Source organism: Grampus griseus (assembly GCF_964374135.1).
Source record: "Grampus griseus genome assembly, chromosome: 4".
Taxonomy (NCBI): domain Eukaryota; kingdom Metazoa; phylum Chordata; class Mammalia; order Artiodactyla; family Delphinidae; genus Grampus; species Grampus griseus.
In genome coordinates this window covers 20,170,819-21,275,552 of record NC_138997.1, presented here as the reverse complement: position 1 = coordinate 21,275,552, position 1,104,734 = coordinate 20,170,819, and the positions used below count along the sequence as shown (strand labels likewise).

Sequence of the window (1,104,734 nt, the reverse complement as noted above, 5' to 3'; positions counted from 1 at the left end):
TGAGAGTCCCCCCTAGGAATTGCTACGTCCTATGTGGCCAGTCCCTTTGGGAAGAACTGAGCCCTGATCACGAATAGAGCATAGGAATATTGATTTCATCTCTAGGGTTTGGTCACTACTAAAATGTCAACTCCATCATCTAGGCAGGGAGTGGTGGAGAGTTTGGAGAAGGTAGAAAGTTAGAAGTAGCAAAGGCACCTACCTTTTCTGACATCACTTAGTAATGATCACGACCATGGTGTCAAACCTTCATCCAAAGAGGTTTTTGTTTGTTTTGTTTTGTTTCGAGCATTTTCCTCATTCCGATGGAAACATCCTGGATGTTCCTGGGTCTGGATTTGGTCATATCAAACCATGGTACCCAGTGGCTAGTAGAGTTAGTGCGCTGACATCCCTGAAGCTGCCATCCTTTCAGAACCAAAAATGATGACAGATAGCCTATCTTGGGACTCTCTTATTCGCATCATGTTCATCACGTTTAGATGAAAATTCTTGCAGAGCATAAAAAATAAATGGCATTTAATTGTCCACTGAATGCATCACCTTGACCAAAAACAAAGAAACCTCATTAAATCAAAACCCTTTCAGAAAACCTGAGATAGAGTCACAGCCTCTGAGGGGGGGAGGACCCAGCCCCCACCCCGTGATACTAGATAGAGCCCCTGAGTCCACTTCTGGTAGCGTTTTTTTAATAGACTCCCACTTAGATTTCTTGCCCTTTTTTGTCTGGGTGTGTCTCTCTCTATCTCTGGATCTCTCTGCCTGTCTCTTTCTTTGTGCACACACCCACACACACATCCTTTTCCCATCTTTCAGGACAAAAAAAAACACCTTAGCAGCTCTGGATCTATAGGGTTGTCACTATTTTGATTATCATTGTTCCTGTTGGCGACTTTTAATGTGTGGCAGTATCTATCTTTTCACTTCTGATGAGGAAGATCAGTTGACTACAAAGCCAAATTAACTTCCTCTGTAATGGGGTTTGCCTCATTTTCACTTCTCATATCACTAATTTTATCACAAATCTAGCTACTGCCTTTTTTTTTTTTTTTAAAGGGTTCCTTGCCAGAAAAGTCTCTGAGGTAAATAATGGCAAGGTAACAATTCCAGAATGCTGTCTAATCTCTTATCTTCCACCTCTAGCATTTGTGACCTTCTGAGTTCACCACAGGCCCTCCCACCACAGGGTTAGGATTTCTTGGAAAAACATGTGGGCTGTACCGTATCCGATGTCCACTCCTGCTTCTTAGCGTCTTGGCACGAGAGTTTGCTCTTTGTAAGTGATCTGAGAGGCCACTTCTTCCTTAAGACTGAAAAAGAGGCCAAAAAAAAAAAAAAAAACCCATTCCCCTAAAGTGACAGACACACAGATTCTTGTGCAGTGAGTGCCCCGCAGTCACAGAAGTCCCTCCTCTGTGCTATTTGCATGGCCGGGACTGAAAAGTACATTTGATGATGGCAATTAAAAGGTGGTGGGAATACTTACCCGCAGGTAGTCAGAAAAGAGGATGGAAGGGTATGAACGTGGATGCTCTTCCCGAATCCACGAGCATCCCCTAGCTTTAGAGATGACCTGTTTGGGGGAATGTGTACATCTTAAGGAGTTTAACGCTCTCCTGATTGCAAACAAGGTTGGGATTACCTGAAAAATAAATTAATTCTGAGAAGCAGGTGTGAGTTTCTCATCACTTACCTCTTCCCTTTCCCTGATCCCCTCCCCATCTGACAACCCAGGACCTTTGTAATAGGAACGATAATTTATAAAGACCCATAGGTCAATAGATCAGTAGCCGTGCTCTCCCCTTTGAGCCTTTCGATGGCACTAAATTAACCATCCCAAAACTCAAGCAGTGATTCCAGATCCTGGACGTAGACCCTTAATTATCAAGCCCTGTAATTGCAAAACCTGCTCATTCTACAGAGAAGCTGCTGAGGTCATTTACATCTCTCTTTACATACTCTGAATGTTGCCTGCCTTGCATGCTTCATGATCAAGTGGCTTCTTCAGGAACCTCCATGATCAAAGACCTCCTCATCCTTGTGCTACTGCTAACATTTGTACTTACTACCGAGCTATTCTCTCTCTGGCCACCTGATAAATATTTGTTAAGGATAATGATAAGGCAGGAATATACATCTCTTCAGAGGTTCTGCCGGTCTGAACAGAGTGAGGGAGAAAAATCTGTGGGGATGGTAGCTCAACCTGAGTTACCTAAAGTCATTGCTTGACAGAATGTCTGTGGTCTTGTCATCCTTACTGAAGTGAAGGGCTTGGAGAAGCAGGAAAAACGTGGGGACCATGTGTACTCTATAAACCAAAGACCAGTCACCATCCAAATGGACACATGTTTCTTCCAGTGACGAGTTTAATTTTCTCACAATGTGCTCATAAATAAAAGTGAAGGTGGTTTGCTTGGTCGAATGAAACTGTGAGACGGGGTTTTCTCTTGCGGGCTTGTGATTGACCTTACTAAATCCAGAAATATAAAAAAATGTATCATGGCCTTAGTACCGCACCATCTTGAAAGTCTAATGCTTAGTCCCCTTTTCCCTCAAAAGTTTCAGACAAGTCGAGCGCTTTATTGAACTCAGAATATTGTTCTCTTTGAGAATGTGAAGATTTTAAATAGCCAAAGAATTTTCATGTATAAGAGCTCATTAATTACAGCATATCCTGCTCTTTTGAAGAAAATACCAAACTGTTGCCTGTAGTAATAGATAGTGGAGCAATGGAAGAAGGACTTAACAAAAGGACTTTTCAGCCTGTGTTTGTGTTGGCGTCTATGGTACTTAGTGTTAAGTGGGATGTTATTGCAAAGGGGCAGGGTGCCCTCTGCTGGAATTCTCGCCATTATTCTTTCAGCCAGCTAATTTGACTAGGGTCACCATTTCCTCAACAACTAGTAGTGATTTGCCTTTCATCGTACAGTTTCCTCAGTAGTTGAGAATTTGGTCCACATTTGTCAAAAGAGGAAGGAATGTCACAAACTCTGAAAAGTTGGAGGAGGATCCCATGGAAAATCTGTCAGCAGCCCCTTCCTTCTGCAGAATGTTGAAAGAGTATTGTTTGCTCTGTTTGCAAAGAAGATGCCTCTGGCTGGAATGTTTGTGCAGAGTTATAAGGCAAGGGCCTAACTGTTTTGTAACGTTATCTCAACTTTTTTCTTGTCAGATTGCAAAGGAAGATCAATAAACAGACTTCTTTCATATGAATGTAAATGGTGTGAAATACTCACGTGTTTTGTACATGTACATAATAATATATTTACTTCCTGCTTTCACATTAGTAATCTGAAATGGTTGTACCATTTTATAATTAGAAAGCGATGTAGGGTTGGGGGAGGGAAGAGAGGGTTGTTATTTTTATAGTGGGATGTCCCTTATCTTTAGAAAATGAAGTAATTTTGTACTTGTGAAAAGTTACATTCCATTCATTTCCTGAAAAACTAATGGGTGTTGTTCTTTCAAATGTTCATGAGCTGGGAGTAGGATTATTCTAGTTTCCAGGGGAGCCTCCCAAGCAGTATATATGTGACACTGACTTTGTGGACTGCAGATCATGACCAGCAATAGCCAGCTCACTAATGTGAAAAAAAAAAAACAAAAAAAACAACTTATTTAAACCTCTTTGTATAGAGCATATTATTATTTCCACTGGGGGGGGAAAAATGTCTCCTACAAAGAATGAATCTTCCATTCAGAAATAGTCCAGACATGGCATCATCAATCAATCTCTAGTCCCTCCCTACTAGCAACAAAAAAAAATCCAGTGGATTTCTTTTTCCACTCCTGAAAACAAATTATGTGCTTTCGTTGTAAAACGAATGATGTCACCGGTAGAATTTTACTTAGCATCCCCTCGAGGTCTTTCTGGCCAGTCTGCAACTCCCACACATAATGATCCCTGACCCATCCTCTCCACATTCAGATGAGACTGAGCTTCCTTGATTTTTTTGCCACATGACTCAAAATCACCAAAGTTATTCCTCATGGCATTTGCATGAGTAACTTTTTATTTGGACTTTGGTTAGCTCTTAATTGCTAAAAAAATTTAGTAGTGAATTATGTAGCTGTTTTACCCAAACATCATCTTCTATACAAAGTCACAGGCGTATTTAAATGATTAGTTAAGGCAGTGTAGTTATTAGTTTTTGTTTTGTTTTCTGTATAAATCTCTTTCTCTTTCCCTCTTCCCCACCTCAGGCACCTACCTTACTCCTTCTAAAGCACTTTATATATCTCTTGAAATACACGGAAGTTTTAAAAAACTGTCTTTAAAGGGATTTGTCTTCTATTAGGAGACATGACTTTTATCTTGCTTTATTGTATTCTCTTTGTGCTTGGAAAGCATAAGCTGTTTGTCTCATGTGGGCTAGTGATGAAATATTAAGGATAATAATTGGAAACATTCAATCATACAACATGGCTATTTTTGTTATATAGAAGACTATCGTGTAAATAAGTGCAATCGTGTTCTTATGTACTGGTTCAAAAAAAAATGCAACTATGAAGATTTGAAAAGGATTGTGAATTCCAGGAAATTTCATTGCAGAATTTCGTTTGGTTTTGTTTTTTAATAAATTGGAACCAGATGTATGTGTTTGTGTCATCCATATTTCCTAACTGTGTTGCCTCATCTGGAGTTCTAGAGATGGCACTGTGGATTATAAAACGTTTATATTTAGGGACTTACCTGGTGGTCCAGGGGTTAAGACTCTGCGCTTCCACTGCAGGGGGCACAGGTTCGATCCCTGGCCAGGGAACTAAGATCCTGCATGCTGCATGGTACAGCCAAAAAAAAAAAAAAAAATCGGTATTTATCGTCAAATCATGATTATGTTAAAAGAGCAAGAGATTTTTAATAACTTCTTTATTTCTCTGAGGAAGTCAAATAACAGGTACCAAGACCTCTGCTTAGGTCTGTCCCCCTAAGTGAAGTAATTAAAAGATTTTGAGCAACTCAGCAGAAGAATGGCTGCTGAATTCACTTGAAGTGCTCTTGGGTAGGAACTGAGCCCTTGATCTGAGCCATCGTGGGCAGGTCACCCTAAGGAGGGTTACACCGTGGAGCCCACCAGATGGGCTGGGGCAGCCAGGTCCTTCTTTATATTTACATGTCCACCTCTGAAGGATTTTAAATAGCAATTCCTTCACATTAGCAAGAAAATGCTACAAAAATTAAAAAGATGGGAAATGCCAACCTGGGAAGGTAGGAAAGGAAGATGAAAAAGAGGAGAGGTGCCCCTATTCATTATTATTACCCACTTCAAACTGGCAGGTCCTGGTGCGGCTTAGAGCCTCTGGGTCTCGCCCATCCATGGTGCTAGCACATCCCCTGGAGGAGCAGGCAGGATGGGGCATGCCAAGTGCACTTTGGCCTATGAACGAAGCCTCCCCCCTGGCCGGGCACACCTCCAGGGGCTGTGGATGGTACACTATGTGCTGGCAAAAGCCAAGCCATGTTGAGTGCCCTGGCCTCCCAGAGCTTCTTCCTGCCCAGGTGAGGAATGTGGATGGCTGCAAAGCGTCACATGGGCTTGGCCCCCAGGCCAGTCCATGCTTAATTCCTAGGTCAGGAGATATTCTAAGGGGATCATTGCTAACGATAATGATTGTGCCACATTACGAGGCCTTTAAATTTTGTTTATGCTTCCATGGTCTCAACTTTTATCTGCCCAGACAACTGTTGTCACCAGTGATGCTGCCATCTGGGGTAGGAAGCTATTACCAGGATCTAGAAACCATCCCTCTTGACTCCTTCCTCCAGACCAGGGACTCCCAAACTGGGAAATGTGTTCAGTGGGACACATTCCAGGATATGTTAGAAACTTCAGCTGCAGAGTCCCAAGGTCAACTCAGCTAGACTAAGGCTTTGTACAATACATACCAGCTATTAAGAAACTTCCAAGCAGGTCCACTAAGTCACCACTTTTCCTGAAGCTGAGTGATGACAGAATCCTCCCTCTTTCATATTTTTCAACACTACACTGGACGAGACCGCTTGCATGGAACATGGAAGTTTTCAAGCTAGAATAAAGCTGCTGGACCTTGTTTCCCACTTCAGACCATTGTCCCTGCTCCAACTTTTACAGGAAAAAGTCTGCGTGCACACCCTACACCGCCAGCCTGGTGCCTGCTTCCCCTGGAGCAGAGATGGCCCAGGAGACAGGTCACCAGGGGCCCTCAGAGTCACATGTGCAGCAGGGAACAGGCGGACCGCATTGCTTCTTTACCATTCATTCAGGAGTGGAGGCCCTGCCCTCCTAGACACTCCACTTCCTGGGCTTTTGAGAAGCCATGCAGCATACCCGTCCTTTTGAGAATGGAAAATGTAAAACTGCCCAGCACTTTGTATGTAATAAGACAGCTGGGCCAGCTTGTTTGGGGTCATAGGAGCTAAACCACTATTCAAAGAGAACAAAAATGTTCTTTTGTAAATCTCACAATCCCTTCTAAACCAATGTCAGTACCCCACTCATCTCCTTGCCTTGGTTGAATGATACATTGTACCAGATTGGGGAAAAGGGGCTGATGGGGGAGGAGGTGGGTTATTCCTGCTCTGTGATAATTATTATACACAGAAGAGTGAGGGTACCAACTGATGAGAAATTCAGTGACTGAGAGAGGTTTCATTATTTCTGAGATGTTTTAGAACAATGACTCCATCATCCTCTGTGATCCAACAACAGAAATTAGTTTGCACGTTATTTCATCCCACTCATTGGTAGGGTCTCCCTCAGATCTCACGGTGACTCTGTTCTTGGCTGTAAGAACAAGGGACAGTGAGCTTTTGGCCGCTCCATCTAAGACCAAGGGAGCCCTCTGCTTCCCGTGCTTAGCTCTCCCTTCATCGAGGCACGGCACAGGTAGGATGCCACCAAAGTCTCCAACTGGGGGGAACCTGTATGTGCTGGCACCCTAGAAGGTAACAATCAAACTCCCCAAAGCCCTCAGACCTTTCTGTTGTGGAAGACTCTCCTGCCCCATGGGACCATCCAGAGGTCTGATCATAGTCATGACGCGTCTCCCCCAGAGCTAGGCTCCCTCTCTGTGCCTCCTTCTAAAGTTCCTGCCTCCTTTGTTCTTAAGGATCATTTACTAAATAGTCAGGGGAGAAACCAGAGCCAGTTTTCATTGGCGGGCATAGTCCTTGGTTGCTATGAGACCTGTATACACAACACAGCTGTCGTTGGTATTGTAGAGCTAATGGGAGCCAAGGGTCTCAAATCTCGAAGAAAAATAATAATAATTCAGAGCTTTGGAATAACTTCAATATCTATAAATAAATATGAGTGCAGGGAAGTTCATTACAGAATGTAAGAATGCAGTAGAGTTAGACCTGGGAATAAGATTGGGTCCAGACCTGATGTTGAACCAGCAAAACCCCTGTCCATCTAATAACACATAGTGCCTCCCAAAAGATAAAGTTAGAAGTGGTCCATTTGCCTCGTATCACTTTCTTTTTCCTCTCTCTTTTATTCTCTGTATTTTAAACGAGGAGGAGGAGAAAAGGGAGGACATTATTCAGGGCCAGAGTTAGGGCTGGAACTTGGGTTTCCCGACCCCCTTGCCAGAGATCCTGGGGCTGCACTGCACTGCCTCCATAAATGGAACCATCTCCAGACAGCTCAAAACTCTCCGGAACGGAAACCTAGAAAAGCTGAAAGCTGTATTTTATTAGATTGACAGGAAGATTGTTGTATAGTCAGGAAACACTCCCTGAACAGGAACAATTCTAATCTGGAAACAGAAATAGGATGGATGCGACCACGGTCTCCAAGCAGGGACACGCGTGAACACATACACACCATCCACAAGGTGGGTCCCAGTACACACTGTCTAATTTTGGCCGTGCGAGAAAGCTCCTTGCCTTAAGATCCCAATGTGAGTTATTCGTCTCTGTGCTCACTCCTTCAAAATAAAATTAGTTATGATGTTGTGCTTTCCAAAGCTGGCTCACTGTCAACAGCCTGCCCTTCTTCTAGCGCCTGCTATGACACTGAGACTTACTTGACGGAAGGTATAGGGGTGGAATTCTTTTTCATATATTATGGGGAACCAGATGTCCAGAGAAAACCCCCAAACTGTAGAACATTTAAAAACATTCGACAAAATATTTTAAAATCTTCTTTAAGATGAGTAGCTAAATTGGTGGGAAAGTAAGAAAATTTCTTGGAAGCCAGAAGCAATAAGAAAGTACTACCTATCCAGAGGGGAAAATGAACACCATTCGTGGAGTTTCCCCTGGGTGTATACGCCGATCGCTGAAGGTCTAGGGATCCACAAATTTTTTCTGTAAAGGGCCAGGTTAATATTTTACACTTTGTGAGCCATATATGATTTCTGTCACTTTCTTTCATTGTTGTCATTGTTTTTAACAACGCTTTGAAAATGTAAAAACTGTCCTTAGCTCAAGGGCTACACAAAATTAGGCCACAGGAAGGGTTTGTGCTTCTGCAGGGGACAGGGACAAAGTCCAGGGTCAGAATCAGAGACCCTAGCCCCAAAGCAGCACCCACAGTTGCGAATAAACTAGGAAAACCTCAGTAGATAAACTAGAAAACACATGTCTGCTGGAAGGAGTAGGGACAGATGTTTATCAGTGGTGGCCTTGGTTCTAGATAAAGAGGGAAACGCTAAAGTACCCTTCCCCCCACCCCACTTCTCATCCCAGATGCCCTAACCACGGACAGCCCTTCCCATGCACTCTGGACCAGAATCCAGCCACCCGTGTGATCTGAATACCTAAGGCACAGATTTACAGTGGGCCCAGACTGTTTCTGTTTTGTATATAATTCATTTATATTATTTTTTAGATTACAAATATAAGTGATATTTGTCTTCTGTCTGACTTCTTTCACTAAGCATAATATTCTCTAGGTCTGTCCACATTGCTGCAAATGGCAATATTTCATTCTTTTTTATGGCTGAGTAATATTCCATTGTGTGTGTGTGTGTGTGTGTGTGTGTGTATATATATATATATATATATATATCACATTTTCTTTATCCATTTATCTATTGATAGACACTTGGGTTGTTTCCATGTCTTGGCTATTGTAAATAGTGCTGCTATGAACATTGCAATACATGGATCTTTTCAAATTAGTGTTTTCATTTTTTCTGGATATATATATAAATAAATGTATATACCAAACAAAAACAGACTCACAAATGTAGAAAACAAACTCTTGGTTACCAAAGCAAGGAGGGAAGGCAAGGAGGGACAAATTAGGAGTATGGGATTAACAAGCAAACTACTACTATAAACTGTTATACATAAAATAGATACTAGATACAAACTACTATATGTAAAATAGATAAGCAACAAGGGTGTATTGTATAGCACAGGGAATTATACGCATTATCTTGTAATAACCCATAGTGGAATATAATCTGCAAAAATACGGAATCACTATGTGTACACCTGAAACTAACACAATATTGTAAATCAACTATACTTCAATTTTAAAATAATAATGAAAATAAAATTAAAATAAAATAAATTGGGCCCAGACTGATAGTTGCCCTAAATGTTTGGTAGAATCAAACTCATATCCTCCCTGGAGGAATACTCTTAAACCCAGGCTGCAAATAAATCCTTACAAACCAAGTTCCAAAGGAATATGAACTCATAATCAAAAATCTCAAAACCCATGAGGACTCAAGCCACAGTGAGGCAGAGTCCAAAGTCAGACTCAGAAAGATTGACAGGATAGGAAGTATCAGGAAAAGCATACCAAATGTGTGTGTAAAGGGCCCTCTGGGTGATTCTAATGGGCCCTAAAGTTTGAAAACCACCATCCTAGTTGTTTCAGGGCCCAACAGCAGAGCCTCCAAAAATAAAGTGGGAAGAGGAGGACAGGTGAAATCATTACTCACTTGGGCTGCTTTGATCTTAGGATGATGGATTTGGAGGAGACTGAATTTCATCCAGAAAATGTTTTATCACTTGGGACTACGTGACTTGCAGAGGGGAGGAGTAATCAAGGCTATCCACATACTTTACCCGCAGGGCCCAGTATGGTCTAACCCTGCCTGCATCTCCTCTTTCTCTGTATCAGAACAATCTTCACCTGACTAGCAAGGCCACAGCCACTCTGTATCTGTTGTTGGCTGAGTAATGTATCCTCAGGGTCCAGGGAGCGCTCAGGGAACAGTCAGCTCGCGACTGGTCTGTAAGGGCGTCACCACAGGGAAAGGCCCAAAGGAGGAGTACCACGCGGCTCACCACCAGGGGTCGCTGTTCCCACAGAGCAAGCCTATGTGACCAAAGGCCCCAAGTCCAGGCCGGCATTGCTAATGCAAAGCATTGCATGCTGAGAAATTGCTGCTACTGACAATGAAAAACAAACTCCACAGTGACTTTAAACAAATACATAATGTTAATATGATCGCTGCTATCATGTTAACATCAGTAATCACGGCGAGGACTTGAGTTTCAGAGTGAGTTGCATGTTTGTGCGCCAGGTCTTCAGTGAGTGACTTTATTGCATCGTGTCATTTGGCCCTCACCATCACCCAGCAAGTGAGGAAAGTGCTGTCATTATGCCCATTTTACAAATTCTAATAGCGAAGCTTAGGAAGTAACGTGTCCAAGATCACACGGGTAGTAAGTGGCAGACTGCTCATATATCCAAGTCTTTCTGGCTCCTAAAAGCTGTTCTCTTCTGAAGGGAAAGCTGACAAGTTTCTCTAGCTCTGTAAAATAAGAGGAGTTTTAAATTTAAAACGACAACAGCAAAGTGTCTTTGTTTTTCAGTGGAGAAATCTGACACTACCTCAGCCAGGAGATCAAAACTACCCTCAACAGTGATGTCATGTTGCTAGTGAGTCCCTGTGTATGACGTAATAAAAGTGTTACTTTACCATTGTGATCTCCCTCCCAAAACCTTTCTTCCGAATCAATGACCGATACTATCAAAACTGTCAAGATCATCAAAAAGTAAATCACAAAAACTCTCAGAGATCAGAGACACCTAAGAAGACAAGACAATGAAATGTAATGTAGTATCCGGGATGGGATCCTGGGACAAAAAAGGGCATTAGGGAAAAACTAGTGAAATCCGAAAACAGGATGGGGTTTAGTCCATAGTAATATACTGGTGTTGACTCTTAATTGTGACAAATGTACCAGGGTGATGTCAGATCTTAACAGGGAAAACTAGGTGAGGGAAAACAGGAACTATCTGTATAACTTTTCTGTAAGTCTAAAACTATTCTAAAATAAGTTTATTTTAAAAGAGATATTTTTATCAAATATATGAACCCAGTGGATTGCTAGAAACACAGAAATTGGTTTTTGATGCTATTGTGGTGTGTCCTTCTCCAGAAATTTTTGGAATAGAAGAGAGAACTCAGTATCCTGAAGAGGTTAGATGTTCTTGAAGCAGGAGACTGGACCAAATTATTTCTCAACATCAATTCCAGATTTTTCCAGACTATAAATCTGTGATTTGTATTAACTGTTACAATGACTCTTCAATCCAGAGTCATTGGAAAATGCACGGAATGAGAAGCTAATCATTCGTAATTATATTTTAGAGTGATTAAAAGTGTAATGAGTAGTTTTCTTAGCTGGTCACAGTAATTACATTTAACACGGAATAATAAACCACACACACAAATGCAACAAACGTTAGAGACACTTGCCCTTTGTGTTGGCATTTATGTCGTTGAGCTGTTTCTCCCAGTAGGGGGCTCTGTTGACCATCTAATGGAAAAGGAGACCTGGGGATGGAGAATAGCGGTGTGTGGATTCTGCTTGTAACAGAGTTTGCAGGGTAACTTTGAGAAAGAATAACTATTCAGAAATCTTCTCCAGTAACACTTGTACAGTCGGAATGGGGAACTAAATACCACCAACCAACATGGTCGAGGTAGTGAGTGTTTCAGAGAAGGAAGAAAGTGTATTGGACTAAACTAGAAAACAGAACGCTTAGGCCTATGTATTACTGAAACCATATATCCGCCGTTGAAAAGCAGGTTAGAAATGACAAAACTAGAAATGTCTTGGACTTCCCTGGTGGCACAGTGGTTAAGAATCCTCCTGCCAATGCAGGAGACACGGGCTTGAGCCCTGGTCTAGGAATATCCCACATGCCATGGAGCAACAAAGCCCGTGCGCCACAACTACTGAGCCTGTGCTCTAGAGCCCGTGAGCCACAACTACTGAAGCCAGCGTGCCTAGAGCCCGTGCTCTGCAACAAGAGAAGCCACCGCAATGAGAAGCCCGTGCACCGCAACGAAGAGTAGCCCCTGCTTGCCACAACTAGAGAAAGCCCGCACGCGGCAATGAAGACCCAATGCAGCCAAAATTTAATTAATTAATTAATTTTTAAAAGTAAATAAAAGTATACCCTTAAAAAAAAAACAAACAGAAATGCCTTCTCCCCAGCCAGACCTGTGTTCCTGAAAAGTCATGTGGAAGGAATGTTCTTAGAGTAGCATCTTTTCAGTGATCGGCCACAAATCATCTTATTCCATATCGCATTTCACAAGATAGCTCATGCATTTAATTCTTTACCTTAAACATAGTTGCAAGAGCAGCCCCTACACACACACACACACACACACACACACACACACACACACACACACACTTAAAATCCTTTAATGCCCTCCCATTTCTATTAAGTCCAAGTACAGTACATAATCCTTAGCATGACCTCCTAAATCCTGCATGATCTGGCCCTGACACCTCCAGAATTATCTCATACCTCTCTCCACTCACGCCAGGGGCTCCAGCCCGACCCACCCCCCTTCTTCTAGTTCACGTCCATTCATCCTTTGGATCTCAGCTCAGCCATTTTCCCTTGGAGGAAGCTTCTCTCACTCCTAGGTCAGGTAGCCCTGTTAAATGCTTACATCGCACCTTGTACTTTGCCTTCATAGCTCTAATGACAGGTCAACCGAGTGTGCTAAACATAGCACTGAACAGTGTTCAGCATTAATAATTCACTTATGTGATTGTTAGATTGGTATTGATTTTCCTCTCTAGATTGCACTTTCCTTAAGATTAAGGTTCATGTTTTTATTCTCCGTGTATCTCAGTGCCCAGCACAGGACCTGGCTCAGAACAGGTCTTCTATATGTATTTGTGCAATAAATGTCTGAAGGATCGACAAGGTACCTGCCAGCTGTCCAGCTCCCAACTACCTGTTTTACTCTTTTCATCCAAAAAGAAAAAAATTTTACCCAGGAATTAGAATTAGTAATATTTGAGTATTATATATCAGGCTATTTGGGAGATAGGGGGAATGTAATGTAAGCAAAGCACTTCAATGTTAGCTGCAAAATATGGGAGAAAATAATAGAAAAGAATAAGAGATTAGACGACATAAAGCAAAAATTTTGTCATATTTGAGACAGGTCATCAGAGGGGCATATTTTCTAGAGAAATATCTCCCAGGATGCCAGTGTTGATGAAGAGGACATGAAGTATTAATTCAGGTGAGGCAGGGTATTATTATTAAACCAGGGACTTGGAAAACTCAGCTCCAGACTCAACTCAGCGTCCCCCTAGCAAAGCAAGGTCCCAAAGAGAGAGAAATCTATTGTATAAGGGATGCCAGGGAAAGCCATGCCCTATGTAGGACTCTGCTAAGCTGCAAAGTATTCTCTACACCAATGAGGATACTCCTTTAGCTGTGAGAAGCTCAAGTTTTCCTATCTTTGGCCACTGGGAGTCTCTTTGAGTTGACTCCTAAGTCCTTCTTCGATGATATCACTAGTCTTCGAGAGCTTTCCCACTCTCTGGTATAACGAAATGTTCCAGAATCATCTTGCACATTTCCTGCCCCAAAGATGGAATTTGTCACAGCTCTAAGAAATAATATGTCATTGGACACTAATAATCCTCATTGCTACTGGCTTGGTTATTGTTCCTATGCCTCTTCAGAGTTATACACAATTTTTAAAAGAAAAAGAAAAAAAATACCTCCTGAGTTTATATCGACACTTCCATTCCAAGTTTTGTACTACAAAGCTTTTAACGACTTCTCTATTACATCTGTATGCATATTTTTTATTCTATAGTGAGAGTTCTGAATCTCAAGGACACAAGTAATGATAGAATGACAATATCTATTAATTATTCATTTATCCTATACCACACACACAGTCTCAGAAAAACAGCACTTGGATTTCAGAATTTACTACTTCTGATGAGATAAAAACCCATTCCTGCTGGCCTCAGAGGAAGTGAACCAGAGAGACAAATAATAAAAGAGAGTATCTTTGCCCACAATGTGTAGGTTCTATGACATATACACTCTTAATAAAACCCATCCCATTTTCTGAAATGCTGAGTTAAGTTATTCAGACCAATGCTCCTGGTAAAAACTTATTTTTAAAATGGGATAAAGTAGGGAATTTGCTGGTGGTCCAGTGTTTAGGACTCCGTGCTTTCACTGCTGAGGGCCCAGGTTCAATCCCTGGTCGGGGAACTAAGATCCCGAGAGCAGTGCAGCACAGCCATATAAATAAATAAATAAAACGGGATAAAATATAAATAAATATAGATTATATGTATATCATACATCTTAAAAGAATCAAAGGACTGACAAGATAGTAAGGAATTACCAGGCCTGCAATGAAGGGAAATCAGGATCCCAGAGGTACAAATAAAGACAGAAGCTTCTTTTGATCTGGGAGTACTTATTCACCATAAAAGTATTGGATTTTCATTTTCGTGACCTTCTAGAGAGTGGAAGAGAGAAGTCAAAGCCCCCCCAAAGACCACATAAAATAGGAAGTCTAATAGGAGATTCACCCTGTAATCATCTAGGCTGCAAAGGGCTATACCCCACATAGACCAGTCCTGGCACAGAGTTGCCTGCCTCCTGGTTAAACTCTGCTGTGTCTGCTTTATCTTCCCGTAAATTTCAAGTCTTGAATTTGGTCTGGAGTTGTCTTAAACTGGTAGTACCTTCAAGTGTCTGGCAGAATCAAATGTAAATCCTTTCTGAGAAAAGCCAATTTCCTGTTAGGCCTCTGATAATTTATCCAATAAATTTTTCAAATCCAAGATTAAGTCAAAGATAACCAGATGGGGCTTCCCTGGTGGTGCAGTGGTTGAGAGTCTGCCTGCTAGTGCAGGGGACACGAGTTCGAGCCCTGGTCTGGGAGGATCCCACATACCGCGGAGCAACTGGGCCCGTGAGCCACAATTACTGAGCCTGCGCGTCTGGAGCCTGTGCTCCACAACAAGAGAGGCCGCAATAGTGAGAGGCCCTGTGCACCGCGATGAAGAGTGGCCCCCGCTCGCCACAACTAGAGAAAGCCCTCGCACAGAAACAAAGATCCAACACTGCAAAAATAAATAAATTAATTAATAAACTCCTACCCCCAATATCTAAAAAAAAAAAAAAAAATTTATGAAAAAAAAAAGATAACCAGATGCATAATAAAAATAAATGCCATAAGTGATATCCAGTGGAAACTATAGACTACAGGAACAGAATTGCAAAGGCTTCAAATCTTGGAATTATATAATCTAGTATATAATGTAATTATATATTAAGTAACTATGTTTAAATTTTTGTTTAAAAATTAGTCTCTGAAGAGAAAGAGAAACTGTAAACAGATTTATGGTTTTATAGTTAAAGTATAAGACAGATTTTCAAAAGAATCAAATGTAACTTTTAGAAATAAATAAAATAACCAAAATTAGGGTTTCCCTGGTGGTCCAGTGGTTAAGAATCTGCCATCCAATGCAGGGTTCGATCCCTGGTTGGGGAACTGAGATCCCACATGCCACAGGGCAACTAAGCCCACACACCGCAACTAAGGAGCCCATGCTCTTGAGCCCACGTGCCACAACTAGAGAGTCCGTGTGCCTCAACTAAGACCCAACACGGCCAAATTAACTAATTTATTTATTTATTTAAAAACAAAAGAAATAGGGCTTCCCTGGTGGCGCAGTGGTTGAGAGTCCACCTGCCGATGCAGGGGCCACGGGTTCGTACCCTGGTCCGGGAGGATCCCACGTGCCGCGGAGTGGCTGGGCCCATGAGGCATGGCCGCTGAGCCTGCGCGTCCAGAGCCTGTGCTCTGCAACGGAAGACGCCACAACAGTGAGATGCCCATGTACCGCAAAAAAAAAAAAAAGAAAAGAAAAGAAATAACACAACTAAAATTTGAAATTCAACAAATACTTTTAACACCAGGTTAGACAGATACATAAACTGGAAAAATTTAAATAACTATCCACAACAAAGGATGGTGTGACAAAAAGATTGCTGATAAAGAAGTAAAGTAAGAGACATAAAGAATGTTGCATGTGTTTAATCAGAGTCTAAAGGGTAACAAGGGAAAGAATTATAGACTTTATACTAAAATCATGATCCATAAGAGAAAAAAATTGATAAATTGGACTTCATCAAAATTAAAAACTTTTGTTTTATAGAAGACCCTATAAAAGGATTAAAAGACAAACTGCAGAGTGGGAGAAAATACTTGCAAACCATGTATCCAACAAAGGATTAGTATAGATCAACAACTCTCAAAACTCAACAATAAAGAAACAAACATTCCGATTAAACATGGGCAAAAGGCATGAAGAGACATTTTGCTGAAGAAAGTACATAGATGGCAAATAAGCACATGAAAAGATGTTCAACATTATTAATCATTAAGGAAACACAAATTAAAATCAAAACAGGATACTCTTTTTTTTTTCTTTTTCAAAGAACCCTTTGAGAGAGGGTTCTTATTGTTTAAATGTAGAATTATTAGGGGAAAAGAAAGTTGATATATGCATTAATAATTCAAGGATAACGCCTAGAAGAATAGAATGAAAATTGCATGACTTTAACACTGATACAGAAAAAACAATTCAACAAGAAAACTTGGCTCAATGGAAGGCAGAAAACAGAAAAATTAGAAACAAAGAGAACATGGTAAATAGGATAGCAAAAATAAATCCATATATCAATAGTCACAATAAACACAAATAAAAGGCGAAGATCCTCAAATCCAGTGCTATGCTATTTACAAGAGATATACAAATTTAATACAGAAAGGTTGATAACCAAGAGAAGCAAAAGATTTATCAGGCAACGATTACTGAAAGAAAATGATATACTGACTAATACCATAAAAGACAGAAATTTGTATGAAGACTATTAAAAAAAAGTGGAACATTTCATATGAGAAAGAAGCAACAGAAATTACAAGATATGAACTTGTATACCCTCATTTCAGTCAGGATAGACTAGTATACGTTGACAAACAACACTAAAATTTCAATGGCTCAACACAACAGAAGTTTACCTCTCATTCATATTACATGTCCAATGTGAGTTTGTGAGGACCTCTGCTCCATCAATCACTCCAGCTGATGGAGGCTCTTTGTAATTCCTCTTTCTATAACACACCTTCAATCTCCAGCAAAGAATTGCTGGTAGGGAGGGGTCACGTACCAACTCGGAAAATGCTTCATCCCAGAAGTGACACACATCACCTGACTCATAGCCCATTGGTTAGAACTTGTAACAAGAACTTACCGAATTGCAAGGGGGCCAGGAAAATGTGGACAAAAGAATATTTGGTTAGTGAAAATGGCTGTGCCACAACTCCTAACGACAGGTCTACAAGAAAAAAAAATTGAAAAGGATTACAAAGAAAAAAATGAAACTCCACTAACAGTGAAGATTTCAGCACACTTTTCTCAGTGACCAAGCTAAAAACAATGTTGTGTCTGAAGTTCCTTCACTAGAGATTAGCTCTTTGAGTCTTGAAACCCTAGATTTCCAGTAGTTTCCTATTAAAATCCATTTGGATCACCTAGGGTGGGAGGAGGGAAGGGGGAGACGTGGTTATCAGATCCCTACCTTCTGAAAGTTAAGACCCAGTGGGACTAGGTCATAGGATGGAGAGGTGTAGGTGGCAGAGAGGGGACTGGGGGCGGGGGGAGGATTGTGCAACAGACAGGGCAGGGCAAAGAAAGAGGGAAGAGCACATTTTGTACTTTTTGCCAAAGTCACCCAGCAGGAGATGGAGGGAACACAAAAAAGCAAGAGGAGGGGATTGGCGCAGAAGCATCAAGCAGCAGGATCAAGATGTAGGTTTACTTAACTGTTATAAGCAGTTGTAACCTTGGCAACCACGGTCAATAAGAATCATTACCCTATGACCATCTTAATTTAGGTGGATGGCTGTGAAGGAATGAATCGCCAGTGAAGGGGCGGTTTCCCAAAATGTTTACTTTTTGCTGGAATGGGAGCAGAAAGCTCGCATATAATTAAAACCACTAATATTTTTAATTATAAAGAATACATAATTTTACCAAATACTGCAGCAAGCTGATACCAGAATAGATTATCTCTTATGAGGGCCCTGCCCCCCAGCTTACATAAAACTTCTGTTTTCATTATCTCACCTGATCCTCATAACAGGCTGGAGAGTCATGGTTGTTAGTTTGTTCATTTACTTCTGTATATAGTATGTGTTGTTTCAGAAAGGACTTAAGAGCACTTAAAGAGATTCATAAACTACAGCAAGATATCAGAAAATAAGTGGAAAAGAGATGGGATGTTGCTAAATAAGAGGCACAAATTATAAAACACCGTGACACAGTTTATACCGGCACATCCAAATCTTAATGTTATGATTAGTGAAATTATGGGTGGTTTTCATTTTTTCTTTATGCCTTTTCATTTCTCAATTTTCAATAAGTAAATGACTTATTTTATAATGAAAGAAAAAGTTATATTTCATGAAATGACGATATAAATGAAAAAGAAGAAAAATAGGGATGGAGAAAAAAATACTCCTTCATAGTTTTTCCAAGGATTAAAAAAAATGGAGTTAGGGATGAAACAAATTTAACGTATACTGAACACTGTGGGAGGAGGGCATAAATTAGGAATTTGGGATTAACAGATACACACTACTATATAAAAATAGATAAACAACAAGGACCTACTGTAAAGCACAGGGAATTATATTCAATATCTTGTAATAACCTATAATAGAAAAGAATCCTGAGAAGAATGTATATATATATATATATATATATGCGTATATATGTATATAACTGAATGAAGAAAAAAATATATATATAACTGAATCATTTTGCTGTATACCTGAAATATTATAAATCAACTATACTCCAATTTTTTTAAAAAAGTGTTCAGAACACATGCATATACGGGCTAGCGGAGATCACAAAGGAAGTTTTAACCTATAAAGAAAGGGAAACCCGGTCAGTTATGCAATTCACATTGTCCATACATAAATCCTAATCAATTGCTCAGAAGTACAACTGTTTTCAATGTTAAGGATGGTCAGAAACAGCTCTCAAGAGGGGCAAGATAGGGATAGGGAATTAAGAGATACAAACTATTATGTATAAGATAAATAAGCTACAAGGATATATTGCACAACAAAGGGAATATAGCCAGTATTTTTTAGTAACTATAAATGGAATATAACTTTTAAAAGTTGTGAATCACTATGTTGTACACCTGTAACTTATGTAATATTGTACATCAATTGAAATATTTCAATTTTTAAAAATGAAAAAAAAGAAATATTATAAACAGTATTCTCGCAAAGGAAAGACTCAGATGAAGTAACATCCCAGGTGAAGCAGTCTCCACACGTAGCAGTGTCCTTTCTTTGCCCTTGAAGTCCAGGAACGAGTGGCTTCCTAGCTTCCTCTGCTTTCAAATGATAGTGTTGACCACCCAGACGAGTGGAAAAGGAAGAGAAGGAGGGAGAAATTACCTGGGGTCTCACAAACTGATTACGAGCCCCCAACTAGCTGATTTGATGGTATGTAATGCGCAGCAATGCCTTTCTTGAACATTCAGGGCTGAGGAAACAAGCCTCCACAATGCTGCATCTGAGCCCTCCATTTAAAACCTCCTTTAATGACTGACTACCCTGTCCATCTGCTCTCCGGTGGCAAGTTATGAAAGCTACATTTCAAAATTTAGTAGTAGAAGTACTACTGCATGTTTTTTTAGTAGAAGTAACTGCTTCTAACCTGTTCCACTCTTTGGTATACATACGGATCCTTTTGTGTTTGTTTGTTTCCCAGGCCACACGGCTTGCGGGATCTTAGTTCCCCGACCAGGGATTGAACCCGGGCCTTCAGGAGTGAAAGCACAGAGTCCTAACCACTGGACCACCAGGGAATTCACAGGGATGCGTTAAAATTTAAAGAAAGAAAAATTAAAATGCTGGCCGTTCCATGAACCTATCTTGATTTTTATAGCAGAGTGTATTTTCCAAAGACGGCCACAACAATGTATATCCAATCCCATAGTTCTACTTACAATGTGACCTTCGACACTTTGGGACCTCTGGAATTGCTTCAACCGGTGGGATGCCTAAGAAGGGATGTTACGTGACTTCCAAGATTAAGTCGTAAAAGGCAATACAGCCTCTGCTGGGATTTCCCTTTGGGAACATGCAACTTGGAAGCCTTGAGCTGATATGTATGAAGGTGGGCTATCTTGAAGCCATCGTGTAGAAAGACTGAATAGAGATAGAGAGGGCGATGCCTGGGGAGCCCCAGATGACCTAGCCCCAGCTGTTCTTATCTTCCCAGCCCAGGCACCAGACATCTGTGAGCAAAGATTTCAGACAAATCCAGCTCACGGTCTTCAAGCTGCCTAGCAAAGATGACTTGTTCTTGCCAAACCTTGCGAGATCACAGATTTGTGAGCAAAACAATGTTATTCATTTAAGCCACTATGTTTGGGGATGATTTGTTATGCCGGAGTTGATAACTAATACAACCTTGTACTTACTTAAAGGAATACCTTTGGGAAGCAGAGTAGGTGGAGAACAGGAGTATGGGGTGGAATCCAGAGCAGGTGTTTGGGGTGGGAATAAATTAATTATGACAGGTTAAAAACTGACAGATATGATAGGTGACTTAAGCTTGGTAAACCTCAGTGCAGACCCTGCTGGAGCTCCCATGGCAAGAGAGCAGAGGACAACGTCTGCAGGCTGGGATTGCTCATTGGCCAGAAAGTTTGGGCAGGACACCAGATCTAGGGCTGGAGACAGGCAGGCAAACCTGTCAATGTCTCTGCTGGGGAGCCAAGCTCCTCTCATAGTCACTGTCACAACAGGGACTCATCCTCTGCAGTCCACGAACTTGGATTCAAGTCCTACCATACTTATCACTGCCTCCTGCTTCGAGTAGATGGAAGTTCCCGCCTCTCTTGGATTTTTCTGCCTCTTGACCTCTTGCCTGGATTCTACTACTCACTCCATTCTCCACCTGATTTTATTCTGAATTATGTTCATACTCTTCTTGTCTGTCTAGGCTATTCATATTGATAAGAATCGGCTATTCTAGGCAATTCTTACTGAGAGTTAACATCTATGATTGGACTCTATATACCTCTTAACCTGCGCCAGGTCTCAGGTCTTAGGTCAGGATAAATGTACTTTTAGAGACTGTGACAGTTTTCTAAGCTGAGGTAGAGATGCTTAGAGGCAGACGTGATGACTTTCACCAAAGTGGAAAGCAACCTCTTCTTCCTAGATTTGTTATTTTCTGAACACAGGTCAATGTCAAGCTTTTCAAGCTCTTGTCCTTCCCACAAACTCTGTTCAACTGACACAGGGATTGTCTCATATACACATCAAAGCACAGATAGTAAACTGTTTACTGGAATAAGGAAATTGAAGTTTTCCAGAACTTGCTTGCAGAGAATCTTCAGTAGGATGGAACCAGACCAAGATTGGCCATATTCCCAAGACATCAGGGAATGCCAGCTACCCCAAATGGTGAAATGGGAGAAGTCAACTGGATTAGGAGAGGGCAGCTACTGCTCAACCAGGCCAGGTTTCAAGATTTCAAAAGGCACAAGCTCTTCTTTTAATGCAGATGACCTCTTTTGGTCAGCTTCTCATTCATTACATGCTGATGTCTTTTCTGTGATTTTCCCCAATTTTAGAAGGCAGTGCTACACACAGAGAGAACTCTGTATCGACTCCACATTTTTCTGGCAGGAGGAGGACCTAAGTTCTTCTTGAAACTAAATTGTTGCCATACTGCTAATTTATTTCTTACCCCCAGCCAGCTTTGCAGGGTGCAAAAAACGTGCTGCAGCAACCTAAATATACATGGACAGAGGAATGGATAAAGAAGATGTGATACACACACACACACATATACACACACTGGAGTATTACTCAGCCATGAAAAAGAATGAAATAATGCCATGTGCAGCAACATGGATAAACCTACAGACTATCATACTAAGTGAAATAAGTCGGACAGAGAAAGACAAATATCATATGATATCACTTGTATGTGGAATCTTAAAAAATGATAAAAACGAACTTATTTACAAAACAGAAATAGACTCACAGACTTAGAAAACAAACTTATGGTTACCAAAGGGGATATCAGGAGGGGGTGGGGAGATAAATTAGGAGTTTGGGGTTAACATCTACACACTATTATATATAAAATAGATAAACAACAGGACCTACTGTTTAGCACTGGGAACTATACTCAATATCTTGTAATAACCTATAATGGAAAAGAATCTGAAAAAGAATATATTTATGTGCGTGTGTTTAACTGAATCACTTGGCTGTACACTTGAAACTAACACAACATTGTAAATTAACTATACTACAATTAAAGAAAAAGCAAAAAACCTGCTTTAGCCATTAAAATGAAAAAAATGTGCTGCTTCTTGCAGATTCTCTCAGAGCAGGGAAAATAAGAAACAGAGGAACTTCCCTGCTGGTGCAGTGGTTAAAAATCCGCCTGCCAATGCAGGGGACACGGGTTCGAGCCCTGGCCCGGGAGGATCCCATATGCTGTGGAGCAACTAAGCCCATGCGCCACAACTACTGAACCTGTGCCCTAGAGCCCACGAGCCACAACTACTGAGCCCGTGTGCCACAACTACTGAAACCCACGCACCTAGAGCCCGTGCTCCACAAAGAGAAGCCACCACAATGAGAAGCCCGCGCACCGCAACAAAGAGTAGCCCCCGCTCGCCGCAACTAGAGAAGCCCGTGCGCAGCAACGAAGACCCAACACAGCCAAAAATAAATATAAATTAAAAATAAATTAAAAAAAAAAAGAAACAAAGTTTTTCTGTGGCAGAGGGAGATTTGACACACACAAAAGAGGAGGTAATACAAAGATAGAGCAGAGAGAGATTCGAAGATGCTGCCCTTGAAGAACAGAGTGATGTGGCCATAAGCTAAGGAAGGCCGATAGCCACCAGAAACTGGAAGAGGCTCTCTTAAAGCTTCTGGAGAGAATGTGGCTCTGATGATGCCTTAATTTCAACCTAATGATAGTGATTTTGGACTTCTGGCCTCCAGAACTGTGAGAGAATAAATCTCTACTGTTTTAGGCCATTAAGTTTGTGCTAATTTGTTATAGTAGCCACAGGAAACTAATACAGAGATGAAGGGGGAAATAATAAGATTAAATAAAATAAAGAAAATGCCTTACATGGACGAATGAGTATAGATTGCTGTTAACTGAGGCAGATAGACCTCTAACTTCTGTACACCTACAGTCCTAAAAGGACAACAAAACAAACAAAAAATCAGTAATGGCCACATAAAATGCAATTGTTAATTATATACTAAGATTTATTGAAACATTCCTCTTAAGATGTCCTTAGGTGGTTTCAAATGCCTCCTTTAAAACTTATCAGACATGCCACAAGAGAAGAAATGCAACAGATTAGCAAACGTGGAAAACTGCTCAGCCTCCAAGAAATGCGGTTTAAAACAATAATAAAATTTCACTTTTTTGCCCATCAGAATGACAAAGATTTTTTCTATTCATGATCAATTTTTAATTTTTGTCATCACATGTTATTTTTAGCCTGTTTTTTTTCCCCCACTTGGCAATTTATCTTCCAAAACATGACTTTGTCTTTTCCAAGCACTTCTAGCTACCTAAAGAAAGCTCTTACCCACTAGAATTAAAGAATTAATTTAATTCAGATTTATATGGCAGGAGGGATTTTCTCCCCTTTCACCCTCTTCTTGTGAGAGGATATATGTCTGCCTCATTTCTGGGTCCTGCCTCATTCTAAAATATATATATACATACATATATATAAAAGAAGGGAATTCTTGATAAGGCAAAGAAAATAGATACACATAGTGTTCTGCTACCATGTGGTGAGTCTTACCAGGAGCAAATCTGGACCTCAAAGATCCTTTCTCTTCATTCCTTTATTATCTGCTTGTGACTTTGAAACCATGCCCCATAGGGTGAACAGAAACTCATTACTAACACAAATTCTTGAGCTTGTCTTACAGCTTGTTAAAAACCCCTCTGCGGGCTTCCCTGGTGGTGCAGTGGTTAAGAATCTGCCTGCCAATGCAGGGGACACGGGTTCGAGCCCTGGTCCGGGAAGATCTCACATGCCAAGGAGCACCTAAGCCCGAGTGCCACAACTACTGAGCCTGCGCTCTGGAGCCTATGAGCCACAGCTACTGAAGCTCGCGTGCCTAGAGCCCATGCTCCACAACAAGAGAAGCCAACCCAATGAGAAGCCCACGCACAGCAACAAGGACCCAACTCAGCCAAAAATAAATAAATAAATAAATTTATATTAAAAAAAAAAACCCTCTGCTTGTAGTCTGCCTTCACTGACCAAGCTCACTTTCATTATTTTGTTGCAAATTGCATACCCTCCAAGCTTCTCATAGCCTAAACAATAAGATGTTTGCCCAGGTTGTTTTCCAGGATCTTGGAGTCAGCTGTATCTAGTGAGCTGGAGTTGGTTAACACTGGTTGGGACCACTGACCATAAAACTGGACCTGCTCAGGTGTCCAACGAATGACCTTTTAATGTCGGAGGTTCAAAAACTCCACCCTCAGATCATGCTAAGCACCCCCATTTATGAACATCCATCCCACAAAGAAGCACATAATTCAGATACACCTGCATAGCACACCAATTGTGTCAATTTCCCCCTACGTTTCCCCATGCTTAAGACCACCCTGCTTCTTTATTCCATAAATATCTCAAGCCCCTCGCCTTCGAGGAGGTGGATCTGAGATTTGTTCCACCATCTCCTCTCTTGGCAGCCTTGTGAATAAACCCTTTCTCTGCTGCAAATCTCAGCGTCTCAGCATTTTGGTTTGTTGCACGTTGGGCAAACCAATTTGGTTTGATAACAACCGGACACTACTTCCAAGCGAAAACCAGATGAATTCAAAAAAAAAAAATAAATAAATGGCCACCCAGGCCAGAGAGGAAGAAGCAGAAGTGAGACTTTGAGGGTAGACGGAGAGGAGATAGGGAAACAAAAGTGAATGATTCTTTACTTCCTTCTGAAGTGGACTCTGTGTAGACTAAAGTTGCCACAGGAGAGAAGCAGAGATCTGCTTTTTGGTTTGTTTTCTGTTTTTCCATCAGCCTCTGGATGTGTTCATGTGTGAACTTAGTTCAATCATGAAGTAAAGCTTTTGTAACAGGCTCCCCACCCATTAAGGGCTTAGCTAAAGAATTATGCTTAATTCAAAGCCATTGAGCATGAAGTGAATAAGACAAGTGAGAACCAATTTAAACCGAAAAGGTGAGGTCAGCCAGAGTAACTTCACTTCCCGTAACCACTTCCTATTATCTGCAAGGCCTGGAAAGAAATAGCAGCCTTAAACTTTCTGAACTGCTTGGGGAATGCAATTGTTGCTTCCCAGCATCTCCTCATTCTTTGGGGGATAAAGGGTAAGGGCTGCTGATTCTGTTCTAATTAGACACAACTCAATCCAAATCACCAGGCAACCCCAGGCTCTCATTACCCGGACTGCTCAGCCTGCAAAGACTCGAGAAGACAGAGTGAAAACCAGGCAGCTGTGGGACTGACTACATGGAAGAAAGAATGACGAGGAGAAAATGATGGCCACACGTCCATCACTGACCAATTTTCCATTTACTAATCACATCTAATTTCTTAGCCCTAGGAACAAATTAAACCTAATTCCCTTTGGGAGAACCAATAGTCACAGCTAAGAGCATCACTGCTTTTCTCTGCATCTCTGTTCCTTCATGAAAATTTTCCCAAACTACAAAGTGGAGCCTAAAAAGGAAGCCTGGAACTGAAGGGGCTCAGTTCATTCATTCAACAAATATTTATTGAGCGCCAACTCTGTGCCAGGCATTAGTCTAGGCTTTGGGGACACAGCAGAGAAGAAAATGAAGATCCCCACCCTGTGGAATTTAGATTTAAGCAAAGGGAAGATAAACAGTGAAGAGTGAAGAGAATAAGTAAATTATAAGTACAGTCTGCCCTCTGTGTCTGCTGCTTCCACATCTGCAGATTCAGCCAACCATGTTTCTCCATTTGTGGACTCTGGAAATAATAATCCTTGCTGTTAACATGATTCTTATGGAGATCAAACAGGTTTCACAACTCAAAAGTGCTTTTTAACATATATTTCAGATACAAATGTAAAGACATTATTAATATAAGGCAAGTGTTAAAAGGGTCCTGGGACCCCTGCTTCCTACATCTAAATGTGGCTCTCCATAGCACTAGCTTCCTGTGAGGGGACCGTGCCTTTTAACAAGTGGATGGCAGCTTCGGGGTGAAGACGAGGCCAGGTCCCGCCATGGAGCCAGAGCCATGTGGGGGGCCCTGCAAGGTCAGGGCCCCCTGCTCACTGTGAAGCATGGTCTGCACAAACGGAATCAAATTAGGGGAACTGAGCCAACCACGGTCAGAAAAACAAAAAGTGCTCTAACTGGCAAACAAGTGTGCTCTTTCCATACACTGCCCCTGCTTTTGTGTGTTAGAAACTGAAACAGCTGATACTGAAATGAAATGTGTAGGAAGATGACGCCTGGCCTTGCTTAGCAAGTGTCCTGAATTATTCTTGGTAACCACCCAACTGGTAGGAAATTCTGCTCTGCCCTGTGCCTGTGGTTGGCCCTTAAGCAGTTCTCCTGTGTTACTGAACTGACAGTGAGTCTTTGCTCCAAAAATAGCAAAGGGAGGAGTTAGCTTGCCGATGTCCACAGATCATCGGTAACCAGGCGCCATGGTTTCAAGACCTTTTACCCACGCCAATCCTATGAGCTTTTCACCTTAAGATGACATGGAAGTCAAGTGGGTTTTTTTAAGACAATAGATTCCTGGCGGAATATGCAAAATCTGTCATCCAACAAGAGAAAAGGTAGTTGTTAAGTGTCTGAATGGGGCACATGAAATCATGGGGCTGCCTCTAGTATTTTCAAAGGAGGACCATCAAGTTCAAGTGAACACCAAAATGGTGTTGAAGGGGAAGAGAAATCAGAAAAGGCAGACTTTTCGGGGTGACCTAAGGGGAGGGTTGGGCCATGCCCACTCTGCCTTGTGGTGTTTTAAGAGTGAAGGCTGGTAGGTTTCACAGCTTCAGAGTGCTGTTGTTTTAGCTGTTGTTTTGGATAACGAATCTCCTCAGTGGTAGGGACAAGGGTCTTATCCGATTTTGGGCTCTGTTGTTTTCCATTTAGCATCAGCCTTCAGAGAGCCTAACACAGTATCTATCCTAGAGGGGTATTATTATTCTTAGCTGAAATGGTGCTCTCTGTTCCCCCGTTTTAGTAGGTGAAACTGAGGTTCTGTGAGCTAAAGGAGTTGGCCCAAAGTTAAAAGATCCAAAATAGAATGGTAAAGAAGAGATTTTCAAACTCCCCCTGATATGTAGTATCTTCTGTATCTCTCCCCACCATGAACATCCAACATTAAATGCCACATTATCCCCCAGTGCAGATCCATCTCTTCAAGGAAATGTTCTGCTGATGATACCAGACAATGGCGATCACTCCTGTTTCCTTATTCCTTACGGCGCTTACAGGTTTTCTGTATATTATAGGTAGAGGGAGCAGCATGAACAAAGACATAGAGATAAGACTATATAAAGAACTTTGGGAAAATGCCAAATAGGCAAACGGTCAGACTGTGGGTTGCATAATAGGTAACATAGGAGATAAACTGCAAAGGACTAGCCAGAGTGCAATGACTATGGAATCTCTTGCCAATCTACACAGTCCCCTCATGGCCATGGAAAGCCATTAAAAAAAAAAAAAACGTTAAAGGAAGTAGCAAGTTCAGCTGTGTATTTTAGAAAGCAGTTGGTTTGGACTTCCTAGGTGGTGCAGTGGTTAAGAATTCGCCTGCCAATGCAGGGGACACGGGTTCGAGCCCTGGTCCGGGAAGATCCCACATGCCGCAGAGGAACTAAGCCCTCGCGCCACAACTACTGAGCCCACGTGCCACAACTACTGAAGCCCGCGTGCCTAGAGCTCATGCTCCACAACAAGAGAAGCCACCGCAGTGAGAAGCCTGTGCACCGCAATGAAGAGTAGCCCCCACTCGCCGCAACTAGAGAAAGCCCGTGCAGCAATGAAAAAAAAAAAGAAAGCAGTTGGTTAAAGACTAGAACTAATAACATGATACTGTCTGAGATGATTTTTTTAAATAGGGGAAAAGTGATAGAAAAGACAGAAAAGGAATAAAAGAAAACAAAAAGGAAGGAATTCAAAAGACATTGCAAAGTTAGAAATGGTAGACTTTCGTAACAGACTCTAGGGAGGGGGTTAGGAAGAGAGCAAAGGGTAGGGATGAGTAAACATAAGTCCAGACTTTCCAGCTTGAAGTCTAGCATGGATGGGAATATTCTTTTTTTTTTTTTTTTTTAAGAAGATGTTGGGGGTAGGAGTTTATTTATTTATTTATGGCTGTGTTGGGTCTTCGTTTCTGTGCGAGGCTTTCTCTAGTTGTGATGAGCGGGGGCCACTCTTCATCACGGTGCACAGGCCTCTCACTATCGCGGCCTCTCCCGTTGCGGAGCACAGGCTCCAGACGTGCAGGCTCAGTAGTTGTGGCTCACGGGCCCAGCCGCTCCGCGGCATGTGGGATCCTCCCAGACCAGGGCTCGAACCCATGTCCCCTGCATTAGCAGGCAGATTCTCAACCACTGGGCCACCAGGGAAGCCCCCGGATGGTAATATTCTTAACTGAATTCAATAATACAGTAGAAGGAGCAGATTGACAGGTCAGATAACAAGCTCAAGTTTAGGCATGTTGTGTTAGGGCCAGCTGTGGGACGTTCAGATGCAGATGTCTGACAGGCACTTGGAAATTTTAAGCTGGAATTCAATTCAAAACGTGAGTCTGGGTGCAGAAAATATATGAGAATGAATAAGGTCGCCTGAAAAGAGTAGAGTAAGAAAAGGAAAGAATGAATGGTAAAATTGGGGGGACTACGGAAAAATTTTGGTGGAAGAATATAGAAAAATAAGAGTTAAAGGAATTGTGGAAATTCCCTGGCTGTCCAGTGGTTAGGCCTCTGCACTTCCACTGCAGGGACACAGGTTTGATCCCTGGTCTGGGAACTAAGAACCCTCAAGTGGTGCAATCCCCCTCCAAAAACATAAATAAAATCATTGATGGTTATATGGGGAAAAAAAAAAGAGTTAAAGGAACTGACAAATTGCAGTCAGAGACACAGATGGACACAAGAGGCTCATAAACCAAAGGAAAATACCAGCACTGTGAAAGGAGCAGAGGGGAATGCTTGTTAAATTTTATTGTTGGGGCTTTTCTGGTGGCGGAGTGGTTGAGAGTCCGCCTGCCGATGCAGGGGACATGGGTTCGTGTCCCGGTCCGGGAAGATCCCACATGCCGCGGAGCACCTAGGCCCGTGAGCCATGTCCGCTGAGCCTGCGCGTCCGGAGCCTGTGCTCCGCAATGGGAGAGGCCACGACAGTGAGAGGCCCGCGTACCGCACAAAAAATATATATATATATAGTTGAACTATTTTTACATAGTTTTATATAAAATATGTTTTTAAATTCTTACCTGTTCTCAACCAAGGAATTTATAGTTGTCACATTGCATTCCTTTCCAAAGAATTTCACAGGCTTTAGTTTTTCTTTACTAATCAGATTGGATTATTCTCTCAGGAACACCTCTAAGTGTTTGTGATGGAAGTAAACCAGAAAAAAATGTTATTTACTTTATAGACAGCATAGTTAGAAGATTTTTTTTTGAATTTTATTTTTTTATTTTTTAGGCAGCAGGTTCTTATTGGTTATCTATTTTATACATATTAGTGTATACATGTCAATCCCACTCTCCCAATTCATCCTACCCCACCCCACCTCCCCACCGCTTTCCCCCCAGGAGACATCATTTTCAACAATTAAGGGATACCTGATTTTGAACTACAGCTATGTTAGAGCTATACTGTTTGATGCACACAAGCAAGTCCAAGTATTTATTAAAACCACTAGCAGCGATGCGTCAGAAGAGGATCTGCTTGGGCGGAGGAGGGGAAACCAGGACTGCCTCTCAGTGGCAGGGGTGAGACAGCTGGGGCTCTGCAGGGCGCGAGGCACTCTCGGCCCAAAGCCTGCTTCTCTAAGGGGACTGCTAGGGGGCAGATGCAGGCTGCAGAAGAGGCCACTAGCTGGGTCTGGGGTCACTGGTGTCTGGAAAGAGCCTCGAGTCAGGCTGAGGCTCTAAGGCTCCTCCAAAAGCTGTCTCCAGCTCCCCAAAGAGAGGTGCCTTATGTTCTCACCAGGAAGTCTTCCCATCTGTTCATCTCCCTGTAAAAATCAGCAGCCTGGATCTGAACGGCATCTCTTCCTTTTGACCTTCTCCCATTTAGAGAGCTCAGTTTATTTGTTTTCTAGTCTCATAAGAAAATATTTCTAAGAAGCCTGTTCACTAAAGCTTCTATTTGTTACTCAATCCAGCAGGGGGTGGGTGAGGCTCCCTGTTTGAAAGGAAACGTCATACCTCTCCTCTCTTTCTCCCATTGTGACGGTTCATTTTAGGTGTCCGTTTGGTTGGGCCGTGGTGCCCAGATATTTGGTCAAACGTTATTTGGATATTCCTGTGAGGCTGTTTTTTTGTTTGTTTGGTGAGATTAACATTTAAATCCATGGAGTCTGAACAAAGCAGATTATCTGTGTCAGTGGGCCTCATCCAATCCTTTGAAGGCCTTAATAGAACAAAGACTGATCTCCCCAGAGCAAGAAGGAATTCTGCTAGCAGACTGCCTTTGAACTTGGACTGCAACTCTTCCCTGAGATTCCAACCCGCCAGCCTCCTCTGCAGATTTTGGTCTTTCCAAGCCTGCAGAACTGTGGGAGCCAATTCCTCAAAATCAATCTCTCTCTCTCTCCCTCTCTCATATATAGATATAGATATATAAAAACATATCCTGTTAGTTCTGTTTCTCTGTAAAACGCTGACTAATCAATCACCCATCTTGCCCTGTTCCAAACGTTCCCCTTCTAGTTATGAGGTTTAGAAAAACATCATTCATGTTCAGTTTAGGGCAAAAAAACCCCATTAAAATAGGAAAAAAAAAATGTAGGATGCTTTGTAAGATAAAGGTGAAATTCTTAACAAAATCCAACAATTATGATAATCTATGTTTTTTAATTTAACATAGCATTAAATCTCATAAGAAAAATAGAAGAAAAAATAAAGAAAAAATTTAAAAAGAAACAGAGGGTAAAATGAGAAAAAGAAAACAAACCAAAAACACCACCAAAAAAACAAAACAAAAGGAAATCGCCATGGAGGGACCTAATTGAAAGCTTACACAAGGTCTGCTGAGCTAGCCTGGTGTCCTACCTCCGAATGGCTCCTCATAACCGAGGCACGGAGGTGTGACGGGAGAGGAAAGGCATCCTCCTAAGTCAACAAGTCATTTCCAAGAACCAGTTTTGGGCCCAGCACTGGCCTGGACCTGCCCATGGAGAACACAGTGCAAGGAACCTGTTCACTCAAGTCTTCTCAAGGACGAGGCTCACCACCTGAAGCGATGGGTCTAAGACAAGTTACGAGGGTGTGTGATGTGGGAGAGACGCCAAGTCCCACAGGAGTGTAGAGAAAGGAGGGGAGAAGCCCCTGGACCGGGGCCGCAGAGGCCGCTTTCTTAGAAGAGTCGGCACCGAGCTGTGCCTTGAACAATGGGTTGGGTTCGAATGTGAGGAGAAGAGCCACTTTCCTGTGCAGCAGAAATTCACACAACATTGTAAATCAACTCTACTCTACTTCAACAAATTAAAAAAATAATAATACTAGCCACCTCACAATGTTATTGTTAAGGGTACATAGCACAATGTATATAAAACACCAAGCCCGGCACTCGGCATAGGGAACTGATCAACAAGTGTTGATTGTTATTAGCTGTTATCTGCAGAGGAAAAGAACTGAAACTTCTAAGAGGAACTGAACAGAACCCGTGGCAATGCTCTTCTGATGAATTGTTTATGACCCTGTGACTAAGTAGAGGAGTTTGAGAAATAACCTCCTCAGTTATGCAAATGTTCCTTCACAAACATCCGAGTTATTCCAGGAAGCAGGGGGAAACAACTCCCAATCAGCAAGGACTAGACACCTGAGCAGGAAACTAAACAAAGGGAAAAAGCAAATATATCTTAAAATGCCAATAAACAGTATCTGCAATAATGCAAAATGAATTTATGAGCATCTCCATGAAGTGGGGGAGAAATCCTTAAAAATGTCTAGCAAGCAGGAGGTTCTACAGGCAATTAATTGTCCTGTGCCCTTTAATTTAGGCCACGTTTAATGTCAGCAGTGGACTGTTTAGTAAGTGTGCCCTCCATTGTTTGAGTTTAGAAAACGTGACATTTGTAAGTTCCTACAAGGTCAGTTCCTCTGTCCTATTTTTCCCCTAAGGCCTTTAAGTTACCCAACCATAGAATTTCTTTCTATATCATTTTTAGGCTAAGTTTCAGGAAATTAACTTTTAAGTTTGGGGGAGGAAATTCTGTTCTATTATTGGTTACTACCCAAGTGACTGTTTATTCCCAGTGCATTTAGCTGCCACCAGTTACACTTAAGTAATAGGGAACCCTGTTTCTATCTACAATCTTCCCTTTGCCAATATCTGTAAGGCCAACTGGCCCGAGGCAGGGGAACACAATCAGATTCACAGGTTGCATCAGACCGAAATTCTCCAGACCACCCAGTTCCAGAAACTGCCCTGGAGACATTCCAGACCACCCAGTTCCAGAAACTGCCCTGGAGACATTCCGGACCACCCAGTTCCAGGAACTGACCTGGGGACTTTGAACCCAGCCCAGCCTTCCCGCCTTTCCAGGGGCGGGACCAACGGTCCCCCAGGATACCCGAGAAGACCACCAAATAAGGAATACCCTGCGCCCTCCCAGATTCACCACACCCCTTTCCCTTCTTCCCCTATAAAATCTTGCCCAGCCCTCGCCGGGGTGCGACTTCTCTGGCCCCTTTCTCTCGGACCAGTGAACCTCGCCTGGGAGTGCTCCCTAATAAAGCTCACTTGAAGCTTTCCTCTGTTTCGCGGTGCCGTTTGTTAAGATCCGACCTTACAATATCAATGTCTGGCCTTTGGCCTTTGCACTATGCAGATAGCTCTCAGCATCATCTTTGGTCTTAAATAGGCAGTAGCCCCCATCTTCACTTCCCAGCTATACCTGCAGGTAGGTGGATATTCTACTGCCACTCAGGCACACCATGACCCAGACTGAACCTCCCAGCCTCTTTGCTCACCAGCCCGCCTCCTATGCCACCAAGGTCTCCAGTCTCCAGGTGGGAAATCAGGACTGCCACATACGACTGTTGACTGGACAGGAGAACCTGCCCTATGGGGGCTGCAAGCCAGCCTGGTGCCCAGAGGGGTGGCTTTATCCAGCCCTCATAAAAGCACTGCCCAGGTTGCAGTGGGCCTGCAGGGCGATTGCAAGTATCTTTATCGATGGAGCCCCCCTTTTTTGTGTGTCGCATGCAATTGGCTGCCGAGTCCTGGAAATTATACTTTCTTGTTAATTCCCACATCAGTACTCTCTGAAAAGCCCTGTTCAGACCCTCAGTACTTCCCACCCTAGACACAAAATTCTTAATCAAAGGGTATCTAAAGCACCTCTGAAACGAATATAATATTGTGAGTCAACTATACTTCATTAAAAAAAAAAAAAAAACCTAGAGAGTGTGAGTCAGTAGACCTGGGATGGGACCCTGGGCTCTACAGGTGATTTGGATGCACGGCTCTGGTTGAAAACTACCATGTTCAGCCCTCAGTCACCCCCCAACCCACAGCTGACAGTTCATCTTCACTGTGGAGATGAAGCTGCTCCCTTGACCTTAAGGATGACGTTTAGAATCCGAAGAATACTAAGCCAATACTCTTTTCTCTCAAAGATCACAGAAAGTAAGAATAATGAGGCAGTTGGAGAAAGTCTTGCTCTAATACTTTAATTAGGAGCTTGGTTGACCTTCTCGGTTGCCTAGGCATTTGCTTCTGAAGCTCCTCTCCATCCTTGCCATCACCAAGCTCCATCACCTGGACCTCTGCGATAACTTCTAACTGGTCTCCCTGCCTTCCATTTTGCTTCTACAAGCCATTCTCTGCACGGCAGCAAGTGAAATCATTTTGGATGTAAATCCTATCAAGACGCTAACCTTGTTTAATACCCCCCAGTGCTTTCCTAGTGCCTTGGGACAAAGTCCTACTCTTAACACATGTCCCTCTCAAAGCTGGCCCTTCCCTAATCCCCCAGCCTCTCCGTGGTCTTTCTCCCTCTTGTGCTGAAGCTGAAGAACTTGATGAAGTTGTATTAGTTTTGTGCTTCTTATGTGTGCACCTCCAACACACTGTCTCCCACCTAGGACACTCTCTCTAACCTCTCCACCACTCCATCCCTCTTCCATCTGACTTCACCACCACTCAGCTTTCAGCGTTCAACCATAAACACTTCCCCACAAGTCTCTCTTGACCTTTCTTTAGAATCCGCCCCTTTACTGTACGCTTAGATGGCATTCCTACTTTTCTTATCACTGTATCATATTAATGGCTCCTTCAGCGTCTGTCTCCCCCACTAGATGCAAACTTGTTGAGGGCAGGCATCGTGTGTAAGTTTACCAGCACTCTATCACCATGCCTGAGGGTGACACGTGGCTAGAGGGTTGAATACATATTTACTAAAATAAAATGTTGTGATCAGCAGAGAAGTAAAACATAGTGGTCAGCTCTACTATGTGAAACAATTAAAGGAAGAGTGTGACATGTATTGAGCCATTCCTCGGTGCGAGACCTTTTGCAAGGGCCTTAGAAAACAAAAAGAACAAGATAAGATGAGTTCTCTGATCTCCAGGAGCTGACAATTTAATGGAGGAAATCTATGAGTAAATGAGTAATTATAATCCAATTCTAAAGTCGCTTGAGTAGAGGTCAGAAAAAGTACTTATGGTTTTAATATCAACTCTGGAAGAAGCAGTGGTCTAAATGTCCAAAACAACGATTCTCGAAGATTGTTCCAAATTGTTGCATAGCCTTTCATTTTTATCCATAAGGGCTGCCTGCGTTCCTTTACCAAGTTCCACTATTTTTCAGCTGTGTAACTTGAAGTAAGTTACTTAACTTCGCTGTGCTTCAGATTCATAATTCCTACTAATGCACTGTGGTATTTAGCACAGTGCTTGCCACATAGGAAGGGCTCAAAAATGTGTTTTCATCATTATTATTATCAAGACTTCCTAGTTACAGTAAGCCTCCAAGTATTCATAAAATCAGTGTTCGTAGTGAAAATTAGCATAGTCTACAGTGTACTAAGGACTGTAATTCAGTAGACTGCTTGCTACATAATACTTGTTAACGTATCAAATTTCCTCTTGCTCATGCACCCCCATGAGTGTGGGTTGGAATTCCTGATGCTTTCAGGAAGCACGTCTTATCATCAGTGTTATTCTGAGATGGCTGTATTTTCTATTATGACACTTTTTCGTTCATGTAGCTACCAAGTCCCATTAGTTTAGCTTCATTGCTATCCACATAGTTTATTGTTGGTTATCTAATTAACTGAGGTTTGTTAAACAGTTGCATCAACTTTTTTTTTGGCTTATAACTTCCCTGTAAATATACTTTAAGGTAGGTAGACAGGGCGTTTCAAAGTTAAATGATTCTACTTCTATTGTAAACACAAATGGACAGACAATCCTTCCACCTCTCCTTTGCCTCTCAGTTGCTCTAATAATATTTCACTGCTATTACCGGAATAACTAAATTCTTTTACTAGGAGAAAATTAAGTGGATGACGTAGGTGGGCCAAAGGGTCTCTTGCACTGCGACGAGCTGGGGCTACTCTGTTGCAGTGCGTGGGCTTCTCATTGCCGTGGCTTCTATTGTTGCAGAGCGTGGGTCTAGGTACGCAGGCTTCAGTAGTTGTGGCTCTTGGGCTCTAGAGCACAGGCTCAGTAGTTGTAGCACATGGGCTTTGTTAGTAACCCCCGATTGCTGCAACTAGAGAAAAGCCTGCATGCAGCAACAAAGACCCAACGCAGCCAAAAAAAAAAGAACTGAGTCAAAAATCTTTAAGGTGAGAAAAAAATGGTTACACACACACACACACACACACACACACACACTTAAAACATGTCCAGCACATAGAATGCACTATATAAGTATTACTATTACTATTATTATTTAGCACAAAATTTTTTGAACTTCTTAAAAAAAATTGAAGTATAGTTGATTTACAAAAGTTTTCTAGTTGATTTAAAAGTTCTGGACTTAAAAAAAAAAAAGCATCCTTTCTGTGGCAGGCTGAATAATGACCCCAAAGATAATCCAGGTCATAATCCCTGTATTCTGTGAATATTATCTTATAGAGGAAGGGGGTTTTGTAGATGTGATTAAATTTAATATCTTGTGATGGAGAGATTATCCTGGAACATTCAGGTGGGCTGTAAATGCAATCACAAGTATCGTTCTGAGAGGGAGGCAGAGGAAGATTTGACAGAGAAGAGAAACTAGGAGATGTGATGATGACAAAAGCAAGATTTGAAGATGTTAAATTGCTGGCTTTGAAGAACAAGGAAGAGGCCATGGACCACGAAATGCCAGCAGCCACCAAAAACTGCAAAAGGCAAGGAAACATTCTCTCCCCCAGAGACTCCAGAGGGAGCACAGCCCTGGGGTACCTTCACTTTAGCCCAGAGAAACTGATACTGAACTTCTGGCCTCCAGAACTATGAGAACAACCACACTAAACGTCTGACATGTTCAGGCACCAAGTTCGTGATGATTTGTTACAGCAGCCATAGGAAACTAATGCATGGTGTGTTTTTTCTTTAAATTAAATCTTTTAAAAATATTTTATTATGTCTTACTGGTAATAACCACAAAACTTTTAAAAATTAATGGAAGCAAGATTGAGCTGTGAGAAGAAAATTCAGAACAGGCCTCAAATTGGAAAAAATTCTACTCTTTCCTCTTTCTCTATAAAGGTCCTAGAAATACTGGGGGGAAAAGTCTCGAATTACAGTAAATGCTCTTTGGAGGGCTCACGGTGGAGGAAGCAATGCAACTTTTTACTCCAAGAGGCATATACTTGTGTTTCTTTTTTTTACTCTCATAGTTTCTTTCTTTCTTTTTTAAAAAATTTTATTTATTTATTTTTGGCTGCATTGTGTCTTTGTTGCACGTGGGCTTTCTCTAGTTGCAGCGAGCGGGGGCTACTCTTCATTGTGGTGCAGGGGCTTCTCATTGCGGTGGCTTCTCTTTCTTGCAGAGCACGGGCTCTAGGCATGCAGGCTTCAGTAGTTGTGGCACGGGGGCTCAGTAGTTGTGGCTCACTGGTTTAGTTGCTCTGCAGCATGTGGGATCTTCCCGGACCAGGATTCGAACCTGTGTCCCCTGCATTGGCAGGCCGATTCTTAACAACTGTGCCCTGTACTTGTGTTTCTGAGGTAAGACTAGTTTACACACTATAGAAGAATTTCATAGACTATAAGGGCTACACTTTCTTATTTTATTACGTTTTAAATTTCAGCTTTATTGAGGTATAACTGACATATAAAATTGTTAGTCCAAGTGTACATTGTGGTGATTTGAGATATATATATATATTTTTATATATATATATATATACATATATGTTATGAAAGAATACCTCCATCTAGTTAACTAACATATCCATCACCTCACATATTTGTCTTTTTTCTTTTCTTTTCTTTTTCCCCTTTGGTGAGAGCATTTAAGTTCTGCCTCCTTAGCAAATTTCAATTATACAATACAGTTTTATCAACTATAGTCACCATGCTTTATATGACAGTCTGAGACCTTATTCACCTGATAGCTGAAGGTTTGTACCCTTTTACCAACTTCTCCCTATTTCCCCCCCTCCCAACCCCTGGCAACCACTTTTCTGTTTTCTCATAGAATACTTTTATTTCAATATAAATAAAAAGTGTATATGCCTAATATCTTTAAAGTACTACTGCATCTTATTATATAATTTGAACCTCACAACATAGAGTGAATAGTGTACCCATTCTACAGATGAGGAACTGATTTTTACCAAAAGGAAAAAAGTGATGTGACTTGCATCACGGAGCTAACGGGAGGTGGCTGGAAGTCTGCTTCTGCTGAAACATTCAAGAACATGCCCAAAAGACGTGTGTGTGCCTCCTGTCCAGGGAGGAAGAGCACCTAATCTTACAGCAAAGAGGAAGGAAGTAGGAGTGCCTAAGCGGGGGCAGGGTGGCCAGAGACAGATTTTTCACTTCCACATTCTGCAGGTTGATGCAAGTGAGGCGAAGCCTACAGGGCAGGCATAAAATAAAATGGAGATGTTCTGCTGGCCGAAGAGCCACCCCACTCCTGGTCCCCCGCTTCCCGCATCTGCACCCCAGCGTAAAGTGGAACCAATGTGCACCTTTTCTGTGTCCTAAGAAAGGAACGGGAACTAACCTTGATTGGGTGCACACTGTGTGCTGGAACATGGCAAGAGTTTTTTTACTTTGTGCTCAAGGACCAGGTTTCATCACAGCAGCTGTTTGAAAATTCAGGTCTGGAACCTGAAATTCTGAGTTTGGTAACCATTAGCATAGAAGGAAAACTTAACACCGTGAAATCTCTTTTAAGAGAGGAAAGCAGGGTAATATAGTGTCAAATGGCTGGGGAGAAGTGAAAAATGATGATGCGGGGAAGGTTCGGAGTGTATCATAAAACCAGAGAGCCCTGAAGTCCAGCTGTTCTACGATGTGGTGTACAGTGGGGTAAGCGGATGTCTTCATAATCAGATAGTCTGAGTTCAGATAGTCAGATGTTCATTCATCTTATCAATATTTATTGGGTACCTACTACGTGCAAGTCTCTACATTCATGGTGTTTACATTCAGGTGGAGAAAGACAGATAACAAACAGATGAATGAGCAGATCTTGCTGTGAATTCATTCATTCTTCCAACAGATATTGCAGTTATTTATTCCAGTTATCTAGGAGGTCAGAAAGGTAAGGAAGCACAGACAGTGCAGAGATACTGGCCCACTGGGAGGGCTCTGGCTCTTACGAAGTGAGATAGAAGCCTATTGGTGGGTTTTGAGCAGACGAGTGATGTGATCTGACTAATATTTTAAGAGGATCACTTTGGCTGCTCTGTGGGGGAACAAAGAGACTTGGGCCAGAAGCAGGGAGATCAGTTAGGAGATTCTTGCAATAATCCAGGTGAGAAGCAAAGGTGAGTAGGACAGGAGGCAGGGGTAGAGGCTGTGAGAAGTGGTTGAAGCCAGGATATCTGCTGCAGGTAGAGAGTATGATTTGCTGACAGTTTGGGTAGGAAGTGTGAGAAAAGGAAAGACGTGAAAAGTGGCTCTAAGGTTTTTCTTCAAGGGATCAGAAGAATAGGGTTGCCATTAACTGAAATGAGGAAGACTGCAGGAACAGCACATTGGGGTAAGGCAGGATCTGAGGGATCTGAGCTCCCTTTGGGGTAGAACCTCAGGGAGTTTGAGGAAGCTGACTGACAGCCAAGTGGAGATATTAAGTTGCCAGTCACAGGGTGGAGTTGGGGGCAGAAGTCCTGGCTGAAAAAATTATCTCTAAGGGCTTCCCTGGTGGCGCAGTGGTTGAGAGTCCGCCTGCCGATGCAGGGGACGTGGGTTCGTGCCCCGGTCCGGGAAGATCCCACATGCCGTGGAGCGGCTGGGCCCGTGAGCCATGGCCGCTGAGCCTGCACGTCCGGAGCCTGTGCTCCGCAACGGGAGAGGCCACAACAGTGAGAGGACTGCGTACTGCAAAAAAAAAAAAGAAAATTGGCAAGTGTTGGGGATGCCATTATAGATAGGAGAATTAAAGAAGACCTTATCGAAAAGCTGATATTTGAACTGAGACCTGGGTGAAGGGAGGGAGAAATCCACGTGTTATCTGAGGGAAGATGAGTCTAGGCCGAGGGACCAGCATGTGCTCAGGTCTTAGAAGAGAGTGTACTTGGCTTTAGGAGCAAGAGCCAGAAGTTCAGTGCGGTGACCAAGAGACCACCTGGGCTCTGAAAAAGAGAGCGAGAGAGGGCCCACCTGGTAAGGGTATAAAATCAGAGAGGTGGGAAGGGATCACACCATGAGTTCAAGTCCTTGCTCTGTCACTTGGGTAAATTACTTACCTTCTCCCAGGTCCGTCTTCTTTATAAATAACGGTAGTAACAGAACCTACCCACACAGGATCTTGAGAGGATTAAATGAGATAATGTTTATAAAGTGTTTAACACAGTGCCTGTAACACAGTTAACACTTACCAAGTGTTTACTATACACTTCTTTAAATGTCCTACAATATTTCCTGGAGGTACTTAGGGTTTGTGGTTGAAGAATGTTGTCCCACATGGAAGTTTGGATTTTGTCATTGGTGTTACACTCCGCAGTCTCTGTTTTGCTGGTCTGGTTGGTAGAGATGCCCATCTTGTAGCTTATCCCTTTTTTTTTTTAGAGTCACTTTTTTAAAAAAATTTATTTATTTGTTTTGGGGCTGCGTTGGGTCTTCACTGATGCGCGTGGGCTTTCTCTAGTTGCGGCTAGCAGGGACTACTCTTCCTTGCAGTGCACGGGCTTCTCATTGCAATGGCTTCTCTTGTTGTGGAGCACAGGCTCTAGGCGCACGGGCTTCAGTAGTTGTGGCGTGCGGGCTCAGTAGTTGTGGCGTGCGGGCTCAGTAGTTGTGGCTCACGGGCTTAGTTGCTCTGCGGCATGTGGGATCTTCGTGGACCAGGGCTCGAACCCGTGTCCCCTGCATTGGCAGGCGAATTCTTAACCACTGCACCACCAGGGAAGTCCCTGGTAGCTTATCCTTGACAACCACAGCAGTGAATGGGCATGTTGGTATAGACAGGGAAATCTGGGAGATCCACAATCACTAAATTGAATTGCAGATGGGTGACAGGATACTCACCCAACCCCTCCAGCTTCTCAATGATAACTCTGGGCTTTCCCTTCTGCAAGGGGCCACACTAGGGCAGGCAAGACGTCCAGTCAAGTCATCCCACCCACATTCTGGTTCTCACTAAGTCACTTCTGGCCTCAACTGACAATATCAGCTGTCACACTGACACTCGAGTGGGGCAGTGACCTTGGAATATCCTACCCTGGGCCTTCCTTCAATTCTCCTGAACTGGCATGGAAAGGGGATGGTTAGAGCTCAGAAGGTTTACTCTAGCTAAGTAGAGATGTAAGCAGATAGGGTAGGGGGTCCCTGGAGAAAGAGAACCAGGCATGACTTTCTTGACAGAAGAGAAGGCATTTTTGGCCTAAGCCATTTTGTGATCTCGGCCTGGGCGCAAGGCTTGCCCTTGAAAAGGTCTCAGTTATTAACGATCTTAAGGGAACAAAAGAATGCAGAAACAAAGGACTGTTATCAGGCAAGACAAGTAACAACAGTAAAGATAATATATCAGTTGTAAAGACTCCCAGTTCTGTTGCAATGGTAAAGATTAGCCTGAAGCGCTCAACCACCAGGACAGCTGGAACCTAAGGGATGATGACATTGGCATTTCCTTTTTTTTTAAATTTATTTTAATTTATTATTTTTGGCTGTTTTGCGTCTTCCTTGCTGTGCGCGGGCTTTCTCTAGTTGTGGTGCGCAGGCTTCTCATTGCGGTGGCTTCTCTTGTTGCCGAGCACAGGCTCTAGAGCACGTAGGCTTCAGTAGATGTAGCACGTGGGCTCAGTAGTTGTGGCTCGTGGGCTCTAGAGCGCAGGCTCAGTAGTTGTGGTGCAGGGGCTTAGTTGCTCCACGGCACGTAGGATCTTCCCAGAGCAGGGCTCGAATCCTCGTCCCCTGCATTAGCAGTCAGATTCTTAACCACTGCACCACCAGGGAAGCCCGACATTGACCTTTTCTGACCCTCATAACTTCAGTCAACGAATGCCTGGACTCTGTCAACTGACAAGCCCTTTCATTAAGATGCATGTACCCCCTTAGCTTAAAACTTCCCGAATTTTGCTATTCGGAGAGACACTGATTTGGAAAATATCCCCGGGGTTCTTCTTACCTGCTGCAATTAGTAAAGCCTACCTTCTCCTGATCTTTGGCTTGGTTGTGTCACCAAAACATAAATGCAGTTTTTTAGATAACAGAGCTATGTCGGGAAAATGCATTTCATGTCATACATCAAATATAATTTAAGACCTCCAGTGTAATATTTTGGTTACACCCTGTTACAAAAAGGATAAGCAGGAAGGACAGAAAAGGTTGAGGAAAGGAGAAAAGAAACAGCAAAGAGAAAATGAATTTTTATTGTCCTACCCAACATTTGAGTCAATCATTCAGAAAGAAATCAGATAATATGCTAATGATTATAATCTAGCCAAGGTCTATCACACACCCTCTATTATGCTTCAGATTCATCCTCTTAACCAGATTTATCCTCTGCCAGGAGAATCTGACCATTGCTCTTCCAATATTCAGTGAAAAAGAAAGATGAAAACCTGGGAGGAATGATAACAAGTCAAGGGCACATGGAGGTCAGGAGAAGCTGAATGCCAACAACACCCTGACCGGCAAGGATAAACAAAGCTGGAATCTAGTTAGAGCAGTAAGGGTAGATTTTATTCAATAGTAACTATTGCAATAGGGAAAAGAGTCCAGTGTGAACTGACTTCAACTTGGCGGCAACAAAAGGCTGGAGACCTTTCCAGACTGACGTGTGCTCAGGAAATGCACTGGGGGCTGGGAAGGGGGTTGGTCCACATGACTAGGCCATCTGGGGCTGTCTATTGGTGCTTACACAGAGGAGGAACAAACTTCTCCAGGAGGCCGTGATATCAGTTAGGAAAGATAGCCAGGAGCCCAGGAGCAGACTGTGACCTTATCTCCTTGAATGTTTGCATCTCAAAGAGACAGCCCTCAGGTCCTTGAAAAGTCATTTCTGGGTGGTAGGAGATTCGTGTCTCAAAGGGGCAGAGAAAGCATTTATAATTGCAAGCTTTCTAAAGTAACTGCTCAGTGGGAGGGCTCAGCAGCCTACCGCCCTATTCCCACTTTGGGCTGGAACAGACAGTAAATTCTCCTGGCAACACTGAGCTTTTTCAAGCAGCAATTTTAAGGGGGAGCTGGAGTTACCCTCGGGATGTGGTCTTGAGCTGCTGGAAACTAAGCCAGTGTCTGTTCAAGTCTCATAGTGGGTGTGGGCCAGGGGGCAGGGTGGGGTGTGGGTTGGGGGGGCAGTCTGCAGTTTTATAGACCAAGTTTGGGGTTTAGTCAAGAAACTGTCTCAGAGGAGACTGACTAGAGTTTGATCAAGGAGAGTCTTTGTTGCGACCCAGCCACAGAGTTTCCAAAGCTTTGATTTCCTCTCTTTAAGCCTATGATTTTATTCAGTGGTCTTGTGAGGAAAACATAAATAGATATTAAGCGGAAGGAAGGGATTAATTTTTTTAAAAAAAGAGAGAATAAGAGGAACTGGGAAAAACACCTCTGAATACATGTCTTGCCCTGTGGTGAATGTGAATTGGGTTCTAAGTCAGGAATCTGACTGCTCCCTGCAGCCCTTCCAGCTCTGAGACTCCCTGGCAGCTTTCAGTCTTTCAGAGTGTATTTCAGAAGATAGGGTGGCTCCAGTGCCCTCAAGTTGACCCAAACTGTGATCCACAGACCCAGTGGACATATCTGGATGTTCAGCAGTGTTTCTCCGAGATAGCTTTAGTTCCTTCTGTTACCGCTTCCTTCATTCCACAGCTCAGAGACCTCAGTGAATTTCAAATTCCCTCCATAAACTTAAAGAAGACGGTGGCACTGCCCAAGCTGGGCACCAGAAGCCAGAGCATAGTGCCACAGTGGATTGGAATTGGCCTGAGGCCGAGATAATGAAACAGGAGGGAAGGGGGCAGGGCACAACCTTTAAAAGACATAGCCTAGGGGCTTCCCTGATGGCGCAGTGGTTAAGAATCCGCCTGCCAATGCAGGAGACACGGGTTCGAGCCCTGGTCTGGGAAGATCCCACATGCCGCGGAGCAACGAAGCCCATGTGCCACAACTACTGAGCCTGTGCTTTAGAGCCCATGAGCCACAACTACTGAGCCCACATGCCACAACTACTGAAGCCTGCGCGCCTAGAGCGCGTGCTCCGCAACAAAAAAAGAAGAAGCCACTGCAATGAGAAGCCTGCGCACCACACGAAGAGTAGCCCCAGTAGCCCCTGCTCGCCGCAACTAGAGAAAGCCAGCGCGCAGCAAGGAAGACCCGACGCAGCCAATACATACATATGTACATAAATAAAAAATACAATTTATTTAAAAAAAAAAAAAGACATAGCCTATGACAAAAATTGGTTGGAACCAACTAGGTCCAAGATGACGGAAGATTCGACTTCCAGTAGACCTTGAGCCTCATTATACACTCATTGTAATACATTAGCATATGTGAAACGACACACCTACCAGTGCCATGACAGTTTTGAGGCTGACCATAAAAGGCCAAAAAAAAGTGGGCAGTGGCCCAATTCCTGGAAATCCCCACGCCTTCCCCAATAGAGTTGGAATAATCTTCCCACTCGTTAGCTTATGGAATTACCCCGCCTGTAAAAACTAACCACCCTATGTTTCGGGGCCTCTCACCTTCTGAGATGGCCCACACTCTGTCTATGGAGTGTATTTCTCTCTAAATAAATCCACTTCTTACTTTGTCTCTCACTGAATTCTTTCTGCGACAAGACATAAAGAACCTGAGGTTCATTAAGTCCTGAGACCAGGTGTGTGATCACAATTAAAAGACAGTGGGTTCAATAGAGACACAAATGTAGAGAACAAACTTATGGACACCAAGGGGGGAAAGCGGCAGGGGTGGGGGTGGGGGTGGGATGAATTGGGAGATTGGGATTGACATGTATACACTAATATGTGTAAAATGGATAACTAATAAGAACTTGCTGTATAAAAAAAATAAAATAAAATTCAAAAATTCAACAACAGGGCTTCCCTGGTGGCGCAGTGGTTAAGAATCTGCCTGCCAATGCAGGGGACACGGGTTCGAGCCCTGGTCTGGGAAGATCCCACATGCCGTGGAGCAACTGGGCCCGTGAGCCACAACTACTGAGCCTGCGCGTCTGGAGCCTGTGCTCCGCAACAAGAGAGGCCGCGACAGTGAGAGGCCCGCGCCCCGCGATGAAGAGTGGCCCCCACTTGCTGCAACTAGAGAAAGCCCTCGCACAGAAACGAAGACCCAACACAGCCCAAAATAAATAAATAAATAAATAAATAATTTTTTTAAAAAAAAGTCCTAAAATATAAAGTTTAAAAAACAAAATTCAACAACAACAAAAAATACAGTGAGTTCTAGTCCCAATCTGGGTTGCATGGTTTCAGTAACACGTAAGAAAGAAGGAGCGAGAACCCGTTCCAAACAAACTCTGGGTAAAGAAAGCAAGAAAGAAGGAACAGGCATCTTGAAAAATGGGAAAATCCCCCTGGGACTGTTGAGTTAGAGGAAGAGGCATCTAACCAGCAGGAGAGCACAGAGGCTGGGAAAAGAGCCTTTCAAGGTACCTAGCACGCTCTTAAAGTAATCACAATAAAACTCAGATAAAAACTCCAAGAGCTATTAGAAGGAAAAGCGGAGTATCATCCAGCAAATCTTCTAAGTAACGCAATTTAGGTTTTTTTTAGAGATTTTTTTTTTTTTTTTCTGACTCTGGTTACAGATTCTGGTTTTCAATTCACTCAAATATATTCAATGTCAACACAAACCAGTCTAGTCCCTCCTGGATCAGACCGTTTCCCAAAGTGAGTTCAATGGGATTTCTAGTTGAGTTGAATACCTGTGGTTACTGCAGAATTATAAAAGGTTTGTGTGTGGGACTTCCCTCGTGGTCCAGTGGGTAAGACTCTGTGCTCCCAATGCAGGGGGCCCGGGTTCGATCCCTGGTCAGGGAACTAGATCCCGCATGCATGCCGCAACTAAGTGTCCAAAGGCCGCAACTAAGAGCCAGCGTGCCCCAACTAAAGATCCCGCATGCCACAACAAAGATCCAACGTGCCGCAACTAAGACCCTTCACAGCCAAAATAAATAAATATTAAAAAAAGAGAAAAAAGTTCATGTGTGTTGCAAATCTCTGGATAGAAGATGGGCATTGTCTTTTCCAAACTCCATCTGAAGTATACTAAGAACTAAGTGCTAAGTGCATAGAATTACTATTCCAAGCATCACAGCTGAAGAAAGCTGTCATCCATATGCGCCCATGATCCCATGTACTCATCCTGTAATTTATTTCCTCCTTTCATTTAAGGCAATGTCCTAATTCACTGCAGTGTGGAGAAATAGCCTCCTTAGAGAAAGATTGTAAAACATATGTGGAATCCAAAAAAATACAAACAAATGTATATGCAGAACAGAAATAGAATCACAGATATAGAAAATAAATAGTGGTTAGCAGTAAGGAGAGGGAAGAGGGGAGGGACAACATAGGAACATGGGATTAAGAGATACAAACTACTATATATAAAATAGGTAAGCAACAAGGATACATTGCACAGCACAGGGAAATATAGCCATTATTTTGCAATAACTTTTAATGGAATATAATCTGTAAATCAGACAGAGAAAGACAAATATCCTCTCATGTTTGACTTGTTTATTTCCTCCCACCCCCCCTCCTCCTTCCTAAATTTTCCTTCTTGTGCTCTCTCCTAGGGAGAGGGCTCTATCCTCTACCTTGGTTCCTTCAGTGTGGCACCTCCACTCAGTATTCCCAAAGCCTGGTAGCCAAGGAACAAGCAAAGAATCTTCAGGAGGATAGAAGGGAGGTGAGAGGAATGTTGTAAATGCGCTTAGATTTCTTTTTGCACTTTGACACACATAATCTCATTGTCTTTTCTGAGAGTGGATGGCCGAAGGTACCAGAGCTATTAATGGAGCTTCTGCGAATGCCTGAGGCAGCAACAGAGGTAAGCTTTTTCCAGGTCCTACCAACCTGCCGGTTGAGGCCCCTGCAGTGCACAGACAAGGGTGGGGAAGGGACCGCGGTCCCCCTCCCCGTTCTCCCTACTACCTCATCCCCAGCTGCACACAGATCACAGCCTCATCCCAGGGAGGGAAAGGCCACTCCCCACCTATCATCTCTCTTGAGTCTCCAACCAGCCTGGTGGGAGGAGAAGGGGCAGCAGGGATGTCTCCTCTGCAGCTGCTGTTCACACAGAACAGGAGGGTCCCTCTCCCGTCTCACCCTGGGTCTCCAGCTAAGGTGATGCTCCGCAAACCCAGGATATCCTGTCTGTTGCAGGAGGAGTAGGGGAGACAGGGTGGGAAGCAGGAGGACTGAGATGAGATGGGGAAGAGCCAGTTCTAGACCCTCCTTTATGCTCCATCCCTTCCAGAGCACCCATATACTAGAAACGAACTAGTCATTGCCAACAGTGTCCAGAAGCCATTTAGTTTAATCCTTTATTTATATGTTTTCTGACCTTTAGGGAATAATCTCACCCTATTTTAAATAATTTTATTTTACTATTTTGATATTTATAGGATCCTTTTAAGTAATCTTGAACATTAGAAAATACAGTGAAGGTAAACTTAAGTATTATAATTTAACTCCCTGGGGAATAGTCATTCTTTAACTTCTCAATACACTATTTGATTATCCTTATCAGGTCATTTAAAATTTGTTCTGCCGCTAGAGACGTTGCAGATGTGGCTGCCGTGTCACATTTGTGTCATTAGGTGGCAGAGAGAAGAGAGATTTGTCTACGCTCGGCGTTCTGGCCTGTGGACGTCTGGATGATTGATAGTCCGACACTTGACAGAAAAGGACTTCCCTGGTGGTGCAGTGGTTAAGAATTCGCCTGCCAATACAGGAGATACGGGTTCGAGCCCGTATCTAGCCCGTATCTTCCCGTCCGGGAAGATGCCATATGCCACAGAGCAACTAAGCCCGTGCGCCACAACTACTGAAGCCTGCGCGCCCTAGATCCCGTGCTCCACAACAAGAGAAGCCACCACATTGAAAAGGCTGCACCACAACGAAGAGTAACCCCTGCTCGCCACAACTTGAGAAAGCCCGTGCGCAGCAACAAAGACCCAATGCAGCCAAAAATAAAATAAATAAATAAATTTATAAAATAAATAAATAAATAAAATTTGTTTATCTATTTTCACTTTGGAAACAGAAAGTGCTGTCTTTAGAAAGGAGCAGATACCGGTCTATGTGCCAAACCTGGGTACGTGCCTTCTCTTTAATAGCTGGCCTTACACAGGCCCTTTTCATACTTCAGACCAGATTGCCATGGTGATCTCGATAAAGACCTAACCCTAGTCAGATAGGAAATACTGAACTCTGCATTTTGAACCATTCAGGTGGCTTAGGAGATGCTCAATCAACTATCTCCAAAAAAATCCATGGAAACCACTCAAATGATGTTGCCATTTTGTTTCCAGGATTATTGTCTCCATCTGAAGATTCTTCTATGTTCTTGGGCCAAACCTAAGTCATAACAGGCTGAGGGCCAGACCCAGAGAAGAGGTGGGCTGAGGAAAAGAAAAAAGTAGCAACGTCAAACAGAAATGGGGAAGTGCATTCCTGATCGTGGGTCTCTAGCGGCTCACTGGCTTTAGGGGTTGCCAAGCCAGGGACCTCACTCTTCAGATCTGTCAAAGTGGCAGGGGACCTGGGCTGGTCCTGGAAGAAGTCTCTTCATCCACAGCCATCATAGCTGACAGCTCCTTCAAAATTAAAGAGTCTTAGGAAGAGTAGCAATTCATAAGGAGAAGCATGAATGAATTTCTTTATGTTCTACCAAAAAAAAAAAAAAAAAAAGAAAGACAACTGCCCTTATATTAACTGTCTTTTCTTATGAGTCTTCATTAGTTTGATAATTAAAGGTAACTTTTTAAAATTTAAGAACTAGTATTGAAAATGAGCTTAAACACAAACCCTATTCATCACTTTATTGTGATCAATAAGTACTTCATGAATTTGTCATTACAAGAGTGAGAGTTTCCATCTTTTTAAACTAATCTTTTTGCCATGTTCACAAATCTTGAGTTAAAGGATCCTCTAAGTATTATAAGATAGAGATGTCTTCATTTATTTTATGGTCCCTACCATTGGGCTTCAGAGTTTTGATCATAAATAAAGAGTACCCTAAACAAAATTCTGAGTTAATGAGGTTTCTTTCCACTGGGTGTGTTACACGTTGCAGACACTCCTGTTGTCACGATGCTGGTGGCCTTGGACTTGGGGACGACCAACCACACACTCAATGACACTCCTTACTGCAGCCCTGGTTTGCTCTTCAGAGACATCACAAAGGCATGGTACCCTCCCCTTCGCACTCATCCCCACGCCAACCCAAAAGAGGAACCAAAAGAGTTCTTGGTAGAAAAGAGACAGACCAGAGAGAGGATGCACAGTCCTGAATACCCTCATACACATACCTGTGTGTGCTGTACAGTGACTGGCCTCAAATCACAGTCCTAAAGACAAGATGTCTGTTCCATCTCTTGGATACTCAAAACCGAGCAGTAAATATATTTTGCAAACAGGGATACCTGCCATTTCACCAAACTACAATAATAGCTGACATTCACTAAGCTTTTCCTGTGTGCCCAGCACTGCTCAAAGTATGCTCTATGTGTCTCCAGAGAGGTTAAATAATTTGCCTAAACTGACACAACTAATAAGTGGTCTAGCTGTGATGTGAACATGAGCAGTGTTGCTCTAGAACCAGATGATTTTAATCTTTACACCAGTCTCCCTCCCTTAACTTCTCTTTACCTTGAATGTCTTCAAAATAACGACAGTACAACCTTATGATAAGGATGTTGTGAGGATCCAAATAAATAAATAAGAAAAACACTTGATACAGTGTCTAGTACAGGGGAAAAGCTCAATGAGTGTGAGTTGGTAGGAATAGTGGATAACTTGCCCAAAGTCACAGGAGTGAATGGCTGAACTAGGACTCCAATCAGGGACCCTGCTCCCAGGGTCCACCCTTAACACTACTGGTCGTGCCACTCTGAGTCAGTGATGTCATAGGTAAAGTGCCCAGAACCAGGGCTGGCACAGAAAAAACACTCAGGAAATGCGAGTCACACTCCTGTCTCACGTCTCCCTCCTTCTTGCTGAGGGGTGAACCAAGGCACAGAAACACTCTTGTTTAAGGTAATGACCAACGTTGAAAAGAGAAGCTGATTCAAATTCCACCTCATACTTCCTTTCTCACGCTTACAAACGAGACCAAAAGTACAGTCTGTAAAACAGAAGGCACAATTTTTAAAAAAACATATTGTGTATTTGGCTTCCTCTTTTACTTCCCTATTATCATCTTGCCCCATTGCATTAAAACTACCAGAAGGAACGGATCCCTCGTCAGTCATGATGTATCATCTGCCTCGTGTCAAAGAGGATGCTGAGATTAATCACATGCTCACAGTCCGCTTATGTGAGGCACACGGCACATTTCATTGTGCAATGAACAACAGTCATTCATGCTGTAAGCATGAACATTCAAGTTTCGGTTTTGAAGGAAGTTAGCAACCACCCAATATGTCTTTAGCAATATAATAGCGCACTTCTAGATTTTTCTCCTTAAGAAATCTTGTACTCTAGATATTATAGAAGACAATCTTCCAACTTTGTCCTCTAGATTTTTTCCCTGGGATGGAGTCACCTTTAAAATAACGAGGTGATCACTCTGGGCTTCTTGGCTTATCTAGACTGCAAATCAAACCTTAAATATAGTAGTTGTGACTACTAAATAGCAAAAGAAGTCAGTCTGGCTAAATGCTTTAAGCAATAAGTCAACTCGATCAAAAACATCAATTAAGCCAGATATTTATTTGAATCTATTTGTTGTTAGATTAACAAGAATGAGTTTATCAGGCTTCCCTGGTGGTGCAGTGGTTAAGAATCTGCCTGCCGGGCTTCCCTGGTGGCGCAGTGGTTGAGAGTCCGCCTGCCGATGCAGGGGACATGGGTTCATGCCCCGGTCCGGGAAGATCCCACATGCCACGGAGCGGCTGGGCCCGTGAGCCATGGCCGCTGAGACTGCGCGTCCGGAGCCTGTGCTCCACAACGGGAGAAGCCACAACAGTGAGAGAGGCCTGCTTACCGCAAAAAAAAAAAAAAAAAAAAAAAGAATCTTTCTGCCAATGCAGGGGACATGGGTTCGAGCCCTGGTCCAGGAAGATCCCACATGCCGCGGAGCAACTAAGCCCATGCGCCACAACTACTGAGCCTGCGCTCTAGGGCCCGCAAGCCACAACTACTGAGCCCACGTGCCACAGTTACTGAAGCCCAGGGACCTAGAGCCCGTTCTCTGCAACAAGAGAAGCCACCGCAATGAGAAGCCTGCGCACCGCAACAAAGAGTAGTCCCCGCTCACCGCAACTAGAGAAAAGCCCGCATGTAGCAACAAAGACCCAACACAGCCAAAAATTAAAAAAAATAAAATAAATGAAAAAAAAGAATGAGTTTATCAGTCAAAATAGCTGATCCACATGTAAACTCAAAAATTGTTTGAAAAAGATAATTTCATTCACTGCAAATATCCCTTCATAAGTTGTTGACATATTTTCAGGATAAATATGGGTTTTGCTACAATGTACATTTTAAGCATCATTAAAAGGCATGAAGTTGACTCTGCTCAGTTTTAGGAATAAAATTTTATTTTATAAAGTATTAATTTTCGAAAGAAAACCAGATTTACCTTTTGAGTTATTCATGGAACCTGATTATCCAGACTACATTTCATTTGATCAGTCTAACCTTTAGATTCTGTTGAAAGCAATGATAATTGACAGATAATTTTTTAGCCAGGAGACCATATTAGACTGAACTCAGTACTGTTCAAAGTCACAGGATGTTCTAAAGGGAAAATAGCAATGACTGATTTAATTATTAAGAGTAGAATTAAAATAAGTCAGAGAAAGACAAATACTGTGTGATATCACTTATATATGGAATCTAAAAATATACAACAAACTAGTGAATAAAACAAAAAAGAAGCAGAAAAAAAAAATAGAACTAACCAAAGTTGGTACTTCCTCTTCTTACTCTTTAACAAAGTATACAGGTATGTCAGTTCTTAAACACTAAAAATGTTACACATACGGTCATACACAAAATTACATTTGTCAAGAGAAAGAAATCTAACTTCCACAAACTTACAAAAGATTTTCCAAATTTGCACAACTCAAGTTCAACATCAACTTGCTATGCACTCACAGATTGCCTAGCTGAAACCATTCAAAACAAAGTATTTTCATTATGCTCCTGTGGTATGGTAGGTCAGGCGGCATTTTTTGTAGGGTGCAGAGCAATGCTCTTCTTATCTGTGCTTTATTTAAATATAATATTCTCATAGATGCTTTGATTAAAGTATGGCATGCCACTGAAGACCACTGGTCAGCCCTTGGCATGAAGAACCATTTAGAGACTTGGTCCAGGTTCCTTTCCCCTCATCTCACCAACCTTAGTCCTGGCTGCCAACTGGCCTATTTTTTTTTTTTTTCTCCAGCTGCACCATGGAGCTTTTCCAGGGTCCAGAGCCTGCTAGAAAAGTCGGGTTCGGTTACATTTTTAACTCTCTGCAGTCAAGAACGTGTCCCTTGAAAGAAGGTGTGCCCTAGATTATAGAGCTAACCCTAAATCACACTCTGGGGGAAAATTCTCCTCTTTAGGAGCCAATCTTTGCATTACTAAGTCTTGTAAGGAGTCTGATCTTTTTGGATAGAACAGAGGAAATGCTTTTCGTGCTGAAAATGGGATCTTTGCTTTATTTGTTATTTTCCTTACAAAACCTTTGTTACCTGTCTCCCCCTTCCCTAGGAATAGCCTAAGATATTAAATATGTACTTGTCACAGTGCACAGTAATTACAGAAAGATGTTCCAAATCTCCTTTGCAAATGTCTAAATTCTCAAAAATTTTGACAGAACATATTTCCCTTACAATATGCAGTATAGTGAAAATTGTAATTTACTAACCTCAGGGACATATTAAGAGCTATTGCAACCAACAAAGACTTACTGTATAGCACAGGGAACTATACTCAATATCTTGTAATAACCTATAATGGAAAAGAATCTGAAAAGGAATATATATATACATCTGAATCACTTTGCTGTACCCCTGAAACTAACACAACATTGTAAACCAACTATACTTCAATAGAAATTTAAATTAAAAAAAAATAAATAAAATTAAGACAACATAAAAAAAGAGCTATTGCAATCTCAATTTTGAGAAAAGAATAATAAAGAAGATTAAAGCCAATATAGGCTGAGATGTTGGGTTGTTGGTTATTCACTAGCTAAGAGTTAATTTTCTCTGATACTTGGGCATGGGCAGAAAGATGAATCACTGCTTTTCACGTGCTTTCCGTCAAAACAGTAAACTTTATTTTTTTTTAAAGTTTTTTAAATTATTTATTTATTTATTTTTGGCTGTGCTGGGTCTTCGTTGCTGTGCATGGGCTTTCTCTAGTTGCGGCGAGCGGGGGCTACTCTTCGTTGCAGTGAACGGGTTTCTCATGACGGTGGCTTATCTTGTTGCAGAGCGCAGGCTCTAGGCACATGGGCTCAGTAGTTGTGGCTTGCAGGCTCTAGAGCGCAGGCTCAGTAGTTGTGGCACGAGGGCTTAGTTGCTCCGTGGCATGTGAGATCTTCCTGGATCAGGGCTCAAACCCGTGTCCCCTGCATTGGCAGGCAGATTCTTAATCACTGCGCTGCCAGGGAAGTCCCCACATATACTGTTCTGAATCTTGCTTTTTTTTTTTTACTTATTAACTTAAAACTCATTTCACAGTAGATGTGTATGTAGAGGGACCTCATATTTTTAAAACTTTGATTTCCATGATTTATAAGGATATAGTACAAATTATATAAACTGTCTTCCCGCTGAAAGGTCATTTAGGTTTTTTCAGTCTTTGTGCGTCAATAGAAACGATACCACAATAAAATGTACATTCATCTTTGTCACATATACAAGTATATGTGTGAGGTAAATTCTTGTAAATAAGATTCTGATTCAAAAGACATTTGCAATTTTAGATACTTTATTTTTATTTTATAAATATAGTAGCAAAAGGATTCAAGTGGGAGTTTATCCCAGAAAATCTTTTGCAGTTAGTGAAATTAGGGTAAAACTAAGAACATTCAGAATACAACACACACAGTTGAGGTGATCTTGGTAGAGTGGTGGGACAGCAGTGATTGGAAAATGAAAGTAATTAACATGCACATGCTCTGTTGAGGGAGACTGAGGGGAAGCCTAGAAAAACATTTCTCAGTGGACTTCCTATGAAGTCAATGTGTCTTGGGTTTAACTTTGAAACAAATTTTAAAAGTTAAAAATTGAAAATAAAAAGAAATTGCCAAGTGTAGCCATTCTTCCAACTTTTAGAGGGAGCAGGGGGCATTTAGTTGGCTACATCTCACCATTATGTCATTATCAAAGGTCCTTCCTAAACAACCTCCATGTGTCTAGATGCCATATGACTAACCGATTCCGGAACTTGAGATAGCGAATAATCCTAGAAGGCTGGGTCACCAGAAATCAACTGATCTGCTGAGCAAGTTGGTCTTCTCTCTGTTATTACACATGGCCGTGGGACTCTTTTCCTCTTCCACCTTGCCTCTGGGGAAATTGTGTTGACTCAACTTTTCAGATTCTCCTTAGTTTCCACCTAGTAATAGAAGAGAAAGAGAATCAAAATAGTTGTATCTAAGACAGACCTCCAACTTTAATATCACAGAGCCCATGGCCTTTTCCTTCTTAGCACTTATACGGTTGAATTTCATGTTTATCTTTTGAATAGTATTTGATTCCTACCTGTTGTAAGCTTCTTGTGGTACCAGCGGTGTTTGGTTTTCTTCAATATGCAATTCCAGCATCTTCCACAGCACCAGGCATCTAATAAGTGTTCACCAACAATTAGCGGATTAACGTGTAGGTTATAAGTAGAGTCTAACACACGAATACAGGATCGCAGAGGTAATTTGGGGCCCAGTGTACAACTGAGAGATGAGTTTAGATCATTTCATAAATCAGAGTCTGATAAAAAGGGATAAATTAATCCAGGGCTGAAGGCACGATACCTAGATCCCGCAGGTACCTTTAAATAAATCCATAAGAGAGAGAGCCTCCAGCTGCAGTGCCTTCTTAGATCTATACCAGTGGTTCCTGGAAGTGTGGTCCCTAGAGCAACAGCATCAATGTCACCTGGGGACTGGTTGGAAATGCAAATTCTCAGGCCTCAATCAGAAATTCTGGGACCAGTGTCTTTTAACAAGCCCTCCAGGTGGTTTGGACACACTAAAATTTGAGAACCACTGAGATACACAAATTTTATCACTTTAAAATGATAGAGGGAAAAAGACCAGTAAAAAGTCTCAGTTTCTTGATGGAAATATGAATGAAAAATGAAGGGAAGAACTGGAGACCAGAGCCTGCACAAGGTTTTTAGCTATTCAACAGTTCCCTGCTGGCATCTGAAGACTCGATTTTTTAAACTGTTAACCTGTTGCTGACATGACTGTGTTAATTCCCATTTCAACAGCTGTTTCCCTTAATTCAGAATACAACTCCTTGTATATGACAGTTTTCCTTCACACACCATTTTTTGGGGTATGTATATACCTGACTTGGGGAAAATTGTGGGAAAAAAAACACAGCTTTTTAATTTGTTTAAAAGAGACTTTCTGCCTGTTGCGTTTTGTGCTTTTTTTTTTTTTTTTTTTTGCGGTACGCGGGCCTCTCACCGCTGCAGCCTCTCCCGCTGCGGAGCACAGGTTCCGGACGTGCAGGCTCAGCGGCCACGGCTCCCGGGCCCAGCCACTCCGCGGCATGTGGGATCCTCCCAGACCGGGGCACGAGCCCGCGTCCCCTGCATCAGCAGGCGGACTCTCAACCACTGCCCCGCCACCAGGGAAGCCCGCGTTTTGTGCTTTTAACCAATTTAAGAAGCCAAAAGCATTTTTAGATTTCTCTTGTCTGTGTTTTCCACTGTTGATTTGTTTGTGCCCAATATTAACTGCCATTTTCTAAAATTTTTTTCAATAAAAGGTAAGAAGATGTGAAAAAAAAAATTTTTTTCCCTGCCGAAAACGCCTTGGAGAGGGTAGCCCCACCATATTTCCGTCTCCACCGTCATGTCATTTTTTTTTGTACAATCTCATTCGGAGCCTTGCGCATCTGCATGCAAAGCACTTATAAGTCCCTCATACACCAAGATGATCTGAGAATAATTCCATCACTTAAAAAAATTTATTTAGATAGTATTGAGACAACTATAATATAGAATAGTGGTGATAATAGACAATATTTATAGGAAAAAAGTACGTTATAATGAAGAGTGCAGGCTAGATTTAGGCTGCCTGGTTTTGAATTCTGACTCTACCACTTCCCAGCTGTGGGACTCCAGTCAAGTTACTTTACGTTTTTGTGACTTGGTTTCCTCATCCATAACACAGAGTTCATTAATAGTACATTATGTTCCTACCTCACGGGATCACTGTGAGGATTCAGTGAACTAAAATGTATGGCCTTGGCACACAGTTCAATAAATATTGGAGCATATTGGCACATGCTCAATAAATATGAACCACATAACATGCAGAACGTCTTGCATATATACCTACACACACACACACACACACACACACACACGCACACACAAACCCAAAAGTTTTGTCCCCAGAGCCTCCTTGGGCTGAATCCCAGGTGGTGTTGTGACAGCAGATATAACAGAAGGAGAACATGGGCCTCTCATGCAAGTGAACCCATGTGCCTCAGTGAGAAGACGTCCCTATCCTGCTTTCCCCCAATTCCCTCATCAACACACACCCCCATCATGTTGAGCCAGCTGTAACTGGAAGTGGAGTTGTGCTATGTCGGTGTGGACAGGCTAACCTGAGGAGGGACAGAGAAGGATCCCCAAATGTCTGTCTTCCCTGTGTCTACTCCACCCCAAAACCAGGAAGGAAAAAAAGTTGCCGGCAGGCCTGGAAGGGTTGTTGTGACTGGGAGAAGGGGAAGTGGCATCAGAAGGATGTGGTGTGGCCAACTCCAGGGCTGGGTGTGGATCCAGCTACACAGCTCAGTGATACACCAGTGCCAAGGAGGCAGGTGGGAGCTAAGCCAGTCCTGGCTGAGAGTGTCTGATTGCCATTGAAGGGGCTTCCCTGACAAGAGGAAGAGTGTTCGGATGACGAGCAGTCAAAGAGACAAATGTTCACCCTGAGTATCAGCCATAGGAACCCTCGTCATGGAGGGAGATGAATTCCTTTGAAAGTACCACGTTGACAAAGCCACACTTGCCAAGAAAAATCTATCATAACAAATAGATTAGGGAAGAAACATTTAAAATCAAATGGCATTAAATGTTTATATTTTTAACTGTAAAAGGAAGTTCTAGAAGGCTTCAGTTTTCAAAACATGTTAGATTCATCAAAACACTGTGCGGCAGCTGGGCTAATAGATGGTCCTCCTGCTGCCTGAACTTGGGCCTCCACTGTTTAGGAAACACTGTGTCTGCATTGGCAGCTGCAGAGGGTAGATTACCACAAGTTTTACATAGGAGCCCTGCATCTCTTTTAAAGGGGGGAATTCAGAGTCATTTGCATTGTCCCGTTTCCCTTTCAAGTCTGAGCAAGTGCTAGGGTAACCACTGACCCTTTCATACATTCTCACAATTCTTTTCAGGGTCAATTCTACACATAGATAAGAACGTGGAACATAAACAGATCTTCCTCCACCCAGACTCGTCCTTGCACACTTGGAGAGAAAGAGCCCTTAACTGCGGTCCTGACCTTCAGTTAATTCTGCACACTAAAGAAGCATCAAAGAAATCTTTGGAGTACAGATGCAAAGCCACGTTACCTCAAAATAACACTTAGCCATGGGAATAAAGGATGTCTCTCTGTCCATATATATTAATAGGCAGAGATTAATATTTGGAAAGATGTTTACCAAAAGACCAATTGTTATCTCTAAGTGGTGATATTTTGGAAACTTTCTTTCTCACTTATACTTTTCTATCATGTTCATTTTTTATGATAAACATTTGTTATTTTAATAATCTGAAAAATTAAACTATTTTATTCTTGGGGAAAAAGAAGTACTATTGTGTCTGTTGAAATCCCTAAAATGTAATAAAAATGCAAAGTCACATTACTATTCCACCCAAAATAACAGTGAGAGATACTTTCATACAAAATATTAGATAATGTTGTGGAGAAATGGATGCTGTCCCATGCTGCTGGGGAAAGGATTAGATACAATCTTTCTGGAGAGTAATTTGCCAATGTGTGTTAAGAACACTAAAAAGGTACATTCCCAATGCTCATAACAGCACTACTTACAATAGCCAATACCTGAAAACAACCTAAGTGTCCATCAACAGATGAATGGATAAAGGAGATGTAGTATATATATAAAATGGAATATTACTCAGCCATAAAAAAGAATGAAATATTGTCTTTGGCAGCAACCTGGGTGGACTTAGAGAATATCGTACTAAGTGAAATAAGTCAAACAAAGAAAGAGAAATATTATATATCATTTATATGTAGAATCTAACAAATAATACAAATGAATCTCTTTACAAAACAGAAACAGACTCACAGACATAGAAAACAAACTTATGGTTACCAAAGGGAAAAAGGGAGGGGGAGAGAGATAAATTAGGAGTACTGTATGGGATTAACAGATACACACTACTATGTATAAAATAGATAAGCAACAAGGATTTACTGTTTAACACAGGCAACAATATTCAATATCTTGTAATAAACTATAATGGAAAATAATGTGAAAAATATATATATGTAACTGAATCATTTTGCTGTATACTTGAAACGAACGCAATATTGTAAATAAACTATACTTCAATAAAAAACAAAATATAATTTTCCATCTAAAAAATGATGCATCCTAGGGGGAGGAGCTTCAAGATGGCGGAAGCGTAAGACGCGGAGATCACCTTCCTCTCCACAAATACATCAGAAATACATCTACATGAGGAACAACTCCTACAGAACACCTACTGAACGCTGGCAGAAGACCTCAGACCTCCCAAAAGGCAAGAAACTCCCCACGTACGTGGGTAGGGCAAAAGAAAAAAGAAAAAGCAGAGACAAAAGAACAGGGACGGGACCTGGACCAGTGGGAGGGAACTGTGAAGGAGGAAAGGTCTCCACACACTAGGAAGCCCCTTCGCGGGCGGAGGCTGCGGGTGGCGGAGGGGGAAAGCTTCGGCGCCGCGGAGGAGAGCACAGCAACAGGGGTGCGGAGGGCAAAGCGGGGAGATTCCCCGCACGGAGAGTCGGTGCCGACCAGTACTCACCAGGCCGAGAGGCTTGTCTGCTCACCCGCCGGGGCGGGCGGGGCTGGGAGCTGAGGCTCGGGCTTCGGTCGGAGCGCCGGGAGAGGACTGGGGTTGGCGGCGTGAACACAGCCTGCAGGGGGTTAGTGCGCCACGGCTAGCCGGGAGGGAGTCCGGGGAAAAGTCTGGAACTGCCGAAGAGGCAGGAGACTTTTTCTTCCCTCTTTGTTTCCTGGTGCGCGAGGAGAGGGGATTAAGAGCGCTGCTTAAAGGAGCTCCAGAGACGGGCGCGAGCCGCGGCTAAAAGCGCGGACCCCAGAGATGGGCGGGAGACGCTAAGGCTGCTGCTGCCGCCACCAAGAAGCCTGTGTGCGAGCACAGGTCACTATCCACACCCCCCTTCCGGGGAGCCTGTGCAGCCCGCCACTGCCAGGGTCCCGGGATCCAGGGACAACTCCTCCGGGAGAACGCACGGCGCGCCTCAGGCCGGTGCAACGTCATGCAGGCCTCGGCCGCAGCAGGCCCGCCCCGCACTCCGTGCCCCTTCCTCCCCCCCGGCCTGAGTGAGCCAGAGCCGCTAACTCAGCGGCTCCTTTAACCCCGTCCTGTCTGACCGAAGAACAGACGCCCTCGCGCGACTTACACGCAGAGGCGGGGCCAAATCCAAAGCTGAACCCTGAGGGCTGTGAGAACAAAGAAGAGAAAGGGAAATCTCTCCCAGAAGCCTCAGGAGCAGCGGATTAAATACCCACAATCATCTTCATGTACACTGCATCTGTGGAATACCTGAATAGACAACGAATCATCCCAAATTGAGGAGGTGGACTTTGGGAGCAATGATATATATATATTTTAAACTTTTTCTCTTTTTGTGAGTGTGTATGCTTCTCTGTGTGATTTTGTCTGTATAGCTTCGCTTTTACCATTTGACCTAGGGTTCTGTCTGTCCGTTTTGGTTTTTTTCTTTTACTTTTAAAAAATTTTTTCTTAATAATTATGTTTTATTTTAATAACTATATTTTATTTTACTTTATTTTATTTTATCTTTCTTTCTTTCCTTCCTTCCTTCCTCCCTTCCTTCCTTCCTTCCTTCCTTCCTTCCTTCCTTCCTTCTTTCTTTCTTTCTTTCATTTTTTCTCCCTTTTATTCTGAGCCGTGTGGAGGACAGGCTCTTGGTGCTCCAGCCAGGCATCAGGGCTGTGCCTCTGAGGTGGGAGAGCAAAGTTCAGGACACTAGTCCACAAGAGACCTCCCAGCTCCATGTAATAACAAACAGCAAAAATCTCCCAGAGACCTCCATCTCAACACCAGCAGCCAGCTTCACTCAACGACCAGCAAGCTACAGTGCAGGACACCCTATGCCAAACAACTAGCAAGACAGGAATACAGCCCCACCCATTAGCAGAGAGGCTGCCTAAAATCATAATAAGGCCACAGACACCCCAAAACACACCACCAGATGTGGACCTGCCCACCAGAAAGACAAGATCCAGCCTCATCCACCAGAACACAGGCACTAGTCCCCTGCACCAGGAAACCTACACAACCCACTGAACCAACCTTAGCCACTGGGGACAGACACCAAAAACAACAGGAACTATGAACCTGCAGCCTGTGAAAAGGAGACCCCAAACACAGTAACTTAAGCAAATCAGAAGACAGGGAAACACACAACAGATGAAGGAGCAAGGAAAAAACCCACAAGACCTAACAAATGAAGAGGAAATAGGCAGTCTACCTGACAAAAAATTCAGAATAATGATAGTAAAGATGATCCAAAATCTTGGAAATAGAATGGAGAAAATACAAGAAAGGTTTAACAAGGACCTAGAAGTACTAAAGAGCAAACAAACAGTGATGAACAACACAATAAATGAAATTAAAAATTCTCTAGAAGGGATCAATAGAAGAATAACTGAGGCAGAAGAACAGATAAGTGACCTGGAAGATAAAATAGTGGAAATAACTACTGCAGAACAGAATAAAGAAAAAAGAATGAAGAGAATTGAGGACAGTCTCAGGCACCAACATTCGAATTATAGGGGTCCTAGAAGAAGGAGAGAAAAAGAAAGGGACTGAGAAAATATTTGAAGAGATTATAGTTGACAACTTCCCTAATATGGGAAAGGAAATAGTTAATCAAGTCCAGGAAGCACAGAGAGTCCCATACAGGATAAATCCAAGGAGAAACACTCCAAGACACATATTAATCAAACCATCAAAAATTAAGTACAAAGAAAAAATATTAAAAGCAGCAAGGGAAAAACAACAAATAACACACAAGGGAATCCCCATAAGGTTAACAGCTGATCTTTCAGCAGAAACTCTGCAAGCCAGAAGGGAGTGGCAGGACATATTTAAAGTGATGAAGGAGAAAAACCTACAGCTTCGGGGGGTCCCAATGTAGCCGTAAATATAGTCACATAGAGATGATTTGATCAGATCTAATCTCTAATGCAGCACTGTTTCATCTAACCACCAACCAGCTAACTTTATTTAGAATTCTGTGATTTTCTATTGGCACATCTGAGATAGATTTTAAATTTAGATTTTGTGCCAAAACCCAAGGCCACAGTTTGTAGAGAAAGATGCATTTGTTAGGTATTCTTTTTTTTTTTCAGTATGTGCCTTCCACCTCAGTGTTCTTTAGGTGAGTGAGGGGTGGCTCTGTGTAAGGGAAGAAAGCAGAAATTATGTTTTTAAAACTTCCGTTCAGGGACAGAATGTCTCAGCTTTCAATTTGATTGACTGAGTCATTCCCATTAAAAGCAAAGTGTAATTTTCATTGGAATAGAAATCAGTGTGATTTAACACATTTCTTTTTATGGAAGATTGCATTTCACAACCTATAAGAGGATTGCAAGTGACAAAAAAAAAAAAAAAAAAGCAAAATCTCACCAGTACAGTTTTATGATGAAAATGCCTATTTAGGTCTGTATTTTACAGAAGAAATAAAAGACATCATAGAAGGGCAGTACATCCTGTAAAAGAAACCTCAGTGATAAATGCTTAAGGAGAGTGCTGAGAACCTTGGGACAAATAAATAGCGAGTTACTTTTCGCCTTTTCCTCAATTCTGATAAAGGTAGCTCGACAGCCAATTCTCATGCTTATCCTTTGGGAATTAAGTGATCGGTACTCTGTTATTTCTCCTTTAGTGCAGTGAATAAGTTCATTTTCTCATTTCATGTTTTATACCTAAAGTTTTTCAAAGACTTTTGACTATTCAGATCATATAAATTTTATGATCCGTAATCTTGTTTGAAAGCTCTGAGAGGCTGGAAATTAAAATATAATTGATCAGTTAGAGGGCTTTGGTAGTAAGTTGTTCTTTTGTGTTAGTACTGGTGCCTAGATATTCTTTCTTATAAATCATTTAGTCATACACATATAAAAATGTTTGAAGATTTGAGATTCAAGATAGACTATAGTATTTCTCCAATGAGAATGTTGTCAGTATAATAGAAAGAGAGCTGAGTTGTATTATTCTGAAAAGGAAACTGCAATTTTCCCCTGAGGTTTTTTAAATTTTTAAAATTTAATTGATTTAAACTGAAAAAAAACCCTCACAGTTCACCCATTTCTCCCACCTGGTAACCCTCACCTCTTGCTGCCACCAGTCTGTTCTCTGTATCTATGAGCTTGGGTTTTGTTTGTTTGTTTTCTTAATTCCACATATAAGAGAGATCATATGGTATTTCTCTGTCTCACTTATTTGACTTAGCCTAATACCCTTGAGATGTAAAATTAGGTTGTTTATTTGAGACTTTTCTTATTTCTTGAGGTGGGCATTTATTACCATTAACTTCCCTCTTGGGACTGCTTTTGCTGTATCCCATACATTTTGATATGTTACATTACCATTTTCTTTTGTCTTAAGGTATTTTTTTTTTTTTTTTTTTTGGTACGCGGGCATCTCACCGCTGTGGCCTCTCCCATGGCGGAGCACAGGCTCCAGACGCGCCGGCCCAGCGGCCATGACTCACGGGCCCAGACGCTGCACGGCATGTGGGATCCTCCCAGACCGGGGCACGAACCCGTGTCCCCTGCATCAGCAGGCTGACTCTCAACCACTGCGCCACTAGGGAAGCCCTGTCTTAAGGTATTTTAAAAATTTCTCTCTTTGATTTCTTCTTTGACCCATTGGTTGCTCAGTAGCATATTATTTAATCTCCACATATTTGCAAATTTTCCAGTTTTCTAGTTTCATACCACTGCGGTTGGAAAAGATGCTTGATATGATCAATCTCCATAAATTTAAGTAAGACTTGTTTTGTAGCCGAATATATAATCTATCCTGGAGAATGTTCCTTGTACACTTGAAAAGGATGTATATTCTGCTGCCGTGAGATAGAATGTTCCATAAATATGGTATAACATGTAGTTTGTATCCAAATTTTCCTTATTGATTTTCTGTCTGGATGATCTATCCATTGATGGAAGTGGGGTATTAAGAGTCCTGAACTATTATTGTATTGCTATGTATTTCTTCTTTTAGGTCTGTAAATATTTGCTGTATATATTTTGTTTTGTTTTTCTTTTTCTTTTTTAATTTATTTATTTTCCTTGCACTGGTCTTAGTTGCAGCATGCAGGATCTCCATTGCAGCAGGCAGGATCTTTAGTTGCAGCATGTGGACTCAGTTGCAGCATGCAGGTGTCTTAGTTGTGGCATGCAAACTCTTAGTTGCAGCATGCACGTGGAATCTAGTTCCCTGACCAGGGATCCAATGCGGGCCCCCTGCATTGGGAGCTTGGAATCTTACCCACTGGCCCACCGGGGAAGTCTCTGCTCCATATATTTTGGTACCCCTAAATTTAGTGCCTAACTAATTACAAATGTTATATCTTCTTGTTGGATTGACCCCTTTATCAATATGTAGCACATTTCTTTTTCTCTTATTATAGTCTTTGTTTTAAAGTCTATTTTGTCTGGTATTAGTATAGCTACTCCAGCTTTCTTTTGATTTCCATTTAAATGGAATATCTTTTTCCATACCTTCTCTTTCAATCTTTTATCTAAAGTGTGTCTCTTTTAGGCAGCATCTATGTGGGTTTTGGTTTTTTTGAGTTTTTTTAATCCATTCAGCCACTCCATGTCTTACATTAGAGCATTTAGTCCATTTACATTTAAAGTAATTATTGATAGGTCATGTGCTTATTGCTATTTTGGGAATTGCTTTCTAGCTGCTTTTGTTTCGTTCCTCACTGTTCCTTTCTTCTCTTTCTCTCTTCCTTTGTAATTTGATGACTTTCTTTAGTGGTACGCTTACATTCCTTTCTCTTTATCTTTTGTGTATTTACTACAGGTTTTGCTTTGTGGTTACCATGAGGCTTACATATAACAACTTATATCTATAAAAGTCTATTTTAAGTTGATAACAACTTAATTTTGATCCCATTCTAAAGCTCAACATTTTTACTCCCCGACATTTTAGGAAGTCTTGAAATAGAAAATCTGAATAAAATTTTCTTTCATAAAAACAAATGGATGCAAATAAAATTTTATTTCAAAAAGGTCAATAAAAATATTAATTCTTACCCTAGAAGGAAAAAAGTTTGTATTCTTCTATTTTAAAAATAGAAAAAACCTATTTATTAGGTTTATAGACATGTGTGCAGTTAAAAAAACAAAACAAAACACTACTGTTACCTTGATATCAATGTCCCAAACTCCTTTTTACCTATATTTACATGTTTGGTACTAGTACCTGTGGTGATTTAAGAAATACTATTCATAGTGGGTTTTGTGTGTGTGTGTATGTGTGTTTCATGAGAGATAAAATGGACAAACGAGTCACTGGCAAAAGAACAGCATGACTGTGTGGGGGAAAAAAGAACTTCATCCCTAAAAGGAATGAGGAGGCCACTTGAGGCTACTTTACAATCATCAGGGTCCACAACTATGTACCACATGAAAGAGTGTTTGCCTTCATTGATATGGCTGCTTGGCTTAGGTAAAAGAGGGGAGACGTCAGACATTTCCCAGCTAGTAGAGTATTTGAAGGCCAAGTCCACTCTCAGACTGACTCATTTTATAATACAAATGATCTTTAAGTGAGAATTTTTGAAGTATCAGTTGCACAAAATATGCGTACATACATAGCTGCCATGTTTTGGTCATCTGACCAAATGGCAGCGGTCATAAGCTGGGCAACAACCTGGTCATTGGATGAAAAGGTACAGTGAGCCCATCAGTTTCTCTCTCATGAGTTTTGGCTATGAAATACCTAGATAAACTGTTTAGTTAATGGTGGGAGCTATAGCTTGAAAGCAATAACAGAAAGATAAATCCAGAGAGGATCTCATGAGTTATGAGGGAACAGAAACTATGGGTAAGGAGAAGAGGTTGGTTGGTGGAGAAAAGATGCTAGAACAAATATAGAGAGAGAAGCAGAGATTCAGAGAGAGTGAGAGAGACAGAGGCAGAGACACAAACTGGTCCCAGAACTTCCTGAAGGGCTCTGGTCCTAATTTAGTCTATTTAAGCCTTACAATAACCTCTCTCTTTTTTTTTTTTTAAGGTAAATTAAATGACCTCTGACCTTAATTATCAAAAGCGTCAAACCACTAGATTTCTTAGCATTAAACAAAACAAAATATGTTATATCTATGTAATATAAAATTACAAGCAAGAAGATATAGTCATTAAAAAACAAATTGTAAAAAAAAAAGAAAAGAAAGAGATTGTCAAAAGTAGGTTTTCCATTAGATCTCTTGTGCAGGCTTGCCTACAGCCCAGTCACCTTATTCTGGTAACAGTTCTCTGATATTCTTTTAGGGACTATTCCACATCTTCTTACCCCTCCCCTCTGTCACCACCTTCCCAGGGTAAGCATGTGACTCAGTTCTAGCCAATCAGTGGATCCCAACACCCAGACCACAGTGATAGATAATGGCCATGAAAACATTATATAAATAGAAATTATTTTAATTCTTGAGAAAAAATGTGACAAATAATGTGTGCAGAAAGAAGGAGAACTTGCAGTTAAGTTTGGGGTCATAATAGTTTCCTAAACAATAAGACCAACTTCCAAGTCAAGTCCCTTCCCTTTTCTGAGCTTCAGTTTCCTTGTATACAAAATGAGGAGCTCAGCATAACTGTACTCAGCGTCTCTTAAAAGTCCTTTCCTTTCTAAATCTCTAAACTTTTATGAAGTTTAGAAACTCAGGAGTCTTGTAAGTGTTTCCTTTTTGGGCATTTACAGAGGCCCCAGTGCTAGGCCTGGGGATATAAGAATGATCTCACAGTCTTGGCCTCAGGGAACTTGCAGTGGATGAGCGTGAAGTAGGCAAAGTGTCTACTCACCCTTCCATGTGGTCTAAGTTCTTTACCTGTCACTCTTTCCCAGTCATTACAAGGTGCCATTTTCAATGACAGTTACTCAGAAAACAAACCTCTGCTAATACTTTGCTTCATTTTTCTCCCCCGGAGAAGTTGTTATCTTCGTTTCTTCTTTGATTCCAGGAACAGAGATGCATTTGACAGAGGTCATCTGGCCACAGTTTCTCTAACATGAAGAGAAATAACGTTTTACTCAGTTTTGATTTCCGGGGCATCTCAGAATTGAAAGGTGGAGTGATCCACTGAATGGAGGCAAGGTAGAACTATTACATATCAAAGCTAGTCTGCAGAATCTTTTCCCTCAAATCCCGCTCTAGTTAAGGATGGTCCTGGCTGCAGATCTGTTCAGCCACTTACAGCTGATAGAACAAGACTGTGGCTTCTGTACCATCAATTAACTCCATTACTTGCAGACTAGATGGTTGTGGTGACTGGTTGATCTAGTTTTTCCAGTTGGAGTCGCAACTCAGATCCATTGTGAGGGTCTCTATATCAGATATCAGAGCTACTGCAAAGGCTTGCATCTTTGAAACAATGTTAATGTTAATCTTCCCTGTCTCAACTGGTTACCCTTCTCCTTCTACCTCACTGGATACTAGAAATCCCAAACACCCTCCTAGAAATATTGCCCTTCCAGGTTGGACAGGGAAGTTCTGGGCATTGAAGAAAAAAAAAAAATAGTCCTCATTGACATGTTACCTTCAGCATCTAGAAGGCAAGGGAAGGAGTTGGCTTCTTCAGCATTTTATTAATCTGCTGGGTGAATTCTCTCTGCTGAAACGAGAACTGAATTTTCTACTGGCCTGACCACTCCTGATGCTGCTGGGCAAGGGGAGGGTTAGTAGGACTAGTGTGCTGCAGCCTTCACGCCCTTACTTCTGGGAGAACTGGGCCATGATGCTGTAGGCACTGCAGTTGGGAGGTGGGTGCGGGCAGAAATAAAATCCCTAAGACTCCATGGTGTTTCCAAGGGTAGGCAAGTCCCTAGAAGACAAAGTAGAGGACTTACTGGGAAAGGGGTGAGGATACGGAGGAAAATACACCACTGTGAAGGTGATAGAGCAGGAAAGATGGAAACATGTAGGAATGGGGATGAGAGTTGCCAAAGACAAATTTACTACCCTCGCAATTTTGCTTCAATCACATCTGCCCACTAAGTAGTAAACCCACTGATTGCTCCAAAGTGGTCCATCAGAACCCTATTGGAGTAGAATTTTTCCATGGGGGTGGGGGGCAGTAGGAGATCTCAACTGACATAAAGACTGTGAAGTCACTTACTGCTATCTTATCTAGGCATCTGTCGAATGCCTCTTTAAGTGGTTTGAGACAATCCTTGGGCTTAAAACCAATGGGAATGAATTGAAAGCTAAAAACACCTATTTTACTGAGGAACTGGTTGGATTAATTAGGTTCTTTATCTGTTATTTCTAGTTCGGGCATATTTGATTGTCTTTTTTTTTTTTAAACAAAGCCACATTTTAATAAGTGAGCTGTTAACAGTATGGGACCGGCAAACTGCCGTAAACTGCTTGTAATTTCTTTGGTTCTTTGCAGTGTTCTTTTACCATAGGTTATCACAATTCATGATCATAACGGAACCCCTGATTTCCTGGACAGAATGTGCTCTAAATCATCCAAAAAACCCCAAACACCCCCCCCCCCCCGAAAATAGCTAAGGACTTAAATTGTTTTCTTCTTTCCTCTTGGTGTCCAATCTTGTTCTCAAAGCAAATTTTTGTAAGTTTTTTTTTATTATCAATTTTACATTTTAATCTTCATGAAGGCAGAGATTTTGGTATGTTATGTTCACTTGTTATGCTCAGGGCCTAGAGTTGAGTAGACATTCAATAATTACACTTTGAATGAATGAGTGAATGAACGCATGAATTATATAAGTAAGTACCATTTTAGCACCAACAGATAAAAAGTGCTAAGTTAAGATCACACTTTAGGGCTAAGGTAGAGATGTCTAGCCACAGCTTCGAGCAGTATGATAAGGACACTCCAAAAGACAGTATGAAGGTACTTAGTGGAGTTTTAAAAAATGCTAATCATATAAAATAAAAGGATGTCTATGGAAGCACTTCAAAATATTAATATTATATAAATATAAAATTAATAATTTTACATATGTATGATTTGCAATCTTATTGTTTATTTTTTGAAATTTGCAGTAGATTTTCATGACTGAAGGCACTGTACCTTGACCAAAGGTGCCAAATGACACTTTTGAGTCTGTGTTAAAAATATGACGTCTCCACAAATGCCTAGAGATGTAAAATGTTTCCTAAAGAGGCAGAAGATCAGTCAGTGTGATAATGTGAAGGGAGACTTCCATTTCTCCAGAGCCCACCGGGTAGGACACCAACAGGTACAGAGGCAGCCTCTTTAAAATGGCTGGGATGCGCTCCCTCGCCCATTTGAAGGAATTCAGCAATCCAAGTGCGAGACACATAAGTAAAAAATTTGAAGTTCCCACAAGAAAGTCTCATTTGAATGCTTTGCTCATTGGGAAAGGGAGAAGTCCCTAGGATTGTAGAGCTTCCGCGGCAAAGCAGAGCTTAGTAAATTCCCATCATCTGGGAAGAGGAGACTCTTTTTGCTCAGCTATATGAAGATCTCCTGGGTGTAAAAAAGAAGTGAGGAAAAGGTCATCAGATACTTAGGTGGATGGGCTGTGATCACCACAAAGAGACTCGAAATACCGGGGGAAAGCAAAACTGTCTAGGGATAAGGATGGCCTGGGTTGTGTGTCTCTAATTTCAATAATTCTTAAAACAAATTTAAATCCATCTATTAAGTGTGGATAAATCCTTGAATTCTGCCATGTCCTGTCCTCGAAGAGCCAGACGCCTCATATAGGGACAGCTGTGGTATGAATTAGTTGCTCTAAGCTTCTGGGCTGCTTCCAACTTCGCTATTGCTCATGCCCTACAGGTCAAGGAAAGAAGTGATGTAATGCACTTAGCTGGGCCATTTTAATTACCATGGAATGCAGAGGGGGCGGGGTTACAGGCGATGACACGTTTGACGCATGACTTGCCCTAGGGATGCAGGAAACAAAAACATCGACAACCATTGGCTGCGTCCACTTCCGACCCGGGTCTCCAGCTCCAAGTCTGGAACCTTGAAACACATTTCTTGGGAACAGGGGTGGCGCTAGCCTACCGAGCGTCAACCATAAACACACATAGCGCGCGCGCGCGCGCGCGCCCGCACACACACACACACACACACACACACACCCACCCACCGAGGTCCTCCCTGCTGGGATGGGCGTGGGGCCGAGTGCTCGCCACCCGGTCCCCAGAAGGTTCCCCCAAAGCCAGCCGCTGCGGCAGGGCGCGGGGAGGATTCGCGTCCGCGGAAGCTGGTGTCACTCGGGCTAGCTCCTAGCGAGCCGCGCTGTCGTCATTCATTCGCAGTGTCCGGATCGTCCTTCCAGCTGGGAGCTGGGCTTCACCGAGGGTGCGAGCGGCCCCAACGCGAAGTGTTAACGCGCGAGGGCTCTGAGCTGCTAGAGACGGAGGCGGCCCGGACCCTGGGTGGGCGCTGAGGGAGCAGCCGCGTCCCAGCCCAGCTCTGCCCGACCCGCGGGGTCGAATCAGCTGGCGGCGCCCGCAGCCCTGCTCGGGGCCGAGCCGGATCCCGGGACTGAGCCACACCACTTCCTCCTTCTCCCGCTCCCCTTCCTTCTCCTCCTCCCGCCGCCGTGGGCCCCGGCCGGGCTGCGGAGCGAAGAGCCTGGGCGTCTGCGGCCGCGGGCTCGCGGAAGGCGGCGGCGCCGGGGAGAGGATGCTGCTCGCGGTGCCCGCGTCCTCGCCATCCTCCCCGGCCGCCCGCGGGGGCTTTGTTGTGACCCGGGCGCCGCGGGCCGCCCCGTGGTGAAGTCGCTCTCCGCCGCCGCACCTAGCTGGCGGGCTGGCGAGCGGACGGGCGGGCGCGCGTGTGCCCGGGAGTGCGCGCCGGTGCACGCGGGACCCGACCTGCCGCCCCATTGTGCGTGCGCCCTCGGCGCCCAGGAACATGTGGGTGAACCCCGAAGAGGTGCTGCTGGCCAACGCGCTGTGGATCACGGAGAGGGCCAACCCCTACTTCATCCTGCAGCGGAGGAAGGGGCATGCGGGCGATGGAGGCGGCGGCGGCGGACTGGCGGGTAAGGATCCGCGGCCGGTCTCTGCGGGAGGGGGGCCGGGAGCTGCGGCGCCGCCCGCCGCCCTGGGCTGCGGGCACCCGAGAGACGCCGCCCTGTCCCTTGGGGCTAGGCGACCCGCCCGCTTTGCTGCGTGGAAAGCATCAGGAGTCGTAATTTTCAGACTGAAAGAGATGCTTCTTTTCTCACCCTGTCAGGCGATGGGGCCCTTCATGTACCGGGCGCCCCATAAGTGGGTGATGTTTATGATAATGGAGATGAGTGAGTCTGGGGAGGGGGGAGCATCAGTCCTTAGGAATTGAATGCGGTACTTCCCCTCTCCCGCTTTTAAAATATACTGCTTTCTGTATGGACAAGAGAGGGGAAGGGCGGTTAATTTTTACTTGATTCTCTTTTGGTAATGGCAGGATCAGGTATAAAATGCTCTTTTGTTTCCAGGGAAGCAATCAGTAAGGAGCTGGTGTGGTCATTTCCTATGTTAGTTACGCCTGAAGAGAAAAGGAAAAAGGAAGGAAAAGGAATTTTGTTGTTGTTGTTGCATCTAATTAGGCATAACAAAGCAAGTTGTCTGGTTATAAAAAGAATCAGAAGTATAACTGCATTTTAATCATTTTTAACTCAGTCTCTTCCCCAAACCCCCTCACAAGGTATTGTTAATATTGTAACTATTACTAAAACCATGCCATATCATTCCACATGGTAAAATCAGATGTCTATCCCAAGTAGTGCCATATTAGAAAGGTCTTCTTTTATTAAGTAACTAGTTTGCATGGTGGGAGATGACAGATAATCTTGAACTCATACCATACTAGAGAAATTGGACCTTCCCCTCTCCCTCGTGGTTAGAATGAACAGAACTGGGATGCTTTTTAGAACGAAAAAGTTAGCAGAAGGAACAGGAGAGGTTTAACCAGGAAAGATATTGTAGAAAAGAGATGAACCTTGACCTCTGCAGAGTTCAGAATATATCCCTCACCAGGAGCTTGCATGCTAGGTAAATTGGTGCTTTCAAAATGCCCTGCTATGAACTCAAAATTCTTGATATAGTGTGTATGTAGTTGTGATTCTAATTTATGAACTAGTTTTCTCGAGTAAAATTCAAGTGTCACACTGTACAGCACCTACTAGTTTGCTTGCACATCAGGGCACCTCTAGATAATTTGATTTTTCTGCACTTTTTCTACCATAAAAGAAGGGAATCTGCAGAGCTCCAGACTGTGTTCCAGAAGTTCTGATTAGTGGCCTAGAATCAGTATTTTCCAGTTCATTTTGTAGAAGTTGTCTAACTATGTACATTAATATGAAACTTGCATATCTAATATTGGTATCAGCCCAGATTGTCCTTTAAGTCTAAAGCAACAATGTAGAGTAGATAGTTTCTTGTATTAACAAAGAACATTTCCTGCCTGGAGATAACCCTTCCCACACCGTCAACTACTAAGTATTTGTTTTCTAGAGTCATTTGCAATAGGTTATAAAAAATAAGAGATGCAGAGCCTTCTTTTTCTAGTTAACTTTTTTATTGCATTCCTACTGACTCTTAGAGCTGTAATTAACTGCAGTCCATTTGGAATCTCATCATCGATGACTTATTTCAGATAAACTTAGCTTCTGAATTGAGAAATCATAGCTATTGCACTTATCGCTAGAATAATTGAAATCATTGAAATGAGTAAAAATATTCCTGCCAACAAAGGCTATTTTCAACCAACGTAGGAAAAATGTTTGCTCAGATTGGTTGGTGCCACATCAAATGTATGAGGGGCATTTTAGAAATCCTTGTACAATGTACAGTATATTCTAATTCTAATGTGGGCTCATTCATGCATTCATTAACTCACTATATAATTTAAAATATTGGTTGGTAACTTCTAAAGTGCCCGTGTCATGAAGCTCACAGCCTAGCAGGAGAAGACACATGCGGATAAAATTATCCTATAAATTAATATAAAATCTCCATTCCGCAGGGTCCCAGCAGAAAACAGAATCCAACCTAGTTCAAGTGAAGAGAATTTAGTGAAAAGACAACCCAGATGAAGGCAGGGTTCCCAGGACCAGTGAAAGGCACAGCAGTGGAGAGCTGTTATAGGTGGCAGGAATGATGCTGCTGGAAGGGTTTGGGCCTCCAGAGAAGCAGCCACCCCTAGGAACACAGACCACAGCAAAAGAGGGTGGGGAGGACATGTCCGACTTCTCTCTTCTCCTCACCTCCCAGCTTCTGCCGTTGCCTCTCCTCTGTGGAACCCAGTAGAAGCTGGCTGGATGGACTGTCCTGGTGATCTAGTGCCTAGGGATCAGCCTCCCAGGGGTGGAACTGGGAGGTGGGGACAAACTGAGAATGACCAGCACTAATGTCAAAAGGAGACGTTACCCCATTCCGGGTAGGGGTAGGTGCAAGGAAGGATTCCCTGTAGAAGAGACCTGGAGCTGAGAACTGAAGAAAGAAAAACATTGGCCTGTGAGGAGAGGAGGGAAGAGCAGGTGTTGGGTATCCTTTATTGGAGATCTTCTGGAAGATCTCAGGACCTTTATATAGTGTGCATTATCTGGACCAGTGCACCATCATCCACTCATCGAATGGATTACGGATGAGTGGGAAACCCACTCATTGTGAACTGGTCAGGAGTGCTCAATGGTTCACAGTGCTTGTGAACCCTTATAGATTATTACAGCATATTGAGTATAGTTCCCTGTACTATACAGTAGGTCCTTGTTAGTTATCTATTTTATATTTAGTAGTGTTTATATGTTAATTCCAAACTCCTAAGTTATCCCTGCCCTCCTTTCCCCTTTGGTAGCCATAAGTTTGTTTTCTATTGTGAGTCTTTCTGTGAGTCTATTTCAGTTTTGTAAACAAGTTTTGTAAATAAGGTGTTAGCACAAAAGCTGTAAAAAGATAATGGGCCTCAATGAGGATACTTGCCCCCCCGCCGCTTTTCAAGCTATTCTCTTTTTGATTGCAGGCAATATACATGGGTATTGACACAATGAAGTTTTTTTGTTTAATTGTAGATGCATTTGATTTATTTATTAACCCCCTTTAACTGAGATTTCGTACACATACAAAAAAGTGCGCAAAATAGAGATGCAGAGTGCAGTGACTTATCACACGTAACACCTTGCAACCCACACCTTGTAACCAACACGAGGATAAAAATTGGAACACTGCCAGTACCCTAGAATCCTCTCTTGTGACCCTCTCCCAATCACTACTCACCCCTGCCCAAAGGTAAAAAACAGAAAACCTGTCCTGATGTTTTTTGGTAAACATTTCCTCACTTTTCTTTACAGTTTTTCCGACAAAGCGCCTATCTCTAAACACAGTATTTTGGTTTCGCCTGTCTTTTTGAGCAAGGAATGAATGGAGTAATGGAGTATGTATTCACATGTGTCTGGATTCTTTGCTTTGTGATATTTATGAATGTTGTTGCTTGTGGCTGTAGTTTTTTCCTTTCCCTATGCTGTGCGGAAAACTATTATATGAGTATAGCACAATCATTTATCCGCATTTATCCACTGTTTTGTTGGAGGACCTTGGATGGTCCATTTGGGGTCTGTGGATAAGGTGGCTGTCATCACTCTTGTTTGTGTTTCTTGGTGCCTGTGGACATGCATTTCTGTTTGGTCTGTACCCAGGAGAGGAATTGCTAGCTCATAGGTTATGTGTATCATCAACTTTAGTAGATAATACCAAACTGGTTTCCAAAGTAGTTGTACCAACATACTCCCACCCACAACATATGGGAATTTCCCTTGCTCCTTATCCTTGCCAACATTGTCAGTCTTTGTAATTTTAGCCTTTCTGGTGGTTTTGCAGCAATATCACATTGTGGAGTTAATTTGCTTTTTCCTTATTGATGAGGTTGAGCACTTTTTCATGTTTATTGGCCATTTGCAATATTTTGTGACATGGTTGTTCAAGTCTCTTGTCCCCTTTGTCATTGGGTTGTTTGTCTTTTTCTTACTGATTTGTAGGTATTTTAAAATATATTCTGGATGTGAGCTCACTGTTGGTCGTACGTGTGGCACAATCTTCATTCTGTTGCTTGCCTATTCACTGTCTTAAGGATGAAAAGAGGTTCTTAATTTTAATAACCAAGTCCTTTACAGATTCCGTTTTCCTTTATGGTTAGTGTTTCATTGTGTTCTGTTCAATAAGTCTTTTCCTACTCTGAGGTTATAAACATAGTCTTCTATATTTTTTTCTAGAAACTTCTCAGTTTTAACCCCCAAATTTATATTTACAATTCACTGGGAATTAATTTTTGCATATTGTGTGAGATGGGGTTAAAGTTTTAAATTAAAATAATTTATGGACCTCCAGTTATCCCAGCATAATTTACTGGTAAGTCCATTCTGTTCCCACTGCCCTGTGGGGCTACCTTGTTCATAATTCAAGTGTCCCAATGTGTGTTTGGGCTCTCTAGTCTATTCCTTTTGTCTATGAGAATATTTTTGCACCAATACCACACTGTAGTTTTATAATAGGAGTTTATATTCATTAGATCAAGTCCTCTTATTTTGTTCTTTAAGAGTTTCTTGTCTAGTCTCTGTCTTTTACATTTATGCAACATTTTAGAATCAGCTTATTAAGTTCCACCAAAACAAAACAACAGCAACAACAAAGACTTAAACTGTTGGGATTTTGATTGAGATCACATTGCGTTTATTAATAAATTTGGGCAAAATTAATATCTTTATAATATTGAATCTTCTGGTCCATGAACATGGTATATGCCTCTATTTATTTAGAGCTTTCAAAATTTCTTTCAGTGATGTTCCATAGTTTTGTCTGTAAACGTCTTTCACACCTTGTATTGGATTTATTCCTAGGTATTTTTTTTACTCTGCTGTATATTGTTTCCGTTCTTAAATTTTATTTTCGAATTCTTTTTTTGCTAACCTATAGAAATATAACTTTAAAAATTGACTTTGTGTCCAGAGCCTAGCTAACTTATGAAATGAATTCTAGTAATTTATCTGTAGATTCTTATGTATTTTTTATATACACAATCGTATCATCTGAGAAATTTGTTTTTTTTCTAATCTTTATGCTTAAAAATTTTTTCTTTGTCATTTTGCACAGGCAGATTGTACAGTGTTGAATAGAAGTGCTGATAGTACATATCCTTTTCCCTTTTGAGGTCTCGAAAGACTTTCAACATTTATCATTTGTTCATCAACTATGGTGATTTTTGTAGATTTTTTTTTTTAATTGAAGTATAGTTGGTTTACAATGTTGTGTTAGTTTCAGGTGTACAGCAAAGTGATTCAGTTATATATATATATATATATGTATATATATTCTTTTTCAGATTCTTTTCCCTTATAGATTATTACAGGATATTGAGTATAGTTCCCTGTACTATACAGTAGGTCCTTGTTAGTTATCTATTTTATATTTAGTAGTGTTTATATGTTAATTCCAAACTCTTAAGTTATCCCTGCCCTCCTTTCCCCTTTGGTAGCCATAAGTTTGTTTTCTATTGTGAGTCTATTTCTGTGAGTCTATTTCAGTTTTGTAAATAAGTTCATTTGTGTCATTTTTTGGATTCCACATGTAAGTGATATCATATGATATTTGTCTTTCTCTGTCTGACTTATTTAACTTGCTATGATAATCTCTAGGTCCATCCATGTTGCTGCGAATGGTATTATTTCATTCTTTTTGTAGCTGAGTAATACTCCATTGTATACATGTACCACATCTTCTTCATCCATTCGTCTGTTGATGGACATTTAGGTTGCTCCCATGTCTTGGCTATTGTAAATAGTGCTGCAATGAACATTGAGGTGCATGTATCTTTTCAAATTATAGTTTTCTCCAGATATATGCCCAGGAGTGGACCATATGGTCTACTGGATCATATGGTAACTCTATTTTTAGTTTTTTAAGGAATCTCCATACTATTCTCCACAATGGCTGCACCATGTAGATAATTTTTTTTTCATTTAAAGGGAATTCTTATCCCTAGTTTGCTAAAAGTTTTTAATTATATATGGCTCCTGAATTGTTTCACATGCTTTTCTATATCTATTAAAGTAATCGTCTGATTTGTTCTCTTTTATTCTGTTAGTGTGGTGACATATTAACTGATTTTCAGGTGTTAAATCAAACTTGTATACATAAAATAATCCAACTTGGCTGTGACATGTTATTGGGTTTTTTTATGTGTTTATTTAATATCACTTGCTAATCTTTTATGTAGGATTTTTGCACCCTGATAAATTAGTAGAATTTTCCTATAATTTTTGTTTTTCACAATATCCTTGTCAAATTTTGGTATCAAGATTATACTGGCCTTAAAAATAAGTTGTGGAGTGCTCACTCTTTGTTCTGTTTTCTGGAAGACTTTGTGTGATAGCAGTATTGTTTCACCTTGACACATTGGCAAAACTCACAGGTGAAGTTATCTGGCCTTGAAGTGTTCTTTGTGGGTTTGTTGAATGGTAGGACAGCTATTCAAATGTTTAAATTTTTTCTTTTACTGTCAGTTTTATAAGTTGCTTATTTCTAGGATTTATCTTTTTCATCCTAGATCTTCAAATATATTGGCATAAATTTGTTAATGACATTCTCATATTTTTAATGTCTGTAGGATGTACAGTGATAGTCCCCTTTTTTATTCCTGACATTGGTTATTTGTGCCTTCTCTTTCTTAATCGGTCTTTCTAGGAATTTATGAGTTTTGTAAAGAATCAGCTTCTAGACCTGTTGACCTTTTCTGTTTACATTTATTTTCTACTTCATTAATATCTACCATTTATTATTTCCTTCCTTCTGTTTTCTTTGAGTATACACTTATTTTTCTAGCTTTTGAAAATGATATTAGTTCATTGATATTCAGCCTTATTTTCTAGTATATTTATTCTAGATAATTTTTCCCTCTAAGCATGGCTTTACCTGCACTTCACAGCTAAGTTTTGATATATAGTGTTTTGGTGGTTATTTCACTCAAAATAGTTTTTTTTCCATTCTGATCTTTTTTTGCATGTTATCTTGAGTTATTTAGATATATAGTTCTTAAGTTTCAAACATTTTGTATTTATTTTACTGCAGTTAGAAACCATAACCATATTTATATGATTTCAGTGCTTTGAAATTTAGTAAGATTTGTTTTATTCCCAGTTGATGGTCAATTTTTGTAAATGTTACACGTTGTGCTTGAGAAGAATAATGTGCCTTGCAGTTGCTGGATAAATGCTTTATTTATGTTCAGTGGTTAACTCTGCTGCTTGTGTTCAATTCTTCCACCATAATTGTGGTTTTGACTATTTGTCCTTGTAGTACTTCCAATTTTTGTTTTATATGTTTTAAGGCTGTATCATTAGGAATATATACACTTGTAATTGTAATATATTTCTGGTGAATTGAACATTTTATCATGAAATGTTTGTATCTCCAGAATTGCTCTTTGCTTCATCATTATAGTTGTAGCAGATTTATTTGGCTAATGTTTGTATGGTTATCTTTTTCATACTTTTACTCTCAACCTTTCTGTATCCATCTATCTATCTATCTATCTATATGTGTGTGTGTGTGTGTGTGTGTGTGTGTGTGTGTGTGTGTATACATATATATTTTTAAAATTCATTTTTGGCTGTGCCGCAGGGCATGTGGGATCTTAGTTCCCCGACCAGGGATTGAACCCAGGCCCCCTGCATCGGAAGCACGGAGTATTAACCACTGGACCACCAGGGAAGTCCCTGTATCCTTATATTAGATGTCTTTTATAAGTAGTAGATGGTTGATTTTTTTTTCTTAATCCAGTTTGAAAATCTTCACCTTCTAATTGGATTATTTAGTCAATGTACACGTGACTTGGGTTTAAATTGACTATCTTATTAAGTGCTTTCTATTTTTTTCTATTGGCTCTATGTTCTTTTTATTTGCCTTCCTTCCTTGCCTTTTGGTAGCATATGGGTTTTGGGGGTTTTGTTTTATTTTAATGCTTACATTTTTAAGCCTCCATTAGCTAGAAGTTTTTTGTTAATTAATTAATTTATTTTTGGCTGCGTTGGGTCTTTGTTGCTGAGCACGAGCTTTGTCTGGTTGTGGCGAGTGGGGGCCACTGTTCATTGCGGTGCGCGGGCTTCTCATTGCGGTGGCTTCTCTTATTGCAGAGCATGGACTCTAGGCGCGCAGGCTTCAGTAGTTGTGGCACACGGGCTCAGTAGTTGTGGCTTGTGGACTCTAGAGCGCAGGCTCAGTAATTGTGGCACACGGGCTTAGTTGCTCCGTGGCATGTGGGATCTTCCCGGACCAGGGCTCGAACCCGTGTCCCCTGCATTGGCAGGTGGATTCTTAACCACTGCGCCACCAGGGAAGTCCAGCTAGAAGTTTTATATTCATTTCTCTGTTCTTTTAGTGGTTACTATGGAGATCATAATGCTTTCTTGACTTAAAATATATTGTTAATTGGTATTTTCATTTTATTAAACATTTTTTTAATTGATACTTTTAATCTCTTCCCAGATAATGCAAGGACCTTGGCTACTTTAACTCCATTTACCCCTCACCCCCACCCCACGCCCTCAATTCATATGCCATTGCTGTAATGTATTTTAATATTTTATATATTTTCCACACAAGAGCATATATATAATTACTACTATTTTTTAAAGTCTGTATTCAGTTAGACTTCCACATATGTTTACCATTTTTATTGTTCTTTCCTCTTCTCTGCTCTTTTTTCTAGAATCATTTTTCTACTGCCTGTAAAACATCCTTTACTCTTTCCCTCAGTGAGAGCCTACTGGTGACAGATTTTCTCAGCTTTTTTATGTCTGAAAATGTCTTCATTATGCTTTCATTCTTGAAGTACATTTTTGTTTTGAATGGTTGGCAGTTAATTTTTTAAAGCATGGTTAAGATATTGTTCCATTGTCTTCTGATTTGCATTCTCTCTCTCTCTCTCTCTCTCTCTCTCTCTCTTCTGGAGCAGTAAACTGTCACTCTGGATTATTGCTTCTGTGTAATAATATGTCTTTTTCTCCAGCTGCTTTTAAGGTTTTCTCTTTGACCTTGGTTTCCTGCGGTTTTACTATGATCCAGCTATTTGTGGATTTTAAAAAACCCTGCATGGGGTGGTAGGACTTTTTTGATCTATTGTTCATTGGCTTTGTAAACTTCATCCAATGGCTCTTCAAATATTGCTCTTACCCCATTCTCTTAGTCTTCTTTCTGGAACTCCAATTACATGTATGTTAGACATCATTGTATCTTCTATGTCTGTTACCTTCTGATTTTTACTTGCTTCATTTTGGTTATTTTCTTCTGATCTGTGTTCCAATTCACTATCTATTTAACTGTATTTAGTCTGTATAAGCCTACCCATTCTTAATTACTTTTCAAGTCTAAGATTTCCATTTGGTTCATTTTTATAATTTCCAGTTATCTGTCAGAACTCTCCATTTTTAAAATCATTCTTGAGCATGGCAAGCATAGTTATTTTAAAGTCCCTTTGAACTGCAATATCTTCAGCCCATGTGGGTCTATTCTATTGTCTGTCATTTCTCCTAGTTTTCATTAATGCTATTATATCATCCTGTATGCCTGGTTACTTTTCATTACGTAGGGACATTGTACTTCTACTTTGCAAAAGTAATCTGAAATAGAAGACAGTGTAGCAGAGAATTTTTTTCTGCCAGTTGCAAACCAAAATCACTTTATTTTTAGGTATTGATATATTTCAAAACTGAGCTCTAACCTGGGTGGTTTTGCCTACTTAAGATTCACACTTATGATTAGGTTGTAGATCTCTAAGGTCTCAACCCAAAGAGAGAGGAGCATCATTACTTTCCTGCCTCTTTGCCGACACTGATTGCTACCCTTGTCTTTCCAGTTTCTGATTCTGTTAAAAGCACATCCAGACTCTCAGCCACTCAGCGGCCCCTTTGGGAAGAAGCAAATGCCTCCCCAAATAATAGTTTCCTCCCAAGTAGGGCTCTTGTCTCTGAGCCACTTTCCCAGGTGAAGTAATTTATCTCTTTTTAATTCTTTGATAATTTAAAGTACATTCTTGTCCCATTTGTATAGTTGTCCTCAGTAGCAGATAGTCATGCAAATTACCTTGTATGCCATTAAAAGTGGTGCTACTATTATCTCCATTTCATAGGAAAGGAAAGTAAGGCATTAAAGAGATGGAGTGATTTGCCACAGATCACACAGCTAATAAGTGGGGGCCTATTTGACTTTGTATTTATTTTTCTTTACAAGACTAATTATAGTGACATAGGTTAACTTCATTTTCCTCACTATCCCTCTTGAGAATCTAATAAAAGCAGTCGACTCTACCTCCCTAAGAATGAAAACACTGAAAAATTTTACATGCAACTTTAGGAGCTTCATGGATCCTGGCGAATTAGAATATGGGTGCTTTAAGTTAGAGGACATCACCAAGAGATTGAGACAATTTCTCATTACCCAAAGTCAAAAGCTGTTCTGTTAGAAATGTTTGAGTACCAACTGTGTTTGGAAGGCTGCACTTTATAAAGATATAAAAGAAAGAAAAGGCAAGTTTCTCTTGCTGAGCTATTACTAACCAACGATCAAACCTGGATGAATAGGGACTTCCCTGGTGGTCCAGTGGTTAAGATTCCATACTCCCAATGCAGGGGGCCTGAGTTCAATCCCTGGTCAGGGAACTAGATCCCGCATGCTGCAGCTGAGACCCAGAGCAGCCAAATAAATAAATTAAATAAATATTTTAAAAAAAACCTGGATGAATAAATTTGGGAGAGCTAAAAACATAGGCATGGGGATGATACAAGTACAGACTAAGACTGTATCAGAATATTTTGATCTGAGATTTAGCAGTGGACTGTCCAGGAAATGGACTTTTTGCACCTCATGGAGACCATCACAACTAGGGAAACATGACATTTGATAAAGGAAGGCAGTTAAGAAGCAGTAAACATAGGGAAAGCTTCCCCTTTCCTGCCTAAAGGCAGGAAATAAATTCTCCTTTTGCTAGAGACAGACTCTTATCAGCCCAGAGGCAGCACCAGAGGACTCTGCAAACAAACCTTGTTAAACTATCCCTTATCTTCCTAGTTAAGTAAGATGAGGACTACCTAACCCTAGTTGGATTATACCCCTAGCCCAAACCCCTTTGTTTTGACAATTCTTCACAAATATAATTGTTTCTTTGTCTAAAAGGTCTAAGAGTTTCCTCCTTTGGCCACTTCTTTGGGTCTTCATCCTCTTGTGAAGACTCCTGCGTGCATGTACAGATTCACTACGATTTGTATGCTTTTCTCCTGTTAGTCTGTCTTTGTCAGTTTAATTTTCAAACCCAGCCAGGGAGTCAAAGAGGGTGGACGAAAACTTCCTCCCTACACCAAAGAACTCCCAGGAGTGAGAGAGACAACAAAGCGATGTTCTAGAAGGCCTCCTGTTTTTAGGGTAAATGCATTCATCTTGCCAATTTGCAAGTTTTTCTTTTAAATTTATTTTATTTATTTTTATTTTTGGCTGTGTTGTGTCTTCATTGCTGTGTGCGGGCTTTCTCTAGTTGCGGCGAGTGGGGTCTACTCATTGTGGTGCGCGGGCTTCTCATTGCGGTGGTTTCTTGTTGCGGAGCACAGGCTCTGGGTGCGTAGGCTTCGGCAGTTGTGGCTCATGGGCTCCAGTAGTTGTGGCTCGTGGGCTCTAGAGCTCAGGCTCAGTAGTTGTGGTGCATGGGCTTAGTTGCTCCGCGGTATGTGGGATCTTCCCAGACCAGGGCTCGAACCCGTGTTCCCTGCATTGGCAGGCGGATTCTCAACCACTGCACCATCAGGGAAGCCCCCAATTTCCAAGTATTAATGAAATTGCTCTTAGTTGCACTTAGCAGTTAACATTTTTCTTTGTAGATTAATTATGTATAAAAGCCAGTACAGTGTGTGTTAGTTCCTAGTGGAACCTAATGTTATAACTGTGTGTTGTCGTGAGCAGTGATCTATAGTTCTGTATGGGGTTGGCTCATATACTTACTTAATAAGCAGGTGCTGCTGGCAAGAAGCATGGTTAGACAAAAGCAGATGTTGCTTGCTTGTTCCATGAATTCCTCCCCCTCTGCTTGTTATTATCACCCTCAAGAGGATTTTGTCCACAGAATGATTTAGTCACCCATTCCAATTTGTCTTGAGACTTTACATTATTCTACACAAAAAGCTGTAAGAATGAATACATGTAATTTGTGTAGGATTTGAGATGGCTTTTGACATCTTCCGGGTGTTTGTAAACTGATCTCCAAAAGTAGGAAAGAGAAAATTTACTCCAAGCCTCCTTTTCAGAAAGTTGAGGAGTTGAGGCTGACTTCCTGTTCTAGGGACACGGCGTATGTTTTCAGCCTTACCATCATCACACGCAGAGGGGACACACTTTATTATTTATTTATTGGAGTATAGTTGATTTACAATGTTGTATTACTTTCTGCTATACAGCACAGTGAATCAGTTATACGTATACATATTTCCACTCTTTTTTAGATTCTTTTCCCATATAGGCCATTACAGAATATTGAGGTAGAGTCCCCTGTGCTATACAGTAGGTCCTTATTAGTTATCTATTTTATATATAGTAGTGCGTATATGTCAATCCCAATCTCCCAATTTATCCCTCCTTCCCTTTCTACTCTGGTAACCGTAAGATTGTTTTCTACATCTGTAAGTCTATTTCTGTTTTGTAAATAAGGTCACTTGTAACATTTTTTTAAGATTTCACATGTAAGTGATATCATATATTTGTCCTTCCCTGTCTGACTTGCTTCACTCAGTATGACGATCTCTAGGTGAGGGGAACCACTTTACGAAGAGATCGGGTTTTAAATTGTGGGATGGTTCCCAGGCCTGCACACAAAAACCTGTTTTGTAGTTGTGTCCAAATCAGGAATTTGTCGCTTGGAACTGAGCAGATTGTAATGCTGACGGCTGTGGTGGGTACCACCTCCGGGCTGGGCCTGGGTCTCAGGCTAAGCCCAGGCATGCTTCCTGGCACCCTGAGTGCACCAAATGCTACAGGCAAATTGGGAAGCCACCAGGGTTGCTCTTCTCACTACTTCTTTGGTGTTCTCTACCCCCCTCACAGGGCTCTAGTCTTTTTCAGCCCTTCCCTTCGTAAACATACAACTGGAGTCAGAACCTGATTCAAATCCCAGCCCCATCTGTTACCAAGAGATGTGATTTAGGAAGTGTCTCTTCCTTTTCTGAGCTTGATTTCTTTATATAATATGGCTTAATCACCTTTCAGCACCAGGAGTGAGGATTCTGTGAGATGAGTGATGTAAAATACAGGAAACACAAGGAGCCCTTCATAGATGATGGCCCATCATTGTTCTCCAAACGCTGATGATCTCTATTAGGTGTAAGGAGGCCATTGGCTCTGAGTAATAAACACCGGTGTGTGAGCAACTCAAGTCTTACGGAGACATTGCATTTTTAAAAGGTGCTGATATAGCAAATGGTTATCTGTCTGAGGTTTAGGCGGCTTAAAAAAAGTTAAGTGAATACTCAGGCTTTTTGGTGAAGGGAATTTTTGATAAGCAACTTTATTATTTATTTATTTATTTTAAAACATCTTTATTGGAGTATAATTGCTGTACAATGGTGTGTTAGTTCCTGCATTATAACAAAGTGAATCAGCCATACATATACATATATCCCCATAAGCCCTCCCTCTTGTGTCTCCCTCCCACCCTCCCTATCCCACCCCTCTAGGTGGTCACAAAGCACTGAGCTGATCTCCCTGTGCTATGCGGCTGCTTCTCACTAGCTATCTATTTTACATTTGGTAGTGTATGTATGTCAATGCTACTCTCTCACTGCGTCCCAGCTTACCCTTCTCCTCCTGTGTCCTCAGGTCCATTCTCTACATCTGCGTCTTTATTCTTATCCTGCCCCTAGGTTCTTCAGAACCATTTTTTTTTTTTTTAGATTCCATATATATGTGTTAGCGTACGGTATTTGTTTTTCTCTTTCTGACTTACTTCACTCTGTATGACAGACTGTAGGTCCATCCACCTCACTACAAATAACTCAATTTCGTTTCTTTTTATGGCTGAGTAATATTCCATTGTATATATTACCCCATCTTCTTTTTCCATTCATCAGTCACTGGACACTTAGGTTGCTTCCATGTCCTGGCTATTGTAAATAGTGCTGCAATGAACATAGTGGTACATGACTCTTTTTGAGTTATGGTTTTCTCAGGATATATGCCCAGTAGTGGGATTGCTGGGTCGTATAGTAGTTCTATTTTTAGTTTTTTAAGGAACCTCCCTACGGTTCTCCATAGTGGCTATATCAATTTACATTCCTACGAACAGTGCCAGAGGGTTCCCCTTTCTCCACACCCTCTCCAGCATGTATTGTTTGTAGATTTTTTGACGATGACCTTTCTGATGGGTGTGAGGTGATTCCTCATTGTGGTTATGATTTGCATTTCTCTAATGATTAGTGATGTTGAGCATCCTTTCATGTGTTTGTTGGCAATCTGTATATCTTCTTTGGAGAAATGTCTGTTTAGGTCTTCTGCCTACTTTTGGATTGGGTTGTTTGTGTTTTTGATATTGAGCTGTGTGAGCTGCTTGTATATTTTGGAGACTGAGCAGCAACTTTAAATCATTCCACCTGCACACCTTCCTCCCTCCTTCCCTTCCTTCCTGGGGATGCACATTTTGAAAGCTCTGCCAGGAAACACAGACCTCCCTCTCCCCCTCTCTCCTCCCTTCCTCTCTCCTGGCCTCAGTGACTCTGTGGCAAACTGGGGCCACCAGGGAGAGGACCGGGGTGGGAGGAAGGGGAGGGGCCACCTTTTCCTTATATTTCTGTATATTTTTGTATGTAAAGATGCATGGTTAGTCATTCAGAAATTTGTAATTTAGAAATGTCGTCACCTAATAGTTAGGTAAACCAGAGAACTTATAAAGAAATCATTGACCCACTCTCCCCTTTGCTTTGTTTCCCTTTCCTGTCAGGGGATGTGTTCAGAGGACAGCCAGTCGTTTTTCAAGTCATTCTGCAATTGCCTCTGGCTTCTGGTTTGCTCCAAATGGCATTTCACAGGGTGCTGTTGGTTATTTACACTTGCTTTCAGGGAGCCAGGGTTCCTTGGCTGTGGGATCCAATCAAGAGCTCCATTAAGGTCCTCCTAACTCTCCAGGGGAGATCTGGATTGGAAACTTTCATTGGGATGAATCAAGTCTTCTACTTTCTGTTTGAGCCCAAGGAGCACAAGGCGAGGTGAATAACTATCCAGCCCCTGAGGTGAGGTCTGTGAAATGCATGCCCACCTTCCAGCTCCATTATTCTAGGCTTGCTGGGCAAGTATTTGCTAGAGGGAAGGTCAAGTAGAACATTAAGGATTTGATCTGTGTTTACCCTCTAAACAGAAAAGGTGAACTCTTGTTTTTCTCATTTCTTTTTTTCTAGATTCCTTGCCTTTAATTCTTACTAAGGAAACTCTTTACATTTCAGTAGTACAAATGAATTTTTTAAATCTTTGTGTTAACCTAGGAACCAAAGCAGTCTCTAATAAAAGTAAGCAGGCCTTAACAGATTTACATTTGGACTTTTTAATTAAAGCTTTTAAAGAAGTCATTAATCTTTTGTTTACTCCATTGGCATTTTATAATATTTGCATATCTATTACTATAATGAATAATGTAAAGTACATTATTTCTAAAAGCATCTTTGTAATAATTTTCAAATCTGTGTGGTCTAAAGGCTAATTTTCAAAGTCGTTGTTGTGGTCATATTATTTTATTAATGCTTGATTGTATATATTTTCTATTATTTTTACAATTAATATAGAGTATAAAGGCAGAGGAGCTAACATTTGCTGAAATTCTTCTGTGGTTCAGGCATTCTGCTGAGAACTTTTCACACATCACTAATTTGATTTTCATAACAACCCTGTAGGTTAGTTATTCTTTCCTCTGTTATAGATGAGGAAACTGCCTGCTGGAAAAGTTTAGTTTCTTACTTGAGGAGACCCTGCTAGTAACAGACAGAGCTTGGATTTATACTTAGGTTTGCCTGCATTTGGAAAGAAAAAAGGATAAAAAGGGAGATAAAGAAAAAGGAGAGGGCTTCCCTGGTGGCGCAGTGGTTGAGAGTCCGCCTGCCGATGCAGGGGACACGGGTTCGTGCCCTGGTCCGGGAAGATCCCACATGCCGCGGAGCGGCTGGGTCCGTGAGCCATGGCCGCTGAGCCTGCGCGTCTGGAGCCTGTGCTCCGCAACGGGAGAGGCCACAACAGTGAGAGGCCCGCGTACCGCAAAAAAAAAAAAAAAGAAAAAGGAGAGAGGAAGATGAAATTGGAATGCACCCTTTGGAAAGCCAAAGGGATCTGAGGCAAGGTCAGTCCCAGTCTTAGAAATGCAACCTTGAGCGTGGAAGTGAAGGGGAGAGGCAGAGCCAGGTGTGGTATCACTGGCTGGTGGCTGTCATGGTTACAGCTAGCTGACTGTATGCCAGGGAGGAAGCCTGAAAACTCTCTCTGGATTTTCCTAAAAAAGGTCTTCAAACTTTCCCCATATCCAGCCTTCTAGTTAAGCTGTCTTTGGGACCATGATATAGAGCCATTCCAAGGTATACAACTGAGAGAGCATTGAACCTCCGGATGGAGGACCAGGGAAGGAAAAGGCCTGTTTGTGTGGATATTGCACAAAGAAAACCAATATCCATGTTTACTGTGTGGGAGGTCAATCTCAAAAAGATTACGGCTACCAAAGGAGGAAAAATGTATATTTGACATACACTATTGATTTTTATTAACGTAATCTGTGTCAAATGTCATAAGATTTTTTTGAATTTAGTGTCTTCTTCTTTTTTCTTTGTGGATATAAAAATATTGAGTTTTTTATAGGATTGTTGTAATAGTTTGGCTCCCCAAACTATTTTTTTTCTTTTAAAGATACGGTAGAAGAAAGGGGGATTTCAGGTCTTTGAACGACCTGAAATTATATACAAGATTTATGGGAATTCATTAGGAAGGTGTATTTTTCTGGAGCTGAGGCTCCACCACTTTCATTGGCTCCTTAAAGTGGATTATGAATCAAAGAAATGAAGAGCCAGTACTCTAAGGTCTTACCTTTCTCAACTCTGAATTTTCTACCAAAGTGATTTTTCAGGAATTCATTGCTATTCCTTGCAGCAGGATTATTATAACTTGTAAAAGTCAGGTAATTTTGTTAGCCTTCTAACCAGTTAAAGATGTTCAGTTTGCTATATAGTGTTTAAGCAATAGAAATGTATCACTGCCTGAATACAATGATAAAAATGTTAGTGCTTCTTTCTTTCTTTCTTTTTTTAAATTTTTATTGGAGTATAGTTGATTTACAATGTTGTGTTAGTGGTTCTTTCTTACTCTTATCCTGATACCCATGTATGTGGCCCTTCAACTATACTTCTCAGTTTCTCGTTGTGGGGAAGACCCTAGAAGTGTGTGTGTGTGTGTGTGTGTGTGTGTGTGTGTGTGTGTAGAGGGGGGAAGAAGAGAAGGAACAGGGTCTAGATAAGCCAGGGGAGGGTCTTGCCTTAGTCTAAGGACTGATGTTGCCCCAGCTGCTCCCTTCCTTACAAATGATTCCATCAGGGAGCCCTCCCTGGGATGCTCTGTAATGTAGAGCATACAACTCTGACAACTAAATCCCCTGGTTCTTCCTTGTTAATTCTCCTTCCCTACAGGAGAATGGAGAGAATAATTGGGTCCAAATACAGAACAGTGAGTAGGCATTTCCCTTTTGCACTATAAAATTCAGCTATCATATAATTTACAAGATGTGGACACAACCTAAGTGTTTGCAAACTGATGAATGGATAAAGAAGATGTGATTTATATATACAATGGAATACTACTCAGCCGTAAAAAAGAATGAAAGTTTGCCACTTGTAACAACATGGATAGATTTGGAAGGTATTATGCTAAGTGCAATAAGTCAGACAGAGAAAGACAAACACTGTATGATATCACTTAAATGTAGAATCTAAAAAAATAAAACAAACTAGTGAATATAGCAAAAAAGAAACATACAGATAAAGAGAACAACCTAGCGGTTAGCAGTGGGGAGAGGGAAGGACGAGATAGGGGTAGGGGATTAAGAGGTACAAACGACTATGTATAAAGTAAATAAGATACAAGGATATATTGTACAACACAGGGAATATAGCCAACATTTTATAATAACTATACATGGAGTATAACCTTTAAAATTCGTGAATCATTATGTTGTACACCTAAAACTTATATAATACTGTACATCAGCTACACCTCAATAAAAATAAATAAATCAAATCAATTTCAGCAGTTCTGATAGGATGCTATGGCTAACCATTACAGATCGTGCACTCCACTCCACTTATTAAACGATCGTCAGGGTATTGACCCTCAGGCTAGGAACTGCAAACTCCTCTTCCTTCCTATTCTCTATTTTGCAAAAGAACCATCTCTGGTCTCTCAAATAGGGCCCTGCTTGGGTGTAACCTGTGAGCTTTAGGAAGAGGGTGCCATATGCCCTCTGACTTTCACCCATTAATCTGCTCTCACCTGTTTATGCGCCCACTGTCCCCTCCCCCGTCATTGTTTCCTTGATAAAAGTCAGTGTTCCTCTCTTCTGACAACTCCCATCCTCATGGCAGATTCCGTGGAGTCGTCATAAAGGCACCACGTGCTTTTGCTTTTGAAAAGAGTCATACATTTATGGGCTGTTCTTCTCAGAGCCCTGCTGTTCTTGTGCCTATGATTCCAGTTTCAGGGAGTACCCCATGACTTTTCATAACTTCAGTAGCTTGTGTTGTACCCTTGATAGAAATATCTGTGATGAATTATGATCTGTCTCTCCTTTCTTAGTGCCAATAAAAACTTTGGCTAGCAGAGGACACCTCTTTTATATTTTTTGTGGACGTTTCAGTTTGTCACACGGACTGAATGCAACTGGATGTTACCGCTGTACTTAACTTTAGCATGTGTGCTTTTAACGGCCGCTTGCAGATTTCTATTTCTGTGTGCTTGTAACCCATGTTTTTTTAAAGTTTAGATGAACACAGGGATTTTATAAAGTCCTGAAATGAATTCATTTTTGCCTTGCGCTTACTCTCCAACTAGATCTTTGTCTTACAGGATCCATAATTCCTGCACAGAACGGGAGAGAGTATTTTCAAAAAGCTTTGTAAATGGGAACAATCATCTGTGAAAGGGCCTTGGAAATGTCCTTCAAATAGAACGTTAATGCCAAAGAGGGTATCTGTTCCTTTTGAAGATCACGTATGGCAGATAGAGTTTGATAAAAAGAAATTCTATATTGTCTTTTATTATAAATTATATTTGGGGTGAAGGAGTTTAAACATTTCTGGTGGTTGTTATCTTAAAGGACTTTCTGGAATGGAAGGAGACCCAGCAATGCCATGGTTTTTAACTTCTTTGAGACTGGTTTTCAACTGAAAATGGACATGGTTCCTCCTACCCGTAAGGGCCAAATGAGATGCTGAAAGTCCTTTGAAAGCCAGAAGTGTCAGGTTTAATATGGTATTAGGATTCCGTGTTTCCAAATGAAGTCCTCTCTTGTCAGAGTATCATCCATCTACCCAGCAAAACCGGGAACAACCCAATGACAGTATCAGAAGTCTACTGGGCAGCTATCGGCTTAGTGGTAGCACGTACCAAGCAAAAATGGTGTGTAAATAAAACGACCTCGCCCACAAGGAGCAGGTGTTCACTGAAAGAAGGAAGGAAAGAATGAGAAGAAGAAAAGGAAGGAGAGAGGGAGGGAGAGATGGAGGAAGAAAGAGAAAAGGAAAAAGAAGAGAAGAGAAAGGAAAAGAAAAATGTTTTGTTACAGTAACTGTCTGGGATGGTAAATTGTCAGGTCCTTAGTTTTTTAAATCTAGGTGAAACTGACTATTTCTTTGGAAGTAGTTTAATACCTTATTTTACATCAATCACAGAGTTAAACATAAGCGTAGGTAGTTCCAAGTACTTTGAGATTTCATGTACCTTTGGATTCCATGTACCTTGTTACGATTTCATTACAGGATAATCCAAGTAGGAAACAGAGAAAGCCTGCCTAACTGTTTTTGGGGGGGCCTTTTGCCCAGGTACAGTCAGAGGAATCTGGTTTTATGGAAATGAGTGCAAATTGAGGTAAAAAGAATTTGATGTTGCTTAGTTTAAGGTAGTAGGGTTTTGTGCTGAAATTAAGAGGGAAAACAAAGATCCAGGCGTTAAGAAGTATCAGATCTACAATCCCTAACAACCCCTGAAGGATCTAGAAAACCTCTCTCTGAAAGACATTTCTTTGGAAATTTTTTCTTATTTCCCCGGGCAAGTCTGGTCCTGACACCAGCTAAATAAAGGAGGGATTAGTACCTGGATATTTAATAACTCCTGGCATTTAAAACTCAAATAATTATTTTTGAAGGGATTGAGGAAGGAGGGAAGAGGGCTACTGTCTATATTGTAAAGGGCAATTTTTTAAAACATTAAACATTTAGGAATATTCTTCATTGCACAAAGAACTATCTTTTCCCAAATATTATGAACTCCTAGCCCTTTCAGTCTATCTTTTTTTCTTTCCAGCTTTGATGCAGATGTAGTTTATGTTTATAGAGATACATTTCATTCCTATGAACAATGATTGTAGTTTTTTTAAAGTACCATGTGATAAATGGAAACTGGCACTTGGCCCCAATCAGGGGGACAATAGGGAGTGGTGAGGACCAGGGCAAATTGGGGAGTCCATGCCCTATCGAAATACCTAGTCACAGGCCAATATTTACATTGCAATTGTATTGTATGGTGTCACCCTGATGCATATTGTTATAATTTATAAATATATACTGTCAGTTGAATTGTATCAGTAGGGATGTTCATTCCCTGATATTCGTTCAGCATGTTTGAAATTAGCTCCAAAGGGCTACGGATTTTAGTAATCACACTTTCCACAGAGAAGTGGTTTTCTGGTAACAGGAATGGGATTCTGGGGCTTGGTGGAGTGTTGTGTCCTGTGTCCTGTGGTATAAACAATTCTGGAAAGACTTGAGTTCTGTGTCGAAACCAGTTTTAACTGGTAATGGTGTGTGTGGCTGATTTTACATGACCAAGACCAGATTCCATTTCAGCTAATTAAATAAGCACTCAGTGAGATGAGAAATGAGCAGTGTTTGTTTTGGACTAGGAGAACATGGGTGAATAAATGATAACAATGTCCTAATTGGGAAAGGTGTTCTGGTTTCCTCAAAGTCTTCTTGTGTTTGAGACTATCTTACATTAATGTCTAGCTATTAAGGCAGAATGTGGTTGCACATTTCAACATATTTGCAGCTGAACAAAGGTACTGTTAATGTTTGATTTTCTTTACAAACAAGACCTATGACAGGTGTGTGACAGGGAAGTCAGCCAGAGAAGATTAAGGTATAATTTACCCCATCCCTCTAAATCCCATTCCCCTTTAACCCATTACGTATTATATATTATTCATACATTTATCAATACTCTTGAGTTTATATTTTCAGCTGGTACTACCTCTCGGGACAGCAGTCAAGTGTTTAAGAATGTAGACTTGTGGTTAAGAGCGTGGCTTTGGAGCCACTACCTGAGCAGGTCCTACACAGGGCACTGTGCACTTAGAAAAATGCATCCCTTCTGAGCTGTGCCACTGCGAAGACAGCCCCCAGGGCAGAGCTGGGGCTACATTTCAGCCCCACCCATCTCTCTTATCCAGGTACTTTTATGCAAAGCACGAACAGCTCAGAGATCTAGACGTATTTGAGTTTGAAACCCGCATGTCACTTCGAAGCTGGTGTGGTTTGGGGCAAATGGTGTTTCCCTACCTCACACTTCTCATCTGTAAGGTGAGGATGAAAGTAGTGCCTATATGTTGGAGTTGTCTATATTTATAGATGGAAAGTGTTGAGAACAGCCATCGGAACCTAGTAAGAGCTCAGTGTGTCATGGTGCTCGATATAAGGAGTGAGAGTGGGGAGGTTCAACCTATGGCATTTGGCTCCATTCGTATTGGGTGATGGTTTCTATTAGCTGGAAGAGGTGGAAACTCAAAGTACTCTTGCTTCTTACTGGATTCAGCCTTGAGGTCCAATGCACCAGTTAAGGAACAGTTTCACTTCACAGTGTAGTGGGAAGAGAAGAGGATTTGGGATAAGTTGGCCTGGCTTCGAGTCCCAACTCTACTAACTTCATGTTTACATGTAGGTATAAGGTGAGAAAAATAACACCTACCTTGGATTTTCGCCAAGATCAGCGAGTAATCTTGAGAGCACTGAAGCGCTCTACAGATGTTTAGTTTAGTTTTACTACGGAATCGCATAGGGTTTTAGACCAAGTGTTCCTTCCGCAAGACAGGCACCAGCTTGCAAACCATTTACTCTTTTGTGAATCAGTCGTTTCAGTGGTTTCAAAGAAGAAAATTTCTGGATTTTGGCAGTGAGATTCCTCATAATAGTGACCTTCCTTAATAATAACAATACGTGACACCAGTTGAGCGCTTACTGAGAGTCTGGCACTCTCATTTGACCATCACAGTGACCCCAATAAGTAGCACTTAACATTATCTTCATTTTGCGGAGGAGGGTTCTGAGCCTAAGGTCACACACGCAGCCAGTAAGTGCTTTGAGCTGGTGGTGTGTGAGCCCAGGGTAGCCTGCCTTGAGTCCACCTGCTTCAGCACTCTGCAGCCAACTTCCCTTTCCCCCTTGCATTTCCCCCTCAAAAGCTTGTTTAAGTGGCCCCACGGTCTGCATAAGAATGTGGCTGACCCTCTTTGGATAAAGGGCAGGTGTTGGTATCATTTAACTTGAGTTCATTGAGGATAGACAAGTAATGCCTGACTGATTGCATGGAATAGCAGCTCAGAACATATGCAGGGTGGACAGTGGTTGTTCCAGCAGTAGGAAGGGCTGTCTGCAGTGTTCTCCATGTTGGGGTGGGGAGCACCGACCGTTCACATGCACCCCTTGTGGCGCTCAGCTGCTTAGCGTTGTTTCGGTGGCCTTGGGGTGTGAGCAGATGCGTGTCCTGTTTCTTGTTGCTATCTCAGTGCCATCAGATCCATTCTTTGTCAGGGTATCTGACATCTGATTTCCTCTGGTTCCAGCAGTTAGAGGGAAGGGCTTTTTCCTGACTAGGTGATCTTGGTCTCAGAGTGGCCAGCTTGCACACACCAGACTGTAGTTGAGACGTTAATCACTGGAGTGGTCTGATGATGACCCTTGCAGGCTTACTAGTCACATCCTGGACTGAAGGTGAACCTCAAGCGTAAAGCTCTGTGAAGTTATGGGAAGAGACCAAGTGGGTGGAGGTTTTTGCTACCTACCTAGGAGTCCATGTGGGGGAAGACATGATCCCTGCCACTCACTATTACCCAAATTTTTAGCCCCAGAGAGGCCACGACAAAATGTCTGGATGAGTCGGTCTTGATATCCCTCCAAAACAGAGTGCCTGCTCAGATCCAAATGAAATAATTGCTCAAAGGGGATTTTCACCAAGGAGCGTAGCAAGGGAGAAAACCCTGTTGCATCATTATTTCTATTTTGAAAACCAAGAGGAAAGAGAGAACAGCCTGTTAAATGGAACTGAAATTATCATCTCCCTGGTGTCATATTGGGCTCTTGGCTGTCGTGATGGACAAACTGAACTTTGGGGGTGAATCTGAATGCAATCTTACCTTCACACCGTCAGAATCCTCTCATTAAAACTGTAGGGATTTGTTCAGACCATGCATATTTCTAACATATTAGGAAAAACACATGAGTTAATATCCATCGTTACCATCCTTACTCTTATGAGAGCTTCACATTCTGAAGTCCAGTGAGGTGGTGTTGCCGTGTAGTCACGTGAAAACTGAAATTTCAACTGAGAGAGAGGGTAACCAGTTAATGGCAATTCCATAGCTGGGGTGAATAAGGACTGTGTGACATAGGGACCACCCAAAGAGGAGGAAGAGTAAGAATTAAGGATACTTCCCTGGTGGTCCAGTGGTTAAGACTCCGAGTGCTTCCGCTGCAGGGGGCACGGGTTCGATTCCCTGGTCGTGGTCGGGGAACAAAGATCCCACATGCCATGTGGTGCAGCCAAAAAAAAAAAAAAGAAAGAAAGAAAGAATTAAGGATACAGAAGGGAACAGAGCAGTGATGCCAGGACCCCAGAATGGCACTAAATGCTGCTGTTTATCTGCCTTACATATGCCTACATTCTCATCAAAGGAGGTCGATTTCCATCTTTTCTACCACAGCTGACTTAAATTAATTGAAAGCTTTAGGAGCATTGTTAATTCTTACCATTTAAAGTAAAAACAAATAAATAAATTCTTCACGTAACTCAGAAACTGCTTGAACTTGAGCGAATTGTTTCCTTTCCCCCTTATACTGGGTTGTAGCCAACGTTCCTGGCTGACTTTGAACGTGGTATCGAAAGAATGTGCCTGAGGTATGTAGCCAGTGACCTTTATAATCACTGTGCACATTGAGTGGAAAGTGTTTACCATATTACAGTCTATATTAACTTCAGTCATATAGAGTCTACTTGTTTTAGCTTTAGCCTTGGCGACAGGCCAACTGTGAGAATGACTTTCTACGCTGAACTTGCAAATGCTTTAAAAATAAATGGTCGAGACAACTCTACTACATTTTTCCGGTAGACTCTGGTTTTTAAAGAACATCATATATGGAGAAAGATTTTAGTTAGAAAAGGGTACCACTGCTTCTGTGTAATCAAAGAAGGGCGTCAGAGATGTAAAAAAGAGGCCAGCTGATGCTTCAGGAGCACGCAGCAGTTGGACGAGCTTTTTTCCTTTTCCCTATTTTTACTTTCTGGCTAATTCATCACTCACTTTATTCATTTATCCATCCATTCACTCCCTCCTTCATTTATCTGTTGAACAGGTATTAGGCACTTACCATGAGTTAGGCACTGAAGATGCAGAAATGTGTGACATCATCCCTTTGCCTGGGAAACTGGATTCAGCAAGAATCTGCACAGATGTTTAATACTGGAATTAGTTTCTTGGGTTTTGTTAAGACCTAATGAGAGGAGCTTTGAAATGCAGATTGATATGTGTGTGCCCTCCATGGGGAATTGTTATTTGTGCTAAACGGAGACTATACCATCATGGATGGTCTACGCTCTCATCCCAGTATATGGGTGGTTTGAGACTGCCCCAGGCTCAGGTTTGAGAGTCTGCAAGTGGGCACAGGAATGGGGCCGGACTGCTTCACAGCTGTGGGCAGCAACACAAAGAAGGGATCGTTGGTGAAGGCAGACTCAGGGGCCAAAGAAGCTGACTCGTCAGAGGCTTGAACAGCAAGTCCAAGGCAAAGAGTCTTCAGCTGGGGCCGAGACTAGAGGCACTGCCCCTCAAATGTATTAACTAATTACAGCGGTGTTTTGCAGCTAGTTGTTTTTTTTTTTTTATTTTTTTTGGCGGTACGCAGGCCTCTCACTGTTGTGGCCTCTCCCATTGCGGAGCACAGGCTTCCGGACGCGCAGGCCCAGCGGCCATGGCTCACGGGCGCAGCCGCTCCGCGGCATGTGGCATCCTCCCGGACCGGGGCAAGAACCCGCGTCCGCTGCATCGGCAGGCGGACTCTCAACCACTTCGCCACCAGGGAAGCCCCCTGCAGCTAGTTTTGTAGCTAATTTTGCAGCTGTGAACTGCTGGAGGTCTGTGAACACTCTCAGTCTGAGTTCTCTCCAGAATTTTAAAATTTGATGTTTTCATTTTTATTATGTTAATAATTAATGGTGTGAATAAAAGTCAATACAAGTTATTCTGGGTTATCAGAAGGACCACCTTTTGACTGACACGTGTTAGTGATCAAGTTAGCACTTGGATTTACGACTGTGATGACTCCATATCGGTTGTTTTTAAGCCATTGAGAAAGTGGCCGAGGCAGCTTGAACAGCACAAGATGCATTGGGCCAAAATAAGGTCAGAAGATTTCACAGCACTCTACACAAAGGTGTCCTGAACCTGAATAGAGGAAAATGGCTTTAGAGTCACTGCATTGCATAACAAAAGGTAACTAAGTATGCTAACTTCCACTCAGCCTGTGCAATATTCCTGCTCCAAGCCACAAGTTAGTGTCAACAGAGCAACCCAGTCTTTCACAATAAGTTAATGTGGTTATTGCATACTTCTATTGGTTTCATAATTTTGCTGTATTTGATTTGTAAACATATTTTGGTTTTATAATTGTGAATGAGTTTCGAGCATGAGAAGTTTATGCTTGGTTTTATGTGTGTCGGTGTTTTAAGTCACACCATTTTAAGGAAGGGTAGTACTGAGGGGTTTGTGAGAATGTTTCTACCTTTAAGGTCCATAATTAACATTTGGGAAACTTTTGAGAAGAGGCTATAATTGCTGACCCTTACCAGCTCTCCCTCATGCCTCCCCTAATTCTTGAGGTTATCGATTTATCAATGTGCTGTGCAAAAACTGCCTTTGACACAGTCACAAAGACACTCTCTAAAATTTAAATAAATTTTGAGCAATAATATATTCATATGGTTCAAAACTCCAGAGATTTTTAAAAAAATATTTATTTATTTAGCTGTGCCGGCTCTTAGTTGCGGCACACAAGATCTTTGTTGCGGCATACGAGATCTTTAGTTGCGGCATGCAGGACCTTTTAGTTGTGGCATGCGGGAACTTTTTTTAATAGCAACTCTCAGTTGCGGCATGTGGGATCTAGTTCCCTGACCAGGGATCGAACCTGGGCCCCCTGCATTGAGAGCACGGAGCCTTAGCCACTAGACCACCAGGGAACTCCCGGAAGATATTATTATAAATCTACTATACTTCAATTTTTAGAAGATGAAAAAATAATTATTGAAAAATCCAAAGATATTAAAAGGTCTGCAGTGGAAAATGTCTCGGTCCCATTACTCTTGGTAACCACTGTATTCATTTTTTGTGTATCTTCCCCAGATCCTTTTTGCACATTCAAGCAAATACCAACTCTAGCTTTATCCCACCCTTCCCCCAACCCTTTGTACAGAAAGGTTTCCTGCACCACCGAACATGTATCTTCGTGTAGCAGGACAGAGAATGTCACCATTCTTTTTTTTTCTTTTGTACGGCTGCCTATTTTTCCATCAATGTCATCATTTATTTAACCGCTTCCCTATTAATATACATTTATACTGTTTTCAAACATTTACTATAAAACTAATGCTGCAATAAATAATCTTGTCCATGTCATTTAGCCAAGTGAAACATCTGTAGGACAAGCACCAAAAATTGAAATTACAGGGCCATTGGGTCCATGCATTTGGCATTTTGATAAATCTCGCCAAATCACCCTCCCTTGAGGTTTTACCAAGTTTTACTCTCCCAAGTAATGTGTGAGGAATGCCTGTTTTCCCCGTCTTGTTCAAGAGAATGTGTTATCAAACTTTGGATTCTTGCCATTCTGATAAGTGAAAATGGTGTCTCAGTGTATTTTTAATTTGCATGTCTCTTGTAAGTGATGTTGAACAGTTTTTCATCTATTTACAAGCTATTTCTATTTTCTCTTCTGTAAACTGTCTTTTATTGTTCTTTGCCCATTTTTCATTGAGTGGCTGCTCTTTTTCTTACCAACATTTAGGAACTACTTTTAGGGACGTGAGCCCTTTGTCCGTGACCTGAGTTGCATCTTTTATTCCCCCTAGTTTGTCTTTTGACCTAACGTATAGGGCTTTTGCCATGTAGAGGTTTGGGGGTTTTATGTGGTTTCTGAATTGTGAGGCATAGTTAGAAAGGCTTCCCACTCCCTGATTCAAAGGGAATTTTGTTTTGTTTTGTTTTGTTTTGTTTTGCGGTACTCGGGCCTCTCACTGTTGTGGCCTCTCCCGTCGCGGAGCACAGGCTCCGGACGCGCAGGCTCAGCGGCCATGGCTCACGGGCCCAGCCGCTCCGCGGCATGTGGGATCTTCCCGGACCGGGGCACGAACCCGTGTCCCCTGCATCGGCAGGCGGACTCTCAACCACTGTGCCACCAGGGAAGCCCCTCAAAGGGAATTTTGAAAGAACCTTTCAAAGATGTTGACTCACTGGTGCTGATTAGGTTGCTGCCCTGGGCTACATCATAGCCCCTTGACCTCACGCTCACTATGGCTCATCCTGTCATCCTTGTCTGTGGCATAGTTTTGGGGGACCTAAAGCTGGACAAGGGTATTTTCAGTTGCCTATCGAACTAGTAGCAGACCAACTCTGTCAGCTTATATCCTGTTTCTTTTTCTTGGGCATTTTTTGAGAGGGTAGTAAGAGGGAAAGATAGAGCAGAAATGGCCAGCTGACCCTGGAAACTGTGCAATGACCTTAGTCATGCCTGTTTGCGTCAATCAGGCCATTTCACAAATATTCCATCACTTGTTACTTTTGTGATTTTTTTTTTAATTAACTTTTTTTTCCAGAAAGTAATGCTACTTGTATAGTTAAAAAAGTAGCACTTTGATGATTAAACTTGACATTTTTATGGAGCCCATAGATTAATATTTTCTGATTTCAGTCATTCTAAGAGCCTGTCTAGATTGGAAGGAAGCTGTCAGAGACTGGGAAGTAACGATGTGAATCAGTTAGTTTGAGCCTGGCTCTGTTGGTGATGCCTTCTTATAGTAAGCCCTTTAAAGACGGTTGTAATGATCAAGTTGTAGTATATGGACATCTTTTTCTTTATGCCAGCCACCCAGGGTCTCGAGAAGGGAAGCTGCGAGTGCATGGCATAGAAGGGGTAATTACTAGGAGTTCTTAGAGTTTGTAATTCAGGACGCCATAACCACTGAGACACAGTAAGGCCTTTGTCATCTGAAGGAACTCTAATGCGTAGGTACCATGATTTCCATCATACAATGTAATTTGATAGTCTAAGAAAAATAAAAAGCTCACCGCCCTCCCAGAGGAGGTCGAAAGAAATAAAGAAGAGGGAGGCAAGGTGGGGGATCGAAGGGGAAAGAGGGGGAATGAGAGATGATGAGAGAGAACCCCAAAGAGTCATTAGCCATAATTCAGTGACCAGGAGCCTTTTCAAAGTAAAATGAAAACAAACAAACAATTCCAGCATTTAGCAGAAAATAAGGGTTTAATTGTTTTAATAACAGTCAAAAAGTGAAAAGAAAGTATAGAATGGTACCACTCTAAAGAATTATAATTAGGCCAGAATCATAGCGTTATCTATCATATATTAGTTGCCAGACTGGTTATTCTCCACTAAACCAAAGGTTTATTAAGATCAACATAGCATTGCCATGACCCAGCCCAATACCAGTCATGTGTTAAGTCACTATGTAAATGTTTCTGGATGAATGAGTGATTGAGTGGTAAATGAATCGTCTGTTTGGGACATATTTAGGTCTCTGACCTCAGTTCAGACTGAATAAAGATATTTATGGTCTTGGCTTTATTGTGACCGTGATTTACCTGTTTGTAGAACCAGATGGAAAGGTTAATGGAAAGGATTTCAAGGACCGCACTTGGGTGCCGTTTACATTGTCCCCACTCCTTCTCTGTCTCTGAGGTTTGGGGGCGGGGAGTTGTTTTCTTTTTCCATTTATGGGAAATGAATGAGTGGAGTTGTAAAATGATCAGTGATCAATGGAATGATCAAATATCTTTTTTAGTCCTGGCATCTGTGGTGGTCGCTTTGACAAACAATAATTGATTCATACACCCATGTGATATTATGTTCTCGTCCTTGATTTTTATGTCATTGGGAGTCATTCTTTTTTTTCTTTTTTTAAATAAATTTATTTATTTATTTTTGGCTGCATTGTGTCTTCTTTGCTGCGTGAGGGCTTTCTCTAGTTGCAGTGAGTGGGAGCTATTCCTTGTTACGGTGCGTGGGCTTCTCATTAAGGTGGCTTCTCTCATTGAAGTGGTTTCTCTTGTTGTGGAGCACGTGCTCAAGGTGCACGGGCTTCAGTAGTTGTGGTGCACGGGCTTAGTTGCTCCGCGGCACGTGGGATCTTCCCGGACCAGGGCTCAAACCCATCTCCCGTGCATTGGCAGGCGGATTCTTAACCACTGCGCCACCAGGGAATGTCCCTGGGAGCTATTCTGATTGTTGAAGGTTGGCCTGAGTAAATCTTTTCTCATCCCCCAAAGGTCCCCTGCTTCTATGAATTGGGCATCAGTTATTACTTCCATTGTTTGAAAAAATAGGCTGTAGGTCTCGTGGGGATCCAGGACAGGGGAGGAATAAATCCTGGGTTGGAGATGGGACAGTCCAGCCCTGGGAGACTGGAGTAGGAATTTAGACCCACTGAGGCTAGGTACGTTGTCTGAGAAAGTCTCAGTAAAAGGCAGCCGGCTAAGATCAGGGCAGAGATGAGCAGATGTTAGCAAGTAGGGAGACTGTGTGCTCAGGGAATTGGAATGTTGGCGGCAGGATACCAAGACTGGGATTCAGCCACAGGGGAATAATTCTAGACACTGGGTCAGAATGATCTTGTTATTAATAGGACCAGCAGGTTCCTCAAATACTCTTTGCCCCAAAACAGAGCCTATTAGCCAAGTGCCAGGGTTTTATGTTCCTCCACTCTGGGCTTTAGGTAGCTGGAGAAAGAGAGGAGATGAAGGAGTTCATTTGGACCACTGTAGGCTCACAGGCTTGGGGGCCAAGTCAGGGTCAAAACCAGGCTAATCAGCACCCCAGCTGTCTCACAGTTTCCAAGGTGATGCCTGTTGTCAGTGTTTCATCCTAACTGTGAAACATCTTTATTTATGAAAATTGCTAACAACTACACACGTGGGGGTTAAGGAGAATACTGTAATATATATAGATTGTCAGTTAAAAAAAACAGAAAGGATGCTGTGGGATCTAAAGTACATAAGGACATTGAAATAAAGTTGAAGTTTCTGGAAGCTGGAAGTCCTTATTATTACTCTTTTTATTTTATTCTAGAAGCTGATGCAGTAGAATGAGCACAGGCTTTGGAGTCCTACCGCCCTAGACCCACTGACTGGGGCTGCCACCCAAGTGGCGGTGTGCCCGTGTTCTCATCCATCAAATAGGGATAAGAGTTGCATAAATGTCATAGGATGTTGTGAGGATTAATTAGAAGGTGCTCTATGTAAAGTGATTAGGATAGCAGCTGACATATGGTCAACACCATTATTGGTTTTGTTTGGTGGTTGTTCTAAAGTCAATTGGAAAAATACACATATGCTTGGCATATATAGTACATTTCATTCCATTTCTTCAACCAGAGTGTAAACAAGGCTTCTAGTGGAAACATAAATTCTGTTCCCCAGACCCTTAGGAGGGGCCAGGGTAATTCTGGAAACTTCCTTCGAAGGCTGGCTGAGTCCTAGCGAGGGCATTTATCTCAGAGAGAAATCACCTTCTAGGAACTAGGAAGGGAGCTGTGTGTGTTGTCTGGGCCACAGTGGCTCTCCTCTGGGTGTCCACACAGGAGCTGGTCTCTGGTCTCAGTCACAAGGGTCCATCATTCCATTCTGGGGAATAAACAGAAAATACCAAACTCTGAGGCCTGAACTTGCCAGTATTGGTAGAAGCTTGGGGACCACCTTGGAAACCAGTTCTTCAAAGATTAGTCCCCTCCAGGAGAAGGTGGATGAAGAAGGCTTCTCCCTAATAGAAATAAAAACAGCAGAGATTTTGCCACCTTCCCTGGGGTGGACAGTGTTACCACCCAAGGAGCACAGTGGTCCTTGGTTTCCCTTGCTGCACCTGCCAGTCCAAGGCCCTTGTCACCCTGTGTGTGGGAAGCAGCTTAGTGGACTCTCTCGGCCAGTTGAACGGATCCTGACTTCACTCACTTAATGTCTCTGGGCCTCCATTTCCTCATCTGTGAAATGGGGATTTCATCTGGGTTTTTTGCAAGGATTAAAGAGGTGATTCTGTGTAAGGACAGTTCCTAGTATAAAAGAAGGGGCTCAATTAATCTCCTCCTCCTCATAAAGTTTCCTAACTGGTTTTCCTGCTTCTGTTCCCCCTTCCCTAACGACTGCATGCTGCCATCAGAGGGATTTCTACGCAACACGTGTGACTCCCCAGCCCCAAAACCTTCACCGGTAGGATAAAGTCCAAACAGTGCAGCATGGGGCTGCCCAACTACAATCTGATCTCTATTCCAAACCCTCAGTCATGCCCCAAACATGCCATGTGCCTTCCCACTGTGCTGGGTCACCTTGCCACACTTGGGCAGCTGCAGTCAGGCACTGCAAATGTTCCACACGCCTTATCTGCTTGAATCCCCACCACAGCCCTGTCAGGAAGATGCTATCATCTTCATTGCATGGGTGAAGAAATTATGATTTTCTTTTTTCAAATTATACACCTTGCTGCAAGGTCATGACCCTAGGATGCAGTCAACCTGGGATTCCATCCAAGTTCTTGGTGCTTTTAAGTGCTATCTTCTACCAAGCCCAACACCAGGACACTGTTCGAAACACTCTCTTGCATGAGCATCCCAGCCCTGGTTAATCGCCCTGGAGCATCTATTCTACATACCCTTGAACTAACCAAGCAAATGAGCATTTTATTTCTGTGAGTTTTTTTAAAAATAAATTTATTTATTTATCTTTTTGTGGCTGCGTTGGGTCTTCGTTGCTGCGCGCGGGCTTTCTCTAGTTGCAGCGAAAGGGGGCTACTGTTTCGTTGCAGTGCACAGGCTTTTCATTGTGGTGGCTTCTCTTGTGGCTTTAGGCACGTGGGCTTCAGCAGTTGTGGCTCGCAGGCTCAGTAGTTGCGGTGCACAGGCTTAGTTGCTCCATGGCATGTGGGATCTTCCCGGACCAGGGCTCGAACCTGTGTCCCCTGCATTGGCAGGTGGATTCTTAACCACTGCGCCACCAGGGAAGTCCCAAATGAGCATTTTAATGGTTGCTGTTTGTATGTGCTGCTTCCATCTTCCCAATTGGATCCTTGTCTCCCCAAAGGTAGCAGAGATAGATTGTGTTTCCAGTGCCCAGCAAAGAGAGCCACGGGAGCTCAGTGTACATTTCGTAATGACAAAGATGAAAACTTGGCCTCCAGGAATGAGACCGTATTGATTCCTTCACCTCTTCTAGAGACTAATAACCATGGTGACCACTTAACTAAGATTCAAAACGTAACCATGACAAGCACTTTTTCACCTACCACTCAGTTGCCTTCGTAATGCAAGATGGAAGTGTTATGACCTAAAGCTCTTTTCATGCTGTCAAATTAAGCATTATTTTAAAAAATCCTGCATACATTACATGGACAAGATACTCCACGGTTTATGTAGCACTTCCTTGAACAGTATGTCATCTGATCTACCCAACAACCCTGGGACATGGGCAGAGAAGATAAATGATTCTTGACTTAGTGGCAGGAAACTGTGGCTCAGAGAGGCCAAGTGACCTGTCTGAAGTCACACAGTTCGTGAGTTAGGGAAGCCAGAACTTGAATTCGCCACCTCTGGTTACTTTACACAACCCTGGGTGGGCCCTGCCATGTTAGAAACGTGCCCATTCTCATCAAGGAGATAGACCACTGCTATCTAAATGTTTCCCTTGTATTGCTGGCGCTGTCCCAAATTTAAACGAACTTAGTTTTTCTAGGGGTTTCCCTGATGATCTTTTTGGAAATTATTTGAAATAGGCATGTTGGTAATTTCCTAATCATTTGTCTTGCTAATTGTTAAGGTGTCCAGTCATTGTGGTGGTTTATTCGTTGGGCCTTCTCTGGAGGGCCAGGAGGCCTGAGAGCCTGGGCATCGGTTACGTGGGGGCCCTGACTCGCTTTTCCTCGGAGTCCATTCAGAGGAGTGAGGGCTAAGGATCAGAGATCCTACAACTTTTACAAGGAGGGGATTTTTCTGTCCTAATTAAAATTTTCCAAGAATGAACCCAAAGAGAATCAAAGAGCAGGCAAAATGTCACGAGTCACCTCCCGATGTACATGGCTAGATGTATTCTTTGCCTATTAAAAAAAAAGAAAAATATGTACATTGCACTTAAATAAAGTAAAGCATGTTTAGCATAACTTTATAGACAAACTCTTGGAAAGCTACATATTATCAACTTGAATGCTGTCAGTATGTAACAAAATTAAACATACGGAAATTTTGTAATGTGCTGAAAGGTTTTTGTGCTTTGTTTAGTCTATCCAGAGCTTTCCACCTATTTTCACATCATGACACACTTAGGAATTGGTAGTGTTTACAGGGCGCATGGGGTAAGTGCCCACCCAGCTGCCCTAAAGGGCTGAGGAGTCTGTGTGCTGCCCCATGTGTGTCACCATCTCCTGGGGCACCACTGGGAAGCCCTGTCCTGATAGAGAATTAAGGGCTGGGCACTGGGGGACCCAGAGCCCTGCTTTGCTGTCTCTGTCTCAGAGAATGCGCTAGTTGCACTGGTGGAAACCCTGAGTGCATGAAGTACACGCCTCTCCCAATCTTATAATCTTCACGCTTTGACAGAGCCATGGAAGGAATCTGTTTTCCTGATCTGTGTTCTAGATTTCAGAGGCCCTGGCCCTCAGCCAGCAAAGAAGTTCTGAAGCTGGAAGTGCTGTGCTGGGATGCCTAACACTGCCCAGTTCTCAGCTGGGCCTTTGCCTCACTCAGCACCTTGTCTCCAGTATCTTCCTTGACGTCCCTGAGTCCCTGGTTGGTAGCTGACATGCTGCTGGGAAATTAGTTTGAGAGCCGTAAATGAGATGTTGTCACAACAGGAAAAGGGGAGTCATGTCTAAAAGGATAAGGGCTGGTGAATTAGCCATCAAGGAAGAATCACTGACATTCTAGAATCATCCATGTAATAGCTGTCGAACAGGAAGCCTGTGCATTTTGAAGAAGCATCTTAAATATCGTTCATTTACAACTGGAAAATATTTAAAACTTAGGCTTTTTCTCCCTCTATTTCTCCCTCTTCCCTCTCCCCCCCCACCCCCCGCCCCAACCAATACAGGTGACAGGAAGAAAAGTTGGGGCAAAAATCTTCTGTCTGGATCTTCTGGATTCAGGGAACATATGGTGACTCTACAGAGTCAGGATGTTTAGGGTCTGATAAAAGAATCTGAGGGAGATAGTGTGGAACTGTTATATGTTTTCAAAAACTGTATTGGTTGAGAAACATTGGCGTAAAAGGAGTTCTTGCCCGTGATTATCTTTTTAAAAAGTTTTAAAATACTGATTTTGTTGTAATCCTATTCTTTTATTGCATATTGTGTTCATTAAATCCGAAGATAGAAATCAAAATTTGAGGGTTTTTTTTAAAGAGCCTTCCCTACTCTAATCTCATTTTAAATGAGCATGCTTTAAATGAGCATAGTATAATATGTGTGTATGCATATATATATATGTGCATACTATGTATGTATGCATGTACATTTATGTGTGCATGTGTCAGTTTTGCTTAGAGATTAAGAAGCTAGGTATAGAAGATGTAATTCAGGGTGAAAGAAACAAAGCATGACCTTCACTACTTTCAGTTTCCCCATTCATTGATAAAACAATAATATAAAAGATAATTCCCGGGCTTCCCTGGTGGCGCAGTGGTTGGGAGTGCGCCTGCCGATGCGGGGGGCGCGGGTTCGTGCCCCGGTCCGGGAAGGTCCCACATGCAGCGGAGCGGCTGGGCCCGTGAGCCATGGCCGCTGAGCCTGCGCGTCTGGAGCCTGTGCTCCGCAACGGGAGAGGCCACAGCAGTGAGAGGCCCGCGTACCGCAAAAAAAAAAAAAAAGATAATTCCCCCTACCTTTCATCTTTCTTCATCAGTCTCTGCTTGAAGATATATGAGTCAGTGACATTGCTGGTGTTGTATAGTTGGTTGTCATACTGCTCTCTATGTCTATTGTGTCTGGTTTATAGCATGAAAAAAGAACAATTTCTAGGTAATGACTTAGAAGTCACTTTGCAAAAAAATGCCCCACCCCCAGTATACTGCTTTTATTATCGCCAGTGATCCTTTTTTTTTCCTGCCATCCACTATTGATATTTTTCAGAGTAGTTTACAAGGATTTTCCAGGCCATCCCTGAACTATTTCTTAAGAAATCTTAATTGGGTTTAATATATTCCATAAGGGACTCACCTACATTTGCAGGTCATTAACGTATATTGAAAAACGCGTCAGGTCATAATACACAACTTGACGAAATAAGGGCATTACTTGCTACCGCACACCTGGCTTTCCAAAGTCAAACCATCTTTGGCAGATTTCCTGGTTTGGTTCCTCCCACTTGTTGGTGCCATGGTGTTCTTTTTATTTTCAGATCCTCCCAACTTAGTTTTCTCTTTAAAGCTTTATCTGGACCTTAGGTGAAGACTGCTTTCACTTGATTCATCACAAACTGAAATGTCTCTGTGAAACAGCCCTTAGTCTTGTCCAGGTGACTTGAGGCTAAGCTAGAACCAGGATTCTTCTGCAGAGTGCATGCCAGTGGAGTTGGATGCCCTCAAAGTGGTAAAGTCAAGACAAAACACCCAGTGATCAAGCCAGGCTGCTACTGTACCTCTCCCCTGTAAATAGCCCGATTGTTTTCATTACAGTTCTGTAGCCGCTATTTTTATCTGTTCTGGAATATTTGGGTGCAAGTCTGGAAAGCGTATTATTAAATTGCTGTTAATGCCTTGGCACTTTGTTATGTAACACTTGCCTTGCCATCGTACAGAAGAGAACATTTATTCAGAGTCCATCTTAGATGGAGCCAGGGGGGTAGTTAGGGTTTTAGTTGGACACTTAGGGTTACAAGGACCAGAGACTCAAGTTACCTCTGGTACCTAGGTTTCCTTGCCAGGATACATGCCACCTGGAACCGGGCCTGGAGAGCTGACAGAGAGCCTGTGACAGCTGTAAGAAGTGGCTCCCCGCCTTTCCCTTGGCACCCTATCACGGCCCGCTGCTTTGCGTTCTGCGTTTCTGCTCTCTTCTCCTGAAGACGCCAGGCTTCCTCAGCCTCTGCTGTGTATCTGTTCTTTAGCTCAGTGTTTCTGCCTCTGTGTCATCTGGCTTGTTTGCTGCGTTCGCTTCTCATGGAATCCTTTCAGCTTCCGCTTCTGTAGCTACTTGGCTTTCCTCTTCCTCTGTCTCAGCTCAGATTCCCTTGGGAGGGTGTGATGGGCCAGCCTCATCTTCCACTTAGGCCCCTGTGTATCATAGTCCCGGGTGAAAGGCAGCCTCATTTTATACAGTGTGACCCCACGCGTGCATGCTAAGGGTGACCAGTTCTTAGGGTGGCTGGTGCCCATGACAGAAAATAGCAGGAGCTGACTGGTTACAGAGCCTCATCTTTTATGAAATCTTACTGGCAGGATCTTCATTATGATATTTTGTATTCCTTTAGTAGTTCTTTTGTTATTGCTCTATTATAATATATGCATCTTGTAAATAATTATGAATACAAAGTTTTATATAGTTCTAACAGCATAACAATTACTTTTGAAAATATAGTTCTAACAGTTAAAAGAGTTCCTAATTTCTTCCCTATGGGGCATCTCCCCATACGGATGTCATTCTCCAAAGGGAACCATTATTAACAGTTTGATGTACATCCTTCCAGACATTTCCAATGTAGGTATAAACACATATTGCCTCTTTATTTGCCTTACTTATGTGTAGCCAAAGGCAACACTGTGGGTACTTAAAATATAATGAATATGCAGTTTTAAAATATGATGAATACTCAGTGATGAAAGTTGAGAAACTAATTTCATTCATTTAACTTTTATGGTTTTTATTTTGGGACTGTAAACTTCCTGACTTAAAGATAAGCTAGTTATTAAAAACACCCAATCACTACAACTGAGTTAAGCCCTGTGTGTATTAATATGTATCAATTTGTTGTGTCGCTGTGCTTTATATACTAAAGGGAAAAAAAATGAACTTAAAAAAAAATTTCTGAAAGGCAAAGGCCAGACTCCTCTCCATCGGAGAGTGTTTTAAGGATGCCATTCATTTAAATATTGACCCCTAACTGGCATGTTGCATCCTAGCAACAAGATTACTAACCTGTGGTTGGGAAGAGCAGCTTTAATGTAAACACAGTAACCATCTATTTACTTGATGGCTTACTTGATCTCTCTTTGAGTAAAGAAAGCCCAAAGTAGAAGGTTGGAAGTAATTGAGAAAACAACAAAAATTTTTTTTACATCATAAAAGTATTGAATGTACGTTCGAGAAACTTTTGGAAACAGAACAACACAAAAGAAAGTAAAATTGTTTTATCCACCAAATATGTTCATGTTTGTAATCTTTAATAATAATGTTATAATGCATAGCATAGACAATATTATACTTGTAATTTGACAGAGTGGGATCATATAGAACAAAAATTAGAGTTTTGTGGGGTTTCTTCCACATAACATACTAGATATGTTTTGCCATCTCATTAAATAATTATTCGAGGACATGAGTTTAAATGTCTAAATATCATTGATAGATGTACTATAATATATATAGACATTCTAGGTCATTTCCTAGATGTAATTTTATTTTTTTTAATTTTTAAAAAAATTTTATTTATTTTTGGCTGTGTTGGGTCTTCGTTGCTGCGCACGGGCTTTCTCTAGTTGTGGCGAAGGGGGGCTACTCTTTGTTTGATTGCCGGGCTTCTCGTTGCGGTGGCTTCTCTTGTTGCGAAGCACGGGCTCTAGGCGCGCGGGCTTCCGTAGTTGCGGCACACAGCCTCAGTAGTTGTGTGCACGGCTTAGTTGCTCCTCGGCATATGGGATCTTCCCAGACCAGGGATGGAACCTGTGTCCCCTGCATTGGCAGGCAGATTCTCAACCACTGAGCCACCAGGGAGGTTCTACCTAGATGTAATTTTAAATTCATAACTGTTTCTATTTCGTGATATTATTTCACTGTGGAGAAGGGGTTAGGTGAATTAGGAGGAGGGTGGGCAGTCGTCTTGGGACAGTCAGTGGCTCCTGCAAATTCGGCCCACCTGACAAAAGGAGTCGAGGAACATCTCGCTCAGGTTTCCTTGAGGTGGTGGGTGTCGCTTATCTGTTAGAAATAGTGGGCTTCTCACCAATGAATTGCTCCCACCAGCACCAAAAGAACTCCTGCGTCCTCGTCCTCGCTGTCATGGCTGACCTTGGCCGGCCTTGAGCCATCAGTTTCAGGTGTTCAGACTTGCCTCCACAGACAAGATGAGAATCTATTTCCCATCGTATACATGGAAGCAGCTGTAAATATAATGAATATGCATCTACCTTCCTCTTCCTGGGTTGAGGGCTTACTTGAGGACTTGGATCACAGAGGTGCCTGGAGTGCTTTTGAATAAATTCAGTCCATTGTCCTCATTGGTCTGTATCAGAGCAGACTTGAATCCCTGAAAAAAGTCTGAGAACAACAGCTTGCCTGTGGAGATGAAATCACCGGGGCACTGCTGGGGTCAGGGCTGGCCCCTGGGTATGTGGTCCATGCTGGTGCACAGGGACCTGCATTTAGAAGGGCCCCAGGCTTGGGTTAATGTTCTGCTGTGGCTGCCTAGGAATTTCTAAGAATTTTTAAGCAAGGGAACATGCATTTTCATTTTGCACAGGGCCCAAAAAATTATGTAGCCGGTCTTAACTGGGGTGTAAAGTAAGGTATTAAAGAGATATATATATATATATATATATTTATTTATTTATTTTGGCGATACGGGGGCCTCTCACTGTTGTGGCCTCTCCCGTTGCGGGGCACAGGCTCTGGATGCGCAGGCTCAGCGGCCATGGCTCACGGGCCCAGCCGCTCCACGGCATGTGGGATCTTCCCGCACCGGGGCACGAACCCTTGTCCCCTGCATTGGCAGGCGGACTCTTAACCACTGCGCCACCAGGGAAGCCCTAAAGAGATATTTTAATGGTTCCTTCTCAGACACAGAAGAGAAGGAAAAATCAATTCCACCTGCCCTCCCTTTCTGCAGGAGAAGAAGGTGCATGTGACTTTAAGAGGCTGGCCTGCAGGGTGAAATGGAGCAGCTCCTGGAAGACTTGGCCTTCAAGGGTGCTTGGAAGATTTGAGCAGCACAGAACTAATTGGCTGCTTGACAAAGGCTCTGCAGGAGAAATGCTCTTCCGATTTCAGTTTTCTGCCCAGTCTGTTTAGTTATAAACCAGCCTGTGCTTTATCTTTGGTGATGGAAAATATGAACGTATATTTTGAGCCCTAACTTTCTGGGTACTTGTATAAGCATGAAATTCAAAGACCCTGTGATCCAGAATTAGTTTGAAATACTACAGAGGGGGGGTGCCCCACCACTCGGACCTTGTCATTCTACCCCCTCGAGCCTGCTCCCCTATCGGTAAGAAATGAGTCAAGGGTCTCTTCAGGGATCACCTAATAGGCTAGTTCAGATTCTCCACACTTTTATTTATTTTTATTATTTTTTAAAATTGAAATATAACTGATGTACAATATCATATTAGTTTCAGGCTGATTCATCACCACACTTTTAAACCTAGGCCCCTCGAAATAAATATACAGCGAAAACCTCATGCCTTTCCCTATTCATGTATTCTTGCTTTCAACTGAGAAATGACTTTGTGGGATTTTATTTTAGTTTGCAGTGGCAGAGCAATAATTTTTTTCATTTCCCAAATAAAAAGTTATAGAATTGAACGTACTCTTTAAAACTATAGGTGATTCTAGTAAACAGAGTCCCATGAATATTGCTGCCCTCCAGCCACCCCTTCCCTAATTAGGTGCTATTTAAAGTGCTGGTTTGCAACCTGTTTGTTTCAACTGCCTGGAGCTAAAGAATAGAAATTGAGATTAAGCATTTAGAAAGCTAGAGCCATTTGTCTGTTGAATTAAATGGTGAAAAATTGGAGGCTTGTATTTTCTTTGTCTCTTTTCCTATTCTGTAGCTCTATTTTAGTATTTCCTAGGCACTATATTTTACAGACGTCTCAGTGAGCAACACACTGGAAACTAAAAACAAACTGATTCTTAACCACAGATAGTTTAAGAACTATCCTAATTGACAGAATCAGCAATGTATTTCCTACACTAGCAGAATTCTCATTAATCCATCTTTCCACAAACAGAAACAAGTTGTGTGTGTGTGTGTGTGTGTGTGTGTGTGTGTGTGTGTGTGGATGCGCCCCCTGCCCTCTAGTAACCTGTCCTATTTCACGGCAACGGTGATGTGAGATACATCTGGCTGGACTAGGGTCCTGAGAGGCAGCTGTGAAGGTGAGAGGGAAGAGTTGTGTGTGGCCTTTTTCAACCAATAATCATGGTTTGAACTGTGTTGAGAAACCATTTTTACCTAAATATGGGAGAGGGGTTGGAAAAGAAGCAATACTTATGAAAACAAAAACACTCGCAGACTGTTCTAAGCTGAAAGTAGAATTCCAGTGTTGGGATTGGTCTCTCCCTTTTAGCCAGTAATACCCATGCTTGAGAAAGGCTGTTAGACTCTTTGAGGTTATGACACTGAGAAAACACATTGCTCCCATCTTGAGCTGCAGCTACCTCGCCCCTCAAACCTCCTCTGTCCCTTACCTCTTTAGGCGGCGACCAGCCATCGCCCGGATTTCTCTGCACACAACTGTGACTGGCCTGCAATAGCCCAGGTGGGCCTTCACATTGGTGACATTACAAGCTCAGGTGCAGGTTTAGGTAGGGAGCTGACCCTCACCCGGCAATGCCAGCCTTCCCCTTCACAGCTGTGCGCACATGCAGTTCCCTGATCTTTCCCCAGGTCCCCTGGCCAGTATGATGTGCAAACAGTGTTTACTGATCTGTGGGGGCAGGATGCGAGAGTTTAAATTGATTACATCTTTGTGTTTTTTTGTGTTTTTTTGGCAACAACTGCTCATCTCTGGACTAGTTTCCAAAAGTAGGAGAATAGAAGGACTTACCCTTCCCCTAAATGGCTCTAGTTTTGGATCCAATTTCATTCCATATCAATCTCAATATTCATTAAAAAGAAATTAGAGAAGTTAATTTCCCATGGTAAATTTCAGTTTCAGATATGAGTTTGATCTGCATTACCTCCCACTCTCTGAGATGGGATTTTCTAGCCTTTTTCTCAAATCTTGGTCTCCTTTCGTTGTCCGATTCTTAGGCCAGTTTAATTATTTATGGACAGTTTGCTAGAACTTGTTATATTGGGTTCTGTGGGGCAGAGATGAATAAGCTCTGAAAATAATTCTTGGTTTCTCCCAATGTCCATCAGGTTGGAAACTTTGGGGCCCATTTTATAAATATTCAGCATGATGTGCGGGACATTATTCCAGGCTTTGGGAATTCCAAGGTCGATAAGGCTGTGCGTGCCTCACGGAGCTCACAGCCTGGTGGGAAGAAACTAGTTTTTTTTCCATTAGGAAACAATGTGATAATCGCCTTAGTAATATGAAGTGCAAGATGGTTGGCAGATCACAGACAAGGAGACAGTTAATTGCCAGGAGATTTGGGGGTGGGGGGGTTGAGAGGATGGGGAGAGTGTGGGAAGAAAGCAAAACAAATGCCTGCGGCTTCCCTGGTGGCACAGTGGTTAAGAATCCGCCTGCCAATGCAGGGGACACAGGTTCGAGCCCTGGTCCGGGAAGAGCCCACATGCCACGGAGCAGCTAGAGCCCATGCGCCACAACTACTGAGCCTGTGCTCTAGAGACCGCGAGCCACAACTACTGAGCCCACGTGCCACAACTACTGAAACCCGTGCGCCTAGAGCCCATGCTCTGCAACAAGAGAAGCCACCGCAATGAGAAGCCCGCGCACTGCCAGGAAGAGTAGCCCCCGCTCGCCTCAACTAGAGAAAGCCCTCGCCCAGCAACAAAGACCCAACGCAGCCAAAAATAATAAATTAATTAATAAATAAAATACATTTTTAAAAAAGCACAGACTTTTTAAAAAAACAAACAAAAAAAAATGCCTTGTGACCCTTGACCTGGATATTGAGGGAAATGGGTGTTTTCCAGAAAGAAAAAGAAAGAGGACATTCCAGATCAAGTAAAATAACTTGGGTGAAGGCTTGAAGGCTTTAAAAACAGACAAGCAAACAAGAAAGATTTATTCAGAGAAGTGTAAAAATTACGATGTGGATGGATTTTGTATATATACCCATTAGCAACTGCTTCTGGATGTTATTGTTTAAGTGCTTTCTGCCTATTACCATGTAGCTCACATAAGTCCTAAGACATACAGGCAGGGTACCAATGACAAAGAGGCAGCAGCAGGTAGAAGGACAAGGTGGGAGCCTGTGACCTACAGAAACCTTACATGGGAGAGAGGCAGAGGGGCTTGCAAATGCTGATCCCAAGGTCTTGCCTTTATATAGAACATATATAAAGAAGTAAATCCAAGTGTACTGCCCCTCTGGCTTTAGAAATATCAGTGTGTATTTGCTGAAGTGAATCGAAATCCGGTGTATATCTGAGTGAAAGCCTCTAAATAGTAAACTGAATTTCTGATCTGGAAGTTTCAGCAAATGTCAGCATAGTAGGAAAGGCAAATAACTCAGAATACGGAACTGGAATGGCCAATAAACAGGAAGAGATACCCAAACTCATTAATCGTCAGAAAAATGCAAATTTCAACAACAAGTAGATATTGCTTCTCATCCTTGAGATTGGTGAGAAAAAAAAAAACAACTGATAATACTAAGTGTTGGGAATATTATGGAGAAACAGATATTCTCTCACTTTCCTGGTACGGGTGTAAATTGGCACAATCACTTTGGAAAGCAGTTTTGTAATGACTAATAAAGTCTCAACACACACCCTATGACCCAACAATTCCATTCTAAAGAAAGTGCTCACATGCTTAAGGATCATGTACAGAGAATGATTGCAGTGCCTATTATAGCAAAAAAAAAAAAAGAAGAAGATAGACCCAAGCACCCTTCCTTAGGAAAATGGATAAGTTACAGTATATTTAAACAGCGGACTATTACACAATATTTAAAATGAATGAATCAGATTTGCAAGTATAACCTGGGCAAATTTTCCAAACATTGGGTAAAAAAGATTGCAAAACAATATCTACTCTTTATCATTAATGTAAATTTTAAAATATACATCAGTGTTAAATCTATATTCATGTTCATACATAGGGGGGTCAAAGTATAAGGACTTGGATGGGAAGAATAAAAAACTGGAGGGTGGTGAATGGAGAGGGAAATAGAATTGAGGGGAGCACAGGGGGGACCTTTACCGTGTATGTTATATTTTCTTCTAAAAAAACAAAACAGATCTGAAGCAGATAAGGCCAAGTGTTAAAGTCAGAGTGGTGGGATATGTGTTTTGTAATTTTCAATACTTTTCTGTGGTTTTGAGATATTTCATTAAACAGTGGTACTCAGTACACATTAGCTGTGCCACGTGGCTTGTGGGATCTTGGTTCCCCGACCAGGCATTGAACCCAGGCCACCACAGTGAAAGCACCAAGTCCTAACCACTGGACCGCCAGGGAATTCCCTAGTGGGCACTGCTGTAGCTTCCATGTCAGGAGACAGCCCACTCCCCAGACCACTCCAGCATGGTCTCTGTAGGGCTCTATCTCTGACTGGCTACAAAGCTGAGGGAGACCAAGTAAGCTTTAGGATCTTGTCCACTTTAACATTAGATTATCCCAAGATCATCAGTAGATGGATTGATCATTGCCATGGGCACATCCCTATGTGTCCCACACTCTTCTGATACATCCCTGCCCCCAGAGGGGTGAGGGTCCGCCCGGGAGTGGAAATGACTCTGTCTGCATCACATACCCTTTAGCGCCCACAGCTGGTGGGAGGCCTAAATGTACCAATTCTGCAGAGTGTTTTCTGAATCTCCTTGAAAACAGCAGTTTAATGTTACAAGATGCCCCTGAGCTAATGTAATAGGTAGGTGCAGAGCAGAGTTATTTTGAGGGCCATAATTTGACTTAGTTATCTCAGGCTATCAAAGATTGTTTAACACCAGAAATAGCTGACTAGAACAGCTGCTAAAACAGTGCTTTGTGTGGGAAATGATGAAAAGTTCAGTATTTTGACAGCCACTTCAGAGGGATGAGTAAGTAATAAGACTTCTAAGAAAATCCTGATTGCTACTGTTTTTGGGGGTAGTGGTGGCGGGGATTCTCTAGGCTAGACTTCAGATTTCCCATCTTCTAGTATTCAGTGTAGACAGAGGGTATAGGAGGAGTATTTTCTCTTTTCCAGAGTCTCGACTCCTTGTCTCAATAGAGATTAGACAGCAGCCCAGTAATAACTTACTATTTAGGTTTTCTAAACATACCTAACTTGTCCTTTCATCAGACGTGTGTTCAGGGCTCACTGTCCTCCAAGCAAAGTGCGGGGTCTAGGGGTCCAAAGCAAACAGTCAGACCTTGCCATCATGGAGCTTCCAGTCTGGAAAGAGGAGAAGAAACAGAACAAGGCAAAATGTACATGTAATTTTAAATAAATGCGGTGGTTATTACAGAAGCAGAACTCAGAGGGAGATCAGGGTTAGAAAGAGGTGGTGTAAGGTAATTAGGAGTTTGTCGTTTGAGCTGGTGGGAAGTGGTCATTGACGGGCAAGCACAACATTCCAGGTGGAGGGAAAATCCTGGTCAGTGCTACAAAGTGAATGGAAGAATGTATTTATTGATTTGACCAAGTATGAGTCTCAATTCACGACATTACTTTCTGTTGGGATATCCAGGGCCTTAAGTTTTCAGAGGACTTTTACAAAATGTTTTTAATTGTACACGCACCTAATGTGAGCATCCCAGTATTATACTGTCTATAATTTACTTTCAAATATTTCAGCATGGAGCCTGTGGTAAATATGGGGGAGCCTGTTAGTGTTCATCTAAATCTTCGTGGATGCGTGCTCAGCGTTGCTGAGCTAGCATGTAATCAGAAGCCCTCACTCCAGGGGACTCTCCTCGAAGCCACTCAGTTTTCTTTACCTCTGAGTAAAGAAGGTACTTCTTTACCGGAGGTTTTGTTAATTAGGATAATGGATGGTGGAGATGGATTACAGTGGGGGCCATTTGTGGTGGTCAAGATGTGCAGATAGGGTCGGACCGTTTCAGAGGTCTTTGCTCCTTGGTGTTACAGAGTACAGAAGTCTAGTGAGACATGAAAGATTGGGAAACTGAGGCTCGGAGAGGTTGGGTCTGGGAGTTGGCAGAGCCAGGACTAAAGAACTCCAGAACCCGGACTGCCTCTTGTCGGTTGCCCTGCCCAGTGAGCTGCGCTTGCCCTTGGAAGAATCTATATCTACCCTGACACTCCTTTAGAGGCTCATGAAACCACAGAGGCTAATCCTTGACTGTGACTCCTTAATCCCGGGATGAAGTCTGTATGCCCTAGAAACAGCGTATGTGATACTTCCAGTATTTTGATTCAAGAAGAGGGAAGTATTACCAACATTCGGTTGTTATGAGGGATGAATCTGTATTTCACATGTCTTTGTATTTCTAGTTAACACAGAGGGCAGTCCAGTTTAGCTAGCACTCTTCTGCTTTCCCTATTAATACACTCTACCATCTTCAGATAATTGAAGAGTCATTAGAGGTCTTTGCGGTAAATCCAAGTCACCGTAGAGAAAACAAAAATGCACACGTGTGTGGTAGTATATGGAAGACGACTCCTTGGAAAACTCTGTAGACTCTAAATGTTTGATTTTTGATGTATTTCATACAGGCCAGAGCAAACAAATGAATTCATTTACCCTTTAGCGAAAGTTTGTTTTTCCTGGAGTATGCAGGTCAGCTAATGGTCGCTGTGGTCTGCCGTGAACCCAAGTGGATTCCTGGCCTTAGACAAAGACCAAAAGGACAACTGTAGGGCTGCCCCATGTTAACCTGCCCTAGGCTTCTTGCTTGACCCCAGGTTTGGGAAGGCAAGTGCTATTACAACCACTTTACAAATGAGGAAATGAAAGCCACGAGAAGTTAAATGGCCTGTCCATGTGCCCCAGACCTGGTCATAACAGAGTCAGAGCCAGGACGGAGCTGTGGCAGAGCAAGGGAGGCTGGCGGCCTTTACCTCCCCCCCTCCCGGCCTCAGCTACCATCAGTTCCATACCAAAGCCATCCTTAATAACCATGCAATCTAAGTAAAAGTAAAATTAAAGAAAGGAAGATCTTGGCATGTTCTAGAGAGGTTGCCTAGCCCCTCCTTCCAACCAGCCTCTTGCCCCCAAACCGTATTGTATTCAGTCTTTAAGAACAATCTTGTGGGACTTCCCTAGTGGTCGGTCCAGTAGTTGCCTCCGTGCTTCCACTTCAGGGGCGGGCATGGGTTGGATCCCTGGTCAGGGAACTAAGATCCCACATGGCGCACGGCATGGCCAAAACAAAACAAAACAGCAACAACAAAAAATCTTGTAATCATCATATCATTTCTATTTTACATCATATGATTTTCCATTTTGTGAACACCAAGACATTGGAAAAAAATGTCCTAAGATTATTCAACTAGCCACAGTTCCTAACTGGTCCTTCTGAGTCCAAACCCTGCTCTATGCTGGGTTGCATCTGACTTTAGAGTAATTACGGGCATTTACTTTATGGAAATCTTTTAGATTCATCCTGCCAAGCAAGGAATCCTGTTTATTTGACTTTGTAGAATGTGTGTATGTGTGTGTGTATCCGTGTAATTTTAGAATAGTATAGAAAATGTTTGGTGTCTAATCCCAGCTTGGTGCAGATAAAGGAGGCACACCTTCCTGGAGGGGGGATGTTGGCTGAAAGGTGGTTATAAGAGAATTTGCACTCCTGGCAAGAGAAGGCACTGCCTCTTCTTAAGTGAGCGTCAGTACACTGGACGTTTGTGTTTCTCACACATAAATTGCTAAGTTCGTTTGTTGAATGTTCCAGCTTGCCTCGACTTGGATGATGTGAGTAAGTTTCCCCCAGGACCTGGCAAGATCACTGAGGTTGTCAATTGGAAGAACTCAACTTTGTGCCACCACAGTACCTTTCCTGACCCTCAGCCTAATTACTACATCTTTGCAGAGCTGAGTGTAGACCAGGCTTCAAGCATCTCTGCTTATAACAATTGATGTGACCAATGGCAAAGGACTGTGCCGTTGAGATGGAGAAATGCTTGTTTCACAGCCCTGTTCACTTCTAAATGCAGCCCTAAAACACTGCTTGGCCCTCGCCCCTACTGGATTATAAATGCCATAGGGACTCTGTCTTATTCAACTTCGTGCCCACAGGGTTTGCCTTGAACATAGTAGGCACTTATTGTTTGCTGAGCTGAGCTGTACCTTCTCAATACAAAAGAAAAATGAGGTGCATGAAAATAGTACATGGGGCAGCCTGGTACACAGACTCAGGTGTACGTCACTGGTACCTGTGGCTTTGTCAAGTTACTCAAATTAAGGATTTGTTTCTAGGATGCTAGAGGGGAGAAAATAATACACATTGGGTGTAATGTAGGTAAAGCAGAGACCCCAGGATATCAGTGCTTAATACCTTATTTCTTTTGTTTGAAACAGGCATTTATTAATACTACCGTGTGCCAGGGACTGAGCTAGGAGCTTTGCTGGTTTTGTTTCTGAAACCAGTGCTCTTTTAGCTTGTGCAGTGTCTCTTGGAGGTGGGTGGAACACCTCTTGGAGGTGGGTGATGGGAACACCTCTTGGAGGTGGGTGATGGTAACGTCGAGTCACCATCATCACGTCTGAGAGGAAAGTTTTGTCCAGGTGGGATGTGGTGGGAGAGGGCTTGTTGGCAGGTCCCCCGGAAGGGGAGTGTCCACACTGCTGCCTCTGGGGATTTAGAGGAAACCCTTACTCATTTCTCCCCCTTTTCTACCCTCAGGCCTCCTGGTGGGCACCCTTGATGTTGTGTTGGACTCCAGTGCCCGGGTTTCTCCTTACCGCATCCTGTACCAGACTCCAGATTCTTTGGTCTATTGGACCATCGCCTGTGGTAAGTTCAGTGTTTGGAAATATGGAAAAAAGTTATGATTAACAACTTTCTGTCAGAAGGGAAGGAACATTTAATTGTGAGATGCAATCACTTCGTATTTTAGGGTAAGTGACCCTAGCCATTTCGACAGATGAACCCTAAACCTCAGTGCTTAACACATTTTGACAGATGAACCCTAAACCTCAGTGCTTAACACAATAAAGGTTTCTTTCTAACTCTGGTGAAGTCTTGTTTGGATCCTGTGGCCATCTCCACCTGCAGTAACACCCTCTAGAACACAAAGGCTCCAGGGTCAACTTACAAGGAAAGTGCGGGAGGTGGAGGCACACCTGTGTTTCACTTGCTTGACCCAGAAGTGCCACCACTTCCACTCACACCCCATTGGCTAGAACTAGTCACATGGCCCCAGCCTGTCTTCAGGGAAGCTGGGAAATGATGGAGTCCTGGGTGGACTAAGTAATACTTACTTATCCCAGTGCAGTCCTTCCTACTGAGTAGGGATTGTTTATTTCTCCTGATGATAACCTGTAATAATGTGCTGGGATGGTGGTAAACAGTCATGCTGTTATCGGATCTCTCACAAGAACCACCAGTCCAAAGTGGCTAAGCTTTTTTTTAGTTATTTGTTTGCATGTGGCTTTTCAAATAACCATAGGAAGAGCAAGGGCACTGAACACTTACCTTTTTTCTTTTCATTTTTTCGCCTCCACTTGATTTTTTTTTAATTAATAGATTTTATTCTTTAGAACAGTTTTCGATTTACAGGAAAGTTGAACAGAGAGTTTGGAAAGCAGCCAAATACCCCCCACATGCATAGTTTCCCCTATGATGAACACCTTAGGACAGAACATTTGTTCCAGTGGATGAACCGATATGAATACATGGTTACTGGAGTCCTTCATTTATTTAGATTTCCTTAGTTTTTACCTGATGTCCTTTTTCTGTTCCAGGATCCCAGTCAGTGTACCATTTTATATTTAGTTGATGTATCTATTTAATCTCCTCTTGGCTGTAGGAGTTACTCAGACTTTCCTTGTTTTCGATGACTCTGCGACTTCTGAAGGATCATGGTCAGGTATATTGTAGAATGTCCCTCTGTTGGAATTTGTCTGATGTTTTTCTCATGATTAGGCTGTGATGGTGTATTTTTATGAGGAGGACGATCGCAGAGATAAAGTGCTGTTTTCATCAGGTTATGTCAAGCAAGGGCACCTACTGTCCAGATGATTGACGACTGATGATGTTTTTGATCACCTGGCTGGAGCAGTGTTTTTCATGTTTCTCCACTGTCAAGTTACTCTTTCTTTCCCCTTCCCATAGTGTCCTCCTTGGAAGGAAGTCACCGTGCACAGCCCACATTTACAGAGTGGGGAGTTTTATTCAATTATTTTTATCACTGAGGACTCATGAGTATTTACTTTGTACTTTGGGCTACAATCCAATACAACTTTATTTTATTGCTCAAATTATTCCAGCTTTGGCCATTGGGGGCTCTTTCAGTTGACTTTATTCAGTTTTTAAATTGATCTCTGCTTGGTAAGAAGTGTCATGCTGGGATCTAAAGATCTAAAGATAATTAGATCCGGCCCCTGCTTTTGAGAATACAAGGAAATACTCAGTTCTAGCCCAGTGTGAACAAGTACCATACAGTGCCATTGCATGGTGGGGCTTCCAACGAAAGACAGGAATCTTGGCCGGCCTTCTACAAGGGTAGGGGGAGTTATGTGGGTGTGATTTTAGGCTGCTGGAAGGCTCTGGTGCCCTAGCAATGCACCCTCAAGGATTTAGTAACACCGAAATTCTAATATTGTAGTTGTATCCCTTTAAAGTTATTCTGGTTCAGATGCAAATAGCTCCATGAGAAACAATGAAATGAATCAGCATTTATGCATTCCACTGAATGAAGGAATGGCATCTGGAGTGGGCAGGGAGAAAACCACCCAGGAGCGAAGGGGATAAAGGATAAAGGAAGAGAGAGGCTGGGACCCTGAGGAAGACAGACTTATCAGTGTAACCCAATGTAAGATAGAGTTCCAGCCTTCTGTGCGGTTCATTCAGCACAAAGGGAAACACCCAATGGCTACTGTAGAAGGGGAGGTGCCCTGTGGAAGTTGGTTGGGAAAATGTCACCTTTAGTTGGCAAACAATGTAGAATGGTGTTAAAATAGACAGGGGAGCCAGCAAGTGAAGAAAGAGAAAGGAGATTAGAAATCAGGCAGAACGCCAACGCCCCTGGACTTAATGAGGATTTGACACTCTCACTCAGCTTCCAGCACTTTCATCACTTTTGCCTGGAGGCTTTTGAGAACCTGTGCAGCCTGGAGGTCCTCAGAGCCCTTGGGTCTCCTGGGCCTTCCCAGATCAATGCACATGTATGGGGCTATGACAAGCTGGTTTCTATCTGTGACTCTTTTTTTCCCACCCCCTCAGCCCATCCTTTTTTTCTCCCCTGTTACCTGACATCACTACTCCTCACTTTGTTTCCGGGGCTTTGCCAATTCTACTGTCGACTTTAAAAAAGTACGCAACATGAGTGTTGCGAGTTAAGTTTTATTGGGGGCAAAATGAGGACTATAGCCCGGGAGACAGCATTTCAGGTAGGTCTGAGAAACTGCTCCAAAGAGGCAGGGGGGAAGGTCAGTAAAGATGGTGATTTTTGTGAAGGGGGAGTACATGCAATCAACACGTATTTTTTTGCAGAAGGTTTCTGCCAGTCTTGTGAAGGTTATTGCTAGTCACAAGGAGCAGACATCACCATGAAGGATTTTAGTGCTTTTCTAGATATGAAGAGATGCAAGAATTGGGCTCATAAAATCGGCTCCTGAAAATACCTATCTGAAGACCTGTTCCACCAGTTTTTCCCAGAGCACAGAGTGCCTACTTCCTGATCTCCACCCTGAACTCCTTTCAGGGGGTGTTGAAAGTCAGCAGCTGCAGTAGCACAGGATTTAATACTCGTAGAGGTAGATGGCGAGTGCCAGTGGCGAGTGCCAATCTGTAGTTGGCAGAGGCTCTACAAGAGCCAAGCAGAGGCTCCTATGAAAGCTCCTGTGGGGAAGAGCCCAGAGTTACAAAGCCGAGTTATTCCTGAGTTATTTGCCAAGCCAAGGCTAAGGAACACTGGGTAGTAATTGCTGATGTCATAATTTATACCTCAAAGAGATGTACTTTTGTTTTCCCATCACAAGTGTATGATCTCATTATAATAAACCCAGAGTGCTTTTAGCTTTTGTATATATATTGATTACACGTAGAGACAGCTCCAGACTTTCCTTGTAGAAGACACCACGGAAGTGACAACCATTGTGAAAGTCCCATTCACCCACTAATTGTTCCTTCTTATCAATTTCTCTCTGAAACCCAAGTGCCTGGCTCCCTTTCATGAGAAGATTTTAAGAGCGGAAGCTGCTACCTTAAAAAGGATTCTTTGATAGGCTGACCTTTCGGTTTGTAATTTTAAATGTTGTTTTTTTTTTTGTAAACTACAAAGTTGGTATTTGCTGGGACAGTATGGCAAGGGCTTTGTAATTTGCTCTAGTTTCATGAATCGTTGCTGTAAGAGAAGCTTCAGCAGAAAATTGGATGTCCAACTCACTGCCCTGTAGAATCCATAGCTTTGCAAAACCTTTGTTTTATGCCATGGGCCTTGTGAGTCTTTGCTTTTTGTAAATTGAACTAAGGGCACATCTACCATCAGTGTCTTCACCTAGGCCACTTTCTGTACGAGAACAGTAGACTTCGTGGTAAATCCTAGTCGTATGATTGCCTTAGACTTGAGCCACACGAAGCCAGGCAGGACCTAGTTTTGGACCTAGTCTCACTTACCCCCAATATAGTAATCACCCAGCCCTTAACAGTATGAACCATACAGAAAGAAGAGGGGAACAAAAACCAAGAGTTCTTTGGTGAAACATTATTTTCAGACGCTTCTTTTTATTATCTTCTATCATCTGTGAAGAAATTGATTTTTCTGTTTCTTTGGCACTGAGACCTTTAATTGGGAAGGGAAGCCAAATCCCTGCCTAAGTAACGACTCTTCCTTTGCACTGCTACCCAAAATGAAGCCATCGGTCTCTTTGGTGGATAGTCCACTGTGCCATCGATTCCAGCCTACGGACTTGCGTTTTCTTCACTGGTTTGTGCGGTAAAGTATCAGTTTTGCCATTTCCTTCTTTTATTTTTTTTTTAATTTTTAATTTAATTTAATTTATTTATTTTTTGGCCACGCCACACAGCCTGCGGGATCTTAGTTCCCCGACCAGGGATCGAACCCACGGCAATGAAAGCACTGAGTCCTAACCACTGGACTGCCAGGGAATTCCCTGCCATTTCTAAGAACATAAAGGAAGTAGTACCATAGAAATTGGTCCAATCTGCTTTGTTGAGCTGCTTATACTCTGACAATTCTGCCTCTCTCCCACCAGTAATTGAGTATTTCACAGCTGTGCTCTCACGAGGGCACTAGACAGCTGCAGGCGTTCCCCCAACAGCTGGTGTTTTGGCATTGGTACCCCAGAGGCAGGAGAGAGCCCAGTCCTTTGCACCCCTCGAGCTTCAAGGTACTTAAGTAGACAGCAACCCATTTGGCTCTCCCCGCTAGAAGAACTGGAAGGTTCAAACGATAAGAAGGGTTATACAGCCTCATGAGAATATGGGCACATAGAAATGCAGGTAGTTCCAAGGATATTACTTAAAGGGCTCTGGGACAAAAGCGTTACGGTTGGAAAGATAGAAGGAAATGTTGACAGTTCCCTCTGGATACATCTGACCTTCCAACAGGACCGATAAAGGAAACGGGGTGGAGGGTGTGTGCTTGATGGACACCTCACTGATAACACAGCCCTGAATGGTACCTCGATTCCCCTGCCCATTGATTAATTTCCCTTTTCTTCACCATCTTAGAATCTCATCTGGGCCTGGATAGGCATTCATTTTCAGAACTGAAAGATAGATTAGCCACCGCCTTGTCTAACACTCAGACTGTGACAGGGTACAGGGGCAAAGTGAAGTGCCCAAGTTCCCATTACTAGTTATAGCCAGTCAGTGCAGGGCTGAGATCAAGTTCTCAGGCCTCCCCACTCCCAGCCCCGTCCTTTTTAAGCGGCACCATGCTGGCTTTTATGATTAAACATTCTTTTAGTTGGCAGCTGGTAAGACCATGAGTTTAATGAAAGGTTGCTAGTTGGTTCTGCTTCTGCTCTTTCTCTACACTGGATAGCGAAATGGTGGGTGATTTAGTTGCCTTCCACATGAGATATACCTAATGTAGAGGTTGGTCAGTGTTTTTTCATCCTTTCTTGGTCTGTGTACCTTAAGAACTATTCTTGTATCCTTGGGAACACAGCAGCATAAAAAAAAAAGAACGTGCTTTTTTTCTTTAAGCAATCATGTTTATTGCAGGAAATTAGAAAATGTAGGTAAGCAAAGAAAATATTAAAATATTTTTATTTAATATTTAATATTAATTAATTTATTAAATTTAATACTTTTTTATTAAATAAATAATTTTATTTAAATAAATAAGTTTTATTTAAATAAATAAATATTTATTTAATAATAAATTTTATTAAAATAAATTTTATTTATAAAATTTATAAATTCTGTTATTTATAAAATTTATAAATTTTATATAAATGTCTTCTGCGTCACAAAATTTATAAATTCTGTTATTTATAAAATTTATAAATTTATAAATTTATTTATAAAAATAAATTTTATTAAATAAAATTTATTAAAATAAATAAATATTTATTTAAATAAATATTTTATTAAATAAATTTAAATAATTTAATAAATTAATTTATTAAATTTAATAATTAATTTAATATTTAATATTAAAAAACAATAATACCACATTATAAATCTTCACCTTCCAGACTTTATATATATGTGTGTGTGTGTCTATACAGATATATGCCTATACACATATATATATGTGTCTGTATATACACATATATGTATAGATTTTCTATGTCAAGAAATACATGTCTATAATGTCAATTTTAATAGGTAGATAATATTTTACTGTGTTTATAATGTAATTTATCTAACTTATGTGCTATTTTTTGGAAATCTAAGGTTTTTTTCCCTTAATGTTAACTGCATTTTGAAAAACCTTAGTGAATATCCTATGAACAAAATATTTCCCCATTACTTTAGTTATCACCTTAGGATAAATTTATAGAAGTAGATACGCTGAGTCAAAGAATATGCATGTGTGTGAGCCTTTTAGCGTCATTAGCCTGACTGCCCTCCAGAAAGATAGCCATTTGCATTCTATCCATCAGGGTAGGAGAGGACCTTGGCATTTAAGTAAAGTATACAAAATAACGACATCAACCACTAATTCTTACTGCCAAGCTTGGATGAGTTACCTGGGCCTCTCTTTTCTCAAAGTGATTATAAAGCTATGAGCATACTGTTATGACCTGTAAGAGATTATAAGCAGAGTTATGTAAGAAGCTTATAATAGTTACACAAAGATTGTTCAAGTAAAGGCCTGCTTCACTTCAATCATACATTCGCTTTTCAATCAAAACATAATAGTGTCAGGGCCAGAGAGATTTGTGCTGAACATATGGTCTGGCAACAGTTCAGCAACTGGTTTCTTAGTGCTCTGACCTCAGAAGTTAGAAATGTCTTCTGCGTCACATTTCAAGAGGAGATCTTTGTGTCCTGTTGCTTATGATGATAATAGCAAAGTAACTGTTTATTTAGTGCTTTGTATGTTCCAGACCTGTGCTAAGGACTTTACGTGTATTATCTTCCTTAATCTCTAGCACAAGCTGCTGTGGTAAGTGTTGTTACCTACGTGTTACAGATGAGGAATCTGGAGCGCAGAGAGGTTAAGTAACTTCTCTGTGCTCACAAAGATAGTATGTGGCACGGTAGGATTTGAACCCAGGTGTACTTTTTTGACATCAAAGTCTGTGGTCTGAGCCATTAGGTAATATTGTCTCCCTGATAATCAGGCCCCTTATTACTGCAGAGGATCTAACCTCTATGCATACTTACCACACGTCTAAAATATGTCAGGAGGGCCTACTGTGCAGCAATTAAGAGTGTAGGTTACGGAGGCAGAAAACTCTGCATTTGATTTCATAGAAACATGGAAACCTCAGTTTCCTCACCTATAAAAGGAGTGTAATTGGACCTCCTTGTAGGATTGCTGTGAGCTTGCGTGTCTATAGTGAAAGCATGGCGCTGGGCCTTGGTTAAACCAGCACGAATAAGTAATAGAAAACACTTCATTATCACTATTTAACCTGTTTAAAATTTTAGCTTCAGTTGGATGTGGAGTTTTAAAACACGAATCTCCCTTTTGTTTCTAAAACTGTTCAAATCACCACATTTGGGGGCGTTGTATCTCTTGCCCTCTCCAAATACAAGTTTGTCCTTTTTCTGGGTGTAGAGAGTACTTTGTAAATCCTACAGGGACAGCAGGTGTCACTCCAGTGTATTGGGTACTGCCCTTGACTTTATTTAGTATTTAAATTTCAAAATTATCATCTTTGGGGCTAAGGTTGTGTGTGGCTAAGGCCATAAAATAGATGGTTCCCTTTATTTAAGTAGCTTCAAGTGCTATTCATTTGAGGACTGGATAGCTCTGGGATCCAAGCAGCCTATTCCAGTATCTGAAAATACTGGATTGGTTGCATTTTAATCTCTGGGAGGTTTAGTGGGTTTGTTTTGCTTTGTTTTGTTTTCTGCTGTGTCACAAGAGGTTATTATTTTTGCTTGTATACACAAATATATACCTACCTGTGTGCATACACACACTCTTGATCGGTAGGAATTTACCATCTTAGATATTCTGGAATTCAGGTTTTTAAGTCAGTGCTGCAGTCCCAGGGCCAAATTGTATTATTATTAATCATGCCTCACACAAAAAAAATCCACTGAATAGCTATCGGTGGGTCTGTAAGCCTTTGTTCTTAATCCTCGGAGGCCAGATACAGTAGAATCAATTTTGTGGGTCTGCTTTTAATGCTTCTTTGTGGACTTCCTGCACTTTAAGGTACATCGCAACCCAGATGAGAAATTAGACTAGGCTGACTTAGTATTTTCCATCATCTTAGATAGTCTTTAAGTTTTGCCCAGGTATACACACAGGGCCTGTGGCTGGTATTCTGAAAACAAAACAAAACGCAACACTGCAAATGATAAAGATTCTCATTTTTCCAAAATTACTTTCTAAATACCCTTAAGCCCCTCAAGTGTTGATCTGGTTTTTCCCACAGCAGAAAGCTTTACCTTGGATTTCCTGAAGGCTTCTCATACCCAACACAGCTTTCTTTGTTGTTTCAGCTGATTGCACAGTCGGGTCGGCTTGTTTTTCCTGCTGTATCTCTGTAAGTGCAGCCTTTCCAGAAAGTTGACTGCCAAGTCCTTCCTTTCTCTTCTGAGGCCTACCACATTTTGCTCAAACTGTTGGGTAAATAGACCAGCCCCCTTTTCAGAGTCGTGGCAAAAGAGCTTTGTGTTATCTCACTTTACACAGTAACAAAAGGAAAATTCCAGGTGCTTAAATATGGCAGCACTTGTACTTATTTTCTTGAGAAATGAAAGAGCCATTTATAAGGAACATGGAGGATCCCAACATGTTTCTTTTGGAGTTTTGCTGGTTCCTAAAGGGTGGTCCGGCCAAAGTGTCAGTTGCTCTTGAACTGTTAGCAGGATGTTTGCTCTGTGATCTCTGAGAGGTACCGTGGACTTTCTGTTTGTTCTGGGATGAGAAGTGGACACCTGCTTCCAGAGATAATTTTTACTAGATTGGCATCTTCAGAATGTGTCCTGTCTGCTGGAGGAGGGAATCCAGCCCTGCCTTTTAGGTATCCTCATGCTTCCCGTCTCCAGAGTCTGCAGCTTCGAACACCTGTCCTCATTTTTTGTGCATCTAGGAAAGTGTTCAGAGAATATGGTACATTTGCACAGTAAATATAAATGGAAAACGTACATTTACATTTCTCTCCCTGGAAAGTATCTGTTGGGTATAGATCGGAATCCATAAGTAATTCTTGAAACTACCATTGGCTGATGGCATTTGTGTCTTTTTCTTTCCTCAGTTATGGTGCTAATGGTTTCTTATAATGGTATGCAAAGTTCTTCCTTATCTACACCCCAGTCTTCTGTAACTTTGGAATCTTAGATCTGGATATAACCAGAAGAAACCTCTGAAACCTCTTTGGTAGCATAGGAGTGGTCCCAAAGCACCCAGCAATCTGAAACAGTTGAAAACCTAAAGATACTGAGCTTTGACATCCCAGCGCCTCTCCTATACATGGGAGCTGTGAGCGGCTGGCGATGACTCCAAAAGGCCAGCCTTTTCATGTGACAGTGACAAGTGTGGGAGAAGCAACAGGAGATGGAGGATAGCGGAGAAGCAACACAACAGCAGCAGTGGGGGGAGGGGATTTACAGACAGAAATGTGGGGATCTACGTCCCAGGCAATGAGAAGTAGAGAAAAGAGCTGGTAGTTGTGTTAGGTGGTGGCAGGTGGAGATTGTGGAAATGACGGACAGTGGGGCAGGTGAAGAGGACGAGGTCTTGGGGCAACAGAGAAGGCAGTTGGGGAGGGGGGGGACAATGTGAGTAGTAAACCTGAACTTCGATATAAGTGTGCTGAGATGGCTACTTGAAGACGGGGATCAGCCCTATAGACCTTCATGTAATAACCATGAAAATCGGAGGTATGAGTGAATGTTTGTTGAATGAGTGCATGTACGCATACACCATCTCCACCATGGCTCTGTGTGTGTGTGTGTGTGTGTGTGTGTGTAGGGTGGTGATGAGGGGGGTGGACCTGTATGAATAAACACAAAAAAAACCGAAGGCAGTGTGTGCAAAGGTGAGGGCACACCTGGTCTGCCCTGGGTCTTGTAGCCGATGGACTTTTCTGTCCAGGATAACCAAGGAACAGTGAGGTTGACTTGTGGTTAGATTCCACCACCAGTATAACAGGAACTCCAAGGTCAAGTACCTGGTGTGATCACCTGGTAAAGGGCAGCACATGGTGGGATACCAGTCAACAGCCAGACTGCCCCGGCAGAGCCAAGGGATGTGTGCAAACCGGCCTCTGGAAGGCACATCTGCGATCAACATAGGCAGGGGCGGAGGAGAAGCAAAATCAGACGCTGGGAATTGTGCTCAGTGGGTCTGCAGAAATCCTGCGGTCCCTTGGGTGGCCGGAAGTGCCTCTGTCCTGAGGTGTGAACATCTGACTGTTGCCAGTAAGTACAGATGGGACAGCGGTTGGAGGGCACGTGGCTGGCATTCACTCTGGACTGGGCTCTGTATCACAGCCAGTCACAGCTGGTGATGGGAGTGACCTGTTTACAGACAAGGAAGGGTGCGATACGCTTTAGAACATTTTCCAATCCCTATTTAAAATTTTAAAGTCTAAAATGTTTAAAGCTCTCTGGCTGACTCATTCCCTAAATATTCCAAATGGGCATTGTACTTTGCATCTGAACAGTGTTTTCTACTTGCCAAAGTGTATCTATAGACATGATTCCGTGTGATTCTTTTTACAACATTGCTCTGATATGAGTAAGGGGTTGGGTATTTTTATCTGTCTCCATGCTACACGTAAAGAGTTTGAGACAGAGAGAGATGAAGCAAACTGTCTAAAGGCACCCAACTGGCTGGTGGCAGAGAGGGAGGGGAACCCAGGTATCCTGAGTTCTACCTCTTGCCATGACAACGTAGTACTGAGTCATTGATTGCTTTTCCAAGTGGTTGACTATGGCCCCGAAAGAGTGAGCCATGGAAAGTGCCTGCGAAGAGCTCCAGACAATCTCTTCTTTCGTGTTCCGTAGGGCTGCCTCTCCCCTCGGAAATTTGCTCTTCATCCTCTGCAGAAGCATTCCATGTAGGCAATTTTTGGTGCTGAGGCTTAAAGTAAAAGAAAATGAACGTGGGTTTGGTTTGGTTTGGTTTGGTTTTGCCTTTCCTCGATCAGCGGATCTGAAACCCCTCAAACCTGCCTCTTATTCTCCAAGAGATTTTAGTTCTGTTCCTCACAGGTTTGAGTATCATTGTGGACACATTTGTATCTTTGACCTTTCCCAGTCAGGAACGAGAGTGAGATTCTGAGATATTTTGAATTGCTGGTGACGAAGAACAGAGAGAAGCCATTTTTAAGAAATCAATTAAAAGATAAGTTGAAAATCTAAGGAGACATCTGAAGGGGTGAATCATTCTTTAATTCTGAATTTATGTATATGATATGGATGATTTCTAACACACTGTTCTTCTGCAGGATCATTAATGATCCCAGAGCAAGAAAAAAAATTTTAAAAAGGAAGGCAATTTATTACAGTCTTGACAAACACGTCATGTTGGCATCCCTGTTATGCCCTGCATTTGTGAGTAGAGAGCAGGGTGCCAGGTTATCTATGCTACGAGGCTGAGGTTGTTTCAGTTTGGAAGCTGCCAGGCGAGGTGACTTGTGCTTCTGCTTTCTGATTTGGATGGAGGCTATGAGGATGACCTCATCCCATTACAATTCAGGGCAACTGTGCTGGTGAGAGCCGGGCTGCTATTCCCTAGCGATAGTCCATTTTCACATCTCATTCATAATTGAAAGGAGTGAGGATCATTTTTTGCCCATTATAGGAGGTGGTTACATCAGCTCTCCAGTGACATACCAGAGCCCTCATATTGTTGCAACTTAACAGCTGTAACCTAGTATCCTACAAGATCTGCGTTACCCTGGAAAGTGCAGGTCCTTGGGGGAGAAAAGGGGATAGGGCTAAATCCAGAAAGTGAACCGGAGAAACGTTGCTGCCTTCTACTCTGAAAGACTGTCCAAAAAGTTTCTGGACTCACCTGATCAGACGTGACCATAACACAGTACTTACTCTTTGGGTTTCTACATCCTTCAGCATCTTCTGTCCCTTCTGAAGGAGAGGAAGCGGTTGGGGGCAGAGCTGGTGGGAACAGTATTCTCCTTTCGTGGCACTGCACATGGATGAAGTGAGCCTGGTTTTTAAAGTATCTTCTACTTGCTGACATTTATTATTATCATTTCACATTCGTACAGGTGGTTCCAGAAAAGAAATCACCGAACACTGGGAATGGCTTGAGCAGAATCTGCTGCAGACACTTTCCATCTTTGAAAATGAGAACGATATCACCACATTTGTGAGAGGAAAAATACAGGTAGTGGTTTATTAACATGGAATCTTTTTTTAAAAAAAAAAAAAAACCTTTTCACTGGAAAGAATTTCAAACACAGAAAAGTTGCAAAAATAAAAATTGTATAAAACACACCTGTAGACCCTTTACCCATATTCCCCTGTTGTTAACAATTTATCCCGTTTACTTTATTATTTGTAGGCTCCATTACTCTATTTTAGAGGAATTTCCTCCAGATGCTTCAGTGTATATTTCTAAGAACAGAGCTCTTCTATTAAATAACAACACAGTGTTAACAACAGTTATCGCCTGCAGTAAATTTAATATGAATACTATAATAGTTGGCACATATTCCAATTTTGTTAAATGACCCAATAATGTCACGTATAACATTTTTTTCCATTCCAGTGCAAGATCCAGTCTAGCAAGCTACTGGATTAGTTTTTTGTCTCCTTCAGTCTGGATCATTCAATGGCCTTTCTTTGTCTTTTATGACATTACTGTTTCTAGGTGTATGGTGGTTTTTTTCATAGGACATTTTTCATTTGGGGTTTTGTCAGATGTCCCTGCATGATTTGCTTCAGATTATGCATTTCTGGATGGGACACTTCGTAAGTGATCCTGTGTCCTTTCCAGAGTGTCTTTTCTGGAGGCACGTGACACCCGTCCACCACCCATTGGTGATATAAACCCAGCAAAGTGCTAGCCAATTTCTCCCCTGGAGAGTTACTAATTTTACCCTTGCAATTTTCTGTAGGAAGACACTTTAAGGTTCCAGAAATATCCTGCTCTTTATCAACATTTCTCCCTTGCTTTAGCATCCATCAGTGATTTTTTTTGTTGAACCAATCTTTGTTGTGATGATTTACAAAATGACGATTTTCCAACTCCAGTGTTCCCTCACATTTAGTAGTTGGCACTTCCACTCTAAGCAAGAGCCCTCCCTCTATTTACCTTTTTATCTGTTTATTATTGATATGGACCTGTGGCTTCCTGTGTTTTTCATTAGCTTCTGTTTCATTGCTGGGCTTATTTTGGTACTCACCCTCTTCCACATTTGGCTAGAGCCCCTATCAATTGCCTCCTTTTCTAATTAAGATAAAATGTTGAAACATTCATTATATATTTTTAATTAATTAATTTTTTATTTATTTATTATTTTTGGCTGCATTGGGTCTTTGTTGCTGTGCGCAGGCTTTCTCTAGTTGCGGCGAGGAGGGGCTACTCTTTCTTGCGGTGCATGGGCTTCTCATTGCGGTGGCATCTCTTGTTGCGGAGCATGGGCTCTAGGTGTGCGGGCTTCAGTAGTTGTGGCTCGTGGGCTCAGTAGTTGTGGCTCGCAGGCTCCAGAGCACAGGCTCAGTAGTTGTGGCTCTCGGGCTTAGTTGCTTGGTGGCATGTGGGATCTTCCCAGACCAGGACTCGAACCCGTGTCCCCTGCATTGGCAGGCGGATTCTTAACCGCTGTGCCACCAGGGAAGCCCTGAAACATTCGTTATTAAGCATAAGTTTAAGTTTATGTACTTTTGGCTTCTTAATTTTATATGGTACAGAAAGGCTAAAGATATCTGGATCTTTTTTTACCACACTAAAAAAGAAAAAAAAAAAATTGCCTCCTTTGTCCTTATGACTTGCTCCCACTACGCTTTTGAGCGCTTCCTACCCTGGTCTAACAGGGTGTTCCAGACTCATCTGGTACCTTCCCTGACCCAGGCCTGGAATCGGCCATTTGTTTCAGTTTGCTTTCCATTTTAGGCTCTTTCTTCTTCCTGACATTGAGAGTTTAATTTTATTTTTTTTTTGAATACAGAAGATATTAACATGCTTCCAAAAGTCAAAATTCCTCAAAAAGTGTTACCTCCTCCTGCATCCTTGCTACCCTTCTCTCCGCAACCCCTCGTAGTTAACCAGTCTCATTGCTATTCTGGCTTATCTTTCCTGTGTTTCTTTTTGTAAAAATAGGCGAAATATATGTATTTTTCTTATTTCTCTTTAATTCTTATACATAAGGCTCCCTGTATATATGCTCCTCTGCATTTCCCTTTTTTTTTTTTTAAATTAATTAATTTATTTATTTTCGACTGTGTTGGGCCTTCGTTGCTGCGCGTGGGCTTTCTCTAGTTGTGGCGAGCAGGGGCTACTGTTCATTGTGGTGCATGGGCTTCTCATTGTGGTGGCTTCTCTCGTTGGGGAGCACGGGCTCTAGGTGCTCGGACTTCAGTAGTTGTGGCATGTGGGCTCAGTAGTTGCGGCTCGCGGGCTGTAGAGCGCAGGCTCAGTAGTTGTGGTGCATGGGCTCTAGCTGCTCCGTGGCACGCTTGTTTTAGTATTGTTTTAATTTGTATTTATCTCATTTATGAGTGAAGTTAAACATCTTTTCTTATGTTTAAGGGCTGTTTTTATAACCCTGTTTGTAGACTGTTCATGTCTTTTACCTATTTTTCTCTGAGACTTTGGTCTTATTTTTCTTTAATTTTTAAAAGCTCTTGGGACTTCCCTGGTGGTCCAGTGGCTAAGACTCTGCGCTCCCAGTGCAGGGGGCCCAGGTTTGATCCCAGGTCGGGGAACTGGATCCCGCATACCACAACTAGGAACCCGCATGCCGCAGCTGAAGATCCCGCACTCAGCAATGAGGATCCCACGTGCCGCAGCTAAGACCCAGTGCGGCCAAATAAATAAATACATATTTTTTAAAGTTCTTTTTTTTTTTTTTTTTTGCGGTACGCAGGCCTCTCACTGTTGTGCCCTCTCCCGTTGCGGAGCACAGGCTCTGGACGCGCAGGCTCAGCGGCCATGGCTCACGGGCCCAGCCGCCCCGCGGCATGTGGGATCTTCCCGGACCGGGGCATGAACCCGTGTCCCCTGCATCGGCAGGCGGACTCTCAACCACTGCGCCACCAGGGAAGCCCATAAAAGTTCTTTTTATACAAAGCCTGTTAGCCCTGTATCAATGATGTATGTTTGTCATTTGACTTGGCTCATGATAATTTTCGCCAGGCAAAGTTTACATTTTTATTTGGTCAAAATCATCAATTTTTTCTATTATAGCATCTGGATGTTCAGTCATAGAAGCCTTTCTTTAAATCTAGGTTAAGGAGGAATTCTAGGAAGTGATCCAACAGTGTTTCTCATTAAAATTCTACAGACTGATCAATTTTTATTTTATTTCTTCTACTGTACTAAATTTTTTTTTTCTTTTTTTTTTTGCGGTACGCGGGCCTCTCACTGTTGTGGCCTCTTCCGTTGCGGAGCGCAGGCTCCGGACCCACAGGCTCAGCGGACATGGCCCACGGGCCCAGCCGCTCCGCGGCACGCGGGATCCTCCCGAACCGGGGCACGAACCCGCGTCCCCTGCATCGGCAGGCAGACTCTTGACCACTGCGCCACCAGGGAAGCCCCCCAACTGCTACTTCTTATTAGTGGTTCTCATTCAGTCCCTTTCATCTATTCATTTATTTATTTCTTCTTTTCATTCTTACATATTTTTGGCTCCCCGTCTGAAGGCACTGATAACTTTGAAATGTCACATAGGCTGTAGATGTGTGTGCCAACTGGCAAAGGTGTTTCCATCCCTCTTCTCTCTGAAGTGGCTTCTTCTCCTCCCCACCCAGAGGTCCAGTGCCCTCATGCTGCCTCCTGGCTGTCTACAGTTCCGGAGGATAGCACGCTACCAAAGCCTGCTCACCCTCAAAGCAGCCAAGGTCCAAAATGGGTCTCCCCTGGCCTCCATCAAAGCCAACATCTCTATTCTCTCAGTGGAGTAGCACCAAAAGTAATTAGAGGAAACAACCTTACCTTAGATACTCTCAGGGAAGTACATTGCTACTACCGATGCCAGCCATTCAATCCTCCCATATGACAAAAGAACAGGAGTCAGCAACTTGGTACTTAGCTTTCCAAGTTAATTTTGCTAACTCAAACAATTTTAGACTTAGAAATCTGTGACTCTGCAGGACACAATAAAGACTAAGATATGGCCCCTTAAGATACATGCTAATTTGGAAAAACAACATATACCCTTTTAAACTTTTTTTAAATTTTTATTTATTTTATTTATTCTTGGCTGCATTGGCTCTTCGTTGCCGCGTGCGGGCCTTCTACTTGCAATGAGCGGGGGCTACTCTTTGTTGCGGTGCACGGGCTTCTCATTGCAGTGGCTTCTCTTGTTGTGGAGCACAGGCTCTAGGTGAGCGGGCTTCAGCAGTTGTGGCTCTCAGGCTCTAGAGCACAGGCTCAGTAGTTGTAGCACACAGGCTTAGTTGCTCCGCGACATGTGGGATCTTCCCAGACCGGAGCTCAAACCCATGTCCCCTGCATTGGCAGGAGGAATCTTAACCACTGTGCCAGCAGGGAAGCCCTGGAAGGCGGATTCTTAACCCCTGGACCACCGGGGAAGCCCCTCATTGAGTTTTTGAGAAAGGCAGATGTTGGTTGACCTTTGGGATAAGTCTATCATGATAAGCTAGGAAAAGTAGTAGAACTAGCAAAATCTTTTCATCTCCTCATGTGTAAAAGAAAACTATGGGCTTCATTCTAAGTGAACTTAAAAAAATGATTAGTACCAATAAACAGATATGAAAATCTATATTGCTCTTTGGAAATCTTTTAGTACATAAATGCTGCTTGTTAATTGGCTTAGAATTGGGGAATTGGCTTTGAAAATAATTCAATTTTTTTGAACTCTAGCCTTAGAAATTTTTTGTTCCTTTCCAGTTATGTACAAGATACGGGAAAAAGCAGCTCTAGTCATGGTGATACCAGTTGTGTGTTTTGTGCTTTATCGCTTCTTAGGGCATCATTGCAGAGTATAACAAAATCAATGATGTGAAGGAAGATGATGACACAGAGAAGTTCAAGGAAGCCATTGTGAAGTTCCATCGGCTGTTTGGAATGCCTGAGGAAGAGAAACTCGTCAACTATTACTCTTGCAGCTACTGGAAGGGGAAGGTTCCCCGACAGGGTTGGATGTACCTCAGTATTAACCACCTTTGCTTTTATTCTTTTCTGATGGGAAGGGAAGGTGAGTTCTCTAGAATTTCAGAGGGAAGCTTTTGAAAGTCTCCTGAGGTTTGCCTGCCCTGAACGCATAAACCACATCCAGACATCAACAATAATAAACCTGTAGTTGTAACTGGGCCAGCGCTCTTTTGTGATGACCTAACAATTGAATCCAATCATTTTTGGCTCAGCGGTTGTAGCGAAATTAGTTATGAAGTAGTAGAGATTCACCAAAGGTATAATTCATTTAGTAGACATGGACTTAAATCCGTAATAATTGTAACTCAGAATTTTTGTGGTCCAGGTTTGTCTGTTAAAACTAACAAACAGAACAATGATAAACTCAAAGGAGGTCAGTGAAATTGGGGGGCAGGGTTGTTAGTTTCCAGTATCTCGAAAGGATTTTGAGCAGCTGTGTGTTGACCCAACCTTGTTCCCTGTGCTAGCCAAGCTGGTTATCCGGTGGGTGGACATCACTCAGCTCGAGAAGAACGCCACGCTGCTTCTGCCTGACGTGATTAAAGTGAGCACAAGGTCCAGCGAACATTTCTTCTCCGTATTCCTCAACATCAATGAGACCTTCAAGTTAATGGAGCAGCTCGCCAACATCGCCATGAGGCAACTCTTAGACAATGAGGGGTTTGAACAAGATCGATCCCTGCCTAAACTGAAAAAGAAATCTCCTAAAAAAGTGTCTGCTCTAAAACGGTAGGTGTCAGAGACTTAGCGTCTTTTAGAGACTTTAGAAACAAGAAACACATCTGTTCCTTTATGAAAGTTAACCTTTTCTGAACAACTTCAAGGGTTCAGAACAGTTTTCCAGGTATAGATACAAAACTGAAAAAGACTACGTAAGGCACTCCCAGTTCATTAAGCGAGGCAGACACGACCAGCTCCAGTACAATGGGATGGGACCTCTTCTGTTCCTGTGAGCAGAGCGCCGTGAGCACACACATGGGGAGATGGGCAGAGTGTGTAGGAAAGACCTCTCAGCAGAGCTGCTTGGAGCTGGGCTCTCAAGACATAGTAGACATTACTCATTCAGAGTCAGTAGGATGGATATTTCAGGCAGAGGGAATAACATGATGGGAGAAGCAAAAGGGAAAAGCACAGAGGGAAGTTAGTCCATCGCACGGGTGAAAGGTGGCTGGGCATTTGATGAAGCGAGGCTGCAGAGAGGCCTGGAAGTCTGGATCTGGGCTAGAGAGAAGGTGAGGGAAAAGCTGATGCTCTAAAGTATGATGGTATGCATGGAATTACCCCTAACTGAGGTGGGGATGAGGGAAGGAAGAGCTTGTCCAAGGGATATGAGGGCTCAGTTTTGATCGTGTTGAGTTAAGTTGCCTGTAGGACATCAAACTGGAATTGGCAATCATTGCCATCCAGCTGGTACCTGACAAGAAGTCACTGCAATTAAAACGCTTTTGGTGATTTGAGACATGTTTTGATAGAGTAAGAAGAAGATGGGTTACTACAGTGGGTTGAATAGCACGTGAAAGGCAAGACAAGGGCATTAGGACAGTACGGACTGCTTTTTCAAGAAATTCAATGGTAAAGGAGGGGGCTTGCTCATTTTAGAATGAAAAAGATTTGACCAGAGGATGGTATGAAGTAGGCAGATAGGAAGAGTTTGTTGGTGAGGGGTAAGTGCAGGGACAGAAGGGAGCATGGAGATAAAGCTAGAAGAAAATGAATAGTTTAAAAAGTGACATCTCATAGGACATGGAAAAGGATGCTTATGTGTGCTGATACATCCCCCTTTGAAACAGGGAAAGGAAGTAGGATGAGATGAGGATGGAGTTGGTTTTGGAGACAGGAGGGAGGGAATTGGAGGACCTGTCTTTGCCCTGTGAAGCCAGAAACTGGATCGTCAGGGGGCTGAAGTGGCATAAAAGCTTGAGCAAAGAGGTTTAAACGGCTGCCATGATGAACAGGATAAAGGAACTCATTAGGGAAAAGATCATAGTTACCTGAGGACCCAGACGAGGTTAGATACTCTGGTTGTCCTGGAGGTGGGTCGTTCCTGTGGTTTGGGCAGTCTTATTGTCTGCTCAATGTGGACAGTGTCAGTCAGCAGATTCGTGTGGCTTGCGTGTATTTGCATTAGGTCGTTCTTAAAAGATAAGGCCCCAAGAGTGGCTGTGGATGAGTCATGGATAAATGTAGTCATCTCTTAAGAAATTACTGTATTCTTTTAGAAAGAGAATTATTTCCTGGCCAGGCCTTGTTTTCCTAAGATCCTTTGACATTCAGAGATACTGATTGCAAAATGGCTGCACAAGGGACCTAAATACATTAAAATAATTTCATTATACTTTTGGGTCATAGTTTGGAGTTAACGCCAGTAGGAAGCCAAGAAGGTAGGAATAAGTCTCACTAGATGGAGGAGGGGAAAGATGGGCTGGGGAACCTCCATTGCCGCATCATTTAGAGGTACTGAAATTTTATTTTGTGGGGGGTGTTATTTTTGTTGCTTTCCAGCGATCTGGATGCCAGGGCAAAGAGTGAGAGATACCGTGCACTTTTCCGGCTGCCCAAAGATGAAAAATTAGATGGCCACACAGACTGCACCCTCTGGACTCCATTCAACAAAATGCACATTTTGGGGCAGATGTTTGTGTCCACAAACTACATCTGCTTTACCAGCAAGGAGGAAAACCTGTGCAGCCTCATTATCCCACTCCGAGAGGTAAGTGGCAGGTGAAAATGGAACTTTTAGGGTATTTTAAGAGTTTTACTGGTAATACTTTTCTGTGTATCTTTTACCAGCCGTGAGTTGGCTTTTAACCATAGGTGAGTGTTCATAATTCTTTGGTGGAATCTGCCACTCTTTTTTTTTTTTGTGGTACGCTGGCCTCTCACTGTTGTGGCCTCTCCCGTTGCGGAGCACAGGCTCCGGATGCGCAGGCTCAGCGACCATGGCTCACGGGCCCAGCTGCTCCGCAGCATGTGAGATCTTCCCGCACCGGGGCACGAACCCGTGTCCCCTGCATCGGCAGGCGGACTCTCAACCACTGCGCCACCAGGGAAGCCATGCCACTCTTTTTTCTTTTTTCATGTATTTTAAAATTTTATTTATTTTTGGCTGCGTTGGGTCTTCGTTGCGGTGCGCGGGCTTCTCATCGCAGTGGCTTCTCTTGTTGCAGAGCCTGGGCTCTAGGCACACGGGCTTCAGTAGTTGCGACTCGTGGGCTCTTGAGCACAGGCTCAGTAGTTGTGGCGCACGGGCGGCATGTGGGACCTTCCCAGACCAGAGATTGAACCCGTGTCCCCTGCATTGGCAGGCGGATTCTTAATCACTGCACCACCAGGGAAGTCCCATGCCACTCTTTTATTTGTTGTCATTGCTCTAAGTGACCATGGGACCTGCGAGATATTTTCTTCCAGAGACAGCCTGGTATTTTAAAATGTAGATTTCATTCTTGTTCAGGTAAGGTGAGGCCAACAGAGCAGGAGATGACTGTCATTGAAAAGATTGCTTGCTATACTCACAGATTCCACTAGGGGGAGCACGCCATGCCGTGGGGACCACGCAGGGAAGCACCAGGGTGAGTCAGCAGGCAAAGAAGCTGGGGAAAACATGGGCAAGAGCCTTTATTGTGGTTTCCATGGGAAGAAACAGGCGAGGCAGGGTAAGCAGGCTTAGGATTGGTGAGCTGAATAATTTTGGCAGGCTCCAGGGCAGAGGGCCTACCCCTAGTTGTCTGGTACCTGGCCCTGGGGTGATGAGGGCAGGTGAATGTGGCCCTGAGTGTGAGAGCAGATATAGGAGGTCAGTGGGGTATGGGCTTGGATTGGTTGGTTTGCCTATAAAAGGCCTGCTCACAGGTGAGACCTTTACTATCTCCAGGAGTTGGCTAACTCTGGGTCAAAAAGGCCCCAAGATGTGAAAACATCAAATACAGAAGCTAGAAAATGTAGTTACTACACCTGACTCACAGCCTGAGCAGCTTGGTCTTCAGAGGAGACAGTCTAGGTTGTGAATCAGAAAGCCAAGTGTTCAGATCTGTCCGGTTTGTCGATTCCTTGCATTAGAACCACTGGGACCGCCGGCCACAGTGGCAGATTCCTGAGCCCACCCCAGATCTTCTGGATCGCTGCAAGTTTGGGAGTCTGTATTTTAATAGAGTGCCAGGCTGATGCCCATAGACAGTGAAGACTAAGAAACATTCTTATTGTATCTGGGGTGGAGGTGTGTTCTGTCGTGTCCTCACAGTGATAGATTACTCTGGTACTTGTATGGAAGCCTTGCTGTTTGGGGTTGAGAAGCAACTCAAAGTTAGGATGTCAAGGGCTGGCAGACCCACAGTTTCTGACCTGGTAACTTTCAACTTACTCTGGTCCTTTTCTAGAAATTAAGACGGTTAGAAGCTTTGCTATTTAATCAAGATTGACCCTTTATTAAGATTCTCTATAGTAAAGGATTCAAGCTTCCTTCTGCCTTCTTTTCTTTTTTTTTTAACAAAATCATTTATGTAAGCAAATTTTGTTTGTTTTTTCTTGTTTCAAAAATATTGTATCATTATCACAGAAAATTAGTAAAACTACAAATAAAAAGAAAACAAAATTCAGTCCTAATCCCACCCTTCGAAGACGACGATGTTGACATTCCGCTGTACAGCTTTTCAGGCTTTCTGTACATTGCTGTGTATATGTCATTTATATTATTTAGATATAAAACATAAAGAATTTTTATTTTTTTCTTAATTCCCTTAACAGTGGGTGTACACTAAACTTTTCCCCGTATCATAAAATTTTCTTTTACCATGTAACTTCTAGCGACTGCATATTATTCCATTAATGGATATGTATAATTTATTGCTTCTTTTTAGGTTACCTGTGCTTGGACCTTTGCATTGTTTTTAGTTTTCTCCCAATCATATGTATAATTTTCCTTAAGTGATAAGTTCCTAGAAGTTTAATTGGTGGATCAAAAAGAATGCAAAATGTTAAGCAATTGAAAAATCTAGTTCTCCTTCTTATAGGGTGAACTAAGTGGTATTATAACACATTTGGAGGCCAGGAATTGTTGGGAGTGAATTCTGAGATGGATAAATTCATCAGGACTTACAATTGGCTCTGAAAGGCATTTCATGACTTTTTCCAGCAAACTTTGTCTTAGGGAGTTACTAAACTCTGTGTGTGTGTGTGTGTGTGTGTGTGTGTGTGTGTGTGTATGTGTAGTGTAATTGACATATTAGTTTCAGGTGAACAAAGTAGTGATTTGATATTTGTATATATTATAGAATGATCACCACGATAAGTCCAGTTAACACCTATCACCAAGGCTGCTCTACTAAAAATTTTCTTCATCAAGTACTACCTGAACATAGTAAAGCAGAGTGACCTGGACTGGCTAGGGAAACCCATCCTGGGATTAAGAATGTACCGTGAATGTGTCATTTATGAATCTGAGTGAATCATCACTTTGTTTATCCAGAGAGAACTCAGGAGCAGAGAGGGGCTGGGAGCTGCTGTCCAGACGTCTTCTCTCCTGTTCCCCACCTCCCGGTTTGGTCCAGGTGCTCTGTGTACATTTTAGTGTGATTTATAATAGGATGGTGAGAGTTCGGGGGAATTGAGAGAATAGTGGTTCATGTCCTCAGCCCACCTTCTGCTTGCTAGTTTTCCTCAGCAGGCGGTAGCGCAAAGATCATTCAGTCATATTTCAGGGTAAGTCAGAAGAGGGACAATGGTAGAGGTAGCATTTAAAAATAAAGTGTGTTGGGCTTCCCTGGTGGCGCAGTGGTTGAGAGTCCGCCTGCCGATGCAGGGGACACGGGTTCGTGCCCCGGTCCGGGAAGATCCCACATGCCGCGGAGCGGCTGGGCCCGTGAGCCACGGCCGCTGAGCCTGCACGTCCGGAACCTGTGCTCCGCAACGGGAGAGGCCACAACAGTGAGAGGCCCGCGTACTGCAAAAAAAAAAAAATAATAAAGAGTGTTGTGGTTGGAGGATGCAGCTTTAAAGAAATGCTCAATGAGACAGCAGTGCCCTGTCCTTTAACCTGATGAATCGCTGAGATATATTCATGGTAAATCCCGAACCTCGACTAATGGAAGAAGCAAAGGACTTAATGTAATTTTTATTACCTCTAGGTATGATAATGACAGAAAAACACTAGGACGAGGCTCCCACCCTCCATCCAGGTCTGTTTGAGGTGGTGTGTCTGTGAACTGAGTTAAGCTGATTGATGAGCAGGACCCTCCGTGGGAACACTGCATCCTCCTTGGAACGGCTACTTTTAGGATTGTGTAGACTAGGAATTGTTGTTTTATTTAACTTTTTATAAATAAGTAGAAATATTGACTGGAGATTGTTAATATATATTCTACATACAGACTTAAGGTAGACCAAATCGATACGTGTTAAATGTTTACACAGAATCATATTGCTGTAGATTTTATAGAAATTACTGAGGCAGCAAAGCAGGAGGATAAAGTGAAGTCATCAGGGTCCTCATTAGAGATTCCAGATAAAGTCTCTCTTTTCTTTCAATTATAAATTACCTTGTAAGTGTTCCGTATGACACACCAAGATTTGATTAAATTTGATCTATTTTATAACCCAAGTTGGTAACGAAAATGTGTCTCATTATTCTGTAGAATATTCAGATATAGCTGTTGCCCGTTCCTGGTGGCACAAAGCTTATGGGGTAGAATTCTACTAGAACTCGTTTGCCAGTGAAAAATAGGTTGTAACCCGTGGGAACCTCCCTAGGTTTTCTGAGAGAGCTTTCTTGCTGTCTCTGTATTCGTGATCCTGCTAGATACAGGACTTTCCACTTTGACTCCATCACGATGCACATGATGTCTGTGTTTTAGGCAGAGAACTTGAACCATTAATTCCCTTGACATCTGTCATTTAATCTCAGATGCCTGGTGACTAAAAGAATCAAAAAATCTACTGAGAGAAAAGGAAGTTTTTATCAGTCTTTTAAAATAAGCGTGTTTAACACATGTCTGAAGTGTTATGGGAAAATCCTTTTCATGATAAAGAAGTTGGGTTTCTTTCCCCCAGTTTCTCTAGCTTCTTTTGCATTGAGGGAAAAAAAACACTTTTATGTGCAACTCCAGGTATCTCGGAGATTCCTTTAAAAAAGTGTAAGTATATATCTAACTTGTACATATTTATGAAGTCTGAGAACAGAAGACAGGTCCTGCAATTTTTTCCCTTTTTGGACCCCAGTAATATCTGTTTGCACTTGGGACCATGCAACTTTTTAGACAATTCCAAGAAGTTCCTTAGCCTTGAAGGGGAGAAAAGTTTTTAAAGTTCTGCTTGGGAGGAAATGTATTTCACATGAAAATGCTGATGAAGAGGTTGAAGTTGAACCTGTCTAGACTGCTTACATGTGGAAATGAAGAAGGGAAAGAAACTTAACTCTACAGAGTCAGAGCTGCTGCAAATAAACCATTTATCTAGGGCTGACCTTGAGATCTTCTTCCTAATGTGCTAAGAAAAAAGTTGGAATGTATTTATCCTAGTTTCCAGTTGATGAAAATCGTATTATAAGCCACCAAATATATGTCGTCATTTCAAAGCTAAAACACATGCCCCTCTTTCCTACTTTTCTCCTGACATGGTAGACTTACTTCACCACACATGCTATGCGTGCGCGCGCGCGCGCACACACACACACACACACACACACACACACACACACACACACACACAGTCAGCCAATGCAGATGGGGTTGCAGTTAAGCTGTTTATGTCATGTCTGTTCAGAATTGAGCCTTTAAAACTTTGAAGTGGCAAGAGGTGAGGGGTGCAAAGCCCTGGAGTCTAAATGAGATGTTTGAAGGATTGGTGGTGTTTTGAAAGCCATCCCCACGTTAAGCTGGTAAAAGGGCCCAGTGTCATCGGTTGTTTCTGTCTCTTACAGATGAAGCAACAGCTAGGAATCCTTCCTCTTATGGTTCCATTAAATTTTAATGAAAATCAAAGAATTCCTTTACAACAAGGTTTCTCAACCTTGGCACTATTGGCATCTTGGGCCGGACTTTGATGGGGGTGGGCTGTCCTGGGTCCTGTGCACTGCAGGATGTTTTAGCAGCATCCCTTCCTCTACCTATGAGATGCCAGTGGTACCCTCCACTCGTGACTACTAGAAGTGCCTCTAGATGTTGCCAAATGTCTCCTGGGGGGGCAAAAAACTTGCCTCAATAAAATAGAGGAGGTTTCTACAGAGATTTAAGAGTGTTGTGTTCTTTTCAGTGCTACTCAGAGGTTGCTGTCGGATAATCCCTGGAAAATAATACTCTTGGTGTCCTGTTTCTTTTCAGGTGACGATTGTAGAAAAGGCAGACAGCTCCAGCGTGCTCCCCAGTCCTTTATCCATCAGCACCAAGAACAGGATGACCTTCCTGTTTGCCAATTTGAGAGACAGAGACTTTCTAGTGCAGAGGATCTCTGATTTCCTGCAACAGACGACCTCCAAAATATACTCGGACAAAGAGTTTGCAGGAAGCTACAACAGTTCAGATGATGAGGTCTGTGGAAGGCACCTGCAGGTGTTTTGGTTCATCTTCTTACTCTTCCCTGGGGTGCACCTCCCTGTCTGTTAGTCTGATCTTGAAGCTTTGCAGCTGTGCTAAGATGGACCACCTACTCTGATGTCTAGAGCAGTATCTCATTTAAATCTCATGGAGTTTATGTTTGGGATCATAGGGCCGGACAGAATCTTAGAGATCATCTGGTCTATCCCTCTTCTTTCACTGTTGAAAGCATTATTAAGTAATTTGTCCTGGTTACATAGCAAGTGACTCTGGTCTATATACAAGTGACCTTGTTGGGAATGGTACAGAGGTCACTCAGAACTGAAATACAACATCATTATGATGATTTGATGATGATAAAATACGAATTGTATCCCTATTGAATTAAGCCCTAGACATCCAAAGAACTGGAGCCCTGACAGATATGTAATTAGCTCAAGTGAGAGAGCAACTTACTAGCAGCGAAAATACATGGCAAAAATGGTGAGCTCATGAGTAACATGCCTGCCCCCGTCTTCCTGCTCCAAGCTTCTGTAGGCATTTCTGAGGCACCAGAAGCTAGAGAGGAGGTGAGGGAGGTGATCCCATTAGCAGTTGATTCAACCACATCATGCTTTGCATGCATACTAATCAGAGAGACATGTGGCCAACCAGTTTGTTGTAAAAATGCATCTAAAATACAGAGGAAACCTATTTTGGGCATTGAAGCTCTGTGGCCCATGACCCCATCTAATCCCCATCAAAGTGCTGGTTTGCTGCCTTTCTCCTATTTTGTCACATCACAAGAAACCTCTTAGGAACCATGACATAACTATCGATGTCTGTCCAGAGGACGCTGAAGAAGTAGATTCTGTAGCCAAAATGGTTCCAGCATCTTGTTGCTCTCTGCATCGGCAGGTGTATTCTCGGCCCAGCAGCCTCGTTTCCTCCAGTCCCCAGAGAAGCACGAGCTCCGATGCTGACGGCGAGCGCCAGTTTAACCTCAATGGCAACAGCGTCCCCACGGCCACACAGACCCTGATGACCATGTATCGGCGGCGGTCTCCCGAGGAGTTCAACCCGAAATTGGTGGGTGCCGCCTCCTCTTGCCCGGAACTTTCTATATTAGAACAATAACGTTGAAAAAATCTTTTTAAGTAAAAGTAAACTCATCAACATGTCAATAGATATTTTCCTACAAGTAAAGGATATTTTGTTGAAGAAACACAAATGACATATAAATATAACATATAATGACATGGTTATATGTCATTGGGTTTCAGAGTGGCTTCATCATGGAAGGAGATGTTCTAGAGGGTACAGCTGACCTTTTTTGGTCTTGTTTTTAACTATTGTATAAGTCAGCCAACAAATAGGTACGCCATGTCTCAGACCACGTTTAAAAGACATCCACTGTTTCACTTGGAGGTATAGACATAAAGCCATACATATCATTTGCATTCTGCTGACTCAGGTAAGTACAATTCTGACTCTAGGACAGAAAATTTCATGGCAGATCCACGGGCATACATGTGTCATATCCGGCAAGGACTCGAGAAAATCTGAGTTCTTTGTTCTCATGAATTCTGTCCGGAACTTAACTGCTCCGTTCACCAGGGAAAGTTCTGACCTTCCATCGAACTTGTCCTAACCATTGTCGAAGTACGTTGGGATGTAGTGCTGCTTCATTATCCCTTTCAGGCCAAAGAGTTTTTGAAGGAGCAAGCCTGGAAGATTCACTTTGCTGAGTACGGGCAAGGGATTTGCATGTACCGCACGGAAAAGACACGGGACCTGGTGCTGAAGGGCGTACCCGAGAGCATGCGCGGGGAGCTCTGGCTGCTGCTCTCAGGTATGGCTGGGCTCGGGGTGGGAGCTGGGGACCCCGGGGCTGCCCTTCCGCCTTCCATCGTGCATCAGGGCTCTTTCAAATATGTCACCCCCTGATTCAGTGCTAGATCACAGTTCCTTGCCAGAGTGTTGAATTCCCTCAGTAAAAATACAGGACACGTATTCAACAGACCAGATGTTGAAGATACCATCCCTCGAGTCCTCATAACCTCTTCTATTCCTTCACTAACTCTATTTAGGATAAAACGGAGACTGAAGAAAAAGAGTGTAATTCTTTGTGATTCTTGGAGTCCTTTCTGTCCTTTCCCAGCTGTGTCAGCTTCATTGAGGATGTTTAAGTGTGGCACTCCGTCAAAGTCTTCGTTGGGATGGGGGAGAGGGTAGAAATGAAGGAATAGAAGAAGCTTCTCCTTGATTTTTGCCACCTCTTGAATTTGCTGGTTATCACTGGAGACCAGGAAGAGACGCCAGAATCAGCCCTGGGAACGAAAGCCTTCCTGGATCATACACTCCAAGCTGGAGATGCCGGGAAGGACAGAGGGGGACGCGTCCTGGACCCATGGGAAAGCTGTGTCCATCCTCGCTGGCCCACTGCCAGGCTCATGCCCAAATACAACACTGTCAGGTTAAACCTTTCAGCCCTGCTACAGAAGCCAGAGGTCCTTCGGGCTAAGCCCATCCTTCCTCCCAGACTAAGCATCCGGTGTATGCCAGGGATCTATTCTGTCACAAACATCAGAGCATTCCTTTGGGTGTCACCAGTCTTTAATATATAAATCAGTTACTTTATCTGGTTAGAAGCTTGAAATGTAATCGTCTTAAATAGGCCCATGTGAAAAGTTTTATTTGAATGTGAGGTGATCTGACACAAGCACTATTATCAAAACCTTTTATTTTAAAAATGACATTAAAATTAAAAGCATAGTTACCAGACTTATAAGAAAACCTTTGAAAAAAATAACACCTGTAGCTCTTTCTAAAAGTGGATATAAATGGCAATAGCCTATAATGAGATATATTATATCTCAGAAGTAGGGGGGATAGAATCCTGAAAAATAATTGGCTTTATCTGTTTCATGTAAAACTAGTTTGTTCTATCCTCATTTACACGTCTTGTTTTTCATTTGCTTTACATAGAGCAGCCGTAGCTCCTCATTTAGAAACGCAAATTTGAGTCAAATCATTTCTAGTTACCAGTCCAGCCCAAGAAGATCCTTACCATCCAGTCTGCTGTCTTTCTTGTGTGTGGCGAACAGGTCACCTTGACAACCTGATTCAGATCGCTGACAGAGTAAACAAAAAATTCCATTTTCATTTTATTCCAATTGGAAGTTATTTACAGCCACATTTTAGATGAAAATGAAACACGTTAGCCGCCGGGGAAACAGCATACGACAGTCCACAGCCTTGTTATAAAGACACATTCAGTGTTAGACCCAGCGTTTTCTTTAACTGTGATGGGCTATGTGAGGCCAAAGGGTGATGTGGTCTACACACCATCTCTGTTGGGTAGAGAACTGAGCCCATATTTCCACCCAGTGCACAGGGCGTGGGGTTCATACGGAGGCCAGCCCACCCACGGGGAGAGCCCAGCCCCCAGCAGGGGAGCCCCGCCTGAGTCCTGCCCTGCTTCCCATAACTCTTAGGACCACTGTACCAGGGCCTGGCTCTCTGTACCCACTGAAGTGAGGTGCAGGCCAGATGGCAAGAAATCCTTGCAAATCTCCCTTGAGAAGAGAGCCAAAGCCAATGTTAAGTTGCCGTCAACCAGACTGCCTTTCCAGGGCAAGTGTGAGTGATGAGGCTGGCTCTCCGGGTGACCCCCTGTGGCAAGGACTGGGTCAGCCCAGGGTTCTAATTTCTAATCAGTGAAACACAAATCAGTTTACCCTGTCATTAAATACGTGTGTATAGTGTATATATATATATTTAACATATATATGTCTATTCATTATATAATATGTACATATAGGTATGTGTATTTTTATCTGTATATATTTATGTATGTGTGTGTATGTATATATAATTTATACTTAGGTAAATTATATTTAACTAGATTTAGATTCAAATGTTTGCATCCAGAGTTTTTCTGCCTTTAAGAATCATAAAATGTAAATATCTCAAAGCAGTGATTCTCACCCACCTCTCCATCGTCATCCCCAGCACTGAGGAACTCCCCTCCGTAGCAGTGGCTCATCACTGCCGGGAATACCCTCCCCGCCCCCTGCAATTCTAAAAATCCTCCACGTGTCCTAATACTTCCTCCAACCGCTCAGTATGGCTGTTTGTGAGCCCTTCAAAGCTTATGCGTTAGCAAACAGTTTTCAAACTTATTTTGAGAAGCAGACCCTCCTTTTTCAAGTGAAATCCTAAGGAAAACCCCAATAAAATACAAGCAAAACTGCTTGGTTGAGGGAGGGCAGAGGCCGGGGAGGCCTCAGTTCGGCTTTCTCTGCCCACTTCCCTTTTTTTCTCTGAGAAGCCCCTCAGGATTGTCTGTGGAAGTTCCTTGGAACACAGTTTTTAGGTTGGAAACCTCTATCTTAGGGAGGTTTTTTTTGGTTAATTCATCATTATTACTTTTTTTATTGAAGTAGAGTTGATTGTGTTAGTTTCAGGTATACAGCATAGAGATTCAGTTATCTTTTTTCTGATTTTTTTTCATTAAGATTATTACAAGGTATTGAATATAGTTCCCTGTACTATACAGTAAATCCTTGTTGCTTATTTATTTTATGTATAGTAGTTTGTATCTGTTAATCCCATCCTCTTAATTTGTCCCTCCCCCATTCCCTCTCCCCTTTGGTAACCATAAGTTTGTTTTCTGTGTCTGTGACTCTGTTTCTGTATTGCATATACATTCATTTGTATTATTTTTTAGATTCCACATATAAGTGATATCATATAGTATAGGGAGGTGTTTTGTTTTGTTTTTTTAAATTTATTTTTGACTGTGTTGGGTCTTCGTTGCTGCATGCGGGCTTTTCCCTAGTTGCAGTGAGTGGGGGCTACTTTATGTTGCAGTGCGTGGGCTTCTTATCGTGGTGGCTTCTCTTGTTGTGGAGCATGGGCTCTAGGCAGGCAGACTTCAGTAGTTGTGGCTCATGGGCTCAGTAGTTGTGGCGCACGGGCTTAGTTGCTCCGCAGCATGTGGGATCTTCCTGGACCAGGGCTCAAACCCATGTTCCCTGCATTGGCAGGCGGATTCTCAACCACTGCGCCACCAGGGAAGCCCCTGTAGGGAGGTTTTTAAACAGCCGCTTACTATGGAGTGAGAAGAGGGAAGGAGGACAGAAGTGAACTTACAATCTGGCCGTGATTGCAGCAGACACGTCATCATGGGATTTCATAATTATCTCGCAAGTGTCCTTTGAGGGGAAGGAAGGTGAAGAGTCTGGGTCAGTCAGCTGTGGTTACAGACCAAGGGCGGGGCTTCCGCTTTCTGATGTTGTGTCTGTTGGGTATTTCCCAGGTGCTATCAACGAGAAGGCCACGCATCCCGGGTACTATGAAGACCTCGTGGAGAAGTCCATGGGGAAGTACAACCTTGCCACGGAGGAGATTGAGAGGGACCTGCACCGCTCCCTCCCAGAGCACCCAGCTTTCCAGAACGAAATGGGCATCGCTGCTCTGAGGAGAGTCTTAACGGCTTATGCTTTTCGAAATCCTAACATAGGGTATTGCCAGGTGAATGTCACAGAGGGGTGAGACTTTAAAAAAATGTTTTATTAGCCAGTAAGTAATGAGAAAGGCGTTATGGTTAAGAGAACTATTACTGCACCAGGGTCTCTCGACCTTGGTACTGTTGACATTGTGGACTGAATAATTTTTTGTGTGGGACGGTCCTGTGCTTTGTAGGATGTTTAATAACAGTCCTGTTGAATAACACGTTTAATAGCATCTACCCACTAAACGCCAGTAGAGCTCCCCAACTGTGGCAACTAAAATGTCTGTAGACGTTGATAAATGTCTCTCAGAGAGCGAAATCTCCCTGAGCTGAGAACCACTGCACTGAGGTTCTCAGCCAGGGGACAAGAGTGCCCTTTCTGGATCCACCACCATCTGATGACCTAGCTGGTCACTAGCTGTTCCTGAGCAGGCCTGGACACCAGGCCTGGACTCTAGGTTCCACAGGACTCTTGCTCTGCATCTCCTAAGCAACTAACGTCCTTGAGAATGTAACGTTTACATGCTATGGTTATATTTTAAGGCACTTTAAAATAAATGCTTAATTCAGTATAAAAAAATGTTGCCCATATACCCACTACAATTATCTCTTATACTAGGTACAGATACCACAATTTGGGAAGCTCCTAGATAACGTCCTTAGATGTAAAGGCCACATACATACTCAGAGAGACCTTCCGTGACCATCTAGCTAAAAGATAAAGCAGGCTTAATTCCCTTACACCTCGACACAAACATACACACACACACAGAGCACAGGTCTCCCTGTACCACATGTTATCTTTTTGATAGCACTTAATTTAAATATACATCCAAATTGATTAATCAACCTTTACGTCTTTATTCTATCTCTCTGACCCCAGCATTTGTGCCCTGTGAGACTTGTCACCACTGTGTCCCCCCTTCCCCAATATTTAGTCCAGAGCCTGTTACCAAGTAGACCTTCGAAAGAACTTACCTTGACTGAATGACTAAGGCACTAACCATGACCATGATCGTGGGCTAGGCAGGTGAATTCTCAAGTAGAATTTTACTAATTTCACTTGGGAAGCTATTGAGTAAGGCTTACAAGAAAGAGCCTATTAGACCAAAATTCCTTTTTTTTAAAAAATTAATTAATTAATTTTGGGCTGAGTTGGGTCTTCATTGCTGTGCACGGGCTCAGTAGTTGTGGTGCACAGGCTTAGTTGCCCCACGGCATGTGGGATCTTCCCGGACCAGGGCTCAAACCTGTGTCCCCAGCATTGGCAGGTGGATTCTTAACCACTGCGCCACCAGGGAAGTCCCCAAAATTCCTCTTTTGACATTTATATTGTTGAAGCCTAATGAACACTTACTGGTTTCTAGAAGATCAAAAGAAGTACAGAAGTGAGTTCCCTTCTAATATAATAGAGTTCATATTTATCTTTTGATCTTCCTCTTTTTAATTAAGAGGACATTAAATTAGTTGAGCCTTGAGTGGTTGTGAGCTATCTGATCATATCTTTTAATAAAGTAGGTTACTTTAGAATAAAATCCCTGTTACTTATCACTACCATCCTTATCCAGATGGAAATAATGGGCGAGGACTCCAACTTTGAAAGGTTTCATTGTTCCCCGAGGAGAGCCTCAAGCCATGTTTACTTGGTTTAGACACAATTATGGAAGAATTAAAAAGGAAATAGTTACCTCTCTGAATTAAGGATTAAAAACACCAAGATTTTTTAACAGGTTAAAAGCTTTGTCAAATAGCCTTTGGACAAAGTTTTTTTGAATGAGGGTTTGCGTGCATGGGGGGTGAATATTGGTGTTCATGGAGGCTGTTAACAGTTAACAGGCTCAAGGACTAAGGGCTTTTACATTTTTAAAGAGTTGGAAAGAAGACAAAACTTGGAAGAATATGTGTGTGTACTTGCAAAGCCTTTAAAAATTTATTATCTGTTTTTTTAAGGAAAAAGTATGCTGGCCCCTGTGGGACTAACTCAGTCATTTTTCAGGTTAACAAAATTGCTTGTATGTTAAAATGTAAAATGTGTTTGATGACATCTTCTTTCATCCCTTTAGGCCATGAACATTGTCACATCAGTGCTGCTGCTTTATGCCAAAGAGGAGGAAGCTTTCTGGCTGCTGGTGGCTTTGTGTGAACGCATGCTTCCTGATTACTACAACACCAGGGTGGTTGGTATGTGAGGATGCAGTTAACATTTTAACCCTTATCTCATCAGGAAAATGTTTCTAGAACCGGGATACCAGCTGGAACCCCATTTCCAGTCACCATTGGTCAAAAGAGTTTCAGACTACTGCAGCTTTCTAAGATGCGAATGAGAGGGCTTGAATCAATATAGATTATACACAAAGGAGCCCCATGGAGCTTCTCCCCATGGAGAGAATACACGTGTCTCACTGTTTTAGAAAACACTCAATGTGGGTGTCAGTCTGTGCCATGTGAGAGCTACACCAAGCACACAGATCATCAACCCAAAAAGGTTTAACAGTTCTTTCATGAAGAGCATGGAATCTATGGAAAGCAGAAGTATTCAAAAACGGAGTGGGCAGAATAGCATATAAAAATGTATCCAGAGCTCAGTTTCTAAGGTATTTTTCACAACCGGTTTCATTGGAGAGCAAACAACGGTGGTGAGCATTTAAACAAATTATTGGTGTTTCTCCTTATAATCCCCTCCAGTGTTAGACATTCATTTTAGCAGGATAAGCTTTTCATTGCTAGTGTAGCAAAAGGTATGCGTTATGCTCCCCTCTTGTGTTCTGTTTTCATTTCTAAACTTTTGCACACTAATCTGACTCACTGGAAATACTCTCCAGAAATGTCCACAGCTGGAACGCTTTTAAATTGAAGAAGCAATTGTTTAGAGAAATGATTCCTATGTGGGGACCATGCATCCAGACGAGCGATTTTTTTTTATTTTTTAAAGCGTTTGCCAAGAAGTGAGGCTACTTAGATATACATTTCATGCCCAACCAAACGTCATGTTGCCAACAAAAAAAGTAATTGTGTGCCAGGAGAATTTTGTAAATTGACCTTTTCAACAGGCTTCAGAGTTCCCATGTTACTGCTCTTTTGTGGTAAAGAATCAGGAGAGGAAGACCCCAGAAAGAGACGATGTAGCCAGAACTCATCTGGTGACTTGGCTGTGCTGACACCTTGGTCTAGTAACATAGTAATTAGAGTTCTGTCTCAGCAGCAGTTGCGAACTGGACTATTTTCGTCAAGCCATTGGGTTGGGTTCATTAGTGAGAAGGTGCAGTTGGTTGACCCATGGCCTTTTGCGTCCACCTCCACTGCAGGTGCCCTGGTGGACCAGGGTGTCTTCGAGGAACTTGCCCGGGACTATGTCCCACAGCTGTATGACTGCATGCAGGACCTGGGTGTGATTTCTACCATCTCCCTGTCCTGGTTCCTCACACTGTTTCTCAGCGTGATGCCCTTTGAGAGTGCAGTTGTGGTTGTCGACTGTTTCTTCTATGAAGGAATCAAAGTGATATTCCAGTTGGCCCTGGCTGTGCTGGACGCAAATGTGGACAAACTTTTGAACTGCAAGGACGATGGGGAGGCCATGACCGTTTTGGGAAGGTATTTCTCACTTTGAAAACTACCTTGGGGTTTTCTTCCCTATACATTTTTTTTTTTTTGCCGCGCCACGCAGCATGCGGGATCTTAGTTCCCCCACCAGGGATCGAACCCAGGCCTCCTGCATTGGAAGCACGGAGCCTTAACCACTGGACCGCCAGGGAAGTCCTCTTCCCTGTACTTACCGTGTATCTTTTTCCTTGGTTTCACGAGTCTTAATTGGCCTGATGGTAATCATAATGCCCACTTTTCTCTGTGGCTGAGCATTTCTTTTCATATGCTTTGTCTTTAGAAGTGAAGGCAATCAACTCTACTTCAATTAAAAAAATAATACAATTTAAAAAAAAAGAAGTGAAGGAAATTTTATTCTGCTCTTAAGGAAATTTTAGTCTTTTGTTTTGATATGCAGAGTTTGCAGATAATGGGTGGACAGGTGTAAAGGGATTCCAGATTCATTGACTCTGGACCTCCCAGTGACTCCAGATTCATTTCTTCTTCCAGGTATTTGGACAGTGTGACCAATAAGGACAGCACGCTGCCCCCCATCCCTCATCTCCACTCCCTGCTCAGTGATGACGTGGAGCCCTATCCTGAGGTCGACATCTTCAGACTCATCAGAACTTCCTATGAGGTAGGTCACGTTCCCTGCCCGAGCATCACAGCACTCTTGAGTGCTCCGAGGGGCTCAGCTGGACGTGTGCCGCAGCTTCCGTTGCTAACCCAGGGGCGTCCTTGCTTCCCTCCGCCTTCTGAGGACTAGTTGCCAAAGCGAGCAGCTCCCTGCCAGCTGACGGCTTCGAGCTCCAGAGATGGACACTGAATGGATCTTATACCACAGAGCAATTGGCATGACCAGCTCAGGCCCTCCGGTTCTTGGCTTTGCCCACCCTGAAGCCTGATCAAGGAGCAGCTCCTATTCAACTCTGGGTGGGTTGAGGACGGACTGTTGAAAGCAAGCGTGGGGAGGTTGACCTGCACAAATCAGCTCACTTCCCATGCTCATGCCAAGTCCTTAGGTCTTCTGGGAAGTACACAAGCCAATCCTCTTACATCCAAGACACACAGAATACTCTATACCATCCTAGAGAAGAACCAGAGTCCTAGGATTCCTCTAAAATTGCTTGGCCTGGGCGTGGGAGGGTGCCTCCTGGTCCATGATGACCCCAGATGTGGTCCTGAATCCCATAAAAGAACTAACGAGCGTCTAGAGGTGAAGGAACCACGGTCCTGTGTACCCCATAGCACTTGGGGTTTGTGGCGTCCCCCAGGACTCAGTGCCCATAACATCTCATGGTTTGTTCATCTCCTGATCATTAAGAAAGAGCATGAATGTTCCGCTCAGCACACTAGACCCTCTCCTGATGTTTTGGGATCGTATGACTGGCGACTGTCAGCACTTCAATTAGCAACAGCCTGGATATGGGAGAAATGGTGAGGAAAATCTCTCCTAAAGAGAACCAAAAATTTGGTGCTTTAAAAAAATCGGCATGGATCCAGACATCTTTTCAGAAATGTGTGTCCTTAACTCAGAATGGGAGAAAGACTAGTAATTTAGTATTTCAGAAAATTTTCATTGACACTGCATATATATTGAAAACAAAACATTTTTGGTATGTTTTAGAATCATAAAAGTAATGCAGGTTTATTGTAAAAAAATGTAGAAACTGTAGAAAAATATGAAAGAAAAAACCATATCCTGTGAGCATATTTCCCTCAAGTATGGGGTTTTTTTTTCGGTTTTTAAAAAAATTTATTTTAATTAATTATTTATTTTTGGCTGTGTTGGGTCTTCGTTGCTGCACGCAGCCTTTCTCTAGTTGTGGCGAGTGGGGGCTACTCTTCATTGCGGTGCGCAGGCTTCTCATTGTGGTGTCTTCTCTTGTTGCGGAGCATGGGTTCTAGGCGTGCGGGCTTCAGTAGTTGCGGCACACAGCCTCAGTAGTTGTGGTGCATGGGCTTAGTTGCTCCGTGGCATGTGGGATCTTCCCGGACCAGGGCTCGAACCCATGTCCTCTGCATTGGCAGGTGGATTCTTAACCACTGCGGCACCAGGGAAGTCTTCAAATATGTTTTTATTTTTTGCAACTTACACTTAAAAAATAAGTTTATACCAAAAAGTGTTTTGTACCATTCCATTTTTTACTTAAAATAGATCACGAGCATTCTCTGATATTTAATATATTGTTTGCAGGTTTTCGCAGATTCTTTTTAGCAGTACGCGGGCCTCTCACCGCCGTGGCCTCTCCCGTTGCGGAGCACAGGCTCCGGACGCGCAGGCTCAGCGGCCCAGGCTCACGGGCCCAGCCACTCCGCGGCATGTGGGATCTTCCCAGACCGGGACACGAACCCGCGTCCCCTGCATCGGCAGGCGGACTCCCAACCACTGCGCCACCAGGGAAGCCCCATAATGCATTTTTTAAAAAATCATTGCCCCAGGACTTTTGGGTAGTCCTCCGTCAGAAATTTTGGATGATTATTTTTCCAGAAAAAGAGCCCATGTGACTGAACGCAATAGTTATTATCATAGCTGTGGGTTGTTTTCCTAAAGGCATCCCCTGAAACCTTTATTTTAAAGAGAATTCTAGACCAAAGTAATAAAGCTTGGTATGTGGAAACTCAGCTTTGTTCTTGACAGCAGATAAGCTAAGGTCTTGTTGAAGTCAGCACTTGGCCCATTTTTAATGGGAAAGAGAGGAGAATGGAGACAAGACCAGGGCTGGTCTCCATTTCCATCCTGTCTGCCTGGTCCCTAATGGTGACTCTTAGGCTGCCAAATATCCTATCACAGGACACAGCAGCAGTTTCCTTCCTCTGCCTGGGAAGACAACCCCGTTTATTTATAGCAATGCCTACATTACCTGGCCTTTCAATACATGATGATTGGTTTTTTGTTTTCTCCTCTCTGCTTGGTGTCACTGCCCTGCTCATAAGTTTCCTTTGCCTTCCCAATGCCTTCTAGGCCATCCTAAAGAAAACACCACAAACACTTGCCTTTTTTTTTTTTTCCACCTATTAGATTGATGGTCCTCAATTCTGCCTGTGCATTAAAACGACTTAAAACAATTTTTAAGCCAAGCTTTTAAAAATATACATTCCTAGGCTCCATTCTAGACTTTGTATCTCTGGTAGGAGGCCTAAGAATAAATATTTTTTAAAGTTCCCAGGTGATTCAAGAGCCCGGCGAGGGTTGAGAATCACTGCCCTAGATGCAGAATGGGGCCACTAGACACAGAGGCCCATTATAACCTGGTTATACGGCACAACACTGGTGTTCTGAAGCAGGCGACTCGTTGCTTTCTGTGCTTCAGGATAATTAGTCAGGAAAATAGAAAAGTAGGGAAAATACCGAAAGCACAGTCAGCCTTGAGATCCCTAGGTTGATGCCAGTTGGTCAGCTTTCTCCTGTCGAGTAGAGATGGTAACTTGATTCATAAATGCCGTGCTCATTGTGAAGTCCTACCGAGCCCCTCCTGGAAGGAATGGTATGGACAGTCTGAGAGACGGTTTTCTTCTGTGTGCGCCCCGAGTGCAGTTTTGTTAGATACACCGACGTAGAAGACAAAGTCCCGGCCTTCAGGTTCACCCATAGACTGAGATGAGCTTTCTGGAAGGCACAGGGCACTTTAATAAAAGACCTTTCAGCGGGCTTCCCTGGTGGCACAGTGGTTGAGAGTCCGCCTGCCGATGCAGGGGACGCGGGTTCGTGCCCCGGTACGGGAGGATCCCACATGCCGCGGAGCGGCTGGGCCCATGAGCCATGGCCGCTGAGCCTGCGCGTCCGGAGCCTGTGCTCCGCAGTGGGAGAGGCCACAACAGTGAGAGGCCCGCGTACCGGAAAAAAAAAAAAAAGGTTGCTAGCCCTCAGTGTCTGCCAGTGAGAGACAAATGCTATTGAGCTAGAGATCAGGACAGGAAGCCTCACTCCAACATTTCCTACAACCTCCCAGTTTAATAGTTAGCCTTATACACTTCCTTTCTTCCTGCCAAGAAAGTTCTTCGTTTAAAGCATTGTTTCATCCACAAAGGGCCCTTGTAGCCTTATTTAACCCTCTCCTTCCCCCATGAACTGTTGATTTGAGGAAGCCTCATGTGGCTTTGAAATTTGGTTCAACGGTGAAGAAGCATGAGCATTTTTTGTTGTTTATTTATGGTTGTTTAATGGCCTCCAAATAAACAAAGGCCATATAGTAAATAAAGGTATCGTCTAGGAGGCCTGTCATTTGGCAGGAAGTTTCCCACTGGTATCAGGATTTATCTCCGTCAGTCCTGCAGACATGATATCGGGTGCTTTAGCAGGTTTCTCGAAATACCAGCGTTGTTGTTTTCCAGAAATTTGGAACTATCCGGGCGGACTTGATTGAGCAGATGAGATTCAAACAGAGACTGAAGGTGATCCAGACACTGGAGGATACTACAAAACGGAACGTGGTGAGTCTTTTGAGAAATGGCATGTGACCTTCTTTCTCCATCCTTCCTCACACTCCTACCAACTCAAATTCCTGCTTGACAGACTGAAGATGATTTAAAACAAGAAAATCAGGAAGTTTCCCATTATGACATTTTTGAGTTCGTGAAATTCATTGTGTTTATTCTTCTTTTAGGTACGAACCATTGTGACAGAAACTTCCTTTACCATTGATGAGCTAGAAGAACTTTATGCTCTTTTCAAGGTGAGTTTCAAAGAAAATTCATGTACGTTCAGGGGAAAAAGGAGTTCACTTTAATAATTCAGTTCTAGATTTTTCTGTTAAATTATGAAGGGACAGCATGAGTGTCAACATGCATAAATAGGAAGATAGAGCTGAGAGTGTAAAAATAGAGTACTTAATATAAAAAATAAAGATATAACTCATTTAAATTGATGTTTTAGCTTTCTTCCACTTCATATAATATTTTAGCTGTTTCCTTGGTCTTAAGAAAATAGGGCGTTACTTTATAATTCTCACTGGAACGATGGCAATCAAGTTTAAATTCTTCCTGAGACTCTTGTAAATTGCAATTTCCTATATTAATCTATATTAAAGCACTCTTAAAAAGAGATATGTAGCTAGAATAAGAATAAAGCTGCTCAAGGGCTTCGCTCGTGGCGCAGTGGTTGCGAGTCCGCCTGCCGATGCAGGGGACACGGGTTCGTGCCCCGGTCCGGGAAGATCCCACATGCTGCGGAGCGGCTGGGCCCGTGAGCCATGGCCGCTGAGCCTGTGCGTCCGGAGCCTGTGCTCCTCAACGGGAGAGGCCACAGCAGTGAGAGGCCGCGTACCACAAAAAAAACCCCAAAAAAACCCAAGAATAAAGCTGCTCAAATGTCTAAGGAAAAGCTTAGTTGTTAAATTTCTGCAATTTTCCTTTCTAAGTCAGCCCATACCAATCTTGATCCTCAATAAGAAAATATTATGTCAGTAAATAAAGCAGTATAGAATGGTTTTTCTTCCAGAAAAAATACTTCTTTCATAACTGTCATTACCAACATTGTAAAAATGTAGCAATTGCCGAGAAAAAAGTTTTAAAAGATGCCTTTTATGTGGGTACTGATTTTATCACAATCTTTAATTGGCTAGCTTCTTGTGTACAGAGCCTTTTACTCCCAGAACTAAGGAAGACGGTTGAGGACTGCAAAGATATTACAGGAACGAACATAAAGGGACAAACATAAAGATCTGAGTTGGACACTAATAGATCTTAGGATCAGACAAAGTGAGAGCTGGGAATATTTTTGCAAATGTTCCCGCTTTGCCTGTTAGCTACTGGAGGCACCACCGTTTTATTTCCTTTTGTCTCACTGGTGCCTAGTTTAGTGTCTCTCCCCACTAGGTGTTCCAAACATGTGTGTTGAATACATAGGTGAATTAGTGATCAGTTTTCCATCTAGTATAATCTCTGCGTGCTTCTGGGGCCGGCAGAGAGAGGTTGATGGCTTTGTGCAGCCCAGCAGCATGACCAACAGAGTGGACAACTGCGTCCCCACCAGGCTGCCTTCAGCACTTGACGGCGAAGTGTCTAGCCTGTGCCATCTCGTTCGTGTTTTATTCAGACACGTAAAGCGCGGTAGCTAATTGCTCCGCGTACGTTGGTTTTCCGTAAGGAGGGAGTCCCTCTTCGTTCGTTAAGCAAAAACTACAGTGATCCAACTTGGATCAAAACAAGAAGATACAATGATCCAGTTGAGATCAGACTTTCAAAGGATACTGAGGACTGGAAGAAATCTGCTTCACAGGGTGGTGCTGGTAGGACCAGGATTTGGGGTAACTAAACGGAAGCGGGAGTAGCAGCTGGAGGCGGCAAGACCGTGCACAGATAATGGGAAGCGCTATAACATTAGAAAGAGGAGCTGACTATGGGGCACACCGGGAAAACGAAGACCAGGGCTGGTTGTGCAGAAGTCCAAGATCCAGAGATCACTGAAGACACAGAGACAGGGGTGCCCTTGTCTTCTTACCCGGGCACCCCTGCACTCTCTGGTCTGTGCACCTCCAGGTACCAGGTGTGTCGTTTGTACACCGAGGATATCGCCTGAAGAAAGCTTTCTTTACACTCCAAAACCCTGCCCTAAGTGTGTGTTGACAAACACGAGTTCCCCAAGTCTGCCGAGCGCCCCAAGAGAGAACCCGAGACCCTTGGCTGGTGTCAGGAATGGGAAGGACTCTCGGGTACTGTGGAACCCAAGACAAAGACTTCAGTTACCGACTCTTTCTTGAGTCTTTTGAAGACTTTCATTGGCTTTAATTCATCTGAACGAACGTTTATTGAGGCATGACTGTGTCAGACACGCTGCCAGACTCTTAGTCCTTTAAAAAGCCAATTTCTGGGGGGTTTCCTTCGGATACAAAGGAAAGAGACATTTGTCTCCCACGGAGCATTCTGCCTTGGGCTTTGGGCTAAAACTTGGTAGAAAAAGGTGAAAGGCCGCCACCCTGAGGCAGATTTGATGGAAAATGTGGTTCAGGGCCCCTATGCCTTAGTTTCTCTTGAACTCTTTCTAAATTAGTCCTTTTTCAATCTCGGGTCCCTAGTGCCCAAATGATGGAGTAGGGGGTCTCATCAAAGAAGAGCGTCATGGTCTGCATGGCTTGTCGTTTCCTGAAGGTTGTGAGCACGGTGAAAGTGTCTGCACCACATTCAGGCCTGCTTCCAGAGGAACGTGAGCGCTTTAGTTAGGAGGAAGTGCTTTGGGTAACCTTCATCCACTGACGAAGTTCCGGTAAAGAGGACCCTTCCTGGGGATGTATCACCAACACAGTCCCACCCAGAGGGCTGCTGGGCATCACTTCAGTGCAGTCCCTCGGACCCTCCTCTCCCTGACGTCACCACCATCACCACTCCTCCCAAGCCCCGCCCCCATCTCCACCCACAGCGCCAGTGCAGCCCCGAAGCCTGGTGGACCTGACACACTTCCTTTATTCTCCCGAGGCTGCCCTGCAGAAACCTCTCCTTCCTCCTCTCTTGCCTACTCTCACTCCGCTCTTTTTGGGTTTATTAGCTACAATTCCCAGCAAACAGTGAGGACAAAGACATTGGTCCTCTTTGCTCCGTTCTAAGTGAGAACAACACTGAAGTACTACGCACTCACCACTGACTCTCCCTTCTCAGAACCCCTAGGCAGGGGGAGGGGGAGATCTGTTTTGTCAGTGCCTTTTGCTATTGCAATATTTATATATGCTTATAATGAAATACTCAGTACAACAGAGAATAAAGTAAAAAATAAAGTCTCCCTCTGGATGCCCCTCTCATCTCCCCAGGCTACCATTCAGCGCTAACTGTAAATGTCTACATACAGGAGAGCTGGGGTGTTCCGTACTGGCCTTTCTATTAGATGTTTTTTCTTTGCGGTCTTCCTAGAATGGGCGTATATTTCTACCAGAATCAATATGACCTCCTGAATAAAGAGGCAGCCTTCTTTCCAAGGACAGAAACAAGAAGCCTTTTGTTGGGTCTCTGTTCTCCTCACCCTAGTGGTTCCTACTCATAATTTCCCTGGAGCTATTTTCAGATGTGTGAAACAGGAGGACCGCACACTTGTAGCCTGCCTACTGGATGACTAGGATAATATTAATGGGATTTTGATGACCAGGAAGCAGGGGGTTTACAGGACACTAAACTAGGAGTTTGGAGACTCAAAATCGCATGACGATTCTGCTTTGACTAACTGGTTAGATGACCCTGTGGAAGCTACTTACCCTCTGGGCTGTACCATCCTCGCTGAGGACACAAGGTGATCAGATTGCCTGAATTACAGATCCTTTTTTCAGGTTAACATTCTATGTATTTCTTTTAAGTTAAAAAAAGAAAGAGTTGGGACTTCCCTGGTGGTGCAGTGGTTGAGAATCTGCCTTCCAGTGCGGGGGACATGGGTTTGATCCCTGGTCAGGGAACTAGATCCCACATGCATGCCACAACTAAGGAGCCCAACTGCCGCAACTAAGACCCGGCGCAACCAAAATAAATAAATAAAATTAAAAAAAAAAAAAGAAAAGAAAGAGTTTGTCTTTATGGGAGTTACTTCTTAAAATGCTTTTGAGTGTGGGGATGGGCAGGGGGAGAAGAAAATGGGGAGGGGGGAGGGTTTTCTTTCTTTTTTCACCTACACCAGTAATTGAGCTGGGTTTTTCATGCCAGATGTAAACACAGAGATGGTTGCCATGGAGTTTGGGGGGAGCAGGGTCAAGTGGAGATATATGTAGAAGAGAAGCTGAGGGGCCCTGCGACCAGACCACTGCCCCCACCCCCAGGAGATGCACACGGGTGACCTAAAGCCTTTTTCCAGATTTGAGGGAGGGCCTTTCTTCTTGGTATTTGCTGTGAGATGCAGTCCCCAGTAGTCCTCCTGTTCTTTGATTTTTCAGGCGGAACACCTAACCAGCTGCTACTGGGGTGGGAGCAGCAATGCGCTGGACCGGCACGACCCCAGCCTGCCATATCTCGAGCAGTACCGCATCGACTTTGAGCTGTTCAAGGGCATGTTTGCTCTGCTCTTTCCCTGGGCCTGTGGAACTCACTCTGACGTGCTTGCCTCGCGCTTATTCCAGTTATTAGATGAAAATGGAGATTCTCTGATCAACTTCCGAGAGTTTGTCTCTGGACTGAGTAAGGATGTGATGTTATTGCATGAGTTGGGGCAGGGGGAGGGGGGAATAGGTCAGTAAGCACCGTGGTCCTCGTGGTTCTCTGTGCCGCCCTCAGGACCACAGCCCTGCTCGCTTCAGGAGACAAGGTTTACAGGACAGAGAAGCACATTTTAAGGTTTGCAAGCTGACTGTAAAATTCGTTTTTAGTTAATGGATATATGATTAAATCGTTAATCATATATCGTTAATCACTTCTACATTCGATAGTCCTCAGCACTAGTTAAAATACATTATCAGAGAGTTTGCAAGAATGCCAACTTAAACACTGAAACCACGAATCACGATAACTTTACAAGGGAAGAAATGTTTGGATGGATTGCTTTTCTTTGTCAAAAAATATATTTACGGTACATATGTTTCATAAAATTTTATAGAACATTTCATAATGTTTTTAATAAAGAGCTGAAAAAAAAATGCAACAGCCCTGCAGTCTAAATGGAAGTCTTTTCTCTCCATTTTACGGGGAGGAAGCGTGTCCATCCTGAGAATGCACACCCTCACCTCCCAAGCAGCACGAGTTTCTGCCTGTCAGCCTCACTGTCTGACCTGTTTCCTGTCCTATAGTCCACTGGACTCTTGTCCCATTAATACTTGAGCAGAAAAGCTACGTGGTGGTCAAGCTTGGCCCGCCCATTACGAGGTTGTGGATATAGCAGGCATTATGTCAGGCTGTCTGAATGAGATAAGAAGGAAGACTTTTTAAAATTCTAGTTGTGCCACTCTGTGACCTTGGTCCATGCACTTGAAAATGACCTGTGCCCACGAAAGATGAAGGCGTCAGACATAGAGCCAACGATGATTCCAAAAAGTACCCTAAATCATTAAGAATAATGACTGGAAGGCTTAAAGGCCAGAGAAAGCTGATGGTTGTTAAAAAAGCAAAGGGGTGTAGATAAGGTCCTCTTAGATAAGTAAAAACTATTTGTATAAAGCGCTCAGATATATCATTCAAAGGGGGTACATGGAGGAAACTAGCCTTTTTTAAGTGCGGGCTCTGTTGTGATGCTTTAGAACTTGTACTTTATCACTTAATCCAGACAACAGACCTTTGAGGGTAATAACAGTATTGATAACTAACATTTATATAGCATTTGCTCAGCCAGGCACTGCCCTCATGCTTTATGTGCATTTAATTTACCTAAAGCACACAACTACAAAGCTGGAGTTTGAACTCAGGCACCCTGGAAGCAGCGTTTGTGCAGTTACTATCAATATTATGTTTTATGACCTGTCTGCTTACTATTAATACCCCCATTGTCAGTTAAAGAGATGGAGGCTTAGAGAAGTTAAGCAACTTGCTGGAACGTTCATTTTTAGCAAGTCAGTGTATGTCTGTTATTGAACTGAAAAGCACAGTTAGTACGTACTGGGTCCAGGATTCAGATGAGGGCTGTTCTCATTACTCTGTGCTAAGGACAGCAAATAGGATTTTTTCTTTTTAGGGAAGAAGGAGGCATTAATTTTTAATTACAAAAGTAACATAAATACATTCTGCTTTTCAAAAAAGTGAACAAAATAAAGTAAATAAAGTAAAACAATCCGGACAAGGCTAAGGACCCTTTTGACCCTCTCCTAATCTTTTCTGCCCCAGAGTAACTATTATTATCACCTTGGTGTCTATCAAAAGGGAGATTTTTTAAAATTACCTTTGGACAAAAATAAGGAGGAGAAAAAAGAGACAGGTTCTGCACGTAGAGAGGGTTCTAGGAATTTTTGCCGTAAACATCTTTGCTGCAGCCAGTTTTGCTGCAAAGCTCATTGGCCATAAGGCCATTTTGCCATAAGAGATCAAAATAATTGGTTGACAGTTACGATACTAGAAAAAGATAACAAATCAGTTTTTATAAATCCTTCGGCGAGCACAGTCATGCCTCCCACTCGTCAAAACCAAAAGTTCACCAAGCTATGGCAAATATAAAAGAAGCAGCTACTAATTCACAGCAGCCTTGGAGAACATTAGTGATTGATTCTTTAGCTAATTTGGATACAACAGATTGTCCTCTCAGGCCGTCTTTACCAAATTTATCACGCAGTATTAGACGTTGGAGGCAAACGAAGAATCAAGCTCCTCCTATCCCCCCAAAAGGAAATAGTAATGTGATTCCTGATGGGCGTAAGTTTCTTGAAAATGGTGCAAATTTTAACACAGTCTGGCTTAGATTAGCTCACTGAAGGATTTGCAAAAATTGACATCTTATTTTCTAATGTAATGTAACCATCAACCAGTTATTTTTATCTTTTATGGCAAAATGGCCTTATGGCCAATTAGTTGTAATGCGAATCTGCTTCTAGCAAAGATGTTCACAACCAAAATACCAGACACGTGTAGAAAGTGATAGGAATAAATATAAATATTTAATTTACTTAAGCCTAGTCAAACCCCAACAAGGTAAATACTCTTCAAAATCTTCCGAAAAGGAAAGCGAGGTTTGCAGTCCAAGATAGTGGAAACATTGGAGAAGAGTACTTGGGCTTCTTAAAAATGCAGTTGAGTTCTCTGAGCAAAGTCAACTCCACCCCGTTTGCCGGGCGGAGTCTCAAGAGCTGTAGTCAGTCATGCGGGTTGATTACAGCTATGGAGACAGACAAGTAGACTAGAAAAGAGAACTTCTGTTCAAGTCTTAAGAAACTAAAGAATGAATTCTGGAAGAGATGGATCAATAATTTCAATGTTCATCTCCAGAAAGATCCCTCTAGAAATTAGTGAACAGAACATCTCTATGGAATTAGAGATGAGCGATTACAATCGCAAGCCACTAATTAGCTGGACCTCCTTTTCCAGTGGTATTGCTGGAAGGCAGCATTTCTAAACATGCCATAGATGTCATGAGGCAGCTGGTCACTGGACAGATAACTCATGATAAGTGGAAAGTTGGAGGGATATGGATGTTGGTGATTCAATGACTGTCTGAACCCTGCACCCAAAGCATGACGGTCAATGGAGAGTTCTCTAGTATGCTGGGCTTGGTATTTAACCTCTGTGATTGTTCCCTCATTTGCAAAATAGTTATTGTCAGGACTAAAAGAAATAATTCAAGTAAAGTTCCCACAACAGTGCCTGGCTCAAAAAGTGTTAGTTATTGTCACTACAATTACTGCTTATCCCCCCCTACCTGACTTAGTCAGGGATTTAAACTATAAAGGTAGAGAAGCTACCACTACAAAAGTGAAGAGAGACAGCCATTGTGTTGGAGGACAAAAACAAGATTTAAAGAAATCAGAGGAGGAAATGATTGGCAAAAACAAACTGATAGAGGTAAATCAGAAATCTTAAATTTTAAGAAATGATTGTAAAAGAACTGTATGTCTGCATACATAGTATAGTGGTTTCAACCATGCGATCTAGGGTCAGACAAATCTGAGTTCAAATCCTGGGCCTGCCACTTGCTAGCTTATGACCTTGAACATTACTTAATATCAATAAGCCCGACTTCTCACCTGTAAAGTTGGGATAATAATTGTGACCATCTCGTAGAATTATTGTGAGAAGTGAAATGCATATGGAAAGTAGTTAACATAGGATTTAACACAAAGTGAATGGTTCAAAAATGTCTGTCATTATTTTCATGGTTAGTATTAGTCAGTGTGTAAGCATTTGGGGGTTTAGTTAACTATGTGGTCAATAAGAAACTCCAGAGTGAAGAGTATAAAGAGTTGAATGCAGACTTAGGCTAAGAGTCAAGAACAGTTCCACTATTCTCCGCAGTGGACTAGAAGCTTCTGGAACTCTCTGTCCAGAGGGTTATTGATGGACACACATTAACACATAAGGTGGATGTGGGTAAGAATAGGGAAGAGTGTACAAACGATGTCCTATAAGAAAGTTGAAAAAATGTAGAGAGGGTATAGCCTGGGGGACATAAATTTGCCTTGAAAAGATAAGCTGGAGAGGAACAGGACAGCTGTCCTTAAAATCTGAAGGATCGTTGTAATGAAGACGTAATAGACCTATTTTTTTTTTTTTTTACTCTAAAGAGGAAGGAAAAGGAATAGTTCTAAACCTTTTTTTGAGTTGTGATCTCTTTGAGATCTGATAAGGACTGTGGAAATCTTCCCAAAAAGTGACATCGGCACGTGGCCACATTTTACATTGTTTGTGGTTCATGGAATTTTTGCACTTGAACCTGCAGGTTAAGGGTCCTGACTAAAGTTAAAATGACAGGAGCCCTTTCAGTGTTTCTAGAACTCCCCAGTGAGATGAGATGCCTCTGGTTGTGATGAGCTTCCCATCCCTGAGGATGTTCAGACGTCTCTCTTACATGGATGTGGGTGTGGGAGGAGGCCCCTGCATTAAGTGGGAGGTGGGACGAGATAACCCCTGGTGCCCCTGCCAACCAATCCAGATCCCGTGATTCCCCTTTTCCCAAATCTGATGAACCTTCAACTAGGCGCTCTGGAACACGCGTTTACAAAGGATTTTCTGATTCCTGAAATACGTATGGACTGTAAGGGAAAAAGTAACAGGATTCTTTGGGTTGAAGCAATGGTGATATAATGGCGGCTAGGTTAGGCTAAATTGAATTGAAGAAATATTTAAGAGACCCCAAAAGCAACTAAAAAAGATTTCTAAAATGAGTAATTTGAAGCACTCTTAAACGTGTATTGAGATTATTTCTGAACTCTAGCAAGTGTTTAGGGTGTTGAGGCCCAGTCACCTGACTTTTCTTATCAATAACACTAGTTAAATTTGTGCCAGCCACTATTCTAAGTGTTAACACCTTTAGTTCTCACATTTCATGGGCCCTGATATCAAGACCACTGGTAGTATCTTCTAATTTGTCATCCTGCCTCATAGAGGGGAAACTGAGGTACAGAGAGGTTCCCTCTCCCAAGGGCACGTAGTAAGTACAAAGCATTTGAAACCAGGTATCCTGACTCCAGAGCTCTCAACCCAAATACATCCTGGCCAAACCTTCTGCCACACGATACCTGGGTTTCAATTTGTAAAAGTAGGTGCTTCGGGGGATGCTGAGCCTTGGGGGGGGGGGATTGTAGCACACATGGTGCATTTCACATTTTTACTTATGTGACTTTTAGGTGCCGCGTGCCATGGGGACCTCACAGAGAAGCTCAAACTGCTGTACAAAATGCACGTCTTGCCTGGTAAGCGAGACGCACAGAGTAGCACATGTACCTGTGACTCTGGCCTGGCTTGAAGTCTTTTTTGGCGAGACCTGTTTGCCTTTTTTTTTTGATGTACAAAATCACTCATTGGTCACTGAGAACAAACTGAACGATACTTTTTACATGAGTTCCTGAATCAGCAGGTGCTTATTTCAATGATCACTCACCTGTGTGAAGTGTGAGTTGCAGTAATAGAAAAGAGCAGGCTTCTGCAAGAGAACGAATAACACTTGGTAACTCGTGGGATTCTGAGTCGAGGGGGAGCAGTGTTATTACCACCGACAGAAACAGTGGGAAAGATGGTGAAGTTGTGAGTTCAGTTTTAAACAAGGGTGGCCTCCAGCTGGAAATATCTAGCAAATACTAAAAAAGCAATGGAGGGAGAGGTGGAGGGAGAGAGAAAGAGAGGGAGAAGGAGAGAGAAACGAAGGAAGGAAGGGAGGAAGGAAGGGAGGGAGGGAGGGAGGGGAAAAGGGAAGAAGGAAAAAGGGAGGGAGGAAGGGGGATTAGCTCCAAGGATAGAGATAGGGTAAAACTACAGATTTGGGAATTATCATTATAGTTACAATTTCCCAAAGTTTGGTTCCTTAAACCCTCATTCCACAGGATTTAGGAAAAGTCTCCAAAAAAGGCAAATGTGAAGGGACACTTCAGTGTGGGGTTGTTATAAAGGAAGGTGGAGTTAGAACTGGAGGGAGCCCCTCCCCCATAAGGGTTTTGAGGAGGTGGGCATTCAAGGCCTGCACCAGTGATGGGACCCCCCAGCCCACCTTCGTAACTTCAGCTTCTCATGAGCCCCGTGTCATTTCTTCAGCAATTAAAGCACACTTTCATTGAATCCTGGCCCTGCCAATATGAGAATCATCTCTCCTCCCTCTCCAGAGCCATCCTCTGATCAAGACGAGCCAGATTCTGCTTTTGAAGCAACTCAATACTTCTTTGAAGATATCACCCCAGAATGCACACATGGTAAGTGACTTTCCTCGTCAGGGCCTCTCTGTTTCTTTTTCTACAGAGCCCTCTGTTATTGGGAAAAGTTGCCTCCAAAGCTAGGCAATCAAAGAAGTATAATGAATACAAGTGCCTGATATGCTACTTTCTTTTTAAATTTTTGAACTTGACTAACTACTGGGGAGTGGGAACTTCAGCCCACCGAAAGGACCATGTACATGTACATTGTGTCCTGCTGGCTTAGAAAAAGCGTTAACTGGAGAGCATATACTTTGTTCCTGTCTCCTTGATAGGGAGAAGCGCTCATTAAGAGCGTCATTCTGTTGTTATGCTGCTGTCCAGAATCTGGACTAGCATTGACATCAGATACGCTGCTCTGTAACAGACATCAGCAAACTTTGGACCAAATCCAGCCCACCACTTATTTGTACAGCCTGTGATAATATAAAATTTATTTATTTATTATTTATTTATATATATTTTTTGGCGGTAGGCGGGCCTCTCACTGTTGCGGCCTCTCCCGTTGTGGAGCACAGGCTCCGGACGCGCAGGCTCAGCGGCCATGGCTCACGGGCCCAGCCGCTCTGCGGCATGTGGGATCTTCCCGGACCGGGGCACAAACCCGTGTCCCCTGCATCGGCAGGCGTACCCCCAGCCACTGCGCCACCAGGGAAGCCCGATAATATAAAATTTATATCAAAGAATTAATATAAAATTTAAACATTACTGCCTATAAATAAAGTTTTATTGGAACACAACCAGGAACACAGCTAAGCTCATTCAGTTATATATTGCCTATGGCTGCTCTCACACTACAGTGGTAGAATTGCCTCAGATATTTGCCATCTGGCCCTTTACGGAGAAAGTTTGCTGACCCCTGCTCTGTGCAGTTGTTAGATCTACACAGACATGATCCGGCTCATTGGAAATATCTCCAGATTTACATATGAACCTGTTCTGTTGTGCCATGTGTGGATCGAAGCAGCGACTGGGCTTGCTGCTGCTGTGCATTATCTCCATCCTATTGATACTTCATCCGTAGGGCAGGCGGCCTCCTGACTTCACCCAAGGTTGAAAGTCAGCATGGGTTGCTCCTGGGTCCTTTTGCCTCTTAAATCTTACGGTCCCCAAATAAGCACAGCTTAGACCTGCTTTTAAACTGTGAGCCCCTAAGTGATTGAGTGGAGAGGAGCAAGGGCCAGACAGTATTCTTATTGGTGATAGGTGTTAAGGGCAGGAGTTTTGGACAGGATGCTAGCTCTGTTTGTCTAGATGACCTCAGGCAGCTTCGGGCATCTGGGAGCACCAGGGTCCTTGTGTGGAAAGTGGAGATGAGAGCTGTCACATTGGGTATAGTAAGGACTTAGTGAGATAATGTAGTGAGCCTCTTAGCATAGTGCCTTGGCACATCTGACAACATTCTTCAAATCCTTAGCAATCATATTTTGGCTGCAAAATGTTAGCCGCATCTTTCTTAGTGGGAACTCATCTCAGAAAAGGAGTTACTTGTTTCAGAAATGCTTCAGGAATGGTTACATGCCAGTAGCATTTAATAGCCTCAAAAGATGCTTTTTAAAAAATGTTTTTTCTGGGCTTCCCTGGTGGCGCAGTGGTTGAGAGTCCACCTGCCGATGCAGGGGACACTGGTTCGTGCCCCGGTCCGGGAAGATCCCATGTGCCGCGGAATGGCTGGGCCCGTGAGCCATGGCCGCTGAGCCTGCGTGTCCGGAGCCTGTGCTCCGCAACGGGAGAGGCCACAGCAGTGAGAGGCCCGCGTACCGCAAAAAAAAAAAAAAAAAAAATGTTTTTTCTAACTCCATAAGTACTATTGCTTTGTATCAAAAATTTTTAAATATGGGTCAAAATATATAAAATAAGCTAATGATATCTTAAAACTGCATGATATAAAGATAACTATCAATAATAATTAATACCTTGAAGTATTCCTTTTTTATCCATATAATTATAATAATATCCATAATGTATATATAAAACTGGGATCAAACTGCCGATACAGTTTTGTTCGTTTGTTTGTTTTGGCTGAAGGATTGTTTTATGAACAATTTAAACATAGAACAAGCGTGTTCTGGCACATGCCATGTCCACCTCTTCTGCCTGTACAGTTTTGTATCCTTTTTTCACTTAAAATCCAGTGAGCCTATTGCGATGTCATTTACACTCTCTGAAAGCATGGTTTTTAATTGGCTGTATAATATCCATTGCATGGGGCTTACCATAACATTTTGGACTATCTACTTGTTCCCTAAAGCTAGTTCAACATTAAGAGGAGAGGACTTTCTCCACGGCATATATAGTTCATTGTCCTCAGTCTGTCTTAAAAGCTGCTGAGGTTTTAATTTGGCACTAAATATGTAAAGGTTACGTATGCGGCAAACCAGCCTCCTTTTGTATGGCTGAGGAAGTGCTTGGGATGCATTCTTACAGCTGACAAACTGAATGGGAAACTGGGGGGATAGTACACCTCTCCCTTTTGAAGCCCTGGGATGTCCTGTTTTAAGAAGAAAGAAGAAAACAATTATAAGTTGTTTTCTTGAAAGTCAAAAAATGCCAGATTATGAATCTGAAGGAATTTAGTAGCACATGACATTTGTTTTCTTTTATCAACATAGACGTCAGTTTCTTTTTAAAAAGTGAGTTCTTGATCTTTTGCAGAGCCTGACAGGTCAATCTCATGTATACAAAGTTAAGATGATAATGTAACAGAGGAGGGAAATCAGCATTCACTGGGGCCGGCACCACCATTTTTTAAGTACTGAACACCACATGACATCATTCCTTTAATTCCTATTTATACACCGAGCCCTGCTTGTGAAAAAGGATTCTTGGGGAACCTTTCACCTAGAGATAGAGTTTTTCGATTGTAAAAAAAAAAAAAAAAAAAAAAAGCACTACCTAAAAGTTGAGAATTACGTTTTATTCGGCAGACATACCGAGGACTTAAGCCCAGGAGGCAGCCTCACGCATAGCTCAGAGGAACTGCTCTGAAGAAATAAGGGAGGAGAGCCAGGATATATAAGATTTTTTTCGCAAAAAAAAAAAACAGGTAGTGGGAATATCAAAAGATTAGTGTTAATTAAAGAAACCAGATATCTCAAGTTAATGAATTTAGTGCTTTTCTGTGTATGGGAAGATGCAAGAGTCTGGGCTTACTGAAATCATTCCTTTGATATGCACCTTAGCTATCTAGGGCCAGTATCCTATTTTTCTCCATCCTGAATCCCCGCAGGGTGGAGATGGCACAGTTGGGGGCAGCTGCAGTGCTGCTGGCTTGATGGCTGCAACATCCTTTGTTTACTGACCTGGCAGGCAACACTCAGTTGTCAGATCAAATATGAGACACCCAGTAAAATCTGAATTTGAGGTGGACAAAAAATAATTTGCTTAGCGTGAGTATGTCCCATGTGATATGTGGGAACTCACACTTTAAAAAACTACTTGTTGTTTACCTAATTATTTATGTGCTGGGGTTTTGTTTTGTTTTGCTGTGTTAGGCAACTCTACCTAGAGGTTTTTCTGTTTTCTACTACACCTGCTCAACCTATGGGTTTATCATGTAACATTCTCCTTTTTTTCTTCTGAATCTTTCCTGGTAGTGGTTGGATTGGACAGCAGGAGCAAACACAGTGCAGACGATGGCTTTGTTACAGTGAGTCTAAAGCCCGACAGAGGTACAGACTTTCTCTTCTCTGTGTTTCCCTTACTGCTGGTTCAACAGTTGCTTCTTGACCTTTGAACACTTATTTCTCGGCATTTGGGTTTTAGGGAAGAGGGCAAATTCTCAAGAAAATCGTAATTATCTGAGACTCTGGACTCCAGAAAATAAATCCAGATCAAAGAATGCAAAGGATTTACCCAAATTGAATCAGGTGAGTACCGAACAGTGTAGTTCATGCATTTCAAACCTTGACGCTCTGTTTTCTAGTCATAGATAAACGTAGAATAAGTACTCCTCAAGGCGCTTAAGTAGTACCTGTTTGGATCTATTTTGTGCATTAAAAGTATGCTCTGTTGTGAGAAAATGACCTCCTCAGAGAATATGTGAACCATGAAATATTCAAATTTGAGAATACATGCATTCTCATCCCAATCTTTAAAAATACCCTCGGATACTCGGAAGACAAGCTCATGCTGTTTTCAAACCACTGTGCTCAGCTATAAAGGTGTCTGACATATTTTTTTCCTAAACAGCTGAAATGTAATGAGGGCGATAAAACAATATAAATAACTAAAATACAGGATGCAAATGCTGTTTTCTAACAGAAGAACAGATAAATCATCCTGGTGGGGGTGGGAGGCATGACTTCCGTCCGTGGACACCAGCAGATGTGTCATGGGAGAGGGGATTGGAGCTGACCTGACCTTGGAAACATTGGGCTGCCTGCTGTAGTGTGTAGATATGAGATGAGGTGAGATCTGCGATTTACTTAAGATACTGCAAGAAAGGATAAAACAGTTAGTGAAACATTTGTATAACATGGTCCTTCTTCTTTTTTTTTTTTTAATATTTACTTATTTATTTTGGCTGCGCCGGGTCTTAGTTGCGACACGTGGGATCTTCATTGCGGCACGCAGGCTCTTAGTTGCCATGCATATGGGATCTACTTCCCCGACCAGGGATGGAACCCAGGCCCCCTGCATTGGGAGCGCAGAGTCTTACTCACTGGACCACCAGGGAGGTCCCCGTGGTCCTTCTTGACTCTAGAATGATAGGTACTATTATAAAGGCGTATTATTTCATTCTTTCTGCTTTCATGGATGTTAGAAGTTTTCCCAGTTTAAAAAAAGGAAGCATTGAAAGAGACTTTAAACTACACATCCATCCACCCTACGGTAGGACTCTTCCGGGATCTTGTAGGAGTCCTGATATTAAATGGCTTTGCAGTCCACTTGGGTCCTGCCTCCGTGCTCCTCATGAGGTGGCCACATGCTTGTGTTTTCCCTCCATCACTTTGCAGGAGCAGTTTATCGAGCTGTGTAAGACGATGTATAACATGTTCAGCGAGGACCCCAACGAGCAGGAGCTGTACCACGCCACGGCGGCGGTGACCAGCCTCCTGCTGGAGATCGGGGAAGTGGGCAAGCTCTTCACTACCCAGCCCACCAAGGAGGGCGGGAGCGGAGGTGGCGGGCCACCCGGCAACCAGGGCCTCCCCGGCGGCATGCTCTTCCCCAACAAAGGGCCGGGCCAGCCTTACGCGCCGGACCCCGTGGAGCCCCTCCCGGCCAGCTTGGCGGGGGACGGCGAGGAACACTCCCTGGGGGGACAGATGGAGGACATCAAGCTAGAGGACTCCTCGCCCCGGGACCACGGGGCCTGCTCCTCCATGCTCATCTCCGACGACGACACCAAGGACGACAGCTCCATGTCCTCGTACTCGGTGCTGAGTGCCGGCTCCCACGAGGAGGACAAGCTGCACTGCGAGGACATCGGTGAGGACACGGTGCTGGTGCGCAGCGGCCAGGGCACAGCGGCGCTGCCCCGGAGCACCAGCCTGGACCGGGACTGGGCCATCACCTTCGAGCAGTTCCTGGCCTCCCTCCTGACAGAACCTGCCCTAGTGAAGTACTTTGACAAGCCCGTTTGCATGATGGCCCGAATCACCAGTGCAAAAAACATCCGGATGATGGGCAAGCCCCTCACCTCGGCCAGTGACTACGAGATCTCGGCCATGTCCGGGTGAATCCCGCGCCTTCTGTAGGGACACGCAGGCCGGGGGCGGGGGGAGGGTCTTTTTTATGTTCTGTGTTGGGGTTTCTTTCTTCCTTTTAAATTAAATATTTATTAGTACCCGGCTTAAAGCCTAGTGTTTTCATAATATAATACAATGAAAGCTGTTGGAGGAGTACTTAAACACCTCGATGTAGGCACAGTTCACTCTCTTGTCGGGGGAGGGGGATTTACCAGAATACGGTTTTATTCAATGAATTCCGAAAGAAAGATGACTCTGTCCGTGATATGTGTGTATTTATAACTTCTTAATCTTGCTGTTGAGCTGTATACATAGTGCTGTTTAACACTAAATAAGGCGGCAGACGTGTATTGGGGCTTTTTAAATAAAATTAGAGCTGTTAAGGAAAGTAGAATGCCACAAACACAGAATGTTCTTAAATGGAATAGGCACTGTCAGCTGGGGTAAATCCTATACCACTTTTAGGGAGCATTAAAACTATTTTTTAAGATTTGAAATATATTTCATAAAAGTCCTCTATTCAAAAATCATGTTTCACAGATGTTCCCTTTTGAGGTTCTAAGCAATTATGAAAGTGTGAGTGATTTTTATGTGATGCCGGAATAACACCTCTATCTGATCAATTTGGACAAATACCAGGCCAATTTTGCATTTACAGAACTGATGATTTAAGTCAGCTGGCCAGAATTCAGGGGAAATGAACAGTCTTTTGTTACAGAGAATCTGAAAGTGGCAACAGAAATGATTTGAGGGCTCAGGATTTTTTTGGGGGGGGAGTAAAAATACTGATGCTTCTCATACTAGATTTTCAGCTTCTTGTTACTCATTGCAAATGAAGCAAAAAGTAAAACAATGAACTTTACCATTTCTGTACTCTTCGTAGGTTCAAGAAATTATACCATGTATCACATATGACCATCTTTCCAGTTAAATCCATGTAAAGTAGAGATAATGTAAATTGAAAAAACAACCTGCAAGATAACGTAACTGAATGTTTAAAGCGGAACTTGTCACTTTATATAAAAGAATAGTATGCTCTATTTCCTGAATGGACTTGGAAATGAAAACTATCGCACCTGCACTTTGTATTGTTGCTTCTTTTTTATTCCTATTATAGTTTTGTCGTTTACAGATGTTGGAGTTTTTTTTCTCTTATTGTTGAATTCATAATCATGGTCACGTTTTCTTTGCTTATGCAGAATACTCCTTCCAATGCATTCCTTTATTTTAGTAGCCATTGGTCTTTATTTTAGCTGTTGCTGCTGTTTTTTATTTTGTTTACAGAATGATTTTTTAAACTGTCCAATGAAGTAGTGTTAACCTCAAGTAGGATAAATGTGAACAAATAAAATACATCCGATACTCAGATGTGGCTTTTATCTCAGTGCTTGAGTTCCTGTCTAAGGTGATAACATTATTCTTTTGACAACGTAGCAGGGGAAATTATGTTAGGCAACCATTTTGACTTAGGTAACAAATTTTTGTAGGCAAATATTTTGAGGTAAGAAATACAGTATGGGGAATTCCCCGGGCGGTCCAGTGGTCAGGATTCGGCGCTCTCACTGCTGGGGGCCCAGGTTCAATCCCTGGTCAGGGAACTAAGATCCCGAAAGCCTGCAGCATAGCCAAAAAAAAAAAGAAAAGAAAAGAAATACAGAAATACACTACATAGTGATGTGCATATGAATGTAAAATAAGGAAGAGAATCATTGTCAGTCATCTAATCATTTAACTTATCCTACATAAGTGATAAAAGGGTGAAAATACCTCTGTTTAACCCTGATTAGTACACGGTAACACCATTTGGTATGTATTTGAGTAGTCATTCATTTGATTCGACTCTTAGATGGTTATACATTATTCCATTATTCTATCACTTAAAGATGCCTCAAGAAATAACTCTGTAGAGTCTGATACTCTCTCTCACCTCCAGAATTAAAGATGGGTTTGCGAGGGGAATGAACATGTATTTAAATGTGTAGCCCTAGATAAATGAGAGGAGCCAGAATTTTCCATTAGCACTGAGAACGGGATTATAACTGAACAGCGCATCACCCTGAGAGTATATGTTCCTGTTGACACTCTGTCATAATACTGTCCTTATTTGTTCCAGCACCTCATAGTGTTTCTGTCACAGTGTCAATATACTATATAACAGCAGGTTCTAGTCCGTTTGCTTCGAAAGGCTACCTATGGAGGAGCCCTGAGCCTTTGAGTTGATTCTTTCCAGCTCAGTCTCTGAGACCGTCTTGTCAGTGCCTTCTGCTGTCAGGCATCATAATCAGCTCCACATTACATTTACTGCTGTGTTTCTCCCCCGTTGACTTCTGAGGTTTCCCTCCTGCTTATTTCCCCCCAGTTGTTAACTGTAAAGTGTCTTGTAGCAGATGTCCTAATATCCAGCCCGGCTCACTCGGCTCTGACCACTTTAGTGATGCTGGCCTGACTTCCTATTGTCCTGTCAGCACCTGTACGTTTTAGGGTCTTCTTCTGGCCACCAGAGACATATCTGCCCACCTGTGCATGGCACACTAGAAGAACAGGGAAAATAACACCTCCCCCCCCCCCCCCCGAGAGCAGCCCTGGACCAATAATTGATGGGAGTTGGCGGTGAATATCTCAGGCCCCTCAACGTCAGGTGGAATACCTCTGAGCGATCAAAATCCAGTTACAGAGCTATTTTGCTTACCTCTAAAACCATTTATGGGATGACTTCAAGTCCCTCTCTCTGTTCCCCACTCTCTTACCCCCGTATTTCCTGGGATCACTTCCTGAATGAATTACAAATCTTTGTCTCAAGGCCTGACTCTGGGAGAACCCAAACTAAGACAAAGCACGAACTTAGAGTAGCATGTTTTTTTCAAGAAGGTAGAAAACATAGAACTTCACTTGCTGGGATCCTGGTCAGCCAATGGGCAGTAGTGACAAGTCGCTACCAAACTTTAGTCGGGCTCCTCTGAGTTTTCTCTACTAGGTCCTGTCCTTGGGCATGTCCTCAAGAGCCCAGTTTTAGCCAGAATCCTGCTAAATTGGTTTAGCCAGAATCCCTCACCCTCAACATGTGATCACTATTGACAACAAATTCCTCATCCCTGCCCTGAATACCCAACCACCAATTCTTTTAGATGTTCTATGTACACATTCATATCATTTATAAGCAATAACTTTTCTTTCCATCCACTTGTTTTCCTGCAGTAGGTGGGACCTCTAGCAGTTTTGAATTTATTTGCTGTAACAACTTGAATGATTTGCTCCTTATCCCTTCTTAATAGAGTACATTTCCCCGCTCTATTGATGTTGGACTTGACCATGTGACCTGCCACAACTAAGGGAATGCTAGTATACATGATGTGAGCAAAGGCTTGAATGTGTTTGAGCAATTGGGTTTATTCTTGTGCTTCTGCCACACCATGAAAAGAGCATGCCTCAGGTAGCCCACTGACCTCAGATGAATTAGTCACATGGAGCTGACCGGAACTGAAACCATGGCCCCAATTTAAGGCCAGCTGAATCCAGCTGAGATTAGCAAAACTGCCTGGCTAGCCTACCCCTGTGTGAGGAGGAAATTGTTTTTGTATGCCACTGAGATTTTTTTTGTGGTTGGTTGTTGTACATTGTTATTGTGGCAATAAAATGACAGATACAAGTGGTGACAGAGGACATCCCTTCTTAATTCTGATCCCAATGTTTTACAATTAAGTATATTTGCTATAGTTTATTTGATAAAGATGCATTTTACAAAATTAAGGTAAACCCTTTCTATTTCTCATTTGGTAAAAGTTTTTAACATGAATGGATGTTGAATTTTTATCAAATGCTTTTTCTACATCTATTAAGATCTTCACATGATAGTCTGATGAATTGCAGAGTGTACACTCTAAATTATCTGGATGAGTTTGTGAAAACTAACATTATTTTATTTTTAAATGTGTTAACTCACTGGTGAGAGCCATATAAAACTGCAGGTTTTTTAGTGGAAAGGTTTTTAGCTGCCGAACCCATTTTATAGCTCTAGGACTTTTTGCTTCCCTATTTGTTCTTGGATAGTTTTGTTTTGGTAAGTTGTATTTTTCTAGAAATAGTTATATTTCATCTAATTTTCATAATTTTGACAAGGTTACTCAATATATTTTCTTTTCAATATCTGTAGGATCTGTAGTGATGTTTCATATCTTGACAGTATTTATTATTTGCTTTCTTTTTTATTGTTTATTTGCGTCACCAAGATTTATCAATATTGTTCTTTTCAAACATTTTATTTTTGTTGATCCTATTGTATGCATGATTTCTTTTCTATGCATCTAAGCTCTTGTCTTTAATATTTCCTTCTCTATTTTCTTTACGTTTGTTTCGTACTTCTTCATCAAACTCCTTGAGATGATTGTTTTGTCTTTAATTTTTAAGCACTTCTTTTCTAATATATACATTTAAAGCTATAATTACTAACTTTAATGAGCATGCACACACACACACAGAGGAATGATTTGCAGCTGTAAAAAAATATGGAAGCTATGTATTAATATAAAAATAGATCTATGATACACTGTGAAGCTAAGAAAAACATATTGCAGCAAAGTATGAATTATTCCTATCCTTTCTAAGAACGGGGGTGAGGTGGGGATGGTAGCTTCTTTTCTGGTCTCATAATCAATTGTTCTTATCCAATAACATCTTAAATAGGTAATTAGTGGATGAGTTAAAGTCACAAAAATAAAAAAAAATTTCTGTATATTCTGATTTACTCTATAGGAACATGATTAAAGGATTAAATAAGAAAAGTATTATTTCATGAACATAAATGACTTAAATAAGGGATGAGGAAGATGGGAAGCGAGAAGTATTAACAGAAAGGCTTATAACAATTTCAACATGTTTTTATTTGCTCACAACATTCCAAACAAAATGACATCGCATTTCAACTATTGCTTTCACATAAGAAGTTAATTGCTTTATCCAAAGTAGACAAAAATCTATTTCTTTAAGTTGCCAACCAGCACTCTTTCCCCCAGGGAAAGCTACTGCTTAAATATTTTTTGAATACTTTGTTTAACAAAAACATAGACTCGCCCTATAACAGTAATGCAGTAGTTGGGTCTTACCTGCACTACATTTAACATTTTTCTTATCGAAAGGTGAAGCCAGGAAAAAAAAAAAAAAAACAACTCACTCACGATTTTTCTCAGATTTTTACCAATTCCCTTAATCTTCATTAAAAAAAAATTACTCTGTGGAGAGGTTCATAAATATGAAATGGAAACTAAGCCTCCCCAGAAGTTGGGTGGACCATTTATCCTGAGAAAAGAGCTGCTGGTCCCCAATCATTAATTCAAGAAGGATAATAAACATTATTGCCCTCCAATTTCTTCTCTTCTGTGCCAAGATAACATGTAATCTCTTGCTCTGGCAATGAGCACTCCACTTTCACACTCATGTAATGCTTCTCTCCTTAGGGCAAATCTTTGACCAAGTTCTATTTCACTGAATGCAAAGGGGAGAAACAGCACATAAACAATTACGAACACTGGAATAAAAATGAAGAGTACATGTATTTCGCATAGAAAAATACATACAAATCCAAGTTGCTCTTAAAATAGAAAAAAATCAGGACGGGCATTTTTAAGAAAAAGATTCTGTTTTCTAAATTGCAAATGGTGCCAGTAAGACACTGATTTTTATATCTAACTATATCACCATATTTATATATAGAAAGGGGTGGTCTAGGTTCGCTGATATCCCCTGATTTCTCTCAATTCTTTAGAGATTGTCTTTCAGAACATATTTAAACTGCAATCATTTTAATTATATTTTTAGACTATTCTTATCACTGGTTCACTCTTCAATCTGGCACATACAAAAATTCATTTCAGCACTGATTCACTTTTTTGATGCTAAAACAAACAATTTTCCTGCTACTTCAATTCTATCACTACTTTGGTATTTTATTATTATAGAAACAGGTAAGATTCTAAATACGGATTTTCAGACTACCTAAAATTCTAACATACATATGTTGAAAGCAAGGAAAAGTAGGAAGGCAGACACAATTATCATATTTTTCTTTTCATGTATGTCATTATCACATGAAAGTCAGAAGGCTCATGTTACATTCTAATTTACAACTGATGACACTTAGCTTGGCTTTCAAACTAGCAAACCTCAGAATCTGTTGGTGGCTTTTAGACCAATTTGCTACAGAATTATCTGAAATGGTTACAGATTATTTTAAGCAAAAACAGAACAATGCATTATACAAACAGAGGTGGACTTAAATAATATATTATTGAACAAAGTTTCTAATAACATTTTAAAAACATTATTAAAAAGTTTGTTTTACTCCCTAGAAGGGGAAAAACTTAATTACTTGAAAAGTTTCCTCTTCCATACTTGAATCATTCTTTTATTAAGCATACAGACAAAGGTTTAAATCAGTTCAAGACCTCATCTGTTAAAAGATGAAACTATAAAGGTAAACATTTTCTAAAACTAAAAGACTAACAATTGCTTTCCATGTAATGGTAAACACCTTGATAAAATGAACTTTAATGGTTAATACCTGATCCTTATCTCACAGAGCTCTGGCTGGATGATAAAGCATAGAAAACATTTAAAGAAGTTAAGATACTCCCAAGGTTGAGAAGTCTCCTATAAGAAACCAGTTTTAAAATTCCTATAATACTGAAAAGCGTTTTGCCACTATTATAATAAAATGAGCCCAATTTTTAAGTTTTATCTTGTTGAGAAAAGAATTTTAATGCATGCACTTTTAATGTATGTGCTAGACAACACTGCATCTGTTATTTTCCAATTGTTTATTTTTTTTAACCACTCTTCTCTTTGGCAAGTTTAAAGAGAGAGGTTTGTCAATAGGCATAAACAAATACTTGAAAGTTTCCGGTCTTGCTGTATCACATAAAAGCCAGTCCTTAAACACTTGATATATACCATTTTAAAGCTGTGCTAACTATCCTCATGTTTTAGATTAAATTATGTGTTTAATAGGCTGCTTTCTGTAGGATTTAGGGAGAATCTGGTAATCAGATGAACCTATCTTTAAACTTTTAGTTTTGCTATGAGTACAAATGTCTATAACACACAGAGAAGAAATCGTTCCTGTTAGAATCTCATCACTATATAATCCTTGACAGCACTTGCTGCTCTCCTGAGATTTTCGGAGAATAAAGCTATACAAAAAGCACAGTCATCATCCTTAGGCTACTTTAGAATCCCACAGACTGTTAACTCAATGAATACCCACGAAGTCCATACATCGTTATCTAGAAACACTGTGGAGTCAAAGCAAAGAGAAGCAAGACTTAACAGTAAGTAAAATAAACCAACGATGTTTAACTGAGATGTTTAAAAGCTTTGTTCTTCTCTTGTTAAAACTCAAAGACAGCTTTATTGAAATAGCACCTGTTCTTTGAGTATAATCAAGATTTTCTTAGCAAATGCATCTCTTTTCATAAACATACATAAACATACATAGAGAAGCTTCATGAAAGGCCCTCATACCAAGCACTAACTACAAGTTCTTCTCTCTAACTGATAAAAAGCAAATACTGAAGATGAGAAAATGTCTTTAAGCTTTAAAATTCCACTGTGATATTTCAGTGTGGTATTTAAAAACAAAAAAGCTAATCACTAATACTGTCATTCCCTCATTACCTATTACATGACATAATCAGAGAAACCGAAAAGGCCATAATTCTTCGTTGTCTCTGACTTATCTATATGCTCCTTTTGCTCCTATGAGGCAACGGTATGACGTGTGATTGAAATGCAAACAAAGAAAACCATGAAGAACGAATCTCTCTGTTAATTAACCTACAAATAAAATAAGGCAAAGAAAATTAAAAAACAATCATTTCCAGACTAAAAAACAAAAAATCTGTTTTTTGTTTAGGAGCTCTGAAAAGATACCAGCTTGATAGCTACAATACATAAACATGAAAACTGGTTTTTACACATTTTAATCAATCAAGTTAATAAAAATACCTGATTTGTAGTTTTACACTAAATGGGTTAAGTCCCAAGTTCCAAACTGTAGCTCACATGACTCTACAGAGGGGATCTTTGGAAGGATAAGGTACCTTTGGAGGACAGTGTATAAACAAGTGTAAACATACACTGATTGTCTACTAGCTTTCTTAAATAGAATTTCTGAAACATTTTTGTAGGAAATTATATATAAGGAGTGTAAATGATCAGATAATTTCTATTACAACATATAAATTCTGTTGTGTGTGCAAAATGTGGTAGAAATAGAAGATACTACGGATGATTCATATTTTTAAAGTAAGTGATACATTACAATCCAGTAAGAGTCCTTTAATCTTTTCATGAAACTTCTCTCTGTACACGTTGAAATACATAATACTTTCTGGCTTTTCTTCAAACCAAAACTTGTCAAATTCATACACAAGATAACCTGCAGTTAAAAAGAAACCATAAGTACAGTGCTCAACAGTGAAATCACATCCAACCATCTCATTTTAAAAGTATATCCTAATCCATATTAGGATTCAATGATCAGAAACCATCTTAAACTACTAGAAACCTGAGGAACTTTATAAGAAATATTTTTGTATGTTCAAAATAAATATCACTTTCAATAAGATACTTAGAGTACATATACTCTTTGTCGCAAAAAAAATCAACAAAATGCCTCAAATTTAAGAGAGACTGTCAAAAGATACCTTGAGAATAGGAAAAAAAGGTTATCCCCAGAGACCCCTGAAACAGGAAAATGAAAGTACAAGAAAATGGATAAAGTATAGAAAAGCTGTTTTCTACTTGATTTATAAATCTAAGTTATTTCTGCTTTTTTCAATGAACTATCATATCAGCACCTTCCCTTTTAGAAAAGAATACATGAACTCGAAATAGGCTTAATATTTTTGTTTTTCAATATCCTTATTACAGTAGCCAAATTCACACTCAAAATGTTAAAAATATTTCAGATAGGGCTTCCCTGGTGGTGCAGTGGTTGGAAGTCCGCCTGCCGATGCAGGGGACACAGGTTCATGTCCCGGTCAGGGAGGATCCCACGTGCCGCGGAGCGGCAGGGCCCGTGAGCCATGGCCGCTGAGCCTGTGCGTCCAGAGCCTGTGCTCCGCAACGGGAGAGGCCGCGGCAGTGAGAGACCCGCGTACCGCAAAAAAAAATTCAGATAAATGTGTAAACAGACATATTTACAACAACAAAAAAATGCGAATTTAAAACCGCTCCTAAACCCTATTTGGATTCAACCAAATGTATCTATTTAATTATTTAACAGATGCTTCTATAGTCCTCGCCATGTGCTCATTCACTCTCATAGCAATCCTATGATGCAGTACTGTTATTCCCATTTTTCTGTAGAGGAAACAGAAGTGCAGAGAAGTTAAATGACTTGCCCAAATCACATAGTTTGCAGGCGGTCTCTATTATGTTGTAAATTAGACTTTGTTTCCACCAGAATCTCATTTCCCCTTCTTAAAAGCTATTCAAGAAGGGATAGAAGTGACTTATTTCAGATAAATGGAGGGGGATAAAGCCAGTGACTTTACATAAAAGGGTGGCTAGGCTATCATAATTGCCTAGTATGAAATAAACGTAAATTCAATTTTAAAACATTAGTCATAAAGCAAACATTAACAGGTAAGAACCATGACACTTCAACACTGAAACAGCACTTCATAAGAAGGTCCACTGAAGAAAGATTTCAGATTAATCCCTTCATATATGATAAAACAGATTTTTGTCAACCGGGATATGGGACAAATCAAAGAATAAGGCCTCTTTGAGCAGACGGACACCATCTGCTTCCTGTTCCCAAAAGACAAGCTGAGAATGGTAATCTTATAACTATTTTTAACTAATATTTTAAGTCTTTCTTTCATTCAAAATTTATTTTGTGTATACATTAGCACAAAAGTACATCTACAGAAATTACTCATCCATATATAAACTGAGTCTGTGTTCTCCAGCACCCTACCCCCAGTATCCTGATAGGGGTGTGCAATCAAAAACGTTGGAGATTAATGTTCTAGGTAGTATGAAAAGTCAGACATCCATCTAAATTTTATAGAATACAACTTGTTTTCGTATTTCTGGCTATCAGGTTTTAGCTGTTTACCATTCCTTTAAATTGCTTTCATTACCTATTCAAATGACTGTATAGTCTAGAACAAACTGCTCAAGAGTAAAATACTAGAAATTTCTTGCTTCAGAGTGAGGTCGTTATAGTGTAAACTGGTGTCAGAAAAAGACTGACTCAAAAAACTGAGACTGTAATGGCTAAGTTGATTTAATGAGACATGAGGAAACTGCAAGATACCGAAATTCTAGGATGCTGGCAGGGCCGTACATGGCATAAGACTCCTAAAGCTTGCCATGAGGTGATGGAAAAGAGTTGTTTCCATAAAGCACCCCTACTGCCCTTTTGACTCTAGGAGTTTAGAACACCAGACTCAAGAGAAACACCATAAACAATTTCTAAACTTACAATTCCCTGTATGCTTCTACTGCCCCTAACCAAAGCTGCAGGGACGCTTGAGGTTTTCCCATAGGGATTAAAAACAGGAGAACCACAGGAACGGGGATTAACTGTAAACTGGTATGAGGGATCTTACTGGGGTGACAAAAATGTTCTACAACTGGATTATGGTGATGCTTGTACAACTCAGTAAATGTACTAAAACTCATTGCATTGTACACTTAAAATAGGTAAATTTTATGGTATATAAATTATACCTCAATGAAGCTGTTACTAGTCATAACTTTTTGGTTGTAAATTTGAGGAGTTATTTTTTTGAAACCACCAAACCAAAGGTCAGTGATTTCCCAGGATGACAGTGACTGTGTGCTTACACGTTAGATGTACAAAAGGTGACAGCAGAGCTAAGGAGCTAAATTACCACTCACTGCTTCCGCCTTGCCCATGGAGAACCACAACAGCAAAATAGCAGGAGAGAAAAGGGGGAAAGGGGAGATGGACACAGATCGCGGGGAAAGAAAAAATGTGAAACCTAGTCTCTTTATATAGTTCTTTCTTTTAGATAGAAACTACTATCTTGGAACTGATTCGTACGAATGAATTGGGCTCAGTCCCCCAACCAAAAAAGGTAGGTATGTTTAAAAAATAAGGTTTCACATTATTTTCTAGTCAGAAAACGCCCCTTCCTAGAAAAGCAGAGCCTTAATTAAGACATGAAACTTTATTGGTAAAGGGTATGAAAATCAATTTTGAGGGGGAAACTTCTGCGTAAAAGGTGGATGTACGTACGTGTGTGTGTGTTTGCTTTAAATGTTTCAAGAAATTTGAAAAACATAAGCTTCATTGTTTTCCTGATGATCCACAGCTCCATGGATAGGACTGATAGAAACAAGGCAACTAAGAAGGTCCTGTAACGACTTTTCCACCTCACATATTACTTTGATGCTCTTCCTGGTCAGGAGCCAAATGAGATGCTGGTGTTGAGGGCACTGGAAGCAACAGTATCCAAAGATGCTCCAGCTACCCCTCTGCAGGGGAAAACAATACTGCACAGAGGTCATTTTGTACTGCTTTCCTACCTGTCACTCTCCTGTATTTATTTAAATATGGTAAAATGCTTGATTGGGGGGAGGGAGTTTTTTGGTTGTATCTTTTTATATTTGTTTTATGTTCAACAGGCACCACTACACAAGCATCTATTTCATACAGAAAACAAATATCTGGAGGCAGTCAGCAAAGTCCCAGGAGTTTAGGCACTATGCTCAAAGTCAATGAGAGATGTAGGAGAGGAAATCAAATCAGACTGGTGGGGGGAAAAAACAGTTCCTCAGCAACAAGATGAAAGAAAATGACTAGATTTTCATTTTAAATAACTATACCTTCAATGTGGAGATTTGGAAGAGGGTCATCACTGAAAAACTAGGGAAAAGGCTATTACAGTAACGTAGTAACAAAGGACTGATGTCGTGCAGTTACAATGGGATAGGAAAAAGTAGACAAGTGCAAGAGAAATTTAAGAAGTAGACAAACCTGGAATTAGGGAGTAAGTAAACACGGGAGGTTGTGGGAAAGAGAGACCTGGATGACTCCTTCAAGAATGGAGTTGAAGACGTTATGATTTGGACACTTATTATCTAAGTAGTTTCCTATGTGCTAGTTTCCTATGTCCTATCTAAAGACACAAAAAGATCAAGAAAAAATAGAGTATGAAGCCAAGCTAGAGTTGAATTCTTTGCTTCTGAGCAATAGCTTCAGAAGATGGGTTCATTCAATTAAACCTTCAGCATTCAACTATCACAATAAAAGTTAATGGAATAGCAGTGATATGACTGCTTTAGGAACAGTTATTTAATACCCCGACCTAACACAAGAAAACCTGGCCTTGAAATAAAAGGTGTGTGTGTGTCTGTGTGTGTGTGTGTGTGTGTGTGTGTGTGAAAGGTTCCTTTAAATTTCCTTACAAGAGCAACCAAATGATCTGTCCTTGACTCAACAGCATTCACTAACCAGTATCCAAGAAGAAAAATTCACTTTATAGTTGACTGGAAAACAAATGTCAACAGAAAAACTGTGTAAATCCTACATTTGCATGCATGTCAAAAATTGCCTCACTGAATTTTTTAAATCAGCAAATATATAAACTGAAGCACAAGATACTCTTGGATACCCATCTTCCATTATCTTCCTGTTTTTGAAAGATTCTAAATAGTAAAATGACAAGTTACATATTTGATAAAGGTATTATATATAATACTTTCCTAAGGATTAAAAAATTCTCTTAGAAATTTCTACTTTTAACTCATTTCAATACTCACAATAAAACTGGTGAAAGTGTTCCATTGTTGGTATACCAGGAACAAAGTTGTAGAGGTGAAACTTCAAAGCTTCACTCTTCAGCAAGCTATAAGCCATCTCTGTAAGATTGATTCCAACTATTGCATAAGAATACCTATGTCAGAAACATTACCAGTTATCCCAGCTAGCCAAAATAGCTCATAAAGTAAATTTTAAATTATGCAAGGAATTAGGAAAAAGTAACTTTGATCCATTTCTAACACTGTATTGATTTTACAAAAATTTCTACATATTAATTTTTGTTCTTTAGAGGCTGTTGATTTTCTGGATATTATCTAAGATATGAAAACAAAGCTCTGGCCACGTGAATATCTAAAACCAAAATCATTTAAAAAAAAATTAAAAAGAGTACTACATACACCCTCATTGATTTCTAAAATATACTGAGTAATCTGATATTTTCTCCTCCATTATCAGGGTATTTATTTTTATGATATAATAGTGTTATAATGCTTTTTCAAAGATAGGTATCATTATAAGAATAATGATAAAGCTAATAATATGTCAACTTGCATTTCACTTCACAAGTTTCAAAGCTATTTTTCACTTTCTTATTCCCATTTCAAAGCCATTTCCTATATTCTTATTTTCAAATCTATCTCTCAGAAAATTTTTATAAGGTCCTTATCTCCATTTTATAGATAAACTATACCTTGTGATAAAAATATATTGAATTACATACAAAATTGGTTTATGATCTCATTTAGCCATAAAATAATATATCATGCAATATTCTTTATGAAGTTCTTATTAACTAGAATAATCTAATTTTTAAAAATACCCGGAAATACTTTCAATTCAAGAGTTTATGGTTTCTTTAACACATCCAGCTTACCCTAACTTTGGATGATTTGAACGCGAAAGAATCTGATGAGCTTCACTGGTATAATTTTCACTGAAATACCTGAAAAAGTTTAAGAAAAATAATGAAATTAACATGTCATTCAAATTGAAGATATCCAGAAGCAATTTTAAAAGCTACTGTCAAAGTGACAGTCTTACTGCCAAAAGCATCCCAATCTCCATCTCAAGTCACTGCAGTGACTCCGAGATGCTTCCGAATCAAAACTTAATTCTGAGCTATCAGGCCTATCTAGTACAGGACATGAGCCCTTCGCTAGACTTTGAAGTACTTTGACAAATAAATGATCTAGCAAGAGAATTTTATCTATTTTAAAAGAAAATCTAGAGTTCTGATTATTTGTTTGTTCTAAATTTTCTATAAAGTAGTCATTGTGTACCTGTTAGGACACTTCCTTTCACCTGAGCTCATTCCTTCTGTTGCAACTTGAGTCTATATTGCTTAACGCCACTGTCAATGCAATCAGAAGAAAGTCAATAGCCTTCCTTTTGCACTAAAAAAAACCGCTCCTTGATTAGTGGTGTAACTAAAATACTGGCCACAAAACAGAAGTATTAGCAGGTACAACAGAGAAATATATAAAGGTTCATAAATACTGTTGGCTTGTACTAATGCAACCTCTTCAAGTTCTTAAAGATAGGGACCAAATCTATTCAAACTTTGGATCACCCCATAATGCACTGATACTCATACACATATGATGACTGGCTGGATGTTTATGTAAGGATAAGAAGTAGAAGAAAAAATGGATTTCCATGGTTTATTTAAATTTTAGAAGGCACGGTCATTGACATTTTCATAAAGCATAGAAATTTCTAACCAAATGTCCCTCTGTTTTTCCTTCTGTAAGTTAATACTACAGACTTCCATTTTTCTTCATTGGCTCTAATTTTCAACCCATTTAAACAGGGATTGTTAACTTAGAAGTTCGTGAATGAATGATCATTCATGAACGAAGGGGGATCCATGAATCACTTTAAATTATTCATACATTTTCTGTGTGTACATTTTCTGGGGAGAGAATATACAAAACTTTCATTTGATTCTCAAAGGGATCTGTAAATCCCCAAACAGAAAAAAGTCCTGTTTTAGTGCAATGCTTTCTTTACATGTTCTAATTTTCTACTTTATCTGGAGGCAGGCTCTAAAATGCCCTTAGTAGACTATTTATATTTCTTTTTTTTTGCATGATACTTAATACAATTCAGTATTATATTAGTATTTCAATAATCAAGCTACTTTTAAAATATTCAATCTATAACACAGAGAAACTTTTAATTTCCTTCCTGAACTTACCTAGGAAACTCCTATGTAAACAGTATCTAAGGAAAATAAGCACCTATGAAATAAGGAGACCTATTCCTTACAATAATCTGCACTGACTTACTTCCCTTCTTTCCTTCCTTCCTTCTCCTTTCTTCCTTCCTGCCTTCTCTCCCTTCCTACATATATTTTTGGCCTTAGCTTGTATATTTTACCTTTCTGCTTCTCTTTCCTCATTTATTCAGATTTTTCCAGTCTCTCTTCAATTCATGTTCTGTAAAATATCCTTTTTATTTTATGCCTGCCTGAGCATTCATTTACCTAAAACATTGTTATCTATCAAACTACCAGCTGTCCTTCAAAGCAACAAAATATTTCAAGAGATTTGATGACAAAGGCCAAGAAATTTTTAAAATTCATTACATAAAGGTATTCGAACAGCTTGCCTGCTTACTGACTGTATCTTTATTTTGATCCTGAAGAGTTATAGCTCCATACACAGGACAACAAACATAATTAGAGAGAAATTAGAGCTAATTTTATGTTTTCAAGCATCTCTAGTACATCAATGGCAATCAAATAATATATCTGAATCTTGGTCATTTTTCAAATTAGTACATACTAGCTCTAAATAGAGTAAAAATATCTGCAAATCATTTAAAGGTCTATCAGAACTCCTTACCACAGTCTTGAATCAAATTCTATTAAATTATTTAAATTTTAAGCTAAATTAAATTATCTTCTGGCAAATGCTGAAAAATCTTGATTTCTGAGGAAATGAACCAAAAGAAAGCTTACTCAGCAAAAGTTAAGAAAGGAAGCATCAGAAGAATGTGTGTGTCTAATTAAGTTTCAATTATCTGTGTAGTTTACAAGTACCAAGAAAAAAGATGGTCTTTAAATGCTAAAAACAAAACATCCATGTGTTCTGAACAATAATGAATTTTAAAATATTTCATAATTTTTCCAAGTGAAAACAAACTGCATTTATTCTAATTAAATTCCCCAAATGGAAGTTTCTGTTTATCAAAGTGGAAAATTGGCAATCTCATTTTCTGTAATTATTATTATTATTCAGACAACGGTGTTTTATCTTTGAAAAGTAGCTGCATGGAAAACTTTCATGCTCATACAATTTAGGTACTACAGAAAATGAAATACTTTTGTAACTGGAAAAAATTGTAGATATTGAAGCCCTACTGTTATCTTCTATTTTCCCCCCAAATGGCCTTATCCATATTGACCTAGATATCTTTTCTGAATATTAACATAAATTAGCTCAGTTTCAGGACTAATTTTTCATAGTAACAATTATCCAAACTTTCTTAATGGTTAGCGTTCCCATTCTAGGCATTTTACAGTCTATAAATCACAATTCAAGGACAGACCCAAACACTAGACTATCTTCATTTGCATATTCATATTCATATTAATCTTCCAGTTTACTTTCTAAAATAGTTTTGGCTATCAATTCTGATTTTAGTTACATATTTTGAGATTTCATACATGTGCCCAAGCATAAATATTAAAGAAGAAAAACAAGAGACAGTTCATATAGGCTCTGAAAAGTCAGGGATTTTAAATTACTTGTCACAGATGGCAAAGAAGTGTTTAGAGGCTTTATCATTATCTTATCTGGTTAAACCTCCTAAAATGAAGTCAGAGAGCCAAGAGAGAACAGGCAAGAGGATAAAGAGAGTAAGAAGAGAGTACACACAGTTCCTTAAAAGGTATCAGAAAGGCGGTCAGGAAGAGAAAGAAAGAGGCAAGTATTGGGAAGTAAAGAAATCACACACATGCACGCGTGTGCACGCGCGCGCGCACACACACACACACACACGGTATATGGCTTATGTATTCATATTGTTGCCAGCGCATTAGTAAATACCTTTAGCATAGCAGTTATTAAAATTCAGAGATAGTATAAAACTAGATGGATTCTCACTAAAATTTAACAAGATTAGAGATTACATGTAATTTCATTTAGAGAATTAAAGAGAGTTTATTTTCACTTACACAAGATTGATTAATCCAAGTATTCCCATGCCTCTGAAGTCTGTTTTGGGATCATCACCCTGGAAACCAATGTCAGCCCACTGCTTGGAGATTCTAGCCTTCAATTTTTTCGTGGGCATTAGAAGATTCCAAAGCTGTACAAACATGCTTCCATATTACAAATAATAGTGATGCTCGTAATTTACCAAGACATTTTTCTTCTCATAGCTGATATACTGGTAAGTCGAATGCTTTTAATTAAACAACTTTTGTAGACAAATCATAGGCTCAACAAAGACTATATTTAGAGAACTTTTCAATTAGCCTAAAAAATGTAGCATACTTATTCCAATTTAAAAGACATACAAAGAACAGTAGACTTTGAAAAGGTAACAAATACACAGAAATCGAAAACAATGAGATGTCTTTACTTACTAAGTAATACATATATACCAGAATTAGTAAACTGCTTCCTTGAGAAGAACACAGTGCCAGGCACTTGGCCCTTGCCTCAAACACTATATACTTAAGTAGGCTCTATTCTAATGGCGGGTGATTATCCTTAATCAGAAGGAAAATAAGTCTGAGATAGGGAGGGAATCATGGAGAAATAACACGGATAGTATTAAAACCTATATGATCATTATTTTACAAATTTTCATAGTTTTAAAAGAAAAAGAATATGACTTGGTTGTAAGTAAATATATTCCTTAAGATTGAGGATTTAAGAACAACTATCACATATTGGATAGCAACAAACCAATTAGTGCAAAATAAAGTTTAAAAAATGTAATCAGTCATTTTCTAAATTCAACACCACAAGTCATCAGACAAAAGAGACTTAACAAAGGTTGATAAGAAAGTTTGTGAAAATTTGCAAAACAGTAATACTTGCTTTTTTTTTTTTCCCCCACTTCACTACCATTTCAGGCACTGCTGAGTAAAGGACTCCTAATGAAAGGAGTATCCTGTTACCTAGAATGAAACGTGAAGACTTTGTGACCTTACTGTAAGACAGGGTCAGCACTCTGGCCCTGAAGCGAATCCCATCATTAGACTGGGTTTTATCTGGTCGCTTCTCTCATTTACTCACACATGCACCTGCTCACCTTAGCCTCTCTCCATGAGCTCAGCAAGGGTTTGATTATGCCAAGGATGAGGCCTCAGTGATGTGGTGAGAGACAAGGTAAGACCACTAAAACTTAAAATTCAGCATGCATAAATATCATCAAATTTCGGGGTTCCACCCCTGAAGATTCTGATTTCGTAGGCAAAGGTGGAACCTTGGATTCTCAATATTAAACACTGGTTAACTTTAGTGAAGGTGGCTCTTGGACTGTACTTAAAGAAACACAGATCTCCTGAGCCCCTTACCCTGCTGAGCATGTGTGAGGCTGGGTGATTCACTGCCAGCAACTGGCTCTTCACCTCTGAATGAGTTTCATGATGAATCACCAAGTTGAAAATTCCCTTGACTCAAATGCTAGGACTTGGGTCTTACCCCTTCTCTAAAGGGAAGGTATTGTGTAGAGAGGGTCTGAAGTTAAGGGAATAATGATGACGAGGAAGCTATAAAGAGGTCAACCCTTAGTGAGTGCCAGGCACTGTGCTAACACTTGAAACATAAAAATTCAACCCGCAGCAACAGTCCTTTGAGTGGTTTTATTATCCTCACTGACAAAATCAGGTTTTATTTTTAAAATTAGGTGAAGTGTATATTTATCTCCTCCTGAAAACAAGTTTTGTTGTTTTTAAACTTGTCTCTTACTGTTACTTGAATACTCTCAATGTCTGTTTCTTTCCACTGCACTTTTAGTTTATAACAGACTCCTAACACCAGGTGCCATGTGCTATTTTCCCTAACTATAACCATTTAAAAATATAATTAGAATAGGTGAAGTGGATGGGCAGCTGATTCAGCTCTATTTCAGAATTGATCTTTCTAAAGCAAATGACTTCATCTCCTCTAGGCCTTAGAACTAACCTCATCCCTACAATAAAGGTACTAGATCGGATGATCTGGAAAGCTTACTCCAGGCCTGATATTCTGGAATTTCAGCATCTCACTGGCCTCATGCATTTTTACTTCAGAAATAAGAAATAGGAAGGTCCTAAGTAAATTTCTTTACTCTCCTAATTTTTAAATCTATTGTGGCAATATTTGGCACATTTCATAAATCCCAAAAGATCTGACATAATAATCTGAAAAGGGACATCTATGTTCATAATTCAAGAGTAAGTTGAAAAAATGCCTAATTTATGTGAGGATTTATATAAAAAGTAGGGGGAAAAATGTGAAGCTTGTGGACTCATACTTCTCAGTTGAAAAGATCTCCCTTTATAAGTTTATAATTTATTTCAGAATTAAAAGCATTAAAATAAAATTTGAATCTATTTCATTGATGCCTATCAGGAAATTATAAAAATAGTTAACTAAAAATCTTTCACCAATATAATAAAATTCTCTGAGAGGCAAAGAAATCAGATGGCTGTGTAAGCCTCCAGATTCTCCACACAGGCCTTACTGGCTCAAGCCTGATTTATTTTCCAGTGTAACTCCAAATACAGAACACCAAAACTTACCTTGAGAAGCAGCTTTTCATGTTGCAGGTTATCAGAATCATATGGTTTTTTTCTCACACTTTCTACATCCAAATAGAGCTGTTTATAACCAGATATCTGTAGTAAGCATGCCTTCATACAGATTTTAAAACTGAAAATGATAAAAGTTATTATTTTAAAAAAAAACTTTTTATTTTGAAAAGTTATTATTATAAAAAAAATTTTTTATCACAATAAAGTAATGCCTTCCATAGCTTGTGGTTCATATGTCTATTTAGAAAGCATTCCCTAGCTTTTGGTTTAATACAAGAAGCATCGAGAGCCTCTGTAAACACAAAACATTGTACAAAGTATCATGCAAGATGTGACAGAACAGGGCCTACAAAGAGGGCAAGACAGGTAGGAAAGGCAAACTTCCAAAACTGCAAACTTTGTAAATCCTTGATTCGTTCACTTCTTTCCATGTTTTCTCTGGGCAATCTCATGTGTTCCCCAATCTTCATTGTGAGACACTACCAGCAGACCTAATTTTCCAAGGATACAGCAACACACAATGCCGTGACAGGTTCTCCCCGTGCTTCCAAACACAACAGCTCATCCTCCCTGAAGAAGCATGCTCTTTCTCAACTCTAAATCCATTAGTGGAATCACTAAGCACTAGTTCCCCAAGCTAGAACGCTCCAAGTTCTGACCTTCCTCTCCATCAACAATACATCAAAAGGTCCCTGAGCCCTTATCCTTTCTACCTCTGAAATGTCCCTCAAAGCCCTCATCATATATATCCATTTACCCTGGTGTATTTATGGCTTCATCATCTCTTGCCTGAATGACTCAGTTTTCTGACTGTTCTGTCTTTATTCCTTCTACCAGCCTCCCACTTCTTCAAGTTTACCCTTCATCTTCCTAAAATACATATCTGATAATGTAGCTTGTTTGCTTAAAAAAAAAAAAATCAGAGGACAATATCTAAATCTCTCGGTGTGGCATGTGAGCCTCCTTGCAATATATCTCTGATCTTACACTCCACTCACTTCTCCAACCTCTGCTCTGCGCCTCAACGCTCCGGCTATAGAGGACTCCCTGTCATTCCCAGATACTCAAGGACTCTGTGTCTTGTTGGCACCTTCCTCTGCACGGAATGTCCTCCCCTACCCATTCAACAAGGTCCAGCTCAAACGTTACCTCTTCTGTGGACTTATCGTCACAGTTCTCTCCTGTACCCTCCCCTGCTTCAGCCCAAATAAATTACTCCTTCCTCAATATTTACAAAGAAAATATCAAATGAAGAAAAGCTTGCTAAATATTTACTATCTCAATATACTTGTGCTGGGAACACAGAAATGTAATAAGTCAAGTCCTCTTATGGAACTCAGAATTTATTTGGGGAAGAACAAGAGCAAATCAATGACTACAGTACAATGGGTTAAATGTATGATAGAGGACCTTCCTGGAGGAGGACAGAAGAACTGAATTTTGAAGGACAAGAAGGACACAGGAGTCATTATTTAAATTTGGGAAAGTAATGGTAAGTTACCTTAGAGAAGGCAGATGATAAACTGGCAATAGTACTGGACTGGGAACCCAGAGATATAGGTTTTAGTCCTGCTTCCATCACTCACCTCTCTGGACCTCACTTCCTCATCTAGTGAAGTGAAAGGGTTGAATTAGATGATCTCCACAAACCCTTCAGCTCTAACGTTTCACAACTGTGTGAGATCTGCAGCCTCACAGGATGTAAGCATACGATAAATGAGAACACCGTAAAAACACATACCTGGCATCCTTCTCGGGGTTAATATTCTTTTCCTTCATTATGTCTACTACACATCTGTCCACTTCACTCTGAACAACAAGTGTCGCTTTCTGTAAGACCTATTTGTGTGAAACAAAGCTGAATGAGAAAAATCCCCTATTGCTGAAAAAGAACAGTATGTTTTGAGGTATTTAGTCAGCTTCATAATGCGTGTATTAAGATGCAAAACCAAATGAAACCGAATTTGTTTCAAATTTTCAGTAGGACTAAAATCATACATACATAAAATAGAAGAAAAGCAGCATGATGTATTAGATGACGTCTTCCTTAACTGAGAATCAAGAGGTTCTAAGCCAATGAGTTCTTAGCAAATAAGCTCCCACCATAGTATGCTTATGAAGCAAATACTTTTTATAAAATTCTAAAATTACATAATAAAAATATATGTACAAAATTTTAATGCAGAAGGAAAAAAGTTTAAATTTTAAATGCAGAAGAGCAAAAAGAAGAAAAGTCAAATAATCTTGTCAATCCTACCACCAGAGATAGCCACTGGTAACAGATTAGCAGATATCCTTCCAGTCTTTTTTCTACGCATATAAAACAGATTTCTTAAATAATATGTCTTATAAATGTCCACTGGATCCTTCCTCTCAAGAAATAAGCAAGTTCAGGCCTTCTTTACCCTTAGAAGGTTACTTTAACTCTTATCCCTCTTTAAGCTACTATCAAAATTCCATCTGATATTCCTTATACTCCAGACAAAATAATCTAATCATACTTGGAGTTATGCTTCTGCATATCCTGGGCCTTTCTTCTGGAATGATCCTTTTTCCCAGTCTCTAGACATATCAATTCTTCCCATTGCTAAGCTAGCTCACATACCAGATCCAGGAAGCCTTCCCTGATTCTATTCAAGCGGAAGTAACCTCTCCTCTCTTGGAATCCGCATAATAATGTACCTGTAACCTTTCTAAGACTCTTATCACTTTCTATAGTATAGTTATTTTTATATATTAAGTGGAAAATTCTCTGAGGACAGAGACTGTATCTAACTCATTTTTTCATATCCTGTATAGAAGAGATAACAGACATATAATTATCGAACGGAGATATTTGACAGATGAAAACCTTAAGAAAGGCAACTGTTTCAGTAAAAGTCATGTACAGCTATTCCATTACTTTTCTTTAAATTGAGGTTAATTTAAATACAATGAAAGGAGTGGATGTTACATATTCAGTTTGACCAGTTTTGACAAATGCATATACCCAAATAATCCACATCCCTATCAAAATATAGAACATTTCCATCACTGCAGAAAGTTCCCTCATGCCCCTTCCCAATCAATCCCTCCCCCAACAAGCACCCACTGTTCTGCTTTCTATCACCATAACTTTGTGGTGTGCATATAAATGGAATCATAAAGTATGTACTCTTCTGTCTGCCTTCTTTTGCTCAGTAACGTTTCTAGAATTCATCCACATTCTTGCTTTCGTCAGTAATTTGTTCCTTCCAATTGTTGAGTAGTATTCCATTGTATGAATACACCTCAATTTGCTTACTTATTCTCCCGGTGATGGGTATTTCCATTGCTTCCAATTTTAGACTACTATGAATAATATTTTTTATCTTTGTGAAGTGACTATTCGAGGCTCTTGTCCTTTAAAAATTGTGTTGTCTTTTTATTACTGAGTTCTAAAAGTTCTTTACGAGATATAAGTCCCTAATCAGATATATGTGCTGCAAATATTCTGTCTTGCCAATTCATTTCTTAAAGGTGTCTCTGATAAGTAGTTTTTATTTTGATGCAGTCTAATTTTTCTATTTTTTATTTAAATGGTAACGCTGTGTCCTCTCTAAAAGACATTTTTGCTTAACCCATGGTAGAAGATGTATATTCTCCTATGCTTTCTTTTTTTTTTTTTTTTTCCGGTACGCGGGCCTCTCACTGTTGTGGCCTCTCCCGGTGCGGAGCACAGGCTCCGGAAGCGCAGGCTCAGCGGCCATGGCTCACGGGCCCAGCCGCTCCGCGGCATGTGGGATCTTCCCAGACCGGAGCACGAATCCGTGTCCCCTGCATCGGCAGGCGGACTCTCAACCACTGCGCCACCAGGGAAGCCCTCTCCTATGCTTTCTTTGAGAAGCCTTAACGTTTTGGTTTAAACATAGCTCTAAAGTCCATATCAAATTAATTTTCACATGTAGAGGGAGATAGGAGCCTCCCCTCCCCCAATTTGGATATCCAGTTGTTCCAGCACTATTTATTGGTTTTCCAATACTTTCCTGTCCTCATTGAATTGCTTTAGCATCCTTGTTAAAAAATTATGTATGGTCTATTTCTGTTCTCTCATCTGTTATATTTATCTATTTGCCTAGAAAGTCTTTAAGTCAGTATAAATCTTCTAACTTGGTTCTTTTAGAAGATTATCTGGGCTATACTAGTTTCCTTAAAATTCTGTATAAACTTTAAATGAACTTGCCACTCCCTTCACAAATAGCTTGCTGAGGGCTTCCCTGGTGGCGCTGTGGTTGCGAGTCCGCCTGCCGATGCAGGGGACGTGGGTTCGTGCCCCGGTCCGGGAGGATCCCACATGCCGCGGAGCTGCTGGGCCCGTGAGCCACGGCCGCTGAGCCTGCACGTCCGGAACCTGTGCTCCGCAACGGAAGAGGCCACAACAGTGAGAGGCCCACATACCGCAAAAAAAAAAAAAAAAAAAAAATGCTTGCTGGGATTCTGATTGGAATTGCATTGAATCCATAGGTCGGTTTGGGGATCAGCATCTTAAGAATACTGACTCTTCCAATTGATGAACACAGTATATCTTTCCATTTTAAGTTTTCTCAGGAAAAGGAGTCGTAATGCGGACGTGTTGCATAGCTTTCGTTATATTTATCCCCTGAGTATTTTACGTTTCTGGATGCTACTGTAAGTGGAACTGTTCTTTTTTTGTTTTCCAAAAGTTTGCTCTTAACATACGGGGACATACTGTGTCCTACGACATTGCTAAATTCATTTATCAATAATGCTGGTTAATTTTATAGATTTCTTAGGATTTTCTATACTCACAAACTATGTCATCTGTTAATAAAGACAGTTTCTTTTCAATCATTATGTCTTAGATTTCTTTTCCTTCCCTTACTACACTGCCTAGGACCTTCAGCACAATGCCGAACAAAAGGAGAGTAAACATCCTTGCCTTGTTCCCAACTGAGTGTGGAGAGCATTCAATAATTCAGTGTTGTATACCTATCATGCTAGCTGCAGGGTTTTCATAGATGGCCTTTAATAGGAGGAGGAAGTTCCTTTTACTCCTAGTTAGTTGAGTGTTTCTGACCATGAATGGGTATTGAGCTCTGCCAAAACAGTTTTACAGTATCTACTCAAATGATCTTCTTTTTCTAATTTACTTTGTTAATGTGGTAAGTTACATTCATTGATTTTGAAAATGTAGTCATGACATATTCTTTTTATATATTACTGGGATCAATTTGCTAATGAAGAATTTTTGTATCTATATTCAGGAAGGATATTGGTTTGTAATTTTCATTTATACAGTGTCCTTGTCTGGTTTTAATATCAGGATTATACTGGCCTCATAAAATGTGTTTCTTTCTACTTGACTTTCTAGGAGCTTATGTAATAGCAGTATTATTTTTTCTTCTTAAACGTTTGGTAAGAGTTCACTAGTGAAGCTAATACTGGAAGATTTTTTTGTGCAAAATGTTTAAATTACAGATTCCATTTATTAGGTATATGGCTATTTCAATTGTTTTATTTCTTTGTGTTAGTTTTGCTAAACTGTGTTTTTCAAGCACTTTGTCTCTTTCATCTAAGCTATAGACTTCACTGGCATCAAGTTGTCCATAGCATCTCCTTATACTTTAGTGACTACGGGCTGTGGTGATGCCCCCTCTACCATTCCTGATATGGGCAATTTGGGCTTTCTCTCTTTCTTGATCAGTGTTCCTAGAGGGCTATTAATATGACTAATTTTTTCAAAGAATCAACTTTTGAGCTTGGTGGTATTTCCTATTTTTATCTGTTTACTATTTTGTTAATTGTTTCTTATTTTCATTATATCCTTTCTTTTATTTATTTTGGGTTTAATTTTTTCTCTTCTAGTTTCTTAAGGTGTAAGCATAGCTCACTGATTTCAGGCCTTTAAAAACTGCTTTGGGTGTACTCCACAAATTCTGATATGTTGTGTTTTCATTACCATTCACTTCAATTCTCTTTCTAAATTTCCCTTGTGAGTACTTCTGTGATCCATGGGTTACTCAGATTCTTAATTTCCAGATATTTGGGAATTTTCTAGATGTTATACTTATTTCTTTTTTTTTAAAATTAATTTATTTTATTAATTTATTTTTTTGGCTGCTTTGGGTCTTCGTTGCTGCGCGCGGGCTTTCTCTAGTTGTGGCAAGTGGGGGCTACTCTTCGTTGTGGTGCATGGGCTTCTCATTGCAGTGGCTTCTCTTGTTGTAGAGCACAGACTCTAGGCACGTGGGCTCCAGTAGTTGTGGCACGTGGGCTCCAGTAGTTGTGGCAAGTGGGCTCAGTAGTTGTGGCTTGCGGGCTCTAGAGCACAGGCTCAGTAATTGTGGCACATGGGCTTAGCTGCTCTGTGGCATGTGAGATCTTCCCAGACCAGAGACCGAACCTGTGTCCCCTGCATTGGCAGTTGGATTCTTAACCACTGCACCACCAGGGAAGTCCTCTTATTTCTAACTTAATGCTGTTGGAGACAGAAAACATACTCTGTATGCATTCAGCCCTCTGAAACTTACTGAGACCTAAAAGACCCAGTATATGATATATCTATATGACTGTTCCATGTGTACTTGGGAATATGTATTTTGCATTTGTTGAGTGTAGCACTCTATAAATGTCAATTAGGTCAAGATGGTTAATCGTATTGTTCAAATTGTATAGAGCCTTCCAATTTTTTTTTCTTGTTGTACTATCATTTATTGAGAGAATGCAGTAAAGTTTCCAGCTACAATTGTGGGTTCATACATTTCTCCGTCTAGCTGTGTCTATTTTGGCTTCAAGTATTTGGCAGCTTTGTTAATAAGTGTATACACATTTAATACTGTTATGTTTTCTTGATAAATTAGCCGTTTTATCATTACCAAAAAAAAAAAGATTTAGTCTCCAGTAACACTCCAGGTTTATATTTTCTAAAAGAAAGCTACAAAAGCTTTTTTATGCTTATTGTTTGCACGGTATACGCTTTTACTTTCTATTTGTTTGTGACTTTATGTTTCGAGTATGCTTCTTGAAATAACATTCAGTTAGTTGGGTCTTGCTTTTTTATCCATCTGTCAATCTCTGTCTTATTCTCTAAACTTTTGGTAGATCTTTGGTTCCTAATCAAAAACAAAATAACAGCTGGATGGAGGAGAAATATAACCCATTACATTTTCTAAGTTCTCATGTATCACAACATTGTCTAAGTTCTCATGGAGCTCATGAAGGTATATTCAATACTGGAATATACAGGACTTAAAGAATTTCTTAGGTCAGCAATTCTAAAACTTTCTCTTTTAACCTAAAACTACGTAAGTATACAAAGACCCTTTTCCCAATGATGTTTACTTTAGAGCTAAAGAAAAAGTAGGTGATAATAAACAAGAAAGCAACATATACAAATCACTTATCATACATTTTGTAAGAAAATAATATATGCTTATGCATATGATTTTATTACAAAATAACATTCAATAAACATAAAAGTAATCTAGTCTTTTTTTATTACACCTACCTTGATGGTAAGTTATAAATTATATGACTAGCCAAATTATATTTATAGCCAACAAACATCAACAGTGAGTTTCACCATGCAAGCAAATCTGGGGAAATTATATATACATTTGTGTTAGTGTAACCACAGAGTGTGAATGTTTCATTTTTGAACCACAATGCTTATGTGGTTATATACTTAAAGTCTAATTTTGGGAAATTAGAGACCAAAAAATATGCAAATGTGCATTACTATACCATCAATGCACAGACAAGTAAACTGATGCTATAAAACTAATTTATCATTCAATAGCTAGAATGTTATCACTACTATTTAAGAGCTAAGACAGCAGCTCTAACCAAACAACAGCCAATCAAAAACATGACTAGACTGACAAAGTGTTCTTTCCCTAAATTTCAAATTTTTCAAATACCCATATATGCATAAGTACAGTGGAGCTCTGCAACATTACCTTACATTGAATAGCAGCCAGACCTCTTAGCAGAATACTGAAATAGACTCCTCAAGTTCTAAAAAGGTTTTCATTTTCATTTATAAATCCCAAAGTTTTAGTAATCCTTAATATATAATTGATAAGTGGTTGGTCCTAATGTAAAATACAAGCAAATGAGACTCAATTTTTAACAATCAAGGAAAGAATTTCCACTACAGAACAATTCACAACCCAATAGGACCACACTATCACTGCTTTAGGGAACTGGCCTTAATAGATTAAAATCACTTTTATTCACAGCAATCATTGGTAATGTTAAGTATTTAAATAACTAAGAGGTTTTCATGCATATCTTAAACTTCTAAAAATTTGTAGTGTATGTTGGTTTAATCCCATCATCACTAAAATAATATTAGTGATACCTATCAGGTACTGGGTATTCTCTTAGGCTGCTTTCATTATAATATTTCTAATCCTGAAACAACCATGTAGATATTAATACCTCCTTTGACAATGAGAAAATGAGTAACTTGCACAAACAACTAGAAAGTGATACAATCAGAATCTGAACTCAGATTTTTTTCATAGGAATATAAAAGTAGAGCGGGTTAATAGAAATATCACAAAATCAGAATTCAATTTTACTCTACAAAGTAAATGAAATATACAAATGAGACACAATACACACCATAAATTGTATATTTAAACTGATGAGACTTCCTCCATTAGCTTATTGACAAGTTTACCTTAGATTTAAAACCGCAAGAAAGCAAAGCTCCTGTGATTTAATTCCGTAAGTATTTAACTACCCATTTGTTGACTATTCCTTTTTAGTATGCCCTCCAAAACACAATTAGCAATTTATATTTTTAGATAATAAATTCATAAGAATACAATTTTTTTTTTTTTTTTCTTTTTGCGGTACGCGGGCCTCTCACTGCCGCGGCCTCTCCCGCTGCGAAGCACAGGCTCCGGACGCACAGGCCCAGCGGCCATGGCTCACGGGCCCAGCAGCTCCACGGCATGTGGGATCCTCCCAGCCAGGGGCATGAACCCGCGTCCCCTGCATCGGCAGGCGGACTCTCAACCACTGCGCCACCAGGGAAGCCCAAGAATACAATTTTAATGTTTACTTTTCAAGTGAACTTTAATTGCCAGTAAATGAGATAAAAGATAATGAACATTTTATTTTCTTTAACTTGTAACCACTACCTTAAAGCCTCCAAACACTTCAGCCCACATTTACCTCTTCCGTCTCTAAATGCCTGATTTTAATTACATTAGATTTCAGTCTTTTTTTTTTTTTTATATATACCAAAGACCCTGGTGGAATATTGAACATACGGCAATCATTCAAATCTTCGCTCAAGGATTTGACCAAGGCACTAGAGTTCTTAAAAAGTATCATCTTGTGTGCAGTCCTACTTAAGTTTGGGGTAATTTTACCACATATAAAATCCCATAAGTAAATTTTACGACCAAAAATGTCATTACAATCAATTTTGGTAATGATGGTTACACAGACAGATGTGAAAGTGAGTTCCCAGTTCCAGAAACCCTCCAGAGTTTCATCTACAATTTATGATATTGTTACTTTGTGAAATTGCATCCGAAGTTTCAATTAATGGAACTATACGGGTGGATAGGTATAAACAAATTTTTAGAATGAGCAACTTGTTAACTTTCTAGATCCCTACAGTCTCATTTTAAAAAAAAGAATATTAATCACTTTATAGGATTCTAAACAAAGGGGTAGGACTCTAGACTCTTCTCCCCTCCCCGGTATTCATTCACATATATGAGTTATTCCCAAATTGACCACTCATAAATAAAAGACTAACTAAATCAGTAAAGCACCTATTTTATAGGTCACTCTCCAAAACTTAACAGATATGCTTGTAATATTCAGCAGTGTCCATTTTCTTTCCAGCATGAATCAGTAACTCATATTAATATCACTAGACAGTAGCAAATCAACAATTTTTGACCCTATATTCTCGATCCACATTGTACATCATGACCAAATACAAACATATATACGGATATCTAAAACAGAGATAGATGCACACACAGATAACTAAAATTAAATTTTCATGAAACCATATTTAACCTTACTACGACCGCCGTTTTCTAATTATTTTCTATTCCATTCCTTTTGTTGTTGTTGTTTAATGCTGGCTGTGATCTACCATGGGATTTCAAACAATGGTCTACATGTTCCATACTCTAACTTTGCCACACCAAATAATCTATATATAGAGAAAAAATATTGCGAAACACTATAGGGAAGCATGTGGTGGACTGAATTATTGGTCCCTGTTTTTCACTCCTGTGTAATTGAATTATATACCCACATGCTTAACATGGCCTCATGGTGGGCATAATGTATTTTTCCACCCCTTGACTTGGGCTTGGCCATGTAACTTACTTTAGGGATATTAATGGACATGACAAAAGAAAACTTAAAATATGCCTCTGTGGCTGGACGTTCAACGATCAACTGTGAGAAGAATATTTCCCAGGTACCTTTTCAACCTAGGTCCCACAATGAGACAACTGCAACAGACCTGAACTTGGCACCAGCTTGAAGAAGAGCTTCCCCAGTTGGCCCACAGACACATGAGCAAGAAATAAATAATGCATTTATTTATAATGCATTTATATAATAAACCTATGCCCTGAGATTTTATAAGTTTGTTACACAGCAGCAACTGACTAATAAACATTATGAGGTATGACTTATTTTGGATCAAAAGGTACATGACCCAGGATTTTCTATAACTATCCAAACCTATCTTAAGGACACAGTCTATTAGAAAGTTTTCCCCCTAAGACCCTGCTTTCCCAAAAGCTAAGAAGTTTTGAGGTAAAATAAAGCAAAACCTCAGAACAGAAAAAATTATTCAAATACCTTCTTTGTGCATGAGTAGTGCACACAAACACATACACACACAGAAAAAAAAGGTTTTAAAAAATAGAATATTTCTTCTAAGATGGGAAAATTTCACTCAATACTCTTTACAGCAAAGACTCTTCTAGTAGGACATTAAAAATAATTCACTCTAAAATTGAGACATTCTTTTAAAGAAAAAGTATCTCCAAGTTAAGTTGTCTAGAATAATCACCTTGATATGATCCTACCTTATTCTTGGAGTATGTCAAGGAATTTTCTGAAATGAAAAAAAAAAAAAAGAATATTATTACTTAAATGCTGTTTGTGAATTACTCCACAAACAAATAGTATAAATATCAAGCCAGTAATAAATTACTTTAATAGTTCCAGAAGATATAATTTCTACATGAATAACATAGCAAACATTAAAAAATTTTATCCTTACAGTATGATTCCAAAATTCTCAACCCAACACACATACCAGAGCCAAAGAGGTAAGACCAACCTAATTTCCCCAGAATCATCTGTTTCTGTGCGGGCCCGCAAGTGTCTACTAACTGCTGCAAATTCATCCACGGCTACCTCAGAATAGCCTGGGTTCCAGAAACTCATCTTAAGAATACAGTGAGAGTGCTCTATCCTACCTTTTCATGTGTTAGCCTTATGAAGTAAGCGTTTATATTTGAAGAGCTAGCAAACAAAACATACAACAAAGGGGCAAAAAGGAAGACTTTAGATTATCTGGACAACCATTCTCTAACCAGACAAAAAGCAAAACAGCTTTTTCGTTCTTGCCTTCTGCTTCAAGAATCACAAGAACATTTTTTACTGGTCTGTTTACAAATTTTTCTGGCAAATAGTAAACAGTCTCCTTTTCTCAGCAATTTGAAAAATTCAAGAAAAATGTTCTTGCTGCAAAATAAAGTCTTAAAGTGTTCTTCCGCCATAATATAAAAAACCAATCAATACTACTAAGAGTTCTTATCAAGAGGTACTTTGCTCTTCTCAGAGCAGTCAAAAGGGCAAATCAAAAGAGCAGGCAATAATTTAAGTCAGCTACAAAGTTGTGAAAAATCTAGGGAGGTAATTAAACTTCAATCATCTAGCAGCCCTGAGGCTCACTCTCTCCTTACTCTGCCATTCTTCCCCTGTTATCTTGGCTACCAACACGCACTCCTCAAATCTTACAGGGGTGGATTTCTTAGTTGAAGCACACTTGTTCAACACAAAAGAGGCTTAAGTCACGATTTTCCATCTGACACAGTGAACATGAACGGCAGCCCATCCCTGGTCTGCCTCACTCTGGCCAAAGAGAAATGACCTCGATGATATTTCTCACTCATCTGTGTTCTAATTTAAAGCCATATTTTCAAGTAAGTATTGAAAGCTGATCAATTTTAGAAGGTACTAGAGCAGCACTGTTCAACAGAAATATAATGCAAGCCCAAATGTGAACCACATATGTACCTTAACGTTTTCTAGTAGCCATATTAGAGTAAAAGAAACAGATAAAAGTAATGTTAATATATTTTAACCCAATAGATCCAAAATATTATCATTTCAACATACAATGAATATAAACAATTATTAATGAGATACCTTTACATTCATATAAAGCCTTTGAAATCCAGAGTATATTTTCTAGTTCTGCACATTTAATTCAGACTAATCATATTTCAAGTGTCCAATAGCCACATGTGGCTACTGGCTACAGTATGGAACAGTGCAGATTTTTAGTCTACTAATCTTTCCTAGGGATCACCAGATACCTGTTATTATTCTTTCATGAACTGCATAAGAGATTAAAAGATTGAAGGATGCTGAATATAAAAATGGATCTCCTTCACTGAAGTGAAAATTTCAAAGGGCTTATAGAAGTATAGAGATTTTTCTCTAGAAAGTAGGCTGCAACCATAATCTAAGGTAAAACTGATGAATTTCAGGAACCAGAGAAGGTAATTCTTTGCACAGATGCAGAACTAAATAATAGTTTCTTTTTCTATAGAATCAGTTTTAGCGCTGGAAGGATTCAAAGTGAGATTTCAAAGATCATGAAACTGAGATTAAGTGACTTGATCGTGATACACAAGCGCTATTGTCACTATCAGTACTGAGAAAAATATTCATTCAGAGTTAAATTTTTATTCGTTTTTAATTATCCTTTTTCGAAAAACATTACCTATCCTGTGTGTCCTTTGTGCACCTACATAGGTATCAAAAATTCGCTGCAATTCACATTTTCCAGTCATCTGTCGTAAGAGCCATTTCATCCAAAATCGAAAGAAGTGCCCATAGAAGAACTCCCACAAAGAAATAAACATTTTTTCCTGGAGAAGGAAATATATGACAGGTTTAACGACCTTAAATTGGATTTAGAAAAAGAGAAAAAATTAGTGTATTCAACTCATCAAATCCCAAATTATATTAATAGATATAATGTTGTTCCATTGTGTCTATTTTGTAGTAGTGTTTGGGCATCTAAGAAAACAATGCCAGGTGTAATATATACCATTTAGATTAATTAAATGATGCTGGCCAAATGGTTAATTTATCATTTTAAACAATTAACTGTAAAAATCAAACTACTTACTTAGATTCAAGCTCTCAGTTCACTATTTAATTTCTTATTCTTTGAGAACAGGGCTCAACAGTTCAACAACAAAAGGACCCCACCTAAAGCAACAATTAAATCAAATATACCATATATCAGAATTGTTTGTATAAAGAATAAGTCTTCTTAACCCCTGTGGATAATCCCAGTTACAGCTGTCCCACAGTCAGGTGATGGCAGCAAATAAAAACACTACATACGGCTTACAAATGAAGTACACAAACTGAACACGGAATAGATCACACCCTGGCTAATTGTTGATTTTCCATTCAACAGGTGAACGGCAGAAATACTAAGAAGGGTAATAGACTACACCCTCGATAAAACTGAATCTTTATGCCGTAAGAAAAATCTTCGGCTCCTAAATGAAGCGGGGTCGGGGAAATGAAAGTCAGGAGGAGTTACTTAAAAACAAAAATGCTCATCTCTTTCCTGCCTTAAACATTCCCACAGATAGATCATCTCCCGAGGGACTGTCAAATTCGAGATCCCCGCAGATTAGTGCAGAATCAGTGCACAGAGACTGGCTCAACTGTGATTTTAAAATGAATCCATCTGGTCCGCGCTCATCAGGACAAAAGAAGCCTAACTGCAAAGCAGAGGGAACGCCTGCCTCACGGCGCCTGAGCTCCCCAGCCCTCTGGGAGCCGCTGCGCCGCCGAGCCCCCCTCCCGGAGCCTGGCCGAGCCCAGCTCGCGCCCTGCCCGCGAGTGGGAGGGAACCGCTCGCACAAAGCCCCGCCGGCCCGGTAGCCCCGCGGGACTTTCCGTAGGACACCGCGGGGCTCGCGCGCCTTCAGCGCAGCCGCACCCAAGCTGCACCGGGCGAGAGGAAAAGAAACAGCAGCCACCTCACGGGAACAGGAAGAACTAGGAGGAGCTGGAGCTGCCTCGGTTTCCCCGACTGCAAACTGCCGGCAACGGAAACGACGCTACTCGCGGTACGCTCCCTGCAAGCACCGCGACCCGGAAGTCGGGGAGCGAAGCGGCGGGAACGCCTTCCCCGGCACACTGCCCGGCCCCGCCCCGCCGCCCTCGCCGATTGGCCCGAGCTCCACCAATCGCTATCTCTGAAAGGATGTCGAGCTGGGCTGCCCCGCCGCGCGTGCTCGGATTCTAGGGACGCCCGACGGTTTCCCTGGCAACCACTACCTTGAGGCACGGCCCGCGCCAAAGATCGGTCTTCGGCAGAGCGGCTCCGTAGATTTTTCTCGCCTTAAATTTCAGGTCTTTTGCGCAAGCTGAAACGGTGTACTACTCCTAGATTCCAAGCACGGGAGAAGCGATGTGCTTTACGTAGCTTTCATACCGCCAAGGTAACAAAAGTGCTTTCACCTGCATTTAATCTTAATTCTGTGAAGTAGTTAGTAACAGTCCCACTTTATGGATGAGGAAACAGAATTTACGTTGAATGACTTGCCCATGGCTACTACGTGGCAGATACGGAGAGCCCTGTACGTTGCGTAAAGAAGTTTAGATATTGTCCTGTAATGATAAACATCTAATAGTACATGGAACATTTATTCCTTAGCTGGTTTTTTCTTGAAAAAGTAACTTATGCACATGACTTTTTAAAAAAATCCAACCTCAAACAGTACATTCATTAATCCAAGTATCTGTTAATTGGCCGTTGATGCACCAGGCAGTGTTCTAAGAGGGAGTCATACATTAAATAAATGCAAATATTTAGTATGTCAAGTGGTACTAAAGGGGTATTAGGGAAGGGAGGGAGAGTTTCTACATACAGTGTAGACAGGGGAGTCTCCGTGTTAAGGTGACATTTGACCAGTGTTCAGAATGAAGTAAGGGAGTGAGAGTATCTGGAGGAAGAGTATTCCAGACACTAGAAAGGCAAGTGCAAAGACATACTTCATAAGGTGGAGGAATAGCAAGAAGGGCAGTATGCCTGGAGGAGAAAGAACAAGGGGAGAGTAAAATACAAGTACAAAGGACAATTTACACTGAAAAATAACTTCCACCCACCCATGCACAACTCCTGGTCCCTCAGCCTCCTTTCTCGAAAGCAACCAGTATTAGCTGCTTGTTTGTACCTTCAGGGACATTCTATGCGAATATATATATATATATATATATATATATATACCCCCTCCATCCCCTTGTTAGCACAAACTGAAGCAGCAGTGCACACTTTTCCACACCTCAACCAACATTTTTTTAAAAGGTGCTAATTGTAAAACGCTAGACATGTGAAGGGTGCATAAGCCATCATCCCTGCCCCATAGAAGCAACTAACTTGGTAATGAAATCTGGACATATACTAATAATAAAACAGACTCAGATCTTGAAAGGAACTTAAAGATCATCTCAATGAATATTTTTTATTGTACATAAAAAGATTCAAAAAGGCAAAGTACACAGCCAAATTGGCAAATTAAGAACTAGAAACAAACCTATATTTCAGGTGTCTCTCTATTATTACACAAAACCTTCATAGAATAGAAAGTGAGATAATTCTGTAGTACAATTATAAAATCCTTTTACCTTTTCAATGTGCTACACTGAGAGTTGGGGGTGGTGGTGCAGAGAGGGACCCTTCTGCTGGTCTCCATGCTACCTGTTGGCCCACTTCTATCCATGTTTTTCTCCAAGAGAGGAGAATGCTCACCTGTTCGGTCAGAACCTGAGAAGTTGGTTGAACTGCATTTATTGGAAGCAGGATCACTGTCTATTAAAATGCCATGTGCATATGGATTTCCTCTTCTGTCTTCCACGAATTCATTTGCATATAACTAGCAGATACAATAAACCAGTCCTGTGCCTCAGGGAAGATTGGCCTTCTATCTTTCTCATTTTATTGTCTTTCTTCTTTGTGGCTGGCTAAATGGTGGTTAGATCCTAAGATTAGAATTCTGGCTTCAAGGAGAAAGTGGGACCTACTTAGGTCTCTGAACTATATTGTGTGCTTCTACCAGGCCTCATCAGATACACCTACATGGAAGAAAGAGGCTATGGTGTAATGGAGTTTGGTTATATTTTTGTGTAGTACTGAGGAATCTCTGCTTTTCTTGGATTCTCAGACTAAACAACAAAGGCACTGTTGATTTTAGAAACTGCTTAATGGAAAGAGTTGTTTGTATGACTGTTAATCAACAATTTGTTACAGTGTTTGGGGTTTGATCCATGGAGGACCCAAATAAAACATCAAGCCCTCTTGTGGAGTGTGTGAAGTCTGGAACGCAGCGAGTTTATACTGAGCAGGAAAACTGTATACTCCTTTCACTAACAGTGAAATGGATTACTTCTGCAGAAGCATTAAAAATGTTATGGACAGTGGCAGCCCTGACTGGTTTTATGATGATTTGTGTTGCACTTTCCTGAAACTAAGTTAGACACTGTGCTTAGGGGGAACCCCTCGTGTATGGATTCCCCATATAATTTTTTTTAATGGAAGGACAAGGAAATACACAGAATGCCAAGGCAAATCTGTTCTCACAGCTACTAGTAACGGGGTTTACCAATGAAAATTTAAGCTATGCAAAATTAAGCTAATGGGCTGGGGTGAAGATATTAACCAGAACAAAGGAAATAACCATTGAATCAGGTAGAACTATTTATATGATTGGTTTTTTTTTTTAAAGAAAAAGGGTGAGGGGGAGTAAAGAAGCAAGAATTTTGACAGATTCCCTACAGAGGGTTTGGTGGCACATTAACAATAGTTGGGAGCAGGGAAAACTATTCAGGCTCCTGTGTCGGCCTCACCTAAGTTAATCTATCAGATCTGTTCCAATTATCGCAGCCTGGATGAGTTTAGGGCTAAGGATGCTGAAATAGGGAAATAAGGTGGATTTAGCACAGGGAAGTTATTTTAATTCATCATTAGGGCTGTGGTAGAAAAGGACGACTAACTTGAGGGTCAGGAAATCATCAATTGACCCCAGTTAGGAGGTCCAAGATTGTATGATATAGTTTATGTTGAGCGGCAGAGGACAGTGGAAAACCTCTGGGGGATTATCTAACGATGATGCAAAATGTACCAGAATATCATCAGGGGAATGGAAGGGCAATATTAAGGTATGCAAATTGAAGTTTGGAGCAAATGAAAATGTTATGGTAGGCAGCACCAGAATCATGATGAAGCTGAAGCTGGAGAAATAAGAAAGTAGGAACTACCCAGTGCCTCCTTTTATCTGAATCTGTAATTACAGTGGATGTGATGAAGTTCCTTGTCACTACCAGCTTAAAGCCAAATGTCTTTTAAGAGACAGAGAAGTCTGCCCTTTATGGATTTTTAATTAGACACCCAAAATGGGAGCCCTGAAAATTGCTCAGACCTTCCTTTGGAGTAAATATCAGGCAGTGTCAGATTGGGGAAGGACACAGTAAATCTCATCTCTCATTAGGAAACAATGGGAGCAGAATCTCCACTAATGCTTTCTATTAATCCTCTGTGGCCCAGGAGAAAAGACCCATGGGAATAACTGTTAGCCATCATGATTTGAACAAGGTAGTTACCATGACTTAAATTAGTGTCTGTTCTGCCAAGCACTGTAGAAACTGCCTAAGACGTTGAACAAGCTAACGTTCAACAAGCTAAACAAGCTGCTTTTGTGATAGATTCACCTATGCTACCTTCTTTATTTTAAATTTACTTAACTATAGTTGATTTACAATATGGTGTTAGTTTCAGGTGTACAGCTTCAGAGTCGTTTCCATTATAGGTTATTGTTCAATATGGTTCCATGGGCTATACAGTAAATCCTTGTTGTTTATCTATTTTATATATAGTGGTATGTATCTATTAATCCCAGACTCCTAATTTATTCCCCCTCCCCTTTCTTCTTTGGTAAACATAAATTTGTCTTCTATGTCTGTGAGTCTGTTTCTGTTTTGCAACTAAGTTGATTTGTTTTTCTTTTTTTAGATTCCACATATAAGTGATATCATATGATATTTGTCTTTCTCTGTCTGATTTACTTCACTTAGTGTGATCATCTCTAGGTCCATCCATGTTGCTGCAGATGGCATTAGTTCATTCTTTTTTATGGCTGAGTCATATTCCATTGTCTATATGTGCCACATCTTCTTTATTCATTCATCTGTCGTTGGACCTTAGGTTACTTCCATGTCTTGGCTATTGTAAGTAGTGCTGCTATGAACATTGGGGTGCATGTAACTTTTTTTTTCTGACTTTTCTGGACATATGCCCAGGAGTAGAATTGCTGGATCATATGGTAGTTCTATTTTTAGTTTTTTAAGGAACCTCCAGACTGTTTTGCATAGTGGCTGCACCAATTAACATTTCCACCAACAGTGTGGGAGGGTTCCCTTTTCAGCTATGCTATCTTCTTGATCTCACTCTCAGAATGAGATCGGTTTGCTTGTGCATGAGAAGGAATGTGTAATATATTTATGGTCCTTCTTCAAGGACATCTGACCTCTCCAGCTCACTGCTACAATTTGGTGAGAGTGGACTTAGATATGATCACCATCAAAATTAATTCATTATACTGATTACATCATGATCATTCCCCACCTTGGAAGGAGAAACTCAGGAGATTTGAGAGCTGTCATGGCATGTATGACTAGCTGAATCAATCTAGTTAAGATTTAAAGCTTATTTTTCAGATTTCCTTCCCATTTAGGTCACCACAGAGCATTGAGTAGAGTTCCCTGTGCTATACAGTAGGTTCTCATTAGTTACCTATTTTATACATAGAAGTGTATATATGAAGGGATATCTGTATACGTATAACTGATTCACTTTGCTGTACAGCACAAACTAACACAACATTGTAAAGCAATTATACTCCAAAAAAAATTAATAAAAAAATAGGACACATACACATTGGTAAGCAAAACAATGCTTGGAAAATAAAGATGGTAGATTAAATTAAAAAGATTTAGAGCTTAGTGAAATCAGTGAAATTTCTAAAAATAACTTTGGGCCACCAGAGGTATTTTATAAATGGTAAACAATAAGTTACTGCCCCTCCAGGACTCTGTCAATAAAAAGGAGACACAACACCTTACAGGAATATTTGGCAAGCTATGAAAAATATTTAATGGGTAGTGGCCCAAGGATTCTGCTGAGACCCTACGATTCTCACACATTCATACATAATTTTAAATGTTTCTGACACCACAATACGTGCAAATTGGAGGCTTTGAATGAAATATAATACTGCCACCTCGTGGCGACCACTGGGATTTTGGGACTCAAAAAGTTCCTGATGAGAGGCGGAGTCAAGATGGCTGTGTGGAAAGACACGGAGTTAGCATCTCCCCACAACTAGGGCGCCTGATGGCCGCTGGTGGGAGACTCTGAAGCCCAAGAAGAGGGGAGGAACCCCAAAGTGAACTGGCGGCTTGCGGGACCTTGGTTCGTGAGCCCAGGGTCAGGCCGAAGCTCCTGCAGTGCGAGCTCTGAGTCCAAACCACTGGATTAACAGAGAACCTCAGACCCCAGGGAATATTCATCAGAGTGAGGTCTCACGGAGTTCCTCATCTCAGCACCAAAACCCAGCTCTACCCAATAGCCTACAAACCCCAGTGTTGGAAGCCTCAAGCCAAACAACTGGTAAGACAGGAACACAATCCCACTCATTAAAAAAAAAAAAATGAGACGGCAAAAAATATGTCACAGGTGAAGGAGCAAGGTTAAAACCTATAAGACCAAATAAATGAAGAGGAAATAGGCAATCTACCTGAAAAAGAATTCAGAGTAACGATAGTAAAGATGATCTAGAATCTCGGAAATAAAGTGGAGGCATGGATTGAGAAAATACAAGAAATGTTTAACAAAGATCTAGAAGAACAAAAGAATAAACAGATGAACAACACAATAATGAAATAAAAAGTACACTAGAAGGAATCAATAGCAGAATAACTGAGGCAGAAGAACAAATAAGTGAACTGGAAGACAAAATGGTGGAAATAACTACAGAGGAGCAGAATAAAATGAAAAGAATTGAAGACAATCTCAGAGACCACTGGGACAACACTAAACGCACCAACATTCGAATTATAGGGGTCCCAGAAGAAGAAGAGAAAAAGAAAGGGTCTGAGAAAATATTTGAAGAGATTATAGTTGAAAACTTGCCTAAAATGGGAAAGGAAATAGTCACCCAAGTCCAGGAAGCACAGAGTCCCATACAGGATAAACCCTAGGAAAAACACACCAAGACACATATTAATCAAACTAACAAAATTAAATTTAAAGAAAAAATATTAAAATCAGGAAGGGAAAAACAAAAAATAACATACAAAGGAATACGCATAAGGTTATCGGCTGATTTTGCAGTGGAAACTCTGCAGGCCAGAAGGGAGTGGCAGGATATACTTACTTAAAGTGATGAAACAGATAAACCTACAACCAAGATTACTCTTCCCAGCAAGGATCTCATTCGATGGAGAAGTCAAAAGCTTTTCAGACAAGCGAAAGCTAAGGGAATTCAGCACCACCAAACCAGCTTTACAACAAATGCTAAAGAAACTTCTCTAAGTGGGAAACAGAAGAGAAGAAAAAGACCCACAAAACAAACCCAAAACAATTAAGAAAATGGTAATAGGAACATACGTATCAATAATAACCTTGAATGTAAATGGATTAAATGCCCCAACCAAAAGACACAGACTGGCTGAATAGACAAAGAAACAAGACCCATATATATGCTGTCTACAATGTAGAGACCCACTTCAGGCCTAGGGACACATACAGACTGAAAGTGAGGGGATGGAAAAAGATATTCCGGGCAAATGGAAATCAAAAGAAAGCTGGAGTAGCAATGCTCATATCAGATAAAATGGACTTTAAAATAAAGAATGCTGCAAGAGACAAGGAAGGACACTACATAATGATCAAGAGATCAATCCAAGAAGATATAACAATTATAAACATATGCATCCAACATAGGAGCACCTCAACACATAAGGCAACTGCTAACAGCTGTAAAAGAGGAAATCGACAGTAACACAATAATAGTGGGGGACTTTAACACCTCACTTACACCAATGGACAGATGATCCAAACAGAAAATTAATAAGGAAACACAAACTTTATTATTATTATTTTGCAGTACATGGGCCTCTCACTGTTGTGGTCTCTCCCGTTGCGGAGCACAGGCTGCGGACGCGCAGGCTCAGCTACCATGGCTCACGGGCGTGCCACTCCGCGGCATGTGGGATCCTCCCGAACCGCGGCACGAAACCATGTCCCCTGCATCGGCAGGCGGACTCTCAACCACTGTGTCACCAGGGAAGGCCCATTTTTTTTAAGTATAAAATGAAGATAATCATAGCATATTAAGTAGATGTTATTGGTATCTTCATCTCACACCTTTAAAAAAAGACTGAGATGTTGTGAGGACTTAACGAGATCGTATATGCAAACTGTTTAGCCCAGAGTCTGGCACAAATGTCACTTCCTACTACAGGACAATAAAGTTATTGAGCACTCACCTCGAGCCTGGCAGTGGGGAGCTTTCCTATAGTTTCTCTCTTTTAATAACCAGCAGCCCTGGCAAGCGGTTCAGGACTCGGAAGTGCCGAGAGCCGTAGGGTAGGAGGTAAAGGGTGCAGTTCGGTGAAGCGAGCTCCCAGAGGGCTGGTGTGCAGGGTTGCCAGAGGGAAAGGGCAGGGAGGGGGGAGGGAGGGGGTCCGCCACCCCGCGACGCCGGGGAGCGGGGCGCAGGCGCTGTGCGTGTCCATCCTCGGCAGGCAGCGTGAGCGCTGCCGCTCTGCTCTTCGCGTCGCGCTGTCGGTTGCAGCCCGTCGAGTCAGCTCCATGAGGACCAGGCATGTGAACTTGCTGACCGCGCTCGTCGCCGTCTTGCTCTTCAGTTTCTCCTGCTTCTGCATCTCCAGCATGACTCACAAGAGTAAGCGGCGGCTGGCTTCTCTCGCTTCCTTCTCGCCTCCCGGGCTTCGGGGCTCCGGGATGACTGGGGAGGCCGGGTCGGAGAGAAGGGGAGAGACGTACTAGGAGCTTTCAGATGTAGGGCACCCTCCCCCCCCACACACACACCACGCCCTTGTCCGCCGGCGGTTAAACTGTAACGGGCGTCCCTGGTCCACCGGGTGGCCGTGACCCTTGCCGGGCGCGCGCGCCAACCAACGGTTGGTGTGCGCGGCTGCCCGGTCCTCTCTTGCGTCTGCGGGCTCCTTTTCTCTCAGAGGTTCAGGGGCCCCTTCTGTGCCCACCTTTCCCCACACTTCGTCGTTTTCTTCCCCAGCGTTTTCAGGGAAATGTGAAGGTCTGACTTAAGGAACTCCTCTTACACAGCCAGCAAATCTCTCCTCTTTCGTGTCCTACGTTATAGTTTTGAGCCACACTGGAAGGCTCCCTAAAGTATTTGTTTTGCGAAGCTGAAAAGGGATGAGATGACGGAGACGTGATCAACAATTTAGAGCGCTGGTTTAGCACCTGAACTTTCTCAAATGGACCGTGTGCGTTACCACTTTGAAACGCACCAAGGTTTTTAGTTTATTGCTGTCTGTAGGGTTGCCAATTTAGCAAATAAAAATAGAGGTTGAGGGTTTCCCTGGTGGCGCAGTGGTTGAGAGTCCGCCTGCCGATGCAGGGGACACGGGTTCGTGCCCCGGTCCGGGAAGATCCTACATGCCGCGGAGCGGCTGGGCCCGTGAGCCACGGCCGCTGAGCCTGCGCATCCGGAGCCTGTGCTCCGCAACGGGAGAGGCCACAACAGTGAGAGGCCCGCGTACCGCAAAAAAAAAAAAAAAAAATAGAGGTTGACCAGTTAAATTTGAATTTCAGATGAACAGTGCATAAGTTTGAAGTATAAAAACCGCATGGGATATATTTATACTTAAAACATTATTGTTTATCTGAAATCCAAAGTTAACTAGGTTTCCTGTATTTTCTCTTTCAACTCTAGTCCGTAGTGAACATTTTAGCGTTCATATGGTTGAATTTTGAATTTAAGACGTAGGAGCCCTGCAAATATATTAACTCAGCCTTCCAAGATTATTCTTAGGTTGCTTTCGGTTAAATTTTCATTCTTCTTATTAAACATATTTATGTATGACTCAGGGTGCACAGAGTAATCTTGGTAGTACAATGGACTGTCAAGTTTAGAAGTGGCTTTAATCCTCTAATGTTTATGTCATCCCTCTCATTAATGTTAAAATTGTTTTAGTCCCTTACTAGTAAATTTTGTCATGTACACACAATATCAACATTTTACCCCATTTGTTTGAAAGATCAGAAATGTATATTAATTTATCTGATTTATACGACTAATCTTCAATCATTTATACACTTTTATTCGTCATTTTCTATAAAGAATATTATCCAAATGTGTTTTTATTTATTTTAGAACAATTAACAACGTGCACTCTTATAACAAAAAATAAACCGTTACTCGTAATTAGAAAGCAAAACGGTAACTTCTTCTTACAGTAATTTTGGAAGGCAATTTAGATTGGTAACCTCAGAAGGCATTTTAATAGTTTGTATTCTTATAATGAAACGGTAGACTTTGCGATACATACAGTCATTTTGATGTGTTTTTCAGTTATGACCAGGATAAAGAAGTTTGGTTCTTCCCAGTGTTTATATTCCCATCATTTGTATGTTCAAGTTCAGAAAATGAGATATTGTTCCTTAGAATACACTACTCTTAAAAGAGCAGATAAAACAGGTTTTTCATTTTCTATGTATGTGTTTCTATGGAAACTAGTTCTAAAATAATTAGGAAATCAAGTCTAGTACTGTAATGAGATGTTCTTACATCAACAAAACACAAATTTCATTTAGTTTCTAAAGTAGTGATTTTTTAACATCTTTATTGGAGTATAATTGCTTTACAATGGTGTGTTAGTTTCTGCTGTATAACAAAGTGAATCAGCTATACATATACATATATCCCCATATCTCTTCCCTCTTGCGTCTCCCTCCCTCCCACCCGCCCTATCGCACCCCTCTAGGTGGTCACAAAGCACCGAGCTGATCTCCCTGTGCTATGCGGCTGCTTCCCACTAGCTATCTATTTTTCATTTGGTAGTGTATATATGTCCATGCCACTTTCACTTCATCCCAGCTTACCCTTCCCCCTTCCCGTGTCCTCAAGTCCATTCTCTACGTCTGCGTCTTTATTCCCGTCCTGCCCCTACGTTCTTCAGAACCATTTTTCTTTTTAGATTCCATATACATGTATTAGCCTATGATATTTGTTTTTCTCTTTCTGACTTATGAAGTAGTGATTTTTATAAAACACCAAAATAATCCCAATGTTTAAAAAATTTGATCTTTAGTTATAATTCTTATCAATGAAAATTTGGGAATGTTTATTAGAAAGATAGCCACCACCTAGTGCTTTATTCTTTCCCTACTTTAAAATTAATTTTTATGTGTAGATAAATAATTTTTAATCTTTTAATTTCTTTTTGTAAGCTCAGTAGTGTTAATAATTTGTTCAACAAATATGTAAGCTTCATGAGGTGAGGAATTTTTTTCCTGTTTTTGCCTGTTTGATTCACTACTGTGTCCTCAGAATCTTGAAAAATGTCTGACATATAATACGTATGCTAAATATTTGTTGAGTGAATGAATTTAAAAATTACCTATTCATGTTGTAGGAACTACACAAATAAATTTTTTTTAAACCCTTGCTTTCATGGGGCTTACATTCTGGTTAGGGGAAATGAACAACCACCATGAGTGATGTAATTGCTGTATGATGTCAGGTGTTGGCAGGGGCAGGAGAGAGAAAGTGTTATTTTAGATAGGGTTGTGAGAGAAGGATTCTCTGAGAAAGGCATATTCGAGTAGATTCCTGAATGAAGTGAGGAAGCATTCTATATGGATAGCTGCAGGAAGAGTTTTCCAGGCAACAAGAAAAGCAAGTGCAAAGGCCCTGTGGTGGGATCATCTTGATATGTTTGAGAAAAAGCCAGGAGGACAACACGAACAGGAAGGGAGTTGTAGGAGGATGAGATCATGGAGACCATAGTAAGTGTTATGACTTTCATTCTGAGTAAGATAGGAAGCCATCTAAACAAGTGTTGGTGAGGGTGTGGAGAAAAGGCAACTCTTGTGCACTATTGGTGGGAATGTAAGTTGGTGCAGCCACTATGGAAAACGGTATGGAGGGTCTTCAAAATATTGAGAACAGAACTACCATGTGACGCAGTAATTCCACTTCTGAGTACTTATCTGAAGGAAAGAAAAACGAGAACGTTACTCAATGCCTTTGCATAAATTGATAAAAACATCAATTCCTGAATTATGTGCTTATTAGAATACAGTTTTTATCTATTTATATATGTCCCTTATAATACGCTGCTTAGTTTGCCTTGTTCCTGGACTTTCCAAAATGCTGCTGACAGTCTTTATATGCCCTTCTAAATTCTCTTTGTCACGATCAAAACCAGAAATCTGTTACTTGTCCCAGATGCCCTGGCCGGCTGTGCTCTCATTACGTTTTGCCAGTGGGAGGCAATTGTGCCAGATTAGAGGGTGCAAAAAGGTAGTGTTATGCTGCTTTCGGTGGTTCTTCCACCAAACTACTAGCCCTCACCGGAGTGTCAGGTGTTCAGGCAGCAGCAGCAGGTCCGGTATTGTCAGTGGTGGCAGGTGTGGGAGGTAGCTAGCAGATGGCTAGGAGCCCCTGGGGTGGCTGCATCACCCAGGAAACATTCTTGGGGAAGAGAATCTGGAATTGCTTATTTGCCCTACTTGGGGTTAAACACAGTGATAACCTACCACACTGCCAGTGGGATACCTTCTGCGGGGGCAGGGGGGGGGAAATAGTGGAAGTCTCCAGCTGATAGGCATTGGCAGAAGTTCTCTCAGTTATCACCTGTTGTTGACTGGGATGAAGTACCTTCTGGAATCAAGGCTCTGGAGATCAAGTGGCTGCTGCTTTCACCAATAATGTGTGAATGATGACTTTAAGGATTATGGGTGCGATGGGTTTTATTACTATGCTGAAGAGCTTTATCTATCTGCCTTTTTTTGTCACTGTTACACTCTCCTTCTTGAAACATGTTCTTAGCTTAGCTCTCTTGGTTTCCTAGTTTTTTCTTTTTTTTTTTTTTTTGCGGTACGCGGGCCTCTCACTGCCGTGACCTCTCCCGTTGCAGAGCACAGGCTCCGGACGCGCAGGCTCAGCGGCCATGGCTCACGGGCCCAGCCGCTCTGCGGCATGTGGGATCTTCCCGGACTGGGGCGCGAACCCGTGTCCCCTGCATCGGCAGGCGGACTCTCAACCACTGCGCCACCAGGGAAGCCCTCCTAGTTTTTTCTTGAGTTTGAAATATTGGAATTCCCCAGGGCTCACTCCTTGGAACTTTTCACTGTCTACACCCACTCCCAACGTGATCCCATCCAATCACATGGCTTTAAATACTAAATTCTGACCCCTCTCAAATTTATCTCTCTAGTTCTGACCCAGAGTGATATATTCAACCGCCTATTCAACTCTTTCACTGGGATGTCAATATTACTCTTAACAGAAATATTGATTCCTCACCCCCTAACCTGCCCCTCTCCTCTTCACCATTCCAGTACGTGGCAACTCCATTTCTCCATTGTATGCATTTCACATTATGCTGCAGAGCTTGCCTACGTACTACATGTTTTTCTTTTGTATGTATAACATTTTTAAAAATTGAATTTGTACAGTGGGAATACAAAAGTAAGAAAACTGAAATGGTAGGAAGCATACAGTACTCAATTCAGTTGAGAATATAGAAACGATCAATTCCTTTTTCAAAAAAGTTTTAAAGACGAATACCTTTTTATACATATGTGTAACTGATTTATTGAAGCAGTTCAACTTGCTGGGCTGTAAATATGAACAACTTTTTATTTTTCCAATTATTGCCCATACGTGTCCTATCGGAACCCTTTTCTGATAACTGTAGACGTTCATAGAAATATTGAAGACTTACTCTAAGTAAGTATCTTTTGGTCACTTTTGGTTATTCACCAAGTCTTATTCCAGTTTTTAAATACCTATTCTGTTCTTCTAAAAAAATTTAATCTCATAGTTAATTAAAAGCTTTCTCGTCATTTCCCTACTGGACAGGGACAGACTAGACTTGTGGTTCTAGGAATGCAAAGGCAGGAGAAGAAAATGGTCTGTTTTCAGACATTTTTCCCCTTGTTTGGTGTAAAACTTCCTCAACCTTAGTGGCTTAAAAAATCACTTTGTTTAACTCTCACGTTAGTAATCAAATTCAGAAAGGGCTCTGCTGGGCAGTTTGTGATCTGCGTGGTGTCAGCTGGGGTCCTCGGGGCTGGAGGAGCTCCCAAGAGGTCCCCCTTACCCGGGCATCTCTCTTATCTCCCACGCGGCGGCTCATCCTCTGAGGCCTCTCCAGGTGGTTTGGGCTTCTCACAGCATGGTCATCTTAGCAAAGGTGTGCTTTTTTTACAAGGCAACTACCTTTCGAAAGGCAGAAAGTGGAAGCTGCCAGGCCACTTAAGACTCCAGCCCAAACTGCTACTGCATTACTTCTGCTGTAGCCTACTGGTCACAGCAGTCACAGGGCTCACCCAGACACCGGGGAGTGGAGAAATTGACTTTCCCTCCAGACGAGGGACTAGCAGGGTCGTGTTGTAGAAGAGCATTTGCTATGGGAGATGCTGTTAAAGTCATCTTTGGAAAATCTGCTGCACCCCTCCTTGGTCCTTGGTCTATACCCCTATGGTACTGGGATGAGAAGGAGTTGGAGAGGCAGAGGTTTCCTTGTGTGATGGCAGCATGATGGTTTCAGTTTCTCTGGAAGATGCTTCTGTGTGGCAGACATCCAAGGCTGGGTCTTTCATGGCTGCTTCTGAGGGTCTATTGGGATCTCCCTACTTCCCATTCCCTGCTACCTGAGCCTCTCTCCCACCCCGCCTCTGCCCTCAACACAGCCTCTTGTCGCTAGGATTCTCTTGCCTTGCAGGTGACCCTCTTCAGGTGACCTTCAGTGTTCACTCTAGCCACAGCAGACTCAGGTACCTTTGCCACTTCTAGCTGTGTGCCTTCGGGCTACTTCACAGATGTTCCCTCTTTGCTTAGCGATTTCCCTCCCTCTCTCCTGCCCCTTTTCATCTGCCATGATATATTTTTTTTAGCTGCATAAGTTATTTTAATTGTAAGTTCATAAAAGTCTACATTAAATGCATCATCTTACAAAATAATAACCTATGAGAGTATATAAAAAATGACTGAGCCAACATTATTTGGTACTTTTGATACTTCCATTAACTTCAACTTAACTATTCCCTTTCCAAATATGAAATTTAAAATCGTCAAGCTATTTACAAAAAGATGTGTAATTTATTTCCAAAAAAAGATGTGTAATCTTTTACAGACATTTTGTTGGTCCAGCACTTCAGCAATTTTCAGGTAGAGATGCTCCCCAGCCGTTGACGTAGCAGAGAGAGGGATCATTGTGGAGCACCCAGATTTTATGAGTGAATTTCTTGGGGTCTCTCTTTCTAATCTTGTTGGAAGGAAGGCACCCTTATCCCCAACCGAGTGAGAGAGTATATGTGTGCATATATTCATAGAAAGCCTTGTGGGAGTATGCCTGCAAAAGAGCGTGGAGCCTCTAAGTCAGCAGTGTCCAGGATCCAAGTGTGGGCTGTTCAAGACAATAATTGAAATGTCTTGTGGAATTTAAAATATGTAGAACAGGGGGCTTCCCTGGTGGCGCAGTGGTTGAGAATCTGCCTGCCAATGCAGGGCACACGGGTTCGAGCCCTGGTCTGGGAGGATCCCACATGCCGCAGAGGAACTAGACCCGTGAGCCACAATTACTGAGCCTGCGCATCTGGAGCCTGTGCTCCGCAACAAGAGAGGCCACGATAGTGAGAGGCCCTGTGCACCGCGATGAAGAGTGGCTCCCGCTCGCCGCAGCTAGAGAAAGCCCTCGCACAGAAACGAAGACCCAACACAGCCAAAAATAAATAAACAAATGAATAAATTTATAAAAAATAAAATATGTAGAACAAAATGCATGACAACAATTACAAGATAAGGTAGGAGAGGGGATAAATGGAGTTAAGTGTACTCAACTTGTAGCACCATTGAGAAGTGAGGTTGTAAGAATTTGTATTAAGCTGTAATAAGTCAAGGATTCATGTTGAAATCTCTAGTCTAACTACTAAAATAATAGTCAAATAATGCATAATGATATCACTAATTATAGTAAATGCTCCAAAAAAGAAATTAAATTATTTCCTGACTGGATATAAAAACAAAACCCTGTTTGATGATGTTTACAAGAGACACACTTAAAATTTTTTAAAGACATAGAAATGTTGGAAGGAAAAGGATGGAAAAATATACCAGCAACCCAAACCAAAAGAAAGTTGGTATAGCTATATAAATATCAGCCAAGTAGACTCTAAGGCCAAGCACAGCATGTGTTGAACAAGCGTAGAAACACTTCATGAGCAATCAAGGAAATACAAGTTAAAAACACAAGATACCATTTCATACCATTCAGATATTTTAACTTATGAAGTCAGACATTTGGTGAGGATGTGGAGCTGTAGGAATGAACACACACTTCCCTTTGGGGGGATGTGAAGTATACATTCAATCACTTTCATGATGAAACCTATGCCTTTCCTATGTCCTAGCAACTTTCCTACTAGTCAGGGCTGAAATTGGTGTGCAGCCTTATCAATGGCTTATGGCCAGCTTCTCTTCTCACTGACGAATACCCATGCCTTATAGCTTGTTAAATATTTAAAATAACATCCCTACCACCATCTATATCCTAGGGAAACTTTTGAACATGTTTACTAGGGAACATGTACCAGAATATATTCTTGATAGCATTTAAAAACAATTTTTCAACAGTAGAAGAGTTAAAAATGTTGTTGTATATTCAGAAGAGTGGGACATTTTACAGTAATAATAATGAATGAACTAGAGCTTGACTTACTGATATGGATGAATTTCAAAACATAAATTGAGCAAAAGAAGCAAGTACAGGAAAATACATATATTATTTGTTAATGTCTAAACACCAAATGTGCATCAGCTTGCAAAAGTGGTAAAACCTTAAAGAAACGCAACAATTAATACAAAACTCAAAACGGGAGGAAGGGGAATTTGATCTTGGAAGGAAACAGCATATCTAAGGCTAAGGTAGTAGTGGGTTCATGGATGTTCGATTTATTATTGTTTTTCAAACTTTTACATACTTAAAAAAAATTAATAAACAGAAACCTCAATCAAACAGAAGTGACCAGAAGGGGGAGCTCTCATGCCCTGAGATGCTGGCAGAGCCCAACAGGAAAAAGAAAGACTCCTCTTCTTTAATGTCAAGGACTCAGCCAATGAAAAGTCATGGACTCTTTGTTTAGCCCTCCCAACTTCCTTTTCCCCTCTGTAAAAGAGAGCTCCTTCCTTTGCTGTGTAGTGACTTGCAGTCACTTGCCATGGTTATGGGCTCCGAATTACAGTTCTCTGCTGATACCAAATAAACTCATTTTTTTTTTTTTTTGTGGAGAAATAACTGACAGTCTATTTGTTTTAGGTCATCAATAGTCTTTGTAATGTTGAAATATTTCACCATAAAACTAAGGAGTAGAGGAACCACTCATAGGGAATTTAAAGGGCATGGTACATAGTGTAATTTGATTATTGCAAAGCATACGTGGAGGGGTATAATCTGAAATGTACTTACCTTTTTAGCTTCATCTCCTACCAACTGCTTCAAATATTCTTTCTTTGGAACCACACTGGGTATAAAAATAAGTGAATAATAAGTTTAAAGTGGGCCAGTACTTAAACGCAATGCTTTTTCCCCTTCTTTCTACCCCTGAGTGAATCACTTGCTTTCCCCTCACTACGCCATACTAGTTTATACTTATGGATTTATGTTGTAGTTTTCTTAGTCAGGAATACCCTTCCCTGCCCTCTGCTGTATGCAAAATTCTATACCTTCTTCAAGTTTTCAAATATTCCCTCTTCTCTGAAACCTTTCCCACTTCCCTCCCCGACACTTCAATCTTCCTTAAGAATTAATCATTCAAAAAAAAAATCATTCCTGCCTCCCTTTGCCTGTGGCACTTAACGATAATTCCATTTTAACAATTATTTTATAATTAGTTGTTTTTTTAACTGATTTTTAAACATAAATTTATTTATTTATTTTTGGCAGCGTTGGGCCTTCGTTGCTGTACACGGGCTTTCTCTAGATGTGGCGAGTGGGGGCTGCTCTTCGTTGGGGTGCACAGTCTTCTCATTGCGGTGGCTTCTCCTGTTGTGGAGCATGGGCTCTGGGCGTGTGGGCTCAGTAGTTGTGGCACGCGGGCTCTAGAGCACAGGCTCAATAGCTGTGGCGCATGGGCTTAGTTGCTCGGCAGCATGTGGGATCTTCCCAGACCAGGGCTGGAACCCATGTCCCCTGCAAGGGCAGGCAGATTCTTAACCACTGCGCCACCAGGGAAACCCCTAGTTGTTTAAATATATGCTCCTTTCCCTTATACCTTGCATCCTGATTGTCAGTTATTTAGAGCAGGAATCTGGCTTTATCTGTGTTTGTTTACCTATCACACAGCACAGTGAGTGACACATGGTAAGTATTAAATGTAAGAAAGTATGACTATCTCAGCTTGCTTATCATTACCAGAGGTGTTTAGTGAATGAAATAAGGTGGAAAAGTCAGGTCGTGGCCATATTGTATCGGATCTCCTATATTAAGGCAAGCGTTTAGACTTTATTCGCTGAGCATCCCGGGAATCATTTAAAGTCTTTGAGCAGTGTTTCCAGAAGATTAAACATAGATTGGAGGTGAGGGACTATTTAAGAGACAATTATAACAGTGCATCTAGAGGCAATAAAGACTTGAACTATAGTAAAGTCAATGCTGAGAAAGATAAAACAATTAAAAGGGTCTATGATGGTGCTTCTCAAATTTTAACATGCACACCAATCACCTGTGAATCTTATTAAAGTACAGATTCTGACTCAGTAGGTCTGGGGTGAGTCCTGGGACCCTGCGTTTCTAATAAGATCATAGGTGGTGCTGTAGACCCATGCTGTCCAATATGGTAGCCTTTAGCCAGGTGGCTGTCAAGCACTTGAAATGTAGTTAGCGCAACTGAGGAACTGAATATTTTAAGTAATTTAAATTTAAATTTAAAAACGGAAACAGTGCAAAATATTTCTCCATTAAGCAAAATTTTGTTGTTTTGGTGAGACTGCATTTAAAAGAAACCATATAGTACATTTATTACGTTAACATTTAACATATCTATATCATACACTGTCACGAAATAGTAAGCCTCCCTGCCCACCACAATGACGTCTCATCAGAACATCTACAACTCTATGAAAGGCCTGGGGTACTAACTGGACGCTGCTCAAATGTGATTTAGTCAAAATTCAGGACCTAATTATGTGCATTAGAAAGCAGAACCTCACAGTTTGCAGAGGGCAGGCGCTCTGCGGGAGGGAAAAGTCTTCGGACGGATAACGATAAGGATAAGGTGGAATTCCAGGCCAGCTCCGGAGTCGGATCCACGGAACGATTGTCCGGCTGCGGCGGCGCGGCGAGTGGTCGGGAGGGTGCGCCCGACTGCGCCTGCCTCGCCCAGCGGCGCCGCTCTGCGGCCGTTGAGCCCCTCGGTGCAGGTGCGCGCGGCACTCGCCTCGGGCCGCCGGCTTTTCCCCGCCCACGGCCGCACGCGCATGCGCAGTTACCAGTCGCTGCTGGGCGGCCGCCGGCGGGATTGCTCTAGGGAGGCGCGGGGACCAAGTGGCAGCGACTCGGACATCTGAGCTGCCACTGCCGAAAACGGGCCCGCAAGGCAGGTGCGTGGGCAGTAAGCCACTTTCCCGCGTCCCTTTGCCAACGGGCTGGGGTGAGGAGTCCGAGTCCTGGCTTCTTCCCTCAGAGCGGGGGTTCCTGGGCCGCACCCCTTTCTTTGGCGAGCCGCCAGAAGGAACCGGTAGGGGCCAGTGAGGGGGTGGGTGTTGAGTTCGGGGATGGGGATGCAGCCAGCGAGGTTTTTGGGCGGGCTCTCCTGGCCTCGGGAGTGGGAAGGCCGGCCCGGTCGGCGGGCGTTGAGGCCACCTCCGCGTCCGTTGGGTCCTCCGGAACTGCTGTGTCCGGAGGGGGGTGCTGGCGCGGGGAAGGCCAGGTGTCCCCCTCAGCCTGGCCTGTCCTCGTCGGTTAAGGGGCCCCAGGGAGCCGAGTCCGTTATTCCAGCGGTTGCCATTTCAGCCCCGTTCCACGCTCGATCCCCGCTGCGCGCTCCCGAGGGATGGAGAAGGGGCCCGGTAGCCTCTCGGCGCCGCTCACTCCTCCGGCTACTTCTCACAAAAACGCGAACCAAACCAAAATAGGCTCAGCTTACGCCCTCCGCGCCTCTGTAAAGGCGAAGGGACCTAACCCTCACAGAGGTGTGTCCTGTGACTCGCGGCCGCTCCCTTGGGGCGATGCCTGGAGCCCGGTGCGCGCGGATAGGGAGGGCCCTAGAGGGTTGTGTTGAATCCCACGAAGCCCTGAGGACTCGAGACTCATTATCGCCGAAAGCCTGTTTACGATATCAGATACTTGAGCTGATTTTATTTATAGCATCTGCCTGAGAGACAAAGAGAATGGAATCTAAAAAAAAAAAAAAAAAAAAGGTCATGAAGAACCTAGGGGCAAGATGGGAGTAAAGATGCAGACCTACTAGAGAATGGACCTGAGGACACAGGGAGGGGGAAGGATAAGCTGGGACGAAGTGGCATGGACATATATACACTACCAAATGGAAAACAGATAGCTCGTGGGAAGCAGCCGCATAGCACAGGGAGATCAGCTCGGTGCTTTGTGACCGCCTGGAGGGGTGGGATAGGGAGGGTGGGAGGGAGGGAGACGCAAGAGGGAAGAGATATGAGGATATATGTATATGTATAACTGATTCACTTTGTTATAAAGCAGAAACTAACACCATTGTAAAGCAATTATACTCCAATAAAAATGTTTTAAAAAATCACTGTAGAATTAAAAAAAAAAAGCAAATGGCAACAAAGCTCAGAAGGGAGAAAGTAAATCGAATGACCATGGGAAGACCTCTCTAATTAGAAGAGTTATTTTATACTGAAGCTTTTTGATGCATAAAAGCCATCAAAACCCTGATCTAGCCTTCTGAATTTGCTGGCTTTAAAATTTTTACGTCACTCTAGGTCTTTTAATCACTCTTGGTAGCCCTCCTTTTGGTAGTTGTTTGACTTCTTTTCAGTTTTGTCTTTATATCTAATTGGTTTGATCTTCCAGTCACGTTTAGACCTTATCTCTAAATCCTTCTGAAGATAGCCTTTATCTAGTTAATAAAGTTAATTATTGTGTGTGAATGATGCATGTTAATGGATCCGTAGAAGCTGAACAGTGCTATAAATTGACCTTATTGCTTGTTTTCAGTACCTAATAAGTTTTAGTGCTCTTAACTACAAAGCTACAATGGAACTTTAGATCATCCAGGTTAACCCTTAAACTTGACAAATGAAAAAAAAGGTTTAGAACAGTTTGAAGCCCTTCCCTTTTTAATAACAGAACAGTACACTTGGTGCCATGGTGCCAAGCTCAGTGTACTTTCTATTATATTATTTTGTAGTTGAGCTCCTGAAGCTGCATGACAACTAAAACTTTAAATAGTGATTTTTCAAACACTACTTTTGAGCCATAGTGGTGTTGGTGAGTCCTCAGTCAGCCATTAAAACCGAATAGCAGAAAGGCATTTCAGTTATAAGAAATAGTATATAGAAAGCATGAATGTGTTAATAGGTGAGTGTTAAGAGTAAGAAATGAGTCTTAAAAGGGCAGAATTTATACTGAGAACTACAGACAACTATTGAACATTTTTATAAATAGGTAATAAATTAAGACTTGTTCTTTTTTAGAAAGTTCATGCTGGAGAGAAGGTGGCAGATAGATTGATTGATTGGGAAGGCTGGAAGTGAAGAAGCAAAGTCAAAGTTTACTGATCCTTTTTAGAAACCATGGATTCCCAAATTAAGGCTGTGGCATGGATGTAGAAAGATACATTCAAGAAATATCCAAATGCACTTAGTTACCAATGATACAGGATATCAATGAGAAAGAATAGTCTTAAGATAGTGGCAAAGCAACTTGGCTAATTTGGTTGACTGGAGGTGAAGTTAATGGGAGAAGGGAATTGAGGAGATAGAGAACAGGTTTGGGAGGAAAGACCAGCCTCAAATTAATGGAGGCTTTGGTACATCCTTGAAGATGGATAGTGATTTGAAACTAAAGAGTGGCCTCTGTGCTGTGGAGATAACATTTGGGAGTTTTTAGCTAGCTTTTATAGGTAGAAGTCAAGAGTATATGAAATGTAAGGAGAAAATCTGGGGACAGAACCCTAACGAACAGCAACATTTACAGGAGATTAGAGAAAGAGCCCGTGAAGGTGGCAGAGCAAATGAAGAGATCGTCAAGAATCAGGAATAGTATCATAGAAGCCACGGGAGGAGAGGGCTTCAAGGAGGCAGTAGCAAGGTCAAGAGAGAGCAGTAGGCAATAGGACTGAAAAATGCTATTGCATTTACCAGCTGTTTCAAAGAAGCTAGAATCAAGTACAAGAATGATAAAAGTATTAGTTTTTCATTGTTGCCATACCAAACTTAGCAGCTAAATGCAGCACAAATTTATTTTCTCACAGTTCTATAGGTCAGAAGTTTAATTCCCCCATATTAAATTAGAACATAAAACTGCAAACTTTCTAGATTATTATCTCCTTATCTATAGGAAAGCTTTAACTATATTAAGTTTTAACAATGTTCTAAAAAACTTTAGAGGGCCATTGTTGGAAGCATTGACATACCCATTTCTCTGTCATAAAACCATAGTTAAAGACACCTATTATATAAGGATTCAGTCCATAAATTTTTCTAGGAGTTAAACAATAGTCTAGTTCTAGTTTGTTGCTTAGTAACATCTATTTCTCTCCAGCCATAACCTTTTTTTCTTGTCATTTATGCATTCATTCATTCTGTGAATATATATCTTTCTCTGTTTATCATGTATGAGCACTCTTTGGCTAGCACTGTGAATACAGAAGTAAGAATTCTGGCTCGCGGTGGGCTTATATTTTTGTCTGTTTTCTGCTGCAAGTTTCCTCAAGCAGTTCTTTTGGAACTATGTAGAAGTAGTGTAAATCCTAAATAAATAAATGTATCATTATAATGTTTATATAACCATTATTTTGAAAATGATGCTATTTAGTCCATTTTAACTTTAGTGTGTAGCTATGTTTTTAAAACCCAGTGCAGAGTTAGTTCATTCTTTCTATAATTACTATGACCAAATACTATCCCCATATCCTGGATTTCAGCTCCGATCACTTCACTAATCTCAGCCCTTCAGTAGTTTCTGAATTTTATAAGATCAGATCCAGAATCTTTGCAACATTTTGTAGGTCTTTGCCTAAATCACCAGAAAGTTGTATTTTCAACTATTATTTCTGCTGTTATGGTTCTTTCCCCACTTTTTACTGTATTTCTTGAGATATTTTCATTGTTTCTAAGTCCTTCTGATTTAGAAAAAAAATACTCAGTTTTAGTTAACAGTATATATTAGATAAGATAATGCTCATATAGAAAATTTTAAAATCCCAGATGCCTAACATAGGTTCTGGTTGCTGGTGTCCTGAGGAGTAGATGACTGTGATGGTTAATTGTATCTATCTACCTGTTGGAACCACAGGGTGCCCAGATATTTGGTCAAACATTATCTTGGGTGTGTCTGTGAGGGTGTTTTTGGATGAGATTAACATTTGAATGGTAGGCTGAGTAAAGCAGATTGCCCTCCCCTAGGTGGGTGTCCTTCATCCAAACAGTTGGAGGCCTGAATAGAACAATAAAGCTGATACTCCAGTGAGGAAGAGGGAACTCTTCCTGCCTGACTGGCTGAGCTGGGACTTCAGTTTTTTTCCTGCCCTTGGATTCGAACTGAAACGTTGGCTCTTCTTGGGTCTTGAGCCTGCTGGCTTTCAGACTAGAGCTTATAGCATTGGCTCTCCTGGCTTCCAGGCCTTTAAACTCAGACTAGCACTACATCATTGGCTTTCCTGGGTCTCATTTAACTCCATTCACCTGAGTCATGCTTAACTCCAAGAAAAATATAGTATAGTCATGTCTCCTGAAAAAAGAGAAGATAGCTTGGTGATCAGCCAGCAATCTCTCGCAAGTATCTCATACTTGGCCAAAGTTACTTATATTTCAATTTGTTATTGAACCAGCCCAGAGGCAGTGCAGAGAACATACAGGAGATCAAAGATATATGCAAATAGATGTGCTTCTCGAGTGCCTCCTTTCTTCTTCATGAAGGCACAGATATTTTGTGATTTCAGCAACCTGTATGGAGTGAGGAATACACAGGACGCTTAGAACCATGGGCTTGCTATCTTTTATACATTTGTAAGGTGGCAAGGAGGTGGTGTCAGCACTAAAAGTTCTGTATTATACCATATAAACAAATTCTTGCTGCACTAAAACTGTATAACTTAGGACAACCATATAGCTCAATAAGGAATTAGAAGACTTGAACAACACTATAAAGCAATTGGACTTAATACACATACACAGAACACTTCACCTAACAATAGTGGAAAGAAAAATTAATGCCAGTCTTCCTCAAACTCTTCCAACAAGTTGAAGAGGAGGGAATACTTACACACTCAGTCTATGAGGGCAGCATTACCCTGATACCAAAGCCAGACAAAGACACTGTAAGAAAACTACAGACCAATGTCCCTGATGAATATTGATGAAAATACATATTTTTCTTAAGTGCACATGGAATATTCTGTAGGATAGACCATATGTTAGGCCACAAAACAAGTCTTAACAAATTTTTAAAAGTTGAAATCATTCTAAGTATCTTTTCCAGTTACAGTGTAATGAAACTAGAAATCAGTAGCAGAAGGAAAGCAGGAAAATCCACAAATACGTGGAAATTAAAAAACACACTTTTAAACAACCAAATGGGTCAAAAAAGAAATCACAAGGAAATTAGAAAATATCTTGAGATAAATGAAAAAAAGAATCCCACAAGAGACCAAAACTTATGGTATAGACTGAAAGCAGTGCTAAGAGGGAAATTTATGGCTGTAAACATTTACAGTAAAAAAGAAAGATCTTAAATTAACAACCTAACTTTACAACTTAAGGAACTAGAAAAACCCAAAGCTAGAAGAAGGAAGGAAATAATAAAGATTAGATAAGAGATAAATGAAATAGAGAATAGATGAACAACAGAAAATGTCAGTGAAACCAAGAGTTGGTTCTTTGAAAAGATCAAAAGAACAAAATTGATAAACCTTTAACTAGATCGAATTAAAAAAAAGACGACTCAAATAATTAAAATCAGAAACGAATGAGGGGACATTACAACTGATCCTATAGATATAAAAATATTATAAGGGAATGCTATAAACAATCATATGCCAACAAAATGGATAACCTAGGTGAAATGGACAAATTCCTAGAAACATACAACCTATTCAGACTAAATCATGATGTTGTAGGAAATCTGAACAGACCTCTAACTAGTAAGGGAATTGAATCAGTAATCAAAAACCTCTCAACAAATAAAAGCCCAGGAGTAGATGGCTTAACTGGTGAGTTCTACCAAACACTGAAAGAAAAATACCAACTTTCCTCAAGCTCATCCAAAGCACTGAAGAGAAGGGAACCCTTCCAGACTCATTCTATGAGGGCAGTATTACCCTGATACCAAAACCAGACAAAGAAACAAGAAAACTGCAAACCAATATCCCTGATGAATAATGTTGCAAAAATCCTTACCAAAATATTAGCAAACAAAAATCAAAAGCACATTCAAAGATTGGGACTTCCCTGATAGTCCAGTTGTTAAGACTCTGCGCTCCTACTGCAGGAGGTGTGAGTTTGATCCCTGGTCAGGGAAGTAAGATCCTACATGCCATGTGGTGTGGCCAAAAAATAAAAAAAAATAAGAAAAAAAGATTTATACACCATGACCAAGTGAGATTTATTCCTGGAATGCAAAGATGGTTCAACGTATGAAAACCAATTGGTGTAATGCATCACATTGTCAACGGAGGGGAAAGAAACCATATGATCATCTCAACTGATGCATAAACAGCATCCGACGAGTTCCAACACCCTTTTATGATAAACACTCAATAAAATATGAATAGAAAGAAACTTCCTCAATGTAATAAAGGCCATATTTGAAAAATCAACAGCTAACACCATACTCAATGGGGAAAGACTGAAAGCTTTTTCTCTAAGATCTGGAACAAGACAAGGATGCCTGCTTTTGTCACTTCTATTCAACATAGTACTGGAAGCCTTAGGCAGAGCAGTTAGGCAAGAAGAAGACATCCAAAATGAAAAGGAAGAAGTAAAATTATCTCTGTTCACAGACAACATTATCTTATATGTAGAAAACCTAAAACTTCCACCAAAAAAATTGTTAGAACTAACAAAAGAATGGTGGTTGCCTGGGGCTTGGGAGAAGAGGATACGGAGGAGTTGTTGTTTAAGGGGTATAGGATTCTAGTGTTGTAAGATGGAAAAAGAGGTGTGGAGATAAGATGTACAGCAGTGTGAATGTTCTTAACACTACTGAACTGAACAGTTAAAATTGGTTTAAATGATAACTTTTATGTGCATTCTACCACAATTAAAAAATTTTAAACTGCACAAGTTAGTTACTTCAGTGTTTTGTAAATTACCCCATTGTCAGGCCTCTCAAAGCTCCAGTGCAGGCCTAGCAGTATCTTACCTCTCTTCTTAAGAAATGATGTGTGACAAACCTCACAGTTTTGTTTGGAGCTTGATGACATGTTGGCACCATAGCATGGTAGACGTCCAAGTAATACTGCAAACTTCATGATAAAATTCTCAATTGTCAGTTGGTGCTATCACTGAATAATGATAGAATACTGCAGAATTAAGCAGAAACTGTTAGGTCTGTATTTCTGATTTTTTAAGAAAGGAATAAATAGCAAAAACAACCTTGGACTATATCATTTTCTTAATGGAGACTATTCTGTAGAACTGCATTGTCTGCAGAATGGTTAATGACCACTTACAGTTTATTTTTAAATATTCCACTTGTATAGTAAGGTTGATATGACCATTTCTGGGTGAATATCTTCATAGCTTAATACTAATAATCATCTAAATTTTGGAAATTTCCAGGAGGTTTGAAATGTGTTATGTTACGATTTTTGCAATTTCTTTCCATTGCTTTATCAGTAAACATATAATCAGTGGGGTAATATTAAAATAAGAAGTTGAATGGTATATTGATGTAAAGTTTTGGATTCTCATCTTGTCTCACATTTCCAGTCATGAGAATTTGATCAGGTTTTTGAATCCTTCTGCTTTCAGTTTGTAGATTGGGAGTAATGATGGCTATCCTCGTGATGTCCTAGGTTGCAAAGATTAAAGTAGCTAGTTCCTTTATGCAAATGAATGATTATAGTCATAGAACTTTAGAGAAGAAACAAACTTTCCAGATAAAGGGTTTTCTAAGCTTTTTTCTGAAGCTTTGGCAACTGTTTCTGAAAGAAAGTTAGGAAGAACCTAATGTAGAAAACAAATAATATACACTGCTGTATTTGAAATAGGTAACCAACAAGAACCTACTGTATAACACAGGAAACTCTGCTCAATACTCTGTAATAACCTAAATGGGACAAGAATTTTAAAAAGAATAGATACATATATATGTATAACTGAATAACTTTGCTGTACACCTGAAACTAATACAACATTGTTAATAAACCGTACTCCAATATAAAATAAAAATTTTTTAAATAAAAAATTATATAAAGCAAAAGAAAGAAAGAAAGAAAGAAAGAAAGAAAACAAATAAAATTGGCTGAAGTAAGAGTAGGGTTCCAGAGAGGACAATGCCTGCTTGGTTTCCCCTTAATTCTTCTCTGGCAGCCCAATCCACCAGAGCTCAAACAAAGCACTTAGAACATGTTTTTTCAACAAATTTAATTATTAAGAAACTAAACTGTGCATTCATTTTGAAGGAGAAGATATGGGGCTAAAGTGATATTAATGTTCATTATTGCTGCTATTATTTTATGCATTTCTGTTTTACTGAAATGTTATTGATAGCAAGTCAAGAAAAACACCTTTTGCTTTGTTATATAAGTCATGGAAGGCTCTTAAACTTTCAGAACAATGAAGCTTTTAGGGTCGTTAACAGTTAATAAGCAATGTGTAAATATACTCATATCTGTGCCAATAAGTGAAAATTTAAAAAACCCCTACCTTACTGTTATTAAGTCAAAGTGATCCCTTTATATTTACTTTCTATCCCAGTTAACCTCTTTTTTATGACTCAAGAGAGATTAAACTCTTCTAATTATGATTAGTATGCATCATTTTTTGTGTTGTCTTTGTCTGTAAAAATGGTAGTATTAACACACCTTTTAATATAGAACGTTCATATTATGGTAGAATGGTGTTGATTTTTTTAAACCTGCATTTTCAAAGTAAACTTTAAAGTTGTACCCAGTGGCCTTTAGAAGAAATTAAAGCTAACTGGCCCATATATTCATGTAGAGTTTTGATCTCATTTAAAAGGGTTAGTTGAGCTAACCAAATGGAAAAATGCTTTTTATAGTCTGATGCTTCTTTTTTGAAAAACAGCTTAATTGATATATTATTTGCATGCCTACAAGTTGACCTGTTTAATGAGGGTAGTTCAGTGGGTTTTAACATATTTACAGAGTTATGCAACCATTACCATATTCCCATTTTAGAATATTTTCATTACCCTCAAAAGAAACCCTGTGCACATTAACCCTTTCTTCCCATTTCTTTCCTTTCCTTAGGCAATCACTTCTCTATTTTCCGATTCTATGGATTTGCCTATTTAAATGGGGTCATACAATATGTGGTCTTTTTAGGACTGACTTCTTTCACTCAGCAAAATGTTTTTGGGATTCATCTGTCTTGTAACACATTAGTACTCCATTCTATTTTATTGCTAAATAATATTCCAGTGTATGAATATTCCACATTTTGTTTATCCATTCATCAGTTGATGAACATTTGGGTTGTTCACACTTTTTTGGCTATTATTAACAATTTTTTTTAAACATTTACATTCCAAGTTTTTGTTTGGACATCTGTTTTCATTTCTCTTGGGTAGATACTTAGGAGTGGAATTGCTGAATCATAAGGTAATTCTATTTTTAACGTTTTGAAAAACTGCCACAGTTTTCCAAAGCTCATTTTGTATTCCTGCCAGCAATGTATGAGGATTCCAGTTTCTCCACAGCCTCCCAAAACTTGTTATTATTATCTCTCTTTGATTATAGCCATTCTGGTGGGTGTAGAGTGCTATCTCATAAATTCAGTGTTTCTTAGGCAGACCCATATAGGTCTGTAGATATGTTCTGCAGAATCTAAGAGTTCTAAGAATATACTTTTTTAAAAAAATTTTTCATGTTGATGGTAATATAACTATACTCTGGAGCATCTGAATGACTGACCACCTAATAACCAAGACTGCCACACTATTTCAGTATTCATATTTACTTGTTTAAAAGTCCACTGGCACCAAGAAATAAAACTTTCATTTTTAACATGCTAATGGGAATAGAGGGGGCTGTAATTATATAAATTATGTATTTCTGCCAAGAGGAAGCCAAATAATATTTGGCTTCTACTCATCTCAATTAATGCTATAAGGAACAGAGGTTTTGCAGTATTTGAATAGAGAAATGGTTATACAGTTGACTCATCACAGTATTATGGGGATGATAAATGCAAAAGAACTTTATGCATAGCGCTCAACCTGGTTGCAATAAATCCTATATTTGTTTGAATTTCCAGCTGTGATTTGATTTCAGTAAAATACTATCACATTCAATTGTGATAAAATTATTTTTCTTTTTTTGGTGTTTACATATAAATTTATTTTGTTTTATGATTGTAAAATTTCCAATTTTATGGTTATATACACTTAAACAACATTATGATAAAAAAGTAACTCGAGCGAACATTTAGGAATCACGATCCTTTTTTCTTCTTTTTAGAGGAGTCCACATATTATGAGTTCATTGGTCACTGTTATCTGTATCTTTAGGTTTGTGCCTTTGGCTCTTTGCTTTTAGAGGCAGGCCTTTAGCTGTAGACTCCTGTGAGATTTTGAAGTTTGTGTTATCACTTGTTCAAAGCATAATTTAAGTAAGTTTGGTTACGATTTGTTTTAAAAGCCATCCGAGAAAAAAAGAGGTATTAAGGAGAAATTATTTCTTTGTAAATATACTTACACATATTTTTCACAACTTTGTTTTGTTTTTACTGATTACTGTCAATTTCACAGATAATCAATATGCGTTTCCAAGGCTTTCGGCTATGTTTGGGTCTTCTTTTCATCTCAATTAATGCAGAATTTATGGATGATAATGTTGAGATGGAAGACTTTGATGAAAATTCAGAAGAGATTGATGCTAATGAAAATGAATTCTCCTCAGAGGTAAGGTTATTGAGAAACAAGCTATAATTTATTCTTTTAGGGTTCCCTGGCGGTCCAGTGGTTAAGACTTCGCCTTCCAATGCAGGGGGTGCGGGTTCCATCCCTGGTTGGCGGGGAGCTGCTAAGATCCCACATGCCTCGCAGCCAAAAAACCAAAACATAAAACAGCAGCAATATTGTAACAAATTCAATAAAGACTTAAAAATTAGGTCCACATCAAAAAAATCTTTAAAAAAAGTAATAAAATATTCTTTTACATGAATATAGGGGTGACTAATTTCTTGAGATTCACTTCTATTCAAATAGTCTTTAGTTTCAATATAAATAGGAAAAACATTGCCTGTTTCCAACTATTTGTTGCTGTGTTTTTAATTTGTGCATGGCACCTAGCAGTTTTATTACCAAATAAATATGGGGAAGGTCTTTACTATCAAACTAGGAGTTCATCACTGGCTAAAGAGGACTAAATACTTTAGCTAAGGGAAAGGTTTTTAGTCTTATTTTTGACACTGCAAGCCCTTTTCAGATAAAAGAAAAGGTAGTATAATTTTTTCCTAGAAGTAAAGAAAGTAGTGTTTCTTTATTTCTCTGAGGGAAGAAAATGCTAAATAGGATGAATTAGAAAGGGGAGTGATGATGAGGTAGGCATTTAGTAAGGCTCACAGTGTTTCTGTCTCAGCATTAAGATGTGTGTCTTGAGGTGGTGACTGATAGGAGTCTGGAAAACAGGAGTCTGGAGGTTTTTGTACACTTTGACAATCCATAAGAGCTTTCACATTGAGAATATTCATATCTAATATTGAGACAATCAGAAAATTTTTTCAGAAATATTTTTGGTGAGGAAATATCAATTATATTGTGCTAGCCGCTGTTAAAGGGCCAAGGAGAATAATATATAGTTGTTACAGACTTCCTTTTAGAGTTTTTAATTTGCAAATGCAAGTGTTGTTTAGCTGCTTAAGGTGAATATTCTTTCTTCTGTTAAGTTTTAAGCTCCACAAGGACATTTCTTTTAAAACCTGGTTCTGTGATCCACAGAAACTAAGTAGTAATCAAAGTGCTTATGGCTGACTTAGATACAGCTACTGCGAGGGTTTTGGAGGTTAATACTTCAAAGAAATTTCAGATACCTACGACTCTTAACTATATTTGATGATAATTTGAGAAGATGATAAGAAATGGGAGGAACAATTTTTGATGCTTCTAATTTTATAGCATGAGCAATCTAGATATGGTAAAGTACAAGTGAAGTATAAATAAAGCGCAAAATAAATTGCTGGTGATTTAAAGGGTCGTCTAACAGAAGGAAGCCTCTTGTAACACCATTGCCCATTTTTGCCAATCCATAAAAATATAGAGAACAGTAAAGTTGTAAGTTCTAATTCAGAAAACTTCATGGGAGATTGGCAATTTGGGTAGCAGAATATTGACCTGTTAGTAAGTGTGTAGGATTTTGTTTAATTACTGATTTTCCTCCCTTAGACAGGAAATGTACTATTAGGGAAGGGTAGGGACAGTGAAAATAGTAGAAGTACTTCTGTATCCTTTTCTCTTAAGGCTGAGAGAAGAAATTTCATAATTAATCATATAGGTAAAATCATAAAGGCTGATTAAGAAAGGACCAAGATTTATGTATTACTGTAAGCAAAATTTTATTTATTCATCATCAGTTCAAATTATCTTTTGAGGGCTTCCCTGGTGGCGCAGTGGTTGAGAGTCCACCTGCCGATGCAGGGGACACGGGTTCGTGCCCCGGTCCGGGAAGATCCCACATGCTGCAGAGCGGCTGGGCCTGTGAGCCACGGCCACTGAGCCTGCGCGTCTGGAGCCTGTGCTCCGCAACGGGAGATGCCACAACAGTGAGAGGCCCGCGTACCGCAAAAAAAAAAAAAAAAATCTTTTGACAATTTGTCAATAAATTTAAATTATTTTATTGGTGCATTCGGTATAGTGTAGTGGTTAAGTGTATAACCTTTAGAACCTAGGCTCATATCTTTTAAGTCCTGCAAGTGTCTAACTGTATGACAGTGGGCAAATTATTTTGCCTGTCTCCCACAGTTTCATCATACGTAAAATGGGAACAATAAAGTACTTCCCGCATAAAAATATTATGAGGATTAAAAGAGCCATCAAATCACGCCCCCCATCATCATTATCATCATAGCAGCTAACACTTACATGGCACTTGAAACAATGCTTTGAGATAATTGCTTTGCAGTCCTTTCTCTTTTGAATCTTATTTTTCCTCTGGGTTTCTAATTTCTCAGAATGTTGTCATCATCCTCTAGTTACATAACAGTGAAATTTAAGAGTTAATTTTAAACTAACCTATGTGCTTACTGAGTTTTTCATCTTATATGTTTTTCATCTTACATCTTTTGCTTCTAATGACTTTTTATCCTCAAATATTGTCACCTGTTAGAATCCTTTCAAAGCCACATCCACTGCATCATGAGGCCTTGGCTAATTACTGCCTCCCATCCCTCCTGTGTTAGGAGTCAGTGTATTCTGTTTGCACATAGAGTTTTTTTCCACCGTGTATCTCTTGTATTCTTCTGTATTTTCTTACCAGTAGAATACAAAGTTTTGAGGCCAGAGACCATGTCACCTACCATCTGTCTATATTACCTATATGTGAATTCCATACTAGGTTCTTAATTAGTGAGATTATTTAATTAAAATATTTGTGAAGGTGAATAACTTTAGATTTTTAAAATCTATTTTCTAGATTAAATATAAGACACCTCAACCTATAGGAGAAGTATATTTTACGGAAACTTTTGATAGTGGAAGGTTGGCTGGGTGAGTATTCATTCAGGAGAATTTTTTCCTTGACTTGATTAGCTTTTTTGAAGTTATTGGTTGTTAGCCTATGAAAATTGCCTCTACCACAGTACCTTAAAAAAGGGTTAACATACTTTATTTCACGGTGTAAACCAATACCTTAACACATTTTTATTATTGATAGAAGTGTTTAATTTGAATTGTTATCATTTATACAAAGAAAATATACAAATGACTCATGAATGTAAAGTGAAAACTTACATTTCTTCTTTCCTTAGGACAGATATTAATAACATAATTTCAGATGACAAATTCAAGTTAATGTTTTATCCTAAAAAATGGTAAAAAAAACAATAAAAGTTATTATTTATTGATCATTATATGCCAAACACTGTCCTAAGTAGGTGGGTAAGAACTATCTTTATCTGCCTTTTACCAGTGAGGAAACTGAGGCTTAGTGTACCTTAGCTATGATCACACAGCTAGTAAATTACAGATTCTAAATTTAATTTAACTCTAGCTTTACAGGATTATGTGTAGACATCCTTATTTAACCTCTAAGTATTCATTTATCTTAGAAGGAAAAGCGACTATTGGGTAATCTTCTGTTGTATTTCTGATATGCATTGTATCTATAAATTGTTAGTTTTATTTTTAATGATATACATTTCTTTCAACTTTATTTATAGGTGGGTCTTATCAAAAGCAAAAAAAGATGATACAGATGCGGAGATTTCTATATATGATGGTAAAATATTTATTTAAATATTCAACATAAGCAGTATGACCCAGAGTTCACTAGCTTTTGAGATTATATATTTATTAAATATACCTGAGGCCCCATCCTGCTTCACAACAGAATCTTGTCAAAAGACAAATAGAGTCTTTTGTCTCCTTTCCAATATTTCTGGAAGTCCAGGTAATCCATACTTAAGCCACCATCCAGTTTTCTAACTCTGAACAGTTAAATATTCACTCCACTGCAGTTAGTCTCTTGCAGGATTTCCCAGGCTACTGCTGTTCTCTACTGTTTTCTCTCAAGCATGGGCCGCCTAGATCAAGTTATAACTTTCGGCAGGGTCCTCCTAGAGGACATTTATGAGAGCTGTGGGACATGTGGCTCCTAGCCCACAGCCATTATCACTGCGTCTCTGATAGGTTATCTTCACGCTTCACTGTGAAGGAAAAGTCCTATATGCAAGGGTCAACTTTTCTTCCCCAACAGGACTCTCCTGGAGTGTGACGGAAGAATTTCTTCCTCCTCTTAGTCTAAAACCAGCCTCCTTAGTTGTTACATCCTAAAGCAGGATCAGCCTCTGTCGAGGTGACAGATAGTGGGAATTTCCTCTCTCTCAGAGGACCTCAGACCCATAAGGATGTGACCTCACACTGAGACTCCAACAGGCATTACATGAGAATAACAACAGAACAACTAACAGCATGTATAGGATGGCAGCTGTCTACTTCCGTTTCATAGTGTCTGTTTTAGTGTGAGATAAAGATCATGCCTACATGTCTTCCTTTGTAGTGTTCTCGATCCCAGTGTGTATGCTTATGTACTCCAAAAAGAACTCTACCATATGCCCAGAGCAAGCAATACTGCATTCAGTCTAAATCCATTTAGAGAAAAGAATAATTTCCCTCAAAGAAGCAGCAAGTCTGCAGAGATAGAACACTACCTAAAATAATACCCACAGAAATACCTGCCATCGAACAGAATGCTTGACTTAAAACATCTATGTTTAGCTTACTTTACAGTTTTTTTAGAACAGCATTGGGTAGATATTTGCTTTATGTTTGTGTTTTAGAAGTATCTTTTGATGGAGTTTTCCTAAAATTAGGATATGGTCTATTTTAGGAGTAAGTTTGTCTCTATTTCTTGCTGGACAAAAATGACTTAGTGTTTAAATGAGTTTTTCCCCCCCAGCTTAAAATTAGAACTCAAGCAAGCAGAAAACAAGCTTCTTAACACCTAAGTTTGGTCTGTAGTCTTATTAAACAAAATTATCCACGAAAATAATTTTTTACCATATTAGATTTGGTATGTTTGGTTGACTTTTTTCAATTTCTTGAAAGCAACTTTGAAAAATACAGAATCCCTTAAAGTTCCAGGTCCTGAAAATGGCATTTTTTATATTAATATTAGCAATGTTGTTTATATAGTGGTTAGTTGAGACCAATATCAGTTTCTTTGCAGGAATATTTAGTATTTCTAGTCGTTAATCACAGCTTCTGTCAAGTGCCACTTGAGTAAAACTAATTCCTGTATTTTCAGGAGTAAGCAAATCTGTGTGAAACATTATGTGCTGGGTAACAAGGTTTGCATTTGGAGGAGACTTATTTAAATTTTTCAGATTAAGTTATTAATAAAAGTATAGCTGTTTAAAAAATCACCAATTCTTTAAGTGACCAACTTACAGGATATCTTATAAAATTTTGTGAATTCTTTTTGAAATTATAGTTACATCAGAGTTCATATTACCTGGCACTGTATAGAATTTGAGTAAATGATTGGTTAATGAAAAGTTATTGTTGATTTGAAGTTGGGAAAAACCTCTTGTCCTTGAAGAATATCACCTTGTCACAGGCTTTCTAAAATTAAAGTAGTACTTTTAGATAGTACCTTTTCATAGCGGATAAATGTATGCATGTAATTACAAAAGAAGGCAACATAGTTTAAAAAGGCCCTTACTATCAGTATCCTAAAACCCCTAAAGATAAAGTTGTTACTTCTTAAAAGAAGACCTTTGTGATTTGGTCAAGCCACAGGTTGGCAGTGATAATACAGTTGCTCATCAGTGTGAGAGAAGAAAAACCAAAAGAATTCACTTTTTTTAGAAAAGTACACTATAGCCAAATTAGGGGACAAAAAGGAAAAGAAACTTGAAAACTTTAAAAAATGAATTCTTAAAAACCCAATACTGTGTGCACAATGATAGACCAAAATATACCCTTCTCTGGTTCATGAGACTGTCAGGTTCTTGCACTGTTGTTTTTTTAGAAAGAAAAAAACGTGTATAAAGTACATTAGTAATTCAAAAGTGCTCATTAATATTTCAAGTTGGCACAATACCGGAAAATAGCCAGTTTTCGCTAAATTGAGTTTTCTTGGAATAGGCGATACCTCTAATTTTCAAAGCTAGAACATTTTATACAAATTAATATAAATTAGTTATTTTCTGTTTTAAAAAGAGTAAAGGAGGAAAGTCCAATCCACAACTTTGGGGCTGCAGCTAACCCGTCTAGCTTTGCATTATATGCTGCCTGTGATCTAATTGCAGGAGCTTCCTGATCTTAAACATGGGAAATTCCAGCCCAGAGAGGACCTAACTCAGCTTTGCTGTGCTACAGCCTAGTGCTTATCTAGTATGTATGACTTCCTTGGCCAAAAGTTCTGAGAACTGATTGGCTTAGCTTAGGAAGTGTTAACTTTAGTTTGTGTTCTTTGGGCATAACAATTTTCAAATTAAAATTTAAATCTCTACAATAACTTCTGCAAAGTAAGAAAAGTAGCTGATGATACCATAAATTTCAAAAAAATTGACTGAGGCAAACTCATTTTCTGTTAAGGATGTACTTTGTCTCCTGTGTAATTTAAAAATACCTCATTTTAAAAATACAAGTTGATAGACCGTATGAGACAAACCACATTTTGTGATTTCATTGATTACAGTCTTTCAGAGAAATCCAAACTAAGCCAGCTTTAGAGGTGCTTTAATTAAATACTGTAGGGTCTGTTATTTATTAGTTTCCACAGCTTTAAGAGAAAAAGAAAACATACATACATTCAGGTGCAGATATTATTTTCTGATTTAAAATGTGATTTTATTTTTTCCAAAGTAGGCTTCATGGAAGAATCTTATTGGTCACCACTTCTGATAAATAATTCTTAAGTCAGTGTTTTTGGTTTTAGTTTAACTTGCTTTGTTTTGTATTTTAGGAAGATGGGAAATAGAAGAATTGAAAGAATATCGAGTACCTGGTGACCGAGGACTGGTGTTGAAATCTAGAGCAAAGCATCATGCAATATCTGCTGTATTAGCAAAACCTTTCATCTTTGCTGATAAACCTCTGATAGTACAGTAAGTTTTATTATGTTTTTAATACTTTTTCTGACATTTATATTAGTTTTATATAATTTGGCTTCTGAATATAGGTATAATGGGTATAAAATGGGCATAAAAAACCAGATTTTCCTTTTCCATTTCATTTGCTTAAATACACAATGCATGTATACACACAGACACCCTGAGGTTTCAAGAGAAAAGCAGGTTAGTTGAAAAATTATATAATATATGCTGTAATATGCAACATTCCACCACCATAAACTATATAGTGCATACTAAAATCACCATTTTTATTTTAACTTTTTACTTAAAATGACTTGCTATTAAGATATATTAACCTCAGTATATTCAGAATGGAACCATAAATATTGCTGGTAAACCAGTGATAAGATCCAAAGGCAGCAAATTCCTTTTAAAGAGGAAGTGCCCTTTTAAAGGGCACATGATGTCACAGACAGTCACCCCTTCCCTCCCCTGCAATATGACATAAACTAGTTTTATTGTCATGTTGTTTGCATGTGTAACTGTCGTAAAATCCAGTGTAAATTCCTCAAGCTGTTTCACCTACACTGGTGTAAAACCAAAATAGGTGTGTACAAATACAATTACAAAACCAATGAAAGTCATATTAAAAACAAAGAAAAGGAAATGTAGAAATGTTACTTTCTACCTTAGAAGATTGGGCTGTCCGAAGTTAATTACAGTGTAAGGAAATACCATTAACTGTAAACTTAACACTCCAGAACCACTTCAGTTTTTTGTTAACGTGTTAAATATATTCCTATGTGGTGTAACTAAAATGCCATTTTGTATTTTAGAAATTTAAAACAATATGGCATTTGGTATAATTGGGCTAATTTTTCAGCTGTGATGCTTTGGCTTAGTTGCACTGTTATTTCAATAAATTTAAAATATCAAATAATGTCAAAGAGTATACAACCATTTAAACAAATGAAAAATATTGTTATAAGTACTTATTGGGATTAATATTTGAGCTTGATATATGTCATTATTCAGAGTTTGGAGTTTCTTTTTTCTTGAAAATTTGAAAGTAATCTTCTTATTCTGTTGAAGTTAGGTGAATATAATATCATTCTCTATTTTAATCCTTTGTGGCTTAACTGAAAGGGTCACGGAAAATAATATAAAGTTTAACTTCTCCAGAGTAAAATGAATCAAATTGGGTATTTTCAGGAAGTATAAATCACTGCTAGGCAAGCAAGTGAAAGATAGCTTGCAAGATTAGAAGCAAAGATAGTAAGTCTAAAAAAAGTATTAAAGCAGTTGTGAAATTATTATTCTGAAAAAAGAAAAGGAGAATCAAGAAGAATGGAATAGCAGTGTTTGATATGCTTGAAAACAGTTCAAAGAAGGATAGTGAATATTTGTTATTCTTAATTTTGATGAAATGAGATAAATAAAAAATTTTATATTAACTACTATAAATACTATAGATTTATGACATAACTTTACTCTAAAGCTGCTTTTTCCAAATTGTGTACATATTAATATGCATTATGTGGTCATATAAGTTTCAGAAACTAAGAATATCTGAACCTTAAAGATAAGGAAGCGTATTTGCCCATTAAAGACTTTGAGAAGTTCTCTGTATGAAAACCTGTTTTTAACTTGAATATTGTTTTTCGCAAACATAATTGACCACAGAAGTTTTTTACCCCCTTAGCAATAATTACTATTTCATGGGACAGTTTAGAAAATGCTACTCTAAAGAAAATAGGGTTAACATATATTCTGCATTTGTCCTCATTTTTCCTATGATCTAAGATTAGCAGCAGTGAAGCTCTATGACATACATTTCACTGATCCTCAAATCCATTGTGAACTATTTATACTAGGCACAAGTTAATGATTTGAAAAATCTGGGAGTTTGCAGCGTATGAAATAGACATAGTGATCGAGTCTAGGCATACGAAGACAGCAGAGCTGTCTTAACATTTATAGAGACAATTTACACAATTGTTCTCTCTAGTTCTTTTCACAGAACCCTTTTTCCTTGGATCACCTATGCTAAAACTATATCTCTTTTTATTTTATTTTACTTAGAGTAGCAAATATTTACCTTTAGTTCACATTATGCACCATTTCTTTTACTTTGTACTCTTCAAAGACATGTTTCATGAAAAAATGGTTTGTCAGCTACTGCTTAAAAGTATTGATAAGGCTTTGAGGAAACAAACTATTTAAAAAATGAAAAAGAACAAAACAAAACTTTTCTTCTGATCATAACAGAAGCTAACATTTTTGAGCATTTATTGGCCCATTACTGTGCATGACAACTTCTAATCATCATAGTAGTCCTTTGAGGTGTAGGTATGGGCAATATTCCCACGTTACAGATGAGCAAATAGAGACTAGAGCTTCAGTAACATGCCTTTAGCCAAGGTCTCAGGTCTTCCTGACTCAGAAGTACTTGCTTGTAACCACTGTTGCAGATATCTTGAGAAATAAAGCAGAGTAGAAAGTAGGGAGGGGAAATCACCATAATCTCCAGCAACTCAGAGATGATCACTTAAAAGTTTACTGTATTTTCTATGCAAAATACATATACTAATTGGGTTCAAACTGTCAAAGTTTTGAATGCTTTTTTTTTTTTTTTACTTTGTCTCTAAACTTTCTTCAGAAACATTTTACACTATAGTCCTTCATTAAAATTATCACTGTGTCCTGTTGCTCCTCTAGTTTTCATCTCTTTTTGCTTTAATTCATTAAACCAAATCATAACTTTTGGTTTTCACTGTTTTTCAGTTTGATAACCAGTTTGTTACATGTAATTCATCAATTTACTAAAAATCTCTTCTAAATAGTGTTCAGTAAGACTGTCATTGCCTAAATAAGACAAAACAGCAACAGAACTTTTGCTGAGAATTAGAGTGTTGTAAATCTATGAAGAGACTGCCATGTCACTTCACTCTTTTAGCTGTTACACTGTGTTTCCCCTATCTCCTGGCTGTTAAGATCTGGAATATTCCAGGTTATTGACAGAGATTATGAAATCTCTTTGCTGGTGGTATTTAGTTAAATGTACAACTTATTTAACATGGTTTCAGTGTAGCTGAACTAAAAGACAAATTAGTAGCAGACTGGATATCTAGGATCATTAGCAATTTCTTAGAAATTTGTGCTGTAGCCATGACCCCCATAGTCTTTGTTTTTAGTTTATAAAGACTATATATAGTACGTACCTTATTTTAATTGGAAGTTTCCTGTTAAAAGTTTTAGTCAAAGTATTTTGTTCTTAATTCAAGAGTTTTGATGAAAAAATTATTTCAACAAATTGGTTGGCTTTTGTATAGTTGATTATAATCATTCTATTTTTAATATTTTAAGGATGTGCACAGAAAAGTCATTTCTGCTTGTTCCCTATAGGTTGTGGATATGCTTTGTATGAGCTTTCTGGTAATGTAAAATGTTTGTGTCTAAATGAATTGAGAGTAATACATTAGATTTTGAAGAACAGTTAGTAATTTTTATTTATCAGCAGTATGATTCTTTTTCCCTTCATTTAGATATGAAGTAAATTTTCAAGATGGTATTGATTGTGGAGGTGCATACATTAAACTCCTAGCAGACACTGATGGTTTGAATCTGGTATGATATTTTAATGTTTAAGAAAACCTTATTAAAGTTAATAAGTATTTTTAAGGAGCAATTGACACAACTGAAATTTTCATTTTCAACTGAAATCGAAAATAACTTTGAAAATTTTTACCCACCATGAGTTTATATAGCTTTTACAGTGCGCCTTCAAGTTTCATACACAGCTTTGTTACTTGATGGCATCAGTTTTGTAATCATTAGCCACATAAAAAAGTTTGCTGTGTCTATAAATAAAAAATAACCTGGTGCTTATAAATGTCACTAAAAGATCAGCTTACAGTTATTTTCTTTACAAAATAATAATCACAGGAGAAGTAAGATAACAGAGCAAAGCAGTAAAACACAATGGCCAAAGAACCAAATTAAAAAGGCGGGCCAGTTCAGGAATTGGCAGTCTGCAAAAATTTACTAAGTTAAAAATGTTTTCATAGTGAAGCAGGTTACGTTAGGACCATTTGAGGTTTGGAGACATTTCTTATAGCATCCTCCTACAGGAGGCTATGTCAGGATTTCTGCATATAACAAAAATAAGATAAATGAGACATTAATGAGATATTTGTCAGAATGCCTGGCTATGAAACAGATTAAAGGATTCATTTACTGTTATTAGGATCGGGTAAAGGGGAAGCCATTTGTAGTAGATGGTGAAACACTTAGGTATTGTGAGGTGATGATCACCTGAAGGTACAATGGCAATAATAAAGTCAAATACCAAGTATTTTTCTAAGCACTTTATCTAATTAATTCAGTTAATCCTCAGAGAAACCTTATAAGGTACGTACTATTATTATCTTCATCAGAGGTAATGAAATAGAACCACAAGGAGGTTAAGAAATTTGCTCAGGGCCACACACAGCTGGTTTAAAGGCAACGGTAGGATTTGAACTCCAGATCCCATGCTCTTAACCAGTGTCCATGCCAAATGAAGAGAAATGACCAATTATGAAATGGGGAGCATGTTGCAGTGTCTGCTTTTGACAGACACAGTCTGTCAAATCAAGAGTCTGAATCTCTTCTTCACATTGTGCTAAGGGGCGCCATTTTCTGGTGTCTTACTGAATAGTAGTAATGGCTAAGTAGGCACTGTAGTCTTAAGTCACAGAATGCTTTTCTCTGTGCTTAATTTTCTTAATAAAATATTAATAATACAATCTATATAGAGTAACTAAAACATTATGATGTTGCTAGGGTGGTTCCAGCTTCTCTCCTACATCTTGAGGATGGAAGTAATGTGTGCACTTAAAAAACTATTTTGAAATAAAATTTGTTGTGTTTTCCATATCCTTTATTGTCAATTGTGTCAACTAATTCTTTGGTGAATTAGCATTTGATACATTTTTGTGAACTCTACCCACTGGGGTAGAATAGAGAAATCCATTAAATACTCTAATTCTGGACTAATCCCAATACTCATCTCTCTTTGAAGGAAAACTTTTATGATAAAACATCCTATACCATTATGTTTGGACCAGATAAATGTGGAGAAGATTATAAACTTCATTTTATCTTCAGACATAAGCATCCCCAAACTGGAGTTTTTGAAGAGAAGCATGCCAAACCTCCAGATGTAGACCTTAAAAAGTTCTTTACAGACAGGAAGACTCATCTTTATACCCTTGGTATGTCCTTTTAATTCATTCATTAATTCAAAGATATTTGCTGACTACCAGTGTTTTCGTGGCAAGTGCTTTGGGAGAAACACAGGTCCTTCTGTTAAGGGCTTATATTTTTAGGAGAATAAGACACACATAGCACAGGTAGAAAGTAAAGTGTCGTATGAGGTACAGTTAAGAGCTCAAAAACAATATTACTTCCAGTTTGGAAACTTGGAGAAAACCTAGTGAAGGCGGTTATATTTGACTTAGTCTTGAAGTGTAGATATAATGTGGAAGATAGGAGAGGAAAGGGATATTTTAGGCACCCTGACATTAGTGGTGCTGAAAGAATAGAAAACTGGAGAAAAAGGTTAAAGAGGAGGAAGCCCTTAATATTAGACTTTATTCTATAGGCATTTGTCATTGTTGGGTCCTGCCTTATGGTAGTTGTGGGAAAACTTTGAAAGGGAAAGCATTGAGCGACCATCTATTAACATACTTAGCTTTACTTTTGTAACTAGGAGTTTGCGTATATGTTGACTAGGAGGAACACTACATGGGATTGTTTCTCCTCTTCCCAAGAACATACAATTATAGAGGTTTGTTCTGCCCATGATTACTTAAAATCACAGCATGTCAGAACCTAACAGGACAACTCCATCCAAGACTAAGGTATTTCAGTTTTCTTTCCAAAAACTGCAGTTACAGAAACATTCATTTGGCCAACACAGGGACCAATTTTATTTTTAATATCAGTATTGATATCAAAGACCTTTTTCTGAAATTGGAAAATAGTACTAGACATTTTGGGGAGCATAAAGTAAACTGTAGAAATGTAGAGATAATGAGAAATTATAACTAGAAAAAATGAATTTTAATTAGACTTTGTATAAACCTGGTCAAAAGCACTTTGGTAGTGTAATCAAAGGCCACAATTCCACTTTCAGGAATTTATCCAAAGAAAATAATCCAGAAGAAAGAAAATGACCTATGTGTAAAAATATACTGTAAATTGGAAGCAACCCAAATGTTACAGTAGTGGTTTTCTTTCTATACAATACAAAATGATAACTATGAAAATATTTGGCAACAAGGAAGAGACGTTTATAATATTAAAATTGGGAAAGAAAACGAGATTCAAATTGGAGGCACATCCTGATGGCCACTAGACATATTATGCAAACAAAAAGAAAAAGACTAGAAAAAACTAATTTTTATTAATCACCTGATAGGTACCATGCTCTATGCTAGACACTTTGTTTACAACCGTCCTGTGAGGTGAGCAGTTTCTCTCTATTTTGCCTTAATTTAGGTTAAGTAACTTGCCCTAGAAAACAAAAGTAATTGGTTAAGACTGGAATTAAAACTCAAGTCTGACTCTTAAACATTTGCTTTTCTTACTACTATACACAAAAACTTTGTTGTGCTAGGATTATCGAGTGGCTATTTTCTTTTTAAAAAAAACTTTCTGTAATACTACTATATTTTTATAACATTATCCTGTAGTTGTTCTAAGAACCTTACAGGGACCCTTAAAAGACTTTATAATCCAGTGTCTTTTGATGTAGATTCATTTAGAACATTGAATACAGTTTTCTAAACGGAAAGGTTTTCTGGCTAAAGATTTTGGGCAAAGATGTCTTTTCACGTATGTGTAATTGTCATGTGCTTTTCTGATTTACTATAATTTTAAAACAATTCAGATGCAAAATTTATTCAGAAAATAGTCTTTTCAGGATTTTTCTTGAGAAATGTCTTTTTTTTTTATTAGAAAGGGTCTAGCACATTTTTGCATTTAAGATCTTATTCTCAGTTCTGCTTCAATCTTGACTTTTTTCCTTTGTGTAGTAATATAGTTTTATAATCTCAGCTGTAATAGAAGAGGAAATGGTGGAGAAAAAAGAGAAGGGAGAAGATACTGAGTGTTCATTTACATTATTTGAGTTTGTATATAAATTGCAATATTTGATTTTGATATAAATAATTTGGCATTGTTGTGACTGAAACCTTTGGAGATTATTACTTCAGCATTGCTTTTACAGAAAGTGGTAGCCCACTTACCTAGTTAAGTCAGGATCATCCTGACATTTATTGACAGCTCCTACTTCCTTAACTTACTAAAAGCAAATGTTAGGCAGCTACTTTCATCTACAGTTCTTTCCAAAGATATAAATTATACTCAGTGACTCCCCACCCCATGTTTACAGAAGGGAGAAAGAGCTTTTATTTTGTCATTACAATGATAAGGGAGTCCTTTATGAAACTTTTGGCTTAGGGACTTTTAAAGAGCTAGAATTTACCTCAAAACAAACGTACTAAAGTGTGAGGTTGAATATTTTCAATCATCCTTAAGACATTTTTCACTATAGTGTATGAATCAATAAATTTGAAATGTCAATGAGCTTTATAGATTTCTAGGAAATCATGAGAATGTATCAATGTTAAGTTCCTGATTTTGGTGCCCAGATTTGGGTTATATAGGAGAATGTCCTTGTTTATAGGAAATATACGTTAAAACATTCAGGGATGATACGGATGAGGTCAGTAATTTACTCTCAAGTAATTCAAGAAAAAATAAAGTTCTTTATAGCATACTTGCAACTTTTAAAGTTTGAGGTCGTTTCAAAAAATTATTTTAAAATAGTGAAGATTGGGTTGTATTCTGTAACTATGAAAGAGTGAAGCTGACTGGTCATGTGAGTCCTAAGCTGAGTTAGCTATTGGGTATTTTTTATTTGAGAAGTAATGGAGTGTTTTATTAAAGTATTATTATTACTTAAAATTTTATCTTTGGTTTTAGAAAGCATTATATCTAGTGATTTCAGTGTATTTTGATTTAATATGTTGGTAATTCCTCTATTGTGGTTGAGAGAAAATTTTACCCATGAAGTTTAGGGTAGAAGATTATCTTTAACATGTCATGTCTGTCAATATGATAAGTGTAATATGTTTAAATTGGTCTTTAGTGATGAATCCAGATGACACATTTGAAGTATTAATTGATCAGATAGTTGTTAACAAAGGAAACCTACTAGAGGATGTGGTTCCTCCTATCAATCCTCCCAAGGAAATTGAAGATCCCAGTGATAAAAAACCTGATGATTGGGATGAAAGAGCAAAAATCCCTGATCCTTCTGCTGTCAAACCAGAAGACTGGTAAGCAAAGAATTCAGTAGCAAAGCGTTCTTTGGCATAAAGTAACGTGTGTTTATGTGAAGTAACGTGTGTTTAAGTGAAGTTTACAACCAATGAAGCTTATCCTTTTAAACATCAGTACTACTTATTTTGACTATTTTGGGTGAAATTCTTCTCTAAAACGGATTTTGCAGTCCCCTGCCTCTTAATTTTCATTTTAATTAATATTTTAATTTTGTTGCCCTTTTCAATATAGTATTTGTATTTTGTATGTTTTCAATGCTGTGGGGGGAAAAATTCCATGAATCTAAAACACCAACACTTTAATTTCAGTTCCCAGTTTGATCTTTATCATGTATGTGTGTGCATACTTTACATAGTTGCAGTGTTTTCAGTTAATGATTAGTTGGCTTAAAAAGCCATATTCTCAGCATCTTATATAGGATTTACTCATACCAGTTTGCTTACCCATAAGATGTTCACTAGCTGAGTATTTGTGTGGTTTCCATTCTACAGGATTATGAATATTTTCCTTAAAAGAAATGTATTCAGTTCCAGATTACCTATAGCTTGAATTCAGATGGTGAGGGATACTTTTATATCTCTCCATTTAACTGAGATATTCTTTGTCCTTCAAATATGTTTTGTAATTTCTCCCTAAAATCTTGTTACCTTTATTCCTAAGAACTTTTTTTATTCCTGCTGACAGTTAACTCTTAATTATGGTTTTGCTAAGGAGATTATCTGTCTTTATGTATTTAACCCACCCTATTGGTTATCTATTGCTGTGTAACAAATTACCAAAAAACTGAAGACAACAAACATGAACTCACCCAGTTCCTGAGAGGCAGGAATCTGAGAGTGGCTAGCTCCCCGGTTCTGGCTTAGACTCTCCTGAGGTTGCAGTCGAGCTGCCAGTAAGAGCTGCCTGCATCTGAAGGTTTGACTTGGGCAGCTGGCTTCCCACTGGCTTCTTGTAGCCTTTGTCAGGAAGTTTCAGTTCCCTGCCACCTAGGCCTCTCCTTAGGTCAGCTCATGACATGGCAGGTGGCTCCCCTGGAGGGAGTGATCCAAGAGGGAGAGAGCACAACCACAGAAATTGCAGTGCCTTTTATAACCTAGTCTCAAAAGTGACATGCCATCACTTCAGCTGCATTCTGTTTGTCACACAGACCAACCCTAGTACAGTTGGGAGGGGACTACATAAAGGTAGATGTACTAAGTATGAGTAAAAAAGTTTTATTCTTAGTTTACTAAGAGTTTTTTTTCTCCATGATTGGGTGTTGTATTTTGTAAAACACGTTTTGTGCATCTATTGAGGTGACCACGTGGTTTTTCTCCTTTATTTTCTTAGTGTGGTGAATTACATTGATTGATTTTCTAATGTTGACTAACCTTGCAATCTCCTTGGTCAACAAGTATTGTCCTTTTGATGTTTGCTGGATTCTGATTGCATGTTTTTTTTTTCTGTCAGATTTATTGAAGTATAATTTTCATACAGTTAAATCCATTTATTTTAGATATACAGTTCTATGAATTTGGAAAAATATATACAGTGATGTAACCACTACCGCAGTCGTGATGTAGAATATTTCCATCATTCCCCAAAGGCCTGTATATCCTTTTGTAATCAATTCCCTCCTTCCACCTTTAACCTCTGGAAACTACTGATGTGATTTCTGTCCCTTATAGCTTTGCCTTTTCCAGAATATCATATAAGATGGAATTATACAGTATATAACTTTTGTTTCTGATTTCTTTCACTCAGAATGATGCTTTCTGAGATTTATCTGTATTTTTTCTTGTATCAGTAATTAGTTTTGTTTTATTGCTGAGTAGTGTACCATTGTAGGGATGTATCATAATTTGTTTATCCATTCACATATTGATGGAAGTTTTGGTTGTTTCCAGTTTGGGGCAATTATGAATAGAGCTGTTACAAACATTTGTGGTCAGGGCTTTGTATAGACATAATTTTTCCTTTTTCTTCGGTAAATGCCTAGGAGTGTGATTGTACGATAAGTGTATGTTTAAATTTGTAAGAAACTGCCAAACTTTTCCAAAGGGCTATACCATTTTGCATTCCCACCATTATGTAAGAGCTCCAGATGTTACACATTAACAGCATTTGGTGTTATCTGTTTTTTTAACTGAGATATAATTGACATATAATATTGTAATAGTTTACGTGTACAACATAATGATTTGATATATGTATATATTGCAAAATGATCACTACAGTAAGTTTAGTTAAACATCCATCGCTTCACATAGTTAACAACTTTTTTCTTGTTTTGAGAACTTTTAAGATTCACTCTTCTTAACTTTCAAATATATGATATAGTGTGGTGAACTGTAGTCACCACGCCATACCTTACATCCCCAGAAGTTTGTACCTTTTGACCTTTTGGTATTATCTGTTTTTGTTTTTCTGTTTTTCTTTGAATATTCTAAAAGGTTTGTAGTGGTATCTAATTGTAGTTTTGATTTACATTTCCCTAGTGACTAATCCTTAATCTCCCCAATTTTCATTTACTTGCCATTCATATCAGTTTCTTTGGAGAAGTATCTTTTCAGTTTTTTCCCCTGCTTTATTTAGGTTATTTTTTTGTATTCAGTTATGAGAGTTCTTTATATTCTGGATACAGGTGTTGTGTCAGTTATCTAGTTCTGTATAACAAATTACCCCAAAATTAAGTGGCTTAAAACAACATTTGTTATCTCTCAGTTTCTTGTGATTCAGGATTCTGACTGCAGCTTAGTGGGTCCTTTGGCCCTGGGTCTTTCAGCTGCAATTAAGATGTCAGCTGGGGCTATAGTCATCTAAAGACTCAACGAGGAGCTAATCCAGTTTCAGTTTCACTCAAGTGGGCATTGGCAGGATTCAGTCTCTCAAGGGACTGAATTGTTGTTGGACTGAGGGCCTCGGTTCCTGGCTGGGTGTTGGCCAGAGTCATCCCTTCATTCCTTGCAATCTAGGCCTCACCACAGAGTATCTCACAACATGGTAGCTGTCTTCAACGGAAGCAAGGGAGAGGGGAAGGGAGGGGAGAAGACAGTGCGAAGAAGATGGAGGTTACAGTCTGTACTGGGTTAACACTGTCCTCCAAAATTCCATGTCTACTCAGAACCTGTAATTGTGACTTTATTTGGAATTAGGACCTTTGCATCTGTAATCAAGTTAAGATGAAGTAATACTGGATTAGGGTGGGCCCTAAATCTAGTACTACCGGTGTCCTTGTAAGAAGAGGGAAATTTGGACACAGACACACAGGGAGAACACGATGTGACAACTGAGGCAGAAATTGCAGTGATGCATCTACAAGACAGGGAATGCCAAGGGTCGTCAGTGGCCACCAGAAGCAAGGAAGAAACAAGGAAAGATCCTGTCCTGGAGCCTCCAGAGAGAGCATGGTCCTGCCCAAAACTTTGATTTCAAATTTCTAGTCTCCAGAATTGTGAGATAATAAATTTCTGTCACTTTAAGCCACCCAGATTGTGGTGTTTTGTCACAGCAGCCTAGGGAAACTAATATACAGTCTTTTATAACTTAATCTTGGAAGTAGCATACCATTACTAATTTCTGTTCATTAATAGCACGTTATTAGGTCCCACCCACACTCAAGGAGAGGGGACTTCACATGGACATGAATACCAGGAGGTAGGATCATTGGAAAACAATTTCAGAAGCTGCCTACCTCAGTCTGAGATTGCCAGTGCCAGAGTCCCTGAGGTGAGGACCCGGTTAGGTGGCACCCAGATTTCGCAGTACAGACACCGCAGTAATAAATGTTACTTTAAGCCCCTAAGTTTTGGGGTAATTTGTTATGCAGCAATAGTCAATTAATATAGATATGCAGTATGCAATATTTCCTTTCACTCTGGGGCTTGTCTTAATTTTCGTAACAGAGAGCAGAAGTTTTAAATTTTTATGAAGTCTGGTTTGTCAATATTTGTCTTTGATGATTCATGCTCTTTGCATCTTACTAAGATAAGATGTCTTTGCCTAAATGTGACAAAGATTTTCTTTTGTTTTCTAGACAAATAGTTTTGACTAAAACTCTGTTCTGTGTTAATTGTTCTATGTAGTGTGAGGTATAAATCAAGATTAATTTTCAAAAATATGGGTGTCTAATTGTTCCAGCATCTCTTATCATCCATTTAATGTCTAATGATCTGTACTGATGTCCCCTCTTTCTTTTCTGATATGGCAGTTAGTGTTTTTTCTTGATGTGTCTAGCTGAGGGTTTATCAATTTTATTGAGCTTTGTGGAGGACCAGCTTTTGTTTTAGTTTTTTCCCTTCCATTGGCCTTTTTTCTATTTCATTATTGCCTTCCTCTTCTTACTTTGGACTTAATTTGCTTCTCTTTTCTACCTTATTAAGGTAGAAAATAATTTTCAATAGAAGCAGCTGTAAAATTTCTCTAAGCACTGTTTTAACTAAGTTCCACAAATATATATTCAGTTCATACTGTTATATAATTTCCCTAGTGATTTTTTCTTTGAATCATGTATTTTTAAATGTGTTGCTTTGTTGTCAATTATTTATGGATTTTCCAGATATGGTTTTCATTTTAACTCCCAAGTTAATTCTATTGTGGTCAGAAAACATTCACAAATATCAATTACATCAGCATTGTTCAAAAGCTTTTATATTCTTAACGGTTTTCAGTCTGTTCTCTTACTGAGAGAAGAGAACTAAAATCTTCAACTATGATTGTGGATTTGTCTTTATCTCCTTTGAGTTCTTTTAGTTTTTGCTTCAAGTATTTTGAAGATCTGTTACTAGATCAATTCACAGTATTTCATGACCTCTTGAGGAACTGACCTTTTTATTATTATAAAATGTCCTTCTTTATAAACTCTTATAATACTCTCTGACTTGAAGTCTACTTGGTCTGATATTAAATCAGCACTCCAATTTTCTTTTAAGTCATGTTTCCATTGAATATTATTTTCCATTATTTACCTGTAACCTGTATATGCCTTTCTTTTTCAGGTGATTTTCTTGTAGGCAACTACATTTGGGTCTTGCCTTTTAATTTGAGTGATTTAAACCATCTACATTTAATGCACTTATTGCTGTGGTTGGGTGTAAACCTACCATCTCACTACTTGTTTTTTCTTTGTCCCATATATTCTGTGGCTTTTTATAAAATGTTTTTCCTGGCTTTTTTCAGATTGAGTTATATTTTATTTGAGTCTTCTATTTTTTCTTCTCTATTGGCTTTTTGGCTTTTCATCTGTAGTTGGTTGTTTTGCCGGTTGCTCTAGGGTTTGCAATATGCATCTTAAACCTATTTCAGTCTACTCTCAAATAGTGTTATGCCACTTAATGTCTAAGTTAATCATATGAGAGTCTTATATTTTCTCCCGTACATCCTTCATGCTATTATCATACATTTCCTTCTTTATATACTGTGAAGGCCATGCATATTTATTCTTCAATCAGTCTCTTTTTGTCAGACAGTTATGAGGGGAAAAGATCTTTTATTTACCCACATATTTACCATTTCTGGTACTCTCCTTCTTTTGTGTAGATAGAAATTCCTGTCTGTTATTGTTTTCCTTCTGCTTGATAAACTTGTCTTAATACATTGTAGTACATACCTGTTGTCATTGCATTCTCCTAAATTATTTGTCTGAAAATCTCTTTATTCTGCCTTCATTTTTGAAGGATTTTTCACTATGGGGTTATAGGTTGATAGTTATTTTGCAACAGCCATTCCTTATCATGAGGCTCACACTGATTCTGATGAGAAGTCAGTTGTTATTCTCATCCTTGTTCTCCTTTACCTAATATGTCATTTTTTTCTATTTGGTTTTAAGATTTATTTTCACTGTTACTGGTTTTCAATAGTTTGATTTTTGTTGTGCCTTGATGTCATTTGTTTGTGTGTGTATATTTGCCTTGCTTTGGATTCTTTGAGTTTTTTGAAATGTGGGTTTATAGTTTGTATCAAATTTGGGTAACATTTGGCCATTATTTCCTTAAATATTTATATATGGCTCCCCATCTCTTTTTTGGGATGCCACTTAAATGTGTGTTAGACTGCTTTACGTTTGTTACACAAGTCACTGAGAATCTATTCATTTTTTAAAACCAGTTTTTCTCTGTGTACTTCATTTTGGAAAGTGTCTATTACTATTTCTTCAAGTTCTTGTTGTTTGTAAACGTTGGGGTTTACCACCTATTCAGATAGAATGTTGCTCCTGGAAAACCAAAAGTGTTAACTTGTTGACTGTCTTTTAGATAAATAGGGGTACTGGTTAGCAGTGAAAATGTCTTTGCCTTAAGGGAAATAGTATAGGGAAGTAACTTGTGCAAGGTAGGAAGAATAGTACTTTTTAAAAAAAATTAATAAGTCACTTATTAGTGTATCACTTCCATGAATTCATGCTATCAGAAAAGGTAGGACTACATCCCTCCATGTGGGCTTTCTAACATTGCTTCACATTTGTTTGCCCATAAAGAGTAGGGCTGGGACATGAGAGAAACTGTACAATGAGAGAAACTATATACCAATCTCATTCTGATTGGTGAAATGTGTGAGAATTTTTTTTATAAAGTGCTAAAAGAGATGCACCCTTAAATTTTAAACCCCGGTTACTCTGAGCCCTCAGAGACCCTAAGATAACATTAATAACAGGCAAGTACAAGTCTTTACATACATAGATTTGATTATTTCAGTTTGTTACTCAGTCTTTACATATATATTGTTGATTATTTCAGTTTGTTATTCAAGTTTTGTTTGGAAAATCGTAATGTAGCTTATTTAAAATTTTTTCTTTTCTGTAAAGACGAAAATTATGTTAGTAATTCTATTCACTACTTACTGTGACTATGTTTATATACTTCAGAATTTACTTTCTAAGTGTTATTTTTAATGAAAATATAAAAATTACTAGAATTAAATATGGAGAGTTTTTAAAAAATAATATTGGAGTAGGGAAGACCTTTCCAAATATGACATAAAATTGAAGAATCATAAAGGAAAATGTTAATAAATTTCAACTACATGAAAATAAATGTTTTACATGGCAAAAAAAAACAAAACCTCACCATGAGCTACATTAAAAAATGCATGAGAAACTGGAAAAAAAATTTACTTCATATAGCTGACAACTGATTTCTTATTAATTTCTAATATATTCCAGGATATTAATTATAGCATTATTCGTCATAGTAAGTTTTTGAAAACACTATTCTCAACAATAGATAGATTAAATAAATTATGATATATTCACAAAGCGTAAAACTATGCAACTGTTAAGAAGAATGAAGCAGATATATATTTATATAAAACAGAGCTCCTTGAACAGTCTTGACATGTAGTAGTCATCCCATATATGTTTGTTGATGAATGAGTTTTTAAGTGAACAAAAACAAGGTCTAACATACTCTGTATAGAGTGCTATCATTTGTGTAAAAAATGTATGTGTGTGTATATATATATATACACACACATATACACACACATACATATGTGCATGTATGTATAGAACATAACAAGTAATATATATAAAAAAGTGTATAGTAGAAGATTTAGGTGGATGAGAGAGAGGGGAGGTAGTAGGTACAAAGACAGGGTAGGAAATGCCTTTTGGTACCTTATGAATTTTGTAGCGTGCATTTTTAAACTGCTTGAATAATTAATAATTAGCATAAAATACTGTATTTACAGGGATGAAAGTGAACCTGCCCAAATAGAAGATACAAGTGTTGTTAAACCTGATGGCTGGCTTGATAATGAACCGAAATTTATTCCAGATCCTAATGCTGAAAAACCCATTGACTGGTAAGCATTCTTCATCTTCAAATGTCAATTTCATATGTTTCTTACTTGCTTTTTTGTTACTAGTTTATATGACTGACAGGAGAGACTTGAGGTTACTCCATTTGCTTTGTTCTAATATCCTAAGGAATGAAGACATGGATGGAGAATGGGAGGCACCTCAGATTTCTAATCCGGCATGTCAGATTGGGTGTGGCGAGTGGAGCCCTCCCATGATAGGTAACCCAAAATACAAAGGAGTATGGACACCTCCAATGATAGATAACCCTAACTACCAGGTAATAACCACTTGTTCCAGTCCCATAGTAAACTTTAAAATGTTGTGCTATTTATCTAGTTATTGATAATGTTATGTTAACTTAAGGAAATTTGATTTGTATAATAGTGTGCCTTAGCTATCTTAAGAAGTCAAAGAACATAGTACTCCAACTAATTTATGTTTAAAAACTGAAACATTCCTTATTTAATTTTCTGGGGGAATAAAATTAAGAACTAAAGATAAGTTACTTTATACTATATTTTTCCTTATACTGATGATCACTTTGGAATAAAATTTTATTTTAGAATTAAATATAAAAAGTGACTTCTGATCAAGAAGACTCAGGTTGCACATTTTAGTAATTAAAGTCTGTGCTTAATTAACATGCTCCTTACCCTCTGGTATTATTAAAATTGAATTTTTTTCCCTAATATGAATCAGATATTTTTTGAGTATACCTAGTTTTGGAGGTAGAAGTCCTTATGTTATCCATTTAACCCTCTAGTTTTATCTAATTATTCATTGATATTTTCTAACATTTATTTTATATATACAGTTATATATTCTTTTTGCTCACTGTAGTTTTTCTTCATAGTATTTATCACAAAATGTCTGTTTTGGTAACTTTTTTAACGTCTATCTCCTTCATTAGATTTTAAACACCATAATGCAGGGACCATATCTGCCTTGATTACCACTGTATCCTAGCATCTGGCATAGTGCCTGGCACAGAATAGACATATGTGATGGTGGAATAAGTCAGTGAGTGATCATATTGTCCAATTTATTTGATTTGGTTGAGTTTAATCATTCAAGATGTAATGGAACTTCTGTGTTGAATAATTGTTCTGAGATTCAACCATGGTTGATTATTGATGCCTATCACAAGTATATGTTGAAAGGTGCGGTTCCATTTTTGCCATACAGTGATCTCTGATTTGAACAATTTTAATGATATCTTGTCTTGAATATCTTTACTAAATGTAAAAAAAACCCAACTTGTCTAATATAGTGTCAGTTGTGAAATTTAATTACTCAGGTTTCTGTATTGGATTTTCACTCTGCCTCTTTTTTTTTTTGGCAGTTTACTTATTTATTTTACTTATTTTGGCTGCACTGGGTCTTCATTGTGGCGCTCAGGCTTCTCTAGTTGCAGCGTGCTGGCTCTAGAGCACACGGGCTCAGTAGTTGCACTGCGTGGGCTTAGTTGTGGTATGTGGGATCTTAGTTCACCAGCCAGGGATCGAACCCAGGGCCCCTGCATTGGGAGCACAGAGTCTTAAGCACTGGACAACCAGGGAAGTCCCCTTTTGCAGAGTTTAAAGTCATTGTTCATAGGGAACATCGTATACAGGATATATTTCATAGGGAACATCGTGTTCCAGATAAGAAGAAACAAGATTTTATTTCTAGTGAATTACTAATGAATTAATTGTAAGTTAAAGTTTTCTTTTTTCCAGTTAGTATTGCTAATTTCATTCAACACCAACTACTTCTTGAGTAACATTTATAATGAAATTATTTTATTTGAAAATGTCTTTAAATTATTTTTTCTCGCAGGGTATCTGGAGTCCTCGAAAAATTCCTAATCCAGATTATTTTGAAGACAATCACCCATTTCTTCTGACTTCCTTCTGTGCTCTTGGTTTAGAGCTTTGGTCCATGACCTCTGATATCTACTTTGATAATTTTATTATTTGTTCGGAAAAGGAAGTAGCAGATCGCTGGGCTGCAGATGGTTGGGGAGTGAAAATAATGATAGAAAATGATAATGAGGTACAGTATTTACCATATGGTAATAATAGGATGTGGTCCTGGTTATAGGTTGTACAAATGGCCTTTAAAAAAGGTAAATAAATGTGCAATAATTACTAGATGCTAAAGAAGCATATTTAAATAAATTTATGTAGACAGAGTATTTAGCTTTACCAAATATGATACAGCTTCATTATAAACTAATAATGAATTATATATATGTAAGTCTTCATTTCATTTATTAAATTATGATAGCATAATGGGATTGAGTGCCTTTTGATGGTTATAGAAATGAGACCACTACTACTACTAGAAATGAGACTTAATATCTTTGTCACCTATCAATTTAAGGCCTAAGTGGGAACAGTAATCTAAATATTCTTTATTCATTTTAACTACTTTTCACTTAGAGGAGTATAGAAACTTTTAAAATTTAATATTATTATGTTTCAGTTTTTTTCCCCAAATCTTAACACTACTTAGAAAAGAATAAGCTAAGTATTTCAACACAATGCATCTTGGAGAATCTGTCTTTAAAATGAATTACTGTAAAGAAAAATGTGTACCTCACATTAGGTCTCTTTGGATATTAGCAAAAACCATCAGAAGAGTAAGTAAAGGTAAAGGGATTCTCATTTGGAAACTCTTTTAACTAAAACATTTGATGATTTTAGATTTTATTTTAGTAAGAGAGACAATTTCCTTCCTGAAGGTTGTGTGTAAAATTTGTTAATAAACAAGAAAAAGAAAACACAATGATTATCAGGTTGATTTTTTTTTTTTTTTAGTAAGTTTTTTAAATGTATGGGTTGAGTTATCAGAGAGTTGTGTACTTCTAAATGAACCAGATAATACATCCATAAGGAGTAGTTCTATCCTGAAACTTACCAAAAAAGAAAACTGTCCTAATTCTTGCTGGTAGGTTAGCAGTATTCACCTATATAGTATAATGTACCTTCTACTACAAAGTGTCAAACAGCAATGCATGCGAATAATTGTTTAAACTTTATGAAGTATAAAATGAGAAAATAAAATATTTTTTATCTTACAAATTCACGATTCCTTAATATAAAACCACCTAGGTGAAATAAGTTTTTTGTTTTTGTAGGCTGTATTTCTGAATGAAGGTTTATAAAATCTTAATTGCCTTTTTATGCTTATTTCTTCTCTAGCCTAGTATATTCAAACAGTTGACGGCAGCTGCTGAAGAGCGCCCATGGCTTTGGTTCATTTATCTTGTGACAGCAGTGCTTCCAATAGCATTAATTACTTCATTTTGTTGGCCAAGAAAAGTAAAGGTAAAGAAAATGAATTTTTGTCAACAGTAAAAAAAAAAAAAAAAAAAAAATCTCTTAGTGTTTAGGAGTTCTATATTGGAGCAAGTGGCTCTTAAAAGTAATAAACTAAATTGCCTGTAAGTTGTTACTGATAGTTCACTATGATATCACTTATTGCAAAAAAAATCTTTTTGTAAATAGTGCTTTGCTTTTAGTAAAAATAGCTTGTGTTAAACTGCGACAGAAAAGATATGAAGATGCAGAGTTCAAAAAACTGGACATATGTAAACCACAAACAAAGGGAGCACTAGAGCAAGAAGTAAAGGGAGAGAAAGCAGCCCTGGAGAAACCAGTAGACTTGGAAGAGGAAAAACAGCAAAGTGATGGTGAAATTCTTGAAAAAGGTAAGACGATGACGGTGATTTATAATGGGGACAAAGCTGGGCAGAGCTCACTTAAAATAGTAGATTAAGTGGTAAACACTGGCTGTTGCACTTGTTTATTGTCAGATTTATACCATTTGAATCCTCGAGAAGGCGTGACTGGCGAAGAGGAGTAACATCCTTGCCTGGGTTGTACCTGAGCAGACATCCAATGTATGACTTTTGTTTTCTAGGAAGAAAGAGGTGTAAAAATTGTTCAGTTGCTTCAGAACCTAGCAACTATGAATCCCATATGCCATAGCTTGTTTTTGTTGTTGTTTGTTTGTTTGTTTTTTTGCGGTACGCGGGCCTCTCACTGTTGTGGCCTCTCCCGTTGCGGAGCAACAGGCTCCAGACGCGCAGGCTCAGCGGCCGTGGCTCACGGGCGCAGCCGATCCATGGCATGTGGGATCTTCCCGGACCGGGGCATGAACCCGTGTCCCCTGCATCGGCAGGCGGACTCCCAACCACTGCGCCACCAGGGAAGCCCTGCCATAGCTTTTTGCAAAGATTTTTCTCCCCTCCAAGGATGAGATGGGAGGTACAGACCATGGCTTCTGTAGAAGAGTAATCGGTTTAAGGCAGGTGATTGCAGCAACAAAATCCACACCAAGTCTCCCAAGGGCTGTTGTTTATCAGATAATTTATCATGTGGAACGAACAGTTTAATCTCTTGAAAGCATTGCTAAATCATACGTCCCCTTGCCACCCTCTACTAAACTCCAGAAGATGTTAGAACTGAAGACAGCTGAGGCTTTTTGGTGCCTCTCCAATGTGACTTCCTTATGCACATTGAGGTAGCAATAAAACTATTGATATTTGTCAGGCATCCCAAGCCAGGCTCCAGAATGAGCCCTTTATAACCTAAATTATATCTTGAGCACTGTTTTTAACTTAATAGTTGATGCAACAGTTGACTTAAAAAACATACTCCCTCAAAACACACATGCACACACGTATGTTTACGTATATGTGTGTACACACACACATACACACACACACACATTCTTTGGTTTTCATTTTACATACAGAGTGCTTTAAAATTCTTTAAACCTGCCCCTTTCCTCAAATATGATGATTTATTTATAAAATGATAAAATAAATATTTCTATTTAAATTTTATAAAGGTCTAATGGAAGAAATTGCTTATAAATATTGGAATTTAAATACATCCCTCCACTTTTATTTAATACTTTTAAGTAGCAAAATTCTAATTCGAGTTTTTGCCTTTAATAAAATCTATTTAATAAAAAATTCTAGAAGAGGAAGGTGAACCTGAGGAAAAGAGTGAAGAAGAAATTGAAATCATAGAAAGACAAGAAGAAGGTAATAAATCAAATAAGTCTGGGTCAGAGGATGAGGTAAGCAACTCTTTAACAGAAAATAAACTAGTTTCTATGTATGACTTATTCCATAAAAAAATATTTAATAAAAGCAATCTGGTTTTTGAAGAATTTTTTGCCATATTTCTCCCAGCTTTCTTAAGAGCATACATATTGCTTTAAAATGTATCCTTAAGGAAAGCATGAAAATAATGTAATTTATGTCCTCTTAATGCCTAATGAAACAGTATAAAGTAAGCCTTTGGTTTACAAAATATAAAGAGAGAGCTACGTCTGTAAAAAATGACTTCATTAAAGTGTTTTGTTGAAAGGTGTAATAAGCAGACCATCTGAATATTTAAAAAGTAAGTCTGTTTATTACAAGACAATTTTCTTTTAGCCATTGTGAAAACGTTCTCACTGTCACAGTTATTTACTGTAACATTTTGAAAGATTGCATTCATTGGGTAGTTGAGTACTATGCCTGGTAATGGTGTTTTTCTCAAATCTTTAATAAACTAGTTTTTCATTAACTTGATATGTCTGCCCCCTTTTCCATCCTGATGTATGACAGAACTTTCCACAGTGCCTTTTTTTATAGTCAGTTATTATGGAATCAGAAACCATCCAGGTATAATTCAGAACCCGAGCTTTCTTCTTTCACCTAGTATATACCCCCCAAGCCTGTTTTCTCTGCTTCTCTAGCCCTCTAAGAGCTGCATAACCCCACCTGCCGGTCACCGTCCCCAGCACTCTCATAGCTTAGAGTTAGGTAGGGTAAAGGTCCGTTATGCCTGGACTGTTGCATGTGATGAGATAAACTTGCTATTTTGTTTATTTGAAGAAATCTCCCAGATAAACTTCTGTTGTTATTGTTTTAATTGTTTTCTAAAGCTTATTCGGTACATATACCTGGTTACTGGTCTTAGCTGCCTAGTGAGTTTTTTTTAAATGGGCTTTGGGGCTCATTATCTAGTATGAATATCTTTATTTAGAGGGAGTTGGGTGAAGATAATTTCTTTCAGAACAGAGTTTTAAGCAGTCCTTGTTTCCCGCCGTCACTCTTTTAATAATAATATTTGGAATCATTCACTGAATGTGTATTCTAGTTATATTTTGCTTTGTAAAATATTTTGTGTACTTTTAAAAGTATCTAAATTCCATCTTTTCAGTCTTTTAATCTTCTTATATGTTTGTCAGTGAGCTAAAATAAATCAATTTTTATATAATATAACCTTTAGAAATAATTATAACTATTTTGTATAATACCTGCATTATTTTATTGTTATACAAGTTTAATTTATATATAAATGATTATTCTGGAAGGATAGAATTAAAGGAGAGAAAAAGCCCAAACCATAAGTTTAATGTTTCCCTTTCCTCTCTGTTAATTTTTCTCAAAGTGTTAGGTACCAGAAGTTCTGAAAAAGTCTCTGTAAAACCAGCTCAGCAATTCATTACTTACAGAAACATTGTGATGTATAGTTAATGCTTAATATCCCACAATGAAAATATCATGTAACCTTTAATTAACCATGACATTAGATTAAGTTGTAAATCATGAAATAAAATCATGAATTGAGTTATTAGCATTATTCCTTGTCAGATGCATATTTGACAAACAGTTATTCTAAAAATGTAATCATGGCAAAAGATGAACAAATTGAAACATCAATTTATATACACGTTTTTGATCAGTTATTAAGTAAAGGACCATAAAAATAAAGATACATACATATATAAACATAAAGATGTTTTGTTAGAAACATGTATTTTAGAGAATAAGAAATACATTATTTACTATTCTCTACTAGTTGCCCACTGTATGAAAATAAACGTTTTCATATTTTTTTCCCTAGATGAGGGAAGCAGATGAGGGCACAGGATCTGGAGATGGGCCAGTAAAGTCAGTACGCAAAAGAAGAGTACGAAAGGAGTAACCTGTATTCAAGTATTTTTAATTCCTAAGAGAGAGAGTTGGCATTCTCAAGTGAACTAGACTCAATCTGCACATCCTGTTTCTACTATCTAGCAATGATATTCTTCCAGACATTTATTTTAATCTTATTTTTCAGAAAAAAAAAAAAACTTTGAAGTTAACCTGGTCTTTGAATTTAGAATAAAAGAAAAGTGGCACATTACATGTCAAATTTTAAGAGATTAATAGCATTAGAAGTTACACAGTTTTAATAGTTTGGAGAAAGTTTTGGTTTCTACAGAGCAAAATAATATGCAGCAACTTCACTGCTATTGGAAGAATCAGTTATTGGAATTTCCCCTTAAACGGCTATACTACAGTATAACTGGTAGTTCCACAGTATACATAAGAGTGAGTTCTGTTGTACAGAGCTAAATGCAATAAAGTTTCTGTATGGTTGTTTGTTTCTATCAACAATTGAAAGTGTTGTATGTGACCCACATTTACCTCCTTTGTGTCAAATTATAGTTATGGTCCATTGTTCACGTAAATTATAGAGTCCTTTAAAGAGGTGCTTTGTTGACAGACAAATCAACAAAACTGAAATGTCTATGTGTCATTCATAGAATCACAGGTCAATAGTGCAGCATACTTATATTTGAATACAGAGATAAGAGGTTTATCAAAACGAAATGGTGTACAGATTTTTTTGAAGCTGTTACAGTTGTTTTATGCCAGAATGGCTTACTCTGTTTACAAGATTGCTTATGCCTACATTGCTCTTGAAAATAACATTTAAATATTTTTTCTTCTTTAAATGATACCATCTTTAATAGGTAAATTATTATTGGGGAGTCTTTCTTTTATCTGATCATTAAGAGATTGTAATGGCTAATAGATATCAATCATCATGCTTTGTATTTTTATCTTTTTTCTGACAAAGTCAAATCTATCTTCTGACAAATTCAAATCTATTGTCTCATCTAGCTTCAAAGCTGCCTCTATGGTAGACTATTGCTCCTCTTTTTAAAACACAGTTGACCCTTTAACAACAGAGGTTTGAACTGCGTGGGTCCACTTATACACAGATTTTGTTTTCAATTAATTCTATAGAACTACACGGTATGTTGAATCCTCTGATGCAGAATCTGCAGATAAGGATGGTCAACTATGGGACTTGAGCATCTGTGGATTTTGGTATCTGCCACGCGTCCTGGAACCAATCCCCCATGGATACCAAGGAACGACTGTAGGTACCAAAAGTCACAGAAGTACATTATAGTAGAGCTGTATTATTCCATTTAACATATTTAAGAATTTTTCATGTTTGGGTGACAGACCCTTTGGAAGGTGATCTAAATCTTTGAGACCATGGAGCTACTTTAATACCAACTATCTAGAGAACGCTATACTAGTTGGGTAATATTTTGGATTCCTTCATGGACATATACATCCCATCCTTGGGTAAGCCCGCCTCCTGTACATCCCCCTCCCCAGTAGTACATTTAAAGCTTATATATAAGGAAAAGGAGCCTCTAGCTTCTCCTCTGACATAAAGGAAGCCAAACACAGCCAGTATAGCCACTATTCACTCCTTATTTCAGGGAGTGAACTGAAAATGAAAATAAGTGCTTTATTCCATTGCTGTGTTCTGAACTTTCCATAAATTGGTGGTGGACAATCTTAATATGTAGTTAACCATACTTTGTATTTATTTAATACTGACTAAACTTAACGCATCTTGCAAGGACTCCCTTTCTTGCTTTGTATTTGGAATGTCCAAGTGAACTAGATATACTGAATGATTCTAGATGAGATTGTTTCTGAAAGTAAATTACTACTTCATGAGATAAATCCTTTCTTAACTTTATGGAAAACTTCTTGCCGAAAAGTGTCTTATATATGATCATTTTTTTCTAAAGATTATTAAAGCTGTTTTTACTTTCTTGGTTGCAGATTAATTTTAACTTTCACATTTGGTTCAACTCCATGAGCTTGTAGTGGTAAAATCTGAGCAACCAGTTTTTGCCAGTTCACTGCTCCTTCCTGTGGATGTACCATGCCTGATAGTTTTAAATTTGTGTATTAGATCCATGCAGTAGACAAAGCATAGAGTCTTCTTTAATAACGAAATGGCTTTTTCCTTTTACCACCGTAATGTGACTTTATTGTTTAAAACGATTTAAGTTTTATCCTTTCCTCTAATAAAGGAGAAAAATAAATGTATTTTGCCCTTTATTTCAGTTGGCCTTTTTAGAGGCTTTTTAACTTGACCAGGCTAAAGTAACTTCCTTTTCCTTGAACATTTTTTTAAGGTAACCTTGCTTCCATTGGTCATTCCTCTAGGAAGATACATACTACTAGAACTAGGAGCCTTTTTAAAGTGTCAGTCTACATTTGCAAAACACAGAGGATAAACCTGCTTACGTGTTAAAATTAACCACTAGCTATGAATATAATGTACCTTGGAAATTTAGAATACTAATTTAGAAAACTAATAGTTTTCAGTGAAAACTATTTAGAATAGTTAAAACATAAATATATTACACTCTAGGTACCTATGAAGCTTTTTTGTTCTCTTTTCAATTGTGGTTCTGTTTTTAACTTCAGCAGGATTTAAAGATGAAATATCATATGGTTAATATTGGAATAACTACTTAAATCTCATGTAAAGGATTTATTTAAACATAATAGTAGCATTTTCTACATAAATTCTAATAATCTCTTTCCAAATTATAGCTCCCATTTCCATAGTATGACAGCTGTGAGGAGTTAAGGAAATAAAATTATCCCTAATCCGACAGGTCAGATGAAGCAGGTTGATGGGAGAGAAAATGTATTTTTGAATGCATTTGAAGTTTGTAGAGATCCAAATACGTGGAAAAGCAATGGTAATTTTAGAGAAAATGGGCAACAGGATAATTTTTTTTAAATGATCTTTTAACACCTAACATAGTATCTTACCACATATTTTGTGTTTCTTAAATGAATAGAGTTTTACGTCTTTTGTAAAATTTTGGAGTAATTTCAAGTTTTAATTACTTAGACTAAACATTTGATAAGCCATCTATAGATAATAATAGAAAATTTAAAACAAGGCAAATACATTATACAATTGATTACAATGTATTACTTTAGCTTCTGTCATCACTCCTCAATACCCCTTCCATTATATGGTAAATTAGGTCCTAAAGCCAACATAAAGTCCGTGTTATAGTAAATATCTTCAAATACCATTAATCTCTATGATTTAAGTGAAATAGACTGTAGCTTGCTTTTAGGATGGAGTACCTAGAGGCAATTAAGTCATTCTTCCAATTATTAACCTTTCATTTAGTCACATTCTCTGTTCTTTCACGATGTACAAGTGGTCTCACCAACTAAGTAATACCTGGTCTTTGCTGGCAATTTTGATTATATCAGCATTGAAGAAATATCTGATGACAACCACTAGAGGGTGTTAACTCAAGATAGGGAAAAACAAAATTATTGGGGAAAGTAAAGAAAGACTGCATTCTAAAGAATTAAGATCAGTTTTGCTTTGTTTCGGACCATAAAAGTAATGCTAGAATATATAATTCACCTTTCACTTCTCGTTTGGAGAAAGGACTTGATCAGGAATATAAATATGACATCATAAACTGGTTGGAACTGCATGCTTGGATGATTTTGGTTATTTCTCCACAAATTTATTGTTACACGTACAATTCCAAATTCCAAAAATCTCTGTAAATCTGAAGTTTTTCATGTTTGACATCAAAACTCATTCGGCAGCCAAACCTGACCTCCCTGACAGGCTATCTGTAGTCTTGACTTACGTAACTTAGTATTAAATTCATATATTTCGCTACAAAAATATTAATGTATTTGATTCCAAGTACTGAAAGTATTCCAAGTATGAAATGAAAAATTCCGAATTCTGAAATATCTGGTCCCAAGAGTTCCAGATAAGGGATTGTGAGCTGTATTAACTTGCTATAAGTAAAGTCCAAAGTGAATATAAAGAGGACAAATTTCAGATGGAATACTAGTGTTAGTATTGAGGGAAGTTCTACTGGGAGACCCTGAGGAAAAGCGGGGTCATCATTCCATCCTGCCAGTCATCATTCCACCAGCATTTAGAGCTAGGAAGTATCACTATTAAAAATGCCTTCTGACACTGGTTAAAACAATAAGGAAGACTTTGTTTAGGACTATCGCAATAGGGCCAAGACGATCACCATAGGGGAGAGAGAATGGGCTTAACTCCAGATACAGTGAAGACAGCTGGGGATTTATAGTCGTTGAGCAGAGTGGGTCGGGGGAGGGTTGGTGGATGGAAAATTCCTAAGAGGAGACATCGAGGGTAGAAGGGTGCTTGCCATGCCGATTTAACAGGATTCTTGCTGAAGGCAGGCAGGGTGATCAGATTCACTTAGCAGGATTTTTACTAAAACTGGACTAGGCAGGCTGAAGACAGGGCCTAAGATGAGGCCTAGACAAAGAGGGCTCAGAAGAACCTGGTTAAAGTTTGGTCAAGGAGAGAGTCTTGATCAGAAGCTAGGCACAGTCCCTGTGCACATTGTTTACCACCTGTATTTCTTTTTTTTTTTTTTACCACCTGTATTTCTAATATAGAAATGACATCCTGAAGATATTGCCATAATGAAAACAGAATATATAGCACTGGTTTACCATTCATATGACGAGCAGGTGGGGCATGTATTTCAGGTAACATTTTGTCACTTGAGTTAACAGCTGTAGGACAGCAGTTGGATAAGCCAAAATGTGAAATGAATTGGCTGTTCCTTGATGCTTTTAGCAAGGTATCGCAGGAAGGAACTTACCAGTGTCCAAGCAGAGATGGAAGGGAATAGAGAAGGATCACACATATTAGGTACCTCACAAGATTAGAAAAACTAATTGCTTCTGTACCCTGAATAGCAGAAAAGGTTCAAAATGGTTTTATTTTTGAGGTGTGGGAGGTAGAAGGGGAAGGCCAGTTAAGACTTCCCTTCCAAGTGTTAAGGCAATCAAAGGGACCCAGCCCTGCAGTGACACCTGGGTGTTGCAGTCCCAGTGCAGTCTTATTTTCAGTTGGTTTCAAAGTAGCCTCCATTAAAGAGAGGCAGGGTCCTGTGAGGAAGGAAAGCAAGCAAACTTTTGAGAATTTGGTCTAGAAAAGAGCTTAATTGTGATTCCTAGCCTATGGAACTGAAGCATATCGACAACAAGGTTGTTTTTGAGGGAATTGTACAGCCCAAGAAATGTGAGCTTGGCCTACAAACGATGGGCAGCAGACTCACACCAGCGCGAATTGGACTGCTTTCACAACTCCCGTGAGGGGAATGGACAAGGAATAACTTTCCAGTTGGGGGAAGCCATGGAGAGCAATGGGTAAGGGAAGTCCCTTGCCAGAGATTACAGTCAGGGTCTAATCAAGGAACTTCGTCCACTATCAGAGACAGGATCTTCACAGGGTCTCTCTCTCAGAAGTATTCCACAACTGCTTTGATGTGTTTCCCTTTATTCCGTTGTCCAAATTTCGAGTTTTTATTTAGGTATCCTATCCCCACTACACCATTATAAATGGGCAGAGCAAATAATCTGTCATCAGTTTAGAGGCGGTCAGACTATTAGGAGTCACATCTACAACTGACAGACCTTGACAGAGATCCTAGATTTTGAGCCGAGTCAGTAACTGGATGAGGAGAGGTTGAGTACATTGTGTGTATGGGAAGAAGGCTGGGCACAGATACTTAATAGCGAGAGAAGAGGGCTGTGGCTGAAGCTGCTGCCACTCATCCTCTGTCGGCTTCCATAATAAAGTCGTAGCTGGAATATGGCTTCCAGCCAGCAACTACATTTCTCAGCCACTCTGGCATCTAAATCCCCATGCCCTTGGGAATGTGAGAAGACATGAGCCATTTCCAGGCAGGCCCAACCCAAAAACCGTGCATGTGTACCCCATGCATTTTTCTGCAAATCAGAATGGTGATAACTAGTGTGACTTGGAAGCCACGGTTGAAAATGGCAGAGAAATCCTCAGCTCACAAAGCCTGTTTGTTAGTTTACAATGCTCACCTCAGAACCATTAGTTGGAAGAGAAACTTGTTTTTTTTACCACTGCATCTCGTTACAAGAGCTTAGCCTAACCTAAAAAATACAACCACCTTTCCCCTGGCAATCTTGGATCCTTTTCTTTGAATTCTTTGCTTTTATTTTTTAAATTAAGGTATAATATCCTATATTTGTTTTAATAAGAATAGTATCCCCAGACTTCCCTGGTGGCGCACTGGTTGAGAATCCACCTGCCAATGCAGGGGACATGGGTTCGAGCCCTGGTCCTGGAAGATCCCACATGCCGCGGAGAAACTAAGCCCATGCGCCACAGCTACAGAGCCTGCGCTCTAGAGCCTGCGAGCCACCACTACTGAAGCCTGCGTGCCTAGAGCCCGTGCTCCGCGACAAGAGAAGCCACCGCAATAAGCCCGCGCACCGCAATGAAGAGTAGCCCCCACTCGCCGCAACTAGAGAAGGCCCACATGCAGCAACGAAGACCCAATGCAGCCAAAAATAATACAAATTAGTTAAAAAAAATAGTATTCCCTTAAACATCCAGTAACTGGTACTTAAGATATGCTACTTATCCTGTGGCTTTGAACAACCCCGATACACCACTGCACCGCTGTATATATCCCAGTTACTTACGCAACAATATCAAAACACATGCAATTTTTGAAACAGCTTTTTATTAAACAGCAAAGCATAATGGCAACACAGTTTTAAATGTTTAAAAATTAGGTCACAAAGGGATGCAAAATGTTTGCAGTATGACTATTATATATTCATACAGCTAAAGTCATCAAATCTTAACACCAATACAAACATTAAGATTATTCCATGATTAGCCTAAATTTAATAACCATAAACTATATTAGTGGATCTCTTTTCCTATTTAATATTTTAACATTACTTCTGATACTGATTTCTTTACCAAATGGAATGTATAAACTAAATTTTTAAAAAGTGTTAAATGACTAAAACTCTGCAAACCAGTAGTTGGGTTTACAGAAAATTCTGGGAGAAGTAGTGAGATAAAATACTGAGAAAGCATCAATTAGTATACATGTAAAACTCTCCCATTTTATTCATGATTCTGATACTTAATACAGTTTTTAAGGGACTTTGCAAAGTTGATCATCTGGGTACTGCAAATAAACCTGAGACCAAATTTTATTCTCTTCTAGGTATGGTTTATATAAGGTTAGCCAAACTTAATCCATTTTCTTATATATTCCCCCCCCGGCCCAAATCTAATCTGTGCCAGAGATAACACAAATCTGGAGTAAAACTGTTTGGAGTTGGTTACAAGTACTTACCAAGTATTGAATACTTCTCCTACCCTATTTCTATTTTTCCTCAAAATTTTCTATTTCAAACACACACACAACCAGAGCTCATCTTTTCAGGTATCAAGTGGATTATTTTGTGCAAAGGAAGTTTTTAACAACAAATCTTCCCAATACGATAATTCAGTTTCAAAGAAAAATCTTCATCTTTATAGCCCCCGTTTTCAATTGATTAAACAGAAACCAACTATCCTATCTTATTACTAAATATAACAAATAAGCCCTAAACTGAGAAAATATCTTATTTTGGTTAAGTTTCAACAGAGTTCGGGCTACTCTCTTAGATGATTAACTACTGAAATTACTTTTTACAAATGTGAAACCAATTTTTTCCTTAGGGGAAGGAAAATGGGAAGAAAGCAAATGGAGAAGAGGCACACGATGGTGGACAGGGTATATAAAGCTGTGCATTCAGTACGTGATTTTGGTCACTTTGTCACAACACGGTGGTTATTTTCTTGTATCTCTAACTATGCCTATAATAAAAGACAATGCTAAACCTATAAATCAAAGCAAATTTGATATAACATTCATTTTCAAGTTTCATAAATATATGCATTTCTAATTATAAAGTCTCTACAATACCTTTGCACATTTTCATAGACTAACATAATACACAAACTCATGAAAGTCTTCTGTTATGCTCTTAATTTTGCTTAGGTCTGACATTATCTTCATAAATACTCAGTGAAGCCACAAACAAAAGTACTATAACTTTTGGAATCTATCCAAGTTTTAAAGATCAGCAGCAATTCCGTAAGACATAAGGGATATCAATCCCTTATTTTCTTTTGCTTTTTGTGTCAGTTGTTTGAAAAACACTAGAAGCTGACATGAGGTTTTCTATATATTGTCCAAGAACTTGGTTTTCTGATTTTAGCTTCAGATTTTCTTCCTTAACTGCATCTACTCTTGCAGAGAGATCTATATGAAAAATAAAAAAGCGCATTGTCAATAAAATGATGGCAATGACTCCGTGTTATAAAATGGTTATTAAGATTCATTCTTAAAAGAAATACAATCCTTAAATTTTCTGTTTTTAAACTCAGACTACTTTAGAAGTTAAGGTAAAGAAAGTAAACTGAGTGCAAATCAATAGCCAAAATCCCTAAAAAGAGATTTCACATTAGGCTAAATGTTATTCTTTGTTATTCTTTAACAGCATTTTTGTTAAGTAGTTAACTCTTAAAATGGTTATTTAAAAAAACACTGTTTTTAAAATGTGAATTTTGGTTCATATCATCATAAAACCATAATGTCTTTACTAGTAATATTTAAGACAGTGTAGGTGAACATAACTGAATTCACATACTGGATATAGGCAGTCAGTTTCCAAGCAATTGATCGTTTTGTATTTTTACATTAGCAAGAAATTCAAAAGAGCAGGTCTTGATGATTAAAAAAAGAAGATACCACACCTCAGTCATTCAGCAACTAAGTTACTGAGGTGCCTTCTAAGAGACAGGCACTGTTCTAGAGGCAACAGTAACAAAAAAGGTCCCTTGCCATTTACCAGCTGACATTCTAATGGGGCTTAGGGTGGGTGGGGGTCAGGAGAAAAAGCAAGAAGGGTAAGGGTCACAGGAAGCCAAGGGCGGTTGTCCTGTGATACAGTATAGTCAGGGATAGCTATTTTGATTAAGGAAATTTCGCTAGAGACCTAAAGGAAGTAAGGGAACGAGCCACACAGATATGCAAATGACTAAGGGAAAAGATTCAAGCACAGGGGAACAGCAACTGCTAAGACCCTGAGGAGAAGCTTGCTGAAAGAACAGCAAGGAGGTTGAAGTGTCCTAGTCAGGGAATGTGACAGGACTGAAAGGTAAAAGGGAAGTGAGAGACTTACAGAGAGGAACCTGGCTTCCATTAACTGTGAGATGGGAAGCCACTGGAATGACATGATCTGCTCAACCTGTTTTCAGAAAAAACCACCACCACCTCTTAATTTCGTTGAAAACCAAAAGATGTTTCACTGGTGGAATTAATTTTATGCAAGACATTTAGAAAATGGAAAAACTCAGATCAGTTCCCTTATAATCCCTGAGGCTAATACACTGATTTTACACTCAAATAAGCTTTATTAAAGTGGACTTAGTAACACAACGCAGGGACTTAAACGGGGCTCATTATGTTAGACCTTAAAGAGGGAAGCATAAGAACACTATTTGACCTCCTTATTGAAACGTATCTGTTCTTTGAAATTACCAGCCAAAGCTACAGGCAGGAGAGGAAAAAAAACAAAGTAGACTTTGAAATTTATACTTTTAAAAACTGCACAGTAACAAACAAAATTTAGCAATTTGCTTACAATTACAATTTCAATTACCTGGATGTTAGTCAAGAAAAATACAAAATGCAAGCTAACCTTCAAGGGTGTGTTGGAGTTCCAACACTTGATTAATAAGTCGTGTTTTCTCCTCCAGTTCCACCTGATTTTCAGCATCAACTGCTGTAATGAAAAGGTTCAGATTTACTATTAATATTAGCTACCATTTGTGTAGTATAGCACTTAAAAGATCTGCAAAATGATTTATATTCATTCTTACTTGACTTATACAAGAGCCCTGTAAAATAAAAGGTTATATCCCACATGGCAGATGAGGACACCAAGGTGAAGGTAAAATGTTTTGCCAACATCTCATAGTTAAAGAATGGAAGTTGCCTTAAATCTTTTCTAGAACTAGATGGGATTATAAATAAGTACACTGGCCAAGATCAAAGCCTTCTAAGTATTGATTCTCTGATCTTTCTGTTGCTTAATAAAGCAATGTATGCGCCACAAAACCAGGAACATACAAAAAGGAAAACGAAGAACATACCATCCATGTCAGCATTCATCATTTTCGGTAACAAACTTTTGGGCCTTGGATACAAAATTCTTGATGAATGGTCTGCAATGAGAAAAAGTTAGAAACACAGACACATAGAGTAATGAAATATAAGCTTGTTTTTCAAAAGAAAATTAAGTGACCCAGTAGGACCCTTTTCACATGCTTTACTAAGAATAAATACCCAGTGGGGAAATAAGCAAAGAATATTTACAGTTTACAAAGAGAAGTATTAAGTAAATAAGAGAAAATGTTGAGTTTCTTGGTACTCAAAGAAATGCATAATAAAATACCACTGTATATTTCGTAAAATATTTTTCTAAAACAAGATAATGATAAATGCTAGCGAAGTTATGGAAAAACTAACACAAAATATTGGACACAAATTTTAAACGTAATATTTTTGGAAAGTAGTACAGTAATAAACAAGATTCATAAAAACATTTAAATATTTTTTACAAAGTAATTTTACTCTTGGAAATTTAGCCTAAGAAAAATTAAGAAGGAAAAAAATTACATCTATAAAAATCTACTTCAACCTTATTTATAACCCAGTAAACTGGAAACAACATAAACTGTCCATTCAGAGCCTGGTTGATTATAGTTGCCATTTCTAATGGAGCGGCTACTAAAAATAATTATGACTATAATAACATGAAAGAATGTTTATGCCATTGTATATTCACTGATGTAAATTATGTGAAAAATCTTTAGTATGGATAAAGAACACACAGCAAATTGAAAAAGCTCTTACATTAAGGATAATGGCAGCAAGGAAGACAAATCTCTCTAAAAATATTCTTCATTATTAAAACACTGTTTCATATATACCAATTAACACTTTTTAAACATAAAATTCAAAAGAAAAATACTCGTTATCTGAAACACTAATATGGGTTAAATGAAAAATATGTACTTGTCACCTCCTGGTTATTAAAATAGATTAATTAGGATGTAAATGAGTAAATAAATATTAACATTTTCTTGTGTCCATAAAAGGCTCCAAAATATTAGAGCACTAAATCCTTGTGAAACATGTTCTGCTCTATTGCTAACATTCATTTCACATGCAATGTGCTCAAAATTTATTAAATAATGTACCAGATTATTACTGAAAACAGATTTGTTAACCAATCTAATTTACTCAGTGAAGCAACTTAGATCTTAGTCAATGTTGTTACTCTTTCTTCAAGTATTTATTGAGCACCTACTATACCCAAGGCATTGTTATGCCTCCATATGCTGAACAGTAGAACCCAAACCTACTGAACAAGGATGTCTACATACCAGAACTAGAATCACAATCAAAACAGTGATCAGTGTATTGTATATTCCCTCATGACACTTCAGATGCTGGCATGAACATGGCAATAGAATGCTCAGTGTACACATGTATAAACTGCCTCTCAAGTAAGAGATCACTCAGTCTAAAAAAGAAAGATATTAAACCTCCTTTACACATAGTTTTATTAAAGAAGTAACACTAAAAATAATGCTTAATACATCTACCCCAAGTCTTCCCACTTACACAGCATTAGCGCTACTCTCCCTGTTTTTTTTTTTTTTTTTTTTTTGCGGTACGCGGGCCTCTCACTGTCGTGGTCTCTCCCGTTGCGGAGCACAGGCTCCGGACGCGCAGGCTCAGCGGCCATGGCTCATGGGCCCAGCCACTCCGCGGTATGTGGGATCCTCCCGGATCGGGGCGCGAACCCATGTCCCCTGCATCAGCAGGCGGACTCTCAACCACTGCGCCACCAGGGAAGCCCCTCCCTCGCTGGTTTTAATTATCAGGTTCTTTGTACTTCAGAAAAAGTTTTAGATAGGTAGATATAGTTGCATACACACACACACGCACACACAGATGACCCTTGAACAAGGGTTAGAACTATCCGGGTCCACTTACACTCAAATTTTTTTCAATAAATACTACTACAGAACTACACGACCTACAGTTGGTTCAATCTGCAGATGCGGAATTGCGTATATGGCAGGCTGGCTGTAAAGTTATATGTGGATTTTCAATCGTGCAGAGGGTCGGCACCCCTAACCATCGTTGTTCAAGGGTCAGCTGTATAAATATGTGTGTATATGTGTATATATATGTCTATACACACACACACACAAATCCAAACAGATTATGAAATTTTTTTCAAAAATTCTTTAAGTCATTAAATGCTTTGGATAATAGTATTCGAAGACCACACTTCAAAAATTATTCTTCTCCATTCAATCAATGTGTCTTTATAATTGAAGAGGAAGAGTGCTAGCAGTGAAAACTTTATTTGGCCCCTCCCCGAGAGAAGATCACTTTCATACCACTTCCAACTATTGATACTTGTCTGGGAGGGATGACAGAGGTAACAGCCAAAAGCAAAAGTAAGTGATCTTGGGAATACTCAGCAACAGCAGACTTCAACTTGGCTATCTTCCCTGCTACATGAGAGAAGTATTCCCCATTTTTTAAAAGTTTGCTTTATGCCACTTCACTTGTATAAAAGACCTACATTAGTACCTGTTTTGCTAAACAAAAGAAATCTGATGAGGATTTTCACTTTCGTGAAAAAAGGCAAAAAACAAAAATAGCATTCAGCGTTTGTTTTGCAGCAAGGTGTTACAAGAGGCAGCACTCACTCTGAGCAGTGACACCAAGCTCCTTCCCTGAGAACTACACTCAGCATCTCAGCCTCAAGCCACCACAGCTTTGACCTGTGTCTGTGAGCATCCGTGTTTTATTTATTTTGTGCATCTGTTAGCAAGATGTGTCCTAAGATAATTGCTTCATCACTTTACGCCATTTCAGCTTACAAAAGGTAGGAATGCTCTACTTTCAGATAGTAGGGGGAAACCTGTATATTAAATCCTCCAGATTTCTAATATCCAGTCTTTTTAAGAATACACCTGAAACAGAATTCTCATGACAGCTGAGAAGAGTGATATGATACACCAGTCAAAGCAACAGATAATCACAAAATCAATGCACTCAACTTTGAAATCAGATCTAGTATAGGGATGGGTTATACTTCTTTTGCCCGTATTTTAGTCTAATACTAAAATTAAACCCAGAAGCCTTCCATAAATGCAAAGTGTTCCAGGCTGACCAATGTAGTAGGTAAGGAAAAAGAAGCCAGTCTCTGAAATTTTGGCCACATATAACCCAAACAATAGAAAATTACTCTTAGAAAAACACATCCAGATTGGGGTGGAAGCAAGAGCACAAAAGCAGGGCGCAAGGACAGTGCTATAGGATATACCACATAACCCAAGACAGCACTACTCACATCATAGCCCATGTAAGATTGCCCTGAGGGCTGAACAGTGCAAAACCTGCCCAACTGTATATGGCAGCCGTGTGCAACACCAGAGTATCACTGGCTGCCTCTGCATGACAACAACAAAAAAACACAAGTAGCAATTTTTTCTTATTGTGATGTGATCAAATAGACCAGTCTCAAAACGCTACTCCTGTATATATTCTAAGTCTGTCAGGACATCCAGAGTTATAAACAGATTTATTTTATATATGGGATCAAAAGGTTTGTTGAGCTCTTTAAGTCAAAGTATTTTAGCCATGGATTTTACTTCCTTCAAAATAGGGTCAATCCTCAAACTTTGCAATGCCTACATTAGCACAGTACTACATCATAATATGCACTTGACACAAGATTGAATTTTTCAACTATAAAATTCTTCTTCTCAATCTATAGTTGCTATCATATCAATCCAATGCTGTGTCAGATGTGCTCTTAGGAGTTCATTTTCAACTCCTTCTGCTCCTGCACATAAATCCAAACCTGACATTAAAAGAGAGAGAACCCAGGGGCTTCCCTGGTGGCACAGTGGTTGAGAGTCCGCCTGCCGATGCAGGGGACACGGGTTCGTGACCCGGTCCGGGAAGATCCCACGTGCCTCGGAGCAGCTGGGCCCGTGAGCCATGGCTGCTGAGCCTGCGCTCCGGAGCCTGTGCTCCGCAACGGGAGAGGCCACAACACTGAGAGGCCCGCGTACCGCAAAAAAAAAAAAAAAAGAGAGAGAGAGAGAACCCAGACAAAAGTATCTCAAGTGTGGGAACACCGAAATAAATGTGGGGTGCTAAAGCTGATCTGTTTATCCAAAATCTGCCTTAGCTCTCTGCAATGGATATGACTGTCTGGGATTCCTCAACTCTGACCTAAGCCGAGGTCAGATCTCATAAAACTTTTCTCAAAAATCACAGTAAATTTTAGTGCCTATCTTCATCTAGCCTTGGTCAGTGGAAGAGAATCTAGAGTTATTCTGATAACTTAAGTCCAGGGAGCAAAAGTATGGAAAGAACAAGGATACAGAAATGTGGCAAGCATTAGTATCGACCCATTTTCCATGCCCTCACAGTCAACTGTGACCAAAGGCTATCATCTTACCAAGTACACCTCTACCTTCTTTTCTAGTATGCCCAACAGTACCATGACATGCTCTTCATAAAAGGCAGTTTAGCACAGTGATTAAGAACACGGATTTAGGTTACCTAGATTCAAATGCTAGCTCTCCTATTTATAAGCTCTGGAACCTCAGGTAAGATTAACATCTCAGCCTCAGTTTCCTCATCTGTAAAATGAGGTTAATAACAGTATGTACCTCATAGTTTTGTTGTGAGAACATTATGAGTTGATATATATAATGTGATTGCAACAACAGACAGTAGTTATTCAATAATGTTAGCTATTATCTTTTCTACCTTTTAGCTGTACTTCAGGCCACAAGAAGAATTTAAAAAAATTACCTGGTCCACTTGCCTCATTTTTACAACTAAGCCAAGGCCAAGATGATAATGGCCTACCTAAGACCACAGTAATACTTACATAGACAGAGCCAAGACAACATACAATGTCCCAGTCTAGTTTTTTCCACCACTCCATCACAGTATGCTCACGACAGAGACCTGAGATTTTGAGACTTTTCTGATATCCACCCAACCTAAACCTCTCAACTTTTCTGCATCTAAAACTGATTTTCATCATCTGTCATCTACTTACTAAAGGAACTAGCAAGACTACTAAACGTCACTGTACATTAATATACTAAATTCTTTACATATATTAGCTCATCAAATCAACAGGACATGGCACTTTACAAACGAGGACCCTGTATCTCAGAAAGGCTACATATCTTGCCTTAGAGTTCACAGCCGAAGTCTGTACCGAGAATCTGAACTCAGATCTAACTATAAAGTCCCTGCTTTTTCCATTATGCAATGGAAGGCACTTTAATATGACCCTAATCTAAATTTGCAAAACATTTTGCAACGCTTGATGTCAAATTTCTTTGCTATTTCTACTATCTAAAAAACTGAAGGTAAATTTCATTCACTGCAAGCTGCAACGACTTTCAACATGGCTTGTTCAAGTCCCTTCACATTCTGACTTGTTCTGGTTAAGTCCAATTTTAAATTCCACAAAATTAAGGGACTGTTTGGCCAAATATTTGACCAGAAATGAGATCCCCAGAGTGGCTAGCTATATTGAGTTTAATCAATGAATGAGTACAGGCACGGAATATATAGACAGAGCTTTGGATTCTCAGGTACAGTGTTGGGAACAGAGCACACCATCTGTCCTTAATATTATTACGTCATAGTACTGGAATCGATACACAACGAAAAGCCTGTCTTTCAGGAATGTCTGTTTCTCCTTTCCAACAACCCTAAGTCCCCAAACTTGTCCAGCAGGACCCCTGAAAGATGCCCATTGAGAAACTAACCCGGGAGCTACTTTCAGAGCCTGAGAAGATGTCGCCAGCCCTGGTTTCACCGCTCACTCGGCTCCCTCCCCGCCCCCGCGTCCTCTCCCCCGCCCCCGTCTCCGAGTTCTCCGCCGAGAAGCCGCGGGCTAGTCCAGGCGTGCCAGGTCCCAACCCACCCGAACGCCCCTCCCGCAGTCCCATTTCAGGGCGGACAGAGGCCTTAGCCTCAGGATCCGCGGGGAGAAGGCGGCAGGAAGTCCGCGCCACGGACCGCGGGCGGCCCTCCACAAAGGAACCTCTGCGCCCAACAACGATAGGATGAGAAAAGAGGCTGCGCAGGAGTTCTGCGGGGAGCCAGGCCTCGGCCGCCCACCTAACGCCCAGGCCTTAGGACGCTCTTCCCGGGTCGCCGTACGCCGAGCCGCGTACATCCCGCCCCTCCCTCCAGGCTCTCGTCAGTACCGAGGCCGCAACTCCAGTCGCTCGGGGCCAGGCCCTCCGCGACGCATGACGGCCCTCACCTGCCGTTTGAGGCGCCGGCAGGAGGAGGGACCAGGAGGATACCTCAGGCCTGGACACTCGGACCAACTGCCACCGGCAACCCCGCCCTCTCCGCCCACAGAGCGTGCGCCGAGGCTGGAGTCCCGCCCCGGCCCGGCCCGTCGCCAGCCAATCCCCACTCAAGAAGGGACGCCTGCGCATTAGCTACACGACGCCCCAATCGTCCTACCTCAAACCCTCGGGATCCACCTTTTGCCATAACAAAAGGGCACTGGAATTCAATCAGGGTTGAGGTCGTTGTGGGCGGGTCCGGGAAGAGCAACAGCCAATGACAGTACAGAAGCTAAGCTGAGCGTGCGAAAGCCAGTCCGAGCGAGGCAGTTCCTCAGTCTCAGCCGGTCCGTGAAAATGGGGTCAAGAAATCCAGTGTGGAAAATTGTGGAAAATTCTGACAGCTGTCAGGAAGGAGGTTGGTAAAACCTGGAGGTTGGTAAAACCTAACACTGGGCGAGAGAGAAATCATTCAAATTCAAGAAAAGGACGTGTGTGGACATAACAGAGAAAGTACCCTGGTTCTTCAGTTCTAAAAGCAGACTTTTCCATATTTTTAATTTCCCAAATCGGAAGTCTCTTAAGTGTACGTCTAACGGACTGTTCCTCTCCTCATCTTCCCCAAACTATCTTAAAATCCATAATGCGCCGGACCGTTTAATAATATTTTAGAATGAGAAAATACCTTAATACTACTTTAGTGTATAGCACTTTTGCTCACTTTATCCCATTTGATCCTCACAGCAACCCACAGAAAGAAGCTTAAGAGTAAATAAATTTCCTGCGCAAGGTCATAGACGCAGTGTGAAATGCTGTGTGCCAGGCTTTGGGATGTAATGTAATCAGGCTGGGTACCATTCACAGGTACCTAGCACTTGGCACAAAGCAGCATGCTGGCTTTGAATATTATTGTTTCTGCTTTGGCACATCCTCCTGAGTTGTAGAAATGAGTCATATGTCCACCTGTCTCTTGACTTTCTACTTCTAGCACAGTTTGCCAACATAGAGCCTTACTTTTTTTAAGGAATAGATAAGAATTTTTTCCGTTCAGTGTTTGAGATCTATACATTGGACTAGAACTAAGATACACACTATGAGGAAAATTTACTAGAATGCAATGCAGGAGCTAAATACATGAGAAATAAGAAAGATTGAACATAAATCTAACAGGAGTGTCAAAAAGAGAGACTAGAGAGAATGGGTGTGGTCAGTATTTAAAGAGTAATAAGAATTTTTGAGGGTTGTGGAGTATTTGAATTAGATTCAAGAAGCACTTATTCTTGAGCAGGATTAAAATAAGGAAGTCTATACCTGGACACATCGTGGTGAAACTGCAGAACACCAAAGACTAAGAGAACTATTAAATGCAGATTTTCTTTTCTAGAAGAACAGGTTTTGGGGGTGTTGTTTTTTCCTGTTAGTTTTAAATAGGGTAAAATATACATAAAAGAACTTACCATTTAAATAACCATTTTAAAGTGTGCAGTTCAGTAGTGTTAGGTATATTCTCATTGTTGTGCAGCCAATCCCCAGAACTCTTTTCATCTTGCAGAACTGAAATTTTATACCCATTAAACAACTCCCCATTCACCTCTACTGCCAGTCCCTGGCAACCACAACTCTTTCTGCTCTATCAATTTGACTATTTGAGGCACCTCTTGTAAGTGGAATCATACAGTATTTGTCTTTTGTGACTAACTTAGCATAACATCCTCAAGGTTCATCCGTGTTGTAGCATGTGTTAGAATTTCTTCTTATTTAAGGCTGAATATTATTCCATTGTAAGTATATACCACATTTGGTTTATCTATTCATCCTTCAGTGGACACTTGAGTTGCGTTTAGCTATTATGAATGCAGCTATGAACGTGGTATGTGCAAATATCTCTGTGAGACTGCTTTCAGTTCTTTTGGGTATATATCCAGAATTGGAATTGCTAGATCATATGGTAATTCTGTTTTAAAAGCAACTTTTAAAAATGCGATATTAACACAAGAATAGACAAAAAGAAAGTTAGAAAAGCAAGTTCCTGTACCTGGAAGTTGGTATAAAATAAAGATGTCTGGTAAGGAAGAAATGTTGGTAAGGTTGTGGGAAAAACTATTACTCATTATTCTTGGTAGTAAAATTGGCACAGTAACTTTGTTAATTGGCTATATAAAAGACAAATTATGGTGGTTTTAGTGAAATTGGCTATTCGTATAAAAATATGAAATTAGATCCTGATCTCACACCAAAAATAAAATTAAATTCCAAATGAAGTAAATGTGAAATGTGAAAATACTCTAAACTTTTAGGAAAACACAGATGTCTTTATGATACCACCGTAGAGAAGGATTTGTTAAACCAGACAAAACAGTGTCATTCATTAGGAAAAGATTTTAAATTTTGATTGTTTTATACACAGATGAGAAGACATTTTATGTCAAGTTAAAAGCAAGCCACAGACTGAAATAATATAGTAAAGCTCTGAAAATGTAAAGAATTCTGACAAAGATAAAAAAAATATTCAAATAACATAAACAGGAAACTCACAAAAGAGGAAAACTGAGTGGTCAGAAAGATTTTCTTTTAATGTTTACCTTCACTACTAATCAGGGGGATTGATATTAAAACAAGATAAAGGGGTCAGTTCATTAAGAAGATGCAAAATTGTAACAGTGCTACAAAGTGGCACTGAAGCAAAAACTGATAGAACTGAAATAAGAAACTAGCCTACAACAATAGTCGGAAAGTTCATCACTCCCCTCTCTGTAATTTGTAAAACAAGTATACAGAAAATCTGTAAGGATAAAGAACCCAGGACCCAAGCTTGCCTTCACATTCGAATCACCTAAGAATCTCCTAATAACTCCAAAGAACAGACTACATCCTGGATTTATTAAATTATGGTCTCTAGGGTGGGATACTGACATGAATATTTTTAGAATTTACAAAGGTGATTTCAACAGAGTGCAGGCAAATTTGGAAATTGTTGATATAAAAGACCAGAATAAAAACTTCTATCAACATATTTGACCCATTTGACATTTATAGAACATTCCACCCAATAACTAGAGAACTTGTCTTCTTTTCAAATGCACATGGAATATTCACCAAAATGGACCATATTCTATCATAAAACAACCTCAACAAATTTTAAATGATTGTAGTCATAACAAAATATTTTCTCTGCCCACAAAGGAATTAAACTAGAAAGCAGTAACAAAAAGATATTTGTAGAAAACCAAGTAGTTGGAAATTAAACTACTTGCTTCTAAAGACACTATGGGTCACAAGAGAAGTCACAAGAGAAATTAGAAAATATTTTCAATAAATGTAAACATGTCAAAATTTGTGGGATGCAATGAAGCAGTGCTTAGAGAAATTTCTTTACCATTAAATGCTTATATGAGAAAACCACCTATGAAATAGTCCTGCAAAGAAAGTTTTTTTTTTTAATGCAGCCTGACCTAATCAAGTCCATAAACTAGAAATTTAACAGGAAATACAGAGGACAGAGAAATATGTTAAGTCTACCATCTGGATAAGCTTAGCGAAATCTGACAATGGAACAAAACAACAGGACAAGAACAAATAACAAGAAACAAAGCCCTTTAACAAATAAATCACACTGGAAGAAAAAAGAATGGAAAGAAGACTTGTAGATAAAAAGACACTTAAAATACATTTTAAAAAACAGACCCAAAAAACCTATGGTTTATTTTGAATGCACCCTTGGATGATAAAACTATTTTTAAAATGCAAGAAAATGATTACTATAAGTAGGATATGGTAATTCTAGAGCATTCAACTTTTTAAAATTTCAGAATCAAACATATATCTTGCTAGAGAATTTAAACTTAAAGGAAGTCTTTAGACAAGCTATCTGAAGAAGATAACACACAAAAAGGTAACCATAATATTAGAAGAAGCATATCATTCACAAAATGTTGCAAATTGGATAAAACAGTGTTGCTGATAGTTGTCCTTCAATGAATAGAAAAAAATTCTTGAAATGGCAAAAAGGTGAGAAGAAAGAACAGTATACCCAAGTGATTATAAAAAGGGAGTAGAAACCTTGGCAAACTAGTCATGAAGTGAACATTCATTAAATTATTTACTTACGTGGTGTTTCATATTTGCGTTACATTTTTCAATAAAAAATCGTTTAAAAATAGCCACAAAATTCCCTTCTGAATAAGAAAAACATTCAAGTACAAATAGGAACCACTGAAATTGTATAGAAATATTTGATTATAAGATGGATATTCATGTGATCTGGAAGGTGCATATATTATAAACCATCTAAATAAAAGCACAAATTAAAATATTCTTCATAGAGAATGGGGAACTCCAAATGGAAAACTATTGTTACAAGACAAAATATTATGTGAGGAAGAAATAATAAATAAAAAAATAGAGAACCTCCAAGGTTGTTTTGATGTTCTAGTCTGATATACTCTCATCAAGCACATAAAAACTTTTAACTTGTTTGCAGTAATTAGAGGGATCTAAACATACTGTGGATATTTTAAAGTGAAATATGCTAAATGGAGGCATTTTGATAACTTTCAAGTGTAACCAGGTGTGTTCTCTCCTACTTTACACTCATTAATTTGCAAAATGGGTTTCATCTCATTCCTAAAAAAGAACTCACATTTTCCTTTTTACTTATTTTTTTCCCTTGAAAGGTTATTGAATTCATTGGAGAATGAATGTTGTCCTGAATTTGGTGAGTAAAGAATATTTTCTGCTTGTGGAAACTTGATTTCAAGACTAGACTTAATAGTATGCTCTACTGCTATTTGGAAATTAAGTTGTTTTTGTATACTTTTCTGAAGATTATAATTTCCTGATAATAACCAATAGTTGGCTAATTTGAACAGAATCATTTTCATTCATCTGTTCAATAGAGAAAATGTAAGAAATTACCAGTGTATTTTTAGTGCTTCTCAGATGAAAATTCAGAAGGATTTCAGGGTCTCCATGGAATCAAGCTTTGAACTTCTTGACAAAAATGAAAATAGTAAGGAATGATTCTGTGCAGTCTTGATGCTTATTTTTCTCTAGACAAAGTATTGTCTGATCAGTGTTTCCCAAGTATTGACGCTTATAGCTCTGGTTGAACATGATGAATAGTTACATATTTTATCATAATAGAAAAATATGAATAATACAACTAACCCTCAGTTTGCAGATGTTGTTGTTTAGAACAAAGCTAAGTTCAAAAGTGATGTTAATTAAATGGTTAATTTAATATGGCAAAAATTGCAATGTTGGTATGCAAATGTCTGGTTTGGAAAACCCTGGTCTGTCAACAGTGCAGTAAACATTGGTTTGAAGAAGAGGAAACCTGGGTTCCAGTTCTGACTCACCCTATATGTGTTCATTCAATTCTTCATATATTTCCTAGTTTAAAAGTTACTTTAGTGTTCCTTAGAGCTAGATGCTGTAGCATATTCAGATATTTGAAATTGACTGTAAGGTTATGGGGGATGAATCACTTTACCATAGACCCCTGTTTCCTCAAATGAGGGATTGGGATAAAGTTAATTCTGCCTCTCTAATATTGTATAAAATAACTGAGGAATTTATCAAGTAACACTACCAGTGAGTTATAGCAGTTGGTTCCCCATATTTAAGAGTCAACCTTTGATGCTTTGGTTGTGTCTGACAGTCCAGCCCTTAGCACCCTACCTGCCATAACATCTGAGAGCTTTCCTGAGTTAGTTATCTTTGAGCCACTCCATTTTAGCTTTTGTGATTTGGGGTTTCTGTGATTCTCTACACATGAATCTACCACTATCAATCATTTCAGCTGAGTACCTGTTCCACTAAATTTTTATAAAATAATCTGCTTTAAAATCAAGACTAATCATTGGGCTCTTGGAGCATAAAGGGGATTCTGTTTTAATAAGACAAAGTGATTCTTGGAAGGGCCTAGGAGTCAGGGTTGCAAGAAATAAGATTTCATAAAAAGAATGCACATGAGTTGCTAGCAAGTCTCTAAAATGTTGGGCTGCGGATGGATTTTCTTACTTTTGATGCACAAACGTAATCCTCATAGTTTTCTGTTTCCCTGGTAACTGTTTACACTAAATAATCAACTTGGGAGAGTTCCTCTGTCAGGCTGTGTCAGGATTTGGGATTTTACACAGCGTGCAAGCTTACAAGTTAGCCTACTATGAGTTCGTGAATGCTGGGAGAAGACGTGACATGCCTGCGTCAGAGTCCAAGGACTCTGTTACTCACAGCGGCGTGAACTTCATGCTGGTTTGCTTCTGTTTCCCATTTCTCCCAAGCCCCCCATAGATGCCTGCACACGCAGAGGGTTATTGTACAGGGAGGAACGCTGAGCTCAGGGAAGCTATTGCTTTTACGGCAAGTGGAAGCAAGCTTGCTCTTCAACCAGGGGAAGGCATTACTTCATCCCTTAGAGTTGCTCTCTGCAAACACACCCTCAGAAACGGCCTGAATAAAGGTCAGGCAGGTCCTTGTGCTCTTGGCAAACCAGCAAGAACATGCAGTGACACTCAGGGCCCATGGCAGACTGCCCCTCCCCCAAACCTCTAACCTCTTTAGTTTGTGACAAATTCCTATTTTCCTTCCTCCTTCCTTATACAATTATCTCGAGGGAAATAGGAAAAAATGTCTCATAAAGTGTTGGTGGGATGCCTATCAGTCAAAAAGGAAGAAAACTACACTAGCTGGCTTTGAAGAAACATTAGTATTGATAGAAGTCAATGGCATAATCATAGTAAATACATTTTTAGATAAATCAAGTCATATTTTGTAACATTCCCCCTACCCTTTCTTTTTCGCTATTCCAGCAGACTTTGCAACAATCAGAAGGAAGGACAAGGCTGTCTGTAGTTTGTTTGAAAACAAACGGTTAAAATTAATAATTGCCAGGATAATTACTAACACCCATCACAGCAAAAGCAGATCAAGCCTTCCCCAACTTGAAGCAGAGATCCAGCCAGGCTCCCTTTCTTTTTCTTTGCTAATGAGGGCAGAAAACGAGAGAACACCTTGCTGCTAAGGAATAGGGGCTTTGCCCATCCTGCTCAGATATGGCCTCTGTGTCTTGTCTAAACGCTGATGACAACTGATTTAAACAGTTCAAGTCCCCTTAAAGCTGTAGAAGAAATAACTCCTCAAGTTATGGAAAGAGCCCAGGACTCCTTGCTACTCATCCTTGATGGTAGAATTGTGAGTTCTGGAGTTTGAAGTAGGTTTCCTTTATGCACAGCACGAAGCAAGTTATAAGTAAATAGGATGTAATTTTCATTTGGGGAGAAAATTGATATGCCCTTCAGAGGCATCCTGGAGTCCATCCTTCTCACAGAAGTTTCTTCAGAGGTGATCTCTATAGATCTTTATGTTTCAGGGCATTAATTTCACTTAGAGCGTTGTTTCTCCCACTTAAAAAGTTTTATGTCAAAATACGTTTTAGTATATTTTCTAACAAGCATCATTGGCCACAACCCAACTCAGCATTTTAACATTTTCTGGTATGTACCTCTGTGGTTTAGTTTTGGATTTGATGTCAAAGGTGTATAGTCTACTCTTAATATCACCTCAGAAAAGTATCATCAGCTTAAAAAAGCCACTGGTTTTGCCATTCTGCAAGTGACCACCTGCAGACATGGGAATTTAGAGTGCTTGGTGGTCTGTGAGTACTGAGAGTATCGGAATAGAAACCCTCCTATACCCGATTCCTTAAATCCCTTGAAGAAGAACCAGCTGATCTTCATGAATGCAGCCCAATTGCCAGTACAGTGTCTACATGTGTGTCTGGAAATACTGGTTGAATGAGTGAATGAATGAATTTTCTGCTTTGGGTCCTTCCTTTTCCTGTCTCATGAAAATCAGACGATCTATGCTGCATTAGAGGATGACACAGTATTTCCACAGTGTCTTTTCACTTCAGAGCTCACATGACTTTCTATCAAATTATCTCACTGCCCCTTAACACATCCCAGTGAGAGGGCAGCAAAGCCAAAGAAGTCATTTTCCTTATGGTCCAAGTGGTGGTTCTTCACACTTACAGAACATTAGGCACACATGAACCATCACCTAGAGTGACAACTGATGTCACCTCATCATAACTTATGTCTCTGGCAGCTGTCGGGAGATACTCAGAATACACTAAAAGACACCATGAACAACATTTAGGGGCCAGAGAGAGGGAACTGCTAGTGACTTGATGGCGTATGTTCTCTTTGAGATGGTACGCTAGTGACCTCTAGTGGCAAAATTGATTCAAGATCAGTTTCTATTGATAATTCACCACAAAAGATCTTTCTTATATCAATCCTGTGTTTTCCATTCATGTAGTAACCTTTTCTACTTGTAGAATGACCTTAGTTATGCACAATGACTTATTTGTAGCTGTTCATATCCAAACATTTTTCTCATTTCATAGAATCAACTTTTGAGCTGAAAGAGCTCTCGAAAGGATTTGTTGGTTTTATTTCATTATGTGTGGAAAATGAGACCCAGAGAAACAAAACGACTTGCCTGAAGTCTCACCTCAGGGGTGGAACTAAAAGTCTAATAAGTCTAAGGCTCTTTTCAAACTTCAGATGACTGCAGCCCAGCTGACATCTGACTGCAGCGGCATCAGGGATCCCCAAGGGAAAACTGCCCAGCTAACCCCCCTGAATCACTGAGCCGCAGAACAGCGAGCAAACAAAACGGTTGTTGCCGTTTTGGGGTATGTTATACAGCAAGAATAATCAAAACAAAGAATTTATTTAGGAAATTTCTCTGATTCTATACAAAATAATGAAAAATACAAAATAATATACACCTCTCAGGTACTAGTTAATCTTCTATTAATAGTAAGAAACATCAGCTATAATAAATCAAAGAGCTCTCGGTCCAAGTGAATACATATTCTAACTGATAGAAATATAAGTTCTCCTTCTTCCACTAAACTACCCATTTTAAAGATATTTACATTTTGAAACTATGGACCCAGTAGAGGATATATGTGTTCTGCACCCTATAAAAATCAATGAGTCAGTCTCAGTCAAAAAGTATCATTGGAACTCCTAACGTGTTGCTCACTTAAGAGAATACAGACATCTCTCAAAGAATTTATAATCTAGTTGGTAAGACATATCGAACCCACATTAGCTAGAACAACTGTAAAGCAGGGTGGTGCTAAGTATGACAGAACTTTGGAGAGAAGAGAGAGAGTGGGACTGGATTAGGAACACATCTGGGGGTAGGGACATGATGGAGAGACCTTCTGACTAGTAGACTTGATATTCTCCCAACTGCAATTATTACAAGAGTTGGCAGTGCTTCTCCCTTCATTTCTTTCTGTATCTCCAATACCTGGCCCATAACAGGGATGCAATATAAACATAGTGAATGAATGGCTGAATGATACGTGTTTGGAGGTAGTAGGAAGTAAGTTGGAAAAAATTAATAAATGAAAGAGTGAATGAATGAATCAGCTGAGGAAGACATGGAAAGCCAGGCAGGAATTTGATCCAGTGGATTCCTAAGGTGGTGAGAGACATGTTTTCTAGAAAGATATATGGAGAACTAAGTATCCAGAGTGAATCGGTAGGAAGACACTACAGGAGGAGGCGTATATAATAACAACAGTAATAGCTAACATTTACTGAGTTCCAACTATCTGTAAGGTGCTGTACTGAGCACTGAACATAAAATAATTCATTCAGTCCTTACCATAATCCTATAAGGTAGTTACTGTGATTACCTTTACTTTGCACATGAGAAAACTGATATTCCTAGAGGCTAGGTTATACGATTCTATGACTGTTATAAAATTCAGTCATGAGTGGTAGAGGCAGTGGAAAAGGAGACGAAGGGATATTACCGTAAACATTTTTTAAAAAGTAGAAGCCGGATGTGTTAACAGATTAATCAACCATGGAAGATAAAAGTGAAGGAAGGGTCCAAGATGACCATGATTTTTAGTCTCGAGTTCTAGGAAAATGATAGTACCATGTTGCAACTCTGCCACCTGGGTGGGTTACCCTATCAGACACCAGCCCTTTTTCACCCAAGGTTCTGAGAGAGAACTAAGCCCACCTAAGGTATTCATTGCATGAAATAAAATCAATTCTCCTCTTGCATCTAGAAAGGTACTTCTTATGTGTCATCCCTGAGAGAATTGAGAAAGTAGTCACTCAGATCCTTTTCCATGTTCCAAGGTTCTTTTGAGGAAGCCTGGTTGAGAAAGGCTATCATTGTTTAGCAGAAGACTTACTTTTGAAAACTGTATTATTTAGCCTGTTCACCCTTGTCCTTCCCTCAGAAAACAACCTCAAACTGTATAACTTTGACTAAGAAAGTCCTGGTTCCAAAGTTCTAACTTAGAGCAAATTCCTAGCTCTGAGCTGCAGCCTATTTGATGGCCAAATCCACTGAATTTAATTCTTCTTGAACTCAATAGCTTGAACTGTTAGTTGTTTTGTTTGTTTTGCTTTGGTTTTTCTGTATGTTTTCCTTACAAAGAATTTTCTTGGAAAGATTTTCCCCTTCCATAGTAACTTTGCCTTCTTAAAATGGTGATTCCAGGACCTAGACTTTGTAGGTTGGTGACACTATACCACTGTGTAGAGAGCCCAGAATCTCCCAGACTCTATAGGTCTTTCCTGAAGCACTGAGTGCTTCTCTCACCACTTGGGTTTGATGTGGTTTCCCTGCCTTGTAATCCACTGAGTTTGGGAAGGGCTTACCTCATGGTGACATTTCACTGGAAGAGTCCTATGTGTTGACCAGAACATCTGTAAACCCCTTTAGGTCAGTCACCAAGCTGATGGAAAAAGGTTTCTAAAGCCTCCTAACCATAAGTCGTTCACCTTTTATATCTTTAAATACATAAAGCATATGGAATTTTCGGGAAGGGATTATTAGGACTGAGGTGGTGACAGAAAAAGAAAATGAACTGCTGTTTCAGGTGGAACAATAAAGAACTGTGGTGAATTTTAGCTAACTACAACCCAAAGTTCATATTTTGAGCTTAGTTTTTGCATATTAGCAGTGACAATTTTACAAACTTCAAAAATCATTTGTTTAGTCAAGGGTATTAGTTGTAGAGAATTTTCCCTTGTACATCACAAGTATTTTTACTATATTTATAATATATGTAACATTTATTCCCCACTTAACCAGGTGCCCCACAGTTTTACAAGAACTATTTTATTTAATTCTTACAAAATGTTTAGAAGGTAGGTACTTGGTATCCCCATGCTATGGAAGAGGAAACTAAAGCTTAGAGAGGTTAAATAACTTGCCCAGTGTTACCACAGTTTGCTGAGCCAGGACTTGATTTCAGGGCCTTCAACTACAGAGCTTGGAAACTTAATTATTACGCACTGTTGCCTAAGGAAAAGGCATCCTCCATAAATGAATAATAAGGGAAATAACTAGCCTGTGAAGCAATATTTATTTGTGAATGGTTAATAGACTTAGCAGCAATAATTGTAATGTGCAAATTATATGTGCTTAAACCTAAATTTATCTGAGCTAAAGACTTCTTCTCCATGTACTAAAATTATAAAACTAAAACTTTTCCCCAAAATCATTCAATTCAGACTAGTGAAGTATTGTTTCATCTCCTGGACCAGAGGAGCAAAAAGTGCAAAGGTCAGGCCATGAGATTAGGAAGAAGGAAATAGGAAGAGGACCTTGGACAGCATAGATGTGAGGACAGCATAGATGGGAAGGAGGGAAGGTAGAAAAGAGGGAGGTAGAACGAGGCAGGGAAGGGAGAAACAAGACCAGAGACGTCAGTTGAGAGGGAGAAAAGTCAAGGTAAATACAAAGAACAGAGTGGATTTTAAAATTTGTGGAGGGAATAAGGAAGATGTGAGAAAAAAGAGAAGGCATGAGGTACAACAAATTAAAGATGCTACAGTGGATCAACCTCTATTAGAATGTTGAAAATGAGACCGAATATGATGGTGTTTTCCTTAAAACAAACGTAGGAGGAAGAGTTACAATAAGTAGTCTAGTGAAATGACAGAGACAGTTCTGCTCTGTATCTTGACCCTTTTGTCAACATGGCCCATCTGGTATGTGGAAGTTGAGATCATAACCCTAACATGAATCCTGAATTTGAGGTCCATGTGGAAATAGCAGTGTTTGGCTTATAAACATCCCATCTTCTGAGAGGAATTAAGGTTAACAACTTTGGGGAGCCCAGACACATGGTAATAGGAACACGTGCTGTCTACACCCACCATCCACGTGGTGGCCATTCATTGCAGGGGAAGCACCGCTTGAGGCTCAAACCAGACACACTGAAGTGACAGCCTGAACTGAGAACCTGGTACATAGTAGTCTCTCATTAAATATTTGTTGAGTGGATGAATGGACAAAAGAATGTGCAACTTTTCCTTGTTGGTCATTCTTTCCTATCTCTCTTTTGGAGACTAATTTATAAGAGAAGAAGAAATCAAGTGAGTGTAAGTGAGAATTTTAATAACTCAAGGCAGTAGGAAGAGAATCCATATATGCTTGATTAAAATACTACATATAAAAGATTTCAAGATAGTAGGTAGCTCTTCCTCTTCTCCTTCTTTAAGGGCACGCTGAGGATTTTTTAACCCACTCAATAAATTAGGAAACCATGAGTCTATTCTGATTTACATACATACATACATAATAGTCTGATGTGAAATGGAATATTTACACAGTTTCAAAATATCTCCCACCCCCCAAATACTTGCTTATTATTAAAAGAAAAAGGAGTAAGTTACCACCATAACCAAGGGGGCAAAGTGAACCTCACTAGTAAAGGGATAAATAGAAATTATGTACCACCTGATAGGGTGCAATGAGAAAAATACAGCATCACTTCTGATATTCTTGCCAAGTGTATCAATATTGAGGACCCTTTTATAAACTAACTGCTCTATAATCTTTAAAAGTATCAGGGTTACAAAAGTAAAGATTGAGAAATTGTTCCAGATTGAAGGAGGCTAAATCGACATGACAACTAAATGCAAGGTATGATTCTAGCTGGGTGCCTTTTCTGTCACGGATATTATCAAGACAACTGTGAGCCTTAAATGCACTTTGAAGATGAGATGACAGTAATGTATGAATGTCATTTTCCTGACTTTGTTGGTTGTATCATGATTATGAAGGAGATAGTCCTTGTTCGTAGGAAATGCGCACTGAAGTGTCTGGGGGTGATGGGGCATTGAGTTGGCAACTTACTCGCAAATAATTCAGAAAGAAAGGATCCTTCTTCACATGCTTGCAAGTTTTTGGCACTTGAGATTGTTTCAAAATAAAGCTTAAACAAATAAGATATGACTATGCTGAAGGGTGGCATTTACAATTTAATGTCTTATCTCCCCTTCTCCCCACCCTCTGTTCCTGGTGTGTCCTATAGCCAAATCTACCACTTTCTACATTTTATTTTCCTAATACAACTTTTTGCATGCATCACTAAAAATGCAAAAGGCAGTAGTGATGTTTTGATAGGTGTCCTTAATCCTAGCACTGGTATTTTCACATGCTTCTCAAAATCAGCACTCATGTTAGGATTAATATCTTTCTTCTATATATCAGAAAAACCTGTTAATCTTATCTTTAAGAAAAAAATTATTGTATAAATAGAACATGAAAATGTAATAACATAATCCCTACACATTAGTAAATACATTTTCCCAAGTTCTCGTCCCATCCTAGTCCATATACATAAATTACTTTTACATGGTTGTAATCACAACATAGGTACAATTTTATATTCTACCTTTCTTGTCTGAGCATACTCCAATATTGTTAGAGAGCTTCTGGGGCTCTTCTTGCCCTCTGAATCTATGATTACATTTTTGAAACAGTGACCTCATAACATAACTAAGGGACCATATTACATTGTTCAATGTCTGCAAAGCACCTTATTGCTTCCACCTTGTCAGTGTAATGCAGTTATGCAATCTGGTAATTGCTGTCCTGATGCACTGTCATTTGATGAAGGCTTTGAAGTCACTCAGACTTGGGCTGCTATCCCAGCTCTGCTTCATACAAGTTCCTAAACCTTTCTGAGCCCCAGTCTTCAATCTCAAAAACAGGGATAATAATGTCTGTCACATGCTATTTGTGAGGATTAAATGAGATAATGAATGTGAAGTTCTGAGCACAGCACCTGGGACGTCTTAAGTTCTCAATAAATGTTATTAACATTCATCTAAGAGACACATGACTAGTTAATAGAATGTGGGCTCACTCCAAATACTTAATTTTGTGACTCTCTTAGTTTTATTTGTGATGAATGTGGGTTATTTTTTAGATGGTATCAAATATCCAAAGAGTTCACCAGGATTTCTAAAGAAACCAACTGATTTTCCTAATTGTCTCCAGAATTGAGAACCTATAGGAAAATTAGAGTGACAGGTGACTAATCATCTTTCTTCAATGTCTGCTTTAGATTATGTCTCCCACACCCCAAAACAAAAGGTTGGAAAAAAAGAATCCCTTAAAAATGTAATCATTGGAACATGACAGAAATATTAAACATACAGTTTGCTTTTCAAAAATGACCAGTTAGCTGTGAATTTGCCTAATTCCTTTTACAGTCAAATGATTACATACTATGTAAAATGGATAATGTCCCAACTTACAAAATGGACCAATAAAGGAGTTACTGTTTGTGTTAGCAGGAAATATTCTACAAGTACTATTCTTTGAGAAATTCCTTGAAACATAGGCTCTCCCTGGGCAATTGTGTGTTTGACGATCACTAAGTATTTCACAGAGAGGCACTGACTGAAAATGTTAGTGTTTAGGGGCCAACCATCATTGCTAACTGTGACTTGCTCAAATTATATATCAACTGTGTTTTCTGGGGTTTTTTTAAACATCTTTATTGGAGTATAACTGCTTTACAATTGTGTGTTAGTTTCTGCTTTATAACAAAGTGAATCAGCTATACATATACATATATCCCCATATCTCCTCCTTCTTCATCTCCCTCCCACCCTCCCTATCCCACCCGTCTAGCTGGTCACAAAGCACCTAGCTGATCTCCCTGTGCTATGCGGTTGCTTCCCACTAGCTATCTGTTTTACATTTAGTAGTGTATATATGTCCATGCCACTCTCTCACTTCGTCCCAGCTTGCCCTTCCCCCTTCCCGTGTCCTCAAGTTCATTCTCAACTATGTTGTATTTACAGAAATTCTGTTTTTACACTGTTTTAAAGCAGAAGGGACAGGAATCCACTGTACATTGAGGAACACTGTCATAGCACAAAGAAACTCAAGCCATTTAAAATTCTAAAATTAAAAAGGATAAGAAACAGTGTTGAAAAAAAAATCTTCTAGATACTTTTATAAACAAAGCTTTCTAAATAGTTATCATGACCTTAGAGAAACCCACTAACCTTTTCACCAAGAATGCAAATGAAAGCAAAATATTCACATAGATGAAGGAATAATAATTGTCTTTTGTCTGCTTGGAAAAGGTAGTGAAGATTCTCAGGAGGGATAAGAAAGGACGAATGTGTTTTAAAATGCAAGCTTTTTCCACTTTTACTCGTGTCATGCTACCAGCGAGGAGAGAACCAAGCATGTGCACAGCCAAGTAGTCTGAGCCAAAGTCGTTAAGCTGACAATGAAACGTGTGTGTGGAGAAACAAGGGAGCAATGATTAAATGGGGAAGAAAGCCAGTAAGGGCTGAAAAGGGGTGACTGTTGGCTGTGTGCATCCCAGGGAGGCTGGTGGAGGGAAGATTCAGGTCGCTCTAACAAAAAGTTGGCAAGGAACAAACACATGAAAAGATGCTCAACATCACTAATCATTAGAGAAATGCAAATCAAAACTACAATGAGGTATCACCTCACACTGGTCAGAATGGCCATCATCAAAAAATCTACAAACAATAAATGTGGGAGAGAGTGGGGAGAAAAGGGAACCCTCTTGCACTGTTGGTGGGAATGTAAATTGATACAACCACTATGGAGAACAATATGGAGGTTCCTTAAAAAACTAAAAAGAGAACTACCATACGACCCAGCAATCCCAGTACTGGGCATATAACCCTGAGAAAACCATAATTCAAAAACAGTCATGTACCACAATGTTCACTGCAGCTCTATTTACAATAGCCAGGCCATGGAAGCAACCTAAGTGTCCATCAACAGATGAATGGATAAAGAAGATGTGGCACATATATACAATGGAATATTACTCAGCCATAAAAAGAAATGAAATTGAGTTATTTGTAGTCTGGTGGATGGGCCTAGAGTCTGTCATACAGAGTGAAGTAAGTCAGAAAGAGAAAAACAAATACTGTATGCTAACACATATATATGAATCTAAAAAAATGTTATTGATGAACCTAGTGACAGGGCAGGAATAAAGATGCAGACGTAGAGAACAGACTTGAGGCCACAGTGGGGGAAGAGGAAGCTGGGACGAAGTGAGAGAGTAGTATTGACATATATACACTACCAAATGTAAAACAGCCAGCTAGTGGGAAGATGCTGCATAGCACAGGGAGATCAGCTCTGTGCTTTGTGACCACCTAGAGGGGTGGGAGAGAGGCTCAAGAGGGAGGGGATATGGGGATATATGTATACATATAGCTGATTCACTTGGTTGTGCAGCAGAAACTAACACAACATTGTAAAGCAATTTTACTCCAATAAAGATGTAAAAAAAAGCTGGCAAGGGAGGCTCACTATTCTCCTGGACCATTCATGGGGGCTGCCACTGAGTCCCTTCCATCTCCAATGTCAAATTCAAGGATTGCAAATGAAGGTTAAAGCCTATCCGTGAAAGCAAAACATGTCTTTCTGAAACAGCTTTTACAACAACTCTGATTCTGTGATTGGAGTACATATTGTTTCCTGTAGGGTCACTGAGAGCTTTTGAATCACTTAAACATCATTCCTAGGGTTGAGGAGCACAGCTGAAGCTGGTTCCTCCAGTCTGCCCTGCTCTTTAAGCATCACCCTCCTTCTCTCTACACTCCAGATTCTGTTTGAAGGCTCAAAGAGAACCTTCAAAGAATCTCTCAGGGGAACCCCAAGCATCTAAGGAAACCAGGCTCTGACCCTCAAATTTGGAACAAGTCAGGCAGGCTGGAGGCCTGTGAGGGGAAATGTGTCCAAAGTGGATCCAATCCAATAGAAGCCTTTTTGAAATGAAGGTACCCATGATGGAAAATAGCCCCCGGCTCCCTTCTTGACAGGAAAAAGACGTGGGGAAGGTCAGCATCTCATTAGCTCATGAGCTCAGGTAAATCAAATTCACCCTTGATCTTTTGAATCTCCTCTGGATTTTTCTCTAGGAAAAAAAGTTAGCACAATTATGAAGGCTTTCATATAAATTTAACGTAAAACATTCTTACTTCCTTTTTTGTTGTTGTTGATCTAATAAAGAAAAAACACATTACTGATACAAGGCGATTGATGGATGGTTTTGTCTTTTAAGGGAAGAGTCAAAATATTAATACTTACGTTTTGATGAGAAAATTAGAGAACAATCTAGATTACTGAGAATATTTAGATACTGCCCTAACATTCTGTTTCTTAAGCTTGTTTATTAAAACTAGTTTTTGCATTATGCTAGATTGTTTTATTTCAGTTAAGTGGATTTCTTCTGATGGAAGATTTTTTTTCGCAGAAAGAGCACTTACAATTTCTAGCGATACATTAGTGACCCCAGAGTCATAGCACTCTCAGAAGCTACTGAGAAGCAGAGTTGATCTCCTTTTTCTTATTGAATCTCTTCTGCTAAGTCTAAAGGCATTTTGCTGGGCCAGGGGAGGTATTCCTAATGCCACTGTCCATATTACCTTCAGCTTACAGGAAGAGCTATTTCACTTGGCCGATGACATTGTGTATACTTATATGGATCCCAAATGCCAATTAAGATTTGCTGAAACTTTCTGCCATTGCTGGTGCAATGAACACCCTTGTTCAAGCCACTAAAAACAAAAACACTTGTACCATTCTAGAGGTGATCTCTTTTGGCATCTCTAAGTATGTCTGAATAATCTTTTAAATTAATATTCATGGCCAAATTCATTGGAAGGTGTAAACTGAGGTGAAGCAGGGAGCGCTTCACTGTTCCTGACCAGCACATGCGACCAACCCTCACCTCATCCTTGTGTACTTATTGAAGGATGCCTCCACTCCAGGAGTCATCAGCACCATATCCTCCCATGAGGTCCAGGGTAACACGGTCAAGCCATTACCAGCAGTGCAGGGGACGCTGGAGCGTGGTGCTGGCTGCAAACACTGGCTCCATTCACCATCAGAAAAGAAAAGCCTGCTCCCTTTTTTCGGACAAGACTCCTGCTATGACTCAGTGTGTCTCCCAGCTGGGTAGCCACGAGTATGTTTCCTTCTTTAGCCCATATTATAATGGAGGGTGAGATGAAAAGGAATACAGGCCCTTGATACCTTCTACTTGGAGTGCTAACTAATGCAGGGCGTCGTGTCTGATCTGCTGCTTGGCTGAGGGGATGGCAGATGGCCTTCTGAAAGCTTTTCAAACCCAGACCGCTTTCAGCGGGGCACGAGGGGGGTATTGTTACATTTTCCAAACGGTGGTAGGAAGAGGTACCAAATAAAAGCACACGACAATTGTGCCACTTCTCCAGGAAGCTTATTACCACCTTACAATGAGGGCTAGTTGGGATGCCAAAAACAGATGCAGAAGCAGCTTTGACTATTATCCAGGAGAGATTTTGAGAGCAGAGTCAGGAAGGAGGCTGAGGCATAAAGGAGGACAGTGGTGGGAAGAATATTGGCAGGGAAGAGGTGAGGGCCAGGATGAAGAGGAAAAAGAGGAGCTGTCTTATTTGTATCAGAAGAGAATCATGCTCTTGTTTAAAGGGTTTGTTCGTATCCACCCCCCGCCCCCTTCTACCACAAGCCTCTTTATCAGGAAGACATCAGCAGTCCCGCTTACGTAGCAGCATCCACAGGGCGCTGCCGTTACCATGACAGCCAATGTTGACAAATCTTGGAGCCTTTTAAGAAACTTGTGTGTGATCTCTTTGAAGTGGGCAAAGGAGGAACTAAAACGTACTGAATACTTACTGTAGGCCAGGCTGGTTCAGGAAGCTTCCTTTATTATTTCATTTAATCTTCAAAACAATTCAGAGACATACTCTTATGATCATTTCATGACCTAGGAAACTGAGGCTCAGGGATGTTACATAACTCGCTAAAAGTCCAACAGACTCAAGTCCAGGCATTTCTGACTCCAAAGTTCAAGCCCTTTCTGCCACACTACTCTGAGCCAATTCTCCAAATAGCCAGGTCCTGTCTACTACCTGGCAAGTGATAGTAGGTGCTCAATAAATGTTTTCTGAAAGCAGAACTAAATGACCCAGAAGTGGAGATAGGAAAGAAACTCTTAAAACTAGAAATGATTTAGGAAAGCTGACCTTAGGAGTCTATTCTCAGCTAGGGGCCCTCATCCCAGTGTACACACAAACTCAATCAGAATTATTGGGCCAAAATGTTTTGAGTGTCTATTAGGTGCCAGACATTGGGTTAGGTGCCAGAAGTACAGACATTTTAAAACCCAGGTTCCATCTTCCAGCAGCTCACAGTCTGTTGGTGGAAGGAACCCATATACATACAAGTATAATATGCTGTGAAAAAATATAGGTAGAGATAAGCTTGGCATTCTCAGAAAGGAGAAAGGAAACCTTACTCAGCCTGGGAAGGTCAAGGAAGGCTTCCTGGAGGAGGTGATGCCTGGATGGGTTCTTAAAGGATGAATAGGAATTAGCCAGGCAAGAAAGGGTGACTTTTGTTATTCCAGGCAAAGAGAGCAGTATGAGCAAAGTCCAGAGGCATGAAATGGACAGCATGTGCATAGAACATTAAGTGTTTCCTACTGAGCCCAAACTTTGTGGCAGGAAATGACACTGAAGAGATAGGTAGAGCCAGGAAGAGGGAGACTTTAAATGCCACGTTAAGTGTCTTGGACTTCAGCCAGCAGGGGATGCAAGGCATCGATCGGTCTCTGCAGGGAGAGGGAGTGATATAGGCAGTGTGGAGGAGAGATGTGAAGGGATAGAAATTGAAATAGGAAGAACAGTTGGGCAGTTGATGCTGTGGTTTATGTGGGAGATGATGAGGGCCTGATCAGGGAAGTGGTGATAAGATTGGAGAAGGCCAGATTAATTTGAGAAACATTTTCAAGGTCAAGTCAACAGGAATCAGTGCTTTGATTGGGTTGTGAGAAATGATAATGGGACGACATGTGAATTTCTCGCTTTAGGAACTGGGTAGATGATGCGGCCATTCATTAAAATTATGACTCTTACATGGGAGCAGATTATGGGGTGCCCAAGGGGTAAGATGAGTTCATTTGACACCTGGGACATATCTAGGTTCTAGCAAGCAGTTGGATTATGAATCAGAAACTAAGAAGAGGGCTTCCCTGGTGGCGCAGTGGTTGAGAGTCCGCCTGTCGATGCAGGGGACACGGGTTCGTGCCCCGGTCCGGGAAGATCCCACATGCCGCGGAGCGGCTGGGCCCGTGAGCCATGGCCGCTGAGCCTGCGCGTCCGGAGCCTGTGCTCTGCAGCGGGAGAGGTCACAACAGTGAGAGGCCTGTGTACCGCAAAAAAAAAAAAAAAAAAAGAAACTAAGAAGAGAGATAAAGACAAACGATAAAGATTTGAGAACAGAAGTCTGAAAATACATTCTTCTGCAGTCATAGCTGACCTGCAGATGTGTTTTGTTTGGACTTCCATGATACTGTTTTTAAAATTAGGATTAGGTGGAAAACAGGGAAAAATCAGGAAGTTGCACCAAAAAAACCCCTGTATTTTTGGTGTCTCTTGAAAACTGTGCTTTTTTGCATTTCCATTCTTTCATGACAGCAGTCAGCTAGAAGTGGGAAGCAGCTTGGCTCTCTGAGCAGGGCACATGCTCTTCAGGAGCCTCAGTCCTCACCTGGCTGGGCGCCTGGCCCAGAGGCTCAGCGTTGGTTGCTATCTCATCATCACAATTGCTGTTGCCTTGCTTACAGTAGAGTTAAAAGAAAAGTAAGCTTTTCTTGTTCTCTTAATCAAAAGTAGCAAAAGAAATCTAGTCCAAGAGGACTGTGTGTTTCAAAGAAAATGATGTTGTGAAATTAATAATGTTCCCATATATTTGATGTGCAAACCAACTATGTCCTTGTTGAAAGAATTAAACTTGAAACATCACTGTGAAATAAACCATATTAAGAGTAATATCTGCTATATGTAAAAGATACATGATGACTTTCCATTTGTTTGTATCTTCTTTAGTTTCTTTCATCATTGTTTTGTAATTTTCAGGGTACTAGTCTTTACTATTGTTAAATTGTCCATACCACCCAAAGCAGTCTACACACTCAGCGCAGTTCCTATCAAAATCCCAATGGCATTTTTTACAGAAATAGAAAAAACAATTCTAAAGGTAATATGAAACCACAAAAGCCCCCAAATAACCAAAAAAAACCTGAGAGAAAAAAAGAACAAAGGTAGAGGCATCACACTTCGTGATTTCAGAGTAATAAAAATATATTACAGAGGTGGACCTTCAAGATGGCAGAGGAGTAAGACGTGGAGATAACCTTCCTCCCCACAAATACATCAGAAATACATCTACATGTGGAACAACTCCTACAGAACACCTACTGAACGCTGGCAGAAGAACTCAGACTTCTCAAAAGGCAAGAAACTCCCCACGTACCTGAGTAGGGCAAAAGAAAAAAGAAAAAACAGAGACAAAAGAATGGGCACGGAACCTGCACCTCAGGGAGGGAGCTGTGAAGGAGGAAAAGTTTCCACACACTAGGAAGCCCCTTAGCGGGCAGAGACTGCGGGTGGCGGAGGGGGGAAGCTTTGGAGCCACGGAGGAGAGCACAGCAACAGGGGTGCGGAGGGCAAAGCGGAGAGATTCCCACACAGAGGATCGGTGCTGACCAGCACTCACCAGCCCGAGAGGCTTGTCTGCTCACCCGCCGGGGCGGGCGGGGCTGGGAGCTGAGGCTCGGGCTTCGGAGGTCGGATCCCAGGGAGAGGACTGGGGTTGGCTGCGTGAACACAGCCTGAACGGGTTAGTGCACCACAGCTAGTGGAAGGGAGTCCAGAAAAAAGTCTGGACCTGCCTAAGAGGCAAGAGTCCATTATTTTGGGGTGCACGAGGAGAGGAGATTCAGAGCACCTCCTAAACGAGCTCCAGAGATGGGCACGAGTTGCGGCTATCAGTGAGGACACCAGAAACGGGCATGAGACACTAAGGCTGGTGCTGCAGCCACCAAGAAGCCTGTGTGTAAACACAGGTCACTGTCCACACCTCCCCTCCTGGGAGCCTGTGCAGCCCACCACTTCCAGGGTCCCATGATCCAGAGACAACTTCCCCGGGAGAATGCACGGCATGCCTCAGGCTACTGCAATGTCACGCCGGCCTCTGTCAGCAGAGGCTCGCCCCACATTCATATTATAACTACTGTACCCCTCCCTGCCCCCGGCATGAGTGAGCCAGAGCCCCCTAATCAGCCACTGCTTTAAACCCGTCCTGTCTGGGTAGGAACAGAAGCATGAGGGCGACCTACACGCAAAGGTGGGACCAACTCCAAAGCTGAACCCCAGGAGCTGTGGGAACAAAGAAGAGAAAGGGAAATTCCTCCCAGCAGCCTCAGGAGCAGTGGAGTAAATCCCCACAATCAACTTGAGGTACGCTGCATCTGTGGAATACCTGAATAGACAACGAATCAACCCAAAATTGAGGCAGTGGATTTTGGGAGCAACTGTAGACTTGGAGTTTGCTGTCTGCGACTGACTTGTTTCTGACTTTTATGTTTATCTTAGTATAGTTTTAGTGCTTGTTATCATTGGTGGATTTGTTTATTGGTTTGGTTGCATTCTTTTTCTTTATTACTTTTTTATTTTAATTTAAAAAATTTTTAATTTTAATTATTTTATTTTATATTATTGATTTATTTATTAAAATTCTTTCTTTCTTTCTTTCTTTTCTCCCTTTTCTTCTAAGCCATGTGGCTGACAGGGTTAGGTGCTCTGGCCTGGTGTCAGGCCTGAGCCTCTGAGGTGGGAGAGCCGAGTTCAGGACATTGGTCTACCAGAGACCTCCCAGCCCCACATCATATCAATTGGCAAGACCTCTCCCAGAGATCTCAGTCTAAACGCTAAGACCCAGCTCTACCCAATGGCCAGCAAGCTCCAGTGCTGGACACCCCATGCCAAACAACTAGCAAGACAGGAACACAACCCCACCCATTAGCAGACAGGCTGCCTAAAATCATACTAAGTTCAAAGACACCCCAAAACACACCACCAGACGTGGTCCTGCCCACCAGAAAGACAAGATCCAGTCTCATCCACCAGAACACAGGCACCAGTGCCCTCCACCAGGAAGCCTACACAAGCTACTGAACCAACCTTACACGCTGGGGACACACACCAAAAACAATGGGAACTATAAAACTGCAGCCTGTGGAAAGGAGACCCCAAACACAGCAAGTTAAGCAAAATGAGAAGACAGAGAAATACACAGAGATGAAGGAGCAAGGTAAAAACCAACCAACGCTATGAGACTAGATATCAATTAAAGGCAAAAATCTGTAAAAAATACAAACACATGGAGGCTAAACAATACACTACTAAATAACCAAGAGATCACTGAAGAAATCAAAGAGGAAATCAAAAAATACCTAGAAACAAATGACAATGAAAACACGACAACCCAAAGCCTATGGGATGCAGACAAAGCAGTTCTAAGAGGGAAGTTTATAGCAATACAATCCTACCTTAAGAAACAAGAAACATCTCAAATAAACAACCTAACATTACATCTAAAGCAATTAGAGAAAGAAGAACAAAAACCCCCCAAAGTTAGCAGAAGGAGAGAAGTCATAAAGATCAGATCAGAAATAAATGAAAAAGAAATGAATGAAATGATAGCAAAGATCAATAAAACTAAAAGCTGGTTCTTTGAGAAGAAAAACAAAGTTGATAAACCATTAGCCAGACTCATCAAGAAAAAAAAGGAGGAAGACTCAAATCAATAGAATTAGAAATGAAAAAGGAGAAGTAACAACTGACGTGCAGAAATACAAAGGATCATGAGAGACTACTACAAACAACTATATGCCAGTAAAATGGACAACCTGGAAGAAATGGACAAATTCTTAGAAATGCACAACCTTCAGAGGCTGAACCAGGAAGAAATAGAAAATATGAACAGACCAATCACAAGCACTGAAATTGAAACTGTGATTAAAAATCTTCCAACAAACAAAAGCCCAGGACCAGATGGCTTCACAGGTGAATTCTATCAAACATTTAGAGGAGAGAAAACACCAATCCTTCTCAAACTCTTCCAAAATATAGCAGAAGGAGGACCGCTCCCAAATGCATTCTATGAGGCCACCATCACCCTGATACCAAAACCAGACAAAGATGTCACAAAGAAAGAAAACTACAGGCCAATATCACTGATGAACATAGATGCAAAAATCCTCAACAAAATACTAGCAAACAGAATTCAACAGCACATTGAAAGGATCATACACCACAATGAAGTGGGGTTTATGCCAGGAGTGCAAGGATTCTTCAATATATGCAAATCAATCAGTGTGATACACCAAACTGAAGGAGAAAAACCATATGATCATCTCAATAGATGCAGAAGAACCTTTCAACAAAATTCAACACCCATTTATGATAAAAACCCTCCAGAAAGTAGGCATAGAGGGAACTTACCTCAACATAATAAAGGCCATAAATGACAAACACACAGCCAACATCATCCTCAATGGTGAAAAACTGAAACCATTTCCACTAAGATCAGGAGCAAGACAAGATTGCCCACTCTCACCACTATTATTCAACATAGCTTTGGAAGTTTTAGCCACAACAATCAGAGAAGAAAAAGAAATAAAAGGAATCCAAATCAGAAAAGAAGAAGTAAAACTGTCACTGTTTGCAGATGACATGATACTCTACATAGAGAATCCTAAAGAGGCTACCAGAAAACTACTAGAGTTAATCAATGAATTTGGTAAAGTAGCAGCATACAAAATTAATGCACAGGGCTTCCCTGGTGGCGCAGTGGTTGAGAGTCCACCTGCCGATGCAGGGGACACGGGTTCGTGCCCTGGTCCAGAAAGATACCACATGCCGCGGAGCGGCTGGGCCTGTGAGCCATGGCCGCTGAGCCTGCGTGTCCAGAGCCTGTGCTCCGTAATGGGAGAGGCCACAGCAGTGAGAGGCCAGCGTACCACAAAAAAAAAAGAAAGAAAAGATACATGATGGAGAAACCTAATAAACTGAAATGAGCATAGAAATTTCAATAGTTTGTTTTGGAAACTGAATGAAATAAACAATGATATACCATTGTCTCTTTCCCACAAATACACTGCTTGGCCCTAAATGTGTTTGAATTTACAAGCTGTTTTAGAGTCATTGGTATATAGCATGGGACCAGAGAGAGAAGGAAAGCAGGCCAAGGGCAGAATCTTGGGGAAAGCCTTGTAGGAAAGGGTTCCCAAAGGAGCCTGAGAATGATGAGGAGAGGTTAAAGGAGAACCTGAGAACTGTGGTAGCATCAAAGCCAGGGGATCAGAAAGACAGGAAGGAAGGACATCAATACTATCAAATGTCTTTGTCCTGCACTGTGTGTCTGTCACCCAGAAGGGAGGCCAGTGCAACAACTGTACAGCTTAGACCAGAGATTCCCAAACTACCTTGGTTCATGGTGCCCTTCATTTTAAGTTATTTTTTTACAGTTCTCCAAGGCCAAGAGAAATACCAAACAGTTCCACAAATTAAGTATTCAGGTCCAAACATCTTAATAAGTATTTGTGGCCTTAAAACTTAGTAATCATTTGAAAAAAAAAAAAAAACACTACACCTAAGCTTAAAGAAATTTCAATTTCTTTAAAACTTCATTCTTAAGTTTTCCTTCTTAACAGCAGGAAACTCAGCATGGAAATAGATGTTATTGAAAGAAATGTAGGTCAATCTAATGTGAAATTGTGAACAAGCTGCATTTGTTTCATCATAATTTGTCTTCCCATTTTTATTTATCAAAGACCAAGAACCTCTTATTAACAAGAGCGTACCAGTACTGCCACATCAAATTGATACACTTATCTCCAAAAGCCAAAGAACATGGGGTTTCAGTTCTTTCCTGCTACAAGTACCTGAGCAATTTCTATTTGCCGTCTTGGAAAGCTGAAGCAGCACGAATCAGAGCTAGTGCCTCAGCCCACTGCTGGTTACCACGCTGGACCACCGCTGAAGGCCCCTGGTGCCCCAAGATTCTGTGACTCGTCTGCCCAGGGATGAGGAGGTCTTGAGGGCGAGCAAGGAGCCTTCAAAGCCCTCCCTCGGCTGTGACAGCTCACCACCAACCCAGGCATCCTGCTTACCCCGTCCCACTTTATCACTTTATTCCACGCCTACTGCCGGCCTCACATTCGGTTAGCTAACAACTTCGACGGTGTCCCTCTCCAAACCGTTGACAACCTTGGATTAGACACCTGAGTTCAAATCCCCGCCCTCCTCTGCTTTTGTGGGCCCTGGAAGCGCGAGGGCGGCAGAGGATGAGACGCGGAGGGTTCGGGATGAGGCGGTGCCGAGGACTGGATGAAAAGTCATCTGTTTCACAAAGGCTCCTTCTCAGCCTCAGCGAGCATCAGCTTTCAGGCCCAGCCCACGTCACAAGGGAGAAAGAATGCTGGGCGGGGGCGTCTTCGGAGCAAGCCAGCGCCCCGTAGGAACCGCACGCGCCCAAGGCATATAGGACTCCCCACGCGCACGCTCAGAGCTCATCGTGTCTTCCACGAGCTAAGGAGCAGATTTTTCCAGGTCTTTGTTTCCTTCGCTGCCGTCTGCAGCTCTGTCATTTTTCTAAAACGCCCTGATGGGAGCATGTGAAGGCCAGCGGTATCCCACTTCTTCAACAGCCCCGGGACCTTGTACTTTTCCTCGCGTCGTAAAGGCTGAAAATGCGCCTGTTTGATTTTCAAAGCCCCCAGCATGTTTACGCGGTGCTAGGAGGCCAAGCTTAGCTCTGGCTGGCTGGCAGTTCGGCTAATTGGCCGCACTTTAGAAAGAGGCTTTTTGAATCTGAGCATTTAGGGAGAAAGTGGAGAAGCGTGGCTGTATGAAAGCAATTGATATTAAATATTCATGTTCTGCTCTGTTAATCAGAATCAGGAACCCCCATTGCTTAGCTGCAGTCTTGCTGGCTTCTATGACTGTGCTAAGGGAACTTGGATACAAAACAATGCCACCAACCCCCCCCCCCACACACACACACACACAACGTAGTTGCTTATAGGTTTGAAGTGTTTCTAGTTAACATTGTGCCACTCAGCAGTGTCTTGTTTTCTCTCGGATGTTGAATGAGCCATAGTTATCCCTTCCATCAGCGTTTTAGAACCACTGCTCCCCTCTTTTTCCTTCTCTTGTGTGGAATTCAGCAAACTTTGTCCTTGCTTAAAAACCGGACATTTTCTGCAGTAATTTTTAAAGCGAATTGCAGTGTATTCTAGTTCATTTTTCAGAAATGGTAAAATTATTTCACGAAATAGAGAAGTAGTGGACTATAATTGAACAAATTGGGGTAATAATATCCTAGGTTGTTTTAGGTCTTCTCTCATCCCTGACTTCATATTGGCAAACTGGTGCTAAGTAATATAAATGGGGCGTCTGTACTTTATATATATAACATACACTTTACATATGTTGAGGTCATGTTTCCTGAGCTCTTAGGAAATAAACGTTTTATATTTTTATTTGTCGACTGATTTTTTAAAGTACGTGTAATTCAACCACAAGAACCTTTAAAATAATCACTTAATTTTAAAGGAAAAAGAAAAATAGCTCTTAATTAAACATTTTTTTGGTTTTATTTTTGTAGCTATATTTTTTCAAGTTTTCTACAATGACTACGTTTTACCATTATAATAAAAACAATAAAAACTATAGTTTTAAAAAACAGCTGAGCAGTTGCTGAATTTTATGTTTCAGAATTCATCAGGTTCTTCCTTACCTGTGTCGTCTGCAAGAGAAATGTTGGTGAAAGTACGATCCTCCTCTTCCTCTTGGCTGGACCCGTCCATCTTGTTCACTTTTCAGGCCTGTTAGTGAGAAAAATGGGGGCAGGGGGAACGGCAGTTCTCTCATGTGATCGCCCTTGTTAAATAATTAATAAATGAGCGCCCACGTAGGTGCTATCTGATCCTTGCACAAGCCACCCTCTTCCTGCTTTCCACCTGAGGAGTTCTTAGTGCGTGTTGTGGACCTAACCGGAAATGATTAGGGACCCAAGTTAAAGAGTTACAAACCTTTACCTGAAGCTGTTGAGTTGGCACTCCTGCTGTACTCTGGCTAGATGTCAAACCTCGCCTTCAATCCAGTGTCAGTTTCCTTAGACTGAATTGTCCAAGAACATTGCCCCAAAAGCCCTGGAATGAGGTTGGGGGGAGAAATTGAGTTTTATGTGATTAACAAATCTTTTGGACACCTACAATAAAATTCTAAGGGATTTGGGTCAGTGACCTAGCACATGACTTGGTCACAGAGCCTCAATTTCCTATCCTGTATCACAGTGTCTTCTGTAAGGATTAATAATGACTCCAAACAATCAGGCATATGTGAGGGAATAAGATTCTGTGTGTATTAAGCTCATCAGTGCCCTCTCATATTACTGTATATTACTCCATGAAAGCTCATTAAAATGACAGGATCTCCCTTCTCTATTTCTGGAGGAGCCAAAGGGGAGAGATGTTGGGCTTGCCAGCCCTTAGGCCAAAGGCCCTTTGCTAGAGGAGGAAATTTTCCTGTACAGCTGTTTTTCTTTGCCCCAGTCCCCCTCGATATACATAAACAAACACAAAACTTAAAAAAAATTTTACATCATCACTCTTTGGGGGAAAAAATCAGCCAAATTTGATGAAGAATTTTAAGCAGGTATTAAAATTGAGCTACTACATGCTATATTTTGCCCTAAGTGCTTTGATACATAGGATTTCTTTTATTCATCTGAGTTCATTATTGCTATATCAAGCAAAATGGATGTAAGCTGTTGGAAATCCTAATGTTAAAAATTAAATTTCACTAGAATTCCCCCTAATTTTCCAATTCCATCCTACACATATTATGTGCCTATTTGATACAAGCTGGGGACTTTGGAGGGCTCAAAGTAAGAAATAGCTATTGCTGTTAATAAGCTTGTTAAAAAGCTCAAAGGCAAGATTCATTGAGGTTTAAGAAGGTAAAGAGTATACCTGGTTGGCAGATCTTGAAAGACTTAGAGAAGGTGACATCTGAGATGCTTGATCAGTGACAAGTGGCATCCAATAGGCAAAAATGGCCGGGTGGTGAGTGCTTTCTCAGTGAAGGGACATGGACAAAGGCTCAAAGATGAGGAAGCATTAGGCACATTTGGGAACCAAGAGTGGAAGGTACATGCAGCTAAGAGATAGTAGATAAGGTGGCATATAGGTTAAGTTCATAGCTAAGAGAGTTTTGAATGCCAGACTGTGTTAGTCCTCTAAGAATCGGACACTAAAGTAGGATTAAAAGGGTGAGAGAATACGGGGATGGAACCAGGAAAGGCTGGGAGAGCCATCAGAACATGATGCAGAGCTGACAAAGCAGGATGGAAAGTCTAGCTTGTCCTTCAGACTAGGGAAATTTCAACAAGGTTGTCAAAGAGTACTCAAGCCGAAGTTGACCCTAAGAGGCGTCCTGTTCCTCCCAGGAATGGTCTCCCTTAGCACTCCTGCAGTGCTTAGTTACTGGATGGGAGCAGCTGGTGGGAAGTGAGACCTCTGTGCAAATATGGTGATGGATTTCAGAGGACAGCAGCTGGGGCTCTTGGTCAGTTACACCAAAGTTGGAGGTCTACAAGGCATATGCTCATGGCTACCATATGAGCTGCATTTTCTAGCAACTCTATATATAATCATGGAAGCATAGAAATACCTCTCTTCCTGATCCATCCTCTGTCAGTCGTAGAAATAATAGCACTCACTTAAGTAGTTACTAGTGCTAAGCAACAACCCCATGAAGTAGGCACTAATATTATTTCCATTTTAAAGATGAGGGAGCTGAGGAATGGAGAGAGATTAAATAAAAGACAAGCAGCTAAGTAAGGCTGGGATTGGAATCCAGGCCCTCTGGATCCAGGGTCTGTGCTCTTAATCACTATATTTATACCATTTTTCCTGGCAAAGAATTTAGAAACCAAAGTGTGCATTTGGTTTAACCTATGTATTTGGGTTTTGTTTTTATTACTTATGGCCAATCGTACTTTTTGTTACTATTAGCCTAGGCACTTGTTTTTTGCCTTCTTTCTGATTACCTTCAAGGACATTTCTCATGAAGTATCTATGTTAATGGACAGGGGAGTGAAAAGAGATAAAACTCAAGTCAGTCAGCTTTGCCACTATTCCCATAGTCTTTGGGCAAAGTTATAATGGAGATGTTCACTTTTAACTGTAGTGGAGAATTATCTGTGGATTTAAATTATCTATGTCAAATATTTACTCCTATGTTTTCTTCTACTAGTTTTATTGTTTCAGCTCTTAAATTAAGGTTGATCCATTCTGAGTTAATTTTTGTATATGCAGTGAGGTAGGGGTGCAGCTTCATTCTTTTGCATTTAGATATCCAGTTGTCCCAACACTATTTGTTGAAGAGACTATTCTTTCCCCTATTGAATGGTCTTGGCATCCTTGTCAAAATCAATTGACCATAGAGTTTTTGGGGGGGGTTATTTCTGAAATCTCAGTTCTATTCCATCGGTACTTATGTCAGTACCACACTGTTTTGATTACGGTAGCTTTGTGGTTAGTTTTGTAGTCAGACAGTGTGAGTACTCGAATATTTTCTTTTTTAAACAAAGTTTTGACTATTTGGGGTCCCTTGCAGTTCCATATGAATTTGAAGATTGCATGAATTTGGTAATGAATTCTTAGATTTGACACCAAAAACACAACCAACAAAAGAATTAATAGATAAATTGGATTTCATAAAAATTAAAAACATTTGTACATTTTGATAATGTCAAAGGACATTATCAAAAATGCGAAAAGGCAACCTAAAGAATGTAAGAAAATATTTGCAAACCACATAGCTGATAAGGATTTAATGTCCAGAATATATAAAGAACTCTTAACAACTCAACACAAAGAGACAGACAACCCACTTTTGGAAAAGGACAGACAAGTGCCTGCATGTGGTCACGTCTGCCAGAGACAAGCGCTGCCTGTCTGAGCCCCAACGTCTGAGGAGGGGCTCTGAGGTGCTTGTCCAGGATGGTTTTTTCCTAAACAGCACAGAGCCTTGCTTTTCTGGATGCTCCCCCAGTGGTTTACTCCCTACTTTTCAGGCATCAGGGCTGTGCCTCTGAGGTGGGAGAGCCCAGTTCAGGACATTGGTGCACCAGAGACCTCCCAGCTCCACATAATATCAAAAGGCGAAAACCTCCCAGAGATCTTCATCTCAACGCCAAGACCCAGCTCCACTCAACGACCAGCAAGCTATAGTGCTGGACACCCTATGCCAAACAACTAGCAAGACAGGAACACAACACCAACCATTAGCAGACAGGCTGCCTAAAATCATAAGGTCACAGACACTGCAAAACACACCACCAGACGTGGACCTGCCCACCAGAAAGACAAGATCCAGCCTCATCCACCAGAACACAGGCACTAGTCCCCTCCACCAGGAAGCCTACACAACCCACCGAACGAACCTTAGCCACTGGGGGCAGACACCAAAAACAACGGGAACTACGAACATGCAACCTGCAAAAAGGAGACCCCAAACACAGTAAGTTAAGCAAAATGAGAAGACAGAGAAACACACAGCAGACGAGGAGCAAGGTAAAAACCCACCAGACCTAACAAATGAAGAGGAAATAGGCAGTCTACCTGAAAAAGAATTCAGAATAATGATAGTAAAGATGATCCAAAATCTTGGAAATAGAACGGAGAAAATACAAGAAAGTTTTAATAAGGACCTAGAAGAACTAAAGAGCAAACAAACAATCATGAACAACCCAGTAAATGAAATTAAAAATTCTCTAGAAGGGATCAATAGCAGAATAACTGAGGCAGAAGAACGGATAAGTGACCTGGAAGATAAAATAGTGGAAATGACTACTGCAGAGCAGAATAAAGAAAAAAGAATGAAAAGAATTGAGGACAGTCTCAGAGACCTCTGGGACAACATCAAACGCACCAACATTTGAATTATAGGGGTTCCAGAAGAAGAAGAGAAAAAGAAAGGGACTGAGAAAATATTTGAAGAGATTATATTTGAAAACTTCCCTAATATGGGAAAGGAAATAGTCAAGTCCAGGAAGCACAGAGAGTCCCATACAGGATAAATCCAAGGAGAAACATGCCAAGACACATATTAATCAAACTCTCAAAAATTAAATGCAAAGAAAAAATATTAAAAGCAGCAAGGGAAAAACAACAAATAACATACAAGGGAATCCCCATAAGGTTAACAGCTGATCTTTCAGCAGAAACTCTGCAAGCCAGAAGGGACTGGCAGGACATATTTAAAGTGATGAAAGGGAAAAATCTACAACCAAGATTACTCTACCCATCAAGGATCTCATTCAGATTTGACAGAGAAGTTAAAACCTTTACAGACAAGCAAAAGCTAAGAGAATTCAGCACCACCAAACCAGCTTTACAAGAAATGCTACAGGAACTTCTCTAGGCAGGAAACACTAGGGAAAGAAAAGACCTACAATAACAAACCCAAAACAATTAAGAAAATGGTAATAGGAACATACATATCGATAATTACCTTAAATGTAAATGGATTAAATGCTCCAACCAAAAGACATAGACTGGCTGAATGGATACAAAAACAAGACCCGTATATATGCTGTCTACAAGCGACACACTTTTGCCTAGGAACACATACAAACTGAAAGTGAGGGGATGGAAAAAGATATTCCATGCAAATGGAAATCAAAAGAAAGCTGGAGTATCAATTCTCATATCGGACAAAATAGACTTTAAAACAAAGACTATTACAAGAGCCAAAGAAGGACACTACGTAATGATCAAGGGATCAATCCCTTTACAATAACAATTGTAAATATTTATGCAGCCAACATAGGAGCACCTTAATACATAAGGCAAATACTAACAGCCATGAAAGGGGAAATCGACAGTAACACAATCATGGTAGGGGACTTTAACACCCCACTTTCACCAATGGACAGATCATCCAAAATGAAAATAAATAAGGAAACACAAGCTTTAAATGATACATTAAACAAGATGGACTTAATTGATATTTATAGGACATTCCATCCAAAAACAACAGAATACACTTTCTTCTCAAGTGCTCATGGAATGTTCTCCAGGATAGATCATATCTTGGGTCACTTATCAAGCCTCAGTAAATTTAAGAAAATTGAAAACGTATCAAATATCTTTTCCGACCACAACGCTATGAGACTAGATATCAATTAAAGGAAAAAATCTGTAAAAAAATACAAACACATGGAGGCTAAACAATACACTACTAAATAACCAAGAGATGACTGGAGAAATCAAAGAGGAAATCAAAACATACCTAGAGACAAATGAGAATGAAAACACGATGACCCAAAAGCTATGGGATGCAGCCAAAACAGTTCTAAGAGGGAAGTTTATAGCAATACAATCCTACCTCAAGAAACAAGAAACATCTCAGATAAACAACCTAAACTTACATCTAAAGCAATTAGAGAAAGAAGAACAAAAAACCCCCAAAGTTAGCAGAAGGAAAGAAATCATAAAGATCACATCAGAAATAAATGAAAAAGAAATGAAGGAAACGGTAGCAAAGATCAATAAAACTAACTGGTTCTTTGAGAAGATAAACAAAATTGATAAACCATTAGCCAGAGTCATCAAGAGAAAAAGGGAGAAGACTCAAATCAATAGAATTAGAAATGAAAAAGAAGAATTAACAACTGGCACTGCAGAAATACAAAGGATCATGAGAGATTACTACAAGCAACTCTATGCCAATAAAATGGACAATCTGGAAGAAATGGACAAATTCTTAGAAAAGCACAAGCTTCCAAGACTGAACCAGGAATAAACAAAAAATATAAACAGACCAATCACAAGCACTGAAATTGAAACTGTGACTAAAAAACTTCCAGCAAACAAAAGCCCAGGACCAGATGGCTTCACAGGCGAATTCTATCAAACATTTAGAGAAGAGCAAACACCGATCCTTCTCAAACTCTTCCAAAATATAGCAGAAGGAGGACCGCTCCCAAACTGATTCTATGAGGCCACCATCACCCTGATACCAAAACCAGACAAAGGTGTCACAAAGAAAGAAAACTACAGGCCAATATCACTGATGCATATAGGTGCAAAAATCCTCAACAAAATACTAGCAAACAGAATCCAACAGCACAGTAAAAGGATCATACACCATGATCAAGTGGGGTTTATCCCAGGAATGCAAGGATTCTTCAGTATACACAAATCAATCAATGTGATACACCATCTTAACAAATTGAAGGAGAAAAACCATATGATCATCTCAATCGATGCAGAGAAAGCTTTCAACAAAATTCAACACCCATTTATGATAAAAACCCTCCAGAAAGTAGGCATAGAGGGAACTTACTTCAACATAATAAAGGCCATAAATGACAAACCCACAGCCAACATTGTCCTCAATGGTGAAAAACTGAAACCATTTCCACTAAGATCAGGAGCAAGACAAGATTGCCCACTCTCACCACTATTATTCAACATAGTTTTGGAAGTTTTGGCCTGCAGCAATCAGAGAAGAAAAAGAAATAAAAGGAATCCAAATTGGAAAAGTAAAGCTGTCAAGAAGTAAAGCTGTCACTGTTTGCAGATGACATGATACTATACATAGAGAATCCTAAAGATGCCACCAGAAAATTCCTGGAGCTAATCAATGAATTTGGTAAAGTAGCAGGATACAAAATTAATGTACAGAAATCTCTTGCATTCCTATACACTAATGATGAAAAATCTGAAAGTGAAATTAAGAAAACACTCCCATTTACCACTACAACAAAAAGAATAAAATACCTAGGAATAAATCTACTTAAGGAGACAAAAGACCTGTATGCAGAAAATTATAAGACACTGATGAAAGAAATTAAGGATGATACAAATAGTTGGAGAGATATACCATGTTCTTGGATTGGAAGAATCAACATTGTGAAAATGACTCTACTACCCAAAGCAATCCACAGATTCAATGCAATCCCTATCAAACTACCACTGGCATTTTTCACAGAACTAGAGCAAAAAATTTCACAATTTGTATGGAAACACTAAAGACCCCGAATAGCCAAAGCAATCTCGAGAAAGAAAAACGGAGCTGGAGGAATCAGGCTCCCTGACTTCAGACTACACTACAAAGCTACAGTAATCAAGACAGTATGGTACTGGCACAAAAACAGAAAGATAGATCAATGGAACAGGATAGAAAGCCCAGAGATAAACCCATGCACATATGGTCAACTTATCTTTAATAAAGAAGACAAGAACATACAATGGAGAAAAGACATCCTCTTCAATAAGTGGTGCTGGGAAAACTGGACAGCTACATGTAAAAGAATAAAATTAGAACACTCCATAACACCATACACAAAAATAAACTCAAAATGGATTAAAGACCTAAATGTAAGGCCAGACACTATAAAACTCTTAGAGGAAAACATAGGCAGAGCACTCTATGACATAAGTCACAACAAGATCCTTTTTGACACACCTGCTACAGAAATGGAAACAAAACCAAAAATAAACAAATGGGACCTAATGAAACTTGAAAACTTCTGCACAGCAAAGGAAACGATAAACAAGACGAAAAGATAACCCTCAGAATGGGAGAAAATATTTGCAAATGAATCAACTGACAAAGGATTAATCTCCAAAATTTATAAGCAGCTTATGCAGCTCAATATCAAAAAAACAAAGAACTCAATCCAAAAATGGGCAGAAGACCTAAATAGACATTTCTCCAAAGAAGATATACAGATTGCCAGGAAACACATGAAAGAATGCTCAACATCATTAATCATTAGAGAAATGCAAATCAAAACTACCATGAGATATCATCTCACACTGGTCAGAATGGCCATCATCAAAAAATCTTCAAACAATAAAGGCTGGAGAGGGTGTGGAGAAAAGGGAACCCTCATACACTGTTGGTGGGAATGTAAATTGATACAACCACTACGGAGAACAGTACAGAGGTTCCTTAAAAAATGAAAAATAGAACTACCATATGACCCAACAATCCCACTACTGGGCATACACCCTGAGAAAACCATAATTCAAAAAGAGTCACGTACCAAAATGTTCATTGCAGCTCTATTTACAATAGCCAGGACATGGAAGCAACCTAAGTGTCCATCAGCAGATGAATGGATAAAGAAGATGTGGCACATATATACAATGGAATATTACTCAGCCATAAAAAGAAATGAAATTGAGTTATTTGTAGTTTGGTGGATGGACCTAGAATCTGTCATATAGAGTGAAGTAAGTCAGAAAAAGAAAAACAAATACCGTATGCTAACACACATATATGGAATAAGAAAAAAAAAAGTTCTGACGAACCTAGGGTCAAGATGGGAATAAAGACACAGACCTACTAGAGAATGGACTTGAGGACATGGGGAGGGGGAAGGGTAAGCTGGGACAAAGTGAGAGAGTGGCATGGACATATATACAGTACCAAACGTAAAATAGATAACCAATGGGAAGCAGCCACATAGCACAGGGAGATCAGCTCTGTGCTTTGTGAACACCTAGAGGGGTGGGATAGGGAGGGTGGGAGGGAGGGAGACATAAGAGGGAAGAGATATGGGGACATATGTATATGTATAACTGATTCAGTTTGTTATAATGCAGAAACTAACACACCATTGTAAAGCAATTATACTCCAATAAAGATGTTAAAAAAAAAAGAAAAAACATTTTTGAAACATTTTACAATATAAAAAAAAATCTACAAACAATAAATGCTGGAGAGGTGTGGAGAAAAGGGAACCCTCTTGCACTGTTGGTGGGAATTGATACAGCCACAATGGAGAACAGTATGGAGGTTCCTTAAAAAACTAAATATAGAACTACCATACAACACAACAATCCTACTACTGGGCATATACCCTGAGAAAACCATAATTTAAAAAGAATCATGTACCACAATGTTCACTGCAGCTCTATTTACAATAGCCAGGACATGTAAGCAATCTAAGTGTCCATCGACAGATTAATGGATAAAGAAGATGTGGCACATATATACAACAGAATATTACTCAGCCATGAAAAGAAACGAAATTGAGTTATTTGTAGTGAGGTGGATGGACCTAGAGTCTGTCATACAGAGTGAAGTAAGTCAGAAAGAGAAAAGCAAATACCGTATGCTAACACATATATATGGCATCTAAAAAGAAAAATGGTTATGAAGAACCTAGGGGCAAGACGGGAATAAAGACACAGAGCTACTAGAGAATGGACTTGAGGACACGGGGAGGGGGAAGGGTAAGCTGGGACGAAATGAGAGAGTGGCATGGACATATATACACTACCAAATGTAAAATAGATAGCTAGTGGGAAGCAGCCGCATAGCACAGGGAGATCAACTCAGTGCTTTGTGACCACCTACAGGGGTGGGATAGGGAGGGTGTGAGGGAGGGAGTTGCAAGAGGGAAGAGATATGGGGATATATGTATATGTATAACTGATTCACTTTTTTATAAAGCAGAAAGTATCACACCATTGTAAAGCAATTATACTCCAATAAAGATGTTAAAAAATGTATATGACTATGCCTTCTAACAGACAGAACAGTTCTCAGAGCTTTCTGAGAGTCTGCTGCCTGTGTTATAATCCTCAGTTTGGCTCAAATAAAATTCTCTTTTTTCTTCTTAAAAAAATAGGTAAATAAATAAAAAATAAAACTAAAAATGGCCATGAACAGATGTTTCTCCAAAGAAGATATACAAATGGTCAATAAGCACATGAAAAGATGTTCAATATCATTGGTCATTAGAAAATGCAAATCAAAACCACAATGAGATATTACTTCATACCCAGTAGTGTGGCTTTAATAAAAAACAACAACAACAAAAATGGAAAATAAGTATTGGCAAGGATATGATGAAGTATGTACCTTTGTATGTTGCCGGTGGGAATGTACAATGATGCAGCCACTGTGGAAAACATTTTGGCAGTTCCTCAAAAAGTCAAACATAGTGTTGCCATATGACCCAGCAATTCCACTCCACCCAAGAGAAATGAAAGCATATATCCACACAGAAGCTTGTATATGAATGTTTATAGCAGCACTATTCATAGAAGCCAAAAGGTGGAAACACCCAAATACCTGTCAATGGATGAATGGAAAAATAGATTGTGATATATAAATACAGTGGGATTTTGTTCAACAATAAACAGGAGCAAAGTACTGACACATGGTACAGTTAGATGAACCTTAAAAACATTATGTTAAGGAAAAGAAGCCAGACACAAAAACTCACATATTGTATGATCCCTTTTATATGATATAACTAGAATAGGCAAGACCATAGAGTCATAAAACAGGGGATGAGGGAAGGACGGAATGTGGAGTGATTACTTAAGGGGTATGGGGTATTATTCTGGGGTGTTAAGAAAGTTTGAAACTAGAGAGAGGTGGTGGTTGACCAGATTGGGAATACACTAAATGCCCCTGAATAGTATACTTTATAATGGTTAATTGTTCGTTATGTCAATTTCACCTCAGTTTTTTAGAACTGATTAAGAAAATCCAATCAGGAAAAAAATTATCCATGTTTTACCTGTCTATCCATAATATGAATGAATGAATGAAGTACCTTAAATCGTAACATACCCAACAATTTCAAATTCAGCATAAGACTAGTCTACCATGTCTCATAGAATTAATAAGGCTAGGAAGGAGGTTAAGGTAAGGATACAAATCTTTACTAAAATACAATCTTCCCTAAAACAGGATTCAAAAGCATATACATTAAGGCCAATATACTTATATAACAAATCATTTTCGCTCATTTTTAAGTGTGGTGTGTGAGATATAAGAGTGTGTGTGTGTGTGTATGTGTGTGTGTGTGTGTGTGTGTGTGTACATGGTAATGGGTGTTGGGGGTAAGAGAGCTGAAGAAAGTCTAAAATGAAGAGAATTAGTAAACTAATCAGGATTATCACACTCTGTGATGATCTCAAAATTAAGTTTCAATAATGAAGCACTTTGGGGATTCCCTGGTGGTCCAGTGATTAGGACTCTGCACTTCCACTGCCTGGGGCCAGGGTTCGATCCCTGGTCGGGGAACTAGGATCCCGCAAGCCACTCAGCTCAGCCAAAAAAAAATGAAGCACATTGGAAGCTAGTGTTTACTATGGCTTTTCTCAGAGGTTTTTCTAAGCAATAACCCAGGAAACATCTCTAAGGACTCTGAGTACCAATTATGACATCTGAAGTGCATGTGATCAGGAGATTCCTGGAGAGAACCTGGCATATCTAAAGAAGGTGCTAAGCATTCCTCTGCTGTATAAAAGATTCTTTCTTTAGGAGTAATTTCACGTGAGACTATTTGGATATTTTCAACAAATTAGTGCAAATTGGATTAATTCAGCCCATTAGCTACAAAGGGGGAATGTGATGGCAGAACTTTATTTACATTATATGTAGCTAATAATAATAGCTAGTATTTGTTGAGTGATTACTCTGTGCTTAACACTATTCTAAGTGTTTTACCTGTAACCATCTTATTATTCCTCACAACAACCTTAAAAGGAAACAGACACACTTGGATGAGGTCGTTTGCCCAAGACTCACAGCCAGGAGGTGGTGGAGCCAGATTCATATCCAGGCAATAAAAGTCCAAAGCCCACACACCAACCACCCTGGTGCATGGCCTCTATAATCACAGGCATCAAAATATACAATCTGATTAATATTGTATTTTTACTACTCTAGGTTGATTTTAAAGATAAAGATCAAACACTAAAATATGTAAGAAAGGAAATAGGAAATTTTAGATTTGCACTCTTCTCTGGTCTACAAGGAACTAGGTTAGCTATTAGTGTGGTATTTTAAGTAAAATTTTTTCCTTAGTTTTGCCCTGTTTTAAATAAATTTATCTTGTGATTTTCATAAGTATATTTAAATTATATGTCATTTGCATCAGGTATTGAATTTCAGTAAATATACTTTAATATGCTAACAGCTCACATCAAGAAATCTTTAACATACACAATTAGCTTTGGCAATAGGATCATAAATAGAACACAATTCCTGACTTCAATGATGGATATTCCTTCATAAAGCATCATTCTGGATTCTTCAGCATTTGCAGTAGTGAACCACAGCATTCATAATATACTCATTTAGTTGGGTATATAACATGTATTTAGTAATAAAATTTAATAGCAATTGGTAAAAATGAAAAACATATAGTAAATTGAACGTTTTGTGATTCAGCACAAGGCCAACAAACGGTTAAGTAATGTTAGTTAGTAGCTCTGTTCTGCCCAATGACCTTTAGGCAGTCTACTCACGGAGCACAAAGATGGTGGATTTCAGTCCACTATTCATCAGACATTATATGGCTTCAATGTGCTTCAAGGGTAAATACCGTATTTCTTTCAATGCCTTTCAAGATGTCCAATTCTGGAAAATTTTAGGTAAATTTTAATACCTTTTATTTTATATATTGCATGTAAGTTTTAGCCAGTGTATAAACTGACTAGATTGATTCAACATTCATTCAACAAATATGTATTGAACACCTGCTACATGCTAGGTACTGGAGCTGTAACAATGAATGAAACAAAATGCTTTCTATCATAGAGCTTACCTCATTCTTGGTGGTGAAGACAGACAATGATCAAACACACACACACATATACATACACAAATATAGAGAGAAATATAAATATACTGTATGTACAATATATACAAATGTATATATCCAGACACACGCACATACAATGGAGAGAAGTACTGTGAAGTTCTATGAAGGAAAATAACGCAGGGTAAAGGGGACAGAGAGGGTTATAGGAGTGTGGTGTTACTTAATATAGTGTGTGAGGGAAGGCCTATCTGATAAGATGACACATGAGCAGAGACTCAAGGAGTTGAGAAAGCACATGTGAGGACATCTGAAGGATGAAAGAACAGCAGGTACAAAGACCTGGAGGTGGAAGCAAGTCTGGCATGTTCAAAGAAGGTCCCAAAGGACAGTGAGGCTTGAGAGATACCCAGAAATACAGCCTACCCATATAGAGCCTTCCAGGCCCTTTCAAGCTCTTCGGGTTTCACTCTGGGAGGTGGGGCACATCATGCAGAGGAGAGACACGATCTCACTTAGGTTCATTTAGGATCATTCTGACTGTACTGAAGAAAATTGACTCTGGTTGGAGAGTGGGGAGGAGAGGAAGGGCAGAGGCAGGGAAGTGAATTAGAAGACTTGCAGTAATCCGGGCCAAGAGGTGATGCTGACTTCCACCTGAGTGGTATCTGGTGGTGCGAAGTAGTCCAATTCCAGACATATTCAAATTTGGAGCCAGCTGATATCGCTGATGTGGGGAGTGAGAGGAAAAGATGAGCCAAGGATGAGTCCAAGGTGTTCCGTATGAGCAACTAAAGAAGGAGGTACCATTTGCCCCGGTGAAAAAGACTGTGGGAAGTGCCCCTGGGGGTGAGGGAGAAAATAGTTTGCTTTGGGGTATGTCAAGTTTGAGATGCCTTTAAACATCCAGATGGACATGTTGAGGAAGCAGTTAATTGTGAGTCTAGAGTTCAGGGCAGAGGTCGAGGAAAATATAAACTTAGGAGTTGGCCGGGATAGATGGCATGTAAAGCCACAGGCCAGGTGAGATCTCTGAGACAATGGTGTAGACGGAACAGAGGAGAGGATGGTTTATGGATGTCAGTCAACATGTGGAAATCAGGAATATGAGGAGGAATCTGTGCAGGAGACGGAGAAGGAGCAGCCAGCATGGGAGGAGAATCCAAAGAGCTGTGTCCTAGAAGCCAAATGAAGAAACTGTTTCCAAAGGACAGAGTGATCAGCGGGGTTAAGAGCCGTTGTCAGGTCAGTTAAGGTACGAACTGAGACGTGATCGACTGTAAGATATTTATGCCTGTAAGATATTTATGCCTGGTTTCAGTTTCCCCCTACAAAAAATTTTAAGCCATGAGAAAAATCCACGGTTACAAAAATAAGGGGCTAGGGCGTGATCAGGAAACGGAAAGTATAACGAAAAAGGCAACTTGGAAAATATCAACAAGACCTTTCCAGCAGGGTAGATTGAAATCAGAGGAGAACAGGATGGAAAATGTATCACTTCCACAGTTTAGTAGTGGGTCCAGAATTTCTCTTTAGGAAGAACTTAAGGTCAGTGTTCTGATTGGAAGGGGGCAGGTGGGCAACTTGGAGCCACATTTTACATGAGATAAAAAGATTATTGTTCTTATCAAATAATTGCGGAGAGAGAGGATTAAAAACCACCCTCAAGCATTCCCTTGGAGCCACCACTGCCCAGACTCGGGCTGCCGAAAATGTCGTGCAATTATTCCCGTGCAGAGCTGCCTGGTAGAGGAAGGTAGGGCTTGAAATCCATCCCTTATTCCTGTTCACCAAGCTGTGCCCCAGACTTCACATGTGTGCCTTTTTCTAATTTGCATATATGCTAGCAGTGGTCCTACATGGATGCAATGGAAACTGTTCTTTCATCTCTAAGAGGTACAAACTTTATTTATAAATTAAATTCACGTATTAAGGAGAAAAATTGCCAGAACTCACTTCTCCACATGAAAACTCTTCCTAATCTATGTTTTTCAAAGGTGAACTATCCTTATTTTCATATCCAAATCCTGCTTAGGCATTTATTAGTATTAATGCCGTCAAGATCAGTTGCCTCTTATTATTAAAACATGTTTACTGTTGAGGAGAAAAAAATAAACCCATGAATTAAATCTGACTTTAATAAAATTTCACATGCCCTCCTAGGAACCAAGAAATTGATACTTGCTTGTGTGTGGAAACTGCAATCCTTGTCTGAAAAGCTTAATCGGTTGGCTTGCTAGTGTCAGTATGTTCCTAGTATGTGGGCTGTGTTGGCTTCAGTGTTTTGAATCCTTGAGGACTATGCCTATTCATAGTGAGTGACAGGAGATTTCCCGTAATTGTATACGCCATGTATACACAGGATGCCTTTGAGAGGTATCAAGGAAAGGACTGTCAGGGTAGCAACGGTGATCTTGTAAACATGTGTCAGATGGAATTGCTATTGATAGGCAAAGGGCCTTTCAAGATTTTGTTTGGAGATATAACATATGTAGTAAAGTGTGCAAATTGTAAGATTGTAGATATGTAATATATAACCAACACTCAAATCGAAATCATTTCCAGCGCCTTAGGATAAGACTTTTTGAAACCTGGTTTACTTATTAGCATTCAGGTCTATTTTGCAGCAGAGAAAACAAAACAACCTTTAGTTACAGAACCGCTTCCAGTAGTCTACCGAAAGGCACTGTGAGAAAAATTGTGTTAAATGCATTGAGATGAAGTTATGTTGGCACAGCGGTTGACTCTAAGGTAGCACACAGCCATTACTATCCTCCACTCCAAAGTGAAAATTACTCATTTCTGTCCCTTGCTTGGTTGCAATCTCTTTGCTTTCTCAAACAATTTTCCAGTTCTGTTCCCTCTCTTCAGTTCAAAACACCTTGATTGAGTGCTGTGTGCGTGGGGCCGTAGGTACAAAGGGGAAGGAGTTATGGTCCCTGCCCTCCCAGAACTCATAGACCAGTTAAGTTTAAAGCAAAGGGTGGAAATGGGTGATTCCAACCCAAAGTGTTAACTGTGACAATAATAACAGCTAACGTTTATAGAGTATGTCCTAGTATCAAGCTTTTCTCTCAGGATGTTACATGCGTCTCCTCACTTGAACCTCATCATTATTACCATTACTTTCCTGACGAGAGGATGAAAGCCCAGAGCTGCTGGTGATTTGCCCAAGGACAATATGGCTGGTGAGCATGGCTGCCAGCCTCTGGCTCCATCACCCACACACGTATCCACTTTCCTGCAGCTGTTTCTCAGGCGTGGTGTTGGGAGCACATGCAGGGCAGGAAGGGAGAAGGGAGGTCGCTGACTCTTTTGTCTGTTGAGCTGCCCAACCAGGAGCCACATTCAGCACTACAGAAAAATATGCCCGTCAGCGTCTTTCTCTGACGCAGCCCTAGTCCAGCCCCTAACTTGCTATCTGACAGACTCAAATAAAAGCTGACCACACCACTGCAAAAATTAAAAGACATGTTTTATTTTCGTATGACATATAGCAAAAATTACTCCAGAATTAACACTTGACTATTTGTTGTTGTGGCATGAATTTCTCCAAATTACAGGTAATCAATAGAATCAGGTGTCAATTTAAAAATTTTTTCTGTCAAATTGTTGAGTTATGAGTGCTGCCCACTTATGAGTGATTTTTTTCGATCTTGAAAGCACAATAGAAAACATTACTGTAATCTTAGGGAGTTGCAAATCGTTCACAGCAGATCAGTGTAGTGGTACCAGATTTTGAAATCCCACCTAAGGGTGGTGTTTGCACCTTCCTCTCGTCAGGACCTTCTAGAGCAGGCAGAGACTCAGGGCAAAGAGAGCAGAGCCTTCCCTCATGATCGCCAATAGTCTTTTCTCCTCAAACACAGACAAATCATGTCCATCTGCATCCTCGTGATGTCTTCGCACTTAAGCTCCTCAGAGGACGAGGACCAAGTTTAAATTTCGAATTAAATTTCGTTTATCACAGGTTAGGGGCAGATGGAAATAGGATAATTACACAGAGTCTAGTACTAGTTATGACAGTGTTCTTGTGGGAAGTGATTCCAGCCTCTTCAAGCCATCTTACATAATGTCAGGTAGGCTGTAAAAAAAGGAGGTTTGTGTAATCGTTTGCAGAGAAAGTAATGGCAGGAACACTGAGTAGTCCTAACGGTGGTCAGGGATGCTTACCTCAAAAGACCCAACCACATTGTGAGCAGTGATTTGGTTTCACCAATTTAATGTTATTAGATTGAGCTTTATTGGGGCTACAGTTTTCTTTGTGTTTGATTTATAATTTTGTTATGGTTTCATAGCTATATATGAATTGTAAACAAAAATGTATATATTTGTATGTTGATACATATTCTTAAAACAAGATGGTACGACAGATGAATGGATAAAGAAGATGTGGCATATATATATACAATGGAATATTACTCAGCCATAAAAAGAAACGAAATTGAGTTATTTGTAGTGAGGTGGATAGACCTAGAGTCTGTCACACAGAGTGAAGTAAGTCAGGAAGAGAAAAACAAATACCGTATGCTAACACATATATATGGAATCTAAAAAAAAAAAAAAAAAAGGTTATGAAGAACCTAGGGGCAAGACGGGAATAAAGATGCAGACCTACTAGAGAATGGACTTGAGGACACGGGGAGGGAGAAGGGTAAGCTGGGACAAAGTGAGAGAGTGGTAGTGTGTATGTGGACCTCCAAACACTACCAAATGTAAAATAGATAGCTAGTGGGAAGCAGTCGCATAGCACAGGGAGATCAGCTCGTTGCTTTGTGACCAGCTAGAAGGGTGGCATAGGGAGGGTGGGAGGGAGTAAGATGCAAGAGGAAAGATATATGGGGATATATGTATATGTATAACTGACTCACTGTTATATAGCAGAAACTAACACACCATTGTAAAGCAATTATACTCCAATAAAAATGTTAAAAAAAAAAGACAAGATGGTAAAAGACATCAACATTATGAGTTGACAACCCATAAGAAGTTTTACTCTTAAAAGGGGTATGTGTAGATTACTCGTGTTGGAGAACTGTACCGCAACCCACCCACCTGTAGAGGGAGGCAAACAAACACAGGCCTTGCTCCTAGGAGCTTCCATTAACACAGCATTCATGCATCGCTGGCAGTGGACAAAAGTGAAGAGATTGTGCACCAACATTTTTGAAGTCTTGACACTATATTTTTTGCTGGTTTTTTTTTTTCTACTCTTCGACATACTTTAATAGTTGTTACTCAGCAAATAGTATTTTTCTGCATTCCTTATCCCAATAAGGATCTCCTGGACATCCTGTTTTTCAATGTGCATGTAGTAAAGTTCACACTTTGTAGTGCACAGTTATATGGAGTTTGACAAATGCATAGAGTCATGTTTCTACCACCCCAGTACCATGTAGAGCATCCCATCACCCTAAAAATTACCCAGTACAGCCCCTTTGTAGAAAACCTCTCCTTTTTCCCCCAACCCCTGGCAACCACTGACCTGTTTTCTATCCCTATAGATGTGCCTTTTCAATAATTTCATAAAGATGTAATCATACAATATGTAGCCTTTTGAGTCTGACTTCTTTCACTTACAGAATGCATTTAAGATTCATCATTATTGTGTGAGTTAAAAGCACATTCATTCCTATGGCTCAGTAATAGTCCATTGTGTGGATATATCAAATTCATTTATCCATTACTCGTTTGAAGAACATCTTGGTTGTTTTCAGTATGGATGACTTCGAATAAAGTTATTATAGACATTATTATATAGTTTTTTTGTGTGAACATAAGTTTTTAAACTCATTTGGAGTCGAAATACTTAGGAATGAGATTTCTGGATCATGTTGCAAGTATATGTTTAACTTTATAAGAAATGACCAAACTGTCTTCCAGCATAGTTCTGCTATTTTGCATGTTCAACCGCAAGGAATGAAAGTTCCTGTTGATCTGCATCTTCACCAGTATTTGGTACTGTCAGGTTTTTTGATTTTAGCAATTCTAATAAGTACGTGGTGCTATCACATCATGGTTATCATTTGCATTTTCCTGGTAACAAATGATGTTGAACATCTTTCATATGCTTATTTGCCATTGATATTTTCTTTGGTGAAATGTCTGCTCAGGTCTTTTGCCCATTTTACAAATTGGGTTGTTTCTTTTCTTATTGTTGAGTTTTAACCAATTCTGGATACAAATTTTTGTGAAATATGTGATTTGTAAAAATTTTTTCCCAGACTACCTTGTCTTTTCATTTCCTTAACTATATCTTTGGCAGAGCAAAGATTTAAGCTTTAATAAAGTCCAATTCATTAATTTTTTTCTTTTATGGATTGTGCTTTTGGTGTCAAATCTAAAAACTCATTGCCAAACCCAAGGTCCTACAAACTTTCTGCTATGTTTTGTGTTAGGTGTTTTATCATTTTACACTTAAGTTTTTCACTTAGGTTTATGATCCATCTTGAGTTAACTTTTTTGTTCAGTATATGTAGAGGTTTATTTTTTTGCCAATGGGTGTCCAATTGTTCCAGCATCGTTTTTTGAAAGACTCTCCTATATCCATTGCATTGCCTCGGCACCTTTGTCAAAACTCAGTAGACTATATTTCTATGGGTCTATTTATGAATTACCTTTCACTTCCATTCTTCTCTGCGTTGATCCTTTAGCCAATACAACACAGTCTTGATTACTGTAGCTTTATAGTATGTCTTGAAATCCTACAGTGTGAGTCCTCCAACTTCTTTCTCTTTTCTCTTTCACAATTGTTTTGGCTATTCTAGGTCCTTTACCTTTCCATATCAATTTTAGAATTGGCTTATCATCTGTAAAATGCTTACTGGAATTTTGCTTGCGATTGCACTGAATCTGTATTTTAATTTGGGGAGAAATGACACCTTAATAATCGTGAAGCTTCTAAACCATGAACATAGTGTATCTCAATATATTTAGATTTTCTTTACTATCTTTCATCAGTATGGTTTTCAGCTTACAGATCTTGCACATATTTTGTTAGATTTATACCTAACTTCTTAACTTTTTTGGTGTAATTGTAAGTGGTATTGTTTCTTAATATCAAATTCCTGTTATTCATTGCCAGAATATAGGAATATGATTGGCTTTTGTATATTGACCTTTTAAAACTTACTTATTTGTTCCAGGAGTGTCTTTGTAGATCTTTGGAATTCTCTACATTAACAATCATGTTGTCTTCAAATAATGACAGTCTTATCTCTTTCCTTTCAAGTCTGTATGCCTTTTATTTATTTTTCTTAGCTTATTTCATGGGCTGTCACTTCCAGCATGATGTTGAATAGGTATAGTGAGATTGAATATTCTTGCCTTATTCCTAAACTAGGGGGTAAGCATTCAGTATCTTACTCTTAAATATGACATTAGCTGTAGATTTTTCATAAATTCCCTATATAAGATTAAGTTCTCTTCTATTCCTAGTTTTTCTAGAGTTTTATAATGAATGGATGTAGAATTTTGTTTTTACTCCTATTGAGATAAGTGTGTGTCTGTGTGTGTGTGTGTGTGTATTTTTTAGACTGTTAATACAGTAGATTATGCTGATTGAATTTTGAATTTGAGCTAGCCTTGGGATCTGGGATAAATCCCAACTGTTAATGTATTATCTTTTCAATGTATTGCTAGATTCAATTTACTAATATTTCATTGAGAAGCTTCCCTTTACATTTATGAAGTATCTTGGTCTGTAGTTTTATTTTCTTGCAATATACAGTTTGGTTCAGGCCTTAGATTAATGCTGATCTCATAAAATGAGTTGGGAAATATTACCTCCTCTTCTATATTCTGGACTATACTGTGTATAATTGACATTATTTCTTCCTTAAATGTTTTGTGGAATTCACTAGTGAAACCACCTGGGTTTTCTTTTTGGAATTTTTGAAGCTACAAATTCAATTTCTTTATTAGATATAGGACTATTCAATTTAAGTACTTCTTCTTCAGTGAGTTTTAGTGGTTTTGGTTTTTCAAGAAATTGGTCCATTTTATCTAAGTTGAATTTATGAACATAAAGCTGTTTGTAGTATTCCCTTATTATGCTTTTAGTGCCTGTGAGGTCAGTAGTGATGTCCTTTTTCATTCCTGATATAGGTAGGTTATGTCTTTCTCTTTTTCTTGGTCAGCCTGATGAGGGGCTTATGAATTTCATGACTTTATCAAAGAATCAGCTTTTGGTTTTGTTGATTTAATGTACTGGGTTTTTGGGGTTTTTTTCAATTTCGTTGATTTCTGTTTTCTATTTTTTCCTTTCATCTGCTTGCTTTAAACTTAATTTGTTCCTCTCTAATTTCTTAAATTGGAAGCTTAGGTTACTAAATTCAGATCATTCTGTAGCTCTTTTCTGATATCAGTATTTAATGCTATAAATTTCTGTCTAAAGACACGTTAGCTGCATCCTACAAAATTTGATATGTTTTATTTTTATTTTCATTTAGTTCAGAATATTTTAAAATTTCCTTGGAGGCTTACTCTTTGACCCATGGATTACTTAGAAATGTGTTACCTAATTTCCAAATATTTGGGTATTTACCAGATACCTTTCTATTATTGATTTCTAGTTTAATTCCTTTATAGTTTGAGAATATACTTTATATATTTCCTAGTCTTTTTAAGTGTTAAAAGGATATGTTTGAGAATACTCTCTGTGCACTTGAGAAGAAGGCACTAGATTCAGTGCTCTATAACTGTCAAATGGGACAAGTTGGTTGATGACGTTATTTAGGTCATCTGTATCCTCACTGACTTTCTGCCTATTTGTTCTAACAGTTTCTGAGAGAGGACTGTTGAAGTCTCCACCTAAAATTGTAGGTTTGCCTATTTCTCCTTTAAGATAATCTACCGATTTTTGCCTCATGTATTTTAAAGCTCTATTGTTGGGTGCATACACATTTAAGATTGTTATATTTTGTTGGAGAATTGACCTTTTTCATAATGTAATATCCTCTTTATCTCTGAAAGTATTTCCAGTTATGAAGTCTACCTTGTCTAAAATTAATGTAAATACTTTGTGTTTGCATGATATATCTTTTTCCATTCTTTTATTTTTAACCTAAATATGCCTCTATATTTCAAGTGGGTTTCTCATAGACTGCATATACTTGGATCTTGTTTTATTTTTAGTCAATTCTGATCACTTCTGTCTTTCAACTGGTGTGTTTTACATTGTTCACATTAAAGATAGTTATTGGTATGGTTAGATTAAAATCTATCGTCTTACTAGCTATTTTCTATTTCTTTCACTTATTTATTTCTTTTTGCCTCCTTTTCTGCCTTCCCTGGGTTTAGTTCAACATGTAAAAATGTTTTTATTGGTTGACATAGGGTTTACAATATACATTTAAAAAAATCTAAATCTACCTTCAAATAATATTATTCTGTTACACATGTAGTTCCAGAACCTTATAACAATATATTCCCAATTTCTCTCTCCGTCTGATGTGCCATTGTTCTCATACATTTCACTTTTACCAATGTTAGAACTACGATAATACATTGTTAATCTTGTTGCTCTAAATGGTCAGTTATTTTTAGAGCAGTTAAAATAAGACAAAAATGATTTTATAAGCCTTTTATTTATTCTATTTCTGACACGCTTCATTTCTCGGTGCAAGTCCAGTGCTGTGACAAATTTCTACCTTGAAGAACGTCCTTTAGCATTTCTTGTAACGTGGGTCTGCTGCTGGTAGATAGGCCCTTGCATTTTTGTTTGCCTGAGAAAGTCTTTGTTTCTATACTTTAGAAGGACATTTTTTTCTGAATGTAGAATTCTGGATTGACATTTCCCCCCCCTTTCAGCATATTGAAGATAGCTTCTATTCTACAGTTTCTCACAAGAAGTCTGCTGTAATTCCTAGGGGAGATGAAGGAGATGTATCAGGGTAGCAGGTCTGGGCAGTAGCTGCTATTCTCCTTACCTAGCTAGCACCTTTGAGGGCATTTTCTTAGGGTTCTCCCCTAAAAGAACCCTAAGTGAGTACCTGACGTTCCTGGAAGAAAAACCTAAAGATGGTGTGAACCCTCCTATGTCTGCAGCCCCCTGGGGCTTCACACTCTCGAGCTGGCCCACACTTGGCCTTTAGCAGTTCTTTAAGCATTTCTAGTTTAATCTTCTTACCAGCTTTTAGGGCATTCAGCAGCATCTGTCTCAGGTGAGCAAACACTTGAATCTTATTTCTCCCTGCAGGCCTTTGTCTTTTTCTTGGTTTTAAGTTAGTTGTTTGCCTGCAATATCAGTTCTCTGATAGGTTCAGGAAAAGTTGTTAGTTTTACGTTGATCCAGCTTTTTTCTTATTGGAAAGGTGGGAGAAATGCTTTTTCCAGCTCTTAAGTCTCTGCTCTTTCACCAGAACCGTTAGTTATGTTTTCAAATTTAAATTTCATCAGCATTTATGTGATTTTGAAAGTTTTGGAGGATTTTTGCAACAGCCCCAAAATCTCTCTCAAGGTATATTTGGAAACTACAGCTGGGAGTCACCAATGAAGAGGGTATACTAATATGATGGAATAATATTCTGTGTCAGTAATTTATATAGATTTTTCTTTTCTGTATGTTTCTCTCAAACTTGGAGCTGATTCTGTGTTTCAGTGCCTCAAGGGAGGTATGTAGTAGGACAGGAAGAAGTAACTTCCAAGAATTTCTGGGTGTTGTTTCCTGAAGCCTGAGCCTGCAGTATAACTTAGAAGATTGGCTGAGAAAGAACACATGGGGGTTTGTGAGAAGAGGCAAAGAGGATAACACAAGGAAAAGGAGCCTTTCCCAGACTGGAAAGAATACCCCTGTACCGACATGAGATGAGGGAGGCCTTGGACTAGAGCAAGAGAAGGCTGCAAGAAGCCATAAAGGAGGCACCGTATACGCTACCTGGGCAGACAGGACCCCTAAGCCACCAAGAGATTCTCCGGTCTTAGGTATGACTTGAAAGTGTAAAAAAGATAAATAAACAGAAACCTGAATTAAAATAGTTGGGAGACCACAAAATATACAAACAGCTCATACGACTCAACAACAAAAAAATAAACAACCCAATCAAAAATGGGCAGAAGACCTAAATAGACATTTCTCCAAAGAAGACATACAGATGGCCAGTAGGCACATGAAAAGATGCTCCACATCACTAATTATTAGAGAAATGCAAATCAAAACTACAATGAGGCACCACCTAACACTGGTCAGAATGGCCATCATCAAAAAGTCTACAAACAAACAAACAAACAAAAGTCTACAAACAACAAATGCTGCAGAGGGTGTGGAGAAAAGGGAACCCTCTTGCACTGTTGATGGGAATGTAAGTTGGCGCAGCCACTATGGAAAACAGTATGGTGGTTCCCCAGAAAACTAAAAATAGAATTACTGTATGATCCAGCAATCCCAGTACTGGGAACATACCCGTACAAAACTATAATTCAAAACAGATACATGCACCCCTATGTTCATAGCAACACTCTTCACAATAGCCAAAACATGGAAACAACCTAAATGTCCATCAACGGATGAATGGGTAAAGAAGATGTGGTACATATATACAGTGGAACACTACTCGGGCACAGAAAAGAATGAAATAATGCCATTTGCAGCAACATGGATGCAACTAGAGATTATCATACTAAGTGAAGTAAGTCAGAGAGAGAAAGACAAATGCCATATGATATCACTTAAATGTGAAATCTAAAATATGGCACAAATAAACCTATCTACAAAACAGAAACAGACTCCTAGACATAGAGAACAGACTTGTGCTTACCAAGGAGGAGGAGGGAAGGGAGAGGGAGGGACTGGGAGTTTGGGGTTGGTAGATGCAAACTATTACATTTGTAATAAACAACAAGGATAAACAACAAGAGTGGATAAACAGCAAGGTCCTACTGTATAGCACGGGAAACTATATTCAGTATCCTGTGATAAACCATAATGGAAAAGAATATGAAAAAGAATGTCTCTATGTGTATAACTGAATTACTTTGCTGTGCAGCAGAGACTGGCACAACACTGTAAACCAACTACGCTTCAATTAAAAAAAGAAATAGTTGAGAGACCAGAAGAGGGAGCTCTCATGCTCTGTGACCACAGCAGAGCCCGACAGGAAGAAGAAAGATGATTTTTTCCTGGCAAGGACTCATCCAATGAAAATCCATGGACTCTTTGTGTACTATCCCTCCCAACTTCCTTTTCCTCTATAAAAGAGTTCTCTCCATTTTTCCTGGGGAATCATGGTTGCAGACCCCAAATTGCAATTCTCTGTTGATCCTGAATAAACCCATCTTTGCTGGAGAAGTATCTGGCAGTCTATTTGATTTAGGTCAACAGAAGCATCAAAGTGCCACGAGTCCTGAAAAGCCCTTGCAACCAAAGACAATGAAGTCTTCGTGGAAACCTATGGGACAGGTGGAAAATACCAGAGTACTTTACCTTCACAGACACCTTCACACTGCAGAATGTGCTGGACACCTGATGAGACCTTGAGGGAGGGAGGGGAGCTCACCAGAGTGACGGAGATTATATTTTCTCATGAGCCCAGCAATATCGGGGCTCAAATTCGAATTTAGCAGATTTCTAGAACTACAGATTTAATATTGCGTGCACTCCTTAATTTGTGGCCTGAGGATCGTACCTGCTACTAAAGGATTTCATTCTCAGGGACATAGTTATTGTTCTGTTGAATATGTTTCGGATTCTAGCGACTCCAAATTTTTCCCCACTTAGATACATCTGAGAGGTTGGATGTGCCCTCAACTGTAAGGATTCCTCCTGGGGTGTGGGGTGGTAGAGACAGCAGGGGAAAGGCACTTTGAATAAATCCCCCAGGGGATTCTGAAACCGATTCCTTGCGCACCCCTTCCCTGAGGTTCCCTCTTCTCTCTTGTTCTGTGTGCTATTTTTCACTTAGGACCCTGAAGCAAAGACACAGTTTGACTCTTTTAAGCAGGAGGTGTGTTCCTATAAAGGTGTAAGTAAAGCAAACGTATTTCTGTGAAAACATATAGTGCTATATACATAAGTTGGAATGATGACCTTTACGCATTACAAACAACTGAAAAAAAAAAAGTGTATTTGTGAATCTGTGGCTAGAAGAGAAAAAAAAATCCCTGTATTTCCTTCTTGGGAAGTGGTTATTGACTTGGGAAACTGTCCTCCTTCTGACTGGCCTCCCACCGAGGTCGTAAGAAGTATCCTGTAAAACTCACATAAGCATCTGAATGAAAATGTCCCCAAAGTGCCCAATCGAGAGAATTACCAGGCTTCTCCCATTCAGTTCTGTTGACTGAGGCCCCTGGCCCTGGTTTATTGATGAGAGCTCCTTGATTTGACCATAGCAGAGGTGTGTGTTTTTTGCTAGTGTTTTGCTAGTGGAATAAGCGCTGGGGGCGGATAACGCATTTTGTATCACATTTTCCAGAGCTTCTGTCTGATGCCATTGTGGAAAAACACAGTTAGGGACCTGGTTATGGGACTCACTTTCTTATTTTTGGAAATGTTTCACCGCCACAAAAGGCCACAGCAACCTGATCTCTTACAGCTGCTCTACATGTTGGGTTTATCTCTCTGATCTAATAAAATCATATTATAGCACTCTTCTCCTCTGGGGGTGGGGAGGCAAGAATCAGGTAAAGCAGAGACTTCTAAAAATCTAGGTTAAAGTGTTCAAAAGCATGCTGAGAGAGGAAGGTTATTCCTTGTGATTCCACCAGACAGTGTGGGTATCACTGGAGACACACTGAGGGGAACCAGTTGTTTCCCAGAGAGGTGAGGTGTGGGCTCTCCTTGGACCTGCTAATGGAAGATGTCCTGGGAACAGAAAATGCCATTCAGAGACTGGATGAAGTGTGTTTTTGAGAGTTTGCTCCTATGACAGGACTCTGGTTAGGACCTCAGGCTCTGGAGTTAAAAATGAGTTTGAGGGGAAAGGGGGAGAGAGATCAGCTAGGGGTTGGGGTTAACATACATACACTACTATATATAAAATAGGTAAACAACAAAGACCTACTGTATAGCACAGGGACGATACTCAATATCCTATAAGGGAAAAGAATCTGAAAAAGAATATATATATTATATATACAATATATATATTATATATAACTGAATCACTGTGCTGTACACCTGAAACTAATACAACTGTGTAAACCAACTATACTTCAATAAAAAATAGAGTTTGACATGGCGGAGAAGGGGAGGGTGGGATCAACTGGGAGATTAGGATTGGCATATATACACTACCATGTGTAAAACAGATAGCTAGTGGGAACCTACTGTATAGCACAGGGAGCTCAGCTCGGTGCTCTCTGACGACCTAGATGGGTGGGATGAGAAGGGGGTGGGAGGGAGGCCCAAGAGGGAGGGGATATATGTATACATATAGCTGATTCACTTCGTTGTACAGCAGAAACTAACACAACATTGTAAAACAACTATACACCAAAAAAAAAGAGTTTGAATCCCAATTCTACTAGTTACTAGTTGTGTGGCTTCAGGTTAGTCACTAAAATATAAAAAGGGGACAAGTTAACACCTATCTCACAGGGCTATTGTGAGGATTAGATCACGGCATGCAGTACAGAGCCTGTGGAGCTAACACAGTAAATGTTAGGTATTATTAGCCACATTCTTCCCTTTTAAAATATTTAAGCTACAGTATACTACTTTGTATCATTACTCAAAGGTCATGTCCCCCTAGAAAAGGAATGTCTGTTGACATCCAGGGGAAGAATAGAGATTTGCATTTTTATTATTCCACTCACTGCGAAGAAAGAATAGTACATTCTGTTCAGGGGATTTGTTGGGGTCAAGAACCAGGTTCTTTATGTAGGAGTCCTGACCTGTTATGGGGACACTGACTTGCCACCTAGTCCTCAGGTTCTTGATAGAAAGTGTGGTCTGGTGCTTGATTCTCTTGGGTTCAGGGGACTCAGACCCATTTGGTGGTAGGAGCTTATTGTAAGAATAGACAGGAAAGTAAAAAAAAAAAAAAAAGGCAGGTAACCGTCAGCAACCATATAGCCATGACTCCTGGAGACTTGGGGGGCACAGTCTCAGGTCCCAGTGGCTCCTCTAGCCCTGGTCATCTCATTGCACTCAGAGACCAACTTCTCACTGCTCCTGAGACTAGTGTCTCCACCGAACACCTAGCCAGCTTCTCTGCCAACTTCTGCACCTGCTGCTCTTGCTTCCCTGCCTCCTTGAGATTCATATGCAGGAGAAAGAATTGGCCTGGCATATTTTGTTTTCCTCCAATGTGTAGGATGCCTGATATGGCGCTGAGTTCTCACTCACAGGAAGCCCTGAAGTCCCAAAAGGACATAAAGATTAGGACCCCATTCCTTCATGAAATGATGACTTCCTGCCTTACCCTTGGCTTTAATTTGTAAATTAGCAAGAGGGTCTTGAATTTAATGGCCACCTCCCCCAGGATACTAGCTTAGGCTCTCAGATCTGAGACTCCTATCTCTTAGGTGCCAATGGAAGATTTGCAATAAAAGAGAGAAATGTTTTGCTCTTATTACTCTCCACACTAGCTCATATGCTCAGTTTAAATCCACTTTTCCAGTTTGATACTTTTTGCTTGCGGAATAAACTTCAGCTTAGTGACTGTTTAATTTGTTCAAGTAGAAGTGCAACAATGAATGACAATGCATCAAATGACCTGAAGATCCCCTGGCATGAAAAGACGGAGCATGACTCAGGGAGAGGTAACCCGAGGAGCCTCTCACCTGGACGTTCCAATTGGAGGGTAGGAATAGAACCTAATCAACCATCATTTATTATGTCACCTTTATTTAGTTAACATGTAAAATGTCATCTCAATTTTACCGAAAACTCATGTGAAGGCGGATGTGACCTTCAAATAATTTTTATTTCTTGGTAGTTCTATAGGTTGTAAAATTCCTAGCTGATAAAGTGAACAGTACTTTAAATTAAAAAAAAAAAGAAAGTGGCAAAGAGGCATTCTGCTCTGTTGCAGTAACAGCTACATGTTTATGAGATGAGACAACAGAAATCCCTAGATTGAAAAGATAATTTTACTCTAAACTACAAATTAAATATATAATTATGTAATCACATATGTAAATCTGGGTCTCTTTTTACTTTCAGTGCCCCTGGTTCAAGCACAAAGGGTATTTTTAGTTCCTGTTTTTCCTTTTTTACCAAGCTTGATCAGTGAACGAGAAAGTCTTATCAATCATCTACTTGTTGGAAAGCATGGAGCTTTTGAACCACACAGCTCATTTCAAAATTAGAAATGCCCCGACTTAGGACCCCACGTCAAGACTTTCAGGAGGCAGTTGTCACTAGATCTTAGGTCTGACATATGTCTTTGGGTAAAAGCATCTAAGAAATGTTCCTTGAGATGTTGTGGGTAGAGAAAGCAATAAAAATGGGATTTCTATTTTTTAACAAGTAAACTCCAATTTGTATTTGCTAGAAAGCTATGTAGCTGTTTCTCACTTAACAGTGTTCCTCCTAAAATATTTGCAAAACAAAATTATTTTAAACGCAAAGCACATTTTCCCATTGACATATTCTAAAGATGCATCCTCCTGGGATATTTTTGGTGACAGAAAAATATTTTATTGCTGCGACTAATGATCACTAACATTTATTGAGCTCTTACTACCTGCCAGGTATTGTTCTAAGATCTTTACATAATTCTCTCATTTTGTTCTCCACAATGATCCTAAGAGGTACTGTCCCAATTTCCCAAATAAGGAATCTAAGGGAAAAAGCGTGTAAACAGCCAGCCCAAGGTCTTATTGTTGGAGTGAAGAAAGGATGAACTCAAGCACTGGTCCTGAGGTCCACCTTACCACACCACTGTGTTGCTACCAAAGCATCCCAGGCTCACCAGGAGGAGAGGGGCAGTTTCATAGTCTACCAGCCATTGAGATAAAAATCTACTGTAAGTTGGATGGTGCGCTTGAGGTCTCCACCATCACCCTTGATATCATTCTAGGAACTTAATCTAAGATGGCCCTACGGTTTCTCTTGGCTTTAAACTCACCCATGGTGGACACTTGGGAAGAGTTAATTGTATGATACAGATTTACTCATTATAAGGATATGAGTTACCGTGCTCTCTCCCTTGGGGTATTTACAGAATTGGTAGTTTAATTGAACTGAATGCAGATATTATGGTTTCCCAAGTGCTACTGAGAAACAGTTGCAGAAATCAGACAGATGATTTGTAAAATATGTTTTACCAATGATAAAGCTGGATTGAAGAGTAAGTCTTCATTGTGGCCATAGTCAGACTCCCTAATGCTTTTTCCCCAAATCTAAAATTGGTACAACTCACCCAAAGAAGGGTTGGCCCTGCAGAACATACATACAGAGCAAAACAGCTGCATCAGCTGTGTCTACTGTGGCCCTCCACTGAAACAAAGTGAGAGCTAGGTCTTTAGACCTGGCCGTAGCAGCAGATGGCCCTGCACCCCTCATGACTGCCATTCATGAGGCAGGAGGTGAGCAAAACACACCCATCCTCAGATGGGGAGATTTAAAAAGAAAGGAGAAGAAAGGGCTGAGTTTCTCATGCTCAGTTCTTCCAAAGTCACCAAGCAGACAAGGTATGACTTGGCCCCCAGGGAAGAGTAAACAGGGTGAGAGAGGAGCTGAAGCTACTTCCCAAGGCTTTCAAAAGGGAAAAAGTTCCTAACATATAGTCCAAGACCAGAACCCTATGAGGGAGAAGAAAGAGTCCCTCAAATGCCAGGAGTTGTGTCGAGTGCTTTGAGCATGTTGGTTGCTGCTTCTTTGATGAGTTCTTGTTCGTATAAAACAGGGACGCAGATCCATTGCACATGGAGTGAAGGTAACTGAAAAGTCTATTGTTCTTTGCAATTTATTTAAGATTTGATCATAACCTATGAAAAAGGAGATAATGAATCCAGCTGGCAGCAGTTAGGTAGCTGGGAACACACCCATCCTGGCATCCTAAGAACATGGTTGTCAAGGGGAGAAACTGGCTATTTTCTGTGTCTGAGAGGCAGGAGCAGACTATTTGAAATAATGAAGCAGCAGATTTAGATTTAGATTTATTTAATTAATACTATATTACTTCCAGCACTTTAGGAATTCAATAGTGGAGCAACCCAACCAAGAATAACTAGTTGAAGATCAATTTGACTTGATTTTCCATGTGGCAAAGATAAAAAAAATCCATGTATGAGAATTTACAACCATTCTTCTCCCCACATTTGAAGGATGTTATCTCAGTTGCTCAGTCCTTAGGTCTCTGGTGTGTTGGTCAGGAAAATGGGTAGAAAGGGCAATTGGGACAAAGTGAAGAGAAGTAGTTTGATCTAAACAGGAAAAGACATAGAGCCACCGAAGGAAGCAAAAACCAAAACCAAAACCATAAATGTTCAGGACCCAAGAAGGATAGCAAGAGAGGGGGAAAGCGAGAGTGACAAGAGAGGCAACCTGGGCTGGAGATTTTGGAAGAGAGAAATTTGAGTAGCTGCCATGCGCTGTGGGACTTGGGGGAGAGAGGGATGGAGAAGGGGATTTGCAGCAAGTTTGTCATGGGTACTTCTGAGTCACTCTTACCTCTATCAAAGAAAGCTTTAATAAAGATCTTCATCACTCTTCAAGATTTGGGGATGGGATTTATTTTTCTCTTGGATAAGTTATCATGAGGGGTTAGGCTTTAAGGAATGGCAAAGAAGCCCAGATTTATTTGCAGCTATCTATTTGGACCTTTCTAGAATGAACCACCCTGTGGGTATGGGTGCCGAGCTTGTCCACACCGTGTAAAGTGGTGATTGTAAAAGGGTGTGCCCAGGAGGTGGCCAGAGGGCGCAGCAGGATGTGACGGTGGCTCAAGCGCAGAGCGGTGACAGGGTATGTTAGAAGCTGGCTCTCAGCAGAAGCCAGAGACCTGAGGTACGATCACCTCTCCAGGCACTGCTCACCAACACACTTCGGGTCACCTACCAGTGGGCTTCCCTGACTAAGACTTGTGAACAGTCTTTAGCACGTTGTCTTTGGGCCTTCCATTCTGAAGGATGTTTGGTGAAGAATGGCCCACTGGAGAAGCAAGGTTCCAGCTGCTGGGTACAGGGCCGTGGAAAGTCACTGCTCTGGGATTCAGTAGTGCAGGCCTTCGAGACCAGAGCTAATGCTGCTTAGTCTCAGCCTCAGCTTCCTCACTTGCAAAACAGCAGTCTTGGGAAGATGACATTAAGGATGCCTTTCAGCTGTGACACTCACTGATACCTTTCCAGGTTCTCCTTCTTTACTGCAGCTATTGGCGCCAATTGGTCCTGCTCCAGAGGCCTGGCCAACTCCCCTTCCGCACTGCGCACATAGTGCCCTTGCCAGTCAGACCTACCTGGGAGTGAGCAAGGACAGGGGGCCCTGGCTAGAGCATGAAAGCGGCAGGCTTCTGAATAGTAAGCGCTAGGCTGGCTGGGGGAGATGGAGGGCATCTCCCAGTGACCCAGGAGCTCTGGGAACCACGGCTCCTGCCTGCGTGCGCCCATGGGAGTGTGAGAGCGCGCGCACGCGCACACACACACACACACATACACGCAAATGAGACGTTAGAGCCTGTCCCTGGAGTTCAGACAGCTTGCCTAGTAGGAGAAGGCAGCTTTGTTGTTTTCCAGACACTTCTCAGAGCCACTGAAACAGCAACTGGATAAATGTAGGAGGATGACAATCATCACTGAGTGCGTGTGCGTGTGCTAACAAGCCCGGGAGCTGCAGACTGCCACGTGGTCCCCAACCTCCAGGAATGGACACTCGAGCTTTCCAGAGCCAGAAAATCTGAACGTAATGTGCCTTCATCAAAGAAGCCCGGCAGGAGGGTGAGATGAGGCCGCGGGCGCGGTCCTGCCGCGGCTCCTCCGAGCATTCTCGGAGGTCGCCCTCTGCTCGGCCCTGCCTATATATAGCCCTGCTGACTGCAGTGCTCATGCGATCTTTCTGAATGAAATACCAGAAATCCTTCCAGGCTCTGTGAAAGCAGCAGCTAAGTGGTATTTGAAAGTCCTAAGAAATGAGTGGGGGAAACAGAGCAGGTGTTTTTTCTCCTCATGAAAGGCAAACGCTGATTTGGAAGGTTTTGAGGTAGGGAACGTGGGCCAAACTCAGTACTGCCAATTTTTAATTACCAGCACAATTAGCTGCCTGGCTTCACAACAAGCCTATTTTGTCAAGCTCTGTTTAAGAACCAGCAAATTGCAGCGTTAGCACCAAACAGATGAACAGCACAGTGATCATATCCTACTCTCGAAAAATCAGTGCTCTGCCTACAGAGTCCTGGGCTTGTAGCAGCTCCTGCCACCAGCAAGTACCTGACACCCTCTTCCTGGCCCTGACTAAATTGGCATAAGGGCAGGGATCCTGTCTCTATAGGGCCATCTGCCCTGTGGTTGATCACTCCACATTAAGTGAACTATATTAAATCAGTGTGATATACACATCAACGTTAACTCCTCAGGATAAAACACAACAGAGCCCCTCTGTCCTCTTATTGGCATCCCTAGTGATGAACGTCACTTGAAATAAGTTCCAGCTATTTAATGTAAAGGCATACAACCCCTACAGGTTACTAAGTAACATCTCCTTGGGGACAGGATTTCTATGGGAGGCCCAGTGTCCGGGAGTGTCCATAGGGCCTTGGAATGCTTGGCAGAACTTTTATATGGTTTAATCTGTTACTCACATCAAGCCTAAGAGACTCAGACAGGTCAGGAGTGCTCCTCTGGGGTGTGTGAGGTCTCTGAGGAGCAAGAGAGGCTCAGAAATGGCAGCAGAGGAGCTTTTCAAGGAAAGAGAGACTGCAGACACTTCTGGACCACAGACTTTGCCTCTGGGATTGAGTCAGAGAAGCAGAAACCACAGACTTTGATCAGTTCCTACTCTGCTTTCACTGAGCCTGCAGCCCTTTCCTTCCTGGGTCAGACATTCCAGAGCAAACCTTAGGGCAGTCATGGTGGAAGGAATCTCAGACACCTTGGGAGAGACCTACGCAACGATTCTGATTTCAGCTACTCTGCAGTAGGACAGGCAGTGGACTGAGTAGTGTTAATTGCAGAGTCACTAAGAACATCTTGCCCGCAGATAGTGCCTCCCTTGCTGCCTGATTCCACCAATTATAAATCCACTTGCAAGAGACAGGCATTGCTTTTCTTTGAGAGTCATCTGCAGATACTGACAAGGGAATGCCAGTCATTTCCCACACTTTCCCTACAGATACCTACAAATGTACAAACGGCATTTCCTAGGTTTCCATACCAAGTGGCTTCCATTCAGGTGAGGCCAAAGGGAGGCCCTAACAGGAAGGGGAGAAGTTGGGGTATTTCCATCCCTCTTTCTCTGCCTGGGCGGCATCTCTCGCGGTATCCATGTTTCCTTGTGGTCCAAGCTCTCACCAGGCAGCTTGGCCATGGCTCCAGTGTCCTCTGGACAGTCCAGGCTCTTCTTCCTTGATACCTCCAGCTCTAGCTGTTATGCGTCTCTGCCTCACCATCTCCTATTAGCTCTTCAGCTCTTCCGTCTATTTGTATCTAGGTTCCCTGTTCATTCCCTTTATTGAACTATGTGACTTGAGCTCTGTTTTCTTGTCTCAACTCTGGCTTATTCAAAGGGTTATATATAAACATATTATAAGGAAGCCTAATGATAATTTTTTCTCAGCAAGACCTACAGTAGCAGGGAAGGCTTGGGAAGCTCAAGAAATAAGGACCCAAAAGGGAAAAACGATGAAGATTTTCCCCCAGGTCTTGTCTACCTTACAACAGGCCCCTCTGACTCCAATGTTGTGTAGGAAGGCCATAACCCAGCAGCCCCCTGCCAGCATCCTGACTTGTCACTCTCTGGCTTTACACTGTGAAATCTTTGCCCCTGCTGACATCTGTTTGCTGGTACCCATGATTCGTGAGCTCCCAACTGCAGACTTTTGCACACCCATCCTCCTCCCCTACGACAGTATCTTTCCTACTCACCTCTCTGTCTGTATGACTCTTCCTCCTTTGCAGCCCTACTTAAAGCCTAAAATCTGAGCATTCCGTTATGGAATATGGCCTTAGCAAGTTATAGGTGCAATCTGAGCTCCAATGCTCTTGCACTCTCTTGTTGGTTTTTGCCAGAGATCTTAGAGTTTTAATCATACATACTTTCCTATTTGACCAATAGAATTCTAAGGTCTATACAGCAATGCGAGCATGTCTACTATTTCTTTTGCTCCCCTTTCCTACCCCTCCTTTGGTCCCTCCAGTCCCGGCAATTATAACATCTAGCACTGCTCTAGTGTATTCAGCAAATATTGATATACTGCCTAAACGGCTTCCCTCAGCTAGGAAGATAGGCTTATATCTATTTGTCAGGACGGCATGCTTTCTGTGGGAGCAACGCTGGTCTGAAAAACCTCAGATCTGTTCTTTATCTGACAGATCACCCCCAGTAGAATGCAGTCTCCAGGCATGAGGTTTGCTCAGTCATTATTTTTAACCCTCCCTGGGCCTTGTGTGTTCACACTACATTTGCAATGCAGTTGTTGGTTTTTTGTTTGTTTGTGTGTTTGTTTTTTCCCCCAACACAGACCTCCTGAAGGGGATTCTTGCTGATGGCATCTGTGGCAGAGACAAGCTCATGCCTGAAGAGATAAATTATTTATGGTGACTGGTGCCCTAATGGATTGTGTGATCAATAGTGCTTATAATAGTACAGCACCGGTCAAATCACAGAAGGGCTTAAACGATGTCTACATCATTCTGAGAAGACAGGGTCTACCAGATATCAAGAGGGAAAAAAAGGGAGTACTCATGACATCAACCTCAAAACAGCTCTAAATGAGGAGGAAAGTGCAGCACTTTTTTTTTTTTTCCGATTAAAGAGACAAGTCAGTTTTTAGTCACAGGAATCACTGCACCAAAATGCCCCCAACAGTAGCCACTTACCAAGACCAACCTTACTGCACTGATCTAGCAAAGAGTCTCCCCATGTTTCTAAGTTTTCCAGAAGCTCCACAGACAGAAAGCTGAATTTCTCCCTGCGTGTTGGTATAGGGCCTGCCTGCAAGTAATGAAGACATTAGTATCTGTTGCTTAGTGTTAATTGCTTAGCTCCAGTTTCTAGGCAACATCCAATAGCTCAACAGGCCTCTGTGTGCACGTATGATCCCAAGTCTGAACTTTCTCAAGGCTCTGCTCTTTTTGTCTGCTGGAAAGCTCCACTGGGAGGTCCAAATGGAATTTCACACTAAACATGTCTGGAGTCAGTCGCATTATCTCCCTCTCTCTCCCCACCTCCTACCTGCTACCTTACTGTCCATCGCCCTCCGCCAAAAATGAATCCCTGTTTTCGCTCTTTATCTACTGTCATCCTATCAGTGGCGCTGACATCTTGTGGTTCGCCATGCCAGAGCATCACGCTCTTCCCTTTCAAGGCCCAGCTCACGTCTTTCCCTCCCTGAAGCCTCCGCTGGAACCCAAACCCCCATGGTACTTGGGTCTCTCCCACTGCACTCATCACATTCACGCTGATGTTACGGATGTTTGTGCATGTGTCATCTCTCAAACTACACAATGAGTTTAAGGAATGGACCATGTCCGATCATCTTGGAATATCCCGAAGAGACTAGCACAACACGGTAGCAGACTTTCAATTAGCATTTGTTGAATAAATGAGTGAATGATCTACAAGCAGGCGGTGGAGGTGGCATACGCCATGTTTGTCTTCTTTATCGCTTCTACCCCTAAAGTGTGCCCTAGAGGAGAGTGGAAAGGAATTAAGAGGAATTTAGGTGAAAAATCTCTGAACACTTTCACTAGACTGAGTTCTACTTCCTCTTCTCCAGATTCTTGTAGGTGTTTCACAAAGACATAAGAGTCCAAGGTGTTGGTCCATAGCCCCAGCTCAGGAGCTCAGGAGACAGTCCTGGAGAAAGGGGAGAGGAACCTGGGCTCTTCTGGGCTGGTTTGAGTGTGGAGAAGCTATCCCAGACATCCTCAAGACTCCAGGAGGCTGCAAAGGAAAGAACCAGATCAGGACCCCAACTACGGCACTGGAAAGTGCCTTTCTAGTCCTTCATGGGCTCCAATAACCTAACAAGGTTGGTGGCAGGACCATGGGGCCTGAGGCTTCACTTCCACACACTCACACAGGCTTTGTCTCATCTTTCTGAATCAGTGGGGTTGTCTTGGTAGACAAGGTGTAGGGGACAGAGAAAGACAAAATTATTTTTAGGTAAAATTCATACACACGTCTAGCCAGGAGTAGGGCAATCAATAAACGGTAATTTCTTTCTGTCACCCCCTGCAATCGGTGGAATCCAAGATGCACTCCTGGGTGTAACTCTCAAGATAAAGGCTCTTTGCATAATCTCTAAAGAAAGCTTTCCTTCGAGCTCTAGGAAAGGTGCAATAATAGATTTGCAGGCAGTTCCCCAGTCCAGGTTTTAGTGCCCACATCACACCGCGTTCCAACATGTGTGGCAAAATCTCTCCTTGTTGCAAGGTGCTGTAAGGCTCAATTGTTGCAGTGAGAACTTTAATTTTGTATTTTCTCACTTGGGTGCAATTAAGTTTTCAAACATAAAAGTGAGCTAATGTCATCTTTGAGCATTTCATTTACTTTCTTTTTCTTATAAAGGAAACCGCCCTTGAATATATTTGGCTATGTGATTGCACAGTCAAATAAGGACACATTTAAGTGTTCTAGTGGGTAACTGCATCTACAGTCTACTTTCATTACTGGCTTCCAACACTATACATGTATAGGAACACCTACCTTGATAATGTCTCTTGATATTCACTTTGGTTTCTTGTGAATGACATAAGCATTACTTAGCTGATTTATTTCCCCTTCTAATCTTAGCAAATCACCTGATTATCATTGAGGACGATATCCATTCTGGAGAGACCAGTTAGGATGACTTCAGGACTAGAAATACTATCTGGCTTATTTTTAGTGCATTTCATCTAAGGGTTTTTCATATCAATAGGGAAATGAAAACCTTTAGATAGGTGACTGACTCTGCACGGTCTTACATTGATTGGTTCAGGGCCCATGCCAGAAATCAAATCCATGATTCCTGATTATTCCCTCAATTCCTCTAATTCTTTAAAGGCAAGAATCTCAAAGCACCATATCTCTTTACTACCTTTTGTCAACTAGGTTCTCCTCTCCTGTATAACTTACCCCCAGGACCATAGCAAATCTCTAACAATAAGTTATTGATGAGGGCATGACGGAAAGAATGAAAAAAACAAAATGACAAAGAACCCCTTGACCTTCTGTGGTTATGGAACCTTGTCTCTAGTTTTGTAATCTGAAAAAAAAAACACCCAAAAACAAAACCCGGCTGATCCAATCCATGACTAGAGAAATAAAAAGCATGTTCCATGTGCTTCTGACAGTTAGGATTCTTTACAGAAACATAAATTCTCAGGAAAAGAGTGATTATGTAATTCCACGGCAGGTTGGCTGTTATGGGAAAATGTGTACTTTGCATTTATCAACGTTCAACTGTAACTGTCTGTAACTTCACAACTGAGACCCAGGCTCTCATTTTATTTTCTTAGCTAGGCAGGATTGGTCAAGGATCCATCCTACCAGAAAAAAAGCCCTCAGGACCCCGACCTCACTCCAGTAGAAAATGGTGTTGGTGACAGAGTTCTAGGAGAGGCTTAGCATGAACAGCCGGTACAATTGCCATCCCTGAGGAAAGCTATGATTAAGAGCTTGACCCTCGGTAGTAAACAAAAGGGTTATGAGATTGTATGTAGCACCAAAGAGTTCGCTGGACTGAATGTTTGTGAAGCCCACGAGTACAGAAGTATCAGAAGGCAGATACTTACAAATTTTGTATACTCTATCCATCCTGATTCTGCAGAGATGAATTGAAGATGAATTTTTTTTTAGCTAAAAGACCCTAGGAAGGAACATTCAAAACCTTACTCTTTTAGAACTTACTAGAAGTATGGAGGAAAGAACAACAGAGTCCTGTCTGCTGTAAGTTCCCCATCAGATATGTGCATTCTCCTCACCTACAGCTTCAAATATGCCCCCATCTTGAAGCTGGGAGAAAAGCCCAGGTTAGTTCTCCACCATTTTCTGTCCGCAGTGTCCACTCTAGGGTGACGACTGCCTTTCTCCCTGGACCATGAACTAAATAGCCTCTCTGCTTTTTTGTAAGCTTAGCTCATAGTGGCAAATGTCCCTTTCCTCAGGCCCCGGTTTTTTGAGGCGTGTGTAATGTAAGAAGATGGCTGCCCAAGCTAGCCAGCTCCTCAAGCTTGATCTATTGATCAGAATGTCACTGCCATTAGGGAGGTGCCAGCCCTCTGTCCTGAGGCGGTGGCTCGTTCCAGAAGAAGGCTGCCTTGCCTGTACACATGATATGTTTGAGGACAGGAGCTGAAGACTATTTCATCTGAAAACACCAAGTTAATCCATTTCCTTAGAGCCACTTAGATGCTAAAGAGCAAAAGCAGAATTCCTACTAGTGCTGTTGACATTTTCTGCCTCAGAACGATTCCCTTTCAATCAGCAAAATGAGTGCTTTACGGAGTCTGAGCTTGGCTTGAACAGCACAAGAAAGACCAAAATACCTCCCATGAGAACCCTCCTGACACAGGCTGGCTTCCATCCACATGCTCAGTAGGTTTTAGGTCCCTCTTGCCCAGCATAGCTACCCGGCTTTCTCTCCAGGGCTATTCTGAGCTTCTGCCAACATCCAGTGATGAGACCGACAGTCATTAGCACTGATGATTCATATGCTGTGCTTTCTGATCTGGGGTCAGGCACTGAGGAACATCTGCAGGAGATTCTGGGCTCTGACTGCTAGTGCCTCTGCTTTCTAAAGAAACCTATAAGGTACCAGCAAATGTAAAGATGCAGGCTCTAGCCTTGCCTGCCTATCCTCCCAAGGAGGGCGGACTGAGATGAGGAAGGGGGAGCGGGAAGAAGGAAGGGAGGCCACACGGAAGCATCATGCTGCTCTGACACTCCAGCTCTCTTCATGTATGAAACAATTCTGGTTCTTTGCTAACAAAGCATTAGTCACTGGGAGCCTTGTGCCGTCAGAGAATTTTGCTTACGAATATGGCAGAGAAGCTGCGATGTGCTCACCAAACCTGTTGCCTTTCTCTCCTGGGTCCACAGCTAGATGACATTTCCCAGCCTTCTTTGATTAGATGGAGCCATGTGACAGTTCTGGCCAGTGAAAGATGTGCAGAAGTGACGTCATTACCTCTGAGGCAGGCCCATAGGACATCTGGCATGACTTGCGCGCTCTCTCAACCCCATTAGTTGGCTCAGTGTCGACACCCAGGGTGAACTTGGGAGCCACTCATTAAAGGCAGAGGTTAGGTCCCCAGATGACTCTGGGGAACAATGGACTGCAAAGGTGGGTGAAAAGTAACCTTCACTGTGTTCAGGCACAGAGACTTTGGGGTTGTTATAAGAGCTAGGCTTACTTACCCTAACTAATACAACCATCTCCTTTCACCCCAGTCCCCAAATTGTGTGGCTGCTGCTCTAAATCTTTAAAGTATTAGCAATAAAGGCTCCAAACTCATAGATCTTTAAAGAGGCAAATGACATTACAATTCTAAAGGGGGCTGTTCAAATCCTTTAGTCTTAGAATTCATTTGTATCCAGTACGGCTCGAAGTAAGTAAATTCCATGTAAAGTAAAAAAAAAGTAAAGCTTTGTTATTTCGAGTCTAATCACAGATTTGAGCTATAGTCATCTTTGTTGATATAGAGTCTGACCCGTATTCTATTTGGCTTCTAACTTTAAGAAATGTCCACTGGCAGCTGAAGAGTCCTAATTCCTTGAAAGGGAAAAATGAAAAAAAGGAAAAGGAGGGGGGGGCAATTACGAACTGACTTCTTTTTTCCTTATCAATTCATTTGACTCCTGAATTGGTATTTAGCATTGCATTTATTTGTGTAGGCTTCTTGCAGATAGACCTATGCTCTGTAATACTTTATAACCCTCCCAATGGCTAGCACAGCATTTTATAGTTTGCTGAATAGTTTAGAATAAAATCCTTCTTTGTCCACGTTTTACTTGCATCCCTTGGATCGTCCCTCTTTTTAGTCATTTTGCATTTTTGACCTCAAGAAAAGGATGACACAGCAAAAATTAGAGAAAAGAGGAGTAACTAATTAGCCATGGGGAGGAGGGAGTCGGAAGAAAGCTCCAAGCACTTAAAGGCTGGTGGGTCCCTGAGAAACATTCCAGGGGTCCAGACATGCAGGATTGAGGAGGAAAGACAGACGCCCTCCTAACACACCTTGGTTGGTTCTGCCTAGAGAAGGAAGGGACCTGCATCCAGGTTCCCAACTAAAGCCCGGGAATCAACGTGATCCCACGAGATAAAGCTATTCTCATACCCCTCCGTGGTGTGGGGCATTGCTCAGAATCATGTGAGTGGCAAAGAAATGGGGCAAGGTTTTGGACAGCCTCTTCTGAGGCCCAGACTTGGGTGGCAGAAGCAGTTAACACCTACCTGCCAAAGAGGTCCTGGAAAGAGCTGAGAGAGAGCTGGATGTGAAGGTGTCCCGTGGTCAGGAACAAGGGATGACTCAGCAGCCCCCTGGTGAACCAATAACTGAAGACCAGATGGCAAGTTAGACACCTCGGGGGAGGCCAGCATGGATGGAGAATGATCCTGAGGACCAGATGTCCCCTCCCAATACCTGGCACTATGGAAGGCTCCAAAATTTAGATGCAACCCAGGGAACGCTGGGAGCAGAGAAGCCAAATTAATTGAAATTCAATTTCTGCAATCCTCAGAGGAATGGAGGCTCAAAAAGAAAAAGGGAAAGCAAAGAATTGCATCTCTGACCCTCCTGAATATATGGAATGAAATTGATACCTGTTAGGTGTGATCCAAGAAACAGGGGCTTCTATTAACCTTAATGAAAAGGCAGAAGGATGTTAACTAGTACTGTGACTTCAGAACAATGACCTCTGTGCTGGTGTGTGAATTTCCACCATTATCATCTGTTTTGCCCTTTGATTTAAGATTTTCCTCTTAAAAGATGCATGCTGTTGAGGGATGTTAACCTTATTAGTCGCTTATTCCTTAATGTGAATCAGTTTATCCGATGGTTCTCTGACATCAGGGTGCAAGCAACGAACGTTCCCTAGAGAAGGAGGGAGACAGAGGGTGAGGGTTGGGGAGAAAGGAGGGACAGACGTGGGAGGACAGGAGAGAATGAATGAATCAAGGGGCGAATATATGCAAAAAGAGTAAGAGAGTGGTACCTCTGGATATGAATTTTGCCTACGTCGTAATTTGGGGTAGGAGCAGCCATTTGGATGGAGATAATTCTGTGTTGTTAAAAATTGTCCTGCTTCCCATCAAGGTGGCTGCCCTTCCTGAAGTGGGGTGGGGGGATTGGGGGAAAGGAGGGGGAGGTGGGGCGCTTTGTGTGATTTGTCTCTGAGTGCTGTGTGGGCTAGGGCAGCAGCGCCCACCAGACGTCATTCCCTCCTTGAATGTCACAGAACCTTACAGACTAATGAATTCATTAAGCCCGACAGGACATCTGCAAGGCAGGTGCCTATTAAATCAATTAAGCACAGATAAACATTATTTCAGTATAGAGATGGTGCTCCGAACAGGCAGAAAAGACGATTCAGAAAAGTCCCAGGGCTGATAAAATAACGGCTTTCTCTTGAGGAGTTAAATCAGCCTTTTGTGCGACGAAGCTGCTGCAGGGCCAGAGCATATAAAGCAGGTGTTGGCTGTGACATGAATCTGAAAAGTTAAGCCAGGGGAGAAACAGGTAAATAACAGCGAATGTAAGACCTAAATCCCACGGCAAGGCCAGTGACAGGGAGAGAGAGTCGCTGGGCAGCCACGGAAAGATACTGTTAAGAAGGAAGAAAGCAATGCCCGGTGCTTTGTGTACCAGGATAGTGAATTATGAGGTTTTTTCCTCATCGTGACCTTGTGATATTGAGTAGCGTCCCTTCCGACAATCACTGTTGACATCTGCTACACGCTCCGATCGATAGACATTTCGTAGGATGTGGAGAAACTGTGTTCTCAGAGGCAAAGGCGGCAGCCTGTGTACCTGGTCCACCGCTGTGTCACCTGCTTTGCGGGGAGATTAGGCTGTGGAAATGGGTCAGCATCCTTCAGTGGCCTCAGCGAGAGAGGCTTTTCCCCTGCACTTCAGGGATGAGCCGGTCTGCGGGTTATTTTCCACTAACCCAGGCACGTGGCCATTCATTAAATCCGGAAATAAATCATGCGCAGGGCCCCCGGGGAACTGCGTTTGCTTTGCAAGGTTCTAATTCAGCACATGCAGCTACAAAAGACAGCCGCTCCACCCTTACCAGTTCTGAGGAAATAAATTTTTGCTTATATTCGGCCTTAAGAGATTGCCCATCGCCTGCTTGGGATTTTGAAACGGCATTTCTCAAAAAGAACATGCTCATTAACACCCATTTTGGATTTGATCCTGGTGAATATGGGGGCCAGTGGGGCTTGTGAAGACATGCCCCTCTCCCACCACGAGGAGCCTGCCGCCATCACATGCGGATTCACACCTAATAGGCGGGTGGACGTCCCCTGCCAGAGTTTGCCCAATGTGCCCAGAGCAGCGAGTCTGGAATTTCATTGTATTAAGAATCACCCAGAGAACTTGTTAAAATATATATATCTATTCCTGGGCCTGGATCCCAAAGATGCTGATTAAACAGATCTGTGGCAGGGACCCGGGAATCTTCATCTTTGTAAGCTCCTCAGGTGATTTCCCTGCGGGCGGTCTTCTGACCCCAGTTTGAGCCAAGCCCAGCCAGCAGGCAGGACAACGTGGAGGACAGGGCCGTGTCCCTTTTCACCTTGGGGATCGCCTCCCCTCCGTGCTGTTCTTGCTGACTCCCAGCCCTTGCCTGCAGTTTCCTTCCTGCATGGCTTGATTCTGTTAACTCCGCTGCCAGATAGCACTTGGCCAGCCTGACTCTGACCACTGACTCCTGGAGAGCAAGCGTCTGTGTGACTTCAACCCCAGTGTGGCTGTGAGTGGCAGATGTCGTGTTCACATGGGGTCGTGGTGAGCGGCGATAGTTAGGGCTTCAGCGATGTTTTTTGCATGGTCTAGGCCACCAAGGTTACTTTTTTCTAGTACTTTGCTCCTTACCTGTCAACTAAAGGTACCAGACATGAGTGCCTACAAACTTCCACCCGGGATAAATGTCAAGGGGAGGGATCCCCATCATTACATTATAAGCACTTTCTTCAAGTAGGAAGGAATTATACTACTAAACTCTCCCAATAACCTGTGCTAATGAAGAAAGCCACGGCACAGATAATCCAATTCTTTTTTACTTTGAAATTAATTGCATGGTTTCTTGACAGCAGATATGCTTCCTAACTGTGCCTTGTTTTTACTGGTATGTGGCTGATATTTCCTAAGCCATATGCCAGCTGATTGCATGGTGAGATGGGAGTATGTGGGCTGGCTAGGGGAAGTTAGTATGGGATTTGACTTCAGATTTATTGTAATAACTACATTTATGCACAGTATGGAAGCTCTCAAGCTCTCACGTCACAGGGCCCAGACATTTGGACACAGAAAACCCTGGACAACAAATAACTGTAAGAGCCAGAATGTGGTCCAGGAGCTACTTCTAACTGTGTCCAGAACAGCAGAAAGGGAGGCAAATGTGACAGCAGAGTTGACATGGATGACATCACGAGGCCTGTACATCCACATCAGAGTCTTGCCAACTTTTCACGTCATGGGCGGGGTTTGCATTGGGATGATATGTATGGTCCCTTCTAACTTTGAAATTCCATGAACTTAGAACCACAAACCCAGTGGTCAGATGTGGGTCTAGAAATGAGAGTGACCCTTAATAAAGTCTCCACTAGCCCCAGAAACAGAACATAGCCACTAAAATTCCCTGCTTTTAGAATTTGGAGTCACTTCTTCCAAGTTTTTGAACAAGAGAATTCATTCAGTTGGTCAGGCAGTTAACATGCACCCAGATGAACTCCCCAGGGTCCAAGTTCCTGCCTGGCAATGGGCAGGATAATTGGGTATTAAACAGAGAATTGCATTCACACGGGCAGGGAAATTTTATGCTTAAGCCCACACGGAAGCAATAATATCTTAAATCAGGGATCGCTTAGTCTTCATGGTGGCATCAAGGGCTTCCATGGGAGGTAAACTGAGACTTGTTTGGCAGGTCACTGCCGCCTCCTCGATACCTTTCCTTGGTATTGACACTGCCTTATTTTCCTACTCATAGATGGAAAGAGGCACTTGCAAGTTGGAGGGAGATGGGCATTCCAAGCGGGGTGACCTGGCTGACATATCTGGAATATGTGTCTGAGACGGCCAGCCTCAGCATTACGTGGTGCTTTGGAAGCCATGGCCGTTACCACACTGGCCAGTGTGGGTTTTAGGCTCTAGTTACAGCTGTCTCTATTTTTAGGTTCTTTGGACCTTTAAGGATCTTCTTTAACTTCTCCCCAACTTAACCAAAGTGGTAGAAAGTTATGACTGAATAAGAGAAATCTAAGTTAAGAGTTGGTTTCTGGGGACCCTCACCCTAATTCTTCTACTGCGTGGTATGCGGCATGTGTATTTTGTGTTGTGTGTGTATGTGGAGTGGAGTTGTTTGAATGTGTGTATGGATGTGTGTGCTGTGTACGGCTGGATGTGTTATGTATGTATTGTGTATATGTATGTATGTATGTGTTATGTATGTATACATACACATGTGGTATGTGTATGTGTGAGTGATGTTTGGGTGGATTGGATGATGCATATGTGTTCATGTTTGTATGTGAATATGCATGTGATGTGGGTGTGGGAGGATCTCTGTACATGTGTGAGACATGTATGCATGGTGTATATGTATAGTGTGTGGGTATATGTGTAGTGTGTGGAAATCTGTTTTCATGTGTGTGGTGTGAATACATCTGTGCATTTTGTGGGGGGTGTTCCTGTGGTGTGTGCACGTGTATTCAAGTCTGTACTGTGAGTGTGGAGTGTGCGTTTGTGTGATATGTAGTATATATGCACGTGTATATGTGTGATATGTATTGTGGTGTGTATGTAGTATGTAGGGAATTGTGGGGAGTAGCACAAATGTGTACATGTTGGGGGTATGATGCGGGGCAGTTTGTGTACATGTGCAGTGTCTGTGTGGTATAGATGCGTGAGGACTGTGGGGTTGATGTGTGTATACGTGTGATATATATGGATATGTGTGTGTGCTGCATGCATGTGGTATGTGTAGTGTGGTGTGTTCATGAGTCTGGTGCATGTGGTATATAAACATGTGTGATGTGTGGTACACGTGGCACATGTAAATTTGTGTGATACGTGTGTATATGTGTCTGTGGCCTGTCTGGTAGGTATGCATGTGATTGTGTACATGTTATTGTATACATGTGTGTGGTATACATACAGGGTGTGTGTGGTGTGTGTACACACGTGTGACACGTGATATGTAGGTGTGGTCTGCGTGTGGCATGCATATGTGTGCCATGTGTGCAGAGTGCATGTGTGTATTGGCGTATGTGTGTGGTCTTCCAGCTGAGCGGCAAGCCCTTTGGGGGACCAGCCGCTCTCACTCCCAGAGCACCTCCACTCAGAGAACTCTCGAGAGCATTCTTGGCTGGCAAGAGTCCATTTCCCAGGTAGCGTGAAGGCTGCATGACTCCCATGGTCGTCCTTGACAACCTCCTCCTGCATACATCACACCGCCCCGCCCAGTGCTGGGCCGGGAACTAACCAGCCGTGATATTGGCAGTCATGCTCGTGTGCTCCAGCCACCCGCCTGCATGTGAGGGGGCGAGGGGCACAACTGCACGCACCACCCCATCTGGGCCCCTGACATCAGTGCGTCCTTAACGAGCAGGCTGGCTCATTAGAGGGAGATGCGGGCTGTAATTCCATGTTACATCACCTCCTGGCTCGGGGTTGTCTTTGCAGACACCGGGTCTCATCCATCGCAAGATACACATGGCTTGTTGAAAGGACAGAGTTAGGGAGGGCCGGCAGCAGGGCTCACGGACCAGGTGCCATGGTCCCATCCCTCCCTCTTTCTTTTTTTTTTCAGCCTTTTAAAATGTTTTCCTCTCTTGGTTTAGCCTTCTCCTACCCACCCAGTAAAAACTTTGCACCTGTGGTAACTACCATTTATCAAGTACCTACTCTGTGCCAGGTACAATCTTACATGATCTCCGATGCTCACGGCAACCCAGCAAGGTCAGCATTCTCATCCCGCGGAATCGATAAGGAAATTGCGTCTGGGGGCTTAAGGGGCCTGCCTGCGTGGAAGCGCATGGGTGGGTAGCCAGGTCTGTCTGGCCCTTCCCACTTACAGATGGGCCCACCACACGGTAGTCAGTGCTCAGCGTTATCTGGGTCCACTGGAAAAAGGAAGAGGGTTTTTTCCCTACCTAACCTTTGTTACAAGGGGAATACTGCATTCTCATCAAATTTCTCCAGAAATTTGGAAAAGCCCTATTTCCATATTATGTCTCTTGGCATCCCCAATCTGCCCAAAGACAAACATTAAAATCTAGAGACACCTACAAATGCCCCAGCTTTTCACAACCTCAACTAAGAATGCAATGACCAAGAGCTCCTTTCCTGCGGGCTCTGTCCTCAGTCTGTGTCTTCAAGGGACTGGCCTCTGGCCCACTGCTGATCCGCTAGGGCAGGAAACCAGGCGCCGCATCAAATAAGCTCACTCTCTCCGTTTATTCCGTTCAGCCACCTGGGATCTTCAAAGACCTGTTTCTTTGAAGAACAAAGAATTTTCCTCCTATCAGCTAAATTGGCTCTTCTCTCCTTTGGTTCCTTAAGAAAACCTGCTCCTGATTGCAAGGATGTGTCTGTTGCACAGGGGCAGGAGAAGAAGTATAATGTAATGGCTATGAACACAACTTTTAGACTTAGACCTCAGAGATTCAAATCCCGTTTACACCGTGTACAAACTTTGAGATGTGGCGATTCGCTTGGATCGTCTAAGCCTCAGTTTCCTCATCTGTGGTGTGAGAAGAATAATGTGTGCAAAGCTCTGAGCGTGATGTCTGGCCCCCGGGAAAAATTCAGGATGTTCACTATTATCATTAGAGTTTTCACCTGGAATGAATAGGCGACTAGGTGAAATTTGCATGATTGTACTTTTACAGTAAGCCATTAATGATGCAGCCGTTTAGTTTTGTTCTCTGAAAGAACATAGATTTGATTAATTACAACAAGAATTTAAAATATTTCCATTATTCAGAAATAACCTACAGAGAGTCCAAGCTTGTCCCCCCCTCCTTCCTCCCACCTTTCCTAGTCCTTCCTTTTTAGAGAGAGATAAATAGCAATTCTGTTGTCAGATTCACTGGCTCTTGCTCACCCTGGTTACAGGCTAAGGCTTTAACCTTGATTAAGCAACATCACGTCTGATGCAATTCTCCCCTTCAACCCAGCCCGTGCTCTCCGGGCTCAGCCCTGCACTAGACTCTCCACCCCTGCTTAGCATCAGAACACTGCCAAGGCTAATCATCCCCAAATTTTTCTTTGAAACAGTTGTCTACCTACTTGAAGTTGGACCATTTTATCTATTCTGCAGGACAATCCTGCCCCTCAGAAAACGCTTGAGCACGTTAAGTTATTTCAAATGCACTTCAGAAGCAGGGCCAGAATCCAGGCCACGCCCCTCCCTGTATTTCCCAGCCGAATCGCACTGGTATTCTCTCATGACCCCAGAATGCTTTCCACTTACCCTTCCTATAAATGCAAGGCAAGAAAGATCTCTTGACACAACAAATTCAGAGTAATAGATGGATTTTTGGCACTTCCTACCACTCAAAGCAAACCTATTTCTAGATCATAAAGTACGAAAGGAGAGAGCAGTCAGGTTAACATTGAGGAAAATTGAGCATTTATAAATGAATTGCTTTCACTCAGTCTCTCAGATTCTTTCTCTCTTGCACACACACACACACACACACACACACTCACTCATCCTTAAAGGGTGCCTATTTCTTGCACGTCATCCTTATGTTAATCTCAATTCAAACACAGATGCGCTGACAGCACTGAATCAGTCATTCACACTCACAAAGCCTTAGATTCCACTGAAGTATTAAAACTGGACAGTGAACTTCCAATTTGGAGCCCAGACCTACTCACTAATAGAATGACCTCCTTGTTATGGGTGAAGACGTATTTGACACTAAATTTGTTGCAAATTTTAACAGCATTCAATCTTGAGACTGTGAGTTACTGCATCCTACATGTGTTGGTACCTTACTTGGATTAAAAGTGGGATAAATCAGTGAGAGTCCTTTCACCCAAGGCCATGTTCCTTTTACACAAAGGTCATATATGCACTAATTGGACAAAATATAAATCGTTTTTCTTTCTATGTTCAGTTGTAGATCCTGACCTGTTTTGTGTCAAGAAATCACAGGGAGCCCAACTTGTGTCATCAGATTGGCTTGATTTGCAGATCATCTCCTTAAATCATAGAGTGATATTAAATGCAATTCCAAAATAAGGAATGTAAAGTTCAAGGGGACATTTATTAAAAAAAAAAAAAAAGCCTATAGTGTTATAGAAAAGGTGATGGGAACCTTGACTCCATTTGCTTTCCTGTGTCATAGAAACTTTGAGGACAGTAGAAAAATATAACTCCTGCTGATAATACCTGTCACGTCCTTCCTGGGAGAGCTGATATAGAAGAACTTCTATCATTTTGATCAGTTGAATAGCTGGTTTCTCCTTGTTGTAGGATTCATTGTTCTGGTCTCTAATTTCTATAAAGTTTAGCATTTTTTTTTTTTTGTTGTTGTTTGCTGTATGCGGGCCTCTCACTGTTGTGGCCTCTCCCGTTGCGGAGCACAGGCATTGTACGCACAGGTCCAGCAGCCATGGCTCACGGGCCCAGCTGCTCCTCGGCATGTGGGATCTTCCCGGACCAGGGCACGAACCCACATCCCCTGCATCGGCAGGCGGACTCTCAACCACTACGCCACCAGGGAAGCCCAAGTTTAGAATTTTTGACCTTGAATAAAATGGGTAGACTCCATTTTTATTTTTCCTGTTAAATATTTATTTTAAAAATTTTAAGAAAAGTGTCCTGGCAGAGTTTTCATTCCAAGATGCCCATTCTCTAAGCTTAAAAATAAAATAGGCATATACTTACTGGGAAAGGAAATAGACGAGTCTGCTTCCTTAACAGTGGGTGCAGTCTCGACGGGCGTGAACAGAAGCCAACTTCTTCCACCCTCGGCCTCCCGCCTCCCATAACACAGGTGCCCCCAGATAGGATTATCAGATAAAATATAGGATGCCTAGTTAAATGCGAACTTCAGATAAACAACAAATAATTTTTAGTATAAGTTTGTTCCAAGTATTGCGTATCCTTTTTCCTTTGCTCAAGCTGGCCACCCTACACCAAAGCCTTTGAGCAAATTCTCCACAGCTGTCCTGGGGAGTCAGAGCTAAAGAGATGGATAATCCCACAGAATCAAAAGCGGGGTGGTACCTAAATGTCACTAAATCAACCTTTCATTTTACAGATGATCAAACAGAGGTCAAAGAGATAAAGACCATTTCTAAGAACACGTAGCTCCAGCTCCTGTCTCCCAGGGCAGTGCTGGGCCCTCTAAGGAGCCTGTATCCTTCCACAGTTCCTTGAGGAGTTGGCTTCTGACTTTATTTATTTATTTTTTATATTTTTTGCAAAGCAGAAATAAAGACACAGACATAGAGAACAAACATATGGACACCAAGGGGGAAAGGGTGGTGGTGGGATGAATTGGGAGATGGGGATTGACATATACACACCATTGCTACGATGTATAAAACAGATAACTAATGAGAACCTACTGTATAGAACAGGGAACTCAACTCAATGCTCTTTGGTGACCTAAATGGGAAGGAAATCCAAAAAAGAGGGGATATATGTATACATGTATACGTATAGCTGATTCACTTTGCTGTACAGTAGAAACTAACACCACATTGTAAAGCAACCATATTCCAACAAAAAATTTTTTTAAAATTAAAAATAAAAGGATTCTGACTTTAGAGTTAGCACACGGGCACATGCACTCCATTTCCCTGTGCCTCTGTCTACTAAAGCAATAAGAACACAGCACAAGTAAATCCTATCACCTCCCAGAGAAGGGAAGGAGGGCTGGCCACCTTCACAGGGAAGGGATGGGGTGAGGCAGAGGGAGGGGAGGCAAATTAAGGAAAACAAAGCACAGGTTAGCATCTCAATAAATTATCCTGCCTTCTAAGACTCACAAGTCAGGCTTTCTTAAAGTGGGGACACCCTCACGTTATTAACTTGTGATTACTGTGGTTGGTTACAGAATGTTTCCCCTGGAGACCTTTCCGATCAGACAGAAAACCATTTGTCTTTGTTAGCCAAGTTGCAGACCTACCTAGAGACCTGCAGGGGCATGAATTTAAATGACTTCCCCAGGACTCTTCTGAACCTTGGAATGCATGAAAATTTAAACAACTAATATTATAATGTTCAAATCTAAGACTAGAATAAATGCAAAAGTAGCTCGGTATTATTACAGAGCTTCAATGTTGCTCAAGTTTTTACAGAATCAAGGAAAATCCCTCTAAAGGCCTGGGTTGCTTTCTTGAAACATTACAAGGAAAGTGTAGTGCATTGGCTGATGATGATTAAGGATGCTATTTACATGCATATAGGACACTCAATTTCCTTACCACTTGCAAGGGATTCATTCTACAGAGCACCTGAAATAGGAAAATGCATTGTTCAGCTATAAAGTGGGATAATCAAGGTCAGAGACCAAGATGCCAAGACCCCCAATTTCCCAGACTCTCCATTGGCTCAAGGGGCTTCATTTCCAACTCTCCCCATTCCCATTTCTTCTGCTTTTCCTAAGTAAGCTGATTAGGGGAGCAGGAGGAGTGTTCAAACAAAGTTCCTCATATTCCCTGTGCCTTAAGTGGTCCAATAACCTGGAGATAAAGGAGAACCACCCTCTCCCCAGCCCTGTAGCTGGGTGAGGGACTTGGAAGGGAGAGGTAAGTTCTCTGGGATCCAAGTGACAAAGACTGGGGCTAAAAGGTGGGAAATACATCACTGCCTGTGGAAGCTTCCCACACAACCCAAATCACCAAAAATTGAAGCCATGAATATATAGTTGCAATTGTTTCACATATTTTGGGGGCTGGGAAGGGCTTTGGAGCCTACCTAGTCTAACCAGTTCATTTAACCAGTGAAGAAAGAGGGACTCATGACCAGAAATAGTTTTTCAACCATGGTTGATATGGGAGAACCCTTCTTCCCCATACCCATGGAAGGAGAGTAGTTAGCATAGAACCCCTGGCCTTCCCCCCACTCCTTACCCCGGGGAAGAAAGGGTGACTTAATAGGATGGGGACTTTTGGAAGAGATTGTTCCACCTGGCCTCTTCCTCCTCTGTCTTTCTTGGGAATAAGTTGCCCACTGGAAGCCTGTTCTGCTTGCCTCTTTCAGGGAAGGTGCTCACTTGGTAGGGAGGGGAAAAGATGGTCTGCTCATGTACAGGGCTGTAGAGTAAGTTTGCTTAAGTCTAGTGTTCAGTATTGGTAAGACCACTTGTCTTCCAAAACAGATATTCCACATTCTTTTTTTTTGATTGAAGTATAGTTGATTTACAATGTCGTGCTAGTTTTCAGGTGTACAGTAAAGTGACTCGTATACTATACGTGTAATATATAATTTTTCAGATTCTTTTCGTTGTAGGTTATTACAAGGTATTGAATATAGTTTCCTGTGCTATACAGTAGGTCCTTGCTGTTTATCTATTTTTTATACAGTAGTGTGTATCTGCCAATTCCAAACTCCTAATTTAACCTTCCCCCCCTTTCCCGTTTGGTAACCATAAGTTTGTTTTCTATGTTAGTGAGTCTGTTTCTGCCTTGTAATAAGTTCATTTGTATCATTTTTTTAGATTCCACATATAAGTGATATCATATGATATTTGTCTTTCTCCGTCTAACTTACTTCACTTAGTATGATAATCTCTAGGTCCACCCATATTGCCACAAATGGGCATTATTTTGTTCTTTTTTACAGCCGAGTAGTGTTCCATTGTACCTATGTACCACATCTTCTTTATCCATTCATCTGTCGATGGCCATTTAGGTTGCTTCCATGTTTTGGCTATTGTAAATAACTATGCCACATTCTTGAACATCAGCTTTTGTAGCAATACAGGTGAAAAGTTTGGCCTCCATCTGCCTTAGTCTTTTGCCTTATTTCTCAATTGGTTCTGAATTCCAGCAGATGCATTGGGACCCCTCAAATCCCACATTCACACCAGGGGTTCTCAAACCCTCAGGTTACATCCAGTTTGAAAATCTCATGGACCGTCTCCCCAGAAAAATGAGTTCTATGAAGCCGATATGTAGGCTTAAACACCAGTTGAAACAACCCTGATTCATCTTCAAGATGAATTATACAAGTTGATGTATGAGCAAGCCAGAAAGCTTGAATACGCTCTTTGTAAGAGTGTATAAAAGCACTGGTATTTGGCCAATGTCTGCCATCCCAACATTCAGCTATTCTGGACCCACATCAAGTCTGACTTATTTCACTAATTAAATAAGCAATTACTGAGGGACTGTTATGTGGCAGGCTCTCATTTAGGCACTAAGGAGGGACACAAAGAAGGACAAGATAATATTCTTAGCCTCAACAAACCCAAGGTCTAATGGGAAAAACACAACGCTATGTAAAATTTCACAATACAATGTACCTTGCATTTGGTGTGGCCATATCATTCAGCTCTTGGCAAGGGAGTGAAATTGGAAGTGGTATGTGCAACCTTCAGTTCATGTCCCTAAAAGGAAGAAAGAAGAGCCCCCCTTCCATTTTCTCCATTTTTTAGAATGTGGCTGTGATGGGGGAAGCTGGAGCCTCCATCGTGTACTTCAGGATGGAAGCTATAAGTTGAGATGACAGAGTAAGAAGATGTAAGAAGCCTGGGGTTGGGGGAATTTCCCCAGTGGTCCAGTCATTAGGACTTGGTGCTGTCACTGCTGTGGCCCAGGTTCAACCCCTGGTCAGTGAGCTAAGATCCCACAAGCCTTGAGTGTCACGGCCTAAAAAAAGAAGGCTGGGTGGCTGACACCATTGTGTCAACACACCAGCCGTGGAATGCTTACCTGGGTTTTTCTTTGGGAGAGAAATAGGCTTCTATCTTGTTTAAGCTCTGTACTTTTAGGACTCTTTGTTACAGCAGCCAAACCAGCGTCTAAAGTTTGAGCTAATACAATATGCAGAGATACTGACTCATTGGAAAATGGCACTTTCGATGTGATGAGCCCAGTGGCAGCAGGCATTTTTATTCTGATGTTATAGGCATGAAAGCAAGGCAAATGAATTATATCTTCTAGCAAGCCAGAAGAATAGAATCAGAGCTAGAATTTTCCTCTGATATTTCCAAGTCCAGTACTTGCTTTACTTAGTGTGTCAGGTATACAAGGATAGTCTTTAAAGCAAATCCTTCCAAGGAATTCCAAGCAGTTGACCAGCAGCTGCCATGTGCCAATCACTTTGTTGAGCACTGGGGATGGAATGTCAAGCAAAAACAAGGTCCCTGCTTTCATGGTCCATATAGTTGGTGATAGAGGTTACTTTATCACAAAAATGAGTGTGTAATTATGTACTCACATTAGTTTGCTTAAGGGAAGGAACATGGACTTTAGGGAACATATCCCAAAGGAATCTGACCTAAATAAGAGTTCCTGGGAAGGCTTTCCTAAGGACATGTGCTTGAGCTGCACTCAGAGGTATAAAAGAATTTAACCAAGTGGAGAATGGGAGAGAGAGAATGTTCCAGGTAGAAGCAACAGTGTGTGCAAAGGCCCTGTGGTGAGAGGAAGCATGGCCAGTGTGAGGAACTGGATGAAGGCTTCGCTGAAGTGCAGAGAGACAGGGGGAGAGTGGTACATGATGAGACAGAAAAATAGTGGAGCCAAATTGCAAAGGATCTTGAGGACCATGTTAAGGAACTTGGTCTTCAACCTCAGAGTACTTGATACCCAAGGAAGGATTTAAGCAGAGAATGGGGAGAGAGGGGAGGATGATATGCTTATATATACAAACTGAACACTGACTCTGTGTATTGTGACAAACAGATGGGGTGGGGTGCAGAGTGAATGCAGGGAAAATATTACAGTTGCCTAGGTACGAAATGAGGACCAATTAGGACCAGAGTTATGTCAGGGAGTGGAGATGGTTGTTAGCCGGAAGTTAATTTCCTGGCATAAAAGGGAATCACATCCTTAGGCAGCCAGATGTAGTTCACATAGATATCTCAAAAAAGGCAAAAAATGAAACCACAAAATTACGTAAATGGTATGAATTGCAAGTGTGCCAAAGTTCCAGAATCCACTATAGTAAAAATTTGCTTTTGCCAGAAGTTTTGTCACCTTTGACAAAATAAAAAGTTTTGTGGTAAATTTTTTTTTTTTTTGCCGTACGCGGGCCTCTCACTGCTGTGGCCCCTCCCGTCGCGGAGCACAGGCTCCGGACGCGCAGGCTCAGCGGCCATGGCTCATGAGCCCAGCCGCTCCGCATCATGCGGGATCCTCCCGGACCGGGGCACGAACCCGTGTGCCCTGCAGCGGCAGGCAGACTCGCAACCACTGTGCCACCAGGGAAGCCCTGTGGTACATTTTTGTGTTTGTTTTACCTTCTTCCTCTCCTTCGAGAGCCAACAAATCTCAGTCATGTAAGTTACATCCGGGATAATGATTTGAGACTTTCACTAGAAATAAACACACATCCCCTGTGGAAATTTAAGTGACTAATATAGAAATCAATGGCCATCACATCCTCTGGATATGTCTCTACTGTTTTGTTTTGTTTCAGCCCCTGTATGTTTTTATGCTGCTTTTCTACTAAAATGGGAAAATAATAATCTCTTTGTCTGTCTAAAAATATCTCTTTGTAAATATTCTTCAAAAGCTCATAAGCTCCTTGAGTGAAACTATTCCCCTCCCTTTCACCAAAAGTGCAAAGATAAGTTATTCCTTGATGAAATTATTGACTGTACATCCCATAAGATTCCCTTCAATAGCAAGTAAATATTCCCTCAATAACAATGGATGTGGAATGGAATAAAAATGGAAGAGTGTGGAGAATATGAAAATTCTTAGATTTAATAAAAGATTTCCGAGAGGATCCAAGGAGGCTGGTCTTACACAAAAGGGACTTGGTGACTCACAGCAGCTGCCTCCCCCCAGTGGGAGGGACTTGCAGCCTGGAGGGGGTGTGGCCTCCACTGGAAGGTGAAGGAGCACCAATTACTGAGTGGTCAAAAAGTCACAGGCTGGGGCTTCCCTGGTGGCGCAGTGGTAGAAAGTCCGCCTGCCGATGCAGGGGACACGGGTTCGTGCCCTAGCCCGGGAGGATCCCACATGCCGCGGAGCGGCTGGGTCCCTGAGCCATGGCCGCTGAGCCTGCGCGTCCAGAGCCTGGGCTCCGCAATGGGAGAGGCCACAATAGTGAGAGGCCTGCGTACCGCAAAAAAAAAAAAAAAAAAAAAAAAAGTCACAGGCTGGAGTCTGTGTTGAGCTCTGTCTCTTTAAGCTCCTAAAAGAGAAAGCCCACTCTGAGAAAGGAAGTCTCCTCGTTGCCTTTCCATATCTTACAAACTTAAACTAGGGGGATAACAACAATACATTTTTAGAGTTTAAAATTATAAAATTTGTCCTGGATTTTACACTAATCTTCAAGAAACTTTTTTAAAAGTTACTTTCAAAAATACAGAAACTCAAGTGAGAAAAACAAATATCACATATTAACGCATATATGTGGAACCTAGAAAAATGGTACAGATGAACCAGTTTGCAGGGCAGAAATAGAGACACAGATGTAGAGAACAAACGTATGGACACCAAGGGGGGAAAGTGGCGGGAGGGGTGGTGGTGGGATGAATTGGGAGATTGGGATTGACATGTACACACTGAGGTGGATAAAATGGATGACTGATAAGAACCTGCTGTATAAAAAATAAATAAATTAAAATTCAAAAATACAAAAAAAAAAAAGGGAGCCTGTAGATTTCATGAGGTCACCATACTGTCAAAAATCCTTATTGCTTTTCTGATATTTAAACATCTTTTGTGATGTTTAAAATTTAATATCATCCAAATTTTAAAACTTTTCTGCATCACTTCATCAGCTAAATGTGAGAATAATTCTACTGCTTATCAACAATCAAGTCAATGAGATTAGGTTGAAAAATTGGTAAAATAATGCTATATAAGCAAAGTACAGGTCAAGTTCTAATAAAATCATATAGACTTGCAAAAAAACATACAGAAACTCAAGTGAAGATTGCAAAAGAGGTCCTTAAAAACCTTTAACTAGGAGGGAGAATAATATTAGCATTTATACTGCTACTATGTGCATGAGAATTCTAGGTGGACTGACCATTCTGTTTTGCCAGGGACCCAAGGTAACTCCTGGACACAGAAGTTTTTGTTTTAAAACTGGGACAGTTAGGAGAAAATTGAGATAAGTTGGCCACCGTCCCTAATATATGTGATTTATTCCTCTTCTGAAAAAGTTTAAGCATCAATCAATCAGTAAGTATTGAGTACTTATATCTGCTCAGAACTTTGCTAGGCACTGTGAGAAAATGTCATGGTCCATCCCTTGCCTGAAATTCTGTGGCTCCTTCACTGTTTCCCAGGGAATTATAATTCCCAGGAAATTATAATCTAATTTCCCTGAAATACTCAATGACTGCTTGCTAAACATTATTTGTCAGGCACTGTGGTTGGCACTTGGGATGCAAAGATGGATGAGATACGGAGTCTGGCCTCAAGGAACTTACTCTTTTTTGGGGAAAACAGACACAGTAAGCTACAACACAATTTGGTAAAGGCTGTTACAGAGCTGGGACGAAGGCCTGGGCATGCACTCCATAGCAGGATACAGCTAACTGTGGCTGCAGACACAACCATGACACAAGGCAGCATGTGGTATGTTTCATGCAAGTGGTGGTCTAGACTCTAGCTAATAAATACTGTAATAGTTCAAAGGAGAGAAAGAGCCCTCTTAGCGGGGTCATCACCCCTACGTGTTCAGACGAAGAGCTTATTGAAAAGATAGGATTTAAGGTAGACTTGGGTCAAATTTTAATAGGTACTTATATGTATTATAGTTGTACATTGTAATATGTGGAATACTACTCTGCCATAAAAAAGAATGAAAATTTGCCATTTGCAGCAACATGGATGGACTTGGAGGGCATTATGCTAAGTGAAATAAGTCAGACAGAGAAGATAAATACTATATGATATCACTCACATGTGTAACCTAAAAAATACAACAAACTAGTGAATATAACATAAAAGAAGCAGACTCACAGATCTAGAGAACAAACTAGCGGTTACCAGTGGCAGGGGGAATACAGGGGCAGTGGAGTGGGAGGTACAAACTATTGTGTACAAGTAAGGCTCAAAGATTTATTGCACAACACGGGGAATATAGTCAATATTTTGTAGTAACTATAAATGGAAAATAACCTTTAAAATTGTATAAAGCAACTTCCCTGGAGGTCCAGTGGTTAAGGCTCTGCACTCCCACTGCAGGGGGTGCAGGTTCGATCCCTGGTCAGGGAACTAAAGTTCCACTAAGGTCAGATGATGAAGGATCAAGAATTGCTGAGAAGTTTGGAATTCCTTCTATAGACACTGGAGAGCCATTGAAGCCTTTTGAAAAGGAAAATGCTTGGTGAAAGTTATATTTTAAGAAACTTAATCTGGAAAAAGTGATAACCCAGGTCTTTCATGAATTAAAAAAGACTCTGAGTTAATGAATTAAAACCAAGGGAGTTTTACTATGTGTGAAAGGGAACATTTTTAAAAGTTCTCCATTTTTACTGCAGAATGCAGCTGCTGGCTGGAGGGAGGGAGGGAGGGGTTCTTGGCATCTCCTTAAGGGGACTGGGATGTTGACGCACCTGCAGAGAGAGGAACTGGCCCCTCCTGTACAGAAAGAATCATGGCAGCCAGGAGGGAGCCTCTTTCTCCACTAAGAGCCATCTCACAAGTGGAGAAGTTCACCTACAAGGAGAAATCAAGGGCACAAGATCTTCCAGCTCCAATTTCAAAATAAAAACCAACCAGGAAAATGGTTACACCTATGTATGTCTAGACTGAATTAAGCAAAAGTAAAGAGAAAAAGCCTCTGTGTCATTTTCTATCATAGATTCCTTCAAATTCCTTTCTCACAGTCTATTTCCATTTCTAATTCTACCTGTACAAAATATAATCATGCCTGCTTGTAATTACTTACGCATACATGAATACTAGTACGTTAAACTTGTTCTTCTATTTACAAAGACAGAGTGATACAGAGTAGCTTAGGAATTGCTTCTTTTCCCTATGATTCTAAACGTGCAGCCAGTTTCTTTCTAAAACACATATTTGCAGATGTCACTTTAAACACTATTTTCTGAGATTATATTTTCCATAGAAAACAGATGTCTGCAATTATCCCTTTTTTGACCTCTGAGACTTATCAAAGTCAAATAGGTAATCATCCAATCAGACGGGCTATCATTATCAGAAGAAAAGTAATTATAATTTGAATATGTTTGAACATGATTATTATAAGCTTTAAACTGTTACACTTTTGATTGGGGCAGAATTGGAAGACATTATCACTTCATAATTCAAATGATGTAACTTCACTTGTTTTTGTCATTTAGAATCTGGAGAGCTAAATTTATTTAACAATATAATTCTTTAAACATGAACAAATTATGCAATAATCTCTTTAAAACCATGAGAATGCTTCTCAAAATCTTGACAGTGAAATTAGGGGGATTTTTTTTTTAACTAGAGCAAATCAGAGCTCAGCACTGAGCCCCATCAGAGTGGGAAGCTTGAGGCCGACATGTTCATTTGACAGACATTTTGTGATCTGCTTGGTTCTGTTCAAAAGACCAGCTACCTTCCTGCCTACCTATGGAGGCTCACCCATTGCTGGCCCAAAGCAAAAGGAGAACTAGGCCAAAATATACAGAAATGATGAGCAAGAAATGAAGGGGGAAAATGGATAAGAAAAAAGTATCTTTCCCAAGAAGATGTGTCAATAGAAGAGTGAATTAGATTCAAAACCAGAACTGAGAATTCTCTCAAGGACATAAGGATTTCAGGCAAAAAAAATAGGGTTGAAAGCCTCACGCCTGATAGATATTGAGTAAAACAGCCTTTCCCTTTGAAAAGAATTTTTTAAAAACCTGAAACACAATCGTTCAGTCCAGACGTTTGATTAGGTGTTTGCTTAAGTTGGTGAGATGTCCTGATTTTTCTCTTCCATCCTTTCCAAGAGCTATTCCTGTCCCACTGCACTTTGAGGCAGGCATGCCCTTCTCCCCAGGGAGAAGGTGGGAAGAGGCAGGGCATTCCGGGGCAGGACCAGAGTTCACACTGAACCACATAAGCACGTGGGGCCCTGAGAGAGAATTCCTGTAGCTTGGAAATGTTGGTATTTGTGCTCTCTGAACATGGCCTGGGCTGAGGGCTAGAAACAGTAAGATAGAGGAGCCTTTACAGGGTTGGAAAGGTACTGAACGGTTATTGTTCCCTAAGCACAGAGTTTCTTAGAACAATGGTTTAAGAGGTGCCATTTAACTTGTAATTCTATCAGTAGCTCAGCGGAGTGAAGACCTGTGGCTTTCTCCCCTGACAGCAGAACTTTGGTAAAAGCCAAGTTCACACAATCCCCTTCCACCTCCCTTATTCAGAGGTACCCTTTCTTCTTGTTTTTTCTTTTTTTTTTTAACTTTTAATTTTATATTGGGGTATAGCCGATTAACAATGTTGTGATAGTTTCAGGTGCACAGCAAAGCGACTCAGCCATACCTATGCATGTATCCATTCTCCCCAAACTCCCCTCCCATCCAGGCAGCTACCTAACATTGAGCAGAGTTCCCTGTGCTATACAGTAGGTCCTCGTTGGTTATCCATCTTAAATATAGCGGTGTGTACATGTTGACCCCAGATTCCCTGACTATCCCTCCCCCCACCCTGTTTTTCTTGTTCTTTTTTTTTTTTTTTTTTTTTTTTTTTTTTTGTGGTACGCGGGCCTCTCACTGCTGTGGCCTCTCCCGTTGTGGAGCACAGGCTCCGGACGGGCAGGCTCAGCGGCCATGGCTCACGGGCCCAGCCGCTCCGCGGCATGTGGGATCTTCCCAGACCGGAGCACGAACCCATGTCCCTTGTATCGGCAGGCGGACTCTCAACCACTGCGCCACCAGGGAAGCCCTCTTGTTCTTTCTTGATGTGACTTCTTCCCTTCCCCTGCCTCTGCCAAGCCTATGTATCCAATTGCTTCATTCAAGAAAGAGCTAGTAAGTACAGTGTGGATAGAGCAGTGAACAAAACAGACATGTCTGCCCTTCTGGAGCTTACTTTCTAGTTAAATGCTTGCCAATTCCAGCTGCTGAAATCTTAACTGTTAACAACGGGATTGACAGAGTTATGAAGGGTTTATGGTAGTGCTTCTTTTATCACCCAGGGAATCAGCATCTCTGGGGGTGGGACCCAGTGAGAGTGTGCGTTGTTAACTGCCTTCCGCCCGCCCCCGGTGATTTGGACCCATCGGTGGTGACGCAAGGTGAGACTCCCCGCCCAGAGATGGTGAGAGACTTGTGCTGCCCGCATCTCTGCAGGTACCTCTTGGAATTTCAGCACATGGACAGGTGCCCATTCATTACACCTTTCCAAGGCTGGGCTGCACAGAAGCCTCCTCTGCTCTGTCTGGTGCTGTGGAGACTGTGAGGCCAGTGCTTTATTAGTCCCTCAACAGCAGAGATCCTGTTTTATGGACATGGCTAACGATTTATAACTCCCTATCACCTAGCGCAGTGCCTGGCCCAGCATAAGCACCCAGAAACATCCACGTGAACGAATGGCTGTCAATTCCACTTGCCAAAAACTTTAACACTCTGTTCAGTCCAAGTAGAAAGAACTTTCTTTGTCTGTGTTCTCCCTGTTGGTCAGAGATTCCCAGCTAACTTACTGTCTTGCAAGATGTCAAAGTGGAAGTTTCCGGCTTGATTCTGACTCTCCACTTCATGTTGCCCAGGCATTTAAATGATGGCACTGCTTTTAGATGGGGGATATATCGTTGCTGTTCCGTCTGTCACGCTGAGTGTTTTGTACATCCAGGCACTGCTTCTGATGGATTTAGTTTATTAAAGTGTGTGACATCCAGCTGCAGCTCCCTTTTCTCTTTCCTTCTAATTGACTTTCAAGTAACCAAAGCAGCCTATTAACACTTGGGGTTTTCATCAGACTTGGCACATTACTGCCTTTGAGCCTCGTGATCACATCACTTCCCATCTTTTCAGAATAGTCTCCCTCCTCCATTTTGCCTGGTCTCATTCTATCCAACTTTCAAGACCCACCCAGCGAGCTTGATGGCCCTGTGTCTCTGAGTGGAGATACCAGAAATCTGAGTAAAATTTTTTTTCCACAGAGCGTTTTTTGACCACTACAATTGATCTCCTCATCGCTTAGTATAATTATTTTATATAGAAATCATCTTCCTCCTTTGTCTGTCAATTATCTTTTTATATAGTTAGAGATGCTGCCATACTTAATTAGCTAGATGAATAGCAGTATGGCAAGTGGGTCAGAGCATGGCTGGAGGGGTCCAGCAGACCTAGGTTTCAATCTGGGTCCTCCCCTTGGTGGAGATGTGACTTACAGCAGGTTACCTCTCTGGACTTCAGCTCTGCCATCTGTAAAGAGGTGATTCTGTCTACCTGCATTAAGCATGTTTTTTTGTTATTCCGATGCTTTGACATCTGGGGCCTTGCTGACTCTGGAGAGAATGTCCCTCCCAGGGCTAGCCAGTTCCTAGAATTGTCAAGGGACTGGGCCTGTAGACATGCCTTTCCTATACCAACCAACCAAACCAGATTCCATAGCTCCAACCACTTCCTTTATGGACTCTCACATTTATTTGGACCATGAATACCCTGCCCTAATTACCCCAGGGCAACTAGAGACAGGCCATAGGCCCCAGAACCCACTAAAATTATTCAAACCAGCCAATCCTATGCCTGCTTGCCCTACTTTGCCCATTTCTTCCCACAGAAGCCATGATAAATGTTCTTGCCCACGATTTCCCCGGCTCCCTCTGCCTCCTGACTGACCCTGGGGCTTACCCAGATGGCCTCCCCTTGGCACGCCACTACTGTTTCTAGGGAAACGTGAGTAAAATCTTCTTCCTTTATGACAGTCATTTCCATGTCTGCATCTTTCCATACCTGATTAAAACTAATCCTGGGTATATTTTAAAATACTACCTCATATGGTTAATGTAGTGGTTCTCGACAGGAGATGATTTTTAACTCCCAGGAAACATTTGGCAATGTCTGGTGACATTTTTAGTTGTCACAGCTGGGGAAAGAGGTGCTACTGGCATCTAGTGGGTAGAGACCAGGGATGCTACTAAACATCCTACAATGCACAGGACAGTCACCCGCAGCAAGAATTATCTCACCCAAAATGTCAATCAAGAAACCCAGGGTTGGGGGCTTCCCTGGTGGCGCAGTGGTTGGGAGTCCGCCTGCCGATGCAGGGGACACGGGTTCGTGCCCCGGTCCGGGAAGATCCCACATGCCGCGGAGTGGCTGGGCCCGTGAGCCATGGCCGCTGAGCCTGTGTGTCCGGAGCCTGTGCTCCGCAACGGGAGAGGCCACAGCGGTGAGGGCACTGCGTACCGCAAAAAAAAAAAAAAAAAGAAACCCCGGGTTACAGGGAGGATTCATTGAGGTAAAGTAAGCAAAGTGTTTGTGACCCTCAGACTACAGAGTGTGTTAGAATTACCTGTTGGGCTTATTAAAGTGCATATTGCTGGGCCCACCCTCAGAGTTTTTAATTCAGTAAAGTTAACCTGAGGATTTGCATTTCTAACAAATTCCAAGGTGAAGCTGACACTGCTGTTTCAGCACCAACTTTGAGAGCCATTAGCCTAATTCATAGCAATCATTTAATAAATGATATCCCATAATTATTATTGTATCAGATCCTTTAGGTCAGAGACTGAACCATATACCTCGAATCCCACACAGCACTGAGGTTTACAAACAGGCATTCAGTAAAAGATGCTGATGGCTATTTGACATTGAAACATTACTATGTGGCAAGCTCTACTTACTAAGATACACTTGGGAGTAGATTTAAAGATTTGTCTAGTTAGGAATATCTTCTAGTTAGCTATTGCTGCATAACAAGTTACCCCCAAATTTAGTGGCTTAAAATAACAATCATTTTACTATATCTCATGCTTTTGTGGGTCAGGAATTTGGGCAGGGCTTGGCTGGCTGATCTTCTGTTTCATGAGGCATTGACAGAAGCCACTCAGAGATATTTACCTGGCTGACAGGCTGATTCCTTCACATTTCTGGTACCTTGTGGATGGCTTGAAGGCTAGGTGCCACTGGAACTGTGCACTAGAATTCCTTTATGTGACCTCTCCACGTGGCCGCCTCAGGGTAAACAGACTCCTTACATGGCAGCTTAAGGCTCTAAGAAAGCATTCCAGCTAACAGGGTGAAAGTTACGTGGTCTTTTATGACCCAGCCCGAGAAGTCACATTTTGTGGCTTCTGCTGTACACAATTGGTCAAAGCACTTACAAGTGGCCTTCCTGACTCAAGGGTAGGAGATAAGGATCCCGCATTTTAAGGGGAGGAGTGTCACAGAACTTGTTGGCTGTGTTTTTAAACTACCACATGTTTGGTTGCAGCTCTTTTGCTAGTGAAGTGAGTGGAACAAATAAGCAGATGACCCTCAGACTTTCTAATTTTATTCTGTTATTCTCTGTTCTGAATTTCTGATGTTAACTCCTCTCCCCAAATATATCATTGCAAGCCAAGCAGCTTCCGCACTATTGTTTTCACCTTATGACTGAGAGGGGGAATAAGTGTCCATATACCTGTCAGAATCGCCTGGTGCAGTAAAACCCACAGTGAAATGCCCTTCCCTGTTGCAGGTTCATTACCCAGCATGAAAAATCACATCCCGCAAGGACACAATCCCAGACGGTGTTTCTCTCTCCCATTGTAGTCTACAGTGCCTGTGAGAGGTCTGCGCCTGTCGCTGTCCCCAAGCAAGGCTGTGGGGTCGTGTGCAGCCAGTTCAAACGTGATGCTCCCGTTGTCTCTGAAAGGAAGCACGGGAGGCCTGAGTGACGCCCCCTCTCATGTCTCCAGGGCGGTGCTCCCTCTGAGATCCTGGGCTTTCTGACCGATCCCATACGTCAGCAGGAGCTCAGCGATGAGCTCACCAGCAGCCAAGGATTACTCTGGTTGCATTACTCTCTGTGATTATCCAAAAGGGAAAACAAAAAGTCATTTAAACATGAAGCTTGTGCTCCAGTACAACAAAGGATCTCCTGGAAATCTTTTATTTTTTTAAATCACATTATAATGTATGCTTTGTTTTGTTTTCATCACTTTTATCAACATTTCTTAGCAGAGGCCCGAACGGCTTGGCTGGGGTAAGGGGAAAAATGATAATGATTCATTTGGTATACATTTGCCCTAGTGGGAATTTGATGTGGTGGAAATATTATTGGAATATTAAATTAGAGGCACTCAACACTATTCTCTGTTGTATTCGAAACCAGACACAGGCTGCAAATATTCCATGGGACCAAGAATGCCGTGATAATTCAGCGACTCATGAACCCCGACCAGAGTACCTCGGTTATCTCTAAACCGAGTTGATATAAGCTGTATCCTGTCTCTGGGGTCCTTGGTGGCACCGTTTTAGTGAATTCTTTAGCTAGTGTCCTCTTCTGCTTATTTCTCTGGTAAAGTCCCTCCATTAAGGCCACAGCTGCTGTGGTTGTGGAGAGAATGGGAGTAGGCAAGCACACACCCAGCTGTCCCAAAGACCTTGTGCTTTCCAATAAATCTGTCCTCGCAAGGTGTTCCCATGCTGGTCCTTAGCAGCTTTCCCCCTGCATCAGAGCTGACCTGCTCCTGGGACCAGAGCAGGATATCAGTCAGGATCTAACCAGGAAACAAGAAACCACCAGATAATTTGAAACAGAGATCTTGACTACAGGGATTGATTACACAGAGGATGGAAGAGCCCAGAGTCCAGCCGGGGGGCAGGGAGGCATCCAGAGACTGCAAATGTCGGAAGCTGACACTGCTGCAGGGCAGAGGACAGAGGGGAGGGGATTCCAGAGCTCGGTGTGTGTGTGTGGGGGGGCTTGTCACCAGATGCAGGCTGGAACCACAGTGGACAGACCTGCCTGGCAACCACCGGAGCCAGGGAGGTTTCGCAGCTGCGGAGGATACCTGCTTCTCCCTCCCTACCCCACCCTCCATTCACCCATCAGTGCCTCCCATCCTCCAGTCTGGGAAAAGCAACCGGCAAGGGTCAGACCCTTTGATTCAGAACAGGGTAGAGAAAGGGCAAGAAACAGACCCAGGGGCAAGAGCCAGGGCGTGCACTGCAGTAAGCCCACGAAGCCATTCTCACTCAGCCAGGATCCTGCACACATCTATACTTCAGCCCAAGGTCATTGTCAGCTGCTCAAAGGTCTCAGCCAATGGCATTTATTCTGACTACACTGATGTAACCTTGTCCAATAACAGTCTTTCTCGTTAAGGCTCCACCCTGGTCGCATCTCCAGCTTTGGTCAACCTGCTCTTCCTGCCTCCCAGCCGGGGCCTCTTCTTCCTGCCTCTTCCCTGCTCGCTACTTTCTAGCTCACTGACTCGCCAGCTCTTTAGCAGCGTGGCTTTGTCAGTGATCCTTTTGTAAGCTCATCCTCAGCTCCAACAGACATGGCCTGGGTTTGGTATTAAATCATCCATAGAAATAGCCTCACGTTTTCTCTTGTCCAGCACAAGGTGGTATTCTGCTCTCATCATGGATCTCCTTCAAGGGGGAAGGGAGTTGGACCCCTCTTCTTTGCAGGAGAGCTTATGGGATGGGAAATATTGCTGTGACTAACTTTGAAAATACGATGAGTCCCTGGCAGAACCTTTATAGATCTCCTCAATCTTAATGAGTAGTTTTTCTCAAACTATTCTCCCACCTTCTGTCTCTCCCTCCCTCCCTCCCTTCCTTTTTATTTTCTTGTAATTCCTAGAGACAGTAAGACTTAATCTTTGGGAAACAGTACATCTCTGCATACAGCTTAATCCTAGATTAAGATTTAATGGTTCTTTACTGTTTCTTAATTTTGCCAGACTAGGCTCTAACATCTTCACTATTAACTTATTCTAATATACTAATAGGAAGAAACTGAAATCAGGACCTACCCCCAGAACACTGACTCCACTTGCTAACTTCCCCACGACTGTCAGGTGACGTAGCCGTTGTCTAGGTGTATAAGACCTTCTCAACCACAGCATTTCTCTGCAACTGTTCCTATTTTTTCTTTACCCATGTCAGGGGGTAAACAGATCCCCTTATGAAAAGACTTACAGCGATCAAGCTGGAGATGGGGCCTCAGAATTAATTCTGCCATATCTATCCAGCTGGGAGTGGGTGCCCCCAGACTGCAGTTCTGGTGAGGAGATAGCTCTCCACCAGTGAAAGGGGGTCCTCCAGTCCTTCCTGCCTGCGTGCCTTGGTCTTTTCACACGGAAGGAGGACAGGAAGGGGTTTTCCTGGGGTGATCTAGCTCCCATGGGGAGAGAGAGAAGCAATCACATGAGGAAAAGAAAAGATGGTCTTTCCTCTTGAAGTTACGTATTCTATAGAAACTTGTCAGATCACTCTGTCTTAATCATGAACTAGACATCAAGATCCTTGAGGGCAGGTGCAGGCTATACACCAAAATACCCTGACCAGCAAACAAGCATTTAAATACCTAACAAAGAGAGGACAGAAGCTAATTTAGACCAAATGAAACACTCTCTCTTTGGGTTCTGATTCGCCTGTCTCAGGGGCAATATCTGGGAACTACAACGGTTATGACTGTACTGAGCTTGGCTCTAAAAACCTGTGGTTTTCAAACCTATGAGAGCTAACTAAGCTGTTATAACAGGTGTTTTGCAATCTTCCTTTAATCTCCTGATGAAATTAATAAGTGTAACGTCTTCACACATTTCAAAAATAAATCAACACCATACCTTAACTGATATTAAGACACATTATTTATAAGAAAATAATTGTCATTTCAATATGTAAATGCTCTGGGACTGTGCATTGTGAACCTAGAATTCACAGTGACGTCCTGAGGTTTCCCCGCTGTGGAGAGACCCCAGGAACATAATAGTCACAATGCAGCCCATACAGGTGGTTGTATTGCCATCCGTGATGTGATTTTCTGAAATGGTGAATGACTCTTGACAATACAGGGCACTTTGTTTTATTGCACTTTGCTTTATTGTGCTTTGCAGTTATTGCATTTTTCACAAATTGAAGGCTTGTAGCAACCCTGCATCAAGAAAGTCTAACAGGGCCATTTTTCCAATAGCATTTGCTCACTTCATGTCTCTGTGCCACATTTTGGTAATTCTCGCAATATTTCAGACTTTTTCATTATTATTATATTTGTCATGGTGATCTGTGACCAGTGATCTTTGATGTTACTATTGTAATTGTTTTGGGGTGCCATGAATTGTGCCCATATAAGACAGGGAACTAAATCGATAAATGTGTGTGTTCTGACTGTTCCACCGACCAGCCGTTGCCCTATTTCTCTCCCTCTCTTTGGGCTGCCCTATTCCCTGGGACACAACAGTATTGAAATTAGGCCAATTAATAACCCTACAGTGGCCTCCAAGTGTTCAAATGATAGGAAGCATCACATGTCTCTCACTTTAAATCAAAAGCTAGAAATGATTAAGCTTAGTGAGGAAGGTATGGTGAAAGCTGAGCTAGGCTGAAAGCTAGGCCTCTTGCACCAGACAGTTAGCCAAATTGTGAATGCAAAGGAAGAGTTCTTGAAAGAAATTAAATGTGGTCTTCCACTGAACATACAAATGATAAGGAAGTGAAACAGCCCTATTGCTGAAATGGAGAAAATTTTAGTGGTCTGGATAGAAGATCAAACCAGCCACAACTTTCCCTTAAGCCAAAGCCTAATCCAGAGCAAGGTCCTAACTCTCTTCAACTCTATGAAGGCAAGAGTGGAGAGGAAGCTGCAGAAAAAAAGTCTGAAGCCAGCAGAGGTTGGTTCCTGAGGTCTAAGGAATGAAGCCGTCTCCATAACATCAAAGTGCAAGGTGAAGCAGCAAGTGCTGATGTAGAAGCTGCAGCAAGTTATCCAGAAGATCTAGTTAAGATAATTAATGAAGGTGGATACACTAAATAACACATTTTCAATATAGACAAAAAGCCTCCTATTGGAAGATGATGTCATCTAGGATTTTCATAGCTAGAGAGGAGAAGTCAGTGCCTGGCTTCAGAACTCCAAAGGACAGACTGACTCTCTCATTAGGGGCTAATGTAGCTGGTGACTTTAAATTGAAGCCAGTACTCATTTACCAAAAATCCTAGGGCTCTTAAGAAATATGTCTGTGCTCTATAAATGGAACAACAAAGCCTGGATGACAGCACGTCTGTTTACAGCATGGTTTACTGAATATTTTAAGCCCACTGTTGAGACCTACTGCTCAGAAAAAAAAAAAAAAAGATTCCTTTCAAAATATTACTGCTCACTGATGGTGCACCTGGTCACCCAAGAGCTCTCATGAAGATGTATTTACAGCAAGATTAATGTTGTTTTCATGCCTGCTAACACAGCATCTATTCCGCAGCCCATGGATCAAGGAGTCATTTCAATTTTCAAGTTTTATTATTTAAGAAATACATTTTGTAAGGCTATAGCTGCCATAGACAGTGATTCCTCTGATGGATCTGGACAAAGTAAATTGAAAAGCTTCTGGAAAGAATTCATCATTCTAGATGCCATTAAGAACTTTTGTGATTCATGGGAAGAGGTCAAAATATCAGTAGTAACAGGAGTTTGGAAGAAATTGATTCCACCCCTCATGGATGACTTTGAGGGGTTCAAGGTGTCAGTGAAGGAAGGAACTGCAGATGTGGTGGAAATAGCAAGAGAAGTGGAATTAGAGGTGGAGCCTGCAGATGCCTGAATTGCTGCAATCTCATGAGACAATTTTAACAAATGAGGAATTGTTTTTTTGAGATGGAATCTACTCTGGGTGGAGATGCTGTGAAGATCGTTGGAATGACAACACAAGATTTAGAATATGACATAAACTTAGTTGCTAAAGCAGTGGTAGGATTTAAGAAGACTGTCTCCATTTTTTTGTTTTTTGGCAACACCACGCGGCAGGCGGTTGGGACCTTAGTTCCAGTCAGGGATCGAACCCGTGCCCCCTGCAGTGGAAGTGCGGAGTCCTAACCTCTGGACCCCCAGGGAAGGTCCAGGACTGACTCCAATTTTGTAAGAAGTTCTACTGTGAGTAAAATGCTCTCAAATGGCACTGCATACTACAGAGAAATTGCAGGGGCGTTGAAAAATATGTTCTAAATTGTTAAAGCTAGCCTTTATGAGTGTTTTCTAAGTGTTAGCAACAGTTCTAAGAGCTTTATATGTGTGAAGTTATCAGTACAATTATTATTTCCTTCTCACACGTGAGGAAACAGAGGCACACAAAGGCTAAGTAACTTCCCAAGGTCACAGAACGAGAAGGCAGTCAGCGTGGAAGTCAGGCATTAAGCAATCCGGAACCGCAGGAACCATTACCACTCCCTTTCTTTATTTGCATCTCCATTCATGAGACTTTTTTCCCCCAGCCTGTTCCCTACTGGCAGGTCTAGGCTCTGATAGTATGACCTCCAGATAATCACAGGGAGATGTTTACTTACTCCGTCCTGTTTCTCTTTCTAAGCGTGAGCCTCCAACAACAGCATCTCAGCTCGCTCTCAGACATGCCTCAGTCCTCAGCTCACCCCCCGGACCCCCCTGATCTTGCTTTACAGCCCTGGGTCGCTGACCTATTTCATCCATTCTTGCGATATGATAACCAACCAAGAAAAAAAGAGGCCTAATTTACTGCCTTCCCTCTGCTTTTCCAGTGATCCCATCTGAGCCTCACTAATCTTCTCCTCACCTCTCCTCACCTCATGGAGCTCTTCCGTTTGCTCTGTCAGACCACTGGGTATAGCATTGATAACCTGCTCTTATTTCCGGAGACATTCAAACAAAGGCTGCTTCCCAGATGGGGTGTTTCAGAGGCAATTAGCTCACCTCTCAACCAGGGCGGCTCAGCAAGAGCTTCTGAGAGCAGCTCTAGAAGGCAGAGGGCCTGCTCCCTGCCAGCCCGCCATTAGCTGTGTGTTAGCACGTTCTCATTGACCTCTGTGCAGGTGGGTTATAGGCTCTGCAACACTGATGGTCCAGAATGAAGTCGTGGAAGACAAGGTCTCAATTTCCTCCAGGGAACTTGATGTTAAGTAAGTCGCTAGGTCTTCGATAATCTACTTCACTTGACCTTTGAACAACACAGGTTTGAACTGTGCGGGTCCACTTATACGTGGATTTTTTTCAATAAATGTATATACGTACTGTAAATCGATTTTCTCTTACGATTTTCTCAATCAGTTTTTCTTTTCTCTAGCTTAGTTTTTTTTTTTTTTTTTTTTTGGCCACGCCATGTGGCATGAGAGATCCTAGTTCCCCGACCAGGGACGGAACCCAGGCCTACCAGCTGTGGAAGCATAGTCTCAACCACTGAACTGCCAGAGAAGTCCCTCTCTAGCTTAATTTACTGTAGGAATACAGTATATAATATATACATATAGCACACAAAATATGTGTCACTCAACAATTTATGTTATCGGTAAGGTCGCCAGTCACCTGTAGGCTATTAGTATCAATAGTTACGTTTTGGGGGAGTCAAAAGTTACATGGAGATTTTCGACGGTGCAGCCTTTGGCACTTCTGAACCCCATGTTCAAGGGTCAACTGTAGTTACTCTGGCAGGAATCTCCACTAGGCCCTCCTCCAAGGATAGCATCCAGCTGCATGTGATTTTTCAAGAGACATAAATGCATTGGAACAGGATTATGCCCATGATTTTATTTGCACGTGCCTCTAACGGTTACTCTAAGGGAATTTTCAAATCAACACTTCGATGTTATTCTCTTATGGCTATTTCTTCTTCCCCGCTTTCTCTGCTCCTATGCAAGCAGCCCAAATCATTGAACCCAACACTCTCTTTCAGAAATGAGGAGAGAGGAAGATATAAAAAGACAAGAAGAGAGAGAAAGCAAAGCACAAGAGGACTGTGGGGCTGAGTTTTGGAGGTTACGGCTTTAACCCAAAAGGCGAAAGAGAGGGGGGTCTTCAACTTTGAACGATTTGAGACCCTGACAATAAGCCAGCCTTCCAAAATGAGTATCATCCCAAGCAAGTCACAGTCAGACTATGTGTTTTCCTCAGTGTCAACAAATGTAGGCACCATGAAAAAGAGATCCTGTTCTCTTTCTCTTCTTTCCTTTCTGCTGTCTCTCCTTCCTCCACTTCCTCCTGAATGAAACAAACACAGAGGGATTCATCTGATACTAAAACGTCTCTCTCTCAGAGGTCTAGAGAGACATTGGTCAGGCTACATGGAAACATTTTAAGCTCCTCTCCAAAAAAAGCAAAGGGAACAAATAAAATGTACTGTATTAGTTATATTCGTAAATAAAATATTTTAACTCATCTTTCAGACTTTACAAGTTCCATCTCTCAGTCACTACAGTGCTGCCGAAGAAGAAAATCTTGTATGTCTGAGTCACCTCTCCTGAGTGTCAGTTTCCCTTTTCTGCCAGCTAGATTCTTTGGACAATAAAACCTAGTCTTGCAGCTTCATATGCCACTGGTGTCTCTTGCCTTTACCGCTTTCCAAGCTCTGGTCACACATTTTCTAACTGCTCCTTGACCGTCTTCACCAGGAGGTCCTCAACACCTTCACCTTGACACATCTGAACTTGCCCCCCCAATAGGCACCACTCTGTCCCTCCTCACCCCTCCCATACTTCCAGCCCCCTTGACCCCAACCCTGGCTGAAAGTAAGCCCACTGTGTATTTGCGTATATTTGACTTTGTGACAAGGTATTTATATACAAGATGTATCTCTACACTAGATGTAAGTTCCCTAAGAGTAGGACCTGTACCTGATTCATCTTTATATTCATCACATCATTTAGCAAGTGCCTTGCACATTGGACTACTCGCTGTTTATTTCATGAATGAAGAGGGTACTCAGCTTTGAGCATGAGTTGCAGTGAAATCAAAGGGACTCAGACGGATGGGGAAGGGCTGTAACACTGTTATGGCAAAGTCTAGGGCAGAGGGAAGGGGGCACAATGTCCTCTCTAAATGCCTTACCGACTACTAGTCATCCCAAATGTTCAATGAGGCATGATTGACCGACTGACTATGCTCATCTCTTCTGCAAGGCTGTTGGAGCGATGGCATTTTCTTTTCACTATCTCCACAGGCACAAAGTTAGGGGGACACATTATACCCGCTTTCTACCTAGTGTCATGAGCCATGGACCCCAAGTCCCTGCCCCTGCTGGACTGCCACGAACTTACATAATGTCTACAAACTTCAGATGAAAGGTTATAGGTCAGCACCGTCATCATCATTTTCCTGCTCTGCTGTGAGCTTCCTAAAAATGAGGCTCTATCTACCTTAGTATTTAATTCATTCATCTTTATAACTCTGACACCGGCACATTGGTGCTCAACAAGTATGTGTGGAAGACCAAATGTTTCTTAGAGCTTCATAAAGATGGGTTAAAAATGCTCATGCAAGGACACATAATTACTAAGAAAAACTATTAATCAGCTGTTTGTTAATATTCACAAAAATTGGTCCTAGATCAATATGCCTGAACTAACATTTTTTAAAATATTAAATCAGAATGGTTTTTACTCTCACAGTGTGTCCTCTAGACCACTTGTATCATAATTACTAGTGATGTATTATATGTACATATATTTTATATATATATATATATATATATATATATATATATATATATATATCAGATTCTTGTGCCCACACTGAATGTTATTCTTTGGGGTGAGCCTGGGAACTTACATTTTAAACACGCACTATAGGAGTTGCCAAGGTAAACTAAAATTTCAGGACATTGACCTAGAGTGACCAGTGAGAGAACTGTCATGGGCTTAAGGGGAAAGTTGACGCAACTCTGAAACTCAGTTATCCAAAAGATCCAAGGAATTCTATTTCTGAGTTCTTTAAGCATATGACAGATCTCATTTTGTCTTAGATGGCTTAGAGCCAGGAAATTGGACAAGATGGCCTCACAAGATACTTCCTAGATAGGTAACACTATGAAAAGCACATTCTCTATCATCCCCCCAAGTTTAACATGCACAGGAACAAAACTCTGGACCTGTCATTCTGCGTTGGTGATGAAAATGGCTTGACTGGTTCATTTTCTTTTTCAGTTGCTTTTTTGTTTGTTTGTTTGTTTATTTATTTATAGCTGTGTTGAGTCTTCGTTTCTGTGCGAGGGCTTTCTCTAGTTGCGGCGAGCGGGGGCCACTCTTCATCGCGGTGTACGGGCCTCTCACTGTCGCGGCCTCTCCCGTTGCGGAGCACAGGCTCCAGACGCACAGGCTCAGTAGTTGTGGCTCACAGGCTTAGTTGCTCCGCGGCATGTGGGATCTTCCCAGACCAGGGCTCGAACCCGTGTCCCCTGCATTGGCAGGCAGATTCCCAACCACTGCGCCACCAGGGAAGCCCTTCAGTTGCTTTTTCGTCTGCTAACTCAATGCAACGTTCCTCAGTGACTACTTAGTGCAAGGTTTGGGCAAGATACTTCCAATGAAACTTAGGATATGAATCAACCATCTGTAAGGAACTCACCACCCAGGACATGAGAGATGAGATAAGCATATGAAAGTTAGAGAGCAACTCAAAACACTATAAGAAAGGTCATGAGTTAGTGTTTGTTGAGTACGTGAAATTAATCATATACTGTAAATGATAACGCCTCAGAGGGTTCCGAGGAGAGCAATCATTTCAACCTGAAAGTGCTTTTGATCCCAATCTCTACGAGTGGGAGAAGATTTGGAAAGGCAGGAAGGAAAAGGGAAGGGTGTATCCAGGAACTGGAATGACATGAGCACATTTTGGATGAGAAGGGGTAAAAATCGTTTGATAGAGGTGGAGGTGTAATAAAAGTGGTAAATAGATGACTAGGTTGGAGAGTGGCTTTGTGTGTATGGGGGTTTCTAATGCCATAGCATCAGTATTTTGGACATTTTTCTGTAGGGAAACTGAAGCATTGGGGGCCATGCAGTTTGGAGAAAGTAGTATTTTACAAAGATTAATCAGATGGCAGTTTTAAGATGATATTTAAAGAGAAAAGATGTGAAGTAGATAGACCAGCTGGAATGCTGTTGTAATGGACCAGAAACAAGGTCAGAAGACTTTCACCAAGATTAGAGTGTGGTAGGAATGAAAAGAAAGAAATGATTTTGAGAGATATTGTGAAGTAAGAAAGGACAACAGAACTCAGTGACCAATGGGAGACAGGGCTGCATAGGAGAAAGAGGAATCAAAATGGGCACCCTTTTTCATTGGATAAGTATTGGTCACTGGTCAACCTTTCATAGGCAAGATGTTTCCTCTGTGTCTGAGCCTTGCCAATGTGTTTTTCCATTGACTTATATCAGCTTCAGTAGTAATCCTGTCTGTGTGCATTTCCAGGCATTTCTCTATTGCATTCCAATGTGAGATGTTACCAGTTCCACTTGTTGAGAGCAAACTGAGAGTCTGACAAAAACCAGGCCATTGTATCAGTGATCAGTCATATCTTGGCATATCTGCCTTTCAGTGAAAGTACACTGGGTCAGATATAAAGAAGTAACTAGCAAAAAACCAAAGATGATGATAGATAGATAGATAGATAGATAGATGATAGACAAAAGAATTATCATTAGGAGGAAATGGTCAGCCCATATGATGTGCCACCATTTCAAAAAACTGAACCTGAACTCTAGTTTCCACAGTGGGTTTGGCTCCTAAGAGAAGAAGGTGCAAGCTATTCTTGGGGCTTACTTAATAGCTCAGAAAGAGAAGAGAAAGCAGACCCAGAATCCCCTGAGGGAGAGCTGTGCTCCAACTCACAAACCATCGAAAGGGGATCTTCTGCTTCTACAATGAGTGAGTGTCTGACCAAGTCTGTAAATAAGGAACTTGACATAATGAGACTAAATGAGAGAGTCTTGCATGGCACAGGCCTGCTATTCCAGAGAGAAGGGCCAATGCCTCAGGTGAGGACAGCCTGATTATACGGACTGTGTCTTACCTGGAGAGAGGCAGAAAATGTCCTAACCTAACCCTCAATCAAAAACTAGATGTTTGATGGACATGAGGATGGAGGAATATGCACAGAATACCGCAAAAAGTGGTCAATGAGGGTGTAACTCCGGAAAAAGGGACAAGATGCAACCTCAGTTCAGATATGAGTAAAAGGTGGGGAGAAATTGTTAATAAACGTCGCAGCCAGAAAATGGGGGTAATTTCCACATCTGGGCCTTCCGGAGCTGTGTGGGCAGAGGGAAAGAATCTACAGAGCTGGCAGAGTGCTCGGCAGAGGGTAGAGAAAGAGCATCTCCGCAGACTGCCTGGGTGAAAGCCCCTGTGTGGTGTGGGTCTGGAAGGCTGAGAGCCCCATGACCACCTGCGGGAAGAGCAGTGGCCACCAGCAGTAGAAAGGAGAGGCAGTACTGTCCCAGGACCCCAGGGCGCCATTCCCGCCTGCGATGCGAGTTTTCACCAGCTTGTCACCACTTCTGCCTGGGCGTGTCCCCTGCCCAAGGAGCAGAGGTTAATATGGGAAGTCCCAGCACCATAGCCAGAGGTACATGGATTCTTCTGGCAGCTCTAGGGACCTGCCAGGGCAGAAGGCCCTCACATGGAAACAGGAGGATGGAAACAGTGAGGAGAAGGATGCCGGCAGACGCTGAGAGCTTGTTATGTGCCAGGCATTGTACTAAGCTCTTTGCACTTTCGATTGCTTTAAACCCTCCAAATAAACTGATGAGACCTTATTATTATCATCCCCAAATGAGGAGACTGAGGCACAGAGAAGTTTAATAACTTGTCTGTATTTACACAGCCTGGGTTCCTCAACACTGCGAGATACCTCAGACGACTCTCCCTTTATTTGTCTGAAAAACAAACTCACAGGAAGAGCAGAGGCACAGATTAACTGACTGTCCCCTAGGCTACAGACCTCTCCCGTAAATGTTTACACTCACAGAGGCCTTGAACAATGCCTGTGTGCAGCTAAGTGAAAACCTTTGCTTATCTTCCAGATGACCCCCTGATGCAGGCAAAGGGAAAAAGTAAATTTGCTAAGCTTCCAGTGTAGCCATCGTCCCCATCAGAGGCAAGAGCATCTGTGTAATGATGAAGAGCACTATAATTTTAACCTTGTTATTGGACTAAGCACAATTTACGCTAGTGATGAACAAAAAAGGAAAAGATTTATGAGATGTAAGATAGCAAGATAAACTCTTGCCCCTTAGTGGCTATTAGAAACATTGCCAAAATACCATAAATGTGTGAAAGATGACATTATTATTTTTGCATTTCCGCTAGGCATTCCCTACACTGCAAGAATTTATAGGAGCAGAAGTCCACAGTACAGATGGTAGAGCTGGAGGGGAGAGAGAAGCTGCACTGACCAAGCCCCGGTCTGAGGTGGATGGATATAAGGCAGGTGACTTTAGGCATGGAGAGCACCCCCGGTCACTTAAGGCACCACACCTGCCAGCATCCTCTCTATCTCCTGGTCCAGCCACCTGCTCTTAGGGCAGCTGCAGTGGCAATACCCTGTCCCATGTTTCATCAGGATTTGGTGTCAGATTCAGATCTACCACACAATCTCGATCCTGAAAGGACAAGACAGTCAAGGAGGCCCAAAGAGACCCAGCTGACACTCATCTGCCTGCCTCGTAAACACAAAGCCCCATAAACAGAAGCTTCCAAGAAGTTAGAGCCACCAACTTGGCCCCAAGGAACCATGGGAAGCTTTACAAAAGAGAAAGGAAATAGACACCAGAATGTGGTTTAACTGAAACCGCTTTGGAATCATTCTTGCAGCTGGCCAGTCTAGACTGGTTATCCTAGAAGGGACATCGTCAACATTCACAACTGAAGGTCCAGTCACAGGAAGTTAGTCACGGCTGAGTTTGCTGAGTCAGGTCCGGGATGCAGGATTTGTAAAGGCCTAGGGTTGAATCAGGTAATGGGTCCAAAACTTCCCTGACCCAGCAGCTGACCTCATGGGCAAGAGGTATTTAGGCATTGACCTCTGGAGAAACTTGATAGCAGGGCTGGTCTTAGTAAGATAGGACAACAACTATTGGGGAAGTTGGGGTTCTAAGATTCGTTCGTCCTTTGGTAACATCAGTCATTTCTTCTTGAGGAGCCAGTACAGGGCTCTACACCTCATGGGCCTGTTATACAGAAGCCAGCCGACTGGGTGAGCTTTCACTTTCCACAAATTGAGTGTCATCTCAATGGATCCGTATCTCTCCAATACGGATATTAAGGGAGACAGTTGCAGAACATCTGCCAGTCACTTGAGGTGTCCTGAAGAGAGATACTATGTGAATAGGCGCTATGTAGATAGTGTTATGAAGCATGAACTTGTGAAGTTAGTGATGTGGAGTCCTTCCGTGTGTAGAAATGAGGGCCATGTGCCAGAGATACTGGATTGAATTATGGTGACTCCTGTATCTGACCAAGAGAGTACTTTAATTGCTGCATTCCATATCTAAATTTAGGCTGCAAATGAAAAAACAGTTTTTACAACTCTAAGTACACTTTCTACTACAGAGAATGGTGACTAAAGCAAAAGCAAAAATAGCTGCTTGCACCACGATTTGAGAAAACCTAAATCTGAAAATAATCATTTTTATTTGCATACGACCAAATAAGGACATTGGGGAAGCAGTGAGTCACCAGTGTTCTAGCATCTACCAGATTCCAAGATGATGCGAGGGTATTCTTTAAGATGAGATCTGGATATTCTAAAATTTACATTAAACCTTACCCCTGATGTGTAACCTTAAGCTCCTGTCTGAAAAATGGGTTGAATTACAACTTTACAGAAGAGATATGGCATAGCTCCAATGAATGATTTCAGTACTTTCAAAACTTCAAATACATGGGAATAATTCCTCACATCAGAAGAGTACTTTAGGTTTTTAAAGCACTTTCACCTACATCATCTCATTTGATCACATTTGATTCTCATAAAATCCATGAGGCAAGCTGTTTGTAGGTGTGTGGTTGTCATATCAAAATATCATTGAACTGGGGGTCTTTTTGTAGAGACAGGATGAATCACTGCTGGGTAGGAAAAATGGCACAGATGAAAACTAGACTTAGAGATCTAAACTCCCTGCTAACATGTCACATGGCCCCTGTATAAACCAAAGCTCGTAAAGTGCCAAAACTCAGCAGAAAGGTTTAGGAATTGCTTGCAATCCAAGTGTGTTTTCTTCTTCTCTATGCTTTTAGAAGACAGTTTAAAGAGAGTTAGGGAATGTTCTGGCCTTTTGTTTTGAAACCTCCTCGGCTTGTTGTCTATTTGTCTGCAGATTGTGAGATTGGTCTATTTGCTTTAAACAGACTGAACAACCTTTAAAATAAACAGACTTCTATGACGGGTTGACTTATTTTGGATGTGCAAAGATGCTCACTGAATTTCTCATCTAAGACTTGAAAATCCTTCTGTCTCAGTTAGTATGACACAGTTAAGAGTTGAAAGGGGAGCACCGTCTGTTGTAACATGTTTTGGAAGGTGGCAGAAGAAAACTGTCTCTGTTCTACAATATGAGCAGCTATCTGCATCTCCCCAAGGATTTTTCATGAACCTAAGTAGGAAATCTTAGTCAAGTTCCCAAGGGCAAACCATCTTTGTCAAGAGACCACTGAAAACGATTTCCAAAGATGGAGGACACGACTTCTGTGTTCCCAGCAGCTGGGTTAGTACTGAGGGGGGCAGGATGGGGGGTTGCTCAAGCCCTGCATCTCAGGAGAAGCATTTTCTAGAGAGTTGTGGATAACTGCATAGGTTTCACATATTAACGTATCACAGCAAAATAATAAAAATTAATGAAGATGACGTCCATATTGTAGCCCCCCACCAGCCCCCTGATTCTCGCTCTGTACAGAGGGGAAGGGGTGGAAAGGGAATGAAAGGGCTGCCGCCAATCAAGACAGCTTACATGTCAGCCCACCCCCATCCAGAGTTATGGTCCATCCTTGTGCACACAGCTCACCGTGCAGGGGTTTCTCCAGCCAGAAGGGAGGCCATGAGGGTGAGTGAGTCATGGGGTGCTGGGCATCAGGACCTCAAACAGCAGGTCATTAATAGAAACCAGGGCTCTCGGGACACAAGGGTCTGGTCCTGGCTCCATCTCTAATTATTTGTGTAACTTTGGACAAGGTGTTCTCCTTCACGTGTACAGCCGGCAGGGGGCGTGTGTAGGTGGTGGTGTTGGACTAAGTGTTCTCCAGGGCTCTAACAGCTCCTAAAAATTAGGACACTTTTGGTAAGGGATGTGTAGGGAGGTTGTGAAACTGAAGCGTAATTATCCCTGTTGGCTGTAATAGACCTTGGAGGTGGTGCGAAAATAATCCACAAGGAATCCTTGTGATGGGCTGGGCAACTACATAGAAACATGGAATTGTGTGTTCTGGAGATCTATGAGGCCATATAAAACGGGGCTCATACAAGAAAGCCCACACCTTAACGCAGAAAAGTCAGGCGTTTGAACCGAAGTTCTGCCCTATCCTCTTTACAATCTCTCCCCATGATAATATAGCACCTTGCGCACACAATGAAATGTCAGCCACAGAAAACATTTCCCTTGGCTTTGTTGTTCCAGAACGGGATTCTTTTGTCCTCAATATAATGGATATGCAGAAACAATGATAGAACAGAGATTTTTTTCTAAATCGATGACAAACACACTGCCGCTTCCTCCCTCCCTCCTTTCTCCTTATCCCCACCCCCCAAAGTAAATCATTGTTTAAAAAAAAAAATCCCATTGTCTATTGTCCATGGAGATCAAGATCTGCCTAGGAACAGCGCGGCAGGCTCGCAGCGGCCGCGAGCAGCCGGTAGGTGGCGCACGAAGGCAGCGCAGGCGGGAGCGCGGGACCGGTCCCGGCGCGGGGGGCGGTTCTCGTCGCCCACACGCCCGCCCGCCCGCCGCCGCCCTCCACCCCCTCTCGCGTGCTAATTGCTGGATACTCTACTGGGACTTCGGTTAGGGGAAAAGAAAGCGGGAATGGGAGGCGGGGAATCCGGTTCCGAACGCACAAAGCCTCCGGGGTCTGGGCGGCCCGGGAGCAGGGCGCCCCCCCTCCCCACCGTCACCCTTCACCGCCTTGCCGCGCCCGGCCAGGGCTCCGGCCAGAGGAGCACACAGGCCACTGGCAGCGGGAATGGGGGGTGGGGGGCACGGTGGGGTTGGTGATCTGGGTGCAGAGCCCCACGCCCCGGTCCTTGGTGCCCGCTTGAGCCCGGACACCTCCCTCCCCAGCTCACGCATCCCAGGCATCGGAGCCCAAGGCCACCCCAAATGCTCAGCCGCGTGCAGGGCTGCCTTCCGCCTCGGGCAAGGCCAAGACCAGGGACAGGATCGGCGGCGGTTCAGGTCCCCAAGCAGCAGGGTCCGCCGAGCCCCAGAGCAGCAGGGTCCCATGTGTCTGCCTGGGCCCGGCTGGCGCCATCAGCAAGCCTCCTTCCAGGAGGAGTCTGACCGATCCTGCCCCTTCCGTGTCGCGGGCTGGCGCTGTCAGTTGACGATGAACGGGCCACACGGTCGTCCGACCCCCAACCTCTTGTCTAGTAGGACATGGTGTTAACGATGCTTGATGGCCCTAAAGTCAGAAGCCTGGGTTGAAACGTGAGCATTGACACCTGGGGCTTTGTAACCTTTGGGGATGTTCCTGAACTCCTCAATCCTCCATCTCCCCAGCTATTAAAAGCGGCAGTAATACCTCATAAGAATGTTGTGAGGGTTTTTCAAAAGCGGTGCTTAACTTAGCAGGAGGCCAGGCTAGAGTAACTCTTATTATTAACAACCTGACTCTCCTCGGAGGGGGAGGGAGATACACAGTTTGCTGCCCTTGAAACAGATCCGGCATCACTGTTGCCTAGACTGAGGAGAAGGGGGCCAAGAGGAGAGCCGAGGCACATCCTCAGAGTGGTCACTCCCAACAGAAGATGCCATCTGTCTGTCGCTCTGCAGCCCTCATATGCTGTCCCTCTTCCTGTCCCGAGGCTGTGTTAGGCCCTGCTCCTCTCCTTACTCTCCCTTGGATATACATTCTCCCTCCTCAGGTGGAAAGTTCTGAGACAGACGGTGTATGACGTGGGCTTTGGAGTCAGACACACTCAGGTTGGAATTCTGACTTCCGCATTTGCTAGCTGGGTGGAGCTTCAGTCTGCTGCTTTATGAAATGGTGGTCACAATACCTACCTAAGAGTTCCTGTGAAGATTAAAGGAGATAACGTTTCTAAACTGCTAGGCATGTACTGGGTTGGCAAAAAAATTCATTCATGTATTGGGTTGGCAAGTGAACTTTGTGGCCAACCCAATACTATCTGTTCAGTAAATTTTTAAGTTTACAGTTGAAATTAGGTTAGATAATCTTGCAAAAGATAATGAACAATCACTGGAGTTTCTGCAGACATCCACCAAAGCTGAACCCCCAAAACTACTAACAGTGAGCTTCTTTACTCCTTTCTGAGTCAGCAAGCTTTATTTCCCCTCCAGGAAAAGAGTAGAAATCCAGTGCGGGTACATTCTCCCCAGAGCCTCATGGGTATAACTCAGACACTTAAATAGGCTTATTAAAATGGGCCACCAAATGCCCATTTTAGAGCAGTACTCCATCTGGAAGTTTCTCTGGGGGTGGGCCTCGCTTTAAAGTTGCATTCTAAGCCATGGTGTGTGCCTGGATAGTCAGTGACTTGGTGACTGTCAGCATTCATCACATGTGTGCTGCTGCCCAAGCAGGGGTGTGGCTGGGGAGTGACACTGACCCACCCCCTACCTGAGGCAGGCAGGAGGTCAGGAACTGTTGCCCCATCTCCAGAAGGACACTTGGGCATTTCCACGAGCATCGGATTTGTATAGCTCTTGGGAGGAGCTTAGGGATTTGTATAGCTCTTGGGAGAAGACCATGTCCCTTGGGCAGAGGTTGGGCCACTAGACAGTCTTGGTAGCCAGCCTCCAAGATGGCCCCCAATGACCCTTGCCTCCCGAGATGCATGTCCTAGTGTAGTCCCCTCCCTGTTAAGCAGGGATGACCTGTGTAACCAAGTGTATATTACAGAATCACAGTGTGTGACTTCCAAGGCCAGCACATAAAAGACATTGTGACTTCCATTTTGCTGTCTCCCCTATCACTCACCGTGGAGAAAGCCGACCACCAATGCTGTGAAAACACTCAAGCAGCTGTATGGAGTGGTCCACATGTCAAGGAACTGAGGCCTCTGCCATCAGCCAGCACTGACTTCCCAGCCCTGTGTGTGAGCCATCTTGGATGAAATGGGTCCTCTACCCCCAGTCAAACCTTCAGATGACTACAGCCCAGCCTGACATCTTGACGTCGTGAGAGACCCTGAACCAGAAACACACCCTTAAGCCATCCCTGAATTCCTGACTCACAGAAAAACTGTGAGATAAGAAACAGGCCTGTTTCAGGTGTACAGATACTGTGTAGATGACTAATTTAGCAACACTCAAAAGAGCCAGGGGGCTTCCGCTGGCCAAAGTGGGGCTGGTAGTGAGGGTCCTGCCCATTCACCTGGTCACCTCTGCTGGCTCCACATACCAATACACGTCTGGGGTCTGAAAGTCCCCCTCTTGACCTCAGTTGAAGGCCCCACCTCCAAAGGTTCTGGGAAAAAACTTTAAGCTACAGTCTGCCAACAGCACTGAGTTAATAGTAGCCCTAACCTTTGTTTTCGCCAAGGGTTGAGAGCAGGGCATTCCTCCACTCCCTGTACCTCTCCCCCTGAGCCAGTCCTGGCACTTGGCCCAGGTATAAGATTGCCAGCCCTGCCACTGCTTTTTGGTCTTATTATGAGCGTGTCTGTTCTGATGTGCTGGTTTGAGCACGTCATGGTGGAAGTGCGAGCACAGCAAAGGAGGCTGTGTCGGATCTTTCTCTCTCCATGTTAGGAGCTGGCTGCTGAAAAGCCTGTAGGTCAGGTGGGTAGAGACAGGTTACCATGTCCTGAAGGGCTCAGAGCCGGACTACTCCACGGATCAGATGTGGAAGCTAGAGTGCTCAGTCACTTTGCTTCTTCCCGAAGTTTTCCTGGTCATTTTCATCGGTGATCTGGAGAGAAAAGCATGGAGCTGAGCCCATGCCCCTAAAAGTAGCAAACTCACACTTGTACACCACCCCTAGCAGGGGTCTCACACGTGTTCACTGCTAGTCACAGTCAAGACTCATGTGTTGAATTCAAGCAGAGTTAATTAAAATGAATTAGTAGATAATAGTCTTGAGCTGACCAAATGCTACTTGAAATCCTGTTCTTTCCTGAAATATCTGCCAATGAGTGTAGTCAACTCACAGTTCTATTAAGTCTAAGCAAATCCAAAATATTCTCCTGGGCGTCTGTACCATTCAGCTAGATGTCTGGGGCTGCCTGTCTTATATAGACCCTTAGATCCCCACGGATCTAGGGTCATAACAGAGTTGGCTTGTCAGGAAACCTCAACCTTTTTTTAAAGACCATCCTGATCCCCTAAAAATCCATTTCTTATTTTTGATGTGATTCTGACTTTCAGTTTTTTATTTTTTTCAGAAAGTTTTATTTCTGCTATATTTTTAGATTCAAAAGTATTTATTTAAGGTGAACAAATGATACAGCGTACACAACTGCTGGGCCTGCTTTTTAATTGAGAACAAAAAGGGAATACCTAGGACAAGAATATGCAATTACCACACTTATTGTTTTCGGTGAATTTTTGTCAAGTTTGTTTATCTTATTGCTAATGTGATGATACAGCAATCCTTGGCAAGAGAATAACATTTTGCATTAAAGAACAAATCTCAGTAAAAATGGAAAATGGAGTTAGCCACAGCCCACAAGGCCTTCTTTGGGAAGAACTCTTGAAGAAAAACCAACTCACACTTCACAGAAGAATATGACACTGTCGTTTTTCCCTCTATAGTACCAGAGTGTTCCTGAACAAAGGCCTCAAGGCATTATCAACTCGTCATCCATTTTTTGATGTGATTTCTATTTTCAAGACCCTGCTTCCCTCCCTCTTTGTTCCTAATGCATCTGGTCATTGGTGCCTTCTACTTTGGTCCTATCATAGTCAGTGTGACGTGTCCCCTGGAGAACCTGGAGAGTTCACCATGGTGACCACGAGTCCCACGGTCAGGGTTATTGTCTCACCCATGGGACCAGAGGAAGACCTCAAGGACACACCCACTGCATTCAGACAAGCCGCAGATATGTGGAGGCTGAAGGACGATCAGGTGATTCCAAACCATCTGGGAAGGAACTGATGGACTATCGAGATATATCCAAGCCCGGGATATTGTTTAAAAACAAACAAAACAACCCCCCCCTTTTTTTTCTATTGTTGGGATTTCTGATGGTACAGTACACAAGTTCCAACGTGCAGTCTAATCAAAGATAGCTATATAGTGCTTAGAAATTTCCATAGCTCAACCATGAACCTTGTAGAAAAGAAGAAACTGAGGATATTTATACGTCACTGGTAAACAATGGCATAGATTTCTCTGAACATGTCTTCCATCTCAAAAGTCCTGCAGCTTGGATTCTATAAATGCCTTTAATCTGATTTTAATATTCATTCATTTAGTCATTCAACAATTATTTATTTGTTTTCATTTTTGGCTGCGTCGGGTCTTCGTTGTGGCATGTGGGATCTTTTGGTCGAGGTGCGTGGGCTCTTCATTGCAGCGCGTGGGCTTCTATCTAGTTTTGGCGTGCGGGTTTTCTCTCTCTAGTTGTGTCGTGCAGGCTCCAGAGCATGTGGGCTCTGTAGTTGTGGTACGTGGGCTCTGTGGTTTGTGGCACGTGGACTCTATAGTTGAGGCACTCGGGCTCAGTAGTTGTGGCACATGGGCTTAGTTGCCCCACGGCATGTGGGATCTTAGTTCCCCGACCGGGGATTGAACCCTTGTCCCCTGCATTGGAAGGCAGATTCTTTACCACTAGACCACCAGGGAAGTCCCTCAATAATTACTTAATGCCTGTTGTGTGCTGAGTATAGACGTAACATTAATGGATAAAACAGAAATGTATCCCCCCTTACAGTCTACAGACAACCGACCCACAAACAAATGTAGATATGCCCACAAACTGCATACATCTGGTGGGAAAATTAAATGGATTCAGCGATAGAAAATAACGTACTCTACCTCTACAGATACAGGCATTAGAAATGGCCTAAGAAGAAAAAATTTAAGTCAGCATCTGAACAATAAAAAAGGTCAACCTTAGCCATGTGTTGACATTCCAGGGAAAAAATACCAGGTGGGCAACGACCCTGAGAAGGAAAAAGTGTGATGTGTTCAAAGAGTAGAACGTTGTGAATATAGAACTTTGCAGACTAGAAAACATGCTAAATCATAGCCTGTCACGGTTTGATTGGGTAATTTAGTCTGGCCACCCGACCAGTTCTTAAATCCCCTTCACGATTCACCCTCTAAATAGCCAATTGCCTTTTTTTTTTTTTAACTTTTTGGCCACACCACGTGGCATGTGGGATCTTAGGATCTTAGTTCCCTGACCAGGGATCAAACCTGTGTCCCCTGCATTGGAAGAGTCTTAACCACTGGACCGCCAGGGACATCCCAATCACCTTGTGTTTGAGTCTCTTCACAAGAAGGAACGTTCTACCTCTTGAAGCACCCATGCTGGTTTAGTTTAAAAATATGAGTTTGTTCCAACCAGGAAGCTAGAATCATGAATTATGATCACGGACGTGCATCTGAGGAAATTTTCAAGTTGAAATGGAAGAAGCTACTTAGATCGCTGTATTTACCATTCTTTGTTATGTAGAGTGCCAAGAACACACAGCAGGATTTCAAGTTCATCACTTTTTTGAGAAGAAAAATATATGAGAATGTTCAAACAGCTCTCACAAACTTTCAACAGTTTTTCTATTGTAGCAAAATTCATGTCAGCATCCTGGCAAACCAGTGATTGCACAATAAGGTCAGTTGTACCCTTGAAAGACAGCCGTGTATTTGGGCTGCAGTGGTGAGGTGGGAGTGACTTTCCTGTGGTATTTGTGGTCCATCAAGTAGAGGAAGTGCAGTGTATCCACCAATTTTACAAAGGTCTTTGATAATGCAAGTTGATTTACACAAGATCTGTCATTGACTTGACTAAAGAAGCTCAATGGGATTCTGCCAGGTATTTACTGGTGTTCCCTACAGCCAGTTCACACCACTGACAGTTTGAGACTGGCTTGAGTATTTATTTGTTCCAAAGTACATCAAGAAAGCTAAGTTCCAAGGTCTTAGGGAGGTGCTTCCAAGTTCACAACCCACAGGCCATTCTCTGTTAAAGCCATTCATGAGCTGTTATGTGGTGACTACTAAGCAGCCACCCTACTTGAAACAGCCTCCAAATGATTTTGGACCATCTTGCAAAGTTATAATACTGCTAAAGGTGTGAGAAGGCAAAAGTTGACCATGATTAAATGCTAACCCATGCAATGAAAATCCCATTAGTAGCCAAAAGAAGTTCACTACCGAAATACAAGAAAAAATCCTCCATTGAATTTTTCTTCTCAGATAGCAGTAATGCTCTAAATGTATCAAAGCAATAGAAAAATTAAGCGAAAAGCAATCAGGATATCTTGATGAGGCTGGCAGGTGGAGTATGGTACCCACTTGGCACCTGGTTCTAGACAAGAGTAAATAAAAATCTACAGACCTGGGCTTCCCTGGTGGTGCAGTGGTTAAGTCCTCCTGCTGATGCAGGGGATACGGGTTCGTGCCCCGGTCTGGGAAGATACCACGTGCCGTGGAGCGGCTGGGCCCGTGAGCCATGGCCGCTGAGCCTGCGCGTCCGGAGCCTGTGCTCCGCAACGGGAGAGGCCACAACAGTGAGAGGCCCGCGTACCGCAAAAAAAAAAAAAAAAAAAAAAAAAAATCTACAGACCAGTGCCATAAATATCACAGCCAACTTCTTGAGTCAGCTCATGAGGATTGTCTACTGCTAGAAATTTAATTTAAAGTGTAAGACAGATTCACCAACATGCCTGGAACGCAGCCAGTCCACCAGGACTGAAGGGATGTCAGCTGGGTCGACCAAATGTCAATAACGAATGTCAACAGGATGCTCGTGAAGATGTCCTGTGGTGAGCTAAGGTGGGACACCTCCAAGGACTAAGCCAAAGGACTGCTTTCAAGAACCGCTCAAGCGTGACTTCTGTGACGACTTCTAGCCGTGGCAGAGAGAGCAACAGACCTTGCTGGCCAGAAGCAAGGAGAAATGGAGCCGATCCTTCTGAGCAGAGGCATACGACAGCTGGCTCCATGAAAGAGCCCATCTGGAAAGAGTGACTGACCCTTGTGAACAAGAATTGGACTCATAAGCCACAGGTTGGTCCTTGCCTTTTATACAACAAACATAGAAGCAGCAGCCAGTTGATCATCAGTATGGTGTAGTGGTTTGGCACCCAGCTTCTAGACTCAGACTGCCTGAGTTTAAATCCTCACTCCATCATTTACTAGCTGGTTGACATTAGGACAGTTTCTTAACCTCTCTAAGTTCATTTCTTTATAGGAATAATGATCATGCCTACCTTATAGAGGATTCAATGATTGTACGTGTTACCTGTTAGAACAGTGCCTGGCACACAGTCTGTGCTCAATAAATTTTAGTTACATTATCAGTCTTTATGGCTCCTCACAGGAAACTAGAGCTCATATTATAGTTTGTTATTAACAGGTCCGTGTTCGTGTTTCTGCCATTTACTACTAAACCTAAGGTCAAATTACTAAGAATTTTTAATATCAGTTCCTTGCTCTGTCAAATGCGAATAATACTACTTCATGGGTTTTGTGAAGATTAATGAAATAATAGGCATAAAACACCAACAGTAAGGCCTGTATGCTGTTGAGGCTCAATAAACGATAGTTATTCTTATTAGGACCTGATGGTCTGGTAGAGCAGAGCTGTGCTGTAGAAGCTTCTGTGATGGGAGAAATGCTCCATGTGCGCGTTGCCCAGTACGGCAGCCACGAGCCGCTTGTGGCTGTTGGGCACTTGAAAGGTGAAGAACTGAAGAACTAAACTTCTAATTTTATTTCATTGTAATTAATTTTTTAAATATCCACATATGGCTTGTGGCTAGTGTATTGAGCAGTGCAGGCTGGGTGGTTCAGGCCTCGTTCTGTCCTCCCCATATGCTCCTCCTGTCTGTGCCCAAATCATGTCCATCTTGTTGCCCATCAGTATCTATCTGTATCAGGGTTGGACAGAATGAAGAGAGGATACAAAACCCGACTTTGGCAGGTCGGTAGTGTGGCATAATAGAAAGAAGAAAAGTCAGTGGGTCTATGGGGACCGTCTCATTCCAGCTCTGCCTGTTATTCTTGGGCAAGTCACTTAACCTCATCTTCAGAAGGAGAGAGTTGATACTGACATGACTTCAAAGCTCCCACCCATCAAGTGATCACCAAGGGGTGAACGTAAGAAATATCACACAAACTTAGATTATTTTTTAGGTGCTACGGGTCGCATTTAGCTATGTTTAGTGTCTCCCAGATTTAAAGGTGGTGTATTTAAGTGTTAGCATACAAACTAATATAAGTGAATAGACAGGGATAAAAAAGAAGTCGAGGCCAAAGGGAAATTAACCTTGGGGCAAAGACAAAGGACTTTGATTAAAAAAGAACATTTGTGCTGTGCCTATATGTGCTCCTGCCATATCTTTTTGCAGATATACAGCCTTCCACCAGTGTGGGTGAGAGTGGAGAGTGCTGGGGAATGTCTGACTGGTAAACACTTTGGATATATAAACCCATAATATGATTTCTTGTCTCCAGCTGAATACAAACTGGAAAGGAAGTTCTGCAAAACAGATCTCCTAGAATCCACCTGGGTAGAAGGAGCTCAGAACAAGGAACCTGGAGGCCCATTTTCCTTCTCTGGCTCTGTGGCTAACCAGCTGAGTGACCACACTTAATCTGGCTCACTTCTCTGGGCCACAATTTAAGCATTGGTGCAGTGAATCGGTTGCACCCTACTCCTGCAAGTGGGGAAAATCTATGTTTATGCTCAGAGCCCTAGAAATCGCAGAGATGCTTTTCTTTACCAGGAGCCAAAAGCATGAGAAATTATAGCAGCTAAGCCAGATAACAACCCCTTGCCCCAACTCACACACATACACTTAATTTTAATCTGCTGAAGAGGAAGTCCATGCCCTGTGGCGTAACTTCTCAGTGTCCATCTGAAGCATCTACTTGTGAACAGCAGGTGATAGGACTCCACTTGGTTATAAGCATAGTTCCAACGGATTAGCCTTGACAATACCCAAAGAGTGGTCTAGATTTTTTTTTTTTTTTTTAAGAGACAGTAATTCCTCAAACTTTCAGGGCAGTGGTGGTTGTGTCTGTGAAGGCAAAGTAAGAAACCTCACCACCTGCTTCCAAAAATGGTGAAATAGAATACGCACGGTTGTCACCTAGGATGAGCTGGTATTAGCAGGAAAAAAACAACAGTGACATTCAGAACAGGAAATCACAGTTAAAGAAAGCCATCCAGGATAATTGAGTTTATTAATCTATCTGACTTTAAATCATCTTTCCTCCATCATACTTAGAGTGTCTATGTCCACAGGTTGTTTTGAAACTAGGCCCCTCCTCCTCTGCTCCTTTCCCAAGGCTGCTATGTGATAAATAGCTCACCCTGCTCTCTCCCCCTCCCCCATCCAGCATTTCTTCTCACATTCCTCTCTAGCCATGTCGATTCTTTCCTGAGAGAAGGGTGGGAATCTCTACTCAAGGCCACTTGTCTGGACCCTGTGTCTAACAGCAAGAAGTACTAGTTTTAGAGACACTTAGGGAGTGATTCCTACACACACACACACACACACACACACACACACACACACATACCTTTCTCAGACCAGAAGTCCCTGGAGGCAGTACTAGCTGGACCTTGACCCCTAATAACATCAGGATGAAAGTGAATAGGCTATAAAGCAAACCAAGTCCACTTTCCGTAGTAAGTCCTGCTGCTTCATGGCTTTGCAGGGTCCTCTGGCACCCAGGTTGGTTACAGTAGACACAAGAACAATCTTCCCTGCAGTTTCTACTTCCTGGTGACAGCTTGTCCCACCAACCTCCCTGGTTAGGAGAGGATCCTTCTCCTTTCTTGGGGACATTATGACCAAATTTATGGCTCTTTTATTAGGTTGGCAGGTGATTTAAGTGAGGGAGGAAAGAAGTGGCCTGATTTGCACATAGTTTCAGTTCAGGAAACAAGGAAGTGGAAGAATTTATCCATGGTCATTTTCTGCTAAAAGCTTGCAAAATTCTTCAGCCACCATTGAGAAGAAAACTTCTCCCTGCTTCAAGCCTAGATTTCTGGTACCTTAAGGCTAGAAGGGATTTCTAGATCATGAAAACTTCTACTGGTAGGGGAGGGGGCCTAGAGACAGAGAGGTTAAATAACAGGCCCAAAAGATCACACATTACAAAGCTAGTTAGGAGAGCCCCAGGGCCGAGGATGGGGTCAACTGATTTCCCCAGGTCTTACCCCTCTCTCTCTCTCTCTCTTTCTCTCTCTCTCTCTCTCTCCTTGATCATCTTCAAAAGGAATCTTCTTTTGTGGGCCTAGGAAAAAACAGTAAATCTCTGAAAGATGTAAAGAAGATCGGCAATCTGTCTGCTAGCTTCCCTTTCTTTCTTTCAAGATATTCAGCATTCTGACTTTGCCCAGGAAATGGAGAAGAAGAAAAGAGAATCAGATAACATTTTAAACAAAACAAAGCAAATAAAGAAAACTGCTTTTTTAAAGAAAAGTCTGTGGTATGTGCACGCGCGCGCGTGTGTGTGTGTGTGTGTGTGTGTGTGTGTGTGTGTGTGTGTGTGTGTATGCGTCCAGGGCCATGTATCATTTTGGAGTAAGCTAATTGTGAGCAGTCTTTGCATTAAGAGGCACATAGAACAAGCCCTTCTTTACCTATTTCAGTCTTTAAAAACCTTAAAAATTAGTGTGAGGACAAATGATTTACTCTACCTCAGACAGTGGGTCTCTGCTCTGCCCTGTATACTGCGAGATCATCCCATTTCCTTTTGGCTTCTCTCAGCTGTCTTGCCAAGTCATCTGTCTTCCATTATTAGTCATTCTAATAAACACTCCTAATAAACACAAATCCAGGATGCTACTTTTGGCTCCTATGCTGCCTTTAGGAAAGACTGACACCTTCATTAACTTTGTCATCTGTCCTGGAGAAACCCAGCTGAGATCTCTAACATGTTCTGTTGCAAGCTGCAGTATAACAGACATATTTGGTGTATATTCTCTGTTAAATGGAATCTGAATTCCTAAGTGAACTAAAAATACTTAATTATTAATAAAATACCCCAGGGATTGGTGACATTTGGGATGATTTTATCACGCTGTAGATATTGAACAACATAATGTGTATGGTGGTATCTAATTCAACTTCTTTTGTTTAAAAGAACATTCCTTCCCAATTCGTTTTGATTTATACGCCACGTGGATTAGTCCCTGACCATCCAGCTCCGGGTGGAGGTAGAGGGACTTTCCTGAGGAATGGGATGGGACTGAAGCTGGGGCAGTGCAGGGAAGACCAGGAAGAGGCACCAAGGAGCCGTCTCCTGAGAATTGGAATTGGTTTGGGGTAGATGGCAAGTGAGGGGATTCTATTCAGGTAGAGGCAGTGGTGGCCATGGATGGAAGTTTCTGGAAGGATCACAGGTCCAGAGAATCACAGGACTAGGTGCCAGGCTTCCAGTTTTGCACCAATTTGCTGTGTGACTCTGAGTACATTACTTAACCTCTCAGGGACAGAGTTTTCTCAGATATTTGGAAGGGATAATTACACGCCCCTTAGCTGCCTTATTGAATTGCTCACAGTATCCATGAAAGTACTTCCAACAATTAAAGCGCTTTATGAAGAATATATTCAAAGATGGGGAAGAAGGAAATAGCGTTTACTAGGCACTGTCCATGTACCAAGGGTTGTGTTGGATACTTTTACAAACATGAAGTCAGTTAGTCTTAACAAAAAAAAATCTGAGATAGGCCTGATTACCCCATTTATAGGGGAGAAATCTGAGGCTCAGAGCTTTTGCTCTGAGGTCACAAAGTGGTGGAGCCAGGCTGAAAACCTACAGAGATAAGGCATGTATCTGGGTACATAATATGTAAAAGGAAAATGGGTCACAACCTTAATTTTTAAGTAGAAATGTTCAGTCAGCCTAAGGTTTGGTTGACTTATACGTGATTATGCATTATCACAACATATGAACACTCCCATGAAATTTTAATTATTCTGTCATCAGCCAGTTATGATATTAAGGAAGGAAAATCTCTAAGTATAGTGTCAAAAATCTGTTATTAAATAAAGTAAACACTGAGGAGGTCTTGCCATTAGGTTGATATGATCTTGATCTGTTAGTGCTGGATGGACCAATCAGGTGGAGCTTTCACTCATCACTTCCTTGTTCCCGGCACATCACTGTGAGTCTCTGCCCCCAGTGGTAACACTTGTCTTTCCTTCGTTTCTGCTCAGACCCTGGCTCTGCCCAGGTTGGTGGAGATCCCGTTTGCACTTAGATGCTTTGTACACTGTGGGTCCTGGTTTGCAGTGTTTGGCCTGGAGATGAAGTTATTGATGGCTGTTTATGAGAGAGACAAAGTGGAGGAGGGCTTGGAGCAAGAGACCAGAAGCCAGTCCATCACCTGCTCCCTCGATGACCTCGCTTCACCTCTTCATGCTTCAGTTTCTCCATCTGTTGGTGGAAAGAGTGATACACGATACCTGGCTCTCAGAGTGTCAGGAACATCTTTGTAAAGCACTGAGAGATGCTCTAAGGGCCCTGAAAGACTTCATGCTTCCCTTTACTTGGTCAAGTAAAATCCCATCTGATGGGCGAAAAATTACAGACCACGTATATTTTTTAAATAAGCAGATGATCTTATACCTGAAAAAGTACTTGCATTTCTTTATCAGTGGGTGGCGTACCATGAAACCCGTTTCAATGACAGGGCCTAAATGTTTGTTTAAAAAATAAACAAATAAGCCTAAGCATGTACAAGATGCACATACGGCTGCTTTTATACTAGTTTACTTTCCTATGACAAAATGCATTTCAACTACTTTTAACATTCTTAGTGTGCTTGTTTTCACCATACACACACACACACACACACACACACACACAGCCATGGTAGATTAACAGCGAGATGGTATCATCACCCCCATTTTATAGATGAGAAAACTTAAGCCAGGAGAAGTAAATAGATGGCCAAGTCCACAAGGATAATTAGGGGCACAGTTAGGAAAATCATCTAAGTCTCCTGTCTCAAAATCTGGCGCTTATCCCTCTCAATCTTATGTCTGATAATTCTGAACTTTTTTCTCTTCCTGTTCTTGCACATCTTTTGTTCTCCACTTATCGATATAACAGGGCTGTAGGTGCCTTCTCATGCTTCTTCTCTGGGAACGGGGCCCTTTAAAGCCTGATGTCAAGCAAGGTTTGCGGTAAAGTGAGAGCTCAGACATGACTGCTTGTTAAGCTTGTTCCTCATTGCCAGCCCGAAGAAAAACCTGCCCCAAATCACATTACCCAGTCGCTGGGACCTCTCCGCTGCTCTCAGTGGGGGAGCGCCAAGCTGCACCAAGTCATAATCAGGCTGAAACAGCCGCATCGTGATGCTCTCACAGACACGCGTTTGCTTTGTATGTGCTTCTGAAGTGTATCCTGACTTAAAAATCCAAAGGGAAAGCGTGGGATAAACACCAAAAGATCACTTTAAATGGTTTTTTTTTTTTCCTGTGGGGAATTCAATTGCAAAGATCATCAGAGACTGATGAAGAAACACAGAAAAGCCACAGCGGATGAGGCACTAACCCCATTGTTTACTCACATTCAAGAGTGACTAGCTCTCTGCATGCCCTTTGCCAATCCAGGTTGCTTTGAAATTCCTTCCAAGGAAGCACCCCCTGCCCAGTACCACTCTGCAAAAAAGTTCTACTGAGGGTTTTAAACAGTGAGAAAAAGAAGGCTGTGAACGGGAACCCCAACATGACAGCCAGCTAGCCCGCTGTGGCCGCCCATGGTCCGGCTGCCGAAGCTCAGACAGAGAGGACGAGCCCTTCCGAAGATGCTCCTGTCTGCCCTGCTTGAGCTGCTCCTGCCAGGGCCAGCATCCCTGGGAAACTGCCCTGTAAAATGAGCAGCTCCTTTTCGACAGCAGCCTCCCAGCGGCTCCCCACCTCCGTGGCTGCCATTGGACATGACAGAGCAGCCGGCCCAGCCTGGCTCGCCTTTCGCTGCTGAAGACCTATTGGGACCTATTTTCCAAGCTGGAAAGCACAGGTGGGCAGAAGCCACGTGGGCAGCCCCGGGTGGCACGCCTGCCCTCCTACCTGCACGGTCTCCTCCAGCTTTGGGTTGATGGGGTGAGTGATTTGAGGGTCAGATGCCCTTCCCACGCGTTATCAGTTTCCCCTCTTCTTCCTGAATAGCCCGTGCACCTTCACCCATCCTGAAACCCTGCCTGGAAACAGAACAAAACAGAACCCTGCGGCCAGCCCATCCCCCAGGAGCCAGAGGGCCAGATCTGGCCCGGAGCCAGGCTCTGAAGAAACGGCGGAGGGCAGAGAGAGGCGGCGGTGGGGCAGGGAGCCTCGTGTTACACATTCAAAACCTAATTTTGGATCAGAGTCATACTTGTAGCCAAGCCCGAAAGATCATCGAGGCCCCCAAATGAACCCACAGCTCTGAGGCGGGTCCTGGATGAGTCCTCAGCTCTCGTGCCCACTTGCTGCTGTCCTTAGTTCGAGAGGCTAAGTCAGGCTTGTTTGGATTTTCACTTTAAATGAAAAACTTTTTTGATGTTTTTTAATTTAATGGTTTTTTTTAAAGCAACATCAGTTGTCTCCTTGCCTCTTGCTAGCTGAGGGCAGTGCGCATTTCCCACCCCCATCTCGCTGTGCATGTTCGACTCAGCTGACATGCTCATTGGAAGCCAGGCTCCTTCGTGCTCCTTCCCCCGCTGAGTGAGGCCTAGGACACAACCTCTTGCTTCGTGACACCGGCACAGACAATAGGCCATCAGGGCAAGGGCAGCCTCAGGTGACAGAAGGAAGGTGCTTACCTTCCTATGAACAGTAAAAACGACCCTCTCTGGACACGGAGGAGAGAGGATACAGCTGGCCTCCGGGAGCAACAAGAGAGACAAGGGCTGCGCTCTCTCGTCTTCCAAGGGTGTGGGCACTTCCTCTGGAGGATTTGCTGCTGCCAAGAGCAGGCTGTTGCCTCCCTGGAACTCGGGGTATCAGGATGCTTGTTTGCAGAGCTGGCCGGCCAGCAGCCGTAGCAGCTGGTTGTAATTATGCATTGCAGCTTCAGAGGAAGTTGCTGGCTGCGGGAACAGGAGCGTGTGTTGGGCCTGGCTGCATACTGGCTGCTGGGCTTAAGGGAACAATAGGGATAGAAGCTGGTGGCAGCAAGGGAAGGGAAGGAGTAGGACGAAGGTGAAGACAGGCAGAAAGAAATGGCGCAAGCTGTTCCCACTGCTGCCGGGGCTGAATCTGGAGAGACCTGTGTCTGCGCTCCGGGGAGCCCTGCTCTTATCCCCAGACTTGCGACCAAAGTCTGTGCCCTTCTGGAAGCAGCCCCCAGGCTTTTTTTTTTTTTTGAAAGCTGTACCTGCTGAGCACTGGATTTTGAGAAGTGGGCCTGGCTGACATATCAAATAGCACTCCTCAGCCTGTTTAAGCTAAATTGACTGCATCTTTGTAGCAGCTGGCCACAGGGAAAAACAAAAGAATTCATGATGAAGAAGGCAAATCTCTCCCGGCTAGAAAGTACGGCAGCCACAGCAGCAGTTAAAACATTTCAGTACCAGGCTAAATGCTGTGCCCAGATATGGACATCAGGCGGGAAAGAAAAAAGGACAACTTTACAGAAGTGAAATGTGGGTTAATGAACAAGTTGGTTTTTCTTTTTTCCCTCCTGGATGGAGAAAAACTCGTTAGTGTCTCGTTCTTTATACTTTCCAAGATTTCTTCAGTGTTTCCTAATTAGAACGTAGCTGGGAAATGAACATAGGGGACGGGGTGGGACACAGGGGTGGAGGACTGCCTTCCTGCCGCTGTGTCTGGAGCCCAGCCTTACATCAGCAAGAACCTCCCGTCACACATACAGACACTCCCACCCATGTCTCTCTGCGCTTCCTTCCTCTGGTCCGTCGGGAGGTTGCCTACAGCATCCACACGGCTTGGGAGTCCCCCGCAAAGTACTCAGAATCCAGTTTTTGCCAGCTCAGGGAACAATTTCAAGGCCCACATCAGACCAGCGGACAGGCCTGAGATTCCTGTGGCCTCTTGATGACCCCTCTCCACTCGTACAGCTCCTGATTTAAGTCGCTTTAAAAGGGCAGGTGCCTTACCTGGTAACGGGCACCCTTGATGTATAAAAGTGACAGCCCCACGCAATGACACATGATGAGCTTGGGCTGGTCAACGAGGAGTCCATTTCATTACCTTTCCCCCTTGTCCATTGCCTTGCACACGATGGCTGGAAATGCTATCAACCAGAAGGTGTGAATGCAAAGAAGTGCCAGCCTGTGCGTGGGCATTGCGGTCTTGTTCCCACGTGAGCAATGGAAATGCATGATGACACTATTCTCTTTGGGCCTGATGGCTAGAATCTCCTTATTGCCTGGGTGGAGGTATTATGGTGACGGGTGGAAAGAATTTTTCTAGTAGAATCCAAGTAGGCAATATTTTTTCTTCCTTTTCCTTCTCTTTCTTCCACATGAGGTTATACATTTTCTAAACACACACACACACACACACACACACACACACACACACACACAGTTAATTCCTAGAGCCATGCCGGTCAATTCAGTAGCCGCTAGCCATTGACAGCAATTTAAATTAATTAAAATTAAATAGAAAATTCAGTTCTTCAGTCATTCTAGGAATATTTCAAGTGCTCTGCAGCCACATGGGGCTGAGAGTTACTGTATTGGACAGCACGGAGTTACAAAACGTTTCCATCATTGCAGAAAGTTCTATCAGACAGCCTGTCCTGGAGCATCTATTTTCTCGTGTATCTTAGGATTCCTGTTCCTTTCACAGTCCTCTACCAATAATTTTTACAGGGGCTTCCCTGGTGGCGCAGTGATTGGGAGTCCGCCTGCCGTTGCGGGGAACGCGGTTCGTGCCCGGGTCCGGGAAGATCCCACATGCCGCGGAGCGGCTAGGCCCGTGAGCCATGGCCGCTGAGCCTGCGCCTCCGGAGCCTGTGCTCCGCGGCGGGGGAGGCCGCGGCGGTGGGAGGCTCGCGTACCGCAAAAAAAAAAATAATAATAATTTTTACAAAGGTGAAACTGTTTTTTTTTTCTTTAACGACAACTTAAATCAAAACTAATGAGCTCCCTTTAGGTTCCTGAGGGAAAGTTCCCCAGCTACTGTGCTAATAGAACCTTGTCAAATAGTTGAACAGCATGTGACATTGTAGACATTGAAAGGACCTCAAGTCAGCAGGATTAGTCTCAGGCAGTCCTGACCCTTACATATTCTTGTAGATAATTTTCCTAGACAGTCCTAATCCCAGCTAGAAGAAGCTACTACGAGGCTAAGCTGTGAGTCAAGAAAGATACCAGGGCATCTCCATAAAAATTTGCACAATAAATAGAGAGTATAGCTCCTTTAGAACTACAAGGTAAACCACACGACAAGTTCCTGGCAGCCGGGCTTTGAAGTGGGCGGAGATGCACAGAGCAATGAAGCACTTTGATGCAGCTGGAAGCACCTTCAAAGCTTCCACGGGGAGAGATTATGGCAACTACCTGTAACTGGTTGTTCAGGTCCTTTGTGTGTGTGTTGGTGGGGGTAGGGACTGGACCACACAAAAAGTAAACAAATAAACCGAAAGCTACACTGGAAGCACTCTCCCCAAACTAACTGCAACCAAAGGAAACAAAGGATAAGCTATTTAATTGAACACTTTTGCTGGAAGGTTAAAAATTCCACCCAAACTTTTATTTATTTGTTTTATTTTCTGACTTAGAATAGAACCTTGTTGGCAACTGGTAGATCCTTTTAATATTTAAAAATCTGTCATTTCAGTTCTTGTTTTGCAAAATTTCCCAATCTGTTTTCTTCTCATCTTGCATAGGAATGATACACTTAGCATCTGATGAACAAGTCAGCATGAATATAGACTATCCTGAGTCTCCCCCAATTTAATTGAAGGTAAAAGTATCCAAGGTGCAGGCTCCATGACCATGTTATTATTCACAAATTCTCATGAACTTTTATTCTGCTCCATTGTGGTGAGGGTATGGGTGGGTGACAGCGCGTTCCTTGAAGCAGATAAACAGGATATCACCAAAGTCGCTTTCTTAGTCCAAGCTACTTTGTCACAAAGCAGCTGTGAGGATTATAGCCACAAACCTGGGCTACCAACTGGCCTGATTTTCCCATTTTTCAAGGAGTAAATGTGGACCTGGCTGTGATTGAAAGTGAAAGCTGAAACAGGGAGGGAGAGTAGGAAAGAGCCAAGGCTTGTCAGTCCAGTTTGGAAAGTTCTAGAAGGTAGGAGTTAGAAATGTATTCGAGCAAGAGATCCCAGACCTTTCTTTCTGACCCGCCGTGGGGAGTGTAAGTGGGACTGGGGAAAGGAGTCCTGTTGAAGCTTCTCTCTCCCGATCAGTGAGGCAGGGAGACAGTCTGACAGATACTGCCAGCCTGGGTACCAGCAAAACCTGGTCCCTTTTCAGCCTTCTCCCATGTCCTGGGCTGCAGACCCTGTCTGGGAGGGAAGCAGCACCAGGTGTAAGCAACACCTCTGATAGGGCGGTTGGCCACACATCCTCAGGCTACGACTCTGTTCTCTTCTTACACTAGAGGCATCCTCATTTAGCTGGGGCTAGGGCGGGGGGAGGGGGAGGGGTGAAGCTGGAAGCTGTCCTCCAGCCCGTTGCTGACTGAGGCAGCCCCACTGTTTCACCCAGAGAGCAAGAAATGGCACCTTAATCCTTGAGGAACAAATCCTCTGAAAGCGAAGACCCTCCATAATTGAAGCTGGCTGTTTTCTTTTTCTTTAAGTCTTCATAAATCATGTGCGCCAGCGTTGGCATGAGTCATATGGCTCGGCAGCAAAGCTCCCGCTAAGCCACACAGCTGCACGGGACAAAAATACCTCGGTGAATAGAGCATGTTTGTCCTGCATGGTTTACGGTATAAATACGAAATCAGCAAAAGTGCAGGGGTTCCCCGGCCTCTTGAGTCTCATAACCCTTTGGCTGCCTCCTCTGTGCCTTCTGCTGCCCTGTGTCAACCCACTTCCCCACTTCCTTGCTTTTGTTAAGGAAGAGAAGGGTGTCATCGGGATCACTGTCATGTACTGATTGTCAGATTGGTCAGTGAGCAACACTTAGTCTAAGAGAGTTTTAGTCAATGTGGAACCTCCACCCGGTAAATGGACTCGGTCTTTTCATTCTAATGGAATAATGACAGACGTCCCCCTTGTGAAAGGACTTGCAGATGGATGGGATGACATGGGATGCAATGAAATTGTGTAACTCCAATGCTGAGCATGCCCTTGGTGCGTTTGGGGGCCCCTGTGGCGTCAGAGGTGCTGTCTCTCTGCTCTGGATAGCCGTGTCCTTTCAGAGGCTTGTCTGGCCAGGCTCAGTTCCAGCCCCTCCAGGCCTGGTCTGGGGTTGCTGGAGTGACCAAGTCAGGTGGGGTCCATTCTGCTCCAATCCAGGCCACTCCCGCAGGCTTCTCCTCCAAACCTTTTCCCCACTTCTCTGGAGGAGCACAGATTAGCTCTGAGGGTCCCATTCCCTCTTAATCTCCTCTCTCTAATTTAGAGCTTCCAGAGTGTTGTTTTCGGGCAACCTATTTATATTCTTTTGGTTCATATTTAATAATTTTAAACTGTACCCACTTCTTCTCTGTCCTCCTTGGAGGGGTCCTTATGATTTCTGTGTTATTGCCTCATTGGATAATGAAGTTTCTGACACTAAAGTGTGCCACTGGAATGCATTTGCCTCATTAATGGAGGTTGTACTGAATGTAGGTCACTTAATATCTGTTAGGTGGCATATCTCATTTACCTTCAGATTAGGGTATCACTTAATATGTATTCAGGGCTTTGGTTTTAAGAGATGTATTTTTTTAATTGAACACATATTTTGAGTCCTGACATCTGACATGTTCGGCTTATATATAAAGAGTTTATATAATTTGCCTATCTAAATTCAGCGAAGTATAAAATACACTAATGAATGATAGTAAATCACTCCACACATATAAACCTCTGTTTATTTGTGGCTGGACTAGAAACAGCCTAAGACTTTTCTAACATTCCAAGTACTATTGCTTTTGGATTTGCTTCCCCCATATACAGGATAAATTCCAGCCTTTAGGACAAATTTCCAGCCACGTTTCTGCTTTGGGGCTTTAGATGTGGAAAAACAAGGAGAAAAGTAAGAGACAAGGTGTTTTCGGTGATCATCTTTTCTCTTTGAACTATCTGCTGACTTCCTCAGGGAAGCCATCACCTGAAGTGGTGAGAGAGAATGGATTTCAATGTCAAAGGGGACTGGATTTGAATCTATTAGCTTGTGACCTTGAACAAGTTGCTTAGGGTTAGGGTCCTTTCTAAGCCTCACTTTTCTCAGCTTTGAAAAGTGGGTATATATGATATATATTTGATATATATGATATATATATATATATATGATATATATTTCCTGGGTTGGTTGTGACAAGAAAATGCTTAGCCCAATCTCTATCTAAAAGGGTATTCAGGAAGTGCCAATTCTCTTCCTATTCTGATCTTAGCTTAGATATCAGTTTCAGGTAGGTCATGTTTAGAAGATAATAGGAGGAAGTATTTCTGTCCCGTCTCCATCACCGTGTAAGGTAATTAAGCTAAATCGTCAATTAGAATGTGCATCTACAAAGTTACATTCATCTCACATTGTGGACGCCAGAGCACCAAGCCACTGCCCTGAAGACTCTTTTCTCTACTTACCAGCCCTGGTCACGTGGAATCAGCCCTGTGGGGAAGTGGGCAACAAGAGTCCCAGCCAGGCTCCAGACTGGAGGAGGACCAAGTGAGGTGTACACCTACCTGCCACTACCAGCTCCATTGGGGAGATATGTTTTGAAGGCCATGGAGAATTACCTGTCACCCACACATCCACCAAATTTCTACTTAAGTACTACTGTTAAAGTTTCATCCCTTTTGTTTAAGAGCTTGTCAGTGGCAAACACACAACTCAAGCTAGCTTTCTTAAGGCATGAGAACTTCTTGGCTTATGTAACTTGGAAGTTTAAGGAGGTGACGTTGACTTCAAGTCCATCGGGAGCACATGTCCACCCACTAAAGCAATCACTCTGGCTGTGACACACAAAATTTCATTTGTTGGACTTGGGTCACAAGCCTTCCCATGGAGCAAGGGGTAGAGACAGTCCTACCTAAACTACAGGGACAGTGAGTGAGTTGAGGGAGGCTTGCCAAAATAAAAAGATTGCTTTCTGGGCAGACAAATGCAATAGATGCTGACTACAAGCTACTGTAGAACAGACAATATTGTGGGAGTGTTAACACATGAATCCAGGTTGTCAGCTGTGTATCAGTCAGGGTCCAGTCAGGAGACAGAAACTGCCCTAGTTATTTTAATAGAGAGAATTTAATATAAGGAATGCATAACTAGGTACAACATTGTTAACAAGGTAACTAAAAGTATAAAAAGAGGATAGTAAGATACTACTAGGGTTGGGGGAAAAAGGGAAGAAGATGGAATTATCAAAATCTAGGAGCTTAGAGATACTGTATGGAGCTAAAACTCAGACCCCTGGGGTGATACTTGGCTGGCCCTGGTGACTAGGGATGCACAACGTGGCTGGTTCTGCAAATGCTGGGCAAACTAAACACAGGATTCACTCGCTGCTGTGGGAAAGAACTGCTTCTGCTGAGTGAAGAAGTCTGGCTGGGGGACTGCTCACAGACGTCGAGACAGTAGTGGGCACATGGGAAGGAGTCAGTCCCTTCTCCTCCTCCAGCTTTGCAGGCTCCCTCTAATAACCACAGTTCTCAGATTGGAGCTGCTGGCAAAGGGGAATCATGGTTTGCTGACTCCAGCTCCAGCCTTGGAAAGCCAAGTATACAAGGGTGGGTGTGGAGCTGAGGGACAATGATTGCCTAACTGAGAGGTCATCACACTTTAGTGTGCAGTGTTTGCTTCCTTAAAGATGAGCAGACAGTAAGTGTACTAAAGACACGGAAGTCTGAATGGCGTTGAATAACGCTTGGAGATGTGAATCATGATTCTCTCCTACTTCAAATTTCCTTCTTCCTTGGGCAGAGCAGACCTGGTATCAGACGACTATACCAGGTGTGACCGTAAAATAAAGAGATGGCATCTCCAAGGAAAGCATTTCGTTAACTTGAGTTATTCTTTCAGGTATCCAGGCTACAAGTAGGCCAGGCTTTTCCTTTTCTCTCTAGGCTGTAGGTAGTCAATGTCTTGGTAATTACTGAGCCCACGTGGATCAAAGATCAGCTGAAACTTTCCCGATGACTAAGCATAAACAACCTTGCCAGAGGAAGGAGTCGGTGTGTTTATACAAAATGTTTGTCCTTTTCCGAAAGTAAGCGTCTTCTCTTGGTCAAAATTTCTCATTAACTCTGTCACTTGAGATTAGCTCTTGAAGCCCTGAAGTTTCAGACAAATTGAATTTCTCTAGTTATTCTAACCATACTAGTATGACTCCTTTGGTCAAAGCAAGTTTTTTGTGTGTGTGTATGCGCTTAACAAGGCCAGGTAGAAAACACATATTCTGTGTAAGCAATAAATGTCAGAACATCAAGTACAATTTGGTGAACTTTAGTAGAACAGTTATTAAGCAATACAGCCCTTTTCTTTGCTCCAACAAGTTGTGAAGGCTCCACTTCTAAAAAGGAGAAAAGCCGGACAGCACTACAAAATCATGAATCCATTTTTGGTTTACTGTTAGCAAAAGGCTGTCATAAAAACTAATTTTATGCCTATTAATAAATGAGTCATAACTAACAATCATTCCCAATAAGAATACACTTTCAAGGGAAAAAAATTATGGAGAAAGAAATCTGTCGTCATAAGTGACTTTAAGCCTAATAAAAATTGTAAAAAATACTCTAATGTATTTCAACTAAGTGCTTTATAGTTTCCAAAACGCTTTCACATCTATCTTCCCATTCAATCCTCACAGGAACTATATGAGGTAGGTAAGAATTATCATTCAGTTTTACAGATTGAAAAAACAAAAAAAAAAACACAACTGAGGCTCAGAGAGGCTTAAGCAACTTGCTTAAGTGGTAAATTGTGGAGCTGGGTCACAAACCAGGTCTTCTGAATCCTGCGTCAGCTGTTTTCTCATTGCTGCTTAACTAACTCTATGGTCAGATTTCCAAAATATGTATAAAAGGAGATGATCATAGCCTGCTATTTCCTACATATATAAAGTAGTAAGATCTATCCTATTAGATAGTACCACATCTACAGAATGTAACTTACTGGTAATTGGGAAGCAAGTTTTGGAATTTGAGAAGAACAATAATAGCTAACATTTACTGTTACTACTTGCCAAAAATCTCTTCCTTATGCAACGCCTGAAACTACCCAAGAGGTATATATTTCTTTTAGCGTCATTTTACAGATGAATAGACAGAGGCTCACATAACTTTCCAAAGTCACTTAACCAGTAAGTTACAGAACAAGGATCAGATGGAGGTTTGTCTGATCCAAAACCCATGCTGGCCCCTGCTCTTCTGCGCAGGCCCAGCTACGGGCAGGACCGCCCCAGTAATAAATGCTGATCCATCCTGTTCTCCCAGACCTGCCCAAATGCAGAGTATCTAAATAAAAAGGATGAAGCCACAGCCTAACAGGCTGCAAATATAGCTTCACCTGGGAAAGACGTGAACTTCAGCTTTGATTTGCTGAGTCATCTTGGTTAAGACCCTCCTTCACATTCTTTCTCTGTAAACAGGAAATGAAAATATCAGGCCTGTCTTAATGGCCGTTTGCCCCTGATTTATCTCCATCGGAGCTTGCTACCACAAGGACAGACCACTGACCAGAAAAGTGGGTCTTTCCCCCCGTACTTGGTTCAATACCCTAGAATGAGAAATGTCAGATATATTCCAGTTATTACCTAATTGGCAACAGTGCATAATATTTTTTATATTGCAGGCCTGAGGCAGACAACAAAATTCAATTCTGTCACAAGTAGTGGTATTTTTTGAAATATTCAGGCACAAGACAACATATTTCCCAACAAATAGTTTGGTTGTTGGTTTTTTTTTCTCTCTCCACTTTTTCTTTTTTTGCGTATTTCTTTCTTTTTTTTAAATTAGTTATCTATTTTATACATATTAGTGTATATATGTCAATCCCAATCTCCTAGTTCATCTGCCGCCTCCCCTGCCTAGTTCGGTTGTTTTTGCTAGCTTTGTGTTGTCTTCAAAACATACCACAGGCATTAAGTCCATGTTATGGATTTAGAGCTTTCTTTTTTCTGCTTCAATTCTAACTTATTTTCAAATTATAAAATTTAAAAGTGCCTGAAACCACAAAACTTTTTTTTTTTTGGCACTCATAACTGAAAAAGAGCTGAATTTTTTTCCCTAAGATTTTTATAAGGGATTTGCTCTTAGGCTGATGCTTCTTAACTGAAGCTCTTTTTTCTGACCAACTTTTAATTTTCTGAAAGTTGAGGCTTATGATATGGAGAAGGCACTAACAAGTCCTAATCTGGGATAATGAGCTGGATGGATAAATGAGTCCCTGACCACCACCAAAAGATCGTCATGGCCACAGTTTTTTTTTCACCCCTCAATTAAGTGTAGATGTGATTACCTGAACATGCAGCAATATTCCCTTAGCAATTGTGCTAGAATAACGGTCTAAATTTATTTTATGTAATATTCTTTTCAATAACAATGTCTATTAAAGACATCTGGTAAAAGTCTGTAATGCTTATTTCATGGGTAGGCAGCATAAGAGTGTGTTTTAAGAATCCTGTTTTCAGTTTAATGTTATGGGCTGTTAAGGAGAAGGGTTATGGGTGTAACATTATTAGTTGGAATTTGGCTCAAATTGGAATTGGGCCCAAGAATTTACTTATCCACAATATTGTGAAGGGCTTTTTAAAATATTAAAAAGTTTAACTAAACAAGAATATTAGTATAATTTAATGTTTCACCTGCAGTTCTCAAGGCCATTCAAAACACTTCCTAATCACCAGATTTCAAACTCCGATGTTAGCCTGTCTCTCATACTGCAAGGCTTTTAAAAGCCAGAGGTTTATTACATCAGGTCAGTATTTTAGCCACAAGAAAAAAAGATGTATTTGCTGAATTGTTTGACTATAGATGAAAAAGGAAAAACTACCATATGCCATGGACCCTTTTTTAGGGTTTGAGGTGCCAGCTGAGCCACAGGGGTGGTGGTGGGACAGTGAGGCACAGGGGCCCCAGCCCAGGCCTGGCCTGGACTGAAGCCACCATATTCACACCAGTGCCAAGTAGAAATGAATCACCCTGCCCATTGGCTAGGCTTAGCATCCCTGTAATTTCATTTTAAAACCTCAACGATCAAGATGAAAAGAAAGCAATAAAACATATCAAAGTTTTACTCGTGCAGTTTGAAGAGCCCCCCCCCCCCCATTCTGCACGTCTGTGGCCTTGACACTTCTTTTGGCATCGCTGTTTAGCGACACAGGAGTAATTCACCACTGTCAGGGAACTTGGCTGTTTCATCACCTACATGAGAGGCCTGCATAACTCCATGGTGATTGCTGTCTAGATGAATTATGTGGCTCCTTCATGCATTTTTTGACTGAACAGTGATAACTCAGATAATGCGTTATCCCGTGCCTCTCTCGGAGAGGAACCTGTCCTTTTTCTTACAGAGCAGTGAAAGAAAGACCTCATCGAGGCATTTAAAGTGACATCACTATGCCAATCAAAACTTCTTACAGTCAGTAAGAAGCAATTGCTGGGCCAGATTAATATAGTAAAGGTAAATCTCAGTGACAACTCTTTCAGCTGTTTAGAGCTGGTGCTAATTGTTCATCAAGCTCTTAGAAAATAGTAGAGGAAGCAATGCCCAAAATGTAGCCGATAAAATTTATTTTATAATCTCATATTCATACGTGCTGGGGAATCCATGGGTTTTGCCATCTATGCCTTCATCTGTCCATCCATCCACCCATCCATCCTCCCTCCATTCATCATCCATTCGCTCACCATTCATTCAACACATATTGTGGCACGCTCACTGGATGCCCTAGCTAGGCACTAGTGATTCAGCAGTAAGCCAAACAGATGGGCGTTGCTCTTCTAGGGTTTATTGTCTGTTGGGAAGACAGAAATTAAGTATTTACCAGTGTGATGAGTATTGGGAAGGACATATGCAGGATACTCTAGAAGCATGTCACAGGAGAACCTAACCTCGTCAGAGGAGACAGAAAGACTTCCTAAAAGAAATGATGCTTAAGCTGAGACCTAAAGGATGCGAGACTGGGGAGGGAGCCCCTTTGGCAGAGGAACAGCAGGTGCAAAGTGCCTGAGGCAGGCAAGAAATGCAGGGCAACCATGAGAAACTGGCAAAACTGCGATGTCCATAATGGGTGGGACATGAGTAGGGTGGAGGAAACTGGTTCCAGATGAGGCTTACTGATGTTCCATGCTGACCCATGAACAACAAACTGAGGAAAAAAATCTTATGTCAACAAGATTTTATTAGAATATGATTTTAGAGGCATGGAGAATCTTAATATTTTATTCTGTATATCATATACACTGAGTGTACATATGTATATAAAATATGTGTATATATACTATATGGTGTCTGTGTATATATACATATAGGTACTGATACATATGTTCTTTTTTTTTTTTTTTTCGCGGTACGTGGGCCTCTCACTGTTGTGGCTTCTCCCATTGTGGAGCACAGGCTCCGGATGCGCAGGCTCAGCGGCCGTGGCTCACGGGCGCAGCCGCTCCGCGGCATGTGGGATCCTCCCGGACCGGAGCACGAATCCGTGTCCCCTCCATCGGCAGGCGGACTCCCAACCACCGCGCCAGCAGGGAAGCCCTCAGATTTCTTTTTATTCATCAGTATCTCTGACCTTCCTTACCCATCCTTTTTTTTTTTTAATAGATCTTTATTGGAGTATAATTGCTTCACAATACTGTGTTAGTTTCTGTTGTACAACAAAGTGAATCAGCCATATGCACACGTATATCCCCATATCCCCTTCCTCTTGAGCCTCCCTCCCACCCTCCCTATCCCACCCCTCTAGGTGGTCACAAAGCACCGAGCTGATCTCCCTGTGCTATGCAGCTGCTTCCCACTAGTTAACTATTTCACATTCGGTAGTGTATATATGTCGATAGTAAGTAGCAATGAAACTGATAATGAGCAATACATTTGCCGGATATTACCTGATATTTTCAAAAGGCTTTGTACTTTAGCTGTGCAAGCACATCACTGCATTTAAACCTCACCACAACCGTAGGAGGTAGGCATGCCCCCAATTTCCAGTTTGACAAGTGAGGGAACTGAGGTCTAGAGAGATTAGCTGGCTTGGTGAGTGGCCCCTTTATGTGGCAGTGAGGTACAAAATCCAGTGTTTTCCTCTCTCCTCTGCACCACCAAACTGGGCCACGGGAAGTGGGAACAAGGCAGGACTAAAGACTTGAATGATTTGAAAACTTTGTGAACAGTTTTTCCTGATAGCTCATCTCATTTTAACCTCTAGGTGTGAGTGCAAAGACAAATCCATTCTGATTTAACTCCCAAGTCTTAAACTCACTCTTGCTCCTGGCCTTCTAAGATTTTAGAGAAAAGCAACATCACAGCCTACACTGACCAAGAATTGACCACGTGAAAAGATACGTTCAGAACCTACTCTCTACGCTCTCTGTAACTTTGGGGTGCATTGCAGTGTTCAGTGATGAGACAAATTTGCCACAAATGCCTTGCCATCTAAAGCTTTCAAAGCTTATTTTCATTAATTTCTCATAACCCAGTAGCCCTCACAAATGGTATTGGCTGCATGGCAAACTTGCACTTGGCCATGTTCAGGGAGGCAAGGTGATCAGGAGCAAAGATCTTCTCACTCCTGATCCAGTTTTCTTCTCCACTCTCGAATGCTCTGTCTATACCCGAGAGGACTTTCAGTTGTGGCACTGCCTGAGGTTATGTTCAGATTGTCTCTGAGGTCCTGAATCTGAGCAGACCACCGAGCTCATCCTTGCGCAGAAACTATTTGCCATGGGCTCCTCTTTGCAGAAGGCGAATTTCCCAGGCTGGTTCTGTAGTCCCAGGGCTGGGTCATCACAAGAAAAGCTTTTCGGGCCTTGGAGATGATGTGAAACATCAGGTATTGGCGTCCAGCTTGTACACCAAACTCTAAATTTTCATCTGTATTATTTTTTTAATCATCACCCTTCTACCATTGCCTATGTTTTGAAATACGTTTATCCACAAAACAAACCACTTTTAAAACACTTAGGTCTCGTGGTCTTTTCTTGCATAAATGAATGCCCTACTAGGCTTTAACACTGCAATAGCACCTGGACCTCCAGCCTGACAGTCCAAGGACTGTCACGCATCTGCAGCACAGGCCCTGAGGTCCATGTAGTCCCTTGGCATTTAAAGAGTTTAGATTCACTGCTTGAATTACTCCAGAGAGACCCAGGAGACCCTTGACCTGTACTGATTTGTAGTTTAGCTGAGGCAAATTTGATTAAAATGAGCTGTAAGGTTGGAGAGTAGACACCCAGATACTTTGGCTACTGAAAGAAGCTGGTCAGCTGCTCGTGATCTGAGTCTGGGAGCAGTTTCACTGTTTTCTTTCCATTCTCAAGCACAATTATGGGAGATGTTATGTGCTAAAGTGGTATTTGCCGACTTGGGGATTTGCAAAGGTCTTGGGTATCCTCAAACGCCAGGAGTCTGCTCTAGCCATCTGTAACATTCTTTGAATGAAACTTTCAATATACGTATACATATATGTGTATCATATGAAAAAGATTGCATATATGAAAGTAATGGTATTTACTTGGTATAATTAGAACAGTGGTTCCCAGCTAGAGTTGCTTTTTTCCCCTGGGGACTTTTGGCAATACTTAGAGATATTTTTGGTTGTTGCAACTGGCCAGAGGGAGTGTATGGGGTGGGGGGGAGGGGATGCTAATGCATCTACTGGGCAGAGGCCGGAGACACTGCTCATCCTCCTACAGTGCTTAGGGAAGCTCCCTATAACAAATAATTGTCCAGTACAAAATGTCAGTAGTGCCAAGGTTGAGAAACTCAGGATTAGAGTAATATTTTCTCTATTGTTCCAAAATTTTATGACATTTTTAAATATAGGCATAGCTCAGAGATATTGTGGGCTCAGTTCCAGAGCACCATGATAAAATGAGTGTCACAATAAAGTGAGTGACACAAATTTTTTGGTTTCCCAGTGCATATAAAAGTTATGTTTACACTCTACTGTAACCTATTAAGTGTGCAATAGCATTATGTCTAAAAAACAATATTTATACCTTAATTAAAAATACTTTATTGCTAAAATATGCTAACCATCGTCTGAGCCTTCAGAGAGTCATAGTAGTAACATCAAGGACTGTTGATCACAGATCACCATAACAAATATAATAATAATGAAAAAGTTTCAGATATGTCGAGAACTACCAAAATGTGATAAACCTGTATATACATGATTACATAATGTCATTATGTTTAGGTTTTCTTTTTTTTTCCTTTGGTAAGTTTTGTCATCCCAACACCAAATGATTATCATTCTTACTTTCCGGAGAATTTCTTTTATGATTTAAGTTATGTCCTCCCCTTTCATTAAGGGCTGGCCAATGAAAAGCCAGATGTGAACCCTCTGCATTTTTGGTAAATCTACTGTTGGAGACAGAGTTCACGGTGTCACTCAAGTCACTTTATGTAAAGATGCTTTCAGAATACGTTTTTCTAACATCTCAGGGCCAGAAACACTTCATCTCCCTGGGTGAACTGTTATATTTGTTGACTTTTGGGCAATACGTACAATGTGTTTGCCGCTTTGCCTTTGCTGCTAAGAAACTCGGTGCTAAGTTTTCTCTTCCCATCTTCCTCATCCCTTCACCCTCTTTACTTGTTGATTCTTCCCGTCTTCTTAGGTCTTGTTTACTTTTCTATCTGCACCGAACCTGGTCCTTTTCGAATTAGTTAATTACCTAACTAAAATAGTCCACTCCTCTCTCCATGTTCTCCCTCCCACTAATTCTTTGTGTTCCCCCCTCCCACAGATTCTTTTTTTTTCCCTCATGGTTTTTATTCCATATCTTATCTCTTTCATAATTTTAAATGTAGCTGATTTATTACCTCTTTCAATATGTTGCATTATCTCATGTCCCTGTTTTTTTGTTTTTTTTTTGCGATACGCGGGCCTCTCACCGTTGTGGCCTCTCCCATTGTGGAGCACAGGCTCCGGGTGCGCAGGCTCAGTGGCCATGGCTCACAGGCCTAGCTGCTCCGTGGTATGTGGGATCTTCCCGGACCGGGGCACGAACCTGTGTCCCCTGCATCGGCAGGCGGACTCTCAACCACTGCGCCACCAGGGAAGCCCTCATGTCCCTGTTTGATGTTTCTGCTGGCTCTCTTTTCACAGCAGATTGCTGCCTGTGTGTGATTTGTAATTTTTGTGTGTGAGTTTATCTTCAGTGGAGATTGTTGTTTGCTTTTTGTTGGAATCCCATGCATCTTTGTTGGTTAAGGAATGAGTATATACATATTCTTTTTGAAAGTTATTAGTAGTAATTTTAAAATATACACATGCTATATTTCATAATAAAATTTAATATAGTAAAGGTATGAAAAATTATTTGAAATGTTTTATTACATCATCATATATAAATAATAATGGAATGAACCTGGTGTCATATAGTTGGGGATTATCAAATAAGAGTATGTAGAATGTTAAAATATGAAAGTTGAGTCTATGATGTTTTAGAAAGTCCTGGCCTGGAAGTAACATACATCACTGGTCTTCCTATTCCTGTGGCAACCATTCCGACGGCCACATTTAGATACAAAGGGAACTGTAGTCTCTGGCTGAGCAGCTGCGTCTCTGCTTTGAGGGAAGTGTGAATTGCAGTGGTCAGCCCGCCATGTCTGCCACAGTGGGCCTGAGCCCAATGTAAGGGCCGTTCTCCTTCCTTCTCTTGCTTGTCTCCTCATTATTGAGCCTTTAGTATGCTGCAGGGTCTCCTCATCCCAGCCCTCACTCCACACTCAGTACTTTTCTAAGGATGGCATCAGGGGTTGGGGGAGAGATCTGTGTGCCCACCCGAGTGCTAATAAAGTCAGTCCTTCCCTAACCATGGAGAAAGAGTGGCGACGAGCGATGCTCTGTCCAAGTAGAGCCGCAAGAAAGTTAACTCTGTGAAGGGAAGGACTCTGCTGCTCTTATTTGCCACTGTGTCATCAGTATCTGAAAAGTGGCTGGCACAGAGTAGGTGCCCATGGATTCTTGCTGAAAAAATATGAATGATTAAATAAATACCTGTTTCTCTATCCTCTTTCCCACGGGAATAAATAGAATATCTTTCTATCCCTTTCATCTTTCCTCCTATCACTGGATACCCACTTACACCTCCTAAAACTTTGCCAAAATTTTCTATTCTCACATTCATCGTTCTATTCTACAGAATTCTCCTGTTTCTGCCCCATTCTACTCCTCTTGTCTCCTGTCCTCTACAACAACCCTCAGTCAGTTTTTATGCTCATCAGCATCCAGACCCTCTTCCTTGCATTGGAACCACCTTTATTTCACATTAACAGTGATGACTAATGTATAAATGAATATATTACAGAATAACCTGCAAATGTCCATTTGCATCCATTGACTTAGGTGGTGTCCCAAGGAGACTTCAATGGAAAGAGTACTTGACCCCTCCCATGACCGGCTAATCTCTCTGCCTGACTGGATGGCGTGGGTTGAGCCACGCAACTTGGAGTGGTAACAATACTTCCAGTTTCCCCAAAGTGGCTGCTTCACACTCTGTACGTTAGCTCCTGCTGCTGAGGGGCTCCTGAGGGGCTCCAGCGAGCTCCTCTTTGGGGCAGAATCCCCAGCCTCTGTCCTTTGTAACCAGCCTCATTGCTGGAGAGCAAGGTTTAGCTGTTTCTAAAAGGCTCCTCTCAAACATAGGCAGAACACTCTGTGACATAAATCACAGCAAGATCCTTTTTGACCCACCTCCTAGAGAAATGGAAATAAAAACAAAAATAAACAAATGGGACCTAATGAAACTTAAAAGCTTTTGCACAGCAAAGGAAACCATAAACAAGACGAAAAGACAACCCTCAGAATGGGAGAAAATATTTGCAAACAAAGAAACTGACAAAGGATTAATCACCAAAATATACAAGCAGCTCATGCAGCTCAATATCAAAAAAACAAACAACCCAATCCAAAAATGGGCAGAAGACCTAAATAGACATTTCTCCAAAGAAGATATACAGATTGCCAACAAACACATGGAAGGATGCTCAACATCACTAATCATTAGAGAAATGTAAATCAAAACTGCAGAGAGGTATCACCTCACACCGGTCAGAATGACCATCACCAAAAAATCTACAAACAATAAATGCTGGAGAGGGTGTGGCAGAAAGGGAACCCTCTGGCACTGTTGGTGGGAATGTAAATTGATACAGCCACTATGGAGAACAATATGGAGGTTCCTTAAAAAACTAAATATAGAACTACCATATGATCCAGCAATCCCACTACTGGGCACATACCCTGAGAAAACCATAATTCAAAAAGAGTCATGTACCACAATGTTCACTGCAGCACTATTTACAATAGCCAGGACACGGAAGCAACCTAAGTGTCCATCATCGGATGAATGGATAAAGAAGATGTGGCACATATATACATTGGAATATTACTCAGCCATAAAAAGAAATGAAATTGAGTTATTTGTAGTGAGGTGGATGGACCTAGAGTCTGTCATACGGAGTGAAGTAAATCAGAAAGAGAAAAACAAATACTGTATGCTAACACATGTATATGGAATCTTAAAAAAAAAAAGGTTCTGAAGAACCTAGGGGCAGGACAGGAATAAAGACACAGTTGTAGAGAATGGATGTGAGGACACAGGAGGGGGAAGGGTAAGCTGGGACAAAGTGAGAGAGTGGCATGGACATGTATACACTACCAAATGTAAAATAGGTAGCTAATGGGAAGCAGTGCATAGCACAGGGAGATCAGCTCGGTGCTTTGTGACTACCTAGAGGGGTGGGATAGGGAGGGTAGGAGGGAGATGCAAGAGGGAGGGGATATGGGGTTATATGTATATGTACAGCTGATTCACTTTGTTATACAGCAGAAACTAATGCAACATTGTGAAGCAATTATACTCCAATAAAGATGTTTTAAAAAATTTAAAAAAAAATGACACTAATAATTTTAATTGACTTAAAATGATGTCAGAACAGCACAGCTGCCAAGAAATACAGGGCCTCCCAATAGGCGCTACAGCAGGAAGAAGACATTGAACAAAGCCAGGTGCCGAAGGCTCTGACTCCCAAAATTCAGTAGAGTGTTACCAAAGAAGAGATATTCTCATCAGAAAGCCCATGTGGCCCTATTAGAATGCAGCTTCTACTCCAGCACACAGTATAGCAGAAACTTTAAGTTTCCAGAACAAATCCCTGGGGGCGGGGGCGGGCCATGAGGTGTTACTATTCACTGTATAAAAGTTCTTACCAAAAACAAACAAACAAACAAAAAGTTCTTAGCATTGAACAGGCCATCAGCATATATAAAATTTGATTAAAGAACGGTTCATATACAAAATAAAAGGCCCCTCTCATTCCTTAACACCACCCCCCTTTCCCACATCACAGCTTCTCGAACTAAGGCTGTGGGGAGCGCTAGCTGGCTTATGTTCTAACCTCCAGAGTATATTACATAGGACCCCAAATCCAGCTCCAACTACTTTAAGCAAAACAGGGAAATTTGGAAGAACACCGTGGAACCTCTTGATGGTCAGGGAAGAGGTCCTAGGAGAAACATGTATCCGCAGGGTTCCTTTCTCTCTATTTCTGTTGGAGCATCTGCAACATGTCCTCCATGCCTCAGACTGGCAGCCACTGCTCCTTGGTCCACAAGGCAGAAGACATTCTGGAGAATATTATCAGTTACTGTTCAGCCACCCAGAGTGCAACTAGCCCAATCATCTGTCAGCCTCAACTCAAGATTTTAGGGAAGAGCCTCATTGGCTTAGCTTGGGTCAGGATGTCACACTTAGATGAGTTAAATCTGGTCAGGGGACAGTGTCAGAATAAAATGGCTGCTGCTACTGAAGCTATTTATTCATTTAACAAATATTTTGAGCATCTGCTATGTACAAAAGCATTGTGCTAGGCCATGAGAGGGCTAGGCAATGATAGAAGAGTAAAGGATAGATTTAGTCCTTACCCCTGCAAGAACTAATAGTCCAGTAGAGAAGAAAATAAACATATAATACATTATCAAATTCATGAGATTCTGATTGAGTTAATACCATAATGATTATTGTGATAATAGCCATGAAAATGTTCTGCTCAGGTCTCCCTCTGCAGGGACCATAATTGACAAAAGGTCCAGCTGCTGCTCCTCTGGGCCCACCACCATGCTCCTGTGGTGACCCTCACCTCCCTAATGTGCAGACACACCTTAACGCTACCCCAGTGAGTCACGCCTTTGTGGATATTTCCTCTCTTGAGTGCAGGCAGAACTTGTGGCTAGCTTGCAGGAAATAGAATATAGCAAAGGTGAAGGGATTTTGCAGATGTAATTCATTTCCCCAATCCATTGACTTTGACTTAATCAAGAGGGAGATTATCCTGGTTAGGCCTGATTTAATCAGGTGAAAACCCTTAAAAGAGGGCCTTGGATCCTCCTGGAGATAAGAGAGTTCTCTGGAGGGTCTGAAGAAGGAAGCTGCCTGGTTGTGAAAGGGCTCATGAGAGGCACGTGTGGCCTGGAACTTGGGGGCACCTCTAGGAGCTGAGAATGGCCCCTGGCTGACATTTTTAAGGCCAGCATGAAAATGAGTACCTCTGTCCTACAGCCGCAAGGAACCAAATTCTGCCAAAAACCATGTGAGCTTAGAAGAGGATCCTGAGCTCCGGAAAAGAACACAGCCCGGCCAACACCTTGATTGCTGCCTGGTGAATCACTGAGTAGAGGACCCAGCTAAGTGGTGCAAAGACTCCCTACCCATGGGAACTGTGAGATAATACATGTGTGCTGTTTTAAGCTACCAGTGTGTGGCAAGTTCTTAGGCAGTGATAAAAAACTAATATATCTAAGAAGGACCAGCACTTTCCCTGCAGTGCCTCATTCTCAGGGGCCACAAGCGCCCTCCTCAGCAGCTGCCCCACCTCCTCTCTGCTTGCCAAACTCATAACTAGGGTTACTTCCCTAGCAGACCTGGCTAGGGATGTGCTGTGCCTGACAAGGGAAGAAAGAAATTATTTACTAAAGTTGTTGCAAGAATTAGCCAGCATGTACCAGCAGAAGCCAGGGGAGTACCCCTGGAATTGAATTTTGATGGTGATTGATCAATAGGGTCAAATGAAAGGCAGGATAAACAGGAATTTATTGCTTCAGAGACATTTTCTCAGGACACTGCTTTAACACCTTAGCGAGGGCCCTGGGGAACAGGGTGGTTTCTTAGAAACCTGGAGAAATTGCTGGACAATGCCAAGCAAAGTGTAATGCCTGAGTTACCCTGGCAGGTGGTCAAGGAAGGAATAAGAAGACTGAGGGAAGTGGGCATGATGGAATGGATGGATATGTTATATATGTTGTGTTGGAGGGCCCAGAGGACTCACTGTTTATCAAGGCCAGACTAGCTTTTGTTGCCTGTGAATGTCCAACCTGTCAGCAATAGAGACCAATGCTGAGCTCCAATATGGAATATTCCTCGAGTAGAAGGCCATTTGGTGGCATGTCAGCTACATTGGGACCCCCCTATCCTAGAAGAACCTGGGCGGCTTCAACAACAAACATTTATTTCTCACAGTTCTGGAGGCTGGGAAGTGCAACATCTAGGTGCCAGGAGATTCAGGGTCTTGTGAGAGCCCACTTCTTAGTTTACAGAGGGTAGACTTCTTGCTGTATCCTCACATAATGGAGAGACGGAGAGAAAGAGGGAGAGAGACAGAGAGTACTCTGGTCTCTTCCTCTTCTTATAAGGGTGAATCCCATCATGGTTCTACTCTCAAGACATCATCTAAACCTAATACTTCCCAAAGGTCCTACCTCCGAATTTCATCAGAATGGGGGTTAGGACTTTAACATATGAGTTTGGGAGGGACACAAACATTCAGTTCAGAGAATCTGACAACCATGAAAATGCACTTCTCAAATGATTAACCACAGGGAGTGTGACTGGTGGTCCCAGCTGCTGCCATTCTGGACCCACCATTGGGCTTGCACCAGGGCCTAACCTGTGGGCTCCCAACCCATAACTGGGCATAGTGGCGGGTGCTGATGAAAGCCTGTTCCTTCAAGAGCTAGGATTCCCCCAACAGGTGACTTTGGTTGGAAGATTTCCCACAGTCCTGGCTAAAACTTTCTCTGAACTGTGCTGCGCTTCATGACCCTTCCTACCCATCCCTCCTTCCTTCACTCTCCCTTTCAGGGCTGTCAGACCTGTAGCTGGTGGCTCTCCTCACTTCCTCTCTCTCCCTCTCCCTTTATCCATCACAGGCAATTCTCCCAGTAAATCTCTTGTACGTTTAATCCCATCTAGGCATCTGCTTCTCAGCAGGTAAGAACTAAAATATTCCATAAAATATATAGGATGCTGAATGCTGTGATGGAAAATAATGTGGTGGTGCTGGGAGTGGGAAGGTGATTACTTTACATAGAGAAACTGGGAGAGGCACTGGGGAGACTGATTCGAGGCTCTAAGGAAGTGACCGCTGAGTTGGGACGTAAAGTAAGGGGAAGGCGAGAGCCAGGCAGAGAGCCAGCGGCATTGCATTCAGGAATGGGGAAGGTCAGGAAGGCTGGAGTGCAGTGGGTGAGGGAAAGTGGCAAGAAGAAGATGAAGAGGTTGACAGCGATCAGCTACTGCAGGGGTGGTTGATCGTCTGGATAGCACGGTCAACTAGAAACAAGGGAGAAGCAGTCCCACGTGTAAAAATAACACAATGATGCAGAGTTTACACTTCTATATGACAACTCCTTCCAGTACTCATGTATTCATTCATCCATCCACTTGTTCATTCATGCTGAAGTTTTAATTCTCCAAAACAGAAAACTGCTTTCCCTTCATTCATATCAGGCCCATAGCACAAAATCTTGTTTGTAGGAGATCATAAAGTTCTAGGATTTGGACTTCAGCTTTTAGATCCAAAAATTGTCTTCTGTCGGCCTAGATGAGATCAGACTGTCAAGGATCCGCACACAAACTGAACTCAAGAGAGGCTGATGTCTACACCAAAATAATCCATGTAACAGCCAGTGTGTTGATTAGTCAGAGTAGTACTCTTGCTTTATAGCAAAATCTATTCAGGGAGTTAAGATTTAATCCCAGGGTTGTTTTAATCAGCATCCGTCTCCCAACAGATGAAACCCTCTCTCATTTCTCCTAATAGATACTTTTGTGTTTTCCATATGGATCACATTCCTACTTCAGTTAACACACTCTTTCTTCAGACAGAGCACAACGCAGTTGATTAGATTAAAGCTTTCCTGGTTATAATCTCATAGCCACCTTCTTCCCTGAGCTTAACCTCCAGGTTATTGTGAAGGAATCTGGGGTGTTCTTATAACTTTCCAACTGCACATTTCTTGGACTATAAATAATAGTAACTAGTAGTAGCAGATAATAATTATTATAGATGTTGTATAATGCTTGATTATGATGGGCTAAGCCCTTTACATAAGTTATTTCATTAAATGCTTAAAACTACTCTGTGAAGGGGACCCTGTTATGATACCAATCTTATAGGAAAAAAACTGAGGCTTAGAGAAGTTACCTGTCATTATGACTTCAAAGCCCATCCTTAGTTTCTTCCATTCTCTGTGATTTCTGTGCCCTTTTCTCTCCTTTCTCCCCTTTCCTCTTTTTCCTCTGTAATTTATTAAAAACCATCCATGCAATATATAAAAATATTTCCAAAAATACAGAAGTGAATAAAGTGAAAAGAACAGTGCCCATCTCGTCCATTTTCACTTCCTAACCCCAGGTCTGCCCCACCCTGGTTCTCAATGAAAGTAAATCACTCGCAAAGTTTTCTTGAATAAATCCCACCCTAGTCTACACACACGCACACACACACATTTTTTTATTTGTGTAGTTTTCCCCGCAAATATAAATGCTGTGTGTAACTGGGTATCTCAAACATTTTCCCACCTCACTACTTATTGATGCATTTTATTCTTTTACATTGATTCATCTAGACACCACTATTTTCCATTGATCTGCCTATTTGGACATCAGAATCAAAGTATTTTAGTTACTGTAGATAGAGTTTAATGCGATAGCATTATTCTTCCCCTTTATTTTTGGAATTTTCTTGACAATTTTCACATCTTTTCTTCCAAATTGATTTCAGACACATTTATTTTTTCAAGTTCAAAACAATAAGAGGTTGGAAGAGGAAAACTTATTTACATTTTAAATGGGATTGTAGTGAGATTGTAGATGAATTTAGAAATAATTGACATCTTTATCCTATTTTGTCTTGCTATCTAAAACCAGAAAGTACACAATTTAGCCAGGAAAACATTTTTAAAAAGTAATAATCACAATAGGGTATAGTAGTGTTAGAGTGGCCCATGTACAGTGTGTTATGGACGTGTGGGAAAGGAGAGGAGGGGCACCTCGTCCAGCTTCAGGATTGACTTTGGGATTAAAATCCACCTCCCAGGGAATTCCCTGGTGGTCCAGTGGTTAGGGCTCTGTGCTTCCACTGATGGGGCCTGGGTTGATCCCTGGTTGGGGCACTAAGATCCCCCAAGTTGCATGGCACAGCCAAAAATTAATAATAAAAAATAAAATAAAATCCATCTCTCAGCCGCCAACTCCTCGGTTTTAGTTACACAAAATGTGTTTAATTTATCTTCCTCCTGTGTGTTGAAGAAAATTTTCAGGTGTCTTTTAAAACTTCTCCCAGCTAAACATCAGACTTCTCATCTGTTTCTTTTCTCTTATAGACATCAAGCTCTTAAATTACAGTCCCCAGAATAGAGGCGTAGGCCCTTAGCCTGTGAGGATTTAAAATTTTCAGTTTTAAGAATTTGTGTGATGTTTCATTTGTGTGAAATTTTGTGTGGCCAAATTTTTTCTGGAGGCACAAATTTGAATCCTATAGGCTTCGGTGGAGGAATACATTCATTTATCCATCTATACATTCATTCAACAAATATTTAGTTGACGTTTGTGCAGGAATCATTCCTGAGTGAATCTAGCTGATTTTCAATCATCTGCGTAGGAGACCAGGCTTACTGTTCTCTATGCTAAAGCACACGTGAGAAGGACTGGGTGAGGATTCTAGGTGAGGGGTACCATGACACTATCAAATATCTTGCTTGCGTGCTGTATTTCTTTTTTTTTTTTTTCTGTTCTATTGAGGTATAATTAGTGTACAATGCACTGCACATTTTTAATTGTATAATTTGATTAGCTTTTACATATGTATAAATCTATGAAATGTTCACAATCAGAATAATGAACGTATTCATCATTCCCGAAAGTTCCCTCATGCCCCTTGATACATATTCCCTCCTTCCTTATTCCCCCCACCCCAGTCCTCCATCCCATCCCTAGGAAGCCACTGATCTGCTTTCGATCACCATAGGTCAGTTTGCCTCTTCTAGAATTTTACACAGATGGAATCAAATGTATGCATTTTTTTGTCTGACTTTGTAAATTCAGTATAATTATTTTGCGATTCATCCATATTATTGCGTGTATCAATATTTTGTTCTTTCTACTGCTGAATGATATTCCATTATATGGATATAGGACTTTTTGTGTATCTGTTCATCTGTTGATGGACAAGTTGTTTGTTTCCAGGTTTTGGCTCTTACAGATAAAGCTGCTATAAGCATTCGCATACAAATCTTTCATTTCTATTGAGTAAATATCTAGGAGTGGAATGGGTTATTTTCTCACTCACATGCGCCAATCAGCATTTAGCTGATGACTAAGGGGCACACTCTGCCGTTCTCTGGGATTCTCTCCCTGTGCAGCTCTCTTCTTTCTGATACACTGACCATTGAACTTCAGCTATCTTGACGTCCTTGAAATCCCAGCCCCATCTCCTCAATTTAAGGGGATTGCCTGGCTCTGCCTGGGTTCCCCCTCCCTGTGCTGTGGCCTGAAAACATTATCCAGGCAGTACACTGGGCAATTGTAAAGATCATCTGTTCGTATCCCCTCTCTCAGTAATCACTCTCCTGGCTGCTTGTGGTCCAGTGTCTGAAAAAAAACATTGTTTCACATGTTTTGTCCTATGTTTTTAGTTATTTAAGGCGAGAAGGTAAATCTGGTCCTTGTTAATTCACCTTGGCCGGAAGCAGAAATCCCTTATGTATTCCTGTTAGAATACCCTAAGATTGCTTGCACCCTTTTTAGAAGTCAAGTCTTACTGAGCTTGCAGTCTATCACAATCTATAGGTTTTTCATTTTTAGCACTCAAATTCCTAAAAAGTAAGGTCTCCCCAATCTTGTACTTGTGCGATTGATTGATCGACCTAAAGTCAGCTCTCATATTTATCCTATTAGATTTCTTCATATTAATTTTGGTCCTTATGTCTCTTGGAATCCTGTTTCTAGCATCCATTCTACTCTCTATGTCATTTATGAAATGAATATTTATATTCATTAATTTAAAAATAATTATTAATTAATTTTAAATTAAAATTAATTTTACAATAAAATAAATAAAATTAATTACGTTAAATTAATTAATTTTACAAGAAAATAAATAAATAAATAAAATAAAAGAACTAAACAAATAAAAACAGATACACAAAATAATTACTTCAGATAGTGGTACATGTTGTGAAAAACTGAGTACTGTCACAGAGAACAACCAGGATATAGGGAACTGGCTGCTTTAGCTTAGGCTTTCAGGGAAGTTCTTTGTATAGGTTTGTGGTTGCAAACAATAGAAAACAGCTCTGCTTAACTTAAGCAGAAAAGACATTTTGGGGAAGAGTTTCAGGTAACTAACAGCATCGATACATAGACTGCAGAACCCAGCTTCCGTAGGACCCAAGGGAGGCAAGATACAACCAAGAAAAAATCACATGGTAGTCTGCACATCGGCTCAACACCAACCAGCCATGGCCACTGCTAAGAGCACCACCACTGGACTAAACCATCACTGTGATGAACACCACCAACTTTAGCTATTATTAGGATTCTACTGGACTCTCCATGGCACCAGAGCCACCAAGGAAACTGCAACTATCCCTGTCCCTATGCATCATCACGCTCTTCAACTTTGAAATGTAGGAACAGGAAATGATTGGCTGCATTTGAGCCATGTGCCCAGGTCTTAGCTTCCTCAAGGAAGGTAAAAGAAGACCCGACCCTTAAGAGTTTCCTGGTGGGAGCTAGAGATGTTCAGTTGGTAGATAATAGTCAGTGTCTCCACAGCCTCTCTAAAAAGGTGACATTTGAAGGGATAGCTGAAGGATGGGAAAAGGCAGCCGTGAGAAGACCTGAAGAAAATGCATTCTAGACCAAGAAAACAGGAGGAGCAGAGATTAAAACAGGAATAAGGTTGGTGTTTCCAAGGCCCATAACCTCCCTGGAGGGCTGGAACATAGTGGACAAGGGAAGGAGAGTCAACAGATGAGATCCAGGAGGTGTCAGAGGCCTGACAGATACAACCTTAAACACCACAGAAGGAGATTTGCATGGTATTTTTATTGCACAAGGAAATCATTGGAATATTGGAAGGTTATAGAAAGGCAAGTGATGTGACCCCTCCTGGTGGTGTTCACTTAAAATTTAGAAAGCATTTTTTTTACATTAGATTGTAAAAATGTTACAGCAACATTGAAGAATTTCAGGAAAAAATAATTTAAAATTTCATTCTAGGGGAATTCCCTGGTGGTCCAGTGGTTAGGATTTGGCACTTTCACTGCAGAGGCTCGGGTCCACTCCCTGGTCGGAGAACTGAGATCCCGCAAGTTGTGTGGCACAGCCAAAATAAAAAGAAAAATTTTATTCTGTTGATACTATTTTCATTGCTGCCTATTTTCTTCACATTTTGCCTCTAGGCATACCTACTTTTATATCTCTGCCCATTGTACATTTACCTTTTTTTTTTTTTTTTTTTAGGCTGTGTTGGGTCTTCGTTGCTGCGTGCGGGTATTCTCTAGCTGCGGTGAGCCGGGGCTACTCTTCATTGCAATGTGCGGGCTTCTCATTGTGGTGGCTTCTCTTGTTGCAGAGCACAGGCCCTAGGTGCGTGGGCTTTGCAGCACGCAGGCCCTAGAGCACACGGACTTCAGTGGTTGCGTCGCGCGGGCTCAGTAGGTGTGGTGCACGGGCTTAGTTGCTCTGCAGCATGTGGGATCTTTCCCGACCAGGGATCGAACCCGATATATATCACATCTTTATCCATTCATCTGTTAATGGACATTTAGGTTGTTTCCATGTCTTGGCTATTGTGAATAGTGCTGCAATGAACATAGGCGTGCATGTATCTTTTTGATTATAGTTTTGTCTGGATATATGCCCAGGAGTGGGATTGCTGGATCATATGGCAACTCTATTTTTAGTTATTTGCGGAAACTCCATACTGTTTTCCATAGTGGCTGCATCAATTTACATTCTCACCAACAGCGTAGGGGGGCTACCTTTTCTCCACACCCTCTGCAGCATTTATTATTTGTAGACTTCTGAATGATGGCCATTCTGACTGGTATGAGGTGATACCTCATTGTAGTTTTGATTTGCATTTCTCTAATAATTAGTGATGCTGAGCAGCTTTTCATGTGCCTGTTGGCCATGTATGTCTTCTTTGGAGAAATGTCTGTTTAGGTCTTCTGCCCATTTTTCTGTTGGGTAGTTTGTTTTTTTGTTGTTGAGGTGTCTGGGCTGTTTGTATATTTTGGAAATTAAGCCCTTGTCGGTCACATCATCAGCAAATATTTTCTCCCAGCCTCTAGGTTGTCTTTTCATTTTGTTTATGGTTTCCTTTGCTGTACAAAAGCTTGTAAGTTTGATAAGGTCCCATTTGTTTATTTTTGCTTTTATTTCTATTGCCTTGGGAGACTGACCTAAGAAAACATTGGTATGATTTATGTCAGAGAATGTTTTGCCTATGCCCTCTTCTAGGAGTCTTATGATGTCATGTCTTATATTTAAGTCTTTAAGGCATTTCGAGTTACTTTTGTGTATGGTGTGAGGGTGTGTTCTAACTTCATTGATTTACATGCAGCTGTCCAACTTTCCCAGCACCACTTGCTGAAGAGACTGTCTTTTCTCCATTGTATATTCTTGCCTCATACACTTTTACATTTGATTCTTTCCACTGAACATTGTATATTACACAGTGTTCGACACTAGGGATAATGCCATATTGCAAATGTGTCTTTACAAATTTTCTTTAGGGTGCCCATTTAGGAATGGGATTAGAGTCACAAGACACAACATTTTATTTAAAATGCAATGCATATTGCCATAGAGCTTTCTGAAAGAGTTGCCTTGACTTATAATGTTACCGAAGTCCATGAGTATATTAGTTTCACCAGTTATATAAGTGCTGATTCTGCAGAGGTAATATGACTCAGGTTGTTCTCATTTTCATGCCTTTGATAACTGCCGCTTGCCCGTGCTCATGGAGGCTATAAGGAAGCAGTGGGTGGGGCAGTAGGAAGAAGTGAGAGGGGAGGCATTATTTCTCTGGCCCAGCCTCCATGTCTAGGATTGTGAAACCACAGCCTGACATACTGCTCTGCTCCTTCCTTGGGACTCCTGCGGAGCTCCACCGGTAGCATCTCCTTTGCTGTGGCTCCTGTCGACGGCTGCTTCCGGTAGGCTCCATGTCTCAGGGCCTGGGTCTTTGCGCCTTCCTCCGATCCATGAGTGCCCTTCCTCCTCTATCCTCTGCCTTGTTGGCTAAGTAGCCACTCCTCCCTTCTGTGCTTCCAGGGTCAGGTTACCTACCGAAATGAGGAAAATTCCCACCATCCCCACAGCCACTTACCCTTGCTGCAAAGAATACTTCCTGGTGATCTCAGTTTTCTTACAGAGATTCAAAGCCATGCATACATCCAACAACTAATTATTCAGCAGTGTATTCGTCGAAATCCCAGCAGGAGACAGATGGCACAGTCGTACTGGGCAACTGAAAAGAGTTTAATAAAGGGATTATTTGCAAATATGGGCAGGGGTTAAGGAAGCCAACCAAGGCTGATGTAGCGCCCAGGGGCTAGCAACAAACAAGAGCTATTGCCACCTAAAAGGACAGGAAGAGAGTTGTTACAGAAACTCAGAGAGAGTAGCTTGATAGAGAGGGCTGCCTGGCAGAATCTAGGACCTTGGAAAGAGGGATGCAGGCAATCCCTCGTAACCCAACCAAGAGCATGTCAGGAGAATACATACCTAAGCTCACTTTCCTCCTGCCCGTGGTATCCTGCCCCAGCCTCCATTAGCTGAATCCAATCAGAGGCCATAGAACAAAAGATCCTCTTCATGGAGGCAGGAGTTGGAGACACAGTGGCAGCATTACTGCCCATGTGAGTAAGACTCCTGGGGATGAAGGGTATCCTGGGCATCCTATGATGACTGAAGTAGACAGGAATAAACACTATGATGGGGTTGGTCCAGATGGTCTCAAGGCAAATACTGAGGCAGCCAGTGTTTAGAGGGGTTAGAAAGAAGGGTGAGGGTCTTTCCAGGAGTGCGCAAAGTTCTTGTGCTACCTCTTAACTCTTCCTAAGGATGAGGATATATCCAGGGAGAGCCAGTGTTTTCCTGAGTACAGGAGATCCAAGAGCTATTCTTAGACTCACAGCATGGAGGTGTAGGGGCCTGGTCATATTGTTACCCACTCTTTAATTTGCTGTGTCCAGTTGCCCCATGTCCTACCATGACCCATTGTCTCTTGATCAAGAATGTACATGCTACTTATTTCATAATTAGCAAGTATCAGCCCCTATCATGCTGCTGGGAATACAAAGATACATGTTGTGGTCCTTTCACTCAGGGAGATTTAGCCCATGGGCATGTAGTATTTAGAACAGAAAGTAACAAGCACAGCCAGAGAAATACACAAAGGATACTATGGGAGCACAAAGGATGTCAGGGAGGTGATCACCTCTTCTGTTGGTGGGGTTTCTCTGCCGAGACCCCTATGTCCATCATTAAGCCAGACCTTCAGTTAGACAGTGATACCCAGAGATTCTGAGACTCTGTTGCTCTGCAAAGTGTGAACTTTCTTTCTGTGAATGTGTCTTTTAAATATGTTGTGTATTTCCTCTTTGGTGAATTATTATTTCTATTCATCATGTTTTTTTCTTATAAATTTAAATCCAGTTTTTTCGGTATTATAGATATTATTCTGTCATACTTGATGCAGATCTTTTTAACAGGCTGGTTTTTCTTCCTTTTAATATTAGTGATGTTATTCTGCATTGTATAGATATTTTAAAAGTCTGCTTATTTAAACCCATCGTTTGTCGGTCTCTTCTATTTACATGGTTTATGTTTCTTTAGAGCTGAGAATATTACCATTTCTCTACAGATCTACAAACATCTTAGTCTATTTTCTGCCAGACTTTCATATAATTTTGAATTACTTAGCACTTTTAATCTATTTGAGAATGATTTTGCATGTTCTTTAACATATGGGCATACATTAATTCTCCTCCCAAATATTATAATATTTTCTGTATTATCATCCAATTTACCGATAAAACTTTGGGAAAGTTCAGAGCCAAGGCTGCCACCCAAACCACTAGAAGCTTCCTTTTGGGCTTACACTAATGAATTAACCAATATTCTTGGCGAGTTCCCTATGGGTTACCCGTTTCAGTGTGTATATTTTGCATGGTAGATGTCTCATTCCTGCCATAGATGGTAAGTTCCGTAAAAGCAGGGATCATCTAATCGTCCCATCACCTAACAGAGTACCTTACACTCTGTTTATTTGGCACCATAAACATTTGCTGAATGAATGAATAAATAAAAGAATGAATGAAATCCATCCACTGTTTTAATATTCATCTTCCTGTAAGTCCACAAGGAAAAAGTGAAGACCCTGAAATGCTACTTAAGCCACCTGGTTTATATTATTTCCTGGGTCCAGTAGTCTCGTAACCCTACCAGAAGAGAAAATTATGTTAGGTACAGTGCATCTCTGGTGGACGCACACTGACGCCCGATCATCACTGCCCTCTGGTCTAAGTGCTCACAAAACATCTGCTCAATAGTGTCTTCTAAAACCTTGTCAGAAACCATCAGTAAGCCTGTTAATTTCCAGAATCCATTCCACCTTGCCCTCACCCCTTTTTGAAAACGAGAGTAGGGACCATATCTTAAGTTGGCTTGGTTTCCTCTTTGCTGAGTAGTATTCTGAAAAATAAAAAGCAGCTGCTTAATAAACATTTAATGAATGAATGCACAAATGAGCAAATGAAAAAAAAAAAGAAAACTATTATCCACCTAAACCTTCTAGACAGCTTAAATGAAATTATCCAAATAAACAGGTAATGTTGGGGAATGCACACCAATGTATCACCTCTGTTCTGTGCTCCTTCCGGGTGTGATAGAGGCAGCTGGAAAGTGCTCACTGCATTGGAAGAGATTCACAGAGAGGCAAACCAACAAGCTAATCCCCGCCATCAGGGCAAAGCACTTCCTGGTCAACGTGGCAATCCTCAAGTTTAGGCCATTTGAGCAAGACGTGACTCAGGCTGGGAAATGATTACGGACGTGTGGCTTCAATTCCAATTTGCAGCTATTAGAGAGCCCTTTTGTTTTATTCCTTTGTCAATAAAACAAGAAAGAAAGCAAATCTGTGTGTGTCACAGTTTCTTCTCTGGTCTCATCACTTGTGCAAGGGTCTCAGTCGGATCACTAGTTTTGGGGTGTGCAGCAGGAAAATGACAAAGAAAGCCAAGTGTATTCTAAGTCATCTGCTTTGAATGTTTAACTTAATTCTTTAACGTTATTGCACACGAATGGTGTTTGGTACCATTGGTCATAAAGCAGAATCAAGCTAACCTTACTGAAGGTCAGGCTGAAAGTCCTCCAATTGAGTGAAGCGTTAATATTCAATTGGAATGAGCACCTTTTGTGTTGGAGACTCTGGCAAGCAATGCCCAATCTAAGAAGAGGAATGAATCAAGGCTGAGGCTACATTTGGTAATGATGTGTTCTCACCAGGATCATCAGCCCCTCTGCTGGCCTGGAGACTGGTCAGTACAGGTGAAGAGAAAGCGTGCACTCAGAGTTAACCTCACCCTACCCGTGAGCAGCAGCAGGGCCCAAGGGAGAGCCCCCCTCACTCCCTTGCTGCCCCCCACACCTCTCCGTAGGACTGTTACAGAAACAGGGGGCCCCACAGGCTATAGTTTGCTGACACCTGCCCTATATTCTCAGCTTCTTGGAAGAAGAATGTTTCTTGACCTTCCTCTGGCTGACACCTGGCTCTCCCTGAGGACATGTCTTCCCTTTAACCCTCTCAGGTGGTCTGGTAGTTATTTCCTCTTCATAAGATGGAGCCCGGGTGGAACAGGTGTTCTCCAGGTTCTACTGTGTTGCTTTGAGACCGTGCTCCCTCTCTCCTTCCTAAAAACACTCAGCTTTGAATCTCACTCATCAGATGTTCCCATCCACTAGTTTCAGCTTCTTGCTGATCCCTAGGCCACTACCCTTCACTCCTTGAAGATTTTAGCAACTGACACGCTATCACTGTCTTCAAAATCAGTCTGATTATTACTCATGTAATTTCAATAACCAGATATTCTTTCTAATACAGTGGCCTTTCAGTTTTTCATCTCCTTTCTCCAATGGCCTCATTCTCTCTTCAATCTCTGGTACTCACTTCTATGGCTATACCTTGGACCATTTCATTCTTAATACATTCAACACCCTTAAAATCCTAATTTCAGGCATCCTACTCTCTTACCACTGCCTATTATCTTTCGATCTCATACCCCAACATAGACAATTCTTCTGTACCAGGACTTTAACCCAATGCTCCTATCACCTTCTCACTGTTCCACCCCCTTGCCATCCCCTCTCCTCCCCACCCAGTTTAAATTCCACAGTCTATCTTTCTAATCATCCCTTGGCATACAGACTCGACTCCGTTGCCCCTCTCTCCCTTGTACTGGCTTGACTAAACCGAAACCCTAGTTAAATTTCCCCTCTGCCTGCTTCTACCCTCCCAGCATGGCCAGATAAACACCCAAGCATGCTGAGTGATTTCACTTTAAATTCATGGTCACTAACCTCAGGTGGTCCTAGATATTGCCTGGAACTCATCCTGGTTCCATCACTTTGTCATGTTCCTAGGTGACCAGTTCATGTCTGCTGTCTCTTCAAACCTCCAACACCTCCTCCCCCATCTTTGCTCTCAGCTGATGGTGTTGCTTCCAATTTCACTGAGAAAACAGAAGCGATTCTCCCAATACCTACATCCAACCACTACCTCCCTGTGCCCATATACTCTACCTTTGGGTCCCATCCTCTCTGACCTACTCAAGGATGTTGCCTCAGCAAGTGTCCCCTTTCTCCTCCAGTATCATCGAGGGTTCCTTCTCTACTGGAGAAGTCTCATTATCGACAACCATGTTGTTATTTTCCCATTTGAAAAAAAAAAAAACCCTCTTGACTACTGCATCCCATTTATCTCTTTCCCTTGACAGCAGAACTTAAGAACTGTCTGTTCCCACTGTTTGCAGTTTCTCTTCTCCTATTCTCCCTGAAGCCCACGCTGATCAGGCTCTCTCCACCACCACTCCACCAAAACTTTTCAAGTCACCAATGACTCCACGTAGCTCAGCTCCAGTGGACAGTGCATGGTCCTCATCTAACGGCTCTATCAGCACCTTTTCTCTCTGTGTTTGCCTGGAGAGTCCACAGTACACTGTGCTTCTGAAGAATGGAATGAGGTTCTGGTTTGATGAAATTAAATGTGTGGGATATGAACAAACCAATCTACAAGAATATGTCGTATAGCTACTTACCCATCTGCCTTCTCTGAGTTAACGATGATTGATGACAGAGCAGTAGTAAGGAATGTTAATTGGCTTCATTTTAGCACACTTAGGTTTCTTGCCAGGGACTGTGGATTGATGGGGGGAAAGTCTGAAGGAACACTGTAATTTTTGTTTTCCAACTGAAACAGCTCGACCACTCTTCCATCTCTGTCAATATTTTGAATCACAGAGTAGTGTTAGACTTGGAATGCATCTTACAGAACAACTAACCAAACCTTTCATTTGTTAGAGAAAGTCCAGAAAGGCTGAATGACCTTCCCAAAGTCTCACAGCCAATTAGCGACCCATTTGAAATAGAACCTGAGCTTCTCACTCTGAGTCTAATATCCTCTCTACACACTTGCTCCTGCTCTGCTCCCTTACAGTTCTTTCAATGTCCACATTCTGCAGTGATACTTTCAATTCACTTTTCAAGGAATCCTTTTCTTCTCCTGGACTGTGCAGGGCCTGTAAGTCCAGCATCTTTTCCAACACACTTGTAGCTGATAGGTTTTCTAACAGTTCTTTCAATGCATGCATTCTTTTTTTAAATTTAAGTGTAATTAATTTACAATGTTGTGTTAGTTTCAAGTGTACAGCAAAGTGATTCAGTTATACACATATATACACATTAATATTTTCCAGATTCTTTTCCATTATAGGTTATTTTTTTTAAAATATTTTAATTTTATTGCAGTATAGTTGACTTACAATGTTGTGTTAGATTCAGGTGTACAGCAAAGTGATTCAGTTATACATATACATGTATTCATTCTTTGTTAGATTCTTTTCTCATATAGGTTATTACAAGATATTGAGTATAGCTCACTGTACTGTACAGTAGGTCCTTGTTGTTTATTTTATATACAGTAATGTGTAAGTGTTAGTCCCAAACTCCTAATTTCTCCCCCTCCCTTTCCCTTTTGGTAACCAGGAGTTTGTTTTCTATGACTGTGAGTCTATTTCTGTTTTGTAAATAAGTTCATTTGTACGGTGTTTTTTAGATTCCACAGATAAGTGATCTCATGCGCTACTTGTCTTTCTCTGTCTGACTTGCTTGACTTGCATGCATTCTTTACTGAGGCCTTCCATTCCCTTTTCAAGGAGTCCTGTTGTTCTCCTGGATGGTTTGAAATCTTTGATTCTATCAAGGAACATACTTCACTTATCAGGGCTAAATCTGACAGTGGCTTTGATTTGTTGCTTTGGCCCCAAGTTGTAAGAGAGACACGCTTGGCAGGATCCCAGAGCGCATTCCAGGGCCAAATACTTAAAGATGTTCTCCATTGTGCAACATTTGAAAACACTGTCCTAACCTAAAATTCTAGACTCGCTGCTTGTTCAGCCATCAGCCCGATGCGGTTGCGCCGCTCCTGTCCCATACCTCAGGGAGCCCTCTGGCCTCTGAACCTCGGTGCACTTTGTGACGGTCTCCTGAGCTCTGCCCAAGTTGTGCTGCAATTGAGATGTTTCTGTATTTATATGCATAGCAAGGAAAATGGGAGGAAAACAAAGCCATCCCCCTCCCCAGCCCACAAATGACAGACCTTTTAGGACAATAAGCAAGGACACCTTAGTGAGATAAACTGGTTCTAAGAAGAGAGTCAAACTTGCCGAAAGCTATTACTATACCTAAAGAAAGACTATGTCAGCTTAAAGGTTGGGGGAGAGGGGTGGTCTCAATAGCAGCTGTCATGATAACTAACGCTTCACTTGGTATCAAAAACTATTCTGGACTCTTTATATGTATCATATTAGCTGTATTACATATCATCCTCACAACTCTATAAAATAGGTATTGTTATAGATGAGAAACCCGAGGCACAGAGAGTTGAAGTAGCTGCCAGGGTCACCCAGCTAATACAACGGTAGTACACAATTTGAACCAGGTCCTGACTCCAGACTCTTTGCTCTTAACCATGGTGTACCTTGTTTGTCTGGAAGCCGCAAATAGGAGAGCTAGGGTCCATCCTTGGCAGAGCCAGTTGGGGACTTGAGGATAGACTGTTTGCCTCTATCCCTATGGGCAAAGCCATCCCTTTGGTGGAGAAGAGTTCCTCCGACTATCTCAATTAAGGAGCCATTCCTAACAGCATCCATTTTTCTGAATCTCCATTTTAAAATCCACTTTAAGATTATAATGTGGTCTTTCATGGAGCTCAGCCTACAGAGAGAAAATGCAGATCTACACATGGCATTCGAGTTTTTTGCTCAGACTCTGTGGGTCTTGGTTAACGTGAGTCTGATAGCGCGTCTGAATGCACTCTCTGGATGCTGACAGATCAAATGCTGGGCTAAGAGCCAGGGGACCCGATGTAGTGAGTGCTGCCCTGGGGAGATCCAGGTGCTGATATCACCTGCAATCTACAGACATCTTGGCATCACAAACCTTTTCCTTTGAAGTTTCAACAGTCCTATCTTCCTTATTTGATTGGTGGCTTCTTGATGGAAACTACTGTGTCTTAGATGTCTAGGTATTCCCCCACTGGGTCTGTCATTGCCTCACCCGCATCCCTAAGAAATTTCAGAGTGCTTCAGCTGACATCCAGCTTCCAGAATTGCATGTCTGTGCTGAGAGCTTTCCCCCTGGAACAGCAGAAGGCACAGAGCAAACTGGAATTGCCTGGCATATAATCTACTTCCCTCCCAGTAGTTTTCAACCAATGAGTCTTGGGACTAGGTGTATAAGTACCCCAGCACTCTCCTCCCTCCGGCGGGGTACACTGAGGTTCTGTGTTGCACTGTTTCTCTGTGGGATTAAGTTCCAGTCACCCACACGGGTATCCATCTTAATAACATATCCTGTTGGCTGCTCCCTGGTCCCTGTCTCACTTCTCCACTGCTCTGGAGCATCCATGCCCTGGACACCTCGTCTCAGGGTCTGCTGTGGGGGGAACCCCAAATAAGACAAAGGACGAAGGCAAGTATTGGTGACAGAATGCCTACAGTGCCTGGCATCATATTAAGATTGTTATGGGCATGATCTTATTTCATCCTCTCCGCAGCCGTAGGCTATGAGGAGTTACTTCACTGATGATAATCTGAAGCACAGGATGGTGTATAACTTGCTTACCTGCTCAGCTGGTAAGCTGGATGCTGAATACTCACTGTTCTCTTTGGCCTCACAGCCTTCCTGCTTCCATCCTACACTGTGGCCCAGGCCAGGGTTTCATATTCTGGATTAAAGACTCTAGAATATGTGGAATCAATTTGTTGATCTTTCTGGAATAACCTCTGATGATTTCCTACTACCTATTCCATGGATAGATCAGCAACGATAAAACATGTATCAACATAAGCAAGTGTTTTCAAAACAGTTTTTCCTCCTCTGTCCTGTCTCCCTTCGTAGAGACTGAGGCCGTGCCAAAGTTAAGACAGGGAGCGGGCATGACGCATTAACAGCCTGCTCAGCAGATGTTTGTAAAACTCTCCGAAGACAACTGACAACACAGACAGAGAGGCGAGAGAAGACGGAAGCCGGCTAGGGTGTAAAGGCCAATGCCTGCATCTCTGTGCCTGGCTTCACTCCCGCAAACATGTTCTTAAGCTGTTGCATGGACATAGCCTGAAGAACTCCACAGAGAAAGACAGATCTCTGAAGGTTTGGTGTCCTCTCATATTTGGCAAATAAGACCAGATTTTTTGTTGTTTTTTTTTAGCCTCAGAGGAAAGCTATAGTTTTTGTTTTTGTTTTTCTTTTACCCAAAGATCTCTCTATGGTCAGTCCATCAGTCTTTATTGAGCACACATAGAATATGAATTTAGCAACAAGTTCTTGTCCTCAGAAACATTAGGGTCTCTCAGCAGAATTGACCAACCTAATCCTTCTATGGAACTAGAAGTCTGCACTCTCCCCATTGTCATGCCTCACCTTCTCAGTGATAATTTAGTGAGTGTCTAGCTCCTGGACAGGCCTCAGTTCTGAAGGTAAGACAAGCGGGGTTGAACGGGGGCTCTCCATCCAGATCACCTGTGAAGACCCTCCCTCTCGAGATGACGAGATGGATCGTCTGTGAGCGAGTAATTGTCCTAGAGCCACTATTGATTAAACGCTGAGAAACGTGCTTAGATTGCATGTGCTGTCAGCTGGACCAGTGATGGCTCTGTGTCTTCCTGTAAATTCTTCTTTTCCAGCTGGGCTTTCTCTGTGGTTCTGTATTAAAATAGACGCTTCCTAATTAGATAGATCTCTGTCATGAGGATCCATCTGAGAACTTCGGTTGTATTTTCCTATGAGATATCTCTGCACAAATCAGCCCTGTGCTCTCCAGCTTTTCTAAATCATAACTCACTGAATAGCTCCTTGAGCAGGCAATAGCCACATAACTAGTAATTAGTGTCCTGTCAGCTGATATCAGCAGCATTAGTTTTTAGCTGCTGACATCAGCAAGTCATTCATATATTTAAAGCCATAGCGACTCATAATTGCGATGAATACATCTGAACTACCCAATTAATAAGATCTTTTTTTAAAAATATAAAGCAAACCATGTTTGGGTGAAAGTATATAAGACGAATTAAAATAAGAATTACAAGCCAAATTTCAGCACAAAAACCAGTCTATAAAGAGCCCACAGTCCTAGACAGTCTTCCCAGCTCTGGCACAGACATCTATCATAAATCCACAAACAAGTCTGCTCCTTTCTGATTAGAGGATGGAGTGGTTTGGTCAAGGTTATAGAGAACATCTGTTTTAATGACAGAAGTCAGTAGAACAGCAGTACTTTGAGCCTTTCCATTTTTTTATTCACTGATTTCTCATAAAAGAGTCAGTGATTTTTCTTTTCAAGTATGTTCTGATTAAAAATAAGGCCAAATAAATACTTGATTCTTATTCTGAAGAAAAAAAAATACTGTGTAAAGCTTGCATGTATTTAAAAATTCAAAAATTGAAATTTTAGAATAAGTGAACCCTATCTGAACAATACCTATATAGCTTTTCAGAGGAGTTACAAATTAACTTGACCAAAATACAGAATAGGAAAAATAGAATCATTTTAAAGAAATTAAATATGAAGAAAAATACCTCTTTTGTTGGAAAAGCTATTTTATGCTTAGGAAATAATTAGAGAAATAATAATTTTCTTTAAGGAATGTACTTTGTCTATTACTTACTTCTCCTAGCACCCCAAAAGACTATCAAAATGACATCTATTTTTAGATTTTGTTCTGAGGTTTTGCACCAGATTGATGATTGCTACACCTGCAAAGCCTTACCTATCAAATTGAGTTAAGCATGAACCAGATTGCAATTGCAACTCATCTTATCAACCTCAAGAAAACTCAAAATACAAGAGAGCAGATTTAATAAAGGAATACTAAACAGGTAACATTTTTCTTTCACCACAATTTGAGAAAATGTTTGTTCATCATATAGAAATGGCAAATAAGGGTGTTGGAAATTCAGAAGACAAACATGTCAGGAAGCATTTTATGCACCATTTAAAATTATATTTAAATGGTTCCCCAGCTTTAAATTAAAGAAAGGAGAAATTATGTGCCTAAGCTTTCATAAATGTCATATACCAAATTCATAGAAATTAATAAATACAAATCGAGTACAATTTATCTTTTTTTTCATTAAATAAAACAGTAATTCACCAAATCCAAATGAGAGTTACAGACACTTCCACATTATTAAAGGGAGCAATGATACTATATTACCAGAAATGTTAGTAACACATTAGGTATGTTGCTTCAACTGAACAGGAATAAATGAGAAATAGCATGTATGTTTTATGATGTAGAGATAGTTTTTCTTCCTCGTTTAATCCACCCCTCTTTTCTCATAGTTTAACACTTCCCCTGGGGCAACAAATGGTATCAGGTCACGTCACAAACCAGTTCAGGGCGACGGAATGGCTATTAAACCAGGAGCAATAGATACTAAGGAATATTTATATACTTGGGCAAGATTGGGGAATAAAATGTTGAACCTTCACTAACTTTTCTTATTTGTTGACCTGCACAGGCATCTAATCCTGCTTACATTTTTGACAAGAGAGTCTGGACAAGGGGGCAATTTATAATGGTGACTTGTAATTCCCTGCAGTGGATTGTAACCCAGGGATCTCTATGTGCTCTGTGGTCTAGTGCCAGTTGGACTGGAGAAGGAGATGAAGTGCTGAAACAGGAAGGGGCAGAGATGAGGGTTATTTTCTTTATTAAAAAGTAGCTTTTTCAGCTCAGAAAATTTCTGTTTGTTATATGATTTAGAAAATACAGAAACAGATTAAAAAGTAAAAGTCACTGATCATCTAACCTTTAGAGATAAACACTGGTAAATTTTGGTGTGTTTCTTCCTGGTCGTTTAAAATACATATACGACAAAATTTGAAGTATATCTTTTATTTGTGGGCATATTTCATCTTCTTAGGTATTCCTCAAAAATATGCTTTTGATTGGCAACATAGTATTTTCCTGTTTGTGCTGTCATCTATTGAGCCATTCCCTGTTGTTGGACAACTATGTTGTTTCCAGTTCGTTAATGCTCTAAGTAGTATTGTTAACTAAAACATCCTTACTTGTTCATTCTTGTGTGCATGGTTGATAATTTCCTTGGGATAATTCCCTATTGTCTTATTCCATATTACCAAATTACTTTTCAGAAAATGTGATACTGATTCACACAGGTAACGTCAGAAATTGAGGGTGAAATTTACTTGCAGCCTTGCCAGCACTCAATATTATAAATTGAAAAAAAATCAGTGAAAATTTAATTAAGTGAAAATGGGCATTTCTTTTTCATTTTAGCCTCCTTAACTTGTTTATGAGGCTCCTGAAGCCCAGAGAGGGAGAAGAACTTGTCTGGGTTCACACAGCAAGTAAGGGCAGAGCTGGGCCTAGAACCCAGGTCTGCTGGCTCCCAAACCTTTTCTCACTGGGCCCTGCCACTTTCCTGTCATTCTTTTCTATTATAATTTACAGTTCTATGGTAGGTGACTTCTGAAGAACTATTTCAGTAGTTTTATTATGTTTATAAAAATACACATGAGCATTAAGGAATAGAGAACAACAGCAAAAAGCATCTACTCCCTAGATATAACCCGAGACAATCATTTAGAAATTTTTATTTAACATTTCTGATATATATATGGACATTATGTCCATATATACTGTATATATATATATATATATATATATATACTGTGTATAATATTTTATAACCTTTTTCATTCAGCAGAATGTTTCAATATCTTTCCCTATTGTATAAATATAAAGCATCATTTAAAATATTTGCATAGTAATTCATTATGTACTAACATTTGTTTAACTAGTTTCCTATTCATGGGCATTTAGGTGATTTTGAAGAAACTGGATATTTTGATAATTTTTCTTGATTTTAAAATAAAATACCTTAAATTTTAAATGTTTTAGATAAAATATTTCAAACCTACATGCAGTGCAAATACTAATCTAATAAACACTTCTATGCCTAGCACTGAGTTTTAACAAATCCCAGCAATTTGTCATAGTTAGGTCAAATCTTTTTTTAAAAGAAATAAAACAACATACATGTCACTAAAGCCTCCTGTGTACCCCTTCCCAGTCATATCCGCTCCATTCCTTCCCTAAAGGGAAATTGTTGTGTAGCATTCCCATGAATGGTTTTATATGGATTGTATCTGTAAGTGCATCATATATCCATAAACAACAGATAGCATTGTATTTTTGTTTTTAAACTGTAAATAAATATTATTATACTCTATATATTCTCCAACTTACTTTTTTCAGCACTATTTTTTTTTTAACTTTTATTCACATGGAAACATAGCTTTAGGTCATTCATTTTCACAGCTGCACAGTATTTCACTATATGACTGTATTTGACAATTCATACAGTCGTTCCTCTATATTGAAGGGCATTTAGGTAATTTCTAATATTTTGCTACTACAAATTACACAGCTGGGAATATTCTACTCCTTGTGTAAGAGTTTATCTTGAGTAGAGAATACTTCCTAGAAATGGAATAACTGGATGGTAAAAAGTATAAGCATCTTAATTTTGCTATTTGAATTGTCCTCCAAAGTTGTTCTACCAATTTGTATCCCCAACGTTAGCACACCAAAGTCCCTGTTAGAGTCAGGCTTTTTAGTCTTTCCAATCCAATAGGTATGAAGTGGTATCTCATTTTTATTTTTACTTCCCTGATTATTAGTAAGTCTGACCATCTTAGCATGCTTATTGACCATTCAGTTTCCTTATATAAATTGTCTATTTATATCTTTTGTCCATTTGGCTATTGGATTGTATGTCTTACTAATCCTTTGTGAGTTCAACACATAGCAAAATGTCTTCTAGTCTGTAGCTTATCTTTTTTTTTTTTTTTTTTTTTTTTTTTTTTGTGGTATGAGGGCCTCTCACTGTTGTGGTCTCTCCCGTTGCGGAGCACAGGCTCCGGACGCGCAGGCTCAGCGGCCATGGCTCACGGGCCCAGCCGCTCCACAGCATGTGGGATCTTCCCGGACCGGGGCACGAACCCGAGTCCCCTGTATCGGCAGGCGGACTCTCAACCACTGCGCCACCAGGGAAGCCCTGTTGCTTATCTTTTTACATGTTTGGGGGTTTGGTTGTTATTGTCATGTGGTTGATCTTGCTCTTGATGCTGAATTTTAAGATTATGATGTCATCACATTTATCACTATTTCTTTATGGTTTGGGATATCATATTTTATCTAATAAATTCTTCCCTACACTGATTTGTTATGATTAAAATTATATTTTCTTTTAAAAATTTTGTTTTTCACATTTGATTTTGTAATCCTTCTGAACTTTTTGGTGTGGTGTGAAGTAGGGCTTATTTCTTTTCCATGCAAATTGTTTTAGCACTACTTACTAATATCGATATTGATTTGTGATGTGACCTCTGTCTTACCCCAAGTTTTCCATAGTCCAATTTCTATGTTTTCATGTTTTGTGTCATTGATTTGTTTCTCCTTGCTCTAAAGTCACACTGTCTTAAATATTCCCATCTGATATTAAGTCAGAATTATACCCATTTTTTCTGTTTCAAAAAATTTTGGCTAATTTTTGCCCTTTACCAAATGAATTTTAGGATTAGCTTGTCAAGTTCTGTGAAAAACTCCAGTGTGGTTTTCACTGGAGTTGTATTTACCTTGTAGATTAATTTAGAGTCAGTCGAATTCTTCTTAATCTATTAAGTCTTCTTATCCATGATCATAGCATTTCACTCCATTTTTTCAAGTCTTCTTGCGTGTTCATCGATAAATTTTTTGAAAAAATTTTCAAAAAGTCTTATACACTTTTATTAGACTTATTCTTAAGTAGTTATAGTTTTTATTACTCTTATAAATTCTTTCATTTATTATGTTTTCAGATTAATTATTACTTGTTTATAGAAATGCCGTAGAGCTGTACTTTGATCTTACTGACGTAAGCCAAATTCTCCTATTAGTTGTAACCAATTGTCTGAGCACGTTTTTTTGTATTTCTTTGAGAGACAATCATATAGTTTACCTATAAAGATAATTTTGTCTCTTTCTTTCCAGTTCTTGTTCCTCTAATCATTATTTTCATCTTATTGTTGAAGAGTGGGGTAGTATCAGGTATCCGTGTTTTTCTCCTTACTTTAAAGTTCTAAGATTGCACAGTTAAGAAAATGGCTTCTATTGCTTTTTCTATTTGATGTCTATCATCAGGTTTACGGAGACTTTCATTCAGCACATTTTTATTCAGAGCTTACTCTGTGCCAGGAACTTTTCTAAGTGATGGGGACAGAGTGGTGAATATGACAAAGTCCTTCATGGAGCTTACAAGATAGAGAGGGAAACACACACACGCACACACACGCGTGCGCACACACACACACACATATTCAGGAATTGATACATGCTATGTAGAAAAATAAAGAGTTATAGGGGAATGGTTATTTTAGATAGGGTATTCAGAGAAGGCCTCTCTGAGAAATTAACACGTGAGCAGAGAACTGAATAAGTGAGTTGGGCTGTGTGTTGCAGGCTCTGAAGTGGAATTCAGCACCCGGAGCGTGTATTAGGAAGGGAGGGGAAGGAGAGAAGAGTGGGCAGAGGGAGAAGCGGAGCTGCAGTGCAGGTCCAGCAACAGCCTTGCCCATTTCAGTAGGGGGCTCTAAGCTACGATGACCCCATCCAAGGGGTAGAATAAGTAGGGGCAAGGGAACTTCGCCTTTACAACCTTGCAAGGATCAGATGTTAGATGCAGCTATCCCAGGAAGTAGTACGACCATGAACAGGGTGGCTTTCTTCAGCTAAGGTGGAAGAGGCCATCTACTGCAGGCTGTCCACTGAGATTCTAGAAGCTGAGGTAGCGAAACCCTCTGAAGGGAATCTGGCTGAGCATCAGAAGCCATGTGATGACCTGGAAGAAAGGCAGTCCATGCAGTGGGCAATGAAAGAAACGCCCGAGTTAGGCATGAGCCTAGTATGTCTAAGAAGCAGATGAAGAGCAGTGTAACCAGAAGGAGACAAACAGGGAGAATAGCAGTGGGAGATGAGTCACTGAGGTAGCATCATCAGGCCACGTAGCTGATGGCAAGAAGACTGGAATTTACCCTGAGTACCAACAGAAGGCTTTGAGAAGTCATAAGAAGGGACACAGTTTGAACGGGATTACATTTTAAGAAGTTCTCTCTGGCTGCTGTTGGCAGAAGTGACTACAGGGAATAAGAGTGGAAGCTGAGAGACAGTTACAATCAATTGTGTAAGAGATTATGCTGGCTTTCACTGTGTTGATAGCTGTGAAGATAGTAAGAACTGCTTGGATTAAGGATTTATTTGAAGATGAAACCAGCAAGGTGTAATGAGAGGCTGGATGTATGGTAGATGGAAGGAGAGCAGTCAAGGATGACCCTACATATCTGGCCTGAGCAACAGTAAATGAAGTGCCTTTACAGAGTTAAGAAGTCCCTGGAGAGGAAAAGGTTGTGCGTTGGCAAAAGAAAAGGAAACCAAGAGTTCTGCTTTGGACAAGTTAGGTTTGAGATACTTATGTTACAATGAATGTCAACCAGGGAGCTGGAGCTGGATATGCCTTTGGGCATATCAGTGAACACATGGTATTTAAAGTCACAGGAATGAATTAGATTATCAGGATGGCAAGTGTAAAGAGAGGAGGGAAAACAAAGAGGATGGAGGGCTGAACTCCAGGGAACTTTAAAATGTACGTACCAGAAAGATACGATGGCACCAGTGAATAAGAATGAGAATGGATGACCACTGACCCAGGAGGAAAATCAGGACCATAGGGTCATTGCAGCCAAGGGAGGAGAGTATTGCAAGAAGGAGGGAGAGATCCTTTGTGTCAAAAGCTGCTGAGAGACCAAAATAATAATTTTCCATTAAACTTGGTGGTGAAAATGGTGATAGTTATAGACTGATTTCGTTGGGTTGAGGAGAAAATATTAGGTGATAGAGTGGAAACAGTGAATCTAGAAATAAGATGAAGGGAATTCCCTTCTATTTATAATTTACTAAGATTTTTAAAATCTTAAATGTTTAATTTCATCCCCAACATTTTTTTGCACCTGTTGGGAATGACTTTGCTTTTTCAATCTGACAATGCTGATTGTGTTCATATATTTTATGATGTTGAAACATCCTTGCATTATGGGGAAATTCCATTTAATTATGATGTATCATATATATGTAAAATTCAATTTTTGTTCTTATTTTACGTAGGATTTTCCTATGTTTATACATGAGATACAGTTGTTTTTATGATTATCTTTTCTTATGCTCTCCCTTTCTAGTTGTAATTGCAAACTTATACTAGCTTCATAAAATGACTTTGGTAGCTTTTCCACTCCTTCAGTTTTTCAAAATATTTCTATAATATTAGGATTATCTATTTTAATTCCTATCAGACTGTCTGGGTCCAAGGTCTTTGGAGGTTAGGAGGTTAGGGAGGGTAGAGAGAATATTTTACTTGCAGATGGTTGCGGGTTTACTGTTGCTGGGGGTTTTTTTCTTCTTGAGTCCATTTTAAGACTGTCATTTCTTTCCTATTTGCTCTCAGATCATTTCTCTGTCTTCCTGCTGCAAACCACATGACTGAGATTTCCTACGCAATTAGCTAGTTTTGGTCAATAGTGAGCACTAACAGAGGACTACCGGGCAGAGGAAGAGGGAAGCCCAGGCATTTTTCCCATTCTCTCTCCGCCTCCGGCAGTGTCTGTCTCTCCTGGGGTTCCAGCTCCCACTTCTTCCCCATGGTCCAGCTCCCTCGCAGCCCCCTGTCACTAATCCAGCTCCCACTGGTGACTCTGGGTCTTACCCCCCAGTAATACCAACTGCTCCACTTGTCCCTCCAGCCTTAGCGGTAGCAATAACTTCCTGATGGGACTAATTTCAGTGTTGGCTCACCACCTGCTGTTTCACTTTGAAGTTTTCCTTTTGAAGCGAATCTCCTGTAATATATCCCTTTTATTGGCCTACCTGGAGAGGCTCTGTTTTCATGACTGAACACTGACTGATCCAGGTAGTTTATATTTTTCTGAAAAATCATCTATTTCATTTGAGTTTTCTACTTTATTGGCATACATATGAAAAGTGATTGGCATATTATTTAATTAGGGTGTTTAGAATCTCTACCATATACATAGTTATGTCCTCTTTTTCATTCCCAATACTGTTTGTCTCTTCTCTCTCTCTCTTATGTCAGTCTTGCTAAAGATCTGAAAAATACATCCAGTTTACCAGAGCTAAAAAAAGGAAGGGGCTACTATCTACATGTACTGGCTTCCTGTACAAAAGTTATCACTGGAAAGATAAGAAAGAAGACAATACTTCTCGTCTGTGGGAGGGAAATTGGATGGCAAAGTAAAAGAAATGGAAAGTAAGGTTTTAATTACATACTAGTTCATACATTTAAAATTTTGAACAATATGAATGATTCTTCTAATTTAAAATAGCAAAAGAGGGCTTCCCTGGTGGAGCAGTGGTTAAGAATCTGCCTGCCAGTGCAGGGGACACGGGTTCGAGCCCTGGTCCAGGAAAATCCCACATGCCGCGGAACAACTAAGCCCGTGGGCCACAACTACTGAGCCTGTGCTCTAGAGCCCGTGAGCTACAATTACTGAAGCCCGGGCGCCTAGAGCCCGTGCTCTGCAACAAGAGAAGCCACCGCAATGAGAAGCCCGTGTGCCGCAACTAGAGAAAAGCCCTCACACGGCGATGAAGACCCAACGCAGCCAAAAATAAATAAATAAATAAAATAGCAAAAGAGCAGATTTTGGATTTGCCTGCCTTTCTCTTATTTCTGTTTTCTATTGATATTTTATAACTTCTGCTTTATTATTATTATTTCCTACCTTTTTACTCTATCCAGGTTTACTCTGTTCCTGTAGCTCACTTATTTTCAGTTTTCATACCTTTTTAATAAAGGAATTTTAAGGCTACAATTCATCTTTAAAATACCATTTTAGCCTATCTCAGTTTTTGACAGGTGGTAATTTCATAGTTTTTATTTCTAAATATTTTATTATTTCCATTGTGATTTCCTACTTAATCATTGGATTACTTAAGTGTATCTTTAATATTTCAAACACATGTACCCTTTAGGTGTCCTTTTTACTGTTGGTCTCTAATTTAAGTGTACCACGACAAGGGATTGTGGTTTATATGGACACTTTACTTTGAAATTTGTAACCTCATTTGGATGGTCCGTTTTTTACAAGTTCCACTAGTACTTGAAATTAAAAGCTTTATTCTATTAGTTGGATATAAGATGTGTGTGTGTTTATGCACATATATTAACTCAGACTTGATAACTTTATTTTTCAAATTTCTATTTTCTTGTAATCTTATTCTGGTTGATCAATTCATTTTTAATATAAGTGTGTTCAAATTACCCACTATATTTTGCAAAATTGTCTTTATAATTGTCAGTTTTTACTTAACTAATATCAAGACCATGTTGTTAGCTGCACAGAAGTTCATGATAATTATGTATTCTTGGTGGATCGATACTTATATTATGTAGTGTCCTATTTTTATCTTTATTAATGCTCATATTCTAATTTTTCTGATATTAGTAAGTCTCTACCATCTGTTGTGTATATGTGTGTGTGTGTGTTTGTGTGTGTCTTTGCCTGGTGTATCTTGTTTCATTCTTTGTTTTCAAATTTTCAGGATCTTTTTAAGCCATGTATCTTGAAAGAAGCAAAGAGCTTAACTTTTAAAAAATAGAACTTTTAAAAGAGATAAAATTGTCTCTATTTTCAAGTAACAGGATTGTATACCTAGAAAATTTGGAGGATTCTACCACCATCAACAATAAAAACCCTCTGAGAACTCATAAGTGAGTTCAGCAGGTTCACAGGACATAAGATCAAGAAGCTAAAATCAACTGCATTTTTATATACTAACAGCAAACAAGTGGAAACAAAAATTTTTTTAAATGCAAACCATTTACAGTTGCTCCAAAGAATATTAAATATTCAAGTATAAATCTAACAAAAATGTATGGAATCTGTATGATGAAAATTACAAGATGCTGATGAAAGAAGTCAAAGGTGATCTAAATAAATGAAGAAACATTACCGTGTTCATGGATTGGAAGACTCAACATAATAAAGATGTCAATTTTCCAAATTGATAAATAAGTTTAATGCAATTCCTATGAAAGTACCTATAAGATTTTTTTGTAGACATAGTTAAGATTATTCTAAAATTTATGTGAAATGGCAAAGGAACTAGAATAGCTAAAACAATTTTGAAAAAGAATAAAGTAGGCAGAGTCAGTGTACCTGATTTCAAGACATATGTTACTACAGTAATCAAGACTATTGTGGCATATATAGAGGAACAGACACACAGATCAGTGGAGCAGAATAGAGAACCCAGAAAGGGACTCACACAAATATGCTCAACTTATTTTTGACAAAGGTGCAAAAACAATTCAGCGAAGGAAGGATAGCCTTTCCAACAAATGGGCTGAACCAACGGATATCCATGAGCAAACAAAACAAAACAAACAAAAGAGCAAAACCCACCTAAACCTAACACTGTATACAAAAATTAACTAAATTGACTCAAGGTGAATGATAGACTTAAGTGTAAAATGCGAAACTATAAATGTTTAGAAAAAACAGAAGAGAAAATCTTTGTGACGTACAGTTAGGCAGAGTTCTTAAATTTGATACCAAAAGCACAAATCCCTAAAGGAAAAGCTAATAATTTGGACTTCATTAAAAGTAAAAACTGTATTTCTGGGAAAGACTCTCTTAAAAGGCTGAAAAGAAAAATTACAACTTGGGAGAAAATATTTGCCAAACACATACTGGCCAAATGATTTGTGTCTAGAAAACATAAAAAATTCTTAAAGCACAACAGTAAGTAAACAATCAAGTTAGAAAAACGGGCCAAAGACATGAACCAACACTCAGAGAGAACATAAGCCCGTTAAATGATGTTCAACTTCATCAGCCCTTAAGGAAATGTAAATTAAAACCACAATTGAGTTATCACTAACACCTATCTGTATGGCTAAAATTAAAAATGGTGACTACACCAAATGCTGACAAGAATGCAGAAAAACTGGTTCACTCATACAATGCTGGTAGGAATGTTAAATGGTATAGCCACTCTGGAAAATCGTTTGGTAGTTTCTTTTAAAAGTAAACGTGTACTTACCATATGACTCAGCAGCTGTAGTCCTGAGCATTTACCACAGAGAAATGAAAACTTATGTTCATGCAGAAACTTGTACATGACTGTTCATAGCAGCTTGATTCATAATAGCCCAAACCTGGAATCTATCCAGTTTTCTTTCGATGGGTGAATGGATAAGCAAACTGGTATATCCATGCCAAAGAAAGTACTCAGCAATAGAAGGAATAAAATATCAATAGACGCAACAACTTGGATGAAACTCAGGGGAATAATGATGAGTGAAAAAAAAGGTTACATACTGAGTGATTGCATTTACATAACACTCTTGAAATAACAAAATTATAGAGATAGAGAAAAGATTAGTGGTTGCCAGGGGTTAGGGACGGGTGGGTAGCAGTAGGGAGCCTTGTGGTGATGGTACAGTTTTCTCTCTTGATTGTGGTGGTAGTTCCAGGAAGCTCTCTCTGTGCAGGCTGTTTGTTCAGGAATCTTTTGCACTTTGCCGTCCAAAAGGAAAGATAATGACAACCTGAAAACTTTCTGAGAATGTTGTTACAATTGAAAAGTAGTTTCCACAGAAGATGCAGAAATTTGTTTTCTTGGAATTAATCATGACATGGAATCTACAGTATTGATCAAGGAGAATTACAGTTTAATTTCATATTCATACAGTATATGGACAATAAAAATTATTCATTCTGATTCAATATGTGAAATGTTGGATCTCATCTGGATACATTAAAAAGTCATTCAACTTTTTAGAAGGATGTAGCCATGTGGCCTTTTATCAACTAGAAGATTTCCTATAATGTTGATTGGAAAATCATTCTGATAGCTATCCTTCTAAAATTTTAGGAGGTAAAAGATTTAAGATTGCTAAATGTTTTCCCTTTGACTTACTCTGGACTACCATTAGGAAAACATGTAGTTCTGAAATAATTGTTCTCCCATTAAAGAAGGAGTTGGAAAGGACTTCTTACTTCAAGTTCTTTCCTGAAATATAAGTTTTTATAAATATCCATCTGTTTGGGTTATAATTTCCCTTATAATGGGTATGTAAACACACATCTCGGTTTTTAAATATGGGTTTTTAAAATAAATAATGCAGGATACACCTCTTGAATGTTCTCAATATATCATCGATTAAAATGATACTAATCTATAGGAGGCAGATGCAAAACTTGGATAACAGAATATTTTTGCTAATTAAAAAAATAATACATTAGTAAATTCTTTTAACAATTAAATTTCATTTCATAATTGTTTATTGTGATTAGTGATATATTTGAACATATCTTTACTACTGTCTTTGTTTTCTTTCCCTTTTTATAATTTTTCTTCTTGTTTTCTGCTGAATTGGTAAATGCCTTTATTCCATTAAATATTCTTCTGCTTATTTTGAAACTATAAATTACATTTCTATCCTTGCTGTTTTTACCCCTATATTTTTAACTATGTAACAATAAATTTCCATTAAAAGTTTTAAGTTATTCTTTACCACCATTCTCCTAAACACACTGAGGGTCTTGGCAAGATTTAGCCACTTACAGAACAACTCCTGAAATTATTATTATATAGTTTTAGTTTTTCCTCTTTTTCTAAGTAAAACAGTTAATTATTACAGTCAGTGGTTAACTAAGATATATCCACTTATTTTGTCAATTTCTTTGCTTATTATTATTTCTTTCATCCAATATCTTCCCAGCCCACCTAGTTCAAATCCTCACTCTTACTAGCTGGGAGGCATTAATATTTCTGTACCTCAGTTTCCTCACTTTAAAATGAGGTTAAAAATTTATCTACCTCATATTATTATTGTGAGGATTAAAAATAGCTGATGCATGTAAAGCGTTAGATATTGTTATAATTATTATTATTAGGCTCTTTTCTTTAAATTCAAGTTAATCCTTTAATGGATCTACGAGGGGTAAACTTCCCATGGGTGAAATATCTTTATTTTGTCTCTCTTTTGAATGCTCGTTTAGTTTTGGCATGAGAATCTAGCTAGATGGGAAATTATTTTCCTTCAGCAGTCTGGATAATTATTTCATCTATCAGTGCTGTTGAGAAGTGGGCTGCCAGCCCAGCTGCTATTCTTCTGTAGGCAACCTGTCTTTTTTCTCTGGTAGCTTTTAGGATTGTTCTATTTGCCCTTGATGTTTTTACAGTTTTCCTACAATATGGATTTATTTTTATTTATGCTGTGAACTTTCAGCCTGAGGACATGTCTTCAATCCTGGAAATTTCGCAGTCTCATCTTTTCAAACGTTGTTCCTGTCTTTCTCTTTCATCTATTTTCCCCTGGAACTCCTAAATATTTGTTTGGGAGCTTCTCCATCTATTATTCATGACTCTTTAACTTCTTTTAAGTAGTTTTTGTCTCCAGGTGCTGCATTCTGTGTGAATTTCTCCGCACTTTTTTCCAACTCTCTCTTTGGCTGATTTCAATCTAGACTTTATCCCATCTATTGAGATTTTTAATTTCAAAGAGTGCCTTTTTCCAAAAGTCCTAATCAGTTCTTTTTCATATCTACTTGTTCTTGAGGATGTTCATTATTGTTGGTGGTGGTAGTTTCTGTAAATAAACTTCTGTAAATAAGCCATGCAGTGAGGTAAGGAAAATTCAGGACCTTGACCAGCTAAATCTTCAGGAGGGTGAATGCTTTAAATTCATTCTATTTTATTTAGCTATAATTTTCACGAACCAAGTGCCTATTTTATTTAAAAATTACTCCACTGCAATGACAAGAATTCTTAAAATGTCTTATTTTCTACTTAGCTACCTATTTCATCAAGCTCAGGGAATCAAAAATGTGTCAGCAACAAAAATACTCACACTGCACACACATTCCCAGGAAAATCAAACTGAAGGGTAACAGGCATGCAAGAATACAGTACCCGCCCCCCCCTTTTTTTTTAACTGATCCCTTATTTCTTCTCAGGCAGTGCAATGGGCCCAGGTTAATTTGCCTGGCTCACAGAGGACAGTAATTAGAAACCCAATGGATTCAGAACATTACTGGCTTAGGCACCATTTTGACAACCTGTCTCCGAACTCCCTTTGGAAAGCCCCACAAACTCATTCTTCTATGCAAAGGCGTCCAACTTTTCAGAGAATCAGAAGGAATGTTAGGAAACATTCTCCTTGCCAAGACAATACTAGCAGCAAAGCATTTACTCACTGGTCCCTTTCAGTCTGCAAAATACAGCCAGGTGTCCTGGATGCGCTTTACTGTTTCCCAAGGGTAAAATGGTTTTAAGCTAGGACACTTTATTAATTCTGTTTCTTCAGGGGTTCAGCCTGAAAGTGTCCCTTTTATCTCAAAGGACTCTAAAGCCTTCAAAAAGTTATGTGCTGGATGATAACTCCTCATGTGAAGATCAGCCTCCTCTGAAGTGCTGGTCTGGACTGAATCTCACGTCTAATATTGATTCTAACTAAATATGCTGTGGGGTTGGTTAGAGTCACTGAACAATGGGCAAGGAAAGCTTTAGTTTTCAACTTTTTGTACATGGCATTAGCTATGTTAGCATTTGTGCTTTCAAATAAGTTTTTAACGTCTGATTTTTTTCAAGGAAATGAATGTAACTATCGCATATCTTTATACTTAAAACAAAAAGGATGTATATTATTACTTTAACCCTTATTACTATCCTGTTGTATGGCTGTAGCAGTGTTTGCAACATGAAATGCAAGAGCCCCTGTGCTTATCGTTTCCTTTATAAGTCCTTATATTCTCATATTCAGTTCCAAGTACCAAGTAGGGTAGATTTCTTGCTCATGAGTTTTATTTATGGGTGATTGTAGAATTTTAGATTTGGAAGATGATGTAGACACTAACGTTCTGATATAGATAGATAGGGTAAAAAAGCACCAGTAAAGTCAAGATCAAACAGTTAACTAGTATCAGGTCTAGGATTAGAACTTATGGTTCCTAACTCCCGGTCTAAGGTCCATGAAGGCAGAAGGGCCTATAAATAAATACAAATATTTGGTCCATTCAAAAACCACCTGAGATATCCCTTATACTTCATAGTGAGTCTATTAGTAGTATAAAAATTGTTACTTCTGACATGTTACAAACAAAATCAACAATCTCCTGGACCCATTATGAGGTACTTAAGAACTTTTTTTGAGGGCTTTGAAAGGCAAAGGAAGATAGCCAAAGGAGCTCTCTGCAAATGGGCAGCTTTCCCAGATAGCCCCAGAAGGAGAAAAGAACGAACAAATTAGTGAATCAGAGTTCTTTTAATAGTTCTTTTATGATGTCTAATTGTGAGTGTAAGACCCTATGACTTCATCACAAAGTCTAGCACTCTGGTTGAAAATCTTGACTAAATCTGCACTCTTTCAAGACACTAAAATTCTGTCAAACTCTTGTCCCTTCAATGAAGAGACATCTACAAAACTCTGAGGTCATCATTCGTGCAAAACCATACTCAGAATCACAGAGATCACCAGAGATCACAGAGATCACAGAGATCACAGAGATTACAGGTAGTATATTTCCAAATAGTTAGTGTGTATCAAGCAATCTTTTTTTGTTTGGGCTGCATTGGCTCTTTGTTGCTGCGCATGGGCTTTCTCTAGCTGCGGCGAGTGGGGGCTACTCTTTGTTGCAGTGGGTGGGCTTCTCATTGCGGTGGCTTCTCTTGGTGCAGAGCACGGGCTCGAGGCGTGCGGGCTTCAGTAGTTGCAGCACGCGGGCTCAGTAGTTGCAGCACACGGGCTTAGTTGCTCCGCGGCATGTGGGATCTTCCTGGATCAGGGCTCAGACTCGTGTCCCTTGCATTAACAGGTAGATTCTTAACCACTGCGCCACCAGGGAAGTCCCCAAGCAATCTTATTTAATCCATCTAGTAAGCTGGTGTGGTAGATCTCATAATCGATATTGCCTCCATTGTATAAACAAAGAAACTGAGATTTAGACAAGTTATATGACTGGCCAGAGGTCACGTAGCCAGTAACAGCAGGGCTGGGATTTGTACCCATGTGTCTCTGACTGCAGAGTTTAGCTCCAAATCACTATAAGCTCCATTTTGTTACAGGTGGAAATGAGAGTTTATGAAAGAAGATATTTCTGTACCCCCTGTGCCTAGAACTGTGCCTGACACCTAATGGTACTTAGTAAATATTGGCCGGATACACAAAAGGATAAATTCACGAGGGTAAAAAGGACTGCCAGCATCTTCAAGTGGGTTTGTAAAGCTCCTACCAAATTTACAAGGTATGCTTGACCCAAGAAAGGTTTTCAAACAAGTCTTTGCTGTTACTCTGTTAGTCTCTCCCAAATTGCTTCAAAGCTGTCACAGTGTAAACTGCAAGCGTCCAAAGCTTTCTACTGTCTATTTACTCTCAGCACGCTGTGCTGTTTAGTTGTAAACTGGTGAAGATACTATGTGGCAGGAAATATTTTTATTGCTGGAAAATAAATTTAGGGAATACACCTTTTTTCAATCCTTGCTGTTCTCCAGTGTCTCTTAATGAATTTGCAAGAAGTATATTCTGAATGGTTAAGCATGGCCTCTTGAGTTGGCCTGGGCTGGAAGCCAGGCTCCATCCCTTATCAGCTGTGTGACATTGGTAGAGTTACCTCTGCCTCAGCTCCCTCATTCAGAAAATGCTAGAGTTGTGGGGGAAAAATGGGTTAATTTATATCAGAAGCGTGGCCTAGTGCCCAATATATAGTACGCGATCTATAAATGTTAGCTATTACTACATCAAAAGTATCTTGTTTCCTTCAGTGTATGGAAGGAAACCTCATTCATTCATCAACAAACAGGTATTGAGTGCCCCCCAGGTGCCAGACTCTGCTCCACGTGCAGAAGATAGAGAAACAAAGTAATTGTCTGCTTTCACGGGCCTCACATCCCAGAAGGGGACACGGAAGATAAATAAAATAAGATGTACTGTGTGCCTGGTGGCAACACATGACTCAAAAAAGGATAAGATGGTGGAGGAGGATTATTTCACACAGGCTGGCTAGGAAGGTCTCTGAGGGACACACCTGAAGGGAGTTAGCAAGACCCTATGGATATCTGGGAATAGAGCATTTCAAGAGAGGGAATTTCTGGCTTATTGCAGCAAAGAAGAAAAAGGGAAAAGGCAAGGAGGCCAGGAAGCAGAGTGAACAAGGAGTGGCAGAAGACAGAGCCAGGGAGGTAGAAGCAGCAGCCAGACCCTGCAGGAGCTTGAAGGCCATGGTGAGGACTTTGGATTTCACCCCAAATGAGAATATTTGACTGACATATTTGAAAAGGAACAGTCAGGCTGCTGTGTGGATACTTGTCTGTAAAGGGGCAGGGACAGAAGCAGGAAGACCAGTTAGGACACTATTGCACTTGTCCAGGTGAGGGAAGACAGAGGTTTAGCCCATGATGGTAACAGGAGGAAAATAAGTAGTGGTCAGATTCTGGATATATTTTAAATGTGGCGCTGACATGGTTTGCTTTGGGCTGAATCTTAGGTTTGAGAGGGGGACAGTCAAGGATGACCCCAAGGTTTTTATTACCAAGGCACTGGTAGATTGATTTTGCCATTTCTTCTGTTACTGGGACACTGGAAAGGAAGAATATATTAGGAGTCTCCAGAGAAACAGAACCAATAGCACGTGTGTATATATATGTGTATATATATGTACACATATATACATGTATATATATATATATATATATATATATATAGAGAGAGAGAGAGAGAGAGAGAGAGAGAGAGAGAGAGAGAGAGAGAGAGATTTATTATTAGGAGCTGGTCCATGTGATTATGGAGGCTGACAGTTCCCAAGATCTGCAAGGTGAGTTGGCAAGCTGCAGGTCCAGGAGAGCGGATGGTGCAGTTCCAGTCCCAAGGCCAGCAGGCTCACAACCTAGGAAAAGCCAATGTGTTTCAGTTCCAGTGTGAAGGCAGGAGAAATCCAATGTCCCAGTTTGAAGGCAGTCAGGCAAGAAGAATTCTCTATTATTTGCAGTAGGGTCAGCCTTGTTGTTCTGCTCAGGCCTTCAACTGATTGAACAAGGCCCACCCACATTAGGGAGGGCAATCTGCTTTACTGTCTACTGATTTAAATGTTAATCTCATCCAAAAACACTCTCACAGAAACACCCAGAATAATGTTTGACCAAATATCCAGGTACCCTGTGGCCCTATCAAGTTGACACATAAAATTTACTACTATGGAGCAGAAGCAGATTTGGAGAGGAAATAAGAGTTTTGCTTTGGACATGTTAAGTTGGAGATATTATTAGACCTCAAAGGAGAGATGTACTCAAGCAACTGGGTGCATAGACCAGTGTCCTTGAGATGCAGTACTTTTCTTTTCCCTTGTGCATCCCATATGCAATCCTGATATGAAATTCCTTGTATTAACGTCGACTTTAATTGATCTCACTGCCCTAGTTATTAAGATTAAATGCCAATTTACCAACACTGATTTAGCTATATCAGAAAACGTATTTTTAAGACATCATGGTTTCTCATTTTTCTGAACCCCTTCACGTTTGCTGTTTCATCTTTCTGGATGCCCTTTCCTCATCTGTCCATCTGGAAAATATTTTTTAAAGATTCATGAGATGATATCACCTATTCCTTGAATCTTTTCCTAAATCATTTAGGCAAACTTCAGACTACAGACACTCGCATTCTTCCTTCTCTTCAGATTCTCCTTCCTTTCGTTTCTCTATTGTTCTTTCTTTCTAGAAAATAGAAAGTTTTCATTTTCTCTCTTTATTATATAAGCATACAATTAAAGCAATAAAGAAAAGAATAAATGATAGTAGAAAGCAGCTAAAATCCCAAAATAATGATGAATAACTAGCTTTCTTATTTTATAAAATAAGAGCATTTTTATAAACTGCTTTTGAAAATCAATTATATGTCATAAAGATTTTTAAATGTCAATCAATATAGCTGAATATGACTCATTTTTAACAGTTGCTTATTTGCGTGTATGGATATAATATAGTTTTCCTATCCCCCGATAGTGGTTTTCACTTTCTTTTTGCTATGATAAGTAATGCGATAATTCATGTGTGCAATAATATATGAATCCTTTAAATTATTGCATATAATTCATTGTTTGGATATTATATAATTTATTTAGCCAGTCCCTAATTGATGTATATTTCAATTATAACACACACACACACACACACACACACACACACACACACACACATACACTTGAAAGAATGGAAGGAAGGAAGGAAGGAAAGAAGGAAGGGAGGGAGGAAAATTAAAATTATTGGCTTATATAATTGAAACTTATATAATTATATAATTGAAACTTCTAGGGCATCTTGGCCGTAGGCCCACCTGGATTCAGGACAGAAATGGTGTCACGAGGACTCTCCATTTCTTGGCTCTGTTTTCCTCTGAGTTGGCTTTATTTTCAAATAGGCTTTGTCTTTGCTATATCAAAGCTGGCCCGAGGCAGCTCCAGGCATTTACTGTCCTTAACTTCCATGATTCCTGGAGGAGAAAAATGTTCCTTTCTGGCATTTCCAGCAAAATTCCCAGAGAGAGCTTTAATTGGACCAGTCCGAGTCACACGTCCATCTTTGCATCAATCACTGTGGTCAAGAGGAAGGTGATCTGGGTGACCACCATGCCCCTGCAACCAGGGAACGTTCAGTCTCCCCGCCCCACTGCTAAGTTCATGGGCTGAGAATGTAGGTAGGAGGGTTTGAAAAGCTATAAAGGTGTTCTGTTACCAGCTGACATGTGCATGGTAATTGAGAAGCCAAAAGCAACAATACTTAAGGAGATTAACATAGTTTAAAAAAAACACCAGTGCTTGTGTCAAAAAAAACCCAAAGTTTTTAATGACTACAGATCTGTATAATGTCCATGGCTGGAACTTCACTTTAACCAACAGATGCCATATTGCTTCTACTTTAAGGTTGGGTGACCCTGACCCTTGCCAATCAGCCTTTTCTTCTTGTCTTTTTGCAACATCTGTCAGTTACTAATCTACCGACGGTGAGCAGAACTGGATCAATAAACTTCCCCTGTCTGAGCAGCCATCACTTCCTCCTTGTGCCTCGTCTGTTCCTTATGGCACCTGAGGTATTACAGGCTTTTTCCTTTCCCCATGCTGAAGATTTTCTTTAACAGAGAATTGGCAGGAGGGGATGCAGAAGAAATGAAAAGCGTGGCAGCCAAAGCTGAGACCTTTGTTTTAAATCTCACAGGCGCTAACTAATACACTGATCCTAAAATGGTCACATTTCCCATTCGATGATTTTCTGGCTTCCCCAGAAGCCAAAGTATAACCAGAGGCATGACTGGACCAAGGTATGTGGATGCCTGGATAGGTTAATCATTTGGTGGACCTTGAAATCACTTTGTTTGGCATTTACTCAAAGAAGAAAGTGGGGGTAGCAGAAGAGGTTCCATCCTTAGTAGCTGTTCCCCCTCCGTAGTCCCAAATTTGTATACCCCACTCAGTAAGACAAAACCCTTGTGGTACCAGGACATACCCTTCTTAGCAGGCAGATTATCCACCGTCTACCTTCGCGTGACTCTAGGGTCTCGCAAACCCCACCCCACCACTACACCAGGCAGACGATGCTAGCATGCCTTCCAAACATGCACACTGCTCCCCCAATGTATTTCTAGACAATATGGTTTTCTCCACCTCAGCGCACACTTAGTTGGGTCATCCTTATACCTGCCCAGCTCAGAGAAAAGAAGAGAAATTTGAGGAAGCGGACATTAACAAGTGGATCACTAAATTTTGGAGCCAAAGTTAACCAATTCGGAGCCAGTGTGAACCAGAATTTGGTGACATCAAGAAGAGTGAAATGATAATATGTGTGTGATGGAGGACGAAGATTGGGTTGGGGAGAGAAGGAGAGTTTGCCCGCAAAACAAGATGAAACATAAAACTATTTTCAAACACTTTGTAGCTGTGGAACCCTTTCTTCAAAGGCAATCTTACTCCAATTTGAGTTGAGTTGAAGAACAGCTAAGAACCAACCAAGTCCTCTCCCCGCCATGCCCAGCCCCTGAGGCCCCTCCCAGGGAATTCTTAGGGCTCAACGTGGCTTAAAAACTGCTGACCTAAACTGTCTACTAGAGTGACAGAGAAGAATGCACTTTGCTCAAAGACAAACTGATGTTGCTTAGGCTTTGTTCCAGTGTTAAAAAGGGAGTGTTCAGCTGAGGAACAGGCAATATTAAACCATTAAGCAGATAGCTTTGGGCGATTTTTCATCAGACAATGAAAGTGATGCGTTGTATACTTAAACTGTTGTATCTTATTATTTTTTACCTTTTGAATGGAATGTGCAGAACGGTAAATCTTCCCTTAATATTGGCTGTCATTCTAACTAAGCTTAGGTTAATTTTTTTTTTTTCCAATCCCCTTCTCACAGGTTTTGTCTTAACTGTGACAAACCCATTCCTATGACTCCCTCAAACTCTGGTCAATCAAGAGCTGACTACAATTATGTTAGCCTGTTGTATGATTTATCTTTCCTTCTCTCCACTAGATTATTAAGCTCCCCTGGGGAGGAAAATGTTTCTGTTCAAGTATGCATACCTTGCACCTAATATAGGACTTGTCAATAGTCAATAAATATTTGCTGGATGGGTGACAATAGCAGCAACAGAAGGGCTCCAAGACACCACCAACAACAACAAAACACAAAGCTGAATTCAGACAGGTGCATAAGACAGAGGCTTTGGTGTTGATCTGGATACAAATTATGTAAACTCTTTAAGCCTTCATTTTCTCATCTGTAAAATGGGGATAATAAGATGGTGGAGGGGCTTCCCTGGTGGCACAGTGGTTGAGAATCTGCCTGCCAATGCAGGGGACACGGGTTCAAGCCCTGGTCTGGGAGGATCCCACATGCCGCGGAGCAACTAGGCCCGTGAGCCACAACTACTGAGCCTGCGCGTCTGGAGCTTATGCTCCGCAACAAGAGAGGCTGCGATGGTGAGAGGCCTGCGCACCACGATGAAGAGTGGCCCCCGCTTGCCGCAACTAGAGAAAGCCCTCGCACAGAAACGAAGACCCAACACAGCCAAAAATAAATAAGTAAATTTAAATTATTAAAAAAAAAAGATGGTGGAGTTACATCTTTCTCAGGCGTGTAGTTGTAATCACCTTAAAACCCTTACACCATCCATGAAGTGAAATAAATATACATGGTGTATTACATTCCTCTACTGATTCTGAGCAACTTCCCTCCCTCCCTTTTTCATTTCTGAGCACAGAAGAAAGAGATGGAATATACACATACACACAAAACTGAGAGCATGTAGTTGAACTCATGTTAGAGCACATTTGGGCCAATTCTAGTTTACGTACCTCCTAGGGTTGTTGGGATTATTACATTGGTTAACACAGGAAAAGCCTTGCCTAATATCTGACCATGGCCATGGGTGTACAATAAACATGAGCCATTCCCCTTGCTGACAGACAGCTGATGCTCTGAGAGAATCTGTAAGAGGCTGGCTCTACTCCATTTGCCTTTCTTCCACCCCTGCACCTCTCTAAGCCAATTTATAGATTACCTCAAACCCCTGAGAAACAGCATTTTGAAAAAATAAGCCACACCTGACTATGATTTTCTTCTACTGCATTCAAATAGTTTCTACAGAATGGTAGTGCAGTTTTCCTCTCCTCGGGACTACTGTTGAGGACTGGTCACAACTCCCTTTCCCATTTTGTAATTTTGGTAAACTGAACCATTCACTCTTTCATTTACTCATGCTCTCTAACGCAGTTACCGAGCTCTGTCACGGCCAGGCCCTGTGTTAGGTCCAAAGACTAATAGAACACAAGCGAGAGACAGACAAGTAGATAGACAATTATAATATAATGTGATAGTATAAGTGCCAAGACAGAGAACTGCACATCATTTTCAGAGCACCAAGAAGGTGACTAACCCAGAGTTGGGACTGAGGCAAGCCTGGCCAAAGACAGCCTCCTGGAAGAATTTCTCCTTAACTGAAACCCTCCTAAGCATTGCAGCAAGAGCCTTCTGTTAAAGTGAGATCTGGATAAAAGTCAGTGATCTTAATTTCATAGAAATGTAGACCCTTAAAATTAGAAGGAAACTTAGGGATCTTCTTCTAATGTCATGTTTCTTCAATAGTGTGTGTGCTCTGGGGGTCAGAGAGCCTGGATTCAAGTTCAGACTCTGCCACTGTTCATCTCTGGTTTGGGGAAAGTTCCTTAAGCTTTCTGTGCCTCAGTTTCTTCACCAGTGAAGTGGGGGCCTAATAACAGAACCTGCAATAGAGCAAGTTTTCAGTGACTGTTGACCATTAAAATTATATCCTAGGCCATTGCTGATCACCAGTAAATGTTTACTACAAAAAAGTACAATTTTTCAGTTCTTTGATTATTTGTTAAATAGTTTTTTTTGAAGTTAACAATCTGGCTGCTGATAGGCGTCAATAAATAAGAGATTTTATAAATATTTTCCCCAAATTTCAGAGGTCTTCAACGTCTTACATGGAAGCCAGACCTTGTTCAAGGCAAATGCCTTGTTATCTCAAACTACTTAGCACTGGGAATAGAGGCACATGTGAAATAGAAAGAAAGGCTTTTAAAAAATTTGTCTGCCATGGACTTTAGATAACTTTCTCCTAATAACCATAAAACTATTATATACATATTAAGATACATGAACAAGAAAATAAACCCCATTAATTCACATTCCTCTCAAATTTATGACCTGGTCTAGAGCTAAGTAAACCCTTTTGTAATTAAAAAGTGAAAATTAATCACATAAACGAGTCTTTTTTTTTTTTTTTGGCTGAGTTGGGTCTTTGTTGCTGGGCGCGGGCGGGCTTTCTCTAGTTGTGGCGAGCAGGGGCTACTCTTCGTTGTGGTGTGTGGGCTTCTCATTGCGGTGGCTTCTCTTGTTGCGGAGCACGGGCTCTAGGCGCACAGGCTTCAGTAGTTGCAGCACGCGGGCTCAGTAGTTGTGGCATATGGGTTTAGTTGCTCTGCGGCATGTGGGATCTTCCCGGACCAGGGATTGAACCCGTGTCCCTTGCATTGGCAGGTGAATTCTTAACCACTGCGCCACCAGGGAAGTCTGTGTAAATAGGGTCTTGTTAGGAATATTTAAATACTTAAGGAAACAAAATTTTGAAACACCCCTTGTCCATGGGGATGTCACCTACATACAATTGGTTTACTAGGTAGAAGGAGCTCATTAAAGTAGCTCCAAGAGGCCAGTAATTGTTAGACTAGGCAGAGTGCATGCCTCCAAAGTTATAAAACTCTAAATCTTTAAAGATATTACATAGTTAAGATTTTCAGTTAAATAACTACTGACCTTTCTCCCTAATAAGGAGGTTTTATTATACAGAGATAGACATTAACATGACACTCAAAGTACTAATGCTGAAGAAGTCTAGTCAAGTTCCCCCTTCTGGGATTTTTGCCTTTGTGTTGCTGCTTCCCTACTGCTTAAAGGTCAGAATTCAACACATCCAGTTAAGGTTAGGGAAGGGTCTTGAACCTGGGTGCCAGTGATTCTGGCAAAGCAGATGGTAAGGCGAGTGTGGTCTCTGTCACAGACTACCTGCCCAGGCAATCGTGAACTTAAGTAGGTTTACAACTGCCTTCGATATTTAGTCTCTCCTACACAGAGCTTTCTAGAGTGTGTTTCATTCTGTGGGAGACAACAGGACTTTGGCACCGCTAGGCTAAACAAAGTTAAACATGCTTTGTTGAAAGATTTCTTGCGGCCTTCACCATGGTAATGAATCTTTGAGAGAGAGATGCCGTACAGATCATCTCCTAAACTTACTTGACTCAGAAACCTTTCTGGTGAAACACCTTACAGGACCAGGTTCTTCAGAACACGCTCTAGAAAACAGTGTTATTAATACATCTGCTGCATTGCCAAAGTAAAAAGTGTAATCAACTTGAATCCTTTCAATGGTAGCCTGGTCCCAAGGATATAGTCTAGGCTTCTGGATGGCCTTGCACGGTCTGGCTCTTGCTTTTCTCCCAGCCTTGGACTCCTTTCTAATCACACCCTCTCACACTCATGCTCCTGTGAGAGGAAACGAGTGTGGATTTGCTGAAACAATAGGTCTCAGAGCCTTGCTCCACTCTTTCCTAGCTCCCCACTTCATACCCCCGACCAACCTTAGCTTGGCTCATGTCTACCCAGTTTTGAGCATGAGTTCTGGAGAAGCCTGCTTAGACCTCCAAGCATGCACTTGAGGCCTCTTTTACGTGTTCCCATACCCACTTCATATTAGTCCCTGCATCTACCGCCCTGAGTCTAGTTGGCCATCATTGAGGTTGGGACTGTGTTCTTCTTTTTTTTCTCTTTGTTGAAGTATAGTTGATTTACAATATTGTGTTAGTTTCATGTGTACAGCAAAGTGATTCAGTTATACATATATATGTATATATCTATATTCTTGTTTTCAATTCTTTTTTATAGTTTATTACAAGGTATTGAATGTAGTCCCTGTGCTATATACAATAGGTCCTTGTGTTTGCCTATCTTATATGTGGTTACTGTGCATCTGCTAATCTCATACTCCCAATTTATCCTTCCCCTCTCCTGCCCCTTTGGTAACGATAAGTTTGCTTTCTACAATAAGTTTGTTTTCTGTCTGTGAGTCTGTCTTTGTATTGTAAATGAGTTCATTTGTACTATTTTTTAGATTCCACAGAAAAGTGATATACTATGATATTTGTCTTTCTCTGTCTGACTTACCGCACTCAGTGTGATCATCTCCAGGTTCATAGGGACTGTGTTCTATACACTGTCATGCTGCATCCCCAGTGCCTACCACAGTGCCTGGCACACAGCAGACCATAACTATATTTGTGGAATTACTGAAGTGATAGCTCTCGTCAGATGGTTGAGGGCACACCCCACTGCTGCTAGTAATTCAGGACTGCCTGGGCCCACTCTGTGGGCACATATAAAGGTTTGCTTACCCGTAGGTGGGCAACAGGGGATTCCTATTCTCCCTTGGTCACCAGGTATTCTTTAGGGGACAATTAGGAAGCCAGTGCTATTGATCCACATTAATAGTGCTGCAGAAGTGGCACATACACTGGAGTTTCTACACAGAGACCTCTTTCTTGACTCTGAGACACTGAGCCCTATCAGATGGACATGGGAGGATGATGCAGAGTTGACCTAAAGAACAGGGAATCTGGTTCAACTTCTTAGAACTGCCAGCTTTGGCTTAGAGGCAGAGCCTCAGGACAACCTGGCACAGGTACTTCTTCATCCAGCCCTTCTCTTTGGCATCCAGGGAGATATCATCAAAGTCTCGGGATACAACCACGTCATTTCTTTCTCGTCACTGCTACGGCATCTCAGATTTCTTCGCCATTCTAGAGCAATAGCACTCATGATGTGTCCAATAGCTCCCATCCGGCAGTTTGGCTTTGTAGCAGGCTCACATAAAAGATAAAGAGGGTCGTGATACCAGGGTGCTTGGTAGGGGGAAGGGACTAAAATCGCTTCCCCAGAAAATGGACTTCTCTATGACTTTCAAGGAGTACTTTACGATGGTGACCAGCAAAGCTGGCAACCTTAGAAGAAGATATCATGAGAATCTAGAAGTAGCCAGTATAAAAGCCTTTGCTTCTTCTAAAGTCACTGGAGTAGATGAACACCTCTAATTCAGGGTAACTTGCCTATATTGCTCAAGACTTCAGTCTTGTTCACTTCCTGCTTTTTTCTTCTAATCGTCCTGCACAGTTAGGATGGGGTTTCCGACCTCAAGTGTGTCACAGTGGAAGACTTACTTCACAGGTCAATTTCCTCAAAGACTCGCCCCCATTCGCCATCACACAGCTTCACAGTCCTTCTTTTCTCCGCATTTCGGTCTTGGAGCTCATGGCTGCCACTCCCACTATCTTGACGAGATACAAGATTGATGCCTTGTGTGTGTGTGTGTGTATGTACATATACCCATGAACAGTCAGCCAGCCTTTTTGTGTGTGTTGTAGTCCACTCATGCACTAAACTCGGGCAGCAAACTATACTGGGGCTGTGCAAGAGTAGCTCCACTTGTCTTCGGGGAGCTCTGGGGTAAAGCCACAAAACGTGATCCTCCATCTGCTCGTGCCTCAAAGGGAAGGATGCAAATTCTTGTGTATTTTTGGCTTCGTTTCATCATAGGAGAGGTAAACAGCTCAATGGGAATGCACGTTGCTGCTATCGTTGGAATATTTTTTTCAGAATGACAAACTCTCAGTGAAAAGTTAAACTCTGAGGCATAGGAAAAAAGCTAGAATTAGAACCCAAGTCTCCAGACTGAAGACTCAATGCTCAAGACCCTCAAACTTGTTGCCTCTGTAAATCAAACTGCAGTCTTGTATGGGTGATATAGGTGCCACGGGGGAGGAGGGATAAGAATTAGACTCTAGTGCAGAGAGAGGAGAGTGAATGCAGAGTCATAGCTTCCTCTCTGCAGTGAAACCATATGTTTCCTGAATTAATACAGATATTATTTAGTGAACATGTGCAATAGACAAAGGCCACTTCGTGATGTCTTTTTCTTATGATTTCTTATAATTTTCTCTATGTTTTTAGAATCAGAACTGACTTTTTGCTATAGAACTCAGTTTAATTTCCTAACAGACTTGAAGGAGGGGCAGTTAGTTATGATCCACAAAGTTGTATGGTAACTAACTAGCCCTCTGAAAAAGTATGGCAACTTCAGTGAAAGATACTCTTTCACATTGGTTTCACTGCTTGGAGGTAACCTCACACCATGCCAATCAAGATTTTGCTGCCCATTTTACCAGATAATTCAATGGATATTAAAGATATAGTTCACCATATAGACCTGATTAATTGAAGAAAAATATAGCTTCTTATTGCTGACACTATGAGGTTAGAAATAGCATCCTATGCTAATCTGCAATGCCAAGAAATGAAGATGGTTTAAATCAGATCTCATGACTAATGCATGAGATCTGAAGTTCTTTTATTCCTGGCTATTTTAGAAAACTGAGGTGTATTTTTACCCAAAAAACTAATTCTATACGATTTATTGAGATAATACAAAATGCCTTATTATTAACAGCTCACAATCAAGATTTTTGTCCTACTAATGATCACAGAAACAGTTTGTCCATTTTAATTTTTTCAAAATTACGTATTTGCAATGGGTTAAGTCCAGATTCAAGGATATTATATTTGATCCTTAGTTGTTGTTAGTGGGGGTTTTTTTTTTTTTTGGATACTCAATATCTGGGGAGATGACAGAAAGTTTAGATTACTTTCTGTGGTTGTTCTTCCATTTTAATTGTACTTATTGTGAATTCACTTAAACAGAAAGAAATATATCTAGCAATAAAGTATGCCTGTCATATTTGCTTGTTTTTGTTATGACAAACTGTGAAATACTGTGTTTTTCCTATAGTTCTAATCCATGAAATCTGCAATCTTTCCACTTGATTTACGAAGGACCCTTAATTACTGCTGTCATTAGCACCTAGTGTTCAAAACAGTCTGTTAAAATGTACTGTTCGTCTCACCTCCAAGTCTCTGCTTGCTTTGTTTTAATTTTTTTCCAAGGGTAACTAAAACAATAATTGCCCTAATAGCAACAATCATTATGTACAGCCAATTAAATAATATTCCAAGTTTTTTGTTGCCTATTTCTTTTTGTTCATAATTTGGCATTTGTGTGTTAAGACTGGCCTAGAGTTTGAACAAGTGTCCACAAGCAGGGTTACTACTAGCGAGGACTTATTACCTGGGTTTTAAAAACAAGCCACTCATTTGTCTTCTTGCCATATGGATAGGGGTAACAGACAACTGCTGCGAAGCTTCAATGTTTCTGCCTGGTCATGCACAGTTCTGCAATATAATGTATAAACGTATAACAACAACTTTGGATCACTTGATACCTCGTTTGGAATAAGGAAATTAAATCCAGCCAGGCGCGTCCCCACGGTCGTCCGCGCGCACACACATACACACATATACACAGTCTCGCGCGCGCGCGCACACACACACACGCGCGCGCGCGCGCGCGCGCGTCAAAAGTTGATTCATTCCCGAGATCCCCCAGAATCTTTCTTTTTCTCTTTTCTGGCAGCGCCGGCTTCCCAGTCCGGGTGGCAGTGAGGTTGGGGGCGTGGGAGGGGCGGGGAGGACGAGCAGAGGGAGGCGGGAGCCGGGTGCCGATGCGCGCCGCACCCGCTCCTGCCGGCGGAGAGTCCGCGCCGGGTTTTGCGCCGTGTCCCCGGGCTTGTCTCACGGCCTCCAGCCGCCGCCGCTGCCGTGTTTACTGAGCTCGCGCGTCCTGATATCACTCCGCTGGCATGGAGGAGGAGGAGGAGGTGGAGGAGCGAGAGGAGGAGGCGGCGGCGGCGGCGGCGGCGAGCAGTTGATCATTGTGATGGTGGCAGGAGCAGCGGCGGCAGCGGCAGCCCAGCCGAGCGTTAGGGGCTGCTCTCCGCGCGGCGTTTTGCAAAGGACTTCACCGATCTACTTTTGCAGTCGCCTCGGACTGTCCATGTGTTTACTTCCCCCAGCCCGAGGATTCGATATCTAGGTTCCTGTGAAATGCAACTGAGCAGCCAAAGTACTTTGAGAACACGGGGCGGCATAAACACCAAAACTTTTTTTGTGGAAGGAAAATGCAATAAGCAAGCTTGCCGTTTTCCGATGCGGTGTGGAGTGAGTGTGTGTCGCGCGTGTCCGCACTGGAGGCATATGCTTGTGTGTGTACATGGGGTGTGTTTTTCGGTACGTAGGGAGAAAATGCTTGCCAACCACCGGAAATCTCCTGGAATTTATTAGAAAATAATGGATTATAAAAAGAAGGCAGGCGAAGAACGGATCTTCCCTTGAGTTGCAACCCGATTTGCTGCTGGCTCAGTTTGTTGTGATTCTTTTTGTTGATAGGTGTCTGATGGTATTCTGATAACACCCCCCTTTTTTCCCCTCGAGCTTTACAGTTTAAAAAAAGGAAACAAAAAAAAACCACCCCAAAATCTCTCCCCCTTTTTTTCGCCCGGTCGGGATCGCTGTTTCCATCCATGTGCTTGCGTCTCCCCCGCGTTCCACTTAAACTATTTTAATCCTTGGACCCAAGGAGGAGGCTGATAGGGGGTGGATAAAAAAAGTTCTTCCAAAATAGTGTGCCCGGGGAGCAGGATGGGGGATTTCGCAGCCCCCGCTGCTGCCGCGAATGGCAGTAGTATTTGCATCAACAGTAGCCTGAACAGCAGCCTCGGCGGGGCCGGGATCGGTGTGAATAATACTCCCAATAGTACTCCCGCTGCTCCGACTAGCAATCACCCGGCTGCCGGCTGCGGCGGCGGCGGCGGCGGCGGCTCCGGGGGCCCCGGCGGCGGCTCGGCGGCCGTCCCCAAGCACAGCACGGTGGTGGAGCGGCTCCGCCAGCGCATCGAGGGCTGCCGGCGGCACCACGTCAACTGCGAGAACAGGTACCAGCAGGCTCAGGTGGCGCAGCTGGAGCTGGAGCGCCGGGACACCGTGAGCCTCTACCAGCGGACCCTGGAGCAGAGGGCCAAGAAATCGGGCGCCGGCACGGGCAAGCAACAGCACCAGAGCAAACCCCAGCAAGATGCGGAGGCTGCCTCGGCGGAGCAGAGGAACCACACGCTGATCATGGTGAGGGCGCGCTGGCAGCGGGCACGGGGCGCGCGCGTGGGGGGGGCGTGGAGCTTCTTACACGGGGGGCACGGGGATCTGATTTGCACGGCGGGCGAAGTGGGCTGAAGCCGAAGGGTTAACGTCAACTTTTGTGAGGTAAAAGCTGCCGTCGCCGCTACCTGTTCATCTGTCAGGGTTGTCAGATTTGGGGAAGAGGGGGCGAGAGGGGGAGAAGCCAGTCACGACTGCGAGGGGCGGAGGGAGCCTGGAGGAGCGTCGGAGTGAGGCCCTGGAAAAGTTTTACCCCCCTCTCCCTTTCTTAGATACCGATTTGAAAGAGTGAACCCAGAGTTGAAACCTCGCTCCTCCTCTTCACCGCTCCCCACCCCACCCCTCGCCTGGCCGCCTGGGCTCCCCAGACCGGTCCCCCTTCGCCCACCCCTCTCAGCACGTCCGCCGAGTGCAGGGAGAAATGGATGCTGTCGCAGATTCTGGGCGGGCACCAGGCCCTCGAACCTGGGGGGAGGAGGAGGGGGAGGAGGGGAGATGCTCTCGCCTCCTCTCCCCAGCTCACCCTCTTTGGGCTGAGAAAGTCTGAGAGTTTTGTGAATGAACTTTGAGGTGGGTGAGAAGCAAGCGAAGGTGGCTGCGCGCGCGCGCGTCCACGAGAGCGCGCGCGGATGCGGGCGCGAATGCGCTCCCTCGCAGCTCGAGACCCCGGGCCGGCCCGGCAGGTGGAGCGGCTCCGAGGGTCGCGGCACTCGCCGGGGCTGGAGGGGAGAGCGACGCCCTGGGCTTGTGCGGAGAGTCCCCGCCACGCAACTTCGCCGGGCATTCTCTCCCCTCCTCCTCTTAAACTTGCTTGCACAGAGCTTTCTCCGCTGCTCTCCCGCCCCGCTCTCCGCCAACTTTCCGGGCCAGTCTGATAAGCCCGGAGGAGTGGAAGGTAGCGCGGAGGTGAAAGAGGCTTAAATGGCTGGGTGGGTGGGTTGGAGGTAGGAGGAGCAGCCAATGGCTTAACTTCTCCGGGAGGAAGGGGCAGTTCCCACCCCCTAACCCTGAGGGTAGAATCCTTTCTCCTATCTCCACTCTCCGGTTCTTTTGCTTTCCTTTCGTGGGGGGGAGCCGGAAGCTTGAGAAAGGTGTCTGCAGCCCCCTCCACCGCCGCACGGCCCGGATTTGGGCTGCGCGCGTGTGCGGAGTGGGGCGGGCGGTGGGAATCCGGGAGCGTAGCGGGGCCGCGCGCCTTCTCGCGTTTCCCCTGCAGACCGCACCTCGATCGGCGGCGCGGGAGGCCCTCTCGTTGTGCGGCTTATAACACGCGCACGTCCCCGGTCTGGGAGTCGTCGGCGTCGGAGGTGGTGCGGGTGCGGGCGCGGGCTTTCGCTGGGCGTTCCGTGACAAAGAGCCGGCTTGGGGGAGGGGAAGAGGAGAGGCCGCCGCGCTCACTCCCCACCCTCCCCACCTCCCCCCACCCCGCACGTGAAGAGGAACAATTTGTTTATCTTGGGCTTCAAGAATCCTTCCCTCCTCCCTGCTCTCCGAGGCCGCCCAGCCCCTCCTCCCTCCCCTCCCTCCTCGGCGCGATCCTGCCCAGTCCCGCCGGCAGCACCTTCCCTCCTCCCCTTCCTCGCCCCCCTCCGTACTCCTTTTCCTCCTCCCACCTTCCTCGAGCCCGCCTTCCCCCTCCCTTCTGGAACGCGGCCGTGGGGGAGGGAGCGGGACGCGCTTTGTCCGCCTCGCGGCCCGGCTCGCCCCGGAGGCCGCCCGGCAGGGAGGGGCGCTGCGCCCCGAGGCCCTGCCCCTCCCCCGCGGCCGCCCCCGCCCCGCGGGCCCGCGCTCCCCCCCCACCCCGCCCCCCGCCTCCGAGCTAGCCCGGAGCGCGAAGAAGAGGCGGACTCGGTGGGGAGGGAGAACGACGGTCATAGAGTCAGGGAGGGAGGTTCTCGCTTTACAAACAGGAAGCCGAAAGCCACTGACACACTGTAGCTTTTCTGATTGTACCCGGAGGCGGGGTCGGACCTGCATCTTGACTGTGTCTCGCATGCCCTGCTGGTACCTATTTCTCTCCGGGTCCGCGCCGTCTCCCATTCCCCGCCGCCCCTTCGCGCTCTGCCACCGATGGGGAGACTCACTTCGTGAACCTGAGACAAGTAGTAGTTGAAAGGCGCTGAGAATATCTTCGTTGCCTGCTCCACGCCCTCTTTTCCTGTGTTTGTACGCCCCACACGCTCGGATTGCGTAGGAATGGGCTTTTCGGGAGGCTCCAAAAATCTCAGTCCCACGGCCTCTCTCCCGACCTTTGGGGATGGAGGAGTGTTGTGGCGTTACCTCGCCAGCTGACCAGCGCTGGAACAAAAAGCCGGTGCCCGGTCGCTTTTGATCGCGGGCGAGAGCAGTACAGTTTGCGGCCGGAAAGTTTTAGCGTTTGGGTTGTGTTCTCTCGAGGGTGCCATGTCGGCCCTGGGAGGGTAGTGGGGGCACTCCGGGTGCGCGCGCCTGGGTTATGATACAACCGCAGGTGGGAGCAAACCCAGGGTCCTGAAGTTACCTGGAAGGAGGTAGCAAGCCCAAGCCAGAGCTTACTTTTGAAAATGCAAAAAGATAGTGCTTACTTGAGTGGATGAGACCGAAGCAGTAAATTTCATGGTGAATCCCAGTTCAGCAAGTTAACAGACTTGAAAAATGATTGCCTGACAATTACATTTTTCTATCAATTTTGTGACAATAATTTAGCGTATCGATTATACCGATGTACAGGAGTATGTTCTACCTTTAACTGTATTTCATATATGCATCTCCCATTGATATAAGTGGTCCAAGTATGTGTGATGAGTGTAATGAAATTAAACAGCCTTAAACCTTAAGCAAAGAGTTGCATGTGAATTCTAGGTACCACAAAAAAGAAAGGAAAAAAGTTAACGTCCTCCTCTACAAGTTATTTTTCCTTTAAAAATAGTTTAAAATTGTACATTGGCCCCTGAAATGAAAGAGTATTTTAACTTAGCCTGTGTGTGAGATAAAATCTTGAGAACAGGTTGCAGAAAACCACGTTAATCTTCCATTTTTGAATTCGCTGTTGGATTTTAGTTGGGCTCTGGGAGGGGGGCGGGGCACAGAGCAATTATAATTAGTTCTCAGATTGAGCTATTTGGAAACCCCTAAAGGAAAGCCATAATCAACCAGAGGCAAATAATAATGATGGTGATGATAAAAATAAAGATGAATAGGATTCTTTTCTGTTTTATTGCTATTGTTTACCTTCTGAGGGCCAGTATGTCCAAAGTACTAAATATTGATTAGTTCTCTTTCTGCTTGGCTTGGATTAAGAAGGCAGTCTAATCAAGGCTTTACCTCTTTTGATTTGTTTTCTTATACGTTTACAAGCATAGGCATGGAAAGCAAACAAGCAAACCCGAAGCAGGGTGGGTGAGGTGAAATAGAAATCTTCCTTTGGCTTTAGGCTGCTGGGAGGGGCCTCAGTTTTGTGTGGGTCCGTAATAGCCCTGTTAGAGAGTGGATAGCCCAGGCCTGGGTTGGAAGCTACATTACTTCAGGTGAAAGGTAGTTTCTGGACATGTAGTCAAATGACTCTCCCCGCACACACTTTCTTTATTCAGAAGGGTCTCCCCCTCCTCCCCTCCAAAAGAGTCGTTGGTGAGAACTATTGATTTCACCTATTAGAGAATCTCGTTGAAAAGGTGTCTTCTCCTAAAATAGTTTTAATTTGTGGTAGCAGAATGAGACATTGTTCATTTTCTGTACTTAAACCTGAAGTCCTGGTTAAAATTTTAAGATAACTTCCAACTGACAGGTTCATTCTCAAGCCAAAGACAGAGTGGCTTGACAAAGGTGTAATCATTCAGGCATACCAAAAAGCATGACAATGCAGTCTTCAGAATTTCAAAATGGTGGTAGTCTTACTTGACCTGGATAAATTCCGTGTTTTGATAACCTTTCTACCTCATAGCGCCATCATAACTTTCAGAGTGTGCTTAATTTATACACAGCTTAAAGACTGTATAAATCCATGTGATTCCTGCTCTGAAGAGTTTATCACATAAAATTCATTTGATAATAAGCATATTAAACGCTGAGTATTAGAGAAAACTGCAACCTATCCAAAATGTTCCCATCTACTCCTGGAAGAGATCCAGGAAATGTCAGCATACTAGTCCAGGGCTAAAACTCCGTATAAATGAATCCGGTTTCCCATTTCTTATCCTGTTGAAGGTAAATTACTGGCTTTGTATCTAGGTTTTTTGGCAAGCTTGTAATGTGAAACCATTTCTAAATCTTTCCTATGAACCTTTTCTTTGGCTTATCCTGTTCTGCTTTCCTGGGTGATAGGATTGATAGTGTCCCTTGAAAAACCTTCCATAGCCCACACAGGGTGTGCCTTAAGTTTGTGAAAACTTTTTGAAATTTCATCTCCCTGTGCTTAACAAGTGTTTGTCTTTTAATTCTCAAGAAGCATTGAACAAAAAAAGCGCTACAATACATGTTTAATTGTGTTATGTATGTACTTTAGTTGTACATTTTATTTAGTAATGGGCAGCCAACGATCAGAAAAGTACAGGCATAGTTAGTTAATCATTCATCATGATCTACAAAATGCTCTTCAGGCTGAGTTCCTTTCCCAGGGAATGCTGAGTTTTCAGGCAGATGGCATGTTTGATACTTTCTATCCAGTTGCATTAGAATCATAAGGGCAAGCTTTAGAATCTTTGGAGGTTTTCTGCCACTTGGTATGAGGAAAATGAACAGTCCCCGGACAAGGTGTACTGACATTTCTGTAAGAAGGATGAGGATTTTAAACCTTCAAATGGAGTTACATAGAGTTATTTTCTAAATACCTCTCTGAGACCAATACAGCCAACTGTTGTTAAAAAGGTTTCCTGACAAGGTTTTTCCATTTGGTTGAGATAAGAATGGGGGAATCTCTCCCTCTTTCTCATCCGTGCTGCTACTATAGGAGGAATCTAGTATGATAAGCCATTCTGCACAGTACGTAGTAGTTCTTGGATATGTCTGAAGTACTTAGGGTTTATTTAGTGTCGCTTACAGAGTTTTACTTGCAATCAGTGCTCCATGTGTATTAATTAACACTTCTGTACTACATTCTTGAGCTTAAGATGGCTAAATTCCGTCATCTCTTTCCACATTACCCATCATAGAGAACTGAGAAATAAATCAGACCTCAAAGTCTCATAAAAAGGAACATATTTAAAACTCAGTCCCAAGATTTTCATAATATCTGCCTTTTGATTCTCCCAAATAGCTTTGCATTTTTCCCTCTATTATTCAGAGGCTGATTATTGAGTTTTCAGATCCAGCTGTTTGCCTTGTTTTTCTTTCCGCCTCCTACTGCCAACCTTTTGGTCTCTTCACTGATCTTTAGCACTTTTACCAAAGAGTGGGAAGAAGCAATAAGAAGAGAAATTTAATTTTGGTGCTTCCTCCTCTATAACTAATGAAACAATTGGATAAGATACCAATTATTTTGGAATAATTATGGGTTTGATTCAGTATACCATTTATTCTTCATTAGTGAAAATCATAGAGAATAGACTGGATTTTTAAATGTCATTCATTCATTCAATGATTCTGGTACATAGTCCGTAGTGCTTCATGGAAGTGAAAAAGCTAAATCACACTCTTGCATCCAAGACTTTGACAGCGTAGTATGTTCTTTTTAGATTTTCAGTATTGTTTAAGCTAGGTTTAAGGGAATAACAGGTGTTTGTTTTTCAGTCAGCATTAGACTTGATGTCAGTGACTTCTCAACAGTTTCTGGCTGAGTTATTCCCCTTTCCTTTGACATTTTCAGTAAAATAGTATGCTTACTTTCATGTTGTTTCAAACTAATTTGACGTTGCAAAAGAAGCTGATTTACAGATGTCTGCGCCAAAGTTATTGGATCCCCCACATCAAATTTTCATTTAAAAAATACAGCATGCTTTTCAGACAGACACATTCAAAAAAATCACTATTCATGTTTGTGAGATGGAAATGGAGCTTTTGGAAAATCAGCTATCACCAAACACTTAGGAAAAAAAACCCCAACCTTTTCTTGTTGTTTAAATCTAACAAAGTTTAAAGAACTAAAGGAATAAGACTGGATAAAATCACTCAGAAAATGGAGTTGAGGGTCTGCCGTATAATGAATACTTAAAGATCATAGGGTTCTATTCCGTGGATCAGAGAAGGCGCACACTTTGTTTTAAAAGTATACCTGGCTATTCCATCTGTTAAACAGTTGAGGGGCTTTTGAGCTGTGGATAAGCAACTCCATTTGGGAAAGAAACACGGTGTTCCCTTAGGGCCACCATACACACGTGCATAGAAAAAGCCATTACTACTATGGCTCAGTGCTTTTTTTTTTTTATGGCAAGCTGCGCATTCTGTTCTTGGGGGAATTTAATAAAAATCTCAAAAGGCCTTCAGTACTTCCTCTGACATAAGGAAAGTGATTTCCTAAGAATAATTTAGACACCTCTTTTAATTATATTGGACCTTCCATTGGTTGGAATGACCTTTATGCTGAAGTAGAATCTTTTAAAGTAAGAATAACTAACATTTATCCACCTTAAGCAATGGCTTAACAACCATAGAAAACTTGAGCGAGCTATTTAAACAACCTCCAGAATTTCTAACTCCTGAAGTCTCCATTCTGTTGGGTAGAATCTGGTTTTGTAATGTTTCACGTTATGGACTCTCAGTCCTCAACACATTTCACTTGTGCTTATGTGTGCGAAGATGATTTTTAGGATACATTACTGTATCATTTCTTTCCTTCCCTCTCGCAAGATCTTTCTCAACCTCCAGGAAACCCATGGCAGGGCCGGGGCTTCCTTCCCTTCAAAAGAAAAGGCTGAAGTGCTGAGTCTATTTGTGCAGATTCAACCTGGGTCGTAACTGTGACTCAAAAGGATTGCACAGCTCTAAGACAAGCTCTACTAGTGCCCTTCATTCTCACAGGGGTGGGTTATTTTTCTTTCTTTGATTGTTTGTTAGATGCTGAAAGTAACTCAGTGATTGAGAGTGAATCTAAAGGGACTGGTACCCAGTAAAGGACTTTAGGAGCTCTAGTGGTAAGGTTAAGAGAGGCGAGAGGGGGTGAGGATCTTGGAGGCATCTCCTGGAATGGGTGGCAAAAGAGGTGATTGGTTTTGCTCATTTGGGGTAAACAGATAGTATCCTGGCGCCTTGGGAGTTTATGGCGATAACATGTGCTTTTAGTAGTCTATTCTGAACCTGCAGACCTTACTAAAACTCAAATATGTATTTTTCAGAGCTAATGGCATTGTTGTTTGTATTGCAATATCTGGGAAAAAAAAGCATTTCCTAAAAGATTTCCATGCTCCTTTAAATGACTACTTCTGCCACTTAAATGGATTTACCATAGGATTCCTTTAAGTCAGAAATTCTCAATCGGTGGAGATTTTGCCCCCGCCCCGAACATTTGGCAATGTTGGGACACATTTTTCAGTTGTCACAACTGGAGGGGTGCTACTGCTGTCTAGTGGATAGAAGCCAGGGGATGCTGTTAAACATCCTACAGTGCACCCACAACAAAGAGTCACCCTGTCCAAAATACCAATGCTGCTGCTTTTGAGAAACCCTGCCTTAAACGAGAGCTCCCCTAGAATGTTGAAAGTACAGAGTGTGGCTTTCCTTACAGCTTTTCAAAAACACTCTTACTGCTTAACCGGGTGGAGGGGGTGGGGATGCTGCTGGGAGGTAGAGAGTCCCTGGGAAGAAGTCAAAGCGCCGGCCGCCCTGTTGCATCTCAGCTCTGGCCATGGGACAGTCTGGCTTTTCACTTCATGCTGGGAAGGTGAACAGTGGTCATTCTTTTTACCTCCCGGAGCGATTGTTCGGCTCAAATGAATTAATATATGTTAAGAGTCCCAAAGACTTGATGGTGCTACACAAAGGCTAGGCTTATTTTTATGAATTACTGTCCTATCGCTCATTTGCTTGCCTCCCACCCAGGTGCAGACTTAGAGTGATTTGGGGCGTATTTCACTAAGGCATAAGCCAAGATCTCATGGTGAGGGCTTGAGCAACTGCTACATATTGGACACTATTTCTAGGCATTGGGGATACAGTAGTGAACCAGGGTCCTTGCTCTGGTTGGACTCACAGCAGAGCATCATTCATGTTTCAGATTAGCTGTATAAAATGGTCTTTATGGTTTCCTGAGAACGTGTTAATGGAAGTCATTAATAACCCAACATTTAGGAAAATCCCAAGGATACTAAATGCTTTGTATCTTCTTGCAAGCTTTCTATAGCTTTCTTGCATTGCTTTCTAAAGCAACATTTATTTCACTGTCTTTCAAATAAAATCAGTTTGTGGAGGGGAGAGGGTTAGTTGGTGTGGCGGAGAATAAGATTAAAGGATGGTTGTTAAAAACGAGGCTGGTGATCATCTTTCTTTCCTTTTTCTGGACTAGGTAACACTTGTAGCACCATAGTCACCGCTTGACATCAAGCTTTTAGAGGAAATTAGACAGAGAGGGAGCATTTAGAAAGAAACAAGCAGAAAGGTGCAGGGACTCGAAACCATGTCACATGAAGAACAGTTGGGAGACCTCGCGGTGTTTAGTCTGATTTCAGGGATGATATGATTGCTTTCTTAAAATATTTGAAGGGCTGTCATGTGAAAAAAGGATTAGTGTGCTCTTTATGGTCTCAAGGGGATAAAGTTAGAATCAGTGGTTGGCGGTTATTAGGAGTAAGGTTTGGTTTAATATATTAAAAAAACAATTATATGAAAATGGAAGCTGTTCACAGATGAAATGGGCTGTGTTGATGAGCGAAAATGCGCCAGCAAAAGTTGTTCAATTAGCTGAAATGTTGGAGAATAGATGACATCTTTTTTAAATTATAAAACTTTAAAACAATATAAAAATAAAATACCAGTGAAAAGAGGATAGGGCTTTTGTCTCTTTAATCCTCTTTATATCCTCATGATAGAAAAAGATCTAACTGGGAATTCCCTGGAGGTCCAGTGCCGGAGTTCGATCCCTGGTCAGGGAACTAAGTTCCCACAAGCTACGTGGCACGGGCAGAAAATAAAAAAGCAACAACAAAAAAAGACCTACCTGTACGTGGGAGGAATTCCAAATATTTGTGGAATAAATTGCTCAATGAAAATGAGTAGATTAAGTGACTTGATTCCTCTTCCTCAGTGTCTCCCCTCTGCCCCCAGAAGTTATCACGGTTTAGAATATCTCTCTCCAGACCTTCTTCTTTTTGCTCACATATATACTATAAGTGTACATCACCACACACCACACGTTAGTTTTTTCCTACTTGAATGGAATCATATTATAAATGTGGTTCTGAGATTTACTTTTTCCACATAATATATTTTGGAGACCTGTCCAATTCAATCCACATAGATCTTCAACTCATTTTTTAAACTGTTATATAGCATTCCATAATAAAACGTTCCATAATTTATTGAATGATCCCGTATTTCGAGAGACTCTGGTAGTTCCTCATTTTCTGCCAATTAAGCCTTACTTAATTGCAATGAACATCCTTATCCATATATCCTTGTATATGTGAGCATTTCTGTAGCACAGATTTGGACTTTTTTCCGTATATGTAATATGTATAAACAGAAGAAGTTGGCCAAAAAAATCTCTTAATCTAATATTGTTTTAACATAGGCCTCGAATCTTATTACAACCTATTTTAGGGCAAATGATCATTGTGTTCCTGAAAAATATGGCTTAAAAAAAAAAGTATCAACTCTAGCAACTGGTGTGTGTCTTTGCAGTCTGTGTGAACACTGTGAATTTTTAAAGGCTGTATATCTGGCCACACGTCTTACACCAATGACTTTCTTTTCATCTGGTCCCAATGACCAAGTGAGTAGGAGTCTAGTTAACAGCTCCTGTTCATGCTGTGAAAGTGGGAAACTCACTGTCTTGAACAAGTTTGTAGTTCTCTTTACCTTTCCTGAGCTTTGTGTTCCCCAGGCCTGCATGGCTTTAGTGTCAAATGTGTATCCATTGGTGATACAGTACCTGGGGTGGCAGCGGGTGCGCCTTTGAGTGGTCATAAAAATCCCAGGTCCGTGAGTTGCCACTTCCTACAGGTTCAGTTACCCTGACTAATCCAGTCATCTGTGTAACATGGTAATAACAACCTGCTGACCTGGCCAGCTGTAGAAAATGCATCCAAATGGACTTGCCTCCACAGTTGCCTTACAGCGTTTGTTTCCACAGTGAGTCCTATCAGTTTTCATTACACACAGGTGCTGAAGTGGTCTCGAGACCGCCCTCCTTCAGGCTTGTTGGTCATTTTGATTTACCTCTGGCCTGGAAGCAGCCGTACCGCGAGATACTAAGAACTATAGTCTGTATTTTTACGGAGCCGGAGGAGTTTGGCTCTAGGATCTACGCTCTTTACATTTTTTTTTGTCTTTACGCTCTACAACATTATTCTGGCTTCACCTGACTGAAGGGTTTTCTCTTGAAAAGGTTGAGTGAGCAGCTGCCTTCTCTAACTAACCATGACCTCCCAAGGAGCAATCCTCACCTATTTGAACTTCCTTTAGGTTTTAAGATCGGTTTGAACAGGAGCCCACGTGAAGATCCGTGGTAGTGCTGCCTCGGCTGGCCCTGCTGTTTTCTAACGAGGATCCCCCCCTTTGCTGTCTCTCGGCCTCACATACCTCTGGCCTCATGTGTCCCTCTTTCCTCGTCTCCTTTACCACCGTCTCATGTTTTACCTTCGTCAAGTGACAGGAGGACCTGGAAACTTGTACAAAAGGTAGGTGGCAGTGATGTGAACAACAGAAGTAAACCGAGGGTGGAGATGTAGGTGATTGGTGTCAACTTCAGAGGTCATTCTCTCCCAAGTGATTCCAATAAACCAAGCGCTCTGCTTCGACTGATGACCTAGATACTGGGTAGCGGCAGCCATTTTCTGCCACTTAGCTGCACTGCATAGCATCTTAGTGGGAAAAACCCCTTTGGCCTGCTAAGCAAATGCAGCTGTGTGCCCAGTGCAGCCTTTAGGGGAGGGGGCTTCAGTTTAAAGACAGCTGGGTAGCTTCTGCTTCAGTAGCTTACATAGCAAGAGTTGGTTGGGCACATAAAATAAGAACCTTGCTTCTAATCTTGCAACTAGGCCAGCCAGTACGATCAACGAAGACGTTCCTCAAGTTGCTGCTCTGGTCACGCAATACAACTTCAACCTTTGACTCTTCTGCTGACAGCCAAGTTTAAACAGTGAGTTTAGTTTTTGCTAGTCTACTGTCCCTCTGAGGAGTGTCATCTGACTTTTTTTGTGCTTGCTTCTGATTTTTCCTGGATCTGTTTCTTTCATTTCTAGCACTAGAATGTCTTCTTTGAAGGATGACTTCCACATATGTATAAGGTGGACAGCTGCCTTGCATTTTGCCCCAAGTATAACATTTTACCTTTACGTGATTGTAGACAGATAAATGCTTCTCTCTTTTGAATATTAGTTGTTTCATAGCTATCTGATTATAGTTATTAGCTAAAAACTGCTTTCCAAAGGCTGGTGAGATTACAGCTATGCTGCAGTAAACTTCTAATGGCTAATTCCTTTGAAAAGCATTTTCTTATTTCTCTTTGAAAGAGTCCAGAGATGATTTGGAATAGGTAATAAATGCTTAGAATCAAGTCTTATCTCATTATTTATGGAGTTTTTAAAAAACATATCTTACAAAAAGGAAGTGTTTCAGACCTGTTGTTTTGAAGAGAGTTCAATAACTATGGACATAAATTCATTCAGAGGTATATCTGGAGGTTAACGTTAGCATCTATGCAAAGAAATCGGACAGTTTGTCAGAGCTGGACAAAACTTTCTGGATACTAAGTAAAAGAAATAAAACTGCTTTAACGGTTGGTTCTTGAGTTTTGGCTGCAGAATGGCTAAGTGAGTTCCCAGCGGGGGTAAAACATACATCCCTTAGGCCCACTCCCATCCTCTATTCTGGGCTCCTTTCTTCCCCAGTTCGAATCCACTGTGGCATTTCAGTCCATCCTTCCTCCCGGCCTCCTTGACAAGAAATGTGGCTGCAGCAGTGGCTGCCTTTGCAGAGTATGCAGGTGGTGTTTATCTTTAATCACTTCAGGTATTTCCTCACAGTGGTGTGTGCAGATCAGCACCTCCCTGGTTGTAACATTCTCTTACTGTTCACATCCTGCAGTAGCCCTTTCCTGCGAGATCCTCTGGTGTTGGGTAAACAGAGGTGGTTTATATAAAGAAGCAGCTTTCTCAGTTTAGGAGTTGTTGCAGCTAAAACGGTTGAAAATGTCTTTTGCAGTTTAACTGGGAATTCCTAAATGGTTTGCAGCTGTTATTGGATTTTTAAAAACATGTTCAAAACACGTTCGTTTTCTTCCACGAAGCACGGAAACAATGACTTGAGATTTGGATTTCATGCTGCTCACTTCTCGGAACCTATTGAAGGACTGTTTGAAAAAGCTGTTTGTCATAACGTTGGATAACCATATCAAAAAAAAAAATTGGGGGGGAGGTTGTATATGTTAGAGTGGAATAGGTCTGGAGCCCGCGATGAACTTGGACCATGTCATGGTAACTTGCAGGGTAGCAAAGTAGGATAAACTGGTACTTTGGGGATCTGGGAAATCTGGCACCCCGGCTATTGAAATTCAAATGGACTGGTGCTTTTTTTTTTTTTTTCTTCAGTGTTTGATCCTGGTCTTAGATTGAAAGGACTGATATGAATCATTCAAGGGCTTTTTCTTAACCTGAAGTTTGTGGTCTGAGATTCCAGATGGAACACTTGGAAATATGTAACAATAGTTTCAAGGAAGGGAGCTTAATGACAGTGTGTGCCTGGGAGAATCGTGTCTTTGTTCCCTCTGCTGAGGTGCAGGTTGTCTGTGTTACTGGTTTGGTAGGCTCCGTGTTTATCTGTGGGCTGGAATGTCAGAGGACTGCCAACCTAAGAATTTTGCTTTCCTCTCTACCCTAAAGTGATGGTGTTGGAGTTTCTCGTATTGGCTCATGGGGGCGGGGACAACCATATATGGAAGAGGGAAGGGGGATTGGCCGGCTTTGGTATTCTCATCCTTTCTTCCTAATGCCATTTTCATTACTCTATTAACAGAGAGTAGATATGCTGAGTAATTATTTATGTCTGTCTTTTCCTTCACAGTGTAATGCACACTTCACTTGTTTTCTTCAACTTTTTGTAATCTGTGTGTTCATGATACACTGAAGAGCAATAAATTTGAGAAGAGAGATAATTAGCTTTGACAGACTTACAGAACTGAGACTGTAAAAGGAGGAAGCAAGAGGGTTGCTTAAGCAAAGATTCCATTACTGGGTTTGAGGGAAATTATCCAGATAAATTCTTCAGTGTTAAAATTCACAACCATCTGGGTGGCCCGGGTTATAAGAGGAAGTGGATTATTGTGTGATTTTTAAGAATTTAAATATTTTTCATAGTTTATAAAATACTTTTTTATTCCTAACATAAATTTTTTTAACATCTTTATTGGAGTACAGTTGCTTTACAGTGGTGTGTTAGTTTCTGCTGTGTAACAAAGTGAATCAGCTATACATATACCTATATCCTCATATCTCTTCCCTCTTGCGTCTCCCTCCCACCCTCCCTATCCCACTCCTCTAGGTGGACACAAAGCACCGAGCTGATCTCCCTGTGCCACGCAGCTGCTTCCCACTAGCTATCTGTTTTACATATGGTAGCATATATAAGTCCATGCCACTCTCTCACTTCGTCCCAGCTTACCCTTCCCCCTCCCCGCGTCCTCAAGTCCATTCTCTAAATCTACGTCTTTATTCCTGTCCTGCCCCTAGGTTCTTCAGAACCATTTTTTTTTTTTTTTAGATTCCGTATATATGTTTTAGCATACGGCATTTGTTTTTCTCTTTCTGATTTACTTCACTCTGTATGACAGTCTCTAGGTCCATCCACCTCACTGCAAGTAACTCAATTTCGTTTCTTTTTACGGCTGAGTAATATTCCATTGTATATATGTGCCACATCTTCTTTATCCATTCACCTGTCGATGGACACTTAGGTTGCTTCCATGTCCTGGCTATTGTAAATAGAGCTGCAATGAACATTGTGGTACATGACTCTGGTATTCTCAGGGTACATGCCCAGTAGTGGGATTGCTGGGTCATATGGTAATTCTATTTTCAGTCTTTTAAGGAACCTCCATACTGTTCTCCGTAGTGGCTGTATCAATTTACATTCCCACGAACAGTGCAAGAGCGTTCCCTTTTCTCCACACCCTCTCCAGCATTTATTGTTTGTAGATTTTTTTCATGATGGCCATTCTGACAGGTGTGAGGTGATATCTCATTGTAGTTTTGATTTGCATTTCTCTAATGATTAGTGATCCCAGAATAGCATTTTTTTAACCACTTTTTAAATTGAAGTATAGTTAACTTACAATGTTGTGTTAGTTTCAGTGATGCAGTTATATATATGAATATAATAATATATGTATTCTTTTTCATTGGTTGGATTAAATTATTCCGACTATCGTACATTATTTTCTCTTTTCTGGATTAAAAAGAAAATGTGTGGAACGGAGTGTGAGAGGCTGACTGTGTCAAAAAGGGAAGGGGGCGGGGTAAAATTCGCAACATCTAAGTAAGAGAAATGAGCAAATGAGGCTCCCGTGTAGCCATTATTCCTACAGAGCTTCCTCCCTGGGCCAAATCATGCCCTCCTCCACAGTGGAGGTTATGATGATATGGAAAAAAGGGATCTATCTAGAACGTTCTGAGATATACTGGTTTAATGCTCATAGGAGCGGAGAGAAGGCTTTGTAGGGGAGTTTCACTGAGAAAGAAAATGTTGAGACAGTTTACGGTCCAGTCTATGGGATGAGTTCCGTTAGGTGACTGTCAGCTCTCAGCTGCGGGATCTCTAAGCATTGACCCGGAACTAGCTTGAAGGTGGGCTAGGAGGGGGTGGGGAGAGTGGAAAGGTGTGCATTTCACTGCGCAGGGAATCTTCACCGGGGATCAGTGTGAAGAGCTCCTTTAAAATGTGCAGCTTTTCTCCTCTCCACACCCAGGAGCTGCTTCTGCTTCCCCCACCCGCTCCATTCCTCTATCTTTTGTTCCATGAATAAATATTATGTGGTTTGGTGCTCATTACTCTTTGATATGAAAAAAGGCAATTCATTAGGTTGAAGGAGGAGGGGGAGGGAGACACCATTTTTCACCCGGTGCATCAAGCGCGGTTACACTGATTTGAATTCCCAGAAAAGTAATAAAACAGTGAAAATAATGATAAAACAGCTCCTGGGCTGACAGCTGTGCAGCACGCGGGAACCCCGCGCACAGGCCCCCGTGCTGCAGCAGAACAATATTGCGGAGCATATGGTGCCTTGCAAGCCAGTTGTTGAACTCGGTGGCTCGCTTTTGTCTGGGTGACTCTCCCAGCACCGGGCCTGTGGTGGCTCTTCAGAAACTTCTAGTCTCCTTGGCAGGAGGGCTCTTGGCTCCAGGCCAGCCGTGCTGTACGGTGGCTGACTCTGGCCACGAGGAAAAGCTCAGGCTTGGGGAGCGTTCACGCCTCCTTCCTTTGGTCACTAATCAGATCATTTGTTCCGCAAGGAGAAACTGGGATCTTTTTTCTCCATGGCAGCCCAGTGGCTCCATTTCCAAAGGAAAATTTTCTGCAGGAATGCCAGTGAATTATTAGGGATGCATTACTTCACCGGGGGCTCACTTCTTCTCGAGAGTAACCATTGTTTTGTTTTGTGTTTAGTGCTTTTCAGATGCACTTTGCACATTCCCTCTTCATTCTAAAGGCTAGAATAGCTAAAGCCAGCAAGTATGTTAGGGCTAGTGTGTGTTGCTGCTCCCAGGGAGCGCGTGTGCCCGTCTATCTAGTTTTTAAAAGACGTTGCTAAAATAGGCCCTTTGCTTAGCATGGGTCTTTTTTTTAAATGTGTGAAGCTGGCATGTGTGTGCGCATAAAAAGACTAATTAACTTCACTTTCCTCAGAGGGGTCTCCTTGGCCGCCCCGCAAATGTGCCCCACGTCGGCCGGAGTCGTGCCATCATCCTTGAAGCCTTTATGACGCCAGCCTCTACGGAGTCAGGGTCACTCATTCTGGTTCCTCTCTTCTTGACTCCAAAGCGCAAGGGGAGACCCAGAAGGGCCGCACGGTCCTGGGAGAGTGGTTCCTGCAAACATAGCAGAAGGCGAGTCTCAGAGAGAATCACACTCCATGAGGAAGGGCGGTAGCCTGTGCTATTGTGCTGCCTGCCTGAGAATATTTTTATTTCAGGAGCTGAAAGGAGAAAACGGGGGGTGGGGGGGGATACGACGATGGAGGAGCACCAAATGTCACCATATTCTTGATCTCTATGGATTTTTTTTTTTTTTTTTTTGCAGAACACCCATAAAGCTTGTATTCTGAAGCTGGAATGAGTGAATTTCTTTTTCTCGTGAACAAATGTCATTCCAAGGCCGAATCTACTGGGAAAAAAAATATACATATGTATGTGTATGTATATTTATTTATTTCTGTGATGTTCTACTAATGACTAATCAGAGATTACATCTGAACGCTCTTCTGGGGGAACTGATATTTTTTCAGGCCTTTAGTTTTACACTTGTGTTCACTGGCCTTGAAAAAAATGTTTCTAAACGGAGGAAAATCGATCTGCCAGAAATCTGGTATAAGTGGAGAGGCACTTGCCGTCGCATTCAGGGCCTGGGAGAGTGGATGCCTGTGCCCTGGATGTGTGCAGAGCATCCCGAGGAATGAGTGGGGTGCTGTTTGCTGCTTACTTGCTGGGTTGGTTGTAGGAGCTCCTTGATGGTGTGAACATTCTGTCAACCTTCCCTTAATGGTGTGTTTTCACAAGTCATAGTCAAGGGAGAGGTATTTCGGCTTTTACCTTCCTGAGTTTCCTGAGTTAGGGGAGCAGTCTTAACCTTGTCTCCCTTTAAGATATGGAAGCAAGAAGAGAATGACTAAAAAAGACCTACACTTGACTCTCCCTCTTCCTCGTCCTGGGCACCTGTAGAGCTACCCACAGCTACTCTAGAGGTTTTGCTACAACTATCACAGCCTCCCTCAAGGGGCAGCTGGTAGAGAAGTTGGAAGGGACGAATAGGGGAGAAAGAAAGTGCTAGAAAGGAAAGCAGGAGACAAGAGGAAGAAGGTGAGGGTAAGAAATGATAAGACATTTTGGGGTGTTAAGAATAGGTGAATGGGCTTCCCTGGTGGCGCAGTGGTTGAGAGTCCGCCTGCCGATGCAGGGGACGCGGGTTCGTGCCCCGGTCCGGGAAGATCCCACATGCCGCGGAGCAGCTGGGCCCGTGAGCCGTGGCCGCTGAGCCTGCGCGTCCGGAGCCTGTGCTCCGCAACGGGAGAGGCCACAGCAGTGAGAGGCCCACGTACCGGAAAAAAAAAAAAAGAATAGGTGAACATTTGGCTAGACGAAGTATCCTTGTTTCCATTGAATTAAATTTGTAAATATCTTTTTGGCTATTTTATATTTGCACAATAATATTGGATATTCTAATTACACAGTGCGCTTATGGGATAAGTGGAGCTACAGTGAGACTCAGCTCACTTACTAGGTCACCAAATGAGTGGGTGGCAAAGCAAAAGTAGAAACAGGCTATTGACGTTCTACATTTGGTACAGCTTTTCCGGTTGGATGAAGAACGGTGAATCTGAAAATCCAGCTGTGTTGTTTTATACTTAGGAAATAAAAATCTTCAGGGGTTATGGGGAGAGTTCAATTAAAAAAAAAACTTACCCCCCCAATGTGATTTGTATTATAATTATTTAATACCTAAAGGACTCTTATAATTGAATTTTAGGGTGCTTCATTTACATTCCAGCTGGCGAGAGTTAGAAATACTGTCACTTTGTGGTCCTCTAATTGTTGTCCCAAACATTCACAAAATGCCCTGTGATTCAATTATAAGTATCTTCTGGGGACTGTGTAATTATATACTACCTAGTTACCATTATAAAGCACCAGGGGATGGTAAGCCAATCAGGTAGTGTTAGTGGCTGGTGGTTCGTAACCCTGTAATTGATAGTACAAAGAGCTTTGGGTAAAACTACAAATTTTAGAAGAGAGAATGATCTAGCTTTAGGGGCAGGAAAGGGTTGCATACTCATTTTTAAGTTATACCAATATGATTTTTGAAGTAAATGCTTGCGGATGATATTAAATAATCGACAAATTTGTTTAGCGTAAATGAAATACGAAGTCTAAAGATGTGGACCAGAAACGCTATAGCAGTGAAAGAAAGGGGAGGGTACTGGTGCGCACATAAAGCTATGTCTTTGTAAAACGAAAATTAAACAAAGAACAATACAAGAAAATATGCCACATATGGGAAAGAATTACTGGATATGAGTATCAAGTAATCTTTGAATTAAAGAACGGAGAATGAATATTTTCAAGGATGTTCGTGCAAAATAAGAAGTCTTTAGCCTGCTCCTCTCAGGGCACCACGGAGGCATCTACTTGCAGACGTCGCCTCTCTTCCAGAGCTCTTTAAAGTGGTCGCCAGCTCTCGACTGCAATTGCTTCTGAGTAGTGTTCAAACAACCCTGACATGAGTCCCCTGGTATGTCATTATCGAGTCTCATATTTAACCTTTTTCTAATAGCCTCCCCAAAGTCCAGAGTTTTCAGTTAGTGCCAGAGGAAGTTAGAAAGGGTGTTTTTCCTCCCCTTGACTACACAGTTGTGAGGAACATCGTTAACTGGAAGTCACCTTTGTTTTTCCTTTTTTTTTTTTTTGGTCCTATGAGGGGACCAGGTGGATGCGAAAGGAAAGTGGCGCGTTGAGATAGGCCAGACTTTGCGGCGAGTGTCAATACATGAATAAGAACGTCTCTTTTTCTTAGTTTTACTGAGTCTCTTGCTTGATTAACTCTATTCTTCTGGGAGAGAAGGACCAGGGAACACAGGCATTCGTAGAGAATGCGGCTCTCCTCCTTTTCCCTTTCCTAAGCTTGTTATTAGTGACGCATGCGTGATGCTAAGAGGTCAGGGACAAGCTGCAGAGTGTGGACAAGCCCGAGACCAGGGGCGATGGTTACACTGGTGTAGAACCCACCTTGGCCGCTCCTTACGGTAGGTGAACAAAACCCTTTTGCCCAAGTGCTGAACAGTCTCATGACCACTGTGCCTTTAGAAGGATGGTCCTTTGTTTTTTTTTTAAAGTAGATTTTTGTTTGTTTGTTGTTGTGTTTGGCCGCCCCGCACAGCATGCGGGATCTTAGTTCCCTGACTAGGGATCGAACCGGTGCCCCCTGCAGTGGAAGCATGGAGTCTTAACCAGTGGACCGCCACGGAAGTCCTAACCTTTCTTATTAAGAGAAGCATATGGAAGTGGTGACATCTCTGATGTCATAGAAATCGGAGAGAGCATTCATGTATTCAGGAGACTGGGGGACACCCAGAGGTCTCGTTCTTGAGAGGAGGCTGGAGGCAGATGACCCAAAGAACCTTCTCCTTTGCTACTTCTCAGCCTCTGGCCTGGTGCTGGGAGCAGTGGGCGACTGCAGATGTTCTTGCCGCACTGTCACCACCAGTGGAGATGGAGGAGAGGGGCTCTGGGAAAAGAGCTAGATAGAAAGGGGGGAAAAGAGGTAAAGAAGGTGCAGGGACCGCCGGGAGACGTTTGGACGTGGACCCTTCATTGCTTTTTGAAATAGTGAGAGGAAATGTTTCTGCACGTGTCTTGGAGATACATGGGAAGCCTCGTGGAAATCCCATTCTGACTTTCCTTCATGGCTTGTTCCCTACTGACACATCTTTTTGGTTCTGCACAAATTCCCAGGCACCTTCTGCCTCTGCACTGGGTCCTTCTTGCAGATTGTGGTTCTGCAGGGGGGGAAGCGAGGCCACCTCTTGAGAGGGTCTCCTCCCTCTAACCCCTTACCCAGGGAGTCCCATCCTTCCCTTGACGAGGGCTCTGCCCCGTGCTGTCTGGGTGGTGGGTGCTGGGCGCAAGTGAACACGCCAGCCTTTGGTCTCAGCGGCGGAGGTCTGCTGCTGTCAGGGTTTTCCTTGTTTTTCTCCTGACCTGCACTGTAGTGTTCCCAGGTTCAACCCCCACCAAGCTGGTAACTTCCTCTGGGTGGCTGTATAATCTCTCTTCTATGTATAATACAGACAGAATTTCTGATTATCAAATATAACAAATGCTCCCACTATCCTCTGTCTCTGGCTCCCATCCCCATGGTTGGGGTACAGTTTGTTCTAGCTCAAAGAACATTACATGGAGAGCAGGGAAATCAGGTCTAGTTCAGGCGTTTCCCCAACAAACTATATAACCTTGAGCAAATCACTGAGTCTTCTAGGACCACAAAACTCATGGTTTGATTCCATTGATTTGTAAGGACACTTTACAGTAGGAAGGAAATATTTCTAAAATCCAAGTGTTTCATAACTTTGTGTAGCCATGCTGGTACTACCTGAAAGCCTAGGAGTATCTGCGTCCTTCTTTCAGGCTACCTAGAGGTTCCCACCAGGTAGAAACAGAAACAAAAGAGATCTCAACGTTCACTGAACTAACTGAAGGGTTTTGTCTAACAGATGGTAGTTTATAAATTTAATGTGTATGTGCACGTGCCCTGCTTGGAAATAGGGTGTGTAAAATTCGACAAGTCAGCAGGATGTGAAGAATTGTTTCCTAATTCTGCTGGTCCTTTCTATTTAGAACTCTGGGCCCCTCCCTCCCTCTCATGCTCTCCTAGCATCATATATATGAGTGGCTCTTGTCCTGTACAGCTTTTATGGGTGAGTGGCCAACACTGTGTGACGACCTTCTTTAAAGCAGAGATTGAGCCTGTTGTATAGGAGGAACTCCAAAGCTATTTCTTTTTTTTTTTTTTTTGCGGTACGCGGGCCTCTCACTGTTGTGGCCTCTCCCGTTGCGGAGCACAGGCTCCGACGCGCAGGCTCAGCGGCCATGGCTCACAGGCCTAGCCGCTCCGTGGCATGTGGGATCTTCCCGGACCAGGGCACGAACCCGTGTTCCCTGCATCGGCAGGCGGACTCAACCACTGCGCCACCAGGGAAGCCCCCAAAGCTATTTCTTGAAAGGACCTGAACTGTAATATTGGCTGAGATATTTCATCACGTCCTTATTAATTATGGCATAAGACCTAAACTTCAGGGCTGGAGTCTTAAAATGTGGCTGGAAAACCCAACTTTTTTTTCTAGTTAGTTGAAGCCATTTTTCTCTCATCTTTCAATCAGCACGTATCCACCTGCCATCTAATAGCGAAACCAATGTGTCCTTTTTTGTACCATTTCTTAATGATTTGTAAATTTACAAATTATTATCCTTCCTTTACTAAGGCCAAATAATATCCCGGGGATCTTAATCAGTTTTTGAAAGTCATTGTACAAACTTCAGTTTACAGGCCTTTGTAGCACGTATGTGTAGGTGACCCTCAGGGTGATTCTTTTAGACTCTTAATTTCTTACTAGTAGACTATCTCAAACAATGTAACACTGTATTACAGCATTTTAGCTGAGTTTACTTTAGAAATATGCATTTGGGCAGATAAAATTATGAGGATGAGCAGTGGGCCAATTTATACAACTCAAACTATGCAAACAAGGAAGACACATTCTGTAAATGTAGATATTGTTTCTTCAGTTCTTAAGATGTTTACTTTGTAGTAGGTTTACCAGCACATTTTCTAAGTAAAGAATTTCATAAATTAGAGCGCTTGGATCATCTCAACAAAGCAAGAAAAATAACAAAAAGCTTTTTAGGTGGAATACACTATCTAGCAGATTCTTGGGTACAAAGCCATTTTTCTGTCCTCTGCATCTTCTCCTTTGGGCAAGCAAGCATATTTTCTCTCTGGTTCTGTCTGAGTAGTTGTTTTTTTTTTCTTTGTTTTTTTTGCGGTATGCGGGCCTCTCACTGTCATGGCCTCTCCCGTTGCGGAGCACAGGCACCGGACACGCAGGCTCAGCGGCCATGGCTCACGGGCCCAGCCACTCTGCGGCATGTGGGATCTTCCCGGACCGGGGCACGAACCCGTGTCCCCTGCATTGGCAGGCGGACTCTCAACCACTGCGCCACCAGGGAAGCCCTGTCTGAGTAGTTTTGACAAGCATATGAAAAAAACCAGGAGAAAGCCCCAGAATTAAGTCACATTCAGATTGTTTTGCTAACAACTCATATTGTTTTATAATTCCAAGGTGAAAGATAAAAGTCACTCCAATCAAATTAAAAGGACAAGAAATGAACTTGGTTGAGTCTAATGTTTGTTTTAGGCTTGGGATTTACACGGGTGATTCTATTGCTGTGATACACTGATAAACGTCTTATCCCATGCCACAATTAAGCAACAAAACAAAACAAAAATCCCTAAAACAAACCAAAAACCTTAACCTTCTTGGTTTTAAGTTTGCAGACAGGTTTTTTCCTAAGTTAATTTTTTCTCACCTATTTCTTGTGTCTGTGCTTCAGCTAACACTGGCTTAGATTTATTACTGGTGACCTTTCCATCACTGCATATTCATTAGAATAGTAACAAATATTAGGGTGTGTTGATTGTAAATGACCACGTATGCTTTGGCTCTTTTAGTTGCTATACTGATTGGCCATCAGCCTGAAAACTGCTCTTGTTTCCATTTTCTTTTTTATTTGTTTCAGCTCTCTGGCAGACAGAGTCTCAGCCTGTCCTTCCAGAGGGCCGGGGACAGTTATTAAGAAAGAAGGATAAAAAAAAAATAATTGTCTCACTTGGAGAAAGAAGGCATGCATAAGAATTGTGTGTGTATGTGTGTTTGTGTGTGTTTAGAAATTTGGTTGGATTTTTGTTTTACCTCAGAATGGAACAGCTCATGCTTCTGAGCTATTCATTTATATAACAACTACGTAGCTTCCAGAATTTGCCATGACCTGGAAGGGGGCCTCCATGATCCTATTGATGGAAAGAGTAATAATAGTAGCAGCTCGCATTTCCTGAATGCCAGACACTGTTTTAAATGCTTTACATGTTATCATCTCTCTAATTTTCACAACCATCCTGTGAGGCTGTTGTAATTGTTATTTCCATTTAAAAGATGAGGCTGCTGAGTCCCAGGTTTTGACTACTTCCCAAGGTTAATGAGTGGTAGGACAGGGATTCAAACCCAGACAATATTCCTCCAGCGTATGTGTGACTAACAACGGTGTCTAACTACTTCTCATTGTTGGTCCTAGGAGGAGAACGATGGGTTTAGGACTTTGGAAGACTATTTACTTGTACTGTGGAACATGGTTGAAGGGAAATCTTGAAGGTCCACACCCAGATGCTACTCTTCACCATTTATTCCCTGACGGCTTTTTCCACTCAGACTGACCTTAAGGGCAGGGTGCCGGTTCTGGGTTGCTAGGGGTCAGCTCTGGGCTGCCTGGCTCCTGTGTGTGGCCTGATAGCCATGGCTGTTCTCAAAATGTACCGTCTACTTTTATCAATTTGTTCCTCTACCAGATTGCCAAAGTCAAAATCTTATGTGGGCTTCAGCACAAATCTAGAGGACGAGCATAGCTGCCTTTGGAGCAGTGCCTGATGAGAGCCTGTGTGTGCACCTTACTATTATTATTATTGAAGTATAGTTGCACAAACTATTAGGTATAAAATGCTCTCTTTTTTTCTTTTTTTTTGGGGGAGGGTACGCAGGCCTCTCACTGTTGTGGCCTCTCCCGTTGCAGAGCACAGGCTCTGGACGCGCAGGCTCAGCGGCCATGGCTTACGGTCCCAGCCGCTCCGCGGCATGTGGGATCTTCCCAGACCAGGGCATGAACCCGCGTCCCCTGCATCGGCAGGCGGACTCCCAACCACTGCGCCACCAGGGAAGCCCGAAAATGCCCCTTTTTTGACAGCACACGGAAAGAAGGTTTTCCAAGAGCGCCAGGTCCTCAAGGTTAGGGTCAGCCTCTGCTCCACAGACCCAGTTGCTGAGGTGCACAGATGCTTCCTAACAGGAACGACTAGTGGTCAGAGCTTGAACCTCCAGAAAGGCAGGGATTTTTGTCTCTTTTATTCCCTGCTGTCTTCTGGGCCCAGAATAGTGCTTTGGACGGAGTAGGTGCTCCATATGTACCTTAATTAATTGCAGAGCCAAGCATGGCTGTCCCTTGGTATAAGGTTTCCTCTCTGAGTTCCATACTTCCCTCTCCATCTTTCCCTTTTTAGAAACCACCAGAGTTCTCTCACCCATGAATTTATCTAAATCCTTCTTTATGAATATTTTTGGCTTCTGTACCTCTTGAGGTGATGAGCGTTCTGTTTTTATGGAGAAGAGATCTTGCCTCTTACGTGTTCTAATGCAGCTTCCATAATCAAAGGTGGGAGGAGAAGTTTGGAGCAAACCAGAGAGGAATATGGACAGATGAGGGGGCGAAAGAGAGTCAGGGCACAGGGAAAGGGGAGAAGAGGAACTGTCTCTCTTGTCACTTAAGTCTTGATATGCTGATGACACTGTCTGCGAAGCACTGGATGAAGGCATGATTCTGTAATTTAGTGAAGTGACTTTATTTGGTGAGAGCAGTGGCTCAAAGGGTTGATGACACAATAGATTCTTTTGACTTTTCATTCAGGGTCAGCTGTTGATACACACATATAATTTTGAAAACTAAGTGAAATATATATGGAGGCTTGGCTTGTGTTCTGCTGAACAGTATCCTTAATAGTAAATCTCTGTGCCTTGAATGAAATTACTTAATATCTGGGCCTCAATTTCCCCACCTGTAAAGCCGGGATAACAGTAGTTCCATCCTCATAGTGCTGGTGTGAAGACTGAGAGGTATAATTCATGTAGAATTTTCAGTAAAGTTCGAGATACACAATAAACATTCTATAAATGTCAGCTGTTATTATTAGCACATCACCAAGATGCCCACTTTTGTGCCTCGTGATGGCAGGCTCAGGGAGTAGCCAACACGTTTTCTCTAAAAAAAAAAAATAGAGCATGACTCTAGGTGTGTAGTAGGTGTTGAAAGGAGGAATCGAGCTTAGGCAGGCTCTCTTGTGCTTCTTGTGTGGAAAGTATTCAGCATGTGTAGACCCCATTGCAGTGATTTTCAACATGAGTCCAAATTCCTTCAACACTTTCTGTCAGTGTCCTTCATTTTGGACTTGCCATACACTGTCTTTCATTATTTATCCCTGACCATTCACAGGGCACCTTTAATGAGCCAGATGCTGGGCTAAGCACTGAAGTGATAACTGAACTACCGCCCGTGCCCTGGAGGAGCTTGAAGAGTATTTGGGCGAATGAAGGATGGAGGTGTGAAACACAGGGCATCAGCACAGAATTGCGAGTTGCTTAGTGTTGTTGAGACGGAAGTTTCAGGGTAGAAAATGGTGGGAGAGGAGGCTGGTAAGATAGGCAGGTATTAGGAGGCAGAGGGCCTTAAATGCCATGCTCAAGGGCTTAAATCCGATGATACAGGTGAAGAGAAACCATTCCAGGGTTGTAAACAAGGGAGTGACGTGGCCAGCCAACTTGAGATAAAGCATTCTGTCCACCACGTGAAGGGTGGGTTTGAGACAAGGATTGGAGGCAGGGAGGTCAGTTAGGAGATTTTTGAATACTCCAGCCGGAGATGTTGAAGAACTTGAAGTAGGAGAGTGTTAGGCAGAGATGGAGGCATGAAACCATTTTCAAAAAAGATCGAGAGGGCTTCCCTGGTGGCACAGTGGTTGAGAGTCCGCCTGCCGATGCAGGGAACACGGGTTCGTGCCCTGGTCCGGGAAGATCCCACATGCCACGGAGCGGCTGGGCCCGTGAGCCATGGCCGCTGAGCCTGCACGTCCGGAGCCTGTGCTCCGCAACAGGAGAGGCCACAGCAGTGAGAGGCCCACGTACCGCAAAAAAAAAAAAAAAAAAAAGATCGAGGAAGTAATTCATTGAGTAGACAGGAATTATCGATAGCAATAGAGATGACTTCTAGGTTTCTGGCTTGGCTAATGGCATCGTCACCCAGTATACGAAATGCCTTAGGTTTTGGAGAGAAGATGATCAGTTCATCTTTGGACTTGCAGAGTTTAAAGAGATTATGGTCCATCCTGAAGGGATGTCCAGCAGTCATTTGGATATACAGGCCTTAGAATTTAGCCCAGAGTTCTGAGTTGTAGGCAGAGTCATTGAAGATGGCTAAAACTCCAGAGTGGATGAAATTGGCGAAGGGTGTATAATGTGAAAAAAGAGAAGGAGGTCAGGAACCTTGGAAAACAGCATTCAGTGTATTTTTAGAGGAGGAGAGCCTCCAAAAGAGATAAAGAAGGAATAGTCCAGTTGGTGAGGACTCCCAGGAGAGTGGTATATCGAAAACTAAGGAGAGCGTAATATCACATGCAGCAGGATAAGGACCAAGCAGTGCCCTGGGATTTGGCAACTGGAAGCTCCTGGCTTTTTGTCAGAGTCATTACAGTGGGATGGTGTGTGTAGAGGCGGTGAATGAAAAGTGTGGAAGAGGAGAGGCTGGCTGGACAGGAAAAGACAGCATGCGTGGGAAGGTAGGGAGATGGCTACGAGGTCTCGCATTAAAGAGAGGGGCCCCTTTAAGTAGTTGGTAAGTCTATTGGAGATTAGGGTTTCTTAACTATTTGTAATTTTGTAGTAGTTGTTTTTACAATGCATATTATGGTCTAATTATTATTATTTTTAAAAGGGTACATTAAATTGAATTATGGTGTTGCCTCTTTAAAACTTATACATTCTCCTCTTCATAGGAGTGATATGATCAGTTGGTTTGCCTTGTGTATGAGTAAGTGTATATGTATAATATAATTTGGATTCTTGTGAAGGACAAATAAGAGGAAATAAAGCCACGTGATTACCGATACATATTTCGTGGTGAATTCTTTATTGTTTCTAAAAATACACATTTAATGGCTTTTATTTTGTAAAAAAAAATGTTCTTTTTATTATGTATCAGTTTATATATATTAATATTCTGTTCTGATATGAGTTGGAGTGTCTTTTAATAGAATCTATACGAATTGAACGTCAAAACTTCAGGATATTGAAAAATTAAGCTAAAGTTGGGCTTAATTAAAAAAACCAAAGTCGTTGTCCAGTTTCTTTAATTAAAGAACATTAGAGAATGATTAGTTTCTATGAATCATTTCTTTTGGAAGAATTTGCCTCTTCTGCCTTATAGACTCTTGACTGTTTGCATTGGATGTAGGGCATTTGTAGACTGGGTATCAGCCTGATGAGACTTGGCTTTTGTGGGATTTTCGGATGCCGGACAAAAGTTACTCTGTTCATGACCCTAATCATGGAATTCCAGGTTGCTCAAGGCTCTGCCGCCTGCATCATGGGCTTTTCTGTAGTAAGGACAAGGTGTAATCTATATGCTCTAGGAGCTTACCAGCTAGATGACTATGAAGAAGGGTCAGCTCAAGACTAATTAGAGTTGGAAATAGGCCTGGTAGCCTTGATAGTCTAAACATTAAATCCACCTTCCTGGTTGCTCTCCTTTTTAAACAAGTGCCTGGGCTTCTGTTTTGTGATAGCTGTTGGCTTCTGTTCTTTCATCTGGATTTTATTGTGTTTCTCAGGGATAACTTGTGCAGGGTCCCCAGGGCTTTTGAGAGAGCACTTCCTAATGGTTATTATTTGTCTCCAGATTAAGAGAGACTTGGAAACGTCTGAGTGTTTTTCCTTCCTAGAGACTTTCCCACCAGACCTGGTCAGTGCAGTTGAAGGGGGCTGCATCATGCATCAGGGACAGAGTGCTGCCCTCGGCACCTGCGAGGAGCTGTAAAAATAAATCTTTATGGGCTTGGTCTTGGGTACATTTAGGGGCTAATCAAGAAGGTAGGATCTTGAGCATTGTTTCAGAGTAGCAGTCGTTTTTTTAGCTCTCTGTTCAATATGCTGACGTATCAATACATGGCAGTGTGCACAGTGGTGGATGAAGATTAGATGTACAGGAAGCCTCGTAGAAACTTTGGAGAGAACAGACAGAAAGTGTGATGGTTAAAAACCTCAGAGAAAGGGTTAAAGTGTGGTCTGTTGGAAGGAAAAGCATTTTGACTGCTCAAGTTAGAAGTTTGAGAAGAGAGAGAAAATGAATAGTTAATTATTGGTAAATGTTCAGAAATGTTGGAGGAAAATCGGACAGGGTTTTTCCTAAAAACTGGAGTAAACCTTAGGGATTTGCATCTCAAACCTTATTCACTTTGGGGTTTGCAGTGAAAAGTGACACAACGAATGTTTGTCTTGAGGCTGAATAAAAAAGACCTCACATTGCTGTATCCCAAAAACCTTACAAAGACTTCCCCCCCCCGCTGTCCATTTCTCCCTTTTTTTATTTATAAGTGAGTTCTCTCCCCATCTTCATTTCATTATTCAGAGGGTCTATGCAGTGCCTGGCTCCACAAAAAGAAATCAGCCATCCTTTAACAATGTTGCTCCACGAAATTAAATTTAAATTTTTTTACTCTGTAAATGCTTCATCTCACTCAGATCTAAATTATGAGGCCTAATACTGGCTGTCAAACATGAATCTGATGTGGTGGACTGTGCTGTGCTTTTTTGTCCATGGCCAGAGAGGGGAGGCCTCCGAACCCATCAGACTTAGGAACTAGGAAACAGAAGACTGAATGAAAGTTAGATATGAGAGAGAGAATATATGAAAGTATGTGCAAGGATGAGATAGGAAGAAAAGTATTTCAGGAAAGCTCAGACCTTATCAGTGGGATCAAAACTCTAAGCACTTGAAGTACTTTGTAGATATTTACTTAGTAGTTAAATATTGCTGTGCTTTAAGAAATGATGATGCTTTCAGTTTTACAAATGGTTTTCCTAAATGGATTCAAGGTTGATTATTCCTGTCACCAAAGTGTTTTTCTTTAGATAAATCTTTAGCTTCAGTACCTTTTTAAAAAATAAATTTATTTATTTTTGGCTGCGTTGGGTCTTCATTGCTGCACATGGGCTTTCTCTAGTTGCAGCGAGAGGGGGCTACTCTTCGTTGCAGTGCACGGGCTTCTCATTGTGGTGGCTTCTCTTGTTGTGCAGCATGGGCTCTAGGCGTGCAGGCTTCAGTAGTTGTGGCTCGCAGGCTCAGTAGTTGTGGCGCATGGGCTTAATTGCTCCACGGCCTGTGGGATCTTCCCGGACCAGGGCTTGAATCCGTGTCTCCTGCATTGGCAGGTGGATTCTTAACCACTGCACCACTAGGGAAGTCCCAGCCTCAGCACCTTTTAAGTACAGATACCTCTAGTATATTTTCTAAATTTTGTTTCGTTTTATAAAACTTGTCTAGATGCCACTTTGAGGAAACAAAGTCAATTCATTACCTAAAGTCTATCTGGAAAACTCTACTTTTTGCTTTGCCGTATTGAGTCTCTATCAACATAAGTAAAGCAGTGGCTAATACATAAAAATAGAGGCTTTCCCTTCACCTCCAGAGTCTACATAGCCTGTCACCGCTTTTTCCTTTTAGAAGTGGTAAACTAGTCATGATCAGCAGCTGAAGAATATTTCTGATTGATTTCAGAAGAACATTGGAACTTACCACTAGAATCAAGGGAAAGACATGTTATGTTGTAAAGTGGCCGAGCCAGGTTTCTAAGACTTTAAAGGTCGGATTATTTATGTAAACATAAGGAGTCTTTAACATTTTAAATTGTACCTGGGCTCTGGTAAGTCCCACTGAGACATTAATACTTGAGCCTATTTGACACAACTAGCGACAGACAACTTTCTTAGCTTCGGAGACCACGGTGCAAAATAAAACAAACAAAAGCTTTAAGAAGCCAAGAAATTGAGTCTGAGATCATCACAGTTTATGCACCCAAGTGAAAATGACTTTGCCTTTTGACGTTTCTATCTACAGCATATCCAGTGGCAGAGTTTTCCGTAAAATAGCTCTTCTGCAAGCTTAGAAAAATGCAAACTATTTTAAAAGCTTAGAGACTTCCCAGGTGATGCAGTGGTTAAGAATCCGCCTGCCAATGTAGGGGACGTGGGTTCGAGCCCTGGTCCGGGAAGATCCCACGTGCCGCGGAGCAACTAAACCCGTGTGCCACAACTACTGAGCCTGCATTCTAGAGCCCGCGAGCCACAACTACTGAGCCCACGTGCCACAACTACTGAAGCCTGTGCCCTGCAACAAGAGAAGCCACTGCAATGAGAAGCCCATCCACCACAACCAGGAGTAGCCCCCTCTCACCGCAACTAGAGCAAGCCCGCGTGCTGCAACAAAGACCCAGTGCAGCCAAAATTAATAAATTAATTAATTTTAAAAAAGAAAAATAAGCTTGAAAAAAAAGCTTAACGTTAAGTCCGTCCCTTAGTCTAGATTCAGAGTTTTTAGCCTGAAAGATTTGCTTTGATATTGGAAGCATACATTTTCCCTGAAACCACCCTGTTTTAAAAAAAATAATAAAGATCACCACGATATAACCCATTCCTAAGGATGCTGTTGAGTTGCAAACTGGATGTTACTGTGATTCTTTAGCTCTGGGAACAAGAGGTGAAGGACACCCTTTCCCTACGTGTTGGTTGGTAATTTCAAAATAAAAAGAGTAAAAGGAAGAGTTAATAACATAATCCATATGTTTCTCCATGAGGGGAAAAAAAAAAGATTAAGGAGAAACTATTAGATCTTAGCTGTGACCAGTCTTTATATGGGAAAAGATTAATTCGAGTGGACTAACTATATCTAAAATTAGAACTGTGGGAAAAGGATTATATGCAACAAAATGCAAAAGATTAATGTGGAAGCATGAGGCCTAAGGATTAGATACATTTAAAATATTAATCTACATTAGACATTCACACAGTTCCATGTTATCAATAAGGAAATAGAGAAACAAGAATATCAGTTTAGTCAAAGGTTTCATTAATTACTCTTTGGTTAATAACTAGTTTTATAAGACATCATCTAGCTTGAAATGTGCTGCTTTTTGTATAACGTATCGGTAGTAACCTGTAATTTCCGCCTGCTGCTTACTCATTAGGAGAGGCACTTAGATTCACAGGGTAGGCGTCACACTTTGGTTAGCTTTTAACCTTAGGAGACAAACTGGATTGTCATTGGAAGTCTTTTTCTCCAGTCCACAGTAATTATTAATTTGCTTCTCTGGTAGAGCTAATAGCAGTGGACTAAATGGTGAGGTTTAGAGATGTTTGACCACAGAAGGGTGCCTGTCTTGAAATGCATAAATACTGTGTGTCCCAGAGTCTGTTTAGGGGAAAGTATTGAGGAAGTCTGTAATGGCCATGCCCTAAATGAACTGCCAGTTCATATCCAGGTGTGGATTGTGAGGTGTGAGGAAGGTGAGAAAAGGGTGTCCGTTGAATTAGTTGAATTAAATTGATTTCTATAGATGATAAGACTTTAATGGCTGAAGGTAGGTCTTTTCATGTCGTCTGAAATGAGTAGACAAATGTTTACAATTTCATTTCAAGCATATCTGTTAAAAATCGTCCATTTTACAGTAACATCTTTCCCAATGGTTTTAGAATGGGTTATGTAGTGAAAAACTGAGTAGGTTTTCCTATCACGTGAGCTTGGAACTGAGGACAAGACCTTGAGTTCGACCTTCTCAGGGTGAATTCTGAAAGCCCTCTTATACCACCCTGAACTTTTGCCTTGAATTCTGTGGGAAATGCTGTCATATAGACTTCGACTTCAGAATGTCTATGGAAGCTGCCTTGAACAGAAGCTGCTTCTAGCTGCCATTCCTCTAGCGAACAAGCCGACGCTCATTTCCAAATCCCTTGTCAAAAAATAATGTGGTTGGCTTGGATGACTGCATTTAGAACGTAGGCCCCTGTGCCCCTCCCCTGTGCCGTCAGAGGCTTTGGCGGGAGGAATAGAATCGAATCCACCTGGATCAGTTGATCAGAAGCGGCTCTTGTGTATGTTATTTTTGCAGTTGGAGTGAGTGAGCTGCTCTCTTCTGCTGCTACAGCTTGTTCAGTTCCAGGGGGCTGCGATATAAACATTGACCAGAGGAACAAATTAGGGCTGTCCAAAATATTTTCAACATTATGTACGTCTGTCTTGTTAGGAACTCATATTTTTTCACACTGGAGTATAGAAGCCCTACAAAGATAGTGAAGGTTAAGGTTATGGTTCTACTACCAGATCCTTACACGAAAATATATTTTGTATATTTATATGTATATTTGTATTTATATATATATAATTATTTTTCTTACTAACTAATAATACTTGTATGGTACTTACTACATTACCAGACACTGTGCTAAGATTTTACACTTACTAGTTCATTTAATCTTCAAAGCAACCAATGAAGTATGGGTATTTACATGTGAAGAAGCTGAGGCACAAAGAGGCTAAGAGACTTGACCAAGGTCAGGCAACTGGTAAGGGTAGAGCTGTGGTTTGAACTCAGGCAGGCTGCTTCTAGAGTCCGTGCTCATGACTATTATTTTTTAAAAGACTGAACACAGTTTTTTTTCTTCTTTTTTTTTTTCCCACAGGAAAAACCCATATTTATTTTGCCTTATGGGTTGTAGATGGTGTCAGACAGAAAATCTTTTGTGGCAAATGTCTAGCTATAGACTCTGAAGAAATGCCTGCTGTGGATGTCACGATTCTTATTTTAGATCATTATAAAAAAATCAATTTAGTGTGTTCGTTTAGGGTTTGACTTCTTTTGTATATTTGCATATACATATATATTTGTGTGTTTATCTCAGAGAAGCCTTAAAAACATGTACACACAAAATGCTCAGAGAGTTACCAGATCAAATGGTCCTCTTTTATCTGAACTGTGGACCTCTCCCATTGTCTGATATACTTAGAGAACATGTTTTGCTCCTTGGATAATCTCAGGCTTTTGTAATTTTATTAAGGATATAGCTGTTATTTAGAAACTTCTAATTTGTATTTTAATGAAACCTGAGAAGGTGGCATCAGATTAGATCAGTTTCTCTGTTCTCTACTTATTATTTTAACGTGTTTCATGAATTAAAAAAAAAAATTTATATCTTTCAAAGGATTTCTGATTTGCAGTACCTTGCTTTGTCACTGATGGATCATTTGAAATTTTCTTAAGGAAATGAGTATTCTATAAATCATACTTTTAAAATTTTATGTTTAGCATATGATTAAAAACATAAAGTTGCATTCAAATTTAACTTTATTTTTTGAGATTGGATTTTTATGTGGTCAGCAGCCCTAAAAGTGTAATTATAGAGGTTCCCTTTATTGGAAACACCTTTTAAAAGTCTTATTTGAGAGACAATAATGAGTGTTTAAGAAAACATGAGGGAAATATTTGGATCAGTATAATTAGGAGCCCCAAACATTTACCTTGGGATTATAGTAAAAAAGGATATAAGATAATGGCCTTCCCTATAATTAGGATTTTATTTGTGTTAGGACCCTAAAAATCACCACAAATCACACTAAAGATAAAAGAGGAGACAACAACAAGGTCCTATTGTATAGCACAGGGAACTATATTCAATATCCTGTAATAAACCATAATGGAAAAAATATGAAAAAGAACATACGTATGTATGACTGAAGCACTTTGCTGAATCACTGGCATTGTAAATCTGTAAATCAACTATAAGTTAAAAAAAAAAAAAAAAGAGAGAAGTAAGCCTGCATTTTGAGAATAAAAAGTAGCACTATTTTGTTCTGCTGAGGAAGAGGAAAGACAGTCCCAGCAGGCACTAGGCCTATTTTGTGAGTAGAGAGATTCCAGCACGAGTTGACGTGCCTCAGTTGTTAGCGATTGCAGTCTGAGCACTGACACTGCAGAGGTGGCCTCAGGAGCTGGGCTCTGTATCTGTGGGTGAGGTGCCCCATGCTTTTTTTTTTTTTTTTTTTTCCAAAAAAAAGTGTTTTTTTTTTTTTTTAACATCTTTATTGGAGTATAATTGCTTTACAATGGTATGTTAGTTTCAGCTTCACAACAAAATGAATCAGTTATATATATACATATATTCCCATATCTCTTCCCGCTTGCGGCTCCCTCCCTCCCACCCTCCCTATCCCACCCCTCCAGGCGGTCACAAAGCACCAAGCTGATCTCCCTGTGCTATGCGGCTGCTTCCCACTAGCTATCTACCTTACGTTTGGTAGTGTATATATGTCCATGCCTCTTTATCGCTTTGTCACCGTTTACCCTTCCCCCTCCCCATAGCCTCAAGTCCATTCTCTAGTAAGTCTGTGTCTTTATTCCTGTTTCACCCCTAGGTTTTTCATGACATTTTTTTTTTTTTAAATTCCATATATATGTGTTAGCATATGGTATTTGTCTCTCTCTTTCTGACTTACTTCACTCTGTATGACAGACTCTAGGTCTATCCACCTCATTACAAATAGCTCAATTTCGTCTCTTTTTATGGCTGAGTAATATTCCATTGTATATATGTGCCACATCTTCTTTATCCATTCATCCGATGATGGACACTTAGGTTGTTTCCATCTCTGGGCTATTGTAAATAGAGCTGCAATGAACATTTTGGTACATGACTCTTTTTGAATTATGGTTTTCTCAGGGTGTGTGCCCAGTAGTGGGATTGCTGGGTCATATGGTAGTTCTATTTGTAGCTTTTTAAGGAACCTCCATACTGTTCTCCACAGTGGCTGTATCAATTTACATTCCCACCAACAGTGTAAGAGGGTTCCCTTTTCTCCACACCCTCTCCAGCATTTATTGTTTCTAGATTTTTTGATGATGGCCATTCTGACTGGTGTGAGATGATATCTCATTGTCGTTTTGATTTGCATTTCTCTAATGATTAGTGATGTTGAGCATTCTTTCATGTGTTTGTTGGCACTCTGTATATCTTCTTTGGAGAAATGTCTATTTAGGTCTTCTGCCCATTTTTGGATTGGGTTGTTTGTTTTTCTGTTATTAAGCTGCATGAGCTGCTTATAAATTTTGGAGATTAATCCTTTGTCGGTTGCTTCATTTGCAAATATTTTCTCCCATTCTGAGGGTTGTCTTTTGGTCTTCTTTATGGTTTCCTTTGCTGTGCAAAAGCTTTTAAGTTTCATTAGGTCCCATTTGTTTATTTTTGTTTTTATTTCCATTTCTCTAGGAGGTGGGTCAAAAAGGACCTTGCTGTGATTTATGTCATAGAGTGTTCTGCCTATGTTTTCCTCTAAGAGTTAGATAGTTTCTGGCCTTACATTTAGGTCTTTAATCCATTTTGAGCTTATTTTTGTGTATGGTGTTAGGGAGAGATTAGTGATCTAATCTCATACTTTTACATGTAGCTGTCCAGTTTTCCCAGCACCACTTATTGAATAGGCTGTCCTTTCTCCACTGTACATTTCTGCCTCCTTTGTCAAAGATAAGGTGACCATATGTGCGTGGGTTTATCTCTGGGCTTTCTATCCTGTTCCATTGATCTATCTTTCTATTTTTGTGCCAGTACCATACCGTCTTGATAACTGTAGCTTTGTAGTATAGTCTGAAGTCAGGGAGCTTGATTCCTCCAGTTCCTTCTTTCGTTCTCAAGATTGCTTTGGCTATTCGGGGTCTTTTGTGTTTCCATACAAATTGCAAATTTTTTTGTTCTAGTTCTGTGAAAAATGCCAGTGGTAGTTTGATAGGGATTGCATTGAATCTATAGATTGCTTTGGGTAGTAGAGTCATTTTCACAATGCTGATTCTTCCAATCCAAGAACATGGTATATCTCTCCATCTATTTGTATCATCTTTAATTTCTTTCATCAGTGTCTTATAATTTTCTGCATACAGATCTTTTGTCTCCTTAGGTAGGTTTATTCCTAGATATTTTATTCTTTTTGTTGCAATGGTAAATGGGAGTGTTTTCTTGATTTCACTTTCAGATTTTTCATCTTTAGTATATAGGAATGCCAGAGATTTCTGTGCATTAATTTTGTATCCTGCCACTTTACCAAATTCATTGATTATCTCTAGTAGTTTTCTGGTAGCATCTTTAGGGTTCTCTATGTATAGGATCATGTCATCTGCAAACAGTGACAGCTTTACTTCTTCTTTTCCGATTTGGATTCCTTTTATTTCCTTTTCTTCTCTGATTGCTGTGGCTAAAACTTCCAAAACTATGTTGAATAAGAGTGGTGAGAGTGGGCAACCTTGTCTTGTTCCTGATCTTAGTGGAAATGCTTTCAGTTTTTCACCATTGAGGATGATGTTTGCTGTGGGCTTGTCATATATGGCCTTTATTATGTTGAGGAAAGTTCCCTCTATGCCTACTTTCTGGAGGGTTTTTATCATAAATGGGTGTTGAATTTTGTCAAAAGTTTTCTCTGCATCTATTGAGATGATCATATGGTTTTTCTTCTTCAATTTGTTAATATGGTTTATCACATTGATAGATTTGCGTATATTGAAGAATCCTTGCATTCCTGGAATAAACCCCACTTGATCATGGTGTATGATCCTTTTAATGTGCTGTTGGATTCTGTTTGCTAGTATTTTGTTGAGGATTTTTGTATCTATGTTCATCAGTGATATTGGCCTGTAGTTTTCTTTCTTTGTGACATCCTTGTCTGGTTTTGGTATCAAGGTGATGGTGGCCTCGTAGAAGGAGTTTGGGAGTGTTCCTCCCTCTGCTATATTTTGGAAGAGTTTGAGAAGGACAGGTGTTAGCTCTTCTCTAAATGTTTGATAGAATTCGCCTGTGAAGCCATCTGGTCCTGGGCTTTTCTTTGTTGGAAGATTTTTAATCACAGTTTCAATTTCAGTGCTTGTGATTAGTCTGTTCATATTTTCTATTTCTTCCTGATTCAGTCTTGGCAGGTTGTGCCTTTCTAAGAATTTGTCCATTTCTTCCAGATTGTCCATTTTATTGGCATAGAGTTGCTTGTAGTAATCTCTCATGATCTCTTTTATTTCTGCAGTGTCAGTTGTTACCTCTCCTTTTTCATTTCTAATTCTATTGATTTGAGTCTTCTCCCTTTTTTTCTTGATCAGTCTGGCTAGTGGTTTATCTATTTTGTTTATCTTCTCAAAGAACCAGCTTTTAGTTTTATTGATCTTTGCTATTGTTTCCTTCATTTCTTTTTCATTTATTTCTGATCTGATTTTTATGATTTCTTTCCTTCTGCTAGCTTTGGGGTTTTTTTGTTCTTCTTTCTCTAATTGCTTGAGGTGCAAGGTTAGGTTGTTTATTCGAGATGTTTCCTGCTTCTTAAGGTGGGCTTGTATTGCTATAAACTTCCCCCTTAGAACTGCTTTTGCTGCATCCCACAGGTTTTGGGTTGTTGTGTCTCCATTGTCATTTGTTTCTAGGTATTTTTTGATTTCCTCTTTGATTTCTTCAGTGATCACTTCATTATTAAGTAGTGTATTGTTTAGCCGTCATGTGTTTGTATTTTTTACAGATCTTTTCCTGTAATTGATACCTAGTCTCATGGCGTTGTGGTCAGAAAAAATACTTGATACAATTTCAATTTTCTTAAATTTACCAAGGCTTGATTTGTGACCCAAGATATGATCTATCCTGGAGAATGTTCCATGAGCACTTGAGAAAAATGTATATTCTGTTGTTTTTGGATGGAATGTCCTATAAATATCAATTAACTCCATCTCGTTTAATGTATCATTTAAAGCTTGTGTTTCCTTATTTATTTTCATTTTGGATGATCTGTCCATTGGTGAAAGTGGGGTGTTAAAATCCCCTACTATGAATGTGTTACTGTCGATTTCCCCTTTTATGGTTGTCAGTATTTGCCTTATGTATTGAGGTGCACCTATGTTGGGTGCATAAATATTTACAATTGTTATATCTTCCTCTTGGATCGATCCCTTGATCATTATGTAGTGTCCTTCTTTGTCTCTTCTAATAGTCTTTGTTTTAAAGTCTATTTTGTCTGATATGAGAATTGCTACTCCAGCTTTCTTTTGGTTTCCATTTGCATGAAATACCTTTTTCCATCCCCTTACTTTCAGTCTGTATGTGTCTCTAGGTCTGAAGTGGGTCTCTTGTAGACAACAAATATATGGGTCTTGTTTTCGTATCCATTCAGCCAATCTGTGTCTTTTGGTGGGAGCATTTAGTCCATTTACATTTAAGGTAATTATCGATATGTGTGTTCCTATTCCCATTTTCTTAATTGTTTTGGGTTCGTTATTGTAGGTCCTTTCCTTCTTTTGTGTTTCTTGCCTAGAGAAGTTCCTTTAGCAGTTGTTGTAGAGCTGGTTTGGTGGTGCTGAACTCTCTCAGCTTTTGCTTGTCTCTAAAGGTTTTAATTTCTCCATCAAATCTGAATGAGATCCTTGCTCGGTAGAGTAATCTTGGTTGCAGGTTTTTCTCCTTCAACACTTTCAATATGTCCTGCCACTCCCTTCTGGCTTGCAGAGTTTCTGCTGAAAGATCAGCTGTTAACCTTATGGGGATCCCCTTGTGTGTTATTTGTTGTTTTTCCCTTGCTGCTTTTAATATGTTTTCTTTGTATTTAATTTTTGACAGTTTGATTAATATGTGTCTTGGCGTATTTCTCCTTGGATTTATCCTGTATGGGACTCTCTGTGCTTCCTGGACTTGATTAACTATTTCCTTTCCCATATTAGGGAAGTTTTCAACTATAATCTCTTCAAATATTTTCTCAGTCCCTTTCTTTTTCTCTTCTTCTTCTGGAACCCCTATAATTCAAATGTTGGTGCGTTTAATGTTGTCCCAGAGGTCTCTGAGACTGTCCTCAGTTCTTTTCATTCTTTTTTCTTTATTCTGCTCTGCAGTAGTTATTTCCACTATTTTATCTTCCAGGTCACTTATCCGTTCTTCTGCCTCAGTTATTCTGCTATTGATCCCATCTAGAGTACTTTTAATTTCATTTATTGTGTTGTTCATCGTTGCTTGTTTCATCTTTAGTTCTTCTAGGTCCTTGTTAACTGATTCTTGCAATTTGTCCATTCTATTGTCCATTCTATCTCCAAGATTTCGGATCAACCTTACTATCATTATTCTGAACTCTTTTTCAGGTAGACTGCCTATTTCCTCTTCATTTGTTAGGTCTGGTGGGTTTTTATCTTGCTCCTTCATCTGCTGTGTGTTTTTCTGTCTTTTCATTTTGCTTATCTTACTGTGTTTGGGGTCTCCTTTTTTGCAGGCTGAAGGTTCGTAGTTCCTGTTGTTTTTTGTGTCTGTCCCCAGTGGCTAAGGTTGGTTCAGTGGGCTGTGTAGGCTTCCTGGTGGAGGGTACTAGTGCCTGTGTTCTGGTGGATGAGGCTGGATCTTGTCTTTCTGGTGGGCAGGTCCACGTCTGGTGGTGTGTTTTGGGGTGTCTGTGGACTTATTATGATTTGGGGCAGCCTCTCTGCTAATGGGTGGGGTTGTGTTCCTGTCTTGCTAGTTGTTTGGCATAGGATGTCCAGCACTGTAGCTTGCTGGTCGTTGAGTGAAGCTGGGTGCTGGCGTTGAGATGGAGATCTCTCGGAAATTTTTGCTGTTTGATATTATGTGCAGCTGGGAGGTCTCTTGTGGATCAGTGTCCTGAAGTTGGCTCTCCCACCTCAGAGGCACAGCACTGACTCCTGGCTGCAGCACCAAGAGCCTTTCATCCACAGGGCTCCTTAATTTGGGATGATTCGTTGTCTATTCAGGTATTCCACAGATGCAGGGTATATCAAGTTGATTGTGGAGCTTTAATCCGCTGCTTCTGAGGCTGCTGGGAGAGATTTCCCTTTCTCTTCTTTGCTCTCACAGTTCCCAGGGGCTCAGCTTTGGATTTGGCCCCGCCTGTGCGTGTAGGTCGCCGGAGGGCGTCTGTTTTTTGCTCAGACAGGACGGGGTTAAAGGAGCCGCTGATTCGGAGGCTCTGGCTCACCCAGGCCGGGGGGTAGGGAGGGTCACGGAGTGCGGGGCGGGCCTGCAGCGGCAGAGGCCGGCGTGACGTTGCAGCCTGAGGCGCGCCGTGCGTTCTCCCGGGGGAGCCGTCCCTGGATCCCGGGACCCTGGCAGTGGCGGGCTGCACAGGCTCCCCGGAAGGGCGTGTGGCTAGTGACCTGTGTTCGCACACAGGCCTCCTGGCGGCGGCAGCAGCGGCCCTAGCGTCCCATGTCCGTCCCTGGGCTCCGCACTCTTAGCCGCGGCTCGCGCCCGTCCCTGGAGCTCTCTCAAGCAGCGTTCTTAATCCCCTCTCCTCGTGCACCAGGAAACAAAGAGGGACGCAAAAGTCTCTTGCCTCTTCGGCAGGTCCAGACCCCTCCCCGGACTCTCTCCCGGCCAGCCGCGGAGCACCAACGCCCTGCAGGCTGTGTTTACGCCGCCAACCTCAGTCCTCTCCCGGCGCTCCGACAAAAGCCGGAGCCTCAGCTCCCAGTCCCGCCCGCCCCGGCGGGCGAGCAGACAAGCCTCTCGGCTGGTGAGTTCCGGTCGGCCCGATCCTCTGCGCTGGAATGTGTCCGCTTTGCCCTCCGCAGCCCTGTTGCTGTGCTCTCCTCCGCGGCTCCCAAGCTCCCCCACTCCGCCTCCCGAAGTCTCCACCCGCGAAGGGGCTTCCTAGTGTGTGGACACTTTTCCTCCTTCACAGCTCTCTCCCGCTGGTGCAGGTCCCGTCCCTATCCTTTTGTCTCTGTTTAGTTTTTTCTTTTGCCCTAACCAGGTACGTGGGGGGTTCCTTGCCTTTTGGGAGGTCTGAGGTCTTCTGCCAGCGTTCAGTAGGTGCTCCGTAGGAGTTGTTCCACGCGTAGATGTATTTCTGGTGTATCTGTGGAGAGGAAGGTGATCTCCGCGTCTTACTCTTCCGCCATCTTCCAACAACTTCTAATATACTATCATGTGTTACTTTCCTTTAACTTATGCTAGATTGATTCTCGCCCCATGCTTTTTAAAAGTCTCATCTACCAGGGGAGATGTAAATCCAAAGTGCTAATCCTTTGTCATCAATAACAATCCCATGACACTGCTTTACAAGATAAGTGTTACTGATTCAATTTGGTTGTCTGTGTTGAGCTTCCTGAAAATCTGCTGCACTTTCAGTTGACTAAAGCATGATTCCCTTCCTGCCCTGTAGGGTATTAACCAGCTCTCACGGTGGGTCTGGAAGTGGCCTAGCCGTGGTGGATGGAAGGGAATAACAACTTTGGAAGCAGGGGTTTGGCGCCCGCGGTGAGAGTGGCAGTTTCTCAGTGACTTTCTGAAGGAATTGAATCCTTCAAGGCATCCAAAAGGCAGCTGGCTCCACGTGACTTGTGTTTTGTTTCTTTGTCAGCCTCCCCGTCCTTGTACTGAAGTCGAATAGACACCCTCTTGACTTCCAAGCCCGGCAATAGCCTTGAACACGCCAGTGCAATGTTCTGTGTGTAAGTGTCTTCCCTAGGAACACTTACGGGCCAGCGATGGGTAAGGAGCTCCCTGAATCTTAAAGTACAAAAGGGTCCATTCTCTGGGGACCCTGGATATAGGATGGAGTTGTTTGGAACACATGAAAAAAAGTAAACATTAAGAATATAGGAATACAGTATGACTTGATTAAGTTGAACCCGGATGTTCAGAACGTGTGGTAATTGTAATATGGCTTTTTACCATATATAAAAGGGTATCAGTAAACAAGTTAACTGAGTAAATAAAACAAAAATTGGAGAGGATATTTAACCCATTAAATAAAACAAACTGCTTTTATTTAGAATCGTCTGTTTTTTTAAACAGGGGAAGCAGTAATTACAAATAAAATCACCAAAGTGAGGATCTTAAAAGACATGTATTTAGCACATATTCGTAGTCTATATAACATTGTATCTATTTTGAAGTAATTCCTAACTTTTTATTAGTCCATACCACTTTAACATCTGTCAGTGTGAATTAATACATTTTTTCTATATTTAAATTGATATCTGCATTTCTAGTGACTTTGTGATTTTGGTGGGAAGCCTTCTATATTAAAACTTAAATTTAAAAAGAGTGATTTTTGCATTATAGGAAAGAGTTTTAATTTTTCAAAGTCTCTGCCTTAGTATTCATTTAATGGCAAGACTTTTGCATATAAATGTTTGGTTATTTGTATTCAGTTTTTCATTTCAGTTGCATAAAGTAAGTGCACTTACATTGTGCTCTTCACGCATAGTTTCTGATTTCAAATCAAGGAATATATACTATGTGTCTGGGGTCATCAAGAAACGAATTTAGGAAACTGTTCTTAAATCTCTCTCTTGCTTCTGAATATCCCCGTCGTCCTAGGTTCTGCCTGAAGAGACCGGTTGCTTCCCAGATTTATCCTGGTGTTGGTCTTTTGTGCTCGTTGATTTGTGTTAGTATGGATGTAAACATTTTTGTATTAATGTTCATGTCCAAGTAAACATTATGAGATCGTTGATAGGTTTGCATACTTCACCTTTGAATTGTTCTTGAGGGCATTTCTTTTCTGGCCATAATTTTATTTGAAAAGTGAAAATTTAGACTGAAAGTACTTGTGTTAATGAAGAGTGAACCCTTGAGTTTCAGGAAGAGGAAGAACTTGCGCTTTAAGACTTAAAAATAAAATGTATTGTTGTGGGCCATGAATGACTCAAAAGTAGTGCTAACTCATGTGGAAATCTTTGTGGAATAAAATCTTTGGATAGAAATGTAATGAACTGAAAACAAATTATTTTACATGTCTATATAGGACAAATGTTTAACAAAATTCAGCAGCTCAATTAGTACATTGCAGTGAAATGAGGCTTCATGAGTCTTGTCCTGTGGAATGTTACAGAATGTTAGGATACAAGTTGGGGTTTCTTAATTTAAACAGGGCAACTTGTTTATGAGTTGTATGAAGTAACAGTATATTTTCCCTGTTAAAATCTAGTGTAAAAGATTGAGACAGTTGAACATTTTAACACTAACTGAATATTTGATGATATTAAGGAATTATTATTGAGTACTTTTTAGACTTGTTAAGGGTATTATGACTATGCTTTTGAAAAAAGAGGCAATAACATTTAAAGGTACATTCTGAAATATTTACAGATATGATACGATGACTGGGATTTGCTTTAATATATATGGAAGGGAAACTAGGTGTCATAGTCTGTTTGAGCTGCTATAACAAATTATCACAGACTAGGTGGCTTATAAACAGTAGGAACCTACTGCTCAAAGTTTTGGAACCTGGAAGTTTGAAACCGGGGTCCCAGCATGGTCTAGTAAGGGTCCTCTTCTGGGTTGCAGACTTCTTCTTATACCCTCACGTGGCAGAAAGGGCTAGGGATTCTCTCTGGACCCTCTTTGATAAGGCACTGATCCCATTCATGAGGGCTTCACCCACATGACGTAAGCATCTCCCAAAGGTCCCACCAACTAATACCATCACTTCTCGGGGTTAGGATTTCAGAATATGAATTTTGAGGGGGGACACAAACATTCAGACCAGAGCATTGGGTATGAGGAATAGATGAAACAGGAGAGGCCAAGGGTTGAAGCTGGACAGTGGGGATTCATTACATTATTCTGTGTTTGTATGTTTGAAATTTTTGATAATAAAAAGTTTAAAAAATGGAAAAAGCCACACACATACACAGAACTTATACAGTAGAAATATACTGATACTTTGTCAAAGGTAACTAAGGAGGGTTTCGAGGGAAAGGGGTGCCTAAAAATGTCAGCAGTTTGATTATGTTGCAATTCTATACAACTACAGATACATGGTTTTAAAACCCAATAATATTGTAGTTTTATTTGAATTAAGATAAGGCTTAGAAAAGAAAAGAACATTTGCAGTTCTGGCAACAGTCTTTAATTCAGCAAACATTGTTTTAAAGCCCCACTGTACCAGGTACTGTAGAGATTGCTGGAAATTCAAAGAAGAACATGGATACGGGCCTTGTACTAATGTAGTTGGTAAGAATTTTACATGTCATTCCCCAGTATAACGTGATAAGGGCTCTAATAGACTTATAAAAAAAAACCATTATAGGAACACAAAGGTTAGAATGATTTAAATCTACTTTTGTAGGTCAAGGAGAGTAGGTAAGGAGCATGTCAGGCAAGACTGTGCAGGGAGCTGGCCTCTGATCTGGGCCTTAAGGGGGATGAGTAGGGTTTTTCTAGGCAGAGAAGATGGAAAAGCTTTTGCAGGCATCGAAAGCAGCACAATCGATAGCGCGGAGCGGTGAGAATGAATTCAGCCAATGGTAATAGGCTCGGTGAACGTGAAGCGCCAGGTGAAATGGGGTGAGTGCAGTGGAGGAGAAGGTAGATACCAGAACATGAAAGTCAGATCCAGAATGTGAGTTCTCCCCACAGCCTGAAGAGTAGCATCCCTTAGACCTGTTAGCCTGAACTTCCAGGTCCAGTTTCAAGCTATACCTATGACTTTGGATAGGATTTGTCACCCGAGTTTGATCAAGGGGTTCTAGCTGCGGTGTCACTTCACTCGGGGAGACAGACTGGCATCTGTGTACAGATGAAGTTGGCTAACAGACAGCCAACAAGACTCTCCACTGCTCTGCCAAACAGGTTGCTCTCATGCGTTCGTGGGAGTTCCGGTTGCGTTCCTACTTTATGCTGAGACGTACTGGTGGGGTTTGAAGCCCAAGTCGTAGATGTACTGTTTCCTGGAGTAGATCCTAGAGGCTCCGATTCTCTCAGACCAGAGGAGGGATGTCTGACCAGCCTCCTTGAAGAATTATTCTCCTGCTGCTAGACCTTAGGGTCCACAGCAAGAAGCTGAAATGGCTTCTGAGCAGAGGTGGATTTTTACTATGAAGTGAATGAAACTTCAGTGTCAGGTCCCCTCCCTTGCCCAGCCCTTCACAGAGTTCTGGGAGAAATTTTCATACAGGCATGCTTTATTTTATATTAGTAATTTCACTATTAAAGAGTTAAATATTGCAAGCTTCAGGCCCCACAAAACCTGAAACTGCTTTTTGCTCCTGAGCATTTTTTTCGAAGCTTCTCTGCTTTACTTTTCCTTTCTGAAAAGAACAGATCACAGTATCTTCCCCCTCACAAATCAGTCAGAGATTACTAAGCAATTGTATGTAACATGGAACCAGAAGCTATTTTCTGAGCAAGTGAAATGTGATAATTAATTTGGTACTGATGGGAGAAGGGAAGGGTCTCCTTGTAGGCTCCCTGGGTAGGTGCTACTGGTCCAGCAAAGAATCTTTGCTGAGTTTGGCCCTGCCCAGGGCAGACTACATGCCGTGCCTTGTGTCCACTGTCCTGCACTGATCTCTGTGTTCTCACTTTTCTCCTCTCTGACCTACAGCTGCCCCATGGCTTTCATAGCCCAGCTGTGTGGAGCCAGATGCAAAGCCAGTTCTGATATCGCTGGCAATGAGGACATGAAAAAGGTGCACGAGGCTACTATCTCTAGATGGACCCGCGATATTTCCATGACCAGAGATGTTTCTGTGCTATGTTGAACAGACTAACCTTCATTTTCACATTGCTCCTTTTAATGTATTTGCATTATAGTCTTAGAAACCATCAAGTCAACATAGTACCTTTAAAAATATGGAGCATGACTCGGAGAAAAGGCCATTTCCTGGGCTGGGGTAGGGAAAGTACAACATGGACCTGGAACATCTTGTTGAGTCAGAAAGAAGTGGGGAATGGTCAGAGAATCAAAAGGGTCGAACAGCCTGCTTGATGGGCTCCCACTGGTCAAATTGGGAGAAAATGAATGTCAAAATAAATATGGCAATGGGTTATAACTAATTGAGTAAAATAAGAATCCTTAAGTCCATACTGATACAGGAATTGAGTAAATAAATAGAGTGGGGAGAGAGAGAGTAAAACCCTTACTTAGAAGGCCAACCACTAAATATAAAAGGAAGGATGGAGTTGCAAAATGGCCCATGTATGGTAAGACTGGTAGGTGAAAGTTTGGTGAGGAACAGGATATTAACATAGTCTCAGAGTATCTCCCCACAAATTGCTTGTTAATTACAAAGACAAATAGAGTAACTTTATAGTAGAGAAACCTAGGGGATATCACTTTAACCAGATGATCCAAGTTAACATTGACAATATAGAGACAAACCAACATCTCCTGCTTCTTGGTATGATGCACTGAGGATACACTGTGTTATTCTAAAAAAGAATTACCTGAATCTAATCATGGGGAAACATCAGACATACCCGTTCCGTTCTGTAAAGGAATGGGCCTGTAATCTTCAAAAACGTCAAGATCAAGAAGACAGAGGACTGCTGAGGAGGGCAAGGGCAGGGACCACAGGAATGGACAGGTTGGAAAGGGGAGAACAAATACTTCTACTCTTTGGGTCGGTGGTGGCAGCTACTGGCTTGCTCACGAACAGGTTTCTGAACCAGTTTTCAGACTTCGCTCTTCAGATGAGGTGGTGTGGGAGGGAAGGTCCTTTAAACGAGGATTACAAAAGGCATCAGAGAAGACTCTTACAAGTTGGATCTCCTCCCACAGTTGGGGGTAACAGATAGGAAATTCTTTGCTGATGGTGACTTGAGTTTACAGGCTCTACTCTGTCAATACCTTTATATTTATCTGGCTCTTGTTATCTAAATGATGTTTTTCAAATTCCACCATAAGGAGGAGGGGACAAAGCTAGGATGACTAAGTGAAATCCACAAACGATTATATAAAAATGTTTCATCCTTTCAGCCACTGTGAAGCTGGGGAGATCCTGGCCGGGAGAAGGACTCAGATCTCATTGACCTCCGAGCCCTAAGACCCTCCCCCAAAGTCCCTCTATAAAATGGCTTGATCCCCTCCCCACCCCCCTAACCTCTCCCCACCCCCCGAAAAAAAAGTTTCATCCAAGTGTTTTAAGTTGGCTGATTTGATTGGAATGTTCTGGTCATGGGTTGGCTGTTTTGACTCGAGGTTTAGTCAACACCCCAGTGTTTGCTGGCATCTGTATCTGTGGTGTCCTATGGAAAATTACACAAGCTATTGAATTTTTCCATTAGGAGGCTCAGCCTCAGTTTCCTCCCAGACCATCTTTTTCTGGCCTCCAGTGAGGACTGCTAATGAACAGCAATGTAGCCAAAGGACGCTCAAGGGAAGTTAAGAAGGCCTGTGTCACGGAGACCTTTGGCTAGTCAGACTTTTCATGTTTGTTGTATAATTTTCATAATGCCATGTTTAATACATAGTGTAGGTTATGTTAGTTCATAACTATAATGTTTTGACAACTGGTTAAATGTTTTATGGCTGTGGTTTTTAGGATTTAGCCTAAATAAAACATTTCAGGCTCATTCTGACAGGTGTACAATACTAATTTAACAATTAATTTTTTATACTTAAACATCACATTACTTTCGTCCTTTTGTGGATTGGTGTTGGTTCCATCATTTGAAATTGCTTATTTTGTCTTAATGGGAGCAGTTTTTGTTAACCAGGAAGCTAGGTACCGCTTCATATAACTTTTTTTTGGAGTTAATGAGTAGTTGATGGGCATGATTTTATTTCTATGAAAATGACTGAAGTTAAAGAAGGGTGGTGCAGTCTTACCAAGAGTTGAGCGCCTGCATCTGGGGATCACCTTTCTCTGCCCTTTTGTCCATTTTTTGCTCTTCGTAGTTTGCTTTTCAAGTCCATGTGACTTTTGACTTTGTCTTTCAGTTTAACGACTCTTTCCTGTAAGTGCTTTTCTTCACAAGGTTTTTCCACAAAAGTGTTTGCTGGTCGAAGTTCACTTTTTAATACTGTAAGAATGAGACTTTTCTTAAAGACACTGTTGTACCCACCACTGAGAATGTGCAGTACTGAATTCAAAAATCGGACAGTCACACATTCATTTTTATTATTGGAGTGTGAAGGAGAGGGGTTGAAGAGTACCGGAAAAAACGACTGTAGGAGAAGGATCCAGACTGAAGGCCTCTGCTTCTTCCTCCTTTCCACCCTTGTGAGCTGTTCATTGTTGCCGTGACTGCCACGTACCGTAAGGGGATCGTGATACCTGTGTAAGGGTTGCAGTGGTAGTAATGAAATGCCTTTAGCATAGGCCGAAATTGGGAATTTTTACTAATTTCCTTACTCAGATTTTTAAACATCTTAAGGTGGTATCCAACGAACTCGACCTGTTTCTGTATCCCTCTCGCTGGCTGGTGCCTTCTTCCGCTGCAAAGGGACAGTTCACACACAGTCAGCTACGTTTATACCAGTCACAGCCTCCCCTTTCTCCCACCCACACCCCCCTTCCCACTTAAGGTTTCTTTTAGTTTTTGCAAAGCAGCCATGTGAGAGGAATAAAATAATTTTGAAGAGCATTATATGGTGGGAATTTTGACAATGAGTGGAAGATGGTAATTACTCTCTTCCATTAGACTCAGTGGCTTTGGACAGATAAGCTGTATTGAAACGTGTGACCAGGGCATGGGATCATGGATTGTCTTTCACTGTTGTCATGGCAACAGTGATGCAGGTGGCCTATAACTGCCGGGCTGTCAGATCTTATACATCAAACTGGTGCTAAGTGAAAATATGTTAGAGGCATTGGGGAAAAAATTGCCAGCAGTGTTTATAGGATCAGCTGGAGAAAAGTGAGACGAGTTGAAGATTTCCGTTAAAAGCTCTAGGTGTTTCTGAAGAAATCAGAGTTTTTACTTTTTATTAATAAGAGGAAAGTGGACTATCAAAAGAAAAAATTTGTTTTCTGGATGTTGCACTGCTGTCTGCATGCACGTAATTAACACAATGCCTTTCTTCTTCCCACTTGAGCTAATGTGATAATGTAGTGGCTTCAGAAGAGGAGAAGGAGACACCGTGTGGTCTAGAAGCTTTGCTGGGGGGCTGGGAAACCAGTTGTGCACACTGCAAGAGGTTTGCGTCCTTCTTCTTCCGGAGAGCTTCACTGAAATTTTGTTAGTAAGAAGTCAGTATTGTGGAATTCTTATACAGCGCTTTAAGTATTCCGTAGAGTGTAGTGTTAGACTCAGCCGTGCATATTGGACTAAATCTGTTTGAATGTAGGAGGGTACATTCAAATGTGGGGAGGTTCCTCTTTGTCAAGCACTGTTACCACACCTATTTCTTCCTCTTTTTTTTTTCTTCTTCTCTCTTCATCTCTTCTGTTCTCAGTGTTTTCTGTCTTTCCTTAAACATTTATAAATGCTTTGAACTGAAACTCTCAAATGCTAAGCAACAATGAATATAACTTGTGTGTGTGTGTGTGTGTGTGTGTGTGTGTGTGTGTAAGTAAGTGTGTGGTGCCTTGTCTCAAGAAGTTGAAACTAGCTTTGTAGTTCTCATTTAATAATGCTATCTTGGTAAACAGGAAGAAGAAGATCATGTATGTTTCCATTTCCATGTTATATTTGAGGAAAAAGAGGTTCTATGGAGTTTAAAAAGAAGTATTCCTGGGTAGTTCAGTCTGTTCATTGGTGAGTCAGGATAACAGACGAGGCAGTCGATCATTCCTGATGGGCCCCTGAGTTAGACAGTGTGGCCCCAGCTTCTGATATTTTATTTGAAATATCCTCTCTTGTATATTCTTCAGTATTGAAAGCTAAGTTAACAAGAGTAGGTAAAATTACCTTTGTATGCCATTGGCATATAACTGACCAGTCAGAGTCCTAGGGATTCAGTTTAATCCACACACATGTATTGGACATGCACTTAATAGTAGGTATTTTGCTTGTACTTGGCTTCAGAAGGAAGTAGCTCTAACATTTGTTGAGGGCCTACTATGTGAAAAGTAATTAAATTTTTTAATTCTCACAGTATTCTTAAAAAGTTGACATATCATTATCATTTTGCAGAAAATAGCCTTGGCAAAATCAAGATTGAAATGTCTGACTCCAGACTCCATGTATTTTTTCCTTATCATGTGGTTTCAGGAGATGTGCTTTGCCTTCAAGGAGCTCACAGTTTCACTGGAGACGCAGGGAAACATTTAGTAATTACAATACGGATTGTTAAGTGCTATAACAGACATATGTACTGAGGAGTACAAAGCAGGGGGCGTCTAACTCCCAAGAGGAGTTCATGCTGTAGCTGGTTATTACAGGAAGAGTAAATCATTTGAAGGTAGATGAAGAGAAAAGGGAACTCCAGGCTAAGAGGACATCATGGGTAAAGACACAAAAGAATGAGACCGTGACATATTCTGGAATGGCAAGTGTGTGTGTGTGTGTGTGTGTGTGTGTGTGTGTGTGTACTCGTGTGTTGAGTTAGTTGACGGATGGGTGCGGGGGAAAGGTGTATAAAGTGATTCTCTAGAGTTAGCATAGTATATATACGTGTGTGTGTGTGTGTGTGTGTACTCGTGTGTTGAGTTACTTAGTTGATGGATGGGTGGGGGGAAAGGTGTATAAAGTGATTCTCTAGAGTTAGCATAGTATATATACGTGTGTGTGTGTGTGTGTGTGTGTGTGTGTGTGTGTGTGTGTCTTGGGGTCCAAAGACTGTGGTTGCTGTTTTAAGTCTTTACAAGCTAGAGGTTGTTGACTTGCATGATAGTTCCCTCTAGATTTTGTTTAATTTCTATTTTTCCCTCTGTGCCTTCTCTTTTTTCAGAATATTTTTTGCTTACCCCACTTTTTTTCCCCATCATTCTGGTTGAGGGCTCTCTTGTTTCCCTAAAGAAACCTAAATAGAAGGAGCTAGTAGGCAGAAGAGGTAAACAGTCTGGTCAGCCATCAGTCCAGAGAAATAATTTAAATAATTAAGATGAGGAAGGTTTGTACATCCAAAGGACTCAGTGGTGATGGTTCTTCAGGTTTAAGCCCCAAGTAGCTGATTGAAAACTAGACTCAGATTTAGTCTCTGTACTAACTGCTGGCCAATATATTTTCATCATGTAGTTTATATACATAATGGAGATTTTAGTCCTCCGTTCAATAATGGTCATAAATTCTCTGCTTTTTGTGTTCTTGTTTTCATAAAGGCACTGCTCCTTTTAAACCTAACTCCTTGATTAATAGATTTTATTCTGAAATTAATCTCATGATTTTGTTAAGCCTTGTCTGTTTTATTTGTTTTTATATTTTTTCATTTTATAAATTAAAAAAATGTTTTATATGCGTGGCTTGCAGGGTCTTAGTTCCCCAACTAGAGAGTGAACCCGCTCCCTCGGCAGTGAAAGCACAGAGTCCTAACCACTAGACCACCAGGGGATTCCCAAAGCCTTGTTGTCTATTTTAGATCAAAAGAGAAAAATAATGAATTTTTCTCAAGTTATGATTGTCAGTGATTTCCAAGCAGTCCAGGCAATTATGGTACCAATGATTAAGAAAAAGGTGAACATTAAAGCCATAAAAAGCGATGGAATTTGAGTGTTGGTGTACATCAGTCTCCATGCCACACTAAACTAGTTTGTTAATATAAGATTTCAGATCCTGCTACTTTTAGAGGTATTTGGAAATACCGATTTTTTGGTTTTGTTTTGTTCAAAGAAACCAGAGTCTAAGGTCCCAGTCACATGAGGAAGATTCTTCTTGACTTGTACAGCTCACTCGTCTGTGGGGCATGCACACGAATGTATACTTCTGTTGGATTGGTATGCCCAAGACTCGTGCATATGGCAGTGTGACAGTGTGTTATGTAAGGATATTTACTCCCAGTGCTATAAATCCATTGACCAGAGCTGAGGCTTATGGTAGTCAGGAACACTTGGAAGGAAAAGAATATTCTTGTGATACCCAGGGCTGAAGAGAAGGATTAGTCAGTCCACCCTTGCCTCCAAGCAGGGAATGTCTAATCAAAGAGGGAGATTTTTGGAAACAGCAGGAAATGGAAAATTAATTTAAGCTTCCTCTCCTAGCGTCTTTCCACGTGTCTCTAGAGTGGTTCTTTTTTTTTTTTTTCCTAAGAAAAGTGAGTTTTTACAAAGAAATATCCTGAACTATTGATGCCAAATGATTTGTTCATTTTAGAATGACTGTCCCCAGTGGTATAGCATAATGCAGAGTGATGGGGCTAGTAAGGAATCTTGAAAGTGGGGGGCTTCCCTGGTGGCGCAGTGGTTGAGAGTCCGCCTGCCGAGGCAGGGGACGCGGGTTCGTGCCCCGGTCCGGGAAGATCCCACATGCCGCTGAGCGGCTGGGCCGGTTAGCCATGGCCGCTGAGCCTGCGCGTCCGGAGCCTGTGCTCCGCAACGGGAGAGGCCACAACAGTGAGAGGCCCACGTACCGCAAAAAAAAAAAAAAAAAAAAAAGTGGGATTAGGAGCATTGAGGTGGAAAAACCATGCTAACTCATTTAAAATTTTTATTGAATTTGGAATCATATTCAGTTATAATTTCTTCAAGGACAGAAATGTTTCCCTAGTTATTCCTTTGGGTGTTTGCACATCAGGATTTCAGCATCAGTGGGCCAGTAGCTCCATCACTCGACTGGTATGTCATGGATATATTGACCAGACTGTGGAAGAGGGTGTCATTGTTTTTCCTCCATGTTCCTCACAAACAGCTTCTTAGAGTTACATGCTCACTTATTAATTTGTCAATTAAGCTATTTAAACAGGCAACTGTTTGTTATACTTTATCAATACTAGGCTTCGTAAACAAGAAAAACAGATGTGCTCTAACTTGAAGATGCCCTGTTTTGTGAGACAGAGGCTGGGCTGACCTCTTGGGTCTTTTCATGTTTCATTCCTGTTATTCATTGCACAAAGTACTAAGAGGTTCTGTAGGGATCCTTGACACGAAACTGCACCTAAGTTAGCTCTGAAAAAGTAGAACAGGAGATGTAGACTTGATGAGAATTTGAAGTGGAGTGTCAGGCTAAGACCATGATAATCTAGTTTCACATGAAACCTCTGGATCCACCACTGGTTAAATCTAGTGTCATGATTATTTTGATCACTATTTTAAAGGGTTTTTTCTCTAGTTATGAATAAAATGCTTTATCCGAAAATATGAAGTACCCAAAAAAGGACTTTATTTTACACAACATCTTTTTTTGTTTTCTTTCTTTTTAGCCGCATGGCTTGCGATATCTTAGTTCCCTGACCAGGGTTTGACCAGGGTTCCCTGGCAGTGAAAGCACGAGTCCTAACCACTGGACCACCTGGGAATTCCACGCAACATCTTTTTTTGTGATAGGTCACAAGGCCTAAGGAAGTTCCATGCTGGTGGTGGTGGCTTTGAAGAGAGTGGAAAGCTTTCTGTGGTCAGCCAAGTCAAGGAGCTTCAGGACAAGGATCCTGGGATATATTCCTGCTAAGCAGAGGATCCCAGTAAAAATAATAGGATTATCTGTTACTCCTTACAGAAGCACTCTGGACTCCCTACACCCATTCAGGAAGTTTAGAGAGAAAAGCTGAGAGGGCGTTGAATTAATATCTCAGATGAAGGACAGTGCCGCTATTAGACTATTAAAATATACACATGACATATATATGTAATTTAAAATCCCTTTGGCTGGTAAAAAAATGTTTTATAATGATGCCTTAATTCCTTTTTTAAAAAGTTTATTTTATTGAAGTATAGTTGATTTACAGCGTTGTGTTAGTTTCTGGTGTACAGCAAAGTGATTCATTTATACACACACATACATATATATTCTATTGCATATTCTTTTCCATTATGGTTTATTACAGGATATTGAATATAGTCCCCTGTGCTATACAGTAGGACCTTGTTATCTATCCATTCTATATATAATAGTTTGCATCTGCTAATCTCAAACTCCCAATCCCCCACTCCCCTTTATAGTGATGCCTTAATTCTTTTATTTAAGTTGTGGTATTACTGGGTTTTAGTACCAAATGAGCATCTCTGCTCGAGAACAGAGGTTACTGATATGATGTGTACAGCAGTACATACTGTACTGGGAGAAGAATAGTGGAGAAATATTATTGTTTGAGTCATTTCCTGACCAGTGGGATGGGTTGCTTTATAAACCAAAATTTGGTCTCTGCCGTGATGAAGCTGACAATGTTGCTTTGGTGTCAGTGTGCTAGAAGCCAACAAGACTGAAGACGAGGTGGAATTTTTACCTTACTAGCTATTCCTGGGGCTAGCTGGTAAGGCTGGACCGTCTTGCAGAGCCCAGGAAAGTGCTATCATGAGGACAGGTAAATGGTCAACACAGATGCCATCTCGTTCCAAGTTACATCAGTCCTGCTGTGCCTCATATTTGTTATAGAATGATTCACACAGAAGAACCATTTTGATTTTCATATCTTTTTAAAACAATATTTTTAGCATGTCTTTATGCTTTATATAAAGCTGTATCTCCAATAGGCCCGCTTAATTTTTTAGGAAACCAGTTTCAGATGAAAGGCTTCCTAATGCACAAAAGAACCTCATCTGTCCCTCAGAACCAAAACAAACACACTCATAAACAACAACAATACAGGAGTTTCAATTAAGATTTTCAGAGCACGAATACCCATTTAAATGTACCTAATTCTCTGCTAGCAACCACTTTAAATTATTGTTCTTTTTAAAGGAAAATCCAATATAGTTGAAAGCCTGTGCTTTTATAAATATAAGATTCTTCCTTGCATTATCTGAGAGAAAGAGAAAAGCATGTCTGGCTTTTTCGAATTTAACATATTCTAGCTAATCAGAAAATCTTTATTAATTACATTTATGAGCTCTATAGCACTGAAAGAGGGTCTTTGAAATTTTTTTGGTTACAAAAAACATGATGAAAAGAGTTAAACTGTATATTATCTTGTAATTTTGGAAAAAGCACATTATTGGGTCATATCAGTCCAATGGCTTTTAGTAGAACAAGCACTGGTCCCTAAGACCTTCCTCACCATCTGAGAGGATGAGGGAATTTCCTACTGTTAAAACAAAGCCAGCAACATGGGGGTGCGAGGAGACACTTGGCCACGGAAGAATAAGTTTGGGTGTGAGCTGCATTTCCTGTTTTGCAAAGAGTCAGTTTTTCTGGATTTTCGGCATTTCGACTTCTTTTCTCTCTTCATGGCCATACTCTGGCTTTCATTCCCATAACTGTGTAACGGGCCATTTTCATTCTGGACACAGAATGAGGCGTTGGTGGGATGGCAAAGCAGCAAAGACAGCAATTGGATGGATCATAGGAAGGGAGCCAGTAGGTACACCTTGGCTCCACAACTGACTAGCTTTGTGTTTTGGGCAGGTGTTATGGACTCAGTTATGTCCCCCCGCAAATTCATAGGTTGAAGCCCTAACCCCCCAATGTGATTGTATTTGGAGATAGTGCCTTTAGGGAGATAATTAAAGTTAAATGAGGTTAAAGGGTGGGGCCCCTAATTCAGTATGAATGGTGTCCTTGTAAGAAGAGTGAGACACCAGGAGTGACTGTATACGGTGAAAAGACCACGTGAGGACACAGTGAGAGGGCAGCTGCCTGCAAGCCAAGGAGAGAGGCCTTTGGAGAAACCAAACCTGCCAGCACCTTGATCTTGGACCTCCAGCCTCCAGAGCTAGGAGAAAATAAATTTCTGTCGCTTAAGCTACTCAGTCTGGTATTTTGTTATGGCAGCAATAGACACTAATACAGGAGAGTTACAAAATCTCTAGGCTTCAATTTCCCCATCTAAATTTAAGGTGGAGTCAGACATCATTCTCATGTTACAGGGTTTTGGTATGAGAATAAATGATACAGTGCGTCATGGGTGCCACGTCATATATGGAGGGAGGGATGCCCACAAGCACAGGCTAGCGTTCATTTCCTAATGGCCCAGGCTTTTTGCTGAGCACTAAGCACTACAACAAAACAACACAAAGCATTATACATGTGAGTCTGGAGTTTCCCACCGCATTTTGCCTGGCTGATGTCTTAGGGAAGACCCAGACTTAGGGCACAGATGATGCTTTTTGGTTCCAACACATGTTATATATCTCCTTCAAAAGTTAGTTGAGTTCTCCCTGTACGTTTGGGTGTTGTTTTATTTACTTTAAAGACAGTAAAAGGGAAATGTAGTAAATGTCAAACAAATGCTCAGCCAACCCAGCACATGGAGTTGCATCTATTAATTCAGGCTGTTTTATATACTAGAATCACGTATATCTGCAAAATAATGATAGAAGCTTGAGTTTACCCACTATTGTTTGGCCAAGGAACTGAAGGTGTTTTCAATCCTTAACCTCATTTCACTTCTAACTTATACTGATCCAGGAGATATCAGATATGGTTCTCCCCATCAGAGAGTAAGACAAATGAAGGCACATAGCTTTTCTTCCTCACAGGCATAAGAGGTGGAGCTGGTTAGGGACTGGATGGAGAGTCTCCTGGCTTCCTGTGCTGTGATCCACTGGGTTGTTCCTAAATTTCTCTATGAACTGCATCTGTTCAAATATGAGTGGACAAGTCTGTCTTTTCCTTTTTCACAGTAAATAGCAGAGTTTAGGCTCTGTACCTCCAGGGCTTCTAATACGATGCTCTTTACTAAGCTGGCAGTCAATAAATCAGACTCAAATAGTATTGAGCACTAGCTGTGTAACTCATCCTGTGGGATAAAGGTGTCCTGTGAGACGTGGGTGCTGTCCTCGCGTTGCTGATTATCTAGTTGAGGAGATGAGAGCTCTGCCCGGCTCTAGGACAGTTGCGCTTATCATACACGTGCGTTATGTGTAATGCACATTTCTTTAAGATAAATTCAGTTCCCCCCAACTATTCTATCTATTGATAAATAAGAGAAGTATTGGGGCTTCCCTGGTGGCGCAGTGGTTGGGGGTCCGCCTGCCGATGCAGGGGACGCGGGTTCATGCCCCGGTCTGGGAGGATCCCACATGCCGCAGAGCGGCTGGGCCCGTGAGCCATGGCCGCTGAGCCTGCGCGTCCGGAGCCTGTGCTCCGCAATGGGAGAGGCCACAGCAGCGAGAGGCCCGCATTACGCAAAAAAAAAAAAAAAAAAAAAGAGAAGTATTTCCTCTGGAGGAGAAGTATTCTAGTAGTTAGGCTGGGACGCTGTGGCAAAACTGATGAAGATGGTGTTCCAGTTACCTCTTGCTGCTGGCAAACCACACCAATAGTTGGTGGCTTAAAACAACCACCATTTAATTATATCTGTGATTTTGTTGATCATGAATTCGAGCAGGGATCAGCCAGGTGACCCTTCTGTTCCCTGTAGTGTATCACATGTCATTCAGTGATCTGGTCTGGAGGGTCCCATATGGCTTCACTCACCTGCCTGGCACCTTGGCAAGGGTTCCAGGAAGGCTGATCTCCCCTGGGTCCCTCTGCCTCTCCATATAGACGCTGGGCCTCTCCATGAGGTTTCTCCACTAGGGTAATCAGATTTCTCACAGGGAGCCTCAGGGTTCCAAGGGACCAAGGCCAAAGCTGATAGTCGTAGGAAATGCTAGGCTTTGAAAGAATGTCATTTTATTGGTCAAACTGGTTACAGGCAGTTCATATTCAATGGGAGGGAAATAGACTCACCTGTCAGTGGAAGAAGGATCAAAGAATTTGTGGCCATCTTGAATCCACCACAGATGGCGTACACCTCTTTGGTTTGCTGGGGTTTTGTTTTTTTTTTTTTTTTCTGTGGTACGCAGGCCTCTCACTGTCGTGGCCTCTCCCGTCGCGGAGCACAGGCTCCAGACACGCAGGCTCAGCGGCCATGGCTCACGGGCCCAGCCGCTCCGCGGCATGTGAGATCCTCCCGGACCGGGGCTCGAACTCTTGTCCCCTGAATCGGCAGGCGGACTCCCAACCACTGCGCCACCAGGGAAGCCCTGCTGGGGTTTTTAAAAATCTTCTTCTTTTTTTCTGAATACACCCAAGATTTCACTTCTAGTGCATTTCAGTTTTCTTTTGCCTGAATTTGAAGCACCTTGGGAATGTCTTGCCCTGTTTTTACCTTTGGTTCTATCTTCATGTAAGGAATGATAAAGCTTGAGGATTCTTTTTGTAAGTGTATAAAATGTGGTCTCTGGGCTTCCCTGGTGGCACAGTGGTTGAGAGTCCGCCTGCCGATGCAGGGAACACGGGTTCGTGCCCTGGTCCGGGAAGATCCCACATGCCACGGAGCGGCTGGGCCCGTGAGCCATGGCCGCTGAGCCTGCGCGTCCGGAGCCTGTGCTCCGCAACAGGAGAGGCCACAACAGTGAGAGGCCTGCGTACCGCAAAAAAACCCCCCAAAACCCTGTGGTCTCTAGCATGGCAGAACTAACAGTGCAGTGGAGAAGGACTGTCATGGATGTGGGTAAATTTAGAACACAAAACTTAATACATTTAGGAAAGATATCATCAGTGTGAGTGAAGTGCTGAGTCAGCCGGGAAATCAGGGAGGAATTCAAAGGGGAGCCGGCATTTGAGCTGAGCCTTGAGAAGGACAGTGGTCTCTACAGATGGGAGGGGGTGGAGGGGGGATGGCATCCGGGAGGAGGGAGAGTGAGCGCGCAGAGCAGATGGTGTGACCCGCAAACAGTGGCTGGGAGCCTGGGCTGCCATCGTCCAGAGGGCAGAGGTGGGGCTGGCGTGGGGTGGTGAGGCCAAGCAGATGGGTGGGGAACATGCAGACTGGGCTCTGAGCGCAGAGCGGTTCTGAATGTGATGGCCACGCGGGGATTTGTGGCAGGGGCGTGCCATGATCCGATCTCTGATTCTGAGTGCCATTTCTCACAGCAGGTTTGGGATGGATTGGATGAACTGCAGACAGGTGGCCAAGAAGCCAGTCAGAGGGCAGTCGTCCAGGAGCGGTCACTGGGCATTTGAATGGAAGAGAAAGGTTTTGAGATTGGTGTGTGGTGGGGTTGGGGTGGTGGAACACCTTTTTTTTTCTGAATGCCTCACTGTGTCCAGACACTCTGCTTATATCCCTTATCTAATTTCTTTCTCTCAAAAATCCATTTTTCAGATGAGGTCACTGAAGCTTAGAAACATTTCAGAACCTCCTTGACATTCGAGAGCTAGAAATGAGGAGGGCTGAGCTTCAAAGCCAACCATCTCTGACTCTCCACAACACCTCATTGCCTCGCCCTGCTGAAAATAACGGGCGATAACAATTTATCGATTCTATCAATAAAGAAAAGTAAGATAAGAAAGTAAAGGACACAGTTCATGTCAGTTTACCTGATACTGTCTCTCTTTTTTGTGCCTAAGTGAGTCTGAGTCTAGTAACTGTTTTTATTGTATATTAGAATCTTGTACACAAAGAAAGTATTGTGCCACAGACAGAGCTGGGAAGGAAAAGTAAAAATGAGTCAGAGAGTAAGGGAAACAATGTAGCAGTTCATTTGGGAACTAACTCTGTATAGACCTGCCCCCCCCCAATAAGTCACCTTGCTCATTTTAAGAGCAAAAGGGACAACAATCTATGTCTCTAAAGTTCTATTTCTGCCTAAACCCTGAAGGCCAGGGGTGAATGGCCTGACACGGCCCAGTAACCACAGAGGCTTTGTGCCCGAGTGCTCAGGACTCAGGGCTGCAAGCAGAATCTCACCTAAAAATGCAATTCTTGATGCACATCAAAATGAGATATTGAAAATCAAGACATCTGGAGTAACGGTACGGTATCCACTTGGTTTCACATTCACAGGTTTTCAGAACCCTGATGAGTCCGGGTGGTGATATATAAAGGGTGAGGGGAGAAGAGGGATATTTCTTCTCCTTTTTGTTGCTGAGACTCCATGGCTGGATCAGAGCCTGCATGTAGTAGGTGCTCAGTGAATATTCACTGAATTCACTGATTGCTTAAATGCCAGGTGCCAGGTTCTGCTTGGTGCTTGACATCCCATGTTTCATTTGATCTTCACAAAACAATGAAACCTGGTCGTTCTTTAAACAAATGAAGAGACTGATGCCTAGAGAAGTTACCTGCCCAAGGACAAGCACCTTGCATGTAATAGGGCTGGAATTCGAACCTGGACTTATATAGCCCTTCAACCTTTGCCCATTTGAGTGTACTCTATTACATTCTTTACCAGAATATTGTTTGGGTATCAGTCAACACACTTCACGCATGCAAAATAGAAGTTAGCCCAGTTTGAAAATGTGAGAACTCTAATTTACTGGACCAGGCACATAGTAGGTGCTCAATGAATGTTGACTAAATGAATCACTAGTGCTTCTTTCTCTTTAGTCTACTACTTTGTCATTAACTATTGTGGAGAAAAATATGGAAGACTTGAAGGTTTTTAGCTTTCAAAAAGTTATTTTTGGGCTTCCCTGGTGGCGCAGTGGTTGAGAGTCCGCCTGCCGATGCAGGGGACGCGGGTTCGTGCCCCGGTCTGGGAAGATTCCACATGCCGCGGAGCGGCTGGGACCGTGAGCCATGGCGGCTGAGCCTGCGCGTCCGGAGCCTGTGCTCCGCAACGGGAGAGGCCACAACAGTGAGAGGCCCGCGTACCGCAAAAAACAAAAACAAAAACAAAACAAAACAAAAAAAGTTATTTTTAAGACTAGTTTCTTAACACGGGGGGTTTGAGAAAATGCCAAACCAGTCAGAGATAGCTGGTCAATGCCTCCTATCCTGTGCTGGTCTGGAAACATTTGGTAGGAACACAACATTGGGACTACTGTAGTAATTTCTCCCATCTTGCTAAGAGTGATCACCTCCCTCTTGTCACCAGGAAGGGAAGAAACAGTGAGCTGGGAGATGCAGTTGTGAAGTTTCTGGTTTTTCAGGAATGGTCAGATGAGTGGCCGAACTTCACCTTCTTTCTCATCATTCCCTTAACTCTTTGATGTTGTTCGTAGGATTAACCCATTTCTTCTTTCTGGCCAGCCTCCATCCTCTCTTTCCCCAGGGTACATTCCTTCTTGCAATATCCTGTTTCTAAAAGAGCTTCTCCTTTAATATTTTTAATCCGACAGCCTTTTCTTTTAATCCCATTTCAAACTCCTATCTTTTGTGGAAAAATAAACAGATATCCCCAGCCCTCCCCTTCTTTGGATTTACCTGGGTTGTACTGGCTGAACCACTGAAGAAACGAGGCCCACATGACTGGCTTGAAACGAACAAAACCTAGTATCCGCCTTTTCCCTCGTCTGAGCTGCTCCTGTACATTTGAGGGTCTGAGAAAAGGTGGGGAAAGGCGTCGGAGAGAGGGGAGGAGGGGAGAGATATTTACCTGCAGGGGAGATACCATGATCACGAGAGGAGAGGGACCTTGATATCAAGACCTAAAAAAAATTATTTTGGAAATGGGACCTGCCTTGAGATAGATCCATTTTTGTGCTCTTGACCTGAATTTAAATCTAAGTCCATGAGTGTTTTGCATGGAAGTGGAGGTGTGGGACATGCTATATTTGGTAGTTTTTTGGCAGATAGGGTTTCCTGTTTCACTGTGTTTTAAAATAAAGCTGCCTGTGCAGATGAATTCTCTAGGGTGTTAAGTTGTAGGTCGCACACTCTTGGTGGGCAAATCCTGTGACGTGGTTGCTTAACAGTTCCAATCTGGTGAAGGTGAGTAATGGTTCATTTGTCGGGTATCTCAGTGTAAAATTTCCAGATAAACACAATCTACCCCAGTGAGTGCTAAAACTTAAAACAAGCAAACAAACAGAACAAAAAACTCAACCACACACTGCTAGAAAGCGTTCTTAAAATATTTTGCATTTCCTTCTCTCTGCCAGTAGAGAATACCGGACAGAATTCGAGTCTCTCTTGCTATCTCAGTCATCATTATGAGGGTAAATACTGCACCTCCGTTGTGTGATGGTGTCATTAGGGTCTGTTCATACGTGTGGGACTCACTGTCCCTAAACGTGCAGTGTCCCCAGACTGCTGTGTACTCTTTGTTCTTTTAAAGTTTGTCTCCTCTTTTGCACGTGTTACCCCTTGTACCGCTACCACTGCATCGGCCCCTGGGAGCCCCTCTCCACCGCACCTCACCGCATATTTTACATCTAACTTGCCGTGCCTGGGGCATGAGATGGCAGATTATTGGAGGGTGGAGTTAAAGCGAGAACAAATAGGCTGTGAATGCAGACCAGACGCCCCCATGAAAGTTCTCTCTTTAAGTCCTACTCTGTGCACTTTCTTATTTATTTATTTGTTTATGGCTATGTTGGGTCTTCGTTTCTGTGCGAGGGCTTTCTCTAGTTGCGGCGAGCGGGGGCCATTCTTCATCGCGGTGCGCAGGGCCTCTCACTATCGCGGCCTCTCTTGTTGCGGAGCACAAGCTCCAGACACACAGGCTCAGTAGTTGTGGCTCACAGGCCTAGTTGCGCCGCGGACCAGGGCTCGAACCCGTGTCCCCTGCATTGGCAGGCAGATTCTCAACCACTGCGCCACCAGGGAAGCCCTGTGCACTTTCTGATACTTGGCATCTCTGGAGTGTGTCTGACTGAGGTTCCAGCCTGTATTCTGGTTAGTTAAGGTTTCAAGACAAGTGAGCTGTCATCCTGTGACTCATCGTGTACTGTTTTAAGCAACGACCCAGCCTCCGAGAATAAAAGGATGTCTAATCATCTCCAGTTTCCTGCCACGGTTGACGTCACTGTCATCGTCATTACCTTCAAGTCCATCACGTTTTTAAGTACCCGAAGTAGATAAGTTGCCAGACAAAACATGTTACGTAGATACAGTCCTTGGTGTCTTGGCGTCTGTCTTCTTTAAATAGATAACACAAAAATGGATCTCATTCGGACCAAGGTATTGATTGCCCTGCAGTAATAGATGGCTTTAACCAGCCATCTGAAAGCACGAGTGAGGCATCCCAATTGCTGAGAACCTGCTGCCTGTAGCAGACGCCCACTGTGTGAACTGGGTGCTGAGACCACAAGCAGAAATGTTACACACACACACACAGAGAAATGTGTGTGGACATGATGGGGGCCCAGAGGAGCAGCATGTAACCTACTCAGGAGGTGGAGAAGTCAAAGAAAGATGAAGCCTGGGCAAAGTCATCGTTATTAGCTGGGTGAAGTGGGGGAGGGGCTGCTCTCAGGAGAGCCTGAGCTAGAAGGAGGGACAGGAAGAACCCTGGGGGGGCAGTGCTGAGTGCAGTTTGCGCATCAGGGAGTGACTGCAGTGACAGTGGACAGGAGCACAGGTTCTGCATGTGACGACGAGGGGCCTGGCGAGCAGGCAGAGGAGAGGGGCACTGGAGTTACGGATTAGGTCCTTCCTGTGGGCGTGTGTTGGGGGCACTGGAGTTACGGATTAGGTCCTTCCTGTGGGCGTGTGTTGGGGGCACTGGAGTTACGGATTAGGTCCTTCCTGTGGGCGTGTGTTGGGGGCACTGGAGTTACGGATTAGGTCCTTCCTGTGGGTGTGTGTTGGGGGCACTGGAGTTATGAGCAGGAGGGGTTTGGGCTTGAACTAGGGTCGTGGCCTCATCTCTAGATTCTGGGAGCTGGATTTGAGAAATGTGTGTGAAATAAAATTCAAAAAGTTTGCTGATGGTCATAAAAAGAAACGAAATTGAGTTACTTGTAGTGAGGTGGATGGACCTAGAGTCTGTCATACAGAGTGAAGTAAGTCAGAAAGAGAAAAATAAATACCGTATGCTAACACATATATATGGAATCTAAGAAAAAAAAAAAAGGTTCTGAAGAAACTAGGGGCAGGACAGGAATAAAGATGCAGATGTAGAGAATGGACTTGAGGACACGGGGAGGGGGAAGGGTAAACTGTGACAAAGTGAGCGAGTGGGATGGACATATATACACTACCAAACGTAAAATAGATAGCTAGTGGGAAGCAGCCACATAGCACAGGGAGATCAGCTCGGTGCTTTGTGACCACCTAGAGGGGTGGGGTAGGGAGGGTGGGAGGGAGACGCAAGAGGGAAGAGATATGGGGATATATGTATATGTATAGCTGATTCACTTTGTTATAAAGCAGAAACTAACACCGCACTGTAAAGCAATTATACTCCAATAAAGGTGTTAAAAAAAAAAGCGTGCTGATGGATGCAGGCGGTGAGGAGAGGGGCGCAGTAAAGCATGAGCCCTGGTCCCGAGTGCAGGTGCTGTCCCAAATGGAAGGGTCACGTTGGCGAGGAAGATAATGGATTCAGCTTTGTGAAGATGGCTAGGGAAGCACTGGTGGTCCAGGCTGAGTTCTCAGTATGACCTTGGAGAATCTGGGGTTGGAGGGTCCCACGGATTTGCTCTGTGAAAGTTGGAGACAGCAGCTGGCATTGCTGGGAATAGATAAGGTGGGAACAAAGGTTCTTCTCATTCAGCCAAAGTTAAACCTGACAAAAGAGGGAAATGTATGTTGCACCCTGATGGCAGGGGACTCTGTGACACTTTGAGGAAGGTGGGGCTCCTAGCTGAGCCCCACCCCCAAGCCCAGGCCCAGCTCTGGGGATGGTGGGTGGCAGCAGCCCAGCCTGTGGCAAGGCAGCCCCTCTGCAGACGCGGGCTCAGATCCGCCCTGCTGATTGGCCTGGGTCTTGTTCTGGGCCATCAGTGGCAGGCTTCCATCCATACCTCCAAGAGACTGCCACTCACCAGGGGTAGGGCCAGAGAAGAGGAACTTGTTTTTCTACAAAGTGACTTCTGGCTTTGAGACAAAAGAAAAAGAACAGTTTATTGCACACTTCATAACTCAGAAGCTATGGATCAGCTGAGAAACAGGCACAAACGGACAGAGGAAAGAGGGAGGAAGGGGGGGGAAGATACCTGAATAGTTTGTTCAGCCTGAAACACAGCGGAAAGGAAGAGAAAGTTACTCTTGTGCTGGTCCTTAACTAGGAAATTCACACTCTGGCCCCTAGGTCTCTCAGGGACCACGCTCTCCATCTTTTGAAGTGCTTTCTCTCTCATCAGAGATGGGTCAGGGTGATGACTGAAAAGGAGCAACAAAGGAGCAAACCGGTTGAGGTTTAAAGTTTTCTTAATTAGAAGAGCCGAGAGGAGACGAGTGAGGGCAATCCGAGTCTCCCCCAGTGTGGCTGCCACGGTCAGCACGCGGGGGGAGGGGGGGCTCCTGGTTAGCTGTATATGACTTGTGGTTTTTCTTTGTTGGGCACTGAACAGATTCCCTTCTCTGTTATTCAGTTGGGAGCATGTAGCCTGAGGATGGCGATTCGCTAGAGCCTGGCCAGCTCGTCTTTGCACAGCCCAAGATGAGGTATACAATTACTTGGGCAGCTCACCAGGCCTTTCAGCCCCTCGCTGTACACACAGCAGGAGGACAGGTTCATCCTCTCGCGCCTCGCCCCCCTCCCCCTCCCCAATTCCTCCTTACCTGAATGAAAGCCTGGTGTACACGGACCTAGCCTGCAAATAGAACGGCCGGCGCCTGTTACGTCATCAGGCCCGGCGAACCTCATTGGCAGAGAAGTTAAGAGTCTTATTTTAGACCCAGAGACTGGGCCCCCTGGATCCAGCTAGAACAGGTCTCTTCCAGCCTCAGCTGCCGGCCCTCCTCCCGCGCTTGCTGGGGCTTCAGAGGATGGACTGTAAGAGGGAGCTTGCTGCTAAAGGCAGGGTGAGCAGGACAAGCTCAGTGCTCTTCAGCTGGGAAAAGGAAGATGCTGACAACGCAGAGATCGCTTACCACCCAGCTAGCCGGTATCCTGCCCTCCGCACTGGCACATGCCGCCTTCCTAGTGGCTGCTAACCGTTGTGCATCGGGCAGGAGGCGGTTATAAAAGACTCGGGCTGTTCCTCCGCCTCTCATCCTTTCCCCTTTGCTTCCCGTAGTCAGGGTTTAAAACCCGTGTTTTATATCCCAAGTAGACCAAGTGTATTCCAAAGGATGTCTCAAGCTAGGCTAATACATTTCAACTATGATGCTTTCTCTGCAAGCGGGAGGTTTAAACCTTCTGGGATAAAAGCCTTAATGCAGCGAACAGTGGTATAGATTTGATCCAGGAAGGCAGAGTAAATAAAATATTTGAAAAGACTAGCCTTCACTTTCGTGGTTAGGACCTACTGAACAACCAGAAAGGACGTTTTTTTAGAAATTGAAAATCTGGACACATCATCTGGCAAAGCCTCCCCCCCCCCCGATTTAATTATAAAAATTCACATCTGGTTATGCCTTTAAGGAATTTTTTTTAATCAATTTTTTTTGGACAAAGTATTAACATATCTACCACAAACCTGTAAGATGACAGCAGGCTACAAATAGAATTTTTAGATATTTCAGCTCAGGGTTGCCTGGGAAGATTCACGTTCCCTACACTTTAGGGTCAAATTACAGATGCATAACCCCCCTGTGTGGAAATCTGAGTGCAAAAAGAGCAGTGAGAACTGAATTAAGATCTTGCTGTCTTCACGTTTGGCGACTGTGCCTGCCTTGATTTCACAATAATATATTGCAGTCGTCCCTCCTACTTCCCCTGCTTGTCTCTGGTCTGCTGTCACGCTCAGCAGCTAAAATTCTAGTGATGGTTAATATCACCATCATTATTATCAACTTGGGGCTTTTAAGGGTCAGACATCCCTCCTTCTGGCGGCCTCAGTGTAGACCAGGCTCATAACAAAACCGGGGTGTGGCGGGGTGGCCTGGGGTCCCCCTGGAGCGGTTCTGTGGGCCTCTCCTGAATACCCCTGCAGCTCCCACAAAGCAGCGCCTGGCAGCCAACGTCCGGCCCGGGTTTCCTGTTCCGTGGTCGTCGCCTGGGCCGGGCCCCTGACGGCACACATTGAAACGCAAATGACGGCAGTAATTGGCTGAGAGAGAAACCAGGACGAGAGAGAGCAAGCAGTGCGGCGGGGAGTTAAGTGGCTAAGTGACAATTACCGCACTGCAGCCTCCGGGATCACGAGCTGCCGGCCGTTTGTTCTCGGTTTTAAAGGAGCAATAACACATTAATTGGAGGAGGGCGTCCCGGTTAACGTTGCCTCACCCGGTTTCTCCTCTGATTCTGCTTTGAGGAGGGGGAGTATAGGTGGCCTGGAGAAGGGTGGCTGTGCTGACTGCCTCCGCCCCCCCCCCCCCCGCCCCCCGACCTCCAGTCGGATTAGAATTTTGGAAATTTTTGCCCTGGATTCGGGTAAACCGGTAGTTGGTTTAGTGTGAAGATTTTGTTAAAAGCTCTCTTACGGGAGGGACAGGTTTAACTCTCGGTCACAAGATTCTGGTGTCTACATCAGGGAAAAGCGGGGCCTTAAAATCAGTCCAAGTTGCTTTCTTTCCCTCCAAGAAGTCCATTAACCCTCTGATTTGTTTGTTTGTTTTGTTTAAGTTTTACTGCAAAAGTGATCAATTAGCTAGATATAGCAATGAACAACAAAGAAGGTCCCTGCCCTTTGGGGAGCTTATAGTCTGGTTTGAAGAGAAGGATAAGACATAAATAAAACCATGGTCTGTTGGGAATTCCCTGGTGGTCCAGTGGTTAAGACTTTGTGCTCCCAATGCGTGGTTTGTGGGTTCGATCCCTTGTTGGGGAACTAAGATCCCACATGCTGTGTGGTGCAGCCAAAAAGGAAAAAAACAAACAAAAACCATGATGTGTTGTTTTACTTGGAGTGGAGATCCATAATAAGGAGAAGTCTGGGGTCCTGCAGAAGGAGTGGGGAAAGAGGAAGTTGCAAACTAGTGTAGGCTGGGCTAGGCCTGCCCTGCTTTCTTTGAAAGGCCATTTCAACCCTGTTCTGGTCATAAACAACCATTAAGATGATTAGCTTGGACTAGAGGTAAGCAGACTAAACAAACGCAGGAACTAGTTGAGAAGCCTTTCTCTGTGTAATCTGCCTTTCTGCATTCAAACAGAGTTCTCAGGGTCTAAATACCTCACAAGTACTGTCTAATGGACTCACTTTGGGTGGGTTGATTTCCTTCAGCCTAGCCTAGGTTTTAGCAGCCATTCCCTTCTGGTTGAAAGCTTCTTTTGCCTTGTGCAGAGAACTGGTTATTTCAGGAACAGGCACTTGTCTGCTTTGGGACGTGTTTCTACCTGGAGGCCCAAACCTACAAAAATCAGCAAAATGATTACAGGAAAAAGTAGACCCTTCCTAGTGGCAGGTAGAAGCACAGTCCTTCTCTTGCCTAGTCTTGAGAGGCCTCGAGAAAAGCTTGCCTCTCAGCTGAGGCCAGATTTGTTGCAGGCCCTGAGTGCAGACTAGGAAGATACAGCTGGTTTTTTGCTATGCCCACTTCTTCGTGAACTCACCAGGCAGAGGTAGACCTACTGACTTGTGTAATTAGAAAAGGCTTTCTGTTCAATTTCTGAAGAAAGCCTGGATGAGAATTTGTGGAATCACATTAGTAGTAGCTAATGAATAAGACCGTCCAAGAAGATGAATAGATTGCTCCTTTAAATAAACTTTCCTACACAGGATCTTAGCATTGTGGTAAGAATTAGACTATCTAGATTTGCCTTCTGACTCAGCCACCTACTAGCCATCTGACCTTGAGAAACTGTTTAATCTCTCAGTTTCTCGACTGTCAAATGAGGATAGCATTAACCCATTTCAGGATTGTTCCGAAAAGTAGATGAGTTACTGTAGCACTTAGTAAGGCTGCATGTGAGCACTTACAACAGTGCCTGGAACATAGTAAGTGCTAATTAAATGTTAGCTGCTGTTACTGCTGTGTTGTTGTTATTATTCATGTTCTGTCCCTCATATCTTCGGTATGAATCACGAGAGTAATAACATTCTAACATTCCGTGAACACCATGGGGGGGCCTGGGCAGCCCAAGAATCATTCCCTCTTGGGTTCATTTTACTTTTTCATTGTTAGGTGTGCCACACTGGGAAATTAGCTTCACAGAAAGGATTCCGTAGACTGTTTGTCTAAAGGTTAAAAACAACAATAGCACCACAAAAACAAGCAGCAAATTGCTTGGATACAAACTTGGTTCATCAGTCTTGGAACAAAATGGTGTCAGCAAATATAGAAGGTCAGTGTTATTCTTGGGAGAAACTGTCCATTATGTTGTCGAAAATTGCATTGGATATGGAGAAATATGTTTTTTAATACCTTGAATCATGTGATTCATGTGTAGCAAAATTCACTCGTTTCGGTGCACTGTTCTGTGAATTTTGACAAATGCACAGCGTCACATAACCACCACGATTAAGACACAGAACAATTCCATTGCTATACCTCCAAAGAAAATGTCTTCATGCTACCCTTTTGTAGTCAAACCCCCCCCCTTTAATCCCTAGCAACCACTGATCTGTTCTCTACTCCTAGTTTTGCCTTTTCCAGAATGTCATGTGAAGGTAATCATAGAGTATGTAGCCTTTTGAGTCTTTCTTCGCTTAGCATAATGCATTTGAGATTCATTCATGCTGTTGTGGGTATCAGCGAAAAGCTTATTTTTAACTCACAAATCATTGAATTGAATTTTAGAGCTGGATGCAAGCTTAAAGATCAGCGCCAAACCCTCTTATTTCCCAGGTGAAGTAACAGACCCCTAGGGTGAAGTGACTTGCCCAAGGTCATGAAGCTAATTAAAGAAAGAGCATGAATTTGGAATTTCCTACAATTAGTCCAGGCAGCATCTGCTAAATCATGCTGGGATTAAGAAAAATGGGTAGCTGATGTCAGGGGGGAGATCCATTCTTCTTCTTATTTTTGGTCAAGATCTGATCAAGCAAAGTAAGCCTTATTTATGATAATTTTGGAAGAAGTAGATTTCGAAGAGTTGTAATTTCTTTAGAAAGTATATGGATTAGTCTCTTAGTAACACATTTCTTTCTGTGGCACATCAGTATGTTAATTATGATTTGGTAATAGAGCTTAGCCTGAAGGCCTATTATTTATTTGATGTTTACAGCATGTTCTAATTTATAGGAGTATCCTGAATATTGCTATCTTCCTCTCAGTTGACCTTTTAATACCAATATGTTTCTAGGTGGCTTTTTCTGGAGCATGCAGCTAGCGGATCCAGGTTGGAATTAAGAGCTATCAGTTCCTTAATTCATTTGTTAAACAATTACTTGTGGAAATTCTACTACATAGAAGAACTGAACCACGGGAGATATAATTAAGACACTGTTTTTTAAGAAGCTTACATTTGAATCGGTACTAAGAACTGGGTACACGAGAAACTCTAATTCAAATTAGTTCTTTTGAATACGCTCAAAATCTCGCTAAGCACTATGAAGAAGTAAAGGTGATAATGCAAACTCCCTTTCCTCAAGAAGCTTACAAGTACCAAAGAGAGATACAAATAGAGTGCTATTGGAAATGTGGTTTCTTGGTTGGGAACCAGTTGCGATGTGTTTTAGTGATGCATAAAGCCCCCCAGAATTTTGTGCCAGGGACGGACAGGTCAGGTCTGTGCTATAGGAGATTTATCTGGTAGCAGCTCATGGGATGGATGGAGAGCCAGAGACTGGAAGCTGGGAAGCAAGCTTGCTGGGAAATGCATCGGTCTGAACAGAAGTGAGGAAAGTCAACCCATTGGGGCAGTGGGATTGGAAAGGAAAAGGTGTTTTGGAGGTCGAAGAACTGGTTGAAAGAGGGAGCGTTCAAAGAAGATTATGAGATTGTGCCCTGGGTGACTGGAGGGGCCGTCCTGATGTGATGGACAAATTAGGGTGTCTGGGAGAAGGGGGTGGGTGGTAAGTGGATGGTGGAGAATAGTAAGGCAGGGAAGCGAAAAGGCTTTCTCCCTTTGTTCCTAGGTCACTTTTGTGCCAACAAAATTTTGTGGGAATGATTTTGCATATGGGGCAACCTGTTAATAAGTATTTATGATTGACTGTTACTCATTTCTAGAAGACTAAATATTTCCCATTTTCCTTAACATAATTCCTTAAGAATTGTGGTTTTTGTCCTCAAGAGTTGATGGCATAGTTAGTTATGATCAGACAATGATTTTTGACCCCTTTTCCTACTGATGGCATGATTCATTGCTTAAAAACAGGCAGTGTGAGTAGTGAAGAAGACAGTTTTTACATAGGTGGAATACAGACTGTAAATTATCACTCTGAAAAGGGCACCCCTTAGTTAGGCGTTAAAGGAACACATGTTAAGACAACTTTAGGATGAAGTTGCATGCCTAGAAGACTGAAAAAGTAAATAGAAGTTTTAAACCCAGTGTTGATCAAAATGTGGGAAACCATCTTTGCTTACACTTTGTTGATATTTCTGTAAATGAATACGATATATGCAGAGAAAAATCTTGCTTTAAGTAAAAAAGAGCTAAAATGTGACTTTTCATAGCCTTCTAGAAAACCCCAAATACTTGTAAAGCGTGGAGTTTCTTGTGGCAGCATTATTTACAACCGTGAAGAACTAAAAACAGTACAAATCTCCAAATAACAGAATGTCAAGGCAAATGTTGCTTAATAGGATATTTTATTTGGCTTAGAATGGGATGCTATGACAGGCATGAGTATCTAAAATAATATTCAGTGACGAGATGTACAAGATAGATGGACCCTCTGCTGAGTAGCAGAGAGCATGCTTGCTAAAGGAATCTAGTCACACACAAAAATGGAAGTTTGTAATACAGGGAAGGGATTGGTAGAAGAGTCCGTTTTGTGTTTTCATTTTTTTCCTGAGTCAAATGGGGGCATAGTCAAAAAACAGGAAGAAAATTTCTAGTGAAGTAGTTTACTGTTCATTACTTTGTCTCCTCCCCCCTTCTTTTCTCTCTCTCTCTCCTCCTTCCCCTTTTTAAGTGGTTCAAGTTCCATTTATATTTACTATATATTCTCCAGACAGAGTAGTAGGACAAATTAACCCTATCAGTGAGTCTGAAAGCTGGTACTTCAGCTATGATTCTGTCATACCTGAATGACCTGGAGCTAGTCACATAATTTTTGATATTTTAAATTTCCTGATCTTCTCTGTCTCACACTGATGTAGAAGACCATTGAAATAAAACAGGTAACATCACTTGAAGCATCTTGACAATTAAATAGTATATTATTTAACTCTATTGTGAGACAAAAGAAGATAAAAGAAATGGATACTAGAGATGAACTGGTGAGAGTTTTGAGTCTGAAAATGTATGTTTACCAAAGTGGAATTAAAGAAAGAAAAGTTGCAGTGGATACTGAGGGGAAGGTCTTAGGGCCACACTTCTGAGGCAGAGCCCACATGGGGACATTAGAACCCTCTGTGAACATCAGCTAGTCCCAACTTAGAGCGACTTTGGGCACCTCCATGAAGCTTTTAATGTTTTATGTATGTATAGAAAGGTGCTCTTATATTGGAAAATAAACATTCATGGCTGGCCTTTAAGAGCTGTTACTTAGATTCAGAAAAGACATGCTGAATCCCAAAAGAGAAAGCATCCTGGTGAAATGGAAAGTTTATATGAGTTTAGTTAGGGCCAGAATTTCCTTTAGTAAAGTAAATTTAGACCAGTAGTAGTTAAAGGAGAAAGCATAAATATTGACAAAAATATTAGAGGCCTAAGAAGCTGCCTGTAGGACAAATGGACACAGGTGTAAAATAATTTTAAATGATGGTTTTCAGTACACCTGGAGCTAGAGTTTCTGGGAAAATGTGACTCTAAATGAAGGTAGCTCTACCCAACAGGTAGGATTTTGCGTGTTCCTAAACAACTTGGGTGCCTCATTGTTCATTTTGAAACTGTACTGTAAATTAAAACTACAAGGTACATGTTGGCTAAGCATGCTCTTGGGTGAGAGATAAGAAAAGAAATTGGAAGTATTTTCAGAATTTCCAGTTCCATACAGTGTGTCGCCTGCTTTGACCAAGTAGCTCTAAAAACATGACTTTTCTAAGTAGCTTGTGTCTGGGCACAGAGAGTGGGAGTCATTAAGAAGTGGGAGGGACCAGGGCAGAGACCCATCTTCTGTTTTCCTTTTCCAGAGAGAGTCAAATAGCGCTGAGTAGGGAGCCCTTTTGGCTTATGATTGGGGAGTACAAGTGGCTCAGGTAACCAGGGGCGGGGAATGAAGTAATGGTTCTGAGTTTTAGGAGGGCACCCTTGGGCCCAGGCTCTGTCCCCTGTGAAACTGATGCAAACTAGGGGTGTCCTTTGAAGTTACTGGATGCTCTGCTGGGACCAGCCCTGTGATCTGCAAAGCAAGATGAATAACTGGTCCCAAATGTTTAACTACTACCCATTACCTGTTTGTTAAGAGCTTGGGAAGAAATAAGCAAAGACAAGAACAGGTTAGACAGCAGCTAGTTAGATCTTTCAGCTTCTCTATACTATGGCTGGAATGTAAACAAATCCTCGATTTTGTGAACTTGTTCACATCCTGCTAACAGCTTGGTTGTGGTTCTGGGAGCAGATCCTCAGATGCAGAAAGCTTTAGAGAGGACTTAAAAAGGGAGCATTTGCAAATTATCACTCAGCAACTGCGGCCCCAGAAACGGTAGCAATCACACAACACCAAACTGTGTGAACTGTCCTTTTAAAAATAATATTTTCTAAGGTTACTGTTGGACTAGGTGGTTAATTGTAGGGAAAAAATCTTAGCATTTTAAATATTAGACCTTTGTATTTTCCCCATTTTTGGTAAAACCTTGAACCTCATGTGTTCAAGGCATGATTTAGTCCACAAAGTAGATTAAAGGATTCTCTCTCTCTGGAAAAATAAGACTTGTTTATGGGGTCCAAAAATTGTTGCTAAAAAAGTTCCTCTTTTTTCTTCTTTATGAGTCTTTTTCATTTTGGAGGTCAGGAAATAAATGCTGGTTTGAGGTCATAGTAACTTGAAGTGAAACGCAGAATATTAGGAATAAAGTGATGGGAAATGAGGTGATGGGGGAAATCTGAGACATAAACACTCAGATACAGGAAGCTGGAGGATTTAGGAAGAAATAAACTTCAAAATGGCTGATCTACCAGTAACAGTGTGTAATGAGATCAACAATATTTCAGTTGTCTTTGAGGAGTCTGATCTTTAGAACAAGAGAGTGCCAACTTTACGCACTTTACTGGCGTATACACGCATATCGCATTGCTCATATGACAGCAAATCATCAAAAATAGTTGAGAAAAGTTCTGTAAACAAGTACAACATTGAAATGATTGTAACAAGACAAACAGAGCTTTAAAGTTGTGTATGCCGCTAACGGATAAATATCTAAGTGATCATTGATCCTTAGCTTGTTCAGTCATTTATATTTTCGCTAAGAGTTTGGAAAAGTTTCTCTTAAGTGCATATTACAGGATAATGGTAGTCATTCAGTCATTCATTCATTCATCCATCCATTCTTACTGATTGCTGAGTGTTGGCGACATATCTGCAGAAATGAGATGGGTTTGGCCATTCTCTGCTGGCAGCAGAGTTAATAGTGAATTGCACCTGGTATTCCTAGGGCTGAGGTCCACTGTCAGCAGGTTGGTTTTTTAAAAAACCTAGAGTCTTTCTTTTGCCAGTTGACTCCTCTGAAGGCTGCAGGAGCCCGTGTGTGGGAGAGAAATTGGGTCTGGAGGGGACCAAATGCCTGTTAACAGCTTGGGACAGACGGGGACTGGCTAGATGATTTTAAAACAAAAGCAAACCCCCAAATTCTGCCATGAACAATACATCATTTGGCTTAGTTAAAACAGGGAAGACTTAGGGGAACCTTCTGGTAAAACTAAAGAATAACTGGAGTTTCCAGAGAGGTGGATGGCGACCTAGTGGCATAACTTTTCCAGATGGATCTGCATATGAGAAAAAGAACACGATTCAGGGAAGTCTTAGTGTCAGGCCTGAGGACTCCAGATGACCTTTATGTGCAAACAAGGAGCATATTCATCTGGATTTCTTCTTTTGCTTCTGACTATTAGGATTCCATATGCAGCACACAGATATTCTAAATCTGGCCCAGGGCAGGAAGGATGAAGGTATATTGAAATGGGATGGGGTGGGAGTGTCCATTGATTCAGACAGGATTTGCTGAGTATCAGCTGTATGGATAAATGTAGGAGGTATTTTCTTCCCATACCTAAGGAGAACGGGCAATATGGGGAAGAATAAGAGAAATCCTTTACTGCTTCTAAAAAGGCAAGGCTTTTTTCTGAAGGTGAGCTGTGAGGCAGGGGAAAGAGCTGAGACCTGAGGGTTTTTTTCAGTTTTTTTACTCACTACCCAGATTGTTTGGGAAAATCACTTTGCCATCCTGAGCCTTAGTTTCCTTTTCCATAAGATGGGACTAATCAGTTCTACCCTTCTCCCTGCTAGATTTGTTGTGAATACGAAATGAAACTGATCATAGAAAGAATGCAGAGTAGACTGTTAAGCGCTATATGCACATGTCAGAGGATTGTTATTAAAAAAGTAATAATAACAACATACGCCTTTTACTGGAGTTGTTGGCTGGCCTCACCTGTTTTCGGAGATTTCCTGCTGGATGGAGCCTCAGGAGCACAGCTGACTTGTAAACAGAACCTTTTCTGGTTCCTTTTGATTTTAGGGCTGTTGGTACGATCTGAGTCCCAGTGGGGCCCAAGAGTCTCACTCTGGTCTCCAACTTCAGGGTATATTTGTAGCAGTTTTGAGAAGTCCCCAGTTCAGTTTCTTTTGAAAAACTCCCTAAGTGGTTTTAGTTCTGATCTGGGGACAGCCCGGTGGGTGCTCCAGTGACTGCCTCATTTGAACCTTCACCTCCCGACGTCCGTCGCTGAGATGGACTTAGCTTGTGACGTTAGATGTCACGTGCAGAGGACTCCGATGGTCTTCCATTGATGCAGGCTTTTGGCCATGGTGACGGCACTGACTGTGGGCAGAGCCCTATGTGAGGCCCAAGAGGCTACAGGTAAGGAGGGAGGCCGTGAGATACCAATGGAAAGAAACCCTTCCTCACATTCTCTTGCGGCCGTTCCATCCTGCAGGCCTAACTCTCCTCTCCGAGTGAGCATCGCTGCTTTACCATGGAGTGTGTTGTGTCTCTGTATAGCTTGTTTTAAATTAGACCAGGCCTGCAAAATGAAAGGGAAGAAAGGGAAGAATTTCACTTTGAGAACATATGGAGATGACCAAACTCATCCCACTTGGGCCCCCCGGGCAGAATAAACTTGCACTGCTAGTGGTGAACAGCAGTATGCCATAAAACATTCTTTTCTTGAACGCTTTTGACTGGGAAGGAGGCACAAGGGGAAAACACAGCAGGAATTCTTTCTCTTCAGCTGCTTCCTACTCTGTTGCTTGCATTCACTCAACAGATCTTATTGGGCTGCTACTGTGTGTGAGAGAGAGAGAGAGCGAGCCTGTGTTTTATGGACGAGACTGATTAGCTTGGGCCCGGTTTTTGTTGTCATTGGTGGGGCCGTGGATCCTATTTTATGTTTACTGCCCCTTCACATTTCTTAAAAGGAGTCTTCAAAGCGGAAAGTCCTATTCTGAAGACAGGTTTCTGGGCAGTAAAGTTGACAGGGTTTAACATCGGGAAAGTAAACCTCATAGAAAAAGAAAGCAGGATAAACAACTCCAGCTCCATTCCGCAAAGGCCTTTGATGGGAAAAGGGGCCTGTTTATGAAGATCTAGGGGCAGGTCTGCACCGTTCACATCCTCAGTGGTGTAGGGCGTGAAGTCTGTTTCTTACCTTCCCCGTAGATGACCCCCCGCGTCTGTGGGAGCGGCTGAATATTAAAGCTGTTCATAAGATCATGCCAGTGAGACTTGAGTGTTTACTAACAGGATTTCTCAAATTGAGTCCCTGTTGACTTGTTTTCACCTCCCCATCTACTTCTCCCCGGCTCACCCAGTCTCAGAGCCCCTGTCTTCTTCAGCCAACCAGTGCCTGCATATTTAGTGCAATTAGCATTTACATATTGAACTTGAACTTGACTTACTGTCACCAAGGCAATAGCTGAAAGGTTTTATTTCAGTAAACACTCACTGTTGGTAAATAATGGGAGTGTTGTCTCGCGTGGTCCCCAGGCATACTGTTTTTCTTCTCAGTGATGAGACAGTGAGTCAGGGAAGATTGTGCTGCTGGGACTTCAGGAGTGGGTTGTAGATGTGTGTTTACACTTGTGCTCATGTACAAATGTGAATGTATATTTTGGTTTTTTTGATGTGCTTAATGTTATGACAGGGACATCTTTTATGCCCACACCTCCTCATAAACCGATTGCTAGGGGAAAAATATCTAGGCAGAGGAAGCCTCAAATATTTTTAGAAGATAAAAATCGTATTGCTATAACTACAGAGAGTAAAACAAAAAATAAAGAAGAGATCGAGAATGTAAAGCGGTCCAGGTATTGTAACACATTCCTTTACAGTAAGTCATGGGAGAGAAATGCACCCATCTAGCCGTTCATGTATTTTGCGTTTAATGATGTATAAATATTTGGCTGTGCTTAAGCATTAAAACTCTTAATTCCTTTTCCTCTGGAGTAGACTGTTCCATTCAGAATCCTTTTTTACATACAAACAAACAGAAAGATTATGTGGGGTTTTGCCTTATGTGGACTAGATCAACAGCTTAAAACCGGGGGTGGGGTTGAGGGGAATCAGCGTCTTCAGCTAAAGTAGCCATCACATCTTGCTTCTCTCATCATTTTCTGCACCAGCCCTGCAGCCTTCTGCATCGGGGAAACATAAATCAAAGGTCAAAACTGAACAATGGAAAATTTCTTGTGTTTTCTTAACTCGATGTTGAGAGCTTACCATCTACAATTTTAGGTTTTAGGTTTTTAGCAGCACTCTGCAGACTGCCTCTGGTGAAAGACCGGTTTCTTCTCCTTCCATTTCCAATCCATGGTGGACCGATACATTGAGAAAACCCAGTAAAAATGAATTGCTAGAAAAACGATCACCTGCTTGGAATGTTCCTTCAGTTACAGATCTCTATGACAGCTGCTATGTCGCACTCGCAAAGCTGGAACTTATCTTGGGCGTGTGGAACGTTATCGGTTTGGCAACGAGTACTGGGTCCATAGACCATACTTTGAATAACACTGTCTTCGGGCACATTCTGACCCACGACCAGAGCGTCTGTCTGTGATGGTTAAAGGAGGAAAAGAGCTAAAGAAGAGATATTTCAGCTGTGTGTCATTTCTACACATACTTCTGTGTTAGCTCATTCTAGCTCCTTTGTTAGTCTTCGCTGTCCATTCTTTATATTGTGTACCTTGGGGTTAATTACACGTCTTAACTTCCTGCTTCCTGCAGATTAACTTTTACTTCAAAAATCTACATGATTACATGCACTTCTTTTTCCCCGAATTAACTACCACACACTCTGGTATTCTTTGTGTAAGGGAGTAGCGTATTTTTTTTTTCTTTAATACTTCCGAAATAAATCCAAACAACCTTCTTGCATCTTGTAAACATGTATTTCAGAGTGAATTACACCTTCTGTGATTCCAAACATTTTACAGGTCAGTCTGAGACTTTTACATAACAATTAAAAAATGAATATTCTGCTAACTTCATGTCTTTGGCTTTGAATGCGTATAAACAGGGCGGCAAATAAGAAAGTCCTGGGATTAGTAATGCAGAGTCAGTATTTGGTTGCGGGACATCTGGGAAATGTCAGTTACTCTTACATATGGCTTAACCTTGACTAAACATTTTTTAGGATTTAGAGGAAACTTTCTTTTGGAGATGGGAGTTGTTTACTCTTTAGTTTCCCAGTGAAAGGAGTAAAAATACAGATATGTAGAACTACCATTTGCTTCTTACATGAACTGCATTCACTCATGAATTCAAATTCCCCCAGTTTGTTCTATTTTAAAAACCCATCCTGGGAGTTCTCTGGCGGTCCAGTGGTTAGGACTCCGCCCTCTCATTGCCGAGGGCCCTGGTTCAATCCCTGGTCGGGGAACTAAGATCCCACAAGCCCTGTGGTGCTGCCAAAAAAAGCCCATTTTGCTGAAGAGGCTGCCCTCCTTTCTGCAAAGTGAGGCAGGGCTTTCCTTGCCAGTGGTGAGCCCTAGAAAAGAGAGGGCCCTGAGCTCCTGGTCCCGATTTTGCCCAGTTCTCTTAGTGACCCCAGAAGGGGATTTAGAAGACAGAGCTCCCATGTCTGGATGAGCAGAGCCCTTGGGGTTTTTCACGTGCCCTCGTGGACATGGTTTGGTAACGGCACCCACCCCAACTTTTCTCTCTCTCTCCTGCCTGTCTTTCTTCTAGTGACAGTGGTCTTCAGGACCTAGGGGCTGGGATCCCCCCTCTGTTTCTTTTCCTTTCCAGTCTTCAGGATGGGGTCTGGTGAACCTGTGCCGAGTTGGGAGCTTCCCTACCCTTGAGCCCAGCACGAAGCAGCTCCTGTCTTTGGGCAGTGGGTGCTGGAGGCAAGGCTGAATGTATTTGACTCTATAGCTGCCTTTTCATTTTTATGCCCTTCTAGTCTGTTCTTGCCCTACTCCCTTCTTTCCTTGAATCTTTCACTTTCCATCTTTAAATTTTTCTTCTAAATGGCTCATCAAGTCCAGGCAGGCTTCAGGAGCAGAGTGTGGGATTCTTCTAAAAGTAAAGTTCTAAGTGGCCACCCCCATCCCCATGGCAGAGCTGGTGTCCCATTAACAGCCCCAAGCTCTTGTAGGTTTTCTCAGAGCACTGTGTGCAAGGCACAGAAATGTAATAAAAGCGGTAATGATTAAAAGAGTTCTCATTTTCTCTAGGGTCCTTCTGCCATTTCTAAACTAAACTAGGGGTCCCGAGGCTCGCAGTAGCAGTTTGATCAAGCTGCAAATGACTGGTGTGGGAGTGGGTGATATTTTATGAAACCCATCATCCTAGTTCTGTTCCTTGGCGCTGCAGTGGACACTGTGGTGCCTTCGTGTCCTTAGCCTACATTCTTTTTCCCTGTTGTTTTCAGGCCTCTTGGAAAGAGTGAGAGGGAAGGAGGGACAGCCCTCACTTCTAGGAAAGAAGACTGTTGATTGCAACTGATTCATTTCTAGAAGTATTTGGGGACAGAAGGAGCTGACTTGTTTTTAACTCTGCTTTGCTCAGAAGGAGATAGTGCCTCCCTTGATAAACACTACTAGTCCTCTGTGCAAAGATTTGATATGCATCATCCCTCGTAAATACCATGGCAACCGTAAGATAGCTATTTACCATCAACCCCACTTTGAGGATGAGTAAACCGAGGCTCGGAGTGTTTAATGACCTGCCTAATGTCTCAGGGCTTTGTGAGATTTGGAATTTGAATTCAAATCCCTTTGACTCCAAAACCCAGGAGCGTATTGGGAAGGGGTGTTACGATGCCTAAAAGCATTGGCCTCCACAGTGCAGAGACGCTTCAGGGCTGCCTTTGACATGGGGCCGCCAGATCTTGCTGGGTGTGGAGGGAACAGCCTCTAATGCTGTTCTAATACCTTTCGGGGAAGTACCGACTGGGCAGATTCCTATAAATTAGGAACATTGGTGTTATAAAACTACATTGATAAGATTTCTGCTCTAGACATGGAGAGATGAACAGAAGGCTCTTTGGGATGTTTCAAATGAAAGTACTTGAAGAAGTTACTGAGGATGAGTTGTGGTCTCTGTGTCTGCCTATGAGCGGGAGCCATGCCCCAGTCAGGGAGTAGCAACTTGTGTGTGACAGCTCACCTTCAGGAAGAACAAACTGCAGTGGATGGTTGGAAGGGACAGAAAAGATGCAGGCAGGTTTCAGGTCAAGATGACCTCGTGCAGAGGCCACGAGTGAGGCCAAATGCTAGCTCAGAATAAAGGGCAAAGGAAAAGAGCTTTTGAAACAGCCTCAACAAAGTCGGAGGAACCAAAGGGCAACGAGAGAAGTGGGGTAGAGGTGAAGGCAGGACTGCCGGGGGCCTGGAGCCTGAGACCTTGAAGAGGCAGAGAAGAAAACTGCAAAGTCAAGACAAAGTGACTGGAGACTTTTCTGAATCTGAGCACAGAAATCTCATGTGTCCCATTTTCATGTGTACCCTTCATCCTAAGACCTCCACCAGTCAAGGAGTCTAGTTTGCTTTATTATTTCTGTTGTTTGCTTTATAAATGCAATAGGCCTATATTTTCATTTTAAAGATACAAAGTTTAAATGTTAAATATCCTTATTTTTCGATTGCGCATAAAGATCTAAAGCAGAATCCTCAGTCATAATATCTCATTTAATCCTCACAGACCTTGAGTTGGGGGATAGAGAAAGAATATTCCTAGGAAGAATGAATAATAAATAGCTTTTATATTGTGTTTAAACTATTTAAAGTATACATGTGTTATATATTCTTCCTAACATCCTGGGAGGAAAATTGGCTGGTAAATTTATTCACTGACAAACATTTAGCTTTTGATGTTAAGAGCACAAGAGGCTGGGACTTCCCTGCTAGTCCAGTGGTTAAGACTCTGTGCTCCCAGTGCAGGGGGCCTGGGTTCGATCCCTGGTTGAGGAACTGAGATCCCACATGCTTCACGGCACAGCCAAAAAACAAAAAGAGCCCAAGAGACTTGCGTTTTAACTTGGTTTTTTTTTTTTTCCCCCAAGAATTTATATTTTAGTTTTTTCTTAATTCTTCAGTAAAGTTAGTTTTGGAAAATCCCAGCTATGTCTTGGCCAGAGTATAGGAAAGACTCCCTATAGTGAAGTGGCTAGGAGCCTTGATACTGGAAGGGGACATACCTGGGTCTGGTTCCTGCCACTGTCACCTGCTAGCCGTGTGACCTTGGGCAAATCACTTAACCTCTCCAAGTCTCAGTTTTCTCATCTGTACAGTGGCAATAATACCAACCTCCGAGAGACGTTATGAGCATTAAGTGCTAGATCTCAAGCACTGAACAGATGCTGAGCCTACAGTCGGCACTCAACATGGGAAAAAATGATTGTTATTGTCATTGCTATTAGTTTTCTTCCCCTAGAGGTCATTGTGGTGGCAGCGGAGGATTCTGCCTGAGGTGTTTTCCAAGAACCAGGGAGAGCTGGCAGATAGAAGGAAAACAGAGAAGCTGGGGCCAGCTGGGGATGAATAGTGACCCTGTCCTTCATCGTAATCATCCTTCTTTTTCTGATTTCTTTGCTCCCTTCTTTGAACCAGGCTTCCCATTTGGCTTCGGTGATCCTGGTTCCTACCTAACGCTTAAAGTTTCTCACCAATTTCTTAGATTTCTCCAAAGTACCAATGTGAGTTGTTGGCAAAAATCAGTATATGAGTGACTTTGAAGACTAGTTTTTCCAGCTTCAGAAGCTATGAGTTTTGATTGATGGCCACTCATACGCACCCTCTACCCCACAATGGCAGGCCGGGGATCCCCATACCTCTGCTTCTCTTGTATTCCTGTGGGTTCCCAGCAGAGCACCTCATACCCAGTAGGTGTTCAGTGCCCGGTGGAAAGACAGATCCAAAGGGCCAAGGAACTCATCTATCCTTTCAGTACCAGAGTCTCTCTGATGGAAGTTTATAAGAGATTAAGCTGAAAAGGTAGATATAAATTGGTACAGAAAACCGGACAGTCACAGATCTGTTGATTTCTGGTCCTTCCATCACTTTCACTGGGGCCTGTTGTTATCCTCTGCCCCCGCTCCCCCCCCACAACCCGGCAAACACACACACACACACACACACACACACACACACACACACACACACACACACACACACACACACACTTTCTGTTACCCAGGTGGAGAGGTGACTTAAATTTAGAGGCGTTTTACCCTGGAATCCCTGTGGTTGAGATGAACACACCAGACCCCCTGTTTCTTTTGTCATTTTCCATGTGAACCCAGAAGAGTTGCCAGAGAAGTGACAGTTTCAGCATCTCCTCTTCTGTGCCCCTTTAGTTTTTCCGATGGAGAGGTACTTACGTCTAGAGAAGGAGGGATCGTTGGCAGCTATGGTGACCTCTAAATGGTTTCTTCACTGTTAATACCGTCGAGGGAGCGGGTAGAACGGAAGCTGGAAGTCTCTGTGCGACACGCCGCTGCTGAGGTGTTCATGGTTGCTGTTTGGATCACAACGGGCGGTGTGTTCCGACCCCATGTCCACCGCCTGGCCTCATATCTCAGACACACACACATTCTTCAAATATTACATTCTGGGACATTCTTGCCCCCCACCCCGGCCTGCCCAAGGGACTTGCAGATAATGAATGAGAGCTTTCTTAACTAATGATATTCTTCACCATCTGTCCAGCTGGTCACTGAGACCATAAGGCAGATGCTCTTTTTTTTTTTTTTTTAATCCCAGTCCTTGTAAAATTATAAATGTAACAATTTCTATCATTGAATCTGAAAGAGGATGTCTGCTGATCCATTTTCATTGCGGTTTTTTTTTTTAATTATGATTACTGTGAGGCTGTGAGTCTAAGAAATGACGTGATTTTTTAAAAAGTCCTGGCCTAGTGTGTACGTGTTGAGCTTTATTGCCTGCCACTTTGGATTTCTCAGTGTTCAAAAAGTGGGCATCCTCACCCCTCTGTTGTTAACATTTAAAGCTCATGGGGGCAATGGGAATGTGGGAGGGGGTCTCACCTCTGTGTAAAAGCTGTAAAATGAGAAAGCCCAGCAAGTGTTGGTTCCCACCTGGTTTCCTGGAGGCGCAGGAATGTATGTCCAGGAAAAGGCTGGCTGGCAGAGCCAACTGGGTGGGGCAAGTTCAGGGCAGCCTGCACCCTGTGTGGATGGTGTTTCTGAGGGAGGGAGGGGATGTGTGTGTGTGTGTGTGTGTGCCCGCGCACATGTGTGTCCTCTGCGGCAGCTCCTGCAGACAGCTGTTGAGAAACCGCCGGTTGTATTTGTCCTCCCCAACAATGACAATGCATGGTACGAACCCCCAGGAACTGAGACAAAGGAGGCTACAGAAAACGAGACTTAAGCAAGTGATCCCGGGAGAGGGAGTTGGGGGCCGAACAATGCCGCCCTCATGTTTCCGCGGCACACTCTTGTCTGTTGTGGGAAGTTTGGCGGTTCTCACAAGGACCCTGGGCTGGCAAGGAGGCTGGGCTGCCAGACCCTGCTGTGAGGTTATTGGCATGAAGGAGGTTCCCCCATGGAAAGGGAAGGGGGCATTTCTACTTCCCAGCGATTTTAAACGATGACCACCTTGACCAGATGCAAGGGGAAAAATCATTTGTGTACCAACGAGGCTCAATCAAGTGCAGAAACAGATAACAATGAGTCAAAGCCTGACTGCCTTCGGTAGGTGCCCTCCTCTCTCCAGGGGCTCGTTTAAAGGCATTTGCCCCCTCTGTGTTGAGGCTTTAGAAGTTGTTCATCATCTCAGAGGTGCCATTTTTATTTCAGGGATTTATTTTTCAAGATTCGAATTTAGGCTTTGCTAAGCAAAGGCCAATTTCATTTTGGTTCCTGGGTGTCTACTGAGAGCCGCTGTGCAGTTTGTTTGCTTGTTTGGGGGATGCTGCGTTCACTTTTGTTGCTTTTGCCTTTCCCCCCCCTCCAGAGTGTGTCCTGCTTTATTCTGATTATCTTCATCAGTGCACTGAAAAAGTAAGCTCCCTTTCAAAAGGGAGAAATGTTTTCATCATGGAAAAATAAGATTATAACAGATTAAAATAAGATGCTCTGTGGGCCTCCAAGTCAAAGCACTTACTTAGGTTAAAACATCTAGAGGGGTCCTTTCCCAGGCATTGATTTTAACATGAATTTATGCAGCTCATTCAGCAAATACTTCTGAAGCCTTTGCTTAGTGCCAGATACTGAAGTGGGTCTCAGAAATGCAACAGTGAACTGGACAGACGTCACAGAACTTAAGAGCCTATCTTGTCTTTAGTTTACTATTAAAAAACCCCCCAAAAACTAGCAGCTCTATTTGCAATAGCCAAGACATGGAAGCAACCTAAATGTCCATCAACAGATAAATGGTTAAAGATGATGTGGTATATATACACAATGGAATACTACTTAGCCATAAAGAAGAATGAAATAATGCCACTTGCGGCAACATGGATGGACCTAGAGGTTATCATACTAAGTTAATTAAGTCAGACAGAGAAAGACAAATACCATACGATATTATTTATATGTGGAATCTAAAAAAAAAATGATACAAGTGAACTTATTTACAAAACAGAAAAAAACCCAACCCTAGTGTGATCTTTCTCTATAGAATGATTTAACTATATATTCTAATCTGTAGGCCCTCTGCTACAAAAGTCATCCCTTCTCCTCTTTCCCTAGCATCATACCTCTAGACTTAGCAGTTGAATTTTGCTGCTTTGTCCTCTCTCCTCTACTGAAGAAAGAGGCAGCCACGCTATAGTGGAACCTTGTGGAAAGAAGAAGACTCCACACTTCACCTTCTACAGGGTAATAACGTTCTGAAGTTGCAGCATTCAAGGGGAAATTTTTTTCCATAGGTCAAGTCCAAGCTGATAAAATCACATATTGATTATCCGAATATTCAAGGAACCTACAAAGCCTGAACTTTCTTAAAGTTGCCCATCTTTGGGCATTTCCATTGTTCTTTTTCACATTTTTCAGATCATAAATAAGGAGTGTAAGAAGTTCTGAAAGTCTGATCTGTCAAATTGTGAATTTTGTCAGCAACCCCTTCAATGTTTGGGTGTAGGGGGAAGGTAGAGAGGGGGATAGAAACTGAACAAGATGAGGGTTAGAGGTTATAATTACATTAAAAGTTAACGTTTAAGGAGTGCTTACCATGTACTATGGAGTGGCCTAAGAACTTTTGAATAGTAATAAGGATACAAAAACCACACGTACTTTTTGAGTGCCAACTATGTGTCTGGCCATAGTTTTAGCCTTTTATAGATATTTACACATTTAATCCTCACAGCAGCACTATGAGATAGGTGGTATTATTTGTTATTGTTTTAAAAATGAGATAAAGGTTTTAGAAGGGTAAAGTCGTGCGTTTTAACGTCCAGTGTGTAAGTGATAGGGTCAGGATTCAGCGCCACATTTTTCTCACTTGAAAGCTGACAGCGTAAGCTCTCGGTTGAGTTCTCTTTACTGACCATGCTTGTTTTCATTCTCTTACAAATTTAAGAACTGGCCCAATTAGTCTGAAAAGTGCCTAGGCAGAGACCCTTGGTTAAGCACGCAGATACACCCCAGATTTTTGAACAGTCCTTTGTGAGTTGACTTCAAGTTCATGGCCATGACCTACTTTTCCCTCTAAGAAAAGTACTCTTGATATGCCTTTCAAACATCTATCGAACACATGCTACGTACAAAGCCTGTGTGTGCTCAGGCTCATGGACATACATTCAGCGATCTGCAAAGAATGACAGAGAACGCAAAGACTGACAGAACCATTGTGACAATTGTAAAACCTGACGCCCAAACTTTCTGACACTCTTACCATTGAGAGGTGAGGTCTGCATCTGGGTGGGCTGGTGACTTCTTGGACCAATACGATACATGGAAGTGATGCTTTGTGATTTCCAAGATGTCCAAGTCTAGGCCAGAAAATGCCATGGTAGCTTTCACCCAGTTTTCCCAAGACCTCTGCTCTAGATGCCAGCGCAACGTAAGTCCGACTACCCTGACACTGCCACGCTGGAGAGGCCGCTGGTAGATGCTCTGCTTGACAGCTCCAGTGGAACTCCCAGCTAACGGCTACTGTCGGTTGCCTGCCGTGTGGATGGACCACGTTGGGTAGCCAGCCTGTCATAGCCATCTGACGATGCAATGAGCCCTTCCCAAGTTCCTGACTCACTGAAACAAAATGGTGGTTCTAAGCCACTGAGATTTAGGAATGGCTATTATAACTACAGGAATCAGCTCCGCCTCCAGAATTTAAAAATGAATCAAGTTTTAATACCAAATATTGTGTGGTTTAATGATTTTTTACTGATTTTCTTGGAAAGGATCGTAGCTTATGATCTGAATATATTGCAGTGTTAACAGTGGTCACTTAATTTAGAGATGGCATAAATTCCAAACGTAGTGGTTTCTGTAGTCATTTAAAAATTACCAGTATTTACTCTAGTTATTGTATGATCTTTATTCCTCAGTTTATCCTTCCTTTTCTGTTCACTAAAAGCAGATAAAATCAGGATAAGATTGACATTTACGTATTACCCGAAGTATACATTTTAAATACAGGGAAAAATTCAGTGTTGTATTACATTTATTATCACGAATAGAATAGCTGCGTGGTCTTGGTAGCTGAGTATGTTTTTTGTAGAATAGTAGAGACAATACAGAAAACTGTGCTGTTTTAGGACTTTAATACTTTCAACCACACCCCTCCCCACTCCAATGACTTTTATATTCCGGGGCATTATAATTTAATAACATAGAGAAATGGTTAGCAAGTTTTGTAGTAAATGCCACTTATGCTTTCTCCCTCCCCTGACGAGATTTGCAAACTCTTGGCCATTTCGATAACTGGACTCAAGTCATGTACCTGAGCAGTAGAGGGAATTGAACCCTTTCTGAGAGCCTTGGGTCTCCTTTCCTCTGTTCCTTTTCTTTTTTCTTCTCCTTTTTCTTATTCTCTTCTCTCTCTCTCAATCTCTCCCATGCACACACACTTCCTGTGATCCACTGGGGTTGTAATATTTCATGATTTCCTCCTTTACTATCCTGAGTCCCTCTCCCTGCTTCCAAACTAGTGAAAGTATTCCAGAAAGCCTTGAGATTGGAGAAGAAGCATGCCAAATGCCTCTCAGGGTCACTCAGGTATTCATTGGTGCACATCGTTTTTGTAGCGGCTCGTGGAAGGGATACTGGTCCTATAACCCATTTACATAAAAGACTGGGAGTCTTTGAGATTAAAAATAGCCTGTGTGGGATAAAACCCCTTTCCGTGTCTGAATAATTGATTGATAAAAAGATTTGTGGTTCATCTCTCAACACTGATCTAAAGCTATTAGGTTCAAAGTGATACTAATCAAAAATTGGATGTGATCTCCAGGAAAGGAAGCGGCAGCTAGGAGAATGGGAGACTCTGAGGCAGTTCTGGCCCTGCTGGCCAAATGCTGGGCCATTCCAGACCGGGTCAGGCTGTAGCTTTCTACAGCAGCTCCTATGCAAGCCTCCGGTGTCACATATAATCCCTGCCTCTGGTGACCTTAGTGGGAATACAGCTGGGATTCACTTAACACCATTTATTATTTTGGAATTATTCAGCTTTGAATCCCCAAACTTCATGTTGGTCATTTCCAGCAATATGATTTTTCCCCCCTGCTCCTGTTCTTGTGGATATACTTGTATCCTGAACTCAAGTGGAACTCCTTCCTCTCAGATTAATTCCAGGGCACATCTATCCACATACATGTCACATTGGGCCAGCCACCGATCTATGTGGTCTGAGAGGTGTATATTTGAGAGAGAACTCTGTAAGTGTAAGGATGATACTTCCTAAAACCTCTGTTTTGGATAGGAAGCAGAGAGGTGCAGACTTTATTCAGGGAACCAGACATGTCAAGAGCTGGCCTTTCTTGCATGTCTTCTGTGTTAGCACTTTCATAGTTCATTTACTCCTCACAGCAGCTTCAAAGGTAGCAAGCCCACTTCCCTTGTTAGAAAATCAAGCCTCAGAGTACTTACAGTTCTGCCCAATAACAAAGCTGTGATTCAGACTCAGGTCTGTTTGCTGCTCAAATCTGTGCCCTTTCAGGATTCTGATTCTAACACACCAGTCTTGAAGAGCAAAGGGCTAATCGGGGATGATTTGTACATCTGATTTACTTATCTTCACCCATCTTTTTTGGACTGCCTGGTGCATGAGACACATGGGTGTGTCCTGGAAAATTGCTGGTAAATCAATCATTGCTAACAGTGTGTGCTAACTAAGAGGCCTGACTTTTAAGCTCTCACAACGAGGAAGATCTTGAGTAAATCCTTCTGTGAAGTGAGGATGCCATTCACTGATCGAGCAGCTTCTCCATGCCAGGAGCTGAGCTGTGGCACGCTTCCACATGGAGCGTCTGTCTGGTGGAGGTGCCAGGAATATGGTGCCAGGGGACTGGGCAGAGGAGGGCCCGTTTTATGATGAGAATAAAGTCACAGGGATCCAGTTGATCTATAGTTTTGGATTTTCACATGTTAGATTACTTTTTAAAGAGGGAGTGAAACTTACAACGCCTCTGTGGGCTACCAGAGACTATTAAGGCAGGGCTCTGCCAAAGGTTTCAAAGATCTTAATGTGGATGAGTCAAGACCCACACTCTCACAGCAAACTCTGTTAGCTTTGCAAGGCTTATGACTTGTGAAGGTCAGCAGAGACTGTCTGGACTGAGTTTAATCCAGAAGGTCTCAAAGATGGTAAAACCATTGATTCTGAAAAGTTACAGCTCTGTGGGTGAAAGGCTGCTTCTGATTTCCAGAGGCAGAAGGAATCAGCTGCATTTTATATGAGAAATAGCACCATCAGTAGAGACAACTGATATGAGCAGTTATTATATTTATTTTCCTTCTGCTTCAATAAAATAAATACTAGCAATGTGTATCAGAAAACAAAAAACTTAAAAAGAGAGATGGGATTCTACCTTAATGGGATTTTACAAAGGAAAGTCAAAGCAAACCATAACTCCAACCACAACTGAGAATTTAATGTCAGTTCATACTTTCACTTCCATACACGTACCCATCACAAAGTGGCTTTTGGATTTTGCTGTAAATCCTCTGTAGAAAAACACGTTTTTCCTTCTACTTCCTTATGAAGTCTTGGCATTTGATGGTGGAGATGCCTTCGTGGATAGGAGTTCTGCCCTGTAAGTGACTTTACATGTCAACAAAAGATAAAGACAACCTCAAGTCAGAGGGAATGGTGAAAAAAATTTCAGTTTAAGGAGATGGGAAGTTTGGAGTGATTGGAACCTTTCAGCAATTTGAAAAGAGCCTTGAGAAAACCTTCTGGTAATTAGAAGAGAGCTTTAAAGAATAAGATCAAAGAGTCCCACTGTAATAATTAGGGCATAGCTGTTCTGTTGGTTTTGAGTAAGGTACGGAGGGATGAAGGTCATGAGAGAAAGGAAGTGATGGTTTTTGTGATAGGGAGACTGGAAGGAAGGTGTGTGGGTCTCATTGGATAGTCTGAGCTGATCAGTACAAGATACTGTGAAATACAGTAAGTCCCTTACATATGAACCTTCAAGTTGCGAACTTTCAGAGATGCGAACGTGCCCCTGTATGCCAGCTGTTGTACTGTACTACTGTACTTTTCAAGGTACTGTACTGTAAGATTAAAAATGTTTTCTTTATTTTTTGTATTTTTTAATGTATTATTTGTGTGAAAAGTATTATAAACCTATTACAGTACAGTACTATATAGCCGATTGTGTTAGTTGGGTACCTAGGCTAACTTTGTTGGACTTAACGAACAAATTGGACTTACAAACACGCTCTCGGAACGGAACTCGTTCGTATGTAGGGGACTTACTGTATTGGCTTCCAAAAAAGACAGCAGAGTCAGAAGGGCTCCAGTTATTGACCTGCCAGGAACCAGAGGGCCCAAGTTCGATGGCTACCCTCCACCTCTGCCTGAGGAGTCAGCCGGACAAACTAATGCTTGAAGCGTGAAATGGCAAAAAGCCACCTCTAGCCCAACCGTCAACAACAGAAACACGTACAGTTCAGTAAAAGCCTATGATAGAGCACTTAGATGGTACTAATTTGGTAAACTTTGGGTAACACTGTGCTCCCCCTTTTGTCTTATGTAATGTCTTCCTCATCAAAACACAAAAGGCTTATAATGTGTTTCTTCCATTTCCTCTGGCATGAGTGTTAAATCAGAATGCTAAGATATCTCGCTTAGTGAAACAATCAGATATTTCCCCGCTCAATTTGCTCACCCCATAGGTACTTTATTGGTTGCATTTTTTCCCTGAAATACCTCCTTAAAGATCAGATCCTTTGAGGAATCAAATCAAAGTGGATTGTTTGTAATTTAGAAAGCAGAGACCCATTTATGTGATTAAATATGGATTATAATACAGTTGGTGAAATGAGAAGTTTGTTTCTGATTTCTTTAATAAGAAATGGAGTCTTCCCAGCAGCTCTAAGGAGGGAGGAGAGGGGAGCACAAGGTCTGCCTTGATGCTGTGTGACACACATTCTTTTTTTTCTTAAAAAAATTTTTTTCTAATTGAAGTATAGTTGATTTACAATGTCGTATTAGTTTCTGGTGTACAGCAAAGTGATTCAGTTATACATACATATATATATATTCTTTTTCTTTATAGGTTATTACAAGGTATTGAATATAGTCCCCTGTGCTATACAGGAGGACCTTGTTATTTATCTGTTTTATATGTAGTAGTTTGTATCTGCTAATCCCAAACTCCTAATTTGTCTCTCCCTGACCTTTCCCCCTTTGGTAACCATAAGTTTGTTTCCTATGTCTGTGCGTTTGTTTTGTAAATAAGTTCATTTGTGTCATAGTCTAGATTCCACATGTAAGGGATATCATATGATATTTGTCTTTCTCTTTCTGACTTACTTCACTTAGTATCATAATCTCTAGGTCCATTATGTTGCTGCAAATTGTGTTTTTTCATTCTTTATATGGATGAGTAGTATTGCATTGTATATATACCACATGTTCTTTATTCATCTGTCGATGGACACTTAGGTTGCTTCCATGTCTTGGCTATTGTGAATAGTGCTGCTATGAACATAGGGGTGCAGGTATCTTTTTGAATTATAGTTTTGTCTGGATATATGCCCAAGACTAGGATTGCTGGATCATATGGTAACTGTATTTTTAGTTTTTCAAGGAACCTCCATACTGTTCTCCATAGTGGCTGCACCAATTTACACTCCCACCAACAATGTAGGAGGGTTCCCTTTTCTCCACACCCTCTCCAGCATTTACTGTTTGTGGATTTTTAACAATGGTCATTCTGACTGGTCATGACACACATTCTTAAGCGAGCTCTCTTTTCAACATGCCCAATGTGTGTTATTCTACCATTACCCACGCATAGCATCTGTTTGTACATTAAATATTTTAGAGAGTACTGAACAGCATATAGTGCTACTGTGTGTTTAGCAAAATTGTAGGCTAAGAGAAAGAGAACTGGAACTCCCTTTCCAAACCAAGTAAGAAGTAAAGAGGATGTTTCAATTTATAGTAGTCTGGATGGTCAATTATTATCAGTTATAGTATCTCAGCCATGTGGCAGAAGATTCTGACCTCATGATGTTTACAAATGTAAAGATCATGTATGCTTCAAACAAGCTTAAATAATAACTGTAAGGACCCTGGAGTAGAGTATAAAAGGGAATATGGAGCCCTGTGGAAAACAGATCAGGAGACTCTCTTATTGTGGACACTGGCAGGTTTTGACCTTCTAGGTAGGATGGCATGACTTCAGTCTTCTGTCTTCCTTGATCTCTCCCTGGGAAGAACACATCTTCTGTGTCCTTTTCTGAATATTGGCCACTCACCACAGTCCTTTCCAACTCTTGAGATTCATCCTTGCTCCCACCCCCTTTTTCTAAGCTTTGAGTTCCCACCTGGCTGCTTCTTTGCTACATAGCCCAGTGATATTTTTTTTAAAAAAAGGAGGAGAAGAAGAAAGGAAGAAGGAGAAGAAAAAAAAAAAAAAAAGAAAATAGGTGGCTTTAGAATCCAGCTAACCTGAATTTGGGTTATTTTTCTTAATAGCCCTGTGATCTTAGGCAGGTTCCTGAATGGCTCTGTGCCTCTTGTTTCCTCATCTAGAATGATAATAATAACCTACTTCTTGTTGTGAGGATCTGATTAAATAATGTATATAAAATGCATATAGCACAGTGTCTGGCACATAGCAAATATTTAATGAATGGTAGTCACTACAGTCCTGTTAAAAATATTAAGATGAACATTGCAGAGACTCACTCGTAAACCATAGAAACATTTCATTTTCTGGGACTCAGTTATTCAGCAACCTCCTCTACTGCTCAGAATAAAAGCAAGTAAATATTGTACAATTAAGGAAGTAAGCAGAAAAGCCTCTAAATAGCCAAAATAGACCTCAAAAATCTATGTCCAAGTACCACGCATTCCCCTCATAAGGGTGCTTTCCCAGTTTTGAATGCAGTTCTTGACTCATTTGATCCTATGTATTTGTATTTTACACATGATTTTTAACTACCGCGAAAACTGATTTCTAAGTCTGTAAAAGATTAGATGCAAATTGGAAAGGAGCAAATTGGAAGGGAGAAGGACCAATATAGAGGCAGATGCATGGTGGGCAGAAATAACTCGATAACAAATAAAAGGAAAACCCAATGAAAGCAGACAGAAAACTCTTAAGAGCACAGAAATTCAGAGCCATTTAGTGGATGACACTGGTCCTTAAACCCTAGCCTATGTCAAACTCACCTTGTTAAAACACAGATCGCTTGGCCCCAAGGCGGTCTAAGTCAGAAAGATATTATATTCAAAATAATTAATTTTAAAAAGTACTTTTTGTGGATAAAGAGGGAACTTTCATCTCTCCAGAAGAGCTGGCCATCCTCAGGGATGCACTGCCTGAGAATCCTGGGTGGCCACGCCTGCAGGGGATTGTTACAATGTTGGGGGTAGGAGGTATCTGTTCCCGCTTTACAGTGCTATTTATGATATTTTTAGAGGTATTTGTGTTTGTGTGATAGCTGTGTTTCCTCATCCTTTTCTTAGTGACTTTCTAGACAAAAAGACTTCACAGATGTTTTTTCTGCCACACCAACTGTTTGATTCAACTTAGCTCTCATAAATAGTTGAGTGTGTTTCAGTAACAATGTCAAAACACTGGGCTCTGTGGCAGTTGCAATATACAGGCACCATATTGTCATTCTCTTCTTAGTTCCTTTTGCCAGTTAGTGGCAATTTCTGCCAACACCAAATAAAGTCTAAGTAAGAAGCCTTGGACTAAGGTGACCATTTGTGAAAGAGGCAACCACTTTCCTCCTGAGGCCCGTTTCCATTCTGAACCTCGGATTTTTAAAATTTTTCATTAACTAGGAGGAACAGAGATCTATATGAGCAAAAATTATTATTGGCCATGGTTGCATTTCAGTAACTGGGTATAAACTTAGTCTTGTTACTTTCCTTGAATTGATATATTGGAACGCTTGCATCGTCGTGTACGTTGATCTTTCTTCCGATTACAGATATCGTTCGGAATTTTCTAATACCAGACCTTCTAAGAGCAGCATTTTGTTTCTTGCTAATATTAGAGGTGCCTGAGTGCTGTCTTCCTTCTCTGTCAGAGGCAGTGTGTTTTTTAACTAGAGAGAGAAAGCAGTCTTCCGTGTCATGGTTAGGGGATTACTTTCATTAGGCAGATCTCTCTCTATGATAAATCTCCTTGGTGCATTGAACTGTTTAACTTACTTAGGGATGGTGTTTTCTTTTGAGTCCAGTTCTGGGAAAAAGTGATGGCTGTTCCCAGGGTGTTCACTGGGAAATGAAATATGGCTCTAGAGTTTGGTGCTGATGGCTGAGGGAGTAGGGGAGAAAGGGGGAGATGAGTAGAGCTTTGAAAAATCCATCTCTGCATGTGAGTGCTACGTAGAAATCCACATCAGATGTGCATGCCTCATTGTCACTACTGATGATACAAAATCTGAGCCATCATATTTCTTGATGGTAACTTGGAATAAAAAACAAAAATCTCTGGGACCACAGTTGCTTATTCTCCCTGCTTGTTTAGCTGAGTGGATTATTCTCTGCTGATGTCATTGAATTTCAGCTAGAACCTGGACCCTCTGGCTGAAATCCAGTGGCATGTGTAGTTAGATTTCTATTTATATGTGATCACACAGATCGTTGCATTAATACTGTAATTAGGAATAGGTCAAACCCTTTGCTTCTGTTATGAACAGTACAAAATATTCAGTACCTGTATTTAAATAGATTCTAGATATTTAAGAACATCAGAATATCATTTATAACAGTGATAGTCGGGCAATGGCTATTTAAAAGTGTTTTATAACATTAATGTAGGATCTGACACTCTCTGTAGGGGAAATCCATAAAATGAGACTTTAATTTTCCTTTTAATTTAGTATCTGCCTTTGAAATGGCTTTCTGTGCATTTACTGTGACTGGCCATGTTAGCACTGATCTAATGCACTGTCCAAAGAAATCTTTATAATGTTTTCTAGGATCTGTGTTATTAAGCTGTATCAGAGGCAGGGTCTGAGGGTTAAGTTAGCGCATCTTGGTTCACAGTTTTTACTTTGATTTCAAGCTTGTGCTAATCATGTCTGTGACTTCTAATAGCTTCCCTTTCCCTTTTCTTTGAAGCCCTTGCAAATCCCAGCTAGACTCTTCCAGATTTCATTAATATAAATAAAAATTGATATTGCTTCATAGATCACATCATATACCAAAAATTAAGGCTCTTTTGAGTTCTAAATATAGTAACTATTTTGTCAGAGAAAAGCATTTTTACCTATGTTTTAAACGCCTCTTACCTTTCTATTTGAAAAAGATGTATATTTGACTTTGCCATTGCAATGCCATAGAAACCCTGACAGTTTCTGCAAAACTAACAAATCCTTTTATTTTTTTCCTATCTCTTAACCTGATCTTTAACTCTTACAGACATATTTAAAATCACCAAGGTCTGTTTTTTACCCCAGCCTTCTTTATAAAGTTGACTCCCTTCAGCGAGGAATATACAAACACAAATTTATAAAATTTGACCTGTATCAGACTGTCTTCTGGTTCAGACGCAGTATTCCCTGTATTGATTATTCACCCCATTTCTTTATGTGTTTATTCTATAATAAGGGTTTACTTTATTTCCTTAATAACCAGATCATGAGAATGTAAGAGCATTTCTTTTCTCCTTTGACCTGCATCCCCGTCAGCAAATGCTCCTAAAGCACATTCCTTCGGAACTATGCATGATCAGATTTTAAAGACTTTTCCATCCATAAGTATGCTGTAGAGTAGGGGAAAGTGATTTCCTTCAGGGAAAGGAACAACTTCCTGCCACCCGTCATTCCCTCCGGAAGTGTTTACTGCACTCCTAACTTTATTCCCTTGACTGTGCTTATCAGCTACCTACTGTGTTCCCGTGAATGTGCTAGGGATACTACAGCGAATAAGAAAGTTGTTTTTCTTCACTTCCAAGCTTAAAGTCACCCTAAAAGCTTTTGATAAAATAACTATTTCTTTGTAGTATCCAACTCCATTTAGACAAATTTTACAAATGAAAGTAAACCTCAAGTAGAAATAATGGCAGTTGTTCTAGAAAGCACTGAACCCTGTTTCTGCTCTCCATTTAGAATTTCTAGACCATAAGTGAAATCACAGTGAGAAAAACAATCTTCACCCAAATTGTAGTGTTGTTCAGCATTCACAGTAGAACAGATGATATAACCAGCGTTTTACATACAAGATGCAGCCTTCTCAGGAGAAAACACACCCCCAGACTCTTCTTTCATTTCTCTCATACCTGTTCTCATTTGCTTTTTCTTCTGTTTCTCTTTTCTAACTGTGCTTGGATTTTTTTTACTGGGTCAATAGCAAAGGTCCATATTTAAACCCAAAGGATTAATTCAGAGGAACAAGTAATTTCTATGAAAACGTTCATTGTCATGTTTTTTTAAACAACAACAAAATTGTAAAAACAAATGAAACGCTCAGTAATAGGGGAATAGCGAAACTAAAATAATAGGAATTTCAGAAAGCTATAACATACTGATTGGATACTTTGTTGAAACATGGAAACATGAAATAACATAACAGAGACAGGCAGACTACAAATACTGTGAACATACATAGTATCAATAATGCCATATATATGTTTGTAAATATGTATATGTATAATATATATAAGGTTATATATGTGAAAGAGGTTATATATATATAACCTTTCATATATATATGAAAGGTTATATATATGATGTAATGAAAGAATTACATCAAATGTTGGCTTCTTTTTCTCACCAATGTAACTTAAATCCGTAATTAAAAAAAATACTCTAAACTTGAAGGACTATCACCAAAAACAAATGAAATGTTTAAGGGAAAACAAAATTCTATTTTACTTTTTAAAAGAATCACACTTTTTTCCCCTTCCTGTTCCATTGTATGATGATATTTAATTTTAAAAGAGTATGGTCCTGATTTCTCAGGTGAATAAAATAAAGCTTCTCCAGAAATCCACACTCTGGTTTTGAAGAAACACTTTTTTTTTTAAATAAAAAATTTAGAGTAATTCTACCTTTGATTGGAGGTTAGGCTTCCATCAACCTCAAGCATCTGGAACCGGGAAGTGAGTTTCAAAGAAAACCAAAATAAACATTACAAACAAAAAACTCAGAGAGAGGTAGCAGGGGGAAACCTTTTACAATTAACCCTGGAGAGGGTACGGAGCCACCCTGCGATCCTCAGCAAACCAACCATGTGGAAAATAAGAAAGCAGTCTAGAAGCAGCGTGAAAGCAAGAAGTGCAGAGAGCTGTTGGTGGGAATGTAAATTGACACAGCCACTATGGAGAACAGTACGGAGGTTCCTTAAAAAACTAAAAATAGAATTACCATATCACCCAGCAATCCCACTGCTGGGCATATACCCAGAGAAAACCATAATTCAAAAAGAGTCATGTACCACAATGTTCATTGCAGCTCTATTTACAATAGCCAGGTCATGGAAGCAACCTAAATGCCCATCGACAGACAAATGGATGAAGAAGATGTGGTACATATATACAATGGAATATTACTCAGCCATAAAAAGGAACGAAATTGGGTCATTTGTTGAGATGTGGATGGATCTAGAGACTGTCATACAGAGTGAAGTAAGTCAGAAAGAGAAAAACAAATATTGTATATTAACGCATATATGTGGAACCTAGAAAAATGGTACAGATGAACTGGTTTGCAGGGCAGAAATTGAGACACAGATGTAGAGAACAAACGTATGGACACCAAGGGGGGAAAGCCGCAGGGGGGTGGGGTGGTGGTGGGATGAATTGGGAGATTGGGATTGATATGTATACACTGATGTGTATAAAATGGATGACTAATAATAACCTGCTGTATAAAAAAATAAATAAAATAAAATTCAAAAAAAAACAACAACCCACAAAAAAAAAAAAAGAAGAAGAAGTGCAGAGAGGAGGATAAAAAGAAATATAAAAGGCAGACTTGGAGACCTGGAAGGCATGGCAGTTTGGGGTCATCTGTCGTGAGGTCATGTAATGCAGGGGCAAAGAGCTCTACTGGGTTTAACACCCCCCCCAGAAGTAATTGAATAGCAGCCTGTTATTACTAATAATATTCATAATGATGATCCTGTAATAAATCATCGAGAAAATGGTTTCTGTTTAAGAATATATGAATATAAATATGTCATGTTTTAGAAAGATTTCCATCAAAATAGCTTTTTACTTCAATGACTAAACTTTGTTCTCTGGATAATTCAACTATGTGGAATGCCATATTTTTCTTAAAGCCAGATAAAGTGTTATCTTAGCCATCACCTTAGAACATTGTTTCGCTGACCAAGAGGCTGTTCCTTAGACTTTTTGGGGTTGTTTTTAGCTGTGCCGTGCGGCTTGCGGAATCTTAGTTCCCTGACCAGGGTTTGAACCTGGGCCCTCGGCAGTGAGAGCGCGGAGTCCTAACCACTGGACCGCCAGGGAATTCCCTAGACTTCTTGTTTTAATGCCAATACATTGATTTTTCCTCTTTCTATAATTTCAGAAAAAAATAGCTTCTGGCAAATACTCCCTGGAGTCTGGATCAGTCTTTTGGGGCAAATTTTGTTTTGGATTCCTAGGATATAGTTTTTATTCATTGTGGTTTCTTTTCTAAAGAGAAGAACTTTTAAACTTTTATTAACAAGTAAACTGTTACCGTCTCATTCTCTGTTGTTCAAACATTAAACAGCTCCTGCATGGCCTGAAGGTGAGAAGGGCTCTGAAGTTGAAAAGGCAAGTCAGTGTGGTATTTTAGGCATTTTGCTGCATTCTAACTCAGTGCTTAAGAGTCCTAGATTTCGAGTTAGATCACTTGGGTTTAAGTCCTGGCTCTGTTACTTACTACCCTTATGATGCTGGGCAAGCTTCTAACTTCTCTAATCCTCAGTTTCTACGTCCAAAAAATGGGTCTTATGTAATAGGGCTACTGGGAAAATCCATTTAAAGCGCTTAGCTTAGTGCCTGCACACAGTCAGCACTCGATAATTAGAAGCTCTTAATATTACTCCCTGATTTGTTTTTACAGCTGGAACATGATAGAATCTTTTCTTAATGACCCAAGGAGACTTTGAAAAGGAAACCAACATTAGCTGAAGGTGTACTGTGTGTTCCAGGCTTTTTAGAACTTATGTCAGGACACCCTTAGAGAGTCCTTGGGACATGCAGGTATAGAGAAGTGATTCCTGATTATGAACACCGCTTAGTTTGCTAAAGTGAAGGCACCATGTGGCATTGGAGGCTGTGGACACCTGGAGTAGGCGCCCCCGTGACTTCTGGAAGGTTCAGTATTAAGCTCTAAATAGCGTCTGGTGCCCCCTTTCCTCTCTATCAGCGTCTCCTTACTTCTAATGCCACGTGGCCTTGTTGCTGCAACTGATTCTCATTCTTTTCCTTTTTTTCCTCCTTTATGCCTTTCTTTCTCCCCTGTTATCTCTCCTGTTACCAGCTCTCCATTTGTAGGCTCTTCAATAAAAAGGTTGGTCTCTGATAGACACTGAAAGCCAGTCGATGTATTTCTTTCCTTTTTTACACCGACTGGCCCTTCTAGGTGACAGTGTAAGTCCTCGAGTTACGGTCTGTCCCCGGTACTTAGCGCACTGCCTGGGCCAGGGTGGGTATTCAGTAGCAACATGATGAAAGAACCCATGACATGTAATTTTGGAACTTCGTTTACATGTCACAGAGTGCTCAGAGGTTATATTTTTTACCTCCAAAGAGGTTGTGGGGTATGTGTGTCTAAGTTCCTTTTGAACCTGAGGTTTTCCCAGAGTTCTAAAGGCTCTAGAAAGCTGGATGCAAGATAAGCAAAATATAGGTGTGGTTATGATTTACATGTCGTCATTCAGACAGCTGATTGTGACAGCAACCCAAGAACCTTTAAAAAAAAAGAACCAACAAACAAATGGATAAGCAAAAACAATAAGAAAACCATCCCCAGGGAGCTGTCTAAACAAGAGGCAAAAATCCTCACGGCTCTGGGGTCTTTCACGGCAGTATTGGTGGTTTATCAAAAATATACTAAGCTTGCCTAGAGCAAGCTGATTAATACCGTCCTGTCATACCCACAGAATTGCAACAAATGGCAAAGTAGAGTTTTTGATGATCTGAGTTGTGAATGTGTCACCCCTGTTACTTCAAATCACTTAATTTTAACAATAAATGAGATATTTGGGGTAGGGGCAGAGTATCGATAAGAATAACAAATTCTTGAGTGAGAAGGGACTTGAGAGCCCATGTGGTCTGACCTAAATAATACAGGAATTCCTTCCATAGAATCCCTGACAGATGGTCACCCACTTGTGTTTTGAATACTTTTTAGTGTCAGGAAATGTGTTATTTCAAGAGGCAGCGTATTTCATTGTTGGACAGTTTTGAAAGTTAGAAAATAATATTTTCATATATCAAGCCAACATTTCTATCCTTCTAACTTCCATCCACGGATCCTAGACTATTTATTAGCTATTCTACAATTGTATTTTAGCATAGGGTGACCAAAAAGCTGTCAAATGTTTGTCGAACACCTAAGTGGAGATTTCTTAGTGGTTGGTGCTGCCGAAGGTTCCAAGGTGGTCCCTGCCTGTGGGGAACTCAAGACAAACACACGCTAAATTAACTGACAAGTGATCAGAGAACTGAAGCTTTCCCTTTACTCTCTTGGGTATATGGGAGTCTTAAGGAACTTAAGACTAGGAAGTAAGCCTTGAAATACGACTACGATGTTCCCAGGCAGCAAAGGTGTGAAAACAAGAGGGGGGCATAGGGTTTTAGGCAAATAATGAAGAGACACAGAGAATAGTAATGGAAATTAAGTTAAATAAGAAGGATATGGAGGAATTTGAAAGCTCTGAAGAAGTCTTTAATTAATCAGTCACATCACGTCTTCCATGACTGTTTTTCAAATCATAAAAGTACAGTAATCCATGCCTGTAATGAAAAGGTAAATAATACAGAAATGTCTTAATTAAAAAGTGAAAAAAAGGACTTATCTCTTTGCTTTCCTGCCCATTCCCTCAACCTAACCACAGTTTTCACTACTTGGTGTATATTCTAGGACTTTCAAAACTATGGCCCGTGAGCCAAAACGTCCCCACCCCACCTGTTTTCGGGTGGCCCACAGGCTAAGAATGATTTTTACATATTTAAATGGTTGAAAAGCATTCACAAGAAGGATATTTCATGAGATGTGAAAATTGTATGAAATTCAACTGTGTCCACCAATAAAGTATTGAATTTTGTCAATAAGAAGTTTGTGGGAATTTTTCTCTCTCGTTATGTATCTACATAAAATCCTCAATTTTGCCTTTTGGTCCTCCAAACCTAAACTGTTTACTAAGTGGCCCTTTGCTGGCCCTGGTCTATGCTTTCAAAAAAAATTTTATAGACATACACACACATGCATGTTTATGGTGTTCTATTTTGTTTATAAAAGTGGAAATGTAGGAGCCATTTACAGCAAATCTCTTTAGATCTGAAACAATTAAATAAATAAGAACCACTGTTGGTTGTGAGGGCAAAGGGCAGACAGTGTCTCGAAGCTACATGGCCCAGAGGAGAAACCCAAGGATCCAGGATCCGGGAGTGTGGTCCCTGCAGTGATACAGGTGTAAAGTGATGTGCTCCCAACCTGGGTTACCTGAATTCAGATGGGAATGGGAGCCAGATGTGAGATGTTCCAAAAGAATAGTCCAAGGGGTTAAGTCACTGAAGGAGACGAGGTGGGGAGCAGTCAGAGGTGCCCCCGCCTCCAGGTTAGTGCTGTGGAAGACGTGAAGAATGTTGTTGAAGGGGACTTTTTTTTTTTTTTTTGCGGTACGCGGGCCTCTCACTGTTGTGGCCTCTCCCGTTGCGGAGCACAGGCTCCAGACGCGCAGGCTCAGCGGCCATGGCTCACGGGCCCAGCCGCTCCGCGGCATGTGGGATCTTCCCGGACCGGGGCACGAACCCGTGTCCCCTGCATGGGCAGGCGGACTCTCAACCACTGCGCCACCAGGGAAGCCCCGAAGGGGACTTTTTGGAGAGGCAAGCATCAGACTTGCTGACTTTGAAGCGGTCCATCCAACTCTAACCAGGAACACTGGTTGTTGGTGCCGACAGTTCATGTTACCGTCTGAAGAATGTGTAATCCCTCAAAACTGTGCGATTGCATCTTGCACGATTGATTTGAAAAGATACAACTTTCACATTTTGAATGAGGGGAGTTCTCGGTGCCTGTTTATAGCTATTCGTATACAACTCGTAAGTGATGTCCATTAGGTTAATGCTGGATGTTTGGGTTCATGTTAAAACAGCGTCTGGGGCTTCCCTGGTGGCACAGTGGTTGAGAGTCCTACTTCCGATGCAGGGGACACGGATTCGTGCCCCGGTCCGGGAAGATCCCACATGCCGCGGAGCGGCTGGGCCCGTGAGCCATGGCCGCTGAGCCTGCGCGTCCGGAGCCTGTGCTCCGCAACGGGAGAGGTCACAACAGTGAGAGGCCCGCGTACCGCAAAAAAAAAAAAAAAACAGCGCCTGGAAAGGAATCATGGGGACAGATGGATCACCATTTATTTCCCTATTATGGGGAAATAGTTTTAAGTTTAAGAATATTTTGAGGGAAGGAACCTCTCGTTATAAAAAAGTATGTGCGATTTTTGAGGGACATTTGTGGATGCCATTTCTACCACCCTCACCCCACTGACCAGATTTCTGCACAGAGGGTTGTGTGATTTGTGGCATAGTGGTAGGTAGAGCTTTACTGTGCACACACAATATGGGTTTGTGTTCCAGGTATGTTCTGTCGGTGTGAACTTCTGTGAAAAAGAATGAAAGTTTCCCTGTTGTGCTATAATTAGACCATGTAGCCGGATGCCCCAGAGCAGCTCCACCTTGTGGATTGTATCTTAGTGGTGAGTCCCTACAACTGCTTTTCAGAGTATCCTCACTTAATACTCATTTTGATGTTAAAATGCTAGACAGGTAGTTGGAAGTGGGTACATTTAGCCTTTCATTTGACATGTGTGAGCCATTTCTGGGTTTTTTTGTAGGTTTTACTCAAGCCTCCCACATACTAATTTTTTTCCTTAATAACCCATTTGGTGAAAGCACCTGATAAATGACATCACAAAATAAGAAACATTAAGGAGAATGTAAGTAGAATGACATCTCAACCCTGAGACAGTAGCAGAAATTTAACACACAGGGATGAGGTATCCGTAAGGGTATGAGGGAGACCTCATTGTGATTCAGAGAATGGCCTGGTTCTAGCGGCCCAAAGGCTAGGCCCTGAGCTTGAAATCAGGAAGCCTGTTCTGATTTCAGCACCTCCACTGACTCGCTTTGTGACCTTGGGTAAGCTGCAAGACTCCTCTGTTTGCCAGTTGGGAAATGAGAGTATCACAACTTACCATTCCAAGTGGGAGGTTGGGAATAAAAAGCAGAATATCTACGAGCACTTTTGAGCATCCTTAAAGATGAGTGACGTTTGAATTTCCAGCATTGCTAGTGTTCTGTTGAATGTGTACTTATCTTGGTGAAGACTCATTAGATATTTTTTGCCAAAAATGAATCAAGCTGTACCTCCTGACCCATTACTTTTATAATCATCCTGGCATCTTTAATATGGTTTTAAACTTAGTGCCTATTTTGGGAGAAATCATGGATTCTGTTAGCGACATTGTTTCTTGTCCTTATTGTAAAAAAGAATCATAAGACTTGTGAATAGTTTTGTCATTAACATGGCATTTTTGCTGTGCTTTCAGAAAAGTATAACTTTAACTTTCATAATGACATGGATTTTCTTTTTTCAACGGGAGGGAATTTCTGGGATCTGACTAAGCACATAGAGTAAAAGAAATGTGGATTGATTAACATGCTATTATATAAACTATGGAAGTGGAGTTTCTAAATATCTCCATTGTACTAGCCCTTCACTGTCATATTTTTCCCTGCAGAGTACCATTCTGTGGATACTGGAAACTTCCGTGGACGTTTAATCAGGATAATTTAATCAGGTGTCAAAGAGGATTGTTGATAAAAGTGATTTCACCTTAGTAGTGATTCTGAACGGGGTGTGGGCTCTTATGAAACTATGTTTTCTCTCCCTCATGTGTAGAATCACTGCCAGAGGGAGTCAGTTTATATTCAATACATGGGAGTTTTTGTACCCCCAGCGGTGAGGACCCCTGGCCCCTGAGGAGGTCCTGAGTTACAGGTGGTGAGGCTGGCCCAAGAGTCAGAGGCTAAAAGTGTCCTCATTCAGCTGTTAGTAGAGAGAAATGTATTCAGTGGAGCCCACACCAGTGGAGCAAATTGTGAGAACCTGGTAGATGATACCAGATTGTATAGCTGCGCCCCGGGCAGTAGGTGTCACTGTAGTCAGTGGCTTTTACTGCTCAGAGTTGAAGGGGTTAATTGGGTCTGGTTTATTTGGGCAGATAGAGGTCCACCTGTGCCCTCCGGGCTGCTTGTCTTTGTCTCTAGGGCCCCAGTTGATACCAATGAAAGACTCCAGTCCATGCTGAAAGGCACCCTTTTTCTCTAAGAAGGGAAGAAAGATACTCTCCCATCTATAGTTTAGAGTCTGAGACTAGGCTGTTTGATGTGATGGGGTGGGTTGAGTTGAGGTGGGTAAATAGGTGAGATAATCCTTCTCAAGTCTGGTGGGGGACCTGGGATGGAGGGGAAGGGAAAATTCTATTAAGAGAAATGAAAGAAGATGGAATAGCAGAATACATTTCCTTGTTGTTATTGGCCCTGGGCCCTGTTATATTCAGGCGGTGTGAGCTATCAGAACTTCTGTCGGCATCCTCCTCAGAAATTAAAAAATCTCTCTCTAGCAGAGATGTACTTCTCTTTTGCCACTTTCCACTCCAGAAAGTTAATTCTCAAACGCTAAAATGGAACTCAGGATTTAGAAACAGCTACTGTGTTGACTAATTAAAAAAAAAAAAATCCTATCCTGGGATTACACAGCCAACTGCTTTTTCAAGTACACCCACTTTTACTTTTCCTTTCCTAGTAGCACCCTGGTTTGAAAACAAAATAAAACGGAGTAAACCCACTGGACAGTTTCAGATTCCTCTTCTCTCTTATTTTTTTGCCTAGAGAACCCACCTCTCTCCCCACGCACCACCCAGGCAGCACGGTGTCGTCTGTCCTTTAAACAAAACAAACAAGAAATACATGAAGGCTTTCTGTATATGATTTATACCCAGATGCTCATTAAAAATAGCTCCTGTCCAGTCTCCGCTCTTCCTCCCCTAGCCTGCTGGTTAGTTGTAGTTAACACCCTGGTTCAGCCCTGCTCTCAGCGATACAATACGCGAAGCTCAGACTGCCCCCCCCGGCCCCGCCCCGCCCCGCCCCTCCCTGCCCCGCCCCGCCCCGCTTCTGTCTCCCTCGGAGCGAGTGGCGCGTTTTAAGCCATCCGCACCCTCGCCAGAGGCAGGTGGCGTCGCTTCCTGCCTTCCCTGCTCGCTGTTGCTAAGTGAGAGGCACCAGATCACACATAAAGCTGAACCAATCGCATCCTGACCCCCATAGGCTGGTAAAAGCCGAAGAAAAGAGACTCCCACCGCGCGTTGTCTGTGGCCGGTGGGTCCTCCCCCCGCCTCTCCCCTCCCACCTTTTCTTTTCCAACAGGAAGGGGAGGCGGGGAGGGAGCCGGCAGGAGGAAGAGCGAAGAAAGAGGGTGGGGGAGGTGAAGCCTCGTACGCCTCGCTGTACTTGAGATAAATGCCATTTTTTCTTTGTGAAGAAAAGGAATGGGCGCTTCTCTTGAGCAGTCACAGGCGGGCACAAGTGCTGCTTTCTGCCCCCAAACTGCTCAAACTCTGAATAAGACGTCTGTCGACCTGCACATCTGCTTTGCTTCCTTCTCCTCTCTTTCTCTCTCTTTCTCTCTCCATAGCTACGAATCTTTTCATCCCCCCAATTTTGCAGATCTTGGCACCCTCTGTTGATTCTTCCTCTTCACCTCTCCATTTCCTTTCTGTCTCACAGTATTCTCCCAGTCCGGAAAGAACGTACAAATTAGCGGAGGATATTTTGTATCTTGTCCTGTGGAGGAAGTCATCAGGTTATCCTAGGGGACGAACAAGAGAGGAGGAATATTTATAAAGGCAATTAAAAAAAAATCCCCTGTTAAGAATGTCATTGTCTTTGGCAAGGTCTGTGCAAGCACAAAGTGAAATGAAAGGCAGTTCTTAACTGGATAAGTGCCAGTGTAGACAGCCAGTGGTATAGTTGCGATTATACAGAGAAAATGACCTTTCTCCTATAATTACCGGGATATTTTGGGCAGCATCAGACCCAAGTTACCTGGGTGATTACGGCTTTGTAGATCTGACCTTAGAACAAAACAGATTCCACTTAAGTTCTCCACGGAAAATCTTTGCTATCTTTGGCCATAAAAGTAGCAAAGGCATCCACTGCTTTTGCAACCAGGTGAAGTCCAATTACAGGGAGGTTTTCTTTGGTTCTGTGTCCAATAGATTCCCAATAAATTTCTTCTGACCTTCTGGAGGTGGCTTATTATTTGGGCGTTCATGTGCCTTTGGAAAAAATAACCTGTGTTTGCTTCTCAGTCAAGAGAGTTGTGGTTTCCTGTAACCTATTCTTGGATTTGCTGTGTTTTGGTGGGATATCAAAAGGACACTACTCGTGGTTAAACTGTCCATTTCCCTCAAGAAATGTTCCTTTCATACTTGAAATACTATCGTACTCCTGGGCCAGAAGTCCAATCTACTTACTCAGTATCATACAGAAAAGTGATCATTATTCTCCCACTCCACCTGCTTTTTTCCAGCCTTTAGACTAATTTTTGTCATCCTTTCTTTCTTTCTTTTTTTTTTTTTTTTTGAACCAAAGCTAAAATGGTTTCATAAAGGGAAGCATGGGGGATCAGATTAACCAAAAGGGAATTACCAGTGAAAAACCTTCGCAGATGCTGAGTACCTGGAATGTTTTCCTTTTTAAGAATTTATCTTTCTCTTATTATCATGAGGTAAAAACCAGGCAATACAGTTCTCACATATACCATTTAAAGCTACAATTCCTAGATAATCTACAGACATCATTTCACTCACTTTCAGGCTCTTCCAGGTTAAATCAGAACTATTTGCAGGTAGCCCACTGCTCAGATCTGAGTGATACCTTCATCTTCTGCTGTGCCCATTTTTGGAAGGGAGACACAATGACAAAATAAGACTCCGAAAGTGGGCAAAGAAGCTAAAAGGAGGTGAGGGGACTGGCAAGCCGGTCCTGTAGAACTGCCTTGCCCCTCAGTCGGTCAGTGGGGTAGTACTGTTAGCAGTTATTCATTTACCACTCGCCTATTTTATGTTCAGTCCTGTGCTGAAAGTTTTGAGCTAGAAACACAGTGCAAGCCAGGTCTGCCTTGGTACCTCCCTCTCTGGGTTGCAGCCCTCTCGGTTCTATCACCTTCATTGTTCGGACACAGGCGCCATGCTTCAGCCACGTCAACCTGCCAGGACCAGCTCTGCCTGCTGAAGGAAGAGAATGAGTTGACCATTCTCTTCCTTCAAACCCCTGCATCCTGCCTCCCTCTGCTGCCCTGAATTCCGTGACTCAGCTATTCAAGCACAAATCCCTCTAAGCCCCTCAGCACTCTCTCCCCAAATTTGCACTTGTCTAACGAACTTCCTAGACATTAGTCTAGGATACCTTTGCCCTGGATACCTTTCTAGATATGTCCTCTGTTTTCTCTTCTCTGTGTCTTTGCTTAAACTGGGCCTTCCTTCCAGATGGCTTCTCTTCCTCCAGTCTCTCCCTGTGGCAATCTGGCCCCCCAAATCCCATCTCAGATTCAGTTTCCTCAGTGAACGTTTTCTCTCAGTCTCTCCCACTCAGACCGCGTCTTCCAGTCCTCTGAACACCACAGCCTCTTTCTTTAGAAGCTCTCTGCAATCTGCTTTGAGTTGTATTTGTTGTATCCCTGGCGGTGCTAAGGGCAGCTCAGAGGAGAGCATTCGACACTACAATATTCCCCATCAGCCTCCCTGCAAAGCCACTTCAAATAAATATATAATTACACACCGACTGCGCTTGCTGTGCAAACACAGCTTCAAGATAGTCTCCCAAGTGCCCTTTGCATCCCAATTGCTAACCCTAAATTCCTCCTTTATAGAAATTCTGAAACTGTATCCTCCCCACTTTATTTTAAGCTTCTCGGGGCCGCAGCTGTGTCTCCATATTTCCCGAAGCATGTAACGCAAGTTCCTGGCACCCGGAAGGCACTGGAAATACCCATTGAATGATCACATCATAAAGCCCAGGAGACCTTAAAGATTAGGTCTGTAACTCTCCAGGTTTTCAAATTATATGTGTAGAGAAGGATGGACTTTTATGTAAATATTTTAATCAGATCATGAGACAGCAAAGGTCCGTGAAATATTATCGTATTTATCCATCAAGAGAGGGTAGGTGATGATATAGTAACAAACAGCCCCCAAATCTTAGTGGTTTGAAGCAACAAAACTCTCATTCTTGCTCATGTTTATTGTGGGTCGGCCAGGGGGAAGGGGGACTCTGCTTATCATCAGCACTCAGGGACTCACGCTTGATGAAACTGGCCGCTATGTCACACCAGTGGCTGAGCCAAAGGAAAGAGAGCTCTCAGGAGGGTCTAACGTCAGCGATTTAATGTTCCAGCCCAGAAATGGTACCTGGCACTCTGCTCACACTTTATTCATCAGAACTGGTCACATGATCCCATCTGACCACAGGAGGGCCAGGAAGTGCAGTTCTGCTGTGTGCCTGGAAGATAGCAAGTTAGAAATATTTGGAAAATAGCATAAAATAACTCCCACATTTTATTATTCACTCAGAGGCTTTTAGAGGAAGTTTCTATTTAATACTGAGCTTGGAAGTGTAGAGAATATTCACATAATTCCTCTCCCTTTACATACCATCTTCTTTCCCTCACCCACCAAGACAGATTGCTTTGCTTGGCTCTAGAAGGCTTGGCCTCGGCAATTAAGGGATAAGTGGTTCTGTTTTCTCGAAGTATGAAGTGAAGAACTTGCCCATTGTTTATACCTCTTCAACTACTCTCACCAATACTTCAGAGGCTCTTATGATGGGTAAATTATGCTCTAGACACCTATCCAAGGACTGCCTCCCAGGTTCACTTAGTGTTGTCACAGTCAGGATCGTAGAAAATCAGTATGAGTTTTTATAAATTTATTCCAAGAGATTAGAGAGTATACACATGTTACATACTGGCTGCATTATATTTCATAGTAAAAAAGTTGGAAACAGCCTAAATGTCCAACGATAGCAGATTAACTGTGTTAATTATGGTATATGTAGAAAATGGAGCATGTGTCGCCATTCGAATTATATTTTAGAGGAATATTTAATGAGATTGGGAAAATGTTCACAATATATTGATTGCTAAATTTTTTAAAAGCAGGCACTAGAACAGAACGAAGAGCCGATTCTGCTTTTTAAAAATGCATATAACTGGAAAGAAAAATGTGAATATGACCAGGGCTCATCTTTCTGTGGTAATATTATGAGTGGTTTTTGTGCTTTTTCCCTTGCTTTTCTTAAGTAAGCAGGAATGACTTGTATAGCGTATAAAGAGGTAATGTAAATATCTCTGGCGTCTGTGTTAATTTCAAGTAGCATACCTGGTGTTCGTTCTTTTACATGAATAAGAGGCACGCAAATGACTCTCCTGCTTGGTGGAACAAAGCTGGTGCCAAGGCAGAGGTGTAGAAGCAGTGTTCCCGTGAATCAGGAGACAGCTCGATGTCAGTTCACACTTGTCCGGGCGTAGGCATGTTACCATTTCTTGCCCTTTCTTTTGCTGAGGCGCTGTATAGATCTTTCGTGGCATTTTGACTTGACATTTCACAGCTGTTGCAAATCCACTAAGCAGGGACATGCCACTGGCACTTTGAGGCCGCTGGTAGGGGTTTGTCAAGAGATGCTAAATTTGCTGAGATAGTGAAAAACTGGCATGTATTTATTTTGGGTTGATACAAACTCCTGTGAAATAGGGGCCCATTCTGGAAGAACTTGTAACACTCATTCATCCTGTGTTGTTCACCGAGCTCTAATGCTACAGCTGTCATCCACTCTCAATGAACGATTGTCATATTGTCAATCCACAATAATACGGGACAATTTTCATTCCCCATGTTGAAGTATCGTCATTGTAATATAATTCAGTTCATATTAACAATGCTTTGATGACAATTCCTTTCCACTCCACCCTTTTAGTCCTCCCTCCTTTTCTTAACCAGAAGGAAATGTATTTTGACAGTATCTCCAGTGTTAACAGTTTTCTGCTTTTAAAACATTTTGGGCCCATAGCCCTCATCGAAACTTCAGAGAACAACTTCAGAGAACACACCAATCTTTTTTTTTTTCTTATAGAGCTATCTTGGGATTAGGTAGTGCCTTACCCACAAGAACTAAAAGTATTGGATTGGCCAATATGTTCGTTCGGGTTTTTCTGTAACATCTTACGGAAAAACCCGAATGACCTTTTGGGCCAATCCAATATTTTTACCTGTTTGTCTTATTTATTCTTAAGACATCCCCCTGGAAAAAGAACATGTATTACGATTCCCTTTTTATAAGGGAGCATAATTAGGACTCCGCCATCTTCACTTCAGGGTTTACAATCTGTTCATTTGAAGAGGCTGCTTATTTTTCCAAGTATTAACAGTGATGTCAGGAACTGCTTACGTGGTGGAATTAACTGCCCTAATGAATTTATAGTCACTGATTTTCCCTAGAGGGGAAATTGGTTCTACGTGTGAGTCTTCACCAATTTTCAAGGTACTTTCCTGTCACAATAGACTATTTTAAACTGATGGAGAGTGTTGTCTTTGTTAGAATTTTCCCAAGAGCTGAATCTAGGTGGGCACAGTTGATATGATTAAAATATATGGTGCATACTGGTGAAACTGTTCCAGCTACAATGCTGCAATTTTAAAAGAAAAAAAAATCATTGTGACTGTTGGATGTTTTCACTTTTCTCAGTTTTTAATTCTTCACTCATCCAAATACTTGCCCCAAAACATGTGGCAGCGTGTGGGGAGAGAGAGAGAGTTTGGGGAAGGGAAGGAAGTTGGATGTCAAAAACCACCAGAACTTTTTGTAAGGTCATGAATCCCCCAGATGACTGCTTGGAAAATGTTAAAGTATTGCCTTCTGGGGGGCCCCTTCCTCCGCATTCTTATAAGCTAAAAATCAGGGCTTTTGAAACAGCACATTTCTCAAAGGTAGGGAAACAGAATCGAAGCTGGGTGAGGAAAAGCATGCTGTTTGGGATCTGAGAGTGGAACAGAACTTGAGGTAAATGAGTCTGGAAATGTCTCCTGTTCTGCCTCCATAAGTGAAGACTCGAGAAATAAAGGGAAGAAGGGTGAGAAGCAGAGGGGAAGGGGAAAATACATTGTAAAACATGCATGTCATGTTCAAATTGTCACACATTTAGTGCTGTGGTGCATCTTGGGGCAGTTCTGATGCATTTGAAGACTTTATCTCTTTGGCCCCATAGGGGAGACCTGCTCTATGAGCCTCTCAGGTCTTCACCACGCAAGCAGAGACACCTCAGGGCTGTGAGGTGCACGACTGTTACTCAACAGCTTGGAACAGGAAGTGGAGATCCTGCCACTAACTGAAACTTCAAACTTCATGTAAAGTGTGTGCCCACTTGGAACGTTGCCAGGGCACCAGGACCCATCTCTCTCCTCCAGCAGGAAGTGCCGTGGGCCCCAGAGGAAGCCCCGCAGTCACTCTTGTGTGCAGCACTGCCTTGTTGCATGGTCCCGATGTGACAGGGTCAGACAAAGGAGACATCAGCCTTACTTCTGACTCTGCCCCTTTGCAAAGAGAGGACCAGGTCAGGATGAGGGTGCAGTGCGGATAGGGGTGTGCGTGAGGCATGGTTTTGGTGACCCACGTTTATAAGGCAATTCTTTGTGGTAGGGACAAGCTCTGCCAGCAGCCTTTAAAGCCACAAGTTAGAAACAATCAGCATAACTTTTGCATTCATTCATTCATTCACTCACTCACTCCCTAATGAAATGATTAATAGTGCTGGGTCTGTAGTCAGACAGCTGGGTTTGACTCCCCAGCTCTGCCATTTCCCAGCTGTGTGATTTGGGTGCACTCCTTACGTTTTACTAGTAAAACGTGGATAATAATAGTTCCCACTTCCCCAGAGCTTTGTGAGGATTCGGTGAGTTAATATGTGCTCCGAACAGCACCTTACACTTAGTAAGACCTTAGTAGAGGTTAACTGTTCTATTCTATCTCACGAACGAGAGATGGCTACCCACCTAGTCCCACAAGGATCTCCTCTAGTTAGAGGTCTCTCGTGAAATACTCACCCTCTCTGGATGATGGAATTGCAACATTCCCTTTAAATCCTAGTTTGGTTTCTCTTTGCATCTCTCCTTGTCTGAATCATTACAAAAAAAAAAATGTTCTCCCATCTTAAACAGTGCTGGAGGTGAGTTCACGCCTTTGATTGTTTGCTGGCGGGGAGGGCAGGGGGGATGGAATTAATTCTCTTTCCCCAGTTTTGAGTAGTTATGCTTCTGCCTCACCCCCTCTTCTCTTCTATTTCTTCTATTCTCTTTCTTCCTGCCTTTCTTTGTCATCGTCCTACCTCTGCCCTACTCCACGGAGCCTGGGCTAGCGAGGGTGTAGTATCCAGCCGGTGGTGTATACCACGCTCATTCATAGTTGGGGCTTCAAGACTTTCTCCCAAAACAGTGTAATTTGCCTCTCTAAAATTAAGATAGCTCAATATGCATCTGTATAGAAACGCTTGCATATTATTGGACGTTAAATAACTCTTATCTAAAGAAAATAAAGTCTTATTTTAAATGTCAGGACTATAAAAGTTTAAAATATATTCACGGTGTGTCATACAACACAATGATTCCACGCAAGTTTCACAGAATGCATTTCACAGACAAGCAGAATGGATCCAGCACTTGGCTGAACAGTAACTGTAGTTCTGTTCTCTCGGGAACTTGAGTTGAATTAAGCGTATTAGCTCAGATTGTCATAAAGTCTCCAGAATGGAAGGAGGGTAATATTTTATGTTTATGTAATAGTGGAAAAAGACTATTATTATGCATAATATATACATTTGAATCCTATTGAAATCAGTAACAGGTTCATTCCTGACGCTGATTCCCATACTTTGGCAAGATGAGGTCAGCATGAAAGACATAAAGATGGCAATTACTCTGTGTGTAATTTAACATTTGCATTTTTCACAAAATTAGGATGTCCTTTTGTTAAGCACTTTACCCTGTGTATTGTTGATTTTTTTTTTTTTTTGAGGTGGTGTGCATTGGAGTTTCTAATTTCTGTTTAACGTCATGTTAGATGTAATGTGGTACCCAAGGGTTAGAGGAAGGAAGGATGGACACATTAGTGGATGGCAGCTGTATTAACCTTGTATGGGAGAGAGAGGGTCGCATTAATTGTGCACATTCATCGTCTTCTGCCTAGAGATGAATTCCCTTTGTGAATTCTACATAGTGGTTGAGAACCACACGAGGAGCACCTTGCTCTTGGGAGTTCTGACAACTTTTGAGAGGCGTCTCCTAAGTTCAAGATATATTTCTTTGTCTCCTATCCAAATATCAGTTCATTCATTCAGATGATTGGAGACACCCTCAACACTGTGATGGAGCAGAAGTGAGAATGAGAAGGCATCCCTCTCTCCTCCTCTTTTCCTCTCCCTCTTTCCCTCTCTCCCTCCCGTCTCCCTTCCTCTCCCTCTCCCTCTGTTTTTCTCATATGAGACTCGATATTTATACTATATAAAGGGAAAGAGCCGGAAGTCAGGCAGCATCCCTCCCCTTTTCCTTTTCTACACTAAATGCTCAGGTCTCAAGTGCCTTGTGGTCTCACGCGTGTGTCCACCCGTGTCTCCCTGTGCTCCCTTTCCCACGTCCTCTTGTTTAGCTTCTGTGAGTGTTGGAGTGTGTTTGTCCCCCTGCCCCAGCAGGGGCAGAGGAGTTTGCCTCTGCTCTCATGTGTGTCTTCTTTTTCTTTGCGGGGGGATGGTTGCTAGAGGTGATAGAAGAGTGTATTTGTTCTTAAAAGATAAAGGAGCAAAGTCTCAGAGGCATCTTCTGCCAGTGCGTTAGCGCCCCATATCAGAGTAGCTCTATGTTGTTCGGTGTGTGTGGCACAGGGACAGTCCACCAAAGGGGCCCTTCTGTCAAGTTCTTGCCTGACCTTGATTTCAGGAAGCACTCCTGGGGAGTAGGAAATTCAGAACTGGAATGAGTGGGGGAGTCATACAAGTAAACCAGCAGTGACTGGGCAAGGGGCCAATGGGAGGAACAGGTGAGGGAAGCCTTATGGAAGAGGTGACATCACCTGGATCTGTAACATGAGGAGACTCCAAGAATGGGGATGTTTCTGACCAAGGTGTGTTGGGCTCTCAGACCACTCGGGCTGAGTGACCAAGCGAAGGCACCTGAAGCAGGGCCCCTTGGCTGGTGGGCTGCAGGAGTGAGTGGGCACACAGATTTCCCCCTCCTGTGGCCAGGTGACCCTACTGGGGAGCCTTCCAGCAGGCAGGTAGGAGGATGCTATGACATCATCATCCGAAGCTTCAGTGATATCTTTCACAGGTAACTGTCTCTACCACACCAGCCTCACCTTGGCCTCTCCCTTTGAAACTTAACTCTTCTTTCCGTCATCCCCTCAGACCTCATCCTAAGGAAAGTTACGGAATTTGTTTACTTTGCCCTAACTTACTATCGCGTTATTCCTGTACACACAGAGGTAGCCCTGTCATTGCAGCTGTCATCCCAAGAGCACCTTCCGAATAACAGCTGAGCTTGCACGTGTCAGCTCCTGTCCTTTGTGTTTGGTGTAGATGAATTCCTTTAATCCTGGTAACAACCCTGAGGGGTAGGTATTCTTATTATCCCCGTTTTATGGACGGCAAAACTGAGATACAAGGAGTGCACTGTTTGCTCGAGGCCACACATCTAGTCAGTGGCGGAACTGGCATTATGGACTCAGACTGTACGGCTTAGAAGTCATTGCTCTAAATACCAACAGTGCTTCCTCAAGATACCATATGCAGTCATTGTGCTTCCCTTGGGAATTCTGGGAAGTAAGATGCAAGATCCTTGCCCTGAGAAGAGGCAAAAGACGCCTTTAAAAATATCAGTGTTGTCTGGGGTAGGACATCCTACGACACTGGGGAGGATGTTCGGTGGTGGTGGGGAGGGTATTTCTTTACCTAGGTGCGCTCTACCTGGATCACCCAGATGGAATGGGGAGGACAGCAAGGACGACACACCTGCACCTCTGTATGACCTGGGGGAGGGTCGGCTAAAATTAAAAAAAAAAAAATCAGAAGCCTTGTATAGGCTGTGTTGCCTTTGGTTTCTTTGTTTGTTTTCAACAGCTTTAAATTTTTTTTTTTTTGGTATGTTAGTTTCTGCTTTATAACAAAGTGAATCAGTTATACATATACATATGTTCCCATATCTCTTCCCTCTTGCAAGCTTTAAATTTTTTACTTCGAGTAATGAGAGGTGCACCTCTGCCAGCCAGCTGTGTGACCTTGGACGAGTCATTTTGTTCCCTGCCTTATCTGTAAAATGAAGGAGCTGGATCAAATTATCTTCAAGGTTGCTTCCAGCTCTGAAGTCTTCTGGTTCTGTGTTTTTTGTGTTTTTGTGTAGAGCACTCATGACACTGAAAACATCTAGCGCTTCCGATTGCATCGCTCTCTGATTTTCTTCTTCCCCCATGTAGAAATTCTGAAGCAGCCTGTGATCTTTATTAATCACACAGAGACTGTCCTCTTCTCAGACTCGAGTGGAATGGCTAAGGTGCCCTCTGCAGAAGATATCGTGGCTAATGTTCTCATTACTGACTAATTGGCTAAAGAGACTTCTCTCAATTGCATTTAGCCTGATTGATAGTTTTCTATCACCTGATGGGTAGAATGGACAGCCAAACCAATTATGCCTGCAAAGAGAGTCCCATACAGCAGAGCAGCACCGCCTGAGACAAAAGGCCCTTATAGATGATGTCTAGTCGGGGTGCCTGCCAAGAGTTTGTTGAAGGAAATGGTTTTCTGAAAAGTACAGTTTGACATGCCTTGAAATACATGTGTCTTGGGTCACCCCTAAGCTCACTGGGCCTTGTCTTACTGAAGGAGGAGGGGACATTTCTGGTTATGTTTCAAACCTGGATAGCTGGGATACCTAGTTAGCTTTGTGCGGAGTGAAACAGAGACAGCAGTTTGTTCAGAACTGAAGCTGCAGAACTGAAGCCCTCCCACAAGTATGTCACACGGAGACGCGCTCTTCCTCAGATGCAATCTTGTAGACATAGGGCATTACTCAGATTCCTTTTTGGATTCAGTTTCTTTTTATGTTGCTTAGGCTGTTGAGAGGAAATAATATTGAGGTCACTTGCTTAGTCATTTCAGTTGAGGCCATTTCTTTACAGCTAATGCATTAATTTATTGAAATCTCTGTTTAAAGTGCAAACTCTTGTTTTAGAGTGGAAAGATCCTCACGTGGTAAGGATTTACGTGAAAATCTAAGTCAGGGAACTTCTCGTTCACGTCTTAGTCTTTTTTATTTTTATTTTTTAAGCAGAGGGTCAGAAGGCATTTATAGTGCTTCACTGTAAACAGCCTTAATTTTTGGGATATTCCGGGAAAGAAAAATCAGGGTTCTTAGTGCCTCACTTTCCCGGTAATCTACTGAATTGTGTAACACAATCAGCAGCAGAGTAAGAGATGCCAGTGAAATAATATGTCTTCTACTTCCGTCGCTTCTGTCACCCCCAAGCAGGGCCACAGTGATGTCAGCTTATGCATGGGACCCTTGGAACTTGTGCCAGTATTGGTATGACGTAAATTCTTATGGCTGAAGGCAGTTTCAGTCCGTGTTGGCAAGGGAGACGTAGGAGCCCAGGAGAAGGGCTGTGATCGCAGCGTGTAGCGTGTTGTGCTCCTGAGCCTTGTCACCTTCAAGGGCTCTTCTTTGCTTTTTTTTTTTTTTTTCTTTTCCTTCGGTAGGCGGGCCTCTCACTCTTGTGGCTTCTCCCGTTGCGGAACACAGGGTCCGGAGGCGCAGGCTCAGCGGCCATGGCTCACGGGCCCAGCCGCTCCGCGGCATGTGGGATCCTCCCGGACCGGGGCACGAACCCGTGTCCCCTGCATCGGCAGGCGGACTCTCAACCACTGCGCCACCAGGGAAGCCCTGCTTTTTTTCTTTAAAACCACTTTATTGAGGTCTGATTGACATACTGAAAGCTGTCCATATTTAATATAATGCAACTTGCTGAGTTTGGAGATAAGAATATAGACGTGAGGCCATCACCACAATCAAGACCTTAAACATAGCCATCACCTCCAAAAGTTTCCTTCTGCCCCCTCTATTTTATTTTTTAGAAGATTAAGTTTTTTTCCTTCTGTGGTAAGAACACTTAACATAAGATCTACCCTCTTGCAGATTTCTCTAAGTATACAATTCAGTTCGTTATAGGCCCCACGTTGTACAGTCTCCAGAACTTACTTATCTTGCATCCTGAAACTCTGTAGCCTTTCACCAGCCCTTCCCCATGTTCCTCTCCCCATTTCAAGATGTTCTAAAATACACACCAAGAATTTGATGCTTGGAATCAGCTCTAGGGGACCAACTGCTGGGAAAAGAAATGAAATAGAGCGTGATTATTTTTGTGACCTAACAACTTTTAAGTAAATTATCCTTGTGTGACTATGAAGTAGAAAGAGGAAGAAAGGACATTTCCCTTGGAGTGGGAAAAGGAAGACTGGAAGTGTGTTTGAGGCGGGAAACGGGACCTGTTCCTTCTCAGCATCTCTGTTCCTTCTGCCCAAGGAGATCCTGCTACTGTAGCTGTGCAGGGAGCTGTGGCCGCACCATGCCGTCTGCACTGAGCAGTGAGAGGGCTCGAGGCCAAGGTGCCGACTTGAAAGGGTCGTTGTGCAGCACAGCAGTGGCATGGCCGTTTCAAGAGGGGTAGGTTTGAGATGACTGTAGCTCTTTCATCCTCCGTGTAGCACTTGCTGACAATGCAGATGCAGTCGGTAAACACGCATGTTCCTGCGTGTTGGGTGACTGAGGTCTCTGCATCCCGCTCCCCGACTGCCGTATCCACCAGCTGCGGCAGTGCAGGCTGCAACCTGGGCAATTGGTACCTTCTCCTCTTGCCTCACATTAGCAATACTTTGTCAGAATGGGCCTCAGATGCATTAGAAAAACACACATGCTTGGTATTTAGAGAAAACCTTGACCGGCAGGGTATGTAAGCAGGAATACTATGAAGAGCATAAGGCTGTGATACAACGACAAGCCATTTAGAGAAGAAATATGTCCCGATCCTTACTTTACTGTACGAGCCATTCCCTGTTGGAGATATGCTTTGTTTCTGGTTTGAGTTCATCTTAAGCCATTCCCAGCTCTGTTGCTTCATCTTCTGTGAGCTCCTCAATAAGAAATACAGTGGGAAAAACCTCTAACAAAAAAGTAAACAACTTAGACATAGAAAACGAAGTTATGGTTACCAAAGGGGAAGGGGATGGAGGGATAAGTTAGCAGTTTGGGATTAACAAATACACACTTTTACATATAAAATAGACACAACAGGGACCTACTGTATAGCATAAGAAACTATATTCAGTACCTTGTAATAACCTATAATGGAAAAGAGTCAGAAAAAATATATATATACATGTAAAACTGAATCACTTAGCTGTACACCTGAAACTAACACAACGTTGCAGTTCAACTATAATTCAATTTTAAAAATTAAAAATAGGGGTTTCCCTGGTGGCGCAGTGGTTGAGAGTCCGCCTGACGATGCAGGGGACACAGGTTCGTGCCCCGGTCGGGGAAGATCCCACATGCCGTGGAGCGGTTGGGCCCGTGAGCCATGGCCGCTGAGCCTGCGCGTCCGGAGCCTGTGCTCCGCAACGGGAGAGGCCACAACAGTGAGAGGCCTGCGTACAGCAAAAAAAAAAAAATTTAAAAATAAAAGCGGGGAGGATGGTGGGGGGGAAGTAAACAGTAAGTTCTGAAAGGAAATAAACTAAAGCTTTACCCCTCAACCTTAGATGGAGCAATTTGGTGTTAAACTTTGTTCTATGAACATTTTAGGGGAAAGACTTACATATTTTCCCTAGAGGTAAAGACATGGTTTGTCTCTTAAAACCTGTATTTTATTAAGTGATGATTCCATTGATTGTGGTATTGGATAAAAACAGGGAGGAAAACCTGGTCTTAAGTTCAAACATCAGTTCTGAAAAGGACTGTATTGATCTCAGTCATTTGGAACGTGGACATTCTATCTTTGAGGGTTTAACCTTAGGTCTTCCTAGACTCATATTGTTGGACAACTAAAGACATTTTGACCTGCGTCTGGTAAATTGCCTTCCGGTAGGGTTTGTAAACGTTACTCTGTCTGATTCTACCCATATATAACTCCCACCAATGCATGATTTGATTTGGTTATGTATCATTAAGTGGAATTTACTGGAATTAGACAAGCAGGGAGTCACATACAATCAAATAATAGAAATGCCTTCTTTATTACCCCCCTTCAAGTTACTGCTCAGTTACTGAATAGTTGAATTTATAGATATATGAACACTGGACAGTAAAACCTCAACAAATTATTAAGGGTTTCCTTTTTTTGGTCAAAAATTTCTGTCAAAGTCAAATCACAACCAAATTACCACACATCAGATGTTCATTTATAAGGAATCAACTTTCAGGTTGGGACAAGGGATCAGGTTGTATTTAGCCCCCTCTCTTCCATGATGTCACTTGGTAGGCAGTAGGACCCCTGCCAGGTACATGGAAACTCTGGGTCCTAGCTTGGCCTCCATCATGATACTTGGCTGGCTTACCTCACAGGGTTCTTGTGAAAGCTATAGAAGCCTTTGGTAAACACTTGGGTGCTATACAAAGCTGTTGTTGTTGTCATTATTGTTATTATTATTATTATTAGTCTACACTGTGAGAAGAGCTGTGTGTCACGATGACTCTGAGACCCATTGCAAGATGATTAGTCATCAAAAAACAATTTATGGGCTTCCCTGGTGGCGCAGTGGTTGAGAGTCCCCCTGCCGATGCAGGGGACACGGGTTCGTGCCCCGGTCCAGGAAGATCCCACATGCCGTGGAGCGGCTGGGCCCGTGAGCCATGGCCGCTGAGCCTGCGCGTCCGGAGCCTGTGCTCCACAATGGGAGAGGTCACAACAGTGAGAGGCCCGCGTACCACAAAAAACAACAACAACAACAACAACAAAAAAACCATTTATGTTCAGGCAGTTGTATTTTCAAAAGCAGGTAAATTATTTAATATATCTTATGATGATTTAAAAATAAGAATTGAAGAAAGTTTCAAAGTCTCATTCCGCTGCTTAACGCAGGCAGACGTCATTCCATTTTATGCTCAGTCCCTTGCCAGTGTGCCACCATTTACACTGTTCTCACCAATAAATGATTGAATCCTCCTGAAAACCCTGTGTGATGGGCGCTGTCTTGATACCCATTTTACACACCTGGAAACCGAGACCTAGAGAGATGAGGTGACTGGTCCAAGATCACAGAGCTGGTAAGCATCAGAGCTGTTTTGAATCCAGCTACTCAGTGCTCTTCACCACTACACTGTATGCCTCATGTAGCATCTGGCCCAAAATAGACCTCCAGTGAGTGTTTGGTCAAATGCCATTAGCAACCTAAATGTCTATTGACAGAAGAATGGATAAAGAAGATGTGGTACATATATACAATGGTATTACTCAGCCATTAAAAAGAGTGAAATAATGCCATTTGCAGCAACATGGATGGACCTAGAAATTGTCATACTGAATGAAGTAAGTCAGAGAAAGACAAATATTGTATGATACCGCTTATATGCAGAATCTAAAAGAAATGATACAAATGAACTTATTTACAAAACAGAAACAGACTCACAGACTTAGAGAATGAACTTATGGTTACCAGGGGGGAAGGGGGAGGGGGAGGGATAGTTAGGGAGTTTGGGATTGACATGTATACACTACTATATTTAAAATGGATAACCAAACAAGGACCTACTGTATATTACAGGGATCTCTACTCAATATTTTGTAATAACCTAAAGGGGAAAATAATTTGAAGAACAATAGATACAGGTATATGTATAACTGAATCACTTTGTTGTACACCTGAAACTTACACAACATTGTTTATCAACTATACTCCAATTTAAAATAAGAAATTAGGGCTTTCCTGGTGGCGCAGTGGTTGAGAATCCGCCTGCCGATGCAGGGGACACAGGTTCGTGCCCCGGTCCGGGAAGATCCCACATGCCACGGAGCGGCTGGGCCCGTGAGCCATGGCCGCTGAGCCTGTGCGTCCGGAGCCTGTGCTCCGCAACGGGAGAGGCCACAACAGTGGGAGGCCCGCATAAAAAATAAATAAATAAATAAATAAAAATAAAATAAAATACAATAAATGTCGTTAGAGACTCAAGGTGCCCTTCAGGCTGGGCCCAGTCAGCCTTTCCCTCTGACTTGTTTCTCAGTATTCTCCCGCTCAAAACCAGAAAAACCTTTCTTCACCCTGTCCTCCAGTTTTCACTTTTACTTACATTCATTCATTCATTCACTTATTCTTTTGGCAACAATTCTTTTGACGCACTCCTCACGATTAATAATACAAAGTCTGGGAAATAAAACAAAGTACTACCTGGCCCCCGTGCCTGTGGAGTTCATGGTCAGAAGGTGGGGGGCAGAATCATAAGCAGAGTAATTATGGTTTTTTTATAGAAAGAAGCAATAATCAAAGCATGAGGGTGTCACAGAATGTGTGGACACTTAGGGGAAGGCTTCATGGGGCGGGTGACATTTGGGCTGGACTTTAAAATATGAAGGAATTTTCAGGTGAAGAAATAAGGAAGAACAGAGGGAACAGCCTATGCTAAGGCCAGGAATGAGGAACTGGAAGGTAGTTCAGAACAGCAGGGAGAACTGAAGCTAGAGGTCTGGGTGAGATTGGGAAGGGCTCCGTGTGCCATCGGTTTTAACCTCATCCTGTAGGTGAAACATTTGAAATGTCTTACGAACATGAGGCCCTGCAGACCTTTTTTTTTAAATTGAAGTATAGGTCATTTACAATATCATGTTGGTTTCAGGCATACAGCAAAGTGATTCAGTCATATATATATTTTTTCAGATTATATTCCATTATAGGTTATTATAAAATATGGAATATAATTCCCTGTTCTACAGTAAATCCTTGTTGCATATCTATTTTATGTATAGTAGTGTGTATCTGTTAACCCCATATTCCTAACTTGGCCCTCCTTCCCTCCCTCTCCCCTTTGGTACCCATATGTTTGTTTCCTGTATACCTTTATTTACTCCACTGCCCTTCCCAGGTCGACCCTTTCCCAGACTCTGCCTCCATCTCTTTTTCGAGTCTTGAATCCTTCCTGTTCTGCAAAGCCTTTCAGCATCATGAAGCCTGAGCTTCTCCCTTCTCTAAATGCCTACCTTTTGTATTCGGAAATTAATTATACCTCTCATTCCCCGTCATCTTTTCACGGGCTTATGTCATTGCTACAGGGCAGAAATAGTCATGAAGGGCGAGGAAATGCTGCTGAGATGTGTTTCTACAGAGCTCTCAGTGCCATGCCGGTCATAGGCTGTGTTCAATGAGTATTTTTAGGTCTATTGATTATATGAAATCCATATGCACAGAAGAGGTTCAGCCGGATCCTTGTTCTTCTGTAGCTTTTCAAAACTTCAGACTAGGGCTTCCCTGGTGGCGCAGTGGTGGAGAGTCCACCTGCCGATGCAGGGGACACGGGTTCGTGCCCCTGTCTGGGAGGAACCCACATGCCGCGGAGGGGCTGGGCCCGTGAGCCATGGCCGCTGAGCCTGCGCGTCCGGAGCCTGTGCTCTGCAACGGGAGAGGCCACAACAGTGAGAGGCCCGCGTACCGAAAAGAAAAAAAAAAATTCAGACACCAACTAATGTTCTGAACAGCTGTTCTCACAGTTACAAGTTGGTGACCTCTTCCAGAAAACACAGTTTTTCCCTTTCTATAACCTTTGACCAGAAGAAAAGAAAACATCAAGCAGAGCATGAGAGCTAAAAGGGACCTTGGAGGGTCAGCAACCTGTTCTATCCCCTCATTCTTTACAACGAGAGGGTTTTTGTTTTTTGTTTTTTCCAGTGGCAGAACTGACAAATTCATTGTAAGAAACCTTGGAATGTCTCCAAAAGTGCAAAGAAAGAAAAAGAACAATTGATCATATTCCTAGATCTCTAGTGAGTTTTCCTTAAAATAAATTTTTAGAGGTGACACTGACAGGTTGAAGAGGATTCACATGGTAAAATCTTTTATAACCTCTGGCTAAATACCCTTCAGTAAGATTGTGCCCATTTACCTACTTGTACCAGCAGTGTGTGTGTGAGTCCAGTACTCTTACTTTTATGTAAGGTGCCATAGACATTATTCTCAAATAACTAACAGTTTTTATATTCAGAGGACTTTGAGCCTGCTGAGGCTTGGTGAGGAACTGAATGGAGAAGTGAGATGATTTTAAATCTCTGGTTTAACTAGAACTAATTAACAATTTCGGTCTCCTTGAGAACAGAATAATTTCCAGTCTGAAATTTTCATTCAGATTAAACGCACTCTGCATTCAGTGCTAGAGGTCTAACCAGTTCCAAGACCAGGTCATCTGCTGCAGGGCAACCCTTTCAGTTTTGTCTGAAGTTTACCACCAACTCTGGTAAAAGGGGCACTTAACCTCTTTGAGCTTCCCTTGCCTTATCTTTGAAAATGAGTGGGTTGAACTAAATTATATCTAGAACCATCTCCATTGATGATTCTATTAGAACCATAGATCAAATCGATATGGAAACTCCTGGAGTTATGGGAGTACTGTTGGGTGGGTGGGAAAATGAGACCTGTCTAGTTAAAAGCTGAGGCAAATCTGAGACCGAGCTAGGGTTAGAATACAAAATTCCACATTTTCACTGGACAGTTTTTATTTATTTAGTACTCGCTACAGAAGACACCAGGCCGGTCAGCCAAGGCAGAGGCTGCAGAGTTAGTTACAGTTACTGATACAACAATCGCTTCCATTCAGGCTTGGGGATAAAGCGAGGCTGGAAATAGACCCGTAAGAGAATTTGAGTGTAGTTCAGAGGTTGGAGAGATCACCTATTGGGAGAGAAGGAAAATCTTTATGAAAGGAGAAATTTTTCAGATACAGCTTGGCAGGTAAAGATGGCGGAAGGCCGTTTCAACGAATCTTGTCATTTCCAAAACATCATGTTTACTAACTCTATGAAAGATTAAAATTTGTGGAGAAAATTTTCCATGCCACTACTACGGGATTATTATAAAATTCAAGTTAAATTCCACTTCAACATTGTCATTTGTTGAGAATATTTGTATAACCAATATTGTGACGCCTTTGCCAATAGATTACTTATTTGAATCAAAATTTAATATAACAAAATTTCAGTGAAAGCATTGTGACAGGCTCAGCGGGTTTGTTGTCTATCCCCTAGTAACTTTACAGTTCCCTCACATACAGTCACAAACTTCCTCAGAGTTTGAACCAACGTGAAACTTTTTGTTCTCCACGGTAGTCTACAAGAAAAAAAGATTAGTTCACTGTTAAATATTTATTCTTTCTATAATAATATTACATACACACGACCTCAGCTTTGACCCTCAGAGGAGAGCTGAAGGTCCAGTGTTCTGATGATTTCACATGGACACTCACTGGCTATATTTGAGGAATAAATATTTAAACCATAGAATGAATAAGCCTTGGAAGAATAGTGGACAAGTTTTCTCTTTTGTTAATCTGTTTGTGCTCCAGTTTGTTTTAAACGCCCAATTTTTAAATTTTCTAATGTAACAGACCAGAGAGAAGAACCCCAACTAGTGGCACTATTGAAGGAAAGGGTAATTTAGTGCAGAAGCTCAGTATCGTTAGATTCTGCAGCTGTTTTCTGGTTGGATTTTCATCTCTGCTGTCGTTGCCTATTGTGAGATAACTAGAGCTTGAGTTTTTCAGATGGTATTATATGCTGATGCTGTGTAACCAACCTATGTAATTTGAGTTTCTCATTATCAAAGGTGGCAGCCTTAATCTCTGTCTAGCGCTGCAGTGCCTGGAGACGTAATAATGATGATGATTTTTACCATCCCTGGGGTTTAAACTGTCTTCTCTGTTATGAGGCTGGCCCAGTAGCAGCGGGTAACTTCAGAACTCTCTCCTCCTGAAGCACTTAGCTGGCAGTGTTGGAAGCCTGCATTTGTGTCTCAGCAAGCTGGGAGACTAGGATGGAGAGCCAGCAAGGGATTGGGGAGCAGCAGTGGCGGGAGGGGGGCCTTGGCGGGGGGGTTAGATGCCTGAGAGTTGAAGGGGAAGAAGCTGCGATGCGGTAAAGGAACCTGTGGCTTTAAGGAAATACAGAAGCAGAAATGGATAGGAAAGAAAAATAAATTAGAAGAAAAGGAAAGGATGGGAGGAGGTGGATGGGATGAGGATGACATGCCTTGGAATAAGCCGATCCGAGCCTGGCCCTTGTTTTCATTGGACCTGTTAGGAAAAGCGGATTTTACCTTCCTGTGTCATATCTTCACCCCCCAGAGACAGTCTTTCCCCTCGCATGTGTGTGGACAATTTAGGGCGGACCAGTTGCCAAAGCTGGTGTTTGTTGTCCAGCGTCTTATGTGTGGTAGTTTATCAATAAATGGTGGTAATTTTAGAATAATTTAATCCGCTGTTTCCAAAGAAGCTGCCACAAGGTTACTGCTGTGTGTTGGTGTGGCATTTAAAGATGAAGAATGCAGTTATCCTAAAAATGGGAGGGGAGGGGTGGAGTGAACTGTGGACAGGATCAGTGCCAGAATTAAAGGAGGAGAAAAGAATTGTGGGGGAAGTAAGTTGGGGACCAGATGGACACAGAGAAACCAGGATGGGCAAAGAGAAAGATGTGGTGGGAAAAAAAGATCCGTACTTCACTTTATTCATTTTTTCTTCCTCATGGACATGCTATATGCACTCCCAAATGAAAAGAGTGTGAATGTTTGACTAGCTGTCGCTCAGAAAGAGGAGGAAAAAAATCAACTCATTTTGTCTCCGTCGTCTTATTTTGCCAAACCAAGCAAAGAGCCCTCTTTAAACTATCCACGATAACTTTAGTTAAAAATACAGGTTTGGGACCAAAACATTTAGATTGATTAATTTGGTGTGAATTTTAAAGAACATAATAAATTGACACCTTTACTTTTTTCGGTTTTGAAACAAAAAAGCACACATTTGCTAAGCTGGCATTTATGTAATAATTAGGGGTATCTTATTTCAGTCTTTTAAAAAGAAGCATATAATTGAAGTGATAGATGTAATATTTGCAAATAGTATTATACTTACTAATATAGTTATAGACCCTCTTTTTCTTTAGCTTGTGATTTCTTCCTAGTTGGACTCTTTAAAATGAATCTTCTTCTTAAAATTTTCCTATTTTTAAAAAACATACTTTTTTGTGCTGTAATACAGGGTGAAAGCCAGTTGGAAATTAACCTAGCCTAGCAATTAACAGTCACAAATTCAGGTAGCACGCGAATAACAATGGGATAAAAAAGAGAGTGAATATTTAAAGTCAAATATAAGCATGGATATTACCCAGAAAAGAAAGATAATTTAGTATTTCTCTTAGTTTGTGGTCTTTGAGGCATAATTGATAAATGAGGGAAGGTAGTTAATTGTCCTAATGGCAGTGCCAGTTTTGAAGAAAGGGACTGTGGCTGGAAGTGGCCCAGTCTGCTCTTTTGAGGTGGAAGATTCACAAATAGGGATCATCTCCCTTTTCCGCAGTTGAATCAGCTCCACTGTGCTGAGCGGAGTTTGGTTTTGCTGAGGAGATGGAATCTGTCCCATGGGGGCAGGAGAGTGTGTATCTAAGCGGCCTCTGACCCGTGAGCTTGCTCCCATGGTTCTGTGGCATTTCTCACCCTGTAACATTGGGACAGGGCTTCAACTCGGGTCAGTGGTTTCACCACAAAGGCCAGAGGTCATTGGGAAAACAGAAGAAATATCCAAGTGACAGTGACAACTGTGCAAAAATAGGGGAAGAAAACGGAGAAACCTGCAACTAGATGAAGTCTGTCTGTAGGACTCTCACAGGAGAGCATGAATCATCAAAGAGGTTCCAGAGTTACAACCAAGAAGTATGTATGGCAATCAGTGGTGCAAAGGGTAATAATACAAACATAATAAAGAAGAGAAAGGAAGGCATGCCAGAGATAAAGGAGGCCTCACGTTAAATGAATAGGGAGATAAGTATAATGATTATGCTCAAATGACTGAGCTATTGATGGCAAAATGGCTGAGCTGCTGAACTGCTTTTTAAGACTGGCCTTTAAGAAGATAAATAAGGATAATTAAATAGCAATGAAGACCTGTTTCATGAAAAAAAAGAAGAAGAAAACAAATGAATAGGCAAGGTCTTAGATGATGTGTTAACCAGTGTTAATGGAAGTAATCATGAATTCATCAAAATATGGCTGCTCTTCTTTGGAAATCACGAAGGATAATGGCGGGTGGGGGGGTAGAGAGAGAGAGAGAGAGAGAGAGACTGACACTGCATGGTTATCCAGTGTCCAAGAATGAATATTCAGTTGTTGGCAGAGATAGCACAGGTAAAGCACAGATCCATTCTCTTTTCCTATTTCTTTTTTTTCAGAATTCTTACCCCAGGAACCTGTTTATCATACCTTCCAATAAGACTCCAAACTCAGTTTTGTCTCTTCTTCCTGCCCCATCTATGATACAGTGTTGCTAATGTATAGTAAAAATAACAGTTTAAGAGAGCATTGTCCTGTATATTTCACAGAACAAGAGGCCCTGAATAATTCATTTCTAAATAGAATTAGTTTTAAACGTGTTCCAAGCACAGTACCTGCCCATGGTACGTACGGTCATCCCTCAGTATCCACAGGGCATTGGTTCCAGGACCTGCCAGGGACACCAAAATCCGTGGATGCTCAAGTCCCATAGTTGGCCCTCAGTATCTGCAGTTCCACAACCACATATCCTGTAGTACTGTATGTTTATTGAAAATCTGCCATGTGTAAGTGGACCCATGCGGTCCAAACCCGTGATGCTCAGGGGTCAAGGGTCAACTGTATTCCTAGGCACTTGTGGAATAAATAAATGAATTAGGAAAACTACATTGCTAACAAATAGAGTATTTGAATGGGTAAATATACGAACATCTAGGGGATATTAGAGCCATGAGCCACAACTGGCATAGATTTATCAAGCTTTTTATGTTAGAGCAACTTAGCTGATTATTGTTTTGGAAAATCTGAAAACAAGTGGACAAAAAAGAATGCACTGAATATATTATTATTTCTACATACATCCAGATGTGAATGGAAGAGTTGATACCAGGTGTTATAAAATCTAGATGGGAAAATGAATTCAAATTGACTCAAAGGTGTCAAATTGATTGAAAATTGCCTAAAGGACTGAAAGTGTAATGATAAATGGCAATGCATCGAGTCTAGGGAAAGGTGGGAATCTACATTCAGCAAGATCTTACTGAACATCTTCATTAATTATCCGAGAAAGGATGTAAACAGCCATTCATTAAACCTATAGAAGAAGCTAAGTAGAGAGGAATTCTAAACACTGGGTGGGGCTGAGGACAGTAAAAAGGGAACCAACGTGCTCAGGAACAGAATGATGCTAATAATTGGATTGAAATCAACTAATGTTCCGGCAGTGTTTACTCTGCAGGGCACAGTCCCAGGCACTGTTGGAGCTTTAGGGATGAGTTCAAGGGACTCACCAGACAGATAATGAAAACAACGGACTACAAGATGAGGTAGAATGAAGGAAGTGCAACATTGGAGGTGGAGCAAACTGCTGTGGGAGCAAAGGAGGATGATGAAACTCTAAACAGAACAGCCAGGACTGCAGATTCATGTTGTTACACTGTAAGAAAAACAAGGGAGCAAGAAGCATTTAGGGGAAGTGACTAGGGTTAGGTCAAGGTTAACCCCGTGTGCAACCAAGAAGTACCAAGACAGAGCGACATTCTTCTTCAGGCACACAGTATGAGCCACAGATTCTGGAGTCAGGACATCAGGGCTCGTCTAGTGCAAACTCACCTCTCAGTGGGACCTTTTTTTAAATTATTCTTTTCCTTCTTGTGTTACGATAAATTACTAGATACTATTCTTCGTTTCATGTTTTAATTTTACTCTGAGGATCAATTCTGTGGAAATACATATAATTATGTAAGAAAGTATTGCACATAAAGATGTTCATTAGAGTATTATTTATAATATTAACCAATGGCAACCCCCTGACATCCAGTAGTTGGGAAAAATTTAAGTTTCCTGTCTTCCCTTGTGAGGATATGGATATTCTCCAGCCACTCATGGGTGTTTATGAAGAATTAGAAGAGGAAAATATTCATCTTTTAATGTTAGGTGAGAAAACTAGAATGGAAAATTTACCATAGAGTGTAATTAAAAGCAAAAAGCTAGTGTGTGCTTAGAAACAAAATATATCAGTGGTTGTTTTCGTCAGGGGGGAAGAGGATGCTATAAAATGTAGTGTTTGTTGAGTCTGACCAACTAATTTGTTCCGTGTGTTTATTCCTGTCTCTAAAGGTTTTTATTTGTATTTTAATATGTTTTGATGAGCCTCTAGTAAAGGTACTTAGGGAAAGTATAGTGTTTTAGCTGTGTGGTTTTTCTTTGGGAAAAAAAGACTTACTTCCTAACTACTGAGAGGTATCAGCTCTCCTGAAGATGGATGTTTAGTAAGCACGCCTGGAATACCAAATGGAAACGTGGCTCTTGGTCTTATAATAAAGCTGTAATTCAATGGGTAAAAGACAAGGATGTACATTATAACCAACACGATAATGGAGAGGCTCCTCACACACACAAACACCCACCTACCCTCAATGATTACGCCAGTTGGTCCTAAGGACTGAGAGCCAGTCGGTGGGTGAGATTATAAACACCAACCACCCAAGGTGAACAGGGATACCAGCCTCATTTTATTTACTGTTTCTCCAAGTAGTTGAGAATACTGGGTGAGAAGCACATTCCTAAAGGAAGTCTAAGCTATTAGACTTAGATTTAAGCTATTAGACTTAGCTATTAGACTTAGACTATTAGATTCTAATAGTCTAAGCTATTAGAATCAGGCTAGTCCTCAAAAATCTCCCTGAAATGATGGAATTGTGCTTTTTCCTTCCTGTCTCTCTCTATTCCATAGTCACTCCATGCTCTTCCCTTCCATTCTTACTTCCTTTTCTGGCCTAGGTACACATCTGGCCATTGCTAGAGTAGTTTGTTTTCAGTGTATTTGTTTTCAAAGTATTTTCCCTCAGGAGGGAAAAACCCTTCCATATTCTTTATCAACATATTTTATCTTGAAAATTGTCAAACGTGCAGAAGCAGAGGAACAGTACGATGACCCTTTGTATGCCAACACGTTCAACAGTTACCAAGATTTGCCACACTTGCTACATCCAGCCCCCTCTTTTTTTTTTTTGGTCAAAGTAAAGATCTCAGCCGTCGTGTTGTTTCACCCTTATTTACTTCAGGATGCTCCTCTCCAAATTATGGAGATCTGTCAGATAACCACAATGCTCTTACCAGACCTAATGAAATGAACAGTAACTCCTTGGTATCACCTGATACCCAGTCCATAATGAGATTTTCTTGATTATCTCAAAATAGCCTTTTCCTAGTTGGTGTATGTCAATCAGGATGGAGACAAAGTCCACACATTACACTGGTTGTTCTGGCTCTTAAATCTTTTAAATCTCAGTCCCTGCTTCCTCTCTTCCTTCGTCACCCTCCCATCCCCATTAACATGTTAAAGAACATTCTTTTAATGACTTGGAAAAATAATCATGGAGTACTCTCAGGAAGGACTTGGAATAACAAGGTTGAGGACAGTTAACTTGGCCCATTTCAGTTTCTGTGAGAATTTTGCCAGAATATTTCAGATGGTTCTCTCACTTTTATTGTTAAGCATTTTGGGAAGAGATTTCTCAGCCTCCTTAGCTAAGCCAGTCTCATATCATTGAAAAGACAGACGTGTTTTCTTATATCTAATAAGTATCCTTCCTAATATAGGTCAGGCCTTTCCCCCTTGATCTGACTTCAGTAGAACCAAGGGGTCTTCAGTTACATTATGGAGTTCATGTAACCCCACCTGTGTCCCTCAGTGATTTATTTATTTTTATGGTGATCGTTCTATTGTTTTACAAATTTAAGCAAGAGATCCATATAGCCTGGCGATTAAGAACACAGATTGCTGGATTCAAATCTCAACTCTGCCACTTCCTAGAGGTATGTGGCTTTGGAAAATCACTTACCCTCTTGGCACCTCAGTTTCCACATCTGTAAAATTGGGATAACAACAGTACCCATCTTATAGGGTTGTTGTTGAGATTACGGCACACGTGCACACATTGCTTAGAATAAAGTGTGTCACATACTAGGCACTTATATGTGTTAGTTATTGCTGTGATAGCATTAATATGTCCTTGTTGTAAAAACAAGAAAGTCAATCAACCTCAACTTGTAGATAGATAACCCTTAGTTTTCTTTAGATGGTTTTGAAGAAGAAAAACATGTAAATAAAAGGAAACGGTGAATAATTTGTGAAACTGTATAAAAGTTCTGTTTTCAGTATCAGGAACCATTCTCTGGATCGTGATCACTTTTTCCCCAGAAAAGTTGAAATGTCAGGGTTAACAGCATTTCAAGTGAAATCAGCTTGGAATAGAGACTAAGAACGTAGGCCTAAAAATCAGTTGTAAGAGTTTGCCTCATTTCTCTGTTTTGGATGAATAATGTTTATTAAACTTGCATAATTAAATGAAAAAGCACAAGAAACTATTTTAACAGTCATGTCTGAATGCCAGCAAATGTTTCAAAGAACAAACGTAAGCTTGTTTTAACAATTCTCTACAAATTTCCCTCCCGCCACTTATCCCCCCAAAGCAGCCTTTGCAGTACTAGCGCTCAGGCCTGGGCATAAAGGGCCGAATGTGAAGGGTGTAAAAGAACCCATTGTCTAGGCTGCTCCTGGGTGATGTGAGGACCTCGGAGGTGTGGGCCCAGCAAGGAGGAGCTAGCTGGTCCACAGTGCCTCCTCAGAGCCCGGCTGCCATGCTGCTGACCAAGGCCACTTAAGCTGACGAGTTGAACATACTCTTAGAACCTCGTGGCTAAACAGACTGAAGTCCTGGAAGTCAAGTGACTCAGGTCTCACAGGAAGGAAAGATGGGAACTCAGTTTGACCTCCTCCTGGTCCAGAGTTCTCACCTTCATTCTGCACAGAGATGTTTATAGGGGTTAAGAAAAAAGGATGATATGGCCAAAAGGCCTGGGAAACACTGGGTTACCTATGTTAAGCAAGTGTCTTTGCTGAAAGACTCTGAGCCCTCAATCTCTTAAAAGGGGGGTAATCATGCAGCATTTCTCAGATTTATTTGAACATGGAACCCCTATTGTACTGAATATGCTTTGGCTAATAAAAACTCCCTCATGCAGTCCTTTTCTTAAATAGAGTACACAACACAAGAATAGAGGGAGAAAGTAATAGCGTAAGCTCGTAGTATTTATAATAGTCATCCTGACCTGTATTTGAACTAGGGGTTATACATTCTCCTATTGAGCTAGCGGTGGCAGATGAAGATGGGGAAGGAAAGGTAAAAATTGATTAAACTGCTTATTTAGTGGGTAGAGCTAAGAAGAGATGGCCATATTTTATTGTCTATTTTCAATTCCTTGAATCATACCAGGAAGAGGTGAATTTTTCTTCTGACTCCGCCTCTTGTCTCATGCCTTCCTCCCTGGCCTACACCAATTTTGCTATTTCTAGAACCAAGTGAATCCATTGTTCTTTGCTAGGCATCTTATTGATCTTCTATGTTATTAATATTCACTTTTAGCTGCCAAATTAGCTCTAACGAGCCATTTATGTTTATTTTTAGTGCACTTAGAAAGCTGGGATGTATAATCCAGATCGCATTCTGAATCATATCTACAAGGAATTGGAAGTGTCTCCTTTCCCCTCTTTTTCCTGTTTCCCTAACTTTATCCCAAATGAAAATAAAGGAAGCCTTCAATTTATGAGCAGGGTGTTCCAATAGTTTTTGGTTTTGTTTTGATTTTTTCTTTTTTGAAAACTCAGAACTTATGTTCCCATGAAAACAACGTTCCTAGGCTAGCCCAGTATAAAATAATTTTATCCATAGGGACTTTTTAAAAAATTATCAAGAATTTCTTGTTGCCTTTTTAAAAACTATTTATTTATGTAGTTAGTTTATTATTTTTTTGGCTGCGTTGGGTCTTAGTTGCGGTATGCAGGATCTTCGTTGAGGCATACGGGATCTCTCCTTGTGGCGTGGGCTCTTCATTGTGGTGCACGGGGTCCAGGGCGCGTGGGCTCTGTAGTTTGCAGCATGCGGGCTCTCTCACTGAGGTGCGTGAACTCAGTAGTTGTGGCGCGTGGGCTTAGTTGGAACCCGCGTCCCCTGCGTTGGAAGGCGGATTCTTTACCACTGGACCACCAGGGAAGTCCCCATAGTGATTTCTTAAAATGCACATTTACAACAAAAAGGAAGCAATTTTATTTCAATCATCATAAAATGTATTCACACACTTTTTAAACAGGTACTCCTCTCTCCTGCTCCGACTTACTTGCTGGAATCAGTGACTTACTTCTGGTTTCTCCAGGGTCGTGGAAGCAGTGTAGTGTAGGATTAGATGAAGAACTCTGGAGCCAGATTGCTGAAGTCTGGGCCCCTGATAGGTAGGCTACTTGCCTTTTCAGTGACTCAGTTTCCACATCTCTAAAATGGGGACAATGATGGTAAGGTAACTATCTCATAAGGTATCCAGTACATAGAAAAGTGCTAAATAAGTGTCTGCTATCATCATGATGATGGTGCAAATGGTGGAGATGGATCTAATAGGAGTAGTGGGGTTGAGGACGGGGCTCAAACCAAACCGAATTAAGTAGAAGTACTAGGGTCAGTGGTACCAGGAAGTAGGTACGTGATTTTAGGAAAGTGAAACTGGCCAAAGAAGGGAAAGAAGGAAGAAAGACTCTCAAAGTAGTTGTGACTTAGAATAGCATTAGGAAAAAAAGGACTCAGAAAGGGAAGGAAAATTCTTGGGTCATTTTTTAAAAATGAGAAAAAAAATGATGTAGGTAGATGGTTTTGCCATTTTTCAGCTTTGAGACCAAGTCTAATTCCTTAGCTACTTTGAACATGAGTTTTCTTATTTTATAAACTGAGAATAATAGTATTAACCTGGCAGGACTGTATAAAGTTTAGAATGATGTGTCTGAAATGCCTGGCTCATGGGAGACGGTCAATAAATAGTAGCAATTATTCTCATGTAAAGGTTATGTTGCTAAAGTACTTCCAGGCAATCAGTCTTTATTTTTCCATCCCTATTTCATCTCTCTTATATTAGTAATCCATGCTCACTTTTGAAAAATAGAAAATCAAAAAGTTAATTTGTCCAAGATCACAGCTACAGAATGGTTGAATTGGGATTCGAAGCTTGCAAGTGTAATTCCAAAGCTCTTGCTCTTAAACAACACATAAATTTGTAAATCCCAAGGGAAGTAGTATGACTGTTTCATTTCTTAAGGCTCTACACACAGAAAAGAAACAGTATTCTGTTTTCCATACGTTGTCTGTTTTATTTCTGTGTAACTGCTTGGGCACTTTAAAAATGAAAAGGTGACCCCCATCTTTGCTTTCCATGCATCAAATCTTGTCCAGGAAATATGTATCTGGCTTCAGTTTGTTTCACTGGCAGTTATGTTCCCAGCAATTCTCCGAAGATGGAATTTTGCCCTGTCACCTGACCCAAGCCTAATAAACTTAGGTAAATTAATGAGAGTGAGCCAGTTTTTACAGAAAAGCTGACTCCATTGAAAGGTTCCCCCCCACCCCAAGTCAGTTTTTTATTTGTATTTCATCTTGTCTGTGTGGTGTTTGGCCCTCTTGTTTGCAAGTTTTGCAATTTCACTGTCTAACAAGCAGTAGCTGATAGGAGTTTTAATCAAACCCTTCACCCTTCTTAGTGCTCAAGTAAATATGATCAGTTTTCTTCCATCCCCTCAGAAACAGGCTCCCTCCCACTCCCACATAGCTGTTCCACACAAGAAACCAAGCACGCAAATCCTAAGCAAAGAGAGTCCAGTGCCAAGGCTTATTTCTTTTCTCTCTATTCTGTGAAATATTTATACACTGTTTATTCAATAGCAAACTGTTTGAAGCCATTATAAGCAAACCCAGAAATAGGTGCTTTGTATCTCCTATATTAGCAAAAACCTCAAGTGGCCAAATGCACAGACAAAAATCAGCCATGAACAAGATTTCATGGTGAAATTATTATTATTATTACTTTTTGCGGTACACGGGCCTTTCGCTGTTGCGGCCTCTCCTGTTGCGGAGCACAGGCTCCGGACGCGCAGGCTCAGCGGCCATGGCTCACGAGCCCAGCCACTCTGCGTCCTGTGGGATCTTCCCAGACCGGGGCACGAACCCGTGTCCCCTGCATTGGCAGGCGGACTCTCAACCACTGCACCACCGGGGAAGCCCACATGGTGCAATTATTTTATGTGTATCTGAAAATGATGTTTTTATCATGGCTACTGTTTTGTTCTAGCCTTTCAGTTGTTTCCACGTCTCCTCCCTGTCCCTACCTAGCAAAAGACAAGGCTCCTGTTTGCATTAGGGCATTTACATAGGCACGTCTTTCCTGGAGAAATATGGCAGCAGCTAAGATAGCACAGGCCTTGTTAATACTTAACACTGAATAAACAGGGCAGGTAATGACCATTGTTAATACTTCCAAATGCAGTACAGCAACACAGTTGACAAAGGTCAGGAGGAAAAAAAATAGCACTGCTGTTTGCAGTGGGAAGAACTCTCTGAAATGATAGGTGAGAAAACAAGAGGCTGGCATACATCCTGTGTCTTAAGGCCTTTGTCCCTGGGAGTACTGCCGAGCTCTCTCAGAACTGCTGTTTAAGGCAGTCTCAATACTGAGAAAGATGGCAACTTAGTGGCAGACTCTTAGTACCAGGAAATCCTCACTTTAAAATACCCGGGTCCTTAATATTTCTCCAGGAAAATGAAGCAGTCAGGTTAACCTACCTAAATATTACATTGCAGGCAGCCTTTTATGCCAGCTTCTCTGGGGACACGCCTAGCTGCCCATTGCGCACTGAAGCTACGTGATGTATCTTTTTGAGGACCTTGAAGTGTTTGCTGTAAAGGACTTTGGTACTTCCAAGAGTAGCTCACTGGAGACACCTGTTAGAATAGGTGGTGTTTTCTGCAAAGATGCTTAAGCTTCTGATTGTATAGCAATGGAAAGATGAAGCTCTAAGATAGATTTGGGGCATCTCCAGGGAGCTTGCTCATCCTGTTGACCATGTTCATAAGTGAGAATCAGTTATCGGGGTGACCAAGGAGTTGTCCATTTTCCTATGCCAGAGGTTTAAGAAACCGTTCGTTCATTCATTCATTCATTCTCATTCTTTCATAACTCTTAGTTATTCACTGAGCATCTGCTATGGATCAGGCCATTTTCTCAATGCTGGCGATAAAATAGTGAACAAAATATCATCCCTGCCTCAAAGAGTTTTAGGTCCATCGGGGCAGGCAGACAAGTAAAGGGGTAATTACAATATGGTGAAACAATTACAGAACACATGAGGTATGCTTCATCCAGCCTTCTGAGCGATCTGGGAAGATTTCACAAAAAAATTGTCTTTGAAACCCAAAGATTTAGTAGGAGATAATCAAAATGTTGGGTAGGGTAGTTTTCAAGACTGAGAAAACACACCAAATCCCTGGAAAAGAACATAGCTGGTTAGAGGAACTGAAAGTAGTTCAGCATGGCTGGAGGATAGAGTTCAAGGGTAACTTAAAAATGGGTCAACAGAAACCAGTTGGAACCCAAGTTGGTCAAGAAGCTGAGGTTTAAACAATTTGGAAGAGAAAAAAAAATCATCCTCCAATTAATAATTTTCCATATTAACAGTTTAAGCTGAGAGGTTAAGATTTCATCTTTCTTTAAATAATTTTTCATCTTTTAGTTTTTTTGTCTTTTAAAATTTTTAGTTTATTGTCAGTTATTACTGCTCTTTGTTAATTACAATCAGGAAAAGTTGAGAAAACATATAAATGCCCAACATTAGGGGATTAGTTACATAAACTGGCAGCAAATTCAAAAACACTATTTACAATGAGGAAAAAATTATAAGAAAGGTTTGAGGAGTTATTCATTTTCCAACCCATTTTTAAAAGTTATTAAAACATGAGTAGCAGAGACCACTTCTAATTCATCTTCTTGCCTCCCTCAGTACGTGATAAAGGACTCTCAAAAATGCTTGTGGACACATTAACAAATGAAAGGGGAAACATGGCCTCAAGAGGCTGTTGGATATTCCCTTTCACAAAAAAAAATTAACTGCAGAAAAAGAATTTCATGAAATTGGACAAAACTATTTTGATGAATGTAATATTTGAAATTAGTAATTCAGGGTCAAATAATTGTCCTATGCTTTTTTCTATTCCTTTTCATTTAGTGAAATTAATATATTAAGAGAAACAAGATTGTTTTCCTTATTTAGAACATTTACTCTGTCACTGCTACAACAATATTGTTTGACTTATTTATCATATTCCACAAGTAGATATGTGGAATTAATTCATTTTCCACTTTAACACTATGTGTGAAGAGTTTTAATTTTTTTATGGTGTCTTACACATTTGTTTGGTTTTCGTTCAGTACATATATCAGCAGAAGTGGCTACATGGGGGAAAGGGACATGTAGAGGTTTTAAATTAGAATCAGGGTTAGTTCTTAAATTAAAATTTTAGGTTACTTGAACTTGGGATATCTATACCAGCACTTGTGTGTAGACAGCCTCTTAGATTTGGTAGAATGTTAGCTGACCCTGACTAGCACTGATCTTCATTTCTCTTTTGATTTTTCAAATTAAACTTTTAATTTTGAGATGGTTGTAGATTCACATGTAGTTATAAGACATGATTCAGAGAGATCCCATTTATCCGTAGCCCTGTAGTACAATATCACAACCAATATATTGACACTGATACAGTCAAGATGGGGAACATTTCCATCACCACCAGCATCCCTCACATTGTCTTTTTATAGCTACACCTTTTTTAACCCTGGCAACCACTGACCTGTTCCCCACTTCTATAATATTGTCACTTCAAGAATGTTATATAAATGGACTCATGCACTCTGTAACCTTTTGGGATTGGCTTTTTTTACTCAGTGTAAATCTCTGGAGATTTGTCCAAGTTGTTGTATGTATCAATAGTTCATTCCTTTTTATGGCTGAGTAGTATTCCATGGTATGGAAATACCACAGATTTTTTTTAACCACTTATTTCTTGAAGGACATTTGAGTTATTTCCAGATTGTGAATAAAGGTACTATGAACAATCAGGTACAGGTTTTTCTGCTGTCATAATTTTCATTTCTCTGGGATAAATGCCCAGGATATTACAATCGCTTGATCGTATGGTAGTTGCATGTTTAGTTTTTTAAAAGAAGCTGCCGAACTATTTTCTGTGGCAGCTGTATTACTTCACCTCCCCACCAGCAATGTGCGATCGATCCAGTTTTCCTGTATCTTTGCTAGCTGTGTTTTGAGAATTCTTACTGCTATGTTTTGAGAATTTTTTATATATTCTAGATACAAGTCTTTTGTCAGATAGGTGGTTTGCAATTATTTTCTCCCAATCTGTAATTTGTCTTTTCAACCTCTCTTTTAAGAGTCTTTCACAGAGCAAAAGCTTTTTGTTTGGTGAAGTCTGATTTATTCATTTTTCTTTTGCTCATTCTACTTTTGGTAGAAAGTTTAACAACTTTCTGTCTGGCTCTGGATCCCAAAGATTTTTTCATTCGTTATGCTCTAAGATTTAGTTTGACATTTTACATTGAAGTCTGTGACTCATTTTGAGTTAATTTTTGTGTAAGGTGTGAGGTTTGGCTCAAAGTTCTTTTTGTCCCCCCCAAAATATGAATGTTTAGTTGCTCCAACCCATTTGTTGAAAAAGTTATCCTTCCTCCATGAAATTGCTTTTGAACCTTTGTAAAAAATCATTTGAACATGTTTATGTTGTATGGATGTACTTGGGGGTCTTTTATTCTGTTCCATTGATCTACTGTCTATCTCTCATACTGGTACTGCAGTCTTGATTACTGTTAAGTCTTGGAATTAGGTAGACTGATTCCTTCCACTTTATTCTTCTTTTTAGAAAGAATTTTAGCTATTTCAGTTTCTTTGTGTATTTATATAAATTTGAGAATATTCTTGTAATTACAAGAAATCTTGCTGAGATTTTGATAGAAATTGTATTAAACTTCTATATCAATTTGATGAAATTGACATTTTTTACTATGTTGAATGTTCCAGTCCATGAATTCAGCAAGCTTCTCCATTTGTTTAGAACTTCATTGATTTCATTTATCATTGTTTTTAGTTTTCAGCATATAAGTCCTTACATGTTTTGTTAGATATACATCTTTTTCATTTTTAGTGATTCTAAATGGCATTATAGTTTTAATTTTGGTGCCCACATTTTTTGCTGGTATGTAAAAATATAACTGTATTTTTGTATGTTAATCTTATATCTTGCTACCTTGCTGGTCTCACAAGTTCTAGGAACTTTTTTTGCACCTTCCTTACAGTTTTCTACCTAGCCAATCATGTCCTCTGCAAACAGGAACAGATCCTTTTTCATCTGTATACCTTCTATTTCTTTTTCCTGCCTTATTGCCCTGATCAGCACTTCTAATACTTTGTTGACTAACAGTGGTGAGAGCAGACATTCTTTCTTTGTTCCTGATTTTAAGAGAGAAAGTACTCAGTCTTTCAACATTAAGTATATGGTATTTTATAGATGCTCTTTATCAATTTGGAGAAGTTTCCCTCTATTCCTAAAAATTAAGAATTTGAAAGAGTAAAGAGGTTTGAATATTATAAATCTTATAGGTTATTATTGTTTAGCTTAAGATATTCTTATAGAGTTTATATTCTTGCTAGTTGGATATATCTTCAGGACTTACGCAAAACAGGACAACCCAGAGAGGTAGATGTCCTTTTTATTGCCATTTCATAAGAGATTTAAAATTTCTTTTTGCTTTTTATATTTGACTTTGATTCCTTTCTCTTTCTGTTTTTTTAACACATCAATAGACAATACCTTTGCATCATAATTGACTAATGGAAGCCTTTTAATTCACACTTTAAAATAATATATATTTATAATGAGTATATAAAAATATTTCAAAAAGCTATCCTAAAATTAGTTTCAGTTGAGATTCAAATTAATCTTTATTTGATTTATACTTGCCTCCTTTTCACTTGAAATTTTGTTTTAGAATGTGCAGCTTTACTTTATCCTATAAAATTAAATATTGCCAAACCTACTCATGAAGATGTCTATTTCTTCAAGGCAGGCTATGAACACAGAACAAGTATATCTTCAAGTTATAAAAAAAAGCAACAACAAAAAGTTAATTCATATAAATTATATTCCATTGTAACCCACTGTGTCACTCAACAATATAAAAATGTTTTTCCTTACATATTCTTCTATATCATCATCTAGACTCTAAGCACCATGAAGGCAGGTGTCATTTCTTTCTTACTTAGCTCATTCAAATCAGGCATTCATTTGCATTTGTTGAATGACTGAATAATTTCTGATGGCTATGTAGTATTCCATTGTTTGGCTACACCATTGTTTATTTAAGCAGTCCCTTTATGTTGGACATTTAGGCTGTTCCCAATTTTTGCAATGATAGACATATAACTAAATCTTTGTACTCCCTCCTGCTTTGATGAACCATCTCACTTCAAATTGCGTTATGTTTTCATTAGACTTTTAGACATCCCGCATAGTGTCTTGTCATTTTAATGATTCCACTCTCTGGTTGTTTGGTTGGATACTTATGTCAAGCTTCTTAACAAATGAGCACATAGCATTACTTCACTGTTCTACTACAGTGTTGGGAAGTCAGAACAGTGTTGGATGGTGAGCTCTTTAGCAGAATTGAGAAAGAGGTTGACCAGGAAAGATTTAAAACCTGTAACTAAAACGTGTAAGACTAATTTAGCAGAAGATCATGGAAAGGTGGTTGCAAATTGTGTAGCTTCTGCAGTGTTGCTCCTACAGAGACTGGCTTTGCCCATATGATCAGAGGAAGTCTCCTCACATGCTGAAGTGTTTTCAGAACAGTTGAAGGTGTAGTGGAATATGCACAGCACTTCTGTCAGAAGAGGCAAGGAGTCCCAGCATCATTGTTTACATATATTTATTGACTATACCTGATGGTCAAGAAAGGATCTCTTTGGGGGACTGTGGAGAAGCACATAGATACCAAAAATATGATGCTTGCCCTCAAATAACTTAAACCATGGCTGGGGAGGCAACACTGAAGTGCTGTGGTAAGAGCTCAGGCTGCAGAATTAGATACATCTGGGTTTAAGCCATGCCCCTTCCTGGATATATGGCTTTGAGAAGGTTATCTAACTTCAATAAACCTCGGTTTATTCATGTGTAAAATGGAATAAAGATACTATTTAAGGTTATTTTGAAAAATAAATAGAAACAATGCATGTTAAGACTCTTAGAGCTTGGCAAGAGGTAAGTGTAAATTTTTTCTTAAAAAAAGAAAAATGGCACAGAAGGATGTATGGCATTGTGTCAGAGATAATATAGAATTTCAGCGGGCAGAGGGATTGCGTATGGCTAGTGAGATTAAGGAAGATGCCACAGAAGGAAGTAGAGTCTTAAAGGACAGTTGGAACTGTAGGTGGCTGAGAAAAAAATATGAGAGGTATTCCAGAGAAAGGGAAGACATGAGTCCGGGAAGAGGAAGAATGGCAAGGTGTGTTCGTGGGGTTGTAGGTAGACCAGGTGGCAAGGGTGAAGAGCTATGTGGGTGCCCCTTGAATATTTGTTGAACATTTCCTAGTGGGAGAGTAAGGGGGAAATGATTTTCTATCAATAAGATCAGTATACTTTTCTCTTCCTGTTTCTATATGTTCAAAATAAGATGTCTAGGGACTTCCCTGGTGGTCCAGTGGGTAAGACTCTGTGCTCCCCAACGCAGGGGCCCTGGGTTCGATCCCTGTTCGGGGAACTTGATCCGCATGCCTGCCGCAGCTAAGACCTGGCACAGCAGAAATAACTAAGTAAATAAAAATTAAAAAAAAATTAAGATGTCTATTACATGCTCTGAATGCAGCATGATATTTTAACTTATTTGGACTTGTCTTTCATTTTAATTTTCTTTAATCACTCAAAATTGGATACAGTTAGTTGTACCCACCCGTGGATCGAGGTAATCTACGTGGTTACAGACACGTGGGCTCTTTGCTCGAGGCATTGTTTGCTTTGATGGGAGTGGGTCTGGTTTACATTTCACTAGTGAGTAAAGGAGTTTGAGGGTAGAAACCCAAGTTAACTGGCATTGGATTTCCGATTTATTAGTGGTGTTTCAGTGCCCCCTATGGGATGGTGCCAGGGCAGCTGTCTCATTGGGTGTCTACGTAACTGGACAGTGAAGGATGAAGGATGGCAGTAGAACCCAGAGCCGGAGAGGTAGGTTAGAGCCAGACCCTGGGGAGACTTGACTCGCTGGTTAAAAAGGTATGGATTTTATTTGTTAATCAAAGAGGTCTCTTGGAAGACTGTTAAACAAGTGCCCAGATGAAATTTAGGAACATTTTTTTGGTGGTGAAAGGCATGGGTGAACGAAGGCAGAGAGCTCCCTTGGCGGTAAATTCAGAAATATAGGTATAAGGTCATAAATGCTGACTTTGGATGGGAGTACAGCAGCTAGAAGGAAACTGAGAGCTGCAGGCAACACAAAGAAAGAGCTGATGTGCTGGGTGGAAGCTGGGAAGAGGGAGTGAGGCGGGACAACGGAGATCACATTGACCTTCCAGGTATGTCTGTCACCACAGCCTATAACACTCACAGTTTATGTCTTCTGGCAAATACAGTATAATAGATTGTCATACATCAGGGAAACGGAAGCTTAGATTTCAGAAGCAAAACTCATTTTTGAATCTAAACAGCACTCCTTTCATCTTCTATTCCTCACTGAATTAGCTCCAAAGTAAAATTTTGTTTTGGTTGTCAAACTTGCAGGAATTCTGTTTTTCAAAACTTTCCATTTTAAGGCCCCTTTCTTACCAGAAAGCTTGTCTGATTGAAGAGTTATTAAATAATAGGTGACTGCGTAAAACCTCAGTAAGACTTTTTTTTTTGAGGTTTATATTACTTCTCTAATATATGTAAAAATCAATTTAGGCTTACTAATTCAGAAATTTCGATAATTTAGGCAAGAAGAAATTTTCATTGTAATTCTCCATGAAAAAGCTTTTCCTCCCTTTTCCCTTTTTTTTTTTTTTTTCCCAGAGGTAGAATGTTTAAGATGGGTTGACTAAGAGAATAAATTGTTTATAGCTCTTTGGAAAAGTGAGTAATATGCTAATGAAAGCATCTCTTCTCCACATATGTAGAAACTTGCCAGTCTACCGATGGACGAGAGGTTAGATGTATATAGCCAAATGTTAAGCGCTAAGAAAAATCATTAGGGCCCTTAGTGTATGTGACCCAAAAAGGGGAAAAAAACCCTCCTTGGAGTATAACTAATGAATATCCTTTCTCTGCTTTGTAAAGTCATCAGAATAAAGTGTCTAGTGGTACAAATTTCCAATCACCTCAGTCAAAACATCTGATTGAAATTTGTTCCTCCTGGGCTTCTCTGGTGGCGCAGCGGTTGAGAGTCCGCCTACGGATACAAGGGACACGGGTTTCCTTGATTTAAGGAGAACTTCTTAGTGAAGTGATGTTTAAGATATATTATTATTATAATACATGTTACAGTTGAGTAAGAGAATTCACTCATGTAAAGATTCTTAAACATTGATCAGCATGGTTGATTGAGGACAAAAAACTTTATAGGAAATGATGTCTTGTTAACCAGAATAAGAGACCGAGGAAGAGGCCGGGAGAATGCATTCTGTCTGCACTTAACTGTGGCCCCGACTAGGGAAGTGGGTTAGGATCGGCAACATGTGTGATGGGAGGGCTGAGGGAAAGCTTATTCTAAGAAAAGTGAGAGAGCTCAAGCTGCAGAATGAGGCCTGGGAACCAGGGGCTCGATGGTTCCTGACTTTGACCCCTGTCTGTTTCTTCCTGGCAATTCCCAGTTACTAAACCAAAATTCTAGTGACTGAAATGCACATCACATGTTAACAACAGGCTCGGGCTGACGTTCTGTCCAGGGTTAGCTGTTGTCAGACCTGAGCAGAGAGATGCCTATATCTGTACAGTGGTGTCACACAGCCTGTGTTTTGGGTATCGATCATGGTATTATAGTGAGAACTCGAACTCACAGGAATAACTACCATCGAGTCACAGTTTGGAAGGTGTTAGAATTTTCAGGAAAGATGACCGTTTTAGATATTCAAGGAACTCAAGATTAAGCCAAATGTACAAATCATAATTTATGAGCAACTTCACTGTCCCCTTTCTGTCAAATCCATTGGTAAAGAGTTTGTTTCTATGGCAAAGAGTCAACTGCGTATCAGGTTAATGTGTGTGTGTGTGTGTGTGTGTATAAAAGTTGTTTACAGATATAGATCCATCTCTTTTTTTCATTCTCATAAATTTTATTTGTTTATTAGAGTAAGACACATTGAGATTATCTGAAAGATGAACTATGTATATTCAGTATCTGAAAATCAATATAAAGGCAGGCTTTTAACTTGTGAGGAAAAAAAAGAGTAAGATTTGTCGTTTGCTTTTTCATCTCTTATCGGCCCATAGTTTCTCTTCGGAGTTCCTTCAGGGACCACTGCCATAAGGGAATGAGAGGTGGTAAACTGTATTTCTAATAAACCTACTTTATTTGAGAAAATATTTGGTCAGAAAATGTTTGGTCCTCACCATGTGATATGATTCTAAAAGGTCAGCAACCTGTAAACACCATGTGAAAACATTTAAAAAATATTCTAACTCTAGAGTAAATATCACAAATATTAATCCTAGACATTGGAATCTCTTTTCTCAGCAGTCGAGAGTGACTTAACAACACCGAACAATGCCATTTCTTACTGATGAAAAATTCTCTTTGACAGTAGGGCCAAATGAATGACTGTGAGTTCTTGGATTAATGTGGCCTAAAGGGCCATGTCACCGAAAGGCTTTCCCAGAGAGTTTAGTCAAAGAGCAGGGAAGCAGTGTTAGTGGATGGAAGCCGGTGGCTTCTCCAGGGTGGTATGGGAAAGATAGAGGGTCAAGAATTGGAGTCTGGTGAGACTAGTGTTTTCCCCCAACTTTCCCAGTTAGCTGTTGTTGGAAGAGTGTGATCAACCTGGTCTTCCAAGGCTGTCCTGGGCTGGTGGCTTTGCAGTATAACCTGATCATCCTTCCCTTTTTTTTGTTCCAAAGAGCTGAATTTAAAATGGGTGAGAAGGCAAAAGTAACTGATACAGGAATCCTTTTTCAATTATTTCTTTTTCCTCTTTCTTTCTAGATCTCTGAGGCTTCCCCGCTCTGCCCACAAATGTAATAGAATACAGAAACATTTCCTATTCTCCCTTTGCTTCATTTTCCATATCCTTATTGTTATTTTAGCTGCTAGGAATTGGTATTAGGAAGAATCCCAGGAAGTAAAAGCTGATTATGATTTCTAAGAAGGACCAGCCCAGTCTTCTGAGATTTTCTTTTGCTCTTGAAATGAGTGTAGACAATTTTCCTCAAGTTGATGGTAGATTTTTTAGCTATTTTGAAGTCTTTTCACCCTTTATTACGTATCCTCTTCTTTTTCTAATCTTTTTAAAATCTTACTTTTTTCTCGACAGAGATTAGTTTTCTCTTCAGTGGAAATTTATGAGCAAAGCTATTTAAACAAAATGCAAATAAGAGATCCCTATATGTTTTCTTCTTGTAACATTTACCCCCAGCAATATATAGGGCAATATCCTATGATATAGGATGTGTAGTCTTCAGAGATTTCAAAATTATTACCCACCTGTATCCCATTATACCACCAATATCATGAAGCTTTTTATTTCTCAGGTATAACCAAGTTTATATTCACGTGTATACCGTACCTACCTCGGGGTTGTTGGGAGGCTTAAATGAGTTAAAACATGCAAAGCACTTAGAACAGTGTCTGACACAGGGTAAGATATATGTAAGTATTTGCTGTTATTATTACTACCTGTTTTATTGTTTTAATTTGATGGAAGAATATAGAGTGTCAATTTCAGTTCATCGTCAGCTATGGTTGGATGCAAAGTTGGCCCGGAAATGGTTTGCCCATTAGAGGTCAACAGAACTACTTCCGTTGAATGAGAAAACATGCCAACCACCCTTTTCTCCATTTTGCTCAGGGTTTTTGAAGTGTTCCCTAACTTAACGTCTTGTTCACACTAATATGAGTTGGGGAGGGGAGGGCTGCAGGTCCCTCCTCCTTCCATTCTCCTTCTCTCTAAGGCATCTTAGAGTTAAGGACAAGGCAGAAGAGTATTTTTTTTTTTTTTGGATGCCTCATTTGTTCTGATAAAAAAGAATCAGCTTATTTTATAAAGCCCACTTAAATTTGGAAAACCCTTGTAAGGCACATGATGTCAAGTGGCAGCCCCTAAGCAACAGATGAGTATACAACCTCTAAAATTCAAGGTCAGGATACTTGAATCTGAGAATATTCAAATACTGACTGTTTACCCACCTGGTGCTTTAAAACTGACCCATGTTTCCCACAAGATGTCTTGAGGTTGAATTATGTCACAGCAGTAACATCTTTAACACCTTACGCTGAGTTGATTTGAGAGAGATCAGATTTCCTCAGGTGAGTGACAAGACTTTAACTCCCTCTTGCAGGGTATAAAAACAATCAAACATTAAATGCATTTTACTGCAGACTAATGTGTGCATGTTGAAATATTTTTTTTTCAAAGACCTGTGAAATAGGAACCTATCTCCCTATGAATGTTTATAGAGCTCATTACCAAAATGCATCTCCAGGACGTATGTTTTTCAGTTTTTTCTCTTTCTAATCTCCTTTCGGGAGAATGGAGGGTGGGTGGAAATCAATTTTCCCAGCGAGATCTGCATTCTTCCAGTTTAGAAGGGATGTTTCATTTTAATTTGTTGTCTGATGGAATTGAAATATTTTTTTCCAGTCTGTTGTTATTTGAAAGAGCAAACCCTATTCCTGTCATCATCTATTACCTGGGGTAGTATTTAGTAAGTGCTTTGTTTGTAAACAGACGGTGGTTTTTAAAAGATCTAGTTGTGTGGTGACCATGTTTTCAGCAGCCTAGCGTGGCTGTTTAGCCCCTGCAACTGTTAGTTTGCCTCTTTTCCATGTTTTAGTTTTAGATCTCACTTCTGAGTTGATTTTTTCCCCCTGATGTTTTCTAGGTTAAGGAAGATTTTACACATATTACTTGTGAAATCCCCAATTCTTTTTCTGTCAAGGATGATGAGGATTCACGAGTGAATCAACCTGTTCTAGATCTTTCTGGGGAAAGAAGAGAGATGAAACATTAAAAATTCGACTCCTCTGCATTGCCTTATCACTACAGCTAAACAGGACAAAGGGCGCTGATACCATCAGGTTAAGGTTAACTTACCGACATTAACAGCCCCTGTCTCCCAACCCCCATTCCATTTAGGACCCCAATTTTTCTACCAGTGTTTTTCAAACCAGCGCCGATTTGAACTACTTTGCTGAACTTCTTTTTTCCTCTTAATTATTTATTTCACAAGCAATTCTCAACTCTTCAAGAAACTGAAATCATTGTTTGTTCTTTGGATGGTTGAAAATACAGCTGTGTTTGGGGAATGTGGGGATGGGGAGGTGTTATTTCTTATCTTAAAAAAAAAAAAAAGCAAACCTAATTAAAACGGTAGAAATACTTTTAGCCAGGAAATGACTGTGTGAGTCTCTCGCGGTGGAGCAGCTGCTGTGAGCCCGTCAGCTGGCGCCAAGCGAGCATGGATTTGGGGAGGGGGCTGCTGGGGGGCTTCCCTGCCAGCCCCGCGTGCTCTGCGTTTGCTCTGAGCCTTCATTGTCTCCCTTCCGTCGCCTGGTGTTCTTTGTCTGCGGTGGGTAGCTCGTGTCACACACTCCACTCCGTAGCCAGTCTCCCTCAGCCTCTGTTCATCCCATTTTCTTTCTTTCTATTCCCACTACACCCCGTTCCCGTCCCCCGCCCTTTACTGGTTCTGTGATTCAAGTGATCGGAGAGGATTTTAGTGAAGTAAATGCTCAAAAGGTCCAGCTTCTAATGAGCTTCAAAGAAGCAAAGACACAAGACGTGATGCCTTTAAAATGGACAGTGTGCCTGTGTGGATTTGGGAGTTATATGTTCTTGATGTAACAGTTTATAGTGACAGTCTATACTGGGGGGGGCGGGACGTGAATGAGGGGCTGGGGCTCGTCCTTAAGTAGCACACCAATAATAGGTAAAGGGGGATGCTGCTGAGGAACACCCCCTCCCCCAGTATTCCGGGGGTATGGAGAGTCCTGTCAGTGTGCCCTGGCTTCTGTGCCATTGTTAACAAGAGACGAAATGTGATGACAAATGCCTTGTGAATTTAAATGGCCAGGTACGTGTTGAGAACGGCTTCTGAAATAAACACGTGCATCCGCATTCTGGCTGGCGTAAGGCATTAATAATGGCTTAGTGGAGCTTCACTCTGAAGAGCTCATTTACAGTCTCTCTTCTCTTCTGCCCGTTACTTGTAGCTTACAATGCTTTTTAAGTGATTCTCTTGCTTGTGCTGAGGAGGAGGACAGCAGGGGAGAAGGGTGGGGTTGACAAGCCTCTGAAAGCCATTTGTAATTGACACAGAAACTTTCCTTGGGGGCACTTCAAGCACTCCATGTGAAGAAATCATATAGCTGGGACACACTTAATTCAAGGAGCCTCATTGTTAGAGATACGGAAACCGAGCCTAGAGGATGCTTCAGGATGGTTCCTAGGACACTGAGCCCACGTGCGGCCACACGAGGGCTTGAATCTGGTGCTCTTTCAAGACTCCTTCAGAGGCACATGCTAATATCTCAGTCCCCTTTGAAAGATGTCATTGGCAAAATGTTATTATCCCTAAACACAGAACGAGAGCATTGCCTGGTGTTAGCCCTCTATGGCAAAGCCAGTGAGATAGGACCCTGTGTTTCTCACAGCCCTCCTGAGCTATCTGAGATTATTCGTGTTGGCCTTACAGGTACCAGACCCTTGGCCCCAGCCATGCCAGAGCTCTTGTTTCTGCCTTTCTTTCCTGCACCTCTCCCTGACCTATCCACTCCCTCAACACCACTTAGCGCCTTTTCTCCTTATACCCAACGTGTGTCCTGCATTTTTCTTTCACTAGGTACTTCCCTCCCAGTATATCTGGAACTCTGTCCAAGAGCTCCTCCTAAAATTTTCTCTTAGGTAACCCAGGCCTAACCCATGTTCCCAAGAAGCAATGCTAGCATCATTTCCAAATGTGCCCCAATCTGGTGTGGCAGGATCAACACAGGACAGGCTCAGGGGCAGGAGATCAAGTCCTGGTTAGTACCAGTTCAGGAAAACGTATTAACTCCTGTGGACTCTAGAATCCTAAATCCTCATATACATTTACGGAGAGGAATTTTGGGAAAGAATTGGTCAACTGAAGCATCAACCCAGTCAGATTGTGTTATTAAAAGCTCAGGTTCCTGGACGCCCAGATCTTTAGTCTCACACTGGAGCTGGGTGCCTTGTCCCCGCACTGCTCTCCGGGTGCCCTTCACAGAGCATTTCCACGTGGGTCTGCCAGTGCTTGCTCAAGGGACTGGTGCTACTGGTGAAGGAGGATGGCAAGGGATGCTGTGTAATTGGAAAAGAATTCTAATACACACAAGTTTCTTCTCTGCCAAATGGTTTGGGTATATCTAGTAAACAAATCAAGTGATGGGGAAGCAGTGTTCATGTAATTTCTATTTTCTGTGTTGTGTGGATATTCTGATTCTACACCAAAGTGTAAGCCTCTATGGGCAGCCATGTAATGACACAGCGTTAGGGCTGGGCTGCTACTTCATAAGTGATTAATGGTAATAACAGTAAGCTCCCGGTCTTCTGATTTTAAGTCTAGTATTTAGCACCCCTAGTGTGATGGAATTTGAAGTCAGTATTGTCCTCTGAATATTTACGAATGTATCATGAAAATAAATTTGATAGGAAGTTGACTAATCTTACTCTTTCCCACTGTGACGTTAAAAATCCTAATTTGTGTTTTCTGCTTCTACTTCTATGTAAATTTTCCCATTTGGGGCCTCAACTGGAATAACTCTTCAGATTTTTTAACTTATTCCAAATGTAATTAGAAGTTCAACAGAACAGATTTCAGGTAGAGAAAAATCAATAGTGTTCATTTGAGTGGTTTTCATCTTTCCATGCTGCTGTGAAAAAGGCATCGTAGTCCAGGTGTGAATCTGGGTTTGCTGGGTTTTTTTGAAAAGGAAAATTGTCCCCCAGTGTCGATGGACAGTATCTGTTAAGCCAGGGATGTGATTAAATAGTAATAAACTTTTATGAGGCAAACATAGATTTCATTATCCAAATAAGTTATAGTATATGGGGAAAGACTCATTGTGCTTTTGTAGAGTCATCTGGATAAATTGGGAAACACTGTTGGGTTAATTAATACTCAGAATGATACCTTTGATAAATCAAGGTGTACATGTGTATGCATGTGCAAACAGGTGAGAGTATTCATCTGGCTTTTGTATTCACCTGTAATTTTTTTTTTTTTTTTTTTGCGGTACGCGGCCCTTTCACTGTTGTGGCCTCTCCCATTGTGGAGCACAGGCTCCGGATGCGCAGGCTCAGCAGCCATGGCTCACGGGCCCAGCCGCTCCGCGGCATGTGGGATCTTCCCAGACCGGGGCACAAACCCGCATCCCCTGCATTGGCAGGCAGACTCTCAACCACTGCGCCACCAGGGAAGCCCCACCTGTAATTTTGACCCATTTCTTATAAGCACTCAGGATAGGGGTGAGCCCAGTTTTTTAGACACAGCTCTGTACCAACTTCAGCGACTTTGACTTGTCACTCTGCTACTTATGAACTCTGAGACCTCATGGCATCTTTTAAGCTCTTGGCTTTCCTTTCACTGGAATTATAATACCTGCTCCCTACCTTTCTTAAATGAGTACTATAATAGTTATCAGGAATCAGGATATATGGGATAATGTCCCCCATGAGAAAGCAATTTGGAACCTTCAAAGTGGTTTCATTATAGAGAAGAAGCTCTGAAAATGTGTTTTAACCTGGTAAAAACTGATGGTGGCTAAAACTGCAGCTGCTCATGGGGAAAACTAGAGAAGAATGTTGCAAATTTAATAGACATCTATTCCATTCTGAGCTGAAACAGCAAAATCCACCTGTGTATTGTTAGTTTATTTGAGATTTGGTTTTGCGATCATACTTGCAATCCATTTGAAGGGAAAGAAGACCACATCTTTTCTTAATTCTTGGTTCTTTCTCTATTGAGGGTGCCATTAAGACGCTTTTTAAGTGATTCTTGAACCAATTCATGAACCAGATCTTGAACCAATCTCTGTCCTCTTCCACACCACCATGCTTTGTGTTTAGGAAAACTCTCAAGCAGAAGTGGTGCTGGGATAAAGGTTTGGGTAACTGGTCCTATAGTTTGGTTTTGATGTAAGTAGAGGGAGACTGGGATATGGTGATGAAAGGACAAGCATTCTGGTCCACTTTTCTGGTTGTTGTACCCATTTATTACATGATCTCAGGCAGATACGTTTATGTTCCTAAAAGGGGCTGGTATTGATTTTAACTTCACCAGCTGTGGTGAGTTTTAGTTGATGTTGGCAAAGCGCTTTTTATTCCCAGGTTGAATCGTGCCATGGGAAATGCTGTGTTGTTTTTTAATTTCAGAGATAGGGTCTAGAGGTTCTGGATCTCCTGCTGCTTTGCTGGCTCTTTTTGTCCCGTAATTTCAGACTTATAGCAATAAAGCACCATTGAAAGTAATGAACCTTCTTTATTGAGGTAAATGAAGATGACTATTGACAGTTTTAATACATTAATCAACTGCTTTGCTGTTTAACAACATCTCAATCAGATGCTTCCTTGAGATTAAATGGAAAACCCACTGTGATTTGCAAGAGGAAGATCATATGAAAAAGTAAAATGTAGCTATGATTGGATGTTTTTAGGGAAGGTATTTTTTAAGTAATCCTTAATTGTATCCTTCATATGGCATATGTCATAAATGCTTGATGAAACATAGTGGGCAGAAATACTGTAAAAAAAATGGGGGGAAATAGCACGTTTCTTCTCAAAATATATGTGGTAATCCACATCTATGAGGCAAGGGTCATTTACTGAGTTTCTACTGAGTATCCAGAACTGGGACCCCAAATGGTTTGACTTAAATCTTTAATTTATCAATAGTGTTTTTATTCCACAGTTTCAAGTCGGGCCTTCTTTACTTGAAAAGGTAAATGTTTTATCAGACCTGCAAAGAACTACATAACATTTGACACTGTAAAAATCATATTGGATGGGATATAAATAATTTGGAGTACCAAGTTTCCATGTAGTCTCCACAGCATTTAAAAATAAATCCTGGGGTGGGACTTCTGGCTCCGTAAGGAGGTCAACAAATCCTCTCTTTAAAAAGGCAAATATAAAATTGGACAAAATGAACAAAAACAATCATTTCAGTGCTCCGGCAATTGAATAAAGGCACAAAAACAATCTGAGAAATGTTCATACTAGAACAAGTGCCGAACTTCTGTTCAGAATAGTGGGAGTTCATGGAATTCTTGCCTGCGGCTGCACCCATCCCTTTGCCCCAGTCACTGGGGAGGTTGTAGGGGTGAGGAGACCACAGTCCCCAAGGACTGGCAGGTTGCTGCTGCTCTCAAAGAGGACTCACTTGGTTTGGAATGGTGGGCAACACTCATGACCAGAGGTGGACGTAATGAATGGTGGCTAGGGATTGGGGAGGGCCAGTGGCTCTGTTATCTTGGGGTTGCAGATGTGGCTGGGTAAGCGTATTTCTGGATGAGGCTGCCCACATATGCAGCAGACAACAGAGGGTCGAGCTATCCATGCACTCCTGGCCAATCCTGAGGCTGAGCACGTACACAGAGGAAATGAGGAAGGGCTTGGTGAAGAGCCAAAGCTGAGATCTGCTTGAAAGTGGCCTGCACTTTGAGGGTGCTCCTCTATCTACGGACAGATCCATCAGCAGAGAATGGGAAGTCTTACTGGCTTAGGGTGCTTGATCACAGTTCTGTCAGATCATTGGCCCATCATTAAGCTATGCAGACACAGGGGTGACAACTAGGAAAGAAGAATTAAAAATAAAAACAAAGATTAAAAAAGAAAACCAAACAGAGAGGAGACATCAGTGACCTCACACTACAGAGGTGATAGATTTCACAGAATTAATCCAGGCAAATTACTAAACAACTCAAGAAATAAACAGAAACAAAAACCTTCAGGGGGAAAATATCACAATCCAGAATTGCTACAATATATCCATCTTTAATGTCCATTTTCAACAAAATATTGTGGGATATGCAAAGAAAGAAGAGAGTGTGACCTATACTCAGGAATAAAAGCAGTTCATAGAAATTGTGTTCCATTAATGTAAAGTTGAAAATTAATTAATGTAATTACCATATTAATAGAATAAAAGATAAAAACCGTTTCATCTCAATAGATGTAGAAAAAGCAACGAAACCCAGAACCCAGCCATGATAAGAACTCTCAACAAACTAGGAATGGAAAAGAATTTCTTCACCTGATGAAGGGCACCTACAAAAACCCTACAGCTAATAACATCGTACAGAATAGTGAAAGATGAGATGCTTTCCCACTAAGATAGGGAACAAGGCAAGGATGTTTGCTCTTAACACTTCTACTCAATATTATATTAGAAATTCTAGACAATGCAACAAGGCAAAAATAAAATAAAAGCATCACGAATGGAAAGTTTATTTGCAGATGGCTTGATCCTGTATGTAGAAAATCTACAAAAATACAAGGAATACACACACACACACACACAAAAACAATTAGAATTTATAAATGAGTTTAACAAGGTTGCAGAATACAAGATTCATATATAAAAAACATTCAGTTTCTCTTATAAGCAACAATTTTAAAATTAAATTAATTGATACCGTTCTCAATAGTATCGAAAAATGAAAGTCTTAGAAATACAGCTAATAGAAGTATAAAACTTAAACACTGAAAATTATAAAATATGCCTAAAAGAAATTAAAGACCTTCATAAATGGAGAGACATTCCAGTTCATACACTGGGAGACTAAATATTGTCTAGACGGCAGTTCTTCCAAATTGATCCATAAATTCAGTGCAGCCCCTATATGAAAATCCCAGCTAGATTTTTTTTTTTTTGGTAGAAATTGACAAGCTGGGTCTCAAATTTATAGGGAAATGTAATGGACCTGTAATAGCTAAAACTGTTTTGAAAAAGATGAGCAAAGCTGGAAGACTTACTCTACTCCATATAGTATTTCAAAATGTACTGTAAAGTCAGAATACTCAAGAAAATGCAATATTGGTGCAGATGGAACAGAATTGAGAATCCAGAAATAAATGCTTACATCGTAAACCTCCAGTAATACCATTTTCAAGGACAAGATTTACATTGTAAATGTATTAATTGATATTAATATTGCCATTTAAAGCTAGTAAATATTATTCTTACTATACACATATCTTTTTAGCACATGTGATTCATAATCATTAGAAGTAGTGTCATGATCAGATTTTATTTTATTACATGTGATTTTTAGGTCTGTCCAGGTAAGTAAATACTAAGATTTCTGGGTGGTGGGATTAGTTACTCATATAATTATAGAAGTTGTAATCAATAGTACATCAGACTCTGAAAAGTTTGAAAAAAGGGAAAAAATTTTTAAATTATTTCAGGTTAGAGCAAAATAATTAATATCTTCTAGTTCTATCCTGTTTATTTTCTTACAGTCCTGATTTTCTTTTCTTTTACCTACCAATTTACTTTAAAAGTAATTAGTATTTAAAATATTTATTCGTTTTTTAACATTTTGTCAAAGCATCCGTACAGAGAAGTGCACAGATCTTAAGTTATACCTTGATGAATTTTCACAAAATGAACACATCACTGTTACCAGCATCAAGATCAAGAAACCCAAAAGCTCTCCTTATGCCCTCTTCCAGTACTTACTACATGCCCCAAAAAAGTAACCACCATTATGACTTTAAAAAAATTTTATTTTATTGTGGTAAGGACACTTAATATGAGATCTACCCTCTTAAAAAAATTTTAAGTGTACCATGCAGTATTGTTAACCATAAGTACAATGTTGTATAGCAGATCTATAGAACTTATTCGTCTTATTTAACCGAAGCTTTACCCCTTTTAATTAGTAACTCCCCCTATCCCTCCCCACTCCCAGTTCCTAACAACCATCATTCTACTCTTTATTCTATAAATTTGGCTATTTTAGGTACCTCATATAAGTGAAATTATGAAGTATTTGTCCTTCTGTGACTGGCTTATTTCACTTAGCGTAAGGTCCTCAAGGTTTATGCATACTGTCACATATTGCAGAATTTCCTCCTTTTCAAAGGCTGAATAATAATCTATTGTACGTATATACCATATTTCCTTTATACATACCCACTGATGGACCTTTAGGTTGTTTCCACATCCTGGCTGTTGTGAATAGTACTGCCATGAACATGAAAGTGCTAATATCTCTCCAAGATCCTAATTTCAGTTCTTTTGGATAAATATCCAGAAGTGGGCTTGCTGATCATACAATAGTTCCATTTTTTATTTTTTGAGGAACTTCCATACTGTTTTCCATAGCCGCTGCACCATTTTTAATCCCACCAACAGTGTGCAAAGTTTCCAGTTTCTCCGTATCGTTGCCAACACTTGTTGTCTTTTGTTTTTTGTTAAGAGGCATCCTGGTGGGAGGCAGGTGATATCTCAACTGTGGTTTGAGTTTGTGTTGTCCAGATGATTAGTGATGTTGAGCATCTTTTTATGTATCTGTTGGCTATTTGTATGTTTTCTATGGAGAAATGTCTGTTCAGGTGTTCAGGTCCACTTTTTAATTGGATTATTAGTATTTTTGCTATTGAGTTGTAGGAGTTCCTTGTATATTTTGCAAATTAACCCCTTATGAGATATATGGTTTGCAAATATTTTCTCATAATATGTAGGTTGCCTTTTTACTCTGTTTATTGTTTCTTTTGCTGTGCAGAAGGTTTTTAGTTTCATGTAGTCCCACTTGTCTATGTTTGCTTTCATTGCCTGTTCTTTTGGTGTCAGATCCATGAAATCATTACCAAGACCAATGTCATGAAGATTTTCCCCTATGTTTTCTTTTACAAGTTTTATAGTTTCAGGGCTTTAAGTCTTTAATCCATTTTGAGTTGATTTTTGTGTATGGTATAAGAGAAAGGCCCAATTCCATTCTTTTGCACGTGGATATCCAATTTTGTCAACACCATTTGTTGGAAGAGACTATCCCTTTCCCATTGTGTATTCTTGGCACCTTCGTTGAATACCAGTTGTTGACCGTATATGCATGAATTTATTTCTAGGCTTTCTGTCCATCGGTCTGTATGTCTGTCTTTATGCCAGTACCATACCGTTTTGATTACTGTAGCTTTGTAATATATTTGGAAATAAGGAAGTATGATGCCTCCAGTTTTGTTCTTCTTTCTCAAGATTGATATGGCTGGGGCTTCCCTGGTGGCGCAGTGGTTGAGAGTCTGCTTGCCGATGCAAGGGACTTGGGTTCGTGCCCCAGTCCGGAAAGATCCCACGTGCCGCAGAGTGACTGGGCCCGTGAGCCATGGCCGCTGAGCCTGCACGTCCGGAGCCTATACTCTGCAATGGGAGAGGCCACAACAGTGAGAACCCTGCGTATCGCAAAAAAAGAGAGATTGATATGGCTATTCAGCGTCTGTTGTGGTTCCATAAGAATTTTAGGATTCTATATCACTAAAAGATGCCATTGGAATTTTGAAAGAGATTGTTTTGAATCTGTAGATTGCTTTGGGTAGTTAAATTATTCTCGAAGTAAATACTTTGTGTGTGTGTGTATGTGTGTGCGCATGGCAGAAACAGTGATGCTAAGTGCAGGAACGAGATAAACAAAATTATTAAAACACCAGGGTCACAGTTATAGCATTAACGTGTTCACATGTTCCCTGCTGTGATCCAGCCCTCTAAAGGCCTTGGGCCACTAGTTTTCAGAGACAAAGTGTAGCGTGACCAAAGCATTTGGGTGGAAAGACAATCAGATTATGTATCCTTTGTAGCAGGAGGAAGCTTAGCACAAATCATTTGGTGAGGCTGGTGGGATAGGAAGTAGGTAGAATCTCTGGGTTTCAGAGTGAGTCCTGTGAGCTCCATGACTCATGGACATGTAATAACATCCCAAACCAGAGAAAGTTCAGCTGAAAAGTTATACACATTCAGTGACAAGTTCAACAAAATCTTTGTCCAGGTTTGCGTCATAGAATTACCATAATAGGGACGAAGAACAGGGAAAAGGCAGTTAAAACCATCAAAGTATTTTGTCCTTAAATGCTGGCTCGTGGGAGGCTGATGGTTCTGATTCTCCTGGCGTTCTTTCTGGGAAAGTGCTCCAGAGGGTTCATTATTTCATTAATTCTCCCAGTGCCCTTGTGGCGTAGGTAAGGTGGCGCATACTATTAGGAAAAATCTTGGTTATGGAATATCAAAGAATCCATTCCCAACATTCTTTTGTTGGAGGGCAACGTCTTTGGTGGTCCTGGGAGATTTGTGTCCTTGGCCACGATTCTTGCTTCCCTCCCTGCCAGAGCCCTCCTCTGGGCTGTGCTCTTGGATAGACAGAGTTCATAAATGCCCGGGAAGAGGGAGTTCTGCCAGTGGAGGCGACTTGCAACTTAGTACATCTGTACCCAGCAGCTGCCGGCAGCCAGAGAAGGGGCAGGTTCAAGCAGTGAGCGCTGCCTTGGACCCTGCACAGCTGCTCTGAGAGCTTGGATCCTGCACTGCTGCTCTGAGGGCAGAGCAGGGCTGGGTGATTCTCCAAGGAATGTGCAGTGTTTGAAAATGATAACCCCTTGTTGAATAGGGGGTAAGACAAGGACATGTTTATCTCACTTCCCCATCTGAGGATCTGACTCCTTAGTTGGGAGTTGCTTGGCCATCCAGAGTTTTTAAACTCAATTTTCTTCAGATAAAATTTACATAGAACCAATGCACCAATTTTAAGTGTACAGTTTGAGCTTTGACAAATGTATACATTCATGTAACCACCACGGTACCGAAGATATACACCATTTCCACCATCCTAAAATGCTCTGTCTTGCCCCTTCCCATCCTTGTTTTGTGTAAGTTTCAGCCGGGACAGCTAAAGAACTGAAGTGATTTGTAAACAGCAGTTTACTGGAAGCCTTTAATGGACTTAGACTTTGCTGTTCTCTCCAGCTCATGAAAAGGGAATTTATCCTTGTCTGGAAAAACTGTTAAAACGCAGCAAAAATAAACCTTAAGAATTAAGTGTGGGACACCTCTTCTGAGGCTCCCTGCCCTTTTGATTAGTTACCACTGTTGTCAAGCCCAAACGTCCATCCAAGTAGTCATTGTGGGACAGCCCACTATTTCATAGAAGACTGGCACCAAACAAACAGGCCACAGAAGAGGGGGCACCAGAAGCCCGGTGAGGGTTGGAAAAGAAAGACTCCGTAAACTTACAACTCTGTGTTTCTTCCGGAGAACTCCCGTATTGTAAATGAAGATGACCGTGAAAGGAGAAAAAAAGATCCCCAAGCCCAGGAAGAGATGGAACTGACTTATATTTTGACATGCTAGGAACACAGAGAGGCTGGCTTCCTTTTCAGCTTCTCATGGACAACATAGAGAACAGAAGGAGCCTTCTGGGCATACAGTGATGTTGCGTAGTGTTTCCATCACAGAACGAACAGTGAGTGGCATCATAGCCACAGAGCTCTATGGTGACTGATGGGATCCAGAAGCAATAGGATGGCTGTCTTTCTTGCTTGACCACAGCTCCTGTGCAGTCATTTTCTTTGAGGCTGTTGGCTCACATGAAACTGCTGACCAGGATACCTCAAATTATGCCCAAATGTTTATAAACAGTCATCCCCTTGAGAGAGAGAGAGAGAGAGAAAGGGAGAATAGTGCAAGTTTTCAACAAAACCTTAATGTAGGGCAGGTGAGTGGCTAATTTATCCGTTTATCTTTCCAACGTGAAGGGAAAGAAGCCTGCTTTCTGCTGCTCTAAAGGCGAACATATCACTTCTCACACAGCCTTAAGCCTTTTCAGACTGGCAGGTCGGCAGCCCTCAGGTTGATAGTGCAGAAGTGCTAAGTGCGTTTGATTGGTAACATGACTGGTCCCTAGCAATTGATTACTGTCCATGGTGAAATAATGCAGGGCAAGCACACAGCCAATGGCAATCAGTTAATACATCATGGCTGTTTGTTCCTCATCTCCTGAGACCTATCAGCCACATGCTATCTGACCCCACCAGGCAAATTGCTGATGGCTGCTTTGTGTGTACAATTTACTGTGTGTTTACTGTGTCTCCTGTGTTAACCAAAACCACTAGCTTTAGTGAGCAGGGAAACACGGGCGGGGTGGGAGTGGTTCTTGCTCTGCAGTGTCAAGTTTACTCTCTGGTTAACCTCTCTAGCCTCCTTTTCATGGAGATTTGTGATTCATTGGCCTCCGTTTTGTTGCTTAAAAAAAAAAAAAAAAGTCGAACAGCATAGTGGCTGTATTATTAATATTAATTGTAAGACTGGAGATAGGTTGATTGGAGTAAGATCCTGGAGGGTTGTTTGTAATGCAGATTTTTTTAGAAACAAGAAGTGGGAGAATAATGAATAACAACCAGAACTAATCAGTTTTGTGCGTGCACATGTGTTTAATCCAGTGATAATGACTAAAAGTAGTTATAAAAAGAAGTAGAAATTCAGTGGCTACACCATTTTCTTGGCTTCCTTCCAAGATGCTGTATCCTTGGATCTTGGCAAATCTGCCTGTCCCTGATATATACTAAGAAACTTCGGTACTCAACCCAAGGAAACACAGTAGGAGGGGGAGGGGGTCAGCTGGGAGGAGAAGAATAAAGAAATGACTGTTATGTGTGATGGTACTCTGATGACAAGTGATAATACTGTCTATGACCAAAATCAGAAAAAGCACAGTTTATACTCAGCAGCCTACAGGAAAAAAAAAAAAACGAGAGCCACGGATGGTAGAAAGCACACGTTGGTCTGCTCTGCTCATCTTCACACTGCTTTCAGTCGAGCTGGAAGAAACAACATGAGAGGTGTTACTAGGTCCACCAGTGAACTTGGGAGGCCATCAGGAATGAGATTGGAAAGAACATGAGGAGGTGTCACCTTAGAGACAGCAAAGAGATCCAGTCTATTTCCATAGCGACCCTTCAAGAGCTGGTATTCTATGATTTATAGAAACGGTTGTAAGGATCTCAGTGGAGATCTTTGTTGCCTCTTTTGGTGTTTTTTGTTTGTTTTTTTTAACACTCCTTGGTATCTGTAGCACACAGTGGAATTCTGGCTAATTCCCCACAAGCTAGGGCGAATCTGTGCATGCAGTGTTCCTGGATGACGCTTTTTAGGACACCTACCTACACACGGTCATTTCTAGAGAGGACAGGATCTTAATCCTTGTACATAGTCATTCCTCATTCGGGGCCTCTTAGCTAAGTGACATGGACAGCTGGTTTAAGTAATTCCCAGGTTAGACAGGCATGTTTCACTGTTGGTCACAATTCATTTTAGCTCAAATAAATAGATGAAACACATCTAAAAGCGCTGACATTTTATTGTCGCTACGAGACTTCAATTATTGCAAAGTATTGGCTCATCTTCTGCTTATTATCTAACATGTGATGTATTGATCCTTGATGATTTGAGGATCTTTGAGATTTGATCTTTCCTTCTCCACAGCTCTGCTCCATGGCAAGATTTCCCTTCTCTGGAGTCTGATGTTACAGTCTTCCTCTCATTCTTGAGTCACTGACACTGAGAACTAAAATAGCAATCAGTAATTTCAGCTCTGTTGCTGGGAACTTCTAGATCAAGCCTGTGCTATGCTAATACTTGTCACTCTTCTGTACTTATTTACCACTCAGCAACAGTTAACACACTTAACCATCACCCCGCTATAAAAACATTGGTGTTCAAACTGGATTGAAAAGGCTGCATGCTGTATGATTTTATTTTTATGACAGTTCTGTAAAAGCAAAACGACAGAGATAAACAGAATAGCAGCTGGCAAGAATTTGAGGGGAAGGGACGGTTGATTAGGTGAGGCACAGGGGATGTTTTTAGGGTGCTGAACTATTCTTTGTCTGATACTGTAATGATGAATACATGACACTGACTTTGTGAAGACCCACTGAACTTTTCAGCACAAAAAGTGAAGCCAAATGTATACAAATTAAATATACAGATATATATTTAGGGAGTCAGAGGATCCCAGGATAGAATGTAGAGTGTGACAAAAAAATCTATATATATGATATAACTTCACTGAAGGGAATGGAGGATAAAGGTGCTGACCTAAGTAGCTTTAGAAACGAGTGAAGCCCGCAAAACTAAAGGCAAAAGGAGCTATACATGAGCACTGTACTCTAATTGATAGCTTTTCCCTATAGGAAGTATAGATGAATAGTTCTGAAACAACTGTAATGCATGTTGGAATTGAACAATTAAGTAAATGAATGGTGGATTGTGGGAGGCAGGGGGTCTCACTGTTGAGGTGGAGGGTTACAGCAAAGCAAGCAGAGGAGGCTAGAATGATTCATAAATAGAGTTGGAGACATTAGTATGATTTCGTGTTTGGCTTAATATAGGTACATTTGCATACAAATAGAAACATTTGTAGATGTGTGTATATACACGTTACTATACACACATACATTCCTTTGCTCCACCCTTGTAACAACAAACCCATCTAGTGCCCAGATCTTGGTTTCTAATACCATTCTCCAGTAAAAGGAACCAGGACTTCCTGAAGAAATGGCTGATTGTAGGGCTGGAGCAGGAAGATGAGCCTGGAAGATCTTGTAAGGTCAAGAAGTAAGGAAGTGTTTTAAAGAACCCCCCACAATAATGGGGGTATGCCAAAGGGACACAGGAGCCAACTGAAAGAGCTCCCGGTGGTAAACGCTGGAACCATCAGAGCAACGAAATAAATAAAATAGCATTGGATTATAACCCAAAGTATAAAATAAACATTCATGAGTTCATACTGATATAAATAAATGATTGAATAAGGAAATAAATGGGGAGAAAGACAGATCCCCTGCACAGAAGTATTCCAAATCATTTATGGAACTAGTCCACTGACAAGGAGGTGGAACATAATTTCCCACTCCCCCTGAAGTGGTCACAGAGTCACACAGTGACCTCCCCCTGAAGAAGAAAGAGGGAAAAAAGAGTGACTTTCCAGTGAGGAAATCTGGCAAACACTGTCCCAGCCAGATGATGAAGATTCACATCGACAGTGGTAAGTCATGTTGATATCATGCACCCTTGATGAGATGTGATGAAAATGGCACCTCTGTGGCCTCCCTCCCAAAAACTTGTAACACCCGTGTAGCCATGAGAAAAGCAGCAGACAGATCCCAAATTGCGGATCAGTCCTCTCCAAACTGGTTATCAAAAACGAGGAAAGTCTGAGAAATGATCCCCAAGTCAAGCCAGAAGGAGCTTGAGAAGACATAATGACTAGAAATACTGTAGTGTCCTGGATGGGCTCCTGGAACAGAAAAGTGACATTAGGTAGAAACTAAGGAAATTTGAATAAAGTATGAACTTCAGTTAATGATAATGGGTCAGTATGGGTTCATTAGTTGTGACAGATATACCATACTAATATGTTAATAATAGGGGATAGAGTATATGGGAATTCTCTATACTATCTTCGCAACTATCCTATAAATTTAAAACTCTTTGTTATGGGCTAAATTGTGTCCCCCTCCACCCTAAATTCATGTGCCGAAGTCCCAACCCCCAGTACCTCAGAATATAACCATATTTGGAGACAAGGTCTTTAAAGAAGTGACTGAGTTAAAATGAGGCCATTAGGGTGGGGCCCTAACCTAGTATGACTGGTGCCCTTCTATGAAAAGGAAGAGCTACCCAGGGGTACACATGCATAAAGGGATGACTGTATGAAAAGACTGTAAGAGGATGGCCATCTGCAAGCCAAAGGAGAGAGGCTTCAGAAGAACCCAAGTGCTGACACCTTGATCTTGGACCTCCAGCCTCTAGACCTGGAAGAAAATTTCTGTTGTTTAAGCCACTCAGGCTGTGGTATTTTGTTAGAGCAGCCCTAGCAAACTAGTACACTATTCTAAATTAAAGGTTATTTTAAAAAACACTGGGGCTTCCCTGGTGGCACAGTGGTTAAGAATCTGCCTGCCAATGCAGGGAACATGGGTTCGAGCCCTGGTCTGGGAAGATCCCACATGCCTCAGAGCAACTAAGATCGTGCGCCACAACTACTGAGCCTGCGCTCTAGAGCCCGAGAGCCACAACTACTGAAGCCCTCGCGGCTGGAGCCCGTGCTCCACAACAAGAGAAGCCACCTCAATGAGAAGCCTGCGCCCCGCAATGAAGAGTAGCCCCCGCTCGCCGCAACTAGAGAAAAGCTGCGCACGGCAACGAAGAACCAAAAGCGGCCAAAAATAAATAAATAAGTCAATACATTTATTTTTTAAAAAACACTGGCATTCTTTCTAGACCCAACGCAGGACCTTTGCCTGGATTTTCTTGTTCATTCGGATCTCAGCTCAAGACCACCCACAGAGGAGCCTTCTCTGACCACACCATCACATTACCCTATTTTACTTCCCCTCATGGAGCTTACCACCAACGGTTATTTTTCTCATTTGTTAATTCATTTATCACTAGTCTTCCTGCAGTAGAATATGGCTTCCTTGAGAGGAGGAACCTTCGCTGTCTCCTTCACAGCTGAATCCCCAGCACCAAACACCAGGACCCGTGCTGGCTGCCTAGTCGACACTCCATAATTATTTGCTGAATGGATAATGAATCCCCCTGGAGTAGGGGAACTCTTGATGTGGACCACTTACTCACTTCTGTTATTAGACTAGAAGCACTTCTATGCATCTTTCTAAGTTGCTGGGATCTAGAGGGTGGGCAGACTCTAAACCGTGTGGCCCAAGGTATTTGATTTTTGAAATGTTCTCCCGTCTGAGAAGCAGCCTGAGTCTGAACCAGGAATGGAGGGCAGGGCATACTGACTTCCCAGAGGCCCTCATCAAGCCTCAGAGACTGGGACAGAATCAAGTCAAAATAAGGCAGTGGTAACAGCCAGGGGAGGTGTGTATGTGGGCAGGGGAGAGGGAGTCTCAAAGGGAGCAGGATGGAGGGTGGCATCTGATGCTAAGGGCAGACACAGGCTTTGTCATCTATGTGTAGACGTGTTGAAAGCCAAAGAGGCCCTTCAAGATGAAGCTCCCATGCTAGGATAAAGAGACTGGTAGGAATGAGAGCCTCCAGACAGCTAGCTAGGTCCAGGGCTGGGCTTAGTCTCTGCAGGAAACTGAATGGGTGGGGAACCATATGTCAGAAGCTCTGTGGCAGGCCAGCCAAGCAGGTAGCAGGATGGTCCAGGGAGACAGCTCAATCGTCAGTCAGGCCCTGAGACTCTGTCCATACCCACCTAGACCCTGCGTGGGACAATAGGATAGTCTCAGACCCCATGTGCTAATGGTGGATAGTCCAGCTGTTAGCAGCTGGTCCTGGGTAGAGCTGAGACAGCAGATGGAGGACACCATTGTGGGCAGTGTGGAAAGGGCCCGGCAGATGGGGCAGACAGCTGGGTGAAGATGCTGGTCTCCACAGAGGGGAGGATGGAAGAGCTTGACCTCTAGGCACAAGACGTCAGAAGGCAGGTTTAAGTGAACACAATGAAAAAGATTTAAGGAGAGGGATTCCCTGGTGGCGCAGTGGTTGAGAATTCGCCTGCCAGTGCAGGGGACACGGGTTCAAGCCCTGGTCCGGGAAGATCCCACATGCTGTGGAGCAACTAAGCCCATGCGCCACAACTACTGAGCTCACATGCCACCAGCTACTGAAGCCCGTGCACCTAGAGCCCGTGCCCTGCAACAAGAGAAGCCACCACAAGGAGAAGCCCGCTCACTGCAACGAAGAGCAGCCCCCGCTCGCGGCAACTAGAGAAAGTCTGCACGCAGCAACGAAGACCCAACGCAGCCAAAAAAAATTAAAAAGAAAAAGATTTAAGGAGGGAGCTATGAGCCAGGCAAGTCTAGACTTGTTTACATCATGTTGAAGCAAAAGGCAGCTTAGACTAAAATGTTTTGAAATTTTATTTACTGGCGCTGTGTTCTTACATCATTCTAACCTTAGTTCCTTCACCTTTAAAATGAAAGTAAAAATACCTGCGTTACAGGGTTATTGAAAGGTATGGAGATAATGTCGGAATGACTCCTAACACAGGGCCAGACACATACAAGATGCCTAATAAACAGTGGCTGAGCTTATGATTTACTGATACCACACAGGAAGGCTTGTGGCTTTTGTTTCTGTCAGTTTCTCTAAAAGTAACTAGTTATAAAGCCCTTTGAAAGGGAAAGGAGAATGTGTCTTTGTTTCAGTGCCATCTGGAGATGGAGAAGTGACAAATCTGCTTCCTGTTCTACAGCCAGTTCTGCAGGGAAAGGCCAGGTGGTGGCAGCTGGAAAGGGGCAGGCTGACCTGCCAGGTCTGTGGGAGGCGTGTCATCCGTGGGAGGGTGGAAGAGCCACGGAGAGCAGATGGGGGGTGGAGAGGCAGAGAGGACCCCGGGTTCTTTGACAACCAACCCCCCAGGGCCGGGGTTGGAGACCTGAGAGAGACGGTGTCGCAGCTGCCCAGTGCGCTTGTGTCTTCTCCCCGTCTTAGGATGCAGCTGTGCTGGGAAGTCAAGGGGAGCACCTGGAGGGTGTGGTGGGGGTGCCTCTGCCCCTGATCCGGAAAGAGAAAGAGCGGAGAGGCCATCCGAGGCTGCTCGTTTTTAAAGTGTTTCCAGATCTTCCCGTTTTGGTAGGACTCTCCCGTCAGAGAGACGTGGTACCTGAGATGCCGCCCTTGCCACCTGTTGGACTTGTTCTGTCCTCACGTGAACAAGCCCCCTCTAGAGGTCCCGGCTAGTGCTAGCTGGGCCTGGGGAGAGGTCTGCAGCCAGACGTGGTGCTGAATCCTCCTCTGCTCAGGCAGCTCGCCACTCCCAGGGACGGAGAGCCCGGCAGGCCTTGCGGCTCTCTAGTAGCTTATTGCCTCAGAGGCTGGTGTCTAGAGGTGGACTGTGGTCCAAGGATTTCTTTGTGATCTCCTTGGGCTCCATTTTTCACATCTGCTTCTCATTCAAGTAGGAGGAGCACAGACATGGGGGATGAGGTGAGTTCCAGTCCCAACTGTAAAACTAACCAGCCGTGGGTCGGGAAGCAAGCGCCCTGAGCTCGCTGGGCATTGCTCGCCGCCCCGCCTCCTACCCCCATAGTAAGATGAGAGGGTTCGCCTGATAACCTCTAACGGCCCTTTCAGTTTTGGTGTCTCCCGATTCCATTTCCCTGAATTTCCGTGTAAGAACAGAAGAGAGCATAGAATATCCTTTTAATGCTTATCTGGAGATTTAATCTACATGTTCTTAATTAGCATTACCAATAGGGACAGAACATTCCAAAGCAGAGCCGGACTGCAGTTTTAAACAATGCAAGTTGTGAGTTTCGACTTTTTCTACTTAGTCTTATGTGAAAGACACACTTAGACGAAAAAGGTTGTTACTCTTTCATAATTTGGTGATCTCTGTCAGAGATGATTTAGGGTAGGGTTTCTCACTCTCAGCACTGTTGACATTGGAGTCAGATAATTCTTTGTTGTGTTTGTCCTGTGTATTTGTAGATGGTTAGCGGCATCCCTGGACTCCGTCTACTAGATGCGAGTAGCAGCCCCCACCCTCCCGCACTTGTGACAGCTAACATGTCTTTAAACATTGCCAAATGTGGCCCCGGGGTGGGGGAGGAATCACCCCCAACTGAGAACCACTGATTGAAGGCTGATGTGTTGTATGTATTTGAAAGGCAGAAAAATAAATATAGAAGCAAACTTAATTATGCGTGTGCCTCTGGGAAAAAATACTGAATTTCTCAAGAGGTAGTAGTAAAATCTGAGTTAGCAGAAGTGTAGGACTCTCTTTTAAAGCTCCTTTCCTACATATATACCACCGTCTGTACCTTCTCAGTTGCACTTGAGATATCATTAAAAGAAAGAGGACCATCCACCTTTTTTCCTTCTGAAGATATCACATATGATTCCAAATAATATGGGATGACTGAATGTTAACATACCATGTTTTAATCATTTCTTAAGAAATGCATGAATAAGACATCACCCTCACATATATAGTATTTTCTTGCTGTGACTCTAGTCAAATCTTCCAGCCTGCAAATACTGATAGACTGTGTCACAAACTCTCTTGCTTTTTCCAGTTCCAATATGTTTAATTACACCAAAACTGATGTTCGAAAGATTTATTATCATCTGCATTGATTACTATATTATGCGAGGAGAAAACCCAATGAAGAGAAGAAAGGGAAAGAACCAAGCCCCAGAAGAACCAGATCTGTCCTTCCTGTATTCTGTTTTGTGTTCCTAAGAGCTGCTGGAGAAGAAATTGTGAAATGGGGGTGAGGTTTGCCCTGTCATTCAGGCTGAAGTTGCCTTAAAAGGAAAACATGGCATGCTGTATATTTCCCCCTTCCTTTTCTTTTAGTTTCCTTTCAGCCATTCTCAGAAATGTAAGCAGGAAGAAAATTGCAATCAATTATGTTGAGAAACAACTGAAGTTAAATCCAACTGACATTTGTTTATAAAACTATGCCCCATTTTATTTTCAGTGCATTTCCAGTTCCTCTTTTGCCCTTGAACATTCTCCTAACTCCCATGGTGAATATCTTTCCTTTAATCCATGCCTGGATGTTGAATTCATGAACAGTCCTTTTTGGTTCTTACTTCTTGATGTGATCTCTAAGTCAGCCCTTTCCCTCTTCCCATGGCCCTTCTTTAGCTCAAGCTTTCATAACCTCACACTCCCCTGATGGTAATAACCTCGAGGCTCTCCCCCTTGCAGTTCAACTTGTGAGATTCATTGGCTTCAAGCCTTTTTCATTATATTCGTGCATTTATTCACGTGGGCCAGACATCATTCTAGGCTCTGGAAATACAACCATGAATAAAGCAGACAAAGATCCCTGCCCTCGGGCTTCCCTGGTGGTGCAGTGGTTGAGAGTCCGCCCGCCGATGCAGGGGACACGGGTTCGTGCCCCGGTCCGGGAAGATCCCATATGCCGCGGAGCGGCTGGGCCTGTGAGCCATGGCCGCTAAGCCTGCGCGTCCGGAGCCTGTGCTCCGCAACGGGAGAGGCCACAACAGTGAGAGGCCCGCGTACCGCAAAAAAAAAAAAAAAAATCCCTGCCCTCATGGAGTTTACATTCCATTCAGGGCAAGTGGGGGAGGGTTGTATATGGACAGACATTTTACAAAATGAATAAATGATAGAGTAGGGTAGAATATGGTAAATACTATGGATAAACAAAGTGGAGAAGGGAAATAGGGAGTGGTGTGTGTGTGTGTGTGTGTGTGTGTGTGTGTGTAGGGAAAGAGTGGGCTTGATTTAAAATATGGTGACAGGGAAGGCTTCACCGAGAAAGTGACTTTTAGGCAAATACATGAAGAGGTAGCCAAACATGTAGATCCCCAGGGAAAGAGCAGTCCAGGCAGAGGAAAAGCATTTGTAAAATCTTGAAGCATGTCAGGTGTTTGAGGAAAGGTCTGAGAAGGTGGAGGTCAGGTGAGAGGGTCAGTGGGGCTGGGGAGGAACAGATGATTCAGGGCCTTGAGGAGCATTGCAAGGACTTCAGCCTTTATCTGGAGGGATGGGATGCTGTTGGATGGTCCTGAGAAGTAGTGTGATCTGACTTACAGGTTAATAGGATCATATCCTCAAGTCATTACTTCCCCTGCTTAAACCCACCACTTGACAGCATATAATCCCGTTATCCACATCACCTCATCCTCTTGGCCCCTACTCAAGAATTTTCCCACTCGTCCTGCAAAAGCCCTCTGCCCTCTCAGTAAAAAGAACAATCCCCATCCCCTTCAGATTCTACCCACTCTTCAAGTTCAAGGTGAAAGTTCTGCTTTTCCAGAAAACCTGTGTACCCAACATTGATTTCTCTCTGCTTTTATCATATTTATTGATTATGTAAAACATGCATTTGGACTTGATCATATACCGTCTTGCCCTGTTTTGGAAGCAGGTCTCATGGGTATCATACCAAAAGGTCTGTGGAATTTGAGACCTGGAAGGGCCTCAGGAATCATCTGTTCTGACTCCACCTTCCAAATGAAACTGAGGCTCAGCAGAGTTTAGGACGTTACTCAGATCCACTTAGCTAGTGGTTAATGAGTAGTAAATAGCCTTTCGTAATGACGTTATAAGCTCATTAATGTGTGATACCATGCCTTGTACTTCTCCAAAGTCCCCTGTAGTAGTAGCTAACGTAGTACTTATGTAACAGATGCTTTTTAAGCTCAGTTAAATGTAAAAGTAAATTGATTTTTTTGGTTTGTCTGTTTGTTTTTAAAGGAACACTATAGCCTGTTACTGCATCGGCCACATCTTGAATTCACAGATATTCTGATGCAGAAAGCCAAGTAAAATACTTGTGTGTGATTTGGCTTTGGATTTTAGGGACTTGCTTGTGAACGTGGTTAGATGAAAGAATGAAACATGTTGCCTTTCATGTAGGTATTTGTTCTGATGAAATGCTAAAAGGTAATTCTATCATCCCTACATGATATAGCTATTTTCAATATTTCAATAAGATTTATCAAAGCAATTTGGATTGAAATTGAAATTTTTTTAATCATTCTTTGTCCAAAAGGGAAAGACCAGTCATGGCTGAGTCCCATCCTCTGAGCTGTTTCTTTGGAGAATTATTGGTTTTGATGGCAGACACGATCGCTCGATGTGTACAGATGTTGACGGCCTATCAGGACTATTTCAGGAGACCTAATTCATCCTGTGACCCAGAGATGTCCTTGTGAAGCATAGGGTTTTCTTGAAAACACAGCACCAACGTGGGGGTGATGCTAAGACGCTGTTCCAGTAATAAGTACACAACAAAACAAAGTGGTTTCCGAGAGTCTGTTGTCCAGAACATAGACTCTTTACACTTAACCTTTAGACCCACCCACACAAATCAATAATGATTTTCCAGCATTTCAGTTTTTGCCAGTAAATTCAGCACTGTTTTGAGTTTGGCCTACGTATGATAAAAACAACTGGAAAAAGTATGGAAAGCGAACTCAATTTGCCATTGCTTTTCAGGCATGGCAGCCAGAGTAAAGCTCCTGAGGTTTGAAATACCTTGTGGAGAAATCCTTCTGGCTTTTAAAGCCCAGTATTAGTGACCCATGGTCCGACTTTACGACTAGGTCAGTTAACTTAGCTGAGCATATCGTTGATGACAGTAATGCTAAGAGGAAGGAGGAGATTCCTGATCGAGCCAAGCAGCTTGAGTGATGGCTGCCCAACGGACCCTTACTCTAAGGAGCCGTCTAACAGATGAGTATCGGTGGTCACAAGTCCAAGATAAATTGTAAATGGTTCGATGAACGCATCAGAAATAGTCTTACTGAAGAAGAATCCAGATATGTGTTCATGTGGAAGATGAAATTAAATATCTGGTACTTTTGTGCATATTATAGGGAAGATATCCTCTGTGGTATCTCCTTGGGTGTTTATAGTTCTCTAAGTGCTCTAATTGAATGTTGTTCCTTTAGAGTTGTAAAACGCTTCATCCATTTATTTCCATTCTTAGGACATGGACCATTCCTCTTTGGAAATTTTCCTTAGAGTTCATACTTGTGTCCATTTTTGGAATCGAGACATCATTTACATAAAATAAAATGCATGACTCTTTAGTGTACATTTCTATGAGTTTAGATAATGTATATATTTGTGTTAACTGCCACCACGATTATGATATAGAACATTTTAACCTTTCCCCGAAGTCCTCTCATTTTAGCACGTTTTTGACGATTACTTTTGTTTGGTGATAACTACTTTAGTGGATTTGACTTCTGCAGGAATTGAAAAACGTAGGGAACTAAGTCCAGTGGCTGAGTGGCTGGAGATCAACAAGATGTGACTATAAAATCATGGCATCTGTTTTCTGATGTGGCTTGTACACTGGTTCTGACAGTCTCAAAGTTGAGCTCCACAAACATTTTGAGCAATGGATTGGATATATTGTGTAATAAACCCTGGTATTGTCTCCCAGTGTGGCCACTACTATGAAGAACAACACTTATTTGGTTCCTTAATAGGCCCCTGGTATTTATAGCCTGAACATTTTGTGTACTTTGAAAAAGCCAAAAGATCTGAGACAGGAAGAAATTTGTAATTCTGCCAAGGCACAAGTCTGAGTCTCGACTTTATGAGCTGGATGGGTACAAGAGTAAGTGTGTTCACTAGTGGGTGAGCCAAGCCCCCTGCAAGTCACCCCAGCTGCAAAACACTGACCATTGTAAAGATCTCTTCCAAGTCTGAATGAGGGAATTTTCATAGAGTGATAGAAGCATGGTGTCTTTGTGATAAACAGCTCCCCAAAGAAAGTTAAAAGTAGTATTGGAGATGGAAGTGAAGAGGGCTAGAAAGTAATTTTTCTTAACCAGTAGAATGGAGGTGTTGACGGCCATTAATGAATTTACTCTATGAAAAAAAAAATTAAATAATTTCAGAGAACAATTGGGCTAATGCAAAAAATAATTCCTTAAGAGAGAAACAAGTCAATAGGGATCGAAGAGACCCCTTACATTTTCAGTCATATTTATATTAGTATGAAGTGCAAGGCAAATTATATGCTATTGTATTTCTGAATTCGGCGATTCATAAAGATTGAGGCTTTCTTCTGTAGGCTCTGTTGTGTTAGTTTAGATACCAGCATCGTTAAATATAGCTATATCTGGTGTGTCCAAGAATATGGGGGAAGTTGACATTTGAAATAGAATCTGTTGCACTAGGGATGAAGAGAGTCCTTTGGGTACTTTCAGTAGATTAGCGTACAGTCACTGGATTGGTAGTTGATCGACAGAGGCCCAGTAGGCTGTGGTGAGTTGGAGCTGCAGTGCCATTTAAATCGCTCAGAGGATGGTGGAGTGTTCATAACTGGGGGAGATCATTCAAAGGGGGTGGAGGCTGATGGCTGTCGTTTTGCGAACTAGAGAGGAAAACTGGGATATGAAGAGATTGCAAACTAACCCCAAGGTCTTTAAAACATAAATAGAGATTCTAAGGCTGCCGTAGCATTAGTATAACAGTTTCTAGTGAGTAGTGTAAACCCGAGATGTAGATTCTTATGTTCTCGATGATCATGGGAAATTCCACGTCTTTATCTGGGAACTGGAAATAATAGAGTAATTCAGATGTTGGACTGCCTACTATGTGCGAGGTACCCTTCTAGGTCTCTGGAAATAGAATGAAAAGGCATAGGCTCTGCTCATAAGGCACTTCTAATAGTGAGAAGACAGACATGAATGTGAACCACGAGAATTCCATGAAATTTGCTGTCATGAAGATAGGTACCAGGCACACTTAGAACCCGGGAGAAAAAGCCCATGAGTCTACCGCAAGATATTGATACTTAGATTCATCTATCCCATGATTGACCTTTTCCCCTCATTTGGAGGAAAAAAAATGATACTAAGGCCCTGAGCAATTAAATGACTTTCCTCGTCATCTAAACTACTTGGGCATCCTAATCTCCCTTCTGCTTACTAATCTCTTGATTCTCTGGTCCATTCTTAAAACCACTGCTCCGTCTTCCTTTTAAAACTCTGAGGGGATCTTTATTGCCTGCAGAGTAAGTCCAGAGTCCCTGCCATGATTCAGAGCCACGATTTCCTTTCTTCCCACTACGCTCCTCCACGAACTGAGCTCCAGTACCCCCCGCTCACTCTCCTGCCTTAGCGCGCAGCCAGCGTTTCCTGCTTCCAGCTTTTGCTCGTGTTCTTTCTTGCCCAGCTTCTTTCCACCTATCAAAAACAATGCATGCATTCAAAGCTCAGCTCAAATGCTACCTGGTCCAAGAAGCCTGCTCTGATTCTCCCAGTTCAATTTAATTATTGATTCTTTGCGTCTCCACGATGCCCATTTGCAGACTTCTGGGACAACGGTCGCATTCTGCTTTGATTATGCTTAGCGTTGATAGTTCTAGGTCTTTCATTAAATTCTAAATCTCTGGAAGACTTTGGCAGGGACTGCATCCCTCCTAACCCGTTGACCTCAGAGCCCAGAGTTAATAAATAAACCCTCATCCAGTGCTGTTGAATATTGCCCAAGGTCAGATGTTAAGTGGAAGATCCAAGTCTAAAAACCTGGTTCATCTGATCTCTATCAAGATTTTAGGAACTCCAAGACATTACCTAGCATGTATCCACTCCATCAGTTGCTTCATCTTGCAGAAACTTCTTTGTGAGTCCGTGGTGCAGAATCTCCAGTGTTGTCATGGCTCCTGAAATTTCAGGGGCAGCCCGGTTGAGGGTTAGTCGGGATGGATGTTTCTGTTGAGCATAATTTCCCCATCTACTGTACGCCCTATGAGTATTTGAAGGGGAGTCTGAAAGCTCTTTCCTATGAGGGCAGTTAAGTTGAAATGCCAGAAGTAAAGATTAAGGAATATTAACATAAAATCTGTATTGTGAATTCTTTTACATAAATATGTTACCATTGTAGGGAGAAGTGGTGTCAGGGAGCTTTTCAGATGTCTACATTTTAATACTCAAATGAAAAGTTTGTTATAAATTATGAAATGTGGAAATTCTTCATCCTTATAAAGGTCCTTGACAAAAGAATGTGCTGAAAGGAGATACTGTGTGTATGTGTGTGTGTGTTCATTTTTCCAAGTATAATTTTCTGGTGCAAAAATGTGGGACAGCAGAAGGGAGTAGAGGTGAAGTGAGGGGTGACTGCCTTAGTCTTTGATATTTTAAACCAATCTCTCTCATCTATCTGTCTGTCTATCTATCCATCTATCTATCTAAACTGTGCTGTGGGAATTATGTACACGTTTCTGGTCGACCCAGCATTACCAACGCAGTGGGAGGTCTGGAAAGAGGAAGGGGATTGCAGACCATCCCTCCCTTAACACTCTGCAAGCTTCCCCTGCTGGTCAGGGAAGGATCCGAGTCCTTTACCATGTTATCATGATCCGTGCTGCAGGTTCATGGGTTTTCACCTGAGGTCTTCCATTTACCAGCTGTCTGGCCCTGCTCCCTCCTTCTCCCTCCTCACCCTGGCTCGGGCCACCCAGCATCCTTTACCTGTTTCTCTTGCCATCTGGTCTGGTTTATAGTCACTTGTCTGAATGCTACTGGGCAGGTCTGGGGCTACACACTGGTCGGCTTGCTTCCCCAGAACAGGAAAATGCTGGTAAATGAAAGCATCAGTAGCCTTCTTGTTCTCCACTCTTCAACAGAAAGGGTTTGTTTTCTGTAATCCCCACAACCACTAAGGTATTTGAAAATGAGCGCATTTAAACAGTCATCTTTGGTGGAAAAATTCCTACAAGAGGTAGTAGTTAAGCACCGGCCTCTGAAGTGGCACTGTAGGATTTCAAGCCCCTTTATCTCTCAGGGGGGCAGGTCTTTGACCTCTATGTGCCTCAGTGTCCTCATCTGTGAAATGGGGGTAATAAAACCCACTTCATAGGGAATTTGTGAGGATTAAGCAAGTTAACATAGATATAGCACTTAGAAGAATGTCTAGCCCATAATCAACTCTATATAAATATCAAGCTACTGTTACTGTAAGAATGGTTTTGTCTGCTGCTCAAGAATTCAGTTTATGCTAATTGAAATGAATTATTAAGAGGGATTAGCTGCCTTCTTGACCAGAGGAGACTGAGGCAGTGGGCGGAGGCAGCTAGCTAACGGAGGTCAGGTGGAGTACGTAGTATTGCTTGACTTAAAATGCATATAAACTTGTCATGGGCCTCTGCCCACCCTCTGCATATTCTTAAGGCAACATAGACACCCTAATGTGACTCTAAAATCAGATGGAGCCGTGGGGTTGTGTCCGTTGGGAAAGAGAAGTTGAGTTTAGATGACAGTATAGCAAGAAAATAAATAGAGCAGTGAACCCTGAATGCAGTTCAGGGCCGGCCAAGAGGCAGGGAGGCTCCATTCCCCTTTGCCCAGGTGTTTGAAAAAATCATATCCAGACCTGTGCCGACCAGAATTCAGTCCTGCAAGCACTGTGATTTTGCCATTTGCTTGCATCTGTGTTTTGCTAAAAGCTTTCAGTTTTAGGTGCCCTCCAGAACTCTTCAGACCTGGCAGGGACAGCCTCTCTCTTGCTGTCTTCTGCAAGCAACCTCAGGACAGCAGATTTCATTCGGGAAACTGCTGGGGATGACGAATTGCCCGTGTGTGTGTGTGCGCGGGTGCGCGCGCATGTGTGTGTCCCTTACATAGGAAACCAACTTGGTATTTTTTCATGTTATGTTTAAAGAGGCATGTACTCTAGGCTCTGCAGGAAGATAGAGTAAGATTGTACTATTTAAATGCCAGTTTACTTCTCAATCCCTTTTCCTTCTTTTGTTTCCCAAATGCTACCAACAGGAAGGGCACAAACACAGAGACAGAGAGGTGACCTCAGGGAAAGAACTGTGTATTTAACAGGGGTGACTGCTTTCACTGAGACCTCTAAGTGTCTCCTGTCCATCTCCTTCTCCCCTTCACCTCTTACTCACTAGAAGAATCCCCAAATATCTGTGAAGCTTCCCTAATAGAGTTCTTTTCCATTGCTGCTGTATATTTTTGTCTATTTTGTGTGTTTTTTTTTCTGACGGAAAATATAAGGATTTTTTTTTTGGTTTTGCTCTTAAATTAAGTATAATTATTCCCAGTTGTTAAAAATGGCATGAATAGTCATTTGTTTACCAGATAGATCTATGTCTACATCTATTTCCATGTCCATGTTCATTCTATACATAGCCCTCAGATAGAACTTGTATTCTTCACGTCTCTTTTTTAATGTCTTCATGCAGCAGAGCTAGTGCACTTGATGAGTGGCGAGTCAAGAGGTCTCTGTCAAAATCTTTCAAGAAAACTGGATATTGTGAATACTTTGTCTTTCATGATGAATAATTTTGTCACTGTTAAAGCCTTAGCCAGTCTTCTGGTTAATGTAAAAATGTCTGTTTAAAAAAAAAAAAACGGGCTCCAATTTAGTGATAATAAGGTTACCCATCTGACTCTGTTAGAAACTGATCACCAGCCAGAAATCTCTAGTTAATGTGAAGAATTGCTGGCAGTCATCAGGCACTGGTAAGAAACATCCAGGATAGTAAAAGGCTTTCCTATGGCTAACAGATTCATCCACAGGAGTGGTAAGCCCATCCCATCAATAATCCTGTCAAACTAGAGACAAACCTAGTGAATTTAAACGCATCTTAGGAAAAGGAGAGGCAGGGACAGATTCTGCCTGTTTTACCTTTGATGGGCTGACTTCCACCATTTTTCTAACATGAAAAATCCTTGCATGTTTGTAGTTGCTAACATCTGGCAAACGGCAGGGAGTATACTGTGCTGTGTTTTGCATGCGTTATAACCTAGTGCGTTCATCCTAAACGGGGTACTCAGTAAAAAGAGAATTTTAAAAGTTCAAGAATTAGGAAGACTTGACAACATGTATTTTCGAAGAGTTAATAGGTGCACAGGGTACACAATTCCAAAGACACAAAGTGAGCAGGATGGGAGCAAGCAGGAAGACTTGATTTGAAGCAGTGTTTTTCCGCTGATTTGTTTCAAGCAGTATTTTTTCATGTCGGCTGCTCTGACAAAATCATTTGCACTCGGGGTGGTGGGCAAGTGGTGGTGGCTTTTTGTTTGCTTGGTTTGGGCTTTTGCTGATGCAAAAAGACATGAGTGTAGTCCTGATGCAAATGTTTTTCTTCAACTTAATGACATTACTTGGCCAGATATTTTTCGCCAGTATCCTCCCTTCCCCCATCCTGTGAGCTGAAGCCTTCTTTGCTTTTGTGCTCTTCTAAGAAGCTCACTGGCAATAAGCAGGTGTACATGGGTAAAAATATGAAATAGTTAAATAAAGAATCTCAGGTAGATTAAAGGTGGAATGAAGGAATGATATGTTAGAAAGAGTTATATACGTTAAATATGTAAAAAACACACCTATGTTATAACTTTTTGTTTACATGCAGTTTTCTCATTCCAGTATCCTTTTAATATAAAATAGTTTTTTAATTTGAAGCAAATCATTTCGGATATAGGGGAGGAAATAAAGACACTAAGCTGCCTTTAGTCTCAGAAGTAGCTGTAGGGAACAATAAAAACCACAGTGATGGTGATTTCAGCCTTTTCTGCAGATCCCTAGGCCACAGAGGCCGACTGAGCTGTGCCTTAGAGTTCATGAAAGGAGGAGCTTAGAATGAGCCTAAAACAAAAACTCACGAGGTCATATAGAAGAATTCTGAACTTTCAGCATGTTTGTGTCATTAAAATCCAAATGGCTTACTTTGTAAGATTTTGTGGTGATCATACAGATTGCGAGATTGTCATTTAAAAAAAAACAAACTAGCAGGGAGTTATTTTTGGTTTATAGAGACACAAGGGCTTATGGACTTCTTCAGTAACAAAGTAAAAACACTTTAAGAAACAAGCTATTTTGGAATGATGGAATATTTTTAGTCCTTTTTAGATTATTACAGTTTAATTATGAAAACAACAGTGTTTTATGTCTTCAGGGTCACTTGTTATTGTGTACCAGAGCTGATTCATATAGGTTTGTGACTTTGCACAATTCTTTCTAGTTTTTTGGTTCAGTAAAGTCAGGTTGGTACTTGAAATCGGCCACAGTGGCTGTATTTACACCATAAACATTGGCAAAAGCTACATACCAGGGCTTTTTTTTTTTTTTCCTGGAGAGCTGGTTATTAAATATTTATCAGCATATCACTGGATGTAAAGCCTGAGTTGCATAAATCAAGTTATGGGAGAAATCCAAAAGAAGTAGAACCATGGTTTGCAATTCAAAAATGTATTAAAGGGGTAAACAGCCTAGTGGAGGAGAACCAGAAATGTGGCATTTGTGGCAGTTACCACAATATTTTCCACAAGTTGTAAGAAATATGTTTTTCTGTTATTCAAAGTAGCTGCTGGCCTCGTCTTACCATTTTGGATGGAATAACATGAATCATATCTTCATCAAGTGAATATCAGCCACAGGACAGGGGGTCCTTCCTCTTGCAGCAGCCCCCCTTGTGGAAGAGAGCTAAGATCCAGCTCTGAAAATAATATGATGCTTCTGGGGAAGCTCGAAGAGTTACATGACATTTTTTCCTTAACCTCAAAATATTAATAGCTCTAATAGCTAGTATCTTATAAATATATTGTAGAATGTGAAGTGTGAGGAGACATTGAGTCAAAATAATAAAAATCAGATCCCTGCACACCACCCCTCCACCCCGCCACTTGCCCGTGTTCCCTGATGCTGGGGCACTTTGAACAAGAATCAAGAGTTACTTCTATTATTGGGATTCTCTGAGCTAATGGACAGTCTGACCCCTGGTATAATGCCATTCTACTGATGTATTTCAAATTTTCGACACAAGGGATGATTGGCCAAGGAAAATAGAAAACGTGTATCTGTTTTGCTGGCAACTGCTTCATGCAGACTTCTCGTTGTCAGTCGTGTAGTCAAGATATTGTGGTATTGCTTCTGGCCGGGAGCAGTTACTCACCCAAGTACTATTCCTTATACCCTTGCTACTCAAAGTATGGTCCGTGGACCAGCAGCTTTGGCACCAATCAGGAGCTTGCTACACACGCAGAATCTTGGGAGCCATTCTAGACCTACCGAATCAGAATGTGATGTGCAAGACCCCCAGGTGATTTGTATGAACATAAACTTTAGGACACGCTGCCTCATCTGTTCACTCTCTGAGGCGCTCTTTGCTCTTTGAAAGAAATGGTAGGTTTAAGACACAGAGAGAAACAAACTGGAAGTTTGGATAAATGGCCGAAGAATCAGTTTTATTCATGGTATTGTCTTTCCCTTCACCTGCCTCTAGTCTCCCATTACAAACTTATTTGCAGAGGTTAAAAAAAAAAAAAGAAGCACAGCCGTATCCCCAGTGTAGAGAGAGAATAACCTGGAATTTCCAAAGGGAACCGTATTTTTTGGACTATTTATTTCTAAACCTTGATTTTACATGGTAACCTGCTAAAGTTGAAGGCTCACATTAAATAGCAGTTCTCTTTCTCATTCCTTCTTCTTCCCTCTCTCTTAATTTTTTAAATTAAAGCCTTTATTTTAGAACAGTTTCAGACTTACAGAAAAGTTGCAAAGATAGAACAGAGAGTTCCCATTTACCTCATGCTTATCCATCTCTCTTGATTTTTGACCAGAGTTGTATTTACTTCTCCCTGATTGGCAGAGTTTCCTGGCTAAGGAAGCAAAGTTGCAGCACCTAACACAAATAGTATTTGATTAAGGCTAATTACAGTGCTGTCACATAAAAAGGGGAGAAAAGAAAGCTGGCTTTTTCCACCAGCAATGAAATAACCTGCTGTCTATCTACTGACTTAATAGCTTTAATTGCCAGAACATAATCAAGATCTGGTGAATTTGTTTGAACATATCAGCAGGCACCAATATTTCAATGAGATCAAGTTGTATAACTAGTTGTGCTCTAACTCGAGCTGAAATCCCTCTGACAAAGTAAGCTTTGCAGCCTAAGAGGCAACAGCTGTTGGAAGAGGCCCTCTGTTATGATGATTTGAGTTATTAATACTCTCTGAACTAAGAAAGTTTTAGGTTTAACATGGCTGCCTTAGATGAGCAATAACCAACTCTCTACTATGTCTGACTTCTTAGTTTGATGAATTAGGTCAGGAGTGTATCTACACTTTCTTTGGAGACTCATTCTGTTTCCCATTTATTGAGAACTTTTTCCCAAAGAGACAGCAAAAATGGGCATTTCCTTTAACAGACTTGGTTAGTATATTTCAGACCATCAGTAAGAGTCAAACATGACAGCAACCATTCTTCCACATTTTATTGACTTCTACTTTCTGGTTCTTAGGAATGTAGAACCAGAAATTAAGGCACATATAAGACAGTCTAGGGAACTCCCTGTCAGTCCAGTGGTTAGGAATCCATGCTTTCACTGCTGAGGGCCCAGGTTCGATCCCTGGTCAGGGAACTAAGATCCCACAAGCCATGTAGTGCAGCCAAAAAGACAGTCTACTTCCAGGAAGCCAGACCAGGAAGTGAATCTAACAAATGATTTTGAAAAAGGGGGTCCCAGGATGGGCCCATCTGGGGACCTTGCAAAGACAATCACATCTGACTGGTTCCTCCCCACCCTGTTCAAATACTCAGTACCTGCTTCAGGACAATCCAATGGAGGGTTGTCTGTTGGTTGCTAAGTATGTATACCCTTGAGCTTTCTGAAAATCGAGTTCAAGTGAAAAGAACGCTTTTTGTGGAATAATAAAAATAATTCCTCTCCCATTTGGTAATCATTGAATTCCTCAGAGGAATTCAAACTCTTTACCAACAAAGGACCCAGCCAAAATTCTCAAAAGAAGGTAAAGGTAGGTAGTGTTGTTTTCTTAACTTTCAGAAACAGAGGCATGAAACTGCAGACTAAGAAGTAAACCCAGCTTAGCGGCCCCCAGTCACTTTCCCAGAGACGACCCTTTTCGGGAGGACGGCCATTGTTAGGGTGCAGGGCAACGAAGAGGTGACAGTTTCTGTCTGTTACCTTGCAACTCCAGCTCTGTTGCTGGACTGTGCTTAGTGACTTAGCCGCTCTCTAAGAAGGCTCCATGTCTGCAACAGACCTGTCTCCTGGGTGACTCCTAGGTAACTGGTGGACTGAGCCGCGGGGACTTGAGTAAAAGGGTTTGGGCTGGGGGGATATCTCCCCCATTTCTTTTCCTCTTCCTTCTTCCCCAGCCAGGATTTCCTGATCTGTTTGCCTCCAGCATTGCCTCACAGGCCCTGAGAGGCCGTGGCTCCCGTGAAGCTGCTGAGGGACTAAGCAAGCTGCTTGCGCCGATGTTCACATGTGCAAAAGCTTAGCGTGTCAGGAGGACCATAGGAAGGGGCAGACGGCTGAGGATTCGGCTTTTCAAGTTCCTACTGTTAATTTTTTCTTTTTTTTTTCATTTTCCTTTGCCTCTTCTACTACCTCTTTGAGGCTGAAGAGGCCCAAAGTGAAGTCTGTCCTAATTTTAAACTTGCCTCTGTGACTGCCCTGTAATTTTCATTCCACAGCCTAAATTGGAACACGTCTCCGTAGGCTGGGCTCAGAGCATCTCTTTCTGTGAAGCTTTAACAAACTACCCTTGATATAGCAGAGGAATTTCAGCATAAAAATCCAGGATTCAGTCTTTGTCAGATGACCACCTTGGGAAGAGCTTTGTCCAGTTCTAGAAGGTAATGGGCGAGGAGGGTAAATATACCCATTGGCTACAGCCGGTCATCTCTTAAAACAGATGCATTTCAACAGATGCCCCCAGGACAACATGTTTATATTCCTTCTTTGACATGAGGAAATTTGAGAAAATTTTTACTGCCATCATCTGACTCAGATGCTTTGTGCGTGTACTTCCAAGATTAGAGCTGTGACTCTGACCAAGAAGATCATGTAACTCTCATTTTCTGTGGGACCCAACCCCTTATCTTCCTTCCCTCACGTAGGCCTCCTGAAGTGACCTCAGACCACTGTGAGCTTTCTTTTCCTCTGAATTTCTAGGACAAGCATAACTCGGATCTCTGTGGTTCCCTCCAACTAAATGATAGTCTCTGTTTTCCGTTTTGTATGTGTCCATTACCTGTCAGGTGTGGGGTGAGATATATAACACCATCTCAGTGAATGATGCTTCAATTAAGTAATTATTACCCACTATAATGATCTAAGAGTCAAGATGTTCTTAGCATTTTAATCAGGGGTACTAATGGCCTTAAAAAGTTCTTCCATTAGAAAGATGGAATATTTATACTTTCTGTACATATATCTGCCCTACAAACAGAAGATAGATTTCTATTTACCTAGGAGCATGGAAGAAATCAGCAGTCATCATCCTAGTTTTTTCTTCAATGACAGTCAATGTTTTGCCAGATGAGTCCATTACAAGTAACTGTTCATTCCCTTCAGGACCCAGAATGCCTCAGAAACTTCAATACCTGCCAATAGCTGAGGCCAAAAAGGCTCAGACAATCGTGAAAACTACTGCTGGCCACTTAGTTGTTTAATTCCATGAGCACACTTGAACTCCGACCTTGATGATGGCCACCTTCCTTTCTGCTGTAGAGTGGTACCCAATATGAAGGAGATATGTCTTGAATCCTATTCCTGCTATGGAGGCCTCAGAAGAAGGATTTCAGCCTGAAAGCAGCAGCCCCACAACCTGAATCCCCTTGGATGCAGTCTCAAGAGGGCTAGGAAAGGCCCACGCTCTGGGCATCATCGATCTTTGGGCTACCTGGTTTGTACTGGTAGATGTCAAAACCTGGGGAGACTCTGAGATTTTACCCTATTTACAGTCTACCCAGTTGGCTGCCTCTCTTCATATTGACGATTTTGTTAAAATGCTTTCGTTCTGCTGGAAAAGACATACCAGTGAAACACATGTGGTTGGTGCGCTCAGATGGTTATTGTCTGGTGCCCAAAAGACCAAGCTCTTTCGTTCAGTCCCCACAGAGACTTGTTAGCTCCACCTAGGGAAAAAAATGGCCTAAGAACTGTGAATTCCAGCTCCCATGCAGGATAGCCATCTTACAAAAGTGTGCCACTGTCCCAGGAGAAATCAACAGAGGATGATGGATGTGCTGGCATGACTCCAACACTACTGCAAGACAAACAATGCAAGCACAGCTCTACAAAGTAATTAGTATCATTGTCATATACGTGAAGGACAACAGAGTGTTATTATCACTGTGCTCCTGATACTAATAGTTTTCCAGAGCCCCAAGGGGATAGGTACTTTAGCCACGTTGGAAAAATGGAGAAGGAGCCCTGCTGGCTACAAACCTAGCACAGACCTGAGTGTGATGATAGACATTGACTCACCTATGGTTCTGCCATCCGGTGACTCTCTTGACATGGCCCAAACTTGGTCAGACCCACTTCCTCTACTCTTCCTGTTTGTCCTGCTTACGTGCTGTCTCTTCCACAAAGTACTCCTCAGTCCTCCCCCTGCTTGAAGGAGTCTGCTCTTCCTTTGAGTCAGGTTGGTACTCTTTGGCAGTGTAATTCCCTCCCTTAACATTTTAGCTGTGTGTACACTTTATGTCTCACCTTTCCTGCTATGCTATAAAGTCCCTGAGAGTAGAAATGCTGCCATATGCATGTATGTATTCTCCACATTGTCTTTGGTACAGAGATCACACCCAATAAATATGTAGTGAAAGAATGAATGGTTGAGCAATGACAGAATACAGAAATAGGCAGAGCATCTCTAGACTATCAGTGGTAGAGCCATATCTAAGCTCTGTCGACAGAAAAGGGTCCACAGGCACAGCTACAAACGAGAGGAAACAGACACATGAAGACACTGACAGATGAAGAGTCGTAACATCATTTGACTCCTTCCACTGTGTCTGGTCTGCTCACAGAAGCTTTTCTCTTCATTTTGTTTCTGGGATCGGGGTTGGGTATTGTTTGTGGAATTCACTCAGGAAAACTTCGTAATTTTCCAACATAGTTAATATTCAGATATGAAAAATCTCTTACAGTTTAAATGGTGAATAGATGCTAATTTATACATATATACTTATGCTCAGAATGCCTAATTAATGATCTTCCGTGTCAGTCATGGGTATGTTAATGAGCTGCTTTTGCTCCTGTGTCATAATTGCATTGCGCCTCTCTAGCTTGAGGTTGGGAGAACATTTTAGCTGTGGGTTATGCAAATGATGCAAAATAACAACAAAACAACTAAAAATTATTCAGTGATTCATAAGTTTAGGGAATGTGGAAGTATATGATCATAACAATTTAGTGTGAGTAGATGTAAAGACAGCCCCCCCCCACCCCCCAAAAAAGGGACCAGCTACTTTCGTAGTAACTCCATTTGCTGAGTTAAAAAAAAGGTTTGCTTGATGTGCAGGACTATCTTTCTTTGGTCCAAACAGTCAATGCACCATCTTTTTTACCCTAAGGACAAAAAGGCTCTGTGGTAAAGAGAACTCTATCAATAGGTTTTATCCTATATTTAGATCTGTTCTATTTCTCAGAACCCAGAAGTACCAGCTTCTACCTACCTTCCATAGTCTTTCTTTTCTCTGCCTTATTATTGTATTTGATTTCTTCCCCAAACTCTGGCATATTCTTCAGCCAGAAACCTTTAATCTGGCATAGTCAGGTTGGACTCGATTCCTGACGTTTCACTTTTTGGCTCTGTGACTTTAGGCAACTTAATTGACCTCTCTGAGCCTCTGTTTCTTCACCTGTAAATGGGGAAAGAATACCAGTTGTTAGAAAAGATATGAAAATGAAGGGAGTTAAAGTGTCTGAAGCCCGTTGCAAGGCACGTAGCAGGTGATAGGATTGCCCCTGTTTTCCCTCCCTTTTTCTATCCTCCGTGATAAATGTGGTGGTTAAGACTGCAGAATCTAGAGCTAGACTGTCTGGGTGGTTGTTTTTTGTGGGGTTTTTTTTGGTTATCTATTTTATTTTATTTTTTAACTTCTTATTTTGTATTGGAGTACAGTTGATTGACAATGTTGTGTTAGTTTCAGGTGTACAACAAAGTGATTCAGTTATACATATACATGTGTCTATTCTTTTTCATATTCTCTTCTCAATTAGGTTGTTACAGAATATTGAGCAGAGTTCCCTGTGCTATACAGTAGGTCCTTGTTGGTTATCCATTTTACATATAGCAGTGTGTACATGTCCTGGTTCTGCCATATCCCAGTTCTGTGACCTCAGACAAGTTACTTAGCCTTGCTGTGACTCAGTTTCTCGGTATTTAAAATGTCAGTGCTTGGCATTTATTAAGCGCTCAAAAAAAGGCAGCTGTTATTATCTGAGAATCCAAGCAGCTGGGTGACAACAGCCCTCCGCAGATCTGTTTGTGGATCGGTGTCATCTGCTGTCAGGGTCAGGAAGCCCTTCTCCTGGGTTATAAGCAGAGTGCCTCGGCCCTTTGTCAGGGACAGCAGGGCACACAGACGCTGGCCCTGCTTCTAGATCTTCTCTGTGTGGAGCCCATCTCCCCCGTTTCCCCTCTCCTCTACGGAGAAATCTGTCTTCTTTGTGAGAGTAACACAAGCATAGATTTGTACTACCCCTCCTGCATATACATGGCTCTCCCTGCCTCTCTGTGCAGGGGTGGAGTCTGGAATGCCCAAGCTCTCGTTCCTCCCCTGTGTTCTCCCTCCCTCCTCCCCTCTGACAGGCTGTGGGAGGAATGAAGGGCTTTGTGCCAAACCTTTCACTTGGGGCCTCTATTTTTCCTTTCTTTTTATGCCAAAGGCAAAATAGTTGAGTTTGCTTTTGCTGGAAATGAGGCTTCTGAAACCATTCAGCTAGCCCTGACATTTTTAAGATAACAAATTATTCTCCAAGTGGTATCCGAATGTGACTTTTCATGATCCTGATCTATAAGTGGAATGAATTGCTTGGCTTTTTAAGAATGATGAAGCCGTGAATTCTAATAACTGATCCCCCCAAAAGCAGTCAAATTTAGCCCCTTTAGTTCTCCAGATATACCCACCACAGCAAGGCTAGCACTTCACATCCAGGGTTGTGATTTACAGATTTCAAAATGCTTTCAGAAAAATTCATTTGATGCTCACATATCCCTGGCTGGTGAACATGCCAGAATATGTTATTCCCATTGTACAGTTAAAAAACCGAAACAAAGCAAACAATAAACAAAAAACCCTAAGCTCAGAAAGATTAGGTGACTTGTCTACTAATTACGTTGATGGGAAGTCCAGTGTCCTGACTGGGACTCAGAGATTTTAGACCAGTAGCTTTGGTGAATCAGAAAAGGCAAGATTATCTTGCAGTAACCAGTTGTACCTGCCCCCCTCATCCCACTGGCTTAACACAACAAATGTTGCTCCTGCCACATTTCCAACTCGATGTTCGTGGGAGAAGGGTGCGGAGGCTCTGCTCCACCTGGCCACTCAGGGATCCAGGCTGACAGAGGCTCCACCATCTCTGGGCACTGCCATCTCGATATGTGACCTCAAGGTTTGCTGCAGCAGCAGAAGAAAAGGTGGAGAATTCACGGGGGCTCTTTCTCTGCTCATAGCCTATTGGCCAGACTAGCTGCATGGCCCCAGATTAACCACATGGGAGCCTGGGAAATCCTCCCATACACTCAGAAAAGGAGGACAGCCAGCTCTGATGAGGCCCGGAAGTCTCTACTGCAGGATTTTAGGTGGTCCATTTAAAGACACTCTGCAGTACAGGGAGCCCATTTGGAATTAAGGATGCTTTATAATAAATATTGTAACAGGGACTTTTTTTCATTTGTTTGAGAAGAATGGAAAGAGATAAAACCAATTTAAACAGCACCTGATGTATGAGGTAGTTGCCAAAAAGAAAAGGGAAATAATTTGTATTCACAATAGGTCATGTTAACATTTCCCTTTGTGTTTGTTTTAAATTTTAGCCTTATTGAGGTATAAGTGACAAATAAAATTGTAAGGTATTTGATATATGTATACATTGTGAAAGGATTTGATATACATATACATTGTGAAAGGATTCCCCCCATCTAGTTAATTAATGTCCATCACTTCACATCTTTATCTCTTCTTCTTCTTCTTTTTTTTTTTTTGGTGAATATTGTTCTCTTTTTGGACCTGATAGTTAAAAAATTAGAATGTTCTCCAAAAAGTAAACAGAAAACTTGTGATCTAAATGTACGGATTCTCTCCCTCCTCTCCCCTCTGTTCTATAGAGAAACTTTTAAATTAAAAAAAACTCTTCAAGTTATTCCTTAGGAAATATCAAGGTTTACTCTTAAGATATTTTAGAAAACGCATCGTGTCATTCCAAACAAGTTTTATTAACCACTCAGGTTATTTCCCAGGAAATAAGCATCTCCATGGTTTGTCCTCTCTATGTTTGGATAATTGATGTACAGGAAAATTGCAATCAGGGACATGAACCAGCTTGACTCTGAGCTGCATAGAGGGCGTGGCTGTGGATGGCCTTTTGGTGTGAAAGATTTTAGAATATTCAGAGATAAGGATGGGACCTGTGAGCTGAACAGGAAATAAAATGGTCCGGGGCCAGCTGGACTGCGTGAGATTGTTCTCATGCAAAGTGAATCTCTTGCATCCATCCCCGTTCCATATGGTAATCTGCCACAGAACCAGTTGCTGCCTGAATATCCTTGTGTTTGAACTGCCCTCGCCTCCAGCCAGTGGACTCACCTACGGAGCTTCCCTGTGGCTCCTACCCTGCTCTCTGCATTCTGGAAGCAGCCGTACTTGTCATGGCTGGAGGATCGGCCCAGTGTGAGCTCCCTACTGAACACCTATCAGCACAGCAGAAATTCTTAGAAAAGCTTTTCCACAGAAACAGAGACATGTTTTTCACCCCCACCCTTCTCTTTCAAAATGAATATATATATATTTTTTGGCGGTACGCGGGCCTCTCACTGTTGTGGCCTCTCCCGTTGCGGAGCACAGGCTCCGGACGCGCAGGCTCAGCGGCCATGGCTCACGGGTCCAGCCGCTCCGCAGCATGTGGGATCTTCCCGGACCAGGGCACGAACCCATGTCCCCTGCATCGGCAGGCGGACCCCCAACCACTGCGCCACCAGGGAAGCCCCAAAATGAAGTATTTTTTTGATAAAGTGGATTTTAAAACATAAAATAGGAATCCAAAACACACATGCCAACAGTAATTATCATCATCATTGGCATTTGTATGTAAATCTCATGACGTGGGGAGTTCAGCCTTTTTCACAGGCATCACCTTAGTCTCAACAGACACTTTTGAGTTTCATAGGTCAGAAATTTCATTCTCTGTATTCCAGGGAGATAAAATGTGAAAATGAAGCAACTCATCCGAGGTGACAGGCAGGACACACAGACAGATGAGAATGGGGTTTCCCAAGTGTGCCTGGGCATGGGAGTCCACCGACACTTGTTAACAATATGGTTCCCAGGCTGCACCTCAGAACTACTGAATCCAAATTTTCAGGAAAGAGGTCCAGGAATCCTTCTTTTTACCAAGCACTATGAATAACTTGTGCGACACACAGCAGTAACCTGATCCAGCAGAAGGGACAACTCCTCTCTCGTTTCAGCATCCTGTCACCACTGGAAGGAAAGGAAAGTCTCTAAGAGGATGAGGAAATTTACCCCAAGAATTCAGATGCACTGTGGGAGTAGCAGCTACTTCTTCCCATCCCTGGAATTTTCAAGAAAAGTACAGTTTTATGTATTTTTAAATGTCAACACTTCATACCACTGGTTTTCAAAAAAGGCCCTTGGGACTAATAGTCGTGTCTGTAAGCATTCTCCAGGTGATCAGAAAATGGGGTGCTTTCAGAATTTGTGTTTTTTAAATGTAACTTTTGACTGGGTAATAAATGCACAAAGCACAAAATTCAAAATGTTCAGAACAGTATATTGTGGAAGATAAATCTCTTTTCCACCCCTTGTTTTCCTGTCTCCCAGTTCTGTTTCCTAAAAGCAACCACTGTTACCATTTTCTTATGTTTCCTTCTAGTGACATCCAAAGCATATATATGCATATGTGAGCGAATATTTTTTTTTAACCCAAATGGTATCCATGTTTAACATCTATGTCACTGTGTCTAATTAAATTGATACTTTTCCTCTGATGACGCACTGATTTTGTGCTGTAGCTTTTGTAATAGAGAACGCTAAAATCCCCAGTGGCTTGCCACTAAGAGTTCATTTGTGTCATGTGCAACAGGCCAATGTGGGCATTCAGTGGACAAGCAACCAGCTCCTTCCATCTTGAAGTATGTCCATGGGTTTTGGAACCTTTTGCTTCCAGCTGATGGGGAAAAGAGAGAGCCTAGAAGATCATGGGGACTCTTGCTGGAGGTTTTTATGGGTCACCCCTGGAAATGGCACACATCATTTCTGCCCATAGTCCTTTGGCAAGAACTAAATCGAATATCTCCGTCTAGCTGCAAGGAGAGCTGGGAAATGTAGTTCTTTACTGGGCAACCGATCACCAGTATCCAATCCATACAGGTGAAGGGGGGCACACATCTTGGGTGGACAGCTAGCCATTCTGCCATAGTTTTCATCCCCAAATGTACCTGGCTTTTTTTGTAATTACAGTGAGTGGGGTTTTTGACTCTTGGCATATGGGAGAACAGTAGGGAGGTTGGTAAGGGATTTTTATACCACGGATGTGACCTGTGAGAGTTTGAGAATGACCACTTTATAAAGGAAGCCAAAGATCAAGTTCAGCTTTTGCCCCCGCTAGTACGTGAGCCCAGGTCCCAGAACCGCCCCATTGCATCTGTCTGTGAACAGGGAAATCCATTGCCCAGCTGAACACTATTTGACCTCCTGAAACTAAATGATTTCCCTATTATCTAACCCAGATAGAGCCAAGAATAGAGGGATTCCAGCAACCCCAAATCCCAGTCTACCTATAAAACATTCTAGCAATATTCTTATTGTCCTTTTCAAGATTTAATTTAATGTTCCCTCCCCACGCCCTCCTCTCTTGCTAGGCTTGCTACACAGCAATTTTCAATTTTTTTTTTACTTACAAAACTTTCTTTGCTACTAGAGGGGAAAAAAATGAGCAAAAACAAATCAGCAACATAAAGAACTTTTGTAAGTTAAATGTTGGAGAGGGAGAAGTTCTGAAGCTGCTGGGAACATCGCAGCCTAACCTCCCTCCCGCCACCTCCTGTCAGTGGTGGAGGATGGCTCCCTCCTCCACAGCTCTGCCTGAGTCAGCCCCCAGAATAGAAGCTTTGAGATGAGGCAGTGATGGAAGGAAAAAGCAGAAGGAGGTGAGCCGCATCTTTTCCCTACCATCCAGCCCGGCCTCTATGAACCGGTGGCCTCACCGGTGGAGCTCCGGCAGGCAGGGGAGGAAAGAGGCCTCGCGTCCCCCTGGGCATTTCCGCCTGGGTTTTCTCTTCCTTGCTGGTCTGCGTGGCCTCTGTGGTCACGGTTCTCCATGTCAGCACATTCGAAATTGCTGACTGTAAACACTGAAGGCAGCGTGCCTGCTACTGAAGAAGCCACAAGGAAAACAGCTCTGGGCAACTGCGGATGTTCTCGGTGTGACTTATTCCCGGCTCCCAGCGCTGGCCCTTTACCAAGTCCAGGGCTCTGTGGTTTGGGTGGCATGGGGAGAAAGACAGAAGGAGGGGGAAAAAGAAGGAGATCGGTCTTTTGAGATCTTTTCTTAAGGAAGTAAATATTGGTTTTCTATGGGGTCCTTTCTTCGGGAGCTGGGACAGGAGAGGAATTCGGACAGCTGGAATGAATGGGAGGACTGCCAGCCAGCAAAGTAAGAGGATGACAACCGAACCCACGTGCAGATAGAAGTTGGGAGCCATTGGAGTCCTGAGGGAGTTCGCCAGATCTTGGGAGGAAATGGTTACCAAAATACCATTGTCAACCAAATCACCTCTTCAAGCCTCTGGGGCTGGCCCACGGTGGCACCCAAAGCCACGATGGTGGGTGGTGCCCTTCCCATGGGGCGGGACTTGGCGGGATTCTGAGCTGGGCAGCAGCGGGTCTCTGGGGCCCTGTCTGGGGACTTCCACAGGCCAGGGTGTGTGTCTTTGTAGCCTGTCAAACCACAACCATTCACAGAGGGCGTGTGGATTAGAATCTTCCATGGTCAAACCAGGAAGAGTGTGTTACCCAGCTGCAGAAAGTTTGTTAGTCTGTGTGCTTGTGCTTAAGATAGCCAGCTTCATCTTTTCTTGTAAGGACTACAACGGGAAATCAGGAAGGAGGCTCTACCTAGAACAATTCGTGACTGTACATCGAGAGCCTTGTATGTAAAAGTGATAGAGGCTGGGTTCTGGGGTGGATAAGTCAGTTCCCCAGAGAAAAAGAACCAAGAGGACAAATATATGTCTATGATATGCATTTGAGGATATATAGATACATATATCTACGTATCCAATAGGGTATATATGCCAATAGGGGTGTGTGTGTAAATATATATATAGATGAAGATAAGAGATATATATATACATATATATATATATACCTTACATATGAGATAGATATATGTACACACATATACATCATATATATTATATATATCACATATATCCTATATGTCAACAATGTGTGGGTATATATGTACATATACATATATAGGGATGTATATATAATACCCACTCACATTAAGGAGGGAAATGCTTTACTCAAAGTCTACTGATTTAAATGTTAATCACATCTAAAGAAACAACCTTCGCAGCGCCATCTAGACTGGTGTTTAACCAAAGAACTGGGCACCATAGCCTAGTCAAGTTGACACATAAAATTAGCCATCACATGGAGAATTTGTACATTGGGAGTGGGACGTTATATTCAGAGGATATGTCAAATGATAGAAATTTCTTTAGAGTAAAACATGTTGTAGGTCAGGCTGTCTCATTGACGTGCTTGCTGGTCTCCTTGTGACAAATTATACTTGGTGTAATCTCTGATCTTAATGGGCATTCATTGGAAAGAGTTCTTTTTACCTTGATGTCAGAGGAATAGCACATGGACTAACGCAGAGCACTGAAAAAGTGAGAGCTCAATTCCTGATCCCGCCTCTGTCTTATGATTAGAGCCTGAGAGTAATTTCTACCACCACTTCTGTACGTTGAGAAGCGTGTCGATAAGGCACAGAGGCTGCATCGCTAGAGGGGAGAGTGCGAACCCTGCGATGAAACTGCCCAGGTTCAGATCCCAGCTCAGGCACTACTGGTGTGTTGTTTAACCCACCTGTGCCTCAGTTTCCTCCTATGTATAATGGGGATGATACTAATAGTTTCTACCTCTTAGGGCTCTTGTGATGATTAAATGTATTAACATATGTAAGTGTCTGCACTTACAGACACATAGTGATGCATAAATGTTTGCTCTTATAATGATTACTTCCTGGGAATATGAAGAGATAAAGTCTGAGTAGAAGATGGAGATGGTTGAAGAAAAGTTTTTAGAAGTAGAGTAAGCATTAGAACTTTGCTCTAATTCAGTCCATGTTTGAGACTACTTTCTGGTGTTGTCCTTTAGGGAATTCCGCTCATAATCCCCTTAGGTGAGTTGAAACCAAGGTGGAGCCTCCTTGTATCCAATTCTGCGCTGAAGTTAATAGTGTCATGGCGAATTTCCGGGGTATTAATAATGAGCTAATACAGCTATGAATGTTAAATGTCTTGGAAGCAGTTTCCTGATGAGCAAATAGCAGATGTGGCAATGGCCACGGTCTAATTGCCCGAGAGGCAGTTAAATATAGTTTTAGTCCTTTTCCAAGCAGTTATTTGAAAGCTGAAATATTTTCCCCGAAAGGCCTGTCAGTTGTTCTTAGACTCCCAAGTGTAGCACAGAGTAGAAGCAGCACTTGGGAGTGTGTTTCCTTCCTATACATCTAATTTATCTCTGTAAACTGTTGGGTTTTCAACATGGGTTTTGTTTTGTATACTTCCACGTATAACTTTTTGGTGTAGAGCAGTGGCTTTTATTGTCCTACAAACTAATACTAGTTACCTTTTATTAAGATTTTCTGTGCGTCAAGCACCATACTGAAGGCTTTATATGTATCATCACATGTAATCTTCACAATAATCCAACAAAGAAGGTACCATTATTATCACTATTTTCCATTGAAGGAACGGGGCGGTTACTCTAAGGGGTAACCCTTAGAGGGGTTACCTTGCTCCAGGTTCACCATGGGTAGCTGAATTCCAGGTGGCAGGAATACAAAAGCTCAAACACTTACCACAATCCTCTAATGTTCTTTTTAAGTTCCGTAAATTCAAACACTTACCACAATCCTCTAATGTTCTTTAAGTTCCGTAAATTCACATCAGCCCTACCTTCTGCTAGGGGCTTGGGGGTGTTTTGCAAGGTGTGCGCTCAGCTGCTCTCAGGTTTGTAATTGTTTTATTAAATAGTACTGAGTCCAATCTGGTGTGTTAGGAAGTGGTCATTTTCACGCTAGTGTTGTTGGTGTTTCACTGAGCAGGACTTTCCCTGGGTACCTGACAGCCAGCCTGTGTGTGTAGGTTCTCTGCTGTGGACCAGTTTCATCCCTGGAGGAGATCTGGGGACTGAGACCTAAGCCTTGGGCTGTGGCTAGCTCTCATGTCCATTTGGCAAACAGCACTTCACTACCTTGGGAGCAAGAAGAAAAATGCCATTTAAATAGCAGTTTAAAGCTAGAGGAGGGACAAGGAAGGAATCAAATTTACCCGAGATGTTAAGAAAATCTCCACCGCAAGTGAAAATTTAACGTGGTCCAATTTTCATGTGTACTGTCTGTGTATTTTCAGAAAGAGTGATTCTTTTATGCAGCGGTGATGCTGACATGTCAATGATGAAAGTTTTACAACAACAGTCAGAGAGGTTGTGCAACGTGGAGAGTCTTCCTCTATAGTTAGAATGAAACTTTGTGTTTTTTACTGCCAGGATGTGAGCTTAATTATAGCATGTTGCAACCTTTGCCTTTGTAAAGGGAGTGTGTGTGTGTGTGTGTGTGTGTGTGTCTGGAGAAGTTCAGGTGCTTTTTTGTTTTCCTTTAAGCATCAGTAGGAGTCGATATATGGTATTTTAAGAAATATGCTATTTCTTGACTCTCAGTGAATTGATAAGCTCCCTGAGGGCAGGAAGCATGTTTTATTCCTCTTTTTGTAGCTCTTACCATAGTACTTAATATTTGTTTACTTGAATAAAACCAGGGATGTCAACTTAGGCTATTTGGAAGGCTTTCATTTTGATTTTTACTTAAGTAATGCACTAATTATTCTACTGGAAATAAATTTTTTCCAGCGCGGAAACTTACATTTTAAAAAAAAATTGTAATTATTCATCATATTATCCCCAGAATTAGCAGCTATGTGTTTGGTCTAGTTATTTCTTGACTATTCAGGAATTACCTTTCTGTGTTTGTACATACCTGTGTGTTTAGCATCAAAAAAAAAAATTACTGCATTGAGATTATTCACATTGTCAGGCTCATTTCACAGACTGAAAAGTACTTGATTCTGGCCACAAGTCCTTCCTATCAACCATGAAAATTTGCTGAAACCCACATTCCCTGAGTCTGAAAGAATCAGCCTGGATGGTTTATCTAGAAGAATAATAAATACCACCTTGCCTTTAAAGACTTAAGTGTGAGTCTGGTACATATATTATCTATAGCTTCTGAACATTAAGATTTTGTCACACTTTGCACATACTTAAGTTTTCACTATTGTGTATATTGAATGATTAATTCAAAAGACATCAAGATGGAATTAAGAAGGATGAAACCAGCCCACATCTGGGGGGTATATAGTGTTCACAAAGTTTTATTGGTAATTTCCATTCTGATTCTACCATCATACCATTTGGGGAAACTTAACATTTTCTCATTAGAAGATGTCTGAGGGCTTCCCCGCTGGCGCAGCGGTTGAGAATCTGCCTGCTAATGCAGAGGACACGGGTTCGAGCCCTGGTCTGGGAGGATCCCACATGCCGCGGAGCGACTAGGCCCGTGAGCCACAGCTACTGAGCCTGTGCGTCTGGAGCCTGTGCTCCGCAACGAGAGGCCGCGATAGTGAGACGCCCGCGCACCGCGATGAAGTGTGGCCCCCGCTTGCCACAACGAGAGAAAGCCCTCGCACCGGAACGAAGACCCAACAAAGCAAAAATAAATAAATAAGTTAATAAACTCCTACCCCCAGCATCTTAAAAAAAAAAAAAAGATATCTGATGCTAAAATAGAATGTAGTCAATCAGGACTGAGGAGATGTGCAGTGCATAAACTTATCAGGGAGCAATCCGCTGGCTCCTCATTACAGCTGTTAGCTCCCAGGCAACACCTTCCCCCCTTTTTTTGTTTGTTTCATACAGTGGCTTATTAAAAACCACTGCCTGCTTAAATGCTTTGGTATGATGTACTTGGGTAGGTAGATGAAGCTGTGCTGGTAAAACCATGACCTAGAGGAATTGAAACATTCTAACAATTGAAATAAAATTTTGATTTAGTTTTAGAAAATGTATGGGAAAATCTGCCTAGGACAAACATTTATTAAATATCTATCTAGTATCAGGCTATCTAAACTCAGTGAAACAAAGTTGGTGAAGCTAAAGTTAACATGATGATTTGTTAACCTTTAAATACCTCCATGCAGTTAAAACTTTGACTTCAAATTGTATCCGAAAGAGTGTTGTGGAAAATGCTGTCTTGTCTGTGGTTTAGTTTTAGTATTAAGGATAAATGTTTGACTATTAAAAAAGAGGAAATTGGCATCCAGCAATCATCAATCCATGATACCAAGTATGAAATTTCCGGGCTTGAGGATATATCGGGGTTTTTTTTTTTGTTTTTTTTTTTTGCGGTACGCGGGCCTCTCACTGCTGTGGCCTCTCGCATTGTGGAGCACAGGCTCCGGACGCGCAGGCTCAGCGGCCATGGCTCACGGGCCCAGCCACTCCGCGACATGTGGGATCTTCCTGGACCGGGGCACGAACCCGCATCCCCTGCATCGACAGGCGGACTCTCAACCACTGCGCCACCACGGAAGCCCAAGGATACATCTTTTTTTGAGTGTTTCTTTACAAGGTTTTTGACAAAGTCACATCAGTGTATTGCTGGAAGTCATTCAAACATCTGAATTCTTCAGAAGCAAGTAAAATGATAATTCAAATAATCTGCAGGAATAGAAAGAGTTCTTTGCTTTGGAATAATTCAGTCTTTAAAAAAAAATCTGGAATCAGCCATTCTTCCAAGGACCCCTTCTTCATTTTAGTGGAAGATAGTCTTTGGAGGCCACAAACTGGGCCCTAGGGGCGCTCCTTGCTACAGCATTGTCATTGCTCTTAGGCCTTTCAGTTGACAGAGCTAGGAACTGTGTGTGTGTTTTTTTTAAGAAAAACTGTCATGGACTTAGACTGATATTTTAAATTCAAATTTAAGATTAAATGATTTTTTGCTTAACTTTAAAAAAATTCTTCTGATAAATTCAGGATACGATATGCAAATACTTATTTAAGATGTTTTATTGAGGTATAATTGACATACATTATATTAATTTCAGATGTGCAACATAATGATTTGATACTTGTATATATTGTGAAATGATCTCCACAATAAGTCTAACTAACATCCGTTGCCACACATTACAGTTTCTTTTTCTTGTGATGAGAATTTTTAAGGTCTACTCTCCTAGCCACTTTCAGATATGCAATAGACTATTATTAACTTTAGTCACCATGCTGTGCCCTATAGGAAGAGTTACTTGCCTTGGAATAATTTAGTCTTAATTGAGAAATGGAAATTTAAAAAGCAGAGAAGCAAAACTCCCCTTAATGGCCCAGGGAAATAAGGAAAAAGGGAAGCCTGGGAGAGTGAATGAAACTGCGCAGAGACGACCTCAAATCAGAAGTTCCTGGAACTTGCCTTTATCCTTTCCTAGGACTTGGGGTGAGGGAATCCTCCATTTTTTTAAACTTTTGCCTTTGGACTGCAACCTAACATTTAGTACCATGTTGTATTTCAGACTTTTTGTAGTGAATAATCCACAGATTGTGGATAATCAACAGAAGGGAGCTATTTAGCATATAAAATCTGCTACTGCAAGAAGATCTCCATTGAACGTATTCTAAACAAGTAAATCACATACCTTCAGTGTAGGTATTAAATCTAACTCGATACACATCCATGCTTGGTCCCGGTTCTTTCTATTTGCATTTTAGCCCAAATGATACTCTACATAATCACGTGGATCCACAGCTGATCATTCCCTAGAATTCCAGGATTGCTGCAATGGGCTTATCTCCTTAAATAAACCGTAAACATCCTCCTGTGCCCATTCCCCCGTAGCCCACCTCCCACGCCGGGGCTCAAATTCCACTGGATTCCTTTTCTTCTTCTCTAATGTTCAGTTTGTTTCTTCTCTACTTCTTTTCTCTATTTTCAAAGCAGGGCCACTTTACTTTTCCAGCCCCTGGCAATCTGTGACCTCTCTAGAGCCCTTCCAGGCCCCGTCAACTGTGGGTCCTCTTTATTCTTTTCCTGTCAGTCATGCCTGGTTTCTCCAGTATCTCCTTTTACCTCCATATGCTGTAAAGATTCTAAACTTTTTTCCTCTAATAGAAGAAGCTTTCTATTCTTTGATATTATATGATTGGAGGGACAAGGTGCTATTCAAAACAATCTTATATTTTAAGTGTTTCATTTTGGAAGAATCTTTTTATTTAAGTGAAACATTCTTTTTTTTTAGATGTTGGGGGTAGGAGTTTATTAATTAATTTTTGCTGTGTTGCATCTTTGTTTCTGTGCGAGGGCTTTCTCTAGTTGTGGCAAGCGGGGGCCACTCTTCATCGCAGTGTGTGGGCCTCTCACTATCGCGGCCTCTTGTTGCGGAGCACAGGCTCCAGACGCGCAGGCTCAGTAGTTGTGGCTCACGGGTCTAGTCGCTCCGCGGCATGTGGGATCCTCCCAGACCAGGGCTCGAACCCGTGTCCCCTGCATTAGCAGGCAGATTCTCAACCGCTGCTCCACCAGGGAAGCCCGAAACATTCTTTTTTTATTTTTGTCAGCACCCCATTTCATAGGTATCAGTAAAATAAATTTTGATTTTATATTTTTGTTATGAAATTATATGTTTCGTTGAAGAAAAAGATCAAAATACAAACATGTTTATATAAACATTTTACCTTGGCGAAAACTTAGTATCAGTTGTTCTGAATTATCATGGTCGTTATTCTAATATAGCAGAGCAAAAAAAGTTGCCCAAACTAACCTGTCAAGCTGAAAATGCTTTGCCTCACTGTAACTTCATAGATAGCTGCTTTATTTAGCTCTGAGGGATAAAATAACCAAATCACAAGTCAGTTTTCTAATGTAACTACTCCAACATGTGTTTCTAAGACACATATACTATGTGTCTTTTTTACATGCGAGAACCAGAAACCTGAGTTTTTTCTCCTCAATGGTAGGAATATATACAACAGGGGGCATACCTCAGTAAGAAAAAAGAGTCATGAAATTGTACCTTCTTGAAGTTTGCTTTAAATCATCTTTCTGATGAGTGATTTAAATAAGATACAACCTAAGGCGATGGGGGCCCAAGGGCCTCATGTCATGGTCATAAAGTAGTGGCTCTCAGATGAGATGTCTGGTTCATTTCTTCCAGTCAGTGTCATGACCAGATTCATCACAGAGAACTGACTTCAGTAATCACACGGTGTTCCAGGCCACAACTTGTTTGTAGCAGGGCAGAGGGTGGGAAGGAACAAAGCTGCAGCCCTGTGTTTGTGTTCATCAGCCCACGGTTAAGTGGGCATGGACTCCTGAATCTCTTAGCTTGGCTATTAAGGAAGGTAATGGAATCCTCTGGGTTGTGTCCTCCTTGATGCTATGCCTCTTTGTTTGGTGTTAAAGGTTTCTAATGGGAAGTAAAAGAGATTGAGTAATTCACTCAGGTGTATGTTTCATCCTGAAATATGAGAGCATGTTAGATCAAAGGGCCCAGAAGCTAACTTTCTCTCCATATCCTGCAACTAGTGAGGTTTAGGGTGTATCTCAACTCTGTAAACATACACACATGCACACAACACGTGCTGACACACCTACATGCACATTATCACACATATATGCACATGCCTTGTTGATGTCTGGTCATTATTATCATTCTTTCTGCCTCCAGAATTCTCCCCCAACCCTGAAAAAAGGACTCCAGTACCACCATCAGCAGTGATGGCAAATTAGGATTACCCTAGTTTTGTGCATTGGAAGAAGGCTACAGCATGACACTTGGGGAGAAAACTTCTTAATATAGTACAGGTTGAAAGTTTTAGACCTGATTCATCGACCTACCTCTGTGTGTTGATGGCTTTGTTTTAGAAACTTACAGTGATAAATTCACGAGTCCATGGATTATTTCGCAGAATCTACAATATGGTAGGAAAACCAAATATTAAACACATAGAACAATTTAGACTAGAATATCTTTTTTTTTTTTTGCTGTACGCGGGCCTCTCACTGTTGTGGCCTCTCCCGTTGCGGAGCACAGGCTCCGGACGCGCAGGCCAAGCGGCCATGGTTCACGGGCCCAGCCGCTCCGCGGCATGTGGGATCTTCCCGGACCGGGGCACGAACCCGTATCCCCTGCATCGGCAGGCGGGCTCTCAACCACTGTGCCACCAGGGAAGCCCCAGACTAGAATATCTTATACCCTGAAAAGAATTTTCAAAGATAGTATAAGTTATTACCAAATTCTGTAATGTGGGCAGCATAAGTTGCCAATAATGTACAGCTAAATCTAGAAATAGAAAACAAAATAAAAATGTCTTTATGAAAATGAAAGGAATATTATGTCATCATAATGAAACCCTAGACCAAATCCCCATAGTAGAGGTGGAGAGCATTTTAACGTATGATTGTAACTGAACTAACACAAATGTGACATCCAACTCATTCATCAGCGTCGCTCATGATCTATATTTAACATAGATCACCGGACAATATCATTAATAACAAAGTCTGAGAACTGAGCCAACTCCTGAGTTACGTAAGTAAATCTTAATGAACATCAGTCCCCTGGTGTTATATCTCTGTGTACCGGGACACGGCAGAAATGGAGACTGAGCTCTACTGTGCTCTTAAAGTGAAGGGTGACGTGTGCTGGGCATTGCATCGTGTTGTACATGGGAAGAGAGATAAGTAATGGCATCCACGTGAGGGAATTGAGAAAGCCACTGTGCTGGAGAGAAGCCAAGTGGGCCCCCAAGGAGGGAGCCAAGTTGGGGGTTCATTCTTGAGGCAGCTAACTCAGGCTTAGGGGAACAATTTGCTTCCTTTCTCAGCCGATTTTCTTTGGCCAGGTCTAAACTCTACCACATACTATTTATTGGATGCCTCCTCTATGCCAGGTGATTTCCCTATATTACTACTGCAGTAGTCCTCATGGAGTTGAAGAATTGCCATCCTTTTCTACAGGTGAGGAAACCAAGGCTCAGAGCAGTTAAGTACTTTGCTTGAAGTCATATAGACAGGAAGTAAGGGGTGCAGATTCCTATCATCCTTTACTTTAGATGCCCTAGTAAACCTTGAGATATTTCTGTAGGCTGCATGTTTGTGTCCCCCAAATTCATATGTTGAAACCTAACCCCCAAGGTGATGGTAGTAGGAGGTGGGACCTTTGGGAGATGATTAGGTGGGATTAATGCCCTTGTAAAAGTGGCCAAGAAAGCTCCCTTGCCCCTTCCACCATGTGAGGACACAAGGAGAAGTCTTTGACCTGTTAGAGGGTTCTCACCTGACCATTCTGGCACCCTGATATCAGACTTCCAACCTCCAGGACAGTGACAAATAAATTTCTGTTGTCTATAAGCCACCCAGTCTATGATATTTTTGTTACAGCAGCCCAAATGGACTAAGACAGATATTGTGCCGATATGACTTAGATTAATTGGAATAAATGTGGAGAAAATAAGTTTGCTAAATACAAGTGAAGGGGGTTGCTGGCAGATTAAATGAAGTATTGGTGGTTGGGGCAGTGGAAGGGCGAGGAAGGGAAAGTGTAAAGGTACACCTAAAAAACAATGTTAAACAATGCAGAAGAGGTAGAGCGGGTCGGAAAAGTACAGCACTAACAAATGATTCGGCGTGTAGAGGTACATTCAAATTCAAGTACTGTGCAGAAGGCTCTGTACTGGTGCCTTGTTCAGACATATAGGAGGTAGCGAAGCCCTCAGGAAATGTATAGTTGAATGGAGAAAAAAGACATATAATAATGTATTAAGAGCTACCATTAGAGATATTAACAGAGTGCTGTGGAAGCCCAGGAGAGAAGAGACTAAACTGTAACTGAGAGATTTGGGAAAGGATTTGTTGAGTATGGGCCTTGAAGGATACACAGTGCTCTGGCTGGTGGTGACAGAGCCTGGGGTGGGAATAAAAGTGTGGGAAAAGGGCATTCCAAACAGAGGTCGGTAGGAACTTGATAGGAATACCAGGAGATGCCTAGAGGATTGAGTCAGTGTCGTAAGCCAGACTGAGCCATCTTTGGGAGCATCTGGGAGGTCATGCCAAGAAGTTTGGACTTCACTCAGCCGTAGGGAGCCATGGAAGATTTCTGAGTAACTGAATGATGTCTGGAGTTGTGCTTTAGGCTGGTCATTCTGACGCCTCTGTCAAGAATGAAGAGAAATGAGGATAGAATCAAGACTTTACAGGAATAGTTTATATAAAAGGTAAGGGAACCTCAACCAAGTCTGTGGCAGTGAAAGAGGAAGAAACACATACAAGAGACAGTCATTGAAGAGGTAGCATCAGAATGTGAAGAATGAAGAGTAGCAAAGAATCAGTGATGTGGCCATGCGTCTTTCTGAGTAAAGATATCCTGTGTTCCAGGAGGTAGAGGAAGTAAAGCTGTTCATGGAACAGAGACTTAAATTAGAAGCCAGCCTTCATGGTTTGCAGTGCGGGAAGCACTACTAGTGACAGACTCTTCTTTAGTCATATGTACATCAAGGTTAGAAAAGATGACTAGGAATATTGTGTCTGGCAAAGACAATAGCTGTACCACACGTTATAGTAATTGGGTTTGTGTATATCCGAAAGTGTTTGTGGACTGGATTGCACTGTGAGTACCATTGGCCATACATTAAAATTAATCTCAGGACTTCCCTGGTGGCGTAGCGGTTAAGAATCCGCCTGCCAATGCAGGGGACACAGGTTCGAGCCCTGGTCCGGGAAGATCCCACATGCCGCCAAGCAACTAAGCCCGTGAGCCACAACTACTGAGCCTGTGCTGTAGAGCCCACGAGCCACAACTGCTGAGCCTGCGAGCCACAACTGCTGAAGCCCACGCGTCTAGAGCCCGTGCTCCGCAGCAAGAGAAGCCACCGCAATGAGAAGCCCGCGCACTGCAATGAAGAGCAGCCCCCGCTCACCGCAACTAGAGAAAGCCTGCGCGCAGCAACGAAGACCCAATGCAGCCAAAAATAAATAAGTTAATTAAAAAAAATTAGTCTCACTTTTTAAATTACAATACATGCTATACACATATATACCTTTAGAATATATTCATATATACACAGATATATTACTTAATATAGATACAATAAGTATATCTTTGATATATATAAAATACATCATCTATATCTTTTTTTTTTTTTTGCGGTATGCGGGCCTCTCACTGTTGTGGCCTCTCCCGTTGCGGAGCACAGGCTCCGGACACGCAGGCTCAGCGGCCATGGCTCACGGGCCCAGCCGCTCCGCGGCATGTGGGATCTTCCCGGACCAGGGCACGAACCCGTGCCCCCTGCATCAGCAGGCAGACTCTCAACCACTGTGCCACCAGGGAAGCCCAAAGCTATTCAATCTTAGAAATACAATATTGAGTGAAAAAAATCAACCCCCTACTTAAAGTATGATACTCTTTTGATAAATTGCAAAGATAAGCAAAACTTTATAGATACATAGGGAAAGAGACAAGGTACTTTCAAATTCAGTATGTCTGTTCTTAAGGTAGAAGAAGCCTATAGGTCAGTGGTAAAGCCCAATCTAAATGCTGAAACAGATACTTGAAGGAGAATTTTCAGTAGGGAATGAGGTCTTAAGGATCCTTCTGGGATAGTCTTTTCAGGTCATATCCAAAACCCAACATTCAACTCTAAGAACCTAAATGTTTACACAAAACAATTTATTGAATGAAACTGTGTTCCATGACTCGATACTTCATTACCACAAATGCCATAACTTCATTACTTAGTAAAGATAAAATCTGGTGTACTATTACTTACCTGCAACACACTGATTATAGGACAGGATTATAGGACAGGAAAAAACCTGAACACCATGTTTTTTATAGATCTATACACATGTAATAAAAGTGTTATATAAAAATGAAGACAGCGATTTTAAAAAGGCTATTCAAGTGGCATTGTTGGGGGGATGGGGGCACAGGTAAACAGGAGGCCGTGGAAGTAAATATATCTTGGAAATTTTCTAAATTATTCTTTTAAAACAGTAAGCCAGCCGGAGCATTGAGAATGAGTGTTAGATAAAGGAAGCACCCTTCTTCCTACGAAAGGAACAACCCCGGTATTGGATGTGATGGATCTATGATGTTACAGGAGAAGAGAGGAAAGGCAGGGAATGTGGAGAGGGGGCGTCTATTAACAAGACATTGCTGAAATCGCTTTTGCTTGGTGAAAAGGAAGCTTCCTGAGTATTGTTTGTGGAGATATGTCTGTTGCTTCAATCTATTTCACGTAGGTTACTTATTTATAACTTTAAAGATAATTTAATATGTAAAACCTCCTCTGCTGAAATGTGGGTATTAACTTACAAGCATCATTTATTGCACTTATGGCTGATGGATTGTTATGAGTCAGAACTAATAAATTTGTAAGGATTCATAGAATATCAGTCGTGGAAAAAAAAAAAAAAAAAAGAAGTGTCTGTATGGTTGCCATGTAACTGCATCTGCCGGGAAGGCTGGATGACAGGAGAGGACTGCTGGGCCCCATGTCTTGCTGAGGAAGGGGGGTGATGGGCAGTAGGGAGAGCAGTAAAATGGATGATGAATACCTTCTAATTGAGTGGATATTGGCAGCAGTACATTGACCAGGACATTAAGTGTCTGGCAAAGCGGAGAGCTTTTGCTGAACACGGTTACACCCGCATGGAAGTGCCCGTTCTATAGTGAACCAGGCGATGCTAACGAAACCGGGCTTTGTTGAAACGAACCAGGCACAAGATTCAACAAGCAGAAAATTGCTGTAGGCCTCAGGGTTTATCTTCTCTCTGCAGATAAAGAATCTTGCACTCCATGTTATGTTCCAAAGTGGTGTTAGGGAAAAGAGGTTTAGAAAGACAACGGTGGCAGCCCACCAGATTTCCTCGCCACAGAGGAAAGCACGCGGTAAGAGTTGAGTTGGGTGTTTTCCCCAGCCCTTTGGAAGGTGAGGTCCCTTCTCTCCACATGCTCTTAAGTGAGGGGTAGGGAGAGCCACGTGGTTCATACTTGCCTTTGGATGGAGGTAGAAATAGGAGCCGAAGAGCCCCCGCTGACCTCCTCCCCACTCTTTCCGAGAGGATGATGGGCCAGGAGGAGGAAGGTGAGGGGCGTCTGCCTTCTGATTAAGGGAGGCTGAACACCCAGTCCACGGCTGGCTTTTTTACATGTTAATCTGTATGTTCAGTTGAGAGAGGAGGATTTCTACATGCTTTTTCACACAGCCTCCCATTTCCTTTCGTGGTTTTTCTCCATTTCTTCCCTTCCTTCTCCCTCCCCCGCTCAACACATTCACACGCACACACACACTCACAAACATGTTCACAACACACTCTCTCTCTCACTTTCTCTCTCTGGGTTTCCCCCTCCCTGCTTTGCTAGCTGCTGGTTTTTGAACAAAGCCCCAGGCTGACCTCAGGAAGTAGAAGGACTCTGGGTTAAGAGTTGCCTGTTACTGTAATTGTTTATTAGACCTGGAGTTTGATTGGCCAAATTGAATTAAATAAATATTTAGCAGGCAGAAGCTGTCCTGTCTGGGAACATCAAAGGACTGTGACAGACTCCACCAACGGCCCTGGCATCAGGCCCGACAGTACAGCAGCTACTGCTGGCTTTTACAGGCAGGACCCAGGCCTTTACCATCCCAGAGAAAGAGCCCTTTGTGGTTCTGTACAGATAATGATGTATTCTGTAATAACCTAAATGAGAAAAGAATTTGAAAAAGAATAGATACATGTATATGTATAACTGAATCACTTTGCTGTACACCTGGAGCTAACACAACATTGTTAATCAACTATACTCCAATATACAATAAAAATTTTCAAAAAATTCACATTTATAAGAAGGAAGGCTCTTCAGTGTAAAATGTATACTGTGTTGGATGTCTCTCCATCCTGCACCGCCGCCACAAACACACACCCCAGGGCCCCTTACTTTGCTCGTTTTAGGAAGATGTTTTGGCATGTGTTGGTTAATCTCTGGCGGCAAGCTACAGAATAAGGAACAGTGATAGATTCATTTTACCTCAGAAGATAAAGAGGCTCCTCTACGGAGGCTTATGGGCTGCGCCTGAGTGGAAAAAGCCAACAAGGAAATCTCTAGGGGCAAACCACGCCCTCAAGGGTCACGTGGTCTGTCATCTGTCCTGTCTGTATACGTATCTCTTTCTCTCATTTGTTTTCCTCCCTCCCTCCCTTCTTTCCTTCTTTCCTCTCTCAACCTCTCTATTTCCTCAAAGTAATTTCTTTGCAACCCCATCTTCCCACGTGGCTCACCCCAGCTCCTGGCCTCTCTCTGTGTTGCTATCCTTTTGGTTCCGCTAAACTGCACTGCTAACTGCATCTCTTTCTCTACATTCCCCGATATATCTCCCAGAGTCAGAAGCTGATGGAGCAAGTTCATCTTTCAAGCCAGACCGTGTCATACAGAGACAGCAGGCTTTCCTTGGATCAGGCGTTCCTCCTTGGTTCCATCAGCGATGACCAATGAAGCTACAAATTCTTGTAGGATTTGGTCGCTTCATTTAAAATGGAGATATGGGAGATCAACACTGCTGGTGAAAGTATTTGAAACTATCAATAGATTAGGTCTATGAGTATCACAGTATCTTTTCCAATGGTTTGTCTCTCATGCAAACCTACTTTTAGAGGGACTTTGGGTAACATTTTTCTAGAAATAAAGATTATTAGTTGACGATACTTACTTGGAATTTGTGGTGATTTTAGCTTTTTGGTTGACATTTCCTCGGCCTAGCAGAGACTTGTTTGGAAAAGTGTCTCGGCCCTCCATATCTGTGGTTCAGCGTCCGCAGATTCAATCAAAAGTGGATCCTGTAGTCCTGTAGTACTTATTGAAAAAAATCCACATATAAGTGGACCCCTGCGGTTCAGCAGTCCAAACCCATTGTTCAAGGGTCTACTGTATTTCCATAGCACTTACCTATTAGGTATTATAAGTAATCTAGAGGTGACTTAAAGCATACAGCAGGGACTTATCTGGTGACACAGTGGTTAAGAATCTGCCTGCCAATTCAGGGGATACAGGTTCGAGCCCTGGTCCGGGAGGATCCCACATGCTGTGGAGCAGCTAAGCCCGTGCACCACAACTACTGAAGCCCTCGCGCCCTAGAGCCCATGCTCTGCAACAAGAGAAGCCACCACAATGAGAAGCCTGCGCACCACAATGAAGAGTAGCCCCTGGTAACCGCAACTGGAGAAAGCCTGCACACAGCAACAAAGAACCAACGCAGCCAAAAATAAATAAATCAAATAAATAAATTAAAAAAAAGCATACAGGTGGATGTACGTAAGTTATATGCAAATACTACACCATTTTATTTAAGGGACTTGAGCATCTGTGGATTTTGGTATCCACAGGAGTTCTGGACAAATCCCCTGTGAATATCGAGGGATGACTGTAAAAATTAAGCAATGACAATTTAACTCTAGGGACAGAGGGTATATGGGAAATCTCTGTACCTCCCCCCTCAATTTTGCTCTGAACCTTAAACTGCTCTAAAAAAATAAAATTAAAAAAAAATTTTTTTTAATCAAACAAAAAAATTCAAGCATAAGAGAAAATTAGTGTCCTGATCGGAGAAATAAGAACAGAATGCCTTTTATTTACAAGCTACTTTTCTTAAGTTTGGTCAAAGGAAGGCAGTCAAAAAAGCACTATTCAAAGAATTAAGCAAATCAGGAAATTGTTTCTAAAGTACTTTTTTAAAGTTCTTTTCACTCTTCAGAAAGTGATTCCAGAAACAGGGATTACTGAAGGAGATGACATGGGAGGGTTGTTGACACTGTGAAGATGTTTAAGCAGGAGGAAGATAAAGGCCCCTGATGAAGAGAATGCCTTCCATTGACCTACAAAATAATTAGAGCAGGTGGGGACGTGCTCAGAACATCGCATTCAAAGTGATAATGTAATTAAATATCGCATAAAATAGCAAAACACGAAGTGGAAAACATTTTAATATGTCTCTGCAGTTCTAGGTGGTACAAGGTCCAAAGAAGAAACGGCAGATGAAACCCAGTCACGATCAAGCAGTGTCTTAGCCTGTTGGTGAATTTTAGTGCCAAGAACGACAGGCTTGCTCAGGGAAGAGGCACATGAAGGCAGAACAGCCGGGCTTCATGGCTCCTGGAACTTGGGGCATCTGGGTTAATGCTCTGCTGTCACCAGCTTGAGAGTCTTCATTTTTGAATCAAGGGGTCCTGCATTTTCATTTAGCACTGGGTCCTACAAGTGACAGAGTTGGTCTCACTGGAATTGGACGCTCCTTCACAGCATCTTGGGACACAAGAACCATAACCTAAGTGATTCCAGGATAACAGAGGAAGCATGGACTCATCTTCCAACTCTGTCACCTCACTTCTTCTTTAGAGATCTAAAAATGGGGCCGTAGTTGCCCTTCTGACTGCTCCGTTCACACAGCCTACAACTGGGCAAGCCTTGAAAATTCCTACAGCACTGACAAAGCCTTCAATTTCATAATTAGAAATAAAAAAAAATCATGGAATCAATTAGTAATATGATAACCTAAGCAATGAACATACTAATGTGTGGTTAATCAATGAACAGTGTAAAGGTCTAGTGTCCCATTACTCCCCATTTAAGCAGAAAAAGGGACTTAGAAGGACAGAGAAAAGGGAAAGTGACATGAAGGGGAGGAGGTTATGGTGGGGGGACGGGGACAGCGCACAATGACGTGTCTCCACTGCATTGCAATTTTTGCCTTTAACTCTTCCTTGCTGCTGTGTTTGAGTACTTGTAATTGACCCTCCAGTCCTGCCAGCCCTGCTTGCCTTAATTGATAACGATGTCTTTTAATATGGCAATTTCGTAAGGAGGGAGCTTAATCCCTGCGGGAATGGCTGTTGCGTATCTTCAAAATGGCGAGACTGGCCTCTCCTCCCTTGCGTCCTCAGTCCGTCTTTGTACTAGTGAAGGTCCAGCGCAGGGTCTTCCTCAACCCCTCTGTCAACTCAGGGTATGAATTCGGGTTCACAGACTCTGCCTGGAAATGTGTTCTGGTGGGACAACTCTTTTGGTCACAGAGCTTTTCATGGGACGGGACAACATGGACTTCTCTCCTTCAGTGTGACTCCTTTGATTCCACTTAAGAAGAATAGTAGGCCTCTGTCTTCCACCTGATTACAAGGATCTCCATTTCTACCGGAAGAATGTCTGTTGTAGAAACCATTCCAGCAGCTTTACTCTGTGAGAGCCGTTAGTGTAGGAGAGACACCTTGTCTAAGACAAGGCTTGAAGATCTTTCACCTCTACAGCCAGGGGAAGGAGGGGCAGGCGATAGTGGACAGTGGATGCTGGCCCATCCCCACGTGGTCACCTGGCTGGGGCCAGGCTGGGCATCCACGCCAGACTTCCCTACAGCCAATGGGTCTGCAGTTCCAAACTTCATCAGATCTAATAGCAGAAAAAGTACATGCTGTCTTCCTCCACTTCTGTCTTCTCTGTTGCCCTATAGCATGATTAAGTGTCTAGCATCTTGCAAAACAAATGAACAAATGTAGCTCTTTCCTTTCTTCCTTAAAAAGAACACAATCAACCGAGACTGTGGCATAACAACAGTTGACTTGTAGTTGCTTCTTGTGCCTGAAAGCCAAATATACTCCAGCAAACACAGCCTATGCCTGTATATTATGTACTAATAAGTGCTGTCATGGTTGTATAGATGCTAGTGTATTTGAGTTTCAGCTGTTCCCTGAGATAAACTATCACATCTGAATAGTGATACAACATTAATAGAGGAGCTGTGATGGTTTCATTCTAACTTCAGTGTTCTAGAACTCCCTGGTGACTAGAGTTATAATGGCTCTGTTTTACTAGCCTCCAAATCATGATGGATAAAATGTGGGCAATTTCTAGTCTAGAGAGTGCTAACTATCCAACTTCAAAGAAAATATCCCTTTGTGGTGATTAGCAATGCCAATGGCTAACCAGCATTATGGGCAAATGAAATTTCATTATCATCTAGAAATTTCATCTTGCTTTTTAATGCAGTTTTTTTACTGTACTGGATCTTTAGCATTGCTGCTAGAAAGGAGCAACACTGCTTGATATAACATTTGATTTTTCTCTCCTTTCCTGTCCACTCATAACAAAGCACCAAAATGATCACATGGGAAGTGATCTACCTCAACCCTGCATTTTGGGGGCCGTTGGACAGTTTCCCATTATCTTGCTTATGTTGTAGTCTCTAACTCGAATAGTTTTTTAATATACCTCCTTGAAATCCGGAAGTTACCTTTGACTCTTTCCTTACTCTCCTCATCTAATCTGTTGTCAGGTGTTGTTGATTGTGTCCTCACATACGTCGCCTCTTCTCCGTACCTGCCATTCTTGCTGCAGTTCAGACCATCCCTGGTCCCCTAACCTATATCAGTAGCCTCCAAACTGCTTTCTCTCCTGCATTGATCTTCTCTGGTCCACAGATTCCCCCCTCCCTTCTGAGTCCCACTATGTCACTCCTAGCTGGTCACTGCTTGCTCGCAAAGTCTCAGGAGCTCTCCATTGCCCGCGGACAGAGCCCAGATTCCACCATAGCCAGTTGTCGACGGTGCTCTGTGATCCAGCTCCAGCCGCCATGCTGCCTTCACTGGCCTGGTCCCCTGGTGACACGGCTGTTCTTTTTCTACGCCTTGCCTCCACAGCCTCCGTCCAGTGCTTTCGTTCAAGCTGTTTCCTCTTCCTGGAGTGCTTCCCCCTAATCTTTACAGATCCCACCCTGCCCATCCTTAAAGGTCCATAGCTTCTTCAGGAAGCCTTCCCTTATCCCTCTAGCAGGAATGCATTTCTCCTTCCTCTTCACGCCCATCACCATTTATTTGTTTCTCCTAACACTCCTTACTTTCTGTATTATTTTTATATATTTCCTAGTAGCCCATAAACTACCTGAAGGCAGGGTCTAAGAGTCATCCCTGTTCCATCCAGAGAGCTTTGTATGGGGCCTTAAACAAATACGGTACTTGTCAATGAATATTTGCTAAATCAATAACTCCATTTCCAGTCTAATCAACGAATGGCTTTGGAGTTGATTATTAAGTGAAACTATGTTTTAAGTTAAAAGAAAGTTATTATGGGCATCACACTGATGGAGAAAAAAGGTATCAATAAGGAGAGAGGAAGGCTAAAATGAACCCTATCGTGTTGGGTCAGGATCAGAGTAGTAGCATAAACTACTCTCTATGTACACAGAGAGATACAGAAATATACACATATGTATATAAATGGGTTAATATGCATACATATATTACCTAGCTCTATCTGCTGAGAAACAAGAAGCTCACTCAGCACCCATATCTTGTTTCTAAACACCATTCTCCAATAAAAGGAACCAAGCCTCCTTGCAGAAGCAGTTGTTTTTCAGGCCTCAGGCAGGGGAAATACAAAATGAACCTGGAACATCTTAACAGTGCCAGCAAATAAGGAAACACTCCCCTCAAAAGACAAGGGCTTGTCAAAAGAACACAGGAGTCGATGTAAATGTGTTCCTAGTGACCAAAGCTGGTACAGCTTGGGCAAAAAACTAAAGACAGTACTGAATTTTAACCCGTAGAATAAAATAAATATCCAGGAGTCCATACTGATTAAAAAACAAAAAACAAAAAACATGGGAGAAGTGACAGCTCTTCCTTAAGTAGAATTCCAGATAATAAATGTGGAAGGAAATTGGGAAACAGAATCACCCTTAGGCAAACACCACAGTAACGATTATTTCAGGCAGGAACCACAGATGGATGCTAAAATTAGTGGGTAACATTTGAGGAGAAACAGGATTCGTATAGTGTCAGCATATCCCCCTCAAGATACTTTGTTACTACACAGGGAAAGATAGTGAAACTTTACAGTGGAAAAACAAGCAGGCACTGTTCTAACCAAGTGATCAAGGCAAATACCACCAGTGATAAGCCATGATGACATCATAATGACCCCCTTGATACGATGCACTGAGAAGAACACAACGTCATTTTTGTAGTATGCTTGCTAAAAAGGCATAAGTTCATTCGAGTCATGACAATACATTAGGCAAACCCGAACTGGGGGACCTTCCACAGAATAACTGTTCAGTACTCTTCAAAAGTGTCAAGACCAAGAAAGACATGGGAAGATGGAGGAATTGTTACAAACTGGAAAAGACTAAGGAGAGATAACAACTGGATGCAATGTGGGATCATCTTGGATAGGATCCTGCAACGGCAAAAGGATATTAGTGTAAGAAATGGTGAAATTCTAATAAGGTCTGTAGTTTAATTAGCAATATGGTATGGATGTTAATTTCCTGTTCCTGATCATTCTGCTATGGTTAAGTAAGACATGAACATTGCAGGAGAGCAACGTAAAGGATACGAAGGGCTTTGTACTATTTTTGCAACTTTTCTGTAGGTCAAAAAATAGTTCAAAATTAAAAAAAAACTTTTTAAAGGAAGGCTATTAGTGATTAATACTGTAAACATTTCTTTAATCCAGAGAGGATCCAAACTACCTTTAAAGGAAGTTCAGCAGTCAAACATCCTTTGTATTCTTTCTAGTCATCATTCTTTTCCATGTCTTACATCTCTTGTTTCCACTTGTTTCTAGATATGTGGGTCTAACAGCCTGTGCACAAAAGCTCTTTCCTTCTGGTCAGAAACTACAGAACATATGCCATCCCTGTATGTGGATGTTTGGGTTTCCCAGCTGACCGGGGCTCTGTCTGAAATCTCTTCTGACAATGTGATGCAAACAGCAGCATTTTCTCCTTTGCCTGGACCTTCCCATCACCCTGGGAAGTTCTTTAGCAAGAGCAGAGGCTGCCGTCTTTGTTCCTGTGCTTTTCTCCATTCTCCTGTGTCTTCTTGCATCGGGACTTGGTGGAGTGCTCAAGATGGCGCCAGTCCTAAGATGACTGGACTGGTACAATATTCACCTCCTTTGCCCTCTGTGCCTTCTCCTTTTCCAGTGAACCAGTCGACATACTTTTTTTTCAAAACGTTTTATTTTGGAAATGTTCAAACATACAGAAAAATAGAGAGACTATAATAAACCCTTTGTGAACTTGTTCGTCACCAGACAGGTACCATTTCCAAGGGTCATCAATGGTCTGTATTCCGCATGCTGAGGATGAAGGTGACAGCACTGGCCCCAGTTCTTACACTTCATTCATACTTATTTTTATACTCATAGTTTAGGGACAATGCCTTGTTTCTTGGCCACTTTATCTTATCAGTAGGAGCAACTGCTCCAGTGAGGGTTCCCCGAAGTCCACTCTCCCACCCCTTTGCACAATGCAGATTGAGGTCATTTCTGTGGTGCCTAATGAAAGAGGGACCTCTTTAACCGTTTGCTTAGGGGCCCAAATTTAATTTATGCTTTTACTCTAATCTTAAAGACATGTTTTGCTCTAAAGTCTGATCCTTCTAACAGAAGCTGAAATCGTGTTTTGCTGATTGTGTGACTAAACCCTGAAGGAAAAAGGGTAATGAAAGGTCACCAAACCAGAGTTCTTCCAGTTGCTAATCTGGGTTTTTCCATCATCAGTAATTCAGGTTTAGGAATCCCAGGTTTTATTCCTAACAAAGCATTCCAGCAATTTTTGGTCATCGGAAAGTGATGATCTAAATGGATACTGAAATGAGATGAATAAGATGCTCATTTCCTGAGGGTAAGAGAGATTTTCACATCTGTATCCAAGTAGGATACCAAAGCGTGAAAGCCACACCTCTTTGAGAGAAGCAGTATTTGGGAGTGAAACCTGCCAGATGATGAAAGTATACTTTGTGATAACTGACTTCAGTGATTTTCATAGTCATCTAAAAATTTTACAATAGGGTATGATTTTTATTTCATGGTGGTGAGAAGGAATGCCATTTCTTGGTTCAGGATAACAGAATTCAAGATGCTTACATGGAGAGAAAATTGTATGTGTTACAAATTAGAAAAAAAAGTGAAAACATTTTGATGTAAATAACATAAAAGTAGAGATCTCAGAGATGGATCTTTATGTATTTTAAGTTAAAATAGCCTCTTTATGTGCACACAAAGAAGTAATCAAAAGAAGAGGAATATCTGTCCACCTGTGACTGTTGCGTCTACTTTGATCATCTCAAACTTGCTATTAACAGCATGTTCTCTTGTACCCTACTTCTCCATCTTTGCAGTAGAATTTCTTTCTGAGATTTTAGTATAATTCCGCTGCTATCTCTGGATGAGAGTGACATTATGGGAGCCCAGAGATTTTGTGAGTTTCTGTGTCTGGGGAGAGATAAAGAGAGTAAGTTGAAGTCGTCTGGGGTCGGTATCACGTTTTTTTGATTCCATGGTGATATTCAAACACTAAGAAGAAAAAATAAATTAAAATGTAATGTTTCTGCTGAGTGGGGATGGGAGAGAGTTCATGTCTTGTTGAGAAACAGATCTAGCATTCCTAGAGACATTAGATTCTGGAAATATAGCAAGGTGGTGTCTCAAGACAGGGTTATAAGCGAGTCTCCTAAATATATTGGTCTATCATCTTTTGCAGGGCTCTTCTTTCCTAATAAAGGGAGGTAGTAATCAACTACCATGCCAAAGTAACTAAGCAGCTGACCTATAACCAACAACAGGGTCAGTAACTTAGGACCCTATGAGTTTCAAAAAAATTACCTACGTTTTAATAAACTAGGGAAGCATCTAAATAGTTTTAGAAAGCTTTTCATCATAAATGTTTCAAATCTTTAAAAATTATTTTGGCACTCAAAAGATGTAGCCTCAGTGTGCGTGTGTGTATCTTAAATGAAATACTTCATTCCCCGAAGTGCAGGATAAGCAAGGCACTTACTATAATTTTCAGAAGGGTTTTACCATAGTGCACTCACCGGTATTTCCAGGCCTGAGACGATGAGGCAATTCCGTGAATGTTAAGTCAGGAAACCACGGAGAACACAAATGAACCAAATACACCATTCCTTGCTTATGTAAACAGTAGTACTTGACCTGACGTCAGCAGTTATGGACCCTGAAAGCTACTGTCCTCGTGAGTTGCCATGACTGTTCCCAGACAGGCGGAGGTACAGGAGTGCGTGCCTCCCTGCAGGCGGGGCCGTGCAGCCACGCTGCTGGCCCGGTGGGGCTTCACTGTCCGGTTCCCCACCACCTGGTGCCTGGGGTGTGGGAGCCGGAGTTTTTTCTACAGCAGGTGCAGCGAGTAACAAAAAGGCAAGTCAGGGGTGCAAGGCCAGGTCCTCTGTTGTTCTGGGGACTCAGTGTATGCTGGTCTGGAGGCTCCACAAACATGCTTGCAGACTGACTACTTTTCAGCGTGTTAATTACCTTTCTGGAACCCTATCGTGGGCAGAGCTCACACGGGCCGCAGACCGCCTTCGCACTCCAGCGCCATCCTCCTTGAAGGGAGAGCTTTTTCCTTACGCCCACTGGATCGGGGGGCTGCTGCAGTCTAACGCTGACAGCAGCTCTGCTCCATCTTGGCTGTATCCCTTGTGCCAGGAACCTCGGGGAAGAGACAGGGATTTGGCAAAACTCCTGGCAAATGGACGGCGCCCCAGTGAGCGCCGTGCGTAGCGTTTCTTAGCGTTGCCAGACATCCACCGCTGCCTTCTCCCGCTACCTCGGGAAACAAGGGCCATTGCGGGGCAGATTTTAAAGTGAAAAACAGAGAAAAGTAAAAGAAACCGAAGCCCAGAACTTAAAAATAGAGGGTTTCCCAAAACTTTTGCTTCTTGAGTGAGAAATAAATTTAAATCTTGTGTGTGATTCCCCTGATCTTTCCGACTTAGCTGAGGCAGAAAACCAATCCATTGCCTTATCGACTGGGATCGCTAGCCTGAGGTTAGGGACCCACCGTCGTCTCTGAAGCAGGCCTGCCTTCTCTCTGCTGCTATATTACCCCTCTATCATTTTTGCGCTCGTGCTCTCTATTGCCTTTGATATGGTAATGCTCTTGCACAAGAAAAGCCTTTTTTTTCCTTAATATGAGTGCTTAAGGAATTAAAGGTGAGTGAGAGGTGGAGGGTGTTAAGAAGGATAGCAGTTTCTCATTAAAAAATAAATAAGTATACCCCGTGGAATAGAAAAAGAAGAAAGGAAGATAAAGGGAACCCAAGTGGGAGGACAGGCAGGTGTCTCTCGGCGGAGGCAGGAGCCGGGGTTCCTAACAGGCTGGCTCACGGCCCTGTAACGTTGCGTACGTGCTCCTCCGGCCCCTCATTGATTTCCCTCTGCCCTCCAAAGACCTGGCTGCAGTTAAGCCTTGTGTCCTCCACGTGATGCTGAGCCGAATCAGATTTTCCTTTTAGTTGTTCGATCAAATTTTCCTTCCTAGAGCTTCGAAGGCACACTTGGGACCATCTAGTAATTGCCTCCCCGCACTGAACTGCTGATACCTTTATTGGATTGGCATAGGGTTTCAGAGGACTGTGTTTAACATGCAGTGAGCCGCAGCAATGCAAACAGCCCCAGTGTTTAAACAAGCATCCATTAGGCCAGGAAACAAGGCGGTGCCAGCCCATTTGGTGCTCTGTAGTACTGGCAGCTTGAGGTGCACAGGGCAGCCGGGCCGCTGGAGCGGGAGAGGGCAGGCGGGGAGGGGAGGCGGAGGAATTGCAGTGTCAGAAAAGGAGCAGATTCTCTGCGGAAGAGGAGGGTGCGGGGTCGGAGGGGGGAGGGAAATGTGGCTGGGGACATGTGCAAAGCTCATTAATACCTCATTATGTTAGAACTGCAATCTCCCCGCAGACAGGCGTTAACATTTGCGGTGCCAGAGGAAGAGCTGTGGGAAAGCAGCACTGACCGCCCCCCCCCTTTTTTTGCAAGTCCCAGCAAGCTCCACACACTTGCTTTGCACCGAGGGAGTGGTGGTGTTGAATTTGTGAGGGAAGGCTGCGAGCAAACCCCTAAGGAGCGATAGGGACCAATGCAGTACAGTGAACTGAGACGGAAAACTGTAGAGTTTGTAAATAACGAAGTGACCAGCTTTCCAAGGTGCCGGCAAGTGATGCAGAGGGAGGAGCGTTGACCGGAAGCCAGGAAAGGGAGACAGTGGGTCTGAAGCATGAGCCATCCTGGAGCCTGGGTGTGTGCAGTGGTAGATAGACATGCTCCAGGTTTAGACTCAGGCGACCCAGAGAGTGTGGCACTTGTCCCCTGAGTTTGCCCAGGGCTCCCCGGGATCAACCAAGCTAGCATAAGGCAGAGAGGAGACAAATGAGGACTAACGAGAAGAAAAGAGGGCAGGGGGATTCAGCCTGTGGGATGTGGGAGGCTGTATTCTCAGCTGCTGCCACCTGCCCTTATTAGTGTGGGTGGAGCAAAGGGAAGGTGATAAAGCAGATAGAAGGTTCTGTGTGTGCATGTGGGGGGCGGGGGGCGGTGCGGGAAGAGGAGGTTTTGCTTTCTTCAGATCCGACCTGGCTGGGCCCAAACCCTTCCAGGCTTCACCCCAGGGATTAAATCCCCGAGTGCCGTAGCTCTGTAGCTCTGGCCGGAGCTGGACCCAGCGCCTCACTCACTCACGCCCGGCAGTAACCCCAGGGGCTCCAGCACTGAGACAGCGTCCTCATGGGAGGAAAAGTTGGAGCCATGTTCTGTAGAAACTACAACTTTCCTGCAGACACTTAATCCTGCTCTGTTAAAGGATCAGGTGTTTCTCTCTGCCCTGAACCCTTATGTGTCCTCTATCCAGAAGCGAAAGGTGGGTGGTAGCCACTCTAGCAAAGAGTTACACAACAGAATGGACCAAAACACAATGGTGTGTGGATTTTATATCATGAAGGCCCCTTAAGGTAATTCATGTTCCAGCCCTTTGAGAATATCCCATTTCTGCCTTTTCGTTTTGTTTGTTTTGTTCTTATTTCTACCTTAGAATTTTCTTTCTGTGAACGTCCAGCATTCAGGTTCTGTTTCTAGCATAAGTGGACACGGACACACCCAGAGGTCCACAGGGACGTCGCCCATGGACATTCAGCCCACGTTCTGGAAGCAGTGGGCAGATGAAGGAGGACGTAGCTTTGATGGATGTCCTGTGAAGTGACAGGGCCGTCTTTCAAGTATGGTTTGTGAAGACCTTTATGGTCACACTTCGTTCTGACTGAACACAATATTCCATAAAAATATGGATTATCCATTAACTTACAGGAAGGCAAAAGAGTTAATTTCATCACTGAAAGCCATTTGTATTCCTTTTGGAAAAAAGAAAAAACAAAACTAGAGTCCCGTTGGCCAGTAGCTTGTTATGTACAACGGTGCCTGTAATGAACATCTAAAGATAAATGTATTTGATCATCACAACCAGGTTTACTTAGGTTAGAAATACAGTTATGGCTACAAATACTTCTGAGGAACATTAAACAAGGTTTTTTACAGTGTGGCCTCTATAGTCAAAATAGTCAAATCCAAGCTCTGTATATTAAAATCTACTATTCTTTCGACTCTGCAGCTTTGACAAATCAAGCAAGAGTCATAAGAACAGAGCTAGGAAATAGTTCAATTGCTATACTTTCATAGCCATATATAAGAAAAAATATGCCTTATGCTGTTTACATGTTGACTTTCCCAAGCTTGATTCCATTAAAAAACAAAGCAGGACAAAAAATGAAGAATTGTTACAAACAGTAGACTACTTCTAGACTTAACTTCTGTATGTAACCACGGCAGGTCCCTGTTGTGGGATGTATGACATCCCACAAGATCTTGCCTGTTTTAGACTCACAGACTTAGAGAATGAACTGATGGTTACCTTGTGGGGGGGAGGGGGGAGGGATAGACTGGGAGTTTGGGATTGACATGTACACACGGCTATATTTGAAATAAAATGCCTTTCCATGAAAAAAATAAATTTAAAAAAAGGTAGAATAAGTATTAAACACTTAAAAAAATTTGCCTGTTTTTCCTGGGCTGCTCTGTCCCTCAGTCCTTTTCAGTGGCCTGAGCAGGACCCTCACGGATTTGTGTTCTTCACCCTGTCATTTCCCAGCATCTGAGCTTTTCCATCTTCGATTCTTCTGCTTTCCTTTCTAGGAGAGAGAATGGAAGTTAAGTGTCATCCAAACTTTCTACCTAACCAAAAAATCATGACATCCAAATTGCCCATTTGAGGCGAGAAGGAGAGTCATGCAGCAGAATTACAGTTCAGAGTAAAATGGGACTTCCATTTCCATTAAAAAGAAAAAGTGAATTCCTAGCTCCTTTCAGGCTTCTGCCATGAATCAAAACTTAAAGTGAAATATCAGAAAATCAAGGATGAGATGGAACCTAAAGAGATGTTTCCTTCCCTTTTCATCCCCCTTCCTCAATGGAGACCATATCTACATCATCCCAGATGGCTGTTCTATTTTTAAAGATCTCCAGAAAGGGAGATCCTACCACCTCCTCAGCAACCCATTCCAGCATCTCCTGTTCCTCTCAGCCAGAACACTTGTTTTCTGAGAGCCCTCGGAGGAAGAAGAGACACGCTGTCCCAGGTTTAGGGACTTGGGCTAGTCCTCTCTAGGATTTTACCCCTCAGTGGACACTCCGAGGCATGGCTAATGTCTTTCTTCAGTAACAAAGGTTGTTTTTCTCTAATCTTTAGCTTTATATTAGTGAGCTTCTTGGGGGCCCATGGAAAATCCTCTAGAGGGCCTGCTGTTTACACAGCCCTGTCCTAGATAAGAGGACGACGGGTAGCAAGGAAGTGTATTCATTTCAGTCTAAGAGGAGAACAAGGTCACGCACAGCCGCAGAGCTGACCATCTGTACTGGACAGACTTGTTCATGCACTCACTCACTCGCTCATTCATTCTTTCATTCGGGAAATACCTACTGACCTCAACCATGGGCCAGTCCCTGTGCTAGACACTGGGCACCGACACATCAGTCAACAACGTGGACTAGGTCCTTATCACCAGTGAGCTACACTTGGATGGGGGAAGAATACCAAGTCAAAAGTAAGAAGCATAATGGTTATAAATTGTGATAAGGAGCGTGAGGGAAATAAAACAGCGATGTGCTCGAGCATGGGTGGGGTGAGGCTAACTGAGACAGCATGGCCAGGAAGTTGATACTTGCGCTGAAACCTGAAGGATGACCAGGAGGTAGGAGGGGCAGGTTCAAGGCAGAGGGGAAGCAGGTGCAGAGGCAGGAGGAGAGGCCCGGGTGGCCAGAGCACGGTGGAGGAGGGAGCCTGGCCTGACATGGGCTTGGAGACACCATGTCATCCAGCGATTCCAGGCCATGAGGGTGACTTTAAGAGAATGGGAATCTATAGAAGGACCTTAGGCAGCAAGACATGCTCTGATGAATGGTTTTAAGCGATTCCTCTGGTTGCTCGTGGAGAATAGATTGGAGAGACCGTAGGATGAGAAGCAATGTTAACTGGTTAGGTGGAGAGCACAAGAGGCCCGGGGAGAGGCGAGGGTGGGGTGAAGGCTGTTGGGGGCGGGGGAGACTCAGACAAGGAGGTAGATGGGCGGAGGGTGTGCTGAAAGCACAGACGCTGCATCCAGGCATAGGTTTGCTCCATTTTAAGGCAACAGAATCCATAGAAATCAAAAGTTTTAAAGAAGTAATTATCCCCTTTATGAAATGATTCACCACAAGGATCTATTACATGAAGTAAGGGAAGGAACGTGTGTATGTGTCTTTGACTATAACTTTTAATAAGAGATATAAAATCTTAATAGACAGATCATGGAATGCGAAGGAATCGTAGAGGTCATTTTCCCCTACCTCCACCCAATAAAGAATCCCTTTTACAAATCCCCAGTAGATGAACATGCAGCTTGGTATGAAAACTCAAGGGACAGGAAGCTCAATAGCCTCACAGGGAAGCCCTTTGTATTTTCAAAAGTTCCTCCTTATAGAGAGGCTGGAAAATTTCTCCCCATAATTTCCAACCCTTGATCTTAGTTCCATATTCTGGAGCTACATTAGATTAAATCTAATCCATTTCCTACATAGCAATGGTCAGCTATTTAAAGATGAGCTCTGGCATTCCTACTCCCCAGTTCTTCTCTTTCTCCAGCAAAACATACTTGGCTTCTTCATCTGTTTCTCACGTGATATGGTTTCTGGGGTCTTCTGTGCCCTGGTTATACCCTCTTGCTGCCTGATGAGAATGAAGACATAGAACCAAGCCCAGCCTTCCAGCTGCCATGAGTGTAGAACATACACAGTCCCCCAGATCTGGAGAATGTACATTCATTACTGTAACCTGGAATTACAAGAACACATGGCTTTGAACTCTGAGGAAATCAGGGCTGCTTATAAAACAGGTTCCACCCAACCTGATCTGTTCCTGCTAACCAGTAGGAGAGCTGTTGTTACACTTTTTTTTTTGCTTTGTAAGCGGTAGAGTTTTATACAAATATAAAGTTATGCACCTTTAAAGCTATCATGCCAATAAGATACATTCAATTAGACAAAACATCTTCAAAAATTTTTTAACAGTGTAAAAATACAATCACGAAATAATCAATCTGCCGATTAAAACAAAATTTACAGTACCTGCAACAGAATTTACAGATGCCTACAATAGTTTGCAGATTGTTACATATATTGTTTTAAGAAATACCATTAATACAAATACATGATTTACAATATCCCCATTATAGCAAGAAAAAAAATAGATTGGCAAAATAAAACGTCTTTTAGGCATTTACAATGCCAAGTATTGAAACGATTATTCTCACTATGACATAAGAATAATACTCTTTTAGTGGTAAAAGATAGACTTTATTAGGCCAAGGACCACTGAAGAGCTTCTGGAAGGTTCCAAAGTAAAATCTGGCTATCTTTCCCCCCAAATAAATAGAACAGCAGCAATGCCTACGTATCCCATGAACATAAACTATGAAAATTCCTTTTATATTAACTGGGCCTTAAGTACGTGACTCATTACAAATAAAAATAAACAAAATTTTAGAAACTAGTTAACACCAATAGCCCAAATTTGGTTTTTACCTGCCTGTAAATGCCTAGGATAAGAAGTTTCATCATGAAGTATATATTAAGTGTAAAATTAACAATTATTTCTAAGTCTATATATAAGCCAAAGTGCTCACTCTTACCATGGAAGCAAAACCTAAAATAATCTACAGAAATAGTATGTAAACACAGAGAGTTTTGAGATAGACTAGGAACATCCTTCTTGTTCTGTGGATCAAAATGCAAAGGTCTCCATTCCATATGGGCATGAACACAAACACTTGTGTTAATTTAACACACGGATCTTACACGACTATGTGCATACACATATGTACACCGTGAACCAAATGTTAACAATGTTTCTAGCTACACCACACCTTCAAGCCCCATATGCTAGAAAGTAAAAACTTAATATGAAAACTAGTTTTCCTTTTTTTTTTAAAGTAAACTTTAAAATGGAAAACCAAACCCAACACTCCTCTTTGCAATAGGTACTGAGTTCTAAAGGTTCAGAGTCCAGACCCCCTTCAGTTGTTCCCAATGGAAAGAGCACGCAGGCTCCCTCACTGTCTTCAGGAGGTCTGATCGTCTCCAGTGGTTTGTCTTCAAAACTGCTTTCCGAGGTACGATGTAGCCATGCTGGTTAAATTCTTCCTGCTGCCCACTTTGCACCTGATGTAGCCATACAGGTTGGCCCCTTGCAGCACCACACCCATGATAACCACTGCTAGTCACTTCACTCTGAAGGAGAAGAGGGCACTAAAGGCAAATATTACCCACAGCACCAGACAGGCGATGAGTCCTAACCAGGAGATTCTTGATTCAGCCTCTGAAACAGTTTTACTGTCTTGAGGAAAGGCCTTCCTGGACTCAGACACCCAATGGCTTTTTCCATCTCCATCAGTGTGATTCCACCAGTGCAGGCCAACCATTAGTCTACCTGTGACATTCTTGACTGCCCAGAAGTCACATGACAACAACAAGATAACTGTCACCATACAGGCAATAAAGCTGGTGCTGAACCATTCACAGGGAACATAGACTATAATTGCACTGACTCGAAAGAATAAATAGAGAAATGATGCCACTGGGTGACTGATTTTGGATTTTTCTGGTCTACTAGTTGTCTCCTCTTCTGCATCAAACAGTGAAACATCTTCAATGTCATCATTACTGTTCTGCTGCAACATGGCGGCCCGCGCCAGCCTGTTGTTACACTTTTGGAGGATCACGAACCACACTGAGAATCTGATGAAAGCTTTAGATCCTCTCTCCTGAAAAAAGGGGCATATAACCACAAAATTCTGCATACAATTCTTGGAGATTCTTAGAGATCCTAAAATCCATTTTTATGTAGACCTCAAGTTAAAAAATCAGCAGTATTGGGCTTCCCTGGTGGCGCAGTGGTTGAGAGTCCGCCTGCCGATGCGGGGGACGCCGGTTCGTGCCCCGGTCCGGGAAGATCCCACATGCCGCGGAGCGGCTGGGCCCGTGAGCCATGGCCGCTGAGCCTGCGCCTCTGGAGCCTGTGCTCCGTGGCGGGAGAGGCCACAGCAGTGAGAGGCCCGCGTACGGCAAAAAAAAAAAAAAAAAACCAGCAGTATTCATGTTGTGGAACCCTGGATCCATCATCGAAAACTGTATATTTGCATTATCTTTATACTCGATAACAGTATTGAACAGGGGGGTGAGGAACACCCACTTGGAAATCCCTACAGGTCACTACGGAACCATTAATGGAAGAGGAGAGTTACAGGAAGTCACGTGGCATTGTTGGATACGTTGCTTGTGTTACCTCATTTAGTGTATTACAGTCGTCTTCTGAACTACAGAATATTAGCCCTGTCTATGAGGAAAGTGAAATTGAAGTGAAGGATATTAGTAAAGAAACATAGAATTACAGAGATCCAGGTGAAGGCAGTGCCAGTATAGTGTGAGTTTTTACAGCTCCAGAGATGAACCATGGTGGATGAGCAAGTTTGGTTTCCTGGGAAATGCGTCCTTGTGTTGGTGCCTTTGTAGAGATGTCCCTGGAGGGTGGTCGTCAATGTGATTGGCCATTCCCGTGGCCTACATGGGCGGCATGCCATGCTCTTTAGGATCAGACTGGGGTTGGGTTAGTGGCCAGTATGTATCTCTACCTGAGCAACTCAGACAGCTGCAGAACTGTTCTGAGAACATCTGAAAGAACTGCAGCCCTTACAGGAAATCCCCTTTCAGATAGTACTTCCTTATGTGCCAGCCGCCCACTGCATAGAAAGAGCAGTTCTGAAGATGCCTCCCCTCCTTCCCTATTTCATTTGAGAGCCACACTCATTTCAGAATAGTTTGGAAATAAGAAACACATTCTATTCACAAGCGCAGAGGCATGTAACTAACGGAAAGCATAGGCTTTGGAATTCAAGTCTCAACTCCCTCACATGAGCTGTGTGACCCTGGGCGGTCTGTTTCATCTCCGGGAGCCCTAGTTTCCTCATTTGTGTAAATGATGTTTATTACCTTGCAGGGTCGATGTGGGAATTGAGAGAAAAGATTTGGGATTTGGCTGGCATAGAATGGATACACGATGAATGTTTGCTACTTGCTGGTGACTTGGAGGAGGGCTTAAATTGTTGGGGCCCGTCTGGGTAACAGTAGATTTGGTTCAGCAATACCATCAGGCTTACCCTGGTTTGGACCTGGATCCCTGAGCCATTCCAGAGGAATTCCTGTCCCTGTACCCACCCCTCATCACTGTCAAAATTTTGCTTAAGATAAAGAGGAAGTGTTCACCATAGACCCATCCTCCACGTGAGGTGTCATGTCACAGGGGCGTTTAGAGGACACCCCAATACTACTTAGTCCCCAGCCTCTCAAGGATACCGGATGTCGTGGTACCTTGGGTGTGCACACGCACACGTGCGCGCACGCACACACATACACATCTCTGAGATGAAGCAGTATGTGAATTTTCGCAGTTAGCAGACCTCCGTGGTAGTTCACGTGGACATTTCTGAGCACATCCTTGGTTCCACAGTAGTAAAAGCAGAACTAAATACTGGGTAGGGCTAGTACTGCTTATGGAAGTTCTCTGAGACGCTATCTAAAAGTCAAGTTTAAATATAGAGATGGGGCTAGCTAACCTCATCATTCTGTGAGTCATTAGATGTGAACTAGACTTGGTCATCTCCCTTTGCTAATAAGGAAACCGGCTTAATTAACTGAAGGAAATTAACTTGACTCATTTTGCAGCATGAATCTGTTTCCCAAGAGGGGCTGAATTCTTCCCTTCCTGTGAGCTGATGCTCATTCGGCAGTCCATTCAAGAGGCTGTGTCGGCGCGCTGTTGCTGCCAGCTGACAGATGTAGCATTTTCCTGATCAAGCTCCCAAGCCTTTCTCCTTGCCCCTTGAACAACCGAGCACAGAGTAATAACCTACTTAGAATGATTTTGCAACATGGGAGCCATTTGCTTGTCTTTGTACTGTGGGAGTCAAATGCCTATTCTCAGTAAATATAAGCCTCCCAATTGACTTAAGGTAATTGAATGATTTTAGATTTATTGTGTATATACTTTTCTCCATAGCCTCTGATTCTAAGCAGGCATAAAATCACATCAGGAAAACCTGAGTTTGGATATTTGAGTTGTTTAATCTGAGTTAAAACCAAAATATGTAGAAATTGGGTTATCAATTCCAAACTTGGATTACTTTGTGAAACCTCACGTTTCCAGTGGAGCTGAAGGTAATGTCTTTCTTCGGATGTGACTCTGGGGCAATTTTGCAAAGGACAAGGAGAGAAAGATGTTTTTCACTCTATTCCGGGTTGTTTCGTTTTCCTTTTTAACTGATTTTTACACAGTATATGATTTTCTTTCCCAATTTGTTTTGAATTCCTCTCGTCTAGCCCTAGGTGTCTGTTGTGGTTGGGCCTGGTACAGTTTGCTTAGGCGTTTTGCTGTGTTCTTTCCTCACCCTTCGTTTAAAGGAGGTCTAAACTCACAGAGTAGCTATATTTCTAGAGAGACCTGCCACCTTTACAGGCATTACTGTGGTCATTTTCTTTTTCTTTTTTCCCCTCTCTCCACAGTATGGTTCTTTGTGAATTAAAATCAAGGTTCCTGGAGCTAAAGGTAGGAAGAGGGCATGGGAAGCCTGGCCACGTTATAATGGGTAATAATCATGACTCTCTCCCTCTGCTGTCAGCTCTTCCAGACCGCTCACGTCCTATTCATCTTTGTATCCCCAGCTTCTCATGTGGCGCCTGGTGCATAAATGATGCTCAGTGAGTGTGTGTTGAAGGAACAACCTAATTTTTGCAAATCCCTTTACAGTTTATAAAGATACTCCACATAGCAACGGGGTGATTGTTTTCAACACTTCAAGAAAAAACCATTTCCTCCCTCATTTCATTAGGATTGTGAAATTGCTTTGGAATTTTGGAACAGTGATACTTTTACTGTGTGCATTTCACGACAAGCCAGAGTCTAATTGCTTTTTTTTTTTTTTCTTAATGTGAGGGGCTGTGGAAGGGAGCCAAGACAGGAGGGAGTTTGTTAACTGGATACATTTCTTGTCAAGAAATTTAAAACTTGAGATGTTTCTGGATTTTTTTTCTTTATAACTGCAGTTCATTACTCATCTTTTACTAGGATGTAGGTGAATTTTAACAAAAGCAAGAGGTATGTTTTCAAGGGAGGAGGACAAGTAAGCAGCAAGGGAAAGACTTTGTTTTTAGGACTTGTGTCTTGACTTGGCAAACACTCAAGGTTATCCTACTCAACCAAATAACTCACATCGCTTCCACGTCAGCCATGGCTGAGCTCCCCTTACAAGGTGCGCCAGACAGACTCTTCTGGTAGGACATTTGAAGGATTTCAACCCTTGTCTTGTGCTGCAGTCAGTGGCAGTGCTGACCCTACACCCGTCAGCTCTCACAACCACTGTACATCTGCCTCTGGCATAGACTCACCCAGGATTCATAATAAAGCAGGTTTTTTTTTTTGAATTGAAGTATAGTTGATTTACAATGTTGTACTAATTTCTGCTGTACAGCAAAGTGATTCAGTTATACATATATATATTCTTTTTTTTTTTCGGTACGCGGGCCTCTCACTGTTGTGGCTTCTCCCGTTGCGGAGCACAGGCTCCGGGCGCGCAGGCTCAGCGGCCATGGCTCACGGGCCCAGCCGCTCCGCGGCATGTGGGATCTTCCCGGACCGGGGCACGAACCCGTGTCCCCTGCATCGGGAGGCGGACTCTCAACCACTGCGCCACCAGGGAAGCCCTATATTCTTTTTTTTAAATATTCTTTTCCATTATGGTTTATTACAGGATATTGAATAGAGAGTTCCCTGTGCTATACAGTAGGACCTCGTTTATCCATGCTGTATATAATAGCTTACATCCACTAACCCCAAACTCCCACGCCATCCCTCCCCACCCACCTCCTCCTTGGCAACCACAAGTCTGTTCTCTATGTCTGTGAGTCTGTTTCTGCTTTGTAGATAGGTTCATTTGTGTCATATTTTAGATTCCACATATAAATGATATCATATAGTGTTTGTCTTTCTCTTTCTGACTTACTTCACTTAGTATGATAATATTCTAGTTGCATCCATGTTGCTGCAAATGGCAGTATTTCATTCTTTTTTATGGCTGAGTAGTATTTCATTGTGTATGTATACCACATCTTCTTTATCCATTCATCTGTCAATGGACATTTAGGTTGTTTCCATGTCTTGGCTATTGTGAATAGTAGTGCTATGAACATAGGGGTGCATGTATCTTTTTGAATTATAGTTTTGTCTGGATATATCAGGCAACTTTTTCTTAAATGGCTTAATCTCTAGGCACTCGTCACCTTAATGCTGACTTTTGCCATAAAACTCGAGTGTAAAAGTAGGAAAATAATTGTACTACTGTTTTCCCCAAAGCATTGGCATTTAAAGACCAAAGTCAGCAAAAGCAGACAAACTTAAGAATTTTAAAAAATTAGAAAAGTCTTTGATTTTTACAGATGAAGCAAGAGCCATACTAAGACTTATAGCCCAGAAAAAAAATTCAGGGGAAATGAATCAGGATGTCCACTGGCTGGATCAGTGACAGCGTTTATGTGCAGCATTAGAAATGATGCTGGTGCCTGATACACACACATAATAGTAATACTGTATCTTATGCGATACCGTAATCCAAGTGAAGTGTATTCCTACCATTATGCTAAAGTTGTATTTACCAGAAAAATTTTACACTGCTTCAGTTTTTACATTTAAATCTAAATTAATTAAAATTAAATTTAATTAAAATTTCAATTTCATCCTTGCAGTAGCTGCATTTCAAGTGCTCAGTAACCACAGGTGTCTCAGGGCTGCCTTCTTGGACAGCATAACTAGGGACAGCAAGGGAATGAGAACCTATTATTAGGGGGCCAGGCACTTTGTTAGGTACTTTCAAAGACATGATCTCAAAGCAGTCCCATGTGTTATCTACATTTTATATAAGGAGACAAGCTCACTGAGATTCAGTGATTTGTGCAAAGTTGGACAGTTAGTGAGGGAGCTGGAAGGACAGCTGTTAGTCTAAACCCAAAGCCCATGCGTGTGCTGTGCTGATGCGGCCATTGCTGGCTGTAATGGTATGTACCACTGAGCAAGAGATAAGGATGCTTTCCTTATCTCCCCACCTCCCCGTAAAGTTTGCAAGCCTCTAATTGTTTTAACAAGCTTGTCTGAATGAATTAATTCAAGAAGAATTCCAGGTAATGACAGCCCCGAGGTACTGCTTGTACACATCTACTCCACGTGCTCCTCCCCTAAGATTCTGGGATTTCTTTCCTCCCTTGGTTCTTAGAAGCATACAATTTATCTGCAGGCACCATTTGTTCCTGACAGAAAGAAAATCTTTTAGCGAGAACTGTGATTCAAAATATATGTTACATGGACTGATGACCTGTATTACTGCAGTATATCAGAAAGCATATTGCTGGTAGGTGGGACGCAAAGTAATTTGGAGGTACTCATTTTGACCTTGGCATGGGATGACCTTGGCCTATTGCAGATTCATACTCTGCAGCTGTATTAGTTCCTAGGGCTGCCATGATGAAGTACTACAGACTAGGTGGCTGAAAGCACCAGAGATTTATTGTCTCACAGCCCTGGAGCCTGGGAGTCCAGAATCAAGGTGTCAGCAGGCCCTCTGAGACTCTGCATGGAATCTTTCCCTGCCTCTTCCTAGCTTCTCATGGTTTGCTAGCATTCTTTGGCATTCCTTGGCTTGCAGCGACATAATTCCAACCTCTGCGTCTGCCATCACGTCGCATTCTCCCTGTGTGTCTCCACGCCTTCACATTTTCATCTTCTTATAAGAATGATACCACTCATGTTGGATGAGGAACCAGTCTACTCCAGTATGACCTCATCTTAACAATTACATCTGCAGTGACTCTGTTTTCAAATAAAGTCACATTCTGAGGTCCTGTGGGTAGGACTTCAACATATCTTTTGGTTGGAAGCACAATTCAGTCCTGTAACAGTCCTGGCTATACCTCTGCTTCAGAGCCCTGGGAAAGTTTCCCTGTTCCGCTCTTTTTAATTTTTTTTATTGAAGTTTAGTTGATTTATAATGTTTCAGGTGTACAGCAAAGTGATTCAGTTATATATATATATATATATATATATATATATATATATATATATATACACGTATTCTTTTTCAGATTCTTTTCCATTATAGGTTATTACAAGGTACTGAATGTAATTCCTTGTGCTATACAGTAGGTCCTTGTTGTTTATCTATTTTATGTATAGTAGTTTGTATCTGTTAATCCCAAATTCCTAATTTATCCCTACCCGCCCTTCCCCTTTGGTAACCATTAGTTTGTTTTCTATGTCTATGAGTCCGTTTCTGTTTTGTAAGTAAGTTCATTTGTATCAGTTTTTAGATTCCACATATAAGTGATATCACATGATATTTGTCTTTCTCTGTCTGACTTACTTCACTTAGTATGATCATCTCTAGGTTCATCCATGTTGCTGCAAATGGCGTTCTTTTATTATCTTTTATGGCTGAGTAGTATTCTGTCATGTATGTATGTGTGTGTATGTATATATATATACATACACACACATACAACATCTTCTTTATCCATTCATCCTGTTATTCTCTTATGAAGGACTAACTTTACACACCTTCATTCACTTCTTTCCTCAAGCCCTTGGTTTTTCCTTAGCAGTGTTCTTCCTTGGAGGTGAGGTCCTTGCATCAACTTCAGTGAAAAAATTGAAACCATTAGAGCCGAGCAGCCTTGTCCACACGCCCCTCCCCCCCAACACTTCCATCTCAACATACCTCTTCCCCACGCTTGACTTTAGAGCCGTCTTTTGATGGCTCCGATGTGCCATTCTTCATTGGTTCAAAAGCAAATATCTCGATGGGAATGTAAAATAGTATAGCTCTATGGGAAACAATATGGTGGTTCCTCAAAAAAATTAAAAATAGAACTACCACATGATCCAACAATTCCATTTCTGGGTACTTACCCAAAGGAATTGAAAGCAAGGTCTTGAGATACTTATGAACCCATCTCCATAGAGGCACTATTCACAACAGCCAAAGGTGGAAGCACCCCAAACGTCTATGGACAGATAAGTATATACATGTAATGAATATTATTCAGCCTTAAAAAGGAAGGAAATTCTGACACATGCTACAACATGGATGAACGTTGAGAATATTATACTAAATGAAATAGTCCAGTCACAAAAAGACAATACTCTATGATTCTACTTTTATGAGCTATTTAGAGTAGTTGCATTCATAGAGACAGAAAGCAGAATGCTGGTTGCCAGGGCCTGAGGAGGGGGTATAAGGAGGTATTGTTTAATGGGTATAGAGTTTCAGTTTTGCAAGAGAAAAGAGTTCTGGAGACGGATGGTGGAGATGGTTGTACAACAGTGTAAAAGGACTTAATACCACTCAACTGTACCCTTAAAAATGGTTAAGATGGTAAATTTTGTATTATGGGTATTTTAGCACAATTAGACATTTGCAACACAATTTTTCATGTGTCCCTCCTTTCTTAATGTCCACCTCTCCTGCCCTCTGATTTTCTTCACCTTTGAACCCACTCAGGATTTCCTTTTCCTGAAAAACCTTGACTTCACCTCCTGACATAAAAGCCATGATGCCTCTTTCCCTCCAACTTTTCCAAATGAGATTTCTTCTGTAGAAGGGTCACAGACAGCATCTCCATTCTTCACCATTTGCTTCTCTTACTGACCAAAAACCTGGCATTCATTCACAGCAGCATTCTAGAACTTTGCTATCCAATAAAGTAGCCCCTAGTTGCATGCAGCTCTTTTTTTTTTTAATTAATTAATTAATTTTTTTTTGGCTGCGTTGGGTCTTTGTTGCTACACGTGGGCTTTCTCTAGTTGTGGCAAGAGGGGGCTACTCTTCGTTGCGGCGTGCAGGCTTCTCACTGCAGTGGCTTCTCTTGCTGCGGAGCACGGGCTCTAGGCACATGGGCTTCAGTAGTTGTGGCTCACGGGCTCAGTAGTTGTGGCTCGCGGGCTCTAGAGCACAAGCTCAGTAGTTGTGACGCCTGGGTTTAGTTGCTCTGTGGCATGTGGGATCTTCCCGGACCAGGGCTCGAACCCATGTCCCCTGCATCGGCAGGCAGATTCTCAACCACTGTGCCACCAGGGAAGCCCAGTTCTTTTAAATTTAATTAAAATGAACAAAATTTAAAAATTGGTTCCTCAGTAGCACTAGCCACATTTCAAGTACACAACAGCCACATGCAGCTTGAGACTAATGTATTGGATAACGTAGATACGGAACATCTCCATCCTCTCAGCAAGTTCTGCTGGACAGGCTGCACTGTTCTTGAACAAGGATTCTCAGCCCAGGAGAATCACTTGGAGGGCTGATTGAAACAGACTCTGGGCCCCGCCTTCCGAGTTTCTGATCAGAAGTCTGGGGAACTAGCCGAGAATTTGCATCTCCCTCAAGTTCCCTGGTGATACTGATGCTGCTGGGTGTCCTGGAGGAACCCTTTCTTAGATTCCCACTGAATTACTCTGGTACTAATTTAATGGTCTCTTAGGTCTCATTTCAAAGCTGCAACTGGTGTGACAAATCTGACCACAAATTGTTCTTCTTTGCTCTGTCCTACTTTCCTGATGTTTTATTTTAATCTCTCACTGATACTGTTTCTTTGTCTCTTTGCTGACTGCTCTCATCTAATTAAGAGGGCCCGGGGCTTCCCTGGAGGCGCACTGTTAAGAATCCGCCTGCCAATGCAGGGGACACAGGTTCAAGCCCTGGTCCGGGAAGATCCCATGTGCCGCGGAGCAACTAAGCCCGTGTGCCACAACTACTGAGCCTGCGCTCTAGCGCCTGTGAGCCACAGCTACTGAGCCCACGTGCTACAACTACTGAAGCCCGTGTGCCTAGAGCCCATGCTCCGCAACGAGAAGCCACCACAGTGAGAAGCCCGCGTGCCACAACGAAGAGTAGCCCCCGCTCGCCGCAACCAGAGAAAAGCCCACACTCAGCAACAAAGACCCAACAAAGCCAAAAAATTAATTAATTAATTAATTTAAAAAAGAGGGCCCATCTCCAACCACGTGTTCACTGTCTTTGGGAATTTTTGCTCTCACGTTGTTCAGGCCACCTCAGATGTATGGATGGGTGACTCAAATAAACACCGCCTTATTTCTAAGGCCCTATCTTCAGGTTTATGTGATAACAACTGGATCTGGATGCCCTACTCCTTTTGAACACTCTGGTGTTAGAAACAAAGCTTCTGTGTCTCTACCCTCTCTGGCCAATGAGCTGACACTTCTCAGATCTCTGATCATTGTTGCCATGCATTTCTTTTTCCTTAAGTGATGTTAAGATGCTTGCATGAAAAGCTCCACAGAAATGTCAAGTGTTATGTGTACCTGCTTATTAAATATTCATGCAGTTGGAGAAGTCACCACTGCAGTGTGCTGAGTAATTTCGTTAATGCCTTTCCTCCTAGTGACCCACTGTTTTATAGACTTAATCTGCTTAATCCTTTCCATGAGGTATAGTAGGGGTCATGCACGAATATGCCCATTTTCAAATGAGAAATTAAGGTGCAGAAAAGTTTCAAAGAGAGACCAGAGGCACAGAGCTGGTGATGGTCCTGCCTGGGATCTGCAGCTCACGTGCGTGACTCCCATGCTAAGCCCCCAATTCCCTGCAAAGCCCCCAACTCTCTTGCATAAGCCCGCAACTTGCATACAAAGTTCCAACTATTAGCGAACACTAAGCTTCGGGGTTTTAAACATAGAAAGAAATTGCTAAATGGGATTCACCGTGTACTTCGCATAATGCATTTCTGTGACACTTCATAGTAATGAGATAATTACCATGGGTACAGTGTTAGAGTATACATATTCTGATAAGTTACAGCTGTAAGAACTCAACAATGGCCATTAATCATTCCGTGTTCATTCTTTACGAGTCTCCGACTAAATGGTAAGCTTCAGAATTCCAACAAAGCTAAGATGAATTTTATAGTCATCATTTCTGCCATTTAGATGAGGAGTTTATGAATACAGTCGACTCTCCCTAATTTAAACTAATTTGGGCAAACTGTTGCCCAAATTGAGAAGAACTGAAGTATAGTAGTAAATATATACTACCTGTGATATATTTAAAAGTAACAGCTGCAATTCAAACTAGACCATCAAACTGTTAGTAAACAAGTATCCTCGGGAATTACTTTAATTAATATATGAAAAGGAATAATAATACCTGTATCCATCGTTTATTTAAATTTGAGTCTCCTGAGTCCTTGAGTCCATGAAACCCATTTCTGTCTTAAGTAGCTTAAGCATTCCCCTTATAATCTTTATTATACCTATTCTTTTATATAGTGAGCTCTTTTTTTTTACATAAGGATAAATATCAGGTTGGCCCTTAGCCGAGTTACAGCTAAAGGCAAAGTTAGCAGGAATTGAATTAGGTTTTACTACACAATGTATTTAGAAACGGCGATAGTCACAAACTTTTTCATTCTTTCAAATCTAGGAATTAGTTACATATTTTAGAAAAGAACCACAAGGTTAAAAAGAAACCTAAAATGTCAGTTGGCTCATCTTCCAACTATATCCAAATTGACCTAGAAAGATTAAAATTCTAGGCTGTTAGATCTATAGGGGATTTTTAGAGAGTATTTTGTCCAGGAGAGAATGGAGGTGGAGAATAGTCACCTGATTTCCACAGAACACACAGCTTGGTCATGAGAGAAGTGATTCTAGGACCCAGGGCCCGTGACTCTAAGCCTATGATTAGACCCACACCCATCTGCATCTTCTAGGTGAAATACACGATGATCCATGCCCAGAAAATGTGGACAGCTTCTCCCTGTAACCTGGTGCAGTAACCAGTTACCCACTGACTCTTCATGTAATTTAAGATCATTTATTCAAAAATCACTCATGGTGGAAATGAAGAAGCAGCTTTGCATTATCCTGTAAATTAGCAAAGTTAACCAAGTTTTGGTCACCAGAATGGAAACATCACTGTTGTCTATGTCCGGACAAACAACCGAGCACAACAGGAGCATTTCCTGAAAGTATCCAATAGATACTTAGGAGCAAAAGGAAGATGGCAGCAGGCTCTGAATTTCTTTAAAAGCAAGGATCCTCTGCATCTTTCCTGTTTCTGCACCCAGCTCAGTACCTGATACCAAGCAGACCATCATAAAGTGAGAAATTCTTTTAAATGAACCATGTGATTTACACCCTTGGATTTCTGGTTTTTTAAAAGATCTCTGATTTAATATTTAGTGTAATTTTTGTTTCTAATTTACGAAAGCCAGGAAACATTTGCAGAAGGGTGTAATGGATTCTTGCTCTCTGACTTAAAATGAGGCTCTTAGTTACTCAGTAACTACCTGCCAAATACAGCTGCACTTCTGAGTTCACAGTGCCTTCCAGGGTGATTCTGAAAGTGAGTCACTGATTTGAATCCAGAGTCTAAATAGAGCTGGAGCAAGCCTTGGCGATCTGGTAGTCCAGCCCTCTCCTTTTACAATTGAGGAAACGGAGGTCCAGAGAGGTTAAGGCACTGCTGCCGGATCACGTAATTAAGTTTGTTTAATTGCCGTGCTTCAGTGAGAGCTGGAAAACACCACATGCACAGTTTTGCTTTTCAACTTCCTGACGTTTTCGGTTGTGTGCACTCAGGTTATTTTTAAATACTGATAAGCATGTGAATGCAAACCTCATTTAGTTAAATCTGGCAGTGTGGGCAGTCTTCAGTGAAATCTATTACACTGCCTTCCTTGATGCCTTTATTATGTTCAGCTCTTTTTGATTTGTGCTGTTCGACTGGACAAGAGGTAACAAAATATTCATTGAAGTAAAAAAATCCTCCTTTCTTTTTTTTTTACAGTCACATAACTTCAAAATATCCCCAAAGTCATCATTTGTTGTTACCAAAAAAAATTTACTTCAGAACTGAGACCGAGGTGAAAAAAAATCTGTCCCAGGGGACTTTAGAGAGCCATAACCATGCAAAAGTAGGTGGTTACAGAAAATATTATGCAAACTTCACTGTAGCGTTATGATGGAAACCACATAAATAATATGTGGATGGCTAGGTAAGAGATAAAACCACTGAAATACACACTTGCGACTCTACACGGTTACAGTACATTTACAGTGCACCACAATTTGAACAGAAAGTTGACAAACTCTGAATCCGTTCCAGGCAAAGTGATTTATTGCACGGGGCATCGGGCTGGAGCAGGAAATTCTATCATTCCTTGTGCTTTCTGAGTTAGGTTGTAGCCCTAGTCTCTCGGTGCCTCGGTTTTCCCTCTGTGTCTCTCTGAGGTCACATGAATTATCAGTGTAAAGTAACATTTACTAAACTTAAGGGAACAGCTGGTCATTTTTCAGAGCCTTCTAAATCATGACGGGCTACTTCTGAGGCTTTGCTTGGAGTCATCTCTGACTACACTTCTTCGCTAATAGTTCAGGGGCAGATATGAAGCGTCTTTTGAATTTGGGTTTAAAATTGGGAGACAAACACTTTTTAAAAAAATATGTTGTTAAGCTCTGTACCGAATAGCATTTGTTGAGCTACTTGCTTCAAGACCAAGTGTGTGCTGTATTGATTTATAAGTTAAGGATGACTTTAGGGACTTCCCTGGTGGCGCAGTGGTTGAGAATCCGCCTGCCAGTGCAGGGGACATAGGTTCGAGCCCTGGTCCGGGAAGATCCCACATGCCGCGGAGCAACTAAGCCCGTGCGCCACAACTACTGAGCCTGCGCTCTAGAGCCCGCGAGCCACAACTACTGTAGCCTGCGCACCTAGAGCCTGTGCTCTGCAACAAGAGAAGCCACCGCAGTGAGAAGCCCACGCACTGCAACAAATAGTAGCCCCCGCTCGCCGCAACTAGAGAAAGCTCGCGCGCAGCAACAAAGACCCAACGCAGCCAAAAATAAACAAATAAAATAAGTAAATTTTTTTTTAAAAAAGGATGACTTTAGCCATTGGCTTAATCAGCCATGCAGGGAATGATGTTGGATCTTGTTATGGGCTGAAATAGTGTCTTCTCCCAAAATTCATATGTTGAAGCCCTCAGAATGGGACTGTATCTGGAGATAGGGCCTTTTAAGAGGTGATGAAGTTAAAATGAGGCTGTTAGGGTAGGCCTTCATCCAATCTGACTGGTGTCCTTCTGAGAAGAGAAAATTTGGACACATAAAAGGACATCAGGGATGCACACCCACAGGAGGAAAGGCCATGTGAGGACACAGTGAGAAGGTGGCTGTCTGCAAGCCCAGGAGAGAGGCCTCAGGAGAAACCCAACTCGCCAACTCCTTGATCTTGGACCTCCACCTCCAGAACTGTGAGAAAATAACATTTCTGTTGTTTAAGCCTCCCAGTCTGTGGTATTTTGTTATGACAGCCCTAGCAAACTAATACAGATCACTTCAAATGCCTTACCTTTCGCAACAAGTGTCTCTCACTATGAAATCAGAAGTTAGCATTGCAAGTGACCCCTTTTCCTCCAGTGTCTCTCAGAGCATCTGGATAAAGTCCAAACTTCTTAACATGGCAGACAAGCCCTCCATGATCTGTATAGCTCTCCTTTCTCCAGCCTCCCCCTTGCACTCTGGCTCAAGCCAGACGCTACCACTTGAGTTTCACTTAGAGGCCATGCTTTCTTCTCCTCACTCTGAATCCTCCAAGTCTCAGCTTACATACCAGTCCCCCCAGGAAGCCTTACCTCATCTGGACTGAGTAACACGCCCTTCTTTTGGGCTTCCACAGCACAGGCATCTATGTCCAATTATCTTGTCCTTGTTCATCCGCTTCTTTCCCCTCCACTCTGAAGGCTCCTGAGGTCAGAGACTGAATCTTGTTCACTCTCGAGACCCTAGTGCCTGATCTAGAACTTGGCACACAGTAGGTGTACCGTTAGTTGAATCACAGCGTGAACACATCCGTGCAAGATTTTCCTTTAAAATAGTTATGGAGTGCTTAACCCGTGTAAGATACTGAGAAGACAGAGATATGTCTAAATCAGATTACTAGTTGGGCTTGCCATAACAGAGTAGCACACAGGCTAGGTGGCTGAAACTTCAGGAATGCATTTCTTTACAGGTCGGAGAATAGAAGTCCAAGATCAAGGTGTCGGCAGGGTTGGTTTCTTCTGAGAACTCTCTCTTTGGCTTGTCCATGGCCGTCTTCTCCCTGTATCTTCATATGGTCTTCTTTCTGTGGGTATCTGTGTCCTAATTTCCTCTTTTTATAAGGACACCCATCAGACTGGATGAGGGCCCCCCATAGGACCTCATTAAAGATCCTATCTCCAGACGCCCTCATGTTCTGAGCTGTTGGGGGTCAGAGCTTTAACATACAAATTTGGGGAGGACACAGTTCACGTTCATCGTGAGCACTGGCTTCATAGATTTTTACCACCTTGGGGTACCTCTGGGGTGAATGTGGACTGTTGCCATCTGCCTGGGAAGGTTATTTGCTAGAAAGGTTGGGTAATAGGTGTATATTTTTGTCAAGAAAGGGGCATTTTGGAATTGACTGTTGTTTCTGGGGCTTGGACTAGGCTGTTATTTTGGGAGTTCCACACCCCCAAGAATAAACTCCTGGAGGACGAAAGTTGAGAATGTGGTGGTGATGGCCAACATTACCAAACTCACTGGAAATTCCCATTCTGAAACCACTAGTACGTGGTTAACCCCAGGAAATTCAGTGGTCACGTGTCCAGTTCCTACCCAAGAGATGAAAACATCAGATGCAAAGGTTTTTCTCTGAGCTTCTCTGCTCGTCGACTTTCAGGACTGGGAGAACTCTGTGGACCATAAGAATCTGGTCTTCTAGCTTCAGATTGGACATAGGAGATCTAGGCTTCCACTCTTTAAAGGGCAAAGAAAGGGTCCACCCGGGCTCAGCCTCGGTCACTCCCTGTGCGTAACTGAAATCACTGGCCATAGTGAGGCTGTGGGGAAGAGGCTGTGTAAGTGACTTTGACTGTTGCTATAACAACAGTACCTCCGTCTAATTTCTTTTGAAAGATGAATTTCAGCTGGTGGGATGAAGCCAAGCAGCTTCTCCCCACAGATGAAAGCTCGGCCGACAGTCTTAGGAGCCCAGCTGTTTATGGGTTGAGTGCGTGGTGCCCTGCCTGCCTCTGCCCACTGGAACATTCTCAGAGCCAGTTAAATCATACCCGTGTTTGCCTGAATGTGAGAAAGCGCCTCTCTACACGTGGGCCTCGTCACCCACGGAGGATTCATCCTAGAGACAAAAATCCTCTCCTCCAGCCTTGTTTCCTATTTGTGAACAAAGTTACTCCAAAGATGTAAATAACGGCGATCCCTTTGCTGGCAAATGAAGGCAAGTCCCTTAGCTTTCAGCTTTGGGGTAAAAACCTGCTAAGAAATGGAGGTATGGGAGTCAGATGACATCCAGAAATAAGAAAAATGTCCTGTTTGCTCATTAAGATGGTGTGTGTGTGTGTGCGTGCATGTGTCCGCGCCTGCATGTGTTTGCGCCTGTGTGAAAGGGAGAGAGAGATGGAGAATTCTCTTCCAGGAGGGTAGCTCTTACCTTTGCTTTCTGTGAAAGCTTCAACTGCCCGAGGAAGCGCAGCGCCTGCCTCTTTGAGGGAAACAAGAGGCTTTTTATAGACTAGGAGATCTTATTTCGATACTTTTGTTTCCAAAGGGAGATAGCAAGTGCTGGGATTTTATTCAACAGCTGTGTTAGGACCAGGCACAGTGGGCTATTTGCATCCCCTGAACTGGTGTGGGACTTCAGTGCCATGGAGGCACTCCTGGAAAGGGCTGAAAACAAAAAGGAGAATTTCTCGTTGAAAAAGAAGGGACATGTTGAGTAAACACTGAAATAAAAATATTCTTGATTCCTACCCAAGGGAGAGAAAAGTACTCGGCCTTCCTGAAGTATTTCTCCTCCCGCCTCCCTCCTCCCAGAAAATAAACAGATTGAAACCTCATGCTTCGTCCCAATATGCCTGTTCTTTGGTCTGAGCTGTCGGTGTAAGTCTCCAGCTGTGAAGGATGTAGATAAGATCTGATCTTTTCATTTGCCCTCTTCCTCCCTATGGTTTTCCCTTCTTCTTCCCTGACCTCCTTCGCTGTCATTTCTTTACAGCTCTAAATAAAATGCCATTAGGAATTTCAGATTGTAATACAAGGTCACGCATACAGGCGTGTTTGAGTAGATAAAGTATGCGTGACTTCTAGTAGGAGATATTCCTAAGGAAATTGTTTCTTGTCCTTAAAAATAAATGTAGTGTAATGTGTGTGCGTGTGCGTGTGTTTATGTATCTGAAAAGACAGAGCAGTTCAGTGTCAGATTGTTGTATTCTGATAGCGACTGGCAACTGCAGATCTCAGCGGAGTTTTTCCTACCGAAAGCTACTGAATAAAGGGAGCTGCCACCGGGATACACACATCTGCTCCCTCCTGAAGTTTTCAGCTATCATCACTTCTCAAACACATGCTAAATTTACAGAGCAACATCCTTCTGTATAGAGGGACACAACACTTTTCTGTGAATCGGGCAGCTCTGACTCAAAAACATGAACACATCCTCCTAAGGGCCGTCACGACACAGGTGTCTAAAACACTTTCCCAGAATTTCTAAGCAAGGTTTGCTCGTGTTTGATCAGAACAGGTGTCATCAGATGCAGAACAGCACAGTAGGTGAGAACGCAGATGTGAGAGGTAGATGGAACCAAGTAAGCCTCTGCTGTGTGTCCTGGGACAAATGACCATCCTCTCTGAGCCCATTCCTCATTCGTCATAGGGGTATTGTGAGGATTAACCAAGGTAATACAGGTAAAACATTTAGCTTGATGTCTGGTACTTTAGAAGTTCTCAGCCAATTACAATATTAAATGCCAATCTTGAAATGTTTAGTAAGCAGTGAACCAAAGTCTCTAGTAAAAACTTCGAAGTTTAGAGCTTTCTACTGATAACTATGTGCGGAGATTTGAAAGTCATATAACCTTGGCATTTGCAGGGATAACAGTCCCGGTTTTAATGAGTAGCTAATAAATTCATTGAAACACCAGTTTGGACTACATGTATGGAGCATGTGAAAAACCTCATTAGTTCAGATATAAAGAGTACACAGAATTCATGTGACTTGTGATGAACATATACTTTATTCATTCAACTGAGAGAAAGCCAAGAGCCTCTATGAACATTCATGTATTTGGAAATATGGAGATTTGAGGAGATCTTGGGACTTAAGTGTTTCTCAGTGTCAAGGACCTTGATTGCCACTGCTGCTGTTGTTTTATGATCCATTCTCAATGTCTCGTTGTGGATAAAGTTGGTTCAATTTAGGCATAACTGAAGGATAAAAGCGTCCCTAAAAATTCAGCCACGCACAAAAGATTTAAAATGCTTTTAAAGAGTCTCTTATCTTGGCAGCTCGCAGCTGGAATTGGGTGGGCATCCATGTTCCAAACACTGAAAAGAGGTATGACCACTCTTGTGTGTACATACCTAAAACTTCTTAGGAATAGAGTTTTAAATCTGGCTCATAGCAAAAAGGAAAACGATCATGGTCATTTATAAAAATAAACTCAAGGTCCTGTTCCCCTTGGGCTGGGGGTTCAGCAGTACCCCAGCATTCCCTTGGGCCTCTGTAGTTGAGGGTTCAGATGCTTTCCAGGAGGGCGAGGCCCCTTCTGCGATGATCCTTTTCTTCCTGGAGCATTTCAGAAGAGAGTTTTGTTGTTGTTGTTTTTTGTTTGTTTGTTTTATTTTGTTTTGGCCCTGCCGTGAGGCTTGTGGTATCTTAGTTCCCTGACCAGGGATTGAACCTGGGGACACGGCTGTGAAAGCGCTGAGTCCTAACCACTGGACAACCAGGGAAGTCCCAAGAACAGAGGTTTTTAACTGACATCCGCTCCGGAGACCCGTCATTTCCTACTGACTAGGTCCAGAGAAGCTGTATCCATCCTGGGATGGTCACAAGCAGAGGTTTTAAACTCTTGGCTCTCAGGGAAATTGTGTGTGTGTGTGTGTGTGTGTGTGTGTGTGTATTTAAATTCATATGACTTTTATTATGTAATAAATTTGTTTTCTCTCTAAAATGATCTTAGGAGTATATAAGGCTGACAAGGTGTATTTCAGGATTTGTGATAAGAGATCTCTTTTTTGTGTGTGTTGTGCTACCCTTCATGTAGATCCCCTTTAAACAAACATACTCAACTTTTGTCAATATATAGCTGACATGTGTTCACTTTCTGATGTGGTCTCTGTTTTGGGGAATGAATCCATTCCTTTGCACCTGGCACACAGGCATACAGCACACCCTCAGTTCATGAGGAATGAAAAGATAAAAAATAAACGTTTTCATGCAAAGTCTTGTAGAAATCCAGCGAGCTCCTGCAGTATTCGAGATCCTCTGCGCTTTGAAATCTAGAGCTTTGTTTCTTAGTCCTGTTGATGAGCTGTCCCAGAGTATCACCAATCAACTCAGGAACATTTGATATTGACATTGGGTTTGTGTGTGTGTATATTTTTTTAATCAAACAAACAACTTCAGAATTTCAGGACTCCGACAGAATTGTTCTTCTAGATCAGAATTTCTAAAAACTGGGGATGCTAAACCAACTACATTAGAGAAATCAGAGGGTTTTATTATATTTCTTTAGATGCCTGTGCTGCCAGCGTGTGTCCCAATCTGGGCCCTACCTTGGGCAACTAAATGAAACTGAGAAAGTGGCACCAAGAAACCTGCATTTTTAACAGCCTCTCAAGTCACTTTAAAGTCGGATAATCACTGGTCTAGAAGATTGAACCTCTAAATAAACCTCCAAAGATCCTTTATAAGAACACTTAAATCTAGAAGACACTTCGGGAACTGTTTCGCACACTATTCATATTCTACTAATTAAAATATCTAACACATGAGTATTCTGGGTCACTCATCAAATGCATTAAATAAGCAAATCAAATTTATCTGTGTGGAGGAGGGGCTTCCGGGAAGATGGCGGAGGAGTAGGACGCGGAGATCGCCTTCCTCCCCACAGATACACCAGAAATACATCTACACGTGGAGCAACTCCTGCAGAGCACCCACTGAACGCTGGCAGAAGACCTCAGACCTCCCAAAAGGCAAGAAACCCCCCACATACCTGGGTAGGGCAAAAGAAAAAAGAATAAACAGAGACAAAAGGATAGGGACGGGACCGGCTCTAGTGGGAGGGAGCTGGGAAGGAGGAAAGGTTTCAACACGCTAGGAAGCCCCTTCGCGGGCGGAGACTGCGGGTGGCGGAGGGGGGAAGCTTCGGAGCCGCGGAGGAGAGCACAGCAACAGGGGTGCGGAGGGCAAAGCGGGGAGAGATTCCCGCACAGAGGTTCAGAGCCGACCGACACTCACCAGGCCGACAGGCTTGTCTGCTCACCCGCCGGGGCGGGCGGGGCTGCGAGCTGAGGCTCGGGCTTCGGTCGGAGCGCCGGGAGAGGACTGGGGTTGGCGGCGTGAACACAGCCTGCAGGGGGTTAGTGCGCCACGGCTAGCCGGGAGGGAGTCCGGGGAAAAGTCTGGACCTGCCGAAGAGGCAAGAGACATTTTCTTCCCTCTTTGTTTCGTGGTGCGCGAGGAGAGGGGATTAAGAGCGCCGCTTAAAGGAACTCCAGAGACGGGCGCGAGCTGCGGCTAACAGCGCTGACCCCAGAGAAGGGCATAAGACGCTAAGGCTGCTGCTGCCGCCACCAAGGGGCCTGTGTGCGAGTACAGGTCACTATCCACACCCCCCTTCCGGGGAGCCTGTGCAGCCCGCCACTGCCAGGGTCCCGGGATCCAGGGACAACTCCCCCGGGAGAACGCACGGCGCGCCTCAGGCCGGTGCAACGTCATGGAGGCCTCGGCCGCCGCAGGCCCGCCCCGCACTCCGTGCCCCCCCCCCCCGCACTCCGCGCCCCCCCACCCCGCCCCGGCTTGAGTGAGCCAGAGCCGCCAAATCAGCGGCTCCTTTAACCCCGTCCTGTCTGAGCGAAGAACAGACGCCCTCCGGCGACCTACTCGCAGAGGCAGATCCAAATCCAAACCTGAACCCTGAGGGCTGTGAGAACAAAGAAGAGAAAGGGAAATCTCTCCCAGCAGCCTCAGAAGCAGTGGATTAAAGCTCCACAAACAACTTGGTGTACCCTGCATCTGTGGAATACATGAATAGACAACCAATCATCCCAGATTAAGGAGTGTGGATGAAAGGCTCTTGGTGCTGCAGCCAGGAGTCAGTGCTGTGCCTCTGTGGAGGGAGAGCCAACTTCAGGATACTGGTCCACAAGAGACCTCCCAGCTCCACATAATATCAAACGGCGAAAATCTCCCAGAGATCTCCATCTCAACACCAGCACCCAGCTTCACTCAACGACCAGCAAGCTACAGTGCTGGACATCCTACGCCAAACAACTAGCAAGACAGGAACACAACGCCACCCGTTAGCAGAGAGGCTGCCTAAAATCATAAGTCCACAGACACCCCAAAACACACCACCAGACGTGGACCTGCCCACCAGCAAGACAAGATCTAGCCTCATCCACCAGAACACAGGCACTAGTCCCCTCCACCAGGAAGCCTGCAGAACCCACTGAACCAACCTTAGCCACTGGGGACAGACACCAAAAACAACAGGAACTACGAACCTGCAGCCTGCAAAAAAGAGACCCCAAACACAGTAAGATAAGCAAAATGAGAAGACAGAAAAACACACAGCAGATGAAGGAGCAAGATAAAAACCCACCAGACCTAACAAATGAAGAAGAAATAGGCAGTCTACCTGAAAAAGAATTTAGAATAATGATAGTAAAGATGATCCAAAATCTTGGAAATAGAATAGACAAAATGCAAGAAACATTTAACAAGGACCTAGAAGAACTAAAGATGAAACAAACAACGATGAACAACACAATAAATGAAATTAAAAATACTCTAGATGGGATCAATAGCAGAATAAGTGAGGCAGAAGAACGGATAAGTGACCTGGAAGATAAAATAGTGGAAATAACTACTGCAGAGCAGAATAAAGAAAAAAGAATGAAAAGAACTGAGGATAGTCTCAGAGACCTTTGGGGCAACATTAAACGCACCAACATTCAAATTATAGGGGTTCCAGAAGAAGAAGAGAAAAAGAAAGGGACTGAGAAAATATTTGAAGAGATTATAGTTGAAAACTTCCCTAATATGGGAAAGGAAATAGTTAATCAAGTCCAGGAAGCACAGAGAGTCCCATACAGGATAAATCCAAGTAGAAACACGCCAAGACACATACTAATCAAACTGTCAAAAATTAAATGCAAAGAAAGCATATTAAAAGCAGCAAGGGAAAAACAACAAATAACACACAAGGGAACCCCCATAAGGTTAACAGCTGATCTTTCAGCAGAAACTCTGCAAGCCAGAAGGGAGTGGCAGGACATATTTAAAGTGATGAAGGAGAAAATCCTACAACCAATATTACTCTACCCAGCAAGGATCTCATTCAGATTTGATGGAGAAATTAAAACCTTTCCAGACAAGCAAAAGCTGAGAGAGTTCAGCACCACCAAACCAGCTCTACAACAACTGCTAAAGGAACTTCTCTAGGCAAGAAACACAAGAGAAGGAAAAGACCTACAATAACGAACCCAAAGCAATTAAGAAAATGGGAATAGGAACATACATATCGATAATTATCTTAAATGTAAATGGACTAAATGCTCCCACCAAAAGACACAGATTGGCTGAATGGATACAAAAACAAGACCCATATATTTGCTGTCTACAAGAGACCCACTTCAGACCTAGGGACACATACAGACTGAAAGTGAGGGGATGGAAAAAAACATTTCATGCAAATGGAAACCAAAAGAAAGCTGGAGTGGCAATTCTCATATCAGACAAAATAGACTTTAAAATAAAGACTATTAGAAGAGACAAAGAAGGACACTACATAATGATCAAGGGATCGATCCAAGAAGAAGATATAACAATTGTAAATATTTATGCACACAACATAGGAGCACCTCAGTACATAAGGCAAATACTAACAGCCATACAAGGGGAAATCAACCGTAACACATTCATAGTAGGGGACTTTAACACCCCACTTTCACCAATGGACAGATGATCCAAAATGAAAATAAATAAGGAAACACAAGCTTTAAATGATACATTAAACAAGATGGACTTAATTGATATTTATAGGACATTCCATCCAAAAACAACAGAATACACATTCTTCTCAAGTGCTCATGGAACATTCTCCAGGATAGATCACATCTTGGGTCACAAATCAAGCCTCAGTAAATTTAAGAAAATTGAAATTGTATCAAATATCTTTTCCGACCACAGCGCTATGAGACTAGATATCAATTACAGGAAAAGATCTGTAAAAAATACAAACACATGGAGGCTAAACAATACACTACTTAATTACTAAGTGATCACTGAAAAAAATCAAAGAGGAAATCAAAAAATACCTAGAAACAAATGACAATGGAGACACGACGACCCAAAATCTATGGGATGCAGCAAAAGCAGTTCTAAGAGGAAGTTTATAGCAATACAATCCTACCTTAAGAAACAGGAAACATCTCGAATAAACAACCTAACCTTGCACCTAAAGCAATTAGAGAAAGAAGAACAAAAAGAAGCCAAAGTTAGCAGAAGGAAAGAAATCGTAAAGATCAGATCAGAAATAAATGAAAAAGAAATGAAGGAAATGATAGCAAAGATCAATAAAACTAAAAGCTGGTTCTTTTAGAAGATAAACAAAATTGATAAACCATTAGCCAGACTCATCAAGAAAAAAAGGGAGAAGACTCAATTCAATAGAATTAGAAATGAAAAAGGAGAAGTAACAACTGACACTGCAGAAATACAAAAGATCATGAGAGATTACTACAAGCAACTCTGTGCCACTAAAATGGACAACCTGGAAGAAATGGACAAATTCTTAGAAATGCACAACCTGCCAAGACTGAATGAGGAAGAAATAGAAAATATGAACAGACCAATCACAAGCACTGAAATTGAAACTGTGATTAAAAATCTTCCAACAAACAAAAGCCCAGGACCAGATGGCTTCACAGGCGAATTCTATCAAACATTTAGAGAAGAGCTAACACCTATCCTTCTCAAACTCTTCCAAAATATAGCAGAGGGAGGAACACTCCCAAACTGATTCTTTGAGGCCACCATCACCCTGATACCAAAACCAGACAAGGATATCACAAAGAAAGAAAACTACAGGCCAATATCACTGATGAACATAGATGCAAAAATCCTCAACAAAATACTAGCAAACAGAATCCAACAGCACATTAAACGGATCATACACCATGATCAAGTGGGGTTTATTCCAGGAATGCAAGGATTCTTCAATATATGTAAATCAATCAACGTGATACACCATATTAACAAATTGAAGGAGAAAAACCATATGATCATCTCAATAGATGCAGAGAAAGCTTTCAACAAAATTCAACACCCATTTATGATAAAAACCCTCCAGAAAGTAGGCATAGAGGGAACTTTCCTCAACATAGTCAAGGCCATATATGACAAACCCACAGCCACCATCGTCCTCAATGGTGAAAAACTGAAAGCATTTCCACTAAGATCAGGAACAAGGCAAGGTTGCCCACTCTCACCACTCTTATTCAACATAATTTTGGAAGTTTTAGCCACAGCAATCAGAGAAGAAAAGGAAGTAAAAGGAATCCAAATCGGAAAAGAAGAAGTAAAGCTGTTACTGTTTGCAGATGACATGATACTATACATAGAGAATCCTAAAGATGCTACCAGAAAACTACTAGAGCTAATCAATGAATTTGGTAAAGTAGCAGGATACAAAATTAATGCACAGAAATCTCTGGCATTCCTATACACTAATGATGAAAAATCTGAAAATGAAATCAAGAAAACACTCCCATTTACCATTGCAACAAAAAGAATAAAATATCTAGGAATAAACCTACCTAAGGAGACAAAAGACCTGTATGCAGAAAATTATAAGACACTGATGAAAGAAATTAAAGATGATACAAATAGATAGAGAGATATACCATGTTCTTGGATTGGAAGAATCAACATTGTGAAAATGACTCTACTACCCAAAGCAATCTACAGATTCAATGCAATCCCTATCAAACTACCACTGGTATTTTTCACAGAAGTAGAACAAAAAATTTCACAATTTGTATGGAAACACAAAAGACCCCGAATAGCCAAAGCAATCTTGAGAACAAAAAACGAAGCTGGAGGAATCAGGCTTCCTGACTTCAGACAAAGGTACAGTAATCAAGACAGTATGGTACTGGCACAAAAAGAGAAAGATAGATCAATGGAACAGGATAGAAAGCCCAGAGATAAACCCACGCACATATGGTCACCTTATCTTTGATAAAGGAGGCAGGAATGTACAGTGGAGAAAGGACAGCCTCTTCAATAAGTGGTGCTGGGAAAACTGGACAGGTACATGTAAAAGTATGAGATTAGATCACTCCCTAACACCATACACAAAAATAAGCTCAAAATGGATTAAAGACCTAAATGTAAGGCCAGAAACTCTCAAACTCTTAGAGGAAAATATAGACAGGACACTCTATAACATAAATCACAGCAAGATCCTTTTTGACCCACCTCCTAGAGAAATGGAAATAAAAACAAAAATAAACAAATGGGACCTAATGAAAGTTCAAAGCTTTTGCACAGCAAAGGAAACCATAAACAAGGCCAAAAGACAACCCTCAGAATGGGAGAAAATATTTGCAAATGAAGCAACTGACAAAGGATTAATCTCCAAAATTTATAAGCAGCTCATGCAGCTTAATAACAAAAAAACAAACAACCCAATCCAGAAATGAGCAGAAGACCTAAATAGACATTTCTCGGAAGAAGATATACAGACTGCCAACAAACACATGAAAGAATGCTCAACATCACTAATCGTTAGAGAAATGCAAATCAAAACTGCAATGAGATATCATCTCACACCAGTCAGAATGGCCATCATCAAAAAATCTACAAACAATAAATGCTGGAGAGGGTGTGGAGAAAAGGGAACCCTCTTGCACTGTTTGTAGGAATGTAAATTGATACAGCCACTGTGGAGAACAGTATGGAGGTTCCTTAAAAAACTACAAATAGAACTACCATATGACCCAGCAATCCCACTACTGGGCATGTACCCTGAGAAAACCATAATTCAAAAAGAGTCATTTACCAAAATGTTCATTGCAGCTCTATTTACAATAGCCTGGAGATGGAAACAACCTAAGTGTCCATCATCGGATGAATGGATAAAGAAGATGTGGCACATATATACAATGGAATATTACTCAGCCATAAAAGAAACAAAACTGAGTTATTTGTAGTGAGGTGGATGGACCTAGAGTCTGTCATACCGAGTGAAGTAAGTCAGAAAGAGAGAGACAAATACCGTATGCTAACACATATATATGGAATTTAAGAAAAAAAATGTCATGAAGAACCTAGGGGTAAGACAGGAATAAAGACACAGACCTTCTAGAGAATGGACTTGAAGATATGGGGAGGGGGAAGGGTAAGGTGTGACAAAGCAAGGGAGAGGCATGGACATATATACACTACCAAACGTAAGGTAGATAGCTAGTGGGAAGCAGCCGCATAGCACAGGGAGATCAGCTTGGTGCTTTGTGACCGCCTGGAGGGGTGGGATAGGGAGGGTGGGAGGGAGGAGATATGGGAAGATATGTATATATACAACTGATTCATTTTGTTGTAAAGCAGAAACTAACACACCATTGTAAAGCAATTATACTCCAATAAAGATGTTAAGAAAAAATTATCTGTGTCTTCATATGCTTATTATCTGCTGGTCGAATGAGAAGAAAATAACCATATGAAAATTGATATCTTTAAACCAAATCATCTTCTGGTTTGACCAGAGCAGATCAGAATGACCAGAATGTTCTCTTGGAGCCTCTAAATTAGTTATAGCATCTGCAGGCTGAGATTCCAATGGATCTTTAATTCTTGGGAAATACTTGAGTCTCTAATATTTGGTGAAGGAAGTTCACTCACACTTTTGGTTGGAGGGGGTGCTTTGGCAGGTGAAAACCACTTGAAACCTTTGTAAGGAAATTTACAATTCAACTATGAAAACATCCAGCATTTTGAGTTCACATCCATGTCAAAACACTTGACCTTGGTAATGTTATATAAAGTCTCTGGGTTTCAGGTTCACTTTTCCTTTCCACGATGCTCTTCATGTGCTCTTTAGTTGGTCTCAGCATAGGTTTCCTGGACCCTTAGAGTCCTCAAAAATCTTACGGAAGGGACAGTCTATGAGCCATCTCCAGCATTTTAAAATAACCAAAATAAATTGTACATTTATTCAGTTGTCATTAAACACCATACAGGCCAACATTTTCAAATGCCTGCTTTAGGGATCTTGTTACACAAACTGAGTGTGGTTGTTTGAGAAATCTTTTTAGTTTTCATTCATTCGTACAGTCTTATGAAGGAAAAGGCAAGGCGTTATGGTATGATGTGTACGAGGATGCCTTGGGAGCACATAGAGGGTCTCCAAGATTTGAAGGTGTGGGGAGGGGCTGTCAAGAGGACTGTATAGAACGTAATGTCTAAACTGAATGGTGATGGACGAATAGAATTGGTCGGGTGAAGAAGTTGGGTGAGAGTATAACATATACAAAGACTCGGAGAGACAGAGAACAAATGCCATGCATCCCGACTATGGCAAATCATTAAGTGTAACTGAAGGTTTAGAGTTGCTTGGTGTTGGAGGGCCAGTGGAGGGGAAGAAGGTTGGAGGTGACAGCTGAGACTGGAGAGCCAAGCAGGGAGTGAGGATTAAGTTGTGGAGGGTTGGTGTGTGAGCCTTAGATGATGCTGACGACAGCAGACAGCTCCAGAGGAGCTGCAAGTGAAGAATGGGTCCACATTTTTTTTTTTTTTGCGGTACGCGGGCCTCTCACTGTTGTGGCCTCTCCCGTTGCGGAGCACAGGTTCCGGACGTGCAGGCTCAGTGGCCATGGCTCACGGGCCCAGCCGCTCCGCGGCATGTGGGATCTTCCCGGACCGGGTCACGAACCAGTGTCCCCTGCATCGGCAGGCGGACTCTCGACCACTTCACCACCGGGGAAGCCCTGGGTCCACATTTTATAAAGAAAATCACAGCCACAACACAGAGAATCGATTAGAGAAGAGGCAAGACTGGAGCAGAGAGGCTAGTCAAGAGCTGCTACAGAAATCATGAGAGCAGTGTTGATGATCTGAACCAAGGTAGTGGTGTCGGGGGTGGAAAATGAGAATAAAAATCGTTAAGGATAAGAACAGATAGTCCTCAAAGTGTAACTGGTTTGGGATGGGTCCTGAAAACAGTCTGAAAGAACTTTATCACGATTAGCATGGGAGCCCAGGGCCATTGATGAAGGCATGACTGTGCTTCACCGCCCGCATGAATCAGGAGTGTGGGCCATGCAGTCACACCTGAGTCTGAATTTGAATCCGGGTTGAGCGCCCGCCCTTCCCCCCAACCCGCAGCTCTGTAATCTGGGACACAGTGCTTAATCTCACTGTACCTAAAATTTATCCTCTGTAAGTGGTTCTAATAAATCCTACCCACCTTTTAGAATCATTAGGAGTAAGAGACAGGAATCTGATAGTTAGCCCCAATATCGTCTATCCTAAAATCTTCATTATTTTAATAGTAGGACCATCATTTTTCTTCCCAAGCTCCGTGATTCTCCCCAATTTCATTCAAAGTCTGGGACAAGTCAATGAGAGTTTTGTTTTTGTTTTTTTTTTTTAACTTACTAGCACTGCTAAGAGTCTAAAGGAAGAAAGAATATCTTCATCATGGACACACTGGCCCAGGGGACCCGTTAGAATCTGCTGGGAATGTCCGCAGAGGCCTAGCTATCTTAGCCATGTGCCTCCTCGTTCTGGGTGTCATCCACCCTCCCCATTCCACCTCCTCCGAAACACTGCCCTTTTCTCTGTTGAACCATCAGACCAGCACATGACCTGCCCCAAAGATCTGCTATGAGGATAATATACGATCCTATGTAAAAGTACTTTAGAACCCCAAAGGCACAGCTGTTCTTATTACTACTGGTCTGGGTGTCATATCACCACTCCCAAACCCATTCTGTATCTCCCTGCCTCTAAGTCTCTCTCTCTCTCTGTCTCTCTCTCTCTGTCTCTCTCTCTCTCTCTCTCTCTCACACACACACACACACACACACACACACACACACAGTTTGACAGAAACACAAGCCATCAAGCCACACTATAGGCAAGAGACTCGTGGTGGAGCCACTGTGGAGGAGGAATGGTTTCCCTTAGAGTAACTGACACATGAGAGCGGCCCCCATTGTACTAGGCAGGGGATGAACAGCAAGTTCAGCTCCTGGCACCACAGCCTCCCTTAATGGGAGAAAACATGTGTATATAATAATACAAGAATACCGGCACAAGGAAGCTGAAGTCGGTCAAGAGTTCCTGTGATCCTTCCACAAGAGCACAGATTGTACTAAGGAGGCTTCCAGCTTTGGGAGGCAGAAGGGCCAGGGACTTCCTGAGATAAGGCTCTTCGGAATGAGACCCTGACCTGAATCCTTGCGGGGATGGGGCGTCCCCAGGACATTGCCCCGTTCTCATGCTCACTGAGCACAGTGCTTGCAAGTTCCTCAGCCCGCAGGTCCTATCTCCTCCTGCCCACTCTCCGTCTATCTCCCAAGAGAGGATCAGGAGAGAGTTAGACTAGCAAAGGATGATGAGACACAGGAGGGATGCTTAGATGGCTCTGCTATTTTGGATACAACTAAAAACTATAACATGGTTTCAGTGTATCTTCCATGATGTCTTTCTTATATTTCCAACGCTGGTACAGGAAATATATGTCAAGATTTGGGTTAAAGGGGCCAGCAATGGAGAACTCTAGGCCCTGAAGGAAAAGGAAATACTCAGTAGCTCCATTCAGGTTGCATCCTGGAAATGTATTTGATTTGAACCTCAACCATCCAGTGCTGTTCCACAATCTAGGACACAAATACATTAGCACTTGGACTCAGGCTTGAATTGCAAATTTGATCTTTTGTTGTTCATATTTAAAAAGCTATACAAGGTGCTTGGAAAACGTTAGGCTTTTGCAGGCTAGGGAACAGAAGTATTATCATTTTACCTATTTGTTTTTAGAGATCTAGAAACTAATCTATCTCAGCTACAGTTGTGACTATTGATATCACTGCATTTTAAAAAATTTTAATTGTGTTTTTAAAATAGTAATAGCTGAGGCTTAGTGGGTGCTTACACGATACCAGACATGAAGCTAAGTGCTTTCCATATTACTTCATTTAAGTTCATCCTCACAGTAACTATAGGAGCTAGATATTATTAACCCTTTTACAGATAAGGCATCCAAAGCTTAGGAGAGTTTAAATAAGTTTTCCAGGATTCATTCATTCAACATGTATTTATTATCTACTTTGAGCTACTAGGGGCCCAGTAGTGGAGTAACGCAGAAAAATCCCTACCTTCATGTAACTCACTTTCTAATGGAGGGTATCGTAGCTAACATTTATGAAGTACCAGACAATATTTATATGTATTAACTCTTAGGTAGGGGTTCTTGGGTTTGAAGCCAGGCTTTCTAACTCCAGGGCCAGTAGGGCTGTTTCTGTGTTACTGTTACTATTACTGTTCTGTGTTACTATTCCTTTTTTTTTTTTAACATCTTTATTGGAGTATAATTGCTTTACAATGGTGTGTTAGTTTCTGCTGTATAACAAAGTGAATCAGCTATACATATACATATATCCCATATCTCCTCCCTCTTGCGTCTCCCTCCCACCCTCCCTATCCCACCCCTCTAGGTGGTCACAGAGCACCGAGCTGATCTCCCTGTGCTACTGCCCTATTGTGACTCACCCACCTAGGCCTGCTCTGCTGATAAGAGGTGAGGCTTGGTGTTCCCAGCCAGACCTGTCTGTCTCCATGGTCTCGGCCACCACTGTTTTCCAGCGGAACAAACAGAGCATTTGCCTTTATTTCTCCATCCTGCCCCGTCCATTTCATGGCCTAGAACAGAATCGTGGACCTGTAGTTTTAAAAATAAAGTCAGGTTCATTTTTAAGACAAGTGCCTGTTTTTTTGAGGTTAATATCCCTGCAGGAGGTGCCGAGGGCCCCGAGCTTTACTTCCTTTAGACCCTGAAGCTGTCATATCTGAACTTGCCACTGTGTGTTGGAGCTACATTCAAGTATCTGCCATATCTACGATCAGAACCACGGTTTCCTGGTTTGTTCAATAAATAACGTAATTTTCAAAAATAATAATAATAATAAATAACGTAATTTTCTAGCAGGTTCTACCTAAGATGATGGATTGAGCCAGATCTTGTTTGAAGTCAAATCCCAGTGTGTCCCAGTTGGGGCCTTGTTTTCGGAAATTCAGGAACACCTACCAAGCAACTACAGAATGTTTGGTGATTAAAAATAGCAAGTTTAGGAGCAAGGGTTCCACTGGATTTTTACTTAAGAACCTCTTTTGTTTCCTTTTAAAATGGAATTCTCTATTCCATTTTACAGTAGCACTTCTTAGAATCCCCCAGATTGTCTCCGGAAGGGTTTTATTCTACAGGTGGCGCCTGGGGAGCCTTCCCAGTTCCATGTGTGAGTGCAGCGTCAGAGGGGAGCCTGCCCCTCTCCCCCCTTGCTCCTGTGATACGCAACCCCTCTGGCAAGGATAGGAGAGTGCCCAAGGGGGGCTCTTCTGCCTCTTCCCTCCTTCCCCAGGTCACTCTGCCTTGTACCTTCAGCTCTGCAAAGTTACTGAAACCTCTGTCTAACCCAGTTTGCCTTCCCTTTGTCGTCATCCACCAAGCGTTTCCCCCCGGGCTTTTCAAAGGAGTCCAGTTAAATGGACACAGCACTCTCCGGGGTGAGAGATTCCATTACCAGGAATGTAGAAGCTCAAAGTCAAGCATTCTTTAATGTCAATGGAGTTGCCTCCTGCTTTGATCCAAGCTCACCTCCTTCAGCCCCTGTGAATTAAACAATAGAATCATTCATTTTTGCCACGATTAACCACTGCTATGAACTTGAACTGAACACTACCTGCAGCCCCACAGATACACAGTAAGCAAGTCAGCCGTAGTCCTTCTTGGAGCTCACTAAACAGACACTTAAGCAATTGCCCCAAAGTATGGTAGAAGCTATGATGGGGAAGTAGAGGTTGCTTGGAAAAACGTATTCCAGGATTTCCAACCCAGTGCAGGTGGGTCAAAGGAGGTACCTATTGTAGTTGGGGTGAAGGGATGTGAGAGAAGATTTCCTAGAGGAAGTGAAGTCTAAGCTACAACCTGGAAGATGAGTGGCTGTTACCAGGGGAAGGGGAGAAGTATGTTCCAAGAAAAGAAAACAACATGTACTGTGCCTTGGAAGCAGAAGGAAGCTTAAGACCAAACAATGAAGAATCCCAGCACTTAGGAGAACGAAAGAAGAATACATAAGAGACTGAGAAAGCACAGATGGAAAGAACGAAGGAAATCCAGAAAAGTGTGGTATCGTGGAAACCCATGGAAGCACACTTTTAGAACAGAGCAGGCTACTGTGTCACAAAGTGCTGGGAGGTCAAGTAAAATAAGAACCAAAACGAAGTTTCTGGTTATGTTAACCATTAATCTTCATTTCTGTGTTATTCAGTAAATGTGTTAAATTCCGTAATCTTAGAGGATTTTCAGTGTTCTTTAAAGTATTGTTGATTTAATTCCTTAACGTTCTCAAGTCAGATGCGACAAGAACTTAAGATAGGTTTTAGCACCTTTCTAGAGCATGACACATTTTGGTCCAAGTCTCACACGTAGCATTCATTTGAAAAATAATAATATGACGATGCTTCCCAATAGGAGAGTTATTGCCTTAACTCTTTCTTTCCTTTTGTTCCACCCTCCAGTCTTTAGTTTGCTTTCTATCTCTTAGCCGTGTGAGTGCTGCTTTTGGGCAAAACCTTTTCCCGTAGAATTCGAATTGAAGCCTGGCCAATTTTGAAATTAGAAGTATAACATCTTTCTGATGTGTTCTAAACCATTTAAAAATGAGTTCGTCGCAATGCATACCACCATGCTTAATGAGTAAGTAAACCATGACTTGGAGATTTAGTCATTCTCTTTCCTGTTTCTTTTCCAGCTCCAAGAGACTGTGAAAAGGAAGTTGGAAGGAGCCCGATCACCCCTTAATGGAGACCAGCAGAATGGTGCTTGTGACGGGAGTTTTTCTCCAACTAGCAAGCGAATACGAAAGGACATTCCTACAGGGATGGAAGCCATCAACAATTTGCCCAACAATATGCCACTGTCTTCGGCTTCTCCTCTTCACCAACTTGACCTGAAGCCTTCTTTGCCCTTGCAGAACAGTGGGACTCACACTCCTGGGCTTCTGGAAGATCTGAGTAAGACTGGGAGCCTCCCAGAACTTAAAATTCCTGTGAATGGTTGCAGTGACCTGGAGGACAGCATCACCATCTTGCAGAGCAAGGACCTCAAACAAGAACCTCTGGATGACCCTGCTTGCATAGACACATCAGAAACGTCTCTTTCGAATCAGAACAAGCTGTTCTCAGACATTAACCTGAATGATCAGGAGTGGCAAGAATTAATAGATGAACTGGCCAACACAGTTCCTGAAGATGACATACAGGACCTGTTCAATGAAGACTTTGAAGAGAAGAAGGAACCAGAGTTCTCGCAGCCGGCCACGGAGACCCCTGTCTCCCAGGAGAGCTCCAGCGCGAAGAGTGACCCATCATCTCACTCTCCTTTTGCACACGTCTCCATGGGCTCTCCCCAGGCCCGGCCTTCTTCTTCTGGCCCTCCCTTTTCTACTGTCTCCACGGCCACCAGTTTACCTTCCGTGGCCAGCACTCCCGCGGCCCCCAACCCTGCCGGCTCCCCAGCAAACTGTGCTGTCCAGTCCCCTCAAACTCCAAACCAAGCCCACACTCCAGGCCAGGCTCCCCCTCGGCCTGGGAATGGTTATCTCCTTAATGCGGCCGCCGTGCCAGTGGCTGGTTCAGGGTCGGGGCCTGGGGCTGTGCCCGGCTCTGAGCTGTCTCCGGCTGAGCAGCTCAAGCAGATGGCGGCCCAGCAACAGCAAAGGGCCAAACTCATGCAGCAGAAGCAGCAGCAACACGCAAATCAGACTGCAAGTTGGTCTCCTTTAGGGCCTCCATCCAGTCCCTACGGGGCAGCTTTCACTGCGGAAAAACCAAATAGCCCAATGATGTACCCCCAAGCCTTTAACAACCAAAATCCTATAGTGCCTCCGATGGCCAACAACCTGCAGAAGACGACCATGAATAACTACCTCCCTCAGAATCACATGAATATGATCAATCAACAGCCAAATAACCTGGGTACAAACTCCTCAAACAAACAGCACAGTATTCTTACTTACGGCAACACTAAGCCTCTGACCCATTTTAATGCAGATTTGAGTCAGAGGATGACGCCCCCGATGGCCAACCCCGGCAAAAACCCCCTGATGCCCTACATCCAGCAGCAGCCCCCACAGCCGCAGCCGCAGCTCCAGGCCCCCAGGGCACACCTGAGTGAGGACCAGAAACGCATGCTTCTCATCAAGCAGAAGGGAGTGATGAATCAGCCCATGGCTTACCCGGCGCTTCCATCCCACGGTCAGGTAAGTGTGAAAGTGGGACGCGCTTGGGGGTGCTCTCGGCGTGCGTTGCAGACCGTCGACGTACGATGCTCCCCGTGCTTCAGTGGTAGGGGGTTAATCGCCTGTGGAAATCCTTCCTACATCGCCTCATGTAGTTAGCACGTTTGTTTGAGCGGTTTTTTCCTCTTTTTCCTAAGAGATGGGGAAAGGCGGCACAGGATGCTTGCCTGTATTTGAATGCCTGGGAATAGAACTTCTTTTATTCTGGAGAGCAGATGAGAAAGCGAAAATGACATAACGTGCTCACTAGGAAGGAAGCAGGCTGTCGAGGTCCCATGACAGAACGTGGTTCTCCTCCTGTAGCTTCTCTCCCGGGTCATGCGGTCCAGGACTGGGGATGGCGGGAAGGCCAGAGCGTTTAGGGATCTCTACAACCGTCTGAGAAGGTTCTGAATGACCTTGGCTTGTCTCACTGAATTATGAATCATGGAAATTTGGATTCTTGACGTTCAAAGGTGGGAGAGTTTTCTGTGTTTGCAAAGGGAAGTGGAGGATAGATTTTTGTAGGACCGTGTAACGTTTTAACATTTGTTGATGTACTAGCACCATTAGAAGCTGTTTCAACCTCGTGACTTGAGAGTTTAGTAAAACCTCTCCAATTCGTTCAGCTCTGATTCGGGAGAATTTGATGATGACCGTCTCTTAGTGCTCTATTAGGTCTCCTCTTTCCCACTTTCTTCATGACATCCTGGTATCGGGGTGTAGAGCTCTCAGGGATCCATGGTAAAAATGAGTGGCAACCATTGGGGAGTGGACTCCCATTGACAAGCATCGGCTCTCCTCACCCTAACCAGTGTAGCAAGCAGCCAACCCTCCTTTAATTTAGCACGTCATCTACCTGGCAGGGCGCGAAGGGAGATCCGCGGTTCTACTGATCTTACCCCGACATGGGTGAATTCATGAGCCATCGTTTTATTGCCAACTGCTGTCAGTTGTGTAGGCACAATTCTGCGCCTCAGTCCTCCCTGGACGCCCACATTTGCATTGCAGTTGGAGACTTTGCAGGAAAGTCTTTGCTTTAGGGGCCCTTGTGCAAACGGGTCCAGACTAGTGCTTGGATATGCACCCACAGGGGGATGCACTGGGAGCGCTGGGAAGAAAGGCAGGCAGATCTTGCATCACCAGGCACTGTTTGCATCTGCGTCTCCCTGTGTGCGCCCTCCCCCAGCCCCCCACCCCACCTCCCCAAGCCTGAGGGAGGCTGCAGGGCTGGAGGCGGTGCTGGCCTGCAGAGACAGGCCTGAGCTCTGTGGCTTGATGCTTGTCCTTCACAGCCCTTCCAACCCCAGAACCTCATAGTGGTTTCTTGTCTGCACATGCTGACCAGCTCTAGAGAAATTCTGCCTGGAGAAATAAAACTATAGCTTGGTTGACATCAACGGCAATCAGTCGCTGGTAGAAAAACATCATTGAAATGGGAACTTGTATGTCTTATCTTGGCTTCATTGAAACCCTATATACCATTGGAAAAAGGCAGCATTTTACACATTTCAATATTAAGTTCTGAAGCAGGCAAGAATATAGGCAATACACAAGGATGTTTGTTGTAGCCCAGAGGTTTATGAGATGGCAGGCTGTCAGAATGGTCTGCTCTTAATCTTAAGGCATCTCGTGCTTCTACATCTGCTGTTTTTCACACCAGCTACGGTAGAGTCCTTCCTCCAAACCAGACCAGTGATTCCAACTCTGCAGACATGTGGGTGCAACGTAAGCCAGCCTCACTCCCCACCCTCACTTAAATGTCTTTTGAAATTTGCCAGCTTGGGACGAAGCTCCTGTCTTTGCTGGAACATGAATTTTGAAGGTGCTTGTTTCAGGTCCTTATGCTTGCCTGGCTATGAGTAACCAAAGCCTTGAGCTGCAGAGGTCATGTTGAGAAAGGGCTCAGTCAAGTGATGAAGAAACAAAAGTGATGGTTTTCTAGATTAAACCTGTGAGCTCCTCCTTTCCTCCTTCCATCTCACGAGGTGCTTTCAGTATGGACAGAATCTTCCTTATTAGAATAATCATTTCTTAACCTCATAAAGGACCATCAAGCAAAGCATGCTTTTTAATGAAATATTAACTCACCACTGTTTGAAACAGGCTTTGACATACATATATAAACATGTGACTATCTTTTTGCAAACATACCATTTATTTCATGCTTTTATCTGATTGTGGAGAAGTATTGACACAGCTCTTGGAATAGTTAATTACACTCTACGGGAGTACATTGCACAAATACAAGCGTGAATTACAGGCAAGATATAAAGTATAATTATACATAGGTATAGTTCAAATTTGTTTTCTGCTGTTGCTAGTGAAAATTCACTTTACTCTTTCTTGGCCACAAGGACCATGATGAACACTTAGTTTTAATGAGTAACTTGAGCACTGAAGCCAATAACACTAGAACATTTATTTCAAGATAATTTTCTTATACAGATGTTTACTTATTTGGGACATTTGCAGCAAAAGCCATTTCTCTCGGGAACAGATAGAAATTCACTCTGTTCCTGGAGGTTTTGAGAAAGAGGGAGCCAAAAATAGAGAAAAAAAAAAAACAACTTATTTCAAAATTTTGAATATGTTTTATCTGATAGTTCCACTTCTCAGAATTTACATATTATTCCTTATAATTAGAGAATTGAACAAAGATTTATGTACAAAGGTTATGCTCATGGTTTTACTTATGATTGTGAAAATTAGGACCAAAATAAGCATTTTGGAAAAATGAATAATGTACATGAAAATCATGCTATTAATGAATGATTAATCACATGGAAATGCACAAAGTATGAGTGAAAAGAGCAGATCAAATAACAGCTTGTATGTCACAATCCAAATTATGTTTTTTAATAGGTATAGAAAAATACTGAATAGCTAAAATATTAAGAATGGTATTTCTGGTATTAAGTATTAAGAGAGAAGTATTAATGGTATTAATGGTATTAAGAATGGTAAAATTATGAGCGATTATTGTTTTCCTTTTTATACTTTTCTTTCATTTATTTGAGTATTTATTGTGTTTTTCTTTTCATCTTTATTGGAGTATAATTAATTTACAATGTTGTGTTAGTTTCTGCTGTACAACAAAGTGAATCAGCTATATGTATACGTATATTCCCATATCCCCTCCCTCTTGAGCCTCCCTCCCACCCTCCCTATCCCACCCCTCAGGGTGGTCGCAAAGTGCCCAGCTGATCTCCCTGTGCTATGCAGCTGCTTCCCACTAGCTACGTATTTTACATTTGGTGGTGTATATCTGTCAGTGCTACTCTCTCACTTCGTCCCAGCTTCTCTTTCCCTGCTCTGTGTCCCCAAGTCCCTTCTCTATGTTTGCATCTTTATTCCTGTCCTGCCACTAGGTTCATCATTGCCGGTTTTTTAGATTCTATATATATGCTTTAGCATACGCTATTTGTTTTTCTCTTTCTGACTCACTTCACTCTGTATGACAGACTCTAGGTCCATCCACCTCATTACAAATAACCCAGTTTCGTTCCTTTTTATGGCTGAGTAGTATTCCACTGTATATATGTGCCACATATTATTTATCCATTCATCTGTTGATGGGCATTTAGGTAGCTTCCGTGTCCTGGCTGTTGTAAATAGTGCTGCAGTGAACATTGTGGTACATGTATCTTTTTGAGCAATCTTCTTTATACTTCACTTAGTTTTTTAATGTTTCATCATACATGTATGTTTAATTCTACCACTAGGAAAAAAATGTTTTTAAGGACGGAAAATACCCTATATTTTAAATGTTTACATTCTACTGATTTTTTTTTCAAAAAATCCTTAGTTATCCAATTTGCCAGTAGGATGGAGGTGACATCATTACTTTCTATTCATTTACATATATGAGTTGTGAATCCCTGCTCTAGGAGATAGTTCAAACCCCTTCTCCCCACACTTCACTCTCTTTTCCTTTCTCTCTCCACATCGCCTGTCGTTCCTTACAATCTTCTCTTAATTCATATGAAAATCAGCTAAAATAGTGACAATGAAAATATTAATAAAATTTCCACCATTATAAGCTTTCAACTCTTCTCTGAGTTATGCTCTTGTTATTATTTCTTTGATCATTTCTCCCTTCCCTTTTCTCGTTTTCCACTTTCTAGAACTTCTCTTCATCATGTATTGGACCTTCTGAATTGCTCTCTAATTTTTAAAATATGTGTTTCTGTGGTGAAATAACCAGAACTTACTTTGGTTTGTGTCTATTATCTTTTCCTGATCTTGTTTCTCAAAGACAGGACCTCTCTCCCTCTGTCTGTCTCTCTCTCTCTCTCTCTCTCTCTCTCTGTTTTTACTAATTTTTGTATAGTACAGAACGCCGTGTCTTAAACATAAGGATGTTTCATTTGACGGCAATGATCAAAGTTTGGACCAAAAATATGCTCACAGTTGATTATCAGCTCCAATGGGGAGAGCGTTAGCACAGATAACACAGAGCTGCCATTGAGATCAAATAGAAGAACTGGAAAGGCAAGTCTAAAAACAATCCTTTGATAGTAGGTGGTTATCTTGAACCAGTGGAACAACAATGAGATTGCTGGGATGGCAAACTCTGTCTCTGTGTCCCACAAGTGAAAAAACAATGGAGCAACTATGAAAGAAGTAAAGCAAAAGCAAATAACTACTTTCTGGTCAAGGAAGGGTACAGGGATACCCAGAGCCCAAGAATAATTCCTACGGGGAAGAGTGGAAAGTGAATGATTTCCAAAATGTGATGTTAATTTTTACTAGTTGCAATCATAGGACTAGATAAATCATAGACACTTTGCTACTTTATTCTTCATATGTGTGTTTTCTGTGTGTGGCTGGGTCTATCATAATGAGTCCCTATGTGCTTATATTTTACAGAATGTTTTCCCCTTTCAATTTTATTTGACCAAAATCTGTTGGGTCTCCTGTGAGGTATATTATAAGCTTTGGAGCCATAAAAATCTCCAGGGAAGGACCAGAGCTCCAATATTCACAGACATCATGGAAATCTCTTTGAAGATACATTTTTCTTAACCTTAAAAACTTGGTGCCTCTTTGTTTAGTTTTTGTAAATTCTGTATTGTTTGTTTTATCCAAATAATACACGACCTAGTTCAGAAAATCAAATAGTACTATAAGGCTTATCATGGGAAGCAGCAGCCCCCCGCTTCCTCCCCTCCATTCTAATTTCTGCTTCCCAAAGGCAGTTGCTTCAGTTCATGAAGTTGTTTTCTCTTATTTATCTCCATAAGCTGCTGTTCCTCAGTATTTCAATTGTTCGATTCTATAAAAGACGAGGATTTAACTCACTTACACTGCCTCTCACAAACACCCCCCTCCACACACCGCCTCTCTTTTTCTCTTCGCATACTCTCAGTAGAACTCAATATATCACAAATTATGATTTTGAAGGTATTGCATATTTACATGGCTGACTTTTGCGTAGTGCCTCACAGTTTAGCTACGTAGTATGCTATGGTTATATTTCCTTTCTTGTATAACCTTCTGTTTTCCCTGGAATTTATAACTGCCTCTTTTTTTTTTTTTTTTTTGGCGGTACGCGGGCCACTCACTGTTGTGGCCTCTCCTGTTGCAGAGCACAGGCTCCAGATGCGCAGGCCCAGGGGCCATGACTCACGGGCCCAGCCGCTCTGCGGCATGTGGGATCTTCCCGGACCGGGGCATGAACCCGTGTCCCCATGCCTCAGCAGGCAGACTCTCAACCACTGTGCCACCAGGGAAGCCCTAACTGCCTCTTTTTTTAATTGGTGTTATCTCTGTACCTACTTTCAGTCTATCCTCAACCCTTCTGACCGTTTACAACTTTCACTATGATCAAGTACATCAAATATTCTATTTTTTATTATTTTCTTTTTTTCTCTTTCTCCCTCTTTCTCTCCTTCCCTCCCTCTCCTCCCACCTCCTGCTTCCCTCTCTCTTTCTCCTTCTCTCTCTCTCTCTCTCTCTCTCTCTCTCTCTCACTCTCTTTCTTTCCTTCGGTGTCTCTCCTGAAGGCTTATATGCTTTTGTGCCAATATTCTTCTGTCCTACATTTTCTTGGTCTGCCGCTTAACTGAAGTCATACAACTGCCCTTCACCATCATTCTTGGAATATTTCACCCCCTTCTGTGTTGCATTATCTGTTTTTCTTGATCCCTCCTCCTCTTCTTTCTCAGCTTAGTCCCTTAAATTAGTGGAGCACATCCTCAGAGCTTCTTAAGAAATGGTGCACAGGAGACTGTTTTTATGAAAATGATTTTTGAAAATGTCTTTATCCTAACATTTGACTCATAGTTTGCCAGATGTAGAATTATAGTCAAGAAAACATATTCCGTCCAAATTGTAAAGGCATTTCTTCACCATCCTGTGGCCTTCATACTGCTAAGTCCAGTGACATTTGGATCTCCTACTCTATGTGTGTAACCTGTTTTTTCCCTCTGAGAGCTTTTCACATCTTCTTTTATCCCTAAAATTTCTTGATGATATGCTTTAATATAGCCCTTTTCCATTCACTATGTCTGGTACTATGACCTTTTTTTTTTTTAATTTGGAACTGTGTCCTTAAGATATGTTCTTGTATTATTTTCTGATCATTTCTCCCTTCCCTTTTCTCTTTTTTTTAACTTTCTGGAACTTTTATTCATCATGTATCAGACCTCCTGGATTGTTCTCTAATTTTCGTATCTTTTCAGTTTTCCATATCTCGGTCCTTTCGTTCTACATTCCGTGAGATTTTCTTAATTTTATGCTCCAACTCTAAAATTAAACATTTTATTTTATTTATCACATTTTTAATTTCCATAAGTTCTTCCTTGTTCTCTGATTTACGCTTTTTCAATCTAAAGCTATTAATTATCATTTTAAAACTTAAGTTTTCTTGTACTCCCTGCTTTGTCTCTGTTTCTCCTAAGCACCATTTTTCCGTATGCTCATTTTAATTTTCTTTCTTTCACATTGAAAGCTTTTCTCACGTTTGTTTAGTTAAAGGGTGAGGCACGGTAAAGCTAACTAGTTGCTCTGTGCGCTTAGATAGGGCTTGTCAAATGCGGAGCCTCACTGTAAGGGGATTGAGCTAGAACCCAGCCACTTCACTGGGCCAGCGTCTACAGATTTTCCCCCCAGGGCCAGTCAGAAAAGACTCCCTCAACCTCGTTACGGAGAGTTGTAAATCTAGAGGCCGGCTTTCAGGAGCTGAGCAGAGGAAGGGAATCGGCAGGTGGCGGTGACGGCGAGGGGTATCTCAGTAAATACTTTGTAGACTTTCACTTAAGTTCCCTGTTTTGTATGGCTCCTCAGCCCACCCTCAGCCAGGGCTGGGATGCAGGATTCCAGAGCTTTGTGGCTTCACCTCTCCCGACTCCTTCCAGTCTGGGGTTGTGTATCTGGTCCACCTCTTCATGAAACAGAACTTTAGCCAGTTTTCCTTTTGTGTGCACCCCACGCCTCCCCCCCGGCATTCAGAGGTGCTTCTGACTCCTGAGATTGTACAGCATCCTTTAACTTGACCCATCTTGCTTTATTTCTGGCTTCCCCCACTGCCGGATTAGATGTAGCTTTCCCTAAACAGCTCAGTCGTTCACCACTCAGCCATCTGATTTTCATCTTCCAGAATTTTGTTGACACCCTGGATGGCTATTTCCATCCCCCACGCTCTTTGTTTTTGGATGCTTATGTCATTTTTATTACTTCATTGTCACTATACCAGGGAGTTGGAAAATCCAAGACAAATGTGGATATTCAGTCTACCGGAGGCTTCCTTGGCGACTTTCAACACCTTTCTGTCTGAATATCGAATACTGTCCGATATTGAAATTTATATGTTACAGCATATTTCACATTATTGCTTCTAACATTTTGGGCTTTAATAGGGCGGATTTCATGAATGCTAAAGTGCTCTCTTGACATAAAATGTACATGTCAAATACATGTGTTCAGAAAGACAGCAGTGTCAACATGACCATCATGCTATTTTAGAATAAGATCTGGTGGTTATAACCATTGAGTAGTTTTTAGAATCTTGAAAATATTGAATTACTTCAAGGACTATAGAAACAATTTAAGTTCCATGACCCTGACTAAGCCAATAGCATCTGGCAACTCAGATGCAAGGTAAAATATTGACAGAACCCTCATCACTGACTTAATCCAGGGCCTCCCAGCTGAGGGGAAACCCGTGGGCAGAAGCACTACCAAATTCCAGATAATAAATGAAATGTTCCAATTCATGGGCATAATAGGTCATTTCCATCCACATACTGGCATATTTTGAAAATCCTGATTGATATTCTGTCGGAGTCTTAGAAATATGAGGCTAAGAGTAAACAGCAGGAAAAGAAAAGTTTTAGGGAAGGAATTCATTTTATAATAGTACTGTGGAAGAAAGAGGTTTTAATTAGCCCCCTATGAGAATACTCTTTAAAGGTTTTGTGGGATGAGAATATTCTTATTTACTGAGGGAGCTTACAACCCGTCAGACAGTGGTTCTGAAACTTTTGTGGGCCTAAGAATCACCTGGAGAAATCGTTCAAGATACAGGGGATCAGATTCCACTGCCAAAGATGCACAGTCAGTAGGTCTACGACGAGGCTTGGGAAGGTGGATGTTAATAAGCAATCCACCACCATTTTCTATTGGAGAAATAGTACATAAGATAACTGGAACTACAGTTAAAGCAACCTGTGTTTATTTCACTGCTCAGTATTTGCATGTGCTTAAATTGTCTGTGGAACTATAAATTCTGCAAGGTCTCCGACTTGTATCGTTTGAAGTAAGATGGAAAAGTTAGGGTACTCTGCGCTTCCTGGATTTCTTTTTCTTTTTTAGGATAGAATGATTTTTTTTTTTTTTTTTTTTTTTTTGCGGTACACGGGCCTCTCACTGTTGTGGCCTCTCCCGTTGCAGAGCACAGGCTCCGGACGCGCAGGCTCAGCGGCCATGGCTGTGAAAAAAAAAATATATATCATCTGCAGTGTCTGGCAGTCTCGTTGGGGAGATGAGAAGGCTTATGAAACAAGTAAATACAAGGCAACAAGTGGTTAAGTGCCATCTTACTAAATTCTACATTAAGGCTCATGGGCAGAGACAGGCGAGGGTCAGGACTGCTGGGACTGGAAAGGAGAAGCCTCCAAGGGGGAGGTAAGCCTTGAGGCAGACCAAGAATAAGTAGGAGTTGGATGCGTGGAAGGTGGTGGAAAGACACTCTGGCGCAGGCAAGGGGTTGTTCCTTAAGAGATGATACAGATTCTGGCCAGTCTGGAGGGAAGGTTACCCTTGGAGAATAGTGAAGCGAAAGGCATGGGAGAACAGCTAGTGGACCTACTATTTGAAGTAGGAGAGAGTAAGAATCTCGATCCGGATGTGGCATTTAAATTTGAAGGAGAAACAGACACAGCAGCATTTAGAGGAAAGGAATAACAGAACCTGGTGATTGAATATATGATGAGATGAAAGGGAAATGAATCAAATATTTATGACCATAAGGTTAAATATTAGGGTAGTATAATAGTTTCTGAAAGATGATAAGCATGTCATATATACATCGAAATATCCAAACTTATTTGTATTTAAAAGCAACTCAAACAGTTGTTATTATTTATCTTATTCTGCTGATTTGTTTCTCTCATTGGCCAAGGTTCCACGCTCTGCAACAGGGTGAAGCCAGCACATAGCACTTTTTTAAAAGTTTGTGTTAAATTGAGCCACAAATAGCTTCTGTGTTTTGTAGTTGGGCTTTTTGTTTTTACAAGGGTTTAGTTTTCAATAAATTCCTATTATTATGAAAATAGTTGTTTTCATTAGAGTAGTAATAGACTATTATATGTTCCTTTTGCTTAATATTTCTATCATAAGGATTTACTTGGTCACATCTTACCTATTACTCGAAAGTCCTGTCTAAAGATAGCCAATCATGCGAGAATATCAGAGGCGCAGGATTCCAAGCTTTCAAACATAGTACGTCATCACTCATTAACTACTCATGGCAACTCTGGACTTTTCTTTGAAAAACAAAGTGCTGTTTTCCGATACAAAGATATTCTATTATATCTTGGTTTCTGAGCAAGTCTATGGAATTCATCTTTTTTATGACACCAAATGGTTTGCCTCTGACCCAGTGCGTAAAGAATCAAAATACCTTTCCTGAGTTAGTTACATTTCTAATCCATTGTCATGATTAGTTAATATGATTCATGAGCTTATGCAGCTTATCTATACATTTTCATTTACTAAAGAGTAAGTATTGACTCCATATAGTATCCAAACTGATAACTCTCATGTATTAATATTACGATTTCCTAGAAGACGTTTTATCAACATACCTGCACTCCCTAATTGCTTTTGCATCCGACACATTTGAAAGTGTATTTGGGCTTCTTTTCTGCACTGGGCTCCAGCCAGTTCATACAAAGGACTTTAATGAGCTTGCTAGGCCACCAATGCTTGCAGTGCCAAGCTGAAGGGAGACAGTGGTGCAAGGCAAAAGGTCATCTCTGGGTGGAGACAGCAGTGCACCTGAGGCCACTGCTAGTGTTTCTAGTGCCTGGGTGAGAATCGGGAAATGGTCACCCCCTCTGAGAAGATGGACTGAAGCTGCAGCCCCCTTGCACCCTCCACTGGACACTGTTGTGCTATTCATGAATTGCACAACCACAGGCTGGGGCTCTGGTACACCTGCTCATTCCCTAAAAGCCACTAAAGCGCAGAGCAGAGAGTCAGCTTCTCAGGTCCGTGCAGTAAGAATCCAAGTACCGTGTGCCACGAGGTACCATGCTGTGCTGTCCCCGAGGGGCCTGGAATGTGAAACCATCAGGTTGAAGGGTGACCAAAGGCCCTGGAATGCAGGGTGGTTCACATCTGACTGTAGAGCAGCCTTCAGGACAGACAATGCTAGTTTCAATATCACTTCTTACTAAGATTTTCCTTGCTGTGGCAGAAAAGCCCCAAGAAAATCATTTGGCCTCTCAGAGCTGTGACGGGTGTAGGTGTACCAAACTCGAGAGCGGAACTGCCAATAGAAATATCATACAAACCACAAATACAAACCATGGAATTTAAAAATTTCTATTGGCCACGTCACAAAAGGCCCAAAGAAACGGATAAAATTAATTTTAATATATATATGTGTGTATTTTTTAAAAAGCAAACGAATTGACTATTTAAGCCAGGCTTTTATTTTTATTTTTTGTCCGTGCCACACAGCACATGGGATCTTCGTTCCCCAACCAGGGATGGAACCCGTGCCCCCTACAGTGGAAGCGGGGAGCTCTAACCACTGGACCGCCAGGGCATTCCCTTAATCTATTTTTATTTAGCCCCAATGTATGAAAATATGATGTCGAAGAATATAAAAATTGTTAATGAGATATTTGACATTGTTTTCTTCATACCAAGTCTTTGACATCGGGTGTGTCTTTTACACTTACAGCACAACTCAGTTTGCAGAGGCCACGTTTTGGGTGTTCAGTAGCCACACGTGGCTAGTGGCCAGGTGTTGGACAGGGCAGGTCTGAAACAACAATAGCAAAAGTCTGCTGTGTGATCAGAAAGGCGATCGGCAGGACCAGAGGTGAAGCAGGATGAAAATGTTTTGGCTGTTTCAGAGCCGCTGATTCTTTATGTCAACTCTTAACAGCTCTGTGACCCTAAACTGGACAGCATAGACTGGACAGAATAGACTGGTGCCTCCCATTGCCCTCCCGACATCCCGAGAGCCACACACAGCAGGCTCTGTGTCCTTGTCATTCGAATTCACCTGCTCTGCGTGGCCCACGGCCTTCAGATACTTCCACAGCCGTTTGTTACCCGGGGCTTCCCTTATTCATTCAAACCCTATTGTCAACATATAACGTTTGCGAGCAGCAGCCTTGGGGCCATATAAACATCCTGCGGTGGGTCAGGAGCGCCTGACCTCCTATTAACATGTCAATGAGAGTGGCTGGTGCTCTGGGCTTGTTTTCTAGGGTTTTGATGAGCTTCATTAATTACGTTGAGAAAAAAAGGTGTGCAGCTGGAGAAGAACCCACTTAGCTCCACGCAAACGTGAATAATTGGACAGTTGACAGAGTGTTAAATTGGCGGTCTAGTGAGAGAAACTCGTGAATAACCACAATTCCCCCGAACGCCACAAAGCAGGTACAGTTCTCTCGCCGGCCACCTGCACCTTCTCTGGACTTGAGAACCGGCCAGGTGTGAGCTCACGTGAGATCAGTTAGGGCGCTGCCCTGGCAGGTCAAGAGGAGACGCAAGAGGGAAGAGATATGGGGACATATGTTTATGTATAACTGATTCACTTTTTTATAAAGCAGAAACTAACACACCATTGTAAAGCAATTATACTCCAATAAAGATGTTAAAAAAAAAAGAAAAAGAGAGTGGACTCTGGAGCTAGGAGGGATATTCACATCCTGCTCACCTCTTCGTTACCTGTAGGATCTTGGGCAGATTACATAAGCTCTCTCTGAGCTTTAGTTTTTCCATCTAGAAAATGGGGACTATAATAATAGGATTGTTATGCCGATTCTATGTCTTAATTTATGTATAGCATTTAGAATAGTATCAGACCCATAATATGTACTATATGCATTTTCTTTAATGTAAAACATTAATCATATCATAAGCTTTTCATACCTTTTTAATCCTCTAGGAGAGTATAACTGTGTTTCAGTTTTCCTCTAACTTCATTCATTCATTCAGTAGGCATTGATTATATACCTGAAATATCTAGGTATTGGGCATACAAAGATGGAAGGATTCTGGGAGAAACATATTATCATATATGTGAAAATTATGTGGACAGGGACTGCAAACAAAACGGCAAAAGTGTATTAATATTCTCTTTTAAAAACCCACTATTAGCAAGTTTTAAGTGCTGATAAAAAGAGTTTTCTTTCATCCTGGCCACAACAAGATTGTTCCTCCTGCAATTACCTCTGTTTGAAATTAAAATTACTTGTCATATTTTAACATAAAATATGAATATGTATACTTTTTGTTCATTTCTGTTAAATGAGCAAAAACTCCTCAACAGAAAATCTAGCTACTTCCCCATCCCTTACCTTAGAAGTCTCTTAGACTATTTGAGGCCTGATTATTTCTAGAATCTTACTGTATGGCAAAAATCATTTGTCTTTGTCAAAATCAGAAGCTTAAAAGGAGATGGGATTTAATTCAAATGAACACTTAGAACATCTAACCTTCTTGTGTATTAGGAGCAGGTAAACAAGTATTCCCCAAATAATGAAAACTATTATTACTTTAAAACTGCTTTTTTCTTTCTCTTTTTCTCTCTCTCTCTGGGGAGTTGGTTAGAGTAAAACAGGCATTTTAGTAAAACTTAAGTTTAAAACTTAACTCCAAAATAAATAAGAGCTCTATTGGAAATTTTACTATATTAGTTCTCTATCTATATGTAACACATTACACCAGCAATTCAGCAGCTTAAAAGAACAAGCAGTTCTGAGGAAATCCAGGAGCAGCTGAGCTGGGTGGCTGTGGCTCAAGATCTCTTATAAGGTCGCAGTCCCATTGTCAGCTGGACCACAGCCATCTGAAGGCTGGACGAGGGCTGGAGGATCTGCCCCCCGGGGACTCCCTCCCATGGCAGCTGACCGGAGGCCTCAGTTCCTCACTACATGGATCTCTCCGCAGGGCTGCTTGAGTGTTCTCATAACATGGCAGCTGGCTTCCCCAGAGTGAGTGATTCAGGAAAAAGCAAGGAGGAAGTCACCATACATTGTATGACATCGCGTTGAAGTCACAGACCTTTGCCTCTTCATTATTCTATTTCTTTGAGGCAGGTCAGTAAGTCCAGTCACCTTCTAGAGGAGGGGAATTAGTTCTACCCTCTGAATGGAGTGTCACAAATTTGTGGACATATTTGTGGACACCATAATTACCATGAAAGGCTTTTGACATTTCATAAGGTGCTTAAGTGGTATTGGCACAGAGATGCTTAGGGAGGGGAAAACTGAGCTGGCAAAGATGAGCAGACTCATCTGGTGGGTATGTGGGTGGGCGTGGTGTCCAGAGTCGGGGAGGGGAGGGGAGGGAGGCCGGAAATCATAGGCTCCAACACGCCAGAAATTTGCTTCTCTTTATTTTGCAGCCCTCGTCCTAATATCAAATATGCCTTGTGGCAGAGAATTAATGTAGAATTCTGAGGTCCAGTGCGAAGAAGCCTTTGCTTTTATTTAAAGCAGGCAATACAATTTTAGAAGACCTAGCATCTGAGCTAGTATCTCGTTGACGCTAAACCCAACCTTGTTAGTTACGTGATTTTTTCACTTCTGCTTTAAGAGTTCTTTCCCTCATCTTTTCACTTGAAGGCATTTCTGTCCTGTGGCTTCTATCCTATGGCTTCTATCCTTGCCCTCGTCCTCTGTGCTGTGTTTCCTACTGAAGTATTTCTCCCTGAAAGCCATTTCGTGCTGATGCTGCATTTCCACGGCACCTCAGAGTTCCTCCAGTACATCCTTCGGTTCCTCCGTCTTCCATCTTATGACCTGGGTGCTGCCGTTAGTCACGTTGTAGTTTCCTATTATTGCATATTACAGGGGTCAAAGCCCACAGTGCCCCATGCTGTCCACTTAGTCATCTCTCTCCACATTTGTATTATTCACAGCAAGATGTGTGCATGCAAATCCTTTAAGTCCTTCGGGCTTTTCTTTCCATTTCCCCTTCAAATATGAATCACCTAGCAACATTTCCTGAAGACCAATTGCACACGAACGAAGCTATATTCCCGTTACTGTGAGCATCACAAAGGATGTAAAAGGCACGGTTCCTGCCCTTAAGAAGTTTATCCTCTAGTAAAAGCTGGATTTAAAAAAAAAAAAAATTTAAGTAATAACAGCATACAGATTCCTATTTATATTCAATAGAGTGACATGTTGTCCAAGTTACAGTGATGAAATTCAAAGGTTATTCTTTTGTATACCTTTTAATAGAGAAAACTAGCTGTCTTTTGGATTAAGTAAATGCATGTACATTGATGAGAAATACTGCTACAAGAAAGTCATTCAGTGGGGTTGACTTCCTAGTATTGTAAATACATTCCACCCAATCTGATGAAAAATGTGTTTTTGAAACAAAAATAAAGCAAGCATTTATGAATAATCTGTACACCCTATTAATGTAATATATAATTAGCTACAACTAGTAGCTGAAATATAAGCAGAAGGATAACTTGTTCATGTTCTAGTTTTTCTTTTGTTTTGAAAGACATCAGCCGTGTGCTTTGATGTACTTTTTTTTTTTTTTGGTACGCGGGCCTCACACTGTTGTGGCTTCTCCCGTTGCGGAGCACAGGCTCCACACGCGCAGGCTCAGTGGCCATGGCTCATGGGCCCAGCCGCTCCACGGCATGTGGGATCCTCCTGGACCGGGACACAAACTCGTGTCCCCTGCATCAGCAGGCGGATTCTCAACCACTGCGCCACCAGGGAAGCCCGAAAATTTGTATTTTTAAAGGCTTTTGTCTTACATATACTAAATTACTATAGAAACAAGAATTGGAAAGTATCAATCAGGCTCTTCAATCTGTCTTCACTTTGCCATGTTTCCCACACCAACATGGGATTGAAATACAGTCATCCCTTGGTATCCAAGGGGAATGTTTCCAGTACCCCCCATGGATACCAAAATCTGAGGATGTCTCAAGTTCCTTACATAAAATGGCATAGTATCTGTATGTAACCTACCCACATCCTCTCTTACACTTTAAATCAACTCTGGGTTACTTATAATACCTACTACAATGTAAATGCTATGTAAATAGTTGCTGCGTGGCAAATTGTTTTGCTTTGGGGAACTTTCTGGAATTTCTTTTCAAGTATTTTTGATCCACAGTTGGTTGACTCCGCAGATGTGGAACCAACCCACAGATACACTGTAATTAGTTCTAACAGTGACATGTACAGAAAGACCATAGCACAGTTCAGTGTGCCCCACCCATTTCTGTGACTCTCTCAGGATCACCCAAGATTATTTTAAGTAATAAAATGTCAACAGTAATAAATATAATTAGGAAGGAAATTTGGATAAACCTATGCACAGGAAAAGACTTATTTTAGAATCTTTTCCTCTGAACTTTTTTTTTTTTTTGGTCAGGATTGAGTTTCTTTTTAATACCAGTGCTATCACTCAAGGAGAAGGAGAATTTATTTGTATCCTTTATCCTGTTTTGATTTTGAGGGAGAAATCTTACAAATTCCTTATCCGATTTCCTTAGACATGAAGTCAAAAAACCAAAATACTACCTTTTTTTTTTAGTGAATACAATGTTTCAAGCATTGTTCTACACAGCCTACCTATGTGTCTTCCTTTAATCTTCATGAAGCTTGTCATAACCGTATTATTATCTCCATTTACGTGTGAGAAGACTGAGGCTTAGAAAGGTCAAGTGGTTTTTTTTTCTAAGGGCATGTAGCTAGTCAAGGGGAGAGTGGAGATTTGAACTCAGATCTCTTTGAATTCAGGGCCCAGGCTTTGCTTAACTACTGTGCAAAACTGCCTTCCAGTTAAACCTGAATTTCAATATTATTTTCTCTCAAAGAGCTAACAGCACTTTCACATATTAATCTACTCTGCTCATATCAAGCTGAGTAGCTAAGTGGAATGAATTCATAATATCGGATGAATCTTGAATGATCCTATAGCCAACCTTCCGTCTATATCCAGTATCAACAGTACTGTCTCTGAGGTCCTTATAAATGTGGAGGGTAGTATTCCTTGAAATTTGAAGAGGGACCATTACAGCTGCTCCACTGAGGGCCCAGCCACCATTTTCCTAAAGAGCCCTAAGTACCATCATGTATGAGAAACAGTGTCCAAAATTCTGGTTAAAAAGTATTATGGTATATTGAAACCAGGAACCAGTTTTTTGGTATAAGAGTCATGGGGACTCTTATACATGATTTTTGTGTAAGAGTCACGGGGAGGCCAGGCCATCCCCACAGGGGACTGTGAAAGGCAGTGGGGAACAGTAGGCCCAGGAAGTGGACGGACCTTAGTTTGAACACTGGCCCCTTCACTTACCAGCTGTGGGGTCTTCCTCAAGGTATCATGTATATCTGAATTTCATATATATTTCTTAACTTCAATTTTCCCATCTGTGAAGTGGGGATAATAATAATCTACCCAAGGTTAATTTATTTTTTATTATCATTATTTTAGGTAGGGCATCAGAGAGAGACAGACAGTTTTCATGAAAAGCTTCCTAATTTGGAATCCAGCAGATCCTGATTCAGACCTCACATTGGATGTTTAATAACTGTGTGTCTGGGGCAGGTCTCTTCAGTTTCTTCATCTGCAAAATGAGATGATAATGCCTACCTTGCAGGGAAAATTAACTATGGTGAATGTCAAATGTTTGGCGTGGAGCAGAGGCTCAGCAGATGTTGGCTCTGATTAGTGTTTTCTGCGTACCAAAGCTGCTGAACTATTTCCCTAGAAGCTTAGACCAACTTCCTGAGTACCTTCCAGGCTCATGGATTTTAACTTTTTTTTTTCTTTTTTAAGTAGCACATACAATGAAAGCTACAGCAGTATCACCAGAAAAATACACATTCCCCAAACAAATGTGGATGCAATTACAGGGGATTCATAGGCACTCACCCGCCGCCCCCAGAATAAGATTCCCCAGTTCAGACCCAAGAGTTTAAAAATGTATGACAATCCAAATGGAATAGTGATCGCTTAGTATCCTAGTATTCCCGTCGCAACTTTCCCAGTATCGCTAAAATGGAATTGTTTACCAAAAAACTCACTTGATTCAGAACATTTCAAGAACACACATTTCATTAACGGAGACAAGCTTCTTTTAACAAAACGTATTTGTCAAATGCCTATTATGTGCCTAATAAGGTGGTGGGTGTTATGGGGAACAAAGGCAGCTTAACATGTGGTCCCCTGCCCTCAGCGTTTCCTTCTAATTGGAGAGGCAAGTGAACAAGGCCGCGTGAGCTGTATTAGCGCTATATGCTGATATAATCAAGCACTAAATTGTGTGTGCTTGTGTGGGTGGGCGCACAAGCCTCGCATATCATTCTCTGACCTTGAATTGTACACAAATCATTAGCGTCAAACTGGAGTTGCCCACTGCTCCCCCGCCCTGTATCTTTACTTGGCCGACTTCCATCACAGCCGCTCCCTCTGTGTCTGAAACACGTTTTAGAAATGAGGGGATGAAATAACACACTGAGGAAGGGAGGAAGATCCGCAAAGAAAAAAGGGGTCACCTGTCCGTCTGTGGTTACCATTGCACGCAGCTTCCATGTTGGAAAGGGGCTGACCCAGGAGGACCCAGGCTTCGTGAAAACCTCTCAGTGGGACACACGACAGCTTCCCTTCCCTGTTTACAAATGAACTGCAGGGTCTTCTGTCAGGGACTGAATCTGAAGAGGAGAGGAATAGTGCAAAGAAGAAGGCCTGTCGGGCAGGAAGGGAAATAAACACGTTGAGGTTCCAGACTTTGATAGTCGTCACAGCTGAGATGGCATGGGCCTTGGGCATGGGAGAAGATCTGCAAGAGAATTGTTGCGTGACGAGAAAGAGGCCTGCCCCTAACATTTATGGGCCCAAGACAAGCGTACAGAGGTAGACCTACATACCATATGCTTCATATGTATTAGTTCTAGCTAACGGTTAAGTAAAATACGTTCTATCATCTGACTTTGACAACTGCAACTTTATAGCAACTGGGAAGGCCAGGTTTGAATGCAGAATCGGTACTGCAGCGTGGGTTCCCTGGACCATCTAGTTTTCTTCCCTTCCTTGGCTCTGTGCTGTACCAGGGGGGCTTCCCACACTTCTGGGACCTTCTAGCCCACAGCCCCATGCACACCCGCCTTGTCCACTTTGGGGCCTGGAAGTGCACACAGCTGTGTGTCCACCTTCCAGAGCAAAGAGCTCGGAAAGCAGGCTTGAGGCTCTCTGGGCAGGGTATGTGGGGATTCCAGGTATCCAGAACACAGTCTAGAAGGGAAGACATGGGCTCCTCTCGCCTTGGCCCTGCTGACTACCTGCCCTGGTAGGGAGGGGTGGCTGGCTGGTAGGGAGGGGTGGGGAGGGGTGGCTGGAGGAAGACCTGATTGGGCCCTCTAAACCTGGGGGTCATGGCAGGGGCCCCTCAATGCCTGTGTCAAAGGGCAAAACTGAAGAGAAGGAGGAAGACTTAGGGAGGCATGTGTTTAAGTCACAGTCATTAAGGCTGCTCAGTTCATTCGGGGGCAGGGTGGGTGGTAAGTTGGGAGCAGCCAAACAGCTGGAAGAGAGGTTGATGGAAAGAAGGGAGAAGGCCAGACCTGGACCACCTCTAACAAAGACAGGGACTCCATTTATTATCGTGTTTAGTTAGAGAATGAAAAAATCTTCTTTTCCAGAAGCCAAAGGGCTCTATAATTCAGTGACAAGAGATATGAAAGGCAAAAAGAATGATGGGGGCTTCCCTGGTGGCGCAGTGGTTGAGAGTCCGCCTTCCGATGCAGGGGACACGGGTTCGTGCCCCGGTCCAGGAGGATCCCACATGCTGCGGAGCGGCTGGGCCTGTGAGCCATGGCCTCTGAGCCTGCACGTCCGGAGCCTGTGCTCCACAACGGGAGAAGCCACGACAGTGAGAGGCCTGTGTACCGCAAAAAAAAAAAAAAAAAAAAAAAAGGAATGATGGTTTTGGAGCTAAGAGCAGAGACTGGGAATGATTTCTCCTCAAGGCCCCTGGCCCCATCTTCCTCCTGCACTTTGTGCCATCTGCCTGCTGTATACTGGCCCCTGAACCCTTTCAGAATGAAGCATTCCACCATATTGTACTCCCCAGAAGAGAACGAAATTGAGGGTTAATTTTGATTCCCCAAGGAGAAAAAAATTACTTTTTAGAATACTGAAAAATAACTTATGGAGATTATTGACTATAAATATTGAAGATTTAGCTAGACAAAGAGAGGATAGTTGCTGTATTTGAAACTGCACTATTTGCAGAATTAAAGAGGAAAAGATATTTTGAAGAAATATACTTTGTGGAATTGGAGAAAATTCTAATGATACTTATCATTTATCTCCATATCACAAATTCTTTTTTGTGTGTGTGTGTGGTACACGGGCCTCTCACTGTTGTGGCCTCTCCCGTTGCGGAGCACAGGCTCTGGATGCGCAGGCTCAGCGGCCATGGCTCACGGGCCCAGCCGCTCTGCGGCATGTGGGATCTTCCCGGACTGGGGCACGAACCTGTGTCCCCAGCATCGGCAGGCAGACTCTCAACCACTGCACCACCAGGGAAGCCCAAATTCTTTTTTTGTTCTATGAATAAAATATTTGAATGATTGAGGAGGGAAGAAAATGAGTAACAAGTTAAGCTTTGTAGCAAAAAAAAAAAAAAAAAAAATCAAGATGCAACTTTGTATTACTATTTCCTAGAAGTATTTTTATCCATACTTAGCTTTATTTCTAATCAGGCAGGGAATTTGAGAGGCCTTGGGTCCTTTAACCCCACCTAGCATTGTCCCTTGGCCCCAAAACACGTTGATGGCAACTGTAGGGAAAAAGTAAGTGAACATGGTTGACTTCCAGTATTCAGAAATTTATCATTCAAGATTTTTATTCATCACAAGTAAAGGCAAAGAACCATGGTATAGGTAATTAATAATTATACTGGAGTATGAATTTGACACCAGTACAAGGAGTAAGCAAGTCAGAGTTTGTGAACGAGCCCACAGTGGCCCAGGATGGCCCAGGGTCTGGATTTTCTTTCCCTCTCTGTGTTTCTGCCTGTCATCTACCTCAAAGTACTGCTCATGAGATGAGAATTTGTTATTATCCATCAGTACTGTTTAGATTTTTACAAATTTGGTTAAGTTCATGTCTGGCATTACGATAATAGTGATGTCACTGACACCTATGGTGGGCAGTTTTTTTTTGCGGCAGATATTATTTTAAAAGCTTTAAAAATTCCTTTGGTCCCATATTGGTCAAATCACTGTGGATCTGAAGGTGTGACCCTAATGAAATATTCAGTTATAGTTGGTTGTATTTTCTGGGGAAATGTATCCACTCTAGTAGTATTTGCAAATTTGGATGTAAGGATGTTTCTGGATGTATTCCCCTTACGTGTCAAGAGTTTGTGGTACAGTGTACAAGAAAAATGTTTGCTCTGATAATATCACAGAAGGTGGAAGAAGGCCCAGATATTAGGAAGTAAACACAAAGGGCAGCATGGGGTGGTCAGGCCAGAGAAACTCAAAGGCACATTTGAGCTGAATATCAAAGGATGTAGATGTTGGTCAAAGAGAGAAAGGACTCCAGGACAGGGAACTGGATGGTTTAATCCACAGTAGGGTTTAGAGCTGGGGAGATCATATTTGCTGAAGAGAGAGGGAAGAGTCAAAATGGGAGGGACATTGGTGCCTAACTTAGTGGTTTCCAAACTTGCTTGTCCATTAGAATGACCTGGGATTTTATGAAATGTCAAAACCAGGCCACATTCCAGACCAGTGAACTCACAGTTTCTGGGGGTGGGATGCAGGCATCAGTAGTTGTCAAAGCTCCACAGGTGATTCCAATGTTCAGACAAGCCTGGTAACCACTGGCCAAACAAGCTAGGAAGGACTTAATCCTGGAGTACATCAACAGGGGCTTGTGGAAGAAACATGATCATACTCATTTCTGGAAAAAGTAATTCTGTCCACACCCAGAGTGCCCCAAGCAGGGAGTGTCTGGAGGCCACCATCCGGCAGGAGAAGCAAGTGTGCAGGGGCCTGATGGTGGGCTGAAGGGGGAGCCTGCCCTTTGGAGTTTAAGACCTTGATTCAAAGTAAAGACCCTTCGTGACCAAATTTAAATTTTAGGCTATGAGCTAAAACTCTTTGAGTTCAGCTTCCCTATCTGGAATAGGAATTTATAGGCTCTTTTTTGCTTGATTGTTGTAAGGCTTGTGAAATAATATATATGTAAAACATCTGACAGATTGTGTGACATTGGACAGACATTCATACATATTAGTACCCTTAACCCAGTGGAATAGTGATGGCGAGGCTATTTTGTGATAGGTTGGTTGGAATTTTGATGGTAGGACAAAGCTGAAGGGACAGGAGAAAGATCTGTAAGGAGAAGCCAAGGCTGCCTAAGGTTTCTAGCATGGGAGAGTGCAGAAAATCCTACAGCGAGAAAGCACACAGGGACAGGAGAACCAGCCGGGAATAAGCCTTTGGGAACACCAGTATTTAAGGATTAGGCAAGTAAGGAGGAAACAAAAGGAGGAAAAGAGAAAGAAGTAGCTGGGAGTCTGGGAGCTATGAGGACAGCCAGGCAGGAGTGATGTCGTGGGGTTGAGGGTGGCCACCAGGCAACACTACAGAGAGGTCAGGAGGTCAATGGCTGGAAAAGGACAGATGAACTGCACGGTGCTCCCAAGTCTGCCGGGGATCAGTGGGGCTTCGTCTTTAGTTCGACAGTTTTTTACATATATATGTATATTCTGTGTGTTTCTGTATGTATAGGTAGGTATATATGTGTAGGCACGTTCACAAGGCATAATTCGATGCCCTGTGTGTGTGATCTGTGCTCACAGCCTGAGCTGGAGCCAGAGCTCAGAAGATGGATGAAGTGGTACCTGACCCAGTCCCGATGGAGTGGGTGCAGGACAGCGGCCAGAGTGAACAAATGAGCCTGGCTCTCCTCGGGTTTCAACAAGATAAAGGCAGTGGATCTGTCACACTTTATTTTGTGGGAGAGCAATGGTTGGTTTGATTAGGACCCGAGAAAAAGACAAGAAAGGGAAGATTAAAGGACCGTGTGTTAGCAGCATCTGCTCAGCCAGGAGTCGTCCTTGGAAATTCCCTGCTTGTTTCCATGAGATCCACGCATAGGAAATCCTCTTTGGGAACTTTCTGGAATATGGCCACGAGAAACCCCTCTCCCAGATGCTTTTCAGAGAATCCACGAAACCATCTGCAGAAGAACATTCTTTGGAAGCAGAGGGATAAACCTGAAGCGAGTCTGTTCCTGATGCTGGTAGGAAACGAGTCCATCCTCCTTTCTCAGGCGCCGGGGACCCGCTCAGACTCCCACCGGCAACGACCCTCCGCTTCTGCGGCCTGAGAATTAGTGGTTCCAGCAACTCAGGCCGTGGATGTTGAAACGTCTTCGTTGACAAAGGAAAATCCTCCTGATGAGACGTCCATTTTACACCTTAAGAACAGACTGAGGGCCTCTCTCCGGAGGCCTTGTGGAGGCAGCGTGCGGCCGTGAACCTGTGCCTGGCTGACCTTGAACTCTGGGCGCTGCTCTCCGGCTCCACCGCTGCTTGTCTGCAGAGGCCGCGCTGCCACGGCCGCTGGCTCCCAGCCAACCGGGGACTAAGGCAGCCCCGCCCAGGGCGACCCGGGGCTCCTCTGACTTTGGCTCGGGGGCTCCCCAGAAGGCGGGGCTAAGACCCCACCCACTGACCGTCCCCCTCTCGCCTTCCCTTGGGGTAGCCTCGCAGCACGATCTGACAGCCTCTCTTTCCATTTTCTCTCACACGAGTGTTTTCCCTTTAAAAAAAAAAAGATCTTGGCACCTTTACTACTGTCTTGGTGTCTACTTCTTGGAAGACCTGGACCAACGCACAGTGTATTTAAGAGGATAAGTGTTCAACAATGCTGGAGTCAAGCTTTAGGGCTCTGCTAATTATAAGCAAGGTAATTAACATCTCTCTGCCTCAGTTTACTTATCTGTAAATCGGGAATCATTTTAGTATATTTTTCATAAAGTTCTTGTGACCATTAAATGAGAGAGTGCATGTCAATCAGTTAACACTGTTCCTGACACTTATTAAGTACCAATTGCTTGTTATTATTTTGGAAGTTAACACTATTCTCAGGGCTCTTTATTCCAATGAACTTCAAGGTAGTTTATATAATGTAGAGTAGAAACTCTGATAACGTTGGCGTCGGGAGACAAGACTTTTCAAGATAAAATCCGAGCTGTTCTTCCTGTGAGTGCAGATCTGGGGACCTGATTTGGCCTACCGTATTAGCAGATCCATGGCACGCTGAGATGGATGGTGGTTTGTAAGGTCTCGGGCTGCCCTCTGATATCGTGGTGCTATTATGTTTTGAGAGCTGGGGTAAGAATAATGCATGACGGCATCCTCAGAGGTGAGGGGTATGCCTCAAACTTCTCTTTATTTTTACTCTAGCTCCTAGATTCCACTCTTGTCATGGTGGACAGATAACTTCTCATTATGGCTTTATTACAGATGACGTGACTTCTGATCCAGTGTGATAAATTCAATCGTAAATGTGGTTCATCTTCTAAAATTCTCAGTGTCCCGTTAGATCCCCTTTCTCCAAAGCATTATATCCTGGATCTGTTCACCACTGTTTCTGGCTTGTGAAAAGCACAGAATAGCCAACAGAACAAGGCTGGAATGATGTCAGAACAGTCAGTGGTAGAGAAACTGTTTGCCTCTTATCCTAGAACTGCAGGCAGTCCATATGCCACCCCCGCGAACCTTTCCTCGGGCTTCATATTTCAGAACACAGTACTTCTTTCAACGATTTTTACTGAGTATTAAACTAGCTGTGTGGGATGCAAAGAAATATGTGACAAGCATTCAAGGAGCTTACAATGAATTCATTTTTTAAATAAAGTCTCATTTGACCAAATGGAATAATTTCCACTGGCACTGCAAAAAAAAAAAAGGAGCCAAGAGTCATTAGGCAGCCCAGCCATTGTTCTGTCCTGGTCAAAATTTTATGAATGACTTGGATAAAGTTATAAAGGGCACGTTTATCGAGTTGGACATGGCATGGGCTGGGAGAAATGATGAATACAGAACACTGAAGGAAAGAATGGAGGTCTAAAAAGAGCTTCACAATTTGGAAAGTTGGACAGAATCTATCAAAATAAAGTATATCAGGAATCAATGGAAGGCTTGCCAGTTACTGTGTGACTTTAAACAAGTTATGCAACCTCTCTACGTCTTTGGGCCCTTAGGTGTAAAATAGGAAGTATGGCAGCCCCTACACATAGGCTCATTTTCAGAACTGAACTCAATGCATGTAAAGTGCTTACCATGCCTGTCCCATCATAGATGCTCAGTAACTGTGATGAATACTCCTTTTGGTCTGCAGCTGCCTGATGGGAGTGTATGGTAGCCCCAAAAATGGTGGGGATGTTTCACTGTCACTGGTGCTTGTCAAACCATATTATGTGACATATGTCCAGTGAATAAGAAGGAGATAGAAAAACTGGATTGAGTTCAGAGAAAAGTAGCAACAGTAGTGAGAAAGTTTATAGTCATAAGACAAAAGGTTAAAAGAACAAAGTATATTTAGCCTGTAGCAGAGAAGGCTTGAGTAGTACATAATAGCATTTTCTAATATTTGAAAGGTTCTCATATTGTAGATGGTTGAGATTTATTCTCTCCCCAGGGGCCAAAGGTAGATATTTCAGAAAGACAAATTTTAGCTCAATCTAAGGAAGAATTTGCTAATAATCAGAGCTGCTCGAGGAGGGTAAGAACTGCTTCAGGAAGAAATGAGGTCCTCGTCACCAGAGGCGATGATAGGCCAGATGGCCACTTGATGGGTGGACTTGGTGACCTGTAATGTCCGATCTCTGAAATTCTGTGATTTTGAGAATAAACAGGGCTATTTTAGTCAAGACAATAGACCAGAAAAATTATCATCAAGATATTGATTTTTTTTGTACGCCAAAGGAGAAGCTCCAAGACCATCAGATCGGCATCTGATGGTGGCAATTCTCCTTTCATGCTCACTGGATGGGGGAGGGCTGGGGGCAGTGAGGTCTGGAACCTCCATCGTGTTCCAGAGCGAGCACTCCCGCCTCGCCTGTCCTCCTGGCTTTGTTGGCTGTACATGAGCCCACTAGCTCAAAAACAGACCTTCCCCTTGGCTGGACGCATGCAGCCAAATAAAGAGTAGCACAACAGACTGCTTACTGTTTATCTTTCTTTTTTTCTTTTTTTTTGCGGTACGCGGGCCTCTCACTGTTGTGGCCTCTCCCGTTGCGGAGCACAGGCTCCGGACGCGCAGTCTCAGCGGCCATGGCTCACGGGCCCAGCCGCTCCGCGGCATGTGGGATCTTCCCGGACCGGGGCACGAACCCGTGTCCCCTGCATCGGCAGGCGGACTCTCAACCACTGCGCCACCAGGGAAGCCCCCTGTTTATCTTTCTTAATCTCCTTTAAACCTCTTCCTGCCTCAGCCAGCAGTAAACCCATCCCAGAGGTTAAGTCGACTCCCACTCCTCTTTCTTTTTGGTGTTTAATGTCACTGATAATTGTGTTTCCTGTTTGCTTTGGGTTCACTTTATTGTTTAAAATTACAAAACTTCATTATGGCTGTGCTAATTAATTATCTTTTTTTATGTCGTATTTTCATGACTTTTTCCTATTTGGATTTTCCTTCCTATTTCCACTACTCGAATTTAAAATTTGGAACCACATGGGTACTCATAGACAGTTTTGCCTCCCCTTGGTGTATATATATTATTGTCTTGAAGACCTGTTACTGTTACAAAATAGCATATACATACAGTTCATTAGTCACAGTCTCCTGAGAGCTACAAGTAATGTTCTTCAATAATAGCAAAGGTTATAATAGTTGATTTACTTTCTTTTGGTGAAGGGGATGGGCCACCAGCGCTCCCCAGTACTCTTCCCAGAATCGCACAGTTTAAAGGTGAAAGATGGCCATTTTTCTTAAAGGTACAAGCTTCTCCTGACTTATGTGTAGCCTGAGTTCAGACTCCAGCACTTCATGGAACTTTGACAAGAGGCTTTACTCCAGCCTCAAATGCCTGGGTATAAAGACATCAGGATGAAGCCATTCATTTGCGTTCTGATACCTGGCATTTGACTCTGAGCACTGCCTGCTCATTCTGCTTCCCCCATATCATTCTATCCAGAGAACTTCTGGAAGCTGGAAGAGAGAGTTAAGGTCAGTCACTGCTTGTATCCATCCAGTCCCCCTACGTTGCAGGTCCTCGTAACTGTCCTTTTTCCAACAGGGGAATCTTTCTCCTGACCGCTGTCCTCTGCTCCATTTGACTTTGACTTCATAAGTTGTAAAAGCTGTATTCCTCCTTTTGCTTCAGAATATTCTTTGACTACACAGGCAGGTACCCAGTTCACGCTCACACTTTCCATAAGGTATCTATCTGTTCCCTATGGGCTTTTTTCTCCATTCATTCCATATATATTGAATCCCTCCCAAGTGTCTCACTCTGTAAGAACAGGGGAGATAAAAAACATTGGCATGCCCTCAAGGAGCTTGTGGTACGTAGGAGGGGAGATAGTTGGTTGCAGTGTAGCGTGAATAAGCTGGGGTACTGGCAAAGGCAGGTGCATGTGGAGTCGGAGGAAGGATGCACATCTAGACAAAGGCGAAGGAGTCAGTGTGTGAGCCAGGTGCCCTGAAAGAAGTGAGACCTTATCAGTTTTCAAGGGGAGTGGGAGTTTTTCAGAGCCAACATTTGGAACAGAACAATTTTTCTAAGGAATTTTTATGAGGAAGCCTGTAATGGTTTCCCCAGAATGAGTTTATTTTGTTCTCCTGTAGACTTATGAAACGTTTTGCTGCCCTGTGAAAATTAAAACTTAGAAAGAAGGGGTTTGTAATACAGTCTCCACAGACCTGAACTAGTCTCATGCTCTCCAAACAGTATCAAACCTCTGATGCCCGTAATAAAGATGAGATAATGTATAGAAAAGCATTTCATAAAGTAAAGGGAGCTATAACAATGTAAGGTTTTCCATTTAGGATTATCAAACAACCTTTTTGGACTATTTTTCACTCCTTATAAATTCCCTGGTGATTTTAAACCTGAAGAACTGCAATCCTTTGGAAATAGGAAGCAAAGAACATTATGCAACGTGGCTGTGCCACTGGGGTGATAAGTCTAGTACATGTGTTGGAAAACGGGAGAAAGATAGAGGGCTGCTGCTTTTTACAGTTGCTTCAACCGTACACATCCCTGAAGCCATTTTATTTGGACAATTTCTTTTTTCTCTAACATATACATTGGTAAACTTTTTATTCTGATACTGGTTCATCTCTTTGCATGAAACTTTTTTTTATCTTGCGGCGGCTTCATTCCCTCAGACCTCCAAAGGTGTCAGACCCCGAGATTTATGAGCCACCAGCATGTAGCACAAGACGAAGTTCACATTCAAATAGGGTGAGAACAGGATTGCTTACCGTATGACGACTGCTCCATTGACACCCCATGCATCCTCTGGTGAATCTTCTAGAAACCTCAGACATCTAAACAGATCCAACTCTAGGGATAAGAGACAGAGTTTAAGACACAGAGTAACCCTCAGGACCAAGTCTGTTGACTGGGCGTTGAAAGTAGACAGGTTAGTGATTAAACAAGCTTGATTTCCCTTTCTCCAGGGTGAGAGCACATAGATGATTTAGAAACTGGAGGGAAGCTGGGAGGGGAGATTGAGAAGCTTCAGAGTGAGCCTTACGACGGGTATCTAAGGTTCAGATTCCAGAACCAGGCTGAGGCCATCAACAGAGGAGGTCATCCCTCCAGTGGAGTTGGTCTGACAGCTACTGTGCCGAGAGCCCTAGATGACCAGAGTGCCCGACATCATGTCCTGCAGCAAAGGGCCAGCCTCAATCCCTAAACAGCACTAGGCTCTGAGAGATGATCTTGAGCCTGGATCAAGAGATCCCCTGCGCTAGGGGCTTTGTGACCGCCTGGAGGGGTGGGATAGGGAGGGTGGGAGGGAGGGAGATGCGAGAGGAAAGAGATATGGGAACATATGTATAACTGATTGACTTTGTTATAAAGCAGAAACTAACACAACATTGTGAAGCAATTATACTCCAGTAAAGATGTTAAAAAAAAAAAAAAAAAAAAAAAAGAGTTTCCCCCGCACTGGAGATCGTGGCTTTGCTCTCTGTTGTTGCCACCAAATCCGAATCAGCATTGAGTGGATCATCTGCAGCCTGGGGTCATCCGTGAAACACAGAACATTGAGAAATGCTGTGTGTGCTACTCTGCCATTTAACATCATCGATTCTATAGACCTAGAAGGGCCCTCGGAGCCCATCAACAGATGACCGTCCCTGGGGCACAGTGGACCTCAGAATCAACATAGGATGTGGAGGAAAATGTACTGGAACATCAGCAAAAGGATTTGGTGTGTAGTCCATATTTTGCCATTAATCTGAACCTTGTGAATTTGGGCAAGCCACTATACCTCTCCGGCCCTCAGTTTTCTTGCTGGGAACTGAAGAAGCTGAATTCGTAGCAAAAACAGCTGACATTTTTAGAACACTTACGATTTGCCAGGCACTGAGGTGAACGATTTATAGACAACAGAGTTAATTCTCTAACAACCCATGAGATTATTTTCCTCCATTTTTAAATTTATTTATTTTATTTATTTTTGGCTGCGTTGGGTCTTCGTTGCTGCGTGGGCTTTTCTCCAGTTGCGGTGTGCAGGCTTCTCTTGTTGCGGAGCACGGGCTCTAGGTGCGTGGGCTTCAGTAGTTGTGGTTCTTGGGCCCTAGAGCACAGGCTTAGTAATTGTGGCGCACGGGCTTAGGTGCTCTGTGGCATGTGGGATCTTCCTGGACCAGGGCTTGAACCGGTGTCCCCTGCATTGGCAGGCGGACTCCCAACCACTGCGCCACCAGGGAAGCCCTATTTTCCTCCATTTTTAAGTGAGGACATGGAAGGGATAAGGAACTTACCCAAGGTCTCATAGCTGGTAACAGGCAGAGAGGGTATTTGAACCACGTCCAGCTCCCTTAACCTTGGGGGGTACTGAAGTTTCTTCCCCCTTTCACATCCTCCAGTTTTCTGACTAGGATGTCTAAAGACCTTAGCAAGGGAGTTAACACTGAGGGGTTTATCACCAGCTTCGCTGCTCTCCTCGGCACAGAGGTGATCAGAGATCATTTGCCTTCTGAAGAGCCTTTTGTGTTCCTGTCACCCAGTCTTTAAAACCCTACCCCCTGGTGACCTCCAGGCCGTCCCCATAATGCCCAAAGCATCCTTCCAGCTTTGCTCCCTCATCACACTCAGCAAATACACCTGCAGGCCCCCACCTGCTCCTCTTTCACTCTGTTTATTCAAGAATGTAAAGGCTATGTATTCTGGATCTGGAATATACGGGCATCCTTGGCAAGGTTAGTTGGTTTATTCTTTACCATTTTCAAAGGGGGAACATACTGTTATTATAAAGAAAGAAGCAACTTTTTTGATGGTACCATTTGAAATTGATGAAACTTTAAGTGGATTAGAAGCCTGTCCTTCGTCTGTGTGCATAGGTAGAAGCAGAAATGAGAGGGCGCACAGTGCCCTGATGCATAGGTGCTGGCTGAGTGCAGGGCTGTAATGGAATTGCTTCGTGCTTCTGGTCAGTTTTTTGTCCTAGTCTTTCGGTGCCGTCAATTCTTCATCTGTAACACAAGAAGACAGTGATAATGTGTGTACTGTGCGTTCCCACGTACAGGTTATTTTCACATATGTTACTTCTCTTAATTCTGACCTGCAAGGACAAGTATTTTATAAATAAGGAAACTGAGGCCCATAGAGGGTTCAAGACTTGGCCAAGATCATCCAACTCGTAAAGAGCAGAGCCGGGAGGCAAACCTCATGTGCTCTTTCTATTTCACAATAGCCAAGTCCGTACGAAAGGCAGAGACAATTAACCAGAATGCTTCTCATGCACTTCGGCAAAGGTGAAGTTCCGGGAATGGATCACTACAAGTCCAGAGCCGGGAAGAGTGCCATTCAACTAAAGGTACATAGCCTCTGAATCTTCGTGAACACTGGGAATAAAATTAAGCTGTTGATGATAGGTTTCACACATCTTTAGACCCGGGATGGTTTCTATATCTTTTATGGTTTACTCTGTGACTATGACATGGGCACAGGTTGATTTGCAGAGAAGTTAAAAAGAAAGCTTGAAACTTCCCCCTAAAACTAATTATGCCTTACGAAGTTTTCATCAAGCTTTGTTCAGTAACACAGGGATGATATACTTGATTAAATGATCTTTAGCAGTATACAACAAGTGTCCCAAAATGTGCTTTCAATAATTCCAAAACTTGTACCTCCTTTGAGCCTGATTCCCATAGGTGGTGAATCTATGAATCTCTTACTTGCTATAGTTAGTATAGCCTGTGATGTAGCTGGTGGAACCAGGATGAAGATTGCTATGTTGCCAGCCCAACTCACAATTCAAGTCCGGAGGTCGTCAGGCTCTTAGAACCCCTTTCTTTGTTAGGGAGAGACCAGGTACAGACTTAGAAGGGTGGCTTTCACTTCTCTACTTCCTACTAGCGACTCCTCAGCTATTCCCTCAAGAAGTCGTAAGGTCAGTTTCACACAGGAGCGGCCCTTCACCCTCCTTGCATGATCAGCTGTTCACAAGTAGCCATTGTTTTAACGTGAGAAAGCCGAAATGAGCAGTCAACAAACATGACCGAAATGATCACAGTCTACAAACATGACCATGCTTTCCTATTTTCCTTTGCACTCTCAAGAGAAGTCCTGAAGCCACATACTCAAAATCCACTTTCTGCATAAGGGCCTGGGTCGGTCTGCCCACCCAACTTAGTTCAGTTATTCTTTCTATCAGCCCCATATTGCCCAGAATGAACGTGGGCCCTCTATATGGAAAAAGGGAATAATGAACTATTTATATATAGGCGGTCAGCAGTTGAGAAGAGAAAAAGCCTGAAGGTATTCTATACTCTAAAACAATTTGGTCGCCCTTTCATTGCTCTTTCTCTTCCATATTTCTCCCCAAGCTCCAGCATTTACAGCCTTGGGCACTGGCAATATAAATCGTATTTTCAGAGTGAAAGGAAGTTGTCTTTCTTTTGAGGAGTCTCAGAAAGCCCTGGAGAAGAAGAAAGGAGTCCATATTAAGTCTGTGAAACGAAACATGCCAGCCAATAGCAGACCTAGACCATACATAAACAGCATCCCAAAAAGTTGGATTGCCATAACTGTGATGCTCTGTATCTGAGAAGAGGTTGGCCTTCAGTTTCCGGTTCTGGTTAGCTATCAGAACCCCACTGGGTAGTCTGCAAGGTTATAGAGCCATTGGTACCTTCAGAAAGAAGGCACCTAAGAGTACGGTATCTGAAAGGAGAATGTAATTAGAGAAAGTTCTGGAACTTAAGTCATTCAAAGAGTGAATGTTAAAAATCCAAAGAAATTTCATCTAAAACTACCATAATTTGCCACTTTTCTGGCAAGAGGCTCTCAAAAGATGAGTAATCTTCTAGGGTCGACCATTGTCTACATTTTGGTAGAATGCTCTCTCTTTACTTCCTTTCATCCTGCAAGTAGTCCTGTCTGTCTTAACACGGGTGTATATGTACAGCAAGAACTTTATTCAACAGTCCTTTTGGAAGCAAAGAAAATGTATGCGGTTGAGGTTTACACCAAAGCTAGATGTTGACAACACAACCTAGATTATCTTGTGGGCTCGTGGAAAACCCTGGGCAATTCCATCTAATTTTTCATCCAAACCAGGACACTTTTGAGAGTGAAAAGGGGCACTCACCAAACGGGTCACCGGGACAATGCTGTAAGCCAGAGAGGTCCTGAGCAAATCAGGAAATACCATCATCCTAATTTTGCATGGTCAGGTTAACTGGAAGAGGAGAGAGGGCTAAGACAGTAATGACGGCTTGAAACTATCTTTTGGGATTTTGTCTTGCCATTGTTTAAATGTTTTCTTTTACATAGAATCATATAGAAGCTTAGATTTCATAAAATACTACTCGCTCTTGTTTCTTTTGTTCTGATACAGCTACAGGTCAACTAGCTACAAATGCACAAGGTCTAGAAAGAAAACAAAAACGAAAAAAGCCAGTGATTCTAAATAAATTAGATTTTAGTCAAGTGAGAATTTTAAGCAAACCGAAACGATATGGTCTACAAAACCAGGAGTTCTGTTCCCCTGTAAACCTCATAGAAGTCATGGAACACGAGGTTTTTTATATAGTGAAAATGTCCATGTGTAATTTTGTTTCTGGTAAGCATCCTGAACCATGTTTTCCTATGAGATGGTTTCCTCTATAACTTCTCTAAGTAACAAATACTATTTAAAATATTAACAATTATAGAAAAATAACTGTTCAGAATTTTATTTAAAATTTCAAAGAAACGAACTGAACCGCAAACGGACTGTAAAGGGATATTTTGATAGGATGGAACAAACATGACACATTAAAAGCTGAGCGGTTAAGTGACAGTGGATCTCATTTGGGTTGGTAACTAGTCTGTACTTGATGATTTTGTTGCCACCAAGCTCAGTATTGTTAGGACGCAAGTGATTTTCAGACTCAAAATTTTAAACTACTCTTTCCAGTGACGCTGGTTTTGCCTTCACCGTTTCCCATCCCTGCTGGTTCTCCTTCTTCTTCTGGTTAAAATCCTTGTTTAACCTCTTAACTGGGGGGAGCCGGACACAGGTATACAGTTTAATCCACCTATCAACAGTGAGGTCAGACCTTGTCTTTTTTTTCCCCCATGTTTCTTGTAGGGGCAGGATCTGGGCCCTCCTTTCAATGTATTTGCTCTAATTCTTTTCTACAGGAAGTTTCTAGGGACCAATCAGAGCCAAGCGGTTGATACAGTCTTCCTTTTAACCAGTTAGTCACTGGTCTGAGAGCTAATGGAATCCTATTACAGAATGACAAGCCTGAGTATTTGCTCGCATACACAGAGCAGGTCAAGCGTGTCTGGTTTTGTCGTCTCCGATTCCTGTGTTTGTTCATTATTTTTCCCTTTTCCTGTGATCAGGATAGTCATCTATGCTATCAAATGGGTGTCCATTTGGAAAAAGACGGTATGCATGTACAGTGCAAGAAACAATGAGATTTAATGGTGTTTAAATATGTATGTGAGGAAGATTTCCAGAAAAGGAAAACAGTAAAAAGGGAGCGGAGATATTGCTGAACAGGAAGAAGAGAGACATAAGAAAGAAACAGGGGTTCATCCTAGCAGACTGAAACCACGGGCATTTTTCAGTTCAGCTAATTTTTCTCAGTTGTTTGTAGCCTCAGCCACAAACAATGGCCAAAGAATACATTTGATTTAATTTCATCTCAGAAAATGTGTCCCTCCAGATCGCTGTATCCTCTCTATTGAATTCCCTCTAAAAATTGACTTGCATTTTCTCTATACTTAGAGGAAAATTAGGTCTTATTTCCCACTTATTTCATAGCTAAAACTTAGACAAAACTTACTCTCTTCTCTTCTTTTGTGTTTATTTTTGTAACCTATAAGTGCATATTTCTCCATGAAGAATTTTTTTCATTGGTCAAAATTTTATTATAATGTTGTTATGTTTCTTAGCATGGGATTTTTAAGTTATCTTTTGTCTTATTACAAAAATAATTCGTGTTTATTGTAGAAAATGTTTTCGAAAAATACAGACAAGCAGAAATAAGAAAATTTAAATCACTGAAAAATCACAATGACCCAAAATAACCACTATCAAAATTGCTGGTGTGTTCAGCGGTGTTTTTGTTGTTGTTGTTTTGTTTTTTAATGATTAAAGGGCTATTTTTGAGGGAAGGATTCTACCCATTTCAACACTGTATATTTGCAGATGTGTGTATCTCACACATTAGTGCTGCTGCATCTATAGAATAATTTTTTTAATGACTGGAATATTTAACCAGAAAATATCTGACATATGCAGCTTCTGCCTAGCTTTAACGGTGCCCTGGTGAGAAGCAGCCGTCGACGTGTCATTTCTGTGCACACACACAGACATCCATCCATCATGAATATTTAAAATTTAATCATTAGGTGCAGCAGCAGCGGCGGCAGCATATTTGTTGCAACTGATCAGCCACTAATGGTTTAAAAACTTAGAAATTGGGGGCTGCTTTTGTCAATTGAAGGAGATTATTCCAAGCCACTGAAGCTCCTTGTCAGAATGGAAGAGTGTATTAAAAGAGATGGGATTGCACACCCCAGGGTCGCTAACAATATATAATTCACTAAGCGCACATGCTTAAGAGAAAAATAACTCAAACGGATGAGACTGGAGATCCCTAAAATAGTCTTCTGTCCAAATCAAACATACAAACAAACAAACAAATATTCCCAATTCTGTTTCTTCCTGAGTCCCACGTAGACAGAAGTTTCTGCTTATGAGGGCCCCTGGGCTTGGTAACCTAGGTTTGGCACTTCGCTCATTCATTCCTCCAGATTAACTTTCCTTTTCAAGCGAGTCTTTCACAACAATAGAAGCAGCAGTGTATTCTGTTGTTACAATAATCAGGTGAAGTCTGTTTTCTTTCATTACCGGGGGCTTGGTGATCAGCGACTAGGCATGATTGGAAAGTTTTTTTGTTTTTTTTTTTTTTGGCGGTACGCGGGCCTCCCACTGTGTGGCCTCTCCCGTTGAGGAGCACAGGCTCCGGACGCGCAGGCTCAGCGGCCATGGCTCACGGGCCCAGCGGCCCCGCGGCCTGTCGGATCTTCCCGGACCGGGGCACGAACCCCTGTCCCCTGCATCGGCAGGTGGACTCTCAACCACTGTGCCACCAGGGAAGCCCTGGAAAGTATTTTTGAAGATTCTATTTTCTGTGCTTAATTTGAACAGTTCACCAGTACTGTCCACTTGCTAGCGATAGCCACAGCACTTTTTTGTTTTTTAATCATTCCCAATTCTTTAAATCAGATTTAGAAAGCTTCGTAGAGAGGCCCAGAAAAAGTGTTCTAGCTTACCACACACTTTCTTATAACCTGAGCTGTCACAAGTCCTTGAGGGAAAATGACAGGATCAGGTATGCATGGAAACACATTTAAAACAAGCGTTCTGAAATTCCTTATGACTCTCGCAGGAACCACTTTAAAAATGTTTTTATGATTTGCTCCACAGATTGAATCAATGAGTGATCGTGTTCTTTGCACACTGCCCTCAGCTTCCCAACTTCCCACACTCACCCGGACTAACCGTGACCTGTGCTTAACCCAGAAGAAAAGGGCAGTATGTGTGGTTTTTTAATGTTCTAATTTTACACAACCTGAACAATGGAGAAAGGAGACTGAGAAAGAGAAGAGAGAGGGAAGTCCCATTTCCCTATGGCTGGCCTGCCTAGATTCAGAAAATACTAGGTGTGAACTGTGAAAAAATCTTATTGAATGATGTGAGAAAAAGCAGATCTATCCAGTCTCATGATACTGTTCTGGGCTCCCTCCGCACTGCCGCTTTGCTCTCAAAGAGCTGTTACATGGATCAGTAGCTTCCCAGGGAAACCACACAGTTTTCCTCCAGAATATCAAAATGAATCACCTTGATTTTCTAAATTACAGGATATCCTGAGAAAGCCACGCAAAAGGTATTTTTAAGTATAGGGAAGAAGCAAAAATGTTTAAAATGGAGCTGTTTTAAGGACTGTAACTCTAGACAAAAGCTCTGTCTGCCGCCAAAAGTCATCAACGAATGACTCTTTGAAAGTACATCTTTGAATATAAAATAATACTTAAACTATTATGCACAGATCATTTATTTCTTAAACTCTTCCCCTCATAGACAGAAATGCTTAGTTTGGTGAGAGAATCTGGCTAGTAAAATAAAAATAAGGTGCAGTGCTAGCTTGTTGTCATCGATAGCTTAGCTATAGCTTATAATCTATAGCTTCCAGCAATCTGCAGGAAGGGAAATTAAGGCACAAAATAATCCAGGGAAGATTGCATAAAAATTCAGCCACAAAGTTGGGGAGAAAGCATTCCAGCTCCTGATTTTTGTTTTTGAATTGTATTTTATTTATTTTTTTATACAGTTCTTATTAGTTATCCATTTTATACATATTAGTGTATATATGTCAATCCCAATCTCCCAGTTCAGCTGCTGATTTTTTTTTGGTCACTGTCAAGCTGTCACAAATAACCGCAAAAAAGTCTGCTTGGGGCATTTCAGACTCTGAATTCTCTGTTTATAGGGATGTTAGGATTTCCTCCCACTCCTAAAGATATATTCTAGACTTAAGGGTTAGAGATCAGCATTACCCTGATAAACCTTACTCTGACTCAAGATTTACTTAACCAACTGTAATTTTACTACTGCCCGGATTCAATCTGTTGAGCAAATAAAAATCACTTTCAAAATGACCTACCTATGTATTTATTCAGTTTGCATTTTAGAATGATAATGTTGGGCATAGGAGATGGTGGTGTCAATGAAACTATTATATACCACTTACCATAGTTTTTTTAGAAATGGGACTACAAAAGAGAAAATAAGAAATCACAGCATATGTGAAAATAAGAAATCACATCACAAATGCTTTCGTTCAGATGAGCATCTACTTCAAATCCAAAAACACTGAGTTAAGTAAAATTGTAGTCAAAGTGGTTTCCTGCTTCCTTTCGGTCTCAAGCCAGTCTAATTGCTGATATCACTTACTCTGTGAGATCTTGGTGCAGTCATGAAGAGGATATAGACATAAATTGAAACTTTCTGATGTCTCTGTCTTCAGAAATGAACTTGCCATGCAGCAGAATGTGATTTCTTTGCTCTTATTTAGTTTTTCTAACTTCAGTTCCTATCTGGGTATTTCTGCCAATTTGACCTGATTCAGACACCTCGACCTTGGATAAAGACACTCCCTCTTGGTAGAAGGGATAAATTAGGAGTTTGGGATTCACATATACACACTATTATATATAAAATAGACAAACAACAAGGACCTACTGTATAGCACAGGGAACTATGCTCAATATTTTGTAATAACCTATAAGGGAAAAGAATCTGAAAAAGAACATATATATATATATGTATATATATGTATAACTGAATCGCTTTGCTGTACACCTGAAACTAACACAACATTGTAAATCAACTATACTTCAAAAAGAAGACACTCATTCTTAATTTATGGCTTTTCCCATTTCTGTGTTGGCATACCCCTGTATGTATGTACTCTGTCTCATACAGCCATATGTCCAATTCCTTCTCCATTTCTCACCCTCCCCACTTCTCCCCTTCCATCTTCTTAACTTCTTTGTTTTTTATATTTTAATTTTATTGGAGTATAGTTGATTTACAATGTTGTGTTAGTTTCAGGTGTCCAGCAAAGTGATTCAGTTTTACATATACATGTATTTATTCTTCTTTAGATTCTTTTCTCATGTAGGTTATCAGAGAATATTGAGTAGAGTTCCCTTTGCCATACAGTAGGTCCTGCTGGTTATCTATCTTATATATAGTAGTGTGTGTCTGTTCATCCCAAGCTCCTGATTTATCCGCCTCCCCCGCCATGCTTCCCCTTTGGTAACCATAAGTTTGTTTTCAATATCTGTAAGACTGTTTCTGTTTTATAAATAAGTTCATTTGTATCTTTTTTTAAAAATTAGATTCCACATATGATTGATATCATATGATATTTGTCTTTCTTTGTCTGACTTACTTCACTTGGTGTGATAATGTCTAGGTCCATCCATGTTGCTACAAATGGCATTATTTCATTCTTTTTTATAGCTTAATAGTATTCCATTGTCTATATGTACCACATCTTTATCCATTCCTCTGTTGATGGACACTTAGGTTGCTTCCATGTTCTGGCTATTGTAAATAGTGCTTCAATGAACACTGGGGTGCATGTATCTTTTTGAATTATGGTTTTCTCTGGGTATATGCCTGGGAGTGGGATTGTTGGATCATATGGCTCTGTTCTTAGTTTTTTAAGGAACCTCCATACTGTTCTCCATAGTGGTTGTACCAATTTACATTCCCACCAACAGTGTAGGAGGGTTCCCTTTTCTCCACACCCTCTCCAGCATTTATCGTTTGTAGACTTTTTGATGACGGCCATTCTGACCGGTGTGAGGTGATACCTCACTGTAGTTTTGTGGGGGGTTTTAGTATTTATTTATTTATTTGGCTGAGTCGGGTCTTAGTTGAGGCACAAGGGACCTTGGTTGCGGCATGCGGGATCTTTTGGTGTGGCACACGGACTTGTCTCTAGTTGTGAGACGTGGGCTCCAGGACGCACTGGCTCAGTAGTTGCGGCATGCAGGCTTAGTTGCCCTGCGGCATGTGGGATCTTAGTTCCCTGACCAGGGATCAAACCCACATCCCCTGCATTGCAAGGCAGATTCTTAACCACTGGACCACCAGGGAAGTCCCCTCATTGTAGTTCTGATTTGCATTTCTCTGATAATTGGTAATGTTGAGCAGCTTTTCATGTGCTTTTTAGCCATCTGTATGTCTTCTTTGGACAAATGTCTGTTTAGATCTTCTGCCCATTTTTTTGATTGGGTTATTTGTTTTTGTGATGTAGAGCTTCATGAACTGTTTGTATATTTTGGAGGTTAATTCCTTGTTGGTCGCTTCACTTGCAAATATTTCTCCTATTCTGTGGGTTATCTTTTCATTTTGTTGTTGGTTTCCTTTGCTGTACAGAAGCTTTTAAGTTTAATTAGGTCCCATTTGTTTATTTTTCATTTTCATTATTCTAGAAGGTGGATCAAAAAAGATATTACTTCCATCTTCTTACTTCTTTGGTGTGTCCTCTCTGTTGGACATTGTGCCATTTCTGATACACACACACACACACACACATACACATGCTCTCTCCTTGATGTCTGCCCTCAGAATTCAATTCTGGGAGCCATTAAGCTTTAGTGACTATTTGACTGAGAAGTCAACACTCATTATCTCTTCTAAAAAAAAAAAGTCCCCTCCAGGAGAAAAACCTTGCAAAAACCACATTGACACTATAAAGAAGGAAAGGAGGGTGAATAGTATGGGCCAGATTCAGACTAAACCAGTGATAGGCTTTTTCCAGCCCTCTGGCCTCTGAGCAGTTGTTCTCTGCCTCTCTGCTCACCAAGTCTGCAGGCTCTCTGCTGCCTTGTCTTCTAGTCCGACTCCATGTCATTCCGCTACTGGTGGCCTGTACACTTGGGCAGTTTCCCCATAGTTCCTTTCTCTCACCCACACTGTCAATTCCAGCCCCTTAACAACGTGTGAAGCAAAGCAGTGGCTGGATGATGGGGAGGGTACAGCCTGTGGTTGAGAAATGGAGATTTCACAAGGTACCAAGCAGAGGATTAAGAGCAGTACAAGCTGCTCTGACAGCCTAATTGTCATGACCAAGTTCAGATGTGTTGGCAGTGATTCTGAAGCCGGCTAGAAAAAGTATACAGTCTTCAGAGATTGAAGAGATTACCAATGGTCTACTCTTTGCCAAGGAGTATGCCCAGCTTGGTACTGTTACTCCCACAGCAAATCTGTGCCTAATGAACAAGATAAAGACACTAGAATGCCACCAATGTTTAAACGGTGGCACCTAATTGATTTTAATCTTAGGTCAACAGTGTGACCAGAAGGATGTTTCAATTACTATCACCATATGGGACACCAAGTGTCTGTTTAGTAGGGATGCCCCCGTTCTTCATTCTTTCAAGCGACCACTCATTAATCTGTAAGTTGCTGTCTCTGTCGATGAAATTGTGCCCCAGTGGACTCAAATAGTACGCACAGCTGCTTGAAGGTGCACGTTAGCTTATAGCCAGAGAGTGGCGAAGGTCTGGGAACAAGCTGGGTCCTTTGTAAGTGGCGCCTGCTAGAGCCAGCGGTGTAGCAGCTGCAGACTCCTGCTCTTACCCCACCTCACATGTTAGTTGTGAATTTGATAAACGCCATCCTCAAGAGCAATTGATTTATTAATTAGCTGATTTGGAATGTTCTTAGGACCCATTTGGGATATGGAGTCATTATAATTTTAAAATGTCAGTGCAGTGCAATAGAAGACGAAAATGGCAACTCCCAGGGGCCGTGTGGGCAGAGGTCTTTCCTTGGGTGGGTGGGGTTTTCGCCATGGCCATAATGCCGCCCGTAGGAGGTCACTTCATCAGGCCTTTGAGTGAGGGCTCCGGAAATCAGGGGATGTTCCTTCCACGAACAGTCAGGACCAGGACTAGGATAGGACCAGACCAAGCAGGAGAGTTCTGGATCTTAAACTGAGGATAGTAGCCATTTCATTAGAAGACGCAAATGAATTAAGGTACTTTAGTTTAGGAGTAATTTCTAGAAAAACCCAAACTGTATGTAATTACCTATATCTATGAACAGGGAGTCTATAAATTTTTTTCCAAAAAAAGACTTGATGAGCTGAGGAAGATCCAAAAATATGGGCTAGATTAAATTATCATGAATGTTAACGAACAGGTTTTTGTTTTTATTTTTGCTTTGTCTTCAAACATGGGTAATTAAGACCTGCCAGTAAGTTGGCATTTTAGTTCATACCCTCTACTTCTGTGTACTTGGGACTGGGTAGTAAATCTAAAATTGTGACATATCAAGTTATTATCTGGTGTGTTTTTAAATGTGACCCACGTGATCCAGAAAGGTGCTGTGTCTTAGTACCATACTCACCTTCGGGCAAAAGATAGGCATATTCCTTCTGTTGAATGCTAAGCTCTACAGTAGATTGAGGAGTTGGGTTGGGGAAACTAGGTAATTCCCAGAGCTCCATTATCAAATGGATACACGTAGAGCTTCGGGGAAGAACAGAGGTCGTGAGTTATAGTTTTAGTCCTACCTTTCCTTTAGAGGGAGAAGGAGTTGAAGAAAGCATCTGCAACTAACAAAAGGAGCCATGCTTGTTTTCCTTGTTTACTGTCTTAAAGCCTCGTTGATGGAACAGGGCCACAGACAGACAGAACGCTTCCTAAAGGCCCCTGTGGCTTTCAAAAGTACTCGAATAACTCTAAAAATCAGATCACCTGGCTTCTTGCGCACGGGCTGAGAGCCAAAACGACCTTGAGCAGCTTGGAGTGGATGAGAAGGGCTTTAAAGTCAGAAGGATCGAAGTGTGAATCAGCCCTAGGAGAGTGATTTTGAGCAAGTTGATGAATCTCCTTCAGCTTCAGTTTCCTCAGGGGTGTGTGTGTGTGTCTCTGTGTGAGTGTGTCTGGAAGTCCTACCTCTTAGGACGGTGGAAGTGATTCAACTAGAAAATGTATCTGAAAATGACTGATACCCAGTAGGTACTCAGAAAATGCGAGTTCTCTTCCTTTTTTTGGATGTGCGATGCAGTCACTGACCTCTTCTGTACTCTAGTTTCCTTGTATATGAAACGAGGGATAGTAATGTCAGCATATGTGGATCTGCTTAAAATTCTTCTATTAAAGAGTAACTAACTACCACTCCCTCTTGCGCGAACACCAGAATCACAACTAGCTGCTGGACAATCATTGACAGGAAGACACTGGAACTCACCAAAATATATACCCCACATCTAAAGACAAAGGAGAAGCCACAATGAGCCGGTAGGAGGGGCACAATCACAGTAAAATCAAATCCCATAACTGGTGGGTGGGTGGCTCACAGACTGGCGAACACTTAATACCACAGAAGTCCACTCACTGCAGTGAAGGTTCTGAGCCCCACGTCAGGCTTCCCAACCTGGGGGTCCGGCAACGAGAGGAGGAATTGCTAGAGAATCAGACTTTGAAGCCTAGCGGGAATTGATTGCAGGACTTCCACAGGACTGGAGGAAACAGAGACTCCACTCTTAGAGGGCACATACAAAGTAGTGTGTGCATCGGGACCCAGAGGAAGGAGCAGTGACCCCAGGTGAAACTGAACCAGACCTACCTGCTACTGTTGGAAGGTCTCCTGCAGAGGTGGGGGGGTGGGGGGGTGTGGCTCTCTTTCACCATGGGGACAAGGACACTGGCAGCAGAAGTTCTGGGAAGTACTCCTTGGCGTGAGCCCTCCCAGAGTCAGTCATTAGCCCCACCAAAGAGCCCAGGTAAGCTCCAGTGTTGGGCTGCCTCAGGCCAACCAACCAACAGGGAGGGAACCCAGCCCCAACCATCAACAGTCAAGTGGATTAAAGTTTTACTGAGCTCTGCCCACCAGAGCAACAGTTAGCTCTACCCACCACCAGTCCCTCCCATCAAGCCTCTTAGATAACCTCATCCACCAGAGGGCACACAGCAGAAGCAAGAAGAACTAAAGTCCTGCAGCCTGTGGAACAAAATCCACTTTCACAGAAAGACAGACAAGAAGAAAAGGCAGAGGGCTATATACCAGATGAAGGAACAAGATAAAACCCCAGAAAAACAACTAAATGAAGTGGAAATAGGCAACCTTCCAGAAAAAGAATTCAGAATAATGATAGAGAAGATGATCCAGGACCTCGGAAAAAGAATGGAGGCAAAGATCGAGAAGATGCAAGAAATGTTTAACAAAGACCTAGAAGAATTAAAGAACAAACAAACAGATGAACGATACAATAACTGAAATGAAAAATACACTAGAAGGAATCAATAGCAGAATAACTGAGGTAGAAGAATGGATAAGTGACCTGGAAGACAGAATGGTGGAATTCACTGCTGCAGAACAGACTAAAGAAAAAAGAATGAAAAGTAATGAAGACAGCCTAAGAGACCTCTGGGACAACATTAAATGCAACAACATTCGCATTATAGGGGTCCCAGAAGGAGAAGAGAGAGAGAAAGGACCAGAGAAAATATTTGAAGAGATTATAGTCGAAAACTTCCCTAACATGGGAAAGGAAGTAGCCACCCAAGTCCAGGAAGCACAGCAAGTCCCATAAAGGATAAACCCAAGGAGAAACATGCCAATACACAGTAATCAAATTGGCAGAACTTAAAGACAAAGGAATATTATTGAAAGCAGCAAAGGAAAAATGACAAATAACATACAAGGGAACTCCCATAAGGTTAACATCTGATTTCTCAGCAGAAACTCTACAAGCCAGAAGGGAGTGGCATGATATACTTAAAGTGATGAAAGGGAAGAACCTACAACCAAGATTACTCTGCCCGGCAAGGATCTCATTCAGATTCGATGGAGAAATCAAAAGCTTTACAGACAAGCAAAAGCTAAGAGAATTCAGCACCACCAAACCAGCTCTACAGCAAATGCTAAAGGAACTTCTCTAAGTGGGAAACACAAGAGAAGAAAAGGACCTACAAAAACAAACCAGAACAATTAAGAAGATGGTCATAGGAACCTACATATCAATAATTACCTTGAACGTGAATGGATTAAATGATCCAACCAAAAGACACAGGCTTGCTGAATGGATACAAAAACAAGACCCATATATATGCTGTCTACAAGAGACCCACTTCAGACCTAGGAACACATACAGACTGAAAGGGAGGGGATGGAAAAAGATATTCCATGCAAATCGAAATCAAAAGAAAGCTGGAGTAGCTATACTCATATCAGATAAAATAGACTTTAAAATAAAGAATGTTACAAGAGACAAAGAAGGACACTACATAATGATCAAGGGATCAATCCAAGAAGAAGATATAACAACTATAAATATATATGCACCCAACATAGGAGCCCCTCAATACATAAGGCAACTGCTAACAGCTATAAAAGAGGAAATTGACAGTAACACAATAAGAGTGGGGGACTTTAACACCTCATTTACACCAATGGACAGATCATCCAAAATGAAAATAAATAAGGAAACAGAAGCTTTAAATGACACAATAGACCAGATAGATTTAATTGATATTTATAGGACATTCCATCCAAAAACAGCAGATGACACTTTCTTCTCAAGTGCCCACAGAACATTCTCCAGGGTAGATCACATCTTGGGTCACAAATCAAGCCTCAGTAAATTTAAGAAAATTGAAATCATATCAAGCATCTTTTCGGACCACAACGCTAATGAGATTAGAAATGAATTACAGGGAAAAAGACGTAAAAAACACAAACACATACAGGCTAAACAATATGTTACTAAATAACCAAGAGATCACTAAAGAAATCCAAGAGGAAATCAAAAAATACCTAGAGACAAATGACAATGAAAACACAACGATCCAAAACGTATGGGATGCAACAAAAGCAGTTTTAAGAGGGAAGTTCATAGCTATACAAGCCTACCTCAAGAAACCAGAAAAATCTCAAGTAAACAATCTAACATTACACCTAAAGCAACTAGAGAAAGAAGAACAAACAAAACCCAAAGTTAGCAGAAGGAAGGAAATCATAAAGATCAGAGCAGAAAAAAATGAAATAGAAACAAAGAATACAATAGCAAAGATCAATAAACTAAAAGCTGGTTCTTTGAGAAGATAAACAAAATTGATAAACCATTAGCCAGACTCATCAAGAAAAAGAGGGAGAGGACTCAAATCAATAAAATTAGAAATGAAAAAGGAGAAGTTACAACAGACACCACAGAAATACAAAGCATCCGAAGAGACTACTACAAGCAACTCTATGCCAATAAAATGGACAACCTGGAAGAAATGGACAAATTCTTAGAAAGGTATAACCTTCCAAGACTGAACCAGGAAGAAACAGAAAATATGAACACACCAAACACAAGTAATGAAATTGAAACTGTGATTAAAAATCTTCCAACAAACAAAAGTCCAGGACCAGATGGCTTCACAGGTGAATTCTGTCAAACATTTAGAGAAGAGCTAACACCCATCCTTCTCAAACTCTTCCAAAAAATTGCAGAGGAAGGAACACTCCCAGACTCATTCTGTGAGGCCACTATCACCCTGATACCAAAACCAGACAAAGATACTACAAAAAAAGAAAATTACAGACCAGTATCACTGATGAATATAGATGTAAAAATCCTCAACAAAATACTAGCAAACAGAATCCAACAGCACATTAAAAGGATCATACACCACGATCAAGTGGCATTTATCCCAGGGATGCAAGGATTTTCAGTATACGCAAATCAATCAATGTGATACACCATATTAACAAATTGAAGAATAAAAACCATATGATCATCTCAATAGAGATGAGAAAAAGCTTTTGACAAAAAGCTTTATCAACACCCATTTATGATAAAAACTCTCCAGAAAGTGGGCATAGAGGGAACCTCCCTCAACATAATAAAGGCCATATACGACAAACCCACAACAAACATCATTCTCAATGGTGAAAAACTGAAAGCATTTCCTCTAAGATCAGGAACGAGACAAGGAGGTCCACTCTCACCACTATTATTCAACATAGTTTTGGAAGTCCTAGCCACGGCAATCAGAGAAGAAAAAGAAATAAAAGGAATACAAATTGGAAAAGAAGAAGTAAAACTGTCACTGTTTGCAGATGACATGATACTATACATAGAGAATCCTAAAAATCCACCAGAAAACTACTAGAGCTAATCAATGAATTTGGTAAAGTAGCAGGATACAAAATTAATGCACAGAAATCTCTTGCATTCCTATGCACTAATGATGAAAAATCTGAAAGAGAAATTATGGAAACACTCCCATTTACCATTGCAACAAAAAGAATAAAATACCTAGGAATAAACCTACCTAGGGAGACAAAAGACCTTTATGCAGAAAACTGTAAGACACTGATGAAAGAAATTAAAGATGATACCAACAGATGGAGAGATATGCCATGTTCTTGGATTGGAAGAATCAATATTGTGAAAATGACTATACTACCCAAAGCAATCTACAGATTCAGTGCAATCCCTATCAAATTACCAATGGCATTTTCTACGGAACTAGAACAAATCATCTTAAAATTTGTATGGAGACACAAAAGACCCTGAATAGCCAAAGCAGTCTTGACGGAAAAAAACAGAGCTGGAGGAATCAGACTCCCTGACTTCAGACTATATTACAAAGCTACAGTAATCAAGACAACATGGTATGGCACAAAAACAGAAATATAGATCAATGGAACAGTATAGAAAGCCCAGAGATAAACCCATGCACCTATGGTCAACTAATCTATGACAAAGGAGGCAAAGATATACAATGGAGAAAAGACAGTCTCTTCAGTAAGTGGTGCTGGGAAAACTGGACAGCTACATATAAAAGAATGAAATTAGAACACTCCCTAACACCATATACAAAAATAAACTCAAAATGGATTCAGGACCTAAATGTAAGACCGGACACTATAAAACTGTTAGAGGAAAACATAGGAAGAACACTCTTTGCCATAAATCACAGCAAGATCTTTTTTGATCCACCTCCTAGAGTAATGGAAATAAAAACAAAAATAAACAAATGGGACCGAATGAAACTTCAGATCTTTTGCACAGCAAAGGAAACCATAAACAAGACGAAAAGACAACCCTCAGAATGGGAGAAAATATTTGCAAACGAATCAATGGACAAAGGATTAATCTCCAAAATATATAAACAGCTCATGCAGGTCAATATTAAAGAAACAAACAACCCAATCCAAAAATGGGGAGAAGACCTAAATAGACGTTTCTCCAAAGAAGACATACAGATGGACAAGAAGCACATGAAAATCTGCTCAACATCACTAATTGTTAGAGAAATGGAAATCAAAACTACAATGAGAGGGCTTCTTCCCTAGTAGCGCAGTGGTTGAGAGTCCGCCTGCCGATGCAGGGGACATGGGTTCGTGCCCCGGTCTGGGAAGATCCCACATGCCGCGGAGCAGCTGGGCCCGTGAGCCATGGCTGCTGAGCCTGCGCGTCCGGAGCCTGTGCTCCGCAACGGGAGAGGCCACAACAGTGAGAGGCCTGCGTACCGAAAAAAAAAAAAAAAAACAACAACTACTATAAGGTATCACCTCACACCAGTTAGAATGGGCATCATCAGAAAATCTACAAACAACAAATGCTGGAGAGGGTGTGGAGAAAAGGGAACCCTCTTGCACTGTTGGTGGGAATGTAAATTGATACAGCCACTATGGCGAACAGTATGGAGGTTCCTTAAAAACTAAAAATAGGGGCTTCCCTGGTGGCGCAGTGGTTGAGAGTCTGCCTGCGGATGCAGGGGACATGGGTTCGTGTCCCGGTCCGGGAAGATCTCACATGCCGCGGAGCAACTGGGCCCGTGAGACATGGCTGCTGAGCCTGCATGTCTGGGGCCTGTGCTCCGCAACAGGAGAGGCCAGAACAGTGAGAGGCCCGCGTACTGTAAAAAAACAAAACAAAACAAAACCAGAAATAGATTTACCATATGATCCAGCAATCCCACTACTGGGCATATACCCAGAGAGAACCATAATTCAAAAAGACACATGCACCCCAATGTTCATTGCAGGACTGTTTACAATAGCCAGGTCATGGAAGCAACCTAAATGCCCATCGACAGACGAATGGATAAAGAAGATGTGGTACATGTATACAATGGAATATTACTCAGCCATAAAAAGGAACAAAATTAAGTCATTTGTTGAGACGTGGATGGATCTAGAGACTGTCATACAGAGTGAAGTAAGTCAGAAAGAGAAAAACAAATATCGTATGTTAACGCATGTATGTGGAACCTAGAAAAATGGTACAGATGAGCCAGTTTGCAGGGCAGAAGTTGTGACACAGTTGTAGAGAACAGAAGTATGGACACCAATGGGGGAAAACCGCGGTGGGGTGGGGATGGTGGTGTGCTTAATTGGGCAATTGGGATTGACATGTATACACTGATGTGTATAAAGTTGATGACTAATAACCTGCAGTATAAACAAACAAACAAAACAAGTAATACTAAACTTTCATTGGGTTATTTGTATGGAAATATGTTAATATAAATGTTTCAGACATTATATGAAATTTCTAAAAATCTTAAAAAAAAAAAAAGAGTAACTACCTGAGCATCAGTAAAACAACTCTCCCTTCTTTTCAACTCCCCTTCCTTGTCTGACATCTTTCAAACCTCTTGGCTGTCTTCAAAGGAGAACTTCACCCTGAGCCCAGTCGAGGTGCACTTGCAGGGCTGCTCTCTGCACTGGGCGTGCGTGCATCGTGGCTGCCATGGCTGGAAGCCCACGGCCTCCCAGGGGATCCCTTGTCTGCAGGTCCTGCCCCCAGCCCGATGTGAACCCGGGACCTTTTATTGATCTTTTGTGCATCTGGCTCCACTGTGATACCAGGAAGAATGGAGGTTGCTGGCCCTGGACTTGGTCCTGGACAAATAAATGTGTTTGTCAAAGCCCTTTCCTGTCACTGGTTGTCTCAAGCCCAGGTGGCATTGTGGAGGGTAATTAGTTCTCTTAATTGGAGGGAACATCAGGATCTCTGGGCTGGTCACCGTGGACACACGCAAAAAGATTTCGTTAATGCGGGCTGTTACTCGCCCTTTCATCATGCTAATGGGTAGCCCGTAAGAAATTTGACTTCCTGTCACTGGCACCAAGCAACACCTATCGAACAAAGCATTGTTTCTTTTCACTGTTGATAAGTGTGACTTGTGGAGGCCGGCGATAGCATGCTCATTTTTATCTGCTAAGTGCACAGCGCTTGTAAAAAACCAGCAGTGGCCTTGTTACCACTTGACATGACACTAGGTTTAGCTGTTTACATTGACACACTGCTGCACCCTTTTAGAGCTGCAGCCAGGGGTCAGATTCATTAGAGCGTCAGCACTGGGAGGCGGCATCCGGCAGGACTCTCTCTGCTCCTCTGTAGGGAGCAGCAAAGCAAGGAGACCGAATCTTGGAAAGGGTGGCTTTTAATTCTTTTCTTTGTTATGATTGTTTGAGAACCCCTGTTTATTCTCTAACCATCCACGGAGAAGAGGAGAGAGAAAGAAAGGTCTGGGAATAGCACTCACGCCCCACCGCACCCCCCTGTGATGAAGTAGAGGAACGCTGGGACCCTCCGTGTGTTGCTCTAATCTTTGCCAACATGTGGCTTTTTGTTGCCCAGGAGAGCTGCAGAGAGGGAGTAAAATGCACGTGTCTTTCTTACCACAGCAAACAAGGCTGAAAAGCAGAAGTAAATGGAGCGGAACTTTATCCTTCATCCTTTGTTTCCTCCTTTTTCCTCTCAATTTTATGAGCATCCCCTGGACAGATTTGGGGACCAGACTGCCTTTATAATGCTTGAAGCCATTTATCTTTTGCTTCCAGGCTTGTTATCCTTTTGGACATACAGGAAGTGGAGGGTCTATTCCAGAATCCTCAGTTCATTTTGCAATCCCGATAGCAGACAAGCTGCTGGTAACCTAGTACAGCTAGAGTGTTCATTGCATCAAGAGTTGAAGAGCAGCCTTCACTCTCACCACATGAGTCTCAATCCAGGAATCCACGTGCAGAAGGATGCACGTGACCCATGAGAAGCTGCCTTGCAGCGCCATCAGTGTTGCGTGAGAGCATGCTGGCTGCAAAGGGCAGGCAGGGCAACCATCCTCTGTGAGTTCAGGGACCTCTGGCATTACTACACGTTGCAAACATATCTCACGCCCTGTCGCAGCTTCTTTGTTTGACAGGCAGCAGAAGCTCCTTTCCACCTCTACCTTTCCGTAAGGATATAAGGATAATTAATGCATTTCCTTGGGTTAAATAATACACCCATTTTAAAAAGCAATGCCATATCATTCTGCCCTTGCCCTCGGAGACTGGATCACTGCATCTGTCAAGAATATCCCTTGCCAGGCCTTTCTTCTAGCCGCTGCTGCTAACACAGCGCAGCGGGTTCTTCTGTCTGAATGATTCGTATTAGGTCATGCCAGGAGACGTCTGGGCATTTTCCTAAAGTGCGTCGTATGACGTCATCATGCCACTGAATCACGAAGCTCTGAGAAGTGTTATCAGGATCTGTCGTGGCTTTCTCTGTCCAAACATTATGATACCCAGTCTGCAAGACCGTTGTTGTCAGCCTGGCTTGGAATTCACCAGCTGTTCTGGGGAGAGATCCCATCCCATGAACTGTATTTATATCTGCCTCTTCTTTTCCTATATGCCCAGTACACAGCCACCAAGGTGGGATCCCAGGGGCCTTGGCGCCATTTAGTGGCGTAGCCTGGATTGTACGTCATTGCTGTCTGCATCCCAGGTGCTGGGATGCTGCCCAGGACTTCCATGCGCAGGAGGAGAGAGGGGTTCGTAGTGGCATAAGTACTTCTACACACGATGCTTTTCTGTCTTTGGGGGGTTTTGATACCTGCCCATTCACCTGTGCTGGCTCAGAGTAAGTCACGTGCTCTGCTGGGGGATTAGTGCTGGGTCAGAAAAGCAGGGGGAGTTGATTCCAGGTACCGTGTCCACCACCTGTCCCCAGCAACAGCCCCCCCCACGGTCTCCCCTTCATCCCCACCATCTCCTTGGCTCTCTGCGGGTCATTTATAATCAGCAGTCATGGCGTACAGGCCTCATTAGTGATACAGCCATTCCTGCAGTGCTTCAGAAATAATCATTTAGAAAAAAATGCACGGTTTCCTTCCCTTGAGAGCCCATGAGTGATGAATTTATTTCAGTTTGGCTGGCTTGGCTGTCTTGCTCAGCCTTATTTCCATATTTATTTCAACAAACAATGTAGGGTGGGAACGAGAAAACACATGCTGGGTGTACACACGGGCTGCATCTCTGCTCCCAAACGCAGTTCCTCTTGAGGGAGGTGTAAAAGGCATGTCAACAGAAGTGCCTTCCATTTTAAAAAAGAATGGAGGGCTTCCCTGGTGGCGCAGTGGTTGAGAGCCCGCCTGCCGATGCAGGGGACACGGATTCGTGCCCTGGTCTGGGAAGATTCCACGTGCCGCGGGAGCGGCTGGGCCCGTGAGCCATGGCCGCTGAGCCTGTGCGTCCAGAGCCTGTGCTCCGCAACGGGAGAGGCCACAGCAGTGAGAGGCCTGCGTACCGCAAAAAAAAAAAAAAAAAAAAAAGAATGGAGCCGTCTGCTACGATGGGGTACCCTGTAGCGGAAGTTGAGCTGGGTCATCGTGGTTTGTATTTGGAAAGTGTGGGTAACATGCCGAAAGCGATTGATTCTTAGCCCCCATCCTGGTAAAGCAGGTGTCCCAAGAGTGGTTAAGCCTCGACCCCTTGCTCTTGTAGGATCTGATTTGTGTGACGGTGGACAGCTATGGACTTTCAATGCCACCTGAGCATCAGATGCCTCCGTGCCCACGAGGAGTGGGGAGGGGCACGTGGGGGGTAGTAAGCTGCTCTGACGAGAAGCTATGCCAGCAGGTTCTTGATGGCAAACGGTGTCCTCAAGCCAGACCTGCGGATGTGCAAGCCACCTGGCTCCCAGAGATCTGCTCCCTGAAACAGCTTTTCCGCTTTATTGAGAACGTGGCTAAGGCTCGCACTTAGCCCACCTGAATGTTCTAGGGTGAATGTTTTCAAGTGACGTCAGCCACGGATCAGAAGCGAAGACCTCGGAAATCTAGTGCCATGTCACTGACACTGTGTCAAGTGCCAGACAGGCCACTGCGCCATCATTAACCTCACCATTTCAAGCCGAGAAAGGGAGGTGCACGTACCATACCTTGATTCTACAGGGAGGCTTTGAAAGTGACAGTTAGTGAGTCATCATCATAATGGGTTTTCTGCTCCAGGGTGAAAGGGGCTAGAATGTGCAAAACTGCATCTTGTCCTAAACATAACAACACCATTTTCCTACAGGAAATTTACACAGTTCACCCATTTTACAAGAGAAAGAGACGCAAAAAGCAAATGCGTAGAAGAACCAAGAATAAGCATTTTTGATTCAGGGACCTCAACAGCAACACTTCCAGAATTCCCTTTTCTCAGAAATGCATTTCTAACCTTAGGATTCCTGTTTCTAAGAAAGACATCTTGGTTTCCCCAAACTAGTTCGATGGACAAAGCAGGAGTGCTCAGGGGTGAAGAAAAAGATGGATTGGACAATATCTAGAGGATAGTATTCCTCCCCCAAAATTAGACATGAAATGATACTAGACAGGAGGGAATACCTATAGCGTAGGTAAATATCTGTAAGGTAAGGAAGTACTGCTGAAATGCAGTATTTTTTTCAGAAGTAACCACCCCCAAAAAAGTTAAAAAGCTAGTGCCTGGTTGAGAACTAGTAGTAGATTCTCATACATGCTAATACCACTATTAGCTTTGGAACCAAAAGAAGACATCCTTTATTACCTGAGGGAGATTTGGTAGAGTGGCATGTACAGGGCAGCCTCTAACACCTTGTGTTATCCCGATCGGGATGACCTAGGAAAATGCATCCCAAACCCAGTCTCTGCTGATGCAGACTGTGCACTTATTGGGAGTATAATCTAGCACGGACAGGTCTCCCAACTAGCTCATCTTCTATCCTTTTCATCTAATGCAGGCGGGACCGTATGTTTTTTATTTATTCGGCCGAAATAGTTTTTATTATCCTTACAACTAATAGTATTATAAAATAATTGTTGGAGTATACATATAATTAATATAGATGACTATTATATAAAATAATGTATTATAAAAAATGGTGGGAAAAGTACCTTCTCTTACCCAATCTGAGAGAACTGAACTGTGCTCTTGTGGGAAAAGAGACTGGGAAAGGGATGGTTTGGGGGTTAGTACTGGGGTTAGTAACTCTCCAGCAAATTAAAGGTGATCTGTAAGCTTGCCATAGCTTCTTGGGAAAATAGTCGCATCATAATAAAGACAGTATTGGTTTGTAAGTGGGAGTAATGATGTATTCCATCAAGAGTACAGTTGTCCATGCTTTGCAGCATTCCTTGGCCTTTGGAGAAACGCACGGGTTCAGGCAGCTGAGAAGGGCCCCAGCCCCCCATCAAAGGAGGGCTCCAGCACTTTACTAAGCCCCTGGGGCTTGCTTGCTGGAACTGTGGTATCCATTTTTAATTGGTAATCTGACCACCCCTAAACATGGCCTTAAGACAGCAGAAGTTGATAATTGAATAAAGTTGATCGTCCTCCTTGTTTTACATTGGAAATAGTTCTGATAACAACCCTCTGAGGGTATTTCCTATCACCAAGCTAACTCCTGCTCATGGAATCTTATACTGTATAGGGCTGTGATTTTTATTGTTATTGATGCATTTCTCTCAACTGCCCTTTCCAGATTCTTTTCTGTTACTGACCAGTTGGCAGACAGTAGGCGTGTAAAGCAGAGAAATTGATTGAGTGGCTGAAATGCAGATGTTCGTCTGGTCTCTGTAACACTCTCCTGCTCCTATTAGTATTTATGTTTATTTATGTATGTTCTATTTTGGTGCACTTTATAATGTGGTTTCTGTATAGAAACTGTTATGGACGTACAGAGACAGAATGATGAGTCTTAACATCTTCTTACTGGCATTCCAGGCCTAGAGAGCCAAGGGCCACATGAGCCACCACCTTCACTGGCTTCCCTGATAAGGTTCTGTGTCATCTGCACCTTCTGGTGCAGCCCCCAGACCCCCTCACTCGGGGCTCCTTTACCTTTAAGGATAAGCATTAAAAACATGTTCCTGAATATCAGTTCCCTGAATTATAAAGTTATTCTTTTTTATTACGTAAGTGGAATTTCACTTATAATCTTTGCATTTAGATTTGCTTCTTTTGAGCCACAGTAAATTCCTTCTTCATGAAAATAATATTGGATTCTTCTGTTATTGTACAAAGGAAATGAAGGACCTCTTTGGAAAAGTTATCTTAAACTTTGGGTGAGAGGCATCAGGATGTGATAGAAAAAACTCCCAATGAGAATTAAGAAGGTTGGGTTCAAGTCCAAGTGCTGACACGACCCAGTCACTCATTTTCCCTCAGTGACTACAGGTCATCGAGTGACAATGGGGACAGTCCCTACTGGTAAAATGGGGAGGTCGAATTAGATCATTTCTAGCCTTCTTTCAGCCTTAAAAAAAACTAGTTTTTCAGTCTGGGAACGTGTAATGTTATCCTTGGTATCTGTATGTTTTACTCACTGCTGGACGGACTTGTAAACCCAACCACAGGCTTTCTGGTTCACGGAAACCTATAGGCTCAGTGTCTGGAAGGAATATGGCAAGAACCGAAATGAAATCAGTGTTAGGATACCTCAAATAATAAATGAAAGCAGAACTCACGCGTCTTAATTGATCAGCAACGTTCACTGAACACTTAGACTTGCAGCATAATATAAGGTGTCCTGAGGCGCCTGAGCTAAAACTCATTCACTACCAACACAGGACAGAAATACACACGTGCACACAGCCAAGGGTACCTGTACAGGCTGTTGGACACACGGGGCCATCTCTGAGCTGGGATGAAGGGGTCACCGCTCTCCCTCCGCCCCCGCTCTTAACGAAAACATTTACCGTAGTTAACTTCCGTTAAATCCAAATCGCTATGCGAGAACACGTATCAGAAGAAGGGAGCTCCCCGTGTCCCATACCCCTGTCCCTGTAACTGGAATCTTTGCCAGAGCCGTTTGCATCCAACCGGAAATGTATTGGTGGAAAGTGAATAAAAGCCCAGGACTCCTTTAAGCTGACTTTTCCCTTGAGAACTGAACAATATTCACTTCTGGGGGTAAGAAGAAGAACAGGGCCTGCTTCATGTTTCATACCCTCTCTCTAACTATTCTTAACTCCCCTCCCCTCTGTCCCGGGAAGGGGTGGTCCCCCTTTCATGATCTCTGTAGTCCATCCGGAGTTGTTGAAATTCCTTTGACTCAAAATTAGTAAAATTTCCAGAGCAATTCTACGCAGTGCTTCACGTTCAAGAAATTCTCCTTTATTCCACCATTCCCAGACGCGGGCCCGACTAGTATTGGGCAGAATTGGGGGGCGCAGGGTAGTAATTTTAGGGCTTTGCTGCTCTCCAGAAAGCTAGCAGCATCAGCTTCCCTTTGGAACTTTTTAGAAATGCAGGAGCTCAGGCCCCACTGAGGACCTACTGAATTCATTCTGCATTTCACCACAGTTCCATGATTGCTGTGCACCTCCAAGCTCGAAGAGCACTGTTGTACAGATGGCACACGGGATCCCCCAGGCCTCGTAGCAGGGCGGCAATTTGGGTTTTCAAGAGTAGGACCAGGCTGCGTCTAGTGGTGGCAGCAAGCAGAGGCTCTAGGGCAACCCTCCCCTCCAGAGAACTACCAGATCTCTCAAGCCGGCAGCTGTGATCCACAGAAGATAGTATTGTTCCAAACGGAAGAAAAGATCGATGTTTAACCACACTAGAAACCCCTATCATCAGTTGTTGAATACAGATTCCCAAAGAAGTGTGTAAATCCTCTGGCAGAAAGCTTTCGTGTGGGGATGGAGGTAAATTTCCTATTAAAACCCACAGTGGATTGAAGCCTAATTCCAAAATGGTACTGTGCTGTACTTTCCATTTCTGTTTCCCTTGTACCTGTCACCAAGTTACCCAAGTGATTTGGGATCTTTGTTAGGGTAAAGTTTTTTATGTCAACCAAAAGCACGAGGGAGCATCTTCCCCCCCCCCCAGCTTCTTTCACTGATTTTTCCTCTTAAAAATCCTCATGTAGATTTCTTCCCACTCTTCAGGGAACCAAGCCCCACCCACAGTGTATCAAAGACCCTTTCTTCTCAGGGGGTGCATGTGGAGGTTCCCTGAGTGAGAATGGATACAGCTCTTCACTTTTCTCAAGAGCTTCTAGAAGGACCCCCAACCTGACCCCATCAGCAGCCTCACCCTGCTTCCGACCAGCTGCGTCTCTTGGGTCTGCCCCTGGGGACACAAGCAAAAGGGCAAGTGGGTTTGTCCCCAAGCCGCAACCCCGGGCAACGGTGATGGAGGACTCTCCCCACCAGCCCTGGGCCCTGCCGTCCTTGAATAGGAAGGAAAAGCAACAGCCGCGAAAGCACATTCTTCCCTCTTAAACCTGGGGCGTCGAAACACTCTGCTTCTCCTCGTCTTCTTTCCACCGGGATCGTCTTGCCAGAAAACCTTATTTCTTGGGTTTTCTCCTCTTTTCTCTCGCCTCCCACTCCAGCCTCCACACGCCGCTCTCACTCCCCAAATCGAACATGTACAGATTTTACGGTTCACTGGAGAATAAGTGGCTGTCATTTCACAGACGGGCCAGGATGTAATTAGCCACAATGCATTGGAGTAATGGAACAGATGTCTCTTTGTAAACCGAGTTTGCTGCCGAGCACCGCATGTGTGTGACCTACCGACCGCTCCAGGCGATTCCCCGCAGCCCCCCTCCCCCTGGCCTTCTCTGCCTTCCTCCGGCCCCTCTCTGGCTTCCCGAGCCAGAGGCTGGGCTGACTTGAGTGTCTGTGTCTTGATTGTTTTGGGGTTTTCCCCCTCTGTGCTGCCCTGGCATATTTCTGCGGCTAAAAAGCTGCTGGTGACATGAAGAAGAGTGAGTGCGCTGAACCTTCGTTTATTGAAGGAGTCATTGAGAATGGGAAGGTAATACCCCTCTCATGAGATAATTGGCAGTTTCAAGTTGCACTTATTACTGGATGATAATACACCAGCAAAATCATAAATTACTGTTATACTCTCTGACCTGTTGTTGTTTTTCTTAACTAGAAATAAGGGAGATGTGTCTCCTTTCTTCCAAGGTTATTTTTTAAAATTTAAGAGGAAGAACCCATGCTGGTCACGGAAGGATGATACATCCAAATATCAGATACTTAAACTTACTGCCACATAACCTTTAAGATCATTCGTTTACACAGACGATGGGATCACGTGGACCTCTGCTTTTCTATGTGTTTCACTTTAATCTGAAGGTCTTCTCTTTTTTATAAAAAAATTATTTTTAAGTAATAACTTTTGCACATCCTTCCTTTTGAGGCTGTAGATTTCATAAAAAGGTACCGGGCAAAATTCCTGCTGTATTTCCTGTCTCTTCTCTCTCTAGGGGGATGAGAGGTACAGACAGTAAACTACATGCACCTCCTCCCTCAAGCCTCCTGCACATTTGGAGGAAAACAATCCTGATTAAAATATGTGGGGAAATCAAGTCCCCAGGACGGTGCTGGCCTTTGTTCCTCAGGATATCATGTTCGGTTTGATTGATTTTTGCCTCCTGGCCACATGCTCAGAATCCCGGCTTTGGCCACACACAGGAGAGGGCGATCCTGGGCTTGGGTCTAAGGCTACTCTCCAGTGTGTACATGTATCTGGTACCTTCGTCAGGTGAGAAGTACTATTCTGGTTGTCACCTTGGTCACTGGAATCAGGAAGGCCACAGCCTCTTGGTCAGTGATAGAAGAAGTTGCTATGTAACATGCCTTTATTAATAAGCAGGGAGTAGTGTATTTATCATACAGGAAAACTGACCACAGTGAGACGGAAGCCAATAATTCTAAACGCTCTAATCAGGACCTTGGGTTTGGGTTTGGAACCTGGTGTCAATACATCTTAAAATGTTTGGTTCATTCACATTTTTCATTTTAAGATTTTAAATGTTGATTATTTTTCCCCCAATGGAATCAAAGACCTTCATTTGGGCTTTTAAAAATCATTAAAAAATTTAAAACAGCAGTCTCAAGTTAATTTTTACCCTGAGGAGTTTATAATAAATAATAGGTGGAAATGGATCTCTGGTGTATGAAATTGATACTTCTACTGGTTTAGCAGCAAGTAATTGGAAACCTTCTCACCATGACCTCATTGATGGCCCCTTGCTTATGAAAGTTGAAACCTCCCCCTAGTCTCTGAGGGATTTGGGTGATCATCATTGTGTCCTCAGCACAAATTTGGAAAAGAAAACTTCTCTGTTTTTTGATAGTCTCCTTATTGAGTACCAGCCAGAATGTGGAGTGCCTGATACGCTCTAAACACTCTTTCAATATCACTTTTATTGTTTTGTTTTTTTTATAACTCAAGGGAGCCCTTCATATCTTCAAGTTGCCATTATAAGCTCCATTGCTAATAAAACTATTTCTGAATGATCTCTGCTGCCAAATTAGTGACAAGTTGGGATCAAGCCCCAGTTTCATAAAAGGTCAGTGACTGTGCATAGAATCATGTTGCGTGCCTCCTTGAGGACAGGAGAGGTGATAGGATCATGTCTTCTTTTTTTTACCCTCCTCAAAAACTGGCACAATGTGCAAAAACAGTTGGTAATTATTCTAACATGAACTAGATTTCCAGAGATGTAAATGGCATGGGATCATTAGTTATTTTGAAATTACAGATATCTGAGAGAGCCAGGATGTATTGCCATTTTACAGAATCTATGCATCAAAATTTTGGTCAAGGTCATCCAGCTCAGCCTCTGGCCAAGAGCAGGAATCTCCTCTAAAACTCTTCTTTGTCAGGATAACTGTTGAGTCCTGGCTTGTCATCCATTTTCATTTTTTGGATATGGAATGATCTGAAAGTCCTTCCTTGCATTCAGCTGCAATCTATCTCCACATAACCACCACCTTGTTTTTCTGTTGACACAGGGTAAACCTACCCTTCTTTTCACATGCAACCTTTAGAGAACTAACAAAAAGCTTTCATATTTCTCTATCTTCTTTTTCCCAACTTGGATTCCCAGTTCCTTCCACTATTCCTTATATTAGCATGATTATCTGACCCTTTGTCACCAAGCCTGTCCTCTTTCTGATGTGCTATTTTTTTTTTTTTGGCGGTACGCGGGCCTCTCACTGTTGTGGCCTCTTCCGTTGCGGAGCACAGGCTCCGGACGCGCAGGTTCAGCGGCCATGGCTCACGGGCCCAGCCGCTCCGTGGCATGCAGGATCCTCCCAGACCAGGGCACGAATCCGTGTCACCTGCATCAGCAGGCGAACTCTCAACCACTGCGCCACCAGGGAAGCCCCTGATGTGCTATCTTGTTAAAAATGAGATTCCCAGATCTGTATACAAAACCCCAAATGTCATTTGACCAACACAGAGTTCAGTAAAAATTACCACACCTTGTCTGCAGCCTAAAGGTGCATGCATCAATTAAAAATTTCATAGAAACCACATTTAGACAAGATTTTCCTAATGCAGTACAAGAGAAATTAGTGTTTGTGAATCTGTGTGTTCAAGTATTAATGCTTACCTTTTGTGACCTGGTAAAATTCATTCTTTTTCCTTGTAGTTGTCATCCTTCCTGCTTGTTATGCCAGTATACAAATCACTTATGTAAACAGAGGGCAAAATTCCTTCAGGGGTGGTTGTCCATCACCATGCAGGAGAATCTAGACCCCCCAGGGTACATCCTCCAACTCCATCATCTGCCCCCTGTCAACCTTGGCAGCCTCATCTCCAAACATCCCCATCCCCCCAAAACATCCTCTGAGACCCGCTGCTGCAGTTCCTCAAAGCACACATGTTCTTCCTGTCTTCACACATGCTGGTTCTCTGCCTGGGAGGCTTTGGCCATGTTTTCTGTGACTCATAAACTTCTACTCCTCCTTTAATGCTTAACTCAAGAATCACCTCTTAGGACAGACTTGTGGTTACCAGAGGTGGATGCGAGGTCTCAGGGGTCGGGGAGGATTGGACGAAGGTGGTCAAAAGGTACAAACTTCCCGTTATAAGATACATGAGAACTAGCGATGTAACGTACAACGTAATGGCTATACGGTTTTTCAGAAAGATTTCTTTTTTATTTAAAAATTTTTTTAAATTTTTATTGGAGCATAGTTGATTTACAGTGTTGTGTTGGTTTCTGCTGTACAGCAAAGTGAATCAGTTATACATATACATATATCCACTCTCTTTTAGATTCTATTCCCATATAGGTCATTGCAGAGTGTTGAGTATAGTTCCCCGTGCTATACAGCAGGTTCTTATTAGTTATCTGTTTTATATATAGTAGCGTGTATGTGTCAATTCCAATCTCCCAATTTATCCCTCCCCCCCTTTCTCCTTTGGTAGGCATAAGTTTGTTTTCTACATCTGTGACTCTATTTCTGTTTTGTAAATAGGTCATTTGTACCATTTTTTTAGATTCCACATATAAGCGATATCATATGATATTTGTCTTTCTCTGACTTACTTCACTCAGTATGACAATCTCTAGGTCCATCCATGTTGCTGCAAATAGCATTATTATGAGGACTTATACTTAACACTGCTGTATGGTAATTTGAAAGTCAAGAGAGTAGATCCCAAGAGTTTTCATCACAAGGAAAAAAACTTTTTTCTTTTTTCTTTTTTTGTATCCATATGAGATGACAGATGTTAACTAAACTTTTTATGGTAACCATTTGCGCAATATATGTAAGTCAAATCCTTCTGCTATATAATAATCTCATACAGTGCTGTATACCAATTATATCTCAATAAAACTGGAAGGAAAAAAGAAAAATGCTGCACAAATGAACAGAGTTAAGAAGAGTAAAAACAAAAATAAAAGTATTTCTGGTAAAAAAGTAAAAAGAATCACCTCTTAAGCTCTGTTGGGATCATGGAGCTGGGGGCACACCAGAGGTTTCCACCCCACAGCTAACCCTTGAAGCCAACATCTGTTTTGTTTTATTTTGACATTATAAATAAAGACCATAATTCATCAACAATTAAGATAAACTTTTTTTAAAAAAAGAGAAATGCCTCTTCTGCAAAGCCTTCTCTGGCCCACTTTCAACCTTCCATCTCCGTGAAGCACCTGTTTTCACACAGCTACTGCAACATTTATCACTGATTATGTTGGCTTTAACTGCTTGTTCATTTTTTGGCCCCTCTAGACTTTCAACTCCTTGATAGAGAGTGTTTTGTTTTTTGTGGCTTTCCACTGTCTCAGACAGTGTCTGGTGTTTAGTAAGATTATATGTGAATACAATATTCTACAGTTCTGCTCCTATACTTTACTCTTTGTTCAAAGGGATGGGGAAAGAAGTTACATCCGATGCTTTGCTCAAGTCAAGACACCCTGACCTATTGGTGGAGTAATATCATTAACGAAGGAGTGAGCTTCAGTGGTTTGTTTTCTTCGCTCCCTTTAAAAAGCTCAGGCTATATGCTCGTGCCCTAGTGTCAAGGCTTTCTAACCATGCTGAACATCCACTTTACTGATGATTACAAACACCATGATGGCTCTATCCTGAGCCATACTATAATTGTTTTTTCCTAAATGTTATTGGGTTTATGATTAACTATAATTGCATATAGGATCCCACATTGAGGGATAATTATAGGTGCTTATTCTCTCACCTCTTATATCCCTACTGTGTGCAGATATGTCAGACAAATAACATTCTGACAGCCCTGTAATGGCAGCGTAATCAGCAGACAAGATGATGCTGGATTCTTCAATTACATGCTCACTTTTTCAAGAGTTGACGTACCACCACTATATTTATCATCAATTAAATGTCCCTATATTAGTTCCTTGCAGTAACTCAGCTCACATTGCCATAGCAAACCATGTAATCTCACCAAATAGAATTATTATCAGCAGTCATCATCCTCATCAATTCTTTATTAAAGACTCATTTCTCAAACCATTTTAAATTGTGGCTTAGAGTAAGTCATTTAGAAGCACAGTTTGGAAATAGGCACATTATATTTCCATTTCATAAATATGTTTTATTAGTAATGAGTAGCATAGTATTAGATTACTATTAGTATTCTCAGCAGAGGTTGGAAAATGCTTAATTAACAAAGATATTGGATTGGAAAAAAATGACTCTGGGCATATTTCTTCTTGACCAAATTATTATCTATTTTTTTCCCTCTAGTCCTTGGTAATTTTTAATTGCATGCACTTATCCGAGAGAGTGTATTTCCAAGGGTCTATGTAGGGAAGCCAAAACCCAGTAGAGGCAAATTTTCTGAAGACTTCCCTGTTACTGTGTCAGGATCTCCCAGCACCTTCACCTGAACCCGGTCCCCAGTTCCTTTTTAGAAACCATCAGCGGTCAGTCTTTGTTCCTGAAGGACATTGCTGGGAATCTGTTACACATCATAAAACAGCTAGATTCCTGTTCTGGTTGTGGTGACCTAAAACTGTTATTTGAAATCCAGAGCCATTTTTTTCCATCACCCTCCGGGTGCCTTTCATTCTGAGAACGTGTAGCTCCCTATTTTCCTTGCTCTGGTTCAGCCTCATCTTTTAGAAGAGCAGTGAGCACCGGAATATTCACTGTGCTAGGGAAACCACAGAGATGTTGGTACCCAGACTGTCATGCACAGAGATTGTACTAACCTTGGGCAAATACAGGTCTGCTGTTGCCAAGACCTTTTCTTCATCGTTGCTGTTTTAAATTAGAGCTTCTGGTTTACTTCCTTTTTGTTCTCAACTCTTGTTAGGATTCTTCCACTGTTTTTATTTTATTTCATTTGTAGTGGTGTCTTTAGCATCCTTATATTATCTTGTATGAGATGTGTTTTATTTCCCATTATTATTTTTCCAAGGGATACGGCTCTTTTTATGATGGTATAATATGTTCCTATCAAGAACACATGGATGTGTTCTCTGAAGAAACAAACTGATGGCTTTACGTGTGGACATTTTGCTAACACGAAAGAGCAGGAGTTTGTGTTTCAGCAGAAATACCGGAGTTGTGGACGGCTTAAGCCTGAAGTGGCTTGCTGGTTCTCTAACAGCAGGCAATTATGTTACACTTGGGAAGCCTCCACGCAGGCTGTTCTTATGCAGATAGTTGACTGAGGGAACAGAAATATGTGAGAGACATGTGACTTCTCCTTAGCGATTGATTGCCCACAATTGTGTCCTAACTGCTGATGACACTGTTCCATCCATACTTAACATTTGTTCAGATATCTTTCCCAAGGTCCCTAGTTATGGGATTCGTGTTCATAAAAGCTTCTACTATGGCCCTTCTGTTCACCCAGCCAGTGAATAATCCCCAAGTTAATAAAAAGGCAAGCACTCTTATCAACATGGGATTAAAAGACTCTACCCAATGCAGGTTCATACCGTGAGGGAAAAGTAATCTTTCCTGACACCCCTCGTGGTGTAAAAAGTGAGCTAGCCCATGCCAGCTTTCCCAAGTCCTTAGTAAGGTTTTGCCTAAAATGATGTGGAAAGGCTTCCCTGGTGTTCCAGTGGTTGGAACTCCGCACTTCCAATGCAGAAGGCACGGGTTCGATCCCTGGTTGGGGAAGCTCCATTTGCCACACGGTGCGGCCAAAATTAAATAAATAAATAAACTTAAAAAAAAAATGATGTGGAAGAGGGCATCGACTTGGGATGCTAAAGTGGAGGCTGGGATTGGGGATGGCTAAAAGTGGCTTCTGGGGAAGGCTGCTCAAGAACGACAAAGAAACTGACACCACGTGCTCTTCCGCAATGGGAAGGAAACACTTCTCATTCAAGTGGCCTTTTTTCTTTGAATCAGAGACCTGCCTTACACAGTGAAAAGACCAGCCTCGCTTAGCCAGGCAGACCCATGGCACATGCCCCCTTTCTCCAGCAGGGCTCCCGGTGGAGAAGCTGCCAGGGACACAAAACCACTCCCAGAGTGATATCGGGACCCCGGGTTACAAATGAGGATTGATGTTGAGCTGAGCAACTCTAATGGCCTTATCACAGCAATCGTTCTAGAACACCCATCTCTCCCCTTCTCCCTTCACATCTGACTGGTTATCTATTGTTCCTCATTGCCAGGGCTTGTTTGAAGAGCTCTGCAGCGTTTGCAGGTATAGAAGAATGTGCAACTTTTTTTTTCCCCTTTAAGTCATTGTCTATATTTAGGTCAGTGACGTGATGAGGGATGTTGATGTGTTTTGTACCTCGCGCTGAGAGATGCTTCCTCCCCGGATCTGAGGGCAGGTGAGGCGCTGATGGCACAGCCTGCGCCCGGAGCCCGCAGCCCACGCTGCCCGCGACCGGAGGGTGGGATCTGCCCTCTGCCGCCCGCCAAGCCGCTGCGGAGGGTCGCAGAAATCTCACCCTGGCCTCCCTGAACCTCTGTGTGAGAGAGGGGACTGTCTTATAAAAAGGTGAGAGGGAAGTTGCTTTATCCTTTACCTGGCGTCCTCACCCTCCACTCTGCTCTGTCAAGTCGGAAACGGAAACGCGGCCCAGATAAATCCTGCCCACAAAGGAACTGCGCTTTTTTAACATGCAAATGTTCATCGGGGAGAGTAAATAGACATCTCCTCCTCCAGGGAACTCGGAGACAGTCGTGGCAACCTCCTACCCCACGCCCAGCTGCATTCCCCTTTCCTCCTCCCATTCTAAGAGAAAGCTATTCTGATTTTTCCCCCATTATTTTTTTTAAGGGGGGGAGGGGCTTGCATTGAATTGCTCTTAAGCCACTGGTCTTCTACCCCAACTTCCTCCCGTCTAGATAGGCTTCATTAATTTGATAAGCCGACACCAAAAGAGAGGGGTGGCGGGGGAGAGGGGGGAGGGGGATTGCAGGAGGGGCTGCCTAGGGGCTGCCCTGAGGTTTTAGAAGATGAACTGCTAATGATGTTGAAGACGTACCTTTTCAGACTGCCTGGTCCCTCTGGAACATCAGGGTCCTCTTTCACTTATTCTGATTGTACTGAAAGAACGGGAAAACAGGGGCCTGGTTGGAGCGGAGGAGGGGGCATCGTGCTGGGAGGGGCGGTTAGGAGACAGATGGGCCTCGGAGGAGGAATCAGAAGGCGTCAGTTGCACAGCTTGAGGGGCCTTTGCTTTAACAGGGTATCTGATATTGTCATGCTGGAGAGTCAGAAACTAATGGGGGGAAATAGATTAATTTGCTAGGTCATTGATTGAACAGTCTTGCCTAATACTTACAAACTAGTGAAATTAGCGTAAATTGGCGATATGAATATTTTGATCCGCTGACCCTTGAATTCAAACGGAATGGGATGCAAACCACAATGCTTTTGACCTTTTCAGAGGCACTAATCGTTGCTGGCCCTTTCCCACCCTCTGTAGTGACAGAAGCTGATTGTACCTAAGATAAACCATATTTAGAATCTGCCCAAGAAGTCCTGTTGATGCCACTTCTGGTTCGGGCAAAAAATTATCTGTTTGCCCTAATTATACCTCTCAGCGACTGGGAGAACCTGAAAGATACCCAGCTTCAGTATGCGTTTATTTTTTATCGTCTGTTCTCTTGCATACTTTCAAGGTCATTCTCAAACATTTACTGAAAACAAAGGTGTGAGACCTTCTGAGGATGGAGAGCCATTTAAGCAAGAATCTTTTCTCATTTGAGTTAGTAGCAATATAAGCAATTTGCAGATTTAACAAAAACCCAGAATATTCTTGAATCACAGATCAAAGTCCTACAGTGGCTTGTTTTGCTTCTGAAATAAATACCAAGATGGGGGTGGGAAGTCAACAGGCATCGTTAGTTAAGTGAAAACAACCCAGACTTCTGCCGCCCCACCCCCCCACCCCGAGTTTCTGCTTGCGTAAATATTTTACTTCCTCCTCAGTTTCACCGAGTGACAGTGACTGTTTGGCAGTGTCAGAGCTCAGTGCTTTGTGGACGCCAGGAGCAGCTTGAGCCTGAGGGATGGAGGCTGGGGGTAAATATTTCAAAGAGATGAACAGGTCTTGGGCTGCAAACTTAGCAATTGTTTAACTAGGATGTAAATTCTAATTAGATTCTAATGGCAAATAAACATTCATTCATTAAACAAATGTTTATCGAGTCCCTGCTGTGTACCAACCACTCTTCTAGGTGCTTGAAACATATCTGTGTATGAAAAAGATAAAGATTCCTGCCCTTACGCAGCTTATGTTCTAGCAGACATTAAACATAATAAATGACTGTAAATTATATAGTATGTTAGTTGTAAATGTTGTAAATGCTGTGGAAAAATAAGAAGTAGAGCAGGGTAAAGGAGGTGTTAAAACTGAGGCATATTAAAATGTCTCAGAGTTTATTTGAGCAGAAATGGATTCGAATCAGGACGCACCAAACCAGAAGTTGTGAGGCGGGCTGCACCGACAGGAGCTGGGGAGAGACTTTTATACAGAAAAGGCGGAGGCAAAAGAAGGAAATTCTTTGACTGGCTATAGCTTCTACGTCCGTCTTAGTTGGGAAAGCCCGGTTGGCTGTAATTGGTTGTCCTTAGGTTTTGATTTCTTAACCTTGAGGCATCACAGGCTTAGGTATCTGTTTGCTTGCTTACAGAGGCTGCTAAGGTATCAGAACACCTCAATCCAGTGGTCTCACTGTTTAATTAATTGAACACAAGGTAGAGTGAAGGTCCTGCCTGGGCCATGGGTTTACGAGCCGCCCACACCAAACGCCAAGGACAGGGGAGGCCAACCCTCACACACAGACACATGAAACTGAAGACCCAAGAGAGGTGTGACTTTGGTGGCGGCAGACGTGGTTGGGTATCTTAATTGTACCTGCCAGGGCTGCCATGGCCAGTGGTACACTCTGTGTGTGTGTGTGTGTGTGTGTATGTGTGTGTGTGTGTCTATGAAAGAGTTCAGGGTTAGAGGGTGGGCGAAATGGTTAAGGCCCTCCCTTTGGGGTGGAGGGGTGGCCTTAGCAGTCCCAGTTCATCTCAGGATTCCCAGCTAGAGTTCTGGGTTCCTTTTCTGCTTTGCCAGTGGTTCATTACGTAACCTGCTGCGTCAAACTTAATCTTTTCCTGACAACTGTCATGTTCATAGAATCACAAAGTACAGTTATTAAAATGTGGCTGACTTGAATGATGAGGAATTATTTATTGATGTTCTAAGAAGGACTAAGCCAGTATTAAGAGTTCCTTAACACCCAAAGACAAAACTACAAAATGTCCAAGTGTTCCCCTGTGTTTGGTCCATTTCATTCATTTAAAAACTATGGTTTCTTTCCCTCCCTGCATGTGTTCTACACCTGCAGCTAAATAGGAAGGATCAAGGCGAATATGCCCACACCCATCACCCTGCCTGATTTCAGAGCACTTCAGGGAGAGGTAATAGACCATCATTTCTTCTGTTCTTCAGGATCAGTGCTGTGCTTCCTGCATCAGTGTAAAGATGGTGTGTGATGGCATTGATTTAGTTCAAAAGCAAAGCAGATAGAGTTCTGATTGATTCTTTTCCACTCCTTCACTGGGACTGAAATTAGGACTCCTGGCTTCCTGCCTGATTAGGGCTTGGACTGTGGAGCAGATCACTGAAGTGGGTCCGCACTCCCCAGCGCAGGCAGCCGTCCTGCCGAAATCCTGATGTCTGTGTGTACTTTTGCAGCTGCTTCCTTTTTGTTTGTGGTCAGCAAAACGAAGGAATGGACTCAAAGGAAGCCCTGCCTCTGACGGAGCAGATACTGTGCTTAGGTGTGGAGAACATTTACCCCAGCAGAAACGCTCTGCCTGTATGTATGCCTGGGGCCAATAAGGAGACTCCTGAGACTGAGAAGCATGAGGCCTGATTCTTCCTCCAGTAAACCTGTTGCCCAGAGAGCCAGAGTGGGACCGGCAGGAGGCCTGGGGCCAAGAACTCACACTAGAAACTCAACGATGAGCACAGAGTGGGAGGCATGGCCAGCCGCAGCCCTTTCCGTCTGTCTCTAGGGCCCCAACTCCCTCGTTTGCCACCGTGATGATGATCTGACTTTCAGTTGCCTTAGCCACACACAGGACTAAGGAAGCTGTGTGCAATTTAGAAACTTCGGATCCCAAATAGACAGTTTATTTCTGGTTTCATCTACTCTCCAAATACTGAAGTTCCGTAGGTAATTGTGAGCGTGGAATTAATAATTTTGAAAAATAAGTACTTCCTGGATGCTTACCATTCAGCTGGTACTGTGATAAGTGTTTTATCCCACTTAATCCTCATGCGTTCTTTTGAATTTAGGCACTATTATTTGCAACATTCTTTCAGTTGAATGTATCATAATTTATTTAATGAATCCTCTACTTTTGGATTATCTATTCTCCTCTTTACATGGAGGAGGAAAATGAGCCTGGTTTAGTTATCCAGCTACCAGCACAGAGTCAGGCTTTGAACTCAGAAAGGGTGGGTTCTAACAGCCAGACTAGGTTCCCTGACTCTTCTGTTCTGATTGGTGGTAGAAGGACAGGCCCGGCAGCTGGGCCCTGCTTACTTAGATTATCTTATAGCCTAATACATGTGTCTGACAACCTTTGCAATAGATAGTACATCTAATTGACGAAACTGAAACTCAGTGATCAGCTCCGGGCAAGCATACAAAATAATGCATTCCTATAATGATAGCAGTAGATTTACTTTGATAATAGAAGTTGTTGCTTCCAGTTGATTTGACAATGGGTTTTCTCATAGGAACCTTCAAGCGGTGTCACCAAACATTTTCCACATGGGAGATGGGCATAGAACAGTTAAGCAGTATGCAGAGAAGTCCTCAAAAGTACTCCTATCCCCTGAACCAGCAATTCTACTTCTGTATATATAAGGATGTTCACTGCAGCATTATTTATAGTGGTGAAAGTTGGGAAAAAAAGCACTGTATGACCAAAAGTAGGGGGTTCATTGAATACATTATGATACATTCAACTGAAAGAATATTTCAAAACTGTTATTTTAGAAGAGTGTTTAATAACATGGGGAAGTGGCCCTGATATAATAAATGAAATAAGGTAGAATATAAAACTACCTGTGATCCCAATATTTTAAGAAGAGTGAGAATGAGAACAACTTGAGATTGGATTTTTGGTTTAATGAAATAGAGGATAAGTATGAGGAATTTTTTCCCAATAACTAAATCTGGAGTAAATGTTTGAAGAAATAACCTGGAGAAAATTGTGACTTTGGAAGAAATACTTTCTCTTATAAATTCCCAGTAAAATGAGTGATAGGATAGCTCAACATCAGTGTTAAAACTACTTTATGTTCCTCTTAAGTGTTTTTCTTTTCTTTAAAACACATTTAACCTGAAGTTATATTTCATCAAAGCCGATATTTTTGCAATTTCATGTTCCTTCAAAAGCAGTCTCTTTCAAAGAAAAGCAGAGCTCTCTGTGCCGTTTGTGTAACAGTTGCTTTATTGCCAAGTTCTTCAAAGTTGGTGAAGTGTCTGACAAACGTTTTCCTGATCAGAAAAATGGCAGGTGGGAGATTTGCATTGCTGACATGGCAGCACTCATCATACCCGCCTTCCTCTCGTGTGGCAGTCATACGGATGGAAAGAAGGCAATTTCTCTGTTATTCTAGGGGTGAAAGAGAGGGAGAAAGTTTGAGTATTGGAGTGCTGAGCACAGTAACATTGACCAAGTGAGAAAGCCCAAGGCATCAAAATCCTATCTTACCAGACATGTCAGAACAGAAGAAAATGAACAGGTTCTTCAACACGTGAGAAGACAGCTCTAGAGGAGGACTCTGTGTGTCCCCCAGCTCTGACAAAGTGCAAAATGTAAACACTCAGAACCAGTTGAAGAAAGGCTTTGCATCTCGGTAGGGTTAGAGTGGAGAGAAATCCGAGTCAAGAATTTGTAAGAAAGCTACCTAATTATATCTAGATATTTGGGCTCATCTGGCTTTCACAATTTATTATATCTCTGAGAACCTTTGGGCGTTTAGAAAATAAAGCCATGAAAGAAAATACCCCAAATGCCCCAGAAGGCAAATGGACGGTTAGCCTTGCAAATCTAGCCAATCAAAGGATTGTAGACATCACACCGGTCTACCCTAAGCCAGACCTGAGAAAAAACGTAACACATGAAGGAAGAGTCATATAGATGAGGCAGTTGGAACCTTGTTACCCATGGAACAAAATACTAGGTTCTTAGCATTATGTTCAAGATTATATATAATCTGACAGGGGACTATATTCAATATCCTGTGATAAACCATAATGGAAAAAATACGAAAAAGAATATATGTGTGTGTATATATACATATACACACACATATATATGTATGTAGGTATAACTGAATCACTTTGCTGTGTAGCAGAAATTAACACATTATAAATCAACTATACTTCAATAAAATTTAAAAAAAAACATTATATACATTCTGACCCCAAATATCTTTCCAACTTTCTCTCCCTCTCCCTATGTCTCTCATCTCTGCAGGCACACTGTTCTTTTCTCTTTCCCCTGAGTGAGCCATGCACTTCAGGGTGTCGGAGCCTCAGCTAATGATGTTCCATTGGCCCAGAATGGCCCCAAACGCTCTGCTTCTTTGCTCATCAGAATCACTGTCTACTTTTCAGGTCCAATCAGATACCACCTCAGTCAGAAATGATCTGACCTTCCTTTCCATACCTGTACACTTCTATAGGTACCTCCATCTCATGTTTATTTCATTCTGCCTTACATTTTAGCCGGCGATTTATGTTTCTCTCCCCCATCAGATTGTTACTCGTCTGTGAATACCTCTGATGGATGCCAAGCCGGATGACCTCATACAGTAGTCGCTTAATACATGTTTGCTGAATTCAGTCAAATACAAGATAGTATATGAATATGAAGATACGTGCAGCCATGTTTTCCGGACCAAAAATGTCAAGAAATGTGACCTTGGGACAGAATATTTGAAATTAGACTAGTCCTAAAAGACCCAGATTGCCAAGGCTGCTGTAATACCAACCCATAATAACAGCTAACAGTTTTGAGTATTTGCTACATTCTAAGCACTACACTAAGTTCTTTCCATATAACATCCCATTTGATCATTCCAATAATCTTATGAGGCTTAAGTACTATTATTATCCCCATTTTGCTGATAAGAAACTAAGACTGGAGGAGCCTCTTAGCCAAGAAACCAAAGGGCACTGCATAGACACCAAGTCTGCCTCTTTCTCTGCAGGGTGTCTCTCTCTCTGGCCTTGGAGGAGGCCGTGGTGGGAGTTGATGGCTGTCATTCATGCAGGATATCTGGGTATCTGCCTAATTCAATCTCAAAGTGGGCCTCACAACAGGCATTAGTATGTTTTGTAAGCAGCTTCTCTGCTTCTGACATTGGTATCAGGTATTATTCGACAGTATTTGATGATTTTCCTACTCTAGGGAAGCTCTAGAGTATGTCAACTCTGAAGTGAGGTGGGCTTCTTATAAGTAAAATAGTCATGCATAGGAAGTATATTAGTCAGGGTTCTCCAGAGAAAAGAAACAAGAGGATATAGATTTTGATACATATGTAAGAGGAGATTTATTATAGGAATTGGCTCACATGATCATGGAGTCCGAGAAGCCCCACAATATACCATCTGCAGACTGGAGAACCAGGAAAGCTGGTGGTATAATTTAGTCCCCGTTTGAAGGCCTGAGAATCAGGGGGGGCTGACGGTCTAAGTCCCAGTCGGAATCTAAGACCCGAGAAGCAGGAGGGTCAAAGTCCAAGGGCAGGAGAGAGGGACGTCCCAGCCAAGGTAAAGAGAGTGAATTGGCCCCTTCTCCACTTTTTTGTTCTATTCTGACCATCAGTGGACTGGATGATGCCCACCCACATTGGTAAGAGGGATCTTCTTTACTTAGTCTGTTTCAAATGCTGATGTCTTCCAGAAACACCTTCACAGACACACCCAGAAATAATGTTTTATCAGCTATCCGGGAGTCCCTTAGGCCAGTCAGATCAACACATAAAATTAAGCAGCACAAGAAGGAAGGGCAGTATGACCTCAGTTAACTAAAGGAAACGTCATAGAAGAGATTAGTCTACATTTAGCAAATACTTGTGGAGTACACACTATGTGCAGGTACTCAGTAGCCGCTGGGGACAGGACGCTGAACAATACAGACATGGTCCCTAACCCCATGCACAGGAGTCTAATACAAAGGTAGACATTAGTGAGATGATCACACAGACACATAATTAAAGCCCAGGAGGAAGGCCAGCGCTGGGAAGGAAATGTATAGATGGCCGTGAACATGTATAGCCTAGCGAAGGGCAAAACAGACAAGGGAGATTTCTCAGAGATCTAGAAAACCAGTAGGAGGTAACTAGGGCAGTGATTCTCAATGTGTAGTTCCAGGACCAGCAGCAAAAGCCTTACCTGGAGACTTGTTAGAATTGCAGATGATCGGGTCCCACCCCAGACCCACTGAATCAAAAACTGGGAGTGGGGCCCAGCATTCTGGGTTTTGGCCAGCCCTCCAGGTGATTGTGATGGGCCCCAACGTGTGAGAACCACTGCACCAGCAGATGAGGTGGGGCGGAGTGTGACGGAGGGCAGAGCATTCCAGCTGGGAGAGAGAGAGTAGTGAAGTCCAAGCTGGTAGCAAGATGGCGAGAAGTGGAGCTGCCAGGAGGCCCCACAGAGAGGATAATGGGGTGGCATGAGGCTGGGAGATATGCCGGGGTCACGTTGCTTCAGGGCCCGTTGTATGGATTCTACCCACTGTCCTAAGAGCCATAAAAGCCACTGAGGAGCGGTAAGCAAGAGTGTGATATGATCACACTTGCATTTTGAAAACATCCCTCTGACCACAAGAGAACTGATAGAGCAAGTAGACTTAAGTTCTCTAATTTGAAGACTGATAGAAGTGATGGAGTGATTGGATATTGAGACAAAGGGAAGTGAATGGGGTTGAGATGTATTCAGGCGGTGACAGTGGAAGGATTTGGCAATATTTTGAAATGGGGATTGAGAGAGAAAGATGCTTCTCTCAGACGGAGCCTAGGTTTCTGGCTTATGAACTAGATTGATCGTGAAGGCTCCAGTCACTGAGATACAGAGGGTGGAGATCACGTGTTTTATCTGGATCATGTTAAGTTTAAGGACCCTTTGAGATATGAACTAGACCTTGGTGGAAATTGGATGGATGAAAGCCAGGAAAACATAATGTTGATGGGGAGCTCTGGTAACCGCATGAGCCAAAGGATTGAGATGGAAATGAGTTTTGTGAGGTTTGCTTCCCTATTTTATTCTTTTTTATGTATTCATTCACTTATTTATTCATTCTACCTATTACGCCCTTCCAAGAACATGGAAACATTTGAGACAGAGGAAAATTAGATGGGGACCAGCTATAGCAGATCTTGAATTCCAAGCTAATAATTTTGGATCACCATTGAAGGTAAGCAGGGTTACATCACGTAGGTAGGTATGTTTTGAGAAGATGGACCTAGCAGTGTCACCTGCAGTCAAGAAACTAGAGGAAGACCATCACAGTAACTCTAAGGATGCCAAAGGACTACCTCATTCTTTCTGATTGAAATATAAGGTTAGCATTTGGGGACCACAATCAAATTCATATACATTCATTCTTTATATTCCATGTATATGACTGTGTATCGTTAACCTATGTCTCCTTATAAGGTTGGGAATAGGAAAAGACAAACTTTGAGAGTGTGGAAACTAGGCCTTTTTCCCGTTTGAGTTTTCCATAATCAAGTAGAGGTAGGGTGTTTTCACGGGAGCTAATATTAATTAGAATTGAAAGACCTACACATAGTAGGCCCTCAAAAAGATCTCTTAAATGGAATTGCACTGATGTCCGTGGAGTAGTGAGAGAAGACGCAGCTCCACACTGGACCCCCTAAGGGGAAAGGGGAGAGCATGGGGCCCTTGCATGAGAATTGGGACCTTGGTGACCCCCATCTGTTCCTTCCTCTCTCCCTCCCTCCCCCACTGCTGCCATGGCGACATGTCTGGAATCACAGTAAGCCTTATACCCCGGAGGAAACAATACTTTGTTTGAACGCTGTAAGTTGGCCTCTGAGGCTCCCGGTCTGCAGGCCCCATTCCCCCCAATCAGGGGCTTCTTACAAAAGGCAGCCTTTTACCAGAGGGTCAGCGACACTGCCGCTCATCGATTTGAGCCCATTTTATCCCTCGGCACTTTCCACTTGTTTGTTTTTGAACTCACACCACAGCCTCGATGCTGTTGGTCTGGTTGTGACGAGAAGTTACTGATGTGGCCGTCTGCATCCGCCTGCACGTCCTCTGCTCTGCCCGTAGAGCGTCGTGCCTCTTGCTTTCTCGTGTCCTCTTGTCCCTGCCGTTGACTCCCCAGGCTGAGGCTGTTTGAGCTAAAGGGAATTAGGAACAATGCAATCAACATCTCTATTTTTATCTTTGCTCCCCCCCCCCTTTCTTCCCTCCCTCCCGAATGACTCACCATTTCTAGGTCTCAGAGCTTGGCAGACTTAAAAGAATTATATTGGGGCTGAGGTGAACATATGCACAGATATATTTCTACCGTTCGATAAAGAGTGTGTTTTTTTTCTAGTGACACAGGGGTTCAAATGTTATAAGTATTATTTATTATGTTATCCTTACTGGTGCAGTCTTGCTGCTTAAGCTACTGTTTATCTCTGAAGTCTAAGATGAATTGTAGGCAAGGGAGGGAGCCCAGAGCTGATTTCTGAAACTCATCTTTAGAGAAAAGTGCAGTTTTGAAGTGAAACTTAACTTTATCCTGGTGGAATTCTGGCAGCTTGAGCTGGGATCCATGTAAAGAGAACGTGGCCTGTAAAAAAATATTACCTTTGAAGAAGGCACCATTAACGCAAAATAGCTTTTCCTACCATTTTAGCATTTATTTATCATTATCATTCAGTGTGACCATTTCTAGAGATGATGTAAATTAAGAGTCTGGGTCTGAATTCCACTCTGCCACTTACTACCTGTAATCTTAGGCTAGTTACTTAATTTCTTTGTAATTTTCCCTTCTATAAAATGGAGACTTCTTTCCTCGCATGCATACATCATAGTACACATCTCATAGAACTGTCTTGAGAATTAAATAAGCAAATATTTATAAAGTGCTTAAAACAGAGTCTAGCACCTTATAAGCTCTCAATAATTATGTTGCCTATTATTACTCAACAGGCTGTCTTTACCTGTCTTAAGATAAGCGGTTGAGTCCTTAAAAAGTTTTCTTTCGCAAGCACAGTGCACCTTGGGAGTTTACCGTCCCTTACTTCTGAATTTACAAGCCACCCGTTTTATGGACACTTAAGTGGGCACAAAGTTATAGAATAGACCTCGTTGTCTTTCATTGAAAAGTAGAGCCTTCCAGCTTTCCAATCTGCCTTGCTTATAGCCAGAATTTTATTCTCACTTCATCAGAATTAGGTTTTGGCTCTCATGTGGTCCAAATCCAAGTGCATTTCTTCTCCAAGTAATCATATTTTACATGCAATGACTTTTCCTTGGCTTATCTAATGCTGCCTCATTAGACTCTAAACCCTAATGATGCTCTTTCATTTCAATAACAGAGCCACCGGAATCACATAGAAGACTCTCTGTAGAAGTTCTCCCTTTGTCTTCCAGTCCCTAGATCACTTCCGGCCCTGACCCCTTGACTGGAGGGGGGAGGGAAGGCCAGCTGCTGGCCTCATTTGGCAACAGTCCAATGGAGGGTCGTGGAGTTCAGATCAGTTGGGATCCAAAAGGTCCTCAGGAAACTCCCAGCAGGTCTGAGAGCCCCCCAAGCACTACATTATTACTCTGGCTTGCCAAATCTAGGGGGGAGCTGCACCACCCACCTTTCAGCTTTCAGAGCCATATCGAAAATGATCTGAAGCACAGTTCATTGCAGTGTGGTCATATCTACACAGCAGCCACAAGTCAGGACTCAGAGAAGCTTAGGCACCAGTTTGTGGGAAGCAGTGCTACTAGCATTGAAATGTTCCCCTGGGACAAGAAAAACCCTCAGGATGGCTTCCAAAGCCTGAGGGAATTAGACACACTCAGTCACCTTCATCGTGTTTAAGTGTTCGGTGATAACTAGTCAGCTCTTCTGTTTTTCAGTAGTATCTTTATCGCGATAACATGGATTCGTAATTTGAGAGGTCACATAGCTCTGTACAGCTGCTATGATGGAAAGCAGTAGCCCTACCCTACCCCTCTTCCCTTCCTGATGGCTGTTCCCCCAAGTTTTAACATATTCTAGCTGTTTCTGCTGGTATGAACCTCTGTGGTTTTTTAAAAATTAATTAATTAATTTGGCTGCGTTGGGCCTTCATTGCTGCACCCGGGCTTTCTCTAGTTGCGGCAGGCGGGGGCTACTCTTCTTTGCGGTGCGTGGGCTTCTCATTGCGGTGGTTTCTCTTGTTGCAGAGCACGGGCTCTAGACACTCGGGCTTCAGTAGTTGTGGCACACAGCCTCAGTAGTTGTGGCTAGCAGGCTCAGTAGTTGTGGCGCATGGGCTTAGTTGCTCTGCGGCATGTGGGATCTTCCCGGACCAAGGCTCGAACCGTGTCCCCTGAATTGGCAGGCGGATTCTTAACCACTGTGCCACCAGGGAAGTCCTGAACCTCTGTGTTTTTAAATGACATGTTTGTACAGTTATCTCTTGATTATTGTGTTTTAGTTATTACCTGTTGACACCTTACCATGGGAAATATGGATTTATCTCACTTACTCCTTCAACCCCTCAAACATGCTCCATCTTCCTCACTCTTCCTAACGACCGTTGTATCACAACTTTCGGTGAAATCAGTATTGTGTGTGTGTGTTATGGCTCGATAAATGTCATTCACAGCTGAGCCAAATGGTGGACTTTGATCACATTTTTATCTCGTACATCTCTTGTTTTTCCTGCAGTTATTGGCTCTATTGCTTTATTTGCTTGCTTAGTTTTCTTATGTTCCTGTCCTTAAATCATTCATAGAATCTTCATCAGCAGTGTAGATCTCCTCTTGATACATCTGTAAACATCAGGAAACCAATCCACTTCTTCATGGAGTCATTCCTCTTGGAGGTCTGCATCCTTCTGCCCCCACCTGGATTGGTGCTGAGGCTGCTGCAGAGCTGGCATCTCCCCCCTTCGTTTCACCTTGCTCCTATGTTGGATCCAGTGTTCATAGATCCCAAGTCTTCTCTAGCTTGGCTTTGTCCTCATTTTAGTATAGTGTATCCTCTAATCACTGCCTAAGAACTCACAAATTTACATGAGAGGTAAATTTTTGAGGCCTTGCATATATGAAAACAGCTTTATTCTTCTCTCATATCTGACCGGATATAGGATTCTAGGCTATAAATAACTCTCAGGAAGAATTTTGAAGCACTTAATGGATTTTTTTCCTGGCTTCCAAGATCACGGTCAAAATGTCCATTGCCATTCTAATTCCCACTCTTTGGACACTTAGAGCATTTTTTAAAATTCGTGGCTTTCTGAAATTTCACAGTGATGTACCCTACTATGGCTCTCTTTGTATTCATTGTTCAGGGAATTTTCTAGGCCCTTTTAATATGGAAACTCATGTCCTTCAATTCTGGGAAATTTTCTTGTATGATTTCATTGATAATTTCCCCCACGCTGTTTTCTCCTCTTCCTTTCTGGACTTACTATTTGGATGTTGTACCTTCTGGACTGAGCCCCTATTTTCTTACCTTTTTTCTTCTGTTTTCCATCTCTTTGACTTTTATTTTACTTTTCAAAAGTTTTTTTAACTTACCTCTCCACACTTTACTTTGATATTATTTCTGCTACCATGTTTTTCATTTATAGAAATTCTGTTTTAATTTTCTAAATGCTTAGTCTTATACCATCCTGTTCTTTTTTTTTTTTTTTTTTTTTTGCGGTACGCGGGCCTCTCACTGTTGTGGCCTCTCCCATTGCGGAGCACAGGCTCCGGACGCGCAGGCCCGGCGGCCATGGCTCACGGGCCCAGCCGCTCCGCGGCATGTGGGATCCTCCCGGACCGGGGCACGAACCCGTGTCCCCTGCATCGGCAGGCGGATTCTCAACCACTGCGCCACCAGGGAAGCCCCATCCTGTTCTTAATTCATAGGTTCAATGCATTTTTCCTGAGAATATATTAATAGTTTTTTAAATGTTCTCTTTTTTGCTTTTATTTTCTCTTTTTCATTTGTTTATTTGGAGTCTGGATTTTGTGTCAGAGGTTTTCCTCAAATGTGTGGTTATTCTTGCCTATATATTCATTGTTACGAGGAAAGTATTAACAGTCTAACTGGGAGTCCTGTGTTTATATGTGAAGACTTTCAAGTGGTGATGATTGGCCTGGAACCCAGCCATGGGGCATCCAAGATCTATCAGTCATTTCTCCTAGGCTGGTTCATTTCCCTAGAGAAGAGTATGCTGACCTTCTGTCTAGGAGATGTAAGACTGGCTGCCAGGGTTCTTTTTTTTTTAATTTTTTATTTATTTATTTTTATTAGTTGATTTATAGTTGATTTACAATATATAGTTCATTTACAATTTATAGTTGATTAGTTGAAGTATAGTTGATTTACAATATTGTGTTAATTTCTGCTGTACAGCAAAGGGACTCAGTTACACACATATATACATTCTTTTTTTATATTCTTTCCCGTTACAGTTTATCACAAGATATTGAATATAGTTACCTGTGCTATACATTAGGACCTTGTTGTTTATCCATTCTAAATGTAACAGTTTGCATCAACCAACCCCAAACCCCCAGTCCATCCCTCTCCCTCCCCCCTCCCCCTTGGCAACCACAAGTCTGTTCTCTGTGTCTATGAGTCTGTTTCTGTTTTGTAGGTAGATTCATTTGTGCCATATTTTAGATTTCACATTTAAGTGATATACGGTATTTGTCTTTCTCTTTCTGACTTTCTACACTTAGTATGATAATCTCTAGTTGCATCCATGTTGCTGCAAATGGCATTAGTTCTTTTTTATGGCTGAGTAGTATTCCACTGTATACATGTACCACATCTTCTTTATCCATTCATCTGTTGATGGACATTTAGGTTGCTTCCATTTCTTGGCTATTGTGAATAGTGCTGCTATGAACATAGGGGTGCAGGTATCTTTTTGAATTATAGTTTTGTCTGGGTATGTGCCCAGGAGTGGGATTGCTGGATCATATGGTAGCTCTGTTTTTAGTTTTCTGAGGAGCCTCCGTACTGTTCTCCATAGTGGCTGCACCAACTTACATTCCCACCAGCAGCGTAGGAGGATTCCCTTTTCTCACACCCTCTCCAGCATTTGTTATTTGTAGACTTTTTAATGATGCTGCCAGGGTTCTTGAAGGCAAGTGGAGGAAGGGTTTGGAGTTGGGGAAGCTTATCTCACCAGTGACGTGGAAGTTTCCACTTAATTACCTTGTTTCCAGTACAACAACCCCACTTCAACTGTGCTTTGTGTCCAAGTGCCAGACCCCTCTGCTTCTGCTTTTTCAAAGAGGAAGCCACCAACCCTTTCAGGCTGGAGAAGAAATAGTCACATGGCCATGTGCAGTAGGAAAAGGGTCTCAGAGTCTCATGCTTCTTATACAGACTTTCAACCAACTCTCCTGTTTTTAGCCCCATTTACACCCCATCATCAGAAATATCTGGTGCCTCCAATTCCTGAGCTTTTTAAGGTTCTTAACATACATTGACTTCCCTCTCCTTAGCTTCCCCCATTGAAAGTTTAGATTACGGCTCTTTCTGCTCTGCTAAATTAGTTACCACTCATTCATCTGCTTTCCAGTTTCCAAAATTATGTTGACATCTCATGTCTGCTTTTGGCTCCTTCCCTATCCACTCTATGCAGAGTTTTGCTCTTGCAAAAAACATCTCTTTTTTGTCATTTTTATGGAGTGTAAGGAGGTATGGTAGAAAAGGAGTGGAAATAAACATGTATTCAACCTGCCATGCTTAACTGCAATTCATGAGTGACCCTTTGTTTCTAAGGAATACACTGTTTCTATATGCATCAAAATAAAACTGTCAGGGTTACTTGGCAAGGCCCACGTCCTGGAGTATTTCCACTTGGGGCTGCCATAGTGATGTGGGTGTGCATCAGAATACTCTTAAGAAATGCAGTGAGATTTAGAGCTATCCCAGGTAACATAAATCAGATTTCCCTGGTTTACGGAAGATGAGAGAGATCCAGGCCCAAACTCAAGAGGAGCCTAAGGAACTAGAAGTACCTAAGCTATGAGACTCCTTACAAACTGAAGAAATCCAGCCATCCCCTTGTCCTAGGCTTTTCTAAACTGTGGGCACTCTGGAAACACAGTGTATCATAGTATGATGGTGTTATCATAGTATCATAATATGACCAATGTCCTTAGGGAGATTTGATTTAGGTTCTAATGCTAGCTTTGCCCCTTGGATCACAGTTGTCTATGTGCAAAAGCACTAGGTTAATATAAAAAAAAGAAAAAAGGTGTTTCATTTTCCTCATGTAATAAGAAGCCAGATGAGAGGAAATGCAACTGATCTGTGATGTCAGATATTTCCCACCTCCTTCTCTCTTTCCACCCCAAGTCTGTGGCTTTTATCCTAATACTTGTTATTTCAAGTCACAAGATAGTATCTCTACCACCAGCCTGACGCCTGCACTCTGGAAGCTGAGGAAAAAGAAGAAAGGGACAAGGGGCGGGGGGGGGGGGGCAATCACCAATTCCCAGCATACTCTCCGTGCATCTCATTGGCCAGAACTGCATTATATAACCACCCTAGCTGCAAGGGAAGCTTGGAAGTCCCTCCTCAAATACAATCAGTATTTTAACGAAGAAAGTAAAAGGAATATTAGCTGGGCAGCCAATAGTGTCTGCCACACTAGGTGTATATCCTTGAGCGAGTTATTTAATCTCCCTTGGCACCTATAACCTTATTGGTAAAGTGAGAATAAATATACCTACCTCACAGACTTGCAGTGAAAAATAAAGGAGGAAATATTTAGAAGAAAACATAGCACCATACCAGACACATAATATGCCCTTCATAAATGTTAGTTCCCTTCCCTGTGATCCACTCTGATCTCCGAACACACCACGCTGTTAGCATATGCTGTGAAGACCTATACAGATGTATATTATTTGATAAAAATTAAGTTTGTTTTGAGCATTACACAGTACCTGTTGGCAGAACATTTAGTAAAAATGAGATCTGGGGATCACAAGTCAAAAAGTGTATTTTTAGCATAGAATAACTGCATATAAAGACACAGCGGAATATAAGATTATAAAGATGATTTTACAGTCCATGTCTTTTATTATAATCCTTAATCTTCCTTTATATCCCTTCTCTTTATAGCTCTCACCCCCCGCCCCCCATCAACCTCTTTTTACCACACTCTTCCCTTGATGTCTTGAGAGTTTCCTTAATTTGTATTTACTATTATTTATCTACAAAGCTTTATTATGCAGTCATTGGACCATCACTGTGTGTGTGTGTGTGTGTGTGTGTGTGTGTGTGTGTGTGTGTGTGTGTGTGTGTGTGTGTGTGTGTGTGTGTGTGTGTGTGTGTGTGTTTCTTTAATCGGCCCCAATGACTGACTGCCCCTTTGCTCCCTTCACCCAGCAAAGCCGTGTGAAGACCTTATAAACCAGGTTGAGTCGAGGAGGTGGGGAAGCTAATGTGAGAGGGGGACTGTGGCCAACCAAGCCACACCTGAGGATTTATGAAAACTGCAGTGGTCTGTTCAAGTTTGGGAGCCAGAGGGTGAGAACACATACGGCTTCTGTCTTCTTTTTGTCCGTAGAATCTTCCTGCCTGTATGTACTTTGAGTGCTTTGAGTCCCGCCTTGTTTTACACCTCATGCCCTATCACCTGTCACACCCCAGGCCCTGTCACCATGCTCCACCCTAGCAGAGGACAGGGGCCAGGGTCACATGTAATAACTTAAATTGGAAGGGACCTTTGTTTTCCTCTCCGGCTAAGTGAGCACTGGAAACAGAGGAGAGGTTTAGTGCTGCGGATATTTCCGTGCAGTGAAAAGGAAGCCCTATTCCAATCCCCACGAGCCAGACTGCCTCCTAAAAGCAGCAGCTGCAGACACATCCTCTCAAGAGAAATACCGTAAGGGAGAGAGAGAAGCCTCTCCCATTTAAAAATGGTGCCCTTCCCTCGAGGCCCTTCTCTAGCTGGGCTTTGCCTCCACTGAGTTCTGGCTGTCAGTGTAGAAGCCAAACGCCAGAGTCCAAAGGAGAAGCTGTTTCACAGGGAAAACAAAAGGCAGCTGTCAGTTTAATCCCAAGCTCCCTGATAACATTCCAGCAGAGTTCCTTTTTCTGGAGATGAAATAAGAACCCTGGCAGGCCCTCTTGACTGGCCACATAAATCATTTGTAGTAATTGCTCTGAGAGAGGAGTGCCTCTCAGGCTCCATGGTTAGAAAGGGGGGGAATCACACACCGACATTCTATTTCTCTCTCTCTCTCTCTCTCTCTCTCTCTCTCTCTCTCTCTCTCTCTCTCTCTCTCTCGCACACGCACACACACACACACACATTGTGCCTTTGCCTCTGGCTCATCCCACACACACGTACTTTCACCCATATGCACACCCCCTCTGCTCAGGAGTTGCTCACACCAGGGTGGCCTCAGCGATCCATGTTGACAAAAAAAAAAGCATGGCACGGAATACAGTGAATACTCAGTTTTCTGTTTCCTTCTCTTTGAGCTCGAGCCAATTTAAATTCTTCTGGAGTACAGTTTGGGAGGGGATATCGGGAGGGTTGACAGGGAAAGTGGGAGGGAGAGAACACAAAGGTAAGAGGGGGATGCTTAGCATTTGGCTTTGTTGGGCTTCTCTGTTGCTGTGTATCCTGTGATGTGTCACCTGCTTCCTCCTTTTTGCCTTTTCTGGTGAGAACTGAGATGCGGTCATAAAAATCCTCCGCACTGTGATCTGGGAGCTGCTGCTGAGGCTTGGCAGTTCACTCAGGACCGAACTCTCAGAAGCCACAGAGCTGTAATATCCCTTCCCCTCTGTGGCCAATAAAGATGGTGATAATCAAATAACAGGGCTTAGAAGTGGTGTGGTGCCTACAGCGGTTGGCCACAGGCCGGTGATATACACCCTTCCCTTGTACCCTGATGTATGTTCATTGAAAATATTGAGGCCACCAGAGATTGGAGGGGGGAGGGGCCTGCAGGCACACACAGCTGTTTGAAGAATGAATGGATGGATAAATAAATACATGAATGGATAGTTGGATGAATGAATGATGGATGAGTAGAGTTCAGCGTTGTGTTATGAACACAGCTTGAAAAGCAGGGAAAATTGCACAGCCTCTGTGACAGATGGACGACTTGTCCCTCTCCACACACTGTACGTTGTAGCTATCCTCAGCTTTGTGCCTGTGGACAGAGGAGAAAGTGAGGGAAAGGAATTGCTGGACGTGAGTGGAGAAGCATACGTTTCCACCTACTGCCCTTCAATCCTGACTGTCTCCTAACCCAAGCTGTGAATCAGACCTGTCTACCCTCACCACGAACGTGGAAACTGCTAGGCTAAAATTCACGGTCATGTGTTTTGTTTGTTAAGAAAAAATATCAAACTTGGAATGCATCCTTCATGCCCAGAGCCCTTTTTCCTTTGTCAAGCTAATAATAAAATCAACCCTCTGTATTTATTTCCCAATTTATTTGACACCAAGTTACTCACTTCGAAAGGAGAGTGGAGTGTGGGCCACAAACTGTGTTCCACCTCCTGTACCCCAGGCTGAACACTAGGTGTGCTCCACCCCAAGTCACTTCTGTCATGAAGGCGCCAGGTGTTTTAGGGTGATGTATCCTGTGGAGTCTGAGCTCAGCCCTTCCTGGGTTGGATCCTTCTCTTATCTTCTCCACCCATAACCCTTGAAGTGGTCAATCACTCCTCTCCTGGCTACGAAGCCAGTAGTTACAGGTCAGCATGTGCTTGTACACGAGACCAAAGATGGCTCCTGTGTATGAGAACACAAGTATGTACATTTCATTTTAAGATTTTTCTCGACCGAGGCTTCTCACATATAGGTTAGTACATTTTTGCTTTAATCCGCAAGGTCGGTTTAGGTTGGAGTTCTAAATTCAGTCACACACACACACACACACACACACACACACACACACACACACACACAGTAATAATAGCTTCTGTGTGTGTGATGGTTTACGGTTGGCAAGGCAGTTTTCCATATGGAAGGTCTTGTTGGTAGCTATTTTTAGCCTGAAGAAACCAAAGCTTAGAGGGAGATAAGTGACTTATGTAGGGTCATAGAGCAAATAAGTGGCAGAAACAGCTATGGAAGCAGCTGATGAAACATATAGTTTCATTTGTCATTGAGCATATATTGTCTTTCTAAATTATTGTAGCAAATTTTAGCAAATTACTTTTTACATTATATTTTAATGCTAAAAAGATGTTTATTTTAGAAACTTTTAAAAAATATACACATGAAGTGTTTTAAAAATCATGCATAATTGTACCATCCAAGATGGTCTCTCTGACATCATTTGAAGCAATTCATTCTAGTCATTTCTACACACATAAGACTAATATAAGGCTTTGATATATTCAGCATTAAATCAGGCAGCGTTCGGCTTTACATCTTACTTTTTTCGCTTATTTTATTGAGAACTTTTTTCTTTGTCATTAAACATTATTTATAAAACATGATTTTTAATGCCTGTATAATTTCCTCTGGTATGACTATACCATAAATTATTTAAAATTTAATCCGTCTCTGATTGTTGAACATTTTATTTATTTACCGTTTTTGTTTACGAACATCCTTGTAAACAAATCTTCAGTGGAATTTCTGATTATTTTTATAGTATGGATTCCTAGAAGAAGAATTGCTGGGTTGGAAGTTATTAACAACTTTTTGGGATCTTGACATGTGTTGCATAATTGGTTTTCAGAAAGATTTTATCAATATATACCAGCCATCTGAGTGAGCTCTCTCCATACTCTTTCCAGCTTTAAGAATTATGAATATTAAAAAATTTTGGCAATATAATAGTAAAAAATATATTTTGATATTTTTATTTGCATTTGTATAATCATTAGTGAGATTAAACATCTTTGTTAAGAGTTATTGGCTAAATTATATTTTTCATTCATAAATTGTCTTCTATTCATGCCTGTTCCTCATTTTTAAAATGAGATATTTCTTGTTTTTCAAAACTTACATATTGGGCTTCCCTGGTGGCGCAGTGGTTGAGAGTCCGCCTGCCGATGCAGGGGACACGGGTTCGTGCCCCGGTCCGGGAAGATCTCACATGCCGCGGAGCAGCTGGGCCCGTGAGCCATGGCCGCTGAGCCTGCACGTCCGGAGCCTGTGCCCCGCAACGGGAGTGGCCACAACAGTGAGAGGCCCGCGTACCGAAAAGAAAAAAAAAAAACTTTCATATTAAAATTTGCATTTTTTGCAAATATTTTATCCCAGTTTTTAATCTGCCTCTTATTTTTTAAAGTTTTAAAATATTTATGTAAGGAAAACTATTAACCTATTCTTTTGTAACTTCTAGTTATTTTTATACCTAGACTTAATGCCAAAATCATTAAATATTGACTTTTGAAACATTTTTTACAGTTCATTTTTTACAGTTAATTATATGCTTTCCAGAACATGTATTTTGGTGTAGTTGTGAGTCCAGATCTACCTTCAAATTTTTCTCCCAACTCTTATCTATTTAATGATCTTTCTTTTCCCCATACTTTTTTAAACGCTTCTTTTAAAATAAATTTGTTTATTTATTTATTTATGGCCGCATTGGGTCTTCGTTGCTGCGTGCGGGCTTTCTCTAGTTGTGGCAAGCGGGGGCTACTCTTTGTTGCAGTGCACGGGCTTCTCATTGTGGTGGCTTTTCTTTGTTGCGGAGCACGGGCTCTAGGCGCTCGGGCTTCAGTAGTTGTGGTGTGCAGGCTCAGAAGTTGTGGCTCAGGCTCTAGAGTTCAGACTCAGTAGTTGTGGCGCACGGGCTTAGTTCCTCTGTGGCATGTGGGATCTTCCCGGACCAGGGCTCGAACCTGTGTCCCCTGCATTGGCAGGTGGATTCTTAACCACTGCGCCACCAGGGAAGTCCCTCCCCATATTTTTAACATATAAGTTCCTAAGCTCTCCTCTTGAACTATCATTTCTCTTCCATTGACCCATCAATTTCTACCTCAATAGCACAATTTCAATTACTCTAGCTTTATAGTAGATTATAATACCACACATTGCTCTTCTTAGCTGCTTTAGCTCTCCCTCTCAGTTTATTTTTCCAGAATAACTGTAAAAAACATTTCATTAGATTCATAAATTAATTCCTCTGGAATGTTGATTTGAATTATATTCAATCTATAGAATAATTCGGGAAGAATTGACTTCTTCACAATGTACAGTATTTCCATTCAGGAATATGAAATTTATCTCCATTCATTCAAGTCTTCTTTTATGATTCTCTAATTTTCTTCATATAGTTCCTATTCATTTCTTATTAAGTTTATTCCTGGGTAACTCAAGTGTTTAATTATTTCTGTTTCTGAAATCACTGCAAAGTGGCCTTTTTAAAAGGAGGGTCCTGATTAGCTAAATTGGGGTTAGACTATGAGAACACCCAACAGAACTTGACAAGCTAGAAGTCATTAGTAATTAAATAATTTCCATCTAAAAACTAATTGGATTAAATTAACCCATTTTAAGGTATTATTTCTCAGACAAGAAATGTCCAACTGCTATTCTTTTTTTTTTTTGCGGTACGCGGGCCTCTCAGTGTTGTGGCCTCTCCCGTTGCGGAGCACAGGCTCCAGACGCACAGGCTCAGCGGCCATGGCTCATGGGCCCAGCCGCTCTGCGGCATGTGGGATCTTCCCGGACCGGGGCACGAACCCGTGTCCCCTGCATCGGCAGGCGGACTCTCAACCACTGTGCCACCAGGGAAGCCCCAACTGCTATTCTTATATTACCATCAATGACTATCCCTAAGAATACACCACTCTTAGTCAATAAGTAAGTGAGAAATAAATGAACTTCACATCTATAATAAATTTGTTTTTAAACACATTGCTGTTTATCATTACTAAATAACAATGTTCTAGACCCATTATTCCCTACTTCTAAAGTCACACTTCTTCCTAAGTCAAATCTCAGGCCTTACCTCAGTAAAACTTGATTTCCAAAAGCATACATTTTTCCAGGACAAAAGTAAACATGTTAGTGTAGCACCATTTAAACTTACACACACGGACGAGACCATAATGCATACCTAAATTACTATGTTTGTAGAAAGAGGATATGTTACAGAATTCTAGAGCACAAACAGACCTTAAAAATCAACTAGCCAAAAGCCATCTAGTCTTCTTGGGATCCATGAATGCCCTGAAATTGTTAGCGAGTTTGTGTTTGTGCATTTTTCTGAGGGGAGAGTCTATAGCTGAATTTCACGTGCTTGCCAACTCTCCAAGACCCTACAAACAGTTAATGACTGCGCTGCTCTAAACCTCTCATTCGTCAGAAGAGAAAGCAAAGGCCCAACTTGTTGAGGAGACCTACCCTTGGGCACACAGCTCTTCTGGGCCAGGGCCGAGGCAGGACGTCAGGTATCCTGATCCCCAGCTTTTTCTGCGACACTTTTCTGCACGCTGTGTGTGGAGATTCTATCATATCCCCACACACCCTGTGTACCTACGTCACGTGACCTGGGTGCAGTGGAACCAGTGTCGAATTTGGAGCCCAGGCCCCAAGTTGAGATTTGGCCCTGGATTCACCAGTTGTGTGACCCTGAGCAAGGTATTCAGCGCTGGCCTCTTGTTTCCTCTTCTATGAAATTGTGAGGAGTAAGACCTACTCACGGAATTTAGAGAGGATATAATGGGATGATATGTGTGTGCCCATATATACCTAAGTACTTTATAACCTGTAAAGTGCTTAGAGGGTTAGCTGTTATTTTCATCATGGCTCTGGGGGAACTGCAGTAAAGGAGGCACAGTGGACGCATGTGGCAGCGTTGGTAACATTCAGCTGCCACCTCGTATACACTAAACATCTCAACCTCCACCAGAGCCAGACTCCCAGTACTAATGAGCCCTCTCCACTGCTTTGATAGCAAAACACAGTCATTAACGTACACATCTCCCAAACACCTGCTGACAATTCTCTTTATGATGATAGGCCTAGAAAAAGAACATACAACTCTTAGAACTTCATAATAGGGCTTCTGTTTTTATTTTGTTTTGCTTTATAAAATCTTTATTTTTTTTCCAAAAAAAAAAGGTAAGCTATATAACATTTGAAGGAGTATGGTAAACTACGGTTTAAGGAAAAAAAACATTTCTTTTGGAAACTTTTTTTTGGAAACTCTCTGGCAGCACTGCATTTTAAATTGGTCCCTAAACTTCATAGAGCACTCACCAGTTCATATTATTAAGTATCTTGGAAAAGCCACAAATCTGGCTATTTGAGAGGGGAATATTTATGAAGGGTACTTGTATAATTTCTAAGTACTATAATATATATTCATTTAACACTGCTTGCTGTAGAGTACAATGAGGCATAAGGCATTTTTGTCATTTAGATAATAATACGTTACATTTGAAAAGTGCTATTCAGTTTCCAAAGCACTTTTACAAGTGCTTATATTTAATGTATAAACATGCATTTTATTTAATACTCTCAACAGTCCTGTTAAGAAGGAATGATTATCCTCGGGTTTTTTTTTTTGTTTTTTTTTTTTGGTACGCAGGCCTCTCACTGTTGTGTCCTCTCCCGTTGCGGAGCACAGGCTCCGGACGTACAGGCTCAGCGGCCATGGCTCACGGGCCCAGACGCTCCACGGCATGTGGGATCTTCCCAGACCTGGGCACGAACCCGTGTCCCCTGCATCGGCAGGCGGATTCTCAACCACTGCGCCACCAGGGAAGCCCTATCTTCATTTTTAAAATGAAGGAATGGAGGTTGACTGACTGGAGACCCACACTGAACCATCAGCAGACCTGGGACTGGACCCCACTCTTCTGACTTCCATCCATCTCTCAGAGGTTATAAGACAGCCCCACCTGGAAGACTCTGGTCCTATAACAAACAATTATACTCAATTTGATTTTCTAAAAGAATATATATTTTTTTGCAATTTGTATTATCCCAATATTTTGAGTCAAGGGAAATATAGAAAACTATTCAGAGAATGAATGAACAAAAGGAAAACCAGTAAGCCAAAGCTAAGGTAATGAGAGGAAGACAGGCATAGCAGAGGGCAAAAAGAACTGAGTTGTTCATGGGAAAATAGTGAACAAACTCAACAGTAAACTCTGGATAGGAGAGATAGGGAATCAAGGAGAGAGAAAGAAACACTATGACAGACACGGACCCAGCTGTATCCAGGCACTCTGGGGGGAAAGATTCACAATAAAAGATGTATACAGTCATCCCTCGGTATCCTCGGGGGACTGGTTCCAAGACCCCCCACGGATGCCAAAGTCCTCGGATGCTCAAGTCCCTTCTATAAAATGACAAGGTACTGTTGGCCCTCCGTATCCCTGGGTTCCTCATCTGCAGATTCAACCAACCACAGAGATCCAAAGGTGGTTGAATCCACAGATGTGGATCCCTCAGATACAGAGAGCCAACTGTGTGATCTTCCAGTAGGAGGTTCTAGTCAGCTAAGAACCAACCAGCTCATTCCAAATGTTCCCAGTTATAGGATATCTTGAGGCTTCTCTGTCCTGCGCTCTACCCACCCCATCCAGGACCAGCTGGATCCCAGTGGGCTAGAGTTAGAGCTCTCCCCATCACTGGTAGCTGGGATTTGGAAGTAGCGTGATGCTGATCTGAGATCTAAGATTGAAACTTGTTGTTTAGCAAAAGAGAAACTTGGTGTTTAGAAATAGCCAGACCAGGCTTCCCTGGTGTCACAGTGGTTAAGAATCCACCTGCCAATGCAGGGGACACGGGTTCGATCCCTGGTCCGGGAAGATCCCACATGCTGCGGAGCATCTAAGCCTGTGCGCCACAACTATTGAGCCCGCATGCCACAACTACTGAAGTCTGCATGCCTAGAGCCCGTGCTCCCCAGCAAGAGAAGCCACGACAATGAGAAGCCTGCACGCTGCACGAAGAGTAGCCCCCCCTCGCCGCAGCTAGAGAAAGCCCGTGCGCAGCAACAAAGACCCAACACAGCCAAAAACAAAAACAAATAAAGAAATAAATTTATAAAAAATAAATAGCCAGACCACAGCACCCTGAACCACACCCCCAGCGCCATCCTGAAGAGGGCAGTCTGTCTGTTCATCTGGCCCCCTTCTGCCCAGGTCACTTGGGCATCTGGGGAGCCTAGACCAGCTGCAACCTGCCTATACTTGGGAATTGACTCTTTACAAGACCGTACTCCTTCCTATTTCACATCTTTTCTTCTCATTGAACAACTTTCCCACTTTAGTTATCTGCTCTGCTCCTGTTACTAAGCATCGCTGCTGCCTGGAATTTCCAAAGATGTGGACATGCACGGACATGTGTGCCCACATGTGTACACACACACCCTGCTCTCTTACACTTGGGCCTCCTTTGGATGCTGACCCAAGTCAAAATCTATCCTCACGTTTACCGTCTTCACTCTGACAGATCATGGCCTTCCTTTGCAAGGAGGAAAGTCCACTGTTGCTGAGCCTGTGACATCTGCCCCTGCTCCCGCCTCTGGCTTCAACACTCCCAGAAGCAGTGCTGCTGCACCCTGCCCTGTGGCAAAGTACCTTATTTGGGGAGTAGGGTTGCCAGATTTAGAAAACAAACAAAAAACAGGAAGCCCGGTTAAATCTGAATTTCAGATAAACAAATTTTAGTATGTATTTGTGTTAGTATAAGTTGTTTGTCTGAAATTCAAAGTTAACTGGGTGTCCTGTATTTTATCCGGCAGCTCTCCTCAGGAGAATGCTCAGCGCCCTCCCAGGGAGAGGTCTGGTGATGGTCAGAGCCGTGTGCTAAAGGTGGGCTTTGCCATGGAAACTGGCCTATCCCATAGCGGGCTCCTAGGTCCCTTAGAAGCCTGCTTATTTCTAGGAACTAAGCAGATTCCACTTGATCTGTCCGTCAGGCCCAGGCACATCTGAAATCCCATAAGCACCAAACCAGATCCCTGAAAATAAATCTTCCCACCTGGAAGCAGCTCTTTACAAGCATGCAAATGTCATCTTATTTTTTCTCTCAGCCAGGATTTCCTCCAACTTTCCAAGTAAGGGCCAAAAACATTGCACATAATTCAAACAATTTGCCAGCCCTGTCTCTCCTCAACAGGATTACTGGTTGCAAAATAAATGAAATCAGGGCTGTTTACAACTCATCATGAAAAATTATTATTCATTTTGGGCAAATGCCTGTTTGTAAAACTAGTCTACCATATTTGGGGTCATCATCTTCCATTCCTTTCAAAAATTAAAGCAGACTTTGAGTTTTCAAATAAAAACAAATCAGAGTCCTCTGGGATTCTTTCTGCTTTGTCTTATGTGCGCAGTCTTCTGTGAAGGAGGCCTCCTTTGTTACTAAGGTCCAACTGAAGAGGTGCAGCACTTCTTTTTTTCTTCGCTTTTTAAAATCTCTCTGATCCATAAAACTTTGAGAAAGAAGCTTTATAATTTTCAGTGAGTTATGTACCTCGTTGTCCATTTCATCTTTCTTTATCCTCCTCATCAAATCGAATACTAAGTACGTAGGTATTCCCGTATACTAGAGTTGAGACCCTGGAAAAGCCACATCTTTATAAATTTGCCTTTACTGGGACCACGCACGTGTCAGCTTCTGTGTGACTCTTCTCTGGGTACTCTGGGACTCTGCCTTTTCAAGGAAGATGGCACAGATGATCATTAAGCAAACCTAGACATAGAAATGGCCTTCTTCCAGTTCTGACGACTCTTAAAACACTGCACTCGGGTTTCCCTGGTGGCGCAGTGGTTGAGAGTCCACCTGCCGATGCAGGGGACACGGGTTCGTGCCCCGGTCCGGGAAGATCCCACGTGCCGCGGGGCGGCTGGGCCCGTGAGCCATGGCCGCTGAGCCTGCGCGTCCAGAGCCTGTGCTCCGCAACGGGAGAGGCCACAACAGTGAGAGGCCCGCGTACTGCAAAAAAAACAAAAAACAAAAAACACTGCACTCATCAACCTGCATCAGGAAACATTTAAGAATATTTACTGTGGGTGGTGCATGTAACATTTTAAAAAGAAAGTACGAGCTGTTAAAGTCTGAACGAACTAGCCTGGCTACTCTTTTCCAAAATGAAAATAATGTTTGGCATAGGTTTAATACTATAATAATATATGTTCCTTAATATGGTGGAAGAAGTAATACAATCTTTTACAGTGCAGTTATGTTTTATACAAAGATTTACACGTTTTCCTTGGTAGTATAAATATTTGATCTCATATTCCCGCTTTTCTCCTGTTTCCCTTATTTCTCCTGAAACTTGAGAGGGTAAATATTGAAGTACATTTGCTTCTGTTTAAATATGAGTCACAGGGCTTACTGGGAGCCCTCCCTCTGGAAAAATAATTGTAAAGTACCACAATTGATATCAGCTGTAGCTGCGCTTGGTCCTCATTGATGCAGCAGGGGACTGCCTGATTCAGAAGTCCAGTCTTTTTGTTTCTAGAGAACAGAAGACGTGGATCCCTTCAACCTGGAGAAAAGATGAGACTCAAACTCCTTCCTGTCTTCCTTCCCTTCCCCCGCCCCAGTCTCATCCTACTTCTGGTTTATAAGCTTCATTTCCAGTTTCCTTACATGAACCTGATAATATATTGCCATATGAGGACAAAAAGAGTTCAGTTAACTGCCTTCCTTGGATTTTTGAGTTTCCCTCCCACTGCCCAGGGTTTAAATTAACCATCTGTTTCCTTAACACACACAGACACACGCACGCACACGCACACTTTATCTGTGAAAATTTGTCCAGTTATGTTCTGAGTTGAGTTGCTTTAACCTTGTAAGTAGAAGAGCCACCTTGATCATTAGACAATTTGTAGCATTAGGTTGATGTATAGCATCCAGGGCGGCGGTTTCCTTGCAAGAATCACTTGTTGATCCCAAACAAAGAATTGTTGATCCCAAACAAAGAGAAATGGTTATAACTCATGGAAGTGACTCACTTTAGAAGCAGTGGGTCGTTTAATTATTACTTCACACACACAAAAATGACCCTACTCCACTATGAACACTAAAGGTCATGCTTTTGAATGTTCTCACCCAATCCTTAAACCTTGGAGAGCAAGGTTGCAGTAAGGCTGGCTGGGGTCAGAATGCTCTTATTATCCATGGTATAGAGAAGAAAGCCGGGGAAAGAAACTCAAAACTTTAACTGCCTAAGCTGATGACTTATAGGCCAAGAGATTCAGCTGCCTTTAATCTGCCCAGTTCAGATAAAGAGATAAATTTATTAGATATTAAAAAATTACAAAATGTAATGGGTGAAAGTCACAAATGGGCCCGGTAGATCAGGATTTAAACGGAATACTTATACATCCTAGTTAAATTGGAGAACTTTCCCTATTTTAAAGTACATTACCAAAAGTAGTTTTGTTACTTTCTTTAATTTTGGAGGTGAGACCTGGACTAAAATTAGAAATCGGCAGAATGTCAGTCTCTGAGGGCTTCCACTTTCTATACTCGGAGGAAGCAGTATTTTGGTGGGACCGCCCTCATCTGTCTTATCTCATAGACTATGAGTGATGTGATAACTTGTACTAGGGGGATACTTGGGGTAAATAGCATCAGGAAAGCACACCGTGACCAGCGCTTAGCAGGCCCAACCATAAGGAGCCAAGGCAGGTAACAGCTGCGGCCTTTGTGCTGACTTTATCTTTCCCTTCCACTTTACGATAAGAAGACGTATGGTACAAAAGACAAGGACATTTTTGGTTTTTTACTTACATTTCATACCCTGTGTTCAGTATTTCTGAGAGGTTTAAAAGAGAAATTTTTAACTGGCCCCTTTAAACACATCATTATAGCTTGAATTAATTTGTGAGCAAAGTAGCATTGTTATCCACACTTTAAAGGTGGATGCAGAGGCTCCTGCAGGCAGGTAAGTTCTTGCCATGTAAGGGAACGAAGGAAAATTCCAAAGCTTCGTCCCAGGTTTGGTTGGGCCCATGCCTTTCAATACTAACAAATGCAATACAGTTGTAATAGAAGCAGTTATTGAAGGTGGTTAGCAAACTGTCTAACTTTTTTGCCCATCCCTGTAATTTCCAACACCTTTGGATACTGAGCTGCGTGCAGAGTTTCGATCTGTCTAGGATTAGGGATAGACTATCAGAGATGAAAGGTGCTTTGGGAGTCTGTGGATTGGGTTGGGTTGGACCAGATGAAGTTGCTGATGTACAATGGTTTCTGATCTACAAAACTGGTAATTTCATATGAATCGACCTAATGCATACCACTCACTCTAAATATTTTGACCAAGTCCCAAGAAGGGTAAATTATTTTTTTCATATTTCATTATGAAAAGTTTTAAATGAAACAAGAGTTGAGGGACTACCACAATGAACTCCCACATATATGCCACCCCAATTCAATTTTCAAGATATTGCCACACTTCCTTCACTAATACCTGCACACTTTCTTTGTGCTCAAGTAGTTTATTTATTTTATTTTATTTTGGGGCATACCATGCAGCATGTGGGATCTTAGTTCCCCGACCAGGGATCAAACCTGCACCCCCTGCATTGGAAGCACGGAGTCTTAACCACTGGACCACCAGGGAGGTCCCCTGTGCTGAAGTATTTTAAAGTAAGTCCTAGACCTGAGGTCACTTTGCCCCTACACTGTATATATACATATTCATGTCTAAAATATGAATATTTAGGTGACCACAATGTCATTATCACACTTAAAATCATCAGTCTTTGCTTGGTCTATATGAACATGGTCTCAAAATGTCTTTTATGGTTGGTTGTTTTTTGTGTGCTTTTTTGAATTTTTGAATTTTATTATGGTTGGTTTTATGGTTGGTCATGATCCAGAGTCCACCCGTGGGATTTGGGTGTTAAATATTTAAGTCTCTTTCTTGGCGGGCGGGGGGGGGCAGGGGGAGCACATTTATTTCATTTATTCTTTTGTTCCTCCTGCTGAATTTTTTGTTTTGTTTTGTTTTGCGGTACACGGGCCTCTCACTGTTGCGGCCTCTCCCGTTGCGGAGCACAGGCTCCAGACGCGCAGGCTCAGTGGCCATGGCTCATGGGTCCAGCCACTTCGCGGCATGTGGGATCTTCCCAGACCGGGGCACGAACCCGTGTCCCCTGCATCGGCAGGCGGACTCTCAACCACTGCGCCATCAGGGAAGCCCTGCTGCTGAAGTATTTTTAAAGCAAATTCCAAATCCACCTGAATTCAATCTCTACCTCTCCGCACAGTTGCTGGCCAGCCAGCAGTGCCCTTGCTGCCAAGAATGGGAGGGTGCCCCTTGCCACCAAGAATGGGGTATTTGGTTTAAGTCTCCTTTTTATAAACCTGGAGCAGTGTATCCCCCTGCTTCCTTTTTATTATACCCCCTTGACTTGAAGAAACTGGGTCAGTTGTCCAGTGTCACATTCTAGATTTATCTCTTCACCGCCACAGGAAGTTGTTAGCTTTAAGTGAGCCTAGCCATGGCCCCTCACCCCGCTTTCCTGACCCCAAGACCGCTCCCACACCATGATCCTGCTGACATGTTCGTAGCCCAGAGGGCCAGCACCACCCCTTAAGGGGACTCTAATTATAAACATCGGCATGTCTATGTGTGTATATCTCATCGTGGGTGTTTTGATTTTAAAATAATACAAACTTTAGTTGAAGTAAACTATAAAGTTTCACATGACATAGATATTATTTTCTTCAATTACAAGAACAAATTGAAAGCTTCAGTTTCAGTAAGCAATCTCATCTGGAACACATGCAGGGGCCGGGCCCTTGGACATTACACTTTTAGGCATCTCAACAATCCTGTGAATTACTAACCTCATTTTACAGATGAGGAAATAGAGTATAAGGGAAATTAAATAATCTACCTAAGGTTTTCTGGGTCCAAGTCCAGTGCTTAGGTGTAAAATAAGATCTGTGAAACCTAACTACTGAGTCTTTGTGCTAATCGCCATTCATTCATTCGTTCATTCATTCAGATTTATTCGTTTAGTCATTCATTCTTGCTATGTCCCAGGCATTATGCTTGGCTTTGGTGAATACCCTTCTTCTGATTTGTTTTTTATTGAAGTATAGTTGATTCATAATGCTGTGTTAGTTTCAGGTATACATCTAAGTGATTCCGTTTTTTTTAAGATTATTTTTCACTATAGGTTATTACAAGGTATTGAATATTGTTCCCTGTGTTATACAGTAAATCCTTGTTACTTACCTATTTTCTATATAGTAGTGTGTATCTCTTAATCTCATATTCTTAATTTATCTCCCTCTTTTGATGTGTGATCACTTTAAAACATATATATTGTAACCTTTTTATAATTGCTATAGAGAATTATAGAACTACCCGCTGCCTTAAGTCTCATTATTCTAATATGAAGTATTTGCTGTATTTTCTGGAAGGGTGAGCTAAACCATGGCCTGTAAATCCATGATGGTTTGTTGGTTTTTTTAACACATTCATATAACTAGGTTTTCCATCATAATGGACTAATTCCTCTAGAGGTTGGAGCCACAGAGTTCACACCCACAGAAGACTCTGATAGGGTCCTCTAGCCTGGAGGACTTTTAACTGCCTCTGAGAAGACGGTAGCATCTCTTAAAATCCATGTAGGATCTTTGTGCCAGCTGGGCTTCATTTCAGAATCTACTGCTGTCATTACAAAATAGCTGTTTTCTCTTTAATCTGTGTGCCACATTGCAGCAATTTTCATCAAAAATATATTAAGCCCCTGCTGTAAATTGGCCGCACACACCCTTGTCAGACATGTGAAGCGTAAAGTATCTTCTTTTTTCAAAGTTTTTCCTCTCTCTAGAGCCCTAGCAGATATCAGCACTTCCTAAAGCGTCGTAATAGTCCGTCACGTCTGTAAACCAAGGATTATAATGCGTAACAAATCTGACTGAATGTCAGAGACTGATCTTATCCTTTGTTTGTAAAAAAAATTATAGAAAAGGCATTGTAGAACAAAAAACTAAAGCCCCTACATTTCTACGTCTGATGAACTCTCACCTCAAACTGCCTGCCCCAAAGAAACTAGTTTCCAATCTCAGGGAAGAGATTTCCAGTGGTACCTAAATCTTACCCTACGAAATGCCGGCATTGTATACACCTGTGCTGAAGAAGTTACAGTCCTACTGGGGGCAGGTAGGTAGGTGCGTGAAGTGGGTGTGTCTGCCTGTGAAAGACAGAAGGAGAGAATGTATTTGTGGGTGCCTTTCTGAGCACTTACAAACGTGGGAACACAGTGGACCACTCTCTCCTGGAGTAATTTAGGATCCTCCAGAAGCGTTTTACATCCCGACAGCAACACTACCACATGTCATAAGTGGTATCAGCTTGAAACTTCATTCAAGAGGGTCTGCTAAAAGGACGGAAGCTCCTTGCTGGCCTGCAGCTTTCAAGACACTGCATCTTTGTGGTAGGAAGATTTGTCAACCTGACGCCTAGAAGTCTGTAGCATGGAGAAAAAAAAAACAGAGTCCATTCCTTCCTGGAAACTGTGACTTTGAATCTTTCTTCCACTTTTCGGTTTCTTGAGAACACAAGAACTGTAGTGCCTTAAATATTCCCGAGAAGCTCCTAGAACAAAATAGCTTTGACAATTTAACAGGAAATTGCCTCTGATTTGTAAACCATTCTAATTTCACCCTTAACACTCGCTAAAATGCATTCAAAGACATTTCATGTATAAGATGCATGACACACAAAGCATGACCCATTCAACTGAATTCAAATTTAGTCAACATCCTTATATATTTTTGTTTTTACAAAACAACAGCCAGAAGTCTACATTTTAAGGGGCATCCAAATTTACTTGCTTGTTTTCCTCTTCAGTAAAATGTCTCTGAAACTCAGCATTGTGATAGGGCTGTGGCTGGGTTAGTCTTTTTTTTTATTACTACTATTAATGACATTTCCATTGAGACGGTCTTTCAGGCTTTCCTGAATTTCAGGATGGATTATTGACATACCTGACAGGTATGAAGCAGAACTTCCATTGATTCCCCTGTGCTTTCTCACCTAACTTTGTGGAGCTGCCCTTTCTAAACCCTGGGGAAGAAGCAATATAACTTCAGTTTCAGTCACTTTCTAAGAGAGATAACTACATTGGTAAGGCAGAGTGATTGTTTCCCTTGAAAAATTCAGCTATTGGGGAGTTTCTAGGTGTCATTGCCACCAATTTTTTTTAATCTTATGCTGTTTATTTCTTTTCTTTTTTAAAATTAATTTTTCTTGGAGTATAGTTGCTTTACAATGTTGTGTTAGTTTCTACTGTACAGCAAAATGAATCAGTTATACGTGTGCATATATCCCTTCCTTTTTGGCTTTCCTTCACATTTTGGTCACCACAGTGCATTAAGTAGAGTTCCCTGTGCTATACAGTAGGTTCTCATTAGTTGTCCATTTTATACATTGTATCAATAGTGTATATACGTCAATCTCAATCTCCCAATTCCTCCCACCTCCTCCCCTTTCCCCCTTGGTACACATACATTTGTTCTCTACATCTGTGTCTCGATTTCTGCTTTGCAAATAAGATCATCTATTGCCACCAATTCTTACCCTCTTTCAGAAAAGAAGGCTTCGGGGCAGGCAACCTCTTGGCACCTGACCCTAGTCTATTAAGCAGCGTGAAGACAGGAAATCTTGGCCGGCTCCACTGAGGAGTAAAGGCTGTTGGCGGTGCCAGCAGCAGGAGTCGGAATCCAGATGTGCTCCTCCCACATAGAATCCAGATGTGCTCCTCCTGCATAGAATCCAGATGTGCTCCTCCCACATAGAATCCAGATGTGCTCCTCCCGCATAGAATCCAGATGTGCTCCTCCCGCATAGAATCCAGATGTGCTCCCTCAAGCTACATTTTTGCCACAAAACTGGGATCAGAGAGGCTAGCGTTTTTCCAATAGGTCCTTTCGAAAACTGGAAGAGAGCTTTTCAGACCAAGTAGAAGCGCAAATTAGGAGGCCATCTCAGTAAGTCATTGGGGTTCACATTATAGAGCCAAGGAATTGCCAACATGGAGATGGAAGTGGTTAGAAATGACGGGATGCTTACACAAAGCCTTGTGAATAGACATATAGGCAGGGCCAGGAACAGAGAGAGGCGAGTAAGGCACCCGGGCGTTCAGTGCACAGTCAACTTGGGTGTGAGGACACTGGCCCCCCCGTTTGTTGTCTGGGTTGATTTTGCTGATCCAGCCAGCTTACTAGCCTCCGCACCATTCTGCACGTGACCCTCGGTGTGGTACTACACACCGAGTCAGAGAGAAGGACAGCCTTCCCAGGTAGAGCATCCTTCTTTGGCCAAAGATATGTGATGCCTTTGTCTGTTATCTGGCATTTGAAGGAAACATGGTGTTCTGATTCATCTTATTGAAGTAACTTGAATAGGGATCATGAATGTTGTTAATTTTCCCAGAAAATACATTACATTAAATGAAGGAAGTACGATGTAATCTTTACTTGGTAACGATTTACATGTTACTTTGGGACCATAATAGAGCCCAGGGCTCATAGGCACAAAGCAATCACCCAGGTAGGACTGTGCCTTAGGGACACGAGTACTTTCCGACAGGAAGTTCTGGCTAACGTTAAAAGATGAGTAGCCAAGGTGTGCAGCGCTATTTGTTTTTTCTTCTTCCTTCTAATTAGAAAAGTAATGTATTCTCACTGCACAGCTATAGTAATCGTCTTCTATTACTGGTTGTACCCCCACCGGTGGACACTATAGTTGGAACATGCAACACGCACCTGTAGATGCTCGCTGATAACACGTAAATAAATTGTAGAACCCTCTGGGGCTGAAGATCAGCATTTCTGAACTCAGTATGTAAGTTGGATTCTCCGGTATAGAAGGCAGTAGAAATCAACTCGTGTGAACCAGAGCGGAAAAAAAGATTGGAAAGCTGTTAGGTAGCTCACAGATTCCAGAATGCTGGAGAACCATGGAAAAGCATGAGAAGAAGGGCAACTCCGGGGCTCTTTTCACAGGAAGTGGTATTCAGGCTTTTAGGATGCCGCTGCCAGAATGAGTCAACTCCAGGTGTTTTCCATCCTTGTATCCATTTGCTTGAGTCTCAGAGACTTAGGAGAGAGTGTCTGTATGGCCAGTGGATCATATGCAGACACCTTGGTAAGAGGAGAACAGGGCCTGGTGGTTCCACAGGCATTAGTGGTTCCACAGGCATTAGTGGAGATGGCTCCCTAAGAGGAAATTGGGGTACCGATACCAAAAGGGAGAATAGGGAAACTAGCATCAGTAAGGGTCCTCTACTGAGAGGTCCCACAGCCACTCCGCATCTTCATGTTCACATCTCTGATACGAGCAGGTGGGGATAGTGCTTTTTCCATGAATCTATAACTCTTCAGTTTAGGTCAGATGGGCTGGTGGAAGGGATGACCCAAGAGCATATAGTATAAGAGGTAGCTTTTATGTGAATAAATGCATATCCTTTCTTTGGATAAATAAGAATGGATTCTACCAGTGAGGTAATGCCACTCATCCTTATTAGCATTCTTAAAGAAAACTGTTCTACCAGAGCAACAATTCCACCATCCAAAGAAACGTTAATAGTGTGCGTCGCTTCTAAAAATCTTGTAAACAGAGAAAGAAGAGTTTTTGGCATAGTCTGGCTCTGAGTACATTGCATTAGTCTTACCGCTGTCTGGGTGACTTACACATACAAAGTATGTGACATTTTTAATGCTTTCTATCTGAAAATACAGACCAGAACAGAAAAGCTTGTATGATCTTGGTTAATTCACTTAAACTCTGTAGAGTTGTGAGAGAGTATTTATTGTAGAATGTTTGTAATTCAGAGCATATTAGTTTATAAAGGACATAAATAAATCAATGTCAAAGAAAATTTCTTTCTTAAGTATTTAAAAACTGAATTGGCGTTAAGACATCAGCTTAAATCTCTGTTCCAAAATCATCTATACTGTTTTAAATATGCTCCTTGTTAAGGGAGGACTTTGAGTCGATGACCTCTTAGGTCGCTTTCAGATTTCATATACTATTCGCCTGAGTCTCAGCCTTTTGTATGTGACAGTTTTTGTTCTTCTCTCTCCTTATCGCCATGAGAATTGCATGCTTGGCCTTTGTCACGGTGCCTGAAACTTGGCAAGTCCTCAATAAATGACTGAATTGAATTCATTTGTTCAAAGCAGCAAAAGCTTATGTAGCACTGTCTGTATTAATGCTTCTCTAGCCTATAACATACATTGGCCCAAATACTGAAAAGCTCTAAGTTCAGAGCTTTCCAGAGCGTATCCAGCACTCTCCAGCAGAGAGAGCCTCCGTAATCGCTGTGGCCATCTGTCTCCAGTGGCTGCTGTGGGAAGGAACACCTTCTATAACAATCCAGGGAGCTGGCTGTTAACAGTAGCTTAAGTTGGTGAAGAAGCAATACAGAACATGTGGCTAGAACACAATGCACTAGAAACGCTGTAATATATGCTCAGGGTTCTGGGAATAATACTGGTTTTGGAATAATGTGCCTTGTGGCCAAACAGCTCAATGGCTACCTTCAGGAGGTGAATATCCCTGTATTATGAGCAAGTTGCCTTAACTCTCATCTTGAAATTAATAGTGTTAAAAGATAAATAAATGCACTGAACGGAACACTTACTTATATCATGCAACTTTAGAGAAAATTTATCTATAACTTTGTAAGTCAATGACATAGTCTGTTTGGGTTAAAGGATACCTTTGTCTTTGAGGACAGTGGATAAGACTAAAGATTTATGTAACAATAAGGATAGTTCTGTTACAAAACTTTTGAAATTCAGTACATATTAAGAGTTAAGAAGAAATTTAAGCAAAATTTCTAGCAGAACTGTCTTTAAGCTTGATTTAATGTCTTGATGTCAGCTTTGTTTTCTATTCAAAAATTCTGTTTAATGTTCATCAGTATGGTGATTTAAAATGACATAACCTCCTTTGCCAAAATCCCAGAACAAAAAAAGAGGGGACACTAGAAAAATTTTCAGGTTTCTCCCTGTTGCTGTGGGGACTTAGTCAAAAGCTGATTGATTAAGAAGATTTTAATTTAAGATTACTCAGGTACATTGACATATATATACTAATATGTATAAAATAGATAACTAATAAGAACCTGCTGTATTAAAAAAATTAAATTAAATTTTTAAAAAATCACTCAGATACAACGTTATTCACAGTAGCCGAAAGATGGTAGCAACCCAAATGTCCATCAGCAGATAAGTGGATAACCCAAATGGTATATGATGGAATTATTACTCAGCCTTAAAAAACAATGAAATTCTTATATATGCCACAGCATGGATGAAAACTTTGAAAACATGATACTACATGAAATAAGTCAGACACAAAAGAACAAATATTGTACAATTCCATTGATATGAGGTACCCAGGATAGGCAAATTCATGAGCCAGAAAGTAGAATAGTGGTTCCCAGTGACTGGGGAGAGTAAGCAGGTAGTTTAATGGGCAACGAGTTTCCATTTGGGATGACGAAAATGTTCTAGAAATGGAAAGTGGTGATAGTTGCCCAACATGGTCAATGTGCTAATGCCACTGATCTGACCTGTGCGCTTAAAGATGGTTCAAATGATGAACTTTGTTGTGTATATTTTCCACAATTTAAAAAAGTGGTTTTATCTACACATCAAGAAAACAACAATTTCTTGTGAAATTGTCTGTGAAAATTTTAAAAGGAGGTGGAGAAGAATATATTGTTGAGGTTTTCTTTATTATTATTAGTTTGTTCTCCTTGACTTGTATTCCTCAAGTTGTTACCATAATTCTCTTACTAAGCTTTTTATAATTCTCACCACACCTTGAGAAGTTAGTACTTTTCAGTGCCCCGGTTTTACACGTGATAAAACTGAGATTTGCAGAGTTCACCTAAATTCCCTGAGGTCACCCAGGCATGAAAGGGTGGATCCGGGGTCCACACCAAGCTCCCCTGAGCCCATGTCAGACCCTCTCTAACAGCCCCCGCGATTTCTGTAAGGAAGCCGTCTTCACTGCGTTCCTCGTTCTCTTCCTGCCGCTCCGGCCACTTGCCCTTGGTCTCCCTCATTGACCTCTTCCTGTTCTACCTACCCCATAAACCATAAATGAAATGGTGAGTTCGCCAGAGGCCTTCCTGCCATTCACTTTTCTTCCCACGCTTCACTTGCTCCATCACCTGCTGACGTGTGTGTTCAGTCGTCTCTTTGGGACTCGTGCCTTCTAGGTTTCCTTCTGTACCCGGAGCCCTCTGCTTCATTCCAGATGTGGACCTTCTCTCTCTCCATTGGTCACTAGAGTAGAGTCAACTAATGGCTCAGGCTAGGTGGGTGGCCCTTCATCCCACATTGCGCCCTGCCTGCCTCCAGCCTCTTCAGGGCGTGTTAGCTGAGAGTCTGAATAATTAGTTTTCCACTTGAGCTTCCAAACAAGGTCTGAATGTCCCACGTGCCTGCGTTCCCGCAGTCGGCTGGACTTCTCCTGAGAATATCATTCTGGCACCTCAAGCTTGGCCTCCTCAAAGTCTGGTTAATAGCTTCAAAGCCTTTCAGTCACCCACGTTCAGTCAGCGTCAGCCCCGAGATCCAGATCCTTCTATGCCCTTTGCATCACCCCCTTCCTTTCTGAACAACGTTGCCCTCGTTGAGGTTGTAAAATATCTTTGGAGTAACCTCCTCTCTCATTTCCAATATTTCCTGTTTCCAAGACTCCCTTAAAAAACTGATTATATATCACTTCTCGGGGCAGAAAACTTTGATGGCTTCCCAGTACTTACAGACTAAAATAAAAACTTACATGATAATCAAGACTCAGATTCCAAGCTCCCATCCAGGCCTTACCCCTGTTGCATCTTTACATCCTCCTGTATCTGCTCACACCAGGACACCAACAATTCCTACCCAGGCTGGATTCACCTGCACTTCACCTTTCTCAGCTCACCAGGCTCCCTCTGTCTAGATTGTATTTCCCTCTGTCCACCCTTGCTGTGAAACGCTACCCCTCTTCAAGGCTCAGTTCAAACACCTTTTGTGAAGCCTTCCCTGGTTCAGGACCACTCATCCTGCCTCCTCATCAATTGTAATTCTCCCAATGTTTCTGCAGTACACTGTGCGTTCCTGTCTTACGATGTTTGACATATTCTGCCTTATACTATTTTCAATTGTGTGATGAAAGCTCCTTTAAGGGAAAACCATATTTCACAGCATTTTGCCTCCTCTATGGCACTTAGTCTACTGACTTTCACATAGTAGACTCAACAAATGAAATAAATTGGCTGTATTTAAAAGGATTTTACATGATGATCTCTAATGCCACTCTCTAGCCTTAAAAGGTCTTGGTTATATGAAATAAACCTAAGCCAACTCTTTCTGAATCGGTAAAAATTAGATACAGCTGCAAAAACAGAGGTTCCCCACCCCCACCCTCACCCTCACCTCCCCACTCCCGAAATAGTGGCTTAAAAAATAGCAAAGTTTATTTTTCTTTCTTATATAGGAAGTACAGGAGTATGCAGTCCAGGGCTAGTATGGCAGCTCCACAAAGCCATCAAAAACTCAGGTTTCTTCCAACTCTCTACTCTGCCATTCCTAACTTGTGACCCTCATGGTCTATAACGGCTTTTAGAGCTCCAGCCATCACATGAGAGTTCCAGGCAGAACTTCCAGGGACAGAAGAATGCATGCCCTCTTTGAAGGAAATCTCCAAGAAGATCTCCCCAAACTCACTCACATCTTTCTTGCATCACTTACATCACTTTTAGTTTCTTGGCCACTTTTTATCTGCAAGGAAGATTGGGGATTATAGTCTTTTAGCTGGATAGCAGAGGGACCAGTTAAAAATGGGGGAAATGGATACTTGACAGGCAACTAGTAGTCTCAGCCCCATTCTTTTTTTTCCAGCTTTATTGAGACATAATTGACAGATAACATTGTGTAAGTTGAAGGTGTACAACGTGTTGATTTGATCCATTTATATATTGCACAATGGTTACCACCATAGTATTAGCTAACACTGTTGTCACCTCAGGTGATTACCATTTCTCTTTTATGGTGAGGATGTTTAAGATCTACTCTCTTAGCAACTTTCAAGTATATAATACAGCATTATTACCTATAATCACCAAGCTGTTTGTTAGGTCCACAGAACTTGTTAATCTTATAACTGGAAGTTTGTACCCTTTGACCAGTAACTCCCCATTTCCTCACTGCCCACCATTCTACCCTGTTTCTCCAAGTTGAGCTTTTTTAGATTCCACATATAAGTGAGATCATACAATATTTGTCTTTCTCTGTCTGACCTCTTTCACTTAGCATAGTGCCCTCTGGGTATGTCTGAGTTGTTGCAAACAGCCAGATTTCCTCCTCTGTCATGGCTGAACAATATTCCATATACCACATTTTTATCCGTTTGTCCATTGATGGACACTCTGGTTGTTTCCATGAGAGCAATATTCTTTTTTTTTTCCAAAGATTTTTTTGATGTGAACCATTTTTTAAAGTCTTTGTTGAATTTTGTTACAATATCCCTTCCTTTTTATGTTTTGGATTTTTGGCTGCAAGGCATGTGGGACCTTAGGCTCCCCAACCAGGGATCGAACCTGCACCCCCTGCATTGGAAGGCAAAGTCTTACCCACTGGACCGCTAGGGAAGTCCAGTTTAAGAGCAATATTCTTTTTTTTTTTTTTTTAGATGTTGGGGTTAGGAGTTTATTAATTAATTAATTTATTTTTGGCTGTGTTGGGTTTTCGTTTCTGTGCGAGGGCTTTCTCTAGTTGTGGCAAGCGGGGGCCACTCTTCATCGCGGTGCGCGGGCCTCTCACTATCGCGGCCTCTCGTTGCGGAGCACAGGCTCCAGACGCGCAGGCTCAGTAGCTGTGGCTCACGGGCCTAGTTGCTCCGCGGCATGTGGGATCCTCCCAGACCAGGGCTCGAACCCGTGTCCCCTGCATTAGCAGGCAGATTCTCAACCACTGCGCCACCAGGGAAGCCCAAGAGCAATATTCTTAATGGTCATTTTGAAGTTGGAGGATTTCATTTTATTAGTTCCTCTTCTGGTTGTGTAGCGGAAAGGATTAGAGACAACTTGGAATAAAGAATTGGTGACAAGATGCAACATATTTATCGTTCTCTTAATATCCGAGAAAAGAAACCAGGAAATAACCATGGAAGAGCATCTAATGAACTCACTGATCCTAGTTTCTATTCAGTTAAAAGAAGTAAGCACTGTGAAGAGGGATAGGAAGACAAGTGTTCGGCAGGCCCCCGGCTGCCACCACAAAGGAAGACAGAAGAGAGGGTGGCTCTACAGGAAAATTAGCTCCCTGCTAGGATTCCTATCTGAGGTTTTTGGGGTTTTTTTAAGATTTATTTTTTATTTATTTTAGGCTGCGTTGGGTCTTAGTTGCGGCACGTGGGCTCTCTAGTTGAGGTGTGCGAGCTCAGTAGCTGTGGCCCTTGGGCTTAGTTGCCCCGCGGCATGTGGGGATCTTAGTTCCCTGACCAGGGATCGAACCCGCATCCTCTGCATTGTAAGGTGGATCCTTTACCACTGAACCACCAGGGAAGTCCCCCTATCTGAGTTTTTAATTTAATATCCCAGTGAAAGAGGAAACATTTTAGGATCATTTCTTCTCAGCATAGGAATGAAGGTGCTTCTTGAGGTTGAATTTTACTCTGGAGCCTAACCTTCAGGTGTGTTGTCATTAATTTGTTGGGATCTTTTATGTATCCCTTAGCATAGCATCTACCCAAATAGTGCTTCATTCCACACCTTTTAAAAGGCACTGATTTTCAAAAGTGTGAAGAGAGTGGAGGGCAAAAGCTCTGAAGCAGAGAGTTAAGTAGGAAGCTTTGAATTGGCACAGTTAATAAAAAATTAAGGATCGCTATGAAACACTTCAGGCAAAGCTAAGCAAACTAGGGGACTGGGTAGTGTGACAGCAGATGAAATCCATTTTGGTTAAGTGTCAACTAATGCACTTTGGGGAAAATAATCTCAACTTCTCATCATCTCTGATAGGCTCTGAACTCATAGTAAAATAATTTAAGAGTCATGGTAACTTGGGGAAAATATCTGTCTGCTATCCAGCAGCAATTTAAAAAGCCAATAGGATGCTTGGGGGTTAAAAGAAAAAATAATATAGAAAACTTAAAATAACATGGAAAACATTAATGCTATTCTGTGTCTACTTTTGGTTATCATAGGAGATATTAAATCCCAGAAAAGGGACTTGAAAATAGTTTAGAAAAGTAGTGTGACTTGGGATTTATATAAGCTTACTGACTTGGAAAATGGCATTTTGGAAGAAAGAAGAGGAGGTGTAATACAGAGAAGAGGAAAAACAATTTAGAAAGGGGTGCTTCCTCCTTGGTTCTGGTGTCTTATGATATGAAAAGGCTACACTCAGTGAATTCAACAAAAAAGAATATTAAACAAAGATATCAGATGATCTTTAACCAGTGTTCCTTTAAATTGTAGGTCTCCCTGTTCCAGGAGGGGACTTGTATTTGATTAAGGGACACAGAATTACATTAACATTTGTGTCTGTTCGGCTGAGAATGAGTAAGTGAAGTGTAAGGAAACTCCCTGCGGGATACTGGCCTGAGTGGGGATACAGAATGGGGAGGGCTCAGCTGAGTGGTGCCTGTAGCCCAGGAGAGAAAACTCAGCAAACCCAATTAAGTCATGTCCGTGTTTCTCTTAGACGTAGAATATTTCTTTTTGCTCCGACCGTGCTCTCGTGATTCAGCACTTCCTACAGCAACAGTTGGCAGGGGTGCTTCTGGAAGGCAGGGTGTTCAGACTCTGCCGGAGGATGGCCCCACACAGATGAGAAGCAGGATATTGGAAAGCAAGGCTGGGAACACGTATCATTTCCCTGAAATCAATAGACGGTGCTCTCTTTCTCCAGTGGAAACTGTACTAGCATTAACCTGGACCCCACTTCAGCCTCACCTCTTGAAACACATAATCCTCGGTTATCCATTTTCCAAATATAAGTAACTGCTGAGCCGTGCTTCCTGCTGGGAACACAACCTGCCCGGGGACCGCAAGACTGTCGTATTGACAGATGTGTTTGTTACCAGCTGCCACCTTGGAGAACCGATTGATTGGTTCAAACAAAAATCTAGCGATTTATTTGAAGGGCCAGCGAGGTCCTTCACAGCATTTTCTCAGTTCAAGATGTCAGTTCTGCCTTAAGAACAGGAAGCCAAAGAGCGGCCAGTCTTTTGCAGGTATTCTGCCAACAGAAAACAACCCAATTTCCACCTAATCTCTGTGAAAGTAGCATCTGGGCTGAGATTTACGGGGCTTCTTAAAACAGATCAGCTAAAATGATGCTTGAAATCCCCAAAATACTGTTAAATGCCCCTTTTCCCCTTCTATTGTTTCTCACATCCTTGAGGTACATTAGTACTCATCGCCCCTGTGTTAGTTTGCTTGGGATGCAGTAACAGTGGACCACAGACTGAGTGGCTCAAACGAAAGAATTTATTTCCTCGTAGTTCTGGAGGCTGGAAGTCCAAGGTGTTGGCAGGGTTCATTTCTTCTGAGAGACATTCTCCTTGACTTGTAGATGGCTGTCTTCTTCCACTGTCTTCACAAGATCCTCCCTCTGTGTGTGTCTGTGTCCTAACTCCTTTTCTTACAAGGATACCGGTCATACGGGATTAGGACCCACCCTAATGGTCTCATGTAACCTTAATTACCTCTTTAAAGACCCTATGTCAAACACAGTCGCATTCTGAGGTCCTAGGGGTTAGGACCTCAACATATGAATTTGGTGGGGGACACCATGCATTTTACCCATTGCACCACCACCAACTTAAAATTCAAGATTTAGTGACTTCCCCAGGTCCACCTGGCAAGTAACTATGGGAATTGAGATTCACAACCCTCCTTCTCACAGGTTTGAGAAGCTTGCAGAGCGCAAGTTGGCACGTGCTCATTTGTCAGTCAAGGGGCTTTCTTAAAACCCAGCGTAGTTCCAGGACCAAAAACCCTCAGTAGCATTTTAAATTCAGGAAATCCATTTGCTTTATCACAGGAAAAAAAAAATATTTAGGCAGGTGGTATGTGAACAAGGGGACAGATCTCTGTACACATCACCTCAGGCACTGGGTAGCCATATTGTTCTTGCTGGGGGATGTCTTTCCAAACAGTGCTGTACAGTGTGACACCAGCCGAGCAACAGCCCAGCAACCACATGCAACCTGTTCTTGTCAGTGGGGATCACCGTATTCCGTACAAAAATAAAAAGCCGTATTTACTGCCCAGGGCACTCATCGGTAACCATTTTCTTCCTACTCACAGCCTTTCCAAGGGAATTCAGAATACGGCTCTGCTGTCAGTTTTATTTTCTGCCCAGAGCCGTACTAAAATGAACTCTGCTGTTTAATATTTTAAACATGTAAATAGCAAAACTTCATCCATGCTCTTGATATCAGGATCTGGCAATGCCTGGGAGAACCCAGAAGCTAAGGGGCAGGATGGAGTTCAGACAATGGGTTCCGTTCTCCCCCACCCCGAAGGCATGTGGCAGGGTGGCTGTCATTTAGGAAGCCAGGTGTCAGCCCTGGGCTCGTAAGCTTTTGTGTCCAAGCTAGCCTTCTAAGCCTGTCCAGGATCTGTCTCTGGTGGCAACAAAGAAATGAAGCAGGGGAGCCCCTTAATCCCCAGTTTTGGAAGCCCCTGCTGATCGGAGGTGAAAGAAGGGGGCCGCTGCCTTGGCCAGGGCATACCCGGGTGAAGGCGTAAGGCCCTAAAAAATGGACAAAATACCACGCCAGGGGACTGAATAGGAACAGGTAGGATTTTACAAAGCAATGCAAACGTGATTCCTTTTTAAGGAAGGGAAAGAGATCCTTGAGAAAGGAGATACACACACTCACACACACACACACACACACACACGCACACACACACAGGAAAACATCAGTGTTCATGCAGTAGCAGCCTAGGGCCATAGGGAAGTATCCTTAGCAAGTGGAAGTGAATCGCACCAGGTAGAGTAGAGGGAAGGGGTGGTAAGGGGGTCCCCAAGCCTCCTAGGTAACCCCGGAGCCGCCTAACCAGGCCCTGTGCTCGTGCGCTCTTAATCGTCTCATCCTGTCACTCGCCAAGATCCTTTGGAATGCCGTTGGAGATGCAGGACGGTTTTAGAAACAGGAAATTGCAAGTGTGCTGCTTAAAATACTTCAGGCTGTGTGTGTGAGAACGGGGAGGGGGTCTGTGTCGCTAAGGGGAGGTCTTGTGTGGATGCACCCAGGCGGGCTAGTGGGCATCGGGTTGGCCTTGCCTAGCTGGCTCCTGTCTGCAACACAGGCACCTTGTTCTGCATGGCCATTGCCCTAGAATGGCAGAATCAAGAGTCCTGTCTTTTCTTCTCCGGCTTCTCTTGCATCAGGGAAAGCGGTTGTGTGCGGATGCTCAGGAATGTAAACATATGCATTTTAATATCCATGCCCCCCCCCCCCCCGCCGACAGTCAGTGAGCTGTTTCCTCCCCCCAGGTGGAAAAAGGATGGCGGGCCTCTCTGACATGCTGGTTAGTCTGAAAACAGACCGCTACATGCATAATGAAGAGGCTCAGAGGAGTCAATCTGCATGTTAAAATGGTGTTTAGCAGCCCAGGCTGTCACACAACATAATTTGAAGATGAATGCGCATCCACCGCTGACGGGCAGGGTCCCCGGCTAGGAGGATTACCTGTCTGCTCGCTGCAGCGGGGCTTCCGAGGGGCCACGGGTTCACACCGCCACCCCCGAATCTGTGACGAGGCCCTGCCCAAATGTGCACGATCAGACGGATGCCAAGAGGCAGTGTGAGCTAGCAAGGGGCAGTTAAGGAAGTGGCTGTTGATCCCAACGGAAAGACACAGGGCTTTCAGCACGCTGGGGTCCAGGGGCTGCAGGCGATAACAAAAGAAAGTGTTGCACTTGACACTTAGACGCAGAAAAGCCAGCCCTGAGCAGCCCGGCACTGGCAGGTGCCGCCCACCACGCAGCTTGGGCTACAGCCGCTGCCCCCGCCGCCGCCACAGTTCCCAGCCAGTCGTGGCCTTTGCAGGAATGATGTGTAGACGCCACTATTGTCTCTGAACATTTGACAGCCATTAGGACCTGACTCCAGGGGCAGAACATCACACCAACACAGGAACACTGGAGAAATGAGGTTAGAGCAGAGAAATTAGCCATCTGCCGGATGCAGACTGCCCTGGACGTGGCATTTACATAGGAACAGCAGGCTACACGTGTCCATTGTCCTGTGCCACAGCTAGTCGGAGCACAAATGGGCTTATAAGGAACACATTGTCTTTAAGGCCCCTGGACTCAGGGAGGCTGCATGTGCCTCCCCCCTCCCCCCCGCCACAATTCTAAATGCCTGATGGAGCTGCAGCTAAATGCCAAGCCCTGGGGAAGGATTCGTATTAGCTGGAGGTTTTATGCATTGCTCCCTTCTTGAGGTTCCCAGACACTGGAAATAGGCAGCCTACAGCCAAATTTGGAGCCTAGGGAAGAGCAGCAAATAAAACTGTAAGGCCCTACTTGGGATGTCGCAAATCCCCATCTGAAAGTTAGAGGGGAAGACTGCTTTTAGGTAAGAAATGATTCAGAATTGAGCCCCGGACATGTTCCAGCCACAAACAGCTGAGGGGTTGACAGCAGAGACCTCTGTTTAAAGTGAAGCCTCTCCCCCAGATGCTGTGGGTTCCAGGCACACACACCACTGGGCCCTGGCCACCTCCTCCACAATAAAAGAGGGCAGCCCACAGGTGCTCCTGGGCTAGACTGTGCCATTCAGTACAGACTGACTGAAAGAGGTGTGAGGAAGGCTCACCTCCACTTAGCCTGTGTACTGCCCTTCCTGAGAGCCTGTTAAGATGGGGAGAGCCGTCCAAGTCTTTTCTACAGAGGTATGTGAGCCAACACTTGTTTCTGTGTCCACGTGAATTAACCTTTGCTTCTAGGGCAGTCATTGAAATCATAATTTCGATGCTCAGCAATCACTACAACTGTTCCCACTAACTTCTTACCCATAATGCCTTAGTCTCTGAATGCTGCTTGCATTGCGTATGATGAATTCTAAGTTCTTCATTTACTTACTGCCCTCAAAACGTGCCCTCTAAATTTCACTATGCCAGGTTGGCCTGCAAGTCACTTAAATTCTTCCAAAAAATGTTTTGCCTGATTATTTTTTAAAGCTGATTTATGAATTGGGCATATGGATCTAGCCTTAATTTGGAGTGTCATCATTTTTCCTCTCCCTTCCACATCCCACCACATGATCTCAATGTTCGTGTTCTGTAGTGCAGTTCTCCCTGGGACTCAGCATCCTCCTGCCTCCAGTCAGATTCAGCTTCCGTTGGACCAAAGGGATCATCGAATATATTATCTAATCAAATGACATAAACGGGGTGCTGGCGCGTGGGGGAAATGCTGTGAAGGGATTTTGTCATCGTTACCGTTTTATGCTGTTCGTTTTACTCAATTGCCTTGACCTTTGGGTGCCAGATATTTTCTCAAGTTTTGCAGAAAAGGCAGCATCACCATACCACGTGGTCTAGACATGAAATAAGCTTGGCTTGTGTTCCGTGTCCTGGAAGTAAAACCAAACTTCACTGCCTGTGGGGTGGCGTGAGTCTTTTACCTCGGTGTGCCCACCTATGACATTAGAACAATAATAGCTAATCCTGCCTAATGCAGGGAAACAAATGAGGCCTGTGCAGAGAAAATAGCCATAATGGGTGTGCAGCGCAGCTTCCATGGATGAGTGCTTCAAAATCATTAGAATCAAGCTCTTACCATAAATCCAATCTAGTGATAGAATTGGGACTTTGAGGTTTATCAAATGTCAAGACCCTGAAGTTTACCAAATTTATTCACCACACCTCAACCTTGCAAAATGTAGAACTCCCCAGTTTTATATCAATTTGTGAGTATAAAGGGCTTTCCCATTTACTGTTCACACCCCAAAAGTTCAGCAACTGAGTTGTACAGAATAAATTCTGATCCGAGTTGGAAAGAGTGTGTTGTATTGCTTCATGTTTTAGGATGTCTCTAAATTTTTTTTAATTAATTAATTAATTTATTTTTGGCTGCGTTGGGTCTTCGTTGCTGTGCGCGGGCTTTCTCTAGCTGCGGCGAGCGGGGCCTACTCTTCGTTGTTGTGGTGCGCGGGCTTCTCATTGTGGTGGCTTCTCTTGTTGCAGAGCGTGGGCTCTAGGTGCGCGGGCTTCAGTAGTTGCGGCATGTGGGCCCAGTAGTTGTGACGCATGGGCTTAGTTGCTCTGTGGCATGTGGGATCTTCCCAGACCAGGGCTCAAACCCTTGTCCCCTGCATTGGCAGGTGGATTCTTAACCACTGCACCACCAGGGAAGTCCTAGGGTGTTTCTAGGTTTTCTTCTGCAACTTTATTTTTTTGATGATGATGTACAACACATTTTGAGGGCAGTAAGTAAATTAAGAACTTAGAATTCGTAATATGCAATGCAAGCAGCATTCAGAGACTAAGGCATTATGGGTAAGAAGTTAGTGGAACCAGTTGTAGTGATTGCTGAGCATCGAAGTTATGATTTCAGTGACTGCCCTAGAAGCACAGGTTAATTCTCAGAGCCTCCGTAGTTCTTCGTCATCAGAAAAGGGAGACACATGCAGAGCCCCACAGAGGATGAAATGCATCTCTGTCAGGGATCACAGGTGATGAACAATGAAAAGGTAGCAAACACAGGGTAAAGCGTTCCATGTGCCTTCTCAGTCTGGTAGAATAAAAGCACAGGGTAGGGTTCCACTGAGAAATCTGAGGTTCGTTCAGAGTCCTTGGTTTGAGGTTCCTTGAGCTATGTCACAGATTTGTGGTACCCGCATTTTACATAGATGCATGGCACCCAGAAAATTCTCAACTTCTAAGAGACCCAATTCTCTTCATCACCACGAAGGTGTGAAGATTTCAGTAGCTGTGAACAGAGGAAGGAAGGGGCCTCTTGGCACCAAGTGAGTTTTCTGGATCAGGGCCATGTGATACAACTTTCTGGGATATAAAAGATGTCCTTTATCTGCATGGTCCCAGGCAGTCGCCACTAGCCACATGTGGTTATGAACGCTCGAAAAGTGGCTAGTACCGCTGAGGAACTGAATTTTTTATTTAATTTTACTTAAATGCAGATAGTGACACTGCTTTGGATAGCCTGGCTCCCGATTTTCATGTGCTTCTTAAGAAGCTTGGAAGTCTGAAACAGCAGCACCTCAGCTGGCCTGGAGGCACAAAAACAGCAGAGTCCACGAGCTGACAGGGAACAGCACTTTACATGGGCGACATATGGCCTGTGCCCTCCAAAATAAACTAAGACGGATCTGTGACAGAGGAGGGGAGAAGTCTCTCCCTGTCGGCCTCCCCTCCTCCACTCATTCTAATTGCAGAGAGTGGAGAAGGGGCCAATGTAGTCAAGCCTGGTTATTGTCAAGCTCAATCTGCCAGGACTTTTATTTTCCAATAAGCAATCCGGCCAGCTGTGGCTAAAAATGAAATCACCAAAGCAGCCAGTCCCTCGTCCCTCCTCCAGTTATTGATTTATAAAGAATCCAGCCCATGTTCCAGTCTGTCAGCATATCCTATGCTTATATGTATTGCTAGCAGATCCCAGGATACAGATATAGCCCAAGAAATACTTCTTGAAATAGACAGCAGATATTAACTTGTATTTCTAAATTTAAGGAGATTTCACTGGCCTTTCTTAAACATTTTAGAAACAATGTTAAATAGAAACAATCAGGGCTATAAGCCTTAAAAAACACAAAAATTGTGACCACTTGGAGGGGTTTTTTTTGGGGGGGGTGTCATAAAGTATTCTTTAAATTAAATTTCTAAATTTACTTCAGTTATCTTCAATTATTATCAGCCACCTGATTATAACACTTTGAAATTTTGAACTGAAGGGCAGCAAAGCCTACTAGAAACCTGCGAGAGTCTGCATTCTGTGAGGTCTATGAGTCAATCAATCATTAACATTTACACAGTTCCCCCTCCCCCGCCCACCCCCGTCAAAGGCTGCCCTCGGCTCTTCCGGGACATTAAGGGCAAAAATAAAATTGAAACTATTGACCCTGATCTTAAAGCCTTGGCTAACTGGCTGAGGCAATGGAAAGTCATTGCATGCAAGGCCTACAGAAATCTTGCAACCATGTCTTCCAGTGGTCCTTCCTATCCCTCCTTAGTCCAATTCTGAATCAGAGATGTGGAGGGATAAATTGGGAGATTGGGATTGACATATATACACTACTATATGTAAAATAGATAACTAATAAGGACCTACGGTATCACACAGGGAACTCTACTCAATACTCTGTAATGACATATATGGGAAAAAAAATCTAAAAAAGAGTGGAGATATATATATATATATATATATATATATATATATATATATATATATATATAGCTGATTCACTTTGCTGTACAGCAGAAACTAACACAACATTGTAAGTCGACTCTACTCCAATAAAAATTTTTTTTAAAAAGTAGACGATGTGACGTAGATTTATGATGACTCACAGCATTTCCTATGGTAACTTAAAATCACTAGGGCCTTATAAATGTTATGGAAGCAGAGCTGTGGACTCACTTTCAGGAAGAGTAAGGGAGCAGCTGAGCCTCTCATGACTCTTTATGAAGTAAAAAGGGAATAGACATCTCAATTCATCCTAACGGGTGATCCAGCTCAATGGTTTTTTTTTTTTTTTTTTTTGCGGTATGTGGGCCTCTCACTGTTGTGGCCTCTCCCGTTGCAGAGCACAGGCTCCGGACGCATAGGCTCAGCAGCCATGGCTTACGGGCCCAGCCGCTCCGCGGCATGTGGGATCCTCCCGTACGGGGGCACGAACCCATGTCCCCTGCATCGGCAGGCAGACTCTCAACCACTGCGCCACCAGGGAAGCCCAGCTCAATGGTTTTTGAGTGGGATAGTGGATCTTACATCCCCATCCTTCTCTCCTTCCACCGTGACTATCCTCCAAGACCCAAGGTCAGCCCTCAGTGCTTTTTCCTTTGCTCAGGGAAACTCTCCTAAAATTCCCTGACCCTAGTAAGGATGATGCCCCACTGGTTTTACTCTTCTCTAGGACCTCAATGGAGTAGGCTAGGCCCCCTCCCCACTTCAAAGATACACAGCTCTGTGAATCTCTGACCAAAACATCATCTAGTCCATTCACAGCAGTTTCTTTTTCTCATCTCCAGCTCTCTTGGGATATAACAACCTCCTTTTATAGTCAACCTATCCTTTATTAAACCAATATTTATTGCATTACTTGCAATGCGTCAGGTACCTGTTTGAGGCTTGAGGACACCATTGGGAAAAAGATAAAGTCCCCACCCTCAGACTATGCATGGCTAGTGGCTGGAGGAGGCCTGCAGAGGTGACACTTGAGCTGAGGCCTGATTGACAAAAAGGAACCAGCTGAGTGAAGAGGTCAGACAAGAGTGTTCCAGGCTGAGGAAGCAGCGGGTGCAAAGACGGAACAAGGCTGGCTTGTTCAGGAACATCAAGGAAGTCAGTGTGGCTAAAGTGAGCAGCAGGGAGACAGGGATGGAGGAGGTGATGAGGCCCCAGCAGTAGACAGGAGCCAGGTGATGTAGAGCCTTGAAGGCCATGGTAAAGAGGATGAGTTATTCTAAGTGTGATGGGAAGTCTTTGGACGGTGCTGAGCAGGGGAGCAACATGGTCTGATTTATGCTCTAAAAAGCAGCCCTATGGAGAATGGATTGAAGGAGGATATAAGGATCCTCCTGGCTTGAGTCCAAGCAAGTGATGCTGATGGCTTGGATGGGGAAGATAGTGGTGCAGTTTGAAAAGTGGGCCAATTCAGACTTTGTTCTGGAGGTTGAGCTGACAAGATCTGCTGAAGGACTGGATTGGGGTGGGTAGGGAAAGAAGGACATGTGAATGATTCCTAGGACTTTTCCTTGGCCAACAGGGTCGGTGTTGGTATTGTCTACTGAAATAGAGGAGACGTCATGAGTGTCAGGAGTTGGGGGGGAAAAAGAACAGAAATTCTGTTCTGGACATGTTAAGTCCAAGGTCCATATTAGCCTGCATATAGTACTTATCCTGCCTTTCCCTGAATTCTTCCTTCTAGGCAACTGAACGTGCACCAACTTTTTTTTTTTTCTCTATTCTAATTTTATTGACTTGAGTCCTTCCACTCCCTCTTTCTTTTGATGAGTCTGGCTAAAGGTTTATCAATTTCATTTATCTTCTCAAAGAACCAGCTTTTAGTTTTATTGATCTTTGCTATTGTTTTCTTTGTTTCTATTTCAGTTATTTCTGCTCTGATCTTTATGATTTCTTGACTTCTACTAACTTTGTGTTTTTGTTTGTTCTTCTTTCTCTAGTTCCTTTAGGTGTAAGGTTAGATTGTTTATTTGAGATTTTTCTCCTTTCTTGAGGTAGGATTGTATTGCTATAAACTTACCTCTTAGAACTGCTTTTGCTGCATCCCATAGGTTTTGGATCATCGTGTTTTCATTGTCATTTGTCTCTAGGTATTTTTTGATTTCCTCTTGGATTTCTTCAGTGATCTCTTGGTTATTCAGTAACGTATTGTTTAGCCTGTATGTGTTTGTGTTTTTTTACATTTTTTTCCCTGTAACTTATTTTTAATCTCACAGCATTGCGGTTGGAAAAGATGCTTGATATGATTTCAGTTTTTCTTAAATTTACCAAGGCTTGATTTGTGACCCAAGATGTGATCTATCCTGGAGAATGTTCCGTGTTCACTGGAGAAGAAAGTGTAATCTGCTGTTTTTGGATGGAATGTCCTATAAATATCAATTAAATCTATCTGGTCTATTGTGTCATTTAAAACTTGTGTTTCCTTATTAATTTTCTGTCTGGATGATCTGTCCATTGGTGTAAGTGAGGTGTTAAAGTCCCCCACTACTATTGTGTTACTGTCAATTTCCTTTTTTATAGCTGTTAGCAGTTGCCTTATGTATCGAGGTGCTCCTATGTTGGGTGCATATATATTTATAATTGTTATATCTTCTTGGATTGATCATTATGTAGTGTCCTTTTTTGTCTCTTGTAACATTCTTTATTTTAAAGTCTATTTCATCTGATATGAGTATAGCTACTCCAACTTTCTTTTGATTTCGATTTGCGTGGAATATCTTTTTCCATCCCCTCACTTTCAGTCTGTATGTGTTCCTAGGTCTGAAGTGGGTCTCTTGTAGACAGCATATATATGGGTCTTGTTTTTGTATCTGTTCAGCAAGCCTGTGTCTTTTGGCTGGAGCATTTAATCCATTCATGTTTAAGGTAATTATCAATATGTATGATCCTATTACCATTTTCTTAATTGTTTTGGGTTTATTTTTGTAGGTCCTTTTCTTCTCTTGTGTTTCCCACTTAGAGAAGTTCCTTTAGCATTTGTTGTAGAGCTGGTTTGGTGGTGCTGAATCCTCTTAGCTTTTGCTTGTCTGTAAAGCTTTTGATTTCTCTGTCGAATCTGAATGAGATCCTTGCCAGGTAGAGTAATCTTGGTTGTAGGTTTTTCTCTTTCATCACTGTAAATATATCATGCCCCTCCCTTCTGGCTTGTAGAGTTTCTGCTGAGAAATTAGCTGTTAACCTTATAGAAGTTCCCTTGTATGTTATTTGTTGTTTTTCCCTTGTTACTTTTAATAATTTTTCTTTGTCTTTAATTTTTGTCAATTTGATTACTATGTGTCTCGGCATGTTTCTCCTTGGGTTTATCCTTTATGGGACTTGCTGTGCTTCGTGGACCGGGGTGGCTATTTCCTTTCCCATGTTAGGGAAGTTTTCAACTATAATCTCTTCAAATATTTTCTCGGGTCTTTTTCTCTCTCTTCTCCTTCTGGGACCCCTATAATGCGAATGTTGTTGCGTGTAATGTCATCCCAGAGGTCTCTTAGGCTGTCTGCATTTCTTTTCATTCTTTTCTCTTTATTCTGATCCACGGCAGTGAATTCCACCATTCTGTCTTCCAGGTCACTTATGTGTTCTTCTGTCTCAGTTATTCAGCTATTGATTCCTTCTAGTGTCTTTTTCATTTCAGTTACTATATTGTTCGTCTCTGTTTGTTTGTTCTTTAATTCTTCTAGGTATTTGTTCTTTAATTCTTCTAGTTCTTTGTTAAACATTTCTTGCATCTTCTCAATCTTTGCCTCCATTCTTTTTCCGAGGTCCTGGATCATCTTCACTAGCATTATTCTGAATTCTTTTTCTGGAAGGTTGCCTATCTCCACTTCATTTAGTTATTTTTCTGGGGTTTTATCTTGTTCCTTCATCTGGTACATAGTTCTCTGCCTTTTCATCTTGTCTGTCTTTCTGTAAATGTGGTTTTCGTTCCACAGGCTGCAGGATTGTAGTTCTTCTTGCTTCTGCTGTCTGGCCTCTGGTGGATGAGGCTATCCCAACTTTCTTTTTAAGCCCCTTGTTACCTCTCATCAGTCTCCCTGCACGTGGAGAAGCTGGTCAGTCCCCCTCCAAAACCCTTCCTGTATTTGAATACTGTTTCTGTCACCTCTTAACCTTTTTTGCTCCAGGATAAACAACCCAATTCCTTTCATCTCACTTTGAGGCCCCTTTTTCTATCCTTTGAATCATGGCTGTTGCTGGTCTCTGGGTCCTCACCAGTTTTCTCCATGTCATTCTGTAAATGCCAGAACCAAAGTAGGACACAGAATATCAGCCTAATGCCGATCAAACAGAAGGATTGTTTCCTGCTCTTTGTTAGTCACTTTTTTAGCCACCCCACCCCTTTTTTCCACAAACCCCTTGACTTGGATCCTTGGTCCACCTGTGATCTCTTCCCCTTTGCTTCTGACTATACCTATGCTTTGCCATCCAGTGTTTGTGCCTTTTGTTTGGGGATTTAAGGGCTCCACTTTGCAGATATCTGCTTTGGGTGTATTTCCATCCTGCTTTTGTAGGAGTCATTCAAGCACAATTCAGGGAAAGACTCTACTGGAAAACCTCTGCCAGAATGGCTGGTAGCCTGGCAGCACCCTGCACTTTTTCCAGTAGTGGCCAGTAGCTTCTTTATTTTTCTTTTATTTATCAATGTGCATCTTCAAAGTGCTTTCTAATCTGTTATCTGCTGAGTCATTTCCTTGACCCTCTCAAGAAAGGTTCAAAAGAAAAACAAAAGCAGAAGTGGGTGTGGGGTTTCTAGGGTCCTGTAGGCAAGACAGCAGCCACTCTGGATGTGATCTGACCTCAAATAGATCTCTTTAGACATGTCAGCATGTTTTAGTTCTTGCTAGACAAATCACAACACTTCTGCCATAAAATACAACAAAAATGAATATTCCAAAATAAAATTAGAGCAAAATACCATAAATTAACTGCAAATGATATCAAAGAACTGTTGATTTACGAAATAATCATTCTTTCAACCTAGATGAATTGGAAAATTGTTTATGCAGATCCGTTTATCATTTTGCCTTGGGTTAATACATTCACATCTGGCATGCTATTTGGTGGAAAATATTTATGTAAGTAAGATTTTCATCTCCCATAAATAAGTTAAATGGCAGAGGAAGAAACAGAGCTTCTCATATTCTCCTTGGCTCTGCCCTTATTTCCCTGAGATGGGGAAAGGTGCCGAGTCTTCTAATAGCTGCAAGCTATACCTTCAAGGTTAAAGGAAACTGAAATATTTCCTATGCAGTTGGAACTATAAGATGCTCTCAACTAAGCTGAAGGTAACGGGCTTTTGAGGGAACCCTAAGTACAGTGGAAAAACAGGATGCCAAAGGATGTCCACCGTGCCTTTCACAGAGTCAACACATGTTAACAACTATTTGATTTGATATCGGGGGAGGATGTAAACAGTCACAATGAAACCAGGATGTGTTGGAAAATAGCATGCAAACTGGAGATCAAGCAGAAATTGAACAGAATCATTCTCTTGCCAGAACTACTTCAGTCAGCTGCTAAGTGTCACTTCTTTGGTTTTCCAGCCTCACAGCCCATGGTTTCACCTGGGAGATTGTAAACTCCAGTTTCATTCCTCATCCTTAATTTAGCTAGACAGAGCTTTGAAATGGCAACTAAATTACCTTTTGGTGAAATCAGATCTTCCCTACTGGCATCAAGCAGAGAGGAATCCAGACCCCGGGGGCCGGCTAATGTACCCCAGCAGCTCCTAGTCACTCTCCTGGAGCCCAGAGAGGGTGTAGGACATTAAAAGGGTTACTCACATCCTTTGGCCCCCCGCAGTTTATCCTGTAGGGGGTTACTCTCTGCACAGGCTTTTCTCTTCTGACTGCCTGCCTAGCAGAAGTTTGCTTAGGGCAGTAAAATGTTTATTACCTGTTTATTGTGTGAGTAACTGCAGTCTAGGAGGGGAAAATATTTACCGGTTTACTAGGGCAATGAAAATAGGATTAAGAGTTCTCAGGGCCGAGGAAGGAGCAGTATAAAACCCAAAGAATCATCTACCATGCAGCCCGGAGAAGCCCAAGTCCCCCTGCATTATCCTTTCATTCTAGTCATGGTGGCTTTTCCTCTTATTCTCAGACCCGTGTAATTCACCATTATGGATTTGGAGATTGCTGGTATTCTAAAAGTAGGTCTTTCCCCAAAGAGAGTTTGGCTAGTATCCCAGGTGGAGCTATCAAATTGCACCAAAAGACAGGTCATCGACCTGGCTAACGTTTACATGCACATTATTTCTCTTTCCTCCAAAGTAAGTTACAAACAGCTTAATTTCCCCAAAATTTGCAGTGTGAAGATTCAATAAAATATCACGTAGCAGTTCAAGCCATCCTACAACCAGCATTTGCACTGAATTCAGTTATCATGGCTTAGGCAGTTCATCTCTTAAGATTTAAAAATTACTAGTAGAAATCTTCAATTAGCTCTTCAGCATGACTTTCCTCCTGCCATCCTCCCCTCCCTTGCCTCTTTTCCCTTCTTAGGAGTCTTTCTGTCTTGATCATTCAGGAACAAAGCAGAATTGAAATCCTGTTTCATACGTCACAAAATTATACTTAGCAATCTCTGAAGCTAAAATACCAGCATCTTCTAAAAGGCTGTCATTCTTAGAAGTGGGCTACAGGGTTGAGCCCTAATTACTTTTGGAATCTACTATTGTCTCTCCATTCATTTGTTCACTTATTCATCCATTCACTTATTCATTCATTCACTCGCTCTTTTCATCCTTTTCACAGCTATGGATTGAACGCCTACTGGGTACCAACCACAGTGCTAGGATGGCCAGGTGCGGTTTTGGATTCCGTTTGTTTTAAATTCCAAAACTTGAAAAGCGTTTCAGAAGTAAAGGGCACGATTGGAAAGAATCCATATATGTGGCTTCACAGTGGTCCTGTCGTCGTAATTTCTATCAAGCTGAACGTTCCTCTTCTTTGCCATCACCTCAAGGTGCTCTTTTCACGTCTGAGGTCCACATCTGTCAAGGTGCTTGTGTACAGTCCATACGACGTGGATTGAAGGGTGGGCGCTTTGGCAGTCATTTCATCAAGAGGATACCTGTAAATGGTTTTAGCAAATCATTCCGGCTCCACCAAGGCACTCTGCGCTTCATATGAATCGCTGGTGTTATTAATTGGGGAACCTCAGGGTCCCCCTCTTATTCTGTTTGGCACAAGCCTACTTCTGTTCCCATTACACTGAGCCTTTGGGTAATATGCTAACTGTAACCCCACCCTCACCCCCACCTCTGCCGGCATTCTTCTTGTGTAGTAGCAATGATCGCACACATACACATTCCTGAACAGTGAAGAATAAACGCTAGGGTGGTAGAAAACCGCTCCATCCACCAGCACGGGCAGGCATTTATCCTCGCGAGGATTGTGATTCCCTGGTCCTTTAGTGATAGCCTTCTCTAGGGTTGAAGAACCTAAAGCATTGGGAGGGATTTAAGGTCTATGATCTGATGAACACCAAGATGAAGGGTGAAAAGGCTCAGCAGTCATTTCCGTGACATCAGATATCGGGATGCTTGGGATGTGTAGACCATTGTGAGGATGACGGACTCTTTGTCCTTTATCTGTTTGTCATCATGAGCACCCTGCCAGCCAGTAAGTTTCAGAGCTGGAATTAAAGCTAAGAATCCCCGTGTTTGTTGTTGGTTCTGTCCTCAGCTTCTGGACTTCAGATTTATAGACTGGTTTTCTTGCTGCTTTTACAAGCTACCAGTAAAATTTCTGAGTGTACACTTAGACTTTTGAAAATATAGTATTTGATATATTAAAGCTGGTTTTGTTGTAATATTATCATAGGATTATAGAGCTGGAGGAAATGTAATACATTACTTCAGGACTGGGACCCTCTACTGACACTTGAATCCTTTCTACAGTATCCTTGCTAAGTGGTTTTCCAACCTCTACTTGAACACCTCCAGTGATGGAAAATTCACTAACCCATTCCATTTTGGGACAGCTTATTCTTTAAGGCCTGCTATAATACATGTAAAAGTTAATGGAGGGGGCTTCCCTTGTGGCGCAGTGGTTGGGAGTCCGCCTGCCAATGCAGGGGACGCGGGTTCGTGCCCTGGTCCGGGAAGGTCCCACATGCCGTGGAGCGGCTGGGCCCGTGAGCCATGGCCACTGAGCCTGCGCGTCCGAAGCCTGTGCTCCACAACGGGAGAGGCCACAACAGTGAGAGGCCCGCGTACAACAACAACAACAACAACAAAAAAAAGTTAATGGCGGGCCAATAATGTTACGCTAACTTCTTTAAAATGTCTGTGAATTGGCTGAGCAGGAACTATACCTGAAGAACTGTAATGTCCTTTTTTTCATTTGTTTGCTTGTTTTAAAGAGCAAGGGGAGGTTAAAGACATAGCAGTGATTCCTAAACCTCAGTGTGCAAAAGGATCAGCAGGTGAGGGAGCTTGCTCACAGTGAAGATTCTCAGGCCCGATGTCTGTGATCCAAGCCTGGAATCTCCAAAGCACCTACAGCTGATTCTGGTACCCATGGTCTCTCTGAACCACCTAATGAAGAAACTCTGGCCTAGGCTGGGAAATTTGGACTCTGATAAAACTAAGGAGTCCCCGAGAAATCTTTTACATCTTCTGTTTCCTCAACCAGAAAATTATTCCCAACAGCTGAACTCTGGAGGCACAGTATGTAGATTGACTAGTGATTTTACTCATCATTTCACATCCTATAGCCCCAGCTACTGCTATAGGAAATAATGATTTGGGTTTGAGTGAATCTTCTTCCCAGTGTCCGCTGACGGGCAGAATGTACTGGAGCATGGGCACCAATGCTCACAGAATCCTTTTCCTCTTCCAGGGAAGGGAAGGTCTTCTTCACTGTTTGACATTCTGTTTATGCATTTGGTCTTAAATTGGCTGCACAATGGAATCGTTAGGACGGACTCTGCAAAGAGTCCCTTTGGATTGTGAGAGCTCTTTATACACAGGCCTATCAGCCCAGCACATGAGGCTCAACCTTAGAAGAGCGAAAGTGATTCTTGGACCCATCACAGCGCGTAATCGGTCTAGATGACGGCTGCCCAAAACCTTCCCCAAATAGAGCCTCTTTAAAGGAGAGGGGTTGCGGCCCTTCTGTTTGTTAGATATGCAACAAAGAGCAACTTTTCAACTGAGTGCCTGCCTGGCCTTCTGACATCAGGATCCTATCCCGTCCTTCATCCCAACCATGACCAGTCTCTCTTCCTCCACCCTCTATATCGGGTCCCTTAGGACCTCGGAAGGGGCTTGTTACCAGGGACACGAACAGATAGTCCTTAGTGAGTTAAGTACTAAAGTGGGGACGGTCTTTTCCTTCCTCATCCGTAGGAGTAACTGCTAGACTCTGAGAGCTTCCACCCTAAGCCCATTGAAGCCAGAAGGGTCCAAAGATTTTTCCCCAGTACCATTATTTACTTTATTCATATTCAGAGATAATGAAAATATTTCTCAGGATGTCTCTGAATCCTCCTGAGAAAAGGAGCCTTGATGTGGAAGGTCTTCAGCACTTAGATATTCTTGACCGTTGATAAGCATCATATATACATGTAAATTTTCCTGGTGATTATACTGTTAATATATTCACCTCGTGTAAGATACACCACTCAAAATGGGTTTCCTAGAAAAGTCTCGTTTCAGTCAACTAGAGAGTGTCACTGTTGTGCAGATGGCCTTCTCCCATGGATTACGGCACAGTGTGCACAGGAGAGTACACTTCATGAAAGCAGCATTTTCTGTGTTCCATGTTCCTGAGATGTGTCCTCCGGAGCGTGTTTCAACTTACCTCACCTGCTGCTACATCAGGATTCAGGGGCCTCAGAGCCCCTCCAGTGTGAGGGAGGTGCCCACCCTCTGTGAGAGAAGGGCTGCCCCCATGCAGCTCAGCAGCCACCCCCACCCGCCTGCCCCCAGCTCCTGGCCGAGTCCTCAGAGCCCAAGGGTTCTTTTCCAACCTCGGAGTTCTCCAAGCCTTTGCTAATGGTAGGGCCTTTGCTTCTGCCGGGACTTGGAATTCCTTTAGTGAATTCACCAGGAGGTGAGCTTCGGAAAAAGACTGGAATATTCTTCCTGAAACCACACTCTTACCAAAGCAGCCACAGCCGGGACTGGGCCTAACCACAACCCGGGTCTCTCCTTCTTCCACTCCCATAGTCATGAACACTTGTGTCAATGCTGACAGAGGCCAGGTGAATGTAAACCCTCCTGCCCTATATTACCACCTGGGAGAAAAGAAGGGGGAAACACACTGTTGACCTGAGGGGAAAGAGGTTGTTGAAGGGAGATCGTCCAGCTTGGTGGTCCAAAAGCACCGCAGTAGCTCTCCGGCCTTGATTTTCTCGACCCAAACCCATCCATCTGCCAGGACCGAGTCACACCACAGCAGAGCTGGTTTCCACCTTGGCCACCAAGGCCACCTTCTCTCTCTCATGGTGGTACTAAGAGTAGGATCAGAATTCACACTGATATTGCTGTATTTCATAAGCATTGGTAGAACAGTTTAAGGATCTGTTTTTTTTTTTTTTTTCGCGGTACGCGGGCCTCTCGCTGTTGTGGCCTCTCCCTTTGCGGAGAACAGGCTCCGGACGTGCAGGCTCAGCGGCCATGGCTCACGGGCCCAGCCGCTCCGCGGCATGTGGGATCTTCCCTGACCGGGGCACGAACCCGTGTCCCCTGCATTGGCAGGCGGACTCCCAACCACTGCGCCACCAGGGAAGCCCTAAAGATCTGGTGTTACTTACCATTCATAAGGAGGTACTTATACATGTAAATACAACCGGGTGTTTATACTTGACTGGCACAGCCCTCACTGTTATATTGTTAAGGCCAGATTAATCTGAGCAATAATAAATACTGACATGTGGGAATTATAAAGCAACTTGCTTTCAGAGAATCAAAAATACTTTTCAGATATGTTACCTTTTACTAGAACCTGGATTCAGGCAAATCACTTAAACCTGTGACATAAGACTATCAAAAAATATACCTTTGGTGTGTCCCTGGTGGCGCAGTGGTTGGGAGTCCGCCTGCCAATGCAGGGGACACAGGTTCTGTCCCTGGTCCGGGAGGATCCCACATGCCGCGGAGCTGCTGAGCCTGTGCTCTGGAGCCCGCGTGCCAAGACTGCAGAGGCCCACGTGCCTGAGCCCATGCTCCATGGCAGGGGAAGCCACCGCAATGAGAAGCCCAAGCACCGCATCGAAGAGTAGCCCCTGCTCGCCGCAACTAGAGAAAGACCGCGCGCAGCAACGAAGACCCAACGCAGCCAAAATTAAAAATAAATAAATAAATTTATTTAAAAAAATACCTTTGATATGGTATCTTACAAAACCTATTACAATGTTTTAGACACTAGGATTTTACAAGAGGACCTTTTTCTTGTGGTTGGGGAAATGATATAGACACCTTTGAATACAGGAGAGAGAGAGATGGAACTTTCCATGGATGGAAATAGTCTGAGTGGTGGCCTATCTGAATATTATCTGCTGTCATAAACAAACCCCCTACATTTCAGTGGAGCAACAGATGTTCATTTCTCACCTAACAGTCTGATGTGGGTGTCCTTGATCACCAGGGTAGCTCTTCTTCACATGGTGACACAGGAACACAAGTTTGTTCCCTCTTGGGCCTCTGTCCTCAGCAAGTTCCCAGAGTCCTCTGTATCCCGTTGGCAAGTGGAGGGAGGGAGGTGATGGAGAAGGCACCCCCTTTCTTAAACAACTCTGGCCAGAGGGACACCATTCACTTCCAATTACATCCCACTGGCCAGAACCAGTTTTTTGGCCCTAGCTAAACACAAGGCATTCTGGAAACTGTGGTCTCTGCCAGGCCGCCCCCTTCCCAGTTGTGACTCTTCACTATGGACAGAGGAGCACAATGTTTGGGGGGCAGTAAGTTCTTTCTGCCACATGGACTTGGTTACTTATTTTAAAGTGATTTAGTACACAGGAGAATATGCAGGTTTGCAGAGGACACTTTATCACAACCAAAACTCAAACCCACATTGTATAAATTCCAGAAGATCTGTTGGTTCTACAGCTGAGAAGTAGATAAGCAGCAGATGAAACTCAGTGTGGAGAAACGGAAAGCAGTGTATCTAGGGGAAATGATACAAATTAGGTTGCACTAATGGTATGATAATATCCCAAGGTATGGGATTCCGTTCAGAAAACACACGAGAGTCCTTCTGTACCATTGTCTGAAGACATGGATACAGGGGCAGCTACTACGGCCAGAAAAAGCCACCAAAATAACAGACATTATCTGGTGAAGGATTACAAATATATAACAAAATAATCTTGTTCAGAATTTTGACAGTCCTCATCTAGAACCTTACATGCCATTCTGGCTACTATATTTCAAGAAATAGCTAACCAGAACTAGAGAAGCTTCAGGAAGGAACCAAGTGATCAAAGGTGGTGGTCTGTAAGCTTTTTGGAGTCACAGAAGCCTTTGAGAATCTCAGAGAGAACAGCAAGCACGTGCACACACAACTTTGCATGCCGTCTCACGCCCATCTGTGGCTGACTTGTGGTACTCAGACCAATGTTAAGAAACTTTGGTTTAAAAAATACTATGTGAGAATAAATGTTAAAGTTTGGATTCTTCTGTCTCAATACAGAAAGACTGAGAGAAGCTGTATGTAATCAGATTCTTTTTTTAAATTACCAAGTGTGTGGTGAGTGCCAACACGGACATTTTCACCAAATCCTGATGTAGTAAGACAAATCAGGAGGACCACCCTGAAGTTTGAAAGAGGCAAATTGAAAAAGAAAAAGAAATAGCATCACTGATTTACATGGCAGTGTAAGATTATGAAGTTTCATTGACTTTTTTTTTTAAGCATCACTTTTTAAAAATATTTATTTATTTATTTTTGGCTGCATTGGGTCTTTGTTGCTGCGCGCGGGCTTTCTCTAGTTGTGGTGAGCGGGGGCTAGTCTTCATTGCAGTGCACGGGCTTCTCGTTGCAATGCCTTCTCTTGTTGCAGAGCACAGGCTCTAGGCGCGTGGGCTTCAGTAGTTGCAGCATGCGTGCTCAGTAGTTGTGGCTCACGGGCTCTAGAGCACAGGCTCAGTAGTTGTGGCACCACGGGCTTAGTTGCTCTGCGGCATGTGGGATCTTCCCGGACCAGAGATCAAACCCGTTTCCCCTGCATTGGCAGGAGGATTCTTAACCGCTGTGCCACCAGGGAAGTCCCTAATTTCATTAACTTAAGATGTGGTAAGGCCAGAATTACAAATAGCTTTTTTTAAAAAAAATAAATTTATTTATTTACTTTTGGCTGCTTTGGGTCTTCGTTGCTGCGCCTGGGCTTTTCTTTAGTTGCAGTGAGTGGGGGCTACTCTTAGTTGCAGTGCGGGGGCTTCTCATTGTGGTGGCTTCTCTTGTTGTGGAGCATGGGCTCTAGGCACGCGGGCTTCAGTAGTTGTGGCACACAGCCTCAGTAGTTGTGGCGCACAGGCTTAGTTGCTCCGCGGCATGTGGGAATCTTCCAGGACAGGGCTCGAACCCATGTCTCCTGCATTGGCAGGTGGATTCTTCACCACTGCGCCACCAGGGCTATTTCAAAGCTATTTTTAAAATGGCTTAAACCAATTTCATGGATGATAGGTCTATGATGAGGGATGTTAGAGAAAACTCAATGGTTTGGTGCGTGGCCCTAACCATCTGAGGTTGACATCAACATTGACAGCCATCTTCCTTCACATGTCCCTCAACTTGTCCCTTGGTGCCTCCAAAAGAGATTCAGTGCTGAGCTGAAAGGATGGATGGGGGGCCTGACCCAGAGTGGAGTTTTTAGGTTAGAATTAATCACCTGCACCAACTGGAAAGTTGCGGAGCTGATGTCTTCTTGTTTGTGTGCTTGTTTCTTTGGGAGGCAAAGAGATAAATTGGTTTATGTAAGTGACCAAATTTGTATGCTAATGAAATGGGCAATCACGGTGATGTGTACACTTGTTATGTGTACCCAAGACATTTTTGCGAGGGAGGGAGGACCGTGTATCGTTACGTCCAGTGTTTCATATGTATACAAGTAAGTCCCCTACATACAAACGAGTTCTGTTCCGAGAGCACGTTTGTAAGTCCAGTTTGTTCGCAAGTCCAACAAAGTTAGCCTAGGTACCCAACTAACACAATCGGCTATATAGTACTGTACTGTAATAGGTTTATAATACTTTTCGCACAAACAATACATAAAAAGAAAAAAACACAAAAAATAAAGAAAACATTTTTAATCGTACAGTACAGTACCTTGAAAAGTACAGCAGTACAGTACCACAGCTGGCATCCAGGGTCTGGCATCGAGTGAACAGGCAAGAAGAGTTACTCACTGGAGGAGGGAGAATAGGTGGGAGACGGTAGAGCTGAAGGCTCGTCAGCAACAGGAGATGCAAGGCAAGCTGCAATTTCACTCATGACTGACGTTGATGGAACGCACGTTCGCATCTTTGAAATTTCGCAACTTGAAGGTTTGTATGTAGGGGACTTACTGTTCTGAAGTACAGAAAGTAAGTAACTAGGTCAGCCTCACACATAAAATCTTGTGAAGCTCACCAGCTCCACTGTTTATAGAGCCAGGGTCCAGGGAGACAGTGTACCAGCAAACCTTGGTTGTTTCCTCCATTCTTCTCCTCTTCTGCTGGGTGCCCTGCAACCGGAACCTTCACCTCACCTTATCTCCATGTACCTCCTTGTCAAATAGAGTGAATGATTTCTGAAATCAAGCTAGAGGAAATGGTGTGCAGAAAAATCAGAGGGACTGAGAAGTTGCCCCTTCTATTGTTGTCCCCTGGAAAAACAGCTAAGGTCTGCCCTAAGGTGCCAGGCTTTATTTTGTAATGGTTTATTGTTGTTCGTTGGAGGAACCCCAAGTTATTAGAAGTTCCCCCCACTGCCGTTATTTTGGCACCTACAGCTTAAAATCATGCATGAAGCAAGGTCACTGCTGAGTGCCTTACAAAGCAACCAGTGATGATCCCTTTGGGGTAGGAGAATAGGGAAAAAGATGCACGAAGAGGAAATACACGACACTCAGCCCGATGTTCAGCCCATAGTAGGTTCTCAATAAACAGTTCGTCCTTCCTTCATTAATTGAAAAGATTATAGATGTCAAAGCATTTTCCAAATTAAAAAGCTATGATATGATTTCCAGTTTTTAAACCTCTCACTCCCTTTGCCATTTACTGCGTACTCCAAAAAGTACCTTGAAGTGAAGGAGGCCACCCTTAAAATATTTTAGAGGGTGAAAATATAATTATTACATTGAAATACTTTAGCCTACGTGGCATTTCTTTAACTTTGCACTTTCAAGCCCAGTAAAGGCAAAATCAGGGTAACCAGATGCCATTTTATAAAATGTTACAACTCCAATTACAGTTCCTTTCCTTCTTTATTTTAAAGACTAACAACATTAAGATAGTGTGAGAAAGGGACTTCTCTGGCCATCCAGCGGTTAAGACTCTGTGCTCCCAGTGCAGAGGGTGCGGGTTCGATCCCTGGTCAGGGAACTAAGATCCCACATGCTGTCTGGTGCAGCCAGGAAAAGGAAAAGATAGTGTGGGAAAGAGGCAAGGGAAGCATTCATCATCCCACCATCCTAACACCACAAGTGATTTCAGTTTTTAATATTCCCTCCCAGATTTAGACAACACCCCTGTATATTTTTCAGTCACCTCGGTTAGGTGATGTCTAAACAGCAGCTGTTAGCGGGGCTGCCTCAGAGAAGATGGGCATCTCTCGTCCTCCCAGCTAGAGATAACCAGCCTGGGGGACCAGTCCCGGGGAGGCCCTGGGGATAACCTAGCTCCATTCACATCAAGGCTGGGCCCACATCTGCTTCGGTCCCTGCTTCCAGTGACTCCAGGCCTAACCCTGCTTTGCGAGCCACCCAGGAGCAGCTCCTGAAACAAGAGTAGAGCCAGCGATTATGACAAGGAAGCAAGTCGAGGTTGAAAGCAAGCAGAAAATATCCTGTGCCCTCTGCTGCTCTGAGCTGGGATGTGGGCATTGCCTTTACCTGCTTGAGATGGCCCCATCCCACAGGAGAACACAGTCTGTGTGCACAGCGCTTTCTAATCACATGAGACGTTGCTGTTCCTTCCCTGCCTTTCCAGTAAATGCCCAATCACAACAGCAAACACTTCCTCCATCCAGCTTCCAGCTTTTCAGAGTCACAAAATGCTCTCGCCTGCATTAGCTTGTTCTATCTCCACGACAACCTTAGTAGGTCATCAGGGTGCTGTTTTAGCTCCACATTCTAGGAAAAAGAAATTGAGACTTGGAAGCCTACTGTATAGCACAGGGAACTCTACTCAGTGCTCTGTGGTGACCTAAATGGGAAGGAAATCCAAAAAAGAGGGGAGGGGATCTATGTATACGTATAGCTGATTCACTTTGCCGTACAGCAGAAACTAACACAACATTGTAGAACAACTATACTCCAGTAAAAATTAATTTAAAAAAAATTGAGACTTGGGGAGGTGAGGCCACGTCCTAGGAATGAAGTTCTTGAAAGAATGAATGTGAACTTGTGCTTGGATCCACTGGGCATTCTGGAAGGGGTAGTGGCCTGCTCTGTCCACCGACACGCAGTCACACATACTCACCCTTGTCCGTACTCAAGCAAGTAGCTCCGCCAGGCACGTGACACGAGTAAGTTGGGACCTTTCCAGCCGGGCATTAGTGAGCAGGACGTAGGGTTGCTGATGAGGGAGTCCGGCAAAATGACGTTTAAAAGTAAATGGTTTCTGACCGAGACGGAAAGGGTTTGCTTGTCGGCAGGGTGGCTTGTCAGCAGGACTACAGATCCAGGTACGCGATGTCTTTTTGGTGCTACCATTTCTGTCCTGCGTTATTAAAAAATAACGTATTGATTACTGCCGCTTCAGTTTACTTAGGGAAGCTATTTATTTTTGAAAAGTGGCAAAGGTAGGAGATTACTTCCTTCACTTTGGCATGGTCTCTCACCCCCTTTTGGGAATCTCAGAGCCCACCCTTTCCCCCCTCACCCATTTCTTTGTAGGTTTAGAAAAGGAGTATATCAGTTCAGTATTCTTTTAGCAACAGAAGTGCTGCCACCTTGGGTATTTTTAGCCTATCAGGTGCCCTCCGCCTGCCGTGAACTTGGTATATGCAAGTGTTTAATTCAGCAGCCTCTCTCATTTGAAAGGGGGCCTGTTCCAGCCCTCTGACCACCAGAGCTCCACTTTTACAGCTGCCTGTAAATTTCTGAACATGCAGCGGTATCTTTAGCGGTGACTCCAGATACTTCCTGTTGAGCTGCAAGATGCAATCCTGCAAAAGCACAGTGCGGCTAAGTATACCCCCTCCGCCCAGCACTCAGCAAATGAACAGGGGCAGCATCAACATGATTTTCTTAAAGCCAGTACTGAACAGGTTTTTTCAGTTAGATTAATTAATTGTGGTGACTTGGGCAGTCCAAGTTATTCCACCTACCCGAGCTTTGAACACCAGGCTTCATTTTCTCTCCTGATTCAACATCCGACCAGAAGCTCAGGTACAGGGACCTATACCAGGTATGTTTTAATTCCGTGCGCCTCTTAGCCCCATACTTGTACCTGGTTAAACAGACGGCCACACAGCAACAGACTCAGGGCAGCTCCGTACATGTTCTCACGGAATCCAGACTCTTCTACAACCTTGCCTAGGGCCTTAGTCATTGAGGGGAGGAGAGGGATCCAGGATTTTCTTTAAGGAACGTATCCTTTTGAGACTTGAGAAAGGAGAAGAATGTTAAATTCTTTCCCGGGCTCATGGGAGACCTGTGAAAGGAAAAATTTCCCCTCTGGAGTTAAGTTCTTGTCCACAGGGGGTGCACTGACCTTTCTACCAGACCCTAAACAGTTAAATCGTGGTTCCTGGATAAGGCCTTGGATTCTCAGAGAAAGTTATGTTTCCCATGAATCTTCAGAAGCAGGAGTGTACACCAAACACCCTTGCTCAGTTTCCCTATAACTAAGATCAGCCAATCCCAGGCCATCCACAGACCAGGAAGACTCTACATCCAGAGAAGCCAGAGGAATGTGAGGAAGCCTGGATTTGGGCCTGGGACCACCAAATCAGCACCTCCCCCCAACGCCTGCCCTCCTTATGGAGGCTGTGGGGTCGTGCCTGCCCTCACCCCACCAGATCAGACTCCCTTCGGACGTTTGTTAGGGTCAGTGGGGTCTGCAGAGCCTGTCTGTTCCCAGTGTTCCCCCTGCCTCTTACCCAGAGGCCACTTTGGGGGCACACATTTTAGCCATCAGCCTGGCACAGGAGCCTTGTCTGACGCGTGCACCTTCTCTCCAAGAAATGCAAAGATAGGCCTGAGGATCCCATGGAGGGAACCAATCTCTCAACTGTCTCCTTCACATGTCATTTTGTGGTTTATGACGCTAAATATTTCCGTAACTCTCTGTTCTCTGAGGATTTCTTTTTGGGCTCTTATCGTTTGGCAAACTCCATTGCTCATCAAAATGTATTCAGCACGGGTGGCCACAAAGCAAAGGTACTAAGCAGTGGGCTTGCAAAGCCAACCAGACAGGAGAAAAAGAAACACTAATGAGTAACAGTCATAATAATAACAACTCTCCCTTATTAGTATTTACTAGGGCCAGGGGCTGCTCAAAACAAGACATACATAGTAACGTGGAGAAACCTCACAACAATCCTGTGAGGTTGCATCCTTTCTTTTCCCAATCTTTCAGTGAAAACATATTTATTGGGCACCTACTATGTGCCAGGTACCTGGGCTAGGCACTGGGAATATAACAGTGAAGGAGATAAACAAGGCTTTTGCCCGCAGGGAGCAGAGCAGACCTAAGGGTGTGAAACAAACAATTGCACAATAATTCCTAGAGGGCAGGGACCAGCTGGGACTCTGCAGCTTGAGGAAGAGTCCTGTGTGTGGTGCAAGTTTGTGCATGTGGCTTGCGAGCCCTTAGAAACCCATGGTGGGGACTTCCCTGGTGGCGCAGTGGTTAAGAATCCACCTGCCAATGCAGGGGACAGGGGTTTGATCCCTGGTCTGGAAAGATCCCACATGCCGCGGAGCAACTAAGCCCGCGAGCCACAACTACTGAGCCCGCGTGCTGCAACGACTGAAGCCCACGTGCCTAGAGCCCGTGCTCCGCAACAAGAGAAGCCACCGCAATGAGAAGCCCCCGCACCGCAACTAGAGAAAGCCTGCGCACAGCAACAAAGACCCAATGCAACCAAAAATAAATAAAATTTTTTAGAAAAGAAAAAGAAACCCATGGGGGACTGTCTGGGCTCAACTCTCCAGCCCCGTTTCCTCCTGTCCCATGCTCTGTACTTCCCAGTCCAGCGACACAGGAGATGTTGTATCTTACCTCCTTCCCTCTGCTCTTCTTTTCCCGCTGCCTCTGTTACTTTCCTTGACCAATCTCTGCACCGCTTCCAGCGTCTACCCCCCCCAGAAAACCCTCCTTGACCCTTTTTGCCCCAGTCCGGCTGGGTTAGTTGAACTGCCTTTGTGCCTCCGGGGCCCCTTGTGCTGATCTGTATCACTGCACTGGGCCTCACCCCTTCCCGGGCGTCTGTTGAGGGGTCTGTTTTCTCACCAGCCTGCGTGCTCCCTGGGCGCATGCTGGCTCCATCCTTTGTTGCCTTTGTCGAGTAGCACAGGTCCTGCCCTGCAGGCGGCTGCCAATGAACACTTGTGGGGTGCATATGCATCTGGACGTGAGAATGTCCCTTCTCTGCCCTAGTGGAAAAAGTTGGGAATCGGGAGACTCTCCGTTTACCTGGTAGTAATTAATGGGACAAAAGGGAGCCAGGTGGGGGGAGTACTAGAGGCAGTTGCTGCTGGAGGAGAGCAGGGGAAGAAGGGGAGCCGTTGTGAAACCCTCTCATCTCCCTTAAGGGACGCCCACCCAGACTCTCTCTGAACAGTTGCAGTGACCGAGAACTTGCTGCTTCACCGGGCAATCTGTTCCTCTGTCACATCTGTTGAAAAGTTCTCCCTTTTGTTAAGCAAACGCTGCTGACGATTTTCAGAGCTTTGTCTCCTAGAACAGCAGGGTAACTTGACTCTTCTATATAAGAACACTTCAAGTATCAGAAGGGCGTTATCGTGACCCATGTCAGATTCGTTTTTCCTTACGAAATCCTTCTAGTGCCTTCAGCTATTTCTCCCTATCATGTCACACAACTGGACACCCTACAGCCTCCTGATGTCCCTCTTAAGACATGGTGTCCTGAGCTGAACAGTATGTTCCAGAGGGCTTCTGATCAGTATGGGCTATAGTGGTATGATGTCGAATTCCCTTGCTTTACAGCCTCGTCACTTTGTCAGTTCTCACTACTCTTGTGGGCAGTGAAACTCCTTCGTGTTCTGCATACGACAGACTCCTCAGACCACGTTTAATAATTGTGCTAATAGCAGCTGCCGGTTATTGAGCACATCCTGTGCCCATGAGCCAGGCACCTTGGGGATCGCTGTACCATCACTACCTTCCTTAATTCTCCCATCTGCACTGAGGCTGAGTGAGGTTAAGTCATTTATCCAAAGTCCTGGGATTTGAACTCAGCAGACTGTCCAAAGCTCACATTCTATTTAACCCACTGCCCTACCTCCCATCCTGAACTTGTGTAGCTGATTTTTTTCACCTCATTGCCACAGTTAGCTCTGTTAAGTTTGAGCTGAGTTTCTCCTCAAGTTTCCAGCATCTCAGAAACTCCACGGGTAGAGTTTTGAGCTCATCTGCTCAGCTTTCATCATACCTGTGTTCCAGATCAACGGCAATGCCTTTTAGCTCCCCATTAGAGAACTCCTTCTGGGTTGACACCATCTGGGCACCAGTAGGACCCAGGATTTCCATCAGCTTCCAAGCAACCTACCTTTGAATTCTCTGCCCCTTTTTCTCTTTTGTCCAAAAGTCGTCATGAGAGACACCGTTAAATATCACATTGGTTTGAGGTACGTTATATACGTAGCATGCCTCCACTCTAACAGATTAACAACAGTAAGAAATAATGCAGAAGGTGGATTCTTTGTTTAATTTATTTTCACAAATTAAGTGTTTAATCTTTTGTCCAAAAGTTTTGCCAGACATCAATAGCATGTTCACCTTTACTCCCCGTGCGAAAGTGAGCTATCGCCTTGACTCTAGGCTTCATTATTCATTCTAGTCTCACGTTATTCATTCATTCATTTCAACATCAGCAGTGTTTCTACCACCACAGAAGCAAAAAAAAAAAAGTTTTAGCTTTCATCATTTTTCTTTTCCCCAAATATTAATGTCTACGTCTTATGAAAATATGGCAAGTACAAATATAGGTAAAGAAAACACAAAATAAAATGGTCCAGTAATCCTAGAGATAGCCTCTGACATCTCCTAATTCTTTTTATAATCTAGAAGGCAATTTGCCTATGTGCTAACATAATTTATGGCAAGACCTAGGTTTGATTTCCCACACCTAGAACAGGAGCTACAGCCCTTAGGCTGTAGCTAGAAAATTAGGGAGGGACTTCCCTGGTGGTCCAGTGGTAAAGAATCCGCCTAACAATGGAGGGGACTCGGGTTTGATCCCTGGTCAGAGAACTAAGATCCCACATGCCTCAGGGCAACTAAGCCCGCGCACCACCACAACTAAGCCCACGCGCCACAACTACTGAGCTCGCGCCACAACTACTGAGCTCGCACGCCTCAACTAGAGCCCGTGTGCCGCAAACTACAGAGCCCACATGCTCTGGATCCCATGCACCACAACTAGAGTAGAGAGAAGCCCGCGTGCCGTAACAAAAGATCCCGCATGCCTCAACGAAGATCCCGCATACCACAACTAAGACCGGATGCAGCCAAAATAAATAAAATAAATAAGTAAATAATAAACCTTAAAAAAAAAAAAAGAAGAAGGAGAATTGGGCAGAAATGCTGCTGGTGCAAGGTGAGGAAGAAGACTGGGCCCCCAGGAAGAGAGGGATGTATGGTGGGACCCCCAGGGCATCTCCCTGTTCAACCAAGTGTGTGTTGTTTCTGCTGATGCTCAAGGCAGCACACGGTAGTCCCCAAACCTCTTGATATTGTTTCCCCAGAGGAATTACTTGGCTGCTCTCCAGCTGTGGTTTTCCTCTTTCTGTCATAACTGCAGTGCCCCCTACTATCCAGCTTGAGAGTTCTATCTGGACACATTTCTCTCTTCCCCTCAAACGTCAGTTTGAACATCAGAGTTTAGAAGAGGAATCATATGGGCGAGAAGGTTCCCTCTGGGTGACTGTGATATGTTGGACATCTGTCTCCAAATACATTAGGTTCAGTTTAGAACCAATCTCTCAATCAATCACTGTGATTTTTCACAGATGGATGGATGGACAAACATCTAACAAAATGTCTTATAGATTCTCATCAAGAGAAGTTCAGGTGCAGCACTGCCTAGAGGTCCCTTCCAGCTCAGTGATTCTTTGAATGTGTGATTGATATTTTGGAAACAGGGATATCAGTTGGTATATTTGTCAGTGGCTGGCAATCTTCATGAAAATTCATTATGGTCTAGGGAAAGCCTCGAGGAAATATGAGTTGTCTAGAGGAACTTGGGGAAGAGACAAGCTAGTCATCAGATGGCATAGGTAAGAATGTGGAAAAGCCTGTCCTGGGAAAGTTGCTGATGGAAAATAAAGGAGGAAAACAAGAAAGGGCCAGAAGAATTGTTTGATGACACCCCAGCCTAATCCTGCAGTCATACATGGCAGGAGAGGATAAAGGAACATGGAAGTAACCATTATGTCAAGAACTTAACCTCAAAAGGCAACAGCAGGTCATACAAGTGGAGGTTTCAGACGCAGATCAAATTATGTGTCTGGTAGCAAATGAACAGTTGGGAACACGTCAGTCTTTCTGGCCACTTTTGCACACACAGATAGATAACCATCAGCTGTAGTGGGCACGTCTTACAATATTGTCAAAAAAAAAAAAACCTTAGAAGATGTATTTAGGTCCCACAGTGCCTCCTCAGTTCTTTTCTTTTATACAGTAATGTGTACACAGGCATTTGCCAGGTAGGAAAACACCTTCTCTTCCGTAGATGCTGAGAGCTATAGTTTAGATAGGAGCGGACGGCTCTCTCCCAAGACGAAAAAAAAAGGTTATTATCCAGAGTTGACCTGAGGAGGGGTCGAGAGGGAATTTAGAAGGTTATATGAAGGAGCTAATCACAGACCTATTTTCTGTCATTCGTTCATTCACTCACTCATTGAGTGCCTACCGTGTGATGGGCACTGCAAGAGGCAGGTGAGTACAAAGATGCAGGCTGGCAAGGGACTCATAGCCCAACAGGGGAGATGGACAGGTGAGTGCATGATCCTAACCCAGGCAATGAGGAGGCCAACGGAGAAAAAGCAGAGGGTGCTTTGGATGCTCAGAGAGGAAGCAACCAGCCGAGCTGATGACAGGGAATGCTTCTCGCGTCTGGTATTAGAATTCAGCGTTCAAGTATGAGAAGGAGTTAGCCAGGTGAAGAATGAAAGGAGGGGGTTTGGCGCAGAGGACACAGATCGGGGAGCGCAAGACACATTCAGCCAAATAGAAGTAGTTTGGTGAGGCCAGAGTTAGCATTGCGGGGTGGTAGGATGGGGGCCATCAACAGATGGGGCTGGAGAGCTAGGTCGCGAAGCACACCCTGCTGAAGAATATGATTTTTACCCTGCGTGCAGTTAAGGGCTGGGGGCGGGATGAAGAGTAGTACAAGCATCATCAGAGAGATTAGCCTCGTGGCTGGGTGGCTGTAGGTTATGCTGGAGGGCAACAAGAGAGAAAAATGCAAAACCAATGAGGAGACTAACAGAGTGACCCAAGGGAAGTGTTGATGACATGGACCAGTGAAATAGCAGGTGGGATGATATAAAGGAGATAGAAGCTACCAGATTCTTTAACGGAGTAGACCTGGAGAATGAGAGGGGAAAGGAAGAGTCTAGGATGACCCCCTGGGCCAGACATCAGGCTAGCAAGATGGCAGCACCATCCTCAGGGGCATGAGTCTAAGGCTGGAGTGCAAGGGGCAGGGGGACATAGGGTAGCTGATTTCATTATGGTCCCGCTGTGAGTATCTCTTTGCCGTGAGAATTTGCTTCCAAGCTGCTGGTGGTAGAGCCGTACTGGCAGGAGACTTAGTCACGCATTCATATCAGGTCCTGCAAAGCTAGAAAGCCTGCCCCAGAAAAAAAAAACCTTGGGGAGAAGGGCAGGGGATTCGGGCTTTGCAAAAACCTGGATGTTTCCTGAGGGAATTGTTTGGTTCTGAGTTACCTGGTTCTCAGAATTACTTTGGTTCTCAAGAATATTGTGTGTTGATATTCCTAGTCACAGCTGTTTCACGGGTGCCAAGCTGTCAGACGCTGACGGAGTCCAGACGAAAAGTTGCAGGTGGGGAAGGGGTGTACAGTGAGCAAAGAGCTGGTCCATGCGGGCAGGAACCTAAACCGGCTTAGCACCGCCTAACTGCTTAGACGCATCCAAGTCATCTCCAGGAATATTTTATTACCAGTAGCTTGAATTTGCAGCCCACCTTCTCCAGGGCAGCTTCCCTTTGAGGTTAGATGTAGCTGGTACGTCTGGGTCTATTTGAGATCTAGGCTTGGAGTGCTTTACTCCCAGGTTTAGTTTGTGGGCTACTCTATGAGAATGTTGAGGGACGACTTTTTAAGGCCATCTTTCAGCCAGATGTGATTCTGTTACATAGACCCACATACTTCTGGCTTTAGTTTGTATTGAGGGGCATAATAAAAATCTTCTCAAAATTAGAGATCCATTTCATTCAACACCATGGTAGACTTTAAAGTGAACAACCCTTTATCAACACACATCATGTTTTTCAAAATCATCAACTTTTTCACGATGGGGGAGTGTTACTTGTAAAACATACTAAAACAGCTAATAAATTGGGATTAGAAAGCTCAAAGAACGTTATTCCGGAGACAACCCACATGCTTCAATAGTCTACAGAAAGCTGCTTTTTTTTTCGTCTTTTATGTGCAGCTTTTCTGATGAATTATGTAAATGAACAAATAACTTTTAAGTTAACTTTCCATTTCCCATTCTCACACTTGTATCTATTCTCAGACCACCAAAAGTACCCCAACGTAAGTTCTAAAGAAATAGAAATTTAACTTCAAACTTGCAAAAACTGTTCTCAACCAGCTTTGGACCCCACAATGTCCATTAAATACATTGACTTGGAAATTACAGAGTTAAGAGTTTGGGGTTGTTTTTTTTTTTTCTATTTTAATTATTGTCATATCCTGATGCACCGCCTGAACTTCAGACAACCAGAAATTTCGGTAGCACTTCCTAGCCTCTAATAGTTTCATCAGAAGTAGCCAGTGTCTCTTTGTTATGTGCATCGATGTTTATCTGGTACTGACAGACAAAACCTTACTCTCTTTCTTTTCTTCATTATTGTAGTGAACCACGTATGGGGAACCAAAAAAGTTATTTGAAACCCTGAATCAAATCAATTGCAGTTGTAACAGAGCAGTAGATTCTAACTTGATCGGTTGCCCTCATTATTGGCACAGTTATCTCTGATCCAAGATGCTAAAGTAGTGTGATGTCCAAGCCAGATAACAAAAGCAGCCTTTCTCCAGTGTCATTCCAGGCACTTTTCATTCTCAGAGCCTACAGGTGTTATCCTGGCTTAGGGCTGTTGAAACATGGAACAGCAGACCAGCTGTCATTCATAAGAATCGGTGCTGGCCAGCTGGCCGGGCCAACTCCAGGAAGAAAGACGTGCCTTTTCACTCTGATACACGGGGGCCTTGGCTCCGAGCAGACAACTGAAGAATCTCGGGTGACAGCCCCCAGGAATAGTGTTTGTGGCACCCAGGCATTTACCACCCTGAAGAGGCCGGGCAGAAGGCGTCTGCTGTCAGCATGCTGATTGACGAAAGCAGAGCCTGACCAGGCCTACTCCCCAGGCTTTGGGTAGAGGCAAAGAAACTGAGGGAAGAGCTGAGATGATAACATGCTATAAATTAACCTTATTTGCAGCATCTTCCATTGTACTCCTTAGGGAGGAAACACGTAGAATCATAATTGCCCTGGAGCAATTGGTCATTTTAAAAAATTGAATGTAACGTGTAATACAGAGACCCTTTGTGTATTCCTGATGCAAGTGTAAATAGTTTAAATCTTTCCAGAAAGCAGTTTGGGAATATGTTCTAAAACAGGAGCCTTAAAAATATTCATGCCCTTTGACACAGGACTTGTACCTCTAGGAAGCTATCCCAAGGAAATAATCAGAGATATGCACAAATGTTTATGGACAAGAGTGTTCATTTCAGCATGAATTAAAATGGTGAAAAATTGAAAATGATTTGAATGTCCAACAGTAGACAGTTGGTGAAATAAATGATAACACAGCCATACAATGAAATAATATGATCCTTATTTTATTTGACTGAATACTTTGGAAGGAAAATTACCAAGTGATTATCATTTTTTGATAAAGATTACCAATGCTTTTGCTTTCGTGTTTTATATTTTTCTGGGTTGTCCAGTTTTTCTATGGTGGATAAATTTATAATCAAAAAGAAAAACAATTTTAAGGAAATGAATGTTATATTAATATAAGAGCATGTTTACATTTCTAAATTTTAAAAAAAAACACCCGAAGTTCATCAACCTAACACGACATATTTGTACTTTTCACATTATACACGTGTTTAAGTTTTAACACAGTAGCAGTCATTGGGCGTATGCTATTTTATAGTCTGCTTTTCAACTAACGTTATAGTTGAACATATTATACATAGCCTATACATCCATATTTATAACTGTGTAACAGTATCAAATATTAACGTACAGTCACACAGGAGGTATGTTAAGTTTGCCTTGGGTGACGAGGATTTTCAATCCCACCTCCTGCCTGCACCCCAGTCCAAGGACAGAATTATTCGTTCCTTCATCTGTGTTTTGCTCATTACATAATTCTTTGTTTCCATAATCATCTCCTTTCTGATGTAGGAGTTACTTGGGGGTGGGCCAGTGCCTGTGTGTCTCTGTAGCCTCAATGCCTAGCACTGGATCCGGTACATGTATCACACCTGCTCACTAAAGCTGGACACGTGAAACGAAGGAGAGACGGACAATGGACGGACAGAAGTGAACAGGGCTAGGATTTGATGGTTTAGTATCTGTTCGGCTTGAGGAGCCATGCAAACATACTGCTTCTGACCTCAGCCTCAGGGAAGTGTGTAGGTCAGTAGCATAAAAGGCCTGCAATTGCCCCAATACGGATTTTTCCCCTTTAGTCATTTGGTAAAATCGGCATTTAATTTCACAGTAAGTTTTAGACCCTGGGTTATAAAGGCCTGTTTATAACAGTTCTCTTACCAGCTTCTAAAACTCATCTTTAACTTTTTGATCGGGACTTTTCCCATTTTGCCTTTGTCACATTCCTTTCCAAATTTGTATCAATACCCATAATAGCAGTGAAAATGATCGTAGCAAAAATAAACAGAGAAGAAAGGAAGGCTGTTTAATGGGTACACAGATTCTCCTTGGCATGATGAAAAAATTCTGGAAATAGTGTGATGGTTACGAGTGTTGTGACTGTACTTAAAGCCACTGCATTGTACATTTTTAAATGATTGAAATGATACATGAAGGAGTATCGGGTATTACCACAATTAACAAATGAAGGGAGGAAGAAAAGAGAGAAGGAAGGAAGGAAGGAAACTAGAAATTGAGTCGTGTGGCACCCAATCCTTCTATAAATCTGTTTTTTACTAGTTGAGCCCTTTCCTGAATACGATTCAAGACTGCAGTAAGTCTTTTTGAAGACAGGAAGAATAAATTCCTCAGGTTTGTCTTGTATCCTATTATCTTGACCTAGCAGATAGGTCCAAAAAAAAAATTCACTCCAGCCTGCAAAAGCTTTGCTGCTCCATTTTCTTTCTTCCTTTTAGCTCGTCCCGCTGTCACCACAAGGAAGCCACGGCTGGCCATAAGCATTAGCAGGATGAAGAACTGTGGTTCTAAATGTAGGGGCTCATTTTTTTCCTTTAAAATTATTACCTTCCCCTAGCGTTTTTCTTCTAGAATCGAACTAAAATTATTTCGGTGCTAGCCCTGGGTTTATTTGACTGGCCGTGCTACCTCTTATCTATACACATGCTCTCTTGGAAGAAATATGTGCAATGCATTGTGGTAAAGATTGTTTTTTTAACTATCATTTAGAAAAATACAGAAGGTGTTTGTTCCAGGTCTTGCTCTGAATGAAGCCGTGAGAGGGAAACACTGGCGGCCGAAGCTCTGGTGACCCGCGGCCACTCTCCCCGCTCGTTCCCACAGAACAGGATGGGGGTGGGTGTCGTCATTCACCCTTTTTCAGAGACGGGGCCGTGAGCACAGAGAGAGCATGGCTAAGTCCAGGGTGGACGCCACTTGTGGGTGGAGGAGTGACCACCGCTCTGGTCCTACTGGTTCTACAGGAGCCTAGGCCCAAGTCTGGGCCCACATAACCAGTGGGCCTAAGCACCATCTCCCCTTGAGCCTCAGATACACGTTTTTACATCTCTGAAATCAGGATGCACCTTACACTTGGTGACCTGCCATAGTTTCGTACGTACCTTTTCTTCTTTCTTTCTAGCAGTACGTAACGTGTGCCGGGCTTCCCTGGTGGCGCAGTGGTTGAGAGTCCGCCTGCCGATGCAGGGGATGCGGGTTCATGCCCCGGTCCGGGAAGATCCCACATGCCGCGGAGCGGCTGGGCCCGTGAGCCATGGCCGCTGAGCCTGCGCGTCTGGAGCCTGTGCTCCGCAGCGGGAGAGGCCACAACAGTCAGGGGCCCGCGTACTGCAAAAAAACCCCAAAAAACCAAAAACATAACGTGTGCCTTAAAGTTTATGAGTCTTAGAGTTGATGAAATACGACATATTAGGGAGAACCTAAAGATAGCCATCTGCACCATTTTGTAGAAATTGCTGCAATCCCTACCTGCAAGGAAAGTTAGAATTGGAATCTCTGAGTCATGGGCAAGGGAGGAGACAAGTCTGTGTTTCAGAGTCAGGCTAATTATTGTGAGCCTCAGATTTCTACTGCTGGACCCAGAGCGCAGTAGTAATAAATGCAGTACAGGCCTCCTTTCTCATGCGGGCTCCGTGGAAGTCTCTGCTTGAATGTGTACCTTTCTTTAACAAAGGGGCTATAACCTTGCATGTAGACACTACAAAAAGTAAGAATGGATCCTTTGTGGATTAGAGGTCACAGATGTCATGGTAACTCTGTGACTTGCTGTGGGCAAAACGGCTAACTGGGCTGGGTTTATTTCAGTGTCCTTTCCTTCCCTCCTGCCAGGCGCAAGGTCCTGTCCCCTGGCACCCCGGGGTTCATTGAACCTACCAGTCCTGTGTGTCACCCCTTAGAACCTAACTCTCTAGAGCTAGGGGCTGTGTGGGTTATATATATATCGCTCTCAGTAATATGTTAAGTATCATAGCAATCTTCTAGAAAACCTAAACACATAGGTGAAAATGTTACACTGAGATTGAGACCTGGAAGAGAGATCTTTAAGAGGCATTTTGTTATCTGACAAATCATACCTACAGGTAACTACCCACCCTACCTCCACTTAAGACTCGTCCTTTGCCTACACTCCATGCCAGATCCAGACTTAGAGGCTGAAACTTGGGCTGATTTTCAGGTCTGAAAGTCTTTAACATGGCAAAAGGAATGACTGGATCACAGGAGACAGCTTGCTAGCTGTCCCAACCAGGAGGCGACACTTCTGCTCCTACTGCCCACAAAAGGATAATCATTTTCAACTAAGGCTGAAATCAGAAATGTGAGAGCAAAACAAAAACCCTTCTTCCCAAACCTCCTCTCACCTCCATTAAAAAAAAAAAAAAAAAAAAGATAGGGGGTAGTGGTAGTGATGAGATTGGCTGATGGGAAATGCCAGGATGAAAATGTATCACTGACTTTTGAAATTCAAACTACAGCAGGGCTTCCATGGTGGCACAGTGGTTAAGAATCCACCTGCCAGTGCAAGGGACATGGGTTCAAGCCCTGGTCCGGGAAGATTCCCACATGCCACGGAGAAGCTAAGCCCCTGCGCCACAACTACTGAGCCTGTGTTCTAGAGCCCGGGAGCCACAACTACTGAGCCCACGTGCCACAACTACTGAGCCTGCGCGCCTAGAGCCCGTGCTCCGCAACAAGAGAAGCCACCGCAATGAGAAGCCCATGCACCACAACGAAGAGTAGCCCCCGCTCGCCGCCACTAAAGGCCGCGCACAGCAACGAAGACCCAATGCAGCCAAAAATAAATAAATAAATTAAGTAAACTTAAAAAAAAGTTTATTCATTCAGTGCACTGTTAAAAAAAAAAAAAACTACAGTAGTCTTAGACCATTTTTAGGTGAAAAAGAAAAAGAAGCGAATTGAGCCCAAAGAGAGCCTAACTGCCTCTTTAAATGTCTGTTTTTCTCAGCTGCACCAGGGTAGGCTCTGCACTGAGGTCAGACAGAGTGAACAATGGAGGAGGGGGAACCCAGTGTGTCAGATTTCACCACGTGATGCAACGTGGTTTAGACACAGCCCCATCAGTAACTCAGAGTCAAAGAGGATACAGGGCTTAATATCTCCGAGGAACAAAGGGGAAGAAAGCCCAAAACTGCACCAAAGACTATTTCTACAGGCAGCCTGGTTTGCATTTAGTGCAGAGGCAGCAAATGCTGGATGGTCTGCAGAAGGAGAACTAGTGACCCTCCAGCAGGACGGCCTCTCTTTCCCTCCGAATCCATTGATTTTATTGGAGGTGGAGAGTAAACCACAGGAGAGGGCCTGCCCGGGTTAAGTTTCTCAAGCTTCTAATGCCACCTAGGAAGGGGCTGGGGAATTGTTACCTTCCCTTCTCTTTCTCGTATAGGGGGGCGAGGGGTGCACCCAGGGAATCTTAACCCTCTCTTCCTTCCCACTTAGCACTGAAATATCACGTGGGCCAGGAGCTACCTTATCTTGGAGGACTGGAATTCTCGCAGATGAATTCCAAAGCATGCTACCGTCCAGAGTTTCTTGTGTTTTTTTTCACGGCTGTGTTTGGCATCCTATTGGCACTTCAGGGTAAAATCAGATTCACTGTCACTCTAGTGACGTGAATAATCCATCCATAGTAATGAAATGATAGCTGTTCCTTGCCATGTCTTTTCCTATTCTTAAGCTGATTTCAAGTAACATGAGTCTCACTTTTTTGGGGGGAGGGGGGTGGATTCTCTTATTCAACTCCACTCTGGTGGGGGGAATGGGACAAAGAGGTAATGGAATGCTGGTGATGCAAAATAACTGTAAAATAATTACCGAGTTGCTCAAAACTCTGTATTATTCATCCGTGTAGTGAGAGCCCCTGTTCAGTACCACACTTGAGTGGCAACCTCACCAATTAGCCCTGCCGCTGCGGGTCTGTGAATTGCATGTGAAAACAGAATTTGTTCAGAAGTGTTCATGCAAATTGTGCAACACGAATGTGGCCTCCGTGTCAAGTGCTTTCACGTGTTCTGACAGACTCGTGTCTTTCCAGATTTCTCTGATCGGTGACCCCCACCCTTGACAGTTACCAGAGCTCAGAAGCCAAAAGAAACAGCTCCTGTTGCCACGAGTACTGTGTCTGTGGTGAGCTTTACGAGCTGCTCCTGCGGCTGGGCTTTTGCCTCAAAACAAACAAACAACAACAAAAAAAATCAGGTTTTCACTGTGAGAAAACAGATTAGGAAGGGAATACATGCAAATATCTATGTTAAACCCACCAAAGCTATATACCCTGGCCCCATGGTGCTTGAGTAGCCATTTGTCTTAGTGGAAACCTTTTTTAGTATTCTAGCATGAATATATGTTTCATATTTTAAAATTTGGTATTAAGGCAAAGATACCCAAAAAGCGGAAGTGTCAGGTCAAATATGAACTTTGCTTTCATTTTATATAATCAGGGTGAATCATATCATTGTAAATATAGTACCTGTACATGTATAAACCATTCTTTGTTTTTCCCCAATATGAAGAAATTCCTAATCTTTCCTGAAGAAGAAATTATTTGTTCCCTTTGAGCTCTGTTTAGAACTGTTGGGGTTTTTTGATGACAGTTTGGAGGGCCCAGACGGGAAGGAGGAGGTACCCTCTGGGGCTTCCAGGGCTCAAGCAGCCACAAATCATGCCCATACTCTGCTGGCCAGTGACACACGATCTTCTAAATGGTGCTCACACAAAGGGAGGCCCCCAAGACAAGCTATCTTCTGAGGCCAGCAACACAAAGCTGGGGTGAGCTTGCAGGCCTTGAAAACGGCTGTCGACAAAATATCTGGTCAGGCTAAGACCTTCCTGACTTTTCCCCTGCCCTTCCACTGTCTAAAACCTCCGAAGCATTTGCTCGAAATTGCTTGGCTCTCCAAAGCTACTTGCATTGGGAGTAAAGGAAAAATAAGAAATGTCACCCCAATAGTGCTTTCAGGCTTTAACCCGCAAAGGTATAGGCACCAGAAAGCACAGCTTTGTATAAGAATTTCTCCAAACCATACCTCGTCCTGCTTTTGGGGACGGAGATAGAATTGTCTGCCAGCCAGGGTCTGTTCTTGGACTTTTCTCAGCCTGATTTCTTCTCCGATTGCATCTTGCTCCCTCAATTGCAATCATTTGCATTGATGCATTTTGTCTGTTTTTGCAGTTCAGTCCCAGATATCCTTTTCTCCAGTGGTTTTTGACCTGACTTCCATTCCTCTCGGCTTCTAGCCCCTCCTCCTGGTATTGAAGGCTTTAGTGCCTCTGTTTTGAGGGGTGGTCCTGTTTCTCCGGAGCCCCTAAAAGGAAAGTGATCAAGTAATTGACAGAGAGACTCGTGGTGACCAGCACCAGAACCCCAACCTAGGAAGTGGCCCAAGTGATCTGAGTCTCAATTCCCAAGGACTCCCTCTCAATGAGCCCCCTGACAAGTTAAAGGGCTGGAGGGGCTTCCCTGGTGGCGCAGTGGTTGAGAGTCCGCCTGCCGATGCAGGGGACACGGGTTCGTGCCCCGGTCCGGGAGGATCCCATATGCCGCGGAGCGGCTGGGCCCGTGAGCCATGGCCGCTGAGCCTGCGCGTCCGGAGCCTGTGCTCCGCAACGGGAGAGGCCACAGCAGTGAGAGGCTCGCGTACCGCAAAAAAAAAAAATAAAATAAAAAAAATAAAGGGCTGGAGGCACTCTTACAGAGAGCCCATGAGTGGAGGGAAGCCGAGGCACCGAAGGCCGGTGTTACTGTGAGTCCTTGTCGGAGGCCCACCAAGCTCTACACGTGCATTCCTGATGCACCTAACAGGTGTCACGGTAAAATCATGTCTGCAGGGAATAACTAGCCTACCAGAATTTTTAAAGTTCTTCCCCCCCAAAATCATTCTCTAATTCTGAAGGGATAGAGACACTTTAAGGAAAAATCCCTGTGTAAAAGGAGAGAGAATTTCCCTAAGCGCTCTACCCTTCTCCTCAACACACAAATTCCCAAGTTATATTTCCTTTCTCAGCAGTGTAGATAGTATGGATTTGGTAGTAAGTGTTAAGGGTTTCAATGGATTTTTTTTTCCCCACCTACTAACTCCCTTCAAAAGCCACCCATCGTACAGAAACGATATTTTAAGTACTGATTTCCCTGCACATCTGGAGGGCAGGGCCTCCCTCTATTTTCACCCCTTTTGCTTCTCCCCAGAACACAGGCCAAGAGGGCTGCAGGCTACACAGACTCAGCCGTTCAGAATGCAGACACCGTGAGCGCCTGCTGCAGCTGGCCTTTGGCCACTGAGTAAAATTGGGAACGGGTGGCCCAGAATTCCTTCAGATGAACCCCCGACAAGAGCTGGCCTAGCCCGGGACCGCAGACCACAGCAGGCCCCTCCCACCTCTGCTCTCCCTGGGCCTTTTATTACCTTTACTTGGTCAAAGGAAGGAAAGCAATCTGTCTCTCTTCTAGTTGTTTAATGAAAGAAAACATAATCATAGTTTGACACATTACTTTTGGTGGATGCACAGAAAGAATCTGCTCTAATAGAAAGGGAGAGGGCAGGGGGAGGGGCAGGCGAGAGAAAAACAAATTGGCGGCTTGCAGAGGTCCGGTGTCAGGCGTCAGAGGAATCTTGTTCCTTCAGACACTGTGGGAAAGACCACGGCAACGAGGGGCCCAGCGAGAGCGAGCAGGAGAGGCAGCTGGGGAGATCTGCGGCCCCGCCCTCAGATTAGAAGACTGAACAAATAGGTAGCAGCAGTGCGTTTTCCAGAGCCCCGTGGAGATTTCAGAGCGCTGTAGACCAGAGCGCCTGCTTCTCCTCAGCGTTCTCTCAATACCGGGTAGGAAGATGTTCTAGAAGGAGATTTTTCATTTGTTCAGAGGAGACACCTAGTTTCCCAGTTGCTGAGAACAAAGCATGTTTTCACCTGGAGCCACCAACGTATTCTTCAGTCATAAATTTGCAATGGCCTGACTGGATTCTTAGAGATTAACTAACTATGTTATTAGAAATTATTTTTACTCCCATCTCCAGTTGAGATTTAAAAGATCAGTGGAATAGATACAACATTAACTATCTTCTGAAAATATATCACACCACTTGTGTTGCAAACAACGGTTAGCATGAAGACTCAGAGTGATTTGCTGACTTCTAAAAAAATCTGTTAGAGGGACTTCTCTGGCGGTCCAGTGGTTAGGACTCAGCGCTTACACTGCTGGTGCCTGGGTTCGATCCCTGATTGGGGAACTAATATCCCTCAAGCTGTGTGGCACAGCCAAAAAAATAAAAAATAAATAAAAATAAAAAATCCATCAGAGAGCATAAACCCATTAACGGCCTTGGTGGAAATACTTAGTTATCATGTTTGTTACGAATTCTACTTGTCATTAAAACCCTTTAATTGGGTTAATGAAATTGGGTTTCATTATTATCATTTCATTATTATTCTAACTTTCATTATTCTTCATCAGGTCTTCTTAAAAAAGTTAAGTGAAACACTTAGCAGGAAGTAGAAAGTTGGGGGAACCAGGTAAGGAAGCACAAAAATGAAAAGGTTTCTTCTTCTCCAAGTAGTTTTGGGCATATTTCCTGTTATTGTTTGGCATTTTCATCCCCAGGATATATTGTCAGGTCTTTGAAAATATTGAAGGTATACACCTACCATCCTACTCCTGGTTAAAAGCCAGGTGCTATGTTTAAAATACCCTGTACTGAATTCAGATGTAAATAAAGTCAGTTTTTAAAAAGTCGGGAGAACAAGGAAGTGAATGTTCCTTGTGGAATGATTTACATTCAGTTTTGTTTTTAAATAGATTTTTATTTTTTTATATAACAGGTTCTTATTAGTCATCCATTTTATACACATCAGTGTATACATGTCAACCCCAATCTCCCAATTCATCCCACCACCACTTTCCCCCCTTGGCGTCCATATGTTTATTCTCTACATCTGTGTTTCAATTTCTGCCCTGCAAACCGGTTCATCTGTACCATTTTTCTAGGTTCCACATATATGCGTTAATATACGATATTTGTTTTTCTCTTTCTGACTTACTTCACTCTGTATGACAGTCTCTAGGTCCATCCATGTCTCTACAAATGACCCAATTTTGTTCCTTTTTATGGCTGAGTAATATTCTATTGTATATATATGTACCACATCTTCTTTATCTATTCCTCTGTTGATGGACATTTAGGTTGCTTCCATGTCCCGGCTATCGTAAATAGTGCCGCAATGAACATTGGGGTGCATGTGTCTTTTTGAATTATGGTTTTCTTTGGGTATATGCCCAATAGTGGGATTGCTGGGTCATATGGTAGTTCTGTTTTCAGTTTTTTAAGGAATCTCCATACTGTTCTCCATAGTGGCTGTTATCAGTTTCCCTCACACTGGTCAGAATGGCCATCCTCAAAAAATCTACAAACAGTAAATGCTGGAGAGGGTGTGGAGAAAAGGGAATCCTCATGCATTGTTGGTGGGAATGTAAATTGATACAGCCACTCAAATTTTAAGCAGGGATCTCTATCTCTGCCAGATTTCCAGTAGCCACATGAGGGCCAAGTGAGAGAAAGGTCTGGGAGTGAACAGGAGGAGGTGGGAGCCAGTGGACCAGGGAGTGACCCCAGACATCTGCATTCAGCAAAGAGCGTGTGAATTCTTATTCTTGTCGAAATAGACCTTGCAGTTAAATTTGACTCTTTACTCTTCAGTTCCCACTGTCAGTAACAAAGTCTCTCTCGGCCGCCTCCCCTTCAGGTCCTGGATGGATTTCTCCCAAACCTGCCTCCCCACTTTCTTCCTTCTGATCCAGCCCCATTCTAATCTCTGCCTTACCTGATTTTATCGTTTTAGTTCCTCTAAGAGCCTACTGTGGCACCTGGCTGTTTGTTGGGTCACATGTCTGTGCCGCACTCAGACCTGTCCGTGGTCAGACCCACCCTGCCCCTCGAGGCTTTTCTCCCTCACGTCCCAGCACACACCTCGGCTGGGGCCTGAGTACGGCCACCTCCCTCCTTGCCCGTGGCTATTCCTCCCTCCTTCTCTGCTCCCTCAAATCCAAATCTACACTAACATCGAGGCTCCCAGTCAAGTCCCCCCCCTTATCCTTAAAGCTCCTCCCAGAGAATTTTAGGGCAGATAGACCCTGAGAGCTCACCTGAGCAGGTGTCCTCATTTGATAAAGGAGAATATGAAGCTCAGAGATGTTCAGTGACTTTCCCTGGGTCAAACAATCCCTAGAACCCCTGTGTCCTGTGTCCCCTTCCACCCTCTTTCCACTGTGTAATTGACCATCCCAGGTCTGACCAGGAGGGCTTTGTGGAAATCCTGTGGAACCAGGGCACATGCCACAGTCTAACCCTTGACAGGCTGGGATCATCCTTGAGCTTTTCAGTGAAGGGGAACTTTGTCTCTCCTCTGGGACTTTAGTATCCAGCACCGAGGCCACGGCTGCCCTTCTCTTAGATTCCACCCATAACACCTGCCATTGTGCTGGGGTGCTGGAGGGCCCTGTGGACTCCTGGAGCAATCAAAACTTTTTTAAAAGTGGGATCTTATATCTGAATTGAAAGAAAACTTTAATGGCAAATTATACATCCCGCACATGATGTTCCAGAGCTCCAGCTACGGGTGGAGGGTTTGTGGTGTATGCTTGTTTTCTGGGTGGGTTTCCATTTTGGCCATGGAACTGTAGTATTCTACTGCACATAAAATCAAAGTGAAGTTGTAAACACAACCCATGCCCATGGATTTTTGGTATTTGATTAAACAAGTCAGTTGTTCGCTTTTTTGTTCTGTTGGTTGGTTTGTTGGTTTTACCTGTGGCCGAGGATTCTCTAGGACTAATCAATTCTGAGCCCTGGAAATTGAACTGAAAACGGCACTCCGGGTTGTGCCATGCTGTCCAGTGACAGGCATAAGGCTCCACGTTCTTGAACCAGATCCCTGGACTTCCGTTAGTTTAGCAGCCTTGGCAATATATCTCACTGACCTCGTCACCCTTCCGTATCTGAGTCCCTTAGCAGAAAGTGAATCAGAGTATTCCAGACCTCTCTAGCTTCCTACCCAGGGTGTTTGTGCATCTGACTATGGAATATATTGGGGCCCTGTCCCCAGTGAGCCTCTGGGTCATGCTAAGAGCGAGGGGGACCCGGCAACAGCCCCAGGTATTTCCGTGGTGACGTGGCTGGGCCCTGTGGCAGGGGATGACCCCTCCATGTTGTGAGATATCTTTCAGCATTCTGTATAGTCAGCCCTCCAAATCCACGGGGTCCGAATCTGCAGATTCAACCAACCACAGATCAGAAATATTCAGAAAAAAAATTCCAGAAATTCCAAAAAGCAAAACCTGAATTTGCTGCGCCTGACAACTGTTGACATAGTACTTACATTGTATTTACAACTATTTACATAGCATTTACATTGTATTAGGTATTATAAGTCATCTAGAGATGATTTAAAGTACACAGGAGGGTGTGCATAGGTTATATGCAAATACACCATTTTATATAAGGGACTTGAGGATCCGTGGATATGGGTATCCGCAGCGGGGTCCTGGTACCCCTGAAGATACACAGGGAAGACTGTACATGGACATCCACTCCTGAGGGCTTATGTTTACTGGCTAATGGGGACTCAGTGGCTTCCTTCTTTGCTGGGAAATTCTCTACGACTATATCCAAAAAGGAATGAAAGATTGGCCTTGTCAGCCTGTTTTACATGCTTCTAAATATGAATTAAGAGGTAGTGTTCACTGGGCCTTACATAAAAAGTAAACTTCAGTAATGAGAACCTAAGGTAAATAAAGAAGGAAATCTTACTCTCGCTGGCGTTTCCTGTGTGTCACATGATGGGGACGTGAGACAGACTTAAAGTTGAATTCAGAGGTTCGTCATCCCCACCCCTGTATATAAAGGCTTCCAGCCATTTATACTCCATCTCAGCTTCCAGAAAAGGTTTGGTTGACTTGGAAGGATTTCATCATTTCTGATTGAGAAATTCTCTATGAAGATAGGGGGAGGATAAAGAGGAGGAAGTAAAGCAAATTAGTTGGACCAACGTAAAAGAAACTAAGCGTGTATTAGAGCAATGGTCAAAAGGTAAAGTAAGTGCAGAAATAGGCTCCTCAAGGCTTGGGGAAGCTCTCCCAGGTTGATAGATACCCTGAGCAGCAGGTTAGATCTGCTGGTCCTACTCCAGCATCAATCAGCCTGACCCTCCTGTTCTGATTTTAATCTCCTAGGAGCAGTCAACTCGGAGAGAAGATGCAGTTGTGGAAGCTCTTAAAGGAGCTGTGCAGGTTTAGGTGAAGTGTGTACTTGATCACTTGTACATTGTAAAGGAGGCGACCGGATCTGGGAAGCAGAGCAGAGGGGGTATTAAGCTGGCTAAACTAGAGGAAGAATTAACACGAGAAACTTTGGGGGAAAGTGGGGAGGGGTGGGCATTTGTGATGACATTATGGTAAGGGGGTCAGACCAGGCTTTAGCTTCTGGTAGAAAGGAATAGGAAACTGGTGATACCTTCCAGATGTTTAAGCAAAAATACTTAGGCTTTTAGAGGGGATGTGGGGCAAAAGATATGTGGCCCATAACCCCCATCTTAGAAGCCTCTATTGCTGTTGCCAACACGAATGGATTTATTCCTCACGAAAATGAAAGTTTCTCGTGAACTTCACTCTCATTCCAGGGTCTAGTTCCATATTTAGTTACCAACTTAATTTTTATCCTAAGCGAAAGGTGGTCATTTGTGAACAGGGATTTTTTTTCTCCGGAAGGGTGAGGAACTGATCTGACCATTAAGAAAGAACAGAATATGAGCTGAACATATAGGCCCGGCCTAAAGTTTCTAATTCCTCATTATTATTAATATTGATGATAATGATTGCAAACATTTATGAGCACTGGCTATATGCCGAGCAAGCACTGCTGAATCACGCTACCTGAGAGAAGTTTTGGTAAAATGAGCGAAAAGTTTAAGATCTGTGGAAAGGATGGTTTCTAATTGCTTCCAGCTTCCTTTATCTAGGTTACTGTGTGTGTGTGTGTGTGTGTGTGTGTGTGTGTGTAGCTGTGTTCACTGTGATGGAGGAAAGTCCCTTCGAGGCCCATACTTCTTCTAAGGCTCTTTTTATCCCAGTTTGTCCCCAACTCTTCTCAAAGTTAACAAAAGACCGGGACCACTTTTGTTTTTTGAAGTCACCAGGTGTATTTACAAACGGAAGAAATGCCAATAAGGTTTTTTATTTTTACAGCAGCAGAGGCATCTCATATGTTTTCTTTTTTTTTTTTTTTGAATTTTTGAATTTTATTTTTTTATACAGCAGGTTCTTATTAGTCATCCATTTTATACACATCAGTGTATACATGTCAATCCCAATCTCTCAATTCATCCCACCACCACTTTCCCCCCTTGGTGTCTATACATTTGTTCTCTACATCTGTGTTTCAATTTCTGTCCTGCAAACCGGTTCATCTGTACCATTTTTCTAGGTTCCTCGTATAAGCGTTAATATACGGTATTTGTTGTTCTCTTTCTGACTTACTTCACTCTGTATGACAGTCTCGAGATCCATCCATGTCTCAACAAATGACCCAATTTCGTTCCTTTTTATGGCTGAGTAATATTCCATTGTATATATGTACCACATCTTCTTTATCCATTCGTCTGTCAGTGGGCATTTAGGTTGCTTCCATGACCTGGCTATTGTAAATAGTGCTGCAGTGAACATTAGGGTGCATGTGTCCTTTTGAATTATGGTTTTCTCTGGGTATATTCCAGTAGTGGGATTGCTGGGTGATATGGTAATTCTATTTTTAGTTTTTTAAGGAACCTCCATACAGTTCTCCATAGCGGCTGTATCAATTTACATTCCCACCAACAGTGCAAGAGGGTTCCCTTTTCTCCACACCCTCTCCAGCATGTGTTGTTTGTAGATTTTCTGATGATGCCCATTCTAACTGGTGTGAGGTGATACCTCATTGTAGTTTTGATTTGCATTTCTCTAATAATTAGTGATGTTGAGCAGCTTTTCATGTGCCTCTTGGCCATCTGTATGTCTTCTTTGGAAATGTCTATTTAGGTCTTCTGCCCATTTTTGGATTGGGTTGTTTTTTTTTTTAATATTGAGCTGCATGAGCTGTTTATATATTTTGGAGATTAATCCTTTGTCCGTTCATTCATTTGCAAATATTTTCTCCCATTCTTAGGGGTGTCTTTTCATCTTGTTTGTAGTTTCCTTTGCTTTGCAAAAGCTTTGAAGTTTAATTAGGTCCCATTTGTTTATTTTTGTTTTTATTTCCATTACTCTAGGAGGTGGATCAAAAAAGATCTTGCTGTGATTTATGGCAAAGAGTGTTCTTCCTATGTTTTCCTCTAACAGTTTTATAGTGTCCGGTCTTACATTTAGGTCTCTAATCCATTTTGAGTTTATTTTTGTGTATGTGTTAGGGAATGTTCTAATTTCATTCTTTTACATGTAGCTGTCCAGTTTTCCCAGCACCACTTATTGAAGAGACTGTCTTTTCTCTATTGTATATCCTTGCCTCCTTTGTCATAGATTAGTTGACCATAAGTGCGTGGGTTTACCTCTGGGCTTTCTATCCTGTTCCATTGATCTATATTTCTGTTTTTGTGCCAGTACCATGTTGTCTTGATTACTGTAGCTTTGTAATATAGTCTGAAGTCAGGGAGTCTGATTCCTCCAGCTCTGTTTTTTTCCCTCTAGACGCTTTGGCTATTCGGTGTCTTTTGTATCTTTTTTTTAAAAAAAAGTTATTTTAAAAAAAAAAGAAAGCAAAGTTTATTTTAAAAAAAACGCAGTCTGGTGTAATTATATCATTCACAAGATAAACACAGGACTTAACAAAGAATATTAATTCATAATGGACTTAGAGCATTGTGATCTAGTTACAGGACACAACTTAAGCCATAAAATAGGAGGTACCTTTCAATCATATCAGGGTTTCTCAGTGACCCCCTGTAAAACCTTGTGTGAAGAATATATCTAAGGATCTTAGGCACTTCCCTGGCGGTCCAGTGGTTAAGACTCCATGCTTCCACTGCAGGGGGTACAGGTTGGATCCCTGATCTGGGAAATAAGATCTCACATGCTGCACGCAGCAGCCAAAAGAAAAAAAAAAAGAATATATCTGATGATCTGAACTGGAAGACCATTGTGGATGTAAGGCCTAGGGGTCAGTGGCCCCCCATCGCCACGTGCCCATCGGCCCTCCCTGACCCAGTGTGAGCCCCTGTCCTAGACTTGCTTACTCTAAGAACCTGGTTCTCAGCCCAAATCTCTAAGTGTGTAAAGCACCAACCCCAGATTTCTAAATGTTCCTCCTCTTTTTTCTCCTTCCTCATGGCCTCCCGTAACTCCACCACGACGGCTGGCTTAGCTCTGCTCTCGGGGCTGTGGTGAGGGCTGTCCTCCAGAGCCTCGCTGTGATCACACCCGGTTTGCCCACAGACAGGTTCAACCGTGAGAAAACCAGCAGAGCAGGCTGACACGGACCCTCCCTCCGGCAGCGTCTCCTGGGGGCCAGGGGCAATAGGGGGACCACTTTGTGGGAAGTGGCTCTTCCCAGGCATTCAGATGGAGCATCCCTGAGCCATGCTCCCAAGGCTGATGGACAGCATGGAGGATGTCCCCAAGCCTTCTCTGCACAGCAGGCCCTCCAGCTCCAAGCCTTCCTTCCCTTCTTCCTGTCTTGTAGTGGCTGCAGCAGAGAGCGCCATTTGGCAGCATGGTGGTGCTCTTGGCTGTAAACGGAAACATTGGCCTGACTCCCAGTGTAACACAAGACAGGTCTCTGCAGCAGTTATGCAGTCTTGGCTGTGATGACTTCATCAGAAAGGGGAGGGGGGAAGGGGCCATGAAAGAGAAAGGTACAGCATGGGGGAACAGTAGCTCGGGAGGGAAGATTTCCCAGCAGCTCTGCTGAAGACAGCTGAGACTCCTTCTTCCCCCTCTCGATTTTTAAATCAAGGGGGAAACAAAGGCAGCAGGCGTCTGGGTAAAAAGCCTAGTTCCTGGAGCCACTGACAAACCACTTGCAGTCGTGTCGGGACAGTGGTCACTTGGATGCGGGCAGATGCGGTATCCACCTCTGTGGGGCAGGTTTCAAGCCCCTGGGCTGGGTTTTCTTAAGCCCTGTGGAGGAGGCTGCCTATACAGGTCAACAGCGGTTTTCACTCATCTCGCAAGTTCTTAAACTCTAAAGGCTGGGCTGGTTCTGCCCCTGCTCTGTGATTTCGAGCCTAGAATGGAGAAAAACCCCAGAGAGCAGGGTGAGGCCCAAAGGATTCTTGGAAGATGGCAGTCCCCTCGGAGCCTCCTCTGGCACTTGGGGGCTCTGTGTTGAAGCAGCAAAAAGCTAGCCTAGTTACTGAATCTGTAGCCAAACCCAGTTTGTTCACATTCATGCCATGTCCAGGTCTTGACAGGAGAACTACCCCATTAAGGATGTCTGTGGCACACTCCACAGTGTGAGTGGTGGAAATAGTCCAGATCCCGGGTACAGCCTGAGCCCCTCTCAAACTCGCTACGTTCCATTCCTGGTCTGTTGAGCCTAAATAATCTTAATGAGGTTTTGGGGGGTTTTTCGGGGAGGCAGGGAGGTTGTATTATAGTTTAATGAATCCTCTAAATGTTGGCCATTTAGGTTGTTTCTTTTTTTTTGCTACTCAAAACCATGCACGCTATTCAAGATAAATCTTTGCACAAAGCTATGAATATTTCCAGGAGACGAGTCCTTAGAAATGGAATTTCAGGGTATGATGTACTCAAGTCTTTGATCATTCTGTCCCTCCACCCTGGAACCCCTTCCCCTCTTGGTTACCTGAGCCACTCCAAGACATCGCTTCCTCTGGGAAGCCTTCAGTCCCCTCCCCAGGCACAGTCAGGTGCTTCCTGGCGGAAGGCCCAGAGATGTGTCCCCTTCAAAGATGCCATGAGCTGCTCAGGAACTAAGGGATCCTCACTCCACATCAGAACTGTGGACTCCTTGAAACCAAGTAAATAGGCCCTTTTTCTTTTCTTTCTTTTTTTTTGTCAATCTAAAGACTTTAGAGTTTTAGAGCATGAGACTTAATATTTATTTGAAGTAATATGTTCATAACAGAAAATTTGAAAGAGTATGAAAATAAAAATCACTTAAAATCCTCCCCTAACATGATGGTTCTATGGCTACTATTCTAATAACTGCCTTTTCTTCCCCTCTTCACTGTATATTGTAAGCTTTTTTTTGATTAGATAATCTGAAAGGCATGATTTTTATTGGCTGCCTAGCATTCATGGTATGGATGTACCATAATTTATTTAATCAAGCTCCTATTGTTGCACACTAATGAACTTCTAACCAGTTTAGAGTTGCTTTGGTGGTGGAATTAATCACAACAAAGGGATCAGAAGGACTCTATAATTTACATCAAAGGCAGAGGAAAAGCATAACTCTCAAAGTTGTGTTTCCACTGGAGGAACCTATGGTAACTATGTTCAAAGCACTGATAAGGACAAATGGTATTTTTGTTGTTTTTACCTCCAAGTAAGTCCTTGAAAAACTGACCTTCCTGCGGCTGACGGCACTCTCCCATCTTACTCTGGACCAGCAACTTTAACCCTTTCTTTCATCTTCAGCAGAAGCTCTGGTAGCTTGGAGAAGCAGTCCATTACAAGGGTTATCTTTTCTCTCTGGTCATTCCTGATCTTGGTCTAAGCTACAATTCATCATAGACCATTAGTTCAGTTCAGCAAATATTTATTCTGTTGCAACCGTGGACCTAGCTCTGTGCTGATGCTGGGAGCCTCATAACAGAAACCTAAAGACCTTGCAGGAATGTTGCCATAAGGTAATATCCTACCAGAAAATTACTGCTTAGAAGCATTTGGAAAGCTGGAACTTTCTACCTCTCCTATGTTACTTAGTAAGAAATAGTGGTACACTCATGTATATACCATGATCATGAGCATGGAAAATATATTACTGCACTGGGTAGGGAGCTGAGAAGAAACACAGAGACACATCAGAATATTAACATGGCTGCCTGTGAGTGTTAAAAATGAATGTTGCCTTTTTAAAATACTTTTAGAGAATATTTTTAAATTTTCCCCGTGATCGGGGGCAAAGTCAGCAAAACGTGCATTTGTTAAAGAGTCAAAAGTCTGGGTAGAGGGCTTCCCTGGTGGTGCAGTGGTTGAGAGTCCGCCTGCCGATGCAGTGGACACGGGTTCGTGCCCTGGTCCAGGAGGATCCCACATGCCGCGGAGCGGCTGGGCCCGTGAGCCACAGCCGCTGAGCCTGCGCATCTGGAACCTGTGCTCCGCAACGGGAGAGGCCACAACAGTGAGAGGCCCACGTACCAAAAAAAAAAAAAAAAAAAGTCTGGGTAGGAATGCCATCCATCCTGCTCACTGAGAATCTAGAAAGAAAACCAAGTTTAAAGGCTTAGACCTCATTATCTTAGGAATTAAGCTAGAAGCAGAGCCATAGCACTTCCTTCCCCCTGACTTTCTAAAGCTGCATAATCAAGAGGTTATAGCAATAATAGTGATAACAAGCTATGTGTTACGTGCCAGTCACTGGACCCTCGATGGAGCTGAGTCTCTACCCAAGCCTGTTGGCTTCCCCCAATGTAAACTGCTCCTTCTTAGAAGCCGAACAAAGATCTCTTCTGAACCCACTTAGCAGGCTTAGCACTGGGCCCCAAGTTACTGCCCTGTCTGTGATAAGCTTCCTAAATCGGTAAACTGCCTCAAACCTCAACTGTCTTGGCAACACAGCCACTACACATCATAAAACACTTTTTTTTAATCCAAATTTCTTCAATAATCTGCTGAAGAAGCAGATTATCTTGGGGTGGGCCTATTGGGGCTCTGCTATGAATTTATTACAAGCAACTCTCCAAACCCACATTGAAAAATTATCCTGGACAAGCACAAAGAAAGTCTGTAAAAGCAGCCACCATCCTGAAACCAAGTTTCTGCCCTGACACTTGATCAACTTCAAAGAGAATTCTAAGGTTTTGTTTTATTTTGTTTCTTCCTTCCATTTCTGGTTGAACGGTCTAATCTTATGCCCTTCCTTTAAATGTCAAAGTTGATACCACAGAGGCATCCTAATTTGGGGTATCAGGCAACATATAAAAAATGATGTATATTTTTGTGCTCTTTCAGCTTCATCCTTTGATCCCAATAGAGTGTCTACCTTTTTATTTTATGCCCATTCCTCTCCCCCCACCCCACCCCTTCCCATTTCTCATTACTCCAGAGTCCTCTTGGGTGGTCTGCTCAATTTAGACCAGATGCATGTTCTGGTCAGTGGAAAAGTCAGAATCCCAAAGACCACCATCAGCTGTGGGACATCAGGCAAGTTATTTAACCTCTCAAGAGACTCGGATTCTTTTTAATCAGCAAAATGAGTTTTAAGTACACCGGAGAAAACACTGAGCTGAGTGTTTTGCATACAGTAGGTGCCCCATGAGTGTTACTTCCACTGTTGCTTCTGGTCGTCTTCTTGTTTGAAGAGGGGACTTTCCTCAAATCATAGCTTTCCTACCTTATAGCGGACCAGGGGACGGGAAGTCTAGTGATGTTTGATGCTTCCTCCCTGAGTAAGGGAGGGAGTTTAACTGGCTTCACCCCTTCCTTGCTCTCGGCTGTGCCTCCGGAGCAGAGCTACAGGAGCACCGACCTTTCTGGAAGAATCATGGCATAGGCTCCTTTCGGAATTCTTGAGTTTACATTGCTTGCACAGCCCTCTGAAAATTAGAGAGTTCTGTTCCAAATGCAGAAGAATTGGCAATAGAAACTTAAGTAACTCAGCACTCTGACTTGCTTTTGAAAGTGCAGGGTTTGCAATCTAATCACAGAGAGCGCTGATACCCCAGGTTGCAGTCAGTGCCCATAAACCAGGATTATTTGCCCAGTGAGTCTCAAAACGTGGGGCATGGTAATTATCGAAGGGCATGTTAAATTGCTCCTAAAGACTCTGGTTCAGGAGGCTTGGAGCAGAGCCTGAGAATTTGCATTTCTAACAAGCTCCCAGGTGCTGGTCCTGGAGCCACGCTTTGAGAACCCCTGATGTAGCCCTCATGGTTCCCCAACAGCCCACACTTAAATTGGAAGAAGTTTTAGCACCTTCTTAGCCATTTTCCCTCTATAGCTTATTTATCTCCAAAGTTTCCGTTGTCGAGGGAGGAGTCCTATGGATAGGATTTCCGTTTGAAGAGGTGGGGACTGAGACCCAGAGGTCAGATGGCCCCCTGAGCCTCAGGAAGCCAGTTCACCACCCTGAGCCCCAGGTTGTCACAGCCGGATGCCTCCAGCCGGCTCTGCAGTGGGTGTCGGATTCTCTGACATGAATGTACTGAACTTCCCAACAAGTGTGAGGTTCTGCGTGAAACGTCAGCTTCCACCTTTGAAAAGACTTCCTCCTTCTGAAACTTAAAACTTGAACAGTACCTTTGCAGGAGAAGACCCCTGACAGTGGTGAGAGGTTGGACAGAGAAGCGGCTTGTTGTATAGAATCTAGGCAAAATTCCACTGGGGCTGGATTTTTTTTTTTTTAATTGATCCACTTCAGTGTGTGTGAAAAGCACAGGTCTGTCTTCTGGGACATGCTTTTTGTTTATGTATTAATTTTACTTCTTCCTACCGTGAACTACCCTCCTGTCTCCCCCCAGTGCCCTCCGGCTCCCACTTCCTTGCCGGCGACCGGCCCACACGACGTGGCGGGGAGGGGGAGGTGAAATGCGCCCCGGGGAGCGCGCAGCGGCCTCCCAGGTTGCGGAGCAGCGCGCAGGCCGAGGATCTCGGGGCCCCTGGGCGGCTCGGCCGCCGCACGCCCTCCCTCCGCTGCCCCTGCCCGCGCCCAGACCGCCTAGTCGGTTTCTTTGTTAAGGACGCCTGCGCGGAGACGCATCTTCGGCCCCGGCAGGGGCGCACGGGCCTCACTCCTGACTTCTTAGAGCCCCCTAAGGACTTGTAAGCATATACGCTCGAGTCGAGAGGCTAAATTACGCCCCAGGGGGCTTTTTAAGTAAAATCCTAAATTTCATTTAGGCTGTTCGTAAGCCATGCGATGGCAAAGACACTAAGCCCAGGCTCGCCCCCCGGCGCGGCCCTCACCGCGCAGGCTTCGTGCAGCCCGGGTTACGGAGAACGCTGACCCTCTCGGACACTCCGCCCCTGGGTCTGGGGTACGCCACTGTCCCTCCCCTCTCGGGTCGCCAACGCCCCCATCACCTCCTCCATCTCCCGGCCCTTCCGTTTCCTTCCACGGCCTCCCCCACCCACACGAGAAATCTCCCTCCCCTCGGGCTGGCAGCAAGGTCGGTAATAAGAAACCAGTTCAGTGTCAGTCGGAGAGAGGAGGGAGATAACCCCAGAGATACACGGCAATGGAGAGAGAACTCATTTTGTGTAAAGAGGGCCTCGAGTCACCAGGGAATTCCTGGATTGTCTCAGGCTGTCGTGTGTGATGTCCATCACGCCGTGCGCACACCATCTGCTCGGTATTATGCTCTCAGTTGCCAGGCTACCTGCTATACGCAGTAACACTTGACTGCCTGGCTCCACGCTCGTAGCGTTAGCCCAGACGCGCGGGGCCGGGGGGACCGGGTGGGGGAGGAAGGCGAGTCCTGATTAAGCCATCTGCAGGCTGGGAGGGGGGGCGGGGGGGACACGCCACGCGGGCGAGCGGGCGGGCTGGCGGCGAGGACCGGGCTGACACCACCATCTGCTGGGGCCGAGGAGGAACAGCAGCTGTTCCTTGTTTCCCCCGACGCAAGCACCTGAAAAAACGCCGAAGCCCCGAGCATCCTCCAGCCAGTTCTCCACTAAGCCCCTGCACCCCAGTCCCAGTCACCGCCGGAAGCCTCTTGCAATCCCCCCTCCAAGGAGCCAGCAGTCTTTGGTCCACCGCCAGCAACCCCGGCCCCTCTTACCCAAACACGAGGCATGTTCTTGAAAACACGTAAGAGAAAATAAAGCTTCCTTACGCACAGATTTATAAATAAACAGATGGCTACTCTTGAGAGATTTTTACCACAGCTGCTTTTTGAAGTAAAAACTGCCTCTTTGAGGGAAGTAGGGTGTTTTTTACACCTCTGACCTATCTCCAGCCCTTAGAAAATTGCTAAGATCTTTTCCCTAGAAGAGAAGATATGTAAAATAGGTTCGTTGGTTTTGATTTTTTTCCCCCTCCCTTTATTTTACTGAAGAGTGAGAGGTTTGGGGAGTAATGAAGATCTATGTAGTCAACTGGATTTCTGAGAGGAAGAGGCTGAATTAAGATTCTGGGTAGAAGGCAAGGGAGGTCGTTGGGCAGGGGGTGGAGTGGAGAACAAGCTAGTAATTAAAACTAAAAATACTGCATCATTTGGCTTCAAGGCATTACATTTCTGGTGACGAAAGCCCAGCCTGGTTTTCTCTGATTGCACGCACAGTGTGTGTCCTCCTTAGAAACAAGAGCGGGGGCTTGAAATTCTGAAATTCGACAGACTAATGCTCATTAAGCCCTCTCAGACGGGGGGTTAAAATCCACCATGTCATGTGCATCAGCTAATGGCCTCAGCCAGCTCCATTTGTAAGGTGTCACTCGGCACGTCTTCACACTTGGCATACACACCTGAGGCTGGGGCTCTGGGTGTCACTCACCCGCGGTTGAATGCAGCAGAGCTCAACCTAGGCTCACAAATGTTTCATAGGGAGGGCAGTCCTGCAAAAGTGCACATAGCCCTCCTGCCTCTCGGTCTTCAGGTCTTTGGTGAGAAACCTGAAGGCAAAATCTTTGAGAGGGAACCATTGGGGGACATATATAACCCTGGGAGGTAATAATCAGACTATCCCTTTGGGAAGGGTTTTACGCACTGTGCTTTAGAAGTTCAGCAACACCCCGCCCCATCTGAAAGGAGAGCGTTCCTATGAAACCTTTCCTAAGCCGAAATGGCTTACAGTGAAGAAGCAAGCACCTTAGGACACATCTTGCTAAGAATGTGCGAAATAAATAGAGAGAGAGCACAGATGCTCACACAGTTCAAAGCTACGGCAGCTTGGTGCTGAGCTGCTGAGTGTGGTTCCTGGGGAAGGAGCTTGGTGTTGCCACGCTTGTTACTGGAGGAGCCTGCTGTCTCTACAGTCACTCTGCAAAACAAACACTGAACGCTACCTTAGATTTTCACCTTCTTTTGTAAAAGCGAAAATCCTCTTCAGATTTCTTCCAGTTACTAAAAACAGATACTAGTGTAGGTGTTTCATAAAAGGGGAGTGGCGTAAATTGAACTCTTGAAAAGTGGCGGACTTGTATTTCTTTTTGGTCTAGGAAGACAGGGACTAGATATGCTTAGATGAATCTACATCCTCACCTCATTTGCCTCTCCCTTTCTTTCTGGGTGGAGAGAAGGCTGGGAGAGCAACCCATCACTACTTACGGCTCCTGGGCAAGCTCACCAGGTACTTGATGGCTAGTCTCACAGGACAAGAATATCTCAAAGTGTACAAAGATAAACGGGGCCAGCCCAGACCAGTCCTCTCATAAAACCAAGCCAAAGAGAACTTGATCTTCCCTTGGGTCTCATTTTCTTTCCAACTCCCTCCTCATTATCAAAATTGGAAAATATCAAATATTCTGAAATACACAGAAAAAACTGTATATCTGTATTTTCACTGATTGGTCAACTATCTGCACTTCCGTGTGAATTCGTTTGCTAAAGTGTTAAGTCAGTCAGCCATTTGTCTCCAAAGGTGGCAAGAAACAGCTCCATCCCATTGGAAGGAAGGGTTTGGAAAACAGGTGGCAAGTTTGGGGGGGAAAGGAAAGAGTGAAATATCTTGACCTCTGCAGGGATCAGTCATAAAGTAAACTTTTTGGTGGCATAAAGTTCCAGGCATTGCTGAGTATAAGGTCTTTTTATTATTAATATCTCATAGCTCTCTACCTAATAATTGTCTATGTACAGAGAAAATACACAAAGACAAGAAGTTTTAATTTCAGTAACACCACACTTACCATTTGAAAAATAGAACACAGTGTATTTATGGGAGACATACTATATACTTAGTCTACAGGCAATTCTTAGGCACATGCTTGGCACCGTGGACCCGTTGTCTGGGAAAGGCCTATGCTTGTGGAAGGAATACTGAATTTAGACTCAAAGTCAGTGTTCCAGTTCTGCAAGTTCTGGTTCTTCCATTTGCTAACTGTGTGACCTGGGCCACCGCACTGATTAACCAAAACTTCTTGAGCTGTTGTTTCCCAGATGAGAGGAGTAAAGGGGTTTTGTTTGGTTTTTTTGTTTTGTTTTGTTTTCTTTGGGTGCTGATGGGAGGGACGAAGAGTACCTGAAGATGTGGGTTTCGGTGTACCTGGAAAGAAGGACGTGAATGGCTGAGCTCCACACAGTAGCGGGAAGGGGGGTCCAACAAGCCCAGGCTATGGGGGCTCCAATGCAGGGCTGCGTCTCTAGGAGTTGTGTCAAACACGACTCTCTGTTTTGAGAGGAAACTGCCCACGTGACTGACTGTACCAACACTGAAGAGGTAGCAAAGCAAAAAGAGGACAAATATTAAAATCCAGTTTGACTGCACCCTGTTTTTCATATAGGATGGCTCAGAAGAGGTGGATAAAATTCATGTTCACAGAGCAGGCTAGTGGCATGCATTAATGAAGGAATGCATTAATAATGATGGAAATACCATTGCAAATAAAATGTGATAACTACTACACATCCATTTAAGGTAGTCACTTGCCTGTAGACATCGGTGTAGTCTTAATTCCCTTCACCCCATATAACTGGAAATAATAACCAGTGTGGAAAAAAAGAATGAATATCTAGATTTTACAATGAGGAAATTTTTTTTAATCCAGTTTAACTGGATACAAAAATGTAAATACTGTAGAGTTATTCACATTCGTTTCTCATGATCTAAGTCTCATAATTGTGCCTCATGATATGACTGTGTATGTCCTTACACGTATACCCATTTAACTTGTGTACCTCTCAGCAGCTTCTCTTTGTTCAGACTAATTACTTGAAACTTCAGTGAATTAAAAGAAACCTTTCTGTGAAATGTTCAGACAATACTTTGCCATTACCAGCTATGCTTGATAGAAGGAACAGGAAAGAATGCATCGAGAAAGTACATCTTACGGTCACAAACCTACTTTTCCCATCAGCTGCTTTTCCCCAATGGTCTACACCGTCGGGCTGTTACTTCCCCTCTGAGTACAGTCTCCGAGTAGTGGCTTGGGCTGTGTGTGAGGAGTTCTCTAACACTTTACCTCCTGTTCCTTAAGGACCAGTCCTTAAAAGTTGCCATCATTTGATTTGACTGACGGACACATAATTATAGAATCAAGAGACCCAATTCAACCCCCCGCGTTTAAGTTATCCCAGACACCTGAGACCCAATTCTATCTTTAAAGATGTTGGGAGATTTCGTATCTTTGGTCAGGGTAACACACTCCTACTTCTCACCATCAACAATTCTCACTAGCAGGATTTTTTTTTTACACATGTTAAAGCTTTCAAATGTCACAATTAATTAGAATTTCATCAAATAGCAATCTGCTGATGAATCACTTCCAGCAGTCTTCTGTGAACGTCTCTCCTACTAGCTAAGAAGCGCAGTTTAGCCAGGCAGGCAGTAAGGATGAAGAGGTAAGGTGAGGATGCCTCATTCCAGACTTACAGATTGCTAGCTGAAAATGCGGTTCTTGTTCCTTAGCCAGTCCCATCAGAAACAGACTGGACCGGGTCTCAGATTTTCCCAGAGCCGTGCTCTATTACTGTTGCCCTGTAGCCTCTCCAATCCCGCCTGTGGTAAAGCCAGGTTTGAGGACCACTGGGTTCTTTTTATGGAAATGTAATGTGTGCCTCTCGGGATCCCGTAGGTCCCTAAGCCGGGCCCTACCCCATCCCCCTAACCCCTGTGCTTTCCTTCAGAGGTGGAGTGGCTGCATTCTCTTCTCTTCCTGTCCTTCCAGGAGCAGCATCCGGTCGGGCTTCCCCGGACCACGGGCCCCATGCAGTCCTCCGTACCCCCGGGCTCTGGCGGCATGGTCTCCGGAGCTGGTCCAGCGGGGCCCAGCTTCCTGGGCAGCCAGCCCCAGGCAGCCCTCATGAAGCAGATGCTCATTGATCAGCGGGCCCAGCTGATGGGGCAGCAGAAGCAACAGTTCCTGCGGGAGCAGAGGCAGCAGCAGCAGCAGATTCTGGCGGAGCAGGTAACTCACGCCCGTGGTGTGATCCATTCGTTCGGCAAACGCTTATTCAGTGCCTGGTGTCTGTGAGGGAGTCTCAGTTCATGTCCTTCATCAAGAAATTCACAGGCCAGCATTTCCTGAGATCACAGAAGAACCTGCAGAATGTAGACCTTTCCGTCAGTTAGGCTTTTTCTTCGAATGAATTAGTTTGTTCTGAAAAGACAGGCTTCCGCCATCCATTTGAAGACCCAATTGCCAGAGACCGTTCTTCAGTTCAAGTCTGGCTCTTTTCTCGTGGCTTCTGGTACAGGGGTCTGTAGAATCAGCATGGGGGGCGAGGGTGGAAGGGGGCTGGCTCACGTGCTTCGTAAATTCTGGTATTTCCAGCATGAAGAAAAAAGAAAATAATTCAGAGAACTTTGCTTCTTGGAGGAAAGTGTCAGAAGGAGGGATTGAGAAGAATTCTTACAGAATTGGTCATGAACAATGGAACAGGAACAATAGCAGAATAATAGGGCCCACAGAACTACCTGGAAACCTGAACTCGGGGTCACAGAAAGGGTGCAAACTTGAGAAAATTCCCAGCAGCTTTGAACACAGCTCAGGAAATGTTTGAGTTAAAGGCCTAACACAGAGAAAGCTTTGCCTTAGGCGTCTTTGACAACCCTTGACATATATAATTCCTCCAGCTTTGAAAGAAAGCCTTCCATGCGGGCTACTCCTCTCAGTTCCAGTGTGTTTTGTTTTTCGAGGTGCCCGTGCCTGATTTCGTGTTATCTCGGGAAAGGCCTGAGGACTTCCCCAGGAGTCCCTGGATGCCTCCCGTGGGGGCCTATCCAGCACGTCTCACCCTTCTATTATAGGAGACGTGAGGCTGTCATCTAAGGCTCAAGGCCCACAATTACCCTTCTAGAATGTTTCTAATAGGATCAGAATTTTGGAAATGTATTAAGCATCCTCCACCATATCTATAGGAGAGGTTGTGTAGGACACGAGACACGTCGAGGTCCTTAGTAACCAAGGGCAGCAGTTCAAAGTAACACCAGTCATCCCCCAAATAGAAAAATTGTACTGTTGAGCACAGTTCACTTATGTTCCGTTGTTCGCTTTTGTTCTTGAACAGCTGTGTAATTATCTCCCTTTTTACTGAGGTCAGTCAGCTTCCCGGCAGCTCTTGTACAAACAAACCTCTATCCCTCTCACCCTGCATAAGGTGTGTGACAAGGAGCCATGCTCGTATCTCTCAGACAGTGATAAATGGAGCTGCCGAGGGGAAGCTGGGCTTTGCAGATCCGCCCCTCAGCCAATCCCAGGAAATTTCAGGTGTGCCTGATACTTGGAGGGATGGTCTTCGATGTCTGTGCTGTGACCAAGACACAAAGGGGAGTCGGGGTAACCAGGCCAAACTCAGCTGTGCCAGCCCAGGGGTGTCCCCACTTGGAAAGGTCAGCCAGCCCCGGGAATGAGGGGGAAGGCGGGAGACCGGGAGCATTGCTTTCACAGGATGGTGCCCACAGACCATGAGGTGAGAGAGTGCGGGACCCCTCAGAACCCGGGACACGGAAAGACAGACATAGGGCTCCTCAGAAGAGATGAGGAAATGGGAAACTGCAAAAAAAATGAGTATAGGGCTTCCCTGGTGGCGCAGTGGTTGAGAGTCCGCCTGCCGATGCAGGGGACACGGGTTCGTGCCCCGGTCCGGGAGGATCCCCACATGCCGCGGAGCGGCTGGGCCCGTGAGCCATGGCCGCTGAGCCTGTGCGTCCGGAGCCTGTGCTCCGCAACGGGAGAGGCCACAACTGTGAGAGGCCCGTGTACCGCAAAAAAAAAAAAAAAAAAAAAAAAAAAAAAAGTATAATTCCTTAACGACTGTGTGTTCCGGGAGCTGAAGAGGGACCAAGGAGAGAACAGTTCACTCTGGGTCACATCCTTTGCTTATGGTATGATTTTGGAAAAGCCACCTAACCTGTCTCCTCATCTGCCACATAAGGTTTTCCTGATCTCCCAGCCTTCCTCCTGATGCTCAGCATGAGTAATGCGTGTAAAACCCTTCGGAAACTGCACAAGGTGTGGATCTGCCACTTGACCCTGGGGTAACAGAAGGTAGTGTACGAGCTGCAGCCACACGTGCCAGCCATCCTGTGGGACTAGCCCAGAAGTAGGTCAGAGGGATGTAGCATCTCACCTGCACCTGGGGAAAGTGCTTATTGATGCCTACACTTTTGAGGTTGAATGTGGCCATATCAACGCCAAGCTGATTTCCTTGGTCCCTGCAGCGGCAGTGAAAGCATCCTGACACTTTCAATTTTGCCAAGAGCGTACTGGGAACACTTGGGTTTCCGGAAAGGACATGTGAGGGAAAACAGAAAGACTGGGGATATCTTGCGTATCTTTGGAAACTTTCAAATGGTTCTCAGTGGACTTAGAAATCAGAACAGAGCAAGTTGAAAGCAGGTGTGAATTAACATTTAATGCGTTATTCTCAAGAGCACAGAGCGTGTCAAATCCCACCCATTCACAAAGGTTCAACGGAATCTGGAATTTTGGATCTGAAAGAAACATTGAGGATCATGGAGTCCCTTTATTTTACACACGAGGAGACTGAAGCCAGGGAGCTTACATGATTTTTTTCAGAGATCGCAGAGCTAGAGAGGGGCAGAGCCAGGACTGGCACCTGGGCCCCCTGACTCCCCCAGGCTACCCCAGGGCTGATGCCCAGTTTTAAGTGGGACAGTTAAATTCTTACGTAATATGGGAAGTTTGACTTCTGAGAAGCTTTTAAATGCTCACCTTACTCTCAGGAATGTTCTTAGATTGCTGCCTAAAAGATTAGCATGGTTTCTTGTCTACGCTGTGTCTATACAATTAATTCATTGCAACGGTTTCGTGCAAAACACCGCAGGATGGGGTGAACAGAGGCCCTTCTTTTCTTTGGTTGCCCGTGCTGGCTGGCCTTGTCAAGAAAAAGAAAGAAAAAGAAAATTATAGAGCTGCCCAGGAACAAAAACAAGAGGAAAAAATAGAGATAAACACATGGGTTAAGAAGTGGTCAATGTGTGTTATTTTTATAATGAACACTGTAAAGAGCGGGGCCCTCGCTGTCTGCTTTCCTAGCCCTCGCAGATGAGAGGTGCTTGATGCATATTCCACAGCTGCAGAGGAGGCCAGATGACATGCCGAAGGTCACGCAGCTACTTGATGGCAGACCCAGAACGAAAACCCCTTTCTTTGCTCCTTCCACCTCACTCTTACTTTCTCTCCCTTTTCACATACAGCACGATAATGATCATAATAGCCTTCCCTGTATATTGGTAACAGCGCCGGCAGTGCAGAAGCCTCGTGACTGGAAGAAGAAAAACTAAAACGCAGGCCTCCTGGCTCCTGGTGTACGTGGAACCCCACGCGGTTTCCTCAAGGCAGTAAATGCTGTATGTTTGACTTGTGGAGATGTATTTTGCAGGCAGGGTGGCTTCCTGGGAATAAAATGAGCCCTTTTTTTAATAGGCCCTGAGAATCTCATCTTCCTATACCCGAAGCATCTATTTTAGGTCCTTAAAAGTTAGCTGCTTGTCCGTTTGAACTCGGTACCCACCGTGCTGAGGAAAGCACGCAGGCTGACATCGGAAAAGCAAAGTCAGAACTGCCTCCCTGGCTACACCTCCCTCATAAGCCAGCAGGTCCACACAGCAGAAAGGCCACAGATGTTCACCGAGGATGTTTGCAGCAGAGGGGGCTCTGACAGCCGAAAGCCAGAAGCAGCCTAAGCAGCCACCCCTAGTAGCACGGGCAAAGACATCGTGGGATGTTCTTATGGGGGGAATACTACTCGACAGTGAGAATGAATGGACCCCACTGCAGGCATCACCGTGGATGGAGCTCCCAAACGCGATGAAAACAGGCTCAAGTACATTGTCTCAGGCCACTTCTCTGAAGCACAGAAGCAGATATAAGTAACCTGTTGCTAGGCTGGGATAGTGTGCCCACGGGTCAGGTGAAGGGCAGTGGCTGGGAACGGGCAGGAGGGGCTTCTAGCAGCATTCTGCGTCTCGACCCACGAGCGTGTTCCTTTGTGAAAATCCGTCGCACGGGGCACGGATGCTACACGCTTGTGCCCTGACCTGTATGCGTGTTATTCTTCAGTACAGAGTTCAGTTTTTGAAAACCCCTTCCTCAGAACAGCCAGGAGATCTAACTGTGCGCCTCCTCCCGCCCCGCCCCCCCCGGCCCTCCTTGTCCTATCGTTTCAGCAGCTGCAGCCGCCACAGTTACCCCGGCAGCACCTCCAGCGGCCACGCAACCCGTACCCAGTGCAGCAGGTCGCCCAGTTTCAAGGTGAGGCCGGTGCACACCTCTGCCATTGTATCCCTTCCAGTGGGCAAGTGTAAGTGAATGTAGAGCCAGTGACAATGCCACGGCTGCTGTGTTTGTGTCCAGGTAATATTAAAAATATTTAAGAACTGATGATGCCAACCAATCAGAATCCCAGGCGTTAACCTTTGGGTCGCTGGGCCCCAGAGAGGTCCTGGTGGGGCCGGGGCGGGGGCGGGGTGGCGGTGGGACTGGGACTGGAGCAGCTGTTCTTTACCAAAGGTACGGAAGTATTTCGGTGGTTTAACAACCAGCAAAGACATACTGGTGCCGACTGACCTAATATCAGCCCTGTTTACGTCTGGGTCGTCATCTCAGTGGCCATGGGGAGGAGTGGGGGGAATCCCGTGTCACATCTTTCTTGCTAATCCCAGCAGGTCAGCTGACCAAAGCCCTCACTTCCAGCAACCTAGGTAAAAGAATCTGGCTTTCGGCAACCACTAATCTCTGCTGAACATAGAAGACAAATAGGGACTTGAGTTTGATTGGACTTTCTTGATCCTGCCGCCCTTTGCACAAATCCTGAATCATGGCCCCAGGAGCAATGGGTGCACTGTTTGTGTGGCGTTGCCATTTCTCTGTAAAGTAGAAGGTCCACTCAAATATCAATCGCTCCCATCTAGAGATGGGAGCCCCTGTGGGTCTTGTATGGGGTGGAGGATGAGTCTGAGGACCCTTCCCAATCTCATCCACAGTTTTCAGGGGGCCACAGGGGTCATGAAGCAGCAGAAATCCTCATTCCTGTCCTCTGTCCTTTTTGAAGACCTAGATCAATGCATCCTAATTTCTCAAATGTTACCTATCGCTTTGACAATCTGCCAGAAGCTATGAAGCCCCTTGCACAGAAATATCCATATATATAAATAAATACAAACTTTGTGGATCATTTCACAAGTGTTACCCTTTTCCATAGACTGTGGGTGAAAATTCTGTGATCTAGGGTAGCCTTTTTCGGTCTTTGGGTTGCAACACTCAAGTAGGTTGTGAAGATGATTGGCCACAACCAACATTTTTTAACGAAATAATAGAAATGATTGGAGTGTATCATAATTAGGGCAACTTTTGTTTCTGTCCTAAACCCACATGTGTATGTACTGTGAGTTATGGCTTAAGGAGTCTGAAAGCCACTGATGTTCACGGCCAGATCTCCCTGAAGATTGCCTGTGGACCCCCTGGGGCTTGAGCCGCTATCACCCCCTCCCATCCCTGGGACATTTATATCACTTCAGATCCCTTTGGACTCGACACAGGGAAGGACAAAGGGAGTTTGTTCTGTGCACTAAATTAGTGCCAATATTCTTTGAAGAATTCTGTTTCTCACTTGGTCAGTGGTGGGGAGGAGTGGGAAATAGTCATTGTTACATGCGTAGTTTTTGTTGCAGACCCGGAGCCCTCTTTTGTACCTGTGGCTCTCAGACTGACTTGAGCCTGCATCAGATCACCAGCACAGCTGGTTCAAAACAGAAGCCCGCCCTCACCCCCAGAGTCTCTGATTCAGTAGGTCTGGAGCAGGGCCTGAGAATTTGCATCTCTAACAGTTTCCCCACAGTTGCTGTTGCTACTGGCCCGGGGCCATACTTTGGGAACTGGTGCTTTGTATTATGAACTACTTTAAACCATTAAATCTGATAAACCTGGTATTGTGTCCCTTGAGTTTTCTAGGTTCATAACCCATGTATTATTTTTTGGAATACAGGGGCCCACCAAAATTTAGTAACTCCTCTATGTTATGAGTTATTCTGAATGGTTTGGGTCCAATTTAAAAGTTCTACTCTTTGAACTTTTCTAAAACCCCAAATCACAGGTAATCAACCTAGAAAACTTAGCTCCACTTAGGCCAAACAACCAGCGACATTTTAGGTTTCCTAAGCTGGTTGATATGATAACTTTTAAATTTTTCTTCTGTATTTTCATGTAATTTTACTGACATCCTAGATATCATAATGTTATGTATCTGGGAAAACAGCAAATTGATAGATAAAAAATATTGTCCTTGGAGAGAAGTTCTGTTAGGAATAATTTGTCTGAGACCTACAGGTCCACTGACCACTACAGTTTTCAAAGGTTTTAAAGACGCACTTTCTCTTGCTGAGTTCTGTGTCTCTGGGCAATGTTACATGCCTAGGGGAAAAGCTTATTTTACATAAATATAGACTTCTTGTGAGTGAAAATAGAACACAGACCCTTTTAGGGAAAAAATTGCATGTTACCGTCTCTGTTTGAATATGGAAAATTTTCTTTGACGTTGTGATGTTAACCAACAGACAAGAAAATTAATTTGACTACAGTATCTCACAGTAGTATCTTAGACAAAAATAAAAAAGAAGAAAAAGTAGTCCATGTTTAACATACGTAGTTGTCAGATAAAGACACGTTAATTCTTTGAAGGCATTTGAATTTTTTTCCTTTGTATATTTAAAATCACCCAAGTTCATAAAACCAGATTAATATGAGGTTTTTTGTTTTTCTTAGGTTGAAAATATGGTGCTGACTGCTGATATTAAAAGGTCCTTTTTTTTTTAATAAGAACTACATCTGGATAGTGTAGTCATGGACATCAAGTAAAAATAAAGGTTGGCTTGGATTAATGGTTCAATACTTCTTAAGAGGCACTGTAGCATTTTTGCCCTCTAAAGAAAGGAAACTATTTCTCATTCACAAAATTAGTCCAGTCAATATCTAATCCCTCAACATATTTATTCTAAGTTACAACAAAAATGTCCGAAATATGAAAGTCCTTTCATCTGTTTCCAGCAGCCTGTTTTATGTAAAGTGGGTCTATCCAATCAATCTCTGAGTCAGCAATATTTTTCCCTTAAATTTTTTTATAAGCAACTCAATAACCCATTTCACCACAGTTGATCAGATTGGCCATGTAGTCAATACAAATTTAGTTGTTAAGGTCACAAAGCTTCATAACAAGATTGCGAGTTGCAATATATACCACCATCCAGTGTTTAATCAGGAACTTTTTTTAAAAACTCCACTTAGATACAATTAAGCTCAAAACAAAAAGTTGAAACGTTTCTAGGGATCTCCCCCCAGATCTTTCTGCTTTCCCCACAGTAACCATTCCATTTTTCAATTCAGCATGATATTGATCTCAAGCCACAAAAACTTGTCATAATCAAAATTCCCATAATTTTCTTTCTTAAAGAAAGAAAGAAAATATGGAGACATATTTGCTGCCCAGAAATCAATAACCCAATCAGGAAGACAAAAACACACTTCAGTTATCTGCCAAGGTGCCAGGCTTAATAAGGTTACACTATTCTCATCTGGTTTCTCATCCAGGTTCCAGGTAGGATCAAATTTGCTTATAGTATCGATTGGCTCCCATGCTGCACCTTTTTTAAATGTCCAGGAAAAAAACTATTTTTCTTTTTTTCATAGACTTAATCATTAGCAGGTACACAGAAAAATCCATTTCTGTGCACCTCCTAGCCCTTGACAACATTGACGGGTTCTAGGGGTGACATTTCTATTCTCTTGACTGGTTTAGAAATTTCCCGGAAACGTGTAAAGAAGGACTCACTCAAATGTCTAGTTAGGGTTGAGTGACTTGGCATTGATATTCTGGTCAACTTTTAAGCAGCGTCATTAAAACTGCCTTAGTGGTCATTGCTGATTTGAAGGAGTGGCCTTTGTGGGAGAAATGCATAAAGTTCATTGCCAAGTAGCAAGTAGGAGGATGGTTTCTTTTTCTAACTCAGGAAGCTGGCCAGTTCGCACCGACATATTATGATTCAGAGAATCTGGAGCATGTGGAAGTCTACAGAGTGGTTCCAAGAAATGTCCCATCTGTCGAAATAGCTTCTTAGCAGAAGCGATAGCCTTTAACCTCTCAAATCCTACTCAAGTCTTAGGGGAAATTAGCCTAATGGCCTTTATTGATAGTATTCTCTGCTGAACCATATTCCACTTCACAAATAGGATATGCAAAGTGATCAGCCATTTCTGCCTAATTTAGCCCAGGAGGTGAATTTCCTCTCACCTCCAAAACGATGGTATCTTATTGGTTGAGGATGGCATCATATCAAGACGGGTGAGAAACGATTTGTTTCTGAAATGTGAACAAAAATAATATCAGGGTATATCAAATAGAAAAGTCAACTACAAAAGCCTATGTACTTCATGGTCCCAGTTTTCATGTGTCTATTTATATATTAATGTAAGTTAGCGGTGGTCATCTCTGGACGATGGGAATGACCTTAATTTTCATCTTTATGCTTTCCACTATTTTCCAAATTTTTTACAATCAGCATATGTTACAGTCAGAAAAATAATACTCTGGTATTTTTAAGGATTTATTATGAGTAGCTCCTTTCATCTAAAAGAATTCTGTCAGTCCCAAAGAAAAGTCCAACAACTTGTTACCATACATTGCTTGTAGAGATGAGTGAACGGGTGTGTCCTTTTCTCCCTGCAGGGTCTCCCCAGGACATAGCAGCCGTGAGAAGCCAGACAGCCCTCCAGAGCATGCGAACTTCACGGCTGATGGCACAGAACGCAGGCATGATGGGACTGGGACCCTCCCAGAACCCAGGGACGATGGCCGCAGCAGCCCAGTCGGAGATGGGGCTGGCGCCTTATAGCACCCCACCTACCAGCCAACCGGGAATGTACAATACGAGCACAGGAATGACCCAGCTGCTGCAGCACCCAAACCAAAGCGGCCTGAGTATCCCACACAACCAAGCCCCGGGGCCGCGGCAGCCCACCCCGGGGCAAGGGGTTGGGATGGTGAGTGGTTTTGGTCAGAGCATGCTGGTGAACTCGGCCATCACCCAGCAGCACCAGCAAATGAAGGGGCCGGTAGGCCAGGCCTTGCCCAGGCCCCAGGGCCCGCCGAGGCTGCAAAGCATTATGGGAACGGTCCAGCAGGGAGCACAGAGCTGGCAACAGAGGAGCTTACAGGGGATGCCTGGGAGGACTAGTGGAGAATTAGCATCATTCAACAACGGCGCCAGCTACCCACTGCAAGCTGGCCAACCGAGGCTGACCAAGCAACACTTCCCACAGGGACTGAGCCAGGTGGTGGATGCGAACACCGGCACGGTGAGAACCCTCAACCCAGCTGCCATGGGTCGGCAGATGATGCCACCGCTCCCGGGGCAGCAAGGCACCGGCCAGGCCAGGCCAATGGTCATGTCTGGCCTAAGCCAGGGCGTTCCCGGCATGCCAGCGTTCAGCCAGCCCCCGGCACAGCAGCAGATGTCCAGTGGCAGCTTTGCCTCGAGCAGCCAGGGCCAAGGCTATGAGCGGAACCCCCCTCAGGACATGTCATACAGTTACAGTGGCGACGCAGCCGGGGCGTCCTTCCCCAGCCTCTCGGACAGTGCCGACCTCGTGGATGCCATCATCAAAGGTGGGCCAGGGGACGAGTGGATGCAGGAGCTCGATGAATTGTTTGGAAACCCCTAGTCAAGAGGGGCCCCGGCAGCCACAACTCTAGTGGTTAAAGCTTCAGCCGTGAAAGAGAAACAGGATGTTGCATCATCCTTGTTTTTTTGTTTATTTGACCTGCGTAATCTGAGCAAAACTGCAGCCGGCTGACAGTGGAAGATCCAGGTGCCAATCCACAGCCCCGCCGGGCCTCATTTCACCTGATTTTCACACAGCAGTCAAGACAGACGCTCTGCGAATCCCGCTGCGAAAGAGGGGGACGCACCATAGACAGGTGGGGAAGATGATTCCGTAGCCCCTCTGCTCGGCCCTCCCTGTGATTGTCCGGCCCAGCAAGAGCCGCTCTGGCCAAGACAGACTGCTGCCTGACCTGAGGTGGCCGTCAGCCCCTCCTGGCCCTGGTCCAGAGGCTGTAGCTTTGGAGACACAAAGGAGAGAGAGCCCGGGACTGAGAGTCCCACGGAGCCTGCTGGGTGGTGGCACAAGCCAAGAGCACACGTCAGAAAGGCGCTGAACTCCGGCTACAAAGAGATGTCAGGCTTCAAGACATGCTATTGGGTCTGGAGGGTGGGTGCAAAGAACAGTGAGATGTCACAGGAAGACACAGAATCGTACAGGCCTGTCTCCTGCCCGTGATGACCCTCAGGAATTTTAGAGCGACTGCCTCACAGGGTGAGCTTGGAGAAGGGTCCTGGCAGTCCCGGGCGGGCAGCCCTCTGCTGGTGACCGGGGTGGCCGTCACTCTGGGGCGTTGAGCTGGAGCCTCCTGAGGACCCGACAGGACCCAACACATCTTGGCAGTTCCCATCTACTCCTGGAGGCCGAGGATGGAGAGGCCCCGGCTGGACGCTCTGTGTCCGCTAGCACGGCTGCCTTTCTCCCCGGTCCCTGCCCTTATTCCTCCTCGCCTCTACCCGAGCCTGCACTTGCTCTTCCTTGCAGAGCAGCCAAGGAGAAATGAAGTTTTTGTCTTCAGGGAGCCCGGGCAGAGGGGAAATAGGTGCAAGGAGAACTTGGACAATGCCTGAAATGCAAAGGTGACGCTGGAGTCTCCTTTCTCTGCCTGGAACTAAGTGGCCACTCTGTGCTTCTGGGACACCGGGGAGGACTGGCCTGGACATCGCTGGCTCTGGCTCCCTTTGGGAAAAGCCCAGGGGTGATGCTCTAAAGTCAGCCTGGCCCTTCATCCCTACCCACCAGAAAGACAAATCTCACACCCTGAAAACTGAGGAACTGAAAAATCAGTTGCTCCGCTTCACACGTTTTTGATAATGGAAAGCAAGCAGGTATGGTTCCTTTCCTGTGGGCGAAGCGATCCACTCCTGAAGTTCTGTACGGTCGTTCTCTTGGTAATTCACTCAAATCTGCCCTAACTGAAGTCTGTCTGAAGGGATCCACAACCTCCACTGTCGTAAAGCTGATCTCATCTGTCCTTTCCTCCCCTCCCACTGTCACGTTTTGGAGGGCGCGTGGCATAACCGTTGTCCTGAGTGAGTGGGAGTGGTGGGAGCTTTCCTCCCGCCACCCCCTCCCTCCGCGTCCAAAAGGCAGGCTCGCTTCCGCGCACTCACGTGTAACTCGCCACATCAGAGCCCCGGCCCAGCCACGGGAGCCGGACTGGCTGCACTGGCGGCGGGTCCTGGGAAGGAAGGGGGTTCGAATGAAGAGCTGGGGCAGAGGATACAGAAAGGCGGCAGGCAGGCAAACACTGCCCTTGGCTTGCTCGCCAAGTACTAAGGTCATAGCCCTACTCAGCCAGGGGCAGGATGGAGAACAAGTGGGCCACCCCTGGGAAGAGGTGGTGGGGGGCAGGCTGATTGAACTCCCTGTGTGGGGAGGGACACTGCCAGGGAAACTCTTGAGTGGAAACAGATGAAAACCAAAAACAAACAGAAGAAAGTAAACTAATGAGAAGACACAGAATATATAATTACCTTTTTCTGAAAGGTACAGGAAAGAAATGTATAAGAAATGATGAGAAACTGGAGGTGGTGATGGAGGGGGAGGGCCACTCCATGCTCTTTTTAAAGCTTCCTCCGAATGCTCAGTACTGGGACCAACTACATAGAGAGGTAGATTTTAACAAGGTGGTTTTGTTTTGTTTTGGTTTTTACTACGGTGCTGATGTATATGTAATGTCTAAAAAAAAGTTATTTGTAAATAAGTTTTTACAATATGACAGATATCACTGGGTCTACTATCTGTAAAAAATATACATATAAATATATATATACTGTTTGTTTAAAATAGAGTATTTTTATTTCATTCCTTAACTCATCATCCCAGCAGTGGTATTGCACTTCAGATGACATCATATTACTAATTTGTACTGTATGACCTCGGGCAACTTCCTCCATTTGATTCAGATTTTCTAGTTTTCTGTTTTTACTTTGTACATGGAGCATTGCTTATTTCCTTTTAAGAAATGTACAGAACTCTGAAATGTAGAAATGAAGTGATGTTGACATACCACTTTTAAAGAAAAAAACAAATAAAAGATCATTATCTGAACCAATCCAAAGTTGAGTGTATTTTAGGACTGTCACTGGAGCTCCAGCCTTAGTTAAGCAGATGGATTATGCCTGGGTTTTAACTGATTAACTGCAGTTCTTGTCTCAAAATTTTTATATCATTATTTAAACATTTAAGTAACAGTGGAGATCAATCATTCCTAGCCTTTTTAATTCCACCACGCTACTAAAATATTCTATATTTGCACTCCAGGAGATGTGGCAAAGGTAAAAAGAAGAGAGTCTGGCCAGCACCACCCACAGAGAGTTGAATGTGCTTAGAAGTTTACAGCCCTCCAGACTGACGTTAGCCAATGACCTGCCAGGAGCATGAGAGCCCAGTTAACTTGCCTGGACAAACCCTGAGATAGCATTTCTGTCCCAAGGTCCCCTGCAGGATCAGGCAGAGGCTGGGACTTTGCCAGAAGGTGCCCCCTTGCTTGGCTTCCTGCCTTTTTCTGCCCTGTTTCCCCCACTCCCTCAGTTTCCCCTCCTGGGAGCCCTTCCGTGACAAATCACACACATGTGAATCCACTCCACTTCTAAAAGACCTGACCTAAGTCTTCCCATCAAACTTTAAAAAGCATGGTAAAGCAACATGTTTCAAAACTGTCTGGGTGAAGCAGAAAAAGAGGCCACAAGAATAGAATAAGGTCATCATCAAAAATAGATCCAAAGCAAAGGTGAGTTTTGATATGTACAAACCAAGAGAAAGAATGAACTTGACTATGGAAGAAGAGGCCAGCCCTACCCATGGTGGGCTGTGGTTCCAGACCAGCTGACAAATAACACCATGTAGAAAACAATGTGACGCTGGGCTTTGTCCCAGTGATATGGGCTCAGCGACATGAGATCAAAAATGAACTGATTCGCAGGTGGGGATGGGAAGGCTGACAACAGAATGAAAACATGAAGTCTGAGAAGGGCTCCTCGTCCTGATGAGGCAAAACCACATATTTTTATTTACTGCACTGGATGGATGGAATACCATTCTCCTTTAAAATGGTTTCTTATTTATAATCGTGTTGACCTTTATAAAGTCCCAGCGCAGCAAGTGTATAACGGGGGAAGAAGGAGAATAAACATCTTTCCAAGAAGTCACTAGGCACTTGCCCCATAAGGAGGAGGTATTTTATCGCTGAAAGTTAAGGCACATTCAAAAGCATTAAAGGAGCTATTTCTGCCTTTAACCATTCTTTTCAAGGAAGGTTGTATCTAGAGAAAAAGGATAAAAAACAAATGACCTGATATTTTTCCTTATTAATGACTTTTTTGGCCACACCTCCTCTACTTCCAATCCTGCAAAATGCGAGAGGAAAAATACCTTGGAAGAGAGCAGGGCTGCTTGTTTGTGTAATCAGTCCTTCACCTTTCTAACTTATTTTTCATTTTAAGTTCTAAGGACACTATATTTCCATGCTGGTGTTCTCTGGACAAGTTACTACAGACACCTGTTTCATTTCATAACAAGCGGAGGTAATTAGGGCAACGTTCACACACTTGGGGCCCAAGCGTCCCTGCCACGTCTAGGACAGCTGCTGGGCCAGAGCTAATGCTACGGTTCTATCCCTACCTCAGATCCCAAGTCAAGGATGCAGCACTCAACATAAAACTCTTCAGAGCTACTGAGAACCTGACTTTAGCTTTTAACTTTGCCTCAGATATTTAAACTTGTATGACAATCATTTTCACACAATCAGAAAAAAAGAATAGTACAATGAATAACTATACACTTACCAACTTGATCTGATACTTGTTAACACTTCACCGTATAGGCTTCACATACATATTTTGTGGAACCATTTCAAAGTAAGCTGTACACGCCCAGTCACTTTACCCCTCAACCTCCCAGCATACCTCACCAAAGAATTAGGGCATTTTCTTTCCTAGACACAACATCATTATCACACCTAACACAATTAATTCCCTAATATCTGATTCTCACTCCTTATTCAAATTGTGCCAAATGTCTCCCATAGCTGTTTTTTTCTAACCAGGATTTGATCAAGGATCCCACATTGCCATTTGGGTTTTATGCCTCTTAAGGGTATCTTTTAATGCAGAAAAGTTCTTCTCCATCCCTTTGTTTATAACATTGACTTTTTGAGGCAAGGAATCTGATTTCTAAAAATAAAATCAGTCAATTTACTAATATGCAAAAGATATGTATGTCAGATCAGAAACCCACATCTCCCTAGCCAACACGTTTGCTCCCTGTAACCAAATTATAGGAATTAAAATCGTCAAGAGGTTGCCTTGGTGACAATAGAATTGGAACAAAGGAAATAAATTCTATAGTTCAGATATTTTTAAAGATAAAAAGCTTTGATATGCGGGTGGGACCATCATTTTTTTTCCACATGTTGTTTAACCAAACTCTGTGTGTGTGTGTGTGTGTGTATGTGTTTATAGTTTACATCTTTAAATAGTTCCAATTTAAATGCAAGATAGAAATTGTTTAAAAATTCTCAAGTGTAATATTTGGAAAGTTGTGGGGGTTTTCCCACTTCCAAAGGATAATGAGTTTGCAGTAATTATGCTTTATGGTCAAAAATTTGCACTTTACCCCCTGGCGGGACACATTAAATTTAAGTTCTCCATGAAAATTAAAAAAAAAAAATTGCACTTTCTCTTCCTTTATTGTCTTCAATGTGTAAAACAACTAAAATGTCACAATACGAGTCACTATAACTGACTGAAATACTAAAAAGTAAAAAGACCACAGAATCATAGCATTTTAAAATATTAGCCCCATTTTACCTGAGAAGAAAACTGAGGCAGAGAGCTACACGGCTGTGGTAGCATAGCCAGCGAGTGGTAGAACAGCATTCATGTTGAGTGGCCCTGGAGTCTACACTTCTTTTGCTGCACAACCTCTATGGTGAGCTGCCTTATCCAGAGTCAAACAGCCAGTTAGTGGGGAACTGGGCTGATATCCGGATACCCCATTCCCAGACTGGTCGTTCTCAGTGTACTCCAGGGTATTTAGCCCAGCTATTTGGGATGCAAGAGGCTGTCGTGTCTTCTCCCCTACTATTTTGGAAACGCTAGTGTTTTAATGCCTTTATTTTTCTCTATTATTCATAGCCTCTGTAACTGCCTTTGTACCGACACACCAAAAAAGGCCCAATAAAAAGTTTCTTGGAGATGCCTACACCAGATTCAAGGCTGTCACACTTTCTTTAGAAAAATTACAGAGAGCGCTTTTCCTGATGCTAAAAAGTTATATATGCTCATAATTCCATTCTGCTAAGGTCCCTGAAGACTCATTCCCATTTTACAGATGAAGAAAGTGAAGAAGGGTCATTTGCCTTGTGCCAGACAGTGACTGCACATCAGGGTCCAACAGCAGCAGGCCCCCAGCCCCGCGTGGCACGGGAAGTGCAGTGGAACCCAGCCTAGGCTCTCCAGCCATGACCATGACCCTCCTTCCCCTGCCCAGGGGCAAGATATTCCCCGACCACACTTCTCTGGATGGTTTCTTAAAAATGACAGACCCTTTCTTTCCTTTTTCCTTTGTTCGTTACAAAGTCCATTTTCACAGCCAGATGTGTTTTGTGCTGTTAGTTGATGACTCTCTTCTCTGGCTACTTGATGTGTTTGCCTGACTTCCCTCACCAACTGTTGCATTCCTGCAACTAATGAAGTGGGCTCAGCTGCCTTATCGGCATCTATCTGGAACTTCCCATCAAGAGAGAAGCAGTCTTAGAGGTGAGTGATAGCAGTGGTCCACGGAAAGCCCTAGACACAGACAGGTCAGGCTGCTTTCTCCCTACACCGGCAGTCATGACTTTGGCATGTGCTCCTAAAACCAGGGCTCAACACACTTCCACTGATGCTACGGATCCTCCCCCCTCAGAGCAAACTTCAGTCGTTAAACTAACAGGAAAATCTAAAGGGGATGTTTCTACAAAGCCATTTCAAAAAGAAAGGAGACTGACTTCTTTTAATTGAACAAGTGGCACCATCTAACCTTCAGAGTGGAAACATCTTCTGCAAGCGTTTGAGCAAAGGGAGGGGGGAACGTTAGAAGTACCTCAGTTTCTCGGCAACACTGAAGTCCAGGTATTCATCCAGAAAGCTGTTTGCAATCCCCACGGTGCTTAGGACAGTCAACAAGGCCAAAACCCCCAGACTCAACCGGAAGCCAGTGATCCTGCAGGCGGTTGTGAGAGAGAGAGAGGTGATAAATAAACTGGGCTACAGGGATGAAGCTGGGGAGCCTGGGGCAGAACTCTCATTGTGGACACTGCCCAGAACTTCCATGTTTTTGCCAGTTGAAAATTTTGATTCATCAGATGAATTAAAGAGGATGCCTAGCCACAGAGGTCAAGTGGCTCCTTCTGAACACTCAAAGGATTATCAAGGCTGGGAGGGATTATTTCCTTGGTAAATTTGGGAGATAGTGCAAAATGTCTGCAAGGATTTAAAGTGTGGTGGTCAAAAGAGTGCACACTTAGTGTACAGTTTTATCCTTGCAATTTCCTGTCTCACACCTAGTTGTGGAGGACCTGATGAGACTTGGCCTCAGGCAACGTAGATCACTTCTGCCGTCATAGCCATCAGTGCTGTATTACTCTCAGGAACAGGAAGCTAATATATAGACTCCATCCTGCTACTTTTTGTCTAAACACACAATTCTTGGGTGTTCCTTACCTTTTTTTTAGCAGCTTCTGAGTATCCGCAGAAATACTGGTGATGGACATATATGTACACCAGACTTAGACAAGTATCAAAAAACTATAGAGAAAAAAAAAAAAGACACAGAACATGATGGCAGCCTCTCAAAACGCGGTGTGAAAATTGACAACAGTCACAGAACGTGTATCTGACAAAAGACTTGTGTGCAGAGCTCTGGCAATTCAATAAGGAAAGAAAAACAACTTAATGTTTTGTTTTTTGTTTTTTGTTTTGTTTTGTTTTGTTTTGCGGTACGCGGGCCCCTCACTGCTGTGGCCTCCCCCGTTGCGGAGCACAGGCTCCGGATGTTCAGGCTCAGCGGCCATGGCTCACAGGCCCAGCCACTCCGCGGCACGTGGGATCCTCCCAGACTGGGGCACGAACCCGCGTCCCCTGCATCGGCAGGCGGACTCTCAACCACTGCGCCACCAGGGAAGCCCAACTTAATGTTTTTAATAGGCAAAATATTTGAATAGAAAATTCACATAGCAAGATAAACAAATGTACCAATACGCACATGAAAATTTTTTCAACATTATTCAACATCATTCAATATCAGCAAAACTGCAATTTAAAACCACAACAAGGTGACACCACTTGCACACCCACCAGAAGGGCGAAATTTTAAATAGACTGAAGCATAAAATATTGGGGGTGTTGGAATCTCATACATTATTGGTGGGAATGCAAAATGATACAGCCACTTTGGGAAAAGTTCTGGTAGTGTCTTATAAAACTAAACATTACTTTCTGACCCAGCAATTCCTTCCTTTCCTGTGTATTTACCCAAGAGAAATGAAAGCACATGTCCATAAAAAGACTTGTACACAATGGTCATTGCAGCTTTATTCATAATAGCCAAACACTGAGAACAGCCTGGAAATCTATCCACAGGAGAATGGATAACCAAACTGTGATAACCATACAACAGAGGCCCACTGGCGAGGAAAAGAAACAGACAACGTGGTGAAACAAACAGCATGGTGAATCTCAAAAATATTTTGCTGAGTGAATAAAGCATTATACAAGAGTACATACTATGATTCCAATTATAGAAAGTTCTAGAATGGACAAAACTAAACTGTGATTTTAAAAATTCAGAGCATTGTCTGCCTCTGAAAGGGACTGGGAAGGACCTGAGGAAACTTTCTGAGTGGTTGTCACGTTCCATATCTTGATAGGGATTTGAGTGACCCAGGTGTATACACTTGTCAAAACTCATGGATGGTACACTTAAGATCTGTACATTTCACTAAATACAAATTTTACCTAAAAGAAAGGTAAAATGTGGGGTTGTATTCTGCCATCCAATCCAATGAAAACTCTCAATATCTTCCCTACACTAGGAACCCTCTGTCTTCCTCAGCACTTCACGGATGTAAATTACCAGAGCCCTCTTAGAAACACTAGAAGTCTGTCTGTGGGACTCCGATATGCTGGATAAAATGAAATTCTTTATTTTATTAGGTCATAAACATTTTTTTTGGCTTCTACTATACACCAGGTATTATTCTAAGGATTGGAGTTAGCTGTGAAAAAGATACAAGCTCCCTGCCCTTATGGAGTTTATCATCAAAGACAGACAACAAAGGGGAAAACAAGAAAAATAGACTTGAACGTGCTGTGAAGGAAATGAAGGAGGATGGGCCACCAGGAACTGGAGGAGGCCGCCTTTAGGAAGGGTCAGGGGAGGCCCCTCTGAGGGGGTGACGCTTGTGCTGGGCCCCGAAGGATGAGAACAGGAGGAGAAAGGGTGGAAGGGCCACCTGGCCTCTGAGGAAGGGGAGAGGTTCTGAGCACGCTGTGGTTTAGAAACTCCCTATCTAATCCATTACTCCCAGAAATCCAATGAGAACTGTTCAAGGCAGTTAATAGGCAACCTACTCTGGATAAGAAAGAGTGCAAATTACAACAAGATACCCAAGATATCCTTTGACGCCAGAGTTAGCCTATCTGCAGCACAGTGTCCTTTGATGCAAACAGACAGTGCTTATTTTGTATAAAACAACTTCCAGGGTCAGTAGATGTCTGGTTGCGTATCTGCTGTTTAACAGTTGTAAGGACCATAGTCGTCATTAAACTTACCTTGGTTGAAATACCATCCAGCCATCCACAATGTAATCATAAATATTGGGTAAAACTCCACACAGTTTTGTCTGCAGGAAGAAAATAGGCGGTCAGCCTCATTCAGCCCATCACAGTGAAATCCAAAGGTTCAAATGGCAGAGGCCGAGCCCCATTATCAAAGGGCACTTTTGTTATTAGTTGTGAATGTGGTCTCACCTGACAAGGGCCTGCCGCCTTCATTCTTGCCCGTAAGGGATAAAAATGTAAGTTAGAAAAAAGTTAAGTCATTCTCTAGAGGACATTTTAGCTGAAATTTCTCAGTTGACAGTAAAAATTACAGGAGGGGAGGTGATAGGGTTGCCTTTAAAAACCAGCTAGATTGGGGGTTATTTAAATCGTAGCAATCAAGTGTCAAACCCAAATGAGGCCACGAGAGTTATCAGAAAGAAAAAGGGATTGAATTTCTCCAAATAAGGTAGCTGATGCTAGTCTGAGCTCCCGTGAAAGGGGCGGGCAGAGTTTGGGTAAAGCCCTCAGCTCGCCAAGGATACCCCATTCAAATGGAAAGCAGATGTTTATAGAGTTTCTACATACAGTAGTAGCAGCACTACATCCTTGGAAACTTTTAACAAAAAGTACATGGGTTGTTGGGTCAAATACCTATAAACCCTGCTCTGTACTCGAAAGCTACTTTTCTCCTACATTGGGGAATGTTAAGTTGGACAAACGACTTAACCTCTCTGTACTTCAGTTTCCTCACCTGTAAAGCAGGAATGAATTACAGACACTGCCACAGAGGAAGGTAAATCCTACATATGAGATAATACATGCATGACACTTAAAAACTGTACCTGGGGCTTCCCTGGTGGCGCAGTGGTTGAGAGTCCGCCTGCCGATGCAGGGGACACGGGTTCGTGCCCCAGTCCGGGAGGATGCCATATGCCACGGGGCGGTTGGGCCCGTGACTCGTGGCCACTAAGCCTGCGCGTCCGGAGCCTGTGCTCTGCAACGGGAGAGGCCACAGCAGTGAGAGGCCCGCGTACCGCAAGAAAAAAAAAAAAAAACTGTACCTGGCACAAAGTAAGTATTCAATAAATATTAGCTATAATTATTAGGGTGAACTGTTAATTCTGTGTTCTGTTCCTGCAAATAAATTAGAATTTAGCATATTAGATTTGAAGACAAAATCGCATGTCATATTCATTCTGGATTCCCCCACGTACAGTTTGTTCCAAGTTTTTAAAAAATCACTGAATTAAATTGCAATGACGCCAAAGTTAGCCTATCTGCAGCACAGTGTCCTTGGATGCAAACAGACAGTGCTTATTTTGTTTAGAACAACTTCCAGGGTCAGTAGATGTCTGGTTGCGTATCTGCTGTTTAATAGTTGTAAGGACCGTAGTCGTCATTAAACTTACCTTAGTTGAAATACCATCCAGCCATCCACAATGTAATCATAAATATTGGGTAAAACTCCACACAGTTTTGTCTGCAGGAAGAAAATAAAGACGTGGGTTATTTTATGAAAAAAACTATAAACCAAAGCAGTGAGTTTTCATCTATAGGTACATGTGCACCCTCTTCTTACAAAAATAATTATAAGAATTAACCTAAAGAGCATAAATGTCCTTACAGGTAAAATTAGCCTTTCAAGGTGGGACTCAAACATTTTTTAAACCTCAGAGCAGGGCTAAGAATCACTCTCCTACATGTAAGTTGCCAGCAATAGAAATGAAGTGTAGCTCTTTTCCAAAAGACAGGCCTGGAGATGGTCCTGATTCCGAGCCTAGAGATCATTCTGTATCTTATCCAAATAACCCAGAAAATAACTCAATTCATATTAAATGGATTTCTTCCCCAGAATTCCCTTGCATCTACTGCCTTCCATTTGAGTTACTCAGCACATTAAAAATGGTTTTTAAATAATTCCCCTAAAGCCTCCTGAAATAAATGAATGAGTGTATTTCATTCCCATTTTATGGAGGAAAAAAAACCTAAAGACTGAGAACCCAAGCTAATGGATGCCTTGCAGAGAAACAGAGGTAGTCTGTGTCATCTCCAGATTCCAAAGCTCTGTCCTAATGTCAAGTCAAATAGCTTCTATTCATAGAAGACTTGGATGGAAAATTTGACACTATTTTAAGCGAAAGGGAATGCTTCTCTGGGAACTATAATTAATTCATCTGCACCTAGCAAAAGGAAAAAAGATGAACTATATTCATCTTCCTTCCTGTGCTACACCCCCAAGTGATCTTGGTTAGGTTGGCTGAGCTCTTTCCTGACAATATCACAACCAGAAAAAAAAACTTTAATGTAATTCATAATGAGGTTTTGAGTTGATCCTGGTGGAAGAGTCATAGTCTACAGGATTAGAAATGATCCTACATGCTTCCTTAAGCCGTACAGCTTAAGTATGTAAGGTTATGAGGCAATTGACCCAGAAACAGTTGATTCTGGTTCTTGAAGGCTGAGTCTTCTAACCCAGGTCACCATGAATGATTCTTCCTTCTTTTCTTCCCTTTTTTTTTTGTCTCTTTTCTTTCTTAATGAAAAAAAAAAAGGTGTTTTGTTTTCTTTTCTTTTGTGACCAAGATGGTGACATGAAAGCTCTTAAACTTCCCTCCTCCCACAGATGCACTGAATGTACGGATACACACAGAGCAATTCCCTCGGAAAGAAATCCAGAAGTCAGCTGAATGACTCCTACACATCAGGCGAATAAGAAAATAGCCACACTGGCAGTTCCCTGGTGGCCTAGTGGTTAGGATTCCAGACTTTCACTGTTGTGGCCCAGGTTCAATCTCTGATCAGGGAACTGAGATCCTGCAAGCCGTGTGGCATGGCCAAAAAATAAATAAATAAATAGTAGCCACACTGAAATAAGCAGGAGAAGTTGAGACACACTCTCATCATAAACACCACCCCTGGCACAGCACAATACATTCAGGAGAAAATCCTCAACCCCCAGCTTCTCCCTGGGGGAGAAGCAAAGGGCTTAGATTGCATATCTAGCACTCCAACTTTTAAGACTTCCACCTGAGAGCTGGGTCCCCAAAACACCTAGTTCTGCAAGCCAGTGGGGCTTGCATCCATGAGACCCACAGGACTATAGCAAACAAAGAAGCAATTCTTACCAGAGCACATGAATACTCAGTACAGCTAAGCCTCCAGGGCTCAGTGCAGAGGGAGCAGGCAAAAACCCCTGTCTCCAGTCTTTCTCTAGAAAGGGTTTGACTGCATACTTTACAAGCTGATGCCTGGAGACCCAGCTTCTAGTTTAGCACATATCCAAGGGCTAGCTGAGATCCTCTCTGGAGCCCAGGGGAGATCATGGGCACTTCTCTTGCCTTCAGTTTGCTCCACTGATAAAACCAGATTGCCAGCATCTGTCTGGAAGGAGTCTGTACACACATCTGGCACCCCAGCTTTTGCAGCTTCTCTCTGAGGGACTGGCCTCCAAATCACCCAGCTCTGAGAGCCAATGAGGCTTGCACTCACAAGTCACAGGACCACAGCAAACAAAGAAGCAATTTTAAACTTTGCAAGCCAGAAGGGAGTGGGAAGATATACTCAAAGCGCTGAAAGAAAAAACTGCCAACGAAGAATACTCTACCCTGCAAAGTTGTCCTTCAAAACTGAAGACATGAAGAATTTTAGAAACAAAATCTGAAGGAGTTCATCACCACTAGACTTGATATAAGAAATGTTAAAGCGAGGTCTTCAGAGAAAAACAAATACTGTATGATATCACTTACATGTGGAATCTAAAAATTTACAACAAACTAGTGAATATAACAAAAAAAGAAGCAGTCTCAGAGATAGAACAAACTAGTGATTACCAGTGTGGGAGGGGGCAACAGAGGAGTCGGGGAGTGGGAAGTACAAACTACTGGGTGTAAGATAGGCTCAAGGATGTATTGTACAACATGGGGCATATAGCCAATATTCTGTAACAACTGTAAATGGAAAGTAACCTTTGAAATTTTTATTTAAAAATTAATAAAAATATTGACATATGTTAAAAAATATAGGTCCTCAAGTTGAAATGAAAGAATGCTAATTACTAATATGAAAATATATGAAAGTATAAAACTCACCAGTAAAGGTAAATATATAATTTAATTCAGAATTCTCTCATATTGCAGTGATGGTGGGTAAGTCACTTACAACTCTAGGATAAAGGTTAAAAAACAAGAGTATTAAAAACAAAACAATAATAATTTATTAATAGCTATACAATATTGAAAAATATCAATTTGTGACATCAAAAACATAAAATGGGGAAGGACTGTAAAAATATAGAGCTTTTGAATGCATTCAAAGTTAAGTTGCTATCTGCTTAAGATGGACCGTATAAATATAAGATGTTTTATGTAAGCTTCTTGGTAACCACAAAGCAAAAGTTTATAGTAAAAAAAAAAAAAAGTCTATAGTAGATATACAAAAGATAATGAAAAAGGAATCAAAGCATAGCACTATAGAAAATCATCATATCACAAAGGAAGAGAGCAAGAAAGGAACAAAGGGATTACAAAACAGCCAGAAAACAATTAACAAGATGTCAATAGTAAGTTCACACCTATCAATAATGACTTTAAATGTAAATGAACTAAAGTCTCCAATCAAAAAAACACACAGTGGCTAAATGGATAAAACAATATAAGACCCAACTATATGCTGCCTAAAAGAGATTCAGATAAAATAGACTTTAAGTCAAATACTTTAACAAGATATAGAGATGGTCATTACATAATGACAAAGGGATCAATTCATCAAGAAGATATGACAAGTGTAAATATTTATGCACCCAACATTAGGGCACCTAAATATATAAAGCAAATATTAACAGATCTGAAGGGAGAAACAGACAGCAATACAATAAGAGTAGAAGACTTCAATACCCCACTTTCAACAATGAATAGACCATCCAGATGGAAAATCAATAAGGAAACATTGGGCTTAAACTACACATTAGACCAGTAGACCTAACAGACATATTCAGAACATTCCAGTTAACAACAGCAAAACAGACATTTCTTCTCAAGTGCATATGGAATAGGATAGATCAAAAAATAAATAAACTCAAGAATATTGAAATCATATCAAGCATCTTCTCTGACCACAATTGTATGAAACAAGAAATTAATTACAAGAAGAAAACTGGAAAATTCATATATATGTGGAGATTTAAAAACATGCTCTTGAACACGAGTCAAAGAAAAACATCAAAAGGGAAATCAAAAAATATCTTGAGACAAATGAAAATGGGGACACAATATACAAAACTTATGGAGTACAGCAAAAGCAGTTCTAGAGGGAAGTTTACAGTGACAAATACCTACATTAAGAAAAAAAGAAAGATCTCAAATAAACAATGTAAATTTACATTTCAAGGAACTAGAAAAAGAAGAACAAACTGAGCCCAAACCTAGTAGAAGAAAGGAAAAAGCAAAGGTTAGAGAAAAAATATGAAATAGAGACTAAAAAGACAAAAATCAATGAAACTAAAAACTGATATTTTGAAAAGGGAAGCAAAATTTACAAAACTTTAGCTAGACCAAGAAGAAAAAAAAGAAGACTCAAATAAATAAAATCAGAAATGAAAGAGGAGACATTGCAATTGATCACACAGAAATACTAAGGATCATAAGAAACTATCATGACCAATTATATACCAACAAAGTAGACAACCTAAAAGAAATTGATAAATTCCTAGAAATATACAACCTACAAAGTCTGAAACATCAAGAAATAGAAAATCTGAATTGACCAATTACTAGTAAGGAGATTGAATCAGTAATCAAAAACATCCTGACAAAGAAAAGACCAGGACCACAACTGGTGAGTTCTACCAAATACTGAAACAACAGTTAATACCATTCCTTCTCAAATCCTTCCAAAAAATACAAGAGGAGAGAACACTTTCAAATTCATTTTGTGAGGCCAGCATTACTGTGATACCAAAGCCAGACAAGGACATTACAAGAAAAGAAAATTATAGGTCAATATCCCTGATGAACATAGATGCAAAAATTCTCAACAAAATTTTAGCAAATTGAATTCAACAATATATTAAAAGGATCATACACCACGACTGAGTAGAATTCATCCCAGGGATGCGAGGATGATTCAACATACACAAATCAATCAATGTGATACACCACACTGACAAAATGAAGGATAAAAATCACATGACCATCTCAATAGATGCAGAGAATGCATTTGACAAAATTCAACATCCTTGGGCTTCCCTGGTGGCGCAGTGGTTAAGAGTCCGCCTGCCGATGCAGGGGACACGGGTTCATGCCCCGGTCTGGGAAGATCCCACATGCTGCGGAACGGCTGGGCCCGTGAGCCATGGCCGCTGAGCCTGCGCGTCCGGAGCCTGTGCTCCGCAACGGGAGAGGCCACAACAGTGAGAGGTCTGCGTACCGCAAAAAACAAACAAAAAAACAAAACAAAACAAAAATTCAACATCCTTTATGATAAAAACTCTCAATAAACTGCGTATAAAAGGAACACACTTCAACATAATAAAGGCCATGTATGATAAGCCCACAGCTAACATCATAGTCAACAATAAAAAGCTGAAAACTTTTCCTCTAAACTCAGGAACAAGACAAGGGTGCCTACTCTCATCACTCCTGTTCAACATAGTACTGGAAATCTTAGCAATTAAGCAAGAAAAAGAAATAAAAGGCAACCAAATCAGAAAGGAAAAAGTAAAACTGTCTCTGCAGATGACATTATATATAAAAACCCCTAAAGACTCCACCAAAAAACTATTAGAACTAATAAGTTCAGTAAAGTTGCAGGATACAAAATCAACACACAGAACTTCCCTGGTGGAGCAGTGGTTAAGAATCCACCTGCCAATGCAGGGAACATGGGTTCAAGCCCTGGTCCAGGAAGATCCCACATGCCACGAAGCAACTAAGCCCATGTGCCACACTACTGAACCTGTGCTCTAGAACCCATGAGCCACAACTACTGAGCCCATGTGCCGCAACTACTGAAGCCTGTGTGCCTAGAGCCCAAGCTCCGAAACAAGAGATGCCACCACAATGAGAAGCCTGCGTACCACAACGAAGAGAAGCCCCCGCTCACCACAACTAGCGAAAGCCTGCACGCAGCAATGAAGACCCAACAACAAAGACCCAATGCAGCCAAAAATAAATAAATAAATAATTTTTTTAAAAATCAACATACAAAATCATTTGTGTATGTATACACCAACAACGAACTATCAGAAAGATAAATTAAGAAAACAATCCCATTTACAATTGCATCAAAATGAATAAAATATTTGGGAATAAATTTAATCAGGGAGGTAAAGACCTGTAAACTGAAAACTACAAAACATTGATGAAAGAAATTGAAGAAGACACAAATAAATGAAAAGGTATTCCATGGTCATAAGTTGGAAGCATTAAGATTGTTAAAATGTCCATAATACTCAGAGCAATCTACAGATTCAATGCAATTCCTATCAAAATTCCAGTGGCATTTTTCACAGAAATAGAAAAAAACTCCTGAATTTCATATGGAACCCAAAAAAGAACATGAATAGCTAAAGGAATCTTGAGACAGAAGAACAAAGCTGGAGGCATTGCACTTCCTGATTTCAAATTATATTACAAAGCTGTAGTAATTGAAACAGTATAGTACTGGCATAAAAACAGACACATAGATTAATGGAACAGAATAGAGAGCCAGAAATAAACCCATGCATATGTGGTCAATTAGTTTTTACAAAGGAGCCAAGAATATACAATGGGGAAAGGACAGTCTCTTCAGTAAATGGTGTTGAGAACACCAGACAGCCAAATGCAAAAGAATGAAACTGTACCCCTGTCTTACACCATACACAAAAATCAACTCTAAATGGATTAAAGACTTGAACATAAGACCTGAAACCATAAAACTCATAAAAGAAGACATAGGGGAAAATATTCTTGACATTGGCCTTGGCAATGATTTTTTGGATTTGGCACTAAAAGCAAAGGCAACAAAAACAAAAATAGGGCTTCCCTGGTGGCTCAGTGGTTGAGAGTCCGCCTGCCAATGCAGGGGACACGGGTTCGTGCCCCAGTCCGGGAAGATCCCACATGCCGCGGAGCGGCTGGGCCCGTGAGCCATGGCCGCTGAGCCTGCGCATCCGGAGCCTGTGCTCCGCAACGGGAGAGGCCGCAACAGTGAAAGGCCCGCGTACCACAAAAAAAAAAAAAAAAAAAAAACAAGTGGGACTACATCAAACTAAAAAGCTTCTTCACAGCAAAGGAAACTGCCAACAAAATGAAAAGGCAATCTATGGAATGGGAAAAAGTATTTGCAAACCACACATTTGATAGGGGGTTACTACCCAAAATACACAAAGAACACATACAACTCAACAGCAGAGAAAACCAAATAACCCAATTAAAAAACAGGCAGAGAACCTGAAAAGACATTTTTCCAAAGACATAAATGATCAACAGGTACCTGAAAAGGTGCTCAACATCTCTAATCATCAGCGGAATGCAAATCAAAACCACAGTGAGCTATCACCTCACACTTGTTAAAATGGCTATTATCAAAAAGACAAGGAACAAGTGCTGGCAATAACTTGGAGAAAAGGGAACCTTATACACCACTGATGGGAGTGTAAACTGATGCGACCACTATGGAAAACAGTATGGAGGGTCCTCAAAAAATTAAAACTAGAACTACCATATGATCCAGCAATCCCACTCCTGTGTATATATCCAACGGAAATGAAATCACCATCTTGAAGAGATATCTGTACTCTCATCTTGATTACAGTGTTATTCACAGTAGCCAAGATATGGAAACCACCTAAGTATCCAACTGTGGATGAATGGATAAAGAAAATGTGATATACCTATATGTAATGAAATATTATTCAACACTTAAAAAGAAGGAAATCCTGCCATTTGCGACAAACTGGATGAACCAGCAGGGCCTTATGCTAAGTGAAATAAGCCACATAAAGAAAGACAAATAGTGCATGGTATCACTTACATGTAGAATCTTTAAAAAAAAAAAAAAAAAAAGGTGAACTCACAGAAACAGAGAGTAGAATGGTAGGTGTCATGGCCTGAGGGTGAGCAAAATAGGGAGAGCCTAGTAAAAGGGTACAAACTTTCAGTTATTAAAGGAATGAGGTCTGAGGATCTAATATATAACATGGTGACTATAGTTCATAACACTTTATTGTATAATTGAAATATGCTAAGAGAGTAGAACTTAAGTGCCCTCACCAAAAAAAAGAAAAAAAAAAGACTAAATATGTAAAGGGTAAATATGTAAGGTAAGGGATGTATTAATTAACTCAGTGGGGGAAATCCTTTCACAAATTATACGTTTATCAAATCATCATGTTGTACACTTTAAATATCTTACAATTTTATTTGTCAATTATACCTCAACAAATCTGAAAAAAAATCTCTAACTCAAAAAAAGGAGAAGAAAGCCTAATTACAAAGCATAATGCTTTCCTCATTCTCCATAAATCTACAGGAAATTGTGGATGGGTTAACTCAACCTTATTAGTTTCTGACTCAACTACATTAGAAAAAACTCCCTGCTAATCATTCAGCCATCTCTTAAAGCTGGGTAAGGAAGCTTCATAACTAACTGCATAACTCAGCGCTCATATATAGACCACAGTTGGTGCAGAGTCAGAAGCACGAGTGGACCTTTCTAACCCTGAGCCGGCAATGACAACGGTAATGTCACCCACTCAGCTCTCTAAGAGCCAGCAGAGCGACCATCAGACCCCTGGCACACCAGAAATGCAGAATACGAATGCCAAATGCTTTCCTCTTCATTTTTTTTTTTACTGTTGCCTTTAAGGCCTGAAAGGCCACTGGAATGACCTAAGGAATATCTTGTCCAGGGCCTGACACTGATACCTCACAAACCATAGCCACAACTTTCTCATTCTTAGGGAAATAACTGAGCGTCGTCTTTCTGCCATTTCCTATCCTTGGCATTATTTTGCTTCTGATGGTTGCATTCTTACCAACGTCTTTTAAAGCTTGTGAGTTCCTATGGTAGCTTACGTGGAAAGATACTTCACAAATGCGAAGTCAGAATAATTACAGCTATGTTAAAAAACATTTCCTTTTCCTCGGCTAAATCCATGGGGCTGTTTTCCATGAAGTAAAAGAGAACAGGAGCAGAAGGTTGCTCTATTTTCCACACCCAATGTCAAGGATATTATCCCCTTTGTCTTCTTCTATGAGTTTTATCCTTTTTGGAAACAAAACACAATTGTCCCATCTTCTATCTAGTCTTGTAAAACACCTTAAATTATCCCAAAATTTAAGGGGTAAGTTCTTCCACAGCATGACACAAAATTATCCATGATGAGATTTTTTTAAAAAATAAAAAATCACCCTCGGACTTCCCTGGTGGCGCAGTGGTTGGGAATCCGCCTGCCAATGCAGGGGACACGGTCCCTGGTCCAGGAGGATCCCACATGCCAGAGAGCAACTAAGCCCATACGCCACAACTATACTGAGCCTGCGCTCCACAGCCCGCGAGCCACAACTATTGAGCCCGCGTGCCAAAACTACCAAAGCCTGCGCGCCCTAGAGCCCGTGCCGCAACAACTGAGCCCACATGCTGCAACAACTGAGCCCACATGCTGCAACTACTGAAGCCCACGTGCCTAGAGCCTGTGCTCCACAACAAGAGAAGCCACCGCACCTCAACGAAGAGCAGCCCCCTCCCGCTGTAACTAGAGAAAGCCCACACGCAGCAACAAAGACCCAACGCAGCCAAAAGAAATAAATAAAAAAATTTTAAAATATCACCCTCAAAACCAGTCCATGTTATTCTTCATAAAGACTAACTATTTAGAAGGTTTTTTCTCCCCACTGTACTAGCAGCCTTGGCTAGGCATGTGGGGCAGATGATATTATATAAAAGCATCCCAGCCAAGCCCAAACTGAGCTGCAGAGGCAGAACCTTGGGTCTGTGGCCCCTGTGGGCATCCGTCCACACACACTGAGATGCAGGTGCGCTTTTGTGTCTCTTATTTGCAAGAGGAAGCTCTCTGGGCAAGCAAGAGTGAGGAAAGAGGAAATGAGGAAAACGGAGGGATGTTCTGGGGTCTTTCCCACCCCTGCCCAAGCCAGGGTACGGGTTTCACACCTGAGTGGAGACCAGGCTGAAAGCTGAAGGATGGTCTTCATGAAAGGACTGGTGAAACTCCAGATGCCTGCAGTGCTATGCCTCAGACAGAAGTGCCAAACAGCTGCAGAGAGCCACAGCCCTCACCTCCCTCTGCCACAGACCAAAGAGCAGCCGGAGAGCAGTCACGGAAGACTCCAGGGCCTGGGGAGGGATCCCGAACTCACAGGACCGGAGGACTGGAGCACGGCAGTGGCATGGCCCCCCACTTCAATTGCTAGGCAGCAGAGCTGTCCCTGCCCACGTGCCCGGGGGCTCCAGGAAGTAACTGAGAAGATGGAGGAAAGGGGTGCCGAGGTCCCGGGGGAGCGGTTAGAAGTCACGGAGACTCAGGCAGGGATGTGAGTGTAACTGCATTTGTGCTCCCAGAGGGCACAGCCTGGTGGATGTGGGCAGTTCAGTACCATATCTCTGCACCCTCCTCTCCTAAGAAATGAGACTCTTTGTCCCCTATAAGCCGTTAGTCACTGTTGGTCTCACCCTGACCTCCTGTCCCAGCTGCGCTCATTGTACTTTTCTCCTAGTCCCTTGTTTACCGACCCGCCTTAAGCCCTGAAGATGTGTCCCACTATCACCTTTCAGAGATTGAAAATAATTCTCTGACAGCCAGCCTGGGGCCCTGCTATTGCTAACGGTCTTCCCTGCTGCTGCCTGCTGAAGACACCAGGTATTGCTTGGCCTTAAAATAACTGGAATCCCATTCCGGCTGCTCAGTCTGACCTCCCGCACCTCCTCCACCACGTGACCATGTCCTTCCACCACCAGCACTTTCGGGTCCCTGCAGACCCCACAGCACCGTTAAGTGGTCCACGCCCGGATGTGCTCCAGAGCAGCTTGTTCACAGTGAGCTGTCCACAGACATTGTTTAACTCAAGGGGACCAAACACTGAAAATGTGTCCTGCACAATCCTATCAGTGACTAATTACAGTCACTTTGCCAGGAAAACCAAAGTGAAAATAATTGATGATCTCTTTTTGGACATGAAGGCAGATTATATTATAGGAGATCCTCAGGAGAAATCTAGGGGACAGAAATGGGACAGAAATCAGCTGGCAGCAGCTGTGTCAGTTTCCCTTTGCGTGGGAACAGAGGGTAATGTTGGTTCTAACCATCGCTGGACCGCCCCATTTAATGCGTGTCCACGCTGAGGGAAAATGAGTCTGTCTACTCATTCCCTTGTGAGAGCCCTCTTTGCACTATAATCCTGTGCTCTTTGATATTTAAGCTTCCCATAAAAAGATAAGGGAGAAGCTTCTCTTTTGTTATAGGCAGATGTCACCATGGGCCTCAAGTTCCACCCAGGGGTAATAACAGAAAGAGTCTTTACTGGAAGAACAGTGGGGCGATCAGCCATCCTGGTTTGCCCTGGACTGAACAGGTTTTCAGAACGGGGGACTTTGATTTTTTAAACCAGGACAATCCGGGCTTTGCCTGGAACAGAGGGATTTCCTGGGACACAGAAATCGGAGTGCTAAAACTGGGAAAGTTCCAGGCAAACTGGCAAGAGTTGGTCACCCTAGAAGATGGGCCAGTGGAGCCAATGGAGATTGAATATTTAAAGCCACTGAAAGCCCCCATCGTCCGTCCCCAACTCCAAGGGAGCCTGGGCCTGGGGGCTCAGGACATGTGACCACTGCAGATCCCTGTCTGGACCCGAAGGCTGGGAGCAGTGAAGGTAGTCCTAAACTAAGGACTGCTTGGGCCCTATCTCCGTCATTAAGTGTATGTACTATAAAGCTCACCCCATACTGGAAAAGAAAGAATCATATTGTGTTCTGGCAGTGCCTAAAACCCTAGTCTCTGACTTTTTTTAATTGCACAACCCCAATAAAAAATATCTGCACGTCCTACTATAGCAGAGGCGGCTGGCTGACAACAGGGATGGTGTGAAGTTGGTGCTGTGCAGTAGCTGCCCAGTCAGGGATACACTTCCCCGCCTCCTGGGATCTTAGTGGGGCTACTTCTTGCCAATGGAAAGTAAGTGAAATGAAATACGTCACTTCTGAGCCAGATGGCTAAGCAGCTGGTGTGCCAAGCTCCCTTCACCCCACGCACTGGTTGCGTGGAGAGAATGCTGAGGACCCGGATGGGGACAAAACCCTTAGATGGAAGAAGCCTTGGTCCCTAAATGACCAGGTGAAAGGCCACCTAACCAGGAACACCCATGCAGGACTTGACGTGAGCAAGAAAAACGGTAAACTTCCGTTACATTAAACCACTGGGAATATGGGATTGATCCATCAGCACAGTTAATACATTCGACTGGAAAAGAGTATCATGTACATTATAAAACAAACACAAACTAGAAATTAAAAGATGATATTTTAACAGTAAATATAAATAGGAGCTCCAATGTCTTCCTCACTCCCACAGCAGAGTCCTTACTGTGCCCCTCAATGTGTACACATCACTTGGGAAATCTTTGGCCTTAAAACACTTCTGAATATTTCTGCTATTTGATAGATTTCTCGTAAGCACTCAACATGCAACTTTGCTTATGACAATCACGTTCATAGAAAATCTGAACCATTTCCCATAGAGGAAAACCTGGACAGCCGGAGGACACCTCTAATGCCATGCTTAGAGTATGACAACTTTTAAAAATAAAACGCAGACAAGGCAACTTAAAGGAGGTTTCCCTCGTTCAAGATTTTTGCTGCTCCTTTTTCTTCTTTTGTTTTGGTGACTTGTTCTGAAACACCACCAGTAGGTTGCACACCTCCATGAGCTACTTGCACTATTAACAGAGACCCAGAATTGGTCTGCTGGCTTTTGACCCTAAGAAGTGTTTTGGATTATTACATTGGCTGGAGGGTCAGAGCAACAGGTTAATATGCTCAGAAAAGGCTTGGGGATGAGAGGTTGCTGGAGCTAATCCTTTTATATAGACCTGTAACTATCTAAATTGTCCCTTGTCAAGTAACCCTCTGGGACACGGGAGGGAGGCTGCTGCTAATGGCAGGAGGGCATGAAATCTAACTAGCACTTCAGTGGTACTGCTGATAAGGAACAGGATGGGGAGATGAGGGAGTGAGGCTGGCAGCTCATCCAAATTCTAGCTGCCTCTCGTCCCCTGACTACCTGAGAATCACCCAGCTTGTGTGACAGAAGCTGTTTGGTGGTGGTGTGGACTAAATGTTTGTCTCTCCAAAACTTACATGCTGAAGCCCTAACCCCTCAGTGAGGCTGTATTTGGAGTAAGGAAGTAATTAAGGTTACATGAGATCAGAAGTGTGGAGCCCTGATCCAATAGGATTGGTGCCCTTATAAGAAGAAACACCAGAGAGCTCTCTGACACCTGCCAGACTGACTGACTCTGACTCTCTCTCTCTCCCTCCCTCTCTCTCTCTCTCCCTCTCTCCCTCTCCCACCCCTCCACCAAGGAAAGGCCATGTGAGGACACATTAAGGCAAGAGAAGAAAGCTCTCACCAGAAATAGAATCAGCCAGAACCTTGATCTTAGACTTGCAGCCTCCAAAACTGTGAAAAATAAATATCTGTCATGGAAGCCACCCAGTCTATGGCATTTTGTTTCAGTGGCCCCAGCTGACTCATACAAGGTGGGTTTTAGAGGAGGGTGGAGTGTGAAGACTCATCGTTTAGTCACTCTCTCATCTTGGAGAACCCAAGCCCTTTATAACTCAGTGAAAAAGTACATCTTGGGATTTCAGCTAATGTCTAAGATCGGTACACTTGTAATAAGAATGGAGATGTGTTTATTGTCTCTCTATTATTTATCATTTTTGTACTTACTACAAAAGTAGGTGACTCACATTACTATAATCCTGGTGCTGCAGAATATTTGAAAAATTACTCTATTGTGAATTTTCCTTTTCTCCATAGGTTTTAGGCATGTATTATGGTCAACAGTTTTACTTTCAGGATTCAAAGTGACTATAAGGAGTTAGTAAATGGCAAAAAAAAAAAAAAAAAGGAAGAAGAAAAAGAAGAACTCTAGTAGAGTAAGAAAAGGCTAACATTTCTAAAGAGTTCTCAGGTTCATGATGATTGGGTTTACTTGTGCCTTGTGGCAGGTTAATTCTGGAACAGGAACTTAATAATTCAGCATTAAGCAAATAGAGTACATACAAGACAGAAGTAAGCGGCAATTCTTCTACCTCACCCAGAACTGATGGAACCATTGTTGGGATACTAGGTACATTTCTAGGCTCCAGGTTTAGAAATAATACGAAAAATTTTAGTCTAAAGAGAACAACCAAATTTTTTAATGATTGAAAAAAGAAGCTGAATTGCTGCTACCTAGCCTCAAAATACAGCAGATGAAAGACATTTAATAATGGTCCTCAAGTGTATGAAAAAGAGTGAGGTCATCAGCAGCTATTCTTCTCTTCCGGTGAGGACAGAATCAGAGGAAATATATTTAAATGACAACAAGATCAATTTATGACTTGGATCTACTTTTTAAATTTATAAAAGCCTTTAATCTAAAGGGATCAAGGTGCTCAAATTAGACTAGATAGAATTTTCTAACCTTAGCAATACCATGAAGAAATGGCCCTCCATGAAATTATAGCTGCTATTTTCATAATTTCAAAGAGTGTATTCTGGCAAAAAACTGCAAAACTCTAGAAAGAGTCACCCCTAATGCCCTCCCTGGAGGAAGGGAAGAGGAAGTGAATGGGGCCTCTAGAGAAGGGGCCCTGGCTCCATAATGATCCTCGCTGCTTGACAGGTAAGTATCCAACTTGAGGCGACCCTCGGACAGGAAACAGGGACTTCAGGGGTGGTCAGAGGGACCTTGAAATGGTTGCTATGAGATGCCAAATTCCGCTCAAAGAAAGAATTAGTCATAACAGCGGGCTTCTTGACTACGCTTAGGGCAAAGCAGCAGGAGAAAGAGTAGGGGAAGAGGCAGCGTTTCTGTTACTCATGAGGCCATAAGATCTTCAAGGGAGGCTGAAGGGACTCAACGCTTTGGTGCAGAAGAGCCAGAAAAGAAAGTGCATTCCCTCTTGGGGATTTGCAGAGCTCAAGGGAGCCTTCCCTGAAAAAGAGAATAGGTAGCCGAGTAGGCTTTGGAATAAACTGGTTATCCCAGGGGCTCCTGCCCTAACTACCTCAGATAAAGTCGAAATGGCTTCATCAGCCACGAATCTTCTCTGATCTGGCCAAGTTCATCGTAAACCTTCGAACCTAAGGGAAGAACTGGGCTAGTGCCCTGGAATATCCAAGAAGAAATTCAGAGAAGGGAGTAGGACCATTCCCATCCACCCTTCAGAGAGAACCCAGGACAACTATACTGTGATCTTAAAGGTATTTTATGGCTCCAAATCCCCCACCCCACCCTAATATTGGCTATTATTTTTTAACCCCTCTCTGTTCTGCCATGAGTAATCAAACAAAACACATCTAACAAGGAAATTGGATTTGGATACTTATAAACAGCAACTTAAGAGAAATATTTGGAAATGGTGTCCAGCTTTATTCCCAGGACAAGAGGCGTCCAGATGCAGAAAAGGAAGGAGAGAGCAGTACCTCGAAAGAAAATCAAATCTGTGAAAACTATGTGAACGAACATAGAACCAGAAGTGACCCAAGAATCTAGCCCGCTGGAAATCCAACACTCCCCAACAAAGTCTCAGAACATGAAAGACAAAGTGAGAAGATGCAGAATTTCCTCCTGTGATCATTTGTATGAATAGTATGGTATCTCCCAAACTCCAAACATTAATATATTACTGTCAAAAATTTAGCTTCTCCATATACCTCTTATTATTTTTCTATGAATCAACTTCTTTTTGACTCAGACAAATTCGGAAAAATGAAATTGTTCCCACTTGCGGTAGTGATGTAAAAGTGTAACTTTCTAAATAAAAGATAAGTATAAAAATAAATGCCATGAAAACAGAAAGTTGTCAGATTCTTATTAGATGCTATTGATTGCTGGAGACTCTGAGCATGAGACCCTTCCTCTGCTGAATGGGGGGAAATGGGTGTCCAGATGGTGTCGAGAACACATCCCAAGGACTTCCTGCTAAACATGGCAGATTGAACCCGTGTTTGTTTCTTCTCCCTCCTGAAACCTCACTAAAATGCCAGTAAAGGAATAAAAAATAGATAGAAAGTCTTCAAGAACAGAGAGAACGGGAGCAGACACAGCAGTGGAAGAGAGATGGTAGCAAATTTCTGACGGAAAACCAGCACAAGGGGAACCACAGCTGAGCTGGCAGAGTGCGGAAAGCTGAAGCTACGTGCCTGTAGGAGGAAGAAGCAGCGAAGACTGAGACAAGGAATTCCCCGGCAGCACAGTGGCTAGCACTCCGCACTGTCACTGGCGAGGGCCCGGGTTCAGTCCCTTGTGGGGGAACTTATATCCCACAAGCCACGCGGCACGGCAAATAAAAAAAAAGACTGAGACAATCCTTATCCCAGAACCCAAGAGGCTCAGCAACTGGGGCCCAGGTCCCTTGGAGGCCAAAGGCTGAAACAGAAGAACTAGTTGAAAGACTGTAGAAGGAGGCCTTTGGCTCTGCTCCACCTCTGAGCCCCACCCTACTCCTCCATCAGAGGAGATGGGAGGATTATTGTCTGGAGAAACTGAACCAGAGAATCTCTGGGGGCTCCAAGAACAATGGAGCGTGAGGGTAAAATTCTGTACTGATCATAGTGCGAATTCACATACTGCAGAGTGGAAGAAGCTTCCTTCCTTCACCCACCACACTGTCAGACTACTAGAAGGCAGGCCTAATATACCCACCCTCCTCCCTCACCCTTCACTCCCTCCTCCCTCACAGGGGAGTTAAGGGTTTTTTTCCTAGAGGAAGTTAACGGTCCCATAAAGATGACCTACAGATGCCATCATCTGGGGTCCCCCCAGAAGAAGGCTGCCTCCTGATCCATCACCCTTCAGTGAAGCTGCCTTCTCAGTAAGCCCCATCTCTGCACACAGAGCCCCCAGTTCTCTCCCTAGTGCCTCTTTCTTAAATTGCACAGATAGCCAATCAAGAATGACCTGACATTTGAGTAAAGCCTCTAGGGTCTCTTTTGCTCTGATCTCTTTGCTGGACCCTTGTTTTCTTGGCCTCATCACGCTGGAGGGCTCTAGGTTCAGTCCTTGGTCCTCTCCTCTTTTTGACCTATACCCACGCCCTTAAAGATGTCATCCAGTGTCCTGGCTTTAAATGGTTTTCATGTGCCAATGACTCCTGAATTTATATTTCCAGTTCAGATCTCCCTGCTAAAATGCAGACTGGTATATCCAACTGTCTACTCTCTATCTCTGCTTGGATGTGTAAGCAACAATGTATTAGCCAGTTTATGATGTAATAACAAACGATCCAAATAGCTTAGTAGAGCACAGTGTCTAGAGCCTCTCCTTAGCTGTAGCGTTAAGTCCCATCTCCTGGTCTTCCCCCCAAAACTGCTCTTTCTGCAGCCCTCTCTGACTCAGTTAATCACAATTCCATCCTTCAGGATGCTCAGGCCAAAAATCTGAAAGCGGTTCCTGACTCTTCTCACAGTTCATATTTGTTGAAATCCTATTGGCTCTACCCTCAAAATATATACAGAATCTGCCGTATCTCATACGTCATCTGCTATCTTCCTGGTTCAAGTCACCATCATCCCTCACCCGAATTTTTGCAGTAGCTTCCTAACTGAATTTTCTGCTTCTACCAATGCGCCCAGTCTATTCTCTGCAAAACAGACAAACTAATCCTTTTAAAATACAAGATCATGTTACTCCTCTGCTTAAAACCCTGTAACGACTTTCCATTTCACTTAGAGAAAAAGCCAAAGCCCTTACAATGGCCTTCAAGGACCTGCCTGGTCTGGTCATCCATTACCTTTCTGACTTTCCCTCCTACCACTCTCTGCCAGCTTCCTCTCTCAGCTACACTAACTTCTTTGCTAACCCACCAGTCACATTTCCACTTAAAGTCCTTGCATTGGCTACTTCCTCTATCTCAAAAGCATCTTCCCTACATGGCCACATGGCTAATTCCTTCACCTGCTTCAAGTCTTTGTTCAAGTGCCACCTTCACAGTGGGGACTACACTGACCACTCTGTTTAAACTGCAACCCACTCTAGCTCACCCCCCAGCAGCCCTCCCCCACGTCCCTATGTAATGCTGTCGTTTTTGTTGTATAGCTTAACACCACCCTCTTACACAATATCTTATTTTCTTATGGTATTATCTGCTTATTGTGTATCTTCTGTCTTCCTTGGCTATAAGATAAACTTCAAGAGGGCAAGGATCCTTGTTGGAGTTGTTCACTACTATCTCCCAACAGTGCCTAATACATAGAGGTGCTCAAAAAACACTTAACAGGTGAATAACAAATAAAAATTAAAGGCAAAGGCCAAAATAGAAAAGTAAGAAGGAACTTGGAAGAAACAGAAATGATAAAGGAAGATTTTTTTTAAAAAATCATTAAAATCCTCAGAAGAGAATAAACTGCATCTATGAGACAAGAAAGGAATGATATAACAGCAGCAGCAACAAGAAGAACTAAAGAACAATCAAAGGATAAAAATTAATTCTTAGGAATTAAATTCATATTTGAATTTTTTAAAAAATCAGTAAAAAGTTGGAAGTTCAAGAAATTCCCTGAAAGAACAAAAGTCCAAGAAGATGAAAAACTCAAGATGAAAGAAAACTAAAGATCAGTCCAGGAGGTCAACTTACGACTAATATATATTTTAAGAATGAGGGACAGGGCTTCCCTGGTGGCTCAGTGGTTAAGGATCTGCCTGCCAGTGCAGGGGAAACGGGTTTGAGCCCTGGTCCGGGAAGATCCCACATGCCACAGAGCAACAAAGCCCGTGTGCCACAACTACTGAGCCTACACTCTAGAGCCCGTGAGCCACAACTACTGAGCCTGCATGCTGCAGCTACTGAAGCCCACACATCTAGGGCCTGTGCTCCGCAACAAGAGAAGCCACCGCAATGAGAAGCCCGCGCACTGCAATGAACAGTAGCCCTCACTCACTGCAACTAGAGAAAGCCCGTGCGCAGCAATGAAGAGCCAACACAGCCAAAAATAAATAAATAAATGAATCTATTTTTTTAAAAAAGAATGAGGGACTTCCCTGGTGGTCCAGTTGTTAAGACTCCCACTCCCAGTGCAGCGGACCCTGGTTCGATCCTTGGTCAGGGAACTAGATCCCATATGCATGCTGCAACTAAGAGTTCGAATGCCACAACTAAGGAGCCTGAATGCCACAACTAAGGAGCTGGCGAGCTGCAACTAAGTAGCCCACCTGCCGCAACTAAGACCCAGCACAACCAAATAAATAAGTAAATAAATATTTTTAAATAAATAAATAAAAGATCCTACAGGCCACAACGAAGATCCCACGTGCTGCAACTAAGATCCGGTGCAGCCAAATAAATAAATAAATATTTTTTAAAAGAATAAAAGAACAGAGAAAATAAGAAGACAAAATTTAGGGGTAAACAATATTTTAAAATATTCTAGAACAAAAGGGTATGAGTTTTCAGGCTGTGAAAAAAACTCCTCTAGGGTTCAGCATAGTGAAGAAAAATGCCTCTGAGCCAGCACAGCACTGTAACACCTCAGGCTGGGGATCAGGGGAAGACCCTAAAGCTTCTACAGTTTCCAAACAAAGCATCAGAACAGCACAGAACACCTCAACAATAGCAGTGGAAATTAGATAATAATGAAAACAATGTTTTCGAAATTCTGAGGGTAAGGATTTTAACAGAGAAACAGAGGCATATTCAGAAGTGTCAAGACCTACCATTCCCCTTCTCTCAGGAAGTGTCTGGAGGATGTGCTCCACCAAAACGAGAGAGAAAAACCAATACATAGGATAATATGAAATCCAGGAAACAGGTGATCCAAATCAGTAGGGTATAAGGGAAATTCCTAGGATGATGACAGGAAGTTGTGGGATGACAGCTACGTAACAGATCTAAAGTGCAACCTCCAGATTGGAGAAGAAATATGGAAGACTAAAGCACAAATGACTCCAAGGAAAAACAAGTGGTATGACTAGCTTACTTAATGTATTTAAATGTACTGAGAGGAAATTTTCAGTTCTGCTGAAGATTCAGAGATGAAACTAAGCAAACAAACAAAGAGGCAATTATTAACCCCATGTAAAGCAAAAAACTACACAAGAAGGAAATGTAACCATAGTATACTACTTGATTCAGCTTTGAACATTATTTACTTAATCACAACAACATAAACATTGATTTAACTCAACAAAGTGATATAACTTTTCTGGAAGGATGAAGTGAGGAAAAGAGGAAACAGAGGAGCATGAAATTTTTTCTGCCATAAAAGGAAGTCAATTGATAATGTCTAAAATTTGTGAATCAATAAATAGCAGTGAACACATAGTATTTAGAAATATGGAAATAAATACGAAAAGTAGTAGTCAAAAGGAGGGCCAATGGCTGTCTCTGGGGATGGATTGGGGATAAGGAGAATTACTTGTCGTTATAAGGCTTGTAACCTCACTTTATTTTCAGACTACATACATGTGTTACCCTGCTAAAAATAAATATTTGGGGATGTGGGACATACCAGCACCAAATCAATACTTTCCACTTGATATAACACAAATATTCAAAGACAGTGGAAATGACTTTCTCATCATGTGGTCCAATGTTATCTAAAATCACACCTTGGGGGACTTCCCTGGTGGCACAGTGGTGAAGAATCCGCCTGCCAATGCAGGGGAACACGGGTTTGAGACCTGGCCCAGGAAGATCCCACATGCTGCAGAGCAACTAAGCCCATGTACCACAACCACTGAGCCTGCACTCTAGAGCCCGCAGGGCACAACTACTAAGCCCACGTGCCACAACTACTGAAGCCCTCACACCTAGAGTTTGTGCTCCACAACAAGAGAAGCCACTGCAATGAGAAGTCCGCACACTGCAAAGAAGAGTAGCCCCTGCTCTCTACAACTAGAGAAAGCCCGCGCACAGCAACAAAGACCAAATGCAACCCAAAATAAATAAATAAACAAAAAATTTTTTTAATTAAAAAAATAAAATAAAATCATACCTTGGGCATAAAGTTTCAGCCAAGTTAGATGAATAAGCTCTAGAGATCTGTTGTGCAACGTTGTACCTCTAGTCAACAGTAATATATTATACCCTCAACATTTTGTTAACAGGGTAGAGCTCAAGTTACACATTCTTACCACATTTTAAAAAATGTTGAAACATGCCTATGCACCTCTTAAAGTTATCTCTTGTACTACCAGTGGTGTTCATCACACTTTCAAGCCTAAGGAAATAGTGTGTGCCATCCTCCTTGGAGCAATTAGATGGACAAGAGACCAATGTTCACAGTTCAAGGGCCATGTCTGACCCAAACTAATTCAAGACATAATAAAAAAAACTAAGTAATTCCATAATCATTAAAGAAATCAAATCTCATAGTTTAATTTTTTTTCACAAGAAAAACATCTGGTCTAGATCATTTTATAGGTGAATTCTAACAACTTTGAAGGAACACACTCTTCCAATCTTATTAAAACTCTGAGAAAATAATTCTCTAATTCATTCTGTGAGGCTAACATAATCTTGATATCAAAATGAGCAAGGACCATACAAAAAAAGAAAAATTATAGTCCAACCTCACTCATGAACAAACATGAAAAATCCCAAACTATTAACAAAAGAACCAAGCAATGTATAAATGGTGATATGTGCAATGTTTTTAAAAGCACCGGGTTTGGGGGATTAAATGTAAAGGGAGCCCTAGCATCTTGCATCAGGCAAATTCGTGGTGTTTATAGTGGAACATTCTGTGTGGATCTGAAAAGGCAAGGAGCACAAGATGTTAAAAAAAAAAAAAAAACTATGAATACACATGAAATAGAAAGCTTTCTCATTATTATAGGTTTCTGATTTTAGGAAATGGGTTATTGGCAGAGGATAACACTGACCTACCTCTGTTTTGAAGTGGAGAGGAAGAAGTAAAGATTTCAGATAGAAAATTGATAGCATAACTATTCCAACATGAGGCTACTGAACTCTCAGGGAGCCCCTTCCAGGCTCTTGGACCAAACTGCCACACTTAGAGACATATAGCAATCCCCCCTAAGATCCCAGCCTTTTCTGTAAATGTATCCTCTGAATTTGTAATATAGGTGGGTAGAAACTCCATGCACTGTCTACTTCAAACCTCAAGGATCATGAGAAGGGTCTTGGCCATGAAGAGTGGTTTGTTATAATGGCATATCTTCTCTGCGTATCTTTCCCCTAATTAGAAATTGTGTGTATGTGGCAGATCCATACCCCTGAAGGGAAAAGCATTACTCACTGTGCATGAAATATTCTCTCAAACTCTGGTGACCCAGAGACTGCTGGGGGTGTGACTTTGTATTTTGATCTCGCCTTTCCTGCCTGCAAAGCGAAATAACCTGCAAGTAAAGAGGAACGAACATTAAACATGTGGCACATCATTATTCATTAGTAAAATGCAAGTTTAAACCACAGTTAGATACACTACATACCTATTAAAATGTCTAAAATTAAAAAGACAGATCATACCAACTAGAAAAGACAGACAGACAAGTGAAGATACAAAATCAACTGGAATTCTCACACACTGCTGGTGGGAATGTAAAATGATACAACTGCTTTGGAAAACCATTTGGAAGGAATTTTTTAGTTAGACATACATTGACCATATGATTCAGTCATTCCACAACTAGAATTTCCCCATGAGAAATTAAGTCATACATCCATAAAAACACTCGTCCACAAATGTTTACAACAGCTTTATTTGTAATAGCCAAAAATTAGGAACAACTCCCTGATGGTTAAGATTATATGTCAACTAGGCTATCCATGGTGCCCAGTTGTTTGGTCAAACACCAGTCTAGATGTTGCTGTGAAGGTATTTTTTAGAGGTGATTAACATTTCCATCAGTAGACTTTGAGTAAAGCAGATGACCCTCCATATTGTGGGTGGGCCTCACCCAATCAGCTGAAGGCCTTAAGAAAAAAGTTTGAGGTCCCCCAAAGAGGAAGAGATTTTTGCCTCCCTTTGGACCCAAGACTGCAACGTCAATTCTTGTTGGAATTTCCAGTCTTGCAATCCATCCTGCAAATGTCAGACTCACCAGCCCCAACTATTATATGAGCCAATTTCTTAAAATAGATATGTGAGAGTGTGTACGTGTGTGTGTGTGTGTGTGTGTATCCTATTGGCTCTGTTTCTCTGGAGAACACCGACTAACACAAATGTCTATCAACAGTGAGTGGATAAATAATTTGTGCTTTGTCCATACAACAGGATACTATTCAACAGTAAAAAGGAATGAACTATTAATAAATGAAACAACATGGATGAATCTCAGAATAATTATGCAGAATGAGGTGTGTGCAGATGGTGTCACCTGCACGAGGGGTATCGGAGGTCTGACAATGGCCAAGGACAAACTAAGAGGGCAGAAGTCCAGGAATGTATTCCACATAGCCAGCCAAAAAGGCTTTAAGGTTAAAAATAAAGCAAAACCAGTTACCACTAATCTTAAGATAAACATTGTGAATGATGAAAAAGATAACTGAGTGAATAAAGCTTTCGTAGATATACAAAAGGAACTTGCACACTTCTCAAAAGGCCTTTCTCTTGAACCTCTGCAGAAACAGCTGATTCCTCAGCAGTGTCATGAAAACGAACCAGTTAATGTTGATGAAACTACAAGATGAATGGCTCAGTTGTAATACACTGGTGATGCATTGAATTCCCCCAAAAGACCAATAAATTAAATGTTTTATACAAAAATTTATGCTAAATGAAAGAGGCAAGACCCCCCAAAAAGTATTACTGTATAAGTTTATTTGTATAAAATTCTCAGAAATGCAAGTGAATCTACAGTGACATAAAGTAGATCAGTAGTTGCCTGGAGGTGAGGAAGGACAGGAAGCGGGGGGGGGGGGTCACAAGAAAACTTGGGGATGATGGCTCCCTGCAGGACTCAGCTTCCCTATTATGAAATGATTATGACTTTCTTCTGCATTTGCTGCATGGAAAATACATTAGATTATGAAACCCCAATGCCTGGGATCACCTGCCTCTGATCATCAGTTCTGTGACCCTCTTTCACTTTCAGACCCACACCTCCTCCTCTGTAAATAGTTCTCACCTCCTGTCCTTATCTCCCTCATTTTACCCCGTAGTTAACTTCTGGGGTCTATTATTTCCCTTCAGATTATTTCTTCCAGTTTCAGTTTCTCAGTTTCTCTCCAACACTGTTCTGGTCTCCCTTATTTTAGTACCTTGATATCCATTTCCTACTTGCTAATGTTTTACAAATAATTTCCTTTTCCACACCAAGTTTACAGCTTCAGTCTCTCACTGTGTGACAGTATTAGGGGCCATGTGTTTCCTCCTGAATCATGGTACTATCTCCCCTCCAACAAGAAGTCAGTAAATACTGAACCTGGTCGAGTAAGCCTCTCACAGCCGGCTACTTTCCTTCCCCTTCATTCCCCTCTGCTGCAAATAAAGTGTTGGTCCTGATTTAGAAGCTACAGCTGAACATCTAAGTGTGGACTGGCCTCTTTCTCGTTCAAACTGTAGTCATATCACTGAAGTCTGGGAGAGTAGAGTGAAGATAAGTGTGGGATTAGGCACTGACGGTTTCCAACCCTGGGCTAAGGCTTTTCAAGGCAGCATAAAGCTGGAGAGGCCAGTGGCTCACGGCCTCAGCTGGAGCCAAAGAGGAGGTCTATCTATGGAGGGGAAAAGTGGGGCTTGGCCACCCTGGACCCTGCTGCTACCACTGCTTCTAACGTGCTCCGCAGCCTCAGAGAACACACCGGGCAAGGCTTCTGCTTTTCACGATAAAATGGAAACGATGAAAGATGTGTGCTCCTAAATTTCTCTATTGGCAACGGCGCCAGAACCTAGAGCTTCAAAATTCAGGGGAATAAGTGAAAGCTTTGCAGGGCTGGCTTTTTCTGGTTGTTCATTGCACCTGGTCGGCATCTGTCTGGAGCGGCAGCAAATGTGAGGAATGAGTTTCAGTAAATGAAGACCCCGCCCACCTCCAGCCCCAGGAAGGAGGACTCAGTTGCATCAGCTCCAGTTCCAAGGAGTCTCAGGTCAGGGGCCTCAGCGGGACACGTGTGCTGGGGAAAGTGAATCAAGACCCCTCATCCTGCCCCCACTCTCAGCCCAGCCACAGCTGGGCTTCTTCACTGCAAGGCTGCCTCTCAATCCACCAGAAGCTTCTCTCTGTGGGGAAGCAGCCAAGGACTGGAAGTGACTGTGCTGAACACCAACGCTGGGCCAGGCACCATGGTGGGCACTTCCTACCCGGTGTCCTGTTTAACCCTCTTTGGTGAGGACACTGAAGGACAGATTTTCCCGGCCAAGGGCACCCAGCTTGTAAGTGGCTGGACCAGAAGATACAAGTCTGTTTTCAAGCCTTGAGTTGCTTCTACTATAGCACAGGGCGTCTCACCTCTGTAAACACCAGACTTTCGCTAAAGCAGCGAATTCTGGTTCTTAATGCCAACTCCCTCCCTCTCTCTCTCTTCCCTATCTATCACCAACCACCATTGGCCCCGTCTCCCCTTCCCAACTCAGCTGCCTGAACTTCAGACTGCAATTCACACCATCCCTTGCACCCACCAGCAAACAGAACCTCTCTGTGGGGATGGCAGAGGCTATGCCAGCCTGGGGCAACCGTGGAGCTGCCCCTGTGCTCTCTGCAGGGCCAGGACATGGGCACACACGGGGTGGACCGTGCCTACGTGTAGAGGGTCAACACAAGGCGTTTCAGACCCAAGTGCTGCTTTAGTTGGCTATAAGCATCCTGCTTTACTCCAGAAAAGACGGTAAATCAAACCACAAAACATGTGTTTTAAGGTATAATGTTTTCATAAACTCACAAAACAGACTGGCTAGCAAGTCTGCCATTGAGTGTGTGTGCAGACTCTTTATCTATCCTAAACCGTGGTGCCCCGTGCTTGGGCTGAGACGTCCGCTGCTCTGCCCCGTTTCCTGGTACAAGCACACTGGGAAAATAAAGAAATACGTGTTCTTCCTAAGTCGTGCTCACCAGGGCTCAGACCCTTTTTCCCATTTTGCATGTGAAGGAAGCACATGCCTAAGATAATATGAATTGAGCAAAAGTGACCCCAGAGGAGAAGACGCCTCTATTTAACCAGGAAATCAGGATATTGAATAATCCTAGTGGGAAGGCACTTTAAAATTTAGAATGAATTACTTAATCTGAAGCTCATATTTTTGCAGGAGATTTTTTTTTTAACTTGATAATCATACCTGCCATACCCAGCTTATTTAAGAAACACACAGTAATTAAAAGATCGGGGTTCAAGAAATCACAGCCATGATTTATAAGCAGGTACAATGTTACCTTTGGAACACTCCAGACTAATATTTATAGCCCACTTCCCCCAGGTTACCTACCGCATTTCTAATGCTCACTCGAACTAGGCTGTGGGTTCTAACTAGAGATGATGCAGAATCTCTGGGCTCAAAGGCCCATGGCATCCCCATTGGAAGAACTAATCCCTGGAATGTTCCAAATCTCTGCCTGTCCGGGGGCACCGATGACCCTGAGCACAGCGTGCTCTGCAAAGCCCACGGACCACCAGCAAGTGAGTAGAAACCCCAAAACGCTCCCTCTCTGACACACACACACACACACACACACACGGGACGCTTACTTTGCTGACAGGCAGAGAGGACAGAGAGAGCAGCCATCTTTCATGTGGAAAGTTCTGGTTCACGGGACTATTCGCAGAAATCGAGGGGAAGATAACAAAGGCACTTTCAACTTGGCAAGGCTGACCTTCCTTATAAGGCGAACAGAGCTGAGAAAGGAGAGAGAAAAAAAAAGGGAGGTTCAAGCGGCTGCGTGACCTTTGCCCTGGAACAGGAATCAGAGAGGCAGGCGGGTCCAGGCTGTCTGTCAAAGATCTTCACCTGGATCGGGCACAGCTTCCCCGACCCGCTTCAGATCTCCTCAAGCTCCGACCTGCGGGGTTAGCCCTCCAGCCTCAGCACCTGCGGCTAACCCGTCTCAGCCAGCTCAAAAACAATTCCCTCTCCTTCTCTTCCAAAGTCTGGACTCCTTAGTCCCCTGCCTGGCTCCAAGGCCTTGATGAGACCTTTCCCACCTCCCATGGGAAAAGAGAGGCGATGGAAGATTTTATTTAACCCCACTGAGATTAACATGCTAATTTAAGCCGATTCTAACTTTATTCCCTAGTAAATGGAAGATCTAGGATTTGAACCCATGTCCAGCATATTCCAACAGTGCCCTAAGCCCCCTGCCAGGCTTCCTCCCACTGTCACCCCAACTCTCCCATCATCGTGGTGACCATAATTTTTTTTAGTTGAGATATAATTAACATATAGCATTGTTTTAGTTTCAGATTACAACATAATGACTTGATATATGTATATATTGCAAAATGAGCACCACAATAAGTTTAGGTTAACACCCATCACCTCACATAATTACAGTTTTTTTCTTGTGCTGAGAACTTTTTTGTGTGTGTGGTACGCGGGCCTCTCACTGCTGTGGCCTCTCCCGCTGCGGAGCACAGGCTCCGGATGCACAGGCTCAGCGGCCACGGCTTACGGGCCCAGCCGCTCCGTGGCATGTGGGATCTTCCCGGACCGGGGCACGAACCTGTGTCCCCTGCATTGGCAGGTGGACTCTCAACCACTGTGCCACCAGGGAAGCCCTAGTAAAATGTTTTTAAAAGGTTTATGTTCCCTATATAAACTCAAAAAAACTACAAGAGTTTGTGAGAGTTTAGCTTATTAGTTAATCAGTGTTTGTTACCAAAATTATACTCTGGATAAGGCAAACCAGAGAAAAGTTTGGTAATATAAAAACAACCCCAAACCATGTGAAAGAACTGTTGTTATGAAATGTAAACTCTAAATGTAACTATTTCTGAATAATTTTGGTGATAGATGAAAAGATATATATATAACTATAGACATGTTCTCTCAGACCAGTTGCATCCCCCCCAATTATTCCCTGACTTCACCCTCTGTGTTCTATCCCTGTCCCTCCAAAAAACGACAGCTTGTTGTCCTGGTTTCCACTGGTACTACGGCAAGCCGTCTCTGCTGCCAACAGGCCTGGCCACAGAGAGACAGAAAACACACCACCTGCCCGAGGATGCCCAGAAACCGTCAGTGATCACAATTATCAAGGACCATAATACTCCTGATTGAAAACTAGCCCAGAAAAGGGTTTCCACGTGCCTAGTGTTTATTTCATTCTCTTGCTGGAAGTCCTGACCAATTGAAAACACCTTAACAACGCAGCAAACAAAACTCAGATTAACCAAACTTGAGAAACTATGCCCCAGCCTACATGTTGCAAAAATTCAGGGAATTGCAGCGGTCCTGCAGAACATTTTCTCCCCCTTCAGAAGCTGGAGCACTTTGCTCTGTGACCCTGGGTGTGGAAATCAAGCTACAGAGTGCTAAGGCATTTCCTACATTGGGGAGCTCTTTGCCCTGGGATGGGCAGGGCACAGGGCAGAGGATTACAGGTTACACCAAGCCTCAGGCAGAAACTGACAGCCATCCAACACCAGGAATGTCCCATCCAGGCTCAAAGGCAGAGACAAAAGGGGAGCAGAAAGGAGAGGAAACTAAAGATGAGTCCCCAGGGTAGTGTAGTGAGAAGAGCACAAGCTTTGAGCTAGTGATCTAGGCTCACGTCCCTGTATGGTGTTGGCGAGTCGCTAAACATCCCCTGACCTATTTTCTCAAAGGGAAATAATAGGACCAACCACACAGGGTCCGTCTGATGACAATGAAGTAACACGCGGGATGCAAACAGCACAGAACGGGGCACGTGGCAGGGCGTCCACGAGGTCTCTCTGCCACCCCCTCCATGCCCTCAGGCCTGGTGGACGCAGAAGAGACAAGATCTATTTGTAGGGAAGGGCCCAGTACAAAGCAGCAATGATCACAGGATGCCGTTATAATTTCCCAGAATGGAAACAGAGCACTTGAATTGCTTCAGAACGGCTCTTGACAGTAATAGGTCTGAACCTGAGTTGTCTTAAGTGTACATAAGGCTTGGGAGAGGATAAAGTAAAGCAGGATCTAGGGACCAGGGAGGGGAATTAGAAATTCTTGTTGACAAGCCCCAGCCCACACAGCCCTACACACACACACACACACACACACATGTGCACACATACATAAACACACTCATGTACAGATTCACACACATTCCTACACACTCACATTCTCATAAATACGCACACTAACACATATATTCACACACTCATACACACACACACACACACACATTCTACCCTCATGTCTCCAAAGGGGATTTGTAAACTGAATGTTTGGACCTCAAGGCACATATTCTTACAAAAATAACATTATAAATGGTGGCCATGTTCTCAGGTGGCTTCACGGTAAAGAAAATTGTAACCCATAAGTGAGGTAACATGCTGCATATTGGCGGTTGAACAACGAGAGGAATTAACACTTCATTTGCCTCTTCGTTTAATCGTTAGTAAATTTTTTTAAACCAAATAGTATTTGAAATGAAGCACTTTTAAAAGAGGGCTGTTGGCAAAAACTCCCTTCCCACCCCCCCATGGAGAGAAGCCAGGCTCCCTGTGGGCCATGCTCAGAGCTGGATTCATATATACTTTCTGGGACCACAGCAGCAAAAGGCAGGAGGACCCTGGGCCCAGAGGGCTGAGACACCCTGGACGGGCCTCAGTCTGACGGGGGCTCTGATGTCCACCACCCCAGCTCCCAATTCCACTCAACAGAAGGGAAGTTTCGAGCACTGTGCCAGGCCCCATGCAGAAATGTCTCAACTAATCTGCCTAATCAACAATGAAGCAAATGTTTTATTCCCATTGTTCAGATGGAGAAACGGAGGCTCAGGGGTTAGTGACTGGCCCAAGGTCAGTATAGCCCAGCCCTGCTGCTCCCAAAGCCCTTGTGCTTAACTTTGGCTGTACACTGGAATCACCCGGGGGTCACTAAAAATACTGGCGCTTAGCTTTCCCCACCAAAAGCAATTCTGATTTAATTGACCTCAGGTTCGACCCAGGCACCTGAACTGTTTAAAAACTCCCCAGATGATTCTAGTGCACAGTCAAGGTAGAGAACCACCGTCTTAACCAGTGTCTCTCAGTGAGGTCCTCACCACCTGCCACCATCACCTGAGGTGATATAAACACGCAGATTTCTAGGCCTCATTCGGGATCCGTTTTTGAACATCAGTTTCATGTTGGTTAAGCATCCACAGGCTCATATAACTCACACAACACTGCTCTAAAGTTGTAAATTATTCTCAGTTTACAGGTAAGGACACTGCGACCCAGAGAGCTTTGGGAAGCTGGTCTAGTCGCACCATCTCACTGCTTCCCAAAGAGGAACGATCACACACCATCTTGGGGTGCGGTTGGGGGAATGAAGCAGCTGGTGGAAGCCAAAGTGGGTGTCCTTGGAGCCCAGGAAGGAAGAGGAACGGGTATGGCAGGTTCTGCAGTGGCAGGAGGGAAGAGGTGAGGGTGGGAGGAACGGGATCCTGGGGGCCTCAGGGTGCAGCCCGGGAGAAATGGAGGGAGATTTCCACGGCAGGACTTTGCGGGTGCCTGGGTGGAGGAAGGAGGAAAAGACAGACACAGGAGAGAAATCGAGGCTGAGGTGGGGGAGAAGGGGTGCTCCGAGGTCTCAGTAGAGAGCAGTCTGGCTGGAGCCGGTGTCCCAGCTAATTCCTCATCAGATCCACCAGTACTTGCCCGCTAACTGGTTTTGATGTCCATCGAGACTAGGCAGTTCTCACTTTAGAATCACCAAAGGCGCTTTTGAAATAGACACGAATTTAACTGAGAAATCTCTTGGATTTTGTGACATCAGCACGGCCAGCTACTGCCTCCGAAAACTTACTGAGATTTCTACACACGAAAGGAAGAGAGCTCGCCTCCTCTGAACTAAAACACGACGTTTCTCTTTGGCTTGTCCTTAAGGCGTAAATGTTAGTTCATCTCTCGTGCGTTGCCCGGTCCCTTCACTAGGCATCCTATCCTATGTAGGTGGGACAGAAATCTAGCATGCAGAGGGTGCAGTGTGATTGGGCTACTTCAGAAAAAGGGGGGACTGTGGCTTCCCCTCCTGTCTCTCTGGGGCTTGTTAAAGCCTAGGAAAGGGCAGCTATTCCCCCTCTCGATGAGAAAACACAAAAGGTCGCAGATTAAGAGCAAACAGTTAAAAGCAGCTCGGCCTTTGAAATGTGGCACTAAATCTGCCACGGGGCTGACACGCCAAACCATGGTAATTGCCTCACAGCCCAGCCTGGGCCAACATGACTCACAAGACACCCATCTATCAGATCGAAGGCCCAGTCATGTCCTGCAGAAGAAGAAATATAACAAAATAAATTAGGAGCTTGGGATTAAAAGACACACACTACTATATATAAAATAGATAAATGACAAGGACCTACTCTATAGCACAGGGAACTATATTCAATACCTTGTAATAACCTATAATGGAAAAGAATCTGAAAAAGAATATATATATATACACACACACATACCTACATACATATATATAGTATACATATTTCTGGGTAACTGGCCATGTCCAATTCACAAGCCTGTCCCTGAGTTAATATCCCTAAAGCCTGTGTCTATCATTGTTTAGGAGTGATGGGTGAGGGGTAGGCTTGTATTTTGTAGATAATCCAGGTCTTGTGTTTCGTCTGCATTCAACAGCCATCGCCATGCAGTCAGATGAGCCACAAGCATGGGGTTGCTACTTTTAAACTGGAAAGAAGAGACGCTGAGGTTAACAGGATATTATCACTATAACGGGAGAGAAAGACATCTCTCACGGCAGTCAGCTGCCACAGGGTCCCACATGCTAGTGGATCACCCCCAAGAGGAAAACCCTAGCGTGACACAAACCTAGGCATGAAGGCCTATAACCGCTTTGTTCTGCTACCTTAGCAAGAGGATAAGGAATTTCAAAGATTGGATGCCTGGTTTTCACTTTCCTTTTCTCTTCCTTTCTTTCTTCTTGTTTATCCCTCCTGCTTTACCTTAGATTGTGTTTGGTTCTCGCCTTTGTTGCTGGGACTTCGTTAGCAAAGCATCCTCGGGATTTCAGTCTCTGGCAGTTTCTGGGACCAGAATTTTAGACAAAACAGCTTCCTCCGCCCTCTGCGTCTCCCACCTCCATGATCCGATTTCCCACCCCTTCTCAGAGCACCCATTGGCTTATCATCTCTTTTCATCCCTGATTTGCATTCGGAAGATTCTGAGCCGCCACACATTCAGAGCTGGGAGTCATAGCTGAAAGTTTGTCGTTTCCATCGAGAGAAGTTATATTTCATCAAACCACTAGGGGGAGTAAATCCCAGGGTTACCAGAAATCAGGGATTCAGCAACCTTGGGAGGAAGCTGGAGCGTCACCATGGGCCAGCCTCCCGGCTCAGTTAAACTTCCTCCTCCAGCTTTCCACATGCCCTGAGAATGCACATCAGCAAAACTGGAACAAGTCAGTTAACAGACACTGTTTTCCAGAATCATTTCTAAAGGATGCCCTAAAAAATGTCAGGTTTTCAGAAATCAGCATATTGACACTTCCCAGCAAGAGCTTGTGACAGGAACAAAACCCACTGGTGCTTAAATGTAAAATGACCAGAATTTAACCCTTAGTCCTGGTTAAAACTAGACACAAGCCAAACACAGACTCTGCCCTAAAGGCTTACATTCCATTGAGAAACGGTCCAAAACAAGGACGCAACACGTCACATTTGGCATCCCTGCAGGAGGTAGTCAGGAATGAGAGGTGAGAAAAGACAAAAGAAGTCCCATTTGGTGGACAAGCAGCCAAGAGAGGAGATTCCATCTTTTTATTTTTATTTTATTTTATTTATTTTTTGTGGTACGCGGGCCTCTCACTGTTGTGGCCTCTCCCGTTGCGGAGCACAGGCTCCGGACGTGCAGGCTCAGCGGTCATGGCTCACAGATCCAGCTGCTCCCCGGCATGTGGGATCTTCCCGGACCGGGGCACGAACCCGTGTCCCCTGCATCAGCAGGTGGACTCTCAACCACTGCGCCACCAGGGAAGTCCGAGATTCCATCTTTCGGTAAATATTTTGAGGAATCAAATACCACATCTTGGACTTTGATCCTTCAATGTACCTCTGGCTTCTAGAATAGTTTAGTAAAATTTAAAAGTACTCTGCAAAGTACTTTACATAAATTCTTTGTAGAGGAGCAGGTCAAAGAGTTGAGCAGGGTCTGGAAAGATTCTCAGGATCAGTCAGAGAGTTTGGCTGATAAAACATCAGAGAACGGGGCTTTCACCCACACATGCAATGAGAGTCCCGCTTCATAGTGACAGAGGAAAATCTAAAGCAAGGAAAGAAAGGAATGTGAAGATTCTCAAGAATACACGTAAGTAGTATTTGTCCGTTCATTCATTCATTCATTCATTCCCAAATGCGCTGAGCACCTACCACTCGCCAAGCTCTGTGCTAAGTACTGATACAGGGCTGAGCAAGATGACAGCATCACGCTCTGGTGGAGGTTACAGAGGCTTGAGGAAAGCGTTAACAGGGCTTCCCAAGGCTAATTAATTCACCATCACTGTGATGAATGCTGTTAAGTGCGTAGTCGCTGATGCCATGGGAGCATGCATCACCGGACTAACCTAGTCTGGGAGGCCAGAGGAGCCTTCACAAAAGTGACGTTTTAGCCGAGGACTGATGATAAAGGGTGAGCCAGATGAGTGCTGTGCAGGTGTGTGTGTCGAGGGTGGATAGGCAGGAGAAAAGGGAATGTTCCAGGCTGAGGAACAGCAGTAAGAAGGCCTGAATAGGGAAAGGCCCTGGCATGGTTCAGAGGATGCTGAGAGAAGTCTAGCCTTGGCTGTTACATAAAGACCTGGGAGAGGGTGGCACCTGGTGAGCCAGGGCCAGTCCACGCAGGGGGATGTCAGGAATGCTTACTTGAGACCAGAGCTTCTCGACCGAGACGATTTTGCCTCCCTCCCCTCCAGGGACATTTTTACTTGTCACAACTGGGAGTAGGCTGCTACTGGCATCTGGGGAGTAGATATCCTACACTGCACAGGGCAGCCCCACAGCAAAGAATTCTCCCACTCAAGATGTCAACGATGCTGCAGAGGAAAAGCCCTAGTTTAGAATGAGAATCAGGAACCACGCAGGGGTTTTAGGCTGGGAGGTTTGGTGATGAGATTTATTTCAAAAAGATCACTCTAACTTCAGTGTGGACTGATGGGAGAGAACTATTAGTGTAGATCTAAAGCGATCTGTTGGGAAGATCTATTGTGGTCCGGCAAGAGGAGGTGTGGCCCAGCCTTGGGGAATGTCGGTGTGAATGGAGAAAAGTGAATGGATAAGGAAGATACTTAAAAGAATAAATCAGTGGGATTGGGTGACAGATTGGTTGTGGTGAGTATCTTAGCCCATGCTCTTGAAAGTAGCAAAGCCCGAGGCAAGGCTTAAAGACTGGTGCTTTACTTGGACAGCAAGGTACCAGGGCAGCAAGAGCGAGGGAAAGGGAAGTAAGGCAGAATGATGGGAAGCAGTGCGTTTCCACCCAGACCACTGCTCCAGATGAGCTGTGATGAGACACAACTAGTCACTGAACAGGCACCCAGCCAGCCACCCAGGATATCTTTGGATGGGGTGCTGGAGTAACTGCACCCTAGAACAGTCCACTGGAGAGAGGAAGGAGAATATAGCTTCTATCTCCCATCTCTCACTGGTCAAAGATTCCCCCGTGGCAGTTTTAAAACATGTCTTCAAAATCTCCCGGTAAAACACATCTGCACGGCTTCCCTGGTGGCACAGTGGTTAAGAGTCCGCCTGCCGATGTAGGGGACGCGGGTTTGTGCCCCGGTCCGGGAGGATCCCACATGCCGCGGAGTGGCTGGGCCCGTGAGCCATGGCCACTGAGCCTGCGCGTCCGGAGCCTGTGCTCCGCAACAGGAGAGGCCACAACAGTGAGAGGCCCGCATACCACACACACACAAAAAAACCCACATCTGCAAATTTCTTCCATCATGAGATGGGAACTGTATCTCCTATCGTGAATCTGGACTGGCCTGAATTACTCACTCAAATCCAGGAGAACACAGCAGAAGTGATGCTGTAGGACTTCCAAGGCCAGGTCATAAAAAGCCATGCGGGTTCTGCCTTGTTCACTGGAGCACCTGTGCTTGGAGTCCTTGGCTGTCCTGTAAGGAGTTGACGACCCTAAAGCCACTGTGCTGGGATGAAGCCCAGGCCACACAGAGAGCCCAGGTGGAGGGGCTCTGCTTCATAGCTCCAACCACAGACCCTGTCAACAGCCAGCATTTACTGCCGGCCCTGGGAGTGAAGATACTTTCAGATGATTCTATTGCACGAGCATAGGGTCACTCATAGCCATGAGTCACCCAGCTCCGCCTTCAGACATCAAGGAACAGAGACAGGCCAGTCCTACTGTGCCCTACTGACCCAAATAATCCACGAGCCTAATTAAATGACTGTTTTAAGCCCCTGAACTTTGGGGTAATTTGTCACCCCCAAAGTCACTGGGACACCCTTGCTACAGGTTAATGACTCAGCCTTCTCGTCTGTATCATTTGGCCTGACATCACCCCAAGCCCTGCCATGTGGCACCTCAGACAGGAGCCAGGGACACCAGCAGTATGGCTGGGGGTCCTCAGATGGCAGATTACAGATACCCCACAGGGAGTCAGCCAACCACAGTGGAGCCTAGGTAGAGCGTGTGGCAGAGGATTCAGGAGAGACATAAGGTTAAGGCATCAGGCACGGTGTGCTAATATGTCTGATACAGGGGTGAGGCAGCGGGAAGGCAGGAGTTAAGGATTCTCACATTTCTGGTTTCTGACTTGAGCAACCAGGTAGATTAATGATTTTAACTGAAATCATTAGTGCAATTTACTGAGAGAGGAACTGGATAAAAGGAGGGGACTCAGTTCGAGGTACCTGTGTGTGCATTGGATACGGCAAGAAGCAGGAGCCCAGAACACCCAAGAGGCTCAAAGTCATTGATCTTAAGACTCCAGGGCCCCAAGAGGGCTTAAGAGCCTGTCCCTGAATCTTCTTTTGTGTGCAATGAATATTTTTCCAGGTCTCTGGTTGGGACCCTTGTCCCGCTGAATTATGTATTTCAAGGCTAGTGTGTTAGAGAAGGCAAAGGGAGCCTCCAGGAAAGAACACGGCATCTGCAAGAGCTGCCATATATAAACGCATGCCCTATATCCCAGTGCTGGCAGGAGAGATACCATCAGGTTTACTTATTTTTTTTTTTTTAATGTGTGGGGAAAATATTTCAGTTACCTTTAATATGTTGGAACCCTTTCTCAGCATACAGCACCCCTTTCTCTTCCCTCTCACTTTTTAACCCAAATTGCAGATGTTCTGTATATGCAAGATGTTAGCCTGTTTTGCACTGCATGTTTAGATAATTGGTGCTCTTGTCAATGTTGCTTTAGTTCACGGATTTATAATATCCCTAAGCCTGGAGGAGATCTCAAAAAGAAATACTGCAAAGCAATCACCAGTGCCTGGATGCCTGAGGTGATGGGAGCCTGCCACCTCCTGTCCCTTACCACAGGTAGGCAGGATCCTCTTCTGAAACAAGAAGTCAAGGTCAGGTCTAAGGACAGGTCTGAGCTACTCTGATTCCTGTGAGGGCAGAGCCTAGGGGTCTCCCAGTCCCAGCTGGGACTCCCGGGACCCACTCCCTGCTGCTCTCCCAACACACAGTTTCAGGTTCTTCCAGACCCCGTTCCCTCAACCCCTCCGCTAAAATTAAAAAGGCCGTGCCTGCAGCAGTAATAACTTTTGATTATTTACAAAATCGTCTCGGGGTGGGGAGACGGGGGCAGAGTACAAGGAGGAATGAAGAAAAGGAGGGATGAAGCATTCACTGAGGCACCACTTTCCTGCTCTGGGGCTTTATCACAATGAATCCTCACAAAATCCTGTTGGTATTAGTCACCCATATTTTTTACATGAAGAAACTGAGGCACAAAGAGATTCATCAACGTGCCCAAGATTGTGCAGCTAATAAGATTCAAAGCCAGAGTCCCTTTTTCACTCCAGTCCAGTGCTCTTTGCATCATCCCTTTCTTCCCTAGAGTCTTTGTATCCACCCCTCTCTTACTTTTTTTTTAACATCTTTATTGGAGTATAATTGCTTTACAATGGTGTGTTAGTTTCTGATCTATAACAAAGTGAATCAGTCATACATATACATATGTCCCCATATACCCTCCCTCTTTCATCTCCCTCCCACCCTCCCTATCCCTATCCCACCCCTCCAGGCGGCCGCAAAGCACCAAGCTGATCTCCCTGCGCCCCGCGGCTGCTTTCCACCCCTCTATTACTCTTAAAGAACAGAAGGCATTTCTCTGGCTGTGGGGAGACCGGGCTGTGGGCACAAGAACCACTGTACCTCTCCCTGCGCGCCACCAGATGGCGCCGTGAGAGGCTAAAGTCCTGCTGCTTTTTACCGGCGCCCTTGGCGAGACAGACAAGCGTGGGGTGGAACAGCTGCAGGGAGAGTGTCAAAACAGAGTTCTATTTAGGAAAGCGGAGCCTTCTGCCCGGCCCTGTTTCCCACCGGGATCCTTGGTTGGCTCTCCACAGACTATAAATGAATTTGCTTTTTTCTTCCTTCCCCATCCTACTGCTAACCCACATCTCGATTCTATTTTCTCTCCAACTCTGACACCAGGGCACGAGTCCCACCCACATCAGGGAATAGTGTGTCCTGAAGAGAGAGGGCAGCAGGCAGGCTGGGTGGTGCAGAGTCGGAGCCTGCAGCGGTCCCCAGAGCGACTGGTGGGCCATTTCCCACACAGACCCTTCCCACCCGTGGACCATCACAGCATTCCCGCGACCCCCCCACCCCGCCCCCCAAATCTAAAGGACCTATCTTAGTCTGCTTGGCTGCCATAACAAAGTATCACAGTTCTGGGGGCTGGAAGGCCAAGGCCGAGGTGAGGACAGTTTGTTTCCTTCTGAGGCCTCTCTCTGTGGCTTGCTGTGTCCTCACATGGCCATTTCCCTGTGTGAGCATTCCAGATCTCTCTGTGTGTCCTATTCTCCTCCTCTTAGAAGGACACAAGCCAGACTGGACTAGAGCACATACAAGCAGTCTCATTTTATTTTGTGTGCATTACTACTCTTTTTTTTTTTGTAATTGAAGTATAGTGATTTACAGTATTGTGTTCATTTCAGGTGTCCAGCAAAGTGATTTGGTTATTTTTTTTTGTCAGATTCATTTTCCATTATAAGTTATTATAAAATACTGAATATAGTTCCCTGTGCCATACAGTAAATCCTGTTGCTTGTCTATTTGATGTATAATAGTTTGTATCTGTCAATTCCATACTCCTAATTTATTCCTCCCCTCACATCCTCCTTTTGTAACCACAAGTTTGTTTTCTGTCTGTATCTGTTTTGTATATAGATTCGTTTGTATTGTTTTTTTAGATTCCGTGTAAGTGATATCATACACTATTTGTCTTTCTCTGACTGACTAACTTCACTAAGTGTGATGATCTCTAGGTCCATCCATGTTGCTGCAAATGGCATTATTTCGTTCTTTTCTGTGGCTGAGTAATATTCCAGTGTGTATATGGACCACATCTTCTTTATCCATTCATCTGTCAATGGACATTTAGGTTGCTTCCATATATTGGCTATTGTACATAGGGTTGCTGTGAACATTGGGGTGCATGTGTCTTTTCAAATTAGAGTTTTCATCTTTTCTTTTTTTAGTTTTCTAAGGAACCTCCATGCTGTTTTCCACAGTCAGCCTCATTTTATTTTAATTGCCTCTTTAAAGGTCCTATCTCTAAATACAGTCACATTCTGAGGTACTGGAGATTAGGGCTTCAATAATATGACTTTGTGAGGGGATACAATTCAGTCCATAACAGGATCCGATCACTAATGTTTAAACATCCTGAGGAGAGGGCAGAATTTTGTGTTTAATTTTAGCCCCAAGAGGTCACAGGAAAAGTCATAGGTCACAATGTGCTCATGAACTTCATCAAGTGTGTGATGTTAAGGATAAACATAGCTGAAATAATCCAAGTAATTGCAAAATGACCCATCGTGGGGCTCACATGGTAACCCTAATGGATCTGGTTTGGGGTCTCTAACCGATGAACTAACTAGAACATCAGCGTCTACTTCCCTTTGAAAAGCAGTTTCCCCTCATCTCTCTCTTTTGAACACCCCCAAATGCAGTGCACTCCCGGAGCCCACAGAGCTCCCTCCTTGCCTGGGGTCTGTCTACCTGGGAGACAGCTCTTGGATGGCAACCTGGATCTACCCGACACACCCTGGGTGGCTGTAGGGATGGCACAGTCGTCCCCAGGTTGAAAGATTAGGCCAGAGGGTCTGTTGAATCTGGGAATGTCCCCAAGCCAGGCTACATGGAGCCTCATTTAGAAGAAATTCATAGAGAATTAAGAAATCCCAAAGAGGTCGTCTCTTCCCCAAGGGAGAATTGTGGATGAAAGACAAGAGAAATGCCTAATTAGAAAATAAAGAAGGCAGCTCCCGTCTGACAGTGGCCAACATGACCAGAGGCTGAGGGCTGGGTTACCCTCGGCTGGAGAATGATTGTGTGGTCATTTGACATCTATGGATCTCCAGCACCTTCCTGTTCTCAGACTGCTCTTCTGTCCCCTCAGAGGGAAAACTAACACCAGTTTGATAACCTAAGTAATCCTCAGCCCAGCCCCTACTCAGCCCTCTTAAGGGTTTCTTGCCTTCTTCCAGACCTCAGATTTCTGCACTCACGTGTTATATCATGGTGCAGTAGAGTTATATGATGCTGGAGCCACAAGTGCGTATGTGCAGTAGTTGTGAGTCCGGCCGCATGTGGTTTGGGCAGATGTATCTCAGGCAGGGAAGGCGAATCTGTATCCAGGATAAGTGTCTATTTTAGTGAGAACAAACTATTGCAGGGGACTGATCCACGCAGGCTATATCATCTCATCTTGGCTCTCTCGGAACATTCCTACCGTGGTCACCTGTCACCCAGTGACTTTGGTCCTGGGCCCTGGGGATGCTGTCTCCATCTTTGTCTCCAGCCTAAGGCTGGTAGAGCTCCATGCTTACTGCTAAGCTTTGGGGTGCCTCTCCGGCAACCTGGACTTCTCAGTCTGACCATCACTTACAGAACCATTCCCTGTATCAGATTCCCACTCTTTTAAACACTTAGTTTCTTTTTGCCTGGTTGGACCCAGACTGATAACAGCCCACTTGAAGTTTGAGTTCATAAAGTTAAAGAGACACCAATCAGCAGAGCATGTGATTGTTCCCAGTAGCCGTCAGCTTTCTTCAGGTGTAGACAGAGAATAGGCAGAGTTGGATCTAAGTAGCACTGGAGTCTTGCCAAGAAAAACCGATGGAAGGAAGAGCTGAAGATGATTTTAAGAATGACCCAAAGACTCTCGGCTGGGTTAAGAGATAAGTGAGGTTATGAAAGGGTGAATAGCAATGCAGAGATGGGAAAGCCAATGGGTTAAAAATCCACGTGTACTTGATCATTTTTTGAGCAGAGGTGCTACAGGGAGTGAGCCGAAAGGGTATGCAAGGGTAATCAGGGATTAGGATGCTTGAAATCAAACTTTTGGAAGAGATGCAGCAATTGATAAGACCATGAGAGTGAGTGGCAGAGACAGGCTGGAGGACAAGAGCAATGGAAATGAGGAGATGAAGGATTACTGCTGAGTGGATTCTACGTGGATATTGAAGACCCCCCCTGAGACCGCTAAAGGATCTGGGTCTCTCCTCTCTTGCTTAAACCTTGGAGAGCGGGGCTCCAGCTTGTTCTCTCCTCTTCTCTCTCTGCTGTCCTGTCTCTCACCATGACCCTCGATGGTGGCCACGGTCACTCTCGTTCCCCAAGCCCCACTGGCACAAAGTTGTTCTGTGTAACAGACATTTACCAACTATTTGCAGATAAAAGAGGAGACATAGCAGAGCATAAGGCCAGAAATAACTTAAAACTAAACATCACCTATGAAGTCTTAGAGTCCTTAATAGGAATTTCTCAAGGACCAGTTTTCCCCTTGGGTCCTGACTCTGCCAGTTTTGTTCAGGTCATCTCTCTCTACAGAGACCCTTCTCTACCTTGCTTCCTCTTTGGAACATCTGGTCCCCCAACCTCCCTTTATTGCAAGCTTCCGGGATAATGCTCTTAAATTCACATACAGGGAACACACATTCAGTGGTGCAGTCCTTTCACAACCCTTGCCACCACGGGGGTCCCACCTTTTATTTCCGAAAGGCCTGTCAAGGTATTTTCCTAAACAAAAGAGCCATCAGCCTCTAAGAGGAATTCTGCCCCTTCCCCAAAATACAAAGTTGCAACAGGCATAGCATTATTCTAATAAAGCAAAATTTTCACTTTCCTGTTATTACCCAAGTTAAAATGACATCATGCAAACCACAGTGTTTAAAATCTGAAAAGCACTTTTCTAATTCAAGTATGAGAAGAGAAATTGTACGTACAATTGCATAACCCAGTCTAATAAGGAGATGATCCAAGAACCAAAGATACATTTGTCTGCAAGGCCCCAGGGATGCAGACTTGGGGAAAGTGGGTTGTGACTAAATGCAGTGCTCAGCTGAATGCATGCTTAAATTAATGAATGAAATGTGCATAGTTGTGTATGACATCATGACTTATAATAACAAATATACGTTTGGTCTTCTGCCATAGAGCTCCTAAAACCCTTGGAATTTCCTAAGTGATAAGAGAATGGGAGCATCTTTTGTTATAATATTTAGTCTTTGGCCTTGGTTCCTGAAATAGCTCCAGAGCCACTGGAGCTACTGGTGACCTGTTGGAGGTTGGTGACCCTCTGGGTTGGTGAACATATGGTGGTGCAGGGAGAATGGCCCCTTCCTATACACTTTGCCCTATGCATCTTTTCCATCTGGCTGCTCCTGACATACCTTTTTATAATAAACTGGTAACCTGGTAAGTAAACTGTTTTCCTGAGTTCTGTGAGCTGCTCTAGCAAATTAATGGAACTGGAGGAGGAGATCGTGAGAACCTCCAACCTACAGCTGGTAGGTCAAAAGCACAGGTGACTATCTGGACTTGCGATTGGCATCTGGGGATGGGGACAGTCTTGTGGGACTGAGCCCTTACCTGTGGAATCTGATGCCAGCTCTAGGTAGGGAGTGTCAGAACTGAACTGAATTGTAGGACACCCAGCTGGTGTTGCAGAATTGGTCAGCGTGGGAATAAGCCCACATCTTGTGTCAGAAGTGTGAAAGTAGAGAAGCACAGGAACAGGTTTCCCTTTACAGTGTAACGCAAGGAGGTGCTTGGTAGGCACTTTTTAGCCATCTCAATAAAAAACATTTCAGAACTGTGGTGGAACCCAAGTGGGGAATAAGAAGGGGATGAAGGGTAATAAGAAAATGGATAAAACAAGGGTGACTCACTTTTTCTAGAAGCTAAATGTGAAAAGGAGAACAACAGTGTAGTAGCCACTTAGTTCCAGCACTCCTCAGGATCGATACTCTGCCCTGCAGTCTAGTTATTTTACACTCATGGTATCTTGAGGAGACTCTAACAAAGGGCACCTCCCAAGCATCCAGTTCTTTACATCTCCCCCCAGTATGCCTAGGGCAGTGCCAACTATGCCCTTTCCTGAGCGAATATTTTGATAAGCGTCTTGGGGAGAGAAGTAAAAAGGACAGGCCTGCTAAAGTGAAAGCAAGAGGAAAGAGATGTGCTATGGACTGAACTGTACGTCTCCCAAATCCATATGTGGAAGCACTAACCCCCCAGTGTGACTAAATTTGGAGATAGGCCCTCTAAGTAGGCAACTAGGTTAAGTAAGGTCATAAGGGTGGGGCCCTAATCCAATAGGACTTGTGTCCTCATAAGAAGAGACAGGAGGAGTTGACAGGCACAGAGGTAAGGCCGTGTGAGGACACAAGAGCAGGTGGCTGTCTGCAAGCCAGAAAGAAAGGCCTCACCAGAAACCAACCCTGCCAGCATCTTGATCTTCAACTTCAAGCCTCCAGGTTCATGAGGAAATTCATCTCAGTTGTTTAAGTCACCCAGCCTGTGGTACGGTTGTTATGGCAGCCCAAGCAGACTAACACAGGGGAAAAAATTAATAATAATAAATATAAATAATAATAAGGGGGGGGAGGCTTGTCTAGGATGCTGAACCTAGATTTCTCTTCATAATTTTGCAAAGGTCTGGCTCTAGTGGTGTAAAGGGAGAGGGAAAGGGAGAGGGGAGGGATGTGACAGTGGCGGATTTGTCGCACAACAAGACACTGGCTCTCACCTGGCCAGCCCACGCACCTCCCCAGCCCCCCTTTGCTGTTCCCCATTCCCTGGATCTCTGGGGCTGGCTGTCAGACTACGGCAAATACTCTGCCTCTAGCAAAAGCAATTGTCTGAGTTGGGAGCCCTCTGCCTTCACCTTGGGTCACTTTATAGACCTCTCAAAGGTTTGCTTAGTTTTTAAACATCCCAGTTTAGATAACTAAAGTTCCGTGGTGGGAGGTGTGGGTTTTGTTCTTTAGTTTTGTTTTGTTTTGTTTTTTTCCTTCTGATTTATGCCAGGATCAAAAGCAGCTTCCCTGGGACTTCCCTGGTGGTGCAGTGGTTTAGAATCCGCCTGCCAATGCAGGGGACACAGGTTCGAACCCTGGTCCGGGAAGATCCCACATGCTGCGGAGTAACTAAGCCCGTGCGCCACAACTACTGAGCCTGCACTCTAGAGCCCATGAGCCACAACTACTGAGCCTGCGTGCCACAGCTACTGAAGCCCACACACCTAGAGCCTGTGTTCCGCAACAAGAGAAGCCACAGCAATGAGAAGCCCGCGCACTGCAACAAGAGCACCACCCACTCGCTGCAACTAGAGAAAGCCTGCACGCAGCAACGAAGACCCAACACAGCCAAAAACAAAAATAAATAAATAAATAAATGTATAGAGTCTTTCCTGTGGTTATCGACCCATTGAGAGCCACTCTGCAGCCAAAGGCCTCGCTGCGCTCCGTGGGGACGTTGCATCTCTCTTTGCAAGCACATATTGGACCCAAAGTGGTGGATCGCTCAGAAATTTGTTCCCCCCTCCTTTCATTTCTAACCTTAGCGGGAGAACTGCATTAATTACTTAAACAGTTGAGCGACTCAGAGGCTTCTTTTCAGCTGCAACGCTCACGTGGCTGCCTCTTTTATGGCCGGCAGGTCCCTGATGCCAAGGGTGGGCGGCGGAGGGAGGCCTTGCTAGGAGCACTTGTTTAAACAAGGCCAATTTCCAGACTCCTTTGCATGCAAATACTTACAAGAGCATCCCGGCTTGTTCCTTAAAATTAGATGGAATAAAGACACTTTGGAGGGATATGGCTTGGTTCGTTTCCAACCTTTTCCTCTTATGGCTAAAACTAGTTTCTCCAGATCATCCTTTGGTTTTGCTGTGTTGAGAGTTTATATCACAAGGAAAATTACTTTGTTCTTCAGGACCAACAGTTTAAAATGGCAACCATTTAATGTATTTTGGGGCGGGGGGGCGGTTTGTTTGTTTGGTTGGGTGGGTGGCGTTTTTTTGGCAGCGAGGAGGCTTCTGGGCGTGGAGTCTTAACTGGACTGCCCGGGTATTCCTGGGAACCATTTAATGTTGTTCTTGTTTTAAATTTATTTAGAATAGTGTCTTCTAAATGGGTCTCTTAAAACCGTTTGCCTTGCAAATGTTATGTTTATGTGCACAATTCCAGGCTCCCTGGGCTTCTTTCTTCATCATCAGGGTATCTTGCTTGCAGAGACCTGCAGGAGGTAAATGTGGCCTTAGCGTTTCTGTGTCTGGTCAGGTGCCTGCCATGCACACGGTAAGCACTCACTAAATAATTTCCTTGGTGAATTATTTATGGTGTGGTCGCATTAATCTTTTATCTGAGACTAATTCACACTCTAAAATGTTGGTTTGGCCATTTTTGTAAGTCATTTTCACAGATAGGTGTTTCCTCTGGATTCACTGGGTTATTAGCAGTTCAACCAAAAAGTGTTACCACGTGCTAGGTGATGTTCTTCTCTGGTTAACTTAGTTTTTTTTATGAATTTAATATCCATGAATGTTACCAAGATTGCCAGTCTACATATAGTTCTTCTGGAAACAATTCTCAAACTCTAAAGAATGGTGAAAAAAGCACAGCTTTGTTGTTGTTGGGTTTTATTTTGGTCTCTGGAGCTCAAAAAGATTTTTATGGTTGAAATGAAAGATGATAAGCAGCCCTATTTACAGTAGCCAAGATATGGAGGGAACCTAATTGTTCATCAACAGATGAATGGATAAAGAAAATGTTGTACATATACACAATGGAATACTACTCAGCCATAAAGAAGGATGAAATAATGCCATTTGCAACAACATGGATGGACCCAGAGATTATCATACTAAGTGAAGCAAGTCAGAAAGAGAAAAACAAATATCATATATCACTTTTATGTGGAATCTAAAAAGTAAAACAAACTAGTGAATATAACAAATAAGAAACAGACTCACAGATATAGAGACCAAACTAATGGTTACCACTGGGGAGAGGGAGGGGAGAGGCAACATAAGGATAAGGGATTAAGAGGTACAAACTACTATGTATAAAATAAACAAGGATACTTTGTACAGCACAGGGGAAACAGCCAATATTTTATAACTATAAATAGAAAATAACCTTTAAAATTTTGAATCACTGTGTTTTATGCCTAAAACTTACATAATGTTGTAATCAACTCTACCTCAATAAAAAATAATTCTTAAAAAAAACCCAGAAAAATAAAGGGATGGTAAGAGGCAACCACAGAGTGGACAAAAGGAGTCCTGGGGGCTCCCCTTCATTCTTTTTTTTTTTTTTTTTTTTTTTGCAGTACGCGGGCCTCTTACTGTTGTGGCCTCTCCTGCTGCGGAGCACAGGCTCTGGACGCGCAGGCTCAGCGGCCATGGCTCACGGGCCCAGCCGCTCCACGGCATGTGGGAACCTCCTGGACCGGGGCACGAACCCGTGTCCCCTCCATCGGCAGGCGGACTCTCAACCACTGCACCACCAGGGAAGCCCTCCCCTTCATTCTTTTACTCATACATTGACACAGGCATTTATTGGGATTCAGCCCTGCCTTAAGAAGTCCACAGTCTAGGGATACAAATGAGCTAGTGATTATAGGGTGAAGTGATAATGATGGATATTTTCATAGCTTATTTATTTATTTATTTATTTTGGCCATGCCGTGAGGCTTATAGGATCTTAGTTCCCGAACCAGGGATTGAACCCAGGCTCTTGGCAGTGAAAACCCAGTGTCCTAACCACTGGACTGCCAGGGAATTCTCACCTTTTTAATTTATTAAATGTCACCATCTGGTTGGCCCAGGAGCATCTTACAAATGAGATGGGCTGTGGCAGACATTGGTTGGTACTCAACTGAGCCTATTTTTTTCCCTTTTCCATTATGGCTTTTTACAGGATATTGAATATAGTTCCCTGTGCTATACAGTAGGACCTTATTGTTTACCCATTCTATATATAATAGTTTGCATCTGCTAATCCCAAACTCCCACTCCATCTTCTCCCACACCCCTCTCCCTTGGCAACCACAAGTCTGTTCTCTATGTCTGTGAGTCTGTTTCTGTTTTGTAAATAAGTTCATTTGTGTCATATTTTAGATTCCACATATAAGTGATATCATATGGTATTTGTCTTTCTCTCTCTGAGAGAAATGATAATATGGTAATCTCTAGGTCCATCCATGTTGCTGCAAATGGCATTATTTCATTCTTTTTTATGGCTGAGTAATTATTGCATTGTATATAGGTACCACATCTTCTTAGCCAGTCATCTGTTGATGGACAATTAGGTTGCTTCCATGTCTTGGCTCTTGTGAATAGTGCTGCTATGAACATTGGGGTGCATGTGTCTTTCAGCTGAGCCAACCTTAAGCACCAGAGCCCTTGGTCCTGGTGGCCTCACCCCTTGTTCAGAGCAGGAGGCAGGTCAGCTGAGCCATGGTGCTGTAGGATGTGTGGTGACCAGGACTGGGTATACACGAGCTACACAGCCTCCCACAGTGCCTTAGCCACACTTTCATGCCTGGCCTTGGCTAGGCTTCCAGGAACAGCTGTCTCCTTACCATTCTGAGAAAAAGCAAAAAAGGGTGGAGTGAGGCAGATTATCTAAAAGGTCACTAGCAAAAGGCCTCTTCGTCCTTTGGAACAGTTCAGGCTTGATCAGTGCTGCGTGCTCGGTCACCAGTTATGTGGAAGAAGCACAGCCACGGCAGACAATGGAGGTGGGAAGAAAGCCAGCCCTTCTGGCAGGACTTCTAATGCGCAAGGACAAGAGTGGCCATACCCTGCCGCAGGAACCCCACAGTTACAGGCACTGAAGCCTTCCAGTAAATCCATCTTGGAAGGCAATTCCTCTTGGCCAAGTCCCTGAAAGGCAGGCCTATGGGAAGTTACAATTGTTGGTGCAGCAGTAAAGACCTGGCTTAAGCTGACTAGGACAGCCGTGGGCTTGTTTTCTTAACCACAGACACTTCGTTCCAAGCGAATGTTATCAGCTCTTCAGAAAACCTTTTGAGAGAATCACGTGAATCAAGCCCAAGCTGCCCTCCCTCTCTGTGTGCCCTTGTCTGGTTTCCCGTGAAAGAAATGAAACCAGCAGCAGCATCGAGAGAAAAGACTCCACACGAGCTGCTTTTCTCCATCCCATGCCACTCCATCCTTCTCCCCGCTCCATCACCCTGAAGAAGTCTCCTTCTGGAATAAACTGCCTTTCATCCCTGTCACCTTCAATTTGGCTCTAGGAATGTCCTTCTCTAGGACCTGTGGACCATCTCTTTGAAAGGCAATCATCAGAGGAGACAACTTCTCTATCTCTCAGCCTCTGAGGGAGGGTGGAAGCCTAACATTAGAGAACACCTTGCTCCCAGTTGTAAAGCTAACTTCTGCCATAAAGACAGGAGAGGGACTTCCCTGGTGGCGCAGTGGTTAAGAATCCTCCTGCCAGTGCAGTGGACACGGGTTCCAACCCTGGTCCAGGAAGATCCCACAGGCCACGGAACAACTAAGCCCGTGTGCCACAACTACTGAGCCTGCGCTCTAGAGCCCACAAGCCACAACTACTGAGCCTGCGTGCTGCAGCTACTGAAGCTCACGTGCCTAGACCCTGTGCTGTGCAACAAGAGAAGCCACCGCAATGAGAAGCCCGTGCACCACAATGAAGAGTAGTCCCTGGTCGCCACAACTAGAGAAAGCCTGTGCGCAGTAATGAAGACCCAATGCAGCCAGAAATAATAAATAAATAAAATAAATTTATATATATATAAAAAGACAGAAGAGGTTTATGAGCAAACACAGATGGCCTTTGACAGCACCCTAACACCACCCAGTAGTTTTCCACTAGCTCACCCCAGCATTTAAAAACCCTTCCACCCTCTGGTCCAGGGGAGTTAAGCTCGGACTGAGTTCTGGCCTCTCTCCCTTATTGCAATAGCCTTGAATGAAGTTTTCCTTGCCTGTTTAACTTTGCTGGGTGCAATCTTTGCTTTGACATGCCCCTGCTCACGCCTCCAAACGCTTCTCATTCCATTGCAGCAGTGGCTCTCAAACTAATATGTTTCTGAATCACCTGGAGGGCCTGTTAGAAGTACAGTTGCTGGGACTTCCCCGGTGGTCCAGTGGTTAAGAATCCGCCTTCCAATGCAGGGGATGCGGGTTCAATCCCTGGTAGGGGAACTAACATCCCACGTGCCACAGGGCAACTAAGCCACGTGAGCCACAACTACTGAGCCCACACACCACAACTAGAGGGCCTGCACGCTGCAACTACAGAGCCCATGCACTCTGGAGCCTGTGTGCCATGACCAGAGAGCCTGTGCACTGCAACGACTGAGCCCACACACCACAACGAGAGAGAAGCCCGTGCACCACAACAAAAGATCCCTAGGGCCGCCGCAACTAAGGTCCAATGCAGCCATAAATAAATAAATATTAAAAAAAAAAAAACACACAGTTGCTAAAGCAGTAGGCCTGGGTCGGGGCTTGACATGTTCCAACAAGTTTCCAGATAAGACATGGCTGGTACAGAGACCCTACTTTTTAGCTTGTTTATTGCACAGACCATCTTAACCCTCTAAGGGCCCTGGAGTTCATGGCGGCCCCAGTATACTGTCCTGTAATAAGGTCATTTCCAGAGTTGATGCAGATGCTTTCTTTCCCACAATCTTCTCCCTCTCCCTCTTTTTAATACTTGTTCCCCCTGTACTCTCTGGCTTTTTCCCCTCCCTTTCCTTCCCCCTCCTTCGACTCCCAGGTCACAGTAATTCTCTTCCAATTAGCCTTCCCCTTCCGGAAAAAAAAAAAAAAAAGCCTGCGCTCCTCAGGGTAGCAGTTAATCTTTCCACGTTTGAGGCTATGGATGTTTTGGGTTGTTTTTTAACCAACAAATCCTTCTTGGAGCCCCCTTGGCACTTTGCTTCCCTGGGGATGGGGGAGGGGGCTTCCCTCATACTCCCTGGTTACCTAGCAACTTGTCTCCTTTCTGACAAGTCACCGCCCCTGCGGAGAAGCCAGCTGATGTGCACACAACAAAGGGAAAGTGACACCACTGCTCCACTTCCCCTCTTCGAAGGCCTCCCTGTTCATTAGCGCTGTGATAAGTGGCTTGCTATGAGCGGGCCCCACTGATGCCCTCTTTGATTAAGCCAGCCGCACTGCTCCTCCCAGGGATCTTGGAGTGATGGCAGCTTGTCAAGTTCCCGAGGTGCTGAGTAGGTACTGGGAATTTCAGATTTAATCCCTAATTATATCCAGCCCATCACCTTTGTAATAGGAGCCATAATAGCTTTTGCATTGTTGTCTTCAAGTCAGTGGGGCCGTGTGGAAAACTATATCCATATTCATGCCTGTGTTTCCTACCTATTGCTACTACATCCTCTCTCCTTACACTTCAGAATGAAAGGGGCTTTGCTTTTCTCCTGCAAAAGCCTTTATGAAAGAAGCTGTTTGTTCTATACCCTTCAAGCCCCCGCCCCCATCATCTTTGTTTCTTCTTTACACATTGATGAATTAACCGCTTTGGGCCCAGGGTTGGTAACTGATTTTAATTTATCACAGAAGACAGAGATGCCCCCAGGTAGCACTTGTAGAGTGGAAAGGTGGTTGATCCTGGACCAACTGAGGAAGGAGGGTTTCTCAATCTCATTTTCTGTAATCCTGAAAAAGACAGTAGAATAGGGAAAAAAAGGACAAAGATAGAAAGAGAAAAAACAAATTCCACTCTAAAAAAAAAAAAAGAGACATTCATAGCAGTAATACTTGTAACAGAGAAAAGTGGTAAATTACCCAGATGTCCAATAGATGAATGCCCATACAGTCAGTATAGTAACACAACAGAAGATTATTAGATTGATTTTATAAATGATAAGCTATTTATATGGGTCATACCAGTCTTAGAGATAAATATATATTGCATATTTAAATATGCATAATGCATGCCACATATAAATATATGTGATGTGTTCATATACACAGTAATTCAGGGGAAAAGAATCCAAGAGAGTTTGAACAACTGGTTAGATACATGCAAAAACACATGTAACTTTTCAGAAAAATTAGAAGAATATGTGAAAAGATATGAAGGCACAGTCCTATTCCGTAGCCAACAGCCACATGTAGCTAGTGGAGTGGAGTACTGGAAATGTAGTACTAGTGGCTAGTGTAGTACAAATGGGTAGTCTGAGCTGACATGTGTCATAAGTGTAAAACTGGATTCAAAGACTTAATATGAAAAAATATATAAAATAGCTCATCAAAAATTTTATGTTGATTACCTGTTGAAATGGTTGTATTTTTAAAACACTGGGTTAAATAACATATTATTAAAATGAATTCCAGGCTTCCCTGGTGGCGCACCGCTTAAGAATCCGCCTGCTAATGCAGGGGACACCAGTTCGAGCCCTGGTCGGGGAAGATCCCACATGCCACGGAGCTACTAAGCCCGTGCACCACAAATACTGAGCCTGCGCTCTAGAGCCCGCGAGCCACAACTACTGAAGCCCGCGCACCTAGAGCCCGTGCTCCACAACAAGAGAAGCCACCTCAATGAGAAGCCCGTGCACCGCAACGAAGAGTAGCCCCCGCTCACCGCAACTAGAGAAAGCCCGCACGCAGCAACAAAGACCCAACACAGCCAAAAGTAAATTAAATAAATAAATTTAAAAATAATAATAAAAAATAAAATAAAATGAATTCCACTTGTTTCTTTCTACTCAATGTGGCTATCAGAAAATTTTAAATTACATATGTGGCTCACATTTGTGGCTTGCATTATATTTCTACTGGACAGTGCTAAGTTTAGAGTTTAATGTTTATTAGGTCCTCTTTCTATAAAATCGCTAAATTTCTTGATCTGTTTATATTTATAAGGTGTATGAAGTCTGGAACAGAAGGAATTTGAAAGCAATATTTCCACAAAGACCAGTTCTACAGCTGGCTTTCTTCATTCTATACTAGACTTTAGGCAGATAATGGAAATTGTGACTTCCCTGGGAGGACAGAAGGAGGCCTGGAGAGGAAAGGAGGAAGGCCACCTACTTCAGAGGTGATAGGGTCATTGAGACAACTAACTGTTGGAAATACAAGTAGGTGGTCTCCTTCTAAGCTGTCATTTGTCATTTTGGAGAAGGCTTCCTTCCCCAACCAGCTCTTTCCTGCGGGCCTGTCAGCTTGACCTCTTGGAGTTGAGAAATGTCTTTCTATCCACTGTCCTCAGAGGAAGAACATATCCGTTAAGCTACGAGTCAACTACATAACTTGGTGTGCAATTCATAATTTTTGTCATTTATGTGTTTGATTTCATTGTTAGAATTCTTTACTTCTGGACAGTTTGACCACAGGTTTTAATGGGGGAAGGGGGTTTGGGGGTGGTGAGCAGAGCACCACTGGTGCTGAAGATGTGACCGAGGCATGGGAGTGCCCCAGGGAATGGGGACACGGCAGAGAAATGAGACACCTACCTACCTAACCAGATTTTAGCTACAGCAACTCATGGGTGTGTGGCCAGGATGTTCTAGTAGCCAGAATTGTCCGAGCATGTGCTCTAACTAACCATTTGGGAGAGGAGATGATAGACAAAACTAAGCGTATTCTGCATTTCAGAGACTGTCCCAGAGGGGACAGCACCCCTCCCTGATTTACAGGGACTGATTTAACAATAGGAGTAACGTTATCCAAGGGGTTGATTGAATCAGCCCAAGCACCACCCCCCCAGGGGGGACAGCACCTATGTATGCAACTGTGTATGGAATATGGGTACACAAAGCAACTTTGTGTACACAATATATATACACAACTGTGTACATAATGTGTCCGCAAAGGAATCTGTGTACACAATGCATACACACAACTGTATACATACTATGTGTCCACAAAAAAATTTGAGTACACAATGCTTATACACAACAGTGTACATACTGTTTCCACAAAGGAACTTTGGGTACACAGTACATATACACAACGGTGGACATACTATGTTTCCCCAAAAGAACTTTGTGTACACAATGCATATACACAACTGAGTACCCCAGGGGGATGCCAGGGCCACCCCTCGGGGATACCCTGCCCCCACCCCCCATGGGGAACAGCACCCCTCCTGGGCTGGGCCCCCATTGACTCACTCTGCCTTCTTAAATATGGTGACCCTAATTAAAGTAATCATCCTCTTTAATGGGTGTCAGGAGACTTAAGAAGGCAGATTGATTTAATGGGACTCAGGAAACCTAAGGTGTTTGGTTGGTTTAATGAAAGTCAGGAGATTTAAGAAGAACAATTGATTTAAAGGGGTTAACAATATTTAAGTGAGCTGATTTAATCGGTGGGAGTCACGTGATGCAGTGGGCCTGATTGAATCACTGGTAGCTCCACCATTTAAGGGCACTGACTGAATCAAAGCAATCACGTGATTTAAGGGGGTTTATTGTTTGAAGGGCTGTTGGGGGATTAAGAAGGGTGATTGATTTAATGGGGTTCAAGAGAATTAAGAAGGCACAATGACTTAATGAGTGTCTGGAGAGTTAAGAAGGCAGACTGATTTGGGGGGGTCAGGAAACCTAAGGGGTTTGATTGGTATAATGGGTGTCAGGAGATTTAAGGAGGATGATTAATTTAATGGGGGTTGGGATGTTTAAGGGGCTGATTTAATCAATTGGAGTCACGTGATTTGGGGGCTGTTTATACATGGGAGTCATGTGATAAAAGGGTGCTGAATAATCCTTGTATTCAGACCTGATCCTACTGGTGGCTGCCTTGGGGGCCACGTTCATTAACATGGATGGAAAAATGCCCCCCAAAGTAATCCATGGTCACAGAATCTCATTAAACTTGGAAGAACTACTTTTTTCTCCAAGAGAAAAAAAATCGAAGTATAACATTTCTTCTTAAGAAAAAGAAGTTGTTATTCAACTGCTACATCCCACCTGTTCAATATATATTCACTGAACTTCACAGGTACCATTCAGCCATTAAATAAATACTAAGCCCCCACTATGTAGAATATTGTGTAGTTGAGACCCTAGACTTTAAAGACTGCCTGGATTCAAATCCTGTCTCTACTACTTCCTATCGGGATGACCCTGGACAAATTATTTAATCTCTCTGAGCCTCTTTCTTCATCTGTAAAGTGGAATAAAAGAATAGTGTTGTTGTGACAATTAAATGAGTTAATACAATTAAATGAGCTTTAAAATACATGAAAAATACTTAATACATGAAAAACATGGGCACAGAGTGGATGATGTATAAGTATTTGCTGCTATATGCTGGCCAGTGTGCGACAGGGATAACAAAGATAAGCACAACACAATATTGGCCCTCAAGTATACTCCATCTGATGGCCTGTGAAACACATTGTTTCATTTAACCTTCATAATGAGCCCATGAGTTGGTATTGTTAATCTGAGACTCAGGCAGACTAAATTACCTGCCTGAGTGCACACAAACAGTAAATGACAGGTGTGATTTAGAACTGGTTATTCTGCCCCTAAATCCAGGGCTCTTTGCTCAATAGTATGCTGTCTTTCTAGTCTATCAGAGGCAAAGTCTTAGCTCTGCCCGTGAAGCAGAAGGCTCTACCCCCAATAGCATTATAGAGATACTTTCTTTGCAGCAGTATTAGGGTGTCTGGGGAACCAAGTAACAGAAAGTCCTGACTGAATTTGGCTTACAAATTTAAAAAAATTAATTACCTCACATTTTTAAAAGCCTCAATGTAGGTTGCTTCAGGGTTTGATGGTTTCATGATATCATGAAGGACCCAGGTTCACTCCATCTCTCTGCTCTCACTGTCAAGGAGAATGGGATGACCATGACTGGCTCAGCAAAATGATGGTCTATCCCCCCAGATAGGAAATAGGGTGACCTTCACAGAGCATATTAGGGTGGACACAACCACAGAATCAGCTCCTGCTGTTGGTTGCCTAGGCCGCCAACAGTGTCTGCAACAGGTGACACCAAGTGTCATCAAGTAGCATTCCTCTTGCCACTAATGGCGTCCGCATCTCAATTTAGAAGGAAAATCCAAAATCAAAGTAGACTATAGATAAGTTAGATGGGGGTGTCTGCCACACGGTAGTGATGAGAATTTTAGTTTTGCCGAAACCCTTTTTATTTTGAGAGCTTGGTTGTGGTCATGAGAACATCTAAGTTGTTCTAACCAGTTCAAATTTATAAAAAACATTATTTGTGGACTTCCCTGGTGGTGCAGTGGTTAGGAATCTGCCTGCCAATACAGGGGACACGGGTTCAAGCCCTGGTCCAGGAAGATCCCACTGGCCACGGAGCAACTAAGCCCATGCGCCACACATACTGAGTCCACGTGCTGCAACTACTGAAGCCTGCACGCCTTGAGCCCGTGCTCTGCAACAAGAGAAGACACCGCAATGAGAAGCCCCCGCAATGAGAAGCCCGCACACCACAAGGAAGAGTAGCCCCTGCTCGCCGCAACTAGAGAAAGCCGGCACACAGCAACAAAGACCTAGCCAAAAATTTTTAAAAAATAAAATAAATACCCCATTATTTGTGACTTTTAGGAAAGTGCTTTTTTTTTTAAAACCACAAAAAAGAGGGTAGAACAGCAAGGCCTACTGTATAGCACAGGGAACTATATTCAATATCTTGTAATAACCTATAATGGAAAAGAATCTGAAAAAAATAGAGAGATATATGTATGTATAACTGAATCACTTTGCTGTTAATCTGAAACTAACAGGCCATTGTAAATCAACCATACTTCAATTTTTTAAAAATTAAAAATTTTAAAAAGAGGATAGAAGATAGTACAATATTCAGAGCGATGTGTAGCAACCAAAGGGAAATGTAATCTTTCCTAGGAGACAAGATTTTATAGCATTCCTGGATCTTTTTTGTATCTGACTGTTGAGGTCTTGACAGCTTTTCAATTGAGGAATACGGTCATGTCTGTTAAACTAATTGTAGCTCTTCACTCCACTATATAATTTTACATTTCAGCTTCAAATAGAATGGCTTCAATAAACATAAAGCAGACTGACACATCCCAGATTTCTGCAGTTTACTTTACACCAAGAAATTACATTTAGAGATTTCCAGACACATGCTATAAACGAAAATTCAACAGGAAGTTTCTTTCACTTCCTCTAAATCTGACCTACATTTCAAAAATATATGAGTGGGCTATAACCAGGAGCTTCTCTTGCTGCCATTATTCATGCTGTGTTTTCTGAAGTTTTTTTTTTCTTCTCAGTGACTCTAGTGGCCGTTGAGGGAACTGTAGACCTCGGGAGTCTTTATGCAGCCCTATGTGAAATGGCCAATGTTATCAATAGGGATGGCCAGATGATATAGCTCTGAGCTACCTACATCCATCAGATTAACCAGAAAAGTCAGACCTCTGTACTCTTTTTGTGGAATAGTTGAAACCTATGGCTTTTGCAACTATCTAACCTTAGATATTTTTAATGTGAGCAGCCATTTGACGGCTACATCTTCCCCAACTCTATGCCACCCGCCTATCTACTCTAAAGGAACTGGTGTGGTGACGAATTAGACCCAGTTTGTGTACATTGCTAGCTTTTTAGAGAATGGTGCCATATAAATTCAAGACCTTGTTAAAAATGAGCTAAAGCCCATAATGTGCCAACTTACATATATTTTATTGTACTCTAGGCTGCAATATAGACACAGAATATTCCCACACCTCCTCTACCTGCCATCGTAAGAGTTCTGGAATTCAGTGCAGGAGTCTGGTGTGGTCCCTAGATGGATGTGTGTGTCTTTGTGCCTGGAAACATATGTGCTTCATAGAAGCCTTTCTTTCCATTCTAGAGTGACATCCATAAGATAGCTGGATAAGATGCTTACAGCAGAGCAACTGCCGCCCTCTGCATCCAGGTAAAATGCCAGGAGACATGGGGGAAAGCGGGCAGACCAGTTAAGTAATAATGTGTTAATTCAGTTTAAAGATCTGAAGCTACGAGCAACTGGGTGCAGAGTGAGGAAGTTTTAGGCACTTCAATCTTTAGCAGGGATTTAAAAGTCAAATGCATCGAGGGATCTGACAGATAACATAAATTGTCAAGTGGCTTTAGCCAATAGGAAGTGATAAAAACTGGGGTAAATTTTTTTTTTCTTGCTGTTCCATCACCTTTTATTACAATCCTACCCTCGTGTTCCAGAATGAATGGCTACTTAATACACAAGCTGAAGCACTCCTAAAATTGATCTTAACCTTCCCATTCCTTTCTCAGTATATTAAATCAAAAGGAAAAAAATCTTCCAAAAAAGTCACCAGGTTTAGCAAATCCCGGGAAGAGCACCTTTACTAAACAACAGGAAACAAAACATGCCAGGAATCTGACCAAACGCACAAAACAACAGGTGAGATTCCCGATAGGAAGGAATGACTCCCAATGGAACATAAATAGATCCCCTCAAAGTACATATATTTCACTTGAGTGTTACATATATATGTAATATATTAAAAGAAATTTGGTTTCTACCACAAGAAGTTGGGGCATTCAAATTTTAAAAATTAAAAAAAAATTTTTTAAACAGAAACACACAAAAAACACTGCGTATCCAAATAAAACATGCCCCCTAGTTACTACCTATGATCTTATGTATCAATAGAAGAACATCCAGGGAGATGGTTGGTTTCTAAGGTGTCGGATGTTTCTGCTTAAAAGCCAGATAGCCAGACTCGACTTCAAATAGGTACAAAGTATTGCATGTGATGAAACTAATACTTGGTCTTGGGTTAAATAAGATATTGTCTGGGTATTTTCTCCCACAGGACTCATCACATAACAACAACAGCAACAAAAATAACAATAACAATCACTGATACTCATATAGTCCTTACCATGTGCCAGCCACTTTTCTAAGCACTTTACATATATTAATTCATTTTTAATACACAAAACAACTTTCTAAAGTAGATACTACTATTATTCCATCTTACACATAAGGAAACAAAGGCCCAGAGTCAGGCTGTTAGGAAGTGGTAGAAGTTGGATTAAAACCAGGATAGAAGTTCACTCAATACTTCTCTACTAAACTCAATATGATTTGAGCTTCAGAAGGATTTCAGTGGCTTGCTCCTGACCTGGAGATCGTAGTTATACCAATCCAATCACTTCATTGATTCAAAGTTTGAACTTCAAACTTTTCTTTAAAACACTTTTCAGGGACTTCCCTGGAGATTCAGTGGTTAAGACTGCACACTCCCAATGCAGGGGGCACAGGTTCAATCCCTGGTGGAGGAACAAAGATCCTGCATGCTACACAGCGTGGCCAAAAAGTAAAAAATAAAAAAAAATAAAAATAAACACTTTTCATAGTAAGAAATGCATTTTACTTCTTCATCCAGTACACACATATGTGATGCAACACTCACCCTCACAGCACACAATGCACTCTGGTCTGTTCGATTCTTTTCTGTTCTGCACCATTTTTTAGAAGTGCTCAACACAAACAATTAGATTGATTTCTGCAATTTGGAAATTACTAATAAAAGGATCTTTTCTCAGCCCAAATCCATATATGGTCAAATACTGATTGACATGGATGTACAGAAAAAAAATCTTTATGAAAATTCTTGCCACTGCCTTGATTTTCACCTCCCAAAGACAGGCATCAGCTTACCAGCCAAAGAGTGAATGTGTCTCTCTTTGCAAGCACAAATGCCTCTTTCACAATTGTTATAGTCAAAAAACAATTAGTGCACACACATACAGCACAAAAGTTAAATGATTTGTCCCTGCAGCCTAATCTTACATTACTATCCTCTATTCGAATACTGCTCAGTATATATCTAAGGCTCCTGAATAAACGGAATCCACTCTTTCTTTTCTTCCCTAGGTTTCTTTCCTCCCTCCCTCCCTCCCTCCCTTCCTCCCTCCCTCCCTCCCTCCCAACCCTTTTTTCTTTCTTGCCTTCCTCTTTCCTTTTCTCATCCTTTAATTCAACAAACAAGTATTGAACAACACCAAGACAAGGCACACACTCCGGCCTCATGGAATTTACAATCCCGTGAAGGACTGAAACAAACTGGATACTCAGCCCAGACATGTGTATGTGGATGCAGTTTAATTCCTTTTTCTTTTGTGATAAGTGATCTACCAAAATATATCTCAAATGCAGTTCAATAAATATTTTATGTTAAGACACCAGGCATCTAAAGTGAAAACAAACAACCCTCAGTACTTCTCATGTATTGTGCTGTTTTCACTGGAAAATGTTTGCCTGACAACCAAAGCCAGAGAGGAAACAGGTGTTTGGTTTTATTTTTCAGTAGCTTCTCTCCTGGTTCTCTATGTCAGTTGCCTGTGATGTGTATCTTGCCCCCAAGTTTTACAGACGTCCTTGCGATTGAGTCAACATACGTACATAAATCAGATATACTGGTATGGGGGGGGGAATTCTATTTTCATCTAATGTCCAAATAACTGAGGCTGAGCTATACATTATTAGTAACACTTTCCAGTAACTTGATAATCTAAGTTTGAGTCCTCTGCTGGATGAAAATTCAAAGGAGCCTACAGATGGTACAGTAAATACAATATCACCCTCTAGATAAGTGGTGGCAGATATTCTGGTTTAAATTTCACTGAGAAATGTTCACAAGTATAGAAAGAAAGGGTTGGATAGGAATCCAAAGAACGCCCTCTTTTCCTTGAATCTGTGCTCAACGTCACCCTCTCAGTGAAGCCTATACACCCACTCCTGGCCCCCATTACCTTTGCTCTATTTCATTTTTTTTCATTGTACTTAATACCTTCCAACATACTTTATGATTGATTGATTGATTTAATATGTTTAGTATGTTAATTGTTGTTTTTTTATGTCTTGGCCCCCACTGGAAGGTAATCTCTAATAGGACAGAAATCTTATCTGTTTTGCTTATTGATATATACTAAGCCCAATAAATGAACAAACACCTACTGATCGACTGATTGGATAAATTAAAGGAAGAATGCATCTATTGATTATTTATTATAATACATAATGCAAAGTGCGGGCTTTGGAATCAAATTGCCTGTGTTCAACCCCCAGCAACTCTATTGTTTTTTTGGCTGTACCTTGCAGCTTGCAGGATCTTAGTTCCCCTACGAGGGATCGAACCTGGGCACCTGGCAGTAAGAGCACTGAGTCCTAACCACTGGACTGCCAGGGAATTCTCTCCCAGCAACTCTATTTATTAACTGTTAGCCTAGGGCAAGTTACTTATTACTCCTGGCTTCCTCAACAATAATATTGGTAAGATAATAGTAATGACTAGATCCCAAAGATGGTGCCGGAGTTAATCAGGGTAATTTTCCCTATCCAGAATGTGCTAAATCCTCAACAAATGTTAGTTATTATTCGTGCGCACCTGGCATCTACACACACTGTATCTCGTTCGAATACAGGATCCTGACACTGTACCCGTGGAGTTCCCCCAAGAATCATACAAAAACTCTTGGCCAATCTGAATATAACCCCCAATTGGAGGATCCTTGCTAAAACCAAAAGAGTCAAAGAACAGTCTTAGAAAAACAATGAATTTTGCTAGAAAATAGGAGGTATTGATTTTTCTTCCCTCCAAATAGCAACGAATGAATCGACTAATCATTTTCCCTGTATGCTACCACCCCATATCAGGGGTTCCAAATTCCTGTAGAGACTGACAGAAATAAGGTTGTGAATACAAGGATAAATTTTCTTAAAATAAAAATAAGTTGATCAAGAGGACTTGATTATATTCCAGGACTCCCCTGGTGGCACAGTGGTTAAGAATCCACCTGCCAGTTCAGGGGACATGGGTTCAAGCCCTGGTCTGGGAAGATCCCACATGTCGCGGAGCAACTAAGCCCGTGTGCCACAACTACTGAGCCTGTACTCCAGAGCCCACGAGCCACAACTACTGAGCCCGCGTGCTGCAACTACTGAAGCCCATGTGCCTAGAGCCCACGCTCTGCAACAAGAGAAGCCACCGCAATGAGAAGCCCGCGCATGGCAAGGAAAAGTAGCCTCCGCTCGCCACAAATAGAGAAAGCCCACGTGCAACAACAAAGACCCAACGCAGCCAAATAAATAAATAAATAAATTTATATTAAAAAAAAGAGCACATTCCAGAAATACTGTCCTTGAAAGTCTCTATTTAAACAATTGATGAGAAAGTCACCCAGCCATTTTCATTCCCAATGGGCCAACATGTAGAGTACCAAATCCAAGTACTGTTGCCAACTAAGAACATACTGAGTTCCAGGGGCAAATAAAATGTAAAGATTATAATCATTTATTAGCATGCTTAAGTGTCAGAAGTAAGAATTTATATTTTATTTTCTGTTGCCCATATTTAAAATTGCACATTAAACAGTCTAAATTCAGGGTTACCAGATAAATAACCTGCCCCAGTGCTTTAAAATTTGTGTATAAAATATGAACGTGAGCCATTATCCTGGTGTTTTACTCCAGTCTCTACATCTGCTTACGAAGAACTGGCTACTCTGAGCGTGTGGTAGACCGTCCTGTGCTCCCCCATGAGTGTGGATTATTGTGGCTTTGCAAACGGTCAGTCTAGGGAAAAGGATACACACACTTTGACTCAGGAATCACATTTCTAGAATTTATTCTGGACGTGTAATCTGAGATAGGCCCAATGAACTGCCCACAAGAATGTTCACTGGAACATTATGTATTGTAATTTGAATATGGAGACAAACTATGTCTCAAAATTAGAGATTACATAGAATAGTGGTATGTATCTGAGGCTATTCCAGAGGTCAGAAAACTGTTGCCCATGGACCAAATCCAGCCTGCCTGTTTTCGTAAATAAGGTTTTACTGGAGCAAGACACGCCCACTCATTTACATATTATCTATGGCTGCTTTTACTACAACAGCAGCATCGAGTAGCTGTGGTAGAAACTGTTACATATTCATTTCCTGTTGCTTCTGTAACAAATGACCACAAACGAGTGGCTTAAACCATACAAATTTATTTTCTTACAGTTCTGAAAGTCAGAAGTCCTAAAATCAAGGTGTCGGCAGGAGAGCGTTCCTTCTGGAGGCCTTAGAGGAGAATCTGTTTCCTTGCCTTTTCCAGCTGCTAGAGGTCATCTGTATTCCCTGGCTCATGGTCCCCTCCGCCATATTCAAAGCAAGCAGGGTAGCATTTTATCCTCTCTCCCTCTGACTCTGACCTTTCTGTATCCCTCTTATAATGGCCCTTATGATTTCACTGAGTCCACCCAGATAATCCAGGATAATCTCCCATCTCAAGATCCTTAGTTTAATCACAACTGCTAAATCTCTTTTGCCATAGAAAGTAACAAAATCACAGGTTCTGGTGACTAGGATGTGGACCTCTCAGTGTTCACTCTATCACACCATGTAACCCGCAAAGCCTTCAATATTTACTCTCTGGTCCTTTAGGAAAACGTTTGCTGACCCCTGCTTTAGACCATTGGACTGGAGGATCAGAACAGCAGCTTGTGGCCTGAGGGAGCAACTTCTCTGCCATGCAACCGCAGGAGGGCTGCCCTCTAAGCCAGCTCTATGATGAGGGACCTACAGATTCAGTCCTCTTTAGAAACACAACTGCAATTAACCATGAGAAACCTGAAAAATACACAGAGCATTAGAAGAAAATCTAAACTTCCAAATCTATTTTTCCAAAATTCCAAGAAAGAAGGATCTTTTCTTGGCTATATGGTACTTTTTTTTTTTTGACTCTGACACCTATTTTTTCTCCCTGACTCCCATTCTTTCTTACCAATGGAACCTCAATTTTTAACCAGGCAGCAATGTACCCAGTTAAAAATATCCATCGCTCCAGCCTCCCTTGCAACTAGAGATTACCCTGTGACTCATTTTGATCAATGAGATAAAAGCAGAAATACGCTGAATGGAGCTTCTTGGGAATACTACTGTTTTCACAACTAAAAAAGAAAAAAAAAAGAAAGAAAAGAGAAAAAGCACAGACTCACTTAGTTCATCCTTATAGCCCTTCACTATTTTCTTCTATGTCCAGCATAGAACATAGATGTGGTCATGGAGGTGGAACAGCCATTCAATGAAGAAGACGAACACCAGGTCTGATGATGGTAGAGGAGGAAGCTGGAAGGGTCCTGGGTCCTTGGCAACATCCATGAGCAGCTACATAAGCCCCGGACTGACCGCCTCCAGACGGTTACATCAGAAAAATGAGCCACTCTTTGGCTTAGCCACTGTGGTCAGTATTCTTTTTTACATGCAAAGATAATCCTAGCAATTATAACATGATATGATGTATATCAAAGCTCCAGCAACATGATGCCTATCTGTGTGCTATTCCGTCACGTAGAGTGGATCTACTTCATATATGGGGTGGGGAAATGATGGATAGAACACAGGTCTTTTTCATGTAGTTAATTCTAACATCCTTTCATGATAAAAAAAAAAAAGAAAAAAACCCCACAAAACCTCAAACTAGAAATAGAAGGGAACTTCCTCAATCTAATAAAAGGAATCTATGGAAAACCCACAGCTAACATTATACTTAATGGTGAAAAGCTAAATGCTTTCCCTCTAAGATCAGGAACAAGGCAAGGATGTTTGTTCTTGCCACTTCTATTCAACATTGTACTGTGGGTTCTAGCCAGGGCAATTAGGCAAGAAAATGAGATAAAAGTTGGAAAAGAAGTAAAACTATCTCTCTTTGCAGATGACATAATCTTTTATATAGTAAATCTTAAATAATCCATTAAAAAAACTATTAGAGTTAATAAACAAATTCAGTAAGATGTCAGGATACAATATCAATATACAAAAATCAATTGTATTTCTATATACTAACAATGAACAATCCAAAAGTGAAATTAAGAAAACAATTCCATTTACAATAGCTTTAAAAAGAAGCAAATATTAAGGAATAAATTTAATAAAAGAAACGTAAGTACTGCAAGCTACAAAGCAGCACTGAAAGACATTTTAAAAGACCTAAATAAATGGAAAAACTTCCTGAGTTCATGGATTAGAAGATAACGTCATTAAGATGGAAACACTCCCCAAACTGATCTATGGACTCAATACAATTTTTATCAAAATCTCAGCTGCCTTCTTGTACAGAAATGAATGGACAAGCTGGTCCTAAAATTCATATGGAAATGCAAGGGACCCAGAATAACCAAAGCAATCCTGAAAAATAAGAACAAAGTTGGATGAGTCAGAGTTCTCAATTTTAAAACTTATTACAAAGAAACAATAATCAAGACTGTGGTACTGGCATAAGGAAAGACATATAGATCAAGGAAATGGAATTGAGAGTCCAGATTTAAAATTAAAGTCTAAATAGCAACCACAGGGTTGGAAAATTCTGATGAGGACCAACCACTGGGATGAGATGGTGCAACTAAGAGTCAAGTTCCAAAGTGAGATGAACATGTGACTCTCATAACTGGAGTCACCTGTCTGCTCCCAGGCTAAAGGAAGGCCGGGCTTCCAATTATAGTCCTCCCACCCAAGAAGAAAAGTTGATTACAGATAAGAAGATCAGAATACTGTTAAGAAAATTTATTCTAGGCTGCCCCTAGATTCTAGGCTGTGCCTATTGATTTGCACGGAGTAAAAGAGTGAAAAAGCATATTCTTGAAGGGGTGAGGGTTTCCCACACACCTCATTTTGGAGTTTCACCATTAAATATACACCTGTGCTTCTTTACATTTTTTCTCAGTTCTGGCGCTTCTCTGCTTCACTTGTTCCCAAACCTTTTGCCACGCTCTTTATTCTATATGCCTGTCCTTGTCCCTCCACCAACATCTTTACTACTGCCAAACTCTCTCTCTCTCTTTCACACACACACACACACCAAACTCTCTCTCTCACACACACACACACACACACACATCACACACACACACACGCATGCACATTCATCCTGCATTCTTATCACAGCAGCAAACAATACATTAACTGCATGGATTTTAGATTTAGACTGATCTGTTTTGAATTCAAGTTTTGCTATTTATTGACTTGTGCCCATCAGGCATATACCTAAACTCTAAGCCCGTTTCCTTGTCCATAAAATAGGGGTAATACAAGGGGCTCATAGGGGCTTTGTGACATTAAAATGTGGTGTACTGGGAGTTCCCAGTGGTTAGGATTCCGGGCTTTCACTGCCATGGCCCAGGTTCAGTCCCTGGTCAGGGAACTTAAAACCCACAAGCCCCATGGGGCGGCCAAAAAAAAAGAAAATTGGGGTGCATATAAGATATTTAGCCCAGAACCTGGCACACTGTAAATTCTCACTTAATGGCATACAATAGCTGTACCTATGGCAGCTTCCTAACCAGTAGAGATGTTTGTAAGAAGAAACTCCTCCGGGGCTGGTTTCATTCTGCTGAAGATCAGACAGAGACCCTAGCTTACCCACAGGATGGCAAAAATTATATCTGCAAAAAACTAATCCCTTCTTATGGTAGAAATTTTCCTAGACATAATCTCTCCAATGTCCATGTACCGACCTGTCTTCAGATGCCCTTAATAAAAATACATGGTTCTATCAAAACTGTTGCTTTTTAAAAGGGGGATTTTTAGGCTTACATATAAAATTATTAAGGGGTAGAGAAATGTACACTGTGAAAGAGATAACAGACGCAGGATTTAACTTGGAATAAAGGAAGGCAGAGTGTGTGAAATTAATAGCTGTCTTCAGTAAGGATATTAAAAGCTATTGTGATGAGTATAGTGGTCAGCTCCGTTCCATTGCCACTAAGACAGAAATGAATTATGAGGCTTAACTGTGGCATTTAAAGTAGAGATTTACCCAACTCTGGATTAAACACACTTAGAAAAAGGAATCAAGGAATGGATAATGCAAACCAGTTTATAATGGGAAAAAAATGTCTATGAAGTGAAGTCATCGACACGTATTAAGGGAATGTCTTTATGAAGACAACCATAGACTGTTTTGCAGAATTTTTTTCCCCTGCTGCGTTCATTTATTGCACAATTGACTGGACCAGTTGATAGATTATTTTTGGCATTTTTTTTCACTAAGGCATCTTAATTAGCTTTTATCACAGTTTGAAAAAAAAAAACCCAGGCCATCCTTGGACTGGTCTGTAGACCTTTGTCAGCCAGAGGAACACCGTTTCTAAAGTCCTGGCTCCAGGATTTCTCACCTTCAAAACCCTACTCCACTCAGGCTCCTGTCTTCCAGTGAAGATTCTGGCCCGTGATCTAAGCTCCTCTCTCCACTCTGAAACCTGTCAGCATCTTGGGTGACCTCAAGATCCACCATGATAACAAGCACTCTTCACTTCATGGTTATACTCTTGACCTTGTAACACCAGATCCACGCCTCCTAGGAAATCATACCTAAAACAGTAATTTCTTACTCTTCCAACTAGCTTCCTTAATTACTGCCCAGGTAGCATCTATTTGACCTCTGCAGCCCCGCCTTGTTTCTTATCTTCTTTTTTTTCCCCCATCCTTCTTGACTCAACCCTCCTGATCTCCAGGGTGACTGCTGCAAACCTCCACCTGCAATCCTGTCTCTTCCACTGCACCCTCAGCAGATCACCACACATTGCTTCCTCCAGAAAAAAAAGTAGATACTGTCAGAAAAGAGCACCTGTAACATGTGCCACCAAATCGTCACACCCGCCTTCTTCCACCTTCCCCCTTTCCTCTGGTGACAGCGGACGGGTTACCCTCATCCATCCTATCCTCCTGGACCCTGAATCCCTCCTCTACCACCTTCTCAGGCACAGATTGGCTCAGCTTTCAATATTCAGTCTCTCCTTTTGTACAGACTCTTCCCATCAGCATTTAAATATACTCATTATCTCTCATCTTAAAAAATAAAATCAGGGCTTCCCTGGTGGCGCAGTGGTTGGGAGTCCGCCTGCCGATGCAGGGGACACGGGTTCATGCCCCGGTCCGGGAAGATCCCACGTGCCGCGGAGCGGCTGGGCCCGTGAGCCATGGCCGCTGAGCCTGCGCGTCCGGAGCCTGTGCTCCGCAACGGGAGAGGCCACAACAGTGAGAGGCCCGCGTACCGCAAAAATAAATAAATAAATAAATAAAATCAAAACTCTCCCTCAGTCGGCACTTCTAACCTGTCTCCTTAGTCTCCGTGAAAGACCTGTCTGCTTTCTGTATCCACACGCCTTGCTCATCTCACTCCAGTTGTTCTCAGGCTCCCATGGCACCAAAACAGCTTTCAACCCCACTGACCAGATCAAACTCTTTTGCAGTAAACTTTGGTTCTTTCTTGACCTCCAGGCAACGTCTGCCCCTGCAGACGACGCCCTGCTCTCTCACTTCCTGTGATACCTGTGCTCTCTTGGTCTCCTATCTTCCCTGTCTCTCTCCCCTCCTTTCCAGTCTCCTTTCGAGACCCCTCCACACATGATGTGTTTTGTTTTGTGTTTACTCCTAGGGTTCTTCTGTCCGAGGCCCTCTTCTCTTTTCATTCTTCAAGCTCTCCCTGCATGAGCTTGTTTACTCTCAAGACGTCACTTAACTATCTAAAGTCTAGAGGCTTCCGGGAAGATGGCGGAAGAGAAAGACGCGGATCACCTTCCTCCCCACACATACACCAGAAATACATAAACACGTGGAACAACCCCTATAGAACACCTACTGAACGCTGGCAGAAGACCTCAGACCTCCCAAAAGGCAATAAACTCCCCACGTACCTGGGTAGGGCAAAAGAATAAACAGAGGCAAAAGGATAAGAACGGGACCGGCACCAGTGGGAGGGAGCTGTGAAGGAGGAAACGTTTCCACACACTAGGAAGCCCCTTCGCGGGCGGAGACTGCGGGTGGCGGAGGGGGAAAGCTTCGGAGCCGCCGAGGAGAGCACAGCAACAGGGGTGCGGAGGGCAAAGCGGGGAGATTCCCGCACAGAGGATCAGGGCCGAGCGGCACTCACCAGCCCCAGAGGCTTGTCTGCTCACCCGCCGGGGCGGGCGGGGCTGGGAGCTGAGGCTCGGGCTTCGGTCGGAGCGCCGGGAGAGGACTGGGGTTGGCGGCGTGAACACAGCCTGCAGGGGGTTAGTGCACCACGGCCAGCCGGGAGGGAGTCCGGGGAAAAGTATGGACCTGCCGAAGAGGCAAGAAACTTTTTCTTACCTCTTTGTTTCCTGGTGCGCGAGGAGAGGGATTAAGAGCGCTGCTTAAAGGAGCTCCAGAGACGGGCGCGAGCCGCGGCTAAAAGCGCGGACCCCAGAGATGGGCGGGAGACGCTAAGGCTGCTGCTGCCGCCACCAAGAAGCCTGTGTGTGAGCACAGGTCACTATCCACACCCCTCTTCCGGGGAGCCTGTGCAGCCCGCCACTGCCAGGGTCCCGGGATCCAGGGACAACTCCTCCGAGAGAACGCACGGCGCGCCTCAGGCTGGTGCAACGTCACGCCGGCCTCTGCCGCCGCAGGCCCGCCCCGCGCACGCCGTGCCCCTCCCTCCCGCCGGCCTGAGTGCGCCAGAGCCCCCAATCAGCGGCTCCTTTAACCGAGTCGTGTCTTAGCAAAGAACAGACGCCCTCCGGCGACCTATACGCACAGGCGGGGCCAAATCCAAAGCTGAGCCCCTGGGAGCTGTGAGAACAAAGAAGAGAAAGGGAAATCTCTCCCAGCAGCCTCAGATGCAGCGTATTAAAGCTCCACAATCAACTTGATGTACCCTGCATCTGTGGAATACATGAATAGACAACCAGTCATCCCAAATTAAGGAGGTGGACTTTGAGAGCAAGAGTTATGATTTTTTCCCCTTTTCCTCTTTTTGTGAGTGTGTATGTGTATGCTTCTGTGTGAGATTTTGTCTGTATAGCTTTGCTTCCACGATTTGTCCTAGGGTTCTATCCGTCCGTTTTTTAAATTTTTTTCTTTTCTCTTAATAATTATTTTTTTATTTTAATAACTTTATTATATTTTATCTTACTTTATTTTATTTTATCTCCTTTCTTTTTTCCTTCCTTCCCTCCTTCCTTCCTCTCTCCCTCCCTCCCTCCTTTCTTTCTTTCTTTCTTTCTTTCTCTCTCTCTTTCTACTTCTACTAATTCTTTCTTTCTACTTTTTCTCCCTTTTATTCTGAGCCGTGTGGATGAAAGTCTCTTGGTGAAGCAGACAGGAGTCAGTGCTGTGCCTCTGAGGAGGGAGAGCCAACTTCAGGACACTGGTCCACAAGAGACCTCCCAGCTCCACATAATATCAAACGGCGAAAATCTCCCAGAGATCTCCATCTCAACACCAGCACCCAGCTTCACTCAACGACCAGCAAGCTACAGTGCTGGACATCCTATGCCAAACAACTAGCAAGACAGGAACACAACCCCACCCATTAGCAGAGAGGCTGCCTAAAATCATAATAAGTCCACAGACACCCCAAAACACACCACCAGACGTGGACCTGCCCACCAGAAAGACAAGATCCAGCCTCATCCACCAGAACACAGGCATTAGTCCCCTCCACCAAGAAGCCTACACAACCCACTGAACCAACCTTAGCCACTGGGGACAGACACCAAAAACAACGGGAACTACGAACCTGCAGCCTGCAAAAAGGAGACCCCAAACACAGTAAGATAAGCAAAATGAGAAGACAGAAAAACACACAGCAGTTGAAGGAGCAAGATAAAAACCCACCAGACCTAACAAATGAAGAGGAAATAGGCAGTCTACCTGAAAAAGAATTCAGAATAATGATAGTAAAGATGATCCAAAATCTTGGAAATAGAATAGACAAAATGCAAGAAACATTTAACAAGGACCTAGAAGAACTAAAGATGAAACAAACAATGATAAACAACACAATAAATGAAATTAAAAATACTCTAGATGGGATCAATAGCAGAATAAGTGAGGCAGAAGAACGGATAAGTGACCTGGAAGATAAAATAGTGGAAATAACTACTGCAGAGCAGAATAAAGCAAAAAGAATGAAAAGAACTGAGGACAGTTTCAGAGACCTCTGGGACAACATCCAACGCACCAACATTCGAATTATAGGGATTCCAGAAGAAGAAGAGAAAAAGAAAGTAACTGAGAAAATATTTGAAGAGATTATAGTTGAAAACTTCCCTAATATGGGAAAGGAAATAGTTAATCAAGTCCAGGAAGCACAGAGAGTCCCATACAGGATAAATTCAAGGAGAAACACGCCAAGACACATATTAATCAAATTGTCAAAAATTAAATGCAAAGAAAACATATTAAAAGCAGCAAGGGAAAAACAACAAATAACACACAAGGGAATCCCCATAAGGTTAACAGCTGATCATTCAGCAGAAACTCTGCAAGCCAGAAGGGACTAGCAGGACATATTTAAAGTGATGAAGGAGAAAAACCTGCAACAAAGATTACTCTACCCAGCAAGGATCTCATTCAGATTTGATGGAGAAATTAAAACCTTTACAAACAAGCAAAAGCTGAGAGAGTTCAGCACCACCAAACCAGCTTTACAGCAAATGCTAAAGGAACTTCTCTAGGCAAGAAACACAAGAGAAGGAAAAGACCTACAATAGTGAACCCAAAACAATTAAGAAAATGGGAATAGGAACATACATATCACTAATTACCTTAAATGTAAATGGACTAAATGCTCCCACCAAAAGACACAGATTGGCTGAATGGATACAAAAACAGACCCATATATTTGCTGTCTACAAGAGACCCACTTCAGACCTAGAGACACATACAGACTGAAAGTGAGGGGTTGGAAAAAGATATTTCATGCAAATGGAAACCAAAAGAAAGCTGGAGTAGCAATTCTCATATCAGACAAAATAGACTTTAAAATAAAGACTATTAGAAAAGACAAGGACACTACATAATGATCAAGGGGTCGATCGAAGAAGAAGATATAACAATTGTAAATATTTATTCACCCAACATAGGAGCACCTCAATACATAAGGCAAATACTAACAGCCATGAAAGGGGAAATCAGCAGTAACACATTCAGAGTAGGGGACTTTAAAACCCCACTTTCACCAATGGACAGATCATCCAAATTGAAAATAAATAAGGAAACACAAGCTTTAAATGATACATTAAACAAGATGGACTTAACTGATATTTATAGGACATTCCATCCAAAAACAACAGACTACACATTCTTCTCAAGTGCTCATGGAACATTCTCCAGGATAGATCATATCTTGGGTCACAAATCAAGCCTTGGTAAATTTAAGAAAATTGAAATTGTATCAAGTATCTTTTCCGACCACAACGCTATGAGACTAGATATCAATTACAGGAAAAGATCTGTAAAAAATACAAAAACATGGAGGCTAAACAATACACTACTTAATAACCAAGAGATCACTGAAGAAATCAAAGAGGAAATAATAAATACCTAGAAACAAATGACAATGGATACATGACGACCCAAAATCTGGGATGCAGCAAAAGCAGTTCTAAGAGGGAAGTTTATAGCAATACAATCCTACCTTACAAAACAGGAAACATCTTGAATAAACAACCTAACCTTACACCTAAAGCAATTAGAGAAAGAAGAACAAAAAAAACCCAAAGTTAGCAGAAGGAAAGAAATCGTAAAGATCAGATCAGAAATAAATGAAAAACAAATGAAGGAAACAATAGCAAAGGTCAATAAAACGAAAAGCTGGTTCTTTGAGAAGATAAACAAAATTGATAAACCATTAGCCAGACTCATCAAGAAAAAAAGGGAGAAGACTCAAATCAATAGAATTAGAAATGAAAAAGGAGAAGTAACAACAGACACTGCAGAAATACAAAAGATCATGAGAGATTACTACAAGCAACTCTATGCCACTAAAATGGACAACCTGGAAGAAATGGACAAATTCTTAGAAATGCACAACCTGCCAAGACTGAATCAGGAAGAAATAGAAAATATGAACAGACCAATCACAAGCACTGAAATTGAAACTGTGATTAAAAATCTTCCAACAAACAAAAGCCCAGGACCAGATGGCTTCACAGGCGAATTCTATCAAACATTTAGAGAAGAGCTAACACCTATCCTTCTCAAACTCTTCCAAAATATAGCAGAGGGAGGAACACTTCCAAACTCATTCTACGAGGCCACCATTACCCTGATACCAAAACCAGACAAAGATGTCACAAAGAAAGAAAATTACAGACCAGTATCACTGATGAATATAGATGTAAAAATCCTCAACAAAATACTAGCAAACAGAATCCAACAGCACATTAAACGGATCATACACCATGATCAAGTGGGGTTTATTCCAGGAATGCAAGGATTTTTCAATATACGCAAATCAATCAATGTGATACACCATACTAACAAACTGAAGGAGAAAAACCATATGATCATCTCAATAGATGCAGAGAAAACTTTCAACAAAATTCAACACCCATTTATGATAAAAACCCTGCAGAAAGTAGGCATAGAGGGAACTTTCCTCAATATAATAAAGGCCGTATATGACAAACCCACAGGCAACATCGTCCTCAATGGTGAAAAACTGAAAGCATTTCCACTAAGATCAGGAACAAGACAAGGTTGCCCACTCTCACCACTCTTATTCAACATAGTTTTGGAAGTTTTAGCCGCAGCAATCAGAGAAGAAAAGGAAATAAAAGGAATCCAAATCGGAAAAGAAGAAGTAAAGCTGTCACTGTTTGCAGATGACATGATACTATACATAGAGAATCCTAAAGATGCTACCAGAAAACTACTAGAGCTAATCAATGAATTTGGTAAAGTAGCAGGATACAAAATTAATGCACAGAAATCTCTGGCATTCCTATACACTAATGATGAAAAATCTGAAAGTTAAAACAAGAAAGCACTCCCCTACCTAAGGAGACAAAAGACCTGTATGCAGAAAATTATAAGACACTGATGAAAGAAATTAAAGATGATACAAATAGATGGAGAGATATACCATGTTCTTGGATTGGAAGAATCAACATTGTGAAAATGACTCTACTACCCAAAGCAATCTATAGATTCAGTGCAATCCCTATCAAACTACCACTGGCATTTTTCACAGAACTAGAACAAAAAATTTCACAATTTGTATGGAAACACAAAAGACCCCGAATAGCCAAAGCAATCTTGAGAACGAAAAATGGAGCTGGAGGAATCAGGCTCCCTGACTTCACACTATACTACAAAGCTACAGTAATCAAGACAGTATGGTACTGGCACAAAAAGAGAAAGATAGATCAATGGAACAGGATAGAAAGCCCAGAGATAAACCCATGCACATATGGTCACCTTATCTTTGATAAAGGAGGCAGGAATGTACAGTGGAGAAAGGACAGCCTCTTCAATAAGTGGTGCTGGGAAAACTGGACAGGTACATGTAAAAGTATGAGATTAGATCACTCCCTAACACCACACACAAAAATAAGCTCAAAATGGATTAAAGACCTAAATGTAAGGCCAGAAACTATCAAACTCTTAGAGGAAAACATAGGCAGAACACTCTATGACATAAATCACAGCAGGATCCTTTTTGACCCACCTCCTAGTGAAATGGAAATAAAAACAAAAATAAACAAATGGGACCTAATGAAACTTCAAAGCTTTTGCACAGCAAAGGAAACCATAAACAAGACCAAAAGACAACCCTCAGAATGGGAGAAAATATTTGCAAATGAAGCAACTGACAAAGGATTAATTTCCAAAATTTACAAGCAGCTCATGCAGCTCAATAACAATAAAACAAACAACCCAATCCAAAAATGGGCAGAAGACCTAAATAGACATTTCTCCAAAGAAGATATACAGACTGCCAACAAACACATGAAAGAATGATCAACATCATTAATCATTAGAGAAATGCAAATCAAAACTACAGTGAGATATCATCTCACACCAGTCAGAATGGCCATCATCAAAAAATCTAGAAACAATAAATGCTGGAGAGGGTGTGGAGAAAAGGGAACACTCTTGCACTGCTGGTGGGAATGTGAATTGGTTCAGCCACTATGGAGAACAGTATGGAGGTTCCTTAAAAAACTACAAATAGAACTACCATATGACCCAGCAATCCCACTACTGGGCATATACCCTGAGAAAACCATAACTCAAAAAGAGTCATGTACCAAAATGTTCATTGCAGCTCTATTTACAATAGCCAGGAGATGGAAACAACCTAAGTGTCCATCATCAGATGAATGGATAAAGAAGATGTGGCACATATATACAATGGAATATTACTCAGCCATAAAGAGAAACGAAATTGAGCTATTTGTAATGAGGTGGACAGACCTAGAGTCTGTCATACAGAGTGAAGTAAGTCAGAAAGAGAAAGACAAATACCGTATGCTAACACATATATATGGAATTTAAGAAAAAAAAAATGTCCTGAAGAACCTAGGGATAAGACAGGAACAAAGACAGAGACCTACTAGAGAATGGACTTGAGGATATGGGGAGGGGGAAGGGTAAGCTGTGACAAAGCGAGAGAGAGGCATGGACATATATACACTACCAAACGTAAGGTAGATAGCTAGTGGGAAGCAGCCACATAGCACAGGGAGATCAGCTCGGTGCTTTGTGACCGCCTGGAGGGGTGGGATAGGGAGGGTGGGAGGGAGGGAGATGCAAGAGGGAAGAGATATGGGAACATATGTATATGTATAACTGATTCACTTTGTTATAAAGCAGAAACTAACACACCATTGTAAAGCAATTATACTCCAATAAAGATGTAAAAAAAATTTTTTTTTAATTAAAAAAAATAAAGTCTAAAGATGCTCAAGATTTTTCATCTAGTCTAGATCTTTCTTCTGAGCTGCGGGTAGCCGACTGACCAGTGGACTCCTCCCCTCAGATCTATCTCAAATCCCTCAAACGCATCATGTCCCAAGCTGGACTCATTACTATCCCCCATTCCTCCCAGCTCACGGCTCTGGCAGGTTCCCCTGCTCACAGTAATGCTCCCACTCTTTACCCTGGTGCTCTGCCAGGAACTCAGGTGTTATTCTTGAAGTCTCCCTCTCTTGACTCCTGACATCCAATCAGTAGTCAAGTCTTCAAATTGTCCATTCCAAAAAGCTGTCCCTCTGGCTCCGTCTCTCCATCCTCACTGCCATTTCTGGTCCAGGCACCAGCCCTTACTTGGGGTGGTATAGCAAAACCCTCCTGACTGGACCCCCAGGTTCCTGTCTTCACTCTTGCAAACAGCTTTGACTGACCTACGATGTTCATCAGATTGTGTCCTGCACCTTCTCCCCTTCCTCTGAATTTCTCTAAGATTTCCCACGGCCCCTGAGATAAAAAGCAGACCCTCAGACACGGCTCCCAGGGCCCTCACTTCTCTTCCTGTTCCCTTGCTTCCCACAGCTCACCCCATAGACAGTCCTCTAGCACTCCTCTCCTTCCCCCAACGAGTCTAGCTCTTCCTGAGCCTCGAGTGTCAGCTTCAACGTCACTTTCTCAGGAGGTGATGAGACCTTCAGTGATGGGTTGAATAGTGCCTTTCATCCCCCCTCCAAACATAAAAAAAGCTATTCCCCATCCTAATTCCTGGAACCTGTAACTCTTACCCTATATGGCAAAAGATGTGGTTAAGCTAAGGATCTCCAGATTTTCCTCGATCATTTGGGGTGGGGCAGGGCATTGGGCTACCATAACAGGATTCCACAGACTGGGGGGCTTAAACAACAGAAATTTATTTTCTCCTAGTCCTGGAGGCTAGAAGCCCAAGATCAAGATGCTGGCAGGGTTGGTTTCTGGTGAGACCTCTCTACCTGGCTTGCAGATGGCTGAATTCTCACTGTCATCACATGATATTTCCTCGGGAGGGGGTTGGGGGTTGGGGAGAGAGAGAGATATCTGATGTCTCCTTCTCTTCTTTTAAGGCTGCCAATCCTATTGAATTGGCCTCACCATTATGACCTCATTTAACCTTGTTCCCTTAAAGGCTCTATCTCCATATATGGAAATATGGTCACATTGGGGTTAGGGCTTCAACACGTGGATTTGAGGGGCACACCATTCAGTCCACAACAGGCTCTAAATGCAATCACATGGATCCTTATAATGTAGACACACAGAGGAGAAGATACACAGAGAAGAGGAGACGGCAATGTGCCCCAAGAGGCAGAGACTGGGGTGATGCAGCCACGAACCAAGGGATGCCTGGAGCCCCAAGAAGAGGGACAGACAGAAGCAGATTCTCCCCAAGAGCCCTGGGAGGGAGTGCGACCCTACCAGCCCCTAGTTTCTGCTTCTGGCTTCCTGAACTGCCAGAGAATAACTTCTTGTTGTTTTCAGCCACTCAGTTTGTGACAATCTGTTACAGAAGCAACAGGAAAGGAGTACACTTCCGTGACCTCAGAGACAAGGTGAGGCCACGTGTTCACTGCTCCCACAGCTCCTGTCTGCCCTTTTCATCACCCACATCACACTGAATTGTAAGGGTTTGTTTAGAGTCAGTCTTCTCTTCTGGGCTACGGGTTCAAGAGGGCAGAGATTGCCTATCTAGTCCACTACTGCTCCCCAGGGCATAGTACATAGTACGTGCTCAATAAATATCTATGAGATGGATGAGTCAATGAGCTGGTATTGAGAATTTCTTGGCTTGGAGAGTTGATAAATAACAGACTGAGCTATGAAAACAAGCTAGGGAAATGGTTCCTTATAGGAGATATTCTCAGTCCTCTGAAATAATTAGGTAATGTCTTGTCTAGAGACCCCAGAATGACCTTTCAGGAGTTTCTAGCCCCTCGACAGCTGTGACCCAGTGGTTTGCAATTTTCCTAGCAACTTGAGCTTTGGTGCCCTCTGGTGACAGAAGTGAATTGTCTCATAAGTCTGTCAAGATTGACACAAATCTAGTTACCTGCTGCTGTATGCGATTTTCTCATGAAGAAATTGAATTTTCTCCTTACCGTTAAAAGAAATCAACTGGAATGATGTATTTAACCATGAAGTCGATAAAAGTTACATAAACCACATAACCTCCAAAGCCTTTGCAGGTGTCACCTTGAGTTTTGTTTTGAATATTAAGATTTCCTTGTGAAATACGAAATTTCAGATTGCATTTACACTTTCTCCTCAAATAGCCATGTTGTTCATGGTAGCATTTAATATCATTTGGAAAACTAACACCGTATTGTAAGTGGCTGCTTATGATAACTAAGAGTTAAGTGCTTTCCAAAGCCCTTAAACCTTTATTGAGATTGAAAATCAAGTTGCTATATATTTTTTAAATGTATTTATTTGGCTGTGCCGAGTCTTAGTTGCGACATGCGAACTCTTAGTTGCAGCATGTGGGATCTAGTTCCCTGACCAGGAATCGAACCCAGGCCCCCTGCATTGGGAGCACAGAGTCTTAGCCACTGGACCACCAGGGAAGACACAAGTTGCTATTTTTTTTTACAAACCACATACATAAAAAGATGCCTGTGTGCTGTTTGTAAATGAGAAGTTATGGGTCTGGCTGCCTGTCTGTAAACAGACTTACTTTTCATCTCCTGATCTTGTAAAAATGCTGACAGCTACACAGTCTTCCAATTTTAAATTCTGTGTGAGTTGCAATGCCAGACAGTTCCACATAGCAACCGCGTGTATGACTATGCTTAGCTTCACGTCAAAGATGTGTTTTCCAAAGTGCCATTTGAAGATAATTTGGGAGGACAAAGTAAATACATTTTTTTCTCACCGATTACATCATCATTTTAGCGATAACTTACCATCATCTCTGATGATTTTCCAAGGATCGTGCTGACCTGTTAACATTTGAGTTTGAAGTGTTTCTGACCTCAACCATTTGGTCAAATAAACAAGCACTGATTTGCACAAGGGAGCTGCTATTTATAGGCACTCAACACTGGTTTCCTTTCTAAATTAAAGAGTCCTTTGGTAATGTAAACAACCACCCTCTGACTTTGTTTTGAATATTCCTAGTTTCACTTTCCTATTTGCTTAAAGCACTGTATATCTGTATAAACCCACCAGAGGAGAAACTGATGTCCCCAAGGTTCTTCTTAAAAAGAAGGAGAACCCAAGCATTATGATGCAAATGCTTTCTGGAAGGTGCAACTGCTTGCAAGATGATTCTTCAAATGGTGAGATTTTACAGTTTGTTTTTTTTTTCTAGAGAGAAATGGGGTATATATATATATATATATATATATATATATATATATGAATATATAGGAGATATATATATATATATCGAGAGAGAGAGAGAAAGAGAGAGAGAGAGATATGAATAGGGTAGAGAGGTGAAGATTGTTTTAAAGACTTGGGAGGCAATAGACTATAATAGTTGAGTATAAATCCTAGAATCAGACTGCCTGTATTTGAAAACAAGCATTGCCATTTATGAGTTCTGTGCCCTCGGAAAAGTCATTTTATCTCCTGTGCCTCATATTCCTTATTTATAAAATGGTGGTAAAGATAGTAACTCTCTGTTATAAGTTGTTATGAACCCCAAATAGCCAAAACAATCTTGAAAAAGAAGAATAAAGCTGGAGGCATTCTCGCTGAACTTGGCCTCTCTACACTGACACCGAAGTAAATCTCAGAGACAGAGTTGTTGGGTGAAGTAGAAAAGAATAACTTTATTGCTTTGCCAGGCAAAGGGGGACACAGCAGGTTAGTGGCCCCAAAACTGTGTCCTCCCTTGGGGAGGGTAGCACGGAATCTTATAATAGTGGTCAAAGAAGCAGGGCTGTAGATAAGAAGCAGGGTACACCATCTGGCTGTGAGAGCTGTCTACAGTCTGTGGGCTGGCAGCGTGCTGATCTTTGAAAGTTTCTTTCTCTACCCAATCCCCCCCCTTCTGGTGAGGTTTCAGTGAGGTCTGTTAGGTGGGCATCCTACAGCTTACTTGGCTTGAATATACTCTCCTTTGGTGTGGTCTCTTTGGGGGCCGATTGGGAGAAAGAAAAACCAATACTGTAACTGTTTTGATACTGAAAACTGATAATGTCTTTTTGAAATAAAGAACCAGTCCGTCCAAAAAAAAAAAGAATCAGGGTGCATGCAGTGCTTGCATTCTTGTCATCCCTGGATCATCTCAGAACTTTCAAGGCTGGTTTCAGGCAGTCCCATGACGGGCTTCTGTGGTTCTCAAGGTTATGGAACTGTGACCTTCTCTCTGGAATGCAAGATGAAAAGAGTTCTGGAGACGGATGACGGAGATGGTTGTACAGCAATGTGTATGTACTTAAAACCCCTCAACTGTATACTTAAAATGGTTAAGAGGGTAACTCGTATATTTTCCCACAATTAAAAATTTTAAGTAAATATATTTCTTAAGAGTGCAGCTTTTGATGGCAGAGAATTCCCTCCCTCTTCTTGGTCTCCAGATGAGAGGGAGCATAAAATAGGGAGGATGTGACATCTTGTGGCATTTATTCCTTAGACCACTGCATCGAGGTGGTCTGATTTTCAATTATTCATTAAACAAATATCTACTGACCATTTACTATGTACTAGGCCTTGTTCTAGAGGCTGACAGCAAACAAAAAAGGTCCTCTAAATTTCCTATCCAAAGGGATCTTACCTTCCAGCAGGTGGAGAAAAACCATAAATAAAATAAACAAGTAAGATACATAGTATTTAACAACAAACTAGTGAATAAAACCAAAAAGAAGCAGACTCACAGATATAGAGAACAAACGTGATTATCAGTGGGGAGAGGGAAGGGGCGGGGCAACTTAGGGGTGGGGGGAATGGTCATTATGGGATTATATGAAATCGTGTGTGAAAGTTTTGAAAATTGTAAAACACTATAGAATTTAAAGAATCTTTCATTCAATTTAAAAAAAGAAAAAACAAAGAAAAATAAATAAAAGAAAAAAGATATACAATATTTAGATGGCAATATGAGTATGGAGAGGGTGGATAAAACACATATAAGGGGTGTTACTTTAAATAGAATTGTCAGAGGAGACTTCACTGAGGAAATATATGAGTAAGACTTGAATTAAGGAAGTTATCCATGGAAGTATCTGGGGGAAGAATGTTCCAGACAAAAGGAAAAGTCAGTGCAAAGGCCCTGGGGCAGATGCATGACTGGTACATACAGGAAAGAGCAAAGGGGTCATAATGGCTGAAGCAGAGTAAGGAAGGGGGAAGTAGTCTAAGATGAGGTTAGAGACATCAAAGAGGTCATCCCAGATCACGAAGGCCATGGTAGCCCACTGTTAGTAAGACTTTGGCTCTTACTCTGAGATGGCAGCTAGAGGAATGACATGATCTGACTTCTGTGTTAAAAGGATCTCGGTTGGGGTGGGGGAGGTCAAGGGCAGAACCAGGGAGACTAGTAGGATTGCCATATTCCAGGTAAGAGATTTTAAGAGCTCAAACCAGGTAGACAGCAAGGGTGGTAAGACAGTAGTGTGGTAAGAAGTGGTCAGATTCTGGGTGTATTTTGGGGAAAGGGCCGACAGGATTTTCTGGGAGGCTGGCTCAAGAGGAAGAAGGAAGTGAAAGGTTAAAGAACACCCTACTAGTTCCTGTGCCTGCTGGAACACAACACCACAAACCTGGCAGCTTAAAACGACACACGTTTATTCTGTCACAATTCTAAAGGCCAGAAGGCTGAAACAAAGGAGTTGCCAGGGCTGCCCTGAGTCCAGAAGCTCTGGGGCTATTCTGCTCCTTGCCTCTCCCAGTTTCTGGGGATCCAGGCATTCCCTAGGTGGAGGCTGCAGGACTCCAGTCTCTGCTTCCACCCTCACATGGCCTTCTCCTCTGTCTACGTCATCTCTTTTGTCTCTCATAAGAACACTTGTCATTGGATTTAGGACCCACCCAGATAATTCAGCATGATCTCATCTCAAGATCCTTAACTACCTCTGCCAAGACCTTTCCCCCAGATAAGGTCACATTCACAGGTACTGGGAGTAAGAACGTGGCTGTATCTTTTGGGGAGACACCATTGAATTCACTGCAATGACCATGCTTTTAACCTGAGCAACCATGAGGATGTAATCACCATTAAGTGAGATGGTGAAGATATGGGTTGAACAGAGTTGGGAGAGGAGGCTAGGACCTCAGTGTTGGACACGTCAGGTCTGAGAGACTTACTTGATATTCAGTGGAGATGTTGGGCGGGCAGCTGGATGAGCAAACCTGGAGCTGAGGGCAGTGCAGGACTTGAGCCATAAGTACGGAGGTACCAGGATGCGGCAGCATGGCAAGCCATGGGGCCTGTGATGTAACCCCGGGAGGGATGAAGACAGAAGAGGGAAGCCATGGGACTTCCCTGGTGGCCCAGTGGTTAAGACTCTGCCCTTCCAAGGCAGGGTGTGTGGGTTCGATCCCTGGCTGGGGATGGGGAACTAAGATTCTGGATGCTGCATAGCATGGTCAAAGAAAAAAGAAAGAAAAACAAGGGAAGCCATGCCAGTGTTCGGAGGATGCAGCTAAGATCTGAGAAGGGAAGTCAGGCAGGTTGAGGAGAAACAGAAATGTGTAAGGTTCTAGAAGCTGAGTGGAGAAATTGCTGGAAGGAGGAAGGAGTGATCAACTCCATATTCTGACCATGGCATCATAGTTGCAAATTCTCAGACCTAGGGCTTCAGGTGAAAGGTGAAATTTCCTCTGTAGTTTCCTATAACAAAATTGTGCAATTTTCATGTAACTTCTGTTTTATGATGTGGGAAAGCCAGTGGCATCTGACTGAAATCATAACAGATACCCTGAAGTTCCTCATAATGAAGTATGTTTTCAAAGCGTTGGCGTTATTAATTTGATCAGCAAAGCCTTCTCACCAGGTCAGTGTTTACTGCATTTGACCCAGAAGGGAAAGAAAGGCATCTGTCTCAACCCCACACAAGGTAGGAGAAACCGTCAAGAGCTATCGCTGCCTGGAATCACAGCATTCTTCTCATTTGAAGCTCCTGAGGTGAAGGTCTTATTATATCCTTCATAGGACTGCGAGGGAAATCAGTCAGAGAAACTGTTTTAAAAGGTTCTAAACTACTGCTAGAGAATAGTGTAGTCACCGGGAACCAAGACAGCAATTAGGCAAGTGAAAAAATGCCATCATTTTGACTGAATTCTGTTACACGATTGGCAAACATCTGGTCAAATCAATCAATGGAGTTAAGCAAGTTGTTTGTCATTCATGGGGGTGGAAAGGGGAGAAGTACCATGAAGCGATGGGTTAGATTTTCCACCAAGTGGTCATCCCAAAGACGCAGCTTAAAACCTTAAGCAGTTTTTGGCTTTTTTGTGAATGATAATAAGTGGTTTAATTAGAGAATCGAGAGCTAAATCCTGAAAAATACATCTTGTGAAATTGTTTCTGTGTCCCTGTAGCCGGAATATCTCAGGCTTCACTGGTCTGTGACCGCAAATGGGATTTCATCAATATTAATATCCAAATCTCCATGACCCACAGCCTCCACCAGCTTGACATCCAAATTCCCCTCCCTTGAGTGTATTAGGAAATCCCCAGGGTGTGTATTTATAGTGTCCCTAAAGTTGTAAGCTTCTCTGAGAGAGGATCTCAGCCCTGACCCCAGAAGAGCCCCTCCATGCTAGTGGCTGCGCAGAGCCACTGCCCCACTGGGCGTCCCTGGGGCTGGAACAGCTCTGAAACTCCGAGCAGAAGACTAGCTCCTCTCGCTGGTGAAGTCAGAACATTCCCTGGTTACATTCAATTACGGGGTTGACAACACAAGGGTCCTTGAGCCTCAGAATGTCATAAGCCTTAGTCACAAGCCCTTTCAATTCAGGCACAAAGCCCTTTTCTCCCCCAGGGGATGAAGTCGTGCTGCCTGGGTGGGAAGCAGTTCTGGAAAGGCAGTTCAGCCCTTTACAGTGAGTGGTCCTCAAGGTCAGTAAGGACGTGTGTTCCCCAGAAGGCTCCTCAGCCCTTGGGGAGTCAGAGATTGTGAACAGCCTGATGGGAGAAAAGGCTATTGCCTCACCGTCCTCACCAGGACCATCTGAGTCTCCACTCTGTCCCCAGCCGAGACACTTCTTTAGAAAGATTTTTTTTTAAGGATTGGAAATGTTCTGTCCTCTCAAATGGTTAGCCTGGTAGACTGTTTCCAATTCCAGCAAAAGACAGAAATTGTTGGGGAAATAGGAACAGTTAGAGCCCTTTGGAAGAGAGATCTATCCCATGGCTACTCTGCAGACCCACGTACCCTTGTACCTGACAGAAAATCCTCAGTTTGCTCAGGGTGCGGCTGGGGACACCACAGAATTGTCCCAGCCTGGACCCAGTCTCCCAGAACCAAGGAAAGAGAGGGACTCCTTAAGAGGAGATCAGAAGTACTTCTTTCGGACTACCCTGGTGGTGCAGTGGCTAAGAATCCGCCTGCCAATGCAGGGGACAGGGGTTTGAGCCCTGGTCTGGGAAGATCCCACGTGCCGCGGAGCAACTAAGTCCATGCGCCACAACTACTGAGCCCGTGTGCTGCAACTACTGAAGCCTGCACACCTAGAGCCTGTGCTCCGCAACCGCAACGAGAAACCCATGCACAGCAACGAAGAGTAGCCCCTGCTCGCAGAAACTAGAGAAAGTCCGCAGCGCAGCAATGGAGACCCAACACAGCCAAAAATAAATAATAAAAATAAATAAATGTATTGAAAAAAGAAAAGAAAAAAAAGTACTTCTTTCTCTACCCCAGTTCGCTCAGAGTTTGTTGGTTTATCTTGCATAGCAAAAAGGATTCAGCATCTGGAACTTGTGAACAAAGGATCAGATTTATAATAGTAGTGGTAACAGGAAGAAATCGAATTACTTTGAGTGTTTACTATGTGCTAGGCATTGTGCTAAGCATTATATATTTGTACTATAAAATATTATTTATATGTATGCACACACATATAATCTTATTTAATCCATACCCCAAGTTTCTGATGTAGATTTTGTATCCCCATTTTACAGAGAAGTAAATTGAGGCTCAAAACGTTTCCATTAACAAGGCCACAGAATCCAGGAGCCCAACCCAGTATAACTCCAAAGCCTGAGCTTTGAACACAATACTCTATTGATTCTTAACATTCAGATGTAAAAAATCACCCCAAACACCCTCTGAAATCAGAAAAGCCCTTCACAAAACACAATTTTATTGACGGTTTCCTTTGGACATCATTACAGTGAATTTGATTTGTGTTCCAGAAAGACTACTGTGAGAAAGGGGGAAAAAAAACAACAACAAAAAAAGCACATCCTGGGTCAGATCCTCCTGAGTTGTTTGATGCTGAGAGGCTTCAGGAGATCTGGCTCCCCTGCAGCCTCCCTAACTGTGGAACCATGAAGTTGCTGGGTGTGTAACTCTGGAAGAGCTATACGTATATGGGCAGGCTCTTCCCAGGAGTCCCCAGGCCTCAGTTTCACTTGATCAGGGACTGTGGATCCTCAGAAAAGTTATGGCACCCCCCAGGGTTTCCTCACCGCCACGTCTGGAAGACCAGGAGAAATGTGGCTGGTGTATTACTATTCTCCACCTCCAGCCCCTCCAGCCCCTCTAGCCCAGAGGGAATGAATGTGCCTGGGATGGGGCAAGCCTGTTTCGAGGGAGCTGTAAGTTCCTGAGAAAGAGTCTTAAGTCACCAGAGGATGCTACTTGTTATTATTTCAGAAACCAAGGAGTTTTGTCTCCCAGGCCATCACTCTGGTTCTATTCACCACCAATCAATTTCACTAAAGATGAGCACAGAAATGAAAAATAAAATGGCCATTAAAAGTTTTATTACAGTACATGTCCAGTGGCTATTTTTAAATAGAATCCCTTTGAAATTTTATTCTTGACATTTTTTTTTCCTCAACTGATTAGGACTGTGTGGTAGATTAAGTGAAATTTCACTTTAGAATTATGTTGCTTTTTAACTGCCCCCCCAAAATGAGGTATTCGTTTTAACTCTTCTCATCCAAAAGGAACATCAAATTCAGGTCTGGATAAAAGAAATTGTGACAATTTCCTCCTTTTCTTCAACATAATTATATATGACTTTTAAAAAAATCGGTTCAATTATTAATCTGCAAAAAATGAGACAGATAATGAAAACTGAGATGGCACCTGAAACTCATCAGCACATGGACAGCAATCCTTGTAGGAACTGTAGATCAAAGCTTTGTGATAAAATGCACCGACAGATCCAATTCATTTACATCCCATTTTGTAAGACACTGAGTAGAAGAGCTAGTGTCACAATTTCATTATCCCCATCCCTCATGCATATTGCATTATGAATTAATGTAGCGATGCAAAGTTGAAAGCAACCTTAAAGGGGAAAACATGAGGCTCAGAGCAGCTTACTCTAAGGTGCATCACACTGTCAACTAAAATTTACCATCATTGTGTTATCTCACTCTCTTGCCATAACCTAATGACATCAGAGGCATTGAATCTGGAAACTGAAGTGACAGGACCTGCCTCTGTGCTGCATATAATACTTAGGAGAACTAAGCAACTGGAAAGAAAACCTGCCCCTTGGGGAATGGGCAGCCAATGAGAGAGTGCTTTGATGATGTAATATCTTTTCTCCCTGGTGAGTCCTTGGTTAAATGGAAACAAAGATAACAATAATGTACTCCAGGGGTTTGTAAATTCCTTCTGCCTGAACAACTCCTGGCATTCTGTACACATCTCACTGATCTCAGGAGGTGGGCTCCCGACTTAGGGAACGGCCAAGATTTCAAATGAGCCCAAAGCAACAGATGGACATAGCTGCCTCAGAACAACATGACTCTCTCTGTCCCTAGGGTTTGCTAGTCTCGCTGGGTCGGGTGAACATTGTCCTGGACTGTTTTCCAGCACCACCCAGCCACTCTCCAGTTCTCAGTGGACACGAATTGACTGTCCTACAAATTTAACTCAGTGCTGACACTCTTTACCTGGAGGTGGCCTCATATCCCACGGGGCTCAGGGCTGAAGTCCCACAGTCCCCACTTCAGACACCAGTCACAAGTCCAGGTTGTCACCTGTGCTTCTGACCAACTCGCTGTAAACAGGAAGTTCCCACGACTCCCTCCTCAGGTTCGAGTCATTTGCTAGTGCTGCTCACAGAACTCAGAAAACATTAACTTACATTTGTCAGTTTACTGTAGTGGATATTTATAAAGGATACAGATGAACAGCCACATGAAGAGGTACATAGGGTGAGGTCCAGAAGGGTTCTGAATACAGAAACTTCTGTCCCTGGGGACCAGGGTGCACCACCTTCCTGGCACATGGATGCATTCACCAATCCAGAAACTCGTCAAATTTCATTGTTTGAGAGTTTTAATAGGGCTTATCTGTGGCGTCACCCCGTCCCCTTCCCAGCCTGTGAGTGGGGCTGAAAGTTCCAACCTTCTAATCACTTGGTCTTTCTGGTGACCAGCCCCATCTGAGGGGATCTAGGGGTCCCACCTTAAGTCACCTCATTAACGTAAACTCAGGTGTGCTCAAAAGGGGGCTCCTTATGAAGAACAAAAGACACTCCTGTCACTCAGGAAATTCCAAGTGTTTGAGGAGTTCTGTGCCAGGAACCAGGGAGAAAGTCCAGATATACTTATTATACCCCAGTGGGCATCATCTGCACTTTTCAGTGATGGCAGACAAGGACCGTTCCAGCTAAGAGAGGGTAGTGACCCTCCTGGGGTGCGGACGGGCTCCAAAGTGGCGCCCTAGCATCTGATCTCACTGCCTCCAGTCTCTCCCACCTGATCTATGCAAGACTCATTCCATAAAAGCACATCTCTGACCATACCTTTCTCCTGCTCAAAATAAAGTCCTGGCATCACTGCAATCTTGTCTTTCCAGGTTTATTTCCAACTGCTCTCTCCCCACACCCCATGCTCCAGCCTAGCCCAACTCTTCCATCACCCATCCCTGTGCTCGACCACCTCTGAGCCTTTTCCATACCTCTGCCTGCCATGCTGTCCTCTCTTGTGCCTGTCCAAATCCTATCCAGTTTCTATGTGAAACCATCCTCAGTACTTGTCCAAGCCACTAATTCCTCTTCAGGAGAAAACTTTCTTTAGCTGAAAGATATAAGAGGTTCAGGGTCTGGTGTAGTAGTCCTCAAACATTTTTGCTTGTGTATGCGTCAAATAATTTTTTATAAGTCGGTGTGTTCCCTCACAGATTTTTTTTTTTAATTTTTAAAAATATTTATTTATTTATTTATTTTGGCTGCTCCGGATTATATTTGTGGCACACAGGATCTTTTAGTTGCAGCATGCGGGCTCTTAGTTGTGGCATGCGGACTTCTTTTTTTTTAAATTAATTTTTATTGGAGTACAATGTTGTGTTAGCTTCTACTACACAGCAAAGTGAATCAGCCATACATATACATATATCCCCTCCATTTTGGATTTCTCTCCCATTTAGGATACCACAGTGCATTAGTTGCGGCATGCAGACTCTTAGTTGTGGCACACTGACTTCTTAGTTGCAGCATGTGAACTCTTAGTTGCAGCATGAATGAGGGATCTAGTTCCCCGACCAGGGATCGAACCCGGGCCCCTGCATTGGGAGTGTGGAGTCTTAACCACTGGACCACCAGGGAAGTACCTCACACATTTTAAATTGACATTAAAATTTTTCTATTATAAGTTTAAGTAACTGCAAAGGCAGCAACTGATGGCACAGTGGTCCTCACACTTGTGTAGGCATCAGAATCACCTGGAGGGCAAGTGAAAACACAGATTGCTGGGGCCCGTCCTCAGAGTTTCTGATTCAATAAGTTTCAGGTGGGGCTTGGGAATTTGCATTTCTGTAAAGTTACCAGGTGATCCCAGTGCTGAGGCTCAGGAACCACACTTTGAGAACTACTGTTCTGCTGTATTGTAAATATTGACATCTTAAAATAAAACCGTCATATCACTCCTTTAAATACATCCAGTGGAATCTAAAAGTGGCAGCAATTTGAGAGCCAACATCATCCAATTTTTAAAAATACAAGAATAAGCTCTTCTTGACAATTGGAAATTTCATGTTGCTCCTTTTTCTCCTTGAGCTTTTATTTCCATCCTATTTCCTCCATTGAATTTTATGCTAATGTAATATATTTTATTCTTAAAAGTATTCTATTGATCACTCTTTTGCATATCTGTCATAAATGTATGCACAGAAGTTGAAATTGAAATTTATTTAAATTTCCTGTAACTACTAGGCTCTGAGTTTTTAAAATTTTTATTTTGGATTAAGTTAGTATTACAATTATTAGTAATATACGATTGAACAAAACAACATATATATATTTATTAAAGGTGAAAAGTGAAATTTTATTGGAAATGTAGCTCTTAATAAGATGGGACTTTTCAAAACTAGTTCTTTTTTTTTAATTAACATTACTTATTGCTAGAATGACACAGGCTTCTATATGAATTCTATTCCAATTTTTATTTTTTATAGACACAGCACCAAAGAATATTGTTGACATGAAAATGGAATGAATTATGTAACTGCAATTTTACTTAATTCTCTGAATGCCTTCCAAGTTATAGACCAACAATCTCATAGTGATCTAACATCTAGAATTATTTTTTATGACCTACCAGCTAAAAATGTGATTAGGTCTCCTTCAATACAGTTGAAAGCAAAAAATTACAAACCACCTGGCTTGCAAAAGTGTTTGTTACCAAATATTTGAGCCATTCTCTTTTTCAGTATTGACACCATTATTTCAAATTGTCCCTTTCTTTGCTGCACTGGAGGTTTTGTTTTATTTGTTTGTGATGTTTTGCTTTTTTAATTATCTAGGACAGGGGTTGACAAACTAAGGTCAGCTGGTGCTGACCAAATTCTGCCCATCTTGTTTCTGTATAGCCCTCAAGCTAAGAATGGTTTTTACATTTTTAAAGGATTGTAAAACACACACACACACACACACACATACACACACACACAGACGAACATTCAGAGAGACGGTGTGTGGCCCACAGATTCTGAAATATCTGCTATACGACCCTTTACAGGCAAATCTAGGACAAAGCAGCCTGGTAAGGGTCAGGAGGGTAACTACACACCTTAATTGTACAGTGCAGACTGGCCTTTGTGAAAGGATCTACTGTGATGCTGGATTCTTAAGATGATCAATTTTAGAAGAGGACAAATGGTGCATTCGAATCTGCAAATGATTCCCTATCTATTGCTGCATAACAAACTACCCAAAACTTGGTAGCTTAAACCAAGAACAGTCATTTACTTTGCTCACAGATCTGTAACTTGGGTAGGGCTGACAGGGGAAAGCTCGCCTCTGCTCCACGTGACTTAGCTAAGGGCTGGGGGATGGGTTTCCAAGACAACACATGGATGTCAAGTTGTCCATGGCTGTCAGCTGGGAGCTCAGGCGGGGCTGAGGCTGCAGGCTTCACATCCTGTGCAGCGGGCCTGACTGCTCTCCTTAGAAAGGCCTACTGGCAAGGCTGGTCCTTGACTAGTATTTGGGAATTTGGATTTGGGGAGGGTGCTCACCTCCCTAACTGATAAGAGTGGCTCTCTGTGCTTAAATTGTTTATACAAACAATGTGGTTTATGCTAAATACCAGCCTCCTTCTGGGGGTCTAGAATCTTGGGACATGCTAGGCAGAGGGTGCCTACATGACCAGCCCACCATAAAAACCTTGGGCACTTTGTCTCTTAGCCCTCCTGTGTAGATGCCATTTCACACGCGTGATCTCAGCTCGTTGCTGGAGGAATTCAGCGCGCCCTGTGTGACTCCACAGGGAGAGGACTCCAGAGACTTGCGCCTGTTTCTCCTGACTTTGCCCCGCACACCTTTTCCCTTCGCTGATTTGGCACTGTATCCGCTCATATAATAAATCTTAGTCGCGAGCACAACCGTATGCTGAGTTCTGTGAGACCTCACAGTGAATCATCAAACCCGGGGGCGGCCTTGGGACCCCCGACACAGTTCCTCTTCATGTGGGCCCCTCCATGAGGTCTGGACCTCCTCATAGCACGGTGGCTGGGTTCCAAAAACAAGTATCCCGAGAGAAGGGTCCAGGTGGACCTCACCTCAGAAGTCACGTGGCATCACTTCTGCCCATTCTATTAGTTGAGATGTTCATAAAGGCCCACCCAGGTTCAAGGGGAAGATACACAGACTCCTCCTTCTGATGGGGGTGTGGCAAGGTTCCAGAAAAGGATGTGGATGGAAATACTGTTTAAGCCATTTTTGGAAAATAAAATCAACCATACCCTTAAGAGCTCCTGCACCTACATTCCCTGTGATATGTCTCTGAATACCTTCGGGATAGGTTTCTCAGTCTGAGACCACTGGTACAGTGAATAAAAACATCGGCTTTTGAGTCAGAAAGACTGGATTTGAATCCTGGCTCTGTCACTTCCTGCCAAGAGAGCAATGCCCATTAGCCATTACCAAGCATGCATACTCCTTAAAGTTCTAAGGGTTTAGGAACGGTTGCTTGAGGCCCAGAGTCCAGCTGTGAAACTCTGAGAATTTACTAATTTACTCATTCAACAAATATTTATTGAGTGTCTTTTACGAGTTGGCCCTGTGTGCGTCCTAGATGTTCAATGCTCAGCAAAATTGACCCAGTCCTCATGGACCTTACAGAAGAGGAAAAAAACGAATCAAATGATCACACAAATGAGTAACAACACGCTGTGTGAAGCTCCATAAAGGGACAGCCCAAGGCACTAACTCCACCAGAATATAAGCTCCACGAGAGTTTTGAGTATTTTGTTCTCTGATGTATCCCTACCGTCTAGAAGGTGGCCTGGCATATATAAAGCGCTAAATAAATATTTGTCAAATGAGTGAGTGAATGAATGAATGGATGAATGAAAGCTATGAGGTTGCTTCTTGAAGGGTTAGTGTAAATTCTTTTAGGAAGTGCTATATTGGCTGATGTTAAAGATCAACTCCACTTTCTTAGCTCAAATTCTAGTGAATGAATTTGTATTACCCCAACTCTCAAGAGACTAATTTATGCACCAGGATATACTTTTTATTTTTGTAGTGGGAGACATACCTGATTTAGTATTTCTCTAGGAAGCACCCAAAAAAACTCCAAGGGAAACTATCTTTGGTATTACTACAATTCTGCTGAGTTGAGCAGTAGTTAGAGACCTCTCGGGGAGCCAAAGTAATTATCAGAAGGCTAATACAGAAGAACCTGGGATCAGTAAAAAGGAAACTACATAGGTTTAAAGGACATTCACACAAGTCACCCATACAACTTACATAAAACCACTTTCCTACTAGGCACACCCCTGTGTGGATCAAATTCTCCCCTCTCTTGGTGGTGCTGAAGAATCACTGCAAGTCACATTGTTAGAATTATTCCTTTTCCTAGATTCCAAGCTAGGAACTAGACCTTCATGAAATTCCAGGGCCCTATTTTTTTGCTTTGAGCTGTCTGTGAACCTATTCTCATCAAGGCAGCTGTCTTCTTGAGTTTGTGCCAATTTTACCTGCCTCCCAGTTCCTGGCATCCTTTGAAATCAAAAGTCTACTGAAGGGGCTTCCCTGGTGGCGCAGTGGTTGAGAGTCCGCCTGCCGATGCAGGGGACACGGGTTTGTGCCCTGGTCCGGGAAGATCCCACATGCCGCGGAGCGGCTGGGCCAGTGAGCCATGGCCCCTGAGCCTGCGTGACCGGAGCCTGTGCTCCACAACGGGAGAGGCCACAGCAGTGAGAGGCCCGCGTACCGCAAAAAAAAAAAAAAAAAAAAAAAAAAGTCTATTGAAGGTATTTGTTGGTGTAGGGGAGCAAAATTCACCACCCCAAAAATTTCTCTTTGGCATTATTTTGAGCTGAACACAATCAAGGCCCAAAAGACTCAGGAAGAACCTTTGATCTTCCCCCTAACTGCCTAAAGGATGGAGATAGAGGACCAGTTCCTGGAAGGGAGCCTTCACCATAGGTAAATATTGTATGAACTAGGTGTGCAGACAGGGAGGAACCTGGCAAGGTCTGTTTGTTAAAATTCCTCTCCATGTCTTGTTATCTCTGCATGGCCCAGCAAACATTTGTTCACCAAACATTTGCTTTTCCATCTCCATGTCAATTTCCTTCCTCCCCCTTTGAGATCCTGAACCACCACTCCCAACATCCTCTTCTGTCTTTAACTGAGGATGGTCTTTAAGGTGAGGGTTTCGGTCGTTTTGGCGAGTTACTCACTTCTGGGTCTCTCCCTTGTATGCATGTTATTAAACTTTTGTTTGATTTTCTCCTGTTCTTCCATCTCGTGTCAAATTAATTCTTAGACCAGCCAAAGGAACCTAGAAGCGTAGAGGAAAATTTCTTCCTCCCTGACATATACCTCTTATAGGAAGTCCTCCGAGCCTCCATCTGCTGTCTCTGGGTAATGTATCTATTTCTGTATGGACGTGCATGTGTTTCTGTGTGGCTCTCCGTGCATCTGCGTTTAGGTATACCAGTAAAGTCTTGTGCTTTACTTCACAAGCCCAGTGAGGCCATTCACCTCACTGTTTTAGCACATCGCCCAGCGAGGATGCATCCTTATACATATCTGGGTGTTGAGAGTATATACACATATTTGCTATCACAAGTCCTCTGGGGACACTTGGAGGACTGCTGGCTCCCCTGAAGTGAGAATCTGCTTAAACCAGATGACAGGCGAGTCAAGGGGGAATCTAGAAGACTAGGCCCTGCTCGGACCCCGGAGAATCTGTTATTTGCTGAGCCAGGAGAAAAGAAAGGAATGAGTTAATGTGAGTGCTGGCAAGTCTCAGAAGAGTATTTTGCTCACAAAAACTGAAAATAGCATGTCAAAGTAGGACATTTGAGCCTTATGGAAAAGAATTAAAGAGTATTTTGTAGCAAAATGCTGTTAGGAAGGTAGGGAATCTCTACAGACCCATGTGGGTCTGTAGCACTATGGATCCAAAGGGTCATTTTTAGCTCATGAAACATAATAAAGTTAATTTCCTAAAAATGAAGATTTCCCCCACCTGCCTTTGTTATACGGGTGTTCCTAGTCACAGTCTACCATGTCACCAGTAGGACAACAAATTATTTTCTTTAAGCAGCGGTGCTGTGGAACTCTCACAGACACTAGAGCTCCCAATAATTTTCCTGTGAGATCTGGGAAATCGTGTCAACAGAGCAGCAGGGAAAGAATGAGAAGCTGCGGTTACCTTGAATGTTCTGGACTTAGGACCTCAGAGGTCAAGGTATTGGGCTTCCTGAAACACCACCGCCAGCCCTGCCCTTCCTTCCCTCCTCTCTCTGGACTGGGCTTTGCATTCTCAAGAGTGCTGAATGCATCTTGAATTGAACCTTTCCTTAAAAAAAAAAACAAACCCTAAAAACATTTTCATCACCATGTATGAATTGCCTCTCACGACATAGTCATGTTACATCAGAGCTACTGCTTATCCACACGGTGCTTTCAGACACATTGGAAAAGGCATCCCTTACACTTTATCTTCATCTATTAAAAAAGTTGTCTTAACATACTGATTTTTTTTTAAATAAGACCCTTTTGCGCCAGCTGCAGGAAAATTACCTGTGATGTCTAGGATGTGAATGGAGCCCTTTTAGAGTTAAAACCACAGGCCTAAAAACCAAACAATTTGATTCAAACTCTAGCTCTGCCTCTTCCAGCATATTGCTGAACTTTTCTGAGCACTAGGTTTCTCCTGTTTGTAAAATGGGGATAATATACCTGACAGTCAAGCTCGTTATGGGGATTAAATGAAATGCTGTGTATAAAGCACTTAGTATGATGCTCACCAAACAGTATGGGTTGGGTACTTCTCTGGTGGTGCAGTGGTTAAGAATCCACCTGCCAGTGCAGGGGACACGGGTTCGGGCCCTGGTCCGGGAAGATCCCACATGCCGCGGAGCAACTAACCCCGGGCGCCATAACTACTGAGCCTGAGCTCTAGAGCCCGTGAGCCACAACTACTGAGCCCGTGTGCCTAGAGCCCGTGCTCCGCAACAAGAAAAGCCACCGCAATGAGAAGCCCGCGTGCCATAAGGAAGAGTAACCCTCGCTCGCCGCAACTAGAGAAAGCCCACGCAGCAGCGAAGACCCAACGCAGCCAAAAATAAATAAATAAATTTATTTTAAAAATAACAAAACAGTATGGGTTGTACGAAAAGGACAGGAACACACATATTAACAGCACACATGGTGTTAATTAAAAATAGGATATCAGGGGGAAACTTAAAAGCATAGAAGTAACAAGTGTTGGTGGGTCTCTGAGGTCCCATCGTGCCCCAGAGAGGTGTGTGGGACTCAGCATAGGAGGCAGACACATCATGGAAAGATCCCAGGAGAGGTGTTCCATGCTTTTAGTGCTCCACACACATTTAGAGAAAGAAGCACGGGAACATCTAGGTAATTCTGTAGTAATGGAGCTTCCTGAGCCATGAAACAGACAGCCATGTTAGAACGGGGAAGCTCCCAGGCTCAGCCTCCAGCATCAGGCTCTTCCTCCCTTTTTAAAAAAAATTTATTTATTTTATTTATTTATTTTTGTCTGTGTTCGGTGTTCGTTGCTGCACGCGGGCTTTCTCTAGTTCCAGCGAGCAGGGGCTACTCTTCCTAGCAGTGTGCGGGCTTCTCACTGTGGTGGCTTCTCTTGTTATGGAGCACGGGCTCTAGGCATGCAGGCTTCAGTAGTTGTGGCACGTGGGCTAAGTAGTTGCAGCTCACGGGCTCAGTAGTTGCAGCTCGCGGGCTCTAGAGCGCAGGCTCAGTAGTTGTGGCTCACAGGCTTAGTTGCTCCACGGTATGTGGGATCTTCCCGGACCAGGGCTCAAACCCATATCCCCTGCATTGGCAGGCAGATTGTTAACCACCGTGCCACCAGGGAAGTCCCAGGCTCTTTCTTCCTTAGTTAACTCTGACCAACTGAGCTGGCTTCTTGCTACAAAAAGGGGAGGAAATGAGCTGCCACGGCCATGTGATTTTCTTTCCTCTGAAAGCATCACACAAGAAAACATGTGAGGAATCAAGCAATTGCTGCCCATGGCAAGGGTTGAACTCAGCTTTTCCAGTTTCTAAGGCCAGAGAGCTTTCCACTTCGCCGTATTGCTTCCACTAACAAGTCAGCCTAGAAATCATTCAGAGTGTAATTGAAACTAATTCCAAATCTCTTAGAGTCATAAATTGAAAAGGACATGAGAGATAGTATAATTCAATCCGACATTTGCAGACAAAAGTGAGACTCAAAATGGGCATTTATTAGGTTACCAGTATGAAGTGACAGAGTCAGGCTTGAACCTTCATCTTCCAAATCCCATTTCCTCTTAAACTGCAATAAAGTGCAATGTAAACTTGTTTAGCACACAAGTCACACAGATCCTATTAAAAAGGGCTTTGTGGCTTTAATCTACAAAGTTTGAGGAAAAGACAACAGCTTCCAGAGTAAACTGAGAGAGTAGCAGAGCCAAAGATGATTGATTCATTTTGTTCAAACCCTTGGAACCTCCTAAATAAGAAAGGAAAGCTAGATAATTTAGCAAATAATGATCAAGACAACACTACTTATTAACATCTATGAGATGTAGTCAAAGATTTATTCAGAGGAAAAGTCATAATCTTAAAACCTTTTTAGCTTAAGAATGAATATGAAGGAAGTGACTATTCAAGAAGACTAAAAAAAGAATAACTTTTAAAATCTAAGGAAAACAGAATTTAAAATGAAAGCAGAATATGATGATGTTGAAAACAAAGTCAGTGGAATTGATTGTTGGGAGACAGTGCTCCCATGGGTGGCTTGCATTTCTGCACATCTCAGGAGCAGACACACTGACTACTTTTGTCCTAGACTTATCTTTTCAAGGAGGTTTGTGTAGCAAACAGCTTGGGAAGCTAGAGAGAGTGCCCCTACCTGGAGCCAAGGGCAGGCATTCTTACTTTCCTTATGAAAGAGTTGAGTTTGCTAAGCTTAGGATTCGGATTCCTCTCCTCCAACCTACTACGTGAGAAAGCATCACGCGGCCTCCATGGCAAGGACCTGTGGGAAGTGGCAAAAATGCTGATACTCTAGCTGTCTTGGATCTGGGAGGCTTGCATGCTCTACCAACAGACTAACTAACCTGTTAGCTTGCAAATAGGATAAAATCTCAGGTCTTCATATTGCAGGTCATTTGCAGGTCTTCATATTGATAAAGAAATCTAGAGCTGGTTCATCACAGAAAAAACAGCTACAATAATAAATAATCCACTAAGTTAGTCTAATCAAGGAAAAAGAGGAAAAATACAAATAAAGTTAGGAATTAGAAACTGGATTAACACACATATATAGGAAACTATAATTCTCTTTTTTTTTAACTTTATTTATTGAGATGTATTTGACATATAACATCATATTCGTTTCAGGTGTAAAATAATGATAATGACTTGATATTTGTATGTAAGAAATTAAAATTCTTGTAAAAGAATCATTTGTACAAATATGTATTCCTATTTTCAAAGTCTGAGTGAAATGGATCGTTTTTGAGGAAAATATAAAATATCAAAATTCATTCAAAAAGAAGCAGGAACTTAAACAGGCCCATCTCATACCAGAAATTGAGAGGGCAAAGCCAAAGTCTTGGTCTACTTAGCAGATCAGCCATGTTCTCCCAGGACTTGTCTGCTTGCTTTTTCCTGGCCATCGATCAAAGGTGGATACCTCAGCTGGCAAGGCCGGTGTGTGTCTCTGGCTGGAGTTGAAAGTGGAGGTGAAATCTGCCAGTCTTGACTCCAAACATTACGATGTGATAAAATGACCTAACAAGTCACACTTTTTTCACTGGAGAAAGGGGTGGGGGGGAGGGAATAATTTTTATTAAATAATATACACACATATTTCTTATGAACCCTATCCTTTAAATCTTATGCCATTTTCTTTATTTATAAAATAATACCTTTGCCCTGGAAATGCCGGCTCAGAAGTGACTGATTTTGATTGGACAAGGACAGTAAGATCACCAGGAAGAGTCTTTTGGTGCATGTCAGTGCCTTTCTTGGGTTCAATCTGTTACCATGTACAATGGCCCTTGCCCGGACACTCCACCCACTACAATAAAGCAGTGGTTCTCCAACCCGCAGCATCAGCATTACCCAAAAACTTGTTAGAAATGCACTTTCTCAAGCCCCATCCCAGATCTACTGATTCACAAACTCTGGGGGTGGTACCCGGGAGTCTGTGTTTCAACAAGCCCCTCCCCTCTGGGTGATTCTGATGCACAGACAAGTTTGAGAAGTGCTGTAATAGACCTCATTCAAGTCATCAAATTTAGCATCTATCAGAGCCCACTTCCTGTTGGTTGCATCAAAACGACTCAGAAGGAAAAAATTCCACTCTTTTGCAGCCCCCCTCTCGCTATAAATAGTGAACACTTGCTTACCAGCAGCTGGAGTTCCGGCCCATCCTTGTCGGAGCTCTCCATCTCCGTCAGACAGCTGCTGCAGAATACCAATATCCAAAAGAACAAGGATATTCAGCTGTGCTGGGGGAAAATACGACCATCTTTTAGGTCTTGCCCAATAAAGTCACAAAGCAGATTTGCAGTAGAAGTTTAGGAAAGGAAGGGTTGCCCCACTTTTTTTTTTTAATGAGCAAAGTTAAGATGGAACTAATACACAGCTACAGACCCTACTCCTAACTACATGTGAGATTTAAAGAGACAGCAAGATCTAATGCTGAGGCAACAAAACTGAAAGGACCAGAAACCTGAATCCTTTCCCTGTCTCGGTTACTAATTCACCACCTGACCTTGGGAACATTACTTAAGCTTTTAATTCTTTACTATTCCTGTCTGTGAAATATGAGCGATAATAATCCCTCCTCCCCCCATCACAGATTGATGGGGAGATTCATTTCAACCTCCAGAAAAGAAGTTTTTAAGAGAAAAGAGCCACAGGCCGAGATGGCCCTAAGGTACCTCAGGCCAGTCTCACCCACGTCCTCCCAAACTCAGGGAGAGATTGGGGAAAAGCTAGGATTGTAAAGACTCCCTAGCTCATGCACATGAATAACCTGAGCTTCTAACCCAGCACTGACACCGCAAGAAGGCAGACGGGGCCACTCCAGCCCTTGGCTTGTCCCTCTGATTGGGAGGGTGGGGAGAGGTGTAGGGTGTCTCTTTTTTTTTTTGGTTTTCAAAGCACCTTTATGGGAAATGATCTGATTTGATTCTAACTACAGCCTCATGTGGCAGGCAGAGCAGGTAGTAGTATTTGCATTTGGTTGATGAAGAAACACACTTGCTCAGAAGTAACTTCAAGATTACATGGATAGTGGATTGCAGAGTTGATATCAGAACCCAGGGCTCCTGACTCGAAGCTTCTCTGTCGGTAATAAGGTCCCAACTATCACTCCTACGTAGTCATTTTCTTCCATTCCTACCTCTCGGCTTTTTTAACTGGCTCCTGTACACTCTACCTAATTTTCCCTGTCATGCTTTTTTCTTCAGCAATTTCTATCTTAGGGCACTTTTCCTTAGTCTACTCCAGACCTTCCTACACCTTATCCCTCTTCTTCTAGGCCTTCATCCTGTCAAGTCATACTTGCTCATTTCGGAGAATCTCAACATACTAGGGTCTAACCGGTGGTTCTCAACAGGGGGCTTTTTCTTTTTTAAAAATATTTATTTATTTATTTGGCTGCACCGGGTCTTAGTTGCGGCTTGCAGTATCTTAAATTGTGGAATGCAGGATCTAGTTCCCTGACCAGGGATCGAACGTGGGCCCCGTGCATTGGGAGCAAGGGGTCTTAGCCACTGGATCACCGGGACAGTCCCTCAACAGGGGCTTTTGTCTCTCAGAGATATTTGGAGATATGTCTGGAGATATTTTTGATTGTCACCACTGGGGGACGCTACTGACATCTAGTAAGAAGCCAGGGATGGCGCATCGTACAAGGCATAGGACAGCCTCACAGCAAAGAATTATGCAGCCCAAAATTTCATTAGTGCTGAGGGTGAAACCCTGCTCTAATCCAATGCCTGGGGAAGCCTTGTCTGACTCCTGGCTTGCTCTTTGTAGGTGGAACGGCTGCGCCAGGCCATGAAGGAACTATACTATTTTGAATTTGTGGTGGACAACTTGCCAATCTGTGGCTTTGTGGGCTACGTGGAGGAGAGTGGCTTCCTGCCTCACAGCCACAAGGCAGGACTCTGGACCCATTTAGACTTCCACCTAGAATTCCACAGAGACTGGATTATATGTGCCAGAGTCTCAGGGCGGGACGTCAAGCCCCCCAGTTTAGATGGGTTACGACCTCATAAGTTCCTAGGCCTCACCCACACCTACAGCGTGCGCTGGTCTGAGATGTCAGGTGAGCATTGGAGTGACAGGTGCGTGGCGACGATGGCGGTTTCTTTCTCCAAACACTGGAAATCCAATGGTAGTCCATCGTCAATCCCATGGTGCTTGTGCTTTTACTGGTGGGTTTCGTGGCTGTCATTCTCATGCGTGTGCTTCGAAAAGACCTGGCTCGGTACAACTTGGATGAAGAGCCAACCTCTGGAGGTTCTGGTGATGACTTTGACCAAGGTGACAATGGCTAGGAAATGATCTATACAGATGTCTTCCACTTCCCTCCATATCGTGGTCTGCTCTGTGCTGTGCTTGGTGTGGGTGCCCAGTTCCTGGCCCTTGGCACTGGTGAGGTGATAAAAAATTAATCAGGGATTTCTCTCAAGGGGTAGAACTAAGTAGGTGGTTTGTTCAGAAAAAGATCTGCAGATCTTCTCTTCTGTCCAAGGTGAGGGGCAGACCTAAGGGGTGGATGGCTCTAGCAAGGATGTGTATATTCTATTGTTATTCTATTGTGGGTTTTCTAGACAACAGAACTGGGGGATATTGTTTGGATGGAAGCCCTGGGTCTGGGAGAAAGCGGGCTAGCTGATTCCTCTGAAATTGCCAGAAGAGGGTTGGGTGAAACCTGACACGGGCTTTCCACTACCACCCTGCAGGCATTATTGTCATGGCACTGCTGGGCATGTTCAGTGTGCACCATCCTGGGGCCATTAACTCAGCAGCCATCTTGTATGCCCTGACTTGCTGCATCTCTAGCTACATGTCCAGCCACTTCTACTGGCAGATCAGAGGCCAGTGTTGGGTGTGGAACATCATTCTCACCACCAGTCTCTTCTCCGGTGAGGACAGCCCTTTCCCTGGTGGGCCAATTTAGGAACTTAGAACACATCATGGAACCTGCTTCCTCATCCTGGATCTGCCAGTTCGAGGCTGTGCTGACCCGCAAATGACCGAGCACCGGTTGCGAAGGTGCCTTTTCTTAATTGAAGTATAGTTGATTTACAATGTTGTGTTAGTTTCAGGTGTACAGCAAAGGGATTCAGATATATATATATATAATATTCTTTATAATATTTTTATAATATATATATTTATAATTTATATATATATTCTTTTTCAGATTCTTTTCCACTACAAGATATTGAATATAGTTCACTGTGCTATACAGTAGGTCCTTGTTGTTTATCGATTTTATGCATATAGTAGTTTGTATCTGCTAATACCAAACTCCTAATTTATCCCTCCCCACCCTTTCCCCTTTGGTAACCATAAGTTTGTTTTCTATGTCTGTGAGTCTATTTCTGTTTTGTAAGTTCATCTGTATCATTATTTTGGATTCCACATATAAGTGATATCAGATGATGTTTGTGGAGGGTAATTTTCATGATTCTCTCTTACCCCATGGCCACCCTGATCAAATGTTTAGAACCCAAAATAGGGTTAACTGCCTCACAAATGAAAGGTACCTATAGAGAAACTAGGTGGGTTTTTCTAAATCAGAGGGTAAAGATTACATCCCATGTCACTGCCTGGACAATCTCTCCCCCAGCCCAAGCCCTTCTAAGAGGTCTGTGCTCCGCCCCACCTCCTTCCATCGGGAGCTTCCTCAGAACCTGTCTTTTCTGCACTCTTTCTTTATGCATTCTTTTTTTAAAAAATAAATAAATATTTATTTATTTATTTATTGTTGTCTGTGTTGGGTCTTCGTTGCTGCGCGCGGACGTCCTCTAGTTGCGGCGAGCAGGGGCTACTCTTTGTTGCGGTGCGCAGGCTTCTCATTGCGGTGGCTTCTCTTGTTGCGGCGCACGGGCTTCAGTAGTTCTGGCTCACGGGCTCTAGAGCGCAGGCTCAGTAGTTGTGGCGCCTGGGGTTAGTTGCTCCGCGGCATGTGGGATTTTCCTGGACCAGGGCTTGAACCCATGTCCCCTGCAGGCGGATTCTTAACCACTGCACCACCAGGTAAGTCCCCCTTTATGCATTCTGACTGCTCAACACATGTTTATTAAACGAAAGGTAAAAGAAGAGTGAATGGCTTAATTCTTCCCCTTTGAGAGAACGCTCGACACACATTTTATCCTACTTTCGCCTGCTTGGTACAGTCAGCCACGTGCCCTGCATTATCCCCACCGAGGACTGCCTGGGGCCATTGCTTCTCGAGATGTAGGACTTTATCACAATAAGGAGCCTTAGTTGTTGTTCAGACGACCTTCTTTTACGTATTAAACCGAGGCTCAGAGAGAAGATATGACCTGGATAGCTGTTTTGTCTAGAAACTTTGTTGTTAAGGTATTAAGTGATTGAGTGATAATCACTATATCAAAGGGCTTAGAAACCTTCAGAAGCCAAGAATAGATCTGGGATAAAAATAACATCTGGGCATTGTCTTTGAGGCATGAAGAGCGGACTCACGCAGAATTCAGCATTTACCCCTGTGTTAATACAACCCAACCAATTCAGCCACAGTCAAAGAGCGTGAAAGTTTAGAAATAGGGTTGATGCATTTTGGCTCCCACAGACCTGCCTGAGTCCTTTCAAGGGCTAGAGACTGCCCCTTCCAAAGCCCTAGGGGAGAGGGCTTTGGATCCCTCAAGGATCTCTTTTTTTTAAATTGAAGTGTAGTTGATGTACAGTGTTGTGTTAATTTTGGAGGTACAGCAAAGTGATTCAGATATATTATATATATATATTCTTTTTCATATTCTTTTCCATTATGGTTTATTATAAGATACTGAATATAATTCCCTGTGCTATACAGTAGGTCCTTGTTGTTTATCTATTTTATATATAGTAGTTTGTATCTGCTAACCCCAAACTCCTAATGTATCCTTCCTCCACCCCCTTTCCCCTTTGGTAACCATAAGTTTGTTCTCTATGTCTCTGAATCTGTTTCTGTTTTATAAATAAATTAATCTGTGTCATATTTTAGATTCCACATATAAGTGATATGATACGGTGTTTGTCTCTGTCCGACTTAACTTCACTTAGTATGATAATCTCTAGGTCCATCCATGTTGCTGCGAATGGCATTTTTCCTTCTTTTTTATGGCTGAGTAGTATTCCATTATATATACACCATATCTTCTTTATCCATTCATCTGTCGATGGACACTTAGGTTGCTTCTGTGTCTTGGCTATTGTACATAGTACTGCTATGAACATTGGGGTGCATGTTTCTTTTCACATTAGAGTTTTCTCTGGATATATACCCAAGAGTGGGATTGCTGGATCATATGGCAATTCTATTTTTAGTTGTTTTTTTAAAATAAATTTGTTTATTTTATTTATTTTTGGCTATGTTGGGTCTTCATTGCTGTGTGCAGGTTTTCTCTGCAGCAAGCGGGGGGCTACTCTTCATTGCAGTGCGCGGGCTTCTCATTGCAGTAGTTTCTCTTGCTGCGGAGCATGGGCTCTAGGTGCGCAGGCTTCAGTCGTTGTGACACGTGGGCTTCAGCAGCTGTGGCTCGCGGGCTCTAGAACACAGGCTCAGTAGTTGTGGCACATGGGCTTAGCTGCTCCGCGACATGTGGGATCTTCCCGGACCAGGGATCGAACCCGTGTCCTCTGCATTGGCAGGTGGATTCTGAACCACTGTGACACCAGGGAAGCCCTATTTTTAGTTTTCTAAGGAACCTCCACACTGTTTTCCATAGTGGCTGCACCAATTTACATTTCCACCAACAGTGTAGGAGGGTCTCTTAATGTATCCCTCAAGGAATACAATCAAGAATTTGATAGCTGTTCTGATCTCGCCTCACGTGTTCTAATCAATGTATGAGGGAGGCCTTGGGTTTTGTCCATCTTAGAGATGAAAAACTTGGGACTTGGGGAGAAGTGCTCAGGTGGACGAGTCATCATCCAGAAAGGAATTCAAAGCTTAAAATGAAGTCCAGGGCTTCCCTGGTGGCGCAGTGGTTGAGAGTCCGCCTGCCGCTGCAGGGGACGCAGGTTCGTGTCCTGGTCCGGGAAGATCCCACATGCCGCTGAGCGGCTGGGCCCGTGAGCCATGGCCGCTGAGCCTGCGCATCCGGAGCCTGTGCTCCGCAACGGGAGAGGCCACAGCAGTGAGAGGCCCGCGTACCGCAAAAAAAAAAAAAAAAAAATGAAGTTCACCCAGCAAGGTAGGCCTAGGTGGAGTTCTAAGGTTCAGAAGCCTGTCCTGTCTTTGTCGGCCCCGCTTTCTCTGCTCCTACATTTTGTCTTACTTTCTTTGTAGATGTTGTGTCCTCAACCTCATGTCTGCCCAACACCCTAGTGTCTGGGGCTTACCCTCTCTGGCCTCACCTCAGGTCCTCTCCAAAGCCAGCTACACTTTTCTACTCGAGGCCTCCCCCTCGATCTCCCCTCCCAACAAAACTTGCTTCTCCTGCATTGACACATTTTTGCAAAGTAAAAGGTTGCTAGTTCAGATACAGCAACAAGAGACCAGAAAGGGGAACAGATGGCCAGAGACAGGGCCTCCTCCCTCTGATAACAAAGTCGGGCCATGTTCAATTCATACCACATGGTTTGCTAAAGTGGTATGCTCTCTCTTGGAAGGATATACGCAGAAGGCCTCAAGCAAGACAGAAAAATGTCCCCACAAGTCCCCCAAACATAACTCTTCCATGATCATAGCACCGCCATTCGTATACTGTCTACCAGGTATCAGACACCCCAAGTCTCACCCCCATCCTATGAGGTGCTACTACCCCCATGTTACAGATGAGAAAACTGAGGCTCAGAGACATTAGTATGTGGCTAATTGGTGAGAGAGCTTGAATGTGAAGCCAGGTCTGCTTGACTCCAACACCTGTGTTCCTAACTTTCCTCTACATTCAGCTTAACTGAGACGGCTGACTCATTCCAAGCGGCACCGAGAGCCAGACAGTGTTCTAACATGTGCAGCTGCATCATACTCCCCTCCCTCCTCTTCTATATCCCAAACTCTCACCTCTGTGGGAACCTGATTTCCTGCCGTTTTTTCTTTCTGCCCTGCCCCCTCTCTCTTCGACCTCTCTACCTCTCATGGGTGGTTTCTGATGGAAAGGTGTTGACAGCTCTTTATAACTATCCTTTTAGTTCTCCTTTAAAAAAAAAAGAACTACATTCATATTTTAAAACGTGGAAGCATGGCTCAGTGATATAAAAAATTATGTCAGAACAAAGAACATAAAAGACAGAACCCTTAGAAGGAGACGTATCAACCTGCACAGCCCACTGCAAAGCTACACGACGAATAAATCACAAACGCCTCCGACACCTGCTGTGCCCTGGAAAGGCTCTCTGGAACAAGCAGCAGTGAGAGTCTTCGTGCTTACCTTGCAAACCTCACCAGGGTTAAAGCCCTGGCACCATCGGAGAAGAAAGTTGGAGCATGGAGCCAGCCCTTAACTAGGAGTCAGTCAACTACTAAATACTGAGCAAGCATGCAGCGTCAGTCAGCCTCTCTGGGCTTCATCTGGAGAGCTGTTTGTTTGTTTGTTTTTGTTTTTCTGGAGAGCGTTTTTAAGGTCCAGCTCTCCCCTGCCACTCTGAGTGAATATCTCTCAGATGAAGCCTAGGAATTGCTATATTTTAAAATTTCCCTGAGTGATCCCTACCCACGGCCAGATTTGGGAACCACTGAATGAGATGATATCTAAGATACCTTCCAACTCTAAGGACTTATGATAGTTTCCCTTACCCCACTAAGGGCAACTTGATAGCATCACCACATAGCTGGTATTGCCAAGTACATCCCAAATGTCACAGAAAGCAGGGACACTGGTTTCTGTTGCAGAACAGAGACGATGAGGATGGATTTGAATGACCATTTGAAATCAAGACCCAGGAAGGGGCTTGGCTGCCACCCAGAAGAGAATGGGGTTTGGCTCTTATCTGTCTGGATGGAAGGGAGTGGATAGGGCACTGGTAACATGTACTTCACAGAATCCTGCTGGAAAGGGTGACTCCTTTAAACAAGGCAAATTCCTTGCTTTCAAGTTTATTGACAAACACAGCCAACTTAAGAGTTTATGTTTTGTATCTAAATATCATTGATGAGCAAAATTTCAGTGATAATAACATCTGGTGGGGAAGAGATTTTAGACAGCAAAACGTGAGATGCTAGTTCTTACTTTAGAGAATTTTTTTTTTTTTAATATATCTGGCTGCACAGAGTCTTATTTGTGGCATGCGGGATCCAGTTCCCTGACCAGGAATCAAACCCAGGCCCCCTGCATTGGGAGCGCGGAGTCTTAACCGCTGGGCCACCACGGAAGTCCCTGGAGGCTTTTTTAAAAAACATCTATTACTGTTATGAGTTGAATTGTGTCTCCAACCACCACCCCACAAAAAAAAAAGATATGCTGGAGTCTGAATTCCGGGACCTTAGAATGTGACATCATTTGGAAACAGGATCTTTGCAGAAGTCAAGTTAAAATGAGGTCATGAGTGTGGGTCGTAATCCAGTGTGGCTGGGTCCTTATAAAAGGAGGAAAATAATGCACAGAGATAGACATGCACTCCGGGAAGACCATGTAAAGACACACATGGAGAAAATGCCATGTGCCTGGAGTGATACACCTGTAAGCCAAGGATTGCTGGCAAACACGAGAAGCTGGGAAAAGACAAAGGATTCCCCTACTGGTTTCAGTAGAGAGCGTGGGGGAGGGAGCGTGGGCCCTGCTGACACCCTGATTTTGGACTTAGCCTCTAGAATTGTGAGACAATACATTTCTATCGTTTTAAGCCACTCAGTTTATGGTACTTTGTTACAGAAACCCTAGGAAACGAATACAATTACCAACCTAGACTTTAAAATAATAATAATAATAACAACAACAATAATGGCCACCACCTATTGCTTGGTTTTACATGCATGGTCTCATTTAATCCTCTCGATAACCATGAAATGGGTTTATTTATCATCCCTACTTTTATTTTATTGTCCTCTCCATTTTTTTAAAAAAGGTGGGTGTGACCAAGTAAGATTAAGAAATTTGCTGAAGATTAGACAGCTCTAAAAAGGAATGGGATGTGAACTTGATCTCGGGCTACCTGACCCCAAAGCCTTACTGCTGCTGACCCTAGAGTAGCCTCCGTGGAAGAACTAAACCTAGAAAAGTAAACCTAAGCAGTTCCTCAACGACTGATGCCAATATTTATGGCCTAGTGTCATTATTTTGTTTAAAATTGCAGGCCAGATACCTATGAGTAGGTAAATACCAAAGCACATTAAGTAAAATGTAAAATGGTTTTAAGTTAAGTCATCTGAGATTTAAATCAAATAAGCGGGGATAAGACCCTGCTTCTATTAATATAAGCTGAACAATGATTGAGTCTACGTCTTTGTAACAGAGGTGACAAAAACAGTGATATAACAAGTATGACTGTTTTTATTTTACAGTTGACGAAACTGAGCCACTTCAGAGAGTGAAGTTTTTATCTTAGAGATGCTCTGTACAAACTTCCAGAATTAGGGTTGATGGGAGTTGTTTCAGGATAATGGGTCTTTCCCAAACGGAACACTTTCTTATGCAATATAATACAAGAAATTTTAGAAGCTCCCATCAAAGGAGCTCCCCTGCTTTCTGAAGCTTAACTTTTAAGCAATAAAAGCTTTGACCTCAAAGTGGCAGCACAAAGATCAGATACACGGAAAACATGACTGAAATTACCTTGTGGTATTTTCAATGATGAAATGATGATTTTCAATGATGAAACCAAAACGGAACCTATTCTTTTTTAAGCTGTGTTGTCATGTTTATACGTAGGTAACTCAAGCAGAAATTTCCTGAGAAAGCTCATGGGTCACCAGTATGACATACTTGGAGCCTGACCTTATGGAAGAATTCTCACATGTTGATTCTAGCCTCTAGAATTAAGCGTGTGAAGAGTTGGTGTCAGCCCTGCCTGCCCTCTGTTGGCACACAGATCTGCTCCCTCAGACAGGCTCAGACATGCCCGCGCCTAGGAGATGTGGCTTTTGTCAACGGCCTCGGTCCATCAGATGCAGGAGTGAGGCATGGCCATGACAGCTGGGCATCCCTCTGAATCGTCCACACCCTTCACCCTACTGCCCCCTCCTCCTTTGTTGGGAGCTGCTTTTCCTCAAGCATTAATATTCAAGGTAAACATTTCAATTGTATTTCTTATTCATTTTCCCAGTTTTGTTTCCTAGATTTCCAAGGTTTGTTTTTTTTTTTTTTCCTACTGAGCATGGTAGGTTAAATAGGCTTTTGTGGGCTAGTCTGGGAACATTGTTTCCAGTAAAAAAATGCATTCTGTGTTGGAAACAAACAACATACACAGAGAAACGTGGTGAACACCACCTCTTTGTAGAGTGGGGACTGCCTGTCCAGCCTCATGTATCTGACTGAAAGCCTCCAAGTGTTCTCTTTTGAAACCTAGTCAGCCCTTTTTTTTTTTTTAATGTCTCAATCTGGGTTGGAAAGCTATGAGTCTGGCCACATGTGGGAGAGCCTAAGAGATAAACGGTTTTGATGTTTGTATCATCCGTTTTCTAACTGGCAGAGAGGGTTAGAAATAAAGTGATATGACTCCTTCTTCCTCTTTAGGAAAACTCCAGCCCTCGGAGAAGGTGGTGGGAGGTGATTGAACTGTTCATTCACTTGACAAAGATAATTTACTTAATTAATTAAATCATCCAGCAACTATATACTGAGTGTTACAACCAGCTGGTCACTGTTCTAGGTATTCCAGCGGAAATTCTGACTGAACAAACAAGGTCTGTGGGGTGACTGACACGAGGTAACAGAATAATACAAATAAACAACAACATGTCGCAAGTGCTATGATGAAAATGAAACAGAGGAAGAATTAAACCGGAGAGGTGCGCCCAGGTAGCTCCTTTTGACTGGGTGGCCAGGAAGGCCTCCCTGAGGAGGGACTTCTACACTAACACCAAAACCCAGCTATGAGGGAAGCCCCATACCGCATTGTTGATAGAGTTTACTATCGGTTGCTAGGATTTCGAGTTTTACGTTCTTCTTTTCGATATTCTACTTTTCTAATATCTCTACAAGTAGTGTTTTTCTCCTAAAAGTAATAAAGTAAATGGTGATTTAAAATTATAGCTTAAGAGTGGATTGTTGGGGGGCTTCCCTGGTGGCGCAGTGGTTGAGAATCTGCCTGCCAATGCAGGGGACAAGGGTTCGAGCCCTGGTCTGGGAAGATCCCACATGCCGTGGAGCAACTGGGCCCGTGAGCCACAACTACTGAGCCTGTGCATGCAATGAAGAGTGGCCCCCGCTTGCCACAACTAGAGAAAGCCCTTGCACAGAAACGAAGACCCAACACAGCCATAAATAAATAAATAAATAAATAAATAAATAAATAAATAAATAAAGAGTGGATTGTTGGGACTTCCCTGGTGGCGCAGTGGTTAAGAATCTGCCTGCCAATGCAGGGGACGTGGGTTCGAGGCCTGGTCCGGGAAGATCCCACATGCCACTGAGCAACTAAGCCCATGTGCCACAACTACTGAGCCTGTACTCTAGAGCCCGTGAGCCACAACTGCTGAGCAAACTCCGCTTGCCATAACTAGAGAAAGCCTGCACACAGCAACGAAGACCCAATGCAGCCAAAAATAAATAAATTAAAATAAATTTTAAAAAAATGACTGGATTGTTTTGGGGCATTCCCTGGCAGTCCAGTGGTTAGGACTCGGTGCTTTCACTTCCAGGGCCCCAGGTTCCATCCCTGGTCAGGGAATTAAGACCCCGCAAGCCATGAGGCACTGCCCTCCACGCCCCCCAAAAAAAGACTGGATTGTTTTTAATTTAATGAAGTTCTTCAAAAAACATTTTTCTGTCCTATTCCATGTCCATAGCTCAAAAATCATCTGTCAAACATAAATTGCTCCCAAGATGGCTATTCTCAGCAACCTGTTCCTGATGGGCTTGTTTGGATTGGTCCTTCAATGGCAGAGAACACCTCCTGGCAACAAGCTCCCACACATCTCCTAGACACCTACGTGTCCAGACTGTACTAGGCACCCCAAGTGCCTAGCGCAGCAGTAAACGTAACTTCTGCCCTCTACCTCAGCCACCATCACCAGAAAAACAAACCAAACAACGTGCACCAAGTAGTATGTCATCTCAAACACGAGAAGGTCACCCGGGACGCCCCCATAAAAGCATACCTTCAAAGGTGGTCAAAAGGTACAAACTTCTGGGCTTCCCTGGTGGTGCAGTGATTGAGGGTCCGCCTGCTGATGTAGGGGACACGGGTTTGTGCCCCGGTCCGGGAAGATCCCACATGCCGTGGAGCGGCTGGGCCCGTGAGCCATGGCCGCTGAGCCTGCGCGTCCGGAGCCTGTGCTCCGCAACGGGAGAGGACACAACAGTGAGAGGCCCACGTACTGCAAAAAAAAAAAAAAAAAAAAGGTACAAACTTCCAGTTACCATGTAAATAAGTACTAAGGATGTGATGTACACCATGGTGACTACAGTTAACACTGCTGTATGATCTATAGGAATATAGTTAAGAGAGTAAATCCTAAGGGTTTTCATCACAAGAACAAAAAACTGTTTTTGCTTTTTCTTTTTATTGTATCTATATGAGATGACGGATGCCAACTAACCATACTGTGGTGATCATTTCACAGTATGTCTAAGTCAAACCACTATCCTGTACACCTTAAACTTATAGAGTGATGTATGTCAATTACATCTCAATAAAACTGGGAGGGGGAGGGGGTGAGCATACCTTCAGAGATAAAGTCGAAGTTTCCTCTGCAGTCTGAGGCCAGCCATGTATACATATATGCTCTGTGGTTTCATCCCCCATAATTCCATTTTGCCTGACACCATGGAAATTGATGTAGGGCTTCCTCAAGTACTTTTCCTTTACCCAGCCAGCTTCTAGAATTGTTTCTCCACCACTGTCCTGTCATTCCCCTTTCCTCTGTATGTGGCTTTTCATGGTCTGGACAGCTATGGCTCCAATCCCAATACCACTCCTGATACGACCGCAGATGAGTTATTTAAATTTATAGTCTCAGTTTTCCTCATCTGTAAGTGGAGATAATACTCTATAAGGTCATTTTCAGGATTAAAAGAAATCACATGGATCAAAGTCCTGGGATACAGTAGACTGTCTCTGAGCACCATTTTCTTCTCACTTGTCTCCTGCCCTCCTATGCCCACCATCTAAAGGATCTCATCACTCTGCCTGAGACGTGTGGTATGTGAAGGCCCAATGGGCCTTGATTTGAGCTCCATTCAGCCATGTTTTTGATGTGGGATCCTGGGCAAGTCTTTAAATCATCATGGTCTTGAGGATTACTTTGAGATACTAGAAGAGTATGGTAACAAGAGAAATAGGCCCTTGGAAAAAAATGAATCTATAAATGAGATACATCCACTGCATAACCCCAAATTTTTCAGTAAGCATTTTGAAATAGGAAAGTTAATTGCAAAATACCCAAATCTTATACAGGATTGGTGGGAGGTAAGAGAAAATTGACTTGCCCCTCTTTCTTATACACAACTTAGAATGAACCTAGCCTGCTTCAAATCACAATCTTTTGTCACACCTGAATGGGCAGGGAATCCCAGGGGAGGCCAGTCCAGAGAGAGGGAGCATAGTCAGCATGGAGAACGTGCCCTGTCTTCCCAGCTGAGCAATAACTAGGCTGCCCACACCCATAGAAAACCCATGCACAGCCCATGCTTGAGGAACTGCCCAGATGCCAGGTTGGGAAAGGATGCTCAGGGCTTGTAGAAGACCTGCCCGCATAACACGGCTGCTCAACTAGCATTGTTCTCCAAGGCCCTGCACTGTCCTGCCACGGGGCTTCTTCTTTGTGTTCCTCTATCTTGAGCACAGGAGCATCTGAGCTGGGTTCTTTAAATTGGGCTGAAAGATATTCCAAAGTTGGCCACAGCACTTTTTCCTGGGAACTGATCTATGGACTCAGCAAGGAGGATCGATAGGACTTTAAATGACCTGAAAGGACACTCTACATTTAAAAAGGCTGCAGGTCCCCAACAAAGTCCATCTGGGGAAGGGGTGGCTTAGCAACGAACCCCTCTGGGTGGGGGCTACCTATGTGTCAAGGATGTCATTTCAATGTCAGGGGTTCCAGAAACACTCTGTCGATCTGTCCTTGTTGGTAACTTGAGTTAACAAGGCCATGTGAATATTTTCATTTCTGGATTGAGTTCAAAATCAGAGTCCTGTTTGCTCTCCATCTATGTTGGAGTAGATAGTACCTGCATCCTCAAGGTGAAATTTTACAACTTAAGTCATCATAGCAAAAGGCCAGCCTCTCTTCTCACGCAGAGAAGAGGAAAGATATCTTTGAGTTGGGTGCCCAGGAAAAGGTGGACAACTCTATCACATCACAGGACCTATGGACCTTAATAAGCCTGATCTCTTTATTCAAAGTGCATGGTGGCCAAAGGAAGGTTAGGTCACTGTTGGTAGCCCATGAAGCAAAATGAGCTGCTTCTCCAAGAATCTGGAAACCAGGTCACCCTCAGAAAGTTAGACTAAAATCTGCGCGTATGATGGATTGGACTAGAATTCAGCGGGAGTAGACCAAGACAGTGACAATTTGTGACCGAAGAATTTGGAAATGCCCCAAATTCCCATCAAAGTGACTTGACTGCAATATCAGGAAGGTAGATATGGAATGTGATTATGACTTTAAAAGTGTAAGTCTGCCTAGTTAGGTGTATAGGATGCTGTGTGGAGAAACTGGTTTGAAGAGACTAGTGCATACGGAAAGGAAGCCCAAACTCTCAGAAGGTGGCAGGGCCATATAAGCAAGGATGGATGGGGGTGGGGTGGGTGCCTCATTCTTTCAGGGCATTGTGTCAGGGGCATTTCTCTGTGGACCATACAACAAATTTCATTTATTCTAACTCCAGGCTAAGCAAACATCTGGATGGAACTTGTCTTCTCAAGTACATTTATCTATAGAGACTGATCTTGCATGGCAACGTGAGTATTCTGGTCTGCTGGTCATAATTTGGGTATGTCCAACAGTCTCTGGGGTCTGGTTAATGCGAGTTTATTTGAGGAAGGTCAGGATCTCGGCCGTGATGAATGTTGTGACATTTGTGATAAATAAGACAGCTGGAAATGCCCTTCCATTCACTCTGTGGACAGTAATGTACCCACCCCTGGGTACACAATGTACCCACCCCTGCAATGTTAGCATTTGCATACGACTGATTACAGGACCCAATAACTTTAATTATAGCCCAGTAAAATAATTTTTTTAAAGCAATAAAATAAACTGATACTTAAGAAAACACATTTGGTTTTGATGGTCATTGTAGTTTTCAAATTCCTGCATCCTATTGATTTTTCTGAAGTACTTTCTAAAGCAATCACCTCTTTGAAATCGTTTCCAATTTTTCTTTCTTTTTTTTTTTTTTCAAATCATGTCATTCAGCAGCTTCACCAGACCCAAGCCTGACAAGGGTTTTCATATCCCATAATGGAAGACCAAAAGAAGCAGGCACACTGCGGAGGAAGAATATTTGTCCAGAGTGGACCCAAATAGGGAGACCTGGGCTGTGTCTTCCTTTCCTCCATGCCCCCAAAGGGCTAAATTTAGTTTACAGGATATACTGCGATGACATTAACATGTTGCAAGAACAAGAATCAAGCCAAAGAGAGAAAAATAAGCTTAATGTGGTGCAAGATATTTAAATGCCATGGCAACTGTGATGTCTTCTCTCTTATTTAATTCACTTCCTCAGGTCAGGTCACCCTGCCCTCTCTCCCCTGCACTTCCTGTTGCTGTAATCAAATCAGGTCACCCTGAATTTGTGAGTCCTCTTCATGACCGCAGTCGTGTCTATTTCCAGCAGAATGAATTTTCTCCATCTCTTCCTTTGCTCCCGGACCTTTATTTGGTGCCCTTGATGTTACCAGTTGCTCTTTGCTCCACATGCTGTAAATGCTTCCCTTTCATCCACATCTCTTCCCCCACACCCTTCTCCTCAGTGCTGCTCTCCCCGCCCCTCCCTCCAGCTTCTGCAGTTGTCACTAACACAGTTAGCCATTTGATTAGTAACTCAGTGATTCAGAAGCCAAGAATCTTGGTTCTTCTGAAAGGCCCAGGCTTCTCTTCCTAGAGCAAGATGAAGTTCCTCCCTCACCCCCAGATCTCAGTGCCCTTACTCTGAGATGACACGGGGGCTTGAATATTCCATTTGCCAGGGTTGCCCCTGCTTCTTCCCCTTTCTTTTTCTGTGCATGTCCCCAGAGCTCTTCATGCTCTATTTAGCTTTTCCCCAGGAAAGGTGGACAGAGAAGGTTTGAGCTTAGCATTTTGGTAGCCCAACCTCCTCATTTACAGATGGGAAAACTAAGATCCAGAGGGCTTAATTGACCAGTTGCATGGCTAGCCCTTGGAGGAACCAAAACAAACAGGGTGAAAACTCAATCACATTGGCAGATGTGGTGGGAAAAAGTCTTGTTAAGGGGTGAGCAGTGCCGATAAGAGTATTGATGATTATTTAAGAGTTCCTTCACTCATTCTGCCCTCATCTCCCTGCCATTAGTGTAAGCAAAAGATCAAAGCAGAGCGGGCACGCCAGTCATAGATCCACCAGGACACCTGACGAGGCTCTGCCTCGTAGGAGCATGAAGACCCTGAAGACCTCCTGGGCCCCTCCAGCCCCTACCAGCAGGACAGGATGAGGGCTCAGTGACAGCCAGACTAATGAATTCCACACAAGTCCCACATCCACTAGGCTTTTCGCTATTTGCCAGCACACATAGTGGTGAATTGACAGAATTTTTCCCCCTCAGTGTAAAAAGACGCATAAAATACATGATGCCTATGAAAAGATATTTATTGCAAAAGTTATATCAGTCCTGTAAGTAAGCACCAGCCTTCTCTGTGGAAAGACATGGGTGGTAAAATGAATAAAATAACTCAGTATTTTGACTGCTTCCTGCAGTGGAAGAGGGACTTCTGTTTCCCAAGCTGAGTGGGAAGAAAAGGATTTATCCTTGGATGCAGAGGAAGAAAGGCAGGGCAGCTCAGAAGAGCCACTCCTTGGCGTGAGCGTGGAAGCCAGTCCCACCCCAGAGCCTGGCTGTGGGGTGTCCTGAGCCACCCCTTTCGTCCCTGGTAGGGCTTGTTCTGGTGCATCGGGATCTGCTGAGTTAGGAGCTGAGCTCTGCTGCCGCCGCCCCACTCTGTGATTAAGAGCTCAATGATTGATTTTCTAGCCCATGACCACACTGGTGGGGACAGAGTATGACAGAGGAGACTGGCGGGAAGCCAAGTGGAAAGAGGGTTTATGAAATGAGCTCTCAATGAAGAAAACTGTGGGAAAGAATGCAATGGAAGCAGATTTGGGGCCAGTAGATGTGGGAAAATAGAACTCAAAAACGCTCTTCAGACTCGAACTGAAACAAAGCATTTTGCCAAACACAGGAAGAGGATGCAGTGTGTGAGAAAGACTCAGCACTGTTTATATAAAACAGAATATTCCTCTCTGCACAATCATCACTGACAAAGCTTCACCTTCCTTCTGTACCAGGCACTGTGCTGGGTTCTGGGGCTATAAAGAAGAATCAGTCAGTCAGTCTAGAGAAGGGGATTGAAAACACACAAAATGATGTGTAAAAATGCAAATGGCTCTTAAGGGAGTCATCAAAACATTTTGCCTAAACTTTGGGCCCGGAGCCAGCAGGCACGAGTGGTGGGGGGAGGGGGCTGGGACTGTGTCCCAGGTGTTGCCTGCCTCATGAGCAAACCTTTTTTTTTTTTATTTTATTTTATTTATTTATTTTTGGCTGCGTTGGGTCTTCGTTACTGCGCGCGGGCTTTCTCTAGTTGCGGCGAGCGGGAGCTACTCTTTGTTGTGGTGCGCGGGCTTCTCATTGCGGTGGCTTCTCTGTTGCGGAGAACGGGCTCCAGGCGCGGGGGCTTCAGTAGTTGTGGCATGTGGGTTCAGCAGTTGTGGTTCACAGGCTCTAGAGCACAGATGTGATGCACGGGCTCAGTTGCTCTGCGGCATGTGGGATCTTCCCGGACCAGGGCTCGAACCTGTGTCCCCTGCATTGGCAGGCAGACTCTTAACCACTGCGTCACCAGGGAAGTCCCTTGGCATCTTTTTTTTGCCCTGGAAACTGGAGAAGATGATTATCTGGCAGGTTTTTGTGCATCAGTGTAACATGTAAGAGAGGAGATGATATGTTTAAAAGGGGAAAATGACAAAAAATATCATATAACTCAAAACCAGTGAGTGACCAAGCTCAGTACATGATGGCTGGTTTTTGTTTGTTTTTCTTTTTAATCAGAAATAAAATCCTGTTTCTGTGGGTCATGTTTGAAAATGATGTAATCCAAAGTGGGGCTTTCATCTTCCACTGCAAGAACCTCTTCTCTTTGCAGCTTTGGAGCCCAGGTATCTGCTCTGGAGGACTTTAAGGAGGTTCAATTTAAGCCAGAAGACTTCAGAAAGGTATCGACTAAGCCGGAAGGACCTCTCATCAACTTAGCCTAAGCTGGGGGGAACTCAGAGCCTCTAGTCTAAGCTGGAGGGCCTGACACCAGTGTAGCCGAAGCCTGGGATCTCCTAGGGGAGGAATTCAGGCTGGGAGGTGTGTCTTCCCAGGGCCCTTAGGCAGGTGAGCAGCACGAGGACCCAAGTTTCCTAACGCCTGGTCCAGGGCCCTTCCCTCTCTTTCTGAAACAGTCAGAAGGGGTTGAAATTTCTGGCAGTGTATGGGACAAATGTCCCTAGCATTGTTCTCTTTTTTCGCAGAGGAAAAACTGAATTTAATAAGAAACTCACAATACTCGATAAAAATACCTGGCATTTAAGCACAAAGTCAAAAGCAAGGCATGGTCTCCCGGGTACTGGAAGTACTTTGAAATCCACAAAGTCTCATTCGTGGTTCGGAAAACAAAATGGAACAACTTTCTCGGCTCTCTCCTATCCTCCCCCCGCCCCCTCCGTGCAGTAGCTGTTCTTGGCAGACACCCAAAGCGGCACCCGGTAATTCCACGGCACATTGTGTACATTTGCATCCATTTAACCAGCTATTTACAGCCGCCCTTTGCCGCCACCTGTAAGAGGCAACGCCATAATGACGCTAAGTGGCGGGGCTGCGAAGCGGGTGCCCCGTGATGTTCTCCGCTTAAAGAGCCCGAATCTGTGGAAGGTTGGCACTTGGAGAAACAGGGAGACGGCTGGGGACATCACACGTACAGGGGGGGAGGCGTGCCAGACGGAGGGTCCCTCCTCAGTAGCTCCGCTCGGTGGCTCCTTTTCTTTTACCACAAGCGCGAGGAGGGAACTGCCAGGCCTTCCGCGCCGCTTGTTTCCTGCCTGATAAAGAGCCCGCTGCCATTTGGATCTGCTGAATTTCTGAATCACCCGAGACGCCTGACGGTCCCGAGGAGGGTGGGGACGCAGCGCGCACGGGTGGGAGCCGCAGGCCCGCATCTGGGCTGGATGTCACCCCCTTGAGTTTGGGAAACCTGCTCGCGGATGTGATGCGGCAACGCGGAGACACCTGCTCTCCAGTGCGTGCCGCACTCGTGCAGCTCCGGGTGGCAAACGGGGTGAAGTGGGGGCGAGGGCGAGAGGAAGTTGAGGCGCTGGAGCTTTAGGAACGCTGCCTTAGCTTGCCTTGCTCTTTGGAGGCTGTCCCGAGGGGGGACTGGCGGGCACTGCACGCGGACTTCCAAGTGGTCCCCGGCACAGTTGGAGGTCGGAGTTCTGAGCCCCAGAGGGCGGATACCCAGAGGTCCCAAGTGCCCGCGAGGAGCCCGCGGCGCCCAGGACCAGGCTTGGCGCTCGGAGCGCACCAAGCCTCGCAGAAGCAGAAGATAAACCCTGATGGGCCCGGGGGCTGGTGGGCTGGGGCGTAGCGTCAGCGCGGACCCCGAGCGTCTTTCGTTTTAAGGAGCCTCACTTCTGGGAAGGGACGGGGAACTGTCAATCAGCGAGGGAGGGAGCGCACCGGCGCTGGGTGATGTCAGCGGATCAGCTGCTCGATAACAAAGAGGGGGTATTACAGGAGAAAGTTGCAGCGGCGGCGGCGGCCACGGCGGCACCCCGGAGCCTCGGAAGCGAGGGGCAAGTGGGCGAAGGAGGAGGGACGGCTGCTGCGGGAGCGGCTTAAGGCCAAGGAATTGAAAGGGCTCTAGGGGGAGGCAGTGCGAGCCAGCCCCGACTGCTCCTCCTCTTCCTCCTCCTCCAAACTCGCAGGGTTCAGCCCCAGCGCTCGCTCAGCCGCCGGGAGCACCCGGAGGGACGGGAGGCAGCCGCGCGGCTCCGAGCTGGGCAGGGTCCCCAGCCGCCATGGATAGCGACGACGAGATGGTGGAGGAGGCTGTGGAAGGTACAGGCATTTCTCTGGGGCCCGGGGAGGAGGCGCCGAGGGCACGGAACGCGGAAGGAGTGGCGGGCTGCGACCTGCGCGGCGCCGGGCCCCGCGGCCGCCACTGTCCCCTACGCGGGTGGCCCGCTGCTTGGGCAGGGGCCGGACCGCCACGGCCACGCCACTGGGAGCGCGCACTGCGCGGCGGGGCGCAGGCCGGGAACGGGTCTCGGCTGGGCCGGGGTCTCCGGGCGAGCGCTGCTGCTCCATCCCGCCCGGTCACCGCCTGCATCCGCCTTCGGAGTTGCGAAACCTGCCGGGCACTCCGGCCTTCCCCCTTTCGGGGATGGGAGGTGGCGGTGCGCAGGAGTTCAGCCCCCCGCGGCCGGCCGTCTCCGTGGAGCAATCCCCCCGCCCGTTTTTGGCAAGCCCGAGCCCCTCTCCGGGCGCCAGCCCTTTCCTTCCGCTCGCCGCTGCGACCCGCGGTGACCGCGGCCGCGTCCGGGTCCGTCCCCCGGCGCAGCGCACGGGGCCGGACCAGGCACGTGGCAGCCGCGGTCCGGGCGGTCGCTTCTCCGAAACGATGAAATCATTGCAGAGCCATGGACAACGCTCCCGACCCGGGGCTTGAACGCACGCCGGCGGGGAGGCGGGTGGCCCTGGCCTCTGCTGCCCCCGAGCGAACTCAGTCAAACCGCCCTTCCCCCTTCCTGCTTCCCAGGCGGGTGCCGCCGCCGCCACGCTGTGCAGGCGCGCCGCAAGCCCGGACTGAAATTGCTGGGTGACACTTAACTTTCTGAATTCCATGCAGTTGGCTGTGGGTGATATCACCGCCTTGGTGTCGTGTTTCTCCGCCCCTTCGCTTCCAGCGCCCCTCCCCCGACTTTTCTCGCCACTTTGTTTTGCTGAGTTTCTCCACCTTTTTTTTTTTTTTTTTGCTGGTTCTAAAAAGCGAGGTGGGGACGTTATACAATCTAGTTGTTTGTATCAGGAGATGTTATGATTTTGTAACAGTGAATACTGGAAAATACAATTTAGCGTATTTATTTATTTGATTCTGCCGTACACAGTACGTCGTCATGTTTTGCAGTGTTGCGTGATATTATTCCGGAATATTTTAACCAGATATCTAGGTAAATATTTTTTAAGCTTTTGGTTGAATATCTATCTAATTTGTATAAACAAGCTCTCAGAAACGGTAAAGAAAGAGGATGCATACTTATTGCTACTTTGGGAGAAAAAAAAATCAGTTTTTATGTCAACATAATTGACTCCTTTTGTAGTCCCAAGGTCTTAAGGAGAGATTAAGTAGAATAATATTTCTGAATTCTATAAAAGCTAACTGTCTTAATGTAACTATTGAAACTTCTTATTTCTTTATCCAGCTTCAAGGAGTGTTGATGGTGGTGTTTTAATTTCATAGTGTCCTGAACTGTTTATCTCCAATGAGTAAAGCCAATGCTGGGACTTACTGGGGCCCAAAGATGTTAGTTGGAAGCCTTCTTTAAATGTAAATTATTGACTACGTGTGCCTTCATATTACGAAAGATAATTGAAAAATGCTCTTCTCAAATTGTTAGGACTGGCTCTCATTCTTCAAAGTTTACTTTTACTCATAAAAATTTAATGCAAACCCTTGATCACAGGCAGTGCTCCCGAGGTTAACCCATCTTCCCCTTTGAAGCTGTTTGGAAACACAAGGCCCAGTTGTCCACGGTCCCAGGCTCCTTGCAGAATGTGAACAAGCAGCTTTAGAAATGCACCGATGTTGTTTTTGAGATTGCTCAGTGGGTGAAAGCAGAGAAATTTCTTCATGTAAGCAAGGAAGGTTCTGTTATATAGGGTGACCATATGCATTATTGTCCAAAACCAGAACATACTTGAGAAGGGTCACTGTTTAATACTTATGCTGGGACAGCTGGCTTAAACCTTGAATGTCTGGGGCAATCTGGGACACATGGTGACTCAGTTGTACCTAACAGTAAACAACTAGAGTAACACAGAAATTTAAAAAGTCCTTAGATGCACCCAAGGCTCAGACTCACAGTGTCTAGAGCTTGCATGTGTAAAAGTAGGCTTTTCTTTAGCCATTCTTGGACTTTTAAGTGCTGTCTGTAATAGTCTTTACTTAACATCTAACACATGCCTGGGGGACTGGTAAAAGGCCAGTCTGAATATCTTGGTGTTGAAGTACCAACTAACCTACCTCTCTCCACTTACAGAGCCTGTGCTCTCGGTAGTTTGTCTTAGCTGAAATTATCATTACTGTAATTGTTTAGTCCTTACGTGTGCAGGCTCCGTGCTAAGTGTTTCACACACACATTATCCATTCAGTCTTATCACATGACTAGTAATATTATCCTAATTTTACAAAGGAGGGAACTGAGGTTTAGAGAAGTTAAGAACTAATCTGAGGACATTCAGCCAGGTGGGAGACAGGCTTGGACCTCCAGAACCCCATTGCGCCATACCAGACTGTCTCTCTACATCTTTCTTTTTTTTTAATGAGTCAGTCAAGTATATGAAGTAGTTGGTAACTGAGTTTGGAAGCCACAGTTAAATGTTGCATCAGTGTCGTTCTTTATTAATGTCACTCTTTAGAGGTTGGTTCTGAAAGAGTTTGGTGACTTTCAGAAAAATGTATTTGGGGAAAGAGAATTTAACTTACAGCCTCTGCAACAGATAGCTTTTTTCTTCTTTTTCTTCCTCCTTAGAAACATACTCTGGGAAGAAATTGGTCTCTTCAGGACTTGCGTCTTTTGTCACCTCACGTACATTTTGATTCTCTGTCGGGTGGAACTGTGGCTTGGGTGGAGTTCTAAGCTCAGGGTGGATGAATCCCCGAGGGCAGGTGGTTGGAGGGAGTGTCTGTGTACAGTGCTGGCTGTGCTCCCTTGGGAAGGTAGCCCTGGGCCTCAGCAGGCCTGCAGACATCACCTGAGCTCCTGCTGTGGTTTTTAAAAAACTCTTTGAGGCTCATTCGTTCTTCAGGGAGTGATGTTTAGCTTTGGGACTAGAAATCGTCATTACGTCTATTTCTTCGTCCACCCGTAGACACAGAGATGAATACAATGTGGTCCCTAATATAATTTGAAATAAATATATCACATCTAAACCGATGAATGATGGTGGTTGAGAGGAAGTAAAAATTGCATCTAGCTTGGGGAAATAGATGGGGGAGGATTTCCCGGAAGAGGTGGCGTGGAGATGAGTCCAGTCCAGAGCGGAACTTTGGGAGTAAAGAGAGGTGTGGAATGAAACAATAATTCACAAGAAAAAGGCAGGTGACCAATAAGCATTTGAAAAGACACAATTTCATTAAATAAATACAAATGAAAATGTTGAGATAAAAGTTTTCTCTAATTACATTGACAAAATTCAATGAGACGGATATCATCCTACAAGGAAAGGGACACCCTCACGTGTGATTCATTAATATCATCAAGGAATTTCAGCTAATTGAGTACTAACCCAGGAGCACAAAGACATTAAAAAGAAAGGGGAAAAAAAAAGAGAGAGAGAGGAGTGGAATTATGCAGGCACATTCAGAGATGAATCCCTGGGTTCGGCTGTAACAGAGGGCCTAGGAGGAGAAAAGTGGAAGGTGAGACAGGGAAAGGCGGCTCGTCACAGGCCGAGATTGTGGACTCTGTCCTGGAGGCCGTGGGCCATGTGAGGGCTCTTTAGAGCTGGGAATGGAGGATGAAGGCTCTGCTCTGGGAGGGCGGGAGCATGGGATGAACAGGCAGTGGGGAGCGGGTGAGGCGATCACCTAAAAGTCTCTTTGCAGTAGCGGTCACGAGGGTAGGAAAAAACAGAAAGGCCTCGAAACATAAAGGAGACATCGAGGAAGAATCCTCAAAAATGGGAAATAGCAGAGTCTCCAGAACTAAGGGGCCAGAATGAAAACGAGCATCTCCATGTTTCACTGTCCCAACCCCTCAAATACTAAGAGCATTTCTAACAGTCCCCCTAATACCTCATCCTGCCTGTCTCTAATAAGACTGCTCATGCAATGTACTTAGGAAAAATACAGGCTAGGTGTCCTGGTAGCACCCTCTACGTGGAGGCCTCACATTAAAATTAAGACCCTCACAACTAATAATTGAGTTCTTGCAAGGGATTACTCTCAAAACTCAAATCATGTTTTGTTTTTGTTTTTGTTTTTTTTTTGCGGTACACGGGCCTCTCACTGCTGTGGCCTCTCCCGTTGCGGAGCACAGGCTCCGGACACACAGGCTCAGCGGCCATGGCTCACGGGCCCAGCCGCTCCGCGGCATGCGGGATCCTCCCGGACCGGGGCACGAACCCGTGTCCCCTGTATCGGCAGGCAGACTCTCAACCACTGCGCCACCAGGGAAGCCCTCAGATTATGTCTTTAACCACCAGCGTAAGTGTATCATCATGAGGGCACATTCTTTGCACTAAACAGAATAAGTTTGCCTTTTTATTATTATTACTTTTTTTTTTAAAGTAGTTCTATTATACAAAACCAACAATGCATGTAAGGGCCTCTGGTTCTGAGGGAAACACACACATATACACACACACACCCAGATGTCCTGTGAATAAGTCTGAGGCAGTAAGCAGCCAGATGTCCGATCCAGAGGGAATTTCCTGTGCTGAGAGGTACCGTCACTGCATAGAATACAGGCCTGGCTCTCATCAGGTTCAGGAGAAAGCTCCGAGGGAACCCGTGGGGAAAAAATTGAACTTTCTCTCTGTTCAGTAGATAATGATCTTTAGAACAGAGTGAAAAACTAGACTTGTGAGACGATTATGTTTTATTCCCTCTTCCTCTAACTTCAGTCAATATTTAAAACCATGCTGCAGACAGATATATGGCACACGAGCTGGGACCGCATTCCCAACACAGAGCAGTCATTCAAGTGGGTTTTCCCTGTTGTTTGGGTTGGCGTTCAATCTCTGTTGAGTGGGAATTGGCCCGGAAGGCTGTTGGCTGACTTGGCGCATTGCACAGATTGATCTCAATCAGAGCAAGCTGGACTAGCATTTCTCTTTGCATTGAGTAACACTTGGAAGAGACAGGCATTTGCCACCAGGATGTGCTGGTGAAGATCCTGGTGGTTCTGTGAGAACTATCTTAACTACAAAGGCGTCTTCCACTTCTCTGCCTGGGACTTGAGAACACCTCCCTCTTTAGAGGTTGCTTCTTCCACCATCGGCAGGGAAGAAAGGGTGTTCGGCCAGTTTGCCCTTGACCAGAGAGAAGAGGGATTGGAGGATTGGGGGAAGGGGCCTTCAGCATCCATGAACGCGTTCAGGGTAGCAGTTAATGTATTTCTTGGGCACATAGCAGTGGCTTCCTCATCTATAAGAGTGGAATTTGAGGGATGGTTGTAAGGTTTAATTTAGATAACAGGAAATTACATAACCCAGTGCCTGATGCATAGTAGGTATACAGAGTTTTTTCTTCTCTGTGTATCAGTCTCCCTCTCCATTAAATTGACTGTTGCTGGCAAGACAGATATTACATGATCTTATTGTCCAAATGGCAGCGGAACAAGAGTTGTACCAGAAGCTCCTCTCGCACTAACATTGATAGGAGATATGAGGTCTCAGCAACCTAATCTCTTCTCTTTTTTTTTCTTTATTTTTCTTTTTAAAATTAATTTATTTATTTTTGGCTGCATTGGTTCTTCGTTGCTGCGCGGGGGCTTTCTCTAGCTGTAGCGAGCAGGGGCTACTTTTTGTTGCGGTGCGCGGGCTTCTCATTGTGGTGGCTTCTCTTGTTGCGGAGCACGGGTTCTAGGCATGCAGGCTTCAGTAGTTGTGGCACACAGGCTCAGTCGTTGTGGCTCGCAGGCTCTAGAGCACAGGTTCAGTAGTGGCTCACGGGCTTAGTTGCTCCGCGGCATGTGGGATCTTCCCGGACCAGGGCTCAAACCCGTATCCCCTTTATTGGCAGGCAGATTCTTAACCACTGCTCCACCAGGGAAGTCCCAGCCTAATGTCTTTTCTTCCTGACGTTTCTTTCCTCGGAAGGTCCCTTAGTTGTTGTTATTGTTTTGGTTGTGGCTGTTGTTTTAAACATAAAGTTCTACTGCTAGGAACACCACCCCCGGCTGTTACATATTCAGGGTGGAAGTCTTGAATTATCGCAAGCCTTAACTTTTAGCTCCTTTTCATTGATCCCGGTCATTGATCACATCCTGGTCATTGATCACATCATCCTCCTTTTGGAAGGATGAGAAGAAAACAAAACAAATGAGCCAACCAGAGGATTCTGCTGTGATCTGATAGAGGGAGATTTCTCACAACAAGCAGCCTAAACACCTTTAGAAAGGCAGGGAATCGTCACAAGTCTGAGCCTTCTTTCTAAACACACAGTGTCCCCAGAGAAACAGCGATCATTCAGCAGCTTCTCTGTTCTCCCTCCCTAGAGCCTGACAAGGTGATGGGACTTCTGTTCACTGGCCTGTGGAAGGAGGCATGGGCATAAGCATCCTTCATGGAGCAGGGGTGATTTTTTTGCTTTCATCTCAGTGGGGTTCAGTACTGTCCTTCAAGTGCTTTTAGTGTGTTCTGTGATGCTTCCCAGTTTCTCTGATATCTAAATGCCATTGCTGAGGGTGCACCTGCAGTGTTTGTTCAGAAATAGGATAGGACTATTGCAACTGAGCAAAGGTGGAAATTAATTAACATTAGATTTTTTTTTTCTTCTTAGTGTTCATGTTTATCATAATATTTCTCTTGATCTAAAGTAGAATAACTAATTTTATCAGACATTAACTTTATAAAGTCTGAAATATGTGAACTGTTTTCTATGGGGAAAGCGTTTTCAATAAATTAGTAAGTACCTCGATATAAGGTGAAAATGATTATTCTGATAGTTGTACCTAAATCAGAAGTGGAATACTAAATTTGTAGGAATGCAAGTAGCTAAATTTAATTTGATCTGAGCAACATTTCATAAAAGGAAGCTTTTAACTATACACTGAGTGGTTTTTTTTTAATGAAAGGAGAAAAAGTAGATATAATTTATTTCAATGAGAGAAACGCCATCAGTAGATATTTAGAAAATAATTGTCCAAATCACTTCATATGACTCAAGTGTCATTGAATTATGTCAGGTACAGTTTTTGGTTTTTAAGCAAGAAGGAAGCAATTGTGGCCTACTTCCCTCCTAACCATTAATTTCCTGGCCCTTGTTAGAAAACAATTTGGGTTAAGAGGAAAGGAACCTTATTGATTGTGATTTATTTAAGTAGCCATGTTTTAATGTAATATATTCCAGGTAGTTCATTCTATGCAGAATCAGATGTAGCAATAAAACAGTGCATTTGTTCATTTTTATTTTATGTTTATGTAATAATACAAATAAAGAGCTTTTTCGTTCTTTATAAGAGAGCTTACTTCCTATCTCTTCTAAGGGATGACATTCGTTTATCACTTTAGAAGAAATTCTTTTAGGAGAGTAAAGCATTCGTTGTGGTGAAATGGTTTGTGTTTTCTTTTATGTTTGTGAGCCATCTGGAAGCCACATTTAAGTGTTTAATGTCCCTGCACTGCACACAGTATTTAATGCTTTTATACCTTTTTCATCCATGACTCAGGTCATTAACCCAGGAGAAAGCCAGTAGATTTAACTGCTGCCTTCATTTTCACCCGCCTCTGCAAAATTAGTTCACCAGAATGACTGGGGAGGCACCAGTGAGGTGACTCTTGGGTTTTGTGAAATATGTAGATAATAATAAAAAACCTAAACATTGACTGTAAACGTAAATATAAGAGTACACCAATCGGTGACCCAAGAAGAACCAGCAGTTTAAAGATCACAGTGTAATCATCGCTGTTGATGTTCAAAATCACGGCTTAAATGGTCATGTGGACACTTCTAACTACATTTAAAGCACAAACCCTCTGAACACAGTGGATAGAGGGTGTATGACAAGGTGATTACCGAACATTCAAAGCTGAAAGATTTTGTGAAGTAAAGCAGTAAGTTCAATGTTAAGCTTAAGTTTAAGCTTAGAGGGACTCTGAGTTCGTGTGTTCGTACCATGAGGTGTAGATATTCGGGCAGTCTTGAAGCCGTGGCTCTATCCTTTTCAGAGGGCGCCTGGCTAGCAGGGCTCCACATACTGTATAATGATGTATGAAGTTGTATTGTATACTTAGTTCTAGGACCAGATAACTTATTGCCAAGACAGTGTGCCGTCTCAGCTATGTTTCCGTTAAGCATGAGAGCTCGGGGGCACTAATTCCAAACGTGAGCAGTACCCTGTGGGGAAGTACTGGGTCAGCTGAAACTCACACTGCAGGTGTTATTATTGAGAATAACTCTCAGTCCCTGGTGAAATATGAGCGTGTTTTGGTTCATAACCGTACACGTGTCTAAGGCCCTCTATTGTGGACCCGTCCTTTCTAAAGTGTACCTAAGAGCGGAGTTGACGGTGCTGATGCGGGCAGGGAAACCTTGGTGTTCGCTCTCCCCTCAGGCAGGGAAGGGACCCTTGAGCTGCACGGGGCACTTGCTGGCAGCATCTGAGCACAGATGATGGTGGGTGAGCATGGACGACGTTAAGGTTTGCCTTGTGGTTCCCTTTCTCCAGGGCACCTGGATGATGACGGATTACCGCACGGCTTCTGCACAGTCACCTACTCCTCCACAGACAGATTTGAGGGCAACTTCATTCACGGAGAAAAGAACGGACGGGGGAAGTTCTTCTTCTTTGATGGCAGGTAGCACTCACGGTTTTGTTTTATTTTGTTTTTTGGGGGGGTGGGGAGTAGGTACCAAATTACTTTATTTGGAGGAATGATATGAATGAGAGAATTTAAGTGAATATTTTAGTACCATTTATAGAAAAAGTCAAAGTAACCCCAACGTGCATGTACTGCTTGGGGGACCAGGGATGTCAGCCACCCCCTGTTACTGAACCAAACTTGGGTCTGCTCAGCCGTGTGCAGTAAAGCCAGTCTGACATCTGGCTGTGGTGAAGGCAAGTGCAGCGTTGAGTGCAGGTGCCAAGCAATGAACCCAGGGTAATTAGTGCTCAAAACACCCGAACTCCCAGGTGGGTTTCGGGAAAGCATTTTAAACACCAGGTGAGGGAGGGGAGTCCCAGAGCATGTGATCAACTTGCACACATATCTCTGCTTGGTTGATGGTGAGGGAACAGGGCGGTGTCACAGGGGTTAACATTACCAGTAGGTCTGTGGGCTACATAGTCATGACCACGTATGACCTCAGGTAGTTAATTTCTTCCATTTGGTGGTGGTTTTAGCATTTGCAAAACAACTCCGGAAATGTGTATCAGCGCCTGTTATCTGGGTACTTCAGAGAGGAGCTCCAGCGGAGGATATGGGCGAGGGGTCTGTCTCGGGAAGGTCCCATAGCGTCCTGCTTAGTTACACCCCCGTGGCTATGGCCTAAGACTCAGCTCTGCCATCATTGCCTCTAAGGGTGTGCTTGTCAGAGAGAGCCTCTGCCGTGCCAGATTCAGGGACCCCCCTCTTGCACAGGTTGGTTAGGTGGTCACGCAGGTCTTTGATGGATTTCACCTCCTCGTTCAGGTAATGAGTCTCCATAAAGTCACACAGGTGGGGATTGTTTTTGTCAGGGACCACTGTGTGTAGTTCCAGTAGTGGCTGATTGACACTCTTTTCCAAGCGTAATGCACACTCACTCTGTGTTCAGCACACTCTCAGACATCATGGTCCAGTTTCTTGATCTCCTTTTGAAAGAAGATTCAGCCACCTTACTGGTTCTGCAACTTCATAATTCTCTCAGCATATTCTCTTTCCTCCTGAGATTAGTCAAGAGACTATTTAGCAAAGTTCTTCAAAGCCACGTCATCGCGGTCCAAGCAGTAAGATGGGTAGATATAGGAGGGGTACAGCTGCAGACTCACAGTGTTCTAAATGCTTGTCTTTGGGATGACTGGACATTGTGTGCGATACCTTAATGCTGATGTCGTAACTAGTATTTCCTGTGTTCTACCACTAGTGAAAATACTTTTCACAGCAGGGTTCTTTTACCTTGCTTTCACCCCCCGTATGAGAACGCTGTGAGGCAGAAGCTTCTCACCCTCTTGAGATAGGTGGAAATAACTAGGACTTTTCTCTTTCAAGAAGAGATGGGGTTGCATGGGCCAACAGTGACTTTTAAGCCGTGTCCGCTTCAGAAATGAAAAGCGGTCGTGTGAATTTCTCCAGCATTTAGAGGAATTCAGAGCCATGGAAGGACTAGCTCTGTTCATACCACTTGACTGGGTAATTCAGAAATGGATTTAGCTAAAGCAGGTTATAGAATTCTGTGGGCCACAGCACCGCTTACTGTAAACTCTTGACATTGGTGATGAGCTGAAGCTTCCTTATTCCTTGGAATTCCTTCAGGAAAGAAAACGTCTAAGCTGATAGTTGAAGGGTGATCGCAGGGACTGGCTTGTAACCCACAATCCCTTTTCTGTAGGTGGAATGAGTCGCTTTTAAAAAATATTAACAGGTCCTCAGGCTCTCAATTATCTGATATAAGGAGGGGTGGGGAAAGCAATAAAAACCCATCAGAGAACTTTTGTAAATTTTTATTTTAATTCCAACTTTCTCTTTCCCACTGTCCTCAACCCCACACCCCACCTCTTTTTAGCAGAAATTGGTTTCCAAACTATTCATGTTAAATGGTCGAATATTCTGCTTCCCTTCTTCTGCCCTGGTGGATAACTGAGTCCCGTAGCAGCCTCTTACTCGGTGTGGTATCAGTGCTTTCTTCTCTCACGATTCCTTTAACCTGTCCAGAAGGAAACTTTTCCTGCCTCACTTCCATAGAAGTTTATTTATAACTCTTTTCTGGAAAGTGTCACTGTTTACCTCATGCAATTATTCTTTTATTCATTCAGCAAATATATATTTATATAAATGTCTTCCTTCCCCTACAGGAGAGAGGTTTCCTTGAGGGCACGGTCTGTATCTGTTCCATCTTCTATGCTTCATAGCACTTTCTGTTAATTTGGTATTAAAAAAAAAAATTCTTGCTGAATGAGGATGAGAGACGAAAAAGAGGGTAGCATTCACACACACACACATACACACACGCACACACACGTGCACACGCTGCTGTTTTAAATCTCATAGTTTGAAGGTCATACCCAGTAACTGACTGACTCTGGGAAAACAGTCCAGCAGGCTTCGTTGAGTTTAGTATTGGTTATTGGCTCGCTTCACGGACCTGAGACTCAGCGAGCTGAAGGGCTAGGCTGAGCTTCCCAACCAGTGTGTCAGGAATGAGCCCTGCGGGGCTGAGTGGGGCCTGAGACTTCCCAAGCGCCTCCCTCCCTCCCTGTGTCAAGCCAGTCACGTCTGGCTCTGACCAGCTTCATCCAGTTCCCCCAGTGTGCTGTACAAATGCAGTGATCTGCATGGGAGTCATGACCAGGGAAAGCTGGAGCAGTGGCTCAGGCTGAAGCACTAGGCCAGTAACTATGGATTAGAAGGAAATTCATTGCCTTTCTTTTTTCTTTTAGAGGCGCGAATTCACTGGTTTTTGTACCTACCACTCAAACACCTGGAGAGACTTGGGTCCAATGGTAGGCTCAAAGAGTGGTGGTATTAGCAAGGACCTGAAAAGTTTACCCTTGTTAATACCTTGAGGGGAGAAGGTCAGTATCACTGCTTTTATGACATGGGAGGAAGCAGTGTGGTGACAGTTTCTCAAAAGGTCCTCGTCACCTTCATTCGTAAGCCCAGTGATGATCATGTTATGAGACATCTGCTAAAAGGGTTGGCGGAAAAGTTAGTGAGTCTTATGACTGCAATAAAGGCTGTGGAATCTATTAGATCTTTCTAAGGGGGATGCAGGAAGTGGTCGTGGAGAAGTCAGTCACCTCTAATGAAGCAGCAGCTTACTTTACACTGCTCTATTAACTTTTCTCCCTATTACTGCACCCCATTTTTAGGGTCTGATGTATCAGGTAAAACAAAGTGGGGGCTTCCCTGGTGGTGCAGTGGTTGGGAGTCCGCCTGCCAACGCAGGGGACACGGGTTCGTGCCCCGGTCTGGGAAGATCCCACATGCCGTGGAGCGGCTGAGCCCGTGAGCCATGGCCGCTGAGCCTGCGCTTCCGGAGCCTGTGCTCCGCAACGGGAGAGGCCACAACAGTGAGAGGCCCGTGTACCGCAAAAAAAAAAAAAAAAACAAAGTGGGCACTCAGTGCTTTTACTGCCAGTCAGGAGGCTTTAGTCTGGAAAAATTCCTCCCAAAAGGGTGACATCAAGGTTTTGAAATAACAGTTGAGGAAACAAAAGGTTTATGGTAGAGTTTTTAAAAGTTGTTCAAACCTGTAGTACTCGCTTATGTTCCCATCAGAGGCTTTATTTGCAGTTACAGGAGGCTGTGTTTGGAAAATTCTAGTGTAGTGACAGAAGATTTGGCCTGATGCATTCTAATCTTTTATAAAACCTGATTGCGATTTTTTTTTAAACTAGAGACATGATTCATATACAAAAGGCTGTACCTATTTAACATATACAACTTCATGAATTTAGAGTTAAGTATACGTTCATGAAACTGTCACCACAATCTATGTCATAGACTGGGTGTGTGGTTTGTGAGAACGTTTCAAACAAAAATTTATATCAAGAAAGTTCTGGAATCAGTCTTCCCCTTTACATAGAATATGATAAACCTGAATAAGAATTTTAAATATTCAGATCACCAGGAAAGATGGCCTGGAAAAACAGAAGCAGAATATTTTATTTTTTTTTAATTACATAGGTAGCAAATACTTGGTAGAAAAAAGAACTTCCAGAAATACAGAAATGTATAAAGTGAACATGCTCCCCCCTTTTTTTTTACCCCCGTCCTCAGGTCACAGAGGTAAACCACTGTTGGCAGAGAATTTAAGCATCTTATTCTCTGCCACCACTGTTGGCAGAGAATACTCGAGGTAAAATAAGGAACTAGCTATCTATTTCTAAACCAGTTTAAATAGCCAAAATGTACATTTTTACCTTTTTACTACTGTGTCAGCTTCAGAAGCTTCAGAATGTTCGCTAGTTTTGAGATATTTTTTTGTTTGTCTTTTATAAATTTACTTATTTATCTATTTGTGGCTGTGTTGGGTCTTCGTTGCTGTGCGCGGGCTTTCTCTAGTTGCGGCGAGCGGGGGCTGCTCTTGGTTGCGGTGCGTGGGCTTCTCATGGCGGTGGCTTCTCTTGCTGCGGAGCACGGGCTTCAGTAGTTGTGGCTCACGGGCTTAGTTGCTCCGCGGCACGTGGGATCTTCCTGGACAACGGCTCGAACCCATGTCCCATGCATTGACAGGTGGATTCTTAACCACTGCGCCACCAGGGAAGCCCTACACATCTCTACTTTTTATACTAATCCCAGATTCTGGATGTTCATGTTAATGTATTTTTTTTTCCTGAATTGTTCTCATCTCAAACAAGATTGGTGGATGTAAAGATAATTTAGCAGTACTTCTCGAAATCTTAGAATGGTAACAAGAAAGAGATATTTCAATGCAGATTGGCTTTGGGCTGTGACATATTAGGGCATCATGTGGTTTTTAGCCTGATTATGAGAGAGAGATAAGTGAATTCATTCAGGTTTTTTTTTTTTTTTTTTACATTATTGATGCTTCCTCCGGACATGCCAATTAGTTTTCAAGATATTATTTGCTACTCCATGACTTATCCTCCTCTGCCCAAGTCATCTTCTGATGTTGATTTGCTCCACTAACGAATCCGGCTAAGCGGGCTCCTTGTAGTTGATCATTGACCAGGTAGCCTAAGAGAAGCTGCCCATCTGATGAGCCACTGAGAAGGCTGATGTTTTCCAGGTGTCAGGTCCATGCAGGAGTTCTTTTGTCTGGTTTTTAGAAAGTGCTTGGTCACATTTTAGAGAAATTGGAGCTGGAACTCATGTATCCCAACCTCCCACACAAGGCAAAAGTCCCTTCTGTATCGCTTTTGTTGGAACCAGGCTCAACAAATATATTCATCTGTATTCTGAGGAACAGTTCTGGTCGAGGCAAAGATTTTTGTGATGTATAAGAAAGGGAGAGGGAATGAGGTGGATAACTTTGAATACCTACCATCTGCTCAAACGCTGGACACGTAGCCTTCACAACAATCTGTGAAGTAGATTTTATAATCCTTTTTTGTTGTACTTATGAAGAAACTAAGGCATAGAGAGATGAATTAACTTGCCCCAGGTGACCTCGTTGGTAAGAGCTGGAGCTGAGATTCAAGCCAAGTTGAACTGGAAGTTTGTACCCTTTGACCAGCATCTCCCCATTTCCCCATCCTCCAGCCCCTGGCAGCCACTGCTCTACTCTCTTTCTATGAGTTAGGCTTTTTTAGATTCCACATAACGGTATTTGTCTTTGCCTGACATTTCACTTGGCATAAGGTCCTCAAGCTCAAGGATGGATTATTATTGTTATCATTATTCCTATTATATTTTATTACTGCTGTTAATTATTATCCGTTGATAACAATGGCCAGCAGGGTTTTCTCAGGGTTTATTTTTAGAGAACAAAACTAAATTTCACTAATTGCTCTTCAAATATTTTACTGTTATCTTGAGACTTTATAACAATCAGAACCTACGGACTCATAGATCTTCTATTAAAGGATAAGAAACTTTGAAGATAGTGCACTGGATTACATGGAAGCATTACAGAGCTCCATTCAGTTTGCTTGTCACATCTTGGAAGAAGCTGAAGTTTCTCGTTGCATCTAGCCCCAGCAGATGATTTGGGTTTGTTATTGATGTTCTTCTTTACTTAGTTTTCAAGATTTTAAGAGATAATATGTAGTATAATGTTATATGTCAGTACTATCTCAATTAAAAAAAGAGAGATAATATATATTGTCATATAACTAGTTCTTAAGACAATGTTTTAATACTAAGAGTCATAATTTAATTTGGTTAGAGACAGGAATTTAAAGTAAAATTATCATTCATTTAAAATTTCCCTCTTGATTCTATACCATACAAAAGAAAGGCAACACAGTGGGGGAGGGAACAGAGTTTATGCCTCAGGAGCTGGAAAACCCCAAACCTTCTAGAGGCCAAAATATGAAGGAAAAGCCAAAGCTGTTTAGTCTCCTAAGAACACTTTTGTGTATTCGATATTAAAGAGAACTTTAAAATGAAAATAGTTGAATAGATTGCAGCTGTATCAGTCTAGGTAAACAATTATAAAAAATTTTCATTTCTTTGTAAGTTAGATTTTCTCATTCAATTTAATACTGGAAATTTAAGTACAAGAGCTTTGATAAAACAGGTGAAAATGGTCTGTGTATATGGAAAGAAAGAAATCTAATTAAAATTGATTTTTAAATTTTCTCCATGTTTTCGAGTTATTTGATTCAGAGGCTGGTACCAGAAAAATCAAACCAGTTTTGCAGCTTCTTAACATACTAAAAAATCTGCCAAGATGTTGAAAGAAATTTTAAGAAAATACAAGTCAAGAACATTGTGTATGATATGATCCCCTTTTTTGTTAAAAAAAAAACAAAACACCACACAGGTGGGAAAATGCTTAATATATAAATGGAAAAAAGTCTTAAATGGTAAATTGCCAAATTGGGTAAGAGTACTGGGAGTTTCTACATCTTTGTAGTATTTGATTTATTTGTTCACTTTACAATGAATACATATTACTTTTTTCACTTAAAGAAGCGTTTATTCCATCCTTCCCTCAGACAGAGAGGGATCTTTCTTACTTGTGTGGGTTTTTTTTAAGTAATATATATAATTTATTTATTTTTGGCTACGTTGGGTCTTTGTTGCTGCGCGCAGGCTTTCTCTAGTTGCTGTGAGCAGGGGCTACTCTTCATTGCGGTGCGTGGGCTTCTCATTGGGGTAGCTTCTCTTGTTGCGGAGCACGGGCTCTACGCGCATGGGCTTCAGTAGTTTGTGGCACGTGGGCTCAGTAGTTGTGGCTCACGGGCTCTAGAACGCAGGCTCAGTAGTTGTGGCGCACGGGCTTAGTTGCTCTGCGGCATGTAGGATCTTCCCGGGCCAGGGCTCGAACCCGTGTCCCCTGCATTGGCAGGCGGATTCTTAACCACTGCGCCACCACGGAAGGCCTTACTTGTTTTTTTTTTAAGTAGATTTAGAGCAGTGTTGTCAGTTTCTTTGATGATCTATTCCAGTGTCTCATAACTATTTCCCTGCTGCTGCTGTTTTAGGCCAAGTTTCTCAGTAGAAAGCTCACCATCATGTACATGAAAGTGCATGCTTAATAACAATAGCTGTTATTTATTCGAGCAATCATTATGTCCCAGATCATCTTCTAAGCACTTAATATGTATCAACCCATGTACTTTTTAATAACCCTATTAGCAGCTGCAGTTTACAAATGGAGAAATAAAGCAGAGCGTTTAAGAAACTTTCCTAACTTGCAGACTGTATGCACATACACTTCATATAAAGAATCCTCCCTGCACTTGAGAAATACTCTTAACATCCTTATGTTCCCTCTCAATTTTCTCTTCTCAAAGCAAAATTATCCCAGTTCCACTCTTTCATTTAGGAAATATCACTTGAAGATATGCTGTGTTTATATGTTAGGGAGGAATACATAATGCCTAATTTGTTCCTGTAAAGGGCTTACAATCTATTTAGAGAAATAGGACCCGTAAGCTGATCATGGATAAAGACGGGGCACATCCTGTACTAGTCCATGACTAGGCTTCAGTGACTGTGGTTGCAGAGGTCAAGGTAGACTCTGTGGGAAGTACGGCTCCATATGGAGGATGGGTAGTCTCTGGGGAGGCCAGTGATGAGAACACCTTCCTTCACAACACAGCTCCCAATCCAGTTTCAGCAAGGAAGATTAGAAAGTTATTCCTCCATAGCTACTTCTCAGATATAACCAGATATTAATGATTGAGTTGCTACAAAATAGTGCCATTTTCTCATAGTTGATTTCTTTCTGAAATAGAAAAAGACCAGAGGTTGGAGAATATTCATTCTTTTCCCAAAGTCATTTTTGTTTTGAATTTAAAAAAAGGAAAATGTGACCCGTAACTTTTTTTTCCTGAATGTGTCCTCAGGGATTTTAAAAGTTTGGTTATATATGTTTTAAGGGAAGAGGCAGGGAAAACATAGTATAGGAGCTAAGATACATAGCTGTGTGCTTCGGCCCAGTGAATAAACTAATGTGAGCAGAGGATTCTAGAGCGGGAGTCGGCAAACTTTTTCTGCCTGGGGTGAGATAGTAAATATTGTAGGCTTCTCGGGCCACATTCGGCCTCTGTTGCAACTATTCAACTCTGCTGTTGTCATATGAAAGCAACCACAGAGGATACGGAAAGGAATGTTCATGGCTGTGTTCCAGTAAAACTGTATTTACAAAAACAGGCAGCCGGCCATGGTTTGCCAGCCTCCTCTGGAGGAAAAAGTTAGAAAGAAAGGTGGTGCCTTTAACACCAGACTAAGAAGCTTTTATTTCCTTTGAAATAAAAGGATTTCAAAGCCTTATCATTTTTTTATTGCCCTGGAGACCCCAGTTCATGTGATAACATGCCCCCTTTTTGTTATCAGATTCCATCCAAGCTACCAAAAAAATGTACTAAGGAAGCTAAGCTGTTTCCTCAGGCAGGGGCTGGAAAACAATGCAGTAAGTTTTGCTCTCCAATACCTAAGAATTTGCATTTGGGAATCTTAACGTTCGTTGAGCTACGGGAAAGAGCAGTTTGTTCTTAGGATTATGATACTAATAAGGGAAGGTTCTGCTCTGAGGGAGGGCGGGACAAACTACAGGACATGACCTGGGGGAAATATGTGCAAACCCACATGACTGGTTAACTGATTCGTGAGACCCATGCCTTGTAGATTTCATCATAAACCTAAGAAACATTGGCAGACTAGTCTGTCAGGGGATAATTCTGCCCAAACATACACAGTAACATTTTGAATGCTGCTGAGAATTCAAAGTCAATAGGGTCACCAGGTTTAGCAAATAAAAATCCAGGGCACCCAGTTAAAATGGTTCAGATAAGCAACGAAAAATATTTTAGTAAAACTATATCCAGTTCAATATTTGGGACATACTTATGCTAAAAAATTATTTGTTGTTTATCTGAAATTCAGACTTAACTGAGCATATTCTGTTTTATCTGGCAATCCCCAAACTGAAGATAGATGATTAAATAGTTTTTTGCCCTGTCTATTGCATCATTATGTCAGTTGATTAGTAATCCTTCACCAAGGTTCTTTTTTTTCATGGCAGGAGTCTAATGACAGCCGAATCTCCTTAATGCCGACCTCACTGACATAGAATTTTGATTATTGATGCAAGGGCTGTGCTAAAGTGCACCTTTTTCTCTTCATGAATTTACTAGGCCTGTTTATCATTGATAGTACAAACAAAACTGAAAGAGAACGATTTATCTCCTTGGGAGACTACAAATGGTATAATTACAATGTAATCAGAGGCTATCGTTATTTAGACTGTGCTTTTCATTTAATAATTACAGATCATTCTGTCATTCATTAGAACAAGACAGCACTTTTCCAGGCAGACTCAGGTGCAGCCACCTCGGTCCCCATGGCCCCCTTTGGGTCCCACTGTCCCCAGTACCTGTCTCCTGGTTCTGTGTTTGTCTTGTTCATCATGCTTTCTAGATCCTCACACGACGCTCACTACTTGAAGGCACCCTGTAAATGTCTGTTAGTTGAATTAATGAATGAGTGTTATCTGCACATGTTAAAATAATCAAACTGTCTTTGTTGCTAAACATCTTACTTTTTAATTGTAAAAAATAATTTGAGCTGGTCTTTCCCCTCATTCCAGATTCCAGTTCATGAAGGGAATTTTTGGATAAAGTTAGTTTCATTGCATAATGGCCTTTGCGAGGCTGACACTGAAAACATGTATTGAAATTCCAGACGTGTTTTATGAGGAGAGAAAAAGGTTCTTGTAAAATCACCCTGAGCACCCTTGTGAGCTTTCTTCTGTTCTAGGACGACGGGTCTCAAACTTTATCAGGCTGCTAATGATAGTAGCAAGGTTGAGCGGGCCATCTTCCTTACTTGCCCCTATTTCCCATGATCGCACACACACACGAGTAAATCCCCATATATCTTCCAAAGAGATGGATGGGGATACTTTTGATTGGATACCAGTTATGGTTGTCACCGATAAATAATGCATTAATGGCTTAAGACAGATAAGCAGACATCTACACGTTCTAAACCACATTTGTATTACTAGAGACCACTATATACAAGCCATCTGAAAGACCCTTGAGAACTCCCAGTGAATTCTGGAACTCTTGAGGGAAATTAAGCATGAGTGGTTTATGTGTGGAAAGGGTGGTTTATGTGTGGAAAGGGTAACACCAGAATTTCTATTGCCCGGTATTGGTTGGCATCTAGCCTTGGAAACATACTTAGATGAGGCTTGTTCTTTTCCACCTGTGGCTTCTTTCTTCTGTATTTCCTCCAGTAGAGAAATTGGATTAATAGGAACCAGGAGATTAGGAATTAAATCTCCCTTTCAGTATCTAATCCTACCCATATCTTGGGAGTATTTTTCCTAGCAATCTCGGAGAATTCAGGAGGATGTACTGAATACAGGCCAGCATTGGAACAGAGCTGGGCGTGGTGTGATCCTTTCTTTTAAGAGAGTTGAGTCACTGTCTGACTGTTCTCTTTTGTTCTCCCTTCTCTCACAGCACCCTGGAGGGATATTATGTGGATGATGCCCTGCAGGGCCAGGGAGTTTACACTTATGAGGATGGAGGAGTTCTCCAGGGCACATATGTAGACGGAGAGCTGAATGGACCTGCCCAGGAGTACGACACAGATGGACGACTGATCTTCAAGGGACAATATAAAGATAACATTCGGCATGGAGTGTGCTGGATATATTACCCAGTAAGCCTCACGACTGTTCATTTTGCTGGAAAGTAACGAGTTTTAAGACAATGCTTCGAGTCTTCCCAATGAATAACAAAATGTATTCTCTATCTTAGGAAATGTGAGGCTGTGAAACTTGAGAGTCGGTAGCTGAAGCCAACAGCTTAGGGGGATATCCTCTCACAGTTTCACTATTGACTTCGATTGTTGTGCTCCGATCTACTATGAATTTCTCCTCAGGGTGGCTTTGGAAAGGAATGATTAGTCATGATGAAAACAAACTGGGACAAACTGGTTTGATTGTACCACTAATAAAGACAAAAATATATTGCTTTTTAAAAATATTCCTTTGGGATATAGAAAGAGATGGTGGAATGTCTCGTTGTTGCAATTAATGTTATTCTTTCTCATATGTAAGAACTAATCCAGCAATTTCCCATCTTTTTGGACTTACTACACTATTGTTACTTGATTTTACAATCCTACTCCCTGCTTGCTGGTTTATCTTGCTTAAATCAAGGTGATTAAAATTAACTTGCCTCTGAGTATTTGATAACATTTTATGATCTTTCTGGAGCTGACTAGAGCAAAAAAATGTGGCAAAACCCATGGCTGGGAATTAATGCTGTAATTTTTGTTTGCATTTCAAATACATCATCTGTTTGTAGTGAATTTCCAGAAAATGTTTCAGAAAATAAACCTGAGGAAATATTTTATTTTGTCCAGAGCTTAAGTCAAAATACGTTTTTTTCTTAGTCTTAACCATATCCTCTTTTGATTTAAAAGTATTAATAAAAACATGTATAACAAGAAGAGTAGTCCCAGCTAAATCTATTTACACGTTATTGTTCCTAAAAAGTAAGTTATACTCTAGGCATAAGAAAAAATATTGTAAAACATTCTTTAAAATAATTACGAAAGCATTTACACATTCTCTTGGTAGGATCTGCAATAGCTCACAAGTCCTTTCAGTTACAGAGGGAGAAGAGATGGAGGTACTTACAAGTTAGGAAGCCTGAAACTTTCGTTGCTTCATCAGTAGGCAGGATAAGCTTCCTGCTGCCCAGTGCTGGGGAGCTGCCGATATGACAGTGAATCTTGAAGCCTGGGAACGTGGAATTCCTCATGAGGGTGGGTCTAGGAAAGAGGTCACGGATTACCAGATTCTCCCACTACCTGTCATTTTACTTGTGACTATGATCAGTTTAAGTCCCTAGAGGAGATCAACGATGAACTGAGGTGAATGGATCCGATTGGCTCAATGTAGTTGCATTTTGAAACCTAGAATGTGCAGCTGCATTTTAGCCTTCAGCCTTAATCACTGTCTTTTAAAGCACCGAGAGAAGACTCTGCCTTAGGAAGGAAGAAGCACTAGGGAGTCACAAGCTTTAAAAATCAACTTGGTTGATAACACTTTGTATATAGTATCTGTTGGCATTTGGGGTCGGGGCTGGGGGAGGCTGGTAATCACACCCCACTGCTCTGCTCTCTGGACTGGGAATCAATTAAGAAATAGACGTAGGTGTCAGGGATCAGGATGTTGGTTTCATTATGGTGGAGTTGGACTGGAGATGTGGCCTGGGCTTCTACTCCTGCCCCTCTGAACTAAACGGATGGGCCAGCTGCCCACAGAGCAGCTAGAAAGCTGCAGGTTTCCCTTGAGGAGTAGGGCTGCTTGGGGGAGCTTCCCCAGGGAGAGGAGAGGACCGAGAGGGGAGCAGGTGCAGCCTGTGGGCACTGTCAGTTCCCAGGACAGGTGAGCGAAAGTGCAGAACACATGAGAGCAGCAGCCTTATGCCGTTAACCCCTACCCAGTAGAATTGGGTGTCAGTGGGTGTCAGATCCTGCCTTCTCACTAACCAAGTGAACGATTTCTCCTCCCATGAGGGGGAGCCACTGAGCAGAGGAGAAAAAGGAGCAGTTTCTTCCCCAGCACCCCTGACACAGCCAACAAAGAAGTGTTTGTGACATGAAGTCAAAGCAGGAACAAGGGGAGGCAAAAATAATGATCCTCCCTACAGGATTTGTAAGCTCACTCTAAGGACAGTTTATTTCTTTCAAAATTTGACCTTAAAACAGTGATGAAAGTTTTTAATTAAAAACTCATAACTCCAGGCTTCCCTGGTGGCGCAGTGGTTGGGAGTCCGCCTGCTGACGCAGGGGATGCGGGTTCGTGCCCCGGTCTGGGAAGATCCCACATGCCGTGGAGCGGCTGGGCCCGTGAGCCATGGCCGCTGAGCCTGCGCGTCCGGAGCCTGTGCTCCGCAACGGGAGAGGCCACAACAGTGAGAGGCCCGCGTACTGCAAAAAAAAGAAAAACAACTCCTAACTCCTTTTGGAAAAAAAAGAAGAATCTCTGCTTTATCATTCTAGACAAATAAAATCATTTGCCCCCCAAACTGGAAGTTTAAAGCACATAAGGGGGAAGAAAAACGTGAGACCCTAGAAAGACAGAATCCTGTTCTGAAGAAATAATCATGTTGATGGCTTATATTAGTTATGGCATATAAGAAGCATAAATACACCATTCAGCTCAGTCACTGAAAGCCTGAAGGCAGATCTTGCAAAAAGTATCATCCCCGTACGGGCTGGGTTATTAAGAATTAACTCGGGAAGGAGAAGGAGCAATAATACGTCGCTAATGCACTTTCTATCCATGAAAAATGCTTCCAAGTATTTTTGTTTCTATGGAAGTGCTGTGATTCATTTTTTAATTGATAACCTTTTTTCTCCAAAGAGCAATTGGACTATGATGAACTGTAGAAATCCTGTACCTGGTGGTATTTCTTCCTGCTGTCTCTCTGTAAACAGCATTTGGAATCACTTGAAAGTCGTCCCACGTCATTGACTTTGAGTAGCTGCTTCTAGAACTTTTCAGTTGGGGGAATATCGAAGCTTTTAGAAGATGTCATGGGCTTACTAGTCTTGTGTCAGACCCACGAAGGCCTTAGATTTTCAGCTATACCATAAGGACCTTCTGGATGGGAAAAAAAAAAAAAAAAGGGAAACATCTCTTGCACCCTAGATTAGATTTTTTAAAAATTATTTATTGGTTTAATATCCCAATTCAGTTTTAAAAATATTTATATCATCTACTGTATCCCTAGCACTGGTACCAGGATGCAGAATTCTCTGATAGCCTCTGCCCTAAAGCATTTAATGACCCTTTGGAATGAAGCAAATGACAGTTAAAGAGGAAGCACAGCTGACTTCTCTCCTGGAAGGAGGGAGAAGGGAGAAGTAAATAAAGACGAGTGGGAAGAAAGAAGTGATGGGGAAGGGCGTAGAATTTAGTTGATCGTTTATCACTTTTCCTTCTAACTCCAAAAAAAGTGATGGAATAGAATTCTCAGAAAGGCAGTGTCCACAAGTCCTTTTGTTTATCCCTTAGAAAGTGCGGATGCCTCTCATTACTCATGTATACTGAACTAATTCTTAAGTACCTTTGAACTAAAGATTTTCTTACTAGACCAGAAATCCAGAATTCAATATTTGAGAAGTGAAATCATAGGAATAGTAAGACTGTCCTGCTACCTCATCACATTTGATATTGCCCCAGAGTAACCCTTAGTTACATTTCCTTTCGATGATTGTAACTTACATCACAAATACAACATGTTTGTTTCTTAGATAACAAACCAAGTTAGAGTATCAGTAGCTTGTCCAAGGATCATAAAGCACAGCTCCGTCTTTGACTCTCTAAATCAGGCTATCTGCCCCCTGTGCATATAACTTATAGGGGACTGGATGGGGAGGAGAGAGCTGCCTCATGCTTTTCACGCTCATGTGAAAAGCTCTGCGTTCTGAGACTGTTATGATCCATGTTAGTGCTGTTAACAATGGCAGTGCACAAGGGAAATGTCTTGAACTCATGTCATATAGATAAATACTATATATAATATTTTCTGGTTTTGGGTTTCTCCCATCAGGATGGAGGCAGCCTTGTAGGAGAAGTAAATGAAGATGGAGAGATGACTGGAGAAAAGATAGCATATGTGTACCCGGATGAGAGGACTGCCCTGTATGGAAAATTCATTGATGGAGAGATGATAGAAGGGAAACTGGCTACTCTTCTGTCCACTGAAGAAGGAAGGCCTCACTTTGAACTGATGCCTGGAAGTAAGTTGAATCTGCTTCAGACGTGTTGCTCTAATTCCAAAAATGGGTTGTTGAGGCTTAAGAGAAGTTAATTTCTTTGTCTAGTCTGGTGTATTAGCTTGGCTGCATAACAGATACCTCAGCATCTCAGTGGTTTACAACAGCAAACACAGGTCTGCTAAGCAACTGTACTCGACTGGTCCAGGTGGGGCGTGGCCAGGCCAGGCTGGACCTGAGGCTTCTAGTCAGCTCTGAGTCTGTTCTATGTCTTAATTCTGGGCCCAATCTAAAGGGACAGTGGTGGCCTGGGTCAGTTTTCTCAGGTGGTCACAGGAAGCCAGAGCATGAGCAGACACCTATGATGCCTCTTAAAGCCTCAGCTTGGAACTGACACAAAGTCCCTTTCACCCACTTCTCATTGGTCAAAGCAAGTCACATGGCCAAGGCGGACATCAGTGAGACAGGGTAATATACACCGTGCACTTTAGTGGCACATGCTAAAAAGTCATCTGACGAGGGCATAGCTGTATAATTCTAACGCAAAGAAGGAGTGAAGAAATGACAGAAGTAATTTAATCAGTTTTAAATATTATATCTCAGGGAAAAAAACAGTTTAATGATTTAACTGATAAAGAATCAAATTAGGTAGATCTCCAAATTGGGACAGATTATAATGCTGATTCAGCCTGAGCTTTGACTGGGAAGGATAAATGTACATTGGCACCTGGGCCCTCTTCAAAGTCTAGCATCTTCTTGGAGGACATATTCCATACATGAATGATCCTATTGGAATCAATGTTAGAAAAAATCCTATTTCTTTTTAGAAGTACAGGATGGCACACCAAACTTTTTTTCTGAGTATAAAATTATTTCTTGTAGAAAATCTGGAAGATATACAAAGAAAAACATCAAGATTTTGTATTTGCAGTGGCACAATATTAAGAAAGCTAAATCGGTCTGATTCCTTGAAATATGCATATATGTATTTCCAATCCAAGTTAAGGTATAAGGAGAATAAAGTAGAAAAGATAATACAGGGACTTCCCTGGTGGTCTAGTGGTTAAGACTCCACACTGTCAATGCAGGGGGCCTGGTCAATCCCTGGTCCGGGAACTAGATCCCACATGCCGCCACTAGAGATCCCGAGCGCCGCAACTAAAGATCCTGAGTGCCTCAACTAAAGATCCTGCATGCCGCAACTAAGACCTGGTGCAGCCAAATAAATAAATAAATATTTTTTTAAAAAAAGAAAAGATAATATATATAGGCATTGATAGGCCTAAATAATATTTAGCTGTTTGGATTGGAAGGAGATTCTCCAAAGGGTGGTAGTCCAAAAATAGGAAGCCTAGCACTTTACATTTAGGTCCAACTTGGGTTGTTATAAATGTCTCTGGTTTTGTTTTTTTAAGTTAAAAATTGAGACATTTTAAATGCAATATGGGATTCTGGATTGGATCCTGGAACAGAAAAAGGACATTCGTGGAAAAACTGGTGAAATCTGAATAAAGTCTGGAGTTCAGTCAATACTAACGCAGCTATGTTGGTTTCTTAATTTGGACAAGTGTACCATGTAACACAAGAAATTAACATTAGGAGAAGCAGTGAGGGGCATTGGGAACTCTACTATGTTTGCAACTTTTCTGTAAATTTAAAATCATTCCAAAATGAAGGGTTTTTTAAGTTGTAACAGTAATCTTTGAACTTCAAACTCTAATATCTGCACTCTTCACATCCATTCCAAAAGGAGACAGTGTTATAAGGTTTAGAAATGAAGAGACTCCAGCTAGAGGAGGATCCCACTTGGTGATGCAGATTTTAAAAGTGGCAGCATTTGGAAGTGGCAGCATTTTTAGTGGCAAGAGTCTTGGACTTAAGAGTCACCTCGTTTGAGTCTCAGTGCCAACATTTACTGTATTATGGTTTGGGGCAGGTTAGTTATCCTTTCAGAACCCGTTTTTTCATTATAAAATACAGATAGTGGCACCTACCATAAAGCCCCCATCAGGAAAGTTACTGTGGTTATTACATTCTTCTTAGTATAAGTACGAAACACATTTTGGGAAGTGAGAGGGGAATGATGATTTTTCTTAGAACTCCTGGTTGCAAATAACAAACACCCTCTTCAAACTAACTTAAGGCCAAAAAAAGGAGGGGGGTGGATTTATTGGCAAGATTCTAGCAGGTCCCAGTTCTTTTAAGGATAGGTTGAACAATTTGGGTCTCAAAAGGGTCAGGAACCATAGCTGCTCTGGGTGACTGGGAGGCACCGGGCGCATTCTTTACTCTGTGTTCTGCTCCTTTTGTTTCTCTCTCCTTCCTCTTCCAGTTACAGTGATTGAACCACTGACTGGCTGACAGATGAGGGCTTTCGGGTCATGTGGCCTCTGGTCCAGTGGTTGAGGGAGGGGAAGAGGAAAACAGAAATCGAGTATCTCACCTAAAATCCTCCTACAACCTCCTTCTCCTTTTTCTCTGTGCTTTTGGATCCACAAACTGCTTCTCCGTCTCCACTTACTTCTTGCTGAGTTTCTCCTTGTGCCTCTGCCTGGAATTTCTTTTCTCCTCATCTCGTTGCTTCTTTCCATAGGAATTCCATTCCCTGGCTAATGTCTTTTCCATCTTTTTTTTTTTTTTCTTCTTAAACACAGTTATCAGCATCACCTGGATGTTTCTTAGAAATGCAGGCTGTCAGGCCCACTTTGGGACTATTAAATCAGAATTCCCATGTTTTTAAATTTGATTAAAAAAATTTTTTTTATTGGAGGATAGTTGATTTACAACGTTGTGTTAGTTTCAGGTGTACAGCAAAGTGTATCAGTTATACATATACATATATCTACTCTTTTTTAGATTCTTTTCCCATATAGGCCATTACAGAGGACTGAGTAGAGTTCCCTGTGCTGTACAGTAGGCCCTTATTAGTTTTTATTTTTTTGGCTGCATAGCTTGTGGGATCTTAGTTCCCCGACCAGGGATTGAACCTGGGCCCTAGCAGTGAAAGTGAGGAGTCCCAACCACTGGACCGCCAGGGAAGTCCCTGCCTATTCTATCTTTACAGCTTGGCTCACCTCTTAGAAGTAACATTTGTCAAGTGAATGGATGAATTCTAGTCACAGGTCATAGTACCAACGATAGGGGAAAGGAGGAAAAGGAAAGGGTGCCTTCTGTTTTCCTGGAGCACAGGCCTGTCTAAGGGAGTAGAGGGAGGGACGGTATGCGTTGAAGAAGATGCATCCTTGAGGGCAGGAAGAGATGCGACTCCCACTGGTATCTGCACAGCCCCTAACACAGTGCTTTACGTGTGGTTGGCACTTAGTACATTCGTGAGGAAAGTATTAGTCTAAGGAAGGGAGATGGGAATTCACAGGAGAATTTCTGCACAATAGAATGTGTATTCCACAGAAATGTTTGGTTTGAAAGTGTTTTTTTCTTCTTTTTTGAACTAACTTCCTTTAATGGGCTGTGTGCTGGTCCGGATGCATTCCTCAGCCTTTCCCTGCCCTGCTTTACTGCATGGGGCTTCTACCCCTTGCAGGCTGCATTCCCCAGGCTCTTGTGCCTGGGGCTTCTGTCTGGCTTTGGCCACAGGCTGGGAACACGGAGAGGGACAGGAGCAGGGAGAAGCCCTCTCTGTGTCCAGCAGAGTCCCCAGCAGTGGCCTGTCTCCTGATTCCATCTCCCAGCAGGACGGTCCCCCACGGGTCCAGCTTCCCTGGACTCCCCCAGCTCTAGAGCTCCAGGAATGCCTCTACCTCTGTCCCTGTGGCTCAGGGTTTTGGCCTCCTGCTCTTGCCAGTTTCTGGGCTCTTCACTGCCCTGTTTGGCTTCCCAGCTCTTCCAGCCTCTGTGTAACCAATTCCCTGTATTAAATTCTCTCTCTCTGAAATACTCAAATGGTCTGTTTCCTGGTTAGACACCGAGTGATCTGGATTGTTTTCTGACTTTTACTTTGAGACATTAATTTGGGTTTTATTTATTTATTTATTGTAGTTTTGGCTGCGTTGGGTCTTCGTTGCTGTGCATGGGCTTTCTCTAGTTGCAGTGAGCGGGGGCCACTCTTTGTTGCGCTGCGCGGGCTTCTCATTGCAGTGGCTTCTCTGTTGCGGAGAACGGGCTCCAGGAGCGTGGACTTCAGTAGTTGTTGCATGCAGGCTCAGTAGTTGTGGCTCGTGGGCCCTAGAGCGCAGGCTCAGTAGTTGTGGCGCACGGACTTAGTTGCTCCGCATCATGTGGGATCTTCCCGGACCAGGGCTCGAACCCCTGTCCCCTGCATTGGCAGGCGGATTCTTAACCACTGTGCCACCAGGGAAGCCCATTAATTTGGGTTTTGATTGTATAAAAAAAGGAAACAGAAAGAGGACCTGGTAGCCATTGGTGACCACTTAGGAATTGCTTAGTGGAATAATTTGTGATGCCTTAGTACCTAAAATAATTGACTTTGCTGGAGTAAGCCCTCCAGTTCCAAAACTTGTTTCTTTACTTATTAGCCTTTGGAACACCGTATGTCTTCCTTGTGCTCTGGGAGGATGCTCTGAAGCTAATTCTTTGCAGAGAACGAACATTAATTCTAGGACGGTTGTGTACCTTCGTTTCTGGAATAAATTACTAATTGGCTTCTGAACCACTTTAATAGAAATAAGATGACTTTGTTAATGCTTTATCAAAAGCAGTCTGTTCTCCTTAATTCTGCTGAGGCTGAATTTATTTTTAGTGAAGGAGACAATTGCCAAGGGTGGGTGGTTGGAGTCTATAGACTGTGTCTAGTATCAAGAAAACCACAAGAAAAATTTAAAACTATTATCCAATCTGATCTGACCAGAGAGATCTCCAATTTTCATGACAAAGCTTTTTCTTGATTAAAAATTGTAATTACACAAGCAGCTTTTAAACCATATGAATAAAGAAAATTCAAAAGCAAAAATGGGATTTTAAAAGATACTTCTGATGGCTATTTATTAAGACCTGAGAACGAAACTCCAGAACAAACCTAAAAACTATCCATTTATGTCTTGCACAGCAATCTGTAATGACTGGTGTAAACCTGCCTATAGGAAGCATGTTACCTAGCCAGTCAGCTACTATCTCATTCTATCACATATTTTTTTTTACACAATATTCCCTTGGCATTGAACTTTTTTTAATTTAATTTTATTTTATTTTTTAATTTTTGTCTGCTTTGGGTCTTCGTTGCTGTGCGTGAGCTTTCTCTAGTTGCGGCGAGCGGGGGCTACTCTTCGTTGCAGTGCTCAGGCTTCTCATTGCAGTGGCTTCTCTTGTTGCAGAGCACGGGCTCTAGGCACACGGGCTTCACTAGTTGCAGCACGCAGTCTCAGCAGTTGTGGTGCATGGGCTTCGTTGCTTCATGCCATGTGGAATCTTCCCGGACCAGGGATCGAACCCATGTCCCCTGCATTGGCAGGCGGGTTCTTAACCACTGCGCCACCAAGGAAGTCCCTCTATCACATATTTTAATTAGAACTAATATTACCACATGTTACCGTTCCCATCTACTAAGCATCCAATCGCTGTATTCAGTAATAACCTAAAAATATCTTTTAGCGACTCAATTCGACATCACAAAGTTCAACAAACAAAACAGCAGATTTTAATCCCCTCGTATGAAAATATTTGACGTTATGGCAATATTTGTTATACTTATGATTCTCCAATCATAAGTGATCTTAGAGGTGTAACATCAGTTGTACCAAATGGTGTGGGTGATGCTTACATGTAGAGCACCCAGGTAATTCCAGATATTTGTAGAATGAAAGAGAGAAAGTAAATTATGCTGTATAACATGATATCCATCTTCATTATTATATTCTTGAATAAAGTGAAAGCATTTCAGGAGTAATATAAAAAAAGTATTTCTTTAGATTAACTTTTTCCTGATTATCTGTATGTATTTTTTCCACTTAGATATTCAGGAAAAGAAATAAAACCCATATGTGTACCTTTTACTACGTAACAAAATGAGGAGTTGGGGTTTATCTATTCACAATCGTAAATTCTCTTAAATATAATGGATGTTATTTTAATCACCAAGAGATTCATGTGAATATGATGGAGAATGAAGCTAAGAAATTTATTATGTTTGCACACTCAGCATAAGTAAACTTTTCTTTTCCCCTAACCCGCGCCAGTAAACTTTCTTATCATAAAAACCTATTATCATTTTAGAAAACTATCCATTTATATTGAAGAATTTCATTCTAGTTGGCCTGACTTGAATAACACTTTTCATTATTTAACTCTTTCTGGTCCTGTGGATAGAGAGAACGCTCTTCCCTAACTCTGGGCCTTGTACTGAGATTTTTGTTTGCTTTTTAGGTTCGGTGTACCACTTTGATAAGTCAACTTCATCTTGCATTTCTACCAATGCCCTTCTTCCAGATCCGTATGAATCAGAGAGGTAATTTTTTCCATGTGGTTTAAACAGCACCATTTATGTGAGATTAAATAACCCTTGTGGTAGGAATTATTGGCCCTCTGCTAAGGCCGAGTTCTTGAGCAGAAAAAAATAGTCATATATTCCGAGGAAGAGTGTTTTTATTGTCATATAGAATCTGTCCCTGTAAGGAAGTTTTTCCACCCATAAAGCACAGAACAGCTTGTGTGTCAGTCCCAGAATGAAGCTTCTACAAAGACAGCAGTTGGGCCAGGCAGCCAGCTATGCCCTGCTCAAGTGTCCCCTTTCTTGGGGCTCTGGTGCCACAGTTTGTGCCTTAGCCCCTGCTGGCCCCTAGGGAGCATTTCACACTCTTGAAAGCTCTAGCTGAGGCAGGGACCAAATGCCTCCTTTTCTACTTAGCCCAGCTGAGGGGGTCTGGAATGTGAGATAATTTCTTTATTCACTAAGGGAAGACAGGAGTGAAACAAAGAAAATACAAGAAGCATAAAAACATTCCAGCTTATAAATTACAAGTTTCTGATTCTCTAAGATCCCTCCCAGAGTGTCAAGCCCTGTTCCATTTCATACCCTAGCTAAACTCTAAGCTCCTGGTATGGTTTTCTCTGGTCCCCTGCCTGGGGTTCTTATTCCCCAGCGACTGGCCTGTTTGTGGGTAAGAGTGCCATCTGCAGTTGGCTTTCTCTTGGCCTCACTCTGTAAGCGTGGCTTCTATTCAGTTTCTGTCCCGTCCCCATCGGAGAAAAGGCCTCTTCCCTGGTTTAACTGACAGGGCTGACACCACAATGTCACAATGAATGAATGGCCTCTTTCTTGACACGAGGCTCTGGCCTGTTTGCAGGGAGAAAGGTTTGGTCTCTTGTTAGCCCCCAAAACACAACAGTACCATAACCGTATGCATCAGTCATTTTTTGTTACTGTCATTGTGATGATGCCACATAACAATACCCTCAGACTCTCGGTGATTTATGAAAGCAAACATTTTCTTTTACGCTCATGCTTCTGTAGATTGGCTGACATTCAGCCACTTTTGACTGGGCTCAACTCGGCTCAGCTGGACTGGGCTACACTCCAGGTTTCAAGTTGGGTTCCAGTCTGTCTCACATGCCTTCATTCCAAGACTCAGGCTAAGGGAGCAACAGCCCCCCGGGGCATCTTCTTCTTGTGGAGATGAATGGAAACTCAAGGAAGCTGGCAGAAACTTGCCATGCTTCTTAATATCCGAGACCTAGCTTTGCAGTCACTTCTGCCTAGTTGCAAAGCAGATCATATGGCCAAGACCAAAGTCAGTCAGGCAGGGATGTATCCTCAGCCCAAGCTGAAGGGCAGTCATGCGGCCAAGCAGCAGGACGTATAATTCTGTCCCAGGGAGAGAGTCAAGAGGTAAAAGCAATAATTCAGCCTTCCAGCCCATCAAATAAGCAGAAGATCTACATAACAAAAATCCCAGATGACCAGTTCCACCAGAGTCATTACATCACAGGGGCCAGAAGAACTGAAATCCTGTGGACAGGGCATGTACTTACTTACTAAATCCAGTTCCGTAATCATGAGTGCTGTTTTCTTATAAACCAGTGGTGGGCAAACTTGTCCTATAAAGGGCCATGTGGTCAGTATTTTAGGCTTTGTGCGTCTCTACTGCAACTACTTAAGTCTACCTTTGTAATGCTAAAGCAGTCATAGATAATATTGAACAGATAGGTGTGGCTGTGTCCCAATAAAACTTCATTTACAAAAATGGACACAGCCAGATTCGGTCCTTGAGCTGATCTGCTATAAACTCCTTTGTTGGGAAGTGCTTATTGGATATATTTTATTATGTAAAAGATTCATCTTGGGGCCCCATTAAAACAGTCTTTCCCTCCTATTTGGCACTGAGAAACTTAGGTATAGCTTTAATTAGCTTTGGGAAATGTTTGCCTTGTCTAGGAAGACAGTGGAAATTGTCATTAATTAAAACAGACAAATTTTTAAAAACCTTCTATCAAGCACTGAGTTACCTTGTGAATATATACTAATAATCCCTTTATTAGAGAGCAGTGAGAGAAATAAGTAACAGTTCTCCAGTTTCTAATGCCAAAATATGTGGTTTCACTGTTTCTTACTTCCTCATTGGATTATTATGAACTGACATTTTGTATCCCGTAGCTATAAGACTATTTTGGTGGTTGATGTAAGGGATGACATATCAAACTAAAAAAAAAATCATTATTTGCCCCTTTTTTCTGTTTAGGGTTTATGTTGCGGAATCTCTCATTTCCAGTGCTGGAGAAGGACTGTTTTCAAAGGTAGCAGTGGGACCCAATACTGTTATGTCTTTTTATAATGGAGTCCGAATTACACACCAAGAGGTGAGCGGGGTAGAAGTGGAAAATCAGCATGATTGGTTAAAGGGTTTTGTTTCAAGCACCCTTATTAATTTTCTCATTAGTCCTTTTACTTTAATATTCACTAGGAATATAAAGGAGCAAAAAGCTAGGGTTTTTTGTAAAATGCTTGGATATTGTCTTATAGCCAGCCTCAGACTGCTTTAGCAAAGACACCATAGATTATGTAGCTTATGAACAACAGAAATTGATTTCTCACAGTTCTGGAGGCTGGGAAGTCCAAGATCGAGGTGCCAACAGATTCAGTGTCTGGTGAGAGCCTGCTTCCTGGTTCATAGATGTCCCTCTTTTTGCTGTAACTTCATATGGCAGGAGGGATGAGGGAGCTCTCTGGGGCCTCTTTTATAAGACACTAATCCCATTCATGAGGGCTCTGCCTGCTGTCATGACCTAAACACCTCCCAAAGACCCCACCTCCGGATACCCTGACATTGGGGATGAGATTTCAACATATGCTTGGAGGGGGGACATCAACATTCAGTCTATAGCAGATATTTTCCTCTTATTTTTTTTTTAATTGTTGTGAAATCAAGTCTATTCATCTTTTTTTTTTAATATATTTTAATTTATTTATTTGGCCACACTGCACGGCATGTGGGATCTTAGTTCCCCGACCAGGGATTGAATCCGCACCCCCTGCAGTGGAAATGCAGAGTCTTAACCACTGGACCACCAGGGATGTCCCAATTTTCCTCTTTATTTTGAGCCTTAGTATGATTTTTTTTTTCGTTTTTTTACATTCCACAGCTATTTTATAGAGAGTGGGCTGGTACCATCAGGGAGACAGTAATTGCTTTGTATTGGACTACACCCAGTATCTGAAAAATTGAGATCCAACCGGACTCTGTCAATAATTAATTTATGACCTTGGGTGGGGTGCTTTACAGGAAGGGCCCCTACTTCTGTCTGTGCAAAAGCCATACAGTAGCCTCCATCTTACCTGGAAGGGTTCTATTTCCAAAAAAAATTAAAAGTTGAAGAGTTGAATCACCTCTTGCCTTGAAGACACAATCTTTGATACACTTCTCAGATTTCATATATGTTTTTTTGTTTTTGTTTCTTTACTTCACAACTAGCTTCCTTAAGTGTCTGCTTAAGGGTGAAAGCTTGATGCTTTGAGCACAGCTAGGGCTCTGTCCATCCTGGTCTCACTTGTGTGAAGTTGGGTGGGACTTAAGCCGGTCACTCACATCCCACCTTCACGTCTTCATTTTTCGTTTGTTCCTATGGAATGATAAAAAGCAAAAGGCTGAGAAATAATCAAGTCACGGTACATTCAAAGCAGCCGCCCAGACAAAGATGTCAGTGCAGAAACCGAGCTGTGATCTGCCTCGCAGTGTCCCCTTGTGATGGTCAATCCAGAAAGTCCAAGAAATTCAGCCTGTGGACGGTGGCGCGGGATACTGATACATAATTTATTCAAATGTTTTACATCTAAGGAAACTGAAGCCAAGAGGGGTTAAGCAATTTGCCTAAGGTCACAAATATAGTAACTGGCAGAATTCAAGCAAGGTTTCTAACAGCAGAATCTGGCTCTGTGCTGAAACTCACTATATAAATGAATGAGGGTGCCTCCTTGCCTTCATGAAGTTTAGATGAGAAAAATACACAACTAGTGGCAACATAAGGAAGATGGTCCTGAGTGTCATATATCAAATCACATAACAGGTCTGGAATATTAAGATCCACGAAGATTTTTTCACTTTCATCACTGCTGTATCCCCTGCACCTAGAACAGTGCCTAGCATATGGTAGGTGCTCAGTCAGTATCTGTTGAATGAATATCAGATACAAATAAAAGCATAATTGTAGCTTACAGACAGGAGAGATGGTATACCTCTGAGTGTCAACAGTTTTTGAATGAAAGTGTGATCCTGTTAGTTCCGAAACGCTGTCCTTGCTGGCATGCACAGATGCTGGGGCCTGTTGGTCAGGACTGGTTGGGAGAAGGGATGCCTGCTGCTTGCACAGCGGATAGTGCGTCCTGCTGTGGGTGAGAAAGCACACTGGTTGTCCGTGACTCTGCTGGTCACACCGATTGCCCATCTGCAGCAAAGGTGTAGGACTTTTCTGGCGCTCAGTTTTGCATTCCTTAGGTTTCCGGTTCTGTTTGATGTTCTTACTTTCATTTTTCTTTGGCTTCATCCTTCTCTCTGTAGAGGTTCAAGGGATTTGAGGGCTGATTAAAGAAAAAGACCACAAGAGGCAGCAGCACACAACAAGCTTTATAGATATGGGATGGTGATTGGGCAGGGCTGCATGAGACGGGGTGTCCTCCCAGCATGAGGCCGTTCAGAGGTTTAATGGCACAGGGGCCAAGGTCCAGAGGGGAGCAGGGCAACGGAACTCCTGGGAAAAAGAAGGACCGGAGAGGGGGTTGACATGTCTAGGTGATGTGTAGCCTGGGAGGGGTCTCTGGGCCAAAGGACTCCAAAGGACAGCTACAGTCTGGCGTCTTTATGGTCCTGGGTTTATCTATCTGCTCCTAGCAGATGTGGGGTGAGGTTTTGTGGATGAAGCAAACTCTGAATGGCTAAAACTCTGCTCTGTTTGGGCTATTTAAAATAACATTGGGGTATGTAAAAATTTAAGGTTGGTGGTGATGGGCTTTTAAGGTAACAGGTCTCAGCCAGTAGTGAAGAAATAAACAACCTAGGGGCCCATACACAGACGCCATCTTTGACTCGTTGACATAACACTCACCTGCTTTTAATTCAAGACATCTGGTGATAAATGTAAGGCCCGACACTATGAAACTCTTAGAGGAAAACAGGCAGAACACCTTATGACATCAATCACAGCAAGATCCTTTTTGACCCACCTCCTAGAGAAATGGAAATAAAAACAAAAATAAACAAATGGGACCTAATGAAACTTAAAAGCTTTTGCACAGCAAAGGAAACCATAAACAAGACGAAAAAACAACCCTCAGAATGGGAGAAAATATTTGCAAATGAAGCAACTGACAAAGGGATTAATCTCCAAAGTTTACAAGCAGCTCATGCAACTCAATATCAAAAAAACAAACAACCTGGGACTTACCTGGTGGCACAGTGGTTAAGAATCTGCCTGCCAATGCAGGGGACATGGATTTGAGTCCTGGTCCGGGAGGGTCCCACATGCCGCAGAGCAACTAAGCCCATGCGCCACAGCTACTGAAGCCTCCGGGCCTAGAGCCCGTGCTCTGCAACAGAGAAGCCACTGCAATGAAAAGCCCGCCCATCACAATGAGGAGTAGCCCCCACTCACGCAGCAACTAGAGAAAGCCCGTGCGCAACAACGAAGACCCAACACAGCCAAAAATAAATAAATGAATAAATTTATTAAAAACAAAACAAAAAACCCAATCCAAAAATGGGCAGAAGACCTAAATAGACATTTCTCCAAAGAAGATATACAGATCACCAACAAACATATGAAAGGATGCAACATCACTAATCATTAGAGAAATGCAAACCAAAAGTACAATGAGGTATCACTTCACACTGGTCAGAATGGCCATCATCAAAAAATCTACAAACAGTAAATGCTAGAGAGGGTGTGGAGAAAAGGGAACGCTCTTGTACTCTTGGTGCGAATGTAAATTGATACAGCCACTGTGAAGAATAGTATGGAGGTTCCTTAAAAAACTAAAAATAGAACTACCGTATGACCCAGCAATCCCACTACTGGGCCACTATATACCACTGTATGCCCTGAGAAAACCATAACTCAAAAAGAGTTATGTATCACAACATTCATTGCAGCTCTATTTACAATAGCCAGGACATGGAGGCAACCTAAGTGTCCATTGACAGATGCATGGATAAAGAAGATGTGGCACATATATACAATGGGATATTACTCAGCCATGAAAAGAAACGAAATTGAGTTATTTGTAGTAAGGTGGATGGACCTAGAGTCTGTCATACAGAGTGAAGTAAGTCAGAAAGAGAAAAACAAATACCATATGCTAACACATACATATGGAATCCAAAAAAAAAAAAAAGTTCTGAACAACCTAGGGGCAGGACAGGAGTAAAGATGCAGACGTAGAGAATGGACTTGAGGACACGGGGAGGGGGAAGGGTAAGCTGGGACGAAGTGAGAGAGTGGCATGGACATATATACACTACCAAATGTAAAAAAGATAGCTTGTGGAAGCAGCCGCATAGCACAGGGAGATCAGCTCGGTGCTTTGTGACCACCTAGAGGGGATAGGGAGGGTGGGAGGGAGATGCAAGAGGGAGGAGATATGGGGATATATGCATATGTATAGCTGATTCACTTTGTTATAAAGCAGAAACTAACACACCATTGTAAAGCAATTATACTCCAATAAAGATGTTAAAAAAAGTAGACATCTGGTTACTTTTTTGTGTCTTTGTAAAGGGACTTTAAATCCTTTTTTTCATATAAGATAGGGGAAAATCAATAAATGCTAAGTTGAGCTGCCCGGCGCTGCCCACATACGCCTTTTGCACCATCAGTGTGCTGGGTTTGCACCATCGAGGTGCAAGGGATGCCTTAGGCTCTTTCCATGTATATGGCACTCAAACCGTGAAGTTTAAGGATAAATGAGTTAATATCTCCGGTGTCCTTTGAGCTCCTGGGAGGAAGGGCCTTTCTAATGTTCGCTTTCTTGTTTTCTGCAGGTTGATAGCAGGGACTGGACTCTTAATGGGAACACCCTCTCCCTCGATGAAGAAACGGTCATTGATGTGCCTGAGCCCTACAACCGTGTATCCAAGTACTGTGCCTCCTTAGGACACAAGGCAAATCACTCCTTCACTCCGAACTGCATCTATGACATGTGAGTAGGATACCAAGCGGCCAGTGGCTGGGGCCCCGAGAATGAGGAGGGCACCTCAAAGGTGTCATCCTGCCTCGAGGAAGGTGGCTTCCTCAGAATATTCGAGGGTCCTCTGGCCAGGGGCCTCATGGTTATAACTTGAAACTCAGAAATGGAAAAGTGCTTCGAAGAGTAGAAATGCTGTGGAAATGCTGTACTTAGTGGTTGCTGTTTTAGTGTGGCTTTTTTGTCCTTTAGTTGTCTCATTCTGGAAAAGTAAGGGTAGTGTCCTTTGAAGTAATAGTACAAATTGAAATGACTCTGCACAGTGGAGATTAGGGAATCCTTTTATTATGTGCAAGGAAGGAGAACCCAAAGATCCTAAGCCCTAGGGTGTGAGCTCTCAGTATTGGGAAAAAAACGTGTAAAATCAGAGTCCCTATCATTTAACAATCAAGAGGAATGAAATACTGAACACGTGCTACAACATGGAGGAGGCTTGAAGACATGCTAAGTGCAAGAAGCCAGTCATGGGGACTTCCCTGGTGGTCCAGTGGTTAAGACTCCATGCTCCCAATGCAGGGGGCCTGGGTTCGATCCCTGGTGGGGGAACTAGATCCCGCATGCATGCCACAGCTAAGAGCCTGCATGCCACAACTAAAGATCCCGCATGCCGCAACTAAAGATCCCACGTGCCGCAACTAAAGATCCCACATGCTGCCACGAAGATCCCACATGCTGCCACGAAGATCCCGCGTGCTCGCAATGAAGACCCAGTGTAGCCAGAATAAATAAATAAATATTAAAAAAGAAGCCAGTCACAAGAGCTTGTAGTGTATGATTTCCATGTATATGAACAGTCCACTATAGCCGCAGAGACAGAATGCAGATCAGTGGTTGCCTAGAGCTGGGGGCGGGGGTGGGCGGAGTAGAAGTTGATGGCTAATGAGCGTGGAGGTTCCTTTTGAGGCTGATGAAAGCTTCCAAAATTAGTGGTGATGGTTGCACAACTGAAAACCACTGAATTGTACACTTTAAATGGATGAATTTTATGAGACATGAATTATATCTCAACAAAATCATTATTTTAAAAAATCAAATAATCCTACTTCCCCTTCCAACGGTGCATTGAACCTCTTGGAAACCTCCATTGATGAGAACCTTACCATTATCCACAAAGGCGGCTGTCTGGACAAACAAGTACATATCATGGAATTAGCTGTTGGGCTCTGATGATTAGAAAGTTCCTTCTGTTGAGCCCTTATGGGTTTCCCTGTAATATCCAGCCCTTGGCCCTAATTACCTCCCTTTTTTTCTTGTGTACAGTGTCAGTCTCTCTTCCACATAGTAGTCCTACAAATATCTTAGTAGTTTTCATGTGCCCTCCGAACCCTCTCTTCCAAAAGGCAAGCATCTCCGACTGTGCCTTAAAGGATACAGCTGAGATTCCATGTTGTTGCTGTCCTTAACTCAGCCTGAGGACAGGCTAGGAGTCTAGGAGTTAGGCAGCTGTGTGCAACCTTTTCTGCTCAGCTGTAGTTTGCTGTCACTTAGTCCTCTAGCTCATTAACATAAGCAGGATCTGATCATGTGCATTTAATCTGTAGGAAAATTGCCAGGATTTGAATATCCCTTCTTGCATCCCTGAGATGGCTTTAAAATTGTTCTGGCACTGACTTGCTCTCCTTGTCAGCCAGTACCAAGTACTGAAGCTACAACTTCTGTTTAAAGGGCGGGTAGAAATGGCAAAGGACATGTGTCATGTGAAATGAAACTGACACTGTTATTAACTCCAAGGCTTTCGCGGCCAGTGTGAATTAGGCCAAAGCATCGTTGCAGGCTGCACGCAGCTGAACAACAACCCTTTAAAGCAGTGGTAACTAAGGATAACAAATGCTACTTAGGCTGCCCCTTAAAACAAATGAGTCCTGTGATTTCATGGCAAGAACATGATTTTTCTCATCAAAAAGAAGAGAGCCCAGGAGACAAGAGAAGGAACCATTTGTGCAAAATCAAGTCCCTCCTCAGAGTTTTTTTTTTCCAAGCCCAATGTGAACGATTAGTTATTTGGGGTCATGGGGAGACTAGCTGAATAATAATCAAATATAACATTCAGATACCAATCCATGGCATTCATTTGTTTCTAAAATCATTGGTACTGTTATGCACACTGTAACTTAAACAGAACAGCAGTTCTATAAGCTGTTTTAACTGTACTCTGGTACAGCGTGCCACATGGACAGATAGGCAGGAACTACATTTCTCGCTGTAAATATAGGTTACTTGTCGACAAGGGACCGAAGAGGGTGGCCCAGAGGTTTGGTCTGAGTGCTAATCGTGCAGCCAGTGTTTCCTGAGCACTTCCTCTAGGTCGGTGCTGTGCTAAAGCCTTCTGTGCACATTGTCATTCAATCCTCCCAGTAACTTCGTGGGGCTCCTGGTATTACTGCTGGTCCCAGATCAGTGACAAGAAACGCAGGGCTCGGGCTTCCCTGGTGGAGCAGTGGTTGAGAGTCCGCCTGCCGATTCAGGGAACGCGGGTTCGTGCCTCAGTCTGGGAAGATCCCACGTGCCGCGGAGCGGCTGGGCCCGTGAGCCATGGCCGCTGGGCCTGCGCGTCCGGAGTCTGTGCTCCACAACGGGAGAGGCCACAACAGTGAGAGGCCCGCGTACTGCAAAAAAAAAAAAAGCAAAGAAAAGAAACGCAGGGCTCTTGTCAAAGTGGAGAAGTGCTCTTAACCATTGTGCCTTAGGGCTGCTTTGAAGAATCAGCACCTGAGATTGAGTTCTGTCTTTTCAGTCTGTCCATTTTCTACTGAGAATAACGATAATGAGCAAGAAAATTAAAGTACAAGAGGACGCTAAGAGAAATCTTAGGCTTCTTGTGTGATTTTTTTCCAGTGTACCAGAAGGTTACCTAGAGCTCCATTTCAGGAGTATTTTTTTTTATTGAAGTATCACTGATTTACAATACTGTGTTAGTTTCAGGTATACAGCAAAGTGATTTGGATATACATATATTCATTTTCAGATGCTTTTCCATTATAGGTTATTACAAGATATTGAATATAGTTCCCTGTGCTATACAGTAGGTCCTTGTTGTTTATCTATTTTATATATAGTAGTGTGTATCTGTTAATCCCATACTCCTAATTTATCCCTCCCCCTCTCCCCGCCTTTCCCCTTTGGTAACCATAAGTTTGTTTTCTATGTCTGCGAGTCTGTTTCTGTTTTGTAAATAAATTCATTTGTATCTTTTTTTTTTAAGATTCCACATGTAAGTGATATCATATATTTTTCTTTGTCTGACTGACTTCTCTTAGTATGACAATCTCTAGGTCCATCCATGTTGCTGCAAATGGCATTATTTCATTCTTTTTTATGGCTGAGTAATATTCCATTATAAGGAGTATTATTTTTTAATGAAATATTTTAATTTAGAGACCAAGAGTTGTGATTTTAATAAGGAATTCCCAAATCCCTGATCCAGGGATGTCCTCTGTGCTGGAGCACAGTCTGAGACTCCTGTGCACGTGCGTGCTCTCATATACCCACGTGCCTGCTTACACACGTCACAACTGATACGAGTCTTCAGTTGTGCCAGGCGCTGCGTGTTGTGCTTTATTTATGTGACCCTATCTTGTCACCACAATGACTCTTGGAGGATAAGGATTACTGGTGTTATCATGATTTGGCAGGTGAGGAAAGTGAGATTCAGAGACACAGAGGCGAGCTTTCCACAAGGACGCAGTAATAATGTGTGGCACCAGGACTCACACCAAAGTCTTCGGGCCCAAATCAAGTGTGCTTTCCAAGAAACAGGACAGCCAAAGGGGGTGGACATAGAGGCCCCCTTGGAGTGAGGCTGTGGCTGTTCCTTTTTACTCCCCACAAAATATGTCCATACACTGCAGACACACTCCTCTCCCACCAAGCACTTGCCATCAAGCCCCATGTACCTCTGACTTCTGGCCTGGAACCTCCTCCTTTGGTGTTTCAATGCCCTTTGTTCAAAATGTAACTATAAATGAATGGATTTGACCAGATGCATAGGAAAACAAAGTTAATTTCTTTCTGGCCTGCCTTGCAGGTATCGGTGTTGGGTTTCAGCAGCTGTTAGAGGAGATGAGTCTCTTAATACTTATTTAGCTCCCGTTCCCCTGCAGGGAGCTGTGCAGGTGAGCCAGGCTGGGAGCCTCTGGCAGAGGAGCATAATCCTAGCTTTAGCCCGGCCTCTCCCATCACAGGGTGCATCGGAGGGAAATCTGAAAGAAGCAGGATGGCAGAGCGGTCTGGGCTTCCCTCTTGGGAAAAAAAATCTTCATTTACTTTTTTTTTTTTTTTTTTTTTTGCGGTATGCGGGCCTCTCACTGTTGTGGCCTCTCCCGTCGCGGAGCACAGGCTCCGGACGCGCAGGCTCAGCGGCCATGGCTCACGGGCCCAGCCGCTCCGCAGCATGTGGGATCTTCCCGGACCGGGGCACGAACCCGTGTCCCCTGCATCGGCAGGCGGACTCTCAACCACTGCGCCACTAGGGAAGCCCTTCATTTACTTTTATGCTAGAAAATAACTCTTCCTCTATAGGTGCAGGATGGAAAACAGAGGTTTTCACTTTTGAAAATCCACAGGGCTCTTTCTTACAACTCCAGAAGTGCCCTGGCAAAGCCTTTCCCCGAGGTACAGCTGAAATGCTGACAGGCTGCACTGGATCTGATTTCTCATTAAAGACAGATTTTTGTTGAAGATCCTGATTGTTGATTTACAAATACAGAGTGGCAAATAGGCTCAGAAAGGAAGATAGGGCCGTGCTTTTTAAACCTTAATGTACATAGGAATCACCGGGGAGGGGGAGGGTGGCGGGGTGTTAGAATGCAGATTCCACTACCAGGTCTGGGTGGGGAAGCCCGGAGTAGCCCCGTGAGCACCAGGCTCCCAGGGGAAGCTGATGCCGGCTCCTCGGTGGCCCGCACACTGAGGACCTGCCGGTGGTGTCCAGGGCGCAGCAAGCACACGGGTGATTCCCGCCTCAGCCCTTCTAGCCTTTGCATCTGACCTCCCGGTCCGGCCCGGGAATGACCATGTGCATCTTGATGTCTAGGTTTGTCCACCCCCGTTTTGGACCCATCAAATGCATTCGCACGCTCCGAGCCGTGGAGGCCGACGAGGAACTCACTGTTGCCTATGGCTACGACCACAGCCCCCCGGGAAAGAGTGGGCCTGAAGCCCCCGAGTGGTACCAGGTGGAGCTGAAGGCCTTCCAGGCCACCCAGCAGAAGTGAAAGGCCTGGCTCTGGGCTTCAGAGACCTGGAATAGAAACTTGGATCTATGCACTACGTTTATCCGACAACGGGACAACCAGGGACTGCTCATGCTGTGACATCACATCCTCTCACTCTGCGTTCGCTACAACTTTCTCGAATACTAACTAGGTCTGACTGTATTACTCATACCAGATTTAAAATTAGCTAGCAACAACGCCCTCCTGAGAGGTACTGTTGAGCACTTGACAGAAGACAGCGTGATGTTCTTGGGTGGTTCAAGACTAAATCTGTACCACATTCAGAGATGCCAAACGATTAGACTGAAAAAAGGGAAAAAGGGGGTTTTTCAGTCATTTTTAGTCAGTGGCTTTTCCATGAGGTTTATTTCTGTGGCCAGTGCAAATTGCGTTATCACACTTGCATATGCGCCATATGGAGGACAGAGAATTACTACATTTTTATTCTCTAAATGTAGTATCATTTGCCTTTTAACCTTTGATCTGTTCTTGCAATAGAATGGCTTTGTTTTTTCCCTAGCGAACAGAACCCCACTTTTTGAGTCACTTCACCCCTTAGTCCTCTTCTCTATCTTAGGTATCTTTCACAAGAGAAAACTTCCAAATGGATTTCGTTTCAGTGCCAGTGTGTAGGTCTCTCTGGCTCTCTCTATATCACTGTTTCATTATTATGTCCTAATATAAAGACCTGGCTCCTAGGGCCGGGCTATTATTATAGAATTATTATTCTCGCATGTAAACAAAGGTATCTTTGCTTTAAGATGTGAGAAGAAATGAATTTACTTTGTTTGCATTAAGTTATGGAAGAGTTGTAACATATACTTTAAGAAAGAAGAGAGGGAAATTAGTATTTCTAAGCAGTAGACGTGGCAATTTTGCAATATCTTCAATAGTGCTAGTAATTTTTTTTCTCCTTGGGTACACATTAAATGTACATAACAGAGCAGTCTGGCTTGTGGCACAGTGCATTGAATTCAAAAGTCAAATAGCAAACTTGAATTATAACACAGAATTCAAAAGGTTTTCTTCGTTTTTCGTTTTTTTTTTTTTTTTAAATCGCTACTGTTAAGAGAGACGTACTGATCACTAGGTACAAATCAAACCTTAATGGTAAAACTCTTCATCATTGTAATTTCAAAGCACTTATCTGCTTCACAGCCTTGTGAATTAAGACTAACACCTGTATAGTTTAGAAGCAACGGTATCAATAGCATTTCAGCCATTTTTGCTAGCCGTGTGTAATCACAACTGCAGAAATAAGGAGAAAAGCCCCTGTTTTTTTAGTTTAGCTAATTAGGTATGTAACCTGACTGGGATTACTCTGGGGGAATTCTGGGAGTTTGGGGTTTTTGTAAGTGCCCTCACCACACGCCATAGCTGTGTCCTCTTCAGATGCCCAGCTGAGGAGCTGGGAGGTCTGGAAAGCAGCAGTTGCTACAAGTTGCAACTGTCAGCTGGGGCACCTGTCACCGAGTCAGTTTGGTCTTGAAAGCTGAAGCCTTCCACACTGTAGCTCTGGCTAGTAGGGAAGGCTTGCTGGGAGCAGGAAAAGAGAAAAGAAACAGGCAGGAGGAAGTTTGCTATTTCATGTCAGTGACACATTGCTCTTGGGAAGAATTTAACAAAAGTGCTTCATCCAGAGCTGCTCACAACTTTCAGTTCTGGCAGCTCCTGGGCACAGGATTCAGCCTTCAAGACAGTGACAGAAGTGGCCCTTTCCCTTGGTAAATCCAGGCTTCCCAGAGCTCCCCTGTCCCCAGCAGTGCAGCTGGGTGGCCATGGTTTCAGGGAGCTAAGCTGCTGGTTCACTCGTGAGAAATTCTGAGGCTGCCAGGAAGATCTTCCACGAAGTGAACTGAATAGAGTTTTTAGATTAAAAGGCACCAGGATAGGATCGCTTCTATTCTGTAGAAAGAGACCGTTCCATAAACTGGCCGATGGGCAGAGTCTTGGGACTTGTATTCTGATAGGTGCTTTCATTCAAACGCGTCCCAAAGTGACTGTCTTCAGGAGAAAGATGGCTTTAATCAGCCCCAGTGAGTTGGGTTGTGGAGCCAGATCAGGGAGTGCGGTCGGTCGGGGGAGGATGGCGCAGGACTGCAAAGCAAGGACTTCAGGCTGCCGGCTGCCATGGGGTGTAATTTCTGTCCCAATGGGCTTCCCCATTCAAATGGAATTTTTCTTTTCTTTTGACAAAAGTGGCTGAAGAGTTGGAAATAGTGATTAACCAGCGAATCCATTTTTCAAATAAGATAGTGAATAACTCTCTGAGTTTAAAGCCTGGCAGTGTGTCTGTCTGTGACGTTCAGACAAATCAGAGGAAGCAGTACATCCAAGCTGAGCCTCTCCACGTCCTCTCTCCTGTCTCCCTTGTTCTCTGGCTCTTCTTTCTCCTGCCCTACCCGCTCCTCTCTCTCTCTCTCTGTTGTCTGTGAGAATGGCTGGTGTTTGTACATAACAGCGTGCCAGCTGATCCCTCCGGCCGCTCCCTCTCTCCCTCCTCTCCTCCCAGTCTCTCTGGCCCATTGGACCCTCTCTGTCTGTCTGTCCCTCTGCGAGTACCTCTCTCCATCACTCTGTGTCCATGTCTGGTTCTGCTGCTTCTGTTGTCCCCCTGACACCCCCCCCAACCAAATGTAAGGCTTTGTCACAGGGTGGGGTCATAGGGGGCCTTGAGATTCACTGTGTTCTGTAGGTAGATAAAACAGTCAAGGGGGTTGGGGTCCCATGAGGAATTAACTGGTGAGGGAATAGGGTTTGTTCCCTGTTTGAGCCAAAGCTGAGGGGGAAGCCTTGGGATGTATTTTTCTACTGAATCTTGATGTCCGCTGTGGAAGGAAATATGTCAGGAAGCAGGTAGTTTCATCAGCATCGTAACAAATGTGGAAGAGTCCAGGTGGTGGGGATAAAGGAGTAACTTTCTGCTCTCCTGCAAAAGGGCCGGTGCCGAGGAGGGTGCCTGATGCCATGGTCCCCATCAGATTCACTCAGAGCTGTCTCAGTCCAACTCCTGCATGACTAGATCTTTCCTTAGCAGCTTTTCTATGACAAAATATTATCTTGTGTTAGAGTTAGGAATAGGAACTAATCTGTAGGAGTATGTCCCCAAATGGGTATTTGAAAGGACTCACAAAAAACAACCGTAAGGACTGAATTTCTGACACAGAGGAATGATGAGATTTAAAAGCTACAGGCAAGGAAGACTTGAGTTTTGCATTACCTATTCTTATTTTAACCTGCTTCATCCCTGGTCTGCCTGAGAAACTGAGAAGGAAATTCGTTGTTCAAGACCCCTTTGAACCTGTCTGGGGCTGTCATTAAACTTATTTGCCTTCTGGGGGTTCTTCACATTGAAAAACAATTTCCTTATCACCAACAACCTGAAAAGGCCCAAGTGAAGGCCAGGTGTAACCATTGACAACATTTAATTGTAAGGGTAAAATTGCAGTAACTGTGAACAGCGAGTTCGAGGGTTGTCTTCTCAGTGAGTGGTATGTGGCACTTTAGTAAATTTCCTTTACTATATGAAATTTTAAATCACTCGCTGCAAAATGCATTTAAGATCTTCCAGGAAGGTTATTGTTTTCTGTTGTGCTTTGTTTTAAAACAGTTGCCTCAAGTTTCTGTCTTAAGAGTAGTGATTTAGAATCCAGACATCTTTCATTTTAGAAAAACAAGCAAAACCATGTTGCAAGACTGATAGTCGTAATGTTTATTTGCCGCAGATCAAAGGTTCACAAAATATATTGAATTTACATCTACTTGAGGTACCTTGATAGACTGGGTTTTTTTTTGTCTTTGATCTTTCCCTTCAGGAATGTGGAGCCTCAGTGTCCATTTTGATTTTTAAAATCCTAAATTGTAATCGTTTTATTTTGCCAAATGGGTGCAGACATACTCAAAGCAATGAAAACTATTTCAAGCCATACAACCACAGGGATGGAAACCCTTTTCACAAATTTTAACGTGTTTGTATGTAAATAGATGTTTGTATGAACTATTTTCATGGTAGAATGAATATATTTAAGTGAAGTTGAATTATTCCAGTGCTATTTAAACAAATTGCAAACATTTTTGGTGAGAATTCTCTGAGTCTATTGAGATATAATGCAGATCAATTTTGATTTTTACAAAATCAAAAAGCCTACAGAAAACTCTGACTCGTGGCAACTTCCCCGCGTTGTTGCACCTGACGTGGAGAGAGCTCGTAGGCTTCCCCAGTGCCTCAGCCGCTTCCTGGTGGAAGTTAGGTGCTCGTGGAGGTATGTCCACCCTTAGTGACATCACTCCGGGCCTTTGGGGGCCCGTGAGTGACTCAGAGGCATTAGAGACACCGGTGCAGTTATCCGGAGCACAATTTCTTTGCAGGGCAGCAGAATCAGAAGCCAGACGTGGCCACGGGAACCTCGGAACCGGGTTTTCTGGCCGCCATCCACCGCTTTCCTTACTGCCTAGTCACACACGTCAGGGAGGCTGCCCTCAGTGGAGCTGGGGTTCAGACCCCCGGGTGGGACCTCACGGTTTTGCCAGCAGTCCCTGCCTCTGGGCCTCCACCTCGAGAGAGGACGGAGGAGGGTCCTGCTGGCAAGGGGCCCATTTCTCAGCACAGTACACTTCCGGTCTCAGCTCTGGGAAACTATGCACCCAAGCACCAAACTTCCAACCAGAGAGAGACATCCTCGGATAACGCAGATCCTTGCTTCCTCTGTCTGTGACTTTACACACCGTTGTTAGAAGTCGTTTTAACATCAAGACCAATCACCTCCCTATAGGACATACCTCCCAACTCCCCTGACTCTTACTAGAACACTCCTTTATGATGATATTCAACTTGAGTGGTTTTTTTTTTCCGCTTTAGTCCTGGATATAATGAAATGATAAATATGATGACAAATTTTCACTGTGTATACTAGCAATATGTACACACATACCAATGTATCTTAACATACAACTTGGTTACATTTTGGGTGACTGTCATTCATCTCAAGTCATGTACTGGGAAACTACAGGGACTACATGATGTCTGCTTATCACAGAGGAAAGTTGGGTTCATGGTTCTGAGCTCCCTACTTCAAAAGTTTTTCCTCCTGGGTTTTCTGTGTTCTCTTTTTATCCTGAAATGCATTGATTAGGTTGTGAGGTATGTTTAAGGATTGGAAGCCAGGGGAATGCTTTCGGCATTTATTGCAACCAAAAGTTAACCTCATCACAGTTAACGAGCATCTTTGATTGGTCTTTTGTGGAATTTGAACTAAATCTATGAGCCTTATTCAATATCTATAATTCTATGATTTTTTTAAATTATGGGAAATTAATGAAAGATGTTTACATGAATAATGTTTGCCCTTACTGTGTTATGAATGAGTTTTTTGTAGTGTGTCTGGGTGCATGTGCAAGAGTAGGAAAAATGTTTCTGAAACAAAACTTGACAAATATTTGTAATGAAAAGTAAATTTAAAGATTGCTATAATTGCGCTATAGAAACAATGCAAGTATTAAACAAAATATACAATCACCTGTCGTTGTCTTCCTTTGGTTGCCTGGGGCAGGAAGGCAGTAACATATTTCTCTGCCATGTCTTCCTGTATATTTAAATTACTATGCAAACTTTACATTTGAAGTTGTTTAAAAATGTTACAGTAAGTCCCCTACATACGAACGAGTTCCATTCTGAGAGTGCGTTCATAAGTCCACTTTGTTTGTACGTCCAACAAAGTTAGCCTAGGTACCCAGCTAACACAATCGGCTACATAGTACTGTACTGTAATAGGTTTATAATACTTTCACACAAATAATACATAAAAAACAAACGCAAACAACAAAGAAAACATTTTTAATCTTACAGTACAGTACCTTGAAAAGTACAGTAGTACAGTACAACAGCTGGCATACAGGGGCTGGCATCGAGTGAACAGGCAAGAAGAGTTATGGACTGGAGAAGGGAGGGGAGGTGGGAGATGGTAGAGCTGAAGGATCGTCAGCAACAGGAGATGCAAGGCAAGCTGCAGTTTCACTCATGCCTGACGCTGATGAAACACACGTTCGCATCTTTGAAAGTTTGCAACTTGAAGGTTCGTATGTGGGGGACTTACTGTATTAACCTTTTACCTTTTTCAAAGCATCATAGTAAGACCTGAGGGAGGGGTATGAAAGGTGAGGAGCCTGCTGTGTATTTGGCATGGCACCCCATACACCCATGAATCCAGAAAAATTAGCCACATCAGCTAGATGTATCTGATGGGCTCCATAAATGTTAAGGATATTGAACGTAAATCAGGAGATCAGTGAAAATATCTGAAGAACGGGAAACTTCCACTTGTGGTTGAAGATACAGGAACGTTGTTAGATGTTGTGGTAGATCTTGGTGATCTTAGGACAGCTTTGAGCCAAGGAAGCCAGAAACCCCTTATTTCTGCCCAATCACTGCCAACGTTCCCAAACTCTCCCCTACAACATTCCCAAAGCACAAAGGCCAGTGACAAAGGAGGTAAAAATAGTACTTTGCTATCAGCTGGGCCATCTACCCATGGTCCCAAAGACGTGAATTCCAGTAAGCTGGGTGTCAAACTGAAGCAGCCCATGAGCCCGCCTGCTTTATCTTACCTCCCTCGGTTGCCCATTCTTTGATCTTATCACACTTCCTTCCATTGAAGCAAGTGAGATGACTCAGTCCAAACCGGGCTAGATCAGTTTCCCCACTTGGATGAAGACACGTCCATACACTGGAACTTTAAGGCAGAGTTTCGCCCACTAACACACAATATTAATATTCTTCCTCCTTGTGTGGGAGAGGGGTGTGAAATTAAAAGCTGAATAAAACTGGGGCAAGTCTAAGAAGCTCAACTCTCAAAAGTGAACGATCAGGCAACAGTTTTGGTTTGTTTTTACTGGAGTACAGTTGCTTTACAATGTTGTGTTAGTTTCTGCTGTACAGAGAAGTGAATCAGCTCTATGTATACATATATCCCCTCTTTTTTGGGTTTCCTTCCCATTTAGGTCACCACAGAGCATTAAGTAGAGTTCCGTGCGCCATACAGCAGGTTCTCATTAGTTGTCGATTCTATACGTATTAGCGTATATATGTCAGTCTCCCAGTTCATCCTACCCCGCCTTTCCCCTCTTGGTGTCCATACGAACAGGCAACTTTTTGTGGATTAAGATGGATGTAGGCTCAAGTGTTGTAGCATAAGGGATTGTGAGGAAGATTGAAACCAAATTGTTTTAGTCTCAATACTCGTCCCACATATACTTCTTACTAAATATCTGCTTTTGGGTTTTAATGTTCCAGACCATTTAGCCTGCTAATTCACACTAGACTTAAAATTATTTCAGAAATTATTCATTTCTAGAATTAGAATTAGATAACAATCATTCAGAAGGATTTTATGCATCTGACTGGTTTGGGGTTGTTCAACTAGAAAGTTTTGCCCCAAAAGTATTTTAGAAAACAGCTGTTGCCTTTTATATAAAAAGATGATGCAAACTCCCCTGCAACACACTGGTATGTGTTTCTCTTAAAGTTTTGTTTCTTTGTGAAAACCAAAAGCCATGGTTTTGAATTTAGAGCTTCACTTCTTTTTTTTTTTTTTTTAAATTATTTATTTATTTTAGCTGTGTTGGGTCTTCGTTTCTGTACGAGGGCTCTCTCTAGTTGTGGCAAGCGGGGGCCACTCTTCATCGCAGTGTGCGGGCCTCTCACTATCGCGGCCTCTCTTGTTGTGGAGCACAGGCTCCGGACGCGCAGGCTCAGTCGTTGTGGCTCACGGGCCTAGTTGCTCCGCGGCATGTGGGATCCTCCCAGACCAGGGCTCGAACCCGTGTCTCCTGCATTAGCAGGCAGATTCTCAACCACTGCGCCACCAGGGAAGCCCCAGAGCTTCACTTCTTATAATGTATATAGAAAAAGATGAATGGCTCCATCTAGATTGCTACCAAATTTTTATTGCCAAGTATCAGATTTTGCAGGTATCAGTATCATTCTGATATTGCAAGTATCAGAATGCTTCCAGCTTCAAGAAGCCTAAAAACCTGCCTCAATATAGCTGAAGCAATAAAGATTTACTATCTCACATAACAAGAAGTGTTGAGTGACCCTGGAGTTGGTTAATGCTAACCAACTTTCTATCTTTCTGCTTTGCAATTCTTAGCAGGTCTGGTTTGCCCTGAGGGCCCAGTTCACCCTACAGCCACAGCATGGGTATCACAGTTGCAGACATCACAGCCAGATTTGGCAACATCTAGTGGGTGAAAAGGAAAATCTCTTGTATGGTCTCTACCATGGAGGAAACCTAGACCAATCCCTTGCAGGGCCATGGGGGCACCATGATTACCTGAGGGAAGCTTTCTGCTGTGTGGAGAAGGGTAGAGGGCCTGAACGAAGCTGGCATTCTCCCAGCAAGGAAGAAAGGAGAAAAGACAGTTGGGTTGACCACTCACAGTGTCTGCCTTTTCTACATCACAGGTTTTGTCTTATTTTCTTCAGAGAAGAAAGGAAATAGTTTCTTCAGATACATAAATGGATTTTCTAATTAATCAAATCAACTCCGAGAATTCTCCAGTGGCTGGTGTGGGAGAGAGTTCTACAAAGATACATTTAGGTCAAGTTTAAAGGCAGTTTTAAATGTTTAGGTTATTCATTTATCTCACAAACAGCCATGTGATACAGGTACTGCTATCACCCCATTTTAGAGAGGGAAGAACTGAGGCATACTGATGTTAAGTAACTTGACTTGCAGTTAGGTAACCCGGTCGCAGAACTCACAAGGAAGTGGCAGAGGCAAAGCATGAAGCCGGGCAGCTGGGCTCCAGGCTGCTCTCCTAACCACACTTATGGCTTATAGCTCCTCTCTCCTCCTGCCCTTCACTTCTTCATGCTCTCCACAGGGTAAAACCAGCTATTAATATCCTTAGTGTAAGTCTTCTTTCCCTTGATCATTTGCTTAGCCAGCTAATCGACTGATCTCCCAGGCCCCATCCCTCCTCGGTCCAATCCATGCGATACTGAAACCGAGTGGGGCCCTGTGGGGCTCCCGGGCCTGGAGGCCTTTTTGTCCCCCATTTCTTGTAGGCAAGACTCCAGCCTCCATGACCTTCCCTGAGTTCCAAAGGGCAGATTCAAACAGTTGCTAATCAAGGGAGGAGCAGCTAAGAAACCACCTGAGGCCAGATTACAGGGACCAGAGAAGCCCATCAAGATTAGGAGACGGACCACCTGAGACCCTGCACACACCCTCATCTTGTCAGCAACCCCGCCCCTGAACTACCACCATAAAACTCATCACATCCTCCCAGGTTGGGACATACGGTTTTCTGAGGCAGTAGCCTGCTGTGTCCCCCTTTGCCTGGCAAAGCAATAAAGCTATCCTTTTCTGCTTCACCCCAAACTCTGTTTCTGAGGTTTGATTCGGCACCGGTATACAGAGAAGCTGAGCTTTCGGCGTCAGTATCCAGACCACCTTCCTACGGTTTTGCTCTCATCACCTTCTGCCCTGATCCGGAACTTTCACCCCCTCTGCCTTGATTCCAGTCGTAGCTTCTCCATCCCATCTTATTTCTCATTCCTCACCCCCACCACGTGCAGCTCCCTCAGTGATGAGGTTTCACTGCCTCTCTGTGGTGGCACTGGCGAGGGTCATGTGATGGACGGGACCTGGGCTCTGGAGTCAGACTGGTTTGCATCAGCTCTGCCACTGTCCAAAGGACAGCGGGCTTTAGACTGCTCTCTAGCAAACGTGGATAACACCTGCTGCACAGGGCTGCTTGGGGATTATAAAGATTGAGCTTTTGCAAGCCCTCCTCCCTCCCTGAGCTTCTTCCTTCCCCTCCAGTCACTCTCACTGCCTTCTTGTCTTTAGAAATGCCAGGCTTGCTCCAGCTCCCCTCTCACCTGTGCGTGTCTTTCTCCCAGATCCACATGGCTCCCTCCCTCGCCTCCTACAAGTCTTTGCTGAAATGCCTTCCTCGACCATCCACTTAAATTGCAGCATCCTCCTCTCCGCAGCATCTCCGAGTCCCTTTACCCTCCTTTCTTTTTCTCCAGACCACTTTCACCTTCTAACTTACTATATGATTTCATTATCCATTATGTTTGTTCACTGTCTTTCTCCTCTCTCTAGACTGTCAGCTCCAGGTGGGCATGGATTTAGTCTGTTTCATTCACTGATGGATCCTTAACGTGAGGCACATAGTAAGCACTCAATAAACTGAACGGGAGTCCACAGATGGTAATGTTTAAGAGAGCTTTGGTAATCATCTTAGATTGAAATCCCAGCGCTGCCATTTCCCAACTGTATGATAAAACTTCTTTATGTTTCAGTTTCCTTACTTGTAAATTTACATTAATAATGATACCTAAAAAAAAAAAAAAGATTGAGTGCTTGACCCATGGAGCAGACTCACTAACTGTGTCCTTTCTGCTTTGGAATGCCACCTTTGGGGGGTGGGGGATGGAGGGGGCAGGAGAAGCTGGCCTCACTCTTCATGACCTGCCCTCACTGCCCCCCCGCCCCTGCATCTCGGGCCACACTGTATTCTTGATTGTTTAATGAGTGAAACACCTTGCTGGCCTCCCCCTTAGATGACAGGCTTCGGGGCCAGCAAGTGTGTCTTTCTGGATGCATACAAAGCATTCTCCAAATACTTGATGTAAGAATGACTGAGCTGGAGTGTCGTTTTAAAAAAAATCATTTTCTCGGCTTGCTCATTCAATCAACACGTATTTCTTACCATGTAGCAGTCACTATTCTAAGCCATTAACAAATTGGCAGTGAACAAAAACAAAGTCCCTGCCTCGTGGAGCTTACGTTTTCATGGCGACCCTGATCATGAGCTAGCAATGGCTGTAAGTGCTATGGAACAAGGCAAGGGGTGTGGTGGTTAGATGGGGGACCACACTGAGGGAGGGAGTGCAAATCGGGGGGTCTGGTAGGGTGGAGGCCAGGGCTGTAAGGAGAAAGGGCCGGCCGGGTGCTGTGCTCAGAGGGCAAGCAGGAACCCAATTCTATAGGGGCCCCCAAAGCCATTTTAAGGACTGGGTTTTTAACTCAGAGTGGATGGAAAGTCAACCGATGACATGAACCACTTTTGTGTGTTTTTAAAAACAAACCAGCTTTATCCAACTTAGTTTCCTGAAGGTTCCAAAAACGCTGTTGAAACCGTAATTGCCGTTAGGGCTTCAATTGGAGGGCTCTGAAGGGAAGAGTGATAAGACTTGCGTTACTTGTGTGACAGGCTCACCTTGACTGTTCACAGGGTGCAGAATAGCCTGGAATGAGGGGGCAGGGAGTGGGGTGGTGGGCAGGTGGAAACAGGAAGAACAAGATGATGGTGGGTGGGACACAGGGGCAATGGCGATGAGTGCTTGAACTGGGGCTACACCATAAAGGCAGAGACAGTAGGATTTGCTGAGATATGGGGTAGCAATTTTAAGGTGTTGGTCTTATTATTTCTCAGGTACAGGGAGGCCAACAGATCAGTGCCGTGGAAGGAAAAGAGAGCTCATTACTCACAGTTCCCAAGGGGAGGGGACACCAAGCCACAGGGGCCACGCAGGGAAGCTCCAGGGTCGGTCAGGAGGCAGAGGGAACAGGTGAAAACAGGGACAAGAGGCTTGATTGTGGTTTCTGGGGGAAGAAACAGGCAGGAAGGTTTAGAATTAGCTTGAATAATTTCAATGGGCTCTGCGGTATAGGGGCTGCTTTTAGTCACCTGGTACCTGGCCTTGGGGTGATTTAGGCCTGGGCTCTTCTTTTAAGAGTCCTGAAAGAAGCCGGTTGCAAGATGGGCTCTGGATTGGTTGGTTTGCATATGAAAGGACGAGTTGTTTGCTGTCTCAAGGAATTGGTGGCCCAGGGTCAGCAAGGCCCCAGATGGCAAAGCATCAGAAGAGAAAGACAGGCTTAATTCATTGGGAAGTAAGGAATCAAGCACGACTCTGATTTTGGTCTGAACGACTAAAAGAATGGAATCATCACTTGTGAATATCACTCATGCCAACCCTGATGGTTTTACCCTGAATCACCTGCACTCTCCCAGTTTTTGTTTCTATTTCCAGAACAACCCATTCATTTCTTCGTGGTCCAGCTCCCCCTTGTGGTGAGCATTTATTCTCGTACTGTTTCTGACAGGAATCCGAAAGAACTTTAGCAAAAGGATTTGATACATTTTGAAAACAAACACGAAAACTGGGCTGATGTCTATTTATTCCCATTATCAGGTTGAACTTTGTATAGACAAATGAAGACACAATTTCCAGGGCTTTTTTTATTTTTTAAATAAGCCCAAATTTCAAAAGGTCTAATAGCACTTTTGGAGCTTGCAATAAAACTAAGTTGAACAAAGCTTGGTTTTCTTTTAAAACAAACCGAAAAAAAAAAGCATTTTTAGGTCATGTAGCTCTTTAAAAGCACAGTTTTCTGAAAAACATGGGTTATGAGTTCAACACCACTTACCTAGGTAAGACCTATAGCACCCACAGCTATGTGGGACACAGGCAGAAACTTGAAAGTAAGGGACTTCTGAGCAGCCAGTAGCTATTTCAAAGTTCATGCACTCTGCCCTGCAGAACTGCCTTGACACAGCCAGTGAGGAGCACGAGATTCCAGCCTCAGGGCCTCTGAACCATGAGGTGTGACAGCCAGCGACACAGGGAAGGGGGAAGTATCAGGGAAATGCAGCTGGTTTTCTAAAAATCTCTTCCAGGTTTTTAGCACCATGGCTTGAAAGCTCCGTACCTTAGCAATCTCTGACAGTGTTCTCAGCCAGTCCTCCTCCAACCTCAGGGGCAGAATCACCTGGGAAATTGTTACCTATGCAGATTCTTGGACCCCACTCCCAGAGACCCTGCATATGGATCACGTCGCCTGGGCAGAGCACAGAAGCCTGGCATTTCGGCTCTGCAGTGTAGTCCAGTAAGCGATGCTCAGAGTGATATTCCTGAGTAATTAAGAAAAGGTAAAAGTAAGTGGAACGTACCCTGCCTAATGATAATGGTAACTGTTCTCAGAACCATAGGCTTCCCTCAAGAACTTAAAAATCACTCTCTGGGAGCCGTTTTTTTTTTTTTTTTTTTTCAATTTATTTTTGACTGCGTTGGGTCTTCGTTGCTGTGCGCGGGCTTTCCCTAGTTGCCTGAGCGGGGGACTACTCTTCATTGCGATGTGCGAGCTTCTCATTAAGGTGGCTTCTCTTGTTGCGGAGCACGGGCCCTAGGTGCGCAGGCTTCAGTAGTTGTAGCATGAGGGCTCTAGAGCATGGGCTTTAGAACACAGGCTCAGTAGTTGTGGCGCATGGGCTTAGTTGCTCCACGGCATGTAGGATCTTCCCGGACCAGGGCTTGAACCTGTGTCCCCTGCATTGGCAGGCAGATTCGTAACCACTGTGCCACCAGGGAAGCCCCCTGGGAGCTGTTTTAAGATCAGAGCAGAGCTACCTAAAGTCACCAGAAAAAGAAGAAAAATGGCGCTCAAACCAGCAGGACTTGATTCAATAAAATATTTTTAAGAGCGATCAGGATGGACAGGCCAGTGTACATAGTTTGGATTTTATTCTAACTGCAATGGAAAGAGATTCCATAGAGCAATGGCATGATCTGAGTCACTATTTTTTTTTAATAAATTTATTTATTTTATTTATTATTTTTGGCCATGTTTGGCTGGGATTAGCACATACACCCTAACATATATATAAAGTAGATAATCAATAAGGATCTACTGTCCAGCACAGGGAACTCTACTCAAAACTCATAATAACATATATGGGAAAAGAATCCAAAAAAGAACAGATATACGTCTATGTAGAACTGAATCAAGTTGCTGAACACCTAAAACAACACAACGTTGTAAATCAACTATACTCCAATATAAAATAACAATTAATTAAATTAAAAAAAAAAAAAAGAAATGCCTACTATGTTCCCGACAGACCTCGGTGACCTGGGCTGGAGTCACACCCCTAGAGCCTGAGCAGGCTTGGGTTCCAAGGCTGGACGGTCCTGGGACTGAGGGTACGGGGAGAGATGTACCAGCAAATGAACCCTCCTTGGACTGTAGTGCCTGGTGCCCTCTTCATGGGACCACAGTCTCCAGGTCCAGGCAGACTCTATGGGCTGGAAGAGCTCTGAAAAGTCAGCTGGTCTCCAGGTCCCCTGCTGGTGAGTTTCCCACCTCTAGCCTCCTCCCTTACAGTCTCCCCACCTCCAGAGGACAGCTCCCTCAGCAGAGTGGTTTTCCAGAGGTTGGGATTTTGCCTCAGGGGTAAAGAGTAAGGGGGAAGAAGTAATGAGATACAACACTTGGATTGTTTGTTTGTTTTTGGCCACGCAGCACATGGGATCCTAGTTCCCTACCAGGGATCTAACCAGCGCCCCTTGCATTGGAAGCTCAGAGTCTTAACCACTGGACCGCCAGGGAAGTCCCCTTGGACTGGCACATACCAGTCGAATTTACAACCCATGAGCACAACTTTCTCTAAGGCTCTTGTTGCCAGAATAACCAGAGATGAGTATGAAGAAATCCTGTTAACTTGGGGCCTCTCATAACATGCTTATGGGCACTTCATAGTCACAAGGCCTGGGGGACTGTAATTGACACCTACCCTCTAGAAATGTCCTGTCACAGAGAATGGAAAAAGAATTCCAAACAGGGCAGACTGTCAAGAAGCCAATTTCAAGAGGTAATTTTTACTCACACTGTTTTAAAAAAAAGCACATGACAAGATGCTCAACATTCCTAATTATCAGAGAAATGCAAATCAAAACAACAACAAGGTATCACCTCATACCAGTCATAACGGCCATCATCAGAGATGGAGAAAAGGGAACCCACTTATGCTGCTGGTGGGAATAGAAACTGGTAAGAGCTATTATAAAGAACAGCATGGAGGTTCCTTAGAAAATTAAAATAAAGCTATCAGATGATCCGGCAATCCCACTCCTGGGGGTATATATATCCAGAGAAAACCAGTATTCGAAAAGACCCACACACCCCAACGTCCATTGCAGCAGTATTTACAACAGTCAAGATGTGGAAGCAACCAAAATGTTCACAGACAGATGAAAAGATAAAGAAGATGTGGTACGTATAGACAATGGAATATTGCTCAGCCATAAAAAAGAATGAAATAATGCCACTTAACGGCAACACAGTTGAACCCAGAGGTGATCAGACTCAGTGAAGTCAGGAAGGGAAAGACAAATATCATATAATATCACTTATAGGTGGAATGCAAAAATTGGTACAAATGAACTAATTTACATGGGGCTCCCGAGCACCCCCCATGGGGGACAGCACCCCTCCCTGGCTGTCCCCCAGGGGGAACTCCCATTGATTCAATCACTGCACTCCCATTGATTCAATATGCCTTCTTAAATTGGTGACCCTAATTAAATCAATCATCCTTCTTAATGAGTGTAGGGAGAATTAGGAAGGCAGGTTGATTTAATGGGAGTCAGGAAATCTAAGGCATTTGATTGGTTTAATGAAGCTTAAGAGATTTTCAGAGGACGATTGAGTTAACAGGGGTCCCAATAGTTAAAGGAATTGACTTAATCAATGGGAGTGAGGCTATTTAAGGATCTGATTCAATCGATGGGAGTTGTATATTTTGGGGGCTGACTGAATCAACGGGAGCCTCTTGATACAAGAGTCCTGACTGAATCATCGGTAGTCCCATGATTTAAGGGGACTGTTTGAATCAAAGGCATCCCTTACAGGTCTGGCTCTGACTGCTCTGGAGGTGGGAGAAGGTGGAGTAGTGAAGCTGGTAATAAAGAGGCTTGGGTCTGGTCACCTGTTTGAGTTCCCTAGGCCTGCCATGACAAATTGACAAAAACACAACAGAACCTTATTCTCTAACAATTCTGGATACTGTAAGTCCAAAATCAAGGTGTTGGCAAGGCTCAGGCCTCCAGAGGACAAACTGTTCCATGCCTGTCTCACCTTGTGGTGTTGCAGGCAACCCTTGGTGTTCCTTGGCCTGTAGGTGCATCGCTCCAATCTCTGCCTCTGTGGTCACATGGCATCCTCCCCTGGGTCTCTGTCTCTTCTAAGGACACTAGTCACATGAGGGCCCACCCTAATGACCTCATCTTAATTTGATTACATCTGCAATTGACCCCATTTCCAAATAAGTTCACATTCACAGGTGCCAGGGATTAAGACTTCTATCATCTCTCTATCTATTTATCTATCTGTCTATCTACTGGCCTTGCTTCACAGCTTGTGTTATCCTAGTTCCTGGACCAGGGATTGAACCCGCACCCTGGCAGTGAAAGTGCGGGGTCCTAACCACTGGCCTACCAGGGACTTCCCAATATATCTTTTGAGAGGGCACAATTCATCCCATAACATCACTCATAGCAAGGAAAAGGAGATAAAGCCTTAAGCCAGTTCAGGACAGGGAGTTAGAATTGAATGTTTTGCAAAACCCCAGAACCCAAGGAGTGCAGGGATCTTAGTCATCCTGGCAACTCCACTGCCTGGAACAGGCCTGGCCCAGGGTACCTGTGTGCTCATTTGTTTAATTTGGCAGAGAAATAAATGGACACAGTGAAAAGAGAAGAGAGAGAGGAAGAGACTGAGGTAAGTTTGGAGAGGAGGCTTAAGAGAGAGAGAAGACATTCACTCCCTAGGTTGTCACAGGCCACACCCATCCCTCCTGTCTCACACGGGGGTGGGCGGTGTGGTTCTCATATTTAGATTCCCTCCTTGGTCCCTAAGGCCTCTTAAATGTGTGACTTTAGCCCCTAAAGCTGAGGGAGAGTTTGAATGGGTCTCCCAGAACTCAACATGTCATCTTTTGTCCATAAGCCATCTTTGAGGCTTGTTTTCATTACTTTTTAAATAAATGTGGGATGAAGTATTCCCTCCCCTCCATACTCCCAGTTCAGGGTGCTCCAGTTTGCACCATGATGCTGAAATGAATCAGGACCCTATAGTCCTTGCCCCCCATGTCTTCAGCCTGCCTTTTGTCTGTGGAAAAGTTTTAGCCAAAGAATAAGTTTAATCAGAGAAGTGAGAAAATGCAGAAACAAAGGAAAACAGTCAAAGGAGACCAAATAATAATAGTTTAGTCATTAAGCATAATCAAGGACCTTTAGTTCCTTCTCAAGGGCTACAGATAACATTCTGAGCCGCATCCTTTCAGCTGTCTTAGAGATACTGAAACCCCCATCAGGTGGAAGAAGTTAACTACATGACAACCAGAAGGTAAGCATGACATAAGTTGCCACAATTTGAGAATTGGCCTCAAAGAAATGGAAACAAATCGACCCTGGAGCTGAAGATTAACCGTACTTAAAACAATCAAGATGACGCTGGTCAGACCACCGCATGACCAATTTCAAGACGACTGTCAGAGCTGACGGTGCTGTTTCTGCACGTAGCCCCCTCCCTCCGCCTATAAAAGCTCTTGCCCACTGGTTGGGGTGGGGGTGAGTCAGCCTTTGGGGAGGAGTCCGCCCCCAACCCACTGTTGCCAGCAACTGCAATAAAGCAAACTTTCCTTTCCGCCAATCTTGCCGCTTTATTGGCTTTTGAGTGGCAAGCAGCCGGACCCCACTTTCGGTTACAATGCTGTTAGTAAGTTTTAAATTGTATTTATCTTTTATAATCAAATCATAGTCTGTTCACTCAGACACTTGTAGCAAGGACAGGAGCTGGTCACAGTATTGGGCACTGTGGCAGAAACAAAGAGAAAACGTGCATGGCATCTGCCTGATGGAGCCCAGTTAGAGAGGCAAGTATGCTGCAAGTTGTGTGAGTATGCTGAGGGCAACGGTCAATTACAGTCTTGCTAATCAGCGTGGTCTCGCCACCCCACCACGCCTGCATAGCACCATCTGGGAGCCTGGCAGAAATGCAGAACCTCAATCCACCTCCAGACCTAAATCAGAATCTTCATTTTAACAAGACTGCTAGCAGGTGATATGTATGCACACAGGAGCTTTTGTCCAGGAGACAGAAATCACTTCCCAGCAGGGTGTCCAAAAATGGTATCAACTCAACCATCATCACCAGAACAAGGCCCTGTGCTGGGCACTGGGGACTAGAGAAGAAATAAATGTGTCCTTGCCCTCAAGGAGCTTGCAGGCTAACAGGGAAACAGACACATAACCACACAACCTCGTCCTACAGAGGAGGTAGCTCTGAGATGCTCTCGTGCTAGGTGGAGGCATCATTTAAGAAAACTCCTTATAAAGCATGAAGAGTTTGTCCAGTGCAACACCACTCAATTTCCTGTAGGTTCCAAGTAACATAAGAGCTTTCCAAGGGGATCATCTCACACAGCTCTTTGTTCAGTGGCACCGTGCCTCTCTGAGCCTCCATTTTCTCAGCTGCAAAATGAGACAATTTGTAACATGTTTTTTTTTGGCCACACTGCACTGCAGGCATGTGCGATCTTAGTTCCCCAACTAGGGATTGAACCAGTGCCCCCTGTACTGGAAGCATGGAGTCTTAACCACTGGACTGGCCAGGGAAGTCCCTAACCTTCCTGGCTTTTATTAGAGCCACAAAGCCACCTTGTGAGAGAGAAGGGCAAGTAAGGACTAACATGAAAATTTACTGAATGGAAAAAAAGAATGCTGCTGGACAGTATGCACACTGTGAAATCATGTTTAGAAAAAAAGTCCCACACATATACTATTTTTTAACGTGTGCTATATATAAAGCTATACATAGAGAAAAAGTTCTGTAATAACAATGACTTTCCTGGAGGGCGGAAGTAGGCCTTTATACACCTCAATAGCAGTTTATTTTCAAAGAAATGTACTACTTCTTAAACGAAAACATTTTAAAAGTATTTAAGTGCATTGGAAATTGGAAGTAATGTTAATCCTGATTATCTGAGTGGCGTGATTACGGATGACATTTTCTCCTAATTATGCTTTCTAAATTTCCTACAATGAACTTGTATCCATCTGGGCCATTTGATTTGTGAGACGCCCTAACCTCCACCCCCGCCCCACCCCCGCAGCCCGCTTTCTTGCTGAGTCTGCAGGTCTCTAGCGCCCTCTGCCGAAGCATCTCTACGTTTTGTCCTTTCCGGAACGAGAAGGTGTAGGTCAGTCTCCTGGGAGTCTTGTTAAAAGGCAGATTCTGATTCAATGGGTGTGGGGCAGGACCGGGATTCGGCGTTTTAAGAAATCCCTGGGGGAGCTGATGCTTGACCTCCCCCAGTGGCAAGGACTGAAACTGCTAGACCACGAAGAGTTATTCTACAACAGCTAGCACAGTACCACTGTCAGCCTCGGACAACGGTCCGGGAGGGCTCCCCGGAAAGCCTAAACCTAACCCGGCGGCGGCTCACCTTGGGGACAAGGGCAACAGGACCGCAGCTGGCGGCCCCGCCCCTCGAGGCCCTCGCGGACCCTCCATTGGCCAACCCGCTGACGTAAGCCTCGCGTCACGTGAGGCCGCCGTCCAATGGCGGAGCGCACTCCGCCGGGCCGGTGGCTGGCGCAGGGGACCCACGGAGGTGTGGCGGAGCGCACCGTGGCGGCGAGGTCGCAGGCTGCTGGCGGCTGTATGTGTGCGCTGCCCTCCCCGACGCCTCCCCCCGATTCCCCCTGCGCCTGCAGGCCGGCGCGATGCGGCGCCGCTTCTGGGGCATGTTCAGCTGCCCGTGCGCCGGCGACGGTGCGTTTGGGGCCTTGGCTGCCGCCTCCGCCAAGCTGGCCTTGGGCAGTGACGTGGAGTTGGAGCACGGCTGTGGCGGCCGGCTGGTGGGACTGGGTGGAGGAGCGGCGCTGCGGGGCTGCTGGGCTCCAGGGTGGAGCAGGGCTGGGGGCGCCAGGGCCGCCTCACACCCTGTGGTCCTTTTGGTCCCCTCGGCTGCCGGCCACTACAGACAGCGGGGTTAGGAGAGCATCTCTGCCCTGGAAGTCACACCTGTCGACTCAAAAATATTTTTACAGCCTCAATGTTGAAAGTTTTATTTGGCAGGAATTTTTAGGACTTCAAGCTGGGAGGCAGCACGTCAAGTAACCCTGAGAGAACTGCTCCGTGAGCCAGCATATACAGGAGTTTTGCGACAAAGGGCAGGTAGTCTGAGTGTCAAAAGATTGTTGTTAGTTAAAGAAAGACAGATATGTCAAGTTAAGGAATTTAGCGCTTTTGTATGTATGGGAAGGTGCAAGAGTCTGGGCGGCTCACTGAAATCATTCCTTTGATGTGCACCTCAGCTATCTGGGCCAGTATCCTGTGTTTTCACATCCTGAGATTCCTCAGGGCTCACCTTTGTGAGTGGCTGCAGTCTGATGGCTGCTAGATGTCAGGTATTCTTTTCCTTCCTGAGTTCCCTCAGGGTTCACCAGCTCACCATGAGGTGGCTGATGACTGTGACATCTTTTGTTTATTGATATGGCAGGCAGTATTCCATTTATCAGTTCCTCCTCTTGGTCTGAAATTCGACCAATATTTGGAAGACATTTCATGACCAATTTTTGTCCCATGGCGCTAGGAGGCTCATCCCAGATCAGGCGAAAATTCGTTTTGATACGCCACTCCAGGTGCTAATTTCTGGGTTAGGCCCCGTTGATAAAGATTCTCTGGATCCTCTGTCTTACTAGTCTATTATGATCCAGGAGATATTTTCCCTTGTTGCTTGTCCCCATACCTCGGATCACACTATTACAATTATTCTATGTAGAGTTACAAATGTGATTTATTTCCTCAAGATGTTTAGCCATCAATTTTGTTGGAGGCCTGGTTACACATTGAGTACTGTAAGAGACAGCAAAATAGGCAGGGTATAAGTAATGTAGGTAGTAACACTGACAAGGTCATAGTGCAGCAGGGAGACAAATCATAAACAATTTGGAAACAAAGAACAAATTAAAACAATGATTAGTATAACTAGTTGTAATCCAGTTGTACTGGGCTGGCCAAAAAGTTCGTTCGGTTTTAAGTTAAAAGACTTTTTTCTTTTTTTTTTTTAACATTGAGCTCTTACTTTGTGCCAGGCTCTTTTTTTTAAAATTTATTAATTAATTTATTTATTTTGGCTGCACCATGTCTTAGTTGTGGCACACGGGATCTTCGCTGAGGCATGTGGGATCTTTAGTTGCAGCATGTGGACTTCTTAGTTGCGGCATGCAGACTCTTAGTTGCAGCATGCATGTGAGATCTAGTTCCCCGACCAGGGATCAAACCCCGGGCCCCCTGCTTTGGGAGCTCAGAGTCTTACCCACTGGACAACCAGGGAAGTCCCAAGACACGTTTTTCATTTTCACAAAGAACTTTACTGAACGATGTATTCACTAGCCAAATGAACTTTTTGGCCAACCCAATAATAAACCATCAAGTCCACAGGAGAGCCAGCTGGAGAAGCCAAATTCTGGAAGGATCAAGTAGAGAGAAAAAGATAAATGTTTCATCTTTGTTTACAAAGGTATGCTTTATCAACTTGTTGTAGGTCATAGCATAAGAGAAAAGGTGTTTCTGGAAAACAAAAGTTC

General features: G+C 42.3%; 9 protein-coding genes, 1 long non-coding RNA gene and 1 pseudogene across 13 annotated transcripts; 6 read left to right on the top strand and 5 right to left on the bottom strand.

Moving 5' to 3' along the window:
• Window positions 1-70,915: 70,915 nt before the first annotated feature.
• Window positions 70,916-176,800, top strand: TBC1D9 (TBC1 domain family member 9; the record flags this gene model as incomplete). 2 transcript variants are annotated; one of them, XM_082653451.1, is made up of 21 exons in its annotated part: window positions 70,916-71,045; window positions 119,693-119,803; window positions 131,848-131,966; window positions 136,734-136,962; window positions 137,387-137,648; window positions 139,422-139,629; window positions 145,229-145,435; window positions 146,339-146,509; window positions 147,122-147,272; window positions 150,744-150,958; window positions 153,002-153,119; window positions 154,244-154,529; window positions 155,028-155,157; window positions 158,856-158,954; window positions 159,128-159,196; window positions 163,367-163,607; window positions 168,686-168,751; window positions 169,655-169,741; window positions 173,338-173,412; window positions 173,507-173,610; window positions 174,700-176,800. In XM_082653451.1, the coding sequence occupies 21 exons, from the start codon at window positions 70,916-70,918 to the stop codon at window positions 175,423-175,425; spliced, it is 3,804 nt and encodes a 1,267-aa protein (XP_082509577.1). In that variant the 3' UTR covers window positions 175,426-176,800. The 2 variants fall into 2 exon arrangements, with proteins under 2 accessions (XP_082509577.1, XP_082509578.1); XM_082653452.1 differs by lacking the exons at window positions 136,734-136,962; window positions 137,387-137,648; window positions 139,422-139,629.
• A 3,521-nt stretch (window positions 176,801-180,321) lies between these two features.
• ELMOD2 (ELMO domain containing 2) lies at window positions 180,322-209,378 on the bottom strand. Its single transcript, XM_082652944.1, has 10 exons — window positions 209,255-209,378; window positions 208,384-208,466; window positions 207,973-208,120; window positions 206,042-206,070; window positions 196,723-196,820; window positions 194,970-195,099; window positions 192,408-192,541; window positions 189,102-189,170; window positions 188,227-188,360; window positions 180,322-183,862 (listed from the first exon to the last, which is right to left on the bottom strand). The coding sequence occupies exons 3-10, from the start codon at window positions 208,112-208,114 to the stop codon at window positions 183,717-183,719; spliced, it is 882 nt and encodes a 293-aa protein (XP_082509070.1). The 5' UTR covers window positions 208,115-208,120; window positions 208,384-208,466; window positions 209,255-209,378; the 3' UTR covers window positions 180,322-183,716.
• A 29,313-nt stretch (window positions 209,379-238,691) lies between these two features.
• On the top strand, window positions 238,692-270,743 carry CLGN (calmegin). Its single transcript, XM_082653250.1, has 14 exons — window positions 238,692-238,841; window positions 241,570-241,643; window positions 242,315-242,373; window positions 245,566-245,707; window positions 249,220-249,301; window positions 250,737-250,929; window positions 253,872-254,061; window positions 261,728-261,841; window positions 261,966-262,116; window positions 263,658-263,873; window positions 265,025-265,150; window positions 265,374-265,533; window positions 266,812-266,912; window positions 268,733-270,743. The coding sequence occupies exons 1-14, from the start codon at window positions 238,698-238,700 to the stop codon at window positions 268,811-268,813; spliced, it is 1,833 nt and encodes a 610-aa protein (XP_082509376.1). The 5' UTR covers window positions 238,692-238,697; the 3' UTR covers window positions 268,814-270,743.
• Window positions 270,744-275,513: 4,770 nt separating this feature from the next.
• Window positions 275,514-285,427, bottom strand: SCOC (short coiled-coil protein; the record flags this gene model as incomplete). The annotated part of the gene is made up of 4 exons (XM_082652653.1): window positions 275,514-277,106; window positions 278,548-278,631; window positions 279,002-279,073; window positions 285,247-285,427. 4 exons carry the CDS (start codon window positions 285,425-285,427, stop codon window positions 276,964-276,966), a joined length of 480 nt encoding a protein of 159 aa, XP_082508779.1. The 3' UTR covers window positions 275,514-276,963.
• A 192,995-nt stretch (window positions 285,428-478,422) lies between these two features.
• On the top strand, window positions 478,423-913,103 carry MAML3 (mastermind like transcriptional coactivator 3; the record flags this gene model as incomplete). The annotated part of the gene is made up of 5 exons (XM_082653383.1): window positions 478,423-478,902; window positions 733,513-735,021; window positions 903,093-903,332; window positions 907,559-907,643; window positions 912,109-913,103. 5 exons carry the CDS (start codon window positions 478,423-478,425, stop codon window positions 913,101-913,103), a joined length of 3,309 nt encoding a protein of 1,102 aa, XP_082509509.1.
• LOC309821866 (Golgi apparatus membrane protein TVP23 homolog B-like) lies at window positions 700,412-700,996 on the bottom strand (the record flags this gene model as incomplete). Its single annotated transcript, XM_082653397.1, has 2 exons — window positions 700,412-700,530; window positions 700,651-700,996. The coding sequence occupies 2 exons, from the start codon at window positions 700,994-700,996 to the stop codon at window positions 700,412-700,414; spliced, it is 465 nt and encodes a 154-aa protein (XP_082509523.1).
• Window positions 913,104-920,258: 7,155 nt separating the features above from the next.
• MGST2 (microsomal glutathione S-transferase 2) lies at window positions 920,259-1,000,806 on the bottom strand (the record flags this gene model as incomplete). The annotated part of the gene is given in 5 exon segments (XM_082653385.1): window positions 920,259-920,327; window positions 920,329-920,335; window positions 945,813-945,912; window positions 950,198-950,344; window positions 1,000,741-1,000,806. Coding segments are annotated over 4 exon segments (213 nt in total). The 5' UTR covers window positions 950,235-950,344; window positions 1,000,741-1,000,806.
• LOC309821854 (ribosomal biogenesis factor-like) lies at window positions 946,922-947,206 on the top strand (the record flags this gene model as incomplete). Its single annotated transcript, XM_082653384.1, has 2 exons — window positions 946,922-947,032; window positions 947,147-947,206. The coding sequence occupies 2 exons, from the start codon at window positions 946,922-946,924 to the stop codon at window positions 947,204-947,206; spliced, it is 171 nt and encodes a 56-aa protein (XP_082509510.1).
• Window positions 1,000,807-1,019,506: 18,700 nt separating the features above from the next.
• LOC309822048 lies at window positions 1,019,507-1,020,624 on the bottom strand. Its single transcript, XR_014296685.1, has 2 exons — window positions 1,020,292-1,020,624; window positions 1,019,507-1,019,693 (listed from the first exon to the last, which is right to left on the bottom strand). It is a non-coding gene; the product is annotated as an uncharacterized lncRNA (long non-coding RNA).
• Window positions 1,020,625-1,020,813: 189 nt separating this feature from the next.
• On the top strand, window positions 1,020,814-1,030,784 carry LOC309821820 (transmembrane 9 superfamily member 1-like; annotated as a pseudogene). Its single transcript has 5 exons — window positions 1,020,814-1,020,824; window positions 1,021,092-1,021,113; window positions 1,021,931-1,022,551; window positions 1,022,863-1,023,045; window positions 1,030,744-1,030,784. The product of its transcript is annotated as a transmembrane 9 superfamily member 1-like (transcript).
• An 8,567-nt stretch (window positions 1,030,785-1,039,351) lies between these two features.
• Window positions 1,039,352-1,088,805, top strand: SETD7 (SET domain containing 7, histone lysine methyltransferase). 2 transcript variants are annotated; one of them, XM_082653981.1, is made up of 9 exons: window positions 1,039,352-1,039,593; window positions 1,040,383-1,040,515; window positions 1,049,071-1,049,200; window positions 1,060,150-1,060,351; window positions 1,064,263-1,064,452; window positions 1,070,765-1,070,846; window positions 1,073,077-1,073,194; window positions 1,077,865-1,078,022; window positions 1,083,100-1,088,805. In XM_082653981.1, the coding sequence occupies exons 2-9, from the start codon at window positions 1,040,476-1,040,478 to the stop codon at window positions 1,083,278-1,083,280; spliced, it is 1,101 nt and encodes a 366-aa protein (XP_082510107.1). In that variant the 5' UTR covers window positions 1,039,352-1,039,593; window positions 1,040,383-1,040,475; the 3' UTR covers window positions 1,083,281-1,088,805. The 2 variants fall into 2 exon arrangements, with proteins under 2 accessions (XP_082510107.1, XP_082510106.1); XM_082653980.1 differs by having other exon boundaries at window positions 1,039,585-1,039,694.
• The last annotated feature ends 15,929 nt before the right edge of the window (window positions 1,088,806-1,104,734 follow it).

What these genes read in the sequence shown, in the direction of transcription:
- CLGN (XM_082653250.1), top strand. Translation starts at nt 238,698, where the DNA reads ATGCGTTTCCAAGGCTTTCGGCTATGTTTGGGTCTTCTTTTCATCTCA. An exon ending in AAAATGAATTCTCCTCAGAG is followed by an intron (nt 238,842 to 241,569) that starts GTAAGGTTATTG and finishes TCTATTTTCTAG; the next exon opens with ATTAAATATAAGACACCTCA. An exon ending in TGGTGAAATTCTTGAAAAAG is followed by an intron (nt 265,534 to 266,811) that starts GTAAGACGATGA and finishes AAAAAATTCTAG; the next exon opens with AAGAGGAAGGTGAACCTGAG.
- SETD7 (XM_082653980.1), top strand. Translation starts at nt 1,039,665, where the DNA reads ATGCGGCAACGCGGAGACACCTGCTCTCCA. An exon ending in GCGGAGACACCTGCTCTCCA is followed by an intron (nt 1,039,695 to 1,040,382) that starts GTGCGTGCCGCA and finishes CCAAACTCGCAG; the next exon opens with GGTTCAGCCCCAGCGCTCGC. An exon ending in TGTGCTGGATATATTACCCA is followed by an intron (nt 1,060,352 to 1,064,262) that starts GTAAGCCTCACG and finishes TTCTCCCATCAG; the next exon opens with GATGGAGGCAGCCTTGTAGG.
- ELMOD2 (XM_082652944.1), bottom strand. Translation starts at nt 208,114, where the DNA reads ATGTTTATTTCTTTGTGGGAGTTCTTCTATGGGCACTTCTTTCGATTT. An exon ending in ACAAAGGACACACAGGATAG is followed by an intron (nt 206,071 to 207,972) that starts GTAATGTTTTTC and finishes TTTTCATTTCAG; the next exon opens with AAAATTCCTTGACATACTCC. An exon ending in TGACATACTCCAAGAATAAG is followed by an intron (nt 196,821 to 206,041) that starts GTAGGATCATAT and finishes TCACACAAATAG; the next exon opens with GTCTTACAGAAAGCGACACT.